The sequence below is a fragment of the Bos javanicus genome, chromosome 15 (genome assembly GCF_032452875.1).
Source record: "Bos javanicus breed banteng chromosome 15, ARS-OSU_banteng_1.0, whole genome shotgun sequence".
Taxonomy (NCBI): domain Eukaryota; kingdom Metazoa; phylum Chordata; class Mammalia; order Artiodactyla; family Bovidae; genus Bos; species Bos javanicus.
Window position 1 is genome coordinate 42,036,784 of NC_083882.1, and position 967,937 is coordinate 43,004,720.

The 967,937-nt window shown below is 41.5% G+C and overlaps 6 protein-coding genes, 2 long non-coding RNA genes, 1 other non-coding gene and 1 pseudogene across 25 annotated transcripts; 4 read left to right on the top strand and 6 right to left on the bottom strand.

Annotated features, from left to right (window-relative positions):
• Window positions 1-14,398: 14,398 nt before the first annotated feature.
• Window positions 14,399-14,471, bottom strand: TRNAG-CCC (transfer RNA glycine (anticodon CCC)). The gene has a single exon. It is a non-coding gene; the product is annotated as a tRNA-Gly (tRNA).
• Window positions 14,472-25,800: 11,329 nt separating this feature from the next.
• On the top strand, window positions 25,801-151,751 carry IRAG1 (inositol 1,4,5-triphosphate receptor associated 1). Of its 6 annotated transcripts, none has more exons than XM_061440798.1 (21): window positions 25,801-26,196; window positions 74,274-74,431; window positions 89,973-90,073; window positions 91,184-91,254; window positions 93,586-93,759; window positions 94,821-94,898; window positions 95,610-95,662; window positions 95,865-95,912; window positions 97,329-97,946; window positions 99,797-99,875; window positions 108,481-108,604; window positions 117,600-117,630; window positions 119,979-120,119; window positions 120,578-120,709; window positions 123,075-123,216; window positions 129,242-129,291; window positions 130,324-130,431; window positions 132,437-132,501; window positions 140,368-140,487; window positions 141,819-141,953; window positions 148,233-151,751. In XM_061440798.1, exons 1-21 carry the CDS (start codon window positions 26,130-26,132, stop codon window positions 148,474-148,476), a joined length of 2,739 nt encoding a protein of 912 aa, XP_061296782.1. In that variant the 5' UTR covers window positions 25,801-26,129; the 3' UTR covers window positions 148,477-151,751. The 6 variants fall into 6 exon arrangements, with proteins under 6 accessions (XP_061296782.1, XP_061296783.1, XP_061296787.1 ...); XM_061440799.1 differs by having other exon boundaries at window positions 25,802-26,196; window positions 95,868-95,912; XM_061440800.1 differs by having other exon boundaries at window positions 26,180-26,269.
• Window positions 151,752-155,217: 3,466 nt separating this feature from the next.
• Window positions 155,218-170,236, top strand: LYVE1 (lymphatic vessel endothelial hyaluronan receptor 1). Its single transcript, XM_061440804.1, has 6 exons — window positions 155,218-155,540; window positions 160,451-160,622; window positions 160,729-160,868; window positions 166,818-167,123; window positions 168,213-168,291; window positions 168,830-170,236. Exons 1-6 carry the CDS (start codon window positions 155,456-155,458, stop codon window positions 169,014-169,016), a joined length of 969 nt encoding a protein of 322 aa, XP_061296788.1. The 5' UTR covers window positions 155,218-155,455; the 3' UTR covers window positions 169,017-170,236.
• Window positions 170,237-196,218: 25,982 nt separating this feature from the next.
• Window positions 196,219-233,211, top strand: RNF141 (ring finger protein 141). Of its 2 annotated transcripts, none has more exons than XM_061440814.1 (6): window positions 196,219-196,534; window positions 206,021-206,212; window positions 209,507-209,615; window positions 218,397-218,578; window positions 224,900-225,007; window positions 230,407-233,211. In XM_061440814.1, exons 2-6 carry the CDS (start codon window positions 206,070-206,072, stop codon window positions 230,555-230,557), a joined length of 693 nt encoding a protein of 230 aa, XP_061296798.1. In that variant the 5' UTR covers window positions 196,219-196,534; window positions 206,021-206,069; the 3' UTR covers window positions 230,558-233,211. The 2 variants fall into 2 exon arrangements, with proteins under 2 accessions (XP_061296798.1, XP_061296799.1); XM_061440815.1 differs by having other exon boundaries at window positions 196,241-196,909.
• On the bottom strand, window positions 232,346-287,024 carry AMPD3 (adenosine monophosphate deaminase 3). 8 transcript variants are annotated; one of them, XM_061440808.1, is made up of 15 exons: window positions 286,190-287,024; window positions 273,517-273,742; window positions 261,842-262,046; window positions 258,541-258,703; window positions 254,210-254,429; window positions 251,917-252,046; window positions 247,983-248,177; window positions 246,555-246,686; window positions 245,865-246,028; window positions 244,824-244,950; window positions 242,097-242,260; window positions 241,003-241,123; window positions 239,734-239,907; window positions 237,943-238,053; window positions 232,346-236,913 (listed from the first exon to the last, which is right to left on the bottom strand). In XM_061440808.1, exons 2-15 carry the CDS (start codon window positions 273,735-273,737, stop codon window positions 236,737-236,739), a joined length of 2,304 nt encoding a protein of 767 aa, XP_061296792.1. In that variant the 5' UTR covers window positions 273,738-273,742; window positions 286,190-287,024; the 3' UTR covers window positions 232,346-236,736. The 8 variants fall into 8 exon arrangements, with proteins under 8 accessions (XP_061296792.1, XP_061296794.1, XP_061296791.1 ...); XM_061440810.1 differs by lacking the exon at window positions 286,190-287,024 and adding an exon at window positions 285,571-285,656; XM_061440807.1 differs by lacking the exon at window positions 286,190-287,024 and adding an exon at window positions 285,249-285,455.
• Window positions 287,025-288,226: 1,202 nt separating this feature from the next.
• Window positions 288,227-300,918, bottom strand: LOC133261951 (uncharacterized). The gene is made up of 3 exons (XR_009741180.1): window positions 298,540-300,918; window positions 297,725-297,845; window positions 288,227-288,559 (listed from the first exon to the last, which is right to left on the bottom strand). It is a non-coding gene; the product is annotated as an uncharacterized LOC133261951 (long non-coding RNA).
• Window positions 300,919-430,508: 129,590 nt separating this feature from the next.
• ADM (adrenomedullin) lies at window positions 430,509-432,828 on the bottom strand. Of its 3 annotated transcripts, XM_061440824.1 has the most exons (5): window positions 432,668-432,757; window positions 432,485-432,586; window positions 432,122-432,240; window positions 431,822-431,971; window positions 430,509-431,591 (listed from the first exon to the last, which is right to left on the bottom strand). In XM_061440824.1, exons 3-5 carry the CDS (start codon window positions 432,217-432,219, stop codon window positions 431,273-431,275), a joined length of 567 nt encoding a protein of 188 aa, XP_061296808.1. In that variant the 5' UTR covers window positions 432,220-432,240; window positions 432,485-432,586; window positions 432,668-432,757; the 3' UTR covers window positions 430,509-431,272. The 3 variants fall into 3 exon arrangements, with proteins under 3 accessions (XP_061296808.1, XP_061296807.1, XP_061296806.1); XM_061440823.1 differs by lacking the exon at window positions 432,485-432,586 and having other exon boundaries at window positions 430,509-431,588; window positions 432,668-432,828; XM_061440822.1 differs by lacking the exon at window positions 432,485-432,586 and having other exon boundaries at window positions 432,668-432,828.
• A 12,917-nt stretch (window positions 432,829-445,745) lies between these two features.
• Window positions 445,746-944,753, top strand: SBF2 (SET binding factor 2). Of its 2 annotated transcripts, XM_061440817.1 has the most exons (41): window positions 445,746-445,965; window positions 538,684-538,769; window positions 664,965-665,102; window positions 681,490-681,612; window positions 682,937-683,047; window positions 684,799-684,904; window positions 712,991-713,123; window positions 714,360-714,468; window positions 716,715-716,828; window positions 719,707-719,784; window positions 720,901-721,014; window positions 721,545-721,673; window positions 726,031-726,129; window positions 739,539-739,743; window positions 742,119-742,228; window positions 744,294-744,443; window positions 811,439-811,507; window positions 863,783-863,953; window positions 866,460-866,722; window positions 868,023-868,195; window positions 869,026-869,099; window positions 870,554-870,749; window positions 875,711-875,838; window positions 877,380-877,555; window positions 880,508-880,653; window positions 882,960-883,158; window positions 889,773-889,969; window positions 892,234-892,374; window positions 893,258-893,353; window positions 902,488-902,672; window positions 907,667-907,843; window positions 910,022-910,123; window positions 910,823-911,008; window positions 932,179-932,305; window positions 934,453-934,580; window positions 935,730-935,963; window positions 937,111-937,215; window positions 938,605-938,798; window positions 939,437-939,524; window positions 941,883-942,014; window positions 942,999-944,753. In XM_061440817.1, exons 1-41 carry the CDS (start codon window positions 445,911-445,913, stop codon window positions 943,095-943,097), a joined length of 5,646 nt encoding a protein of 1,881 aa, XP_061296801.1. In that variant the 5' UTR covers window positions 445,746-445,910; the 3' UTR covers window positions 943,098-944,753. The 2 variants fall into 2 exon arrangements, with proteins under 2 accessions (XP_061296801.1, XP_061296802.1); XM_061440818.1 differs by lacking the exon at window positions 893,258-893,353.
• Window positions 612,857-613,046, bottom strand: LOC133227205 (small nucleolar RNA U3; annotated as a pseudogene).
• On the bottom strand, window positions 911,045-961,713 carry LOC133261955 (uncharacterized). Its single transcript, XR_009741181.1, has 2 exons — window positions 960,977-961,713; window positions 911,045-911,155 (listed from the first exon to the last, which is right to left on the bottom strand). It is a non-coding gene; the product is annotated as an uncharacterized LOC133261955 (long non-coding RNA).
• Between the last annotated feature and the right edge of the window lie 6,224 nt (window positions 961,714-967,937).

Genomic DNA, 967,937 nt, shown 5'->3' on the forward strand with positions numbered 1-967,937 from the left:
TTTCGGTGAACAAGGCCCGTACTTTATTTTCCAAAGTAGTTTTTATACCTTAAGTTATGCATAGAGGATAATGGGGGAAGGGGTAGAGTCAGGCAGCAAGCCAGGCTTTCTTCCTGCAAACTTATCATATGCAAAAGCTTAGGTGATTTGCATCATCTTCTGGCCCAGAGGCCTGTTAACATTTTAAGACCTTTTCTTCAGAAAACTTATTTTTCTCTAAAGGTGATTGGTCAGGAGCCACCCTCCAAAAGCATTAGATAAAGTTGCATTCCTGCAGAGCAAAGGTGTGGTGGGCTACAACAAGAAAAAGAATTAACTCAAGGGTCCCAGGTTACAAACATTAAAGCTACTATTTACACCAATTATATTAACCAATACACTGCCAGGGACACAGCAGGTAAGGGATATGGAAACTTAGCAGCAAACATTGGCCCAACAAGTGAAAATCCCTTCACCAATACAATTTCTAATCAATCTTTTAACTACTCAAAAGAATCTGTGTTTAGACAGTTTAGAACATCTCCTGCCTCTCACAGTTGGGAGGCTCTGAACAATCACATGTGGCCGGAAAAACCTATTCAGGCAGGCTAGAGGATTTCCAAAGGAGTTTGTAGGTTAAACACTGTCACACCCAGGAATTATTAACTGGAGCTGTAAGCTAACTCTTTTTCAGAGAGGTAGTGGGGGACAGCCCCCCGTAAAGTCAGAGGTGTAGGTGAAAGCACAAAGCAGAAAGTAGGCAGACTCTGGTTTTGGGGGTATATGCTCGAGAATTTCCAGGGGGACTCCTGAAGCTCGATCCCGCCTTTGCGTATGCCGAGCCTCCTTCCTCATGACCTTTGTCATGGGCGGAGTTCCTCACGCTGGCTACCGGCAGTGATAGAATTCCAGTTGAGCTATTCCAGATCCTGAAAAGTGCTGCACTCAATATGCAATATGCACTCAATATGCAATATGCCGGCTCCCGGCAGTAAAAACCCATTGCAAGTCAGCATCTCTGCAGCCCAGGACTAGGGGGAGGTGAACTCTGCTCTAACTAGCACATCCCAGGTACACAGCCCAGAAACCACGGGTAAACATCAGTTGCTGGCTTCCTGACAACTGCTGAGTTTGTAGACTTTCTAAAGATCCCACATTTATCTCTTAAATGGATCCAGCAACACTTTCACTTGGCTGACAGCTTTGCCTGTGTGGATGGGTTCCGTGAAGGAGACAGTAGAAGACTGGAGAGGGCCAGCTTAAGCTTTTTGTTGACATTTCATGGTTTTTAACTTGGAGCAACTGGTTGTTAAAATGAAATGGCTTCACTCCCAGCTGTAGTTAAGGCTCCAAGATCCTGGCACTTTGCAAAGGCAGATCACCTCTGAGGGCCTGCAAAGGGTGGCCCCTCCCTCATTTAAGGATATGAAAGGGTAGAAGTTGAGGTGATCAGCAGACACAGGAGGGAGAGTTTGAGGCAAACTGTCCCTATGCTCTGAGTTCTTCTACTCCAACTCTAGATGAGGTTCTGGAAGGCCTGAACATTTTCTACTCTCAGGAATCAACAGCTGTCGCTCCAGAACCATCCCACACTGGCCACAGTCTCACTAGCAAAAAAGATGCCCCTCTCTCTGCCTTCTCTGGACACCCATGAGCTAGTGTCTGAATGCTGAGGCTGCTACCACACGTGCTGCAGAAAAAGCAAATACCTCCACACAAGCTTGACAGCAGAAATAGTCAAAGGGATGGAAGCTTGGCTCATGCCTGATTCCTGCCCTCTACATCATGTTTGTGAACCTTATGGGAAGAACCTAAACCCTATCCAGAGCGCTGCTTGCAAGGAAATCTGAGAAAAATAGTTTTATGTTAGCAGCTCCTGCAGTATCAGGAACACTGGAAGAAGGTTGCAATGGGTGTTGAGCATCAGCTCACCTGATCTAGTACATTCCTACTCACACTGTGAGGCCCACGTCAGATACTACCTCCTTTCAGACTCTCCCCTCCCATGGCCTTCCCTCCCCAAGAGAAAACGTTCTCTGTGTTCCCATGGCTTAAGTAATCCAGGGTGACTTGTCAGTCTCCTTTGTTGAGCTGAAAGCTTCTTGATGACAGCAATTTCTTTTTTAATTGTGCATAGTTGATTTACAACCTTATATTTCAGACATACAACAAAGTGATCCAAAATTTTTATAGATTGTACTCCACTTAAAGTTATTATAAGGACTTCCCTGGTGATCCAGTAGCTAAGACTGCCTGCTCCCAATGCAGGGGGCCTGGGTTTAATCCCTAGTCAGGGAACTAGATCCCACACATGCTGCAAGTTAGAGTTTGCTCACTGCAACTAAAGATTCTGCATGCCACAACTAAGACCCGGCACAGCCAAATAAACAAGTATTTTCTTAAATTATTATAAAATATTAGCTATATTCCCTGTGCTGTTCAATATATTATCGTAACATTTATTTTATACATATTGGTTTATATCTCTTAATCCACGATTCTGAGCTTGCCTCCCCTCCCCCTCCCCACTGGTCATCACTAGTTCATTCTCTGTATCTCTGAGTCAGTTTCTATTTTGTTATATTCATTCATTTTTTTCTTTTTCAGATTCCACATATAAGTCGTAAAATGCAGTATTTGACCTAATAAGTCTCTTATTTCCCTTAGCGTAATGCCCTCCAAGTCCATCCATGTTGTTGCAAATGGCAAAATTTCATTCTTTACTATGTCTGAGGAATATATTTTATATGTATATAAATATATATTTATACGTAACTTTTTGCCTTTTTCATACCTACCAGGTTGGTAGGTGAACAATATGCTACTGAGGTAGGGTGGAAAAAGTAACTACAGAAAGAATGAAGAGGCTGAGCCAAAGTGGAAACGCTCAGTTGTGGATGTGACTGTGGTGGTGAAAGTAAAGTCCGATGCTGTAAAGAACAGTATTGCCCAAGAACCTGGAATGTTAGGTCCATGAATCAAGGTAAATTGGATGTGGTCAAACAGGAAATGGCAAGAATGAACATCAACATTTTAGGAATCCGTGAACTAAAATGGACAGGAATGGGAGAACTTAATTCAGATGACCTTATATCTACTACTGCAGGCAAGAATCCCTTAGAAGGAATGGAGTATCCTTCATAGTCAACAATAGAGTCTGAAATGCAGTACTTGGGTGCAATCTCAAAAATGACAGAATGCTCTTGGTTCGTTTCCAAAGCAAACCATTCAATATCACAATAATCCAAGTCTATGCACCAACCTCTAATGCTGAAGAAGCTGAAGTTGAACGATTCTGTGAAGACCTACAAGACCTCCTAGAACAAACACCAAAAAAAGAGGTCCTTTTCATCATAGGGGACCAGAATGCAAAAGTAGGAAGTCAGGAGATATCTGGAATAACAGGCAAGTTTGGCCTTTGAGTACAAAATGAAGCAGAGCAAAGACTAACAGAGTTTTGCCAAAAGAATGCACTGGTCATAGCAAACACCCTCTTCCAACCACATAAGCGATGACCCTATACATGGACATCACCAGATGGTGAATACCAAAATCAGATTGACTATATTCTTTGAGGTGAAGATGGAGAAGCTCTATATAGTCAGCAAAAACAAGACCTGGAGCTGACTGTGGCTTAGATCATCAGCTCCTTATTGCAGAATTCAGGCTCAAATTGAAGAGAGCAGGGAAAACCACTAGGCCATTCAGTTATGACATAAATCAAACCCTTATGACTATACAGTGGAGGTGGCAAATGGACTCAAGGGACTAGATCTGGTAGATAGAGTGTCTGAAGAACTATGGACAGAGGTTCATAACATTGTACAGGAGGTGATGACCAAAATCATCTCCAAGAAAAAGAAATGCAAGAAGGCAAAGTGGTTGTCTGAGGAGGCCTTACAAATAGCTGAGAATAGAAGAGAAGTGAAAATCAAAGGAGAAAGGGAAAGATATACCCAGCTGAATGCAGAGTTCCAGAGAACAGCAAGGAGAGATAAGAAAGCCTTCTTAAGTGACCAATGCAAAGAAATAGAGGAAAACAATAGAATGGGAAAGACTAGAAATCTCTTCAAAAAGGCTGGAGTTACCCAGGGAACATTTTATACAAAGATGGGCACAATAAAGGACAAAAATGGCAAGGACCTAACAGAAGCAAAAGAGATTAAGAAGAGGTGGCAAGAGTACACAGAATTATACAAAAAAGGTCTTATGACCCAGTTGACCTTAATAATGTGGTCACTCACCTAGAGCCAGACATTCTGGAGTGTGAAGTCAGTGGGCCTAAAGAAGCATTACTACAAGCAAAGCTAGTGGAGGTAATGGAATTCCAGCTGAGCTATTTCAAATCTTGAAAGATGATGCTGTTAATGTGCTGCACTCATTATGCCAGCAAATTTGGAAAACTTAGCAGTGGCCACAGGACTGGAAAATGTCAGTTTTCCTTCCAATCCCAAAGAAAAGCAATGCCAAAGAATGCTCAAATTACGTATAATTGCACTCATTTCACATGCGACTAAGATTATGCTCAAAATCCTTCAAACTACGCTTCAACAGTACATGAACTGAGAACTTCCAGATGTACAAGCTGGATTTAAAAAAGGCAGAGAAACCAGAGAATAAACTACTAACATACTCTGGATCATAGAAAAAGCAAGGGAATTCCAAAAAATCATCTATTTCTGTTTCATTGATTATGCTAAATCCTTTGTCTGTGTGGATCACAACAAACTGTGGAATATTCTTAAAGAGATGGGACTACCAGATCACCATACCTGCCTCCTTAGAAACCTGTATGTAGGACAAGAAGCAATAGTTAGAACCAGACATGGAACAATGGACTGGTTCATTGTCACCCTGTTTATTTAACTTCTGCACAAAGTACATCATGTGAAATGCCAGGCTAGATGAATCACAAGCTGGAATCAAGATTGCTGGGAGAAATATCAACAACCTCAGATATGCAGATGATACCTCTCTAATGGCAGAAGGTGAAGAGGAACTAAACAGCCTCTTGATGAAGGCGAAAGAGGAGAGTGAAAAAACTGGCTTGAAACTCAACATCCAAAAAACTAAGATCATGGCATCCAGTCCTGTTCAGTTCAGTTTGGTTCAGTTCAGCAGCTCAGTCGTGTCCGACTCTTTGCGACACCATGAATCGCAGCATGCCAGGCCTCCCTGTCCATCACCAACTCCCAGAGTTCACCCAAACTCACATCCATCAAGTCAGTGATGCCATCCAGCCATCTCATCCTCTGTCGTCCCCTTCTCCTCTTGCCCCCAATCCTTCCCAGCATCAGTCTTTTCCAATGAGTCAACTCTTCGCATGAGGTGGCCAAAGTACTGGAGTTTCAGCTTTAGTATCAGTCCTTCCAAAGAAATCCCAGGGCTGATCTCCTTCAGAATGGACTGGTTGGATCTCCTTGCAGTCCAAGGGACTCTCAAGAGTCTTCTCCAACACCACAGTTCCAAAGCATCAATTCTTTGGCACTCAGCCTTCTTCACAGTCCAACTCTCACATCCATACATGACCACAGGAAAAACCATAGCCTTGACTAGACGAACCTTTGTTGGCAAAGTAATGTCTCTGCTTTTGAATATGCTATCTTCATATTGGTCATAACTTTCCTTCCAAGGAGTAAGCGTCTTTCAATTTCATGGCTGCAGTCACCATCTGCAGTGATTTTGGAGCCCCAAAAATAAAGTCTGACACTGTTTCCACTGTTTCCCCATCTATTTCTCATGAAGTGATGGGACCGGATGCCATGATCTTCGTTTTCTGAATGTTGAGCTTTAAGCCAACTTTTTCACTGTCCTCTTTCACTTTCATCAAGAGGCCTTTGAGTTCCTTTTCACTTTCTGCCATAAGGGTGGTGTCATCTGCTTATCTGAGGTTATTGATATTTCTCCCGGCAATCTTGATTCCAGCTTGTGTTTCTTCCAGTCCAGTGTTTCTCATGATGTACTCTGTATATAAGTTAAATAAATAGAGTGACAATACAGCCTTGACGAACTCCTTTTCCTATTTGGAACCAGTCTGTTGTTCCATGTCCAGTTCTAACTGTTGCTTCCTGACCTGCATACGGATTTCTCAAGAGGCAGATCAGGTGGTCTGGTATTCCCATCTCTTTCAGAATTTTCCACAGTTTATTGTGATCCACACAGTCAAAGGCTTTGGCATAGTCAATAAAGCAGAAATAGATGTTTTTCTAGAACTCTCTTGCTTTTTCCATGATCCAGGGGATGTTGGCAATTTGATCTCTGGTTCCTCCACCTTTTCTAAAACCAGCTTGAACATCAGGAAGTTCACGGTTCACATATTGCTGAAGACTGGCTTGGAGAATTTTGAGCATTACTTTACTAGCATGTGAGATGAGTGCAATTGTGTGGTAGTTTGAGCATTCTTTGGCATTGCCTTTCTTTGGGATTGGAATGAAAACTGACCTTTTCCAGTCCTGTGGCCACTGCTGAGTTTTCCAAATTTGCTGGCATATTGAGTGCAGCACTTTCACAGCATCATCTTTCAGGATTTGGAATAGCTCAACTGGAATTCCATCACCTCCACTAGCTTTGTTTGTAGTGATGCAATAGTTTCCCCCAAATCCCACAGCTCCTAATTGAGGCTCTGTTTTCATTCAGGGTTACTGGTTGGTATTAGCCAAGCCTGATCAATCCTGCCAAGAAAGGTGAGGAGGTATATCAGGAGCTTGGAATCCCCTCACCTCTCCTTGTCAAAAAGGAGCTTATGGTCCTGGTGAACCCCAGGTTTTTGGGCATGGCTCTCACTGGAGAAAGGAGAACCTATCAAGGAGGTGTCTTCTGGGTCCCATCCTACCCTGGTGCAATGCGGGTGAGTGATCTGGGAAGGCTGAAGGAGAAGGGTTGTTACTCAGCAGTAATGGAAGAGAGTCCAGCCTGGCTCCCCAAGCAATGCCTCTAACAGGAGAGACCACCCTCTCTTGGCTTCCTGGGGCAGTTGAGGATAAATGAGCAAACTAGCAGAAGGTAAAAATTAGCTTTTCCAAGGGACTTCCCTGGTAGTCCAGTGGCTAAGACTCCATGTTTCCAATGCAGGGGGCCTGGGTTTAATCCCAAGTCAGGGAACTAGATCACACATGATGCAAATAAGATCCATGTAGCCAAATAAATAAATGAATAAATACTTAAAAAAAAGAACTATGTTAAAAAAATTTTTTTTGCTTCTCCTAGAGGGCAGGGCCTTGGCAATCCTTGGCCACTTTTCCCATGCTGAAATCCTACGTATTTTCTTTCTGACTTACACAGTCAACACATTTTCTTTCTTTCTTTTTTTGTGAGTGTGTGTGACTGTTTTTCTTTTATTTATTTAACTCATTTTCATTGTAAAATAAAGTTCAAACAGTATGGAGTAAAAAAAAAAAAAAAGAATGTTCTCCTTTATAACCTTAATCCCATTTTCTCCCCATAGGAAACAACAGCTAACAGTTTGACTCGCAGCCTGCCAGACCTCATGGATCTTGAGGCTTAAATGTATCTCAGATGTGTGATATACATGTATCACACTGTATTTATGACCCTGGAGCTTATTTGTTTGTTTGTTTTTTCATTTTATGATAAATCATTGACATCTTTTGCTCATGTCAGCACATACAGATCTAATCCTCCCTCTTTTCTAATAGCTGTTTAATTTCCATAGTATATGTGAAGGAAGGAATAAAAAACTGTGCTAAGAATAACCACTTTTCACTGCCTTCTCTGGAGTGGGGAATGAGAGTGTATTGAATGGAGCATTTGGCAGGTTTGAGTGGAGGAATGTTGGGGAAGGAGTTGTGGAGAGCAGAGTTATTCTTTATAACGGTGGTGGTAGGGGGGGTGGATTTGGAGTCTCTGAGACCATGTGAGTGGAAAAAGGAAAAGGGGAGTCCAAGGTTGCTGGCAAGATGAAATACGCGTGTCCTGCACCGTGATCCTGCCACACAGCCCTCGCATCTTTTTTTTTAATTAAATTTATTTTTACATTACAATTGTAATTTATTTTTAATTGGAAGATAATTGCTTTACAATGTTATGTTGGCTTCTGCTGTACGACAACGTGAATCAGGTATAGTATACATATATCTCCTCCCTCCCGAGCCCCCCTCATCCCACCCCTCATCTCACCCCTGCAGATTATCACAGAGCACTGGGCTGAGCTCCCTGTGTTATGCGGCTGCTTCCTGCTATCTGTTTTGCACAGGGTAGTGTATATAGGTCAACGCTACTCTCTCAGTTCGTCCCACCGTCTCCTTTCCCTGCCGTATATGTAGGTCTGTTCTCTATGTCTCTGTCTCTATTCTTGCCCTGTAAATAGGAACATCAGTATCATTTTTCTAGATCCCATATATATGCATTAATATACAATGTTTGATGTACTCTTTCTGAGTTGCCTTACTCTGTATAACAGGCTCTAGGTTCATTCACCTCTCTACAGGTCCTCACATCTTTGGTAAGCTTACTAAATTTATGAATGAATATGTTCCTCATCTCTTGTGCATATATCCTTAGAATGACTTTGCAAGGGTGCTATTACTGGATCAAAAAGTAGAATTTCTCTATGGTTCTTGTGACATTGTTCGTTAAACTTATCCCAAAGAGCTGTAAGAATTACATTGCTACTCATAAAATTTTGCTTTTTCAAAATGTATATTGGATTAGAATATACATCTAAGGATATTCAAAATGTTTATCCGTGTCCCACAAAAGATTGGTGAGGAAGTCCTGCAGCAGTGTGAACATGGGTGAGTAGAACCCAGAAGGGAAGCAAGTCCCCTGCCACCAGCTTCCTGAAGGCTGGCCTTGGTCCCAAATGATGAACCCATAAGCTCATATCTGGGACCTGAGACACTCCAGGAAGTAGTGGTGGCCCATTGATAGTGTCTGAGAAACACTCGGGAAGTGGCTGGGCGTTTTGGTACCCTATCTTGTAGGAAGTCAGGGCCTACAGTCAGAAGAGAAATGAGGAAAGCATGTTCTGTCTGGAGCTGTTAAAGACTTCATGACCTTGGACGTGAACTAGACCTAGTAGCAGCAGAGGAACCCCAAGCGAAACTCAGGATGGCTGTAAGCCTGCAGCTGGGCAACTGCCTTATGCAAGATTTCTCCCATTTGCTTCATCTGCACATGAGGAGTTATTTCTCCAGTAGTTAGATGAAAAGCCTCTTCTCTTCTCTTTGTTGTTCCCACCAAAGTCAAGCCCATGACATCAGCCTCAGAGACCAGTTACTTCTGACTTTGAGCAACATCTTCCCTGAGGGGCTTCTGTGGCCTGTCCTCACCTTTCGGCCTTGAATTTCAGCTACCCTGGTCTCTGTGGATCCCAGATCCTGCATTTCTGCCCCTGTCTTTTACTTATTCCTCTCCAGGCTCAATTTTTAATAGCTACCCATCTATTTCTCGCCTGCATGGAATTCTTATTGGCTTCTCTTGGTCCCCAGTACCATCCACCTTGCAGATCCATGACTGAGCCTGTCAGGTCCATGAATACTGGCCCCACTTCCTTGCCAAATCCTGTTAGCTGGATCTCATCTGTCAGCCCTTGCTGACCTGTTGTCCACCCTGAATCCTGCGTGGCCATCTGGAAACTGCCAAGTGTGGTCCATGTGGTCCATGCCAGTGGCATGTCAGGAAATCCATTGAGTTGACAACAGTGAGTTGAGCATGTCCACATGGGGAGTGCAGCTACCAGGCAGAGCTCATGTGAGCCTGGTTCCCACGATGGCCTTATTCATAACTCTTAAGGCAGTGGTGGGTGGTATAGAAAATAACAGGGCTTTCAAAGTCAGGCAGCAGAAGTCAAATCTTGGCTCCATGATGTAATACTTTGGGCAAGTTTCTTAACCTTTCATAACCTTAGAGGCCTTGTTTGGAAAAATGAGGATTAAAAAAAAGTTCCTAGGGACTTCCCTGGTGATCCAGTGGCTAAGACTCTGTGCTCCCAATGAGAGGGGCCCAGGTTCGATCCCTGGTCAGGCAACTAGATCCCACGTGCTGCAACCAAGAGTTCTCATGCTGTAATTTAAGATCCCATGTGCCACAATTAAAGATCCTGCATGCTGCTGAGAATCCCGCATGCCACAGCTAAGACCTGGCACAGCCAAAGAAAATAACTAAATAAAGATTTTTAAAAGTACCTGACTCATCAGGCTGTTGTAGGGCTAACTGAAATAAGTGATCGTGATTTATAGTGAGAATTTCTCAATGGTGAGAGTATTCATTTGCTAGGGATAGCATTACACAGTACCAAGCACTGAGTAATTCAACAACAGGAGTATGTTGTCTCACAGTTCTGGAGGCCAGATGTCTGAATCAGGAGTCGGCAGGGTTGGTTCCTTCTAAGGGCTGATCAGGAAGGATCTATTTGAGGCCTCTCTCCTTGGCTTGTATATGTTCATCTTCTCCTGTGTCTTTTCACATGGTGCAGAGTATGTGTATGTTTGTATCTGTCCAAATTTCTCTTTTTATGAGGACACCAGTCACTGGATTAGGCCCACCCTAGAGACCTCATCTTAAATGATTACATCTGCAGCGATCCTATTTCCAATATGGTCACATTCTAAGAGGGTTAGGACTTTAACATAAGAATTTTTGGGTAATACAATTCAAACCATAAGAGTAAGTTATCATTATTTGTTAGGAGCTCTTGTAAAGCCCTGATAACTGATGGGATTTTAGTGGAATTCAATGGTAACCATTCAACATTCGAAGTGAAGTGCCTTCTACTGAGATAGCGGTTATATCAGTCACACATTGGTAGTGGCAGGCCTGCGGGGCCCCACAAGCCTCCAAATTTATGTGTAGGACCTAAACTTGTAGATGTTCTTATTTTCCCCTTTGCCCTAAGCTGTGGTGACGGTGATGGTGGGTAGTGATGGTGGTGGTAAGCTCCTAAAGTGTCAGAGAGGCTATCCCCAAGCCCGCTGTCCATGCTGGATCCACAGAGCCCAGAGTTGAGGTCAGATCCCAACTCTGTTCACCTCCTTTCCCTTCTATTTTCAGCCCAGGACACTGTGAAGAAGCTTCATACCTCATGGCAAATTACAGCCTCACTGGTAATTCAATCCCTGATAAGTGAAGGGGATGTCAGCTACCTATTCTCCTTGCTCTATAGGAAATCTAGGTTCCTATGAAGGCTGGAGGACAAGCAGGGCCAAGAACTGACAGCTGGGCCTTCTTTATGCCAGACCAAGGGAAGTGGGGAAGCTGAAAGCCAAAATGATGTCGGGTGTGTACAGAGTGGAACAGAAGACCTTTGATCACTGGTAACACTTATGCACACCCCAATACATTTGATGCTATGCATGGGAGCCCAAGGTCATGGCTGAGTCTCCCTGCCTGCTCCTTGCTCTTAGAAGGAGGCAAGAACATAGGTGCTTGAGTCTGGGCTGCACACTTTCAGCATTAATGTGTCAGCATCTTAACACCGAGGAGACCTGAGTTTGGACAGTTGTTGCTCTGCTTCTCACCAGGTCAAGATTCTATCTCTGAACACCGTGGCAGGATTTATGTGACTAGAGACAGTAGTGAACCACTGGGATGTGGCCAAGCCCGAGGACACTGCAACTTCCTCTCCAACTTCATCCCTGGGGGCACACTGGCCTTGTGAGGACACAGAGCCAGGTTCTCAACTCTTTTTTTCTTCTATTAAAGGGAATCCCAGAATTCCCTTTCTGATTTCATCTTCTGGATCAGCTCAGATTTAGAAAATATTTATTGAATATACATACCATGCTAGCAATTTAATATATGTCTTCTTTGGAAAAGCATCTATTTGAGTCTTCTGCTCATTTTTTAATTGGGTTGTTTGTTTGTTGGATGTTGAGTTGTATGAATTCCCTTCTGTAAGTAATTGTGATTTTGGTATGCCTGTGGAAAGAGGTGGCTTCAGGGTCTTCCTATTCCATCTTGGCCACAAACCAGCAATCTTTTGCAAGAAATGGCATGGACTGTTTTTTTTTTTTGAGAGAAGTTATAGGCATTTAGGGGATTCTAAAACTTCCATTTCACATGAGCTCATTAGTCTCTTTTTTTGGCCTGTCACTAGTTAGGGCAGTCGTTCTCAAATTTCAGTGGGAATTTCTTAGAAAGCTTGTTAGAAATGACAGAACCCCCTGCTCTACAACCCTCAATCTGGAATAGAATCCAGGAAATTCAATTTAAAGCATATGTAATAGGCAATTACATGTTGAGAAGCACTACTTTAGGAGAAGCCTTCCAGATGTAAGCCTGCCTTGACAGAGTAACTAGGGGAAGGCCCACAATCTCAATTTTATAGAATTACATTTTTGTTTATACAAGAGTTTTTGTTGAATGCAAAACCCGAATATAATAGTATTTTTAGGCCATCAGGGGACTTTTCCTTTAAGTACACTCACAAATCAGAAGAGAAACTTCTCTCAGCAAAGTGTTTTCCTAGTTTTGATTCAAAGCATACGGTCACCTTTCAAAGGGTAAACGTTAGCATGCCATTTGTTCAGATGCAGCGGTAATTGCTAATTTTCCAAATGCCAAGTGTGGGGCTGCTTAAGGCCTTGAACAATCCGGGCCTGCCACAGAAAGACTCTGGCACTTGGAGTATTTTCAATATTTTAAAATTCCTGTGTTGTTCTTTGCTGAATAGGTTTGCTTCTAGAAATGGGACCTCTCCTTGTGAATTAGGACAAATTAGCCTGTGCTCACTGTGCACTTGCTGGAGGGTCTACTTTGGGGCTCTGCCCCTTTCCTAGCAGAGCTGGGCGCTCCCAGTGCAGAACTGGGGGCAGAGAGTTGCCTTCGGAGATGGACTAGAGGCAGGTAGGTGGCCAGTCTTGGCAAACGAGGGAAGGGCATGGAAGCCAGGACGCTGCAGACAACCTTGACCTTTTGGGCTGGTCCCAGACAGGTTTAAACATTTCAACTTTCAGGATGTGGAGTCAGAGAATGGGGATCTTTGTTTGGAGAGGCTCCTGGCATTGCAGTAGCAGGAGTGTACAAGAGAAAACAGGCAAAGACGCAAAAAAGAAATGGTGTCAAATTAGTAGAGGAAAAGGGCTGAAGAGATGATGTCAGAGCAAGGGCATCACAGGGAGGCAAGCAAATCTGGTTTTGAGAGAAAATTCTGGAGCTAAAGAGGTTTGGGTTTGAATCAGAGCTCTGCCACCTGCTAGCTGTTGGAAAGGATACTTCACCTTTCTAAATCTTAATTTCTGTAAAATAAGGGAAGAATACTATTTACTTATAAATTCTTGTGTGGGTGGTGGTAGTGGTTTAGTCGCTAAGTTGTATCCGATTCTTGCTATTTCATGGACTGTAGCCCACCAGGCTCCTCTGTCCATGGAATTCTCCAGGCAAGAATACTGGAGTGGGTTGCCATTTCCTTCTTGGGGATCTTCCTGAACCAGGGATTGAACCTGCCTCTCCTGCATTGCAGGCAGATTCTTTACCACTGAGCCACCAGGGAAGCCCCAAATTCTTGTGTAGATTAAAGTAATTCATATGAAGGGCGTAAGAGGGCTTATCTGGCATGCATTACTGTGGATTGACTGCTAACTGTATAACCATAAACCACCTTCACCTTCTTGATTTTGCATAAAATTGTTAGGAACTGCCTTCCCGACTTGGTGTACAAGCAAAGTCATCTTCTTTGAAATTTCCAAGTACCCACAATCCTGCCTTTTAGCTGGAAGTCCAGTATCTTCCACTCAAGACGTCTTTTCCCTTGAATTTTCTAATAACCTCAGAGGCTTACTCAGTCCAAACATACAGTCTTGCCTCCAAATCCCAAGCAAAGAACTCTAGAGCCTTATCGGTCCAATGATGATGTTGCTGCCCCTGTTTCTGTTTCCATCATATGGCGTCACAGTTGAAAAAAGTCTCAAATAGTTGTGATCATTGCCATAGCAATGCCTTCATTGGTCTGGAACTCTCTGTGGTAGATTGTCTTTACCCTCCTTGTGAAAGGGTTGTATTTTTCACTTCGCTGATGTCCAGCTTGGCCCTATGACTTGCTTTGGCCAATGAAACGAAAGTAACACAAGCTGCTTCCAGTCAGAAACTTCAAGAGCCATCACTCTCTTTTTCTTCTGCCACAAAATTGGCAATGTGGGGTTACTCCTTTAGTTTGAGTCCTGGAGAGAAGAGTTCATGGAGCAGAATGAAACCACATCCAGAATGTAACATGCCTAAGACATAAACCTTTACTGTTGTAAGCTGCTGAGAATTTGGAGTTTTTTTGTTACTATAGTATAACCTTCTCTAATTGACTGATATATCCTCTTGAGTCACAGGAGTGTCTCTTATTTAGGTTCTAAAGTTATAGCATTTTTGGAAAGATTTATTTATTTGGCCACATCAGTTCTTAGTTGTGGCACGTGGGGTCTTCAGTCCTCATTGTGCATGCAAACTCTTAGTTGTAGCGTGGGGGATCTAGTTCCCTGACCAGGGATTGAACCTAGTCCCTCTGCATTGGGAGTGCAGAGTCTTAGCCATTGGACCACCAGGGAAGTCCCCTAAAGTTATAGTTCTTTTAATTCATATGTTTGACTCAGGCTTTATACCCAAAGCACACCACTACATCAAGGTGGCTTGGTTGAGAGGGGCCTGCAGCCTCCGTTACGAGCTCCACCCTCCCCAACCCCTTTCCTCTGTAACTACTGAGGCTCTTATCACAGGTCCCAGCCCAGACCCTCACTATGTGTGCCCCTCTGGGGCCCTTGGTATCACTTTCTGCTCACAGATTCCAACTGGGGCCCTCCCAATACATCAATGAGATTGCAATAATATTCCTGCAAAAAGAAAGGGTTAGGGGCTGAATGCCCTTGCTTCCTGTGCAGATTTACCACAGTGGATGTATCACAGATGTTTGGGAGAGATAGTCTTTGTCAGACTACAGGAGTTTGTTACATCTCTTTCCTGTGTACAAGTGCTTATTTGCCTTATATTAGTTAGGGGAGGTCACTTGGTTGATTTTTCCCCCATAGTAGATACAGTCTACCCCAATATAGTTTGCTATTCCCACTTCTAATGACAGCAAAAATTATAGGGTTTTTTTTTTTTTAAGTCCACATTAGCAGCCCCTCTGTTATTTGTAGATGTTATATGGAGGTCTTAATGAGAGGGCCTGAGGGCAAAGCGAAGAGGTAAATGATTCACAAAGAGGCAACATCATTTGTTCTACCCCATTCTCCTTTTCTCCTTCTGCTGCTGCTAAGTCACTTCAGTCGTGTCCGACTCTGTGCAACCCCAGAGACGGCAGCCCACGAGGCTCCCCCGTCCCTGGGATTCTCCAGGCAAGAACACTGGAGTGGGTTGTCATTTTCTTCTCCATTTCTCCTTCTAAAAACTCCAAAAAATAAGATGAAACTCTGAGAGTTCAAAGAACTATTCTAGTGCAAAATCGAAGGCGACATCACTCAGGGTTTCATATTAACACAACTAGAAAAGGTATGTGAAGGGTCTATGGTCAGCAATGGATCTGTTTTTTAAGTTTTTGCTGTGCTGGGTCTTCTTGCTGTGCGGGCTTTCTCTAGTTGCAGAGAGCAGGGGTTACTCTTTAGCTGCGGTGTGGGGGCTTCTCGTGGCGGTGGTTTCTCTTGCTGTGGAGGACAGGCTCTAGACACACAGCTCAGTAGTTGTGGTGCATGGGCTTAGTTTCCCCATGGCACGTGGGATCTTCCAGGACCAAGGATTGAACCCGTGTCCCCTGTATTGGCAGGCAAAGTTTTAACCGCTGTACCATCAGGGAAGTCCAGCAATGGATCGTTTAAGCACAAAGGAGGAGGGAAGACCTAGCCAGGCTCAGGGAGAGGAGCTCTCAATACAGGGAGTAGAGACCTTTCAGTTGCTGTTGTCTGGTCTCCCTCTGCCAGTGGGTGTAAGCAACAGAATGGCATTTTAGAAGTGTCTTTCTGGCTACTGAGGTGGGGGGACTGGATTGGATTGGACAAAGGCAAGAGTAAAGGCAAGCAGACTCGTTAGCAGGAAGTAGAAAAGACACATGTTTATTGAATGAATGAATGAATGAAGAAATGAATAGTAAGCTGTGGATTTTAAGCTGTGACTTTGAGTCCCTGAACATGTGCGTGCTAAGTTGTTTCAGTCATGTCTGACTCTTTGTAACCCCATGGACTGTAGTCCACCAGGCTCTTCTATCCATGGGATTCTCCAGGCAAGGATGCTGGGGTGAGTTGCCATGCCCACCACCAGGGGATGTTCCCAACCTTGGGATAGAACCCATGTCTCTTACATCTCCTGCATTGGAAGGCATGTTCTTTACCACTAGCACCACCTGGGAAGCCATCCCTACTCTTGGCCAAAGGCCATTCTCTGTGGTGTGTGTCATGTTCCCTAAGGGCTATGGAGGGTCTTCAGACTTCTGGAAGAGAAAAATTCTTCCCTTACTGCTGTCCTCCACTGACTCTACGGATTCCCACTCTCTCCCTCCTGGCAGGTCCCTTGGAAGGTAGCCCCTGAGATCCTCTCCTATTTTGCTTTGAGCAATTTGGAGTTTTTGGAGCTTGACCATAAGCTGGCATAAAGTCTGGTTCTAGGCTTTGGCATGTTCCCTCTTCTTCACCTCTCATAGTTCTGAGCCTTTTCTCAGAGGCTTTCTGGTTCACATCACAATTTTAGCCCACCAAAATCCTCACCCCATCCCATAGATCTACATTTGAAGCACAAGCAGATTCCTTTGGGTCATAGGGTGACAACTTCCATGCAGAGCCAAAGCTATGCACTTCCAAGGGGTAACTTATCCCTTTGGCCCTTACAGCTCTTAGGGAACCCATCACCCAGGGGCCCTGCCCTCAGGGTCCAGCCTTACAGTTTTTCATTCCCAGAGTATTTTCAACATTCAGAAAAAAACAAAAATAAATCAAAACAAGGAGCAGCATTCCCATCCAAGAAAGACAAGGGAGGTCCCTAGCACCCCTCAAAACTAGCTTTTGGAGAATCCAAAACAAGCTGTAAGATGTCTTTTGCTTTTAATCCAGAAGAAGAAGGGATGATCACAAAGAAAGGCTCAGATCCAAAGTGAATTCTTTTGTCTAGTACATGGTTTATTTTAAATTTGAAAGTTCAAGGTTACACAAACAAATGGATTGGATGGGACATTTGTGAATTCTGAAGCATAGACATTTCTCCATGTTTGGAGGATGTGCTCAGATATGTGTTTGTGCAATTTTTGTCATTGTTGAAAGAAAAGAGGTAATGAGCCTGAGGATCACTGTACCCAGAATGTTGTGAAAAATAAAGAAATGATATTACAGGGCCCAGAATCCCAAGGATGGGAAGGAGGGTAAATATGGCCCTAGTTGGTTTTATCTTCACATGGCCCCAGGAAACCTGGTTGAACAACCTCTTTCGGATATATCACACCATAAGTTCGACAGAATGGAATTTACTGACTAAATGGAATAAATTGGGCAGATAAACTGCTGTCAAGATGATTGACCTACAGAAATGTTCCTCCTATTTTTCTTTCATTTTTACCTACCTGGTTTTGTCTAAATCTCTTTTTATGAACTCGACTCTAGATTGCATTGACTTCATCAGGCAGCTTTGAGAGAGGGATTTCCTGGGGGTGAAAATCATATTATTCATCAGCAACTGGATTGAAGGAAAGAGCCTGGGACTTAAGGTGTTTAGGTCCAGCTCTTTCAAAGAAGAGCTGTGTGATCCTGGATAAGGAATTTCATTTCAGTACCTTAACCTGGAAAATGCAGACTGAACACTTTGGGAGAATTCACTTTGAAAATAAGTGATGGATATAAATCACTGTGTATAGTACCTGGTACAGAGTAAGTTTTGTAAGTCATGATATAACTCATGATGGAAAAAAAAATACTCTGCCTGTTTTGTAAGGGCAAACAAGCAATTAGGAGGCAATTGCATTGATGACTGGCAAGAAATCATGGAGGCCTAGACCTGTAGTATTGATAAACATAGTAAGAAATGGTCAGACTCTGGATGTATTTTGAAAATACAGCCAACAGAATCTTCTGATGGATTCCCTGTGGGGTGTGTGAGGAGCAGGAAGGGAAATAATGAGCCATGTTTTGTGTTTGAGCAGCTCAAAGGATGGACTTGCCATTTACCAAGATGGAGAAAGCTGAAGGCAAAGCAGGCCCTTGGGTTAAGTTGGAGCTGACTGTGAGACACCCAAGGGAAGGTGTTGAGTGGGCGGTTGGATATATGACTTTGGAGTTGGGAGGAGAGGTCCAGAGTGGACATGAACATTTAAGAGTCTTCAGAGAGTTTAAATAAATGATATTTAAAATCATGAGCTCAAAAAGATTCTCTTGGGAATAAGTGCAGATAGAAAAGAATCTAGGCCTGAGAACCAAGGCCCAGAGAAGTCTAGCGTTCCATACTGGGGAGATGAGGAAGAACAAATGCACACCCTCTCTCTTCCTTCTCTTCCTCTTTTTTCTGCTTTTGTTGTTATGAAAGGGGACTGTTCTATTTAGTTCAGTTAGCCTTCACTTGAACAAAACTACTTGCAAGAGTTCTTTTGGGTTTGCTCTTAAAAAGTGATACATGCTCTTCACAACTTCAAAGTAGTTTTAAAAAGGAAAAACACCCAACTCTGGGCTGTGGAAGAGGCCTCGTGGTGCAGGCATCCAATCAGCAGTCAGTGCATCTGGAGATCAAGTTCCTCTCAGGATTAGTGAAATCGAGCTTTTGTTAGCATTAATTTAATGGTGGAATGTCAACTCACAAACCTCAAAAATCCTTTTATGCTTCACATCTTTTTTCTTTTTTCATAAAAAAATGCAAACTCCCAAATGTATGTGAAGCCTGAAAGGACAATCTGAGAAAGGTTTGTCTCTTCCTTTGGTGAAATAAACAATCTGTTGTGTCATGGCACCTGCACAGAAATCCTGTGTTTGAAGAACAAGTTGAGACTACACTGTTATTCAGGATAGTTAGTGGTGGGGGCAAAGTAGAGAGAGCTCTGCTTATGTAAAGATCTGGGAGTCTCAGTGGACTGTGGATTTTCAATGAGCCAAGAATGACTTGGTTGTCACAGCACACTGTTGCCAAGTGCATGATGAAATGAGTCTCATTGCCTTCACATCCCAGGCCTCACCAAATCCCTGAAAATTGGCTTCTAATTCCATCTATTGACATGGCCCTCCCAAATATCCAATAGCTTATTTACAGTCTTCTTCACTTGTGATTTAAAGGTCTCCTAGAGATCCGCATTTCTAAAGTCTATTCCACTAGTCTAGACATCTCTCAAGGAACAATCCTTGCAATCCTGTATTTCTAACCATCTTCTGGGCATCTCCATTTGAGTGTCTCCATCTGGGTATTTCCATCCAGGCATCCCACCAGCATCTCAAACTGAACTGATTTTTCTTGGCCAGTGAGTGCCTGCTCCTGGCTGCCCTGTGGTATTAACATTCACTTTACCTGCCCAGGGATCAGGTCAAAATTCTGGAGCCACCTGACCTCTTCTTTCCACACCCCACATGCAGTTAGGTTGCAAATTTATTGAGTCTATGTCTTTCTTCCCACCCTTACCACTGCTGTTACCACTTCTGTGCAGAGCTTCCTGCGTTCAGTTATCCGTGTGTGATCTCCACGGGGATGTTTCATAGTCATCTACAACTTGACATGTCCAAAATGGGACTCTGGAGTCTATTACTCCTGTACCCCAGCTGGCTTTCACATCTCCATAAATGACTCCACTGTATATCCAGTTGCTCAACCTGGTTCTTCTCTCCTGAGAGCCACATGTCTATGGGGTGTTTCAGGAGCACCTAGGCTAGTGTTTAGCCCAGTCACTCCACTATAGCCATGTGTTGTTAAAATGTCAAGGTACCTCCCTGCCAGTTGGTAAACAGCTCCTACTCTGAGACCCCTGACTCTCCTCCACCACCTCAGTTGCCCTGGAATCTCCCCCAGAATTCCCTAGATCTCCCCATGACCTGGCAACTCAGATCATGAGGAGATCTAGTGTTGGTGCCTCATACTGCAGGGGATCTCTAGGATCCAGTGACTCCAGTGATATAGCCATTGATACCTATTACAATTGGCCAGCATGTGGGTCATGACAGATATTTTGAAGATAATCCCCAGTATTACCCATTTTGAAAAAGAAGAAATTGACACTGAAGAGATTACATAATTTCCCTATAATTCCTTGGAGTCCATGTGGCTCCAAAGGACTTTTATCAGTTATCTCTTGACTGGTCCCACTGTCCTACAACAATCGTCCCAAAGCCTAACTTTCACCACACACTAGTCCTGCTTAGAAACCTCCTGGGGCTCCCAATCCACATGGAGTTAAGTCCAAACTCAAGCCTGGGCTTCAAGGTTCCTTCATAGTCTGACCAACTCAGGTCAGCTCCATGACAGAAGCCCTGCCACTGCATTCCTGAGCACTTTCCTGCTTCTCCACTTAGACCCACACCACTTATTCCACTAGGAACAATCTCCCTGACCCACTCTTCACATCTTGAAACCTTGACCTGTTTGGACACATGACTGCCTCAAATGCCCACTCCTCTAGAATCAAACCTTCCTCATTGTCCCCGCTTCTTCTTCCTTGGAGCATCTGCAGCTCTTGGGTTCAAGTTCAGCAGCCCAGCCCATCCATGGTTGCTAACCACATTCTTCCTTACAGAACAGTTTTACTCTAATGCCTATGTAAGCACACAGAGAGAGTTTGTAAACCACTTTCACACACCTTGTAATCACAGATGTTACTTACCTTCTTGCATCTTATCCCATAAGCTCCTGGAGGACAGGAGTCACATTTTGCTCATCTGTATAACCTCACTGCCAGCAGAAGTCCAAGCACAAGTCATGCACACAGAACACGTCCTTGAAACAAATGGGTCGGTCATGCTCTTGAGGTCGAGTGGAGAAAGTGGAGGATAATTTTTCTGGCGGCTGTTCTCCCCAGGACTGGCCTAATGCAGTCAGGATGCCAGGATCTTAGCCACTAGACCACCAAGGAAGTTCCCCAAGTCTGCTCTCCTGAAGTTGACACCCTGAGATTCTAGAGTGGCAAAGATAAGTTTTATAATTGTAAGGCACTAGCAGGCTCCTTGACCTCTCCATATCCCAGGTTCCTCATCTAGGACCTAGGGGTGAGAAGGCCTACATCACGTGGGCTTGGTGAAGACTGACTAGACCTTATATGTAAAGTTGCTAACAGAGTGCCTGGCACCACGTTCAGTCAATGACACCTGTCATTGTCCCTTGCATTGACACCTGGATGTCATTCCTGCCAATTTGGCCACTTATCTGTTCACTTACTCATCCAGGGCCTCCTAAGTACTGGGCATTTCACAGAGTCCCTACGTATAAAAGGGGCAGGGAGGCCAATACTCCCAGTGAGGTCATCCCAGTCCCTGAGCTGGCAGAGTTCTTGGCAAGCTTCTGCTTCTCCTGGCTTGGCTTCCCTCAGCCCCAAGATGTGCTTTTGGCCTGGGATTTTTAAACTTCTTCCCTGGCTTTGAGTCAGAGGGCCTGAGGGGAGTGCGTCCCCCAGTCGTGTGCCAGTGCGCCTCCACTGGCCTACCACTTTGATGTTGAGGACACGTGATTGTCTCTGATGGGAATGAGTGATGGATGAACTGGAGATTTGGGTAGAGTGAGGCCAAATCCCTGTGTGGCTCCAGGAACAAGGATAAATATAGCCCGAGTAATTGCTCATGCTCTTTTAAGGATTAAAAGTCAGCTTTCAGGCAAGCTGTGAAGCTCCATGACCAGGACAGCAAAGGACACAGTGCCTTTTTTAGAGCTGTGTCAACACTCCTTGTATACTGCTGGGTCCCAGGCCTCCAAATACTGTTACTGTTTAAGTAAGGGGTCACCTTCTCTGGTCTATACTGCATGAGAGCAGGGATGGCTCTGAAGTGTCCCTACCACATCCCATCAGCCAACTCTAGTCTGGCACACCCAAAAAACATTTTAAATGAATATGTGAGCTGTGAGAAGGCTGCATTTTTAAAATAACTTTTAGAATAAGATCTATAGACATATATACACTACTATGCATAAAATAGATAATTGATGAGAACCCATTGTACAACACAGGGAACTCTACGCAGTGCTCTCTGGTGACCTAAATGGGAAGAAAATCCAAAAAGAGGGGATATATGTAATGGCTCAGACGGTAGAGCATCTGCCTGCAATGCAGGAGACCTGGGTTTGATCCCTGGGTTGTTAAGATCCCCTGGAGAAGGGAATGGCTACTCACTCCAGTATTCTTTCCTGGAGAAGTCCATGGACAGAGAAGTCTGGCTGGCTACAGTCCATGGGCTTGCAAAGGGTCAAACACGATTGAGCAATGAACACTATATGTGTGTCTATAGCTGATTCGCTTTGCTGTACAGCAGAAACTGACACGGCAGTGTAAAGCAACTATACTCTAATTTAAAAAAATAATAAAATCTGTGATCTAGTTAACAATAAGGTACCAGTGCCCACTTTCTGGCTTTCATATAGTCGTATATGCTATTACCACTGGGGGAAGCTGGGGGAAGTGTACATGAGACTCTTTGTACTATTCTTGAACTTCCTGCATTTCTGTAATTATTCAAAAATAAAAAGTAAGAAACCCAAAATAACCTTTAGTCAGGCTCATGCCAATACTCTGACACTTGGGGGAGGCAGTGCTGGAAGATGAATTAACTAAATCCCTGTTTCTAGCAATGCTTCTGTTTCATTACTATTTTTGAATGTAAACATATGACTTATTCACATGATTCAAACTTTAAATGTATAAATAAAATACACAGTGTATACTCTTTGCCCCAGCCACTTAGATTTCCTCCCCATAGGCTACTACATGCTAAGTCACTTCAGTTGTGTCCGACTCTTTGAAACCCTATCGTCTGTAGAGCCCACCGGGCTCCTCTGTCCATGGGATTCTCCAAGCAAGAATACTGTAGTGGGTTGCCATGCCCTCCTCCAGGGGATCTTTCTGACCAAGGACTGAACCTGTGTTTCTTATGTCTCCTGCATTGGCAGATTGGTTCTTTACCACTAGTACCATCTGGCAATTAATGTTAATGTTATTTATTTCTTGTGTTAATTTTAGTGAGATTGTGTGTACACATACATATGTACTTGTGAGTATGTATGTGTGAATGTGAGTATATTTGTGTGTGTGTTTACATATCTATGCTGTTCTGTTATCCTACTTTTTCTACTTAACCGTGAGATCTTGGAGGCTTTTCCTGTCCCTGCATTTCCCCACCCTGTGCTGTGGCTATACCCATCATTTTTACGGCTGACAGTTGGTGGACACTTATGTTGTTTCCAATCCTTCTGCTTTTATACACAAAGCTGCAGTGAATAATCGTGTTCATTTGTCATTTCCCCAAGCGTGGGAATATGTTTGCAAAATAAATTCTTAGGTGTGGAATTGGATCAAAGGATACAAGCCTTGTAATTTTGATCATGCTAAATTGTCTTCTATAGAGCGTGCTCATTTCACACACCCATCAGTGACGTGCTTTATGAAATGTGTGTTAATATAGTGATTTTAAATGTTATTTGGTGACCCTTTTGTGAGTCTGGTGAAAGCTGTAGGCCTGTACCCAAGAAAAACAGAAATCACACAGTATTTTGCACACAGTTTCAATTGGCTCAGAGACTCCTGAAGGCTATCCATAAACCCTAATTTAAGAAATTAGGCTGAAGAGAAGGAAGTATGGTACAGGGACAGACTTTTAGGGCCAAACCACCTAAGTTCACTTCTTTGCTGTACCGCTTACTGGCTGTGGAACATCACACAGGTCTTTTTGCCTCTTTAAATCTTATTAGTTTTCTTTTCAAAAGAATGGTATAATAGCTCTATTTCACGGGGCACATAGGAAGGTACATGCTTTTATGGAGAGTGTCTAATACAGTGATTAGAATATCGTAGGTGTTCAATATAAGGTTTATATAACACATACAGACACATAGACACACAGACATACACTCACACCTCCTTCCTCACATGCACACAAACTGAAGTTCCTAGTTGTCTTTGCAGGAATTGCTGCTAGATTCATAAAATCAACTTTTGGAGTACCACTCCCTAAAATGGGGTTTTTGGACCAACTGCATAAGTGAGAATCACCCGAGGGCCTTAAATAAAATATAGGTTTCTGGGCCTCACTTTAGAGCCACAAGATTAGAATTTCTAGAAAAGGGGTCCAGAGAGTTTCACACTTGATGATTCTATTGCACAATGAAGTTGGAGAAACAGCAGTAAAGAGTTTGGTAATTCATTCTAATCCCTCTACTTGCAGTTCTAGTAGCTATCACGTTGTGGTTTTGCCAGTGGGAGCCTGTTCCCAGTCAATGGATAGGTGTAGGTGCCTGAGGGAAAGCATGGCTAGTACCCATGAGTCTTCTCTGGTTCCATCTACAAAAATAGTTATTTATGGGTTTGACAGACAGCATGTACTATAGTCTCATCAGGAATCTCTTTCGTAACAAGCAAGGAGAAGAGACAGTCCAGGACTGGATGTCCGTGGAAGGGGCTGGGATAGAAGCCCAGTGGGCTAGGTTTGGGGGAGAAAGCCTGCCACAGCCAGGAACTGAGGATAAGGACTGTATGCAGCCAGGCAGCTGTCACCAGGAGGGCTTGAGGCCACACGTCTCGAGGTACCGACACCTAGAGCCCTCAGCATGACTGGCGAACACTTTCTGAGGTGGTAAGTGATGGCCCACCACTAGAGTTGCCAGATTTAGCAAATAAAAATACAGGATGAGCCATTAAATTTCATTAAATTAGAATTTCAGATTTTATATATATATATATACATACATACACACATATATGGGGCTTCCCTGGTAGGTCAGCTGGTAAAGAATTCACCTGCAATGCAGGAGATGCCAGTTTGATTCCTGAGTTGGGAAAATCTCCTGAAGAAGGAATAGGCTACCCACTCCAGTATTCTTGGGCTTCTGGGGTGGCTTAGATGGTAAAGAATCCGCCTGCAATGCGGCAGACCTGGGTTTGATCCCTGGGTTGGGCAGATGCCCTGGAAGAGGGCATGGCAACCCACTCCAGTATTCTTGCCTGGAGAATCCCCATGGACAGAGGAACCTTGTGGGTTACAGTCCATGGAGTCACAAAGAGTCAGATACTACTGAGCAATTAAGCACACAGCACAGCATATATATGTGTGTGTGTGTATGTAAGCATGTCCTGTGCAATATTTGGGACATACTTATACTAAAATAGATATGTGTTCTCTGAAATTCAAGTCTAAGTAGGTGTCCTGCATTCTATCTGGCAGTCCTACATAGGATTTCTCTGAGCTGCCTCTAACTGCTGAAAAGGGTTGGAGACCCCATGTGACTGGCCAGGGCCCACAGCACCATGATCTTTCTCTGGGTGGGGGGCTGCACCCAAGGTGGTGAGGAGCGAGTAAGGGCAAGGTGTGGACTTCAGGAGAGAGCAGCTCTTCCTCACCTGTGTCTGAGCAGGGGCAGGAAACTCACTGGTATTGATCAGCAAGTCTGAGATGCTAGCACTCTGCTAAGCCTTTCAGTATCATCTCATCAAATCCTCCTGCAACCCTAGGAGTTAGGCATTGTGATCCCAGTGATTCCCACTTTAGAGATGAGGAGACTGAGGCTCCACGAGGTTAAGACCCCAGGGCTACTCAGTGGAGGAGCAAGGACTGAAGCCCTGGGGCGGGTGCCAGGTCTGGAATTAGCTGAATCTTCCAGGCCCTTCTCTCTGCTAATCCCGAGGGTTTAAGGTGGGAGCAGCCCCCACCTCCCAATCCCCGGGACAGGAAATGTTCCCAGTCTCGCTGGCGCTGGGCCAGGGTCTTGTCCAGACTCACATGCTCGCTGGAGACTCCAGGCTGGGAGGCAGATCGGCCGAGTTCTCTTGGTCCCTGCCTGCCCAGGACATGCCCAGCAGCATGAGCTGCCTGTGGGCACTGCCCTCCACTGTGTGGGTGCCTGTGGGAGGGGCCCAGGGCCAGCCACTGCCTCTCAGGCCCAGCCTGCGCTGAGCCTCGGATGGCCTGGCCAGCTTCCCTGCCGTTTGCCCCCTGAGTTGGGCCAGAGGGGTCCCCGAGGAGCTCTGGGCTCTAAGTCCCAGCCCCTCTCCGAGGAGGCGGGCAGCGGAGCTCGGCAGCCAGAGGCTTCTCAGCTCCAAGCTCCGGAGCCAGATGTAACATTGACCTTAAATGGTAAAAGCTCCCCAGAGTGAAGAGAGGCTGGCCAGAGGAGGAAAGGGGAATAACTCAGTTTTAGGTAAGTCGTCGCTATCTCCAAGAATAACCTGCCTCTTCAGCTGGGAGCAAGGGAACTCTTCTCCTCCTTAAAGGTACAGGGTGTGCTGGGATGGGGGCGCCTGACTTTAACTTTCTAGGGGAGCTGGCTTGGTCGAATGGCATTTCAGCCGAGTATTTTCATTGTTGCTGTCATCATTTTAAAATAAGAAGTGAATCTTAGCCTGTCCTAACTTAAGTAAATTGTGCTTCTTTTGCTTGCTGTTGGAAAGCATGCACAAGTTAGGGCGAAAACGTGGGTTCTGACTGGGGATCCCCATCCCCAGATTTCCTGTGGACCACTTTGGAGTAATAGAGGGTCCCCGGATTACGTAAGCCCACTGGGCAGGGCTCTTCACACACTGCCTGCTGCCCCAGCCCTGCTCTGTGAGCGCTTGTGTCTCTCTCTGCCACCGTCACCAACCCCCCCCAACACTCGCCTCCTGTCCACTTTGGCCCTTGTGCTGGCCCAGCCCTGTCTGTCTCCCTCCTTGACCTGCCCCTGTATCTGTCCCTGCACTTTCTATCCTGTGTTCTGGTGGCAGCCCCGGTTTTTACCCCGTCCCCATCTCTCCTGCTTCCAGCTTTGCCCCTCTGTGACCTTTCCCTGCACCCTCGAGGGGTTGTGTGTGCCTGGCCTGTGCACTGAGCCTGCACACCTCTAGAAGCTCGGAGTCAGAGCTATTCCTAGAGTGGAAGGCACTCAGGCTGCCTTTTTCCAAAGGAAAGGCCGGTGGAAGCCGGAGGCCAGAGAGGGGCCCAGCTGTCTGTTCCCTCTTGTCCAGTAAACGGCTATAAAAGCCTGGAGATGCTCTGCAGATTGAGTAAACAGTGTGAGATTGTCAGGGACCCCTCGCTGGTGCTCCCATCCCCCAGAGTTCAGCAGCAGCTGCCCTCTTAACACCCACTTTCCAAGCTGCTCTTTGAGGGTCTCGGTGTGGGGGGAGTCAAGCAGCCCATGGATCTTCTGCAGGAAAAAGGAAGTTGCTTCCCAGGCTGTTAGGCTGGGAGTACTAGGGAGTCGGAGCCCGCCGGGGGTTCTGTTGTCCCCACCAGGTGGCAGTGACGTGTGGGTGACAGGTGGCATGAACTCCCCTCAGCTTCACCCCAAGGCTTTTATGGGGAGGAAACTTAAAGTAAGTGACTTGTCTAGGGTCAGACCACTGAGGAGGAGCAGAGCTAGGAGAGCTGGGAGTCAGAGCCAAGTCCGTACGAGTCCAGCTGCAACGCCTGCCCCTCAACACAACTGGGAATATGAGGGTACACTTCTGCCTTGGGGAGTGTCTTGGGCTTTTTGTCCTTAATGGAAATTACAATTGTCATTGTCATGTCTGTTTTGTCCATGATTCAGTGGTGTTTGTGTGTGGGTGCGTAAGTCTATAGGTGTGTGTTGAAAGTGGCTGCTTGTATTCACAGCTGATGTACCTTCCTCTGTGCTTGGTAGTAAGCAGGATGTTCTTGCATACCATGTAAGATTGGGAGGTACAATCCTGTACAAATTGCTACACCATGATCAGTGATTCCCATAAACATGTTTTCTAGAAGAAGAAAAAGCAAACATGCCATTCTTACTATGCATGGAACACTGCTCTAAGCACTTGCCATGTAGCAATTCAGACCTCCACAACCCTACAAAGCACAGGTTGTTATTATCCTCATCATGGAGATGGGACATTTTAGCCCAGAGAGGAAACACAGCTGGTGACAGGTGGTGCTGGCCTACAACCCCAGGCAGCCCATCTCCATAGGCTCTGCTCTAACCACTGTGCCCTGTTCATCTCTGGCCGGTGCCGCTTCGGAGCGGGTTGTGGGGAAGCACCGACTCTCTTCCAACACTGAGTGGCAGACTTTCCATACGTGATTTCGTGTGCTCTCGCCAGCAACGCTAAAGGGGATGTGTCTGCACCTCAGTTTCATAGGAGGACACTAGAACTGGGGGATGTTACATGACTTGTCCAAGGCCATCCAGCCACCAAGTGACAAGCAGGAGACTTCGTATCCTGGATGAAGATAGTGAAGGCCACGGGATGTCTTCTACTGGAAATTAACTCTCAGGTGGACCAGTGGGCTCATAATCTCAGGACGAGGGGTTGGTTCTGTGAATCTCTGTGTGAGGAAGCCAGATTTCTTGCCTGGTGGACTGAACCTCACAAATGGATTCTCAGCTTCCCAAACAATCCTTGCCTCTGTCCTATTAGTAACAAAGGTGGATGGGTGTGCCCACACGTTCAGCAGGAGTGGATACTGAGCTCTCTTAGGGCACAGACCCCATCTCATTCTGTAGAGTGTGTCCAACATTCAGAATAATGCCGAGAGTATATCAATACAAAGTTCTCAGGAGCGATTTTTTTACTTATGAAGAAATGGACATAATGTTTATAATGTGGTTTCTGGTTAAACAGGGCCCTGGGTTTATTATGTGTGTGTACCTGATGATCAGATTCTTTTGGTGTATCTTGAGAGAATGCAAGATAGTGGCGGGGGCGGGGGGGTTGTCTCAAGTCATCCACCCTCTCCTTACCCTGCCACCTCTCCTGGGTAGCCACATGTAACTTCTAGAGTGCCTCTCAGCTGCCCTCTCTATGGCTTGGTGGTCAGCAGAGGGACTGTTTGACGACTGAAGAGGAGCAGAGGCCCAGATGGGTGGGGAGGAGAGATCTAGGAGCCTCCAGATTCTGCTCTTTGAGCTCTTGGAGGCAGGGGGACAGAGATAGAGAACTGAGTTCTCTTGTAGCAAATGTAAAAGGAAGGAGGAGAGAAAATGGATATGAATTGACTTTGTGCCAGGCTCTGTGCTAGAGCTGTTATTTAATTTAATCCTGTGGTAGAGATGAGAATGTTGTGGTTGACAGAGGTGAAGCAACATGCCCAAGGGAACACGGTGGGTGGTGAGCGAGGACTCCAGCTCAGGCTGTTTGGTCCAAAGTGGGCACTTGGATGCCGTCCTGCCTCTAGTCAGTAACCAGGATCTCGAGCAGTTAGAGTGTCACAGTCCAGGTGATGCGAAGGTCAAGGGGATTCCTTTTGCCCCGTGGACCTTGGAGGTCAGACCCTGAGTCCAGGTGACAGCCCAGGGCAGCCTCACTGGATGAGGAGCAGAGGCAACATGAGTCCGTGACCTTGGGCATGCCCTGACTTCTCTGTGAGGGCCTTCCCCACAGAAGAAGGCAAACAGGTGACAGTCAGCCAGCCGGACAGAAAACCTCTTCTGCCTCTCAGCTAATAAGCCACAGATGTGAAAAAAGGGTTAGCAAAGGCTGGGGCTTAATCTGCCCTGGTTACTTTCTTCCCATCCCAGTACTTTTTAAATTTATAATTCTTATTCAGATTTTTTTCCTAGTAATAAAAATAATGTGTATTCTTTGCTAAACTTTCATGGAAAGTATAAGTAAGAAATTCAGAAACAAATATAAATAAATGAAAGATCCCTGTGGAATCGTATCATTCAGAGATAAATACTGGGTTTTTGTTTTTGCCTGGGCTGCACGGCATGGGGGATCTTAGTTCTCTGACCAGGGATCGAATTTGTGCCCCTGCATTGGAAGAGTGGAGTTTTAAGCACTGGACCGTCAGGGAAGTCCCCATAAATATTGTTAATATGGTGTGTCTCTTCCTTTACATTTCTGTATATTTTATAAAACTAGGGTCTTACCATGGGTTTTATAGTCTGCTTAAAAACAAAACTGTTTTAAAGGAATTCCCTGGTGGTCCAGTGTTTAGGACTCAGCGCTTTCTCTGCGGTGGCCCAGGTTCAGTTTCTTTTTGGGGAACTAAGAGCCTGCAAACCACACAGCACAGCCAAAAAAAAAAATTTTTTTAAGACTATTTTTTAAGAGCAGTTTTAGGGTTACAGCAAAGTTGAGAGGAAGGTCTGCACAGAAATTTCCCAGTTCCTCCCCACCCCACACATGCATAGCCTCTGTCAGGTAACAGCTCCACCAGGGTAAAACATTTGTTACAACCGATGAACCTGCATTGACAATCATAGTCACCCAAAGTCCATGGTTTACCTTAGGGTTCACTCTTGGTGTGGTACATTCTGTGGGTTTGGAAAAATTGTATGATGACATGTATGCACCATTATAGTATTACACAGAGTATTTTCGCTTGCCTCAAAATCCTCTGTGCTCCATCTAGTCATCCTTCTCTGATAACCCCAATCAGAGATCACAGATCTCTAGCAATCACAGATTTTTATTACTGTCTCCGTAGTTTCACCTTTTCCAGAATGCCATACAGTTGCAATCACACACTATGTAGCCTTTCCAGACTGGCTTCTTTCACATAGTAATAAGCATTTAAGATTCCTCTATGTCTTTTCATGGCTTGATAGCTCATTTCTTTTTAGCACTGAATAACATTCCATTACCTAGATGCACCACAGTTTATCCATTCTCCTACTGAAGGACATCTTAGTTGGCTTTTTTTCCCCCTAATTTTTAAAAAACTGAAGTATCAATGATGTGCAATATTATATGTTACAGCTTACAACATTCAGTCCAGTTCAGTCACTCAGTCATGTCTGACTCTTTGCGACCCCATAGATTGCAGCACGCCGGGCCTCCCTGTCCATCACCAACTCCCGGAGCGTACTCAAACTCACGTCCATTGAGTCAGTGATGCCATCCAACCATCTCATTCTCTGTCGTCCCCTTCTCCTCCCACCTTCAATCTTTCCCAGCATCAGGGTCTTTTCAAATGAGTCCGTTCTCAGCATCAGGTGGCCACAGTATTGGAGCTTCAGCTCCAGCTTCAGTTCTTCCTGATTCACAATTTTTAAAGGTTATACTCCTTATATAGTTTCAGAATGCTGGCTGTATTCCCTATGTTGTACATTATATCCTCATAGATCATTTATTTTATACATAACAGTTTGCAGTTTTAATCCCTTATTCTTATCCTACCCCTCCTGCTTCCCTTTCCCCACTGGTAACCACTGGAGTTATTTGTGAATCTCTTTCTTTTTTTGTTATATTCACTAGTTTGTTTTTTAGATTCCACATAAGTGATACCATAAGGTATTTGTCTTTCTTTGTCTGACATTTCACTAAGCATAATACCCTCCAAGTCCGTCCACGTTATTGCAAATGGCAAGGTTTCATTCTTTTTTTTAATGTCTGAATAGTAGTCTTTTTTTAACCAAACGTTCTATCATGATCATTTTCTCATGTCATCAAAGATACTTCAAAACATGATGTTTCGGGTGTTGTGTACGACCGAGTAGTTCTGCTGTGCAACAGTTAAAATCATCGTTCCTCCCACTGGGCATTTACAAGTGTGGTTTTCCTTTGGGGCCCGTCTCAGTGGCACACACACGACAGCTTTTCCATCCACGTGTGGTGTTTGGGAACTCTGCGCTCCCGGGTGGGCTTGTGCGGTACGGCTCTAGGGTGTGGGTTTTTTCTGCAAGATGCTAGTGAGTGAGATACTGACTCAGCTCTAAATACACAGATTCACGTCAGAATTGCCTTTTATGTTCTTTCCCATCTATCTGCAGCAGCCCAGGAGTGCGGGCGTGCAGGACTTGCAGTACTAAAACCAGACATCCCAGGCAAATCCGGGCAAGTTGTTCCCCTGGGTTTGGACCTAGTGTGCCTTCAACGTCTTTCCAATGCTTTCCTGTCTCTCTTCTTGACAAAAATGAGAGCAAGTCTTGGGCTTGGAGACTTCGTCAGGAATAGTTAGAATTTAATATCTGTTTTCATTAAGTTTATTTTTACAACTAACTCCTCTTTATTTGTGTTACAAATGGTACTGACTTTTCCATGGATGGTAGGGATATAAAGTTCCCTTTTAAAATAAGTGTGACGACAGGGGAGGCTAACACACTGGGCACTTCTCGTGTGCTTAGCGATATCCTATTGTTTTCCCTGCAGGACCTCATTTCATCCTCACAGCAGCCCTCTGACGTAGTTACAACTGTTCGCTCTATTGTACAGATGAGGAAACTGAGGGCCAGAGAGGGTAAAGAACGTGGCCAACAACCCAGAGGTGGTAAATGGCCCAGCCAAGATAGCAATCCTGGCGCTTTGCTAATCAAATGAAAAAAATTAAATCTCTAAATATATAGGTGAGAACATGTGAGGGTGGGGTGTAGATGACTCAGTTTTAGGAAACACAGGTTTTGTGAGCAGGCATATCAGTTAGTATAAGATGGGGCAGAGGGAAACTGAGCCACCCCAGCAAAACTAAGTGAAAATTAGGAGCCAATGGGCCCAGAAGAGGTGGGAAGGGACGGGGCCATCCAGTGATTGCAGCAGGGGTGCAGGGCTGGGACACGGTGCCGAAGGCATGGTGGTCACTCCGGGAAGAGACACAAAGAGGCTACCGGAGGCTACCCACAAGCTAACCAGAGCATGTTTCCAGAGAGCCCAAGGTTCCTGGTTCAACAGAAGAGAAAGCAAGCCCGAAGACACCCTTGACTTTGCTCATACAGATGTGGTTAAAAGAGCGCCAGCCCTGAGTCAGGAGGAGGGCTCAGCTTTGACTGGCTCTTCTCTCTGACTCAAACGGTAAAGCGTCTGTCTACAATGCGGGAGACCTGGGTTCGATCCCTGGGTCAGGAAGATTCCCTGGAGAAGAAAATGGCAATCCACTCCAGTACTATTGCCTGGAAAATCCCATGGATAGAGGAGCTTGATAGGCTACAGTCCATGGGGTCGCAAAGAGTCCGACACAACTGAGCGACTTCAATTTCACTTTCACTTTCTTTCACAATCACAGTGGAAGCTGATGGCTGGAGCTGGAAGTAGCATCTTGTCTGGTGGAGAGCACAGGCCCTGGAGTGACCACGTGACTCCACCACTGACCAGCTGTACCCCTTGAGCCACAGTTAACCTCTCCGAGTCTCAGTTCCCTCTCCTGTAAAACAGGGATAATGATGGTGTCCACTTGATGGGGTTAAATCCCTCAGCTTGGTGTCTGCTCTCAGCGACCCCCTCCCATCCCACCCTTCTGGGTCAGGTCTTAATTGTGGCATGTGGGATTTTTCGTTGTGGCATTCGGGCTCAGTAGTTAGTTCTCAGATCTTAGTTTCCCTACCAGGGACTGAACTCTCACCCTTTGCACTGGAAGGTGAATTCTTAACCACTGGACTGCCAGGGAACTCCCAGTATGTGGCAGTCTGTTTCAGGTCTCATAACCTTGTCCATGAGCAAGGCCCTATGTTCTGTTTAGTAGGAAAATACAAGTCTAGAACCATGAGCTTTCTATTAGCAGGAAATGCCATGTCCTATGTCATGAGTCCTGAGTCATTCTCTCTGACCCACCAAGGTTTATGCCCAAAAAGTTCCTAGACATGGCCAAAGCCACGAAATCTGCTATAGAGGCAGCATGGAGTATGGTTGGGACCTCAGGTGCTCAAATCAAATGACCTGAATTCAAATCCCTACTCTGTAACTTATCATGTGACTTTGGGGGAAGAATCTAACTACTTTTCTTACCTGTAAGATGAGGCTGAAGATGCTAATAATTTAACTTGCTCAAAGAGTTTTTATGAAGATGAAATGGACTGCTGTATCCATAGTACTTATATGTGTGTAAGTACTCAATAAATAATAACAGTTATTTAAGCTTAGATTAACATCAAGCACATGGAACACCTAGAGTTTTGTGGCTCTAGGTGGTCAGGTTTCACTAAGGGCTGTCTTGTCATGATATTTTCAACTTGTTTGGGGTTTGGATCCCTGGTAGAAAGACTGTGATGCCCTTCCGGACTTCCTACCTAAGACATCTTTCCTATTTCCCGGTTGAGGTCCAACTTGTCCCTGATGGAAGGTGATGATGATAAAGCTGAATATTGTCAGGGGGAATCTAGACTGGATGCCAAGAGGACTCCCTGAGGAACATGATCTTGGGGATATTCCAGGGTCCTGGACCTATCCCTAAGCCTGGTCTATGGCCTGGAGTTAATTATGTATATGAGACTGACTCATGATAATCAAACTCACAAGAGACAGAAGTATGTAATTCTGAATGTCTGTGTGCTAATGTATGGGAAAAGATTACCCTTCCAGTGACCAAAATGTGTGGGAGATGGAGATTTAGCTCAGAAGGTGGAAAGTTGTAAGGGGTATTTCATGTGAGCCATAAAATGGCCTGATAGCCATCTCTGCTTATAACAAAGAGATTCCCCCAGAGCACTGGATGGGTCTGTCCCCTGGGGACTTTAGATAAGCGTTTCTCTTTGGAATTCCCTTTGTCTTCTGTAGAAAGATGGGATTTGTTGGAACATAGTTCAGAGAATCAAAGGAAGGAGGAGACCTGCCCCAGGAACGCAGCCCCCAGGCAGTGGTAGGGATGGGGCAGCAGGAACTTGCCAGTGTTTTCTTTAGAGCAGAGGTCTTCTCTACAGCAGAGGGTTTTGATGGTTAATCTCGCCAATTAAAATGTTTTTAGAATGGAGCTCTAGTTTATTTGTATATCTCTGTTTTCAGTTATGTTCATGAGCTACTGCATTCATGTTGTGCTTGTGCTCAGTTGTGTCCAAGTCTTTTGCGACCCCATAGACTGTAGCCCTCCAGACTCTTCTGTTCGTGTAATTTTCTAGGCAAGAATACTGGAGTGGGCTGCCATTTCCTACTCCAGGGGATCTTTCCAACCCAGGGATCCAACCTGTGTCTCCTGCACTGTGTCTCCACTGGCAGTTGGATTCTTTACCACTGGCGATATGCAAGTTATTTTATAAAACTAGTAAAAATAGAAATTTTAAAAAGATAAGAAAGAGAAAACACTATTTAAAAATCTTGCTTTGTGTTTTTACCAGTGCCAGCAACTTTTTTTTTTTTTTTTTTGCTTTCCTTAAAAGAGTATTCTTTAGTAAGAGAAATGTGATTACTTATGCCTCATTACGTTTTAAGATCTCAGCACTTTGGATAACCCCTGGCTTTAATAACTGTCATGGTTACATGAGACACGTACCAGTCTCCCGGCGAGGAACCAAGTTTAACTGAGTTGGCTCAAGAGATTTAACAAAAGAAAGAACCATTTATAGAGGTTTAGAAATCACGAGGGATGGTGCCCAGGTACTCCCCCACACTAGCAACAGCAGGGAGCCATTACCAGTTCTAGCCAGGAGGGGCAAGAGGAGAAAATAGTGTGATTGGAAGCCAGTAACACCTGGAGCCATGGAGGTGGGACCATCCAGGTTGAGCTGTTATTAAGGAGGGTCACAGCCACTGCCAGAGATGTAACACTGAAGCAAGAAGGGTGCAGGGAAGGAAATGCCCAACCTCTCCCCCTACCCCCCACCTCCTACTGGTCCGTTGGCCAAACTCAGCAAGCATGGAAGCCCTCGTGATGCATCCAGTCTTAAAGGTGTCATCCGGGAGCCCAGAGCAGAGAGGATGGATCCCGGGGCAGGGCAAGGAGAGAGAGAGCAAGTGAAGGATAGCCAGCTCAGACAGCTGATGTGGAATAAAATTGTCCTTACTTGCAGAATTGTAAGTGAACTTTTTTAGTTTGATCCACCAGTTTGTAGAAACGTTTGAGAGTTGCTTGTGGTATTATTAGTGGTTATAGTATACTTACTCCACATATTTGCAGGAGACATTTAAGCCACTTGTCCATTTTATGATGATTGGTTTGCTTAAAATTAGATATGTTTCACGAATCCACTTGATCACATATAAACTGGGTCATATGTCACTGAAAGCAAAGAAATACATGAGGGAGTGAAATCAGTCCCTTAGCATTGTAGAATTTCCCGTATTCCCTCAGGACATCTCACAAACTGGATGAGACAGTGACCTTTCAACATGTGACTGAATGAAGGCATCATTGCCAGTCTGCTTATTTAATACTAAAGAAACGAAATAAGTAATAGTTCCTGATTGTCTTCCCGTATTCCATGGATCATCTCGGATATTCCCTGGGTATGCACCTCCCACCCAGAAGACCACTGCACTAGGGCTCAACTCCTATCTTAACCAGGTTCCATGGCTCCTCATCGCTGTCCGAGGTCTCAGGGGAGAGACCCTGATAGGCCCAGCTTGGCTGAGTCAGTATTAATCAGCCACGGTCAGGTGACAAGATCGTGGGGTAGAGATGCGGCCATAAGGAGCCATTCCTCAGTATGTAAGGATTCCTCTTGCTGCTGCTGCTGCTAAGTAGCTTCAGTCGTGTCTGACTCTGTGCGACTCAGACAGCAGCCCACCAGGCTGCGCCGTCCCTGGGATTCTCCAGGCAAGAACGCTGGAGTGGGTTGCCATTTCCTTCTCCAATGCATGAAAATGAAAAGTGAAAATGAAGTCTCTTGGTCTTGTCCGACTCTTCTCGACCCCATGGACTGCAGCCCACCAGGCTCCTCCGTCCTGGGATTTTCCCAGGCAAGAGTACTGGAGTGGGTTGCCACTGACTTCTCCAAGGATTCCTCTTAGAGAAGGGGAAATTGCTGAGAGCAAAGTTCTCTCCAAAAGGTGTCATCACACGCTTATAATTGTCTTTCTGTCCTGCCCTCTGGAGATCCTGGTCAAGCCTCCCATCTCTTCAGCCACGTTTACAGGCAATCTCTTGGGTTACTCCCACAGATGACTAATCATGTCCATTGCATGTGGCTTTTCACATGGTTGTACATCAGAGGGCAGCCTTGTTTCCTTTGCAGTTGTCCCCACGTACAGCCAACATTCCCAACAATGCTGGGGTTCACAGGGCCTTACACTGGTTGGGGCAGACTGTTTCTCTGGTCAGCTGGGTTCAGCAGACAAAGATGGACGTCGTGATGACTCCAAGGATCTGGTACATTAGACCCAGAAACACTTGCAAGTTGTCCCTCTGTCATGAGTCCTATAGTTTCTAAACCACGGAAGTTGTGCACGCACGTGAACAAAGAAAGCCTGACTTTTCAGCCTTCTGGGTAGGGAGGTTCCACTTGCTGAAATCCCCAGGAGCTTGTTTCACTTGAAAAGAACAAGAGAATAATAATGTACTTATGATCATTACTATCACAACTGTCATTGATTGAGCACCAGCTACATAGTGTGTTAAATGCTTTACACATATTATAACATTTTTGCACCTTGTAAGATAGGTAATAATAATATCTCTATTTCACTGATGAGAAATGGAGGCTTTGAGTTTTGCTAGTTCACTTGGGTTTACACAGTGAAAAGTGGCAAGGTCAAGGTTAGATTGCCCTTGCTGCAAAACACATACAGCCCATCAACAGATAGAATCCCACACTTGGAACTATCAGGCTGGAGGACATAGAGGCTGGGCCAGTAAGACTCTTCAAAAGGTTAGATCATTATGATTTTATTGAGATGTATTAATGGAAGCGAGAACCATGTCAAGTTTAAGGTGGTTTTCGGTAGACAGTGAGTGAATGAAAGAATGAATCTTCCCAGGTTTGAAAACAGTAAAAGTTTGAAGGCAGTATTCCAGTATCCATCCCTGGTGCTGAAATGAAGACTGCATATATAAGCAGTGGTCCCAGCTGCTAGGCATGGCTCTGCTTCTAACTCATTTTGTGCCCTTGAGCAGATGACATGTCCCTTCTGAGACCTTAGTTTCCTCATCCATGAACAGTACACCGACCAAGGCCCAGTGGTTCACCCCAGTAGGTGCATGACTGAGGCCAAGCAAGAGCAATAATTGTGTCAGATGCATCTGTGACAAAGGAGGATTACATGTGTGTTAGAGTCAGCTATCACTGTCCATTCTCTCAAAGCAAATGCTGTGCTTTTGGGGACAGTCAGAACTGGCATCAGGTCCAAATGGATGGCTGTGTTTTTAAGGAAACATTTAGTGTTGAAGGGAATGCTTATTCATTCTCTTTCTTGTTACAAGGCATTTGACTCACACTTTGAACGTTTGCTACTTAGATTAGAGATGATGGTCTTGTGTTCGTCACTAACAAAAAATGCCTCTGGAGCCTGGTCCTTCTTCCCTTTCACTACAGGGCCAGCTGCTCCAAGCCCTCCAGCTCTGGGAGCACATGGGTGTGTCCTATGCCGTGGGGAGCAGGGACAAAAAGACTGGAAGTCTCTTGGAAGACTTTGGGACACTAGAATTCAAGGGCCTCTAGAAGGCATTGGGTACCCCTCAGAGCTCCCTAAGTGGAGATCTTGAGAACCTGAGGACACTCAGAAAAATGATTCAAACAACTAACTGCATCTTGGTGACAAAGTCTAATGCAAATCGGGATGCCCACCTCCATCTTGTGGCAAGAAGCTCTAGAAAAGACCATGCTAAAAGGAATCAGCATTAAGTGAGTATGGATGCTAAGAATTTCTGGATGAGCTTGGCTGCCAAAGCCATTCTCTGTTGCCCAGTAACATGTTCTTATACTGTATCTCATGTGATCCTCCCCGCTGAGAGGACCACAGAGCCATTTTATCTGTGTCACCTTTCATGACTGCTCAAGATTTCACAGTTTTATGTACTGTAGAGGGGTTTCCAGAGAAGGCAATGGCACCCCACTCCAGTACTCTTGCCTGGAAAATCCCATGGACAGAGGAGCCTGCTGGGCTGCAGTCCATGGGGTCTCTGAGAGTCAGACACGACTGAGCAACTTCACTTTCACTTTTCACTTTCATGCATTGGAGAAGGAAATGGCACCCCACTCCAGTGTTCTTGCCTGGAGAATCCCAGGGACGGCGGAGCCTGGTGGGCTGCCGTCTCTGGGGTCACACAGAGTCGGACATGACTGAAGTGACTTAGCAGCAGCAGCAGCAGCAGAGGGGTTTCAATGATGGCTCATCAAGTAAAGAATCCACCTGCAATGCAGGAGACACAGGAGATGCAGGTTAATCCCTCGGTCAGGAAGATTCCCTGGAGGAGGAAATGGCAACCCACTCCAATAGTGTTGCATGGGAAATCCCATGGACAGAGGAGCCTGGCAGGCTACAGTCCATGGGGTTGCTAAGAGTCGAATATGCACACTTATATACACTATAGATGGCATAGCCCTTCCCACTGCCCCCCTGCCCTGTGTAGGATTTTGGTGGGGTCTAGGCAGTTTTGCCTTAATGAGGCCCTTCTTTTTTTAAAAAAACCAACTACTTATTTACTTTTACTTTTTTGCTGTACCTTAAGGGATCATATTTCCATGACCAGGAATCAAATCCATGCCGTACTGCAGTGGAAGCAGGGAGCCTTAACCACTGGATGGCTTAAGGAAGTCGCTGTGGGCCCCTTCTTGCTTACAAAGTCTATATCTCTGTTGGTGTAAAGATAAATATGTTAAATGTTACATATTAAAACATTTTCTTTGGCCTAAAAGCTTTTTTTTCTTCTGATTTTTAAAAGTGATTAAAACGGTTTCAAGGGCACTAGTCTCTGTTCCCGGAGACGGCGATGGCACCCCACTCCAGTACTCTTGCCTGAAGGAAATGGCAACCCACTCCAGTGTTCTTGCCTTGAGAATCCCAGGAACGGGGGAGCCTGGTGGGCTGCCATCTATGGGGTCGCACAGAGTCAGACACGACTGAATCGACTTAGCAGCAGCAGCAGCAGGCTCTGTTCCTACCATATGTAATGGATGAGTCAGCCCTGCCCCCTCACCTTCCTATTCAGAACATAGTTTAGCGACCAGCAGCGTCAGCATTATCTGGGAGCTTGTTAGAAATGCAGGCTCTTGAGTGCTGCCGCAGAATTACTGAATCAGAATCTGCAACTTAACGAGACCCCTAGGTCATTTGTGTGTATATTGTAGTCTGAGGCATGCTGTCTGCTACACTGTCCCATGGTACCGCTGGTATATCGGAATCACAGGTCACACTGTTCCCCCAAATTATAGCGAGAAGTTTAGTCACAGAAAAGCCCATATGGAAGGTACATCTACCGCTAAATGGCTGTGTAAATGCCAAGAATTCCTGGACGGCCCTGTGTGCAAACACTGTTCTCTCTTACCCAGCTGTTGTTGTTCAGTCACTCAGTCGTGTCCAACACTTTGCGATCCCATGGACTGAAGCATTCCAGGCTTCTCTGTCCTTCACCATCTCCCAGAGCTTGCTCAAACTCATGTCCATTGAGTAGGTGAGGGCCCCTCTTTTCCCCTTCCCCCTCACACACTCTCAGTGGAGAAGGCAGACCCAGGAGGAGGGGGTGCATCTGCTTCTGAGTTGGTTCTTCCAGCTCTTCTATGAAGCTCCAGGCCTCCAGAGCCATCTCAACAGGGGCAGAGGTAGGAGGCCCTGTCCTCGGTGCCTCCACTCAGAGGTGACACCTGGTCTCTTGGGCAGAGATAGTTATATGGCCCCAGTAAACTGCAAGGGAAGCTGGGAAATGCAGGGGGGCATGGTGGCTCAGAGGTTAAAGCATCTGCCTGCAATGAGGGAGACCTGGGTTCGATCCCTGGATCAGGAAGATTCCCCTGGAGAAAGAAATGGCAATCCACTCCAGTATTCTTGCCTGGAGAATCCCAAGGACGGAGGAACCTGGTGGGCTACAGTCCACGGGGTCGCAAAGAGTAGGACACGACTTCACTTTCACTTTCACTTTATGGACATATACAGAGAGTATGGACCATCTCCACTTCAGGTGAAAAATCAGTGAGACAAGCAACAGCTGCTGCAGAGCCTGAGGCTTCCCAGAGGCAAGAATATAATAAACTGGGATGTAGACCGCTAGAGACTCAGACTTGCAGAGAAGACTTTTAAAAGCTGAGAGAAATTAACACATGCTCTCCCTCAAGGTCTTGCTTCTCCAGTAAGAGGGAGGGGAGCATCAGCTGGGCAACAGAAAAAGGTTTTGGCAGCCAAAGTCATCCAAGAATTCTTGGTATTCACATACCCACTTAATGCTGGCCATATATTCCATATAGACTGGTCTCTTCTAGCACTTCTTGCTAGTGGAGGTGGGCATCGCAACTGGTGTTACACTTAGTCCCCAAGGTGTACATGCAACACCACTAAGATTTTAGGTCTGTTGCAGCAGTTACTGTGAATTCTCCTATTTTAGTATCCAAGTCCACTTGTCATATTCCCTGTCTCCCGCTTCCCCCAAAGGGGAAGACACACACCACCTGTCACCGGTGCTGTCCTCTGTGGCTTGGCCATCCAGCCTCTGTCTACTGTAGCCCCACCCACTCTGTGCCTTGCCCTTGGTTTAGAGGCTTGTTAAGCACCATGTTGTTGGGAAGGAAACTCAAGATCCCACTAGAAAAATAAATAAGTAGCATGTGGAATCTTGGTCTTCTGACTCTTATGTGCCTGTCTGTGAGGAAGACAAATATCAAGTAGAAATAAAAGGAGCTTTTACAGCCTTCAAGGATAGGAAGGGTTATTCCTAGGGAGCTATCTTTTAATTGGCTTTGCATCATCTTCACTGAGAGGCTTTATAAAACACAAAAAAGGGTACTGTTGGCCTGGGGGCAGGGAGGCCAGGTGTAGACTCTGACTTGCAGGGCTCAAGAAGGATTGAAAATGCCAGCTGGCATCTAGTGAGTGCTGACTATGTGCTGAACATCGTTCTACGAAGCTTACATGTAGAATATAATTTACATTGTTATCATCATCCATGTTTTACAAATGCAGAAATAGAAGTACAGATAGATGAAGTAACTTGCTTGAGGTTCATGCAGCTACTACACAGCAGGGCTGGGATGTGATCCCAGACAGCCTGGGTCCAGAGCCCACGGGCACAGCCATCATGCCCCCTCAGTTCTGCATACCGACTAATTAGAGGGCTCAGGGGCATCTCTGATCAGGGCTTTGAGTAGACACATTAAGCCACTTCTTGAAAAAGGAGATATTCTGTTTGACATCCCATAATCAAATAAATTTAAGGCTACCTACATAGCCTTTCTTAATAGTTTTTTTTCAAGTTTTCCTCCCTGTATTTTACTTATTGTTTTATTTTTAAACATTTTTAATTGGAGGATAATTGCTTTACAATGTTGTGCTTGTTTCTGCCATAGGTCAACATAAATCAGTCGCAGGTATACTGGTCTCCTCCTTCTTGAACCTCCCTCCCACCCACCACCCTTTCCCACTCCTGCCACCCCTCTAGGTAGTCACAGAACACCTGGTTGAGCTCCTGGCATCATACAGCAAATTCCCACCAGCTATTCCCATCTATTTTATATATGGTAATATTTATGTTCCAGCGCTACTCTCTCAACTCGCCCCACTCTCTCCTACCCCCGCTGTGTCCACAAGTCTCTTCTCTATATCTGGGTCTATTTATTTGTCTATTTATCTAAAGCTTTGGACCACACTGCAAGTTATGTGGGATCTTCGTTCCAGGAACAGGGATCGAACCCACATCCTCTGCGTTGGCAGTGCAAAGTCTTAACCACTGGACTGCCAGGGAAGTCCCGGGGCTCTTTTGGCTTTTAAGGGCTGAGAAGGCCTACAGGACAGAAACCTGCCTCATTAGTGATATCCTCAAGTGTATCAAAATGTGGAACCTTTATTTTCAGAGCTCCTATTATCACCCAGAACACCAGGGTTCCAGAGGACATAACTTGGGCAAGGCTGGCTCGGGACACATGTGCTTGAGTTGTGGTGAGGCAGATCCCATGGCCACTCTCAGGACTGCCAGGGCAGGGCCTGTCCCACTCCCAAAGCTTCTCCCTGGGAGGCAGATGGCGACCAGGATGTGGGACAGCATGGGCTCTGCTGGTGTCCAGTCCTGCCTGGCCACCCTCAGCTCTGCTGCTCTGGAGAAATCACCACAGGGCGCTGAGTCTCAGTTTCCTCATCTGCTGAATGACATCTGCCTTCTAGTGCAGCTGGGGGACAGTGTGAGCCAACAGACCAGCATCAGGGGCACAGTAGGCTCTGATGAATGTGAGTGTTGTCATCGTCGTCCGTCATCTATTTTGCTTTACAGTCTTCCATGTGGTTCCGCGTGGAAATAGGATTCTAGGGTTGGAGGCTTCCAAGCATAGCTGTGCCTCTTCTCTGCTCCAAAGAGATCAAGGGACTCCTCAGTCCAAGACAGTTTCCTCCTGAGAAGGGGAAGAGGATGCTCTTGGGTTGAACTTGAGTTGGATAAAAGAATGGGGAGGAAATGTCAGATTGAGCTAAGGGACACACTCACATTTAGCTTCAGCTCAACATCAAAAGGGAGTATTAACCCAGGATTTCAGCAGGTCCCAGAAGATCCAGAAAAGGAAAAACTTGATCTTCTTGCTACAGGCAGAATCTGCCCCAGGGAAAAAGTTCTGGTTATAAATGAGGTGCCAACTGGCAGAGTGTGTGAAGTCTGTGCCAGCACTGAATAGTCACCTAGCAAGGGGCATTTTTAAACAGTAATGTATCTGAGAATACATTTCAGATATTCAGAATACATTATTTCAAAAAAGACCTTGGACAGAGAGGGACACTGTGGTAGTATGGAAAGGGCTTGGCGCTGGGAATGAATCTCAGCTGGTCCCCTATGGTTGTGAACCTTGTCAAGTCACGTCCCTCCACTGAAACTCAGCCTCTTCACCTGAAAAACAGACGTCATAATATCTACCCTGCAGCATTTCTGTGATGCACAAATGAAACAAGTGGATCTGAACAGCTTCGACAATAGAAAAGTCAAAACAGCAAAAGGTTAATATTAAAAACTGGGAACACCCTTTAAGGATTGCTGTCAGGAGACAGTCATAAAGACGAAATAGCTTACTTTTAAAAGCTGACGGACTCTCCCAAAGTAAAGTCAGTTAAGCAGACTCAGGATATTGGTGAAATTAAAGATGATAAGTGTGAGAATTTTCCCAGTAGATGTAGAATTACCATGTGACCCAGCAATTTCACTCTGAGGTATATACCCCAAACTTGAAAACAGGTGTTCAAACAAAAACTTGTACAGTAATATTTATAGTAGCACTGTTCACAATCACCAAAATGTGGAAACAACCTAATATCCATCAACTGATGACAGATAGACAAAATGTGATGTATCCATGTGGTGAAGTATCATTCGGCCATTAGAAGGAATGAAGTACTAAATATGCTACAGGCTGGATGAATCTTGAAAACATGATGCTAAGTGAAAGAAGCCAGACACAAAGACCACATATTGTATGAGTCCGTTTACATGAGATACCCAGAACAGGCAAATCCATACAGACAGAAAGCAGACTAGTGGTTGACAGGCCTGGTGGGAGGAGCAGAGGAACGGGAAGGGACTGCCTAGTAGGTATGAGTTTCCCTTTGGGGTGCTGAAAAGTTCTGGAACCGGATCATGGTGATCGGTGCCCGGCATTGTGACGGCACTTAATGCCACCAGACTGCAATTTAAAAGTTTCCTGGTAAAGAGGAAATGTGACCCCAAGGCTACATTCCCTTCTCCTAGAGTGTGGTTGAGAGGAGGGGCAGGGGCCTCAGAGCTTGTCAGCTAGAAGCTGAGGTCTTGTGTCAACAAGTTTACCAAAAGCATATGGCAGCCAATCCTTCTGTGGGGGCCCCGGGGGGATCCTTATCAAGTATGACATGCCTCCTGCTCTCAAAATGTGTACATGTTATTCTCACTTAAGGACAGACTGACAAGTACTATGTATAAGCAGGGAGGAAGGGCAGGGCAGTGAGACATTCACTCTGCCTCGGTCATCTGGGCAGGCTTCTTGGAAGAGAAGATAGTTGAGGAGGTGGAATGTTGGCGGATTGGTGAGAAGGGGAACGTTTTCCAGGGACAGGGTGTGTGGGAGGGTGCAGGGGAGCATTTCAGAGTAGGGAGCTGGCAGCTATGGATCAGGCACAATATCTGTAAAGCAGCAGGTAGGGAGGTAGGGGAGAGGGTCCTGAGAGGGAATTGGGTCAGATTGCAGAGGGCTTTGAAGGTAGAGCTGGGGAAGTGGTGACTTGCTGTCTACACAGTGGTGGGGGGAGGGCAGGGAAGGAGCCTTCTATGTGAGGAGTAATAGGACTAAGCCCTTGTTCCAGAATGGTCAGTGTGGTGGATGATGGACTGAAGAGAAGGAGGCTGAGGACGAGAAGGTGGGCTGTGGTATTAGCTCTGCTGGCCTCAAGGAGCCCCTCACCACACCCTGAGCAATGGCAGGGGGCATGGTCAAACCAAATCTGGTGAGCAGTAGCCAGGATTCTTGTTTGCATGGAACAGAAAGGCATTTGAATTAGATTAGACAAGAACCAGATTTTCCTAGTCGCATAACTGAGATGTCTAGGGCAGTTCCAGAAATGACTGGACCCTTGGGGCTCGTTCCCGCCATCTCTCAGCTGCCTCCAGTATGGGACCTCTCTCCTCAGGCAGCCTCTGCCTCTCGGTCGCACCATGGTGCTTGCAGTTCCCAGCTTATATCCTCCTCTCAGAATCTTCCCTCATACCTCAGTTGGTAAAGAATCCGCCTGCAATGTAGGAGACCCTGGTTCGATTCCTGGGTCAGAAAGATCTCCTGGAGAAGGGAAAGGCTACCCACTCCAATATTCTGGCCTGGAGAATTCCATGGACTGTATAGTCCACGGGGTCACAGAGAGTCAGACACGACTGAGCAACTTTCACTTCACTTCACTTTCAGAACGCCCAGCAGCAAGAAGTCCCCCAATCCTTCCAATGAAAGTCACCAAGTTGAATTTATTGGCCCATTCCTTTTCTTTTTTTTTTCTGCAGGGGAAATTCATTTTATTTTTACTTAGTACAAAAAGGATTTTAAGAATGTCCATGGTAGTAATAGTTAAACACTTTCATTTTAAAATGGGCAATGATATTTTTTTCCTCAAAGCTATTCATAAAAACAATTACAATACATTCATTCACAGAAGGACAATTAGTGTGCAGCCACAGGTAAGCCCAGGTGAGAGAGTGTGTATTTGGTGTCCTAGTCCCTGGATAGGACACTGTTTCTTCCTCCAGTATTGGCTCATTCTGACATTTGGTGTTCATCCCTCAGTGAATAGCCAGGGCCAGGGGCGTGGGGTGCTCTGATGAGCCTGGCCTCATCCTTCCCTAAGCAAAGGGATGATGACGCGGTTGCTGCTACCAGAAGAAGGGGGACTTGCTGCAACGAGGGGCATAATTTGCAGCTGTCCCTCAAAGCACCAACTCTGAGCCAAGATGTTTACACATCTCATTTCATCCATGTAACCATCCTAAGGTGCCGAGGTCCAGCCCCAGCTGATCCAGGTTATTCGAAGGGGAGACGGCGTCGGCGACTTAATTTAAATATTCATCAAAGATATAAAGAGTAATAGAATGAGGATAGCTCAGTAGGAAAATTCAGTGGAGAAAAGAGGCTGAGTAGCTTGGTTTACGCGGAAAATCAATATAACATGTGACACCAGGTTAGCTCTGACCACGGAGGCCGCAGGCGCCCTCTCGAATAGCGGAAGGTGCCCCACCTTAGACACCTTCTCCAGTGGGTCTTAGAAGCCCAGGCAAATAATTGGTCGCAGAGGACCTCCGCACTCCAGATGGAAACTCAGCTGGAAATTGAGAAAAAGAATGACATGGGGAGACCAAGCTTTGGCGAGCAAGGCCCGTAGCTTTATTTTCAACAGGGGCTTTTATACCCTAAGTTACACATAGAGGATAATAGGGGATGTGAAATCATGCAAAGTCAGCAGTCTTTGATCCTTATCAAAAACCAGGGTTTCTTTCCTGCAAATTTATCGTATACAAATGGTTTAGGTGATTTATATCATCTTCTGGCCAGAAGGCCTATTAACATTTTATGACTCTTGACAAAGGTTTGTCAATCGTAAGACTTATTTTCTCTAAGAGTAATTATTTTAAGGTTTGGTGCCATCTTCCAAAGGTGTTAGATAAAATTGCATTCCTATAGGGCAGAGGTGTAATGGGTTTACAACAAAGGAAAGAATTTATTACCTTAGGGGTCTAAAGTTGCTAACACCAAGGCCACTACTTATTTTTTCTACATACCAACTATACTAATTAATACACATTTAAGGATACAATACAGGGGATGTGGAAACTTGGCGGCAAGCATTGGCTCATCAATGAAATCCTTTACTAGTTTTATTCTGACAGTTTCTAACTCTCTGAGAGGCTCTAAGCTATTTGAATATCTTAAGCTACCCGTGCCTCTCAAGGCTGGGAGATTGTAAACAATCGTATGCATAGCTGTAGGAGTCCGGGTAAACTTGTCAGGAGAGTTAGAGAGCTATCTGAGGGGTTTGGATTTAAACATTCCTAATTGCCCAGGAACTTATTAATTGGAGCTGTAAGTTAACTCTTTGTTAGAGAGAGTGAGATGGTGGTGGGGGACAGCCCCCAGTAAAGTCAGAGGTGAGAGCACAAAGCAATAAAGTAGGCAGACTCTGGTTTTTTGGGGGTAGATGCTCGAGAATATCCAGGGGGACTCCTGAGGCTCGATCCCACCTTTGCGTATGCTGAGCCTCCTTCCTCATGACCTTTGTCATGAGTGGAGTGCCTCTCGCCGGCTCCCGGCACTAAGGTGGAATCAATGGTCTTCCTCTTGCAGAAGAGGAAACAGAGGCATAGGCTAACTTGTCCTCCCTCCCCACCCAAGCACTTTCTCTGTTCTGTGCCACGTGGGCATCTCTTAAGGAGGCAACGTGGAGCCACTAAGGAGGCTGACAGCCGAGAGAATGAGAAGTAAAGCACATGATCTTTAAGCGGAGAGACACTCAGACTGCATTTGGTCAGGCAGCTTATGCAGTGTTGGAGAGCCTGACCACTTCATTTTTGGAAGACTGGAGGTCAGTCCAGTTGTTGGAGATGCTCCTTTCCTGTGTCCCTCCTGTTCTGGGGGAAAGGCAACTGGGAATTCCTGTTGGTCGAGAGGTGGGTGAGTCTGGGGTGTGCATCTCTAGACATGGAGTACAATCTGATGGTGATTCAGAAGCATTCATTGCAGACAAACTTCACACACACCATGGCTTCCCAGTCCTTAGCAAGACATTGCAGAAGAGGGCAATGGGGCATTTGTCAAGCAGGGAAGAGGGGGTAAAGGAAATTCATACTTAGAGCAGAGGATGTAGAGAGGCACTGAGGCATGCTTGGTATGACAAGTCTTCCTGATGATAAAGTTCCCTGGGAACCCAGAATCATTTTATCAGAGAGAGATAGGCTGTCATGGAAATGTCTTCCTTTGGCATCAACATCAAGCCAGAAGCTCTGCCCCCTACCAGGTGATTCTGCTTTCCTGGTCTTCATTTTTAGGGATTAGTTTGGAATTAATTCACAGCTAATGACATACTCAAAGCTATGGTTTTTCCATTAGTCAAGTCCAGATGTGAGAGTTGGACCATAAAGAAGGCTGAATGCCAAAGAATTGATGCTTTTCAAATTGTGGCATTGGAGAAGACTCTTGAGAGTATCTTGGACAGCAGGGAGATCAAACCAGTCAATCCTAAAGGAAAGCAATCCTTAATATTCATGGGAAGGACTGATGCTGAAGCTGAAGTTCCAATACTCTGGCCACCTGATGCGAAGAGCTGACTCACTGGAAAAGACCCTGTTGCTGGGGAAGATTGAGGGCAGGAGGAGAAGAGAATGACAGAGGATGAGATGGTTGGATGGCATCACTGGCTCAATGGAGATGAGTTTGAGCAAACTCTGGGAGATAGTAAAGGACAGCAGAGCCTGGCGTGCTGCAGGTCATGGGGTCGCAAAGAGTTGGACATAATTTAGTGACTAAACAATGACAGTCAGCCAGGCCACTCTTTGCCCTTCTGAGCCATGTGCCAGGTTAAAGGCCTTTGACCTGGTGGCAGCAAGCAGCATAAATCTAGAGCATTTCCTGTTTGGGAAGCAGGACAAGTGATGTACCATCAAGAAGGCCTGGGCAGGAGTGAATCCAACCAGCAGACTTTAACGGTTGCCCAGATCCCCACTCGGGTCTGACACAAGGCACTCTGGGTGAATGGGGACATTCTAGAAATACTGACATCCCCAGGGGACTGGCCCAGCCCAGGGTGGAAGGCAATTTTAGATGCTCTGAATACTATTTTTGGAGCCTGGATCACATTAATTCACTACCGTTCCAAATGGTGGCCAGCTGAGGAGGCCTTCAGGGAACCAAGCGCTGTTTCCCAGCACAGCTCTGGTTCAGCCTGCCCAGAGTCTGCAGGCCAGTGCCCCCTCCCCACATGCCTTGGGTTTTATGAATTTCCTACTTCTCTGCTGGTACACAGTGCCCAAAGCACTCAATACCAAATCTCCCAAAGAGAACCCTTCACATACTAATACAACGGATGGATGGGACTTCCCTGGTAGACCAGTGGTTAAGACTTCGCCTTCCAATGCAGGGGATATGGATTCGATCCCGAGTTGGGGAACTAAGATCTCACATGCCTCAGGGCCAAAAACCCCCACAACTTAAAGCAGAAGCAGTATTGTAACAAATTCAATAAAGACTTGAAAAATGGTCCACACCAAAAAAAATCTTAAAAAAAAAAGGGGAGGGGGGATGAACTACAAATTTAGGATGACTCAAGACTATTTCAGGGATGTTATGTGGCTTGGACTCTGGCTAACTTAGGAGAAAAGGGATCAGAGCCAGGACATCCAGAAACTTCCCTGCCTTCCTTTCTAAATCAGGCAGGAAGCAGATTCTGTGGAGGGAACAGTCACGTTTCCTGACGAGCTGAGATCTCCTCTCACGCGCTTGTCAGCAGTAGAGGGGACAGAAGACAGGAGAATGGGCAACATGAATGTCTTTATCAGGCTAAATCTGAATGGATGAAAGGACAATTATAACAATGTGTTCTGGGAACTTTCCAGCTGCAAGCCCAGAGGAGCAGTCCTGGTGTACTTGTTACCGTTCATATTCCTCTCTGTTTCCAAAGCCAGTCCTTACAGATGAAGGGGAAGAGTACAAGGAAGCTCCTGACTGAGATGAATCCTGTCCTTGAGACTCTTATGGAAACTTTAGGAAGAGAATAAAAGACACCATTCCCATTTTTGCCTGTGCTTGTAAAAGTACAACATATTTGAATATTTGAATGTCCTTGCTAGCAGAATCTTAAACGCTTCAGGTGAGAAATCATGTACAGGGCAGGATGATTTGACTTTTGGGAATGTTGCCTGTGTTGCGTGCGGTCTGGAGTGAGCATGTGTATATGTCTGTGGACCTGTGTGCTGCATCGCAGCTTTCCCCATCCACGCCTGCGAGTGCCTGATGGCGGCTCTGTCTCTTACCACGGAACTCAGTGACTTGCTCTCCCTGGTTTGCTAGTATATACAGAGCTTGGCTTTGTAGATGCACAGTAAATACCTGCTAAGTGGAAGAATCGGTGCATGATCTGCACATGCACCCTGTGTTTCTCTTTCTTTTCAGTGCAGTCTTGTCTCCATGTCTCCACGTGTCTGTCTCTCTCAGCTCATGTCTCTGGTCCCTACATCTTTTCCTATTTCTTGTCATCGTTTTGTTGTCTCTTTCTCCTTTATTTCCCCCCACCTAGCCCCATACACAAACAGATATTCCATCTGTTTTCCTCAATCTGTTTTCTTAAATTCTTTGTTTTTTCTTTTCTTTTTTATGGCAAAATTTTATTTTTTAACAGCTTTATTAAGATACAATTCCTATATCATATAATTTACCCAATCAAAGTGTAAATAAATAAAATATACAATTCCAATGTTTTTTATATGTTCAGAGAATTGTGCAGCCATCACCACTATTTTAAAATTCCAGAAAATTTTCACCAATCAAAAAGAAATTTGTACCTACTAATAGTTACTTCCCATCCTCCCACATCCTGTGAGCCCTGCTGCTGCTAAGTCACTTCAGTCGTGTACGACTCTGTGCGACCCCAGAGACGGCAGCCCACCAGGCTCCCCAGTCCCTGGGATTCTCCAGGCAAGAACACTGGAGTGGGTTGCCATTTCTTTCTCCTCTGTCTCTATAGATTTCTCTATTCTTGACATTTCATATGACTACAGTCATATATGGTCTTTTGTGGCTGGCTTCTTTCACTTAGCATAAAGTTTTCAAGGTTTGTCCATATTTTAGCATGCATCAGTACTTCATTACTTTTTATGGCTGAATAATATCCCATTGTCTAGATATACCATATTTTATTAACCTGTTAATCAGTTGGGCATTTGGTTTGTTTCCACTGTCTGACTGTTGTGAATAATACTGCTATGAACACTGTGTAGGTGTTTTTGTGTAGATGTAAGTCTTCATTTCTCTTGGGTGTATACCTAGGAGTGAAACTGGCAGATTGCATGGCAAATCGATGTTTAATCTTTCAAGGAACTGCTAATTATTTTCCACAGTGGCTGTATCATTTTACATTTCCACTAGCAATGTGTAAGTGTTCCTACTTCTCCACATCTTTGCCAATACTTGTTCTTATCTGTCTGTCTTATTTTAGTCATCCGAATGGGTATGAAGTGGTATCTCATTGTTCTTTTGATTTGTACTCCCTGATGGCTAATTATGTTGAATCCCTTTTACATGTTTATTGGCTGTTTGTATATCTTCTTTGGAGAAATGCCTATTCAAATATTTTGTTTATTTTAAAATTGTTTTTTGTCTTTTTATTATTGATTTGTAAAAGTTCTTTGTATATTCTGGATACAAGTCCCTTATTAGATATGTTAGTTGCAAATATTTCTCCTATTCTATTGGTTGTATTTTCACTTTCTCGATCATATCATTTGCAGTGCAAAAGGTTTTAATTTTGAGGAAGTCCAATTTATTTATATTTTCTTTTATTGACTGTGTTTTTAGTGTTGTATTTAAGAAGGTATGGCCTAACCCAAGGACACAAAGATTTATTCCTATATCTTTATTTAAGAGTTCTATAGTTTTATCTCTTCCATTTAGGTGTTTGATCTATTTCAAGTTAATTTTTATATATGGTATAAGGAACAAGCCTGACTGTATTATTTTGAATGTGGATATTCACTTGTTTCAGAAATATTTGTTATAGAGACTATTCTTTCCCCCATTGAATTATCTAAGCACCCTTGTTGAAATCAATTGGCTGTAAATATAAAGCTTTATTTATGAACTCTCAATTCTGTTTCATTCACCTTTACATCTATTTTTGTGTAGTATCTGATATCACAGTGTCTTACTGTAGTTTTATATATTAAGCTTTGAAATTAAGAAGTGTGGATTACCTATTTTCTCCCTTCTTTTTTTGAGATTGTTTTGATTATTCTTGGACCCTTGCATTTCCGTATGAAATTTAGGATCTGCTTGTTGGATGTTGATAAGGATTGTTTTATATATATATATATCTCAACTGGGGGACTATTCCATCTTAGTATTTAGTCTTCTGATCTGTGAACATGAGATGGCATCCTGCTTATTCAGGTCTTCTTTAATTTCTTTCAACAATGTTTTGTTGTTTTCAAAGTATATGTTTTTCATTTCTTTTGTCGAGTGTGTTCCCAATTATTTTATGCTTTCACATTTTCAGATTGTCCGCTGCTAGTATATAGAAATATATAGTTGACTTTTGTATATCAATCTTATATCCTGCAACCTTGCTGGACGTGTTTATTAATTCTAATAGATTTTTTAGTGGATTTCTGAGGATTTTCTACATATAAGATTGTGTCTTCTGTGAATAGTGATACTTTTACTTCTTTAAAGCTAGAATTCTTCGGGCCTACTTCAGAGCATTTTAATTTTATTAGAGAGTCTTACAAGGAGATTTGTGGCTGGCCTAGAAACATGCTAAAGAAATTATTCCCCAAATTTCACTGATACCGAAGACTCACTGTTTGAAAAATAAATGATTAACTTCAGCCCTGACATGACTAAGAAATCCTATCAATGACTATATGATTTTGCTAGGTCTCCCATAACAAAATACCAAAGATTAGGTGACTTAAACAAAAGAAATGTATTTTCTCACAGTTCTGGGTGTCAGCAGGCTTGGTTTCTCCTGTGGTCTGGTCTCTCTCCTTGGCTTGCAGAAGGCCACTTTCTTGCTGTGTCCTCACATGGTCCTTCCTCTGTGCATGTACAACCCTGGTGTCTCTCTGTGTGTCCAAATTTCCTCTTCTTATAAGGATGCAAGTCAGACTGAATAAAGTCCTAATGGCTTCATTTTGATGCCCTCACCTCTTTGAAGACACTATCTCCAGATACAGTCACATTTTGAGGTGCTGGGGGCTAGGGCTTCAATATATGAATTTTTTGAGGACACAGTTCAACCCATAACAATACCCATATTTCTTTTCTGAGTCATCTGATTTACGGCTGGTTGCAACGAGTGAAGCCAGAATTTGTTTAAATCACCCATTCACAAGACCACCAAATGACAGGACCTGCAGCCAGAATTAAGAGGCACTGCCTCTAGTCCGTGAGCTAAAGGGCCCTCACTTGTGGTCCTGGATGTTCCTTGAGCTCATTTTAGCCAGTTTGCCCTAGAGCCACATCCAGGACAGTCAGTGACCAGCCATCAGACTCACACATGCATATAACACCTAGAACCTCTGTTTATACTGCCTGCTTTAAAAAGAAAACAACAACAACAACAAAAGTAATTCCAGATCCTGCTGTGTAACAGCATGAGGACATACTTGAAGAAGGAGTCCTTTTGTGAAGTGAAATTTGAAGTTCTTAAACGGAAAGACTCCTGTGAAATGAACTTCAAAGTTCTGAAGTGCAAAAGCTCACTCTAATTTTTTTTTTTTTTTTGAGCAAGAGTCAGTTTTGAAAGTTCAAGATGTTAACTATTCTTTGGTCTTTGTCTTCGCTCTTTAATTCTTATAGTAGCCCAAAGCAAAATTAGTTATGTCTATAAAAACTGAAAATCAAGCTTTCTCTCCAAGTCATCTGAATGGAAGACACATCCCAAACTTGACTGGTGAAATTATCCTCTCTTTCCTCTGCTCTCTTTTTCAGCCTTTTATTTTTAACTCTCTTACCCTCTGTTTGTTTTTATTGACATCTGGCCACACACCATTTTAGGAAGCAGGCAGTTATAAATCACCCACAGGGAAATCAATAAAATCCAGCTCAATCCATAGTAAGACTGATTTGCTCCCAGATAACCAGGATTCTGCAGGCTCAGGAGTTAAGTCCATGGGGGGATCTGCAAGGAGGGTGAGGGGTAAGGGGTGCGTTGTGTTCTGAAACAGGAGGTGGGCAGCCAGCTCCCAGAAGCTCAAGGAAGGGATGGACTTTGGCCTCTGTCCATGCTCTTCTCATCTGGCCTCCAGGGAAAGCTCTGTGTTTCCATTTCATCTAGCTCAGATTTTTCCAACCACATCAGTGGCATTTTCTTATCTTCCAAGGATCAGCTTCAGAGCTAAAGTATCTTCTCTAAGCCTCAAGAAAGGGCAGTAGGAATGAACTGCTGGATTTGCTGGAGAGTGGGGAGAAGACAGAGGCGGTTACTGTAGCACAGAGGTGGGAAAGAAGAACGAAGTTCTATAGAGCTGTCTGATGTCAGGCCACTGCTTTCCATCCCCGCCCAGGGAGTCAAAAGTCTGAATGTTATTGGGCAGAAGCTGAAAGCTAGGCCCAGAGAAAGGCATGACTGGCCCAAGGTCACAGAGTGGTTTCATAACACCGTCACAAAGAAATGGCCTCTCTGCTTTGAAATCTTAATTTTCTTCACAAAAGGAACTTTGGTCAGGAAATGCAAACTCACGAGCAGTCAGAACTAAAAGAGAAGACTAGAAAGAAAAAATATCAGCTAGTTCATTTATTATTTAAAAAGAATATATCAAATTGTCCGCTGGAAGGGGCAATTTGGACCAACCATTTCTGCCCTCTTGGATAATGGGAGTGCACTAACTTTGAAAAGAAAATTTCCTAGAAGGAGCTTCTCCTCTCCTTCCATCAAGGAAAATATTCTAACTGCAAGGCCCAGGTGCTGGAATTGGGTGATGGAAGTTGGTGAGACCATCTGTGGGAGCCCTGAGAGCAGGGCCTCCCCTGCCTAAGGAGGGAGAATCAGGCTCAGAAGCAGGACCATGAGGAAAAATTCAGAATGCCTGATTTTACTCCCCAGGTGGCCCTGGTTTCCTCAAGTCGCACATCTCTGACCTTCCCAGGAGTCTTGTCCCCTTTCTCCTTAGGAGTTTTCAGGAGATGTATGCATTAATCTGGGTTAAAGAATTATTTGATTGAGCTCAACTTTTGCCATATCCTAATTATATCTGTATCTGTTGCTGGGGATACATAGATAAGGTAAGGAGACTGGGTTTTGAAGGATGAGTAGGAGTCTGCTATGAAACCCGCTGAGTTGCTGTCTGTGAAGTTGGGGAGACCAACCTGAAAACAAATAACTGGAATTGTGTTACAGCAGGGTTGGTCAGCTTTTTCTGTAAAAAACCAAATAGTAAATATTTTAGGCTTTGTAAGTCAGATATAACAGTATATGTCTTACCTACTCGACTCTGTCCTTGGAGTGCAAAAACAGCCATAGGCAAGGCAAAAATGAATGGTTGTGGCTGTGTTTCAATACAATTTTATTTACAAATAGAGTCAGTGGGTTAGATTTAGTTCACTGAATCCTGAGTTTGAAAGTGTCATCGTAATATGGGGACCAACCCTTTCGAGGGTCCATTTTCTGATTCGTTATCAGTTTCTCTTACCTGGAAGTGCAGATGAGAAATTTCCAGAAGCTTCTTAAGAATGACTCAGCTTAAACTCTGCATTGAACTCTATGCTGCGTACCTGTTAACTTAAGGACTTAACCAACTGCAATGTAACAGACAGAAGCTATGTGAATCTGACATTAAGGATAAAACCTTCTCCATGATGAATCGGTGAATCCTTGGCCAGAAAAATCTCTTCTGCTCCAGCATTGGTGTTTCTTTTGTGCCACCACCGCTGCTGGGTTCTGTAATGCCCTCATCACGGTGTGTTGAACAGAATCCTGGGCTTGGAGCCAGACTATTCTGAGCTCAAACTCTGCTTACAGTGCTTGTAGTGCCTGGAGCAAATTGCTTAGCCTTTCTGAGCTTCCCATCTGTAAAATGGGAATAACAAGACCTTGCAGGGTTGATGTAAGGACTTTTTAAAGGATGTAAAGAGCCAGGAAGAGCACCCCATGCAACAAATGTATGTTCTCTTCTGTTGATGCCTGGGTATTGTTGTCATGCATTTGCCATCTTTCCACTGTGGGAAGATGACAACTTCCCTGGAGAGAAATCCTTTATGGTCCTTCCTGTCTCAGATCATTAAGCAGCTGTTGTTGCTCATGCCTGTTCAAGTAGCAGCACAATGAAATCTATGTGCCGCAGGCCACCAAAGTTTGCTATTGGGATAGCCATTCCCAGGCTCCTGCCCTTGCCCTCCCCACCCCCAGCCTCCCAGGCCACTTCACATCACTGTTTACCATAGTCTGTTCTCAAGCTGTGCTTGAAGACTCAAATCCCACAGCTATTTGCATAGATCCGGACACCAGGGGAATTGCTGCATTTGACTTAAGCACATGGCTTCTTGTGGCCACAGCCCCCACCCAAAGGGCATCTTTTGAGTTGACCAAACTGCAAAAGCAGTTTGATTCAGATTCTCTTAGTGAAGATAAGACCCCAACCAAGATCCAAAACTACTCCTGTCTCCTCCACAGGCCTCAATGAATGAGAGGTGTGAGCTACTTCCTTGTCCAGCAAACTGGGGTCCTCATCCCAAACTATAGGACTGGGGTCCGGGGCAGAGGATGGAAATTGTATTCACACAGCAACCCCTTGCTGGGGCCTTGGTATCTGCTCTCCTGGGGAGGGTTAGCAGTCAGATCCCATCTGCCTCTGAGCTGAGGAGTGGGTGGTGGAAGGTCCTGGTGGTCAACCACAGGAGGCAATGACGTTTGATATGACACACTGCTGTACGTGTCAAAATGGATACCCACCTACTGCACAGGGCAGGACCTCTGCTCAATGCTATGTGGCAGCCTAGATGGGAGCGGAGCTTGGGGGAGAATGGATACGTGTATATCTATGGCTCAGTTGCTTTGCTGTCCACCTGAAACTCTCACATTATTGTTAATCAGCTATATTCCAATATAAAATAAAAAGTTTAAAATGTGTCAATCAAAAAAAAAAAGAAAAGACAATCATGAAATTTGATTCAAACTTGTTTTTATGTTCATCATGCCATCTTTTAGGCAAGAACATGCTGGCTGCTCAAACGGAGTCCCTCCCACCTCTGGAGCCTGAGTTTAAGACAGAGAGAGAGAGAGAGAGTGTGTGTGTGTGTGTGTGTGTGTGTGTGTGTGTAGTAGGAGATAGGGTGGGAGACAGGCCTTGTGCAAGAGGGCTTTGGGCTGGGGGTTCTGGGAGGGTGCTGAGCCCATCAATGAGGGCAGGGAATGCAGAATGAGGAGCAGGTTCTGAGGAAAGGGGCATGGTGATAAGTTTAGTCACCAAATAACTTAGGGCAAATACATTTGCTCCAGATCTGAGTTTTTCAGATCAAACTCCTGTGTAGGCAGCAGAACAATAAGAAGAGTGAAGCCTTTGGTGTTGAGAGAGAGACCCTGTACAGCCAACTTTACAAAGACTCAGCTATTTGTCCCAGTTGGAACTCTTTTTTGCAAGAGACAAAAAAGTCAACATAAGCCAGTTTAAGCAGAAAGGGGTATTCATCAGTTCTTGAAACATAAAAGGCCAGGGATATCAGGCATGGGTTGATCAGGGCCTTAGATGATAGCCTTAGAACTTAGTTTCTTTCTGGATCTTTGCAGTGCTTTCTTTCACACTGATTCCATTCTTAGACAAATTCTTTACCTTTACAATGAGAATTCTGTTTTCACCCTCTTACACTCAAGGTCTGCACTTAAGAATCTCATTCCAGAATGACCAGCAAAGTCTTACTGTATCTCATTGGCTCTGGCTGGTCACATGCTCACCCTTGAACCAATCACTGTAATAAGGGAAGTGATACAAATATGGCCTCAGACTGCTTCTGCCCTGAGGTTGCCAGTTAAGACCCCTCATCACTGGTTGTCTGATTGCTCTCAATAGGCTCCATGGACCCCAAAATCGTGGGGTATAGTCCAGCAACATAATCAGACCCTTACTGCAATGGGGAGACTGAGGGCTGAGTGCTGAAGGAACCCATCCCCACACAGGCTGGGGACGTCACAGTCAGCTCTCCATTCTCCCAGAAGGCTCCTTCACCAACCCGTCGTAATTCCTTCCTTTGGCCTTCTGAAGCACTTATGGAGCCTGACTCTGCCGTGCAACTCAGTCCAGGTTCTGGGGCCTGTTCCCACAGCTTCTGAGAACTGGGATCCCAACGTGGAGATACACAGGGGACAGGTAGAGCTCTGTCTTCTTTGCCTCGGGTTGTACAGCTACTTCCTATCTACCCCCGCGGATGCTGCGAGGAGGACTTTTAGTTCTGCACCTCAGCTAGGGTTGCCCTTGCTGGCCCTGAGGTAGGGCTGTGACCTGGAGTAATCCAGAGCCTCTGTCTGGAAACCTCTCCCAGTGCTCTTGTCTGTCTCCGTTGAGGTTACAGAGGGACAGAAGTGACTTTGCTCTTGAGAAAAAAAAAAAAAAAAATACCCCATTTTGGGCACAGGAGGCCCAGGTTTTGGTCCTGACTCTGTTCCCCAACGGTGTGACCCAGCACAAGTCACTTTACCCCTCTGACACTCTATTTTCTCATTTGTGAAATGGAAAGGTGAAACCCTTCCTCACAGAGCCGAGAGGGTTCAAAAGCTAATAAATAACGTATACATAATGTGCTGTGTGTGAAGGATGCCAGATTAAAAACAAGGTTTGATTCCTAGAGTCCTTTCTTTCTAAAGGAGGATCCACCAGGTACTGAGTCCTGGACACTGCTGATTCCCACAGCTGGGGCACAGATGAGAGCCCTCTGCCTTCAGGCTTGGCAGATGCGGCCAGGATGCAGGGAACCACTGCGCAGCAGATGGGGACAGCTGCACAGTGCTATCACGGACCAGAGGGCACACAGCATCCGGGACAGGCCAGGACAACTTCCTGGGGAGGCAGCCGTGAAGGATGCGCTTGGAGCCCCAGTGCCCAGCACGGCACTGACACTGAGCAGGCATCCCACGGCGTTTCCTGAATGAATGAATGATTTAGACAGGCACCATGCAGCCCATCTTTTCCTTCTGACTTTCCCAAACCAGTTCCTGCAGGTAGACCCTGATGGTCACTCCCCAGAACAAAGCTGGGAAGGGAGAGGAAGGAGGGGCCGTGGAGGGAAGAATGGCAAAGAGAGGCAAGCTGGGACCTGGACATTCACTTATTATTTTTGTCTGGGGATAGGGGTGTTGCTGAGTCAAGGGAGAAATTTTGTTTTATTTTATTATTATTATTTTTTTTTTTGGCCACATCATGCAGATTGTGAGATCTTAGATCCTCGACCAGGGATCAAACCTGGGCCCTTGGTAGTGAAAGTTCGGAGTCCTAACCTCTGGGCCACCAGGAAAATCCCAAGAAATTTTATTTTTGTTTGGAACAAAATTCCCAAGGTGGTAACGTGCTGTTCCTGGCTTTTCAGACAGGTTGCTGCTGTGGTTTCCTTTAATTTCTCAAGACACCAAAGAGAGTATCTTTTCTTCCTTTTAACAATTCCATTATTTATTATGCAGGCAAGTCAGGTTCAGTGTAGAAAAAAAAATGGGAAAATATACACATAAATATTTAAAAGATGTTCAGTTCAGTTGCTCAGTTGTGCCCAACTCTTTGCGACCCCATGAATTGCAGCATACCAGGCCTCCCTGTCCATCACCAACTCCTGGAGTTCACTCAAACTCATGTCCATCGAGTCAGTGATGCCATCTAGCCATCTCATCCTCTGTCATCCCCTTCTCCTCCTGCCCCCAATCCCTCCCAGCATCAGATGTTAGATTGAATTTATTCGTGATTCTACTTGAAAGTGTTAGTCACTCAATCGTGTCTGAGTCTTTGAGACCCCATAGACTATAGCCTGCCAGGCTCTTTTTGTCCATGGGATTTCCCAAGCAAGCATACTGGAGTGGGTTGCCATTCCCTTCTCCAAGGTATCTTCCCCACTCAGGAAACGAACCCAGGTCTCTTGCATTGCAGGCAGATTCTTTCCCATCTGAGCCACAAGGGAAGCCCATCCTACTTGAAGATAACTGTTTTTAACATTTGGGTTTTAACCTTCTTGACTTCTGCTCCCCACCCTCATGAATAGACAGAGCCATATTTTGATCTACATATATTTCACAAAAAAAGTATATATATAAAAATATATATGATTTTAAAATAAAAGTAGAATCATGCCACCTGTTCCCCCCCACACACCCCCAGTCAATATTTTACAAACAAAAATGTCCAAACCATCAAACTTTTATGCCTTTGAACCATTTTGGACAGAATGTTCTAAAATGGGACTTGCTCTCCAGTCTTTCCCAAGGAGCCAGATGCAAGCTCTGCTTCATCCATACTCACTGTGGACATTCTAGCTCTGTAGCAGGGCTGAACACAAGGGATGTGTTAGTTGCTCAGTCATGTCCGACTCTTTGCAACCCCATGGGCTGCTCCAGTGTCCTCTGTCCATGGAATTCTCTGAGAATACTGGAGTGGGTTGCCATTCCCTTCTGCAGGGGCTCTTCCTGACCCAGGAACTGAACCCAGGTCTCCCTCATTGCAAGCAGATTCTTTACCATCTGAGCCACCAGGGAAGCACAGGGCCTGGAAGGCTAAGACAGACCCAGACCCAGTGACTCCGGGTCTGGGCCACACAGAGTGCTTGTGTCTGCTGTTTGGCTGCTTCCCTCCTTGTGGTCAGTTGTGTCTTCTCACTGTTTTTGATCTGCCGTGAACTGGAAAACCAGAAAACCAAGCCTGGAGAGGAGCTTATGTAGGTTTGAAGTCAAACCCTCTGTTCCATGAGGTATGGGTGATAAGTGTTATCAATATTTTCTTTCTCAGATGTGAGTAAATGAATATTTCTTAAGTATTTACTGTGTTCTTGATACTTTCCATGCCAATTGTACTTAAATCTCATAACAACAGTTTGAGAGGAGTATCTTAATTCCATCTTACAAACAGCAGTCTGATCCCATAGAAGTTCATTGCTTTGTCAAGAGCCACTGAGCTGCAAGTTTCAGAGCTGCAGTGGAACCTCTGGTCTGTTTCACCCCTAAATCCCAATTCTTCTCGATGTACCACATCTCATGTTTGCTGCCAGTCCTGAGCTGGGTTTCATTTGATGTCCTTGCCAGAGGCAGGGCCACTGGACTGGGGAGATGCTTCTGCGTGGAGCAGGCCTTGGCCTCCATCAAGGTCTGAGGCCAGGCAGAGAGCTGTCTCTTCAAGCAGCAGCTCCAGGGCCTGGACAGCAAGGAGGGACCCACAGACTCACAAATCACCCAAAGAACCCATGGGATGGCGCCTCTTCAGTCTTTGAGTGAGTGAGTGAGTGAAGTCGCTCAGTCGTGTCCGACTCTTTGCTACCCCATGGACTGTAGCCCCCCAGGCTCCTCCATCCATGGGATTCTCCAGGCAAGAATACTGGAGTGGGTTGCCATTTCCTTCTCCAGGGGATCAGTCTTTAGGAAGAGCCAATCTCCACTTAGCTGGCTGGCCTTCTCAGATGGTGCCCGTAGTTGGCACTACTTATTGGACTTGATTTGAATTAGGTTAACTAGCAGGAAAAGTCAAGGGGAACATGATCGCAGGATATAAATCAGAGGTGATAATTTGTGGCTGCAGACTGAATCTTGACCAGGGATGTGTTTGTTTTGACAAACATTTATAAATTGGGGAGATTTAATATTTATACACCTGGGATTTGGGCTTTTCTTGAAAAACTGGGAGATCCAGCTAACAAAGATGGATATTTTTTCATGACCCACCCCCACCAGTTGAGTAGTAGTAACTGCCCCAGATAGATGGTGCCTGTGCTCTGTGGTTGGCCAGTCACTATGATGGCTCTCTTTCATCTCAGCTGCCTGGCCCCTGGAGGATCTCAATCTGCCACCTTTGCATGAATCCTATTTTTACAGAAGCTAGGTGCCAGTTAAAGCAAACCCTTCTTAATCTGTTTATTAATGATATGGTTTCATTCATTCATTCAACCAACATTTAGTGGGTAGCCATTCTGGGTTTCACCCTGGACATGGGTCATAAAAGTATGAAGACTTATTAAAGACAGTCATAAAAATATGAATAAGGTATAGTCCCTGCTGTTGAGGTGCTCAAATTCTAGCTGAGTTGAGGCCTGTGCAAATTGCTCAGGGAAAACAGAGAGAAGTGTGGTAAACTGAATACTCCTCCCCCGCTCCCCGCCAAGAGGTCTGTGCCCTAATCCCTGGACCCTGAATATGTTACCTTAAATGGAAAAAGGACCTTTGCAGATATGATTAGATTAAGTTTCCTTAGATTTGGAGATCATCCTGCATTATCTGTGTGGGCCCAGTGTAATTCCAAGGGTCCTTATAAGAATGAGGCAGGACAAAGTCAGACAAGAAGAAAATGTGAGAATGGAAGCAGAGGTCAGAGAAGAGAAGAGATGCTACACAGTCAGCTTTGAAGATGGAGAAAGGGCCACCAGCCAAGGAATGCAGGCAGCCTCTAGAAGTGGGGAAAGCAAGGAGATGGATTCCCCCCTAGACCCTGCCGAAGGAACACAGTCTGCTGGTATGACTTTAGTCACTGAGACTGAGTCGGGACTTCTGACCTCTGGAACAGTAAGATAATAAATCTGCGTTCTTTTAAGAGACCAAGTTTTTGATAATTTGTTACAGGAGCCATAATACTAATATACGAAGGGAGAATTTTTTTCTGGGGTGAATGAAGGACTGTTTGAACTGGATGAATAGGAGCTCATCAGGTATAAAAAGGGGAGGAAAGGCAGCCTACGCATAGGGAAAAGAATGGTGCAAAAGTGTAAAAAAGCAGGGCGTGTTAGGAGGTTAGCTGCTGGTCCATTGTGGTTGGATCATAAGATGTATGACGGCTGAAATAAGAGATGAGGCCAGTGAGAGGGGTTGGAATCTCACCTTAGATCTCGTCCTGTGGGAAAAGGGACCAGTTCTAAATCAAGATTTCTTACCATCTCAAGGATTAAAAGAAAGGAAAGGGTAATCCAAATTATGTTTTAGAGAGACTTGCTCTGGCAGTTTGGGGAGGGTGTTTGGGAGGGGCCAGACCAGAGGTAAGGAGGCCAATGAGACTGCCGCAGTGACTCAGGTCCCACGGAGCCATGGCCGGGATGGTGGCCATGGGAAGAAGGCAAGTGACCAAAGACACCTAACTGGGATTAACAAGACTCAGAGTCTAACTGAACGAGACCAGCCCTGCAGGAGAGATGATGGCTGGGTTTTGAGCTTGAGTGTGTTCACTAGGACACACGAGTGGGCTTGTGGGAGGGCAGGGCTGGGGGCGGAAAGAATGATGGGTTCTGTTTGGGGCATGGTGAGTGTGCAGGGCCCACAGTGCCTGTGGGAAGAGTTGTCCAGAGGCAGTCGGCAATCACAAGTCCATAATCCTGCTCTCTGGGGCAATGTTCAAGTCATCTGCATCCTTTCTGCTCCCGGCAAGAGGTGAGAAGCAGGGGGCTCGCGACTGAGCGGCTCAGTGGTGTCCTGGGAAATGTTTAACAGCTGGCTCTTAGGGAAATAAGACTTTGATATATAACATTTGCTGATTCCTGTGGTAAAAATACTCCCATCATGACCAATTTTAAGCTATTAATTCAACATCCCTGAACATGGGGTTGGGAAGAGGTATACAGTAGCAGGTCATTAGATAGTGTTCCCTCCATACAGATACTAGGAAAAAGTCATCTCAAGACCATAGATAATAGTAAAATGTAGTAAACCAATCAAGGCATCATTATTGTGGGTATTTATTTCCTTTGTTTCTAAGGTAATTTAATTTTTCATAATATCTGTGTTTAATGACCAGCTCACAAAACACTTGACAATTTTACATTCGGCTCTTATGAGCCCATACTAGCAGGCACCAGCACAGCGCTGGAGATGTTCCCATGAAACACAAGATGGAAGAGCCTGGAAAGCCACCTCCTTCCCAGAGAGGCTCACCGATTCCCCGAGGTCACACACCTGAGGAGGGTAGAACCAGGTCCGAGATCTAGGAGGCAGTTTCTGGTCCTCTGTTGCTGGAGGCAGCATCTGGTCTCCCTGCTGGCCCTTCTACGCCCTGGCCAGCCCTGCAGCCCCAGGAACACGGTGTGGTACTTAACCCCAGGATGATGACTCATGTCACTCTGGAGTGAGTAACTCAGGGAAGAGGCTGCTGGGCGGCCTGGAACAAAGAGAAGCAAGCGAGATTTATCTCTCCTGGGAGCTCAATGCAAGACTCGGATATTTTTCTGCTGTTCCCGGTACCTTTGAACTCCCTCTGATGAAGCAATCGTACATATTTCCAAGAAGAAAAAATTTTTTCAAGTGGACTTATTTTTAAAGAAAGGATTGCTGAAGTGAACAAGCTGGAGCAGCAAGCTGGGGAGATGCTCTGGCTAACTTCCTGTCCTAGCTGGGGCAGGGAGTGCGGGGTGGGGGCGGGTGGATAGAGGTCTGGCTGTGACTTGACCACTTTTTAGGGGGTGTAGAAGCTGGATCCCAGGCACTGATGGGTCTCCAACCCTCCACTTCTTCCTGAGCAGCATCTGAGTTCCAAGAGGCTTCCCGTGTGAGGAGGGCACCTGTCATTTGACAAGACGGGCCCCTGCTTTCAGGCCTTGCTTAGGAGTAACTTCTGATCCGCCTTCTCAAGGTACCTTCGGGTTTGGCAGCTCTGCTCCTAGGTGGGCAGAAATCACTGTGCTCTCAGACCCATGCCCCCACCCCACCCCAGGGATGTAAAAACTCCAATGACGATGTCAGAAGGGCTCATCGAGCAAGTCACAGCAAACAGCCATCCCTTCTCTTCTGAGGTGTCTGGGGAATGTGGCCCAAGACCTCTCAGTTCTCAGATTTGGGGATCTTTGCTCACCTCCCTAGGGAGGAAGGGCACAGGCCCCTTTCTCAGGGACTCACCAGAGCCTAACTTCTTGCTGCTCCTACTTCACCTCTCCTGTCTCCCCCTCATCCCGTCATCTTCACAGTCTTGGGTGGAGAGAGACTTACCCTTAGAATGCTTTGGCCCCATTTTTTTTTTTTTCTGAGCACACACACATACCATGGAGAACCACAGCAGCTGTACCAAAATACAATCTCATCAAATAGGACACAAATTTGCCCTCACCAGCATTTGTCAGCTCTTGTCTTTCTGATGATAGCCATTCTAACTGGTGTGGGATGATATCTCATTGTTTTAATTTGCATTTCCCTCATGACTCCTGATGTTGAGCATCTGTTTATGTACCTGTTGGCCTTTCATGTGTCTTGGCAGAAATGTTTATCCAACCCTTCCAGTTTCCCTAAGGGCTAGCCCTTTGTGATACATAAGGCAGAGACAGATTCCCTCTTCTCTACCTCCTGCTGCCACCACGAGCCCCCTCTCCCGGGACCCCCTTCCCAAGCAATGGGCACAGAAGGGCCTCACTGTTTACTGGAGGGGAAAGGCAGCGGGGGAAAGGAGATGTGAAGGGAAATGAGGAGTCTGTTATGATTCCAGACGTGCCATCTATCTGCTGTGGCCCTCCTTTCCGCCCCACCCCGACCCCGGCTCCCGTCAGCTGAGCATCATCCTCACTCAGGTTCTCTTCCTCTGGGGACTGGCCCTACCCCCACTCCTGGATGTGGTGCTGGCACTGGTCTCAGCAGATGCTGGCTCACTCTCAGGACTAGACTGGAGTCTGAATTAGGGGAGGAAGGCACCCCCAGCCAAATGGGCCCATAAAAGATCCTCTGGGCTGGACAGCACAGCCAGACCCCAGGGAGTGTCAGGAGTGCTCAGGGCCCCCTTGCCCAAACACTGCTAGGCTGAGGCTCCTTTGCTCCTAGTCCTGGGGCCAGAAGGGTTGTGGTGAGGATGAGAAGTAACTGAGGGGAAGATCCCTTGGAGAGGGCACAGCAACCCACTCTAGTATTCTTGCCTGGAGAATCCCATGGACAGAGGAGACTGGCAGGCTACAGTCCATGGGGTCGAAAAGAGTTGGGCGTAACTGAGCATGTACTTCCTTTGGAATCAGATAGACTCAGGACTGACCACAGCCAGAGCTCAGACGACCACAGCCAGAGCTCAGGCAACCACAGTACTACACACTCTTTCTGTAAATCCACCACTGTAACCACTGGCTGCCCAAGAACAGAGAAAAATGTCAGCATCACCAGAGTGCACAGCCCCTGATGGTCTGCTATCTATGTGTCAGGACATAGGAGAAGCCCTGTCCGGGCCAGGACTCTGTCTCCTTTATCTGCCAGGGACAGAGCTGGGAACTCTGCCTCCCAGGATGAACACCAAACTCTCTGGGCCTTGGTTGGGTTTTGGTGATGTTGCGACTTGGAGAACTCAGCTGTCCAATTCAGAGAATGAGAAAGGAACTCAACGAGTGTATACTCTGTGTGGGTACCATGTGTATTTCCTAATTTAATCCTTTCAACAACTTGAAAAGGTAGGTCCTGTTCCCTCCATTTTACAGATGAGAAAACTGAGGCCAAGAGGAGACCAATCCAGCAAGAAAGAGGCAGAGGGAGAATTACAATCTAGTCTGCCAAGGTCCAAAGCCCTCTCGCAGCATTCTGAGGTTAGGAAGCAGGATGGAACTATCCTGGCGAGACCACCAACTTGCCCTCACTTACTCAGGATACAGGACCTAGGGGCTTCCCAGGTGACACTAGAGGTAAAGAACCTGCCTACCAATGCAGGAGACGTAAGAGACACGGGTTCGATCCCTGGGTTGGGAAGATCCCCTGGAATAAGGCATGGCAACTCACTCCAGTATTCTTGCCTGAAAAATCCCATGGACAGAGGAGCCTGACAGGCTATAGTCCACGGGGTCACAAAAGAGTCAGACATGACTGAAGCGAGTTAGCAAGCACAGGACCCAACTCTGCAGTTGGCCAGGTCTAGGGACCCACAGAGGCACCTCTCAGTATTTTGAGCTGATCTCTGATGCCCAAGGAGACTTTCCAAGTGTGTCCAGGATTGCCAGGGGCAAATGCAGGGATCTGGGGGCATCTTCACTCTCCCACGGAGAAGGCAATGGCACCCCGCTCCAGTACTTTTGCCTAGAAAATCCATGGACAGAGGAGCCTGGTAGGCTGCAGTCCATGGGGTCGCTAAGAGTCGGACACGACTGAGCGACTTCACTTTCACTTTTCTCTTTCATGCATTGGAGAAGGAAATGGCAACCCACTCCAGTATTCTTGCCTGGAGAATCCCAGGGATGGCGGAGCCTGGTGGGCTGCCGTCTATGCGGTCGCACAGAGTCGGACACGACTGAAGCGACTTAGCATTAGCATTAACATCACTCTCCCAAGATCAGAGGCACTGCCAGGGGACTCCTGCTTTCACGGCAGAGACACATCGACTTATTATTTACTAAAAGCAAACCTTCAACATAAGAGGCCAGAAGGCTGACGTGTGTAGTAGGGCTGAGGGGCAGGGGTTCTGGGACCTTCTCTGGCTGCTCTTCACCCACAGGTGTGGTTTTGGTCAAGTCCCTGCCACTGTGTGGGTTTGTCGGATGGGAGTAGGGACGCAACTGGCACTTCTCCAGTGGCCTCTCTGTCATCCTCTGAGTTTGCAAAGAACTGAGAGGGATATGTGTGCAGCCACCCCAAACAATTCCCTCCATCGAATTCTTCATCTAGAGATAGACCAGTGGTATTAATAGCAACCTAATCTCTTTCAAATTCTTTGTGCTGCTAAAATGAAAGCAAAAATTCAAAGCTGGAAGAACAAAAAAAAACCACCCTCCCCTTCTGAGAGTTCTGAGTCACTCCAGAAAGGTCAGTGGAGTCTGGGTTAACCCATTGTTTCCCAGAAGTGCCTCTGGCTCTTCCTCCACCCAGAGATTAACAGAGGGAATGTGAGAGCCACTCAGTAGGCAGGCTGTGCTCCTGGGATACTGTGGTCTCAGAGAGGGGTTTGGGCTCTTCGGGACTGGTCACAAGGCTCAGGGAGAGGCAGCCCAGGGGCCATTGTTAAGAGGTCATGCTTACCAAGAACCCGTAATCCAGTGGACGTGACCCTGCAGGGAGCTGGGGAGTCAGACAGACCTGTGGTTGACTTCCAGCACTGCCGCTCATGGGGGACATGACTTTGGCCAATCTTTGAGCCTCTGTTTACTCATCTGCAAAATGGGACCGATCATGATGTTAATAATAATAGTATATACATTACTGACCTCAAGGGCTGCTGAGAACACCAAAGAGGTTGTAAAGGCCCTTGTGAAATCACGCCTCCTGACAGTGGCCCCCATGCCTGCTGGCACAGAGGCAGCCCCACAGGAAGCCACCCTCCTCCCATGGCTGAGGTGTGCAGGATGGAGGTCTTCTGCCAGTTGTGGGTGGCAGGACTGTGCCTTATGGCCACTCTGTCAGAGAAGCCCCTTCCTGCCCTCTCCCCGAGGCCTGCAGGGTCCTGCAGTGACCATTCTCAGGGGCAGAGTCTGTGCTGCTCACCTAACAAATGTGGGCCTTCCTAGGGTGAAAGATTGGATGAACAAACTAATGGACAGTTGTATAAGTAGAAGATTAAGAATACGAGTGGGTGAACACGTGGACCCACAGACTGATGGATGGGTGAATGGTTCACCCTACACAGTGGGGGTCACAGAACCTCTAACAGTGGGCCCAGTCTTTTGGCCTCATAAGACCCCTGGCCCGACACACTGTTGCTTCTGCTATCTTATCTTATCCCCGCTGGGAATGCACTTCCCATCTCTCCCCTGCAGGCAGTGTGCCCGTGCTGGGTTTGGTGGCTACACTCTAGCAGAACTCCTGATGGAGGAGACCAAGTAGAAGAGGGAACAGATGAGGGGCCTTCGACTCAAACTTGCCTGGGTTATAATCCTTAGCCTGCCACTTATTAGCTGTGCGATCTTGAGCAAGTTGCTGCACCTCTCTGATCCTTAGCTCCTTAACACATAAGATGGAAATAACAAAAAGATAGCATCTGAAATACACCTAACATAGCGTCCAGTACTCAGCAGACAACCTAGACATGTCTAATGAATAAGAAGGAATAAAATTATATTAGTTTGCTTTCTTTAATGAATAGCCAGGGGGAAATTAACATACTTAAATGAGGTTTAGAGAATTTTGATTTTTTTGGTTATGCAATGATTGTATAGTTATTCCCGCAGAGACTTAGATAATTTGCACCAGGTACAAAGGTAGCTAGACCAATCAAGTTGCTTCACTACACTGCACCTCAGTTTTCCTTCCTGTAAAATGGGCCAAGCTACATAGTTAAGCAACATCTGGGGGCTGAAAGAGTCAAAAGAGCTGATGGTTTTTGGCAATGATCCACCTAACCCTTTACTGACCAGGTTGGAGAGGCAGCAAGAAAGGTCCTGAAAACGGGTTAAAGAAGGAGCTGCTCAGAGACCAAACATTACTAAATATTTTTTCCTTTTTTGGGTTGGTGCTCTAGATCACCACTTCCTGGAGATTATATTCTAAACTTGCTGTGATGGATGAGAGGTCCGCGTGCCCACGAGCTCCAACGGAACCCAGATGTCACCCTGAGGGAGGGACTCTGCTTTTACCTTGCTATTTTAAGCAGCGAGTTTATAATAATGGATGGGAGAGAAAGCAACGGGGCAGGAGCAGCGTGGGAATGGCCTGGGTGGGCGGGGCTGCTGGGGCTCCCCCTGGAGAACTCGGGGATCCATCCTGTCAAGCGTGGGACCTCAGCCAGCCTCCACTCTGCTTTATCCTGCAGCAGCTGACACCTCTTGGTGCTTGTCTCAATTTGTTTCTGTTTTACTTTGCTTTCTGACCCAGGGACTGACTGAAGGTCTTTCTTAAGGAGCGAGAGGTAAAGGAAAGGAAGTGGCGATATTTCTGACGCAACTTTGGAATACTGTGGCCCAAAATCCTATGGGATGGGTCCCTCAGGTCTGTGGTTTGCTGTGATTAGGAGGAGTTCAGGATTTCAGGGACTCCTAGGGTTGGAGAAAGCCCCTGAAGTAGGTTAGAAATCCTATGACCCTTGCCCCAGCCTTTGATGAGACTCTCCCAGGAATGGGGAGCTCACTATTTTAAAGAGCAGCCCATTTCATGTTCTGATGGTTCCAACTACCAGAAAGCTTTTCCTTGCCTTGATCTCACTTTTCGGTCACTGGCCATGCATCTGCCCTTCTGCAGCAATAGAACTACATGGATGGCTTTCAGATATCTGCAAATAGATTTTATTTCTTCCTGTACCAGCTCTTTTCCAGGCTAAAGATCATTAGTTCTTTTTGTTATGACTTTTTTCATGTGGGCCACTTTTAAAGTCTTTATTGAATTTGTTAAAAATATTGCTTCTGGTTTATGTTTTGGTTTTTTGGCCACTAGGCTTGTGGGATCTTAACTCCCCGACCAAGGATCAAACATGCACCCTTTGCATGGAAGGTGAAGTCTGAATCACTGAACCGTCAGAGAAGACCCTTTAATTCTTTAAACACAAATTCTTGTCCTGCTTCCCCTTTTTTGAATATGCCCCGCATTGTCTGAATCTCTTTTAGCATGCAGAGCGCAATGCACTTCATGTAGATTAAGACAAAAGAAATGTGAAACTGTTTACCTTCCCTGTTTTGGAAACTATACCGTTAAGACAGCCTGGAGACCTGCACACACATGGCATATCATTTAAAAATTTTTCTTGGGACATGTAGTCTACTTTGCAGGTAGAACTGGGGTGTGTGGATCTTTTTCTGCTGCCCTCAAACCCTACTACCCTGTACTTAATCCAGCACCACCGTTGTCCCTGGGCTTCCCTGGCGCCTCAGATGGTAAAGAATCCACCTGCAATGTGGGAGACCGGGGTTCGGCCCCTGGGTTGGGAAGATCCACCGAGGAGGGCATAGAGACACACTCCAAAATTCTTGCCTGGGGAACCCCCAAGGACAGAGGAGCCTGGCAGGCTGCATTCCATGGGGTTGCAAAGAATCAGACGCGACTGGGCGACTAAGCACAGCACAGCATTGTTGTCCCTGCTGCTGACACCCAAGTTGGGGTGATGGGAATTCATCACAGAGCTCATCTTTGGGCAAACCTGTTGCTCAATTTACTTATACAGAAACCATTTGGGCTGGGAGGCACAGCATACCCTGGTCCCATAGCTCTTGTTCCCAAAAGTCAGGTTAAATCTGTCCTCTTGGCAATGACCCACCTTCCTGTCTCACCTCCTCCAGCTATTCTGTTCAGAGAAATCCCATCAGCATTTCAGTATTTATGGCTCAGTCTAAATGCCATTTCTAATGTGAAATCTTCCTTAAAACGGTATTCTACTCATCCCAATTTCCCGAGTTAGGGACCCTTTTCTGGGAAAGCATCTCACTTTCAAAGTGTTTACCCTCTTCATCTGGTTTTCTGGCTGTCTCCCCCGCCCCTGCCCCACTGGATTCCATGCTCCTTTGGGGCCAAGACCACATCTTCTTCATCTTCATGGTAGAGTAGATGTGAGTGTTTGTGGTGAAGGAGGTCAGCTCACAGGTCCTCTACTTGAGATTTCTTGAGCTGACCAGCAGGGGTCAGCCAACTGTTTCAGAGATGAATGGGGTTCCCTGTGCAGTGAAGAGAAGGACAAAAGTCAAGATGGTGGTCACAAGGACTAAAACTCCCAGAGATAAAGTTCTCCAATTCTTAAAATACAGCTCAACATGAATTTCTGGGTATCTGTGATCAGTCGATACCTGTGGTATCGTGATCTGGGTATCTGTGACCACCTTGTCTGCCTCAGGAAGCTTGGTTTAGAGGTGAGTGTTGGTGGGGGGGGCGTCAGTAAGAGCTGTGGCTGATGCCACATCTGAGCCACCCCATAGCTCAGTGACACTAGCACCTTCCTGAGCCCTTTCTTGGGACAGGTGGAACAAGAAGAACTCCTGGTGTTGTGGGCAGTGGCAGGGCCTTCTGGCTCCTTCTCCAGTAGTCTCCAGCAAACAGCACCTTGCATAGGGCCTGGCGCATAGTAGGTACTCAGTAAATGGCAGTGTCTTCCATTTCCCCTCTGTGTCCCGGCAGCTCCTGAGTGTGGCCTTGGCCAGGGTCTAAGGATGACATCTGCCTCTGGTGGCTTTCATCTGCTGTCCCCCACAGCAGCTCCTTCAAAGAACCCCCGAAGTTGTATAATCAGACTGGTTGTTGGTTTTCGGGTCCCTGGAGGCATTCCTCACCTTCCAGGGCAGGGGAACCTAAAGGGGTTTAGGGATGAGAAGAGGTCAGGCAGAGGCCCTGGGCTCAAGCCAAGCTTCTGGACTGCAGACCAGCATGTAGGTGGCCTCTGTGAACATCTACTCCATGCTGAGTGAGCTCTCTTTTCATCTTGGGACTATTCTGCATGGGAGGCATTCTTATCTCTGTTCCCTGATGAGGAAACCAAGGCTCAGAGGTGAAGCCAGGCTTCTAGGCTAAGCAGCCAGTGAGGGGCAGAGTGGAGCCTCAAATCCAGATATCCGGTTCCCAGCCTGTGTTCCTTCGACCTTGCCGTCCTGCCTCTCCAGATGGAGACCTGACGTGACTGGTCCCCTTTTCTAAGAGGAATCAGAGGAGCCTGACCCATTGGCTCAGGTTTATTGCCAGATCTTGGTCCTACACCTCTTAACAGCCAGGAAATGTGAAAATGCAGTTCGTACTTACAAGTAACAGTACTTAGTAGTTAAAAGTAACCTCAACTCAAACTGATTTAAACACTCTGAGACTAAATTCTTTGTGTAACTGGATAATTAAGAAATAGTTCCAGCTGCAGGTGAGCTCTGACCAGGGCTCCAGCTCCGTTTCTCTGCAGATCTCCTGTCTCTGCTCTCCTCTAGGTGTCAAGTTTTCTCCTCAGTCTGGCCTTCCTCATGGAGGCAGAATGGCATCCATAGCACCAGACTTGCACACTCCACCACCCAGAGCAAGAGAGAGCATCGGGGTCCCAGATCACTGCCTCGTGCTCCTTGGCTCAGTCTGGATCTATTGTCTAGCCCTGAGCCGATCTCTGCTGAGATGGATGAGATTATGCTGACTGGTGTCAACCCCAACCAGATCTCAAGGCTGCTACCCCATGGGAGAGGGTTCAGTTCAGTTCAGTCACTCAGTCGTGTCCAGCTCTTCGCGACCCCATGGACTGCAGCACGCCAGGCCTTCCTGTCCATCACCAACTCCCGGAGTTCACTCAAACTCATGTCCATTGAGTCTGTGATGCCATCCAACTGTCTCATCCTCTGTCGTCCGCTTCTCCTCCTGCCTTCAGTCTTTCCCAGCATCAGGTCTTTTCCAATGAGTCAGTTCTTCGCATCAGGTGGCCAAAGTATTGGAGTTTCAGCTTCAACATCAGTCCTTCCAATGAATATTCAGGACTGATTTCCTTTACAATTGACTGGTTTGATCTCCTTGCAGTCCAAGGGATTCTTAAGAGTCTTCTCCAACACTGCAGTTCAAAAGCATCAATTCTTCGGTGCTCAGCTTCCTTTATTATTTTTTCAGAAAGCTGAAAGAAAAGGGGAGGGAGGGTTAAGTGTGGCTTTGGGGCAGCAACCCAAGGTTGCTGGGGTTGTGTACTGCACAAGGCACAAGAGATCCACCCTGGCTGAGCCTCCAGAACCATGACTTTAGCAGAGTCCTGGCAGGTCCAGTGAGGGCTGTTCCTCAACTGAGGATCAGAATTGCTGCTAAAGGGCCTGAGGTGAGGCATGGGGCAGGACTCAGGAACCACCATCCCTTCCTCCTCCCGCATCTGACCAAGCAAGGTTGTAAGGTATAGTGGCCTCCAAATCAGGAAGATCTTGATTCAAAAGCTTGGTCTCTGGATGATTTGGGCAAGTGGCTTCCACTCTCCAAATAGTTCTCTTATCTATAAAATGCAAATAGTAATGCCTACAGCGTGAGGATTAAATTAGGTGATGTTTGTAACGTTCCTAGATAATGCCTAACACCCAGTAGCTGCTCAATAAATGGCTGGCAAACACAAGTCTGGCTCCCATTGGAGTATCTTCCATCGGTTATGGCTTCGAGGCGTTCGAGGCACCCTTCTGGGATGGCTGTTTCCTGTACAGCCTAAATTAGATGCAAAATCTCTAAGGTCGCCTCTGACTTTGTAAACAGAGCGAAAGAGCAGGAGGAAATGCAATTCCAGATGCCCTCTGCTCGCCTATTTTAGCCCTTGTTGCTGTAAACTCAAGCAGGCGCTCTCTGCGGTTTGTGGCTCCTGGAAATGGGACCCGGCGTGGGTCAGGGATGGGACTGGGTTTGACTTGTCCTTTTGGCGTCTCCTCAGCCTGTGGAGCCCAGGCCTCTTGGAGCATCTTTGGGGCTGACGCAGCGGAGGTTCCGGGCACACGCAGTCACTCCCGCCAGGAGGCTGCCATGCCCCACATTCCCGAGGACGAGGAGCCCCCCGGAGAGCCACAGGCAGCCCAGAGCCCCGCCGGCCAAGTAAGTGCCTCCCTTCCTGCAGCTTGTCTGGCCGGGGCCACGCCAAGTGCCCTGGGCTGAGGCCATAGGGTGTGCCACCAGCCTTTGCAGGCGGCAGAGGGCCCGGGGAAGGTGTGTGGCTTCCACACCAAGGAATACATATACAAAGGTCATTTGAGTTGGCCCCCACATACCCTGAAAGTGGAACCTCCTGGGCTGTGTCTGACTGAGGTCTCCTGGGAAGTCAGACTGCCCTCCTAGGATGGAGAGATACCTGGAGGAGAACCACCAGCATGGAGGGCCTTGTCCTGTCAGGGCTGTGGGCACCAGCATCAGGTCACTTAAACTGAATCCTCTTAAAATGAAGATCAAAGTTTCTTAGTAAATAGTGAAAAAGGGTTTCAGTAAGATTTTATTATAAAAAAGGCAATGATGAAAGTAGATTGAAAGGTTTCATTGAGGTTTAACTGTACAAATGATATTGTGAAGATAAACTTTTAACCGTACATATTACAAAATATAGCTTATATGCTAATTTTTAGAAGGAACAGAGAATTAATCAAGTATGTTGATTTTTGTATTACATATTTTCTATGCCAGTGAAGCGATCTGTTCACATGATGTCACAACCTTTACATTTTACTTTATAGCACATTCATTAAGAGATTCTGCTTGTTTAATATTGAAGGGCTTCATTCATTTTTCTAAGGACCTCTTTCGATCCCTCAATATTCCCTCATGAAGAACCTATCTTTCCATCATCCTCATAATTTTGAATTCATCTGTTAACTGGTCCAACTCCATGAGCTCCTCATTGATCTAAGATCTTGTATGTGAAGGTCTCCGACGTGGTCTTTTGAACTTGATGAACTTTGCAGTTGGTTTGCACTGAACTTATCCATCCAGTTGTATCTGACAGTTCTCCAAATGTCCCTGAGACTGAGGGAGAGATACTTGTTAAGTAAGGGAAGGATATATGAGCTGGCATTAATTTGATACATTTGAAAAGTGGGCAGATTCTTAGTGAATAGTTTCATGTTATAATGACATTTGTTTTCTTTTCACATCGTAACTGTGGGAACTAAGATAATAAAAAGAACAGATAATTAGAAAAGAACAGCCTCTTGAATCCCCACATCCCAAGCTCTTAGGATTGAGATGCTGTAGGACTTGGCAGCCTTGGAGAGCCCTTGAATTTCTCAATGACAGTAAGCCAAGCCCTCATGCCCTTGGCCGTAGGCACCAGCTCAGGGCTTAACTGAGCCCCACTCCCAGGAGTGTCCTGGGCTATGGTGGGTGCTGCGGTCCAGCTCCTTTCAGTGGCTCCACACTGTTCCTCCACTCCTCTGCAGGTGACATCTAGCCTTCCCCAAACTGTGTACTCTGTTGTTGCCCTTTTCCTGCTGCTGCTCCTAATCACGTGTGGACAATTCCCCCAAAGTGTTACCAACAGTGACTGTAAGGTTTACCCAACAAAAAGTTTGCTAATCTACTGAAATCTCGGAGTTTAAAGAAGGGAAGTACAACACAAAGTGAAACACTTGTGTGTGTGTGCTCAGTCATGTCCGACTCTTCTGTGACCCTGGACTGTAGCCTACCAGGCTCCTCTGTCCATGGAATTTTCCAGGCAAGAATACTGGAGCAGGTTGCCATTTCCTCTTCCAGGGGCTCTTCCTGACCCAGGGATCGAACTCTTATTATCTGCATCTCTTTCATTGGCAGGCGGATTCTTTACCACTGAGCCACCTAGGTAGCTAGACTAAAACACATCTGGATTCCAATCTGCTCCCAATCCTCAGGTCATTCCCTTTCCCAGATTCTATTCCCTTAGCATCTCCACCCCTCAGTCCTGGATCACTTCTTGCTGTGGTCATCCCTGACCCTGTCCACTTTACTCACAATGATAGTGCCCTTAAGACAGGTTCTGATGCAAAATCTAGCACCTGAATCCTGGGCAACTCCCCTGAATGGCTGCCATGCCCTGCTCCCCAAGTATTCAAGTGTTCCTAAAAAAATAAATTAATGAAAGATGGGCAGAGACACAGCTCCAACCTCAGAGAAGAGATCCTTTTAACACTGAGTTCAGTTCCTCTTGGTTTCAAACCTCTCTAATTAAAAGACACTTCAAACCTCCACCAAGATGCAAGACCAGATGGCACAAAAGCCTGCTGGCCTTTCTCCCCATCACGGCTTCAAACCACACGTAGGTGTAACTTCACTGGGTCAGAGGTGAGGGTGAATTTCTAGGGATAACTAACAGGGATAGGGTGCCAGGAGCTCACCACACAGCTGAGGGTCAGAGAGCCCCAGCTGAGCAGCAGAAACTCCAGATTCCAGCCTCCACAAACTCACTTTCCCAAACCAGACTTCTACAACAAACACCCTGGGCCCTCAGGATCTCTGAAGATCCTCTATGTGCTCATGGGGAGATAAGAAAATAAGGAGACTGTTTGTGGGCCTCAATAGCCTCTGCAGTGCCAGAGTCTATCAGGAGAAGGACCCATGAGGAACCCGGGTGAGCTGGAGCCAGGATGCCCGGATCCTGTGAGAGGCCCATTAGCGCAGGATTTCAGAACATGGACTCTGGAGTGAGGCCAACCTGGGCTGAAGTCATAGCTCTTCCATATGCTGGTCAAGAGACCTGGTGTTGAGTCTGTTAACTTTTACACACCTCTGGTTCCTCGTCTTTTCCCCAGGGTGAGTGTTAGTGGCTGCCTCTTGGACCCTGTCTGTTCAGCCCAGCCCTTGAGGCCCTGCTTTGGCCTGAGGGACTGTGGAGCTGGGACAGGTTAGACCCCAGGCTGGAGGCCACATCAGATTCATTATCCTTTTATTCTCTGCCCTGACTGACAGGCCCTGGGCCTCCCTGAGTCCTCCAGAAACCCAGAGGCATCCTAAGTAAAGAGCATCTTCCTCTGGAGTGCCCATCAGACAACCCACATGGGGCTTCTCCGACAGCCGCAGCCTCAGGAGACAGTTAGGTCTTGAGAGTTAGACTGGAGCCTTGGGGCTGGAGCCTGAGTCGCTCAGAGCAGCAGAGGCCAGGAAGACTGGGCTGGAACTCCTGGTGCTGTGTGAATTCCCACTCTGTGAAACAGGCAAAAACAGACCATCCTTCTGAGTTTACGGCTCCCCGGGGTCCAGCCCTACTTCTGGTTCCTCAGGTCCCAGCCCCCACTTGCCATCGCTGACACGAGCACTAGCTGAGGCCGTCTCACACAAAAACACAAAAGATCCTGTTTTTCCTTCTGCACACGCACACATACACACACAAACACACTCATAAGCACATGAACACTCATACACATGCCAGACCTAAACACACTTTCAGACACGCACAGACTTGGACAGATAGACAGAGAGATATACTGTTTAAGATCCCAAGCAGAAGCTATAATCAAAATGCACAAAGAATTAAAGCCTCCTGGTGACGCCCTCTGGTAAGGCTGTGTCCTGAGCAGTGTTTCCTGGGTTGGCCTTTGAGCAGGGAAGGGCCGGAAGGGATGAGCTGGTAGCCAAGAGGCTCTGGCAGGAACAGAAGCTGTGAGGATACAAGTCTATGGGATCACAGACCGACAGAGCTGAAAGGGATCTCAGGTCACATCTAAGCCCCTTCCTCTAAAGACAGGCAAAATCCTGCCTGGTCTAAGTCACCTGGGAGCTTGTTACCCCTGGATTCCTCTGCCAACCTACACCCGCTGGACCAAAGTCCCTGGGGTGGACCCGTGCGTGGTTGGCAGCTCTGCTTCCTGGTCAGGCTGGAGCCTGCCTCCCCCGACTCCCTCAGTTCTGTCGTCACAGCGGCCTGTTGTGGGTGGAGACCCACAGACGCATGAAGGAGGTTTCTGCGTCTTCCTAGAGCCTCTCTGCCTCCAGTTCCTCCAGGCTTTGATGCCATGGCACATTTCAGAGCCTCCTCCAACCCCTCCCCACACATACCAGCCTCTCTCTGCCTCCCTGTGGGGCACCAGACCTACCCCCAGGCCCTAGAGGCAGTATAACCAGGACATCAGCCCTTTCCAGGCCTGTGACCAACAGCCGTATTAGCAACTCCACTCACTGGAACTGCATGGCCTCCTCAGAGGGACCTTACAAACCTCAAGTACGGAGACATTCATATTAACTATAAGAGCCCAGTTCTCACTGGATCTCACCCCTATCACCCTATCCTATCCCCTGGGTTTTGGCAGGCCCCAGGGGCAGGTCAGTGTGAGCTCATAAGCTGACCTCACATTTTTCACATCATCTCCTCCAGCATCACTCTGATCATCATTCTCTAATCACTCCCTTACTGCACTTCTCCATTATCCATAAAGCCAGTAATAACAGCTAACCTTGTGCTACCAGGTACTACGCTTTTCATTGTTGTTCAGCCGCTAAGTGTGTCTGACTCCTTGCAACTCCATGGACTGCAGCACACCAACCTTCTCTGTCCTTCATTATCTCCTGGAGTTTGCTCAGATTTATGTCCATTTAGCCGGTGGTGCTATCCAACCATCTCATTCTCTGCCGCCCCCTTCTCTTTTGCCTTCCATCTTTCCCAGCATCAGGGTCTTTTCCAGTGAATCCACTCTTTGTATCAGGTGGCCAAAGTACTGGAACTTCAACTTTAGCATCAGTCTTTCCAAGGAATATTCAGGGTTGATTTCCTTTAGGGTTGACTGGTTTGATCTCCTTGCTGTCCAAGGGACTCTCAAGAGTTTCTCCAGCACCACAATTCAAAAGCACTGATTCCTTGGCACTCAGCCTTCTTTACGGTTCAACTTTCACATCTGTCATGACTACTGTAAAAACCATAGCTTTGACCAAATGGACCTTGTTGGGGTTACTACTCTATTAACTCAGTTAACTTTAAAGCCGCCTTATGAGGTAGGCATCATCAGTTCCGTCTCATAGCTGAGCAAACTGAGGCACAGCATAGTTAAGCACCTTGCTCCAGGGTCACACAGCTTGTAAGTGAAAGGCCCAGGACTTGCACCCAGGCAGCCTGGCCCCCGAGCCCACATTCCTGGTCTATGCCCTGCACTGAGCATCCTCAGCTTTGGCACTGGGGCCTCTGTGAGGGGTGCTAGGACCAAGGGAACACTGTCCTCTGCTCCCAAAACCACTTGTCAGAGGCAGCCAACCTGGGCCCCGTAGAACTTACCACCTTACAAACCTGAAGCGCCACAGCGTGGTCCCGATAAAACAGCACGCTTGGGTGTGTCTTGAGCCCTAGAAACCCAGGCCACGGTGCTGTTCCCTCTTCAGGCCACACACACGTGTTCCTCTCAGTCCAGGCCTCCCTGAGCATCTACTTGATCCAATAAGTCCCCTACGTATGCAGGAGTTCTGTTCTGAGAATGCATTTGTAAGTCTAATTTGTTCATAGATCCAACAAAGTTAGCCTAGGTACCCAGCTAACACAATCAGTGTAGACTACTGTGCTGTAATAGGTTTATAATAGTTTTCACACCAGTAATACATAAAAAAAGCCCAGAACATAGTGAGCTTTTATGCTTTTGGACATCCTGGGCTTGAAATAAAGCTACTGTACTCCTGCACTCCATACAGGGCTGTACAGTGAAGTACACAAAAGCACAGCTGCTCGTAGAGGAGGCGTGCACGAGACAAAGTACACTGCCGCTAAGTCGCTTCAGTCGTGTCTGACTCTGCGACCCCATAGACGGCAGCCCACCAGGCTCCCCGTCCCTGGGACTCTCCAGGCAAGAACACTGGAGCGGGTTGCCATTTCTTTCTCCAATGCATGAAAGTGAAAAGTGAAAGGGAAGTCGCTCAGTCGTGTCCGACCCTTAGCATGGACTGCAGCCTACCAGGCTCCTCCATCCATGGGATTTTCCAGGCAAGAGTACTGGAGTGGGGTGCCATTGCCTTCTCCGAACAAAGTACACTAGATGCGTGAAATAACGTGATCTTACGTGCAAATACACGTTCCCATCTTTGAAACTTCACAACTTGAGGGTTCATATGTAGGGGACTTACTGTACTGCACTTTCTGATCCTCTAGACAGAAGCTGATGTTTAACCCTCACATACAGCAGCATCTGGTTGACATGATCACGGGGGCACTCAACTAACCAGCAGTATCCTTGCTCCCACCCTGACCCCTGCCCCAATTATTACTTAACTGAAAATGAGGTTGGAGTGTTTTTTGGAAAAGCAGCCCTCTGCATCTAGCCCTAACAAGAAAGGATCTGTTTGTGGAGCTCCTAGAACCTCCGACCATGAAGCTGCGGGGTCTCCCCATCTTTTGGCCCAGAATTGGATAGCCTGGTAGCTGCCACTATAACAAACCTGGAACTCTCTCCCTGCTTAGCGTAGTAAGAGACACATCCAGACTCACTACCATCATCCCGCATGGCTGTCCTGTTAGAAGAGCAGAATTCCAAGCAGGGTTCCCCAAGCAGCCAGGGAGCTCCGGAAGGCACAGGAAATGCTTCTGTTTCATAGGAACATGAAACATTCGCCATGTGGCAGAGTGAAGGGGGCCTGCGCTTCATCCCTGAGTGTGACCCTGGGTGGGTTATTCATCATGCCTCAGCTTCCTTATCTATAAGCTGAGCGTTCCAGTAATAGCCGCTCACACCAGCTAACTTTTAAGGCAATTCCAGTCATGTTGCTAGGTTTATGTCTATATTATCTCATTTAGTTTTCACACTGACTCTGTGAGGTCGGTATTACTGCTATTCCTATTTATAGATGAAGAATTTAAGCACAGAAAAGAAAGCAAGGTGCACTGGGCAACACAGCTAAGGGGTTTGATTGTAAGAGCCTAGACCCAAACCTAGGCGACTTGACTCTACCAGGATAATATATAGCCAGTGCTAGGTAAAGTACTCAACTTCACTTAGTATTCAACAAAGTTCTCAGTCTTTCGTGCAGCACAAAATGGTCCATTAAAAAGTTTTCACAGGTATCACTGCTGTTAGTCCTCTAACGCCACTGTGGGGACAGAGATCATCATCCCCAGGAAACTGGAAATCTCAGAGCACATAGGTGTTATAGCTGGATGCAAGGAGAGAAACTAACATGTGAGGCTCCTACTGTGTTCTAGGCTACGCTCTTTACACTCATGATCTCAGATGGCCTTTATAATGGCCTGTAAGTTAGCAATGCCTGTACCCGTTTTATAGATTAGGAAAGTAAGTCTTGGAGAGGTTAAGCCAGTTGTCCAAAGTCACATAATGAAGAAATAACAAGGCCTGAATTTCACTGCCTCATGGCTCGTAGCTGAGAAACAGGCCTAGAATCATGGTTTTTCTTCTTTCTAGTCCAGAAAACACCCCATTGCAATGCAGTGGAGTTTGAGTACACAGGAAAGGGATGGCAGTTCACTGACGTGTGGTAGGTACTCAGCAAATATAGAACTGAGTTTAATTTACTCAATAAATGTTTATTGAATTCGTTCACCAAGCGTTTATTGAGCTCTAACCAACCAAGGCCCCACTCTCAGGGAGTTCACTTCCTTGTGGATTTACAGTTGAATGACAAGTCTCTCTGATCTGATTTGCTCTCATGACCTTCTCTGATCAGGAACTGGAGGATCTTTGTTCTATGCCATCCCCAGAAATATCTAGACCTTAACACATGTGACTCTGTAAGGTGGATTGCCAGCTTCACTCTCCACTTCGCCTCCCCTTGGCTGTTCAGACCCTGTGCTCACTGGTCAGTGGGCTAGGGTTCCATCTATACCCCAGTGGAGGCCCCTGGAGAAATGTGTGCTCTACACTGGTGGGAAAAGGGTTCAGGACTCAAAGAATCAATCCTTTGTCAGGAATGAGATGAAGGCGAAATAGATAATGCATGTTAAATACTTGGAAACTGGTAAGGACTGTGTAGAGTGGGGAGGACCCCCTCCCCAACTAACCCTATGAGAACCCTCTTACTTACTGTGCTGCCTTTGTGACCGACAGTGCTCTAAGCATTTTACATCAACAATTCTAGGAGATCAGTATGATTATTATTCATTTTACAGATGAGAAACTGAGACAAGGAAGTACACTCTAACCACCAGAAACTGAGGAGTACCTTGAATACTCCACTTGAAGATTTTGAATTCATCCTTATCTCATCCTGCCCTTTGCAGAAACAGGCTCAGTTCAGATCTTCAGTGAAGCATCTTCAAGTAAACTGTCAGTAAAGCATTAGAGTCTGATGTATAAGACATTGGAGATATCTACTGGGAACCCCTAAAGTAGACATTATTATTATCTGTTTTTTGTTAAAGAGGTTACATAATTGTCAAAGGCCACATGGTGTGTCATGGCTGAGTGGAGATTCAAACCCATTTCTGCTGAGGTGTTCCCACCACCTTGGCCTCCTTCCCTGGTCCCACCCAGCAGTAAATCCAGTGTCTTGGACACCAGAAACCCCAGGCATGGGAGGTAGGTGCTTGACACCCCATCCTCTATGGAAGAGAAGCTCAGAAAGAGTCAAGAGGACTCTTCTATCAGGATGGCTTCTAATGGTTTGGGTCAGAGAGTAAGAGCTGTGAGGTTATAGCTGTGCAACTGTCCAGGACAAAGCTGAAAGTGCTTTAGAAATGTTGGTTATTGCAGATGGTCAGGAATGTATATTACAATTATTGGTCCTATCATAAGCAATGGAGTAGCTTGTCTTTTTTTTATTTCTCTGAGTACCCTGTCAGGTTGCATTCCTTTAGGGTCAGGGGCTATGTGTGTCTCTCCAACCTTCAGCATAGGCTCTTGCATATGTAAGAGCTTAGGGATGTCTGGTTGTGTGATAGGCTGGGTGCATAATTGGCTGTATGGATGATTAAATGCCTGGACTTAAGGGAGGAGGAGATGGACAGGAAGGAGGAGGAAAGGATGGAAGATAATCATGATGAATGGCCAACTGGTTGAGTGATACCCTCCTCCCCGACAGAGGAAGGCTAACAGACACTCTATGCACTTTCACACTTCAAAGGCTGATGGCATAAGAGTAAAAACTGTGACAAAGAAGTAGGATAATCTGGGGGGTGGGTGACCCCTGACTGGGGCTTCCCTGGTGGCTCAGCCATAAAGAACTCGCCTGCCCATGCAGGAGTTCCCAATCCCTGGGTTGGGAAGATCCCCTGGAGAAGGAAATGGCAACCCACTCCTGAATGCTTGCCTGGGAAATCCCATGGACAGAGGAGCCTGGCGGGTTATAGTCTGTGGGGTCGCAAAGAGTCGGACAAGACATAGCAACTAAGCAACGACCCCAGACTGCTAGGAGTAGACCGGACGATGGCCGGAAAGAGGATCTACAGAGGCAGGGCAGGCCGTGAGTGACGGGGAAATCCACACAGCGGGCAACGGGGAACCTTCTGGGAGCCAGAATCTGATCCTCCACGCTTGGCAGGGAGGAGCCCCATGTCCAGCCGAGCTCAGCAGAGGCACTTCTGCTCTCTCCCATGCTCTTAGGACTCATTGCTGGAATAATCATTTTCTCGGAAGTCCCCAGAGAATCCTTTTATCCTGTCACGGGAGTGCTAATCCTCTTTGCGGCCAGGGCCGTCCTCTCCAGAGACAGTCCTTATTTGCCCTTCGGGCTGTGAGAGAGGGGCCTGGGGACACAGCTACAGCAGTGCCCGCCCTCTGTCACTACCCTCACTGCCATTGTCACCCTTAAAACCAGCCTGGAAAATGGGGATTATTTGCTCCAACTAATGTTTGAGAACAGGAAGCCCAGGGAAGTTAAGTGACTTGCCCGAGGTCCCCGAGCAGTGTAGACATCCCAACTTCACCACCCCACACTGCCTGCCTGCACAGGCCTCTCCCAGACCCGCTGCCAGGGTCCCAGCGCAGGACTCCCCACTCCTGCCTGGGCTGGGGCTGGTCTGCTGCTCAGAGCTTCCGAGCCAGGGCTCGTCACGTGACATGGGGGAAAGGAAGCTAATATTCCCGTCTGTGACACTGGCCTATATTTATCCCTGCGCCCAGGCAGTTAGGAAACTGTGGTGCATTCTTGGGAATTTATGAGCGAAATAAACATTTAAATGTTTCTATAAGGCTTATTTAAAGAGAACAAAATGTGACCTGCTGGCTTATTAAAGGGCGAGCTTGCTGGGAGATGGCCCAGCTCCCGCAGTGCTCGGCTGACTCCAGGGAAGGGGAACGGATCCCTGGGGAGGCTGGGCCCTGGAAGGTGAGAAGGGTGCCCCTGCTATCTTTCCTCCAGCTGTGTATTCAGCCTGAAGGGCTTCCTGGAGGAAGGGGCTTACTGGGTAGGGGACAGTTTGGAAGAATAAGAGAGGCACGTCAGAGGCTTGCAGGGCACCAGAAATCAGGGAAGGTGAGACCCAAGACCTGGAGACAACTTGTACAGCCAGCGTGTGTGGCAGGAAGGCCAACAGGCCTGATATTTGTCTCTTCCCCAGGGTTATGCAACCCTGGACAGTCTGGTTTTTATTGTTGGTTAAGTGGGAATTGAAATGTGAAAAAAGGAGAAAGAAAAGAAACATATTAATCCCCTATTTCACACTCAGGGCTTTTGCTTTCGTCGTCTTATCTCCCCTGCACGATTCTGTGAGATCAGGAGACATTCTCACCCCATGTTGTTCGTGGGCGTCCTGAGGTTCATCCTCAGAGATGCGGGAAGGATTATGAGAAAACACACAGGAAGTGCCTGGGGCAGGGCCCTGCAGGCAGTAGGTGGGACTAATTGTCACTTCCTTCTATCCATGTTTGTTTCTTTGCTTCTTCTGTAGGTAAGAGTCATCTCTACTTTGTCTGAGAGGCAGGTGGTGAGAGAGGGAGTGGAGCCAGGTGAAGGAGGCCTTTGATGTAGGCTTCCCTGGGAGTGCTTGATTACTTGATTCTGTGGGTGTCCCATGGAAGATATTCCGTGGCTCCATGACCAGAAGTGCAAGGTCCTCCTAACTGAACTCCAAAAGGTCGTATAGATGCAAAACTAAGAACAACAATCTTCTCCAAACCAAATTCCAAAGTCATTAATTTAGCCCCAGCGGTACCAATAACAGACTATAACATCTGACACTTATTGAGCATTTACTAGCTGCCGGGTGCTCTTCTACAAGCTTACCATCTGGAGCTGCCACACTTAGCAAATGAAATAGTTATGTTCATGCAATATTTGGGACATGTGTGTTAGTCACTCAGTCGTGTCCGACTCTTTGCTACCCCATGGAATGTAGCCTGCAAATCTCCTTTGTTTATGGGATTCTCCAGGCAAGAATACTGGAGTGGGTTGCCATTCCCTTCTCCAGGGGATCTTCCTGACCCAGAGATCGAACCCTGGTCTCCTGCACTGAAGGCAGAGTCTTTACCTTCAGAGCTCCTTTACACTGAATACTTTAGTGTAAGTATGTGGGACCTACTTACACTAAAAAATTAATTGTTGTTTATTTGAAGCTCAAATGTAACAGGGTGGGCTGCCGTCTATGGGGTCCCACAGAGTCAGACATGACTGAAGCATCTTAGCAGCAGCAGCAGCATCCTGTATTTTATCTGGTAATCCTATTTCTACATCAGTCTGTGGAATTGTAATTATATTGTGAGATAGCTATTTTATAGATGAGGCACAGAAAGGTGAGGTCACTTGCCCAAGGTCACACAACTAATGTGAAAAGCTGTATCGTGAATTAGTGTGGCTCCAGAGCCTGAGTCCTGAAGTCCTGGAGCCAGGAACTTGCCTGGTAGATTCTGTTTGAATGCGCCGCCCAACAAGCTTTCTTGAGCCCTACCTTCTGTTTTGGCAGCTCAGAGCGGGAGCAAGGATGAGTATTTACACGGCATTAAAACCTGGCAGAATTCACCAGCAGGGCCTCTGGAATCTTCCCACACTCTCTCCTGATTGCTGACTCCCCCGTTAAAGTGAAACCCAGCCAGCACAAGACTAAATGTTCCCTACAAAAACAGTTTTGCAGAAAATTAGATATTGCCTGGAGCTTTCTGTGAGCTGATTAAGGAGAGAACAATTTGATTTTATTAGTGTATATTTTGTACACTTTGGAAGGAGAGCATGAGGACTTTCCAGGGCATTCCATCAGGGGATTAGAGGATTTCTCCCTGATTGCTTTGTGCCTCCTGGCTTTTAAGCAACTTCAAATTGTGTGTGTGTGTCTTTATTTACTGGAGAAGGCAATGGCACCCCACTCCAGTACTTTTGCCTAGAAAATCCCATGGATGGAGGAGCCTGGTAGGCTGCAGTCCATGGGGTCGCTAGAGTCGGACACGACTGAGCGACTTCACTTTCACTTTTCACTTTCATGCATTGGAGAAGGAAATGGCAACCCACTCCAGTGTTCTTGCCTGGAGAATCCCAGGGACAGGGAAGCCTGGTGGGCTGCCATCTATGGGGTCGCACAGAGTCAGACACGACTGAAGCGACTTAGCAGCAGCAGCAGCAGTCTTTATTTACACACTTGGCACTCGCCGCCAGGAGCTTGTTTCTGCCTTTCTGTGTGGGAATCTTTGCCCTTGACCTTCCTCTGGGTGAGGGTACCAGCAACCCTGTGGATGACAATCACCTCTGGATAGTGACTCATATTCATCACTTTCACCAGGAGTCAGGGAAAACTCCACTGGAAAACAGTTCCTCCAGTGCCTTGGAGACCAGTTACCTCACAGCGTCAACCTTGAGGGCACCCAACGGGACTGGACCGGTGGGACCCTACCTGGGATGGGTAGCGGTGAGGAGGAGGCTACTTCTACCTCACTCCCCTCCCACTGTGCTAGTTAGGGGGAGCGGAGTATTTCAGAGGTCCTGGTTCACCTTTGTCTGCGTAGGCCCTAGCACATAGTAGGCATTCAATAAATGTTTGCTGGATGAATAGACAGAATAAAGTGTAATAATGTACAAAAGTTTACAGACTGGCCGCTCTCTTAGACTCTAAGACTTTTGAAAACTTTTGTGTCATTCATTAAAAAAAAGGGGGGTAAAACAATCTACACCATGAATGGAGCTAAGCTGGGTTGGGGGGAGGAACAGAGAGAGGGAGAGAGGGAAAGGGGTGGGGGAAGAGTAAGCAAGTTATTTCACCTACTCCATAGTCTATGCTCCAGCTACACTCGTGAATCCTTAGTGCTGTTATGCCTTTTACTAATGCTGTTTCCTTTGCCCAAAACCTCTCCCCTAATATCTTACTTTTAATTAATTAAATTTGTCTGGGTCGGGTCTTAGTTGCAGCACAGGATCTTCACTGAGTCATGTGGTATCTTTCGATGTGGCACACAGACTCTCTAGTTGTGGCTTGTGGGCTTAGTTGCTCCATGGCATGTAGGATCTTATGTTCCCCAATCAAGGATCAAACCCCCATCCCTTGCATTACAAGGCGGATTCTTAACCACTGGACCACCAGGGAGGTCCCTCCTCTAATATCTTTGTATTGCAAACTCATATTCATCCCTTAGGAGCTAGCTTAAATGTCCCCTCCTCTGGAGAGTCTTCTCCAGCTCCCCTCATAAGAGAGTTTGCTTTGCTTTCCTTTGAGCTTTCAAAGAATGTGGTTCATCCCTTATCACCTTATATGTATTATCAGTATGAATTACTTCTCTGTATCCCTTGCTTGTCTGTGAGCTCATGAGGGTCTTTGTATCTCAAACTGCTTCTGGCTCATGATGCATAACTAAAATGTGTTTGTTGAGCGAGAGAGAAAAGTGATTTGACAGTGGTATGACTATTTATATATCAGTCTTGTGCTAAGGTACTTTCTCAACATTATTTTTAATCCTCACATCAGCCTTGTGAGTTATCATGGGGCATAGGGAGGTCAAGTAGCTTGCCCGAGGACACACAACTAGTGGATGATGAGCAGAAATTTGAGGGTGTGAGTCTTCCAAAGGAAAAGGAAAAAGGCAATGCTGCTTCCTACTCCTACCCAGCCAGAGTCCTTGTCTGAAGTTTCCTTCCATGTGCTCAGGGATTCTGAGGGCTTCCCCCTGTCTCATCACTACAGCTCCCTCCTGCTGAAAGATCGTGGAACACAGGGATCTGGCGTTCCCTGGCTGGACTCAGAGACTCTTCCCCAGCTCACCTGGCTTCATGTTTGAGGCTAAGGGAGGGAATAGACGCAGATGAAAATGGAAGAGCTGGTTTCACTAAAAGTTGTGGGAATCAAGAAGTCCAGATGACTCTGTATAGTACCCACTTGACAAGAAAGAATAATGTGAAAAGGAGAGAGGGCCTCCTCCCCATCTTGCTAAAAGCCAACTCCTGCATGCCAAGGACTTAAGAACACAGCTCAGCCTGGCTCTGTGAGGGCAGCCCCCAGGCCATGGCTTCATCAAGGCCGGTAGAGGTAAGAGCACTAATCTCCAGGGACTCTAGAAGGACATGACCTCCACAGAAAGTGGCTGTGGGGACCCACTTCTCTGAAGCTCCAGGAAGCTGCACTGATATTGTAGGTGGTGTGACATGCTCAGGAGCATGGGGAGACAGGCCTTTGGTAGGGGAAGTAGGGCATTTGCAGAGGGCTGGAACAGCACACACCAGTGTGGGAGAGCAGGGCAAGAAGAAGGAAAATGATGAAGGGTCATAAAGAGGACCCCCAGAGAGTTTCCCAAATATAACTGGGAACAATTCTGAGGTGGGTACACTGGGACAGCAGGTGGCAGAGAAATCAAAGACATTATTGTTCCTGTTCACTGGTCCTATTTCTATCTCCAGATCCACAGGTTGACATGTATCTTTATGAATTTTGTTGTATATCCTATACAGCATGCTTTTATTTCATTCATTCATTTACTCACTCAACAAGTACTTATTATACATATTTGGAACATACACATTTGTATGTTACATTTGTATACGTAGGGTTTTACCACTCACACAGCCATTAGCAGCATAACAGTATACCATTTTCACTACAGCTGCTCCAATCTGCAGTGTAATAACTTTCATTTTGATGATGAGAAGTTTTGTTCTATTTTGCTTAGTAGTTACAAACTATCTCAAAAATTTAAGGATTGGCCTGTAACTTTTGTTATTATTTCAGAAATGTTTGTTTATTTATATAAACATTTTCACAAAGATAAAAGTTAAACACCATGTTCCATTACCCCTGGAACAAATCACTTTATTGAAATGTCACATCAGCCGCATGGAGGACTGTCACTGGGTGTCAGGAACACATGTGTCGCCACCTTTTCTGCTGGCCTGCATCCTTCCCCAAGCAGGCTGCTTGCAGCCTGAGGACTCCACTGTTCTTTTTCTATTAATACATTGTTAGTGAGAAATACAGAGAAGGCAATTGCACCCCACTCCAGTACTCTTGCCTGGAAAGTCCCATGGATGGAGGAGCCTGGTGGGCTGCCGTCTATGGGGTCGCACAGAGTCAGACACGACTGAAGCGCCTTAGCAGCAGCAGCAGCAGCAGCAGCAGCAGTGAGAAATAACCAGGGATTGCTTTGTGGCTTCCTAATCTTAGTGCATAAAAGATAGACCAAGTTAAGCTAGGTGAATGATGGAGAAACTTTTTTTCTTTTTCTTTTTTCTGGATAATCCAAATAAACTTCCTTTGGCCCATTTCAAGAAGGCTCTGGTATCATGATGCTGGAATAAATGTTCCAGCTCCTGGAAGCTTAACTCCATCTGTGTTCTTGTTCTAAATCACCAGGACCCTGCCACCACAGGAATATCTTGCAGTCCACCCACCATCATCCTGACTGGGGATGCCAGTTCACCAGAAGAAGAAACTGACAAAAACCCGGTCAACAGGTACATCCTCTGTGCCTAACCTATGCAATAAAGGGTACTACTTCCTAGCATGTGGGATTAGACAACTCTTTTTTTTTTTTTTTAATAAATCTTTTCTTCTTTCTTGATGATTTTATTGATGAAATAAAACCAAACGGTTTTTCAAAATGAGAGAGAGAGCATGGCATTTTTCCATCATCTCCCTTTCCCCCATATTATTTTCTCTCCTGGATTCAGATCTTTGCACTTGGCTAACCTTTAAGAAAAGCACAAGTCATAGCAGGGGAGTTTCCTATAATATCTGTCCATATACTTGCAAACAGACCTGGAAGATGTGGATTCTTGACTAGTATTCTGCCTGTGTGGCAGATGACCTCGTGGGAGGAATACTGGCTCACAGGCACAGAGATGTCACTGCCTCAGTCTTACACAGCACTACCTCATGCATTTGTCTACCTAGAATGAGATGGCCTGAGTATAATTTCCAAAAAGTTATGAAGATAACCCTAATACAGATATGTAATGAGCATGTGTCAAAGATTTATGTGTCAAAGATTTATTTAGCTCATTAATGGGGGTTGGGGACCAACAGGAATACAAAGCTGGTTCAAAAGAGGATACAAGAAATGGACATACTTAATATAATCAGTGAGGAGGACAAGAAAGCTGGAATAAGATTGCTTCAGTTAGATATGAAATAGGTTAATGTTTCACGGAACAATGAAACCTTACTTTTTTAATCTTTTTTCTCCAACAGAAATCATCTGCATCTCTACCAGGCAATTATTCACATTTTATGAGTTTTCTGCAAGTTAGGTGCTCAGAGTCTGAGCCCTGATAAACAAAGTTACCTCTCCTCAGGGAAGTGGTTTAGCAAGCATCAGAAGCACCTGGTGGTGGAGGACGGGACTTGTTCAATCAATCACAGGGTGTTGGACCCCATCCCCAGAGTTTCTGATCCTGTTGGTGGGTGGGGCCTGAGAATGTGTGTTTCTACCAAATCCCAAGCTTAGATGAGATTGGAAGCCATGATCTAGGATGACTTAGAAAGCATAGGCAAGCATCTAGACACCTATTTACATGCTCTGTGGACCAATTTTCTTAACAAGGTGATTCTGTCCTGTCTTTCAGAGCCCACAGTCCCCACAGGAGGCTTTCTCACCGACACTTGAAGGTTTCCACTGCTTCGCTGACTTCTGTGGGTAAGGGCTAAGCTGATTTCTCTTATTTCTGCAACCAGAGGTAGAGGTCCAGCTGAAGGTCTGTTTGAGTAGGAAGGCTGAGGTCTGGCAGCTTGGCCAGCTTCCCCACTCCTGTTTCTCAGATAAGTCCGTCTCTAGAAGCCCAACAGGGCAAAATTGATGAGCCCTCTGTGTCTGAGCCCAGAAGTATTATATCTGATTTTAGTTTGTTTTGGTAAAAAGACAAGTCAGAGGAAGATGAGGCAAAGGGAGACAGACGGGCTGGGTGAGGCACTCCACCCCCAGCTAGAAAGGCCCACATCCAGGTAGGTGTGTGCTTAGCTGCAAGGCTGGCTGCCCCAACCACCTTCTCCTTCCGCAGTGTATCTCGGAGCCTGCTCTGGACCATCACAAATACAGGTGTGGTCTCTGCTTGCATGTCACTCACTGTCGGTGAGGAGACTGACAAGTGAACAGATAGAATCAAGACACTGTGTGGCAAGGTCCTTCACAGAAGTGTTAGGGAAACTGAGTCAAGAAGGGGACCAGTTCTGGCTAGAGACGGGGAAGGCTGGATAGGTATTCCAGACGGGAGAGTATCTGAGTTGTGCCTTAGAGAGGTGGACAAGAGGAAAGGTCATCTGGATGGAAGAAGCAACATTGTTGGGGAACAGGAACCTTAACAGAGCAACTGAATGCTTTGCTGTGTGTATTACTCAGGACTCTCACATCATAGAAATACTTCTTATACTACATAAGAAATACGTATAAGAAATACAGCTTATACTACTTCATGCCAAAAAATAAAAATAAAAGCCAGGGTCTGTGTTTTCGGGGTGTGCTAACCCCAGGTGCTCACGCTGGGTCATGAGCAATCATCTCATCTCCTCTCCCAAGTCTCCTCTCTGTGTTGGTTTACTTCTGGGAAAATGTCTATGAGCAACTTATACCCCTTCAGTGAAAAGAGAGTTCCTCTTTCCCGTATACCCAACACCTTTCTCAGAATTGCCTCTCACTGCCTCACCTGGCCATTCCTGAGCCAGCCACCCAGGGGGACTGAGCTTGTTGGCTGGCTGGGGATGGTACACAGTTCCATTACTGGTACATGAGACGAGGTGGGCAACAGGGTTTAGCTCCTTCCTAATTTCCCAACATGACTGAGACTCCAGTGAGCTTCACCCAGTAGAGACTGGGGAGCTCTGACTGGAAGAAGGAGGAAAGGAGGCTGGAGAGGCACAGCGGGAGCCGTTCACCACAGAGGGGCTGGAGGAGAGGAGTATGTGGGATCAGGAAGAGCGGCTGGGCCCAGCTGGTTATCTGATGTTACCCTGGAGACCGTGAGGAATCCTGCTGAGCTGAGGCGGGAGAACTGCATGGTCAGAGGAGGCTCTCGGGATGGTCCCTCTGAGAGGCAGCAGAGGATGGGATGGTGCAGGTAACCCGGAGGTGGAAAGGACCTGGGAGGTGCTGATGTAATTGAGCAAGTAAGTTACAGCTGATGAGCAAAAATGGCGATGAGGCACAGGTTCCAGGGATATTTACTTGATGATGAGTTGGTGGGACCTGGGTGGACTGAGAAAGAAGAAAGAGTGTGGAGTGTCTCTCATGTTTCTGAGCAGCTGGGTGAGAGGTGGTACCACTCATCCAGGGAAAGTCTCCTGGAGAAGGGGCAGCTTTGGAGAAGAATAGGGTTAAGTTTTGGAGAAGGATAGAATAAGGATAGAGGGGCTCCCTAGGTGGCGCTAGTGGTAAAGAACCCGCCTACCAATGCAGGAGACATGAGACACGGGCTCAATCCCTGGGTCTGGAAGATCCCCTGGAGGAGGGCAAGGGAACCCACTCCAGCATTCTTGCCTGGAGAATCCCATGGACAGAGAAGCCTGGTGGGCTACAGCCCATCGAGTCACACAGAGTCGGACATGACTGAAGCGACTTAGCACAGCACAGGGCTGAACAGTGTGAATAGAGGGCAAAACGATGGAAGGTAGCCATAGAATTGTGTCCTTGGCTCGTTAAAGGAACAGAGACCCAAAGGAAGGACACTAGGGGAGCAGACAGCACGGGTGGGGCTCCTGATGGAAGAAGTTAGGACAGGGAATTTCATGGGGGGTTTCATGGCCATTTGTGGCAGAAGGCATGCCACGCCATGGGCTGGTGGGGCTAGGCCTGCTGAGGGAGCCTGTCTGTCCCCTCGGAGCCCTCTCCGGGGCCTGGCATTGGGCCGAGGTTTGGCTGGCCGAGTCCACTCTGGGCAGCATCCGTGGGCTGGGGGCTTGGGGTTGGGGGCAGGGCTGAGGCCCTGAGGGACCAAGGATTCCATGGGTCTCACCTGGAGCTCACTTGCCTCTGCAGACCCTGCAGGGCACGTCATTGACCTGGTCAATGACCAGCTGCCAGACATCAGCATCTCAGAGGAGGACAAGAAGAAAAACCTGGCGCTACTGGAGGAAGCCAAGTTGGTGAGCGAGCGGTTCCTGACCCGCCGTGGAAGGAAGTCCAGGAGCAGTCCCGGAGAGTCCTCACCAGGTAGGAGGCCAGGTGGCCGCTCTGAGCCCCTCTGAAGGGTGGGGGTGGGGAGGGCTGGGCATCAGTTGTAGCAGGAGCCCTGGTTCTGAGCGGTGCCCTCAAAGCACCTGCCACCAGGCCTCTAAGCCCCAGGAGGACTGAGCCTCATGAAGAGGATCCTGTGAGGGGAGGGCATCTTGCCCCATATCAGAAGCTCTGAAATACGCAACTCTAGCCCAGAAAACTCTCTTACCTTTCAGTTTTGGGGGACTATATGTTACCATTGTGTCCTCCTGCTTTGCCAAGAAATACTAGCCCATATGATACTGGTGAACTTGACCTGGGCTCCCCAGTCCCTGAACCCTGAAAGAAGAGAAACCCTTTTGTGATGCCAGTGTGCACAGACCCCTGGGCCACCCCGCAAGTCAGGTCTGTATGGCATCTCACCATCCCCAGGAGGCCTGCTCTATGGGCACCTCCTCTGCGAAGGTCAGGAGAGGCCGGCACTGGGCTCCCTCTCCTTGACCTCCAGCTGGAGACCCTGGGAAGGATCCTAGCTACTAAGGGGAAGGGAAGGTGGTCTTTGGTGTTTTAATGAAATTTCTGGATTAGAAGGTTTTCCTGGACCCTGAAATCCTCCTGTTAACCCTTTGGCTAAAGTCACTCTTTTTTCTTGAGCAAGAATTTGGGGCAGTTAGACAAGTCTGAATGTACTTAGGAGACAAGGGGTGCAATTAAAATCAGGGGCATCCTGACAAGCCTAAGAGGTACAGCCTTTGGACCTATACCTGCCAAGCGATGCCAGGCCCTCTGTTTCTAGAAGGTACTTTGGGTTGAGGCCAGGCAGACCAAGGAGTAAGATCCAAATTGCCGTCTGTCACCCCTAAGTGACCTCAGTGCCCCCTCTGTTGGGGCAGGGAGGGGTTAGGCTATGGCAGTGGCCTTGTATAGAGTTGAGAATCAGCCTGTGAACCCGACGAGGCAGACCCGGTCCCCAAGGGTGAGACGATCTGAAAGGATGTCTTTGTCAGACTGAAGTCCTGAGCCTTCACTAATGCTGGCCAATCTGTGTGTCTCCACAGCTGTTTCCCCAAACCTCAGCCCCGGAGCTTCTCCTGCATCCTCTCAGAGCAACTCCCTCACCGTCCCCACGCCGCCTGGTAAGGTCCAGTCCCTGGAAGTCACCTGCCCTGGCTCCTCCTGCTGGGTGGCGGCTCAGTCCCTACCCTGGGCCCCAGGGCTCCCATCCTGCAGGCTTCCCAATCAGGACCCTCTCTTGGCCCCTTCCCCCGGGGCCTGGCTGGGCGGCCTCAGAGGAGGAGGATATGCTTGCTTTCAGGGCTTCGAGCTAGCATGTGGAAGTGGGCCTGGCCCAGGGTGAGGATGCGTGCAAGGTGGTGGGAGCGAGCTGTGACTGGGGCCCCTTGTCTAGAGAGGCCTTGGAGAGAGGTGACCTCAGAGCTTACTGCAAAGGCCTCTACTTGGGCCGCAATTTGTATCTTGACTGCTTCCCTTCATGAGGCTGTGTTCAGAGCCATAACTGAAGCTCAGCCAGGGAAGGAGTGAGGTGCCCAGGAGAGCAGGTTGCCCTGGTCAGAGCTGCTGGGCAAGCTCAGGCTCAGGCCAGGCCACCCAGGTTCAGAGCCCAGTGCTGACTCTCTTGGCTGTGTGGCCTTGCTCTCCCTCTGCCCCAGCCTGCTTATGTGGTTTCTGTAATGATTAGACGAGGGCTCCCTGTAGAGCAGCACTGTGAGGGGTATTCAACAAACACTGGCTCCAGGCCTGAGGGACCTAAGGGAGGACCTTGTGGGGAGGACAGCTGAGAGTCTGGGGGCGCTGGGCGTCACTCAGCAGCATCTGGACTATTTTAGGTTTGGATGTGTGCAGTGGCCCACCGTCCCCTCTGCCCGGAGCACCGCCACAGGTAATGGGGCTGCTGTGGGGTTTCTATGCCAGCTAGTCTCTTCTCTTACCCCTTAACTCCTGAGAGGCGCCCCGTGAGCCCCTGGAGGTGGGGCTGCTGGGTGGGGGAGGCATTGACACCACTGTAGGGTCTCCTTGAGGGTGTTTCAAGAGGAGATAGGGTCTCTTCACGTGGCTGGCTAACTCGTGTTTACTTTCTCCAGCAGAAGGGGGATGAGGCCGAAGTCCCTTCACCTCACCTTGGCGAGTCTGTGAGTTTGAGCTCTGCCCAACTGGGATGATTTGAGTGTAGGAGACACGGTGTCCCAGAAGGCTAGGCCCTGGGCAGCCTGCCAGTGGGTGTGCGTGAGTGGAAGGTCCAGGCTGAGGAGGCTAGAAGTTTCCTCTGCCCCGAGTTGACTAGAATTCTGAGGAGGAGGGGTGAGGAGGTGGGATTGAGTGGGGATGACCTCCATGGTGGTCCTGCTCATAGCCCTAGAGCCCCAGTCAGGCTGCTGCCGGAGACCTGCGGGACCTCTGGACCCAGCAAAAGCTGGGCAAGTCTGCTGTTCCAGTCAGCTTGCATGAAAATTGCAGGGAAGCTCCAGCCCCTAGTTGAGGCTCTTCTTGGGGGTCACCCGGAAAACTTTATCTTGGCTGATGAGCAAAGGAAGAGTCCCACATCTGCTCAGAGTCACCTGCTCAAGGTGGTGTCAAGGGCAGCATAGAATATAATCTCATCTATTAATAGAACTGGGTCTGGGACAGAGTCTTCTATTAGAGTGTCAGTGCACACACAGGACAGCCACACAAATACCCACACAGACCCACATGCGCCTCACAAAGCAGCTTTCCCTGGGAAATGAAAGAATGTAGAATCTTAGAACTTCTGAACAGTAAAATATCAGCTTGCAAGAATCACCTCATTCAGTGATCTGTAGCCTCTTTTGGATCATAGAACTCTGAGAAATTGTTGAAAGCTGTGGATTCTCTTCCCAGAAAAATACATACAGCCCATGAACAGCACATATACATTTGCATATAATTTCAGGGAGTTTAGGACTTCCCTGGTGGCTCAGATGGTAAAGAGTCTGTCTACAATGCAGGAGACCTGGGTTCGATCCCTAGGTTGGGAAGATCCCCTAGAGAAGGAAATGGCACCCCACTCCAGTACTATTTCCTGGAAAATCCCATGGACGGAGGAGCCTGCTAGGCTACGGGGTCCATGGGGTCGCAAAGAGTTGGACACGACTGAGCGACTCCACTTTCTTTCTTTCTTTCTTTCTTTACAAACCTGACGGGAAATCTGAGGCCCTAAGAGTTAAGGGCCTTGACAGGCAGTCAGGGCTAGAATCTGGGGCAGTTGAGTCAAAGCCAGAACTTGTGACTGCCCCCATGCTGCCCTCCGTTCCACTGTCCTCTGCAGCTCCTAACCCTCGGGAAGTTCTTGGCAGGTTTTGAATGGCAGGTCCCCTTGTCCTGTCGGTTTTACAAACCTCCAGCTTGTTTGTAGGTTCCCTTTACTGGCTCAGATGTGACTTTGCAGTCCTCCCTTTCTACCTAGCCCACCCGCTACGTGTAGTCCCCTTAGCAGAGTCTGTGGGGTAGAGACCCCACAGCAGAAGTGAACTCACCCTTCTTCTCTCCAACCTGCCTCCGGGGTCCCAAATTTACCTTGTCTCTTTCAGAACGTCCTCAAAGGGCTAGCTGACCGGAAGCAGAATGACCAGAGAAAACTGTCTCAGGGCAGGCTGACTCCCCGCTCTCCCACAGTTGAGAAGTCCAAAGAAATTACAATAGAACAAAAGGAAAACTTCGATCCCCTCCAGCGCCCGGAGGCCATACCCAAGGGCCCAGCTTCTGGCCCAGGCAGTGGTGGGAAGATGGCCCTTAACAGCCCCCAGCCTGGCCCCGTGGAGAGCGAGCTGGGAAAGCCGCTGGCAAAGACAGCCAAGGAGGGCAACCCTCTGCCCAGAGGTCCAACCCAGGGCTCTGGGGGGGTGGCTCCCCAGGCCTCCCAGGGGAAGAGTACAGTTGGAGAGCCCGCAGGGTCCAAGGTTGGCTCCAAAGCTGAGCTGTGGCCCCCGACGTCCCGGCCGCCCTTGCTGCGGGGAGTGTCCTGGGACAGCGGCCCCGAAGAACCTGGCCCCCGGCTGCAGAAAGTGCTTGCCAAGCTGCCGCTGGCTGAGGAAGAGAAGCGTTTTACAGGCAAAGCTGGCAGCAAGCTGGCCAAGGCGCCCGGACTCAAAGACTTTCAGATACAAGTGCAGCCTGTGCGGATGCAGAAACTGACCAAGCTTCGTGAGGTGGGTTTCTGGGGCCTCCTGGGGTGGGCTGTGCGTGCAGGTCCCCACCCTGGGCTGAGGACCGCTGGGCTGAGCTGGGGTGGCTCTGGCCCAGACGTGGGCCTTGTAGAGCCCTAAATGTCCCCACCCTGATAAGCCAGGCCCGCTGGGCTGTGCACTCTGCATAAATATCATCTTTGAGGGCTTTTGCCCGCTCACTCGGGCGAGGTCAGTTGGGAAGTAGCTGCCACACAAAGCCACATTTTGAGGGGAAAGTGGGTGTAGGCAGGGGTACATGGGCCCTCAGTGCTGGGCTGTGTTTCCCCGCTCCAGCCAGAGCCGATGCCTTATGAGCGAGAAGCCTTTGATGGAGCGCCCTGTCACCTTGGACAGACAAGGATGGGATGGCTTTTCTTTCTGTCATGCCCCTAAGTTTTCCTCCCTGTTGCTTGTTAACAAAGGGCCTCAAATCCATCATTCCCAGCCAGGAAGGGCTACTCCCTCTTTGTGAATTTCTTCCAATATCTGTGATGTCCCCAGCTTTCACTGGCCATCAAACCAGACACAACTGTCTGTCATGAGGCTGCCACCCTAAGCAGGGAATGACTGGGGGAGAGGGGGTGGCATCCAGAGATGGGGGGAGAGAGCCCTGGATGTGAGGAAGAAAAGAGGTTACTAAAAGAAATCCTTACCTGAGCCCTCCTTCCCCAGAGGGCCAATCCAGACCACAGGCCAAGGCAGCCATGACTCCATAGCGTGGAGTGACACCAAGGAAGCCAGTCAGGCATTTGCCTTCTTGGGCTTCTGGGCATCAGAGGCCAGGCCCAGGCAACAGGCCACCCCCAGACCCCTGCATGTTTCTCTCTGCAGCAAAGTAGAAAGAATCTGGAAGCCCCATTTCACTAACCACTGCCCTGCCTCTGACCTCATCCCCAGCCCCCACCGCTACCCCAAGCCAGGGTCCTGAGAGCTGCTCGGTTGTGGGCGGCTGGCTAAAGAAACAGGTAAAGGGCCCTGGCCTGTGGCTCCCATTTGGGCCAGAGCTCCCTCTGCTGGCCTCTTCCTCTCCTTCACCCAGGAGGCAAACCGCCCAAGTGGCCTCTGCTACAGGGACACTGAAAACCCTCTTAGAAAGCACAAGTCCCAGGGCCAAGGAGCCCTGTCCGGCAATTCCTCTTGGGGGCACTGGTCTTGGACTTGGTACAAGTGTGAGGCTTCCTGTGCCACATACCTGGAGTCAGCAGCCCCATCTCTTCCCAGCTCCCCTGGTAAGGCCCCCAGCAGCAGGGGCTGCTGGCTTGCTGCCTTGGGGCGGCAATCTGCAGTCCTCACTGGTCTGGAGAGTTAAACATCTCAAGAGGTGCCATCACAGGCCACTGAGGAGCTGGGGGCAGGAGAGGCCACAAGTCCCAGAAGTGGGCACTCACTGCCCAAGAACAACAAGGCAGGAGGCTCCAGCCAGCTCAGAGCACAGCCGTGAGATCACAGAGATTGTTTCCATCTTTGGCAGCTCCGTATACACCCAGGGGACCTTCCTTTCCCCAGAGCCCCAGGCCTGCTTCTGTTTGTCCTCCAGCCTTCAGCCACCGTGTGGCTGGCAGCTCTCTCGCCCTGAGGCTCACAGGCCGATTTTAAAAGGCAACCACACCAAGGACAATTCCTGACTCAGGGAATGGGGTGCTGAAGCTGGGGTTTCTAGCACATTTACGGGCCGGGAGAGAAGCAGTCTCCCTACTGCCCCTCATGTGTTGTGACTATCCATGTTCCTAGGGTCTGCTCCGTGAGACTGAGCAGTCACAGAGCCATACAGCAAAGGGAGGAGTCCAGCCTGAGGTCACCATCTGAAATGTTGTCTTTCTTTCCCTAAAAAGGAGCACATCCTGCTGAGAAATCAGAACTTAGTGGGGCTCAAGCTTCCAGAACTTAGTGAAGCGGCTGAGCAGGAAAAAGGTAGGTGGGATTGAAGAGACACTCTCTTCAGGCTAGGGCTGGATTCATTTTCTCCAGATCAAAGAAGCTGAACGTGTAAACACTGCACTTCCTGTCAGGGCCTTTGTCTGTCCGGTGGCTAGTGTGGGCCGGACGCAGAGCAGGCCCTTGCTAAATATTTGCAGATGGATGAATGAATGAATCAGATGGTGTTTTCCTGCTCACTCAGAGAACCTCTAAACTTGCCTCCTTCCAACCAGCTCCTGTTCCAGATCCTGCCAGTCCTCCCTGAGTCTCATTAGCACCTAGTGGGTTGGAAGGGTGACCCAGGCCTGAACTTTTGATGCTTCCTTTTCCTTTTCCTCTTACACCCAGGATGTCACCAACTATAGCAGTTCCTCTTTTTGAGACATTAGAGTCATCACCTGCTTTCTAATCTGCAGTCACCACAGAGTTCAGACCCCAGCCCCTCCTTCCTGGGGACTGCGAGGCCCCACCCACCCTCTTGCCAGACTTATCTTCAGAAAGGAAGACTTGGGGGGAGGTCTTGCCTCCCCTCCAACCCAAGCTCCCTCTCCTGACTTACCTCTCCGGATGGCTGATGCTCATTCAGTCATTCTCAGCACAGAAGCCCTCTGCTTAAGGATTGTTGTGTGTTCATGTCCATGGTGCCACCAACTGTGTTGGAAGCCCCCAGTCTGACATAGGGGTTTCCCAGGTGGTGCTAATGGTAAAGAACCTGCCTGCCAGTACAGGAGACTTAAGAGACATGGATTCAATCCCTGGGTCAGGAAGACCCCTGGGGAAGGGCATGGCAACGCACTCCAGTATCCTTGTCTGGGAAATCTCTTGGACAGAGGAGCCTGGCAGGCTACAGTCCACAGGGTTGCAAAGAGTCGGACACGACTGAAGCTACTTAGCACACAGTCTGTCGTATAATAACTAACACCTACCTATTCAGCATTTTTGAGCATTACTTGCGTGTAAGATGAGTGCAATTGTGCAGTAGTTTGAGCATTCTTTGGCATTGCCTTTCTTTGGGATCGGAATGAAAACTGACCTTTTCCAGTCCTGTGGCCACTGCTGAGTTTTCCAAATTTGCTGGCATATTGAGTGCAGCACTTACACAGCATCTTTCAGGATTTGGAATTCCAGCTCAACTGGAATTCCATCACCTCCACTAGCTTTGTTCGTAGTGATGCTTTCTAAGGCCCACTTGACTTCACATTCCAGGATGTCTGGCTCTGGGTCAATGATCACACCATCGTGATTATCTGGGTCATGAAGATCTTTTTTGTACAGTTCTTCTGTGTATTCTTGCCACCTCTTCTTAATATCTTCTGCTTCTGTTAGGTCCATACCATTTCTGTCCTTTATAGAGCCCATCTGTGCATGAAATGTTCCCTTGGTATCTCTAATTATCTTGAAGATATCTCTAGTCTTTCCCATTCTGTTGTTTTCCTCTATTTCTTTGCATTGATCGCTGAAGAAGGCTTTCTTATCTCTTCTTGCTATTCTTTGGAACTCTGCATTCAGATGTTTATATCTTTCCTTTTCTCCTTTGCTTTTTGCTTCTCTCCTTTTCACAGCTATTTGTAAGGCCTCCCCAGACAGCCATTTTGCTTTTTTGCATTTCTTTTCCATGGGGATGGTCTTGATCCCTGTCTCCTGTACAATGTCACAAACCTCATTCCATAGTTCATCAGGCACTCTATCAGATAGAGTGCCCTTAAATCTATTTCTCACTTCCACTGTATAATCATAAGGGATTTGATTTAGGTCATACCTGAATGGTCTAGTGGTTTTCCCTACTTACTTGGATTTAAGTCTGAATTTGGCAATAAGGAGTTCATGGTCTGAGCCACAGTCAGCTCCTGGTCTTGTTTTTGCTCACCGTATAGAGCTTCTCCATCTTTGGCTGCAAAGAATATAATCAATCTGATTTCGGTGTTGACCATCTGGTGCTGTCCATGTATAGAGTCTTCTCTTGTATTGTTGGAAGAGGGTGTTTGTTATGACCAGTGCATTTTCTTGGCAAAACTCTATTAGTCTTAAGAGTCTCAAGAGACAAAATTCTCCAAGCCAGGCTTCAGTAATATGTGAACCGTGAACTTCCTGATGTTCAAGCTGGTTTTAGAAAAGGTAGAGGAACCAGAGATAAAATTGCCAACATCCGCTGGATCATGAAAAAGCAAGAGAGTTCCAGAAAAACATCTATTTCTGCTTTATTGACTATGCCAAAGCCTTTGACTGTGTGGATCACAATAAACTGTGGAAAATTCTGAAAGAGATGGGAATACCAGACCACCTGATCTGCCTCTTGAGAAATTTGTATGTAGGTCAGGAAGCAACAGTTAGAACTGGACATGGAACAACAGACTGGCTCCAAATAGGAAAAGGAATACGTCAAGGCTGTATATTGTCACCCTGCTTATTTAACTTATATGCAGAGTACATCATGAGAAATGCTGGACTGGAAAAAACACAAGCTGGAATCAAGATTGCTGAGAGAAATATCAATAACCTCAGATATGCAGATGATACCACCTTTATGGCAGAAAGTGAAGAGGAACTAAAAAGCCTCTTGATGAAAGTGAAAGTGGAGAGTGAAAAAGTTGGCTTAAAGCTCAACATTCAGAAAATGAAGATCATGGCATCCGGTCCCATCACTTTATGGGAAATAGATGGGGAAACAGTGGAAACAGTGTCAGACTTTATTTTTCTGGGCTCCAAAATCACTGCAGATGGTGACTGCAGCCATGAAATTAAAAGACGCTTACTCCTTGGAAGGAAAGTTATGACCAACCTAGATAGAATATTCAAAAGCAAAGACATCACTTTGCCAACAAAGGTCCATCTAGTCAAGGCTATGGTTTTTCCTGTGGTCATGTATGGATGTGAGAGTTGGACTGTGAAGAAGGCTGAGTGCCGAAGAATTGATGCTTTTGAACTGTGGTGTTGGAGAAGACTCTTGAGAGTCCCTTGGACTACAAGGTGATCCAACCAGTCCATTCTAAAGGAGATCAGCCCTGGGATTTCTTTGGAAGGAATGATGCTAAAGCTGAACTCCAGTACTTTGGCCACCTCCTGTAAAGAGTTGACTCATTGGAAAAGACTCTGATGCTGGGAGGGATTGGGGGCAAGAGGAGAAGGGGACGACAGAGGATGAGATGGCTGGATGGCATCACTGACTCGATGGACGTGAGTCTGAGTGAACTCCGGGAGTTGGTGATGGACAGGGAGGCCTGGCGTGCTGGGATTCATGGGGTCGCAAAGAGTCGGACACGACTGAGCGACTGATCTGATCTGATTCAGCATTGACAAGAAGATTCACAGAAGTAAAATATCCATTAATTTTTTAAAAATTAATCATGTTTATATGATATCTTTGGAAAAAATATGATATAATCTCTACTTTTAATTTCTAACTTCTTTATTAAAGCAGGTCTAAAACCCTAGGAAAAGATTTGTCTTGAAATTTTACCCACAACCCCATAAATTCTTAAAAAGCAACAACTTTTTATTCTCTCCAGTGTATATGTGTTAGTCATTCAGTCATGTCCAATTATTTGCGACTCCATGGACTATAGCCCACCAGACTACTCTGTCCATGGGATTCTCCAGGCAAGAATACTGGAGTGGGTAGCCATTCCCTCCTCCAGGGGATCTTCCTGACCCAGGGATCAAACTCAGGTCTCCTACATTGCAGGTGGTTCTTTACCATCTGAGCCACCAGGGAAGCCCAATTATTTCTCCTTAATTGGGGTAGCAAATCTGTTTTCAAGCAGTTTATATATAGTTATATTTGTATTTATCTTACTAATACTTCTGAACTTTGTTTTATTTAATAAGATATATGTATCTGAAGATTTAAGATTCTGTTACCCCAAAGATTGGGCTTCCCAGGTGACTCAGTGGTAAAGAAACTCCCTGCCCAGGAGGGGATGCAGATTTGATGCCTGGGTCGAGAAGATATCCTGGAGGAGGGAATGGCAACCTACTCCAGTATTCTTGCCTGGAGAATCCTGTGGACAGAGGAGCCTGGCATACTACAGTCTGTAGGGTCACAAAGACACCAGACACATTGAAAGACGCCAGACACTGTTAAGTGGTATTTGGCCATGAAGTCCAGTCTCCTGAATTCTTGTCTAGTTGCTCTTTCTATTCTCACTGAATCTTTGTCTAAAATATAATGAATACTCTTCAAAAAAAAAAAAAAAAAACAGCGAGAGGGGAGAAGTAACTGACTGTATACTTAGAATATATTATAAGGCAGTAGTAATTAAAGTGGTACAGTACTTATCAGAATAAAACAGAATCAAGGGCCCAGAACCAGTCTTTGATACACATTTAAAAAGGATGCAGTGTATGATTATCTAAGCCACAAAGTAACAAGAAATATGAACACTTTTAAAATATCATTGAGGTACTGTTGCTGTTGTCTGTTTGGTCACTAACTCATGTCCAACTCTTTGTGGCCCCATGGACTGTAGCCCCCCAGGCTCCTTTGTCCATGAAATTTCCCAGGCAAGAATACTGGAGTGGGCTGTCATTCCCTTCTCCAGGGGATCTTCCTGACCCAGAGATTGAACATGCCTTCCTGCATTGGCAGGTGGATTCTTTACCACTGAGCCACCAGGGAAGAAAGTCCCTTGAAAGAGAGCTTGGACGGTTATACATTCTGGATCTCTCTTTTCCCCAGATCTTTATAAATGCTCCACTGTATTCAGTCTTGCCAAGAAGTCTTAAGACCAGCTTATTTACAGCACCTCTCAATCCTCACCTTTCCCTGTAGGTGGCTTACTCTTTCTATGAGGGTAGTTGGAGAAGATATATAGATACAGATCTATATAAGATATATCTACATACATAGAAAGAATAAGATTATATATACATGTGTTTTTTTCTGTAGTGGTGTGCTTTTTCAGTCTGCAAATTTGGCTTTTCTCTCCATGGAGGAAATTTTTTCTTCTCTCGTCTTTGACCCTGTTCTTTGTTGCTTTTGTTTTTCCCCTTCTTCAGAGCCACCATTATCTGGAAATTTCTCATCAGTGTCTTCACTGGAGGTCCATTATTCTGCCTCTCAATACTTTAATCTTTCTTTCCTTTTTTATTCCTTATGCTCATCTCAGTTTCCTCCACTAACTCAACTTGAGGCTTTGTTTTTATTTCTTCATATTTCCAACATATTGGTTAGATCTACGTTTTTAGAATTTTTTGCTTTATTATTTTTGGTCTTCAGTTTATTTTCTTAGATTGTAATCTTCTTCCATTTTATGCCATCCTCTAATTTCACCTCTGATTCTTTTTTTCGTTTTGAGGGGGAGTTCTAATTTCTCCTAGAGTCAAAGCACTTGTGCCATGCCCTTTACACAAAAATGCATTTTTGACATGTTCTTGCATCTCTGTTTCTATCCTGACATCTGTGGCCTGTGTGTTTCCTTTCTTCTTTCCTTTACACCTTCCTCCCTGCTTTCCTTCCTCTTTTCACTATTTTTGTGTAGTTGCCATGACATTTGTTTTCATTTAATTTATTTTTGACGAGAACATTTCTACTTGAAGTTTCTCTTGACCTAGATATATTGTGTAGATCAATTTTCATTGACTTCTTCCTACCTTTTCTGAGATCTCTGTCCTCCTGGCTGTGCTGAGTTGAGGACTGGGTGTTTTGTGTCTGCTTGGTCACTGCTTGGAGAATGGGGAAAAGAGGAAGTTCAGATGGAGCTGTGGGTAGTGGTGGTTGCGGGTTGGTTTCTGCTCTTTTTCTATAATTTTGTTTGTACCGTAGCACTTGAATTTATGACACCGAAGTTGGGGTATATCTTATTCCCTTGGGTGGCCAGTAGTAAGGCATGGATTATTTCACCAATTCAGAGTAGAATTATAGGGACAATCTGCCCAGATGTTTCTTTTCCACACTTGACCCATCCATTGCCAGCAGCCACTCTCACTCTTCTGCCAGAGAAAGGAAGGAAAAGACAGGCAAAATTCAAAGAGTTTGGCCACTCTGCTATTTCTCAGAAGTGCAGGATGGGTGGGTCGATTTTCAGCTGGGGTTTTCCATGTGTCTTCTGCCACTCACTCCATCAGCGGGACTTGTTTGATTTATTTTCTCATGTATCTTCCTTTCTGGTAAATCCCTTTATATTGTTTGAGATTATCAGCTGGTAGAATACCATGCTGTCATTCTGCTTTTCCTTTCTTTTCCTTGCCTCCTCATTATGAAAAACAAATAGCCGCACAGGCAATTTTTCATCTAGTTGGAGTGTTGTTTGGTGGTGTGGAGATCTTTCTACTCCAGAGAAACTTTCTGAACACCTCTTCATCTGCCCACTCACCCCTTGGTCCTGTTCTCTTCTGGCTCTGTAGTCACAAAAGTAACTACAAAAGTTTATCACAACCTTACCACTACCTCTGATATCTTCCTCTCAGGACTGATTCTTTGAGGGAGGAAGAAAGGGTTAACAAGGTTGGGAGCTCTACATTTATTTCTAGGAAATTTTTTCTCTGACCATTATTTTTAAAGATTATTATCATTTCCTGTATTGAGAGTTGTGATATATTTTTAGTTGACTTTAAAATTTTGTGTTGGCATTGTCGTCAGTTTGGTTGCAATCAGGAGGGTGGCTGGTTCTGAGAGCCACTTGTTCTAGGACCACCATTTTAAAAAATAATATTTGCTTATTGATTTGGCTGTGTCAGTTCTTAGTTGCAGCATGCAGGATCTTTGATCTTCACTGTGGCATGTGAGATCTTTAGTTGACGCGTGTGGGGTCTCTTTCCCTGATCAGGGATCGAACCTGGGACCCCTGCATTGGAAACCCAGAGTCTTAGCCACTGGACCACCAGGGAAATCCCATGGGATCACTCTTAAGACAGCCATTTTAATGGGTGGGGTTCTACCTAGGGGACTTTTCCAGGCAAAAAACCCCCTCATATGACTTCACTATGGTGATTAGATCTTGTATAATTCTATCAATCCTACAGATTTCCTCAAGAGCCCAGTTCTTCATTATCTCTCTGCTGGGTGAAGTGGGGATACATAAAGGCAGAGTGAGGCCAAAGGCACCACAAGGTTTGCCCTCTGTCACATGGAAATGTCAGAGAGCAGTGCCAGGGCAGAACTCAAGAGGTGACAGGTAGCTAAGAGAAGTAGCTACCTGATATGAGTAGAATCTCAGATCCCAAGAAGGATTGCTGGCTGCCGTGGCTCTGATAGATGGTTCTCCAGACTTTGCTGGATGCCTTGAGGGCCAGGAACATCATCAACACTGTTCAGTTGTTGGAAGGATCTAAGTATGTAAACATTCTTCACCTAGAGCCAAAGTATACCTAATCATCTCACCACGTGATCTCACTTGAGGAGGCTTCTAATTCATGACTCCCAATCTTAGCTCCATTTAGCTGGCTACCACAACCTTGCCCACAGTCCTGACCGCAGGCCTTGACTATAGTTCTAGAAATCTGCTGGGCCCAAATCCATGAAAGATGGTAAGGGATGGATAACTATAAAGTCCTGCAATGGAAAGTAAGCATTGTATGAGACATAGATATTTGATTTAGCTCAAGTAAAAGAGATTTGAGACTTTTAATTTGAAGTGTGCTATGAGCCCATAGGGCACAGCAAGTCTATGCCAAATGAATAACTGAGGTCAATGCAAAGGACATTGCCAACATGCTCCAGAGATAAGAGTTTGATGGAGGACATTGGAGCCTCTGGGGTAGCAACAACCAGAATGTAGGGGCATGGGATGTATCTAGAGGCCACGCTGAACAGTTGGGAAAATGGAGAAAGGAAGCTTTGGAGCTGTCTGTGAACATGAGAAAAATTTGTGGCAAAGAGAACACTTGGCTTGTTATTTCTGCCTTCAGAGCACAGACCAAGGAAGGTTAGGAGATATTTGGGGGAAAAAAAAAGTTTTTTATTGGTCCTGAGGCAACTCAGGACAACTAACTCAGAGGCAACTATTTCAGAGGTCTACAAAAGATCAAAGATTTAATGACCTTAGCTTTACTCTGGAAAAACCCTGTTTCTACTCCTATCTGTGGGAATATGGAAGCAAATTCTTATTTCTAAGTGGGACACAGATAATAGAATTCACTTGAGGAAGATTAGTTGGGCAGCCAGCCTCCTGAGAAGTCTGCCAAAGAGAGGGGACTTTTCTAAACATTATAGCCAACAAGCCAACCAGCTTCCAATTGCCAAAAACCAATCTCAGACCCCAGACAAAGGAGACTGCTTGGTACTGTGGGGAGCGGTGGGAAGAACAGAGAACTTGGAGCAGATAGAACTGTTTATAGTCCATGCCATTTACCAGTTCTGTGACTGTAAGCAAGTTACTGGGTTGGTCAAAGGGTTTGTTTGGATATACCCAAATGAACTTTTTGGCCAACACAATATTAATCTTGCTGAGTCTTGGTTTACCCTCCTGTAAAATGGGATGATTAAAGTCTAGCTCATTGGATTATTGCGAGGATAAAATAACAATCATGAAGCCCCTGGCATATAACCAAGCTCTAATAAATGTTAAAGTTCTTCCTTACCCCCTGAAGCAAATTGCCAAGAATATTACTGTGATTTCAAACAGACATTTTATAAGTTAAATACTTTTTTCTGTTTTTCCAGGACACCCTTCTGAACTCTCCTCAGCTATTGAGGAAGAAGAGTCAAAGGGCGGGCTGGATGTCATGCCCAATATTTCTGATGTGCTGCTTCGCAAACTGCGGGTCCACAAGTCCCTCCCTGGAAGGTAAAATCAGGGCGTGGGCTGCACAAGAGCCCACACTGGGGGGCCCCTGTGTTCGATTCTGGATGGAACACAAGAGCACCAGACTTGAGCTTTGACCCCAGAAAGGCCAAAGTCCAATAGTCCAGGCAGGGCTAATGCACCCAAAACAAAGAGAATAATAAAGGGCCACGTGAGGTGGTTCCAACTCAGCACGTAAGGTTCATAAGTGATGCAAACAACGCCATCGAGAAAGTGAAGAGACAAACCACAGAACAGGAGGAAATATTTGCAAAGCATGTATATGATAAGGGGTTTCTTTCTATAATATATAAAGAACTTATAATTCAATAACACAACATTTGTTAAATTTTAAAAATAATTTAAAATTTTTTATTGAAATATAGTTGTACAATATTATATAAGTTACATATATACAGTATAATGACTCACAATTTTAAAAGGTTGTACTTCATTTATAGTCATCATAAAATACTGACTATATTCCCTGTTTTTGTACAATATATCTTTACAGCCTTTTTTTTTTTTTTTAACTATAGTTTGTACCTCTTAATCCCATATTCCTATATTGCCCTTCTTCCTTCCTCTTTCCCTCTCCCCTACTGGTAACCCATATCTGTAAGTCTGTTTCTTTTTTGTTGTATTTACTAGCTTGATGTACTTTTTCAGATTCCACAAAAGTGAGATCATAAAATGTTTGTCTTTCTCTGTCTGACTTATTTTACCTAGCATGATGCCCTCCGAGTCCATCCATATTGCTGCAAATGGCAAAATTTCAATTTCATTTTTTATGGCTGAGTAGTATTGACAACTAATATCTTTAAGTGGACAGAAGATTTAAATAGACATTTCTTCAAAGAATGTGTATGAGGGGTCAATGAACACATGAAAGTATGCTCAGCATCATTAGTCATTCAGTTCAGTCGCTTAGTCATATTTAACTCTCTGTGATCGCATGGACTGCAGCACACCAGGCTTCCCTGTCCATCACTAACTCCTGGAGCTTGCCCAAACTCATGTCCATCAAGTTGACGATGCCATCCAACCATCGCATCCTCTGTCATCCCCTCCTCATCCTGCCTTCAATCTTTCCCAGCTTCAGGGTCTTTTCAAATGAGTCAGCTCTTCGCATCAAGTGACCAAAATATTGGAGCTTTAGCATCAGTCCTTCCAATGAATATTCAGGACTGATTTCCTTTAGGATGGACTGGTTGGATTTCTTTGCAGTCCAAGGGACTCTCAAGAGTCTTCTCCAACACCACAGTTCAAAAGCATCAATTCTTTGACGCTCAGCTTTCTTCACAGTCCAACTCGCACATCCATACATGACTGCTGGAAAAAATATAGCCTTGACTAGATGGACTTTTGTTGGTAAAGTAATGTCTCTGCTTTTTAATATGCTGTCTAGGTTTGTCATAGTTTTTCTTCCAGGGAGCAAGCATCTTTTAATTTCATGGCTGCAGTCACCATCTGCACTGATTTTGGAGACCAAGAAAATAGTCTGTCAGTCTTTCCATTGTTTCCCCATCTATTTGCCATGAAGTTATGGGACCAGATGCCATGATCTTAGTTTTCTGAATGTTGAGTTTTAAGCCAGCTTTTTCACTCTCCTCTTTCACTTTCATCAAGAGCCTTTTTAGTTCCTCTTCGCTTTCTGCCATAAGGGTGGTGTCATCTGCATTATCTGAGGTTGTTGCTTTCTCTCCCAGCAGTCTTGATTTCAGCTTGTGCTTTATCCAGTCTGGCATTTTGCATGATTTACTCTGCATATAAGTTAAATAAGTAGGTAGACAATACACAGCCTTGACGTACTCCTTTCCCAATTTGGAACCAGTCCGTCGTTCCATGTTCTGGTTCTAACTGTTGCTTCTTGACCTGCACACAGATTTCTCAAGAGGCAGGTAAGGTGGTCTGGTATTCCCATCTCTTGAAGAATTTTACACAGTTTGCTGTGATCCACACAGTCAAAGGTTTTAGTATAGTTAATGAAGCAGAGGTAGATGATTTTCTGAAATTCTCTTGCTTTTTCTATGATCCAACGGATGTTGGCAATTTGATCTCTGGTTCCTCTGCCTTTACTAAATCCAACTTGAACACCTGGAATTTCTCAATTCAAGTACTGTTGAAGCCTAGCTTGGAGAATTTTGAGCATTACTTTGCTAACGTGTGAAATGAGTACAATTGTGTGGTAGTTTGAACATTGCTTGGCATTGCCTTTCTTTGGGATTGAAATGAAAACTAATCTTTTCCAGTCTTGTGGCCACTGCTGAGTTTTCCAAATTTGCTGGCATGTTGAGTGCAGCACTTTCACACCATCATCTCTGAGGATTTGAAATAGCTCAGCTGGAATTCCATCACCTCCACTAGCTTTCTTTGTAGTGATGCTCCCTAAGGCCTACTTGACTTCACATTCCAGGATGTCTGGTTCTAGGTGAGTGATCACACCATCGTGGTTATCTGGGTCATTAAGATCTTTTTTGTATAGGTCTTCTGCGTATTCTTGCCACCTGTTCTCAATATCTTCTGCTTCTGTTAGGTCCATACTGTTCTTTCCTTTATTGTGCCCATCTTTACATAAAATGTTCCCCTTGTATCTCTAATTTTCTTAAAGAGATCTCTAGTCTTTCCCATTCTATTGTTTTCCTCTATTTCTTTGCATTGATCACTGAGGAAGGCTTTCTCATCTCTCCTTGCTGTTCTTTGGAACTCTGCATTCAGATGGATATATCTTTCCTTTTCTCCTTTGCCTTTTGTTTCTCTTCTTTTCTCAGCTATTTGTAAGGCCTCCTCAGACAATGATTTTGCATTTTTTGTACTTCTTGTTGGGGATGGTTTTGATCACCACCTCCTGTACAGTGTTCTGAACCTTGGTCCATAGTTCTTCAGGCACTCTATGTATCAGATCTAATCCCTTGAATCTATTTGTCACTTCCACTGTATAATTGTAGGGATTTGATTTAGGTCATACCTGAATGGTCTACTGGTTTTCTGTACTTCAGTTTCAAGCCTGAATTTTGCAATAAGGAGTTCATGATCTGAGCCACAGTCAGCTCCTGGTCTTGTTTTTGCTGACTGTGGAGAGCTTCTTCATCTTTGGTTACAGAGAATATAATCGATATGATTTCAGTATTGACCATCTGGTGATGTCCATGTGTAGAGTCGTCTCTTGTGTTGTTGGAAGAGGGTGTTTGCTGTGATCAGGCAAAACTCTGTCAGCCTTTGCCTTACTTCATTTTGTACTCCAAGGCCAAACTTTCCTGTTATTCCAGGTACCTCTTGACTTCCTACTTTTGCATTCCAGTCCCCTATGATAAAAAGGACATCTTTTTCTGGTGTTAGTTCTAGAAGGTCTTGTAGGTCTTCTGCGGGGAGCGAGCTCCGCCTCTGGCAAAGGTCATGAGGAAGGAGGCTTGGCATACGCAAAGGCGGGATCAAGCCTCAGGAGTCTCCCTGGAAATTCTCGAGCAATCTACCCCCAAAACCAGAGTCTGCCTACTTTCTGCTTTGTGCTTTCACCTACACCTCTGACTTTACGGGGGGCTGTCCCCCACTACCTCTCTGAAAAAAGTTAGCTTACAGCTCCAGTTAATAATTCCTGGGTGTGACAGTGTTTAACCTACAAACTCCTTTGGAAATCCTCTAGCCTGCCTGAATAGGTTTTTCCGGCCACATGTGATTGTTCAGAGCCTCCCAACTGTGAGAGGCAGGAGATGTTCTAAACTGTCTAAACACAGATTCTTTCGAGTAGTTAAAAGATTGATTAGAAATTGTATTGGTGAAGGGATTTTCACTTGTTGGGCCAATGTTTGCTGCTAAGTTTCCATATCCCTTACCTGCTGTGTCCCTGGCAGTGTATTGATTAATATAATTGGTGTAAGTAGTAGCTTTAATGTTTGTAACCTGGGACCCTTGAGTTAATTCTTTTTCTTGTTATAGCCCACCACACCTTTGCTCTGTAGGAATGCAACTTTATCTAATGCTTTTGGAGGGTGGCTCCTGACCAATCACCTTTAGAGAAAAATAAGTTTTCTGAAGAAAAGGTCTTAAAATGTTAACAGGCCTCCGGGCCAGAAGATGATGCAAATCACCTAAGCTTTTGCATATGATAAGTTTGCAGGAAGAAAGCCTGGTTTGCTGCAAGACTCTACCCCTTCCCCCATTATCCTCTGTGCATAACTTAAGGTATAAAAACTACTTTGGAAAATAAAGTGCGGGCCTTGTTCACCGAAACTTGGTCTCACCATGTTGTTCTTTCTCTTACCTTCTGGCTGAATTATTCAGCCTCTCTTCTCCACTGAATTTCCTCACTGAGCTATCCTTATTTCAGCCTCTTTTCTTCACTGAATTTTCCTACTGAGCTATCCTCATTCTATTACTCTTTATATCCTTAATTAACATTTAATTAAGCAATTGTTTCCTGATCTTCGCCTACGCCGTCTCTCCTTCGAATACCCTGGATCAGCCGGGGCTGGTCCCCGGCAGTCTTCATAGAACCTTTCAACTTCAGCTTCTTCAGCATTAGTGGTTGGGGCATAGACTTAGATCATGGTGATATTGAAAGGTTTGCCCTGGAAACAGATCATTCTGTCATTTTTGAGATTGTACCCAAGTACTGCATTTCGGACTCTTTTGTTGACTATGAGGGCTGCTCCATTTCTTCCAAGGGATTCTTGCCCACGGTAGTAGATATAATGATCTTCTGAATTAAATTCGCCCATTTCAGTCCATTTTAGTCGACTGATTCCTAAAATATTGATGTTCACTCTTGCCATCTTCTGTTTGACCACTTCCAATTTGCCTTGATTCATGGACCTAACATTCCAGGTTCCTATGCAATATTGTTCCTTACAGCATCTGACTTTGCTTCCATCACCAATCACAACCACAACTGGGTGTTGTTTTTGCTTTGGCTCAGCCTCTTCATTCTTTCTGGAGTTATTTCTCCACTCTTCTCCAGTAGCATATTGGGCACCTACCAACCTGAGGAGTTCATCTTTCAGTGTCATACCTTATTTGACGTTTCACAATGCTAATAGGGTTCTCAAGGTAAGAATACTGACGTTGTTTGCCATTCCCTCCCCCCAGTGGACCACGTCTTGTCAGAACTCTCCGCCATGACCCGTCCGTCTTGGGTGGCCCTACATAGTTTCATGGCTCATAGTTTCATTAAGTTAGACAAGGCTGTGATCCAAGTGATCAGTTTGGTTAGTTTTCTATAACTGCAGTTTCCATTCTGTCTGTCTCTGATGGATAAGGATAAGAGGTTTGTGGAAACTTCCTGATGGTAGGGACTGGCTGTGGGGGAATCCTGGTCTTGCTCTGATGGGCAGGGCCATACTAAGTAAATCTTTAACCCAATTTTCTGTTGATGGATGGGGCTGTGTTCTCTCCCTATAGTTTGGCCTGAGGCCAAACCAGGATTGGGGGTCCTCCTTCAAAAGGACTTATGCCAGGACTGTTGTATTCAGTGCCCCTGACCCCACAGAAGGCCACTATCTACCCATGCCTCCAATGGAGACTCCTGGACACTCATAGGCAAGTCTGGCTCAGTCTCTTGTGGGGTCATTGCTCCAGTTTGTGGGTTTGTCTGCTCGGTGGCTCTATGGTGGGGCTCACAAGCCAGGCTTCCCAGGTCTGCTGCTGCCAGAGTCCCTGTCCCCGCAGCAGGCCTCCGCTGACCTGTGCCTCCACAGGAGACACTCAAACACTCAAAGGCAAGTCTGGCTCAGTCTCTTGTGGGGTCCCTGGGTCCTGGCATGCACAAGGTTTTGTTTGAGCCCTCCGAGCATCTCTGGAAGGTATGGGCTTTGATTCTAAATGTGGTTTTTCCCCTCCTACCCTTGTCGAGGGTCTTTGGATGTGGGGTCTTTTTTGGGTAGGCTCCAATATTCTCCTGTCAATGGCTGTTCAGCAGTTAGCTGAAATTTTGGAGTTCTCAGAGGAGAGGATGAGCGCACGTCCTTCTACTCTGCCATCTTTAAGGTGCCTGCCTTTCCTCATCTTTTAGTCATTAGGGAAATGCAAATTCAGATGGTTTATCATGAATAATAACTTCATTGAATGATTTATCATTTATCATAAATGAGATATAATTTTAAATCTCTAGAATAGTTATAATAGAAAACATGTGCTGTGCTATGTTTAGTCGCTCAGTTGTGTCCAACTTTTGCGACCCCATGGACTGCAGACCTCCAGGCTCCTCTGTCCATGGAGATTTTCCAGGAAAGAATACTGGAGTGGGTTGCCATGCCCTCCTCCGGGGGATTTTCCCAACCCAGGAATCGAACCCAGGTCTCCCACATTGCAGGCCAATTCCTTACGGACTGTGCCACCAGGGAAGCCCAATAAAAAGTTGGGCAATAGCAAATGTTGGTGAGGATGTGGAAGAATTGAAATTCTCAGTAAAATGGTACAGCCAATTTGAATAACAATTCCTTGAAAAGTTAAACGTACAGTTATCATCAGTTCATTCACTCAGTCGTGTCCGACTCTTTGCGACCCCATGAATTGCAGCACACCAGGCCTCCCTGTCCATCACCAACTCCCGGAGTTCACCCAAACTCATGTCCATTGAGTCAGTGATGCCATCCAGCTATCTCATCCTCTGTTGTCCCCTTCTCCTCCTGCCCCCAATCCCTCCCAGCCTCAGAGTCTTTTTCAATGAGTCAACTCTTCGCATGAGGTGGCCAAAGTAGCCCAGCAATTCCACTCCTATATATATAGCAGAGATGAAAATATGTGCCCACACAAAAACTGGAATGTGAATGTTCAATAACAAGTATTTTTCATAATAGCTAAAAATGGAAACAAACCAAATGCCTATCAACTAATAAACAGAGAAGTAAAATCTGATATATCCATAGAATAGAATACTATTCAGCCATAAAAATGAAGTATTTGTATATGCTACCAGGTGGATAAACCTTGAAAACATTATGGTAAGTGAAAGAAGTCAGTCAGTATTGTATGACTCCATTTATATGAGATATCCAGGATAGGGACATCCATAGAGACAAAGGAGATTAGCGGTTGTCTAGGGCTCAGGATGGGGGTTGGGAGAGTGACTGCTAATTGGTTCAGAGTTCCTTTGGGGGATGATTAAAAAGTTCTAAGGTTGACTGTAATGATGTTTGTACAATTCTATGAATTACAAATGTAAGAGAATGAAAAAAAGGGAAGAACAGTAGATGCAAAGGCCCTGGGGCCACATAAGATAAGTGTGTTTGAAGACGAAACAGCCTTCAAGGCTGAGAAAGAGAGTCTGGTAGGGGACAGTTCACAGAGGCCCTTGATTTTATTCTAAGGCCTCTTAAGGCAGTTTGAATTCTGAGGCACACAATGATATCCAAACTGGTCTCCTCATACGTCGCCACCTTTTTGGAGGGTAATGGCTTTGCCCCCTTGCCTGCCGGTGACAGTTCATGAGGTAGAGCGCTCTGCTTTGGGAGCTGGCCTTGTCATGCAGTTTCTTTACCTAAACCACACCTCCCTGAGCCCTCAAGGCCTTGTACATTAAAAAAAAAAAAAAAAGTTTTCTATAGCAAAAAGAAAAGCAGCCAATGAGTAATCAAGGTTGAAAAATAAGTTTGGTTAATAATTGATGAAAACATGTAATTTTCACATAATGTCCAAACAAAGTCAAGAGTCAAAGGTAAGCTCAATGAGTTTTGTTGCACCATATAAGCAAGACATGCATGCTCTATAGGAGAGTTGAGATTGTTGGCTGGCCCCCAGAGGAAAGGGCCTGACGGATGGGGTTGTGGCAAGAATTGCAAGCATCCAACATCTTTGCAGTTGTTTATCTCATGCTCTGTACTCTGCTGACTGGATGGCCATGGGGTCTTGTTGTCTCATCCTGACAGGAAGGTTCTCATAGTCCCTTGTCAGGGGTGAGAACCAGTCCCTTGCAGAGACTGCTGACCCCTACCTTTGCTCTCAGGGTCTCTCCGCACCCGTCAAAGGGAGGAAGCTGTGTTTCCTGAGAGCCTTATCGATGACACACTGTGTTGCCAAGTCCTGTGACGCCGGTGGGACTCCTCGTCCTCCCCAGCACAGGAAAGGGCCCGTGTGTTGTTTACGTTGTCCAGGTTTCTGAGCTGGGCTAGCTGTAGTCACCAGCCAGAGCGGTGTCCGCGCGAGCGTGCAGAGTGGAGGGTGCTTGCTGGGGGAACCACGCCCTCTGCACCAGCTGGGACTCTCTCTCCTGATCTGATTCCAGCCATCAGAGGAGGCCCTTGGTAGGCAGAAGAGCTCTGGCCACCCTTTCCTGCCATTCATTCTCTGGCTCACATGCGCCCTCATCACAGTCCTCAGGGGCAAGAGAAGGGCCAGGCTTTACAGACCTGAGCAGCCCCGGAAAGATGACAATGGCTGTTCAGATGTATACAACTCATAAATTGTATAGCTTGTGTATTCTCTCATTAAGACTTCACAACACGCCTGTTAGTCATAGTAATAGTCAACATCTCCTGAGTGCCCACCACGTGTAGACATCACATGTATATACACAGATGTACACATACACGTATATACATACATATATGTGCTTGTATACGTATATACACATAAACAACTGTGTAGATGTCACATATGTATGAATATAAGCCCACATATATATGCATGTATTGTACATATATATTTACATACATACATGTATTCCTTATAAGACTCCTGCAAGATAGATATTATTCCCATTTTATAGATGAGCAAACTTAGATTAAAGAGCTCACCCAAAGTCACCGTTAGTGGAGGCACTTGTAGAGCACTGAGCCCAGAATCTAATATTTTCCAGCACACTTCCTCTGTAGGAGTCAGCGTCCGGGCAGTCTCTCGCAGGTTATAGAACTCACGCAAAGTGCACCCTGCATCTTCTCCATCTCGCCAGCCCTGCTTACTCCAATTCCTGGAAACACCTGGTCTGCTGGTTGGTCAAAGCCACCTTTGGGTTTATTTCGTGGGTTGGACAAAGTTCATTTCTGTGTCTTTTTCTTTTTCACAGTGCCCCTCCACTCACTGAAAAGGAAGTCGAGGTAAGTAATTCTAGTGCTTTATGAAATTGAGTACTTGGGCATGAGTGGCTTTATTCAAAACATTCCCTTCTCCAGCCTCTGCTCCTGACATTTTCACACAAACATGAGAACGAGTGACCATGGAGGAAATATGGGCACTGTGATCAGACCAACTGAACCAGCCATCCCGCCCCCCCCCCACCCTAGTTAATGAAGATTTTAACAACTTTGGTCAGAGATAAGAAGGTAATTGGCAGTCCCACATTTCTTCAAAGATTGTTTTCTTTAAAAGCATGACTTAAGTACACAAAGTCAGCTGGGAGGCTGCAGAGTGAATCAAATTTATTTTTTAAATTATTAAAATAGGATCAGATTTCATGTTTCAAACTTTGGAAGATGAAGGTGCTTTCCTTCTAAGTGTTTCAGATATAAGGAAGCCAGTTCAGCCATGGTGAGAGACTGTGGGGGCAGCTCTCTCACCTCGACTGATCCCCCCCAGGGCCTCCTCATCTTTGTAGAGACACTGTCCCACTGGGGGCGGCGAGAGAGCTGAGAGGCATTTCATTCTGGTGAAGGGGTAGATGGACAAAGAGAATGCATCGGAGGGGAGACAGTGAGGACCTCCAACACCAGCAGCAGTTTGTTTCCATGACAATTTTATGTCGACGCTGACAGAAGGAAGGGAGCAGGAACATAGATGATTCCAGAATTTCTTTTCACTTTGGGTTAGGAGGATGGAAGGTTTTACAATCTTATAGCATGGTTTACCCCTGATAACAAGAAAGTGAACATACCCTTCCTGAGACTCAGTGGACCACATAAGCAGAGAGAGAGACAATGTGAAATACTGGCACAGATAGTAACAATTGCCTGGCACACAGACAGGGCACTTACAGCCCATGACACACACATGTCCATGCTTTCAACTGACCCGCTCATCAGCTCTGAGAAACAGGTAGAGTAGGAAGCAGAACAAAGGAGGAAACTAAGGGATTAAATGACTCATCTGAGATCCCAGACCCAGTGCTTTGCAGAACCAACATTTGGATCCTCGTCTTCTGACTGAATTTAGGGCACTTTATATTGCACTGCCTTTAAAGGGGATAACCCAGGTATAGAGAACAAAACTTTGACCATTACTAATAAACTTGATTGAGGTTTGGGCAGGGCAGAAAATCCCCACCCACTCACATTGGTGGAGATGGCCATGGGTGGTTTGGTTAACAGCGAGCTCCTGTCCTCCGTGTGTTCTGACACAATCCGTGGTCAGCACAGTGAAAGGAGCACAGGCTTTGCAATCAGAGAGTCTGAGGCTGAATCCTGTCTCTGCTACTCCCCTGTGGCTCATTGAGCCAGTTAATGACCTCTCTTGGTGTCCGTCTCTTTACCCATAAAGTGGACACAGCAGTTCCTGACACAGAATGTGGTTGAGGGATGAAATGAGCTAAAGTGCATGAAAGTCCTGGCAGTGCTGGCGCAGAGCAGACGTTTGCTACAGAGAAGATTTCGATGTTGCTCTCATCATCTTATTGAGTAGCTCAGGATTTTCGGTTCTCCATCTGGAGATGTCTACCCACCGTGGACCATGTTACATGAACCTCAGACGCTCAGGCAGAATCAGCTCGCCCGAGGGTGGAAATCTGCTACCACTTGATGCGGGCAAGGCACATGAAGGCCATTGTTTACTTCCTGTGTGGAGTCCATCTGTCTGTCTCTCCTCTCCAGAAGTTTCCTACTAGCCCAGGAATTCCATGTGTGATGAACCCCACCTCTCAAAGTTCATTCATGCAGGCTGCATTTTTGGCATGGAATACTCTTTCCAGAAAACTTCTAACAGAATCATACCCGGTTTTATTTAATCTCCTGGCAGCTTCTAAAAGCTGCTTTCAGGATTTGGTATATTCAGATAAGATGCTGATTGAAATGTGCTTTGGATTAGCAGGCTTACATCTCAAGTAGAGTTTCTTTAAATACGGTAGTTTCATGCGAAACCTCCAAAACTCACGTGCCATAAATCCTAGCATGAATCCACATTGCTTACACAGTCAGCTATGTTGGCCTGAGTTTATCTAAACCCAAATACAGGATGTTATTTTCTTGACATTTAGGAAAAAGCAAAGTGTTACTGTCTTATTGTTTATTAGTAAAATGCGTTTGGTCTTCTGGTCCTGGGAAGGAACTGGTACGGACCTATTTCACCATCTTTTGTGCAGTTTGCTCCATGAAGGGAGAGTTTCACTTGTACTTGGCTGCTTTGGGCGGGCTGATTCCATGAGGTGATGTAAATGCTCATGCAAAAAACTCACCGGCAGCCTTGCTCCCTCCAGTACCTCCTCCTAGCGCTTCTTCCACATTCTTGTTCCCAACAGAACGTGTTTGTACAACTGTCCTTGGCCTTTAGAAATGACAGCTACACCCTGGAATCTAGAATTAACCAGGCAGAAAGGGAACGCAACCTGACAGAGGAAAACACAGAGAAGGAACTGGAAAACTTCAAAGCTTCCATTACGGTAATTGCAAAGCCTGACTGGAGAACCCTTGCAGGAGGGACTGTCCCCAGGGACTGGGCCAGGTGTCCTGCTTTTCATAGTCACCAAGAAGAGTCTCATGAAATGAGAAATGAGGCTGAGGCCCTGAGCCAAGCAGAAGCTTCCTCAGAGAGCTGAGACTGAGATCCTGAAGACCTGGTTACCTCAGGGCTGTGTGTAAGGCCTGTGAGCCCTCAGCAGCTTTTCGGGAAGGGGGCTGGGTGACCTGGGATGGCAGAGGGAGCACCTTGGGGACAAGAGACCAGGATGTGATTGCCTTCCTCTGGGCTGGCCAGATATATAGTGTCCACACTGGGCTTCTTCAACCCCAGAAACAGCTGCAGCTGGTGGCCTACAGAGGCCCCTTCTCTCGGTCAGGACAGCACAAGTCAAGTCTTGGTCTGCGAGGACCCCAGGTGATGTTCCTTCTCCCTCCCCAGTCCTCAGCTTCCCTCTGGCACCACTGTGAGCACCGGGAGACCTACCAGAAGCTGCTGGAGGACATTGCTGTCCTGCACCGCCTGGCTGCCCGCCTCTCCAGCCGTGCCGAGATGGTGGGGGCCGTCCGCCAGGTGAGCTCTGCTCTGCCTCTTGTAACTGGGGCTGAGTGTAAGCGCTGACAACTGCAGACACCACCAACTGATGCCTTCCTGTGGGCCGGACATCCTATGTCCCCAATTACGATTGTTTCAGAGTATTTTTGGCAGACCACTAAACTCTTGAGGTGCTCCCCCAGAAAAAACTTTTATGCCAGTGGTTAAGAACCCGCCTGTCAGTGCAGGAGATGTGAGAGATGATGGTTCAGTCCCTGGGTTGCAAAGATCTCCTGAAGGAGGGCATGGCAACCCACTCCAGTATTCTTGCCTGGAGAGTCCTAAGGACAGAGGAGCCTGGCAGGCTACAGTCCGTGGGGTCACAAAAAGTCAGACACAACTGAAGCAACTTAGCCTGCACGCATGGATACCTACTGCATGGGAACTGCTGCGTGCTACCTTTCTTGGAGATTTCTAATGCATGCTGGCATAAGCAAGGCTTTGAGAAGTCCTGTAATGAAAAATCCTGTTTAACATTACCTATGTATTTCTCAAATGTATTTGAGTAAAGAACCATCCCTTCCTTCTTTTTTTTCTCCCTATAAAATACCTACTCAATTCCCATGGAATTTAGTGTTTGGCAAAACATGCTTTAGGAAAACCCACTTTGTTTCATTAATCCTCCCAGTAATCTTGGAAAGATATTCCTCAATAAAAATGTGAAGTCTCAGAAAGGTAATAACACAGTGATGGGCAAACCTGGGATGAAAGCCCAACTGTGGCTCCCTTGCAGCCACTTTGAAGTCCTGAGGCACACAAGGTACTGCCCCAACCCATCATGGTGTTGTGGGGCCAGACGGCCCGAGTTTCCATTCTGATTGTACCAGGGTTCACTGTGTGCCCTTGGGTCAGTTAACAAGCTCTCTGAGCGCCAGCTGCTCCAAATGTAAAATGCGGTGTCTGCCATCCAAGGCTGCTGAGACACTTGTAAAGCACCTGGATGTTGTTGTCACTGTTGCTGTTGCCATGGATCTGTGTACCATGTGTCCTGCCTCGTGGGTTGCATGACAGGGGTGTTCCTGGGGCCCAGCCCTGGGCGGTTCTCATAGAATGAAAGAAGAACAAACCACAGGGCTGTCCCACCTATGTCCGTCCAGGGAAAAGTCACCCAACTTTCCTGAGTGGCAGCACCCAGAAAGCTCTTCCAGCTGGGAGCAGCACAGAGGGAGAGCTTTAGGGAAGTGACTGATCTCGGCTCAGGGCTACGGGGACTTTGTCCAGGGTTTGGTCACTGAGCATGCCCCTCCACAGACAGGCAGGTTGTGGGCTCTCTGAGGGATTGGAGAGGTGTCAGCAGAGAAGACTCTTCACTTTGCACAGTCCTTGTGAATGTGCTTCTCACTCCAGCCTTCAGCCTTCTCCAAGTGGCTTCCTTGTCTCAGTCCTCAGAGTCCTCTCTGGTTCCGATGGACTGGTTCAGGCACTTATCCTCATTTTCCTTGTTGCTCTAGCTGCCACTCATCTTGTTTCCTTTAGACCAGTCTCCATTGGTGGACTGATTATGACACGCCTTTAAGACATTCAGTGGCTCCCCTCTTCCTTCAGAATGAGTCCAAAGCACTCAGTTCAGCTCTAACTCACCTTTTCATCTTGTGAACAAACCCAACCATTTGCTGATTCCTATATAAGCAGGACGACCTGTGCTTTCTTGGCTTTCCAGACAGTTCTGGTATATGCCTATTGCCCCAGCACAATTCCTGATAAGTAAGTGAAAGTCACTCAGTTGTGTCTGACTCTTTGCAACCCCATGGACTATAGCCCGCCCTGCTCCTCTATCCATGGGATTCTCCAGGCAAGAATACTGGAGTGGATTGCTATTTCCTTCTCCAGGGGATCTTCCCAACCCAGGGATTGAAACTGGGTCTCCCGCATTAAAGGCAGATTCTTTACTGTCTGAGCCACCAGGGAAGCCCTCAATTCCTGAAGGCATCCTCTTTACTCTCCAAAGGATTCTGTCTGGAGGGGGAATCCTCACATTGATACAAGCCTGGTAATGTCCTGCCTCTAGACTTTGGCTCTTGGAGTTCCCTGAATGCGAACTGTCTCTCATGCCCATAGCTACATGCCCAGATGCTGCCCATGCCCTACATCACTTCAGCCTGTTTCATGAAGCCTCCCCCAACCCATTCTTACAGGGAGGACTCTGTTCCTTCTCGTCTCCTGAGGCTTTATGGCTGGGCTTGTTCTTGTTCTCCTCGAGGGCAGGTGCCTGAGCCCCTGTTTCAGCTCACACCCTAGACAGCAAACTCTTAGAGTCATATCACTGTAACCTTTTGAATCCCACAGCCCAGATCCTGGCTCAGAGCAAAGAGGGCTGATGAGCTTTTCCTCTGCATCCCTGCAGGAAAAACGCATGTCGAAAGCAACAGAAGTGATGATGCAGTATGTGGAGAACCTAAAGAGGACGTATGAGAAGGACCATGCAGAGCTCATGGAGTTTAAAAAACTTGCAAATCAAAATTCGAGCCGCAGCTGTGGCCCCTCTGGTAAGAAACTGGACTCCTGCCCACTGCCCCACCTTGGCCCTGTGATTATGGGTCCCTGATGGATCCAGGCTAGGATCACACCTATGGGGCAGTCCCAGGGCCTATGTCAGGGTGAGCAAGGCTTGCTGCCCCACCCAATGCTGTCCACAGGGGCCTTGCAGCCACTGCTCCCGTGAGCCCCGGGGGTCTGGAACCAGAAAGCACGAATGGCCCCCAAGCAACTCCTGATAAAAATAACCAGAGAAGCTGACTAGTGATGCAGAGCCCTTAGGCTGCAAGAATTTAACCTCCTTTATGAGACTGACTGGTGGCTCAGCTGGTGGAGAGTCCTGGCTGCAATGCAGAAGACCTGGGTTTGATCCCTCTGTTGGGAAGATCCCCTGGAAAAGGGAAAGGCTACCCAATCCAGTATTCTGGCCTGGAGAATTCCATGGACTGTTTCGTCCACTGGGTCGCAGAGAGTCAGACACGACTGAGCAACTTGCACTTCACATGAGACTGCCAGACCCCAGACCTTAGAGGCTTTGTGCTGTGGGGTCCCCACTTTGGGCAGCACATGCTAAGGAATTTGCATTTTTATTCTGGAAAGCATTAGGGATCCAACCAAAGATTTTAATCAGGGAGTTTCCATCATCATATATAGTTTAGAAGATTCCCTCTGGCAATAGTGTGACAGTTACATCACTGGGATAAAGACAGAGACAGGGAAACCCACGAGCCGGCTATTACAGGAGTCCAGATAGAGGTGGAGTCTGGGCAGTGGGGGTGGAGTGAGAGCCTGGCTAAAGGAGTTACTGCTAAGATAACCAGCAGAACTGTGGGCAAGACAAGTGCTTTAAAGAAAGACTTTTTTTTTTAAGTTCGGGACAGATTGCTATAGAACCACAGAGAGACACCACCTTATTTCACTTGATACTGAATTGCAGTGTTTTTTTTTAATCTTTTATTGAAGTGTAGTTAATATACAATGTTGTGTTCATTACTGCTGTACAGCAAAGTGACTCAGTTTACATACATACGCATATACATTCCTTTTCATCTTCTTTTCCACTATGGTTTACCACAGGATTTTGAATGTAGTTCCCTGTGCTATGCAGTAAGAGAGTTGCTATGTTTTAAAGTAAAAATAGGAGTTTTCCAGACTAGAGGGGGAAATACATCACAGGTGGAGGAAACAGCATGTGCAAAGATGTGGAGGTTGGGGTGAGAAGACTCTGAAACAAACCATCTTCTGTTTGGTTGCGGTGTTGGAGTGGGACAGTGACAGGCTGAAGGTAAGACTTAGACCAGGGCCACGTGCCAGGCCTTGAGAACAGTCTGGGCGTTTGCCCCACAGGCAATGAGACACCCGTGAGTTTACTCCAGTGGCCATAGTCAGGTCTTATTTTTAGAACATTGCTCTGACTTCAGAGCGGATGATGTATTAGGAGTGGACGTTGAGGAGTGGAGAGATGCGTTTGGAGGCTTTGCCGCAGTCCACAGGGAGGAGGATGGTGCTTTGGGCCAGGATCTGTCCTTGGGAGCTGCCAGGGTTTGAGCTCTGGCTGATGAGGGGGGTGTTAGTAGGAGAAAACAGACCTTTTAGTGACAGGAATCCCTATGGAATGCAAACATCCGTATTACCAAGAGCAGGAGGAGGGAAAGTATAACAGATGGAGAAACCTTTATAAACAGGAGGTTTCACAAGTTTCCTGGGGAATATCAGTGATACTTCCCAGAGTCCGAAGGCAGCACACACTCACTCCAGACCGTCTGTTTTGGATCTTGGCAGCAAGGCTCCTGACCCACATGCATCTGGGCCTCTAACAAACATCTCTCTGTCAGTGTTGGAAGTTGGAGAAGCTGCCACCAAAGAAATCCTAACACGCAGGCTCTTGCATTGTTGTCCAGCAAGGTGCAGGGTCTCTTGCATACCACGGAAGTTGGAGAAGCTGCCACCAAAGAAATCCTAACACGCAGGCTCTTGCATTATTGTCCGGCAAGGTGCAGGGTCTCTCAATTGCGTACCACCTTACCCACAATTTGTAGAATGAGCACAGTTGCCCATGAGTCTCATCCATTAGTTCTACAGACATTAACTGAGCACTGAGATGTGTGCCATGTGATACTGGACTAGAGAGGTGAAGGGTAGCCTGTGCCTGACCCAAGAGAGCTCCCAACTTGTGGTGAGGGCAGGGCAGGGAAAGTGGTGCCATGACAGAAGCAAGCAGACTTTACGGGGCGCATGGCAGAGGCCCACGTTCAGTCTGGGGACACAAGAAAGTGCTTGCATTAAGACGGGAGGTAGCTGAGTGTTGAATGGTGAATGTGTGGTTTTCACAATCTGGTTCCACTCCAGTGTTTTTCCAAGCTACACTTCAGTTTGGGCTGGTACAGAGGGGCCAGACGTGCCCGAGACCATTCCCTGATGGTGCTTGTTCCTTAAGCTTTTATATGACTTCTTTGTTACATATGTAATCTTTCTCTATGCCTGAGACTCTGAAGACTACAGGGCAAGAAAAATATCTCTGATTTCGAGAAAGGTGATACACATTCAAAAGAAAAATATAACATCTATTTTTTTCTGAATGTGAAACATGCCAGTTGTCTGCATTTTGGATTAAGGTAGATTTCCAGAAGTGTAAATACTGGCTCAGGGGAAAGGAATATTTATAAGGCTTTTAAAGCAAATTATTTCCAAATAACCCATTGATATCTCCATTTAATGGGTAACAGTAATGCTCAATTTATCATACCATGGACAATCCTGTCTTTTTTTTTTTTTCCTTTTTAAAAGTATTTTTGACTTTGAAGCAATATTGTACCTCTTCTCATAGTTTTAATTTGTATTTCTTGACATTCATTTTCAAATGTTTGTTGGGTCTTCGTATTTCTACTTGTGTAAATTCTTTAATTCTTTGCCCCTCTTATGAGATTGGTATTTTATTAATTGCATTAACTTTTCATATACAAAGAATATTTTCTGGTACTGCTATTTTGGCTGACTGGAAAACTTGAAAATCCTTTGACTACAAATACTTAGAAATTTCTGCTGGATAAAGTGAATCAAACATTACCCAAAAGGAATAGCTGAATCCACAAGAAATACTCAGATACTAGAAAAGAAAAGAGAACTGAAACCAAGCTGACCCTGCAGTTTCCTTGAGGATAAGAGTCAGCCTCAGCTATCTGGACTCTGGGCTTTTGCACTCACGTGCAATCTGAGATGAGGCCTCAGAGACCCCATGGCAGGGAGCTGACTCTGAGCCTCCTATAGAAAGTGAAGACTTTCCAAGGACTGCATCTTTGAAACAATCACCAAGTCACAATGGAACAAATCAAGGAAGTTTATCTGCTTCACCCTGGACTCTGATAGGAAAAAAACTTTCTCCTTCCTCATAGGAAAACTGCAAACCCACAAAGTACATGCCATAACAGAAGAGATGATGCAATATGCAGAGATTCTGAAAAGAACATCACAATGGTGCTGCTAGGAACACTATTGGAAATAAATATAAACCACTCTGGAGAGACACACCCTGTGCCCAGGAGACAAAGAATCCTCTAAATAAAACTTCACAGGAGATGAGTTGACAATATAAAATTATAAAATAAAACAGTCTACCATCAGTGAGAATCATCAGACACCCAAACAATAGGACTGTATCCTAAACACAGCAGATAATAAAGCAATCTTAAAATTTTTTTCAAGTTGTGTATAAAATTAGAGGCATAAAAGAACAAATAAAAAATATGAGAATAAAAATACAATTATAAAAAATATAATCCTAGATATGAGGAATAGAGGCATGAAAATTAAACACTCAGCTGTTTAGGAGTGGTAGTTACTTTTAGTTCAGTTGTTCGGTTGCTCAGTTGTGTACGACTTTTTGGTAGTCGGACCCTTTGGTAGCTCCTATAGTTGAAGCTGTTTCTCAGTATTCTCCTGGACACACTTCTCCATCCCCTTGAAGTTAGGTGAGCAATGTGATTTGGCATTAAATGTCAGTGGCAGGACATGTATCACATTTGAGCTGAGATCCCTAAGACTACTATGCAATTTTCCCTGTGTTTCCTTCCACCAGACATTGTAATCATCCCTGCTCCAGAATAGTAGAAGCTCCATCAGCCTGAGTCCTGAGTGAGGAAATGCAGAGCAGAGCCTGTTGCTGACTCATAAGCAGTGTAGCAAAAGCGAGTAATAAATCTTAGTTGTTATAAGCCACTGAGACTTTGTGGTGGTTTATTATTGTAGCATAACCTTGCTTATCCTGATTGGTGTAACATTTATATCAGATTAGGAATAGTTGAGGAAAAAAATTGTTAACCAGAATGCAGATTTGAGGAAGTCACCCACAATGTGGTTCAGAGGGATAAATTAATTTAAAATATGAAAGAAATGTTATAAGATATATGACATGGGATATAAAATAAAAAAAGATTTGAAATACACTTATTAGGATATACATCAGGAGAGAAAATATTCAAAGGAATTTCCCAGGAACTGAGGATTTTTCAGAACTAAAGAAAGACATGAATTGTTGCATTTAGAAAGTACAGAGAATCCCAAGCGAAAGAAAGAAAAACACATCAAAGAGAAACTTTATGGAACCCCAAGGGCAAAATGAAGATCTTAAAAATAACCAGAGAGAGAAGACAGATTATCCACAAAGGAGTGACAATTTCCACAACCAATACCGGTACCAGGAGACAACGAAGTCAAGTGTTGAAAGAGCTGAGAGAAAGTAACTGTTAACCTAGAGCTAATACGACCAACTAAACTGACATGCAAGCTAAGGGCTACAGAAAGACATTTTATGACAAAAACTGAGACAGTTTACCTCTCACAGCCCCTTACCAAAAGGACAATTAATGCACTTAAGGAAAAATAAAATGGAGATCGAAAGAAGGTTGAATGCAAGAAGAGATGGTAATCAGACATTTGTAAACATGTAAGTAAATCTAAACAACTAGCCACTATGTAAAACAGCAGTCACAATAATTTGAGATTACAAAAACCAAGTGAAGTAAAAATATTGAAAAACAGTAAGATTTGAAGGCATGATCATTGTTTTAAGGACGATTCAGGAAGAATAGAGATCTTGATTCATTTAAATCTAAAGTCAAATAACATGTTAAAAATTTAAGGGGGCACACTAAAGATTACAACTAAAATATATAAATTCCAAATCAATTTGGGGAGGGGGTAGTTAGAATAAATTTGATTTATGAAGCAAGGTAATTAGAAAATACAAAATAAGGTGGTAGAAATATATCAATTGCAAGAAATATAAACAGCTTAGAACTGTTGGTTAATAGAAAACCTCAGATTAGATTAAGAAAATGTGTTTAATTATGTGCTTTTCAAGAGACACGCCTAAAGTACATGAATGTGAGAAATAGACAGCCATACAAGCTGAAGCAAACTGAATTGAGCTGTCAAAAGCCTTTCTCTACGCATACTTGTGTTTTCTAGTGGCAGTATTATCCATGTGTGGTGCTAAATATTTAACACAAATTTTATCACTTAATATATGTACTAAGCAGAAGAAAATCTGAGTATGCTGGTTTCCTTTGTTCAAAATTATTTTGTAGATGACATTAAAATTACTGTTGTCAAGTTTCCACTTTTTATTGACACCACACCTTCCTTGCTCATAATTTCCTTGACTGTCCACACCTTGAATGAGCAAGATGATCCAGTAAACCCTGGTATTGCTACGAGGAATCCTCACACACTCACCAGGGCATAATCCAGAGATGGTACAGTGGTGTCATGTGGAGACCAGAGGGGCAAGACCGAGACTTCTCATAGTGTCCAGAGGAGTTAGGATGAAGGTTCTGTCCCCTAGAAACCCTACTCTGCAGGTGACTGTCTCAAAGGGTCAAGTGTCAAAGTCAGTGACCTCGGCACCTCGGCCCTTGAGGCATCCCTTGAGGGTCAGTTCTGGTCTGTAGATACCTTGACTCAGTTTCTGTGATCTTCCTGCTGGAGCCTACTCTGAAAACTCATCTAGCTTCTCTCCTCTGTTTCCTCTTCCTGCAGAAGATGGAGTCCCTCGCACAGCGCGGTCCATGTCCCTCTCGCTGGGAAAGGTATGCATATTCAAGGAAAACTGGGGAGAGAAAGAAATTTCTACAGATTACCAGGAAATCATTCATTCTTGGATCCACAGGTGCCAGAGAACCTCTGGACAGAGTCTTTCATGCAGCTTCCCACACTTGATAGCTCATCCTCCAACCTTCTCTTGCTCATGGCTTCCCAGACTGTACCATCCCTTTAATGAACATGAAATGATGCACACACTTTGCTATTGTCATAGATAGTTTTCCTATGCTAGTCAGGTTTCATACACTGTACAATGACTAGAGGTCATTTTTGTTCCATTTCTTTAGGATCTGATTGATTAAAATCAGAATTGGGATTTCCCTGGCAGTCCAGTGGTTGGGAAAATTCACCTTCCGATGCAGAGCGTGTGGGTTTGATCCCTGGTTCCCTCCTGGCTCAGTTGGTAAAGAATCTGCCTACAATGCAGGAGACCCTGGTTCAATTCCTGGGTCGGGAAGATCCCCTGGAGAAGGGAAAGGCTACCCACTCCAGTGTTCTTGGGCTTCCCTTGTGGCTCAGCTGGTAAAGAATCTTCCCGCAATGCGGGAGACCTGAGTTTGATTCCTGGGTTGGGAAGATCCCCTAGAGATGGGAAAGGCTACTCATTCAAGTATTCTGGCCTGCAGAATTCCATGGACCATATCATCCATGGGGTCACAAAGAGGCAGACACGACTGAGCCACTTTCACTTTTCAGGGAGCCAAGAACCCACATGCCTCGTGGCCAAAAAACCAAATCATGAAACTGAATCAATATTGTAACAAATTCAATGAAGACTTTAGAAATGATTCACATTAAAAAAAATCTGTAAAAAATCAGAGGGTGTTGAGAAATCACTCCTCACTAATAAAAAAATTTGTTAATTTTGGCCACTCTCTCCACCCCAGCCTCTACCACCATCATTACCTTAAAGCCAGAATATCCAATGAATACAGCATTAGGAATTAGTAGGCATTTCCCAGGCCTTTCTGAAGTTTGGGTGCTTCCTCTGTGACGGTGGATCCATTCTCTTCCCACAGAACATGCCCCGCCGAAGGGTCAGCGTTGCCGTGGTGCCCAAGTTTAATATCCTGAACCTGCCGGGCCAGTCACCCAGCTCATCCCCCATTCCCTCCTTACCAGCCCTGGTGAGTATCATGATGCTTGCCTCCCAGGCCTCAGGCTCACAACTGTGGGGGTGACCTGGATAGGGCAGCATCAAAGAAGGGACAATTCAAAGCACAGATTCTGTGCTATAGGTTATAGGCTGAGAAACCTCAGCGTAGACCAGGCCCCATGTCTTGCACCGCCCAGAGAAGAAGACATAGTATCCCTGAGCAAGGTGCTGGCCACTCAGAGAGTGTTCCTTACAAAGTGTATCTCTCTTCATGCTTAAACCAGAACCCTCCACTCTACAGTGGGTTTAAACAGCTGAAAGTTGCATTGTGGAGGAAGTAGTAAGCTGAGCTTTGAATCCTAGGTGCTCTGATCCCAGAGCCTGAGTTCTTCAACCCAATGTTACCCTACCTTGATTCATTACTGCATTGTTTACAACATGGAAAGATTGGACATAAGCAGAATTTCCATTAATAAGAGATCTATTTAAGTAAATTATGAATAGCCCAATAAGGAGTTTCTATGCAGTTGCTAAATATAATGATTAAAATGTAAATTTTTATTTATTGGCATGAAGAAAGTCCATAATTTATTACAAACAAAAAGCAAAACCCCAGTATTTCCAGTGTAACTCTGTTTTGTAGTTTTAAAAAAGGGTTTGTCTGTCTATGTGTAGACATAGAATATTCTGAAAGAATATATATGGAACTACTAATAATAGTCATTTCCAGGCAGTGGTAAAAACCCAGGTAATTTTAATTTTTTGATCCTTTTTATATTTCTATAGTAAAACTGTATTACTTATAATTAGAAAATAATGCATTTCAATGTTTTTTAAACAAAGACTGCTCCTGTAAACAGTTCCCAGAACTTTGTGAATCTGGTTAATCCTATTTAAAACTCTTTAATTATTTCTCCAGTTGTTTCTCTATGCCCTGTTCGTGATCAGCACTATTCTACAAAGAGCCAATCTGACTGTATAAGCAATAAAAAGCTTTACTGTACTAATAATAGGTAGCAATAACTCTAAAACTTCTTTCGCTTCTTCTGATCTTGAGCATTTTAATCACCCACAAGATCACTATAAGCTCCCAAATCACTCACTAAAATAAAGCAATTTGAAAACAATTTTTTGAAAAGGAGCCTCAGGAGTACCAGTTAGTATGTTTTCAGTTCAGTTCAGTCGCTCAGTCGTGTCCGACTCTTTGAGACCCCATGAATCCCAGCACGCCAGGCCTCCCTGTCCATACCAACTCCCGGAGTTCACCCAGACTCATGGGCATCAAGTCGGTGATGCCATCCAGCCATCTCATCCTCTCTTGTCCCCTTCTCCTCCTGCCCACAATCCCTCCCACCATCAGGGTCTTTTCCAATGAGTCAACTCTTGACATGAGGTGGCCAAAGTACTGGAGTTTCAGCTTCAGCATCAGTCCTTCCAATGAACACCCAGGACTGATCTCCTTTAGAATGGACTGATTGGATCTCCTTGCAGTCCAAGGGACTCTCAAGAGTCTTCTCCAACACCACAGTTCAAAAGCATCAATTCTTCGGTGCTCAGCTTTCTTCACAGTCTAACTCTCACATCCATACATGACCACTGGAAAAACCATAGCTTTGACTAGACGGACCTTTGTTGGCAAAGTAATGTCTCTGCTTTTTAATATACTGTCTAGGTTGGTCATAACTTTCCTTCCAAGGAGTAAGCGTCTTTTAATTTCATGGCTGCAATCACCATCTGCAGTGATTTTGGAGCCCAGAAAAGTAAAGTCTGACACTGTTTCCACTGTTTCCCCATCTATTTCCCATGTATGTTTTAACAGAGACTATTTCCCAAACTATACTAAATGTACAATGCAGTTTCCAAATATACATTCCTTTAGACTAGGGATTGGCAATCAGGGCTCTCCATTAAAATCACACAGGATACTTCTAGAACATTCAATGCCTAGGCCCTACCCCAGGATTCAGAGACTGGTCAGCCCTGGCTTCTCCCTTCCTAGCTCATCCTCAATTCAATATCTCCTGTTTTCCATTCAGTCAGAATCATCCAATGGGAAAGGCAACCCACCTGTCTCCTCAGCACTGCCTGCACTTTTGGAAAAGTAAGTATGTCCATTTTCTTCTTAACTTTGGGGATCTCAGAGGAAAAGTTCTCCAACTCACCTTCCTCCCATCCTCACTCACAAAATGCAGTGGGAGGCAAATTAAGTTCTAGGGGGAAATGAATGGTACTCTGAGACCCACAAAGATTTCAGACCCAGTTTGCAAAATTCCTGGACAAGGAAGATGCTGTAGATGAGTGCAAGTGTGCCTCAATCCTAGAAGAGCCCAGAGGGGACAGAAGCCTTCTTTATTCATTAGGATACTTTGAGCTACAGATGCAAGAAAGCCCCAAATCAAAGGTATTTAAATAGTAGGTGAGGCTTTTCGTGGTATGGCAGGGCCCCAGCTCAGCCTCTATAGTTTCCTTGTCTCTGCCCACTACGCATGTTGACCTCATTAGCAGATTTGTGACAAATGGCTAATGCCAGGTGTTTCATCCAGACACGACAACATCTTGAGGAAGAAAGGGACCATCTTGTCCCATGTTTGTTTCTTAGGAACCAGTCTTTCAGTCTTCCTTTTTATCTTGTTAGCAGATTTGGAACATGGTCCCTTTCTAAACCAATCACAGGCAATGTGATTGAGAATGAGATTGTCATCATAGTTTTAAACTATACCCTGGAGATGGGAAGAGAAGATCAGCTTCCCATGGAGCAATTGGATCCATGAAGAAGAGTAAATTCCCAGGCAAAATCATGTTGCTGTTAGGAAATAGGAAGAATGAATAATGGGTTGGCAACAAACAGTTTCTGCTACATGTAACTTTTCTAGGCCTCTATGCTGTTTGCAGTTCTTTTCATCCTTAGCCGAAGCAAGGCAGGCTATTTCTACATACTCAAGAGAAGTTTATAACTTGCTTTTCCAATTCTTTCATTTACTTGCTGGAAACATCTGGATCACAGCTGCCACCTCTCAGAACTTTCCCCTTATGTCTTTCTTCATTTGGTAGAACATACACCTCTATTCTTCCTTCTTCCTTGCCTTGAGACAGCTTTAGTACTTCATTTTTCATTGCTGTTAGAATAGTTTTGCTTGACCTGGCAAGGAAGGTCTGTGTCGTGTGCCTTTTTTTAGTACAGGCAAGCTCCCAGCTCCCCACCCCAGACTCAGCCTGTTTTCCTCATTTCTCAGTATATGCAACCACCAACGTATCACTCAGTGATTCATTTTCTGTCCATTAATCTTGAAGTTGGTTGGGCGGTTCTTCACCTTGCCACCTTACCCAGAGAAAGCTTAGAGATCCTTCATGTTGAGTAGGGTGTTTTGTTTGTTTCCTTGTTTTTTTGATCACTACAGGGACATTGTAAAGGGTCGACAGACTCACAACTGTGTGGAGGTAATGGAGCCTACAGAGTCTTGCCAAGTCCCTAGAGTCATAGTGTCCAGTCCATGGTCTCGGAAATCTCTCCAGAAACAGCCATCTGATGCCCTGAGTGAGAAGCATGCTAAAATTCTCCCCCCAAGTCCCACCTTAGGACACACCAACACCCTTTCCAAGAGGGCCCTAACAAGGCTCCATTCTCAACCCTCAGCCTGTAGAGCCAGTCAAGGCAGAAGATCTACATCCCCTTTCTCCCCAGCAGACTTTCAGGATGGGGCAGGGCCTGTACTCTGTAGAATGAATGCTCAGGCCAGCTGAGAGCTTCCATCTGAGGCAGCAGAGATCATCAAGGATCTGAACTACCCTTAAGTAGGAGAAAGTGAGGTACGAAACCGGGGACAGTAGGTAGCAGCCCTGAATCAGGAGTGGCAATGAATGAGGATCAATGGTGACAGCACCATTCCAAGGGTATAGAACCAAGAGAGACAGGGACAGAGTGAGGGCTGAACCTAGTCGAGCAAGAAACCCTAACGAAGCAACTGCGTGCTGCTCATTCTTATGGGCTATTCAAAAAGACCACTGTGATACATTACCCATGCTGTGGTTGACTTGCCTGTTGGGAATACACCCAGTCTATAAAGACGACTGCAGAAAGGGGAAGGGCTATTCAAAGGAGGAGGGATTCAGATTAACAACAACTCTCCGTTCTGGATTTCTAAAAGATGCAAAGTAATTTTGATCTAAATTTATGGAACTGGAAATATCTAATAGATTGCCAAGAGATCGGCAATGAGACAATCTGTGAGTGAAAATGAATTCATAATTTCCATTCTAACAGAAATACAATTGTTTATAACCGCCTTTTCCATACTGTTAAAGAGAAACAATGCATTATCGGTTAATATGTATTACTATCTAGATTGTTGTGTTTAAATGATCTCACATTTCCCTAAGCATACAGTGATTGAGCAGGAGGGAAGTTGGCTAAGCACAAGAAAGATGATGAGAAGATCATATTGCCTGTGGATAGTTCAAAAGCAAATATCTGACCACAGACTGCACTCCCAATAATAACTTGAAAGAATTCTGAGCCTTGTTCTTCCATATGACTTCATAGAAACCTGTTCTTCACTCAACAAGGGTCTAGGAACCTCTAGACTTAGAGAAAAATAGAGAGTGATATTTAAAATTAGTATTAAAGATTAAAATAGAATAAGGCTCAAGAACAGTTTCATTTTAACTTGAAACAGTTTCAGTTTAACTTGAAAAAGCTGTTTATTCATAGTCTTTCATTTCTTCACCAATTAATGACCAAGACCCAGGTACCTGGAATGCACTCAAGGAGCTCACAGTATAATGGGAAAGACAGATGGAAAGCAGCCTATTGTAATATAGTGTGATGAGTGATATCAGAAGGAAGAACAGGCTATAAGGAAACAACATACAAGAAAATGAGCACATCACCCAGTTTTGGTAATCAGGGTTGCTTAGAAAACATTTCCTCTAGCAATTTATGTTAAAAGTGAAACCTGAAGGTTATAATAGTTAACCAGGTAACTAGGAGGTTAATAACATTCCAGGAACTAAGGCAATAAAGTATGGAGTAATCAAGGAATAATATTGAAGATAATGAGAATTACTCTTATTATTTACTGCATGCTTACTTTATGCCAAGTTCTGTTCTAATTGCTTTACATTAATGATCTCCTTTAATCCTTATAATACCATGAGGAAGGTATACTATTAATATAGATGAGGAAACTGAAACTCAGAGAAACCATCACATACCTGAGGATACACAGCTAGTAGATAATAGATCGCATGCACTTAACCTCTTAATAGACACTCCAACTGGACAAATGGGAAGAAATTCAGTGTGACACACAAGAAGAGAGTGGATTTAAGGGCTATTTTTGAAAAAGCTCCTGTGAGCTATTGTGAAAGAACTTGGTGACCGGGCATGGAGTGGAGGGCGGAGTAGATGGGAGTGCAAAGTTCACATAGAGCCATTCAGTGAAGGCTCAGCACCATCATAAATGCGGATGGTGCACAGGGCTGGTTTCATAAAAGTGGCCATTATATTGCTATAGCACAGAGCGATTTTCTCTTTAATCTGTAAAATAACCATTTTCTACATTTTTGAAGCAGTCAAGATAATTGCTTACAGGTTTTATATGACATAAATATATATAGTTAAACAGTTCCCCTTTGCTGATAGTCTTCTGGAATGGATTAGCCCTCAATCAACATATTAGTGAACTCCAGGAACCTGGGACTGAGTAACAGAGACTCAGGGAGTTCTTGTAGCCAAGGTCCCCCAGGCTGGACTTGTCTGAGGGAACCTGGTAATGGGGGTGGCTTACAGACATAGCTGAGTCCAAGAAGGTAAGATCTGTCCATGGGAAAGGACTGGAGTCGCTTTCAAATACTGTTGACCACGTGGGAAAAATAGAATCTAATATATCTGCAGGTCAAACAACACATTTTGACTAAATATCTCTTCACATTACTGAGAGCTAAGCACAATGACAAACATTTTTGACCCAGTGGATGTGAGAGAACAATGAGCCTCATTCTAATCAGTCATCTCAGGAAGAAAGCACACAAGATTATGAACTGGGGACAGATGCCAAGATCCATGAGTGTCTGGCCCAGAAATCTCAAGGTGGGCACAGGCTGTGCTCAGCTCCATGTTTACGATCATGCGTAGAGATTCCTTCAGCTCAGTTCAAACACAGAGTTCTCAGGAAAGAGTCATTTACATAGAGGACCTGCCCATTTTGTAAGATTAACTGACAGGGGATGAGCCACAGTGAAGGCAGTACAGCTCAGCAAACACTTAGAGGCACTTCCCACGTGCTAAGCATCATTCAAACCGAAACACACTCTGCAATCACAGTCATACAGAAGGAAGAGCATGTGTATAAAAGTGCCATAGCTCTGAGTTATGCTGTAAAAGAGGTTTCCTGAGGATATAAAGGGAGGGAGAGATCAACTTTAACCAGAGGGTATGAGAGAGAGGAAAACATTAGCAAGAGTTTCACAAAGGAAAATATATTTGAACCAAGCCTTTGAAGTGCATGGGGAGAAGATTCCAGATAGTTGGAGAAGATATTTAAGGAACTATAAGCTCAGTCTAGGGGCTTCCCTGGGGGCTCAGATGGTAAAAAATCTGTCTGCAGTGAAAGAAACCTGGGTTCAATCCCTGAGTCAAAAAGAACCCCTGGAGAAACAAATGGCTACCCACTCCAGTATTCTTGCTTGGAGAATTCTATGGACAGAGGAGCCTAGTGGGCTACAGTCTGTGGGATTGCAAAGAGTCAGACACAAATGAGCAAGTAACACACACACAGACTCAGTCTAGGGGTCAGGAAATAACTGCAAACATTTTACACCCTACCATATTTTGTAAGGGCTTCCCCGTAGCTCAGTCAGTAAAGAATCTGCCTGCAATGCAGAGACTTGGGTTCGATTCCTGGATTGGGAAGATCCCCTAGAGAAGGAAATGGCAACCCACTCCAGTATTCTTACCTGAAGAATCCCATGGACAGAGGAGCCTGGTGGGCTACAGTCCATGGGGTCGCAAGAGTCAGACACAACTTAGTGACTAAACCACCACCACCAAATTTTGTACAAGAATGGCTTTCCCTGCCCTTGGCTGTAGCTCTGTTTTTCTGCTCTTTTCCCAATCATTTGGAAAAATAAGAAACTGTACGTTAGGCAGAGGTCACATAGAAGGGAGTGGATAATGTGATTTTAAAAAGGAGAAATGTTATGAATAGCTGATATTTTTAGAGTGTTCTTTCTTGTTCACAATGGGTTTTGGTTTCCAACCTGATGAAATGTAAATTTTACAAGGCCTGAAGGAAACTAAGACAAGGAAACTGATGCTGAGAATGAGGAGACTCACTCATGAAGCCTGGCTGAGATGTCAGGGAGGGTAGCAGCTGTGAGCTTCAGAGTCCTGGCTGCAAAGCCGTAGTCAATGTTCTGCCTTGTTTGTGGTCTCCGCCATGACAAGACTCCCATTGGAATTCCAGGCCCTTAGGTGAGCTGCAGGATACATAGAGAAAGCACAGCCATCAGGATTTTCCTTTCAACTCGTGATTTCATACCTCAAATGGACTCCTGGCACCATCAGCTATCCTACTTTAATCTAGCACAGTTGTCCCCCTTACCTCCACCTCATGATGCTTATGCCTTCTCGACCCTCCTCAAGATTGCCTAGCCTCCCTACTTCTCACTTTTAGTAGATGACCTTGTTTTTCCATTTTATAGCTAAAATTTAAGCTCTTGGAAGAGAAGATTCCTCTCGTCTTCCTTTGCCAGATTCCCAGCCCACCATCTCCATTGCCTTCCTGCCTTTGTTATGAGTAAGGAGAAGTTTCTCTACCTTTCTAAGATCTGTCCCTACTTTCCTTTTCAAAGGATTTATTTCTTTGGTCTTCCCTTTTCTCTCATCCCCTCTACTGAACCATTTCTATCCACATTCACATGTGCTTCTGTCCTTTGACCCACTGCTTCAGCTGCACAGTCCCCCTGCTCCCTGGCCTTGTCAGTTTCCTGTGTCCACATCTTCACCTTTCTCACTTCCCAGTCTTCACTCAGCCCTTTCCAATCTGGTTCTTGCCGTGTCACCAGAGCTCTTCTTGCCCTCCATGGTATCCAATCCAAGAGTCACTTTTCCTATACACATCTGAGTCAGATTCTCAGAAGTGTGTGTGTGAGAGACAATGCTCCCTCCTTGACACGCTTTCCATGTTAGGGGCGGGCGGGGGAAGAGGGTCCCATTGCTCGCCGCTTACAAAATCAGTAAAATGGTAGAAAGGAAAATTCCTTTCATTGGAATGCTGGTAGTCTGTGAAGATGGACTCACTGTCCCCCAAAAACACCTCCGAAGATCCTGCATGGCCAGGAAACCTTTAAGCGGAAGGAGGGAAGTCATCTCAGTTAATCACTGGGATGTGGGTCAGAGTGGTCACTATCCCCCCACTGCATGTAGTCTCATTGACTCTAGATGTTATATTGTTCACACAGTTTGGTCACATGGTTGTTTGGGAGATGACTGAATGGGGAGCTAGGGAATAGATCTGGTCATCTGTTAACTTATTCTTCATTTCTACCTTTTTGATCTATAGGAGGAACCAAAAAGTTAGGCAAGTTGTGCTTGAGCCAGAGATAAGTAGAGCATGGTGGTGCCTGGTTTAAAAATTAGTTACAGGGACTTTCTTGGCAGACCAGTAGTTAAGACTCTGAGCTTCCAACACAGGGTGGGATGGGGTGGGGTGGAGTGAAGTAGATTGAATCCTGGTCAAGGAACTAAGATCCTACATGCTGTACGGCATGAATAAATGAATGAATGGTTAGTTTCAATATAGCTTTGCTAAAGTGACAAGGAAAGGGGCTTCCTGCTGAAAGAGGTTTCCCACAAAGAGCTGCTTACACTTTCTCAGCTCCCAGGACTCCACACTCTCCGATTCTCCTCTTACCTCTCTGGCTGCTACTTCTAAGCTCCTCTGCAGGTTCCTCCTTCTCTACCTGAGCTAAGGGTGGATATGCACGTGGCTTGGTCCTGGGTTGTCTTCTCATCTTTCCTCATACTTGTCCCCAGACATACTTTTCCATTCCTCTGGCATTAAATACCAGCTATCTTCTGAATATCTCCAGTCTAGAGCTCTCCTCTTAAGCACTATGGTACATACAACTACCAACTTGGCATCTCCAACTAGATACCTCACAGGCATCAAAAACATATCTTATCCAGAAGTTAACTCTTACTTCACTGCCTCTCTTCAGTCCCTCAAACTTCACATCTTTTGTATCTCAAGGTCTTCACACATCTGTATCCTCTACCTGGGATGATCTTCCCTCTGCCATAGACGTGCTGGCTTCTCATCTTTCAGGTCTGCTATTCCATTTCCAAGAGGTCTTTTGTAGCCATTCAATCTAAGCAGGTTCTTCCCTTGTTATTTTCTGTCATTGCACAGAGTTTATTTCTCTCATAAAAATCATCACAATTTGTAATTAATTTTATATTTTTTCTTGATTTTTGTGGGCGTTTTCTCCTGCTGTGCTCCATGTTGGCTAAGACTTTTTCTTTTGTTTTCTAATGTCTCCCCAGCACATTACAAGGTGCCTGTGACTTAATCCTGGGTAGATATTTAAATGAATGAAGCAGAAGACGGACTGCAGGGATGGGATGACTCTGAACATTTGGTCCACCCCGTCTTCTTCCTCTTAGTACCCTGGAGCTCCCAATAGCTGGCTGTCTACTCACAGCATCTCTTGGAAAAAGAATGAAAGTGGGTTTGAGAGCAGGAGGGAAAAGGGGAGCTGGTACAGTACTGGATGTTTGGGGGTCTAGGGAGGATTCATGGACCAGAGCCTTTAAAAAAAGAATCTTATCTCAAGATAGAAAGATTGAAATAGATTCAACCCGAATGAGCTTCCTCACTTCTGTCCAGGAACAGGCCAAAGACATGGTTTGGTTTTCAGATGCCCTATCTGTCCCTGAAAGGATGTCCTGTCCTTGCCTTCTCACTAGTGGAAAGACAAATGGCGACCCAGATTGTGAAGCCTCTGCTTCTGTGCCAACTCCGAGCTGCCTGGAGGGGATCAGCCAGGAGGCTAAGGCCAGGATGGAGGAAGAAGCTTACAACAAGGGGTGAGTCAGCTGTCAGCAGCCCTAAGGTCACCTGGCACGTCTCACAAGATACCTTCCCACAGACCTTTCCTGTTTCTTAATGGATTTAGGGAAGCAACTCATGGCCCCAGGACCTCCTTGCCTGAGTAAGGAATTATATAGAAAAGAGCAGTACTGTTCCACAGGAAAGACAGGAGGAAATGGGGCAAGAGGGTGTGGTTAGATAATAACCAGACTGCCCTCTTTTTAGGCATAAAGCCACCAGAATGATCTGGAAGTCAAAGGCCCTGGGTGGGTTCCTCTTGGTGGTGCCTGAGACTTCCTGACACATGCCCAGAGCAGTCACGCCGCTGTCAGCAGTGTCCAGGAGCAGCTGCAGCCCCACTTCCCAGAACTGCCTCAGTCATCCCTTCTTCTTGCCACAGGAGTCCCCTCAACTTCTAGCCACTCCCTTCTCCAGTTGAGCTGCAATAGCACCTTTGGCCTGTTGTCAGTCACTGATGGGACAGAATACTGAGCAGGGCCCCAGCCCAGCCAGGTAAAGAACTACCTCTGACCAGGCACTGCATCCTGAGCTTCTTGCCCTGTAGCCCCTGAGGGAGATGCAGCCTCTCTCTGACATGGAACCTGTGGGCTTTGGTGTGGTGGCACCTACAACTACAGTGGGGTTTGCCCCAGCCCAACTGTGCTGGCCTTAAACACTCAGTTGTTAGATGAGCAAAATGTATGTTCAGGGTAATATTAAGACTGGGAGAAGGAAGTCAGAAGATTTCTCTCGAAAAGCCTGTCTTTTCACCCATACCTATCCTCTGTACTTAGAATGGAGGGGAGTGAATGCTTCCATTGCCTTTGTGACCATTTACAGAGAACTTGTGTGCGTTTCACTTCCACAGAGCTTCCCACCAAGCCTGTGTATAAGCCCCACCTTCCCCAGGCCAAGCTGTACTCTTGTCACTTTCTCAGAATGTTCCATCACCTGTGCAACGGGTGCCAACCCCTCCTTCTCTCAGGGGAGTAGCCAAGGCTCCAAGGCCACACAGAGAGCACATGCAGTCCTTAGCCCTCCCAAATGGTTTGTTGGAGAAGAATCTAGCCAGGAGACTGCACCCACATTTTTTGCCCATCTGTTTTGTCACACTTTAACATAAACAGGAAGGATGACCGGGGGTGAAGGGAAACCGTCCTGATATGAGCCACTGTGGGATGTGGTGGCTTTTCCCTATTGTGTGGAGCCACAGGAAGTGAGTGCAGAATCCCAGCAAGTGCTCAGAGTCCCTCCTCTAGCAACTTGGGGAAGGATGCTCTGCATCTGCTGGCCTTTCCAGACTCAGTTGTTCATTGTTGCCTTCCAGATACCAAGAAGGTCTAAAGAAAACCAAGGAGCTTCAAGGCCTGAGGGAGGAGGAAGAAGAACAGAAGAGCGAGAGCCCAGAGGAGCCAGAGGAGGCGGCAGAAACTGAGGAAGAGGAGAAGGAGCAGAGAAGCAGGTTGCAGCCCTCACAGTTGCTAACTTGGGCCTCAGTCCCTTTCACTGCACAGCATCCCTGGAGGGGCCAGTCCAAGGCCGTCCAGGGCCCAAGTGAGCAGCCAACAGAAACCAGGAGGGAACTCGTGTTGGAGGAGGAGGCAGAGGGAATCCCAAAGAGTCCAAGTAGTTAACAAGGAGGGCGTTGCCAGGGTTTAGGGGTCAGTGGTGGCCAAGGGTGGGGTCAGGAGTTCCTAAGAGCTGAGAAAATGCAAGGGACCACAGTTAACTCACTGCCCAGCCATTCCCATGAGAGATCCAAGGTCAAGGGAGTTGACCGCAAGCCCTAGAGGAGGATAGGGGTGGAGAGAACGCATAGAGATAGGGGACAACTCAACTTTGTGGCAAACATGAGTCTCCAAAATGTTTCTTCCATGGTGACCAAATATATTTTGTATTTTAAGTGCATTTTCCACAAAATCATGAAAAATCTATGTAACATGTAGATAAAGGTAATGTAGGTCCAGCATCTTGCCCTACCTGTACCTTATGGATCTAGTGACAAATTGACATCCTGGGTTTTACCAGAGGGGCCCAATTTTGTATATCCGGCCCTATTATCTCTATTAGCACATTTAAACTAGAAGTCTTGAGTTTCGGATTTTTAAAATGTAGTTACAGCTAACTTGGAACACTTCACCAAAGTTACTGCTTTTAGACTCCCAGGCTACCTTCAGTCCAGGATGACTTTAGTCAAAAATGATCAATTAATCTAATCAGCTGCTTCATTTGGGATAGGGTATGTTGTCTGTGTCTCATTGCTAGCAGACTCTGGAAATCAAATGCATGCAATGAAACATGTAATAAAATGCAGATTCAAAGTGAGATGGATATGCTTCAAAGCACATAAGAACAAGCAGCAGAGCCCAGTTGGAAGATTCAACCAGAGTAAGAGGCATTAGCCTTCATGAGTCAACTCCAGCGTTCATGGGAAGAGAAAGTGTTTCACAGCTGGAAACAAACGTGTGCTAGGATGCACTACCTCTTCTAGGGAGAGAAGCCCAGTGTTCACAATCAAAGCACAGTCCCTGCTCTGAGCGACTGGGTCCTGTCTTTCTCGGTCTTCTGTCCCTCCTGGGGGTCCTCTGCTCTCATTTTGTTGGCCACCACACTATCTCCTCTCCTTTAACGCAGTCAAGCCCAGGCCTGACAACAGCCCTTTCTTTCAGTTCAGTTCAGTCGCTCAGTCGTGTCTGACTTTTGTGATCCCATGAATTGCAGCACGCCAGGCCTCCCTGTCCATCATTGGCTCCCTTCAAAACAAAAGACAGGCTGGGCCTTCTAAAACTTCCAAACACCAAGAAAGAACAAAAGGAACAGACCACAGAGAGTACATGGAATATAAACAAACTGGTTTACAAAGTACAGGGCTAGAATCCTTATCTAGCTGGTTTGATCTTGGGTCATTGGCGGCTCCCTTCTAATTCATGGAATCCCAGCAGAAGAGAGGCTGTGTCCAGCTCTCCCTCTCTCCAGCTCTTGGTCAGCAGTGCATGGCAATGGTTGCCCTTCACATCCATCGTCCAAGAGTGTTCTCTTGGTCCTGCTGATCCTGAAAGGCCTTGTTCTCTCTCCCAATCCCTGCTCCCTCTCAGATTCACTTTCTGGTCTTAAGAACATGCCTGGACCTCGGGGGATGGATACCAGGCATCAGCACAGCCTCAGAAGGGTCCTTAGCACATGGTGCAGCTTCACCTGTTCAGGCTCAGCAGTGTGGCATCATCGTCTCCATAACGACTGAGACTGCTATCAGAGAAACTGCCCACTCACAGTCACAGGATCCCTTCCTCACCTGTCACCCAACCCAGACCAATCCCAAGAGCCATTGTCTCGAATGCCAGAGAATTCATTCATCTCCAAGTCCCTAACACACACAGTTGCCTGCAGGCACCTCTACTCAAGCACAATTCCCACCACTAAATTTTGGCATCTCACTAACAAGCAAGGTCTGAAGTTGTGAAAAGTTCCATGTCCTATTTGCTGCTGCTGCTAAGTCGCTTCAGTCGTGTCCATCTCTGTGTGACCCCATAGATAGCAGCCCACCAGGCTCCCCCGTCCCTGAGATTCTCCAGGCAAGAACACTGGAGTGGGTTGCCATTTCCTTCTCCAATGCATGAAAGTAAAAAGTGAAAGTGAAGTCGCTCAGTTGTGTCTGACTCTTAGTGACCCCATGGACTGCAGCCTACCAAACTCCTCCATCCATGGGATTTTCCAGGCAAGAGTACTGGAGCGGGGTGCCATTGCCTTCTCCAATGTCCTATTTAGTACATTTGAAAAACACTAGAATCACCCCAGCAGCCAACCCTTTATTGAAGACATTCAACCTGAAACACTGAATCTCTCCTCTATTATAATAATATAATCTGTTCTCAATATTACTTTCTGGAGGATCAGCTTCAATGAACTTACTGGGTGAATCAACCCAAGATCTTAACTATATTAAAACAGAGAACATTAGTCTTCTGACATTTATGTAATGCACTGAATGAATGAGACTCATAAGATGCAACAGAAAACTGTTGTCTTGGCTCTCAGTGTCTCTGCAGAACTGCTCCATGGGGTTAAGATGATATTAGGCAGACTCCTTTATTTTTCCAATAACTATCAGAAAATAGAAGTCCTCTGATCAACCTGAAGTCCCAAGAATAACCTCATTTCAGTCATTTAAATGGCTAGATCCCTGAAATAGTCAAAATCCTGAACTTAAAAAGTTCAACCTTCTACCCATCCCTTCCTGCCTCCAGTCAGCTTGGCTCTGCTTCAGGAAGGAAGCCAATAGTGGGGCCAGAGTTGACTTCTTGCTCTCTGTCACTCGTGCCCTCCACTGAGCTTAGTTAATGTAGTGCCTGACCTCTCCAGGGCTGGGCAAGGGGATGGAGATTAAGGGTAGGGAAGGTATTACTTCAGTGGTCTTATTGTGAGCAGGCTCAAGGCCTCAGCAGGGATTTAAGGCTGATTTTTTTTTAATATTTATTTTTACTAATTTATTTCAGTACTCTTGCCTGGAAAATCCCATGGGCGGAGGAGCCTGGTAGGCTGCAGTCCACGGGGTCGCTAAGAGTCGGACACGATGAGCGACTTCACTTTCACTTTTCACTTTCATGCACTGGAGAAGGAAATGGCAACCCACTCCAGTGTTCTTGCCTGGAGAATCCCAGGGACGGGGGAGCCTGGTGGGCTGCCGTCTATGGGGTCGCACAGAGTCGGACACGACTGAAGTGACTTAGCTTAGCTTACTAATTTATTTGGTTGTGCCAGGTCTTAGTTGTGGCATGTGGGATCTATTTCCCTGACCAGCAATTGAACCCGGGCCCCCTGCATCTGGAGCTCAGGATCTTAGCCACCGGACGAGGGAAGTCCCCTGACTTTCTGATTTTGTTCAGTGTGGTGTTTTATGGAACCTTCAGAGAACCCCACACCACCGCCCCCCTCCCACACACACACACCATTACTGAGGATCTCTCAACTGCAATTCCCTTTGTGCGGTCAAATGCAGGTCTTCTGGCTGGCTACTTATAATCTCTCTCTCAGTCCTTGGGCAGCTGAAAGTGTAGCTTCTGTACTCAGCTTCTTGGTAGTGTTTCCAGGTCTATGACATCGGGTGCCAGCTCTCCCTCTCCTGCCTATACCCAGTTAAAATGAAATACGTATCTCTGGCCCACTAGCGGTGGGAGGATGGTTCTCGGTCTCATGGCCCCGTGTTCTGATGGCATCAAGTAGTTCAGCAAGATTCTCATTCTTCAGATCCCTCAGGTGGGAGTCACACACCAGCCCACTCACCATGTGCCCAAACTGCGAGGTATTGAGCTCCCCACGCAGCATCTCCTAGCCCAGGTGGCGGGGGAGCAACCTCACTCCTCCCAATGGAGGAGTAGGTAGAACTCAGAGCAACCAAAAATTGATTTCCGAAGGAATTCTATTTCTAATCAATAATTCTATTTCTAATCATTTTTATAGACTTTAAATAGGTAACCAGCTGAGGGTCATGAAGCCTATCTTACCCTCCTCCTTCCCAATCCCTCTAAGGGATGAAGTGAGAGTGGGATTCTTCCAGCTCCAGCAGCTTGTTTTGGGGCCCAGAAAAATACAGCCCAGAAGAAAGACTGTGCCATAGCATCCAACTGTATCTAAATAGAAGTTAAAGAATCAAAATGGTGCCAAAAGAAAACAAGCTTCCATTTCCAAATTCTCTCTCCCCTACAGTTATGAAAGTAGCCAATGATTTTCCACCTTGGCTCATGTGCTCACTGTTTTGCTTTGCTTAACTACTTCTGAAACAATTATCAGTGGTTTCCCATGTGGAAAAGAAATCAACCAATGCTTTAACATCCAAGGCAGGTACTCTGAGCATCTGATCCCTCTGTACAGAGGGTATTTGTTTAATCTTTCTACCCATTGTAAGGCAACTAGAGCTGTCTACTTCTCAGCAAGTGGCCTGCATATTTCAGGGTCTATGTGAGCTTCAGGATCTGGAGAAGGCCCTCCTGTCACTTCTCACCTCCTCCATTTGGTGATGTTCAGTATTCTCAGTTTTAGATGGATTGATTGATCAATCTGGGATTAGAAACAGGAAGAAATTCCAGCTTAATGAGTGTGTCCAGGGCTTCTCCAGAGAACTTTAAGAATGGACTCTTCCAAGTGGGCCATCTGACCAAATGTCTTTTCAGTTCAGTCATTCAGTCGTGTCCAACTCTTTGCGACCCCATAGACTGCAGCACGCCGGGTTTCCCTGTCCATCACCAACTCCCAGGGCTTGCTCAAACTCAGGTCCATCGAGTCAGTGATGCCATCCAACCATCTTTTCACTGTGCCACAAAAAAAGAGTGGAAAAGTTGAAAGGCAGTCAGGAAGAGAAGAAAAAGGAAAGGGTGGGGAGGTGGGAAGAAAGGCGGGCTGGGAAGAAATTCCAGCTTAATGAGTGTGTCCAGATAGCTTCAAGAATGGACTCTTACAGGTGGGCCATCTGACCAAATGTCTTTTCAGTTCAATCACTCAGTCATGTCTGACTCTTTCCGACCCAATGGACTGTAGCCTACCAGGCTCCTCCACCCATGGAATTTTCCAGGCAAGAGTACTAGAGTGGATTGCCATTTCCTTCTCCAGGGGAGCTTTCCAACCCAGGGATCGAACCTGGGTCTCCCACATTGCAGGCAGACGCTTTACCTTCTGAGCCACCTGGGAAGCCAAGGATGCGGGGGGGACACAGGCAAAAAGCAGAGGTGAGGGGATGAATGGCAATGAGAGAGGAGAGAAAAGTGTGGAGAGACCAGACAAAGTGGAGGAAGAGATATTTGGGAAGGAAGATTTATTTTATATTTATAAATATATATTTTAATTGAAGGATAATTGCTTTACAGAATTTTGTTGTTTTCTGTCAAACCTCAGCATGAATCAGCCATAGGTATACATATATCCCCTCCTATCTCCCTCCCCATCCCACCCCTCTAGGTTGATACAGAGTCCCCATTTGAGTTTCCTGAGCCATACAGCAAATTCCTGTTGGCTACCTATTTCACTGGGAAGGAAGATTACTAGGACTGAGAAAATACTTGAATAAGTCACCCTGAGGTTGCCAGAGGCTAGGAGTTCTCTGGAATCCCCTGGGATGGTTTAAAGTGAGCTCTTGAGGTTACTGGTTCCATGTCATTTATTATTCAACGTCTTCATTTATTATTCAGGAGTCTTCTAGGAATTTATCACAGTCCTTCCACTCTGGACATGGTCATATGTGGAGCTGAGCACAACAAATTATGCCTCTGAACATGGAGGCAGGGGACAGGTTATAACATGGAGCTGATCTCTACATTAGTGACACTAAGTACAGATAAGATGCTGGGCCTGCGTGGATGCATGGGAGTCTGGGTCAGCCAGCCTGGATCTCGGGCCTTAGGGGAGTTCAGATGTCAATGACTGTCTCGTGAATAGATGAGGGCATGTGTCAGAGGCTGAATGATCACACAAATAGAGTGGTCTAACCCAGTCACTCCTAATATAAAGGTTATAGACTTAGAATCACCTGGGGAATGTTTTAAACTGTAGACTCTTGGACCATACCTTTGAAGATTCTTAGTCTGTAGTCCTGGGGTATTTTGAATAATTACTGCTAAGCAATTCTGCACAGCTGAGTTTGAGAACCATGGCTCAAGACAACTTGAAAAGTATTCCAGGCAGAAGTATGGGTCGGGGCATCTTATATGTGTCCAATATACTAAACCCTCCACCTGTTTTTTTCATTTGACAGCAAACTTGAAGAACTGGTTCATTTCTTACAAGTCATGTATCCCAAACTGTGTCAGCATTGGCAAGTCATCTGGATGATGGCCGCGGCGATGCTGGTCTTGACTGTCGTGCTGGGGCTCTACGGTTCCCATAACTCTTGCGTAGAGCAGGCCGACGGGTCCCTTGGGAAATCCACGTGCTCGGCAGCCCAACGGGACTCCTGGTGGAGCTCAGGACTCCAGCATGAGCAGCCTACAGAGCAGTAGAAAACCCAACGCTCAGGCAGTGCCCTGCTCCAGCGCACAGCCTGTCGCCCTCTCCTCAAGCGTGACGCGTCAGGCGTGGGCATGGGCATGCCACTGCTGCCGTCAGGGGAACAAGCAGGGGTTCTTTCCACTTGGCACCCCTGCGGGAGCTATTCACACACAATAGCTGATGTTCCTGGAGGATCAACAGAAAGCATCAGTGGACAAGGAAGTAGCCGTCACCAGGGGACTTGAAGAGGAGGGAAGGTGGCTGCGCCAGTTCAGATGGCTGGGGAGAAACAAAATACCTTCCTCACAGGCAAACATGAAAAGCCCACTCTCCTTGGTTTTCCTCTCTACAATCGATTGGAAATCAGGAACGATTGTGCCTAAGGGCTAACTCTGCCCTGAGGATCAGACCTGGAATTTGGAATAGCAACATGAGTATCTTCCCATTTCACATCTCATTCTTACCGACTCTCCTTCAGCCTCCCCTCCTCCTCATTGCAATCAGAGTTTTTTTTACAGAAGATGGAAAGATTTCTCAGAAAAATATTTAGGCTGATTTTAGCTCAGTGCTTGAAATGAAATGGGAAGATGTAAATTAATACATATGCCTCTGTACACATACAACACACACACACAAACACACACACAGCACACACGTGCATGAAGTCAACTGTCCTCCAAATGTGTGCTCTGGGTGTGTGTTGTGCATAAAGCCAACCCACAGATTTTCACGTGTGGGGCAGTCACCAGGCACTTACCTGTTCAGTGAGCTCTCCACATGGGTTTACGATGTTTGAGAAACACTGAAAACTCATGACTTGCATGGTGAACTTGCTGGTCTCCATTTCCAGTGTTAATTCTAAGCTGCTATACAGCATGGTGGGGGCTTCCCAGGTGACTCAGTGGTAAAGAATCCACCTGCCAATGCAGGAGACACAGGTTCGATCCCTGGGTTGGGAAGATGCCCTGGAGGAGGAAATGGCAACCCACTCCAGTATTCTTGCCTGAAAAATCCCATGGACAAAGGAGCCTCACAGGCTATAGTCCATGGGGTCACAGAGGGTCAGACACAGCTGAGCGCACATGCATGCTTACAGCATGGTCTGTCCCCACTTTGTTCTCTCTGGGAAGGGAAGAAACATGGTGTGCTTCAACTTTCCTGTGCCCACGTGCAAGTGTGCATCTCTGCCACAAGGCTCCAGTTTCGGTGGGATTCCCAACACAAGTGTAGGTCTTGGAGCTTTCCCATTATTTAGCAGAAAACAGAGCAAATCCCACCTGCAGCTTGACTTCCTGCTCCACCTGGATAGCCACTGCCTGCCTTCTTCCGCATCAGATCTGGGGAGTGCTGGTTTCTGTGTGGCTTTTATGGTGGTGTCTTTGCTTTTGTTTTGCTGTGGTCATTTGTTTTTGTTGCTGACCCTATGTAGAACTTACTATGGGCCAAACACTGGTATTATATAAGGATTCATTCACTGTGTCCTCACGAAAAAGAAAAAAGCTATGGCTCTTCCCATTTTCACATAAGGAAACTGAAGCACAAAAACACAAGTAACTTGCCAAGGATACCCATGGGGTTGGAAGTTAAACCCAGCCAGGCTGGTCCCAGAGGCTATGCTCTTACCCCTGCACTAAATTGCCTTTTCCAAAGGTCTTCTATCTAGTCATGTTCTGTTTCAGCCCCACACCCCTAGGTAGCCCTTCAGCCACTCCAAGTCATTTCTGGTTCCCAAACTAGACTGTTTTTCTTCTGCCGTGCTCCTCTTTTCTTCTGGTCACTCTTCAGGACCAAGTACAAAAATCACCGGCTCCAGGCAGCTTTCATGGCCTCCCTCCAACTCCACACCAGACCACATTAATAGGTCATACCCTTCTCTGTACTTTTCAGCACTTTTAAAACATTTTCATTACTACTACTAATGAGCATTACTATAGTGTATCATAATATTAATAACTTATTTATGTGTCTGTCTTTCCAAGCGTTTATCCTCAAAGACAAGAACCATGTCTTACCCATTCTCTGGGTAAGTGCCTAGCATGGTGGCTGATGCTTGGGAGGGTGTCATTTAATGTTGGTCAGAAGAATGAGTGTGCAAGGTGGTGGAGAGCAGTCTGGGAACAGCTGACGATTTTCATACTTCCCAGCACCAGCATCCTCACCACCACCATCTCAAATGGTGAATGAGAGAAATCACATCTTTATTAGCCTCAACTTATTCTAGTATTTTTTCAATCTACTCTGTGACCTAACATCATTTCCAAACTAAAGGGTTGGGCTTGAAGCAATCACTTCTTTCAGAAAGACCGACCTAGATCAGGACCCCTCGGTAAAACAGCTTTTTTTTTTTTTTTTGGAGGCGGGGAGGGGGCACCCTTTTCAGTGTCGAGAAAACCACTGTGAGAGAAGTCCAAGCCAGGGTTGACCAAGGATGTGCCATTAAGGTAAAGAGGCGCAGATCAAGGCAGACGGACATTGGATTCACTGATGGATGGTTTGCCCTACCTCTTCAAGGGGGAACAGACACACCGAAGGAGCTTTAGGCCCTCAGAGCCAAAGGCAGGATGTAAACAGAGCTCTGGAGAGTGTGGCTGTGAGCAGGACTCTGGGCTGGCCAGTCTCAGCCTGCCCCGAAGAAGTACTGGGCCGAGCTGACCCATTGCCCCCTTGGCCACAGGGTTCCCACCTTTGTTTCCAGTTGAGACAAAGGCCAGGAGAGGAGCTGCCGTGAGCTCTTGAGCCTCCAGCTGCTTCATGGAAAGGCCTGCAAGAATGCTTCTAGACCAGGCCCTCAGCCAAACGACTCTATGAGTAAGGGAAGTCAAGGACAAGAAGTGATCAGAAGGAGCAAACGAGTAATCGCATTACCAAGGGCATTCCTGAAACAGGACTCCTCGGTATTTCTTAAAAGCGAAGATGGACCTAATGCAATTGGAACTGTTGCCAAAGCAGCAGTGAAATGGAGAGAAACAGGCCCTGTATGTCCAACAGTGAGTGATATTGATCAGAAATAAAAGTTCCCTTCCTTCACCATGCCTCTGAGGTCTGACATTTCTGCTTGGCCCTAGGACTCTGTTGTTGGTGCCGCGATGTCCCCTCCTAGAGGACCTTCACTTTCTGTGTCACTCCCATATACAGCCTGGCGGAGTAAGAGGAGAGGGAGATGCGGGGTTTATGTATCACTGGCTGGCAGTTCCTAATGTTGTTAAACCTCACACAGGTGTGCTAGCATTGAACTATAGAGTGTCACGTACCTGAGTTTGAAAATAAAAGCACATTTCCAAACCTTTGGCAGCAGCCAAATGCCTCCTAATTTTGTGGAGCTGAGTCAGAACCTTGCCCAACCCTGAACTAGAATCTACCCTGGGTGACAGTGCCTCCCAGGCCCCCAGGCCCTGGGTTACCAGATCCCTTCCAGGGGCTCCATCAATTCCTCTGCTTCTCATCCTCATTCCTGACCCTAGTTTCCCATATCTTCCTGGTCTGTGTGTGTGTGTGTTGTTGTGTTTTTTTTTTTTTTTTTGATACATTTTTCTGTGATAGAGACTGCTACATTTTCACCAATCTGATTTCTACAGTTAGACAATCTTTTTTTTGTCTTTTCTTGCAGCAAGGGGCAGGCGAATGTGAACCTTCCAGATCCAGTTTCCTAAACAGACTCTCCTGCCTAGTACCTTGCATTCCCTGTAGTCCCCTTTCTGCCTGCCAGATTCAGGGCATTCCGTTCAGAACGTGACGTCCAAGAAGTTGCTGGCCCCACTCAGTAGAAGCTGAGTCTTCTTGTGGGCGTTCCCAGAATTCAACTGACATAAGCAAGAAATAAGATGTTAGCATATTAAGCCACAGAAATTCAGGAATGTTTATTATAGCAGTTAGCCTACCCTGACTAACATATACAGAAGCAGTAATAGGGAACTTCAAGAACAAATTTTCAAAATAGGAGACACGGACTTCGCGGTCAAGTGGCAGGAAACCAGAACACTGATATCACGGACTGGAAATATGGTGACCTGTGCTGTGAATAAAACAAAAATAATAGGTAAAGTCTTACCCATGATAACTTAAAAAACAGTCCATGGACAACCTATAGCTCTAGGAGAAGCGGCTGAAAAAAATCAGAGTATTGAAGTATGTGAACTCTTTTTGTCTAACTTTTGAGAGATTGCAAGAAAAAGAAGTACTTGGGAAAGAAGTGGATAAATTGAAACAGAAAGGGAAAAGGATACAGAGTTCCTAGACTGAAGGGTTAGAAAACCAGACTGCTTTAAAGCCCAATTAGACTGAAAAGAGCTTTGAGTGAAAAAGAACAAGTAATATTGTTAGTTGAATTCAGATCAGACCAGCCCTATGGTAAAGTTCAGAGTCAGGATATGGTCCTTCCATCTGTGGTTTCAAATGAACTCAATAGCCACCACTAAATTAGAGAGAGGGGCATGGGGCTGATATTTTATATATTTATATATTTTATATATTATAATATATATAAATATATTATATATTTATAATTTGGGGTATGATTACTAGCACGTGAAATCAAATGGAAGCAACTAGACCAGAATCCTAAGTTTGGGAAAGAGTAGTATTTACAATGGTACCCCACTCCAGTACTCTTGCCTGGAAAATCCCATGGATGGAGGAGCCTGGTAGGCTTCAGTCCATGGGGTCACAAAGAGTCAGACACGACTGAGCGACTTCACTTTCACTTTTCACTTTCATGCATTGGAGAAGGAAATGGCAACCCACTCCAGTGTTCTTGCCTGGAGAATCCCAGGGATGGCAGAGCCTGGTGGGCTGCCATCTCTGGGGTCGCACAGAGTCGGACATGACTGAAGCGACTTAGCAGCAGCAGCAGCAGCAGCATTTACAAAGAGATACAAGCCACGACTAAAAACTCCTTCGATTGTTAAGTTAGAAAACAACTTTTGGCATCCTGAGCTTACTTCAGCAGAAAGCAGACTCTACAAGCTGTGCTACCCCCAAGAAGCCTTGGGGGAATTTGTAATTCCCACTACAAATGTGGCCAAGGAAGATTCTATCCAATGAAGAGCTACAGAGAACAGTAGACATGGGACGTGGGCTTTTCTCCTAGGAAGCAGAATCAGGATCTAAATGAAGGTAGGGAACTGTGGTTGACAGAACGTCTAAAGTGTCTCCCCTCAAGATGTCCCCTACACCTCACTCCCTGGAACTCTTGAATGTGAGACGTCACTCCTGTTATTTTGCATAATGCAGTTGACCTTGAATAGGGAGATCCTTTCGTAATTCTCTTTTCCTTTCCTGTCTTCCTTCCTTCTTCCTCTTTGTAATACTTTATCAAAAGCTTGAAGGCTAACTCTCTTTCAGGTGTGATGCTAGCTTTAAGCATAATGATGAAGAGGACACAGTTCCTGTTTTCCTGTCTCCCTGGCTCCATGGTGATAGAGTCGTTTATGTTTCTGAGGTCCCTGTAGCCTAGGTCTTGTGCTCACCCAAGTAATGAGGTCTAAACTATAGCTATTTAAGGTGTATTAAGGTAAGTCTCCTGGTCTCTGGGCTTCTCAGGTGGCGCTAGTGGTAAAGAATCCACCAGTCAATGCAGGAGATCCAAGAGATACTGGTTGGATCCCTGGGTCAGGAAGATGCCCTGGAGGAGGCATGGCAACCCATTCCAATATTCCTGCCTGGAAAATTCCATGGACAGAAGAACTTGGCAGGCTACAGTCCATGGGGCTGCAAAGAGTCCAACATGACTGAGTGAGCACAAACAAACCCTATTTACGTAGAAGTGCTCTATGCCTGTGCAGAGCAGATTCTCCTTTCATATTGGTATCTTCCACACCAATATCTAACTTCACGACCAATACCATTTGTAGAGGAAAGAACTAGTTACCCATATACTACTCCTCTTTTTTTTTTTTTTTTGCCACACTCGAGTCACATGGGGTCTTAATTCCCCAACCAAAGATCCAACCCTCATCCCCTGCTTTGGAAGCGTGGTATCTTAAACACTGGAACCACCAGGGACATCCCTATACACTGTTCCTGAAAATGACATTCCTTTTGGAGAAAACTAGTAACCTTTTGCTCAAGGCATTACTCTCAAGCCAGAATCCCATAATTACCATGGAAGACAAACCACTGAAACTCTAGCTGGGAAAAGAGAGCATTCAGACTGCTCGTACAAGTGCAGAAAAATCTCACATTCATCAAACCAAAAAGGGGAAGTCTGAGTCGAATTTTCACCTACCAGAATATGAGAAATTATTCAAGAGAAAGTTATATAAAGGACCTCTGTGTTGATTACTATTGTAAAGTATTACTGATTTTATAAATTGCCACCCTAGTCATGTTTTGTATGAATCTTCAATGTGTCTGATTTCTTTGAAGCAGGAATCACCTATAGTGGGGTAGACATTTCAAATGATAAAGAAATCTTGAAAGGGAGCATGAGGATTCTGTCCTCGGTATTTAAATAATCATTTGTTTTCATGAGTCTTAGCCTCATTTCCCTACAGATCACAAGGATATGCAGTTGGGGGATTAAAAAAAAAAAAAAAAAACCCACTGATTGTAGGAGGAAAAGAAGCACAATCCATGTTCAGTTATATAAATCAGCAGCTACACAGACAGTAACAATGAACCAGGTAGGAACTGAGCTGGTGGGGGACATGGGTGGTGGCAGGGGATATGAGAATTGGGGAAACCTCCAGCAGTTCGCCCTGTGCTATCTGCCTTCCTCATTCGTGTGTTTTCTGAGTCAGCATTAGCTAAATTTTCCAGAAAGCCTTCCACAAAGTACAGCCTGGGCTTTCAAGGACGTCACTCATTTCCCCCTAGTGACCTTGACAAGTCAGAAGCTTGAAAGCAGGGAAATCCGGATGTCTCGGTTATGAAGCAGAGCAGTGGGGGCCCCACATATTTCCAGAAGTCTCCATCCACTGGTGATTATTGTCTGCCTTTGATACTACCAGTGCTCATCTGACCTGCTTCTCTGGCTCTGAAGGTGCTGGCACAATGGCCAAGTTCTTCAGCCTGGGGTTGCTTCTTGCCTCCATCTGGACCACAAGGCTCCTGGTCCAAGGCTCTCTCCGCTCAGAAGGTAGGTTTCTTACTAGATGGCCAGCCTGAGGCAAAGCAAGATGCTGCATATTGTCCTAAGTCTACTAAGTTCTTGATTGAATTTCTGGGGTGGGGGTGGCCCTCAGTGTCAACAGAAGATCTCATTGGCAGGAGTGTTCTGGCAGAAATGTTTTCACCATATTGTCAGCTTCACCAAAATGATTCTCACTTACCTTTATGTTATCTTGACTTTTATTTTTGGCTATGGGATATTTTTAATAAAAATATTTTGACACAATGAAGAGAGATCACTTGATTTTAAAAGTGCTTAATTGAAGGAGCAAAGAATGATTGTGAAAAATTTTAAGCAATCATGAAGCCTGGGAAATGGTTAACTTTCACAGAATATTGGCCTGTTTTATGTCTTTGGAAGTGTCAATGTGATTGTTTTAATTTTAGTTTTACTACACTATCATGGGATACATACATTTTTAATATGCAGTAAACAGCAAATTAACTGAAAAAAAAAAACCTGAAAAAAATACAGGTTTGAAAATTAGCTATCAGCTTCCTACCAAAAGAATGTCTTAAATGATTTCTGGGCTTTTGAGATGCCTAACTGGTAACTTCACTCTGCACTGTAGGCAAAAAATAAATAAAAATGTGACCACAAATCACTCATTACAGCTCTGGGCAAATGAAAATATGAGCACTTTAAAAGGAAAATTACATGTTCCTCTATTGGGAGATGCTCTGAAGTATAAAATATGTTGGGAACAGACATCCAGACTTAATTTAGATATTGTTGCATTCCATTTTATAAAGGTTAGAGTTATAGGACTGGTTTTTTTTTCAAATGCCAGAATATGTTACTTTCAAATAAGTTTGAAAGTAACAAACTTATTTGACATCCCCCTGGGGAGACTCTTCACTTTTCCCCAAACTACTGCTATTAATATTCAAACTATTATGAAATTGTTTTTTGACCCTGATTCATCACACTCTTCAGACCACCCTCAATAATGACAAAATTTTCCTAAGGAAATTAAGATTTGTAAACAACTGAAAGTTGTCCAGAGCCATGATTAGGGAGGAGGGGCTTGATGAAGGTAAATGGATGGGAATGGGCACTAGTATTTTTGAGGGCCTATTTTTATATATTGTATATACAGTATGTAAAAAATATATAAAAGAAATGTATGCATATATATTTCTTTTTTTTTCATATATATTTCTTAAGAATACATTTTATAGATGAAGGAACTGGGTCAGTGAGGCCAAGCAACTTGCCTAATGTCATAAAAGCAGTAAATAATAAAGCTTGGGTCTGAATTCAGCTCTGTCTGATTCCTAGGTATATACTCTTTCTACTACACTTGTAATTTTCTAAGAAAGCTTAAGGAAGGGGTTACTGGAGGATCCTTTAGGTTCCAGCTCCCTGTTTTTGTCCTTACATAGGAAAGCATAAAATCTACAAATATTTGTCAACTGCCCACTTATGCACCCAGCCTCCACTAGGTACAAGTTATATATTTAACAATTCTGACAAATATTCTGTAAAGATATAACCATCCCCCTTTTACAGCTGAGAACACTAGCTTCCCCAAGGTTACACAGCCAATTAACAAGAGAAGAAATGGTCAAAGCTAGGTTTATTGCCCAGAATAGGTCTGTCGTTACTTATAACAACAATATTTAGAGTAAAAATGATGTATGATGAGAAAGCATCAAGACCACTTTACAGTGTAATTAACATACCTTCTCTATAAGTATTCCCAAAGACGCTGCTATAAGCAAGCTTATGAGTTAAATGAGCCAAATTCCAGGACAAATGGTGTGTTGCAAGAGTTCAGTTCTAGCTCTGTGTGTGTGTATCTTCCCCTCATTGCACAGTGAGAAGCAGAACAGTGTCCTGGTTTGCTGGGGTCCAGCCCCGGCTGATCCAGGGTATTTGAAGGAGAGACGGCTTCAGCGACCTATTTATTTATTTATTTATCAAAGATATAAAAAGTAATAGAATGAGGATATCTCAGTAGGAAAATTCAGTGGAGAAAAGAAGCTGAGTAGCTTGGTTTACACGGAAAATCAATATAACCCGTGACACCAGGTTAGCTCTGACCACGGAGGCCACAGGCGCCCTCTCGAATAGCGGAAGGTGCCCCACCTTAGACACCTTCTCGAGTGGGTCTTAGAAGCCCAGGCAAATAAATGGTCACAGAGGATATCCGCACTCCAGATGGAGACTCAGCTGGAAATTAAGGGGAAGAATGACATGGGGAGACCAAGCTTTGGCGAGCAAGGCCCGTAGCTTTATTTTCAATAGGGGCTTTTATACCCTAAGTTACACATAGAGGATAATAGGGGATGCAAAGTCAGCAGTTTTTGATCTTTATCAAAAACCAGGGTTTCTTTCCTGCAAATTTTTATCGTATACAAATGGTTTAGGTGATTTACATCATCTTCTGGCCAGAAGGCCTATTAACATTTTATGACTCTTGACAAAGACTTATCAACCGTAAGACTTATTTTCTTAAGAGTAATTATTTTAAGGTTTGGTGCCATCTTCCGAAGATAAAATTGCATTCCTATAGGACGGATGTGTAATGGGTTTACAACAAAGGAAAGAATTTATTACCTTAAGGGTCTAAAGTTACTAACATCAAGACCACTACCTTTTTTTCAACATACCAACTATATTAATTAATACACATTCAAGGATACAATTCAGGGGATGTGGAAACTTAGCAACAAGCACTGGCTCATCAATGAAATCTTTTACTAGTTTTATTCTGACAGTTTCTAACTCTCTGAGAGGCTCTAAGCTATTTGAATATCTTAAGCTTCCTGTGCCTCTTGAGGCTGGGAGACTATAAACAATCGTATGCATAGCTGCAGGAGTCCGGGTAAACTTGTCAGGCGAGTTAGAGAGCCATCTGAGGGGTTTGGATTTAAACACTCCTAGTTGCCCAGGAACTTTTATTAATTGGAGCTGTAAGTTAACTCTTTGTCAGAGAGAGTGAGATGGTGGTGGGGGACAGCCCCCAGTAAAGTCAGAGGTGAGAGCACAAAGCAATAAAGTAGGCAGACTCTGGTTTTTTGGGGGTAGATGCTCGAGAATATCCAGGGGGACTCCTGAGGCTCGTATCACGAATGGAATGTCTCTTGCCGGCTCCCGGCACTGGTTAAGTCCTGAGGTTTTCATATCAGTCATGGTTGGATTTGTGCCTCCAAACTTCCACCCAGATGCTCTATATCCTTGGGTTGGGAAAGTTGTTTATCTCCCTGAACTTCAATTTTCTGTCAGAAGAGTCAGGGTTTGGCACAGAGTGTCATATACAGATGATAGAAGCTGGAATTAATTAGTATTAATATCAGTGTTGGTGTAGGTATTAGCATTAGTGAACACAGTCATAAGAAGCTGTTCTGTCACAAACACTCATAAGGGTGTTGGCTCTCTAGTCTCTCTTTTGTTAAGAGCAGAGTCTGGAAGCAAATAAGGTTATCCACAAATGCCATACATCTTATTAATTTCCTTTCCTCCAGTCCCCTGCTCCACAACAAGGTCGCCTGGAGTACTTAGAAATGCTCTTTGCATGTTTGCAAGAAGAAACTTCCTTTAAACACCAACTAAGACAGTGGTCAAACATTTGACCAGGTATCCAATGCACAGATCTGTGTTTAAGCAATTACTCAGGAAATGCCCTTTCGTGAACTTTCGAGGGTGAAGCCCAGTAGGATTAAAGTACCTGAATGCAATGCAACTTTGCAACTTCATACAGGTCTATAAATCCCAGAATCCAGAGAGAAGGGATCAACAGAACTCTCGGATTCATTAGATTTTGAGTAAGATATTATTCACATATTAACTGTTCAACTGCCTCAGCCTCCCCAGGGAGATCAATCGTTAGCAAACTAAAACTAAAGTGCTTTGAAGATGATATAATGAAACTATGTTATTATTTATTGAGCACCTACTATGTGACAGGCACTGTGCTAAGCACTTTTACTTGAATTAACTCATTTAACTTTTCATTACCCTATGCTGTGGGCTTCTCTGGTAGCTCAGTTGGTAAAGGATCTGCCTGTAATCCAGGAGACCCAGGTTTGATTCCAGGGTTGGGAAGATCCCCTGGAGAAGGAAATGGTAACCCATTCCAGCATTCTTGCCTGGAGAATCCCATGGACAGAGGAGCCTAGTGGGCTACAGTCAATGGGGTCACAAGAGTCGGACACAAGTTAGTGACTAAACCACCACCACCTTGTACAATAGATACTGTTGTTCTTTCAGTTTTCTAAATATGGAAACTGAGGCTCAAACAGGTGAAGTAACCAGCCTAAATTCACAGAGCTGACAAGCAATCTAGAATTCGAATCCAGGTCTGACTCTAAAACTCCACTTCCTTTATTTAGTTTCTCTGCCGTGCAAGCTTTTCTATCTGACTCCTCCAGGAATTTCTGCGTAAGCCTGCCCCCCAATGGTCAGAGACGACCTGGGACTGAGAAAGTTCACATTCCATTATAACAAGTACAACATTTTTCAGCCCATCTCAGAAATAGTGCTGTCTCCAACCCACATTAGTTGGGAGTATTGCTATCGTGTTTACGCAGAGCCCTGGATTTCATCTTTCTCAGTCTCAGACCCCTCATTTTATAGACTCCAAAAAGGTTTGCAGCAGCTGCATCCCCCAGACTTGCCCTTGCCCAGGAACTAGGAGCCAAAGTCTCCATGTAATGAACAAGGCACCTGAACTCAGTGAGGGGGGATGGACTTGTACCCGGTGAGAGGTACAGCACGGATCCAGGCTAGCACCTACCTGCCTTATCTGGGTCTTCTTATTTCTGAGCTCCAATCCCAGCTGCTGTGTTGACAGTGAGGCTCTAATCAAGGGAGAGCCCGAGGGCTGAGACAAGGACAGCAGCACGCTGAGGGGCTTTGTGATTCCTTTGCAGAACTTTCCATCTTGGGACCATGCAGAATCATGGGGGTCACCCTAGTGACCAAAAAGACACAGCCGCTTCTGAATTTCACAGAAGCCCAGGAGGCCTGTAGGCTCGTGGGACTCACTTTGGCCAGCCAAGACCAGGTTGAAGAAGCACGGAAATTTGGCTTTGAGACTTGCAGGTGAGAAACAGACTCACAAACATGGTGGGAGCTTTGTTGGCTCTGTGTTCTTGCTCAGCAGCAAGAGATCTGTGTATCCATTCAATTCATGTGTATTCTGTTACAGCTATGGATGGGTTAAAAATCAGTTCGTGGTCATCCCTCGAATTATCTCCAACCCCAAGTGTGGGAAGAGTGGGGTAGGCGTCGTGATTTGGAGAAGTTCACTCAGCAGTAGGCACAGGTCCTACTGCCACAACTCATCTGGTGAGTTAGACATGCGGTCTCTCCACGCGGTGTGTTGTGTCTGGATTTCAATAGCTCTATAACCAGGACTTCTCTGGTGGCTCAGAGGTAAAGAATCTGCCTGCAAAGCAGGATACGTGGATTTGATCCCAAGGTTGGGAAGAGCCCCTGGCAAAGGAAATGGCAACTCACTCCAGTATTTTTTCCTGGGAAATCCCATGGACAGAGGAGCCTGGCAGGCTACAGTCCATGGGGTCACAAGAGTTGGACATGACTTAGCGACTAAACCACCACCACCATGACCAGTCTGAGAAGAGTAAGCCTGAGCAGCAGCAGAAGCAATCTCGGTGATGGCCATTGAATCCTCCCAAGACTGCCTCTTTGACAAGGCTAGAGGTGGCAGTGTCCCCCTCAGAGGAAAAATTTAGGGGAAATATGACAGATTCGCAATATAGGGAGAGGGTACCCCTAGAGGCTCCATCCTCTCCTCTCATCCCATAAGATAAACAGGAAGAAGGGAAGGAAACACCCATGGACAAAGCAATATACTAATTTATCTCACTAAACCTTGACAATGTCCATAGGAGGTATGCTTTATCATCCCTATTTTGCAAATGAAAAAGCTTAGGTTAGAGGACGTAAGTACATTTGTCTAAGATTTCCTTACTATGAAGACTCACACGCAGATCTCCTTCATTTATCCCACATTCCTTTACAGGAGTGGAATTTAAAATGCTACATTAGATGTTTTTAAGAACAAGACCCAATTTTCATTTTATGAAGGAAGGAATTGAAGCTATAAAATAGAACTGATTTGCTCATGGTCATCCCTTTAACCTTGTTGGAAAACCTTGGCTGCCTTAGCCCAAGTGCCTTACCCAAGTAACTTCTCAGAAAGCTTTTGACTAAACACTTGTTCTCCACTTATCATAAGAACCTCTGTCTCGTTTATTACTTTTCACACATACTCATAAATCTGACCTTCTAAAGGTCAGGAGCTCAGTGGTCATTCTCTAAGATCCAGGAGGTAACATTGCACCAGCACTGTTCTGTTGCCCAAAGGCAGCAATTAGATCCAAGCAATTCTATGAACTATGGGGCCTTGGCCTCAAAAAGTCTCGAGACTTTTCACTTCCCTTACTTTGCAGATGAAATGACTATAGCTCAGAATGGAGGTCTGTCTTGTTCAAATTCTTACAGTGAGCTTCCAGCTATGTAAAGACTAGAACATAAGCTTTTTACAAACTCTTTTCACGATCCTCTTCTCCCCACCTCATCCACCTATCGCTTTTGGCTGGGGAATTGGTGGTTTCTTTGCCTGCTTATATGACAGCCAATGCACATCTGTCAGATGGCCTGGCCTTTCAAATGCCCGCCCTTCCTGCCAGCTGTCAGTGTGATAAACAAACACCCAGTCCTCTGGACTAAACGAAAAGAAGTCCAGGGAGATGACTCAGGTTTGCGTGTTCCCTCGTGGTTTCATTTAACTTATACTTCCATTCTCTATGCTTTCTATATACTTAGAGTTAAGTATAGAGGCTTGATTAGACACACAGCTACTAGTTTGGGCAAAAATACTTGATAGGTTAGATATTGTGTACTTTAGATCATATCCTAACAAAAGGCACTGAATGTCGGTATATCCCACTATTAACATGCTAACTTTCATCATCTGAATAAGATGGTGACTGCTGGACCTCCCTAATGAACTCAGATTTGTTTTCCCTTTGGCAATGAGGAAGGAACCTCTAGTGTGATATTTTGGCACCATGCATACCCCCAATGATATTTTACCTAATAGTTCAAGCAAACATTGATGATCCTTGCTGGAATCAGTTATATGCAGGGCTACAAAATGTTAATTTTCTAAATACATTCTTCCTTCTACATCTATTAGCTGGCATTCTTTGATAAAGAAGAATCTCTGTCTTTCACACACACACATACACACGCACATCTTCTCTCTCCCCCTAATACTATAATTCATATAGTACTAATATTATAATCACATAGATGCATAGCATTACTTAGTCTGTGTGTTCAATATGTTGTCATCAATTTTAGAATTATTATTACTTTATTCTTTTTGATGCTCAAATTATCCCACATTTGGCACGTGGAAACCCCTGCTAGTTGACTTTTGTGTCCTTCAGCCCATTAGTATTTGAGCAAGTCATTGCTTTCTGTCATAATAACATGTCACTTTGTACTTCCTTTATCCTAGACATGGAATCAGCCATTTATAGCTATTTCTCCAAGAGACCTTTTTAATGGGGAAGGTTAATTAGAAACCAAAATCTGCATGCAAGTTGTTCTAAGTAATACTCTCATTTTCATTACTTCTCAGCCCTTTTCAGTGGGCAACTAGGAATATATATGTGTGTATGTATATACACTGGCATCTTTTTTCTCTTACATGGAAAATTATTGTTTTCAATAAATAATATGAATAATTTTCTTATCCTATAATATTTTCAAAATTATAAAGGCAACATTATTAAGATAATAAACCTACTGAATGGAATTTGCAGTTCATTTGCAGTTCTTTTAGTCCTCAGAAGGTATCTCTCTGAGAATGTACTGTCAGAGAATTATATATAAAAGTGACTTGAGAAAATTTGCTACCCTTTTAAAATAAATTAGGTTCACTTGCTTCTGTTTGCCATCTTTGTGAGGATCAGAGTTACCCTAGCCCATCTTACACTGACCTGGATTTATCTCATGCTTCTTTGTTTTCGTAGCTTTCTTTTTTATTGCTATCTGACAGGCTCTGAGGATCAGAGTAACCTGAAACCTGACTCCAAAGGCTGTCCTCTCACTGCTGCCTTTGTGAGCTTTGGGAATCAGACCAGTGTGCTCTTAATGCTTGGCAGGTATCATGTGTTTCATGCTGTCCCCTCTGCCACGATGCTTATCCTCTCATCACCTGACTGACTTGTATTCTTTATTCAAGTCTGCATAAAGACTTCCTTCTTCAGGAAGACTTTCTGTACCCCCAATTCCTAATCTTTCCTCTTGTACGCCAACTACACTGTGTTTAATAATCTATTGAAGAATTTGGCATATTCTAGAGAAACTATATTTACTGCTTGGAGGGAAGAAGACCCAGGTCCTATCACTTCCGGGTGAGACACACTGTACCCTCAACTGGTAAGGAGCCAGCTTGCTGCTGCTCCCTCAATGTGGCAGCCTTCTTGCCTTAATGAACAGGGAGTCAAAGGAAACCAATTCTTATAGATCTTACAGATCATGTCATAGATTATGCTGGGCTCTACACACTTACTGTCTCACCACTCCTCGGTGAAATCACACAAGGGTACCACTACTGCTTTCCAGGAGAAGTAACTTATGCCTAAAGTGTGCTCTGCTGTGTCAACAGTCACTGAGGGACAGAGCTAGGATTTAAATCCTGGGCCTTGGGTGACTTCGTCGTCACCTTTCCTGGTGATTACCACATGACAGTAACATTCCAGGCCCAGGGTGGGTCCTTCACATGAATATGTTTTCAGAGTTCCCCAGATGATTCTAAGTTGCAGTCAGAGTTGAAAACTGTTTCTCTTGCCAGCATCTCTAAAATGTAAGTTCTAGAATTCCAGGTACTCTGGATTCTACTATTTCTGTACAGTTGCAGTAACCTCTTTGTTGGCTCCTGAAAGTTAAGTAACAATGACCATGTTTACTCTCTCATCTCTATTTCATCCTCCACACAGAGCCTCCTCTGCTCCAGAGCTTTGGGTGGCTTCCCATCTGAGAACCTAATGTGAACTATGAAGACTTTTTTCACATAAAACTGGGTGTAGACGAGAACTTCTATCAGTTGGAAAGTTTGCTGACTCCAGTTGAAGAGTTCTCCTACAGAACAAATTCCAAATTCTTTACCACGCAGTTTTAATACCCTCCCACCTATCTTGTCAGTCTCATCTCCTCCTTGCGGGCTTTCACGCTCCCAACATAGGCACACCTGCGCGCCAGCCACACTGCGTGCCCTCTCATTTTCTGACATGCCTACACGTGCAAATTCCTGGAATCTTGGGTCACGCCCTTTTGACTGACTGGGATATCCTCTTCCATATTAGAGGAGCTGGAGCTCAATCCCGGCCGTACTGGCCTTCTTATCATCAAACATGCCCAGATTATTCACTTTCTGGCCTTTGAACTGTTCTCTTTACTTAGAATGCTGTTGTCCGAGATCTTCAATGACTCACTACTTTTATCATTCAGGTTCCAACTTAAGTATCATCTCCCCAAGGAGACTTACTCTTATCACCTTATCCAAAGTATCTATTCCCATTTCTGCCTCTTCCGGTTTGATTCTGTTTAATTATCCTCTTCTGAAATTTCTGGCTTATTTTGTGCTTTTTTATTATCTATATCCTTCTTTCCAGTAACATATAAGCCCCTTATGAGTAAGCACTTTGTCTTATTTGCACTATGTCCCTATTGCCTAGCACAGAGTTGGAGCCTATTAAATATTTGTTGAGTGAGCACATTAACCCTCCACATGCTGTTCATACCATCTCATCTGTGAATCCCCAGTTATCTCCCCCTACTCTCATCAAAATACTTTTCCAGGAAACAGGAATCCCCCCTTATTTGATTCTGTATTCTCAGTTCCAAGCACATATATCGTGTTCAGTAGGCTTTTCCCCCTGATATTTAAAAATGTTCATTTTTTGAAGGAAGAACTTAGCACGTGCTCAAGAATAGAAAATGTAGCTAAAAGTCCAGGGCAGCATTAGTGGTATAGTGGTGAGCAAAGCTGCCTTCCAAAGTCCAGGGCAGAGGTCAAGGATGATGCCTATTTGAATAGAGGTCTTTTCAGAGTAAAAAGAATAGTATAAAGCACTGGTGGAGTCAAAACGTTTTTTCACATTCACCACAGACTTGGTTGGTAATTTTTACTTAATTTTAAAAAATAATAGAATAACTTTTCCTTTATGGCTAACATTCCAGCTGATGCTACCCACTCTCACAAATAACTAGGGATTTAAAAGAGATACAAATGCATGTTGGAATATATTGCATGGCTCTAACACTTACTGGCTACATGACTTTGGGCAAGGTGTTCAATTTCTCTGAATTTCAGTTTCTCTTGTACAAATGAGGGTTTTATAAAATTGTAAATGAAGTACCATGGTTGACTCAAGAGTAAGATATTCATCAAATGCTAGTTTCCTCTCTACCACATTCAACAGATTGGAGAGAAAACCAACATCCCTCCTCTGTCCCCCACCTCCTTTAAAAACATTTTTTTTTTTTCAACAAACACGGAACAATCTGGTTTTAGTAGATCTTTGTCCTGAAGTGGTGTCATGTATGTATGTTTGGCCTCCCCATCTACTCCTTTCTTCATTTCATATTTCCTTCCTTCCTTTAATCATCAGATATTGAGCATATACTATGTGCCAGGCATAGTGCACAGACCATGATGACCAAGACAGACAGGAGTCCTGTTCCAGGGAGCTCATGGTCCAATGGGGAGCAGTATAATGAGAATCATGACAAAGGAAATACCAGGAGGTACAAGACTGCAAGTCGAGGGATTCAGACTGGCCTTCACGTCTGTCTAAGAAAGAGGTAGTCAGTTCGAGACCTGAAGGACAAGGAAAGCTTAATAAAAGGGGGCTTCTTACAGGTGAAGAAAGTATCCTGGTCAAAGACTTGAATGTGAGAGAAAGCACATCAAAGAACTGAAGGAACTCCATTATGGCAAGGGGAATGAGAGAAAGACCGATCAAGTGAGGCAGGCCATGTCAGCAGGATCCAGGTTATGAAGGACTTCATAGGCTGTGCAGTATAGTGAGGGAAGGATTCTAAAGAAGAAAGTGATATGATTAGATTCACATTTTTGTAAGACGATTCCAGTTACAGTATGAAGAGAATGGAGGAAAGTAAGATTAGAGGCAGACAGATCACTTAGGAGGCTATTTCAATACATACTTCTTATTTTACTTTTCCTTCCCTGGACAGATATTTGGATTAACTCCTGCCTTCCAGAAATTATCACCACCGATGATCCCTTATTCAACACTGAAACTGCAACATACACAACAAAAATGATGGTCAGTGACAGTACACACTCAGAATTGTCTACTGATGGTCCTGACTATGTTACAACGACTGTGGCTCCCCCTCTGGCTTCCACGTCTACTCCACGGAAAAGAAAATTAATTTGCATAACAGAAGCTTTTATGGACACTAGCGCCGTAGCTACAGAAAGAGAATCAGATATTCAAAATAGACCAGCCTTCAAGAATGAAGCTGTTGGGTTTGGAGGTAAAAACTTTCTGTCTGTATTGTGCGTGTGTGTGTATGCATTTAACAGACAATACATAGAAACTAGCCTGTATCCAGATTGGGCACTCAGGACCTGACAAATACTAATGCAAATAAAAGCTTGATGCAAATTCAAATTTCATATAGTCACAGAACTTGAGGTCTCTAGAGAACCTTAATGATTAAACTAAACATCATGAGTCTAAAGGGAATCCCTGGTGACTCAGCAATAGAGAATCTGTCTGCATTGCAGGAGATGCAAATTTGATTCCTGGGTCAGGAAGATCCCATGGTGAAGGAAATGGTAACCCACTTCAGTATTCTTGCCTGGAAAATTCCATGGACAGAGGAGCCTGAGGAGCTAAAGTCCATGGGGTCGCAAAGAGTCGAACACAACTTAGTGAAACCACCACCACCATGAGTCTAAAATAGATTCACTTTTCAGTAGTTTGGAATAAAATTCTAGTGACAACAGCAAAACACTTTTCTAAGCAGTATATATATCCCCTAAGTTTTCATAGAATTGTATTGTATGAGATATCCAGATATCAATGATTTTGAGAAAAACAAATGGACTCCAAATATGAAGAAGTTTTAGGGGGATCTTAACCAATTATTTTTCTTCTTATACATGTACAAGAATGATATGTAATAAAAATCTACATTTAAAAAAATAAAATAAGATAGATTCACTTTTAAAATATAAAGACTTTTCAGAATAAATTACTATCTATTCACATGCAGAAGTTTTAAAAATATATCCAGACACCTTAAATGCCTATGACCAGTAAGTTGGTCTTCCTATTTAAAAGGAAGGATCTTGCACTTAATTTGCTCCAAACTAATCATCTTCAAGGCCACAGACAGGAAACGGACTCTGTCATATTGCAACTAACGAGCAGAGAATGTGAGAGACAAGACTAAGGATTCTATAGGCAAGAAAGAAAGAAGTATATGTGGGCCTAACACCCTGTGTGGCCCCTGTGTGGTCACAGAGGAGGCTCTTCCCCTGCTCTGTGGTCTCCATCATGTGTAAGGATGCGTCGTGAGAAGACCAGCCCACAGCAATGTCTGTCTCTGTCTCCCCAGGTGTTCCCACTGCCCTGCTGGTGCTTGCGCTCCTCTTCTTTGCTGCGGCAGCTGGCCTCGCAGTTTGCTACGTCAAAAGGTGGGGTTGTTGGCAGATGGTCGGTCTCATCATTTTTGTCGCATCTGTATCTCATGTTTATCCAGGTTTCCATTAGCATTTCCCTTTCCCAAATGGAGATGGCAGTGCTCATACACTGTACATATTCCTCCCCACCTCATTTGTCCTCCCTACCACCCAAACTTCCCTACTGTTTCAGCACATGCGTGTTATCCGGCTTGAAGATTTAGCTCAATGGCTGTCCCTTTGAATATCAAGAAATGAAAAGACTGGCATCTAGGAGGAAATGGATATGCTTTATTTGATTTTCAATTCTTTGCTTTTGATGAGAGGGTTTTGAGACCAGGCTAAAGTTTGGCCTGTGAACCTACCATCCCATCTAAATGAATCCATTCAGGTCAGGATGGGTGGGGGTATTTGAGCATGCATGCATGTGTTGGCATCTCTCTGAAATAGAGGAACCCAGTGTACTCCGCCAGTGTAGGTCTTTACAAAGTATCATCTGTTGTTCTATGTGTTATATAGAAGTCTCATTTTAATTTTGTGTTTATGCCCACAGGTATGTGAAGGCATTCCCTTTTACAAATAAGAACCAGCAGAAGGAAATGATAGAAACTAAAGTAGTAAAAGAGGAGAAGGCCGATGATAGCAACCCTAATGAGGAATCAAAGAAAATGAATAAAATGCCAGAGGAGCCCAAGAGTCCACCCAAAACCACAGTGCGATGCCTGGAAGCTGAAGTTTAGATGAGCAAGAAACGAGAGGACACACCTCAGGCTTATTTCCTTCCTGATACACATCCTGGTCCCAGACGGGGAGCCTAAAAGGACCAGAGAACCAAGCAAGCAAGTTTACCCTTGGTTCCTGACTAGACTCAACTCAGGGCTACCTTTCAACTCCGGAGTACACCAAAGGAAATTCCCTTTTTCTTACTGCAGTCCTTTCTGGATCCTACCCTCCTACCTCCAAAGCTTCCTACAACCTTTCTAGCCTGGTGATGTCCTAATAATATCCCAGTGGGAGAAAGGAGCTTGTGCAAAACACCAGGACCTAAACCGCTAAGCAGAACATGTTTGTCAAGTGGCCTTTATGCTGCCTGGGAATAGGTGAGTTGAGAGTCAAGAAACCATTGAGATCAAGGCTTTGTCTATTGATTGACTCTACAGCCCAGATCCTTTCTTCAGCTCTGGAAAGGAAACACTTTTACCACCTGGCATGTTCTTCTGAGCCAGGCAAGAGTGAAAGAAGGAAGAAAAATTTAGCAACTAAAAGACATAGATTCCCGTAATGTGAGACCTAATCTCTGTAAAGCCAAAATAAATAGAAAAAAAGAACGAGGCTGGGGATGTTGGGAGCATTTGTCAGTAGGGACTATAAATACAGTCAGAGCAAATGTTCATCTCTGAATAATTTGAATTGAAATCACTTATCAGAAGCTACACACACTTACTTTTCTCTCTTGAGCTGCTGCTAGTTTCTCTAGAAGAATATACTGTTACAAGAACCTGCCCCCCCCCCAAAAAAACTCTTACAAATTTCTATTTTAATCCAAATTACAGAAATTATTAGTGAATAAAATCACTGTGTTAAAAAGCAGTAAATAATAAACATTTGCTGAATGTCAGGTGCTGTGCAAGTCCTTACATTCCATAATTGAATATTATTCATCAAAATTTTCATATAGTAGAATATATGAAGATAATTTTTTCACTGTTAATATCCCAGCTTGTCTACTTCCAAAACCCAATTATTTCTTTCGGATACTAACCTACTCATTATTTTCTCATTAATATGGCAACCATTAAGCCTTAATTTATTATTAACATACCTGAAAAATACATCATTACCTCTATATGCTTTTTAGATGTCACTACCAAATGTATCGCTAGCTCTCCTTCTTCCAGCAAAATAAGCCTGGGAGGTGCAGAAATAATTGTACTGAAAAAATAAAAACATTTATAAAGTTTCTTTGCCCTCTTATTTACACTGACGCCTTATAACTTCCATGCAATGAAGTAACCTGTTGTTTGCAAAAGTAAACAACTTTGGTTGTTGAAATAAGCAAAGCCAATAGAACCTACGTCACCATGTGGGACTTTACTTGTTTCAGATGAGCTTATTTTCAGTAGGTCAATTATACACACATAAATTAGTCTTTTACTTAGTATTCAGGTAGTATTCAGGTCCTACATTCCAATATGTTTCAGAGTTTACATGAAATTGGGGATTCAGGGCCTCTCCTTTGTCCTGTGTCTCTAACTTTCTCTCTCTCTCTCTACAGTCTTTCTCTCTTAGACTGCTAATATCTTCTTCCCCTCATCAGTAACCCCACAATTCCATGATCCTTTCAGCTCAGAGACCATAACCTGTTGGCATAGTCTTTTATGGTTGCCCCACAGAGTATTCTCTTAAAATTAGGTTTAATTGCCAAGAATTAAACATCAAGAGATTTCATGCTTATACTTCTGTTCCCTTGAAAACTGGCAAGATGTGGAACTAGAGAATGCTTACTGCCTCATAGTTGCTGATCCTGAGCTGCGGCTGCACCCTTAAGTGGACGATGCTCTCTGCACCTCACCGCAGTCCTCACCATTCCTGACTGCAACCTCACACCAAAGTAAAGGTGCCATTTCCTATGAATCTTATAGTACTGTTGCCTTTTTGTTTTTCACACCCAGTGCATTTCATTCTTTGACAACATGCCTGGCTGGCCCTGAGGTCTACGAATTTAAAACCCTGATTTGTCAGTCCTTAAGCTTAATCATGGAGAAGGGCATGGCAACCCACTCCAGTATTCCTGCCTGGGAAATCCCTTGGACAGAGGAACCTGGCGGGCTGTAGTCCATGGGGTCATGAAGAGTCAGACACGACTTAGTGAATAAACAACAACAACAAAGCTTAATCAGCCTCAACCAGTTCACAAGAGGTGAATAAGAAAAGGGGAGAAAAGCCTCAGTGGGGGCCTTCCATCTGTGGGGTTTAGCTGGAAAATAATCAGCTCTTCTACACTAGGTCTTCCATCCATGAGTACCTACCACACTTGTTGTTTTAGTTTCTAAGTCGTGTCCAACTCTTTGCAATCTCATGAACTATAGCCACCAGGCTCCTCTATCCATGGGATTTCCCAGGCAACAATACTAGAGTGGGTTGCCATTTCCTTCTCCAGGGAATCTGCTCAACCCAGGGATCAAATCTTCTCGACCCAGGGACCCTCATCTCCTGCTTGGCAGGTGGATTCTTTACCACTGAGCCACCAGGGCCCATCTACCGTACAGGATCTTGTATTAATTTAGACAAGACTATGCCCTACTCACTTTCACTTTTCACTTTCATGCATTGGAGAAGGAAATGGCAACCCACTCCAGTATTCTTGCCTGGAGAATCCCAGGGACAGAGGAGCCTGGTGGGCTGCCGTCTCTGGGGTCGCACAGAGTTGGACACGACTGAAGCGACTTAGCAGTAGCAGTATGCCCTACTCAGGAGGAGGGAGGAGGAAAGACTAAAACTCTACCCAGCCACATATAACTGCTAGTCCAAATGTCATGCTAGTCCAAATGTCAATTGCAAAAATACTGATGAAAATGTGTAACTTCCATCTTTGTGGAAGAAAGGAAATAAGAAAAGAAAGAAGGGAGGGAGGGAGGAAGGGAGGAAACTATCATTTACTGAGCACCTACTAAGTGACAGTCATTTTCTCATGTTGTTCTATTTAATTGCCACATCTTCCCTGAGAAGGATTATTACTGTCATTTCTTATTATTAGAAAGTTGGATTTTCAAAGGAGTTTAGTCACTTTTCTGAGATCACAGGCCTAGTTAAGTGGTGAAGGTAGGGTTCAATTCCAGGTCAGAATGACCACAGAGCCCACACTCCTTCCCCTACAACAATGGACACCCCTTGCAAATGACAATGTAGGGATGTAAACCATTCCAGTATGCAAGGTTGAAATCAGTCACTTGCCAAAAAACACAGAGGTGAAATAAGAAAAATGACTTGGGATTCCTGTCCCAACTTGAGGGAATTTTTCTTAAAATCCATTGCAATAACAAGGGGAAAACAGAAGCATTAAAAGACTTTGAGAACTGCTCCTTCCTTGAGGCAGATACTGACCTCAGCAAAGACTTACCTGATTCAGTTCATAGAATCAGAAAATGTAAGACTCAGAAGGGCTCAAAATAAGCTTCTCTAAACTCTGTTTTCATAGTTAAAAAAAAAAAAAAATGGAGCCCAGTGTCACAACCAACTAGAAGTAGATCCTGGTCTAGAAGTTTCCTCTTTCCTAGTCAGATTCTCTTTATTCTCCACTGAACAAAGAGAAATTGGAAGAATGTGAGGGGGCATCCCATGTCAGACCTACAGACCAGCCTACCAAAGCCAGTTTTAGAAAGAGGCTGGTAGATAGCCATGTGATTACATTTGCAGGTGATGCAAAGGATTTCCCTGCCCAGAAATGACTTCTCCAAGCATGTCTCACAGGCTCAAATACTATAGATGCACTCCTTTGGACAAAGTTACTCTGTCTTGGGAAGGAGTCCTCTGTAATACTGCATGCTTATGAAGTCCAGGCCAACTGTCAGATATTAACACGCCAATGTCGGTCCAATGAAGACAAGCTGATTTCCAAATGTAGAAAACTGGAGTAAAGCAGATGGCTTGAGATCCAGCACATGTTTGCATGTAGTGGGAGTTTCTAAATATCCATTGGCTTGAACAGAATTGAACCATATTGACTTTCAAGCCAAAGAATGCTACATTTTTACATTTTATTGTACTTCTCTAGACCTTTAGCTAGTACCCAAAGCTCTGGGGGAGAACAAATTTCTAAAGACAATAATAATAATATGCAAATAAATAAACTCTTCCTAAGGAATGGAAGAGTCACTCACACACTGAAAAGAAAAGGTTTAGGTATCCAAACAGGAAAAAAAGCAATTATTTGTCCGTTCAATCTCCTGCTGCTGCTGCTGCTACTGCTAAGTCACTTCATCGTGTCCGACTCTGTGTGACCCCATAGATGGCAGCCCACCAGGCTCTCCCGTCCCTAGGATTCTCCAGGCAAGAACACTGGAGTGGGTTGCCATTTCCTTCTCCAATGCATGAAAGTGAAAAGTGAAAGGGAAGTCGCTCAGTCAAGTCCGACTCTTTGTGACCCCATGGACTGAAGCCTACCAGGCTCCTCCGTCCATGGGATTTTCCAGGCAAGAGTACTGGAGTGGGGTGCCATTTCCTTCTCCATCAATCTCCTAGTTCAGTGCAAATAAAATTTAGTTGCTTACCCCATAACAGTCTATATGCAAGGTCAGGTTTTACCTCAGAGAATTTTTAAAATACTGAAATCAGCCGAGAGCCTTCTTTTCCCCTTTCTACACTGTACTCTTTGGAAAGAGGTCACAATACATAGCCCATACTTAAGTAGGGGAGTTATGTTCTGCCTCCTTGGAAGTAAAATGTCTACATAAGTTACTTGTAATTCTCTTGCACAGGATACTGACTTAATAATCTCCTTAATTTATTCAGTAGCTTGTTTCTATCAATATGGACTAATGAATATTTATTACTTTAGTATAATCCAATACTATTCACAAGCTTGCGTGTGTGCGTGCTTAGTCGCTTTGGTCATGTCCGACTCTTTGTGACCCTATAAACTGTAGCCCACCTATGGACAAAGGACAGGCTCTTCTGTCCTTAGGATTTTCTGCTGCTGCTAAGTCGCTTCAGTCATGTCCGACTCTGTGCGACCCCATAGATGGCAGTCCATCAGGCTCCCCCGTCCCTGGGATTCTCCAGGCAAGAGCTTCTCCAATGCATGAAAATGAAAAGTGAAAGTGAAGTCACTCAGTCGTGTCCTACTCTTCACGACCCCATGGACTGCAGCCTACCAGGCTCCTCTGTCCATGGGACTCTCCAGGCAAGAGTACTGGAGTGGGGTACCATCAAACATTGGAGTGGGTTGCCATTTCCTATTCCAGGGGATCTTCCCAACTCAGGGATCGAACTCATGTCTCTTAAGTCTCCTTCAATGGCATGCAGGTTCTTTACCACTAGCACCACTTAGGAAAACTCTGGTACTATTTCATTTCTTTTTTTTCTCAAATTGCTCCAGTTTTGACCATTAGGAACTTTTTCATCTGCTCCTGTGTCCCTTTGGCCTACTCCCGTAATTGTGCTTTTATTGGTCACTTCCTTACTTTCTGGGACTATACAATGATCCAGGAGCTAGAAGGCAGAAGGAGGGAGAGACCAGCTTTGCACAACTTCAGCAATTGGCTACAGGCAAGCATGACTGTGGGTCGTGGCTTTTCTGCGGCAAAGTTCCAGAAGCTAACCTAACTTTATGGGTGGTGGGAAGCAGCTACAGTTGTAGCTTTCACACTTAGGTTCTAAGTCCTTCCAACAATACCTAATTCCCTATGTTAAGGTTTTCCTGTTTAAAACAATTGGAGAGATTTCTATTTGCTGTGAGGACACGCTGACTGATACAAATGATTCTTGAACACATTTTACAGTTTGGCTTCAATCCTTATCTCAAACCTCTTCTCCAGTCATTTCTGCAAGAATCCTTCATGATGTAACTGCAAGAATATTTGCTATTCTGGAATGTAATTAGTGTCATGACCTCTCATCTTTGCAAGTGCTGTTCCTTCTATTTCAAATACCTTTGCTTTTTTTCCCAATTGTATTTGTTATCTGTTGCTGCATAACAAATTACCCCTAACCTTGTTGTTGTTATTGTTCAGTTGCTCAGTCACGTCCGACTCTTTGTGACCCTATGGATTGTAGCAGGCCAGGCCTCCCTGTCCTTTACTGTCTCCTGGAGTTTGCTCAGACTTAAGTCCATTGAATTGGTGATGCCATCCAACCATCTCATCTTCTGTCATCCCCTTCTCCTCCTGCCTTTAATCTCTCCCAGCATCAGGGTCTGTTCCAATGAGCTGGTTCTTCACATCACGTGGCCAAAGTATTAAGCCTAACCTTAATGACTTGTAGCAACACTTGTTATCTAGAGTTGTTGTCTGTCGGCAGTCTGGGCATGGCCAACTGGGTCCTTTGCTTCAGGGCTCTCTCAGAGCTACAGTGTCAGCTAGGGCTGTGTTCTCCTCAGAGCTCCTCTAGGGGCAGAATCACTTTCAAGTTTATTCATGTGGTTGTTGGCAGGATTTAGTTCCTTGTTTGCTATCTGCCAAAGGCTAACCACCGTACTTTCCCACATGGAACTCACTATTGGGATAAGCTCACAAAATGGCAACTTGCTTCATCACAGCCAGCAAGGTTGAAGAGTCAGAGAGTATGCTAGCAAGATGGAAATCATCTTTTACACCTGATCTTGGAGGTGATATCCCATTACTTTTATATATTCTATTCACTATAAGTAAATTACTATGTCCAGCTCATACTTAAGAGGAAGGGATTATGCCAAGGCATGAATGCACCAAGGTAGTTCCCCGGTGGCTAAGTGGTAAAGAATCTGCTTGCCAATGCAGGAGATGCAGGTTCAATCCCTGGGGTGGGGGAAGATGCCCTGAAGAAGGAAACGGCAACCCACGTTATTATTCTTGCCTGGGAAATCCCATGGACAGAGGAGCCTGGTGAGCTACAGTCCATGGGGTCGCAAAAGAGTCACACATGACTTAGTGACTAAATAACATAAACAATGAATACCAGGAGGTGAGGGATCACTGGGAGTCTTTTTAGAAGGCTGCCTCCCACAAACATTAGTCATTCTTGTCATTCTTTCTCTTTGCAATTTGTTTGTATGTCTGTTAGCTTATGCGACATGGTATCATTCTTACTTGTGTTAGAAAAACTGCGTGTCTTTCCTTTACTCTCATACTATTGCCACACTCACAACACTTCTGTCGTCACGTATGTGTGAGGTTTTCCCCACAACAAGCAATTCTCTGGGATACCAGCTAGGTATCATGCGTGCGTGCAAAGTCGTGTCTGACTCTTTGCCACCCTATGGGCTGTAGCCCTCCAGGCTGCTCTGTCTTTGGGATTCTCCAGGCAAGAATACTGGAGTGGGTTGCCATTTCCTCCTCCAGGGGATCTTCCCAATGCAGGGGTTGAACCCACGTCTCTTCCCTCTTCTGCATTGGCAGGCAGGTCCCTTACCACTAGCTCCACCTGGGAAGGACATTAATTCAATTCTGACAAAGTCCACCTGGAGATAGTGTCAGATCCCTCTGGTTAAGGGTTCAGTTCCAAAAGCCTGTCCCTCCTTCCCACTTCAGACACCAATCAAAGTCTGGTTGTTACCCATGCTTCTGACAGGAAAGGAAAGGAAAGTCAGTCGCACAGTCGTGTCCGACTCTTTGCGATCCCATGGACGGTAGCCCACCAGGTCTGCTATCCATGGAATTCTCCAGGCAAGAGTACTGGAGTGGGTTGCCATTCCCTTCTCCAGGGGATCTTCCCGACCCAGAGATCGAATCCAGGTCTCCTGCATTGCAGGTAGATTTTTTACCAACTGAGCTACTAGGGAAGCCCTTGCTTCTGAACCATTGGCTATAGAACAGAGGTTCCCAGAACCTGCTCCTCAGATTTGATTAATTTACTAGAACGGCTCACAGAGTGCAGGAAAACAGTTTACTGCTTACCAGTCTATCTAAAGAGAGATGATAAAGGATACAGAAGCACAGAACAAGGAGGAGATGCACAGGACAAGGTATGTGGGAAGGGGTGCAGAGCTCCCGTGCCTTCTCCAGGTACACCAATGATGCACCTATGCATCACAACCTGGAAGCTCTCTGAACCCCGTACTTTGGGGTGGCTCTTTTGGCAGTGCTGGGTCTGCACTGCTGCGCATGGGCTCTTCACTGCTGCGCTCCGGCTTTCTCTAGTTGCAGGGAGTGGGGGTTACTCTCTAGTTCCAGTGTAGGGGCTTCTCATTGAGGTGGCTTCTCTTGTTGTGGGGCACTGGCTCTCAGCAGTGCATGGCTTGAATAGTTGTGACGCCAGAGCTTAGTTGCCATGTGGCATGTGGGATCTTATTTTCCAGACCAGGGATTGAATCCATGTCTACCAGCAACACCACCCCTGCATTGGCAGGCAGATTCTTAACCACTGGGCCACCAGGGAAGTTCCTGCGGGGATTTTTATAGAGGCTTCATCACATAAACATGATCACTCATTAAATCCATTTCCAATTCCTCTCGGGATGATAAGGAGTGAGACTGAACAGTTTCAAGCTTCTATTCATGACTTGGTCTTTCTGGTGATCACCCACCATCTAGAAGCTTACCAAGTCATGTCATTAGAAGAAAAGACACTTCTACCACCCAGAGAAAAGATTCCAAGAGATTTAGGAACTCTGTGTCAGGATACAGGGTCAAAACACAAATATTAGAACAAAAGATGTTCCTAGTAGGTGCTTTTATCATTTAGGCTATTTTAGGAGTTCTGTGCCTGGACTTAAGGATACCATATATATTAGCACATACATGGCTGGCTCTTAGTAAATGCTGAATGACCACATTGCATACACCTTCAGATTTCATGAGCTCCAAGTCAATATCTTTATCCAACTCTCTGTATCAAGGCTGAAGATCATCCATTACAGGGCCGATTGTTCCTGACCATCCAAATATTGTTCTTCCTGATGACTCTCTTGGTACAGAATGCAGTTGTGAACAAGCCAGAAGAATACATAAAGACTATAATACTTGAACTTTACGAGTTGTGCATTGACTCACCTTTATGAGTAATCTCATATTAATATTTATTTTAGCAGGGAAACTGCAGTGTGTTTTGGACAGTGGTCAAGTTAAAGAAAGTTGAGCTCCCTCAGCAACTACAAGACCAATAAATATTAGCAAAGGGTGGCTCCTCTCTAGATTTTCTATTTTAGTCTTTGAAATCTATGGTGCTTTTTTAAAATTTTTATTCATTTGTTAACTGAAGGACAATTGCTTTACAGAATTTTGTTCTTTTCTGTAAAACATCAACAAGAATCAGCCTTAGGTACTCCTCCCAAACTTCCGTCCCATTTCCCTCCCCATTCCACCCTTCTGGATTGTTACAGAGCCCCTGTTTGAGTTCCCTGCGTCATAGAGCAAATTCCCATTGGCCATCTATTTTACATATGGCATTGTAAGTTTTCATGTTACTCTCTCTATACATCTCACCCTCTCCGTCCTCCCCTCCCCCCATGCCCATAGGTCTGTTCTCTAAATAAATTCATCAGTACCATCTTTCTAGATATATATATATATATATATATATATGCATTAATATATGGTATTTATATTTCTCTTACTTCACCCTGTATAATAGGCTCTAGGTTCATCCACTTCATTAGAACTGACTCAAGTGTGCTCCTTTTTATGGCTGAGTAATATTCCATTGTGTATATGTACCACAGCTTTACCCATTCATCTGCCAATTGACATCTAGGTTGTTTCCATCTTGTAGCTATTGTAAATAGTGCTGCAATGAACATGGGGGTACACGTGTCTTTTTCAATTTTGATTTCCTCAGGATGTATGCCTAGTAGTGGGACTGCTGAGTCATACAGTAGTTTTATGCCTACTTTTTTAAGGAATCTCCATACTGTCTTCCACAGTGGCTGTATCAGTTTACATTCCTACCAGCAATGCAAGAAGGTTCCCTTTTCTCCACACCCTCCCCAGCATTTATTGTTTGTAGACTTTTTGATGATGGCCATTCTGACGGGTATGAGGTGGTATCTCATTGTACTTTTGATTTGCATTTCTCTAATAATGAGTGAACATGGAATAGCTCCTCTAGGCCCTCCTGTGCCCTCGCAGCCACTGCTTCTTGGAGATGGGGTTGCTCCTCCCGTCCGCCGCCCCTGGCCTCAGACATAGGGTAGCTCCTCTCGGCTGTAGCCCCTGACCTCGGATGCAGGGTAGCTCCTCTCAGCTGCTGCCCCTGACCTCGGACGTGGGGTAACTCCTCTTGGCCGTCTCCTCTTGGGCATGGGGTCCTCCCGGCTTCTGCTCCTGACCCCGGACATGGGGTAGCCGCTCACGCTGGTCGCAGCCGCCCACGCTAAGTGCCCACCTGACCTGCCTCTTGAGAAACTCGTATGCAGGTCAGGAAGCAACAGTTAGAAGTGGACGTGGAACAACAGACTGGTTCCAAATAGGAAAAGGAGTACGTCAAGGCGGTATATTGTCACCCTGCTTATTTAACTTCTATGCAGAGTACATCATGAGAAACGCTGGGCTGAAAGAAGCACAAGCTAGAATCAAGATTGCCGGGAGAAATATCAATAACCTCAGATATGCAAATGACACCACCCTTATGGCAGAAAGTGAAGAGGAACTCAAAAGCCTCTTGATGAAGGTGAAAGAGGAGAGTGAAAAAGTTGGCTTAAAGCTCAACATTCAGAAAACGAAGATCATGGCATCTGGCCCCATCACTTCATGGGAAATAGATGGGGAAACAGTGGAGACAGTGTCAGACTTTATTTTGGGGGGCTCTAAAATCACTGCAGATGGTGACTGCAGCCATGAAATTAAAAGATGCTTACTCCTTGGAAGAAAAGTTATGACCAACCTAGATAGCATATTGAAAAGCAGAGACATTACTTTGCCAACAAAGGTCCATCTAGTCAAGGCTATGGTTTTTCCAATAGTCATGTATGGATGTGAGAGTTGGACTGTGAAGAAAGCTGAGTGCCGAAGAATTGATGCTTTTGAACTGTGGTGTTGGAGAAGACTCTTGAGAGTCCCTTGGACTACAAGGTGATCCAACCAGTCCATCCTGAAGGAGATCCGCCCTGGGATTTCTTTGGAAGAAATGATGCTAAAGCTGAAACTCCAGTACTTTGGCCACCTCATGTGAAGAATTGACTCATTGGAAAGTCTCTGATGCTGGGAGGGATTGGGGGCAGGAGGAGAAGGGGACGACAGAGAATGAGATGGCAGGATGGCATCACTGACTTGATGGACATGAGTCTGAGTGAACTCTGGGAGTTGGTGATGGACAGGGAGGCCTGGCATGCTGCGATTCATGGGGTCGCAAAGAGTCAGACACGACTGAGTGACTGAACTGAACTGAATAATGAGTGATGTTAAGGATCTATTTAGGGTGCTTTCTTGGCAATCTGACATTCTGCATACTAAATTTTAAGATTCTCTAGAAATTAGAAACATTTGGGTGCATTTCCAGACTTTTTTTTTTTTTTTACTACACATTAATTTTTATTTTGTCTAGCTTTTTGTCTTCAGGTAAACTGAAGACATTCTTTTGTGATTAAAAAAAAAGACAAAGTCAATTAAAAGTACAATCTCTATAAATACCAAAATATCTAACAGAATACTCTATTGTGCATATTCTTTTACCTATGAAGATTATAATTTCATCAAAAGCTAAAATGCAAAAAAGCAAAATGGCTGTCTGAGGGGGCCTTACAAATAGCTGAAAAAATAAGAGAAGCGAAAAGCAAAGGAGAAAAGGAAAGATAGATCCATTTGAATGCAGACTTCCAAAGAATAGCAAGAAGAGATAAGAAAGCCTTCCCCAGTGATCAGTGCAAAGATATAGAGGGAAACAACAGAATGGGAAAGCCTAGAGATAATTTCAAGAAAATTAGAGATACAAAGGGAACATTTCATGCAAAGATGGGCACAATAAAGGACAGAAATGGTATGGATCTAACAGAAGCAGAAGATATTAAGGAGAGGTGGCAAGAATACACAGAAGAACTGTACAAAAAAGATCTTCACGACCAAGATAATCACGATGGTGTGATCACTCACCTAGAGCCGGACATCCTGGAATGTGAAGTCAAGTGGGCCTTAGAAAGCATCACTACGAACAAAGCTAGTGGAGGTGATGGAATTCCAGTTGAGCTATTCCAAATCCTGAAAGATGATGCTGTGAAAGTGCTGCACTCACTATGCCAGCAAATTTGGAAAACTCAGCAGTGGCCACAGGACTGGAAAAGGTCAGTTTTCATTCCAATCCCAAAGAAAGGCAATGCCAAAGAATGCTCAAACTACCGCACAATTGCACTCATCTCACACGCTAGTAAAGTAATGCTCAAAATTCTCCAAGCCAGGCTTCAGCAATACGTGAACCGTGAACTTCCTGATGTTCAAGCTGGTTTTAGAAAAGGTGGAGGAACCAGAGATCAAATTGCCAACATCCGCTAGATCATAGGAAAAGCAAGAGAGTTCCAGAAAAACATCTATTTCTGCTTTATTGACTATGCCAAAGCCTTTGACTGTGTGGATCACAATAAACTGTGGAAAATTCTGAAAGAGATGGGAATACCAGACCACCTGATCTGCCTCTTGAGAAATCTGTATGCAGGTCAGGAAGCAACAGTTAGAACTGGACATGGAACAACAGACTGGTTCCAAATAGGAAAAGGAATTCATCAAGGCTGTATATTGTCACCCTGTTTATTTAGCTTATATGCAGAGTACATCATTAGAAACTCTGGACTGGAAGAAACACAAGCTGGAATCAAGATTGCCGGGAAAAATATCAATAACCTCAGATATGCAAATGACACCACCCTTATGGCAGAAAGTGAAGAGGAACTAAAAAGCCTCTTGATGAAAGTGAAAGTGGAGAGTGAAAAAGTTGGCTTAAAGCTCAACATTCACAAAACGAAGATCATGGCATCCGGTCCCACCACTTCATGGGAAATAGATGGGGAAACAGTGGAAACAGTGTCAGACTTTACTTTTCTGGGCTCCAAAATCACTGCAGATGGTGACTGCAGCCATGAAATTAAAAGACGCTTACTCCTTGGAAGAAAAGTTATGACCAACCTAGATAGCATATTGAAAAGCAGAGACATCACTTTGCCAACAAAGGTCCATCTAGTCAAGGCTATGGTTTTTCCAGTGGTCATATATGATGTGAGATTTGGACTGTGAAGAAAGCTGAGTGCTGAAGAATTGATGGTTTTGAACTGAGGTGTTGGAGAAGACTCTTGAGAGTCCCTTGGCCTGCAGGAGATGCAACCAGTCCATCCTAAAGGAAATAAGTCCTGAATATTCATTGGAAGGACTAATGTTGAAGCTGAAACTCCAATACTTTGGCCACCTGATGTGAAGAACTGACTCATTTGAAAAGACCCTGATGCTGGGAACGATTGAAAGTGGGAAGAGAAGGGGACGACAGAGGATGAGATGGTTGGATGGCATCACTGACTCAATGGACATGACTTTGAGTAAACTCTGGGAGTTGGTGATAGACTGGGAGGCCTGGCATGCTGCAGTCCATGGGGTCACAAAGAGTTGGACACAACTGAGTGAGTGAACTGAACTGAATATATTTAGCAATTATAGTAATATTTATATGTATTTTAAATTATAGCAATAACAAAGACAGATGTTACAAAACTGAATAAAGCTAAAACATTATAAGAGATACGTTAAAGTCATGTCATGTTTTCTCATTAGCAGAATTCCTAAAAGATCCTATTAAAGGTATACTATGAAGTGGAATGTCTGCGTAGTAGAGGTTATGCGAAGGAGATGTCTAAATCTGAAGTCCAGCATGGAAACTGTTTGGGTTATAAGTTTGGAAAGGGGGTGGGATGGGGCACATGGCACCCGTAGATATCAGAGATGATGTGAACTCACCATGGGTACTGACTAGTGTCTAGGTGGAGGCAAGAGGCAAAGCTGATGCCGATTCGGACTGAAATATGGCTTTGTCTGTGGGACATCTTGACCAGTGTCTGAAACTCCAGTACAGGTAGATCAAGAATTCAATTCTCAGTGCAAATGACGCGGTAATATTTCAGTGTGTAAGCTGGGTGGTCTGCACCGACATAGGGAGAAATGCCATGTGGAGACCACCAGAGCTGGGAAACACTTCAAACTTTGCAGAAGCAAGAGAATATTCCCAACCCTGCTTCTACCTCTATGTTTCCCCTCCCCACTTTTTATTTTGCTGCACCAGATCCTAGTTGCACTACATGGGGTCTTTCTTGCATCATGTGGGATCTTTAGTTGAGGCATGCAGGATCTAGTTCCCTGACCAGGGATCAAACCCGGGCCCCTTGCATTGGGAGCATGAAGTCTTAACCACTGGACCACCAGGGAGTCCCTAGATGTCCCCTTTCTAATACCCCCTCATGAGAAGAGCCCTAGAGAAGGAAATGGCAAGCCACTCAAGTATCCTTGCCTGGAGAAGCCGATGAACAGAGGAGCCTGGAAGGCTGCAGTCCATGGGGTTGCAAGAGTCGGACACAACTTAGTTACTAAACCACCACCATGATGAGAAGAGCCATTGCTAACCTCATTGATAAAGGTCAGGACCTCTGTTAGCCCTTATTTCACTGGGGTGTAGAGTTATTCTGCCTTAAAACTCAGGAATTATTCATGGCACTCAACTGTCCACTTTCTCAGACTCTGGCAAGGCCTTGTCCCTAGAGGCAGAGTAGCCATCGATCACTTCCAAACTAAATACATGGTTAGATAAGTGGACTTGTGGCTGCCTTTGCATCTCTTTCTGGATAATATTTAGGCCTCTAGCCTTAAGCCCTGTGCCTAAAGTAGCTTCCACGGAGAGCCCTGCTTTGGGGGTTATTGGCTGATATCAGTAAAGTATGGGCAGAGGCAGAGATCATTATGATACTGTCTATACTTGTGACACTGTCTGTACTTTCTTTATTGTCCTTTTCTAGAATGATGGTTTGTAAGGAACCAGCATAATCTGCATTTCTTTGGCTCTGTTGAAGCAGAGTCCTACTCCTTAAAAAAATAAGAAGCATCTCTTTAGATTTATCCAGAAGCAGACACCTGAAGTGTATACACTAGCAAGTGTGGTCATCATCCTTTTGGCATTGTTCTTCCCACTGCTCTCAGTCTAATTCCTCTCCAGGGAGTGTTGTCATATCTTCCATTAGAAACTCTGGCCACTTCTGCTTGTTGCTTCCTTTTCCTACCAAGTACTATGACTATTTCCTCTAAGGTATCAGTACATCTACCAGGCACCACTGTCTGCACTGAGCACTGCTTCTGTCTCCTCTGGGAACTGCGACACCCACAGGAAACCAGTGACATTGACAGACTCTGCTGCTGCTCCCTGATAACATCCTCTGTGGCATCTATCAGCTAACAGTGCTACTTCTCTAGATGGCAGTTGTCTATTAGAGACGGCTGCTTTTCTCTCCAGCCGCCACAAAGCTCTGCAGGCACGGCCCTCTCTGCCTGCTATTATTCCAGTTGCCTGACACCAGCACTGATGGGCTGAAATCCCTGAAGTACCAAAGCTAAGGAATGTGCTAGATAGGCACGGTGAGTTTAGCAGGACAAACATCAAGATACCCTGTTAAATTTAAATTTATGGTAAGTAATAAATAACATTTTAGTTCCATATATTGGTATGACATAAAATTTAGGACCTATTTATACTAAAAAAAAACCAAAAACTGTTGTTTACCTGAAATTCAAATTTAACCAGGCATCCCTGTTTATCTGGTAACCTTTGTGTGGGACAAGTGGAGAATTAGTGCTTCTTTCTCCAATTGCAATTAACTTCATTTAAAATGGACCAAAGCAGTACTTAACATAACCTAAAATACTGATTTTTTAGTGCAGACAGCTTTTGCAGTTTTTATTAACATCCTTTTATAAATCTATGACATGGATTTGATTCCATGGGAATTGGTTCATGGATTAAAATCAAGTTAAAATCACCTCACTCCAACCCACTCTCCATCCCTTGACTAAGGCTTTATTAGGCAAACATTCATAATGGCCTGGCTTCCTTTCCCCTTCAGATAAGTTCTCTCCATTGAGGACCAAAAGAGAGATAGAGGAGGAGGTTATCACAACCAGATAGTAAAACATATTATAAATCCCCTGTAATTAAAACAATGCAATACTAGTACATGAAAAGACTAATCAAGATTTTAAATCTTTTAAATCTTAAACTAGGAACATCAGTATGAACTCTAGATTATTATTTCCTTTTTAATTTCCCTAACTCTGTACACTGAAAATGACTAGAAGTAATGATAGTCCAATAGCTATGGATATATCTAGTGACAGGATTGGACCCTGTATACCATTCCCCAGTAAAAGGATCTAGAATTCCTTGGAAGAATGGCTAGTTCCAGATCTGGAGCAAAAAATATAGAAGATAAGCCAGGGACCAGAATGCAAGGAAGCTATCAAAGTCTTGCCTAAAAGACTGTATACTGTGGTTATCACTGGCCAAAAATGGGACTATATAAACATCAAAACTAATAATAAATTCAATTGATCAAATATTTAAAACCCACAAATTCATAATTATACTGAAAAAGTAAAATTCCACACCCTGGACACAACTGTAAGGAGCTAGTTACCAACTCCTTAAAAGGAAAGAATTTGGTATTACTTGTGTCTTTCCTGTATGAACAGTATTTCAGGGTAAACAAATAGCCTTTTTATACTTTTTACAAATGTGATGCTACTAAGTGATAATTTAGTGATAACTAAGCTACTAATTTCTGATAACTAGAAAATCAACACTTTGTAATCCCTAATAAAATAGATTCAGGCTACCATCATAATGGATAAAAGCATTGGATGAAATATTGATGGGAGTCCTGGTGATCAGTCTTAAAGCAGATACTGTGGGCCTCCTGATGTGATGCAGCATGAAGCACACAGCAGAACCTAAGAGGTATTCCTGCCCAAACAGTTGATTGTGAGACAAATCAAGCCTCTAAAGCCAAACTACTCATACAGGAAATGTGGCAAGAAAAGGGAGCAAGGTAAATGGAAGAAAACAGATAAATCCAAAATGAAGGGATAGTCTATGCAACAGCTAACCCTGAGTGATAGTCCTTATGCATTAATGTAGCTAAATCTTGTTGTTCAGCCACTCAGTCCTGACTCTCTGTGACCCCATGGACTGCAGCACGCCAGGACTCCTTATCCTTCACCATCTCCCGGAGCCTGCTCAAACTCATGTCCATCGATTCAGTGATTCCATGCAACCATCTCATCCTCTGTCATCCCCTTCTTCTCCTGCCTTCAATCTTTCCCAGCATCAGGGTCTTTTCTAATGAGTCAGCTCTTTGTATGATGTGGCCAAAGTATTGGAGTTTCAGCATCAGTCCTTCCAATGAATAGTCAGGGTTAATTTTCTTTAGGATTGACTGGTTTAATCTCCTTGCATCAATTTTTTGACGCTTGGCCTTCTTTATGGTCCAATTCTCACATCCATACATGACTACTGGAAAAAACAGAGTTTGACTAAATGGACCTTTGTTGGCAATGTCTCTGTTTTTTCATATGCTGTCTAGGTTGGTCATAACTTTTCTTCCAAGGAGCAAGTGACTTTTAATTTCATGGCTACAGTCACCATCTGCACCATTTTGGAGGCCCCCCCCCCAAAAAAAAAAGTCTCTCACTGTTTCCATTGTTTCCCCATTATTTGCCATGAAGTGATGGGACCTGATGCCAAGATCTTAGTTTTTTGAATGTTGAGTTTAAGCCAGTTTTTCACTCTCCTCTTTCACTTTCATTAAGAGGCTCTTTAGTTTCTCTTAGTCCCTAGTTATTCAAATACTAATCTAAGTGTTTCTCTGAAGGTATTTTGTAAATGAAATTAAAGTACTGATCAATTGACTTTAAGTAAGGGGTTACAAAGAGTCGGACAGGACTTAAGGACTGAACAAGGGAGATTATCCTAGATGATCTGGGTGGGTTTGATTCAATAAGCTCAAAGAATTTGAGAGCAAAACTGAAGCTGCCTGGAAGAAGAAATTCTACCAGACTGCCAAAGAATGCTCAAACTACCGCACAATTGCACTCATCTCACATGCTAGTAAAGTAATGCTCAAAATTCTCCAAGCCAGGCTTCAGCAATATGTGAACCATGAACTTCCAGATGTTCAAGCTGATTTTAGAAAAGGCAGAGGAACCAGAGATCAAACTGCCAACATCAGCTGGCTCATTGAAAAAGCAAGAGAGTTCCAGAAAAACATCTATTTCTGCTTTATCGACTATGCCAAAGCCTTTGACTGTGTGGATCACAATAAACTGTGGAAAATTCTGAAAGAGATGGGAATACCAGACCACCTGACCTGCCTCTTGAGAAACCTGTATGCAGGTCAGGAAGCAACAGTTAGAACTGGACATGGAACAACAGACTAGTTCCAAATAGGTAAGGAGTACGTCAAGGCTGTATATTGTCACCCTGGTTATTTAACTTCTATGCAGAGTACATCATGATAAATGCTGGGCTGGAAGAAACACAAGCTGGAATCAAGATTGCCAGGAGAAATATCAATAACCTCAGATATGCAGATGACACCACCCTTATGGCAGAAAGTGAAAAGGAACTAAAAAGCCTCTTGATGAAAGTGAAAGTGGAGAGTGAAAAAGTTGGCTTAAAGGTCAACATTCAGAAAACTAAGATCATGGCATCTGGCCCCATCACTTCATGGCAAATAGATGGGGAAACAGTGGCAGACTTTATTTTGGGGGGTTCCAAAATCACTGCAGATGGTGACTGCAGCCATGAAATTAAAAGATGCTTACTCCATGGAAGGAAAGTTATGACCAACCTAGATAGCATATTGAAAAGCAGAGACATTACTTTGCCAACAAAGGTCCATCTAGTCAAGGCTATGGTTTTTCCTGTGGTCATGTATGGATGTGAGATTTGGACTGTGAAGAAAGCTGAGTGCCGAAGAATTGATGCTTTTTAACTGTGGTGTTGGAGAAGACTCTTGAGAGTCCCTTGGACTGCAAGGAGATCCAATCAGTCCATTCTAAAGGAGATCAGTCCTGGGTGTTCATTGGAAGGACTGATGTTGAAGCTGAAACTCCAATACTTTGGTCACCTCATGCAAAGAGTTGACTCATTGGAAAAGACCCTGATGCTGGGAGAGATTGGAGGCAGGAGGAGAAAGGGACAACAGAGAATGAGATGGCTGGATGGCATCACCGACTTGATGGACGTGAGTTTGAGTAAACTCCGGGAGATGGTGATGGACAGGGAGGCCTGGCGTGCTGCAATTCATAGGGTCACAAAGAGTTGGACACGACTGAGCGACTGAACTGAACTGTAGAAGTTTCAACTCATGCCCAAGAGTTCCAGGCTTCCTTCCTGACAGCTTGCTCTATGGATTTCCAGCTGGCCATAACAGCCCTGACAACTGAGTCAATTTCTTGCAATAAATCTCTCAGAATATATTTCCTACTTGTTCTGTTTCTCTGGTTGAACCCTAACACACCCAGTTTTTGTAACAAGTTGATAGCATGAAAAAAGCAGAATAGACAGACTGTTCTAAATTTTAAAACTTAACAATCAAATGCAAGGAGAGGCCATAAACAGTTATGCTGAGATCAGTGATCATAGAATATAGCAATGAAGGATTGTTAGCATTCTAATTCAAAACAAATTAGTACAAATTTATTATCTGTGAAAAGACATGTTTCACATAATCTGGAAGTATAATAATGAACCAGCTGCTTCTAGTCTTTGTTTTCCATGTAGCAGAGTGATAAACTGACCTGAGTTTTGCTCTCTCAGGATAGACTTTGCCATTTCCCATTAGTCTGTCTGTCTGACAATAAGGACCCAAAAAACCAAGGTGAATAGCTTCCAGGATTGGAGCAAGTAATCTCTATGTTGTTCTTGAATTTTCTCACTTCATTTCCCCTGGCCCTGTCTGTATGCATCGGATTGATTTTTCCTTGCATTATACATGATAGTTTGAGGCTCATATTTGCATAAGGAGAAACATGACTTTCATCTGTATTATTAATAAGCACAGCTGGTTTAGGAAAAAACAGACTTCCAGAGGGAAGAGCTTAAAGAAGTAAAGATGGCGATATGGTTTAGTCGATAAATCGTATCCGCCTCTTGCCAGGCTCCTCTGTCAATGGGATTTTCCACGCAAGAACACTGGAGTGGGTTGCCATTTCCTTCTCCAGGGGATCTTCCTGACCTACACTGGGTCAGGAACCCGGGACTCCTGCTCTGCAGGCATCAGGATGGCTGATTGATAGTAGTAAAACATTTATAGCAGTAAAACATTGTGGAAGGACCTGATAGCTAGGGAAGAAAATGTTAACTTGTCTCCTAGCCAAAAAATGTTGTCAGAGAGGTGAATTCCTCTGGTTTCAGTAAGGCAGAGAGCCGTTCAAAGAAAAAGCAGATGGCAGAGGAGATGTTGGCAGGAAAATCGGAATTCCTGGGGTCAAATTGAGATGGCTGAGGCAGAGAATAAACTTGCCTGAGGTGAGGGATGAGTTATGACAAAGGAAGGTGGGCAGTGAAGAGTTCTATAAAGATTAGTGATCACAGTACATTATAATGAAAGGTTGTGGGGGAGGGTGTTAGGAGGTGGCTTAGATTAACATAATAACCCTGGGAGTAGGTAGTCTAGAGAGCTATCTCTCCCCCAAGACCCACATAGATCTTTAGGGGTATGGGGTGGTAAAATCACTCATTTAAAACTGTTGCCAAACACTAGGGTCCATTTTCTTGACCTGCTCTGGCTTAATATTGAGCACCGGCACCTCATTAGAAAAGTTATGACAAACCTAGATAGCATATTAAAAAACAGAGACATTTACTTTGCTGACAAAAGTCCATATAGTCAAAGCTATGGTTTTTCCAGTAGTCTTGTATGGATGTGAGAGTTGGACTATAAAGAAAGCTGAGTGCCGATGAACTGATGCTTTTGAACTGCGGTGTTGGAGAAGAGTCTTGAAAGTCCCTTGGACTGAAAAGAGGTCAAACCAGTTAATCCCAAAGGAAATCAGTCCTGAATATTCATTGAAAGGATTGATGCTGAAGCTGCAATACTTTGACCACCTGATTCAAAGAACTGACTCATTAGAAAAGACTCTGATCCTGGGAAAGATTGAAGGCAGAAGGGGATGAAAGAGGATGAGATGGTTGGATGGCATCACTGACTCAATGGACGTGAGTCTGAGTAAGCTCCAGGAGTTGGTGATGGACAGGGAAGCCTGGCATGGTGCAGTCCATGGGGTGGCAAAGAGTTGGCCACGACTGAGCAACTGAACTGAACCTTTGTGGTATAGACTTGAGAAACATATATTAGATATTAGAAGCTAATATTAGAAGCTAATATTTTAAGTTGCTTGCTCTGACAGCAAGATACAGAATAGACTGAATAAATATGTTTCAGGATAGATTGATCAGCTAAGGTATGCTAATCTATCTGTGGCCATTGATCTAATATGAAACTTTGGCTGAGATGATGGGAATAAACAAGAAAGGGTTATACCCAATAGAAAGTACAGTAGCTAAGACATGAGGTTCTGAATTCAGACAGTGGGTTTGAATCCTTGCTCTGCCATGTATGCACTATGTGAACTTGGGCAAGTTATTGCACCTCTCTAGGACTGTTTTCTTGTCTGTAAAACTGAGATGATATTAGTATCTTTAACATCTGTCTTTTAGGACCATTGTGAGCCTTATAGGAGATAATACATACAGAGCACTAAGAACTCAAAAAAAAAAAAAAAGGATTAAAAAAATGAGAAGAAATTTTAACGAAGGTACAGAATACGAGAATGCTTTAAGAGACAGAAAGATATCTCTTCGTATGATTGAGTCTGAGCGACCAGAAGAAATATTGAAGCCATTTTGATATAGAAATTGTTGCATTTGGGTGCCATTACTGTAATATTCATTCCTATAGAAGAGAGCCTATGTAATTAGGGAAGTACAGGATTGATACACCACTGAAAGTTAACATTAATCAATATTGACTTGGGAATCATCTGTATACATGTGATAATTGCAGCTTTGAGTGCATGAGCTTTCTGAATGTTTAAAAACAAAAGCAGAGGCTGAGGCCAGAGATTGAGAAGCAGCAGCCTGAGAGGGGGAGTCAGTCAAATATAAAAACCTCAAAGTTCAGTATCCTGGAAAATGATGATGCTTTCATCTTAACTGTAGATGACCCGTTCCTCTGTGTTCTACCTCGATCTAATTAAAAGCAGTAATACGTTGTGAGGGAAAGCACTAGTGGCCAGAAAATTTCTGGAATCTAACCCAGTTAACTTGCTCTTTAGTCCTTAAGTGAATCATTTCCCACCTTTGGATCTCAGTTTCCTCATCTATAAAAGAAGAATGTTTGATAAGAGGACTTAGTAGTTCTTTCTACTTTATGATTTTATGAATTATATACAGGAAGTTAAAAATGTTTACAACCCGTAGCCACTGAAAGCCTTCCTCATATATTCCCACAGCCCTATCACAGATGTTTAGTGACCTTATGAAAAGCAGGAGACACTGGACATACTTTCCTAGAAAAAATATTTCAAAATTCTCTCAAATTTTCCTGCTCTTCACTAAAGGACTGTGTTTACTACAATTTTATCAAAGCCTCTGTTTTAACTGGAAAATACGTATACAAACTATGGCCACCTGAATACACATTACAAACTGCAAGATTCATTACAAGAGGATCCTTCTTCTTATAAAAGGATTAACTTAGAGATTTCTTCTCCCATAACTCTTTTTAAAATCTTTTCTTAAAACTGTCATTTATTTACAAGTTTGTATTAGTTTCAGGTACACAGCAAAGTGATTCAGTTATATATAGATTCAATTATAGGTTATTACAAGATATTGAATATAGTTGGACCTTGTTTATCTATTTTGTATAGTATCTGTTAATCCCAAACTCCTAATTTATCCCTCCCCCATAACTGTTTATATTTATGGCTTCCTACAAACATTTTTCCTCGACTTTTTCTATATATTAAAGAAAAATAAAGGCTTCCTTATCTTGCTACAAAACAACTTCATAAGTCCTATTCCAGAGAGAACTTCTAATCTCTTTTATTTTGGTTTTTAAGATAATCCTTATTACTAACCTATTGGTTTACATTCTAACTAAATTATTATGCTTGTGCAAAGTTAAGAAAAGAGCTGTACTGATGAGACAGAACTATCTAGAGATGTCTGTAATAACACCAATTTAATGTTGATTTTTAAAATATTTAAGTCTTGTGATCTTGCCAAAAGTCCAGTCCTTATTATATTCTCCATGAGCTATATAAGAGTACTGGCCCTATTTCATAAAATTGAAGGTAATTTGTAGAAGTGATTTTCCTAACTTCCATGCTCAGATCAGATTGAAATATAAAGCCTCTTAGAATTTAAACAGATATGTTTTTTTCCCAACATCATTAAGGTATAATTGGCATCGTTAGGGTATAATAAACTGCACGTGATAGAAGTGTACAGTTTGAGAGATTTTGACACATGTATACACCTATGAAATGTGTGTTAGTTGCTCAGGGTACGACTCTTTGTGAACCCATAGACAGTAGCCCACCAGGCTCCTCTGTCCATGGGATTCTCCAGGCAAGAGTACCGGAGCAGGTTGCCATTCCCTTCTCCAGGGGATCTTCCTGACCCAAAGATCGAACCTGGGTCTCCTGCAATGCAGGCAAATTCTTTACCATCTGAGCCACCAGTGAAGCCATACACCCATGAAACCATCACTAGAATCAAGAAAATGAACCTATCACCCCCAAAAGTTTTCTCTTGCATCTAAGTAATTCCACCCTTCCACTACTCTCTACCCTGGCCCCTTTTCATCCCTCACTCCAAGTAAACACTGCTTTCTGTATCACTATAGTTTGGATTCTTAGAATTTTATATCAGTTAAATCACTGTGTGAATTGTCTGATTTCTTTCACTCAGAATAATTATTTTGAGATTTATCCATGTTTTTAAGATTCACCCATGTTTTCCTATTTGGGCCTGTTACAAATAATGCTGCAATGAATATTCATGTATAAGTCTTTACGGGTAAATACCTAGGAGTGGAATGGCTGGATCATATGGTCGGTGTGTGTAACTCTTTTAAAAATGGCCAAGTGTTTTCCTAAAAATAGTTGTATCATTTTGCATTCTCAACATGCAGTCTATGAGAATTCCTGTCGTTCCACATCCTTGCCCACTTTATATGATCAGTCTTTTTCATTTTAGGCATTCTGCTGACTAGGATGTGCAGCGATATCTCATTGTACTTTTTAACTTGCATTTCCTTGATGGCAATGGTGTTGAGCATATTTTTGTGTTCTTATTTTGTCATCCATGTATTTTCTTAGGTGTGGTGCCTATTTAAATTTTTTGTCCATTTAAAAAAAATTGGTTGTCTTATTGAATTTTAACAGTTCTTTATATATTATAGTTAGAAGTCCCTTGTCAAATATATGTTCTGCAAATACTTGCTCCCAGTCTATGGCTTGCCTTTTCATTTTAAGTGTGCTTTGAAAAGCAGAAGTTTTAATTTTAAGGAAGTGAAATTTAGTAAATATAATTTTTTCCTTTTATAGATTGTGCTTTTTGTGCTATTTTCTTAATCTTTGCCAAATTCGAGGCCACTAAAATTTTTCTATGTTCTTTTCTATAACATTTATAATTTTAGCACTTAAATTTAGATTTATGATCCATTTTTAGTTACCTTTTCATATGGAATGAGGACAGGATCAAGATTCTTTTCATTTTTTATTTTTATTTTTATCATATGCTATCCACTTGTTTCAGCATCATTTGTTAAAAGGATTATCCTTCCCGCATTGAATTGCGTTGGCATATTTGTTGAAAATCAATTTACCATATTTGTGTAGGTCTATTTCTGCACTCTATTCTGTTAACTCCGTTTTGTCTGTCTCTACACTGATACCACACTGTATTATCACTGTATCTCATAAAGTCTTGAAGTCAGGTAGTGTAAGTCCCTCAACTTTGTTGTTTTTAGTCAGTTTTGGCTACTCTAGGTGGCATTTTCATAGACCATTTAGAATCAGCTTTGTAATTTCCACAAAATGAATCTGCTACGATTTTTATTAGACTTTCCTTGTTTATATATCAATTCAGAGAAAAAAACGACATTTTAAAAATACTGAATCTTCTGATCCATGAACATGATATATTTCTGTATTTAGATGTTTAATTTCTCTCACAGTATTTCAGTTTTCAATTTATATGTCTTTCACATTTTGGTCAAGTGTATCCCTAAGTTTATGTATGTGTGTGTGTGTGTGTTTGGCATTTTTTTGCTGCTAAAGGGTACTTTAAAATTTCAAAGTCTAATTTTTCATTAGTACTATAGAAACATAAACTGATTTTTATATATTGACTTGGTATCCTACAAAACTCACTTCTAGTTCTAGTAGCTTTTTTGGTAATATTCCATGGTATTTTTGTCTGAAAATACAGTGTTAAACTTTTTTCCTTCCAATGTGAATGCTTTTTTATGAAGTTTCCTTGTCTAGTTTTATTGCACTGAATAGAATCTCCTACTCCATATTTAATTGAAGGCAATTTTTCAGAGATATAGACCTAACTCCTGATCCAGATTAGGCTCAACTATAGGACCTTGTTTAATTAGATATTTAAAAATCATTATGTATGGTTCATTTTTAGGCTCTTTGCTTTTCTCACATTCAAATATTCATCAAATGTCCAGATGTTGAACAAGTATTGAATGCCAGGTTTTGTACTGATTGTCAAGGAGATAATCCTCAATATACTCTCCATAAGGTATAAAAAAGGAGTACACATTGCAAATCAACTATATTTCAATTAAAAAAAATTTTAAGAGTACACAGGCCATGGACCTGGCCCTAATGACCTCTCACTATCTTATTTAGACAGTTTAAACAAGAAGCTCAGGGTTTGGTCAGCTTGGGTTTGAATCTGCTCTGCTCCTTACTAATAGATTGACCTTGGAAAGCTTGACTTTCTTAAGCCTGTTTCTTCAACTAAAATGAGAATATTAATAATACTTACACACCTCATAGGATTGCTGCAAGGATTAAATGAATTAATACCTTTAAAGTACTTAGAACAGGGCTTGTGCTCATGTGCTCCGTTATATCTGACTCTTTGCTGTGGCCCTATGGAATGTAGCCCACCAGGCTCCTCTGTCCATGGAATTTTCCAGGCAAGAATACTGGATTGGGTTGCCATTTCCTACTCCAGGGGATCTTCCCAACACAGGGATCAAACCTGTGTCTCTTGCATCTCCTGCATTGGCAAGCAGATTCTTTACCACTAGCACCACATGGCTTGGAACATAGTAAATGGTCAACAAATATTACCTATTGTTAGAGGGCAAGATTGGGCTTCCCAGATGGCGCTAGTGGTAAAGAACCCATCTGCCAATGCAGGTAGACTTAGGAGACGCGGGTTCGATCCTTGGGTTGGAAATACCCTGGAGGAGGGCATGGCAACCCATTCCAGCATTCTTGCCTGGCAACAAGCTTAAGTAGTTTAGCTGCTAAGCATAAAGATGATAGTGTGAGTCATACCTGGGTCTAAACCCTTACTCCATTATTCACGGGCTGTGTAACTTGAAGCGCACTATTTAAACAAAAGCAATGCCTAAAAAGTGCCTAGTATAGTACTTGGCACACAACAGATGCTTAATAGCAATTATCCACTAGGGACCTTCTGAAAAGCCATGATCTCGCCAACATGTGTTCAAAATAATAATAGTCATTTACTAGGGCTTACTGGTTTGAACCCTGTGCTGGTTATTTCCTGTATTTCTCTTTAATGCTTCTTATTCTAGCTAGGAGAGCACGATGGGCCCCCTTCACGTAAAAGAAATGAGATGGGCTTCCCTGGTGGCTCAGATGGTAAAGAATTCACCTGCAATACGGGAGACCTGGATTCCATCCCTGGGTTGGCAAGATCCCCTGGAGAAGGGAATGGCTACCCACTCCAGTATTCTTGCCTGGAGAATTCCATGGACAGAGGAGCCTGGCGGGCTGCAGTCTATTGGGGTTGCAAAGAGTCGGACTCGACTGAGCGACTTTCACTTTCACTTGTGTAGCTATGACCAGTAGGAGATTAGAGGCCTTATAAGTAGTGACTTGGAATTCAACTTTTGACCAAATCAGGGATCGCAGTGCCTTTTGTCACCAGGTGGGCTCTCGCTAGGGAAGTGGGGCCAGAAGAGGCGGCAGTCGGCCAGGCCACACCCACTGCCGCCCCACGGAGCCTTAGACTTGAGGAAGCTGCCAGGCGAAGCCTCTGCTGCCGCCTCTAGCGCACGGCCCCCTCTGGCCTTCGCCGCCACCCTTCCCTCTCGGATGGCCCCCGAGGCCAAGGCCTCGCAGGTCCTCAGAAGAAGCGCAGCCAGCTAGTCGAAGCTCTGGAGAAGGTTGGGCACCGTCTCCAAGCAACGCGCTGGAGGCGGGACTTGTGCGTCACTGAAGTGCGACCGGGTAGTGGTCCGTGCAGCCGCCGCCGCCGCCGCCGCCTGCGGGTCTGTGAGACTGAGGCGGCGCCGCGGCTCCCGGAAGCGCGATGCCTTGAACTTGGGGTGAGCTCTGCTGCGCTAGCCTGTTGCCGGTTCCCTTCCCAACTGCTCCTCAGCCCTCCTACAGGGAATAGGAACACCCGCCACGCCTCTACTGCAGGGCCGGGCTTCCGTGGGGGGTCAAGCCCCGCCCTGCCGCCGCAGTTTCTAGGCCTCGGCTTAGGGAGAGGAGCTGGCTTGGGAGGCCTTTCCATGGTCGCACTGTCTCTAACCCGGTGGTTTCCAGTGACAGGGCGTGGAAGTGGCTCGTCCCGTTTGGGGAGGGTGGTTCTGGGGGACCAGGAGAGGCTTTTTCTCCTCGAGCGCGGACCTGCTTTTGAATATTGCCGCCGGCGCAGTCAGTCGGCCAGCGGACGTAGCTGTTGGTTACGAGTGCAGGTGCGCTTGAGGAGGGGCGGTGGTGGGAGGGTGGCGGGTGTGTTGAGTTAACGCACTGGTGAGGCTGGAAACCTGTGCTCCCCCGTTGCAGTGGACACCCCATGTTAGAAACCCTTGCCTGGGTGATGGCTCAGAAATATCCAAGTCCGTCTACTTAATCCGGCCACCCCCTCTAAACTAGCTTAGGCTGCTCCCCTTCCGAAAGGCCTGAGCTCGTCAAACCAGCTACCGTGAGACCCGGCAAAGACCAGAAGTTTACTACTAATTGTAGTAATCATCCCTGGAAGGGAAACTTTCTGTGTCGCTTTGGAATGATTTCTTTGTTATTTTTATCGTGTTACCGTGCTAGAATGTGGGCTTACTGTTATTGTTAATATTTTATCCCCAGCCCCTTTCAGTGTACGTCTCTGTATTCTGACCCTGGCCTGTTTTCACGGTGCCGAATGATTCCGTTCTTGTCTCTGGCGTATTTATAAAGCGGCCGTGACACTTCCTATGGTTTGTCATTCTTAGATCTTCTATATGGAGTGATTCTTTTGCATCTTTCCTCGCCCATTCTTCTTGCTAAAACATGACCTCCATCCTTTCCGAATTTCATCTGGAACGTGAGGGGCCCCGGACCAACAATCCTGAATTAGCCTCCTCTGTGTTGGAAAGCATCTCCCCTCTAAGAAGCGATGCTTTCTGAATTCAGAACACAAAAAATAGTATGAATATTTCTCCTTTCCTCTGATGCTGCCTGGCTGCAGCTTCTAAATATTTTCCTCAGAATATGATTGTATGTTTCCAAAATATGTTCTTTGTCATTTGGTTTAAGTGCATTTTATATTTGGTGTGTGTTACCACCTGTGCCTTCTTAGTTCGTATTGAAACACTTGCCACACTTCCTTTCTCTTTCTCTTCTCCAAAAGGCAGAGAAGGTCCAAAGTCTAGTTAGTGCATTTTTCCAGATATGAAATGTACTAGTAAACACCCTAGTGATACCAGAAATCCACGCTTTCAGTCTCCAAGTACTATCCTTTTGTAGTTTTTCTTTGTATAAAATTTTTGTCTGATTAAGATCTTTGAGTCTGTAACAGGCATTCCAGACTCTATAGTGTCTCTGACCAGTCTCTTTGTTTCAGTATGGTCTTTTATAACTGCTCTTAATTTCTTGTCTTGCAGGACAGCTGATAATCTGTTTATGATCTAGAGTTTGAGTATAATGAGTAATAAATAGTATCTTTAGGAACCTTAGTTTTTAGTGCTTTTAGCATCACTGATGCTAAATAACAGTGAAAATAGTTTCAACTATAAATATCTCTTTTTTAAGTAAAGAACTTGGTACAAAATTTCACGGAGAAGAGGTTTCAGAGACGTTTTCTAAATACTTCAGTATTTGTGAACTAGTCATCTTGTTACACGTCTAGGCTTTTCATCTTTGTTTAATCCTTTTATGAATGGATATGGTTTAAATTTTCATGAAGGTTTTTTTTTTTTTTCCAGTTACCCATGATGTGATTTTTGTATCTTTATAAAGAATATTTGAACTACAAAAGTTCATTTTGTTAGAAAAAGAAGTGATCAAGTGTATGAGTTACCACCCACTAGGGAATGTGGCATTTTTGGAATCCTTGATATTATGAGTTTCAAAATAACAGTTATTCTTTATTTAGAAAATCCTTCAAATGTTTTTTGAAAGCACATTGTTATCCTGCTTGAAAGGACTAAATTATAGGGGTACAATAATATGAGAGCGGTCAGTTCTTTAAGTCTTGACGAGAGATTTATCTTTTGCTAAATTGTATGCCAGTGGTTCACAAATTTAGTTCCTGTTCAATACTGCTGTTTCATGATCCACAGGAAGTATTTTGCTCATACCAAATAATGAATACTTCTCAATTCACCTAAACATTAACAATAAATTTTATATTTTTTCTTCCCTGTGTTTTTTTAATGTCAGCTTCTCTCCCAACTAGTAGATGACTGAACAAGTTAACAAAAGTCAAAAAAAATACTAAGTGAATAATAAAAAACCCCAAACTGTCAACAGTATTTTCTGTATCCATTGGTAAACATTTATTGTGTGCTTATGTATCTGCCAGAAAAGAGAACACAGCTGCTACCCTCAAGAAGCTCACAGAGGGGGATGGTCAAGTGACCTAACTGATGATGTGTGCTGTGATAGAAGAATGTGCCGAGTCACCAAAGAGGGACATTGAAAAACCTGTGGGGGGTGACGAGAGGGTGGCCTCAGCAGATTGTTTTGTGAACATGCATGCACCCTTGATTGTGATTTTATTGCATCTAGATTGCAGAGCCATATTTTTATTCTCAGATGGACTCAGATATTTGTCATTTTATGGTATTCAAAATGAACTGTGAATCGGGGGCCTTCTCCACTGAAGCAGGTTGAGAGGCACTGTTCCATGCTCTTTCCGTAGTCTCTAGATAGTTTTCCCTTTTAATCTGAGGAGTTAATAGTCAGGTTTCCTGATACCAAGTACAATTACAAGATGAGTTAATATGCTGCTTCACATTTTAAATTTTCTTCAAAGTTAGGACACCAATTTCAAAACAGTACAGAAACAAAATGGACCATTTTCTTTTGGGGGGGGATAAAAATATTGGCTGTATTCCCTGTGTTGTACAGTATATCCTTGTAGCTTATCTATTTTATACACAATAGTTTGTATATTTAATCCTGTATCCCTATCTTGCCCCTCCCTCTTTCCCTCTCCCCACTGGTAACCACCAGTTTGTTGTCTATGAGTCTGTTTCTTTTATAGTCACTAGTTTTATTTTCTAGTTCTACATATACATGATACCATACAGTATTTGTCTTTCTCTGACTAATTTCACTAAGCATAACACCCTCCAAGTCTATGCATGTTGCTGCAAATGGCAAGGTTTCATTCCTTTTCATGGCTGAGTAGTGTTCCATTGTATATCTACATACCACTTCTTTACTCATTCATCTGCTGATGGACACTTAAGTTGCTTTCATATCTTGGCAGTTGTAAATAATGCTGCTGTGAGCATAGAGGGTGTATGTACCTTTCCAAATTAGCATTTTCTTTTTTAGGGGGATATATACCCAGGAGTCAGAGAAGGCAATGGCACCCGGCTCCAGTACTCTTGCCTGGAAAATTCCATGGATGGAGGAGCCTGGTAGGCTGCAGTCCGTGGGGTCACTAAGAGTCAGACACGACTGAGTGACTTCAGTTTCACTTTTCACTTTCATGCATTGGAGAAGGAAATGGCAACCCACTCCAGTGTTCTTGCCTGGAGAATCCCAGGGACGGGGGAGCCTAGTGGGCTGCCGTCTATGGGGTCGCACAGAGTCGGACACGACTGAAGTGACTTGCAGCAGCAGCAGCAGCAGCATACCCAGGAGTATAATTGCTGGATCATATGGTAGTTCTTTTTTTTTTTTTTTTTGCTAAATATATTAGCAAACATTTATTAATCAAGGTCATATGTCTATGATTTATATATATATGCATGTATTTGTATGGAATAATTTTAATGAATTAAACTTTTATGAGTAAATATATGTGATTGCTAATGTGCCAAGAAGGAAATGGCAACCCGCTCCAGTGTTCTTGCCTGGAGAATCCCAGGGACAGAGGATCCTGGTAGGCTGCTGTCTATGGGGTCACACAGGGTCGGACATGACTGAAGCGATTTAGCAGCAGCAGCAGCTAATGTGTCATATCAGAATTTTCTAAATGAAATCATAAAATTTGTTGAGTAAATGTTAATTTGTTTCAAAGTGTTTTTTTTTAAACTTCATAGTTTTTTATTTTGTATTGGGGTATAGCTGATTAACAATGTTGTGGTAGTTTACAGTGAAGGGACTCAGCCATAAATATACATGTATTTTTAGTTTCTTTTATCAGTGCTTTATAGTTCTGAGAGCATATAAGTTTTTCAGCTCCTTGGTCAGGTTTAAGGTTTTTGTTTTTGTTTTTGGAGGGAGTAGGGCTGCAATTTTAAAACATATTTCTGTGTGCTAATCTTATATCCTACTACCTTGCTAAATTTGTTTATCAGAACTAGTGGTTTTTGTGTGGAATCTTCAGGGTTTTCTATATATAATATAATGAAATCTGCATATAATGACAATTTAACCTCTTTAATTTAATTTTACTTTCAAATTTATTTTTAATTGAAAGATAATTGCTTTACACTTTTGTGTTGGCTTCTTCCATGCATCTTCATTAATCAACCATAGGTATACATATGTCCCCTCCCTCTGGAACCTCCCTCCCACAATTCTACCTCTTAGAAGGCACCATTTTCTAATTCATTAAACAAGCAACCAGATCTCTTTATTATTTGTTTGGTGGGCATATTGATTAAATTATCATTAATGTTGTACATGAAATCTTAAGACCATATATTTCAAAAGTTTAATTTTTTTATTTGTTAAGAATTGTAGGTATAATGTAAAGTTTTCAGTCTGGTTGAGTAGAATATTTTATTGCATTTTTATTAAATCAATATAGGAATGCTAGAGAGAATTTAAGTTTTCACTTTGAGAGTGAAATACTAGGTTAGAGAACATCTTCTCCACTTCTCATTCAAGCAAGAATTTTCTCTAAAACACTAATTAGATGAACTTATTTTTGCTTAAGCACATCCACCTTTCCAATGAAAGCAGGCACACATGCTTTTAACCCTTCTAGATGATTGCCCTTAACCCTTCCAGATGATTGTGGATGATAGAAAATTCTAATAGTGACCTGAAATCAGCCTAATTTATACTGGCCATTCTGGTGTGTGTAACTATATAAAATAAATGTTACTTACTCTTCCATATGAAAGCTCTTCAAGAGTTTAAACAAACCTGTCGTGTTGTTACTGAACCATGATTATCTGAAATAAATTGCTTTATTTCCTTCTCTAGATCTGTAACATGTTGTGTGCTTTCCCATATATGTTCAAATGACTGTGCTCTTTAAATGTGTGGCTGCTGGGAGGACTTCCCTGGTGGTCCAGTGGCTAAGACTCTGTTGCCAGTGCAGGGGGCTTGGGTTCAATCGCTGTTTTGGGGAACTAGATCCCACATGCCACAGCTGAGAGTCTTCAGGCCGCAACTAAAGATCCCACATGCCACAGTGAAAATCAAAGATCCTGAGTGCTGCAGCTGAGATCCGATGCAGTCAAGTTAATTGATTAATTAGTTAAAACAGTAAGTGTGACTGCTTCAGTTCAGTTCAGTTCAGTTCAGCCACTCAGTTTTGTCTGACTCTTTTCGACCCCATGAATCGGAGTACACCAGGCCTCCCTGTCCAAATTTCAGTGTGTTGGAACCATTACAGAGCATAGTGGAATTTTAGGCCCTTGCTCTGGACATCTGCTTCTAGCAAGAATTTAGGATTATTTTAGCATCTTTCTTATCCGTATTTGACTAGCACCTTCAGACCATTTATATTTTAATTACTTTTAAGCATATGTTACCTATGTGCTTTATGTGCATTTTAAAACATATTTAGGTTAGATCCTGAACAAGTTAGTCATATTTGATGTAATTTATTCAGTTTCAGAAAATAAGTATCCACTTTCAGTCTTGATCCTGGTATTCTGTGGATATTATTCATTCCTGTTTTAGTCATCCGAGGATTGAGCAGGCCTGGAGTCTTGTCTTTGTCATCAACAAAATTGGTAAACATCCCATCTCTTGGTGGCAGTCTCCCTGTCCTCTGTCTAGGTTTTAGTCACACTTGAGTTTTTTTTTTTAATTACCTCAAAGTTACCATACTCCTCCCTGTGTTAGGCACTTTCTGTAGCCTCTGCCTGGACTGTCCTCCCCTTGCCATGCCCCTGTCCTCTTCTCTGGGTAACTCTGACTGATGGCAGATCAAATGTTTGCCCAAGGACTTCTCTGACAAGGCTAGGTCAAGTCCCCGTTTTATAGGCTTTAGGCTTTCAATACCCTATACTTGTTTGGCTTAGCACTTTGGTGAAAGTGAAAGTTGCTCAGTCTGTCTGACTCTTTGCGACCCCATGAACTATACAGTCTGTGAAATTCTCCAGGCCAGAATACTGGAGTGGTGATTCCCTTCTCCAGGGGATCTTCCCAACCCAGAGAGCAAACCAGGTCTCCCACATTGTAGGCAGATTCTTTACCAGCTGAACCACAAGAGAAGCCCAAGAATACTGGAGTGGGTAGCCTATGCCTTCTCCAGGGGATCTTCCTGACCCAGAAATCGAACCAGGGTCTCCTGCATTGTAGGCAGATTCTTTACCAACTGAGCTATGAGGGAAGCCCTGTCATTTTGTAGTTAAGTATTTATTATGCAATTGCTGTCTCTTCCCCATTGTATCTGATGCTCCATGACGGCAAGAACCACATTTCTTGCACTGACTTTTGAAACCCCAGAACATGGCACAGTGCAGGGGGTATGGTGCTTATTGAATTTAATTTTTCAAAGGCTGTGTAACAGTGGCTCCCTAGCACTGGTGTACGACCTTTGGCTCCAAATAAGAACAGTAGTGTTAGTGTATGTAGTGGTATGTCAGTGTGAAATTACTACCTTCTTAGGAAGGGCTTTTATTCTAGTATTATTAATATATCCTTCTAGTTCTTAGGTTGTAAGTTCTTAAGTTTTTTGTTACAGTTTAGGGATTTTTTGTTTGTTTGTTTATTGTTGGACACTGTCGAAACAAATGTGCAGCACCACGGGGCTTTGAGACTTGACTAGTCTGTGAAATCCAGGAGTCACTAATGTTGAATACTCTCGAGATCTCCTCTAGGCCAAAATCTTTGTTTCTCTTTGAATACAGTTGTTATGAATGCACTTGGCTATATTTAAAATATGTAATTTTGCCTTCAGAGATTTTTTTTTTAGTGCCTTGGATCTTCCTCAACAACTTCCTTTCATTTATCTCTGTAATACATACTTATCATTGCCAAGTAGGCTCAGATTCAAAACAGTAATTGTCGAGTTTATCTTTTTAGAACAGTTGTACTTTTCCTATATTTAAAGTGACTAAAAGAATAAGCCTCAAATATAATAGATTTGGATACCTAAAGACAAAATTTGCATATTTATGGTTACTGAGAACTCTTACTGTAAATGATTTTATGTTTTAAAGTTAGATAGTTAATATTTTAGTTTTAACTTTTTTTTATTAAATGTTAAAGCAGATTTCCTGACAAAACTTTTGCTATAAATTGTTACTATTTTACCTGCTTTATATGCTATGAGTATTAATTCAGGTGAGGTAAAATGATAGTCTTTGATGGGTAAATAAAATGGAATTTCTTGGAGGAGGGGGAATTAGATTTTTTTTTATTCTAATGCTTTTTTCTCTTTCCAACTTTATTTTTTAAAAAACTCTTATTTGCTTTGTGACTTTGTTACTTTAACCTCTCTGTGCTTTTTCCTTAACTATCTTGTTTCTTCATCTGTAAAATGGTTATTACGAAGATTTAAATGACTAAATTTATGAATACATGTAAAGTGCCTAGAAGATTGTAACACAATAGAAGTGGTCAACAAATATTAGTTGATTTTCCTGTTATTAGTAGTGGTATATATATTGAATTGGATTTCTTTATTCAGTTATATAACATATCAGTATAGATAAATACTAAAAGTTTATCTTTCTGTTTTAACCAAAGGAAAGAAAACTATCTAGAATAAACATATCCAGCTCTTCTCTAGCCATGATACATAGAATCTTTAAAGATTTAAATGATTACTAAATAAATTTTTGTGATCAAATTTTAAGCCAATTCAGTAACTTATTGATCTCCATTGATAGTAGGTTATTAGTGATCTAGCCTTTTAACTAAAATATCACCTTTATATTTAGAAAACAAGTTACATAAATTCTAAGTTTAAAATACCTAGAGGAGTTAAAAAGCAAAAGCACTATCTTTTTTTTCCTAAGCAGAAAATGTAAGAGAGTTCAGTTAGCTGAAAAATCTGTTAAATTTACATATATTTTACAATTAGAATTGCACATTTATAAATATAGTAATTCTACAATAAAAATTTTAGCTGACCTATTATATCATGATTATACATCATAGAATATTATAGTGTTTAAGAATATAACCTTGGAAGGAAAGTTATGACCAACCTAGACAGCATATTGAAAAGCAGAGACGTTACTTTGCCAACAAAGGTTTGTCTAGTCAAGGCTATGGTTTTTCTAGTAGTCATATATGGATGTGAGAGTTGGACTGTGAAGAAGGCTGAGCGCCAAAGAACTGATGCTTTTGAACTGTGGTGTTGGAGAACTTTTGAGAGTCCCTTGGACTGCACGGAGATCCAATCAGTCCATCCTAAAAGAGATCAGTCCTGATCCTGAAACTGAAACTCCAATACTTTGGCCACCTGATGCAAAAAACTGACTCATTTGAAAAGACCCTGATGCTGGGAAAAATTGAAGGTGGGAGGAGAAGGGGATGACAGAGGATGAGATGGTTGGATGGCATCACCGACTCAATGGACATGAGTTTGGGTAAACTCCCGGAGTTGGTGATGGACAAGGAGGCCTGGCATGCCTCAGTCCATGGGGGTCACAGAGTCGGACACGACTGAGCAACTAAACTGAACTGAACTGAACTGAGGAATATAAGCACAAGAGTCTAAAAAACATGAGTTTAAAGTTCACTTCAACCATTTACCAACTGTTTAACTTTAGATAAGTCACTCAATTCTATTTCCTCATCTGTCAACTAGGGCTATAATAATGCCCACTTCTTAGGGTTATTGGAAAAAATAGATGAGATAGTATAAGAAAGCCCTTAGTTTGAAGCCTGACGTGGTGAGCAGTCAGGAAATGTTTTTAGGAAAATTATATGAGGTAAATAAGCTTCCCATTAAATACAGTCAATTAAATGCCTGTGTGTGTGTAATGGTTGCCAAGTAGGCAAAATTATAGAAATGCACCCTCCCAATAAGATAAATGAATCCTGTTTTCTTATTTAACTATATGATCTTTAGAAAAATAAAACTGTAGATCTTTATAGTTGTTTAAATTCCACCTTAGGTTCATGCAAGTTTATTGAGATTTCACTTTAAAGTATTCTTGTTTTTATTTTCTTGAAGGGATGGGTATATTGCCATTTTTATATTGCACATAAAAGTAACTTTTATGTATATTTGACAGAAACTATGTGAAGCAACACTCTTTGGATTTCATAAGACATCATCTCATCATGGGACAGCAAATTTCGGATCAGACACAGTTGGTTCTTAACAAGTTACCAGAAAAAGTAGCAAAACATGTCATGTTGGTTCGAGAAAGTGGCTCCTTAACTTATGAAGAATTTCTTGGAAGAGTAGCAGAACTTAATGATGTGTAAGACTTGCTCTTTTTCATTTTATTTTTCCTCCCTAACATATGCTCCAATGTTGTGACTGTCTGGGAAATAACCAGAAGTGTTGATTGGTAAGACTTAATGTTTTCAGCAGCAGTGGGTAGCAAGTATTTATTGAATACCTTAAGACTTTCTATGTGACTATTTCAAAATATGTCATATTTTGAAATGGACTAAACAAATGGAAAGAACTTAAAATTGAATTTTGATCATAGGCATATAAATTGACCTTTGTTTGAAAGCACTGAAGAAGGTGCATAACAGAAGAGAATATACCAATTAGTCACCTAGAGAAAGGCACCTCGGATAGTCAAAGGGCACTTCAGGTTTCTGACAATCAACCAGTTCATCTAGATAATAAATCTGTGTTTGTCCACTGAACCATTATTCTGCCAGATACATGCCTATATGGTAGTAATTCGTTTTTCATCACTGAAGAATAAGATGTTTTGTTTATAAATATTTTCTAATTAGCTATCATCTTTAAATCTCTGGTCATCTTTTAATCTTTGATGGACTTCCCTGATAGCTCAGTTGGTAAAAGAATCCACCTGCATGCAGGAGACCCTGGTTCAATTCCTGGGTCGGGAAGATCCCCTGGAGAAGGGATAGGCTACCCACTCCAGTTTTCTTGGGGCTTCCCTTGTGGCTCAGCTGGTAAAGAATCTGCCTGCAATGCAGGAGACCTGGGTTCAATCGCTGGGTTGGGAAGATCCCCTGGAGAAAGGTAAGGCTACCCACTCCAGTATTCTGGCCTAGAGAATTCCATGAACTGTATATTCCATGGGGTCACAAAGAGTTGGACACAACTGAACAACTTTCACTTTCTTTAAATCTTTACTTAATTCTTGAATTGATTTCTAAGATGGAATATAAACTTCTCTGCCTCCTTAAAGAGCACACCTAATAGAACTTAGCCTTCTCTTTGTGAATTATTCTTTATTAAATCAATTTTTATAGTGATCTGTATGCTGCTGCTAAGTCACTTCAGTCATGTCCAACCCTCAGTGACCCCATGGACCGCAGCCTTCCAGGCTCCTCCGTCCATGGGATTTTCCACGCAAGAGTACTGGAGTGGGGTGCAGTGATCTGTATAGAAGATATTAAAATACACAGGGCTCTTTGTCCCTGAAAGACCCCAGATTGTTATACTTTTAAAATACTCCATTTTTTTGTGTGTATTCTCCCTAGTGACAGGAGAGCAGATGTCACTTCTATTAAGTCTTCCTCTAGCAGCACTTATATCTGACTCTTTATATATGTACCTTCTATCTCCCTGAGGGTATAGTTATAACTTACTGGCATTGCCTTTTAAACCTTTTAAAGGTTCTCTCTTTAGTCTATTCAACTTAGCTAACATTCGCTGAACACAGAGTATGTGCAGGGCACTCTGCTGACAGATGTTTTAACTGAGGCCTAAAGTAATTACTGATTTCCCTAAATCAACCAGCTTTCCCTAAATCTAAAGTTCTTCCCACTATCCCACATTACCTCTCCTTAAACCTGGAAAAGGCCAAACAAAATCACCTAGCGGTTTGGGACCATTTAGTATATATCAATTTATATTATAGTCACCATTGACAGTTAAGGGTAAAATACGTGAATGTACTCCTTAAGTTTTGTTACAGCTATATCTTTTATGGACATGGCTGGAGCATCCTGTCATCAGCCAGTCATGAAGAATAAAGCATTCTTAACTCTTAAAAGTTATATTAGAAGAGCATTTCTTTTAAAAACATTGGATTTCACTCATTAAAAACAAGCCAAAAAAAAAAGAACCCTGTATGGATATAGGGATGGATCCTGTATGTAAATGCATAGAAGATGAACTGGAAGGATACACATTGGGTCTCTGGGGAGCTGATGGAGAAGTGGGCAGATAAGGGGGATTTTACACTGTATTTATTGTCTGATCTTTTATAATAAAAATGTAGTCATGGTTTTTAAAACTCCAGCATTTTATTTTGTTCTTTTTGTTGTTGTTCTTTTTTTTAAGATCATACAAATGGTAGCATTTGAGGCATTACTTTTGAGAACACATTCCTAGAAAATAAAATTGGATTGTGAATTTAATAGTATCATAAAAGTGAAATACTTTTTTGTAAAGTTTATTGTTTCAACTTTCTAACCAGTAATCAATGACATTTGCCATCCCTTAAAGTCTTAGAACTTATGTACAAAAAAATCTAGTCTGTCCTTTGAAATTTTGTTTTTTGGTTTAAAGACACTGGATAAAGTGTGTCCCATGAAAGCATCCACAAGCTAAGCTTACTGTGTAATACAGAGACGGTGGTATAGTGTGTCTCCCTTTTATTTATTTAGCACAGAATGTTTCTGACTATATTTGCTTCTTAAAACCAATTCCCTTGGACCAGAGTTGGACATTTCACAAATTCAGTGCTGTCTGAGAGTTATATAGTTAAGCTTACATAAAAGAAGCATGACTGGATAGCTAGAAAATGGAACTGACAACCGGCAGTACTAGTTTAACTGGCTGATTTTGTTACCTAGGGCTAGTTGCTTAATTTTCAATGGCCTCAATTTATCTAGCTGAAAGTTACTTACTTCTGAATGTGATATCCCCACTGGTGTTCAGAGAGAAATGTGAATAATTATTTAAAAAATAAAAAAGGAGCTGCAATACTTAATTATGTCTTTGAACTGATTTAAATTGACACATGCACAATATTGAGTTATCCTAAAAAGTGTTATATTCTTATGTTAGTATTCTCTTTCTTTGTAAATTAGAATGACTCTGCTAGGGGAAGAGAGTGAAGTTCTGTGTCTCAAAATCATTTGCTTTATCCAGTTTCGAATTATCTCTAAAAATATGTGTTGTTCCTTAAGGAAAGACTCAACTAAGAGCAAGATTTTTTCACATTATATATATATCTGAGGCGGTAGTCAAAACTGGGATAAATGAAACCAGCTAAATTTTTTCTTGAAGTACCTGATTCTTTGTACACAATTTTTCCTAAATGTTTTTATTAGAAATTTAAAGACCATTGAGATATAGATCTGAAAAAAATAGATTTATAAACATCATTCCACTATGCTGTCCACTTTGGAAATTAAATTGTATGTGTATAGTCAAAACATTTTCTATCCCTGTATTTTAAGAATCTAACTATTAGAATCACCGTTACTGTTACTTGCCTTTCTGTGTTTTCTTCACATTTCCTCCTCTGCCTTAAACCTTCTTGAATCTGGGCTCATAGCTCCATTATTTTATATGACTTTTCATAAAATTAATGAATGCGTTTGCCTCTTTTCAGAACTGCTAAAGTGGCTTCTGGCCAGGAAAAACATCTTCTCTTTGAGGTACAACCTGGGTCTGATTCCTCTGCCTTTTGGAAAGTGGTTGTACGAGTGGTCTGTACCAAGGTAAGAGTGATAGAGACTTCCAGCTCTGAGCTTAAACTATTTTGGTGGTTAGAACCATATTTATTAGTATACTATAATATAGCAGAAGTAAATATTTATAATTTGGTTTTTATTAATATTTATTTGTAAAACTATGTAAAATGATTTTGATGGCTCTTCCAGGTTAACTAAATTTCACTGGTTATATAATTGCCACATGTCAGAAATTTTTATACCGAAGGAAGGCAGTAGTAAACTCTGATCTTTATTGTGTACCTCTCTTTTTGGATTTTAACTGACTGTGGAATCCTAAAGTGATGCCCTACATAGCTCTAAAATGACTTCTTAAAAATTAAAGTATCTTATGAGATCATTTCTTTTAAAAAACACTAGGTTTTATTTGTTAAATGATAATTTATAAAATCCATTAGAAAGGGTTGGTTTTTTGGTTTGGTTGGGGGGTTAAAAGTAATTTTTAGTTTTACAATGGATTGTGGGTTTGGGTGGTTTTTTTTTAAAGTTATTTTTAGTTAATTAAGGGATTTTCACCATCAATTAAGAGACACACTGTGTCTCTTAACTCATCTTTAAATTTAAGATAAATGAGTATATCAACTGTGTGAAAAACTGTGATGGCAGCAATCATAGAGTATCAGGAAGCCTTATCCACTAATGGATAGATTAGAATAGGTGGTTCTTAACCTTTTTGAGGCCAGTGAACTTTTGGTGAAGATGAAGAAATGAATATTATTAAGCTTCCTCCTATCCCAGCCGCTGCTCTAAAATACAATAAAATCATCCATATTCCTATAAACAATAAGTTGGGCAATCATGAATGTCCTTAATTCAACTCCTGATCAATCTATAAAGAATTCCTATAGAAAGAATCTCCTGTAAAGGAGATCTTTTTTCTTTTGTATCGTGGATCCTGGATGTTACCCAAATAATATGCCACATTTCCCCAATAGGTTTATTGCCTCTACTAAGCTGTAAGTGTAGTAGGATTGATTCTGTTTAGTTGATCAAATTTGAAGGTCTAATCTATTTAAGTAATAAAAGAACTTTTAAGAGGATTAGATTAGCAAAGACCAAGATCTTAATTCCACACTTGACTGAAATTGAATGGCACCTGTTCAAGTTTACAGTTGGTTTAGAGAAAATACACAGTATCATTAATACCATTCAACTGGGTCTATCCACACTGAACATTTGCTTATTGATTTCTTTTAAGTCCAGATTTTAAAAAGGACTATAATAGCTGCGCTGAGAGTCGGACAGACTGAGCGACTTCACTTTCACTTTTCACTTTCATGCATTGGAGAAGGAAATGGCAACCCACTCCGGTGTTCTTGCCTGGAGAATCCCAGGGACGGGGGAGCCTGGTGGGCTGCCATCTATGGCACACTACAGAGTCGGACACGACTCAAGTGACTTAGCAATAGCAATAGCAATAATAGCTGCCAGAGAACCATCATTCAAAAATTTTTTACATTATTCATCATAAGTAGATAATATGATACTAGTTTGGGTAGCAGTGTAACTTTAAATAGTATATAATATGTTACAAATTGTTGAGGAATTTTAAACAGAAAAGTGATCTGATGAGAACTGTTGCTTTAGAAAGGTTATTCTCATGGCATCATCACAAATTAGAATTAGGAGGGGAGTCTGAAGTTGCAGGTACTAATCACAGAATCTAAAGTAATCTAGGTGAGAAGAAAGAGAATACATGCTGAAAGAATGTATTATTTCTGCACCTTTAGAAATAACAGAATGCATGCTGAAAGAACTTGATCCACAGTCACATTTTATTGTTTATAGTTTGACTCCTGGGCTCAAAAATTACATACCAACCACATATTTTTCCATTTTGTGTTTGTTTTGGGGGTTATATTTATATTAAATTCATTAGGGGTTTTTTTACAGTGCTGTAAATATGCATACTCCCCAAAAGAACTTTGGGAATCTGCAACCTTTGACTTTACAAAGAAATACGGTAAAGAAGAAATGAAGAACTGGGCTTAAAACATGTAAAGTCTATTCAAATTAAGTATCTGCCATATTCCCATTGTCTGTGAATTTACACTGCACATAATCTTTCAGGACTATTTGAAAGTCTACTTCAGAGGATACATGGGTAAATTTATAAAAACTAGTGACAAAGGTCATTTCTGAAAAAATATACATTCTTTCTCCTTTTCTTGCTCTCTCTTCCACAGTAACTATCCAGCTGATCTTTTTGGTTTTACCTCTACTATGTTTTACTTGAGTTTATTTGTAAGAAAGAGTTCACGCTCTCCAGGAGACTGTAACTAATACTTAGGCCCCTCTTTCTTCTCATCTAGATTACTTTAGATTCTGTGATTAGTCTCTGCACCTTCAGACTCCTCTCCTAATTCTAATTTGTGATGCTATGAGAATAGCCTTTCTAAAGCACAACTCTCATCAGATCACTTTTCTGTTTAAAGTTCCTCAACAATTCCTCCTTGGCTTCAAAATAGTCCCAACTCAGGCTTCCCTGGTGATCCAGTGGTTAAGAATCTGCCTGCCAAAGCAGGGGACACGGGTTTGCTCCCTGATTCCAGAAGATCCCACATGCCTCGGAGCAACTAAGCCTGTGCACCACAACTTGTGAGCCCGCGCTCTGGAGCTCTACAGCTGCAACTACTGAGCCCTTGCACCACAACTGCTGAAGCCCGTGTGCCCTAGAGCTAGTGCTCTGCAACAAGAGAAGCCGCCGCAGAGAGAAGCCTGTGCACCACAGCAAACAGCAGCCCCCACTCGCTGCAACTAGAGAAAGCTTGTGCACAGCAGTGAAGACCCAGCGATTTAAATAAATGTTAAAAAAAATAATCCCAACTCATTCACCTGGCATTTGAGGCCTTCTGCAGTATGGCTCCAAACTGTCTATTCTATCATTATCCCCTTTTGAAGTCTACAGTCTCACCGGGTTTAACTAATTTAAGGCTGTAAAGTGAAAGTGAAGTCGCTCAGTCACGTCCGACTCTTTGGGACCCCGTGGACAGTAGCCTGCACCAGACTCCTCCATCCATGGGATTTTCTAGGCAAGAGTACTGGAGTGGGTTGCCATTTCCTTCTCCAGGGAATCTTCCCGACCCAGGGATCGAACCCAGATCTCCTGCATTGTAGACAGACGCTTTACTGTCTGAACCACCAGGGAAGTCCTTAAGGCTGTACAGCTGTAACTTTTCCATCTCAATGCCTCTGCTCATTGAGTTCCCTCATATAGAATGTTCATTCCTCTGTCATTTAAATTGCCATCAGCTACAAATCACATAAAACCCCTCTTCCACCAGTTTAAACAAAAAAAAAATAATCTAATGTTTAAATGGAATATTTTGTGGAAATAATATTAGAAAATTAATGAGCTAATTAAAATTATGGTCTAAGGTGGCTGTTTAGAAGCTTCATGAATTATATTATTTTCATCTGTCTTGTTAGATCAAAACCTTGGAGTCATCTTGACTTCTCTTTTTCTTATACCCACCCCACGGTCAGTGCATAAGGAATCCTGTTAGGTTGCTCTTCAAAAATATATTCAGAATGTGACCAAGTCTTACCATTGTTGCTACTATCACCTTATTCCTCACAACCATCGTTTCTCACTGGGATTATTCCAGTTGCTTTCTAACTCATCTCCTTGCTTCTCTGCCCTTGTCCCCATTCTATCTAGTCTCAGATCAACAACCAATCTATTCCACTCATAATCTGAAGTGAAATTAGGTCTTAATATTCCTTGGCTCAAAACCCTCCAGTGACTTGCCATGTACTTGAGATAAGAGCCAAAGGCATTACTGTGATCAGCCAAGTCCTGTACATTTGGCCCCACCTCAGTCCCGAACCTCATCTTCTACCAGTCTTCCCTCTCTCATTTCGTTCCAGCCTCCCTGGGCTCCTTGCTGGACCCTGTGCTTCTTGCCAGGTTCACTTCTTTTTTTTTCCTAATTAATTTATTTTTTTATTGAAGGATAATTGCTTTTCAGAATTTTTTTGTTTTCTGTCAAACCTCAACATGAATCAGCCAGCCATAGGTATCCATATATCCCCTCCCTTTTGAACCAGAGCCCCTGTTAGAGTTTCTTAGCCATACAGCAAATTCCCATTGGCTATCTATTTTACATATGGTGATGTAAGTTTCCATGTTACTCTTCCCATGCATCTCACCCTCTTCTCCCCTTACCCCATGTCCATAAGTCCATTCTCTTTGTCTGTGTCTCCTTTGCTGCTCTGTAAATAAATTCTTCAGTAACATTTTTCTAGATTCTGTATATATGCGTTAGAGTACGGTATTTATCTTTCTCTTTCTGACTTACTTCACTCTGTATAATACGTTCTAGGTTCATCCACCTCATTAGAACTGACTCAAAGGCATTACTTTTATGGCTGAGTAATATTCCATTGTGTATATGTACCACAATTTTTTTATCCATTCATCTGTTGATGGACATCTAGGTTGCTTCCATGTTCTAGCTATTGTAAATAGTGCTGCAGTGAACAATGGGATACATGTGTCTTTTTCAATTTTGGTTTCCTCAGGGTATATGCCTAGGAGTGGGATTGCTGAGTCATATGGTGGTTTTATTCCTAGTTTTTTAAGGAATCTCCATACCATCTTCCATAGTGGCTGTATCAGTTTACATTCCCACAAACAGTGCAAGAGCATTCCCTTTTCTCCGTACCCTCTCCAGCATTTATTGTTTGTAGACTTTCTGATGATGGCCATTCTGACCGGTGTGAGGTGATATCTCATTATAGTTTTGATTTGCATTTCTCTAATAATGAGTGATGCTGAGGATCTTTTCGTGTGTTTGTTAGCACATGTATGTATGTGTTCTTTGGAGAAATGTCTGATTAGGTCTTTTTCCCACTTTTTGATTGGGTTGTTTGTTTTTCTGGTATTTGTATGAGATTGTTTGTATTGTATGTATTGTATCTGGGTTGTATGAGAGCTGCTTGTATATTTTGGAAATTAATCCTTTGTCAATTGTTTGATTTGCTATTATTTTCTCCCATTCTGAGGGTTGTTTTTTCACCTTGCTTATAGTTTCCTTTGCTGTGCAAAAGCTTTTAAGTTTATTCAGGTCCCACGTGTTTACTTTTTTTTTAATTTTCATTACTCTAGGAGATGGGTCATAGGGGATCTTGCTTTGATTTATGTCATCAAGTGTTCTGCCTGTGTTTTCCTCAAAGAGTTTTATAGTTTCTGGTCTTACATTTAGGTCTTTAATCCATTTTGAGTTTATATTTGTTTATGGTGTTAGGAAATCTTCTAATTTCATTCTTTTACATGTAGCTGTCCAGTTTCCCCAACACCATTTATTGAAGAGACTGCTTTTGCCCCATTGTATATTCTTGCCTCCTTTGTCAAAAATAAGGTACCCATAGGTGCATGGGTTTATTTCTGGGCTTTCTATCTTGTTCCATTGGTCTGTATTTCTGTTTTTGTGCCAGTACCATATTGTCTTGAACAAGACAAGGGTGTCCACTTTCACCACTGTTATTCAACATAGTTCTGGAAGTCCTAGCTACAGCAATCAGAGAAGAAAAAGAAATAAAAGGAACCCAGATTGAAAAAGAAGAAGCAAAGCTCTCACTGTTTGCAGATGACCTGATACTGTACATAGAAAACTCTAAAGATAGTATCAGAAAATTACTAGAGCTAATCAGTGAATTTAGCAAAGTTGCAGGATACAAAATCAATACACAGAAATCACTTGCATTTCTATATACTAACAATGAAAAATCAGAAAGATAAATTATGGAATCAATCCCATTTACCATTGCAACAAAAGAATTAAATATCTAGGAATAAACTTACCTAAGGAAACAAAAGAACTGTACACAGAAAATTAAAAGACACTAATGAAATCAAAGATGACATAAACAGGTGGAGAAATATTCCATGTTCCTGGGTAGGAAGAATCAATATTGTGAAAATGACTATACTACCAAAGGCAGCCTACAGATTAATGTGATCCCTATCAAATTACCAATGACATTTTTCACAGAACTAGAACAAAAAATTTCACAATTCATATGGAAACACAAAAGACCCCAAATAGCCAAAGCAATCTTGAGAAAGAAGAATGAAACTGGAGGAATCAACTTTCCTGACTTCAGATGATACTACAAAGCTACAGTCATCAAGACATTATGGTACTGGCCGGGTTCACATCTGCCTTTGCACTTCCTATTCTCTTAGCCTGGAGTGCTCTTTCCCCAGATACCCACATGACTCATTCTTGGACCGCTTTAGTTCCTAAATGGTACCTCTGTGAGGCCTTCCCTGCAACCTTTCAGCATTTTCTCTCCTCCGTTTAATATTCTTCATAAGACTTATTTCCATCTTGTGTATATTTTGTCTCTCCAACCTCTAGAGGAATCTTCGTGAGGGCAGGGATTTTTATCTGGTTTTTATACACGTGTCACTAGTGCTAGAGCGGTAGTACCTATATAGTACCTGTAACATCCACATAATGGACACTTGGTAAACATTTGTTTTGTAAGTCCTATGATTATAATAATTATAGTTTGTAGTGAATATAACAAAAAAGTAGACTCATGGATATAAAGAAACTGTTGGTTGCCAGTGGGGAGAGGAAAAGAAGAGGGGCTATATAAGGCTAGGGGATTAACAAGACTAACTATAAGGTGTAAAATAAGCTATGAGGATATATTGTACAATACAGGGAATATAAATAGTTTTATAATAACTATAAATGGAGTATAACCTTTAAAATTATGAATTTTTAAATTGTATACCTATAATTATACATCAACTATACTTCAGTTTAAAAATTGCAGTTTGATAAACTTTGCTATTAAATACTACATTTATGTGAATTATCCCCTAATTTCTAATGAACTGTGTATTTCCAAAGGAAGACTGGCTCAGTTTCCTCAGCTCTGAAAGTCTTTTTTTGTTCAGTTCAGTCGCTCAGTCGTGTCTGACTCTTTGCGACCCCATGAATTGCAGCACGCCAGGCCTCCCTGTCCATCACCAACTCCTGGAGTTCACTCAGACTCACGTCCATCAAGTCAGTGATGCCATCCAGCCATCTCATCCTCTGTCGTCCCCTTCTCCTCCTGCCCCCAATCCCTCCCAGCATCAGAGTCTTTTCCAATGAGTCAACTCTTCGCATGAGGTAGCCAAAGTACTGGAGTTTCAGCTTCAGCATCATTCCCTCCAAAGAAATCCCAGGGCTGATCTCCTTCAGAATGGACTGGTTGGATCTCCTTGCAGTCCAAGGGACTCTCAAGAGTCTTCTCCCCACCTAAATTCCAATCACCTGTAATTCTATTTGTTCTCTACCCATGTATAATCTATTACAAAGAATCTTACACATTTGCATCTCCAGATAGACTCTTAACCTTCCCCAAACTGAATCAATTTTCTATTAGAAATGGTTCTTCCATTTTCACAATATGGAGTCTGATTCATACTTGACTCTCAACTTTTTTCTCTTACTGTCTTCTCAACTAATAATAAATGCTAATTACAACTGTTATTCTTCAAAATATTGAAATGTTGCTGTAACATGTTTTTTAATATAATCAAACCACTTCACTTTCTCATGTCCCCAGTTCCAGCAATACTTTAAAAAACTTTCATTTACAATTTTAAGGTCTACTCTATATCTCTCCCTCTATTCTTCATTTCTTTCTAAATGCTTTCTGATTTTTTTTGTCCCATATACTTTGATATGCACTTAATAGGTTTCATACTTCAATTGCATTTAATAGTTCCCACTGTCTTCTGTGGTATCTCCTGTGTTGACAGGAAGTCTTTCACATCTCTATAATCTGTCTCTGATTATTTAAAGTTCTTTATCCAAGAATATGATGCCCTCAATCCTGGCTTTGCTCATTTGAAGAGAGAATGTATGCCATACTACATACTTCCCAAGACAGATGAAAACAATATTGTCTCTTCTTACCTATTATCTCACACTTGCCCCCAATACCTCCTCACATTAAGAATGTAAGCTAGGGGCTTTGTTGGTGGCTCCGTGGTAAAAAATCTGCCTGCCGGTGCAGGAGACATGGGTTTGGTCACTGATCTGGGACAGTCCCATGTGCTGCAAAGCATCTAAGCTGTTGCACCACAACTACTGAGCCTCTTCTCTAGAGCCCGGAAGCTGCAGCTACTGAAGCCTGCACACCCTAGAGCCCACGCTCTGCAACTCAAGAGTAGCCCCTGCTCGCCACAAGTAGAGAAAAGCCCATGCAGCAATGAAGACCCAGCACAGCCAAAAATAAAATAAATAAATAAATATTTTAAAAAGAATATAAGCTAGACGTAAAGCGGTTACCTAGCAATTAAAAATAGATTTTATTATAGTTTTCTTGCTTCAGTTTGTAAGTGTTGGTATATAATAAAACTTAAGATATTCAAGAAACTAATCTCTTTCAGTTATAGTAGAATGGCAAGTGGTTGTTGGATTCAAATAAACCTTTAAGAAATTCTTTAAATAAATTAAAAGGATTTATCTCTAAAATTCATTTTTTAAGTCTGGGAAAATTGCCTGACCTCCACTACTAAATAAGTTGATGCCTAATCAACCCTACAGGTTATTTTGACTATCACATGAGAAAATATTGTGTGTTTTGAACCCTGCAAACGTAGAGGAAGTGACATTATTCATTTGTTCAGACTATTGCTCTCTTTTTAGGTAATTTGCAATCTTTGTTTCCTAGGTGACTAAATAATTGTTCCCCTTTTGGGAAAAAATCAGTCAAAGATTATCAACTTTTTTTTTTTCATTTTCTTTGTATTTTTAGATTAACAAAAGCAGTGGCATTGTGGAAGCATCACGGATCATGAATTTGTACCAGTTTATCCAGCTTTATAAAGACATCACAAGTCAAGCAGCAGGAGTATTAGCACAGAGCTCCACCTCTGAAGACGCTGATGAAAACTCAGCATCTGTAACATCTTGTCAGGCTAGTCTTTGGATGGGAAGGTATGCAGTGCATAAATGCCATGTTTCTCTTCTTTTCCAACATGCAAACTACTGAATATCACAGTAATATTTTTGCTAATGGTCTCTGTGACTTCTTAAATCACATTACTTTTTGTCTCAGATGGTATTATATCCCAGATCTGCTTTTGGACTATTCTGTGTTTCAGGACATTGTTAGAGTGCCACATTAAAGAAAAACTAAAGTGATTCACATGTTTCTGTCAACCCAGTTTCCATGAATCTACTCAACCCGCTTGCATTTAATGACAAGGTATATAGTTAATACCCTCTTGTAATACTCATTTAGGATCTTAGACAATCAAAGCCCTGCAAGGAATTAGGTCCAAGAATCTGGTAAAACCATTCCAGTTTTTCTTAAAGGTATCTGACTAATTGGAGCATTACTGTTGTAAATATTGGCTCCAGGACTTGGCAGTCCATTCTGGAATGGACAAGTAGTTGGTGCACATATTGCATGTACTGAGTTACCAGAAGGAAGTGAGGTCAGCCAGCATTTTCTGTGATGGTGCTTGTTTACTCAGGCCTAATATATTATTGTTCTATCTAGACTTTCTTTTCCTTCTCCATAATGCTTTTGGCATGTGAATGCACCCACCTGTTGCCATTTGACAGCCATGACCATAATTTAAATTTGTGAATGCCTCACTGGAAAAAGGCTTACGTGGGTCTAGACATGTTGACATCCTGTCTTATTGTCAAACAGGGTAGACAGCACAAATCAGTATTGACAGTATCTTTTACCTTAAAGTTAAGAATATGCTTAACAAGAACTTCATTTTTATTGCTCCATTTGCAATTGCATTTTCCGATCCATTCTTAACCAGCTGGTTTCCAAATACTATGTTGTAGTAAAATTGTATTTTAAATTATTCTTTCCTGTTTGTCTTTAATAGGATTATTTGGTTTTCTAGGCTTGGGCAGTACAAGTGTTACTGATGAAATGCCAAATGAGTTTGAGTATTATAGGTAGCATTTAGGCTTATCTTTCCTGTATTTTGTTAAGTTAATCTTTCAAAGTTTGAGTATTATAGGTAGCATTTAGGCTTATCTTTCCTGTATTTTGTTAAGTTAATCTTTCAAAGACAGACATCTGTATTATAGGTAGCATTTAGGCTTATCTTTCCTGTATTTTGTTAAGTTAATCTTTCAAAGACAGACATCTGATTTTCTGTTTTTCATTCCTTTCCCTCTTCAAAATGGTGATTTTTTTAAAGTATTTTAAAAGTTGAAAATAGCATTTAATAGTAAATAGTATTTACTAGTCTCTGTGGTAGAAAATGAAAGTAATACTTTTTTCTTATTGCAGTCATCTTAATGAGGAAGGTAAGAGTGTTATCCCTTTTCATGTGCCCTCTAGACTGGGAAACTCAATGCGTAATTGGTAGGTTAGGGCTGCTGCTTGCCTTTGTATATTTTGTGTTTTTGTTTTTTTTTATACCCTGATATACTTAGTTCATAGAAAAATAGAGTTTTCAGATTGAGTGGGATCTTGGGAGGTAGTTATTTGATTCAGTCTTATATCTGCTACCTATTTCTAGTAGTATTTTATATTTACTAAATACTTACAGAGTATTAGGCATTGTGAGGAGTGCTTTACATGTATAAACTCATTGTGCTCTGTGCTTAATCACTCCAGTCGTGTCCAGCTCTTTGTGACCCCATGGACTGTAAGCCTGCCAGGCTGCTGTTTCCATGGGAATTCTCCAGCACAAATACTGGAGTGAGTTGTCATGCCCTTCTCCAGGGGATCTTCCCAAACCAGGGATCGAACCCAGGTCTCCTGCATTGCAGGTGGATTCTTTATCATCTGAGCCACCAGGGAAGCCCTTTTAATAAACCCATTAAATCATAGCAATCCCAGGGGAATACAAATATTGGTTCATTGCAGATGTAGCAACTTGAGGTTTAGACAAATGAATGACATGGCTAGAAACTGGTCTAGCGGAGATTGACATTCAGGCCTGTCTGGCAGTACAGCCATGCTCTAATCTCTGCATTACTACTCCCTGGTGCACGAAGATCCTGTACTGCAGTGCTTCTTAAACTTTGATGTTCGGTGGTTTTGAGAAAAAGCTTGAGATTCTGTCAAGCTCTCAGGTGTTGTCACTACTGCTCACCATGGATAGCACTTTGCGTAGCGAGACTTACCATATTTAGCCAAGTGGTAGTCCAGCTTGAACATGAACACCTGCAGTTGTGTGGGACTCACTGCCTCAGAAAGACAAGGTTTTTGATACACAAATGGCTTTAATCACTGTGTAATTTTTCCTTTTGCATAATTTTCCTTAGCAAAATCTGGCTCTCCAAAGCAGCAAAGCACAGATTCTAGAAGCAAATTGCCTGTGTTTAAATCCTGGCTTTACTCCTTACTGTGTCACTTTGGACAAGTTATTAAACCTCTCTTTACTCAGTATCCTCATCTTTTAAAAGAAAATGACAGTAATAAGTTCTACTTCATAGGACTCTTGAGAGTTAAGTGAGTTAGTATATGTAAAATACTTGGAACAGTGCCTGGCTCATAAAAGTATATATCTATAAAAGTTAACTATCATTGTTACTAATTATTACTGTTTTCTACTAATTTCAGTGACAGTACCCTCTGGAATTCCACCACACAAGTCTGTTTTCTCTCAGTCAAAGACTTGAACACACTAATCAAATTCTCACTGAGCCTTTTGTTCTCCAGGATAAACCTCCCCAGTTCCTTCAGCCTTTGTTTATATTGGTCTCTTCTATATTCCAGGGGCTTTCCTGGATGATCTTTTATCTGTAAATTTGTTTTTCAGAGTAGGGGGACAGAGAACTGAATTCTCCATTCTACAAGTGGTCTAATAAGGACAAACAGCAAGCCTTTCTCCCTCCTTCTTCTGGTAACTGTACTGCTAGGAAGGTAGCAAAACAATCGAGTGAACGTAGTACGGCTTCCGTTGGCTGCTTCTGCATCTCCTCCATCCAGAACGCTGTTCTTTGTGGCCCTCTGCTCCTCAGTTTTAAACTCTAACCTTCAAAACCCTGTCTGTCACCCTTTATGGATTCAGTTATATTCTTTGCTACTGACAACCAAGTCCACATCCTTAGATATAAACTGTAAGCTCCTCAAGGGCAGAGACCCCAGCTCCTTTGGATCTGGCACAGTACATAGCACCTGGTTGTTGTTCAGTCACTGAGTTGTGTGTCTTTGCGACCCCTTGAACTGTAGCATGCCAGGCTTCCCTACCCACTGTCTCCCGCAGTTTTCTCAGGCTCATGTCTTTTTTTTTTTTTTTGAAGACAGGCTCATGTCTTTTGAGCGGTGATGCCATCCAACCATCTCATCCTCTGTCAACCCCTTCTCCTGCTCTCAATCTTTCCCAGGGTCAAGGTCTTTTCCAGTGAGTCGGCTCTTCCCATCAGGTGGCCAAAGTATTGGAGCTTCAGCTTCAGTATCAGTCCTTCTAATGAATATTCAGGGTTGATTTCCTTTAGGATTGGTTGGTTTGATCCCCTTGCTGTCCAAGGGACTCTCAAGAGTCTTCTGCAGCACCACAGTTGAAAAGCATCAGTTCTTTGGCACTCAGCCTTCTTTATGGTCCAACTCTCACATCTATACATGACTACTGGAAAACCCATAACTTTGATTATACAGACCTTTGTTGGCAAAGTGATGTCTGTATTCTCTAATATGCTGTCTGGGCTTCCCAGGTGGCACTAGTGGTAGAGAACCTGCCTGCCAATGCAGGGGATATAAGAGACTTAGGTTCAATCCCTGGTTTGGGAAGATCCCCTGGAGAGGGCATGGCAATCCATTCGAGTATTCTTGCCTGGAGAATCCCATGGCCAGAGGATCCCGGCAGGCTATACAGTCCATGGGGTTGCAAAGAGTCGAACACAACCAAAGCGACTTAGCACGCACAGGTTTGTCATAGCTTCTCTTTCAAGGAGCAAGCATCTTTTAATTTCATGTCTACAGTCACCATCCACAGTGATTTTGGAGCCCAAGAAAATAAAGTCTGTCACTGTTTCTACTTTTTCCCTATCTATTTGCCATGAAGTGATGGGACCTGATGTCATGATCTTAGTTTTTTGAATGTTGAGTTTCAAGCCAGCTCTTTGATTCTCCTGTTTCACCCTTATCTAGAGTCTCTTTAGTTCCTCTTCACTTTCTGCCATTAGAGTGGTATCATCTGCATATCTGAGGTTGTTGATATTTCTCTCAAAAATCTTGATTCCAGCTTGTGAGTCATCTAGCCCAGCATTTCACATGATGTACTCTGCATATAAGTTAAATAAGCAGAGTGACAATATACAGCCCTGACATACTCCTTTCCTAATTTTGAACCAGTCAGTTGTTCTGTGTCCAGTTCTAACCGTGGCTTCTTGATTCACATACAGGTTCTCAGGAGACAGGTAAGGTGGTCTGGTATTCCCATCTCTTTAAGAATTTTCCAGTTTGTTGTGATCCACATAGTCAAAGGCTTTAATATAGTCAATGAAGCAGAAGTAGATGTTTTCCTGGAATTCCCTTGTTTTTCCTCTGATCCAACAGATGTTGGTGATTTATCTCTGGTTCCTCTGCCTTTTCTAAGTCCAGCTTGTATACCTGGAAGTTCTCAGTTCATGTACTACTGAAGTCTAGCTTGAAGGATTTTTAGCATTACCTTGCACCTAAAAAGCATTTAAACATTGAAATAAATAGATATAGAAAAATACATTAGATCCACACCCATCTAGGTTTTCATTCAGTTTCCCAATTTCAATTCAGAAGCTGCCCTCTTTTATGCATTGCTGAAGCACAGCATTTACTCTGTTACCACATCCTAATGATTTGTCTTTTGTAATGCCCCTTAGACCAGGCTTAATTATGTCCCAGGTGAAATACTGAAATAAGGATCTAATTGGTGTTCCTCTCTCTAGACTGTCCCTCATACTGCTCTCCCAGTTGATATCCTAAAGCACTATTTCCAATGGGGGTTCACTTTCCCCTTGATTAAAGTCTATCAAAACAAATTTAAACTTACTCTTTTGACATACAAGGATCAGATTATCTCTGCTATACTTAAGCAGTCTTTCATACCAGCCTGCTTGATAGACACTTTCCCCTACCTGTTTAGCTTTGTTTATTCACATTGAATGTCCTCTATCGAAATCCTGTCATTTTTCTGCCTTATCTTTCTGACAAATTTGAAATATACTTTCTTCCTTCTTTACTTAGCACTTACTACATGTAATACACATTTGACATTTGCTTATTTTCTATATACAAATTGACAGATTTTAAAGTAGTATATCAGTGTCTTACATACAGTGGTATAAGCACAGCCAGGAATAAAAACATGTTAGAGGTAGTTTCTACCGTTAAGAAGCTTATAGTCTAGTGGCTATACTTTGGAACATTTAATTTTTGTATAATTATAAAAGCAATACATGCTTGATGAAGAAAACCTAAACATTACAGAATAGCACAAAGATTAAAAGCAAATTTAAATCACTCCAAGAAATACATATTGAGAACCTAAGACAAACTCCTTATGAGTTTACAGTTTATGGATAGACTAACCAATAAACAGCCAATAAAATGCAGTATTTAAGACCTTTAGTTGAGGAAAATGTTGGTTTTTGAGAGCATAGAGAAGATGGTATCTTGAGCTGAGTAACTGAGGTTGGAGTTTGTCAAACTCACAAGGGTATTCCAGGAAAGGAAAACACCACCTCCAAAGGCGCTTGGCTCACCAGGGGCATCTCAACTGTGGCTGGAGTAGAAGGCTGAACATCTCTTTTCTTCCCAAGATGGAAGCACTCTTTGAGGACAGATACTTTGCATTCTGTCTCTTTCATATTTCATATAGCACCTGAACCTTAAGACTAAGCTGTTCTTTCATTTATATGCCCATTAGCTGCAGCAGCACAATATATAGACCCTGATGGCAGGGCCCATATTTTAGAGAGCTTTATATCCTGCATGGTGAATAAATCATATTGGTTGAATTCATGTGTAAAAATTCAATATGATTAAAATGGGCTAAGTTATTTTCAGAAAGACCTGAATATTTCCAGTTTTAGTCCATATTTTCTTTTAAACCATCTCAGGATTTATCTTTTATTTAGTCTTTTCTCTCTGAAATTTCCCCTCTAGTACTTCTTCCCTAATATGTTTGCTATCCCTAAAATACAGGTTATTTTACTCTGATACTGCATGAGTCATGTGCTTCGTGTTGAGAGCACATACATCCTTGTTTACGCTTTTTAAACCAATGGAAAGAAAGTTTACAGCACAGTGACAACAGAGAATATCACTGCTCCAGCTCATTTTTCCCATTGCAGGGTAAAGCAGCTGACTGACGAGGAAGAGTGCTGTATTTGTATGGATGGTCGGGCTGACCTTATCCTGCCCTGTGCTCACAGCTTTTGTCAGAAGTGCATTGACAAGTGGTAAGTAATCTGCCTTCATGGGGTAGGCCAAGGTCAAATGGGAAAGTGTATATGAATACACTTCAAAAAATGCAAATATATTATAGTTAAGTATAAGAGACTTTGTTCTTTAATACTTTGGATTTTATGGCATGCCTCTTACTGCTTAAAATATTTTTATACATAGTCTATAATGTGAGGATGTAGCTTAGTTTTGACAATTTACTTTTGCTATAAAGAGGTTTGTGCCTGATTAAAGTCTAGAATCAAACATTTTTCCTTTCCCTTCCATTTTTTTCCTCTTTTCTACATTTTCCCTCCATATGTCATCAGAATAATATTAATCCTTGAATATTGGACCTGAGGAGAACTTTAGAGAATGGCTAGTCAAGCTCATTATTTTACAAAATAAGAATCAAGCATTTAAGAAAATTTATCATTGACATACAGTAAACTATATATAAAGTACAATTTGACATATGTATATAATCATAAAAGTCATCCTCACAATTTAGATAATGAACAAATCCATCACCCTCAAGTTACCTCTTGCCCACTGTAAGGTCTCCTTCCCCCAATCCCTTCTCCTAGTCCCCAGACAACCACTAATATGGTTTCAGTCACTCGCTATAAAATAATTTAGATGTCCCATACAGTATATACTCTTTTTTGGTCTGGCTTCTTTCGTTCATTATAATTTTTTCAAGATTTACTTTGTTGTAGTATGTATCAGTAGTCCCTTGCTTTTTATTGCTGAGTAGTATTCATTGTACGAATATACTGCAGCTTCTTTATCCATTCACCTGTTGATGGACGTTGGGTTGTTTTGAATTTTTGGCTGTTACAAATAAAGCTGCTGTATACATTTGTGCTCAGCTGTTTTTATGGATGTACATTTTGGCTTTTACGTTGGATAAACACCTACAAGTGGGATGGCTAGATCATATGGTAGGTGTATGTGTAACTTTTTAAGAAACTGCCAGTTGTTTTCCAAAGTGGTTGTGCCATTTTACACTCCAGTGTATGAAAGTTCCAGTTGCCCTACAACCTTGCCATACTTGGTATTTGTCATTCTAATTGCAGCCATTCTAATTGATGTGTAGTGGTATCTCATTGTAGTTTTAATTTGCCTTTCCCTGCTGACTGGTGGTGCTGAGCACTTCTTATGCTAATTTCTATACGTATCTATATGTATTTCATCTGTGGTGAAATATTCATTCAGATTCTTTTGCCCATTTCTTTTTTAAAAACTGTATTTTATTTTTAATTGGAGGATAATTACTTTACAATACTGTGATGGTTTCTGCAATGCATCAACATGAATCAGCCCCAGGCATACATATGTCCCCTCGCTCTTAAGCCTCCCTCCACCTCCCTCCCCATCCCACTCTTCTAGGTTGTCACAGAGCACCAGTTTGAGCTCCCTGCGTCATACAGAAAATTCCCACTAACTGTTTTACATACAGTAATATATATATTTCAATACTACTCTCTCGATTTATCCCACCCTCTCCTTCCCTGACTGTGACCAAAAGTCTATTCTTTATGTCTGTGTCTCCTTTGCTGCAGTGTTCACTGAAGCACTGTTTACAATAGCTGCCTAGAGTCCATCAATAGATGAATGGAAAGAAGTTGTGATACATATACACAGTGGAATATTAGTCAGCTATTAAAAAGAATGAATTTGAGTCAGTTCTAATGAGGTGGATGAACCTAGAGCCTATTATACAGACTGAAGTAAGTCAGAATGAGAAAGACAAATACCATATATTGATGCATATATATGGAATCTAGAAACATGGTACTGATGATCCTACTTGCCCATTTTTTTACTTAGTTGTTTTTGTATTAAGTTTTGAGAGTTCTTTATGTATTATGGACACATGCCCTTTATCAGATATATAATTTGCAAATATTTTCTCCCACTCTGTGATTTATCTTTTCATTCTCTTAAGAATGTCTTTCAAAGAGTAGAAATTTTTAATTTTTATGAAGTCCAGTTTCTCAATTTGTGATTAATGAATAATCATTTTAGTGTCATATCTAAGAAATCTTTGTTTAACCCAAGGTCACGAAGATTTTCTTCAATTTTTTCCTTCTAAAAGATTTATTGTTTTTAGGTTTTACATTTAGGTCTAGGATCCATTTTGAGTTAATTTTTATATGGTGTGAGGTATGGATCAAAAAATTTTTGTTTTACCCTTAATGGCTTTCCAGTTGCTCCAGCACAGTTTTTTGAAAAGACTGTCTTTTCTTCTCTAAAATTGCCTCTGCTCCTTTGTTGAAAATCAGTTGTTCAAACACAGGTGAGTATTTCTGGACTCTTTTCTGTTCCATTGACCTATTGTCTACTTCACACCAATATCATACTACTTTGATTAGTGTAGCTTTGTAAGTCTTAAAATCAGGGAGTATTAGTCTTCCAGCTTTGTTCTTTTTCAAAGTTGTTTTGGTTTTTCTAGATCTTTTGCGTTTCAGTGTGAATTTTATAATCAACTTTATAATCAATTTCTACCCAAAAAAGTCTGTAAGAATTTTGATTGAGATTGAATTAAATAATTTGGGGAGTGTTAAGTCGGACATAGTGACTAAACAATAATAAAACTTCTTAACAATATTAAATCTTCCAACCCACTTCTCACAATGTTTCGCCATTTATTTGAAAGTGAAAGTAAAGGTCGCTCAGTCATGTCCAACTCTTTGTGACCCCCATGGACTATACAGTCCATGGAATTCTCCAGGCCAGAATACTGTGGGTAGCCTTTCCCTTCTCGAGGGAATCTTCCCAACCCAAGGATCAAACCCAGGTCTCCCACAGGTCTTCTTTAATTTCTGTCATCAATCGTAGTTTCCAGTGTTGCATATCCTTGACAGATCTATCCCTAAGTATTTTATAATTTTTATGTTACTTTAAATGTTATTTTTAAATTTCAATTTTTGATTATTGTGTTTCTATATACTAGCAATAAGCAGTTTTGTGTATCAGTCTTGTATCCTGCAACCTTAATAATGATTGATTTATTAGCTCTTTTTTATAAATTCCATAGAATTTTTTTGAATGACAGCAAAACCTTTTTTGAGAGAGATTTTTTCTGGATATAACATTGTAGACTGATAATAGTTTTTCTCTCAGTACTTTAATGACATTGCTCCACCATTTTCTTGCTTACAACATTTTCTATGAGAAATCTGCTCTCATCCTTATCTTTTTTCCTCTGTAAGTAATGTGCCTTTTTTCCTCTGGCTGTTTTTAAGGTTTTTTCCCCTTCATCTCTGACTTTCAGCAGTTTGATTTTGAGGTGCCTTAGTTTTCTTCATGTTTCTTGCACTTAGGATTCATTGAGCTCCTTGGATTTGTAGGTGTATAGTATCATGAGTTTTGGAAATGTTTCAGCCAGTATTTTCTTAAACATCTTTTTCTGTTCTCTTTTGTCCCATGTCCTTCTGGGACTCCAGCCACTGATGTACTAGACCACTTTTGCACACCTCACATACTGTTTTCCTTCTTTTTTGAGTCATTTTCTCTGTGTTTAATTTTGGATAATTAATACTGCTATATCATTTCAAATTCACTGATTTTTTTTCCTGCAGTCTATTGCCATTAATCCCACTCAATGTATTTTTTTATTCAGATATCTTAGTCCTCATCCAGAAGTTCAAGTTTTTAATATCTTCCAGTCTCTGCTTAATATGTGGTCTTTCCTCTAGCTTTTTAAGTATATAGAATATAGTTATCATAACCTTTCATTTTCTTGTTGCTGATTCTGATGTATCTGTCAATTCTGGATTAGTTTTGATGGATTGTTTTCTTCATTTTGGATTGTATTTTTATGCTTCTCTGTATGAATGGTAGTTCTTAGCTGGGTTCCAGACATTGTGATTTTTTTACCTTTTGGGGTACTGGATATTTTTGTATTCCTGTAAATATCCTTGAGCTTTGTTCTGGGATATAGTTACTTGGAAACGGTTTGATCCTTTTGAGTCTTGCTTTTATGGCTTGTTAGGCAGGACCAAAGTGATGTTTAGTTTAGAGCTAATTATGCCCTGCTGAGGCAAGCCTTCAGAGTACTCTACCCGATGCTCCATAAATGAGAAGGTTTTCCACTCTGTCTGGCAGGAACAGGCAATGTCCAGGCCCTTCGTGAGCTTTGGTTACTGTCCCCTCAGATCCTTTTGAGTGATTCCTGGGCTTGAGTAGTTTCCTGACTTGCACACACTGATCATTACTCTGCTGAATGTATCTACAGGGACCTTCAGTAGACTCTGGGATTCTCCCTTTGTGTAGCTTTCTCTTGTCCAGCACTTTACCCTATGAACTAGTTTTGTCTTGGCGTCCTAAGATTCTCTGCTCTTGTCTTGTCAACTCAGGGAGTCTACCAGGCTCCGTCTCAGTTTCCCCTGCTCTCTCTCTGGGGTGGGAACTCTCAGAGGCAGTGAGCTGGGTAATTATAGGGCTCACCTTGTTTTGTTTCCCATCTCTCTGGGATTATAATCCTTTGTCATCTTGTGTTTAGTGTTGAAAACCATTATTTCATGTATTTTGTCCAGTGTTTAAGTTGTTTTAAGTGGGAAGATAAATCTGGTCCCTTGGCCAGAAGCAGAAATCGACTATTTTAAAATTGTGACTTTTGCGCACAGAAGAGCACAGATAATTATCTTAAAAACTATCTCTGAAGATCCAGAAATGAATCTGAACAATATATGTCAGCTCTACTTTCACATTTAGTTTTTAGAACAGATTTATAAATTTTTGCACAGAAGCCAAAGAGCAATTAACTACTTTTAGGTTTCAGATTTCACTGAGCAATAAAGAGAAAAATATTTTCCCTCTGTGACATGTTTCTGGCTCAAATATGCTATTTTTAAAGTTTTCAAAGTAATGTTTGACAAGAGAAAAAAATCCCTTTGGAAAACATAATCTTATTTAAGTGATTATATATAAGCTCTTTCCTCCCCCCAAAATTATTCTGCATGTAAAGTTCATTTTATTTTAAGCCTTGAATGCTTCCATTCCATTGTTTATAGCAGCAAAAGATAGAAAAAAATCTGGATGTCCTTCCTTCTATGGGAGATAAGTTAAATGAATTATGGCCTATCCAAACAGTGTATTTTGAATAGGCAGCTCTAACATGTGCTGATACTTGTTAAAAAGAGCAGTGATGTGTAGACACACACAAGCTGGTCAAGGCTAGTCTATCTCTAGAAGAATATATAAAAAACTGAAGAATATATAAGAAACTGGTTAACAGCGGTTGCCTCTGGGGATAATAAAGATTAGGGTAGGAGGAAGAGATGTATTTTTCACTATACATTTTTATGCTATTTCCTTTTTTAAAAAAATGTACATGTATTACATTTCAGATTCATTGTTTTAAACAGAAAAAGAAAACAAACTATTCTTTATTTGATCTCTCTAATAGGAGTGATCGACACAGGAATTGCCCTATTTGTCGCCTACAGATGACTGGAGCGAATGAATCTTGGGTGGTATCTGATGCACCCACTGAAGATGATATGGCTAACTATATTCTTAACATGGCTGATGAGGCAGGCCAGCCCCACAGACCGTGACCTCCTGGTGAAGTGTTCCATTGCTGGTGTGGACTATACATACTTCAGTCATGGGGAAGGAGGGCAGGGATATTGTAGCACAGACACAGCAATTCCCCCCCCACCCTCTTATTTTTGCTATTCTGACAGTTTGTCCTTTTATTTTGATAAACTTTCCCTGTCTTCCACTTCGGATAAACTAAAATTTGCTACCATTTTAGACTATATTTTCCTATTATTTATCTGTTCTAATACATATTAGGACTAATTGCTCTTGAATTCTTTGCTGAGTTAACATTTCCGGGGGCTTCTGAAACACTGTTACTTTTCAGGGCAAGAGTATTCTGCAATCTATTTAGTTAGGTTTAAAATAAACCTTGAATTTTAAAAAGTTGTAGCCATGTGAGAGAAAATCTTAACTGAAAATGTATAATACATCAGAGTGCATGTTACTACTTAAATTAGTCTTTCTGCTGGGATCTAAGGAATATGTATGCCCCCTTGTGGTTGACTATTGCTCTTTTAATAGTTTGTACTTGAAATAAGCCCTAATTATTTCCTAACTTTAACAGTGTGTTTTGGAACTACATGTTTTTTAACTTAAGTGTTTTTTCCCCCCATGCTGTGTAACTTGGGTGAAGACTATGAATTAGGGCAGGACTTTGCCTTGTAAATGGATTTCTGCTGGGGAGTCTTCTTGGCTATTCTAGAAATGCTTTCTTACAGCTGGGAAACTGTTCTAAATAGCTTTTGGTAATACTTATTCATCCTGGAGATTCAGATGGAAGTTTTTCTTCATCATAGACCCTAAATTTTATGTCCAAATTATGATAAGTCTTTAACATTGGTTATGGTGCTTTTATTTTCTTAATTTGAAGGCATCTTCCTGAGGTCCCAGAGTCTTCAAATTTCTTAGATTAAGAAAATAGTATGTAGCCTTTTAACCATATGTACACAAAACACCCCTGAAAATTAGGAGATGACTTGACTTTCTCTTTCACTGCATTTCATTTGAAACGCCAGGAAAGAGTATAGATATGGTGTTCAGCAGCACTTGAGCCATTTTTTAAAATTTTTGTTGATAAAGTAAAATTTTATTTTATGCTATATATTAACATTTCAGCATATAATAAACTAGGGCCTGATGTCTTTAAAAGTGTTTTAACATTCCACATAATTTTCTGATTTATTATTGGTATGTTACTATTTTCTGAAATACCAAAGCATACAATTTAAGTTGCTGCTTATTGACAGCAGAATTTTTGGATACTGGGGACTTTAATCAGAATGCAAATTAAGTAATTTTTAGGAAAAATGTCTGACCAAATGTAGCTTGGATTCTACCCCCTAATATAGTACTAATAATTGGTTTACTTTCCTGATGGAGGCAGCTGTTTATACAAGAGGAGTACTGGGGTCTCTGTCCTGTCGACCTGGCAGTGCACTTGATGGCTGTGAGACCTGAGAAAGCCCCTTCCTCTCGTTTGCAGGCTCTTTAGAAACAGACTTTATCTGTGGTATTCACACTTTCTTTCAGCAGCAGAACTGTTTTTTCCCAAGTAAAAATTATACTCAAAATCCCTACACACACGTGCTGCACACACACACACACACACACACACACACAGTATCCCCCAGTACCCCCCTACCCCGCCCCTGCTCTATCATTTTCTCATTATACATTTCCGTATATAAATTTATGTACCACAGTAACTAAATATTTATGAAGTCAGCCAACAAAAACATGTTAATGCATGGTGATTACAAGTATATTGGAATTTGACGAGTAACACAGTTGCATGATGGGACTTGTTTGTTTTTTTTTTTAATTTTTTTTCCAAAAAAAATTCAATTAAATCCAAGTCAAAATCCAGACCTCTAATTCTCCTCCATAGGTTCCCTAGTACTCCATGGAACATATTTTGAAAATTTTGAGATAAAAGTCTTTGGAGATTAAATCTTCTAAAATATGTTCCATGGAGTACTATCTTTATGACTTTGCTGAGTCTTCATTCAGATTGCCCAATTTAAGAATGTTTCTGAAAATGCATAAAATTTCTTCATAGATTTTTGGATCTTTCCAGGTATAGCCAATGATTTTATCCCCCAGAATCCTTCACCTTTCAAGGAATTATTTTTCATAGTGAGCCCAGTGACTTGATGTTGCCCAAACCTTTTTATTTTCCAATATAAGCTCCAAGACACTAACTGATACTGTGAAATATATTTTTACTAGCCTTATCAAATAAATGAGCACAGTTTTTTGCTCACTCCATTAAACTGGGTAATAATTCTTTAGATGTGAATGTTAGGTAGGTTCTACTGTAATAACTAATTGTAAAAGTTGTAAATTTGTTTAATGGATGAAATGTGTACTTTTTGTATTCTGTACAGCTTGTCTTTTTTAAATATTAAGTACTTAAATGCACTTACTATGATAGGAAATATGTGTGCCTTCTAGGATTTATGAAGCTGTTTCATGAACTCTTAAGAAATTTGTAAGTTATAAAGTTTCCCTGTCTTAATAACAAAGGTTTACTCATAATACTGTAGAACTTTAGTTTGAGAAAATGGATTTGACTATGTACTGAATTTAGAAGTTGAAGATAATAGTATCTGTTTTGTTCTTGGGGCAAACTGATGTATTGTGCAATAAATAATCTTTAGCAATTAAATTTTAGGTAATTGAGATTTTTTATTATGTAGTTTCACGTTTTTATATACCAAGTGTTTATATTCCTTAGAGGACTGTTTTGTGTTGTGTTCTGGCGGATTGTGCTGTTTTTGTGCTATGTTTTAAAACACTTCAAATTAGACTCGATTTACTTATACCTAATATAGGTAATAAGGCTGCTTGAAAGTATCTTTTGGTTCAGTGATTTTTATCATTAAGAAGTTGGATTCATTAAAAGGCAATCCAAAGAATTTGTACTTTTAACTTTTTTTCTTAAGTCCAGCTTGCTTTCTTTATCTAGGAGTAAGAAAGCTACTTGGAGATTAGAAAAATCAGGTGACCACCCACATTTATAAAGGACATTTATAATGACAATATAACATAAACAGCAACAGCTGCTCATTTGTTTTCATGTCTTTCTATTACCCTACTGGATAGTAAAAATAATAAAATACTTCACCCTGTGGTGGTTTTGATATTTTACCTTGTAAGATCATTTCTAAGATAAAAGAGTAGAATTAGAGAAGCAGGCTAGAATCTTAGTGCTGAGAATGGGAAAACCATTTATAAGAAGGAGTAGCAGTTTATAATTAATGTGTATCATCATGGAGAAGTACACATTTTGGTGTCAAAGACATAAAAGCCCCCTCAGAGATTTATTTTTACAATCTTGCAGCTGTTTATAGTCTTAACTCTGGCATACTCTATCTCCCTAATAAGATATTTCTTTAGAGGTTGAAGGTATAAAAATTTTCAAGGAACTATGTCTGATAAGTGTTGCTTTTATTGCAGTTAGTTATACCTGTTTTTTATAACAGTCATAGTTTTTAGGTAGAGAATACCTAGGTTTATTACCAGTGTATTACCTTCAGTTGCGTCTGCGATCTCAGAAAATGATCAAAATATTATTTCACCATCACGGCATTCAGAAACAAGTAAAGAGAAAGCCATAGGGATGTGCTTTTAACTCTGCCTTATCCAAGGTAAGACAAAGTAAAGGTGCAGGACAGGCCTGGTAACCACCACCCCAGGAGCTGTGATTGGTTTTCATGAGGCACAGAACAACTGTGATTGGTTTTCATGAGGCACAGAACAATAACATTGATCAACAATGCAGTTTCAAGTAACAGTGTGAACTTGAGCCCTTTCGAGTAAGCATGTCTCAAAAACCATTCTGCTAGAAACGTGGGCTAGTGTACAATTGTCTTTGATTCCAACTGTGATCACAAAAGAAAGAGATTCACCCTAAAAAGGCCAATTAGATTGATGATGTAATAAAAGTGCATCGTGCTATAGAAAAAGGTATCTGAAAAGCGTGCAGGTCAGGTAAAATGCAATAGGTGTTGACTGAACAGACTGGAGATATATCCAGGGAAAGGAAATGACCATGTGAGACTTTACTCATGAACTGTTACAGCAGAAGTTAGAAAAAAAGGGCAGAAGTTTCCCTCCGGGGTTTTGAAAGCTTCAGTTCAAATTTTTGAGTTTTCCTAGTGAATGTCATCCATATCTGAATCTTGATTCAGAATAGATAAATTAGTCATTATTATTGATAGCTTTTCATGATGCCTATATCTTTTCTTTAAAACTTAAAAGATTTGCCTAAAATAGTTTAAAACTGTTGAGCCACAGCCCTAACAGACTTTAATAATTAAATGCTTGATACACACAAAATGACAATGAAGAACTGTAAAATACTTGTTATGTTCAGGCAAATGTATACAAATGGCTTTTTAAAAACGAGTGCCTAAAATAAATGCTCGGTTTTCATTCAGTTTCATGGTTAGCTATAAGGTAGCATATGTTTGCCTTGTAAAAAGACTGTATTTATTGTTCCGTATGTTAAGTTGACCAGTGGAGGGAATAATCGTTACAAAGTAACAGGACAAGACAACCTAAAGCCAGGTAAGCATCTTCACAGGCAAAAATAGTGTTCTTCTAACTCTGTGATGATTCACAAGGGCTTACTCTAGTCTATATTTGTCCATAGAGATAGACAAGAAGGTCCTTGAGCAGCCTCTTGAATTCCAGGAGCATACAACCTTAAAATATTTCCGAAAGAGGAGATTCGTTCATTTTTATATAATATACATTTATTGAGCACCTACTATGTACCAGGCCCTAGTAACACAGATGAAGAGTACATTGGTAAAGCTTAAATTCAGACTGGTCTTTAAAAATGCTTTCTACCTGGCCCCTGGGACCAGGTACATACTGAAGAGGTCTGCATATTAGGTAAAGGAGAGATTTCACCTTGTGGTGGGGGGGTGGGAAATGCACCAAGTTACAGTGATAAAAAAAAATTCTAAATGTGTCAGGCCTGAAGGAAGAGTGGGGAAAGGACTAGATTAGGATTAGGGAAACCTAGTTCTGATCCTATTACTTATTAGAGCTGTGTGACCTTAATCAAATTTCACTTCTGTGGCCCTAACTGTTCATAAGTAAAATGATAATTGGGCTACAGTCACAGAATATTAGAACCAAAAGGAACAGAGGTCATCTAGTCCTGTGCTTTTCAAAGTCCTTAGTTCAAATGTAAATACACAGAAGCCCCAGTATAAAACCGATAAAAGCTGAGTCACCTTGAAGTAAAAGCAGCACCTCAGAGCCTCAACCCCCTTCTCATTCCCTGCCCTGAAGTGGTCCAGGAACTGAGCTCACAGAACACCACGGAAAACCACTCATCTGATCGAAACCTTCACCTTTCAGATGAGGAAACCAAGACACAGGATAGGAGTGATGGCTGTGATATGAATATTTGGTTTCCTAAATATGAAGGGAGGAAGGCTAAATAAAGTTTTAAAACTCATTTAAAAAAAAACGCAAAGAAGGAAGTTGTCTAATTCTTTCAAAGTAGCTCCTTTATGAAAGGGAGCTTTGGAGTAGATTTTAAGGCAGCCAGCCCATGAGAGGCTGAAATGAACAACTACCAACAAGCCTGCGGGGTATGTAGAGAAGACTATGGCAGAAAACCAGACTTCGTATCTGGGCACTGGACCATGTAAGATCCTGGCCCCCACGATGCAAGCATTAGCACTTTGAAGAGGAACATTTGGAAAATTAGGAACTAGTCCAGCTCCCAGATCCCCAAGGAGGAGTCACCATCTATTACTCAAAAATATTAACAGAAATTGGCATGAAGTGAAGTGAAGTGAAGTCACTCAGTTGTGTCCAACTCTGCGACCCCATCAACTGTAGCCTACCAGGCTTCTCCATCCATTGGATTTTACAGGCAAGAATACCAGAGTGGGTTGCCACTTCCTTCTTCAGGGGATCTTCCCAACCCAGGGATCTTCCCAACCCAGGTCTCCCGCATTGCAGGCAGACACTTTGAGCCACCAGGGAAGCCACCGAAATGGGTATGTTAGACCTTAAAGTGAACAGTGCAACCAAAAATCACTAGTTTGAAAGTTCTTCAGTGGTTTCGTCTCCACGGAGGAAAGTCCTAGTTTGGTATCTTGACCACTGTTAATCACGGCAGACTTGAAATTAAACCAAAAAGTTAAAACGCATGTCCAACATTCGACTAGTTGGTCAGGGCTGTGATCTCTTCTGATTTCATGGCATCAGACAGGAAGCTGAGCTCATTGCACAGGGTCTCGTATCGGAATGCCATCCGGATCTGAGCAACATTTGTCTTTCGAATATCATTTCCTTCAGGTCCTTCTTTATAGTAATTTTGTCCCAGAAATTTTTGCTTTTCCTATGGACCAAGAGAAATACAAATGAAACAATATACCTTATATTCACTTCTATATCCACATGGCAGCTCAGACTTAGCCATACCAAATCAGGCTATTCCTCCAAAGCAGATCCTCCATCAAGACATCTTGCCTCACAGAGCTGTTACAAAATTCCTCCTGCCTTCCTGTCCTCAAGGATGTCACCCTGGTAACCACATTCAGTCCCTTCATTTCTAACTGAGATTTCCTTGATCAGAAAGACAAGAACTATAAGAGCCGCTGGCAATGAAGAAAGCAAGGTGAAGGCGTGAAGATTCTCGAAGTCTCTCCCGAGAGCTGACAAGGGCACACAGATGTGCCTGGGGACAACCAGTCCAGGGAACCAAGTCCCCACAAAATGAATCTTGAGCCTTACCTCTTATCTGCATCAGCGTCCAACAAGAGCAGCACAATGCAGCCCTCTCCCTATACCATTGACACTGCCCAGGGGAGCTGCCCAGGGACACAGACACCCTTTGGAGCAGTGGTTCTCAACCCTGGCTCCATATCAGAATCACCTAGAGAGCTGTTAAAAAAAATGAGTGATGTCTGGGTCCCATTCCTACAGTTTTCTGTTCAATCTAGGTACTGTTCAGCTATTTGAGAAGCCCTGAGTGCTTATTATGTGCCAAAATCTAATCTTGACCTCAGGGATGTAATGCTGAACTTATATTCTGGAAGGCAGGACAGAAAAACACATGACTACATAATTGGCAATGTCAGTAGTAATAAATGTTATGGAAAAAAGCAGACAAGGGATGGATAATGAGGGCAGGTGTGTGGCTACTATAGAATGAGTGATTGGGGAAGTCCTTTCCAAGGAGGTGACATGTGAGCAGAGATCTGAAAAAAGGCAACAGAGCAGCCATGAAAATTTAGGAGTCTCCCCAGCGGTCTCCCCTAGAATGCGGCAGAGACCCTGCCTGTTTCGTCCATCCCCAGGGGCAGGGCCGAAGACGCCTGGCACAGAGCAGGCATCTGACGTATGGTGTGGAAAGGACGAGAGGTACCTGATGCGAGAGGCCGCTCTGCAGCACGCTGTTCCTGGCGATCTCACACAGGTCACACGTGCTCAGCTTCCACACTTGAGCCGCAATTGCGTATTCCTCCATAAGCGCTTCCTAGATTCCCCCCAGAGGAAATGTTAGATGGGAGCCTGTCCATTTCAACACTTGGACATCGCAGATTTCATTTTTCCTTAAGAACTGGCACATGGACAATAAAACAACATCCCCCTCCCCCTAAAATCACGAACTCCCAAGATCTTTTTTGTGTGAAAGTTCAGGTAACCAAAGACAGAGATATCAAAGAACAGCTACAGATTTATCTGTTGACCGGCACATGTTCATGTTCAAGGCCCTGCGCCCAGGACTAGCGGGCACCAGCCTGCTGTCCTGTGCCTATCTCCCTGTCATGCACACTTTTAATACCCACTCTGCAGCCTTGCCTTGTAGTCAACACTTTTTCTTAAGATTATCCAAAATAAAAGTTAATCTGAGTAAAGTACTAACAGAGATGGAGCATTGATTAGGAATGAGAAGTGATCAAGGGTCAGTAGTGAGACAGTGTAAGCCGAGGAGGATTTAAGCTTGAGCTGTGCGTTCACTTTGTTTTCTCAGCTGTGAAATAGCTCACATTTATCACAAGTCCTTCTCTCACCTCTTTGCCACATCACTGCCTCTGTATCCTAGGCAGTGGTTCTGAAAACACAGTCCCAGGATTCCTAAGGATCCCCAGGGCTTTTTGAAAGGTCCTCCCTTTTCCAACTATGTATTTATTCTGTGAGGCAAGATTTCTTCATGCACTTTGGTAAAAACAATTTGTCACAATAGATTGACTGCAGAAGCAGAGATGAGAATCCAGCTGTCTTCTATCAAACCAGACATTAAGGAGATTTGCAAAAATGTAAAGCAATGCCATTCTCTATTTTGTTATTGAAGTTTGTGGGAATATGGTTATTTCTCATAAAAATTGGTAACTGTGTTAACATTTCATGATTTATTAGTGTTATTTTTACATGAGTTAATATTTTTCAATTTCACACAGTTAATTTTCACTAGTTAGAAGGCATGTCAACCTCAGTTCTCTGAGAGCCTCAGTTCCTCATTATATAAAGGGGTCTTGAGATCAGAGGCTTCCCTGGTGGCTCAGTGGTAAAGAAGAACTCGCCTGCCAATGCAGGAGATGCAGTTTGATCCCTGGTTTGGGAGGATTCCCTGGAGAAGGAAATGGCAACCACTCCAGTATTCTTGCTCGGGAAATGCCATGGACAGAGGAACCCAGCAGACTGCATAGTCCATGGGATTGCAAAAGAGTCGGACACAGTAGTAACTGAGCACGCACACGTGAGACCAGAAGCTTGGAGCCTGTCCTAGAAGACCTAGGCACTTCTGTTTTCACTAATGTGTGGCTGGTCTCATCATTACCACATTTGTGCTGGTACACTGGTGACTGGTCCCCATGCATGATACCACCTTTCCCTTCCTCCTCGCTGTCCCAGAGATCCACAACTTCCTAGTACTCATAGTGGTAACAAAAATGATAGCTAACATTGTTAATACAAGTAACACTGCCAATATTACAGAGCTAGGGAATATCAAAGGAAGGGAAAATGAAAGGCAAAGAAAAGAAAGCCTCATGGTTTCAAGAACCCCAGAAAAGGGCTTCTGGGAGGAACACTTTTTCCTCACCAGGAGCCTCCTCTTGTCTTCACTGGTCACCAGCGCCACCCTGAAGGCACCATGTGCTCAGGTCCCTACCGTGGGAGGATGACAGCCCTCACCTTCCCCTAGAGTCCTCACCTTCGTGTAGTGAAACTGCATGGGATCATCGGTGGAGAGAGAAACATGAAGCCCCTTGTGCAGGAATTCCCTCAGAGGGTTTTTTGAATATTCGAGGAACAGACTGTTGTTGCTAAGAGGAGACATGGCAATGGGGATCTGAGCCAGGTAGTAGAGATACTGCAACACCGGACTCTGCAAAAGAACCACCAAACTCAGGGGACAAGAGCCAAAGGCGGGGAGCATTCACCAAGGGAAGCCAGGGCTCCGGGCAGTGTCTGTGGGAGACCCCTGAGCTCCCTGCCAGGACTCTGGACCCCACCCTCTGTGTTCACCTCTCTCCTGCATCGGGGCCCATCCCTCCCTGGGACTGCTCTCCTGCCCATTGTTGGAAGTGCTCCGTCTTGGCTCCAGACCAGAAGCACAGCTCAGGGCAGGAAGGGCACCTGTCAGGTCCCGGGCTGACCCCAACCTACGTCCTCTGCTCCCCTCTCCCAGGCACTGACCCCAACAAGTCAGCCCTTGGAGATGCCCCACTTTTGTTGTTTTGCTTGACCACAAACATTGAGGTTGTGACTGTAAACACTGCAACTCCTTGGAGGTGGAAAGGGGTGGACATGACCGGGCTAGAGTGGTTCTCTGATGTAGCACCCGCCCCACACAGAACCATGAGGCATGGCTAGGTGCCCCCTAGGAACAGGGAAGGAGAGGAGTTTGAGCAAATATCCTTCCTATGGAAGTGAGTCAAAATATGGAGAAGACTGAATGCATAGAGTTCATGGTAGCATTAGTTACACAAGCAAAAAGTCAGATGGATTCTGTGCAACAGCTGGAGAAGGGCTGTCCTTCCGCAGCCTTTAGGATGAGCAGCCAGATGTCATGTCACAGCACAGAAAAATGCTTGTGAAACAAAGTTTGGGGACGAAGAAGGAACTGTGTGTTATGATAATAAGCTTATTAAAAATATGCCCTGGAAAAAAAAGATGGGAATTGGAAATAACAACAAGCTAATGATGCTTTTTTCAAGTGATAGCAGTAAGGAATTTTTTTTCTGTTTCTCCACTTTTTTGAAAACCTAAATTGGGATGGATTTGATCATATTATTTCATAATTAAATATAAAACCAAGAGACTACAGATAGCAAAGCCTAGAAAAAGAAGCAGCATTTCTGCATCACTGGCCAGAGACTCCCAGGGTGTGGTCAGAGTCCAGGCGGTCCCCACCCTCCCCAGAGGAGCCTCAGGGCAGGACTGTTACTGCAGGGCAGGCATCTGTCAGGGGCCCGGTTACCTTCTTGAGGAGCAGCCCGTGGGAAATGTTGTCAGCAGTCAGGAAAGCAGAAACCAGGTGGGTGATGGAGCCAGCCTCCCCACAGTGAGGCCGGAACAGGAACGTGCTCAGGCCCCGCTCCCTGCAGGCATGAGGCTCATGGTGAAAAAGGACCCTTGGTCCACCTGCCCCAGTGCCCGTGGGCCTGTGCCGCTCGCTCAGGGCCCACTCCAGGGAAGACAGTCACCCATGGCAGGGTCAGCACCCTGGAAACAACCTCTCCCCAAATCTGAGACCCAGGCCCAGAGCTCCTCAGAACCAGGAGATGCCATCTCCGGAGAACAGAGGGAGGGCTCAGTCCTCCATCCATCCTCTCCTCCTCTCCCCCAGGGCCTGGCAGCCCAGATTCAGACAGGCAAGGCCCTGAGAAACCATCGAGTCCAGACTCTGTTGTAAGAAGGGGGCAATCCCAGAGAGTGGAGCCAGACGTCAGAAGCCCCTGAGCAGGGCAGCAACAGCTGAACTAGAGCCCCTGCCTCAGAAAGCTCAGCCCAGGACTCCACCCCTGGCATCTCCTTTCAGTCGTGGTCCCACTCAAAGCCCCTCACCCAGGAACTAGTGCTTCCTGAGGCCTCAGCCTCGCGACACAGCAGGGGTGGGAAGGACCGCTCAGCATCCTGCCGCCTGGACCCCGCCTGGGTGTGTGCGCTGGGGGAGCCTGGGCACACAAGACCACCAGATGGAAGCTCTGAGGGCATGAACACAGTCTGTTTAGCTCCCTGTTATGTGTCCTGGGCCCAGGACAGGGCCTTCACTTGGCAGGTGCTGTGAAGTGTTGAATGGATGGACACACATATGAACGCCATTGGTGTGGAGGTGAGTGAACATGTGTCGGAAGGTCATGCATCTGTAACCTATCAGGGATGGACACACACACAGGTGTGGTGTGTGTATGGACACGTGTCCAGGCATGGGGCTGGCCGCCTTGTATGTGTGATGGTGCCTGTTGCAGCAAGCGGGCCTGTGTGTGTGCGTGCGGCCCTGCGGGTATGGGTCCAGTGTGGTGGGTTGGGGAGCACCCCCGTGCGAGGGGTGCGCAGGGCCGGCTCACCCACCTGCGGAGGTTGTTCAGCACCATGATGTTGGCGTACATGTAGTACAGGTAGTAGCTGTAGGGTGGGTTCTGCTCGCTGGTCCAGACGTCCGGGCTGGGGCTCTTGTCCGAGAACATGTGGTCGCTGTGCTTGGACTCATCATCCACGCTGTCAAACCCTGTCACCTGGGCAGGAGGAGGGATCCTGCATCAAGCTGCGGCAGATGGGCCGCCAAGCGAATTGTTAAAGGCCTTGGCGCCCAGGCCTCTCAGCTGGGGACCCCGGGGCCTGCCTGAGCCACATTTCTCCCAGGGATGGGGAGTGGGCACAGCGCCCCAGGCTGTCCCTCCAGGGTTTCCAGAGGTACCCGGAAGCCAGTCTAGAGAGCACCAAGCCCCTGTGTGGCAGCAACAGTGAAGGGGAACTCAGGCCAGGCCAGGTGCAGGGTGAGGCGGCTGGACTCACCTCCCGTCCTCCGCTGTGCCATCAGCAGCAGTGACAACAGCTGTGAGGGGAAGGGGACAGGAGTTTCCATACACCTACGGGGTGTCAGGCCCTGCCTGGAGCACTCACCACACACTCAGCTAACTCAGTGCTCAAGTGGCCCTGTGAGGGTGGGCTTGGCTGAGAGCAGAGCAGGGCTGGTGGAGGCACTTGCCCACGTCAGACCACCAGCTGAGCCTAAATGGGCTCTGGGCCTGCACTCTTCGGGGCTGCAGGTAGAGGACGCCCTGGAGTGGCCATGAGAAACCCACTGGGATGCCTCACAAGCAGGCCAAGGTGGGCGCCATCCAAGAGGGCTTCTTGGAAGGCTGAGCCCTGGCTCCTGGAGCCTGCCCTCTGAGCAGGGTCGGAGCAGCTCAGAAGACGCCCTCCCCGAAGCATACACTGACACTGGGCCCGCCCTACACTCCACGGGCCCTCCCGAGGCACCAGCCTCTTGCTGTCGCCTCCTCCCAGAGGTCGGGCCCTGAGGGAAGACGTACCTGCGAGGACTCGGCTCCGCGCTGGCACGCAGGGCCACTTGGCTCCCGTCACTCGGCCCCAGCAGTGCTTTGGGAAGGGGCCCCTGAAGGATAGGCTCAATCTGGGGGGCTCCCAGCCCAGCCCCAGCCAGGTCTGCCTGTTCCCAGGGGAGCAAAGGACCACCAAGGTCTTGCCAGAATCTTCTCTGTCAGTCACATGTCAAAGGAAATGACAGTCCCCACTGCAGCTCTCAGCATGGCCTGGACACATCTGGGGCCAGAGGGACCTCGAGTTCTGCTCTGTCTGCACTCACAGCTCCATGCTGCTCCTGAACTCTCAGGGCCCAGCACGGGGGCAGTGTCAGCCCCTCTCCTGAGCTCTGCGTCCCCCATGCAGGGCCCTAAACTGGACATCCCAAGGGCCTCAAGCACAGAATCTGTCCAAACCCCAACTCCTCCTCCTCCCCAGCCTCCCCACTCCCCACACAGCTGGCAGTGACCTCCTAAAGGCACAGCACCTGCTCCCCTGCAAAACCAGGCACCGAGGGCCCCTCCGACTCCTCGCCTCGCTCACCTGCAGGCCATGCCCACGCCCCATCTGTTCTCCAACTGCACCCACCACCTGTATACCCCTCACTTTCCTTAATGGGAGGCAGGATTCTATGGGATCGATGACACTTGGGTCAGGACCCTGGGTATGAATTGCAGTCCTGCCCCTTTTCAGCTCTGTGGTCTCTCAGTTTCCTGGTGTGTAAATTGGAGCTAGTAGCTTCACAGGACTGCTGTAAGGATTAAGTGAGATAATCCACAGTGTCTGAACACACAGCAACACATAATCATGCTGGCTACTACCAGCAAATGATGTAAAATGGGGCAGTCTTGAGGGTGAGGCGAGATCGCGTCATGGCGTGGATCACCGCGCGGGGAGGCCATCAGTGTGAACTGTTACTATGACTTCAAGCCCCCTTCACGTCTCTACTGTTGAGCAGGCCCCCCAACTCTCACCTTGCGCCCCTGCCCCCACCTCCAGCTACCTTCTGTTCCAGGGCTTTCCTCACTCAATAGCCTGCTTGTCGATGGTATTAAGACATAAATTCAACGCTGGCCCTCCGCCTGTTCAAACCTCCGCCTGTCCAGCACCCCCCAACCCCTCCCCCTACAGATACACTCAGCCATCCCTCCACCCCTACCTCTTCACCCTGAGCCCTCTGGGATCTTCCCTGCCTCCCTCCCTGGCAGAAACCATCCACACCATAACCTCTACCAGGCACTGAACTTGCCTCGCACCATCTGCAGCCACCTTTGTTCTGGGTACCCAGAGGGCGGGACAAGCTGATGCCCTTCCTAGTTAAGTCTCTTCTCCACCCTTCTCCCCTCTGCCACAGCTAACCAGATAAACATATTTTGTGGGGCTCAACCAAACAAGGTGTGAGGACCACTGGTGTCCAGGGGAAAGCAGGAGTCTGGAATGTCTGCAGCTGGAGCAGGCCCGGTCCTTTCACCCTGCCTGGCCAGGAACTGACTCTTCAGTCTTTCTGCCCCTCGGCTGCCTTCCCATCACCCCTCCTATGCCTGCAGGGCCACCCCAGAGGAGAAGGGAACTTCTCTTCTCTGCAAGAAGCTTGTTATTCTAGAAATTCAGCTTCTTAGGGTGGGACACTTCATGCCTGGGGCACACCAGTGATCTTAGAAGCTAAGCTGACTTAACTTGCTGGGAGTCTTCTCCTCCCTCCACTCTGGGTACATCACCTGGGCACATCACCTGGGCACCACCCGTGCTTACGTATTTGAGGAAGAGGTGAAGCTCTCGGTGATCTTGAGGGTTGATGGTGGCCTCGAAAAGGGGCAGGAAGATATTCTCCAGCATCTTCCCAAAACTTGGCAGCAGCTTCTTTAACCTAAATATGTCACTGGGGGAAAGTGAGACTTGCCGATAAAAGTGGTTCCAGTAGCCCCCTCAACCTGTCAGAGACCAGCCCTGGTCCCTTCCTCAGGCAGAGCAAGTCCCCATTTAAGCACCCAGGGCAGGGTCAGAGGTGGGGCTCCATCACAGATCCTTCCCCTCCTCGCCAAGTTCTGCAATACCAAGCATTGGTTGGCACACTCAGCACCTACCCATGCCCATCAGTGAGCTTTCTTCAGCTAGAGGCCACACTGGGAGGGGGGCGCTGGGATTCAGGCTGATCCAACTCCCTGCCACTCAGCTCAGTTCCCCTAAACCACAAGTCCCAGACATTCCAAGGGCCCTATATTGCCCAGACTGGAGAGGACAGGGGTAGTCTGAGCCATATCCAGGCAGTGGGCCAGCAATGTAGGCCCCCATCAGGTTATGCAGACTCCCAGCCTCACCCAAAAAGATAGTCCATCCTCAAATCACAGTGACAAGAAGATGGGCAGTCGTTCCCACCAGGGCTTCCCAGGTGGTACAGTGGTGAAGAATCAGCCTGCCAATGCAGGAGACACAAGGGACACGGGTTCGACCTGTGGGTCAGGAAGATCCCCTGGAGAAGTGCATGGCCACCCACTCCAGTATTCTTGCCTGGAAAATTCCATGGGCAGAAGAGCCTGGTGGGCTACAGTCAATGGGTTGCAAAGAGTCAGACGTGACTGAGCAACTGAGCACGGTTCCACCAGGCCTTTGCGATTATATGTTCCTCAAACAACAGTGTTGAAGCATCACAAAGTATCTGTGCAGACCGCCCCTCTCTGTAGGGGAGTCCCAGGGGCACTAGGCCTAGGCTGGCACTGGAACAGGCTCAGCAGATCCTGTGGGACAGGCTGGCGACCCCAGAGGACACAGGGAGACAGCAGCTGCCTCACTTACTAGATCCGGGGCACCTGGATGATCCAGCGCATGTTGGGCGAGTAGACCTTGTGCTGGATGAACCAGCGGGCCAGGTTGGGCCACTCCTCGGGACTGCGGCCGTAGATGGAGAGCCGTGGCTCTGAGTACTGGTACTTGCTCTCCTCCAGCTCCCAGGCCACCTCCTGGCACAAAGAAGAGCTCAGATCAGCCCAAGGGTTGAACCTGGGTTGACCCCAGCAGCAGACCCTGCAGCTCCCCCAGCCACCAGCTCCCCGGCTCATAAGGCCTGATCTACACCTCTGTTAGCACTCACTCCACCCTCGTGGGGAAGAAAGCCCTGGGTTGCACAGTCACACGTGTGACTAGAGGCCCGGGGGCAGAAGCGTCACCAAACAGAGCGAACCTGTACCCAGTGCAGGCTGCGAACACGCAGAGCAGCAAGCCTGGCTGTGGAGGGCTGCGCTGGGACGGACATCCTCCCCTTCCTCTTGCCCGCAGTCAGCACAGTCCATACACAGCACTTCCTGCCCACCCGGAAGCCGGCGGCCAGGGCCACAGCACTGGGCATTGGCGCCTGCCCCTCGCCTGAGCTGGATGGACAGGGATTCAGGAAGGGGAAGAGGACAGGAGCCCCTGCAGGCCCCCACTCCCTGGACGCAGATGCTGTCGGGAATCCGAGGAGGGCTGAGATGCCCAGGGCTCACTCACCTTGACCATCCGAGCGAAGTACTCTCCTCCTAGGTAGTTTTCTGTTTTCAGATATAGGTCTCGCAGCTCGCTGGCCCCCACAGGGTTGTACTTGGAGTTGAACTTGTCAAAGCGGTGGAATGTCTGCCGGCCCTGGAGAAAGAAACACCAGCTAGCTCACCACGCTGTCCTGCAGCCACCAGACACACGCCTCCTCCAGCCATTACAATGTGGCCTCCGTGAGCCACACTGAAAGGCACCTTCTATGTCAGTTCGTACATGGAAGCTTGGAAAGTCCCAGGGCCGGGACGACCACACGTCCTCACTCAGTCGGCCCTGGGGTCCGTTCCTGAGACCCTCTTGAGCAGGGTCAAGGTCCTCGTGCTTCTAGGAGCAGGGCTAGCTGAGCGAGCAAAGAATACTGAGCCATCCGTAATAACGTGTGCCCTATTACTGCTTGGACTGCATAAGGCCCTTTCTCCACATCTCCTCATTCAGTGTCTGCTTTTAGGATTTTTTTCACTGTGGTGAAATGTATACAACACAAAATGTGCCGTCTTAACCATTTTTAAGTGTACATTCACACTGCTGTGCAGCTATCACCACCATCTGTCCCCAGAACTCTCTTCATCTTACAAAACTGAAACTACGTCCTCACAAAACAACTCCCCACGACGCCTCCCCCAGCCCACGGGAACCACCATTCTCCTTTCTGTCTCCATGGGTTTGCCTGTTCCAGATGCCTCATACATGTGCAATCATGCAGTACTTGTCCTTTTGTGTCTGACTTCTTTGATTTATAATGTTTTCAGGGTTCATCCATGGATGTGGCAGGTTATCAGTACTTTACCCCTTTTCAGGACTGAATAATATTCCAGTGTGTGTGTGTGTGTGTGTACATTTTGTTTATCCATTCAAGTGGTGATGGACACTCTTTGGCCACTGTGAATAATGCTGTGATAAGCACTGATGTGCAAGTATCAGTTTTAGTCCCTGGGGTCTATACCTAGGATTGGGATTGCTGGAATATATGGTAATTCTACATTTAACTTCCTGAGGAGCGGCCACACTGTTTTCTACAGCAGCTGCACCTCCATTTAGTACTTTAATAACACTGCAATGTCATTAAGGCACGTGGTAGTCACCATGTTACAAGCAAGGAAATAAAAGCTCAAGTGAATTACTCAAAGGCACTTAACTCTTACGTAGCGGAGATGGGAGTTAGAAGGGGAATGTCTCTGACTCCAAGTCACACCCTCTTCTCCTCTGTCCCAAGGCTGCTTCCAGCCCTTACTCTCTGAGGATAAACTGCCTCTCACAGTTCCCACGGCTGGAAGAGAAAGAGATGCCTACACAGCCAGCCCCTCTCCAAGACCAATCGTGGCTGCTTTCCAGCAGGCTGAGTCCTCCACCAGGACTGCGTGAGGCCCTGGGGCCGAGCCCACTCACCGCATGGACGTCCAGCGAGTCCACAGTGAGGTCGTACGGGTCCATGTGCAGGCTGTCGAACACCTGCCGCAGGGTGATCTTCCGGCCCCGCTTCTCGGCCACTGTCCTGTCGGGCTCCGTCTGGTACGTGTGCTTGATGAAGCGCAGCAGGTGCTTCTGGTTCATGCAGGCAGCTGCATGGATGTGCGTGTCCACCTGCGACACAGGCCCAGCACGTGAGCCGAGCCGCCTCCCTCGGCACCGAGAACCAGGACCCCCGGGCCTCGGTGTCGCGTGCAGAGCCTCAGCACCCCCTGGTGCTGGACCGCCCCACCCCGTATCTCTTCTAGAACTGGGCTGCCCCGCTGTAGCCTTGCTGCCCAATCCCCCTTCTTACAGCATCAGGAGACCTTTTCTTAGTACAGTTCAAATCTGGCCATCGTCCCTGTTAACACATCAGTGCTGCCCAACATTTCAAAATAACGCCCAAGTTCCTTAGCCTGGGATTCAAGGCTTCCTTTCAGTCTTAAGTCTCACCTTGCCCTGCTCTCTGCTCCAGCCAGGACACCCCACTTACAGGTATCCGAGGAGCCCTGCTATTCCTCAGCCTGGATGTCTTCCTTCCTCCCCACCAGTCTCATCCACTTGGAAGTCTTCTACGACCTCCTCCACATAGAAGCCTATCCTGATCCCCCAAACACAACGAGTGAGTTTTCCCCTTGTCCAACCTGGAGCCCTGGCACAGACATTCCTGTCACTGTATGTATCCTCCAGTCCTCTCTAATAAGTTTCTATCTACTTCATCATTAGACTGGAAGCTCAGTCCTCAAGGACAGGGGCGTGTCTGTGCATCTAAGTCTCCAGTGCCTACCCCAGAGCCTGGGATGATGTGAAATCAATGGATGGATGAACGGACCAATGAACAGGTGTGGGAGGTTCCGACCATTTCAGTGATATCCACCTCCTCCTCATAGAACCCCGAGGGCTCACGTAATGCCCCGCAAAATCCCACACTTGCTACTGACCTCTCTTAGAACCCCCAGAGCATTCCCCTCAGCCACCAGCCCTAAAGAAACAGAGCCCTGGCTAAGCTGAGGGATGGCCTGAAGTCACAGTGGGCAGCCTGACCCTCTTCCATAAAGCCAAGGGGCCTGCAGGAGGTCCCAGGGAAGGTGGCAGTGACCTCACAGGCCAGGGTGCTGCCAACCACTAGCCCACACTCTGCAGTCCCTGCTGCGGCCAGCTGGGCAATCTGCCAGGGCTGGGGTAAGGAGGCGGCTGACTTCAGGCCAAGGAATGCTGTCCACAGCTGGCCAGGCATCTCCGAGTCATGCCAAACCCGACATCCAATCCACTGAACCTCTGTGAGCTTTCCACCAGCCAGCCCCTGTCACCGGCCACATCACTCACTCCTCGGGGCCCTCCTGCCTTTAATCCCGCCACTCCTACCAGGAAGACAGACCACTGGGCATCAGAGAAACGAAGCACCAAAAGTTAAAACATCACCCAAAGCTCAGGCCCCTCAGGGACAGGCTGGGCTCATGGGGGAGGCACAAGCGAAGGTCAGCCGGCCTCAGCTCAGCCGTCCGGACACAGCTGGGCTCAACCACCTCAGGATGACTCAGCACATTCTGGGCTTTCTTGCTGTCCTCCGGCATCCCAGTGACACACCGCAGGGGGTGGGTGCAGCCTGTGCTTACCCCCGTGAGTCACAAGGTGAGGAAGGAAAACAGCTGCACAATCCAGGAAGCACGGGATCCAAACTTCAGAATTACCAGGGTGATTATTTTAGGAACAAGTAAGACAGCCTGTAATCAGAGGTCAGCACTTTCAATTCACTGGAAGATCCAAGAGCATTCCTTGCTTTCACCTAAGATCTGGGTCTAAACAAACAGTGGTTTCTAAATGGGCTGGCCAGTACCTGGCCTCTAAGCCAACACTATTTCCACATCCACAGTGAAAGTCGCTCAGTTGTGTCCGACTCTTTGCGACCCCATGGACTGTAGCCCGCCAGGCTCCTCTGTCATGGAATTCTCCAGGCCAGAATACGGGAGTGGGTAGCTGTTCCCTTCTCCAAGGGATCTTCCCAACCCTGGGATCAAACCCAGGTCTACCGCACTGCAGGCATCCACATCTTTACCAGCTGAGCCACCAGAGAAGCCCAAGAATACTGGAGTGGGAAGCCTATCCCTTCTTCAGGGGATCTTCCTGACTTAGGAATCGAACTGGGGTCTGCCACATCCATGGCAGACATCAATAATCAACTACAGCACCCTTCACTAAGCTTTGGGAATAGCCTCAGGTAGCCACTACCCATTGGTCAAGTTTGGCACAGAAGATGAAACCTGTTTGCTCTCCATGGTATGAAACAAAGCAAAGTGGGTAAGGCCTAATCCTACCCCACTGCCAAGCAACAAACACACTCAGCCCCTTGTTCTCACTCCGAGCTGAAAACAATCATTTCAGTTACACACACCTGCTGGTTGGGCCTCACGGTGTCAGGACCCAGGATCTGCTGTGATACTGCAGGTAATTTCACAATACCACCTACACTGACCCATAGCCACACACAGCTCCTGCCTCAGAGCAGGGCCACCACGACACTGAGAGCCACTTGGAAGTGAGGAGGCCACCTCCCAGCCCATCCTGACTTCAGAATCAGCTCTCCTCCCCTCGCAGAGAATTCCAGGGTAAGAGCAGTCAGCACCCAGGAGACATGGAGGGGCAGGCACAGCCTGACCTGGAGCAGACCTTGGCCTGTGTTTATGGACGGCTGTGGAGCCAGAGTGCAGCCCAGCACAGCACTCAAAGAATCTCCATTCAGAGAGTACACGAACTCCCAGATTGACAGAGAGCTCGAGGTTTGGCTCTGGTATGTAACCACAGCCCCCACCCCTGTCCCCAGGACTCTCACCCACAGAGTGGCCAGAGAGCAGCTAGCCAGCCCATCAGTACCCACAGGGGCCCCGCTTCAGAAGCAAACAGTGTCGGAGCTGGTGCAGTCAGCAAGGACACTGCAGGAGGCCGGCCGGCCCTGAGCATGCCCGTGTGCGGAGGGCAGGCTTGCCCAGAGCTGGGCGAGGAGTTTCCCTGGACACCCATCTAGGGTGAAGCGTTCATGGAGGCAGGATAGAGAGGAGCTGGCCTATTAACTGAGGCACCCATCTGTCTGAGCGCCTGAGGATCACAGAGAAGAAACAGACGGTGCTTGAAGGTCAACATCCAACACACGCCCTTTCACCTCTGCCTGGAAATCCCCAAGACTTTTACGTAAGCCTTAGAGCCCAGGAGCTGAGCGTAACTCATTCTAAGTCAGCTCAGCTCCGACCTCTTCCTGAAAGACACCTCTATCACATCCCTATCAAACTAATAGTAACCAGCTGGGAACTGCTTATAGACAAAAAGCGACCCTTACTCAGCATCAAATGTCCCTCACTTGGCACTGATCCCATGCTTGATATATATTAGTTACATGGAATAAAATGGAAAAGCAGGAGGAGGCGACCATTTAACCTACAGGCTTATCCCGACTGCAGCCCCTGAGCCCAGGAGTAGGCTGCTCATCCACTCTAGAGGGCAGAGAGAGAAGCACATCAGATACTTGTTCTTAAACACACCCAGTCCAAAAGGAAGAAAAACCACACACTCCCAAGTCCAAAGAGGTCTTAACATTGATAACTGTTTTTCGATCCATGATAAATTTGAGGCAAGCTCTATGTCTCAATTCTTAATAGGTCCTGCTCTATTTTTCAAGCAGGATGGTACATTCTAACAGATATACAACAAAGTCATAACAAGTACCATCTGAGGCGTGGCCGGACACATGGAAGACTGGCCAGTTTTCCTTTTGTTCATAGGAAGGCCACATTGGGGACCAGCCCCCGACTGGCTAGGGCCGGAATGGGTTGGAATGAGGCCTGGGACAGGAGCTCTGAACGCTGGCCCGCTAACGCACCTTTCTCACGTTATAGAAGTCTCGGTGGGGGTTACTCTTCAACTCTTTGAACTCAGACATTTCATTTAACATCTCATGTAGGCTGAACTTGGATTCCAGAAAGTTCAGTCGCCGGTGACAATACGTCTTCCTGCAGGTCAGGAAGGAGAAGAAACCACAGTTGAGGAGAAGTCGCATCAGTTCTCCAGTCTGGAGACCTCCGGTGTCTGTGGGGACCCAGTCCTGGGTGTAAGGTCAGGATGGAGCAGAGAGGGATGAGAAGGGGCCAGCTATCCGCAGACCCAGCTGAACTGTGTAACCACAGCCACATGCTCTATGAAATGCGTGGAGAGTCGATAGGGGCCAGTAGAGAGCTGACTGGAGAAGGCAATGGCACCCCACTCCAGTACTCTTGCCCGGAAAATCCCATGGACCAAGGAGCCTGGTGGGCTGCAGTCTATGGGGTAGCTAAGAGTCGGACACGACTGAGCGACTTCACTTTCATTTTTCACTTTCATGCATTGGAGAAGGCAATGGCAACCCACTCCAGTGTTCTTGCCTGGAGAATCCCAGGGACGGGGGAGCCTGGTGGGCTGCCGTCTGTGGGGTTGCACAGAGTCGGACACGACTGAGGTGACTTAGCAGCAGCAGCAGCAGAGAGCTGACCTCATACAGATTACTTCCGTATGAGCTTTAGAGGTTTAGGCAATTAATCTCAAGCTGCTGTCTCTCATGAACAAATACAGAGATGGTACTACCTAAGACTGAAGTGAGGGCCAAATTGGCTTAGGGTGTGAAGGGTCCAACTCAGCTTCGTGGATACTCAAAGAAAGTCTCCCTCTTTCAGCCCTTCCATCTTTCCACCCTCCCATCTATCCTCTGCCAGCTTTCATTCCTTGAAAGGAGTTTCACTTCTGTCCAGAAGATCAGTAATACAGTCAAATCCAAAGGCATGACCTTCCCGCCTTGGCTGTGACCAGATGACACCCAGAAGATTTCTCAGCCCTGAGGCTTCAGGACGAGGGGTGGATGTTCTGCATCGTAGGCAGATGAGGGATATAGGGGTGTTGCTACCAGGACAGAAGTCCATGAAAGAACTGATGTCCCCACCAGCTTGCAAAGGCCACTGGAGGGTGGGAGCACCCACTGTTCTCAGCCAACAGCCAGCCCACATCCAGCCCAGGGGCCTGGCCACGTGCCTGTGCCACAGCTACACGGAACATGCAACCACAAGTCGGGCCACCTCCTCCCCTGTGGCCCCCAGATGCACACGGCTCCCTTGGCACCCAGGCACAGAGACCCTTGTAAAGAGCGGCCACCAAGCCTGGACCAGCACCACCATATGTGTGCCAGGATGAGCCCACAGCCAAGCATGGCAGAGTCTGGGTCAGACGGGATTCTCAAGGGCATCTTTCCCAGTCCCTCTCCTGGTAGGACTCGTCCTGACAGTCTCCCAGACAGGACAGCTGCTGCTCACACACCTCCTGGAACAGCCCTGTCCCCAAGGCTTCCCCTCAGATCCTCTGTTCACATTGACTGAGGCAAGCTCCCAGGGATCCCACTCTCCCCCCAGCTCTTCCCTCTGCCCTCAGATCACCAAGGACCTCGACCCACTCTGTCCATCCCCTCGGGGCCCACTCTCCTCCCGTAGAAACTGGCGTCACCGAACTCCCAGCAAAACCCAAATAGCAGGACAAGAGAGAAGTCCCTCAGCTGTGACCAGCTTCCTCTGCTCCCCCAAGCTGGGCACTCATGCGCAACCTCCACTACTGATTCCCTTAAATGCTCTCTGAGGAGCGAGGGCCCGAACTCAGGAAGACAGTTCCCTGCCAGGGTAGCTCCAGCTAAGCCTAGAAGCATCCTGGGAGTTGTGGCTCAGAGTTTCCAGGCTCCCTGCACTCCCTGCTCCAGAAACATGGAAAAACCAACACCGGAAGCAATAGTCTTCATGGCTCCCCCACCATCTACCCTAAAGCCCTGGGCTGGTAACTCTCTGCATCGCTGCTGTCCGGCCTGGGGTGAGGGCTGACCATCATTTTAAGGTGCACAGGTGGCCACCGGCAAGCAGGAGCTCCACACCCGTGCATGCGGAAGGCACAGGCAGGAGCAACTCGAAGAATACGCCAGTCTGTGAAGAAAAATTGTCGCAAAAGCCCAAAAGCACTGGGAAGAGAGAAACCCACAAAGCCCTCTCTGGGGTAGTTTAACTGAGGGAAAGCCCAGAGCAGAAGGCCTGCCCTGGTCCCTTCTACAGAGCAGTGCTCCTGCAGAAAGAGGTGGACTCACCTGGTCATGGAGAGGGAAGGGGACTTACGTGGGGCCATCTGTGATGAGAGCCAGGATGTGGCTCATGTCCACCGTGTAGGTCTCCAGGTCGGGGTAGGGTAGGCTGTGGGGCTCCTGGCGCTCCAGCATCTTCTTGTTGTCATACACATAGAGGATGCCTCCCTGCATGCGGACCAAGTAGCCCAGGTTGGGGGGAGCATTCTCCAGGCAATATGGGTCTTCTTCAGGCAGAGGGGGGGGATGAAAGTCTGAAAGACAGGACTGAGTGATAGCAAAATGTCCTTGACCTCAGGAGCTCACAGGGGCTCCAAAGTCACCAGTGAGGTCTGTCCTGGTTGTCTGACCTAAAACCTAACCACCCCAACCAGCCCCAGCATCTCACCTCCCCCTCCCTGCTTTATTTCGTCTCCTTAGCACTTGCCGCTATGTAAAGAAATAGAGGAAAACAACAGAATGGGAAAGACCAGAGATCTCTTCAAGAAAATCAGAGATACCAAGGGAACATTTCATGCAAAGATGGGCTCGATAAAGGACAGAAATGGTATGGACCTAACAGAAGCAGAAGATATTAAGAAGTGGTGGCAAGAATACACAGAAGAACTGTACAAAAAAGATCTTCATGACCAAGATAATCACGATGGTGTGATCACTCACCTAGAGCCAGACATCCTGGAATGTGAAGTCAAGTGGGCCTTAGAAAGCATCACTACAAACAAAGCTAGTGGAGGTGATGGCATTCCAGTTGAGCTATTTCAAATCCTGAAAGATGATGCTGTGAAAGTGCTGCACTCAATATGCCAGCACATTTGGAAAACTCAGCAGTAGCCACAGGACCGGAAAAGGTCAGTTTTCATTCCAATCCCAAAGAAAGGCAATGCCAAAGAATGTTCAAACTACTGCACAATTGCACTCATCTCACACACAAGTAAAGTAATGCTCAAAATTCTCCAAGCCAGGCTTCAGCAATACATGAACCGTGAACTTCCTGATGTTCAAGCTGGTTTTAGAAAAGGCAGAGGAACCAGAGATCAAATTGCCAACATCTGCTGGATCATCAAAAAAGCAAGAGAGTTCCAGAAAAACATCTATTTCTGCTTTATTGACTATGCCAAAGCCTTTGACTGTGTAGATCACAATAAACTGTGGAAAATTCTGAAAGAGATGGGAATACCAGACCACCTGACCTGCCTCTTGAGAAACCTATATGCAGGTCAGGAAGCAACAGTTAGAACTGGACATGGAACAACAGACTGGTTCCAAATAGGAAAAGGAGTACGTCAAGGCTATATACTGTCACCCTGCTTATTTAACTTCTATGCAGAGTACATCATGAGAAACGCTGGGCTGGAAGAAGCACAAGCTGGAATCAAGATTGCTGGGAGAAATATCAATAACCTCAGATATGCAGATGACACCACCCTTATGGCAGAAAGTGAAGAGGAACTAAAAAGCCTCTTGATGAAAGTGAAAGTGGAGAGTGAAAAAGTTGGCTTAAAGCTCAACATTCAGAAAACGAAGATCATGGCATCTGGTCCCATCATTTCATGGCAAATAGATGGGGAAACAGTGTCAGACTTTATTTTTTGGGCTCCAAAATCACTGCAGATGGTTAGTGCAGCCATGAAATGAAAAGATGCTTACTCCTTGGAAGAAAAGTTATGACCAACCTAGATAGCATATTGAAAAGCAGAGACATCACTTTGCCAACAAAGGTTCGTCTAGTCAAGGCTATGGTTTTTCCAGTGGTCATGTATGGGTGTGAGAGTTGGACTGTGAAGAAAGCTGAGCACCGAAGAATCGATGCTTTTGAACTGTGGTGTTGGATAAAACTCTTGATAGTCCCTTGGACTGCAAGGAGATCCAACCAGTCCATTCTAAAAGAGATCAGCCCTGGGTGTTCTTTGGAAGGAATGATGCTGAAGCTCAAACTCCAGTACTTTGGCCACCTCACGCGAAAGTTGACTCATTGGAAAAGACTCTGATGCTGGGAGGGATTGGGGGCAGAAGGAAAAGGGGACGCCAGAGGATGAGATGGCTGGATGGCATCACCGACTCGATGGACGTGAGTTTGAGTGATCTCTGGGAGTTGGTGATAGACAGGGAGGCCTGGCGTGCTGCGATTCATGGGGTTGCAAAGAGTCAGACACGACTGAGCAACTGAACTGAACTGAAGATGACTTCTTGTCTTTATCTTGGGTGGTAAATGTTCATCTTGTTCACTGCTGTGTCCCCATTTCCTAGAACCATCCCTGGCCAGTAACTGGCACTTCATTTTTTTTTTTTAACTTAATTGAAATGAGCTTCCATCTTCTGGGTAGTTCAGGGACATGAAGCTTATTAAGACGGGCAGCTGCATCTTCTCCTAATAAGAGAACAGACAGGATCTGGGACTGCCCAGCGGGAATATAATTGTTCCTGTCCTTCCACATCTTCCTGAGCCCAGGGCGGCCAAGGGGCAAGATGGAGAAGCCAGCCCTCCCCATAAGCACAGAATAGGGAGCCTGTGCCCCCAGAGACAGAGCTGTCTGTCCCCACACCATGGGCTGTCAGTCCATAGGAGCCAGAAAACACCTCTTGGCTATTTCCCAGCTATGACTTCGAGCAAAATGGGACTTTACCTCCCGACCCTGTCTGCTCAGCTGAGGATGACGCCCTGCCTTAACGCGCTGCTGTGAGGGTTGCAGCGGCAGGTAGAGGAAGATGCTGTGTAAATATATCATAGGGCGTTATTCTCATCACTCTTGTAGTGGGTTTTCCTGGCTCTCGACAAGCTCTGTTCTGGCCAAGGAACAGGTTATGCTAAGTAGCAGTAGAACTAGGGGCTTCAACTCTGCACATCAGCCAACCCTGCATAGGGTCTGGGCTGTCCACTGCCAGCACAGGCAGGAGGAAATCCTGGAATCATCAATGGAAGGAAGGAAGGAAGGAAGGTGAAGCGGCTGGCTGAGTGTCTCCCATCAGAGCTCGGAACAGACTGTCCCTGGAGCAGACGTGAGCCATCCCAGGGGCTAAGGCAGCACAGAGAGGGAAAGAGATGCCACACACACCCCCATCAGGCATGAGTCCCAAATGCGGGGCAGTGCCCATGAGATGCTGGCAGTCCAAAAGCCTGGGTCAACCACAGCCTGCACTTTACCACACTCACACCCAGGCCCCCAGGACTCTGTTCTGTATAAAGTGCACCTTTGACAGTCATTTCTGCCTGCCAACAGTGGAGCAAGTGGGATCAACCCTCAGACAGACAGGGAACTGGACCCGGGAGGGCTGAGACTCAGAGCCCCAGGTGGTAACAGATGCCCAAAGTCCAGGTTCAGAGCTTCAAAGAAGCCGGAGAGGAGACATCTTGGCACCAACTCCACCCAGGGTCCTGGGTGCTGGCACAGACCACCAGGCCCTCATCTGATTCCCCACCACCAGCTTTCACGATCGAGGTCTCCTGTTGTCTTCATTCACATTGCTTAACTTACAGCCCCTACTGCCCCTGGATCCTTCACAGGCCAAACAGATTCCACCAGAAAGCATCCTGCCTTCTCCGATCCCCTGCTCCCTGAACTCCACAGCATCAACATAACTACTGTACCAGTCACTCACTAGATCCAGGGGCTTCCCAAGTGGCTCTAGTGATGAAGAACTTGGCTGCCAATGCAGAAGACATAAGAGATGCAGATTTGATCTCTGAATCAGGAAGATCCCCTGGAGGAGAGCATGCAACCCACTCCAGTATTCTTGCCTGGAGAATCCCATGTACAGAGGAGCCTGGCAGGCTACAGTCCATAGGGTCACAGAGAGTCAGACGCAACTGAGCATGCACTAGATCCGGAAATGCACCAACTACTTCACATGCTTTCTCTCGTTTCATCCTCACAACAGGCCCAAAGGAGAGATATTATTAGCATTCCCATTTTACAGATTGAAAAACTGAGGTTTGGAGAAATAACTTCCTTTCCCAAGAAAGTGGTCTTTAGGTATTTAGAAAGTGGAGCTTAGATCGGAATGTGAGTATGCTGGACTCCAGAGCCAACTTCCCTGCCCTGAGAACACACCCTCTCTACCTACCCCCAATCCATGCACCTCACCACTAACTTGGTATTTACTGTCTGACTGTGTTTAAATATCCAGGCGGAGACTGCCCATCTCCCAAGATCAGAGACTGCCTTTCAGCCCCTCCACTCCCCACAACTTGTACAGCTCAGCTCAAAGCAAGGCACCTGGTGCACACGGAATCAACCCTTGGGAAACTGGCAAAGAAATCAGTGTAGGAGAAGCCATCTGAGGGAAACACATCCAACCAGTAAGACATCCTGACCAACTCTCGGGCCGTGCCCCGCTGGAAGCCCAGCTGCCACCACAGCACCATACCTGGGAGGCCCTCTTCCAGGGGCGTGGTGTCCAGCCGCCGATGACCCAGGTACTGGGCCGTGGTGCGCGGGAAGCGGTGATAGGCGAGGCGGGCATACTTCTCCCGGATCATCAGGGCCTTGGCCAGGCTCTTGGCAGCCTGCTCATAGTCCTCCACGGTGATCTGCAGGAAAAAGTTCAGAGAGCAGGCCTGAGGCTGCTGACCTAGTGAGAGCTGCCGCAAGGTAGGCCCAGGACAGACAGCGGGGAACTTGGGTCTGAGGAGCATCCCCACCATGGAGGGCACAGTGGCTCCCTCTGCCTGACAGTTTGTGCACACACCGTGGTGTATGCTGCATGCCTGATTTCCTGTTGCAAGCCTCCGACTGAGGGGTGTGCCCTGCAGACGTGCAGCCAGCCCCGGTAACAATCTCAGCCACTAAGTCTCTAATGAGCTTCCACGGAAGATGACACTTCACACGTGCTGTCACACGTGAACGCTGAGGGATTAAGTGCATTCTGGTGACTCTACTGGGAGGGGCTGCTTGCCTCTGGCCTCCTCCAGATTCTGCCCTGTGTACCTCTTCCCTTTGCTGATTTTGCTCAGTATCCTTTTACTGTAGTAAATCCTAGTCATGAGTGCAGCTATGCGCTGAGTCCTAGGAGTCCTCCTGGCAAATCACGGAACCCCCTAACACAGGAGGAGATTTGGGGCCATTGGGAGGGAGGCAGGTACTCCAATGTGCACACCCCAGGCCAGCACTCAGCACATCAACCACAAGCCAGATGCTGCGGCACCCGGCACATGAAGAGGCCCAGCCTGGACCGTGTCCCTGATGGAGTGAGCATCATCATGATCAGTTAAGAAAATACATGGGTCCTTCCGAGTGCTCAGTCTGCTACCCCAGCCTTCTGATTCATCTGGCAGTCACCCCAATCCACCCAAGCAACACACGCTTATGGGATGGTTCCTTTCCATAAGTTTCACTTTGGTCCTCATTGCCACTCATCTCACCACTGGGGAAACAGAGACCCAGAGAGGATAAATGACAGAAAGTCAGAAAGTCACACTTCAGACCCTGAACGGATTGATTCCTGAAGCCCAAGGACGCTCTGCTTTCCCAGAGCTGCCTCATACTCAGAGACAAATGAGATAAATGCCCACCTCCCAGTGCACGTGTTCATCTGTCTGTTGGGAAGGATGCGTGTGGCAGAAACCTGAACGTGCTGGGGGAGAAAACAGCCAAACAGTCACTCATTCATAAGAGGGGATAAGAGATGCGGAAAAGGGAGGTGGCAAGATGGAGCACAGAAGGAGGAAGGCTGGGGCCCACTCTGCTTCAGTGAAAAAAAAAAATCACTTTTAGTTTTGAAATGTTGTGAACATACAGACAAGCACTGAAGATGACAGACACCTGTGCATCTACCTTCCGGAGCGGACAATTTTAACATTTTTATCACTGTTTCGGATGTCTTATATGTTTACATAAATAGATCATCTCAGATGCAGCTAAAACTCTACCCTCAGAGGAAGGTATATATCTTTCCATGCACGTGTTTCTACTTTTACTTTTGTTTCCCCCTTGCTTTTTATTAAGGAAGTAGCTTCTCCTTTCCTGACTACATATGTCCCCATAAGGGGGTATTAACTCCATTTTACACCTTCTGATGGCTTCTGAGAGCTCAGGTGAGCAGACAACACCAGAGACAAATACGTTCCTGCCCACGACAAAGCCAAACACGTCATCTGCAGGACTGACTGACTCAGCATAGCACGGGCTCGGGCCAGGCCTGGAGGTATCAGAGACGAGTTCAGCATCCCACCAGACCAGCCAGCTTGTTACCACTGCACACCTCAGGCCTGGCAGCAGACCCATGGGGCCCAAGGCGACCTGCAAGGTCAGCCTGCCACTTACAAACTGGTGGCTCTCAGGGGACCAGTCGCCCGGTTCAGAGGCTCCGTGCCCTACAATGTGCCAACAAGGAGACTGATGGAAAAGAGCCGGTTAACACACCAGCCAATGTCCTCCCTTCAGCTGGCCCTCAGCCCCCTCTACTCTCCCTTTTGGCCACTCTGCCACATGCAGGAAGTTGGGTGGGCACCATGGATTCCTGGTCACGAAGCTATATCTCCAAACAAGGCCTGTGCTATTTGCAATCCAACCAAAATCCCTATCCATAGAAAGGAACTTAAAGTATGGTTCATCCACACAGTGGAATATTTTGCACCTGTTTTAAAAAAAAAAAAAACAAGGAAGTTCTTGATAGAATGATATAGCGTTATCTTCAAGATATACTGTTAAGGGAAAACCTAGGCTCAGTATAATGTATGGTAACCACCATTTGTGTAAAAAGAAATAAATCAACTACATGAACATAGAAACCATGAGCACGGTAGGTACACAGTTTACTGTGTGAGAATAAATAAGAAACCAAAACCAATAACTGCCTCAGGGGAGGCGAATCGGGTAGCTAGAGGACTGCTATAATTCTGGGGCCTTTTAAGTTATAAGCCATATGCAAAGATCTTCTATTGATTTTGTTAAAATAGAAGAAAATGTATAAGAGTAATAAGTCACTCTGTAATACAAGTAATAAGTCACACTTCTCAGATACACTGTATATCCTAAGAGTACTGTTAAAAAGAAGAGAGGATAACAAGCCAACTGAGGCATGAGTATAGGTTGAGGGCCAGGAAGGCAGAACCAAACCTGGAGCTAAGTGATGTTTCTCTTCAAGAAGCAATAAAAATTCAGCATCCAGCCAGGTGAAATTAGCACATTTTCAGTGGCTGAGTTAACTGACTTGGGGCAAACCAAGCTTGATCACATTCTTGTCAAGTTCGAGGGTCTCTTCCTGGTTCGAGGGTCTGGCCTATATTTAAGAACATGAGTCCAGGCACAGAGGAAGAGCTGAATCAGCAATACCTGATGGCATGCAAACCAATCAACACCAGGACTTGAATCCATTCAACATCTGAGAACTCTGAAGGGCCCAAACTGGAACCATCTCCAATGGGCTACAGGAACAGAGAGCGGGGTTCTGGGCTCAGAGACCACATGGAAACTACAGGCCACTGGATGTGCCAGCCTGTAGCCCCAGGCCCTCCCCACAAGGACAGCAGTACCCTAGACACACACCCATACCCACCACCTTGCCTAGAACCCTCCTTCTCTCCAGACATCTGCCCGCCATCTCCCAGACACTCACAGACCAAGCCAGGCTTTGGGGTCTCGGCGTGACCCCAGGGACCCCAGCTTTTGCAAAAGGCGTGCTATGCAACACTCACACAGCCTCCAGAGAGCCCACGGAGATGCCTTACCCCAGCACAGTAGTCTCCACTGATGGTGACCCGCTGGAACTCGGGCACGGCATAGGGTGCAGGCGCAGGCAGGGGAGTGGCTCCAGGGAGCACGGGGGTTGCAGGAGATATGGCCGGACTGGCTGTCGGGGGACCCTTCCAATCTTGCTGTGTCGGCATTTGCAGAGACAGGGACTGGGATCGAATCATCTTAAAACTTTTCTTTCTAAAAGTCAAGGACATGCAAAAGTGAGAGACAACAGCAGCTAATCGGGGAGAGTGATGAAGACTCTCTGTTACGGACATGGCAGGAGAATTTGGCTCTGATTAATCAGCGGTGCTGGCCCTACCGTTCAGAAGTTTCTAATTATTCATGCCTTTCTCTCACACACGTCTCTCCACACGCAACATCCCAGACACCCCTCTATGCAGCCACTAAGAACTGCTTGGGCTGTGTTTGCACAGCACGTGGAGCAAGTAAGTAGGCAAATGTCTCAGAAGACAGACCGCAGGCCACGCAGCAGGGGTCTAACACCAAGGGCAGAAGAGGTGAGGACGATGTCAAACTGGCCAGCATGCTGTCTTCAGATAAGCCGAACTCTGAGTCCCAGCCTGTGAAGAGTCTCAATTACAGCGCATTTCACAAAGTTGATAATTTGGGGCACTGGAGCCAGAGGAGACTGTGACAATCAGCCAGTCCACCTCCTGTTTTCAAAAAGGAAGAGTCAGGGGTTCACAATGTGAAATGACTTCTATGAAGTCCTAGCCAGGCAGCTAGCACTCGGCGTCCCACCTCCCTGGCACCCTAACTCCCCTGCTGCTCCTTCCTCCAGCCTGGCAGTACCCTCCACCTGCTGCTGGCTCAGGCACAGATCTGTAGCTCTGTAATGGGAAAGTAACTGATCAGCATCAATTTCAGGTCCTCTGGACCTGTCACCTTGACACCAAAAGATGATTTCACAAACTCTTAGGGAAGTAGGCACAGGTTGGTTTAAACTGTCATGAGCTCATGCTTATTTGCAAGGCTGTTTTGTGAATACTCACCTTCCTCATTAACTAATCAGTAATGTTTCAAATGACACCACCGTAAGTTCTAGGATCCCTGGGCAGGAGGCTCAGCAGCAGGGAGATGACACCATCAGCACTCCCCTCTCCCATGTCTCTTTCTGTCTCCGAGGGAACCCAGCACTGCTGCCCAATGATGTCCAATGCCAACAACCAGCCGACTGCTTGCCCTCCTATGCCACGGGGCCCAGCAGTGTCCTGGGTACTATCCCAGCACAACCGGAGCCTACAGCCACCAGTGAAGGACTCAGTGACAACCGTGACCCTCCAGAGCCCCTAGCACCTGCCCCCTTCTCCAGGAACCAGTGACAAGTACAGGCTGTGGAGAAATCGGTAAACAGACCTTATGACTGACCCGGAAGCAGCTGTCTTCCTCCTGGCCCTTGGCCAGACCTCTTCTCACAGACCCATAGCCCATTTTTCAGGAACCACAGTTCCCTGCTCTGTCTATACATCCGCTGCTTGCCACAGCTCTCTGGTTCTTATCTGCCCATATGTGTTATCACCTCCTCAGGGACAAGGCTGTTTACACTTGGAAAGTGGAGGTGGTCCTTTTTCAGAAGTCTGTTTTTGCCCTGGCCCTGACCCTGCATAACAGATACACTGGGTTTTTCAGGAAACCCAGGATGAACTCCAGGAACATCCAGTCAGGCTTTTCTGAGCCCGCCATCTATCCATCACATGAAGCTGAGTCAAACATCCCATTCCAAGGAAGATGCCAACTCATGCCTGTCAATCATTCCTTAGAGGCAGACTCACCGGAAGTGATGAGGTTCCCACTTTAGCATCTTTCAGATATTCACACCTAGAGGAGCCATTACTTTGGGCTCCCTCTCATGTTCTGACAGGTTCAGCCAGACCCTGTGAGACTCTGGCCTCCATGTCGCTCTTGTCTACCAGGCCACTGTTTTAATCCCTCTGCCGACTTCACCCCCAGAAGCCTCAGCCAATATTGCCTGAGGACCAATCCTGCTAAGGAGAAGCAAGGCGATATCTAAGATGACAAACAGGTAAGAAAATTAACAAAAAAAAAAAACACCAACCACGATCAGAAAGTTAGAAGGCTGCTTAAGGCAAGAGGCCACCAGGCTTATCCGAGAAATGACCATATCCCTCTGCCCTCATGAATAAGCCACCAGCTGGTCCCAACCCCCCCTCAATTCTCCTTCTTGAAGACATCCACGATGACTCTAGTCTTGGTCACCAGGTGAGCTCCAAAATTATCACAGGTGAACACAGGCTGGGGATTTGGACTTTGTAGGGATAAGGTACAGGTTTAACAATAGATTGGGTCTAGACACCCTAGGCAAGTGCTTGAAACAACCAGAGCTAACCATTAGGCTCGTCTCTAAGAAAACTGGAAAACTAAAGAGCGCCCTGCATTATCTTCTATGGCTGCACGATAAACACGAGCCTGGTGACTGCAAGCAACCCCCACTCGCTGGCCCACAGATCTATACGTGAAACATCTGGGTGGGCACGGCTGGGCTCTATCCATGCCCAGGGTATCAAAAGGCCAAAACCAGGAGGTTGGCCACACTAGCCTCTGAACTGGAGACCCTGGGAAAGAGTCCACTTTCAAGAGTCCGCTTTCATGCAGGTGGTTGGAGAATTCATCTGCATGTGGCCCTACACTGAGGCCCTGGCTCCTCACTGGCTATGGGACAGGGCTCACCCTCTGATTCTTGCACACGGCGCCCTCCATCTTCTAAGCCTGGCACAGTGCCTGGCTCTGGCACTTGGAATCTCTGACCTCCCCCTCCGTGACCCCCTGAGAACACTCCCTGCACTAAGGGCTGCTGTGACCAGGTCAGGCCCGCTCACCTCCCTGCCTTCAGGTCCACTGAGCCACACAGCACAGCATAATCACAGGAGCGATGCCTCATCACATTCAGAGGGTCTGGAGATTAGGGAAGGACACCTCTGGGGGGATGTTCTAGAAACTCTGTCTACCACAGGTCCACATCTCATTCCCATTCTGTGCAGCTGAGGCTCAGCCACAAAGGTGGAGAGCGGCAGCTGAGTGACTGAGAGTGTGTGTGTGTCCTAGCCCTCTCAAGGCTGTCTGAAGCCCCACCTGCGTCACAACAATGAAGTTACCAAATGCTTTTTCTGAACTATAGAACCATGCAGTATCCTGGCAGGAAAGGATTTTAAAGCTACACACCCCAATCCTCTAAGGCAGCCTTTGTCTGAATACATCCAGGAACGGACAGCTCACTACATTTCTGAATAAGACGTCAGCAGTCAACCATTTATTCAAAAACCATTTCCCAAGGACCTACTCTGAGCCATGCCAATGCCAAGCACGCAAATACAAGGTGAACAAAACACGATCTGTTGCCACTGTTAGAAAGCACTTCCTCGTCACGGGCCAAGATCTGTCTATCCGCAGTTGCACCTGCTGCCCCTCGTGTGAGCCCTTGGGACACAGAGTAAGCGGGCTTGCTCTGCCACAGCTGGCCCACCCGCTCCCTTCCCCACCCACACACCTGGCAGAAACGCACTCCTGCCCAAGAACTGGCAGGGAGCGGGGCTATAAGGACACCAGCTCCAGCCCAAGCTTGCGGGCCCAACGGGCCAGGGAGCAGCTTTGTCTTCCCTCCTGGGCCCCAGGGACCTTCCTGTCCCACCAGACCCTCAGCTAAGGACCCTCAGCTAAGGACACGGTCATCTGGGCTGTTAGCAGGCATCTCTCAGCACCTGTCTGCTGCCCCCACCTCTTCTATGGCCCTTGCCTGTCCCTGTCACTCTCTGTGTTCCCACCCTCACCCTGCCCACTCCCCAGCCCTTCCCTGCTCCTAGGCACTCCAGTTAAGAGCCCCAGAGCCTCCATGCTCTTCCAGAGAAGAGTCAGCATCTTCTCGGGGGCCTGCAGCCACTGCCCTGTGAGGTCTGGCCAGGGCAAGTTTTCACCAAAGGCTCTGAACAACATACAGTGGGTCAGGAGGCACAGTGGATTTCACTTTACTCAACAACGATGTGCCAGGTCCTGGGGCTAGACGGGTAGACAAAATACTCCTCTGACTCCAGAGGCTGACCTCGATGTCCAGACAGTTCAATAGATTATCATCACAGGACGTGGGTAGTGTGATGAGACGACCTGCTATTTCGGGATCCCAGAGGAGGCTCTAACCCAGACTGAGGCTGGGAGCCATAGAGCAAGAGGGTCAGAGAAGGCACCCTGCCTCATTCCCAGAGGGAGAGGGGAACATTCCCAACTGGGAGACTTGTTTGAAGCCCCTCTATACACATACACACACACACACTCGGGTTGTTTTGGTAGCCCAGACCACTCCAGGTGAGAATTACTATGCTAAAGGCTCGAAGCAGGAGTCAGACACCAGCACAAGGTTTCATTAACAGTCTGAACCTGAATGGCATTAAGTGGGGCAGGCATTCGCACTTCCACAGGCGTGTCTGCTCCTACTGCTTCCACTGATTCACGTGCAAGTGGGGCCCTGGGTCTAAGCAGGGGAGCAGTTGAGGAGCTGCCACCTACTCTGTGACTGAAACCAGAGACCTCAGCCTGTCTGAAAGGGAGAAGGCGGGCAAGCTGACTGTGACACATGCTGTATGGTGGGCACCAAAAGGTGGGTGTGCAGAGGGCATAGAGCACATACTCAGTGTGTCTGACTGCATGGGTGCAGCCGACTTGCACATTGAAGCCCGCCAGGGATGAAGGCAGAACCTCAACCATCTCTCCCTTCACCTCCCCCCGAGACCTACCACTGTCCTCCCGCCGCTCCTGACCATGTGTAGGTCTCTATGGACCTCGCTCTCCCTCTCCCCAGTCCTTCTCAGCTACTCTTCCTCCCCAGAGAGCACAGTGAAGTATGATCTTCCTTACCTGTTAAGTCTTAAACTCTCTTCTTAACTTTAAAAGCAGATAAATTAACCTGTTTCAAACGAAGCTCCTTTGTCAATGGCCCTGAACTTAGACGTGACTTACCCCTGATATAAGAAGTTTCATAAAACAAAATGATTTAGCTGTGCTATGTTCGATTCATAACAAATATGTTTATCTAGTTTACTCAGGGAAGTAATTGCTCTGGAGAGTCCCCTTTTGCTGTTGTTCAGTCGCTACGTGGTGTCTGACTCTCTGTGACCCCATGGACTGCAGCACGCCAGGCTTCCCTGTCCTTCACTATCTCCCAGAGTTTACTCAAACTCAAGTCCATCCAACAATCTCATCCTCTGTCGTCCCCTTCTCCTCTTGCCCTCAATCTTTCCCAGCACCAGGGTATTTTCCAATGAGTTGGCTCTTCCCATCAGATGGCTGTCCACTTTATACTCTAAATAAAAAAAAAAACTTCAGTGTGGCTTTTAAAAATGAAATTCATAATTCCTGTATCTGAATCAGTGCACGCTGAACATAATTGAAACTTCTCTCCGTGACTCAGCGTCATCATCGCATTATTCAGTCACCAGCTTAGAGACACTTTGGCCAAAGACTGCTGTGCTTTGAATTCTTGCGTCTGATTTTCATAATTATTCTGTTTCCTCTCTCACTGTGAACTGTTAAATAATAACAAAAACAAGAACACTAATGATGTCTAAGCACGTGTGCTAAGCAGCCATCCTTATTCGCTCATTTAATTCTCACAAGGTAGGTCCATCATCCTTTTTTGCAGATCAGGAAATAGGAACTTAAGGTCCTTGCCTGAGGCCACTCAGTCATAAGACACAGGCCATCACTTGAACCCAGCTGGTCTGGTTCCAAAGTCTGAGTTCGTAATCACCGCACAACATGCCCTTGACTCTGCCTATAGAAGTCCCTCTCCCACTTTTAATTTGCTTCCTTAAATCTGTCACAGGATAAGAAACAAAATAACCAAGCTTATTAGAACTCAGTGTGAAATAAGAACAGAAGATGGGATGAGAATTGGGGGGGTGACAGCTAAAAGGTACAGGATTTCTTTCAGAGGGGAGGGGTTGAAAAAATGTTCTAAAATTGACCATGGTGACAGTTGCACTTTGCAAATATACTAAAAGACCACTGAATCGTACACTTCAAAAGAATGGATTATATGGTATGTGAATTACACCTCAATAAAGCTGCTTAAAAACGAGAAGTAGAGCGCCGAAGGAGCCCTGATGTGCATTTTGGCTGCACATCAGATATTCTTACAGGGTTGTCACCCATGCTGGCTACATTCCAGCTATGTATGTTTGCAGGGTGGCTGAGCTCTGGCTAGGTGAGATGATGAGATTCAAAGTGAACAACAGAGAGCTTCTGGGTGCCAGCAGGGTTTTCCAGTCTTCTTGTCTTTGCCTCCTAACTTTGATTCCATAGACAGCCTACCCCTCCCGCTCACCTTGACACACCTTGAGTCTCAATAGAGGCCTGGTCAATGTCATCTTCCTAAGGAGGCAGAGAGGTCCCTGCAGCAAGACGTCACTGCTGACCTCCTGATCTGGCCTGCAAACCGAGCGCCTCTTTGAGCAGCCTGGGGTGCCAGCTCCCTGGAGAGGGCCCCCAGCCCTGGGAGGTTTATGACTGAGCCCAGTTCAGCTCTTAGAACTGCTGGAATCCTGACAACAGCCTCTGTGTTTTAGGGGCTCATCTTTCTTACTCACAATCCAAGTTTCTCATTCTTTTTCTAAGAAGCTATTTACTTCCAAGTTCTAGCTAGTGCCTTTACATTAGAGTTTAAATAGTCTTTTTTATTTTTTTTTTTTATAATAAGAGAGAAAAAGAGAATGGTTGTACAAAAAAGCTTTCTCCAAGTACCAGAAACATTCGGGCTTGTCAGAGGAGCCAGGGCGAGGGAGACCTTTTTCCAAACTAGAAGTCCCATCTAATGTCACAGTTTGAAACACAAATCCACAGACTCTGGGTATCTGGAAACCTGCTTCTGGCTCCAGGCCTGGGGGTTCCTTGCGAGAGGGCTCCATGTTACCAGTTACATTCCAGAGTGTCAGGGACAAGCAAGAGAAAAAGAGGAAGCTGCAGAGAGGGTTCCGCCTCCAGACGGTTCACTAAATATTTGCCTAACAGTGCCTCTACTGAGCAGCGAGGCTGAAAGCTAAAACTGGGGGTGCACAGCTCCAGAGGACACCAGGACGTCTGACAAGTAGTCCAGGGACCAGATTGTGCTTTGGCAGAAAAGGAGCCAGTGGGCAGCAGGGAGCTGTGGTCCAGGTTTCCCTCCATTCCATTCAGCGGCCAGCAATTACATCCTGGAGAGTAGTCCCCAGTGTCTCCACACTGAACCAAGGACCCCAGGCCTGACTGGAGATGGGACAGCCTCGTGGTTAAAGTGTGAGGGTCTACATTCAAAAGACCTGGGTCACTTACTGGCTATGTGTCCTGATCTGCAAAATCAAGATAAGAATATCCACTTGATAAGCTTAATGTGGACCTAACAAAAGCAGAAGAGATTAAGAAGAGGTGGCAAGAATACACAGAAGAACTGTACAAAAAAGATCTAAATGACCCATGTAATGAGGATGGTGAGGTCACTCACCTAGAGCTAGAGCCAGACGTCCTGGAGTGTGAAGTCAGGTGGGCCTCAGGAAGCAATACTACAAACAAAGCTAGTGGAGGTGATGGAATTTCAGCTGAGCTATTTAAAATCCCAAAGGACAATGCTATTAAAGTGCTATACTCAATATGCCAGCAAATTTGGAAAACTCAGCCATGGCCACAGGACTGGAAAAAAGAATCCCAAAGAAAGGCAATGCCAAAGAATGTTCAAGCTATCCTACCAATGCACTCATTTCACATGTTAGCAAGGCAATGCTCAAAATCCTCCAAGCAAGGCTTCAACAGTATGTGAATAGAGAACTTCCAGATGTACAAGCTGGATTTAGAAAAGGCAGAGGAACCAGAGATCAAATTGCCAACATCCACTGGATTATAGAAAAAGCAAGAGAATTCCAGAAAAACATCTACTTCTGCTTCATTGACTATGCTAAAGCCTTCATTGACTATGCTAAAGTTTGTGAACAAACTGCAGAAAATTCTTCAAGATGGGAATACCAGACCACCTTACCAGCCTTCTGAGGAAACTATACACAGGTCAAGAAGCAACAGTCAGAACTGGACATGGAACAGTGGGCAGGTTCAAAATTGGGAAAGGAGTAAGACAAGGCTGTATATTGTCACTCTGCTTATTTAACTTAGATGCAGTGTACATTATGCAAAATGCTAGGCGGAATGAATCACAATCTGGAATCAAGATTGCCAGGAGAAGTATCAACAACCTCACACAAGCAGATAATACCAGTCTAATGGCAGAAAGTGAAGAGAAACTAAAGAACCTCTTGATGAAGGTGAAAGAGGAGAGTGAAAAAGCTGGCTTAAAACTCAACATTCAAAAAACTAAGATCATATAACTCAGTCTCATCACTTAATGGCAAATAGATGGGGGAAAAGTGCGAGCAGGGGCAGGTTTCATTTTCTTGGACTCCAAAATCACTGCAGACAGTGACTGCAGCCACAAGATTAAGACGCTTGCTTCTTGGAAGAAAAGCTATAACAAACCTACACAGTGTATTAAAAGGCAGAGGCATGTCTTTGCATTCAAAGGTCCATCTAGTCAAAGCTATGATTTTTCCAGTAGTCAAGTACAGATGTGAGAGATGGACCATAAAGAAGACTGAGCACCAAAGAACTGATGCTTTTGAACTGTGGTGCTGGAAGACTCTTGAGAGTACCTTGGACAGCAAGGAGATCAAACCAGTCAATCCTAAAGGAAACCAACCCTGAATATTCATTGGAAGAACTGATGCTAAAGCTGAAGGTACAAGACTTTGGCCACCTGATGTGAAGAGCAGACTCATTGGAAAAGACCCTGATTCTGCAAAAGACTGAGGGAGAGGAGAAGGGGACAACAGAGGATGAGATGGTTGGATGGCATCACCGACTCAATGGACATGAATTTGAGCAAATTTCAGGAGATAGTGAAGGACAGGGGAGCCTGGCGTGCTACAGTCCACGGGATCGCAAAGATTCGGACACTACCAAACAACTGAGCAACAGAGTTTAATATACAGATTAACTTAGCCCACAGTAAGGTTGCTGCCCATCTCTACTGCAGGAAGTTGGACAGTTAAACTTTCCATGGGGCTTACTGTGATCCAGGCCCTGCCCTAAGCCTTTTACATGTTAATTCCCTCATTGCTCACAACATCCCATGAAAGTAGCTCTTGGACTGGTCTTACTTTACAGATGGTGAAAACCTGGGGCACAGAGAAGTTTCCTAATGGCCCAAAGTCACAGAGCATCCCAGTGAGTGGCAGAACACAGCAATCCAGGGAGCCATGGCCACTCTGAGGTGGTGTCTGTGGTGGCAGTGGGGAAACCGGATGTCTTTCTCCTACCACATAACCACTGCTCGCCAACACAGGTTAGGTTCTGGGCTGGGTCCTTGGGATACAGTGGGAGCCAGACACAGTCCTCGGGGAGCTTCCAGTCAAAGGGGGCAGACAGATGCAAACCAAGACCACCACAACCTAACAAGTAGGGAAAGAACAAAAATTCTGGAGAGAAGGTTGCAGAGGAATTTCTGGAAACCATGGAGCATCATTTGGACTCAAGAGTAAGAAGGCTTGCTGTTAGCCTGGGCATTGATAACAGAAGAATCTCTTTTGCAGATGTCAGGTCCAGTGTCTCTCTGTAGGAAACTGACCTCAGAAACCTATCATTTCTAGTAATACAAAAATGTAGGACTCCTTCTCTTCTCATTATTAAGGGTCCAAAATGCTCAATTCAGAAGACAGAAGGTCCTGCAGAGCATTCACTTCATAACATCTGTTCAGCCAGCAAAGTATGGACGAGGGCCTCCACAGTCAGGCTCTGCTTCACTCTCCAGGGTAACTTGTGACCACCTCACTGGCTAACGACACCAACGACCCCGTCACTTCACGGGCTTACAGCCCCTCAGAGGAAGGAAAACATTTACATTCTGCACAATAAAGCTCTGTTCTTGCCCTTATACTAATACTTGATTTTTCACTACTTTCCTAAAAAATGTTACCAAAGTACTGAAGTTCTATACTACCAAGGAAGGAAAGGACTTGCCTTTTAAAATGAGGCAGTACCTTAGGAAGGACCTGACGATGGACTGGGTCGCAGAGAGGGCTCAAGTTCCACTACCTTAGCTATTCAGGTCTGCGATGTGCCGGCTAGGCAGGCACCTAGCTAGAGCCCCACCAGACACTTTCTCAAAGCTTTCTATTGTTTAATTCTGCTCTCCCAGGTGAGATGGGCTTCCCAGATGGCTCAGAGGGGAAAGAATCCACCTGCAATGGAGGAGACATGGGAGATGCAGGTTCAATCCCTGGTTTGGGAAGATCCCCTCAAGAAGGAAATGGCAACCCACTCCACTATTCTTGCCTGGAGAATCCCATGGAGAGAGGAGCCTGGCAGGCTACAGTCCATGGGGGTCACAAAGAGTTGGACACGACTGAGTGACTAAGCACACAGCACAACACAGGTGAGATAAACTGAAAGGTGAAGGCTTCCCAATGCACTTAAAGATCCAAACTACTTATCAGGGAGCACAGGCCAGTCTGGTCTGGGCCCCGTCTAACCCTCCAGATGCAGATCATGGCACTTCACCCTTAACCATACCTCTACCGTACACAGGCCTCCCTGAAGATACCTAAGGGCCTTTGTCCTGGCTCCTCCGCCTATAAGGCGCTCACCCAGCTCTACAGTAGCTGGCTCCTTTACACCCTTGCATCAGCTACAATGTCACCTTCCCTAACTACCCAATCTGAAAAAGGACTCTCCCTCTCCATGTGTCAGCTGGCTTCTGGCTAGGCTTGGACAATGGCAACCAGTGGGGGAAACCAGAAGGTGCCAGAAAGATTAAAGCCAGGTATCTCTTGTCTCCATCTCTGCCTTTGGAGGCCATCTCTGCAGCTGTTGCATCACCCCCTAGGCTCCAGTTTCCATTAGAAAGGCCACTGCAGTTCCAACTCCTCCACCCCAAGCTCCAGCAACCCCACTTCCCTCCACTGTCTCTCCAGTCTGGGGGGACAGCTGCTTCCTACTGTGTCTACTCTCTGGGCAGCCTCTCTCCCCCCTGCTTGGTTCTCTATCACCTCTGTAACCAATTTCCTGCAAAAACATCCTACTTCCAATACTCAAGGTGTTTCTGCTTTTCTGGTTAGACTCTGACTGACACAGCACTTATCACAACTTGTCATTTCTCAATTAATTTGTCCAGTCAATTATTGTCTAGACCAACTGTAAGCTCTACACGGCAGGGACTATATCTAGTTCATTAATATATCCCCAGTGCCCAGCGCAACACCTGGCAAATAGTGAGCTGAGTTAATTAACAACACAAAGTACTTGTCAAGTGATGAAAGAAGTAAAATTGATGTTTCCCAACTAACCCTCAAGTTTCTAGAAAGAAGATGGAAATGTTATGTGGAAATCGTGAGTATCTAGGCACATGATTTGTTTTTAAAACAGCAGCAGAGAAAGTGGTTTTCGATCTTTTCAACCAAAGCCACAACATCCTTCAGTGAATACGTGGTAAGTTAAATAGTCTTGGTTAAGAACTAAAGTCAGCTCCCAGGACTGCTGATTTCACACAAGGTGCCTCATCACAAGACAAGCATCTGCAGCCCACCTGTGTCTGCACAACCCCACCCAGCTCAGGGGGACAAACCTTTTTGCGGTCTCCAAAGACTTCTGCTCCGCCAGCTCCTTCTGCAGCTCCCTCTCCTTGGCCTCCTTCTGCCCAATGGGGCAGTCCTCAGGGACTGTGAAGAGGGACAGGGCATCTTTGCTGTCCTCTTCTCGGAGCACTTTAGCAAACACCTTCTCGGCCAGGAGCCGGACTTGCTCATCCACCTCGGAGATGTTCAGCTTGGGGAATTGGCGCGGCATCTCGGCTGGCAGGAAAAGAGAACCAACGTGAGCCAAGAACTACTAGACCACCTGAGTCACTGGTGTGCAGGGCAGGAGAAGGCATTGAAAAGAGGGCCAGGTGCCCCAGTCTTTGGGGTCAGCTGTCTAGTCAGGAATTCCCCAGATCAAACCCAACAGGCCAATTTTTACAACTAGCTCCCTAAGCGAGTGACTGTGAAAGGCATAGGCCCACTTACGTCTCAAGAAAGCAAATGCTCAGAAGTGAAAGCATGAACTGTCCAACCAAGGGTTCTACTGTTTTCCCGAACCCAGGGAATCCTCGTGAAGGGGCAAGCCCCACCCTTCCCACCTCCTGTGGAGGGGAGAGCTCAGAACCCCTCCTGTAGACGATGAGGCGGCCGTGCAGGGTGCTACAGAGACCAAGCCTGCTCCCCACTGCATAGAGAGGAAGGCCAAAGCCCAAAGGCTCTAATGGTCGGCGTAAGAGCATTCCTCACTACACAAAATGAGAACTGTTGCTGAAAGGAAACCACAGTTGCGCCATCTCCCAAACCCTCTGGAACTTCTAACAGGACAGCCTATAACATAAAAATCTGGGGACAGGGAGACTCTACCTCTCACAGCCCGGCTGAAGACTCACATCCTCAAAGAAGCTTGCCCTTACCTCCTCTGCACACCGGCTTCTCACTATCAGTAGCCGGCCTAAATCGCCTGGTTGATTCTTTTCTTTGCCTGCCTTTCAACACTTATATAGCATGTAGTAAGTGCACTCTGTCAAGGCCTATACACGTAATAACTAAGTTAATCCTATCGTTCCCATTTTACAGATGGCAGAATGAAGGCACAGACAGCTAACTTGCCCAGGGTCACACTTCTAATAAGCAGGCCATGACCTGCACTGCTCCCAGCCACTGGCTCCCATCCGTTTCCTCTCTGAGCCTCCGCTCAGGGACTCTGAGCCCTCGAATCTGGTTCTGGCATCTGACCTCTGAACTCCTAAACTGTGCTGCTTCTCTCTGCCCATTTGGGGGTCAGGGCAGGTCCCCTCGCTGTCCCCAGCATCCCACTTATGGAGCAGACCAATACTGTATCCCTTCCACACGCCACCTTCACCAGGAACATCAATCCAGTTTCTTTAAGGAGGGTTTAAAGAGAGACGTGGTGTCATCAGGCAGACAGAGGACGAAGGTTGAGACAGTGCCCGGCTGCTCTCTGGCAGGGAGAGGAAGCACTTTCAGAGGAGGAGGGACGCTGAGCAGTTGGGGGCAGTCACTCTCTACACCTCCCGGTGTTCTCATCTGTGAGATAAAGGGACTAGACTAAGTGGTCTCCAAGGCCGTCTCAGTTCTAAGCACCATAATTCTAGGTACCAGTGAGGTTTCTGGTTCCAGGAGGGCTTGCTGCTCTGGTCTTCTCTGCGGCCTGTGGATCTAATTCATAACACAGACAGGAAGGAGGAAAGCAGGCTGCTTAAAGGGCAGGCTATATAGAGAGGTATTCTACAAAACCTCTGCGGGCCCTTAGACCGTGAAACCAATTTCCTCCTTCCTTCCACCCCCACGGCCAGGCCTTTCCTGGGCCTCTCTCACCCCTCGGGGCCTGAGTGGGAGGAGAGAGGCAGCCCAGGACGCAACTGTGCGGGTCTGTGGCAGCAGAGACCAAGATAGCATCCTGCAAAGATGAAGAGGAACGGCTGGCTGTGGAGATTTCCACACCCTGATAGCAGAGAAGAGGAAGCTGGAAACCATCAGAGCGGAGGCCAGAGAAGAAGGTGACGGAAGAAAGAAATGGAAAGAAAGACAAAGAGCTGGACCCAGGAGGAGCTGTTAGGGGTGAACAAAGCTGGACCAACTTTGTTCCCCATCCCCCAATTCTAAGGCGTCTGTCAAGTGCAGCTTTCCAGATCTTTAAAGGGCTCCAGCCAAGGGGCAGCAGAAATAAAGCATTCAAGCATCTGAAAGAGTAAGCGCACTTGAGAAATTGCTTCTAAGAAAAGAATCTGAAGGAAGGAAAATGCACAAAGATGTTTACCTGCACTCTTCATAGAAATAGCTTTAAAAGGTTCAGATGAGAGCATACGCACTTGAAAAAGAACATGAAGCAACCAAAATTATAATCATGAGGACAGCGCCATCACATAAAAAAATACCTTGTGAGATAACAGCAAATGAAAAAACTAATACATGAAACTGTTCCCAAGCTTTGATTACAATGATACAAAAATGCAACCCCTTATGGACCAGGGCTGCAAGAAACACACTTAAATGACCAGATGGCAGGACTGCCAGTGGGAAAGGCAATATCTGATTTTGATCGTTGATGCTACTGTAATGTCATTTACACAAAAACAAAGAAAAGAAAAAGAAAATGAATAGACTCAAGAGTTCCAAAAAGAGAAAAATATGAAAACTAATCAAATGTCTACATCCCATATTTTGGTCTTCAGGGTCCTCTCCCACCTACTCCACACCAGAAAGAGGCCAGTCCAAAAGGAATTCCACCTTTAAGACCCATCTCTGCATTAGCTTTAGCCCTTTAGCTGTGATAGCATCACAGAGGCTGCTCACCACCACCTCCTAATACCCCTAAATACACACAAGCATGACCCAGCCACATCCCCTCAGAAGTGGGCCACTTGGGGGTGTCTTTTGTGTCTGAGGGCTCTTATGCCAGATCCTGCCAATTTTTCCACGAAGCATTTTTAGTGTACTCAAGTCAACTAAACATACTTTACAGGATGCATCCTTCTACAAGTGATCTTCCTTTTTCTTTAGCTCAGATAACTTAAGTCAGTCTTTTCCATATTGGATCTCATTAGAAGTCAATACCTGTTGCTATGAAACAGGTCCTGGGGTCAATAATTAGGGAAATGCTGCATTCCATAGCCTCTTCACCCCAGATATTCACGGGGCGCACCAAAGACTTGAGAATCACAGAGTACCATCTCCCCATAGACCTCTTTGTGTCAGTATCCATATGAATCCCCTGCAGCACTACTACCAACATCTTAAATACCTGGTGAAGACTACTCCATGACTTAGAATTGACCAAGTAACCCAGCCAGGGCACTGGGCTAAGTCAGTGGGGCTTAGGAGCCTTCTGGATATTTGTTGTCTTCTGCACATCATTGGCAGACAAGTCCCACCTGCCAACCCCTTTCTCCAAAGCCTGCCTCTCTTCTCAGACCCAGAGACCCTGGCCAGGCCAGGCATGTGGAAGAAAGCCCAGCAGAGCTTCAGCTCCAACTGCCAGTTCAAGCCTGACTTTCAACCACTTGTCAGCTGAAGCCAGCACGCCTGGGAGGCTAAACTGTGAATTCACTCGCATTGGCTTATGTCGTTGTGACATAGAATACCACACCCTCCAATGAGCTTGACGGCAAAGTGTCCCAAAGTTAGAAAGCTGTAATATGCCACCAATTTCAACAAACAGGCACTTTTTCACGGTATCACAGCCTCTCCAGAAAAGCGGCACAGTGCGTCTTAAAAATCCCCTCGCTACACAAATGAAGCTGTTTCTCGCTCCTGCCAGTATCCCATAGTCAGAACCCACGACACAGACCTGAGCCTGGTGCTGGGGTCCCCATGGCTGCTCCTGAGGATGCCATCCAGGTGACGCACTGGGACCAAAGGCTGCGTGCTGCGCGGGAGGCTGAGCTGAGTCAGTGTGAGTGCAGCTAGCTAGCTGGGTTCTGTCTGCTGCTGGGGTGGGAGGTCTCTGCTTTGCATATCTGTGAGCAGCCCTGAGCAACAGCAGGATACGTCTGGGCTGGAAATTCTTCCATGAATATGAAATGGAAGTGGAAATTTTCCAAGAGTCCTAAAAGGGCCCAGGTAATGCCAGCTATCACGGCTGCTGTGTCCAGAAAGCAGTGTCCTGCCCCCACTCACAGCCCCCTTCAGAGCAGGAAACTCAAGCTGTTGCTGCCCTAAGCAAAAGTACATTCAGCCTTCCTGACCAACCGCAGCTGATAAGCCACCCCCTCCCTCGAACGTCCAGACCCCTCCTGAAAGCTGAGCACTAGCTGCGATACCATCACCTGCGCCGCTTCCGTTTCTAAACTCCAATTCAGGCTCTGCCTCGCGACCCGGCTCATCTTACGAGCCTGCCCTAGTCCCCTCAGAGGGCCCCCCGCCCCGAAGCAGCCTTCCTGGGAGCACCCCAAGACTGGCGGTGCGGGGGGAGGGGGCTCTGGGCCAGTTGCCAATGTGAGCCCCTCCCCCACCTGAGGGAAAGGACAGAAGCTCAAGGGGAGAGCAGGGCGGGAGCAGGTGAGGATGAGAGGCTGCCTCGATCGGCTCCTTTCCCGGAAGGGAGCTGCACATCACAGATGACAGGGCAACCTGACCAGCTCAGCCAGAGCAGCGGGCCTGCTGGCCCACCCACCCACCCCCGGGAAAGAAGTGCCTCCCACCTGCCCCAGCCTCCCCTCCTTACTGCCGCTGTCAGCTCCCACGTGGGCCTCCAGCTTGGAGAAGCCTCCTGAGGGCCGGCTGGATGCAGCCGCCAGCAGCTGCCGGGCTCCCTGCCTCAGGTAACCCACGGAGCAGTCCAGGTGGATCACTACAGCCTCCCAGAGCGCGAAGTCCCACTCCTCACCCGCCCTTTAGGAGAAGAACAGTCCTCTGTGGGGAAGCTCACGACAGACACGCGGCCTCCCAGGGACTTAGAGCAGCGGCGTGGGTCTGGGAAATAACCATGAGCAACAGGGCTATTTCTGTGGTGCTGTTGAAACCCTGGGGAGAAGCGCCCAGAGAGGATGGGGCCACTTGTTTACTGGGAGGCTGGCTCCAGCCCTGGCTTGGGCCTGAGTCACCTCCTCATGTCCAATCGTGAGGTTGTGCCTTCCTGAGCGGCAGAGTAATTCCTGTGCGTACAGAGTGGGATTACAGGGTTGACACACGATCCTCGGGCTGCTGCTGGGCTTTAGCTACCCAGAGATTAGGACCCACCTGTCCTCACAGCTGTTTCATAAACAGCGCGAACAGCAGGCTACAAGCAACGTAGAGGGACGGTCATGTGTATTCATTAAATAATTAGATGACCTTAAAATGGAGGGGGAAAAAAATACCTGAGCCCTTAGTACCATTTTGCCAGAGGGAGGAGAGGCAAATGATTCCTTTGGCTAGTGTGTTTGGGGCGGGAGTGGGGTTAGGATGGGGCTGCCATGGAGCATCCTAGCCCATGCATCTGAGAACCGACTTGGACCTAGCACATCCAGGGAGTCTTATTCTAGATCTTTAACCAGACCCTGGAAAGTTCTGGTCTAAACAAGCATTTTCCAAAGTGTAGTCTGTAGAACATAAAATGCCAGAAGGCTTACACAGTACTGCATAACATAGTCCTTCATGGGAATTCACACACACGATTCCTACTAGCAGATTCTAAACATTTCGAAATCCTCTGGTCAAGAAAGCTGCTTGAGGGGACTACTCTGATGGTCCAGTGGTTGGGAATCCACCTGCCAATGCAGAGTACATGGGTTCGATTCTTGGTCTAGGAAGATCGCACACACCGCAGGGTGAGTAACTCTTCACACCACAATTACTGAGCCTGTGCACCCTAGAGCCAGTCAGTCGCAACAAGAGAAGCCACTGCAGTGAGAAGCCTGCACACCCCAACTAGAGAGTAGCCCCCGCTCACCGTAACTGGAGAAAAGCCCATGCATAGTAACGAAGAGCCAACGGAGACAAAAATAAACAAATAATAACTTTTTAAAAGCTGCTTGACTTTGTTTAACCCAACACACTTATTTGACCCTTCCACCACTGACACCCTAGGGAAAAATACCTATGCATATCCTGGGCATAGGCTTTGGAAAATGCCTTCCACTTTGAGCCTTCATTTTCCAATCTAGAAAAAGCTGCCTTCCCAGGCCCCAGTGATTAGCATGAGATCTACTCCATCATGTCCAAAGAGAGATGGGCAGCAGCCCCACTACAATGACACAGGCTGGGACAAAGACCAAGGGTCCCACTGGAGGGATGCAAGACCCTCCAGAAGAGCAGCAGCTTTGAAGGAAACTGTGGCTTTGTCTTGGGAGAGCAAACTTTGCTGGGGAACTAACAATTCCTCCTTGAGCCTAATACATCTCTGCTCCTCATGGCCCAGAAGTCCCCCTAGACTGAGGAGCACTGGTCCCAAACTCAAAGCCCTTTACCTTTTGAAAGAACATTAAGACAATCTATGATACTACTGAATGGAAGAATATACTACTAATGATATAACCAATAGGGGGCTAATAACCAAAATATATAAATACCTCATTCAACTCAACATCAAAAATACAAACAAATCAATTAAAAAGTGGATAGAAGACCTCAATAGACAGGTTTCAAAAGAAGACATTCAGATGGCCAACAGGCACATGAAAAGATGCTCAATATCATTAATAAGAGAAGTGCAAATTAAAACCACAATGAGATATCATCTCCCATCTGTCAGAATGGCTATGATCGAAAAGACCACAAATAAAAAATGTTAGCGAGGATGTGGAGAAAAGGGAACCCTCATACACTGTTAGGAGGAATGTAAATTGGGGCAGCCACTGTGGAAAATCAAAAAGCTAAACATAGAACTACCATCAGTTCAGTTCAGTCGCTCAGTCGTGTCCGACTTTTTGTGACCCCATGAATCACAGCACGCCAGGCCTCCCTGTCCATCACCAACTCCTGGAGTTCACTCAAACTCACGTCTATCGAGTCAGTGATGCCATCCAGCCATCTCATCCTTTGTTGTTCCCTTCTCTTCCTGCCCCCAATCCCTCCCAGCATCAGAGTCTTTTCCAATGAGTCAACTCTTCGCATGAGGTGGCCAAAGTACTGGAGTTTCAGCTCCAGCATCATTTCTTCCACAAAAATCCCAGGGCTGATCTCCTTTAGAATGGATTGGTTGGATCTCCTTGCAGTCCAAGGGACTCTCAAGAGTCTTCTCCAACACCACAGTTCAAAAGCATTAATTCTTCGGCCCTCAGCTTTCTTCACAGTCCAACTCTCACATCCATACATGACTACTGGAAAAACCATAGCCTTGACTAGATGGACCTTTGTTGGCAAAGTAATGTCTCTGCTTTTTAATATGCTATGGTAACTTTCTTTCCAAGGAGTAAGCGTCTTTTAATTTCATGGCTGCAATCACCATCTGCATTGATTTTGGAGCCCCAAAAAATAAAGTCTGACACTGTTTCCACTGTTTCCCTATTTATTTCCCATGAAGTGATGGGACCAGATGCCATAATCTTAGTTTTCTGAATGTTGAGCTTTAAGCCAACTTTTTCCAAGGCAAACCATTCAATATCACAGTAATCCAAGTCTATGCCCCAACCAGTAACGCTGAAGAAGCTGAAGTTGAACGGTTCTATGAAGACTTACAAGAACTAACACCCAAAAGAGATGTCCTTTTCATTATAGGGGACTGGAATGCAAAAGTAGGAACTCAAGAAGCACCTGGAGTAACAGGCAAATTTGGCCTTGGAATACAGAATGAAGCAGGGCAAAGGCTAATAGAGTTTTGCCATGAGAATGCACTAGTCATAGCAAACACCTTCTTCCAACAACACAAGAGAAGACTCTACACGTGGACATCACCAGATGGTCAACACCGAAATCTGATTGATTATATTCTTTGCAGCCAAAGATGGAGAAGCTCTATACAGTCAGCAAAAACAAGACCGGGAGCTGACTGAGGCTCAGATCATGAACTCTTTATTGCCAAATTCAGACTGAAATTGAAGAAAGTAGGGAAAACCACTAGACCATTCAGATATGACCTAAATCAAATCCCTTATGATTATACAATGGAAGTGAGAAATAGATTTAAGGCACTAGATCTGATAGATAGAGTGCCTGATGAACTATGGATGGAGGTTTGTGACATTGTACAGGAGGCAGGGATCAAGACCATCCCCATGGAAAAGAAATGCAAAAAAGCAAAATGGCTGTCTGGGGAGGCCTGGAAGCCATGAAAAGAGGAGCAGCAAAAAGCAAAGGAGAAAAGGAAAGATATAAGCATCTGAATGCAGAGTTCCAAAGAATAGCAAGGAGAGATAAGAAAGCCTTCCTCAGCGATCAATGCAAAGAAATAGAGGAAAACAACAGAATGGGAAAGACTAGAGATCTCTTCAAGAAAATTAGAGATCCCAAGGGAATATTTCATGCAAAGATGGGCTCGATAAAGGACAGAAATGGTATGGACCTAACAGAAGCAGAAGATATTAAGAAGAGGTGGCAAGAATACACAGAAGAACTGTACAAAAAAGAGCTTCACGACCCAGATAACCACGACGGTGTGATCACTGACCTAGAGCCAGACATCCTGGAATGTGAAGTCAAGTGGGCCTTAGGAAGCATCACTACGAACAAAGCTAATGGAGGTGATGGAATTCCAGTTGAGCTATTTCAAATCCTGAAAGAACTACCATATGACCCAACAATTCCACTCCTGGATATAGATCTGAAAAAATGAAAATACTAATTTGAAAGTACCCCAATGATCAGAGCAGCATTATTTACAATCCCCAAGATATGGAAGCAGCCCAAGTGCCCATCAGCAATGACCAGAGAGAGAAGATGTGGACATATATACAATAGAATTCTCAGCCGTAAGAAAGAATATTTTGCCATTTGCAATAATATGGATAGACTTGGAAGGTATTATACTTAAGTTAAATAAGTCAGACAGAAAAAGACAAATACTGTATGATATGACTTACATGTGGAATCTAAAAAGTACAACAAACTAATTAATATAACAAAAAGGAAACAGAGACAGTATAGAGGACTAACTAGTGATTACCAGTAGGGAAAGGAAAGGGGGCGGGACACGATAGGGGTAGGAGATAAAGAAGCACAAACTATTATGTATAGAATAAATAAGCTACAAGCACATATTGTACAACACAGGGAATATTCCCAATAATTTACAATAATCATAAATGGAATATAACCTTTAAAAATTATGAATCACTATGTTGCATACCTATAACTGATATAATATTATACATGAACTATATCTCAATTTTTTACAATAGACTTTAAGGAAAAAAAAGACCATCTATGATAACCAGGCCTAGGCCTGTATTTCCTGCCCAAGAGACCAGACTACACCCAATTTTTTATTTTCATTTCCGTGATATAAAAACCTACAATATTTATTAGGTTCAAGGATGTAAAATTATTGTGCCAAATCAGGCTTTTACTACTTAACTGTCCCTTACAAAATCCCAACAAACAGGAAAGGCTGGAATCAAATTATGTCTTACCCAAAAAGATACCACTTCCCTCTCCCCAAAAGGATGCTGTGGCCTTGCCTATACAGGGTTCATTTTCTTCTCATTTCTGAGGTGTGCATGACTCAAAGAGAGGTTGGGCAAAGGGGTTTCGCTCACTATGTATCACCTTCATGACAGACCTTGCCCTTCTCATTCACTCTTGAATCCTTATAGTAAGTATCAAGAAACATCTGTTGAATGAGTGAATGCATAACTTAATGAATGAGTCAATGAGCTAAGTGGTCAATCTACCTACGTCAATGTCAAGAGTCAGTACAGTATGTGGTTAAGACTATGGACTCAAGCCAGACTTCTCAGGTTTGAATTTTGCTTCACCACTAAGTTACGTAACCTTGGACAAGTTACTGATTTCTCTGGTTCCGTTTTATTCCCTATAAAATGGGGATAATAACAGTGCCAACCTCATAGGTTGCCATGACAATCGGTTAGCATGTGTAAAGTGCTTAGAATAGTACCTGGCACATAACATGTGTTTTATAAGTATGATCTCTTGACATCATCATCATTTTGATACTAGCTGTGAGAAAGTCCAACAGAGAAAATGAACATGACCTTTCATCTAGACACCAAATCCTTTCATTCAGCATTATTTACTGAGCACTAATATGTGCCACATACTGTCTCAACTCCTATTTGGGTTCAAGAAAAAGGAACCCATGTTCAAATGTGAAACCAGATCAGGAAAAATAACCTTCTCCTCTATAAGTGATACTTCTTGCTGACTTTGCATGGCCAGCACTCAAGTCAGGAGCCCACCCTATTCAGGCCTAGCCCCTGCTAGATCAGAGCCCAAAGCCATGGTCTCCTGTCCTAGATATGCAGCAGCACACATTAGAAATAAGAGATTAATATTTGTGGGGGAAGAACCGAAAGACCAATGAGCAGCTTTCGGGGAGAGAAGATATTCTGCGTGCTTAACCCTAAGGCTGTATTTTATCTGCTCATGATATTTTCAAGACCAGGAACTGATTTCAAAGCCATCTAAAGAGGACAGACCTAGTGTGAAGACAAGGAAAGCAGAGCTCATCTCTCCAAAAGCTTCTTGACTTTGCTGAGAGTCCCTCACCCCTTACTGAGGATCTCTGAAGAACCGAGGTTGGGCTGAGGGTGGGGCTCAGAGTCCAAGAGTCTCCTTCAGGCCACTCATGAAAGTACTGTAGTTCTTAGGGCAGCCCCAAACAGGCATCTTTAGAGCAGCTCCTCAGAGTTGCTGCCAGAGTTGTAGGTAGGTCAGGAGTAGGAAATGACAACCCACTCCAGTATTCTTGCCTGGAAAATTCTAAGGAGCCTGGAGGGCTACAATCCATGGGGTCGCAAAGAGTTGGACACGACTGAGCATCTAAGCACAGCACACAACTACTCCAAACTAGCTATCAATACCCTAGAAGGTGAGGGCTGACAGAGGCTCTATGGCTGCCTGGCTCTACGGCTGCCACTGATGCTTCAGTCAGGGGAGGAATTTCTCCTATGGGAGTTCCAGTTGCAGCCAATTTCTCCCTAAAGTGGCCAAATGTTGGTTACCACATCCAGGGGGATAGTCAACAAGGACTCAGGACCATGCTGAAATTCCTCCTAGTGTTTCCAGCTTTCTTCACTCAGCTCCTTTGCTAATTTATCATCACCAAGGTTCCACTCACACACAAGGACCCAACAGTTAGGGGAAATGACACTCTAGTTAGCAAGCCTCTCCTACTCCAGAGGCCTCTGCCAGCCAAGTCAAGCAGTTCCACTGGCAAAGCAACTACCAGGAAGTTCAAGGGCATAAAGCAGACTGCCAGATGCAGTATACCTACCTCCCTTGCCTGGAAAGAGCCAAAGAGGTAAGGATGAAGGCCTCCAAAGATCCCATCACCTTGCCATCCTGTCCACCCCCCTGCCTTCAGGTGGAAGTCTTAAGCTGTTGGCATCTGGCCAGTCCTCAAGCACCCAGAAATTTGTCCAGGTACTTAAGTGGCGGCAAGTCCCAGATCCCTTAATTTCTCTAAACCTTTCGAATCCGAAATCAGCCGCCAGGGAGCCGAGATGCGGCGGCGGGTTCACCCGAGGACTCTGAACCCTAGGCTACCACAGGGACTGGGAGAGGCCAGAGCGATGAGCCTGGGGTCGGAGCCACCTTCTCAGCGGGCGAGGAAGCCCAGGACCTTAGTTCCCACCCCGGGGCGCTCCGACTCCCGCCCCGGGCAGCCGGGGGCCGCGGGGCGTGGGCCCAAGGTCAGGAGCGCAGCATCGCACGCACTCACCGAGTTCAGGGGACAGGGCCATGCCGCGGGCCGATGGGGGCGGCCCGCAGGCTGGAACACAGGTGGCAGCGCGGGGCAGGGCGCACAGCCAGCACCGCGGAAAGGCTGCCGAGCACTGCTGCCGGGGCGAGCCGGCCCCGGCCAGGCCTTGCCCGCCGCTGGCGCTGGGCGGGAGCCTGCAGAGAGTCCCGCAGCAGGGGCGGGGACCGGCGCTCCCAGGGCGCGGTGCTGCGGCGTCCCGGGCCCGCCGGGAGGCAGGAGGAGGGCCACCTCCTCAGGGGAGAGGACCGGGGGCCTCGCGCCGCCCCAGCCGGTGACCTACCTGGGCGCGGAGCGGAGAGGAAGCGAGGAGCCGGCAACAGAGCGGTGCGGGCCGGGCCGCCGCCGCGCAGGTCTGCCCTGCCCGCCGCCCGCCCACCGGGCTGGGCCGCCGCTACCTGGAGCGCCGCTACAGGGCCGCGCGGCCAACTGGAAACTTGAGCGCCCCAGGGGCGCCGCGGCGGCGATGGGTCCCTCGGCCGGAAGCGCGCCCGCAGCCGCCGGGGGTCAGGACCAGTCCGGCTCCTTGCACCTCGCTTCGGCGGTCAGCTCCGGCCCCCAAAGCGCTCTCTTCTGTGTTCCATCTTCCCGAACCTCCTCCCCTGCCGGAACTTGTCCCAAAGAGAGATGCTGGGGTCACGATCCCCAAACAGGTGACTTACTCCCCGGAACTGAGCTGACACTCCCACTCGCCCTCTCCTGCAACCCTGGGCTTATGCACCCGCCTCTCCAAGTCCGCACTGACCTCTTAGTTGCCAGAAGCCAGTGAGTGCTTTGTAGCCCCTACTCGCCCCTCCCCAGCATTTGAACTTGCTGACCACACCTTCCTTCCTGGAACCCTTGGAGTACAGTCTCCAGAGCTGGCCCCCGCGCCCCGCCACAACCCCAGATTTTCAACATACCCCAATGATGACTGCTAGGTTCTCAGCCTCCAGGGCCTGGCTTTTCGTTGCAGCGTTGTTGGGTTTTCTACCGCTGAGCTGCCTGCCTCATCTGGGGCTCTCACCCACTCCCACGGTTTTAACAACCTCCTGCCTGCTAATGACTCTTGAAAGTCCTCATCATTCCGGAATGCTCCAGAGCTGCAAATGGTCTATCCAACTTACTGGACACATCTCCACCAGAGGTTCCAAAGCCTGGGAAAACGTGTCCAAACCTAAAAAACTCCTAATTTCCTTCCAGGAACCCAGGAACGTGCCAGAACCTGCTCTTATTCCTGTGTTTCTGTAACCAAGCAGGATCCTATAGATCCTTCCAAGGAACAGCCTTCTCCCATCTTCCCTGTCCTCCACCTGCTTCTTGTTTGTGGAAAACTTTAGCATCCTAGGGTTTCCCTCCTAGCTCAGTTGGTAAAGACTCTGCCTGCAGTGCAGGAGACCTGGGTTCGATTCCTGGGTGGGGAATCCTGATCCCCTGAAGAAAGAAATGGCAACTCACTCCAGTGTTCTAGCCTAAAGAATCCCATGGACAGAGGAGCCTGAGTCAGACACGACTTAGCATCCTAGGCCTTCCCTGAGTTCCCAGGAGCAGATTTAATCAGAGAAGTAGGAAAATGCTGAAACAGAAGAAAATAGACAAGATAAAATAATAATAATTTAGCTATAAAACAAACTCAAGAACGTTTAGCTCCTCCTGGAAGGCTATCTATAACATCTGAGCCATAATCTTGAGCTGTTTTGCAGACACTGAAACCCCACCAGTTGAAAAACATTAACTGCATGTTGATCAACAAGCACATAGACCTCCGACAACTGGAACCAGAAGGCTGATGACGTTGACTCCCAATTATCTCACCAATCAGAAGACTGTCCATGAGCTGTTCACACACCCTGTGACCCATTTCCTGTCTTTAAAAACACTTCCCTGCAATCCATCCGGTAGTTCAGGTCTTTTGAGCCTTAGCCGCCAATACTCCTTGCTTGGCCTTGCAGCAAATGATGCACTTCCCTTCACTTCCCGACAACCTGATGTTGGTAGATTGGTCAATGGACCCAAGTTTGGTTGGGTAACATTTCAGCCTTCCACATGACAGCACCACCACCCACTTCCGCAGGCCATGCTTGGGAGCTATTCTCAACTCTTTCTCCCTGTAATTTCTCACATCAAGTTGGTCACCATGGGGAAATGAAACTATTCATTAGTGTCCTGATGGTGCCAGCTGCCTTCACATCATCTGATTCCCGTACCAAGCTTTATTCCTTTGATGTCCTAGCCTGCTATTTACAATTTATGTGTGAGTTTTATGTACATGTAACTAAATAAATATATCAGGCACACTTGCCAGGTCACTCAGTGGTAAAGAATCGCCCTGCAGTGCAGGAGACCTGGGTTCAATCCCTGGGTCAGGAAGAGCCCCTGGAGAAGGAAATGGCAGCCCACTCCAGAATTCTTGCCTGGGAAATCCCATGGATAGAGGGGCCTTGTGGGCTACAGTCAGAGGGGGTCACAAAGAGTCAGACACAACTTAGCGACTCAGCAATCACAAAGACCATTAAAGGATTTGATAAATATGAAACAATAATCTTAAATAATTTCATTTTTAATACCTTTTCCCTCTTTACTTTAAAGTTATTAGCAAAATTCTATTTAGTGAAAGCAACATGATTAAAAATGATTTTAATAAATCTTACTTTAATATTTTATGAGACTAGAAAATATGCTTTTAAGTTCAATTAATGTCAATACTTAGTCCTAATGGCTATTATTGCAAAACAAAAACCTCACAAAGATAAATACACCCAAATAGAAGAATTTTATCTTTCACTACACTTATTAAACCATAATTCTCACTGCTTAAATTCCATCTAATATCAGTTTTGCAAATGTGACGTTCCCCCAGAAAACCCTTCTTTGTCCATGAAGCCTTCATTCCTGATGTTTTTGTTATCAAGCAAGTGTTCAATGCCTGATGTGTATAGTAGCCAATAATATGTCACTGGTTTTGAGGGGGAAAAAAATCTTTATTGTGAGGTTAACCAGCAGAGAGACAGGAGACAAAGCTCTCAAATCTGTCTCCATGATCCAGGGTTGGTTTAAATAAAATTTAAGGGGTTAGGGGAATTTCATACTTGGAAGCTGATTGGCTAGTCTTGAATCAGAACATATAAGCTAGTCATGCTACTGGAAGCCAGGTTTTCCTTATTGAATGACTTAGTTCTTTGCTTTGTTAAGGGTTCCAGTGGCAACCTTTTGATTCTTTGAGTTCTGTAGACTGAAGATTCTTGGTTGGGGGTCATCCTGGAGAGATGGTTTCCCATCTTGCACTGTTGTCTCTGTAAAATAAGTCAAGGTTTGATTAATGAACTTATTTGAAGGAAGCAGAACCAGTTTAAGCTGGTTGGGGAGGCAAAAACCAGTATAAGCTGGTTGATGTTTTAGAAGCCGTTTCATTTTCATCAGTTGTTTCTGGGGATATTTTTAACAATGGGATTTTTTAAACTCCAGAAACTCTTCATTTGGAAGAATGCAAAATGGGTTTTAAAAGTGTACTTCTTAATTTTGGAGGCTGTGGCTATGCCAGTCTCTATAGTTGGCAATGAGACACTTCATTTTGGCATTAAAATCACATAATAATAGAAACAGTTCCAAACATCAATTTTCAAAATGCTTTCCCCATAACATGATTATTTTAAAGCACAGTCATATTAATTCCCAAAACATCACCTTTACCTGAAGGGATACATTGTGTGTGTGTGTGTATATATATATGTGTGTGCAGGGGGGAGTGGGTGTGGGGATGTGTGTGTGCTTCCGTGTGAGCTCACACACACAGACAGTCACAAGCAAGAGGCCAGCAAATTTGAAATAACTGTTTTTTTCCTTTTTTTCATTATTATTTATTTTTCGTTGCACAGGATCTTCATTTCTGTGCAAGGGCTTTCACTAGCTGCAGCGAGCAGGGGCTGCTCTTCCTTGCGGAGCACAGGCTCTAGGCACACCGGCTTCAGTATTAGCAGCAGGCAGGCTCTAGGATTCGAGGGCTTCAGCACAGAGGCTCATTAGCTGTGGCTCTCTGGCCCTAGAGCTCAGTAGTTGTGGTACAAAAGCTTTAGTTGCCCATGGCATGTGGAATCTTCCCAGACTAGGAATCGAGCCCATGTCCCCAGTGGATTCTTATTCACTGTACCACCAGGGAAGTCCAACTGCCCTCTTCTTAAAGAAACACATCTTTAAAAAAAAAAAGAAAGAAACACATCTTTTAATTCCACAACTTTTAAGTTCTTTCCCTTGGGATGATCAGTAAACCTTGACTAATATAAAAAATGTTCATAGTCTCATCCACATCCCATTATGCTATGCTAAGTCACTTCAGTCGTGTCCAACTCTGTGCAACCCCATAGACCGCAGCCCACCAGGCTCCCCTGTCCCTGGGATTCTCCAGGCAAGAACACTAGAGTGGGCTGCCATTTCCTTCTCCAATAGATGAAAGTGAAAAGTAAAAGTGAAGTCGCTCAGTCGTGTCCGACTCTTAGCGACCCCATGGATTGCAGCCTAACAGACTCCTCCGTCCATGGGATTTTCCAAGCAAGAGTACTGGAGTGGGGTGCCATTGCCTTCTCCCACATCCCATTATAAATTATTGTAAAGATTCTACTGTATTTAATTTTTTTCAAATTAACCATATTATCCACATCCTATATTTTGGCTCTTCTAACTTCAATTTCTGTATTGTTGCAATTTGTAAGTAAATGATGCCACTGATGAGTTTCATATGGAGTCCCTCCCTGCCCCCAATCCATAGTTTTGTATTCCAGTCTGGGCAGCCACTCCGTTGGTGGTTACTCTTATACATAAAAACTACAGCATATTATACTAGATATATCTTTCACATTATAAACACACTTTTTCTTTAGTAGAGCACAAAAAGTATTCCCTTCTTAATGCCTTCATTGAAAAGACTGAAGTGCAACATGTTAGCAACTGGCATCCAATCATATAGCCAACTTCCATGTGTTCTAAACCTTTCTCAAACACCTGATAATGTGTTTTTCTACAGAATGCCCTTTTATGTGTTGCCATCTTCTCTCTGCACCGCTTCAGTCACTGTAACCATGGCAAATAGAACAGTAGTTTTCTCCCAGTGATACTGACTGCCATTTTGTCTTTTACTATTGAATAAAAAAGATTTTATTAAATAAAAGAGATTTTACTCAACAGGGATTTCTAAACATATTTATTATATTTAATAATAGTTCATAAAAATATGCAACTAAGCATCACATGACTTGGAAAAAATTGTAGAGTTTTGTCTTCACACTCTGGGTGGATAGAATGCACGTATCTAGCTGATCATGATGGCATATTTATATTATTATCAGCTAATACCTCAAGGTCCAATAAACCCTTAGGCTGGTTGTTAACTGTAGTGATGTAAATCCATGTTTTGAATTTTTTTAAACAAATTTAAACTTTTTTCCTGATAGACTTCCATGTCAGAGATATCATCATAACGAATCTCATACAAATAGTAGGAAATTGTTAGCCCTGCCATTTTTTCTGAGTTTGCTTTTGCTTGCACTATCCATATTACAGTGTCCCTTCCAGTACCTGCACAGATACTAAAACCCATGGATGCTCTAGTCCCTTATATAAAATGGCATATCTGCATATAACCTACGCACCATCCTCCAAATACTTGAAATCATCTCTAGATTACTTACAATACCAAATACTATATAAATACTATGTAAATCATTGCCAGGCTCACTGCAAATTCAAGTTCTGCCTTTTGGAACTTTCTGGAAATTTTAAAAAGTATTTTCCATTCGCAGTTGGTTGAGTCTGCCAATGCAGAACCCACAGATACAGAAGGCCAACTGCATTTTCAGTCTTTGGATTTCTTTGCCGGAACCTTTTCAACCCACTTGTCCCTTTTGTGAGCATTAGTTAAATGATAGGTGATGTAATCTATCTAACCTGGGCTACACGATTCACTTGAAAGTAACTGAACCAGTGAGGGTTTCACTGTCCCCCTCTCCCCTCCTTTCCCTGGGGACCCTCTACTAGGATACATGACATGGACCTGTGGTGAAAGTGTTAAGGAAGCGTGCCGTATCAATCCATACAGAAAGTATTGGTGAAACTCGACTTTTTTATTTATTTGTACACTAAAGCAGAAATACCTCATTTTATTCTGCTTCACTTTATTGCACTTAGCAAATCTGCATTTTTAATAAGTTGAAGTTTTGTGGTGACCTTGTGTTGAGCAAGTCTACTAGAAGTACTTTTCCAACAGCATTTGCTCACTTCATGTCTCTGTCACATTTTGGAAAATCTCAAGATATTTCAAATTTTTTTCATTATTGTATTTGTTATGGTGATCTGTGATCAGTAATCTTTGATGTTACTGTTGTAATTTTTTGTTTTATATTTTTAATTAAGGTATGTATATTATTTTTTAGACATAATGCTATTATACACTTAAGCAACTATATTATAACATATACTTTTTAATGGTTATTTTTATTTATTTATTTGACAGTGCCAGGTCTTAGCTGAAGCGTGCTGGACATTTTAGTTGTGGCATATGGGATCTAGTTCCCTGACCAGGGATCGAACCTGGGCCCTGGGCTGCACTGGGAATGTGGAGTCTTAGCCACTGGACCATCAGGGAAGTCCCCACTACAGCATAATGTAAACACAACTTTTATATGCACTGAGAAACCAAAAAATTCTTATGACTCACTTTACTGTGATCCTTGCCTTATTATGGTGATCTGGAACTGAAGCCATGATATCCATGGTACGTCTGTTTAAGTACAAGTTTAAATTTTTCTTTTATATCCCATTGGATCATCCATCCTAAACACTCCACTTTGAAGACCATTGATTTAATCCATCCCTCCTGTAGCCTCAGTTCAACATGAAAACCAAACTTGTCGCTGCCAACAAAATCACCTCCCCTTCCCCACCGTCTTCCCCCAGCAGCACCACCAGTGTCTCCTCCAGGCCTCAGCCGCCAGAAGACTTCTTGAGCCCTCTCCTCCAACCGGCACTTCCCTCCAATCATCCAGACCTGAACACTCTAGAGAGCACTGGACTCAGAGCTGTCGGTTACCTCCCAGAGTGCTCTGACTCCTGATACCATTGGCAGGTGCAGGCTATTTGAGCATTTTTGGAAGCCCAGAGGTGTTTGGGGTCTGTGCATCATCCCCCCGGCTCCTACTAACACCCCACTCTGGGTAACTGTTCTACAATGCACACACACACATCTAAGATGGCATCAGTTCAGTTCAGTTCAGTCGCTCAGTCGTGTCCATAGCAGCCTCCAAATAACCAGTTTCTCTGTTTCCTTTTACTGTCTCCTGAGGGCTTCCCTGGTTGCTCAGTGGTGAAGAACCCACTTACTAATGTAGGAGACGCAGATTCGATCCCTGGGTTGGGAAGATCCCCTGGAGAAGGAAATGGCAACCCACTCCAGTATTCTTGCCTGGGAAATCCCAGGGACAGAGGAGCCTGGTGGGCTACAGTCCATGGGGTCACAAAGAGTAGGACACGGCTCAGACAATGAACAACAACAACCACTCTTTCCTGCACTGCAGAAGCATATGTCTCCCCAAGGAGACAATAAGAGAGGGTTCTGCTTCTGAGAGTGCTTAGCAGATTCTCAGCAAATGTATCCAGTTTTTAAACCAAAGTGCCCCAGGGCCTTCTACTAATTGAATGGACTGAAATCATGGCATATGATCTAACAACGGGACAGAAATAGGTCCATCAGGAGCGACTGGTGGCTAGAGGAAGCGTGCCTGGGGCAGTGTTCCTGGCTCCAGAGTGGAAGGGCATTGTGGCCCCCACTGATACCGTGGCATAATTGAGGGTACAGCCTTCCCCGACCTGCCTTGCCACTCCAGCAGGAGGTTCAATTCCCTCCCCAGAAATTTTTTCTTTTGGTACCTAGCATGCAGCGGATCTCAGTTCCCCAACCAGGGAATGAACCTGGGGACATTGCAGTGAAAGCTTGGAATCCTAACCACTAGGCCACCAGGAACTCCCTCCTCCCCAGCAGTGTTTGACTTCTGATTGGCCAATCAGCTGTAAGCAAGCTAGAGTCGCATAGGATTCTACCCTTACAGTTGGCAGCCAGTTCCTTCTTCCTGAAATGAAATATAGAAAGGAAAGAGACAAACCTGAGCACTCTGAAAATTAGTGTGAGTGAGAGCTAGGTCTAGATCCAGGGCATGTGCACTCGGGGTGACTGGGGACCTTGGGCTTAGCGTCTCCCAGTCACTCCTCTCTGGACTGGAGTGAAGAGGGCCAGTGGCTGGGGACTTGAGGCTTGGGGCCCACAGCCAAGACTGCATGCCCGCAGAACACCTGCTCAGTAGTCAGGGGCTGTTGTTCCCCAGGACCCACCTGGGCACATGGTCCCTGTAATTAAATGGAAGCCTAGGAATTAGCAGTCCTCTTCCGCATCTAAGAATGGCCTGTTGTCTCTGCCTTCCCTCCAGGACTCTGCACAACACCATGCTGGGATGTAGCTCCAGCTCATTCCCATGTCTGTGTGTTTTTCATACTCTCCAAACTCTACCATCAGCCTAACCATTGTACCATCTGGTGAGACTCTGCCCTTGGACTCCTATAGACAGGAATCACAGCCTCAAACATCTTGCACATTTAAGTCATTGTCTGAACGCCCCAAAGTATCTGCCCCAAACTCCCTTCACCTCATACTTTATAATTTGAAATTCAGGTATCAAAATCTAGCATGACTGTAGCCCTTCAGAATCATCTGGGAGGGAAGAGAAGAAAGTGAGCAGAGCAGAGCCTCAAATGAGGTTATGACCTCTGTCTCCTGAAAATGCAGACTTCCCTCACTGCTCCTACACCCACACCCACACCCACCCACACACACACACACACCCAGGCCCCTACACACACACACACCCAGGCCTTTACACACACACACACGCACACACACACACCACACCCAGGCCATCCTCTTTTCAACCCCTGAATGCCTGATTCAGAACTGCCCACCCAACCATTTAATGAATGATAAGATCAAAGGTCAAAGGTTGAAGCAGAAGCAAGAGCCTGGAGCTGTCCTGTCCCCCGGTACCTGCTTCCAGGCTCTTGGCCACCCTCAGTCCTTACAGTACGGTCAACACCCAATCCATCCTGAGCTCTGTGGATTCTACCAGGGAGGAATGGGAGCAGTTTACATTGTACAAGAGAGAAGCACAGACATTTTTCAAGATCCTGAATTTTGATTATTTAAGAATGACCTCACTATGATCTCACTGAGGATAATGACACCTCTGGGTGAGAGAGGAGGACTCTGCATAAGATTTTGATTTGGGAAATCAAAAATCCAAAAATTGTGATGATTGCACAACATTGTGAATGTAATTGATGCCACTGAAATGTATGCAGCATTGTCCACGTTACAACGGGCAATTTTATGTTTTATATGTTTTACTACAATAAAAAATTGTTTAAAAAACCTCCAAAATTGAATTTTTAAAAAACTGTTATTTCACAACTCCACTGTTTCTTTGAACCATTAAGTGTGAACAGGTCCAGGGCAAATGGCTGTTTATCAACCATTTTATCCCCAAACTTTCAGAGGTGCTGTGAGGGAACAAAGAAGGAAGAGTTGAGCTCCAGACTGGAAGGACTCAGGAAAGAAGGGAGGGTGGCTGCCAGAGGAGAGAGAATCCACACAGCTCAAGGAATGAGAACACAAAGGTCACTACGAGTCAGAAACTCCACCCAGAAATCCTCAGACGGCTTGGAGAGAACACTGGACAAGCCCAAAACAGTTCAGGGTGGGCAAAAGTCCCCGTGGCTCATGATTTGTCTAAAGGGTGAGTCTTTGGGAAAGAGAAACAAAGCAATTGGAAGTCACTCGTCTCTATTACCTGTCAACTGTCCCCCAAAACTGACCCATCTGATTGTTCCCATCTACAATCATATTCCAGACAAACCCCACTTGAGCCAGATAAATTTTCAGTGACGTATGTCAACGTCCAGATCCTTTCTAAATGATCATTGCAAAAGCTTGTGGTTTACCAATAACTGAGTATTCTTAAATATATTAGTGGGAATTAGATTCAGCTGAGGGTAACCTAAAATAGCAATGCGATAAATAAGAGAAAAATTTCTTTCTCTTCCCTTCAGTAAATAGTCCAGAGTTGGGTTTTACAGACACTTCACAGATCCTCAGACTCCTGTAGTAGGAAGTCACTGGTGTCTATTACCTGCCGACTGTTCCCCAAAGCTGGCCCATCTGCATGGTTCCTATCTACAATCATATTCCAGACAAACCCCACTTGAGCCAGTCACCAGCTTACCTGACCTCATGTGTGAACTCATCCTTGTTGGAACTAGCAGTCACCTTTCTTTTGCTAGGGATTCCCATGTGGTGCTACTGGTAAAGAACCTGCCTGTCAATACAGAAGACATAAAAGACATGGGTTCAATCCCCGAGTCGGGAGGATCGCCTGGAGGAGAGCATGGTAACCCACTCCAATACTCCTGCCTGGAGAATCCCATGGACAGAGGAGCCTGGCAGGCTACAGTTAATAGGCTCCAACACAACTGAAGCAATTTAGCATGCAGGCAGCATGCATGTCCTCTGCTAAGAAAAGCTTACAACTATATCTTCAGTCATCTCATCCATGTTTCATGAAGCAAGAGGGAGGAAGGACCATATGGTAGGTCTATTTTTAATTTTTTTGAGGAACCTCCATACTATTTACAGCGGATATACCATTTTGCATTACCACCAACAGTGTATACACATCCTTGCCAACACTTGTCTTTTGTTTTCTTGATAATAACCATCCTAACAAATATGAAGTAATATCTCATTGTGATTTTTATTTGCATTTCCCAAACGATTAATGATGTTGAATATCTTTTCAATTACCTGTTGCCCATCTGTATGTCTTCTTCAAAGAAGTGTCTATTCAAGTGTTTAGCCCATTTTTAAATTGGGTAATTAGGGTGGCTTTTTTGCTATTGAGTTGTATTACCATATGATCCAGCAACCCCACTTCTGCACAGTTATCCAAAAGTACTGAAATCAGGATCTCAAAGAGAGATTAGCACTCCATGTTCACTGCAGCACTGTTCACAATAGGCAGATGAGGATGCAACCTAAATGTCTATTGACGGATGAACAACAAAGAAAATATGATATATCCATACAATAAAGATTATTCAGCCTTAGGAAACAAGGAAATCCTGTAACATGTGACAACATGGATGAACCTTAGGACACAATGCTAAGTGTAAGAAGCCAGTCATTGAAAGACAGTTACTGCACTGATTTCAGCTATATGATTGTTTTCCATTATAGATATTGTAAAATATTGAATACAGTGCTCTGTGCCATGCAGCACATCCCAAATGTCTTTTAATGAAGCCACCATATCACACTCCCACTTATCTCCTGTTGGCCACACTGAGCAGCTCTGTAACATCCAAATATAACTGCCATAGATTTTGTGATTACCTTGATTACACCAGGCCTAAAATCTCCCATCAAAGGAAACAGGGAAGAGTGTAGTACAGTGTAGAGATCACCACCCAGAACTTCTCCAAGTTGGAGTCAGAGCACCATGATATTTGCATAGTAGTGGCAACCACTCTGAGATGCAAGACCTCTGAGGTAAGAACAAACCTTTTGACAATTTCAGGGAAGTCAAAGGAGTTGTGTGTCTTTTGTTCTGTGAGGGCAGGATTCTGACTGACTTAAGAAGTCTTCACTACCCTTCCTCATGAAGTCCTAATGTGGGCAGTTACCATGCTGAATCTGGTGTCAATGCTCCCAGCATGCTAGTGTGGTGTCAGAAAAAGGTCTTTACACATAACAATGAAATATAAGCCTGAGGTTAGGGATTTCCCTGGGGCCTCAGTGTTAAAGAATCCACCTGCCAGTGTAGGGGACATGGTTCGATCCCTGGTCCAGGAAGATCTCACATGCCACAGAGCATCCAGGCCCATGCGCCACAACCCCTGAGCCGGAGCTCTACAGCCCACGAGTCACAACTACCGAGCCTGCACATCTAAAGCCCATGCTCTGCAACAAGAGAAGCCACTGCAGTAGCCTCACTTGGCCACAACTAGAGAAAGCTGGTGCACAGCAACGAAGACCCAGCACAGTCTCACACACACACACACACACACACACACACAGAGCCCAAGATTAGGAGAATTATGTACTGTAGTTCACTTGTTCTTACTTGGGAACATGTTCTAAAAGTCCTTCAAGCAGTCATCCATGAAATACCTATGGAATATCTAGCAGAGCTCAGGCCCCAGGCCCTTGAGCAACAACAGTCAGCAGAACAGTTCTTGCCTTCATGGAGGTTACAGCTATTTAGCAAGACAGGATATTAATCAAAGGACCACTTGGACACATAAATTCAACAGTGACAGTGCTAGAAAGAGAAGTACAAGCACTGTATCAGAACACAACAAGAAAAACTGACCTCCTTCCAGGTTCCACACGTTGGAAACAGTATATGCAAAGGCCTTGGGAGAATTTAGGAGAACAATACCTGAGTCATATTCTCCCATTGTATTTCTGCCCTGTATTCTTGATTGGACATTCTGTAAAGATTACACAGTGACAGCTTGATTTCCTCATAAATTCCTTATTTCCATATAAATTCCTTATTTTACTAAAGAAAGTACCACATGACCTGGGTAAATAAAACCAGACTTAGTGCCCCAGGGTGCTGATGTTTTCAAATTAACTTTTCCAAATCCTGTCACTTTTCCAGCATTTATGAATAACTTATTTATAAATAAACCTGTTTTTAAATTCCTCATGCCCATCATCCCCAAACCCTGTGTTTTCTGGAAGTTTCCAATTCTCTCTCAAACATTCCTTCCATGTGAGTATATTCTGGAAGTCAGTGGGGAATAATTTCCTCCCCATATTGCTTTGTAAGGATCTTTGTTCCTTCTGCCAAAGTTCTAGAGGGGCCAGACCCTGTGCAGGCCCTCCAAGGCCAGGTCCCACCCCACCCTACTCCTACTTCAGTGGGCTCTAGCTTTAATCATCATTCATGCTCCCTCAGGGTCTTAACTTGTGCTCAGTCCTTCTCCAGAGAGCAGTGGAATAAGATCCGGTGATATTAATGGTCCTGCCTCCTAATACCACCACCCTACCTCGCTGATTCAAATCAGATCTGTCTGATCTCTATCTATCCCAATAACTTAGGCCCAAATGCACCGTCAAATTCCATTCCTACCAGGGATCTCTGAAGTATGTCAATGAAGTCACAGTCTCTGGCCTTACCTTTTGTGCTTTCTTCTCCTTTAGGTGTCCACCATTTAAATCCCATCCTCCATCACCAGAGTTGGCTGCTGAGAACTAGAGTTCCAGGGGGCCTCTCCAGAGCCATCAACAGAACAGTTTCTATATCGGTAGGGTCAGAAGCAAACAGATACTACATTCACATTAGGTGAATTGACTTAACAGATAATTTAATAAAGGAACTATTTAATAAGATGTAAGTAGGGTGCAGGGAACCATGGGGATCTGTATGATAAACAAGGGCTGGTACCATCAGGGTGTCACCTCCCTGGGCCTGAACAGGGAAGGTGAAAAAGCATTTGCACCGATCACACGGAAGGCCTCCAAGAAAGGCAGATTCCAGGTCATCTTACTTGTCTTATATTACCTGACCGTTATAGCCCCTCACTCAGGATAGTCAGGACAAGAGGAACAATGTGCACAGGCTGGACCCTTTCCAAGTGATTCCTAGATCCTTCTGAGAGCAGACTGCTCCTGACCCTCCCGGCAACTGCTCCAGACACATTCAGATGCATCTGAGCTTGGCAGTCCTGATTCCCAGGACCCCAAGCTATCCAGCCAGAACCATGGCTCAGTTACAGTATGATAAGGGACAGCTCTGTCCAATCAGTCACTCCACAGACTTTCTGAATACTCTTCTTTCAGTCCAACTGTCGGAAGCCAAAGTCACGTAGCCCAGTGTATAAAATGCTCTCCGTCCAGTGGGTGTGATTTCAGGGTGCTGCTTTGTCCTTTTTATACACCTTGGGATTGATAACTGTGGTGTGATAAAAAGGAAGAAGTGTGAATGTAAAAAAGGTGCTTACCAAGATCATATAGTAATATAGTAAATGTTTATGATAGAACATTCAGTTATAAAAGTACAGCACAGAGCATGATTTCAACTACGTAAAAAATGAAAGAAGTCAAATAAATAAAAACCCAAAGAATAGGAAAAAAGTGGCAGGAAAATTTTTTAACACAACTCTGGGTTCTGCAGAAAAAAACCTCTTGGCTTGGAAGCTCCCCGCCACCCCCGATTCTCCAACACACTACTCACAGCCCCATTTCCATCCCAGACCTCTAGGTGCACTTTGGTCAGTAGAGAGAACACTAGGAATTTTATTTTATCCAAGGTAAGGAAAAGCTATATGCAAAAACTAGAGAGTTTTGAGTTGCTTTGGAATAGGAAGGATGGGAAGAAGAAAAAATATGAACTGTGAAGAAAGAGCTTAAATAGAGAAGGGAATCCAAAACCTGGCTATGGGGCAGGACCAAGTCAAAGAGAGAAACAATGAAAAATTTCCTATGGGATGAAGAGGGGGACATATGCAATGTAAAGTTATTTCCTATTGTGTGCTGTGCTGTAATACCCCACCAGTACCCCTACATATTCAAGAAAAACCTCCTATAACAACAATCTCATAGTATGTGAAAGAGAAAGTCGCTCAGTCGTGTCCCACTTTTTGCCACCCCATGGACTATACAGTTCATGGAATTCCATGGAATTCTCCAGGCCAGAATACTGGAGTGGGTAGCCTTTCCCTTCTCCAGGGGATCTTCCCAACCCAGGGATCAAATCCAGGTCTCTCGCATTGCAGGCAGATTCTTTACCAGCTGAGCCACAAAGGAAGCCCTCTCATGGTATGTATAACTTGGAAAAATCAAAGAGAAGAAGTCTTCTTTAATATAGACCAATGTAGGCCCTCTTGCATTAGCCAAGATAAGTCAGACAATGGCAAACCTATTCAAAACAAACAAACAAAACTTAGTTCAACACATCAAAGTTATATTTCTTGCTTATATCACAAGCTGGTGCAGGTCAGGTAACTCTCCTGTATGGCTTTCCTCCAAACAGTGACTCAGAGCTCCATGCAGGTTCCATCCTGCACTTTCACCAGCTAGGAGCCTTTCACTACTTGATGTATGGGAGAAGGGAGGTGGTGTGTGGCCAACAGCACGATTGAAGCTGTGCCTAGAAGAAAACCTGTACCATTAAATCTATATATTGTGTGCATGCTTAGTCGCTCAGTCGTTTCCCACCCTTTGCAACCCTTTGGACTGTGGCCCACCAGGATCCTCTGACCATGGGATTTTCCAGGCAGGAATATTGGAGTGGGTTGCCATTCCCTTCTCCAGGACATCCTCCTGACCCAGGGATCCTATGTCTCCTGAATTGCAGGCAGATTCTTTACCCTCTGAGCAATCGGGGAAGCTACTAAATCTATATATTAAAATATAAATAGGGTTGAACACCAGTGATGTAAGTGTCCAACTTAAAAACCTTTAGAAAAAGAACAGCAAATTAACTCCCATCCCTAACAAATAGAAGGAAACAATAAAGAGCAGAAATCAATGAAATAGAAAAAAGACATGCAATAGAGAAAATCAACAGTCAAAAGTGTTTTCTTTGAATAGGTTAATACAATTAATAAATGCCTGGCAAGGCAGATACAGAGAGGGAAAAAAATGAGAGAGATAGAGAATACAAATACCAAAATCAGGTATAAAAACAATGGAACATCACAACAGACCTTACATATTTTAAAAGGATAATGAGAGAGTATCATAAACAATTCAATGCCACTAAATTGGCATTTTATATGCACATATTTATGTCAATAAATTGAAAATTTTAGGTGAAACATTCAATTTTGTTGAAATACAATTTACCAAAATCGCCACAAGAAGAAATAGAAAATACCAATAGTTGTATATTTATCAAAGAAATTGAATCTGATGTTAAAACTCTTCCACAAAGGAAATTGAAAGCCCAAATGGAATCACAAAAATGTAAGGTATAAATAATACCCATCTAAACAGATGAATCCAAACTCATTTAGTAAGGCTTGCAAAAACTCGATACTTTGACATCAGAAAGACATTACAAGAAAGAAAAATTATTAGCCAACATCATTGGCTGAAAAATTTAAAGGAGCAATGGCAAGCCTATCGGTCAACAATAACTGTCTCCACCACAGTGTACTCTCCTGGTCACTGAGTATCCCTTTGGTTTCCTTCTTTCACAAATACAATACCTTCCATTGCTCTTCACGGAAAACAACCCAAAATCCAATCTGTCATTGTGCTTCATAGTCCTCTCTGCTGGGAACACACGTGACTGCTTGTAGACCGTGCACTAAAAGGGCACGTTGTCCATCCCATACCCACGTGTGTGGTGCTCTGTCGCTCAGTTGTGTCTGACTCTTTGCAACCCCATGGACTGTAGCCCACTAGGCTCCTATGTCCATGGAATTTCCCAGGCAAGAGTACCTTTGAGAGGGTTGCCATTTTCTACTCCAGGGGATCTTCCAGGTATCTTGCATCTCCTGCTTTGGCAGGTGGATTCTTTAACACTGAACTACCTGGGTTAGTTGACCCATACCCATGCCAACATACAAATATGCAGTGATGGAACAGGAATAGGATAACTTCAATTAACATTCCCCTTCAGAAAGGGGAGAATGAGAGACCCACAGTGGTCACTGTCCCACAGCTACGCTGGTGTGACTCTGCTGAATACACTGGTATTACACTGCTAAAGCACCAGCGGGCAGCCTTTAGAATTACTGCCTAGCCTGAGGCAGGATCTCTCCCCTACTGTTCTTTGCGATCCTTGGCACTACCCTGGGAGGGGCTTCCTCTTGGACCCATATTCTCTTTGTCCACATCTAAAGAGAGAACTGGGGAGAAAGCTCTCTTAGGGGCTGTGCAACTTCCTCCCAGAGGTTGTTTATGGCTTAACTGAAGAACTCAAACACTGTGGTTTCTTTGACAATACAGCTTCCTCAAAAATTTGCTTAGTGTCTGACCTATTTGCACCCAGACGATTCTATTTGCCAATATTCACCCTCAGTGTTCCATTTGTAAGACATAGTTTTCATGTTTACTTTATTCTTTTGCCTTCTTGCCCCCACATACTCTCAATGTGAGAGTGATTTACTTAAACTAGCTGGTGAAGCTAGCTGGAACAAAGGAACCCACGTTTCATCAGATATTTTCCATGATTCACTTTCAACTGAGATATTTTCTTGGGCCTTTGTCATGCAAAAACTTTTAAATTCCCATCTCTTACTATACGGGAACCAAAAGCAGTCAGCTTTTCTAACTCTGCAGGCCTCAGGATACTGGACTTTGTCTATTGCATTTAATTTAATTAACAAAGCCACCAATCTTGTGCTTTTAAATTCAAATTGAGATGTAAATTTTTATACCACAATATTCACTCTTTTAAGAAGTACAATTTAGTGTGTTTTTGGTGTACCCACAAAGCCGTGCAGCCGTCACCCCGTCTCATTTCAAAATACTTTCATCACCCCCAAAAACAACCTTGTAATCGTTAGCAGTCGCTCCCCATTTCCCATTCCTCTATGCCCTAGATTCATCCGTTTTCTGACTGTATTTTCTTATTCTAGATATTTCATATAAGCGGAATATGCGCTCTTTTGTGTCAGGTTTCTTCCACTTAGCATAATTTTTCAAGGTTAATTTACTTTGTAATATGAATCAGTACTTCGTTTCTTTTTATGGCTGAATAATATTCTATTGTGAAGATATACTATATTTTGTTTATTCATTTGTTTATAAACATGTGGGTTGTTTCCACTTTGGGGCTGTTATGAATAATGCTGCCATGAGTATTTGTGTACAAGCTTTCATGTGTATGTATGTTTTCATTTCTCTCTGATAGCTATCGAGGGGGGTATATCTTTTACTTTCAACCTATTTCTGTCTTTGAAGCTAACACATGTCTCTTGTAGATAGCATATAGTTGGGTCATAGGTGTTTGTTTGTTTGTCTGTTTGATTTTTATTTATTCCGCCAGTCTGGCCAATTCTATTCTGAGTTCATCTTTTTCTTGTAGTACCTTGGCAACTGCAGCCAGAAGTAGCCAGCATACACTACTAATGTTCTGCTTTTCAATCTCTTCTCCTAGAAACGTCCTATTAATAAACATGGGTTATGCCCCCCAAGTTAGATCAATTAATAATGTTTCAGCACTACAGTGCTAAGGTATTTCTAGTCTTCAACAATAGTTTTCTGCTCAGTATACCACTAGACTGTTAAGCTGTTAGAGCCATGCCCTACTTAGAGGTACCAATATCCGTATAAGTATGAAATTTATATTAGAGTACAATAAGCTATACTGCAATAATAAATAAACCCAAAACTCTAAATGGTCAAATCTGACAAAGATTTGTTTCTCACTTATGTCACTGTCCAATGCAGGTCAGGCAACTCTTCTACACTGCCCTCCCCATGTAGTAACAAGTTCCTTACAAAGGGCAATTTAGCCATCTCAGAGTTCTTCAGTTCTAGAACCATAAACAGGAAAGAGAGAGTGACCCAGAGTGCAGGGAGGTTATGGCCTGGCTTGAAAATGGTATATATCACTCCTCCACATATCGAATGAGCCAAACTTAGTTACATGTCTCCAACTGAAAGTTGTTGTTGAATCACGCAAAGACGCCGGGATTCTTGGCCCCCGGAGGAGAAGAATTCAATCCGGGGCCAGAGACGAGGCTTGACTGCTCAGAGCTTTTGTGTAATAAAGTTTTATTAAAGTATAAAGGAGATAGAGAAAGCTTCTGACATAGGCATCAGAAGGGGGCAGAAAGAGTACCCCCCTGCTAGTCTTCAGCTGGATGTTATATAGTCACTAGCAGTCTGTTAATGAAAGAAAGGAATATCTTAAAACTCAGAATGGCACCAGGCCCCTCACCCATAAGATGCATTTTTGGATAATCTTGGCACCAAATGGTTCATCCTGGGCCAAAAAAGGTTTAACTTGAATCTTGAAGAAGGGTAGATCTCCATACAAATAGTTTCGTTTACATAGATTAGAGGAACAATACCTGAGTATAACATACTGGTTTGTCAAGTAGGTTCTGAGCCAAGAGGCGGAACCGACTTGAAGACAGAGTTTGGGGTAAATGCATAGTACATTAGCATAGCTTAAGACAAACATTCCCATAAGAAAAAGGCATTGGTTACCTCTGCTGCTGCTACTGCTGCTAAGTCGCTTCAGTCGTGTCCGACTCTGTGCGACCCCATAGACGGCAGCCCACCAGGCTCCCCCGTCCCTGGGATTCTCCAGGCAAGAACACTGGAGTGGGTTGCCATTTCCTTCTGCAGTGCATGAAAGTGAAAAGTGAAAGTGAAGTTGCTCAGTCATGTCCGACTCTTTGGGACCCCATGGACTGCAGCCTACCAGGCTCCTCCATCCACGGGATTTTCCAGGCAAGAGTACTGGAGTGGGTTGCCATTGCCTAGGTTTGAGAATAGTTAACTTCAGGTGAAACCAGGTGTCATTATGGCAACACAGTATTTTAAGAGAAACCTCCTTTTAAATTTGTATAGAGAAGGAAAAAATATCGCTAGTTTGTTTCCTTCTGCGGATTAAGGGAGATAAAAATGTCTGACACTTGCAGGCTATTTCCTCCATTTGGATACCCCTTGCCTTCCTGTCTGTTACCCTTTCACAAGTCTACTGCAGTACAGATGGAAACCTTACAGGAGCACATTGATATTTGATGATCCCTAGCAGTCTGTACCCTTCCTACCTCTATTCTCTAAATAAATTAAAGTTTCACCTCTAAAGTGGCATAGGGGTAGTTAGAATTCACTGTTTTATGAATACAAGCTATCCAGAGCAGGAAGAGCCCTCATCATGGCTAAGGGCTGTGGGCTCTGGAGCCAGGCTGTCTGGGTTCAAATCTTGGATCTACTTAATAATAATTCTATTGCCTATGGCTCCATACTTCACTCCTGTAAGTTTCAGTTGCTCACCTTAAAGTGGGGTTTAAGTGGTATCTAGCTAGCTCCTAGGTTTATTGTCAAGATGAAATGAGACAATCCATGTATTTAAAAACAGGGCAGTGTCTAGCACATAGAAGTATATCATGAAAGTGAAAGTGAATTCGCTCAGTCATGTCTGACTCTTTGCGACCCCATGGACTGTAGCCCACCAAGCTCCTCCATCCATGAGATTTTCCAGGCAAGAATACTAGAGTGGGTTGCCATTTCCTTCTCCATGGGATCCTCCCAACCTAGGGATTGAACCCAGGTATCCTGCATTGCAGGCAGACTCTTTTTACCATCTGAGCCACCAGGCAATCCCTGGTGATACGATATGATATGATAACATCTATATCATAGGTATTGCTGCTGCTGCTGCTGCTAAGTCGCTTCAGTCGTGTCTGACTCTGTGCGACCCCATAGACGGCAGCCCACCAGGCTCCCCCGTCCCTGGGATTCTCCAGGCAAGAACACTGGAGTGGGTTGCCATTTCCTTCTCATAGGTATTAGCTCTTATTAAATAAGTTAAAGAGTTAGAAAATAATGGGAAAGGAAATAAAACCATAGAATGAATATTATTGCCATTAATGATATTTTCTTCTGCATGCCTGATTGGAAATGTGTTTGTCTGGGGCGTCCCATGTAGCAGCAGGAAAGTGAAAGCCCAGACAGATAAGCCACTAATGGGCCTATTTATGTGAGAGGAATGGGCATTAGCTCTCACAAGTGCAAGGTCCAAGTGTGAGAATGGTCCCCCAAGGAGAGGCTTAATTGGAGTGCAATTTAAATCTTGATCACATGCCTACCCCCAGGAGAGTGGAGCTGCCTGTATGGTGTCAGGAAGCCTGGACTCTACCTTGACTGCCTCTGATATTCCAAGCCACATGGCCCCGCAGAGCCCAGGAGGAAGGACTCTGAGGGAAACCAGCACTACTGAGGGACTACGGGCTCTTCCTGCTGCTACAGCTAAGAGGTGATGTTGCAAGGAGTCAGTATTTGAATTCAGCATTTTCACCTGAAAGAACAGTGGTCAAAAGCATAGGTTCCGCAGTCAGACTGAGTTCAAACCCTAACTCTGAGTCTCAATTAACTGTGAATCTAAACCAGTCACTACCTCCTCCAAATTGGACAGTCATTGTCCATGAGCTGAAATTTGTATTTTTATTGTGTTGGCTGCCATCTGTTTGCCTCTCCGTATCCACTCTCCACTCTTCTCTACACTGAAGAGTAGAGGAGTGCAGGGAGGCTGGAGTCCCGGGAGGCTGGCCTCTAAGAATCATGTCAAGGGACTCCATTGCTCTCTGGCTTCTGATTGTGTCCAAGAAATGAGCAGGTGAGAGGAGAGTGGAAACTTGGTATTTATTTCCCTAGATCCCACACTGCTGGGTTTCTGAAAGTTGGTTGTGACCCTCTCCCCCAAACCACAGCTACTTTTCAGCCAGCTTTCTCCTTTAAGCTTTCTCCACAGGTTTCAAAAACCACTACTTCCTCCTTCCTCTTCAAGCTTGGCACAGAACAGCTCCCTGCTATCACAGCCCCAAAACACTCTAGCATATCTGGCTGCTTTCCCTAAGCTCTTCCCTCTTAATCCCCTTAATAATGTGCTTCAATGATCCGCTTTTGAGTGCCAGGACCTTTTAACTGATAGAACTATGTGCTTGCAGCAGACACCCTTTGGGTGACTAACTGGTTCACATTGATTCCCTTTCTCTGAGAACACCCCTTATACAAGGGCGAGGGGCCCCAGTGGCTGTGCCTGTAACATACGTCCCTTCAACCTGATTGGCCCGAGGATACATATCTGGCCCGAGGATACACATCTGGCCCAATCAGATTCTCCATCAAAGAAAAGTGGTATTTGGAACAAAGAGATAGCAGGAACTAGGAGCCAACAGGATTGCCCAGATTTATCTGCAAATCCACCTTCTAAGGAGAAGGCAATGACACCCCACTCCAGTACTCTTGCCTAGAAAATCCCATGGACAGAGGAGCCTGGTAGGCTGAAGTCCATGGGGTCGCTGAGGGTCGGACGCGACTGAGCGACTTCACTTTCACTTTTCACTTTCATGCATTGGAGAAGGCAATGGCAACCCACTCCAGTGTTCTTGCCTGGAGAATCCCAGGGACGGGGAAGCCTGGTGGGCTGCCGTCTATGGGGTCGCACAGAGTCGGACACGACTGAAGTGACTTAGCAGCAAGGAGCCTACAAAAGTAGGCAAGAGTGGGTTTCTACTCTTAATTTTGATTGTTCAGTTCTGCCTCCTATCCCATGCGGTACCCTATCATCCTTTCAATACATTTCTTCTTTACTTTGCTAGCCAGAATTAGTTTCTGCTGCTTACAGTCTGTGCTGTGCTGTGTGCTTAGTCGCCCAGTCTTGTCCAACTCTCTGCAACCCTTTGGATTGTAGCCCACCAGGCTCCTCTGTCGATGGAACTTTTCAGGCAAGAGTACTGGGGTGGGTTGCCATTTCTTCTTCCAGGGGATCTTCCTGACCTAGGGGTCGAACCAGCATCTCCTGTGTCTCCTGCATGGCAGGCAGATTGTCTACCTGCTGAGCCATTGGGGAAGCAGAACCTCAATAAACACAGCACCTCATAGGACTTTTATGAGATAATATATGTAGGAAGTTTAGCACAGTGCTTGTGTATGGTAAGCTCTCAACAATTTATACCATTTATTATCTACAAAAGTGAAGTTAATAAGAGAATGAGTAAATAAGCCACGGACTAGGAGAAAATATTTGGACAAGATATATCTGATGAAGAATTGTTATCCAAAATATACAAAGAACTCTTAAAACTCAACAATAAGAAAATGAACCAATTAAGAAATGAGCAAAAGACCTTAACAGATACCTCATCAAAGATACACAGATGGAAAATAAGCATATGAAAAGATGTTCAACATCGTATGTCATTCAGTTCAGTTCAGTCACTCAGTCGTGTCCGACTCTTTGCGACCCCATGAATCGCAGCACGCCAGGCCTCCCTGTCCGTACCAACTCCCAGAGTTTATTCAAACTCATGTCCATCGAGTTGGTGATGCCATCCAGCCATTTCATCCTCTGTCGTCCCCTTCTCCTCCTGCCCACAATCCCTCCCAGCATCAGAGTCTTTTCCAATGAGTCAACTCTTCACATGAGGTGGCCAAAGTATTGGAGTTTCAGCCTCAGCATCAGTCCTTTCAATGAACACCCAGGATTGATCTCCTTTAGGATGGACTGGTTGGATCTCCTTGCAGTCCAAGGGACTCTCAAGAGTCTTATCCAACACCACAGTTCAAAATTCTTTGGTGCTCAGCTTTCTTCACAGTCCAACTCTCACATCCATACATGACCACTGGAAAAACTATAGCCTTGTCTAGACGGATCTTTGTTGGCAAAGTAATGTCTCTGCTTTTCAATATGCTATCTAGGTCGGTCATAATTTTCCTTCCAAGGAGTAAGTGTCTTTTAATTTCATGGCTGCAATCACCATTTGCAGTGATTTTGGAGCGCAAAAAATAAAGTCTGCCACTGTTTCCACTGTTTCCCCATCTATTTCCCATGAAGTGATGGGACCAGATGCCATGATCTTAGTTTTCTGTATGTTGACCTTTAAGCCAACTTTTTCACTCTCCTCTATATGTCATTAGGGAAATCCAAATTAAAACAACAATGAGATACCGCCACATGCATGTTAAAAATTCAGAATATTGACAACACTAAATGCTGATGAGGCTATGGAGCCACAGAAACTAAGTCACTGCTGATGAAAATGCAAAACAGCATAGCCACTTTGGGAGATAGTTTGAAAATTCTTACAAAATTACACTCTTACCACACCACTCAGTAATTATGTTCCTTGGTATTTTCCCACATGAGTTGAAAGTTTATGTCTACACAGATGTTTATAGCAGATTTATTCATAACTGCCCAAAACTGGAAGCAACCAAGATGTCCTTCAGAAGGCTACTAGACAAATAAAATGTGGTACATTCAGACAATGGAATATTATTCAGTTCTAAAAAGAAATGAGCTTTCAAACCATAAAAAGAACAGAAGAAACAAATGCATGTGGACTTTATGATACGTCAATGTAGTTCTGGCAAAAGAAAATAGAAGTATGAGACAATATGTGTGAATACACTAAAGTTCTCTTTTGACTATATGTTACTGGACAAATGTGAGAACTATTAATTATTAATTATCAGAAGGATGCCCTCAGAAGTGTATGTAAATTTGTAGTCTATGTATGTGGTCATGAAATGGTTAAAAACCAACCCCGCCCCCACCCCCAACTGGAAGATGCTTAATGGTAGGAATCCAGAGGGTGAGGAATCAACGACTGGGCAGTAAGGAGCCTTTGGGTCAGCATCCACCCTGATCAACAGTCTGTGGTCATGGCCTGGCCCAGTGTGAGGCACAGATGGAAGCTGGAAGAGACACTCAGACATATCTAGATCCTGCTCTGCAACTAGAGAGAATGGCAGAAGCTCCCCAGAGGGATCTAAACTGGGGAACTTTGGAAGCAAGGCTGGGGTTCCCTGGTGGTTTAGACGGGAAGCAACCTAGATGTTGATCGGCAGATGAATGGATAAGAAAGCTGTGGTACATATGCACAATGGAATATCACTCAGCCATTAAAAAGAATGCATTTGAATCAGTTCTAATGAAGTGGATGAAACTGGAGCCTATTATACAGAGTGAAGTAAGTCAGAAAGAAAAACACCAATACAGTATATTAATGCATATATATGGAATTTAGAAAGATGGTAACAATGACCCTATATGCGAGATAGCAAAAGAGACACAGATGTAAAGAACAGACTTTTCGACTCCATGGAAGAAAGCAAGGGTGGGATGATTTGAGAGAACAGAATTGAAACATGTGTATTCAGTTCAGTCGCTCAGTTGTGTCCGATTCTTTGCGACCCCATGAATCTCAGTACGCCAGGCCTCCCTGTCCATCACCACATGTGAAATAGATGACCAGTCCAGGTTCGATGCATGAGACAGGGCACTCAGGGGTGGTGCACCTGAAAGGGAAAACCACCAGGGAAGCCCAGCCTTGCTTCCAAAGTTTCCCAGTTTAGATCCCTCTGGGACAATCCTGAGGGATGGGATGGGATGGGATGGGAAGGGAGGTGGGAGGGGGGTTCAGGATGGGGCACACAAGTACACCCATGGCTGATTCATGTCAATGTATGGAAAAACCACTACAATATTGTAAAGTAATTAGCCTCCGATTAAAAAAAAAAAATCTGCCTTCAATGCAGGAGACCTGGGTTCCATCCCTGGGTTGGGAAGATCCCATGGAGAAAGAAATGGCAACCCACTCCAGTATTCTTGCCTGGAGAATTCCACAGGCAGAGGAACCTGGTGGGCTACAGTTCATGGGGATCATAAAGAATTAGACACAACTTAGAGACTTTCACTCATTTGGAAGCAAGGCTGGAATGAGCGATTTCAGCCAGGTGGCAGTAGGCAGAGCAGAGCCAGTAATATGCACAGATGCAAAGGATAAAGTGAATATAGCTGGTACATTTTGTTGTACAGCAGAAACCAACTCAGCACTGTAAAGCAATTACACTCTAATAAAGAAAAAAAAAAAGTGAGGTTAAAGATGGAAAATGTCAGGTTGAGAACAGGAAGGATCAAGAGCAAGCCAGAACACAGCGTGCAGAGCTGCCCGGAAGGTGTATGCATGTGTGCTCAGTTGTGCCTGGCCCTTTGTGACCCCACAGACTGTAACCCACAGGGCTCCTCTGTCCATGAAATTTTCCAAGCAAGAATACTGGAGTGGGTAGCCATTTCCTTCTCCAGGGGATCTTCCTGACCCAGGGATCAAACCCACGTCTCTTGCGTCTCCTTCACTGGCAGGCGGGTTCTTTACCACTAGCGCCACCTGGTCAGGAGAGATTCAGAACCAAAGTTGTAAAGCAGACGGCATTGGGGCCAGGCTTGCTTGTTTGTTTTTAGTTGCAGTATAGTTAAGACACGACCTGTTATAAGTTTCAGATGTACAGCACAGTGATTCAAATTTTTAAAAGCTATATTTCGTTTACAGTTATTATAAAATATTGGCTAGCTTATTTATTTTGTACATAATAGTTTGTACCTCTTATCCTCTACACCTATACTTCTCCTCCCCCTTCCCTCTCCCCATTGCTAACCACTTGTTTGTCCTCTATACCTGTGAGTTCTTTATTGTTCTATTCACTGGTTTTTCTTTCTTAGGCTCCAAATATATGTCAAATCACACAGTATTTGTCTTTCTCTATCTGACTTATTTCACTAATCAAATACCCTCCAAATACACCATGTTGTTGCAAGCGGCAAAATTTCATTCTTTGTTATATTCAATTGCATATATATGTCTTATCTTCTTTATCCATTCATCTGTTGATGGACACTCAGGTTGCTTCCATACCTTGGCTGCTGTAAATAATGCTGCTGTGAACATTGGGGTACCCATATCTTTTCGAATTAGTGTTTTCATTTTGGGGGGATTCTAGATTGGAGCCTGTTTTAATGTCATACTGACTCCCTGGCCCAAAGGCTGTTCCTGGTATTTTAAGCAGTTCATGCAGATCCAGAGGTACTGAGTGAAATTAAACCTCTCCAAACGCATAGTCACTGAAGACTTGCTCCTTTACTGTGAACTTTGAGCAACTGCTGGTGGAGAGACTCAAAATTCTCCTCTCTTAATACTGAACCCCATTTTAAGAAAGTAAATCATGTCAGAGTAGATAATGCGGTGTGCAGACAGCTTGAGACAAAGAAGAGGATTAAGAACTGAAACCAGCCTAAGACAACAAAAGGAGAGGATCCTGACAGAATCAGGACAGTGGTGAGCCCTCAGCCACAGCTGGCTGTCACTTGTCACCACCCCCTAGTGAAGAGGAGTTAGCATCAATACCCGAACAACTCTTCACCTTCTGTGCAGTTTCCTGTGTACATACATTCGCTTCAGTCCACTTGTACAGCTCTCGTTGCCCAGCATCAGTCCAGTCCTTCTGACTCACCTTTTTGCTGTCATCGTCTTTCTAGAGTTCCAAGGGAAGCCCTCTCTGGGTATGGAGATAAGACACCAGCCATGATAGAAAGACATCTTGGCCTGGTGGCTTCCGACAGTCACTGCTTTGACCCTGGTTCCAGATTAAGCAGATCCAGTGGCAGCTCTCCCCGCCTACCCCACCCACATGCATAGAAACTCATATAACAAGCCAGAACGCAAGAGAACGAGGCCTGGATAGGCCTCATCCCCATGTGGGTGTGCCGCTGGTCACACAAGCACGTGGGTTAATTAAGAAGCAAAGTCCAGACTAAAAACTGGGTCACACAGACATAAAGGGGCCCAAGAAACAACAAGCATGCAGATCACTGAGATATGACCAAGGAAATTCCCAGCAGCTGTGCTATTAGGTCATTAGGAATGTGTTGCTAGGAGAGGTCCAGTCTTGCAAGTTTACTGAGCATCCTTCTTCCCCGAGGCCTGAAGGAGTTCGGTCACAGCCCCAGGAAAACAGGCAGGGGAAGACGGGGTGGGAGAACTCTGCAAAACCCCTTCAGGAGCTGCTGCTCCCTAGCTCACCTCAGGGTAGAGCCTGCCCTGGGCTGTGGGCAGCGGAACAGGAGGCAGAGTTTCCAAAAGCTCGACCCACCACTTCCCTAGTTTTGAGAAAATTCTGCAGCAGCGCTGTGACCCCCTAGAGCCTCAAGTTGCTCACGAAGGAAACGTGCTCAGCGGCCCGGCTTCCCACTTTGCCTTCTTCAAAGGTGAACATTTTCTCTCTTGCTGTTTTTTTATAAATATATTTGTTGCTATCTTTGTTTGTTTTCTTCCTCCAAATCAAGAACTTCAATAATCACACAGCAACACAAATGAAAGGCAACTGCTAAGTAGTCATTTCCAGGACTCCAGCCCAAACTCTTAGGCAGAATTTGTGTCACCATGTCTCCTTGGAACTGCAGACCACCGATTCCAGTTTGTTTAAGATTCTTTTCACGTGGACCATTTTTAAAAATCTTTACTGAATATGTTACAGTATTGCTTCTGTTCTTTGTTTTTTGGGTTTTTGGGTTTTTGTCCACAAGGCATGTGGGATCTTAGCTCCCTGGCTAGGAATCAAACTGGTACCCCTGCACTGGAAGGCAAAGTCTTAACCACTTGTCCACCAGAGAAGTTCCCAGGTTCCAGTTTTAATGTGGAGGCAAAAATGAGTTTCTTTGAACCATTCCCTTTAAAAAGAGCCGCAGAGGAACATCCCGTGCGTCACTCCTGGACTCTCCTACACCAAGAAGTGCTGGGAATTGGTTCCAGGTACAAGTAACACACCGCACCTTCCCTCGGATATCCTCAGGACTGTCGCAGCCATTCCACATCCTACGCTTGATGGAGCTGACTGACCACGTGGAAAACCACCCACAAAGAGCTGTGAAGGACAGCTGCACGGAAAGTTACAGGACATCACAAGGGGAAACTGCACTGCTTGGGGGGGGCGGTGCCAGCCTTCATGTAATACTCTGGCCTCGAATGAGGAAAGGAAGTAAAAGTTCAAGAGACACATTTAGAGGTGCCTGCCCTACTTATATCCCCTTCTCTGGGATCTGTCCCTGTCGCTAGTCCCTTTAACTTACGTGGTCACTCACTCATCTATTACACAGATACTTATCCAGCACCTCCTGTATGTCAAGTGCTGTGGTAAGTGGAGATACAAAAAAATGAACAAGACAGACAAGGGCCTTCCTTACAGAGCTAATTTTTTGGTGGAAGAGTTAAATGATATGCAAATAAACAAAGAAGATAATTTTAGATAATGATACTTGCTATGAATTTTTTCATATGCAAACAAAACAAAGTGATGTTCTAGGGAGTCATTTCGGAGAAGGCAATGGCACCCCACTCCAGTACTCTTGCCTGGAAAATTCCATGGACAGAGGAGCCTGGTAGGCTGCAGCCCATGGGGCCGCTAAGAGTCGGACACGACTGAGCGACTTCACTTTCACTTTTCACTTTCATGCATTGGAGAAGGCAATGGCAACCCACTCCAGTGTTCTTGCCTGGAGAATCCCAGGGACGGGGGAGCCTGGTGGGCTGCCGTCTATGGGGTCGCACAGAGTCGGACACGACTGAAGCGACTTAGCAGCAGCAGGGAGTCATTTGAGAGAAGAGCTGCCTACTCTATATAGAATAGACTAGGAAAACCTCTCTGAAGAAGTAAATATGAGCTTACACATGAATGAGAAGGAGTTGTGGCTGCAAGGAACATTCTAGACAAAAGGAAGAGCAATGCAAAGGTCTGAGGCAGAAATGAGAGAACAACAGAAAGGCCAAAGTGGCTGAAGCCTATGAAACAAGGGAGGGTGGTAGAAGGAGTTTCTAGAAGAGCAGAGACCATGGTAAAACTCTTGGGTTTTATTTTAAATGCAAAAAGAAATCACTGGAGAATCTTAAACAAGAGAGTGGCATAATCTGGATAGATATTTTTTAGTACAAACTCCCTTCCATATTTTATTTGCTAAGGCACAGCTGATTTCTCCATTAAGAACATGTTTACAAGTCAGGTGAGGAAATTATTCATTCTAATCCATTAGCAAGTCTTGTTTTGACTGAATCTTTAAATAACTTCTGATAATCAGTGCATCTTCACTCTTAGACTTCAAACAAGATGAAAGAATTGTTTTTTTCTTTATTTAGAATTATTGTAGATTTAGCCCAATCCAAAGAGTTTCTCCCAAAGAAACAAATGCTTTGAATAATTCCTTAATTCTCAGAAGGAAAACACATGCTATCCATATAGTCCCATCACCAAATTGTAAATGGTCATAACGTTAAACTCTATTTGTGATTAGGTCAGGGGTCAGTAAACTTTTTCTGTAAAGATCGAGATAGTAAATGTTCTAGGCTTTGAGGCCATAAGGGCTCTATCACAAACCTCACAACTCTGTCCTTATAGTGCAAAAGCAGCCATAACAATACATAAGTGACTGCCTACAGCTGTGTTCCAATACAACTTTATTAATAAACACTAAAATTTGAATTTCATGTAATTTTCATTTGGTGTGCTGCAGTCCATGGGGTTGCAAAGAGTCAGATATGACTGGGCAACTGAACAATAATAGCAATAACTTTCATGTGACTTGAAATATTATTATTCGTTTGATTTTTTTGCTAGACTTTTAGCACTATTCTTGGCTTGTGTGTGCTAGATCGCTTCAGTCATGTCTGACTCTTTGTGACCCCATGGGCTGTAGCCCGCCAGGCTCCTCTGTCCATGGGATTTCTCAGGTGAGAATACTGGAGCAGGTTGCCATGCCCTCCTCCAGGAGATCTTCCTGACCCAAGGATCAAACCCTGAGGGTTCATATAAAAACCGGTGGCAGGACAGATTTAGCCAGCAGGCCATCATTTCCTAATGCCTGCTTTAGGTGAATTGGAGCCTGATAGACATTTTTAATGGAATCATTTTGGCTACAGTGTGGAAGGTGGCTCAAGGGACATGGGGAGTCATGGTGACAGCAGATAAATCAATCAGGAGGTAATTGGCATAGTCCAAGCAAGACGTGATGGCGGCCTTCATGGGGTAGTTGCAGTGGAATTGGAAAGACGTGGACATAATAGTGCATTGTGAGGGCACTGACAGGGCTTGCTGATAAAGTGAATAGGAGCAGAGAAGGAAAGAACAGACTGAAGCATGACCTTGGGTTTTGGTCTTGAACAACTGGATGTGTGGGCATGCCATTTAGAACACCAGGAAGGAACAGGTTGAAGGGAAAATCAGGACTTCTAGTTTTGCCTATTAGGTAGCCAAATAGAGAGGTCCAATAAGTTGAAGTTCGGAGACATCAGCACTGAAGATGGATATGTGGGGGTTACTGCCTTTTAGGAGGCATTAAAAGCTCCAGAACTAGATCAGATTCACCGGGGAAAGTATACAGGTAAACAGAAGAGGGTCAAGAAAAGTGTCCATTGGGGATTCTCAGAAGGGGAAGAATTAGCAAAAGAGAGTGAAGGCAGCAAGTGTATGAAGTAGACAAATCAGAAGAATGGGTCACCATGAAGGTCAAAAAAAGTCAACTGTTCAAGAAGAAGGGAGGGTCAAGTGCATGGAATGCTGCCTGTCATACACAGTGAAGTAGGTCAGAATGAGAAAAATATGGTATATTAATGCATATATATAGAATCTAGAAAAATGGTGTTGATGAACCTACTTGCAGGACAGGAATAGAGATGCAGATGTAGAGGACAGACTTATGGACACAGGTGAGGAAGGAAAGGGGGGAACTCAATGAGGAAGTAGCACTGACATATATGCGCCGCCGTGTGTGAGACAGCTGGCTATCAGGAAGCCGCTGTATAGCACAGGGGACTCGGCTGGGCGCTGTGTGATGACCTAGAGGGGCGGGATCGTGGGGGGAGGGCAGGGAGGCTCCAGAGGGAGGGGAGATATATATACAGATTGCTAATCATGTTGTTACACAGCAGAGAATAACACGACATTGTAAGGCAATTATGCTATGCTATGCTAAGTCGCTTCAGTCGTGTCCGACTCTGTGTCACCCCACAGACGGCAGCCCACCAGGCTCCCCCGTCCCTGGGATTCTCCAGGCAAGAACACTGGAGTGGGTTGCCATTGCCTTCTCCAATGCATGAAAGTGAAAAGTGAAAGTGAAGTCGCTCAGTCGTGTCCAACTCTTAGCGACCCCATGGACTGCAGCCCAACAGGCTCTTCCGTCCATGGGATTTTCCAGGCAAGAGTACTGGAGTGGGTTGCCATTGCCTTCTCCAGTAAAGCAATTATACTGCAATGAAAAAGTATGTGGAATGCTGCTGAGAAACATTATTGCTGAGGGCAGTGAAGTGACCTCTAGATTTGGCAATGTGAAGATAATGTGTGTCCTTGACAAGAAGAGTTTCAAAGGACTGTCAGAGATGAAAGAATGTCTTAAATGGTGACTAGGACTTGCCCTTAAGCGTGGAAGGGTTTAAACACATGTGTATCTCCATTCCCTCCTGAAACCCACTAAAGTATAACGGATGAACTAAAAATGAATGAGTCCCACAAGAGCAAAGAGAATGGCATGAAGGTGAAAGAGGACAAGAGAAGTTAACAAATCCTTAGAAGAGGCAAGAGGCTGGATAATGTCGACTAAGCAAAGCAGGGAAAACTGAAACCAAAGCGCCTGTGAAGGAGGGGTGGGGATGCCAACAAGAAGCAAGCTGATTCCAATCAGCGAACCCCAGCAAGGCTCACGAACTTGAGCCAAGGTGAGAAGTGGGCTGAAAATAGGAGCATAGAGAGAAAGTCTTTATAAGGAAGAGTTGGCTCTCCCAGAGCCCTTCCCTAATCCTACCCTGCCAGGAAACTATCATGCTGGGGAATGGTTTAGTCTCTGCAGAAATTGATCCGAGAAACTCAAGGACAAGAGATCCTTAACTTGGGGAAGGTAAAGGTGAGGCACTGAGCTGAAAGCAGGAGAGGTTTGGCGAGGCTCACATCACCCTGCCCAGCCAGCAGCTCTCTATAGCTCTCTGTAACAGCCTGAGTAGCTGTGGGCAACACCCTTGCTGGGCTGGCAGCCAAGTTGGCTATGTGCAAGCAGAGGGAGCCAGTCAAGATGAGAGGAGAGAGAAAGCAGTGAAGATGAATGATGGGGCTGCCCCAGGATGTAGGGACAGATTTGGGTGCCAGGTTCAGGTCAGGGTCAGGCAGTTCTTCTTCCCCCAGGCTGTGAGATGGCCCAGTGCATCCTCACACAAGCACCCCTTACAAGGACACCTTGAGTGGCTCTGACCTCAACCTTGGAACCAGAGGGTCCCCAACAAAAGCGGGGTAATCCTGTAAAAGGCTGATATTCTAGACCCCTGTCCAGGCCCCTTTGCAGTGTTCCTTGCTCACTGTTATGCAGGGCGACCAACTGAGCTGCAAGCCACCCCTCCCTCGGAGGCTCTAGGATGGCAAGGAAGGGCCCAGCTGCAGGTGCGGGGAGTCTGGGAAGGCAAGCAGTGTCCCACTGCCTAGAAGACCAGGTTGTTGGTATCTTGTGTAGCCATCCCATTTTACAGGTAAGGAAGGCCAAGCACAGGGACATTGAGCAATTTCTCTCAAGTCACAGAACTTAATTACTGAATGAACTGCTCAAGAATAAAGTTCAGTCTCTTGACTTTCAGTCTCTGACTCCTTCCACTGCCCCTACCATCCCTCCAACATGCTCAAAGACTACTCTGACAGGTAGGATTTAGTTATTTCCATGGCACGACTGAAACCAAAATCCTAAAACATGGTGCCTTAGATTCACTTTTGCGTAGCAGACAACATGCTAAATGCAGAGTCCAGCCTTGCGGGTTCCAGTCACATCCCCACCTTGCTATCTATGGCATCACTTAGGCAAGTCACCAACCCACCTCTCTCTCAGGACCTACTGTTATCATTTGTAAAATGTAGAGAGAGTGGCAATGCTCAGAGCAGAGAAAAGAATGCAAATCTCATAGGTCTCAGAGGAGAGCCTGAGAATGCTTCTAAACTAAAGATTTCCATCAGGGCTCCCTATTCACTTAAACGTTTATGTAAATTTTGTAATTTTATGTAAATTCTACTCCTATATGTATGTTTGTTTGAATAAACACAGCTGGGAGTGGTATTTCCCACAAATAATTCACATCAAATTGATGCTCCAGGAAGATGGTCCATATTTATCCTAACTCATCTTACCCTCGGTACAGCATTGTGTGTTCCGATTTGAGACGTCCAGGACAAGAACTCTGTTGTCAGCTATTAACATTCTTTAAAACTTCTCAAACTTCAATAAGTTTGATCTCCATTTCGCCAACATGGGAGCCAACATCCCCAAATCATCCGTGCCTGGAAGAGAAGGTGATTCTTGAGCTTAAGCTCCTCCAACACCTAATCCTGGGGGCTAGGATTCCCAGGAGACATACTGGGGAGCACACTGCTGTCTTAGAAGTTGTGAGATCAAAGCAGACACAGGTGTTAAGTGGAAGCTGGAAGGAATGAAATGCCATTTGCAGCACATGGATGGACCTAGAGTGTCATACTAAGCAAAGTAAGTCAGACAGAAAAAGATAAATATCTTACTTATGATATCACTTACATGTGGAATCTAAGAAGATGATACAAATGAACCTATTTACAAGATGGAGACAGATCAGACATAAAAAGCAAATTTATGGTTACCAAAGGGGCGAGATGGGGGGGAGGGATAAATTGGGAGTTTGGAAATAACATATATACACTATTATCATAAAATAATCAATAAGGACCTACTATATAGCACAGGGAACTCTAGTCAATATTCTGTAATAACCTATGTTGGAAAAGAATCTGAAAAAGAATGGATATGTGTGTATGTATAACTGAATCACTCACCTGAAACTAACACAACATTGTAAATCAACCATGCTACGATATAAAATAAAAATTAATATAAAAAGTGGGAACTGGCTCCCACATTCTTTTGGGCCGGTCTGTACCCCCCAGACACACAGAATCTAACCCTGGTGGCAGCCACTATCACAGCCATCAAACACAGGGGCCCTGCTTTGAGCCTGCTTCTCATAATTCAAGGCTTTCTCTAGGGACTGCAGTTGGGGCTGAGGGGAGGTGAGGGAGCAGGGGGAGTGATGAGCCCCCTAGACTGGAAGAATAGAATGCACACCCAGGGCTGGCAGCTGGAGGCTTTAGTGGAAGCCAGCAGTCTGTAATGCTTTCAGATACCACCCAAATGCTGACCATACCCCTCATGGTGGGCCCCTTGGGAGTTCTTAAAAGACCACCCTGAATTCCCCTCCCAAGCACTGTGGCAAAGCTTCCTGACTGCCTGAAGGGATGGATGACAGCTTGAACTCTCTCACATCCACGTCTTGGCAAATGCTGTTCCCTCTGCTTGAATTACTACCCTCCTGCCTCCCCACCCACTTCTGCAAAGGCACCATTTGCTCTGGGAAGGTGTCCCCACAAGCCCCACCGCCAGGTAGAGTTGGGCACCCCTCCTGAGCCCCACCTCTTCATTTTATGCAGTTTCTTATTAAATCGTACACCCCCCTCCACGCTCTAGACTGTGAGCTTCCTGTCAGTGTCTAAACAGAGCTGGATGCTAGAAGTTCTCTTTTTATCATCCTTTGTGGAGGAAAGAACAAGCATGTTGAAGATGAAAGCAGAAGCCATCAGTCAGGCCAGTGAGGTCCAAGTGAGGCCACAGAGGCCCAAGCTGCAGGTTCCACCCACCTAGTTTCCAACGCCTCCCAGGTGCCTCCACCCAACCCACAAAATAGTGGGCCTCGCAGAAATCCCTTTCTTGCTACCCCAAATTGCCCTTTCCCACAGCAGTTATCCCCCAGAGCCCTCAACAGAGGAAACCTGAGAGCTGAAACTCCCTCTTGTCAGACCCCAGCGGAGGTGAGGGACTGGGTCACCAGGGGACGCTGCCGGAGCACTCACACTGCCGCCTATGAGGCCTGGTTCTCCCTGGGAGAGGCTTCCAGCTTCTCTCTCCAGCAGGGCAGGGCCCCAGCAGGAAGACCAGGACCAAGGCCGGGGCTGGGATCTCACTCCCTGGCTCTCTGCTTCTGCTCTCTCTGCTCCTACCCCATGGCAAAGTTCCTACCAAAGTCCCTTTCTGGAGCCCTGACCTTGTTCTCATCTGCATCACCCCGCCCTCCTAGGTCCCAACCCTTATCGCCCCAGGATGCCCTGTTAGTCAGCACAACAGACTGTTCTGGAGTAAGTGACCCACAGGCATCCTCGGTGACTAAGGTCCCTCGAGGACAGGCAGCAGGGCTGGCTAAAGCTCCCAGATTCCAGCCAGACTGGACAGATCCTGCTAGTGAACTGCTGATTCAATTCCAGCCAACAAATATCATCAAGGCCCACTCTGGGCCTGGCCCTGGTTTGGGTCCTGGGTGGATACACGCAGCCCTGCCCAGACCCTGTGGGAGGCGGGTCTAAGAACCCGCAGTTATAATCTACTGACTACACAGGAAAGATAGCTAATGACAGGAAGAGCAGAGGGACTGAGGGAAGAGAACAGAGAAGAAGTCAGGACAGCCAGTCCTCCGATGACCACACCGTCCTGGGAGCAGGACTTTTTAGGCTGGCTTCCAACTGAAGAGTGAGTGAGGTAGCCAGGGATGCTGTTTAGCTTCAGTGATTCCTGAGTCAGACTGCCATTTTCCCTCACTCAATTCACAAACAGTGGGTGCAGGAAAAACCTCTCCCCGACCCACCAGGGACAGAGTGGGAGGGCCAAAAGCTTTGCCACGGTGCCAACCTGGGACACCAACTCCTGATATCAGCAAAAAAAAAAACAAAACACAACACAAAACTGAGAGCAAAACCCAACAACTGCCTGTGACAAGGAGGAAGGAAAGGGAATAAGGAGAGAAAGGATCCGGTGCTGTAGAGTGAGAGTGAGACGTGGGGCCCAGGAAGAAGGGAGACAGAAAGCAGAAAACAGCAGGCTGAGGGATACCTGTGCGTGCAGGCTGCGCTAAGGCATGCCGGCGTTAGGCATCACGCATGCGCAAACAGGGCTCGACTAATCTGGCCCTCCCCGTCACAACGCGGCTTCCCTGGCCTACCTGTGCTGGATGCCAGGCGCAGTGACTACAGTGGACCCTTGATGCTACGCGTCGAATTAGCTCCCTATAATGGTACCTGAAGAGGCCCCCACCCTAAATTTATTCAGGTAGCCACCTCACACACACCTCTTTATAGATCTCAAAACACAGTGTTTGGTTATTCATAACCTTTGGTTCCCCACACATTTTTATGTCAATTTATGGCCCTCTTTTATAATTTTAATTATGTCATGCCAAATGATCTCCAAAAACTTACTTGAAAGTCAAAACCAAATGACCGAAAGTCTAACAATATATTTGCATATTCTGAATTGGGGTTGTACTCAGAAAGTTCCTCAGGGGCTGAGAGAACTTCTGCGTGCAAATCAAATAGGAACTAAGAATGTCTTGGTAATGCTAAAGGTCACGGCCTCTTTAACTATGTCAAAACCCAGAGATCAAAGAGCCATCCCTTTCCAGAAGCCTTGCACCCCCAGTGCGTGCTAAGTCACCTCAGTCGTGTCCAACTCTTTGTGACCCTATGGCCTGTAGCCCCCCAGGCTCCTCTGTCCTTGGGATTCTCCAGGCAAGAACACAGGAGTGGGTTGCCATTTCCTTCTCCATGTACCCTCAGTCTCCCCATACAAAACACACCTCTCTAGACCAGTAGTTGGCAAGTTGTGCCCAGCCAGCCAAATCCAGCCCAGGCTGTTCTGTAAGTAAGGCCTGTGAGCTAAGAATGTTTTTTCCATTTTTAAATGATTGGGGGAAAAAATCAAAAGAAAAATCATATTTTGTGACACATGAAAATTACGTGAGTTCAAACTTCAGCATCCATAAATTAAGTTGTATTGATGCAACCTCAGTCATTCACTTCTGTATTGTCCATGGCTGCTTTCAAATTACAATGCAGAGTTCAGTGGTTGCAACAGAGCTAGGACTACCTGGAAGCCTAAAACACTTACTATCTAGCCTTTTAGAGAAAAGTATGCCTGACACCCATTCTAGACCAAAGTTCAGAAAGGGGATTTAAGACCCATGTATTTGACAGCTCTTATGTCTCTCCTCCTTCCCGCTCTCATCTTCCCCTACTTCCTGGGGCCAAGACACGGGAGTTGGTTCATTTTCTTTACATAAGGTCCTCCCTGTTTCTGACTCCAGCCTCATGGTTAAGGCTTAGGGACTGGCATAGGCACCCTCCCTAGGCCGGAGCTTTCTACTAGGCATGCCTCCAGTGGACTGAGGAGGTGCAGCAAAATGGTGTGATGCCCACAGCCCTGGGGTGCATTGGCAGCTAAACCACGTGAGCTGGTCACGCCTGGGGAGAGCCTGGCCTACAGCTCCTTGAGGGCCGGCCCTCCCCGAAGAAGGCCCCCTTCGGCAGCAAGGACAATGATCTTCCCCCAGTCAGCACAGGGGGCCCCCACCACCAGCATATGTCTCCTGGCCACCAGCTGTAGTGTGTGCTGCTGCCCGCTGTGGATCAGAAGAACTGTGTCCCACATGCCCAGAGACCACAGAGTGCCCACCAAGGGGTGGGGATGGGGTAGGTGAGGGAGTCCCTGGTGGGCACAGCATCAGATGGCAGCCCTGGACAGAAACCGTATAGTCTCTTGACCAAACTAGTACACTTTCTTTATTTTATTTTACTTTGTTTTTATTTATTTATTTGGCCATGCTGGATCTTAGTTGCAGCACGTGACATCTGTTAGTTGTGGCATGTGGGATCTAGTTCCCTGACCAAGGATTGAACCCAGGCCCCTTGCACTGGGAGCTCCAGGCCTTACCACTGGACCACCAGGGAAGTCCCCATCTTATTTTTTTAAATCAACTTTAATGAGGTATCATTTATACACAATAAAATACATCCATTTTAAATATATTATACAAAACTATATGTTTTGACAAATGTATATGTGGGTGATCTACCAGGGTGATCACTGCCACAACCAAGATAGAAAACCTTGCCATTGCCAAAAAAGTTCCTGTGTACCCCTTTGCAGTCATCACCCACTCCCCTGCCCCACCCCGTTGCCCCAGACAACTATTCATCTGCTTTCCATCATTACAAATTTGTTGTGCCTGTTCTAGAATTTCAAATAAGTGAAATCAATCATACAGCATGTACTTTTCTGGTGTCTGGCTTTTTTCACTCAGGATGTTTTTGAGATTCATCCATTTTATGTGTATCAACACCAAACTGAAAAACTGATGCAATTTTTTTTTTTTTTTTTGAGTGAAAGGAGGCGCTATGAATAGTCATGTCAAGTTGGAAGATGTAAGTCAGAACCCTTCAGGACAAATCAGGACAATGGTTACTCTCTGTATATGGGCTGCTGCTTATCTTTTTCAGCAGCTGAGTTTTTTTTAGTTACATCCAGGCTGGCTGCAGGGTGATTGCTCTAAGAATGCATGTGCATTATGCAAATTAATGAATCATCATTATTTCAGTATACTCAAATCCAAGAGATTCAGTGGATGTTAAATCCAATGCCTTATCACAAGAAATTTCAGCACTCCATTAATCAATAGAAGAAGAGCAAAAGCTTATAGTCTTTAAACCTAATTTCAACTGCTGTAAATTTTTGAGCCATTATAAAGTTGTTTTTAATTTCTTTATCACCAGTTTGTATGAATGAATTTTCTCATCAATGATGATTATTCTTGATAGTCATCATTTGAAGAAATAACTAAAAATCTTGATCAGAAATTTCATGTCTCCATTTAAGCTTAAAATTAGATATATAAAGATATGTTAGTGGATGCCAACTCATATTTAACAGTAAAATATTTGACATAATTTTATTTAGAATTTTATACAAATTCAATATTATTATTCTCCTTTGGATCCAAATAGGAAAAGGACTGTGTCAAGGCTATATATTGTTACCTGCTTATTTAACTTATATGCAGAGTACATCATGAGGAAACCTGGGCTGGAAGAAGCACAAGCTAGAATCAAGATTGCCGGGAAAAATATCAATAACCTCAGATATGCAGATGACACCACCCTTATGGCAGAAAGTGAAGAAGAACTAAAGAGCCTCTTGATGAAAGTGAAAGAGGAGAGTGAAAAAGTTGGCTTAAAGTACTCAACATTCAGAAAACGAAGATCACGGCATCTGATCCCATCACTTCATGGGAAATAGATGGGGAAACAGTGGAAACAGTGGCAGACTTTATTTTGGGGGGCTCCAAAATCACTGCAGATGGTGATTGCAGCCATGAAATTAAAAGACATTTACTCCTTGGAAGGAAAGTTATGACCAACCTAGATAGCATATTGAAAAGCAGAGACATTACTTTGCCAACAAAGGTCTGTCTAGTCAAGGCTATGGTTTTTCCTGTGGTCATATATGGATGTGAGAGTTGGACTGTGAAGAAAGCTGAGCACCAAAGAATTGATGCTTTTGAACTGTGGTGTTGGAGAAGACTCTTGAGAGTCCCTTGGACTGCAAGGAGATCCAACCAGCCCATCCTAAAGGAGATTAGTCCTGAATATTCATTGGAAGGACTGATGTTGAAGCTGAAACTATAATACTTTGGCCACCTGAAGAGAAGAACTGACTCACTGGAAAAGACCCTGATGCTGAGAAAGATTGAGGGTGGGAGGAGAAGGGGACGACAGAGGATGAGATGGTTGGATGGCATCACCGACTCAATGGACATGAGTTTGAGTGGACTCCGGGAGTTGGTGATGGACGGGGAGGCCTGGCATGCTACAGTCCATGGGGTCTCAAAGAGTTGGACACAACTGAGTGACTGAACTGAACTGAACTGAATTCTCCTTTACTTTGTATCTTACTATAATTACAAAATGTGAAAAAATGCTGTGCATTCTTCACTAAGCTCAAACAGGTATCCCCAAGTTCCCTTCAGTTTACCCCACTGTGCCATGCACATATTCTCATTTTCTATATGAATGGGGAAGCATCAGGCAGTTCAGCCCCAGGTATGGGAAAGTGCTGGCCTGGGCTGGAAGCCTGCTGTCTTGCTAAAGAAGTCTCTCCTGCCCTCTAGTGATCATCTTTATAACTGGCTCTTTGAGGGAAAACAATGACCTTAAGAGGTATAATTAATTAAACACATCAGTTTTATATTTGCAGAAACATCACAGTTATTACTCACCTTGGGTCCTGGCAGATGCAAGGCTTCATGGACATCTCCCTGTTGTTCCATGGGGCCTGGAGAAGTCCAGGCTGTGGCTTCTATTCCAAGATTCCACCATCCCTTGCTACCCTCATCTTCTCCACTACTACAGATTAGCAAAATCTGCACCATCCCCAGGCAGAAGACCACCTTTGCCATCACCGAGAACATAAGCCACCAAGCTCCTTCCCCACCCCACAAGATGCGAGGACCACAGGAGGGAAGAAGGGAGATGGAAGCAACTACCCTGTTCAGCAATCTCATATCAACAGGCAAGTTCCAGGCCCAGAGCATCCAGGGGACTAGGGGTCCCCTTGGCACATGGAAGGCAATGAGGCCAACACCACCATACATACTTCCTGTGGCCCACCCCAAGGTAGAGACCTGGTCCCTCATCCGCTAGCAGCAGCAGGGAGCAATTGGCCACCAAGAAGGAACACAAAGTCCATCAGCTAATAGACAAAGTACCAGTTTCAAAGTATCAACATGTAGTTACACAAGTGAAAGTTTTATAAAAGTTGGAACATATAAAAGTTGTGGTTCATTTATACAGGCAGCAAATAAATTATTGAGGATAACAAAGTTCTCCTCTGTATGGAACCATTTACTGTGGCGGGAACTTCACTTCTGCTTTGAATTAAGTCCAGAAAACTACAAATTCTACATAATCTGTTCTAGTATTCACTTCCATCTGCTGCATTTGAAGACCTCTGCAGGCTAGAGGTCCTGGCTCCCTGTGTGTGTGTGTGTGTGTGTGTTATTCGCTCAGTAGTATTCAACTCTTTGCCACCCGTGGACTATAGCCTGCCAGGCTCCTCTGTCCATGGAATTCTCCAGGCAAGAATACTGGAATGTGTGGCCATTCCCTTTTCCAGGGGATCATCCTGACTCACGGATCAAACCCAGGTCCCCTGCATTGCAAGTGGATTCTTTACCATCTGAGCCACCAGGGTAGCCTGGCTCCCTGTCTAGGCTCCACTTTTCCAGGTCAAGACCCAGAAATCCACTTGGGGAAGAGATGTTAGGCTAAGTCATAGTGAGGGAGTGACAACTTCATGACTGCTATGATGAAGGACATCAGAGGGACACAGAATCTCTCTCTCAGTCTTTGCTTTCAAGTGGGACCTTCAGAAGCACACACCCTCTCCAGGAGGAGATTAAGTCCCAGACTTGGTGTCTAATTAATCCCTTTTCCCTGGGACTATGTGAGCAGACTTATCTTGGGCTGCAGACAGTAGCCAGACAATAATACAAGCGGTGCAGGGCAGGTGCACTTGTGAGCAGGTGGACAGGCTCTGGGCCTGCCTCACTTGCACCCACAAAGCAGCTCTCCTGAGCCCCCCAGGCTGCCGGTCTCTGGGTCAGTGAGGCCCTACTGGCCCTGCACAGGGCAGCAGTTATCAGCAGGTGATCACCACTAAGTCACTGTGGGGCTGAATTCTAACGATCTCTTGAAGAACCTTCCCGTCACATTGGCCTTTATTAATAAAGATGGATTTTATCGTGTCTTTATATTGGGTAGGACTTTTCAGTTAGAAGTGATTAAAACACATGCATACACACAAAAATCTAATTGGTTCAAGCAAAAATAATAATAATAATAGGCGAGGGGCATGAAACTAAAAAGTCCCAGGGATGGGCAGCTTCAGGCAAAGCAGCATAAGAGGCTCAAATGATGATATTTGAGCTCTGCCCCTGCTCTGCTCTCCACCTTGTTGACTTTAATCTCAGATGTCACAGCTAAGGGAAAATGGCTCCCAGCAACTCCAAGCCTTCATCTTCTTGGATACAAGTCCAGTGGGAAAAGATCAAGTCTCTTCCCCAAAGCTCTTGTTCAAGCCCTGGAATTTACTCTGAGCCACACATCATAAGCCGCACGTCTCCTGAGCCACATGTCATAAGCTGAGCTAAGCACTGTGGGTCAAGGGACGGAACAGGACACACACCCAGTTTGCCCAGACTGTCTCTCTCCGACAGTCTGGACACCAAGGCAGCAGCAAACTCAAGTCCCCATTTCTGAGTCACACCAATCTGCCCATGACCACTCCCAGGTCTCTCCTGGTTTCGACTCCTACAGAACTCTTTCTCCTCTAACCTTCCCTTTTCTTCCCTGGACTGTGCATCCAGAGACCTACTCCACTGAGCCTCTCCAGGTCACCTGGTTCTCATTATAACCTGCTTCTCTGTGCTCTACCCCCAGGTTTAGACCTGAATTCAGGGACTGAAAGACCTTTCAAAACCCTTGGGTCTTTTAGTAGCAGTGGCCAAAATTCCCAGGAAATTCTAGGAAGGACAGAGCTTCTTTGCACTCAGGTACCCTGAGTGTGTCTCTGCCAGACCACCTGGCACAGGAGACCAGCCGTGGCTCCGGGGGTGGTGTGTGAAGGGCTGGGTAGTCAGGGCAGAATAAAAACAGTTCAAGAAACAAAATCTCTCATCCAGCTCCCTCCCAGATGGTTCAGACTATCAGGGGCCTTAAATGCCATGCTCAGGGGCTGAGACTTTATCCAACAGTGCCAGGTGATGGAGATTTGTCGAAATGTTTACTGTACTGGTGGATGAATGGGTAGATGAACAAACGAGTAATCTGAGCCCAGAGAAGGAAAATGACTTGCCCTACATTTCACAGCAAACAAGTAAGAGCGGGAGGGCCAGGCTCCAGGCCTCGTTATGCAGTCCTGGGGCCTGGGCTGCCTCCATCTCAGCAGGCACTATGGGAATCCCTAAAGACCATCAGCAGCGGTTTCACTTCTCAGGTGCTCTAGACCTGGATTCCGGAACGCTGAGCAAAACAGGAGCCTGGGGCTTAGAAACTCAGACACAGAGAGAACCAGCAACTGGGAAATTTCAGGAAGGCTCAAGCTAACACCCAGAGTTAGGGCTGAGGAATTAGAGACTGAGTTCTCTGAGAGCACAGTAGAGGAGCGGGAGAGGGAACCAGCCCAGACTCAGCCACACTTTGTGCTGCGTGAGTTCAGTCAGACTCGGAGGATGACTTATGCCTGACAAAGCCCAGAGCTCATCACTCTTTATGAGGGTAAAACTCCCTGAGGAAGCTGTGGGAGAGATGGGCGTGGGGAGGTGTCAGCCCCTGGCCTCCAAAAGCCCTGGCATTTCTGAGCCTGACGTTTCGACCCCACACAGAGCTCCTCCAAGGCTGTCATTAACAGAGGGCAGGGGCTGAGACTGAGGGTGGAGAGGCAGAATCTTCTGGCCCCTGATTTAGGGAAACCTGAAACTAAGCTAGGATGTGCAGGCTAAGTCACTTCAGTCGTGTCTGACTCTGTGTGACCCCATGGACTGTAGCCCGCCAGGCTCCTCTGTCCAAGGGATGCTCCAGGTAAGAATACTGGAGTGGGGTGCCCTGCCCACTTCCAGGGGATCTTCCCGACCCAGGATGGAACCTGCCTTCTCTTACCTCTATCTGCACTGGCAGGCAGGTTCTCTACCACTAGTGCTGTCTAGGACAGATTGGTCGAGACTTTAAAAGTGAAAAAGCAGTCCAGAATTGTCATGCTATCTGACTCACCACTGTATCCCCAGTGCCTGGAACAGCCTTACATATAATAGTGCTCAATGAACACTTGGTGAATAAACAAAGGGCTCAATCAGGGTTGGCAGAGCAACTTTTCACCCTTTTTGGTGAAAAAAATCCCCTCGCTAGGGCACCCCCACTAGGTAATAAAAAGCCCGGGCAGGAGTGGGGCCAACAGCGTTTACAGTAGTTGTTGAGAACTTATCATCCTCAGAGAGGAGGCCCACCCAAGGAGGATTTTTCATCCTTAGCCCTGCCAAACATGTTTGATGGATGCAAAAGGTATTAGGCGGGAAATCGGGAAATTTAAGTCCTAGAGACACTGGCGACCCACTCCAGTACTCTTGCCTGGAAAATCCCATGGACGGAGGAGCCTGGTGGGCTGCAGTCCATGGAGTCGCTAAGAGTCGGACACGACTGAGCGTTTCACTTTTCACTTCCCTGCATTGGAGAAGGAAATGGCAACCCACTCCAGTGTTCTCGCCTGGAGAATCCCAGGGACCGGGGAGCCTTGGGGGCTGCCGTCTATGGGGTCGCACAGAGTCGGACACGACTGACATGACTTAGTAGTAGTAGAGACAGCTAGCCTCTATCAGTAACAAATGTGAAAACGCTTTAAGAACATTTTCACGTTTTATGGTCCTATTATAAACCCATTTTATAACTGTGAAAACTAAGATTGTGGGTGGCACTGGATCACGCAGCCGGGGAATGGCCGCGCAAGCCCTCAGCTATGACCATAAGCATCCCATCTGTGATACTGCTGCAAACCGTCTGAGATCACCCACAAGGGAAGGCAAGGAGGCCGACTGTCTACTCTAGGCGCCCCCTACCGACCCTCCCTGGGGCTGCCGCTTTCCCGCGCGGCGCGGTGCTTCCTCCGCCGCCAGGATGTCTCCTTCTCGTCGCAAGCGGGTCTGAGCTTTGAAAGCGCTCCGGTGTTGAGCGCTGGGGGCTGTTCAGACTTTGTACTCTCTGAGGCTATCAATTGGTCTGGATTGCTCTGTCTCTTTTCCCCAGAACAGAGAACAGAAGAGCCGGGTTAGGAAGGAGGAAAGAAAGGAGAGGGAATGTGTATAAAATAGATAAGCAACAAGGATAGATTGTACAATAGAGTGGAGGAATTATAGCCATTACCTCGTAATAACTTTTAATGGCACATAAGCGATAAAAATACTGAATCACTACCGTCCATAGCTGGAACGAATACATACTGTACATCAACTATACTTCAATTTGAAAAAAGAAAGGAAAGAGACTTCCTGGTGGTTGAGTGGTTAAGCCCTCACCTTCCAATACAGTGGAGGGTGTGAGTTCGATCCCTGGTGGGGGAGCTAAGATCCCACATGCCTCAGGGTCAAAAAAACAGAACATAAACAACGGAAGAAATATTGTAAAAATTCAATAAAGATTTTTTAAATGGTCCACATCAAAAAAAAAAATCTTTAAAAAGAAAAGGAAGGAAGGGAGGGAAAGCAAAGAGCAAGGGAGAGGAGACACCCAGCCTCCCACCACAGCCCTCTGCTTACTCTCACTTGGAATCCTGGGCATAAACCCATCCTTAGGAGAGCCCCATTTCAGGACATAGTTGTTTGAAGACCCACAGAGGGGCCCACAAATGAGCAACACGTAAGCCTGTTCCCTCAAGAAATCACAGTCCCATGGCTGGGGTTTGTGGGGAATGGGAGAAGTAGATGGACAGGGTCACCTTCAATCCAGCTTGACAAGCGCTGCGAGGAGGCAAGCCCAGGAGCTGGGAGCACAGAGAAGGAGATAACTGTCCCCACCTGAGCCGTCAGTGAAAGAGGCATGCGTGGGGCTGCGGGACACGTCAAGGGCAGGGCTGTTCCAGACAGGGCAAGAGCAGCTACAGGGATATGAGGACATGGTAACCATGACGAACCCCTGCCCCTTCCTCGGGCTGTGGACCCCCCCCTTGGAGAGCACAGCCCCCAATCCAACCTCACATTTCCGTTTCTGCCAGCCTGCCCTGGAGCCCCCGGATGACTTCCAGGCTTTGGGCCTCTCCCAGGGTCTCCAGTGCAGGTCAACCAGCACCCTCTGGCCTTCTTGACTCCCAGTCCTCTCCCAGTCCCCTCTTGTCTGGTCCCCAAACCCTTTGCCAGTGAGGGCTGCAGGAGGGTCTGAGTCACACCTTCCATCTACTGGGGAGCCTTCGTGTAGCCCCTCATTCAGCCCAGGGTTTCCTCACTTCTCTGGCCAACAAGCTGCCCTTATCTTCTCCCTTCAAACCCCATGAACTGCCTTTGCCAATGTCAGTATTTTCAGGAGAGCCTCTTCATCTGCTTTACTGAGGCAGGGGCCTTCAGCTGACACGCCCTTAATTCCTCTTTCTTCAGATCTACTTGTCTCTCATCTCCATTTCTTTCCTCTTAGCTGACTCCTCCTCTCCAATCGTACCCATCTCTTGCCTCTGTTCCACACGGCTTTCTGATACCTCTTGATAGATAGATAGATGGGTGGATGGATGGATAGATGTGTCTGTGTGTGTATGTGTCCTGTCAGTAGTCTCTCTGGAGGACCCTAACTAATATCCCCCCTTCCCTCCACTTCATCCATGGAGAGGGACATAGCCCAGGCTTCCTTCGGGAAAATTCAGATAATGTGAGATCATTGTCGAAGTCCCAGGAGTGCCATGGCCCTCTTCTCAGATACCAGGGGCTCAGCTCGAGCACCCTGCTGGTCTTTCTTGCTAATCTTTCCAGGAAAAACCTGGCACTTGGCCCAACACTGAGGAATCATTTTGCACTAATGAGACAAGATTATTAGAAAGTGGATTAATGTGAAGAAAATGTTGATAACTGTGACAAATATTCACTGTGCAGATTACATGTCAATGCTAGTGAGTCACCCAAACCTCTACTTCCGTTGGATTTAATCAGTCATCCACTCACCCAACAAATATTTATTGAATTCTTTCATGTGCCAGACAGTGTTTTAGGCTTTGGGAATGCAGTATTGAATAGTTACATTCAAGCAGGAAAAGACAGACCTGAAACAAACAGATGGACATGTAATTGATACAGGGTGATGAAGAGCTGTGAAGAAAAACTAAGCATGAAAAGGGATGGATAGTGGAGAGGTGAATTGGGGAGGTGTCTGACTCAGGTAGAATGCCTGGAGAAAGCTCTTCTGTTAAGGTAGCACTTGAATACCTTGAAGCATTTGAATACTTTGAAACAGACAACCTGACTGAGGGAGTGAGGCACGCAGGTCTCTGAGAAAAGAGCTCCAAGCAGAGGAGACAGCAAATGCTAAGACCCTGAGATGTGATATGCTGGCGTCACCAAAAGACAGCAAGGAGGCCAATCGGCTGGAAAGAGTGAACAAGGAGAACACAGGGAGAAGCAGTGGGGACCGAGTTATGAAGGGCCTTAGGCTTGCGATAAGAACTTTGGATTTTACTCTCAGAAAGATGAGATGCCATTGAAGTGTTTACCCAGGGTTCCTATACTAACTCCATAAAACTCACAAAAAGCAGAGAAAAAAGAAAGGGGAAGGGGTGGTTTTTACCATCCAGACCTTCTGTGTCCACCACTCCTGGGTCATTGTGTGCCCCAGAGCGATCTCTGCATTTTCTTTTCTTTTTTAAAATATGTATTCACTTGGCTGCGTTGGGTCTTAGTTGCGGCACACAGGATCTTCTATCTTAATTGCATCATGTGGGGTCTAGTTCCTTGTCCGGGGATTGAACCCCCGACCCTCTGCATTGGGAGCACAGAGTCTTAGCCACTGGACCACCAGGGAAGTCCCAAGTTCTCTGCATTTTTCAACAGCCATTGCCTTGGCTCCCAGTTACTTTGTCTCAGCCCCAGAGGGAGATGGCTTTAACCTTAGGGAGAAGCACCTGGGGGTGGGAGGAGGAAGGGAGGGAGAAGGACCTCCAGGGGCCACAGGTCGACTACCCTCTCTCCAAGTTGATGTCTGTGCTCTTCACATTGCTTCCACTAGTCTCTCTTCTTTATAATCTTGACAACTGATCAATCAACATGCCACTTTTAAGTCTATGATGTCTAGCAAATGTGCCATGGTGACAGCTGATTCCCTTCTCTTTGCCCACCGGAAGTTCATCTCCACCCTGTACCTCCTCCTTTATTACTGAGTATCACAACCTTGAGGCTTGAAGAGGTACCTTCTGGGATCTGGGTACATGGAGCTTCTCTGCTTTTTCCTCACTTTCTGTTGCCACCGTCAACATTCTACAGCTATGGCCAAGGACATCAGCCCCTACACACCACTTCATTCCATCATGAGGCAGAGAATTGGGAAATAAAGATATAAGAAAGGAAATCAGGGTTGAGGGGAAGTGTGCAGAAATAAAGAAATGAAGAGCAGAAGCAGGCATTTCATCCCTGGAGAAGTCTTAAAAGCTCAGGAAGCTCTCCCTATGGGAGGAGGGACAGGACTCTGCTTTCCCCAAATGTGTCCTTTAGAGTCAAGAATTATGGCAGCAGGCACCTCCACTGGAGGTTCCCTGGGGTGAGATCACTGTCTTCTTTACTAGAGAGTTCAGTCATGGGAGAGACTGGAACCCTGGGCAGGAGATTTCCTCCTGGAAGCGAGAGGAGTACACTGTGTTCTCCTGCCCCAGAGAAACATGTTCCCCTCCTCGTCCAATTCTTCCCTTCCTGCCTTGGCTGTCAGACACGGCAGTGCCCCACCCCCGCCATCCCCCTGCACTCCCTCCGTGTCTTGTGAAGCTGTGTATGGTTTCTCAGGAGTGAAGAGTTGTGATGGCCCAGCCTGGCGACCTGCATCTACTTTCCAGCTCTTTGGCCTCTAGCGAATCCTTGGGGGTGGCCTCCGCACCACAGAGCAAGATGTGCCATCTTTGATGAATCCAAATCCAAGAGAATTTTTCCATGATTCGTCACTTTCTGAGAGGGCTTACATAAAAAGGAGTTGTTTCCAGAGCAAAGCAAAAAAAAAAAAAAAAATCAATGGAATTTAAAACAGTCCTAGGAAAGGCTGGTCCCAGTGAAGAAGAGAAAGTTCTTAACCCCAATTGAATCACTATTCTGCACAGTCCTGACCCTGCAGGAACCCAAAGCCCCACTCTTATGAGAAGCATGTCCTGGGACCCCTACCCCAACCTCTTTCTTTAAGGCAGCGTGAAAGACCTTAGCTCTGGGGCAAAGCTGCCAGGGGAGCAGATACAAAGTGTCCTTCTGTCTCATTGCTCTCATGTGCTGATAAGGCTGATTAACCAACTTCAGCCCAACCTCTTCGCTGAGCTCCAGTCTCATTTCTCCAAATGCCTACTTGACCCACTTGGCTGTCTAACGGACATGCCCGAGTCTGAACTCTGGATTTTCTCGGCCAAATGAAGCTTCTCTGCCTGCAGTCTCCATATCTCTGTTAAAGACACCTCTATTCACGTAGTTTCTCAAGCCAGAAACATGGGCCTCATGCATGGAGTCTCCCTTGCCTACCACCTCTGATCTTCCTATTCTGTATCCAAAATGTGTCTCCAGGGCCATGTCATCAGATCTCTCAGCTGAAAGATCTGCTGCAGTAGTTCCCATCTGGTCTCCCCACTTCCACGGGACCTCTCTCCAAACTATCATCCACATAGCAACTAGAGTAATCTTTTTTTTTTTTTCTTTTTGTAAAGATTTTTTGATGTGGACCATTTAATTGCATTCATCTCACATGCTAGTAAAGTAATGCTCAAAATTCTCCAAGCCAGGCTTCAGCAATACGTGAACCGTGAACTTCCTGATGCTCAAGCTGGTTTTAGAAAAGGCAGAGGAATCAGAGATCAAATTGCCAATATACGCTGGATCATGGAAAAAGCAAGAGGGTTCCAGAAAAACATCTATTTCTGCTTTATTGACTATGCCAAAGCCTTTGACTGTGTGGATCACAATAAACTGTGGAAAATTCTGAAAGACATGGGAATACCAGACCACCTGATCTGCCTCTTGAGAAATCTGTATACAGGTCAGGAAGCAACAGTTAGAACTGTACATGGAACAACAGACTTGTTCCAAATAGGAAAAGGAGTACATCAAGGCTATATACTGTCACCCTGCTTATTTAGCTTATATGCAGAGTACATCATGAGAAACGCTGGACTGGAAGAAACACAAGCTGGAATCAAGATTGCCAGGAGAAATATCAATAACCTCAGATATGCAGATGACACCACCCTTATGGCAGAAAGTGAAGAGGAACTAAAAAGCCTCTTGATGAAAGTGAAAGAGGAGAGTGAAAAAGTTGGCTTAAATGAAGATCATGGCATCCGGTCCCATCACTTCATGGGAAATAGATGGGGAAACAGTGGAAACAGTGTCAGATTTTATTTTTTGGGGCTCCAAAATCACTGCAGATGGTGACTGCAGCCATGAAATGAAAAGATGCTTACTCCTTGGAAAGAAAGTTATGACCAACCTAGATAGCATATTGAAAAGCAGAGACATTATTTTGCCAACAAAGGTCTGGCTAGTCAAGGCTATGGTTTTTCCTGTGGTCATGTATGGATGTGAGAGTTGGACTGTGAAGAAAGCTGAGCACCGAAGAATTGATGCTTTTGAACTGTGGTGTTGAAAAAGACTCTTGAGTGTCCCTTGGACTGCAAGGAGATCCAACCAGTCCATTCTGAAGGAGATCAGCCCTGGGATTTCTTTGGAAGGAATGATGCTAAAGGTGAAACTCCAGTACTTTGGCCACCTCATGTGAAGAGCTGACTCATTGGAAAAGACTGATGCTGGGAGGGATTGGGGGCAAGAGGAGAAGGGGATGACAGAGGATGAGATGGCTGGATGGCATCACTGACTCGATGTATGTGAGTCTGAGTGAACTCCGGGAGTTGGTGATGGACCGGGAGGCCTGGTGTGCTGCGATTCATGGGGTCGAGAAGAGTCGGACATGACTGAGCAACTGAACTGAACTGATTTTTAAAGTCTTTATTGAATTTGTTACAATATTGCTTATGTTTCATGCTTTGGTTTCTTTGGCCCCAAGGCATGTTGGGGATCTCAGCTCCCCAACCAGGGACTGAACCCATGAAGATAGTGCAATGAAAGAAAAATGTCAGGAGCTTTGAAGGATGACCAAAGCATTGGAAGGCAAAGTCTTAACCACTGGACCATATGAGAGGTCCTGGAGTAATCTTTTAAAAATATAAATCCGATAACATCAGTCCTTGATTAAGCTTCTTCCCTTTCCAACTTCCTCACTGTAACCCAAAGGCTGTCCATTAATATGTCTCCTGCCTACCTCCCTGGTCTCATTTCATGTCCTTTCCTCTTTTACTGTATTTCAGTCATGCTGCTTTCCATTCCTGAAACCATTTTCTTTCCCACCTTTGGGCCTTAGAGTATTTTATTTTCTGCTGCCTGTGCATTTCTGTCCAACCATATCCTTCAGATCTCAGCTTAAAAGTAACTTTCTCAGAAAGCCTACTCCCAACATCCTTTCTAAATAGGTCTCCCCTCTGATTCCTTGCTGTTCTCTTTTGCCATGCGAGTCATTCCCTATAGCCAACTAGCATTAATTATTGTTTACATGTTTATCATCAGTCTCCCCCACTTTTGTCTGTCATCCCCACAAAAATGAGCCCAGGCCCAGAGGTGGACACATCAGTGACTCCCGCTTAGAGGTGCTGGGGTGGTCGAAGTGGAGCACAGGGGTCCTTGGGGGAGGAAACCATGCTTTACACTGTTCTCATCGCACAGTGCAGAACCTGGCAGAAGCATTAACTGTGACTGGACGCATGGGTGGGTGGGTAGGTAGGAGGATGAGGACATTTCAGCCTTGGGCAAACACTATATGAACCATGTCCCAGGGAGAGGAAGTGATTAGACAGAACAGCCCCTGCAGATGCAAGGAACTGTATGGACCCAAATTCAGAGATGTAAACAATGTCATTTCAGCAGCCGGATTGAGGAAAGTGCTGTGAAGGGTCAGCCAAGAGTGTGCTTAGGTGATACCTGCCTGCATCATGGGAGGAAGAATTAAAGTCAAACGAGTGAGGAATATGGTCTACTTTTCTCCTTCTTCACCTTGAGCAGAGCTGCTTAGATTCGGATTAATCCTGTTGTTTGATGGTCATCCTGATATAAGATGATCTGTAATATTCCAGGCATATTTACATGATTTGCTTGATTCTAAAATGTCAGCAACCCTCATTGGTATACTAGGAGATCTGTTCACTGGGGAAAGGGCTGCTGACCACTGCCTCCCAACAAACCTCACAATTAATGAAAAAAAGACAAATGGAAAGGAGGGAAGACTCCAGTACAGGGTCTAGTGGGACATGAAGCACAGCTCATGCTAAATATCACTTGAACGGGCACAGAGAAGTAGGCAGAGCCAGGGAGAGGAACAAGAGAGGATGGAAAGCACTTCCTCATTAACCCTGATCCAGAGGTTCCGGCTCAGCTAAAAAAGGCATTTCTGATCAGCATTAGTATTTAAGGCAGCCTGTCCAGTAGGCAGAGATGACAGAGATGAGAGGTGATAAAGAACAGGCGAAGCTAGATCAGGGTGCTCATCAGTGGCTGGAGAAATGGACAGCAGCTCGAAGGTTGTAAGTGGATGTGGAGCACCGGGTAGTTTGGGTTCAGGGAAGTATGACCAAGTAAAATAGGAAGAAGGGACCAAGGTAGGAGCCTAGTCTATGGATATCCCAACACAGAAAGGCAGAAGGAGCCCAACCAGGGGCTGGGCCTGGTGCTCCCCTTGCCAGGTCTACCAGTAGGAAGATGGGTCTAAGCCCCCAGGAATGGACTGATGCCACCATCAGGATTGGCTCCAGCCTTGGGCTGGGCTCAGCCTTGGAAGCCACAACATCAATGATCTCAGTCATGAGGCTCTGGAGAGTCAGGAGCAGGAGCAGCAGGGTGTGTCCACCACTGACAGCATCCTGGAAAACATCACATCACTTCCCACGCCAAGATGGTACAATGAAAGAAAATTGTCGTCATCAGGAGCTTTGAAGGATGACCAGGATATACCAGTTGCCTTTCCCTAGGAGTCATTCAGGAGTTAGCTCTCTGGCTTGGCTTGGGGACTCTGCTCTCTAGTCTCAGGGAAAGCTATCTCCACCAAAGGCCATTTTATGGCTCGCTAGTTTGAGCCAGGACCAAGGAGAAAGAAGCACCTCCTCCCTGCCCTGCTCTGGCCTTCTCTACATTCTGTCCTAAGAAGCAACCTCCAGGTAAAGGAGACAAGAGTAAGAGGCCATCCTTCCCCCAAGAGCCTCACAGCCCTGTGAGAGATCACCCTGTCTGCGACCTATGACACACACCTTCTGGTAGCTTCCCCAAGGGTTTTCAACCAGCCCCACCACTGGTGTTTTGCTTCCAGCTCACTCCAAGGTCCGCCAACAAAATTCTCTCTAATCAACACTACTAATTCTGGAGCTGCTCCCACGGGGGAACGGCATGGGCAGAGTCTATTTCACAATTGTTGGCTTTGCATCAGGACCAAAGGAATGGGGTGTAGTGGAAAGAGCACAGGATTGGAGGTCAGGAGTCTGGGTTTAGCCCTGCTTCCGACACTCATGGATAAGCATCCCTGTCCCATCTCACTCACATCAGTAGACTGGGAGGAGGACAAGCTCCTCTGATGCGCATCTTCCTATAAGCACTTTCCATGAAGAAGAGGCCCAGGTCAGGATCAGCTCCCCTTCCCCTGATTTACACATGTGACCCTGATCCCTGGCCATAGCTGATTTTACCAAGAGTGAGTTTGTCACCTACCAGGCCCAATGAACACCTTTTCCCAAGAAATCTGGAACTGGGAAAGAAAGAGTGAGAGAAGGAGGCTCATGTGAACTCAGGAACAGTTGGGGAAATCATGTTTTCTTGCCATGCAGTCTGGAGAACAGAAATACCCGATCTGCAATAAGATGGGAAAATGAGGCAGGTCATGCAGGACGGGCAGCCATGAGAACAAGGAGAACTGTATGGACTTAGAGTTCTGGGTTTCAGGTCTCCTTGAACCCCGTGTGCGTGAGTGCTAAGTCACTTCAGTTGTGTCCGACTCTTTGCAACCCCATGCACTGTAGCCTGCCAGGCTCCTCTGTCTATGGGATTCTCCAGGCAAGAATACTGGAGTGGGTTGCCATGCCCTCCTCCAGGGGATCTTCCTGAACCAAAGGATCAAAGTCACATCTCTTAGGTCTCCTGCATTGGCAGGCGAGTTCTTTACCAGTAGCGCCACCTAGGAAGCGCTGAAGCCCCGCTATATCTTTTTTCAATGTGACTTTTAAAAATGGGTCCCTCTCACATCCCAGCTTCCCAGACAGCTTGCGAGTGCTGACAGGGGCTGTCAAGGGTCTCACTCATCGGTCAGCTTGTCTGGCAGGTCGGTGGCTCTGTGTTGCCCTTTGGGAGGCCAGGGCCAGTGCTGGTTCACATCTGCATCTCACCCGCCCTACAACTCCGCCCAGTGCTTTGGCCACAGAAGGTACTCCGTCAACTTTTGTCAGGTTGAGCCAGATGGAATCCAAAGACATCCATTCCTCCATGAGGCACGCTCCTCCGAGCCAGGCTGGCAGCTCTCCCCCTCTGTGCAAAGTTGTCTTCAGTGCCAGCCTCACGGCCAGGCCCACGGAATCCATGACCTGCCAGAGCCCTTCCGGCCCTGCAGCCAGTGACCCTGTGCGAGCCCAGGACTCACCCCCGATATGCAGCCAGCCCACAGCTTCCCAGGTTTTATTTTCATTAACCCAACTGGAAAATTGGACTTTGTTCAGGATTGTGCTGAAAACCAGATGCTGGAGCTGGGCTCTGGTTTCCTAGATAAACACACTGGAATAATATGCATCTACCCGTGAAATGCTCTCTGTGGCAGCACGTGGCAGCTCTCCAGAAGAAAGAAAAACAGTGTCAAAGCTCCATTTGAGGCTTCTCACTCCCCCTTCCTGGCCGGAGGCTGGTGAAAATAGCCAAGTTTTTTGTTGACCCCACTGCCGGCCAGCTCCCTCTCTGCTGGCTCTCCACAACCTCTCCCCATCTCTAGCAGGAACATATCAGCTTCTAAAAAGAACTTCAAGCCTTCCCCAATCCCCTGTCTGGCTGGAGGTCCTTCTTCTGAGCTCCCACTGCGTCCTGTGGACCCCCATCCTCTAGTGACAAGACAGCACGTGACTGTGTGGCTAATTTGTTTCTACCAGAATCACTCAGAAGCTCTTTGACATGAGGGAAGGGACTGTGTTCTCTCAGGCCCAGGTTGGTGAAGATAATTTTTAATGTTGCTGAATGAATCAATCAAAAGAAGTCACACCAGCCACATGTGAAGGAGGTTTGGGTTCCAGAATGCTCTTGAGGTCTACTTTTCTCTACCTGAGTGTTTCCACTCACCCAGTGTTCACTGAGCTTTCACTCTGAAGCAGATCCCATGCTTGATGTGGGGGTATCGAGGATTATGGCACATCCCTGCCCTCAAGGAGCCCACCATCTACCAGAGGAGACAGACCCAGGGATGTGGTAGCTGTGTGAGGTTTTCTTTCCCCCTCATCCACTTTTTTCCTTCCTTCCCTAACCCTAACCTCACCTGTCCCTTATGAGGAAGGCTTGTCTCTAGATAGTCACAGTAGAGTGTCCGACACTCTGTTGGCACAAAAACCCCAGGCTACAGAAGACAATTAATATTAGAAAGAGGATGACTTGTTTTATGGATGCTTCTCTCTGCTGATTTTGAAAGACATGAAGACCTGAAGATCTTAGGATATAACACCACAGCTCTGGAATGGAGTTAGCCTCCTGGGGGTGGCCAAGGAATAGAGAAAAGGAACAGGATCATAGCAAGGTGAGGAGAGCCAAGAGAATTCCCACTTGCCCATCTAAGGCTACTTCTGTAAGGAGTGATGAATGACTTGATGCGAAAATGAAATCATTTTGCTGAATCTCCTGGACTCTCCAGGTGTACATGAGGCCCTGAGAGTATGAGATGTTTCTGGTGGTAGACTGTACCCACCCCACACGGGTGTTACAAGAATAGTCCAAGGGTTACAGAGATACTTCAAATCTGACATAATTTTGAATGAACAAGGACCTGTAGGAGCATAAAGAAGTGGGAGGGGATTTGTAAAGGAGTCACACTCAGTCAGGAATGCGTGTGGTCTGATATTTGGGTTCAAGTCCTGCTTTGTCCTCCTTGTTTATATCTTTGGCCCCTCTGGCCCCTCTGGCCCTCAGCTGCTCAGGTGAGCAGTAAACATCCCATCACGTTGTGTACTGGGGAGAGATGGGGGATCATGAACACATGGATCTGCAGAGCTGCCAGGGGAAGCACAATGACAACCCCAGCTGTTGTTATCAGCAACATTTCCCTTTGACTCATGCCTGTCACTGAAGTTCTGCTCCAGTCCACTCAGTGTTTCTGTGTTCTGAGGACAGTCAGATCCCAAAGAGGCTTTCAGCCACTGCCCCCTGTCCTGGCCCTTGGCTCCTGTCATTAGCCAGGACAGAGGTCAGTCAGAGCTCCTCCCAGGAGAATCGGAAGGGCAGAGCAAATTTCCCTGGAACCTCACAGTTCCTGATATAAAAGCAAGCAAATATCCAAAAAAGTCTTGATTTAGATAATAACATGTGATTAACATAAATGCAAATTATGTCTTTCCCTTTTTTATGTGGCAAGGGAATTAAGTGTTTAAATTAAAAAAGAATAAAGTTAGATTTAGGAAATTGACACAATTATGGTGGCAGCTGTAAAGACTACTTTTATTTATAAACGGCAGTGACCCCATTTTTAGTGTAATTCAAACTTCTCAGTGACTGCTTTGCTAGGAATGACAGCATTCACTTTCATTCTAAGTGACAGTTCCTGTAGGAGGACTCAGCTGAGAGTCACAGGGAACTGAGATGCCCAGAACCTCGGGGATGGGTGTCCTGCTCTAAGGGAACCAGGGCTACAGAGCATCACTAAGCCACGTACGTCTTAGTATCTTCCAATGGCCTGTGTATGTCCTTTATCCAATCTTCTAATAGCACTTGCCTTTTGTACAGACTTGTGTTTACTATATATATCTTATGAATCTCAATATTTTGTTATATATATACTGCAAATTTTCCTCCCACTCTACCATCTTTTTCCTTCCTGACTTCTCAATCCATGTGTGAGTTCACTCTTTAGGCTTTTCTCAAGGAAAGAAACTGTGAGACAAACCTAGAGACAAAATGATGGAAAGCTCGAAGAGGAAAGATCAGAGACTGAGAGAGAAGGAGGAGAGGCACAGATAAGAGAGCAGGGATTCGGAAAAGCCGCCAGGGACTGAAAAGAGGAGAGTCAGACAGAGAGAGACAGGAGCTGGAGAGTGGGGGCAGAGTTCCAGACCTGGTTTTACATTTGTAATGTTTATGGTATCTTAGTCGGCACGTAAGTTTTCAATATTACATAGTCAAATCTGCAGCCTTTTCCAGGGTTCTAAATTTTTGTCATACTTAGAATGATCTTCCCCCTCTCAAGATTTAAAAAAAATAATAATAATATCATATGTTTTGTTCTAAAATGTTTTAGTTTTGTTCTTTAGTATTAGTTCTACAACTGAATTTTATTTTTGTGTATGTATGAGATAGGGATCTAATTTATTTTCTAAATGAATAACTAATAAAACCATTTACTATACAATTCACCCTATTCTCCTCCCTTTATCTTCTCATTTGAAATATTCATTCATATGCTAAACTCACATATATAGGTGAATCTATTCCCGGACTCTCTGTGCTGTCCCACTGAATTATTTGTCTATTCCTATGCCAAAACCAGGCTTTCCAGGTGGCGCTAGTGGTAAAGAACCCACTACCAGTGCAGGAGACATAAGAGACTCAGGTTCAATCTCTGTATCGGGAAGATCCCCTGAAGGAGGGCATGGCAACCCACTCCAGTATTCTTGTCTGGAGAATCCCATGGACAGAGGAGTCTGGCAGCCTACAGTCCACAGGGTTGCAGAGTCAGACATAACTGAAGTGACTTGCATGCACTCATACCAAAACCACAATGTTTTAATCACTGTAGCTTTATCACATATTTTGATATTTAATAGGGAAAATTCTTCACCATTGTTCTTTTTCAAAATGTTCTTGGCTAGGATTGTGTCTTTTCTCTTCCAGATGAACTCAAGAGTCCATGATCAAGTTTCATTAAAAATTCAGGGCACATCAAATACTCTGTTTCTAAATGTTCCTCCTTTTCTGATTACTAATGTGTTTTTCCTCCTCCCCACCCCCACCTCCTGGAATCAGTACTTGTGATCATCAGCAAGGCACTCCCAAAATTCTAAGAATTAAACTCAAAATCCTCACACTCTCAGTGAAACTAGAAACAGGTAAAAAGCTATAATCATAGACTTCCTGGGATCAGGAGTAGAAAGAGCAAAATCTAATCAAATAATTTTAACAAATTGTTTCTTAAATAAAATGAATGGATAAATCATAAAGAGTATTGTGAATACGTAAATAAACCAGTTAAAAATACCAGTTAAACCCTGGTCTGAGTGAAATGGAGCCACTCTCGATATTGGCAAAATTGCATTTTCAAGCCTTCCAGGCTGCGAACGAGACTCTGTGATAACATGACTTCACCAATAAAGGCTGCTTTATAAGGAGCCTAATGGAAGCCAACCAGCCTCTCCCGCCAGCACCTGACCTGGCTACACACCTTTTTACAGCCTTTAGTGGCATGTTCCACTTCTATTAAGTGAAGAAATAGATGGAATCATATTTTTTCAAAGTTTTCTGCTCACTCCCGGCACAAAAATCTCTGTACATCCTGAGTACTTTGGTTTCCAGTGTGTTCACAATTCTGGGACATCCATTTCCAGTTAGACTTCTCTCTTCTACTTGAGTCATTCTAGATTGCTGGTTAGGGGCATAATAATTATAATTCTGGATTTTCTGGAACATCCCAGATTTTAAGTATTCTGAACAGCAACCTCAAAACATTAAAATATCTTTGAAATGCTAAGGTTTCAGTGTCCAACTAACCTCTCCCATATTGCATTAGCACTGGGAAGTAGCCCAAACAATTTTTGTGAGATGATGTATCCTTGATGTTGACTTGGATCAGAAAGTCCTGCCATAGGAGATTCCTGAGCTATTACACACAGAGATCCCTTAGCTGTTTCTAACTCAATCACTCGGGCTCTTATAATTAGCCAAAGTAATCCTTTATTCAGGCTAATTTAATATTTCTTTTTACATACTGTTTTGTGTATCTTAAAGAATAAAACCCTTGAATCAGATCTCCCCTTATGACAAAATGATGTCTTAAGAAAGAAAGAAGTAACGAGAGAAAGACAAGCCATCATTCACAGAACACCAATGGTTCCATGCCCCATTGAAATGGGGAGAGCGGGTGGTTGCCGTGGAGCTGTCCACCAGGCAGGTGCTGACAATAGTTGGACAGGAGTTGCCCTCCTCGAGTGTTGTGAAAGAGCCCCCTCCTCATCCTTGCCACCACCCAACCCCAAAGAAACAAGAAAAAACTATTTAAAAGAAAAAACTATTGCAGGGAAACACAGGTCACGTTCCCCAATCGGAGTAGAGAAGACAATCACTGGTTGGCAGAGTCTTCTAAATCTCTACTCAGATCCAGACATAATATTTGCCCAGAAGTCTCTGAATCTAAACAGTCAGTGCAGTGGCTGCTGTAGATGTCTCCAGGGGGTCTTGCACTCCCTACAGATGCTAATTCTGCCAGACATTGTTTGCTGCTGTTGTTTAGTCTCTAAGTCATGCCCGTCTCTTTTGAGACCCCATGGATTATAGCTTGCCAGGCTCCTCTGTCCACGGGATTTCCCAGACAAGAATACTGGTTTTCATTTCCTTCAGGGGAACATCAACCTCATTCCTGATCCAGGGGTCAAATCCATGTCAAAACTCTTGCATTGGCAGGCGGGTTTTTTTTTTTTTTTTTTACCACTGAGCCACCAAAGACATTACATCCTATTAAAACAAAATAGAACTAGATGCTGAAGAAGAAGAGGTTGTGGCTCCAATTCCTCTCTCACACTCTGACGTTACATTTCCTTCTCCATTTTCCAAATCAAGAATAAGGGGCTGAGGCCCTACTACTTCTACTTATTCAATAGGGCTTGGAGAAAGACATTGCCTGCCTTTGACGTGGTGCACTGAACGTGTGTGACAGGCTGGTTGACCCTGAACAAGCCACGCTTCCCTTCTAAGCTTGATCTCCTCATATGTAAAATGAGGCAATCCCAGGGACTCAGAGCTCTTTTCTTTTCTCCCCATCCTTGGCCACCTTCCCTCAGTTATATGCTTCCCTGTCAGGCTATTCACAGCCTCTTTGCAAAGAGTTTCTGCCACCCAAGTTCTCCATCACTGAGGACTCCTGACATCAGCTCTGGGAACAGGGGCCTGGGATAGAACCACCATGGGTATTGGATGAGCCCGAAAGCCTTGGTTCTGGAGCCTGTGGAGTAGGGGAGGGTGATAAGAGCAAGAAAATCCAAATGTTGGGGAACTACAGAAGCATTGTCTGCTTTTTTTTTAAGATAACCTCGATTTTTATAAAAATGATAAATTTAAATTTGAAAAAAATTTTAGTATATTTTATTGAAGTATAGTTGATTTACAATGTTTTAGGTATACAGCAAAGTGATTTATTATATATATATCATATATTATTTTTCAGATTCTTTTCCATTTTAGGTTATTATAAGATATTGAATACAGCTCCCTGTGCCATATAGTAGGTCCTTATTGGTTATCTCTTTTATATATATATATATATATATATATATATATAGAGAGAGAGAGAGAGAGAGAGAGATATCTAAAAGGAAAAGGAGGGGAGGGATAATTTCCAAATTTGAGATTAGTAGATATATATATATCTGTTAATCTCAAATTTGGAAATTATCCCTCCCCTCCTTTTCCTTTTGGCATCCACAGTTTGTTTTCTTTTTTAAATTTTATTGAAATATAGTTGATTTACAATGTGGTGTTAGTTTCAAGTGTACAGTGAAGTGATTCAGTTATACATACACATACATTCATTCTTTTTTGGATTCTTTTCTCATGTAGGTTATCCCAGAATATTGAGTAGAGTTCTTTGTGCTACACAGTAGGTCTTTGCTGATTATCTATCTTATACATACCACACGTTTGTTTTCTATGTCTATGAATCTATTTCAGCTTTGTAAATAAGTTCATTTGTATTATTTTTTTAGATTTCACATATAAGTATATCATATGATACTTGTCTTTCTCTGACTTACTTTACTTAGTATTATAATCGTAGCTCAGCTGGTAAAGAATCTGCCTGCAATGCAGGAGACCCTGGTTCAATCCCTGGGTCAGGAAGAATCTCTGGAGAAGGGATAGGCTACCCACTCCTGTCTTCTTGGTCTTCCCTGGTGGTTCAGACAGTGAAGAATGTGCCTGCGATGCGGCAGACAGAACCCTGGGTTGGGAAGAGTCCCTGGAGGAGGGCATGGCAGCCCTCTCTAGTATTCTTGCCTGGAGAATCCCCACAGCCCAAGGAGCCTGGCAGGCTACAGTCTATGGGGTTGCAAAGAGTCAGATACAATTGAGTGACTAAGCACAGCACACATGTCCAAATTACTGCAAATGGCAGATACATATTAATTATAACAAATTTAAATAATAATTAAAAACACAAAGACGTTATTCAAAAATCTTCAAAATCCCTTCACCTCAAAATAATCATGGCTCACACGACTGAACATCATTGCAGATATTTCTTTCTATGGATGTACAGAGAGATGGATAGATAGGCAGGTAACTAACAAAGAGTGGTTGAATAGATGGCTGGATGGATGAATATAAATAAATAGTTAGAAAGGATCACCCTCCACATACTATTTAGTAAAAGGTGTAAAATACTGAAGTAAAGCTAATGGAATTATTTACTTCATTTATTCTCCACAAAAGATATTATTCTCAAAGATACCTTTAAGGTTAAGAAAACATATTATGAAAAATATTAACAGACTGGAATCACTATGTGTATTTTTTTTAACAGTCTTCAGTTTTAAACAGTATCAATTGATTGGCTGCTATGAAAGGTAAGGAAATTAACACCCTTACACTTCCTATCATTCCCCACCCCCCACTTCCCGAATATTATGAGTAATTCTGTTTTCTTTTCCTATTTTTGTCTCTTAATGTGAGTCATTGTCAGTGCATTTGATCAGGATTAAATGGTGCATGTAATGGAGAAATGTGATGACATAGATCTCTATTACAGACAACAAAAATAACCAAATAAGAGAAAAATCAACTTTTTATTTGCCTACATCAAGGCAAAAATAATTTCAACTATTTATGTGAACCACTGGCCTTGTGGGCCTAATTACTATGTATCACAAGAGTAATTATATATGATTATCTTCAATTGTCAGATTTTTAAAATAATAATAAAATTAAATGAGCAGTCAGACAGGATTAGCTCTTCTGCAGCACTTTGACTTTGTCTGGAGGGATCCCCATCTGAGCTCAGAAGAAACTTGCCCTGTTAGAGAGCAGAGCCAGAGTTGATAATAACAATAATCTCTAACATTACTCAGCACTTACCAACTGCCAAGTGCGGGGTTATGAACTTCACATAACCTTAAGTCTCCCAACATTCCAGTGAAGGTCATGCTATATTCTTAATGTTAAAAGTGAGGAAACTGAGGCAGAGTGGTTAAATAATGCTCAAGATCCCACAACTAGTAAGTAGGAAACCCTAGATTCAAATGCTCTTCAGGGTAAATAGCAGAATTTGAATATGAGAACTTCCACAGTTTCAGTTACTCACTAGCTCTGTGGCCTTGGGCAAATCACTCATCCTCTCTAGGCTGTGTGGTGTGTGTGTGCTAAGTCATTTCAATCGTGTCTGACTCTTTGCAACCCGATGGACCCCCAGGACCAACCCGAAGCCCACCAGCCTTCTCTGTCCATGGGATTCTCCAGGAAAGAATACTGGAGAGGGTTACCATCCCCTTCTCCAGGGGATCTTCCCAACCCAGAGATCGAATTCACTCCCTCATGGCTCCTGCATTATGTCTTCTATAAAGTAGGGACTAATAAGGACTGTTTTCCCTAAAGGAAATCAGTCCTGAACATTCACTGGAAGGACTGATGCTAAAGCTGAAGTGCCAATACTTTGGCCAGCTGATGCAAAGAACTGATTCATTGGAAAAGACCCTGATGCTGGGAAAGATTGAAGGCGGGAAGAGAAGGGGACAACAGAGGATGAGATGGTTGGATGGCATCGCCAACTCAATGGACATGAGTTTGAGCAAGCTTCAGGAGTTGGTGATGGACAGGGAAGCCTGGCATGCTGCAGTCCATAGGGTCACAAAGAGTCGGACACGACTGAGCAACTGAACTGAACTGAATAAGGACTTCCCTCCTGTCATCCAGGGCTTCAGTGGGGATCAAGCAAGCAGTGCCTGGAAAACAGCTTCACAAAGCACTGTTACCAGCTTCCTCCCCCAGAGAACTCAGCATGGCACGTAGCCGGAGGCCTTGGTCAAAGCTCAGGCAGGAATCAGCCTCTGCTGATGAGAAAAACATTACCCTGAGGCCACAAAAACAAAACCATCCTCCTGCCAGAAGACAGTTAAATGGGGTAGGCAAGAAGTTCTGATGGCCATGAACACTTTACAAAGTTCACGTTCAGGGTGAACTCCAGCAGGACGCTATTTGTTCAGTGGGTTCATTGTCAAACCACTACTTGACAGAAGACCGCATTGCATGGAGAGAATGTCAAAAGGGCCCCTGGCTACGATCTCCACTCCCTGGGCCAGTCTTTTTCCTTGAGCTCCAAGCGTTCATCCTCCCCTAGAGCTGACACGCTTGGCCTGACCGAGCCATCAACCTGCCTCTCCAGACGTGATGCCTGAAAGGTGAGGGCCAGAGAAAAGCCCTTTCAAAGCTTCAATCTGCACACAGAGAGAGGCCACCAGGCCAGCTTGCTGAGCCACAGAGGCGTTGGGAGGCAGGAGAGCTGACTTCTGGCCCTGACTCAAAACCATGACCTTGGGCAAGTCCCTTCTCTCCCCAGGGGTTTTGTTTTTCTGTCTATAATATGAGGATGCTTTCCCTTCTAACTCTGCCCTCCCACTGGCTCTTCTGGGGAGAGGTGAAGCACGGATATGACTGACTGTGATTTATCTGGCATATTTCCAGAGAGAGAGGAATTAAGCAAGAATCTGGAGACCACAGATTATGATAAATTGCAGTTTAAGAACTCTGGCTGACAGTGTAAAGTCATCAAGCCACAGCAGTTGGTCTCTAGGGCAGAGGAAAAGAGAACTTGCTAAGGAGCATCTGGGGACAAGGGTCTTTAACAAATGGTCACTGGTATCCTCTATTATATATTATCTGCAAAGCACAAGGAGAGAGGGAGGTAAAGAGCTACAGAAGCATCCAAGATGAATTCAGACACGGTATTTGCCCTTGTAGGGATTATAATTAGGGTGAGAGACAGCTGTGGACTGAGCCAAGAGGGGAATGAGGGGATGTGGAGCCCCTCTTAGATCCTGTGCTATGTGTAGCGTGGTCAAAGGTATGAGTCCTCCCTGGTGCTGGAGGGGAAAGCTGGCTAGGCAAAGGAGTCTCTTAACCATCCAAAGGGCCTGGAAAGCAGATGGCACCCCAGTTTCACAACTCGCAGTCAAGTCCTATGTCTCTAAAAGACTTCTGCTTCTCAGCATGCAAAAAGCAGGAGCCTCAGCTCCTCTCCCAACTCCAAAACCCATTTCCAGACCCATCACTTACTGTTCAGGAACAGGGCTCCTCCCTGAGAGTCAAGTCAGGACCCCACCTCCCAGGAAGCCTGCAGGATCTGAAGAGGGTCTGGATTCTCCTGCCCAGTCATCAGGACATGTGTGTTTCTGCCATGGTGGCTTTATGTGCTCTGCTGCAGGTCAAGTCTAACATGTAGCCCAGACACACAGAAACAAGATCAGCTCATCTGGAGTGCAGCCCTGGAATGATAACTACAGTGTTTTGGGGCCACCCTTGCAGGCTCCTTCCTACACGAACCTGAGAGGCCTCTGTGACCCAGGACTTTGTAAAGGTGGCAAAGAATCATTTGAAAGACCCGAACCCATCCTGTGTGATCAAACCTGTACTAATGTTTACTGATCATATATATATATATTTACACACATAAACATATAGAACATAACTGACATTATATAATGTAATATATGTTACACTATTGCTGCTGTTCAGTCGCCCAGTCACGTCCGACTCTGTGACCACATAGACTGCAGCACGCCAGGCCTCTCTGTCTCTCACACTATTATACAATAACAATTGCAATTGTGTAATAGTTATACAAAATTATATTATTGCATATTCAGTTCAGTTCAGTTCAGTCGCTCAGTCATGTCCAACTCTGCAACCCCATGAATCGCAGCACACCAGGCCTCCCTGTCCATCACCAACTCCTGGAGTTCACTCAGACTCACGTCCATCGAGTCAGTGATGCCATCCAGACATCTCATCCTCTGTCGTCCCCTTCTCCTCCTGCCCCCAATCCCTCCCAGCATCAGAGTCTTTTCCAATGAGTCAACTCTTCGCATGAGGTGGCCAAAGTACTGGAGTTTCAGCTTTAGCCTCATTCCTTCCAAAGAAATCCCAGGGCTGATCTCCTTCAGAATGGACTGGTTGGATTACATATTATGTAATATCACATAATTTTATGTAATATATGCATCACATATATGTGTAATATATGTACATACATGTCTATTATATATGTACATATACATATATGTATGTTACATGTGTGTGACATGTGTAATGTATGATATTACATAATTACATATTGTATAAGATATAATTTTGTATAATTCTTGTATAACTATTATTACATATAATAATACATAGACATACAGTATATATATTGGGTTGGTGAAAATTTTCCTTTGGTTTTTAAGCAAAAATAAAAGACACATTTTTTTCATTTTCACCAAGAACTTTAGTGAACAATGTATTCACTGTTTTCTTTCATTAGCTTCTGCCATTTTCAGGCAACTTCATAATCCCATCTTCCCAAAACTTTTTATTTTTTTGAGCAAAGAACTGTTCCAGGTATTTTTTACACTCTTCCAGGGAATTGAATTTTTTTCCATTAAGAGAATTTTGTAAAGACTGAAAGAAATGGAAATCTGAAGGTACAATGTCTGGTGAATACAGTGGATGAATCAGAACTTCCCTGCAAACCTGTAACAGTTTTTGCCTGGTCATCAAAGAAACATGTGGTCTTGCATTATACTAGTGGAAGATTATGCATTTTCTGTTGACTAATGCTGGATGCTTTTTGTCGAGGGCAGCTTTCAGTTGGTTTTATTGGGAGCAGCACTTGTTGGAATTAACTGTTTGGTTTTCCAGAAGGAGCTCACGATAGAGGACTCCCTTCCAATCCCACCATATGTATCATATCACCTTATTTGGATGAAGACTGTCTTTTGCTGTGGTTGGTGGTGGTTCATTTAGCTTGCCTTACAATGTCTTCCATTCCACATTATTGTACAGTATCCACTTTTCATTGCCTGTCACAATTTGTTTTAAAAACAGAATGTTTTTGCTACGTATAAGTAGAGACTCTTATGTGGAAATATGGTCAAGAAGGTTTCTTTCTGCTTCACTTATGTGGAACCCGAACATCAAAGTGATTCATGTAACCAAGCTGGTGCAAATGATTTTTAATGCTTGACTTGGATATTTTGAGAATGTTGGCTATCTCCCATGTGGTATAACATTGATTGTTCTCAATTAATGTCTCAATTTGATCACCATCAACTTCAACTTGTGTGCCCAACCATGGAGAATCATCCAGCAAGAAATCTCCAGCACAAAACTCCACAAAGCATTTTTAATATGTTCTATCAGTCAAAGCATCTTCTTCATACACTGCACAAATCTTTTTTGGTGTTTCAGTTGCATTTTCACCTTTCCTGAAATAAAACATAATATATTGAAAATGTGACTTTTTTCTTGCATCTTCAATATTAAAATGGCTGCACAAAAATTCACCAATTTTGATAAGTTTTTTAATGCAGGCTGATATGATAGATGTCACAATACAATCTAACAAAATTGTTTTGAATGAAAGTGAGAATTGCTCAGTTGTGTCCAACTCTTTGCAACCCCCATGGCCTATACAATCCATGGAATTCTCCAGGCAAGAATACTGGAGTGGGTAGACTTTCCCTTCTCCAGGGGATCTTCCCAACCCAAGGATCGAACCCAGGTCTCCAGCATTGCAGACAGATTCTTTACCAGCTGAGCCACAAGGAAAGCCCAGAGGTTAAAGACAACTCTCCTTGCCACACAGGAGACACTGTTCCCATCTCTGGGTCAGAAAGATCCCCTGGAGGAGGAACTGGCAAGCCACTCGAGTATTCTTGCCTGGGAAATCCCATGAACAGAGGAGGCTGGTGGTCCATGGGGTCACAAAGAGTCGGACACAACTGAGCACACACACCTAAGTGCTACTAGGGCCATGGCAGAAAGTGAAGAGGAATTCAAAAGCCTCTTGATGAAAGTGAAAGTGGAGACTGAAAAAGTTGGCTTAAAGCTGAATGTTGATTCAGAAAACGAAGATCATGTCATCCAGTCCCACCACTTCATGGGAAATAGATGGGGAAACAGTGGAAACAGTGTCAGACTTTATTTTTCTGGGCTCCAAAATCACTACAAATGGTGACTGCAGCCATGAAATTAAAAGACGCTTACTCCTTGGAAGGAAAGTTATGACCAACCTAGATAGCATATTGAAAAGCAGAGACATTACTTTGCCAACAAAGGTCCGTCTTGTCAAGGCTATGGTTTTTCCTGTGGTCATGTATGGATGTGAGAGTTGGACTGTGAAGAAGGCTGAGCACTGAAGAATTGATGCTTTTGAACTGTGGTGTTGGAGAAGACTCTTGAGAGTCCCTTGGACTGCAAGGAGATCCAACCAGTCCATTCTGAAGGAGATCAGCCCTGGGATTTCTTTGGAAGGAATGATGCTAAAGCTGAAACTCCAGTACTTTGTCCACCTCATGCAAAGGGTTGACTCATTGGAAAAGACTCTGATGCTGGGAGGGATTGGGGGCAGGAGGAGAAGGGGACGACAGAGGATGAGATGGCTGGCACCACCGACTCGATGGACGTGAGTCTGAGTGAACTCAGGGAGTTGGTGATGGACAGGGAGGCCTGGCGTGCTGCAATTCATGGGGTCACGAAGAGTCGGACACGACTGAGCGACTGAACTGAACTGAACTGAACTTAACTGAGACTTTCTGTGACGATCTCATCTGGTCATCCTTGCCATGACCCAACAGTGTCTTACCTGCTCACCCACTTCTTCAGCTTGTTGATCCATATTCTACACAGACCTACGTAAAACCTCAAGAGGACAGTCGTTTTCTTCTATCAGATCCCATTTCCTAACTGATAATAATTTCCCAAATCTCCTTTTTTTAATTTTAATTTTTAATTTTTTTGTGCTTTATTAGTCGATTGAGTAAAAGAAACCATATCCTTATGAATCCAAAGCCCAAGTCTCTTCCCCTTCACCATGTTGTAAAATATGATTCTTATAGAGAGCTTCAAAAGACCCATAAGATACATGTCATTTTAGGCTGCTATCAAAAAGTCTACAAACAATAAATGCTGGAGAGGGTGCGGGGAAAAGGGAACTCTCTTACACTTGGTGGGAATGCAAACTAGTACACTATGGAGAACAGTGTGGAGATTCCTTAAAAAACTGGAAATAGAACTGCTATACAACCCAGGAATCCCACTGCTGGGCATACACACTGAGGGGACCAGAATTGAAAGAGACACATGTACCCCAATGTTCATTGCAGCACTGTTTATAATAGCCAGGACATGGAAGCAACCTAGATGTCCATCAGCAGATGAATGGATAAGAAAGTTGTGGTACATATACACAATGGAGTATTACTCAGCCATTAAAAAGAATGCATTTGAATCAGTTCTAATGAGGTGGATAAAACTGGAGCCTATTATACAGAAATAAAAACACCAACACAGTATATTAATGCATATATATGGAATTTAGAAAGATGATAACAATGACCCTATATGTGAGACAGCAAAAGAGACACAGATGTAAAGAACAGAATCTGTGGGAGAAGGCGAGGGTGGGATGATTTGAGAGAATAGCATTGAAACGTATATTATCATATGTGAAACAGATCGCCAGTCCAGGTTCGATGCATGAGACAGGGTGCTCAGGGCTGGTGCACTGGGACAACCGTGAGGGATGGGATGGGGAGGGAGCTGGGAGGGGGGTTCAGGATGGGGAACACATGTACACCCATGGCTGATTCATGTTCATATATGGCAAAAACCACTACAATATTGTAAAGTAATTAGACTCCAATTAAAATAATTAATTAATTTTAAAAAATAAAAAGATATATGCCATTTTAGATAGATTTCCCTCTCAAAAGCTAAGCATTAAAAAGACCCTCCTCTTGGATGTACAGAGTGGACATCACTTTTCTAGCAAACCCTCTTTTGCAGGTTGCCCTCCCTGGTACAGGTACATGAGGCTCTGTGTTGGGCTTAGTGGAGGCTGTGGGTGATAAAGACGTAAAGACTCATCTCAGGGACCCCACCTTGCCCCTGAGCCCTGGAGGAGCTCAGATATCCTTTCCCCAACTCTGGAAACACCCCTGCCCCACTCTACACAGTCCCTGGATCCCTGGAGCCAAGAGCCTTACTCAGATGGTAGTATGGACTTTCTTTCAGGGGACCTGGTCTTGCAAAGGGGCCAGATTTACAAGTGCTTAGAACACAACTGGAACGAAGTCCTCCTTGTCAGGTGTAGGAACCAGAGGACTGTGCCTTTAGGAGTGGAAGGTGACTGCCTGTGTGGCCCTTGCTTTGACTTCTGGAGGAAGCAACTTATGCAATGTCAGTTTCTTCATCTGTAAAATGGGAGTAATATTCACTTAATAGAATATTTCAAAGCTTGAAAACTATGATGACTTGCATGAACTATTTGGGCTTCCCTGGTGGCTCAGAATGTAGAGAATCTACCTACAATGCAGGAGACCCAGGTATTTGATCCCTGGGTTGGGAAGATCCCCTGGAGAAGGGAATGGCTACCCACTCCAATATTCTTGCCTGGGAAATCCCATGGACAGAGCAGCCTGGCAGGCTACAGTACAGGGGGTCGCAAAGAGTCAGACATGACTGAGTGAACAACACTTCACTTCACTTTCATGAACTATTCACTCTGAAGTCAAACAAAGCAAGTGTTTAATAAGTGGAAGGACAGTATTTGCTGTTGTTGTTGTTATTGGACCCCAGATTTTCCCAAGCCCCAAAAGGCTATAAGCCACGTGAAGATGCTTTAAAAGCAATAGTTCTGATTTCACCAACTTATTGCTCCCTGTCAACAACTTAGATGCTCATTCCTATGGTTGTCATCACCTATCTCTGGGGTATCCACTACTCTACATGGCTCTATGCGTGTGCTGGAATCCTCACAGAGTCACACTAGCTGTCTCTCTGTGCATCACACTAAGCAAAGTTGTCCGAAAGGAATGCGGCTAATGCACCAATGTTTTACATTCTTTGTAAAATGGTTTCAGTGTTTATCACAAAACAGATTTGAGTGGGTCTCTTAGAACTGAGTCAAGAGACATTTCTAAGGGATAAGACACCAGGCTGTGTTCACATATCCTGTCTCCTCCTCCCCTGGGTTGCATGCTGTCTTGGAAGGTCCCTCAGGAATGATGTGTAAAGGCATCCCGTGGCCAAATCTGTCCCTGAGCAAGGGACACAGCCTAGGCTAAGCTGAGATCTATCATCTTTATTGTACTCAGCTTTGAGGTCCCCAAACAATCTCCCCAGCATCTTCCCTGTATTAGTTATTTATTGCCACATAATGAGTTATCCCAAAATTTGTAGCTTAAGACAACCACAGTGTATTATGGATCAGGAATCCTGGAGTGGCTTGGCAAGGTGGTTCTAGCAAGGGGTCTCTTGTGAGGTGGCACTCAAGGTGTCAGCCAGGGCTCCAGTCATCTGAGGCTTGACTGGAGCATCCACTTTCAAGTTTACTCACAGGGTTAATGGCAGGAGGCTTCAGTTTCTTGTCACAGGGACCTCTCCATAGCATCTCATGACAGTTTCCCCCAGAGTGAATTATCAAGAGAGAGAGTGACAGAAGCTGCAATCTTTTATAATCTTGGAGGTAACATCCCAGTCCTTCTGCCATACTCTGTTGATCTCACAGACTTACACTGGTAGCAGGTGGGAGGGAAATACATGAGGGTGTGATACCAGGAGGCGAGGATCACCAGGGACATCTTGAAAGCTACAACGTGCCCTCTGCCCTTGCCCACTCCAGCCTCTGCAATCTTGCCTGCGGTATGCCCAGCTTTCTTCATGGTCCAAGAGGGGACTTCGAGGGTCCCAAGGATGAGCTAATCGATGACAAGGTAGCACCAGGACCCAGGGATATGTGTGCAAAAGATAAGAACTAAGAAAAGAAAGAGGAGGATAGAGAAAGACAAGAGTAAATCAGAAAGCACAGTCTTGGAGGAAAAAATAAACAGGTCTTCCAACACTGTGGACGAGTAAAATGGGGGAATAGGCAGGGGGCCTGGATCCCCCGTGAAGCAGAACTGATAGAAATAAGTGGTTCACAGTAATCCAGTTTGTTTCCCCTCTTATGCTACCTGTCCAGGACTGGGGGCTTTGCTCCACAGCTCTTCCTTCAGAACCCAGGCTGATAGATCAGCCATCATCTTGAGCATTGCCCAAACCACTGTCAGAAAGAAAGTTCCAGATGATCTGGTATTAATAATGAGATGTTCTGGTCCAGAAGTGATGCATACACATACCCCTTCCGGTCCCAACCCATCGGCTTCAAATTGTCACTTTGGCTCCAGTCACAAGGGCACCTGGGAAGTGCAATCTTACTGTGTGTCTGGAATAAAGGAGAACTGGAAGTATCTGGAAAACAGCATTAATGATTCCTCAAAGTCTAAGAGAGGAACAAACTTTTCAATGAAAGGCAAGGAAGGGGCTAGGGCTGGATCCTGGGGCCTAGGCTGGAATATAGCAAAATGAGGGTTTTCCATGACTTTGCTCTAAAAGGCTCTCTGCTGGTTGTTCTCTGGGCCCAGTTTATCCTTTGCTGCCTCACACAGAAGTTCAGAGGAACAAGAACCTCTCAAGTCCTCTGGGTCATTCCCTGACTTTACCTTCATACTACAGGTCTCTGCTCCTGCCTCTCAGGCATCCTCTGATCCAGGGGGAGGATGCCTAGACGCCAAGTCACACACATAACCCCCACCACCACCACCCTTGCCAATTTCATGCTCCAAAGCACAGCCAGACCCTTGGAATCCCTGGGGACAGCCCGCAACCCACTTGCCAGAGATAAGTACACCTCTGCCCATAGCCTGACCTCCTGCCTGTGATTCTTGGTAGACAGGTCTAGGCCAAGCTCTCACCAGACCTGAGAGGTCCCTGAAGAAGTAAGGTCCTTGCCTACCAAGGCCCAAGTTTTGACTAACTCAACTTCTAGGAATGTCAAGTTCATGCCCACACCAGCCAGCCCAGCCCAACCCAGGCAAAGGTCCCATTTCCCCAGTAGGACTCTCACAAAGAGACCTGGAGGTGGCTGTGACACAACATACGTTAATACCCTGACTTGTCACCAGAGAACCACCTTGCACCTTTCTTCACATTCTCTTTTCTAAGAACAGCTTACATTAGAGCTGGGTTAGTTATTGTCAAAGTCTAACTAGTCCATTCACTCATGGATTAGGAAGTATCCATAGCTCATCAGTAGGACCAAAGCTACCCGACTCCAATCTCTTACCCCTACCCCTAAGCATCCTTAATAAACAGACATCACAGTGGTATTCACCATGCAACCCTAGCTTCCCCTCCCAGCCCTTTTGGTGATGAAATTCTGGAACCAAGGGTGTCCCTAAGGCCTGAGGCAGTCAGAGATCAACTCTCCAAGAGGGGCATATCCATGGAAATTCAGGACATTTGTCACATGAAATTTGACATTAAATTTCACTCTCAGTGGCCAAATCTCATCACTCAATTCTTGATTGAGAACAGTTACAATGGTAACATTCCAGGAGGAGGCAGACAGCCTCTGAGTGGGGCGTCCAAGAACTCCTCATGGATCATAGTATTTAAATTGGGCCTTAACAATTGGGAAATTTATCAGCAAATGATGAAGAAATGGGAAGAGATCAGTGTAAGGGAACAGCATGAACAAAAACAAGGAGGTAAAATTTTGGCTGATTAATAGAGTATGTACGATGGAGTGGTAGAGCTAAGGCTGGAAAGGCAGCTTGAAAGCTGATTGTGTAGAGCCCTGAATGTCCGCTAAGGAGTTACCTTGATTTCACAGGAGAAATGATCATCAGAATAATAAAGAACTGAACTATCTTCTATAGAATGTGTACTAGGTCAGGCATCAGGTCAAATGCATTACATGCATTCGTATCTCACAACAACCTAACAAGTCCATCTATTATTTTCCTGGTTTAAAGACAAGGAATGTTGGCACAGAAAGGGCCAGTTATTTGTATAAGGTTTGTAAGTGACATACCCAAGGTTCAAACCAAATCTGCCTGACTCTTCACCACTAGATGAGATTAAATTGTGACCAACAATATACTTACAAAAGTGCCTCCCCACAGCCTTGGCCTTAAATGGCATCAGGGGAGATTGGCAAGGAAAGCGTCAGCCTGAGCCAGATGGTTCACAGAATAGCTCAGACTTCACCATCTGGCGTCATTCACAGCTGACAGTGGAACAGAAAGGATGAACATACAAACTGTCTCAGGTGGCAGGAAAAGGAGGGAAAACAGCCTAGGGGGTGGAGGGTGTAGAGGTGTAAGTCATAGACACCTCTTAGGCCACAGATGTCTCTGGGGACACCAATTCATGATGGACAAAGGTCCAGACGAAATGTGACCTTTCCCCACTCTGACTGCCCTGCCAGAACACATCAAGCCTTCTGAGAGGTGACCTGTAACAGAAATGTGATTTGTGTTTCTCCCATAAGGGCAGAGACCAGGCTCTGGGACTATTCTTGCATTCTCTTTCTTCAGAGAGAGAGCCAGAACACCTGTTCTGTTCCCTGCAGCATTCACTTCTGATCGGTTGCTCTGGAGAACTCCAAGGGGGCTTCAAGACATCCATGAACACTGAACCTGTGGGAGTAAGCCCTGTCTTCAATTCTTTTGGCTGAAGGGAATCATGGTAAGGACAGACATGGTGGCCAGAGGGCAGGTGAGGGCAGCAGAGAGCTGCAAACAGAAACCCAGGAGAGAGCTAGTGACTGCAGCTGGTTGTGGGGGGGATGGAGGGGGGTCCGGCTCCTGGAGGAAGTGGGAGGGGCACACAGAGAGGCTCCATCTGCCAAGGAAATCCCCTCCCCTGGGTTCACCCGGAGGCCAGCCCACATCGGAGCATAGATGCTAAGGGAGCGCACTGGGAAGTCCGGCCTTAGGAAAAGCAGAGAGATGCCAGAGACAACAGCATCAAGAGTCCAGAAGAGGGCGGGGAACATGCTGGAGGTCACCAGGGGTCCTGAAAGAGCTCTGAACGCAGGCCAGCCTTGTTCTCCCCAAGCCAGGAGAGCAGCAAGGCAGAAGAGCAAAGAAAAGCTGCCCGGTTCATTTTATGAGGTCATTATAACCCTGACAACAAAACCTGTCAAGAACAGTATAAACACGAGAAGAAACAACAGGCAGTCTCACTTTCGAATATGGACAGAAAAATTTTGAGAAATATTTTACTAAATTGGATCAAAGCACATTAAAAAAGAATCTGTGATACTCAAGCAAGGGTTATTCTAGCAATGGAAGGATGGTTTGACATTAAGAAAGGTATTAAAATTATACAATTCATCAATAAGAAAAATAAATCACTCAAATCTACATTCTAAAAAACATTTGCTAAAATTCTACATCCATTTCTGTTGGTTCTTTTTTTTAATTGTTAAAAATTTTAGGAAGAGTAAGATAATCTCTTAACATAATCAAGAGTAGCAATATTGTACTTAAAATTGAAATACTATAGACTATTTCATTGAAATCAGTACCCGGAAAAGGATGCTCAGTCTCATCATTATTTTTTAATACTGTTCTTGAAGTTAAGGTCAGTACAATAAAGGAAGACATAAAAGAGAAACAAGTGGCTCTAAGGCAAAATTGTCATTACTTATCAATGCTCTACCTTACGTGGACTTCCCACATAGCACAGTAGTAAAGAATTTGCCTGCCAATGCAGGAGACATGGGTTGGATCCCTGGGTCAGGAAGATCCCCTGGAATAGGAAATAGCAACTCACTCCAATATCCTTGCCTGGAAAATTCCATGGATAGAGAAACCCAGTGTGCTATATATATGAACCTAGTGTCCATGGGGTCGCAAAGAGTCAGATCGGAAATGACTGAGCACAGCACATAAGCAGCAGCAGAACAGTAACTATCAAAAAATTTGAAAACATATCATTGATAAGGATGTGAGCAAATGGACACGCTCATACATTGGTCATTGTATTGTATCTTGATATAGCCTCTGTGGAGAGCAATTTGGCAATAGTTAAAAATTATAAATACACACACCTTTTAATCCAAAAATTCCTCTTCTAGAAATTTATCTGTTGGATATCCTTGTATCTATGTAAAAAAGCATATGCACAATGTTATTTTTTATTTATTGTTATTATCTAAGAAAATGGAAAAAATATGTATCAATCAGAAATTGCTCGATGAACAGCTGTGCTATCTCTTCAGTGGCACACTGCAGCTTAAGAAAGGATGAAGATGCTTTCAGCATACTGAAATGGAATGAACTCCAAGGTAAAATGTTAAGTGAAAAACCAAAGTACGTAAGACTGTGCTAGCTTGCTATCATTCATACACATATTTTTTTAAATAGAAAAAAATTATACTTATATATTCACTAGTTTATGTATAAAATATGGATGCATATTTAAACATGGATAAATACATTTATTGCATCTGTACACCTTTTGCTATGATTTGATTTTTAAGACAAGTAAATATATTACCTGTAATAAATAACATTTAGTTTTACAAGAGCTGGGGAAATGTTTATAAGAAGGGTATTGGAAATCCTTTGTTCTGCCAGATATAAAATATATTTTTAAACTACTATAATTTTAAACATCACTTCCTTGGAGGTACCTTCTTTTGACTTTTGTTTTGTTTTTAGTGATTGCCTCCTTTTTTATATATACATATTTATCCTACATAGTCTAGCTTTAAATCATATACCACTTAATGTGGTTTGCTACTGCTGCTGCTGCTAAGTCGCTTCAGTTGTGTCCGACTCTGTGCAACCCCATAGACGGCAGCCCACCAGGCTCCTCCATCCATGGGATTTTCTAGGCAAGAGTACTGGAGTCGGGTGCTGGACCTTTAAAACAATCTGCTTCTATCTCCCCATCGCATTCTTTGTGCTATTGTGGTCATACATTTTACTTCTACATACGTTATAAGCACCATGAAACACTGTCATTATTTTCATTTTTGTTTATTTTTTGGCCACATTGCATGGCATTTGGGATGTTTGTTCCCCAACCAGGGATTGAACCTGAGCCCCCCGCAGTGGAAGTACAGAGCCTTAACCACTGGACCGACAAGGAAGTCCCATTTTGTTATTATTTTTAAACTGCGACTTATCTTGTAATAAAATTTTTAAATGAGAGGAAATTCTTTTATAAATACTCACATGTTTACCATTTCTTCCACTTTGCTTTCATTCATGTAGCTGCAAGTTTCCAGATGGTGTCATATTTCTCTGGCATTAAGAACTTCCTTTAACATTTTTGCAGTTAAGTGATAGTCACAGATTCTCTCAGCTTTTATTTATATGAGAAAGTATTTATTTTTACCTTCATTTTTAATGGATATTTTTTCTGGATAGAGAATTCTAAGTTGACAGAGTTTTCTTTTAGTACTTCAAAAATGTTGCTGGAAGACAATGGCTTGTTTTTATAGTCATTCTTATCTTTGTTTCCTTGTATGTGTCTCTGAAGTTCTCTAAGTTTAAGTCTGCTTTTTGTTTTTGTCATTAGCTTTCAGCAGTTTGACTATATTATGCTTTGGTGTGATTTGCTTTTTAGTTTTCCTGCCTGGGGTTTGTTGTACTTCTTGGGTCTGTGGATTTATTGTTTTTATTAAATATGAAAACTTTTTCTGCCATTATTCCTTTGACCCACCCCATCCCCAATTTAGGACTCCAATTATAATACATATATTATACCACCTGTTACTGTCCTATAGGCTACAGAGGCTCTGATCATCTTTTTCAGCCTTTTCCCCCTCTCTTTTGTATTATACTTTGAATAGTTTCTATTGCTTCTTCTAATTGCATCTTCATTTCTAAAATGATTTTGTCTGTTATTTCTAATTTTTTAGTTCTGTCATGAAAGTGTGAAAGTGAAAGTTGCTCAGTTGTGTCCAGCTCTTTGCAACCCTATGGACTATACAGTTCATGGAATTCTCCAGGCCAGAAGAAGTCTACTGGAGTGGGTAGACTTTCCCTTCTCTAGGGGATCGTCCCCATCCAGGGATCGAACCCAGGTCTCCCACATTGCAGGCAGATTCTTTACCAGCTGAGCCACAAGGGAAGCCCAGTTCTGTCATACGATTTCTAAATTTTTCAAATTCTGATTTATGTTTGTCTTTAATCTCTTGTTTTGAAATAGAATGTTATATTTTCATATCCTTTTTGAGCATGCCTCTCTGGCAAGCTTTCATTATCTCTTGAATATATTAAAATGATGCATAATCCTTTCATCATAGAAAATTTGATTTTGATACGTTTCTGGTGATTGTACTGATGGGAGTATAGTTTCCTTGAATTTTGTTCAAATGGTTTTTCTAACTTCACAGAGCACCCTCTTCTGCTGTGTCCATGTAATGTCAAAAAGTGGCACTCTGCCTTCTAAAATTAAAAGTTTATTTTTTTTAAATAGTTTGCTTTCTTTCTTTCCTGGTTCTTTTGTTTTTTTTCCCACTTTTTCTCAACCGTCTCTTACTTTAGTTGTTGGCTTTGTTTTTTAACTCTATCTCATCAATTTTTACTGTACTCCTAGAAGTTTCCCTTAATATAGGCCCCTGCTTTTAAATGACATCAGGACTACTCAGTTTCAAAAGTTCATGTTCAGGGACTTCCCTGGTGGTGCAGTAGATAAGAGTCCACCTGCCGACATAGGAGGCGGGAGTTTGATTCCTGATCTGGAAGGATCCTACATGTCATGGAGCAGCTGAGCTCATGCAGCACAACTACCGAGCCCACGCTCCAGAGCCCATGAGCGGCAACTAGTAAGGCCCTGAGTCCCGGAGCCTGTGCTCCAACACGAGAGGCCACAGCAATGAGAGGCCCACATGCCACCGCGGAGAGCAGCCCGCACTCGCCGCAGCTAGAGGGCCCACTCGCAGCCAAAATATAAATAAATAAAAATTATTTTTTAAAAAGTCAACCTGACTCAAAAAAAGAGAGAAAGTTCATGTTCAAAGCAGTTAGTGTCCCAGTTCCTTCAGGCCTTACCTCAAGCCCTCTGTTTCCATCCCTCACTGGAGTGGGCAAACCCCTTCCAGGTTTAGTTCCTGCTCTCAGATTGACCCTCCATGCTTCCATCATGTCTAATGTTGTCTCATAATTTCTCAGGTCCATCAATTCCCTGTTACCTTCCTCCACTTTGTCCTACATAGATGCCAAACACATTATGATTGTTGGTGCTTGTATTTTGTTACCTACTTTTGTTATAAATATCAACCCTAGATCTTTAATTTTTTTAACTAGCTGCTCTGTTTTTTATGTGGTACTTTCAGAAGATTCAAATTCTATGCTATCCTGCTCCTGCCATCTTCTCACATTTCCAATATGTATTCTAATTTTTTTTAGATTCTACTATGTATTCGATGGCACCCCACTCCAGTACTCTTGCCTGGAAAATCCCATGGACGGAGGAGCCTGGTAGGCTGCAGTCCATGGGTCTCGAAGAGTTGGACGCGACTGAGCGACTTCACTTTCACTTTTCACTTTCATGCATTGGAGAAGGAAATGGCAACTCATTCCAGTGTTCTTTCCTGGAGAATCCCAGGGACGGGGGAGCCTGGTGGGCTACCATCTATGGGGTCGCACAGAGTCGGACATGACTGAAGGGACTGAGCAGCAGCAGCAGCAGCAGCATGTATTTATTTGGGCTTCCCTGGTGGCACAAATGGTAAAGAATCTGCCTGCTATGCAGGAGATCTGGGTTTGATCTCTGAGTTGGGAAGATCCTCCTGAGAAGGGAATGGCTACCCACTCCAGTATTCTTTCTTGGAAAATCCCATGGACAGAGGAGGCTGGCAGGAGTCATGGAGTCAAAAAGAGTTAGCCACGACTGAGCAGCTAACACACACACACACATACACGTATTTATAATATAAAACACTGAGAAGACTATAACAAACCATAATATCACTGTCTATAATAGGATATGCATTATTCTGACTTCTGGAAAATTTGCTGCAGTCCCACAATTAATAAAGTTTATACAATATGCATCATTATTTATTTTTATTTATTTTTTTCACCATACCACATGACATGTGGGACCTTAGTTCCCTGACCAGGGATAGAACCCATGCCCCCTGCACTAGAAGGCACAGTCTTAACCACTGGATTGCTTGGATTGCCTGATACATTCCCTATGCATCATTTTTAAATCAGAGCAAGAGTAGGGAACATTAGATATTCTGAAGTAACTTCTACATTCCTTTGGAATTTAACCATAGCAATAGGAACTTAGAATAAATTGGCTGAGACAAGAAAGAACACTCAACACATTTGCACGGATAAAGTATGTAGCATTTTGCATACTCCTTTTTTTAATGAAATAATTTAGTAGGTGATTTTCATGTTTGCACATAATCTTTATACTGATCTTTTTCATACCTTCAGTATATTTTACTGAGTGGAAGTACCAAAATTTATTCAGCCTGGCCCTTTTCATTGGACACATGGTCTGTTCACATTTTTCTGCAGCTTCAGATGATGTTATCATAAATACTTTTGTGCACTTAACTTTTTGTTTTTGTTGAATTATTTCCTATGATAGAATCCCAAGAGTGGGATTATTGGGTCAAGGGTAGGAACATCTCCCTGACTCTGGCAATCCATAATTTGAAAATATGTTTTGAGAGTTATTTTTCTTGTTATAGGGAAAAGGTTAAGACTCAGTTGTTGATGGTGAGGATCACATGAAGGAAATACGACAATTTTCTAAGGTCACTGCTGTTCTATCCTTTCTTCCAGCTGTCAATCTTTCCTGTTTATTTCATTCAACTTTCATTTTTCATTGATTTAACCAACATTTATAGAAGGCTTACTGTGTGTCAGATACTATGGTCTCTCATCCACACAAGAGTGAACTCACAAGTAAGTGTGGTGCTCTGCTCAATGCCTGATCTAACAAACATGTTAGAAAGGGGCCACCTAATCCAGGTGTGCCCTGGCCTATACTCTCTGCGACCATGGAGGGTACTGTGACTTGTCCTCACTTGACCCCTCCTGAATGTCTGACACTGCTCAAGGAACCTTAGAGTCTTTTACCAGGACAGTTCTGGTACCAGCAATGCATCTTCCCCCATAAACAGGTTTAGTCCCATTCCAAAGCAGCCTCGAGTAGAAAAGGCTGGACCCAAGGAAGTTTAATTGTGTTAGTTGATACAGTTGCTGATATAAAAGTAATCTTGTTATTTTTATCCCCCAAAAGCCAGTAAGCTAGAACTAACCCCCAAAGTCTCCTAGTCACAACCAGACAGCTATATCAATTCAGTTCATACCACTGACTTTCAGCCTCAGTTTCCCTGACTGTCTTTCCATTGCCCCCCTAAAAACTGAGTCTTGCCCTGAACTCTAGTCCTCCCGGCTTTAGCTCTGGTTGTGGTTCTGAGTCCCTATCTAACCTAACCAGATTTCCTTTACAGAGGGGCTAGACCCTGCTCCCCAACTCCCAGCCACTAGTTGAGTTTGTATTCAACGGCCTGAATCTTGAAAACCAAGATTGTTCCATGTATCTCTACTTTACACTCCATGGCTGCACCCAAACCCTTGATAAAGCCCTGTAGTCACAAGCCCTGACCCACACCTAGCTTGACTTCACCACACATTTAGGACTAGTAGACTCCTGGAACCCATCCCGTCTAGTCCCTGTGCTGAGGAGCCTCTACAACTCATGTCCAGGCCTGTTGAGTTATGAATCATCTTCCTAACCACAATGTCTTGACAGGTGAGAAATCCAGGGGCCAGAGGTTAAAAGTGACTTTTCAAAAGTCAAGAGCAATTTTGTATCAGATCTAGACCCAAAGATCAAGGTTCCTTACTCCTAAGAGGAAAGGAGTAAGTGGAAGACCAGAGAAGAAATTTAGAAATAGGTTGCATAGCACCTTATAGTTGGCTATAAGTCCTGAGGGCCCTCAGAGGGAGGGTGGGGGGAGGGAAGAGAGGTAGCAAAATAGGGATGCAAAATCAGGAAAGCACAAGCAGCTAAACTGACGTCATGTGTAGCCCTAGACCATCAGATTGGCTCTAGCTAAATGCCTCTTGAATCTCCAGGATGTCCCAGAGATCTGGAGCAGGGCTAGGCCTGTAAGTGCAAGCCAGGGTTTCACATACAAAGCTCAAGGGAAAAGTAAGGGTAGAAAACTGAGAAAGGACGTAGCGGCCAGGAAGCAGACAGGGCCTGACACACAGAGGCTCAGACAGTCCCTCATATCAGCTGGGACTTCCCTGCGTCAGGAAGGTTAGGAGACCTGTGCTCAAAATACATACCCAGGGCCTTTGGAAGTCCAAAGCTTTCTCTAGGATTTCTGTGAATGCTCAGGACACGTACAGTCTCATGTCCTGCTTTCTCAGGGTAATGTTCTTTGAGTAAAGCCTTTGTTTAGCACCATATCAATCGAGGCTTGAAATTTAGCCCTTTCATGGAAAAAAATTAATATACCCCATATATAAGATTAATATTTGCTTGGGAATTCTCGGGCAGTCCAGTGCTTAGGGCTCAGTGCTTTTCCTGTCAGGGCCCAGCTTCAATCCCTGGGTGGGGAACGAAGATCCTGAAAGCTGTGTGACATAGTCAAAAAAAAAGATTAATATTTGCTTAAAATGTTAAGGAGAGGTCACAGGTAGGGAGTCCCATCATTCACTGTACAAAGAGAATCTAGAAATCCCCATCACACATTCCTGCTGTCCTCAGCCCCTCCAGCCAGCCCCTGATGATGGTTTTCTCTAGTAGCCCCAACACCATAACTTCCTTCACTGAACCCACTCACACATACTCCTCTGGTTCCTCTGTCTTCCTTCTCCCTTCTCTGTCCTCTGCTCTTTCCTCTCCCAACCATCTCTCAAAATTCAGAAACAAATTCCTTTCCTTATCTCACTCAGAGAGGCTGGAGCAGGGGGGATGGGTTGGGTCATATTCTTGTACCCCCACTGCTTATTTATCAAATTCTTTTTTCAAACAAAGTCACTTCCCACCCATAGAGGAATTCAAGTGCCAGATGTTAAAGTAACCCAATTTTTTTTCCATCTCAATATACACATGTAAATAAAAAGTATGCAGAGCTATTCTGATGCATAGTTAATGCCTGACCAAGCACTATGGTTGTCCTGTTCAAAATGGACTGATAAGAAAATTTAGAACATCCTGCCTGATTCAGGAGTGTGCCCATGGCCATGAAAGCTCAGCTGAATCCCAGAACTGAGCCAGGGAAAACTGGATTTGTCTTGTGCCCCTTGTGAAGACAATTTACAAACTGCTGATACAGGAAGGACACCGAAAGTAGGGTGCTATTTTTGTTAGATGAGCCAAAAAGTAAGTATTGCCTATGACACTTTCATAGGATCTTTCAAGGTTTTTTAATCCTGCAGGGACTGTTAGAATATTCTCAGGTTGCAAACTTTGGGTAGAAATGTGATACCAATCTAGTTGCAAAAAAATGTGCACTGGTATTTCATATGATCAAACCAGGTGACCAGGTAAGTAATAAATCTTCAGATATGTGGTTTGTTCTAGTTACTACCTAGTGGTGTAAAACAACAACTAGTTTATTATTCTCAAGGATTATATGGGTCAGGAGTTCAGAAAGGGCATAGCAAGGACAATTTATATTTGTTCCATAATGCCTGGAACCTCAGTTGGAAAGTCTGAAAAGCTCAGGGATTACTCAATGACTAGGTATTGGAATTGTCTGAAGGCTCTTTCACTCATATCTATAACACTAGAACATCTACATGTGGCCTCTCAAGCTGGAATTTCTCATAGCATGGTGGTTAGGTTTTGCGGTGGAAGGATTTAAGGTAGCCCGCCATGAGCCCTAACTCCTGGTATTCACAGCCTTGTGTAATCTTGTCCCCTTGAGTAACTTGCTCCTAACCAACAAAATATGGTACATTGATGGAATATTCCATCCATGATTAGGTTACAAAAGATCATGACTTCTGTCTTACTATAAGATTCTCTGTCTTTCTGGCTTTGATAAAGCAAGCTGACATGTTGAAGAGGCCTAGATGGCAAGGAATTGAGGGTTACCCTGGCCCATAGCCAGTGAGGAATTAAAGACTTCAATACAATAATCCTCAAAGAATTGAATCCTACCAATGACCATATAAATGACCTTGGAAGTGGATCCTTCCCCATTTTCAACTTCAGGTGACACCCCAGCACTGGTCGGAAACTTGACTGTAGCCTTGGGAGAGATCTTGCAGCACAGGAACAAGCCAAGCCATGGTCAAATCCCTTACTTAAAGAAACTGAGATAATAAATGTATGTTGTTTTAAGTTTAGGGGTGCTTTGTTACATAGTAATAGGTATCTAATACAGGTTCCAGGAGTGAGCATCCCACACAAATCAGGCAGAAGTTATATTACTTTTTATGACCTGGGCTCAGCCACATAGCATTACTTCTCCCCAAAGCCTGTCAAGTTTCAAGAAGGTGGAAGATAGATCCCATCTCTCAAAAGAAGGAATGTCAGGCTATCATCGTGGGGACAGCATGTGGGAGGAGAGTGGTACTGTGGCGGTCTTTGGACAGCACAACTTGCCACGTGACTCTTTGGCCTTGTCCCGTAGCAGGACCTGATGTGCTCACATATAAATTTTAAGTAAGACTTAACTTCTTTTGTTGCTGTCTTAAAATTGAGGCTTTGTTTGTGCTCGTCCTGAAATGTCTCCTCTGTTTTTAAGAAATGCTTAAACAACATCTCAGCATGTCACAAGATGAATGGGAATTGGCCCTCCTGCAACCAGAGAGAACCTCAGAACCATAATTTCCAAGAATGTGGACAACTATCTAAAGTACAAGCTTCTCTCCCCTAAAGAATGACTCCTAATGAATTACAACATTGCCCTGGCTACATGTTCTGAAATATTCCAGCATTGCCCCATACTCCATGCCAGCTGAACAGAATCAGGACAGTGAGGGACAAGGATGCAGTAAGGAGAACCAACAAACACTCAAGCCAGGCTAACTTCACGGGTGCTTCCAGCACCCTGTAGATTCTAGCAACTGCTAAGCAGGAAGGCATCTCAGAAGCTGATCAGCAAGGGGCTTCCCTGGCAGTCCAGGGGTTAAGATTTTGCCTCCAATGCAGGCGGGGCAGATTCAATCCTTTGTCAGGGAACTAAGATTCCACAGGCCCTGGGGCCAAAACATCAGAAACAAAACAGAAGCAATACTGTAACAAATTAAATAAAGACTTAAAAAAAAAAGAAAAACTTTAAAAAAAGAAACTAAAAAAGAAGTTGATCAATTCAACTTACACTGCTGCTGCTGCTGCTAAGTCGCTTCAGTCGTGTCCGACTCTGTGCGACCCCATAGACGGCAGCCCACCAGGCTCCACCGTCCCTGGGATTCTCCAGGCAAGAACACTGGAGTGGGTTGCCATTTCCTCCTCCAATGCATGAAAGTGAAAAGTCAAAGTGAAGTCGCTCAGTCGTGTCCGACTCCTAGCGACCCCATGGACTGCAGCCTACCAGGCTCCTCTGTCCATGGGATTTTCCAGGCAAGAGTACTGGAGTGGGGTGCCATTGCCTTCTCCCAACTTACACTAGTAATGATAATAGCTACAGATAGTAAAACCTGACTGTAAGGGCAAATCCTTTACCACTGGATGAGGCAGATTTTAGTATCCTGATGTCATTCAAAAATGTTCCACTTTCAGTTTGTAAATCATACTTCTACTTACTGCCCCAATCATTACAGCTTAAGCCCCATCCCACTTGTCCTCTAGAAACCCAAGCTTTCAGGGAACTCAGCACTCTGCAATGGCCTGTATGGGGAAAGAATCTAAAAACAAGAGTGGAGACCTGCATGCGTGTGACTAGTTCACCTTGCTGTGCACCTGAAACTCACACAACGTTGTAAATCAACCCTTGTTGTTTAGTCACTAAGTCGTGTCCAAGTCATCTGCAGCCCCCATGGACTGCAGCCCGCCAGGCTCCTCTGTTCATGGGATTTTCCAGACGAGAATACTGGAGTGAGTTTCCATTTCCTTCTTCAGGGGATCTTCTCAACCCAGAGATCAAACCTGCGTCTCTTGCACTGGCAGGCAGATTCTTTACCCCTGAGCCACCTGGGAAGCCCAAAATCAACTATACACCAATAAAAAATTTAAAAACACAAAGAAAGAAATCCAGGCTTTTACCAGCTTCCCCTAAGAATGCCTACATGGCCTACCCATTTCTCCTGTACTTTCCACCACGGCCAGCTGCCTGGCCCCACATGGAGGATGCTGGATCTGAACACCTGCCTCCCTCAAGGTACAACTTTCCTGAGCCCACTCACTGCACTGCCCCAGCATGAGCTATACAGAAGAGGAAAGGAAAGTGAAGTCACTCAGTCCTGTCCGACTCTTTGTGACCCCATGGACTGTAGCCTACCAGGCTCCTCTGTCCATGGGATTTTCCAGGCAATAGTACTGGAGTGGATTGCCATTTCCTTCTCCAGAAGATCTTCCTGACCCAGGGATGGAACCCAGGTCTCCCGCATTGTAGACGGACGCTTTACCGTCTAAGCCACCAGGACCCTTCCCCTATTTTCTCACTGTGATGACACAGCCTGAGAGAGAAGAGAGAATTCAGCAGAGAGGAATGTAAAACCCAGTACTTTCACTCTAATTTCTCAGGCCCTGTGCTGGACTTCTGTGCTCATCTCTACTGCTGCCACGGGGCAAGGGCCAGCCTGTCCCACAGCAGGAATACTCTTCATTCCCCAAATCCTTGTGATCCAGATAAAAGAGGTGGTTATTTCCCTATACTCCAGTCCAAGGCCCATCACCTTTGTCTTTATTTCCTGCTTTAGGATCTTATTCCAGGAAGTCAGAAAATTGAAGTGTCCATTTCAGGGAAAACTCCAACTTCTAAATGATATTAGAAAAAGCATTCTGACCACAGGCAAGACAATCCTGAGCCCCATAAAACCCAGTTAAGCCCTTTTTCACATTCTCTCCTCTGAAAAGAGTTTATGACCAGGCTGATGCAGCCTTCCAGGCATTGTCAGTGTCTGAGCAACTGAGTTTCTATGATTGACTAGTTGGTAATGGCTCATCCATTTCCTGAAAGCAATAATAAACAAGCAGATGGCAGTCTAACACGTACTGAGGAAAAAAACACTGCTCCAAAAGAAACACTTTGGAGAGGTTAACTCTAATACAATAGAAATGTCTGACACAATTTTACTAACCATTTTAGGTTGTTGGAGCTACAGAATATCAGACCCTCCCCATTCTAGAGTCAGATCTTTGCTCTACGTTTGCTTAAGGTGCCTAAGAGGCATTTCCTAGGTATTTCCTCTTCAGGAAACTTTAGGAGACAAAACTGTTTGTGAAATCTTAATCACGGGTCCTTCTTCAATCTCAAGTTTATCCAAAAAATCCAAAAATCTTTGGGTCCAATCTCAGTCGATTTCACCTTGTTCCACCGATGTTAGGGACAGAGGACCCTGAGGATTCGTGAAATTCAATAATGTGCCTGAATTACAGCCTTAGAAAATAGGAGAGCTGAAATTTCGGACACTAACAGCCCTAGGTGCACTGGAGCTTGCCACTACACCAGGCCACTCTTGGTCTGAAAGGAAATGTTACGTATCACAAAAACACGCTGTGTGAAGAGCGGCCAAACAGGCAACAAATGGGTCTCATTCAGCTTGGGATGACGAGCAGAACAAACAATAGAGCAGCCTTCAAAATGAACTTCCGTTTCCAGGATGAGAAGGAAACAGAGGGACATGAGCTCTTAGGAGACACCTGCAGGGAGCAGGGACCCAAGCCAATGAAAGGGAGTAAGGAAGAGCCTGAAAACAGAGGCTGAAAGGAGGACTCTTTGTTCATTCTTCCATCCCATAAACTTTCACCAAACGGGTCCTTTTTACCTGGGTTTGTGCTAAGCCACAGGCACATGACAATGAATAAGACAAGAGTTCCTGCCCTCTTAGGGGATCACAGCCTGTTAGCAGGGGCAAACAACTAAATATAGAATCTGCATCCCGCTGATTCAAATGAAAGGGACATCCTGATTAAAATATCTATGGCAACTCTGAGAACATTTGTGCCCAAGCGGACAGCAGGGGCCTGCACGGGTTGTCATTCCCTTTTGTCTACTAACTCTGTTGTACCTGGAGTAGAGTCCCTGGGGCCACATCTGGCTGAGCACCTAATGGGATCTCTCCAGACCTCTAGGCTCTGAGCTCTGAGCTCAGCTCCCTTATAAGCATTTTACCCTGGAATGGTCTGGCCTTTGAGGTACAATGCGTAACCATGACCATTGTCAACAGGCAATGACACAAAGCAACCATGGGTTTTGGCAAAGGCCAGCTGAGCAAACGCTTAACTCAAAAGCCTCTGATAGTTTTTGTGAAAACAAATTACATCATTGCTTACCCAGGAGTCTCCCAACCAGGCTAAAGAGTGTTTTCTTTTGGGAGTGGGCATGTGAGAACTCTGCATAGAGTGAAGTGGCACAAAAGTCTTCATATCTCAGAGCTTTGTCATGCTCTCAAGCAGAGCCCTTGGAAAACCCGCTTGGCAGGGAGGCAGACATTCTGAGCAGTCTCTACATGCCAAGCCCTGTGCTGTGTTCAGGGAGATGTGGCAGGTCAGCTGAGGTCAATAGGGAAATAGACTTATACTGATTGACTTTCATGGACCAGGTGCTGGGCCAGGGAGTTCAATTACCTCATCTCATTCAATCGTAACTGTGTGTGCTCAGCTCCGAACATCACCACGGACCCACCTCAAGGCCAGTACTTGACGAATCCACCTCTACAGCAAGGGTGAGAGATACAGAGTTCACCAGAGGTTCCGTGGGGATATTTACATTGTGGACCACTAGCAAATCTTTTTCTTTTTTTTTTTTTTGGTATGTCATCTTATTTATTTAATTATTGGAGTATAATTGCTTTACAATGTTGTTAGTTTCTGCTGTACACAAAGTGTATCAGCTATATGTATACCTATATCCCCTCCCTCTTGAGCCTCCCCACCCCCAACCCCACCTCTCCATGTCATCACAGAGCACGGAGCTGAGCTCCCTGTGTTACATAACAGCTTCCACTAGCGATGTTTAACACATGGCAGTGTACAGATGTCGTTGCTACTCTCCCAATTCATCCCACCCTCCCCTCACCCCGCTGTACCCATGTATCTGGCAGACCGCTAGTAAATCTTAACCCAGCAGCTCCATTTGTCTTCTCCCTCCTCTCCTCCTCAGTCTCTGTAATTTTCCTGTAGCAGGGTTCTTTTTCTCTCCTCTCTCCCTGTCTCTCCCTCCCCATATACACAGCTTCTTTAAAGTCCTCTCCACCTCCCTCTCTGTCACTCGCCTAACCCCACACACAAAATCCTAATAGTTAGCCAAAAGGCAAGAATATTGTATTCCTCAAAGAGGACCTTTTTGAGTTTCACATCATCTCATTTATTCATTTAATAAATTGTTATTGTATCCAGCACTGTTTTGGGTCCAGGGGATTAGCAGTAAACATGGTAGATAAAAATATCTGCCCTCAAAGACTTTCCATAATCCTATAGCAACCCCATTTTTACATATAAGAAAACTAAGGTTCAGGGTCAGTTGATCCTACAGAGTCAGATGCATGGAGCCCACAGACAAAATCCCAGAAAAAGTAGCTCACAGGACTTATGTAGGGTCGCAGATGGCCAGCCAGCACCCTGAGGTCCGTGGTAAGACTGAGTGCCTAGAACCTAAAGAACTAGATAAAGGTGTCATGGTATAAGAACAGCCCTTGGAAATAACTAAGTTTGGCATTCAAGTTCCAGTTCATCTACCTACTTGGATTACTTAATTCTCTTTAAGTCTCTTTATCCTCATCTGTAAAATGGGAATACAAATTAAACTTACTTTATGGACTATGATACACACACACAGTATCTAGCACATGCTGTGCTGTGCTTAGTCAGTTGTGTCCAACTCTCTGGGACTCCATGGACTGTAGCCCTCCAGGCTTCTCTGTCCACGGGGATTCTCCAGGCAAGAATACTGGAGTGGGTTATCATACCCACCTCCAGAATCTAGCACATAGTAAGCTCCAAATATATTAGTTATTGTTTATTTATTTATTCATTTAGTTTTTAAAATTATCATGGGGGGGGAATGGACTACTTAGTAATAGACCCTCATAACTTGTCAGTACAGCATCCTTCTTTTTCTTCTGGGAACACACTTTCCCACAATCACCTCCCCATCCATTCCTAACCTTCTGGCCAACCAACTCTCCCCCTGAGGTTTCATGGAAGCCTTTGCACTAGTACAATATGACCCCTCCCTCAAATACTGAACTAAGCTGGACTAATCAGAATTCTTCCCCAGGAAGTTTGCAACCAGAACAAGAAAGAAGTATCAGTCTCCCTCCAGGGAGCTGAAGCTATTGCAGCTGCTGCTGCTAAGTCGCTTCAGTCGTGTCCAACTCTGTGCGACCCCACAGACGGCAGCCCACCAGGCTCCCCTGTCCCTGGGATTCTCCAGGCAAGAACACTGGAGTGGGTTGCCATTTCCCTCTCCAATGCATGAAAGTGAAAAGTGAAAGTGAAGTCGCTTAGTCGTATCCAATTCTTAGAGACCCCATGGACTGCAGCCCACCAGGCTCCTCCGTCCATGGGATTCTCCAGGCAAGAGTACTGGGGTGGGGTGCCATTGCCTTCTCCGGAACTAGATGCCATATCTTGAGCCACATGAACTGAGGAGCAGAGAGGACCAATCTGCAATAAAAACATGGAATGAAATCCATGTGCAGAGAAAAGCTGAAAGGAGATATGGGGACCCAGCATTTGAGAGCCTGATCCTACTTTATTCTTGAGGGTTAACTGAGGTCTTGTCTTTGAGTTCCAGGAGATGATTCTCTAAGTAAATTCCTTGTTTTTCTCGAGCTGCTTGGATTTGGGACTCTATTCTTTGCAGTTAATGAACCCTAATAAAATACAGGTGTAAACCAGCATACTTGGCCTTGATACATGCGTCACACAGGCCTCTTCAAATCTGCTGCTGCTAAGTTGCCTCAGTCATGTCTGACTCTGTGCGACCCCATAGATGACAGCCCACTAGGCTCCCCCGTCCCTGGGATTCTCCAGGCAAGAATACTGGAGTGGGTGGCCATTTCCTTCTCCAATGCATGAAAGTGGAAAGTGAAAATTGAAAGTGAAGTCACTCAGTCATGTCTGACTCCTAGCAACCCCATGGACTGCAGCCTACCAGGCTCCTCTGTCCAGGGGATTTTCCAGGCAAGAGTACTGGAGTGGGTTGCCATTGCCTTCTCCTCTTCAAGTCTAGTCTCTAGGAAAATCCAATTGCCCCTTAATAGTCAGGATCAAATATTCCCCAGCCAGTTTGCTGTGTGCTTGGTTGCTCAGTCATGTCTGACTCCTTGCAACACCATGGACTGCAGCCCACCAGGCTCCTCTGTCCATGGGATTCTCCAGGCAAGAAAACTGGAGTGGGTGGCCATTCCTTTCTCCAGGGGATCCTCCCGACCCAGGAATCAAACTTGGGTCTCCTGCATTGCAGGCAGATTCTTTATCATCTGAGCCACCAGGGAAGCCCCAAGAATTCTGTTAAGCCCCAAGCCACCAGGGTCACACAAGCCTCTTCAAGTCTAGTCTCTAAGAAAATCCCATTTCCCCTTAATAGTGAGGATCAAATATTCCCCAACCAGTTTAGTAACCCCTCTATTCCTGTTGGTTCATTGGCATGAGGAGCCTAAAGTGGTCACATGACAGTCTTCACTTCCAGTTTAATGGTACCATTGAGGTGTTACCTGATGGAAACAGTCCTCCCTTGAGAAATAAGATTTCTAGACCAGCAGAGCCTAAAATGATGGAAATAGCAAAAATTTCACTAGTGGAGGATGGATACTTGTGTATGTATGGCTGAGTCCCTTCGCTGTTCACCTGAAACTATCATAGCATAGTTAATCGGCTATACCTCAATACATAATAAAGATTTAAAAATTTTTTTTACTAGTGGACTACTAAATATGATAGTAAGAGAACCCTGTCCCACCTCCACAGCTTGATTCCTGGAGCCATAAAAACTGGCTAGAGCAGATATAGCAACATAAGCTGAACATTAACCTAGAGCATATATACACCCTGAAGAACATTGCCCCAGCTCTGCAAACTGTTTTCACCCAGATAGCACTGTAATTAAGCCTTTAAAAGGTCATGCCACCACTTTATCAGGGCAGCTGCTTCAAGGTGATGGGCAATGTTCCAAGACCAGAGAATTCCATTAGCATGAGCCCATTGGCACACTTCATTTGCAGTGAGTTCTCTGCTCAGAAGCAAAGCTTTGTGAAATCAGTTCAGTTCAGTCACTTGGTCATGTCCGACTCTTTGAGACCCTTTGGACTATAGCACGCCAGACCTTCCTGTCCATCGCCAACTCCCAGGGCTTGCTCAAACTTATGTCCATTGTGATGCCATCCAACCATCTCATCCTCTGTCATCCCCTTCTCCTCCTGCCTTCAATCTTTCCCAGCATCAGAGTCTTTTCAAATGAGTCAGTTCTTCTCATCAGGTGGCCAAAGTACTGGAACTTCAGCTTAACCATCAGTCCTTCCAATGAATATTCAGGACTAATTTCCTTTAGGATGAACTGGTTGGATCTCCTTGCAGCTCAACAGATGCTCAAGAGTCTTCTCCAACACCACAGTTCAAAAGCATCAATTCTTCGGTGCTCAGCTTTCTTTACAGTCCAACTCTCACATCCATACATGACTACTGGAAAAACCATAGCTTTGACTAGACAGACCTTTGTTGACTAAGTAATGTCTCTGCTTTTTAATATGCTATCTAGTTGGTCATAGCTTTTCTTCCAAGGAGCAAGCATCTTTTAATTTCATGGCTGCAGTCACCATCTGCAGTGATTTGGAGCCCCCAAAAATAAAGTCTGTCACTGTTTTCACTGTTTCCCCATCTATTTGCCATGAAGTGATGGGACCAGATGCCATGATCTTCGTTTTCTGAATGTTGAGCTTTAAGCCAACTTTTTCACTTTCTTCTTTCACTTTCATCAAGAAACTCTTTTGTTTTTCTTTGCTTTCTGCCATAAGGGTGGTGTCATCTGCATATCTGAGGTCATTGATTTTTCTCCTGGCAATCTTGATTCCAGCTTGTGCTTCAACCAACCCAGCATTTCGCATGATATACTCTGCATATAAATTAAATAAGCAGGGTGACAATAACACAGCCAATGAATGAATGAATTCATTGAATTCATGATGTACTCCTTTTCCAATTTGGAACCAGTCTGTTGTTCCATGTCCCGTTCTAACTGTTCCTTCTTGACCTGCATACAGATTTCTCAGGCAGCAGGTAAGGTGGTCTGGTATTCCCACCTCTCTAAGAATTTTCCAGTTTGTTGTGATCCACATAGTCAAAGGCTTTAGCACAGTCAATGAAGCAGAAGTAGATGTTTTTGTGGAACTATCTTGGTTTTTTGATGATCCAGCGGATGTTGGCAATTTGATCTCTGGTTCCTCTGCCTTTTCTAAATCTAGCTTGAACATCTGGAAGTTCATGGTTCATGTACTGTTAAAACCTGGCTTGGAGAATTTTGAGCATTACTTTGCTAGCATGTGAGATGAGTGCAATTGTGTGATAGTTTGATCATTCTTTGGCATTGCCTTTCTTTGGGATTGGAATGAAAACTGACCTTTTCCAGTCCTGTGGCCACTGCTGAGTTTTCCAAACTTGCTGACATATTGAGTGCAGCACTTTCACAGCATTATCTTTTAGGATTTGAAATAGCTCAACTGGGACTCCATCACGTCCACTAGCTTTGTTCGTAGTTGATGCTTGCTTCCTAAGGTCCACCTGACTTTGCATTCCAGGATGTCTGAGTCTAGGTGAGTGATCACACTATCGTGGTTATCTTTGTGAAATACCATGTGAATAACACAACCTACAAGTCTTAGTGGTTTTGGTAGAACATCTGTGGAAAGGGAAGGCTGGTGCTCCCAGGGAATGATGCCAGAATGAATATTCAGTGTTGGTCTCAGCAGTGGTGACTGGAAATCCATGTTGCTCAGTCCCTGAATAACCTCCATGGACATCTTTGTTTGGTTTCTCTCCTGGCCTAAGAGGAGTAGTTAAGGAAAGATGCTAACCGATGTCCACAGACATGTCATCTCATTCACCTGCTTATTAAGATCCTCTTATGATGAGATTTCTGTGTAGGAAGTTTTCACATGGACAGAATATCTTAACACTATGTTCATATTCAGAGAGTTCTGTCCATAGACCTCATTCTCAGACCTTGTCACCAATTTTTCAATCATGATCCAACCAAACCATCGGCACTGAAGTCAACATTAATCCTTACTTTTGTCCACTGGGAGAATTTTCCTTCACTCCTACATTTTAAAGCCATCCATCATGGGAGACCTGCAGCGTGACAACTATCCACTTCTGAATAGCACCAGCATATTATATAGACCCATCTTTAAACTGGGCTTGGAATTTTTCGTTTGTCATAGGAAACACCTCAAGAAGCCACAGATTCAAGTTGGCGAGGAAATGGCAATGTGAGAGGAGCATGGGCCTTGGGCACTTGTGCCATTTTCTTATATAGCTTACTTGTGCCTTCAGAACTCACTTGAGCCTGATCTTATACATACACTTACATTTAATAGTGGAATGCTGCCATAAATGTTCAATTTTATGGCCTGGAAGGTCAGACAACATTCAGTTCATGGTGACCAACTTAGGTTGCATGGAAATCTGGATGATATCATCAAGTATTCAGTGTTTCAGTTCAGTTCAGTCGCTCAGTCGTGTCCGATTCTTTGCGACCCCACGAATCGCAGCACGCCAGGCCTCCCTGTCCATCACCAACTCCTGGAGTTCACTCAGACTCACGTCCATCAAGTCAGTGATACCATCCAGCCATCTCATCCTCTGTCATCCCCTTCTCCTCCTGCCCCCAATCCCTCCCAGCATCAGAGTCTTTTCCAATGAGTCAACTCTTCGCATGAGGTGGCCAAAGTACTGGAGTTTCAGCTTTAGCCTCATTCCTTCCAAAGAAATCCCAGGGCTGATCTCCTTCAGAATGGACTGGTTGGATCTCCTTGCATTCCAAAGGACTCTCAAGAGTCTTCTCCAACACCACAGTTCAAAAGCATCAATTCTTCGGCACTCAGCCTTCTTCACAGTCCAACTCTCACATCCATACATGACCACAGGAAAAACCATAGCCTTGACTAGCCAGACCTTTGTTGACAAAGTAATGTCTGCTTTTAATATGCTATCTAGGTTGGTCATAACTTTCCTTCCAAGGAGTAAGTGTCTTTTAATTTCATGGCTGCAGTCACCATCTGCAGTGATTTTGGAGCCCCAAAAAATAAAGTCTGACACTGTTTCCACTGTTTCTCCATCTATTTCCCATGAAGTGATGGGACCAGATGCCATGATCTTCATTTTCTGAATGTTGAGCTTTAAGCCCACTTTTTCACTCTCCTCTTTCACTTTCATCAAGAGGCTTTTTAGTTCCTCTTCACTTTCTGCCATAAGGGTGGTGTCATCTGCATATCTGAGGTTATTGATATTTCTCCCGGCAATCTTGATTCAAGCTTGTGCTTCTTCCAGTCCAGCGTTTCTCATGATGTACTCTTCATATAAGTTAAACAAGCAGGGTGACAATGTACAGCTTTGACGTACTCCTTTTCCTATTTGGAACCAGTCTGTTGTTCCATGTCCAGTTCAAACTGTTGCTTCCTGACCTGCGTACAAATTTCTCAAGAGGCAGGTCAGGTGGTCTGGTATTTCCATCTCTTTCAGAATTTTCCACAGTTTATTGTGATCCACACAGTCAAAGGCTTTGGCATAGTCAATAAAGCAGAAATAGATGTTTTTCTGGAACTCTCTTGCTTTTTCACTAAGGCCCATTTACAACCTAGAAACTGTTTCTCCAGAGAATAGTTGTCTTCAGAAAATGGTAAGCTTTGCTCCAGAATCTTAACAGTCTGGGCTATGATTCACCAGTTGGAGACTGCTGAAGTGTCCCTACCTGCCACAGGCACTTTAAGAACCACTGTATTACACAGCCCAGGTGGTAGAGTTATTTGCATGGCAGCCTGGATCTGAGGCAGAGTCTTCTCTTGGTTGGGGTCCCCCTCAAAACTGGCAACTTTTTTAGTTTCTCAGTAAATTAGTGAGACTTGCATGTTGAAATGAATTACATGTTGCTTCCAAAACCTAAAGAGACCCAAGAGATATTGTACCTCTTTCTTAGTGGTGGGAGGGACCAGATGCAGCAACTTTTTCTTTACTTTGGAAAAGATAACTCCCTGTGCCCCAGATCACTAGACCTATAGAAATTTTACAAGGTGCCAAGTCCATACATTTTTGTGGGGTTTACTTCCCACCCTGTCCATAAATCTGTGTTTCCAGTGTATCTATGGTCATTGCTACTTCCTGCTTGCCAGGAAGCATGATAGCGTCTGCATGATGTCATCCACCTGATGAACTGGGATGATTCAGAACCAAAGGCAATCAAGGTTCCTTGGAACGAAAGTATGACATAGGGCTGAAGAGTTTACACATCCCTTAGGTAGGATAGTGAAGGGATATTGTTGGCCCTAACAACTAAAAGCAAGGTGCTTCTGATGGGCTTTATTAACAAGTACAAAGAAAAAAGCATTCAGAGCACCAGCTGCATACCAGGTGTGCTAAATTGTTCCAACGATGAAACTCCATCTTTAACCAACATCCGATTAGATTTACAATAATTCATTGTCATTCTTCAAGATGCATAAAGTTGGTATTATTATACACATTTACAGATGGAAAAGATAAAACCACAAAGATGTTCATTTGCTGTTAAGCTGAAGAGCCTAGATTTGAATCCAACATCTATTAGGCTTTATCATTATCCCATCACAATGTGGTTTTTTCCATCACAATTTTTATACCATGATTGCTCCCATTTGGACCATGCACTCACCTTCAATCTAAGTCCTGTAAAGACCTACCAAATTCTCCAGAGTCTGTAAGACACGAATTAGTTATCAGAAAAGAAATATTGTTCCCAGAAGACTGTGAACAAGTGCCTGATAGAGGTACTGATAACACAACAGATACTGATTACACAAACCTTGTCTTTATTAAGGTTTAACTGTGTGTCACTCTTGTGAGTGCTATAGGTAAGCAAACAGATAATTACAATGTAGTATGAATCAGTGGGATGATAGAAATGGGTTCTGTAGAACAAGGAGGAGGTGCCCTTAACCCAAGTATGGGAGGCAAGAGAAGTTTTCTGAGAGGACGCCATTCTCGACTGAGAAGGATCAGAAGGAGTTAGGTAAAATGAGGCAGGGCAAAGGCTGGGACAAGGAGGAAAAACTGGTAAAGGGGGCAGCAAGCACCATGGCCCTGAGATTAAGACAGCAAAGTGGACTCATCAATAAGTCTGGACTTTGGGATATAAAGAAAAGGAGGGCAAGAGATGAGTCTGGGGAAATTCCCTGGTTCTCCAGTGGTTAGGACTCAGCACTCTCACTGCCAAGGGTGCAGGTTCAATCCTAGCAAGAACTAAGATCCAGGCAAAGTCAAAAAAAAAAAAAAAAAGACAGAGAGGGGCTGGAAGACCAATCACCAGCCAGATCTTGACAGAACTTACAAGTTTTGTTAGAGAGTTTGTATTTTATTCTGAGGATGATAGGGAGTCATTGAAGAGTTTTAAGCAGAGGGATAGCATGACAGTTTTACATTTTAGAAATATTATTAAAGCTACAGTGTGAAGATAGGAGAATGAGAAGCTAATGCAGTAGTTGAGAGAAGACAATGGCAAAAATGATGGAGAGAAGTGAGTAGATTGAAGATACAATTGGTAGACTGCTTGATGGGTGTAAAAGGGAGGAGTCGAGGATTACATTCAGAATTAGGAGGCTGTGGGCGAATTATGGTGCCATTCTCTGCGATAGGGAATACAGTTTAGGAGATGGAATGTTATGGAACATCCAAGTGGTAATGTCTGAAAAGCCATAGGAGTCTGGAGCATGTACAAAACAAATTAATACTGAGCTTCAAATATGGGAACCACTCAGCATAAGGTGATAACTAGAGGTTAGGAAGAATGTGTGACGTGAAACCATAAGAGGAAAATGAAATATTAATGGTGAAATCCCAACAACAAACTCAATAGAAATTGTTGGAGGGAGGAATTCTGTGTCAACTGAAGGTCTGGGGGAAAAAATTCCACAAAAATGGAATTTGCCTTTGAGCATAAGTATTCAGGATTAAGTGTGCAAATGATTCACAGCTAACCAAATAGTTAATATTTATTGGTCATTTCGGAGAAGGCAATGGCACCCCACTCCAGTACTCTTGCCTGGAAAATCCCATGGATGGAGGATACTGGTGGGCTGTGGTCTATCGGGTCTCTGAGAGTCGGACATGACTGAGCGACTTCACTTTCACTTTTCACTTTCATGCATTGGAGAAGGAAATGGCAGCCCACTCCAGTGTTCTTGCCTGGAGAATCCCAGGGACGGGGGAGCCTGGTGGGCTGCCGTCTATGGGGTCGCACAGAGTCGGACACGACTGAAGCGACTTAGCAGCAGCATTGGTCATTTACTAAGCATATTTCTAATTGTTTATTATCTCCTTTAATCCTCACAATAATACTACTATTATCCTGGAGTAGGAAATTGCAACCCACTCCAGTATTCTTGCCTGGAAAATTCTATGGACCGAAGGAACCTGGAGGGCTACAGTCCATGGAGTCATGAAGAATTGGACACAACTGAGCACAAACAAACAAACACACCCTAAATCCAACATGATTTCATCTCAGAATCCACAATTACAAGTGAAAAGATTGTTTTTCTGAATAAGGTCACATTTGCAGGTTCTGGGCTTCACCTGTGGCTCAGCTGGTAAAGAATCTACCTGCAATATGGAGACCTGGGTTTGATCCCTATGTAGGGAAGATCCCCTGGAGAAGGGAAAGGCAACCCACTCCAGTATTCTGGCCTAGAGAATTCTATGGACTGTATAGTCCATCGGGTCACAAAGAGTCAGACACAGCTGAGCAACTTTCACTTTCACTTTGGAGGTTCTGGGGGTTACAACTTGAGAAAACCTTTGGGGGCCACTATAAAACCTGCTGCAATCTGGTAAGAAGAGAAATAATAATATCACTATTTTACAGATGAGAAAACTGAGGCATAGAGATTTAATAATATGCCCCAAGTCACATAGGGTAGAATGACTTTAGTTATTACAGAGATATTACTGACATATATTTGTTTCAGGTGTATGACATGATTATTTGAAATTTGTATATATTGCAAAATGATCTCAATAAATCTAGTTAATGTCCTTCAGGGAATTCCCTAGCAGTCCAGTGGTTACAAAAAACAGTCCCTTGTTGGAGAACTTGGGTTTCCCTTGTGGCTCAGCTGGTAAAGAATCCTCCTGCAATGAGGGTGACTTGGGTTTGATCCCTCCAAGATCCACTGGAGAAGGGAAAGTCTACCCACTCCAGTATTCTGGCCTGGAGAATTCCATGGACTGTATATCCATGTATATGTATGCAAAGAGTCTGACATAACTGAGCAACTTTCACTTTCAGTCAGAGAACTAAGATCCCATAAGTCATGTGGCATAGCCAAAAAACTCCTTTACCATACACAGCTATAAAAATTTTATTTCTTTCATATTTACATTATTGCATTATTAGCCACAGTCACCATGCTATACATTATACCTCCATGACATGTATTTTGTAGCTGGGAGTTTGTACGTGTTAACCCTATTCACCCATCTTGCTCACCCCTATCCTGTCCCTGGCAACCACCAATCTGTCCATCACTCATGAAGGTTTTGGGGTTTTTTTGGATTCTATATATAGGTGAGATCATACGTGGTATTTGTTTTTCTCTGACTTATTTCACTAAGCATAACACCCTCAAGGTCCGCCCATGTTGTTACAAATGGCAAGATTTCATTCTTTCTTATTGGCGGATAATACTCCATTGTACATATATCCTACATTCTCTTTTATTAACTTTTATCTTTTAAATTATGAAAGTATAATAACATATTTACAGGAGACTTGGAAAATACAGAACAAGGGTATTGTTCTACTATGTATGTGCTAAGTTGCTCCAGTCCTATCCAACCCTTTGCAAACCCATGGACTCTAGCCCACCAGGTTCTTCCGTTCATGGGATTCTCCAGGCAAGAATACTGGAGTGGGTTGCCATGGCCTCCTCCAGGGGATCTTCCCAACCCGGGGATCGAAACTGTGTTTCCTATGTCTCCTGCATTGACACTATATATTACAGTTATTTTTTAAGTAGATAAATTAAGATTTTTAGTTGGAGTTTCAATATCAAACTCTCAAAAATTAATAGAATGAATATGCACAGAAGTAGAAGGATATAGTAGACCTGAAAAGCACAGTGAACCAATTCAACATAAATTAAGATTTATACAATTTTCACACAACAGTAGGATACAAATTCTATTCAAGTTCCCATAGACTATAAACTAGAAGACAATGGAATATATCCAGAGACATAAAACCAGGTGCAGAAATTTCATGGCCTAAAGGTACTGAAAACATACAGAATCTGTTCTTTTATTACTGTGGAATTATGTTAGAGAGCAATATCAAAACACATTTGAAGATAAGCCACAAATTTTGAAGTGCAGTGTGAAATTTACCAAGAGAGATCTCTGACTTAGCCATCAAAACCTCAATAAAGTGAGAAGACTGAAAAAACATGGAGGATAATTGCAGAGAAGAAAGCTTTTAAATGAGAATTAGTATCAAAATGAGAAATTACTATTAAAGACACTTTAAACAAAATCCCATGTATTTGGAAATTCAATGTCCACTGTTAAATGATAGGTGTTGGGCTACATTTTCTTTGCTAATTCATCTATTGATGGACACTTAGTTTGCTTCCATATCTTGACTACTGTAAATAATGAGCAGTGAACATGGAAGTGAAGATGTCTCTTCAAGTTAGTGTCTTCATTCCTTTGGATTAGTACCCAGAAATGGGATTGCTGGATCATATGGTAACTCTATTTTTAATTTTTTGAGGAGTTGACATACTGTTTTTCACAATGGCTGTACCAATTTACATTCCCACCAAGAGTGCCCAAGGATTCACTTTTCTCCACATTCTCACCGACACTTGTTGTTCCTTGCCAAGAGTTGGCATTTGAACCCATGCTTTCTCATTCCAGAACTTGTAATGCAATGCCTCCCCTCCATGAGAAAGAAATTAGCATTTATTTTACAAGACACTTTGTAAAGTCACAACATTAATACTTTTTGGCACAAGAGTCCTCACTCTGGAGCGAGAGGTCTTTTCAACAGAGGAATAGTGAAAGTGCTGCACTCAATACGCCAGCAAATGTGGAAAACTCAGCAGTGGCCACAGGACTGGAAAAGGTCAGTTTTCATTCCAATCCCAAAGAAAGGCAATGCCAAAGAATGCTCAAACTACCGCACAACTGCACTCATCTCACACACTAGTAAAATAATGCTCAAAATTCTCCAAGCCAGGCTTCAGCAATATGTGAACCATGAATTCCCAGATGTTCAAGCCGGTTTTAGAAAAGACAGAGGAACCACAGATCAAATTGCCAACATTCACTGGGATCATCAAAAAAGCAGGAGAGTTCCAGAAAAACATCTATTTCTGCTTTATTGACCATACCTAAGCCTTTGACTGTGTGGATCACAATAAACTGTGGAAAATTTTGAAAGAGATGGGAATACCAGACCACCTGACCTGCCTCTTGAGAAATCTGTATGCAGGTCAGGAAGCAACAGTTAGAACTGGACATGGAACAACAGACTGGTTCCAAATAGGAAAAGGAGTACGTCAAGGCTGTATATTGTCACCATGCTTATTTAATTTATATGCAGAGTACATCATGCGAAATGCTGGGCTGGATGAAGCACAAGCTGGAATCAAGATTGCCGGGAGAAATATCAATAACCTCAGATATGCAGATGACACCACCCTTATGGCAGAAAGTGAAGAGGAACTAAAGAGCTTCTTGATGAAAGTGAAAGAGGAGAGTGAAAAAGTGGGCTTAAAACTCAACATTCAGAAAACAAAGATCATGGCATCTGGTCCCATCACTTCATGGCAAATAGATGGGTAAACAGTGGAAACAGTGGCTGACTTTATTTTGGGGGGCTCCAAAATCACTGCAGTTGGTGACTGCAGCCATGAAATTAAAAGACGCTTGCTCCTTGGAAGGAAAGTTATGACCAACTAGACAGCATATTAAAAAGCAGAGACATTACTTTGTCAACAAAGGTCAAAGCTATGGTTTTTCCAGTGGTCATGTTTGCATGTGAGAGTTGGACTATAAAGAAAGCTGAGCACAGAAGAATTGATGCTTTTGAACTGTGGTGTCAGAGAAGTCTCTTGAGAGTCCCTTGGACTGCAAGGAGATCCAACCAGTCTATCCTAAAGGATATCAGTCCTGGGTGTTCATTGGAAGGACTGATGTTGGAGCTAAAACTCCAATATTTTGGCCACCTGATGCAAAGAGCTGAAAAGACCCTGATGTTGGGGAAGATTGAAGGCAGGAGGAAAAGGGGATGACAGAGGATGAGATGGTTAGATGGCATCACCGACTCTATGGGCATGAGTTTGGGTAAACTCCAGGAGTTGGTGTTGGACAGGGAGGCCTGGCGTGCTGCCGTTCATGGGGTCACAAAGAGTCGGACATGACTGAGTGACTGAACTGAACTGATTTTTATATAAATATTTATTTATTTAGCTTTAGATCCTGCATGCAACTCGAGGCATGCAGGATCTTAGTTCACCAACCAGGGGTCAAATCCATGCCCCACTGCAGCGGAAACTCAAAGTCTTAACCACTGAACTGCCAAGAAATTCCCCATTTTTTAAAAAATATGCTATCAATTATAGCAGCGTTGCTGAAAATGTTATATGTGCTGATTTCAATCTCTCCTGATTCTCAAAGTGATTTGCAACTTTGAAACATAAATCAAAAAAGATGATGGTTCTTCAGAAGAACCGACCCTCACAACTGAAACTTGAGGCAAGTAATCACAGAGGAGGATTTTAGTACACAAAACATGAGGATTGCCGTACATCAAAGCTCACCAATACCACTGTCAGCATGGTCTATGTCTTACAGCTGAATGGAGAAGGAAATGGCAACCCACTCCAGTATTCTTGCCCGGGGAAATCCCATGGACAGGGGAGCCTGGCCAGCTACAGTCCATGCGGTCACAAAGAGTTGGAGCGACTAACACGACGCTGGGCTACAGTCCATGCGGTCACAAAGAGTCGGACATGACTGAGCGACTAACACGACGCTGCACAGTGAAATAATTAGTTATGGTCATCCAGGTTACCTGGAAATGTCACTTCTCAGGTTGTACTTGAACAGCCTTTAGAGGAGTTTTTATAATAAAAAATGGATATACATTGGTATATGCAGATAGGAAGTTTTTTAAATGGCACAGCACCATGAGGATTGTGTATCCCCTAGGGACAGTAGTAGAGCTGGAGCTGATTGGAGATGGGGGAGTTTATATGCTCCTATTGTTTAAATACAGTTTCAACACGTGTATCGTAACAATAGCATCCACCAGGGAATGACAACAAAACAAAAACAAAAACGGTGGTTTAAAAAAAAAACACTGGTTCTCAAACTTGGCTGTACCTTGGAATTCCCTGTAATTAGAAATTATAGAATCTTAAGTTCCCATCCCCAGACATTTCCATTCAACTCGTGGTATCAGAGGTTCCTTAAACATTTGGCACCCTAAACCTTCACAGGTGATTCTCATGGGCAGCTAAGTTTGGAAGCCAGTTTACTAGTAAAGAAGTAAAGGCTTTTTTTTTTTTTTCACATAACATGAAATCCAGAAGCAGGTCAGGATCAGTACAGTTGCTAAAGGAAGTCATGATAGAATCTGGCTCCACTATTCTCAGCTTACATTTCTTACTTTCTTGGTACCAGAATGGCTGCTGTCTCCAGGCATTCTATCTAAGTTTCATGCAAGAGAACGCATAAGGGCAAAAACTTCTCCTCACAAACCTTTGCCTTTCTATTCAGAAATGGACGCCCACCACAAGAACTTCTGGGAACTCTTCATGAACCCAGACTGTATTTCATGACCACCTCTGGTTTTAAGGAGGTCTTGGAATTCATGTAATTTGCTTTCCAAACTCTATAGTAAAAGACAGGGGAGAAATTAGTCTCAGTGTTTACTGAGTAAGCCAGCCTACAGTAACTGCAAAGCATGGGTATACCACTTTTGTAAATTTTTTTTTTTTACTGTGAATATAGTGGTTTGAGGGGCTTCCCCCATTGCTCAGCAGTAAAGAATCTGCCTGCAATGCAGGAGACACAGGTTTGACCTCTGGGTTAGGAAGATGCTCTGGATGAGGGCATGGCAACCCACTCCAGTTTTATTGCTGGGAAAATCCCATGGACAGAGGAAACTGGTGAGCTACTGTCCATGGGGTCGCAGAGTCGAGCAAGGCTGAAGTGACTGAGCATACACGCACGCACATGGTGGTATGAAGGCAGTAACTATAGTGGTAGAATGACATACCTGGGAGCAATTTCATCACAACCTGACCTGTCCATCACTCTACTTTCCACTTACATAAAACTCTGTCCAAACCCCAGGACTCTTTGCTACTTCTTCTGAGGCTATATTAATTAGTTAAAATAGCAGCTTTTTCAAACCCCAAAGTTTCATTCCAGTAGAAGAGAAGCAGTCATTAGCCTAAGCGTGGTGAGTGGAATGACCACAAAATCCTCCCCAAAGTCCTGGCCTCCTTTGGCTTGATAGTCTCCAAAATAAATTTAATTTCTCTGCTGACCTGAAGTTCACATTAAACTACTTTCTGCCAAGGGTTTGAATTACTGCAAATATGTCCCTTGGGTTTATCCCAGTTGAATTAATAATCAGCGCCCCCGCCACAATCTCTCGTTTGGCAGTTGCTCTTATTCCACGCAACCTCCCTCCTGAACCCAAGACTCATGATTTCCAACGCCTGCTGGACAGGAACATCTTGATGGTCCATAAGCACATCAAACTTGGTATGTCATTGTGATCTCATGATGCTCCCCCCACCCACCAGGCTCCTGCATTCCATCTCAGTGAATGGGCAAGTCTAGTGATCAAGTCGTTCAAACTACAAAGTCTAGAACTGTGCCCGAATCCTCTCTTTTCTTTATTTTTATATTCAGTCAGTTAAAGCCTTTCAGTTCTAACACTTACACACTCTCTGACCAGGTCCCTTTTCCTCTAATTCAGGCCCAACTCGTCTTCTACCTGGATGATAGAGCAAAAATCACTCAAATGTCCTGAGGGCAGCAAACCTTGCCCCTTCAAACTATTGCTCAGTCGCTCAGCTGCGTCTGACTCTTTGCAACCCCGAGGACTGCAGCATGCCAGGCTTCCCTGTCCTTCACTGTCTTCAAGAAATGCAAACAAATGCCAGTGGTGTTGAAGCATTAAGAGCAAAGAAGAGAGTGCCAGGAGATGAGGTCAGGAAGGCAGGCGGGGTCCAGATCCTGTAGGTTGTGTAAGTCATATTAAAGAGTATGACATTTTCTTCCAGTTTCACTGAGATATAATTGACACACAGTACTATGTAAGTTTAAGGTGCACAGCATAACTATTTGAAGTACATAGATCATAAAATGAATACCACAATAGGTTCAGTATCAGTCATTTGATCATTTCAGTATCATTCAAATTCAGTATTATTTCATATAAAAAGAAAAACAAAGGAAAACTAGTTTTTTTGTGTGTGGCAAGAACTTTCAGGATTTACTCTCTTAACGTTCAGATATAAAATATAGCAGTGTTAATCATATTTATCATGTTGTATGATACATCCCTTGCTTATCTCGTAACTGGAAGTTTAAAATTTTTGACCACCTTCATCCAACTCCCCCCTGCCGCTATCCCCTGCCTCAGGTAACCACAAATCTAATATCATTTTCTATGAGTTTTTGTTTGCTTTTGAAGTATAATTGACCTATTACACTACGTTAGTTCCAGGTGCACAATGTAGTGACTGGATACGTCTGTACATTACCAAATAATCACCACGGCAAGTCTAGTTACTGTCACCACACAAGGAAATCATCTTATTATCGACTGTATTCTCCATACCAGGAGAAGGCAATGGCACCCCACTCCAGTACTCTTGCCTGGAAAATCCCATGGACAGAGGAGCCTGGTAGGCTGCAGTCCATGGGGTCGCTAAGAGTCGGACACGACTGAGCAACTTCACTTTCACTTTTCACTTTCATGCACTGGAGGAGGAAATGGCAACCCACTCCAGTGTTCTTACCTGGAGAATCCCAGGGACAGCGGGGCCTGGTGGGGTGCCGTCTATGGGATCGCACAGAGTCGGACACGACTGAAGCGACTTAGCAGTAGCAGCATTCTCCATACCACACATTTTACCCCCATGACTCATTTGTTTTATAAGTGGAAGTTTGTAGCTCTTAATTTCCTCATCTATTTCTTTCCTTCCTCCACTTCCCTCCCCTCTGGCAACCACCTGTTTGTTCTCTGAATCTAAGACTCTGTTTCTGTTTTGCTATGTTTGTCATTTGTTTTTGTTTTTTTCAGATTCCACATATAAATGAAATCATACACAATTTTGTCTTTCTCTGCTAAGTCGCTTCAGTCGTGTCCGACTCTGTGCGACCCCATAGACGGCAGCCCATCAGGCTTCCCCGTCCCTGGGATTCTCTAGGCAAGAACACTGGAGCAGGTTGCCATCTCCTTCTCCAATGCATGAAAGTGAAAAGTGAAAGTGAAGTCACTCAGTCGTATCCGACTCTTAGCGACCCCATGGACTGCAGCCTACCAGGCTCCTCCGCCCATGGGATTTTCCAGGCAAGAGTACTGGAGTAGGGTGCCATTGCCTTCTCTAGATCTTTTAATCTTTCTCTAGATTTTTTAATCCAATAATTGCAATGGTTTATCACTCAGCCATAGAAAAGAATGAAATAATGCCATTTATAGCAACAATCTAGGACGGACCTAGAGATTATCAGACTAAGTAAAGAAAGTCAGAGAAAGACAAATATCATATAATGTCACTTATATGTGGAATCATTTTTTAAATGATACAAATGAACTTGGTTAAAAAATGGAAATAGACTCCCAAACATTGAAAACAAACTTATGGTTACCAAAGGTGAAAGAGGAGAGACAATAAATTAGGAGTTTGGAATTCATACATACATATTTCTATATACAAAACAGATAAACAACAAGGACCTACTATATAGCACAGGGAACAATATCCAGTGTCTTGTAATAAATTATAATGGAAAAATAATCAGAAAAGAATGTATAGCTGACTCACTCTGCTGTACCCCTGAAACTAACACAACACTGTAAACCAACTACATATCAATTTAAAAATTAAAACAATAATAATAAAAATTGTGGGACTTCCCTGGTGGTCCATTGGTTAAGAATCCGCCTTGCAATGCAGGGGACATGGATTTGATCCCCAGAGAACTGTGATCCCACATGCTGTGGAGCAACTGTGCCTGAGTGCCACAACCGCTGAGCCTGGGCACCGTGGCTGGGGAGTCTGTGCACCACAGTGAAAGAGCCTCACGATGCAACAAGAAGCCCGAGCGCTGCAACTAAGACACAATACAGCCCAAGTGAATAAACTAATTAATAAATAATAATGACTGTGATGGAGAGTCATTGCAGGCCTTGCTAATGAAAGAGTGCCAACTTAATATCCCCATCTCATTCACCATTCACACTGGCTTGGGTCACATTATACTGAAAAATCCATGGTACCCAGAGTTCTAGTGTAATCATTACAAATGATTCCTTCTCCAAATCATGACAAAAACATCAGACAAATACCAATTTAAAAGTATCCTAAAATATTCCTCGGAGAAGGCAATGGCACCCCACTCCAGCGTTCTTGCCTGGAAAATCCCATGGACAGAGGAGCCTGGTGGGCTGCAGTCCATGGGGTCACGAAGAGTCAGACACGACCGAGTGACTTCGCTTTCACTTTTCACTTTCACGCACTGGAGAAGGAAATGGCAACCCACTCCAGTGTTCTTGCCTGGAGAATCCCAGGGACGGGGGAGCCTGGTGGGCTGCCATCTATGGGGTCGCACAGAGTTGGACACGACTGAAGCGACTTAGCAGCAGTATCGGCAAAAACATTCCTGACCAATACTCCACAAATTGTCAAGATTATTGAAAAAAAGAAAGTTTGAGAAATTGTCACAGACAAGAGGAGCCTAAGGAGGAATGAGGATTAACTGTAATGTGGGGTCCTGGATAGGATGCTGGAACAGAAGAAGGACTTTAAGTAAACAGTAAGGAAACCTGAATAAACTATGAACTTTAGTTAATTATGTGTCAATAGAAGGTTCATTAATTGTGACAAATGTACTATGACATTGTAAGATGTTAGTAACAGAAGAAGAAACTATGGGGCTCTGTGGGAACTCTTTGTACTATCTGCTCTGTTTTTCTGTGTATCTGAAATGTCCTAAAAAAATACATTGTCAATTTAAAAGAAAAGAAAAGAAAAAAAACACCTCTACAGTAATTACCTAGTTCCTAAAGGACAAAGGCTAAGCTTGGAAGCACAGCATGTACTTAGGGCATTTTTCCAAGCTAATTTTTTGTACTCCTTGCACCCTCAAATTATAGCGGAGCCACACTGAACATTCAACTTTCCACCTGGACATTCTAGGCCCTTTGATGCCTCTAAGCCTTTGCACATACTGTTCCCTCTACCTGGGATACCATACTCCACCCTTCTCAGTTTAGCTAACTCCAACAATGATTCAACTCAAATGCTTCCCCCAGCTCTCCCCGTTCACGTCTCCTGGACATTCCAAAGCTCCGGAAATACACGTTCTCTGCCACAATAAACTCTAGAAGAGCAAGCTGCCCAGATCAACTACCTCTCCTTCACTCCCAAGGTCTGAGCAGCTCACCAAACCATCTCCATCTTTTATATTTTCCAAGGCAAAAGTCAGACAGAAGTCCAGTAGGAATCCTCCAAGGCCCAAATCACAGGGGGATCCATATCAGACTCCCAAAGTGGTCCTGCTGAATAGCTTCTTTCTCACCTGAAGTGATGGGAGAAGCACTCAGAGCTATTGCTAGCGATAGGTGAAGACAAAACTGCACAACTTCCCCAAAGAAATCAAATCCTCTCTTTTCCATGCATTTTATATCTTTGATATAAGTGAGCAGTTCAATGAATTCTGTAATCAGGTTCAGATATCTTCTTTGAACGTCTTGGTACTTGTTTTGCTCTGGTGTCTAGTGCATGGCCCTCGATATGTCTATAAGCTTCAGCATCCCTTCCCACGCCCTTCTTTGTGCCTTCCTGTGCTACAGCAGAGAAGGCAGTGGCACCCCACTCCAGTACTCCTGCCTGGAAAATCCCATGGATGGAGGAGCCTGGTAGGCTGCAGTCCATGGGGTCGCTAGGAGTCGGACATGACTGAGCGACTTCACTTTCACTTTTCACTTTCCTGCATTGGAGAAGGAAATGGCAACCCACTGCAGTGTTCTTGCCTGGAGAATCCCAGGGACGGGGGGAGCCTGGTGCGCTGCCGTCTCTGGGGTCGCACAGAGTCGGACACGACTGAAGTGACTTAGCAGCAGCAGCAGCAGTGCTACAGAGGCTGAGAAGTTAAAAACCATGGCCCCCTTGCAGCCAGAATACTAAACATAGTTAAGAAGCATCACACGAGCATGTCTGTAGAATAGCTCTTAACATTTGTGCCTGCTTTCCAGGATAAAAGAGAGAGAGTGCAGAGGAAGAGAACAGAAACAAGGGGAAAGAGAAAGGGTGGGAACTCGAGAGAGTGTCACAGGGAAGTCACAGTCTTCTGTATTTAAAACTGAGGTGTAACAACAAAGTCCTACTATATAGCACAGGGACCTATACTAAATATCCTGTAATAAACCATAATGGAAAGGAATATTAAAAAGAATATATATATGTACATATATATCTGAACCACTTTGCTGTATAGCAGAAATTAATACAACATTGTAAATTAACTAACTTCAATAAAATGAATTTTTAAAAATAACGTAATAATAAATAAAGCTGAGGTGTGACATCCCAGTTTACTTTGGCTGTAATCTGTTGGTCAGAAGTCAGTTACTACCATTTAGTAATTGCAATAGGACAGTGGAGATCACTGGGAGTCACTGTGGAGTGAACGTGCTGTACTTAGTCGCTCAGTCGTGTCTGACTCTCTGCGACCCCATGGACTGTAGCCCACCAGGCTCCTCTGTCCATGAGGATTCTCCAGGCAAGACTCCTAGAGTGCGTTACCATGCCCTCCTCCAGGGGATCTTCCCAACACAGGGATCAAACCCAGGTCTCCCACAATGCAGGTGGATTCTTCACCATCTGAGCCACGAGGGAAGCCCAAGAATACTGGAGTGGGTAGCCTATCCCTTCTCCAGGGGATCTTCCCGACCCAGGGATAGAACAAGGGTGTCCTGCATTGCAGGCGGTTCTTTACCAGCTGAGTGAATATGGTCATGTATTCACTGAAAGTCAATCAGCTCAAGAAACTAAGGTAAGAATTAGAACTAACAGAATTATTGAGATTAAAGATTACTAAATGCTCACTGGGTGTCATAATCAGGGACTCATCAGGCAGAACCTAAATTTGCATTGGGCTTCCCTGGTGGCTCAGATGGTAAAGCATCCGCCTACAATGTGGGAGACCCGGATTCAATCCCTGGTGGTCCAGTGATTAGGACTCTGTGTTTCCACTGCAGGGAGCAAGAGTTCAATCACTGGTCAGGGGACTAAGATCCCCCATGCTGCACAGCCAAAAAATAAATAAATAAAGTAAAATAATAAAAAAATGAATAAAAATGTTCAAGGGCAACAATAAGATATGGTAATATGGAAAAACAGTACCTGCCTCAGTATTTACAGAGAAGGTAACATTGTGTGCCTTTATATGTGTAACACAGTTTCACTCAAATAATTCTTATTGGAGCTATACTCCTTTGTTTTTCTTATCCAACTTTATTTATGTATTTTTGGCTGTCCTGAGTCTTCGTTGCTGCGCAGACTTTTTTCTAGTTGTGGGAGGGGGTGCTGTTTATATTTGTGGTACACAGGCTTCTCATTGTGGTGGCTTCTCTTATTGAGAAGCATGGGCTCTACAGCACAGGCTCAACAGTTGTGGGGCATGGGCTTAGTTGCTCTGCAGGATGTGGGATCCTCCCGGATCAGGGATGGAGTCCATATTTCCTGCATTGGCAGGTAGATTCTTTACCACTGAGACACCATGGAAGCCCTCCTTTGGTTTTTGTTTTGTTTTGTTTTTTTAGGTAAGGAGTGGATTTATTCAAAGAGAAGCACACTTCACAGAGGGCAGGCCATAACAGGGGGCAAATGCTACAGTCTCTCCTTTGGTTTTTAAATTCTACTAGGGTATGTGTCTTAATAAAATATTTTTTTTTAACAAAAGAACCTTCATATGAGATTTGGAAGGCGTAAATGGGATGGAGGACATCACCCCACTGCCATTTTTCCCTGGCACTCAAGATCATGGACACCTAAGTATAGAAAGCCAGATGAGTAGCTGACCTCAGCTTTTCAGGGGCAGCCTGCCACCTTCCTGAGTGTTGAGAGGAAGCTGTGGTGGCCAGGGAAGAGTGGACAGAAGAGGCAGCAACTTCATGATCCCCAGGATCACGGCCACAGAAGCACATTCTCGAACATATTAGTTCTGGTGGCAGCCCAACCCCAGATACTCCAGCTTTTCCAATGATTTTGAAATTCCTATTAAATCTTTCTGTGCATAAAATACCTAGAATGGTTTCTAATTCTGGATTAGTCTACTTGGGCTGCCATAACAAAATACCACAGACCAGGTGGATGAAGCAGCAAGAATTTATTGTGTCCTAGTTCTGAAGGCTAAAAGTCCAAGATCAAAGTGTTGGCCAGGTTGGTTTTTCTGAGGCCTCTCTCCTTGGCTCACAGATGGCTGCTCTCTTTCTGTCTTTGGATACAGTTGCCCCTCAAGGCACATGTGCCTCTGATGTCTCTCTGTGTACCCTAATCTCCTCTTCTTAGAATACCAGTTAGATTTTATGGGGGCCCACCTTGATGGCCTCATTGCTGCTGTTGCTACTTATGCTGCTAAGTCACATCAGTTGCATCTGACTCTGTATGACCCTATGGATTGTAGCTCACCAGGCTCCTCTGTCCATGGGATTCTCCAGGCAAGAATACTGAAATGGGTTACCATGTCCTCCTCCAGCGGATCTTCCCAACCCAGGGGTTGAACCCGTATCTCTTACGTCTCCTGTGTTGGCAAGCAGGTTCTTTACTACTAGCTCCACCTGGGAAGCTTAATAGCCTCAGTATTTAAATTAATTATCTCTTTAGAGACCCTCTCTCCAAATACAATCACATTCTGAAGTACTGGAATTTAAAGCTTCAGTTATGAATTTTAGGGGGACACAATTCAGTCTATAACCACATCCTTCCCTGAAACCTGACTGATACATATATCTTGATGTATCTGTACTTCCAATTTAACATCCATTAACAAATGAATGGATAAATGAGTGAATGAGTGAATCAACATGGCAGAGCTTCACAGCAAAAGCCCATTCTCTTGTCACTTCCTTCTCTTCGTAAAGTTGCTGAGTTTCCCTTCCAGTCTCTTCCCTCTCTCTGTTCTTCATCCTGCAGTTCTTAGGCAAGGCAAAATAGACCAACCCGTGGTGTATTAGTCACCTACTGCTGCTTAATGTCACTACCACTAGTTTCTACAGTTCAGGAGTCCAGCCATGACTTAACTGGACCCTCTGCTTAGGGTCTCAGAAGGCAATCAGGTATCAGCCAGGGCTATGTTCTCCTCTAAGGCTGCTGCTGCTGCTGCTAAGTCGCTTCAGTCGTGTCCAACTCTGTGCGACCCCAGAGACAGCAGCCTACCAGGCTCCCCCATCCCTGGGATTCTAGGCAAGAATACTGGAGTGGGTTGCCATTTCCTTCTCCAATGCATGAAAGTGAAAAGTGAAAGTGAAGTTGCTCAGTCGTGTCCGACTCCTAGCGACCCCATGGACTGCAGCCTACCAGGCTCCTCCATCCATGGGATTTGCCAGGCAATAGTACTGGAGTGGGCTGCCATTGCCTTCTCTGCCTCTAAGGCTAGCCTAGGGAAAATTCTGCTCCAAGCTCGCTCAGAACTCAGAGGGCAGAATTTAGTTCCTTGGGGTTTTAGAATTCAGGATTTCACTTTCATGGTGTCTGTCAGCCTGTGGCCACCCTCAGCTCTTACAGCCTGCTCACAGGTCCTTGGCACATGGGGCTCCCAATATAGCTATTTGCTTCCTCAAAGCTAAAAAAGCCCTTCAGGAAAATAATATTAAGATTATATATGCAATCAAATCAATAATCATATACATTCCATCACCTTTAGTGTATTCTCTTTATTAGAAAGAAGTCACAGGCCATGTCTGCACTCAAGAAGAGGGGAATATACAAAGAGAAGGAGAACAGATGTTGGGGAGACAACCCAAGGCTCTTTAAGGAATCAGTTCAGTTCAGTTCAGTCGCTCAGTCCTGTCCGACTCTTTGCGACCCCATGAATCGTAGCACGCCAGGCCTTCCTGTCATCACCAACTCCCAGAGTTCACTCAGACTCACATCCATCAAGTCAGTGATACCATTCAGCCATCTCATCCTCTGTCGTCCCCTTCTCCTCCTGCCCCCAATCCCTCCCAGCATCAGAGTCTTTTCCAATGAGTCAACTCTTCACATGAGGTGACCAAAGTACTGGAGTTTCAGCTTTAGCATCATTCCTTCCAAAGAAATCCCAGGGTTGATCTCCTTTAGAATGGACTGGTTGGATCTCCTTGCAGTCCAAGGGACTCTCAAGAGTCTTCTCCAACACCACAGTTCAAAAGCATCAATTCTTCGGCACTCAGCTTTCTTCACAGTCCAACTCTCACAACCATACATGACCACTGGAAAAACCATAGCCTTGACTAGACGAACCTTTGTTGGCAAAGTAATGTCTCTGCTTTTGAATATGCTATCTAGATTGGTCATAACTTTCCTTCCAAGGAGTAAGCGTCTTTTAATTTCATGACTGCAATCCCCATCTACAGTGATTTAAGGAATACACGACTGCAATTTTGCTGATGAGAAACAAGCTCAGAGAGGTTATGCAACTGTGCAAGGGGTGAAGTCGGAATTATTACCCAGGCTGTCTGGCCCAACACCAGGGTACCTTGAGAATCAAACTAAAGGAATACCAGCATAGTCACCTTTCACCCTCAGCTAAAGTAGTGGAAAAGGACAGCAGGGTGATCATGAAGTTGGGGAAATCTCATCCATTGTCTTGGTACCCACAAGTCATTGAATCAACCTAACCCTGCAAACCTGGGGCAGCCTTGAGTCCCACATGAGCTGGTACCATACTCAGCAAATGTCTGTGAACTGAAGAGAAGAGACCACAGATCTATTACCCCTGCTGGTGAGTTCTAGAGTACCGCTTCCCAATTCCAATTCAGGTGAAATCCATGCAGTGGGCTAGTCTGGGAACCTTGCCACAATGCATTACATCCTCCTGCGGATGTCTTCCAAGTTCCAAAGGACAGATTTGCAAATAGACTTCTGGAGCACAGTCCCATCCACTGCTGGGAATGAATTAACTCCACAATTTAAAGACAAACAATTGTGATGTCAGAACCTGAAGAATTTAAACAGACTTCAAGAAGAATGAGATCCACACAACTAAGTACTACTCAGAAAAAGAAAAAGAGCTAGAATAGGTTAAATGAAAAATGACGCTTCATGTGATTATGTTTTTTAAAGTAAAAAATTATAATAATGGATATGGATAATGATAATAAATGGCACAATGGTTATTGTCAGTCATAGTCTATATTTGTTTTTTCTGTAATGTATGACACTTATATTTTTACTTGAAACAATAAAAATGAATATAAAGAGCACCAGGAAACCAGGTATCTCATCAATTAATCATGCCTCATTTCCTTTTTTAAAAAATAAATGGTCATTAAGCTGATGATTCAAGGAATCAACAAACATTTATGAGCACCTACCACGTGCAACATATTGGGCAAGTGCCAGACTGCCAGGGGTCAGAATGCCAGAGGCGGTGTAACTTGATTTCAGTGAGGCCTTAGACAAAGCATCCCACGATTCACTGATAGGTCGGGAAGGTGAGTGGTATAAAAGTATAATGACATGATTTTGCAGCTGACTAAAGAGCCATATCCACAGAGGATTGATAAATAACTGGTTTCCGTTAGCAGGAAGTTTTCCATCAGACTCATCCTTCTTATACCTTGCTTTAGTCAGCATTTTTATATATGACTTAAAGGAAGAAGATAAGCACAAAGTTTAGAGTCATAGCTAGGAGATGAAAGAGGCAAGATGAAAAACAATCTGAACAGCATGAAATTCAGCAAGGATCATTATTCAGTTGTGTATTTTGTTTTTTTAAAATCGGCAGTACAAATTCATGGGGATTCCTGGTTTGGCAGCAGTTCTTGTTAAAAACAAGTAGGTTTTTTTATTGACCACAGCTTCATCAAGAGGCATTAATGGAATGTGGCTGATAAAAACAAAGGCGAGGGCAATTCTTGACCATGGTCATAAATCTCATGTCCAGATAATATGCTGGCAGTTCAGTCCTGTTCTCATCAGACCACGCTGTGGTTCTATTTTCACTTCTAGGCATCTGCTTCACTGTTGGAACATGGCACCCTTAACCCATTTTTATGAAGAAATGTTTTCTTACACTCCTTCTCTATCCTCTAGCATATTTCAAAAGCAGTGTGCTAAATTGGGACAAATAAGCTCTACCCTTCATATGCAACGAGATTGCAAAGCAGTGATGTCACGTGAACAAGGTCGCTTACAGAGCTTTCAGTCCTGCCAGCTTTGTGTCAATTTATTCTTTTATTGCAGTCTCCTCTCTCTAGAGATGCAGGCCTAAATCTAGGGGTGATGAAATGACCGGAAATCTTACTTACAGCCCTCCTACCACAGTCACAACACAACTGTTTGTCTTTGAACTGAACTGTCTTTCCTACATCCTTATCCTTCATGCAAAGATTCCAAGACAACCAACCAAGCCTTGCCAACCTCGTATAGGAGGAGTCTAAATCCACTTTTTAGTCTGCAAACTGAGATCCCCGCTACACTTAAATAAGTCACTAGAGTGAGATAGAAGTTCTCCTGTCTCCCTCCAGGAAGGATGTCCTTGCCCTTATCAGCAATCTTTCCCAACTCTGATGTCCTCTATCACCCAGGCCTGGTGAGAACTGAGAGTAAATAACAGTGGAAGGAAGTGGAGAGGGAAATGAAGAAAAAAAGAAGAAAGGAAGAGATTAACTGTGATCCCAAAGATAAGTCCTTTTGTTATTGCTCCAGCAAATCATGGTTCTTTCCTTTCTTCCCTCTTTGTCCTCCAACCCTCTTCAATCCTACCTGCCCAGGGTCCAGGGGAACCCCAGGTTTACAAGACCCCGTCCAGAAAGGTTTATCCTGAAACTAGAACTAGTCCAGCAGGGGCCCCTCCCAGCCCAGGCAAGATACCTAAACCTTGAAACAGGTTAAGGTTTAGTTGGGATCTGCTGAGTCAGACCCTCTTCTTCCCTAGCCCCAATAAAGGCTTAAGAAATGCTGGTCTCTCCCACTAATGCCTTTGGGCTAAAAGAGTGGAAGTCATTTCTATAAATTAGGCTCTGGAATAAATATTATGAATGCTTTATCCCATGTACTACCCATGATAAATCTTGTGCTATAATGTATCAATTAAAAATGTCTTCCATTACAAGAACAGGAACAGAAATCTCAACTCAAAATGGTAAAAAGGGGGTTATTGGTTCACACACTTGAGACAATAGAAGTAGAATTGGCTTCAGAACGGGTCCACTTGGGAGTCCAGCAGCTTCATCAAGGGGTGCTGTTTCCATTTCTCCACCTTGCCACCCACAGTGAGAGCTACCAGCTAGAGTGGACCCCTACTGCAATCTCAGAGTGGGACCACATATATCCCCATTCTTATCTAATGTGAGAGATGACATTTTTTTTTCTTTCTGAGAGTAACCAATAAACTTCAGTAAGCTTATTGGCCTGAATTAGGCCAGCCCTGGGTCTGTTACAATGACTTGGAAATAGAATTGCTCTAGGCCTGAGCCTTTAGGAACAAAGAGTTCTGTTAGGGGAGAGATGTGAATACCCTAACAAAAGTTGTGCTAGTTGCCAAGAGAAGGAGAACAGATGTTGGGGAGACAACCCAAGGCTCTTTAAGGAATCAGTTCAGTTCAGTTTAGTCGCTCAGTCCTGTCAGACTCTTTGCGACCCCATGAATCCCAGCACGCCAGGCCTCCCTGTCCATTACCAACTCCCGGAGTTCACTCAGACTCACGTCCATCCAGTCAGTGATGCCATCCAGCCATCTCATCCTCTGTCGTCCCCTTCTCCTCCTGCCCCCAATCCCTCCCAGCATCAGAGTCTTTTCCAGTGAGTCAACTCTTCGAATCAGGTGCCAAAGTATTGGAATTTCAGCTTTAGCATCAGTCCTTCCAAAGAACACCCAGGGCAGATCTCCTATAGAATGGACTGGTTGGATCTCCTTGCAGTCCAAGGGACTCTCAAGAGTCTTCTCCAACACCACAGTTCAAAAGCATCAATTCTTCGGCACTCAGCTTTCTTCACAGTCCAACTCTCACATTCATACATGACCACAGGAAAAACCATAGCCTTGACTAGACAAACCTTTGTTGGCAAAGTAATGTCTCTGCTTTTGAATATGCTATCTAGATTGGTCATAACTTTCCTTCCAAGGAGTAAGCGTCTTTTAATTTCATGACTGCAATCCCCATCTACAGTGATTTAAGGAATACATGACTGCAATTTTGCTGATGAGAAACAAGCTCAGAGAGGTTATGCAACTGTGCAAGGGGTGAAGTCGGAATTATTACCCAGGCTGTCTGGCCCAACACCAGGGTACCTTGAGAATCAAACTAAAGGAATACCAGCATAGTCACCTTTCACCCTCAGCTAAAGTAGTGGAAAAGGACAGCAGGGTGATCATGAAGTTGGGGAAATCTCATCCATTGTCTTGGTACCCAAAAGTCACTAAATCAATCTACCCTGCAAACCTGGGGCAGCTTTGAGTCCCACATGAGCTGGTACCATGCTCAGGAAATGTCTGTGAACTGAAGAGAAGAGACCACAGATCTATTACCCCTGCTGGTGAGTTCTAGAGTACCGCTTCCCAATTCCAATTCAGGTGAAATCCATGCAGTGGGCTAGTCTGGGAACCTTGCCACAATGCATTACGTCCTCCTGGGGATGTCTTCCAAGTTCCAAAGGACAGATTTGCAAATAGACTTCTGGAGCACAGCCCCATCCACTGCTGGGAACTACCATTCTCTGACTTGTTTATTCAGGAGAGCTGTTCTGGACTTTCACCCAGCAGCTGCCTGGCAGGAGGGGACCTGGCTCTGGCCAACAGAGGGTGGGGCAAGCAGGAGGGTAAAGCTGCTAGCTACTGCTCAGTGTTCACTGGGCACCAAGCTATACCATGGGAAGGGGGAAGGACAGAAAGTTTAGAAGCCATAGTACAGCTGGACAAAGGACTTCACTGAAGGTACACAAGTCTCCTTCTTGCACCACTTCCATTTGGAAAGGGAGAGACAGGGTCACATGCACTCACATGGCCTAAAAAGCTTTTGCAATTTTCTGAGGGTCAGTGAGCATAAATGTTCCTTTAAGCAGCTGCTGTTTCTCATTCCTGTTGAGGTCTCTCACGAGGCAGCATCAGATCTGAACATCACGGCCTGCCACGGCCACACTGGCCTTGATGATTTCTGTGGTCTATTTTGAGCAATTTTATTGTTCATGATTCTGGCAAACTTATCCACTTTCTGACAATATTTAGAGTCTGATGTAAGTGTGAACTAGATAATGACCTTTAAAGTCATGGCATGATGTTCTGCTTAAAGCTTTAATTTATTCTTCAGAGCATCTGCAAGGTCCTCTGACCCCTCTGCATGGCCTCTTAGAGACTTCCCCGTTTCTGTCCACTGGCCGGGGTGGGGCTGGTGTATGGCAGGCAGCACTTTCACAGGTCTTGGACCATGAGGAGCTCCTGAGCCTGCAGAGACCATTCCTTACATTTTGACACTCTTATAGCCTGTTCTGAGATGCATAATACTGACCGACTCACCCGCAGCATGTCTTTCTCTCTGGACATTTTAGGATCTTCCCCCAAAACACATGTGAGAACATGTCACCAGTTTCCCGGAGTGAGTCGTTACTAGGACTTGGCTAACATTTCAAGCTTGACATAGCTAAAACAATACCATATCTGCAGCTTAACTCTAGGTGACTCATCAGAAGAGCTATTTTAAACAGAATTTTTAGCGACTAAGATTACATTTGTTCTAGGAGAAATAGACTAAAGGGACAAAAGGCTAATGCTAATGCCATATTTTGAAATGCTCTTTTTAAGCTCATATAAGCCTGCTGTATTTTCTTGACAGCATCTTAGTTACCAAGCACAACAGGAGGGGCAGGAGCCAGTATCTAAAACATTCAAACAACCATGTCCTGGCACCATTGGGTGGGATTGTGTGTTCTTCAGAGGACAGGTTTGCAAAAACAGTGATCTTATTCATCCAGTCACTGGAGAGCCCCATAGTACCCTTGCAAAATACCGTCTGTCAGGAAAGAGTTCTGATACCCTTACAAGGGGCAGAGTTTACTGGCCATCTGCTTACCTTATAGTCCTCTGCAGTTCTCTTAGCAGTTCCTATACTCTCTTCTGGAGAAGGAAATGACAACCCACTTCAGTATTCTTGCCTGGATAAGCCCATAAACAGAGGAGCCTGGTGGGCTACAGTCCATGGGGTCACAAAGAGTCATACATGACTGAGTGACTAAACACACAGAATACTCTCTTCACCACCCTAGAGTGCAGAACCAGATTGAGGACTCTGGCTCTGACATTTGCACCGGGACAGAGTTTCTACAGGGAGAAAGGGATCAACAGATGCATGGGATGGTGGGCTTCCATGCTACTCAAATACATCATGCAGGTAAACACCAACCTCATTACTCTCCCCAGAAGTTGCCTCCTTTTACCCCACCACAAAAACATCTGAACCTTCAAGTAATGAACACTATCAAGAGAGTCTCCAGAAGATAAATACAGTGTACCACTGAATGACCTCACTTACATGTGGATGCTTTAAAAAAATTTGAACTCATAGAAACAGAGTGTAGAATTGTGGTGGCCAGAGACTAGGGGAAAATGGGAGATATTGACCAAAGGGTACAAATCTTCAGGTTTAAGATGGATAAGTTTTGGGGACTTAATGCACAGTATGATGACTATAGTTAATAACTCTGTGTTGTGGGACTACCCTGGTGGTGCAGTGGCTGAGACTCCACACTTTCAGTGCAGGGGGCATGGGTTCAATTCCTGATCAGGGAACTAATATCCTACATGCCATACGGCCAAAAAAACATTTTTAATAGTAATAATCCTATAATGTATACTTGGAATTTGCTAACAGACTAGATCTTAAGCATTCTCACCACACACACACACGCACAGATACACACACAGTAACTATGCAAGGTGATGGATGTGTTAATTAACTTAATTGTGGTAATCATTTTACAATATATACATGTATCAAATCATCACACTGAACACTCTAAATATACAGTTTTATTTGTCAATTATACCTCAATAATGCTGGGGGGAGAAAAAAAGAAAACCTAAAAAATGGAGAATCTCCAGGAAGGGAGAAACTCCAGTGGGAATCTCCATGACCTAGTCCAGTCCACCTGAGTTCTCCTTCCTACTTAGCCTCCCACTTTTACCTCCCATTGCCATCACCATATAAGTCCTTTCAGGGAGATGCTGATATTTCTTTAGTAGGATACACGCCACTTCCCTGAACTCTTCTTTACATGGCTGAGCCAAACTAGCCCCTTTCCAGAGGCTTTACAAATCTTTGAGAAAGAATGAGGGTATAAACAAGACAATACATGAAGCATAAACACGTCAGGCTTATGCATGACATTCACAATGGTAGTGTTTGGGGAATGAGACATGCAAGGAGGAATTTTATACATTATAATCTTCTTGTTGTTTGATTTTTTCCAAGAATTATATTCAATTTATAAGTAGTACAAATATATTTTGTCACTTATACAGCATTAGTTGGGTTTTTTGTCTGCTTTGTAAGTTTTTTTATTGAGGTATTGTTGATGTACAATACTATTTAAGTTTCAGGTGTACAATGGAGTGATTCACAACTTTTAAAAGTTATACTCTATAGTGCGGAGAAGGAAATGGCAACCCACTCCAGTATTCTTGCCTAGACAATCCCATAGACAGAGGAGCTTAGTGGGCTGCTGTCCATAGGATCGTACAGAGTTAGACACGACTGAAGCGACTTAGCATGCATGCATGCATTGGAGAAGGAAATGGCAACCCACTCCAGTATTCTTGCCTGGAGAATCCCAAGAACAGAGGAGCCTGGTGGGCTGCCATCTATGGGGTCACACAGAGTTGGCCACGACTGAAGTGACTTAGCAGCAGCAATAGCATACTCCATAGTTATTATAAAATATTGACTGTATTATCTGTGCTGTACAATATGTCCTTGTAGCTTATTTGTTTTACACATAGTCATTTGTACCTCTTAATCCCCTATCCTTTTTTGTCCTATAATAGCACTAGTTCCTATGATTCACTCTACACACAGACTTTGCCCCTTGTTTAATCTGAGACTATTCCTTCTGTTCCTTTCTACTCCAAACCCTCCCCAACAGTTCTCACAAACCTACTGAAGAAACAACGGGTGATGAGTTTGAACGTTCATTCAGTGAACATACTACTACATGCCAGCTATCATGCCAGACATTGAATAATGGGCCATCACACACCTTTAAAACTTATCAGTTCCACTCAGATGCCTTTTCTTTTTGAAAGAAGAAAAAGCAAGGGTCTTTCCCTTGAAACTGCATTCTGTGCCATCGTCAAGGTCCCAGATCTTACATCTTTTTTAAAAAGGAAGAATGGACACTTAAAACTATATATGAAAGCACACTTAATTGATTCATTAATCTCTGCCAATAAAAATACCTTGGTTGAAAGAATTCTCAAAACAATGGAAAGGAACTCATTCACATCTAAATGAATCTTCTGGGAAATAGGAAAGAAAAAAAAATCCCACTTTGTGATTTGGAGCAGCAAAAAGTGACTAATATAGTCAAGGTTAGGAGGTCTCTGTCCTCTACATGGCTCCAGTAAGGTGACTAAGGGCCCTTCTGAGGCCTAGCTAAGCTTCTGACTGTTAACTCTTCTCCTGCTCTTTACCTGTGCCTCAAGGAGATACTGGAGAAGGCAATGGCACCCTACTCCAGTACTCTTGCCTGGAAAATCCCATGGATGGAGGAGCCTGGTAGGCTGCAGTCCATGGGGTCACTAGGAGTCGGACACGACTGAGCGACTTCACTTTCACTTTTCACTTTCATGCATTGAAGAAGGAAATGGCAACCCGCTCCAGTATTCTTGCCTGAAGAATCCCAGGGACGGGGGAGCCTGGTGGGCTGCCGTCTATGGGGTCACACAGAGTCAGACACGACTGAAGCGACTTAGCAGCAGCAGCAGCAGCAGCAGCAAGGAGATACTATGTTCCCTCCTCCCACTCATCATGTAACTTAGGCTCAAGGATTCTCACCTGGGAGTGATTCAAATTGGGTTTACCTTCATTTTTCTGGTGACTTCCCTCGTGGCTCAGAGGTTAAAGCGTCTGCCCGCAATGTGGGAGACCTGGGTTTGATCCCTGGGTTGGGAAGATCCCCTGGAGAAGGAAATGGCAACCCACTCCAGTACTCTTGCCTGGAGAATCCCATGGACAGGCTGTAGTCCATGGGGTCTCAAAGAGTCGGACACGACTGAACGACTTCACTTTCACTTTCATTTTTCTGGGGACCCCTCTTCCTTAACCTGCCTCAGTTTCCTCAAGGATGACAAAGATAAAACATTTGGAGCCATCACAAAGGAACCTCATCCCAAGGTTTACAATCACCTCTGCTGGGAAGGGTACTTCTGAGGACCATTTCCCTGGGCCTCCAACACCCCCAAGAGAGACCAGTGTGTACCTGGGGGATTTGACTTCAGTTATGCCTTTCATGACATCACTGGCCCATGGGGAAAGGGCATCCAAACCTAAACCTTATAGGCTAGATCCCTGCGTGGACATCCTTGGAAGATTGCCAGGTTTCAGAGAGTCTGCCCTTCCTTTCTGAGCCCCAGCAAGTTTGTACCAAGGGATGGGACAGACAGGACTCATTGGCCTGAAAGAAGGAAGCCATCTGTGTGGCCCAGCAATCTGTCCTAGGAAATGACAGGCCAGCTGCTGCTGCTGCTGCTAAGTCACTTCAGTCGTGTCTGACTCTGTGCAACCCCATAGACGGCAGCCCACCAGGCTCCCCCGTCCCTGGGATTCTCCAGGCAAGAACACTGGAGTGGGCTGCCATTTCCCTCTCCAATGCATGAAAGTGGAAAGTGAAAGTAGGAAGTCACTTGGTCGTGTCCGACTCTACCCAACTAAACAAACACACTATTCTGAAATCCCCCAAATTCTTCAAGGCACTTTACTAAAATAAATCAACGCATAACTATTCTAGAATCATTTTAAGAATTTATTCCTAGGAAAACAGCAGGTGGCAGCAAAGTTTTATTTATTTATTTATTTTACCCTTTGAGTGAGAATGAAAACAAACTGTCATGGAATTATCTCCTCATCTCTGAGTCAGCCAGCTGGCCCTAAAACTGGCACACTGCCCTCTTGTAATATGGAGAATATAGAGTCTTCTTGAGTGGTCTCTGTGCATTATGACAAGAGAACCCCCAAAATGTCATGCCAAACCAGAGACCTACCTGGTTCTGCAAACCAGGCAGGAAAGTGACTGGCACAGAATGGCCAGATCACAGAGCCAGAGGCTCTGGCTGTGAGTCTCGTGTTCTCTTGCCCAATGTCAAGGAGTTGCTCATTCACAGTGGGGGGGCCCTCATAGAAACCCAAGTATGATTAAGTGGAAGTGTGCCTAAGAATTGTGGGTATGCTGCATAGCATTTTCACCATCTGTTATGATGTAACCCACAAGGTGATCTGTGTGGATAGAAAAAAATAGGGGAAACAAGTGAGATTTTCAAATCTGGTCTCTGGTGCACCTCGAGATCTAGAGACCTCTGAAGGCTACATCACCACCCCACAGCCGCTGACGTCCTGGGCTCAGGGACAGGTTGTGCCAAGATCACTGTCTGGTTTGGTCTCAAATGTCTTCTTTGCCTCAGTGTTGTGCTTGGCGCCCAGCTTCAAGCTGCGGCTGGAAAGTTTCCATTGCCCCAGTACAGCACTAGAGTTTGGAACCCAAGTTCTGGCTGAACTGTTTTGCAGAATAAATCCAGTTTTGGCTTTATGAATTGACTAGGCAGTGTATTTTATCCCAAAGTGGTGCTTCAGAATTCTCTCAGACCCGTTTTAGATTGAGCTGCTTAATTTCCGGGCTCCCCAGATGGCTCAGTGGTAAAGAATCTGCCTGTTGACGCAGGAGACATGGGTTCAATCCCTGGGTCAGGAAGATCTCCTGGAGGAGGAAATGACAACCCACTTCAGTATTCTTGCCTGGAAAATTCCATGGACAGAGGGGCCTGGCAGGCTATATTCCATGGGGTCTCAAAGAGACTGACAGGACTGAGCACGCACACACACACTTTATTTTCATCCAGGAGGAAACGCTCTTCCTGTTTAAAGTAGGAATGGACAGGGGTGGGGATGGGGCTGGAGGATTTCACATAATTATCATTTTTAAAAATACAAAATTTGTTATGGGAAAAAAAGACAAAATTGAAGACCTTGTTTTCAAGATCCTAAACAGATTTTACAAACAGATGTATTTGTGGGTTTTCTTTTTGGAACAGGAATTGACAGAAAAGTGAGCAGCTTTGGTCTTTTGTAAGTTGTATAACTACATCCACAGCATTAGCAATTCTTGGGGATCAAAGAGAACATTTCAGAAAGGTGCACTGGAGGTAGAAGTCCATTTATTTACATAACATGAGGCTTCAGTCCCCAACACAGGATATGTTTCTTTCCTGCAGAAAATGTGATTTTGCTCTGAGGGCTTAAAGACAAACTTCACAGTTCTTGCACACAGAAAGGGTCCTTTAAAATTATCTACTAAAGAAAACATTTTATGATTCCTCCGAATGTAATAAACAATATCTTCTGAGGCAATTTGCAGTGAATGTTCCAGAATTTATATCAACATTCAATTCCCTCTCTGTATGTTCTACACTCCCCAAATATGATGTTAAATCATTTAACACGGAGAATTGACAGCACCAGGAAAATATTTGTATAACTGTCTGGAGTTGCCATTATTGGCTTTAATTATGACCTACTAGCTCTTGGGTCTTGAAGCAGCCAGAAAATGAGATCGGTGTGCCAAAATATTCATTAGAATTCCCTTCTCAGTCATTGTTCAGAAAGAAAAGTTTCCTTCTGGCCCCCATCCTCAGTGCTTTTAAGTGGGATCATTAATATGCCAGATTTTTTAAAGGATCAGTCAAAACAAGATTATGTGCATACCTTGTATTTTGCATTTTAAAAAAATCATGAAAAGGTCAAATGTCCCTTTGTTCTTTTTCTGTTAACCCTGAAAAACTGTTTTGCAGCCATGAAGTTAACAGGTACTCTCCTCACTTCCACCCCCACTCCTACCCCCAGGCTTCCTTCTCCTGATCTCTTGAAAAAACATCATCCTATAAGCTTTGGAACTGGAAGTACTAGTGAAACACAGCTTGAGCTTTCAAAGGCACTAGTCAGAAAAGATGATCTAATTTTTTTCTGCTTTTCAGTGTTCATTTCTCCCTGAACATAAGATCTTAGCAGGATGGAGCTAGAGGGGAGGAATCAGAGATCATTGATTCCATCTCCCAATTTTCAGTTCAGTTCAGTTCAGTCGCTCAGTCGTGTCCGACTCTTTGCGACCCCATGAATCGCAGCACACCAGGCCTCCCTGTCCATCACCAACTCCTGGAGTTCACTCAGACTCATGTCCATCGAGTCAGTGATGCCATCCAGCCATCTCATCCTCTGTCGTCCCCTTCTCCTTCTGCCCCCAATCCCTCCCAGCATCAGAGTCTTTTCCAATGAGTGAACTCTTCACATGAGGTGGCCAAAGTACTGGAGTTTCAGCTTTAGCATCATTCCTTCCAAAGAAATCCCAGGGCTGATCTCCTTCAGAATGGACTGGTTGGATGTCAAAGATTATAAATCTAAGGTGACATGACACATTTACTGTTTCAGCTTTGGGTCTGGCATGGGGAAGAGTAGGTGCTTTATTTATTTCTTTTTTAGTCAGGGTATCTTCAGTTGTTACTATTTTAAAAGAGTTGCCATTTAATGAGCATTTACTACACTGCCAGCAGGGGCTGATGCTTTCATCCATGTTGTATCATTAATCCTCACACAAGCCTATTAGGTAAATATTATTATCCCCATTTTATAGCTAATGAAACTGAGAGTCAGGTTAAGAGAATTGCCCACAATTACAGGGCTAGAAGAAGGAAGAATCCATGGGCAAATTCAAGGCTGCCTGACTTCAAAGCCTATGTCCTTTTCTCTTCCCCTATGCTGCCTGCCAAATGAAACAAGGCCAGAGTGCAAATCAAGTTGGGAGATTGTAGGCTCACATCGCTTTAACTTTTCAAATGATGGAATGAGGAAAGAGTCCTTCACAGTGATAGAGAAGGATGCCAGTGTCTAAACAGTCCTCGGTTACCAGAATTATCAAAGAGATCTACAGGGACCATACAGATGAAACTATGGCCCATTATCTACTCGTCATGTTCAACAAGGCAGTTTACTCTGAAATCTTTTGAAAGACTTCCCAGCTTTTCATAAAAGTTGGCTGATTCGATGTTGATGATTTGTCTTTCACTTAATAGAAAATTGGTGGGGGAAATGTGGGAGGGATGCTTATTTTGGGAAAAAAATAATTTGGATGGTTTTTGTTTTTTTTTTAATGCTCAAAGTCAAGCAGGACTGGGAGAGCAGATGTGGTATAAATTAGGGAAGTTTATCTGATGGTTGTCCACAGTGGCACAGATGATGGAGTTATTGCCTGGAAATGTTCGAATTTTCCAATGAAACTTGGTTTGGGAAAGAAACTGTGACATTTTAGAAAAACTAATGAAGTTAAGATAAAATGGGAATGTTATGTGTTAAAGATCACGAGATGGAGACATTCAGGGGAACATCCAAGTTTGTTAATTGACACGTGTGCTCAGGCGCCGAGTCGCGTCCGGCTCTTTGTGACCCTATGGACTGTAGCCCACCAGGCTCCACTGTCCATGGGATTCTCCAGTCAAGAATACTGGAGTGGGTTGTCATTTCCTTCTCTAGGGGATCTTCCTGACCCAAGGATTGAACCCACATCTCTTACGTCTCCCGCACTGGCAGGCAGTTTCTTTACCACTGAGCCACTTGGGAAGCCCTTGTTATCTGAGGTGCCAGTGAAAACTGTGTGTAAACTGAAACTTCACTTTCTCCCAAAGAGAAAAATCATATCTCTGGAAAAGTTATAAACCACCTGCCTGGTCACTGCTCTACAGTTCCTCCTCTCTGAAAATGAGGAAACTCAAATCCTTCTGCAGGTAGATAAGTAGGTATATGCCTGGGCAGGGAGATTCAGGAAATGTCAGCTCCAGGTTGGCAGTTTGTGTCAAATCACCTAGTCTACCGCCACTCTGTTAATCCAAGCCGATGTCACCTTTCAACCAGACCACTGCAGTCACAGTGTATCCAGTGCCTGGAACAGGGACCAGCATACAGTAGGAGCTTAATTAATTATTGTTGACTGAATGAATGAATGAGATCCTGCTTCCCCTGTGTCAGTGACCCAGTCCTGGTTCCCTGACCCTTGATATGTGCTTGGTACTGAGACCCAGCCAGGATGCCCTACCTCTAGGACTATAGCCCTGCCCTGTTCTCTCCAAATCCCTCTGACAGCAGCGTGTTAGTTTACTTGGGTGCCATAACGAAATACCATATATTGAGTGGCTTAAAGAGTAGAATTTTTTTCCTACAGTTCTGGAGGCTAGAGGTCTAAGATCACAATGCTGGCGGGTTTGCTTTCTGGACTGGAAAGCCAGTCCTTTCTCTTGGCTTGCAGATGGCCACTTTTTCTGTGTGTCCCCACATGGTCATCCCTCAGTCTGCATGCTATCTCTGTCCTAATCTCCTCTTCTTATAAGGACATGAGCCATATTGGATTAGAAATGACACAGAAGACCTCTTTTTACCTTAATTGCCTCGTTAAAGTCCTTATCTCCAAATGCAGTCACATGCTGAGGTTCTGAGAATTAGGACTCCAACCATAAATTTGGGAAGAACAGACAGTCCAGCCTATAACAGGCTGTCACAGGTAGAGTCCTCTCTTTGCCTCCTACACCTGGACTTTGCTGGGGCCTGCCTACAGTTTGCTCCTAGGATGCCCACAGCTGTGTTCTCTGCCATTCTTGATGTCCTGTCTTGGTGCTTCCTGCTGTTCCTTTTTGCCGCCAACGCCTTACAGCACAGCCACCTGTTGTCTGTTACGCACCCTGGGCTGGCCTTCCTCCCATCACCTGCAGCTGGTCTTCTCTCCGAACACCTGCCCCTGCTGGCGGCAGTTAACCCTTCTATTTCTGGCTGTGTTAATGGGTACAAACCTAAATCTAAAACTACTATTAAAAAACAAAATCCAGTGGCTTCCATGGTAGCTCAGTGGTAAAGAATCCGCCTGCCAATGCAAGAGATGTGGGTTCGATCCTTGATTCCAGAAGATCCCACAAGCCGCAGAGCAATTAAGCCCTTGTGCCATAATTATTGAGCCTGTGCCCTAGAGCCCATGTGCCCTAAAGCCCTTGCACCCTAGAGCCTGAGCTCTGCAACAAGAGAAGCCACAGCAATGAGAAGCCTGTGCACCACAACTAAGAGTAGCCCCCGCTCACCACAACTAGAGAAAAACCCACGCAACAATGGAGACCCAGCACAGCCAAAAATCAATAAATAATTTTAAAAAAACTCAGGGGTTTCCCTGGAAGTCCAGTGGTTAAGACTCTGTATTTCCACTTCAGGGGGTGCAGGTTCAATCCCTGGTCAGGGAGCTAAGATCCTTCATGCTGCACAGCACGACCGTAAATAAATAAATAACAAAATTCAGCTGATTAAGTTTGAAGAACTAATTGGTTCTATTCACCAATTCATGAATGGGGCAGCATCCCATCTAGCAACTAGAAGGGGGTTTCAGGGGCTGTACAAAATGGAAGGTTTTTATAGGAAGGATGGAGTGAGGGAAAAGAAAAGAAAGGATTATTTTTAGGTCAGGACAGCTTAGGGGAAGGGGAGAGAATGACAAGGATTTTATCATGCACATCCCTTCTGGGGGTAGGGGATGGAAATGGTGTAGTGACAGATCACATCATAGGGGCTGACCAGAAAATTCCAGCCTGATTGATTAAGCTTACATTTCTGGGAAGGTCAAAACTGCAATTAGTCAGAAAGAGAAAAATAAATATCACATATTAACGTATATATATGGACTCTAGAAAGATGGTACTGATGAATCTATTTGCAGGGCAGCAATGGAGATAAAGGACAAAAATGGTATGGACCTAACAGAAGCAGAAGATATTAAGAAGAGGTGGCAAGAATACACAGAAGAACTATACAAAAAAGATCTTCATGACCCACGTAACCACAATGGTGTGATCACTCACGTAGACCCAGACATCCTGGAATGTGAAGTCAAGTGGGCTTTAGGAAGCATCACTACACACAAAGCTAGTGGAGGTGATGGAATTCCAGTTGAGCTATTTCAAATCCTAAAAGATGATACTGTGAAAGTGCTGCACTCAATATTTCAGCAAATTTGGAAAACTCAGCAGTGGCCACAGGGCTGGAAAGGTCAGTTTTCATTCCAATCCCTAAGAAAGTGAAAGTGAAAGTGAAAGTGAAGTCGTGTCCGACTCTTTGTGACTCCATGGACTGTAGCCTACCAGGCTCCTCTGTCCATGGGATTTTCCAGGCAAGAGTACTGGAGTGGGTTGCCATTAAAGAATGCTCAAACTACCGCACGATTGCACTCATCTCACATGCTAGCAAAGTAATGCTCAAAATTCTCCAAGCCAGGCTTCAACAGTACGTGAACCATGAACTTCCAGATGTTCAAGCTGATTTTAGAAAAGGCAGAGGAACCAGAGATCAAATTGCCAATATCCGCTGGATCATCGAAAAAGCAGGAGAGTTCCAGAAAAACATCTATTTCTGCTTTATCAACTATGCCAAAGCCTTTGACTGTGTGGATCACAACAAATTGTGGAAAATTCTGAAAGAGATGGGAATACCAGACCACCTGACCTGCCTCCTGAGAAATCTGTATCCAGGTCAGGAAGCATAGAACTGGACAGTTAGAATTGGACATGGAACAATAAACTGGTTCCAAATAGGAAAAGGAGTACGTCAAGGTTGTATATTGTCATCATTCTTGTTAACTTAAAGGCAGAGTGCATCATGAGAAACGCTGGGCTGGATGAAAGCACAAGCTGGAATCAAGATTGCTGGGAGAAATATTAATAACCTCAGATATGCAGATGACACTACCCTTATGGCAGAAAGTGAAGAAGAACTAAAGAGCTTCTTGATGAAAGTGAAAGAGGAAAGTGAAAAAGTTGGCTTAAAGCTCAACATTCAGAAAACTAAGATCATGGCATCTGGTCCCAACACTTCATGGCAAATAGGTGGGGAAACAATGGAAACAGTGACAGAACTTATTTTGGGGGGCTCCAAAATCACTGCAGATGGTGCTTGCAGCCATGAAATTAAAAGATGCTTACTCCTTGGAAGGAAAGTTATGACCAACCTAGACAGCATATTAAAAAGCAGAGACGTTACTTTGGCAACAAAGGTCCGTATAGTCAAAGCTATGGTTTTTCCAGTGGTCATGTATGGATGTGAGAGTTGGACTATAAAGAAAACTGAGTGCCAAAGAACTGATACTTTTGAATTGTGGTGTTGGAGGAGACTCTTGAGAGTCCCTTGGACTGCAAGAAGATCCAACCAGTCCATCCTAAATGAGATCAGTCCTGAATATTCATTGGAAGGACTGATGTTGAAGCTGAAGCTTCAATACTGGCCATCTGATGCGAAGAGCTGACTCATTTGAAAAGCCCCTGATGCTGGGAAAGAGTGAGGTCAGGAGGAGAAGGGGACGACAGAGGATGAGATGGTTGGATGGCATCACTGACTCAATGGACACGAGTTTGAGCAAGCTCTGGGAGTTGGTGGTGGACAGGGAGGCCTGGTGTGCTGCAGTCCATGGCGTCACAAAGAGTCGGACACAACTGAGCACCTGAACTGAACTGAATGGAGATGCAGACATAGAGAACAGACTTGTGGACACAGTGGGTGGGGCAGGGGAAGAGAGGGTGCTACAAAAGGAGAGAGTAGCTTGGAAATGTTAGGGGAAGCAAACTGATTGAAATAGCCCACCCTGGCCAGGCACCGTAGTATCCGTGTGCATGAGTTGTTTTATGACAGGAGGTCCTGGTAAGTAACACAGAACTGATCAGCCACCACCAACCAGAAGAGTTCGGGAAAGGTCAAAAGGAGATACCACGTGTCTTTCCACCTCCCAGAATCCTTTTCTCTGGCAGCCATCTTGGCTGAGCAATGTGTGCGCCACCAAGAAGGACTCTGAGTAAGAATGATTGGCCAAGGACAACCTGGAAACTAACCCTGTCACCATAAAACCCAAGACTGCAAGCCACATGAAAGAGCAGTTCTCCTGGGTTCCCTTACCCTGCTGCTGTCTGCCCAGTGCCCTTTTCCAGTAAACTCTCTTGCTTTGTCAGCACTTGTCTCCTCGGATAATTCTTTTCTGAGTGTTAGACAAGAGCCCACTCTTAAGGCCCTGGAGGGGCCCCCCCCTTCCTACAGCAGAAACATATACACTGCATGCATCCTAAGTTGCTTTAGTCGTGTCTGACTCTTTGCGACCCTATGGACTGTAACCCACCAGACTCCTCTGTCCATGGGATTTTCCAGGCAAGAATACTGGAGTGAGTTGCCATGCTCTCCTCCAGAGGACCTTCCCAACCCAGGGATCGAACCCACATCTCTTATGTCTCCTGCAATGACGGGTGGGTTCTTTACCTAGTGCCCCCTGGGAAGCCTAAACATATACATTACCACATGTACAATAGATAGCCAGTGGGAATTTGCTCTATGACTCAGGGAACTCAAACCAGGGCTCTGTGACAACCTAGAGGAGTGGGATGGGGTGGGAGGTAGGAGGGAGGCTCAAGAGGGAGGGGCATATGTATACCTATGGCTGATTCACATTGATGTGTGGCAGAAATCAACACAATATTGTAAAGCAATTATCCTTCAGTTAAAAGTCAATAGATTTTTTAAAAACTGCGATTAGGTTGAGTACTATGTCTAGTTTGGCAGCAAGAGCTTTAGCTCAGGTGATGCCGTCTGGGGCCTGTAGCTTTCTCTTTAGCAGTACATGCAAACATACACTAACTCTTGGTCTCAGTCTGTTATGACGGCTGGGGTGCATTTTTGAAATAGCTTCAGAGTGATAACGTCTGGGCTAAACAACGTTAAGTGGCCTCACAAAGATAAAATTTTACTCACAAACACACAATGACATTATGCGCCACCCACAAGAGAATCTAGTTCAATTGGTTTGGGATGTGGCCCAGTGTGAGTACTTTTTTAAAAGCTCCCCCAAGTGGTTTTAATAGGCAGAAAAGGTTAAGGATGACTGCTCTAACTAGCATAACAAACCCATCAAATTGAGACAAAAACTAGGCTAGGATACAAGAGTACAACTAGGCTGAGAGATCCCGTCCCATATGTGACTTGTGAATGTCCTGCCCAAACACAGAGATGAGTGGTCCTCCTTCAGTTTATCGCTCCTCGGTATAAAGTACCCCCAACCTTTGAACTAAGTAGTTGGGGGCGGCTTGTTTGTGTCCTCTGCCACTCGGAGCTCTCTGGGTGGGACTCAACAATGGACACAGACAAGTGTCACTTCTGCTGGGGCTTCTGGCTGTTGGTGATGAAAGACCCTCGGCAGTGGTAAGAAGAACAGCTAACATGGCTCTGCGGCTCAGAAACATCGGACTTAATCAGATGGCAGATGGACTCCAGGCCCTCCAAAGTTTTCTGAGGCCGACTGCAGTCTCTCCAAGGTGCTGCCCTCCTCTAGGTGGGACTCTTCCCTCAGGCCTCCATCGAACCTCCTAAGTCTTTGCTCTCCCCTAGCCCAGAGAATCCCAGGGACGGGGGAACCTGATGGGCTGCCGTCTATGGGGTCGCACAGAGTTGGACATGACTGAAGTGACTTAGCAGCAGCAGCAGCCCAGAGGACGCTGGGGTGAAGCGGCTTAGTCAGGTTCTCCCTCTAGTCTCTTTCCAATGTGTTTCTACGGCAAAGTCAATTCCTCATGCTTCCGGGCCTTTCCTTTGGATTCTCAAGGGCCTTTTCTTCTCTCAACAAAACCTGGTGCTCTGCAAATAAAAGGCTTTGGCTTTGAAAAGTATTGTTTTTGATGTGGGCTTCAAGAGCCTATTTTAAATGTCAGAAAGCTGAACTTTGACTGTTTTATTCTGACTCTTTCTCTTCACATTCCGGTTTTACCAATACTAATTCTTCTCGAGGCAATTCCTCTGATTTACTAGGGGAAAGGCCAAGTGGAAAAAGTGTAGCAAGAAAAGCACAAAGATTAACCTTTCAAGATACTCTGCTGTGTAAGAAATACTTCGACGTTGGTCACTCCAGTCCCCAACCCTGACCCACCCTGGCAAGTGAGCAGGCCAGGATGTTCTGGCTGAGTCTTCACGGGCAGAATCAAGAGGAGAACCAAGATTTATCTTGATAATAAAAGTTCTAAATGACAACTATTAAAACTTTGTTTTCTTCAGCAAGTCAATGGCATGAAAATAAAAGGGACGGGGGCAGATTGGTCTAGATTAAAAGGAAATGTAGAGATACAACAATCTTGTTTGGAGTCTGTTTTGAACTAACCACTGTTGAAAGACATGTCTGAGACAGTAAGGCAAATTTGATTATGGACTGGGTATGAGAAGATACCACAAAATTATTGTTAAGTGTAACAATAGCATTTGGTTATGTAAGAAAACATTCTTTTTTCATTTCTTTTTTCTTAACAGATGCAAACTGAATTGTGTGTGAAAGTGAAAGTCATATACGGCTCTTTGCAACCCCATGGACTACACAGTCCATGGAATTCTCTAGGTCAAAATACTGGAGTGGTAAGCCTTTCCCTTCTCCAGGGCATCTTCCCAACCCAGGGATCAAACTCAGGACTCCCACGTTGCAGGCGGATTCTTTATCAGCTGAGCCACAAGGGAAGCCCCTTGTGTGGGGAACTGTGTGTGGGTGAAATGAAATGATATGATGTCTGGGGACAAGAGAACAGGAAGGAAGGAAAGGAGGGAGGGGCAAACCATATACTGAAACAAAACAAACAGAAGAGTAAAGGGGATAGATTAAATAAGTGTGACAGTTCAGTCATTCAGTTGTGTCCGACTCTTTGTGACCCCATGAACCGAAGCACACCAGGCCTCCCTGTCCATCACCAACTCCCGGAGTTTACCCAAACCCATGTTCATCGAGTCGGTGATGCCATCCAACCATTTCATTCTCTGTCATCCCCTTCTCCTGCCCTCAATCTTCCCCAACATCAGGCTCTTTTCCAATGAGTCAGCTCTTTGCATCAGGTGGCCAGAGTATTGGAGTTTCAGCTTCAACATCAGTCCTTCCAATGAACACCCAGGACTGATCTCCTTTAGGATGGACTGGTTGGATCTCCTTGCAGTCCAAGGGACTCTCAAGAGTCTTCTCCAACACCATAGTTGAAAAGCATCAATTCTTCAGTGCTCAGCCTTCTTTATAGTCCAACTCTCACATCCATACATGACCACTGGAAAAACCACAGCCTTGACTAGACGGACCTTTGTTGGCAAAGTAATGTCTCTGCTTTTTAACATGCTGTCTAGGTTGGCTGCAACTTTCCTTCCAAGGAGTAAGCATCTTTTCATTTCATGGCTGCAAGCACCATCTGCAGTGATTTTGGAGCCCCGAAAAATAAAGTCTGACACTGTTTCCACTGTTTCCCCATCTATTTGCCATGAAGTGATGGGACCGGATGCCATGATCTTAGTTTTCTGAATGTTGAGCTTTAAGCCAACTTTTTCACTCTCCTCTTTCACTTTCAAGAGGCTCTTTAGAAGTGTGACAAAATCTTGATAATTGTTGGATTTTAATAATAGGTATATGAGAGTTCTTTAGTTATTATCTCTTTTTTTGTTGTTGTTAAATTTGAAGTCTTGTAACAATTTTTTAAATTGTTAATCTAGTACAGGAAAAGAGAGACTATGGAAGAGAATAAAAGGGCCAGAAACAAATTCAAACATTTATAGTTTTAGATTTATTGTAAGAGAGAGAGATAAATTGGGAGATTGGGATTGACATATACACACTGCTGCTGCTGCTGCTGCTAAGTCACTTTAGTCATGTCCAACTCTGTGCGACCCCATAGACAGCAGCCCACCAAGATCCTCCATCCCTGGGATTCTCCAGGCAAGAACACTGGAATGGGTTGCCATTTCCTTCTCCAATGCATGAAAGTGAAAAGTGAAAGCGAAGTTGTGCAGTTGTGTACAACTCTTTTCGACTCCATGGACTGCAGCCTACCAGGCTCCTCTGTCCATGGGATTTACCAGGCAAGAGTACCGGAGTGGGTTGCCATTGCTTTCTCCGTATACACACTAATATATATATAAAATGGATAACCAATAAGAACCTATTGTATAGCTCAGACTCAATACACTGTAATGACCTCTATGAGAACAGAATCTAAAAAAGAGTGGATATATGTATACATAGAATTGATTTACTTTGCTGTACAGCAGAAACTAACACATTATAAATCAAATATACACCAACAAAAAGTAATTAAAATTTTTTTAATTGCAAAAGATTTATACTGTATTAATGATTTTCAGGCAGATGAATTCTTTCTTCAAATAAACTCTGACAGGGGACCCCAACATATAAAATAAAAAAGAGTAGACCTGCTCCACTTGAGGCTAGAGTGCGTGTGCTAAGTCACTTCAGTCATGTCTGACTCTGTGTGACCCTATGGACTGTAGCCTGTCAGGCTCCTCTGTCCATTGGATTCTCTAGGTAAGAATATGGGAGTGAAGTGGGTTGCCATGCTCTCCTCCAGGGCATCTTCCCAACCCAGGGATCAAACCCTCGTCTCTTACGTATCCTGATTGACTAGCAGGCTCTTTACCACTACCGCCACTTGAGCTAGAGAGTCTAGTTCTTTTTCTTCCTCCTTGTCTCCCCAGGAATCTGCAGAAGTAACCCCAGGAAACCTTGTGGCTCTATAGGACACAGTTTGAAAACCTCTGTAGTCTATGATGAAGGAAACCTCTCAAGTCCTGCAGAAAATGTATATTACTTAGTATTAATATATGTATTAGATAATTGCTAATCATTTGGGGAAAAAAATAAAGTTAAATCTCTACCTTACATCATATACCAAAATAAATTCTAGTCACCTTAAAATGTTTAAAGTACAAAATGAAATCAGATGAATAATAGAAAAATAGATGAATATTCTGAAATATTAAGACAGAGAAGGATTCCTTTTTTTTTTTTTTGTCCCCTGTCCCCCGTCCCAGAGAGAAGGATTCCTAATCAAGCCAACAAAGGCAAAAATTAAGGGAAAACTAGTATCTTTGATTATATAAATATCTAAAGTTTTATAGGGCAAAAAAATAAGTCACATTTCACAAAAAAAGGAATATGTGTATGTGACAAAACTTTAATATTCCTAAAGTAGAATTTCAAATCAATAAAAAAAACACTCCAATAGAAAAAAAGGATCAACAGCAACAAAACAATATATATGAGGACATATAAATTATCATAAAGATATGAAAAATATTTCATTACCATTGATCAATGAAATATTGTAAATTAAAGTAATAATGAGAAGAGTTGATACTGACTCCTATTTTTGATGATAATGGCAAACTAGATAAGCTAAAAATTCAACTACTATAAAACATCTAGACATGTTAAGTAAAGTATGCTTAACATCCTTTTAAATAGATAACTGAACTCCCATGAACATACAGAAAATTCACAAGAGACCAAACCAAGGTAACTGAACATCAGAATGGAGAGCTTGAACTGGAAATTATCAATAGTTGCCTGGGCTTCGGGGAGGATTTTCCTCTCCCTGGTAATAAAGAAACTTTCTCAGGGACAGAAGAAAAGGAACTGAGACACTCAAGTAAATCCAGGATCCTCCAAAGGCTATGCCCCACTTCTCCAACACAAAAGCCATGTGCATGGTTTAGAAACACCAAATCAGGAAATAAATATTTAAAATGGCTGGTATAAGAGGGAGAGGATATATATGTACATACAGCTGATTCACGCTGCTGTACAGCAGACACTAACACAACATTGTAAAGCAATTATACTCCAATTAAAAAAAAAAAATCTGGTATAACAACTCTGGAGCAGTAAGAAAAAACAAACACAAACCTCTCTGGAGCAATTCACCTCAACCCGGAAGCTTTAACAAGGTGAGCGCAGAACCCAAAATTACAGAAATAGGGAATAAATCATGATGACTAAGAGTCAGCTGATAAAGATTATAGAGTTATTAGAATGAAAGTGTAGGGACTTCCCTGGTGGCCCAGTGGCTGAGACTCCAGGCTCCAATGCAGGAGGCCCAGGTTCAATCCCTGGTAAGATCCCACGTGCCGCAATTAAGAGTTTACCCGCCACAACTAGAGATCCTGCATGCCACAGTTAACACCCAGTGCAGCCAAATAACTGAATTTTTTTCTTTTAAAAAGAATGAATCAACTAAAAATGTTCAGAATTAGCAATATATAAATGTAGTCTAAAAACATAGGAAAAGAATAAAACTTTCTAATAAGACACATCATTTTTACCTATCAGATAACACAGTATTAAGAAAAAGGGATAATGCTCAGTGTTTCTAAGAATATAGGAGACTGACATTTACTGTTAGTAGAAGTAAAAACTGATCATCCCAGAGGTTGATCTGGAAATACATGTACAGTATTTAACAAAAAAGTACATACTCATGGGCTCAATAAATTTACTTATTTTTTTATTGAAATATAGTTGACTTACTATATTAGTAAGACTTACTATATTAGTAAGACTTACTATATTAGTTTCAGGTATACAATGTAGTGATTTTTATAGATTATGCACCCAGCAAAGTTGGGGCTTCTCAGATGGCTCAGTGGTATTAGTAAGACTTACTATATTAGTTTCAGGTATACAATGTAGTGATTTTTATAGTTTATGCACCCAGCAAAGTTGGGGCTTCTCAGGTGGCTCAGTGGTAAAAAATTTGCCTGACAATGCAGGACACCAGGAGACAGGGTTTCCATCCCTGGGTCCGTAAGATCCCCTAGAGAAGGGAATGGCAACCCGCTCCAGTATTCTTGTATTCTTGCCGGGAAAAATCCCATGGAGAGAGGAGCCAGGTGGGCTGCAGTCCATGGGGTCGCAAAGAGACAGACACAAGTGAGCACACACACAGTGACCAGACTGCACTCTTTATACCATTCCCTAGTAAAAGGATCCAGACATAACTGAGCGTGCACCATGCAAAGTTATCACGATATTATTGGCTATATTTCCCAGGCTGTACATTACATTCGTGTGATTTATTTATTTTATAACTGGTGGTTTATGCTTTAGTCCCTTTCACCTATTTTATCCATTCCCCATCCTCCTCCCCTTTAGCAACTACTAGTTTCTTCTCTGTACCTGTCTATTTCTGCTTTGTCCTGTTTTTAATTTTTTTTTTTAATTCTATCTGTAAGTGAAAACATACAGTATTTGTCTTTCTGTCTGACGTTTCACTTAGCATAATGCCCTTTAGGTCCATCCATGTCTGTTGCAACAAGATTTCATGCTTATTTATGACTAAACAATATTCTATTGTGTATCATACATGTACATGTGTGCTGTGTGCTTAATAGTTCAGTCGGGTCCAACTCTTTGCTATCCCATGGACTGTAGCCCACCAGGCTCCTCTTGCACACATCTATTCAAATTAGCATTTTTATTATTATTATTTTTAATAAATACCCAGGAGTGGAATTGCTGGATTTTTTTTGAGGAATCTTCATGCTGTTTTCCATAGAGGTTATACCAATTTAGATTCACGTCAACAGTGAGAAGGATTCCTTTTACTCTGCATCCTCTACAACACCTGATATTTCTTGTCTTTTTGATGATAGCCATTCTGACTCATGTGAGGTGGTATTTCATTGTGGTTTTGATTTTTGTTTCCCTCATGATGAGTATTGTTGGGTATCTTTTCAATGCTCATATTGACCTTTTGTATGTTTTTTTTTGGAAAAATACTTATTCAGATCCTCTGCCCATTTTTTAATCAGACTGGTTTTTTGATATTGAGTTGTTCAAGTTCTTTACATATTTTGGATATTAACCCCTTACCAGATGCATCATTTGCAAACATCTTCTCTCATTCAGTAGGTTGCCTTTTTGTTTTGTTGATAGCTTCCTTTGCTATCCAAAAGCTTTTTAGCTGGATCTGGCCTCATTTGTTTATTTTTCTTTTGTTGTCCTTGCCTGAGGAGACAGGCAAAATTTTTGCTAAGACCAACATCAAAGAACACATTGGCTATGTTTTCTTCTGGAAGTTTTAAGGTTTCAGAGGTTACATGTAAATCTTTAAAACATTTTTAGTTTACATTTGCATGTGGAGTGAGAAAATGGTCTCAATAATTTTACTTATAAGAATTTGCCTTTAAAACAATAAAATAAATGAAGTGCTAAAATTCAGTAGTAATCAGTAATGGAAGTTAAATCAATAGTACCTTACTAATGTATACCCTTTTGGATGGCAAACGTGAATCCATACAGAGGTTGACAGGGACACAGGGAGGTAGGAACATGCACTGCTGGTGGGAATACAAACTGGTTACAGGCGTTCTGAAGAGTAATCTCACAAAATGTAGCATTGTCTGCAGAAGTCTTTTGATGCCATTTCTGGATATATAATCTGAAGAAATTCTTATTCAGATTCATTAGAGGACACGAAACAGGATGTTCTTGTATACATTATTCGTGGCAAACGGGTGCTACAGGCAACCCAAGTGTCTCTCATTAAGAGACAAGAAAATTAAAATGTGGTAGATGCATTGTTCCTCCATAATATGCAGCTGTAAGAAGGAATAATCTACTTGGGTAATTATTTTTTTAAGTGGTTAGTAAGAAAAAGTAGGAAAAATTTTAACACAATATGCTGCTGCTGCTAAGTCGCTTCAGTCGTGTCCGATTCTGTGCGATCCCAAGACGGCAGCCCACGAGGCTCCCCCGTCCCTGGGATTCTCCAGGCAAGAACACTGGAGTGGGTTGCCATTTCCTTCTCCAGTGCATGAAAGTAAAAAGTGAAAGTGAAGTTGCTCAGTCATGTCTGACTCTTTAGCGACCCCATGGAAAAATTTTAACACAATATACTTGTATGTTAAAAACACATAGTCATGGCTGCTCTCTCCTTCTGAGATGGCCCACACTCTGTCTGTGGAGTGCACTTCTCTCTAAATAATCCACTTCTTAACCTATCACTTTGTCTCTCACCGAATTCCATCTGCAATGAGACATCAAGAACCTAAGCATTATTAAGTCCTGAAATCAGCAGGTCTTTGTTCCCGAAAAGAACAACTGATACTGATTAATTGGAAAAAACAAGTTTGGAATGATAGAGTGCTTCACACAGAACACATACGCATGCAAACACATAGTCACAAAACCACAAAACAATTCTACAGGATTATAAACATAGAATAAGTAAAGTATCAAACATATGAAAGACAGTTCCTGTGGAGGAAATAGGAAGGAGGACAGGAAATAAAGGAGAAAAATAAATAATTACAACAAGAGAGAAGCCTTGCAAAGACGGATAACAACAACTTGCCTTAAACTGAGGAGTATGTTTAATTCAGCTCTCTGCACTCAAGTTCAGTTTTTCCTGTGGTCATGTACGGATGTGAGAGTTGGACTGTGAAGAAGGCTGAGCGCTGAAGAATTGATGCTTTTGAACTGTGTTGGAGAAGACTCTTGAGAGTCCCTTGGACTGCAAGGAGATCCAACCAGTCCATTCTGAAGGAGATCCGCCCTGGCATTTCTTTGGAAGGAATGATGCTAAAGCTGAAACTCCAGTACTTTGGCCACCTCATGTGAAGAGTTGACTCACTGGAAAAGACTCTGATGCTGGGAGGGATTGTGGGCAGGAGGAGAAGGGGACGACAGAGGATGAGATGGCTGGATGGCATCAGTGACTCGATGGACGTGAGTCTGAGTGAACTCAGGGAGTTGGTGATGGACAGGGAAGCCTGGTGTGCTTCGATTCATGGGGCTGCAAAGAGTCAGACACGACTGAGCAACTGATCTGATCTGATATGTGTATATGTCTAAAAATGTCTTAAAAGGTAAACACTAAAATATTAGTCGTGGTTATCTCTCTGGGAATGGTATGAAAGGTGAATCATTTCTTTTTTTTACACTGAATAAATACTGTATAATAAGTAACATGCATTTCTTTCTCAAAAACTCATCTTAATACTCAGAACTACTTTCTTGGTTTTTGATAGATGTACAATAACCTAGTAAATTCATCTGCCTGTGTGGTCACAGTCATTTTATTATTTTTCCAGAATGTTCCAAAATAACTCTGGAACGAGACCAGTGGGACCACCAAATAGCTATCTAGCCTCACCCTTCTTCCCATGCAAATGAAGACCAAGCCTCCAATCAGGCTTTGTCAAAAAGCTCTGTGGGACCCAAGCTAACAAGGCCCTTGGCTTTCCAGCTGGGGAAAGGAGGGGCAGCACTCAGAACTCTTGTCAGCTGAAAAGCTGGCCTGGGCAGCTGTTGCCAAAGACAAAGCTTCCACCTAAGGGTGGAAACTCTATTTGCAGCTTTGTAGACACAGGTGTCCTTCCAGGCGACTCAAGACCTGCAGTGTGGGGCTGGGTTTGGCCAGGAATAGCTCAGAAGGCCTTCCTCTCAGAAGCCAGCTCTTGAGGTCTTCAGTGTATGTTCTAACTATATTTGGCAACAAAAACCAAAGAGGTCAGTAGCTTAGCTCAGGGGGGGAAAAAGAGACTATTTCTGATTTATAATCCCTGCTTCAAACCAGGTCCAAGAATTTAAAAACTCACTTCATTTATTTATTTTGCACTCACTGAGCATACCACTGAAGCCGTTCTGGTTTCCAGTCCTACCAGCCTCATGTAAATCTCTCAGAACCACAGGTGGAAATCACCTACCCAAGCCATCCTCATATTAGAGGACATTTGGGGACATCTGGCTTGAGAATACAAATGTTAAAATTATCCCACCTTTTTACTCTCTATGTCTTCATAGCATCAAAATAGCCTGTAGCACTTGAGTGCAAATCCAAACTCCAGTCCTGATTACTCACTGTGTGACCTTGGCTTAGTTACTTTACATCTCTGAGGTTCAGCCTCTTTATCCGCAGACAGAACAGAGATAATAACACCCACTCCACAAGGCTGCTGTAAGAATTAAATGAGATAAGAGATTAAAGTGGCAAGGAGAATGTCAGATACAAAGCAGGTGCTAAAAAAAGAAATCGGTTTCCATTCCTCCCCATCATTCCCTTCCACCCTTAGCTGTTCAGCCAAGGTGTCAGCTTTTGAAGAAACTGCTTGGTACATTGTGTTTGATTACAAATGGATGGTACCATTCCCACAGCCAGCAACAGTAGCTAAAGATAAAAGCTGTGGCTACTCTTCAGCTGCCGACAGGTCGGATCAGCTCACAAATGACTCATCACTGTTGATAAACGATGTGTTCTTGAAATCAAGAGGCTTTATCCTGACAGGCTTTGACACCTTAGGAAAAGAAAAAAAAAATTCAGAAGGAAGGTTGGATGGTTCACAGAGAAGGTCTCCACGGTTTGATGATGACCTTCAGTCAATTCAGAACTTGTACTGGACTGGTTTAAGGAAGGTCTCTTGTCTCTTCAGACACATCTCCAATCACTGATTTTTTTTTTTTTTTAGTTGGGAAGGACTCCATCTGAGCAGCTGCCTCTTCATCTCAGAGCTGAACCATCTCTTTCACTTGCCTTGGATTCCCTGAAGGGAGTCATAAGACTCCCTGGGCAGAAGGCAAATGCCTGCTCCCTGTTCAGAACAGCCCTAAGCTAGTGCCCAACCTGCCTTTGGCAGCTTTGCCTGCTGGCTGAAACTCTGCCAGGGTGAGGTTTGGCTGAAGGGCTCTGTGGCTATGGGACAAACGTTGGCTCAAGGAGAAGGGTGAGTATTTAACCCCGAGTTGCTGTCTGCAAGCCTGAAGTGTTTGTGACTCTCTGGTTTTTGTAGCCCCTTCAGACCACTCAAAACCACTCACTGGCATGGGAATTCCAAAACTGGATTTTGTAGTTACTCTTCCAATACATCCCCTGCACCTTGTGCAGTGCCTGGCACAGAGCTCCCTGTAAGTGAATTTTACTAGAAGGATCTTGAGGACAGGATGGGCTCTTGCTGCATTTGTAACCCCTAGAATCCTAACAAACCTCATAAAATTAAGATCAAATAGGACAATGAACTATATGAAGACTACAGGTTCAACAGCCAGGTGCTCAAAACAGAGGCCTCAGATGGTCTTCAAAGACATTCCACACACCAGGATCTACTTTCTCTGAATTGGAAACTGCTTCAGAAGCAGGCAGTCTCTGGACCCCAGACCTTGGCTCTCTTTTAGCCTCACTCAGGCTTTTTCTGAAAGGAACCATTCTGGGCCCTCAGAAGGGACCTTGTGGTATGCAATGGATGCAAAAACAAAAACAAGGTAGGCTGCCCTGGAAACACTTTTATTATTCAAACTCACCGTCAGATTTTCTTCACCAGGAAGGTTTCTGAGATCACCCAGAAGCCCCGTTTCAGTCATGCTTTAAACTGGAAAGGCAGGGAGTAGGACTCCATCCTGGGTCTCCAGGATGTTGACTGAGACCAGTGGGACAGGGACATCAAGAGTAGGGTGCCTTCTATCCTCCTCTTCTGACCGAACTGTTCCAATGTCCCCTGCCCTTCTAGTCACTCACTGGAGCTTAGTGTCGGGCTTGTATCACCAGAACTGGGGTCAACCGTCTAAGATGATTAGGTATAAATTTAAGCAAAGGGGAGGAAGGAAGAAGGGAGAGAAGTGTAGAAAAAAAATGGAAAAAGTCTTGGGAAGGAGGAAGGAAGAGGAGAGCGGCAAGGAGAGGCGGAACAATGAAGGTCTCAGGCCGTCGCAGGCGCACGGTTCCGGCGGCACGTCCGTCCGGCCCGCCTCCGGTCAGCAGCTGCACGCGGCGCAGCGTGTGGGCGCTGAGTCACGGTCCCAGAACAGGGAGCCACGGTACAGGTCTGGGGGGGGGGCGGTCCTGGTTGGCATCTGCGAACTGTTTTTTTCTTTCCTCTTTCATTAAGGCTGTGTGCTGACTCCCACGTAGGAGGACTTATTAAACCGCACGTACCTCCTGACGGCTCTCTGGCACGTCGGAGGCGGCCGGCTGGGGGCGCCGAAGCATCGCTTATGAGCCCGCCGACTCGCTGGGGCACCGGGCCGGGAGAGAACTGGGGTTAACTGGCCCGGCTGAGCACTTCCCGGAGGAGCTCGCACTTTTTGCTGGAGTCAAAAAAGCACCACTTTAGCACCGCTGTGACAGGGGGAAACTCCTCAGCTGGAAAGCCTCGGAGACCACCCCAACTCTCCGAGGGGCGCTTTCACGCGGGGTTCCGTGACCGACTCCATAAAATCTGGGACTCTTGCGCAATCGAGAGTCCAAGTTCACCTCCCCACTAAGGGCTCACTCTACTCTACCCGGCCCCCCTGCCCCACGAGGATGGGACCTGGAACATCTCCGTGAAGCCCCAACCGGCAAGCAAGACGCGCTCTGCGCGTCCCACCGTAGAGGGTTACTCCGGCAGCTTAGCCAGCGCGAAGAGCCGCCAGCACCAGCCAGCGCAGCCGTCCTAACCTTCCTACGCCAGGCGGCCGGACCCCAAGGCTCCTGGGCAGACCGAGACCCGGGACACTCTCCCTCCCAAGACTCGTGACCCAAGAATGAATCAGCATTGAGACAGTTTATTGATTTGCTACTTCTTAAATCACCCACTTTATGTAAATAGATTATACAGACACGGTGTTTTCTTCTTCCTCAAGAGGCAACTCATCTCTTTCACGCACACACTCTCACATTCCACGCAGCAAACAACGTTGCATCTCGCTGAGACATTCACTTATTAAAATAGAGGGGAGGGGAACAATACAATTGCTTTAAAATGCCCTTAATACAATATATAACGTACAAAAATATCTCTATATTTGAAGTTACAAAAAAAATCTTGACAACAACAAATTTAAATATTGATAATTATCTCTGTATATACAACACTCATTGCACTTTTCCTCTCTAGGTTTCGGAAAGTTCAAGTAATAGTGAGGCTTGCACCCCGGTGGGGTGACACCCCCATCAGGAATCAGTTTGTGGGCGGGCACGGCAGTGGCTCAGACCCTTGCCCCTGAGGGTCTCAGCATTTATTTCGCAGTTTCTCCTCTCCGTGAGCGTCTGCCAGGCTCACGGAGAGGAGAAACTGCACCTGGCCCCAATTAGAGTGAAGAGAACACTGCCTCCCCTCCGAGGAGGACGGGTTCCTGCAAAGCCAGTGCTCGCTGGCTGCCGGACGGTGCCTCCTGGACTCTCGGTCTCTCAGGGCTGTTCTCAGCCCGGGCCCATAGGCTGAGTGAGGGGCTCGGCTCGCGGAAGCCCTCCCGCCCGAAGAGGTGCCGGCGAGATGCGTGCGCGACTGTTCGCTGCTGCCCAGGCGCCTAAATCCTGAGGGTGGCAAGTACTTGATGCACCCGGGAGTCCGGGGCCCCTCGCAGCTTTGGCTCTGGAGGCTGTAATAGAGTCCGACCCAAGCCGGCCTCAGGCAGTGAACGTCGGCGCCGACGGCCGTAGCCCTGGGGGCTGATCTTGCTCCTGGGGGCGGATCCGTCCTTGTCCTTGTCCGTGAAATGGTAGATCTGATGCGCCAACTTCTGCACCGTGCACGTCCCGAAGCGACAACCGAAGCTCCGCAGGCCCTGGAAGTTGTTCAAACTCTGGCGGTAGCGCTTGACTCGGATGCGGGCTGCGTCAGGACTGCTGGAGACGGGAAAGGAAGGCTATGTGAGACCCCCACTACCACCACCACATCCACCATCACCACCACCACCACCAAGCAGGTCTTTGGTCCCAGTCATCGGGAAAGTAGCCATTCTAAGACCGGAGGGAGCTGGAAACTGCCATCTCCATCTCAACTGCAATACAGCCCTGATGATCCCCAGAGCTAGGGCAAAGGAGAAGGGATCCGCAACAGCGCCTGGCATAGTTACCTGGCCTGAGGGCTTCGAGAGGCGCCCTTTACATCCTGGGGCCGAATAAGAGTCTGGACAGGCCCGGCCTTCACGTCGGCGAGCCCGGTGGGGTAGCTACTGGACTCGCGAAGTTCTCTTTTTCCACGACTTAGAGCCCACTTATTCCATCTAAAAAACAAAGAGACTCCATTCGCAATCGTCCTGGCGAGGTCTTGGCCCATCCCCATTCCTCTTCATTTCTAACCCCTCGGCGACCATTGGTCAGTTTCCCTTGCGTTGCAGGTACCAGGACTGGGGAAGGCGCTGCCAGCCACTCACTTCTTTCGGAACTCTGCCGCCACGTCGAGCCGTGCCGTGTCCACGCCTAGGAAGGCGAGCGACCCCAGGTACAGGAGGGCGACGGGAACCAGCTTCATCCCGGCGGCGATGCGCAGACCCTGGGGAAGGAGAAAAAAGAGCAGAGCTTGAGTGTGTGGGCCTGCCGCACCGCCGGGCGGGGCAAGGAGGCGAGCGGGGGGCCCCCGGCGCGGCCAGGGTGAGCCTGCGCTCCGCCTGACTCAGACGCTTATCTCCCAGGGGCGCAGAGAGGCGCCAGCGGCATTTGCACCCGCCAAGCGGGTGACAAGCCCTGCAGGGGAGGCCGCTGCCCAGCGCCAGGCTCCCAGAGGTTCCCTACTCAACTTCTCAGAATTTGGCTGACGGAGCAGAGGGGACTGGGTCTCTGGAGTTCCAGTTGTGTCCACGAGCTGGGCTCGGGATGTGGGACGCACCCAGCAGAGGACCCTGCAAAGTAGATTGTACCCCTCATTCAGCGCTTCTATGCAAGCCCCTACAACTTCAACCCGCCCCGCCCGCGGTGCATACCTGCTGAGGGGGTGATCTGCCAAAATTCTTTGGAGTATTAAGTCTGAGACGGCGTTCTGGCAGTGGCAAAACCCCGACGTCGAAGCTGCAGTGAGAAGCCAAAAGTGAGAAGGTTCGAGCTGTTTCGCCTAGTGTCACCAAGAAACCACTGAGTGGCCGGCTCGCGTTTCTCTGCTTTATAAGAGCGCAGGGGGCGGGGCCTAGGCGGCCTGCACTCCCTCCCTCCCTTCCCTTGGGCGCGCGCTCTATAATCGGGCGCGCGCATTGCTTGTCCGTGAGTGTGGGGTTTGCAGGTTGGCGAGAGGGGTATCCCTCATGCCTAGAAAGTTTTAGAGATGAGCTCCAGGAGACTGATGCAGGAACTGCCCCGGTACTGATTCTCTGGGTACAGCGTTCAGACCTTAAGCCGGGACGAAGCAGAGCCGGTACAACCTCTTGGGGTCCTTCCTTACCTAGGACCCATGCAGCCCAGAGTGTAAGGTCTGGCACAGAACTGCAAGAGCCAGCGCGGGGTACCACGTGGATGACCCGAACCCCAGACCTCGGGAGCTGTGGCCTCGAGTGGACCGCACCCCGTGCCGGCTTGGTGCCTGACCTGGCCGCGACCCCAGACTCCCGCGGAGCCTCACGGGCAGGGCACAGAGCACTACTGAGAGGAGGGGGCTCGCCAGCGCCCCCTCCCCGCCGCCACCCCGAGCGGCCGAGACTCTGGGTTCTGGGGATGGACTGGTAAGATTTCGCAATAGGGGCAAGGCTCCGAAAGGCTAATTTGAGAATTGGGAGTTAGAGTGGGGAGTCACCTGAAGTTTCAGAATTTGCATGCCTGTTTGGAAATATAGGAATAACCAAAATTAGGACGAAGAATACAGTTTCGTTTTTTCCCCCCTTGTAATCAAATTATGCCTTATAAGGTTACAACCTGAGAGTTTGCCTGACTGCCCTTGGAGCCTTCATTCACCCCTTGTAAATGTGAGGATTTACTGCCAAGGAGCACACTAATGCTTCACGTATGTTAATCGCTTTACACTTTACAAATCATGGCCGCATCCCGATCTCCTTTGATCCTCACACCTACCCTTGAGTTAGACAAGGAAGGTAACATCAATTTTCTACTTGGTGAAATAAGAAAACTAAAGTTCAGAGGGGTAAGCATTTGCTCAAAGTCACACCAAAGGTGGTAAACAGCTCGGCCAGGAAGCATGCATGGCAGACTGGAGTGGGGCGCGGCATGGATATTTTTCTAGGCTGGGGCCATCATCTCCTCAAGGGGGAGAGGAGAGTCCTAGCCCCCGCCCAAGGATTTATGCCTGTTCATGATGAATCACCCCCAAACATGTTTGTCACCCGTTTATGCTCTTCCATTACTGCTTCTTGACTTCACTTTCTTACTTAAATTCTGGAGGTCAAACTGGGGAGGGAACTTAGCCCCGCGGGACTCCCCCACTTCTTGCAGGACAGCTTCTGTAGTTAGTTCTGTCACCCACTACCCTGGATACGGGTCCTGAAGCTGAGGGTCTAGACTGACAGGTGGAAGGTGAGGGACCACTAGAACTCTGTGGACCAGCTTCCAGTCCTCACCCGACAGCGATTCTCTGTATGAACTTGGGCAAGTTACGCCCCACCTTCTAGCTTCCCCATCTAGCTTGCCCTCAGAGGATCCCTAAGCTCCCTACCTGCCCTGCCACTCTAGTTCTGAGACCCAGTGCACAGACGGCTGGCGCTGGGGCGCGCACGGACCTTGCCTGGCCTGGGCCGAGCACTGCTGCCTCAGCCGCCTTTTCACTCCCAGGAATGACCCGTGGACATTACACTTGGGGAAGGAATGGTCGCCTCGAGGCTATTTATTCTGAGCGCTCTTCCCCAAGGGAGTCACCTGAGTGGACCTGAGTTCCAGCTCCGGGTAGGGGACAGATCCCTGGCTTGGGCTCGGACTTGGGCTGGACACGCTGAGGGTCGGAAGGTTCGGGCCGCATGTCTGGCCTCTGGGCAGTCGCCGCAGTAGATGAGGTTTGGCGGCCGGTCGGCCCGCACCGCAGACTGCAGGTTATTACTGAACGCCTGCTCTGTTTCCAGGAGCCGCCCCAGTCCCAACTATTCTGTTTTTCTCGCTCGTCTCCCGTTTCTCATCGCTTTCTTTCAGTTTGTCCGCTGCGAGTCTGACTTTTCGCAGCGACCCTGTGTAGGACCCGCTGTCTGTCACTCTTGTCTTCGGATGCGACCTACTCGTCGCCAGCTTCCAGCTGGGTCCGTGCCAAGACAGGTTTTTACTTTCATTTCCCCGGCGCGCGCCTCCGACTGCTGGGGAGGTCAAGGACAGCTGGGCGCCGGCCCACAGCCAGGGAAGGTCCCGTGGTCTGGACTCGTTCCTTCCAGTTCCCTCCAGCCCTGGGGGGTTTGGTCTGCAGAGGACTCTTCAGCTGCACCTCGTGGCCTCCCCGCTGTGTCCTTTAGGAGAGCCCTGATTCCAGGAGAAAGGGAGGGTGGAGGGGATGGGGGAAGGAAAGAGGGTGGAGGGCGCTGAGCTCTCACTCCCGCTGAAGGACCGCGAAGCCTGCTCTTGGTGCAGACTTAGTTTTGAGCTACTAGGGGCTTCAACAAGCAAACCCGACCCAGAAGTGGAGATTCCACGGAGCTCCAGTGCCTAAGCCAGCGGGCATAGGGGCGGTGCCAGGAATTCCCACCTGAGAGCCTGGCCACGCTCCTTATCAGCCCAGGTGCGCCTTGTAGCTCTGGCACTTAGAAGTCTGAAGCTTGAGAACTCCGTCAAATCTTTCTTTAAGTAGAGTCCTGGCTTGGCGGCTCGGGATTTTGCTAGAACACCCGTATCTTCGAAAGTGTGTGTTTACGTGGGTCGGCGACGAGGACCATAGGGTTTTCCCAAAGTGCCGTGGAGTATAAGTTGAAACATAGCTATAAACTTTGCCAAATGTTGGCATCTATTTTTTTCCCCCTGGGAACCTGGGGTTCGTTTACTTACTGTTGAAGGCCGGGACGATCACTAGAATGCATTTACGGTTAAATATCGAATTTGGAAAGAAACAACCTAGAAGTTCTGCTTTTGGCGGTTTGTGGACTTTCATCCATTCAAGTTGCAGTGATTGTAGATTCACACAGAGTGCAAGGAAGGAAGGAAGGAAGTGCAGGAAGAAACATCTTTAAAATCTCACTGGCAAAACAAGTGAGAGAAACAGAAGAACAATCTGGTTAATGAAGATCCACTTCTTTTTTGTGTCCAAGAATTTTTTAAAAGGTCATGTTGTAAATAAACCCCCAAAGCATTGTAATAATTATATGTATGCTGACATCATATATACAGATATACAAACATGCCAGAAGCCTTGTTGTATAATGGTGTCTCAACTTCACATTCCAACTGAATTATTTTTAGGCCCTAAATCCAAGCCTTATTCTTAGTAATGTTTGGAGTTTTAAAAAAATTTTGGTGGTGGCTTCTCAGTTAACACTGTGGATGCAGTCCCTAAAGCCAGTGTGACCACACTCAGGTCATGAAGAAAAGAAATGAGAAACAATAAATAGTATTAATAATATTAATAAGAATAACTAGAGTAGCTAAGTGCATTGCATATTTATCTCTGATGCCTCTTTTTTCAAACAGGAATGTTTATAATGTATTTATTATTCATATGGTTCAGAATGCCTCTGCTGAGGCTTGTTTACCAATTCCATTTGAAAACAACTTTCAAGAAGCATCTGGGAGTCAAAACACCAAGTGGTTTAGAGAAAGGAGCCAATCAGCTTCTCAAATTTAGTCAGGAGAAAAAGTAAAGCAGGATACAAAGCTCAGGGTACTTGTTTTTTTTTTTTTTTTTGAAATCTCTGACTTCTCTAAGGAGCTAATAAGATATAGATCCTTTCCAGAAAAATGCACATGTACACAAACCAATTTAAGTATAAAATAAACATATGATTTCAGGAGGTGGACCAAGTAAAGAATGCTGTAAAAGTACTGTTTCTACTGCATTAATTTCTGTCTTGGAGTGGTAGATGAGGGCAGTTAACCTCTCTATTTGTAGGGCATAGAATTTTCCAGGACATCAGCAAAAAGAAAATAAATGCTTTTGCTGCCTCATTTTTGTGCTCTTGCACAAAACATATGGACAGAAATAATCAGTCTTTGTATCTGATAAAGCCAGAAGACAAACCTCCCTGAAGCTTAAAGAATATAAGTTGCCGTAGGACAGATAAAGGAGAACACAGAGAAGATGATTAACGTATAAAAACTTCTTATACTAACATCTAGAACAGAATGAGGTGAAATGACTTTAAGAAAAATTTACTACTGGTAGCACAATGAATGACATTAATAAATGCAGTATAATAGAGATGATTAGATCATTTGGGGTCATCCTTAGCCAATGAATGAAAATTGACCTTTTCCAGTCCTGTGGCCACTGCTGTTTTCCAAATTTGCTGGCATATTGAGTGCAGCACTTTCACAGCATCATCTTTCAGGATTTGGAATAGCTCAACTGGAATTCCATCACCTCCACTAGCTTTGTTCGTAGTGATGCTTTCTAAGGCCCACTTGACTTCACATTCTAGGATGTCTGGCTCTAGGTGAGTGATCACACCATCGTGATTATCTTGGTCGTGAAGATCTTTTTTGTACAGTTCTTCTGTGTATTCTTGCCACCTCTTCTTAATATCTTCTGTTTCTGTTAGGTCCATACCATTTCTGTCCTTTATCAAGCCCATCTTTGCATGAAATGTTCCCTTGGTATCTCTAATTTTCTTGAACAGATCTCTAGTCTTTCCCGAATGATGCTAAAGCTGAAACTCCAGTACTTTGGCCACCTCATGCGAAGAGTTGACTCATTGGAAAAGACTCTGATGCTGGGAGGGATTGGGGGCAGAAGGAGAAGGGGACGACAGAGGATGAGATGGCTGGATGGCATCACTGACTGGATGGACAGGAGTCTGAGTGAACTCCGGGAGTTGGTGATGGACAGGAAGGCCTGGCGTGCTGTGATTCATGGGGTTGCAAAGAGTTGGACATGACTGAGCGACTGAACTGAACTTAGCCAATGAGAATGGTGTTAATGAGAGGGAACCACCATCATGCCACCTGCCTCCAGCTGGGGATACTGTACTATCAGATTAAAACTGGCAGAATGAGGCAATTCTAATGTATGGGCCTACATGATTTGAAAGTCATTTGTTCCTTCAACATTTACTGAGTATGTATTACATGCCTTTCTCTGTGCTAAATGCTAGGCATACAATAATCATTAATGCAAGTATCATTCTTGCTCACAGTGAGCTTATAGCATGTAGGGTAGGCAAATATAAACAAATCCTCATAGGAATAATAAGTACATGATTACAAACTTGGTAATTTGGAATCAAGATTGTTGGGAGAAATATCAATAATATCAGATATGTAGATGACACCACCCTTATGGCAAAAAGTGAAGAACTAAAGATCCTCTTGATGAACATGAAAGAGAATAGTGAAAAGTATGGCTTAAAACTCAACATTCAGAAAACTAAGATCATGGCATTTGGCCCCATCACTTCATGGCAAATAAATGGGGAAACAATGGAAACAGTGACAGACTTTATTTTGGGGGGGGGGCTCCAAAATCACTGCAGATGATGACTGCAGCCATGAAATGAAAAAAATGCTTGCTCCTTGGAAGGAAAGTTATGACCAACCTAGACAGCATGTTAAAAAGCAGAGACATTACTTTGCCAACAAAGGGCTGTCTAGTCAAAGCTATGGTTTTTCCAGTAGTCATGTATAGCTGTGAGAGTTGGACTATAAAGAAAGCTGAGTGCAGAAGAATTGATGCTTTTAAACTGTGGTATTGGAGAAGACTTTTGAGAGTCCCTTGGACTGCAAGGAGAGCCAACCAGTCCATCCTAAAGGAAATCAGTCCTGAATATTCATTGGAAGGACTGATGCTGAAGCTGAAATTTCAATCCTTTGGCCACCTGATGCAAAGAACTGACTCATTTGAAAAGACCCTGATGCTGGGAAAGATTGAAGATAGGAGAAGGGGATGGTTGGATGGCATCACCGACTCAATGGACATGAGTTTGAGTAAACTCTGGGAGTCCATGATGGATAGGGAGGCCTGGCGTGCTGCAGTCCATGAGGTTGCAAAGAGTCAGACACAACTGAGCGACTGAACTGAAACTGAAGTGTTCTGAAGGAAAAGCAAGATTAGGGAGACCTAACAAACACCCTCTTCCAACAACACAAGAGAAGACTCTACATATGGACATAACCAGATGGTCAACACTGAAATCAGATTGATTATATTCTTTGCAGCCAAAGATGGAGAAGCTCTATACAGTCAGCAAAAACAAGACCAGGAGCTGACTGTGGCTCAGACCATGAACTCCTTATTGCCAAATTCAGACTTAAATTGAAGAAAGTAGGGAAAACCACTAGACCATTCAGGTATGACCTAAATCAAATCCCTTATGATTATACAGTGGAAGTGAGAAACAGATTTAAGGGCCTAGATCTGATAGATAGAATGCCTGATGAGCTATGGAATGAGGTTGGTGACATTGTACAGGAGACAGGGATCAAGACCATCCCCATGGAAAAGAAATGCAAAAAAGCAAAATGGCTGTCTGAGGAGGCCTTACAAATAGCTGTGAAAAGAAGAGAAGCAAAAAGCAAAGGAGAAAAGGAAAGATATAAACATCTGAATGCAGAGTTCCAAAGAATAGCAAGAAGAGATAAGAAAGCCTTCCTCAGCAATCAATGCAAAGAAATAGAGGAAAACAACAGAATGGGAAAGACTAGAGATCTCTTCAAGAAAATCAGAGATACCAAAGGAACATTTCATGCAAAGATGGGCTCGATAAAGGACAGAAATGGTATGGACCTAACAGAAACAGAAGATATTAAGAAGAGATGGCAAGAATACGCAGAAGAACTGTACAAAAAGATCTTCACAACCCAGATAATCACGATGGTGTGATCACTCACCTAGAGCCAGACATCCTGGAATGTGAAGTCAAGTGGGCCTTAGAAAGCATCACTACGAACAAAGCTAGTGGAGGTGATGGAATTCCAGTTGAGCTATTCCAAATCCTGAAAGATGATGCTGTGAAAGTGCTGCACTCAATATGCCAGCAAATTTGGAAAACTCAGCAGTGGCCACAGGACTGGAAAAGGTCAGTTTTTATTCCAATCCCAAAGAAAGGCAATGCCAAAGAATGCTCAAACTACCGCACAATTGTACTCATCTCACATGCTAGTAAAGTAATGCTCAAAATTCTCCAAGCCAGGCTTCAGCAATATGTGAACCGTGAACTTCCTGATGTTCAGGCTGGTTTTAGAAAAGGCAGAGGAACCAGAGATCAAATTGCCAACATCCGCTGGATCATGGAAAAAGCAAGAGAGTTCCAGAAAAACATCTATTTCTGCTTTATTGACCATGCCAAAGCCTTTGACTATGTGGATCACAATAAACTGTGGAAAATTCTGAAAGAGATGGGAATATCAGACCACCTGACCTGCCTCTTGAGAAATTTGTATGCAGGTCAGGAAGCAACAGTTAGAACTGGACATGGAACAACAGACTGGTTCCAAATAGGAAAAGGCTATATATTGTCAAGGCTGTATATTGTCACCCTGCTTATTTAACTTATATGCAGAGTACATCATGAGAAACGCTGGACTGGAAGAAACACAAGCTGGAATCAAGATTGCTGGGAGAAATATCAATAACCTCAGATATGCAGATGACACCACCCTTATGGCAGAAAGTGAAGAGGAACTAAAAAGCCTCTTGATGAAGGTGAAAGTGGAGAGTGAAAAAGTTGGCTTAAAGCTCAACATTCAGAAAACGAAGATCATGGCATCCGGTCCCATCACTTCATGGGAAATAGATGGGGAAACAGTGGAAACAGTGTCAGACTTTATTTTTCTGGGCTCCAAAATCAGTGCACATGGTGATTGCAGCCATGAAATTAAAAGACGCTTGCTCCTTGGAAGGAAAGTTATGACCAACCTAGATAGCATATTCAAAAGCAAAGACATTACTTTGCCAACAAAGGTTCGTCTAGTCAAGGCTATGGTTTTTCCAGTGGTCATGTATGGATGTGAGAGTTGGACTATGAAGAAGGCTGAGCGCCGAAGAATTGATGCTTTTGAACTGTGGTGTTGGAGAAGACTCTTGAGAGTGCCTTGGACTGCAAGGAGATCCAACCAGTCCATTCTAAAGGAGATCAGCCCTGGGATTTCTTTGGAAGGAATGATGCTAAAGCTGAAACTCCAGTACTTTGTCCACCTCATGCAAAGAGTTGACTCACTGGAAAAGACTCTGATGCTGGGAGGGATTGGGGGCAGGAGGAGAAGGGGATGACAGAGGATGAGATGGCTGTATGGCATTACTGACTCGATGGACGTGAGTCTGAGTGAACTCCGGGAGTTGGTGATGGACAGGAAGGCCTGGCGTGCTGCGATTCATGGGGTCGCAAAGAGTCAGACACGACTGAGCGACTGATCTGAAATGAATGTTCCAAATGGAGGAAACAGTATGCACAAATGCTTAGAGGTGAGAAAGAACTTGGGACGTTAGGGGAGACAAAAGGAGATTGAAATTCACTGAGTGAGGGAGAAGAGAGGCATGACGTGAGATTAAGGAGGTTATCAAAGTTAGAGTAAATAGGGCCCTTTGGAATATAATGAAGATTTTGCATTTTATTCAGAGTGATTTGGGAAGCTATTGACAGGTCTGAAGATGGGAGAGATATGATCTGCTGCTGCTGCTGCTAAGTCACTTCAGTCATGTCTGACTCTGTGTGACCCCATAGACGGCCTCCCGCCAGGCTCCCCAGTCCCTGGGATTCTCCAGCCAAGTACACTGAAGTGGGTTGCCATTTCCTTCTCCAATGCATGAAAGTGAAAACTGAAAGTTTTCAGTTTATATATACATTTATTTAAAAGGTCACTGTGGCTATCGAGTGTGATGACTGGATTAGAGAGGAACAAGAGGGGGAGCAGTGCAGTGGTGGTGCCCTGGAGAGACTGGCGAGGGCCTAGTCCCCACATAATCTCAACACACACACACACACTCCATCCTAAATTTCACCAACAGAGCTGTCTTCATGGATGTGCATCCTGTTCAGTCACATAGGGCCCCACACTTGATTTAATGTTCTGCTTGTTTCTGCTTTGAAATTCTTAATAATTTTTGAACAGAGAGACTCCTACATTTTCATTTTGCTTTGGTCTCTGCACATTCCACAGCCAGTCCCACTCACCAAATAGACATGCAATCTAAGTTAAAGCAGCCTGCAATTTCACAGCACCTATTTATACTGCTAAATGTCAGAGGTACTTTATGTGTCAAGATTCAATTATTCATATAATTACACACATGAAAGCAACTGCACGATAATTTCTGTTAGCCATCTCTGAAGTCTCCTTCCTGCACCCTAAACATACACACTCAAGATAGAAATAGTATGTTTCCTATACAGATTTAATTTGATGACAAGTGTTCATAATCTACTTACCGTCCTGATGTTTTACCTACTAGGAAAGTCTGGGACTGCCAATAAAGCAGGGAAACCAGTTAGGAAGCTATTGCAATAGTCAAGGTGGAAGGTGATAGTGGCTCAGATGAGTGGGGTGGCAGTGAGTGGGGAGAGAAGCATACATATTTGGGGGGCAGGATCAGTAGGACTGAGTGATGAATATAGGGTTATGAGAGAGGCAGGTGGCAAGCATAGCAATCATTGTTTCTTATTTGGGCAATTGAGTGGATGGAGATGTGGCAACGGAGCAGGGAATCTACCACAACTGCTTAGTCTCCTTTGTTATTGGTTGGTAGAGACCATTTGAACAGGCCCCAGCCCTGCTTAGTCAAATCAAACTGTCATATTGCCTCTCTGAACTTTAGTGGCTAACCACAGGAAGCAGTTGAAATCACTGTATAGATCAACCACTTACTCCACAACAGCTGAACGTAGGAAGAGCAGGCTGATTGTTCTTGCTTACTAGTAATCAGCTCCTTTTGTCTTATAAAGCATAGTCTTCCTCCCTCCCGCTCCTGCCCCACTTCAGTAAAACAAATCTGGGTTTGCTTTACTCCCTCTTTGGTGAGAGGTGATGGTGGTTATCTCAGGGGATGGTCTGGCCTTCAGCCAACCTCCGTAATCAGGCTGCCTTGTCAGGGCTTATCAGTTTCAGCAGACTGGCAGCTGTTGGCTGAGAAGCAAAATACAGTTCCAGTGTATGCTAAATATGTTCACATGTGTATACAAATACATGGTGTCTTTATATACATATACCTGGAGTATCTCAAAACCCCTATGCTATTAAACATCCATTTGCAAATGGGCTGGCAGCCTACATATGATTCAACAGATGAAATATGTCTAAAAGCAAACATTTGATTTGAGGCTTGAAAATAGCCAAGTTTTGATTAAAAAATAATACAGTAAGTCCCCCCTCCCATACCAATGAGTTCCATCCTGAGAGTGCGTTCATAAGTCCAATTTGCGCTTTAAGACCAACAAAGTTAGCCTAGGTACTCAACTAACACAATCAGCTATATAGTACTGTACTATAATAGGCTTATAATACTTTTTACACAAATATGTGCAGAAAAACATAACAAAACAAAACAAAACATTTTTAATCTTACAGTACCTTGAATAGTACAGTACAACAGCAGGGCATACAGGGATTGGCATGGACACTCTTATCTTTGAAAGTTTGCAACTTCAAGGTTTGTATATAGGGGACTTACGCAATAACACTAATTTGAACAAACACTTGTGAATGAAATTAAAAAAAAAACATTTAAAAAGTACAGTGGGACCCCTACCTCTTATCATATGTAAAAATCAACTAAAAATGAATCAATGGCCTAAAACAAGAGTAAACTATGAAAGTCTTAGAAGAAAACATAGGAGTAAATTTTCACTTCCAAGGAGTGATCTTGGATTTGGCAATGATTCTTAGATATGACACCAAAGCACAGGAGACAAAAGAAAAATTAGATAAAATTGACTTTGTATAGTATATACATACAATGGAATGTTATTCAACCATGAAAAAGAATTAAGTACTGATACATGCTACAGCATGAACGAACCTGGAAAGCATTATACTAAATGAAAGAACCCAGATATGAAAGGTCATATATTGTATGATTGTGTTTATATCAAATATCCATACCAGATAAATCCACAGGGACAGCAAGCTGATAGTTATCAGAGACTGGGGGAGGGGAAAATGGGAGTGACTGCTTTATGGGTGCAGGGTTTTCTTTTGGGTGGTGGAAGTATTTTAGAACTAGATAGAGGGGGTAGTTGCACAGCATTATGAATGTACTAAATATCACCGAATTGCACACTTTAGAATGGTTCCTTTTATGATATGTGAATTTCACCATAAAAAAAAAGTAAAATGGGGAAGGACTATGATAGCTGCTTAAAAATGAGAAAGGCTATCATACAAAGATAGATTTTTTTCTGGGTATTTCCATAGAGCAAAATTGGGGGAAGTTACAGGACAACTCGGACATAACACGGAAGAACTTTCCAATAGTGTTGTTAAACAGTGGAATAAGCAGCCTCCCAAGGAAGTTAAATTAAGCTTTACTGAAAGTGATCAAGTTAGATGAGCTCTCAGGGAAGTTATAGAGAAGATTCTTGAGGTGTGACTAAAGCTTTTTTAGTTTAATTATTTTCAAGACCTATCTGCTATCTTCCCTCCACATCTACAACTAGGTTGATTCAGTTTGACCATAAGCAATTTGCAAATGAACTCCCTGAGTTCAAGTATTCCTTCCCTGGAGTTTCAGTTCTAGTGCAGCCCAACCCTCTCAATCTGTAGGTGAAAAAAATACCACACACACAGAAAGAGGAAATAATCAATGAGAGTAAACTTTCAGTAGCTGAGACACCAAATCTCTGAACTCTCAATTCAGAGTTCGAGCCATTGCGGCTTCCTGCTGGTAGCTGGGGGAATTTGTATATTCACTCATCAAACATACTAGTTAAGCACTTAAAAGACCCTTTGCTAAGAGTAAATGGTAAAGGTTAAACCCTCAATTAATGAGTAGTGATAAGCACCTAGAATGATGATCATTTGCAAACTATGAAGATTTCCCAAACTTCCCTTGTAACATATCCTGCTACCAAAACTTAATGAGATACTAACAGAGGGCAAAGCATGCTCACCTGGGTTTCTCACTTGCCAAATTCCAAACAATAAGAGGTGCAGTAACAAGAAAGTGACCTAGATAATTCCTAGATTGGATGATGATACATACGAATTCATTTTAATTGCATTGTTTGCACAGGGAAGTTGGAATTCACCACCTGCTCCTGCGGCAGGACCCCTGGGACCGCTGCAGGGGGCGAAAACCTAGGCGGGAAGAACTCTTTAGGGAGAGACAAGCCTTCTCCCTCGGACTCGGTTGTTCCGGGCCAGTTCAGGAGGATCCCGGGGATGCCGCATTCTTTGGAGGAATTCAGCTTCCCCAGGCGCTCTGGGGGAAGCCCAGGCCAACCGCCCCCAGCCCACCCAGCACTAAAGCATGAGGCGCCTCTGAGGATTGCGCAAAAGCCTCTCCCTCCTGCGCCTGCTCGGTGGCAAGTTCCTAAAATTCCCATCTGCACAACATAAACAGGAAACGTGCAGCAAAAGCCCTGGCGGTGCAAATTCCAGGCTTCCAGTCGAGGGCGGGAGAATCTTGTCTTGGGAAGGCGGGTGACCGGGTGGAGGGGCCGTTGAAGGTGGGGGTGGGGAGGGGAAGCAGCAAACTTTCCAGGAGACCCCCTCATCTATCCCTGTCTCTTCTTCCCAGACCCAGAAAGAAAGAGTGGAGAGGACGGAAGGAAGGACACCCTGTTTAGGAGAAACACGGGAGCGGGAGGTGGGCCGCGGAGGGGCAGCCAGGCCTCAAAGTGAAGCACCCCGAGAGGCTGCTTTGACAACGCGCGGTAGGAATACACTAGGCTGCCTACTCCCAAGATCGGCTGTCCGAGCGGCCCGGGGAGGGTGGGGGTGGGCTCTCCGCCCAGGCTTGGGTCAATGAGCCAGCGCGGGTGGGGGCGGGGAAGCAGCGGGCGCTAAGAGCGGCGCAGGCGCAGAGCGCGCCTCGGTTGTCAAACATGGCTGAAGGGCCGCCGCTGCCGCTACTGCTGCTGCAGGGAAAATGCTGAGCCCTCCCGGGCCCGGTGGGCGGCGGCGGCGAGGGCGGCGACGGGCACCTGCTTCTCGGGCGCGGCGTTGGAGGCCATGGCCAGGTTGGCCGACTACTTCATCGTAGTCGGCTACGACCACGAGAAGCCAGGTAAGGGTGTGGGGCGGGCGCCGCCCCCGGGCCTCTCTGCCCCCGCCCCCCGGCTGCCGTCCAGTGGGCTCCTCTGGGCTGGGCATCGCGGCCGGGAGGCGGGGAGGGCCGGTCTCGGCCCCGGTGGACCTGGCACTCGGCGTCGGGCCTTGATGGCCCGGCTGAGCCTCGCGGTGGGCGTGAGGGGCCAGCACGAGGGGCGAGGGAGGAGGAGGAGGAGGCGGCCTCGTCTTCCGGGCCCCGGGCGGCCCAGCTGATGCGAGTCTGGGTACCGTGGCGCTCGCTCTGAAACTGGCCGGGTACCACGGGCATCGCCCCGGTGCCGGCGGGCTTGGGTCAGGGCTTCAGGGTTGGGAGGGCGGGAGCCAACTGTGCTAAGTTCCTCGGGGATAAACTTCTGCCTAGCATCCTGAGTGAGTAACGAATGACGCAGGGGGCTGTCCTCTCCTAAAGGAAGTGCTGAGAGTCCAGTGCTACCTCACCCCTGAGCTGGTGGGGGCCCGTCTAGTCACCGCGCCCGTGGACGCATGGTACCGAGAGAGGGCAAATGATCCTTGAACTTATGAACATTTCTGGGAAATGCTCCTTGTTCTTTCAGGACAAATCTGACGGTCATTTCAAAAGGAGTCTGAATACGATCTTTTAAGTAAGGACCGTCAGCACATCGCTGCAGGTGATCTTGTTTCACTTTAATGAGTGTTTTAATTAGCCTTTTCATTCGTCGCAGAATTATCCTCTTAGGTAACAATCTGGCAGATGTATTTTAATGGAGGGATTTCCACAATTTAAGAGAATTCAACGTTTATGCACGTTTATTTTTGTATTCCTTTTGTATTACTGCGTAGCTAAGCATAATGTAATGAATTGGGGAAGCACATCTATTTCAGGGTAACTTCAGGGTAATTTACAAGAAATTTAAGGTCTCAGCTAGACAGCCCTTCCTTTTTCAGAGGAGATGCTGAGATTGTGTTTTGCTGATGGTTACAGTCATTTGTAGCTTCAGAATACCATTGTTCTTCCCACTCTTGGTGGAGTGCCCCTTTCACTGTTCCTCTCCTAATAATTTCCTTTAGTGGAGACTTTTTAAAGTTTTTAGTCTTTAATTATTCTTGACCTGATTGAGATTAGCAAGAGAAGGGTTGGGCTATATTTTAAATATTTTCTGACTACACAAAGTGTTATTTATTTCCTAGTAATTTTGCATAGTCTGCTATCTCTTTCTTACCAAGATTGACAATATGGAGAAGCAGAGTTTGTATTTAACATTGTTTAATTTTTAGCGACTTTGAGTTTTTTCTCACTTAGAAAAAATGGAAACAATGAAAAACTTGCAGAAAACTTGCAAGTATGGTACAAAGAACCTTTTTCTCCCTGAACCTTTAGGAAGTGCTGACCTGATGCCTTCCCTTATCACCCCACGTTGTGTATTTTCTAGGAACAAGGATATTCCCCTGCATGATCACAGTGCAGTCATCAAACATCAGGAAATTTACACTGACATAGTACTTCATGTAGTTCTCAGACTGAAACAGTGTATCTCAGATTGGGACTTGAGCCCACCTGCAAGACTGGAACCCAGCTGAAAACCCACCATCTGTTAACTGTGATCACACACACCTGGTTTCAGAACTTACTACGCTCAGGTTCTTGATGTGTCATCACAGAAAGAGTTCAGTGAGAGACAAATTGATAGATAAGTGGATTTATTTAGAGAGAAACACACTCCACAACCAGCCCTGAATATTCATTGTAAGGACTGATGCTGAAGCTCCAATACTTTAGTCACTTGATAGAAGAGGCAGTTCATTGGATGAGACCCTGATGCTGGGAAAGATTGAAGGCAAAAGGAGAGTGTGATGGCAGAGGATAAATTGGTTAGATAGCATCACGGACTCAATGGACATGAACTTGAACAAACTCTGGGAGATAGTGGAGGACAGCCTAGCATGCTGCAGTCCATTGGGTTACAAAGAATCGAACCCGACTTAGCGAGTGAACAACATACTCCACAAGCAGAGTGTGGACCATCTCCAAAGAGAACAGCCTTGAATTATGGCTTGGTTAGTTTTTATGGGCTGGATAATTTCATACGCTAATGAGTAGGAGGATTATTGTTTTGGGTAAGGGGTAGACGTTTCCAGGAATCACTTTTTGGTCTTTGGTGGCTGGCTTCGAACCTGTCATGGCGCCGGAGGGTGTGTCACTTAGCTTGCTGATGTGTTACAGTGAGCCTTATACTGAAGCTCAAGGTGTAGTGGAAGTCAGCTCGTTGGCCATCTTGGACCTATTTGGTTCTAATCTAATTGTTGCATCCTCAGGCTGTGTCATTCTTTTAAAGTTTATGCTCTGCCCCCTCCTCTCCTGTTTCAGTACTGGTTCAAGTTTTGTTGATTATGCCGTGTCTTTACTGGCAGAAGAATCTGATTCAGAATCATATATTGCATTTATTTGCCATAGGGTCATCTCATCAGAGGTGAGGCAAGCTCTTGGATAGCTTTGGAGCTCAGCTGAGGAATCACACTGATCTTCAGGAGTTTATTGCTTGCATACTTGATGGTGATGAATTTCATTAAGTTCTCATTTACTTTCAGTACATTCTTGGCCATATGCTTCATGACTTCTTCAATTTGAAATGATTCCCTCATCTTCTCTTGATTTTCATAATCCTGACCCTAATGAAGATTGTGTGCATGCATGTTCAGTTGTGTCCAACACTTTACTATTCCATGTACGATAGCCTGCCAGGCTCCTCTGTCCATGGGATTTCTCAGTCAAGATTACTGGAGTGGGTTGCCATTTCCTACTCCAGAGGATCATCCCAGCCCAGGGATTGAACCCATGTCTCTTGGGTCTCCTGCATTGACTGGTGGATTCTTTACCTCTTCCCACCTTGTGGGGAGTCCCTTGTGCAGCTTGTGGAATCTTAGTTCCTCACCCTGTGTCCCCTGTAGTGGATGTATGGAATTGTATCCACTGGACCACCAGAGAATTCCCCAAAGTTAATATTTAATAGTGTTTTTCCTCCAGTTAAAAAATTAAGAAAGAGAAAAAATAGCTAATGTTTTTCGTGAGGATTGCTTTGAAACTATGTGTCTTGGTCCTCATCAAACAGGTAATGTATTCCTTTATGCATTTATATCTGTATGGATTCATGGTTTTCTTTTTTTTGGCTGGGTTATATTGTTACTATTTATTTAGTTCTTCAAATTTTCCTCATTCGGCCAACTAGAGCCCATTCAGTCTGGCTTCTGTGTCTTTATGACATGTCCCCACTGTGAGCGTTTTACTTTGAGTGTTTTTTTTTTTTTTACTTTTTGGCATAAGAAGATGTTTTGGTCTTATCTTGTACTGTCCCTGCCTCAGTGCTGGAATCAGCCATTTCTCTAGGGAGACCTGGATTGTTTTGATGCTGGATGACATTAAGAAGCTAAGATCTCAGTACTTGTGTGTTTACTGCTGCTGTGTTGCTACTGCTTTTAGGCTTTCTTAATGGACGGAGCTGGGGAATACATGTATGGGTACACACAGGTGGCTCAGTGGTAAAGAATCTGCCTGCCAATACAAGGAGACACAGGAAGCAAAGGTTCAGTCCCTGAGTTGGGAAGATCCCATGGAGGAGGAAAATGGCAACCCACTCCAGTTTATTTTTGCCTGGAGAAATCCCACGGAGAGAGGAGCCTGGTGGGCTACAGTCCATGGGTTGCAAAGAGTTGGACATGACTGAGCAACGGAGCATGCATGCATGCACACACGTTTATGTCTATATTTATTTATATATATTAAAAAATTCTGAGTTCCTACCAATATCACCGATTTCAGTCCAACACTTCTGGGTCCACTCAAGTTTTTCCCTTTTTCATATTTGTAATATTCTTCTCTGATAGAAATCTGGCTCCCATTATCCTTATTATATTTACTTCTTTGTTCAATCTCCATGTATTACACCAGGCTTTCATCTTTGCTACCACTCTCTCCCTCCTGGATGCCTTCCTCTCTCTGTCGGGCTCAGATTCTTCATTCTGTCTCTCCCAACATCCTGCCCCTGTCAGGACCTAATAGCCCTTACCAGGATGTCTCAGTACAGGGACACCCTATTCAACCAGCTCTGGCTCTAGCTCCCCATGTTATCTTACCCAGTGTCTGTGGATATACTTCTTACCCTACTTAGGTCTGACACACGACACTGGGCTTCTTCCATTTGAAGGAAGACATCCTCATTCCATACTCCCCAGTGCCCTATTCCAGGTTGCCCCTCTGTTTTGGCACCCTCCTTGCAGTGCTTGGACTCTGACTGAACTCATCTCCTTTGGCCTTTCCTTCCCACATGGAGTACCTTCTTGGTTCACTTGGGCTCTGATACTACCGCTCCCGCCAGGCTATAATGACTGCTCCGTATCCCACAGCAGAGAAAGGGAAGATTATTTTTTTTAAGGAACAAAATCCAGAAGCTTTTTTAAATCACAGAATCTCGATAGCAAAGTGTATCTTTCTTTTAACTTGGGATAATTTTGCGACCCCATGGACTGTAGCCTGCCAGGCTCCTCTGTCCATGGAATTTTCCAGGCAAGAATACTGGAGTGGGTTGCCATTCCCTTCTCCAGGGGATCTTTCCAATCCAGGGATCGAACTCGCATCTCATGCATCTTCTGCATTGCAGGCAACCGTTTGAGCCACCAGGGAAGCCCCAATTTTTCTTTAGTCATACTTATTGATGTAAAATTTACATGCAGTAAAATCCATCTTTTAACTGAACAGTTCAGTGAGTTTAGACAGATGTATGTGTAAGTGTAGCCAGGCAAGATATAGATAGAACACTTCCCTCCAGAAAGCTCCTCTGTGTCCCTTTGTACAGTTAATTCTTTCCCTAGCCTCTGGCAATCACTGATCTTCTGTCCTTACTTTTTTATCTTTCTTAGAATGTCTTATAAATTAAATTATAGTTTTTTATGTCTGGCTTTTTTCACTTAGAAAAATATGTTTGAGACTTACCCATCTTGTATGTACTGTCAATTCCTTTTTATTGCTAAATATAACATGATTTGTTATCCATACAGCCATTGGTGGACATTTGAGTTTCTGGTTTTGGGCTATTATGAACAAAGTTACACTGAATATTTGCAAAAAGATCTTTGTTCATTTGATTTCATTTCTCTTGGGTGGATACTTAGGAGAAAAATCGCTGGGTCATATGTCATGGTATGTGTGCGGGTTGGAAATTTTCAGAGAGGAGGCAGAGTGAAAGGACGGTTAAAGTTTATTAGAGCAGGGGAGGGGGGATCGCTGCCTGTACAGTAGGCCCACTTCCTGCTAGTCAGGGAGAGCAGACCCCAAACAGGGCTTTTTGGTCTGTATAGCTGGAGGACAAGAAGTAAGGCAGGGGTCTTTCGAGTCATTTGCTGATTGGATGAACTACATATATACATCCCTCTACCGGGGCTTCCCTGGTGGCTCAGTGGTAAAGAATCTACCTGCCAATGCAGGAGACATGGGTTTAATCCTTGGGTTAGGAAGATCCCCTGGAGAAGGAAATGGCAACCCATGCCAGTATTCTTTTTTTTTTTAATCAACATATTGTTTATTTATTTATTTTTGGCCTTTTTGGGTCTTCATTGCTTTGCGAGGGCTTTCCCTAGTTGCAGGGTAGGGGTGGGTTTACCCTTCATTGTGGCGCACAGGCTTCTCACTGTCGTAGCCTCTTGCTGCTGACCACAGGCTCTAGGTGAGGGTTTCGGTAGTTGCAGCACGCAGGCTCAGTAGGTGTGGCCCATGGGCTTAGTTGCTCTGTGGCTTGTGGAATCGTCCCAGACCAGGGATTGAGCTCTTGTTCCCTGCATTGGCAGGCAGATTCTTATCCACTGCGTCACTGCCATCAGGGAAGTCCCACACCAGTATTCTTGCCTGGGAAATTGCATGGACGGATGAAGCCTGGTGGGCTACAGTCCGTGGGGTCTCAAAGAAACGGGCATGACTTAGCTACTAAACATAGAACAACAACATACAGGGCAGGAGAAGAGTAAGCCAGATACCTTTTCCTTATATGGGATGGGAGTGGGAACAGGCCATACTACTCAGGAGGACTCAGAGATTCTACGATGGTTACAACATGGCGGGAAGGGCGATAAGAGTCCGGTGGTTTTTGTTCCTGCATTCCAAGATCCTTCTCGCTCATCTTGTTCTTTTGTCCCAGGGCACCACATGTTTGATCAGTGTCTGTTTAACTTTATGTGAAACCACCAAACTCTTTTTCCAAACTGGCTGTGCCATTTTACGTACTTGCCAGCAGTGTATGAGATTTCCAGTTATTTTTTTAAATTTTATTTATATTACTTTTAAAAATTTAACCATTTTAGTGGACATGTAGGGGTATCTTATTGTGGTTTCATTTTGAATTTTCCTAGTGGCTGATGATGTTGAGCACCTTTTCTTGCACCTATTGCACTGGAATATTTTTGTAAAGAGTCTGAGCAAGTTTTTGCTCTTTTTTTAATTGGATTGTTTGGCTTCTTTTTTTTTAGTTGACATATAGTTGATTTACAGTGTGTGTTAATTTCTGCTGTACAGCAAAGTGATTCAGTTATACATATATATATTTTTTCATTTTTATATTCTTTTCCATTTTGGTTTATCACAGGATGTTGAATATAGTTCCCTGTGCTATACAGTAGGACCTTCTTATTTATCCATTCTTTATGTAATAGTTTTCATTTGTTTGGCTTCTTTTTATTGAGTTTTAAAATTCTAGATACAAGTCTTTATCAGATGTTTTGCAAATATATTTTTCCAGTCTGTGGCTTGCCCTTTCATTTTCTTAGCGATAGCTTTTGAAGAGCAAATGTTTTAATTGGAATGACTTTTTGTTGTTGTTCAGTTGCTCAGTTGTGGCTGACCCTTTGGGACCCCATGGACTGCAGCATATCAGTCTTCCCTGTCCTTCACTATTTTCTGGAATTTGCTCAAACTCTTATCCATTGAGTTGGTGATGCCATCCAACCATATCATTCTGTGTCATCCCCTTCACCTCCTGCCTTCAGTCTTTCCCAGCATCAGGGTCTTTTCTAAAGAGTAGGCTTTTCACATCAGGTGGCCAAAGTACTAAGAGCTTCAACTACAGCATCAGTCCTTCCAGTGAATATTCAGGGTTGGTTTCCTTTAGGTTTGATCTCCTTGCAGTCCAAGGGACGCTTGAGTCTTCTCCAGTACCATAGCTTTTTTAGGTATTTAAATAGTTTTGTATCCTTTCAGTAGTCATTTTTACTGAAACTCTCTATAAAAACCTACTGGGACAAAATTCACCAGATCTATATAAATGTTTGAATTGTGAATGAAGAATAAACCTAATTGAGTCTACAAACCTTTGTTATAAAGCTTTCTTGAGTTAGTATGATTTTATTACCTACATCGCTCTAAAAGCTAGCATTATGATATTATGATTCTGAAATATGCTGTGTTTAATTCCAGAATGTTCCTGGAATTATCTGTTCAATATACTAAACTGTGTTTGTTCATAAAATGTAATTAATAATATTTTTAGTTGATTTTTTTTTCATTTTTCTGTTTTAAATTTGAATTGAAAGAAAACCTTGTTTTTTGAAAAATTACTTTTACAAACTGGAAAAAATAGTTGTTATATGCTATTTGAATTATATGCAAAGAAGAGTGCTTGACACATAGTAGATGTTTAATAAAGATGTATTGAGTGAGTATACCATTGCTGTACAAATGGACTGTGGCTCAGATCATGAACTCCTTATTGCCAAATTCAGACTTAAATTGAAGAAACTAGGGAAAACCACTAGACCATTCAGGTTTGACCTAAATCAAATTCCTTATGATTATACAGTGGAAGTGAGAAACAGGTTTAAGGGATTAGATCTGATAGAGTGCCTGAAGAACTATGGAATGAAGTTCATGACATTGTACAGGAGACAGGGATCAAGACCATCCCCAAGAAAAAAGAAATGCAAAAAAGCAAAATGGCTGTCTGAGAAGGACTTAGAAATAGCTGAGAAAAGAAGAGAAACGAAAAGCAAAGGAGAAAAGGAAAGATACACCCATCTGAATACAGAGTTCCGAAGAACAGCAAGGAGAGATAAGAAAGCCCTCCTTAGTGATCAGTGCAAAGAAATAGAGGAAAACAGTAGAATGGGAAAGATAGAGATCTCTTCAAGAAAATTAGCGATACCAAAGGAAGATTTCATGCAGAGCTGGGCACAGTAAAGGACAGATATGGCATGGACCTAACAGAAGCAGAAGATATTAAGAAGAGGTGGCAAGAATACACAGAAGAACTGTACAAAAAGATCTTCATGACTCAGATAATCATGATAGTATGATCACTCACCCAGAGCCAGACATCCTGGAATGCAAAGTCAAGTGGGCCTGAGGAAGCGTCACCACGAACAAAGCAGTGGAGGTGGTAGAATCCCAGTTGAGCTATTTCAAATCCTGAAAAATAATGCTGTGAAAGTGCTGCACTCATTATGGTAGCAAATTTGGAAAACTCAGTGGTGGCCACAGGGCTGGAAAAGGTCGGTTTTCTTCCAATCCCAAAGAATGCTCAAACTACCCCCACAATTGCACTCCTCTCACATGCTAGTAAAGTAATGCTGAAAATTCTCCAAACCAGGCTTCAACAGTACGTGAACCATGACATTCCAGATGTTCAAGCTGATTTTAGAAAAGGCAGAGGAACCAGAGATCAAATTGCCAACATCCGTTGGATCATCGAAAAAGCAAGAGAGTTCTAGAAAAACATCTACTTTTGATTTATTGGCTATGCCAAAGCCTTTGACTATGTGGACCACAACAAACTGAAAAATTCTTCAAGAGATGGGAATACCAGACCACCTGACCTGCCTCTTGAGAAATCTGTATGCAGGTCAGGAAGCAACAGTTAGAACTGGACATGGAACACCAGACTGTTTCCAAATAGGAAAAGGAGTATGTCAAGGCTGTATATTGTCACCCTGCTTATTTAATTTATATGCAGAGTACATCATGTGAAATGCTGGGCTGGATGAAGCATAAGCTGGAATTAAGATTGCCAGGAGAAATATCAGTAACCTCAGATATGCAGATGACACCACCCTTATGGCAGAAAGTGAAGAGGAACTAAAAAGCCTCTTGATGAAAGTGAAAGTGGAGAGTGAAAAAGTTGGCTTAAAACTCAACATTCAGAAAACTAAGATCATGGCATCTGGTCCTATCACATCATAGCAAGTAGATGGGGAAACAGTGGTAACAGTGGCAGATTTTATATTTTTGGGCTCCAAAATCAGTGCACATGGTGACTGCAGCCATGAAACTAAAAGATGCTTACTCCTTGGCCGGAAAGTTATGACCAACCTAGATAGCATGTTAAAAAGCAGAGACATTACTTTGCCAACAAAGATCCATCTAGTCAAGGCTATGATTTTTCCAATAGTCATGTATGGATGTGAGAGTTGGACTGTAAAGAAAGCTGAATGCTGAAGAATTGATGCTTTTGAACTGTGGTGTTGAAGACTCTTGAGAGTCCCTTGGACTGCAAGGAAATCCAGCTAGTTCATCCTAAAGGAAATCAGTCCTGAATATTCATTGGAAGGACTGATGCTAAAGCTGTAACTCTAATACTTTGGTCACCTGATGTGAAGAACTGACTCATTTGAAAAGACTCTGATGCTGGGAAAGATTGAAGGTGGGAAGAGAAGGGAATTTCAGAGGATGAGATGGTTGGATGGCATCACCGATTCAAAGGATGTGAGTTTGAGTAAGCTCCGGGAGTTGGTGATGGACCACAAGGCCTGGCGTGCTGTGGTTCATGGGGTCCTAAAGAGTTGGACATGACTGAGTGACTGAACTGAACATATGGAAAATACATAAAACTCTAAGGAAGGGTCTCTTGAGGGTTCGCTTCCTGGCTCATTGATGGCTGTCTTCTCATGATGTCCTTACATTGAAAGGGGCAAGGGAGCTCTTTGGGGTCTTTTTGATTTGGACATTAATCCCTGTAATGAGAACTTTGCCCTCATGCCCTAGTCACCTCCAAGTACCATCACTTTGGCCCAAATGCTAGCACATTGGGAGATTTAGGTTTCAACATATATGCATTTTCTTTTTTTTTTTTTTGGGAGGGGTGTTCACATTGTATGACAGACTCATAGACTTGATAATTAGGATGGTGACTTTAGAACATTAGAGAGTTGAAGGGGCCAAAGCCAGTTTGCTAAATGCACATCCCAGGTCATATGCTGTATAAACTTTATATAGTCCAATTTATTTCATTTCTTTTTAGACAATCTGTATAACCTACAAACCGTGGCTTATGGAAAGAGGCAGAAGTGACTAAAATTCCAAACTTGGAGGTCTGGGATGTTTTTTGATACCATGACTTAGGAAGTTTGTAAATGTTTTTCTATTAAATTACTTATTTGTGTTTTTGGCTTGGAAGATTATGGGTTTTACTTGACAGTTATCTAGATGGAGTCTTCAGAAGATGGATAGGCAGAGGCTGACCACAAAGACTTGAGAGTCATTAGTAGATAGATCTGCGTCACTGTGAGTACCCAAGGAAAATCTCTGTAGAGACAGAAGAATAGAGGACCAAGAACTGATCTTTGGGGAACACTATTACTAAGATGGAGAATAAGAGGAACCACAGAAGAAGGAGTTGGGGAGTTGAGAGAGAGATTTAATTTCCCCAATAGTAGTAGTTCTTCTCAATGGTGATAAAACCCCTGATTTTTGGCTAGTTTTGTAGCCATGCAGGAGAGACTGTTTCAAGTTACTAACAGATAGAAACACATGAATGAGTTCTGGCCAGTTGGATGTAATTGGAAATAATACATGCAGTATCCCCAGAAGTATTCTTAAAAGGATGAGGGTATTTTTCTCTTACTTTTTTCTTTCCTGAGACTGGCTGCTGCTGCTGTTGCTAAGTTGCTTCAGTCGTGTCCGACTGTGTGCGACCCCATAGACGGAAGCCCACCAGGCTCCTCCATCTCTGGGATTCTCTCAGGCAAGTGGATCCTGAGACTGGCATACTGGTATAAAAACTGGAGTCATCTTAAACCATGTAGATAAGGGCCCACATCCTGGGGAAATTAGAGCAAAAAGCTGGAAAGAACCTCGGTCCCTAATGACTTATAGTGGGGTTATTATAGCTGCCTCTGGAATTTTTTTTTTTAAGACTATAACTTTGTATGTGTTTGTTTGTTTGTTTACTTTGTGTTTAAACTGCTAGAAATTAGAGTCTTCTGTTGAATGAAGCTAATCTTAATCCAGGTACACAGAGGTGGAGGAGATTGGTATCCAGAGTCATAGAAAGTGGGGGGACTATTTCTCAGCGTCAAGGGTGGCAGATAGAGGTCTGTGAGATGTGGAGTTAGTGAAGATCTTTGTGTTTCATAAAATTTTAGAGTTGAAAGTTAACTATACGTCATTTGACTCAACGTATTTTATGGATGAGGAACCAATGTGCCCATGTTCCCACAACCCTTCTCTGCTACATGTTGTTACCTGTGAATGGTCACACAGCTTTTATCCTGGACTGCAAGTTTCCTGATGCCTGTATTCTAATACACCATGCTATCCTTTGAGAATTTATATCAAGGATAGTCTTTACTCCAAAATTGTTTCAGCCAGAATGTTGTATTATAAAACAAATAGTAAAACTTTAAACAGGAGAAAGAATTGGAAGTGAATGCAGCAGATTAAGACCATTTGTTTGAGTCATCTGAATTTTGAGAGGTAAGAATATCTGGTTCGAAAACATGGAATGCTTTGTCTTCAGGATAAAAAGACTATTTTTTTTTTTTTTTGTATCCCGGAGTTGTGTGGCTGATTAGTGCTTAATAAGACATGTTTACATTGAATTGCAAGAAGTAGTGTGGTCCACTGAGAGTTTGAAAGTGTATAGGACAGATCTGAGCATACACAAAGGCAGAAAGAAGAATGGGAATCAATAGAATGAGAGCACTCGATCCTGGAGAGAGTGGAGATAGGTATGGGAAGGAAGTTCCTCAGGACTTGAAGTCTGGAACACATGTATACAGGATACAAATATATCAGTGGGCTCTGAATATCCCCCCCTAAAAAGAGTATGCACTTTGGAAAACAATATTGCCATATCATTAGTCTTGGAGACTTTCTATAGTGAGGTCCATCAAAACATTTCACTGATGAGCTGTGGGGATTTTCTGGATGATGAGAAGTCACATAGGCGTATTATAGAACCAGAAATCTACAGGTAAAATGAGCACTAATGGACAGGGTACTGTTGGAAAAAGACAGTGGTGAAGCGTGCTAAGAGAGTGGTTTCAGGGTAAGCTTTAAATTTGGATGCAAGTATCTAAAAAATGAGTTCCTAAGAAGTCTATGCTTGGGGCTAGTGCACTGGGAGGACCCAGAGGGATGGTATGGGGAGGGAGGAGGGAGGAGGGTTCAGGATGGGGAACACATGTATACCTGTGGCAGATTCATTTTGATATTTGGCAAAACTAATACAATTTTGTAAAGTTTAAAAAAAAAAGTCTAACCTCTCAAAATAAATTTTTGAGAAGCAATTTTATCTCCCAGCTTCAGATCAGATCAGTCGCTCAGTCGTGTCTGACTCTTTGTGACCCCATGAATCACAGCACGCCAGGCCTCCCTGTCCATCACCAACTCCTGGAGTTCACTGAGACCCACGTCCATCGAGTCAGTGATGCCATCCAGCCATCTCATCCTCTGGCATCCCCTTCTCCTCTTGCCCCCAATCCCTCCCAGCATCAGAGTCTTTTCCAATGAGTCAACTCTTTGCACGAGGTGGCCAAAGTACTGGACTTTCAGCTTTAGCATCATTCCTTCCAAAGAAATCCCAGGGCTGATCTCCTTCAGAATGGACTGGTTGGATCTCCTTGCAGTCCAAGGGACTCTCAAGAGTCTTCTCTAACACCACAGTTCAAAAGCATCAATTCTTCGGTGCTCAGCCTTCTTCACAGTCCAACTCTCACATCCATACATGACCACAGGAAAAACCATAGCCTTGACTAGACGAACCTTTGTTGGCAAAGTAATGTCTCTGCTTTTGAATGTACTATGTAGGTTGGTCATAACTTTCCTTCCAAGGAGTAAGCATCTTTTCATTTCATGGCTGCAGTCACCATCTGCAGTGATTTTGGAGCCCAGAAAAATAAAGCCTGACACTGTTTCCACTGTTTCCCCATCTATTTCCCATGAAGTGATGGGGTGGATGCCATGATCTTCGTTTTCTGAATGTTGAGCTTTAAGCCAACTTTTTCACTCTCCACTTTCACTTTCAAGAGGCTTTTGAGTTCCTCTTCACTTTCTGCCATAAGGGTGGTGTCATCTGCATATCTGAGGTTATTGATATTTCTCCCAGCAATCTTGATTCCAGCTTGTGTTTCTTCCAGTCCAGCATTTCTCATGTTGTACTCTGCATTTCCCAGCTTAGGTTAACATACGTTGTAGGTTGTTGTGCCCAATATGATGATGATATTCATTAAAAACTATTTCAACAGTGAAGCCATTGACTAAATCGTATTACAACAGTGAGGCCATTGACTAGTATTTATTACTTTAGAAAGTTTGCTGTTGTGAAAAATGAGATCGTTAAATATCACAAGATTTATGGTGCTTTTTAAATTACTGCTGAATTTGATTAATAATTTGGGTTATGCAGTTGTTTATAAAGTAAATGCTGTTCATTTGAAGTTCTCATTTTTGTAAGCTACATTGTGAAGGAAAATATCTTTTATGGTTTCATAATTTTAGTTTTCCTTATATATATCAGTATCATCATTATTGAATTTTTCATAAAAAATTTTAGTTAAACTTGTAAGTTTTCCATTGTTTACTGAACAAAAGAAATGAAGAAATATTTTACCTGTGGGAATATTTCATATGACTGCTACTTAAGTATAAATGGATTTAAATAGACTAGATTTTTCAAATTGTATAGTTCTATAGTTACCGATTATTCTTGAGTATAGAGCAAAAAGATTAAGAAAATAAAAAAGCTTGTATTTTAAGGGAACATTATATGGCAGCACCAGAGAAATGGGTTTCCCAGGTGGCTCAGTGATAAAGAATCTGCCTGCTAATGCAGGAGACGCAGGAGATTAGGGTTTGATTCCTGGGTTGGAAAGATCCCCTGGAGTAGGAAATGGCAACCCACTTCAGTATTTTTGCCTGGAAAATTCCACGGACTGAGGAGCCTTTATGACCCCTTTCCATGGGTCACAAAGAGTCAGACACGACTAAACAACTGAGCACACACCAGAGAAATAATCCTTACTCTCTAAAATGTCTTAAGGACAGTACGATTTATTGTGTAATCGCTACAGGCTAGCTCTCCAGCACTGTTAATTTCTTAGGGCTGCCATAACAAATTATCACAAAGTTGGTGTCTTAAAACAAAATAAAACTTAACATTCAGAAAACTAAGATCATGGCATCCAGTCCCATTACTTCATGGCAAATAGATGGGGAAACAGTGGAAACAGTGGTGGACTTTATTTTGGGGGGCTCCAAAATCACTGCAGATGGTGACTGCAGCCATGAAATTAAAAGACATTTGCTCCTTGGAAGAAAAGCTACGACCAACCTAGACAGCATATTAAAAAGCAAAGATATTACTTTGCCAACAAAGGTCCATCTAGTCAAGGCTATGGTTTTTCCAGTAGTCATTTATGGATGTGAGTGTTGGACTATAAAGAAAGCTGAGTGCCAAAGAACTGATGCTTTTGAACTGTAGTGTTGGAGAAAACTCTTGAGAGTCCCTTGGACTGCAAGGAGATCCAACCAGTCCATCCTAAAGGAAATAAGTCATGAATATTCATTGGAAGGACTGATGTTGAAGTTGAAACTCCAATACTTGGCCACCTGATGCAAAGAACTGACTCATTTGAAAAGACCCTGATTCTGGGAAAGATTGAAGGCAGGAGGAGAAGGGGATGACAGAGGATGAGATAGTTGGATGGCATCACCGACTCAATGGACATGAGTTTGAGTAAACTCTGGGAGTTGGTGATGGACAGGGAGGCCTGGAGTTCTGCAATCCATGGGATCTCAAAGAGTCTGACATAACTATGCAACTGAACTGAACTGAACATTCTTTATAAATTTATTTCTTCATTTTTGGACTTACCCTTTTTAACTGAGTAAAATTTAAAAAATTTTCTTATAGAATTATTCATATATTAAGTTTAGTAATACTTAGTCATGTTTTTGAAATATTTTTCAAGTTTATAACTGCCTTAAAATTTTTCTTATGTTTTATGCATAAAAGAAATTTTGGTTATATATATTAAAAAATAATCCTTCCTTATTCTGGCTTCTGGTGGTCCTAGGCTTATTTTATTTGTGGCAGCATAACTCTCATCATAATAGTGACAGACTTTATTTTTTTGGGCTCCAAAAGCACTGCAGATGGTGACTGTGGCCATGAAGATGCTTACTCCTTGGAAGAAAAGTTATGACCAACCTAGACAGCATATTAAAAAGCAAAGACATTAGTTTGCCAACAAAGGTCCGTCTAGTCAAAGCTATGGTTTTTCCAGTAGTCATGTGTGGATGTGAGAGTTGGTCTATAAAGAAAGCTGAGTGCTGAAGAATTGATGCTTCTGAACTGTGGTGTTGAGAAGACTCTTGAGAGTCCCTTGAACTGCAAGGAGATCCAAACAGTCCATCCTAAAGGAAATCAACCCTGAATATTCATTGGAAGGACTGTTGCTGAAGCTGAAGCTCTGGTACTTTGGCCATGTGATGCAAAGAATGGACTCGTTGGAAAAGACTCTGATACTGAGAAAGACTGAAGGCAAAAGGAGAAAGGGGTGTCAGAGGATGAAATGGTTAGGCAGCATCACTGACTCAATGGACATGAATCTGAGCAAATTCAGGGAGATAATGGAGGACACAAGAGCCTGGTATTCAACAGGGGACACCAGAGGATGAGATGGTTGGATGGCGTCTCTGACTCAATGGACATGAATTTGAGTAAACTCCGGGAGTTGGTGATAGACAGGGAGGCCTGGTGTGCTGCAGTCCATGGAGTTGCAAAGAGTTGGACACAACTGAGCGACTGAACTGACTGGCTGACTGAACTCTCATCTCTGCCTCATGTTCACATGGCCTTCTTTTCTGTATCTCTGTGTCCCAATCTCTTTTCTTTTATACAGAAGTAATCATTGAATTTAGTGCCCACCTTAAATCCAGAATGATTTCATCTTGAGATCCTTAACTAATTAATACTGCAGAGACCCTATTTCCAAATAAGGCCACATTCTGTGGATATGAATTTTGTAGGATACAATTCTGCCAACTACAGACACAGTGGTTCATGCAGTTTTTGTAATGCTAGCTGTTTGTTGTTCAGTCCCTAAGTTGTCTCTGACTCTTTTGAGACTCCATAAACTGTACCCCTCCAGGCTCCTCTTGTCCATGGGATTTCCCAGGTAAGAATACTGGAGTGGGTTGCTGTTTGCTTCTCCAGGGGATCTTCCCGACCCAGGAGTAGAACCCACATCTCCTGCATTGGCAGGTGGTTTCTTTACCGCTGAGCCACCAGGGAAGCCCCACTTTTACTAGTGCCATTTCTTCTCTCCATATTGTGTCAGTAATGTCTACAGATGCTTTCTCTGGATGTGCCACACAGCTTACATTTCTTTCTTTAGGAATTTGCTTCATATGCAGAGATTTATCTTCATTTTATATGTTAAAAAAAATTAGTTTCCACATACATTATCTCAGTAACTCTTCATGGTAACACAGTGAGTTATGCTGTGGGGGTCCATCAAAGTTGAGTAATTAGCCCACTTTCACACGGATCATAAAGGGAATTAAATGGGATTAAATAGAATTCGATTTTCTCACTTTAAAAACTCTTATTTATAAATACATTGTAGCGACTGGCAGGGAGTGAAGAAGAGTGAGGGAGAGGAATAGGGAAGGGGTTTTTAGGTGAGGGGATGGTGGTAGTGGCAAAAGCACTGGAGTGAACAACCATGAGGAACTTTGATTTGGCTGAAATATTGGGACCAGAAGAGGAGAACTGCTAAGTAACAGTTTCATAACCAGAAAAGGAGCGCTGGATAGGCAATAAATGACGATTATATTACAGTAACTAAGACAGTTATTTTTGTGTTTCCTGGGCTGTTTTTGAGGTTTGTCACTTTTCATTGCTTTGTTTCCTTGTCCTTCTGCACCTAATCTCTGGAGCTGAAATTCTTGATACTTTGGAAAACAAAATTTAAAACCTTGTTGCACAAGAAGGTTTAAAAATATTTCTGTAGAAATATTGAACTTTGGCAGTCAGGAAGATAAACTTGCTTTGGAAAATATTTTTCTGTTGCAGTTTGTGGTTGCTATTTTTTGGTTTGACAGGTGAGTCTGGACTCCTAATTATGCTGAGAACTGTCTGCTCCTTATCAGCAATGTCTTTTGTGGAAAGTTAAGTGTCAAACTATGCAAAGTGATCACTGTGAAAGGTCATTAGCTATAATCTCAGAAGAAAATTGCTTCTTTTCGAGCTTCTTAAATTTAATGCTTTATTTGCTTATAACTGTGACCAAAAGTTAAAGAGGATTTTCAAGTTTCATGATGTAATCTATAGTAAGTATTATGAATACCACAGAAGTTCAGAGACAACAGTGAAATACCATACTGTTTTCTATACTCTTACGAGGAAGAGTGTGCTTCTTTAAGAAGCCACTTAGTGGATCTTCACATATATATATATAATTAAAGAGCCTATAGAATTTTATGTTAAAATATTGTTTTGGAATAGTGAATTGTTTAAGCGTTACCCAGGTGTTAAAATATGTTCCCCAAGAAGCAATTTTAATTTATCCCTTCTAGGTATTGGTATTTTGTTTAAGATTCTATAGCAGCCTTGGAACTGAGCAGGATTGAAAACCTGTTTTTTATGAAAGACTGTTAAGCCAAAGAGTGAAAGTTAATGAAAAGTCACATAAATGAAAGGAATTTTAGAGTGTAAGGTAGATATTTTTCCTTGGAAATTAAGAACATGAAATTAAAACAATATTTTAAACATCCAACAAATAACTTAAAATATTTTAGTTTTACATCGTGTAAATAGTGTATCAGAGGGAGATGAGTGTCATACCTACCAAGTTGTTCCAACAGAGAATTAGGCTCCTGAGGAGTAAAATATTTTTTTCTGGTCTTGGAACCTAGGGTAGTGCCACTCAATTCTTTTAAAGCAGTGTTGTGCTTTCACAACTATAAGCACAAATAGGGTGACACAGTGCTTGCTTTTATAGAAAGCAGGTTAATTGCCTTTGACTTCAAACTGGTCTGGTTTCCTTTCTCTGTAGTCTGTGCATACTGTTTTATTCACATCTTGACTTTACTTACTTTAGACCTACTTTCTGACTATTATTTCTGCTTGGCTCTTGACTTAGTCTTCTGTCCAGGGCATCCGGAACTCTATTCATCTATTTTTCTACTCAGTTTTGACTCATACTGTCATGGTTTTGGTGTATCAGTTTATTCCTGGTTTGACTGACCTGTCTGTTGCTAGTGTGTGTTATATTTTACTTGTTGTAGTAACATACTTGTTATAAAAATTTCAAACAGTACAGAAAGTTGCTTATTCTTGACTCTAGTACCCATCTCTTCAGACCTTGTGACAGTGAATTTGTTTCTCCGTATTCGTATAGAAAATTCCTAGTTCTCTTAATAAAATGAAAATGGTATAGTCTTCTAAGGTTGGCAGTGGAAGGAAAGCCGCTACATGGGAAGAATTGGCTTGGCCTCAGAGCCCCAGGTCTTCCATTTCTCTACTGTTCTCGTGCAGCACCACTTGTTTCTTCACATTCTGGCTCAAATAACTCCCTCTTCACCCAGTCATTTCCCCTTTATTTGCTCAGACACAGCTGAAACAAGGCTGGATTATTGGAAAAAAGACTTTTCTAAAGGTTGAAGATAAAACAGAAGAGGAACAAAGCCAGAGAGTCAGTCAGTCATTTGGTTTGCAAAGTGTGTACTCCTTTTTAGTCTGTGGTCTCCTAAAGGAATTCTGTCCTATCTAGTTTCTGGTACCTTCTTGTGCTAGAGGTTATCTTTCCTTTTAATGTGTCTCCTTAAGTCTGGGCCCTGGGTGGGGGCTAGATAATCCATTCCTGTCAGGTTTATCCAGGGTCCACTTTCCTGGTTCTAGTTTTCTGTCCCAAGGATCTGTCTCAGGACTGTGCTTCAGGAGATAATCCATTTCTTACCCATCGGCCTATAGCACTAACTGGTCTGCTGTATTAGAATTCAGCACAGGGAAAGGGGATATCCGGAAACAAAAGTGTGGGAATAGGACATCTTTGTGTTTGTACCTGTTTTTACCCACAGTCCCAGCACCGACAAAACTTTGTTACCTAGAAATATAGTCATAACATTCATGTACAAATCAAAGCACAGCTAAACAAGCATCATATTTTCTGTTACTTTTAAAAGAAAAATAAGTTTTGTAGTACTATGTGTTCATATTTATTTTTAATTGATGCTTTGTAGTCTTTCCTGTTTGATTTTTAATCTGAACAAATAATGATACCATTTTTATTATTCAGTAAGCATGAGTGTTAGTTGAAGCAGTTTTTTAAAAACAATACCTTAAGTTCAAAAACATCTGGATTCTGGACTGATTTAATTTATACAATTAAACTGAAGTAATGGTTTCTGAAAACTGTCCCTATCACTTTCTTTTTCTTTTCTATTAAAATGGAACTGTTTTCTTCTACTATTGATTAAACAGAATAATTAGTTACCAAACATATAAATAAGAAAAAACAAGCAAAATAGTATAAGTGGTCTTTTCTTCTGTGTACATATGACACAGAGACGTCAAGGGATTGTTTATTTGTAATGGATAATATACTGTGGTGAGGTCACCATGTTTGCCAAGAATTATTTGCACTTGTGGGTCATGAGGTTTGAAGCTATTGAAGAATTTGTTGAAAGACTTAGGGAAATAATGTGAGTAGCTGATAAATGGCAAATAAAGAAGCCTTAGCTATAGTGAACTACTTGCCATTCTCCTAAGGGATCAAGATTGTTCTCGACTTTGGAGTTGCTAGTCTTTCATTGTTATCTGTTACCTATCTTTTCAATGATAGCTATCCTAGTGGGTGTAAAATGGTATATTGCTGACATTTTAATTTAAGATATATTTCCAGAGATTTTTGTGTGCATCCATATGTATAGTCTTATTTTAATTCTTATAAAACAAGTTCATAGTGCCTGTTTAATTTATTCAGTATGTGTTTTTTAAAACTTAACTGTATATTAGTGGCAACTTTCCATATTCTAAAAAATATATGTGTGTGTATACATATATGTATATGTATATATGATAGGGTTAATTTTTATTAACTAAATAACATTATTATTAAATAACATAATTTAATGTACATGTAATAATAACTGTGATGAATTCTGCTACATCTTTGCATTCATCTTTAATTGCTTGGGATAAGTAGTTAAAGAGAGAGGCAGTGAAGTTAAGTAGTTAAAAGCATGGGATGGAGTCACATGATCTGGGTTTGATTCCTGGTTTTGGCTCTAAGAGGGGCTTCCCTGGTGGCTCAGACGGTAAAGAATCTGCTGGCAATGCAGGGGACCGGGGTTCACCTGGGTGGGGAAGATCTCCTGGAGAAGGGAATGGCTACTCACTCCATTGTTCTTGCCTGGAGAATCCAATGGACAGAGGAGCCTGGTGGGTTACAGCCCATGAGGTCTCAAAGAGACATGACTGAGCGAGTAACACTTTCACTTTTGGCTCTAAGAAGTTCTGACTTTAGATAAATTACTTAATTTTTCTGTCTGAATTTCTGTATCTATAAAATGCTGCTGCTGCTAAGTCGCTTCAGTCATGTCCAACTCTCTGCGACCCCATAAACGGCAGCCCACCAGGCTCCCCCATCCCTGGGATTCTCCAGGCAAGAATACTGGAGTGGGTTGCCATTTCCTTCTCCAATGTGTGAAAGTGAAGTTGCTCAGTCGTGTCTGACTCTTAGTGACCCCATGGACTGCAGCATGTCTGGTTTCCCTGTCCCTCACTGTCTCCCATAAATTGAGTTGAGTAAATATCGATGCCATCCAACCATCTTATCCTCTGTCATTTTCTTCTCCTCATGCCCTTAATCTTTCCCAGCATCAGGGTCTTTTCCAGTGAGTCAGCTCTTTGCATCAGGCGGCCAACGTATTGGGAATTTCAACTTCAGCATCATTCTTTCCAGTAAATATTCAGGGTTGATTTCCTTTAGGATTAACTGGTTTGATATCCTTGCTGTCCAAGGGACTCTCAGAAGTCTTCTCCAGCTCCACAGTTCGAAAGCAAGCATTAATTCTTTAGTAAGCCTTCTTTATGGACCAACTCTCATCCATATATAATTCCTGGAAAAGCCATAGCTTTGATTTGACAGACCTCTGTTGGCAAAGTGATGTCTCTGTTTTTTAATATTCTCTCTAGGTTTGTCATAGCTTTTCTTCCAAGGAGCAAGTGTCTTTTAATTTCATGTCTGCAGTCACCATCTGCAGTGATTTTGGAGCCCAAGAAGATAAAATATGTCACTGTTTCCATTGTTTCCCCTTCTATTTGCCATGAAGTGATGGGACCGGATGCCATGATCTTAGTTTTTTGAATGTTGTGTTTTAAGCCAGCTTTTTCACTGTCTTATTTCACCTTCATCAAGAAGCTCTTTAGTTCCTCTTCACTTTCTGCCATTAGGTTAATGTCATCTGCATATCTGAGGTTATTGCTATTTCTCCCGTCAATCTTGATTCCAGCTTGTGATTCATCCAGCCCAGCGCTTCCCATCATGTACTCTGCATATGAAGTTAAATAAACAGGGTGACTATGTACAGCCTTGACATACTCCTTTCCTGAATAACTGTGTCAATTTTAATTCCTTGAAGTAGGATTGCTGGGTCAAGGGCATGTACATTTATGTAGACATACATTAATTTTCTGCCTAGCGTCTCTTCCTTTGGGAAGCATGTTCTATTCCCTGTGGTTCCAGGGAAAGTGTCCTCATTGCTCCCACCCTATACCTTAAGCTGGGCCATTTAGAGTCATTTACAGGTCTTTTCTTTTGGAGGGAACTAGAAAATCTTTTTTTCTACTAGGGTAACTAAGGTAGGATAATGTGACTGAGTTGGGGCTGTCAGTGTTTTCCCCACCGTGTATAGAGAGTCTGTCTGAATATTGGAGAGAGGCAAAGATAGCTGAAAAATGAGACAGAGCTTTGGAAACATCATTTAAGATTTCTGGGTCCAGCCATTCCTGAAAGCCAAAAGAACAATTTTGAAAGTAGTTTTGAGGTATATTGCTGAATTGTATTCCAGAAAGATTATATCAGTATATACTCCCATTTCCTTCAGGGGAATCTTTTTTTTAATTTAAAAAAATGTATATTAATTTGTTTATTGGCTTGTGAGATCTTAGTTCCCTGACCAGGGGTGGAACCTGGGTTCCAGCAGGACAGTGAAAGCTTGGAGTTCTAACCACTGGACCACCAAAGAATTCCTTCCTTCAGGAGAAGTTTAATTAGAAAAAAAAATCACTTAATAAAATTTATTGCTTAAGCAATAACAGAGGAAACTGCATAGTTTTATGAAGGTGTAAATGGTAAGGGACAAAATCAGGGAGATCAGATCTTATACCTAATTTAAATTATGTCTCTGAAACATTACAACATATTACTTGTCTTTGGTTTAAAATTTTTAAAAAATATTATTTATATTAGCTGCACTGTGTCTTAGTTGCTGCTTGAGGGCTTTCTCTACTTGCGTCGAGTGGGGATGACTCTTCATTGCGATGCGCGGGCTCCTCACTGCAGTGGCTTCTCTTTCTGTAGAGCACAGGCTCTAGGCGCCTGGACTTCAGTAGTTGTGGTGCACCAGTTTAGGTGCTCTGCAGCACTCGAAATCTTCCTGGACCAGGGATCAAACCCGTGTTCCCTGCATTTGCAGGTGGATTTCTAACCATTGGACCACCAGGGAAGTCTGAGTAGAGAAGTCTTTGAAACTAGGAGAAAGCCCTTTCAGCAGACATACTCTTACTGCTTTGGTGGACTACTTTATCTAATGGGAATGGAACACTTATTTGCTGAACATTTACTGAGTAGACAGATTTTAGGATTTTCTTTTTCAATGATTTCCCTAATAGATTGAGTTAGGAGAAAGAATACAAAGAAATTTGTATCTTCCTTGGAAAGGCCCATTTCCATGGATGAGATCATTCTGTAGATGACTTCTTTAGCCTTGAGTGGTTGTAGCTCTTTGTGCGTACTTCATTAATTTACAAGATCAGTGAGTGCCATCATTTGAAGAAAACAACTAACTCTTTAGGAGATTTGACATCTCAGGTTATTTTTTCCATCAAGTATTTGTTATATACTTTAATCTTAATTTAAACATAAGATTTGAAACCTTGGAATTAAAGATTCTTATTTAAAGAAAATAGTTTGGGGACAAGTTTTAAAGTAATCTGTTTATAGTTAATGACATCTACTTGTAGGTAAAAATATGTCTTTCTTTCCTCAGCTTAAGCTGATCTAGTTACATTTAGAGAAAGAGAAATCAAGTGTCCAAACAAACTTGTAAAATAATAGTATGAAAATTAATTTGCAATGGAAAATAGTAGTTGGGACTGGAGTGAATTTTACAAATGCTTCATATAATTGTCCCACGCGGTTGTATGGAATTTGAAAAGAATGTTACTTGTTTTTCTTTTGAGACAGATATTTTACCAAATAATACTAGCCTTAGTAAACTAAAATCCACACAAGTTTAGATTAATAAAATTTTTTTTTTTTTTTTTTTTAAGGAGGAAAGAAATGAGAGGGACAACAAGAATTCATTTAGGATAGTAAATAACTGGAGATTTTTGAAATTACAAGCTAGAGCACTTAGGGAAAAGCTGAACTTGACTCTCCTCTTTTAAAGAAAATTAGTAAGCCTTTTATAAGAAGTGCCAAATGGCTTCCTTTTAGCCATTCAGTCAAGTGTCTATTGAATGATTAGAGAGCGGGTTTGGGGATATTGGCTTTGTTCTCAAGGGATTTATTTAATTTGCTAAGCTTGATCAACCTCATTAGCAGAGAAGTAGAAAATTCCTCTTTTAAAAGGCTCACATCTATACCAGTATGAGATGTAACGATCAGGTGGTTTTGGACAGCTCTAAGGCATCAAGAGGATACCAGCGTGGGTATGTGGGTAAGGATTAGGAGGTGGAACTGCCTGCAGGTGGGAGGGGCGGGGGGTGGAAATCCACCTAGGATTTCCTAGGAACTGGAAATTCCTAGGATCACCTAGGAACTGGAAATTCAACATTTTCAAGTAAATGTGCTCCTCTTCCAGACCTTTTCCTCTTGGTGATTCACCCAAGTTAGAAACTTGCTACACTTTTCCTTTACTTTCTTTCACCTCAAAGTGTTTTATTTTTCTTTAAAAATTTTTCTCACTTTTCTTATATGTTCCCACAGTTAATGCCATTGTTCAGGCCCTCCTTTCAGTTAAATTCTTCTCCAGCTAGTTTCATACAGCAAAGTAGTTTTTTTCAGTAAAATGTTTATATCACTCTGTGTTTAATTTTTCAATAGTTTGCCACTGGCTTCAAATTCATACCCAGGGTGCCTCAAGGTATCTAAGTCAGTGGCAGAGGAAATCTGCATTACCTGAATCATGCAGTCACACTGTCCTGCATGACAGGGATGTTTCCTCTTCACCATAATGAGTGGTGTTCCCTAGTCTTCTACAGCCTCAGTGCTCTGTCCTTGCTGAAAGGTTTTCCAAATAGTGTCGTTTCCTGCTCTGTACTTTTGCTGCTGCTGCTAAGTCGCTTCAGTCGTGTCCGACTCTTAGTGACCCCATGGACTGCAGCCCACCAAGCTCCTCCATCCATGGGATTTTCCAGCCAAGAGTACTGGAGTGGGGTGCCATTGCCTTCTCCGTTGAATCAGTCATAGTTATCAGTAATGTTTTAAGGCTACAGTAATCATTCTCTTGGTTATTCATACATGGCAGTGAGAGAATCCCCTCTAAACTGAAAGTAAATTGTAGTTTCTTCCAGCGTTATGTCATGACAATTCAGATGAATCAAGAAAAACTTGTTTAAGTATTTGCTATGTCTGATAACTTTCTGCTTCATATTTTTTCTTCTGGGGACAAAAATGTAGAATTATTAAAATTAAAGTATGTATGTATGATTTATATGCTTCTTTCCTTTTGCTCATACCTAAATATTGATTTCTTATCCTGATATTTATATTGCTTAAAGGAGGATAACAGGAGATTCTTAAATGTTTTATTATTATCCTTTAACAGATATAGAGAAAAGGTATTTGTAAAGTGAAGGAAATTTTAAGATCCTAAATGTAAATATTGTGTATAATTTTTAAACATGAAGATAATAAAACTTTTTAAGGTTAATTAAATGTATTGAACATGGGAAGATGTCAATCAATTTTAAAGAATGGCATCACTTTTTATGTGAATGTTTTTTCATTTTCTGTGATCATAGAATTATAGCCCACATTTAACTTCCTGAAGACACCTTTATCCTCAAAGATCTGAGACCTCTGGTGCCATGGCACTTCAGAGTGTTTTGAGAAAAAGCTGACCGATTCTTTTTGCGCACATGGCTTGAATAGTTGAATTCAGTAAGCATAGTATATTTCATTAATAGGCAAGGACTCAAAGCACAAGCACTTGGTTAAAGGTTATAATGGTTGTTAGTTTTCAGATGTGTGTATGTGTGTTGTGTGTGCATATATACTGGTGTTTAAGTTGACTGATAGGTTGTTTTTTGGGAATTATGGCTCATTAAAGAATTTAAACTTACAAAGAAAAAATAGTCAACAGATCACTGCAGTCTTTTTCATTCCCACTCTCAAGAATCAGTCCCCCCCAAAAGGCTTACACTTTATTTTGTAAATGTAAGACAATATGTGAAAAGATAACTAACATGAAATTGCCAAATTAATGCTACTGACAGTAAGACTAGTGTTCCAGTGCTAAGGGTAATGGGAAAAGGCTCATAAGTAATTGATTTTGAGTTAAATTTTGAGTGATTGGGTAAATTCCCCCCTCCCCCTCCCCCTTATGAAGAACTTTAGAGAATCCCCTGTGATCCAGTGGTTAGGATTTGGTGTGCTCATTGCTGGGACCTGGGTTTGATCCCTGATCAGGGAACAACGTCCCTCAAGCCATGTAGTGCGATCAGAAGAAAAGTCTTTTTTCAAAGCTGAATGAAGTTTATAGTGAGCACCATATGTCTACTACCTACACTGTACAATTAACATTTTATTGTACTTAGTTTATCCCATATTAATGCTTCTGTTCACTTCTTTTTTTTGTTGTTTTTTTTGTTCTTTTTGTTGTTGTTCACTTCTTTATCACCCATTTATCCATCTTTTTGGGGGATGCATTTCAAAATAAATTGTTGATTTCAGTGTACTTTTTCCTAATTAGTTTGGCATGCATATCATGAACTAGAGTGTGATATTTTTTGGACCTTTTTTCTTTCAATGTAAAATTTATATATAATGAGATACACAAATCTTAAGTTTACATTCTTGGAAATTTAACACATATGTATAACCCAGTCCCCTATCGTGATGTAGTATAGCACTGTTATCCAGAATGTTCCTTTATGCTTGTTCCCAGTCAGTTCTTGCCCCCAACCCTCCTAGAAGTAATCACTGTCACCGTTCTGATTTTTTTTCACCCTAGATTAATTTTCCCCATTTTAGAACTTCTTGTGAATGGAATTATATAGCACATACGCCTTTATATAAGGCATCTTTCACTTAGCATAATGTTTTTGACCCATACTGTTAGGTCTGTTAGAAGTTTCTTTTTTTTTTTTGGCTGTGTAGTAGTCTATTGTGTGAATATAAGACAGTCAATCCATTCTATTGGTGGATACCTAGGCTATTTCCAATTTTTTGCTATAATGAATAAAACTGCTATGTATATTCCTATGAGTCTTTTTGTGACAATATTTTTTCACTTCAGTCAGTACTTAGTTAAATTTCTGGGTCATTGTGGGTATATTCTTAATTTTATAAGAAACTGCAACATATTTTCCCAAAGTGCTTGTACCATTTTACATCCCTACCAACAGTGTATAAGAGTTGCAGTTATTTTACAATCTTATCAATATTTGGTGTCTTCAGTCTTTTAAATATTTGGCCATTCTGATATGTGTATAGTAGTATTTCATTGTTCGGTTTCTCTGATTAATGTTGTTGTTTTCTCTGATTAACCTTTGTGGGGAAAAAAGTAATTTCATTAAGATCAAAGATATTTTCAGAATATTATTAATTCTGCAAAATGTAGAAAGGGTGAGAGATTCTCTAGAGTTAAGATATTGTGGTTAGTGTACCAGTAAATTAAAAAAAAATTACCAAACTTTTTACATGTAGAAGTAAGATCTAAAAACAAGGTTTTCTGCATTTTACATCTAGAAATAAGGTGTTTTTTTTTTTCTTTCTTAGTTACGGTCTAAGGACACGATTTTTATGTTGAGTGAGAGAAAAATGGGACATAATTTTCTTCCAGATAGCCATGTACTCAGCTAAAAACCAAAGGTTCCATTACTGAATAAGAGGGAAAAACAGATACTGGGGAACAACTAGCAGCCAGGTTGACTCAAAGCCTAGGGAAGTACTGATTGAAAAACAGATCTACCTGTTTTGTCAAGTTCTTTAGAGGAAATGGCTGTAAATATTTGAAATATAAATAAAGAAAAACCAGAAACATATGGTATTAAAGTTAGTGTCCCATCTGTGAAGACATATCATCCCCCAGACATTCCCTTTTTTCCTAAACAAAAGAGTAGAGAAACACTGAAAACTATTAGACTTTCCTGGTTAAGCTGTGTCAATATTTTAATGTTTACTTAGATTGACTACACTTACTTCCTCTCATTTTTCAGCTTTATTGCCATCTCTAACCATTTCTAAATGCTGTGAACAGTGACCAGTTGTGCTGAAAATCTCTTGTCTCGGCCACGAAACCCCGGCTTGACTAATTTCAAATTTATAGAAAGAAAACTCTGACCCCCAAGTGAAGAGAATTATCTAAGATCATACATAGCTAATGGATGGCAGAGTCCTAAACCCAAGTCTCTGTCCCCCAGTACTGAAGCAACTATGTCCAAACAGAAAGGGGCCCACCTGCTGTTACAGTCCCTGGTTAGTAATGGCACAGAGGCCCAGTTCTTCCCACCCAGCTCATCAGTTGGCTTCATTTATACCAACTAAGTGAACTATTGTACTTTACTTAAAGGAAGTGGGTGGTAGTATTAATATTAAGCAAGATGGACTCTTTCTGATGGCCAGAACTATATGTAGATTCAATTAAATTACTTCATATTAGAAATTTAGTTAAGAATAAGTGGTGTAGTGTGGAAGGACAAGAAAAAGTCTCCACCATCAGGCCTCGTTGAGAACTGGATGAATGAAATAAAATTGGTATCCCAACAGGAAGTCTTAATTGATCATCATCATCATTCAGTTTCCTGATTCTGCCTCCACTCTGACTGTAGATTCGTTTTCTTCTTTTCCATGACTGCTTTCTCTACTTCATGGTTTCTGCTGTACTGCAGCTTCTGCTTACTGCCTTCTTTGCCATCTCATATTCAGATCCCCTGAAGAAGAAAATCAGACTGAGTTAGTTCATCATTTTGTGAGACAGAACTACTGAACAGTTCTCAGGTCATGCTAATGTAAAAGCCACTGGCCTACATACACATCCCTGGTCTAGTTAATTGTGGCAAAGTGGAAGGAACTCATGATAGAAAGCATAACATGTGATGCAAGCCTTGAGACTGCTTTTTCCAGAAATGAACTGTGGCTGTTGCTTACACCCAGAGCTTTATATTTGTCTGTACACTTTTGGTTTAAAAATCAAAGCATCATTAAGTGAATTCAGATTTTAAAATCTGGTCTGCCCTCTCAAGAGCATATACTCTTAACCATATTGTCACTCCCTACACACAGACTCCTATCCAGCAGTCTCAGACAGTAACCTCATCTCACACCACGCCCCCCATACATTTTACTCCATAAATTTAATAGCCTCTCTCCTACTGATATCTTTTCTGTGAATTGAGGTTCTTCTTTGAAATTATGTTATGCTAGATAAAACTCTTCCCATATAAGATAACTTCTTACAGAAGAATAATTGCCCTAACTGTGCGCCTAAACATTTTCTAGTAGAAACACAGTTAGTTTTACATATCACCTATTAAGTATTCACTGTGTCAGGCATTGGGCTATGCATCTGCTGGGATATATCACTGATTAGTAAACTGAGGCCCAGAACAGTTAAACTCTTATCCAAAATCACATCTAATACATTGCAGAGCTAAAATTCAAATCCTATCTCTGTAATGCCACAGCCTGTGTTTTTAACAACCATCTCTTACTGTCAATGACTGCTAAGTAGAATTAACAATAGTATTTTATAAATGGATTCCCTGGTAGCTCAGATGGTAAAGCTATTTTATAAATAACTACTCCTACCCCACTAAGGAAAGAAAACTGCTGCTGCCTTTGCTGCTAAGTTGCTTCAGTCATGTCCGACTCTGTGCGACCCCATAGATGGCAGCCCACCAGGCTCCCCCGTCCCTGGGATTCTTCAGGCAGGAACACTGGAGTGGGTTGCCATTTCCTTCTCCAGTGCGTGAAAGTGAAGTCGCTCAGTTGTGTCCGACTCAGTGACCCCACAGACTGCAGCCTACCAGGCTCCTCCGTCCATGGGATTTTCCAGGCAAGAGTACTGGAGTGGGTCGCCATTGCCTTCTCCAAGAAAAGAAAACTACCTTGCTCTAATGCAATGCTTCCCAAAATACTGCTCAATGAGGTATCATTACACACTAAGAGTTCTATGACAAAGTAAATATGGGAAATGTTATATTAAAGGGCTCATCAAAATTTCATATTGCAGGGATTCCCAGCTTTTTTTTCCCAGAAAATTTAAATATACCATTCCACACTGAATGTCCAGGAACTAAATACAGGCAGAGTTTCCCATATATACTTAGTCAAAGTTAACACTCTTCACAGGGCATTGACTAGAACTGCTTTGTGAAAGGCATCTTGGAAAATATTTATCTAGCAAAAATTTCACATGACTGTCTTTTTCTTTGATAGTTTCACCTAAACTAGGTCAGTTAGTTATCAGTAAATCTTAACCATCCCACTGATCTGTGTCCGACTTCAGGTGAAGTGTTATGGCCATGTTAAGGGTCAGTGGCCGTGTTCTGGATCATGTAACTTTACTGTCTTCAGAAATGACAGGATAGGAACTCAAAGGACAACCCATTCACTTATGTGGTTTGCCGCTGAAAGGGAAGATGGGTCCATATAATTTAGAGCCCCACATGGAAAACCATACCGCAGAGGGGCTGAAAGAGCCACACAGCAGCAGTAGGATAGCTAGTGAAAATCACCAAGGAGTAGGAAACTGCTCGGGAGCAAAGGAACTGACCAACAGAAAAAACGGGCAGAACAGAGAAGGCGTGCAGAGGTAAGCGAACCCAGGCCATGTTCCTGCGTTCTGGGCTTGGCCTGGCTTCTGTTAGTCAAGCCCTTGGACTTCCGTGAGATCTTTGTTGTGCCTTTGTAATATCCTCACTTTCAATTGAACTTGCTCGAGTAGCTCTCTTTTTCTGCAAGCAATCTTATTTCAGTTCAAATAAGGAAACTGAGAATTTTCACTGAAATAAAGCAGGACAACGCAGGTGTTAAAAAAGGCTGTAGATTGTGGAGTTTTGATTGAATGCTTGAGACTGAATCCCAGGTCCTGTACTGTCAGATGCAAAACTTTGGACAAGTTACCTATATCCTCCATTCTTATCTGTAAAATGGACATAATGAGAGTATCTACCAGACTGTAGGGATTGAAGGAGATGTTTGTAAAGGGCTTTGTACATATAGAAAACACTGAATAAATGTTAGCTATTATTAATTACTTTGCATGTACTTCTTTTCTCTTACTCAACATAAAAATATTGTCCTTAGACCATAACTAAGAGAGAAAAAAAGTCATTTCTGGATGTAAAAATCTGGTAAAATATATATATGTATAATTTATTAGTATACTAACTACAATGTCTTAACTCTAGGGAATTTCTCATCCTTTGTGCATTTTGCAGAATTAATAACATCTGATACTCTGAAAGTATCCTTGATCTTAATGAAGTGATTTTTTTCCCCACAACAGGGCAAAAATGTTAATAATCTTTCTTGTGGCTAGTTGCAGTAATATGATTAAATACTAAACAGTAAGTCATTTTCAGCTTTTGGGAGATGTTTTTAAGAGGAAGGAGCACACCCTTCATTATTACTTTTCTTTCCTGCTGATTAGACAGTAGATGTTATGGTTAGAACTTGAGCAGCCATCATGAGCAAGAATTAAAAACGATATATTGAAGATTGTAGAGTGAAAAGATAATTATGGATCCTCCATACCAACCTTAGATTCTTTCATTTGTGTGAAAGAGAAATTTGTTTTGTTTAAACTACTATTAAGATTTCCTTTCACTTGCAGCCCTGCCTAACCCTATCTGATATGACTCCATATCTCTAAATAAACCTTATATTGCTGTTTTTGATTAAAAATATTAGGCTGTATTTCTTGGACTTTTGTGAAAATGGGGATTGACTTTCCCCTAACCTATTTCACTTGCCTGCACAGAAGCACTTCCCACTCACCTGACATCTTCCCAAATGTTATGTTGTAATTTTGTCCAAGTCAGTGTTCAGTGCTTTCATTTTGATGATGTAAATGAACTTAATAATTATCTTTTTCGTTGTTTACTTAGTTTTCCATTGCTTATCCTTAGTTCAAATACAACTAACTCGGTCAGTCATTTAAATCTCTGTCAGCTCTGTCTTCTTGGGTGCTTTTTATATTAATTGTTCTATATGATGCACCACTGATATACTGAAACTTTTCTTCCCCATCATTCTGAAGATTCTCCTTTTCTCCCTTCTTTGTGTAGGATCTCTTTATTCCCGAATCTCACCTCTTCTTTTTTTTTCCTTCTTAATTTTGTTAGCGTTATCTTCCAGTAGCATCTTGCGAAAAGATTAAAAAGAAAGTAACATTCCTGAGGCCTTGCATGTCTGAAATGTTTTTATTCTTGATTGATACTTTGAATTGGCTAGAAATATTTCCCCTCAGAAATTCGAAGTTATTGATCGATTGTCTTTTTATTTTTTAAAGATTTTTTAAATGTCTATCATTTTTAAAGTCTTTGTTGAATTTGTTACAATATTGCTTCTGTTTTATGTTAATTGGTTTTTTGGCTGCAAAGCATGTGGAATCTTAGCTTCCCAACCAGGGATGGAACCTTCAACCTCTGTGATTGGAAGTAAAAGTCTGAACTACTAGACCACCAGGGAAGTCCCTATCCATTGGCTTTTAGATTTTGAGATTGTTGAGAATCCAGAGCTACTCTCATTCCTAATCCTGTATGTGGTGCTGTTTCCCCTCCTTCAGAGTTGTGGATTTTTCATTTATTCCTGGTTTCTGAAATTTCATGTCTTCAAGTGGCTGTTTTTGTCTTCATTATTATGGCTATACAGTAGACTCTTCCAAATTGGTAACTTACAGATTTACATCCTTCCATCCTCCCTTGGTCTTTTGGGTTTGTCAGATTTCCCAGAGAAGGGTCCTCCCATAGCTCTTGCCTGGGAGGGATAGGTTTCTTTGCCAGAAATTTGGGAGCCAGGAAGAGGAAGATTATTTGGGGTTGCAGCACTCCCTATGTAAACTTTTAAATCATTTCTTCTCTGTGTAGTTTGAAATCATTACTCTCAATCGCTAAGTATTCCCACAGATGAGTTACCCTCTCTTTTATTTTTTCCTGATCCTAATTAAGCTTCTACTCTTCTGCTATGGTAGAGCAAGGATAGTCACTTAGGTGTGTAGAGAAGGGAGGGTATCTGGGGATTTAACTGCTTTTTACCTAGGCTTTCCTACAGTCCCACCGATCCTTCACTTCTACAATTGTTTGGTACTGCCAGTCTTGCTTGGGACTGTCAGAGCTTGTTGAGCATTCTGAAGTGTAAATCTGGTAGCTTCTAGTCATTTTCCCCATGGTTTAGGATTTAGTGTTCTGAGGTGAGCTAATACAGCTAAATTTATCCAACTGCTTTTCAACTTTGAAACTTGTACTTTATCCTCTCCAGTTTTTTTCCTTTCTCTCTGTGGTTGCATTGCTAATTATTGTATCTTTGGTAGCACCTCTCCTTTAAAACTTTAAAACAGGAAAAAAAAATCAACTTCAAGTGCAGAAATTTTATTTGCTTATGGGCTGTAATACCCAGTCAAGTTTCTTCAGAATCACTTTAAAATTTCAGAATTTTCTGGATGTTAATTTATATAGAATAAAATCACAAGAGCCTAAGTGTACAAGTTAAGTTTTAACAGACAAATACACCCTTGCAATGTAAATCCCGATCAAGACCTTGATGTTTAACTTGGACAGGCATCTAACATGCTTATTTTGATGTTTGTAATTCTATGATCAAGCTAGGATTTAATGAAGCATTAATGAACTGCTGTTCTACTGCATATGAGACTCTTAGGTGCTTTTGAGATGTTAACTTTTAAAAAAATTTTTTTGAGATGTTGACTTTTTAAAAATTTTTTTCAGATGTTAACTTATTTTTTTATAGAAGACTTTATACTGTTGATGGACATTTAGGTGGTCAGCTGAAGTGGACATTGGGTGCATGTATCTTTTTGAATTATGGTTTTCTCTGGGTATATTCCCAGGAGTGGCATTGCTAGAATATATGATGGCACTGCTTTTAGCTTTCTAAAGAGCATCCATACTGTTCTCCATTGTGGCTGTATCGATTTACATTTCCACCAACAGTGTAAAGGGTTCCCTTTTCTTCACTCCCTCTCCAGCATTTATTGTTCATAGATTTTTTTAATGATGGCCATTCTGACCAGTGGGAGGTGATACCTCATTAGTGGCCATTAAGAAAGGAATGGATGGAGAAGATGTGGTACATATATACAGTGGAATATTACTCAGCCATAAAATGGAATGAAATTGTGCCACTTGCAGAGACATGAAAGGACCTAGATATCATCCTACAGAGTAAAGTAAGTCAGAGAAAAATAAATATATATTAGTGCATGAATGTGGAATCTAAAAAAATGGTATCGATAAACTTATTTGCAAAGCAGAAATAGAAGCACAGACATAGAGAACAAATGTATGGTTACCAAGGGGGGAAGGGGTAGCGGAATGGATTGGAGATTGGGATTGACATATATACACTTTGTATGTGTACCCAGTCATGTCTGACTTTTGCGACCCTATGGACTGTAATCTGCCAGGCTCCTCTGTTCATGGAATTTTCCAGGCAAGAATGCTGGAGTGGGTTGTCACTCCCTACTCCAGTGGATCTTCCCAATCCAGGAATTGAACTCACATTTCTTGCACCTCTTGTACTGGCAGACAGATTCTTTACCATTGAGCCACCTGGGAGTTTAGTTCAGTTCAGTTGCTCAGTCGTGTCCAACTCTTTGCAACCCCATGAATCGCAGCATGCCAAGCCTCCCTGTCCATCACCAACTCCTGGAGTTCACTCAGACTCACGTCCATCGAGTCAGTGATGCCATCCAGCCATCTCATCCTCTGTTGTCCCCTTCTCTCCAGCCCCCAATCCCTGCCAGCATCAGAGTCTTTTCCAATGAGTCAGCTCTTTGCATGAGGTGGCCAAAGTACTGGAGTTTCAGTTTCAGCATCATTCCCTCCAAAGAAATCCCAGGGCTGATCTCCTTCAGAATGGACTGGTTGGATCTCCTTGCAGTCCAAGGGACTCTCAAGAGTCTTCTCCAACACCACAGTTCCAAAGCATCAATTCTTCGGCGCTCAGCCTTCTTCACAGTCCAATTCTCACATCCATACATGACCACAGGAAAAACCATAGCCTTGACTAGACGGACCTTTGTTGGCAAAGTAATGTCTCTGCTTTTGAATGTGCTATGTAGGTTGGTCATAACTTTCCTTCCAAGGAACAAGCGTCTTTTAATTTCATGGCTGCAGTCACCATCTGCAGTGATTTTGGAGCCCCCAAAAATAAAGTCTGACACTGTTTCCACTGTTTCCCCATCTATTTGCCATGAAGTGATGGGACCGGATGCCATGATCTTCGTTTTCTGAATGTTGAGCTTTAAGCCAACTTTTTCACTCTCCACTTTCACTTTCATCAAGAGGCCTTTTAGTTCCTCTTTACTTTCTGCCATAAGGGTGGTGTCATCTGCATATCTGAGGTTATTGATATTTCTCCCGGCAATCTTGATTCCAGCTTGTGTTTCTTCCAGTCCAGTGTTTCTCATGATGTATTCTGCATAGAAGTTAAATAAGCAGGGTGACAATATACAACCTTGACATACTCCTTTTCCTGTTTGGAACTAGTCTGTTGTTCCATGTCCAGTTCTAACTATTGCTTCCTGACCTGCATACAGATTTCTCAAGAGGCAGGTCAGGTGGTCTGGTATTCCCATCTCTTTCAGAATTTTCCACAGTTTATTGTGATCCACATAGTCAAAGGCTTTGGCTTGTCAATAAAGCAGAAATAGATGTTTTTCTGGAACTCTCTTGCTTTTTCCATGATCCAGCGGATGTTGGCAATTTGATCTCTGATTCCTCTGCCTTTTCTAAAACCAGCTTGAACATCAGGAAGTTCACGGTTCACGTATTGCTGAAGCCTGGCTTGGAGAATTTTGAGCATTACTTTACTAGAGTGTGAGATGAGTACAATTGTGCGGTAGTTTGAGCATTTTTTGGCATTGCCTTTCTTTGGAATTGGAATGAAAACTGACCTTTTCCAGTCCTGTGGCCACTGCTGAGTTTTCCAAATTTGCTGGCATATTGAGTGCAGCACTTTCACAGCATCATCTTTCAGGATTTGGAATAGCTCAACTGGAATTCCATCACCTCCACTAGCTTTGTTCGTAGTGATGCTTTCTAAGGCCCACTTGACTTCACATTCCAGGATGTCTGGCTCTAAGTCAGTGATCACACCATTGTGATTATCTGGGTTGTGAAGATCTTTTTTGTACAGTTCTTCTGTGTATTCTTTCCACCTCTTCTTAATATCTTCTGCTTCTGTTAGGTCCATACCATTTCTGTCCTTTATCAAGCCCATCTTTGCATGAAATGTTCCCTTGGTGTCTCTAATTTTCTTGAAGAGATCTCTAGTCTTTCCCATTCTGTTGTTTTCCTCTATTTCTTTGCATTGATCGCTGAGGAAGGCTTTCTTATCTCTTCTTGCTATTCTTTGGAACTCTGCATTCAGATGTTTATATCTTTCCTTTTCTCCTTTGCTTTTCTCTTCTCCTCTTTTCACAGCTATTTGTAAGGCCTCCCCAGACAGCCATTTTGCTTTTTTGCATTTCTTTTCCATGGGGATGGTCTTGATCCCTGTCTCCTGTACAATGTCACGAACCTCATTCCATAGTTCATCAGGCACTCTATCAGATAGAGTGCCCTTAAATCTATTTCTCACTTCCACTGTATAATCATAAGGGATTTGATTTAGGTCATACCTGAATGGTCTAGTGGTTTTCCTTGCTTTATTCAATTTCAGTCTGAATTTGGCAGTAAGAAGTTCATGATCTGAGCTACAGTCAGCTCCTGGTCTTGTTTTTTTTTGGCTGACTGTATAGAGCTTCTCCATCTTTGGCTGCAAAGAATATAATCAATCTGATTTCGGTGTTGACCATCTGGTGATGTCCATGTGTAGAGTCTTCTCTTGTGTTGTTGGAAGAGGGTGTTTGCTATGACCAGTGCATTTTCTTGGCAAAACTCTATTAGTCTTTGCCCTGCTTCATTCCGTGTTCCAAGGCCAAATTTGCTTGTTACTCCAGGTGTTTCTTGACTTCCTACTTTTGCATTCCAGTCCCCTATAATGAAAAGGACATCTTTTTTGTGTGTTAGTTCTAAAAGGGCTTGTAGGTCTTCATAGAACCGTTCAACTTCAGCTTCTTCAGCGTTACTGGTTGGGGCATAGACTTGGATTACTGTGATATTGAATGGTTTGTCTTGGAAACGAACAGAGATCATTCTGTCATTTTTGAGATTGCATCCAAGTACTGCATTTCGGACTCTTCTGTTGGCCATGATGGCTACTCCATTTCTTCTGAGGGGTTCCTGCCTGCAGTAGTAGATATAATGGTCATGAGTTAAATTCACCCATTCCAGTCCATTTCAGTTCGCTGATTCCTAGAATGTCAACATTCACTCTTGCCATCTCCTGTTTGACCACTTCCAATTTGCCTTGATTCATGGACCTGACATTCCAGGTTCCTATGCAATATTGGTCTTTACAGCATCGGACCTTGCTTCTATCACCAATCACATCCACAGAGCCACCTGGGAAGCCCTTGTATAAAATAGTTAACTAATGAGACAGAACCTACTGTATAGCACAAGGAACTCTACTCTGTGCTCATAGTGACCTAAATGGGAAGGAAATCCAAAAAAGGAGAATATGTATACTTACAGCTGATCACTTTGCTGTACAGTAGTAACTAATACAACATAGTAAAGCAACTGTACTCCAATCAAAAAAAACTTTACAATTGTATCTCAATAAAACCGGAAGAAAAAACCAAAAACAACAACAAAAGATCAATTTTTAGAGCAGTTTTAGATTCACAGCAAATTGAGGGGAAAGTACAGAGTTGGTGTATACCCTCTACCCCGGTATGTATAGCCTTCCTGACTATCAACAACCTGCATCAGAGCGGGACATTTGTTAGTTGATGAACCTACATTGACACATGATTATCACCCTAAATCTGTAGTTTACATTAGGGTTCTCTCTTGGTATTGTACATTCTTTCTGTTTTGACAAATACATAGTGATTTGTATCTGTCATTACAGTATCATACAGAATAGTTTCACTGTCCTAAAAATCCTTTGTGTTCCACCTATTCATCATGACCTCTCTCCTGACTCTAGGCAACTACTAATCTTTTTACTGTCTCCATTTGTTGTTGTTCAGTCTCTCCGTTGTGCCTGACTCTTTGTGACCCCGTGGGCTGTAGCACGCCAGGCTTCCCTGTCCTTCATTGTCTTCTGGAGTTTGCTCAAACTCATGTCCATTGAATCGATGGTGCCTTCAACCATCTCATCTCCTGTCATCCCCTTCTCCTCTTGCCCTCAGTCTTTCCCAGCATCAGGGTCTTTTCCAGTGAGTAAGCTCTTCACATCAGGTGGCCAAAGTATTGGAGCTTCAGCTTCAGCATCAGTCCTTCTAGTGAATATTCAGGGTTTATTTCCTTCAGGATTGATTGGTTTGATCTCCTTGCTGTCCAAGGGACTCTCAAGAGTCTTCTTCAGTACCACAGTTTGAAAGCATCAGTTCTTTGGCACTCAGCTTTCTTTGCAGTCCGATTCTTACATCCATACATGACTCCTGGAAAAATCGTAGCTTTGGTCATATGGACCTTTGTCGGCAAAGTGATGTCTCTGCTTTTTAAACGCTGTCTATGTTTGTCATAGCTTTTCTTCCAAGGAGCAAGTGTCTTTGGTTTCATGGCTGCAGTCACCATCTACAGTGATTTTTGGAGCCCAAGAAACTAAAGTCTGTCACTCTCTCCATTTTTTCCCCATCTGTTTATGAGGAAGTGATGTCCTGATCTTAGTTTTTTTGAATGTTAAATTTTAAGCCAGGTTTTTCAGTCTCCTCTTTCACCTTCATCAAGAGGCTCTTTAGTTCTTTGCTTTCTGCCATAAGGGTGGCATCATCTGCATATCTGAGGTTATTGATATTTCTCCCAGCAATCTTGATTCCAGCTTGTGCTTCATTCAGCCTGGCATTTCACCTGATGTATTCTTCTTATAAGTTAAATAAGCAGGGTGACAATATACAGCCTTGACATACTCCTTTCCTGATTTTGAACCAGTCTGTTGTTCCATGTCTGGTTCTAACTGTTGCTTCTTGACCTGAATACAGGTTTCTTAGGAGGCAGGTTAGGTGCTCTGGTATTCCCATCTCTAAGAATTTTCCTCTGTTTGTTGTGATTCATACAAAGGATTTAGCAGAGTCAGTGAAACAGAAGGTGTTTTTCTGGAATTCTCTTGCTTTTTCTGTGATGCAACGGATGTCTCCATAGTTTTGCCTTTTCCAGAATGTCTTTGGTTAAAAGCATATCATATGTAGCTTGTTCAGATTGGTGTCTTTCACTTAGTCATATGCGTGTAAGATACCTCCATGTCTCTTTCTGGCTTGATAGCTCATGCCTTTTTAGTGCTGAATATTATTTAATTGTTTGGATGTGCCAGAGTTTATTAATCCATTCACCCACTGAAAGACATACTGGTTGCTTCCAAGTTTTAACAATTATGGAGAAAAACTACATCCATGCGCAGGTTTTGATGTGGATGTATCTTTCCAGCTTCTTTCAGTAAATAACATGGAGCACAGTTGCTGCATTGTATGGTAACAGTATGTTTAGTTTTGTAAGAAACTGCCACACTGTCTTCCAAAGAGGCTGTACCATTTTTCAGTCTTACCAGAAGTGAATGAGATTTCTTGTTTTTCCACATTCTTTAATGTTGTTAGTGTTTTGAATTTTGGCCGTTCTAATATGTGTGTGATAGTATTTCATTATTTCTGTTTGCAGTTCCCAAATAAAATATGGTATTGAATGTCTTTTCATATGCTAATATGCCTCTGTATATCTTCCTTGGAAAGATGCCTGTTTAAATCATTTACCCATTTTTAATGTATTCGATTATTTATTTTCTTACTGTTGAGTTTTAAGAGTTTTTAAAAAATATTTTGGATAACAGCCCTTTATGTTTTTTGCAAATACTGATTTATAATGTGTTAATTTCTGCTGTACAGCAAACTGTTTCATTTATACATACACTTTTGAAACTATTCCTTTCTATTATGGTTTATCACAGGATATATAGTTCCCTGCCCATACGGTAGGACCTTGTTGTTTATCCATTCTATATATAATGGCGTACATCTGCTAACCGCAACCTCCCACTCCATTCCTTCCCCAGCTCCCTCCCCCGTGGCAACCACAAGTCTGTTTCTGTTTTGTAGGTTAGTTCCTTTGTGTCATACTTGAGATTCCACAAATAAGTAATATCATTTGTTATTTGTCTTTTTCTGACTTACTTTACTTATTATGATAATCTCTGGTTGCATTCGTGTTTCTGCAAATGGCATTATTTTTTTTTAATGGCTGAGTAGTATTCCTTTGTATATATGTACCACATCTTCTTTATCTGTTCTTTTGTTGATGGACATTTAGATTGCTTCCATATCTTGGCTCTTTTGAATAGTGCTGCTATGAACATAGACGTCTTTTTGAATTATAGTTTTGTCTGGATATGTGCCGATAAATGGGATTGCTAGATCATATGATAATTCTATTTTTAGTTTTCTGAGGAATCTCCATAGTATTTCCCATAGTGGCTATACCAACAACATAGCTTCCCACTGACGTGTTGTAGGAGGTTCCTTTTCTCCACCCTCTCTCCAGCATTTGTTATTTGTAGACTTTTTAATGATGGCCATTCTGGTATGAGGCATACCACACTGTGGTTTTGATTTGCATTTCTCTAATAATTCACAATGTTGGGTATCTATTCGTGTGCCTGTTGGCCATCTGTATGTCTTCTTTGGAAAAATGTCTACTTAAGTCTTCTTTGCAAATATTTTTTTCCCAGTCTGTGGCTTGTCTTCTCATTCCCTTGAATCAACTCACTTTTTAGAAGGGGAACCTGAAAAAGATTGAAGCTTAACAAAAGTTCTGATATAGGAGATGGTTTATAGTTTTATGATTTAAGGTAGGTCTTTAGATAAAAATTTTAGAAGCCCCACTTACATGTTCAGAGCCACTTAAGGTTTTTACTTACTTTGAGAAATATGTATCAGTTACATTAACCTGTGTTATTTAAAAACTTGAGTTACCCTCCATTGTCCACTTAATAAAATTCCTCCTTTATCTTGCTCAACCCCTCTTTCCAATTTTTATTTCTTATTGTTTTCCTTTATACGTATATAATGTATCAGCCAAATGGAATCACTCTGTATTCCCCAAAGAGCTCAGATCCAGGGCCTTGCTTGTCCTCTTGTCTATTGAAAATTCTCTCTGCTTTATTATTTATTTTGGTCTTGCCTCTTGGCCTCTGGGTTCTTAGTTCCTTGGCCAGGATTGAACCATTGCCTTCAGCAGTGAAAGTGTGGAGTCCCAACCACTGGACTGCCAGGGAATTCCTGAAATGCTCTCTTCTTTAATTCAAGAACTGCTTTTTCCATAATGCATCTAACTTAAGAATAAAATAAAAAATATGGAAAAATGACTATATAAAGATGTTTATTGCAGCATTATTTATTCTGCTTCCCTTGTGGCTCAGCTGGTAAAGAATCTGCCTGCAGTGTGGGAGACCTGGGCTTGATACTTGGGTTGGGAAGATCCTCTGGAGAAGGGATAGGCTACACACTCCAGTATTCTGGCCTGGAGAATTCCGTGGACTGTATAGTCCATGGGGTCGCAAAGAGTCAGACATTACTGACTTTCACTTTTACTTTAAAGATGTTTTTTGCAGCATTATTTATAGTAGCTAAACACTGGAGCCAGTAATCTTCAGCACAAATGGAATGATTATAGTTAAAAATGTTGGAGGGTATAGAAACATGGAAAATTCTTATGGTATAGTTGGGGAAAAAAGTGAAAATCTGAGGTCATACATGCAAAGTAATTATGGGTCTAAAACAAACCCAAATGGAGAGAAATGAAAGGAGGACGTACCTCAAAGTAAGTTTTGTTAGAGTGATCAAATGATGTTATTTTTTCTCATTGCATAAATTTTATATAAGTAAAATTGAGTATTTATAAATTGTTGTTGTAAATATTTCTGCATTTCATTTACTGTTTAAAGGTTTGATCAAAGTGGTGTTAGGAAAACCCCAAAATGAAGCACATAAAGTGTTGAATACTGGGGGACTCCGCTGGCAGTCCAGTTGGTTAAGACTCTGCACTTCCAAGCTTCCAGTGCGGGGGGCATGGGTTTGATGCTTGTTTGGGGAACTGAGAGTCCACATGGGAGCAGCATGGCCAAAAAGAAAAAAAAGTGTTGACTATTGGGTAACTGCATTGAAAGGGTTTGTAATATTTTACAGTTAGCTATAAAAGAGTTATGTACTTTCAGTGAGAAGTATTAACACATGTTTGAATTGTGTGGAGTTGGTGAAATTTTAATTTTCCAGTGTTCTGCTCTTTGAAGACAAGACATTCTAAAAAAATCTTGGGATATTACTTTTGAGAAGAACAGTAGGTAAAATAAGATGGGAGTACTGATCAATGCAGTTATTGAAAGGATGTAAAAAATAAAAGGGCAAAGACAGATATAAGCAAAGATGAATATAAAAGACACTAGAGTATACAAATAGTGTGGAGAAGGCCAAAGCTTGTAATGAAGCTGTGACAAATGCTTAAGTCCATAAAAAGCTTTTAAGATTGTTTTGGTAGCAGTAACAACAAAGAAAGGATAGTCCTGCTGTTTGGAACTGAGGTGTTGTATTAGTAGATTGTCAGAGAAAGCAGAGCTTTTCTATTCCCATTTGGCTTTTATCTCCTCTTTTAAGATGAATTATCTTTAGATTAAGGAGGATAAAAAGACTTTTTCTTTTATAATTAGCTTTCATGTATATCTATCATGTAGGATTTCCATATTTGTTGTATAAATTTAAAAAACAGACCAATATGGGGAGAAAATGAGCCCCCCCCCCCCCATTTATGCCACTCAGATATAACTCCTGCTGATATTTTGTTGATACCCTCTCAGAATTCTTTTCTGCAAAATGTATATAGGCAATATATTTTTATAAAAAGAGATAAAACTGTTATTCAGTAGTTTCTTCTTTTTCTCAGAACTTAATTTTCCCAGGAGTATGCTCTGAAGTTTTCCATATCAGTTTATATAAACTACACCATCTTTTAAAAAACTTTTAATGAAATTGTAGCATGCATATACAAAAGTACACAAACTACACAGCTCAGTAAATACTCCCCAAAATGAACACACAGTTTTAACTACCACTCACTTCAAAACTGGACCATTGTCAGTGCCCCATCAGATCAGATCAGATCAGTTGCTCAGTCGTGTCTGACTCTTTGCGACCCCATGAATCGCAGCACGCCAGGCCTCCCTGTCCATCACCAACTCCTGGAGTTCACTCAGACTCACGTCCATCGAGTCAGTGATGCCATCCAGCCATCTCATCCTCTGTCGTCCCCTTCTCCTCCTGCCCCCAATCCCTCCCAGCATCAGAGTCTTTTCCAATGAGTCAGCTCTTTGCATGAGGTGGCCAAAGTACTGGAGTTTCAGCTTTAGCATCATTCCTTCCAAAGAAATCCCAGGGCTGATCTCCTTCAGAATGGACTGGTTGGATCTCCTTGCAGTCCAAGGGACTCTCAAGAGTCTTCTCCAACACCACAGTTCCAAAGCATCAATTCTTCAGCGCTCAGCCTTCTTCACAGTCCAACTCTCACATCCATACATGACCACAGGAAAAACCATAGCCTTAACTAGACGAAGCTTTGTTGGCAAAGTAATGTCTCTGCTTTTGAATATGCTTCTAGGTTGGTCATAACTTTCCTTCCAAGGAGTAAGCATCTTTTCATTTCATGGCTGCAGTCACCATCTGCAGTGATTTTGGAGCCCAGAAAAATAAAGTCTGACACTGTTTCCACTGTTTCCCCATCTATTTGCCATGACGTGATGGGACTGGATGCCATGATCTTCGTTTTCTGAATGTTGAGCTTTAAGCCAACTTTTTCACTCTTCTCTTCTACCTTCATCAAGAGGCTCTTTAGTTCTTCTTCACTTTCTGCCATAAGGGTGGTGTCATCTGCATATCTGAGGTTATTGAGATTTGTCCTGGCTCACATATTTAAGGTTACATTTTTTTCCCTTCCTGCATCTCTAAGGCTTCTGCCTGGCAAAGTATTTCTTCTTCTTGAAGCATACTATGTTTGTAATAGCCCCAAATTGGAAACAACCCAAATGTCCATTAATAGATGAATATACAAGTAAATTGAGATATATCTATACAGTTGAATACTCCTTAGCAATAAAAAGGAACAAGCTACTGATATACAACCGTATGAATGAGTCTCAAAATAATTATGCTGAGTTTTCTGTGTGTAATTGTGAGAATTCTCTTTTACATTTGGAAATGTGTTTATTTCACATTCATGCTTGAAAAATATTTTTTCAAGAAATAGAATTCTAAGTTGGCAGTTATCATTCAACAGTTTAAGGATTTGTTTCTATTGTGTTCTGGCTTCTATTGTCTCTGTTGAAGTTAGCCTAAAGTCTATTTTTTTTTTTTTCCGTGAAAGTGAAGTCCCTCAGTTGTGTCCCGACTCTTTGCAACCCCATGGACTGTAACCTACCAGGCTCCTCCTTACATGGGATTCTCCAGGCAAGAATACTAGAGTGGGCTGCCATTTCCTTCCCCTGGTGTGTAATATCCTAGGCACTCTGACCTGTTGAGAAGGCAGGCAGGTTGTCTTTCCAGGTATAGAGAAAGCGCTCAGGCACCGAGATGCTGACCCTGCAGGTCAAAGTTGGCCCCAAAAGATCCAAGGAATATGGGTGGGCGCTGATGGAGTGCTCCTTCATGGTGAATCATACTGGCTCTTCAGACTTCCACCAGGAAGTGAAGCTAGCATTTTCACGCATTGCTTTAAGCATCACCCCCCAACCCCCTCTACCCGCCCCCCCCCCAACCCCCCACCTTTGTCTTTGAATTCACCATGATTTTCTTTCTATTTATATGTTTGCATTTCACTGGGCTTCTTTAGGCTCAATCATGATGTTTTGAAATCAGTTTTCAAAAATTTTAAGCCATTATCACTTTGAATGTTCTTCTGTCTCATTTTCTTTCTCCTTTTGGAATTCCAAATACATGTATGTTGATTTTCCCATTGTATCTCTCCTGTGTTTTGCTCCTCAACTTTTAATTTTTTATATAGTCCATCCTTTTATCTCTTTGTATTCTGCATGTTTTCTTCTGACCTACATTTTGAGCTGCTTTTAAACCTACACATTGAATTCTTAATTTTGGTTAATAGTATGCTTCAATTTTAGATTATTTACCTGGTTCTTTTGTTAAAAAAAAGTTCTCTTTGATTTATTATTATTTATTTGAACATATTAAGGTTTTTAGGTTTATTGAGATATAATTGATTTATTGTAAAATAAACTGCACATATTTACAATGTTATAAGTTTTGATATGTTTATACTGGTAAAACCATCACCATGACCAGCATAATAATAAACATATCCATTACTCCCCTTACCACTCCCATCCCTAAGTAACCACTGATCTGCTTTCTGGCACTGTAGATTATTTGTATTTTTGGCAATTTATATAAATGTATGCTAAGTTACTTTAGTCGTGTCCAACTCTGTGCGACCCCATAGACGGCAGCCCACCAGGCTCCCCTGTCCCTGGGATTCTCCAGGCAAGAACACTGGAGTGGATTGCCATTTCCTTCTCCAATGTATGAAAGTGAAAAGTGAAAGTGAAGTCGTTCAGTCGTGTCCGACTCCTAGCGACCCCATGGACTGCAGCCTATCAGGCTCCTCTGTCCATGGGATTTTCCAGGCAAGAGTACTGGAGTGGGGTGCCATTGCCTTCTCTGATATAAATGTATAACCTGTATGTATTTGGGGGCTTCTTTCATTCAGTATGATTATCTTGATATCCTGATTGTGTTGATCAAATAGTTTCTTTTCATTGTTGAGTAATGGGATTGTAAAAGAGTCAGATACAACTTAGCGACTAAACAACAACAAGATCCCATTTTGTGGCTGTTTGACAGATCGACAGCGTTGAGGTTTGTTGATTCATTGGTTCATCCAAAGACATTTAGGCTGTTTCCAGTTTGTGTGTTGTGCTCAGTTGTGTCCCACTCTTTGCGACCCAGTGGATTATAGCCTGCCAGGCTCCTTTGTCCATGGGAATTCTCCAGGCAAGGCTGAAAATGGTTGCCATTTCCTCCTCACTCAGGGATTGAACCCGCCTCATTTATGTCTCCTGCATTGGTAGGCAGCTTCTTTACCACTAGCGTCACCTGGGAAAAACCTGGGAAGTTTTCAGTATTTGGTTATTACAAATAAAGCTGCTAGGAATATTCTTATAGAAGTTATGCATGGGGCATGAGACTTGGGTATTTTATAGTCTGTTTCTGATAACGCTATTTTCTGGATTCCTGTTGGGGTTTTATTGTAGCTTAGAAAAAAAAACATTTCCTTCTATGCCTAGTCATATTTGATTGAGTGTTAGATATTAGAAAAGTTATAGAAATAACTGAAGATTTAGGATGAAGATTTATTTTTGCTTCTAGCAGGTGGCTAAGGGAACTAGTGATACTATCTCACCTTAATCCAGTTTTAAGTACTGAGATGATTTGAGGCTGGGCTGTAATCCCAAAGATAGTCAGTTATTTCAGGCTTCCTAGGGAGTAGCCCTTCAGGGTCTGGACACCAGATACAGAATATTTAACTCTACTTCTTTTCTTGGTGGACCCTGGACTCCAGTATTTGTCCTCTATCCCTCCCTGCCTGTCAGAAGCTCTGCTTATTTTCTAAATCTTCAGCTGGATTTGGAGAGTTGTGCTAGGGAAAAAGTGGCCCAAAATGTTGATTTTTACCTCTAGGTTTTCTTCTCCTGGATCTGTGTCCTGTAATTCTTTTTTTCTGTCTTGCTTACTGTAATTTAGTCTATAATCAGATTATTTTAAATTTCTTCTTTTATGCCATTTTTGGTGATAATTTTTTGAAAGCAAATTGACACTCATATTGGATGATGATATTTGTGTTGAATTGCTAGGTACAGTAGTGATTCAGAGCTTTCCAGGTGGGGCTAGTGGTAAAGAACTCTCCTGCCAGTGCAGGAGATGTAAGAGACACTGGTTTGATCCCTGGGTTGGGAAGATCCCCTAGAGAGGGAATGGCAACCAGTGTTCTTGCCTTGACCCATAGATGGAGGGAGCCTGGCAGGCTACAGTCCGTAGAGTCCCACAGAGTCGGACACGACTGAATCGGCTTAGCACAGTAAGTTTTCTGTGGGGGATTAATAAAATTCCAGGGCATCATCAGTGATGGTCCTAGAAAGTGGCTAATGATGGTCGCTGAGGAATTGTGAAGAATTAGAGAAATGATAGAAAGATAGTTGATGTCAAAGTATTTTCTCCATTTTCACAAAAGGAAACAAGTTCATATAACTATAGGTATGGTGTTAGTATAGGTCAAGTTTCTCAGTTGGCTTTAAAAAAATGTTAGTTGATGACATGATTGAGATTTTGTCCTTGCTGCATCATGGTGAGATTTTCCTGGCCCAGTCCTGCTTCCTTTAACCTTTCACAGGCATTGTTCTCTAAAACATTTCTTGTACTCCTATCTTTGTCTTAGCATTTTCTTCCCAAAGGACCCAGCAGACACAATTATTTAATACTGATGTAGCATTATTACTCATCAAAGATCCAAACATAAAACTGTAATTTTAGCACCTCAAACAAACATTTATTTCTCTAATTTGTATACTCCCTTGGACTCTTCTACAGGTACTTATAGGATGAGATTTAGAAGATACTGCTCTACAACATTATGAAAACAATTGAAATTCTTTCCGGGTTAAAGGGTTTACTTTTTGTGTCAAAATAATGAATGAATCTTTAGGGAGGAAAAAAATGGTATAAAATATTAAGAACAAATATACTGAAGACTTTTGCCATTTTATTTGGAAAGTTGGTTAAGGTAGTTGTTTTTACCCCTGCAAATGTTTTACTCTGACACCAAGGATGTGTTTTTTTTCTGAGCCAATTTCTAAGCCAGTGTCCTAGCTTAATTAATATTCTGTACAGTGATTAACTCGGTACAAAGTCTCAGCCAACTCAGTGGGGAGCTCTAGAGCAAAGATTGCCTCTTAGAGGAGTCCTGTGTTAGGTGGAAGTGGCCAGGTCCTAGTAACCCAACCATGCACAGTCATTGGTTGGGTTATGCCTGGGAAAATTGTGGTTTTGGCTAGAGAGTTGTGGCAGAACCTGAAGATTCTAATTGCTATTTACCCTCCATGCAGGTGTATTTTATGTTCTTTCTTGAAAGGAGATCTGAGCAGCTCATCTCCTTGGCTGCCATGCTAATAATCATTTTTTAAAAAAGAATTAGCATAGGTTGTTCAAAATAATACAGAGTTTTTGAGGTAAAAAATTTTTTTTTTGGTCAGGGAAAAATTTATTTTTTCCCGTAGCCTCTTAACACCTCCTTAGAAGTGTTTACTTTTACTTTTACTCCTTAAGAGGCTAAGGAAAAGTAAATGCATACTTTTTAGTTTAGAAACTCTTAAAAATTAGTGGTATAGGTAAGATGATAAAATATGGATTACTTAGAATAAGAGCACCTGACCGATGATCTGTCAGTAGAAAGGTTTTTTTTTTTTTTGCTACATATTTCTTATGCTTTAAGATAAAGACAAAATAACTCTTCCTATACAGTTCTAATGAAGATTAGGACATAATGCTTATCACATGTGTGAAAGAAGTCTTGTTAAAATATGATAAAAATGGAGAGAATTGATAATGATACTTTTCCTTTAAAAGGGAAAATTAGAGAACTCAATTTGTGTATCAACATGAAACTTTTGAAGAGAAGGCATGATTAACAGAAAATATCTACAAAATAGAAATAGAGTTACAGATATAAAAAACAGGCTTATAGTTACCAGGCGGTAGGTGGGGGAGGGGTAAATTAGGAAATTGGGATTGACATATACATACTACTGTATATAAAATAGATAACTAGTGCGGACCTATTGTTATAGCACAGGGAATCCTACCCAGTTCTCTGTGATGGCCTATTAATATATGGGAAAAGAATCTAAGAAAAGAGTGGCTGTATGAGTATGTGTAGCTGATTCACTTTGCTGTACACCTGAAACACAACATTGTAAATCAACTATCCTCCAATTAAAAAAAGTTTTAGTATGTGGTAAGTTAGATTCTTTGATTGAGAATACTGGTTTAGGTTCAACATATGCAAATAAATCAATGTGATACATTGCATTAGTAAAATATAAAAAAAGATAAAAGTCATTTGATCATCTCAAAATATATAGAAAAAGCATTTGACAGCATGTAATATCCTTTCAGAATAGATGGCCTGAACCAGGGGTGCCCAGCCTCTGGGATCTAGTGCCTGATGATCTTAGGTGCGTCTGAGGTAATAGTAAGAGAAACAAAGTGCACAATAAAAGTAATGCGCTTGGATCATCCCGAGACCATGCTCCCCACCCCGGGGCTGTTATCTTCCACGAAATCCGTCTCTGGTGCCAAGAGGGTTGGGGACCACTGCTCCAAACAGGTTGAATGTAGAAGGAAAATACCTCAACGTAATAAAGACCGTATTTGACAAATCCACAGCTAACATTATACTCAACAGAGAAGATTAAACTGTTTCTGTATTTTAGACATGTGTGCTGTGCTGTGCTTAGTCGCTCAGTTGTGTCTGCCTCTCTGCGACCCTGTGGACTGTAGCCCGCCAGGCTTCTCTGTCCTTGGGATTCTCTAGGCAAGAATACTGGAGTGGGTTGTCATTTCCTTCTCCAGGAGGGCTTCCCAACCCAGGGATCAAATCCACGTCTCTTATGTCTCCTGCATTGGCAGGCGGGTTCTTCACCACTAGCACCACCTGGGGAGCCCATAGATGTTTGGACATCTATGATAATAAATAAAGACATCTTAATAGTTGAATGCTCTGTCTTTTGAACATGAATTATGCCTATTATGACTGGATCCTGACATATATGAATATACTATAATTCATTTAACCAGTTTTCCAGTGCCAGATAACCAAATCGTATGTAGGTAATTTACATTTTTTCAATATTACCAACAGTGTTGCAGCAGACAGGCTTATATATGTCTCCTGACTGCTTATTTCTGTTGGATGAAGTTTTCAAAATGAAAATCCTGGTTTAAAAGGCCTGAAACATTTTAAAAACTTCTGAAACATATATCATTTATAATTTTGCCAATTTATACTTATGGTAGCAAGGTATATGAATGCTCTTTTCCCACTTTAAATCCTTTCATCAGCTCTGGGCCTTGTCAGTTTAACTTTTGCCAATCTTATGAATAATGAATGCTGTCATATTTTAATTTACTACAAATGCTGCAAGTGTTTGAGTCTAGAATGATGAAATGTTCCTGGGAAGTAGTAGGAATAGCTTCCCTTGGGATAATTAGAAGTTAACTGCACCGATTGTTATTTTAAGAACTTCTATGGCTTGATGAAAGTGAAAGTGGAGAGTGAAAAAGTTGGCTTAAAGCTCAACATTCAGAAAACTAAGATCATGGCATCCGGTCCCATCACTTCATGGGAAATAGATGGGGAAACAGTGGAAACAGTGTCAGACTTTATTTTTCTGGGCTCCAAAATCACTACAGATGGTGACTGCAGCCATGAAATTAAAAGACGCTTACTCCTTGGAAGGAAAGTTATGACCAACCTAGATAGCATATTCAAAAGCAGAGACATTACTTTGCCAACAAAGGTTCGTCTAGTCAAGGCTATGGTTTTTCCTGTGGTCATGTATGGATGTGAGAGTTGGACTGTGAAGAAGGCTGAGCGCCGAAGAATTGATGCTTTTGAACTGTGGTGTTGGAGAAGACTCTTGAGAGTCCCTTGGACTGCAAGGAGATCAGCCCTGGGATTTCTTTGGAAGGAATGATGCTAAAGCTGAAACTCCAGTACTTTGGCCACCTCATGCGAAGAGCTGACTCATTGGAAAAGACTCTGATGCTGGGAGGGATTGGGGGCAGGAGGAGAAGGGGACGACAGAGGATGAGATGGCTGGATGGCATCACTGACTCGATGGACGTGTGTCTGAGTGAACTCTGGGAGTTGGTGATGGACAGGGAGGCCTGGCGTGCTGCGATTCATGGGGTCGCAAAGAGTCAGACGCGACTGATCTGATTTGATGGCAGGGTGAATTGAAGATGACTTTTAATAGAATTAAAGACATGAAAGCAAAAAGCAGCTTTTGCCTTTTTTAAAAAAACTGATGTAGTCGTTGTCATCTGTTTCTCCTGTGGAGATAATAAAGGAAATATATGCACAACAATAACTAAGAGATAGATTTCTATTTATAGTAGCACAAATACAACCGCTATGACTAGTTTTTAGGGACAGAGAGTACTTCTTGTCTAGGATTTAGATGTTTACTATTTTCTTAAGAACATTCTTGCTTTTTTGATAGGAAATTGGGTTTTCAAAATGCTACATCTACCTAAAATATCTTTCTTGTTTTGGGGGCATAATTTAATAGTCCACTTATATATATTTTTTAATAGAGGAAAAATTTTTATTTTTGTTAAATTGCTACATATTTTCAGTTATATTCTCAATGGTAAGTTTTAAAGATATGTTTCTGATATGGATTAGTTTGGAATATTACCAGCGATAAAAAAAAATTATATTTTTTTCATCCTGGTTCAAGTAACACAGATTCTCTGGGGGCAATAAAGGATGTATTTTATACTTTCTCCATTTTTAATAAACATTTTACATGAACATTTGTCAAGTCTGTTTCCTCATACTTCCCTGCCCCCAATATGGTAAACTGAGATATCAAATAAACTACTTAAAATGAAACAATATTTGAGATGTGTGAATACTTGAGCCTGTTTTTGGTTTTCAGTTAATTAAAAAAAAAGCACCCTCAGTATTCCTGCTGTATTAACTGTCAGGCAGCCTGGCAAACCATGCAGATGTGTTCCGTGTTTTCATGGAGCTATAGTTGTGTATGGGGGTCTCCGGTAATAAAAAGCAAAGTAAAGCAAAACAAAAACACCATATGATTTGTGACAAGTGTTAATGAAGGGAAAAAAATAGTGCAGCCGTAGAGAATAATGCAGAGACCTATTTTTGACAAGGTGGTCAGGATAAGCACTTCAAAGAGGTGACATGCAAACTAACGTGTAAAAGATTAGAAGGAGCTAGCCATATGAATAGCTGCATATCTTAGTTCTGGCTGCTATAACAAAGTACCATAGGCTGGTTGGCATATAAACAACAGAAGTTTATTTCTCAGTTCTGGAGGCAGGAAGTCCAAGATCAAGATGCCAGCATTGTTGGGTTCTGGTGTGAAGGCCTTCTGTGTTGCAGGCTATCTTCTCATTGTACTCTCACATGGTGGAACAAGGGTGAGAGAGCTTCCTGGGGTCCTCTCTGTTCTTGCTTAGTCGCTAAAGCGAAAGTGAAAGTCACTCAGCCGTGACTATAAGGGGTCATTCAGTATTCTTGCCTGGAGAATCCCATTGATGGAGGAGCCTGGTGGGCTACAGTCCACAGGGTCGCAAAGAGTTGGACACGACTGAGCGACTTCACTTCACTTCATGGGACCCCTTGGACTATATATAGTCCATGGAATTCTCCAGGCCACAATACTCGAAGTGGGTAGCCTTTCTCCAGGGGATCTTCCCAACCAGGGATTGAACCCAGGTCTCCTGCACTGCAACTGGATTCTTTACCAGCTGAGCCTAAAGGGAAGCCCAAGAACACTGGAGTGGGTAGCCTATCTTTTCTCCAGAGGATCTTCTCGACCCAGGCATCCAACTGGGATCTCCTGCATTGCAGGCAAATTCTTTACCAACTGAGCTATCAGAAAAGCCCATTTAGTCACTAAGTCATGTCCAATTCTTTTGTGACCCCGTGGACTGTAGCCTGCCAGACTCCTCTGTCCATGAGATTTCCCAGGCCAGAATACTTGAGTGGTTTGCCACGTCTCTTATGTCTCTTGCATTGGCAGGTGGGTTCTTTACCACTAGCACCATCTGGGAATCCCAAGGAGTTTAAGTCTTCATTCTAAATGCACTGGGGATCAGTGAAGAAGAGTGAACATGATCCATGATTTGTGGCTGTTGTGAGCATAGAGGGCAAGGGGGAAAATAGTAATTAATCTATGTAAGAAATGATGATGGCATGAGTTATGCAATAAAGGTTGAGATAAGTAGATGGAATGGAATAGAAATAACGACCTACAAGTTGAACATGGGGCAGGGAGGAGACATAACTGATGTCTGTAACTTGGTAGATTTTATAGTCAGTGAGTTAATAAAAGTATTCAGTGTATGCCTATTGTGTTACTTTTCATTTACATTCCTAGTTTATAAAATGAATAAAACTTTCAAATATACAGTTTGGGAAAGGTGTCTTAGTCTGTTTGGGATGCTTTAACAAAAATACTGAAGACGGGAGGGCTTATCAGTTCAGTTCAGTTGCTCAGTCGAGTCCAACTCTTTGCGACCCCATGGACTATAGCACGCCAGGCCTCCCTCTCCGTCACCAACTCCCAGAGTTTACCCAAACTCATGTCCATTGAGTCATTGATTGCATCCAACCATCATCCTCTGTCGGGGGGGTTATAAACAACAGTAATTTATTTCTCATCCTTGTGGAGGCTGGGAAGTCCAAGATCCTAGTGCTGGCAGATTGTCTGGTGAGGGCCTGCTTCCTGGATCATAGACAGCCATCTTCCTGCATAGCAGAAGGGAGGGGCACTCTGGGGGGTCTCTTTTATAATGGCACTAATCCTGTTCATGAGGCTTTCACCTCCAGGCCCTAATCACATCTCAAAGGCTCACCTTGTAATACCATCACATAGGGAACTAGGATTTCAAGGTATGAATTTGGGGGGACACAAACGTTGAGTCTAAAGCAGGAGGTAAAGAGACTTCATGGGAATTCCCTGGTGGTCCAGTGGTTAGGACTTAGCGCTTTCACTGCTGTGGTCAGGGTTCAATCCCCAGTTGGAGAACTAAGATCCTGCATGTGGTGTGGCCCCCCCGCCCCCTGCCAAAAAAGAGACACTTCATAACTGGCATATACAGGACTACTGCTGAAGCATCCCTGAAAATATAGTGTAAACTAATAATAAAAATGATTTATATACAAGGTTAATGAAATGTTTATTGCCTAAAGGACATTATCTATCCTGGGTACATGTTAAATATTGTTGAATTAATGGATGCATTTCAAGACATTTCCAGTATTTATACTTTCTGGAGATCTGAGTTTCCCTAGTATCATTTTCCTTCAGCCTAAAGAAATTCTTTTAGCATTTTGTGTACTAAGCTCTGAGACTTTCTCTTTTCCCTAAATCTTTTTTCCTCTCCATTTTTCAAATTCCATGATTTTGTTGGTCGATTTTCAAATGCAGTGTTTTTTTCTGTTATTTTCATTTTGCTGTTTGTCCAGTGAATTTTTTTTTTAATTTAATTTAATTTTTGGCTTCGCTGGGTCTTAATTGTTGTATGGCAAGCTTTCTCTAGATTTGGTTGTGTTGCTCAGGCTTCTCACGATGGCTTCTCTCGTTGCAGAGCATGGGCTCTAGGCGCTTGGGCTCAGTAGTTGTGGCTCATGGGCTCAGTTGCTCTGCAGCATGTGGAATCCTCCCAGAGCAGGAATCAAACCTGTGCCCCCTGTGTTGGCAGGCAGGCTCTCATCCACTGTGCCACCAGGGAAGTCCTGTCCAGTAAATTTTTAAATTTTAGATAGTATATTTTCAGTTGTAGGATACCTGTTGGTTTTTTTTTTCCTGAATTTTTTTAATTGTGGTAAGATATTTATAACATAAAATTTACCATCTCAGTCATTTTTGTGAACCTAGCCACAGTTTCGTGGTGTTAAGTACATTCACTTTGCTGTGTAACCATCACCACTATCCATCTTCAGAAATACCTGACATCTCAAACTGAATTCTGTACCACTCCACAGTAACTTCTTATTCCCCTGGAAGTCACTATTCTTTCTAATCTCTATAAATGTGACTATTCTAAGTACATTTAAGTGGAATCCTGTAATATTTGTCCTTTTCTGTCTGGCTTATTTCACTTAGAATAATGTCTTTATGGTTCACTGATACTGTCACATGTGTCAGAATTTTCTCCTCTTTTTTATTATTATTTTAAAAAATACTTATTTATTTGCATCAGGTCTTAGTTGCAGCATAAGGGATCTAGTTCCCTGACCAGGGAACGAACCTGGGTCCCCTGCATTGGGAGCTTGGAGTCATAGCCAGTGGACCACCAAGAAAGTCCCTTTTCTTCCCTTACAAGATTGAATAATTTTCCATTGTATGTATCTAGCCCTACCGGAGAAGGCAATGGCACCCCACGCCAGTACTCTTGCCTGGAAAATCCCATGGGCGGAGGAGCCTGGTAGGCTGCAGTCCATGGGGTCGCAAAGAGTTGGACACAACTGAGTGACTTCACTTTGACTTCTCACTTTCATGCATTGGAGAAGGAAATGGCAACCCACTCCAGTGTTCTTGCCTGGAGAATCCCAGGGACGGGGGAGCCTGGTGGGCTGCCGTCTATGGGGTCACACAGAGTCGGACACGACTGAAGTGATTTAGCAGCAGCAGCCGCCGCCGCCGCCGCCGCCGCCGCCCTACCGGGTTTGATACCCAGCATTCACACTGCAGATTATAGCCTAACAACCAAGCTGTGTTTGGTCTACAGTGCCACCTGGTGGTCAATAAGGGGCATTCCCTGCCCTAGTGTATCTTAACCTTTGAAGCAGTGTTTCTGTTTTGTTTTTCTGGTGGTCATAGTCCCTGTGTATGCATGCATGCTCAGTTGTGTCTGACTCTTTGTGACTCCACCAACTGTAGCCCACCTGGCTCCTCCGTTCATGAGGCTTCCCAAGCAAGGATACCGGAGTGGGCTGCCATTTCCTTCTCCTTTGTTGGTTATTTTTAAATTTTCTTTTGGCCTCTTAATGTTTCATTTGTTATGATCAAAATTTTCTCTATCTTTGAAGTTAGTTGTAATACTTATTTGACAATTTTGTCACCTAATTGTAACATCTGAGCAGTCTTGTACTTAGTTGGTTATCTTTTCTCTTGAAAATGGGTCTTTTCTTGATTGTTTTGTTTTTCAAAGAACTTTGGATTGTATGTGTACACTTAAAGTTGTGGAGACTGAATTCTGTTATATTCCTTTAAAGATTGTTGATGCTTTTGTTTAATGGACAGTTAGCATGACTGGACTCAAACTCTCTTAGATGGTAGTCTTAATTCAGTTCTTTTATCCTTAGCTGGGCCTCTTATGGTTTGCTCCTTGCAAATGTTGGATTTGCAAGGTTGGATTGGATTTGTAAGGTTGGATTGGATTTGTATCCATCCAGAGGTTGGATTGGATTTGTATTAGATTTTGTATCTCTCCCTTTCTGACTGTCTTCATATGAGATTCCTCTTACTTTTCAGTGCTCATGTTTAATGTCCCTGAACTCTGTCCTCGGGTTCTTCAAGGTAGGAAGACTGTGAGGTTTATGTTGGAGTTTTAGGAACCCCTGTGGTACTGACTGGACCTGCCTTAGGAAAAAAGTTAAAATGGGAAGTTCACTTGTACTGTTGTGTTCCAAGTATCATTTAATATGCCTTCTTTTGGTCAATCTTCAGTGTCTTTTGGTAGTTATTTTTATATTTTATTCACAATTTATAGTTGTTATCTGAGAGTGTGTTGATCTGGTTGGCACTTACTCAGTGATACCAGAAGCAGAATTTGCCCTTGTTCTTTTTGTGTGGGGAAATTCCCTTTATGATTGTATTTCCTATTGTAGATACCAACTTTTAAAAGCATCATATTCTAATTAGGTAAGAAATTATTTTGAATATTATCTTTATAAATTGCCTAATTGAAAGAGAGAAGTCACAGTTCCTGATCTCAAGAGAGAACATCTAGTTGGAAAGACAATCAGGTAAAGAGAAGATAGTAATATCAGTGAAAAGGAGACATGATGCAGGGATGAATAGAATCCCATGCAGAGCACAGAGAATGAAAGCTTTATCCACCTGACAGGGGAGAGAGGAGATGCAAGAAGACTTTCTGGAGGATGTGATTGCTGTATTGTTATCTATGAGAAAGAAAGAGAATAAGACTTCTAAGAAAGAAGAGAAAAGAATAGAAACTTGTGGGGGCCTAAGAATGAATGATCCTTTAGAAGAATTACAAGTAGTTTTGGTGTGGCCAGAGTTATAGGGTGTATAAGGGGATGTGTGAAAATATGAGGCCAGAAAGATTGGGCTAGACCAGGTCATTAGAGGCCTTGAATGGCATGCCAAGGACTTTGGACTTTATAGATAGTGGGAAGCCATTGAAACTTTAAATGTGTGATATAATCAGGTTTCCCTGGTAGCTCAGTTGGTAAAGAATCTGCCTGCAGTCAAGTTTGCATGCTAGAATGATTGCTTTGTATCAGTGTACAGAATGGGGAAAAAAGGGAGAGATGGATACCAATTAAAGCAAGAAAATTTGAAGGCCTAAGGGAGTGGTGGCAGAGAAGGCAATGGCACCCCACTCCAGTACTCTTGCCTGGAAAATTCCCATGGATGGAGGAGCCTGGTAGGCTGCAGTCCATGGGGTTGCTAAGAGTCGGACACGACTGAGCAACTTCATTTTCACTTTTCACTTTCATGCATTGGAGAAGGAAATGGCAACCCACTCTAGTGTTCTTGCCTGGAGAATCCCAAGGACGACGGAGCCTGGTGGGCTGCCATCTATGGGGTCGCACAGAGTCAGACACGACTGAAGCGACTTAGCAGCAGCAGCAGCAGCAAGGGAATGGTGGTAGTGAGGAGGAAATGAATTAAAGTGAGAACTTAGGAGTAGAAGCAGTGGGTCTTGGTTGCACATTTGTTGTGTTAAAGAACAAGGAGAGTTCTGTAATGATGGAAAGTTATTTTTACAAAATAGAGTAGTATCTCTCTAGGACTCGAAGAGTATTTTGCTCATAAATATTATCAGGAAGCAATGGCATAATTTGGCCTTTTGTAGAGGCATCGCTGTCTCTGACTTGTAGCAGTGAGTGTTTTGTGATTACATAGTGATGATACTTTTGGAGTAATTAATAGAAGAAACTATTGAAAGTTGTCAGTGGTCATTTTATTTGCTTTTTATTTCCTTGAGTATATAGTCCACAGATTTTACTAGTTTTTTCCACCATATTGTATGCACTAGTAAATGTTTTCTTTTTAGTTGGTTTCTGTTTTGTTTTTCAAATGAAGCAGTTAAATAAACAGAAGACTATAAAGTAAGATGTCTCTCTTACCTCACCCACCCTCACTCATTCCTGTTTCCTTTGAAGTAATACCTCTTTTCAGTTTGTGTTACTTTTGTTGGTGAATGCCTAGAGGAATGAATATATTGAGCAACTTTGTATAGCATCTGTTGATTCTCAAATATGAAAGATGGAAAATTTAATAAACTTGAGAGTTTATCCTTCTACTTCCTCATATTTATTATGTTAATATTGCTAGTCTAGAGGAGATGTTATTACTTTAAATACTATTATTATACTTATGTTTGTTGAATGATCAGATGTACAGTGTCTGTTGACTACTTACTATGGAGGGAAACTTAAAATTGTTTAGCTTTATTTGAACGCTGTGTAATAGCGGTTAGAGTAATGTATAATAGGAAAATTACTCAGTTACATGATAAGAATTATGAGAGAAGGATGGGAGAATCATGCTTATGGTCTCTAAACAGCTAAAAGGCTATCATGTTAAAGAAGGAATGGATATATTCTTGGAATCTGGTGACATCAGTTAGTGAGAATCCTTGGAGAAGATTTTGATTCAGTATAAAAAAATGTTTTAAGATAATATAGACATTTGCAGTAGGATAATATAATCTCTCAGCCCCTTTTTATTTATTTAATTTTTTTTTAAATAACCATCTTTATTGAAATATAATTAATTTACAATATTGTGTTAGCCTCAGGCATATAGCAACATGATTCAGTTATACATATGTCTATTCTTTTTCATGCTCTTTTCCATTATGGGTTATTATAAGACACTGAATATGGTTAGATAGAAATATAACTTTCAGAATGAGAGTACTTAATAATCCTTCTGACCAGTACATTCTTCCCCAACAGGCTACTTTGTTTTTGGTCATGATTTAGATCCCATCCTTCCTATACACTCTGATTTGGAACTGAGCCACGTGGGAGAGAAGTAGGGGATGGCTTTGAATTTTGCTGGCAAAGATTGTGAGAGAGGTAGAATGGCTCTGAGTTAGCTGTTTGTGGGGGCAGTTTCCTAATTTAGTGGGTATCTTTCTATTTTTGCAGCTTCTGCAGCAGCTTCCTTGTTTGCTTGCTCCTAGCTTCCTGTACTCATGGTGACAGCTTTCCTGATTGTGGCTAAGGCAGAGTGTTATGTGGGTTAGGAGTTTCTGGAGTCATAGTCACTCTGTAGCCTGCCTATCCATTATTCTAGTGATTTTGTGAACATCTGATTCTTATATTAAACCTGTTTTTGTTTAAACTGCCTAGAGTGGATTCTGATCCTGAACCAGTATAAGCAGTTGGTACCAAAAATGTTCGAGGAAACAGATCCTTGAGAAATATGGAAGGGTCATTGGATATCAGCCCATGGCAACTAATGGTGAAAGTTACTTGTTTGTGGTCACCTGAAATGAAGGACCTGTTGAAGGCAAAGCTGTAGTGGGTTGAATGGTGATGCATTTGGGGAGACAAAATAATGTAATACAAAGACTAAGGGAAGGTTTTTTTCCCTCAGTTTCTTTGCATTGTTCACTTAGGAAGGCTTTCATATCTCTCCTTGTTATTCTTTGGAACTCTGCATTTAGATGGATATATTTTTCCTTTTGTCCTTTGCCTTTTGTATCTCTTCTTTTCTCAGCTATTTGTAAGACCTCCTCAGACAACCAATTTTGCCTTTTTGTATTTCTTTTTCTTGGGGATGGTTTTGAACACCGCCTCCTATACAGTGTTGTAAACCTCTGTCCATAGTTCTTCAGGCACTCTGTCAGATCTAATCCTTTAAATCTATTTGTCACTTCCACTGTATAATTGTAGGGGATCTGATTTAGGTCATATCTGAGTAGTCTAGTGGTTTTCCCTACTTTCTTCATTTTAAGTCTGAATTTGCAATAAGGAAATCTTCAAGAAAATTAGAGGTACCAAGGGAACATTTCATGCAAAGATGGTACAATAAAAGACAGAAATGGTATGGACGTAACAGAAGCAGAAGATATTAAGAAGAAATGGCAAGAATACAAAAAAGATATTAATGACCAGATAACCACAATGGTGTGATATCTCACCCAGAGCCAGACATCTTGGGGTGTAAAGTCAAGTGGACCTTAGGAAGCATCATTATGAGCAGAGCAAGTGGAGGTGATGGAATTTCATCTGAGCTACTTCAGATCCTAAAAAATGATGCTGTTAAAGTGCTGTACTCAATATTGCCAACAAATTTGGAAAACTCAGCAGTGGCTGCAGGACTGGAAAAGGCCTTTGACTGTGTGGATCACAACAAACTGTGGAAAATTCTTAAAGATATGGGAATACCAGACCACCTGACCTGCCTTTTGTGAAACCTGTACGCAGGTCAAGAAGCAACAGTTAGAATCAGATATGGAATAATGAACTGGTTCAAAATTGGGAAAGGAGTACATCAAGGCTATATATTGTCACGCTGATTATTTAACTTATATGCAGAATACATCATGCGAAGTGCCAGGCTGGATGAAGCACAAGCTGGAATCAAGATTGCTGGGAGAAATATCAATAACCTCATACGCACATGACACTACCTTTATGGCTGAAAGTGAAGAAGAACTAAAGAGCCTCTTGATGAAGGTGAAAGAGGAGAGTGAAAAAGCTGGCTTAAAACACAACATTCAAAAAATGAAGATCATGACATCCAGTCACATCACTTCATGACAAATAGATAGGGAAACAGTGGAACCAGTGGCAGACTTTATTTTTTGGGGGCTCCAAAATCACTGCTGATGGGGACTCCAGCTGTGAAATTAAAAGTCGCTTGCTTCTTGGAAGAAAAGCTATAACAAACCTAGACAATGTATTAAAAAGCAGAGACATTACTTTGCCGACAAAGGTCCGTCTAGTCAAAGCTGTGCTTTTTCCTATAGTCATGTATGGATGTGAGAGTTGGACCATAAGGAAGGCTGAGCACTGAAGAACTGATGCTTTTGAATTGTGGTGTTGGAGAAGACTCTTGAGAGTCCCCGGGACTGCAAGGAGATCAAACCAGTCAATCCTCAAGGAAATCAACCCTGAATATTCATTGGAAAGACTGATGCTAAGGCTGAAGCGCCAATACTTTGACTACCAGATGCGAAGAGCCTACTTATGAGAAAAGACCCTGATGCTGAAAGATTGAAGGCAGGAGGAGAAGGGGATGACAGAGGATGAAATGGTTTGATGGCATCACCGACTCAATGGACATGAGTTTGAGCAAGCTGCGGGAGATGATGAAGGACAGGGAAGCCTGGTGTGCTGCAGTCCTTGGGGTCACAAAGAGTCGGACATGACTGAGAGACTGAACAAATGGGAGGATTGGCTGTTCTTAACTCCACTGCAGAGTTTAAAGCAGTGTTCTCAAGCTGGGGCAATTTTGCCCTCCAGGGGCTATTTGGCAATGTATGGAGCCAGTTTTGGTTGTCATAACTAGAGGAGAAGGGTACTTCTGGCACTCAATGGGCAGAGACCAAGTATGCTGCTATAGAGGCTTGCTTCCTCCTTACCATGAAAACAATGAGTTACCGGCCCAGAATGTTGGTAGTGCTGAGTTTGGTAAATTGATTTAAAGAACATGGCAAGGTCACAGCTGAAGTTATGGCTAGAGAACTAAGCAGTTTTGTGATTGGTTTAAAACAGTCTTTTGTATCTTACAACTCTAGGGCTGTCTGAACCAAAATTGGAGCAGAGCCTAATCCAGTAAGTTGAACTACAGTGTAGGTTGAATCCACAGCTTAGTCATATCTCTTCAGTGTAAGTTGGGACATTGATTGGGAAAGAGTGAAATTCAAGAATTGGAATGGTAACACTGTTTGGATGACTCCAGATATTCTTTTTTTAATTTGTTATTTATTTATTTATTTATTTTGGCCATGCCACATGGCTTATAGGATTTCAGTTCCCCTAACAGTGATTGAACCTGCGCCCTTGGCAATAAAAGTTTAGAGTCCTAACCACTGGACTACCCTAGAATTCCCCACATATTTTGAAGTATAGTTTTTACTGAACCTCCCTTGCCAGCAGAACCCACCCCTCTTTCTTCGATGAGAGTGGTCCTGCCTTGCATAAAGTTGCTATAATGGCCTCATGAGTAGAGTCATGGCTGTATTCATTCCCAACCCTACCACCTCGTGGCCTCCAGACCTATAGCTAGAGTCAGATCCTAGCCAGTCCAAAGGGCCAGTTTCAAAATCAGAGACATGTTTTTATGCATCAAAAGAATTGATGCAAGAAATAGATGCAAGAGAAATAGATGCAATAGATGCAAAAGAAATAGATGCAAGACTGGACTTTGAGGTTTCTAGATTAGGAAAGAGGGGATCTAATTTTATTTTGGGCTGAATTTATTAATGTAGGGTCACCCACAAGAGATTTCAGATTTGGTGATTACTCAAGCAGCAAAAACTGATTCTAATTTTGTCTGCTTGTTTTGTTGACTGACACTTCAGATCAGTAGTGATCTACATTTAATGAAGTTGAGATGCCAGAATTGAGAAATCAGGAATGTTGGGGAGGTGAATTATGTGCAGCAGGCTTTCTTAACTCTCTGATTATGTTCTCCCAAGATGGATGCTTTCTGCTACCTTTAAGAAAATAACAGTGGTGAGGGGAATGCTGGCGTCCTTAAAAGCTGCTGTAGTGGCAGTTTTCTCTGGTGTGGTGTGAGTATGAGAGATACTGCTATAAAATGGGCCCCCTTAAGTGACTGGGGTCCTGGAATGGCAGAGACAAGTAACAAATTAACCATCAGAGACAAGGTGGACAATGGTTATCATAGCAGATTGACATGGAGCAGCAGTTCACCAAGGTCGTACTTGATCTGGAGACTCGAATTAAAGCAAACAAACAAGCCAAACAAAGCATCTTAGGTCTAATAAATGTAGGTTTGATTTTAGGTCACCCTACTGAAATCACCTAATCCCCATACCTTTGTTACTTCACAATCTAAAACTCCCTGGATAAAGAGAAGGCAAGGTACCTTCCTTCCTTCCTTTCTTTTTTAAATTTATGGGTATCTTCTTTTGAAGCAGCTAATTTTTTTTGCAGCCTTCTCTAAAGAAAAGGACCTTTGATCATATATAAGTGTAACTGTGTATCAGGGAAGGGAAAAGACTCAAACCTTTCAGGGAGTATTGGAATCAGAAAAAAGTGAGTGTTAGTTGCTCAGTTTTGTCTGACTCTTTGTGACCACATGAACTGTAGCCCACCAGGTTCCTCTGTCCATGGAACTCTCCAGGCATATTGTAGTGGGTTGCCTTGCCCTCCTCCAGGGGATCTTCCCAACCCAGGGTTCGAACCCATGTGTCCTGCCTCTCCTGCATTGCAGGTAAATTCTTTTACCCACAGTTGGAACCTGAGCTAATGCTAATCCCCAGTGACTCAAGATACCACTGTGTTTCACCAGGCAGAATGAGAGCTTATGGAAATCAGATGTGAACAGATCTTTGGCTTGAAATTATTTCACAGTAGGGCTGGTAAGTCTGTGAATTATCCTGTGGTTATATCTTGTTTCTTAGTGCATATTTGGAATAAACATGTTTGACAGTGGGAGAATTCCCAAATTGGCTTCCATGTCCATGGATTAAGAGTCATTATGTCAGGAAGAGCCAGGTGTAGCCCCCTGGAGCTCTCTTCCTACCAAAATAATGAACCAAAAGCCATCTCACATCCAGAATTATAGAGATTAATGCCCCATTAAAGACATGAAAGGTTCAGGGGTGGAAACATTCAGGCTGCATGGAACTCTCTTGTCTGTATGGAAGATAATAGATTTTGGAAAATGATGATATGTTATTTACCTTATCTTCTTCCACCACTCTAGTTCTACCTGGTGTTCCACAAGTGGTCTCTTCACTAGAAAAAGACACTGTGTTTAACTAGTGATTAACTACTGATTGATCAAAATGCCATACCAAAAAAAAAGTATATATACAAGTACATACACACACATATATGCAAAGATCATCAGAAATGGCCAGCAGTGTAGTGCTGCCATATTGTCACCATATTGCCTCCATGATTAGGCCAGTTTTTTAGCTCTGTGCTGTAATTTATAGTCTATAGGGATTTTGTTCATCTCACCATCTCGAAGTACCTCACTCTTGTCCCCTGCAATGAGGATATAATGCTGAATGACAGGACTTTGGGTTAGAGAACTAGCAAGCACTCTAGAGCCTTTGTAAAGACCCAGATGATGGTAGTACATGAATCCCATACGAATTTTGAGGATACGATGCCTTAGTGAAATTTCTGAGGTGGCAGTGTTTAGACGTAAGTTGAGATATTCCTTCTGAAGTAGAAGATAACTACTGCATCTTACATCCTCTGCTACCAAAAGGAAATACAGTAACTGGTGGATCTCTTGGGATTTGGGCTCAGGATTACCCTTCATTTAAGTGTACTGTCCCATCCTCTTTATTGAGTAATCTGTTAAGCTGCCCTTAGATTGCTGTATGGAGCTTCTTACAGGCCCCAGCAGGAAAATCACAGTGGCAATCTGTATCCTCTTTGGCAAGCAAATATTCTACTTTTGAAAAGGGTTTCTGTCTTGCTGTTATATCTGTTAGAGAAAAGTGCCTAAATACTGGATACCAGGACAGGAACTGTCAATGCACGGGATGACAAGCAAATAGCATTCCAGCGCCAGATAGAAGAGGTGTGTCCGGGACTGGGCACAGTGCAGGTACTGAAGTGCATGTGTGTTGCACATGCAAAGCTGTTTCTGTATGGCTCTCTCTCCCTGACCATCCTGGCTTCATTCCTGAAGAGTTCCCTGTGTCCCTCATAAACAGTGTGTTGACACTTGTCAGACTAATGGACAGTCTGGTAGAAACTGCTAGTTGCCTTCCTAATATCTGTTTTCCCTACCTCCTCCTTTAGAAACAAAGCTCAGGTTTTTTAGTGGAACAGTTGTCACTTAACTAACATTACCTTTCAGTTGGGCATGGCTATGTGACTAGACTTTGACCAGTGATATGTAAGTGAATTTGTTCTTTCAGGAATTCTCACTAAGTAACCTGTGTCCTTCTCAATTTCTACTTGAAATGTGGATGTGTCATTTGGAGCTCTAGCAGATCTTAACCATGAAAATCAGGGCCAAATCATGTAGATAATGGAGCAGTGAAGCTGAAGAAGCTGGTTTCCTAGAGCAAAGATTCGTCTTTAGTCCTGGGCTCTCACCTCTAGGCTTCCTTTATATGAAGTGAAGTAAACTTCTCCCTTGTTTAAGCTGGTGATATTTAGGGTTTTGTGTCATATGCTGCTGAGCCTACCCCTATCAGAGACAGTGAATACCTGGATGGATAAGGCCTCCCTCTGCGACACGGAATGGAGGAGGAGGAGAAGATACAGGTTTTGTAGAAACAATGGGAAAAGCCCATTTTGGTTGTGTTTAATTTACTGTGTCTGTGGAAATGTTCAGTAAGGGATGTTGATGGCATTGGGAGCTTGAGAAAAGTTCTGTTTTATCTGGTAGAAAAAGAAAATGTTTTAAAGTGAGTGAAACCTCAGGGAAAACAACCAGCCTCATGACTCGTTCACTTCTTCTTTGTGGAACAGGAAGTTTGATTTTTGAGTAGGATTAAGCAGAAAACATAAGGCTTGGATTATCTGTGTTGGCAGTTGTGCTCTTTGAGTTGGAGATAGAAGTTAGAGACGCGAAAGAGAAGGGGAGAGTACTGTAGGTAGAGGACATGTTTAAACTGTATTTGGGAAGAACAAATTTAGTATATATATTCTTTTAAAGACCTGGTTGATTTGCAAGGCACAGGTTGCTAGAGATTCTTTCAAACTCAGAGATTTCTTGCTTTCTGTCCTTTATTAAGACTTAGACAGTCCATTGATAGGGACATGTTGAATGAGTTTTAATGAGAAATTTAGGTGTGATCGTGCCTGGTTGAGTTGTGCAACAAACAGGAATCTCTTGTTTAAGGAAGATGAACATGATGACCTTTTCTGTTGTTCAATCAATAACTTTTCTTCCTAGTTTAACAATGTTCTATTCTAAAATTCTTATGCTAAAACTAAATACCTGTCTTGTAGTAATCCTATCTTCAGTTGGGGGGAAACTTAAACAACATAGTGAAATTGATACAGCAAGTCATAGTAGAGAAGAATTGTATTTTTTTGTTCTTTTAAAAAATATTCTTAAAAAAAAATTCTTTTAAAAAATTGATTTATTTGGCTGCAACAGGTCTTAGTTGTGGCATGTGGGATGTTTTCTGACCAGGGACTGAACCCTGCCCCCATCATTGGGAGTACAGAGTCTTAGCCACTGGACCACCAGGGAAGTCCCAAGAAGAATTGTATTTTAAAAGTGTAATTTTTTTAATTATAAAAAGATTGATGTATTATGGATACTACCAAAATATTAAGTGTTTTTAAACTGTTTCAAAGAAAGTTATCTGTAATTTTTGTGTGGGATTGTTTTTTCTGCTGTATTATCAACAGGGGCTAAATGTTCTGCAGTATCATGGTAGTATGTTTCTATAGTACTTTGAAAGGTATAGGTATACTATTATACAGCAGAAATTCCAGAAAACCCCTTTTCTTCTTCCTCCCTTCTCCTTTCCCTCCATCTTTGTTCTTCCTGTCCAACTATTTCTACTCTTCTTTTTTGGTAAGGGAGCTGATTCCTTAGTGTTACACAATAAGCCTGTTTTTGTTTTGATATTCAGTTTGGTTTCAGTTCACTTCAGTTGCTCAGTCATGTCCGACTCTTTGCGACCCCATGAATCGCAGCACGCCAGGCCTCCCTGTCCATCACCAATTCCCGGAGTTCACTCAAACTCATGTCCATCGAGTCGGTGATGCCATCCAGCCATCTCATCCTCTGTCGTCCCCTTCTCCTCCTGCCCCCAATCCCTCCCAGCATCAGAGTCTTTTCCAATGAGTCAGCTCTTCGTATAAGGTGGCCAAAGTACTAGAGTTTAAGCTTTAGCATCATTCCTTCCAAAGAACACCCAGGGCTGATCTCCTTTAGAATGGTTTAAGATAACCTTAACCTGTCTAGAAAGAGATCTGTTATTCTGCATCATACATAGTAACAGTGTTTAGGCAGTAGCCCAAGTTCTTTGTCAGCAGATGAATTATTGAGGCTTAGTTTAAATGAATATAGTTTTCCTAGCAAGGTAATCTCTCTGGAGATTTTTGTCTACTCTTTAGGTTGGCAGCCATAGTTTTGTTCCCTCTTGTGGCAGATATATGTATTTTACATTTTCTGGTATCTTTTTCTTATGGGTAGAATTTTAGAGCTGGAGGGGACCTAAGGTCACTTTATAGGTAAGAGAGTGAGATTCAGAGAAATTAGAGGATTTGCTTAAAAAGTGAAAGTGTTAGTATCTCAGTCATGTCCAACTCTTTGCAACCGCATGGACTGTAAGCCCACCAGACTCCAGAATTCTCTAGGCAGGAATACTGGAGTGGTTTTCCATTCTCTTCTTCAGGACATCTTCTCAGGTAATCTGTCTGGAGATTTTTGTCTGCTCTTTTGGTTGGCAGCCATCATTTTGTTCCCTCTAGTGGTAGATGTATGTATTTCACATTTTCTGGTGTCTATCATGCATACAATTTTAGAGTCATAAGGGACCTAAGATCACATTATAGATGAGAGACTGAGCTTTAGATAAGTTAGAGGATTTGCTTATGGTTACCATTAGAGAGAGAGCTAAGACAAGCCTGAGATCTCCTGATTACCAATGTAGTATTTATTAAAACAAGACTCAGTGGTTTATGTATGTGAGTTTTGTCTTAGGTTAGTTAGAAGATACTGTGTGAAGATATTTACATTTAGAGTTATTTCTGTGTATTCATAATTTCTGTTGATGTCTTTAGTGTAGTAGTCTTTTGAGAAATAGAAAGACCTTTGGAACACTGACCAAAATAGAAAGGGAAATTATATTTACCTTTGAGAAGACACAGTAATTGTTTTTAAGTATTTAAATGGTTACCTGTAGGAGAGGGGTGAGCTTATTTTTAGGTTGTTAGGGTGAGTATAGCAAATATTAGTTATTAAATCTCTGGGCTTTCCCCAGGGAGGTCTAGTTTCTTTCAGTTGAATGGAAAGTATAAGAGAGAGTCAAGGCCCTAGAACTAGACTTATCTATAGAGTCATACCTATATTAAATTTTGTGTTGAAAGAAGGATTAATTCTGGCTGTTCCTAACCACCTGCCCTGTTATGGTACAACAACTAAAGGTTGCAAGTCAAGTAAGCAGTAAAATCAAGGTTAGAGAAGTTTTCAATGATCCAAATGTTGTTGGACTAAGAATAAAGGGTGTAGACTGTTGCCCCAGAAAGAGGTTTAGAGCCATCAGGTGACATCAGGACACCAGCCATTAGGTTGAGCAACATTTGGGTACTGGATTTAGAATGACTTGGATTCACAATTGTGGGCTGCTGCTTATTTATACAGTGTGACTTCGGAAACATTACCTGGTGTGTAAATTTATTTCTTTATGTGTAAAATGGAGATTAATATTTTTATTGCATAGCTTGTTGTTAGGATTAACTGCCTCATGTACAATAACTGCACAGTAAATATTTGTTGGATCTGATCTGAAGGTGTCTGACCTGAATAAAAAGAAAACCTTAGTCCTGGGGAGACTTGGATTCTGAACAAATATTTCAACATGTAAAAGAACTTTCTAATAATTTGAAAGTAGTGATTTCATTTTTTACTTTGAGATGTTAAGACAGAGGATGAACAACTGTTTGGGGATATTGTAGAAGGTATTTAAACATTGAATTGAATTGCTATACTTCTTTGTTTAATCATCAGATACAATTTATAAAACTCTTGAAGATAATTATAGTTTATTGTATGTACTCATATATTTGCTCTGTCCCTTGTTCTTCTTTGTTGATGCTCTAGTTCTTTTATTATTTCTTTTCTGTTTGAACAATTTCCTTTAATTAATCTCTAAGAACAGGTTTTCTAGTGATAGTTTCTTTTAGTTTTTCTGCATCTGAGAATGTCTGGATTTCCCCTTTGTTCCTGAAGGATAGTTTTGCTGGAAATAGAATTCATAGTTGATATTTCTTTCTTTCAGCGTTTGAAAAATGTTGTGCCCTTCCTTTTGGTCTCTGTGGTTTCTGATGAGAAGTTAGCTGTCGTTTGAATTGGTGTTATCCTGTGGCAATATATTGCTTCTCTGTTGCTTCTTTCAAGATTTAAAAAAAATTTTTTTTCCAGAACATCAATAATAATGTGTCTTGGCATCAATTTCTTTGACTTTATCCCATTTGAGATTCACTCAGCTTCTTAAATTTCTCTGCTTTGCCAAATTTGAGAATCTTTCAGCCATTATTATCTCTGAATACTCTTTTAGGTACACTCCCTCCTCTTTCCCTAGTATTCCAGTTACATGAACATTAGCAGTTTTGTTATGATAACATGGATCTCCAGGGCTCTGTTTATATTTTATTTTCTCTTTTTCAGAATTGGATAAATTCTATTAACTGTCTCAAAGTTTAGTAATTCTGTTCTATGCCATCTCTATTCTACCACTGAATCTTTCCGCTGAGATTTTTATTTTGGTTATTTTATTTTTTTATTATAATTTTCATTCATTTTATAACTTCTCTTTCTCTGTTGATATTTTCTGTTTTTCCTATGTTTCACAGGAATTTGGAATTAATTATTGATGCATTTTTGTGACAGATACTCTAAAATCCTTGTCATATGTTGTAACAACTGAGTCATATCTTTGTCTATGTTGGCATCAGTTGATTGTCTTTTCTTATTCAGGTTTGATTTTCCTGGTTCATGGTACAGTGGATATTTTTAAAATTACATTGTGGATATTTTGGTTGCTCAGTTAGTTGTTCTGCTTGTGTTTAGTGCATAGACCATTATCTAATTCTGTGAGCTGTTGTTCCAGTGGCAGTCTAATTTTCAGGTCTTTGCAATGTTATTTTGATCTTGGTTTATCTGGTTCTCCCACAGGTCCAGACTAGTGCTGTCTGAAGTGGCAGAAGGTATTTCCCAAGCTGGACTGTCTGCTGCCTCTTGATGTGGGAGGGGAATCTCAGAGCCTGCAAGGCCTAAAATGTTGAGTTGACATTCACCCCCCCACCCCAAGTATTTTAAAGATGTGACTCCATTGTCTTCTGACTTGCATTGTTTATAATGAGAAGTCTGCTGTCGTTCCTCTTACTTTTGTTACTCTTAATAGCATGTCTCTTTTTTTTCTGGCTCTTTTTAAGATTTTTCTCTTTATATCATTTTACAGTAATTTGATTATGATGTGCCTTGGTATAGTTTGCCACATTTGTGTGTGTGTTTGGGGTTTGTTGAACTTCTTGATCATTAAGTTTACAGTTTCTGTCAAATTTGGAAAAATAAAATTTCATCAAATTTGGCCATTTGTTACTTCAGATATATTTTTGTCTCTCTCCTCCCCAGCTCCTGTTACATGCATATTAGGTCAATAGAAGTTACACGGCTCAGTGATGCTCTGTTCATTTTCTTTCCGTTTGTCTCTCTTTCGTTTTGGAGACTTTCATCTTTTTTTTCCTGTAGTGTCTAATTCATTCATTGTATCCAGTGTATTTTCATGTTCACATACCTGAAAATATGCAACAAACTTATAATAACTTTGAATGTCCTTATCTACTGATTTCATCGCCTTTGTCGATTTAGACTCTGTTTCAGTTGGTTGATTTTCTAATCATTATGACCCATACTTTTTTGCTTCTTTTCATGCCTGGTGGTTTTTGACTTAGATATTAGACATCGTGCATTTTACTCTGTTGAGTGAAGAATATTTTTACATATCTATAAATATTCTTGAATTTTGTTCTGGGATGTAATTAAATCACTTGGAAATAGCTTGATCATTTTGACCCTTGTTTTTCAGTTTTGTTAGGTGGGCCCACAGCAGCATTTAGTCTGGGGCTGATTTTTCCACACTGTTAAGGCAGTACTCTTCTGGATTCTCTGCTTGAAGCTCTGGGAATTATGGCAGGATTTTTGTTTGTTTCTGTCCCCCCTGTGCCCCTCCCCTCCCCCACACACTTTGGCTATTGGGAACACATACTATTCCAGGCCTTATGTGAGCTCTGAGACTCATTCTCTCTGTTCCTTTAATGTGGTTTATTCTCTGGCCTCAGGTGGTTTTTCTCACATTCAAGTAGTTAGATAGCTGAAGACTCAGGTAGACCCTCTGCAGATCTCTGGACTTCTCTTTTACTATGAATCTCTCTTCTCTTTGGTATTCTGCCCTGTGAACTCTAACCTGTTTAGCTTTCCTGGACCCTTCACTCTATTGCTTCAACTTAGGGAAGCTGCTGAACTTCACTTCAGATTCCCTATTCCTGTTCTGCAGGCTGGAAGCTCTCACTAGGCAGTAAGCTGGGGCAATTGTAGGACTCACTTAATTTGTTTATTTTCTCTCTAGATTTACTGTCAACTAGTGCCTGATGTCAGTGTATGAAAAACCTTTGTTTCAAGTATACTTCTGGGCATATACCCTGAGAAAGCCACAATTCTGAAAGACTCATGTACCCCAATGTTCAATGCAGCACGATTTACAATAGCTAAGACATGGGCTTTCCTTGTGACTCAGTGGTAAAGAATCCACCTGCCAATGCAGGGGTCGTGGGTTCAGTCCCTGTGTTGGGAAGATAACCCTGGAGAAGGAAATGGCAACCCACTCCAGTGCTCTTGCCTGGGAAATCCCATGGACAGAGGAGTCTGGTGGGCTACAGCCCATGGAGTTGCAAAGACTTGGTCCTGTCTTAGCAGCTGAGCATGAGCACAACAACATGGAAGCAACCTAGATGTCTGTCTACAGATGAATGGATAAAGAAGATGTAGTACATGGCACCCCACTCCAGTACTCTTGCCTGGAAAATCCCATTGATGGAGGACTCTGGTAGGCTGCAGTCCATGGGGTCACAAAGAGTCGGATACAACTGAGCGATTTCACTTTAACTTTTCACTTTCATGCATTGGAGAAGGAAATGGCAACGGACTCCAGTGTTCTTGCCTGGAGAATCCCGGGACGGGGGAGCCTGGTGGGCTGCCGTCTCTGGGGTCGCACAGAGTCGGACATGACTGAAGCGACTTAGCAGTAGCAGCAGCAGTACATATATACAATGGAATATTACTCAGCCATAAAGGAGAACAAATTTGAATCAGTTCTGGTGAGGTGGATGAATCTAAAGCCTGTTACCCAGAGTGAAGTAAATCAGAAGAAGAAAAACAAATATCATATATTAACACATATATGTGGAATCTAAAAAATGGTATTGATTAATCTATTTGAAAGGAAGGAATGGAGATCCAGATGTAGAGCAAGGACTTGTGGACACAGTTGGGGAAGGAAAGAGTGGGATGAATGGGGCAAGTATCATTGACATAATATACACTATCATGTGTAAAATAGATAGCTGGTGAGAAGTTGCTGTATAACACAGGGAACCCAGCCTGGTGCTCTGTGATGGCCTAGAGGAGTGGGATGGGGAGAGGGATTATATGTATAATTATGGCTAATTTGCATTGTTGTACAGCAGAAACCAGCACAACAGTATAAAGCAATTTCTCCCCAATTAAAAATGAAAAAGAAAAACACAAGGTTATATAGTTATTGTTGACTTATTATTTTTAATGGTATGCATTGTATTGTGTGTATTCTGTTAAATTTTGAAATGCATTCTTTTTCCCTTCTGTGAAAGCCCTTTGGCTTTTTGCTAAATTTAACTCTGGAAAAAAATAGTTTGTGTGTTCTTAATAAGCCTTTTGAATAATAGGAGATTATACTGGAAATTCGGAAAATCATATTGCATTCCTACCTAAATTTTTGAATAACCACAAAAAGGCTTGTTTCAGTTGAAAAAAAAACAGACTTCTTTGATTAAATACTAAATGGATCAAATATGAAAGCCTATTGTGGAATGATTTCCTGCATGCTTTCTTTGCAGTGAATGAACAGTTTTTCTTTTCCTTATCCTTTGAAAGTTGGTCTTTACTGGCACAATTAGATCTTGTGTTGCAGAGTTTTGATCTTCTGATTATTTTGGCATTATAGCACAAGGCTTTGATGAATAAGAAAACATTTTTTAAAATGATAATTTGGTAAAAAGCAGATTTTTCAATTAAGCATGGGGAGCTTGGGATCTATAAGACCCTCATCTTAATTTTACTTATGAACAAGTAAATTAAATTTCTGCTGATCAGCTTTTTTACCCTGTTAAGATGTATAAGTCAGCTATATGTTTCTGAAAGATCATAAGTCTGATTTTTCTAGTGTCGTGCTTTTGCTTCACTTGTTTCCCCTAAGGGTAATATTCTCAGTGAAGAAAAGAACAGGTGCTAGGCACAGTGCTGAAGCTGGAGATTGTTTGGGATAGAATAGAATAGAAGGACTGGTGCCAATGCCAGTGATATGTATATAGCATGTTTTGACCAAAACTTTTTCCCTGTGGGAAATTTTAACTCCAACTGGGAGAATTGTTGTTGTTTAGTCACCCCATCGTGTCCAATTCTTTTCGACCCCATAGACTGCAGCATGCCTCCCTGTCCCTCACCATCTCCTGTAGTTTGCCCAAGTTCATGTTCATTGCATTGGTGATGCTGTCCAGCCATCTCATCCTCTGACGCTCTCTTCTCCTTCTGCCCTCAGTCTTTCTCGCATCAGGAACTTTTCCAATCAATCGTCTGTGCACATCAGATGACCAAAGTACTGAAGCTTCAGCTTCAGTCCTTCTAGTGAATATTCAGCGTTGATCTCCCTTAAGATTGACTGTTTGATCTCCTTGCTGTCTGGGTGACTTTTAGGAGTCTTCTCCAGCACCACAGTTTGAAGGCATCAATTCTGCCTTCTTTACGGTCCAGCTCTCACAACCGTCGTGACCACTGGGAAGATAGCCTTGACTGTCTTCAAGGCTTTGTGATAGCCTTGACTATACAAACCTTTGTCGACAGGGTTAATGTCTCTGCTTTCCAACACACTAAGTTTGTCCTCACTTCCCTGCCAAGAAGCAGTTGTTTTCTGATTTCATGGCTGCAGTCACCATCTGCAGTGATTTTGGAGCCCAAAAGAGGGAATTCGTCACTACTTCCACCTTTCCCCCTTCTATTTGCTGTGCAGTAATGCGGATGGATGCTATGATCTTAATTGTTTTAATATTTTGTCTTAAGCTGGTTCTTTCACTCTCCTCCTTCACCCTCATCAAGAGGCTCTTTAGTTCTCTTTGCTTTCTGCCATTAGAGTGGTATCATCCACACATCTGAGGTTATTGATATTTGCCTGCATATCTTGATTCCAGCTTGTAACTCATCCAGCCCAGCATTTTTCATGAAGTGCTCAATGTATAGATTAAACAAACAGGGTGACAGCAGACAGCCCTGTTGTACTCCTTTCTCGATCTTGAACCAGTCAGTTGTTTCATACAGGGTTCTAACTATTCCTTCTTGGACCCATATACAGGTTTCTCAGGAGACAGGTAAATTGGTCTGGTATTCCCATCTCTCTGAGCGTTCCACAGTTTAATGATCCATACAGTCAAGGCTTTATCATAGTCGATGAAACAGAGGTGTTTTTCTGAAATTCCCTTGCTTTTTCTGTAATCCAGCAAGTGTTGGCAATTTCATTTCTAGTTCCTATTCCTTTTCTAAACCCAGCTTGGACATCTGGAAGTTCTTGGTTTGCATAATGCTGAAGCCTAACATATGCAAGATTTTAAGCATGACCTTACTAGCATAGGAAATGAGTGCGATTGTCTGATGGTTAGCACATTCTTTGGTATTGCCCTTCTTGGTAATTGGGATGAGGATTGACGTTTTCCAGTCCTGTGGCACTGGCTGGGTCTTCCAGATTTGCTGGCATAATGAATGCAAAATCTTGATGGCATCATCCTTTAGAGATTTGAACAGTTCTGCTGGAATTTCATCACATCCACTAGCTTTATTAACAGCTATGCTTCGTAAGGCCCACTTAACTTTGCACTACAGAATGTCTGGCTTTGGGTGACTAACCACAGCATTGTAGTAATCCGGTTCATTAAGATCCTTTTATACAGTTCTTCCATGTCTTCTTTTCATCTCTTCTTAATCTCTTCAGCATCTACTATATATCTACCATTTTTATCCTTTATTGTGCCTATCTTTGGGTGGAATGCTCCCTTGATGTTTGCAGTTTTCCTGAGGAGATCTCTAGTCTTTCCCCTTTTGTTGTCTTCTTCTATTATTAAGCACTGTTCGTTGAAGAAGGCTGCCTTGTATCTTCTAGTTATTCTTTGGAACTCTGAGTTTAATTGAGTATATCTTTCCCTCTCTCCCTTGCTTTTTGCTTCTTTTCATTCTTTTGCTCTTCGTAAAGCCTCCTCAGATAACCACTTTGCCTTCTTGCTTTTTTTTTTTTTATCTTTGGGATGGTTTTGTTCACTGCCTTCTGTACAATATTACAGACCTCACAGACGGTAAAGAATTTGCCTGCAATGCAGGAGACCTGGGTTCGATCCTTGGGTTGGGAAGATCCCCTGGAGAAGGGAATGGCAACCCACTTCAGTATTCTTGCCTGGAAAATAACATGGACAGAAGAGCCTGGTGGGCTACAGTCCATGGTGTTGCAAAGAGTTGGACACAACTGAGCGACTTTCACTTCACTTCACTATTAACTAAATCTAGTCCCTTGAATCTACTTGTTACCTCTACTGTGAATTCATACGGGATTTGATTTAAGTCATACCTGGCTGGCCTACTGTTTTTCCTGGTTTTCTTTAGTTAAGTCTGAATTTTGCTATGAGAAGCTGATGATCTGAGCCACAGTGAACTTGAGGTCTTGTTTTTGCTGACTCTGTACTGCTTCTTCTTCTTCGGCTACAAAGAATGTAATCAGTTTGATTTGGTATTGACCATTTGGTGATGGTGATGCCCATGTGTAAAGTCGTCTCTTGTGTTGTTGAAAAAGTGTATTTGCTATAACTAGCGAGTTCTTTTGGCAGAATTCAGTTAGTCTTTGCCCTGTTTCATTTTGTTCTCCAATGCCAAACTTGCCTGTTACTCCAGGTATCTCTTGACTTCCTACTTTTGCATTCCAATCCCCAATGATGAATAGACCATCTTTTTTAGGTGTTAGTTCTAGGAGGTCTTCTCGATCTTCATAGAACTGATCAACTTCAGTTTCTTTGGCATTGGCGGTAGGGGCATAGACTCCGATTACTGTGATGTTAAGTGACTTTCCTTGGAAACAGAGATCATTCTGTCATTTTTGAGGCTGTACCCAAGTACTGTATTTTGGACTCTTTCACTGAATATGAGGTCTACTCTGTTTCTTCTTTGGGATTCTTGCCCACATTATATCTACAGTAGTAGATATAACGGTCATCTGAATAGAAGTTGCCCATTCCTGTCCATTTTAGTTCACTGATTCCTAAGATGTTGATGTTTATTCTTACCATCTCCTGCTTGACCACATCCAATTTTCCTTGATTCATGGACGTAACATTCCAGGTTCCTATACAGTGCTGTTCTTTGCAGCATCCGATTTTACTTTCATCACCACTGACAGTTGTATCTGCTTTGGCCCAGCCATTTCATCTTGGGGCTATTGGTAATTCTCCTCCACTCTTGCCTGTAGCATATTGGACACCTTCACACCTGGGGAACTCATCTTTTGGTGTCATATCTTTTTGGCCTTTTATACTGTTCGTGAGGTTCTCACAGCCAGTATACTGGGATGATTTGCCTTTCCCTCCTCCAGTGGATCATGTTTTGTCAGAACTCTCTGCTATGACCAGTCCGTCTTGAGTGGCCCCGCATGGAATGGCTTATAGCTTCATTGAGTTATGCATGCCCCTTCACTATGACAAGGCAGTGATCTTTGAAGGGGAGTTGGGAAAATAAAAAATATTAATCAGACTTATGCCAATTTGATGAAATGTTTTTGGAAAATATTTTCTGGAGAAACTCCTTGAACAATTTTTTAGCATGTTACAATTAAGTAATTTCCACTTTTTCCATTTTAGTTTTTATTTTACCGAAATAGCTTTTAAGATTCTGTCAACAGCTATCAAGCTGTTAAAATGGTCACATTCTATGAAATGTATGCCCCCACTTAAAAAATTGAATAATGTATGTACAGTGAGTAACAGACATAAGATCTAAAACATGCTTGTGCTAGGCTAACTAAAAAAATTTAACAGGTATAACTTGAGTCTGAAACAGTTTTTTGCAGGTACAGGGTAGCATCAAAACATGTTTAAAACGGGGTTTACATGTTTCTTCCAAAGTCTTGTGGTCACCAAAGGACCTAATGTAATTTAGAGCAATAGTTGTCTACAGTGTATCACTTAGACCAACTCAGTAATCTCAAGTACTTTGTTCCGTTCTGGAGTACTGCTCAGGCGAACTGGCACACACTTACTTTGTTATAATCATGGTCATCATTGTTATCATCATCATCAACACATATACAGTATTTACCGTGCACCAGATGCTTGTTGAAACTCTTCACATGTATATTAACTCATATTTTTCCTGACAAGAGCTCTTAAAATGTAGGTAATAGTACCTTTTATGTATGGGGGGAAAAATGAAGCACAAAGAGATAATACTATTTTCATAGAGTCACATAGCAAGTAAATGGTGGAAGTGAACTAGGAAATGGCAACCCACTTCAATGTTCTTGCCTGGAAAATTCCATGGGTAGAGCAGCCTACCCATGGGATCACAAAGAGTGGGACATGACTGAGCAGCTGAGCACATGCAGGTAATCTAGATCCCTACTCCATATTCCTAACACTGTAAAAAAATTTTAAAAATCACATTGGAATCTGAGGAGGAAATTGAAACTAATTTGAAAAAGAAAAGATCAGGGGAGGTACAGAGGAGAGACAGGGGGCAAGATTTTTGTTAGTTATATTCAAATATTTGAAGAACTGTCTTGTAGAAATGGGACTAAATTTATCCTATGTAGTTCCAGGAAGGAGCACTGTGACCAGCAGATAAATTGCTGCTGTTGTTCAGTTGCTCAGTCGTGTCTGGCTGTTTGTGCTCCATGGACTACAGCACGCCAGGCTTCCCTGCCCTTCACTATCTCCTGGAGTTTGCGCAAATCCATGTCCATGCTATTTAACCATCTCATCCTTTGCCACCCTCTTCTCCTTTTACTTTTAACCTTTCCCAGCATTAGGGTCTTTTCCATTGAATCGGCTCTTCTCATCAGGTGGCCAAAATATTAGTGCTTCAGCAGTAGTCCTTCCAGTGTATAGTCAGGGTTGATTTCCGGAAGGATTGACTAGTTTGATCTCCTTGTTGTCCAAGGGACGCTCAAGAGTCTTCTCCAGCACTGCAGTTCGAAAGCATCAGTTCTTTGGCACTCAGGCTTCTTTATGATCCAACTCTCACATCTGTACATGACTACTGCAAAAACCATAGCTTTGACTATATGGACCTTTGTTGGCAAAATGATGTCTTTGCTAATTAATAGCTATTTAATATGCTGTCTAGGCTTATCATAGCTTTCCTTTCAAGCATCTTTTAATTTTATGGCTGCAGTCACCATTCACAGTGCTTTTGGAGCCCAAGAAAATAAAATCTGTAACTGCTTTGTCTTTTACTCCTCCTGTTTGCCATGAAATGATGGGACTGCATGCCATGATCTTTGTTTTTTGAATGTTGAGTTTTAAGCCAACATTTTCACTCTCCTCTTTAACTTTCATCAAGAGGCTCTTTAGGTCCTCTTCCCTTTCTGCTGTTAGAATGATATCATCTGCGTGTCCAAGGTTGTTGATATTTCTCCTGACAGTCTTGTTTGCAGCTTGTGATTCATCCACCCCAACATTTCGCATGATGCACTCTGCATATAAGTTAAATAAGCAGGGTGACAATACACAGTCAGGTGGTAGAAAGTCCTTTTCTGCTCAGTTTTGATTCTACTCCTTGCAGTTTTTCCAGTCTGGGGTCTTAAACTGCTCTAGTAATTTTAGTCCATGCTACAGAAATGTGCTGCCACTCTCAAATTGGCCATTCTACTTTCTAGTGAATACTTGTTAGCTGTTTTGGGGTCCTCATCATAGAAGAGGAATCATGCATTATTTGGCTTGTTTCACTTAGCATAGTGTCCTTAAAGTTTATTCGTGTTGTAGCATTTGACAAGATTTCCTTTCTTAAGGCTAAATAATATTCCATGTTTCTATATACCCCATTTTATCCATTCATCTAATAGATTTTTTATATCTATAAATTTAATAGCACCTATATAATTTTTTCCACCATTGAAGGTACAAAAGTGGTTAATATGCTTTAAAACTTTTCATTCATTACAAAGAAATGTGTGTACCTATTAGAAAATTTAGAATATATGGGTCAGGCAATACAATTGAATGAAAAGCCTATGTTAATGCTTTGATGAGCATCTTTCTATATGTTTTCTGTGCTATATACTCACGAGTACTCATGTCGAATAAACTGGTAAAATGTGTTGACGAAAAACACCTAAGTCAAAGTAATAGTGATAGACATTTGGTAATATAGTTGGCTAAGATGTACTGCTTGATATGAGCTTACTTAAGATTTTTTTTGGGGGGGGGTGTTTAATTAATTTATTAATTGTACAGGAGACAGAGATCAAGACCATCCCCAAGAAAAAGAAATGCAAAAAAGCAAAATGGGTGTCTGAGGAGGCCTTACAAATAGCTGTGAAAAGAAGAGAAGTGAAAAGCAAAGGAGAAAGGAAAGATATACCCATTTGAATGCAGAGTTCCAAAGAATAGCAAGGAGAGAGAGGAAAGCCTTCCTCAGTGATCAGTGCAAAGAAATAGAGGAAGACAATAGAATAGAAAAGACTAGAAGTCTCTTCAAGAAAATTAGAGATACCTAGGGAACATTTCATGCAAAGGTGGGCTCAATAAAGGACAGAAATGGTATGAGCCTAACAGAAGCAGAAGATATTAAGAAGAGATGGCAGAATACACAGAAGAACTATACAAAAAAGATCTTCACAACCCAGGTAGTCACGATGGTGTGATCATTCACTTAGAGCCAGACATCCTGGAATGTGAAGTCAAGTGGGCCTTAGGAAGCATCACTACGAACAAAGCTAGAGGAGGTGTTGGAATTCCAGTTGAGCTATTTCAAATCCTAAAAGATAATGCTGTGAAAGTGCTGCACTCAATATGCCAGCAAATTTGGAAAACTCAGCAGTGGCCACAGGACTGGAAAAGGTCAGTTTTCATTCCAATCCCAAAGAAAGGCAATGTCAAAGAAAGCTCAAACTACTGCACAATTGCACTCATCTCACACGCTAGTAAAGTAATGCTCAAAATTCTCCAAGCCAGGCTTCAACAATACATGAACCTTGAACTTCCAGATGTTCAAGCTGGATTTAGAAAAGGCAAAGGAACCAGAGATCAAATTGCCAACATCCATTGGATCATCAAAAAAGAGAGTTCCAGAAAAGCATCTATTTCTGCTTTATTGACTATGCCAAAGACTTTGTGTGGATCACAATAAACTGTGGAAAATTCTTCAATAGATGGGAATACCAGACCACCTGACCTGCCTCCTGAGAAATCTGTATGCAGGTAAGGAAGCAACAGTTAGAACTGGACATGGAACAATAGACTGGTTCCAAATAGGAAAAGGAGTATGTCAAGGCTGTATATTGTCACCCTGCTTATTTAACTTATATGCAGATTACATCATGAGAACGCTAGGCTGGATGAAGCACTAGTTAGAATCAAGATTGCCAGGAGAAATATCAATAACCTCAGATATGCAGATGACACCACCCTTATGGCAGAAAATGAAGAAGAACTAAAGAGCCTCTTGATGAAAGTGAAAGAGGAGAGTCAAAAAGTTGGCTTAAAGCTCAACATTCAGACATGGCATCTGGTCCCATCATTTCGTGGCAAGTAGATGGGGAAACAATGGAAACAGGCTTTATTTTTGGGGGCTCCAAAATCACTGCAGATGGTGATTGCAGCCATGAAATTAAAAGACGCTTACTCCTTGGCAGGAGAGTTATGACCAACCTAGACAGCATATTAAAAAGCAGAGACATTACTTTGCCAACAAAGGGCCATCTAGTCAAGGCTACGGTTTTTCCAGTAGTCATGTATGGATATGAGAGTTGGAGTATAAAAAAAGCTGAGCACCGAAGAATTGATGCTTTTGAACCATGGTGTTGGAGAAGACTCTTGAGAGTCCCTTGGACTGCAAGGAGATCCAACCAGTCCATCCTAAAGGAGATCAGTCCTGGGTGTTCATTGGAAGGATTGATGCTGAAGCTGAAACTCCAATACTTTGGCCACCTAATGTGAAGAGCTGACTGATTTGGAAAGACTCTGATGCTGGGAAAGATTGAGGGCAGGAGGAGAAGGGGATGACAGAGGATGAGATGGTTGGATGGCATCACCGACTCAATGGACATGAGTTTTAGTAAACTCCGAGAGTTGGTGATAGACAGGGAAGCCTGACCTGCTGCAGTCCATGGGGTCACAAAGAGTCAGACACGACTGAGCAACTGAACTGAACTGAATTAATTTATTTTTTAACTGAAGGATAATTGTTTTACAGAATTTTGTTGTTTTCTGTTAAACCTCAACATGAATCAGCCATAGGTATCCATATACCCCGTTCCTTTTGAACCTCCTTTCCATCTCCCTCCTCATCCTACCCCTCTAGGTTGATACAGAGACCCTGTTTGAATTTCCTGAGACATACAGAGAATTTCTTTTGGCTATCTATTTTATATATGGTAATGTAAGTTTCCATGTTACTTTCTCCATATATCTCACTCTCTCCTCCCCTCCCCCCATGTCTATTCTCTATGTTTCTCCATTGCTGCCCTGCAAATAAATTCTTCAGTACCATTTTTCTAGATTCCATATATATGCATTAGAATATGATATTTATCTTTCTCTTTCTGACTTACTTCACTCTGTATAATAGGCTCTAGGTTCACCCACGTCATTAGAACTGACTCAAATGTGTTCCTTTTTATGACTGAATAATATTCCATTGTGTATATGTACTGCAACTTCTTTGTCCATTCATCTGTCAATGGACATCTAGGTTGCTTCTATGTTTGTTTGTATTGTAGCATTTGACAGGATTTCCTTTTTTATGGCTAAATATTATTCCATGTATGTATGTACCCCATTTTCTTCATTCATCTTTTAGTAGATTTTTAAAAAATATTTATTTGGCTGTGCCAGGTCTCAGTTGTGGCATGTGAGATCTTTTGTTGTGGCATGTGGGATCTTGTTCCTGACTAGGGATAGAACCTGTACCCCATGCGTTGGAATCACAGAGTCTTAGCCGCTGACCACCAGAGATATCTCTGTTAATAGATGTTTTAGTTGCTTTCACCTTTTGGCTGTTGTGAATAATGCTTCAGTGGACACGAATGTGCAAATGTCTCTTTGAGATTCTGTTTTCAGGTTTTTTTAATATATACCCAGAAATGGGATTTTTGGATTATATGATAGTTCCTTTTTTAGTTTTTTGAGGAACCTCCATACTGTTTTCTATAGGGGCTGTACCATTTTACATTGTAGACAACAGTTCGCAATAGTCCCAGTTTCTCTGTGTCCTCTCTAACGTGTGTTGTTTTCTGGGTTATGATAGTAGCCATCCTAATCTGTGTGGTTTTAATTGAGTTTCCCTAATGCTTAGTGATATTGATCATCTTATCATATGCTTGTTGGCTGTTTATATGTCTTCTTTGCAGAAATGTCTATATAAGTTCTTTGCCTATATTTAAATTGGACATTGTTGTTGAGTTGTTGGAGCTCTTTATATATTGTAGATATTAACTCCTTATCAGATATCTGGCTTGCAAATACTTTCTCCCATTTTGTAGGTTGCATTTTATTGTGTTTTAATTTCCTTTGCTGTGCATGAATCTTTGTTTGATGTAGTCCCATTTTGCTGTTTTTACTTTTTATTGCCTGTATTTTTATGTTATATGTAAGAAATTATTACCAAATCCAATAACATCAACCTTTTCCCTTTTGTTTTCTTCTAGGAATTTTGTAGTTCAGGTATGGTTTAGGCCTTTAATCCATTTTGAGTTAATTTTTGTATGTGGTGTAAGGCATGGATCCATTCGTATTCTTTCACATGCAGATAAATAGTTTTCCCAGCACATTTTGTTGAAGAAACTGTCCTTCCCCATTGTGTAACCTTGGCACTTTTCTTAAAGATCATTTGACCATATACATGAGGGTTTATTTCTGGATTCTCTATCCTGTTACATAGGTCTTTTATTTATTTATTTTTTTGCTGCCCAGGGTCTTCATTTTGGTGTGATCATTGCTGCTTACAGGGGCTTTTCTAGTAGTGGGGTGTGTCCTTCTTTTGTTGTGGAGCACAGGCTTTAGAGCTCATAGGCTCCGTAGTTGAGGTGTGTGGGCTTAGCTGCACTGTGGCATGTTTGATTTCAGTTCCCCGACCAGGGATCAAACCTGTGTGCCCTGCATTGGAAAGCAGATTCTTAAGCACTGGACCACCGGGGAAGTCCCTGTTACATTGGTTTTTATGCCAGTTCAGTTGTGCTGTTTTGATGCTTTTATATGGGAATTCAGCAAAATTGGTGAGCTAGGTTTCTGCTACCTCCATCTTCTTCAGATTTTTTTCTTTTTACAGATTTGAAGAGGATGTCTTATGTTTTCAACTATGTAATTAATGTAAGTGTTGATTGGGACAGAGTAAAACAAATGTCAGCTAAAGGCTGCCTTTAGGTTGCCATTGATTTCTCAATACTCTTTGGATGTGTTTGTGGCTCAGTTGCTAAGTTGTGTCCGGCTCTTATGACGCCATGGACTGTAGCCTGCCAGGCTCTCTGTTCATAGGATTTTCAAGTCAAGAATACTGGAGTGGGTTGCCATTTCCTCCTGAGGGGAACTTGCCAACCCAGGAATTGAACCCATGTCTCCTGCCTGTGTCTCCTGCATTGGCAGGCGTATTCTTTACCCCTTGGGCCATCTGGGAAGCCCTGAGATAATATGAACAGTGGGAACTCCTTTAAAGTATATTCTTTAAGTAAAAGAGTGAGTCTTAACTTGATCTAACTTTTCTTGTCTCAAGCCTGTCTTTTGTGGCAGATTCTTTGCTGCTACGTGTGTGATCTCATTCTTAATGGCAGCTTTTTATGATGGGGATTATATTAACCATATTTTAAGGTTGAGAAAACAGATTTCTAGAGAGTAAGTGAAATAGTGGAGCCTGAATTTGAACTTAAGTCTGACTAGCCTCCAAGCCCAGGTTTTTCCACTGTACTAATCAGAGGTTAGATACACTGTGTCTGCCATCTTCCTTTATCAGAATTTGTCTTCTTTGTGTCTAAAGACAAATCTATGTGCAGACTGTTCTTGTCCTCCTTGGGAGAGATGAGGATCAGTTAGGAACCGAGGGATGGGCAATCTGTGATGAAAGTAAGAAGACATTTTAGCTGATGTATTGTTCTGCACTATCCACTCATTTACTTGTAAAATTATTTCAAAGGTCAATGATAAAGGCTACTGTTTCATTTGTATAATAATTACTATTTAAAGGTTTCTGTTAGTACCATTCATTTAATTTTCTTTTTGGCTTTTCACTAATTTTCCCCAACTATTTATTGAGGTAAAATTAACAAGCAAAATTTAAGATATTTAAAGAATACATCATGGTGATTTGATATACATATGCATTGTGAAAGGATTCCCCCACCTAGTTAATTAATTCATCCATCATCTCACATATTTGTCTTTTTTTTAGGTGAGTACAAGTTCTACTGTTAGCAAATTTCAATTTTGCAATACAGTGTTGTCAGTTATAGTGTTGTCACCATGTTTTACATTAGATCCTCAGAACTTATTCATCTTATAGTCGAAAGTTTGTACTCTTACTAACATCTCCCTGTTTCCCTGCAGCATTACTCTAGCTGAAATATGCCAGAGAAGGACAAATACCCTTCTGTATTAATAGAGTGAGAGACTTCTGCTTTTGCATGCACATATTAATAAATTTAGTCCGTTATTTGATTTATATATTTGAAACATGTTAGTGAGAAAGTCCATACTTTAATTTCCATAATTATGCATGAATGTCTGCAGTATTAAATGTAGACTGAGTATAAAGTTTGCTGAGTATAAAAATCATATGAAAAACAAAGTCATTGTGAAAAGAGGTTACTATGTATATGCAGCATGCACTTTTAGAAAACTCGAATTGCATTTTAGAAATTGAAGTATAGTTGATTTGCATCATTTTAATTTCAGATACAGAGCACTGTCCCTGACTCAGCATTTTTTATAGGTTACTCTCCATTTAAAATCACTACAAAGCAGTGACTATTTTCCTGTGCTGTATAGCGCATCCTGTGGTCTGTCCATTTTATACATCGTAGTTCTTACCTTTCAACCCCCTATTCCCATCCTGCCTCATAAGTGAAATAGAAACAAACTCACAGGTATAGAGAACAGACTTAATACATTGCTTTTTAAACCATGGAAGAATGTCTGCTTTTAAGATTTTTTTGGGGGGATACACCGTTTGTTGTTGTTACTTAGTTGCTCAGTCATGTCTGACTATTTTGTGACCCCATGGACTGTAGCCCACCAGGCTCCTCTCTCCATGGGATTTCCCAGGGAATGTTACTGGAGTGGGTAGGGATTACCTTCTCTAGGGGATCTTCCTGATTGAGCCTGCATCTTCTGCATTGACAGGCGGGTTCTTTACCACTGAGCCACCAAGAAAGTCCTTGTAGTTTCTGTGGCAGTTCACACTGTCATTTTTGATAGTTCTCATTCTCACAAGGTTCTTCATTTATATTGATTCAATAATATCTCCTCTGAATTATAGCTTTTGGCTCTAGTTTGTTCCACTCTATCTTCTTCCATATAATAGCTCTTTACACATTTGGAGAAAGTTCTCATATGTGCTTCTTTTTAAGCACTTTTAAAAACACTTTTCTGACTAAATCTTGTTTTATGTAAAATTTTCCAGACCCTTTACCAGTTTGAAAGGGCTTGATCTATCATAGATGCCTTTTACAGTGTATTATTGTTTGGCCTGTTTTGTGACAAGGAATCATAGATCTAGTCTAGTCTCAGAGGGAGGAATATTGTTACTTCTGAAGTTTGATGGCAGATGCTCCAGTGCTACTGGTTTACTGGAGGTAGAAGTTAGACAGCTACCCAGCCTTTCTCTCGCATCATTTCTGCTGCCTCCTGTGTCTGTACTGCCAACCTGTCCTGTACTGGCAACTGTACTGGCAAGTCTTGGCCTGGGTTTCTGCTCTTCTGTAACTGGCTTTACACATGACCCCCTGGGTTGCCTGACTCACAAGTCTTGATACATCTTTTTAGCTGCTTTAGTCTCTCATTTCTTCTATTCGGAATTTCCCGGCAGAGGAGCCAGGTTTGTCTAAGGTACCTTTTATAGGTCACTCTGGTCATAAGTTGCTTGCCAGTTGCTTGCCCTTGCCCACCTAATAGTCCCATTCATTGACTCAACAAGTATTTTATTAAATATCTAATATATACTAATTATTGTTCTAAATGCCTGGGATACATCAGTAAACATAGCAGGTCAAAATCACTGTTTCCATTCTAGTGAGGTGAAATATATAGGTAGAAGTAAATGTACTAGTCAGATTAATGATTTCATAATTTCTCTCTGGTTGGTAAGAGAGAGAGGATTGTGTGCTTCTGAACATGACTGCTGCCCTTCATTGAACTGGTGCCATTTTTGATAGAATGTGATATGGGCAGATGGACTTCAGAAAGCAACTCTAATATAGATAACCACCGATCTGGTTGTGTAGACAAACATAGAGAAGATTTTAAAAAGTATGCATTAGAGTAGCATTTCTCAAAATTCAGAGCCTCTGTTAAGCCAAGTAGTATATATTTTGTATGTGTATACTTTAAACATATACATGATACTAAAATGATTGATTTCTGTCAGTTGATACGATCAACAAATATCAAGCATCTTGTTTCATATAGAGCAAAGTATTGCATTTCTTCAGTTAATTAACCCCTACTGACTTCATTTCTTCTGCAAATGAACATCTTCCTCATACTATTAGCTGTTCCACACATACAGCATGCTACTTAGCACTCCCTAAAAATACTGTGACTTTCCTGCAGTCATTTGGTAAGGCTTGAACAGTCACTTTGGCAGGGTGAATGGTTGGATCATCCTAGGTCACTTGATAATCCTTGTGGTGGGCCGGGTAAGTGGATTACCCTATCAGGACCCAGGGGAAGGTGGATGGGTTACCACACATAAAGGAGGGAAAAGTGTGCCTGATCACGCCAGTATTTCCTCACCCTTCCTAAATTTGTGTGGGGCGGTTTGTCTAGCATTTGCTCTTTTTTTAAAGAAAGCTATTTCCAAATGTGTTGGTATCCTGCTAAGAGTCCCTCTTTTTATGTATGAGCTCCACATTTGGTCATTGTATTTCCTGATTTTATGATGCAGTGGTAGAGTAGGGGCTGGAAAGAAAATCAGGAAGGCCTTGACTAATAACTGCCCCCTCTTTTTTTTTTTTTTTCAATTTAGCTGTATGCAATGCACTGAACAATCACAATTTGTCAGCCTAGCACCTGTCTTTTCTAAGAAGTGATCCCCTTTCTTTTGAGAAGTGTCTCTCTCCCTACCCAGTTACCCATGCCCATTTAATACATAGTGCAAATCGGAGCTGTTTCCACAGCCATTCTGATTGACTTCACCTCTGGACACAAGAATCAGCCCACAGGTGGACATTTGAGTCTAAAACAGTCTTTCTGCAATATGGCTTGCTCTTTAACATAAAATTTCATCTTGTCAGCATTCTTAAATACAACCAGCACTTCCTGTAAGAATGGTTTTAGGTAAATTTTATAAACTTGGAAAATAAACATTCAGTTTAAAGTCTTAAAATCCAAAAAGAAGCATCAGACAATGTTTGTTTACTTCCATAGGGTATTCTCCTAAGTTTCTCAAAAGTTAGCTGTACCAATTTGCATATTTGATATTCAAAACCAAGTTACTGTAGCTCCTTCCACATTTTGTGAAATACCATGTTACCATTTTTATTTTTGCCTTTTTATAACCTAATTTCCATTTACAAATAGCATCATATAAGGAAGTTATATCACTCATGAATCATATTTCTCTGTGTGCTTACAAATGTTACATCAGCATTTCACACTAAGCTTTCTTCTTATTGAAAGACTGCATATCATTATGAAATCAATAAATTAAGTATATGGCTCCTAGAGACCTTTAGAAAGTTACGTTCCTGCTTACAAGGAGCTTTTTACTTTTCAAATTGGCATTAACTAAACAAGTGAAAGTAACAGTCTCATTCTTATATACAGGGTGTAAAAAATTATATCTTACTGATGGGCCCTTTGACTTTGTGTGAGTTTTTAAAATTTTCATATTCTTTGATCCATTAGTTGTATACCTAAGATTTTTTCTGGGCAAAAGTGAGATGAGGATAAAAATTTGTATAGAAAGGTGCTTTCATAGCATTATTTATAATAGAGAAAATAGGAAATATATATATTTGTCAAAGGCATGTTAGAAAACATTAATAATAAATCAATATATAAACTTAAGTTTAGTATTATCTTGATTATGATGGAAAAAATACACATATGAGAAAAGCCTAGGGTAAAATCCAAACATTAGCAGTAATTGTCTTCGGGTGTGGGATAATAGATGATTTCTCCTTTATATTTTTATATATTAAAGTTTTTTCTGCAGCTGACATTTATTACTTTTATGATTAGTGAAAATTAATGTGATAAAATATTTCCTGAGCCTGAAGTACATGAGTTATGACTTTCAGAATTGAAAGCAATATAGGAACACCTGATTAAATATGATGAGATATATAATATTCATATCACTTTTTAAAAAGTGAGAGGAGATATAAGTTTAAAACAGTTTCCATCAGTATTAACAAATCTATTGAAATAAACTTTTAGCTCAGTATGAACTAAGTGCCAGGCATTCATTATGCTAGGTACTTGGGCATATAAAGATGGTTCTGAAAGAACAGAAGCTGTCTGTCATTTCTGTAAAAATTTCCATGATTTCTCTGCTACTTCTGTCATTGTACTTACTGTGATGTACTGAAATTATCAGTTCATTTTTACTGTTTTCTGTTCTGTTAATTCCTTGAGATAGGGGCCATGTCTTTTTCATTGTATATCTCCAGTATCTAGTAATTTGTTGAATTAAGTTTGCTATGAATGTAAGAACTGGTGATACTTGAGGTGGATTTTGGAAGCTGGGTGTCTATAATAAATCACTTTTAGTTTACTCTTACTGAAATCCTTTATTTCCCTATAATGGTTGGTATATGAAGAGTTACTATACTGCAGCAGTTGTTCATTTTTGAGAATGTTTTTATTTTGCCTTTTTCAAACGTGACCTCAATTTTAGAACAATTCTCAGTTGGTCAATAAGATGAATTTAACTTTCCAGTTATCTTTTAAAGGTAAGAATTTGGTCATAAAGTGATTGAAGTCTAAGTGAGAGCCAAAGGGAAGTTCAGTTCACAGGGATGAAGATGAGAGATGATAGTGGATGATTTCTTTTTAAAAAATTGAATCAGGTGTTAAGGTTTCCTTAAGTTAGATGCACAGATAATCAGAATGCAGTTGCTTTTACTTCAGAGTGAGTGGGAACATGTAGAATATGTAAGTGCAGGAAGCTCTTTAAAAAGTACAGCAAAAAGCAATTTAGATCTAGCATGTACTCTCTAGCCCAAATTGCTCACAGATTATATCCCCAAAGATCAATTTTGAGTTGATCTGGTCTTTAGTGTCACAGGGTAATTTTGTAATAGTAATGATAGAGAAATGATATAGACTCTGTCTATCAAGGGATTAGATATGACAGAGTGCCTGAAGAACTATGGACAGAGGATCATGACATTGTACAGGAAGCAGGGATCCAAACCATCCCCAAGAAAAAGAAATGCAAAAAGGCAAAATGGCTGTCTGAGGAGGCCTTACAAATAACTAGGAAAATAAGAGAAGCCAGAGGCAAAGGAGAAAAGGAAAGGTATACCCATTTGAATGCAGAGTTCCAAAGAATAGCAAGGAGAGATTAGAAAGCCTTCCTCAGTGATCAGTGCAAAGAAATAGAGGAAAAAAAACAGAAGGGAAAGACTAGAGATCTCTTCAAGAAAATTAGTAATACCAAGGGAACATTTCATGCAAAGATGGGCACAATAAAAGACAGAAATGGTATGGACCTAACAGAAGCAGAAGATATTAAGAAGAGATGGTGAGAATACACAGAAGAACTATACAAAAAAGATCATCATGAGCCAGATAACCACGATGGTGTGATCACTCACCTAGAGCCAGACATCCTGGAATGCAAAGTCAAGTGGACCTTAGGAAGCATCACTACAAACAAAGCTAGTGGAGGTGATGGAATTCCAGTTGAGCTATTTCAAATCACAAAAGATGATGCTGTGAAAGTGCTGCACTCATTATGGCAGCAAATTTGAGAACTCAGCAGTGGCCATAGGACTAGAAAAGGCCAGTTTTCATTCCAATCTCAAAGAAAGCGCCGAAGAATGTGCAAATTACCACACAATTGCACCCATCTCACATGCTAGCAAAGTACTGCTCAAAATTCTCCAAGCCAGGCTTCAACAGTATGTGAACTGTGAACTTCCAGATGTTCAAGCTGGATTGAGAAAAGGTGGAGAAACCAGAGATCAAATTGCCAACATCCGTTGGATCATTGAAAAAGCAAGAGAGTTACAGAAAAACATCTACTTCTGCTTTATTGACTACACCAAAGCCTTTGACTGTGCAGATCACAACAAACTGTGGAAAATTCTTCAAGAGATGGGAATACCAGAGCACCTGACCTGCCTCCTGAGAAATCTGTATGTAGGTCAGGAAGCAACAGTTAGAACTGGACATGGAACAACAGACTGGTTCCAAATAGGGAAAGGAATACGTCGAGGTTGTATATTTTCACCCTGTTTATTTAACTTACATGCAGAGTATAGTATGCAAAATGCTGGGCTGGATGAAAAACAAGTTGGAATCAAGATTGCTGGGAGAATAACCTCAGCATTAACCTGAAGTTATATTAATAACCTCAGATACACAGAAGATACCATCCTTATGGCAGAAAATGAAGAACTAAAGAGCCTCTTGATGAAAGAGGAGAGTGAAAAAGTTGGCTTAAAGCTCAACATTCAGAAAACTAAGATCATGGCATCTGGTCCCATCACTTCATGGCAAATAGATGGGGAAACAGTGACAGACTTTATTTTTTGGGGCTTCAAAATCACTGCAGATGGTGATTGCAGCCATGAAATTAAAAGATGCTTACTCCTTGGAAGAAAAGTTATGATTAACCTAGACAGCATATTAAAAAACAGAGATATTACTTTTCCAACAAAGTTCTGTTTAGTCAAGGCTATGGTTTTTCCAGTGGTCATGTATGGATGTGAGAGTTGGATGATGAAGAAAGCTGAGCGTCGAAGAATTGATGCTTTTGAACTATGGTTTTGGAGAAGACTCTTGAGTGTCCCTTGGACTACAAGGAGATCCAACCAGTCCATTCTAAAGGAAATCAGTCCTGAATATTCATTAGAAGGACCAATGCTGAAGCTGAAACTCCAGTCCTTTGGCCACCTGATGCAAAGAACTGACTCATTTGTAAAGACCCTGATGCTGGGAAAGATTGAAGGTGGGAGGAGAAGGGGACGACAGAGGATGAGATGGTTGGATGGCATCACTGACTCGATGGACATGAGTTTGAGCAAGCTCCAGGAGTTGGTGATGGACAGGGAAGCCTGGCGTTCTAGTGTCCTAAGGTTGCAAAGAGTCGGACACGACTGAGCAACTGAACTGAACTGAATGATATAGATGAGTGGTTTTCAACCAGGGGCATTTTTGCCCCCGTCCCCAACCCCGAGCACATTTGGCAGTGATTTGGAGACATTTTTGGTTGTAACAACTTAGTGGTATAGATGCGGTGTTAATAACTGTTAGTGGGTTAAAGCTAAGGATGTTACTAAACATACTATAGTGTACTATAATGCACAGGATAGCTCCCCTCCCACTGCCTTCAAACCCAACAAGGTATTATCTGGCCCAGAATGTCAGTGGTGCTGATGTGGAGAAACCCTGTTTAGGTGATTGTCTAATTTCCAGGCCACTCTGAAAAATCTTTCTTTAACCTTGCACAGTGCTTATAGCCCATAACTGAAGCTTAGTGCTAATAGTGCCATTTCATTTGTCATTTAAGATTACTTTGTCTTCATGGTAAAGGTTTTAAAGTTCAACTTGAGATACTGAGCAGAAGATGGCTTTCCTTATTGGAAATAAAGGGTAGTTACTCCCATGATGTGGAGACTTGATTTCATATGCCTGTTTTTCCTAGTATTTCTGTGTCATTCTTCTGAGAGTCTGTAGGATGGGAATTACCTATCATTTCAGTATTGTGTTTAGAAGATAGTTTTATACCCTTTAAAACATGAACATATTTAATCAGTATATAAATTTATTCAACAAGTATTCATTTAGAAATAAGTATTAATAAAATGAGTATTCAGATTTTTAAGTACCTGTAACTTAATGCACTTTGATTTTATTAATAGGGTCAGGAGCAGGTCTGGGGAAAATAATCCAGAGATTTCCACAGAAGGACTGGGATGATACACCTTTTCCACAGGGAATTGAATTGGTAAGCTGATGTTGTATTACTGTACTTTTAAAATGATACTTTTCTTGTTTTATTTATGGTTATATTTATGTTGCAGTTACTTTTAAATTATTTGGTGATTTAATTGTAACACATTATTAAAAATAATCTCCCCAACACAGAAACCTTTGACTTACATTGGTTCTGGAATACCTGTTCTTCCCATTTAAATTTCTCTTTAATATTAAAGATGAAATAGATAATCTTTATGTACCTGGAAGCTGAAAAATTCCTCTGATTCTTATAATCAAACTCTTAGTCTAGTATCTTCAGTGATAGTGTGTGTCACTAATCAAATATTTATTGTATTTTTTTTTCCTGAAAATTTCAAGGTCGTTGTTTTAGTGAAAACTAAATAAAAACGTAGATAAACAAAACCAAAGGTTGGTTTAATAGTGATCAATCATGGTTTGAATTTGGTCTTGAAGTAAAAATCTGAATTCTTTCTTTCTAGTTACAGGATTTGTATTTTGTTTTGTAATAGTGCAATTAACTGCCTTACTTTTGTCAACCATTTTAAAGCAATTTATGGTTGAGCATAATTTATATGACTAACACATTCTCTCTGGTGGTGGATCTGTGGTGATAAAATCAGAGACTGCAAAGATGATCACTAAAGTATTTTTGCAATATGACTATAAAGTTTAGAGAGTGTGTGTATATGTGTTTGTATATATGTGTGTGTGTTCATCTATATTGTATGTATATTTACACACACACACGAGCAGTATTCATCAAAGCAATTGTTTTGAGTCTACATTTGGTATAATATGACAATGAGAAGAGTGCTTGGGTTGAAAATCCCAGCTGAATGGTGTGATATCTGGCAAGTTACTTAATTTCTTGAGCGACAAGAGTCTTCATCTATAAAATGAGGACACTGATAATACTAATCTCCTAGGGTTATGTAAAAATAAAATAAGAAAAATACAATTAAAATGCTTAGAACCGTGTCTTCCATAAAGTTCTCAGTGAATAAGGTAGCTTGTTATTATTGTTGTCATTGGTGCTCTGTGTTTGACATACTGCAGCTCCTACCTCAGAGGAAGAACTGTTCAGTCTTTTGTTAGCCTATATCATAAATATTTATTAGTAATAAAACTGATGTTGAAAACTATGATTTTTCTTATCTTAGCAAATGACTGTCCATTTCTGCCTCCCTGAGGATAAAAAATACATTGCTAAATGCTTAATTTTGATTGTTAAACCCAATTGTGTAAAGAAGGCTGTGAGTTCTGTAGATCCACAGAGAGGGTAAAACTTGAGTTTAGGCATTGAAAAGGGGGGAAGAGTATGAGAATCTGTGAGGCAATACATTGGAAAAGACCCTGATGCTGGGAAAGATTGAGTGCATGAGGAAAAGGGGATGACAGCAGATGAGATGGTTGGATGGCATCACTGACTCAATGGATGTGAGTTTGAGCAAACTCCAAGAGATAGTGAAGGACAAGGAAGCCTGGTGTACTGCTGTCCATGAGGTTGCAAAGAATTGGACATGACTGAGCAACTGAACAACAAAGTGGTCTCTGCCGCTAGTTCCTGGCACAGAGCTTCTGAAACCCTTGTAATTCCTAAGTCAAAATATACTGGAGACATCTTTTGTTCTAATATTTGATCTTTGATCCTGGTTCCTGCCACAGGGCTCCTGAAACCTTTGTAACTTCCTGGGTGGTAGGAGTGTTTTGTTCTGATGAGGTGACTCTTGGGGGACTCCTGGATGGTTCCTGGATGAGGAGAAGGACCAAGCCATGATTAGAAGCTTGGAACTTTCAGCATTTATCTGCTATTCTCTTGAAAAGGGAGAAGGGCTAACAGTTTAGTTAATGATTGATCATGCCTACATGAAGAAGCCACCATAAAAATCCCCAAAGTATGGGATTCGGAGAACTTCCAGGTTGTTCAAACATCCACCTACTGGGAGGGTGATGCACCCCAGCTGCACAGAGAGAGAAGCTCCTGTGCTTCGGACCTTCCCAGGCTTCCTCTGTATATCTCTTCATCTGCTGTTCATCTGTATTCCTTATCATATCCTTTAATAAACTGATTGTAAGTAAAATGTTTTTTAAGTGAGCCACTTGAGCAAATTAATTGAATCCAAAGAGGTTGAAGTCATGGGAACCTCCGATTTGTAGCCAAGTCAGTCATACAGAAGTTGTAGGTAACCTGGGGACCTGCTTGCAGTTGGCATCTCAGGTGGAGGAGGTGTGTTGGTCTCATGGGACTGAGCCCTTAACCTTAATCAGTCAGTTAAATTGTAGGACACCCAGCAGATGTTGTGCATAATTGCTTGTTTTGAGGAAAAAATCCCACACATTGGGTGACTAGGAGTGTCAGAGATGAAGTATTCTGGGTAAGGTAAACGTTACCACATGAGGAGAAAAGTAGGTTTTTAAGGACCCTCCTTATATTCCTTTTTCTTCTCTTCCATATCTTGGCAAATACTAGTAATTGGTCTTACAGTGTGGATAACTGGCATTTGTACTATTAAAGCTTTAAAACCGTTTCACTGTCCTTTTTAGTAATGATTGAAAGGGGAGCATTTTGGTACTCGAGGTCTTTTAAAACTTTTGTGTGTTCCTACCTCCCCTCACATAAATGTGCGGATGGATATCAATTACATCAGTTTGACAGTATGAACAGTGAACCACCTTCATAAATTTTAAGGACAACAGACGTTATTGGGTTAGAGAGAGATCATGATTTGACTGTAGTTTATTTAGCTATGACTGAGAAGGAATACTTTCTGTATTTCAAAAGTTAAGGCATAGATACTGTGGTGCCTCTCATGTCTCACTAGTAGTAATGGAGAGACATGTGTTGATTTTCAGTTCAGTTGAGTTCACTCACTCAGTCGTGTCTGACTCTTTGCTACCCCATGGACTGCAGCAGGCCAGGTCTCCCTGTCCATCACCAACTCCCGGAGTCTACTCAAACTCAAGTCCATTGAGTCAGTGATGCCATCCAAACATCTCATCCTCTGTTATCCCCTTCTTCTCCTGCCTTCAATCTTTCCCAGCATCAGGGTCTTTTCAAATGTGTCAGTTCTTTGCATCAAGTGGTCAAAGTATTGGAGTTTCAGCTTTAGCATCAGTCCTTCTAATGAATATTCAGGACTGATTTCCTTTAGGATGGACTGGTTGGATCTCCTTGCAGTCCAAGGGACACTCAAGAGTCTTCTCCAACACCACAGTTCAGAAGCATCAGTTCTTCAGCACTCAGCTTTCTTTATAGTCCAGCTCTCACATCCATACATGACTACTGGAAAAACCATAGCTTTGACTAGACGGATCTTTGTTGGCAAAGTAATGTCTCTGCTTTTTAACATGCTGTCTAGGTTGGTCATAACTTTTCTTCCAAGTAGCAAGCTTGGTCCATACCATTTCTGTCTTTTATTGTGCCCATCTTTGCATGAAATGTTCCCTTGGTATCTCTAATTTTCTTGAAGAGATCTCTAGTCTTTCCCATTCTTTTGTTTTCCTCTATTTCTTTGCACTGATTACCGAGGAAGGCTTTCTTATCTCTCCTTGCTATTCTTCGGAACTCCTGCATTTAAATGGGTATACCTTTCCTTTTCTCCTTTGCCTTTGGTGTCTCTTCTTTTCACAGCTATTTGTGCCAACCATTTTGCGTTTTTGCATTTCTTTTTCTTGGGGATGATCTTGATCCCAACCTCCTCTATAATGTCATGAACTTCCATCCATAGTTCTTCAGGCACTCTGTCTATCAGATCTAATGTGTTGACTTTGCTGCTGCTAAGTCACTTCAGTCATGTCCGACTCTGTGTGACCCCGTAGATGGCAGCCCATCAAGGCTCCCCCATCCCTGGGATTCTCCAGGCAAGAATACCAGAGTGGGTTGCCATTTCCTTCTCCAGTGCATGAAAGTGAAAAGTGAAAGTGAAGTCGCTCAGTCGTGTCCAACCCTCAGCGACCCCATGGACTGCAGCCTTCCAGGCTCCTCCGTCCATGGGATTTTCCAGGCAAGAGTACTGGAGTGGGGTGCCATTGCCTTCTCCGGTGTTGACTTTACTACTAACTAAATGGATATTTTTTCTCTGTGGGAAAGACAGTCCTGTGTTTGGGTGCTGTCAGGGTCTCTCCAGTAACAAGTAGTTTTACTGGATTGGTGAAACTGAGGTGTTCAGAAGTAGCATAACTTTTCCTCACCTAAGATTTTCCTAGATGAATATGTTGGGTGATTTTTTGTGAAGCATTTCAGAATGTTTGGGGCTAGATTAATATTTAAAGATTATTTATCTTGCTGCATTACATTGGGAACTTTCTCTTTCCTTTAAATTTTTTCATAATTGATAGCAATTCCTATTTCCTAATGTCTGTGGTGCTTTGTCAGGTACAGAATAAATTTGTTTATATTATCTATCAAATCCATTTAAAAACATACAAAATCGTTAACTGTTACATTTTTGTTGTCTTACTATTTACAGCTGTCCATGGGTGTCACAAAAAGTTGGACACAACTTAGTGACTGAGCACACAAACACACTATACCTTATATGTTAGAAATGTGAAGCTGTTCTGCGTATTAACAGCAATAACTTGAAAACTGTGATAAGCTGTGTAATCTAGAGCAAGTCCTGCAGCTTTAAGACCAGAAATAGACCTAATAAAATTTTAGTGTAATTAAAGATGATCTGGTTCAGTCTCTTAAGTGGTTTGTTGATTCCAGGGTTGTAGTGACCCTTTTCTGATGATCTACATTAAAAAAAAAAAAAATCTTAGCTCCTCCAAGGTGGTGGTAATGGAGCAACTTTTTAGCATGTAATGTTAATGTTAATATCTAACAGTTGTATACAATTGATAGAATATGATGAATTGACAAATTAGATGATTAGAGATAGTATTAATATATCTAAAGGTAGGTATATTGAGGATTAGGAAGTTTAAACAGTTTTGCTAAGGTCTAACAGATGAGATGCAGCAGAACTAGGATTCACACCCAGGTCTTTTAACTCTCAGTCTCAGTCAAAATCTGAGAATATTCTGAGAGTGATACTTTAAGCTATGGTTAACATTTAAATGCAGGATCTGAAAACAGGATTCTATAATTTGGTAGACCTGAGGTTCAGAAATCTTAAAAGAATGCTGTGCTAAAACAATGCTGTGTTATTAGAAGCCAGTTTCATTTATTTATTTTATTAGAGGATAAGCCTGGGTTCAGAACATAGTATTATATCGAAATTATTTTCTGTTGTCATCTTTCCTGCCCACACAGCAGGTATTTCATGTATTCAAATTCTAATTGAAAGGCAATTGTGTTCAGCCTGAAGACTAAACTTTATGACTGTGGGAAAGGATTTTAGACATTCATTCACTAATAAGTCAGATCCCAAATTTAATTCAGAGGATGTTGAATTTAGTCTTTCTAAAGCTTTTGTGTAAAAAACTTGCCTTCTCTTTCTTTTCTTCTATTGAGATGTGCTGAACTTTAATTTGGATGGTTTTTTAAAAATAAAAATATGAAAATAAGCTAAACCAAACATAATGACTGCTTTTCCAATTCTAGGGTATTTTTATCTTTTACTCGTACCTTTTAGGCATACATGGAAACCACAGACAGTCATATAAATAAAGTTTCAGTCAATTTTTAGTGACTATTTCAAAGAAAATTTAAGAATTGTTTTGCAGAGGCATTCTATGGCTAACAATCTATTTCTGATTATGGGAAGCAATGTTTGTATTGGCTTCATTTTGGGCATCAACAAATAGTATTGTTTTAGGCACCAGCTCTTTTTAAAGATGCCCTGTCTCAGAAGTGAATTTTTTTTATATTCACATTCAAAAAGTGTGTCACAGTCTTCACTAGGGAATGCCTAAACTGAGGCATTTGTAAATCTTTCTAATTTGTTTTTTAGAAGACTAAAGTACTGTGATTACAAAATGTTGTGGCTTGGATAAAAGAGGATTAAATGTTTTGTTAGAATTTCTAAACTTGAGATTCTTAAGATATTAGTCCATTTGTTTAAGTTATAAACTAGTAATTTGACTACCAGCATGAATCCAGTTTTCTGTAGTTTTAAGTATAGATTGGGGAGAAGAGATGAAAAATACTTTGTATTCAACATTCTGTAGTTGTAACTTAGGAGAAGTAGTCTTAGTATGGGATGCTATTTGAAGGCAGAGAAGTAAGTATAAGCGTCATGTAATATTTTAATTCTTTAAGCTGTTTAGAATGCACTGAATACTGCAAATGGGCTTGTGGCTGTCCATCTGACCTAGATATAAGTACTGTTTGGTCAGGGGACTGAGTGTAGAAAGGATGAAAGAGAATTTTTCCCCTCTTTGTAGAGGAATATGTGTGAAAGGAGAATGAGAGAGGTAATGAACATATTGGATGACAGAATCAGGTTTCACAAATATTTTAAAAGGTTGGAATTACAGGTCCTTCATATAAGAGGATTAAATTGAATAGGTGAAAATGTAGGTCCTGCATGTGAGTATAAAAAAATTAGATATATAAGTAATTATTTAGAGTAAAGAAAGCAGAATACTTTCCCAGAGATTTGACAAATACAAAAAGACAGCTAAAAATTAAAATATATAATTATAGAAGATACCTATGGTAGCTCATTCGGTAAAGAATCTGCCTGCAATGCAGGAAGCATAAATTTGATCCTTGGGTCCAGGAAGATCCAGTGGAAAAGGAAATGGCAAGCTGGTGCAGTATGCTTGTCCGGGAAATCCCACGGACAGAGGAGCCTGGTGGTCTATAGTCCATGGGGTTGCAAAGAGTTGGACATGACTTAGTGACTAACACTGAGGATTAGTAGTCTCTGTTGTGCTAGAGAATCTTTAATCTACCCACTCTCCTTGGTCTGCTCTCAGAACCACTTCAGGAAAGGTTTTATTGCCATGCTGGGGCTCTGTTATACCTAAAGCTTTGATGCCATAGAGAACTTTCTGGGGAAGCTGTAGAACTACAGTACACAAGCCTAACCTATTACAGATTTATGTTGTTTGCAAACAGCCTGGCTCCATTACCACACAGAATACTGCTGTTCATCTCTTATGTAATTGTCTGTCATATCACCACTATGGCTTGTTCTGTACTTTTTAACTTCAGTTCCTCATTCTGGTCTTCATTTTTCATTGATCCCAAGTATTAACTTAAAAAAGCCTTTTCCTGACCCTATCTCTTTAGCTATTATCATATTTTTTCTTTATTATGAAATGTTTCAAATGATTCTTCTTCATTTGCCGTCTCCATTTCTGTAAGAACCTAGTGTGGTACTATGGAAGGAATATGGCATCTGAACTTAAAAACCTTAAACAAAGTTAATTTACCTTTGTGATCATATTACTTTTCCTATAAGACTGTTAATGTTCTGATTTCTTGCTATCCACTCTCATCTCTTATACCTATCTCACCCACATCTCAGGGGTGTATTCTAAAGTATAGTTACGCCCTCTCCATTCTAAAATTGCAAAGTTGTAGTTTGTTAGTATTTTCTGAATTCATTATATATTGATGTTATAATAGGTAAACCTTGAAGCCTTAGGGGCTAAAATGAGATGATCTTTTTTTCTTCTTACTTGCATGATCACAGACTTGATTGGCAGTAGGGTAGACAAGAGTGTGGTTTGGTATCTTCAAAGTTTCATCTTGAGCATTACCATTCACTTGGCAGAGTAATAAGAGAAAACATGGAGGATAGTAAAGGTGGATTTTATGGGGAAGGTCTGGGAGGCTGTATGCGTGTGTGCTCAGTCGCTTCAGTTGTGTTCAACTTTCTGTGACCCTGTGGACTGTAGCCTGCCGGGCTCCTCTGTCCATGGGATTCTACAGGCAAGAAGACTGGAGTGAGTTACTGTGCCCTCCTTCAGGGGATCTTCCTGACCCAGGGATCAAACATGCATCTCTCACATTCAGGAGGATTTTTTACCACTGAGCCACTGGAGAAGCCCCGAAGGCTGTATACATCACTTCTCTTCCATTCATCGGAAATCAGTCTTTTAATCACAGTTAACTGTAAGGGGAGTTTGGCAAATAAAACCTAGATGTGTGCCTAGGCGAAAAGGGAAACAGATTTAGTGAACAGCTGCCTTTCCTCTGCCACAGTGTTCTTGTTGAGATTCAAAGATCTTTCCCTTATTCTAATTCTCTTTGATGACTTTATTTTTTGATATCACTAATTCAGTCTTTGTGGTAGAATAAAAAATACTTTGGCTCAGTTCCTGACATAAAGTGCCTGAAATCTTTGGAATTTACTCTTTTGTATGCTAATAAGATGGCTTATGGGTTTCAGGAACCCCAGATAGCTTCAGGAAGAGGGCTGGTGTGCCAGAGTAACCAACCATGTGGTTGCTGCTGCTGCTAAGTCGCTTCAGTCATGTCCGACTCTGTGCGACCTCATAGACGGCAGCCCACCAGGCTCCACTGTCCTTGGGATTCTCCAGGCAAGAACACTGGAGTGGGTTGCCATTTCCTTCTCTATTGCATGAAAGAGAAAAGTGAAAATGAAGTCACTCAGTCATGTCTGACTCTTAGCGACCCCATGGACCGCAACCCACCAGGGTTCTCCGTCCATGGGATTTTCCAGGCAAGAGTACTAGAGTGGGGTGCCATTGCCTTCTCCAACCATGTGGTTAGAGCATTGGAAATTTCAGGCCCGCTGGGGAGGAAGAGGGGCTGGAGATTGAGTTCAGTCATCAACGGCCAATGAGCTACCTAATGAAACATTCAGCCATGCCTACCTAATGAAACTTCCATAGAAACCCCTAAACCAAAATATATACAGATCTTCTGAGTCAGTAAACACATGGATGTGCTGGGAAGGTAGTGAGCTTGGAGAAGGCATGGAGGTTTTGTATTTTGCCCTCCCTCCATACCTTTACAGTAAATTGGTAAGTGTAGATAAAGTGTTTTCCTGAGTTCAGTGAGCTATTCTAATGAATTATTGAACCTAGGGGGACAGTCATATGAACCCCTGAATTTGTAGTCTACAGGCAGAAATGTGGATAATTTGGACATCCTTTTGCAGCTGGCATCTGAAGTTGAGGACAGTCTTGTTGGCTGAGGCCTGACCCCTTGACTGTGGGATTTGTACTCACTCTGGGAAGTTAGTGTCATAACTGAATTGTTTGCCACCCAGTTGGTGTTGGGGAAAACACACATATTTGGCATCAGGAAAAATACAGCCATCTCCATCATGCTAATTTTCTCTTCAGTTCAGTTCAGTCGCTCAGTCGTGTCCGACTCTGTGACCCCATGAATCGCAGCACGCCAGGCCTCCCTGTCCATCACCAACTCCCAGAGTTCACTCAGACTCATGTCCATCGAATCAGTGATGCCATCCAGCCATCTCATCCTCTGTCGTCCCCTTCTCCTCCTGTCCCCAATCCCTGCCAGCATCAGAGTCTTTTCCAATGAGTCAGCTCTTTGCATGAGGTGGCCGAAGTACTGGAGTTTCAGCTTTAGCATCATTCCTTCCAAAGAAATCCCAGGGCTGATCTCCTTCAGAATGGACTGGTTGGATCTCCTTGCAGTCCAAGGGACTCTCAAGAGTCTTCTCCAACACCACAGTTCAAAAGCATCAATTCTTCGGCACTCAGCCTTCTTCACAGTCCAACTCTCACATCCATACATGACCACAGGAAAAACCATAGCCTTTCCTTATTTTTGTTTTATTTTGTTTTTGTGGCTTCCTTACTACAGACTGTAAGATTCAGTTTTCATTTTTTTGATATCTTGTTTCTCTTGGAAGTGATGGCATCACTATTCTGTCAGTCTGCTAAACTTGAATTCTGGTCACGCCTTTGATTGTTGTTTTGTGCAATTCCTATAATCTAAGTGTGTTGCCTGTATGTCTCAGATAGAGCTAAGCCATGTTTGATATCTCTTTCTAATCCTGGGCTTCTAATGTTGTGTGAGTTCTGGTAACAAATTGCCTGGAAGGTTTAATAAAAGATCAGTTGAGTTCAGTCGCTCAGTCGTGTCTGACTCTTTGCGACCCCATGAGTCGCAGCACGCCAAGCCTCCCTGTCCATCACCAACTCCCGGAGTTCACTCAGACTCATGTCTGTCAAGATAGTTCTTGCCTAATTTCACTTGTAGCAGTTTGTGCTATGGTGGAACTGATACTTGATAAGTCATATGTATTATTCAAACAAGAATACTTTGAGAGTGAAAGTAGTGAGTTGGAAAACTTGCATAAACTGAATCTATCCTGAACAAATTGATTTTTTGGTTGCTTATACATATGCATATACATGTATAAAGTTATTCATGGCAAAAAGTGGAAACTACCTAAATGTCTGTCAGTAGGTGACTGACTGAATTAGTGCTACAATCATTCATCGGAATAAAATGCAACTGTTAAAAGTATGAGATAGAAGATGTGCAAATGGCTAACAAGCACCTGAATAGATGCTAAGGTCACTAATCATTAGGGAAATGCAAATCAAAATGAAAATGAGATAGATACTACTTCACACCTATTAAGCGATGACTAATATAAAAAAGTATAATAGAAAATAACAAGAGTTGGCAAAGCTGTGGAGAATTACAGCCCTGTGTACTGTTGGTGGATATGTAGAATGGTATAGCTGCTGTGGAAAATGATATGGCAGTTCCTCAAAAAATTCAGAACAGGCTTACTATGTGGTCTAGAAGTTTCACTTCTGGTTATATACCCCAAAGAACTGAAAGCAGGGACTCAAATAGATTTTTGTACACACATGTTCATAGTGGCATTGTTCACCATAGCCAAAAGCAACCCAAATATCCACTGACAGATAAATGGATAAACAAAATGTGTTATATACATACAATGAAATACTATTCAGCCTTAAAAATAAAGGAAATTTTGACATGTGCTACAACTTGAATGCATCTTGAGGACATTAGCCAAGGTGAAATAGGCCAGTCACAAAGTAAAGTACCTAGAGTAGCCAACTTCATAAAAAAGGTAGAAGGGTGATTACCATGGGTGGGGAGGCAAGAATGGGGAAATGTTTAATGGGTATAGATTTTCAGTTTTGCAAGATGAAAAGTGTTCTGAAGATTGATTGCAGGACGGTATGAGTGTACTTAACACTAATGAACTGCACATTTAAAAATGGTTAAGATGATAAATGTTATGTATACTTTCAGTTCAGTTCAGTCGCTCAGTCGTGTCCGACTCTGCGACCCCATGAATCACAGCACACCAGGCCTCCCTGTCCATTACCAACTCCTGGAGTTCACTCAAACTCATGTCCATCAAGTCGGTAATGCCATCCAGCCATCTCATCCTCTGTCGTCCCCTTCTCCTCCTGCCCCCAATCCCTCCCAGCATCAGAGTCTTTTCCAATGAGTCAACTCTTCACATGAGGTGGCCAAAGTACTGGAGTTTCAGCTTTAGCATCATTCCTTCCAAAGAACACCCAGGGCTGATCTCCTTTAGAATGGACTGGTTGGATCTCCTTGCAGTCCAAGGGACTCTCAAGAGTCTTCTCCAGCACCACAGTTCAAAAGCAACAATTCTTCGGCACTCAGCCTTCTTCACAGTCCAACTCTCACATCCATACATGACCGCTGGAAAAACCATAGCCTTGACTAGACGGACCTTTGTTGGCAAAGTATGTCTCTGCTTTTGAATATGCTATCTAGGTTGGTCATAACTTTCCTTCCAAGGAGTAAGCGTCTTTTAATTTCATGGCTGCAGTCACCATCTGCAGTAATTTTGGAGCCCCCCAAAATAAAGTCTGACACTGTTCCCACTGTTTCCCCATCTATTTCCCATGAAGTGATGGGACCGGATGCCATGATCTTCGTTTTCTGAATGTTGAGCTTTAAGCCAACTTTTTCACTCTCTTCTTTCACTTTCTTCAAGAGGCTTTTTAGTTTCTCTTTACTTTCTGCCATACGGGTGGTGTCATCTGCATATCTGAGGTTATTGATATTTCTCCTGGCAATCTTGATTCCAGCTTGTGCTTCTTCCAGCCCAGTGTTTCTCATGATGTACTCTGCATAGAAGTTAAATAAGCAGGGTGACAATATACAGCCTTGACATACTCCTTTTCCTATTTGAACCAGTCTATTGTTCCCATGTCCAGTTCTAACTGTTGCTTCCTGATCTGCATGTAGGTTTCTCAAGAGGCAGGTCAGGTGGTCTGGTATTCCCATCTCTTTCAGAATTTTCCACAGTTTATTGTGATCCACACAGTCAAAGGCTTTGGCATAGTTAGTCAATAAAGCAGAAATAGATGTTTTTCTGGAACTCTCTTGCTTTTTCGATGATCCAGCAGATGTTGGCAATTTAATCTCTGGTTCCTCTGCGTTTTCTATAAACAGCTTGAACGTCTGGAAGTTCACAGTTCACGTATTGCTGAAACCTGGCTTGGAGAATTTTGAGCATTACTTTACTAGCGTGTGAGATGAGTGCAATTGTGTGGTAGTTTGAGCATTCTTTGCCATTGCCTTTATTTGTATACTACTATTAAAAACTTAAAAAAAAATATGAGATAGAGCTTTATTCAGTGACATGAATTAATCTCTGACACATTGTATGGCAAATAGCCAAAACAATTTAGAGAAGAAAGATCAAAATTGGAGGACTTGCATTACCTGATTTCAGGACATACTGTAGAACTCAATATTCAAGACAGTGTGGTATTGGCTTAAAGATAGACATGTAGATCCATGCTACAGTCTAGAAGCAAATCCCCATGTTATGCTAAACAGATATTCAGTAGAGTGGCTAAGGTAATTTAGTTGTGGAAAGATGGGATTTCTGACAAATGGTAGTGAAACAATTGAATGTCCATTTGGAAAAAAATAGCTTTGACCCTGCCTCACACCATACAGAAAAATTAATTTGAAACAGATCATTGGCTGAATGTAAAAGCTAAAACTGTGAAGATTTTTAAAAGAAAACTTAGGACAGCATCTTTGCAAACCTTTAGCTAAGGAGAGACTTTATTTTTTTTTTTTTTAGGAGAGACTTTAATAACGTTTCTCTGCTTTATTATGCAGCAAAGGTGGGTAGTCATATAATAAGTCCTGTTTTGTTTCATAGATTTCAGTTGGATCTACAGAATCTCTGGATGCCATTTGGGCCTTCTATTTTTTGCTGTGTCCCTTTAGTGAGGAGGAGGAGACTGGGAGAAAAGAGGGAGATTCTAGAAACAATTTACCTAGGATCTCAGAGCAAAGGTTTCTCAAATGTTATCTATTCTGCTGAGCCAGGTTTTCTTGTCAAGCCAGAATTTTGGATATATTCAAATCTGTGGGGTGGCTTTTGCAAATAGAACTTCTTTATCAAAATTTAATTGCTATAGATGATAGCCAACTTGAGATATAAAAACATTATTATATGTAGAAGATTTTGTAATATCGAAGAAAGAATACTGAACTCTGGGATTTTATTTATCTGTCTGTATCAGTATATATACCTATATATAATTTGATTATAAAAAGCAACAGCTATTTAGAGAGAGAACACCAACTTTCTAAGTTATATAATCTATTTTCAATGGTATAATAAGGAATTATATTTTCATATTATCCATCCCCTCACACATCAGTTCTTTTTCTAATCAAGTTCTTCCATGGTCCAGACATCCTGTTACAGTCACATCTTTTTTCTTGAGTTTGTATTGTACTTTGAGTATTCATGTGGAATTTTCCCTACTATGAATATAGTCATTTTCCTTATAAGTTTTTCTAGAGTACTTGAAAACCCTTGGAAAAACAAACATGTCAGTTTTAAAAAGCATTTAAAAATGCTTCTGGTGGCCTCTAGTGGTACTTATGTGTCTACAAAAAGTCAGTAATATCCCCAATATACAAAATTTTAGGTGGAGAGAGTTACTAAGTTGACAAACACAAATGTGTATATTTATTGAAGAAGAGTTTTTAATCTTTGAGAACTAAAAATTTATTGATCCACTATAAATCTGTCAGTGATGTATGTACGGCTGGGTCTGTTATTGCAAATTTTATCTTTCCTTACATTCAAGAAGGAAATAGGCTTTCCCTACTTTCAATTATATGTTACATACATATCTTACTTGATAGTGTTTCTATTTTGTACTATGTCAGCAGTAGTTTACTATTGCATTTTGCTGAAATGTGTGCATAAAGGATGGTAGAATGATTTCTGAAGTATCCTTAAATATAATAAAAGCTAAAAATAGGGTCAATATTTTATAAGTTAATCATAAAGATAATCAATCTTTAGTTATTTCTAAATAGCTACTTCTGGCTAGTTTAAGATACTTTAAGTTAGACTAAGAAGTATCCAGCATCTGAAATATATGTGGAAATTGTATAAATTTCTGAAATTTAGACAATTTGGAAAAATTTGTATAAATTCAAGATTTGGAAAGCTAAAGAGAAAAGTGACAGGTTTAGGTAAGTTAGATTTATTTTAAGTGCTGAAATTCATCTCTATTCATGCTAAAAATTAGATATTGAAATCTAGGTCATATAGCTACTTAGGCTATATGTAGGCTGAGATGATAATGAAGCCCTTGGCCTTTTGATTCTCCGCTACAGCTTTTCTAAAACTAATATAAAATATTCTTGGGTTAGATGTGGTAAGCTGATTTAAAAAAAATTTTTTTTTCTCTTTTTTCTCAAAATGAAAAAAATTAACAAATAAGTCTTATTCTAATTAGGAAGGTTTAGCTGGCATTGGGAAGAAGTGAATAAAAAAGTGTTAATGTTAAAACATTAAAATCAGAAGGGTCTAATGATACAAATCTTTGGTAATTAAGGAGTTGGCAGCTTTTATTTCTTCCAAAGATGGACCATATTTACCAGAAACACACATAGTATAGGTGAACTCAGAATAACCTTCAAATATGACAGCTTTAATGTTCTACTGAAAACGTTAGATTCTACTGTTGGGTTTATAACTGACTGAAAGCTCTCAGTAAGGGTAGTAAGATCATCAGTATATTTCTCCAATTCAGTACTGTGTACTTACTTTGGAAATAGGAATAAATTCCTATAAAACTTAAATGAGATGTGCTATCAATTTGTGGGTTGATTGTGGTTTCCATTGTTGACTGGGTTTTCTTGAGACTGCTTTTCTTGAGTCTTCTGAGTGCTAATACGCAAGGTGGGGTGGAATCTTCCATTCTGGTTAAGTGTTACTTTGAGACTTCTGAGTGCTAATACACAAGATGGGTGGAACTTTCCGTTTGGGTTAAGTGTTACTCTGATAGGTCAGAGAAGTGGAAGAGACGTTTTCTGAGTCTAAAAGAGCCACAGGAGAGCTCCCTGCTTATAAATTCTTTTTCTACTTATTCCATCAACTAGAAATTCTTTTAAACTGAATGTGACCTCTTTAAAATTTCTAGATGTATTCCAATTCCACAAAAATATTTACTTATCTTAATATTGTTCTACCTAGGTAACACTGTAATTTAATCTCACAGAACAGTCTGTTGCCTCTTGGCGACAGTGACTTTTTAAAAAAATTTTGTTTTTAATCAAAGGATAATTGCTTTACAATATTGTGTTGGTTTCTGCCATACATCATCATGAATTGGTTATAGGTACATATATGTCCCCTCTCTCTTGAACCTCCCTCCCACCTCCCGCCCCTTCCCACCCGCCTCTAGGTTGTTACAGAGGCCTGGTTTGAGTTCCCTGAGTCATATAGCAAACTCCCATTGGCTATCTATTTTACACATGGTAGTGTATATGTTTCCATGTTACTCTCTCCACTTGGCCCAGCTTCTCCTTCCTCTCTCCCCATGCCCCCTGCCCCTGTGTCCATATGTCTCTTCTCTATGTCTGCATCTTCACTGCTGCCCTGCAGATAGATTTATCAGTGCTGGGTGACAGTGATAACCTTAAGTAGAATGGTGTGGTGCTGCTCTTACTGAAAGTGAAGAATTGCTTCCCAGACACTTTAAGGGCGGGGTCTTTGATCTCTGGTGATTTTTACTTTTATGGTATGAAATTAAAAAAAAGTTTTTTTTAAACTGTTATAATTGACTATAAATTTCAGGTATACAGCATAATGATTTGCAGTTTTTAAAGATTATACTCCATTTATAGTTATTATAAAATATTGGCCCTATTCTCTGTGCTGAACAATATATCCTTGTAGCTAATTTATTTTATACATTATGTACTTCTTAATCTAGGTACCTTTGTACCTCTTAATTTCATACCCTAATATTGCCCCTCCTTCTCTCCCCACTGGTAACCACTGGTCTGTTTTTTGTTGTTGTTGTATATTTTATAATATTTGCCGGTTTGTTTTATTTTTTAGACTTCACATGTAAGTGATACCTTACAATATTTGTCTTTCTCTGACTTATTTCATTAAGTATAACGCCCTCCAAGTCCATCCATGTTGTTGCAAAGGCAAAATTTCATTCTTTTTAATGGCTGATTAGTATCCCATGATACATACTATGCAATGTATGTATTTCCACATCTTCTTTATCCCTTCATCTTTTGATGGACACTTTGGTTGTTTCTGTGTCTTGGCAATTTAAAATGATGCTTTTGTGAACGTAGGAGTGCATATATCTTTTTGAATTAATGCTTTGGTTTTCTTTGGGTATATACCTGGGAGTGGAATTACTGGGTCTTATCTGGTGATTTTAAAAATAAAGATTATTAAAGTGCTAGCTTGTTAGTACTTATACAGCTTCTTTTTTTATAGTTTGCTCATTTGTCCAGAATTTTGCTTTAAAATTTATAGCCAATTTGAAACTTTGGCTACAATTTAATGCTGGTTCATTCATTTAACATATTTATAGAGCACTTACTTTGTGTCAGTCATGGCGGTGGGTGTTGATGATATAGCAGTGAACCAAATAAAGTCCTTGTCTTCTTAAAACTTTAATTTATAGTAGAGAATGGGCCAGCACTAACTATAGTGAGTAAGTAAATTGTGTAGTACATGAGAAGTGATAAGTACTAAAGCATTGACAGGAACAATGTGGTCCATTTGTTTATAAATAACCAAGGCAACCAGTTACCTGTTGCTGCTTGCCAGATAGTCTAAGCAAAGCAAATAAGCTAGGTTAAATAGCTTTTAGAATTTGGCATATTTTTGATATTACAAAGCAAATTATAAATACATACTTCAACTGTACCAGATTATTAAGGAAAATATTTCTTATATTATGAAGTAGTGATGAATGTTAGTTTCTTGTCTTACAGTAGCCAAAAATTATCCAGATAGGTGAGTTCTACATTACTGTGGTTATAACTTCCTGTAATCAAAGAGGCTATACATTTAGTGTGTAATCCATTTGTATATGATACAGTATTTCTAAAATATTTGTATTTCATACAAGGGCAAAGAGTTCAGAGATGTATCACACATGTGCAATTTGTCATTAAAGCGAGTCAAGTACAAGTAAAAAAAAATCTAATGTATTTCTAAATCAGTTCTGTAACTGAGCAATTGCTTAATTGATATAGGACTTTCCAATTTGAGGCTTCTAAGGAAAACATGATTCTGTGTACTTTTTTTGTTTGAATTTGCAGTAGATCCTTGTTGCTTGTCTGTTTTAAATGTAGCAATATATATGTTTAATTTGTCCTTTAGGATCAGTAATGTTTAGTGATTCTCCCTTACCCTTTTTTCTTTCTTTTTTCCTGCTTGACAAAGATTTTTATAGACTGACTGACTGGTGGGTTATGAATCATCCTCTAGTTATTGGTAAGCATCTCTCTAAAGGCTTTTGCTATAATAGAATGTGACCATCATTTAAAATCATGACTGGGATAATGATAAAAATGTCTTATAATCTTAGGGTTTGGAAAGGACCTTAAAGGTTTCCTGGTCAAATTCCAACCTCCCTTGTGATGATTAAATTACTTTGTATATAGTATTCTTGCCAAATGGTCATGTAGCTTCCAGTGATTCATCCTTAAGTATTTTCTTAGTGCCTGTTAGGTGCTGGACAATGTGTTGGGTGCTGGGAATTCAGCAATAAATATGACAGATGTGGCCATGCCCTCATATTCAGTCTAGTAGCATTTTTAAAGTGATGATAAACTTGCTTGTGTGTGTATATTTACAAATCATCTTTAAGGGTCTTTTTCTACTTTACAGATTTGTGTGAACATTAACCTAACCTAGTCAGGTAGATATTCTACTCATTATTACTGTACTTGGAAGTACTTTGTTTTTTTTTTTTCTTTTTTTCCTTATCAAAAGCCTGTTTCTAACTTTATATAAAAAAAATACATGCTTATATTTTTTTTTCAAAAGTTGAGTTTTTAAAAATGTTTAGGTGTGCTATTAAATTACAAATATAAGACTCTTAATGTAATAAATTGGACTTTCTAGAATATATGCAGGGCAGAATGTTGACTCTTAGTATCTACCTATTTAACTACTTTAAGAGTGATTTCAGACATTTACATAATCTAGTTGAAAGTGATTAAGATGGGGATCTGGTCCATTTAATACTGGGTGTTCTACTTTATACATGTACACTTAGGATCTTAATTCAGTAACCTGATTTTCAAAAAGAAATTTCAGCTCAGGCAAATCTTTGGACATTATTTTTCACTAGATTTGCAACAGATTTTATTAGATACTATAGACCAGTGCCAGCTATTGCTAGTGGAGTCATGAAAGTGAAAGTCACTCAGTCGTGTCCGACTCAGTGCGACCCCATGGACTATACTCCAGGGCCATGAGAATACTGGAGTGGATAACCTTTCTCTTCTCCAGGGAATCTTCCCAACCCAGGGATCGAACCCAGGTCTCCCACATTGCAAGCGGATTCTTTACCAGCTGAGCCAGTGGAGTCATGAGCTCTTGTTAATTGCCCAGAACTCATTTTTAGAGATGTTAGCTGCAGTACTGCAAGGGTATGAAAACATTACAAGAACACCGCTAGTGAGAAGTTAATCTACTCTATATCACACCATGTTAATATCTGCGGCAAGTTTCAAATACCAATATTGATACATTTTATAATCTCCTATCACCTTCAGTTCAGTTCAGTCACTCAGTCATGTCTGACTCTTTGTGACCCCACGGACTGCAGCACACTAGGCCTCCCTGTCCATCACCAACTCCCAGAGTCTACTCAAACCCACATCCATTGAGTTGATGATGCCATCCAACCATCTCGTCCTCTGTCGTTCCCTTCTCCTCCTGCCTTCAATCTTTCCTAACACCAGTGTCTTTTCAAATCAGTCAGCTCTTCGCATCAGGTGGCCAAAGGATTGGAGTTTCAGCTTCAACATCGCTTCTTCCAGTGAATATTTAGGACTGATCTTCTTTAGGATGGACTGGTTGGGTCTCCTTGCAGCCCAAGGGACTCTCAAGAGTCTTCTCCAACACCACAGTTCAAAAGCATCAATTCTTCAGCGCTCAGCTTTCTTTATAGTCCAACTCTCACATCCATACGTGACTACTGGAAAAACCATAGCCTTGACTAGACGGCCCTTTGTTGGCAAAGTAATGTCTCTGCTTTTTAATATGCTGGCTAGGTTGGTCGTAACTTTTCTTCCAAGGAACAAGCGTCTTTTAATTTCATGGCTGCAGTCATCATCTGCAGTGATTTTGGAGGCCCCCAAAATAAAGCCTGTCACTGTTTCCATTGTTTCCCCATCTATTTCCCATGAAGTGATAGGACCCGATCCCATGATCTTAGTTTTCTGAATGGTGAGCTTTAAGCCAACTTTTTCACTCTCCTCTTTCACTTTCATCAAGAGGCTCTTTGGTTCTTCACTTTTCTGCCATAAGGGTGGTGTCATCTGCCTATCTGAGGTTATTGATATCTCTCCTGACAATCTTGATTCCAGCTTGTGCTTCATCTAGCACAGCGTTTCTCATGATGTACTCTGCATATAAATTAAATAAACAGGGTGACAATATATAGCCTTGACATACTCCTTTTCCTATTTGGAACCTGTCTGTTGTTCCATGTCCAGTTCTAACTGTTGCTTTTTGTCCTGCATACAGATTTCTCAGGAGGCAGGTCAGGTGGTCTGGTATTCCCATCTCTTTAAGAGTTTTCCACAATTTGTTGTGATCCACACAGTCAAAGGCTTTGGCATAGCAATAAAGCAGAAGTAGATGTTTTTCTGGAACTCTCTTGCTTTTTTGATGACCCAGCGGATATTGGCAATTTGATCTCTGGTTCCTCTGCCTTTTCTCAGTCCAGCTTGAACATCTGGAAGTTCACAGTCATGTACTGTTGAAGCCTGGCTTGGAGAATTTTGAGCATTACTTTGCTAGCGTGTGAGATGAGTGCAATTGTGCAGTAGTTTGAACATTCTTTGGCATTGCCTTTCTTTGGGATTGGAATGAAAACTGACCTTTTCCAGTCCTGTGGCCACTGCTGAGTTTTCCAAATTTGCTGGCATATTGAGTGTAGCACTTTCCCAGCATCATCTTTTAGGATTTGAAATAGTTCAACTGGAAGTTCATCACCTCCACTAGTTTTGTTTGTAATGACGCTTCCTAAGGTCCACTTGACTTTGCATTCCAGGATGTCTGGCTGTAGGTCAGTGATCACACCATCGTGGTTATCTGGGTCATGAAGATCTTTTTTGTATAGTTCTTCTGTATATTCTTGCCACCTCTTCTTACTATCTTCTGCTTCTGTTAGGTCCATACCATTTCTGTCCTTTATTGAGTCCATCTTTGCATGAAATGTTCCCTTAGTATCTCTGATTTTCTTGAAGAGCTCTCTAGTCTTTCCCATTCTATTGTTTTCCTCTATTTCTTTGCATTGATCATTGAGGAAGGCCTTCTGATCTCTCCTTGCTATTCTTTGGAACTCTGCATTTAAATGGGTATATCTTTCCTATTCTCCTTTGCCTTTTGCTTCTCTTCTTTTCTCAGCTATTTGTAACCCCCCTCAGACAACCATTTTGTCTTTTTGCATTTCTTTTTGTTGGGGATGGTCTTGATCACCGCCTCCTGTACAATGTCACGAACCTCCATCCATAATTCTTCAGGCACTCTATCAGATCTAATCCCTTGACTCTCTTTGTCATTTGCACTGTATAATCATAAGGGATTTGATTTAGGTCATACCTGAATGGTGTAGTGGTTTTCCCTACTTTCTTCAATTTAAGTCTGAATTTGGCAATAAGGAGTTCATGATGTGGAGGTAATTGAATAGTCTTTCAGTGGTCAGTTACCAGGCAGCTTGATGAGGCTTTTCTCAGATTTAAAACAGAAATAAAATAGGGTCCAGGGTATAGGTCAGAATTAGCTATTTCTTTCTGTCTCTAAGAGGAAGAGCAGATGATAGCACTCCCCACATCCTGGCCAAAAGGGAGCTAGAAAATGAAGAACCCATGTGAAGGACCTTCAGAGATGTCCTAGGGCTTCAGATGAATCTCTGGCTTGCAATAAATTAGAATTTATGAAAGTGAATAAAAAGTGAAAGTTTTAGTCACCCCGTCCTGTCCTACTCTTTGCAACCCCATGGACTGTAGCCCGCCAGGCTTCTCTGTCCAAAGAATTCTCCAGGGAGGAATACTGGAGTGGGTAGCCATTTCCTTCTCCGGGGGATCTTCCTGACCCAGGGATTGAACCTGTCTCCTGCATTGCAGGCAGATTCTACCGTCTGAGTCACCAGGGAAGTCCTAGAATTTATGACAGCTGAGAGCAAATAAAGTGCAGTAGGTGAGTGTGGAACTTGTCTAGCAATGGTTTGTGCCACTTAACTGGGCTGTCAGTTTGTTGAGGTATTGAGACCACTGATATGAGCAGTCTGATTTGGCGTGTGTGCTGTGTAAATAGCGTCTTCTGTGTTGTAGGAAGTGAAAAAGTTTGGAGAGCATTGTGATTTATCCAATGCTGTGGACTGCTTTTAAGCTTTCTTGGTCTCTATTTTGATTCTCTCTCTGTTTGGTAAAGTCCTTTTCAAAGTCTCTAAATAGTCACTAATACTCATTGGAATCAAAATGGATTAAAGGAGGGTTATAACTTACATGACCCTCTGTTTCCTTGAGGGTCATGTAAGTCATGACTAGTAATTGAAGTGAGAGCACCCTACCCCTAAGTATAATTTAGGGGTCCAGCTTGATCCAGCTACCTTTGTCTCCTGTAGATTTTATTTCTGGTGCTAACACCTCAAAGGCTCTGTGTTTCTTTTGAATAGGGAGTGTGATTGGTACATTTTTCATTTAAAATTTTGCTTACCCAGTGTTTGCTATATATCTGGAAAGGAGTAGTAATATGTAGGCTAAAATGATGGGCTGAAATTAATAAGGAGGACTTTTATAGGGAAACATAAAATATTTTATTTCAATTGTGTCCCATAAAACTGATAAAAGAGGCCTGCAGTTCATGTGAAAAAGATGTTTTATTAATAAGGTGAGCATGAGGTATTTGCTTCTTGAAAAGCTGATTCAGTTTTTGGCTACAGAATCACCAGGATGATAATAGGTGTGGAAACAGAGTATATATTTAATCAACAGGGTTTGGTTGGATGACTAATTGAATAAGAATGCACTGAAGGATGAAAAGTTACCTTGCAGATTCAAAGTTCGGTGACCAGGGCAGTAGCAGTACCTTGACAAGATAGGGAGAAACTAGAAATAATCTGTCCAGTTTTACTCTGCAAATGAATTTAAGGTGTAATAACCTAAAAAGACAATTTGGTAAAGTGATTAAGAGCAAGTACTCTAAAATCTTGACTGCTTGAATTTAATTCTGGTTTCTCCACTTAGTAACTCAGAGATCTAAGTCTTACTTAAAGACCCTGTGCCTCTTTTCACCAATCTAATGAGCTTAAAAATAGTATTTGACTTACAGGATCATTATAAAGATCAAATGAATTACTACACATAAAATTCTCAGAATAGTGCCGGTACATAGTAATCATTATATGTTAGTTGTTGGTACTGTTGTTAACATTATTAAGGTATGTTTTCCAAAATAATTTTGTAATTTTGGTATAAAACTTATTGATATAAAAAGGATTTCTTTTATTTGGAGCAGTCCCAGGAGACTTCATTCCCTTTCCTTTCCTGCTTTCAATACCGTCTCAAATGAGTAAGAATCAAGGCGTGGAAAATGTGTTGTGCAGTTGTAATTACTAAATCATGTTAATCTTATTACGTATTTTAGGGAAGTGGGAGAGGAAAGGGTCTTCTAAAGTGTTTTATTACTGTACTTACAGTTCTTTTTTGTTTAAAATGCCATATTGAAAATGTTTATTTCCTACTTTTGTTATTTTCATCTGGACAGTGTGTCTTATCTCAATTAAAGTCAAAGTTCTGATGTTAGATTTCATTTTTCTGCTCCCCTCACTCCATGACATTAGCTTTGTTCTTCCACATATTAATCTGGTCCTTCGGACTTTCCTATACAGGTAGGTTTTGCTTACCTTGACCTTCATACACTACGGAGTGTTCTCTTGGAACCTATAGGAAGCAATTTGCTTTCTCAGAAAAGCTGAAACTAGCCTAAAGACTCATCTGAAAAAAACTGTATTTCAGAAATTACAGATGACAGGGGCAGTCTGAGGAAAGCTATCAGACTGAAGGAAGCCCCACACATAAAGAGGACTGTCTCTAGTTATTTTTGGATCTGTAGAAATCATATAGTCTTAGATTTCCTTCTCTCATCTCCCTATACCCATCAATATTTAAATAAGCTATGCATACCTGTTTCTGTTTAGTCTTTGTACATAATCAGTGAGCCTATGTATTTAACTGCATGCCAGTTAGAATTTGGAGGAGGCCTAGCAGTTTGGTACCCATAACTACCAAAATTTGTGGCTGTTTTATTTATTTTGAAAATAGTATATTTAAGGCTATACCTAAAATAATATTGTTCTCAGCTAAACTCTAGTATCCTTTCATAACTGGAAGAGAACACTATGTCATTTCAGTTAATGTGCTGTCTAGTTACAAGGAAGAGATAGCTTTAAACCCTGAGTTCTTCAAACAACTCTGCTTTGGGTGTTCACTGTTAAGGTGTGTCTTACTTCACTCTTGGCTATGCATGTCATTTTGAATTATATTCTTCTATTGCCCCAAAGGGCAGAGGTTTCATTTAGTTCCATTAGTTGTCAACAGCATTTGTTGGGCTTAGATTCAACTGCATACAAATAAACCCAAATAATAGTGACTTAATGAGGTGGGTGTGTGTTTTTTTTCCTGTAACATAGAAAAGTCTCGAGTTAGGTGATTCGGTGTTTTGAGCTAGGTATTGGCAAGCACTATGAGGTTTTATGCTCTTTTATTTGGAGTAAAGTTGTTTAGCTTGTTGTGGAAAGAATGCATAACTGTGGAAATGTATGTATGTGGCAGCCAGAAAAGAAGATTAGCAATTGCCATCTTCCAGTAACCTCACCTCATTCCTAATTCTGAATCTTTGATCTTTCCAAATATGGTGATGTCTTTCCATATATAATCTATCAGAATTGTGTTTTTTAACTGCAAGGCCAGTTCACTACTGTGTTTTTTTTTAAATAACCCTAAGTATTTAGTCAATATTTACCCTCTTGTCATCCCATCTTGAGAATCATGAGAGAAGAAACCCTTTGTTTTTGCTCATCCTTCTATCCCTAATGCTAGGCATATATGAGGTACTAAATAAATATTTGGTGAATAACTGATTGAAGGAACAAGAATTGTAGCATTCTGTTTCACTCCCAGATTGAGAATCTGCTATTTTAGGAATTCACCTTTTCAACCTTTATATAGCTCTAGAGAGACAACATAATAGAATAGAAATAATTTGACTTTGAAATTATTTGCACAACAAACTTTTTTTTGACCCCTTGCCATGTGTCAGGTACTGTGTTAGATGCTGGAATTCGATAACAAATAAGTGTGTTCCTTATTTCAAGGAAAGAGGGAGGCAAATCTGCAAACACTGTAAATACTGAACCTACTGTGTGCACTAGGTTCTAAAGGTGCATGTAAAAGGGGTATTTGGAGCAGCGGGTTTGAAGTGAGCAGAGCTGCAGTCCAAGAAGGCTTGCCAGAGGGGAGGCAACCCATGTGGGTGAGAATCAGCCAGGTAAAGGTGAGTGGGGATTGTGTCCAGCTTGTGCAGAGGTACAGATATTAGGATGCAAGGGGTGTGCTGCTGCTGCTGCTGCTGCTGCTAAGTCGCTTCAGTCGTGTCTGACTCTTTGAGACCCCATAGACGGCAGCCCACCAGGCTCCGCCATCCCTGGGATTCTCCAGGCAAGAATACTGGAGTGGGTTGCCATTTCCTTCTCCAGTGCATGAAAGTGAAAAGTGAAAGTGAAGTTGCTCAGTCGTGTCAAGGGGTGTGGGGAGTGGCAAAAGGCATAGGAACCGACTAGTAAAAGACTTAGACTTTTATCCAATATCATTGGATATCACTTTAATATCATTAAAGACATTTTCAAAACATTTTTCCCCTTTTGCTGAAAAGGGAAACACATTTTTCTCTTTTTGAAGATCTCAGAAATACAGAAAGGTGTATAAAAAAGAATGTGATTACTTGTAATATCTTCAGCCAGAGATAACTGTCTTTAACATTTTGGTACACTTCCTCATAACTGCCATAATTCCTCAGTTTCTCTTCCTTCTCTCTTTCCTCCTTCTCCCCCTTTCTCCTTTCTTTCCTCCTCTCTCTCTTCCTATTCTCTGGTCAGATTTTGTCGAAGGATTCAAATGAAAAAAGAGGTTAAGGTGTGGAAAGAGGCAAGGTTTTTGTTTTGGACTCATTTTCTGAAATAAATATTATAGAAAGAGGCATAATTTTGAGGATGGAGAGTTGAATCATTTAAATCAGTTTTACTTGTGAGTAGCACCTGGTCAGATCAAATAATTTGCATTTGCTTTTTTTTTTTTTTTTTAAGTATTTTTTACCCATAAAAGAGAAGTATAGGGGTATGATTGTGGATGGTTGGTGGTTTGCAGTTACACTACATGAACCTGCATTTTTTTTTTTAACTTTTTGTTTTGAATTGGGGTATAGCTGATTAACAATGTTGTAATAATTTCAGGTGAATAGTGAAGGGACTCAGTCATATATATACGTGTATCCACTCTCCCCCAAAGTGCCCTCCCATCCAGACTGCCACATAACATTGAGCAGAGTTCATGTGCTATTCCGTGGATCCTTATAGGTTATCCATATAGCAGAGTGTACATGTCCATCCCAAACTCCCTAACTATTCCTCTTCCCTCACCCCTCCCATCAGCAACCATAATGAGCCTGCATTTGTATGTGGTAAAATTTAAACATGTTATATATAATGTAAATATTTGGATGAATATGAGAAAAAATAGTGTTTTTGTGAGAATAAATTTTTAACACTAGAAAAGCCTACTTTGCATTCATTTTTATTTACCATGATTATTATTACTTTTGCTTTGATGATTGGAAGAGTGAACGCTCTACAAAAATGGGTTTTATTTAGCTAACTGAGATATTCAGTTGTTTTCAGTTAAACACGTGATCTGATAGCTTGACAAGTTAAATCTTTTTAAAGATACAATTTAAAGTGCTTGGCAGTTTTCTTCACTTGTAACTGTTCCTGTAATGTGAGAATACCAATAGGTGTGGAAAAATAAAATAAAATTATGAATACATTAAAAAGTTACTCTATTTTAGAGCAAGTTGAAAATGTTCAGAAAGTTATTTTAGTTATTTAATCGTATATATATATATATAACCTTTAAAATGTATATACATATGACCATTCCCTCTGAAATAGACATGAAATTTTAACAAAAGAACATAAAGAGTTTCTAGACTATAAAGATATATATAAATTTAGGGGAGCATTATCTTAAAGTTTCATTATATATCTCCCTCTAAAAAATTCAAATATAAGGAGACAGTATATCTTCTATTATGATGTCTCAGCCTTTCTTGAACCAAGAATGCTTCTAATGCTTTCAATTTCTCTTGTTTATTTATTTTAACTTCTTTTAACATGTATGACAGTAGAATATAGCAGTGGTGTTACAAAATTTAATGTCTCTAGATATACTTTCACATTTTCTACCATTTGAATATTGTATTTTGAGGGAAAATAAACTGTGGATTAAGTGTGACCAGTGTATAAGATTACTCTCTTCTTAGTGATAGTGAAGCAATTACTGACAGATCCCTAACACTTGATTTCTACATGACTGACATTGTAGCTCACTGAAAATGATCTACTTGTTCATTACAAGTTCAGGATGGGGAACACATGTATACCTGTGGTGGATTCATTTTGATATTTGGCAAAACTAATACAATTATGTAAAGTTTAAAAATAAAAAAAATAAAGATTATTTAGAATTTAACACCAAAGCTGACTGTATAGAGAAAGAGTATTCAATTCTTAGGAAAGCTTTCAATGATAAATTAGGTAGTCAGAATTTTGTAATTTTGATGGAGTTAGAAGCTGGAAAACTTCCATCTTTTATCCTAAATCATTTCTGGAAGTACTTCTAAGTGTTATAATAGGCTTCATTGTAGATATATGGGTGAATTAGAAATAGATCGGCCCTCACAGGGAGTGAAACGAATTCTTAAATTTAACTCCTGATTGGATTAAGGTTATTTATTATTTATGATGTCCTTAGACTAGCTTCCCTGGTGGCTCAGACTGTAAAGCGTCTGCCTGCAATGTGAGAGACCCAGTTTCAATCGCTGGGTAGGGAAGAAGATCCCCTGGAGAAGGAAATGGCAACCCACTCCAGTACTCTTGCCTGGAAAATCCCATGGACAGGGGAGCCTGGTAGGTTATGGTCCATTGGGTCCCAAAGAGTCGGTCACGACTGAGCGACTTCACTTAGACTAGCTACCTGCCAAAAGAAAACATAGATTCACTTTGGAGGAAGATAACATCATCTGGAGTCTCAATTTATCTCCATCTTTTAAAAAAAAAACAAGTTCAGTTTACAATTGAAAAGTAATCAATTTAGAGATAAGATAATGTGGCAGAAAGCTAAGACAAATAATAGAAAAAGATTCACAAAGGATTTAGATAATGGCACTGTCAGACTAGGCTGTGCCTTAATATGTCTAGGAAACATAAAAGATTTAGTATTTTGGCAGAGTATTGGAAACTAATAAAAGAACCAAATGCAATTCAGGAACTGATAAAATACAGTAACTGAAATTAGTAACTGAGAAGATTAACTTAGCAGCATGTTAGGCATTGCTGAAGAGAGTTAGTAAACTGAAAGATAGATGAAAAGAAAATATTCCAACTTTTCCATGGTGAGGGTTAAAGGGTAAAAAATACAGAAACGAGTAGATTAAAGAGAACCAGAGTGTCAAATATCCTAAAGAATCTCCAAATACTACTAGAACTAATATAAATGAGTTCAGGGAAGTTGCAAGATATAAGATCAATATACAAAAACTAAACTAAGTTTTGAATATTGCTAACAGTGAACTAGTAGAATTCAAATTCAGATGGAAATGCAAAATACCTAGAATATAAAAACAGCCTTGACAAAGAGGAACAAAGTTGGAGGGCTTATACTAATTGACTTAAAGGCATATTGTTAAGTTATGGTGTTCAAATAGTTTAATACTAGAGTCAGGATGGGTAATGGGATAGTACTTATTCTATCAGTAGAAGGAGTAATCCAGACATAGAGCCCTTACCCCATACCCACACACACACACACACTCTGATCTTTTTTACAGACATACAAAGGTAATTCTGGAGAAAGAATAACCTTTTCAACAGATTGTGCTAGAACATTTGATAGCCATATTATTTAGTAGATGAACTTCCATTCATATTTCAAGAATTCCAAGTAGATCATAGATCTATATATTTTTTATAATTTTATTTATTTTATTTTTGGCTGTGCGGGGTCTTCATTGCCGCAAGGACTTCTTCTGTAGTTGTGAGCAGCGGTGCGCAGGCTTCTCTCTGTGGTGGCTTCTCTTGTTCTGCACAAGGCTCTAGGGTGCGCGGCTTCATTAGTTGCAGCACGAGGGCTCAGTAGTTGTGGTTCCTGGGCTCTGGAGCACAGGCTCAGTAGTTGTGGTGCACAGACTTAGCTGCTCCACGGCATGTGGGATCTTCCTAGGCCAGGGATTGAACCTGTGTCTCCTGCACTGTCAGGCTGAGCCACCAGGAAAGCCTACATAGATCTAAATTTAAAGTCTGAAACTATAGAACTTCTTTTTTCTTATCAGTACTAGTTTTATTAGTTTTATTAATATTTTCAGTGAACCAGCTTTTGCTTTCATTGATTTTCTTTATTGCTTTTCTGTTATCAATTTCATTGATTGCCATTCTCTGTTATTTTCCTTCTTCTGCTTGCTTTGGGTTTAATTGCTCTTCTTTTTTGCCTGCTTCTGGTGGGTAAGAAGGTAAAGAATCCTCCTGCAGTGCAGGAGACCTGGCTTCCAGGGATCCAGGGAAGATGCCCTGGAGGAGGGCATGGCAACCCACTCCAGTATTCTTGGCTGGAGAATCCCCATGGACAGAGGAGCCTGGCAGACTGGAGTCCATGGGGTCACAGAGTCGGATACGATTGAGTGTCTAAGCACATGGTGGAAGCTGAAGTCGTTGATTTGAGACCTTTATTCTTTTCTCATAAAAGATGTTTAGTGCTATAAATTAATAGTCCCCAAGTATTGCTTTAATTGCCTTTCATAAACTTGAGTAAATTATATTTTCATGTTAATTCAGTTCAAACTATTTTTTAAGTGAAAGTGAAAGTTGCTCAGTCGTGTACAACTCTTTGTGACCCCATGGACCCATGGAATTCTCTAGGCCAGAATACTGGAGTGGGTAGCCTTTCCTTTCTCCAGGGAATCTACCCAACCCAGGGATCGAACCCAGATCTTCCCAGTGCAGGCGGATTCTTTACCAGCTGAGCCATAAGGGAAGCCCAAGAATACTAGAGTGGGTAGCCTATCCCTTCTCCAGGGGATCTTCCTGACCCTGTAATTGAACTGGGGTCTCCTGCATTGCAGGCGGATTCTTTACCAACTGAGCTATCAGGAAAGCCCAAAACCAATTTTTACTTTTCCTTTAAAATTATTCTTTGACCCATGGGTTATTTAGAATTGTGTTTCTTAATATTTTAAGATTTTTGTAGATAATCTTTCTTTTTTTTTTAATGTTTTAAATTCCACTGTAGTCAGTGAATATAGTTTTGTGTGATTCAGATCATTTTCAATTTACTGAATAGCTTTTAAAATATTTATTTTAATTATTTATTTGTCTGTGCTGGGTCATAGGTGCAGCACAGGGGATCTTGCATCTTCGTTGAGGCATGTGAAATCTTTAGTTGTGGCGGATGAACTCTTAGTTGCAGTATGTGGGATCTAGTTCCCTCACCAGGGATTGAACCTGGGCCCCTGCATTGGGAACTCAGAGTCTTAGCCACTGGACCACCAGGGAAGCCACTAGTGAATGCCTTTTACATGACCTGGAATATGGTCTCTCAGCCTCTGCTACTTTTGTTTGTAGCTGTTGTAATTTTTATTCTTGGTAATTATAATTTCCCATCCAGTCTTTGTTACTTTATCACTGCCTACATTTCACTATGGCCTGAGTTATTATTCCTGAATATCAATCTGATTTGGTCAGTGTTGACTTTCTCCAAAAATCTGCTGTTAATCCCACTGTCTATCTGCAGAATGAAATTCATTCTCTTTGTCATGGGAGACAAGGTTCATTACCTGGCTACAAGTTATCCTCCTAAGAAATCCTTGTCCAGTTTTATAATCCTTTGCTATCTCTGTCTGCACGTTTTATATTCCAACCATGTTAAACTGGTTTTCTTTTCCAAAATTGCATTAGGCATTCATTTCCTATATATCTTTGATCAAACTGATCCTTTCTCCTGGAATTCCCTTTCTCTTCCCTTCTTGCTTTTCATCTAATACGCATGCCAATTCTGTTGCACCTGTGGAACTTTCTTTGCTTTCCTCTGCTGGTGTCTACTGTGATCTTAGTTCATTCTTAATATCTGTCTTATGGTATGCTTTGATTTTGGATGCCCCATTTATGTAGGCACTCAGTGTTCCTTCAGATCTCAATAGTGAGGATATTGACAGTATTTTAAATTCAGACGCATGAATCAAAAGATTCAGGAATGGCGAAAAATTCAAAGTTATGTTTTGAAGTATGTTGAACTCTCGATTCTAAGTTTTTTGCACCTTTTATAAGTCATCAACATTAAAGACTATTTACAAATGGAACAAAATTTCCAACTCAGTTTTCACTGAATCTTAGATAAAACCAAGGAGTTTAGTAATATCACAGAAAATAATGAATTGCAAACAGAAACTGAAAATAGCTTATTAATTGATGTCTATAAATTCATATATTCCTATAGTTTAGTGAAGGTGATATGTAGTAATTGATTACCATTGATGATTAGTTAGAAAATGAAATTATGGGTGATGTAGATATCTTATGAAGAAGGCAGTGGCAACCCACTCCAGTACTCTTGCCTGGAAAATCCCATGGACAGAGGAGCCTGGTGGGCTGCAGTCCATGGGGTTGCTGAGAGTCGAACACAACTGAGCAACTTCACTTTCACTTTTCACTTTCATGCACTGGAGAAGGAAATGGCAACCCACTCCAGTGTTCTTGCTTGGAGAATCCCAGGGATGGGGGAGCCTGGTGGGCTGCTGTTTATCGGGTCACACAAAGTTGGACACGATTGAAGCAACTTAGCAGCAGCAGATATCTTACACATAGTGACATAAATAGATGGATCCGAATATGAAGAAAAGGAGGAGTTGAAATTACCTCCAAAGCTAGAAATTACTTCTTTACTAGCCAGAGCTGCCCAATCCTTATTTTATTATATGTGCAAAGTTTAGTGTAACTTATGATGAAACAATAGAAAGAATATCTTGCAAATAATATTTCTTCTAAACAACCTAAAGTTTTCTCATTATTATAAAATGATGTACTTAAACGTGTTTTAAGTTAAAAATATCAGAGGTGTTTGTTTTTATGATTTTCTGCTTTAACTAACTTGTTTGACAAACCAGTTAATTTCCTGTGACATACTTTGTGATCCATAAAGGATTGTTTGAATGGGAATTGTTCTTGTAGCTAGAAAATGAGCTCTGTGCAGTAATAATGTTTGGGTAGCACTTTATTGTTTTCACACCCCTTTTAGATGTGCTGTTTCTTAGGAGGAAAGGAATACTAGTGAAAGTTGTCAGGGGTATATGGAATTCATGTCAGGGGTATATGGTCTATCTGCCCAATCTGTAGAAGAAGGAAGCAGAGGAGAGAGGTCTAGGTGAGCAAAGGCATGCTAAGGGATTTTCTAATATAGAAGCTTTTTAGAACTTGAACTATATAATGGACATTTTTATAGGTATTAAGTAAGTATGGTATGTATATGCATAGCTGAATATAGATGTTTTCAAATATTGAATCCTTGAAGGTTAGAGATCATGTATATCAGAATATTAGGTTTGATGATTACACATTAATGTGCTGTCTTCTAAGGGAGATGCATTCCAACCTTTAGCCTAGAAAGTTGGGAGGAGCCCTTTAGTTGTCAAGAGTCTTAATGAGAAGTGCTGACTAGTGTTTCTATAATGATTTCAGCCCAATTCCAAAAGGTTTTAGTCATGCGTGATTGTGAATTTAATACATTAGGTAATTGCTCCAATTCTGCCTCTATCCTTATTTGGTTATTTATCCTCCCATTTCATGCCTGCTCTTGTTTTTACTTAGCACTTGACCTTTTTATATGGACTTAGTTGGGGGGAATCCACCACACCACACCACACCATCAATGCCTCCATCTCCTACCTGCCATATTTATGATTATTTTTCTTTGAAGTGTCTGTTAAGTCTGAGCTGTTTCATCCAGGTGCAAAATATGGGACATTTGTTTTAAAGTAGAATCATAGAAGATCATCATTTATTTTCAAGGTGAAGCATTTCCAGTTGAACTGCTAAAAAAATAACTTTTGTAGTCTAGATAGTTTGTCAATAAAATGTTTATTTAAACACAACATATCAATATAGTTAAATTAATTAAAAAAATTTTTAAACCCTGTCAGTCAACTTATACATTTAAAATGTTAAATTGCTAAATTTACATTTAAATATCCCCTGTTCTCCAGAAATAGCTAATCTTAAATCTATTGATCTGAAACTTCTCTGTTGACTTTTGTTCAGTTGAATGAGAATAGTGTTCTGCACTATCAAATTCCTCATCCACATACTCAATGAGCATAATAAAATAGTGCTTAATTTGAGCTACTGTATCTTGAGATGACTTATGCACTAAGAGTAATTGGAAGATAAGTGGAATTTGAATATGCTAAAGAGAAAAGACATTTGTACTGCTTTAGCAAAAGTCCTGAGATGGGATGTTAAAGTTGTCTGAAGCTTGCTGCTGCTGCTGCTGCTAAGTCGCTTCAGTCGCTCTGTGCGACCACATAGACAGCAGCCAACCATGCTTCCCCGTCCCTGGGATTCTCCGGGCAAGAACACTGGAGTGGGTTGCCATTTCCTTCTCCAATGCATGAAAGTGAAAAGTGAAAGTCAAGTCGCTCAGTCATGTCCGACTCTTTGCGACCCCATGGACTACAGCCTACCAGGCTCCTCTGCCCATGGGATTTTCCAGGCAAGAGTACTGGAGTGGGGTGCCATTTTATGTATTTTGGATTTGGAGGGATATTAGGTCATAACAGAGAAGGCTGCAAAGATGGTAGGGGCTATTAATACTTCATTCCAAAGTATTAATGAAATTAATACTTCATTAATGGGTTTAAATTTTTTGTAAATAAAAGTTTGTCGTACATATTCTTTCTGACAGGAGCATAGTTCTTGTACAGTGTGAAGGCTTATATTTTTGTTTTTGTTTTCATGAAATAGTATACAGTCACAACAAGGGTCTAATGATAAAGCTAGCTATGTGTCAGTAGCTCTGCTGCTACTGCTAATTCGCTTCAGTCGTGTCCGACTCTGTGCGACCCCATAGATGGCAGCCCACCAGGCTCCCCGTCCCTGGGATTCTCCAGACAAGAACACTGGAGTGGGTTGCCATTTCCTTCTCCAATGCATGAAAGTGAAAAGTGAAAGTGAAGATGCTCAGGCGTATCCGACTCTTAGCGACCCAATGGATTGCAGCCTACCAGGCTCCTCCGTCTGTGGGATTTTCCAGGCAAGAGTACTGGAGTGGGTTGCCATTGCCTTCTCAGTAGCTCAGTCATGTCTAACTCTTTAGTGACCCCATGGACTGTAGCCAGTGTTATTTATATTTCTCAATAGAACACATAAAAATTACCAGAGTTTGTTCATACATTAAGTAGTCATATTGAACATACAGGACACAAATATGGCAAAAACAAATTTGAAGGTTAAATCAAGATCAGAAAACATTATTTGGCGGAGATACACATTTTGAAGGACTTTTGAAAACTCATTTATTGATATCTATGAAAAAATCTTATGGGAATTTAATGGAGATTACATTGAACCTGTAGATCATTACGAGGAGAATTGACTTATTTAACAATATTGATCTACAAAACTATGAACCCAGATTTCCTTTCATTTATTTAGATCTTCTATAATTGCCTTCATCAGTGATTTGTAGTTATCCTGAAACCTTGCTAAAATTACTTATTAGTTCTATGAGTTTATGTTCATTTTCTTTGTGAGCTTTTACTTTTGATTATTCCTATTTAAAAAATATTTTTGACTTTCAAATCATAATAGCACACTTGTGACTCTGCTGTTATCTTAGTGAATATGACCTTAAAAAAAAAACATTTTAGAAACTAAAAAAATATGTTTTTTCTAAGCCTTTGTTTTACTGTATCTTATATTTTTTTTATTACCATCTTCTGTCAGAATTGGGTTTCAAAATCCTTTGTCAGGGTTTCCTTAAAAAGCAGTGCTATTTTAATATCTTAAATATTTGCCATCTGAAAGTATTTTTTAATGGAACAATAAAGGTGGTTATGACTACACAAAAAAATTGTAATTTGAAAAACAGTGTATTTGCTGTATCATTTTATAAATCTGACTGTTAATTGTTTTAGTGCTTTTATAGATTACTTCAGAATAGGGGTAATAACCAGTATAACTTTCTTTCATTGCATATTGTTTCACATGGGATTCTGTCACTGGGGGGGCTAACAGATTTCTTCCTGCCTTTCCTTTCTTTGATCTCTCTTTAGAGACAGAAATTTGTGTAACTACCTAAAGTGCCTAATTAATGGGGGCCTATGAATGGGGACCCAATACATCAATATTTTATAGGGTAACCAAGGATTGAGTGAAATTAGTAAAAATTCATGATGCAAATACTCTCATGAGACTGTTGGCTTTGCAGCAGACAAAACATTTCGTGTCTGGATACATACTTGATGTCTTCTTATAGTACCCACCCTTCTGAGTTCAATCTAAGTTTTACAGAATGATCCCCTCCAAGTGTTTGTGTCAATTACCTATCATTGAGTTGCCAAGTGGTACCTTTCTTTAGAGGATTATTATTAATTCTGTTTGGAGATATCTCAACTTGTAAATAGTTTTAAAATAGTATAAATTCTGATTACAAAAATGTCCTCAAACTTCTGGCTAGTCGAATAGTTGTATTGGTTGCTTAAAATCAAGTTTAAAGTTTATTGTTCTTGGTAGTGGAAGCACTAAGAAGTCAATAATGGCTTTATGGCATTATAGTTTGACATTTATGACATCCTCATATAGAAGTCATTTTTGTGGTAAGTGGTGACTTCATACCAGAAGCTGTTTTCTAAACAGCATAATGTGACCTTTGGAATTTGAATAGATAAAAGGAAAAGTATTTTGATACAGTATAAACTTTTCTTGAAAAATAAGGTTGTTTTTCTTAGAAATTATGGCTTTGTTTGATGTTGAAGCTTTCTCCAATAATCCTAATTTTCAAAATAGTAATGAGAGTCATACTTTGTACTGCTTTCACATTATAGGACACCTGATAGCACAGTCTCCTTGAATATTGAAAAATATAAAGCCAAACTACATTCCCAAATCTCTAGCAGATAAGGAAATTAATTTACATCTAAATGGAGGATACATGATAAGAAATCAGAAGCTTTTGTGCAATATTTCAGGTCACAGAATATCCTTATCCAAGTTTATTACTAAAAAAAAAAATGTTTAAAATATTCAGAAATGGTACAGTTAATGCCTATCATACAGGTTACTTACCTGCTAATGATGACTTTAGTATGTGCTTCTTTCTCAGAATTAGCAATGAATTAAATCTAAGATGAAATCTTGGAGGAATGATGTTTCTTAAGGAAAGGTACAGAGTTGACAAGACTTAAGAGCTTAAAGAGGATGGATAATTTTTACTTTTGTTCTTACCTGAAGGTTACAGCAAATCTGAAAAAAGTCAGATTTGCGTACCTCTAGCCTTTGGTGTTGTGTTAGTAGCTGTTGTGTCCAACTCTTTGGGACCCCCTGGACTATATAGCCTGCCAGGCTCTTCAGTCCATGGGATTCTCCAGGCAAGAATACTGAAGTGGTAAGCCATTTCTTCTCCAGGGCATCTTCCTGATCCAGGGATTGAACCCACAGCTGCTGCAATGCAAACAGATTCTTTACTGTCTGAGCCACCAGGGAAGCCCTAGGCTTAAGTACTTTATGGAGTTTAAATGTTCCATGAAATACCAGACCACCTGACCTGCCTCTTGAGAAACCTATATGCAGGTCAGGAAGCAACAGTTAGAACTGGACATGAAACAACAGACTGGTTCCAAATGGGAAAAGGAGTACGTCAAGGCTGTATATTGTCACCCTGCTTATTTAACTTATATGCAGAGTACATCATGAGAAACACTGGACTGGAAGAAGCACAAGCTGGAATCAAGATTGCCGGGAGAAATACCAATAACCTCAAATATGCAGATGACACCACCGTTATGGCAGAAAGTGAAGAGGAACTAAAAAGCCTCTTGATGAAAGTGAAAGAGGAGAGTGAAAAAGTTGGCTTAAAGCTCAACATTCAGAAAACGAAGATCATGGCATCCGGTCCCATCACTTCATGGGAAATAGATGGGGAAACAGTGGAAACAGTGTCAGACTATTTTGGGGGCTCCAAAATCACTGCAGATGGTGACTGCAGCCATGAAATTAAAAGATCCCTTTCTGTTATAGCATTCACAGAGACTAAGTAGGGAAACTGGCCTTCCATCTGCATCATGTAATAATTTGGCAGTATCTCCTTCCCCTGATAGAGCACTATCAGAGGAGATAGGCTAAAATAGAAGATTTGATAACGATCTGGAATTTTATACATAGTATTTTGTATTTCTAGGCTTCAATGGAAAATTAATCATAATACCAAGAAAATCTTAACTTGAATGGGAAAAGACAGTTAACAGATGCCAACACCAAAATGACATAGGTGTTAAAATTATCTGACAATCAAAGCAGCTGTCATAAAAATGCCTAATGAACAGTTTCAAACATACTTAAATGAAAAAGGAAAATTTAGAATTTAAAAAAAACTGAAAATTTAAAAAAAGGGAAAGACGCCTCAATAGACTGACTCAACAGAGGCCTAGAAAGGACAGAGAAAAGAATCCATGAACATGATGATCGAGCAAAAGAAATTATGTAGCCTCAGCATCTGAGAGAATAGTCCAAAACAAACAAGACAAACACATGAATAGAGCTTCAGGTACCTGTGGGAATATATAAATGATCCAGCATGCATGTCATCAGAATGCTGGAAAAAGAGGGTAGGACTGTAAAACTATTCAATAAATAATAGCAGGGAAGAAATCCCAAATTTGGCAAAAGTTTATGCAAACTTACAGATTCAGGAAGCCAAGTGGATTCCAAAAAGGATAAAGCCAAAGAAATCTGTGCCAAGGTACATCTACGGTCAAATTTCTGAAAACTAAAGACAGTCTTGAAAGCAGCAAGAGAGAAATGACACCTAAGCAATAGGGGATTGCTTTTTTTTAATAACAGCAGATTTCTCATCAGCAGCATTAGGAGCCATAGAGTGACTTTTCTTCTTGAGTTTTCTTAATTATGCCACCCTCCCAGTATAAAGGAAGAGGACGACAGAGGATGAGATGGTTGGATGGCATCACTGAGTCAACGGACATGAGTTTGAGCAAGTTCCAGGAGATGGTGAAGGACAAGGAAGCCTGGGATGCTGCAGTCCATGGAGTTGCAATGAGTCGGACACAGCTGAGCGACTGAACAACAATAACCCAGCATAAAGGAAGGCAGAGTTTTTACACTTCTCTCAAATTAGATAAATACTAGTTGACTGCGATGTTAGGTACATATGTAATCCTTAGAGCAACCGCTGCAAAATCTATATAAAAAATATACGTAAACACTATCAATAAATGAAAATGGAATTCTAAAAGATATTTGACTAATGTACACAAAGGCAGGAAAAATAAAATAAATGTAGAATAGAGGACCAACAGGAAACAAAAATAAAATGACAGATGTAAGCCCTGTTATATAAATAATACTAAATGTAAATTGATATATCAATTAAAAGTTTATAAAAAGGGATGACCATTATATGCTATCTATAAGAAATCACTTCAAATATAACGTAGGTAGTTTCAAAAAGATAGTTGAAGGAAAAAGAATGGAAAAATACGTGATGCGCACATTAATCAAGACTAGGGTGGGCTATGTTAATACCAGATAAAACAAACTTCAGAGAGAACAAAAGTCCTTGCCAGAATAGAGACAAACTTGCAAAATGATAAATGCCATCAGTCCATCAGTAAATAATAGCAATTTTAAATGCATATGCATCAAACAGCACAGTTTCAAAAATGTGAAGCAAAACTGATATAACTGAAGGAGAAAACAAATTTCCAATTATAATTAATAGAATTCAGCACCCACCTCTCATCAGTTGATAGAACAAGTAGAAAATCAGCAAGGGTATATTATCAGCCAACAGGATATAGTCAGCATTTATAGAACACTTATATTCTGTTTAGGTTAAACATTTTATAATCTGAAAAAATTTTAAAAGAATTGAAATCATACAGAGTGTGTCCTCTGACCATGATGGAATCAAAGTGGAAGTCAAGCCACATATCTAACAAAATGTCCTATAGTAAATGAATGATTAAAGAAACTCAGGTACATATGTACCATAACATAGCAATAAAAAGAAAGAAATTGTAGATACACTTGATGGCATGAATGGATCTTAAGGGCATTATGCTGAGTGAAAAAAATCTGTCTCACAGATACATTGTATGCCATTCCATTTATATACCATTCTCAACAAAATTACAGAGGTCAAATTAGGAACAAGTTGGTGGTTGCCAGGGAATTGAGGTGGGGGAGGGAGTTGGGTATAAGGCTGTAGCAGGAGTAGCATCATTATGGTGATGAAATAATTTTATTTCTCATTTTGGATGGTGACTGCACAATATTATATGAGTGATAAAATGACACCAATGTCAGTGTTCTGGTTTTGATATTGTACTACATTTGTATAAGTAGTAACCATTGGGGGAAAAGAGTATCGAAGCCTCTATATACTCTTTTAAGTTGCCTATATTCTATAATTTCAAAATAAAAAGTTAAGATATTGTTTTATAAGAGGTATATTGAAATTTAAGAATATTTTTGAAATTTCCCATCACATTTTAGTATATTTGATTAAAGAACCTGTTTCTAAGTGAAAGGATAACACTTGTAATTAATATTCATAAGATAAGTTTTTGAAAGTCATTTTGTATACTTCTCAAAAAATGAGAAACTAATAAATCATCCTCAAACCTGGCTACAAATCCTTTTGGAAGTTAGATGATTTTCAATTAAGTGCTTTCAATAAAAATAAAGGAGAACCTGATCATTTCACAATATATACAAATCCTGAATCACTGTGTTGTACAATTGAGACTAATGTCAGGTGTCAGCTATATCTCAGTAAAAAAAAGCAATTGTGACCAAATCATAATTTTAAAGTCTAAGTAGTAGAAATAAGCATGTTAATTATTTTTTTAATATTTGAACATTTTCATAAAGCAGTTTTCAAACTTAATGAAAAAAATATTGAAATGCCAATATAGAGTTTAGAAAGCTCACATACTAGTCTGTTACTAAACTAGAGTGAAAACGACTACTCATTTAGTAGTCAGTTATTTAGTTATTAAAGCAGCTCTATTAAAAAGAGTACAGTGGTTTGAACCAAGCAGTGGAAATGGATGTGCAGAGAAGTGGTTGGATGTGCAATATATTTTATAGATCAGACCCATGATTGTTGAAGGTTTTTAGGTAAGTGAGGGTAAAGTAAGTATCAAGGAGAATAAAAATAGACTAAATTTTAAAAAAATTACAGAAGGATCATAATTTGATTTATTGGGTTCCTGAGTGCATGGCTATATGTTTAATAGATACTATTGATTATTTTGGGGAGAGGAGAAAAAAAAAACCGGATACAAGTAACAACAATTTTCTTAAAGCTTCTTAGCACCTAGGAAATAATCACAAAGGAGCAAGAAATAGTATTCTTTGGTAGACATAATTATTTGAACCAAAGTTAATTGTTTGGATATTATCTTTTGTTGGTCCAGGTGGAGAGAAATTCCTGTTTTGAGACTGAATTACACTAGATAAGAAAACAAGTAGAAAAATAAACATTTATTCATATAAAAATGATTAGAAAGTATAGTTCAAAAGAAAACACAGCTATTTCCCCTACTTGTTTTAAAGTGATGAAAGGCTCACAACTCTGTAAATTCACTACCTTTTATTTTGTTGAGCATTGTCCCCCAGAAATTGAGTTTATAAATTAATAAAACTGACAAAATATATTATTTCTCACTTTCAGCTCAAAAAATAGGTTTTTTTTTTTCTTTTTCTTCTTTTTAGGACTTTGAAGTTTAGTACTGTCCTTTCATCTAATTTCAGTCATCAAAGTCTTCAGTCTGTGATATCCCACTATAGATTCTTTAACTGGCATATGTTCTTGGTATTAGAACATGTTGCAAAAAGGGGGGGGGCTAAGATAGATTGGAGAAGGCAATGGCACCCCACTCCAGTACTCTTACCTGGAAAATCCCATGGACGGAGGAACCTGGTAGGCTGCAGTCCATGGGGTTGTGAAGAGTCGGACACAACTGAGCGACTTCACTTTCACTTTTCACTTTCATTCACTGGAGAAGGAAATGGCAACCCACTCCAGTGTTCTTGCCTGGAGAATCCTAGGGATGGGGGAGCCTTGTGGGCTGCCGTCTATGGGGTTGCACAGAGTCAGACACGACTGAAGCGACTTAGCAGTAGCAGCAGCAAGATAGATTGATATTCTCTGGTGATCCTTGCAAAAAGATGATGTTGTTTAGTTGCTAAGTTGTGTCTGACTCTTTTGCGACCCTATGGACTATAGCTCACCAGGCTCCTTTGTCCATGGGATTTCTCAGGCAAGAATACTGGAGTGGGTTGACATTTCCTTCTCCAGGGGATCTTCCTTACGCAGGGATTGAACCTGCATATCCTGTATTGGCAGGCAGATTCTTTATCTCTGAGCCATCAGGTGGCTTCTTTACCACTGAGCCATCAGGTGGCTCTTGCAAAAAGATAACCTTTGCTTTTAGTTTTCAGGAAGGCAGAATCAATATTTTTGAAGGAAAGATGTCTTATTGTTAATGATGTATCTGTGTAAACTTTTTGGACTTTATGAAATATTTGTCATTTCATTAATTTAGTTAGCACTTATTTTAATGGAAATCTGTGCAAAGGTATAAAAGAAGGAACCACGTTAGGAGGGGCAGAGACGCAATATAATCAAGACCTGCACTCCCAGGTAGGAGACCTATAAACGGGAGGATAAACAAAATTGCAGAGATTCTTTCCAAAGAGTAAGGTGTTCAGTCCCCATGTTGGGGTCCCTAGTCCAGGGATCCTGAACTGGGAAGATGACCCCCTAGCACATTGTATTTTGAAGACCAGTGGGGCTTGTAGGAAAGGGACTTCACTTCACTCTCAAAGCAGAGATACAAAATATCACATGCTTCAAGACCCAGCACATAAATGTGCCTGGGTCAGACCTACTTGCTGATCTAGAGAGTCTTCCAGAGAGACAGGAGGCAACTGGGACTCCCTTTGGGGGCTGTGGATGCCAGTGGCAGTTATTTTGGGGAACTCGGACTACCATGAGAACTCTGGTGCTAGCAACACCATTTTGGAATCTTCCCCCTAGCCTATTAATACCAGGAGCTTACCTGCCCACCAGCCAGTTGGCACCATTCCTGGGACCCTGCCCTCCCCAGGCCAAACAGCCAGCTATTAATATATATGGGTACAGACACACCCACCAGGTGGTCCAGGACCTGACCCTACCCACCAGTGGGGTGATATCAACCCCAGGACCCCCCAGGCAGTGACCCCACTCAACCACAAGTCATGACTATCCTCTAAACTTCTGCTACCTGCAGCCTGCTGCCCCGGGGTCTGGCCCTCCCCACCAGCCGATTGGCACCAGCCCCAGGCCCTACAGCCAGCTATGTCAGGACCTAGCCCTACTCACCAGCAGCTGGCAGCCTCCATGTGAGGCAGGGTCTGCAGCCAACTGCTCAGGAACCAGCCCCACCTACTGGCACACCCACAGTAGTTGACCCCACCACAACAGAAGGGCCCACTCAGCCTTTGGGGCACCCCAGGTCATACCTCCTGTGACCCGAGGGGAGTGTGCTGCTGAGCCCCAAAGGATGTTTCCTGCATAAGACTGCTTTTTGAAGATCAGGAAATATAACCAACCCACCTCATATGTACAAATAAGCACAGAGAATTAGGCAAAATAGGGTGTGACTAATGAAGGAACAAGTTAAAACCCTTGAGTGGGTTTTAACTAGACCTAGTAGAGCTATGCAGTCTACTCAATAAAGAGTTCTAGGTAATGATCATAAAGATGCTCAACAAACTCAGCAGAATGGATGAACCCAGTGAGAAGTTTAACAAAAAGTTAAAAAATATAAAGACAAATCTGAAGAATACAATAACTGAAATTAAAAATACACTGGAAGGAATCAATGGTAGATTGGATGATACAGAGGAATGGATTCGTGAACAGGAAGACAGAGTACTGGAAATCACCAAGCTGAACTGAGAAAAGAAAAAAGAATTTTAAAAAATGAGTGTAAGAGACCTCTTGGACAACCTGAAGCATTATTAACATATGGGTTCCAAAAGGAGAAGAAAGAGTAAGGGCAGATAATTTATCTGAAGGCATAGTAACTGAAAACTTGCCTAAACTGGGAAAGGAAACATACATCAAGGTCCAGGAAGCACAGAAAATCTCAAACAAAATCAACCCAGAGAGGTCCACACCACGAAACATTGAAATTAAAATGGCAAAAATGGAAGATAAAAGCAGCAAGGCAGAAACAACTCGGTGCATGTAAGGGAAGCTTCTGTAAGACTGTCAGCTGACTTTTCAGCAAAAGCTTTGCAAGCCAGAAGGGAGTGGCATCATATATTTATATTTAAAGTAAAGAACGGGGAAAACCTACAACCAATATCCTGTTAGGCTTCCTGTAAAGCTTTCCTCATTTTGCCGAATTCTCTGTGCTTTCTTGTTCATATTACATAGGTTGATTACATTTCCTGATCTTTAAGAGCAAGTTTTACAGACAAGCAAAGGCTAATAGAGTTCAACACCACAAAACCAGTTTTCCAGGATATGTTTCCGAGAATGACTTCTGTAAGTGAAAAAGAAAAGACAACAACTAGAAATGGGAAAATAATGAAAGGAAAAAAATCTCATTGGTAAAGGCAAATATACAGTAAGGGTAGTAGATCAACCACTTATAAAGCTAGTAGGAAGGTTAAAAGACAAAAGTAAGGAAATCATCTATATCTACAAGAAGTAGCTAAGGGATACAAAAATCAAAAGTATATCTCTTTGTGACCCCATGGACTGCAGCACACCAGGCCTCCCTGTCCATCACCAACTCCCAGAGTTTACTTAAACTCATGTCCATTGAGTTGGTGATGCCATCCAGCCATCTCATCCTCTGTTGTCCCCTTCTCTGCCCACCTTCAATCTTTCCCAGAATCAAGGTCTTTTCAAATAAGTATTTCTTCACATCAGGTGGCCAAAGTATTGGGAGTTTCAGCTTCAGCATCAGTCCTTCCAATGAACACCCAGGACTGATCTCCTTTAGGATGGACTGGTTGGATCTCCTTGCAGTCCAAGGGACTCTCAAGAGTCTTCTCCAACACCACAGTTCCAAAGCATCAATTCTTCGGTGCTCAGCTTTCTTTATAGTCCAATTCTCACATCCATACATGACTACTGGAAAAAGTATATATAATATGATGTTAAAAACTTTAAATGTGTGCGATGGAGTAAAATGCAAGGTTGTTAGGGTTTGTTGTTATTGTTCAGTCACTTCAGTCATGTTTGACCCTTTGCTACCCCATGAACTGAAGCATGCCAGGCCTCCCTGTCCATCACCATCTCCTAGAGTTCGCTCAAACTCATGCCCATTGAGTTGGTGATGCCCTCCACCCATCTCATCCTGTTGTCCCCTTCTCAGTCTTTCAGTCTTTCCTGGCATCAGAGTCTTTTCCAGTGAGTCAGCTCTTTGCATCAGATGGCCAAAAGTATTGGAGCTTCAGCAATAGTATGAGTCCTTCCAATGAATGTTCAGGGTTGATTTCCTTTAAGATTGACTGGTTTGATCTCTTTGCTGTCCAAGGAACTCTCGAGAGTTTTCTCCAGTACCACAGTTCAAAAGCATCAATTCTTCAGTACTCAGCCTTCTTTGTGGTCCAACTCTCACATCAGAATACCAGAATCTCTATCAGAATACCAGTGGGATCTTCCAAGAACTAGAACAAATAATCTAAAGATTGTTTGGAAATACAAAAGGCCCTGAGTAGGCAAAAGAATCTTGGGAAAGAAGAATGGTACTGGGAGGTATCGTGATTTCAAGCTATACTACAAAGCTACAGTAACCAGAACAGTATACTACTGGCAAAAACCAGACACATAAATCAGTGGAACAGAATAGAGCACCTAGAAATGAACCCTGTGATGGAGGAGTCAGGAATATACAATGAGGAAACTACTACTCTTTAATAAATGATGCTGGGATAACCAGACAGCTGCATGCAAAAGAATCAAACTAGATTACAAACCATTCCATATACAAAAATAAACTCAAAATGGATTAAGGACTTGAAGGTAAGACCTGAAACTTTAAAAATGCAGGAAGAAAATATATGCATTATGCTGTTTGATTTTGTTTATGTTTTGGGTCTGTCTGCTAAGGCAAGGTAAGCAAAGCAAAATAAACAGATGGAACTATGTGAAGCTGAAAAGCATTTGCACAGTGAAGGAAACTATCAACAAAATGAAAATGCTGCCTAGTGAGTGGGAGAAGATGTTTGCAAATGATATATCTGAAAAGGGATTAATGTCCAAAATATGTAAAGAACTCATACAGCTCAATATCAAAAAAACAATCTTGCTAAAAAATGGGCAGAGAGTCCAAATAAACATTTTCCCCAAAATTCAGATGGTGAACAGCGACATGAAAAGATGCTCGACATCAGTAATGATCAGGTAATGTAAATCAAAGGCACTATGAGTTATCTCCTCAGAATGGCTGTTGTCAAAAAGATAATAAATAACAAATTACTGCTAAGGATGTGGAGAAAAATGGAACTTTTGTGCACTGTTGCTGGAGATATAAATTGGTTCAGCCACTATGGAAAACAGTATGAAGGTTCCTTTTGTAAAAAAAAAAAAAAAAAAAAAAATAGGACTACTACTGTTTGATCCAGCAGTCTCATTTCTGGGTATTTTTCCAAAGAAAACAAACACTAATTTAAAACAATATATGGGGATGACCCAGAGGGATGGTATGGGGAGGGAGGTGGGAGGGGGGAAAAAAAAAACAACCCTGCACCCCTGTGTTCATTGCAGTATTATTTACCGTAGTCAAGATATGGAAGCATTCATTGATAGATGAATGGTTAAAGAAGATGTGATTAGTATATATCACTCATCTGTAAGAAAAATGAAATATTGCCATTTGTGACAACATGGATGGACCTCGAGAGTGTTGCTAAGTGAAATAAATCATACAAAGACAAATACTGTATGATTTCACTTATATGTAGAATATAAAAAACGAAACAAATGAGCAGACATAAAACATAAATAGTACCATGGATACAGAGGACCAGCAGGTGGTTGCCAACAGGGAGGGTGGTAAAGGGATAAATAAAATAGGTGAGGGAGGTTAAGAGGTATGTAGTTCCAGTTACAAAATAAATGAGTCATATGAATGAAATGTGCAGCATGGAGATTATTGTAAGCGTATACTATCTTTGTATAGTGGCAGATGGTAACTGATTATGGGGATCATTTTGAACAACTATGCTGCACACTAGAAAGTATTAATAACATAGTGTTGTAGGTCACTTATACTTCAAAAAACATAAAAGAGATCAGATTTGTGGTTACCAAAGGTGGAGGAGGAGGAATTGAATGAAAGTGGTCAAAAGATAAAGACTTCTAGTAAGTGATAGGATATAATGCACAATGTGAATAACAAGCACTGCTGTATGTTTATATATACATATATGCGTATATATACATGTTGCTAAGTGAGTGAATCCTATGAATTCTTATCACAAAGAAAACTTCCTTTTTATTTTATATCTATATGAGATGAAAGATGTTCACTAAACTTTTTCTTGTAATCATTTCATGATAGATGTAAGTCCAATTGTTATGCTGTACACCTTAAACTTATATAATGTTATATGTCAATCTTGTCTCAACAAACTGGAAAATAAAAATATTTCATACCACTGAATGATACTTTTAAATTGGTTAAGATGTTAAATTTCATATTTTAAAATCTATCACCATTAAAAAAATAGGAAAAAATACATAATATAAAATGTAGTATCTTCAGTTCAGTTCAGTTCAGTCGCTCAGTCGTGTCCGGCTCTTTGTGACCCCATGAATCACAGCACGCCAGGCCTCCCTGTCCATCACCAACTCCCGGAGTTCACCCAGACTCACGTCCATCGAGTCGGTGATGCCATCCAGCCATCTCACCCTCTGTCGTCCCCTTCTCCTCCTGTCCCTAGTCCCTCCCAGCATCAGGGTCTTTCCCAATGAGTCAGCTCTTAACCATGTTTAAATATACTGTTGAGTGGTATTATGTATAAACACCCTGTGGTGAAGCAGTCACCACTGTTCATTTCCAGAACTGTTTTATTCATCCCCTACTTGAACTCTGTACTCATTAATAACAACTTTCAATTCTCCTTTCCTCTCAGTCTCTGGTAACCTCTGTTCTCCTTTGTCTCTATGAATTTGCCTGTTTTAGGTCCTTCATATCTGTGGAATCATATAATGCTTGTTGTTTTATGTTTTATTTATTTTATTTAGCATAGTCACCAAGATTTATCCACAGTATAGCAAGTATCAGAATTTAGTTTCTCTTTTAAGGGTAAATAATACCCCATTTTATGTATATACTACATTTTGTTGAGCTATTCACCCGTCAGTGAACACCTGGATTATTTTCACTTTTTGACTATTGTGAATAATGCTGCAGTGAGCATGTGTGTGCAAATATCTCTTAAGTTCTTGCTTTTGATTCTTTTGGAAATATATCCAAAAGATGACATTGCTGGATCATTCTGGGCAAATCATATGGGCATTTTATGTTTAATTTTTTGAAGAGGACTATTTTTGGAATATATTTTATTGTATTGCTTATATCTATTCTTACTTTCTCATCCTATGTGTTTTATGTATGATAGCTAGGTCAGATTACATATTCCATTTTTTTCCTAATCCTCTATGGCTTTGGTTGTCTGCTTTGTTAGTTTGTCTTCCAATCACTTTTTTAAAAATTTATTTTCTATTGAAGTATAGTGGATTTACAATGTGTTAGTTTCTGCTGTTCAGCAAAGTAATTAAGTTATATATACATATATTTTTCATATTCTTTTCTGTTATGGTTATTACAGGGTATTGAATATAGTGACCTGTGCTACCGAGTAGGACTTTATTGTTTATCGATTGTATATATAATAGTTTTCACCTAGTAACCCTATAGACTCCCAGTTGGTTCCTCTGCCACTCCCCCCAACCACCCTTGGTAAACACAAGTCTTCTCTATGTTTAATATGTCTCTGTTTCGTGAATAAGTTCATTCATGTCATATTTTACATCCACATGTAAGTCCCATCACTTTCTGATCTGTCAGTACCCTGGCCATCTGTCAAGATCTAAATACTACTTCTCTGATAAATAATGGAGTTAAAAGATGATAGTAAACTGTTATTGTTGTTGTTCAGTTGCTAAATCGTGTATGACTCTTTGTGACCTCAGGGACTGTTGCATACCAGGCTCTTGTGTCCTCCACTATCTCCCTCAATTTGCTCAGATTCATGTCCATTGGGAGAAGGCCCTGGCACCCCACTCCAGTACTCTTGCCTGGACAATCCCATGGACAGAGGAGCCTGGTAGGCTGCAGTCCATGGGGTCGCTGAGAGTCGGACACGACTGAGTGACTTCACTTTCACTTTTCACTTTCATGCATTGGAGAAGGAAATGGCAACCCAGTCCAGTGTTCTTGTCTGGAGAATCCCAGGGACAGGGGAGCCTTGTGGGCTGCCGTCTGTGGGGTTGCACAGAGTCGGAAGTGACTGAAGTGACTTAGCAGCAACAGCAGCAGCATGTCTATTGAGTCAATGACGCTGTCTTAACCATTTCATCCTCTGCCACCCCCTTTTCCTTTTGCCTTCAGTCTTTCCCAGTGTCAGAGTCTTTTCCAATGAGTCTGTTCTTCTCATCAGGTGGCCAAAGTGCCAGAGCTTCAGTAACAGTCCTTCCAATTAATATTCAGGGTTGATTTCCTTTAGGATTGACTGGTTTGACCTCCTTGCAGTCCAAGGGACTCTTCAGTCTTCTCCAGTACTGCAATTTGAAAGCATCAGTTCTTTGGCACTCAGCGTTCTTTATGATCCAACTCTTACATCCATACATGACTACTGGAAAAACCATAGCTTTGACTAGACAGACCTTTGTTGGCAAAGTGATGTCTCTGCTTTTTAAATGCTGTCTAGATTTGTCATAGCTTTTCTTCTAAGGAGTAGGTGTCTTTTAATTTCATGGCTGCAGTCACTGTCTTTAGTGATTTTGGAGCCCAAGAAAAGATCTGTCATTGCTTCCACTTTTTCTCCTTCTATTTGCTGTGGAGTGATGGGACTGGATGCCATGATCTTAGTTTTTAGAATGTTGAGTTTCAAGCCAGTTTACTCACTCTCCTCCTTCACTTTCATCAAGAGGCTCTTTAGTTCCTCTTCACTTTCTGCCATAGGAGTGGTATTATCTGCATGCCTTTGGTTGTTGATATTTCTTCTGGCAATCTTGATTCCAACTTGTGATTCATACAGCCCAGCATTTTACATGATGTATTCTGCATATAAGTTAAATAAGCAGGGTGAAAATATACAGCTTTGATATATTCCTTTCCCAATTTTGAACCAGTCCCTTGTTCTATGTCTGGTTCTAACTGTAGCTTCTTGACAGTTTCCCACAGTTTGTTGTGATTCACACAAAAGCTTTAGTGTAGTCAATGAAGCAGAAGTAGATGTTTTTCTGAAACTCCCGTGCTTTGTCCATGATCCAGCAAATGTTGGCAATTTGATCTCTGGTTCTTCTGCCTCTTCAAAGCCCAGCTTGTACACCTGGGAGGTCTTAGTTCATGTACTGTTGAAGCCTAGCTTGAAGAATTTTGAGCATAACCTTGGTAGCATGTTAGATGAGCCCAATTGTATAGTAGATTGAACATTCTTTGGCATTGCCCTTCCTTGGATTGGAATGAAAACTGACCTTTTCCAGTCCTGTGGCCACTGCTGAGTTTTCCAAATTTGCTGACATATTGAGTGTAACACTTTAACAGTGTCATCTTTTAAGATTTTAAATAGCTTAGCTGGAATTTGGTCACTTTCACTTGCTTTATTTTAGTAATGCTTCCTAAGACGCTCTTGACTTCGTACTCCAGGATGTCTGGCTTTAGGTGAGTGACCACACCATCATGATAGTAAATTAGAAAGCCAAAAATATAATTGATTGATATTAAAACTCAAAAAAAAAAAAAAGGTGTGCGAAATAGGCCAATCTAAAATATATATTTATAAGAAAAGAAGAAAGAAAACATTAATATACTGCTTCAGGATTGAGATAGGTAATATATCTGCAGGTTTAGAGGATATTAACAATAGAGAGTAAAATATTTTATGCAGTGTAAACATGTACACTTTGAAAAATCTCAATGAGGCAGATTATTTGTTAAACAAAACAAATTGTCAGAATGAAATTAAGCTGTAGAAAACCTGAACAGATTGATAACAGATGAATTGAAAAAAAAAATACTATCCAAGTCATCAGTGTTTATTTACATCACCAGTAATAAGTCATGTTAGTAGAGTTTACCTGTTGATAATGATGTAGTGAGAAAGGCCTCTATTTCTGTGACATTTTTCCTGAGACCCATAACAGCAGTAGAGATGTGAGAACACATCAGACAAACCCAAGTTGGAGGACATTCTACCACATTTCGAACCAATACTTTTAAAAACTATCAAGTTAGGGGAAAAAAAGAAAAGCAAAGAGTAACATTCATGGATCATAGGAAACTGAGGAGTCATGACACCAAATGCATTTTGGTATCCTGAAATAGAAAAAAGCACATCAGTTCAGTTCAGTCACTCAGTCGTGTCCGACTCTTTGCGACCCCGTGAATCGCAGCACACCAGGCCTCCCTGTCCATCACAAACTCCCGGAGTTCACCCAGACTCATGTCCATCAAGTCAGTGATGCCATCCAGCCATCTCATCCTCTGTCATCCCCTTCTCCTCTTGCCCCCAATCCCTCCCAGCATCAGAGTCTTTTCCAGTGAGTCAACTCTTCACATGAGGTGGCCAAAGTACTGGAGTTTCAGCTTCAGCATCATTCCCTCCTAAGAAATCCCAGGGCTGATCTCCTTTAGAATGGACTGGCTGGATCTCCTTGCAGTGCAAGGGACTCTCAAGAGTCTTCTCCAACACCACAGTTCAAAAGCATCAATTCTTCGGCACTCAGCCTTCTTCACGGTCCAACTCTCACATCCATACATGACCACAGGAACAACCATAGCCTTGACTAGATGAACCTTTGTTGGCAAAGTAATATCTCTGCTTTTGAATATGCTATCTAGGTTGGTCATAACTTTCCTTCCAAGGAGTAAGCGTCTTTTAATTTCATGGCTGCAGTCACCATCTGCAGTGATTTTGGAGCCCAGAAAAATAAAGTCTGACACCGTTTCCACCGTTTCCCCATCTATTTGCCATGAAGTGATGGGACCGGATGCCATGATCTTTGTTTTCTGAATGTTGAGCTTTAAGCCAACATCCTGAAATAGAAAAAAGCACATAGGTGGACAAATAAGAATCTGGATAGAATCTGTAGCTTAATATTTTACTGATGGCAGTTTCTTAATTGGGACAAATGTACCATGGCTATATAACATGTTTAGAGGAAACCAGTAAAGAATATCAGTTCAGTTCAGTTCAGTCACTCAGTCGTGTCTGACTCTTTGTGACCCCATGAACTGCAGCACGCCAGGCCTCCCTGTCCATCACCAACTCCCAGAACCTACCAAAACCCATGTCCATTGAGTTAGTGATGCCCATCCAACCGTCTCATCCTCTGTCGTCCCCTTCTCCTCCTGCCCTCAATCTTTCCCTGCGTCAGGGTCTTTTCTAATGAGTCAGCTCTTCGCATCAGGTGGCCAAAGGATTGGAGTTTCAGCTTCAACGTCAGTCCTTTCAGTGTTCCAAGGAACACCCAGGACTGATCTCCTTTAGGATGGACTGGTTGGATCTCCTTGCAGTCCAGGGACTCTCAAGAGTCTTCTCCAACACCACAGTTCAAAAGCATCAATTCTTCAGCGCCCAGCTTTCTTTATAGTTCAACTCTCACATCTGTACATGACTATTGGAAAAACCATAGCCTTGACTAGACGGATCTTTGCTGGCAAAATAATGTCTCTGCTTTTGAATATGCTATCTATGTTGGTCATAACTTTTCTTCCAAGGAAGAAGCGTCTTTTAATTTCATGGCTGCAGTCACCATCTGCAGTGATTTTGGAGCCCAGAAAATTAAGTCTGCCATTGTTTCCCCATCCATTTGCCATGAAGTGATGGGACCGGATGCCATGATCTTAGTTTTCTGAATGTTGAAAATGTTTAAGCCGACTTTTTCACGCTCCTCTTTCACTTTCATCAAGAGGCTCTTTAGTTCTTCTTCACTTTCTGCCATAATGGTGGTGTCATCTGCATATCTGAGGTTATTGATATGTCTCCCAGCAGTCCTGACTCCAGCTGTGGTTCTTCCAGCCCAGTGTTTCTCATGATGTACTCTGCATACAAGTTAAATAAGCAACTTTTTTTTTGTAAGTCTAAAATTTTTCTAAGGTAAAAATTTGTTTAAATAGTTAAGAAAAGAATTGTTAAAGATTTGTCATAAAAAGGGGCAGCATGCCCGTATAGTTTTATTGGCCTACTGCCCTTTCTAGTGTAGCTCATTAACAAGCAACAGATAATTCTTAAATTGTTGTAACAATTCTAAAATATTGAAAGTACAGAACTGAAAGCATCACAGTGAATTATATGAAAGCAGCGTCACTTTGAGCAGTAAGTAATACAGAAAACCTAACGAAGATAGCAAAGAAGGACAAATAATATATTAAAAAACCTACACAAAGCATTGGATTGTAGGGTTTTATAAAACTACCCAGATAATAGGGATAACTTTCAGTTTTTTTCTACTGATTTTAAAGAGGTGGAAAGCAGAACAGATATTAATAGTATGTTATCCCCCCATGTATCTGTCATAAATAAGCTATTAAGAGAGGAAGAATAAATATTTCTACTCGGCCCATTGTTTTTATGAGCTAGGCCTTGTGTCTCACTTCTTACTCCCATTTGTTTTCCTCGGTCATCTTCCTTTCTGCCTTTCTCTTTCAAAGTTGAATGTTCTTAGATTCAGTTTTGTAGATTCTCTAGTCCTGAAGCATTCTTTCCTTTCAGTAGGGAGAATGGAGGGAAGGTTCCCTTCAGTTGAGTCAGGTGGTTGGAATGGTGAAACTAGGCAGGGAAGGGTAAACCCACAGTAAAGAGCTGCTTATGTGGTGACTCATGAGAGAGTCAAAATTGAGTAGCTGCTGGCAGGAAGCAGGAGAGAGGTGTAGATAAGGTGTGTGTGTGTCTGTGCGTGCACTACCGCTGCACAGGTTGCAAGCCGTGCAGTTTCTATAATTTCATACTAATGTAATTCAGTCTTTAATGAGTAAAACTATTCAATATGAATACCAGTTCTAATAGCATGGTGTAATAAGTGATGTTTGTAATATGCAGTGTGTATGTAAAAGGGCCAACCTAGATGATTGTGCTTGTTCGTAGTTACATGTCTCCATCTTCAATGTATTTATGTCTATAAAACGTAAATGATTAGAAAATCATTTCATTATATTTGCTAAAATTGTTTGTAAACTGATACTTTCCAGTAACTCAGTAAGCCTCAAAGGGTTCTCCTATGAGGAAATTAGATGCATTTTAACAAAGTTGTTCTTTTTTTTTTTTTTTTTTAATGTAACTTGCTCTTCGTTTTTGCTTGTTTGGCCTATTTTTAGAGTCTTGGCTGTATTCTGCATAATTGAGGGTAATGAACCAGTGATGATGTTGGAAAATTCTCATAATTCAAATTTTCAGGACCTGCTTTAGTTCTAGCTCTAAACTCTAAAATACATAAGAGATATAGTTTATTCTACAGGTCTCTAAGTAAATGCTTGGTGGGTACCAAAGAATATTCTTATGTCAGTGTTGGTTGTCTTGTTTCTAAAATGGTCAGCCCTAAGTGAAATAAGTGACCAACTGTGAGTCAGTCATCTTTCAAACTGGCTTGTGAGGGCATCAGCCCTTGAGCACCTCTGCTTCAGAGTTGTGGCTTAAAGCTTCTTACCAAGTGAAAATAAAAAGTCTTTCCTAAAAGGATGTTAAGACTTTATATGTAAATGACCCAGGGAAAAATAATAAACATTTCTAGGTTCATATTTAATCCTTTCTTAAGCAGAGAATTAAAATGATGGAGAAAAAACTATAGAAAATGGAGAGACTGGAAAGGTGCAAGGAAGGAAGAAGGCTGAGTAGGATGGAAGAAGCAGACCAGTCTTAGCTGAAGGTTCTGACTATTCTCTAAGTATATTTCAACCATTGCCTTTTGGTGCTTGATTATTTTTTCTTCTGAATGTCAGTCAATTCCATATCTTTGAAAAGAGATAATTCTTTGAATGTTGCCAACCATCACTAACAGGGAAATACAGATCAAACCCACAGCAAGACACCTCACCCCCATTAGGATGATTACTTTCCCAAAACCAGGAGATAGCAAGTGTTAGCAAGCGTGTGGAGAATTTGGAACTCTTGAGCACTGTCGGTGGAAGTGTAAAATGGTCCAGATACAGTGGAAAACAATATGGCGGTTTCTCAAAAAATTAAACAATAACATTACCATATGATCTAGCAGTTCCACTTCTGGATAAATACCCAAAATAATTGAAAGCAGAGTCTCAAGGAGATATTTCTACACCCATGTTTAGAGCAGCATTATCCACAATAGCTAAAAAGGGTAAGCTACCCAAGTGTCCATTGATTAATGAATGGAGAAAGAAAATGTGGTATATACATAAGTGAAACACTGGCCTTAAAAAAGAAGGAAATTTTAAAAAAAGGAAATCTTGTCACATGAATGAACATGAGTTTTAAGCCAACTTTTTCACTCTCCTCTTTCACCTTCATCAAGAGGCTTTTTAGTTCTTCACTTTCTGCCATAAGTGTCGTGTCATCTGCATATCTGAGGTTATTGATATTTCTCCAGGCAATCTTGATTCCAGCTTGTGCTTCATCCAGCCCAGCATTTCTCATGATGTAATCTGCATATAAAAATAAGCAGGGTGACAATATACAGCCTTGATGTACTCCTTTTCCTATTTGGAACCAGTCTATTGTTCCATGTCCAGTTCTAACTGTTGCTTCTTGACCTGCATACAGATTTCTCAAGAGGCAAGTCAGGTGGTCTGGTATTCCCATCCCTTGAAGAATTTTCCACAGTTTGTTGTGGTCCACATAGTCAAAGACTTTGGCATAGTCAATAAAGCAGAAGTAAATATTTTTCTGGAACTCTCTTGCTTTTTTGATGATCCAAGGGATCTTGGTAAATTGATCTCTGGTTCCTCTGCCTTTTCTAAATCCAGCTTTAACATCTAGAAGTTCACAGTTCACATGCTGTTGAAGCCTGGCTTGGAGAATTGTTAGCAAAGCATTACTTTGCTAACATGTAAGATGAGTGCAATTGTGTGGTAGTTTGAGCATTCTTTGGCATTGCCTTTCTTTGGGATTGGAATGAAAACTGACCTTTTCCAGTCCTGTGGCCACTGATGAGTTCCAAATTTGCTGGCATATTGAGTGCAGCACTTTCACAGCATCATCTTTTAGGATTTGAAATAGCTCAACTGGAATTTCATCACCTCCACTAGCTTTATTCGTAGTGATGCTTTCTAAGGCCCACTTGACTTCACATTCCGGGATGTCTGGCTCTAGGTTGGTGATCACACCGTCGTGATTATATGGGTCATGAAAATCTTTTTTGTATAGTTCTTCTCTGTATTCTTGCCACCTCTCCTTAATATCTTCTGCTTCTGTTAGGTCCGTACAATTTCTGTCCTTTTATTGTGTATATCTTTGGATGAAATGTTCCCTTGATACCTCTAATTTTCTTGAAGAGATCTGTAGACTTTCCCATTCTATTGTTTTCCTCTATTTCTTTGCTTTGATTGCTGAGGAAGGCTTTCTTATCTCTCCTTGCTCTTTTTTGGAACTCTGCATTCAAATGGGTATATCTTTCCTTTTCTCATTTGGCTTTCACTTCTCTTCTTTTCGGGATTCCCTGGTGGCTCAGACGGTAAAGCGTCTGCCTGCCATGCGGGAGACCTGGGTTCATTGCCCAGGTCGGGAAGATCCCCTGGAGAGGAAATGGCAACCCACTCCAGTACTCTTGCCTAGAAAATTCCATGGATGGAGGAGCCTGGTGGGCTACAGTCTATGGGGTTGCAAAGAGTCGGACACGACTCAGCGACTTCACTTCACTTCATTTCTCTTTTTTTTTTCATAGGTATTTGTAAGGCCTCCTCAGATAACCATTTTGCCTTTTTGCCTTTGTTTTTCTTGGGGATGGTCTTGATTCCTGCCTCCTGTACGATGTCACAAACCTCCGTCCATAGTTCTTCAGGCACTCTGTCTATCAGATCTAACCCCTTGAACCTATTTGCCACTTCCACTGTATAAATATAAGTATAAAAATAGTTACATTGAATTAATCTCAAAAACATACAAGCAGCTCATGTAGCTCAATACTAGAAAAATAAGTGACCCAATCAAAAAATGGGCCAAAGAACTAAACAGACATTTCTCCTAAGAAGACATACAGATGACTCATGAATACATGAAAACATGCTCAACATTACTCATCATCAGAGAAATGCAAATCAAAACCACAATGAGGTACCATCTCATGCTGTTCAGAATGGCTGCTATCAAAAAGTCTACAAACAATAAATGCTGGAGAGGGTATGGAGAGAAGGGAACCCTCTTACACTGTTGGTGGGAATGCAGACTAGTACAGCCACTAAGGAGAACAGTGTGGAGATTCCTTTAAAAATGAATAGAACTGCCATATGACCCAGCAATCCCACTGCTGTGCATACACACTGAGGAAATCAGAATTGAAAGAGACATGCATACCCCAATGTTCTTTGCAGCACAGTTTACAACAGCTAGTACATGGAAGCAACCTAGATGTTCATTGGCCGATGAATGGATAAGATAGTTGTGGTACATATACACTATGGAATATTACTCAGCTATTGAACACATTTGAGTCAGTTCTAATGAGGTGGATGAAACTGTAGCCTATTATACAGAGTGAAGTAAGTCAGAAAGAAACACCAGTACAGTTTATTAACACATATATATGGAATCTAGAAAGATCGTAACAACGACTCTATGTGCAAAGACAGCAAAAGAGACACAGATATAAAAAACAGACCTTTGGACTCTGTGGGAGAAGGCAAGGGCGGGATGATTTGAAAGAATAACATTGAAACATGTATATTACCATTTGTGAAATAGATGACCAGTCCAAGTTTGATGGGTGAAACAGGACTCTCAAAGCCAGTGCACTGGGACAACCCAGAGGGATGGGATGGGGAGGGAGGTAGAGGGGTGGGGTTTGGGATGGAGGGACACATGTACACCTGTGACTAATTCATGTCGATGTATGGCAAAAACCACCACAATATTGTAAAATAATTAGCCTCCAATTAAAATAACTGATTTTAAAAGTATATTGGAGACAGCATGACTGACACAGATTTTGCTACACAAAATTTAAAGAAAAATAGTTAAGATGGCAAATTGTTATATACTTGTACTACAGTTAAAAAAATCGAAATAGTTTATAAATTGGCCTGCTTGCCAAGATAATAATGATTTTTATGACTTGGGTTGGGGTCCTGGCGTTGAAAAATTTTTAAAGCCTCCCAGGTGATTCTACAGCAGGTTTGGAAACCACTGAAATAAACAGACAAACAAACAAAAAAAAAACGCATAAAAACTTTTTTAGAAAAAGAAATTATAAGACAAGCTGCAAAGAAGATGATGTCATATGATCTTGTAAATAATTTCTTTCCTGGAAATTAAGTATTGTTTGGTTCACCTACTGTTAAATTCTAACTTACTAAATAATCATTTATTAATTCAGCCATAAGAGTTGAAATCAGAGAACCCTTTTAATAGTAAATTGAAGAAATTTGTGAAAACAAAAGAAGCTGTCTGGTGGATGATTTTCATCAATGCCTACATTATAAGAATTTTTAAATCTACTTTTACATATATATATATATATATAATTAAGTAGCATATATATAATTAACATTTATTTAACCTAAACTTTGGCTTATTTGAAAGAGTAAATGCTATTCAACTAGAATTGTATTGTTCTTTTATACTTTCAACAGTTTTTATTACATATATCCATATTGTCACTTTCTAGATTTTCAAAATAAAATTTGTCTCTAGTTTGTTGTTGATACTAGTATTTACACATGAGAATTATAAATGGTGAATATATTTAATGCAAATGGTAAGGGGAGGACCGAGACAATTTTTGTCATTACAAGCTTTTAGGAAGTATGGTGCAAATCAGAGTCTCAGATAAAGGTGACAGACTTCTTCAGTGAAATTTATTAATAGTACAGTTATCATTTAAATTTTCTGAGTATGGAATTTCTGCCTTCAGTTCAGTTCAGTCGCTCAGTCGTGTCCGACTCTTTGTGACCCCATGAATCGCAGCACGCCAGGCCTCCCTGTCCATCACCAACTCCCGGAGTTCACTCAGACTCACGTCCATCGAATCAGTGATGCCATCCAGCCATCTCATCCTCTGTCGTCCCCTTCTCCTCCTGCCCCCAATCCCTCCCAGCATCAGAGTCTTTTCCAATGAGTCAACTCTTCACATGAGGTGGCCAAAGTACTGGAGTTTCAGCTTCAGCATCATTCCCTCCAAAGAAATCCCAGGGCTGATCTCCTTCAGAATGGACTGGTTGGATCTCCTTGCAGTGCAAGGGACTCTCAAGAGTCTTCTCCAACACCACAGTTTAAAAGCATCAATTCTTCGGCACTCAGCCTTCTTCACGGTCCAACTCTCACATCCATACATGACCACAGGAACAACCATAGCCTTGACTGGACGGACCTTTGTTGGCAAAGTAATGTCTCTGCTTTTGAATATGCTATCTAGGTTGGTCATAACTTTCCTTCCAAGGAGTAAGCATCTTTTAATTTCATGGCTGCAGTCACCATCTGCAGTGATTTTGGAGCCCCCAAAAATAAAGTCTGACACTGTTTCCACTGTTTCCCCGTCTATTTCCCATGAAGTGATGGGACCGGGTGCCATGATCTTCATTTTCTGAATGTTGAGCTTTAAGCCAACTTTTTCACTCTCCACTTTAATCAAGAGGCTTTTTAGTTCCTCTTCACTCTCTGCCATAGGGTGGTGTCATCTGCATATCTGAGGTCATTGATTTTTCTCCTGGCAATCTTGATTCCAGCTTGTGCTTCTTCCAGCCCAGCGTTTCTCATGATGTACTCTGCATATAAGTTAAATAAGCAGGGTGACAATATACAGCCTTGATGTACTCCTTTTCCTATTTGGAACCAGTCTGTTGTTCCATGTCCAGTTCTAACTGTTGCTTCCTGACCTGCATACAGATTTCTCAAGAGGCAGATCAGGTGGTCTGGTATTCCCATCTCTTTCAGAATTTTCCACAGTTTATTGTGATCCACACAGTCAAAGGCTTTGGCATAGTCAATAAAGCCGAAATAGGTGTTTTTCTGGAACTCTCTTGCTTTTTCCATGATCCAGCGGATGTTGGCAATTTCATCTCTGGTTCCTCTGCTTTTTCTAAAACCAGCTTGAACATCAGGAAGTTCACAGTTCACGTATTGCTGAAGCCTGGCTTGGAGAATTTTGAGCATTACTTTACTAGCGTGTGAGATGAGTGCAATTGTGTGGTAGTTTGAGCATTCTTTGGCATTTCCTTTCTTTGGAATTGGAATGAAAACTGACCTTTTCCAGTCCTGTGGCCACTGCTGAGTTTTCCAAATGTGCTGGCATATTGAGTGCAGCATTTTCACAGAATCATCTTTCAGGATTTGGAATAGCTCAACTGGAATTCCATCACCTCCACTAGCTTTGTTCGTAGTGATGCTTTCTAAGGCACACTGGACTTCACATTCCAGGATGTCTGGCTCTAGGTCAGTGATCACACCATCGTGATTATCTTGGTCGTGAAGATCTTTTTTGTACAGTTCTTCTGTGTATTCTTGCCACCTCTTCTTAATATCTTCTGCTTCTGTTAGGTCCATACCATTTCTGTCCTTTATCAAGCCCATCTTTGCATGAAATGTTCCCTTGGTGTCTCTAATTTTCTTGAAGAGATCTCTAGTCTTTCCCATTCTATTGTTTTCCTCTATTTCTTTGCACTGATCGCTGAGGAAGGCTTTCTTATCTCTTCTTGCTATTCTTTGGAACTCTGCATTCAGATACTTTTAAATATGTTTAATTTCTGCCTTAAATATATGCAAATATAAAGCTATTTCTTTGAAATCAGTTTTTGTCCTTAGCACTGCAAAATATCTACTGGCAGTATATAAACTTGAAATAGCAGACTGTTCTTTTTTTAGTAACCTTTTTCCTGCAGATGTGACTTTGACAGAGTTAGGTTTTGTGTGTGTGTGTGCTCCCAGCGGGTAACCAGCAGTAGAAGTAAAGACAACTGTCATTTGTGAAATCAACTCTGTTCATTTTAGATACAGAATGTGTATAGCTGTTTAAATGTAATTTCTGGTATTTGTATAAAATTGTTCGGTTTTTGAAGCTCCTCTAGGTAAATTTTAGAAATAAATTTTTGAGTACTTTAATCATATCCCCTCTGATTTTTGGTAGGGGGGAGAGAGGAAATATATTTAGTTACTGTTATAAGATGGGAGATGAAAAATTGATGGTAACATTTCCTATATCCTATTTTCACATGACATTAGACAAATAGGATGTATGTTACAATCAAATATTATTTATTACAGAATCTTTGAAATGCTTTGTAAATACTTTCTTCTTATATATGTTATAGTGTACACTTTCTGATCACATTTTGAATTTGGTACTAAGGCAGAATTAAGTTGCTTTATAGGCTAAATAAAGTATTCAAAATTTTATTTAAATTTCTATTAAAGATTAATATTTCATTGAATAGGAATTTGGCCCAGGCTTACCTACATATGTGTATCTGCTTCCAACTCTTGTCCTGACACTTGCCTTTTTGCATTTTTCCTTTGTTGTGCTTCAGTCTCTGTTGTAATCTGGAATGCAAAAAGAACTTCCGGGAAGGACATAGTAGTACTTTAAAAATGTGCAAATAGGAATAGAGTCATCAGTCAGTGACTAAGGATAGCTGAATTCAATTTCGCTGATGTTTAAATTGTCTAATGTCCTGTCTTTCAGTGAGACCAACATTTGGCATTTAATATCTGGTATTGTGGCTGAGGTGAAAGGAAAGGTGAATTCTAATAATGAATCAAGGCAGGAACTGAAGGAGGCTTTGTTTGTTTCTTTAACTTGTTTTGTAATAAGATCAGTTGTTTCAGTGAATAACCAGGTTGTAGTGACATGAGAAATCGCACGTTGCTTGTGATATACATAACGACAGAGGAACAGCCAAAATTCTTTTCATTTATCACAAATTCCAGAAAGAGAACTTTTGACCAGAAGTATCACATTCTTTTTTTTTTTTTTTAAAGCTAAACAGTATTCGTTCCTTAGGGAATACAGCATTCCAACTTTACTCAAAATCCCAAATGGAATCATATTGCATGATTGTAGTCAGAAAAAAAATGTGTAAATAGCACCCAAGAGAAACTCTTAAGGCTGCTTTACCAAGGTTAAATACAACTTTGTGACTCTAAGCAAGTCCATAACTAATTCTCTCTCTCCTCTCCTCTCAGTAGCCGCCCCTAATTTGTATTGGAACTTTAATTCAGAGTTCATAAACTTTTAGTCTAATTGGGAAAGAGGAATGTCAGTGGGTTAACACGCAAGTCACAGAAGTATATAATGCCCCTTTTGTGATTTTATTTTTTATATAAGTTAAAAAGCAAAGTCGATCAGGGTTTGCTACATACCTTTTGTTTTGCACTGTACCTCATGTGTCAATACTGAATTGGAGGTGAAGATCACTTAGATGGCCTTTTGTCTAGGTTGAACTATTTATATATAGGTTTCTAATCTGGACATTTCATTTAATTTCACAGAGATTTAGTTTCCTATCTCATAAGTCCTCCTTTTTTTTTTTTTTTTTCCCCCTAACAGGATTTCTGTCTTCTAGTGTATAAGAGAAAGGCTGGATGGTATTCCAAGTCTCTTAAGATCTAAGTTAAGAAAAAGCAATATTTAAGAAATAAATAGCTTAGTATTGTTGATAATTTATATAATAGTGTCTCTAGCTACAGCAGGAGCTGAAAATGAAGTAGATTAAGACTTGAATTGCTTTGAAGTGTAGGGTAGGATTTTACTTGTTAGCAAGAAGAGGATGGGGCGGGGGAAGTGAACAGATCCAGACAGGGTTGCAGGTCAGATGGGGACTTCTTTTACGAGAGTGACCTGACTGAAGCAGAGATTCAAGGGGGTAGAAGTGGAGAAGAATGGAAATTAAAATTGCATAAATTTATGAAGCCAGATAGTGGATGGCCTTGAAAGTTGTATAAAATGTGTATTTGAATTAAGAAATAAGAAACCATTACAGATTCTTGAACAGGAGAATAACATGACCAAAGACATATTTCAGAAAATTAATCTATCAGTGGTGCTTCATTGGAATGCTTGGACAAGAATGTATCTGAGTTTTCCCTGATGCATAAATTCTGTCCTGGCGTTGGAAATCAGCAATTCGTAAAGGGTTCACGTTTTCCCACTGTGTATAATCATCTTACCTGGTATGTGACAGTCAATTTTATTTTTGTACTCTTACTTTCTGTTTCAGAGCAACATCATAGTGTAATCTTTTTTAGAAAATTTAACAGACACCCAGAGATTAAATTTGAATTAAAATTTAGTCACATTTGGTGCTATAAATACAGATACTTCAACTAAAGGTAATACTCAGATGAACAGATATTTTATTTGCACAATTGTGTTTGTAGTGATTTCATAACTTACTTTTCTGCATGATCACCAGTAGGTTTCTTTTGATGTTATTTGGGAGATCCAACCTGACAATAGAAACATTGAGTGTGATAGATATGTTTTAGAATAGAGATTACATGATGTTTTCATAACGGTTGTAGCAGTATTATGTGCCTTGTAGATTTGTAGTCTTAGTATTTTTTTACTAATCATTGAAGCAATAAAATAAAGTGGGGACTATCATAGGATTTAATATCCAGAATTAGCAGGAAAGAAAAAAAAAAAAACAGAAGAAGAAACAGAAAAATGTTGGTATACATACTACTAATGAATAATAAATGAGTATGTAGTGTATTTCTGTATGTGCACATAAGGCAACAGCTTTGGGCCTCAGATCTTTATGTATAAAACAAGGGTTATAGTTCTGACTCTGTCATCTTCCCAGGATGTGAGAAACAAAGGAAAGACACTGTATTTTAAGTTTACTTAAAGGACTACATAAACTCGTAACATACTGCCCAAATATATTTATTATCATTATTGTTACTTCTGAAAATACACATCATATATTGTAGCTCTTTATTAAAAAGATGATTTATAGAGTAGATTAGAATCGCCAGTACTTGGGATAGGAATGTACATTTCAGGAATTAATTGAATGTTTTTTTATTTAAGAGAAAAACATCTAAAAGAATATTAGATATATTTGCTCACTGCAGCCAGGAATTCCTGTAATGATGGTGAAGTTATCCATGTCATAATTAAAATAATAATGTGAAATAAACACAGTGGTTCACACAAACTCTATATAGATGAACTTCTTTCTCATGTCCCTGGTCAGGGAACAGTGAAGTAAGTTCCTTGGGGCCTGGCAAAAGCAAATGAGCGTGTTTCTATCCTTTAAGTATGCTTTCATAGCTTAGGGCATTCAAAGATCCAATAAAACAAAGCAACCTCTGCTGAAGGTTATAGACATTGTAGACTATAGGAAACAAACCTCATGCAGAGAATGAGTAGACACAATAGGCAAGAGAACAAATACAACAAGAGCGAGAGATAATAGAAAAACCTTGAAGAAACAGTAAAACAAGTCTGAGACTCAAAGATACAGAAGACAAATTAGTGGTTACCAAAGTGGAGTGGAAAGAGGGGAGGGGCAAATAGAGCATATGGGATTGAGAGACACAAGCTACTATGTATCAAATAGAGAAGCAACAAGAATATACTGTGTAGCATAGGGAGTTATAGCCATTATCTTGTAATAACTTATAATGGAGTATAATCTATAAAAATGTAGAATCACTGTGCTATACAACTGAAACTAATATTGTAAATCAGCTATATTACAACTAAAAAAATGTTTTTTAAACCAAGTTCATTTAAAATTATTAGTGATTGATCATTTCCAGTATGGACAACTTGTGTAATAGGAAAGAGGAACAGGGAGATTTGACAGAGACCAAATGCTTAGCAATGAAAAAATACAGTAAATGAAATTAAAATATCAGTGATTTTTACTCAGCAAACTTTTGCATTCTTTCTATGTGCTACAAGGTATTTCTTACTGTAGGATAGTATAATTATTTGAAGAGGGAATTAGTTAATTGGAAGAGGGATTTATGGATACCACCCAGAAAATAGCACAGATACATAAAGAAAAAAATATTTATAAAATGTTAACATGACCCACAGAATTAGAGGGTCCAACTTCTAGAAATTTTAGAGCTAGAGGAGAGAGAGAATGAATCAAAGACAATATCTGAAGGGAGGATAAAGGCTGTTAAGTTTTTGAAGATTAAGGAATATCATGAGATTTTAGATTGAAGAACATACTGTGTTCCCAACAAGGGGCATAAAAATAAGTCCATACTTAATATGTACCATTTGTTGAGCACTTATTATTCCCCAAGTTCTTTACATGTATTATATCATTTAATTCCTTCAATAATCTTCAGGAAAAGTATATTCTTATTCCTACTTAAAAATTCAGGAAAACTCAGAGAAGTTAAAACCTTAAGTCCACACAACTTATAAATGATGGAGCCAGTATTTTAACTTTTGCAAATTCCCCTGATAAAACTGGTCAAGAAATGGTAGAAGCAGTACACACTAATAGTGTTAGAAATGTAAAGGGTTTATGTTGAGATTTTTAAAAATTATAATAGCAACTTTACACAGGTTTAGTCCAAAAATATGAATTCAAAAATTTGAATTAAATTTAGAATTTCTGGTTAATTTAGAATTTCTAGTTTTCTAGAAAAATATAAATGACCAAAGTTGACTGAAGGAAATAGAAAATCTAACAGAACTCTAACCATTAAAGAAATAAATACATTTTAAAAAATGTGTATAAGAAGCATTAGTCTCAGTTATTTTACTTATGAATTTTACCAAAATTTCTATTAGTAAGTTATGTCTGTCTTACACGAAATGTTCCAGAAAGTGACAAATGGAGTGATTTACGAATTAACACTTATCCTGCCTCTAATTTGTGTCTTTCTGCCCCACTGGAAAATAATCGTTATGAGAGCAATGATCTTGCCTTATTTACTTGCCAGCTGCATCTTTAGCATTTAGTGGGATACTTGGCATGTGGTATGCTGTCAGTAAATATTTGACTGAAAAATATAGCAATATTTTAATTAAAGTCTTAAATATATTTAGAAATATTTAATAGTCATTCTTTTTTCACCTATCATAATTCTTATAGAGAAATATTAGATGAAACAAGTTGGTCTATATTTTGATTTACTATGATGTATTCTGTGCAAATATTCTTTTAATCAGTTTTAATAAAATATGTGAGATTTTAAAAGCATGCCATTTTGGATGTCTTTCTTAACTCAGTGTGTGGAGGAATCCTTTCATGATGTATATGTGTATGAAATCATTGTGTTGTATGCTTTTTAAATATCTTATAATTCTGTTTGTTAATTATACCTAAGTAAAGCTGGGGGGGAGATACCACCAATATAGGTTATTATTATAAGCATGTATATTATTATTAGAGAATTATTTGTGTCAGATATGATAGTTCTTGGATGCTTTAAAAAGATAATTTGGTGGAAGAAAAGGTTAAAAAAATCCTCTTCATCTTAAGTATTTAGTTTTTTTTAAATATTTGTCTTTTTTTATTTTTGGCTGTACTGGTTCCTTGTTGCTGTGCATGGGCTTTCTCTAGTTGTGCAGAGCGGGGGCTGCTCTCTAGCTGCAGGGCACAGCCTTCTCACTGCAGTGACTTCTCTTGTGGTTCCGGGGCTGTAGGAGGCGGGCTCAGTGGTTGTGGCACATGGTGAAATCTTCCCAGACCAGGGATCAAACCCGTGTCCCCTGCATTGCAAGGCAGATTCTTAACCATTGGACCATCAGGGAAGCCCCATAAATATACAGTTTTAATGCATTTCTCCTATTTATACTTCATCTTGTTTTCAATATACTTAGTAAGTGTTTACCTTAATAGGAATATTCTCTTATATTCTTTTTCTTTCTTGTACTTTACTATTTAAAGACCTATGTCAGATTTAAATGATTTTGCTTTCCCTCATCCTAACCTCTTCTGTTTATTCTTTTTGCCTGTGTGTTCTGCTTCTTGCATCCTACAAATTTTACTTTCTCTGAAGATATGTTTGCTAATTGACTTACCAAAGATTGCAATTATCTTTATCTGATTATAAGTGTTAAATTTACTATCGGTTTTTTTTTTTGTTTTCCTTTCATGAGTTTAAAAGAAAAGTCAGATATATTTAAGAAGTCAAGGGTTCAATCTTACCATGTATGGAATGTGACATTGTAGTTCATGACTACTGTCATTCATATCTTATTCCTTGAAATCAGAGATCATCTTTCTGCAATTCAGAGTAACTTTTATGTTGTTCAGATTCAAGTGTGAAATTTAAATGAAACAACTGGTTTCTTCTTAAACCAAAAGGAGTTTTTGTGCTTGGTAGGATTTTTAAATAGTGAAAAGAAAACATCTGTTTTCTTAAGTGCACTTAAGTTAAATTTTTGTTTTTAATTTATTTATATTTAAAATCCAACCACAATTACTTACTTCCAGAGAGGAATTCTTGGTGAATCTAAGAGTTATTGGCACTACATCAAAATTGTGTATTAAATAAATATGTGTGGGTGTAAAATACTCTGTTCCTGGTACTTTAGAGAATTAGAAATTTTCTCTGATTTGAGTTACTTCACAATATTACTGACGCTCATAACATGTGTTCTTGTTTAGCACTTCACACTTACTTTTGATGTATGTAGAAAATCAACCCCATCCTTTAGGTTAAAAAGAAATTATATAATATTTCCTACCTGGAAAAGTTTCTTCCTTTAATTTAGAATTTAAATTTTTGGAATATTCATAGACTATTTCTATGAAATCATGTAAAATTATATTATTAGTAAAATTAAGATGGGTTGCTAAATTTAAAATATTCATTTTATATAGGATATCATAATTCTAACTTTTTATTAAATCACTGAAAACATGAGAAGGACCAAAATTGTCAGTTTCATGTGTTTGTGTGTGTGTTTAGATTTTTGTGATGTGCACTGATGCTTGATTAGCTGCTATTTCTTAGTGCACTAAGCAGTTTTCATATGAAATAGTTATTTAAGTCATACCCACTTACAGCTGTTATAACTAATTAGCATGGGCCTTTTCCTGGATAAAATTAAACAGTTCAACAAGATCACCCACTTTCCTGATTAAATTCTTTCTTTTTTTTTAAATCTTCTTTTAAAGTTTAAATAGGAACTGTTAAGTATTTAAAGGATCTCTGGAGGAGAAAGAAAATGTATGTGCCAGAGAAACCATTTTTGTGTGTTTTTAGTTAGTTGAGATCTTAATATAATGGTGGTTGGTTTTTGTGATATTAAATTTCTTGATTTTTGATTTGTGTCATTAGTATTATAAAATGATTTGAAACTTTGAAACCATGCAATTAGATTCAGGTGTATGACTAATTTTATTAAATTTTGCTGTGATTAGTTTATTTCTGTGTAGAATTTTTTCTCAGCTGGTGAAGTCATGGCATTTTAATAACATTATAGGTGTATTTTTTTATTTTCCAATAATATGCGTTGTTTGATAATATCAAAAGAAAGTTGTTTTAAAACAGTTTGTTATAATTAGTATGGCTTCTGAACATTGAGAAAAATGGTGGATTATAAATGTTAAATTGATTCTGAGTTACCAGTTACTTTAATGTTCATTGATAATGTAGCAACTGTATGTGTAGTTTGGTTACTTTAGGAATAATTCAATTAATGACTACTTTAAGAGTAGTAGAAGACTCAAAAGATCTGTAGGATTTCCCTTCTGTTGGCTCTAATTTTAGTGTAATTTTAAGTGGCCTCAAAGAAAGCCAGTGAAGAAATGTTTTATTTTTCAAACATATAAAATACATCTGGAAGAATAAATTCACATCTGGTTCATGGATTTCCTCCATGGAGATGATCCAAATTCAGTGTCAAGATTAGAGTTTGTACTCATGGGTTTGCAGAATCTTGTACGGAATTTGAAATATTTTGTTTGGAAGTAGTTGGGGAAACAATTGATTCAGATGTTTGTGTTCTAATTTTAGATCTTTTTCTCCCTCATTAAAAATGAATATGTTTTGTGCTTCATAACATAATCAAGGTCGTTATAACACAGATTATATTTAAGAAGATATTTGTGTCACCATTCTCAAACATTATGAGTTTTATGAAAGGGAGCAATTAAAATTTAAATTGACAGAGCATGATCATTGGTGAGCCTTACCTAACAGAAATGTACTTCTTGCACGTAATGGTGTATAGTCTTAGTCTTAACTATACCATCATACTTCATCGGCTCCATTTAGAGTCCTTTTTAAAAATTGTTGTATTTTAAATTCTGCCAAAATGGGCTATATATGCTTGGAATATAATAGTATATATACTCAGTTCCTTCCTCAGCCTCACAATGGCTAAAAAATGTATTTGTGTCTGAATGGAGTCCCTAGAGTAGCATAAAGTAGAAGCATTTATGGGTTCAATCCAAGAAGTATGTGAACTAAAAATAATATTGTCAAACTTTTATGAATTATTTTTCTTATGCATTGAGATTGCCAAACCAAACTGCTAGTCATGTGAATTAAGCGTGATATACTAGAACAAATGGGTGTTGCTCATTAAAGAGGATGTTTGGGTTCTTTTTTTCAAGGATTACATTTACACCCTTTAATGTGATATATTTTTCACATAACATAATAAAGTTTATTTGTACATAAATCTGTAGCTATTGTTTTTATATGTTTTTTAGCTTTGAATTTTCCATGAGATAGAGAATGCATTTTGCATATGTGTCTAATTTAGTGGTTTCTGAACAATATGGCAAGAATTCTTATGTTTCAGCAGATTTTCCAGTGCATCACCAAACTGTAGGTATTATAAGAGTCTAGAAAGGGGCCAGTCATTGAGAATTCTTTCTTTACTCTTTTACTCCCTATTTTAACCCTTCTTCCCACTTAAGTCATTGCCATATGAAATTTTGTTCTTGGCAAATGAGAATGAAAATGGAAATATTAATTTTGGGGGTCATATTTATATTAGTGTTACTGTTAGAAACTGTGGTTTCCTGTACTTTTTAAGAATAGCTACCTTAAAAAGTTATCTGTTCTCATTTTCTTTTGCACCCTTCTTGTTGTTTTGTGCTTCCCACTTTTTGTTCCTTGTATGAATACCACCTTATGGTTACCACGGGAGCTCTGAACGAATGCTTCATTGATAACATTTGACTCTTTTCATGTATTACTAATTCACCGGTTGTTGACTTTTCCTGCTGCTGCTGTTTAGTTGCTTCAGTCGTGTCCGACCGACTGTGTGCAACCCTATGGACTGTAGCCTGCCAGGCTCCTCTGTCCATGGGATTCTCCAGGCAAGGGTGCTGGAGTGGGTTGCCATGCCCTCCTCCAGGGGATCTTCCCGACCCAGGGATTGAACCTCAGTCTCCTGTATTGCAGGCAGATTCTTTACCACTGAGCCACCAGGGAAGCCCTCCTCTTTTTCATATATGTATGTATGTATATATTTAACCTTTACAAGTATTTCTCAAGGGTCTGCCTGGCAGGCAGTGTTCAGAGTACTGATTTTAAGTTGTCTGATTAACCTTTCTTCCCTTCCAGGTAGTAGAACTCCTTCTTTAACCTCTGTCATTCATAATTTATAGCTCAATTTGTTCTGGTATTCTTCAATTATGTATCCATTCCTAACCTCTTTCCCTTTATCTTACTTCAAATTTGTGGTCACTTACTTTGTTCAGTACCATATAATGGCTGTATTTTTGAAAGTCAAATGTCAGTAATGAAGGTGTTCTTATTGCAAATTGTTGCTGTTTTTATTTGCCAAGTTGTGTCCAACTCTTCACAACCCCATGGACTGTAGCACGCCAGGCTCCTCTGTTCTCCACTATCTCTTGGAGTTTGCTCAAGTTCACGTCCATTGAGTCGACGATGCTATCTAACTATCTCATCAGGCACACTTTAATAGATTTTAACATATGCTTATATCCATGAAGCTATCATCACAAGCAAGATAATGGACATATCTATTACCTCAGAAGTTTTTCTCATGCCTCTTTGTGATACTTTTTTCTCATTGCCTCCCACCCCCAGACAACCACTGATTTGCTTTCTGTCACTGTACATTGATGGCTTGAATGGTGGGCTCCCAAAAGTTATGTCCACATGGAACCTATGAATGTGACCTTATTTGGAAGATGTAATTAAGTTAAGGATCTGGAAATGAGCTCAACCTAGCTTAGATTTGGCCCTAGATCCAATGATAATTGTCCTTATAAGAGAAAGAAAGGACATAGAGAGGAGAAGGTGATGTAATGGAGTTAGATATTGTAGTGATTCATCTACAAGCCAAGGACTATCAAGTATTACTGGCAGTCATCAGAAGCTGGTCAAGAGGAACAGAACAGATTCTTCCTTGAAGTGTACAGAAGGAACTAACCCTACCAACATGTTGATTTTGGATTTCTCCTTCAGTACTGTGACAGACTAAATTTATTTTGTTTTAAGCCACCAAATTTGTGATAATTTGTCACAGTATCCCAATGAAGTGGATACAAAATTAGTTTTCATTTTTTAGAATTTTATGTAAATGGAATCATTCAGTGTGTATTCTTTTTTATCTAGATTCTTTCAGCATACTTATTTTTAGATGCCCTTTGCATGTGTTAATAATTCATTTTATTGCTAAGTATATACACATATGTAGTCTATATATGTGTACACATATGTATATATTGACTACAGTTTGTTGATTTATTCACTTGTTGATGAACATTTGGTTATTTCCAAATTTTTCTACTATAAAGTTGCTATGAACATTTGTGTCATCTTTGTGTAGACAGATGATTTTATTCTTCTTGGATAAATTTCTAGATTTTGAGTGCTTCGGTATATTTGACTTTATATATGTACACATTTGGAGAAGGCAATGGCAACCCACTCCAGTATTCTTGCCTGGAAAATCCCATGGCCGGAGGACCCTGGTAGGCTGCAGTCCATGGGGTCGCTGAGAGTCGAACATGACTGAGCGACTTCACTTTCACTTTTCACTTTCATGCATTGGAGAAGGAAATGGCAACCCACTCCAGTGTTGCCTGGAGAATCCCAGGGATGGAGGAGCCTCGTGGGCTGCCATTTATGGGGTCACACAGAGTCGGACACGACTTAAGCAACTTAGCAGCAGCATGTACACATTTCGCTTTTTAATAAAACTGCAAAAGTGTTTTTTTGAAAATACTGTGCCATTTATATTCCCTCAAGTAGTATATGAGAATTCAAGTGCTGCCTCATCTTGACTAGTTCTTGGTAGGGTCAGTCTTTTAAACTTTAACCATTGTACTGTGTGTAGTGACATATCATTATGGTTTTAATTTTTACTTCCCTGATGACTCATACTATTGAGCAATTTTTCACTTGTTCCTTTTCCATCTTTATATCTTACTTGGTGAAATATGTGTTCAAATCTCTTGCCCAGTTTTTTAAAAAATATAAATTTATTTTAATTAGAGGCTAATTACTTTACAATATTGTATTGGTTTTGCCATACATCAACATGAATCCACCATGGGTGTACACATGTTTCCCATCCTGAACCCCCCTCCCACCTCTCTCCCCGTACCATCCCTCTGGGTCATCCCAGTGCACCAGCCCCGAGCATCCTGTATCATGCATTGAACCTGGACTGGTGATTCGTTTCATATATGATATTATACATGTTTCAATGCCACTCTTCCAAAATCATCCCACCCTCACTCTCTCCCACAGAGTCCAAAAGACTGTTCTATACATCTGTGTCTCTTTTGCTGTCTCGCATACAGGGTTATCGTTACCATCTTTCTAAATTTCACATATATGCATTAGTGTACTGTATTGGTGTTTTTCTTTCTGGCTTACTTCACTCTGTATAATAGGCTCCAGTTTCGTCCACCTCATTAGAACTGATTCAAATGTATTCTTTTTAATGGCTGAGTAATACTCCATTGTGTAGATGTACCACAGCTTTCTTATCCATTCGTCTGCTGATGGGCATCTAGGTTGCTTCCATGTCCTGGCTATTATAAACAGTGCTGCGATGAACATTGGGGTACATGTGTCTATTTCCCTTCTGGTTTCCTCAGTGTGTATGCCCAGCAGTGGGATTGCTGGGTTATATGGCAGTTCTATTTCCAGTTTTTTAAGGAATCTCCACACTGTTTTCCATAGTGGCTGTACTAGTCTGCATTCCCACAGTGTAAGAGGCTTCCCTTTTCTCCACACCCTCTCTAGCATTTATTGCTTGTAGACTTTTAGATTGCAGCCATTCTGACTGGTGTGAAATGGTACCTCATTGTGGTTTTGATTTGCATTTCTCTGATAATGAGTGATGTTGAGCATCTTTTCATGTGTTTGTTAGCCATCTGTATGTCTTCTTTGGAGAAATGTCTGTTTAGTTCTTTGGCCTATTTTTTGATTGGGTCATTTATTTTTCTGGAATTGAGCTGCAGGAGTTGCTTGTATATTTTTGAGATTAATTCTTTGTCAGTTGCTTCATTTGCTATTATTTTCTCATATTCTGAAGGCTGTCTTTTCACCTTGCTAATAGTTTCCTTTGTTGTGCAGAAGCTTTTAATTTTAATTAGGTCCCATTTGTTTATTTTTGCTTTTATTTCCAATATTCTGGGAGGTGGGTCATAGAGGATCCTGCTTTGATTTATGTCAGAGAGTGTTTTACCTATGTTCTCCTCTAGGAGTTTTATTGGAGAAGGCAATGACAACCCACTCCAGTACTCTTGCCTGGAAAATCCCATGGACGGAGGAGCCTGGTAGGCTGCAGTCCATGGGGTCGCTAAGAGTTGGGCATGACTGAGCGATTTCACTTTCACTTTTCACTTTCACACCGTGGAGAAGGAAATGGTAACCCACTCCAGTATTCTTGCCTGGAGAATCCCAGGGACAGAGGAGCCTAGTGGGCTGCCATCTATGGGGTCGCAAAGAGTCAGACATGACTGAAGCGACTTAGCAGCAGCAGCAACGGGAGTTTTATAGTTTCTGGTCTTAAGTTTAGATCTTTAATCCATTTTGAGTTTATTTTTGTGTATGGTGTTAGAAAGTGTTCTAGTTTCATTCTTTTACAAGTGGTTGACCAGTTTTCCCAGCACCACTTGTTAAAGAGATTGTCTTTTCTCCATTGTATATTCTTGCCTCCTTTGTCAAAGATAAGGTGTCCATAGGTGCATGGATTTATCTCTGGGCTTTCTACTTTGTTCCATTGCTCTATATTTCTGTCTTTGTGCCAGTACCATACTGTCTTGATGACTGTGGCTTTGTAGTAGAGCCTGAAGTCAGACAAATTGATTCCTCCAGTTCCATTCTTCTTTCTCAAGATTGCTTTGGCTGGCTATTTGAGGTTTTTTGTATTTCCATACAAATTGTGAGATTATTTGTTCTAGCTCTGTGAAAAATACCATTGGTAGCTTTCTAGGGATTGCATTGAATCTATAGATTGCTTTGGGTAGTATACTCATTTTCACTATATTGATTCTTCCAATCCATGAACACGGTATATTTCTCCATCTATTAGTGTCCTCTTTGATTTCTTTCACCAGTGTTTTATAGTTTTCTATATATAGGTCTTTGGTTTCTTTAGGTAGATATATTCCTAAGTATTTTATTCTTTTCATTGCAATGGTGAATGGAATTGTTTCCTTAATTTCTATTTGTGTTTTCTCATTATTAGTGTATAGGAATGCAAGGGATTTCTGTGTGTTAATTTTATATCTTGCCACTTTACTATATTCATTGATTAGTTCTAGTAATTTTCTGGTGGAGTCTTTAGGGTTTTCTATGTAGAGGATCATGTCATCTGCAAACAGTGAGAGTTTTTCTTCTTCTTTTCTTTTTTTTTTTTTTTTTCAGCTTCACGCTCAGGAGAGGACACAACATCTCCTCCTCATGGTTTCGGGTGCTCTACACATTCAGAGAAACTTCTCTAGTGACAAACTATAGAAATGATCCCTGAAAGTATAGTCTTTCTTCTTCTTTTCTAATTTGGATTCCTTTTATTTCTTTTTCTGCTCTGATTGCTGTGGCCAAAACTTCCAAAACTGTGTTGAATAGTAGTGGTGAAAGTGGACACCCTTGTCTTGTTCCTGACTTTAGAGGAAATGCTTTCAATTTTTCACCATTGAGGATAATGTTTGCTGTGGGTTTGTCATATATACCTATTATTATGTTAGGTATGTTCCTTCTATTCCTGCTTTCTGGAGGGCTTTTATCATAAATGGATGTTGAATTTTGTCAAAGGCTTTCTCTGCATCTATTGAGATAATCATATGGCTTTTATTTTTCAATTTGTTAATGTGGTGTATTACATTGATTGATTTGTGGATATATTGAAGAATCCTTGCATCCCTGGGATAAAGCCCACTTGGTCATGATGTATGATCTTTTTAATGTGTTGTTGGATTCTGATTGCTAGAGTTTTGTTAAGGATTTTTGCATCTATGTTCATCAGTGATATTGGCCTGTAGTTTTCTTTTTTTGTGGCATCTTTGTCAGGTTTTGGTATTATGGTGATGGTGGCCTCATAGATGAGTTTGGAAGTTTACCTTCCTCTGCAATTTTCTGGAAGAGTTTGAGTAGGATGGGTGTTAGCTCTTCTCTAAATTTTTGGTAGAATTCAGCTGTGAAGCCGTCTGGACTTGGGCTTTTGTTTGCTGGAAGATTTCTGATTACAGTTTCAATTTCCGTGCTTATGATGGGTCTGTTAAGATTTTCTATTTATTCCTGGTTCAGTTTTGGAAAGTTATACTTTTCTAAGAATTTGTCCATTTCTTCCAAGTTGTCCATTTTATTGGCATATAATTGCTGATAGTAGTCTCTTATGATGGAGAAGGCGATGGCACCCCACTCCAGTACTCTTGCCTGGAAAATCCCATGGATGGAAGAGCCTGGTGGGCTGCAGTGCATGGGGTTGCAAAGAGTCGGACACAACTGAGCGACTTCACTTTCACTTTTCACTTTCATGCATTGGAGAAGGAAATGGCAACCCACTCCAGTGTTCTTGCCTGGAGAATCCCAGGGACAGGGGAGCCTGGTGGGCTGCTGTCTAAGGGGTTGCACAGAGTCGGACACGAATGAAGTGACTTAGCAGCAGTCTCTTATGATCATTTGTATTTCTGTTTTGTCTGTTGTGATCTCTCCATTTTCATTTCTAATTTTATTGATTTGATTTTTCTCCCTTTGTTTCTTGATGAGTCTGGCTAATGGTTGGTCAATTTTATTTATCCTTTCAAAGAACCAGCTTTTGGCTTTCTTGAATTTTGCTATGGTTTCTTTTGTTTCTTTTGCATTTATTTCTGCCCTAATTTTTAAGATTTCTTTCCTTCTACTAACCCTGGGGTTCTTCATTTCTTCCTTTTCTAGTTTCTAGCACACGTAGAACCTTCTCCAGGATAGATCACATCCTGGGCCATAAATCTAGCCTTGGTAAACTCAAAAAAATTGAAATCATTCCAAGCATCTTTTCTGACCACAAATGCAGTAAGATTAGATCTCAATTACAGGAGAAAAACTATTAAAAATTCCAACATATGGAGGCTGAACAACACGCTGCTGAATAACCAACAAATCACAGAAGAAATCAAAAAAGAAATCAAAATATGCATAGAAATGAATGAAAATGAAAACACAACAACCCAAAACCTGTGGGACACTATAAAAGCAGTGCTAAGGGGAATGTTCATAGCAATACAGGCATACCTCAAGAAACAAGAAAAAAGTCAAATAAATAACCTATCTCTTGCCCATTTTTAAAATTGGAGTTTTTGTTTTCTTATTATTGAGCTTAGAGATTTATTTGTTTTAAACAATCTATCTGCATACAACTTCTTCACCAGGTACATGATTTATAAATATTTTTCTCTCAATCTGTCATGTCTTTTCATTCCTTTATAAGTATCTTTCAAAGAGCAGAAGTCTGTAATTTTAATGAGGTCCTATATTTATGAGGTTTTTAATCAGCCATGTGTGTTATATATCAGAGATGGTGGTCTTTCTGTGCTTTCCTCAACTGTTTGTTTCAGTGGGTTTATTAAAGTATAATTTACATGTAATAAACTATACATATTACAAACTACACATATTTGAAAAGTTTTTGACATATATTATACCATAAAACCACCACAGTGAGGATAATGAATGTATTCATCACCCATAGTAGTTTCCTACTGCCCCTTTATAATCCCTCCTTCCCACTCTTTATCCACCTCCCTCTACCAGACATTCATTTATCTGCTTTATGTCACTATGGATTAAATTGCAGTTCCCAGAGTTTTATATAGATTGAAATTATATACCTGTGTTCTCTCCTATGTCTGGAGTAAATGTTTTTCAGTCAGCCTAAACATTTTTAGATTTGTTTATCTTTTATTATGTATCAGTGGTCAATTCCTTTTTATTTTTCTTTTCAACAATATTATAGTTTGTTTATCCATTTACCTGTTTGGGTTGTTTCCAGTTTTGGGCTATTACAAATAAGCCGCTATGAACATTTATGTATTATTTGGACATATGCTTTCTTTTCTTTTGGGTAAAAATCCAGTAGTGGAATTCAATCCAGGGATGAAAAGACATGACACAAATTGAGAGAAAAATGTTTACAAATCATTTATCTGGTGAAGGACTTGTATCCAAATAGATTGCTTAAAACTAGATCAAAAGAAATGTGTAAACCTTTTTTCCAAAGTGGTTATACCTTTTCAATTTTTACCATCAGTGTATGTGAACTCTTATCACATCCTCATCAACACTTAGTATGGTTGATCTTTTAAATTTTAGTCATCTTAATAGATATGTCATACTAGCTTATGATTTGAATATGAATTTCCTTAGTGTTAATGATGTTGAACATGTTTTCAGGTTGTTACTTGCCACCTGGGTATTTTCTTTGGTGAAGTGTCTATTTTAGGGTGTTTTCCTCTTTTAGAGTTTTCTTTTATATTGTGAATACGAGTTATTTATCAGATACATGCTTTGCAACTTTTTTTAATCAAAGCTGTGGCTGTTATCTTCATTTTCATAACACTAGCTTTTTTTTAAAGAGTAGAAGCTTTACATTTTTTAAATGAATTTTTTTTGTTGGAGTATAGTTGATTTACAGTTTTCAGTTTCTGCTGTACAGCAAAATGAGCTTTAAATTTTACAAGTCCATTTCATGTATTTTTTTAATGATATATGGATATATCATCATCCGTACATGTATGGATGGATGATAATTGTGTTGTATCTAAGAAATCATTGCCTAGTCCAAAGTAGTTACTAATATTTTTCTCTTATGTATTCATCTCAGAATTTTAATTTTTAGATATTTTATCAGGTCCATGGCTCATTTTCAGTTGATCTTTGCATACCCTGCAAGGTGTGGATTCACTTTTTTGCTATGAAAATTCACTTATTCCAGATGGCTTGTTGAAAGACTATCCTTGCTCCTATGAATTTGCCTTTGCTCTTTTGTTGAAAATCAGTTGTTTATATGTGCATCTGTGTCTGCACTCTCTATACTGTTTCATGATTTATTTGTCTGTCTTGATGACAGTACTACTATTTTGAATACTTTATGAATGATTCCTGAAATCTGGACTTTGCCCCCATTTTTACAGGGTTGTTTTGGCTGTTCTTAACTCCTTTGCATTTCTGTATAAAAATTTATGTGTGATGATTCTTCACAAAGGAAGTGAAAGTTGGAGATATACATTCCTTGTATAAAATGTTTCTATTATTATGTTTGGGCTTCCATTGTAGTTCAGTTGGTAAAGAATCTGCCTGCAGTGCAGGAGACCCAGGTTTGATTCCTGGGTTGGGATGATCCCCTGGAGAAGGAAATGGCAACCTACTCCAGTATTCTTGCCTGGAGAATCCCATGGACAGAGGACCTGGCAGGCTGCTGTCCATGGAATCACAAGAGTCGGACATGACTTAGCAATGACATCCCACCATCATTATGTTTCAGTGGCTCAGTAACAGGATGGGCTTCCCAGGTGGTGCTTCTGTAAAGAACTTGCCTGCCAATGCAGGAGACTTAAGAGATGTAAGATCCCCTGGAGGAGGGCATGGCAGCCCACTTCAGTTTTCTTGCCTGGAGAATCCCATGAACAGAGTAGCCTGGCAGGCTACAGTCCATAGGGTGACAAAGAAACATGACTGAAGTGACTTAGCAAGCAAGCAAGAAAGTAACACAATGCCAAAAGTTGCTGAATTCTAGTAAAGTGGGCTACTTATTTCCTAATGTTGTTTTGAAATATATTTGTGCCTTTAATTATGCCATTTCATCACTTGTCTCACCTAAGACTATCTTTCCTAGGCAAAACTCAAATTATACTCCCAAATCAATTCTGGGACACAGTGTTTTCTTTTGAACATCTACAGCATTTACTTATTTCTAATCAAAGAGTCTTTCAGTCAGTAAAGAAGAAGAAAATACTTACCAGCTTCCTATGAGAGCAGCTGATCTTAAAAACAGACTAAGACATTACAGAAAACAACAGGCTAATGTCTCTAGTGAAGATAGATAAAGCTATGTTAACAAAATATTAACAGTTTGAATCTAGTAACATAGACAATATCATGTATTATATATAACCTTGTGGGCTCTATTCCAGGAATACGATGATTGTGTAACACTCAGTAGAAGAAAAAATATATAATCAGACATGACTTCTGAAATGATGGCATGAGATGCTTCAGCAGACTCTCTTCCTTGTAAAACCATTATAACTGATGAAGTTTAAAACAAAAAAAGCAAACAGATAATGCCCAACCATTTAAAATCTCTGCAAATGGTTATAAGGGCATATAGCAAATGAAGAAACCTTTATTCAAGAAAATCTACTAAATCTTCTAACAGTGAGAGTCTGTCATTTGAGCCATTTTTCTTCCCCAGCAGGTCAACAAAGGAAACCTTACTCTGAGCAGGTTCAAACTGGTATGCAGGGCTCCTTCTGCCATCCCACCCTCTCAGCTTCCAGTCTAGGACTGTGGTTTTCCCCTGAAGGGGCAGGCTGACAGCGTTTCTTGTTTTCCCCCAGCTCTATGTTACAGAAGTTCTCTTCTAGGCAAGAATAAATAAAGAGGTCTGGGATTCCTCTTCCATCCAGCCCCCTTCCTCTGGGCAGCAGGCTGAGAATACTGTGGCCTCAATCACCATCAGCCCAGCACGCTACTAGGATGGAGGTTCCACACTGGGAGGAGCAAGATGAGAAGACTATAAGCGACTGCACCCAGCTGTGAAGTACCCTATTCATAAAGCAGAGGTATCACTCTGAGAGATAGATGGCCGCAGTTTCCAGTTCCAGAGAAGTGGTACCAGCTTTTTCTTGGAGAAGAGGCAGGCCATAAAAACCAAGAGTTCTGAAGTTCTCCCTGCGGGAACTGACTTTATTTGGAACAGAGTTTGGGAAAGTTCAAGCCCAAGGTGTGCTCACAAACAATGGTGATTTTGGTATAGGCTATTCAGAGAAGGCTGATAGCTCCATGTGCACAGCAAGATAAATTGTAGAGCAGCTGGAAGTTTACCAGATAAAACTAGGGAAAGAGATAGCTAAGAATAGTCCACTTGGGGTTGGAATGAACTTCAAATACTCTGGCTTTAAAGACCATCCTCTGTAAAGAGGACAGGATTTAATTGGATAAGACTGTGGAACAGTTTATGCCCAGCATACTTTTGAAAACAGTTAAGCAGTAAAGAGGCAGCTAGAGGAGGTCAACAGCCAGGTGTGATACCCACAGAAGCTGACAACAGGTAAATCAAGGAAAGAGACAAGGAGAGTTCCCCCAAACTGTTACCACTGAATATCTTTCTGCATGCCCCAGGCTGTATCCTCTGAGGAGCAGCATCAGAGGCTGTGCACTGTGGGGAAGATAGATGTCACTAAAATAGTTTAGCCAAGTCACTGAAGAAATAAACCAGCAAACCACAACAATACTCTCTGGATAGGTAGAAGATCAGTATCCAGAGTTAATAGATACATTATCTAAAATGTGTGATTTTACACCAAAAGTTCTGAGACATGCAAAGAAATAGGAAAATATAGCCCATATACATATAAAAAAGCAGGTAATAGAAACTGCCTTTGAAGGTGCTTAGATGACACTTAGCTGATAAAAATTTCCAAGCAGCTACTTTGAACATATAAATATGTTCAAAGAACTGAAGGAAATCATGCCTTATGAAGTAAAAGAAGATAACCATATCTCATAAAGTAGAAAGCATTATTAAGAGATTTGTTAGGGAAATTATAAAATATTACTGAGAGGAATTTTGAAGGTCTTAAATAAATGAAGGTTATATATTATGTTCATGCACTTGAAAATTTTACAGGGTTGTTAGTTTCAGATATACAGCAAAGTGATTGTTTTATATCCATTATAGGTTATTATAAGATATTGAATATAGTTCCCTAACTATACAGTAAATCCTTTTTGTTTATCTATTTTACGTATATTCATAGTAGTATCTCTTAATCCCATACTTGTAATTTATCCCCCACATCCATCCCCCTTTGGTAATCATAAGTTTGTTTTCTATGTCTGTGCGTGTTTCTGTTTTTTAAATGAATGCATTTATATTCTTTTTCGGATTTCACATATAAGTGATACCATATAATATTTGTCTTTCTCTGACTTACTTCACTCAGTATGATAATCTCTAGGTCTGTCCATGTTGCAGCAAATGACAATATCTTACCTTTTTTTGGCTGAGTGATATTCCATTATATATGTATATACTTAATCTTCTTTGTCCATTCAGCTGTTGATGGACACTTAGGTTGTTTTCATGGAAGACTTGATATTTTTTAAAATGAACTTTCTTCCTGAATGGATCTCAAGATTAAAACCAGTCTCATTTAAATATATAAATTCTGAGAGTTTTTATTTTTTTAAAAGAAACTTACAAGCTAAAAGCTAATTATAAAATTCATTCAAAAATGCAGTAGAGCCTAGATCAACCAAATCCATTTGGAAAAAATAAGAAAAAGTGAGAGAACCTAATTTACTTGGTTTCTGGTCTTAATAAAAAGATACAGTAATAAAGAAATGTGATACTGGCACAAATATCCATATATATATTTATCATGGACTAGAAAAAAAGAAAAGCAATAGATCTTCAGAGATATGGTTCATTGAGTTTTTATAGAGCTATTCCATATCTAGGCAATGCTATGAGGGAGAAGATAATCTTTCTCACAAACTGTGCTTGTACAGCTAGAAAGCCATAGGACAGAAAAGAATCACAAACAGTACTTCATTCCAGGTGCCAAAATTGAGTTGAAAGGGATTACATATTTAAATGTTAGAGCTAAAGACATAAAATTTGTAGAGCAAGGCTTAAGATAAATTCTTTCAGACCTTGCTTTAGGCAAAAATGTCTTAGTGTACAAAAAGCAGAAACCATAGGAAAGAACATTGATAAATTAACTTCATTACAATCAAATACTTCTGTTCTTCAAAAGACTATAAATAACATGAAAATATAAGGTACAGTTTAGCAGAAACTTATTTTTGAAATACATACATGATAAAGAACCTTTGTCCAGAATGTAAAGAATTCTTAAAATTCAAAAGTATCAACCTGACTAGAAAATGGGCAAATGATTTATACCAACACTTTAAAAAATAAGATATACAAATGGCCAGTGTGTTTAGTGTCCTTGGTCATTAGGGATTACATACTAAAACCTATACACCCAATAAAATGTCTAAAATGGAAAATACCCATAATATCAAATGTTACAGGGGATGTGGAATAACTGGAACATCCTGATGATAATGTGAAATGGTACAATCATTTTGGATAACAGCTAGTTTCTTAAACATGTACTTTTATCAACAGGTTAATGGGTAAAAAAAATATGGTGCATTTATTCAACAGAGTTCTACTCAGCAATAACATGAAATACTGATACATGTTAGGATACTGATGAATCTTGAAAACCCTATGTGAAGTGAAAGACGTCAGGCAAATGCCAAAGACTATATGATTCTGTCTATATGGAATTCTTTAAAAGGCACAGTCATATAGAGAGAGATCTTTTCAGTGGTTACTTGGAGCTTGAGATAAGAGAGATGGTCCATTGCAAAGGGGTAAAAGGAAACTGTTTAGAGTGATGGTTACAAGACTCTCAGTTACCAATATTCCTCTGACTATATGCCTGAAATGAGTGTGCATTATATGTTTGTAAATTATACCTAAGGTTATTATTTATTTTTATTTTTTTGTGGGGGCATTTGATATCTCTTGAATATCCTAATTTTAGTTCTTTTGTTAAATAGCCAAAGGTGGGATTGATGAGTCATATGGTAATACTTTATTTTTTTCGTCAACCTTTCTTCTGTTTTCCGTAGAAGCTGTACCATTTTGTATTCACAATAACAGTATACAAGGATTTCAGTTTCTTCATGTCCTTGGCAACACTTTCTTAAAATATACAGCCTAACAGATGTAAGGAGCTATTTCATGTGGTTTTGATTCACATTGCTCTGATGATTAGTGATACTGAGCATCTTTTCATGTACTTGTTAGCACTTATGTTTTTCTTTAGAGAGGTAGCTGTCTGTCATTTTAAAATTGGGGTTAATAGTTTTTTTATATTGAGTTGTTAGAGTTCTATGTATTTTTGAGATTAATCCCTTAATAAAGCTACTTTTAAAGGGATCTGTAGTTAGTCCTTTATAAAATTCTTTATAAAGCAAAAACTATAGGGACACTATGCAGACCAGTTGTTGTCAGGAATCTGGGTTGGGTTGAGGGAATTGACTTCATCAAGGCAGGAGGGAATTTTTTGAAGTGATGGGAATGTTCTGGATTTTAATTGTGATCATTTCATAGATCTAGGTAGTTTTCAAAATGCATCATGTATATTTCAAAGGAGTACATTTTATTTATGGAAAATATATATCATTAAAACTGATTTTTTTTAACAGGATGCAGCTAAAGCAGTGCTTAGAGGAAACTTTACCTTTAAATGAATATGTACTAAGATGAAAGATTTAAAATTATTGATTTGCATTTCTATCTTAAGATATAAAATGATGATCACGTTAAATCCAAGGTATATAGAAGAAAGTAAATGATAAAAATAAAAGTAGAAATCAATAAAATAGAAAACAAAGAAATAGCCATCCAAATTTTTTTTGGAAAAAATTTAAAAAATTGAAGTTGTTGTTGTCAAGTCTAATAAACACACACTTGCATAAATACACACCTGCATAATAATAATAAACACACACTTATAATAAACACACACTTGCATAAACAAACATTATTGATATTAGCAGTGAAAGAGCTTATATTTCTGTATATTCTGCTGATATTCAAAAGAAAATAAAGGAATATTGTAGACAACTTTATGCCCATAAATTTGACAAATTAGATGTTATGGACAAATTTCTTGAAAAAGCATAGCTAACTAGAACATAAAGTGAAGGAGAAATCTGATTAGCTTCATATCTAGTATAGAAGTTGAATTCATTGTCAAAACCCTTTCCGTCAGGAAATCTGCAGGTCCAGATGGCTTCAGTGATGAATTATTTCATAAACATAGGAAGAAATAATACTAATTTTATACAAACTCAGAAAATAGAAGAGACAGAAGAGAGAATAATTCTGAACTTATTCCTTTGAAGTCAGCATAAGGCTTCACATCTAAACTAAAGATATTTAAAGAAAATTGTGGATGTTATCCCTCATGAAAGTATGCAGATCCTTTCCTAAATATTTGCATGTCAAATCTCTAGCAGTATTTAGAAAGTATTACATATCATGATTCATCATAATCAAGTGGAGATTTACCCATGAATGGAAGGTTTATTTAATATTTGAAAACCAATCAGTGTAATTCATCATACAAGCACAATAGAAGACAAAGCTTACCATATATATGATTGTTTCAATAGAAGCAGGAAAAACATTAAAAGAATTGAGTACCTATTCATAATGAAACATTCTGTCCTCCCCTATTCCCTCCCACATCCCCCCCCCATATAAGGACTATAAGTAAACTTCCCTAATTTGATAAAGATCATCTTCAGAAAACTTATTGGAATAATATTGAGACAATTTCCCACTAAAATTGTGGACTTAACAAAGATGTTCACTCTCACCATTTATATTCAACATTGCTCGTTGTTCAATAAGATGATATAAAGAAAAGGCCAACTGGTGGCTTCCTAGAAGGCTCAGTAGTAAAGAATTTTACTGCCAATGCAGAGATGTGAGTTTGATCCCTGGGTTGGGAAGTTCCTCTGGAGGAAGAAATGGCAACCCAGCCAATCCAGTATTCTTGCCTGGGAAATCCCGTGGACAGAGGAGCATGGTGGGCTGTAGTCCATGAGGTCGCAAAAGAGTCAGACATGACTTAGCAACTAAACAACAACAACAGTCTACAAAACCATTGCTAGAACTAGCTAAATAGATTTAGCAAGGCCTCAGGATACAAAGCCAGAATGATAAATATAAATTTCCTTTCTAGTAGTTTAGTGACCTTAAGTGGAAAAGGTATTAAGTAAATTCCAATTTCAACAGTTTCTAAACACATGAAATACTTGGGATTAATTTAAGAAAACACATATAAGACTCCTAATTGGAAACCCTGAAACATTGTTGAGATAAATTTAAGAAGATAAAGCAGTAGATTGGATTATATTTTATAGAATTGTCAACATTCTTGTTGTTTTAATTTGTTTAGTATAGCCTCAAACATAATATTCCCTGTGGAAGTTTTTAGTAAAAGTTAAGGGGATGTTTCTAAAATTTATATAGAAATTCAAAGGACCTAGAACAGTCAAAAATGTTTGAAGGAGAAAAAAGCTGAAAGATTATATTCTGCAATTTCAAGATTTATAAAGTTTTAGAACCCAAGTCAGCATTGTATTAGCATAAAATATATAAATACTGTAAGTCAATTAAACAGAATAGAGAATCTAGGAAAAGACCCAAACTTGAAAGTTCAGTTGATTTTTGCTCAAGATAACAAAGCAATTCAGATAGCAAAAATAATACTTTGTAAAGCCTTTGACTGTGTAGATCACAGCAAACTGTGAAAAATTCTTCAAGAGATGGGAATTACCAGACCACCTGACCTGCCTCTTGAGAAATCTGTATGCAGATCAAGAAGCAACAGTTAAAACCAAACATGGAACAACAGACTGGTTCCTAGTTGGGAAAGGAGTACATCAAGGCAGTATATTGTCACTCTGCTTATTTAACTTATATGCAGAGTACATCATGTGAAATGCCAGGCTGGATGAAGCAAAAGCTGGAACAAAGATTGCTGGGAGAAATATCAATAACCTCAGATACGCAGAAGACACCACCCTTATGGCAGAACGTGAAGAGGAACTAAAGAGCCTCTTGATGAAAGTGAAAGAGGAGAGTGAAAAAGCTGGCTTAAAACTCAGCATTCAGAAAACTAAGATCATGGCATCTGCTCCCATCACTTCATGGCAAATAGATGGGGAAACAATGGAAACAGTGACAGACCTAATTTTGGGGGGCTCCAAAATCACTGCAGTTGGTGTCTGCAACCATGAAATTAAAAGACACTTGCTCCTTGGAAGAAAAGCTATGACCAACCTAGACAGCATATTAAAAAGCATAGACATCACTTTGCTGACAAAGGTCCATCTAGTCAAAGCTATGCTTTTTCCAGTAGTCATGTATGGATGTGAGAGTTGGACCATAAAGAAAGCTGAGCGGCAAAGGGTTGATGCTTTTGAACTGTGGTGTTGGAGAAGACTCTTGAGAGTCCCTTGGACTGTAGGGAGATCAAACTAGTCAATCCTTAAGGAAATCAGTCCTGAATATTCATTGGAAGGACTGATACTGCAGCTGAACCTCCAATACTTTGGCCACCTGATACAAGGAACTGACTCATTTGAAAAGACCCTGATGCTGGGAAACATTGAAGGCAGGAGGAGACCAGAATGACAGAGGATGAGATGGTTGGATGGCATCACCGACTCAATGGATGTGAGTTTGAGCAAGTTCTGGGAGTTGGCGATGGACAGGGAAGCTTGGTGTGCTTCAGTCCATGGGGTCACAAAGAGTTGGACACGAGACTGAGTGAATGAGCTGAATTGAACTGAGTGATGTTAGAATGCTAGAAGCAACAATCAGTTCTAGATAGATTAAAGATCTCAATTAAAAGTTAGAATTATAAAGCTTTTAAGAAGATGTTTAGGAGAGTATCTTTGCCACCTTGAGATAGGCAGATACTCAGTACAAAGGAAGCAAACAGGAATCATAAAAGAGCAAACTGATAGACCAGACTTCTTCAAGGTTGAAGGGTTTTCTTCATCATCTGCTATACAGAAAATGAAAAGGCAGGTGACACGTTAGGCCAGAATACTTAAAAACATTTATCTGACAAAGGATGTGTGTATTAAATGTCTAAACAGTAATCTACAACTCTATTATAATGTTACTTGTGAGATTAGGTTTTGAAAGGACTGAAGTTTCCAGTTTTGGATGTGATCTCTCACCTTCTCTCTCTCTTGAATAACTGGCTTTGGGGGAAGCCAGCTGCTGCATCTTGAGGACCTTCCGTCAGCCTGATGAGAAGCCTATATGGAAGGGACTGAGGCCTGCCTGCAGCCATGGGAGTGAGCGTGGAAGCAGATCTGCAACCCAGACTTGGCAGATTCACTGCAACCTCAAGAGAGACTGAATCAGAGCCACCCAGCAACTAAACTAAATTCTGACTCAAATAAAATGAGATAATAAGTGTTTGTTGTTTTAAATTGCAATTTGGGGGTGAAAAGGATTCTTAATATATATGTACCTAAGGAAAGAGTATTGAAATATGAGGGAAAATCTTTAATAATGTAACTATAAGGAGAAATTGATGAAACCACTATTTCAGTTGGAGACTTCAGCACCCCCTGTATCAGAAGTGGTCAGTTCCAGTGGCAAAATACGGGACACTAAAACAACACCTTAACAAATTTAAACGACTGAAAAGCATACAGTGTCTATTCTCAGACCACAATGGAATTATCCTAGAAATCAGTAATAGGTAATTGGAAAATCCCAGAATACTTGGGAATGAAACAGTGCACATCAGAGTAACACATGGGTCCAAGAAGAACTCTCGAGAGAAATGGTAAAGCCTTTTGCACCGTCTTACGTAGCTTAAGGGGTGATAAATTGGAGTTAGGATAACATTCGTTTGTTCAGATGTGTGCTTCTCATCCTAGCAAGTATGTTTTTTTCTTCTCTCAGACTGTCTATAGCTCTGTTATAAAATACTACAGATTAGCATTTAGTAGTACTCACAAGATTTGGAATAGTTTTTTTCTGTTTAGAAAAAAATAAAGATATTATTTTTTGAAATAATTAAACAGTTATAGTTTAATAAGAATAGAAGTTTCATGTTCATTATGTATTGGCTTTAAAAATAACAACAGAATCGTATTTAGCTTATGTTTATTATATGTAGAAGTATGTGATAAACAGATTCTAAAGTTATACAAAAAGCAAAAATCTTGTATTGCTAAGGTAATCTTGCTAAAGCTGAAACTCCAGTAATTTGGCCACCTCATGCAAAGAGTTGACTCATTGGAAAAGACTCGGATACTGGGAGGGATTGGGGGCAGGAGGAAAAGGGGACGGCAGAGGATGAGATGGCTGGATGGCATCACCGACTCGATGGACGTGAGTTTGAGTGAACTCCGGGAGTTGGTGATGGACAGGGAGGCCTGGCGTGCTGCACTTCACGGGGTTGCAAAGAGTCGGACACGACTGAGCAACTGAACTGAACCGAACTGAAGGTAGTCTTACGAAATTTAGTAAATCTGTACTGTACTGATGTAAATCTTTGGAATGTTCTTCCCATTGTGATACTCCTTCAGTTTAATTAAAATTTCTTCCTAAGAAAAGCCCAACAAACTAAATCATGTGTCTGAAGCAGCTGGTTCTTTCATTGTTAGAAGAAGTTGATTATTTTTTTTCCAGCTACAGCATTGGATGAAGTTGTTAATATATTTTGGGTTCATGTTAATTGAAAATTATAACTTATGGCTTAGATATTTGAATAATGCACAGTACAAAGATTTTTTTTTTTCCCCTAAAGGACTTTCCTGAATTGAGGTCAGCTATGTGAAAAAGAGCTCTTTGTTTCTCATCTTATGCTTATTTTAGGGTATAATCCCACTGAGTGGATTATTAAGAATTGCCCACACTATATTCATGGTGTGTTTTCTACCACTATCTCCATATCTCTCTCTCTCTCTCTCTCACACACACACACCCCACCCCTATACATACTCTTTGGTGTTGGCTAGAGTCATTTAGTTTATAATTTTTGAATTTCAATGCATGTGTTTTTGTGCTATCCCCTTGTTCTAACCTTTAATGGTTATTCTTTGCTTCTGATTCATATCCTCTTTCATTCCTATCAGAGAACTTTTGGCTTCTGTAAAGATAGCAGGTTGATTTAAATAACAGAATTAGTTTTCTGGTTCTAGAATGTTAGACTTGTGTCTAGAAAACAGAGCTATGATAAATAATATGAGTTGTATGATAACGTAGTAGCACTGGCAGTGAGTTAAACGCTTCTTTCTCATGTTTGTATGAGAAAGTTAAGTCCTATTTTAGAGCAGGCCAAAATTTTCACATATAACTTCTTGCTTCAGCTAATCACAACTGTACATAGATTGCAAAAATGTCAGTTTAGATCCTATACTCACAGATCTGTACTTTTTAGAATAAGTTGTTTTAAAACTAAATGTAGCCATAAAATTATCTACTTTCTAGGAAGAAATAAAACCACTTATATATATTAACTCTAAGAAAAAAAAGAAAGTAGGGTATTACTTATAATTTTGGTTTCTCTAGACCTTTTCTCTTCTCTTGGGATTTAGTATTTTCCTTTCTGTTCCTTTAATTTACTGACTTTGCTTTTACTCTCCTTTTGTGTTTTGCATTATTTTTTAAAAAGTATTTATTTATTTTTTTGGCTTTGTTGGGTCTTAGTTGCGGCATGTGAGATCTTTCATTGGGGCACACAGTCTCTCTAGTTGTGGTGCTTGGGCTCAGTTGCCCCATGACGTGTGGGATCCTAATTCCCTAACCAGAGATTGAACATACGTCCCATGCATTGCGCAGCAGATTCTTAACCACTGGGCCACTAGGGAAGTCCCTCCAAATTAATATTTTTTAATATTTTCTTCAGATTATATTTGACTTATTTTTCCTTTATAGTAGAGTTTTACTGTATTTGGTAACTTTGAAATTTTTAAATTTGAATTTTTTATAAATTAGTTTTACAATACAAATAAATTGAATTCAACTTTTAATTTACTTCTTCTTAGTAGAAGCTTCTTTCCCCCCTCACTACCAGAGCTGGAAATTTTCAGAAGCAGAGGAAAAGGGTGTGTGTTTGATTTAGCGTACCTAATTCTTGGGATTTAGGTAGTGGGAAATTATCTTCAGATTCTTTAATTATACCAGGTTGTTTATATCTACGAGGTGGACACTGTCCTTTCTGCTTGGGTCAGTGTTTATTTGAGACCTGTCAGTTCTTTTTTCACTAAGTTTATTTATCTAATCATGGTAAAATATACATAAAATACAACTTAGCATTTTAACCATTTTTAATGTACAGTTGCTGCTAAGTTGCTTCAGTTGTGTCCGACTGTGCGACCCCATAGACGGCAGCCCACCAGCCTCCCCCGTCCCTGGGATTCTCCAGGCAAGAACACTGGAGTGGGTTGCCATTTCCTTCTCCAATGCATGAAAGTGAAAAGTGGAAGTGAAGTTGCTCAGTCGTGTCCGACTCTTCGCGACTCCATGGACTGCAGCCTACCAGGCTCTTCCATCCATGGGATTTGCCAGGCAAGAGTACTGGAGTGGGGTGCCATTGCCTTCTCCGAATGTACAGTTAAGTGGCATTAAATATATTCACATGTGCAACCATCACTACTGTCTGTCTTTAGAACTTTTTCATCATCTCTTAACAGAAATTCTGTATCTGTTGAACAATAACTTCCCATTCCTCCCTCCTCTCCCTGCCCCTGGTAATCACATTCTTTCTGGCTTTGTGAATTTGACTCTTCTAGGTATTTCATATAAGTGGAATCATACAATGTTTGTCCTTTTGCATCTGGCTTGTTTCACTTAGCATATTATCTTCAGTCTGCTATGAACATTAGGGTACATGTATCTATTTGAATTTGAGTTTGCTCCAGATAAATGCCCAGGAGTTGGTTCAGTCTCTTGATTTGAGGAATTACACTGAATGATTTTCAAGTATTGAATTAGCCTTTAATTCTGAGCATAAACGCTACTTAATGGGGTGTATTATTCTTTTTACATATTTCTGGGAACAGTCTGCTAATACTTTGCTGGGGATTTTTTTACCTATATTCATGAAAGACATTGATCTGTAGTTTTCTTATTATACCTTTGTCTGGTTTTGGTCTCAGGATTATACTCAACTCAAAAAATAGATTTGGAAATATTACTTTTCTGTTTTCAAGAAAGCTTTATGTAGAGTTTTAATATTTTATCTTGATTAATTGAATTTGCTTATTAAACTATAAGGCCTAAGAATTTTTTTTGTAGTAAGGTTTTAAACTAGATATTCTGATATACAGGACTATTCAGAATATCTGTTTCTTCTTGAGTGTCTTTAAAAAAATTTATTCACTTCATCTGAGCTGTTGAGTTATGGGTATGAAGTTATTTTAAATAGTTCCTTATTATAGTATTAATGTTTTTGAGATCTGTATACTTTAAATTCCTGATACTGATAATTTGTGTCTTCTTCTTTTTCTTTGTCCATCTGGCTGAAAGTGAAAGTCGCTCAGTCATGTCCGACTTTTGCGACCCCATGGACTACACAGTCCATGGAATTCTCTAGGCCAGAAACTGGAGTGGGTAGCCTTTCCCTTCTCCAGGGTATCTTCCCAACCCAGGGATTGAACTCTGGTTTCCCACATTGCAGGTGAATTCTTTACCAGCTGAGCCACAAGAGTAGCCCAAGAATACTGGAGAGGGTAGCCTGTCCCTTCTCTAGCGGATCTTCCTGACCCAGGAATCAAACTGGGGCCTCCTGCATTGCAGGCAGATTCTTTACCAGCTGAACTATCTGGCTAGAGGTTTATAAATTACATTCAGCATTTCAGAGAACTAGCTTTGATTTCATTAGTTTTTACCTAAGTGTTTTCCTGTTTTCTTTTTTTTTTTTTTTACCCCTCTGATCTTTATTATTATTGTTTTTGCTTCTGATCTATATGCTCTTGAATACTTGAGGGGAACCTTCTACAAATCTCTGGCATTTTCTCTCTTAGCATTTTCGTCTTTTGCAGATTCTAGCTCTCTTGGTCTTTCTGGATATCTGTTCTGTCTTCTCCTCCCAGGGAATCTGTTGGACTTCATCCCTCTCTGTTCTGTAAACTCAGTGTGGGAAGCAGAGGAAGTCCTAAGGGTCACCTCATTTTTCATGATTATTGTCCTATATTACATGATGTTCATTGTCTTGAAAACTTGTTATTTATATATTTTGTTCAGTTCTTTACTCCTTTAAAAAATTTGTTTTGACAGGAGCTTAAATCTAGCTCTTCATTACTCCATCTTGGCCCATCATTTACTTGTCAACTGTTTTCTTATCTAAATAGTAAACTCTTGAAGGGAAGATAGCTTTTGTACCCCTTATAGTATGTAGTATAGGGCCTTGTTTTCAGTCACTGCTTACTGTGAATTTGACTTATTTCTGGAGTTTACTTGAACTGAGTGGAAGAGGAAGGTAAAACACAAGAGTAAAGCCATCACCTGACTGCATTTCCCCTGCTTGTCAAATGAATGCTGTGTGGAGCGTGGCAGTAGAATTTCTGTACTTCTCTCATGCCCTTAACAGCTGGATTACTGGAACTGCTGCCTTAACCACCACCAGATATAATGTGACCCAACCGGTCCATGTATTTAGCCTTAGTTTTTACAAGAATGGGTCAGGTTTGTAGGATGATGAGAAGGACAGAAATATATAGGAAAATCACAGATTAAGAAACAATCTAAAAAAAATTCCCCTTGATGCTAACTCCAAAATTCAGTTTCATTATTAAAATCAGGAGCTTTTAACCAAATTTACTTTTTTCTTTTTTTAACCATTTTTGTTTCATTACAGGCCATTGGAATTTATCTTGTTTTTGAAATTGGGTGTGTCTTTTTTGTTAAATTTATTTTTCATGTGTTGTACATGTCCCAACTATGTTTTTGGTGTACAGTTAGTCAGTGAAGGTTCAATATTATGCCATCCTGATTTAAGTCATATTCCTAGGGTAGTAACTTTCAAAAATAAGTATATAGGGTTTAACTTCCCTTGATTCTCAGTGGACCAGGAAAAGCAAAAGGAAAATTCAGAATTACAAATCGTGTTATTCTTTTACTGACGCTCTGCAGTAGATAATAGATAAATCGTTTCTTTATAGAATAATGCTAAATTGGGAGTGCTTAGTTTTCATTCTAAATTCTGTGAATTATTTCCCCATCAATTTCTGTATCTAAGTCTTCTAAACACTGTCGTACAAAGGGACACTGTTATCCCAGAAGTTGAAGTGGAGCCTACTTGGGTGAATCTGGGCACATTATTTAGCCTTTCTGTATTTCAGTTTCCTCCTTTGTAAAACAGGTACACTGTCTGCTTTCACTATTTCATGGGACAGTTATGATCATTGTGGAAGATAAAGAGTCAAATTCAACAAAGTTTTAAATAGCACCTATCTTTGAGAGAGACAGTGGTAATAAGTTCTAGGGAAATAATTGAATAAAACACAGCTTTATGGTTAGTAATAATATAGTGAGACATACAGCTTATTTTGTAATCAGTTGTAATACAAGGTAGTTGGATAAATGTTCAAATATAGATATTCAAGGATTGAGAGCCCCCCCAAAAGGAGCAGTTTAAACTTGAAATAAGCGAACCCGTCACTGAGCTGCTGATTGTTTGATCTCAAGCCCTAGTGCTTTGAAAATGCCAAGGTGCTATGTAAACAGAAGATGTGCTATTATTTTATTTTATGTTTATTTAAGCATTTTTATTTAAGCATTTTCCCGTGAGCTAATCTGATTGGAGACCTCTTAGCCATTTTCTCTTTACCTTTGTTGTTTGCTTTGTGGGTCTGACCTTGTTATTCAGTCTTCATTATTTTTGGTCCTGATGCTTGGGTCTAGGTACACTGTGGTGGTGTGGCACTCAGGCTTTCTCTCTTCTGTGAATGAATGATTTAGTTGTTATTTTTCAAGGGAAAATTTTTCTCTATATATATTTTATTCTTTGATAAAGTAGTGATCGAAAGGAAGATTTTCTTCTCCAGGCTGCTTTTCAGAGATTATTACCTCTGAAGTTCCAAGGAGACACTCATTTTGTTATTATCCAGATACATTTAGACTGAGCTTTTTTTGCAGTAGAACATTTTGTTCTGCTTGCTGTAATTTTTTTTCAAGGGACAAAGATAAACAGCTTAAACAGATAACCATCTCTGGTTGCTGTTTCTAACAATAATATTTAGCAGCCAGTGAATATTCTGCAAGTGCCTTTCTCAGAAAGGCTGCATTAAGTAAACAAGTAGTAAGTATTCTGGGTGACTGACAGATGATAGAATTTAAAACTAGCCAACTGTCCATATCAAACTAATACATTGTTTTTCTGTTTTGGTAAATAATACCCATCTTGTTTAGACAGTTCTTATCAAAAACAGTGTTAGCATTTCATACCAAACATATTTTTGTAAAGCCCATGAGAGCTAAAACTAACAAATTTTGAACTGGTTGAATCATTTCATTAGTTTACTTAGATGTATATTTTGATTTATTTCCAAATCACAAGTTATACTGTATCCTGTGTTTTGAAAAATGATAGTTTTTGTGCAGTGTTGCAGTCAGCTACCATTTACAGTAAAACTTGGGTTGTTTTTGACATTGATATCTTAGCCATGGATTGAATTGGTACTTGGAATTGATTACAGGGGTTTTGTGAAGTTTCTGTACTTAATATTTTGTGGTATCTATATCATGTATCACTGTGATTTGGAGTGTCATTCCTCTGCAAACATATAATACTAGTCTGAGGGACTTAGCCATTTCTAGTACTCTTGCCTGGGCCCACAGAAAATACAGCTACTATATACATTACACACACACACACACACACACACACATATATATATATATAGGTTTCCCTGGTGATTCAGACAGTAAAGAATCTGCTTGCAGTGCAGGAGACCTGGGTTTGACCCGGGTTGGGACAATCCCCTGGAGAAGGAAATGGCAACCCACTCCAGTATTCTTGCCTGGAGAATTCTATGGACAGGGGAGCCTGGTGGGCTACAGTCCATAGGGTCTGAAAGAGTTGGACACGACTGAAGGACTAACACTTTCACACACACACACACACACACACACACACATTTCAGGTTCAGATATTTTCTTGCACTATATTACATTCAGGTAACAACTATGCATCATTAAAATCACCAGAAACACTAAAACATAAACTCCCACAGGGCAAGGACTTTATTTTTCTTATCCTGTTTTAGTGCTTGGCACAGAGTAGTTGCTCAATAAATTAATTGAATTAATTAATTACCATCCATTTCTGGGTGTCCATCACTGGACACCCAGACACTGGACATCATTGCTTATAAAAATATGGACACGTGGATTCTACCCTTCAGTAATGTCACCTGTTTGGTCCCTCTACCATCCCACACTGTATGTCTCAGATGAGATGTTTCCTCTGTTCCATTCATCAGTTACTGACTAGAACCCTTATATAATAGTAGCAGTAATGAAGGTGATATGGACTGCCAGTATATCTGAGTACCAGCTGTGTGACAGGCTAAAGGTTCTACCATAGTGTTTATTAATCATCCACTGTCTCAGGTATTGTGCTAAACAACTTACATGCATTATATCATTTAATCTTACCCGCAAAATATGAGATATTTTATGTTCAAGAAAAACTGAGGTTCAGAGAAATTAGGAAACTTCACTAAGGCCAGAATAACATAACTGCACTTAAGGCCAGAATCAAGACTCAGTTCTTTTCTGTCTGATGTCAGAAGCCTTGAGATTATCAAGTTCAGCCTTCTTTACAAACTTGTTTTCGGTATATCTGATAAATTGCCATCTAGCTTCTGGTTTAATATGTCCAATAAGGGGTCCTAATTCTTGAGGAGATAGCTGTTGGTAGAAATGTAAATTGTTGCAGAAATTATGAAGAACAATATGGAAGTTCCTCAGAAAACTAAAAATAGAACTATTATATGATCCAGCAATTCCACTCATGGGTGTATATCCAAAGGAAATGAAAACACTAATTTGAAAAGATACTTGTACTCCCAGTGTTCCTAGCAGTATTATTTGTAATAGGCAGGATATGGATGCAACATAAGTGTCCATCAACAGATGAATGGATAAAGATGTGGTGTGTGTATCTGTATCTGTATATATGTATATGTATATGTATGTGGTGTGTATACATATACACGCACTTACACACAATGGAATATTACTCAGCCATAAAAAGAACGAAAATTTGCCACACCTTAAAGTAACCTTTACTGAGTATTTCCTACCTGGCTAGGCACTGTTGTAAGCACTTCCATACTCAAAACAACGCTATTAAAAAATGGCACTATTATTGATCCAGATTTACAATACTTTCAGTTGCTCAGATCCCAAAAGCATAAATCACATTCTGGGTACTGCTCTCTTCCTCACATGCCACATCCATTCCACTAATTACATCTTCAGAAAAATCTATTACTTTCCCTCCATTCCCAACACAATGAGCACAGTCCTCGCTGCCATTATTTCTCTACTGGATAAGCACAGTAGCCTTGAAAAGTTAATATTTATGTTCATGGTGAAATTTTTTTAAAAGGTTTAAAAGGAAAATATCCTCTCTATTCTGACACTCCAGAGACAGTTTCTTGGGTTTTATTTCAGAAGTAATTCTATTAATTTCAAATCTTAAAAGATGTTGCTGTTAAAGTGCTGCACTCATATGCCAGCAAATTTGGAAAACTCAGCAGTGGCCACAGGACTGGAAAAGGTCAATTTTCATTCCAGTCCCAAAGAAAGGCAATGCCAAAGAATGTTCAGAGTACTGCGCAATTGTACTCATTTCACACACTAGCAAAGTAATGCTCAAAATTCTCCAAGCTAGGCTTCAACAGTATATGAACTGAGAACTTCCAGATGTTCAAGCTGGATTTGGAAAGGGCAGAGGAACCAGAGATCAAATTGTCAACTTCCATTGGATCATAGAAAAAGCAAGAAAATTCCAGAAAAAAATCTACTTCTGCTTTATTAACTATGCTATCAATAAAAGAATTGACCCTTTGAACTGTGGTATTGGAGAACTCTTGAGTGTCCCTTGGACTGCAAGGAGATGAAACCAGTCCATCCTAAAGGAAATCCATTCTGAATATTCATTAGAAGGACTGATGCTGAAGCTGAAGCTCCAGTACTTTGGCCACCTGATGCAAAGAACTGACTCTTTGGAAAAGACCCTGATGCTGGGAAAGATTGAAGGCAGGAAAAGAAGGGGATGACAGGATGAGATGGTTGGATGGCATCATCGACTTGATGGACATGAGTTTGAGCAAGCTCCGGGACTTGGTGATGGACAGTGAAGCCTTGTGTGCTGCAGTCCATGGGGTGTGCTGCAGTCCAACTCACAAAGAGTTGGACAGAACTGAGCAACTGAACTGAGCTGATACATGTTTACCCATCTGGAGCAAATGCTGTTGTGGCCCTGTCCTTCTTTCCTCAGTGCCCTGCCTGTGATCAGCACCTTCCATTTCCATGCAAGTTGTCCTGACATCTGATTGCCAGTACATCTGATTGTTAGCTTAGGGGCTTTCTTGGTCTCCTGAAGCTTACTCTGTACCTGCACAGTGACAGGCCAAAAGTTCTAGGGAATTCATGCTCCAGAGGAGTAGCCTCCAACTTATGACCGACAGAAACTGAGGGGAAAATCTCTAGTTCCCTCGCCCCTTGAATGGGATAAACTCTAATGCCAGACCCACACTGACTCTCAGTGAGACAGTTGAACTCCAGTTGCCCGCAGATGTAGACTACTCATTAATGATCACCATGGCTGCCTTCTTTTCCCTTCTTCCTGACTACAGTTTCCTGGAATTATTTCCTGAAGAAACTGCTTGCACTAAAATCCTCACTTCAGGGTTTGCTTCTGGGGAAACCATAACATAAATATTGGCACACATTCTTAACCCCTCCTTTGTGTACCCCCATGTAATCAGACATGTAGGAAGTAAATCCTGTATATTTGGCCTTAAACACTCAATTTGACCATGTTTGTTTTCTTTAATTCTCATAGGCAGCTGTTGGGATCAATAGAATTTTTTCCATTATTCTTAAATATTTTTGTTTAAATTATTATGCAGTAAAATTGACCTTTTTATTTGTTTAGGATACAGCCTATATATATATTTTAACACATGTATTACCACCACTGCCATTGGAATACAAGATGGTTCAATCGCTGAAATAGATTCCCTCATACTATCCCTTTATTGTCACACCTCCTACCACTGTAACCCCTGGCAACCAGTGATATGTTTACCATTACTGTTATCTTTTTGACAGTGCTGTATAAATGAAATCATACAGTGTGTAAACTTTAGGTCCTGGTTTCTTTCAATTAACGTAATGTATTTGAGACTAAGTTGTTGCACATATCAGTAGTTTGTTCCTTTTCATTATATTATTCCGTATTCCATTATGTGGGTGTACCGTATTTTTGTTTATCCACTCACCTATTGAAAGGCATTTGAGTTACTTTCAGTTTTTGGCTGTTATGAATAATGTACTGTGAACGCTCATGCACAAGTTTTTGTGTAGACCCATTAGTTTTCATTTCTCTTGGGTATATACCTAGATGTAGAACTACTGATTCATGTGTTAGCTGTATGTTTGACCTTTTGCTGAACTGCTGGACTGTTTTTCAAAAGAGTTTGTACTGTTTGAAATTTCTACCAGCAGTTCTGTACATTCTTGCCAATACTTTAACCAGCCTCTTTGACTATACTCATCCTAATGGGACTGAAGTACTATCTCATTGCATTCCCCTAATGACTCATGTTGTTAAGCATCTTTTCGTGTGTTTTTGGCTAATTGCATGATCTTCTTTGAATAAATATTTATTCAAGTATTTGCCTATTTTCTGATGGGATTGACTGTTATTTTTACTGTTGAGTTTTGAGAGTTCTTTATATATTCTGGAGACTTGGCTTTTAATTTTCTTAAGAGTGTCTTTTTTACAGGCCAAATTTTTAACTTTTGTCAAGTTTGAGTTACTAATTTTTCTTAACACATCCTGCTTTTGTGTTATTTCTAAGAATTCTTCATTTAAACCCCAGGTCACAAAGATTTTCTCTTGTGTTTTCTTCTAAAAGTTTTATGACTTTGTTTTTTGTTTAGTTTTCTTTGGAAGGAATGATGCTAAAGCTGAAACTCCAGTACTTTGGCCACCTCATGCGAAGGGTTGACTCATTGGAAAAGACTCTGATGCTGGGAGGGATTGGGGGCAAGAGGAGAAGGGGACGACAGAGGATAAGATTGCTGGATGGCATCACTGGCTTGATGGACGTGAGTCTGAGTGAACTCCGGGAGTTGGTGATGGACAGGGAGGCCTGGCGTGCTGCGATTCATGGGGTCACGAAGAGTCGGACACGACTGAGCGACTTATCTGATCTGATGGTCCATTTGGAGTCAGTCTCTATATAAGACAAGTTTAGATTGAGATTAGGTTTTATTTTCGTTTGCATTTAAACAACCTGTTGTCCCAACACCACTTGTTGGAAAAAGACTATTTTTTTTTCCAGTTTGAATTACAAGCGCTCTTTGTCAGAGATCAAATGGTCATACTTACGGGTCTGTTTATGGACTTCTATTCCACTGACCTACGTTAGTCCTGCCCCTCCCCGCCCTGCCCGTGTTTTGGCCACACTGGTGACTTGTGGAACCCTTGACCAGGGATCAAACTCAGGATCCTAGCAGTGGAAGCATGGAGTCCCAACCACTGGACTGCCACAGAATTCCAAACAATCTCTTGATTACTGTTGCTTTATAATTGTCATAAAATTCAGTACTGTGGTTTTTCCAACTTAATTTCTTTTTACAGCATTTTTTTAGTTATTGTTGTTCTTTTGTTGTACCATTTAATGTTTAAAAATGAACTTTATCTGTAAGTACAAAAAATGCCCTGCTTGCATTTTTATTTTAATATAGATCATTTTGGTGGAAATTTATATCTTTAATATGGTGAGTCTTCTGATACTGTCTCCCAGTTTTTAATAACATCCTTGCTGTCTTTCTTAAGTGGCATGATTTGTTACATTTATATCTAAAAGTTTTCAATAACAATGTGTCTATACATCTGTGTATGTGTGGCAGAGGGACTGTGATGGGTGTGAGACTTTTCCCTGTTGTCAGGCAGTGTTCCTTTGGGTTCTGAAAGGATGTAGGCCCCAACTCTGGTCCCAGGAGTTTTGAAAGAAGTAGGAATGCAATCATTGGTCTTCAGCACTGGGTTCTTAGGGAATATGCCTAGCTGGGCCTAACCTTTCAACTGCAGCAAGAACCAACAGGATCTTATTATTCCATTCTGAATAAAGTTCCATGAGCCAGTGGGGCCAGGGTGGAAGGAAGCTTTTATAAATGTTGCTGCTTTTTTTTGAGCTTCATGTTGTTTATTGCTCATGTATAGAAACGTGATTTTTGTGTTTTGACTTTGTATCTTGCTGCAGTTTTGTTTGTATTAGTTCTAGGAAGATTTTCTTTTTTAATCCCTAGGTTTTTCTACAGACATTCTTGTCATCTACATATTGAGGCAGTTTTATTCCTTCATTCTAGTCTGTATGTCTTTTTTTTTGCCAGAATGGTGAATGTAGATATCCTTGCATTTTTCCTGTTCTTAGGTGGAAAATATGTCACCTTGCATCATTTACTGTGATGTTCGCTGTAGATCAATTGCACGTGTCCTTTTTATGGTTGAAAAGTTCCCTTCTATTCCTGGGTTGATGAGAATTTTTATCCTGATGGTGTCAATGTGTTGTTAAATGATATTATGATGTGGTTTTTCTTTTTTAGATTGATATGATGGGTTATATTGACTTGTTTTTGAACGCTGAGTTAACCTTAAGTTGCTTGAATAAATCCCACGTGTTTGTATTTCCTTTTCCTTTTATATACCGCAGAATTCGACTGCCTAATTTTTTTTTTTGAGACATTTTGCGTGTACATTATTTTGAAGCCAGTCACCAGTCTTTTTACTATACTGAGCTTAATATATAGTACATAATTTATTTTATAAAAGGTTTCATTTGGGGCAATTTTTCCCTCTTCAGATCTGCTAATAAGTCTTTTTTTCCTTGTTTGTTTTGTTTTGTTTTGTAAATGTTTCCCTTAAAAATAATATCTCTAGCGTATCACATTCATGTTTTGCTTTTTGGATGACGTTGTATTAGGGGATAGTAGACCCTCCCTTGGCTTTTAGTTTCTTTAAGTGAAAGACCATTAGTTCTCAAGTTTACCTTCTTTCTTGGGCTCTTATAGAGCACTTTAAAGGACAAGAATGCAAATGAATGTTTCACACATGATATAATTTCTGAAGTTTCATTTTCATGTAGTATGAGCCACATTATACATGGGCTTTTTGAAGGAGTCAGTTGACATCAAGTTTTCACTGGGTTCTTTGTTTTTAGAGATCATGGTAATGGGACTATAAGTGGGAAAGCCCCGGATGAAAACATTCCTTACATTTGTCATCCAGGAAATTAGTAAAATTCCAATGTTTATATAAACAATGTTCATAAACTGAAAAGAAAGAGGAATTGTAATGGAACTCACCTTATTTCTCCTATTCATAAGCACTAAATTTTGAATTCATTCTAAAAAAATCCAAGGAATTATTATGACTATTGGTTAAGTTTCAGTTTTCAATTAAAAGAGTTGGACCCGACTGAGTGACTGAACTAACTGATAACTGTCTTTGAAATATGTATTTTTGACTTTTAAAGTGCAGTGAGCTTCAGGAAGTGAGTAGTTGAGCCTGAAAGATTTTGAAATGTCAGCTCTCTGTACTGAATGGAATCTTAATTTTCCTATAAAATATATAAAGTCTTGATGATATGATTCGTTTTTTCTTAGAGTTGTTTATAAAATTTTAACTTTAGTAACTATAATCTTAATGAGTTCTACCTGAATGGCTAAATAAAATATATGAAATGCCTATGTGTAAAACTAAATATTTGTATGTGGTGAAATGGTGACAGTGAATTTAGATAAAGGAAGATGGCTTTCATTGTACTATTTGAAGTAAGACTTAATATTTATATACATATGCACATGTGTATGTAAGTGGTACAACAATATGTGGAAGGAAACACCTATGATTTCTCCATTAAGCCACTTAAGGAAGCACTTAATCCTATATGTATAAATATACACAAAGTCAAAATTACCTGTGTGGATATTGTGCTGGGGTGACTTGCAAGCACCAAGAGATTAGGGAACCCAATGTGCAAAGATTATTTTTTTCTGCTTAGGAACTTTCTCCATTAACGTGTTGCTTCATTTCATCATCCTTTACATTTAGAACACATAACAACAGCAGTTAATCTTTTCTTGAACAAGTGTCAAAGTTTCCCATTGGTGGGAGGAGATGAGCTGTCTTTGTATTTGAGGTTTATTTCTGGATTCTCTGTTTTGTTCCTTTGCTCTGTTTGCCTGTTTACTCTAATACCACACTGCTGTTTATTACTCTGGCTTTATCACAGTTCTTGAAATCAAGTAGTGTTAGTTCTTTTACTTTTGTCTTTTTCAAAGTTGGTTGAGCTATTCTGTATCCTTTACATTTCAGTTGGAATTTTAAATTCAGTTTTATAATTTTTACCAAAGACAAAAACAAAACCCTTCTAGCATTTGGATTGGAATTACATTGAATCTTGGAGAAGGCAATGGCACCCCACTCCAGTACTCTTGCCTGGAAAATCCCATGGATGGAGGAGCCTGGTAGGCTGCAGTCCATGGTGTTGCTAAGAGTCGGACACGACTGAGCGACTTCACTTTCACTTTTCACTTTCATGCATTGGAGAAGGAAATGACAACCCACTCCAGTGTTCTTGCCTGGAGAATCCCAGGGACGGGGGAGCCTGATAGGCTATAGTCCATGGGGTCGCAAAGAGTCGGACACTACTGAGTGACTTTTTACTTACTTTTACTTTACATTGAATCTATAGATTTATTCAATTTTAGGTTAATTTGGAAAGTTGATAGTTTAATAATATTGAACAAAGTATTATCCCTTGAACAAAGTATATCTTCCTATTTATTTAGATCTTCTTTAGCTTTTTAGGAATGTTTTGCAGTTCAGTCTACAGGTCTTTCATATTTTTTGACATTTTATCCGTATTTCATATTTTTGATGCTATTGTACTTGATATTTTCATTTATGATTGTTCACTCTTAATGTGTAGAATACAACTGATTTTTGTGTATTGATTCTATAATCTTACTCAGCATCATGTATTATTAGTTCTAGACATTGTTTGTAGATTTTCTACATTGTCAGTTGAATGCCGTCTGTGAGTAAGGAGTTTTATTTCTGTTTTTCCAAAATATATACCTTCCATTCCTCCCTCCCTCCCTCCGTTCCCCTAATTGCTCCAGCTCGAACCTGTAGCACAAAGTAGAGTAGATGTGGTCATAGTGGACATGCCGGTCTTATTTCTGGTCTTAGCAGGAAAGCATTCAGGTTTTAAATATTCAGTGTGTGACGTTCACTGTAGGTTTTGCGTAGATGTCCTTTATCTGTTAAGGAAATTTCGCTGTTACTCCTAATGTGCTCAGAATTTTTTATTAGAAGTGATACTGAATTTCAAATACTTTTTGCTTCTGTCAAAATGATCATATTCTTTTTTCTTTTTTAGTTTGTTACAGTTCCTTGTGTAACCATGTTAAAATAATGAATTATATTGTTTTTCAAATGTGAACCAACCCTTTATTCTTGGGACAAATCCTTCTTGGTCATGATGCCATTTACTGTATTCTTAGATTCAGTTTGCTAAAAAGTATTTTTAAAAGAATTTCTGTGACTGTGTTCCTGAGGGCTACTGCTAGTTTTCTTATAATGTTTTCGTCAGATTTTGGTATCAGGGTAATATTGGCTTCATGGGATGAGTTGGGGATTATCCTGTCCTTTTCACATTTTTAGAGTTTGTGTAGAACATTGTTATGGATTCCTTAAATGTTCAGTAGACTCCACCAGTAAAACTGTAGTTTTCATTATGGGTAGATGTTTAAGTACAGTTTTAATTTCTTTAGTAAATATAGGGTTCTTTAGGTTATCGGTTTCTTCATGAGTGAGCTTGGGTAGTTTGTGTTTTTTAGATAATTTTGTTTATTTTTTCTGATTGTCGAGTTTATTTGCATAAGCTTATCCATAATATTCCTTTATTAATCTTCTACTGTCAGCACTCTATAGTGATACCATCTGTCTCATTTCTGATTTTGGCAGTTTGTGTCTTCTCTTTTCTCATTTTCAGTCTGGCTAGAAGTTTGTCAACTTTTTTGATATTTTAAAAGAACCAGCTACTGCTTTCATTATTTCTTTTTCTATTGCATATGTTCTCTATTTCATTGATTTCTGTTTTGATCCCTATTATTTTCTTTTATTCTGTTTACTTTGAGTTTTCTCTTCTTTATCTAGTTAAGGTAGAAGCTGAGTTCATTGACCAAAACCTTTCTTCTTTTCTATTTTAAGTGCTATAACTGCCCCCTTAATTGCTGCTTTAGTGGCATCCCACAGATTCTGATAGGTAATCTTTTCACTTCATTTAGTTCAAAATACTTTGTAATTTCCCTTTTGATTTCCTCTTTGACCCATGAGTTATTTAGAAATTTATTATTTAGCTTCCAAGACTGTGGATTTTCTAGAGATCTGTTTTTAATTTCTGATTTAATTCCCTTGTGGTGTGAAAATATGCTTTTTATGATTCAAGTCATTTTAAATTCATTGCAATATATTTTATGACCCAGAATATACTCTGTCTTGCCTTTTTTGAAGTATGCTTGAAAAGAATGTGTGTTCTGCTGCTATTTGTGTGGAGTGTTTTATAAAAATTAGTTAGGTCTAGTTTGGTTGATCAGATCAGATCAGATCAGTCGCTCAGTCGTGTCCGACTCTTTGCGACCCCATGAATCCCAGCACACCAGGCCCCCCTGTCCATCACCAACTCCCGGAGTTCACTCAGACTCACGTCCATCGAGTCAGCGATGCCATCCAGCCATCTCATCCTCTGTCGTCCCCTTCTCCTCCTGCCCCCAATCCCTCCCAACATCAGAGTCTTTTCCAATGAGTCAATTCTTCGCATGAGGTGGCCAAAGTACTGGAGTTTCAGCTTTAGCATCATTCCTTCCAAAGAAATCCCAGGGCTGATCTCCTTCAGAATGGACTGGTTGGATCTCCTTGCAGTGCAAGGGACTCTCAAGAGTCTTCTCCAACATCACAGTTCAAAAGCATCAATTCTTCGGCGCTCAGCCTTCTTCACAGTCCAACTCTCACATCCATACATGACCACTGGAAAAATCATAGCCTTGACTAGACGGACCTTTGTTGGCAAAGTAATGTCTCTGCTTTTGAATATGCTCTTTAGATTGGTCATAACTTTCCTTCCAAGGAGTAAGCGTCTTTTAAATTTGGTTGATAGTATTGTTCAGATCTTTTACATTCTTAGTATTTTTTTTTGTAAACTTGTTTTATCAGTTATTAAGAGATTCTGAAGTCTTTGACTAAAATAGAGGAAATTTGTGTCTTTTTACTCATAGCTCTGTCTGATTTATTTCATGTATTTTGAAGCTCTTTATAAGGGGCATAAATACTTAGAAATTTATGCTTCCTTGAGGAGCTGGCTCATAAATCATTATAAAATTTCTTTTTAATTCCTGTTAGCATTCTTTGGTCTGAAATCTACAGTAATATTAATCTTAATCCAGCTTTCTTTTGGTTAATGTTAGCATATGATATCTGTTTTCCATCCTTTTTAACTTCTTTGCCTCGTTGTATTTTTAAGTTTCTTGTAGGCAGCACACCGTTTGGGTCTTGCTTTTTATCCAAATTCCATTATCTCAGCCATTTAATGTGATTATTAATATAGTTAGGTTTAAGTTTATTTTACTGCTTGTTTTTTGTTCATCTCAGTGACCTTTTCTGCTTTGTTTTAGATTATTTTTCTTGATTATTCTATTTTATTTCTTTTGTTGTCTTGTTATTTTTAACTATTTGTCATTTTTCAGTCTTATACATCTTTAACTTAGAGTCTATTTAACTTAACACTCTATATTTAAGTGATACTATACAACCTTTCCTACAGTATTATGAACTGTATAGTATTCCTGTACTCTGCCATTTGCCTCTCCTGACTTTTGTACAATTGTTGACATATACTTTACATTTACTGATATATATATATATATATATATATATATATATAGTATAAATCCCATGCCACAATGTTATTTTTGTTTATATAGTCAGTCATCTTTAAAAGAAATTTAAATAAGGAAAATCTTATTTATTTATGCACATGGTTACACTTTTGGTGCTCTGTACTGTTTTGTGTAGATCCAGTTTTCATCTGCTGTTGTTTGGCCATTATTTATTCATTTTTTTCTCTTTCTTCTCCTCCTCACTTCCTTGATTCTTACTACTCTTATGTTAGGATGCTTGAAGTCTTAGAGCTCACTGATGCTCATTTCATTTCATTTCAGAGGGTTCTTTCTTTTTTCTGTATTTTATTTAGATAATTTTATTGGTGTGAATTCAAAACAGGGAGGCCTGGCATGCTGCAATTCATGGGGTCGCAAAGAGTCGGACCCGACTGAGCAACTGAACTGAACTGAATCTTTTTTTCTGTGACATTTAATATGTTGTGTATCCTATCCATTTTTCAAATCTCATACATTGTAGTTTTTCTCTTTAGAAGTTGATTTGAGTCTTTTATATTTTCCACGTCTCTATTTAACTTTTTCAACGTGTAGGAATCAGTAATAGTAGCTGTGTGTATTTTTTTGCTCATTCTGATATCTCTATCAGTTCTAAGTCAGTTTTGATTGATTCTCCTCCTCATTATGGGTTCTGTTTCCCTCTCTCTTTGTATGTCTGTTGATCTTTAATAAGGTGCCTGACATCCTGAATTTTATTTTGTTGGATGATGGACATTTTGTATTCCTATAAATCTTCCTGAGCTTCTAAGATGCAGTTAAGTTACTTTAAACAATTTGACCTTTTTGGGTCTTGCTTGTATGATTTGTTATGTAATTTTAGAGCAGATTCAATCTAGGTCTAATTATTCCTACTACTGAGACAAGACCTTTCTATGGATTCTGTCCAGTGTCCCATGAATTATGAATTTTTCCATTCTGGATGGAAGGAACAGACACTTTGCCCAGCCATGCTTAAATGATGAGTGCTCTTTTTTCTAATCTTTTTAGATGACTCTTTTACCAGCCTGGGTGGTTTCCTCATATACATGCACTGACCAGAGCCCTCCTGAATTCTCAGAGGAACCCTTGCAGATATCCCATTCTTTCTTTCTGCAACTCCCTCCTCTCTGGGTTCTGTCCTAAGAACTCTAGCTGCCTTGCTCTCCAGAGGTCTCCACTCTATTTCCTTGTCTAGGGAGTCCTCTAAGCCCAACCTCTGTTCCGCCTCCCTGCACCATGGCCTGTAAACTCTCTCAAGGCAGAAAGTGGTGCCAATAGTGAAAGTGAAAGTCACTCAGTTATATCCAGCTCTTTGTGACTCCATGGACTATACAGTCCATGGAATTCACCAGGCCAGAATACTGGAATGGGTAGTCCTTCCCTCCTCTGGGGGATCTTCCCAACCCAGGGATCGAACCCAGGTCTCCCACATTACAGGCAGATTCTTTGCCAGCTGAGCCACAAGAGAAGCCCAAGAGTACTGGAGTAGGTAGTCTATCCCTTCTCCAGCGGCTCTTCCTGACCCAGGAATCAAACTGGGGTCTCCTGCATTGCAGATGGATTCTTTACCGAATGACCTGCTGTTTCCTGCTTTTCAGGGATCTTTGTCCTTCAGTTGCCCACTATTTCATATTATTTTTTTCCAGCTTTTTAAGGTGTTTGAAGCTGCAGGGTAAATCCTGGCCCAAAATATGAATCAGTTTTTATTAAAGTTTTATTACCTTGTTGTTCATAGTCGTTTTCTAGTTGATCCTTTTCACTTTTCCAGTGAATGATATAACAGTTATATCATTGGGAAATAGCGATACTTTTATCTTCCAATTTTTGTATTGTTAGTTTCTTTCTCTTGGATAATTGCTTCTGCTAATATGTCCAGTAAACAATATCAGCAATTCTGGAACTCATTTTTAATTTAAGAATGAGTGTTACGTTGAATTATGTCCTATTTTTAAAATTAAGGAGTTAATTTTATTACTTTTATAGTTTATTAATGTAATTAATTAATGTTAATAGATTTCTGTTGGTATTTTGATTTTTTTTGATCCATTGTAAAATATTTAGCCTTCTCTTTTTATGTATTTTTTTCTCTTTAGGATCTTTTTTTTTTTTTTTTTTCATTTGTTGAACTTTCACGATGATGTGCTAAAACTAATGGCTTTTAAAAAACATTAACTCAGTGTGCTAGACATATTGAAGTTTAATTCTGTCCTAAGGTCCTGAGTCTTTCTGGGGAGTGGGCGTGGGAGGGCTGTGTTATTATTTCTTTTATATATTTTCTTTATGTGTATTCCTTTTGAATTTCCTGTTACCTAAGAATTAGAACTCCCACGATCTAAGTTTCTTACTTATTTCTTTCCCATTTTCCATTTGTATGTCCCTTTTGGGGGCCTACTGGAACAGTCTTACAGTTGCTTCAGTTTTAATTTTTATTATTTCTCTTGTTCTGTAAATGTTCTAATATACAGACTCTTCTTAATGATTTTGATCTTTTCATTCTCATGTATTGAAAGTCTTCTGCTTCTCTTTGTATTGTCTTATGGTCACTGAGTTCCTCTTCCTTTGTTCATTTTGGTCTTCCCTTCATATTTGTGGCATGCATACATACCTGGGGCCTCTCTTTCATTATCTTTTCTAAGAATTGGTAGTGTAAACCAGTTTTCTGGCTTCCGAAAGTCACTTCCCACTTTAAACCTGTTATCTTCCTTCACATTACTTTGCTGTTTGTGTGTGTGTGTGTGTGTGTGTGTGTGTGTGCATGTGTGTTTTAACTGCAATTTCAGAGCATTTGAGGAGGTTTTGGAGGTAAATGCATTTGTTTCATCTGTAATGCTTAACTGGAAGTCATTTAATAACTTTTTTTTGCACTCTTCATCTTAGAACTATTTTAAGTTTGTAAATCATGTACTGCTGTATTTCTTTCAGAAGTTGGACGTTAGAACATACTCTAATGTTCATTTTTCTTTTTTGGAGTTTACTTCTTGAAATTTTTATATTTAAAGCTTTACATGTAGGGATCTTCATGAGACTGATGTGCTAGAATACTAAAAAATTAAGAGATTAGGTTAGCTCATCCTGTGACTTTGAGACCATATTAAGGTTATAAATAAGATATTTTTAAAAATTACTTGTTGCTGGTCTCAAAGAGAGCTGTTGATTTTTATATGTTCTTATATGAGGCTACATAACTAAACTCTTATTTACTCAAACAATATTTAATCAGTTTGCTTGGATTCTGAAGGCTGACAATCATATTATCTTACACATAAACCCATTTAAGTTATTTTGGATACTCTTTTATACTATATCAATACGTTTCATCAAAAGCTGTCTACTAAAACTAGGCACGTGTTTGTGATACTCATTATTGTATGGATAACAAAATATTTGAAATTTCCCAACTCTTAAATTGCTTCTCTCCCAAAGTCTTATAACCACTGTGTTTTCTCTGAACTTTTGAAAAATACCTGTTTAAAATATAGAACACACACCTGACATTGCCATGGCCTGACTTGGCAATGGAATTCAGTTTCTTAAGACTTCTGTTACTTTATTTCACAAGTCATTTCTTCTTTGGTCAGAATATAGTTCATAATAACAGTTCTTTGTTATCACTTCTTTTTTGTCCTCTTTAGAAAAGAACTCTATCAGCAAAACAAAATAATTTTGGGGTTGCTTAACTTTTAAAAAGGAATTCAAGGTCAATTAAACATTTTTTTGTGCTCATTTTGGTTGTGCTCTATCTACAAAACCAGTTCTTCTCAAAAAACACAATGAGACATGCCAGGGAAGATTTATATAATACCATACTTAATTCAGTCTACAGCCCATAGGGTTGCAAAGAGTTGGACACAACTGAAGCGACTTAACATGCATGCAAATGCTTATCCCAGAATTAATTATTTAAAAAATTGTGAACAACTTAAACAACCCACAATAGGGAATTGGTTACATTGTGGTACTTACCTATATGCTGGTGTAATAGTCAATCATTAAAAATAACTTTCTTAAAAATATGTAACTACATGGGAAAATGCACTTGTTACAGAAGGTGGAGAAAAAAGGGCTCAAAACTGTATGTATATGTCCCCTTTTATGTAAAAAGATACATCCAGATATAAATGGTTGCAAAGCAAAGTTTTAAATTAAATAACTGTTCATTTTCATTATTTCTTTTCTAACTTTTCAACTTTAAATTTATATTAACATAAAATAATATCCATAAGGTGATTTATAAAGATAATTCAGCAGTGAGATGACACAGTTCCTAGAGATACAGAGGCTTAAATTCTAGTGCTGCCTTTGTCACATACTACCTATATCACCTTAATGTTTCTTAGCCTTGGTTTCATCATTTGTAGAATGAACCTTGTGGGATTCAGTTATATATAAAGTGTTGAGTGAGTGGGTTGCCATTTCCTCCTCCAGGGGATCTTCCCCACCCAGGGATCGAACCTGTGTCTCTTGCTTTGGCAGGCGGATTCTTTACCGCTGAGCCCCCTGGGAATCCCCAAGTAAGCAAAGTTGATATTTATAATGCATTAAGTGTGGAGCTTAAAAATGTCTGTCAGTTCTAACCTTGCGCTTTTGAAGTATCATGTGATTCCAGGATATGTCTTAAAGAAAACTGAAACTGAACAAAGACATGTAGTATCCTGAAAAACTATCCCCATCTTGACTGTCACTAATAAGTTGTAAAATTTTAATGAGTCTGGTCTGTGGGAAATGATGAGAGTCAGGTGGAAAGGAGAGTCAGGTGAAAAACATAAGTTGCTGTATGTACACTCATGTATTTATGAAAACAGTATTTGTCAGCTTATGTGGTATGTACATTGATAGTGTCATTCCAAATAGATGTTTCCGCAGTCACTCGAAAAAAGAGCAAACTGCAGGCCAGTCAGTCATGACACTCAGTTGTAAACAGTTTAGGTTTGCACCTGTGATAGCATTTTTCCTCCTGCTTGCCAATAAAGACACTGGGGAGAGCAGAATCCTGATTTTTATCTTGTTTGTTTAATGCTTATCATTCTGTTACTGTCTTTTAGTGACTATTCTTTTTCCAGCTGTCTAAACATTCTCTCACATTCCTGTCAGAAATACAACTTGAGCTCAGGTTCAAGAATTACAGGGTCCCTTCCTCCGCTGTGTGTATGTTCGCCACACTGAGCAGTTTGTGGGATCTTAGTTCCCTGACTAGAGATCGAACCCAAGCCCTTGGCAGTGAGAGCACAGAGTCCTAACCACTGGACTGCCAGCGAATTCCCCTTTCATGTTTATTACTTCCTCAGCACACTTTTAGTTAAAGTTTGAAATGATTAAACCAGCTAGCATTATTGTATTTCAAATCCAGATCCTATGAGGAATACTTCTCATTAGTGGTAGGATCATCTCCTGATATACCAAGTTCTGTTATTACTTAATCTTATAACACATTTAATGTGAAAGGTAGACATTTATCTGGAGATTAGGACTGTTTCATTTCATCCAGTGGAAAAAAGTTGCTGTATATTTGCTTATATGAACTATTGTTTATTTATTGAATATTTATAAATTAATATATTTCATTTGGGAATACAATATCAAAATTTCTCTTGGAGTATGATTCTAATAATATTAATTATAGTATAATTATAATTATAGCATAGAATAAAATAATTCCTTTATATAGCTGTACTTGGATGTGTGAAATAAAAGGTGTCATGTATAACCAGCTATCTTGACACCTTCTTTGTGAAACATTTAGTAAAAAATATCTGACCAGGCCTATCATGAATTACTATTACTGTCCTAGTTGTGGTCACATTAAGCTTAATTTTGAATAAGTACTTACTGAATCTGAAAAGAATGATCCTTGTAATTTCCCAGTATTCCCACTGTTAATACTTTTGAAGTCATAATTTAACAGAATTCCTGTTATAATGTAAACTTTGGGAAATGAGTAAGGATGTCTTACTACCTAAACTCTCATATTCTTCTGGATGTTATGTGTTTCTTATCTTCTATGAGAGGAATTTTCTTTCTTTTTTTTTTTTTAATTTTTTAATTAAAGGTTGAACAATGAAATGTGGTTTAGTGAACTTTAAATTTATAGATGTACATGAAGGTCTTGGAAATACTGAGTGATTATTATCTCAAGAACCTTCTACAACTTTACACCTTTAAGAGATCATTCAAATTAGTCACAATAATGTTATGGGAATCTTTAATTATTCTGTAATATTTTGTCATATTCTCTGTATGTGTAAAGCACTTGATATAAAAGTAAGCACAACTTGCTTTTTCTAGTTTTAGCAGCAAAATATATGATTGCTTATTTAAGTAATGTATCTATTGGCTTACAAAAGTTACTTTGTTATTTGTGAACTCTTCCTCTATGATAGGTACCTTTGATTTGAGAAATCAATGAAGTTGGTAGAATTGGAACTAACACAAAAAAAGATTTAGTTGATTCCTTACTGAAAACTTATAGTTTCATTTTAATTATGTGAAAATATATAGTTGTCATTCTATGACGTATAACTTTCAGTACCATTTGCCAAGCCTAATGAGCAGCTATGGTAATGAATGACAGACATCTAAGAGAATGTGTTTATTTGTAATTAATTCACAGAACTGATTGTCTTTGTATCAGAAGACTTGTTTGTTGGAATGAGGGGACCTGATGATACAAGCTCTCTCTTATATTATTTCATAATCTCAGCTCAGACATGAGGATTTTGAAAAACACTTCTAGGTTTTGTTAAAACCTGTTTAAAACTCCCGAGTTCTACCAAAGATTATACCTTTCTGCTAGCTTAAGCCAAGGCGAGTTACAGATTAACACCCATTCTTACTAGAATAGCAAGTCTCATACTTTTGGGTCTCACACTTTATATATACTCTCAGAAATTATTGAGAATCTGCAAAAAGTTTTGTTAATGTAGTTTTAGCTATTAATTTTTATGTTAGAAATGACAACTAGAAAATTTTAACTATTTTTAAAAGGTCAATGAACCATTGCATATTAAATAGCATATTTTTTGAAAAAGTAACTGTTTTCCATAAAAAAACGTAAGAAAAAGAGTGGTATTATATTTTTGGAAATATTATTGATATTGACTTAATAAAAGACAACTGGATTCTCATTCCTCCGTCTACATTCATGCTTATACCGTATGTTGTTTTGGTTAACCGAGAAGTATATGAAGAAAATCAGGTCTAACAAATATGTAATTGAAAAAAGGAGGTATATTTTTGTAGCCTTTTCAGATATTGTGGAAACTCTTGTCTGAATACTACATCAGTACTCAATAAATGGAAATTTCCTAAAGGCTAATTGTAATGTGAGTTATGTAAACACATCAATGAACATTTTTTATTCTCTGTGATAAAATCTATTGTTGGCTTTGCACTTTGAAAGATCTTTTATCCATGCAAGATTTTATAGCATCATGCTTTAGTAATTTGGCAAATAGGGATTGAGAGTTATACAGATCTTCCTAATATTAACATATACAGTGTTTAAAATGTTAGCTAATAATACTGTCCTATTAATTAGGAATACAAAGCTGTCAGGTTCATGATTGTGCTTGAAAGTTCATTTTATCATTGATAACGAATAGCCTCAGATCTTTATCTTGAAGTGACAGGCCACTTCATTCATTTTGAGAAAATGACTACCAAATACATAAGTCTTTATAAGCCTATTTGTCAGTTATTCTTTCAAGTAAAAGAATGGTTTTCTTGGCGTGGGGGTGGGTAGAATGGTTCAGCTTACAATTTAAACAACTACACAAGTAGTTTTTCTTACACAGCTATTGTACTCCTATATGCTGTAAAAGCGCTTTATGTGTACTTATTCTTTGAAACAGAATATTTTAATTCAGGGATGATGTTATAATGAAATTAAAATGTTTATTGTATCAGCAAAGAAACTATTAATGAAACTTTTTATAAAACTGCAAGGGTGTAGCTTTGAAGAATACAATGTCTATAAGTATAGTTTAGTGCTGCTGCATTGATTACTGTTAAGATACCAGCAACTTTGCCCACAATTCCTTTTCCATCATTAAAGTTCAGTTCAGTTCAGTCGCTCAGTCGTGTCCGACTCTTCGTGACCCCATGAATCGCAGCATGCCAGGCCTCCCTGTCCATCACCAACTCCCGGAGTTCACTCAGACTCATGTCCATCGAGTCAGTGGTGCCATCCAGCCATCTCATCCTCTTTCGTCCCCTTTTCCTCCTGCCCCCAATCCCTCCTAGTATCAGAGTCTTTTCCAATGAGTCAACTCTTCGCATGAGGTGGCCAAAGCACTGGAGTTTCAGCTTCAGCATCATTCCCTCCAAAGAAATCCCAGGGCTGATCTCCTTCAGAATGGACTGGTTGGATCTCCTTGCAGTCCAAGGGACTCTCAAGAGTCTTCTCCAACACCACAGTTCCAAAGCATCAATTCTTCGGCGCTCAGCCTTCTTCACAGTCCAATTCTCACATCCATACATGACCACAGGAACAACCATAGCCTTGACTGGACGGACCTTTGTTGGCAAAGTAATGTCTCTGCTTTTGAATATGCTATCTAGGTTGGTCATAACTTTCCTTCCAAGGAGTAAGCGTCTTTTCACTTCATGGCTGCAGTCACCATCTGCAGTGATTTTGGAGCCCAGAAAAATAAAGTCAGCCACTGTTTCCCCATCTATTTCCCATGAAGTGATGGGACCGGATGCCATGATCTTTGTTTTCTGAATGTTGAGCTTTAAGCCAACTTTTTCACTCTCCTCTTTCACTTTCATCAAGAGGCTTTGTAGTTCCTCTTTACTTTCTGCCATAAGGGTGGTGTCATCTACATATCTGAGGTTATTGATATTTCTCCTGGCAATCTTGATTCCAGCTTGTGCTTCTTCCAGCCCAGTGTTTCTCATGATGCACTCTGCATATAAGTTAAATAAGCAGGGTGATAATATACAGCCTTGACGTACTCCTTTTCCTATTTGGAGCCAGTCTGTTGTTCCATGTCCAGTTCTAACTGTTGCTTCCTGACCTGCATATAGGTTTCTCAAGAGGCAGATCAGGTGGTCTGGTATTCCCATCTCTTTCAGAATTTTCCACAGTTTATTGTGATCCACACAGTCAAAGGCCTTGGCATAGTCAATAAAGCAGAAATAGGTGTTTTTCTGGAACTCTCTTGCTTTTTCCATGATCCAGCAGATGTTGGCAATTTGATCTCTGGTTCCCCTGCCTTTTCTAAAACCAGCTTGAATACCATTAAAGTAAATGCCAACAAAGTGAAAGAAACAACCAGTTCTTAGTAGTATTATGATAACTGTTTTAACCACTGGGACTCCTGTAATTCTGTATACGATACTTTGAGGGCTGCTATTCTAGAATAAAATAGGCTTATAGTGGCCACAGAAAAATCTGAGATGTGAAGTCATGTAACTTGGATAAATAATTGTTGAGGGAGAAATATACACAAAATGACAAGTTAACTTTTCTGTACTGGATTAGTAAAATATATAACTTCTAGTGATATATATACATGTGTGTATATAGAGAGGAATAAAAGGTTACTGTGATTATTATAATTACTTATTATAATAAGAATTTATAAAATGGTTTGGAGCACATGGTGGAACTGCTTGATTCTTTGGTTTGGAGGGGGTTTAGAGAAACTGGGGAGCTTCAGAAGAAGCTTCACAGAGTAAGTGATACTAACGAGGTAAATAAATATTTGTTCACTAAATTACTATTTCAAAACAAAAATGTGGTAGAGAAAGATATTTTACTTACTAATTCATGTATTTTTAAAGTTTTTCTGCTGTTTATGTATTCCCTATGATGTGTGCTGAAAGAAATGTGTCTGGTAGAATTTTTCATTTGGTAGAGAAGCTTTGACAGTGATTAATGTGTCTCTCTAAATGTAGGAATTCATCCAAATATTACTTTTTCGATGTTTCTTTAGAATGAATCAGGGAGTCAATGAGGCAATGAAAGAAGAAGCAGGGAAAAACTGACAAAGAAGGGGAAAGAAAGTGTTATAGATATGATACTAGAAACTCTGCAGATCAAGGGGGTTAATAATCATAATAAGTAAAATTTACTTCTCAGAATTATATGGCAGAGTCTATTCTGAGTACTTTTCTCTTGTTACCTTTTGTGAGCTTCCCAAGAGTATTTGTTCAGTTCAGTTCAGTCACTCAGTCTGACTCTTTCTGACCCAATGGACCATGGCTTCCCTGTCCGTCATCAACTCCCGGGGCTTACTCAAACTCATGGCCATCGAGTCGGTGCTGCCATCCAGCCACCTCATCCTCTGTCGTCCCCTTCTCCTACTGTCTTCAATCCTTCCCAGAATCAGGGTCTTTTCTAATAAGTCAGTTCTTCGCATCATATGGCCAAAGTATTGGAGCTTTAGTTTCAGCATCAGTCCTTCCAATGAATATTCAGGACTGATCTCCTTTAGGATGGGCTGGTTGGATCTCCTTGCAGTCCAAGGGACTCTCAAGAGTCTTCTCCAACACCACAGTTCAAAAGCATCAATTCTTCGGCGCTCAGCCTTCTTCACAGTCCAACTCTCACATCCATACATGACCACTGGAAAAACCATAGCCTTCACTAGATGGACCTTTGTTGGCAAAGTAATGTCTATGCTTTTTGATATGCTGTCTAGGTTTGTCATAGCTTTTCTTCCAAGGAGCAGACGTTTTTCATTTTCATGGCTGCAATCACCATCTGCAGTGATTTTGGAGCCCAAGAAAATAAAGTCCGTCAGTGGTTTTATTGTTTCCTCTTCTATTTGCCATGAAGTGATGGGACCAGTTGCCATGATCTTAGTTTTTTGAATGTTGAGTTTTAAGCCAGCTTTTTCACTTCCCTCTTTCCCCTTCATCAAGAGGCTCTTTACTTCCTCTTCATCTTTGGCCATTAAGGTAATGCCATCTGCATATCTGAGGTTATTGATATTTCTCCTGGCAATCTTGATTCCAGCTTGTGCTTCATCTAGCCTGACATTTCTCATGATATACTCTGCATATAAGTTAAATAAGCAGGGTGACAATATACAGCCTTGATGTACTCCTTTCCCAATATGGAACCAGTCCATTGTTCTATGTCCAGTTCTAACTGTTGCTTCTTGACCTGCATACAGATTTCTCAGGAGGCAGGTAAGGTGGTCTGGTATTCCCATCCCTTTGAGAATTTTTCACAGTTTGTTGTAACCCACATAATCAAAGGCTTTGACATGTAGATGTTTTTCTGGAATTCTCTTGCTTTTTCTATGATTGAATAGATGTTGATAATTTGATCTCTGGTTCCTCTGCCTTTTCTAAATCCAGCCTGAACATCTGGACGTTCTTGGTTCATGTACTGTTGAAGCCTGGCTTGGAGAGTTTTGAGCTTTACTTTACTAGTGTGTGAGATGAGTACAATTATGGTAGTCTGAACATTCTTTGTCATTGCCTTTCTTTGGGATTGGGATGAAAACTGACCTTTTTCAGTCCTGTGGCCACTGCTGAGTTTTCCAAATTTTCTGGCATGTTGAGTGCAGCACTTTCACAGCATCATCTTTCAGAATTTGAAATAGCTCAGCTGAAATTCCATTACCTCACTAACTTTGTTTGTAGTGATACTTCCTAAGGGCCACTTGAATTCAAATTCCAGAATATCTGGCTCTGGGTGCGTGATCACATTATCATTGTTATCTGGGTAACGAAGATCTTTTTTGTAATTTTGTTCTGTGTATTCTTGCCACCTCTTCTTAATATCTTCTGCTTCTGTTAGGTCCATACCGTTTCTGTCCTTTATTGTGCCCATCTTTGCAATGAAATATTCCCTTGGTGTCTCTAATTTTCTTGAAGAGATCTCTAGTCTTTGCCATTCTATTGTTTTCCTCTATTTCTTTGCACTGATCACTGAGGAAGGCTTTCTTATCTCTCCTTGCTCTTCTTTGGAACTCTGCATTTAAATGGGTATATCTTTCCTTTTCTTCTTTGCCTTTTGCTTCTCTTCTTTTCTCAGCTATTTGTAAGGCTTCCTCAGACAACCATTTTGCCTTTTTGCATTTCTTCCTTGTGGGGATGGTTTTGATCACCGCCTCCTGTACAGTGTTACAAACCTCTGTCCATAGTTCTTTAGGCAGTCTTATCTGTCAGATGTAATGTCTTGAATCTACTTGTCACTTGCACTGTATAATTGGATTTGATTTAGGTTATACCTCAATGGTCTAGTGGTTTTCCCTGCTTTCTTCAATTTAAGTCTGAATTTTACAATAAGGAGTTCACCATCTGAGCCACAGTCAGCTCCTGGTCTTGTTTTTGCTGGCTATGTAGAGCTTCTCCATCTTTGACTGCAAAGAATATAATCAATCTGATTTTGCATTTGACCATCTGGTGATGTTCATATGTAGAGTCTTCTCTTGAGTTGTTGGAAAAGGGTGTTTGCTATGACCAGTGCGTTCTCTTGGCAAAACTCTGTTAGCCTTTGCCCTGCTTCATTTTGTACTCCAAGGCCAAACTTGCCTGTAGTCCAGGTATTTTGACTTCCTACTTTTGCATTCCAGTCCCCTATGATGAAATGGACTTTTTTTTTTTTTTTTTTGTGTTCTAGAATGTCTTGAACGTCTTCATAGAACCATTCAACTTCAGCTTTTTTGGCAATAGTGGTTTGGGTATAGACTTGGATTACAGTGATATTAAATGGTTTGCCTTGGAAACAAACAGAGATCATTCTGTCATTTTTGAGATTGCCCCCAAGTACAAACATTCTGGCCTCTTTTGTTGACTATGAGGACTACTCCATTTCTTCTAAGGGATTCTTGCCCACAGTAGTAGATATAATGGTCATCTGAACTAAATTCGCCCATTCTGGTCCATTTTAGTTCACAGATTCCTAAAGTATTGAAGTTCACTCTTGCCATCTCCTGTTTGACCACTTCCAATTTACCATGGACTGTTAATTCCAGGTGCCTGTGCAATATTGTTCTTTACAGCATCAGACTTTACTTCCATCACCAGTCACATCTACAACTGGGCATTGTTTTCCCTTTGGCTCAGCCTCTTCATTCTTTCTGGAGCTATTTCTCCACTCTTCTCCAGTAGTTTATTGGGCACCTACCTACCTGGGGAGTTCATCTTTCAGTGTCATATCTTTAGAGTACTAGTTCAGTTCAGTTCAGTTCAGTCACTCAGTCGTGTCCGACTCTTTGCGACGCCATGAATCACAGCATGCCAGGCCTCCCTGGCCATCACCAACTCCCGGAGTTCACTCAAACTCATGTCCATCAAGTCGGTGATGCCATCCAGCCATCTCATCTTCTGTAGTCCCCTTCTCCTCCTGCCCCCAATCTCTCCCAGCATCAGAGTCTTTTCCAATGAGTCAACTCTTCGCATGAGGTGTCCAAAGTACTGGAGTTTCAGCTTTAGCATCATTCCTTGCAAGGAACACCCAGGACTGATCTCCTTCAGAATGGCCTGGTTGGATCTCCTTGCAGTGCAAAGGCCTCTCCAGAGTCTTCTCCACCACCACAGTTCAAAGCATCAATTCTTCGGTGCTCAGCTTTCTTCACAGTCCAACTCTCACATCCATACGTGACCACTGGAAAAACCATAGCCTTGACTAGATGGACCTTTGTTGTCAAAGTAATGTCTCTGCTTTTGAATATGCTATCTAGGTTGGTCATAACTTTCCTTCCAAGGAGTAAGCGTCTTTTAATTTCATGGCTGCAGTCACCATCTGCAGTGATTTTGGAGCCCAAAAAAATAAAGTCTGACACTGTTTTCTACTGTTTCTGCATCTGTTTCCCTTGAAGTGATGAGACTAGCTGGCCATGATCTTAGTTTTCTGAACGTTGAGCTTTGAGCTAACTTTTTTACTCTCCTCTTTCACTTTCATGAAGAGGCTTTGTAGTTCCTTTTCACTTTCTGCCATAGGGTGGTGTCATCTGCATATCTGAGGTTATTGATATTTCTCCCAGCAATCTTGATTCCAGCTTGTGCTTCTTCCACCCCAGCGTTTCTCATGATGTACTCTGCATATAAGTTAAATAAGCAGGGTGACAATATACAGCCTTGACGTACTCCTTTTCCTATTTGGAACCAGTCTGTTGTTCCATGTCCAGTTCTAAAGTATAACTGTATAAAACTGTATAAATCTGTATACGTAAAGTATAAATCTGTAGTACTAGTAGATGGGTACTAATATTCTGCCTTTTATGGATGAGGAAACTAAGGTTCTTAAAGGGTGAATGAAATGCTGAAACTGCACAGTTACTAAGCAGGATAAAGAAGGTAACCTGGTACAGAGAGCTTCTGTACTGTTGAGCTTGTTTCTATTTCTGTTCCATTTCTCCAATACTGTTAACAAGATATTCTCTTTTTCATCTTTTTAGAAGTAGCTTTACTTTTTAGAGTACTTTTAGATTCATAGCATGATTGAGCAAAAACTACAGAGAATTCACATGTGTTCTCAGTTCCAAACATGCAGCTTTCCACAGTATCAGTATCCCCCACCACAGTGATATATTTATCACAGTTGATGAATGAACTCACATTGATCATGTCATCAGGAACCGAAAGCTGTAATTTACCTTAGATTTCACTCTTGGTGTGCATCTAAAGATTTTGATGAATACATAATAATATTTATATACAGTTATAGTCTTACACAGAATAGCTTCCCTGCTCTAAAAATCCTTGAAATTCTGCCTGTTATGTCTTCCCTGCCATAGGTAACTATTAATCTTTTTGCTCTCTATGGCTGTATATTTTCCAGAATATTATAAATTTGGAATTTTACCATATGCAGCCATTTCAGACTACTGTTTTTCACTTAGTAATGTGTATTTATGTTCCTCCATGTTTTCTCATGGCTTGATAGCTCATTTCTTTATTTTATTTACTTTTGGCTGTGCTGGGTTTTGGTTGCTGCCCAAGCTTTTTTCCTCGTTGTGGCGAGATGGGGACTGCTCTCCAGTTGCAGCATGGGGCTTCTCTTGTGGCGCATGGGCCCTGTCGTGTGCAGGCTTCAGTGGTTGCAGCACCTGGGCTCTAGTGCACAGGCTCAGTAGTTGTGGCACACGGGTTTAGTTGCTCCACAGCATGTGGGATCCTGATGGACCAGGGATTGAACCCATGTCTCCTGCATTGGCAGGCAGATTCTCTACCACTGAGCCACCGGGGAAGCCTGATAGCTCATTTCTTTTTAGTGCAATAAAATATCCCTTCACTTGGATGTGCCTTCACTTACTGAAGGATATCTTGGTTATTTCCACATTTTGACAGTTTTGAATAAAGCTGCTATAAACATCCACGTGCAGGTTTTGTGTGAATATATGTTTTCAACTCCTTTGGGTAAGTATTTGGCTTTTAGGTAAGAGTATGTTTAGTTTTGTAAGAAACTGCCACACTCTCTTACAATTTAGTAGTACCATTTTACATTCTCACTAGCAATAAGTGAGAGTTCCTGTTGTCCTGTATTTTTGTCAGCATCTGGCATTGTCATTATTTTGTATTTTGGCCATTTTAATAAGTATATGGCAGTGTCTCATTCTTTTAATTTGCAGTCCCTTATGGTCCCATCAGTTCATGGCAAATAGATGGGGAAACAGTGGCTGACTTTATTTTTCGGGGCTCCAAAATCACTACAGATGGTGATTGCAGCCATGAAATTAAAAGATGCTTACTCCTTGGAAGGAAAGTTATGACCAACCTAGATAGCATATTCAAAAGCAGAGACATTACTTTGCCAACAAAGGTCCGTCTAGTCAAGGCTATGGTTTTTCCAGTGGTCATGTATGGATGTGAGAGTTGGACTGTGAAGAAAGCTGAGCGCCGAAGAATTGATGCTTTGGAACTGTGGTGTTGGAGAAGACTCTTGAGAGTCCCTTGGACTGCAGGGAGATTCAACCAGTCCATGCTAAAAGAGATCAGTCCTGGATGTTCATTGGAAGGGCTGATGTTGAAGCTGAGATTCCAATACTTTGGCCACCTGATGTGAAAAGCTGACTCATTTGATAAGACCCTGATGCTGGGAAAGATTGAGAGCAGGAGGGGAAGGGGATGACAGAGGTTGAGATGGTTGGATGGCATCACTGACTCAATGGACATGGGTTTGGGTGAACTCTGGGTGTTCGTGATGGACAGGGAGGCCTGGCATGCTGCAGTTCATGGGGTCACAAAGAGTCGGACATGACTGAGCGACTGAACTGAACTATGAAGTATGATATTAAACATCTTTTCATATGCTTATTTGCCTTCTGTGTATCTTTTTTGGAGAGAGATTTATTCAGAAGGAAACTGAAGAAGAACTGAAGAGTTTCTTACTATCTTGCACTGTACTTAGTCGCTCAATCATGCCCGACTCCTTGCGACCCCATGGACTGTAGCCTGGCAGGCTCCTCTTCCCATGGGGATTCTCCAGGCAAAAATACGTAGTGGGTTGCCATGCCCTCCTCCAGGGGATCTTCCTAACCCAGAGATCAAACCAGGTCTCCTGCATTGCAGGTAGAATCTTTACCCGCTGAGCTACCAGGGAAACCAAGAAGAGTTGCTTGATGAAGGTGAAAGAGGAGAGTGAAAAAGTTGGCTTGAAACTCAGCATTCTAAAAACTAAGGTCATGGCACTTGGTCCCATCAGTTGATGGCAAATAGAAGGGGGAAAAATTGGAAGCAGTGGCAGATTTTATTTTCTTGGACTCCAGAATCACTGCAGACCATGACTGCAGCCATGAAATTGAAAGATGCTTTCTCTTTGGAAGGAAATCTATGAGAAACCTAGACAGAATATTAAAAAGCAGATACATGACTGTGCTGACAAAGATCTACATAGTCAAAGCTATGGTTTTTCCACCTGTCACATGCAGATGTGACAGTTGGATCATAAAGAAAGCTGAGTATTGAAGAATTGATGCTTTTGAACTGTGGTGGTGTTGAAGACTTGAGAGTCCCTTGTACTTCAAGGAGATCAAACCAGTGAATCTTAAAGGAAATCAACCATGAATATTCATTGGAAGGACTATTGCTGAAGCTCCAATATTTTGGGCACATGCTACAAAGAGCTGACTCTTTGGAAAAGGCCCCAATGCTAGGAAAGACTGACGGCTATAGGAGAAGAGGGCAGCAGAGGATTAGATTGATTAGATGGCATCATTGACTCAGTAGACATGAATTTGAGCAAACTCCAGGAGATAGTGGAAGATAGAGGAGCCTGGCATGCTGCAATCCATGGGTTCGCAAAGAGTTGGACATGGCTTAGCAACTGAGCAACAATAATCTTATTCAGATCTTTTGCTGTCTTTTAAATTGAGTTGTTCACTTTCTTATTATTTAGTTTTAAAATCTCTTTTGTATATTTTGGATGATAATACATTATCAGATATGTGTTTTGCAAATATTTTCTCCCAGTCCTTAGTTTATCTTCTTATTTTCTTGACAGTGTCTTTCACAGAGCAGAAGTTTTGAATTTTAATGAAGTCTGACTTACTGACTCTTTCTTTCCTGGTTTATAATTTTGGGGTTGTATCAAAAAAGTCATTGCCCAAACAAATATTGTCTTTGTTTTCTCCTATGTTATCCTTAGATATTTTATAGTTTTGTATTTTACATTTAGATGTATGGTCCACTCTGAGTTTATTTTTGTGAAGGGTGCAAGGTCTGTGTCTAGATTTACTTTCTTGTATATGAATATTTTGTTGGTCCAGCACCATTTGTGAAAACACTGTCTTTTCTCCGCTGTGTTGCGTTTGCTCTTTTGTCAAACTTCAGTTGATTGTATTTACGTGGTCTGTTCCTGGGCTCCCTGTTCTTAATTGATCTATTTGTATCTTCATTCACCAGCACCACACTGTCCTGATGACTGTAGCTATATAGCAAGTGTTGAAGTCAGATGGTGTCACTCTTCCAGCTTTGCTCTTGCATTTTAAGTTGGCTCTTCTGGGTCTTTTGCCTCTCCACATCAACTTTAACGTTAGTTTGTCAATATCCATAAATAACTTGCTGGATTTTGGGGGGATTGCATTGAATCTATAAATCAAGCTGGGGAGAATTGAAACTTGACGGTATCGTGTCTTCCTATTGATGAACATTGGAATCACTCTATTTCTTTGATTTCCTTTGTCAATGTTTTGTAATTTATATATATAATATATATTATACATTGCTTATTAGGTTTATACCTAAGTATTTCATTTTGAGGGTGCTAATATATGAAGATGGTATTGTGTTTTTAATATCAAGTGACACTTGATCATTGTTGGTATATATAGGAGACTTGACTTCTGTTTATTGACCTTGTATCCTGGAACGTTGCTGTAATTGCTTATTACTTTCAGATTTTCTACAGAGACAGTCATGTCATTTGGGAGTAAAAAGACAGTTACACGTATTCCTTCTTAATTTGTAAACCTTTTATTTCCTTTTTTTTTGACTCATTGTATTAGCTAGGACTTTCAGTATAATTTAGAAAAGTAGTGGTAAGAAGTGACATCCTTGTTCCTAATCTTAGCTAGAAAGCATCTAGTTTCTTAACATTATGTATATTGTTAGCTGTAGTGTTTTTTTTTTTTTCTCTCTAACAAGTTAAGGAACTTCCCCTCTATCCTTACTTTGCTGAGAGTTTCTATCGTGAATTGGTATTTGATTTTCTCAAATTCCTTTTTTGCATTTACTGATACGATCATGCACTTTTTCTTGTTTAGCTTCTTCATGTGATAAATTGATTTTCAAATGTTGAACCAGCTCTGCATACCCAAAATAAATCTTATTTTGTCTTGGTGTGTAATTCTTTTCATATGTTGGTATTTTCAATTTGCAGATATTTTGTTGAAGCTTTTTGCAACTGTGTTCATGAGAGATGTGTGGTGGTGGTTTAGTCGCTAAGTCGTGTCTGACTCTTGCAACCCCATTGACTATAGCCTGCCAGGCTCCTCTATCCATGGGATTCTCTAGGCAAGAATAGTGGAGTGGGTTGTCATTTCCTTCTCCAGGGGATCTTCCCAACCCAGGGATTGAACCCTGGTTTCCTGCATTGCATGCAGATTCTTACCAACTGAGCTACAAAGGAAGCTCAGTGATATGTAGTTTTATTGTAAATTGTTTTTTTCTGATTTTAGTATTAGGGTAATGCTGGCTTTATGGAATGAGTCAGGAAGTATTTCTTGTGCTTCAGTCTTACGGAAGAGATTATAGAGGATGTTTTAGTTTCGTCCTTCAGTATTTGGTAAGATTTACCAATGAACCCTTTGGGACCTGATGCTTTGTATTTTGGAAGATTATTAATTGTTGATTCAAATTCTTTAATAGATCTAGGTCTATTCACATTGTCTATTTCTTGGTGAATTTTATCAGATTATGTCTTTCAAGAAACTGATTTTATGTAGATTATCAAATTTGTGGACGTAGACTTATGCATAGTATTCCTTTATTATCTTTTTAATGTCTGTAGTAATGTGTCATCTTTCATTTTTGATGTTAATAATGTGTATCTTTTATTTTTAGTTTGTCTGGCTAGAGGCTTGTTGACTTTAATGTTCTTTTTGAAGAACTAGCTTTAGATTTTGTTGCCTTTCTCTATTGATTTCCTTTTATAGATTTCATTGACTTCTGATCTAATTTTATTATTTCTTTTCTTCTGCTTGCTTTGAATTTAATTTGCTCTTCTTGTCCTAGTTTCCTAAAAGTTAGATTATTTATTTTAGATTTTCATCTTTTCTAATATATGAATTCACTGCTATAAAATTCCCTCCAAGCAGTGCTTTTGCTGAATCCCACAAATGTTGTTATATTTTCATTTAGTTAAATATATTTGAAATTTTCTTTTGAGATTCTTAGAAGTGTCTTATTATTTAATCTCCAAGTATTTTGGGATTTTCCAGCCATTTTTCTGTAACTGACTTTTAGTTTAATTTTACTGTGGTCTGAGAGCATGCTTTATATGAACTCTATCCTTTTAAATAAATTAAGATGTATTTTATAGCCCAGAATGTGGTCTGTCTCGATGAACACAGCCTATTTTTCTGAATTGAAGTCTTAGATTAATGATGATATTTTAAAATAATTCTATTTTCCATCCATGGTAGGAAGTGAGTACTTTTATCTTCAGCTTACCTCATAATTTGTTCTAATGACACAAAACTTTCATCTCAGTGCTCTGTTCCTATGGATGCCAACTTAGGTCTCAGAATGTGTGGCATCTCTGGAAAAATCTAGGCTGTCTTCTTAAAACGCATATGCACATTAGTGGAAGTATGCTAATATTATCAATTTGTGATTGATTTTAAAAATAATGGCTGAAGTGACATATCTGAAAAATTTTTGTAAATGAGAAAACATTGAACATTCTTAAAAGATATATAAATAATAAATTTACCTTTATACTTTTCAGATGTAACCGTTTTATTTTTTTCTATCTGATTTTAGTTTTGTCAGCCTGGCGGATGGCAGCTGTCCAGAGAGAGGAAGCAACCAACGTTCTTTGTGGTGGTCCTGACAGACATTGACTCAGATCGACATTACTGCTCGTGTCTAACCTTTTATGAAGCAGAGATCAATCTTCAGGTGCAATAGCTTTTCTAGCCAAATTATAGCCAAAGGGCACCTTTTTAGGAATCTGTTTATTATGCTATATTTGTTTTTGTTAGAACTGCAAGTTTGAGTTATGTGATTTACTTTAAAAAGGCTGAGGTACTGTATTATTGAAGAGAGCAAAAAGGCAAAGTAATTGTCCAAGATTAATTGTTCTTCTTTAAAATATTATTTATAGTCTATAAATTTCTAAGAATAGCACATCTGCAAATTGGTTGGTAAGAAGATTTGTATCTGCTCATGGTGAAGCTGTGGTTTGTCCCTTTTAGTCCTTCTCCTGAGGTAGCTTTCACAGAATATAAAGCATTTAATCAGAATGTTTATAAATCACTTATCACAATGCTTGATATTATTTTTTAAGCACGGAAGTAACTGTTAACTCATTATTATTGGTGGTGGTATTATCACAATGATAGTACTGAAATTATTAGGCTAGAACTATAGAAATTAAAAGTAATTAAAAGTACTGGTCTTTCAGAGTATTAGTTGGGGTTCTCTCTGTTTCAGATAACTAAATACTGCCTCTAATTTATTCAGAAAAGATATTATGAGAAAGTATTGCTCCTTTGGGGAGCATTTTCCAGGCAAGAATACTGGAGTAAGTTGCCATTTCCTTCTCCAGGGGATCTTCCTGACTCAGGGATTGAACCCAGGTCTCCAGCATCATAAGCAGATTCATTACTGTCTGAACCACCACTATAACCTTCATAATAATTGCACTTAAAAAAAAAAAAACCCTTTCTGCCACATGCAGCCACTGCCACGTGTTGGTGACTCCTGCTTTAAGTGCCATATGGGTTGTTTCCTTGTGTAAGTCAGATTGCTTACAGATTCCCCCCTCCAGCCGCCCACAAAGGAATCAGAAAAACTTTTTTGTTGTTATTTGTTAATTTGTTGTGCACAAATTAAGTCTCTATAGTATGAGAAGGAAACTATAAAACAGTTTGCAGGATGTTGAGGGAGTCAGTTTGCATTATTTGCTGTGCTTTCTGAAGTGGCCTCACAAAGGAGCATTTGTTATTTTTGCTATTTTAATTAAATGCCATGGTCTGAATGTTCTTGATGCAAAAATTTCCCTTTACAAGAGTAAACAAACCAACTTTCATGGTACTGACTCACATTATCCAAGTTCATTAGAGCAATGTATTAAAACTAGTATGCTGGTTTTTAATTTATAGTGATAAGTTAAAAGTTTATATAGAACAAAATATATGTTATCTATATTATCAGCACACTTTCTCCTTATTGTCAGATCTTTGTGGGAAGCCATGTCAAAATCAGATTCATTTTGATTGTGGAATCAAACAAAGGAATTTTTCATGTCAGAGATTTAATACCTGCCAGATTAACACAGCCAATTATTTGTGTAATTGACCCTTAAACAACATGGACTTAAACTGCACAGGTCCACTTATACATGGGTTTTTTTTCAGTAAACACTCGATCCATGGTTGGTTGAATATGTGGATACAGAACACCAACTGTGAAGGTAACGTGTGGATTTTCAACTGCACAGAGAAATCGGCATCTCTGAATCCTGCATTGTTCAGGGCCAACTATTTTTTAAATTAATAATTATCTGTATAGTCAAGGCTATAGTTTTTCCAGTAGTCATGTACAGATATGAGAATTGGACCATAAAGAAGGCTGAGTGCTTTTGAACTGCAGTGTTGGAAAAGACTCTTGAGAGTCCCTTGGACAGCAAGAAGATCAAACCAGTCAATCCTGAAGGAAATCAACCCTGAATATTCATTGGAATATTGATGCTGAAGCTGAAGCTCCAGTACTTTGGCCACCTGATGCGAAGAGCTGACTCATTGGAAAAGACCCCGATGCTGGGAAAGATTGAAGGCGGGCAGAAAAGGGGTCAACAGAGGATGAGATTGTTGGATGGCATCATTGACTCAATGGACATAAGGTCTAGCAAACTCCAGGAGATAGTGAAGGAAAGGGAACCCTGGCATATTGCAGCCCATAGGGTCACAAAGAGTCAGACATGACTGAGCAACTAAACAACAATAACATGCTGTCAGTGCAGACAGAAAACTTAAATGTCTATGATTCTAATCATTTCTGTCCTAGATAGCATTCAAGTGGGTGTTGCCAACACAGTTAGTTAATTCAGTTCCCATTTTGATCAGTTCATTCTGATGAGAAAGAATGTTCTCTAGTTGAGAGCCTCACTGTCTCTTTGAAGGGACCTTTCATTTCCCTGTTGATCTTTTGAATATAAGTTAGTTCTGAGAATGCAATAATTTCTTTTATTTCCATATTCCTGAAGGTGCCTCTATACAACATATGGAGAACCTTCCCTATGATAGCAGCTGAATACACATACTTCTCAAGCATACATGGAACATTCCCTAGGATAGATAATATGGTAGACCACAAATGAAGTCAATTCATTTAAGATTAAAATTATATTAAGCTTCTTTTCCAACCACAGAAGTATAGAATTAGAAGTCAATTACAAGAAGAGGACTGGAAAATTTACAGCTATGTGGAGGTTAAATAATACACTACTGAGTGGGTCAAAGAATACAGTAAAGAAGAATTTAAAAAACCTTGAGACAAATGAAAATAAAGATACAACATACCAAAATTTATTGACTGAACCAAAAGGGGGGAAATTTACAGTGATTATAGTAATGAACACCTAAATTAAGAAAAGAGCAAAACCTCAAATAAGCAAATTAAGTTTACACTGTAAGGAGCTAGAAGATGCCAAAACTAAGCCAAAAATTAATAGAATGAAGGAAATAACAAAGATCAGAGTGGAAATAAATGAAACAGTAAGCTCTTAAAAAAAGTAAACACTTGGGGATAAACTCCTTAACAAAGGTCTTGCCAGTGACTTGGATTTTTTTGTTGTTGCTTAGCAGAAGTAAGTAATAATCAGGGAAATGGAAATCAATAACATAATGAAATATCACCTCATACATAATGAAATATCACCTAACACTGCCAACTGTTAGAATGGCAGTTATCAAACAGATGAGAGACAACAAGTGTATACAAGACTGTAGATAAGAGGGAACCCTTGTGAACGGTGGGTGGAAATGTGAATTGGTGGGAAATACTATGGATAATGAAAATGGAAATTCCTCAAAAAATTAAAAATAGAACTGCCTTATAAATCCAGCAATACTACTTCTGAGTATATATCCAAAGGAAATGAAAATAGGGTATAGAAGAGATATCTGCTTCCCATGTTCATTGCAGCATTATTCACAATAGCCAAGATACAGCAACAAGCTAAGAGACCATCAACAGTTAAATGGATTAAGATGTTTATTATCGTAAATATTAATTATCTTTAATAGACCCCACTGTCCTTCCCCTACTCCACTCCATCTTTCTCCTTAGATAGACAGATAGACACACATTGTTCTGAACTATTTGAGACAAATTAGTGTGTTTCATTTCTCTTTGCCCTAAAGTATTCAGTGTGTATTTCATGAGTTAGTTTTTTTTTTTTCTAACATAAGCATAGTATGGTTATCAGTATTAGAAAACGACATCGGTAATACACCTTTATCTCCTCTACCATCCATATTCAGTTTTGTCATTTGACCTAGTGTTCTTTATGCCCTTCCCACTGCCTTTTTTTGGTCCTCCAGTATAGGATGTAGTTTAAAAAAATCATGTGTTGCATTTAATTATCATTTCTCTTATGTCTGTTTTCATCTGAAATAGTTGCTCAGCCTTTGACATTTTCAAATAATGCAAGTCCGAACGCCTCTTTTAAATAGAACTCTTAACATTTTTTGTTTTTCTGATATCTCTCACTTTAGATTCAGGTTATCCACCAGTAGCTGGAATACTACCAGCATTTGGAATACCAAGTGTATGTCCTTCTATGGGCACATATCTGGAAGTACACAATGTCTGTCTGCTACCAGCCTGCCCTACTGATGTTCTTTTTGTGTACCTGGTCTGGTGATTGTCAGATATCTCCATTGTATACTTGCTTGTTTTTTTTTTCTTTCTTGGAACTAATAAGCTGTGTGGTAAGATACTTTAAGACTAAATATTCTGTAACTAATTAATTATCCCTCTACACTCCCACCAGATTTAGCATTTAGTGATGATTCTTGCCTATGCCAGTGCTTAGTATGATGGTTGCAAAATGACTGTTTTCCAACTGTGCACACCCTCTATCTGTACCTTTACCAGTCAGCAGTTGACATTTTACCTTTTCTGTCTTGTCTATCTATGTGAGATATGATCTCATGTATTCTAGTTTCTTTTTTCTTCAGTAGTATATAATTAATGGTTTTCACTGTTGTGATACACAGATTGTCTAAGATTTGACCAGTGATTACCCCATCAGAATGGTTCCTGTGTTGTCTTGTCAAAACCCCACAATAGTTTTTTTTTAAAGCATTTTAAAAATTTCTGTCATAACAAGGTGTTCCAGGATCACCTTTTTCCTTCCCTGCTCCAGTCTTTAAATCAGCCAATACTTCAAGGATCCCTGGCTCATTTGACTAATAAATAATATTAAAAACCAAGATCAATGTTCTCATGCTGTTAAGTCACTTCAGTCGTGTCCGACTCTGTGTGACCCCATAGATGGCAGCCCACCAGGCTCCCCCGTCCCTGGGATTCTCCAGGCAAGAACACTGGAGTGGGTTGCCATTTCCTTCTCCAATGCATGAAAGTGAAAAGTGAAAAGTGAAAGTGAAGTCGCTCAGTTGTGTCTGACTCTTAGCAACCCCATGGACTGCAGCCTACCAGGCTCCTCAGCCCATGGGATTTTCCAGGCAAGAGTACTGGAGTGGGGTGCCATTGCCTTCTCCAATGTTCTCATATATTTAGAATTAACACTTGAAAATTATTTTTCTTTTTAGCTCAAATATTTTCCTATTTGCCACTTTAACTGGACCAAAGCATTGTAATTTATTTAGTATTCACAGTTACCTTACAGAAAGTTAGAGTCTGCTTCGAGTTTAAGTTATAAGATTTCTAGCTCCTGTATAAGTTCACCTAGGTAGTAGACGCTAGCCAGAATTATATAACAGCTTTTCTTTGTGAAGAATCGAGAGATAATATCTTTTGGAATTGGTCCAAAAAAATGGTAAAAACAATGAGGTAATATTTGAAAAAGATGATATTAAAGTCCAGATGATGTTCCTTTCTTGGGTCATCATTAATGTTGTTCCCATTTTCAATGTGAACAGTGAACTATGTCCTTTTTAAAAAATGTGTTTTTCTTTTATTTTTGGATCATATCATCAATTCAAAAATAGATCTTTTAATTCTCATTTGGTGTGAATTATTTCATACCAAATATACTATGACACATTATTTGGAAGTCTAAAGAAGAGGAACTTAGGGACACAAACCATCCAAAATATAATTGTGCAACTTTAAAAATGTTGGCTCTTATCTTTCTAAGTTACAGTAACACTGTCAAAAAACACAAGCAAAAGTTTGGCATTAAATTTTTGATAACATATTCCCAGAATTATTCAGTTAGGCAATGTGATTATAACATTTTTTAAGTAATCAGTAAAATATGATAGATGTGAGGTGCTTTATTATATGACTTACCCTAAAAAAAGATGGACTTGTCTAAATTTTTTGAACTTCCCAGGTGGCACTAGTAAAGAACCCGCCTGCCAATGCAAGAGATTTAAGAGACATGGGTTCCATCCCTGGGTCGGAAAGATCCCTTGAAGATGGAAGTGGCAACCCATTCCAGTATTCTTGCCTGGAGAGTCCCATGGACAGAGGAGTCTGGTGGGCTGCAGTCCGTGGGGTCGCATAGAGTTGGACAAGACTGAAGCAACTTAGGATGTGTATCATTTTAGAATCTTTTAATGAGTCTGTAAGTGTGTTTATGAACCAATAATAATACAGTTCAAACTAAAGACATTTTGGTATGTCAGCAACCAAGTGTGATCAAAGGAGCAAAATGAATAAATGTACTTTAGAATAACATTGACACATAGGAGATGGATAATGAAGGTTTTATTTTCTTTGTTTTTTAGATGGGATTTTTTTTTAAATACAAAATTTAAGTGAGTAGTATATAAATCCCATTACACTTGACCCAGCTTTAAAAATTATCAGAATTTTGTTGGTCTTTTAAAGTTTAAATCCTTTTTTTTTTAAATGGAGACATTTTAAAGCAAACCCCAGACACCATAAATTATTGCAAATATTTTAGTGTGTGCATGCTGCACGCATGCTTAGTCCCTCAGTTATGTCTGACTCTTTGTGACCCCACGGACTGTAACTTGCCATGCTCCTTTGTCCATGGGTTTTCCAGGCAAGAATACTGGAATGGGTAGCCCTTCTCTTCTCCAGGGGATCTTCCCAACCCAACGATCAAACCTGGGTCTCCTGCATTAGCAGGTGGATTCTTTACCGCCTGAACCACCAGGGAAGCCCCAAATATTTTAGTATATATCTCTAACTGATAAAGATTTTTTTTACATTACCAATCTGCCATTATAATACTTAAAAATTAATTACAACGAATAATCCCTTAATATTATCTAATATCTAACTTACATATTTCTAAATTTAAAAATTTGTCTTGACTTATTCAGGCAAATTCTGCACATTATATTTGGTTGATATTTCTTCAGTTTTTTTCTGTAACAGGCCCTCTTTTGGGGGCAGTAGAGAAATTGGGTCATTTGTTCTATACAAAGTTCTGTATTCTGGATTGGGCTGATTAATTCTCCATATTATTTTTACCTCTGTTCTCCATTATATCTCTATTCTCCATAGTTTCCTTAAAGTAATATTTAGATCTAGAGGCTTGATTGGATTCACATTCAATTTTTAAATCAAGACCACTTCAAAGATTGTACTGTACTTCCTATTGCATCTCATCAAGATAAACTTAACTTCTGGTTGTTCTACTTTTAGTATTGTTAAGATTGATTTGTGGCTTTGGGGTGGTGCCAGCCTTCACTTAGTTTGGGTCTACTGATGATCTTTGCCTAAATACATTATTTAAGCAAGAATTGCAAAAGGTAAATTCTTCCTTCTATTATTCTTTCTGTATTTATTAACTGAATTTCAGTTATTAAATAGAACTTGCATTGACTACAGTTAGATTGGTAATACTGGAGCAGGTAGCCTTTCCCTTCTCCAGTGGATCTTCCCAACCCAGGAATCAAACCAAGGTCTCCTGCATTGCAGGCCGATTCTTTACCACCTGAGCTATCAGGGAACCCCTTTAGCCATCTTTGAGAAGTGAGAAGAAGAAGTGAAGTCGCTCAGTCGTGTCCGACTCTTTGCGACCCCCATGGACGGTAGCCTACCAGGCTTCTCCATCCATGGGATTCTCCAGACAAGAATACTGGAGTGGGTTACCATTTCCTTCTCCAGGGGATATTCCGAACCCAGGGATTGAACCCGGGTCTCCTGCATGGGAGGCAGACGCTTTAACCTCTGAGCCACCAGGGAAGCAGTGACCAATTAAAAATTATAAACTTATGGATTTTTGTATGTTTAAATCAGTCAATTGTGATTTTTATTTATTTTGATTCTGTTAGTCTTTGACAGATTATTTACTTTTTTACTAAGATGAATAGGCTAATTTTGTACGTTTTTGTGACTCAAAATTAGAATGTCATTTCTCCAGGGAGTTCTGGTTTCCTTACTGGAAAATAGTATTTAATAAGTTCTTGATTGTATAAATGAATTATTTACACTCTTATGATGCTTAGAACAGTGTCTGGCATATAGAATATATGTTACAGTTATTATTTTCTTTTATATTCTCATATTGATTAACTTAAAACTGCATGATCTCTGGGCTTCCCAGTTTGCGCTAGAGGTAAAGAACCCATTTGCCAATGCAGGACACCTAAGAGATGCGGGTTCAATCCCTGGGTAGTAAAGATACCCTGGAGGAGGAACTGGCAACCCATTCCAGTACTCGTGACTAGAGAATCCCATGGACAGAGAAGTCTACAATCCATAGGGTTGCGAAGAGTTGGACATAACTGATCCCTGCACAAGCAATATCAGTATCACTAGGTAACTTGTTAGAAATGAAAATCCTTGGATTCTACCTCAGACCTACTGAATCAGAAATTTTAGGGGTGGGACTCAAAAATCGGTTTTAGCAAGCCCTCAAATCCCATGGAGCCTGGTAGGCTGCAGTCCATGGGGTTGCTGAGAGTCGGACACAACTGAGCGACTTCACTTTCACTTTTCACTTTTATGGATTGGAGAAGGAAATGGCAACCCACTCCAGTGTTCTTGCCTGGAGAATCCAAGGGACAGGGGAGCCTGGTGGGCTGCCGTCTATGGGGTCGCACAGAGTCGGACACGACTGAAGCGACTTAGCAGCAGCAGCAGCAGCAGCAGCAGCAGCAGTGATCCTGTTGTGCACTAAAGTTACAGAACCACTGGTCTAGAGAAGAAGTTCCTAACTCATGGTGAGAATGGGCCACAGGCAAGCTGAATATTTTCTTAGGGCAGCTGTAAAGAGCCTTAAATTGAAGAAAGTAGGGAAAACCACTAGACCATTCAGGTATGACCTAAATCAAATCCCTTATGATTATACAGTGGAAGTGAGAAATAGATTTAAGGGACTAGATCTGATAGACAGAGTGCCTGATGAACTATGGACGGAGGTTTGTGACATTGTACAGGAGACAGGGAACAAGACCATCCCCTTGGAAAAGAAATGCAAACAAGCAAAATGGCTGTCTGAGGAGGCCTTACAAATAACTGTGAAAAGAAGAGAGGCAAAAAGCAAAGGAGAAAAGGAAGGATATAAGCATCTGAATACAGAGTTCCAAAGAATAGCAAAGAGAAATAAGAAAGCCTTCCTCAGCGATCAATGCAAAGAATTAGAGGAAAACAACAGAATGGGTAAGACTAGAGATCTCTTCAACAAAATTAGAGATACCAAGGAAACGTTTCATGCAACGATGAGCTCGATAAGGACAGAAATGGTATGGACCTAACGAAACCAGAAGATATTAAGAAGAGGTGGCAAGAATACACAGGGGAACTGTACAAAAAGGAGCTTCACAACCCAGATAATCACCATGGTGTGATCACTCACCTAGAGCCAGACATCCTGGAATATGAAGTCAAGTGGGCCATAGAAAGCATCACTGTGAACAAAGCTAGTGGAGGAGATAGAATTCCAGTTGAGCTTTTTAAAATCCTGGAAGATGATGCTGTGAAAGTGCTGCACTCAATATGCCAGCAAATTTGGAAAACTCAGCAGTGGCCGCAGGACTGGAAAAGGTCAGTTTTCATTCCAATCCCAAAGAAAGGCAATGCCAAAGAATGCTCAAACTCCCACACAGTTTTACTCATCTCACATGCTAGTAAAGTAATGCTCAAAATTCTCCAAGCCAGGCTTCAGCAATACGTGAACTGTAACTTCCAGATGTTCATGCTGGTTTTAGAAAAGGCAGAGGAACCAGAGATCAAATTGCCAACATCCTCTGGATCATGGAAAAAGCAAGAGAGTTCCAGAAAAACATCTATTTCTGCTTTATAGATTATGCCAAAGCCTTTCACAGTGTGGATCACAATAAACTGTGGAAAATTCTGAAAGAGATGGGAATACCAGACCACCTGACCTGCCTCTTGAGAAATTTGTATGCAGGTCAGGAAGCAACAGTTAGAACTGGACATGGAACAACAGACTGGTTCCAAATAGGAAAAGGAGTATATCAAGGCTGTATATTGTCACCCTGCTTATTTAACTTATATGCAGAGTACATCATGAGAAACGCTGGTCTGGAAGAAACACAAGCTGGAATCAAGATTGCCAGGAGAAATAACAATAACCTCATATATGCAGATGACACCTCCCTTATGGCAGAAAGTGAAGAGGAACTTAAAAGCCTCTTGATGAAAGTGAAAGTGGAGAGTGAAAAAGTTGGCTTAAAGCTCAACATTCAGAAAACGAAGATCATGGCATCCGGTCCCATCACTTCATGGGAAATAGATGGGGAAACAGTGGAAACAGTGTCAGACTTTATTTTTTTTGGCTCCAAAATCACTGCAGATAGTGATTGCAGCCATGAAATTAAAAGACGCTTACTCCTTAGAATGAAAGTTATGACTAACCTAGATAGCATATTAAAAAGCAGAGACATCACTTTGCCAACAAAGGTCCGTCTAGTCAAGGCTATGATTTTTCCAGTGGTCATGTATGGATGTGAGAGTTGGACTGTGAAGAAAGCTGAGTGCCGAAGAATTGATGCTTTTGAACTGTGGTGTTGGAGAAGACTCTTGAGAGACCCTTGGACTGCAGGGAGATTCAACCAGTCCATCCTGAAGGAGATCAATCCTGGGTATTCATTGGAAGGACTGATGCTAAAGCTGAAACTCCAGTACTTTGTCCACCTCATGCAAAGAGTTGACTCATTGGAAAAGAGTCTGATGCTGGGAGGGACTGGGGGCAGGAGGAGAAGGGGACGACAGAGGATGAGATGGCTGGATGGCATCACCGAGTCGATGCACATGAATTTGGGTGAACTCCAGGTGTTGGTGATGGACAGCGAGGCCTGGCATGTAGCAATTCATGGGGTTGCAAAGATTCGGACATGACTGAGCGACTGAACTGAACTGAACTGAACTAAAGTGCCCTAGCTTCCAGCAGCATTATCTACGTTCTAATATTTTCAAATCTCACTTTAGTTTATGAAATGTGAGAATGAATGAAACAGGTATAAAATATAATAATGTATTTATGAAATAAGCATGGTATTAACTTAGTCTTTTTAGGATATAGAACATAGGAATATATACGTATTTCACTTTCATACATTTTCTATTCTAGAACAGCTTGTGACAGCCTTTCTCAGCATATGTTTCATAGGGCACTAGGTCCCCTAGATGCTTTTAATAAAGCATCCAGTAAGTTGGAGAAATAATTCATATCATCTTTGCTCGACATTGCACAAGCGAGATTTGCCTATCAGTCTGAAAACTCCTTCAGTGAGGAAACCTTTTTAACTTGGCTTTAATTTATTGTTTCCAAAATTTTTGATTAGGATACCTTTTTACCTAAGCAATATCTGTTAGCTTCCAGCAGAAAGCACTTTGGAAAATGCTGCCTTATAAGTATATATGTTTAAAAAACTTATGGATTGTGTGCTTCTTAAAAATAGGGAGCTTTCTGGATGAATATATAGAGACCTGCAAATGAATTTGCCCTACTTTTGGAATAGCGGCGGGTCCAGGAGCTGTTGAAGGGGAAAATATCGGTATTTTGTTTGCTAGAGGTAAACTGCATTCTGAACTGAAGACTAGTGGCCCAGTTGTCTGAAGCTTTGAAATCCTAAGATGTGTTTGTCTCATGTAGTCATTATTTTTCAGACCAATGCAAGAATAAATTAGGTTTTGTCATATAGACGTGTCAAGATAATTAAGGGACTGTTAGGCAAGAAATGAAGTTTTCAGGGCGGAATTGTAGACCTTACAGAATTTTGCAACTACTCCTACTCCCTTATTTCCAATTTTGGAAGATCTTGAAGTCCTCAAATTGCTTAGCTGTGGCAAATCTATATAATGGTGTACTGTAATAAATTGCTTTTCAAAAAGGAAATGTGAAACTGGAAAATTTTTACTTGCATAATTCCTTTCACAATTAAAAAATGTTTAATTGGCAAATAATTGCTTTAAAAATATGTTTGCTTTTCTGCCATACAACAATGTGAATGAACCGTAAGTATATATATGTCCCTCTCTTTTGAACTCCCTCCCATCCCCTACCCCCCTACTCCATCCTACTCCTCTAGGTTGTTACAGAGCACTGGGTTGAGCTCCCTGTGTTATATAGCAACTTCCCACTTCATATATTAATGTGTATGTTTCAGTGTTACTCTCACAATTTATCCCGCTGTGTCCTTCATCCTCCTTTTAAAATTGAGTGTTTAAAGAAATTTTGTAGGGAGAATTAGTAGGAACTCCCTGGTGACTCAGACAGTAAAGAATCTGCCTGCAATGCCGGAGACCTGGGTTCAGTCCCTGGGTTGGGAAGATCTCCTGGAGAAAGGAAAGACAACCCACTCTAGTATTCTTGCCTGGAGAATTTCATGGACAAAGGAGCTTGGCAAGCTTCAGTCCATGGGGTCATAAAGAGTTGGACACGACTGAGCGGACTGAGTGACTAACACCACACACAGTATGAAACAGTGTTGCTGAAAATGAGCTTAGCACAAATGATATTGGATGCAGTTAGTCTTTTCAGAATAGAAGAGACAGGAGTCAAGCATCAGGAGTAGAGCAGAGATGAGAATGAAGTATTCTACCTGGGTGATAGGATAAGCTTCTTACAGATTGTGCCTATCTGCTATATGCAGTCATTCCATAAAATCAGTTTTCTAATAATTTTTAGCATTTTTCCCTGAGGATATGTTTGAAAGGCAGTAGTTCTTTTAGGGCAGATTGCTATGATGGGTACTAATTTATCCCATACTATTGAGGCATGAAGAGTTTGAGAGCTACATAGAATGGGAACTACATGGAAGCTGGGAATGCCGCTAGTAGATGTGGTCCACAGTAATAATAGGTAGGAAAAAATACCAGTCAGTGGGCAAGTTGTGGCACATGCTTACACTAAATATAAGATAAAATCACTTTATATGTCAATGTGAGGCAGTTCAGTAAACAGAATTTAAGGTAAATTTGTATCTATTGCTGATGTGCTCAGTCGTGACAGACTCTTTGTGACCCCATCGACTGTAGCCCGCCATGGTCCTCTGTCCATGGAATTTTCCAGGCAAGAATACTGGAGTGGGTTGCCATTTCCTTCTCCATGTATCTTTATTGCTGCTGCTGCTAAGTCACTTCAGTCGTGTCCGACTCATAGACGGCAGCCCACCAGGCTCCCCTGTCCCTGGGATTCTCCAGGCAAGAACACTGGAGTGGGTTGCCATATCCTTCTCCAGTGCATGAAAGTGAAAGTCGTGTCCGACCCTCAGCAACCCCATGGACTGCAGCCTACCAGGCTCCTCCGTCCATGGGATTTTCCAGGCAAGAGTACTTTGGGACCTACTAAAACCAAGGAATAATCTTAGCTTGGAAGAAGGCTTGTAAGTTTTGTTCAAATGAGATTCAGTATGTGAAAATGCTTTATACTATAAAATGTTAAATTTCTAACCATTATTATAATGTCTATTACATTTGTATTCCTGTGTTTTTAATTTCCTGCTTATTACGTTTCTCACATCTTTTCAATATGTGAAAATTTGTCATTGTAAAACACATAACAGAGTTAGTATCACTACATAATTATTACACAAAATATATTCTAACAGCTATAAAAAACGGCACTATTCTTTTACATGATAAATTACTTATAGAAAAAGTTAACCAAAATCACAACACTACTGTTTACTGGAATCAGACTTGTTATAAACAACAATTTAAAAAAAATCACAGCAGTGCTTTGCTTTGAAAAAAGGAATACGAATTTTCTCTAAACTTGGGACATTGTATTCTTATAGAAGAGCTATTGGAATGAAGAATAGCAGCATCTTATGATTCATAGCACATTTACAAAGTAAAGGTGAAAATCTATAATAGTGATGTAAAGAAAATGGACTTGTTTTTATTTAGTATTGATTCATATTATGTCAGACCTTTTTTCTTTCTTGTTAATAATTATTCCACTTAGTGAATATTTAATTAAAGGAAATGACCAATGCATTCTATTTTATGTTTAGTTTAACATAGGTTAATGGTCATTTATATGAAATGGTTATGTGCTTACTCAAGCTGACTTCTAATGGTACTCTGGGGCATGTATCACAATCTCATAAAAATGTGGATAACTTTATCTCTTTCAGGAATTTCAGTCATTTTTTTGTCATGCAAGGACAAATTTTGTTAGTAATCCATAAAAAAGATGATTCATTAAGTGTGGAAATCTTTGGTAAATTCATTTTCATCACATTTTTATTATTTCTAAGAATTCCAGAACCACCCAACCTAATTTTAGCTTTTGCTTTGTAACAAATGAAAATCTTTCAAGAGCATATGGATCTTATCATACATAATAAAAAGTAAACAGATATTTCCCTTTGGATATGTACATTCCATAGACATCTAATACTTGGTCATATGTCACTGTATAGAAGCTATATGGGCTCCAAAGAAGATAGAAAATATTAATACAGTTCTTGGCCTCCTTGAGTAGAGGTGAAAAACTTTCCTTGGTAAAATAAGAAAATTTTAAATTTTATGTAAGAAAATTCATTCCTGCATGAATGCAGTGAATAAATATTATATAAATATCAACTGTGTGCCCACCTCTTGTTTTAGAAACTGGGAAATCAACAGTGAACAAAACAGAAATCCTGGTCTTCATAGAGCACATTCTAGTTGAGGCAAAAACCAGAAAACAATATAAGTGGAATGTTGGATGGTAACAAGTGCCATGGAGAAAAATAAAATAAGCAAAGGGGACATAAGTGGGGTTAGGATATTGCAGTTTCAAGTAGGATACCAGCAAAGCCTTAATAGAGCAGAAGTTTGCTTGAATGGGAGGATGAGGGAGCTGAGGGAATTATTTATTGTTTCTATTCCAGGTAAAGGAATAATAAAGTGTTTGAGACCTTTACCTGGGAACATGTCCAGCACCTTTGAGGAGCAGCAAGGAAGCAAAGTAGGGCTAAAGAGGAATGGAGGAGACAAAAGGGAGCTGATCAAATAACCCAGAAAAGAGACGATAGTGGCTCACAGCCCTGTGGTAGCAGTGGAGGTGGTGAGAAATCGGGATTGCTACCAAGGTTATGAAAGAGAGAGGAATCAGCATTTTTGATTTGCTAAATGGGAGGATAGAATTTCCTTTAACTGAGATAAGAGATTACTGAAGGAGGAGTGGAGTTTAGGAAAAAAGATTGGAGCTATATTTTTGTCTTATTTGAGATACCTATTTGTCATCTAAGTGGAGAGGTCAAGCAGGCAGTTGAATCAGCATTTTGTGGCATTTAGGGGAGAGGCTTAGCAGGAGAAATAAGTATGAACAGGTATGTGCAATGTTGATAAATGCTAAGAATTAACAGTTGGAGAAAAAAATCAGTGAAAGAAAGCCTTTGAGAAGCAAGATAAAGTCTAAGCTCCTGGACCTTTGATTAGTGGAAAGGAAAGAGAAAAGGATTCTAGTCAGGGAAAATGCCCTAGCATTATCATTTGGAAATAAATTTGAATATTTTTCTATCTTGGTTTTTTCTTTTCTCTTCAAAGTTTTATAGTGCATCATATAGTGTTATGGAGCACTTATGAATTTGAATAAGTTGCTTATGAGTGAGAAGACTATTTTTCTTTCGATATATTTAGTTTAATTTTGGTTGCCCTGGGTCTTTGTTGCTGTGCATAGGCTTTCTCCAGTTGCAGAGAGTAGGAGCTACTCTCTAGTTGCGGTGCACAGGCATCAACCCTTCTTATTGAGTCACTTCTCTTGTGGAGCATGGGCTCTAGAGCTTGCAGGGCTCAGTAGTTGCAGCTCATGGGCTCCAGAGTGCAGACTCAGTAGTCAGTGGGCATGGCCTTAGTTGCTCCGCAGCATTATGAGATCTTCCTGAACCAGGGATGGAACCCGTGTCCCCTGCATTGCAAGGTGGATTCTTAACCACTGGAACATTAGGGAAGCCCCAGAATAATACTTTCCAAGTTTATTACATTAACCAGTATTTAATCACTCAATATTTAGGGTTTAAAAAAAATTCTAGATATTTTTATTTGCTAATAAAATAGGTATGACATAAGCTTTACACTTCAACTATTTTTAACTTTACAGCTCAGTGACAACTAGGTACATTCTGAAACTTAGTTATGTATATAAAAATGTCCTCTGTTTTTAAAAAAATCAACATTGTTGCTCCTGAGAAAAAAGAATTTAGAGCTGTTTGGGCTTTACTTCTAAGAGCATTCTGCAAGATAATCCTAAATGATTATCTCTTTTGCTTGAAAGACTGGGAGAAGTCCAAAAAACAAAACTAAAAAATAGTGCCTTACTTCTAAAACAGATTTCTTTTTCTTGTCTTAGAAACTGAATTTCCATTAAGTGTCATTTGTATTTGTCTAGTCAGTGATGAATTGTGTTTTATTTACCTTTTATTACTGGTACCTCACATAGAAACCAAATGTTCAAATAAAATTGTGCCATATATCTGGAGCTTAAGGATTCTCAGAAATGTAATGAGTATGCCCTGCTTCATAATTTCTTTGCCTACTTGCTTCTTAGATTCCTCTCAAAGTATGTTCTTTGTTTTTAGTTTGAGTTTTGTAAATTATATTTTGGAATTAATTTTGGATTTCATAAATTACATGGAAGTGTGTGATATGGCTACATTTTGTCAGTTATAAACCTAAGAAATTGTCTGTCTGTTGATTACAGTGTCTCTCTTTTTAGGGAACAAAGAAGGAAGAGACTGAAGGTGAAGTGGAAGTGTCTGGTTTAATTCAGCCTGCGGAAGTGTTTGCTCCCAAAAGCCTGGTGTTGGTATCCAGATTAGATTATCCAGAAATTTTTAGGGTAAAGAACTCATAGTTGTTATTGATTTGTATCACTGTATAAATCTATTCTGAGTGAACCATGGTAACAAGTTTTTTTGTACCTAAAATATCTTTAAATTGATTGGGAATTCATCAATAAAATAAAATTACTGTGAACAGAAGAAATGAATTTCATGTTGGATGAAATAAATACCTGAATAAGTTAGTATAACTATTTAAACTTCTAAGGATGTTTAAAATATCCTTATATTTAAGGATGTTTAATTTGTTTTAAAATAGGTCTCATCTTTACTGACTCCAAAATTTATGAATCCTAAAGAAATCATTTGATTACTTGTATCAAGCTTAAAATGCATTAGTAATATAACAACTTAGTGTGTTTTTACTGATCTTTTTAGGAGTCCAGGTGAAAGGAAATAGGATGAGTATTTGTGATTTCAAATAGTTGTGATCATACTGCTACCAACATAGCTTTAAAATATTGTTTACTTCCAGATATTTTACTTTTTAGATAGTTAGAATTTTCAAATATAGAAAAAAATTACTGTAGTTATAAATACATTTGAAAGGGAAGAGGGCTTATTTTTCTTACTTCAATTGTTATCTTTAATATTAGTTATGTTGACCATTGTCTAGAAATCACAGATTTTCTTTAGAAAGTATAAATTACACCTTAAAATCTCTCAAGGACTTGAGAAATTAATGCATAATTTCTGGAAAACTTTTCTGTATAGTTGAGATTATATATATTCTTAGTGTCAAGATTTCAATGACAATTGGTAAGTCCTAACAGATATTAGTTTTTTAATTATAAATTTTAATAAACTAGAAGATTCATATGATTCCATTTTGTCCTCCATTTTACCACCTACCTTCTTCTGAGCTTAAAGTGTTAATCATATATTCTCTATTTTGCTGTTCTTTATAATAATTCACATAAGTTAAATTTTTCTGTAAAATAAATGTTCTGAATTATTGATAATCACAAAATAAGGTAAAATTTCTAAATTTTTTTCTTGAAAATTGGAGTTTTGCAAAATAAGTTGAGACAAAAAGAGTTTTAAGCCTTACAGATTTGCTAGAGTGGTTATCTGAACACAAACACCTGTTTTACAAATCATGTACTTCTGTTTTTTATAAACTCATCTTAGAAGCTCATTTAGAGCTTCTGGTTCTGGAGGAAAATTTAATAAACTTAATAACATTTGCTGCTTAAAATTTATTCCATGGTCACTGTAGAATATACTACGTTCAAAGAGAAACTTTCCTGGGAGCAGATGTCACAATTTATTTTTAGTGCTTGCTTTTTCCATTAAATAACTACATGCATCTTTTGTTTTCAGGCTTGCCTGGGTTTGATCTACACTGTATATGTGGACAGTCTGAATGTCTCCTTGGAAAGTCTCATTGCAAACTTGTGTGCGTGTCTTGTCCCAGCGGCTGGAGGGTCTCAGGTAAACAGAATAAAAAAGAAGATGAAGAGGGCCTGCTTCTCTTCTCCTCTCCTCCAGTTAATTTAATTTATGAAGAAAAGGAAAAAAACGAATTCTTTAAATATTTTCTCTTTAAAGTGGGTCTTAGGGGACTTCCCTGGCAGTCCAGTGGTTAAGACTCCACCCTTCCAATGCAGGGGGCGAGAGTTCAATCCTTGGGAAAAAAAAAAAGGTCTTAGTTTAGTTAAGCATTGTCCCTGTGGTCTTCCTTCTAGAAACACAAGATTCCATTCTTTTCTTAGGTCATGGGGTTAATTTTAACACAGGGTTCACCTTTCACATTGCATAGTTAGAAGTTATATTCTGTGTAACTTGAAATCTAGCTTACATTTTCTTGGGAATGCACTTTTTAAAATTGAATTTCAGATGTGTTCTTTATACCATGCTTATTCCTCTATATGATTACACCTCATTAAAATTTTTTTCAGTGACACAAATTCAGAGATAACATTAAGAAAACTGTCAGTATAATTTTTTGTAGCATTGTAACTACCGCTGGATAGGTTAATTCATTTCTTCATCTCCTTGGATAAAATCACTTACATGTGGTCCTGAAAACCATTTTGTGTGTTGTGTGTAATGTTTAGTAGAATAGCTTGCACTTGAGCTTCAGGAGAAGAGGGCTTATTTTTCTCATCTCAGTTGTCTGCCTTTAATAATAATAATGATGATGATATTGACCATTGTCCAAAATCACAGATCTTCTTTGGAAAGTATAATCTATACCTTAAAGAATTTCATCATACGTAAATTGAGCACATGAGGACATTAAACTCTTACACTGAAATAAAGCTTTCCCAAAGTGACATGTCTTTCATCTTCTCTGTGTCTTGAAATTTTTATCTTCTTCTCTGAAGTAGAAAAATGAGAACCTCAGCTTCTAAGACTAAATGTTCCTAGGTAACTTAAAAAAACTACTTAAGTCCTAAAATTGATTAGTTGACCACTTACTATGCTTATTCTTATGAAATATCAATATCAAGGGAAAGAACAGCCCTCTAAAAATTACATTTTTTAAACTCTGATCGATTAAAAAAAAGTCTGATAGAGATGTTACTTATGGTAAAATTGACAACTTTTTCCCTTGCCCTTTGCCTTTTTAACTATCTACTATCTTTCCTAATGCCTTTTGGTTACTCTTAAGCTTATTTTCCTTCTGTACTCCCCTCCCTCACTTTCCTGTTTGTACTCCAAGGGCAGAATATGAAATGTGAGTTTAGTCACAACTGAACCTACACTGTAAAACAGATGAGTTACTTTATGAGACTTTATTATGATGAAATTTTTGTTGACACGATTTTATGTATTTTTAAATTTAAAAAGGATTATTATTGTGACTATTAGAAGTTTTTAAATTATGTGTTTCATATTACATTTTATTTTTCCAGTTTTATTCACATGTAACTGGCATATAAATGTTAGCTTTAATATTTTATTATTTTTAAGTTACATGTTACTGTTACTGATTTGTGTGTTTCATTATTACTAAATTTTCACCTTCCAACTATTGAATTTTCTTGTATCATATTCATTTGGGCACAAAGTAGCTTTAGTGTTTTGAGCTGCCTTGTTGCCCTTCGCATCTGTTAGTTGGGTCTTATAAGACCATCATCTGCTCTCAATTTGAACTTCAAAGAGATTTTTTTTATCTTGAGAAAATGTGTGAAAAGAAATCATTTGTTGTGTGTGTATCTTTTCCGCCCAATCTGCAGAAGCTGTTTTCCTTGGGTGCAGGAGACAGACAGCTGATCCAGACTCCCTTGCATGACAGTCTTCCTGTCACAGGAACTAGTGTGGCTCTCCTGTTCCAGCAGTTAGGTATGTCTTGTTCTCCATTTTTCAGTGTTTTTCTAAAAGCTTCTGAAAACAAGATTAAGTTTTAAGCCATCACCCGACATGAACCAGGACAATAAAAAAGTAAACCATTAAATAACATATATAAAATACATAATTATATGGGTTCTAATCCCAACTAGTACTCATTGTTTTTAACCTCGGCTCCTTTTGCTCTGTAGTCACTTAGGCTTTTAGAAGGAAAACATATTTTCTCTGTGCTGTAAAACACGAATAGGTAGTATGTTTTGTTTTTCCTTAGAAGATAAAACTAAAAGAATCCCTTCCTTTTCATTTCACCACCTGTAACAGGACTTCATCTCTAATTTTCTAGCAATGGCTCGGGTGAAGAATTAGAGGGAGGACACGAGAAAGTGCCCTCTGTACATTGGACAGCTCATACTTCATTAAAGGAGTAATGTAACTTAGAGTATATTTCAGATCAGTGCTGCCAGAGATTGTCACTTACTTTATCTCTTCAGTCAGTTCAGTCACTCAGTCGTGTCTGACTCTTTGTGACCCCATGAACCGAAGCATGCCAGGCCTCCCTGTCCATCACTAACTCCCAGAATCCACCCAAACCCATGTCCATCGAGTCAATGATGCCATCCAAACATCTCATACTCTGTCCCCTCCTGCCAAAATCTTTCCCAGCATCAGGGTCTTTTCCAGTGAGTCAGTTCTTCACATCAGGTGGCCAGAGTATTGGAGTTTCAGCTTCAACATCAGTCCTTCCAATGAACACCCAGGACTGATCTCCTTTAGGATGGACTGGTTGGATCTCCTTGCAGTCCAAGGGACTCTCAAGAGTCTTCTCCAGCACCACAGTTCAAAAGCATCAGTTCTTCGGCCCTCAGCTTTCTTTATAGTCCAACTCTCATATCCATACATGACCACAGGAAAAACCATAGCCTTGATTAGACGGACCTTTGTTGACAAACTAGTGTCTCTGCTTTTTAACATGCTATCTAGGTTGGTCATAACTTTCCTTCCAAGGAGTAAGTGTCTTTTAATTATATGGCTGCAATCATCATCTGCAGTGATTTTGGAGCCCCGAAAAATAAAGTCAGCCACTGTTTCCACTGTTCCCCATCTATTTCCCATGAAGTGATGGGACCAGATGCCAAGATCTTAGTTTTCTGAATGTTGAGCTTTAAGCCATCTTTTTCACTCTCCTCTTTCACCTTCATCAAGAAGCTCTTTAGTTCCTCTTTGCTTTCTGCCATTAGGGTGGTGTCATCTGCATATCTAAGGTTATTAATATTTCTCCCAGCAATCTTGATTCCAGCTTGTTCTTCATCCAGGCTGGCATTTCTCATGATGTACTCTGCATAGAAGTTAAATAAGCAGGGTGACAATATACAGCCTTGATGTACTCCTTTTCCTATTTGGAACCAGTCTGTTGTTCCATGTCCAGTTATCTCTTACTTGTCTTATATGTGTACCTACATAAGAGTTTCTCACTCCCTTAGATTATGTTTTTCACATTTTTCCCCATCTGTGTCTTTTTATAGTTGAGTTGAAACCGTCCCTTTCCTGAAGGCCTATCTCTACTTCTCCATGGAATTTTTAATTCCTTACACAAAAATTCTACCTTTTTATTTCCTCCCATCTCATGTTGAATTTTACTCCCTGCTCAACTCTGAAACACATCACTCCTTTTCCTTTAATGGCCCCATCCTTATTCTTCTTTGTGACTTCCATCAGTGAAATTTAGAGAACCTCAGAAGAGTTTAATGGGCTTCCCTTGTAGCTCAGTTGGTAAGGAATCAGCCTGCAATGTTGGACACTTTGGTTCAATTCCTGGGTCAGGAAGATCCTCTGGAGAAGCAAATGGCAACCCACCCCAGTATTCTTGACTGTAAAACCCCATGGACAGAGAAACCTTGCTGGCTACAGTCCATGAGGTCTCCAGAGTTGAGCATGACTCAGTGATCAAATCACCACACATAGAGTTTCTAGTAGCCTAATAAAGATGAATGATGGCATCAGTCCCAAAGTAGTAGTTCTCTATTATATCTGCCTCCTCATAGGAGTTTAAACTGTTAAAAATCATGTATTCCTTTTCTTCCTCCCTGAAAGTTTCTGCTCGTTGAATCATCTCAACCAAGTTCAAATTAATTTAATTAAAGCTATTTTGTTTAATGTGTGAAATAGGCACTGACTCCTTGGTGGCACTTATTTCTGTAAAGAATATCTTATTGATTAAAACCTTCCTCCACAAAGTTTTGGATGTAATTTTAGGGGTTCATGAACTACCTACAGAGCCTGTGCATGGTCCCTAACTAATCACTAACTTAATTGATTTTAGCTAGAAAAGTTATGACCAACCTAGATAGCATATTGAAAAGCAGAGACATTACTTTGCCAACAAAGGTCCGTCTAGTCAAGGCTATGGTTTTTCCAGTGGTCGTGTATGGATGCGAGAGTTGGACCATGAAGAAACTGAGCGCTGAAGAATTGATGCTTTTGAACTGTGATACTGGAGAAGACTCTTGAGAGTCCCTTGCACTGCAAGGAGATCCAACCAGTCTACTCTGAAGGAGATCAGCCCTGGGATTTCTTTGGAAGGAATGACGCTAAAGCTGAAACTCCAATACTTTGGCCACCTCATGCAAAGAGTTGACTCACTGGAAAAGACTCTGATGCTGGGAGGGATTAGGGGCAGGAGGAGAAGGGGACGACAGAGGATGAGATGGCTGGATGGCATCACTGACTCGATGGATGTGAGTCTGAGTGAACTCCGGGAGTGGGTGATGGACAGGGAGGCCTGGTGTGCTGTGATTCATGGGGTTGCAAAGAGTCGGACACGACTGAGTGACTGAACTGAAGTGAACTGAAGCACTATTCACATGATCTTTTTCATTTAGGATGGCTTATATGGCTGTACATGGGTTGGCAGTGGTGTGCCTCAAGGACAGGGGCTCTGGGTGCAGCAGACATGGGTATCACATAAGCCCTCTTGAAGGAGGTCGCCATTAACCCTACCATAGAGCTGCCAGAACTTACACTGGACTGGGAAATAGACTATTGCAGGGCACAACAGAACCTTGTGCACCAGGACCTAGGAGAAAGGAGCAGTGACCCCACAAGAGACTGTCCCGGACTTGCATGTGGGTGTCCATGAGTGGAGGCGTGGGTTGGTGGTGGCCTGCTGCAGGGTTGGGGGCACTGAGTGTGGCAGTACATATATGGGATCTTTGGAGGGAGGTCACCATTATCTTCATTACCTCCAGTTTGGCCCCAGGTAAACAGCAGGGTGGGAACACAGCTACACCCATCAACAGATAATTGGATTAAAGATTTACTGAGCACAGCCCCGCCCATCAGAACAAGACCCATTTTCCCCTCAGTTTATCCCATCAGGGAGCTTCCATAAGCCTCTTAACCTTCTCCATCAGAGAGCAGACAACCAGAAAACCACAATCACAGAAAACTAACCAATCTAATCACATGGACCACTGCTACTGCTGCTGCTGCTGCTAAGTCGCTTCAGTCCGACTCTGTGCAACCCCATAGACGGCAGCCCACCAGGCTCCGCCATCCCTGGGATTCTCCAGGCAAGAACACTGGAGTGGGTTGCCATTTCCTTCTCCAATGCATGAAAGTGAAAAGTGAAAGTGAAGTCGCTCAGACCCCATGGACTGCAGCCTACCAGGCTCCTCTGTCCATGGGATTTTCCAGGCAAGAGTACTGGAGTGGGGTGCCATTGCCTTCTCCGTCAATATGTCTAGCACACTGAATTAATGTTTTTTAAAAGCCATTAATTTTAGCACATCATCGTGAAAGTTCAACAAATGAAAAAAGAAAATCCTAAAGAGAAAAAAATAAAAAGAGAAAGGCTAAATATTTTACAATGGATCAAAAAAATCAAAATACCAACAGAAATCTATTAACATTAATTAATTACATTAATAAATTATAAAAGTAATAAAATTAACTCCTTAATTTTAAAAATAGGACATAATTCAACGTAACACTCATTCTTAAATTAAAAATGAGTTCCAGAATTGCTGATATTGTTTACTGGACATATTAGCAGAAGCAATTACCCAAGAGAAAGAAACTAACAATACAAAAATTGGAAGATAAAAGTATCACTATTTCCCAGTGATATAACTGTTATATCATTCACTGGAAAAGTGAATAGGATCAACTAAAAAACGACTATGAACAACAAGATAATAAAACTTTAATAAAAACTGATTCATATTTTGGGCCAGGATTTACCCTGCAGCTTGAAACACCTTAAAAAGCTGGAAAAAAATAATATGAAATAGTGGGCAACTGAAGGACAAAGATCCCTGAAAAGCAGGAAACAGCAGGTCATTCGGTAAAGAATCCATCTGCAATGCAGGAGACCCCAGTTTGATTCCTGGGTCAGGAAGAGCCGCTGGAGAAGGGATAGACTACCTACTCCAGTACTCTTGGGCTTCTCTTGTGGCTCAGCTGGCAAAGAATCTGCCTGTAATGTGGGAGACCTGGGTTCGATCCCTGGGTTGGGAAGATCCCCCAGAGAAGGGAAGGACTACCCATTCCAGTATTCTGGCCTGGTGAATTCCATGGACTGTATAGTCCATGGGGGTCACAAAGAGCTGGACATAACTGAGTGACTTTCACTTTCACTATTGGCACCACTTTCTGCCTTGAGAGAGTTTACAGGCCATGGTGCAGGGAGGGGGAACAGAGGTGGGGCTTAGAGGACTCCCTAGACAAGGAAATAGAGTGGAGACCTCTGGAGAGCAAGGCAGCTAGAGTTCTTAGGACAGAACCCAGAGAGCAGGGAGTTGCAGAGAGAAAGAATGGGATATCTGCAAGGGTTCCACAGTCTCGTCTAACCCAGTGAAACTATGAGCCATGCCATGTAGGGCCACCCAAGACAGATGGGTCATGGTGGAGAGTTCTGACAACATGTGGTCCACTGGAGAAGGGAATGGCAAGCGACTTCAGTATTCTTGCCTTGAGAATCCCATGAACAGTATGAAAAGGCAAAAAGATAGGACACTGAAAGATGAACTCCCCAGGTTGGTAGGTGCCCAATATGCTACTGGAGATCAGTGGAGAAACAACTGCAGGAAGAATGAATAGACGGAGCCAAGGCAAAAACAGCGCCCAGCTGTGGATGTGACTGGTGATGGAAGCAAGGTCCAATGCTGTAAAGAGCAGTATTGCATAGGAACCTGGAATGTTAGGTCCGTGAATCAAGGCAAATTGGAAGTGGTCAAACAGGAGAAGGCAAGAGTGAACATTGACATTTTAGGAATCAGTGAACTAAAATGGACTGGAAAGGATGAATTTAACTCGGATGACCATTATATCTACTACTGTGGGCAAGAATCCCTTAGAAGAAATGGAGTAGTCCTCATAGTCAACAGAAGAGTCCGGAATGCAGTACTTGGATGCAATCTCAAAAATGACAGAATAATGTTCATTTCAAAGGCAAACCATTCAATATCATAGTAATCTAAGTCTATGCCCCGACCAGTAAAGGTGAAGTTAAATGTTTCTATGAAGACCTACAAGACCTTTTAGAACTAACACCCCCCAAAAATGTCCTTTTCATTATAGGGGACTGGAATGCAAAAGTAGGAAGTCAAGAAGCATGTGGAGTAACAGGCAAATTTGGCTTTGGAGTACAGAATGAAGCAGGGCAAAGGCTAATAGAGTTTTGCCAAGAGAATGCACTGGTCATAGCAAACACCCTCTTCCAAAAATGCAAGAGAAGACTCTACACATGGACATCACCAGATGGTCAACACCGAAATCAGATTGATTATATTCTTTGCAGCCAAACATGGAGAAGCTCTACAGTCAGAAAAAACAAGACCAAGAGTTGACCATGGCTGAGATCATGAACTCCTTATTGCCAAATTCAGACATAAATTGAAGAAAGTAGGGAAAACCACTAGACCATTCAGGTATGACCTAAATCAAATCCCTGACAATTATACAGTGGAAGTAATAGATTTAAGAGACTACATCTGATAGACAGAGTGCCTGATGAACTATGGACAGAGGTTTGTGTCATTGTACAGGAGACAGGGATCAAGACCATCTCCATGGAAAAGAAATGCAAGAAAGTGAAATGGCTGTTTGAGGATGCCTTACAAATAGCTGTAAAAGAAGAGAAGCAAAAACAAAGGAGAAAAGGAAAGATATACCCATTTGAATGCAGAGTTCCAAAGAGTAGCAAGGAGAAATAAGAAAGCCTTCCTCAGCAATCAATGCAAAGAAATAGAGGAAAACAATAGAATGGGAAAGACTAGAGATCTCTTCAAGAAAATTAGAGATACCAAGGGAGCATTTCATGCAAAGATGGGGTCAATAAAGGACAGAAATGGTATGGACCTAACAGAAGCAGAAGAGATTAAGAAGAGGTGGCAAGATTACACAGAAGAACTGTACAAAAAGATCTTCACGACCCAGATAATCACGATGGTGTGATCACTCACCTAGAGCTAGACATCCTGGAATGTGAAGTCCGGTGGGCCTTAGGAAGTATCACTACGAACAAAGCTAGTGGAGGTGATGGAATTCCAGTTGAGCTATTCCAAATCCTGAAAGATGATGCTGTGAAAGTGCTGCACTCAATATGCCAGCAAATTTGGAAAACTCAGCAGTGGCCACAGGACTGGAAAAGGTCAGTTTTCATTCCAGTCCCTAAGAAAGGCAATGCCAAAGAATGTTCAAACTACTGCACAATTGCACTCATCTCACACACTAATAAAGTAATGCTCAAAATTCTCCAAGCCAGGATTCAACAGTATGTTTACCATGAACTTCCAGATATTCAAGCTGGATTGAGAAAAGGCAGAGGAACCAGAGATCAAATTGCCAACATCTGCTGGATCATCAAAAAGGCAAGAGAATTCCAGAAAAACATCTACTTCCGCTTTATCGACTATGCCAAAGCCTTTGACAGTGTGGATCACAATAAACTGTGGAGAATTCTTCAAGAGATGAGAATACCAGACCACCTGACCTGCCTCTTGAGAAACCTATATGCAGGTCAGGAAGCAACAGTTAGAACTGGACATGGAACAACAGACTGGTTCCAAATAGGAAAAGGAGTACGTCAAGGCTGTATATTGTCACCGTGCTTGTGCTTATTTAACTTATATGCAGAGTACATCATGAGAAATGCTGGGCTGGATGAAGCACAAGCTGGAATCAAGATTGCCCAGGAAAAATATCAATAACCTCAGATATGCAGATGACACCCCCTTTATGGCAGAAAGTGAAGAACTAAAGAGCCTCTTGGTGAAAGTGAAAGAGGAGGGTGAAAAAGTTTGCTTAAAGCTCAACATTCAGAAAAAAAAGATCATGGTATCCGGTCCCATCACTCCATGGCAATTAGATGGGGAAACAGTGGAAAGAGTGACAGACTTTGTTTTTTTGCGCTCCAAAATCACTGTAGATGGTGACTGCAGCCATGAAATTAAAATACACTTGCTCCTTCGAAAAAACGCTGTGACCAACCCAGATGGCATATTAAAAAGCAGAGACATTACTTTGGCAACAAAGGTCCGTCTAGTCAAAGCTATAGTTTTTCCAGTAGCTATGTATGGATGTGAGAGTTGGACTATAAAGAAAGCTGAGCGCTGAAGAATTGATAGTTTTGAACTGTGATATTGGAGAAGACTCTTGAAAGTCCCTTGGACTGCAAGGAGATCCAACCAGTCCATCCTAAAGGAAATCAGTCCTGAATATTCATTGGAAGGACTGATGCTGAAGCTGAAACTCCGGTTCTTTGGCCACCTAATGCGAAGAGCTGACTCATTGGAAAAGACCCTGATGCTGGGAAAGATTGAAGGCGGGAGGAGAAGGGGATGACAGAGGATGAAATGTTGAATGGCATCACTGACTCGATGGGCATGAGTTTGAACAAGCTCCTGGAGTTGGTGATGGACAGGTAAGCCTGGCGTGCTGCAGTCCATGGGGTCGCAAAGAGTCAGACACAACTGTGCGACGGAACTGAACTGAACTGAACTAACCTTGCCAAACACTACCTGTATTTTCCCAAGAGATTAAGTCTGATTCTGATCCTGGAAAACAGAAGGTAGGGAACACATTGCTTCCAGAGACTGCAGTTGTCAAAATCCAGGCTCTCAGAAACTGTTGGTCAATGTCACAAATTCTTTAGCAAATAAATTATATGGAGGAGGAACCTCAAGATTTAAAGTGTTTTGAGGGTCTTCCCTGGCGGTCCAGTGGTTAAGACTGCATGCTTCCACTGCAGAGAATGCAGGTTCTATCCCTGGTCATGGAACCAAGATCCAGCATGCCACATGACATGGACAAAAAATAAGTAAGAGATTTGAAACAGATTCCATTTTTAACAGAGTGAGATTATACTGTAGTGTCTAGGGATGCACCTTTTGGTGAAAAAAAAATGTCTGTAGGAAAAACCAGGAAAACTTAATGGCAATGGAGAGGTTATCATGATTAGAGGCATATGCAAGGGGCTTCTAGGGCTGCTGGCAAAGTCCTCCCTTGACCTTGGTAGTGTTTGTAAGATAGTTCATTGAACTATACATTTAATTTGTATCCTTTTCTGTATTTGTGCTTTATGTTAGAAATATTTAGAAAACTTGTGCAACTATTTAACTCTTAATATGTGCACCTTTTTCTTTTTTGTTTATAAAAGTTCAGTGCTTGAACAAAGTAAAGGATTTTATCCTCCAGTAACAGAAAGACAGTACAGGACTGATATGTTAATTCCCAGATGTCTTCAGGAAGACATGTTTTTCCCTTATTTATTAATAGGGCATGTTCACTTTCTTGACTGGGGAGCTTCAAGAACTGCCTTGTCTTATTATCCTGTGCATCCTCTATATCTAGCATAGTGCCTTGGACACAGAAGGCATCAGTATTTACTGAATAAATGACTGCACCAGCCATGAAGAAGACGGCAGTCATATCTCCTAGGAGAGTTCTGTATATGGATGAAGTGCACAGAACAGATGATGATCAGCCATTTGACTATCAGCTTTCTAGTATTTTGAGCTTAATTATCTTTTGCTTACATATTAAAAATTTACTTTTTCAGCATTTTTCTTTCAGCTTATTCTTCATAAGGAAAAGATAAGAAAGGAAAGGAGAAAGAAGGATGCCTCTCAAACAGCACTGTATGCAGTTGTAGTTGCCAAAGCATGTGGTACTGATAGTTCTGTCTGAAATCATGTTTTTATCACCGGTCATTTTGGTTAGACTGTCGTTGAAGGCCAACATTAGACCATTATCACAGTTCACTACCTGTGTTGGGGATGCGGTAGTGGTGGTAGATTTTACAAAGCACAGACAGGAAGCAGATAAAATTCTAAGATACTTTTGTAGCCTTGACTAGTTTTCCTGTGAAAGTCCTAAATGTAATGATAGCATTTCCTTGGTTCTTCTTTCCAAGGGTTGTTATGATAATGAGTTTGTTTTTCACAGTTTCAGAGCTATGTTTGCCTGAAGTTGTTATGTGGACTTATGCCATTACCCACTTCATTCCTTAAAATTTTCTGTTAACCAGCTTCATCTCCAACTTAACATCTGTTTTATTTATTTGTATCTTTTTGTAGTCTATGTGAATTGCTTTTTATTTACCTAAGATTTGTGTTTTGTGTAGAAAATTGTAATTTTTCATGTTAATTAAGATTGTATTCACAGGAACTGGTTTTTATAGTCCCTCTGATTTTTTTAATCCATAGCTCAGGTATCCCTCCTTGACCCAGATAATTTTGTGAAATTCTCTTGACATCTTTTGAGATATATGTTCACCTATAATTTGGTTTCTAACTATAAACACACTCATTATAGAATAATTGTTCCCAATTTTATAGTATACTATTTATTAGACCTTCTTAAAGTCACAGGCTAAAGCTAGTTTGGGCCTTAAGTTACTGTCACTCTGTTTCCATTGTTAACAGCATTCGTCAAGTAACATCTGTGTTTATTGAGATATTCTTGAGCTATAACTTGTATAAGTTTGAGGTTTACAGTGTGATGCTGTGATGCTTATATGTATTGCAAAATGATTACTGTAATAAGATTAGTTACCACCTTCATCCCCTCACATAACTATCATTTGTGTGCTGATAACATTTAATATCTACTCTTTACACAGTTTTTAAATCTGTAATACAATATTGCTAATTATAGTACCATGCTATACATTACATGCTCAGAATTTATTCATCTTATACTTGGAATTTGTATTTTTTGACTAGTATCTTCCCACTTCCCCAACGCTTTGCGTACATGTGTGCTCAGTTACTCAGTTGTGTCTGACTCTTTGCTACCTTTATGGACCGTATTCTGCTAGGCTCCTCTGTCCATGGGATTTTCCTTGCAAGAATACTGAAGTGAGTTGCCATTTCTTACTCCAGGGTATCTTCCCAAACCAGGGATTAAACCCACATCTCCTGCATCTGCTTGCTTTAGCAGGCGGACTCTTTACCACTGAGGCACCTGGGAAAGCCCTCCCACACCACCTAGCCCCTGGCAGCCACCATTCTGTCTGTTTCTGATTTCAGCTTTTTCAGAGTCTATAAAAATGAGAATATAAAGTATTAGTCTTTCGCTGACATTTCCTTTAGCATAGTGCCTTCGGGATCTATCCATGATGTCATGAAAGACAGTGTTTCCTTCCTTTCTCCAATGTATTATATGTGTATTCTTTTCCATTCATCTGTTGATGGACACTTAGGTTGTTTCCATGTCATGGCTATTGTAAATAATACTGCAGTGAACACATGAGTAGCTCTTAGAGATAGTGAGTTTATTTCCTTTGAATATGTACCCAGAAGTGGAATCACTGTATCAAATGGTAGTTCTATTTTTTTTTGAGAGCCTTCATATGGTTTTCCATAGTAGTTGGACCAATTTACATTCCCGCCAACAGTGTATAAGAGAGATCTCTTTTGTCTTTTGATAGTAGTCATTCTAACTGTTGTGAGATGATTGGCATTTCCTTGATGATTAATGAAGTTGAGCATCTTTTCATGTGCATGTCAGCATTTATATGTCTTCTTTGGAAAAATGTCTGTTTTTTTTTAAGTCCTTTACCCATTTTGTAGTCTTTCTTTTTTTCTTTTTGCTATTGAGTTATATGAAAGTGGAAGTGAAGTCTCTCAGTCGTGTCCGACTCTTTGCGACCCCATGGACTGTAGCCCACCAAGCTCATCCATCCATGGGATTCTCCAGGCAAGAATACTGGAGTGGATTGCCATTTCTTTCTCCAAGGGATCTTGCCAACCCAGGGATCGAACCCAGGTCTCCCGCATTGCAGGCAGACGCTTTAACCTCTGAGCTACCAGGGAATGTTGCAGAGTTATATGAGTTCCTGTTATATTTTAGATATTAATATCTTAGCAAATAGATGATTTGCATGTAATTTCTCCAGTTTATAGATTGCCTCTTCATTTTGCTGATTGTTTCTCCTGCTGTTCAGAAACTTTTTAGTTGGGTATAATCCCAGTTGTTTATTTTTGTATTTGCTGCTTGAGTTTTGGGTGTCACATCTAAAAAATCATTGCCAAGACCAGCATCAGGGAGCTTTTCCTCTGTTTCCTTTAGTAGTTTTATAGTTTGTTTCTTTTATTTATATATTAATCTGTTTCATATTATTTTTTGTGAGTGGTGTGAGATAGGGGTCAATTTTATTATTTTGCACATGAATATTCAGTTTTAGTTAAAGAGACTATTCCTTTCCCCACTGAATATTTTTGGGTTTTTGTCACGTGTTAGTTCACTGTATATGTGTGAGTTTCTTTTTACACTCTGAATTCTATTTCATTGATCTATGTGTCTGTTTTTATGCCGATACTATACTTTAAAAAAAATATTATTGTAGCCTTAGAATACGGAGAAGGCAATGGCACCCCACTCCAGTACTCTTGCCTGGAAAATCCCATGGATGGAGGAGCCTGGTAGGCTGTAGTCCATGGGGTCGCTAAGAGTCAGACACAACTGAGCGACTTCCTTTTCACTTTTCACTCTCATGCATTGGAGAAGGAAATGGCAACCCCCTCCAGTGTTCTTGCCTGGAGAATCCCAGGGTCGGGGGAGTCTGGTGGGCTTCCGTCTATGGGGTCGCACAGAGTCGGACATGACTGAAGCGACTTAGCAGCAGCAGCAGCAGCCTTAGAATATAGTTTAAAATCAGGAATTGTGAAACCTCCAACTGTGTCCTTTCTCAGAATTCCTTTGGCTATTTAGGAACTTTTATGGTTCATAAGAATTTTAGGATTGATTTTTTTCTATGCCTATTCAAATATAATTATCAGTTCAGTCACTCAGTAGTGACCCCATGGACCACAGCATGCCAGGCCTCCCTGTTCATCACTAACTCCTGGAGCGTATCCAAACTCATGTCCATTGAGTTGGTGATGCCGTCCAACCATCTCGTTCTCCATCGTCCCCTTCTTCTCCTGCCTTCAATCTTTTCTAGTATCAGGATCTTTTCAATAATTTTGATTAAATTGAATTTATAGGTGGTTTGATGTAGTATGGATATTTTAAGTGTTAATTCTTCTGAATTATGAATATGGGATATATTTCCATTCATTTATATCTTCCTCAGTTTCTTTCATCAAACTCTCATCATTTTCAACATACAGATCTTTGCCTCCTTGGTTAAATTTATTCCTAAGTATTTTATTCATTTTGTTGCTACTATAAATTAGATTATTTTATTTCTTTTTCAAATAGTTTGTTGTTAGTGTGTAGAAATGCATCTGATTTTTCTATGTTGATTTTGTATCCTACAACTTTGCTGAATTTATTTATTAGTTCTAACAGTTCTCTGATGGAGTCTTTAGGATTTTCTGTATATATTTAAGATCATATAATCTGCAAACAAACTATTACTTCTTCCATTCTGATTTGATGCTTTCTGTTTCATTTTCTTTCCTAATTGCCCTGGGTAGGATTTCCAGTACTGTGTTGAAAAGGAATGGGCACCCTTGTCTTACTCCTGATCTTAGCAGGAAAGCTTTCAATGCTTTCACTGTTAAATAAGATGTTAGCTGTGGACTTCTCATATCAGCATTTTTTATGTTGGGGTATGTTTTTTTCCATACTTAATTTTTTGAGAGTTTTTATCATGAAAGAATTTTGAATCAGATGTTTTTCTGCATGTATTGAGATAATCATAGGATTTTTTAATATTTAATTCTATTAATGTATATCACATTGGTTAATTTGTATATGTTGAAATATCCTTGCATCCTGCAATTATATTCCACTTGATCATTGTGTATAGTCCTTTTAATATGGTATTAAATTCATTTTCCTGCTATTCTGTTGAGAATTTTCATATATTATGTTAATCAGTAAGATTGGCCTACAGTTTTCTTTCCTATTGAGTCCTTACCTGGCTTTGTTATTCTGGTAATTCTGGCCTTAGGGATTGTTCCTTCCTTTTCAGTTTTTTGAAGGAGTTTGAGAAGAATTGATATTCATTCTTCTTTAAATGTTTGGTGGAATTCACCAGTGAAACCATCTGGTCCAGGACTTTTCTCTGTTGGAAGGTTTTGGTTATAGTTTGAATCTCCTTACTCATTATTGGTCTGATCAAAATTTCTATTTCCTCATGATCTCATCCTAGTGTAAACTTTTTTATATGCATACTTCTTTTTGCTTACCCATATGTAGCCGGTTTTTCATGGACTATTATTGAGTCAATATTTCTGTGTATTATCTCTAATACTAAGTAGAGATTTTTTTTAAAAATTATTAAAATTGCTAGTGTTTTTTCTTCAGTTTATCTTCAGTCAGTTCAGTTCAGTTCAGTGGCTCAGTCGTGTCCAACTCTTTGCGACCCCATGAATTGCAGCATGCCAGGCCTCCCTGTCCATCACCAACTCCTGGAGTTCACTCAGACTCATGTCCATCGAGTTGGTAATGCCATCCATCCATCTCATCCTCTGTTGTTCCCTTTTCCTCCTGCCCCCAATCCCTCCCAGCATCAGAGTCTTTTCCAATGAGTCAACTCTTTGCATGAGGTGGCCAAAGTACTGGAGCTTCAGCTTTAGCATCATTCCCTCCAAAGAACACCCAGGGCTGATCTCCTTCAGAATGGACTGGTTGGATCTCCTTGCAGTTTATCTTACAAACATTATTTTTCCTTTTTATATAAACATCCTTAAAATGTTGATTGTAACCATACCTGCTATTCAGAAAGTTATTTCTGTTCTTAAATGTTTTAATGGAAAACTTCTGGCATTCTCTCTTTTGTCTTCCTCTGGAAAAGCTTCTGGTTGTAATGCTATATAATTATTCTTAAAATGATATTAACTTTTATAAGCATATCAAAACTAATTTATGTTCCTGAAAAGAAAGAAGAAATATTATTAGAGGAAAGAATGAAGGCTAAAGTTGTGGAAGATTCTTCTCTTTAAAGGTAACACCTTTAAGAATATGTTGACTGGTAAATTTATGAACCACATGATTAATGCATCAGTTGTAGAATGATTTTTGTCCTTTTTCCTTAAATGATCAAAATCTAGAGTCTTGGATCACAGTACTGTTTTCGTTTAGTTTTCGTAGATCATTCATGTAACATTAGTACTTGATTTAGTCTTTTTCTCAATTACAATTGAAAAGATGAAGTAGCCATTTTCATTTTTATTATATGTAATTTAACATGTAGTTGGAGAATTTGTGGGCACAAAAGTTTAGATCATTACTGTAATGGAATATTGTGCTCTAGGTAGAAAAGGAAGAAATAGGAAATTTAGTGTTTTACTGTAACTATATGTATTATTAATCATTTTGAGATAGTTGGATTGTCAGCTTTTTGTCTTGAGGTTTTGAAACAAATTAAATCTTCTCACTAGTCTGTCTGCAGCACTTTTCTGAAGATACTTCTTACCATGTCTACTTTATTCCAGAGTCCAAACAAAATTTCTATAATGCCTATCTACAGGAGTATAATTTTTTTGTCAAATACTTAGAGAACCATTACCATATGTAAAGTCCTATGCTAGTCACTAGGGATGTAAAGATAAAACAGTCTCATCCTCTTCTCCCAGATAATACTTTTATATGTTTTAAAAATTATGGTACACTGTAATTAATGCAATAATAGAGATACTAAGAGTTAACTTTTACTAGCTAGAAAAGTGGAAGGACATTCCAGGCAGAGAGAAAGACGTAAGCAATGATATAGAGCCATGATAGGCATTCATGAAATAATAAGATATTTGATGAAGCTTGAGCATTCAGAAGTGGTCACAATGTTATCAGGAAACTGATTGCTTTCTTTTAAAAATTAAACATTTAATATTTATGCTAGGTTTATAAAGGAAACTCTTCAAAATACCAAATACTAACAGTCGTGACCAATGGGTTGTTGATTAATGTACTCTGCTTGCTAGAATCATACATAAATAAAGTATTTAATATCTGCTTGCTACATGATATCATTTGAGGACAGTTCAGAAGAATCCTGATTCAAAGGATTTTCCATTTTCATTTTATTGGGTTTAAATACTAACACTAAATGGTTAAATGCTACCACTAAATGGGCTTCCCTGGTGGCTCAGCAGTAAAGACTCTGCCTGCAGGTGCAGGAGACTGAGTTCAACCCCTCAGTCGGGAAGATCCCCTGGAGAAGGAAATGGTACCCTTTCCAGTATTCCTGCCTGGGAAATCCCATGGACAGAGGAGCCTGGTAGGCTACAGTCCACAGGGTCACAAAGAGTCAGGAACAAATGAAGAGACTTGGCATGCATGCAAAGTGTATTTAATTCATGTCACATTCAAGGGAATAAAAATGTTCATAACCACTAAAGTACACCCATGTATAGTTGCCCAATTGAGTTACATTTCTTTACATTTTTTTACTTAGAAGATTTCCATTTATAACATATTTGGAAATAATATACTGAATTTGTAACAAATATGAAACATTGCCTCTCAACGGTAGTTACAGAACTTAACTGTATAAAGTATTAGATAATCTGAGAGGGTAGGGATTTTATTTTTCTTCGTTATTGTATTCCTAGTATCTGGAGCATAGTGGTGGTGGTTATTGTTCAGTTGCTCAGTCATGTCCAACTCTGTGTCCCCATGAACATGCCAGGCTTCCCTGTTCATCACCAACTCCTGGAGCTTGTTCAAACTCTTGTCCGTTGAAGTGGTAATGCCATCCAGCCATCTCATCCTCTGCTGTCAACTTCTCCTCCTGCCTTCAATCTTTCCCAGCATCAGAGTCTTCCAGTGAGTCCCTTCTTCACATCAGGTGACCAAAGTATCGGAGCTTCAGCTTCAACATCAGCTCTTGCAGTGAATATTCAGAGTTGCTTTCCTTTAGGATTAACGGTTTGATCTCCTTCCAGTCCAAGGGACTCTAAAGAGTCTTCTCCAGCACCACAGTTCCAAAGCATCAGTTCTTCAGTGCTCAGCCTTCTTTATGGTCCAACTCTCACATCCATACATGACTACTGGAAAAACCATAGCTTTGACTAGATGGACCTTTGTTGGCAAAGTGATATCTCTGCTTTTTAATATGCTGTCTAGGTTTGTCATAGTTTTTATTCCACGGAGCAAGCGTGTTTTAATTTCATGGTTGCAGTTACCATCTGTAGTGATTTTGGAGCCCAAGAACATGAAGTCTGTCACTGATTCCATTGCTTCCCCATCTATATGCCATGAAGTGATGGGACCAGATGCAATGATCTTAATTCTTTGAATGTTGAATTTTAAGCCAGCTTTTTCACTCTCTTTCACTTTCATCAAGAAGTTCTTTAATTCCTCTTTGCTTTTTGCCATTTGGGTAGTGTTATCTGCGTTTTTGAGGTTGTTGATATTTCTCCTGGGAATTATGATTCCAGCTTGTGCTTCATCCAGCCCAGCATTTTGCATGATGTACCCTGCATATAAGTTAAATAAGCAGAATGACAATATACAGCCTTGATGTACTCCTTTCCCGATTTGGAACAAGTCCATTGTTCCACGTCCAGTTCTACCTGTTGCTTCTTGACCTGCATACAGGTTTCTCAGGAGGCAGGTATGGTGGTCTGGAATTCCTACCTTTTTAAGAATTTTCCACAGTTTGTTGTGATCCATATGGTCACAACACTGTAGTCAATAAAGCAAAAGTAAATGTTTTCCTGGAATTCCTGGATGTTTTTCTGGAATGCTTTTTCTGTGATTCCACAGATGTTGGCCATTTGATCTCCGATTCCTCTCCCTTTACTAAATCCAGCTTGTACATCTGGAAGTTCTTGGTTCACATACTGGTGAAGCCTATCTTGAAGGATTTTGAGCATTACCAGGATTACTCACGTGAATTGAGTGAAGTTGGGTGGTAGTTTGAATATTCTTTGATCTGTAGTATTTCCCATTCTTTGTTATCCTCTATTTCTTTTCATTGTTCACTTAAGAAGGCTTTTTTATCTGTCCTTGCTATTCTTTCAAACTCTACATTCAAGTTTTTCCTTTTCTCCTTTGCTTTTCTCTTCTCTTCTTTTTCTCAGCTTTTTGTAAGGCCTCCTCAGACAACCATTTTGCCTTGTTGCATTTCTTTTTCTTGTAGGCTTTCAACAAATAGTGATCAAATGAATGGGAAATATCCTTTTTCATGACTTTTGTTAAGCCATGACCATTATAACATTTTCTCCATTGTGGATTGACAGAATTATAGTAAATTCTTTAAGGCTTTTGGAAATATAACCTGCCAAGAAAACCAGGACCTTCAATTCCTCAAATTGCCCATTTGAAAGCTGAGACATAGTGTTCTATTTGTATAACGTATCTTTATTATTCAGAGAAGGGGAGGTTTCTGGAGAGAAGTTTGTGGTGTTGTTTTTTCAAAGCAAGAAACAAATACCTTCATTAATGTTTGATATTATGAATTTTAGATCTTTAACCCCCAAAGAAAAGTTAAGATCAGGAAGTAATTTTTCAGAATGTTTTACTATTTGGACAGTCAACAGGATGTGTATGTATCATTGTAGTCAAATCAGTAGAAATTATCACTGGAATGTTTGCTTTTCATACTGTTTTTCTCTCCTGTTATTGTGTAGCTTTGGATAGACATTGGCTACTGAAGACTAGGAAACATTCAAGGTTATTTAGAAAACTGATTATGACTAGCAGTTCAAGGATAATGAAGCCAGCAACAAGTGTTGCTAGTTAGGAATAAAAACATCAATGTAATTTAATTTCTTAAAATGTTTGAGATTGTTAATTATCTAAAACTTAAAGCATGTGATGTTTAAAAATGCAAAATTTAAGCTGTCCAGTAGTTAGTCACAGGTAAATTTTATTTTATATTATGGATGAGGTGGTTGGATGGCATTACCGACTTGATGGACATGAGTTTGAGCAAGCTCCAGGAGTTGGTGATGGACAGGGAAGCCTGGCATTCTGCAGTCCATGGGGTCACAAAGAGTCGGACACAACTGAGCAACTGAACTGAAATAATTTTCTGGATAATGAGAAACTTACCCTTTAAGCATTAGACTGTTACCCCTAACTCATTTCTAATACATGAGATGTTATCCTTTAGTAGTAAATATAGTGTAATATTTCACTCCTTGCTGTCACAAATTGATTCTACTAATGTAAGCTTTCTAAGGAGAGCTGTATGCCTTCCTTCTTCACTTTTTATCTAATACTACATGATGCTTGCCATGACTTGTATTTTCTGATGGATTATCAAAATGGGTTTATTTCTTTGTGGGTATTACAGTGGGTTCAGAGGGGAGTAGAGAGGGAAAAGTTCTTCTCCAGAGTCTTCAGGGGAAAAGTTTGGATTCCTTCCTAATGGTATACAGACTCTTCATGAACCTGGCCTCGGCAAATCTCCTCGTAGGTCTTCTGAATGCCTTTCCCTCCCTCTGTCCTTTGTTTCTTTGCATGTGGTCGTCTGTCAACTTTGAAAGTCTTACTGATCTCCCTTCCCTAACTCTAACTGCTGCTTATCCTTAAAACTGCAACTCGAGTGTCAATTCCTTTAGGTGGGCCCAGTGTAACCATAAAGGTCCTTAAAAGATGGAAGAGGGAGATATAGTGTGAGAGTGGTGCACTCTGATTCACACAAGAGGGAAAGACTCAACCAACCTTACCAGCTTCGATGATGGAAGGGGGCCATGAGCTCAAGAATGCAGGCAATTGCTAGAAGCTGGGAAACCCAGGAGTAGGGCTTCTGAGTTTTAAGCCATTAAGTTTGTGGAAATTTGCTACAATAGCCATTGGAAATTACTACACTACAGACTTTTTTAAATATAAATTTTAATTTTTAAATACCTGGACTCACAAGAAGTTGCTAAAATGGTACAGCAAATTCTCAAGTTCTGAATTCTCCAAACTTACTTCGATCTCACATCCTCAGAAAATAGTATTAGACCAATCATGATCAAAAGAGGCAAAATATATTAACACTGAAGACATACAGAAGCAAATAAACTCCACTGTCTTTTTTTAAACTTTTATCAAAATGTACTTGCTTTACAATATTGTATTAGTTTCTACTGTACAGCAAAGTGAATCACCTATATGTATTCATACATTCTCTCTTTTTTGGATTTATATCCCATTTAGGTCAGCACAGAGCACTGAGTAGAGTTCCCTGTGCTACACAGTGGATTCTCCTCAGTTATCTTAGTAGTATGTATATGTCAGTCCCAATCTCCCAGTTCATCCCAAACCCCCTTTTCCCCAATGGTGTCCATACCTTTGTTCTGTGCATCTGTGTGTCTGTTTCTGCTTTGCAAATAGGTTCATTTGTACCATTTTCCTGGATTCCACATATATATGGGGTTGTAAAGCAGAGACATTGGGAGAAGGCAATGGCACCCCACTCCAGTACTCTTGCCTGGAAAATCCCGTGGGCGGAGGAGCCTGGTAGGCTGCAGTCCATGGGGGCGCGAAGAGTCAGACACGACTGAGTGACTTCACTTTCACTTTTCACTTTCATGCATTGGAGAAGGAAATGGCAACCCACTCCACCAGGTGGGGGAGCCTGGTGGGCTGCCGTCTATGGGGTTGCACAGAGTTGGACATGACTGAAGCAACTTAGCAGCAAAGCAGAGACATTACTTTGCCAACAAAGGTCTGTCTAGTCAAGGCTATGGTTTTTCCAGTGGTCATGTATGGATGTGAGAGTTGGACTGTGAAGAAAGCTGAGTGCCAAAGAACTGATGCTTTTGAACTGTGGTGTTGGAGAAGACTCTTGAGAGTCCCTTGAACTGCAAGGAGATCCAACCAGTCCATTCTGAAGGACATCAACCCTGGGATTTCTTTGGAAGGAATGATGCTAAAACTGAAACTCCAGTACTTTGGCCACCTCATGCGAAGAGTTGACTCATTGGAAAAGACTCTGTCTGTCAGATGCAGACTCTGTCAGCATCTCTGATGCTGGGAGGGATTGGGGGCAGGAGGAGAAGGGGACTACAGAGAATGAGATGGCTGGATGGCATCACTGACTCCATGGACGTGAATCTGAGTGAACTCTGGGAGTTGGTGATGGACAGGGAGGCCTGGTGTGCTGCGATTCATGGGGTCACAGAGTCAGACACAACTGAGCAACTGAACTGAACTGAATTGAACTGAAGGTTTGGGAAATGAAGGTTTGGAGGACAGGTTGCTTGTTAATTTCCTGTAGTCTGTCTTCTCACTCAGCCATTAGCTCTAGTAAGACAGGAACTGTGACCATTTTATGGGCTAATGCATGCCCCAGGGCTCAGACAGTGTCAGATATATGGTAGGCACACAGTAAATGTTTGTTGAATAAATGAATAATAAAGTCACCTAGAAAGTTAGGGACAACCAAAACAGGAATCCAAGGCTTGGCTCCCCCAAGCTGGGCTCTATCCATTGAACCAGGAAACCTAGATTACAGAGCGAGGCTGCTGCTGTTGTTCAGTCGCTCAGTCATGTCTGATTATTTGCAGCCCCATGAACTGCAGACTGCCAGGCTTCCCTGTCCTTCACCATCTCTTGGAGCTTGCTCAAACTCATATCCATTGAGTCAGTGATGCCATCCAAACATCTTATCCTCTGTTGTCCCCTTCTCCTCCTGCCTTCAGTCTTTTAAAGCATCAGGGTCTTTTCAAATGAGTCAGCTCTTCGCATCAGATGGCCAAAGTATTGGAGCTTCAGCTTCAACATCAGTCCTTCCAGTGAATATTCAGGACTGATTTCCTTTAGAATGGACTGGTTGGATCTCCTTTCAGTCCAAGGGACTCTCAAGAATTCTCCAACACCACAGTTCAAAAGCATCAATTCTTTGGCACTCAGTCTCACATCCATATGTAACTACTGGAAAAACCATAGCCTTGACTAGACGGACCTTTGTAGGCAAAGAAATGTCTCTGCTTTTTAATACACTGTCTAGGTTGGTCATAGCTTTTCTTCCAAGTACTAAGTGTCTGTTAATTTCATGGCTGTGGTCACCGTCCACATTGACTTTGGAGCCCAAGAACATAAAGTCTGTCACTGTTTTCACTGTTTCCCCATCTATTTGCCATGAAGTGATAGGACCGGATACCATGATCTTTGTTTTTTTAATATTTAGTTTTAAGCCAGCTTTTTCACTCTCCTCTTTTGCCTTCATCAAAAGGCTTTTTAATTCCTCTTTGCTTTTTGCAGTAAGGTTGGTGTCATCTGTGTGTCCAACTCTCTGCGACCCCATGGATTGTAGCCCACCAGGCTTTTCTGTCCATGGAATTCTCCAGGCAAGAATACTGAAGTGGATAGCCATTCTTTTCTCCTGCATTGTAGGCAGATTCTTTACCATTTGAGCCATCAGGAAAGCCCCCAATATAAGATTTAGCAAATGAAAAAATGTGTTTATGTCATTAGGATCCAGGGTTTTCACTGGAAAAAGGAACATAGAAATATGTATTGGAGTTAGTTGGGAGACTCTGTGAGAATAGATTGGAACTGAAAGTAATGATATGGACTTGGATTTCTCAAATACATGTATATGGATCTATATGTATGTGTGTGTCTGTCTATATGCATGTATATGTGTTCATATATGTGCATGTATCTACTCTTATCTGTAAAAGTAACCCCAAAACAAAGATACCTTGGCAGAAATAATCTAACATTTACCCTAATACTCTCAATTCTTGATTTTTAAAAGCCATTTCTAATGGAAGGAACCAAGCCTCCTTGGAGAGGTGACTAACTTCAGAGCAGGGACAGAGTAGGTAAAATATGAGCCTGGATTATTTTGTCAAGCTAGAAAGTAAGAAAGAACTTAAAAAAGAAAGGGTTCATATCATAGGGACACAGGAACTAGGTTAAAGGGGTGACCGTTCTAAGTTTAGGACTTAATGGGCACAAACATAGTTAAGATCAGTAATAACTTATAGAATGTTGGAATAAAAAAATAGAAATCCATGAGTCTATACTGATGATGGATATATAAATAAGCAGGTAATGGGGGAATAAGCAACTACTGTGATGACACCAATAATTAGATAACCTGGAAGAATAAATAACTTCCTACCAAAACAGAATAACAAAGAAATAGGAAGTCTGAACAGGACAGTTATTAACAAGGAGATTGAATCAGTAATCAAAAACATCCCTAAAAGAAAAGTCCAGGACCACACAGCTTCACTGGATGAATCCAATGAAAAATTTGAAGAATTAATAGCTGTATATTAGAGATTCTTCTGAAAAACCGAGGAAGTGGGAGCTCTTCCAAAGTCATTTTACAAGGCCAGCATTACCCTAATACCAAAGTCAGACTTGGACATTATGAGAAAAGGAAGCTACAGGTTTAGCATTTTGAATTTAGATGCAAAAATCTTCAACAAAATATTGGCAATCCAAATTCTACAATATGCCTATGTTCTCCTCTAGGAGTTTTATAGTTTCTGGTCTTACGTTTAGATCTTTAATCCATTTTGAGTTTATTTTTGTGTATGGTGTTAGAAAGTGGTCTAGTTTCATTCTTTTACAAGTGGTTGACCAGATTTCCCAACACCACTTGTTAAAGAGATTGTCTTTAATCCATTGTATATTCTTGCCTCCTTTGTCAAAGATAAGGTGTCCATATGTGCGTGGATTTATCTCTGGGCTTTCTATTTTATTCCATTGATCTATATTTCTGTCTTTGTGCCAGTACCATACTGTCTTGATAACTGTGGCTTTGTAGTAGAGCCTGAAGTCAGGTAGGTTGATTCCTCCAGTTCCATTCTTCTTTCTCAAGATCGCTTTGGCTATTCGAGGTTTTTTGTATTTCCATACAAATTGTGAAATTATTTGTTCTAGCTCTGTGAAGAATACTGTTGGTAGCTTGATAGGGATTGCGTTGAATCTATAAATTGCTTTGGGTAGTATACTCATTTTCACTATATTGATTCTTGGTGGGAATGCAAACTAGTACAGCCACTATGGAGAACAGTGTGGAGATTCCTTAAAAAACTGGAAATAGAACTGCCTTATGATCCAGCAATCCCACTGCTGGGCATACACACTGAGGAAACCAGAAGGGAAAGAGACACGTGTACCCCAATGTTCATCGCAGCACTGTTTATAATAGCCAGGACATGGAAGCAACCTAGATGCCCATCAGCAGATGAATGGATAAGAAAGCAGTGGTACATATACACAATGGAGTATTACTCAGCCATTAAAAAGAATACATTTGAATCAGTTCTAATGAGGTGGATGAAACTGGAGCCTATTATACAGAGTGAAGTAAGCCAGAAGGAAAAACATAAATACAGTATACTAACGCATATATATGGAATTTAGAAAGGTGGTAACAATAACCCGGTGTACGAGACAGCAAAAGAGACACTGATGTATAGAACAGTCTTATGGACTCTGTGGGAGAGGGAGAGGGTTGGAAGATTTGGGAGAATGGCATTGAAACATGTAAAATATCATGTAAGAAACGAGTTGCCAGTCCAGGTTCGATGCACGATACTGGATGCTTGGGGCTAGTGCACTGGGACGACCCAGAGGGATGGTATGGGGAGGGAGGAGGGAGGAGGGTTCAGGATGGGGAACACATGTATACCTGTGGCGGATTCATTTCGATATTTGGCAAAACTAATACAATTATGTAAAGTTTAAAAATAAAATAAAATTAGAAAAAAAAATAAAATAAAATAAAAATGTTTTTGGTATTAAAAAAATTAAAATAAAATTTAAAAAAAATAATAAATAAAAAAAGATTTTGATAACCAAATTCTACAATATGGTAAAGGATCATAGAACATGATTGAGTAGGATATAGTCCTTGGGATGATTCAGTAAGCAAATTAATAAATTGTTCTCTTTGAAATGGTTAATTTTATGGTATGTGAATTTCATCTCAATGAAAATAATTTAATGCTGTGGAAATGCTCCATCCTAAGCGACAAAGCACAGCACAGCAAAGAAACAGGACACCTAAATGAAATCATTAAGCTTAGAATGAATCCTGATGGTAGGGGAAAAGTTCCAAAGAATAATTTTGTGTCAGAATGAAACAAAATGAGAATACATATGTAAGATTAGATTTAAAATATTCAGTTAGTCACTCAGTCGTGTCCGACTCTGTGACCCCATAGACTACAGCATGGACTGATTTCCTTTAGGATGGACTGGTAAGATCTCCTTGCAGTCCAAGGGACTCTCAAGAGTCTCCTCCAACACCACAGTTCAAAAGCATCAATTCTTCTGTGCTCAGCTTTCTTTATAGTCCAACTCTCACATCCGTGCATGACTACTGGAAAACCATAGCTTTGACTAGACAGACCTTTGTTGGCAAAGTACTGTCTCTGCTTTTTAATATGCTGTCTAAGTTGGTCATAGCTTTTCTTCCAAGTAGCAAGCATCTTTTAATTTCATGGCTGCAGTTACCCATCTGCAGTGATTTTTGATTAGACTTAAAATATTGCAACATGTTAAATTTGCTGAGGAGGATAACCATACTGTGGTTAAGGAAGATTTCATCTTTATTCTTAGGAAGAACATGCTGACATATTTACTGTACACATCATGAATGTCATGACATTCATGGGTCAGAATTTTCTGACACACGGGTCAGAAAATGTGTGTGTGGTTTTAGAAAGAGGCAGGGCATGCTTACACATAAAGTACAAATGTTAAAGCAAATGGAGCAAAATTCAACATTAGGTGAATCATTGTGAGGGATATTTGGGTGCTCTGTGTACTGTTCTTGCAGCTTTTTTTTAAGCTTTAATTATTTCCAAAGAAAAATATTTAATGTTATCTATTAGGTGGCTCAGTGGTAAAGAATCTGCATACCAGTGCAGGAGACACAAGAGACACCTGTTCAATCCCTGGGTTGCAAAGATCCCCTGCAGAAGGAAATGGCAACCTTCTCCAGTATTCTTGTTTGGGAAATTCCATGGACAGAGGAGCCTGGAGGGCTACAGTCCACAGGGTCACAAGGAGTCCAAAACGACTGAACAACTGAACACACACATGTTATTCAGTTTAATACGTGTGGCATCATAAATATAGTTCAAACTTCTTGCATATGCCACCTCATCCCAGAGATAATACCATCCTTTATTTGGTTCTTTTTATTCCCGGATATATCTTTAGACAGTCTATGTTTGTATTGATATATACCTGAACGGTATATAGTAGCATTTTGTATGGTTTTAAGCAATATATAAATGCTATCATTCTATAGAATCACTTTGTACCATACTTTCCTCACTCAACATTATATTTGGGAGAGTTGTTTATGTTGATATATTAGTACTAGCTCTCTTATTTTCAGGTTGTAAAGGTATCCCCAAAGTCTTAGTGATGTTTTAATCTTAAAGTCACAGGTATAACTGTTATAGACCTACCCTCTACAAAAGCCATATCGCTTGAAAATATTTAAATTTCTTTAATATTTCATTTTATAAATTTTGAATAATAAAATTTTAGTTTTAGTTTTTTGTTTTAGTCAACATTTGCCATCTTCAGTCAGAAGTTTCAGTTCAGATCAGTCGCTCAGTCGTGTCCGACTCTTTGCGACCCCATGAATCGCAGCACACCAGGCCTCCTTGTCCATCACCAGCTCCCAGAGTTCACTCAGATTCACGTCCATCGAGTCAGTGATGCCATCCAGCCATCTCATCCTCTGTCGTCCCCTTCTCCTCCTGCCCCCAAACTCTCCCAGCATCAGAGTCTTTTCCAGTGAGTCAACTCGTCGCATGAGGCAGCCAAAGTACTGGAGTTTCAGCATCATTCCTTCCAAAGAAATCCCAGGGCTGATCTCCTTCAGAATGGACTGGTTGGATCTCCTTGCAGTCCAAGGGACTCTCAAGAGTCTTCTCCAACACCACACTTCAAAAGAATCAATTCTTTGGCGCTCAGCTTTCTTCACAGTCCAACTCTCATATCCATACATGACCACTGGAAAAACCATAGCCTTGACTAGATGGACCTTTGTTGGCAAAGTAATGTCTCTGCTTTTGAATATGCTATCTAGGTTGGTCATAACTTTCCTTCCAAGGAGTAAGCGTCTTTTAATTTCATGGCTGCAGTCACCATCTGCAGTGATTTTGGAGCCCCCAAAAATAAAGTCTGACACTGTTTCCACTGTTTCCCCATCTATTTCCCATGAAGTGATGGGACCAGATGCCATGATCTCAGTTTTCTGAATGTTGAGTTTTAAGCCAACTTTTTTAATCTCTTTCACCTTCATCAAGAGGCTTTTTAGTTCCTCTTCACTTTCTGCTATAAGGGTGGTGTCATCTGCATATCTGAGGTTATTCATATTTCTCCCAGCAATCTTGATTCCAGCTTGTGCTTCTTCCAGCCCAGCATTTCTCATGATGTACTCTGCATATAAGTTAAATAAGCAGGGTGACAATATACTCCTTTTCCTATTTGGAACCAGTCTGTTGTTCCATGTCCAGTTCTAACTGTTGCTTCCTGACCTGCATACAAATTTCTCAAGAGGCAGGTCAGGTGGTCTGGTATTCCCATCTCTTTCAGAATTTTCCATAGTTTATTGTGATCCACACAGTCAAAGGCTTTGGCATAGTCAATAAAGAAGAAATAGATGTTTTTCTGGAACTCTCTTGCTTTTTCCATGATCCAGCGGATGTTGGCAATTTGGTCTCTGGTTCCTCTGCCTTTTCTAAAACCAGCTTGAACAACTGGAAGTTCACAGTTCATGTATTAACTTTTAGTAAATTAAACTAAAATTTTACTATAATTTATTATTCATTCTTATATTTGGGATGTATCCCCTTTTTTCATTGTTTAAATACTTCTGCAATGTTCCTTTTTGTACCTTATCTTCTTGGGTACACATATAGAAACACATGAAAGTTTCTATAATAAATAACTCAAAATGGAATTATTAGAATTACTGCATTTACTAGATACCAGGGTATGTGCATGTGCATCTTAACTTTATTTATATTCATCACAGCAGTGTATATGATAATCCCTTTCCCTACCATCTTCATAAAAACTTAGAATTGTCAAACTCTAGTTTTGGCTATTGTAGTAGGTTTAAAATCATACCTCCTGAATTTTTGAGTTTGAATTTTTCTGATTATTAAAAGTGTTGCAGCTTCTTTTCATGTTAATCAGCCATTTTGATTTCCTCTTATGTAAATTATAAATTCATATTATTCTCCTATGTTGCTTTTTCCTTGCTTGTAGAGGAGATTTTTTTTTAAATTATCAACTATATGCTATTTCCATGAATTAGAGAAAGGGTGATGTAAAAAGTTGGAAAAAAGATATACTAGGAAAATTTCAACAACAAAACTGGTTTGGTTATGTTAAAATCAGACAAATTAACTTTAAAAGGGAAAAAAGTTGTTAGAACAAGGCCAAGCATCTAAGATAGAAATTTATGTACAGACCTTGGAGATGAAGTTGAAAAGAAGGTAATAGTATATTTCCAATTAACTAATATAGTCAATGAGTGTACGCTGATTTGAAGAATAAGAGAAACAAAACTGAAAGTTTGGGAAAACAAATACCCATAGGCTCTTTGGAATTCATAGTTTAACTAAATATTTTTCTTCAGAGATTTTTTTAAGTATTGGCTTTTTCATTCCATGTAATTCTAAGGCTATGTTTCTTGGCAGCACATAATAAAATTTAATGCATTTGGTAAGCATTTGCTCTTTGTGTTTTCAGGAATTCAGAATGTCCTCAGCCTCTTTTGTGCGGTCCTTACAGAAAATAAGGTTCTCTTCCACTCTGCAAGTTTCCAGAGACTTAGTGATGCTTGTAGAGCCCTGGAGTCATTAATGTTTCCTCTTAAATATAGGTGAGGGTTTTTATTTGGTGTTTTTATTTATTCCCAGATTATGCATTACTTATCAGTGATCAATCAAAACATCATTTCACAACAGTTTTGAACAACAAGAGCATATTTTACAAAGTTATGCTGTTATAAGAGTCATGATTCTGATAGAAATCTAGCCTGGAATTTGGAACTTTTCCAAGTTGCCTATTATTGAGTGTTGATTCCTTTCATGAAAAAGTAATCAATTTGAATAGTATTGTCAGCAACATTTAATTCCCTTTGAATATAGTTGGAGATAAAAGTCTTAAGATAGTACTGATTATTTAATATTAAGAAATTGTTAATTCAGGCAGTTATAGTGGTATTATAGTTTTACTTTTAAAAGAGCCCTTACCTTTTTTAGATATATACTGAAGTATTTATGTATACCTGATATGGTATCTGGGATTTGCTCCAAATAATGTGGTAGGAAAAAGAACAAAAATGGGTAGAAATATATATGTGACCATGCATTGGTGATTGTCAAAGCTGATTAAATACGTGAGGCTTTATCTTTCTTTTTTCCCCTCTCTTTTGGGGGCAGAGAAGGATGTTATTTTTTTTTTTGTAATACAAAGTATAAAGGAAAACAGTGATGACTGAGAGTGCTGTAAGTACAATATTTTATTCTGATTTTTTTTTATCAATTTGTTAGTCACAGTGACCTAGAAAAAATATAGTCTACAGATTTTATTAAAAATATTTTTTAACCTGTGTGCTTTTTTTAAACCTCCAGATAAGAGAGCATTCTAAACTTTAATTTTGTACCTTGCCATCCTTACCAAATATAAAAATCAAATAGAGAAAATGGAACTCAAATGATTGTTTTATATAGAGAAATATATTATCACCAGTATGTGGGTGGTGAGGGTATTCCATCAGGAAGTCAGTGTTACCAACTGATGTCAGATCTCTATGTTAAGGAAAAATTCTTTCAAGCAAGTTTGAAAAACTTAAAGAGATTGCTTGCCTAGAGGGGTAAGGGATAAGAAAGCTGCCCTGCTTACTTCATATCTTCTTATATCAGATCATACATTTCACATGAAGAATTTTTGAAATCTTTTTTCTCCCAAGAATTTAATATTAACAACTCTGAGAATATTATTGATAATTTCTAAACACAGATAATCTGAAATTCACAAAGTATAAAAATGAAAGAAAGGTATGTTGTATTATGGAAGAACAAATATTTCTCATATGTATTTCTATTATTTCTAGTTACCCTTATATTCCTATTCTCCCGGCTCAGCTCCTGGAAGTTCTGAGTTCCCCGACGCCTTTCATTATTGGAGTACATTCTGTCTTTAAAACTGATGTTCATGAACTTGTAAGTATTCATCTTTAAATGGCTAGTTATTGAGATCAGAGGTTTCTTACATTTCTTTGAGTCCTGCCTGCCTGCTAAGTCGCTTCAGTCGTGTCCAACTCTGTGCGACCCCATGAACTGTAGCTTGCTGGGTTCCTCTGTTTGTGGGATTCTCCAGGCAAGAATCCTGGAGTGAGTTGCCGTGACCTCAGTCCTATAGCACTTCAACTAATTACTATTTTCAAATCTGTTCCATTCCCAATAGAAAAGATTGGCTGGAAGCACAGCATCATTAAAAAACCTAAATACATTAATATTTCCTTACAGCAAGTAAAGGAGATTTATAAAATGAATTCACTAATCTTTTAAAATGTCCCTCTTTTGGCATATTAAGTTTATCTTTCTATTTCTTCATTTCGCATATGAGAAAGGAAGATAAAATTATCCATTTTTAGCAGTCTATTTATGCTTTTATTGTGAGTGCTTTAATTTATTCATCTTTTGAAATGAGGTCTGTGATAATGCTACCCACTCCAGTATTCTGGCCTGGAGAATTCCATGGACCGTATGGTCCATGGGTACACAGAGTCAGACACAACTGAGCTACTTTCACTTTTTCACTTGCAAAAAGCAAAAAGCATTTGCAAAGGAATGAAGGGTTTTGGAGGAATACAAGTTTATTGTGAGCTCCCCCCAACTTCTGCCCCCAGATTATTCTGTTCTTAATACTAAATGGAAATACTAAAGGAGAGAAAGTAATACTCTGTATTCAACCAGCTCTTATTCAACCAGTTTAATAAGTAAACTTATTAAAAATAAGTTTTCTTCTCTGTAGTGTGCTTTAAGAAGGACTGTAACAAAATTGAACTTCATAGAAGGACATTTAGGATGTCAAGAGTTTAGAAACCATGTTCTTTGAGGGCCTAAGAAAATTTTCACAGGTAATAACCTAATGTTATTTGATAGCTAAAGATATATATTTAAGTAGCTGTCTTAGAAAGAAGGGGTAGACGCTGAAATAGAATCAGTGGGTATAGTGGGATATAGAAACAATTTTCTGCTCAGTCTAAGAGTTTTCAAGTAAATAGAGCTGCCCGGTATAATGAATGTGTCTCCTTATGTGAAGAGTAGTCCAAGTAGAGTGCAAAGACAGATTGCATTACAGTTTTCAGGGAGTTTAAGAAAAATTCTTCATTGAAAGGTTGGGTTATATGACATCTGTGATTCACAAATCCTAAAGAGTTTGTTATTCTAATTTTATTTTAGTTATAAATGCCAGTGAAGAGGTAAGCTCTGTAGGTACTTTTGTATAATTACAATTGTAATCAAATCATAATTGTCATTTAAACTGACAGAAGACCATCGCACATTGCAGTTATAAACAGGACCCTCATTCTTTTTTCTGACTTTATATATGGATATCTGGTTCCTTTTTAACTTTGATATCAACATACAAAAATACCTATAAATGCATAAACATTAAGTGAAACCTCATTAGTACTAATTAAAAACACACTCATCAGGTTTGTAGACAGTTTTTTTCCCAGTAAATAAAAACAGTCTGTGGAAGTTAGACAAACCAAATATTGACAAAAGTGAATTTCTTAACTTTTCATTGAATAAATTAGAATTAATTTTAATCCTGTTAGCAACATAATACCTTCAATCATTTTGACTGGTTTCTCTATTACATTTTTCATGTTATTTTAAAATAGATTTTGTAAATGCTAAAAATTAGTGATTTGGCTACCTAAACAGTACTGTTTTGATGTATACTAGTTGCTTTGCTTGTTAACTCTTATGATTACTATGTTATTTAGGATATGGCTGAACTGCTATAATAAAGCATACAAAATGCAATGGCTTAAACAAAATGGAATTTTATTTAACACTCATGCAGCAGTTTGTAGAAGTGTTCCATTATGTCAGACCAGTTTGTTCCATGAACTCATTCAAGAAAGGACCATGCTTGTTTGCTTCTTGTTTCTCCGCTAGAATCCACTTAGGCATTGTCATCCTCTGAATGTGTTCAAGATTGTGTTGTTAGTTCAGTTTCAGCGATGGTAAGAGGAAAGAAAGCATAGGAGGGCCTGACTGGACCTCTGTTTTGAATGCCTGAAAATGTGCACATCACTTTTCTCGCTCCATTAGCAGAAACTTGGTCATATGCCACATCTAATTTCAGAGGAAACTGGGAAATATACAGTAGCTGAAAATCAATCTAAAAAGACATTTTATTAATTATATATTCTTTTTATCTTCTTCAGTTAGATGTAATCATAGCTGACTTGGATGGAGGCACTATTAAAATTCCTGAATGTATTCACCTCTCTTCCCTTCCGGAACCACTTCTACAACAGACTCAAGCAGCTCTTTCTTTGGTATGATATATTCTTTCTTAATTTACTTAATTTCTTGAAGTATTTTTCTCTTGATTTAAATCTAAACTAAGGTAATTGGACATCATTCATTGACAGTGTAATTACTTAAAAACGAGAGTTATATGTTTTTAAAATATATAGATGTATTCTCATATAGTGTTGGAATAGGATAATTTACAAAATATTATCTAAAGAGTATACTTTGAATCCTAAGTGAATATTTGTTCTAGGTATTAGAAACACACCTCTGAAAATAAGACCAGACTATGCCTCAAAATCCTTGATTCTCCTGACTTCCCTCATTATAAGCTAGCACCTGTCCCCTTTCCTTCACCTTTCTTAATGACATCTCACTTCTCTTTGGTAGATGTGCTTCTTGCAAAGCAGTGCGATAAGGACTGGCCAGTGTTTCCAGCTTACTACGAAAAGATGTAATTTATTGATAAATGTCTAGTATTCTGTGCATTGAAGCTGTAAGAAATCTTGTGATCTGAGTGTTTCTCATTGAAGCAAATTTATTTTTTGTCAACCTTTGTTTATTTTTAAAAGCACAAGGCACAGTATTGTATTTTACCAACATTTTAGTTGCCCACTTACCCATCATCAGAAATTTGAAACTTAGAAATTCTTCATTCCCTTTCAAGCTATTACTAAAATTAAGGCTTTCATATTCTTCTTGAATGGTATTCCAGTCTGAGCTGTTTAAAATCTTTTTCCCCCTTAAATAGGAACTTAGATAGGAACTCAGAAGTCTAGGATTACCAAGAGGGGTTTTATTTTCAGAAATTTCCCAATTTGTGTTGGTCCTTGTGTTGTTATAGTGGTATGTGGGATGGGAACTCTTAGAGAAGACTGACTTGTTCCCACTATAATTTGTAATCTGGAATACCAGGTGTGATAGAGTAAAAAGCATACTAGGTTAGAACTTAGGAGACCTAAATTCCAGTCAGCATCCTGCCACTGGGTATTTTTGAGCAAATCACATTCCATCCTCTGTTTCCTAGTCTTTATTAGTAGGATGAATGTTTTATACAAAGGATGACAAATACCTCTTTCCCAGAGTGAAGAATGGAGATGATTTGGGGTGGTATGTGGCAACTTTTAAATTTTAATAATTATGTATTTGTTATAATGTTTATTTTATTAAAAATAGCATACAAAACCTGTGATTTCACAGATGATATCATCTAAGAAAATTTACTAGATTTAAAGAGATGAGTTGATTTAAAGACATTTCAAAGAAAAATATTAGCTAAACAATTGCACCGGCGGTATATGGATATAGCAAAAGCTAAGACCGTAGTATTTGAGTGGCTGAAAAAGTTTTATGTTTCTAGAAATATTAAATAAGTTTAAAAATATTAATGTACATTTACTTAATGATAGTTTTACTTATTCAGGGATTAAGTCCCAAAATTAACAAAGGTTAAGATTTTAGTTCTTGTCAGTGGCTTTTGGTAGAGGTTTTGCTGCACCCTGTTAAACCTTAACCTTCAACACTTGTGCCACCAAACTTGACAATGAGTAAAATTCAGAGTTGGTGGAACTGAGTATGTCTATTTATGCAGTTTTCAAACACTTTGTTGGATCATATACTACAGTGTACATAAGTGTATAAGACTAAAAAGATATCATATTTGATGGACTGTGTGGGAGATTTGACATACAAGTATGTCAGCTTCATTTGGTCAGTAAATAATTATAATCTGATGGTTACACAGTGTAATAATCAGGGACATTTTTATAGACATGAAGATGTTATTATACTGTGATAATGATTTGATGACTAGATTATAAATATTATTGATATTTTGGTGTCTTTCATAAGTATTGTTTTGAGCTTTTTGGTCTATAATACCAAATCTTCAGTATTTGAAAGTGATTCTGCAAAGACAAAAATTTGCTGCTTACGGATGCAGAATTATTTTCCCTGTGTAAGCCCTGCATGGATATGTCTTTCCCACGTGCCCCCTCAGCCTGCCTTCCTTTAAAGCCTAACACAAATGTTGCCTTCTTTTTTTGACTTTCTCTAGGTTGAATTAATTATACTTTATATTCACATATTATTATTTTATGTATTTGTAATACTTGTCACATTGTGTTATACTGTCACCCCTCTGGACTGGGAGGTTCACAAACTTATTCTGTTTCTTCTCAGTATTTTAATTAATTAATTTTTAATTATATTTAAAAAACATAAAAATAAATGCTTTAGATTTTCAACTGTATAGATAAATAGCTCTGCCCTAGACCATTCTCTCTCAGAGGTGACTACTATTTTATATTTTAGTGTGTATTTCAGAACTTTACATTTTCATTTATATGTTTATCATATAAATGAAATATATGTATATGATATATACTACTATATATAGTAGTAGCTTGGTATTTGGCTGGTAATACTGGTAGCTCGGTATTCAGCTTCCCTGTCAGCTCAGCTGGTGAAGAATCTGCCTGCAATGCAGGAGACCCCAGTTTGATTCTCAGGTCAGGAAGATCCCCTGGAGGAGGGATAGGCTACCCACTCCAGTATTCTTGGGCTTCCCTTGGTGGCTCAGCTGGTAAAGAATCCACCTGCAATGTGGGAGACCTGGGTTCAATCCCTGGGTTGGGAAGATCCCCTGGAGAAGGGATCGGCTATATTCAAATAAATGAAACCAAACTATGTGTGTTTCCCTGTAACGGGTATTTTAATTGAATATTTTTTTCTTGAATATCTTTTCGCATAGTACATGCAGAGCTGCCTCAGCTAATGTATTTCATGGAGGGAATGAATATATTGTAATTCACATACTGAGACTGTTTCATCTTAATGCCACCAGTAGATCAAATAATAGGTTTTATTGGTATTTTACATAACAGAGCTTCTTTGCTTTAGATTCTACACCCAGATTTGGAAGTAGCAGATCATGCTTTTCCCCCTCCACGAACAGCTTTATCCCACTCAAAAATGCTGGTAAGAAGTTTAATATTTAAGATTGATGTTTTTAAAAAGAGTTTCTTTTTTTTGTATGTTTTTCAAAGAAGCTGAGTATAGTGAGAGTTAGATGGACAGCCTAGTAAATGTGTGCCAAATTAGAAATTAGGAGAATTGCCACTGATTGACCTTGTGACCTCCTGAAGGGGAAGCCACAGGCAGTACATTGATTGGGAGAGGAGTAGGCTAAGACTGTTTCTCTGAGGAGGCATGACTAAGTATGGGACAAAAAAATCAGAACTTAGATTAGAGCCTGAAAAGTTGTGCCAAGCATCAAATCGAAAGGGTCAGGCAAGGATAAAAAAGAGAAGCTTATAAAAAATGGAAACAGAGGTCGTTGGTCACAGGAGAAAATCAAGTTTGAGTGAGTGGATAAATGTAGCTCCAATTGAAAGTCATAAAAGAGTGACTATACAGCAGAGACCCCTTTTTTATTTTGATCAGTGCATTTCTTAGTGATGAACTTTGCGGCCAGTATGGAAAGTTATAGAACTGCATACCTTTGATGAGTTATGAAGCATTTTCAACTATTTCTTCATCTATTAAATAAGGGATTGACTAAATCTGAGAGTTTCCTTAGAGTTCTAAAACTATGATTTTTTAAAAATCTGAATTATCAAAACAGACTTTTAAGTTATATTTTATATTAATGTAAGAATAGATTTGTAGAACTAGTATAAACTTTGGAATAATATCATAAGCTTTTAAAATAGTCTTGAGTTTTTTCTTTTGTATTGTAACAGTAATTCTTTTGATGGAGATAAAAATCAAATGTCTTGGGAAATATGCCCTTCTCTAACATGGTGAAAGCAGAGCCTCTCTGATTTATGTTTTTTTCTGAGAGGAAAATTGGAGGTACTAGAGGAAAGTTTTACTAGGTTCAGTTTTTAAAGGAACTATTTAACGGCCTACACTGTCCAACCGTGGCACAGACTAGATGCCCACTACTTAGTTCTGCTACAAATGAGACTTCTGCATAGGAAGCACAGATTTATTAAATAATCTCTTAGGTTCTTTACAACTGTCTAATTTGTGATTTTTCTTTTCTTTTTTAAGAAATTCAGTTATCTAACATGTTTCTTCTTATATTTTCAGGATAAGGAAGTGCGTGCAGTTTTTCTTAGATTATTTGCACAACTTTTCCAAGGATATAGATCATGCTTACAGCTTATAAGAATTCACGCAGAACCAGTAATACATTTTCACAAGGTAAGATCTAATACCATACTGTATCTGTCCAAAATGTAAACTCTAATTTAATTAAAAGAACTTGGCAGTCTTTTTCTAGCCATGTATTTTGAGTTTAATCTATCACATTTGTTTATTTAATATCTCTGCTTTGTGTGGCTAGTTGATAATTTTTTTCTTTTTTAATTATTTTTCTTGGAATGTAGTTGATTTACAGTGTTGTGTTGGTGTCAGGTGTCTGATAATTTTTAATAATACTGTGGAACTGATATATTTTCCTTTAGAATATGTTAACTTTAAATTGATTTTTTTTTAAATTGAGGTTATTTCTGATTTCCACTCCTGCTTTACAGACAGGTTCATTTTTATTCAATACATGTAGTATTTCAGGTATCAAAGCCCTTCTAGAGAGAAATGTATTTTATGACAACATACTTATGTATGAAGACGTTTATTCAGGCTTTGATCTTTCTAGTATGTTTCTGTTTTGACCATTCATTCATCCATTGCTAAGTGATAAGTTATTCATTTCACATTGTTTTTCTTTACAGACAGCTTTCTTGGGACAGCGTGGTCTAGTTGAGAATGATTTCCTCACTAAAGTTCTCAATGGAATGGCATTTGCAGGTTTTGTTTCAGAAAGAGGTCCTCCCTATAGATCCTGTGATCTCTTTGATGAGGTATACTTATTATCAAATGAATTCATTATTTACAGACAAAATTAGTAGCTAAAAGTAGAGAAGCAGTGTTTTAAACATTTAATTAAGATAAAAAAATATCTATTGTATGTATCAGATCTTGGTGTTTATAATGTGGATTAGAAAAAATATAATTATAGGATGTCTCAGAAGTAAAATACATAGAAATTTTGAACAACTGAATACTTTTTTGGCTTGTGGGATCTTAGTTCCCCAACCAGGGATCAAACCTGTGTTGGAAGCTCAGAGGCCTAACTATTGGACCACCAGGAAATTTCCTTGAATAATTGAATTTTAAATGGTTGATTAAAATCTTTTTGAAAAATTGACAGTGATTGTATAAGTAGAACTTACTAGTTTTATAGAGAGAAAGGTCTAAGTTTAATGTATAAATATGTTATTTCAAACTGTTATTACATTAAATCTGTGTCCTAGAGCCATAGTTTAACTAAGCCATTCTTTTTTATTTATTTATTTATTTTTTGGTTATCTTTATTTTAATCAAAGCTTGGAAAATAAAGTAAGGAGGCCACAATTTCAGTTTCTCCATAAAAGAACCACAAATCAGGGTGTTTTCTTAAGTACTAATCCTTGGAAAATATAGCAAATTTCAAGTAAGAATTAGCACCTTCTTTGCATTTAGCTAAGCCATTCTTAACTAATGCTGATTTTTTTCTGGCATTTGTGTAGCTTCTTTGAAAGTGAAAGTCGCTAAGTGGTGTCCAACTCTTTGTGACCCCATCAATTATACAGTCCATGGAATTCTCCAGACCAGAATACTGGAGCCCTTCCCTTCAAGAATCCCATGGAGGGAGGAGCCTGGTAGGCTATAGTCCATGGGGTCGCAAGGAGTCGGACATGATTGAGCGACTTCACATTCACTTGGGCTTCCCTGGTGGCTCAGAGGTTAAAGCATCTGCCTGCAATGCGGGAGACCTAGGTTCAGTCCCTGGGTTGGGAAGATCCCCTGGAGAAGGAAATGGCAACCCACTCCAGTATTCTTGCCTGGAGAATCCCATGGACTGAGGAGCCCGGTGGGCTACAGTCCACAGGGTCGCAAAGAGTCCTGAGCGACTTCACTTTCACTTTCCCTTCTCCAAGGGATCTTCCCAACCCAGAGCTCGTATTTCCTTTAGGAGATAATAAATATATGAAAGGCAGATTTAGTCTCTATGTTCAAGGAATTAGTCTTTTGTTCCAGGAATTGGCCATATAAAGGAAAAGTTTGAGCAGATGCAACTCAAAATAAGGATGCTATTTTGTGTTACTTTTGATTTTTCTTATTGTGATGCATCTTTCCATTTATCATTAACTATGTTCATAGAAGCCCATTCTGATAGATAGAACAATGACTCTTACTCCCATTTAAACTTCTGGAAGAGCATTATGTTAGAACCAAGAAATGTAGAAGTTCTCAGAAGTCTGTAAAAGAAGACCACTCCTAGTACCTAGAGTAATGGAGAATAGTAACAGTGACCCTATTACGCTGCTGGTTGTTGTTGTCGTTCAGTCACTGTGTCCGACTCTTTGAAACCCCATGGACTACAGCACACCAGGCACCTTTTTCCTCCACTATCTCCCAGAGTTTGCTCAAGTTCATACCCATTGAGTTGGTGATGCTATCTAACCATCTCATCCTCTGCTGCCCCGTTCTTCTTTTGCCTTCAATCTTTCCCAGCATCAGGGTCTTTTCCAGTGAGTTGGCTCTTCAAGTGATGTGGCCAAAGTATTGGAGCTTCAGCCTCAGCAACAGTCCTTCCAATGCATATTCAGGGTTGATTTCATTTGGAATTGACTGGTTTGATCTCCTTGCAGTCCAAGGAACTCTCACAAGTTCTCCAACACCATAGTTAAAAAGCATCGGTTCTCCGGTGCTTAGCCTTCTTTACTCAGACGGTAAAGCGTCTGCCTGCAATGCGGGAGACCTGGGTTCAATCCCTGGGTTGGGAAGATCCTCTGGAGAAGGAAATGACAGCCCACTCCAGTATTCTTGCCTGGAAAATTCCACGGACTAAGGAGCCTGGTAGGCTATAGTCGGGGTCTCAAAGAGTCGGACACGACTGAGTGACTTCACTTTCACTTTAGCCTTCTCTATGTTCCAACTCTCGCATCTATATGTGACTTCTGGAAAAACCGTAGCTTTGACTATATGGACTTTTGTTGCTACTGGTGGTTTTATTTCATACAGGTTTTATTTCATAACCTTTGTTTAGAGAAGGGTCTTTTATTCTCTGTAAAGATAGTTAAGTAAAGTCAGAATAAAAGAAAAGGTACATGTTTTAGTTCTGAGTATGGAGATCTATACCAAATGCTTTACTTAATAATAATACAAAACATGTGAAGATCTCGGAGAGAGTGCCCTGAGGTGGACAGTTTTTTCTGATCACTTATTGATCTCTGATTCTCTAATATGATTGATCATTGATTACCTAATACTAACATATATCACCCTTTAGATCTTGAACTAAGTAACTGATATATAATGATTTATGTGGATGAATTAGGTGCTCCCCAAGGTCCTTTCTAGCACCTACATTTTATTAGTCTCAAGCATTTGAAATAGTAACTTGGGTTTATGTACCCTTTTTCTTTCTATACAAATTCTTTTAGTGATACTTTCTCTCAGCTTCATTACAACTAATAAGTCAGATCGATTACTTCCAGAAAACTTGCTTGCCAGCTTGCCACAGACTCTATTTTTATAAGTGCTTCCCTTGCCCTTATAAAGAGAGAAAGTGCTCTCTTTCTCCTTTTCTGTCCATTTTTCATACTCTGCTCATATCTCACCACCTCCTACAGACTTGCCCCAAGTAGATGACTCTGAAAGCCACCAGTCAGCATTAAGCTGTATTTTATGTCTCTAACTTTATATGACAACTTATCTTTTATTATGTACATTTATATACACAACACACACACAGAAGTCGCTCAGTCATGTCTGACTCTTTGCGACCCATGGATTGTAGCCCACCAGGCTCCTCGGTCCATGGGATTTTCCAGGCATGAATACTGGAGTGGGTTGCCGTTTCCTTCTCCAGGGGATCTTCCTGACCCAGGGATCGAACCCAGGTCTCCCGCATTGCAGGCAGACGCTTTACCGTCTGAGCTACCAGGGAAGTCCATATACACAACAGATACGTATATATATATTCTTCACATTGAAAACAATAATACTGCAAGGACCTGTCCAAGATTCCTAGTAGACTAATTCCTGTTAGTCTCCCCTTAGTGTTCATCTACTTCTTTGTTCAGTCTACAGTGATGATTTTTAATGTCTTATTAATGTTATTACTTGAAAGCCAGTTACTCCTGTATATACTTCTGTCAAGGGCCTAAAAGAAATGAGACCTCAGACGTAAGTAATTTCTTCTTCTATTCTCTTCGGCCACTTAATTGGCTTGCAGGGGAATGTGCTTTTAGGAAAATTGCATTTGCTCTTGCCTTGTTTTCATTTGGCTGAGGGCAGCCTGCCACACACAAGGCTTATGGAGCTTTGAGCAGTTTTGAGCACTGTCTGTTGTCTTATCCACAGACAGCCATCAAATAGACCTGTTAGAAGGAAAGAAGCATTTGACTTTCTTTGGATATCCTTCTGAATGCTGGCCTACAATAGCTGGAGTCATAGTTTTATATGTCTGTCTGCTCCCGTGAATCTATTAGTTGCTAGAATGAAAATCCCTATATTATACCCTTTAAAAAAATCCATCTATTTACTTCTTCCTCCTACCTCATTTTTTCCTGTCAATACTCTTTGCTCCACTCCAAGTGTACACACTAACATGGTTCTTCCAGTAAATCAGTTGGTAAGGAAATGGATCAGATGTTCTATAATTTGAGAACTAGAAGGAGCCTTAAGGTCATCTTGTTCTTAATCTTATTTTAGAGATGAAAAAACTGCATTTCAGGAGTCTTAGTGACTTGTTTCAAATCACGCTGTTAGCAGAACTAGGACTAGAGTGACCCAACTTGAACATTTACTTCATATTTTGTGAGTTAGGGAAATGTTTGGAGACTTTCTGACTGTCTGAAATTCTCTGAGTGAGAGAATTCTTTGAGCGAGGCCTGCAGAATGAGAGAATCTCATTGAGTTCCAAAAATAATGACTTTCCCAAGAAAAAACAGGACCTGAATCATCAGAGAGAGAGACCACCAGAACATTCAAGGACTTGATTAACTCTAGAATAGAAGTGAAACCCAGTAAAAATATAAAATACTTTGTTTTAATAATAATATACATATTGTATGCTTTTTAGTTTGCAAATTGTGTGAAATTATCACATGGTTTGCTAATTCAGCATATTTTACAGTTGATACTTTATCATTTGATTCTTTTTCCAAGGTGGTAGCTTTTGAAGTAGAGCGAATTAAAGTTGAAGAAAATAACCCAATGAAGATGATAAAGCATGTCAGAGAACTTGCTGAGCAACTATTTAAAAATGTACGTAAGTATATTTATGTAGATAGTCATTAATTTTAAAAGTATTAATAAAGTATTTTCTTTGAAAAATTCAAAAGCTTCATATTCCTAGTGATGATCTTTTTTGATCTGATTTAAAACCCTTGAGACTATGAGTTCCAAAATATTAAAGTTGGTACTGTGCATCAAAATAGACCTCATTTTTCAAAGTGATTTTCCTGTCAATTGATACATTATGAAAACATATTAGTCCCAGTTTTCCAGTTTATCATTTGCCTTCATTGTGATTTTCATTTGGATCTCTGTCTTCTTAAGAGCATATTGAATATTTTTGAGATGTAACAATTAGACTCATGGAGACCACAACTACCTGGGACAGATTTGACCGATGTATTCTGCTTTAGCTTGGTACAGTGACTGTCCACTGTATTGTGAAAAACTTCGAGGTGCATTGCTTTGAATATACAGGAATGAAAAGCTTAAAGAAAGAAAACTGTCAGGTTCCATACAAACTCAAGGGTGAAAGTATTCCCTGATAAAGAAACGCAGTAAGTTAAAGACTGGAATGTGTTCAAGTCTGTATTTGGATACCAGGAGAGAAGAGAAGATGCACACAGAAAAGTGGATACTGGCTAATGTGGATACTGGCTTATTTCTCCTGCATGCGAAGATTTTCAGGGTTGAATCTTTTTACTAAAAAAAGGAAAATAAATGAGAAGTATTGTCTTCCAGTGTAAAGTTGAGGGGAGATGTATCTTAAAGAAAATATAGTTAAGAAGGATTTGGGATCAGTATCCTAATATTGCTTCAGTTCAGTTCAGTCGCTCAGTCATGTCCGACTCTTTGTGACCCCATGAACTGCAGCACGCCAGGCCTCCCTGTCCATCACCAACTCCCAGAGTCCATCCAAACCCATGTCCGTTGAGTCGGTGATGCTATCCAACCATCTCATCCTCTGTTGTCCCCTTCTCCTCCTGCCCTCAATCTTTCCCAGCATCAGGGTCTTTTCAAGTGAGTCAGCTCTTCGCATCAGGTGACCAAAGTACTGGAGTTCCAGCTTCAACATCAGTCCTTCCAATGAACACCCAGGACTCATCTCCTTTAGGATGGACTGGTTGAATCTCCTTTGCAGTCCAAGGGACTCTCAAGAGTCTTCTCCAGCACCACAGTTCCAAAGCATCAATTCTTTAGCACTCAGATTTCTTTATAGTCCAACTCTCACTTCCATACGTGACCTCTGGAAAAACCATAACCTTGACTAGATGGCCCTTTTTTAGCAAAGTAATGTCTCTGCTTTTTAATATGCTTTCTAGGTTGGTCATAACTTTCCTTCCAAGGAGTAAGCATCTTTTAATTTCCTGGCTGCAACCACCATCTGCAGTGATTTTGGAGCCCAGAAAAATAAAGTTAGCCACTGTTTCCACTGTTTCCCCATCTGTTTGCCAGTGATGGGACCGGATGCCATGATCTTAGTTTTCTGAATGTTGAGCTTTAAGCCAGCCTTTTCACTCTCCTCTTTCACTTTCATCAAGAGGCTCTTTAGTTCTCTGCATATCTGAGGTTATTGATATTTCTCCCGGCAATCTTGATTCCAGCTTGTGCTTCTTCCAGCCCAGCGTTTCTTATGATGTACTCTGCATATAAGTTAAATAAGCAGGGTGACAGTATACAGCCTTGATGTATTCCTTTTCCTATTTGGAACCAGTCTGTTCCATGTCCAGTTCTAACTGTTGTTTCCTGACCTGCATATAGGTTTCTCAAGAAGCAGGTCAGGTAGTGTGGTAGTCCCATCTCTTTCAGAATTTTCCACAGTTTATTGTGATCCACACAGTCAAAGGCTTTGGCATAGTCAATAAAGCAGAAATAGATGTTTTTCTGGAACTCTCTTACTTTTTCGATGATCCAGTGGATGTTGACGATTTGATCTCTGGTTCCTCTGCCTTTTCTAAAACCAGTTTGAACATCTGAAAGTTCACAGTTCACATACTGCTGAAGCCTGGCTTGGAGAATTTTAAGCATTACTTTACTAGCGTGTGGTATTGCTTAATTAACTTCATATTTGAATAGGTGGGTCTTTTTGGATGTTGGGTCATTAATCAGTGGGTTGTAACATCCTTTCGAAATCTAAGAACCAGTTGGATAAAAGCAGGATACTAAACTGTGTTTCTCTGTTTCATGATTATTCAATTATTTATAAATTTTATTTCTGAAGTTATTTTAAAACTTATCCCTTGGACTGATATCCTAAATTTCACATTTATAATTGTGTCCAATATGATAAAATTGTGTCCAATATGTTTCTTGTTCAATATGCTAAAACTTAAAAAAGAGTTCTATCAGAAGGCAAACTTGTGTTCTGTGCTTGGCTTTACCATTTATGGTGACTGTATAGAACTAATGTGTAGGGTGCTCATGTGAGAAAATTCTGTTGACCTATTGTAATAAGAATAAATACTGAGTGTTTAGCACAACGTGCCAGGCATGGGATTAAGCACTTTACATACATTATCTCTAATCTTTACAATGTAAGATAGGTGTCATTATCCCCATTTTACTGGGAATAATTGATTCATGATCCTGTGGTTATTAAATGGTTATTAAGTGATTGAATCCAGATTTTTTAAATTCAGGAATTTTCATCTCTACAATACCTAAGACTATGTTCTTTCACTCCCACTAGGCTGACTCATCTCCAGTTGGACAAGTAGTGGTACTTCCAATGGTTGACTGTATACTTTTTTCTTTATAAAGCCCTTTAATGTATTTTCTCATTTCGTCTTGTAAATAGCCCTTTGAGATAGATAGGGCAGATGTCGTTATGTTAGGAAATTGAAGATAGAAAGTTTTTTTCTTTGCTCACTAGGAGTGATTTATTTATGGATTTCAGAGAATAGCAAAACATTAAATGGGAAACAATGTTTGAGACTCTGGGACTGATCTCTTTAATAACTGAATGTTTATTTCTTAAGTTTTTACAAGATTATTCCAGAACTGCAAAATTCTATAGCCAGTAAGTGACCAGAGCTCTGTTCCGACACAGGTTTGTCTCTATCACAGGACTGAGTATGCGTTGTATGCAAGGGCATGTGCCAAGCCATTATAATGCAAAAACAAAGTCACTTAAATATATAATGATAATGTAAATTTAATCTATAACTTAATGATACCTAATTACACTAAAGTGAAAGTGAAGTCGCTCAGTCGTGCCCGACTCTTTGCAACCCCATGGATAGTAGCCTGCACCAAGTTCCTCCATCCATGGGATTTTCAAGGCAAGAGTACTGGAGTGGGTTACCACTTCCTTCTCCAGGGAATCTTCCCAACCCAGGGATCGAACCCAGATCTCTCACATTGTAGACAGATGCTTTACCGTCTGAGCCACCAGGGAAGTCCAACTTAAACTAAACCAACACAAAACTGAAAACTGAAGTGAAATAAGTATCTAGCAATTACACATTCTTGAGAGTGGATGTAAAACACAAACAGCTTGCATCTTATCGGACACTAGTAAGGCGATCATCATGAGGGATTGTATTATTAGGTAAGATATGGATATCGCTCTTCAGATGTTCTCTCATTTCTTGAGAACTTATTGAGCTTTTCCCCCTCCACAGTCTAATTCTGTTCCATTTAATTTAATCAAATCTACTCATTCAGTATGTATATTAGGCACGTACTAGTTCCAGGCATTTTCTAGGTACAAGATTCCACTAATATCCTTGAGAAGAGGATACACGTATATGATGAATGAGTATTTGAGAATATCCCAGTGGACTGTCAGCAGACTTTATGAGATTCCTTTTAGTTCTGTGATTCTAAAGTTCTTGATGGTCCTAACATTCCTAAAATAAATACTTAAAGTTAAAAAGCAGTCAGGATGCTAAAGTTACTTTCTTGGGTTGTACAGGAAGCTGAGGGGAGGGAGGAAGGATGGTCTCAATGCAAGGAAAATAATCCAGATGGTTCTATTTTTAACTAGTCATTTTTTTTTTTAATCATCACACTTCTAAAATTCCCTTTTGGTAAGCAAAAGCCAACCATATAATTTGACTGTTTCCTTAGTATTGGGTTAGAATTGAAACCTGGTTATTCCACTCCGTTGTTTGTAAATACTTGATTGCACTGAAGTCTGGTATGTGTATCTAGCCTCTCTGTTTTACTTCCCTTTGAAGTACCTCAGATACGAACCTTAATTGTTCACTTTCTTATCACCACTCCTTTATTGTGCTATTCAGAGAGCAGGAATGTGAGTAGATGTGAGAAGGATGAATTGCTGGGTGTAGCTGCTCTTTTAACTTTCTGGAGCTTCTTAAATAAAAGTTTCTGGTGAGTTTGGGAGGGGAAAGGGGAGGTGGAATGAAGAAGGAAAACAAATAAATCCATTAGAGACAAATGTGTAAGTGTTGGCAAAGTTATACCATGAACATTTTCATTGGCCATATATTGGTAGAGTTTTTCTTTCCATGCCCAGTTGATGATACTGTGACTGCCTATTTTGGTTTTCAGAATCTTTGATGTCTGCATATTTGTCATCTTTGATGACAGCATATTTAACTCCTGCACTGCTCTTTCTCTATGAGTCTTAGTATACATTTATAATAATCAACTAGCTGAATGCAAAATGAGAGTATTAAAATAATCCAGAACAAGCACTTTATCAGCATCCATTCCGAGGCATCAAGCAATCATTTGGACATGTGTTTTGCTGTTTTACACAGTGCAGTTTTTCTATTTGTTTTGCACCTGTGGTAGTACATAATCATTTGCTAGATTGTGTCATTTGTCTGTTTTCTTAAAAATTAAAGGAAAAATGAGAGGACTTGGACTTTCTTATAATATGAGATTTCTATTTGTGTTTAATAGGTATTTCATTGCCCAGCATTGAAACAGATAGGTTTGAAAATTCTAATGAGAAAAGAAAGCCCAAATGCAGGAATAGCCATTCTAAATCGATTAGGTCTGTTTCCTTTACATTTCTGCAGAAAGTTAATTTTACTACTAGGCACATTTGATCTAAACTGATGATATTTGTACTCTTTGGCAACTGTGAATAAAGGGATTTCTTATTGTTGTTTTTATAGGAAAGAAGTAAAATATTGCAATCATCAAAGTTAAAACATAAACACTTAGATTGTTATGATAAAATGAGGCCCTCAACCCAAAGCATAAAAATCAAATTCCTTCTTCCATCCTATTTGTTTGTTCATTTTTAAGTCAGATCTACTATGATATAATTTACCTATAGTAAAATTTACCATTTTTAATGTACAATTAAGTAGATTGTGACAAATGAATCTAGTTATGCAATCACCACAACACTAAGGGCATCGAACATTTCTATCTTCCCCCAGATTTTGTTACTACTCCGATACAGTCACATCCTTCTCTCACTTCAGACTCTTGACAGCTGATCTGTTTTCTGTCTTTGTAGTTAGTTTTTGCCTTTTTCATAGTATCATTATGTAGATTTTTGAGTTTGGTTTCTCTTTGCATAAGGCATTTCACACTCATTCCTGTCACTGCATGAATCAGTCCCTTTTATTGTTGAGCACTACTCCATTTTATGGCTAATCAGAGTTTTATTTATCTGTTAAGCAAATGAAGGAAAATTTTGGCAGTTGTGAGTAAAACCACACTAAACATGTTCAAAGATTTTTGTTGTTCAATCACTAAGCCATGTCCAGCTATTTGCAACCCCATGGACTGTAGCATGCCAGGCTTTCCTGTCCTTCAGTATCTCCCAGAGTTTGCTCAGACTCATGTCCATTGAGTCGGTGATGGCCATCCAACCATCTCATCTTCTGTCACCCCCTTCTCCTCCTACCCTCAATCTTTCCCAGCATCAGGGTCTTTATCAGTCAGTCAGCTCTTCGCATCAGGTGGCCAAAGTATTGGACTCCAAATTATTGGAGCTTCAGCATCAGTCCTTCCAATGAATATTCAGAGTTGATTTCCTTTAGGATTGACTGGTTTGATCTCCTTGCTGTCCAAGGAACTCTCAAGAGTCTTCTCCAGAACCATAATTGAAAAGCATCAGTTCTTTGTTTATCCTTCTTTATGGTACAACTTTCACATCTATACGTGACTACTGGAAAAATCTTGCCCTTGACTCTCAGACTATTGTTAGCAAAGTGATGTCTTTGCTTTTTAATATGCTGTCTAGCTTGTCATAGCTTTTCATCCAAGGAGCAGGCGTATTTTAATTTCATGGCTGGAGTCACCATCTGCAGTGATTCTGGAGCCCAAGCAAATAAAATCTGCCACTGTTTCTACTTTTCCCCATCTAGTTGCCATGAAGTGATGGGACCGGATGCCATGATCTTAGTTTTTGAATGTTGAGTTTTAAGCCAGCTTTTTCACTCTTCTCTTTCAGCCTCATCAATATGCTCTTTAGTTCCTCTTTGCTTTCTGCCATTAGGGTGGTATCCTCTGCATATCTGAAATTGTTGATATTTCTCCTGGCAATTTTGATTCCAGCTTGTGAGTCATCACGCCTGGCTTTTTGCATGATGTACTCTATATATAAGTTAAATAAGCAGGGTGATAATACACAGTCTTGACGTACTTCTCTCTCATTTTTGAACCACTCCATTGTTCCATATCCTGTTCTAACTGTTGCTTTTTGATCTGCATACAGGTATGACCTGCATACCTGCTTTCTCAGGAAGCAGGTAAGGTGGTCTGGTATTCCCACCTCTTTAAGAATTTTCCACAGTTTGTTGTGATCTACAGACTCAAAGGCTTTAGCATAGTCAATGAAGCAGAAGTAGATATTTTTCTGGAATTCTCTTGCTTTTTCTATGATCCAGCTGATGTTGGTAATTTGATCTCTGGTTCCTCTGCCTTTTCTAAATCCAGCTTGTACATCTGGAAGTTCTCAGTTCACATACTGTTGAAGCCTAGCTTGAAAGATTTTGAGCATGACCTTGCTAGCATGTGAAATGAATACAATCCTGTGGTAGTTTGAACATTCTTTGGCATTGCCTTACTTTGGGATTGGATTGAAAATTGACCTTTTCCTGTCCTGTGGCCACTGTTGAGTTTTCCAAATTTGCTGGCATATTGAGTGCAGCACTTTTACAGCAGCATCTTTTAGGATTTGAAATAGCTCAGCAGGAATTCCATCACCTTCACCAACTTTGTTCTTAGTAATGCTTCATAAGGCCGACTTGACTTCACACCCCACTCTAGATGAGAGTGACCACATCATTGTGTTTCTCCTGGGCAGTTTAAGACCTTTTTTGTACAGTTCTTCTGTATATTCTTGCCACCTCTCCTTAATCTTTTCTACTTCTGTTAGGTGCTTGCCATTTCTGTCCTTTATTGTGCCCATCTTTTGCATGAAATGTTCCCTTGGTATCTCCAGTTTTCTTGAGGAGATCTCTAGTCTTTCCCATTCTATCATTTTCCTCTATTTCTTTGCATTGTTCATTTAAGAAGGCTCTCTTACCTCTCATTGTTATTCTTTGAAACTCTGCATTCGGTTGCTTATATCTTTCCCTTTCTCCTTTACTTTTCACATCTCTTCTTTTCTTAGCTATTTGTAAAGTTTTCTCAGACAACCATTTTGTGTTCTTGGATTTCTTTTTCTTTGGGGTGGTTTTGGTCACTGCCTCCTATACAGTGTTACGGACTTCTGTCCATAGTTCTTCAGGCAGTCTGTCTACAAAATATAATCCCTTGAATCGATTTGTCACCTCCACTGTAAGATCATAAGGGATTTGATTTGGGTCATACCTGAATGGTCTAGTGTTTTCCCTACTTTCTTTAAGTCTGAATTTTTCAGTAAGGATGTCTCATGATCTGAGACACAGTTAGTCTCAGGTCTTGTTTTTGCTGACAGTATAGAGTTTCTCCATCTTTGGCTGCAAAGAATATAATCAATCTGACAGGTTTTATGTGAACATATTTATTTCTCTTGAGTGAGTAATTAGGAATAGACTGCTAGAACAGTGGTAACAAGATGATAACTCTATAAAAAACTTCCAGGCTGTTTTCTTAAGAGTCTATACAATTTTGCATTCCCACCAGTAATATATGAGAGTTCTGTTTGCTTTGCATCTTCACCAACACTTGGTGTACTCAGTTGTTTTAATTTTAGCCATTTTAATAGGTTTGTAGTTTTATCTTTTATGGCTTTAATTTGCATGCCAGCAGCTGTGTGAGAGTATTAAGTCTCTTAGCTAGTCACTTGTGCTCTTTTGGTATTTGTAAAAAGGATACATGTCTTAGAACACGCAGCCTCCATTCTAGAGTCATGAATAGAGCAGTTGTTCTAACAAGGGCAAACTGTTCCCCTAGAAATTTGGCAGTGTCTGGAGACATTTTTCGGTAGTCAAAACCAGAGAGTATACTACTGGCATATAGTTAGTTAGAGGCCAACGATGCTTCTGAACATTTTACAATATACAAGACACCCACTTTTCCCCACCCCTCACTGCCAAACAAGAATTATCTAGCTCAAAATGTCAATAGTGTCAAGGTCAATAAACCTTGAATTAGGGCAGCCAGCACTTCAAATATTAAAGTCATACACCAGATTTCTTTGTATTCAGGATGAGATATTAATTCTGTTAATTAATTCTGTGAGATGGAAAATTGAGGATGTTTCATTCTAGCAAATGTGTTCACAGTGAGGCAAGTCCAAAAAGTCCATTTTGTCAGTGTTTAGCAATTCAGTCCAATGATAGTTTTGTTTTGGCTGTATTTGAATGGATTTTTAAGAATTTGTATAACAGCTGTAGATATGATTGGTGCACATTAAATAATTATTAAATACCTAAACTAATATGGGAAACTTGGTAGCCTCTGATAGAGACACATTGATTTATCATTCATTGTTGAGACCAGTGTGGAAGAAGTTTTTTTCCCCAATGTGCCTACTTTGAATTTCCAGTAGAGTTTGGGCCTTTTTTTTTTGTTTTGCTTTTATTTGAAATGCTTTCTCAGCCTTGTTTTCTGTAAGCCCTAGGCATATTCTCATTTAGTTTGCCAAAAGAAAAATCCATGTTTCCAGACCAGATGGTTTATGTGTCAGTTTCTCAAGTCTGAGAAAATCATTGTGCTTCCCATTGATAGAGTATTCTCTAAAAGCAGGATTACAGAGCTCATTTCTTGAAAATCATTATCCAACTTTAAAATTTCCTCTAAACAATAGTACATTTTGCCAACGTGTTGCTTTGGACAGAATTATGTTCACCTTAAGTATGTGGTTGTCTAAATCCTTAGTTATTACTTAATATTTGCACTTCTCGAAAATCAGAGTTGACCATTTGGCTGCTTCTTTTGTTCTATTGGAAAATAATGCATTTTCTTATTTCAACATGGTGATTAAACAATGAAATTGGTCTGCGGTTTTTAATGAGCTCAGTAGTCTTCAAGGGATTGTTCTAAATTCATTTGGAGTTATAAATAAGATCACATGTTTCCAAGAACATGCGGAGTTCAACCAGCCTTAAAATGTCTCTCATTTCTGCTGTCTTCTCAGAAGTCATTATACAACCAAGTTGGGTGCGAGGTGGTGAATGTAGTCCTTTATAATTACCATACTGCCCGTTAGAGGGCAGCAGTGTACAGATACGGCAGCCGGAAAACCAAATAGTGTTCAATACTAGATCTTGGGGCATGAGCCTTTCTTGAATTTTCTAAAAACAGTTAAATATATTATTATTCAGTAACTTTAACCCATAATTTGAATTTTATGAAGACTTATCTGTACAACTGAAGAATATGAACTTTGTTTTAAAGTTATTTTTGTTTTAGATGCTTATTGTTCTAAATTGTGTATGGATTTGGTTATGAGAAGAAAAACACTGTTAGTGACGAATAGCTATATATTTTCTCTAATAAGTGATTTATATTTAAACCCTTATTGAATACTATTGTTGTTAAAAATATAAGTAGCTGGTGATATGATGGGAATATATGGGAATAGATGGATGATACGATGGAAAAAGAAGTGGGGTTTTAGTTTTAGAAGCTTGGTGTCATGCCATAGAATATGCAATGACTGAACATTTTTCAGATGAATATACTCTAGACTTTTGGAAAAGAGCTTTAGATTTGTTCAGGGGAAATATGTGTGTGTATGTTATAAAGCTTTCCTATAATAATTTGTTCCACTCTCACAAGAACCTTATGAAGTAGGTATTGTATTATTATCTTCCTTACAGATGAGGGAACTAAAACACAAGTAGTAAGAGAATTGATACTACACTAGGTCACACTACTAGTGAGTGGCTAAGCTAGGATTTGATCCAGGCAGTCTGACATCAGAGACCATGAGCTAAAAATACTTGGTTGTATTACTCTCTTTCACTGAACTGTTTTAACTTTTCCTTCTGAATTACAGTGCCTCCCATCTCTATCACATTTTCACTTATAGTCCTGTTTCTGGGCTTCTTGATTTCATGAGCCCTTTAACCCTCAGTGATACTAGTTACCATACTGTATTAATTATTAAAGTTTTATATAAGTTTTATAATCTGGAGAGTTTGACTTCTCCATTTACTGTTCTTCAGAATTCCCTTGACTATTTTTAGATCTTCAGTCTTGCTTATGCAGTTTAGAATGAACCTGTAACATTACCGAATTTTTGACTAGAAGCAATCAATATGTGTATCTTTATTTTTGTAAACCACTTTAAGTTATTTTTGGAATAAGAAGAATATGTAGTGAGAGAGAGAGATAAAATATGTTAGGAAAAATACTATCATCACTAAGAAGATTTCTTTTCTACTTTTATTTTTCCATGTTTTAAAATTCACTGTAATAAATATTATTTACATCATAGGAAATATATTTAGTTTTAACTTTATTATAAAGAAAATAGTGTATATAGAAACAGAAATAGTGACAAATATACTTTAAATGACTTAAAACTCAAAATTCACATGAATTACCTCCCCAGCCTGAAAGAATTATCTGTCCAATGAGTTTTAGAAAATGTATATTTATAATTTTTGAGAAGATAAAGTATCTTAGATATTGTGTTTAAAGAACAGAGAACAAACATACTGCTTTTGGAAAGGGCAGTTTCAGAAACTCCAGACCAGTGATATTGGTGTTAATCTGGTGTAATTTTAGAACAGTTTTTTCAGCATATAGTTTAGATAGTGGTGATTGTGAAGACTTGGCTTAGGAATTTATTTTTTTCTGTCTTTGCTAATGTATCTTTGTATATTAGGGGGAATACAAAGTGTATACGAGGGCTACTTTGGCAGGAACAAGTTTTTGATCTGATTTCACCAGCTCAGGAATCTTTTAAGAGAAGTGTAAGTATAGGCACTTGGAAATATTGTGAGTTGAAGAAAAGCAAGTATAACAATAAAGTGAGTCTTGTGAATTTTTTTGTTTCCCAGTGTATATAAAAGTTGTGTTTACACTATACTGTAGTCTGTTGTGTGCAATAGTATTTGTGTCTAAAAGAAACAATGTATGTGCCTTAATTTAAAAATACTATTTTTGTTAAAAAAATAAGTGCTAACCATCATGTGAGCCTTCAGTAAGTCATAATCTTTTTGCAATAATAACATCAAAGGTCCCTGACCACAGATCACCTTAACAAATATAATAATGAAAAAATTTGAAATATTATGAGAATTACCAAAACATGACAGAAACACAAAGTGAACAAATGCTGTTGGAAAAAAATGGTGCTAATAGACTTGTTCGATATAGGGTTGTCACAAACCTTCAATTTGTGAAAAAGATAGTAACTGTGAAGCTCAGATGCTGAAGCTGAAACTCCAATACTTTGGCCACCTGATGCAAAGAACTGACTCTTTTGAAAAGACCCTGATGCTGGTAAAGATTGAAGGCGGGAGGAGAAGGGGACGAAGAGGATGAGATGGTTGGATGGCTCAATGGACATGAATTTGAGTAAACTTCGGGAGTTGGTGATGGACAGGGAAGCCTGGCGTGCTGCAGTCCATGGGGTCGCAAAGAGTCAGACACGACTAAGCGACTGAACTGAACTGATGAAGCTCAGTAAAGTGAAGTGCAAGAAAACAAGGCATGCCTTTATAGACTTAGCAAAGTTGTTTATCCAGTATCACATAATGAGTAGAGCAAAAACTAGAACCCAGGCTTTCGGACACTTAAAGGAGTATTATTTCCACTCTGTTACTGACATGCTCCCTTTATCTTCTACTCTGCTCCTGCCTTTCCTTTATCTGGGTCTGGGCCAAATAATCAGAAAGAATTGTGGGGAGCAGCTCTGGTAGATGATGCTGGTTGGCCATTTTAACTGTCCAGAGAATATGTAGGGCAATATTGAGCTTAATGTACAACATAAATAATGCAGGTTCAGAAGGAAAAAGAAACTTTCTGGTTTCACTGAATGGTAAATGCAAGAGTTGGCCTAAGAATGATTGTACAGCAGCCTTTCAGATGGAACTTTGTAAAAAGTATGGATTCCACTCTGCCTGTAGTATTTGAAATATAATTCTACATAAGTAGTGGCTGGATAAAACTCCATGCCAACTCCTAGGGTCTATGAAAATATTAGCTGACACAATTAATTTAACTAATACAGTCCTGATATGTGTTCAACATCGTGTCCCACTCATTATGAACAAGTAGATAATAATTTGACATGCTTTAACTAGATCACTCTGTCTGCAGTATTAAAAATAGAGTGAAAGTGGGAGCAAGGGTGGAGCAGGGAGACAGATTAGGAGACTGTTCTTAGCAATATGAAAGAGATGCTGACTTAAACCAAGATGTATTGAAAAGTGGTCAGGTTATAGACATAGTTTAAAGACACAAGTTAAAGGTTTGCCCAGGAATGGATAATGGGGTATTAGAGAAAGGCATTAATGATTACTCTAAGTTTTTCACTGAAGTGATCAGAAGAAATAAATATGCTATGTACTGAAGTGAGGAAGACTGTAGATAGCAGTTTTGGAGGAGGTGAATACTAAGTTCTCGTTTTGAACATATATTTGAGATGTTATTTTAAATCCAAGTGGAAACAGTATTTGCGCATTGTTGAATATATGGATATGGAGTTCAGGAGGACACTTATTTGGAGACCAAAATTTGTGAATCATTGGTGTTCTTGTAGTTAAAAATACGAGACTGTAAGTTATCACCAAGGAAGTAAATGTAAATGGAAAAGAGGCCTGTGGTCTGAGCCCTGGGGTAGTCACATAATTAAGAGATTAAGGAGATAAAAAATAGACAAAGATGTAGCAAGAAATTTACAAACCAAGTGAAGAAAGTGTGTGTTGAAGAGGAAAAGAGTGATTGATCAGCTATATCAGATGCTGCTGGTAGCTCATGTATTCCAGGACTCTGTATTTTATGGCATATATCTGAATATATGTACAATCTCTCACCTGTCTGATTTCAGTTTCTGTCCCTCTGGCCAACAATCTGCCATTGTTATTTTAACTTTTGAATAATCTTACCTATGTTTAATATTGCAGGAGAATCCAAACCCTCATATGGCATTTCAGAAAGTTCCACGCCCAACAGAAGGATCCCACTTGCGAGTTCATATTCTTCCTTTCCCCAAAATTAATGAAACTCGGGTACAGGAATTAATACAGGAAAATCTTGCTAAGAATCAGAATGCACCTCCTGCTTCAAGAGTGGAAAAGAAATGTGTTGTGCCTGCAGGTCCACCTGTTGGTATGTATTTATCCATTTGTTTGTTTTAAGGTAAACTTTTAATCAAGATATAAGACACAGGGACTTCCCTGGTGATCCAGTGGCTAAGACTCCATGCTCCCAATGCAGGGGGCCCAGCTTTGATCCCTGGTCAGGGATATTATATAGTAATGTGAATATTACTTATTATTTACTTAATAATACTAATTTGCTGTAATTTCCCTACATAATACCAGCTTATACTTAAGTGTTGATCATACTTTCACATGGAGAAGAAAATAGAGAAGCCAATGTGTTAGGGTAGTTACTTTTTGAAGGGTTTCATCTTGTAAGTTTAATATTCATAACTTAGTTGAATGCTTTCTTTAAGTACACACATGAAGTTGGTTTAAAATTTTATCTGCTTGAATTGTAGCCTTGTCTCAGTATTATTTTTGTATAATCTCTTTACTTTCTTCATTTTCAGTCAACATCAAATTTTTTATATGCATATGGGATCTCTCATTGTAGTCAGTGAGAGAAATACATATGACTCAGTATTTGTCCCTGCATGGACTGCCTATAAAACCAAAATGAATGAATAAACAAACAGATGAAAGAATGATGAATGAATGAGTGAAAGATGAATGCAGGGACCTCTGTCCAATTTCTGATTTGTTTAAATTGATCAGAATCAGGATTTTCATTGCATTAAAGTTTTAAAAGTATGAGTGTTTCATCTTACATGATACCCACTTAATATGAGTGTACAATTGCTATGTCACTTTAAGAACCATTCACATTTTGAGAAGGTAATTACTTTCCAGCTATTCTTCAGAGGTGCCAGAATGATGATGAACTGCTAAAAATAGCATTTGAAAGCCAAAACCTTAAGAAGGAAGACCTGAAAAGTCGAATACCCATAAACCAGAGTTGTTGTCAACTGTTAGAAAGCTAGTATTAGAATGCTGCAGCTGAGGATTTGGCCAATCCCTGATATATCAAACTCTAAGTGAAGAACTTTGTCCTGGGAATGAACTAAGTCATAGTCTCCAAAGGAAAGTAATAATTTCCAGATGGTAAACAGATTCATTATTTTAAAAGGTGGGATTTTTAATGGTTCATCCTAAAGAAAATTTACAATGCTATGAAAGAAATTTTAGAACTAAAAATTTATTGTTGCTCTCTAAAGTATGTGGTCTTACTTGGAGACTAAGACATTTTCTACTCTAAATACAGATCAATTTCAGTTTCTATCTATGCCACAGACCTCCACATGTGGGAAGCTCCAGAGTACAAAATAAAGAATGCACATTTCAGACAGAGAAAGTCATATGAAATAATCTATTTTACCATCATGGTCATTACTGTTACATAATTTTAAATGATTTCAAGAGAACTAGTAAAAACCAAGTAAGATTGATTTCCTGATTCTGATAAAGCACTATAGTTAGGTAAGATACCACCATTTGGGGAAGTTGGGTGTGAAGTACATGGATCTTCTCTGTACTAATTTGTAACTCTGTGTAAGCTCATGATTATTTCAAAATTTTTAAGTTTAAAAACTTGTTTTAAGAATGTAAAAGTTCATATTGATGAAATGAAAGGAAGGCCAAGAGTATGGTATTATGGTTTTTCTTGTTAGGTAAGAGCAATCATAAAATATAAGGCTTAAGAATTATAGCTACTACCTGATTTGTACAAATGATATTTATTTAATGAATACTGATTTAATTTCTATCTTCTAGTATTCTTTTAATAAGTTACATTTAAGTAATTTTAGCTTATGTAGTACACTAGAATTATCCAATCTTGTGAAGTTGATAGGTACTAAGTTCACAGAACCGAAAAGTGACTCTCCCAGATTTGTAAAGCAGTTGTTCGGCCATAATCACTTTTGTTTGTGTGCAGTGCTTCTTCAGGTCACCTATACTCAGATTTTTAGAACCTAATTTTTAGTGGTATGTGGTTTTTCTTTGGTAATATGTTAGAAATATCAGCTTCTTTTCCTGTTAGTAGTCAGTCCTCTATATATGAGCGTTAGCTGTGTTGGTCATGATCTTGTACCTGACACATTTCTTGTCTGTTTGTTTACAACTAACGGTTAAAAAAAGAGATGCTTATCTTTGCTTAATAAAATTTTACTGTGCAACGTGAATTAATTTGTGTAAGAGTTAAGTACAGTATTAGCATCTATCCTGTGAAATTATCCTCAGTAAGCTATTGATTAGCCTGTCACTTCACAACGTAGAAATGTAATCAAAGTGATGAAGTACCTTCAGTGTCATGTAACAAGGGGGAAATAAAGGCTTAAGTGTTTGTCATGTAAACAGAGTCATATAAACTGTAAATAGTAATATTCCCCTTGCTTTTATTATTGCCAAAGGAATTTAATTTGTGTTATATTCCTTTAATAGTTTCAATAATGGATAAAGTGACAACAGTTTTCAACAGTGCACAGAGATTGGAAGTCGTTAGAAACTGCATTTCATTCATATTTGAAAATAAAACATTGGAGACTGAAAAGGTAATAAAACGCCATCATTCCCAATATTCATCATGTCCCTTTCAGATTTCTGTGTTTAGCTTGCCAACTGACCTCTCCTCTATTTCCATCCCTTTTCTTTATAAAGTATTCTTTCATTGTTTTTATCATTTTAAATGAATAGTGTCTAATATTTAAAATCTTAGCCAAGCCCGAAATATTGATAGTCATTTCCCCCCCTGAAACTTTTAAACATTGTTCATTAAATTCTATTTTGGCATATTATTTAGAAACTTCAGTCAGTTCAGTTCAGTCGCTCAGTCGTGTCCAACTCTTCACGACACCATGGACAGCAGCACTGCAGGCCACCGTATCCATCACCAACTCCTGGAGTTTACTCAGACTCATCTCCATTGAGTCGGTGATGCCATTCAACCATCTCATCCTCTGTTGTCTCCTTCTCCTCCTGCCTTGTCTTTCCCAGCATCAGGGTCTTTTCCAATGAGTCAGTTCTTTGCATCAGGTAGCCAAAGTATTGGAGTTTCAGCTTCAACATCAGTCCTTTCAATGAACACTCAGGACTGATTTCCTTTAGGATGGACTGGTTGGATCTCCTTGCAGTCCAAGGGACTCTCAAGAGTCTTCTCCAACAGCACAGTTCAAAAGCATCAATTCTTCAGTGCTCAGCTTTCTTTATAGTCCAACTCTCACATCCATACATGACTACTGAAAAACCATAGCCTTGACGAGACAGACCTTTGTTGGCAAAGTAATGTCTCTGCTTTTTAATGTGCTGTCTAGGTTGGTCATAACTTTCCTTCCAAGGAGTAAGCGTCTTTTAATTTCATGGCTGCAGTCACCATCTGCAGTGATTTTTGGAGCCCAAAAATATAAAGTCAGCCACTGTTTACACTGTTTCCCCATCTAATTGCCATGAAGTGATGCCATGATCTTAGTTTCCTGAATGTTGACCTTTAAGCCAACTTTTTCACTCTCCTTTCACTTTCATCAAGAGACTTAAAAACATTTACAATATAATTTTATTTATTACAAAAAATCTACTTAAAACAAGTAATGAATTATAAAAATTGTGATCTTCATTTAAATATGCCTTTAATGTGTGCTTTAATAGCACATTTTCTTGCCTTCTTTAATAAAACATATTAAAAATTAATGTCACCTTTTCTTAGTGACTTGTCATAGTTCTGAGCATTTATTACATGGGGCGAGTAAAGCTTGTGAAACAAAGTTTTTATCCACTTAATGACCCTCAAGTCTGTGTTTTGAGTTTTTTGGAATCCATTTTTTCTTATGATTGAAGTGTTAAAGGGACTTTATTTTGCTTCTCTTGCTTTCAACTTTCACGCTGTTTCTTGTGCCCTTTGTAACAATATTAGGACCTCCTACTCTCAGTCTTTTTCCTTCCTTCTTATTTGCTCCTTTGTTCTCATTTTACATTTCCAAAGTTAAATAAGCCTATTGTTAATACTACGTTATGTAAAGTAACTCAGGCTCTAAAGGTGAACTGGAAGAGGCATTCTTGTGGGTGAGGAAGTGGAAGAGTTTTAGTATGTAAACCTAAAGATTTCTATTTGTTGCTCTGAGTTTTTTCCTTCTTAATTATACTTTTGAAATAGAAGGGATTGCAGAATTTCCCAGTCATAAATTAAAACTGAGTAGTGATTAAGTTGCTAATCACTATAAAAGAATAAAATCACTCATGCTTCTTGTCATTTTAATTTTTCCTTCTATTCTTGCTGTGAAGATGTGGCCAGTTATTGAAAGAACATGTCAAGTATCCATGGTTTTGACTCAGAATCTGAAGCAGCAGTTATTTTGGTGGCCACAGTTTTGATAAGTTTTTTTTTTTTAATGAAGTTTAATGTTTTTTAAATGTATCACTTAAACTAGTCCTGTTTATTTTCATGCTGCCTTACAAATTTAAAAAATCACTATAAATCCATGTTGTCCTTAACAGCAAATCAACTCTTTTCTAATTCTAATAGCTCTGTTAAATGGTTTACAGGATATGCATGAGTTAGCATGATTTAAAGTTATTTTTTTTCCAGTGAAACCTCTTGTTCATGTCTGCCTCTTATGTCCTCAGACCCTTCCTGCTGCATTGAGAGCCCTTAAAGGAAAGGCAGCAAGACAGTGTCTCACTGATGAGCTGGGTTTACATGTTCAGCAGAACCGGGCAATATTAGATCATCAGCAGTTTGACTACATAATAAGGATGATGAACTGTACTCTACAGGTAACTTTTAGTTCTTTCAGATTTCTCTTCTTATTTGAGAATAATACTTTTTTCCCCCAGGCAGTTCAATAATTACTATATATCAGGTTCTTAAGCCTTCCACATCTGATAATATGAAGAGCTGATATTTGTAGCATTTCTGTTAGAAACACTTATGTATTGCTCAGCATAAATATTAGGAGTGTTTTTATTCTTCCTTTTTTTTTCCTTGAAAAATACTAGGTTATTTTGCTAGTTCTGTAAGTAAGCTTTCTGAAGTGAAGTCATCTTTGAAACATTCAGTGTATATTACTTAATGTCTATATTTTTGTCATCCCTTTTCAGCCAGTTTTCAGTTGTACGGTTAAAATAGAGGGCAATGAATGATGGGTAATCCAAATGATGAATGAATTATTCGGTTCATAATCTATTTCTTAACCTATGTATATGGGTATTAATTGTATCATTTTTTTTTCCTTGGGTTACAGTTGCTTTACAGTGTTGTACTACAAAGTGAATCAGCTATCTGTTTTCATATATATATATATATATATATATATATATATCCCCTCCCTCTTGACCTCCCTTCCCACCTCCTCCATCCCACCCCTCTAAATCATCCCAGCTCAGCTCCCTACATTATACAACAGGAACAACAAATTCCCACTAGCTATCTGTTTTACACATGGCGGTGCACATACATCAGTCCCCATCTCCCAATTCATCCATGGCCCAACCCCCAACTCCATGCCCGCACTTCCATTCTCCACATCTTCATCTCTGCAGATAGTTTCATCTGTACCATTTTTCTAGATTCCACATATATGTGTTAATATACAATATTTGTTTCTCATTCTGACTTAACTTCACTCTGACTCTGGGTCCATCCTGCCTGTACAAATGACCCAATTTTGTTCCTTTTATAGCTGAGTGATATTCCATTGTTTATATGCACCACATCTTGTTTATCTATTCATCTGTTGATGGATATTTAGGTTGCTTCCATATCCTCCCTATTGTAAATAGTGCTGCAGCAAATGTTTGGATTGCTGGATTATATGGTGCTGTGTGCTGTGCTTAGTCGCTCATTTGTGTCTGACTCTTTGTGACCCCATGGACTGTAGCCCGCCTGGCTCCTCTTTCCACAGGGTTTCTCCAGGCAAGAGTGAGTTGCCACACCCTCCTCCAGGGAGTCTTCAACCCAGGGATCGAACCTAGGTCTCCCGGGTCAGATTCTTCACCGTCTGAGCCACCAGGGAAGCCCATGAATACTAGAGTGGGTAGCCTGTCCCTTCTCCCGGGTAACTTGCTGACCCAGGAATCAAACTGGGGTCTCCTGCATTGCAGGTGGATTATATGGTAGTTCAATTTTTAGTTTTTTAAGGAACCCCTGTACTGTTCTCTATAGTGGTTGTATCAATTTACATTCCTACCAATAGTGCACGAGGGTTCTCTTTTCTTTATATCCTCTCCAGCGTTTATTATTTGTGGACTTTTTGATGATGGCCATTCTGTGAGGTAGTAGTTTTTGATCTGCATTTCTCTAGTAATTAGTGATGTTGAGCATCTTTTCATGTACCTCTTGGCAATCTCTATGTCTTCTTTAGAGAAATGTCTGCTAAGGTCTTCCTTATAATTTATACACATTAATGTCTTAGGGTACTACTGTTATATTTTTTTGCAGGGTGTATTTATCTTTTCAAATGCATTTCAGATAATATCTTTCTCAGAAATTCTAACTTAAAAGCTAGAATGAAAAATGTAATCTGGTAACAAGCACTTTGTGGTTTATTAAAGCAAATTAACAAAATAGGAGATAATTCACCTCTACTGGAAATAAATTCTTATTTTAGAGCGTAAGAGACTAGCTATAATAGTTTATAATATCAAAAATTGAAAGCATCCTAAATGTTTACCATTTGGATATAAATTAATGTAAGTATGGTAGAACACTTCTTTGGAATACTGTTCTGCTACTAAAATAAAAGAGGTAGCACTATAATATATTCCTATAGGAAAAAACTTCTGTTACATATTGCCAGGTGGGCACACAGAAAGATACATAAGGTAGTGCTTAGTCACTCAGTCATGTCTGATTCTTTGTGACTACATGGACTGTAGCCCACCAGGCTCCTCTGTCCATGGGGATTCCTTAGGCAAGAATATTGGAGTGGGTTGCCATGCCCTCCTCCAGGAGATCTTCCCAACCCAGGGATTGAACCCAGGTCTCTCTCACTGCAGGCAGATTCTTTACCATCTGAGCCACCAGGGGTACATAAGGTAGATATAATTCTATTTTGACCTAAAATTATATGTATGTAGGTATGTATATTATAATGAAAATCTAGAAGGATATTTACACTAAATCCTTAGTAATGGTTATCTCTGACATATATAGATTAGAAGAGTTTTGACTTCCATTTAAACTTTTCTCTGCTTGAAACACACACATACACATAAGCATAATTAAATTATCTAAAACATATAACAAGGGTTTTTTATAACAGAAGAGTATTCTCATTTTTGTAGGAAGGAATTATTGAAACTTTATGAGAAGAGTAAGACATAATTCATTTGCCATAAAAATCACAAGTCTTTTGCTACTTCTGTTCCTTTGTTTCAGTTCCTTTGGTACTATCATTACAGAGAACAAAAGAATTTGATTAAGAGATCAAGGTTACAAGAAGTCCTAAACTTAGATAATATCCTGGTGATAAAACTGAAAAAACTATTTTGGGAGGCTTTTTTCCATTTGTATTTTATGTGCTGTAATTAACTGGGTTCATGGGGTTGCAAAGAGTTGGACATGACTGAGCGACTGAACTGAATTAACTGAAGAACTAAATTAGAAGGCTTTATCTAAACTTAATTTTAGCATAAACCAATTAGTAATTGATTACAGAATAGCCAGGTACCCTTGGGCTAGAAAAATACTCCTTTTCATTGGAATAATCATATTCTGTTGGGGGAAGCTTGGGTTTGTTGTTGCTGCTGCTTCCAAATGCACCTGCACTAATGAGCTCTTAATGTTTTGTAATTCAGTATTTCATAAAATTAGATCTTGTCTTTGTTCTATTATAGAGAGGCTCTTTTCGGTTATAAATGAGTTCATATGTGATACTTTTATTTTAATGAATTACTTATTTACCAACTTGGGATTTATTAATATTTATATTCTTGTTACAATACTTGTGGGGATTTAACATAACATTCTGAACATTTTTTTACAAAAGCATAGAGTTTCAAGGCAGAGAGGCCAAACATCTGTGTTGGTGTTTTAAAATAGAAACATTAAATGAACTAAGTTTTAGGTAGTGATTCAAAAACTTTAGTTGTTTTTGTTTGTCATGAAGTTATCCTGTAGTTTCTGTCCTCAAGAGAAAATTAAATGGAACATGAGTACTGCCAAGGGGTTATTTTGTTTATCATGTTCTTTCAGTGCCAAGATGATTTTTTAAAGGACTGGTTTATGGAGATTATAGATTATTCCTATGTATTTTCTCATCTCAAATAACTGATCTTATTTTAGTTTTTTTTATAACTGAGATTACTATATGTCTCTTCAAAAATATCATGGATTTAACTATTTTCGTTTTAGCAGATACATAATTTTTATGTGTAAGATCTTAGCTAAGATCTTTTAATGGTAAATTATAACTTAAAAACCCAGTGGAGTACTCCATTTCCAGCCTTATAATAAACTGCAGGGTATGAGGGACCCTCTCACTAATGTAGAAATAGATCTTAGAAAATTGCAACAGCAAAAACCCATGATTTTTATATATCGTTTTTCCTAAGAAGAAAAGGAAATCTCTAAAAGACCTCTCCTCTATTCTCAAGAAAAAGATAAGTAGGGAAAATCAAATTCTGAGCACTTAGCAGTTGGGGAAACCAGATACATGAGCTCAATCAGTTAAGTCTTGACTTCTGTAAGAGAGCTGGTTGAACCTGAGAGCTTTATTTACCCCAGGGTAGGACATTGGAAGAAAAATGAAATAATCCCTCTTCAGTGGTATACCCCTCACCGTTGCTTCCAGAAGAAACAATATAAATCTTTTGTATAATTTATTAAATATTTATCAGCCCCAATTTAGGCAGTCAGGGTTCCCACTGATAAACTTTAGTGAGATGTGAAGTCACAATTTTAAAATGACCAAATACCAAAGAAATGAGCCAGTGTGAAAGTGTTAACAGAAACATACAAAAACAGATTGAAAACCTCATAGGTATTATATTTTAGAATTATCTAATTTGAATATATAATTAAAATATTTAAATAAAAGGATTGAATACAAAGTAAGCAGATAATAAGAAACTAACAAAAGGGCTAGATAAGTTTAGATTATGTAATCAGTAAAGTAAAACATCAAAGGATATGGAAAACCCAGTATCATTAATATGTCAGTTCTCTACAAATCAACCTGTAGCCTGAATGCAATTCCAATAAGAATTGCAGCAAACTTTTTCTTAGAAATTGACTGGATGATTCCAAAATGTATGTGGAAATGCTGAAGACTTAGAGTGGCCAAATTAATCTTGAATAAGAACAAGTTGGAGGACTTCACCCTACCTGGTTTCAAGACTTAATATCAACCCACAGTAATCAAGATAGTGTAATACTGACATGTCAAATAGATCAGTGGAAAAGGGCACCCAGAAATTAGACTTGAATTTATGGGAAATTTGTTAAAGGCACCAAAATAATCCAATCAGGGGAGGAAAATTTTTTCCACAAATAGTGCTGGAAAACTGACTATCCATATGGAAGAAAGTGAACCTCAATTTCTACCTCATATCAGACACAAGGATTAATTGAGGTAGAGCATATGCATAAACATAAAATAGAAAACCACAAAGGTTTTAGGGGAAAGCATGGAATAGTTTCATGACTTGGGAATGAGCAACAGTTTCCTTTTTTAAAAAATTATTAATTGAATCTTTTGCCACTTATAATTTCTATAACTGGCAAAAGTTTCTTAGGTCACAAAAAGTGATAACCAAAAAAAGAAAAAAAAACATAATTATACTTCATAGAAATTAAAACATAAGCTTATCAAAAGACAGAATTAAGAAAATGAATATTGAAGACTAGGAAAAATTATTCCAAAATATATATGTGACAAAGAACTGATGTCATGGTTATATCAAGAACTCCTACAACTTAAGAAGAAGAAGGCAAGCCATTTTTTGAAAATGGACAGCTTAAACAGACACTTCACAAAGTAAGATATGGAAATGGTCAATAAAAACATGAACTAGTCAGTGTCAGTCATCTAAGAAATGCAAATTGAGACCATTATGAGATAATACTATAATACCACCAGTATGGCTAAAATTAGAAAGATTGGCAATACGAAATATTGGCAGGGTTTTTTTTTTTAATTGTAGGCTAATTACTTTACAATACTGTGGTGGTTTTGTCATACATTGACATGAATCCTCCACGGGTGTACATGTGTTCCCCGTCCTGAACCCCCCTCCCCTCTCCCTCCCTATCCCATCCCTCAGGGTCATCCCAGTGCACCAGCCCTGAGCACCCTGTCTCATGCATGGAACCTGGACTGGCAATCTGTTTCACATATGATAATATACATGTTTCAATGCTATTCTCCCAAATCATCCCACCCTCACCTTCTCCCACAGAGTCCAAAAGTCTTTTCTTTACATCTGTGTCTGTTTCGCTGTCTTGCATATAGGGTCATCATTACCATCTTTCTAAATTCCATATCTATGTGTTAATATACTGTATTGGTGTTTTTCTTTCTGACTTACTTCGTTCTGTGTAATAGGCTCCAGTTTCATCCACCTCATTAGAACTGATTTAAATGCATTCTTTTTAATAGCTGAGTAATATTCCATCGTGTATATGTACCACAGCTTTCTTATCCATTCGTCTGCTGATGGACATCTAGGTTACTTCCATGTCCTGGCTATTGTAAACAGTGCTGCAATGAATATTGGAGTACACATGTCTCTTTCAATTCTGGTTTCCTTGGTGTGTATGCCCAGCAGTGGGATAGCTGGGTCGTATGGCAGTTCTATTTCCAGTTTTTTAAGGAATCTCCACACTGTTCTCCATAGTGGCTGTACTAGTCTGCATTCCTACCAATAGTGTAAGAGGGTTCCTTTTTCTCCACACCGTCTCCAGCATTTATTGTTTCTAGACTTTTTGATAGCAGCCATTCTGACTGGCATGAGATGGTACCTCATTGTGGTTTTGATTTGCATTTCTCTGATAATGAGTGATATTGAGCATCTTTTCATGGTTTGTCAGCCATCTGTATGTCTTCTTTGGAGAAATGTCTGTTTAGTTCTTTGGCCCATTTTTTGATTGGGTCGCTTATTTTTCTGGAATTGAGCTGCAGGAGTTGCTTGTATATTTTTGAGATTAATTCTTTGTCAGTTGCTTCATTTGCTATTATTTTTTCCCATTCTGAAAGCTGGCTTTTCACGTTGCTTATAGTTTCCTTCGTTGTGCAAAAACATTTAAGTTTAATTAGTCCCATTTGTTTATTTTTGCTTTTATTTCCATTACTCTGGGAGGTGGGCCATAGAGAATCCTTCTGTGATTTAAGTCAGAGAGTGTTTTGCCTATGTTCTCCTCTAGGAGTTTTATAGTTTCTGGTCTTACATTTAGATCTTTAAATCATTTTGAGTTCATTTTTGTGTATGATGTTAGAAAGTGTTCTAGTTTCATTCTTTTACAAGTGGTTGACCAGTTTTCCCAGCACCACTTGTTAAAGAGATTGTCTTTTCTTCATTGTATATTCTTGCCTCCTTTGTCAAAGAAAAGGTGTCCATAGGTGCATGGATTTATTTCTGGGCCTTCTATTTTGTTCCATTGATCTATCTTTCTGTCTTTATGCCAGTACCATACTGTCTTGATGACTGTAGCTTTGTAGTATAGCCTGAAGTTGGGCAGGTTGATTACTCCAGTTCCATTCTTCTTTCTCAAGATTGCTTTGGCTATTCGAGGTTTTTTGTATTTCCATAGAAATTGTGAAATTATTTGTTCTAGTTCTCTGAAAAATACCATTGGTAGCTTGATAGGGATTGCATTGAATCATAGATTGCTTTGGGTAGTATACTTATTTTCACTATATTGATTCTTCCGATCCATAAACATGGTATATTTCTCCATCTATTTGTGTCATCTTTGATTTCTTTCATCAGTGTTTTTGTAGTTTTCTATATATAGGTCTTTTGTTTCTTTAGGTAGATATATTCCTAAGTATTTTATTCTTTTCATTGCAATGGTGAATGGAATTGTTTCCTTACTTTCTCTTTGTGTTTTCTCATTGTTAATGTATAGGAATGCAAAGGATTTCTGTGTGTTAATTTTATATCCTGCAACTTTACTATATTCATTGATAAGCTCTAATAATTTTCTGGTGGAGTCTTTAGGGTTTTCTATGTCTAGGATCATGTCATCTGCAAATAGTGAGAGTTTTACTTCCTCTTTTCCAATCTGGAGTCCTTTTGTTCCTTTTTTTCTCTGATTGCTGTGGCTCAAACTTCCAAAACTATGTTGAATACTAGTAGTGAGAGTGGGCATCCTTGTCTTATTCCTGACTTTAGGGGAAATGCTTTCAATTTTTCACCATTGAGGATAATGTTTGCTGTGGGTTTATCATATATGGTTTTTATTATGTTGAGGTATGTTCCTTCTATGCCTGCTTTCTGGAGGGTTTTTATCATAAATGGATGTTGAATATTGTCAAAGGCTTTCTCTGCATCTATTGAGATAATCATATGGCTTTTATTTTTCAATTTGTTAATGTGGTGTATCACATTGATTGATTTGTAAATACTGAAGAATCCTTGCATCCCTGGGATAAAGCCCACTTGGTCATGATGTATGATCTTTTTAATATGTTGTTGGATTCTTTTTTCTAGAATTTTGTTAAGGATTTTTGCATCTGTGTTCATCAGTGATATTGGTCTGTAGTTTTCTTTTTTTGTGGCATCTTTGTCTGGTTTTGGTATTAGGGTGATGGTGGCCTTATAGAATGAGTTTGGAAGTTTACCTTCCTCTGCAGTTTTTTGGAAGAGTTTGAGTAGGATAGGTGTTCAGTTCAGTTCAGTCACTCAGTCATGTCTGACTCTTTGCGACCCCATGAACCACAGCACGCCAGGCCTCCCTGTCCATCACCAACTCCTGCAGTTCACCCAAACCCACGTCCATCAAGTCAGTGACGGCATCCAGCCATCTCATCCTCTGTCGTCCCCTTCTCCTCCTGCCCTCAATCCCTCCCAGCATCAGAGTCTTTTCCAATGAGTCAACACTTCTCATGAGGTGGCTAAAGTACTGGAGTTTCAACTTTAGCATCATTCCTTCCGAAGAACACCCAGGACTGGTCTCCTTTAGAGTGGACTGATTAGATCTCCTTGCAGTCCAAGGGACTCTCAAGAGTCTTCTCCAACACCACAGTTCAAAACCATCAATTCTTCGGTGCTCAGCTTTCTCCACAGTCCAACTCTCACATCCATACATGACTGCTGGAAAAACCATAGCCTTGACTAGATGGACCTTTGTTGGCAAAGTAATGTCTCTGCTTTTTAATATACTATCTAGGTTGGTCTTAACTTTGCTTCCAAGGAGTAAGCGTCTTTTAATTTCATGGCTGCAATCACCATCCACAGTGATTTTGGAGCCCAGAAAAATAAAGTCTGACACTGTTTCCACTGTTTCCCCATCTATTTCCCATGAAGTGATGGGACCAGATGCCATGATCTTAGTTTTCTGAATGTTGAGCTTCAAGCCAACTTTTTCACTGTCCACTTTCACTTTCATCAAGAGGCCTTTTAGTTCCTCTTCACTTTCTGCCATAAGGATGGTGTCATCTGCATATCTGAGGTTATTGATATTTCTCCCAGCAATCTTGATTCCAGCTTGTTCTTCTTCCAGCCCAGCATTTCTAATGATGTAGTCTGGATAGGTGTTAGCTCTTCTCTAAATTTTTGGTAGAATTCAGCTGTGAAGCCGTCTGGTTGTGGGCTTTTGTTTGTTGGAAAATTTCTGATTACAGTTTCGATTCTGTGCTTGTGATGGGTCTGTTAAGATTTTCTATTTCTTCCTGGTTCAGTTTTGGGAAGTTGTACTTTTATAAGAATTTGTCCATTTCTTCCAAGTTTTCCATTTTATTGGCATATAGTTGCTGATAGTCATCTCTTATGATCCTTTGTATTTCTGTGTTGTCTGTTGTGATTTCTTCATTTTCATTTCTAATTTTGTTGATTTGATTCTTCTCCCTGTATTTCTTGATGAGTCTGGCTAATGGTTTGTCTATTATATTTATCTTCTCAAAGAACCAGCTTTTAGCTTTGTTGATTTTGGCTATGGTCCTCTTTGTTTCTTTTACGTTTATTTCTGCCCTGATTTTTATGATTTCTTTCCTTCTACTAACCCTGGAGTGCTTTATTTTTTCTTTTTCTAGTTGCTTTAGGTGTAGAGTTAGGTTTTTTATTTGATTTCTCTTCTGTTTCTTGAGGTAGGCTTGTATTGCTTTGAACCTTAGCACTGCTTTTACTGAATCCCATAGGTTTTGGGTTGTTGTGTATTCATTTTCATTCGTTTCTATGCATATTTTGATTTCTTCTGTGATTTTTGGTTATTCAGAAGTGTGTTGTTTAGCCTCCATATGTTTGTATTTTTAATAGTTTTTTTTTCCTGTAGTTGACATCTAATCTTACTGCATTGTGATCAGAAAAGATGCTTGAGATGATTTCAGTTTTTTTGAAATAATGAAGGCTAGATTTATGGCCCAGGATGTGATATATCCTGGAGAAGGTTCCGTGTGCACTTGAGAAAAAGGTGAAATTCATTGTTTTAGGGTGAAATGTCCTATAAATGTCAATTAGGTCTAAATGGTTCATTGTATCACTTAAAGTTTGTGTTTCCTTGCTGATTTTCTCTTTATTTGATCTATCCATAGGTGTATGTGGGGTATTAAAGTCTCCAAGTATTATTGTGTTAGTTAATTTCCCTTTTCATACTTGTTAGCATGTGTTTTGCATATTGTGGTGCTCCTATGTTGTATGCATATATATTTAAAATTGTTATATCTTCTTCTTGGAATGATCCTTTGATCATTATGTAGTGTCCTTCTTTGTCTCTTTTCACTGCCTTTATTTCAAAGTCTATTTTACCTGATATGAGTATTGCTACTCTTGCTTTCTTTTGGTCTCCATTTGCATGATATAGCTTTTTCCAGCCCTTCACTTTCAGTCTGTAGGTGTCCCTAGGTTTGACGTGGGTCTCTTGTAGACAGCATATATAGGGATCTTATTTTTGTATCCATTCAGCCAGTCTTTGTCTTTTGGTTGGGGCATTCAACCCATTTACATTTAAGGTAATTATTGATAAGTATGATCCCGTTGCCATTTACTTTGTTGTTTTGGGTTTGAGTTTATAAACTTTTTCTATGTTTCCTGTCTAGAGAAGATCCTTTAGCATTTGTTGAAGAGCTGGTTTGGTGGTGCTGAATTCTCTGAGCTTTTCTTGTCTGTAAAGCTTTTGATTTCTCCTTCATATTTGAATGAGATCCTTGTTGAGTACAATAATTGGGTTGTAGGTTTTTCTCTTTCATCACTTTAACTATGTCCTGCCATTCCCTTCTGGCTTGAAGAGTTTCTATTGAAAGATCATCTGTTATCCTTATGGGAATTCCCTTGTGTGTTATTTGTTGTTCTTCCCTTGCTGCTTTTAATATTTATTCTTTGTGTTTGATCTTCATTAATTTGATTAATATGTGTCTTGGGGTGTTTTGCCTTGGGTTTATCCTGTTTGGGACTCTCTGGGTTTCTTGGACCTAGGTGGCTATTTCCTTCCCCATTTTAGGGAAGTTTTTAACTATTATCTCCTCAAGTATTTTCTCATGGCCTTTCTCTTTGTCTTCTTCTTCTGGGACTCCTATGATTCAAATGTTGGGGCATTTAACATTGTCCCAGAGGTCTCTGAAGTTGTCCTCATTTCTTTTAATTCTTTTTTCTTTTTCCTCTCTGCTTCATTTATTTCCACCATTCTATCTTCCACCTCACTTATCCTATCTTCTACCTCAGTTATTCTACTGTTGGTTCCCTCCAGAGTGCTTTTGATCTCAGTTATTGCACTGATTGACTTTTTTATTTCTTCTAGGTCCTTGTTAAATATTTCTTGCCTCTTCTCAATCCTTGCCTCCAGACTATTTATCTGTAACTCCATTTTGTTTTCAAGATTTTGGATCATTTTTACTATCATTATTCTGAATTCTTTTTCAGGTAGACTCTTTATCTCCTCTTTGGTTTGGTTTGGTGGGCATTTATCATGTTCCTTTACCTGCTGAATATTTCTGTGCCTTTTCATCTTATTTAGGTTGCTGTGTTTGGGGTGGTCTTTCTGTATCCTGGAAGTTTGCAGTTCCTCTTATTGTGGAGGTTCCTCCCTGTGGGTGGAGTTGGACGAGTGGCTTCTCAAGGTTTCCTGGTTAGGGAAGCTTGCGTCCGTGTTCTGGTAGGTGGAGCTGGATCTCTTCTCTTTGGATTGCAAAGAAGTGTCCAGTAGTGAGTTTTGAGGTGTCTGTGGGTTTGGTGTGACTTTTGGCCTCCTGTTTTTTTGTGCTCAGGGCTATGTTCCTGCATTGTTGAAGAATTAGCTTGGTATGTCTTGCTCTGAAACTTGTTGGCTCCTGGATGGAGCTTGCTTTCAGTGTAGGTATGGAGGCTTTTGGATGAGCTCTTGCTGATTAATGTTCCCTGGAGTCAGGAGTTTTCTAGTTTCTCAAGTTTTGGACTTAAGCCTCCTGCCTCTGGCTTTCAGTCTTATTTTTACAGTAGCCTCAAGACTTCTCCATCCATACAGCACCGATGATAAAACATCTCCTTTCGAGGACAATGGGCTGCCTTTCTGGGTGCCTTGTGTCCTCCTCCAGCTTTCAGAAGTTGTTTTGTGGTATTTTCTCAGTGTTCAAATGATCTTTCAATGAATTTGTGGGGAGAAAGTGGTCTCCCCGTCTTATTCTTCCACCATTTTAGGACCTCCCCCCAGTGTTGGCAGGGTTTTAAGATACTCAGAATTCTCATGTTTTATTGTTGAGAGTGTAAACTGGTACAGTCACTTTAGAAAAAAGTCTAGGAGATTCTTATCAAAGTAAGCATATACCTACCCTATGATCCAGGAGTTTCACACCTGGATCTTACCTTAAAAAGCTGAAAGCATATCACTACAAAAAGACGTAACAAAAATATTCATAGGTGCTTTATTCATAACAGTCTAAAGCCGAAATCAGTGCAGGTGCTGATCAATCAGAGAATAGGTGTTATTTTTTTTTAATTACCATATACCATACAAAGTAATACTAATCAGTATTTTTAAAAAAAAGTTAATATATCCATGAGGTTACATGTAACCTCATGGATAAATCTCAAAAACATTATGGCATATTTGTAGAAACTCAATGAGTGTACACATAAGGTTTTTGTATTTTCAGTTCCGTACAGTTGCTCAGTCATGTCCGACTCGGCGACACCATCAACCACAGCTTGCCAGGACTTCCTGTCCATCACCAACTCCCGGAGCCCACCCAAACCCATGTCCATTGAGTTGGTGATGCCATCCAACCATCTCATCCTCTATCGTCCCCTTCTCCTCCTGCCCTCAATCTTTCCCAGCATCAGGGTCTTTTCAGATGAGTCAGCTCTTCGCATCAGGTGGCTGAAGTATTGGAGTTTCCGTTTCAATATCAGTCCTTCCAGTGAACACCCAGAACTGATCTCCTTTAGGATGGACTGGTTGAATCTCCTTGCAGTCCAAGGGACTCTCAAGAGTCTTCTCCAACACCACAGTTCAAAAGCATCAATTCTTCAGCGCTCAGCTTTCTTTATAGTCCAACTCTCACATCCATACATGACCACTGGAAAAAACATAGCCTTGACTAGACAGACCTTTGTTGACAAAGTAATGTCTCTGCTTTTTAATATACTGTCTAGGTTGGTCATACCTTTCCTTCCAAGGAGTAAACATCTTTTAATTTCATGGCTGCACTCACCATCTGCAGTGATTTTGGAGCCCAGAAAAAAAAAAGTCAGCCACTATTTCCCCATCTGTTTGCCATGAAGTGATGGGACTGGATGCCATGATCTTAGTTTTCTGAATGTTGAGCTTTAAGCCAACTTTTTCACTCTCCTCTTTCACTTTCATTAAGAGGCTTTTTAGTTCTCTTCACTTTCTGCCATAAGGGTGGTATCATCTGCATATCTGAAGTTATTGATATTTCTCCTGGCAATATTGATTCCAGCTTGTGCTTTATTGTATATAAATTGTACAGTGGAAGAACAACTATAAAATATTGAACTCTAATGATATGCATGCTAAAGTACTTGAGTGTGAGTGTTAGTTGGCCAGTCGTGCCAACTCTTTGCGTGCCAACTGTTTGTACCGTATCCCACCCGTCTCCTCTGTCCATGGAAGTCTCCAGGCAAGAATACTGGAATAGGTTGCCATTTCCTTTTCCAGGGGAGCTAAAGTACTTAGGAGGGAGTATAACTGATGTCTATCTATGATTTACTTTGAAATATACTAACAAGAAGATGGGATAATGGATAGATAGATAGATGGACAACTAAATGATAAAGCAAGCATAGTAAAATGTTAATGATATAGTCTTAAGTGGTTAGCATACCACCTAAGTTCAGTGTAAAATTCTTTCAACTTTGATATATGTTTGAAATTATTTGGGATAAAATAAGTAAACAAAGAAATAGATGCATAATTAGAAAAAACACATTGGATACATTAAACATCAGACTAAATACAGTGAGAGAATTACAGTGAACTGGAATACAGATCTGAAGCAATTACCCCTAGTGGAGCAGAGAGAGACAAGAACATGGAAAATATGGAAGAGGATTAAAAAAAAATACAAGGATGATACAAATACTAACACAGTAGTATTCAAAGTACTAGTCTGTGACAAGATAAGAAAGTTCTGCCAGTATGTGAATCACTGACTTTCTTTTCACTGAGAAAGTCTTGTTATTAAAAATAAATAAATAAGCTGTTCAGCAGTAGACTTAGTATGACATCAGCCAGAACTGGTCAGTATCTCCAAAAGGAACCAAGTGTCCTAATCAAGCCTCAGGTTTTGTAAAGGGTGAAAAATCTAGTTATCAACAAAATGTTTTTTTATAAAAATCCATTGTTGTTGTTCACTCAGTCTTGTCTGATTCTTTGCAACCCCATGGACTGCCACGTGCCAGGCTTCCCTGTCCTTCACTATCCCCCAGAGTTTACTCAAACTCATGTCCATAGAGTCAGTGATGGCATCCAACCATCTCATCCTCTGTCTCTCCCTTCTCATGCCCTCAATATTTCCCAGCATCAGGTCTTTTCCAATGAGTTGGCGCTTCACATCAAGTGGCCAAAGTATTGGAGCTTCAGCTTCAGCATCAGTCCTTCCAATGAATATTCAGGGTTGACTTCCTTTAGGATTGACTGGTTTGATTTCCTTGCAGTCCAGAGGACGCTCAAGAGTCTTTTCCAACACCACAGTTCAAAAGCATCAATTCTTCAGCGCTCAGCTTTCTCTATGGTCCAACTCTCATCCATACATGACTACTGGAAAAACCATAGCTTTGACTAGATGGACCTTTTGTCAGCAAAGTGATAGCTCTACTTTTTAATACACTTTTTACGTCTGTCACAGCTTTTCTTCCAAGGAGCAAGCGTCTTTTCATTTCATGACTGCAGTCACCATCTGCAGTGATTTTGAAGCCCAAGAAGATAAAGTCTGTCACTGTTTCATTTTCTTCCCCATCTGTTTGCCATAAAGTGATGGGACTGGATGCCATGATCTTAGTTTTTGAATGCTGAGTTTTAAGCCAGCTTTTTCACTCTCTCCTTTCACTGTCATCAAGAGGCTCTTTATTTCCTTGTCACTTTCTGCCATTAGGGTGGTGTCTGGTGGTGTCTGTATAAATTCTTACATTGAGTTTGTTATGCTAAGGGCTCTGAATAACTTAGGAAACCACATAGAGGTTTAAAAGTATGAGGAAAATGGATTATCTTCTGGAACCCCAAGCCTTCCACAATCTAGAAGGTTATTTATTAGTTTATGGCTGCACTGGGTCTTTGTTGCTGTGTGCTGGCTTTCTCTAGTTGTAGCAAGTGGAGGCTACTCTTTGTTGTATAGCCTCATTGCACTGGCTTCTTTCGTTCTGGAACACTGGCTCTAGGCACATGGATTCAGTACTTGGGCCACCAGGGAAGCCGAGCCTAGAAGTTTTCAAAGGTCCTCAAGCACTGTTCATGACCCGTTCCTATGTAAGCGGTACCAGTTTGAGAATTTTGTTAATTGCTGTGTTCTGAATGTGTCCTCCCAGGTTTATATGTTGGAAACCTATTGCCTAAGGGCTTCCCTGGTGGCTTAGTTAGGAAAGAATCTGCCTGCAATGTAGGAGACCCAGATTTGATCCCTAGATCAGGAGGCTCCCTTGAAGGAGGGAGCTGGCTACCCACTCCAGTATTTTTGCCTGGAGAATTCCACGGACAGAGGGGCCTGGTGGGTTACAGTTCATAGGGTCACAAAGACTCAGACACCTCTGAGCAACTATTTTAAAAAAATGGTGATGATATTAGGAGATGGGGCTTTTGGGAGGGGATTAGGTCAGGAAGGCAAAGACATTACCAAGGAGATTAGTGCCCTTGTAAAAGAGAGCCAGCAGAGCTCCCTAATCCGCTCCACCATGTAAAGATATAATACAAAGTCTGCAGCTTTGAGGAGGGCCCTAACTAGACCCTCACTACCACTCTGACCTTGGATTTCCAACCTCCCAAATTGTGAAAAATACATTTCTGTTGTTTATGAACCACCCAGTCTATGATGTTTTGTTATGGCAGTGCAGAACAGTCTAATGAGAAGATAATAATCAGTATTTCATTCTTTGTATGGCTGATTAGTATTCCATTTGTGTGTGTGTGTGTGTGTATCTTTATCCATTTATTTGTTAATGGACACTTAGGTTGCTTCCATGTGTTGGCTATTATAAATAGCGCTACTGTGAACATTGGGGTGCACGTGTCTTTTTGAATTGGAGTTTTCATCTCTTCTGCATATATTCCCAGGAGTGGGATTGCTGGTAGTTCTAGTTTAGTTTTTCAAGGAATCTCCATAGTGGCTACACCAATTTACATTCCCACCAACAGTGTAGGAGAGTTCCCTTTTCTCCACACTCTCTAGCATTTGCTGCTTGTTGACTTTTTGATGAGGGTCATGCTGTACTTCATTGTAGTTTCAATTTACATTTCTCTAAAAATTAGCGATGTTGAGCATCTTTTTATGTGAGTGTTGGCCATCTGTCTGACTTCTTTGGAGAAACATCTGTTCAGTTCTTCTGCTCATTTTTTGATTGGGTTGTTTGCTTTTTTGATGTTGAACTGTGTGAGCTGTTTGTATATTTCATAAATTAAGAATGAAATACTGCCATTTACAACAACATGACGGACATAGAGATTATCATACTAAGTGAAGTAAGTCAGACAGAGACAAATACATTTAATATTACTTATATGTGGAATCTAAAAAATAATACAAATACACTTACTTACAAAACAGAAACAGACTCATAGACATCGAAAACAAACTTACCAGAAGGGAAGAGGGGAGGGATAAATAAGGAGTTTGGGATTGCAGATATATATATATAAAATATGCAAACAACAAGCATTTACAGATTTGATATCTTATAATAACCTATCATGGAAAAAATTATATACATATTAAACCTAGTTACTTTGCTGTACACTTGAAACTAACACAATATTTTAACTGTACTTCAATTTTAAGAAAAAGAGTATATTAATCAATAGAATGCATCTTTTCCTTAAGCAGACTATGTATTTTACTCCTTTGTCTTCCTCCAAACGTTTACTGATTTCTACCTTCCCCCAGCAACCAGGCAGCTGAGCCAGTTCCCGTAACAGGCCCTCTGGGGAGAGGTGACCAAGAGCCTGGGTGCAGGGAGCAGCTCTCCTGCGGGTCAAGGGCTAGCCTCTGCAATAAGTACTGGACACACTGATGTGATTAAACTATAATTTTAGTTGTTAAGGAGTTCAGAGGCTAGAAGCAAAAACTCATAGGTAAACTAGTATTTATGATATAGAGATTTGCCCTGATGAGTGAGTGAAGTCGCTCAGTCGTGTCCGACTCTTTGTGACCCCATAGACCATAGCCTACCAGGCTCCTCCGTCCATGGGATTTTCCAGGCAAGAGTACTGGAGTGGGTTGCCATTTCCTTCTCCATTTGCCCTGATCAGATCAGATCAGATCAGTCCCTCAGTCGTGTCCCGACTCTTTGTGACCCCATGAATCGCAGCACGCCAGGCCTCCCTGTCCATCATCAACTCCCGAAGTTCACTGAGACTCACGTCCATCGAGTCAGTGATGCCATCCAGCCATCTCATCCTCTGTCATCCCCTTCTCCTCCTGCCCCCAATCCCTCCCAGCATCAGAGTCTTTCCAATGAGTCAACTCGTCGCCTGAGGTTTCAGCTTTAGCATCATTCCTTCCAAAGAAATCCCAGGGTTGATCTCCTTCAGAATGGACTGGTTGGATCTCCTTACAGTCTAAAGGACTCTCAAGAGTCTTCTCCAACACCACAGTTCAAAAGCATCAATTCTTCGGCACTCACCCTTCTTCACAGTCCAACTCTCACATCCATACATGACTGCTGGAAAAACCATAGCCTTGACTAGACGAACGTTTGTTGGCAAAGTAATGTCTCTGCTTTTGAATATGCTATCTAGGTTGGTCATAACTTTCCTTCCAAGGAGTAAGCGTCTTTTAATTTCATGGCTGCAGTCACCATCTGCAGTGATTTTGGAGCCCCCAAAAATAAAGTCTGCCACTGTTTTCCACTGTTTCCCCATCTATTTGCCATGAAGTGATGGGACCAGATGCCATGATCTTCATTTTCTGAATGTTGAGCTTTAAGCCCACTTTTTCACTCTCCACTTTCACTTTCATCAAGAGGCTTTTAGTTCCTCTTCACTTTCTGCCATAAGGGTGGTGTCATCTGCTTATCTGAGGTTATTGATATTTCTCCCGGCAGTCTTGATTCCAGCTTGTGTTTCTTCCAGTCCAGCGTTTCTCATGATGTACTCTGCATATAAGTTAAATAAGCAGGGTGACAATATACAGCCTTGACGTACTCCTTTTCCTATTTGGAACCAGTCTGTTGTTCCCATATCCAGTTCTAACTGTGCTTCCTGACCTGCATACAAATTTCTCAAGAGGCAGATCAGGTAGTCTGGTATTCCCATCTCTTTCAAAATTTTCCACAGTTTATTGTGATCCACATAGCCAAAGGCTTTGGCATAGTCAATAAAGCAGAAATAGATGTTTTTCTGGAACTCTGTTGCTTTTTCCATGATCCAGCGGATGTTGGCAATTTGATCTCTGGTTCCTCTGCCTTTTCTCAATCCAGCTTGAACATCAGGAAGTTCACGGTTCACATATTGCTGAAGCCTGGCTTGGAAAATTTTGAGCATTACTTTACTAGCATGTGAGATGAGTGCAATTGTGTGGTAGTTTGAGCATTCTTTGGCATTGCCTTTCTTTGGGATTGGAATGAAAACTGACCTTTTCCAGTCCTGTGGCCACTGCTGAGTTTTCCAAATGTGCTGGCATAATGAGTGCAGCACTTTCACAGCATCATCTTTGCCCTGATAGGGGTGTGTTAAAAAGTACTATGAATGCTGTTCTGGGTTATTGGATTTAGAGTGGGAAAGAGATGGTCACAGAGGGTCAGACAAGGATTGGTGGGGAGGTGAAGTATTCCAGATAGAGGAAGTTGCTAGTAGCAAAAAGAAATAGGGAAAGGACCTGTGTTTTTGAAAATTGAAAGCTGTTCCATATTGCCAAGTGTAGTAAAGAAAGGTGGTGGTAGATAAGTAGATAGAGTAACTTCTGGTTATAGTGTAAATTGAATATATACATTTAACCTCAGCTGCTACCCACCAAAACCACTAAAACAACAGTATAGAGGATTTTTAAATGCGTAAGTGAAAGTTGCTCAGTCATGTCCGACTCTTTTTGACTCCGTGGACTATACAGTCCATGGAATTCTCCAGGCCAGAATACTAGAGTGGTAGCCTTTCCCTTGGAGAAGGCAATGACGACCCACTCCAGTACTCTTGCCTGGAAAATTCCATGGACAGAGGAGCCTGGTAGGCTGCAGTCCATGGGGTCGCTGAGTTGGACACGACTGAGTGACTTCACTTTTATTTTTCACTTTCATGCACTGGAGAAGGAAATGGCAGCCCACTCCAGTGTTCTTACCTGGAGAATCCTAGGGATAAGGGAGCCTGGTGGGCTGCTGTCTATGGGGTCGCACAGAGTCGGACACGACTGAAGCGACTTAGCAGCAGCAGCAGCAGCAGCAGCCTTTCCCTTCTCCAGATCATTTTCCCAACCCAGGGATCGAACCCAGGTCTCCTGCATTGCAGACGGATTCGTAACAGCTGAGCCACAAGGGAAGCCCTTTAATGCATAAACCCACAGGCAAATCAGGAGATAGGAGACAGGATAGGAGATAGGATAGGAGACAACAGCAACAATAGTTTGGAAACCAGAAAGCTGATGGATGAGTGACTTAACAGTCCCAAGAAAGCCTTTACCTAACTAACAGTTGTAAATGCCTTGAAGCATCCCAGTTGCCAGAACTGCAAAGGGCTCAAGAATTAGAGATATCAGGTTATCTCTGAAAGCAAGAGCTTAAGATGGAGCTAAACATTAAAAAGAGGATTAGTTGAAAGTCTTCTTACCATGCAATAAGAGTCCTGTCTCAGATCTTTTCCAATTCTGTGTTAACAGCCAGTTGCCTCTCCTTTATCCTAGCAGACTATCAGAGGTTTGCTTGTTTGTGTATTTATTTTTGAGAGACAAAGCATGAACAGGCAAGGGAGACACTATGTCTGGCTGAGGGAAATTCTGTTTTGCTACAAACTAGAGAGTAAAATGAGTGTCAAATGTTAAGAATACCAGTCAACAACTTTCCCCCTTCAGTTCCTAGAACTCTGGGAGGCTTCCCTCAAGCAGACATTGGAAGACAGTTATCTGAGAAATCTGACCAGCCAAAGAGAAAAAGATTTTACTGAAAACACTGAGATAGGAGGTTCTTAACAGAACAGCTCAACCAGGTCATGCTGTAACAAAGCTTGCAGTCAACAAGTTCCATCATGTATACATTCTTTTTTTTTTTTTTTGTCAATCTTCGGTTTACCTCTTATGGAAGATGACCTAAGCAGAAGGGGTCAATAAAACAGTCAGTTCCTACCCCCACCTTTGTTCCTCAACTCTCCTTTCATTCTCCACTCTCTTGTAAGAGAACCATTTAGTCAACATCGATAATTATTCTGTTCTTTTCCTCCTTGGGTACTTTTATCCCTGACTGCCTCAGACAACCTCAGCTTTCTTCAGGCTTTGAAACAGTCGTCCACAATCACTACTGCCCTCTTGAAGTAGGCTCAAAGAAATTAATTTTTTCAAACCACAGCTCCTTAAGTTGAAAAATGAGTTCTAAATCTTTTTTTTTATTCTGTGCCTGTAACTCACTGATACACTGTGCTCTCCAAAAACTGTGGTAGTAGGTGCTGTATAACTGAATTTAAAATTCGATCAGGAACTTACATTCTGGAAACACGGATCTTTATTTTTTCTAAATTGCTATTGAAAAATTCTATCCTTAACTGGATGAAAACAGACTTTGTCTTTATTGTTCATCATTGTATACCCAACATCCAGCACAGTACCTGGCACATAATTTCATGTAAATAGTAATTACTGAAATAAGTCTTTAATCTTTTAAGATGCTTATTAAGGAAACAACTTGGTTGTCAACACTTTGAGTTTCAGATATAGGAAAAAATTAAGAAGTTAAGTATTCTAACAGCTCTAAGGTTTAGGCTAAATCTTTGGATACCACTACTCACCAATGAGAACTCATTGATAATCTAGTAGAAATTCTTCTGTTCTTATCTTTTTTGGCACATGGTAGATTTGATGATAACCTCTGGCCACTTCTGTGCAAAACCCGCTTCCCTTGTCTTTGATGAGACCATTTCTCCTGATATTCTACTTCTTTTAAATCTCTTTTTCAGTCTTTTTTGGTAGGCCTTCTTTCCCCCCGTCATACAAATGATGATGTTTATTTGTATCTTTAGATAGTCTAAGATTCTACCTAGGCAATCTTATTCATCCCCATTACTGTCTTTTACCTAATCCTTCCAAATCTACCTCCAGAACTGAGTATCTTGCTGATTATTCTCCATCTTTACTTAAATGCCCCAAAGCTATTTAGATGCTGTATTCCAAACTGAAATAGTCACCTTTTATCCCTGTTTTTAGCCACCTTCCACAGCCTCTTCTTCCTATTTTCTAATTTAATAAATGATACCAAATAGGTCAAAAACATGAAATTAGTCTCTTTCTCTTAGCCTTATCCTCATGTATGATCAGCAACTGAGTCCTGTAGATTCTGCTTTCCTATATCTCTCTCCTAATGTCTCAAATTAGATCCACTATAATCTATCCCTTAATTCCAATATCCTCATTAAAGTTACCAACATTCCTTACCTCTTTCATTGCACCAACCTCTTAACTGGTCTCCTCACCTCCCTCCTGACCCACCCCCTTTCTTGTCTATTTCCTTGCTTTACAAAAGTGATAGTTGTACAGTTCAAGTTGGATCTTGTCACTTCCCAATTTAAAATTCTTAACCTTTGCCCTCGGAGTAAATTCTAATCGTATCTTGGCTCCTTCCTACATCTGTGGTCTCATTTTTCACTTCTGTGAATCCTCTGGCCTTTGCACATCTTACTTCCTTAGTTTGGAATACTGTTTCTTTCGACTCCCTACTCCCTCAGTTGTCCCTTTCACCTAGCTAACTCCTAGCCATCCTTTACTCTCAGTTTAGATGTTACTTCCTCCTGGAAGCCTTCTTTGGCCCATCAGTTGTGAGTTGGGAACTGCTTCTATGTACTTCTACTTTATCTTCTACTGCCCCCATCCTATCCACTGGGACCCTACAATAATGCTTGTCACATATAATGAAATTGCTGTTTGCTTACCTATATTTCCCAGTATGTCTGGCATGAAATACAACCTGCTCAGTCCAATTTGGATGAATGAGTAAATGAATAAGTGAGTGTAGTATAAGTAGCTGCTTACCGTATCTGGTTAGAGTTTCAGTTCTTGACATCTTCCATCCTTACACCAGTCAGTAGCTTTCATCCTTTCTTAGCTGTAATCCAGTCCCCAACCAGAACTGGCCTCTGCACACTTTGTGTCTCTGTGCACAAGAATATCTAGGTGAGGAAACCTAGATGGATAATTGATAATTCACAACTGTGCTTGAAAGCAAAATTTAAAGTTCATGTATAGCCAGCAAATCTTGGCCAGAAAGTTCATTTGGGTTTTTATTAGGATGTTACAGACAAACCCAAATGAACTTTTTGGCCAACCAATACTCTCCTTAAATTCTGCAGGTAAATTTAACATTTAATTAAGATTTGAAAAAAATGAGTGTTCTGATATCTGCTGTAGTCACTTTTTTTTTTTTTTTAACTTTTCTTAACATTTTTAAATGCATTTCTGGACCCCATCATCAGAGATTCTGATTTGGTAAGTCTGGGAAGTGGGAGATTAGAGCCAACATTTGAAACTTTTTAACACCAAAAAGGACGCTTTACAGATATGCAGTCTATCACTCCAGTCATTTCCAGGACAGCTGAAAAAGGATTTCTGCATTGTCAATGTGTTGGACTAGATACCCAGGGTTCCTCTTACTTTTAAATTATATTATCTCAGGATCCTTTTTTTCATCCTTGACTAGTAGGAGCAATAGTGGCCCTCTCCAGTTCATAACACATTATCATTTTTGGTTCATGCAAGGTCCCATTCTTGTTCAATTCATTTATTTTTATTACCATTATGCACTCAATTTCCCTCAGTCATATTAATACATATTAATTTAGTGTATATCTTTTTATGTAAATCGTGTGGTTCACACGTACATAAAATAGATATGCACTAAGTAATATGTATTTTTAAAGAACATCTGCATTGAAAGCAATATATTAAACACATTAAAATGACTGAGGGAAATTGAGTGCATAATGGTAATAAAAATAAAAGAATGTCAATGGTGTGTTGGTATGTAAATGGTTTGTTGGGTTTCCCTGTGGCTCAGATGGTGACGAATCCACCCATAGTGTGAAAGACCTGGGTTTGATCCCTGGGTTGGGAAGATCTCCTGGAGGAGGGCATGGCAACCCACTCTAGTATTCTTGCCTGGAGAATCCCCATAAACAGAGGAGCCTTGCTGGCTACAGTCAGTGGGGTCGCAAAGAATTGGACACTACTGAGTGATAAAGCACAAATGTTTCTTTTTTAATCAGCATTATGTTTTTAATATCATCTTATGAGGCTAATGTAAATCTGATTCCAAAACCAAATAATACAACAGAAGGAAAGAAAAACTAGTCTCATTTTTCATATCAATGTAAGTGCAAAATTCCTAAATAAAATATTGGCTAATTGATTTTAGTAGTGCATAAAAAAAATCATGATATAGTGGAATAGATCTCTGGATGCTTTGAATATAATTCATCACATTAATAGATTAAAGGAAAAAAACTATCATCATCTTAATCAGTACAGAAAAGCATTTAATAAAGTTCAAAGTGTATTTGTGTAAAAGTTCTTAGCAAATTTATTAGAGAAAAGCTTCCATACTTGATAAAACCTACATAGCAAAGCAAGCCTTATAGTTAATGAAGAAATTGTATGTGTTCCCTTGAAGATTGTAACAAGATAAAAATGCTTACTTTTATCACCACTATTAACAGTGTGTAAAATCATTATGTTGTATACCTAAAACTAATATCATGTTACATGTAAATTATTTCCCAATTAAAAATGTTAGAAGGTAAAGGTGAGATCTAAGGATTAGAAGAGAAAGAAAAAGCTGTCATTGGTTTCAGATGATATGATCCTCTGCCTAGAAAAAGTGCCACGTTGACAATTATTTTAACTTTAATCAGATGATTCAGTTAGGTTACTGAATATAATACCAATTTACAAAAATCAGTAGTTTTTCTTTTTACCAGCAAAACCTAACAAGTAAAAAAAAATTTTTAATTTTCCTTTTCTCTGCCTTTCCTCCCTCCCTCTATCCCTCCCTCCCTTTTTTCCTTTCTCCAGTATCCAGGCACCATTGGGCAAGCTGAGGCAGGGCAGAGGCTGGTCCCATACTTGCAAAACAGGGTCAAGATGAATTGGTATTGGTGGCCCAGTGGAATAAGAGTACTGTTTACAGTTAAAAGACTGGGCAAATAAGCAAATGTACTGAGAATAATTGTAGCCAGGTTTTTCACTGATAAAAGAATAAATTATAAGTATGGAAAAAAGAGAAAGCATGAATCCTATGATTTTGAATAAATTAGAGCTAACAATGTCAACTCATGGTTTTCAACATATATATTGAAATAAATACGTGGAAATGTATGTGTATGTTTGTGAATATATGAGGGGTTGTAGGAGTGTGTATACACACACCAAAAAAAAAATTTCTCAAAATCACCAAGAATAAACAACAACCCCAGTGGGAAAAAAAATGAAAAAATAAAAATAAAAAAGATATGAACAGACTTTTTATAAAAGAAAGAACTCAGGAAGCTATAAGGATATGCAAATTAAAACAGTAACTGTTCATACTATTACTCAGACTGGGAAAAATTAGAAAGTAGAACAATGCAAAGTGTTGGTAGGAAGTGGCAATATGGGAATCTTTATACATGACTGGTAAGAGCAAAGACAGATACAGTCATTTTGGAAAGTAATCAGATGGTAATTAGTCAACAGAAAAGTATACATACTGTATGACCCAGCAGTTCTGGACAAGAGAGAGGTCTTGTACAAGCCCATAAAAGGACTTGTACCTGGTTACTCCTTTATTCACTATTAGCCTTAGACAGTGAAGAGTCTGCCTGCAATGTGGCAGACCCAAGTTCAATCCCTGGGTTAGGAAGATCCCCTGGAGAAGAATATGGCAACCCACTCCGGTATTCTTGCCTGGAGAATCCCATGGACAGAGGAGCCTGGTGGGCTACAGTTCATAGGATCGCAAAGAGTTGGACACGACTGAAGCTTATATATATGGGAGACAGTGATAGTAGCTAGATGAAATTTGGTGCATGTACACCATGAAGTATTAATCAGCAGGCATTTTTTTTTAATGTGCTAAAGATATACACAGCAACATGTATGTTAAAGGCAATCTATGTAATAAGTACAGTGTTCACATTTACACTTGCCTTCCCTGGATGGCTCAGTTGGTAAAGAATCCGCCTGCAATGCAGGAGACCCTGGTTCAATTCCTGGATCAGGAAGATCTGCTGGAGAAGGGATAGGCTACCCACTCCAGTATTCTTAGGCTTCCCTTGTGGCTCAGCTGGTAAAGAATCTGCCTGCAATGTGGGAGACCTGGGTTCGATCCCTGGAGAAGGGAAAGGCTACCCACTCCAGTATTCTGGCCTAGAGAATTCCATGGACTGTATAGTCTGCTGCCGCTGCTAAGTCGCTTCAGTCGTGTCCAGCTCTGTGCGACCCCATAGACGGCGGCCCACCAGGCTCCCCCGACCCTGGGATTCTCCAGGCAAGAACACTGGAGTGGGTTGCCATTTCCTTCTCCACTGTATAGTCTATGGGGTGGCAAAGAGTCAGACACAACTGAGTGACTTTCACTTTCAGTCCATGAATTGAAATATGGGGTTTACATACACCTGTAATCAGTTTCTGTTTGTAGATTATTTAATCCATCCATACATTTTCCTGTTTTTGAAGAAGGAGAGAGCAACTGCACATTGGAATCTTCTGTATCTCTCACTGCCTTTAAGCCTTCAACTTTGATCATGCTGTTCATTTGTATAAAAAGTTAGTTCTTGTCACCACAGAGCTGCACAAACACTAGCTCAGAATTCAAAGATGCTGAAAGAGGAAATCCAGCAGGAACCTTGTGATAGACATTTAGCATCTTGAAATTGTGATCCTCCTTCAAATTCTCTAGTTACCTATTTTTTTAAAAAACAACTTTTGATTTTGTGTTGGGATATAGCAGGTTAACAATGCTGTGATAATTTCAGGTGAGCAGTGAAGAGACTCAGCCATACATATACATGTATCCATTCTCCCCCAAACTTCCCTCCTATCCAGGCTGCCACATAACATTAGCAGAGATCCCTGTGCTATACATTAGGTCCTTGTTGGTTGCAAAGTGATGTGTACATGTCTATCTCAGACTCCCTAACTATCCCTCCTCTTCTTCCCCCACCCCATCTGTATCATTTCTTTTTAGATTCCGCATATAAGGGATGTCATATGATATTTCTCCTCTATCTGACTTACTCAGATTCTCTAGTGAACTTTGATACAGTGGACTAGTCTTATCTTTCCCCTTATCTGAATTAAAATGTTTATGACAACAATTACTTGGTTATATAGGCAGTTGATAACAGTTGTCTGTAGGGGTAAATTTAAGTAACTCTTTTGCTTCTGAGTGCCAGGGACTACCAGCTTCTCATTGCTATGCTATGCTGTGCTAAGTCGCTTCAGTCGTGTCCGACTCTGTGCCACCCCAGAGACAGCAGCCCACCAGGCTTCCCCGTCCCTGGGATTCTCCAGGCAAGAACACTGGAGTGGGTTGCCATTTCCTTCTCCAGTGCGTGAAAGGGAAGTCGCTCAGTTGTGTCTGACTCTTAGCAACCCCATGGACTGCAGCCTACCAGGCTCCTCCATCCATGGGATTTTCCAGGCACTCCAGGCACTGGAGTGGGGTGCCATTGCCTTCTCCGAGTTTCTCATTAACCACTGGCAAAAGATTTATTGATGCTTTTTGTTAATTAATAATTATTATTTTTAGTAAGATTTTATTTTTTAAGAACAGTTTCAGGTTCACAGCTAAATTGAGAGAAAGGTATAGAGATTTTCCATGTATTCAGGTTCACAGCAAAATTGAGAGAAAGGTATAGAGATACCTATCTCTTGTACCTACACATGCATCAGATCAGATCAGATCAGTCGCTCAGTCGTGTCTGACTCTTTGCGACCCCATGAATCACAGCACGCCAGGCCTCCCTGTCCATCACCAACTCCCGGAGTTCACTGAGACTCACGTCCATCGAGTCAGTGATGCCATCCAGCCATCTCATCCTCTGTCGTCCCCTTCTCCTCTTGCCCCCAATCCCTCCCAGCATCAGGGTCTTTTCCAGTAAGTCAACTCTTCGCATGAGGTGGCCAAAGTACTGGAGTTTCAGCTTTAGCATCATTCCTTCCAAAGAAATCCCAGGGCTGATCTCCTTCAGAATGGACTGGGTGGATCTCCTTGCAGTCCAAGGGACTCTCAAGAGTCTTCTCCAACACCACAGTTCAAAAGCATCAATTCTTCGGCGCTCAGCCTTCTTCACAGTCCAACTCTCACATCCATACATGACCACTGGAAAAACCATAGCCTTGACTAGACGGCCCTTTGTTGGCAAAGTAATGTCTCTGCTTTTGAATATGCTATCTAGGTTGGTCATAACTTTCCTTCCAAGGAGTAAGCGTCTTTTAATTTCATGGCTGCACTCACCATCTGCAGTGATTTTGGAGCCCAGAAAAATAAAGTCTGACACTGTTTCCACCGTTTCCCCATCTATTTCCACTGTTTCCCCATCTATTTCCCATGAAGTGATGGGACCGGATGCCATGATCTTCGTTTTCTGAATGTTGAGCTTTAAGCGAACTTTTTCACTCTCCACTTCCACTTTCATCAAGAGGCTTTTTAGTTCCTCTTCACTTAGCCTCCCCCATTATCAGCATTTCTCGGAAGAATGATACATTTGTTACAATTAATGAACCTACATTGACATATCATAATCATGTAAAGTCCGCAGTTTGCATGATTCTTAGCACTTTACATTCATTGGGTTTGGACGAATGTATAATGAGATGTACCCATCATAATGGTATTAATGTTATGCAGAGTATTTTCACTACCCTAAGAATCTTCTGCCCTTTTGTACCCCCCACCAGTTATTAAGGCATTGAATCTAATCAGATCAAAGAACCAAGTCCAGATTTCCATCCTTAGGTTGGTTTTTTCCTGAAAAAAAAAATCCCAGTACAGGTCAGAAAAATCCTTAAGTAGCAATCTTCATTTTCTGAACGTTTGTTTTATTTTACTTATCTCAGTTACATCTGTCTAAATGTGTAGAAAGACAAACAGTAATTATTAAAAATTCTGGATAATAAACTCCTTTTACAAATGGGATATATCTGTTATCTAGTTATATGAGATTTTATTACGTGTGTACGTATCTAAGGGACACTTAATGGAAATTTAACAGACTGCTGACAATCGTAGGTTTGGCATTCTATATGTTGACTATTTGAGAACAATTTATAACCCATAGTAATTTGTATTTTTTGCTGAGGCAGAAATATGAGCTGTACATGTAGTGCTAGTGTGTACTAGTGAAACACTTAGGTAGTGTGTAAGCCTTCAGAATCATTACCCATTGTGCAGCTCAACTTGACCTTGTTTTCAAGTAGTCATTGTGACTCATGAAATTCTTTTTGCGAAATAAATTATGACATGTATTTATTAAATTTTATTTATTTATTTGTTGTTTTTGGCTGCACTGGGTCTTCACTGTAGCATGGGCTCTTCTCTCGTTGCAGCAAATGGAAACTACTCTCTAGTTGAGGTGTGTGAGCTCTCACTGAGGTGGCTTCTCTTGTTGCATAGCACGGACTGTAGGCGTATGGACTCAGTAATTGTGACGCACGGGCTTAGTTGCCCCATGGCATGTGGCACCTTCCTGGACCAGGGATCAAACCTGTGTCCCCTGCACTTCAAGGCATATTCTTTACCACTGGTCCACCAGGGAAGTTCGACATACATATTTTTAAAAGAATAAAAATAAGACGCACTCATATATACCTAACATCTTGTTTAAGAAATAGAACATTCACATTAAAATCCTTGGGAGTTCCACTCAACTGCTCTCACTCTTCCTCTCACTTAGAGCTACTGTCCTGAATTTGATATTATTCATTCCTTTGCTTTTCCTCATGGTTTTACCCTGTATGTGTACTCTTGAACTATAATTCCATTTAGTTTTGACTGTTTTGACCTTATAATTGGAATCATCCTGTTTTTTCATTGATATAATTATTTTTTGAGCAGCTGCTCATAATGATCATCCCTGTTGATGCACGTAGTTATGGTTTATTCACTGCTAGATAAATCCATTCCACTGTTGGAGGATATTTGTACTGTTTCCATTGCAACAGAAATGAAAGAAGTGTTGTAACTGAAAAGTGTTGTAATGACCATTCTTATACACTGATGGGCTTGTGTAAGAATTTCTCTTTAATTAACACATAAGAATGGAATTGCTGAGTCAAGAGTATATACAACATCAATTTTACTAGATTATGACAAATTATTTTCTAAAATATCTTTATAAATGTACATACTTGCAACAATGTATGAGCGTTTCTATTACTTCACATCCTTACCAACTTTGGTATTTTAAAAAATTCTATATTTTAAATTCTGCCAGTCTGGTCATTATATAATGGTATGTCATTGTAGTTAGAATTTGCATTTCCCCAGTAACTGATAAAGTGGAATAATTTTTCATATTCATCACCTTTGCATGTTTTCTGTGTAAGGAAATGCCTATGTGCTTCTTCAGCCCTTTTCTCTTTTGAATTGTTTAGCTTTTTCTCATTGATTTGTAGGAGGTCTTAATATGTTCTGAATGCTAATCCTTTCATGTTGCAGGTACCTCTTCCTAGATTGTGGTTGTCTTTTCGTTGTCTTTCTGGTACCTTTGATGAATATAGGTTTGTAATTTTAAAGTAGTTAGCTTCACTAATCATTTCTTTTATGGTCTGTATTTTTTGTGTCTTATGTAAGCAATCATTCCTTTCAGTGAAGTCATAAAGATCTTCTCATATCCACTTTAAAAGTTTAATAATTTTGCCTTTCATATTTAAGTCCTTTGTCTAAAATCGATTTTTTGTGAATTGTGTGAGGTAGAAATCTATTTTATCTTTTTCTAAATGTATAATCAGTAGCCCACAGAATGATTTATTTCTATAAATACCTTTTCTCTAGTGGTTTACTATGGCCTCCTCTTCACATACCATATTTCTATAAATATGTGAGCCTATTCAGGATTTCTGCTCTGTTGGTCTCTTAGCCTGTTTTCAAAAAAGCATCTCAAAGTCTTAGTTAAAGTTAATAATAAATTTAAAATCTGTGAGGCAAGTCCCCATGCTGTGTTTTCCTAAGAAATATCTTGCTTGTTCTTCACCCTTTGTTTTTCTGTATAATTTTAGAATCACTTTGTTGGATTCCATGAGAAACTCCACTGAGACTTTGATTAAAATTACATTGAATTCATAGACTAAGGAAGAATTGACGTTTTTCCAAGTCTTCCTATTTGTAAACATGGTAGATTCCCTAATGTGTATGAGCCTTTAATGTCTTTCAGTAGCATTTTGTGATTTTTTTCCATGAAAACTTTATACATCTTCTGTTAGATCTATTCTTGTTTGCCTTTTGTTAGTTTGTCTGTTTTCAGTTCAGTGCAGTCACTCAGTTGTGTCCGACTGTTTGCAACCCCATGGACTGCAGTGTGCCGGGCTTCCCTATCCATCACCAACTCCTGAAGCTTGCTCAAACTCATGTCCATCGAGTCGGTGATGCCATCCAACCATCTCATCCTCTGTCATCCCTTTCTTCTGTCTTCAATCTTTCCCAGCACCAGGGTCTCTTCAGATGAGTCAGTCCTTCACATCGGGTGGCCAAAGTATCGGAGTTTCAGCTTCAGTCTTAGTCCTTCCAATGAATACTCAAGACTGTTCTTACTATTGTTTTTATAAGTGGTATCTTTTAAAATTACATATTCTAATTGCTTTTTTCGATATTTAGAAATACAATAAATTTATTCACTAATATTGCAAACTTGCTTAATTCTTATAATTTGTCTACATATTCTTTTTGGTACTTTGTGTTGGCAAGCATATAATCTAGTAATAGTAATGTTTTTGTCTTATTTTTGGAGTTGAATACATTTTATTTCTTTTTCCTTTATTATTATCTGGAAAGAATTTATAGTATGACGCTAAATAAAAGTGATAGCACTTTTCTTTTAAAGTTTCATTGTTGCACTTTTTATTTGCTAAAAGGTATTTGATAAATGTCTATATCAGATTAAGGACTTCCCTGAAGGTCCGGTGGTTGAGAGTCCACATTCCCAATGCAAGGTGTCACCTTTCAATCCCTGGTCAGGGAACTAAGATCCTACATGGCACATGGAGTGGCCAAAAAATAAATAAATAAAAATTAAATCACTCCAAGATGGTGGAGTAGAAGGACGTGTGCTCATCTTCTACTGTGAGAACAAAATCGCAACTAGCTGCTGAACAACCATTGGCTGCAGAATGTTGGATCCCACCAAAAAAGATACCCCACGTCCAAGGGCAGAGGAGAAGCTGCAAGAAGACAGTCGGTAGGAAGTGATTGCATTTAAAATCAAACCTCATACCCGTCAAAAACACTCAGAGGGCACAAACAAAACCTTGTGCACACCAGGACCTTAAGGAGACCGAGCCAGACCTGCCTTTGAGTGTTTTAGTGTCTCCTGAGGAGGCATGGGTCAGAGTGGCCTGCTGCAGGGACAGGGACTCCAGCAGCAGCAGTCATGGGAGGCGTGGTGTGTGGCATGAATCCTCTTGGAGGAGGTAGCCATTAAGCCCCACTTTAGAGCCACCGAGCAGGCGACTCACAAACTGGAGAACAGTTATACCAAAAAAGTTCTTGCACTGTTGCAAAAGTTCTGGGGCCCACAGCAGATTTCCCAACCTGGATATTGAGCAAAAAGACTGAGAACCCCCAGGGAGATTGACTTTGATGACCAGTGAGATTTGATTACAAAATTTCCACATGACTGGGGAAACAGAGACTCTCGAAGGGCAAAAACAAAACCTTGTATACACAGGGCTCAAGAGAAAGGAGCAGTGACCCCGCAAGAGACTTAGCCATACTTACCTGTGAGTGTTCTAGAGTCTCTGGCGGAGGTGTGGGTTGACAGTGGCCTATCACAAGGTCAGGGACACTGACTGAAGCAGTCCTGGGAGGCATCGCATGCCAACATAAGTCCTTTTGAAAGAGGTTGCCATTACCTCTACCATAGTACGGGTAGTTCCTGAGATCAAACACAGCCCCACCCAACAGCAGAAAATTGGATTAAAGATTTCCTGAGCATGGCCTTGCCCACCAGAGCAAAACCCAGTTTTCCCCACAGACAGTCCCTTCCATGAGGAAGCTTCCACAAGCCTATGATCCTCATCCATCAGAGAGCAGACAGAATTAAAACCACAATCACAGAAAACTAGCCAAACTGATGGCATGGATCACAGCCTTGTCTACTCAATGAAGCTGTGAGTCATGCTGTGTAGGGCCACCCAAGACGGACAAACAACTCATAGTGGAGAGTTCTGACAAAACGTGGTCCACTGGAGAAGGGAATGGCAAACCAGTATTCTTGCTTTGAGAACCCCATGAACAGTATGAAAACGCAAAAAGATAGGACACTGAAAGATGAATTCCACAGGTCAGTAGGTGCCCAATATGCTGCTGGAGAAGAGCAGAGAAATTGCTCCAGAAGGAATGAAAAGGCTAAGCAAAGAGAAAACAACACCCAGTTACGGATGTGTCTGGTGGTGAAAGTGAAGTCTGATGCTATTAATAATAGGAACCTGGAATGTTAGATCCATGAATCAAAGCAAATTGGAAGTGGTCAAACAGGAGATGGCAAGAGTGAACATTGAGATTTTAGGAGTCAGTGAACTAAAATGGACCGAAATGGGCAAATTTAATTCAGATGACCATTATACCTATTACGGTATATATACCTATTACGGCCACCATCTTGGGTGGCCCTACACAGCATGACTCACAGCTTCATTGAGTAGGTGGGCAAGAATGCTTAGAAGAAATGGAGTAGCCCTCATAGTCAACAAGAGTTTTAAATGCAGTACTTGGGTGCAGTCTCAAAAATGACAGATGATCTTGGTTCGTTTCCAAGGCAAGCCATTCAGCATGACAATAATGCAAGTCTATGCCCCAACCACTAATGCTAAAGAAGCTGAAGTTAAATGGTTCTGTCAAGACCTACAAGATCATCTAGAACTTAACACCAAAAAAAGATGTCATTTTCATTATAGGGGACTGGAATGCAAAAGTAGGAAGTCAAAAAACACCTGGAGTAACAGGCAAGTTTGGCCTTGGAGTACAAAATAAAGCAAAAGCTAACAGAGGTTTGCCAAGAGAACGCACTGGGCATAGCAAACACCCTCTTTCAACAAAACAACAGATGACTCCACACATGGACAACACCAAATGGTCAATACCAAAATCAGATTGATTCTATTCTTTGCAGCCAAAGATGGAGAAGCTCTATGCAGTCAGCAGAAACAAGACCAAGAGCTGTCTGTGGCTCAGATCATAAACTCCTTTTCCAAAATTCAGACTTAAATCGGAGAAAGTAGGGAAAACCACTAGACCATTCAGGTATAACGTAAAGCAAATCAGATACCATTTTACAGTGGAAGTGATAAATAGATTCAAGGGATTAGATCTGATAGAGTGCCTGAAGAATTATGGATGCAGGTTCATAACATTGTACAGGAGGTGGTGATCAAAACCATCCCTGAGAAAAAGAAATTCAAAAGGCCTAATGGTTATCTCAGGAGGTCTTCCAAATAACTGAAGGGGGGGAAAAGTGAAAAAGATATACCCATTTGAATGCAGAGTTCCAAAGAATAGCAAGGAGAGATAAAGCCTAAGTGAACAATGCAAAGAAACAGGGAAAGACTAGAGATCTCTTCAAGAAAATTAGTGATACCAAGGGAATATTTCACGCAAAGATGGGCACAATAAAGGACAGAAACAGTATAGACCTAAAAGAAGCAAAAGATACCAAGAAGAGGTGGCAAGAATACACAGAAAAACTATACAAAAAAGATCTTCATGACCCGGATAACCATAATGATGTGGTCACTCACCTAGAGCCAGACATGCTGGAGTGTAAAATCAAGTGGGCCTTAGGAAGCATCACTACAAACAAAGCTAGTGGAAGTGATGGAATTCCAGCTGAGCTGTTTCAAATCCTAAAAGATGATGCTATAAAAGTGTTGCATTCAATATGCCAGCAAATTTGGAAATCTCAGCAGTGACCACAGGACTGGAAAAGGTCAGTTTTCATTCCAGTCCCAAAAAAAGGCAATGCCAAAGACTGTTCAAACTACCACACAATTGCACTCATTTCACACACTGGCAAGATCATGCTCAAAATCTTCCAAGCTAGGCTTCAACAGTACATGACCGAGGACTTGCAGGTATACAAGCTGGATTTAGAGACAGCAGAGGAACCAGAGATCAAATTGCCAACATTAACTGGACCATAGAAAAAGCAAGAGAATTTCAGAAAAACATCTACTTCTGCTTCATTGACTAGACTCAAGCCTTTGACTATGTGGATCACAACTGAGGAAACTTCTTAAACAGATGGGACACCAGACCCCTTAAATGTCTCCTGAGAAACCTGTATGCATGTCAAGAAGCAACCACTAGAACCAATCATGGAACAGTGGACTGGTTCAGAATCGGGAAAGGAGTAAGTCAAGGCTGTATATTGTCACCCTGCTTATTTAACATATATGCAAGATACATCATGCAAAAAGCTGGGCTTGATGAAGCAAAAGCTGGAGTCAGGATTGCCTGGAGAAATATCAATAACCTCAGATATGCAGATGACACCAACCTTATGGCAGAAAGCGAAAAGAAACTAAAGAGCCTATTGACAAGGTGGGAAGAAGAGAGTGGGGAAAAAAAAAAAAGGGAGCTTGAGGAATCAACCTTCCTGACTTCAGATTATACTACAAAGCTACAGTCATCAAGATAGTATGGTACTGGCACAAAAACAGAAATATAGACCAATGGAACAAGAAAGCCCAGAAATAAATCCATGCACCTATGCTAATTGCTAAGTCATGTCTGACTCTGTGTGACCCCATGGACTGCAGCCTACCAGGCTTCTCCGTCCAATGGATTCTCCAGGCAAGAACACTGGAGTGGGTTGCCATTTCCTCCAATGCATGAAAGTGGAAAGTGAAAGTAAAGTCTCTCAGTCGTGTCCAACTCTTAGCGACCCCATGGACTGCAGTCTACCAGGCTCTTCCATCCATGGGAATTTACAGGCAACAGTACTGGAGTGGGGTGCCATTGCCTTCTCCTATGGGTACCTTATTTTTGATGAAGGAGGCAAGGATATACAATGGGGCAAAGACAGCCTCTTCAATAAATGGTGCTGGGAAAACTGGACAGCCGTATATGTAAAAGAATGAAATTAGAACACTTCCTAATACCATACACAAAGATAAACTCAAAATGGATTAAAGACCTAAATGTAAGACCAGAAACTGTAAAACTCTTAGAGGAAAACATAGGCAGAAGACTCGATGACATAAATCAAAGCAAGATCCTCTATGACCCACCTCCTGGAGTAATGGAAATAAAAACAAAAGTAAACAAGTGGGACCTGATTAAATTAAAAGCTTTTGCACAGCCAAGGAAACTATAAGCAAGGTGAAAAGACAACCCTCAGAATGGGAGAAAATAATAGCAAATGAAACGATTGACAACGGACTAATTTCCAAAATGCACAAGTAGCTCATCCAACTCAATGCCAGAAAAAAAACAACCCAATCAAGAAGTGGGAAAAAGACCTAAACAGACATTTCTCCAAAGAAGACATACAGATGGCTAACAAACACATGAAAAGATGCTCAACATTGCTCATTATTAGAGAAATGCAAATCAAAACTACAATGAGATATCACCTCACATCAGTCAGAATGGCCATCATCTAAAAGTCTACAAACAATAAATGCTGGAGAGGGTGTGGAGAAAAGGGAACGCTCTTGCACTGTTGGTGGGAATGTAAATTGATACAGCCACTATGGAAGATAGTATGGAGATTCCTTAAAAAAAGTAGGAATAAAACCACCATATGACCCAGCAATCCCACTCCTAGGCATATATCCTGAGGAAACCAAAATTCAAAAAGATACATGTATCCCATTGTTCACTGCAGCACTATTTACAATAGCTAGAACATGGAAGCAACCTAGATGTCCATTACAGATGAATGGATAAAGAAGTTGTGGTACATATACACAATAGACTATTACTCAGCCATATAAAGGAACACATTTGAGTCAGTTCTGATGAGGGGAATGATTCTAGATTATACAGAGTGAAGTGATTCAGAAAGAGAAAGATAGATATCGTATTCTAATGCATATATATGGAATCTAGAAAAATGGTACTGAAGAATTTACTTGAAAGTGAAGTCGTTCAGTCGTGTCCGACTCTTTGCGACCCCATGGACTGTAGCCTACCAGGTTCCTCTGTCCATGGGATTTTCCAGGCAATAGTACTGGAGTGGATTGCCAATTCCTTCTCCAGGGGATCTTCCCTACCCAGGGATCGAACCCGGGTCTCCCGCATTGCAGACAGACGCTTAACCATCTGAGCCACCAGGGCAGCAATTGAGAAGCAGACATAGAGAGTAGACTGGTGGACATGGGGAGAGGGGAGGAGAGGGTGAGATGCATGGAAAGAGTAACATGGAAACTTACATCACCATATGTAAAATAGATAGCAAATGGGAATTTGCTGTATGGCTCAGGAAACTCAAACAGGGGCTCTGTATCAACCTAGAGGGGTGGGATGGGGAGATGGGAGGAAGGTTCAAAAGGGAGGGGATATATGGATACCTATGGCTGATTCATGTTGAGGTTTGACAGAAAACAAAATTCTGTAAAACAATTATCCTTCAATAGAAAAATAAATTTTAAAAAAATTCATGAGCACTTAAAAGGAAGCATGTAACTCAGACTGAGAGCTATACAGGAGTCCTACTTTGAGGAAGACTGGAAGGTAGCCTGGCTAAAAAAGAAGCAAAAGATAGCCTTGGGCAGCACTAAAGCACCAAAACATGAAAATTCATGTCAGTGTCATAGGGGTGCAGGGGTAGACAAAAGTAAGGCAACATGGACCAAAAAAAAAAAACTGGCTTAAAACTCACCATTCAGAAAACAAAGATCATGGCATCCGGTCCCATCACTTCATGGCAAATAGATGGGGAAACAGTGACAGACTTTATCTTCTTGGGCAACAAATCCACTGCAGATGCTGACGGCAGTCATGAAATTAAAAGACACTTGCTCCTTGGAAGAAAAGCTATGACAAACCTAGACAATGTATTAAAAAACAGAGACATCACTTTGCCGACAGAGGTCCATCTAGTCAAAGCCATGATTTTTTCCAGTAGTCATGTATGGATGTGAAAGTTGAACCACAAAGAAGGCTGAGTGCTGAAGAATTGATGTTTTTGAACTGTGGTGTTGGAGAAAACTCTTGAGAGTCCCTTGGACTGCTGGGAGATCAAACCAGTCAATCCTAAAGGAAATCAGTCCTGAATATTCACTGGAAGGACTAATGCTGAAGCTGAAGCTCATACCTTGGCCACCTGATGCGAAGAGCCAACTCATTGGAAAAGAACCCTGATGCTGGGAAAAATAGAAGGCAGGAAGATAAGGGGATGAGAGGACGACATGGTTCGTTGGCATCACCAACTCAATGGACTTGAGTTTGAGCAAGCACTGGGAGATGGTAAAGGACAGGGAAGCCTGGCATGCTGCAGTCCATGGGGTCACACAGAGTTGGACGTAGCCACTGATCAACAACGCAAATTAAAAGACAGTAATTTATTTTAGAAAAAACCATGAGGAAATTTGTGAAATAGATGTCCTCCTATATCAGATTAGAAAGTATTCTTTTATTTCTCTGTTATTAAGATTTATTGTCATTAATAGGTATTGAAGTTTATGAAATGCTTTTTCAGCAACTCTCAGTTATTTTTATGAATTGTTGGACTTGATATGTTAGGAGTTTTCCCCATGGTTGTTTTCATGAGTGAAATTAGCCTGTACCTTTTCATATTGTCCTTGATTGGTATCAGAATGAGTTTATATTTGGTTTCAGAAAATGAAGTAGGGAGTGTTCCTCTGTATCTCTCTCTGATATAGTGCATATTAGATTGAAATAGCAAGTTCCCTGAAGGTCTGTTTGAGCTCATTAGTAAGACCATCAGAACACAGTGTTTTCTTTGTACTGTGTGCTTAGTCGCTCAGTCGTGTCCTACTCTTTGCGACCCCATAGACTGCAGCCGACCAGGCTCCTCTGTCCTTGGAATTCTCCAGGCAAGAATATTAGAGTGGGTTGCCATTCTCTTCTCCGGGGGATCTTCCCAACCCAGGGATTGAAGCCAGGTCTCCCACACTGAAGGTGAATCTTTACCAACTGAGCCACCAGGGAAGCCCAGTAGGAATATCTTAACCAACCATGGTTGGTTCCTAAAGGTAGTTGGTTAACTACCTATAGACTATTGAAATTTTTCATTTTTCTTGAGTTTGGTAATTTTTCCTAGGAGTTTGTCTATTGTTGACTTCACTCTTCTTTTTTAAGAAGTTTTCTTTTTAAAACTTGGTTTTGCCAGTTTTATTACTCTGTACTCCCTTTGCCTTTATATCTTTGTTTTGCATTTAATTTCTGCTCTACTTTTATTATTCCCTTTTGTTTTAATTTTATTCTGTTATTTGTAACCTCTTAAAGTACAGGATTAAGAAGTTTCCAAACGTCCTGAGTTCACAGAGTCCTTATATCCCAGCAGTTTTTTCTTGGTGCCCCTTGTGCCACTTCTTGAGTGGTTAAGGCCAGCTTAATATGTGTTGATGTTCTTGAAACTGAATAGCCATTGGGCAAAAATACACATGCATTGAAAAAATTAATACTTTTATTTCATTTTTAAATAACTACAGTCGTTTACTAATGGAATGTGTGCTCTTGTTAAGTACTGCACAGCTGCTCAAACCAGTATTTGTGCTACATACGTATCCTATTCCATCTTGCTGTTAGCTTAGTTCTTGCGTTTAAATCACAGCAACGGCTGAATACCTAGCCTCCCGAAGGTATGTTGTTGATAGTAATGTAGCACAATCTAACGTTAAAAATGTGAATTACCTCAAGCTAGTTCATGTAGTGTCAAGAGATGTTGAAAGATGTTGTGTTTTCTCTGACCATTAAAATTATAGCATGTCACTCCTGTGATTTTAATGTAGTACCTCAGGATGACTCATCTCACAGTTTAGGAACCAACCATGGTTCTAAACATTCTTTTTAATTACTGCATAGTATTTCATGGTGTGGCTGCAACCCAGGTTTTTTTTTTTTTTTCTTCAAGTATTTCCCTATTGATGGGAAATGACACTCTGTCCAGTTTTTTTCCCATCTTAAACAAAGCTTCAGTAACTAGCATATGTCTTTGTTTACTGTTTTATATTTCTGTGGGTTAGATTCCTAGGAATGGAGTTGCTTCAGAGTGTGTGTGTGTGTGTGTGTGTGTGTGTGAGAGAGTGTGTGTGTGTGTGTGTGCACAGTGTATATATGAGCTTCCCAGGTGGCTCAGTGGTACAGAATCTGCCTGTATATGTGTGTGTGTGTGTGTGTGTGTGTGCTCATATGTGTATGTTCTTCAGTTGTTAAGTCATATCCTACTCTTTGAAATCCTATGGACTGTACCCCTCCAGGCTCCTCTGTCCCCAGGATTTCCCAGGCAAAAATACTGGAGTGGCTTGCCATTTCCTTCTCCAGGGGATCTTTCTGACCCAGAGATTGAACCTACATCTCCTGCATTGACAGCCACCTGGGAAATCCTGATGGGAAATTCCATGGACAGAGGAGCCTGGTAGGCTACAGTCCACAGAGTTGCAAAGGGTGGACATGACTGAGCACCTGAGCACACATGCACACACATATATAGTTTGAATAGATATGCCAGATTGCTTTTCAAAAAGGCTGTTATATGTTTCATGTTTCTGCCAACATTAATTGATGATATATTCTTTCCTACATCATTGTCTATGATAGGTTCAATTGCTCTTTTCAGTGTTTGCCCTTTGACATATGGGCAAAATGGTATGGCAAAAATTATGTAAAAAGGATTTTCTTTAGTTTACTTATGATCTGCTAGAGTGGTGCCTGACTCATTAAAATTTTCAGTAAATTTCAGTGTGTGAATTAGGAATAAACGAATCAGCCAACCAAGCAATCAACAATCTCATTGTTCTTTCAATTTGAAGTTATTCAACTTGTACTAAATTTTAACATCAGTTTAGATGCTTGACCTTTCTGGAATTGTTTTTCTGTGATTTGCTTATGCATATGCTGCTGCTGCTGCTGCTAAGTCGCTTCAGTCGTATCCGACTCTGTGCGACCCCAGAGACGGCAGCCCACCAGGCTTCCCCGTCCCTGGGATTCTCCAGGCAAGAACACTGGAGTGGGTTACCATTTCCTTTTCCAATGCATGAAAGTAAAAAAGTGAAAGTGAAGTCACTCAGTCCTGTCCGACTCTTAGTGACCCCATGGACTGCAGCCCACCAGGCTCCTCCATCCGTGGGATTTTCCAGGCAAGAGTACTAGAGTGGGGTGCCATTGCCTTCTCCAGCTTATGCATATACCTCTTGCTTATTTTCCTTTTTGGTTATTTGACTTTTGCTAGCCATTTTGCAAGAGCACCTTGTTTAATATACATATTGCCTTTGCAGACTTTTTCCCAAATACATTTATTTATCTTTTGGCTTTGTATTTTATCTTCTGCTATAGAGAAACTAAATTTTTTGCTCAGGTTTTGGCTGTTCTTTTTTTTTATATATATAGGCTTTGTATTTTCTGTCTATATAATTGAGTCTTTTTTTCATTCCCAATGTATAAATGTTGCCTAAATGTTCTTGCAGGATTCTTAGTCCATCTGGAATCTGTTTTTATAATTACATAGTATATCATAAGTGTCCAATTTTATTTTCTTCCAAAAGGATAGCCGGTTAATGTCAGCACAACTTATTAAATAATTCATAGCTTTACTGCTGAATTGAATTATCACATTTGTCATATATTGAATTCTCATAATATACTGTAACTTATTTCTAGATATGTTATTCCAATCCATGGATATTTATATATATCCAAATGGCAACCCAGTCCAGTACTCTTGCCTGGAAAATCCCATGGACAGAGGAGCACGGTAGGCTACAGTCCATGGGGTCACAAAGAGTCGGACATGACTGAGCAACTTCACTTCACTTCACTTCTTCTTCAAACCATATTATATTGATTTAAGGAACTTTATTATATACTGATACCCGATAAAGCAAATTATCCTACAGTGATATTCTTTTTTGTATTTTTTTAGCCATTCCTAACCCCTGATTCTTTCATATAAACATTAAGGTAATACTATTCAATTCCAAAAAATTCCATTAGAATTGAGAATGCAAGCTAACTGAAATTGCATTTGATTTTTATGTCAATTTTGGGAAAGTTAATATTTTATGATATTAAGTCTTCCAGTGAGCTTCCCTGGTGGCTCAGTCAGTAAAGAAGCTGCCTGCAGTGCTGGAAACCCGGGTTCAATCCCTGGATCAGGAAGATCCCCTGGAGAAGGAAATGGCAACCCACTCTAGTAGTCTTGCCTGGAGAATTCCATGGAGAAGCCTGGCGGGCTACAGTCTATGGAATCACAGAGTCTTGACACAACGGGGTGACTAACTTTTTGCCATCAAATCTTCCCAACCAATAAATGCTTCATTTTTTAATTTTTGTTTTATGCTGTTTAATTAACTTTTAAAGTTTACTGCTTATAAGTTCTTTTCTTTGTTAAGTGTTTTATTCCCTAGTATTTGATAGTTTATATTGCTATTGTGAATGGAGTGCTTTTCCCATTTGCATTTACTTTTTCTAAAAAGTAAAGCTATTGATTTTATATATTTTATTTCTATCCATTTTACCAAGTTCTCTGATTATTTTCAGCTTTCTATTACAGTGTTTGTGTTTTTTAAACATATAATAGTATCAGTCCCCCAAAATGATAGTTTTATTTCCTCTTTGCCAGTGTTTGCTCCATTTATTTATTTCATTTTCATGTCTTATTCTATTTCCCAGAACCTCCAAGACAGTGTTTAATAAAAATTTCATGAAAGTCATCCATGTCTTATTCCTGATTGAAATGGTTAGTGTTTTGTCACTTAGGGTAATATTTATTATTTGGCTTTAATAGATATTCCTTATTATATTTAACTAGCTTTCTTCTATTTCTGTTTTACTTAGCTATTTTATATATATATATATATATTTACACATATATATAATATGTTGATAAATATTTTTATGGCTTTAAAGCACCTATTGTAGTAATATGTTTTTTTCACCCTTAATGTGTTGATAAAATGGATTCAGTTCATTTCAGTTCAGTCACTCAACCATGTCTGACTCTTTGCGTCACTATGAACCACAGCATGCCAGGCCTCCCTGTCCATCACCAACTCCCGGAGTTTACCCAAACTCATGTCCATTGAGTCAGTGATGCCATCTAACCATCTCATCCTCTGTCATCCCCTTCTCCTCCTGCCCTCAGCCCTTCCCAACATCAGGGTCTTTTCAAATGAGTCAGCTCTTCGCATGAGGTGGCCTAAGTATTGGAGTTTCAGCTTCAACATCAGTCCTACCAATGAACACCCAGGATTGATTTCCCTTAGGATGGACTGGTTGGATCTCCTTGCAGTCCAAGGGACTGTCAAGAGGCTTCTCCAACACCACAGTTCAAAAGCATAGTCTTTGGCACTCAGCTTCCTTTATAGTCCAACTCTCACATCCATACATGACCACTGGAAAAACCATAGCCTTGGCTAGACAGACCTTTGTTGGCAAAGTAATGTCTCTGCTTTTTAATATACTATCTAGGTTGGTCATAACTTTCCTTCCAAGGAGTAAGCGTCTTTTAATTTCATGGCTGCAGTCACCATCCTGCAGTGATTTTGGAGCCCAGAAAAATAAAGTCAGCCATTGTTTCCACTGTTTCCCCATCTAATTGCCATGGAGTGATGGGACCGGATGCCATGATCTTAGTTTTCTGAACGTTGAGCTTTAAGCCAACTTTTTCCCTTTCCTCTTTCACTTTCATCAAGAGGCTCTTTAGTTCTTCTTCACTTTCTGCTATAAAGGTGGTATCATCTGCATATCTGAGGTTATTGATATTTCTCCCAGCAGTCTTGATTCCAGCTTGTGCTTCCTCCAGCCCAGCGTTTCTCATGATGTACTCTGCATAGAATTTAAATTTAAGCAGGGTGACAATATACAACCTTGACATACTCCTTTTCCTATTTGGAACCAGTCTGTTGTTCCATGTCCAGTTCTAACTATTGCTTCCTGACCTACATATAGGTTTCTCAAGAGGCAGGTCAGGTGGTCTGGTATTCCCATCTCTTTCAGAATTTTCCGCAGTTTATTGTGATCCACACAGTCAAAAGCTTTGGCATAGTCAATAAAGCAGAAACAGATGTTTTTCTGGAACACTCTTGCTTTTTTGATGATCCAGCGGATGTTGGCAATTTGATCTCTGGTTCCTCTGCCTTTTCTCAATCCAGCTTGAACATCAGAAAGTTCACGGTTTACGTATTGCTGAAGCCTGGCTTGGAGAATTTTGAGCCTTACTTTACTAGCATATGAGATGAGTGCAATTGTGTGGTAGTTTAAGCATCTTTGACATTGCCTTTCTTTGGGATTGGAATGAAAACTGACCTTTTCCAGTCCTGTGGCCACTGCCGAGTTTTCCAAATTTGCTGGCATATTGAGTGTAGCACTTTCACAGCATCATCTTTCAGGATTTGAAATAGCTCAACTGGAGTTCCATCACCTCCACTAGCTTTGTTCATAGTGATACTTCCTAAGGCCCACTTGACTTCACATTCCAGGATGTTTGGCTCTAGGTGAGTGATCACATCATCATGATTATCTGGATTGTGAAGATCTTTTTTGTATAGTTCTTCTGTGCATTCTTGCCACTTCTTCTTAATATTCTTCTTCTGTTAGGTCCATACCATTTCTGTCCTTTATCAAGCCCATCTTTGCATGAAATGTTCCCTTGGTATCTCTAATTTTCTTGAAGACATCTCTAGTCTTTGCTAATCTATTGTTTTCCTCTATTTCTTTGCATTGAAATATTTCTCTCCTTGCTATAAAATGGATTAAGCAGGTAAATATCATGCATTGGACCATGCTACCATTACTTTATCCTTCCCATGAAACTTGTGTTTTTTCCTCTGTGGAAGTTGTAGGATTTTACCTCTTTGACCCCAGTCTTCTAAAAGTTCACAGTGAAGTGCCCTGATGCCCCCTGATGTCTTTGGGCTATTTAAGTGTGTTGTGCTAGATACTTGATAGTTCCCTTCAGTCTGGACGTTCCTGTTCTTAAATTCTGGGCAATTTTCTTCAGTTATTTTCTTTGATGTCCTTTCCTTCATTTTCTCAATTTATTCTTCTGGGTTTTATACTATTTAGATGTCTTTTCTGGAGCAATGCTCTAACTTTATTTTCTCTACTATTTTCTATCTCTGCCTTTTGCTTTACCCTTTGGCAGATTACCTCAAGATTATCTTCCAACCCTCTGTTGAATTTTACATTTCAGGTATTATGTTTTTACACCCAAATATAGTTTTATTCTCGGAATATTCACTTTTTTGGTATTCTGGTTTTGTCTCATGAATGTAATAACTTTTTCACTTATCTATCTGAGGGTATTGACAGACAAAAATAGAGAAAGAACTGGCCCATATTATGGGAGAGGAGCAGGGCAGAGAGAGCTGCATGGTTTCTCTTTCTCCATAGTTTTTGGCTATTTCTTTATTCTGGTCTTTGTCTTTTATATTAGAAACTTTGTTCAGATGTCTGGTAATATTTTATTGTCTGCTTATAGGGCTACCCTCAATATCAGTAGCTTTAATTTTCTTTTTTTCCCCCTTTTTTTGCAGGGAGCTGGTCATACTTTTCAGAAAATAATCTGATCAGCTCCCTGAAATTTAAAAACCTGGCTGCCAGAGTTCTGGAAGCTCAGTTTCTCTCATTTTCAGTATGGTACACCTACCTCCAACTGATTCTGGTGTCCTAAAAACCAGAGAGCATGATACTTCCAGCTTTGTTCTTCTTTCTTGAGATTGCTTTGGCTATTCAGGGTCTTTTGTGGTTCCATAGAAATTTTAAGACTTTTTGTTTCGATCTGTGAAAAGTGCCATTGGAATTTTAATAGAGAGTGCATTGAGAAAATAATATCTTCATTGTAATTTAAGTGAGGTTTTAAGAGGAAGCAAATTTAGATGTGTATTTTGGAATTAAGCAAATTCAAATGTGTATAAAATTTTCAACTTTAGTCACCCACACAGTATAGTCAAAATGTATTAGAATGGCATCAAAGCCATGCCTTCCTTTCTAGGCTTATATTTACCACAACATGTCATCTTACTAGTTTAAATTTCACTCAACCACCTTCTTTATAGTCCAGTGACCAAACTGTGTTTTGCCTTTGTACCTTGTTCAGCTGCTTTGTACTATAATGCCCATTGCCCTTCAATTTCCCCCATATCTGGTGAACATATCATTCAAGCCTCAGTTCAACTTTTACCTTTCGTGTCTTTCTCAGGTAAAAATGGCCATCTCTTTTATACTCTTCCCCATGTAATTATATATGGGTTTCCCTGGTGGCTCAGCAGTAAAGAATCTACCTGCAATGCAGGAGTCATGGATTCAATTGCTGGGTTGATAAGATCTCCCAGAGAAGGGCATGGCAACCCACTCAAGTATTCTTGTGGGGAAAATCCCATGGACAGAGAGCCTGCTGGGCTACAGTCCTTGGAGTCGCAAGAGAGTCAGGCACAACTGGACCAACTCAGCACTTATATACTACTCTTACCTTGCCTGGAGAATCCCAGGGACAGAGGAGCTTAGTGGGCTACAGTCCATAAGGTTGCAAAGAGTCGGACATGACTGAGGTGACTTAGCACACGTGCACGTGTGCCCGCACACACACACCATAAGCACTAATGAGTTTTTTTGTAACATTTTGAACTGAACTTTTAACATGCGGTAAACTGGACTATTTCAGGAGTACAACTTGATAACTTTTTAACATGTGTATGGACCTTTGAAACCATCACCACAATCAAGATGATGAATTCTGTGTCTGCCTCACACTGCATGCTTCAGTGAAATTCACTTAGCTTGAATCTCGCTGCAATAATTGGCTGAACTTTAAGCAGGCATTGAGGCCAGGAGTAAGAGATACACTTTTAAAGGGGTAAGGAAAATCAATTAGGTACAGACACTTGGCCCATAAGGTGGTTCATTCCAAAGGTCACTGCTCAATCCCTCTTCCTGCAGTTCACAGCATGACAGCCATGCGTCAAAAGGAACCAGGCTAGAAAATGGTCTGCAAACTTTTTTAGAGTCAAGAAGACATGCTCCTTTTTATATAACTTTTCATTCTTTAAGGTTTTTGACAGGTTCAAAAATTTCACAACCGTAGTAAACAGTTGCCATTATTTTTCTGTGCACTACAGATTTATTTGGACTGAAATATTCTGTGTTTTCAGAGTCTCACCATAGCAAAATAATCTTACACTTGATTTAAATCTCTTAGGCTCTCTGTGAAATTCAGTTCTGGCCTTATCTATGTTGTTGTTTAATTAGGGTAAGCAGGTTTTACAGTTTGAGGAATGACTTTTCTGTCAATAATGTATCAGAAAGTCATTCAGCCAAGGTTTTGACCACTGCCATGGCCTCTTGAGACATTTCTCGTTAGAGATGAAGTAATGTAATTTTAAGGACACTCTTTCCTAATGCAGTCTGTTATGAACACGTTTTGAGCCTAACATTGTGTTCTGTAAACTTCATGCAACTAATTTCTAGAATCTACCCTTGTAGCCAAAGTATTTGTGGAGGATATTTGCCTAGATAGCCAGAAAAAGAGACATTCTCCTTGTTGATGAATATTTTAATAATGGAACCTATTGAAATTATAAATGGGATTCAAAGGGTTTTGAAAAAGAAGAAACAAAAAAAAAAGGTCCTTAGAGATTATTGAGTACCAGTTTTTTTAGATGAAGAAATGAAGGTCCAGAGAGGTGAAGTAATTTCCTCAAGATCACAGGACCAAATAGTGACATACTGAGAATAAACATATGGTCTTAATGTTGTTCAGTTCTGTGATTTTACACATAGTCTTTAAACAATAGCAAGTTTTTGGTCTGTGACCATATAGACATTTCTTTAGATTTATTTAAAGGAAATTTTAAAATTCACTTAAAAAAAGTAGCTCAATGTTGGAAAACTTCTCTTGAGGCAAAACATAATGCTTTTCTTAAAATTAAAATCACTAGGCCTCATTTCCAATGCAGTACATATATATATATATATATATATATATATATATATATATAAAATCATGTTTATCTTTTATATATATTTAAAACAATACATCTAAAACCATATGCAAAATAGCCATTAACTGGCATATAAAAGGAAAAAATTAGAGATGTGAAAGAAGAGAAATTAATCCAAAGAGCTTATTCGTCTTTCAGTTCAGCTCAGATGCCTCTTATTCATAAAGCCTTCTCTGATTGCTGTGGTGGAATCACTCCCTCCTCAGTGCTTCCCTAACAGCTTTTCTTGCTTCTCCTGTGGCATGTTGAACACACTGATTTTCATTAGCTCTTGTTAGGCCTGTCTGCTGGTTCCACTACCTTCTAAACAGTGTCACATAGGGTTCATATGTATTGGTTGAAAAAATGAAAACATGTAAGTACAAACCAAATAACACAAACTTAATTCTTCTCAACATGTAGATTTTAGTCTAAAAAATTTGGTGGCAGGTACTTTAAGCAAATGTAGAGTAAATCGAATAACACAAAATACTTCACACTTTCACCTAAATCTAGAGTCAGATACAGCCCTATTTTTCTAGAATGGTACAAAGTTGAATCAGAAGAGACAGTACTGGTACATTGTAAGCCAGTGTTCTCAAAGTTTAACATGTATTAGAATAACTGAAGAGGTTGTTAATACACAGAATGCTGATCCCCACACCTAGATTGCTAATTCAAGTGGGCTGGAAGTAGAGCCTGTGTATTTGTGTGTTTAACAGGATCCCAGGTCATACTACTACTGCTGGTCCAGGAAACTCATTTTCTGAAATGCTATTGTAGCCAAATAGACTAAGAAGAGAGGAGAGGCAAGTTGAAGAAGAGAAGGAAAGAAGCATGGCAGTGTGCACAATGAGTGGGAAGATTAAGGAAAGGAGCAATGTGGAGACCTGACAAAACACCAAAACTTTAAAAAATAAGGCCTGTCTCCACTTCCTGCTTCCCTAACTGGGGTACCACTGATCTGACACCTAGTCATTCGGAAATAGAGGAACTGGGCACCACAGCCAAACTCACTCTTTACCAGCCAGTCAGTAGTATTTCAGAAAACCAGCCTCCTTCTCCAGCCAACCTTTTGAAAGCAGTGCTTGAGGGACAGCTTTCCTACACAACACTAAAATCTCACGGAGCAAAAGGCAAAATCATAAGGAAATCTTAGATGATGTCTTTTTTTCACATATAAAGATATGAAAACCTTATCTAATGGAAAAGAGTCTAATCTGTCGCCTGATCACAAAATTCCCTTATGTGCATGCTCTGAAAGACAGACTAGGTACCTATGAAGGAACATATGCGCTTATATTAGTGCCCAGATGTCTGTAGTGGGTCTCATAAAAGACGCAAAACTGATAGCTTTTCTCTGTATCAGGAGCTTTTCCTGCCTTTGCCTTTCCCCCTTGTACCTTTCTCCCTCTACTCCTGTCCAAAGCTTAGTTTCCCAACTTAGAATATATTCTTTCTACATCCCAATTCTGCCTGTCTTGTCTTTAATATATATTCCTGATGAGTCTTGTCCAACAAGGATTCCTCTCTTTTTTCCAGTAACCTTGCTATTTCTTTTCTCATGTCCAGCACCTTTACAGTTTCTACAGCCCTTACTGCATTTTCTCAGCTAGTGAATCCTATATTGTATGTTTGTGTGTTATTTAGAAAAGATACACTCAGAAACAAAAAATTCTGATTTTTTTTTTCCAGAGAATTCTGGCCATTGGTGTGATTTGTTTTCCCCAAGAAAGCAGTAGGAATTATTTGATTGATTGTTCAGTTTCAAGGCTAACTCTCACATCCTTTCAAAAATACTATGGCTCTGTGTGTGGGTGTGTGTGTCTATTCCAAAAGTTTTGTAGAAGAAAGATACATAGTTCTTTGAAATGTTTAATTAAGACCTGAAAGAGAATTTTCTAATAGTCCATCATGCCAGTTATTTGACAGGTAGACTTTAGCATTCCAAAATAAAAAACTAGACTTAATTTCCACTTGAGATTTAAGGCCCAAGGTATGTGTCACTAATATTTGCACAGTGTTGCCTAATGGCTTATACATGGTTGCTATCTCCTAATACACTGGCCTACTTCCTAAATTTTATTTCCTATTTCTTCAGTGACTAGATGACTGTGTAAGATAATAATAATTTTTTTTTAATGAAGAAGAGGCTGTTTTGAATTCTCTTGCTGAAAAATCACATAGCTAGGAAATGTAAAGGAAAATATATTAAAATATTCTAGCAATGGTAGCATAAAGAAACTTCCAGAAATTGTAAACTCTAGAATGACCTAATTTGGGGCTCCTGATCACTTACCTCCACATGTTTACTTCCATTTCCCTTCTGAAACTCAACTAGAAGTGATAGTATAGAAAATTTTTAAAGATAAACACAGATCAACAAGGACAGAGAAAACAGGTAAAGAAATGTTAGCCCCAAAATTTTAAAAGACAGAAAGCAAGAGTTAAATGATTTAATGGGCATGAGAAAGGTAAAATTAGGAAGACAGAGGAAAGCAGAGAAGCAGTCTGATTTATACTACAGAACTCTCCAAAGGCTCAGAAGTTGGTTGGAGTAAAGAAATTATATCTGTGGTGAAAGCCCAAACAAGGATAGTAAATACGAAGAAGAGGAAACAAATGATAAAAATGTGATGAAGACAGAACTAACATTAACTGATTCAAGTTCAAGAGGACAATGATTGTATAACTGTTTAATGCAGAGCCCGCAGCACAATGTACCTAGTTCTACTAAAGATATTTGTTGAATGGATAGATGGAAGCAGGATCACATTGGAAGCATCATCTTGATATCTGAGTGAATTTGAGGGTATGATGTGATACAAAGGTTCCTGGCTAGTTGATGGAATAGATGCTTGTCCTTTTTACCAAGCTAATACGGAAGAGTATCAGGCTTGAAGGTGGGTATTAGAGGTGGAGATAATTCAGTTTAAGATAAATTTGAGGTCTTTACAACAGATTGAAAGAGCCCAAGTCTGCTGGAGCTGAGGAGAGTTGTCTGTGCTAGAAATACAGTGGCACTGTATCTCACAGAAATGGTTGAGCCAGCCTAAGGAAAATTGGCAGTAAAAGAGAGGAGATCTAAGGATGAAAAAATAAATAAATAAATTAGAAATACTGACATTTAAGGAGTGAGCAGAATAATAAAAACTAAAACATTGAGATGAAAGATCCATAAGAAAAGGCATAAGAGGAGAAAAATGGGGTCATGGAGGCCAAAGTAGGAAATTAAGAATAAAGTGACTAGAAAGAATGCAGGCCACAGTGGTAGAGTAGGAAGACTCTGAATTTATCTCTTCCCGTGGGCACACCAAAATTACAGCTATTCACAGAGTAACTATTGATGAGAAAGATTGGAAGACTAACAGAAAAGATTTTCTATAACTGAAGTCATAAAGACGGATCCGCAGCAAGTCAAGTAGTAGGGAGAGACTCAATACAGTCATGACCCATACCACCAGGTGGGCAGCCCACAAATGGGAGGATAATTACAATTACCAGAGTTCTCCCCAAGGAGTGAGTGGTCCAAGCCCTCGACCCCTGGACTCCTACACTGGGAAGATGAGCCCCCAGAATGTTTGGCTTTAATTAAAGCCAGCAGGGCTTACTTTCCGGAGAGCTAGAGGGCTGTGGGAAATAGACTTCAAGGGCGCACATGAAATCTCACATCCTCCAGTACCCAAGGCCGAAGCAGTAATTTGAAAGGAGCCTGGGGTGGACCCACCTGCTGATCTTGGAGAGCCTCCCAGAGAGGCAGGAAGCAAGTTGAGCTCACCTTGAAGACATAGACACTAACCGCAACCATTTTGAGAGCTTGTTCTACCACGTGGAGACTAGTGCTGGCAAGTGCCATTTTGGAATCTTCTTCTCTGTAGCTTACTAGCACCAGGACCCAGCCCACAGCCACCCTGGAATGTGACCCTGTCTACCAGGGAGCCCTGGACCTGGCCCCACATACCAGTTTACCATCACTAGCCCTGGGGTCCCCCAGGGCCCTGCAGTTACAGACCCTGGGACCCACCTCCACCTACCAATGAGCAGGCACCAGCCCCTGGAGCCCCTGGGCCTTGGCCCTACCCATCAGCAGGCCAACACCAGCTCTTAGACACCTCAGATCCCTCAGGCAGCTGTCCCAGGATCCAGCTTCTGAGGCCAAAAAGGAATAGCATGATACAAAGTGATGAAAGGGGAAAATCTGCAACCAAGAATATTCTACCCAGCAAGGCTTTCCAGGTTTGATGGAGAAATCAAAAGTTGTACAAACAAAAGCTCAAAAAGAGTTCAAAACCACCAAACTAGCTTTACAAGAAGTGTTAAAGGGACGACTTCTAAGCAAAAAAGAAAAGGTCACAATTAGTAACATGAAAATTACAAAAAAAAAAAAATCTAATTGGTAAAGGCAAATATACAGTAAAAGTAGTAAAGCAAAGCCATGTTTAAAGATAGTAGGAAGTTTAAAAGCAAAAATAGTAAAATCATCTATCCATGATAGGTATTTAAGGGATACACAGAACAAAAAATTATAAAACATGTTATCAAAAACAGTAAATGCAGGGGCAATGAAAGTTGCTGAACTGTGTCTGACTCTTTGCAACCCCATGGTCTGTCGGTGGAATTCTCCCTGCAAGAATACTGGAGTGGGTTGCCTGCCATTCCCTTCTCCAGGGGATCTTCCTGAACCAGGGATTGAACCCGGATCTCCTGCAATTCAGGCAGATTCTTTACCCTCTGAGCTACAGGAGATTCCCAAATGCAGGGAGTGGGGGGTGAGAAAAATGCAGGGTAGTTACAGTGTATTTATGGGGGAAGGGTACGGCAAGAAGTGGGCTTCCCTAGTGGCTCAGCAGTAAAGAATTTGCCTGTTATGCCGGAGATGTGGAAGGAGCTGCAGTTTTGATCCCAGGGTTGGAAAGATCCCCTGGAGAAGGAAATGGCAATCTACTCCAGTATTCTTGCCTGGGAAATCCCATGGACAGAGGAGCCTGGCAGACTGCAAAAGAGTTCAACAGGACTTAGCGACTGAACGACAACAGGGTGAGAAACAGATGAGGGAGATTAAGAGGTACAAACTTCCAGGTACAAAAAAGTCACAGTATGAAATGTACAGTGTTGGAAATATAGTCAATAGCTATGTAATAAAATCTTTGGTTTTATAGTGTAACTTATCCTGGTGTTCAGTTGGAAATGTATAGAAATATCAAATTGCTGTTGTGTAACAGGAACTAACAGTGTTATAGGCCAATTATATTTCAAGAACAAACAGATTTGTGTTTACCAGCGGTGGAAGATCAGAGGAGGGGAAATTGAATGAAGGCAGTCAAAAAATATAAAATCCCAGTTATAAGTACTAGGAATGTAATGTACAATATGATGAGTATAATTGACACAGCTGTTTGTTGTATTTGAAAGTTGTTAAGAGAGTAAATCCTGAATTCTTGTCACAAAAATATGTTTGTTTCTTTAATTTGACAACTGTATGAGATGACAGATGTTCACTAAATGATATTGTTCACTAAATGATTGTTTGAAATGACTATATAGAAGTAAAGTTCATTTATATGAATAAATATACAATTTGTGATTTGGAAAATATAGACACCAAAATTTTACATTGGTTGTATAACGGTCATGGGATTTATCACAAGATATTTTGGGGTTTTTTTTTCCCTGCTTAACCTGCATTTCCTAGATCTTTTATAATGGAAGTGTGGGGGGTTTTTTAAAGGAAAGTAGTTTTTTAAAAAAGATAAAATATGTGTTTAATCTTAACAAATGGTATAGAGGTTAAATTAAATGTCTAAACATCATCCATTTGGTTGGTGTAAGAGGTGAAAGTGGGGACCTTTGCCAGTGCAAGTGGGGGTAGGAAGTTCAAAAGGTCAAAGCCAATCTAGAGAGGGTTGATCTTCTGGCCAGTGCCGAGTTTTCTGTTGTCATTAAGGAATAAATTCAGAATTTGCAAACATTGTTTTCTTAGGATTCCCAGAAATGCTTTCATGCTACTATCCTGACCTTATGTAACACTTTACATTTCACTGAGTGTTTCCTTATCAGTGCCTCGGGAAAAATAGCCATGTAACTATAGGGTTGATAATTCCTTGCCTATTTATTTTTAAGGCTGGTTAGATGTGGTTGAGTCTGACTTTTTACACATTTCATTCATTGTATGGAATCTGATTTTGACTTTCAAGAAGATTTTAATAAATAGTACTGCTAATGAATCTTAAAAGTTTTTCCCAGTATCCATTTTTAACTCTTTACAAAGATATTCCAAAATATTCTTACTGAAACTAAGAGCTATTTAAGTTTTTTCTGACCATATGTTATCATTATTTTTATAATATAAATCATGAGGAAAATTGTCTCCAATTATTACTATTTGCAGTAATTGGCTATATAAGTATTTGATTATTTTATCTTTTGCTAATGTTATAAAGGCAACATAATGATAACCTATGGGTTAAAATGCTAAAAACAGTGACTTCCATGGCGGTCCAGTGGTTAAGACTCCGTACTTGCAATGCAAGGTGTTTGACCTCTGGTCAGGCAACTGAGATCCCACAAGCTGCACGGCACGGCCAAGAAAATAAAATGCTAAAAAGAGCTGTTTGTTTTCCTTTATAACCTCACTTATATAATCAATACATGAAGGCTTTTCTAATCTAAAAGGCTTTTCTATAGGTTTTACTTATTTCTTAGTTCTAAATCAGACAGATTTATAATTCATTTCCTTTTTTGTCACAGGAATTTAAAGTATGGTCTTCAGAGGGGTGGGAGTATAGGAAAACAAACAAAAAATATGTTATAGTAGCTACCTTGAAACTGTAAACTATATAAATTATTAATGTTATCTCTTCATGGCTACATCCACTAGCTTTTCCTTGCTTTGAAGATAGAGGAAGCAGTTTATCAACTAGAATTTCTTTTTGAAGCGCTCTTTCCTTGGCTCCATGATGAAACATTTTCTACATATCCTTGTACCTTTCTGGCCATTCTTTTTCCATCTTTTAAAGCTCATCCTTCTCCACTTGGCCTTTAATTTTTAAAGCTTCATATTCTTTTATTTTGTTTTTTTGTCTCATTCTATACTTACTTCAAGGATGATCTTTTTCACATGTACAACTTAAACTACTACCTATATGTTGATGACTCTTGGAAGTTTATTTTCTACTCCAGACCTTTGCTCTGAGCTCTACACCTTTATATCCAGCTGGGTGCCTGATATCTCATTTTCATGGTGTCAAAGACGGTCAGCTTTAGAAACTAAGCTCATGATAATGAATTTCCTTTACCCCTCAACTCTCAAACCTGATTCCCTTTCACCATTCCCAATCTTGGCAAATGGCACCACAACTGATCCAGTTATGCAAACTAAAACCTAAGAGCCTTCCTTGATGCCATCTTCTTCATCTCCAACACCAAGTCATATTGATTTTCACACCATAGGAACCTTTTGACACAATCCTCTTCCCTCTCCCTCCACCTATGATATCCCTGTCAAAGCTACCATCATCCCTCCTAGACTGTAATACTCGTCTAAACATTCTTCCCCCATCCATTTTTGTTCTGGCCTAAACGCATTCATCATCCTATAGCCAGTAGTGATTTTTTTCAAATTACAGATCTCTCTTAGCTGGTTGTCGTCGTTCACTCGCTCAGTCGTGTCCAACTCTTTGTGACAACATGGACTGCAGCACACCAGGCCTCCCTTCCCTTCACCATCTCCCAGAGCCTGCTCAAACTCATGTCCGTTTAGTCAGTGATGCCATCCAACCATCTGGTCCTCTGTTGTCTCCTCCTCCTGCCTTCAATCTTTCCCAGCATCAGGGTATTTTCTAATGAGTCAGCTCTTCGCATCAGGTGGCCAAAGTACTGGCACTTCAGCAGCATTATCCTATAGCCAGCCAGTGGATCTTTTCAGGCTACATATCTCTCTTAGCCTGGGTTCCCCAGAAAACAATGTGTATACTACCACTTTATTAGGAAATTGTTTCAGGTTGGAAACAGATTCTGAGGCAGAGTTTAGTTCAAAGGATATTTGTCAGGGAGTGATCTTTAGATTAACACCTGTAGGAGGGAAGGGAAAAAAATAGAATTGGGCAAAAGGAGAAGTCAGGCAACATTGTGGGCTCAAGGTTAGTCTCAGTCTAACCCACACAGAGCTCTGGGGCTAGAGTTGTCCCACATTATGTGAGAATAGCTGGGTATGGACCCACACCTTGATCAGTCATTGAATATTTACTGCTTCAGGAAGGGCTGTTGACAGCATTGCCAAGTCATGGCAGCAACAAGTCCTTCCTTGAAGGGGTATTTGGATAAGGCATTGTCATGTTCATTCCTTGTGCTGCTCACCTCCCCTTCTACAACAGTATTCAGAAGCAGCTCCTCCAGAATTCTAGTGTGCCTTTCTTGCTGGGGGAAACTAAGAAGAGGGTAAGTGGGGAAAACGTTAGCCCCTGCAGATGTAGCTGATGGTAGGAATGCAAATGATGCTAACCTCTCTTCTTATGACTCAAACCATCATCCTGGAGGGGTCTTAGCCTCTGGTCACCTGTGTTTCTCAGCCCAGCATTGTTGCACTGGTTCATTTTCCATCAGAATTTAGCAAGGAAGTACCAAGAGGTACCCAAGAACTTAACCTGGGTGCCAGGCATTCCTCCTTGCTCTCACTGTATGACATTAGCCCTACCTCCCTGGCATTTAGGTTGTTTTTGGGGGGTTTTCTTATCAAGATGATGGCTCCTCTTGTCTGCCAGTTCCTTGGCAACAGCTGTAGTTTACAGATTAATGAGATTCTTGTTTTGTCCCCTAGTAAAATGTGTTCCTCCTTTGGGGAATAGAATCTGTAACCTTGTACAGCTCGAAGTTATAGCAATGGAAAGTGCAAATTTTCTGAGTGGGTCACTGATTGTGGTAGTAAGCAGGGCTTCTTAATTCTTGGATCTGCTACAGAGCCCTTTCTTGTTCTGGGTCCTAGTTCAGAGTTCTATTCAGAGCTGGCAGCTTTCTGTGTCACCTGGTATAAGCCTGTACAGGAGTCCCAGATGTGAAATATGCTTTCATCATAGCCGTAAGAGGCCTATGAGAATTTGTGCTTCCTTCCTCATTTCCTTATGATGAGAGATACAAGATGCAACAAATTGTCCTTTTTCTTTGAATGAGATGTCCCAGCAGGCCAGGACCTTTATAATGTTTATCTCCCATCTTCTGCAGTGCATGTCTCACCAAGATTTCCAACATGGTGGTCACTGCTAGCTCATCCAGCCTGATTAGCAAGGTGTCATCAATGTAGCAGATCAGTATAATGTTCTGCTGCTGCTACTGCTGCTAAGTCGCTTCAGTCGTGTCCGACTCTGTGCAGCCCCATAGATGGCAGCCCACAAGGCTCCCCCGTCCCCGGGATTCTCTAGGCAAGAACACTGGAGTGGGTTGCCACTGCCTTCTCCAATGCAGGAAAGTGAAAAGTGAAAGTGAAGTTGCTGAGTCTTGTCCGACTCTTAGCGACCCCATGGACTGAGGCCCACCAGGCTCCTCCATCCATGGGATTTTCCAGGCAAGAGTACTGGAGTGGGGTGCCATTGCCTTCTCCGTCGGGTATAATGTTCTAGGCGACATTTAATGTCCACGTTTCTTCCAAGTAAATTTGAATGGGAGGGGGATTTAATTAACATATCCCTGAGGCAAAATTGTAAATACGTAATTACCATTGTCCATTTCATGTAAATACAGACTGTTTCAGATCCTCCTCTGTGATAGAGATAGAATTTATTCACCAAATCACTGACTACATGCAACATTCCTGCAACCATAATCTGCGGTAGCAATGTGACTTTATTATATAACTGCCATGGGAGCTTCCTCATGGTTGAATTTATTGTAGTCTACTTTTATACTTTTGTATCTGACTGGTTTCTACAGACACAGGACTGGAGAATTAAATAGAGCTATGACAGAGACCATCACTCCTGCACCCTTTAAATCATTAAGAGTGGAACTAATTTTCACTGTTACCACCAGTAAATCCATTTAAAATAGGAACCAAAATTTCATACCAAATAGTGGGGAAAGCATTTGATACATTATATTTAAAAGAAGAAATCTAAAATTTTATTTTAACAAATACTTAGATTATTTTTACCATGTGCTGATACTTTTAGAACCAAAGTATGAATCTCACTTTCCTTGGGGGAGGTAAAAGTATTTAAAATTATTTTCCAACAAAATTGCATCATGATTTACTTTATGTTTGGCTTTTACAGCACTGTTCCAAAGATGATCCTTTTTGAAAAAATATTTAAAGCCTTCATAATTGTTCTTAATGGACTCTCTTAATCCTCTGACAGCAAATCATATTCTTTTAAAACGCTTAGCATAAAATCATCCTAACCGGTGATCTTTTTTTCACTTGATCTAACTTTGTTAGATTTTGCTTTGTCAGTGTGATGTGATAGAAGCAGTTCTTTGACTTGGTAGACTTTATGAAATCCTATATTGTTTACATGTTTACATTTCTGTGTTTGATGGGGTGAGTAGAGGTAGAGGCCAATGTTAATATGAAAGTGTATTTCAGAGAATGGATACAGGTATTTGAAAGGCTGAGTCCCTTTGCTATTCACCTGAAACTATCACACCATTGTTTCTTAATTAGCTATTGTTTTTCAATTGCTAAATTGTGTCTGGACTCAGCGACCCCATGGACTGTAGCACACCAGGCTTCCCTGTCGTTTGGTTATACCTGAATACAAAATAAAAAGTTAAAAAAAAAAAAACTACAGCAGTGTTGAATTGGATGTGTTTTTCAGTAGTGACTAATTTGATTATGATGATGAAATGGTGGTGATTATTCCTTTTGCCTTGATTCTTTGGATCAAAATTTTGTCTGGGAGATTAATCCATGATGTTGGATATAACTATAATTTATTTTCACTTTTATGTAGTATTCTTTTGTATCAGTATACCACATTTTTTTCATTCTACCAAATACCTTTTTCATTTTTCCTGTTTGATGCTTCCTGAACTCTTAGCATATGAAGACTAAATTCTTTTATTATTTCTTTTACTTTTTCCTGCTTTCTCCTCTATTTCCAGCACTCCTATTACGCATACTTTAGAAGCTTTGACTTGATTCTCTGTATTTCTTAATTTTTAAAGAAATTATCAAGACAGAGATGAAATAAATGGATACTAGGGGGGTAAAAATTAACTTCCAGCACTTCCTTTGCATTTTAATTTTAGCAATCACATTTTAAATTTTCAATTGGTTTTCACAGTTGTAATATAGTTTCAACCTCTTTTGAGTAGATTATTTATAATTAGTGGAAATTTTCTTCTTTTGCCTGAATTATGTGTTTCTCAGATGCCATTTTTATATTCAGTTCTATACTTTATTGAACTTCCTGATGTTCAAGCTGGTTTTAGAAAAGGCAGAGGAACCAGAGATCCAATCGCCAACATCCACTGGATCATCGAAAAAGCAAGAGAATTCCAGAAAAACATCTATTTCTGCTTTATTGACTATGCCAAAGCCTTTGACTATGTGGATCACAATAAACTGTGGAAAATTCTGAAAGAGATGAGAATACCAGACCACCTGACCTGCTTCTTGAGAAATCTGTATGCAGGTCAGGAAGCAACAGTTAGAACTGGACATGGAACAACAGACTGGTTCCAAATAGGAAAAGGAGTACGTCAAGGCTGTATATTGTCACCCTGTTTATTTAACTTATATGCAGAGTACATCATGAGAAACCCTGGACTGGAAGAAACACAAGCCAGAATCAAGATTGCTGGTAGAAATATCAATAACCTCAGATATGCAGATGACACCACCCTTATGGCAGAAAGTGAAGAGGAACTAAAAAGCCTCTTGAAGAAAGTGAAGGTGGAGAGTGAAAAAGTGGGCTTAAAGCTCAACATTCAGAAAACGAAGATCATGGCATCCGGTCCCACCACTTCATGGGAAATAGATGGGGAAACAGTGGAAACAGTGTCAGACTTTATTTTGGGGGGCTCCAAAATTACTGCAGATGGTGGCTGCAGCCATGAAATTAAAAGACACTTACTCCTTGGAAGGAAAGTTATGACCAACCTGGATAGCATATTCAAAAGCAGAGACATTACTTTGCCAACAAAGGTTCGTCTAGTCAAGGCTATGGTTTTTCCTGTGGTCATGTACGGATGTGCGAGTTGGACTGTGAAGAAGGCTAAGCACCGAAGAATTGATGCTTTTGAACTGTGGTGTTGGAGAAGACTCTTGAGAGTCCCTTGGACTGCAAGGAGATCCAACCAGTCCATTCTGAAGGAGATCAGCCCTGGGATTTCTTTGGAAGAAATGATGCTAAAGCTGAAACTCCAGTACTTTGGCCACCTTATGCGAAGAGTTGACTCATTGGAAAAGACTCTGATGCTGGGAGGGATTGGGGGCAGGAGGAGAAGGGGACGACAAAGAATGAGATGGCTGGATGGCATCACTGACTCGATGGACGTGAGTCTGAGTGAACTCCAGGAGTTGGTGATGGACAGGGAGGCCTGACATGCTGTGATTCATGGGGTTGCAAAGAGTCGGACACGACTGAGTGACTGATCTGATCTGATCTGATACTCTATTGCATTTGAGAGGCAACAGGACTTAGAGCTTTAAAGCATAAACATTGGAGTGAGACTGCTGGGTTTGAATTCTTCCTCTGTTGTTTGTACCCATTTAATCTCAGGCAATTATTTAACCTCTAGAAACTAGTTCCTTCCTAAACAAAATGGACCCAATTCTAGTGTCTACCTCCTAGAGATGTTGTAAAAATTAAATGAAATAATTTCTGTGTATCCAAACTGAAAATGTTTGCTATTAATACTTAGTAAGCACTTAATAAATGTTAGCTATTATTACCATATGTCAGGTGCACTGTCCTAGTTTCCAGACATACAACGCTGAAGCAGACTTGCACCGTTCACTCAAAAACTTAAGACTGGATGTTATTTGTCAAGTCTAGCATTCATCTTCTGTCTCAGTAGGACTGGTGGTACATATTAAATAACCATAGTGTTCAAAATTGTGGTACATTCTCAGTGGTTTTATTAGCTGATTGAGCATTAAAATATAACCTGAGGCTGAAACAACAAGAGTCTCACTGCTTATTTTGTACTTAGCAGTGTACTTGGAGGGCTTCCTAGGTGGTGCTAGTGGTAAAGAACCTGTGTGCCAATGCAGGAGACGCAGGAGACCCAGGTTCAATTCCTGGGTTGGGAAGATCCCCTGGAGGAGGGCATGGCAACCCACTTGAGTATTCTTGCCTGGAGAACCCCACGGACAGCCTGGTGGGCTACAGTCCATAGGGTCCAAAGAGTCAGACACAACTGAAGCAACTTAGCATGCAAGCACATGCTGTACCTGGAAAGGGTGGACGAGCCGGAGGGCATTCATGTGGGGGTGCCAAAGGGGAGGAGTGTAAATGGTGAGGCAAGGCATGGGTGGCATGCTAGAGGTATTAGATGTGATAGGAGTAGTTATAATGTGGAATCGTTTGTTGTTGTTCAGTTGTTAAGACATGTCCAACTCATTATTACCCTATGGACTCCTCTGCTCTCCACAATCTCCCAGAGTTTGCTCAAATTCATGTCTGTTGAGTTGGTGATGTGGAATAGAAGATGACCAAAAAAAAGCAGACTGACTAGAGCTGTGGCTTATAACTGGAGGGCCATATGGTCGGTTAACTGTGGAGATTGGTCCACACCACAGAGGTCTTACAAGGTTAGCAGAAGACTTTGCTCATTATCCTGTATTGGTCAGAACATAGCTGACATTTTTGAGCAAGAGAGTAATATGATATACAGAGGTATTTTTGGCTTTGGTAGTTTTAATTTTTGTCTCTGTGTAGAAGATACAAATGTTCTCAGTGTTTTGGACAACTCAAAAGAAATTTTTTTTCTGAGCTATGTCTAATCCAAACTCAAAAAAAGCTTTGTAAGACATCATGCCTTTTGGCCTTATTTTTTTCTTTTAATGTTTACATATATCATTTTTGAGAGATTCCAAAGTTTTATGAAAACAGGAATGCTGGTTATAACAGTTCCAAAGGTATGCAAATCCAAATATGAAATAATTTAGGGTAATGAGAAATTAAGATTGCAAGGTTCACTCTTCAATTGTAGGAAGAAAATTAAAGGTAAACCACGTAGCAAAGTTCAAAATAAAACATGTATAGGTATTCAAGTCCTTGGAGGCTTATAAATTGCCTGGTATGCCTATAACTACTTTGCTATTATGTGGCCAAAACACAGGGGACTTCAGGATGTGTATTTACGAACTGATTCCCCAACAGATAACTGCACTATGCCGAAATGCTATTGCTATGTCAGTGATTGTACTTCTTGTTTCAGAATTTTTCCATTTTTCAATCTAATTAACTTAGAATGTCTCTAACGTGATTTACAAAGAATTTTATATTTATATTTTGCAATCAGCATTTGACTGGCGCTCAGGTTTGAGACATGCACTACAATGTGTAAACATTTTGTAAGATAATAAATAGCTTCTAAATGTTTTATGATTGCCTGTTCCCTGCTAATTGGTCATGGATTGAAATTCCCCATTGTTTAATTTTTTTTAATATGTGGGAAATTTGTATAAATGAGTGTGTGGGACTTCATATCACAGCTGTTGTCATTTAAAGTTTGGACAGCATCATTACAAATGAAGCCCTGCTGTGAAATCAAAGTCAAAAGGCATCTTGGCATCCCAATCATTTCCTTAGGAGAAGATTACAGCTCAAGTCTGTTGAACTTTATTGCCTTGGGCCTCATGACAGTCTTCAGAAACATGCAAGGCATTTCTGTTAAAGAAACTCAGATGTGCTAGGACACAGGGGATGACATTCTTGCACATAACAGTGTCCTAAGCAAGAGAATGAGGAATAAGTTAGGAAGAAAAAAGATGATTCACACTTTTTGCCATATTCTGGGATTATAAAATCCATGGAGATGACAGAACAGGAACAGGATGTGGTGTTTTCCTACATGGCCTCTGTATTTTTTCCAGTTTTACTGAAGTATAATCAGCAAATAAATTTGTAATGTATTTAAAGTGTACACCATGAAGATTTTTTTTTAATTTTATTTTTAAACTTTACAATATTGTATTAGTTTTGCCAAATATCGAAATGAATCCGCCACAGGTATACCTGTGTTCCCCATCCTGAACCCTCCTCCCTCCTCCCTCCCCATACCCTCCCTCTGGGTCCTCCCAGTGCACCAGCCCCAAGCATCCACTATTGTGCATCGAACCTGGACTGGCGACTCGTTTCATACATGATATTATACATGTTTCAATGCCATTCTCCCAAATCATCCCACCCTCTTCCTCTCCCACAGAGTCCATAAGACTGATCTATACATCAGTGTCTCTTTTGCTGTCTCGTACACAGGGTTATTGTTACCATCTTTCTAAATTCCATATATATGCGTTAAAATACCATACATTGTGAAAGGATTCCCACAATCGAATTAATTAACACATCCATCACCTTGCAGATTTACCTTTCTGGGGAGGGTGAGAATACTTAAATTCTACTTTCTTAGCAGATTTTCATTATATAATAACAGTATTATCAACTGTAGTCACTATGTTATACATTAGATTCTCAAACCTTGTTCATCTTATATGTACTCTTTTACCAGCATCTTCCCATTTCTCCCATACCCCAGCCCCTGGCAACCACCATTCTACTCTTTCTTAGTTCAACTTTTTTTTTAAGACTATACCTATAAGTGATACCATGCAGTATTTGTCTTTCTTTGCCTGGTTTATTTCACTTAACCATAATACCCTCTACATTCATCCATGTTGTTCCAAGTGGCAGGATGTTTTTCCTTTATAAGGCTGAATAATATTGCATATATAAACTACATTTTCTTTATCCATTCATTCTTTGATGGATACTTAGGTTGCTTCCACACCTTGGGTGTTCTGAATAATTCTGCAATGAACATGGGAGTACAGATTTCTCTGTAAGATAATGATTTTCTTTGCATTGTATATATACCCAGAAGTGGGATTCTTGGATCATATGATAGTTCTATTTTTAGTTACTTAAGGAACCTCCAGTTGTTTTCCATAGTGACTGTACTAGTTTACTTTCCTTCCAACAGTGTGCAAGGATTCCCTTTTCTCTGCATCCTCCTCAGCAATTTTTTCTTGTCTCTTTGATAATTCAGTTCAGTCGTTCAGTGGTGTCTGACTCTTTGCGACCCCATGAACCACAGCACGTCAGGCCTTCCTGTCCGTCATCAACTCCCAAAGTCCACACAAACCCATGTCCATTGAGTCAGTGATGCCATCCAACCATCTCATCCTCTGTCATCTGCTTCTCCTCCTGCCCTCAATCTTTACCAGCATCAGGGTCTTTTCAAATGAGTCAGCTCTTCGCATCAGGTGGCCAAAGTATTGGAGTTTCAGCTTCAAAATCAGTCCTACCAAAGAACACCAGGACTGATCTCCTTTAGGATGGAGTGGTTGGATCTCCTTGCAGTCCAAGGGACTCTCAAGAGTCTTCTCCAGCACCACATTTCAAAAACATCAATTATTTGGCACTCAGCTTTCTTTATAGTCCAACTCTCACATCCATACATGACCACTGGAAAAACCATAGCCTTGACTAGCAGACCTTTGTTGACAAAGTAATGTCTCTGCTTTTGAATATGCTGTCCAGGTTGGTCGTAATTTTCCTTCCAAGGAGTAAGCATCTTTTAATTTCATGGCTGCAGTCACCATCTGCGGTGATTTTAGAGCCCAGAAAAATAAAGTCAGCCGCTGTTTCCACTGTTTCCCCATCTATTTGCCAGGAAGTGATGGGACCAGATGCCATGATCTTCGTTTTCTGAATGTTGAGCTTCAAGCCAACTTTTTCACTCTCCACTTTCACTTTCATCAAGAGGCTTTTTAGTTCCTCTTCACTTTCTGCCATAAGGGTGGTGTCATCTGCATATCTGAGGTTATTGATATTTCTCCTGGCAGTCTTGATTCCAGCTTGTGCTTCCTCCAGCCCAGCATTTCTCATGATGTACTCTGCATAATAGCCATTCTAATAATGAAGTTACAGCTCACTGTGGTTTTGATTTGCATTTCTCTGATTATTAACAATGTGGAGTACCTTTTAATGTACCTGTTGGCCATATGTATGTCTTTGAAAAAAATGTTCAGTTACTTTGCCCATTTTTTAATTGAGTTATTTGGTCTTTTTTGCTCTTGAGTTGTATGAGGTCCCTGAATATTTTGGCTAGGAACCCTTTATTGGATTTATGATTTGCAAATATTTTCTCCTGTTGCATAGGTTGCCTTTTCATTTTGTTGATGGTTTTCTGTGATGTGCAGAAACTGTTTAGTTTGATGTAGTCCCATTTGTTTATATTTGCTTTTGTTGCCTTTGTACTTTTAAGTGTCACATCTAAAACATGATTGCCAAGCATAATGTCCAGGAACTTACCACCTGTGTTTTCTCCTAGGAGTTTTATTGCTTCAGGTCTTATATTCACGTCTTAATCCAGTTTGAGTTGATTTTTGTGTATGATATAAGATAGAAGTCTTGTTTCATTTTTCATTTGGATATCCAGTTTTCCCAGCCTGCCTTTATTTTAAAATAAAAACATAAATGTGGTTCCAAAGTAATGACTGCCTTCTTATTTGCAGGGCAGCAAAGGAGACACAGACATAAAGAATAGACTTTCATTCACTGTAGGTGAGGGAGATAGTGGGATGACCTGAGAGAGTAGTATTGAAACATACACATTACCACATGTGAAATAGAGAGCCAGTGGGAATCTGCTGTATGATGCCTGAAACCCAAGGCTGTGACAACCTAGAGGGGTGGGATTGGGAGGGAGGTTTAAGAGGAAGGGAACAAGTTCTTGCCTGTGGCTCATGTTGATGCATGACAGAAACCTCACCATATAGTAAAGTAATTATCTTCCAATTAAAAAAAAAAACAACTAGTGTTTGCACAACAGTAAGGACACTGCCCACTGCCCTCATAGAAACTTCTTAGATAAGCCTGAGTCTTCCTTGTAAAACCAAGCTTCTCTCTCCTAATATGTTATCTTTGCTGATGTATTCATGGATCCTGATGGTTAATATAAATTCTGTTTGTTTGCTTTTTATGTAAATGAGATGTTTCCCCCTTAGAAATGGGAGCCACGTTGCATAGCAGCCATATCTCAGAGACCTTGTTCTACCAGTGACCTTTCTTTTTCAACTCTCTCTCCCTTGGATTTTCCTCCTTGGTGTGCACGGGTCCCTTCTAATTCTTACAGAATCAAAGGATTACATAGAATGTTAGTATTCATCTGGCTCAGTACTACCAAGATTCATTCAGCCACCCATTTGGATGTCATGACTCTTCCACAGCTTCCTCCCCTTTACAGCTATGAGCATTTACACTGGGGGCCTTTGTTTTACTCTACTCACTTATACCCTCATCATGTCACCAGTAACCTCTTTGATTCACAAGTTTCTTGGCTTTTTCTCAATCTTCATTTTACTGAATTTCATGAAGCTTTCAACACCATTGGTCATTTCTTCTCCTGACATCTATAGTATTGTGCTCAGTCGCATCTGACCGTTTGTGGCCCCATCACTCTAGCCCGCCTGACTCCTATGCCCATGGAATTTTCCAGGCAAGAATACTGGAGAGGGGTGCCATTTCCTACTCCAGGGGATCTTCCTGACCCAGGGATCGAACCTGTGTCTCTTGCGTCTCCTGCATTAGCAGGTAGATTCTTTACCACTAGTACCACCTGGGAATCCTGACATCTTTAGTATTGCTTTCTTCTAATTTCTTTCCCATCTTGATTTTCCTTTATTCCTTCTATATAAGCATCTATCTTCCCCAGGTTTCTGTCTTTAGCGGCGTCTCTTCATTCCTCTCTCTCCATTTTCCTAGCAGCTGCACCATTTTACATTCCCACTGAGATTTCCTGACTTTCCTATTCCCCAACATTTCACCCAAAGGGTTTTGGCATCACTGATATTTCTTGCCTGATCCATAACAAAATTTTACATGCAAACTCTTCATAGGTAACACTGAGAAAAAATATACTATTTCAATTATAACATACATCCCAGTCTTAGAGAAGTTAAAATGTGGAGGGAAAAGGTGTATCTTTGGTTCAGTGAAATGCAGTAATTAAATATATTTAAACCCCCTCCAAAATTTTTTGGACAAATTGCACAGCTATGAACATAAACGGGAAAGTAAAAGTAGCTACTCACCAATAGTGTATGAAAATATCTTTCTCAAATGTATTTTTACAACAAAAGACTGTGCTTCAGGACAGTATTTTTTTCCAGCTCTTTTTTCACAATTATCTAGGTAAGTCTTAATGACAATTTAGAATAAAAGTAAAAACCCCTTAGAACAGTAAATAATGTATCATAGATTTTTGTTTCCATATATTTGTGATTTCTGATAAATGTCCTAATAATGCTCATTTCTCTTTGTTTTCTTTAAGGATTGTTCCAGTTTAGAAGAATATAACATTGCTGCAGCATTACTCCCTCTGACTAGTGCTTTCTATAGGGTAAGTTTTAGTGGTCTATATGTAAGTCATTTTGATTTATATAAATGTATTCAGCTTGATTTATCATGGAACTACATCAGTCCCATCTCCTGACAATATCTAAGACACATCTGTGGCTATATCTATTATAACATTTGTTGCATACTATGTGCAAAAAATGAAATACATGTTAAATTATCTCCTAAGATATAACCCCACCACTCTATCCCCATTTCATTGTTCTTTAGAGCAACTTAATAACCTGAAATTATGTATTGTTTAGTTTATATTTGACTGCTCTCTGCCACCAAAGAAAACAAATTTGGTGGGATATTATTATATATATTATAATTATACTTATATACTTATATTATATATTAATTAATATTAATCATTAATTATAATAAATTTATTATATTTAATAAATTTAATATTAATTAATATTATATATTATCTGTCTTATTCATTGCTATATCCCAATGTTAATAAGTTTCTACTGAATGAATGAACACACTAGATGAATAAATGTCAGGCAGAAATTAGAGATTAACATCACTGGCAACTTCTGTGAACCTTCTTAAAATTTTCTGGAGTGCTCAGTGCTTTTCTTAATTCTATCACATACTGTAGTTCTCCTGTCCATGCCTTTCAAAGAGATTGATTCTTATGGCAAACAATCCAGCAAATTCTTATTCTCTCTTTTCCTGTAAAGACTTGTAGGGAGTTACGGAGCCAAGCTCTGAAGAGCACGTTGATTACGTCTGTCTGAAATACACAATAGGAAACAAGAAACCTGTGGCAACCAGGCTGCCTCAGGCCCAGCTATGTGCAGTTAGCCTCAGGAAGCTCAGGACTTCAGATAGGCGTTATGGAAGGACTTCTAGCTTAGCTACTCCCTGTTTCATGGACTCTAAGTCAAGAGAGATTATCAGATATTCCCAGATCTAATTTAGTGGAGAACTAACTAGGCATCAGATATATCTAAGTGCTTTAGCTGATTCATAAAAATGATCCATGCCCTTAGATGCTTTTTGTTCTGCCTATCCTTTTTGTTTCATCCACCATTTCTGACTGATGAGGTCTAGTCCTCTTCCTGCACTTAGCATGTGTTCAATAAATATTTCTTGATAAGACCAATTTTTAAAAAACTTTACTTCAAACAGTTTGTCCACAGTCTCTGAGTTAAAAGTCTTAACCCAAACATTCTCCATAATCAGGAGCCCTTTCTCTGCTGCTAAGTCACTGCGTATTCCTTTTTCTTCCTCCTTACCTTCCCATCCTCTTCAAAAACAGAAAATGAAATTTATGAGACTCACACTTCTGAGATCTGGCAGGTCATACTGAGCATCCTCAGGAAATAAGGACAAATCTCAAAAATTTTAATCAAATGAATTTGGCTTTAGAAACTAAAGACAACCAGCTGGAGCTTGGGCATTATCTTTCGGTTTTCCCTTAACCAATCTCCAGGCCCACTCCAGTTTTTCTTAACTGCTTAGTGGTTCTTCGTCTTATTCCTCTCCTAACATGAAGAACAATGTTACAAAAATAGGTCAGGCCCTCCTGTGTCTTAAACCATCAAGGAAATTTGTCTCCATATCCCAGAGTAACCAGAAAACTTTCTTCTAACTAGCCTTCATATGGGCCCTCACATGGGCATTTGTTAAAGAAAATAGCATTTTAAAATTTTCCTACTTTAACATCTAAGATATTTATTTCTATATAATATATCTACATTTAAAAAACAAGAAGAAATGTAGGGAAAATAAGAACCGACAGTAGAAACTCAATTGCTCAAGAAATCCAAACTACTGAAGACTTTGTTTAAGCTGGATTATTAACCTGTTTTACAGTGTATTAGTGAGGGTTTGGTCATCAAGCGAAAGCACCATGAGTGATAGGAAGTAAGGACCCTATTGTAGGGACCAGCTTTTATATTGTTATAGAAGCTGGAGAAGAAGTTTATGGAAAGCTTCAAATTAGGGTCTACCTGTTGGCCTGATGTCACTGTAGGTCATCAGGGCAGCAGTCAGGAAGAAAAGCTGGGCATGACAGAGGGAAGAACAAGGGCAAAGTAGAATCTGTGTATGTCTCTCATGTCCTCCAACTTCAGGGAAGGAGGTGACCTGAAAAAGAAGCCACGTTGTTGGCCATTGAGCTACACATGTGCCTAGCTCTGAGTAGGAGTAGCTAATGGAAGAGATCCAATAGGAACTGGAAGAAATGTGAGCCTGGTTCTTCCCACACATTAAGATGATCCAGCAGATTAGTTATAAAAGTGTATGAAATACAGCAGCACGTGGCTGTACTGACCTTCAGAGTGTAGCGGCCACTGCTTCATTTTTGCCTTCCAAATCTTAGACACATTTCTCTGTCATTAACCTTAACCTGGACTCATGCGGCAAAGAGAGTTCTGGGAAATATAGTTCCAGCTTAGCTTAGTTTACACAGTGCAAAAGCATTACACTGTGTTTTTTGTTTGTTCCATGCATGTGTTTAATGCATGCAGTTATTTAATAAGCAGGGATGCATGCCATGCTTTTCTCTGTGTTATCAAACTTAATAATACAGACTTACATTTTATGATGAGTTTATAGATTTAATTCTTTACTGTTGGCTTGGCTTGATTTTACTTGGTTTGTTTTGGTTTAATTTGGGCATGAATTACTCAAGGTCCAGTCAGGAGCCAGAAACCATAACAGTAATATGAGCAGGAAAAATTTAATGTAAGGAATTGTTAAGTTAATAGGGGATTAACTACTAAGAAGTACAGAAGATTTTAAAGAATACAGAAATAGCAGATAAAGGGAGCAGCTTGTCGAAGGTTCAGGCAGAATACCCACAAAAGGAGCAAATTTGGAGAGGGCCACTCTCCAGCAAGACTGAGATTCAGACCTTGTTGGAGAGGCATTGCTATGACCGGCACTGAAGCGAAGTTCACTGAGGGGCTGCAGACTTGGACTGGCAAGCAGGAAATGCCCGCTGGAGTTCTCACAAGGCTTGCTAGGAAGCCGCCGTCTCTGGGGCACCACTGAAACTTGCGAAGTGGGGAGCGCGTCTGGGTGTCCCACACACAACTAGCAGGAACGAGAAGGAAGAGCACACCAGAACCAGGAAAAGAGACCAGTTCATACTGTAGTGTCCCAGCTGGCAAAGAAAAACTGTGACAGGTCCAGCTGCATTACCAAAAAGCGAGGAAAGGCAGGTGGATCCGGAGGAGAGAGGCTCTGCACTGATACCCAGCAGACAGGGTTAAGGAGTAGATCATATTGATTCTTAGATACTTCCTGAGTTTCTGTCTTACAGGAAATTATTGCTGATGCATAGTGGATTTGTTAATTCAGGAAAATTCTGTAGATGTCAATTGCATTATCCTGGCCTCTGATTGCACATGAGCCATCCTCATACTGTTCAAAGGGTGTAAATTCCTGAGTCTTGCTCAGCATTGCTTCAGAAAATGGACTCAGCTACTTGTCTTGCTTAAACTTGCTTTGAAAATATTTTTTAATAACATTTATTAGTCTTTTTTTTTTCAATGCACCAGGAGTTTATTGAGCATCTCAACAAAAAAGGTTACTATACCAGACAATATCTTGGGTAACAAGATGAACAAAATATTGATGGGGCCACTAGGAACTTACATTAGTCTTTATAATGTAATAAATAATAAACAAGCTGGTCCACAGTTTTCATCAATCAGGTAGACATTTTCTTAAAGTAGTATATATGCATGGTTAGAAAATTCAGATGGTACAGAGAGATAGAAAATGCAAAATAAACGCTCACTTTCCCACCTCTACTCCATTTCTTCTGACAATTGGTTTCCTCCTAGGGGAAAAAAAAAAGTTGTGTATTTTTGCTAGAATATACAGATAAAATTATTTTTTAACTAAAGTGATCACCTTGCTTTTTTCACTTAGTAGTATATCTTGGAGATCCTTCTGTATACCTAATTAATTTATAGCATATATACCTAATTATTTTTAATGACTGCATATATGTATCCATATATATGTCTTTTTAATAGTGGAACTCAAAGCCTGCTCTGAGTAAGGTGGTGGGAGAGATGATGGATCAGGTGCCTATGTTGTTGTTGTTTTTTTTTTAATATATCAGCTATTTTTTAAAAATTGAAGTATAGTTGATTCACAATATTAGTGAATTACTGTTAGTTTCAGATGTATAGCAGAGTGATTTTTTTTCAGGTTATACCCATTGAGTTATTGTTGTTTCTGTTTAGTCACTAAGTTGTATCCAACTCTTTGGCAACCCCAGGGACTGTAGCCCGCCAAGCTCTTCTGTCCATGGGATTACAAGATATTTAATATAATCTCCTGTGCTATACTGTAAATGCTTGTTGCTTACCTACTTTATGTATAGTAATTTGTATCCTTCCTTCCTCCCCTTTGGTAACCATTAGTTTGTTTTCTATATCTGTGGTTCTGTTTCTGTTTTATATATAGATTCATTTGTATTATTATTAGATTCCACATATATGTGATACCATATAGTATTTGTCTTTCTCCATCTGACTTATTTCATGAAGTATAATATTCACTACATCCATCTGTTTTACTACAGATGGTAGTATTTCTTTCTTTTATGGCTGCATACTATTCCACTGGGTGTATATATACACACCATTTCTTCTTAAGCCAATTGTATGTTGATGGGCATAGGAGTTGTTCCCATGTCTTGGCTTTTGTAAATAGTACTGCTGTGAACATTGGGGTGCATTCATCCTTTGAATTACAGTTTTCATTTTCTTCAGGTATATACCCAGGAGTGGGATTACAGGATCATATGATAGCTCTAATTTTAGTTTTTTAAGAAACTTCCTTACTGTCTTCCATAGTGGCTGCACAAATTTACATTCCCACCAATAGAGTACAAGGATTTCTTCCCTTTTCTCCACACCCTCTCCAGCATTTATTATTTATAGACTTCGATGATAGTTATTCTACCCAATATGAGATGGTACTTCACTGTGGCTTTGATTTCCATTTCTCTAGTAATTAGCAGTGCCAAACATCTTTTCGAGTGTCTCTTCACCGTCTTATGTCTTCTTTGGAAAAATGTCTATGTAGGGCTTCTGCCCATTTTTTTTAATTGAATTTGTTTTTTCAATAATGAGTAATATAAACTGTTTATATATTTTCAATATTAATCCCTTGTCAGTCACATCATTTGCAAATATTTTCTCCCATTTCATAGACTGTCTTTTCATTTTGTTGATGGTTTAGTTTGCTGTGCAAAAGCTTTCAAGTTTGATTAGGTTCCATTTGTTTATTTTTGCTTTTATTTCTTTTGCGTTGTGAGACTGATATAAGAAAATATTGCTACAATTTATGTCAGATAATATTTTGCCTATATTCTCTTCTAGGAATTTTAGGGTGTTGTGTCTTATATTTATGTCTTTAACCCATTATGAATTTATTTATTTTTCTATATGGTGTAAGGGAGTGTTCTAATTTCATTGATTTATACATAGCTGTCCCAAATTTCCCAGCACCATTTATTGAAGAGATTGTCTTTTATCCATTGTATATTCTTGCCCCTTTTATCATAGATTAATGGACTGCAGATGTACAGGCTTATTTCTGGGCTCTCTGTTCTGTTGCATTGATCTATATGTCTGTTTTTGTGCCAGTACCACACTGTTTTGATTATTATAGCTTTGTAGTATGGTCTGAAGTGTGGATGGGTTATTCCTCCAGCTTTGTTGTTCTTCCTCAGGATTACTTGGTAATTCTGGGTCTTTTATGATGCCATATAAATTTTAGAAATCTTTGTTTTAGTTCTGTGAAAAATGTCATAATGTATTTTGATAGAGGTTCATTAAATCTGTGGATTGCTTCAGGTATTATGGCCATTTTAACAATATTAATTCTTTTGATCCAAGAGCATGGAATATCTTCCCATTTCTTTGAATCATTTTCAGTTTCCTTTATCAGTGGTTTCTAGTTTTCAGGATGTATAGTTTCTTTTTAATTTAAAAAATAATTATGCATATACTTATCCTTCTCATAAAAGTAGAGTGTTTTATTGGCCCAGATTAAACACATGTCTCTCTTTTAGAGCTTTGCTTAGACTAAAAGATGTACCATTTTTGACATTATCTATATGAGATCTTTGGGAATTTGTTACACCACGGCCACCATAAATATAGAGGTTTTTTTTCCTCTACAGTTCTTTCACACCTTTTTCTACTTTAAGAAACTTGTATTTAATGTGTCTTTAACTCATGAAGCCTTTCTTGAAGGTAGTACCTTAACAGCTAGGTTTAAATGATCAGGGTTACTTTTATGGTGAAAAATAATAATTTTTACATTTATTATTTATATGGTGCTTTCATTCTGAGTTCAGAAGATGTTTTTTATGCATGCCAAACACTGTGCTTATGTTTGTTGCTGAGTTACAGGTGAATAACATGGTCCTTACCCTCAAGAAACATACTGTCTAATGTTATATCTTTTAATTAACTACTGACAGAGGAACTCTTTCAGTTATTAAATAACATTGGGCTACTCTTTGTTTACTTATGACGTGAAGTCGCTCAGTCGTGTCCGACTCTGCGACCTCATGGACTGTAGCCTACCAGGCTCCTCTGTCCATGGGATTTTCCAGGCAATAGTACTGGAGTGGATTGCCATTTCCTTCTCCAGGGGATTTTCCCAACCCAGGGATCAAACTCGGGTCTCCTGCATTCTAGACAGACGCTTTACCGTCTGAGCCACCAGGGAAAGATCATGTTAACTGAAGAACCATGTAACATGGTAGCAGTGAGCAACAATAAAGGCTATGAACCACCATTTAATACCTTCTCCTCAGTGACCTATGTAGCTTAGACTTGAAAGTGAAAGTGTTAGTCACTCTCTTTGAGACCCCCTGGACTGTAGCCTGCTGGGCTTCTCTGTCCATGGAATTCTCTAAGCAAGAATATTGGAGTGGGTTGCCATTCCCTTCTCCAGAGGGCTCTTCCTGACTCAAGGATGTAACCTGGGTCTCCTGCATTGCAAGTGGATTCTTTACCATCTGAGTGACCAGGGAAGCCCCACCTCAGAGTTATGCTGTTGCAATTCTTAATAACCCATGTAATCTGGAGAGAGTCCTATCAAAGTATGACCAGTCCCTCTCGTTACCTCTGTGAGGCACATCTGTTCATTACTGATACTCAGAATGACTCACAGGAGAGATGACACTTTCTCCTTTGGCACCAGTCATGGTTTATGTTTACCCGAGGAGAAAAAAGCAGCACCCTATTTACGTTAAATTCAAGCATCATAAAGTGTTGCCTTCCCAAATTCCAAAGATTTCCCACTGTGGATGCCACTCTGAGAATGTTTTATTGATTGAGCTAGGTCTCATTCAGCCTAAAAGCATTACTCAGGCTCTCATTCTCAGTGGTAGATTTTTTCTTCAAAATTCTCATTTCATATAGTACATAAAAATGTCTTTTCTGAAATCTAGTCACATGGAAGATTTATTTTATTACTGGATTTATTGAGGTATAATTTAAACACCATGAATATCCACTCCTTTTAAATTTCATTTCAGTGACTTTTAGTATACTCACAGCATTGTGTAAGTATCACCACCATGTTATTTTAGAACATTTCCGTCACCCCCAAAAGAAATCTCATGCCCATTTAGCCACTCTCCATTCTCTGGCAACCACTAACATACTTTCTGTCTCTGTAAATTTGCCTTTTCTGCATATTTTATATAAATGGAATCATATATATATTCTTTTGTGTCTGACTTATTTCACTAAGCATAATGTACTTGAAATTCACCTATGGTTTTTTGAAGATTTCTTTAGGGCTGTTAATTATTAATGAAAAAATTCTCATACCCTGAGTGCTTATGTCACCTTCTGTAATTTTCACCTTATTTCAAATTATACCTAATTCTAATGAAATATATAATTAATTATCTTTCAGTAAATACATTAGGAAAACATATGAGATGTAAAGCATAATTTCTCAATTTGAAGAAATATATTTCACATTTCTGTCTACATTTTATGGGTTTTTTTTATATTTCCATTGCTAAATTTTAACTTTTTCTGATACATTCTAAATGAACATCTACTAGCTTATCTCACTAAATAAAATTTGAGACCTAGATATCATTTCTATTTCAAAATATAAAAGCCCAAAGCAAGTATATTCAGCATGATGTGATAGGAAAATCTGAAAAATGTCATTTGTATAAGCCTAGGTTACCTAATCTGGAGAAGGCAATGGCACCCCACTCCAGTACTCTTGCCTGGAAAATCCCATGGATGGAGGAGCCTGGTAGGCTGCAGTCCATGGGGTCGTGAAGAATCGGACATGACTGAGCGACTTCACTTTCACTTTTCACTTTCATGCATTGAAGGAGGAAATGGCAACCCAGTCCAGTGTTCTTGCCTGAAGAATCCCAGGGATGGCGGGGCCTGGTGGGCTGCCGTCTATGGGGTCGCACAGAGTCAGACACGACTGAAGTGACTTAGCAGCAGCAGGTTACCTAATCAGTCAGAGAAGCAGAAAGTTAACATTAAAGCATGAAAAATGTCAGAATTTTCTGTTTCATCTCCTGAGCAATGATCTTCCTGCCCCCAGACTCTAGCAATAATTCTGCACCCCAACGCCTGCCCCCCAAAATAAGTGAACTAAAATCTATAATCAGTATGTTTCATATCAAAGCTTGATATCTCTTATGTAAGCCTGTGCACCTAACAGAGAACAGTAAAGAACAGAAGTCCAAAGGAACGTGATAGGAATAATAACATTTATTGAATTTTTGCTATGCACAAGATGCTACATTTGGTTTACTATACCTAATTCAAGTCAGTGAGTATTATTATTTCCATTTTAAGACAAAAAAAGCTATGTCTTAGAGAGAATCTGTACCACTGAGCCAGTATGTGGCAGAGCTGAAACTCAAACGCAGTTCTACTTGACTCCAAAGCCTCGTGTCTTTAACTGTGATAGGATTCCCCACGTGAGTCCTGGTTATGCAGCATACTCTTGGAGCTTTTTTGACTCTTTACTTAGAGGTGTTGAACTGGCATCACTCCTACCTCCTCATTCCATCAGCCATTTTCATCCATATATCCAGCAAAGATATTTCATTAATCTTTGGCTTGGAGGATGCAAAAGTTAGGAAATGCTGATTGTTTGTTTGTTATGGTTAATTTAAGAAATAACTGTCCCATGACATTATTTATAAATCTCTAACTTCCACATATTTCTAATATAAAGCATGCTAAGTACACAGGATCACACCAGATGCACTTTTGTATTTCTTTTACTTTAGAATTTATTTGAATAACTAACTGACTTTGCTTCTTAGTAATTAATATGGACTCTACTTTTCCCACAGTAGATACAGCAGCTTCTAACGGATGGAAGATTGCTGCTGGAAGAAAAATCTTTTTGTCATAAAAAATAGATATTTCATCAGTCTTCATTTTTCTGCCTTTGGTACATGACAAGAGAGTTTCTTAAAAATCTACAAAATACGAAAAGAATTTTGTTTTCTTAGACTTCATAATCTGGATACATTGCATTTCCTATAACAGATCTCAAAGGATTACATTTTTGGCCCAAAAAAGGAGAGAGATGATAAAGGGTCTTTTTCCACCTTTTTTTTCTGCTGTAAAATCACATACTAATCTTAAAAATAAGTCAGCAGAAAAACAATTCAGAGTGAAGACAGGCATCAATACTGGACTGAATCCAAATTTGGCCTGGAAAAGATATGAATATGTTTATTATAGCGGATGCTTCCAGTACAGCAGAATTTTAGAATGGCCAGAAAAATAGTATCTTGCTTTTACTTCCTCTACCTTCTTCTTTTCTTTAGGACAGTATAGCATTCCTTCCTTCTCCTGCCTCTCAACACAATCTCTTCTTGCTTTTCTTACTCCTTCTTTCCAGTTTTACACAGCTGCTCCTTTCTCCTGGTCCTCCTGAAAAGCCTCTATAATTTTATAACCAGTTTGGAATTACTGTTTTTTATTGTTGTTATTGTTTAGTCACTTTAAGTCGTGTCCGACTCTTTTTCAACCCCATGGACTGTAGTCTGCCAAGCTCCTCTGTCCGTGGGATTTTCCAGGCAAGAATACTATTGTGGGTTGCCATTCCTTCTCCAGAGGATCTTCCTGACCCAGGGATCAAACCTTGGTCTCCTGCATTGGCAGGCAGATTTTTTACCACTGAGCCACCAGGGAAGCCCCGTTTTTTTTATTAATACTAGTTTAATATTCACAGTTTAATGATGCAAGGCAATTATAGAATAATTACTCAAAAGTTTGAGAGTGGATATTAATTATTATTGTGTTTTCTAGTGAAGAATTAATAAATACTTATGGAGTCTTTTTCTTGACTGTTCAACTTTTTTATATTATGTTCAGAGGTTGGGGGCCCTTTTGTTCATTCTTCAGGAAATAAGACAGCCTACTAATACAATTGAGTTTAACAGACATTGAATACTTACTACCGTGTCCCAAATGTTAGTAATACATGGTGAATAGTCATGGTTTCTACCCTTAAAGAGCACACACTTACAGAAAAGACAGATTAGTAAAATAAATTACAGTGTAACTGTTCTAAAACAGGTATAAGTACTACATTAATTCCTGGTGCAGCAAGGAACACTACAAATGAATTATTGACATTTGTGCCTTGAAAGACAAATAGGCATTTGTCTCACACGTGGTGATGACGTGAGAAGTGGGTGGGCTGGGAAGACAAATATTACAGGCAGAGAAGATACCATGAATTGCTTATTGGGAATTATGGCTATAGAGGTGGAGGCACAAAGGCAAGGTAGTTGGTGGCTATTCTGTGAAGGGCTTTGTGTGCCATGTTAAGTAATTTGAATAATGTATAAATAATAGATTTTTTTTACTTCTATGCTCATAATTCTTTTAAAGGCTTAAACAAACTAATAGCAAAAACAAGATTTGAAGGAGCATAGTTACTTGTAAATATAAAGTTACTTTAACCACTTTGGTAGAAAATTTTATTTCAACAAAATCTCTGTCTATTTTATGTAAACCTCTGTCCTACAAATTGTGTGAGTTGCAAAAATGCATAAGACTTGCTTTCTGCTATCCACTGATTATCTAGTAGGATACATAGGCATGAAATTGACTAGCACAAAGTAGACTAGAAAGAAACAAAGTGAACTGTTAGACTGAGTAGGAGTGTACCAAGGATTAAGGAGACTAACCTATTATTTATTTTTTAAAATCCTCTATAATCTCCCTTACATAATGACACCATGATTTGTGGGAATCTGTTTTCTCTTCCTCCCTTTCCCTCTGGGTTCAGGTTTTGCTATGTGTGAGTTTTGTCCCCTCCCTCACATGGGGACCTTCTCCCTTAGGCTTTCTAATCAGTTTTCCATGCTTTCCAGGGCATAATTGTCCTTCTCTCCTAATTTCCTTCTTTTCAGAACCTCTTTCTGTTATTTCTTCTGCTTCATTCAGCCTTAGAGCATCCTTCGACATTAATATATGTGAAAGCTACACAAATCAAGACACTTTCATTAATGTTGTAGAGAAAGTTACTCACAAAGGATAATTTGTTACCAGTAATTAGCCTTCAACCTCAAGATTTATTACCAATATTCAGTCAAAACTGTTCACTCTAATCATTCACTAAGAAATATCCACCTTGGAGGAGGGACCTGCTGTTTCTTCCATTATTATTGTATAACAGAGTCGAGTTTGAAATACAAACTACCATTCAAAGTGGAGGTCCAACCAGATGCTTTGGAACAGAAAGATGGTCTGACTTTACTCTCTTTGTTTATGCATATGTATATGTATTGTTCTGGAATTTGATCCCTTGAATGAGTATCTGTTGTAGTAAGAGGTTAGGAGAACATGATATGAGTACAATTATTGTAAAGGGTATTCAGTGTACTAAGAAAAGATCAGAATCTTGGTTACATAAAATCCTCAGCTAAATGCCAGAAATTTTGCTTAAGTGCTTTGAGGGAATAGCCTAACTTTAAAAGGAGAGTTACAAATGCAGATTTAAAATATGTATGTAGAATGGATTAGACACTATTTATTTAAATATTCTTAAAAGATTCTATATAATGGTAGTGTATAATTACTTGTTTTTACTCATTGGTTATTGAAAGAGAATAAGTAAAAGAATAATAAAAATCATAATTACTTTTATTGAGTACTTCTGACCTACCAGGAACTAAACTAAATGTTTTCTATATGTATAGGATCATAGTAACTATTATTATTCCCATTTTTTGAATATTATTATGCTATTTTAAAAAATTCTTTCTTAACAACACATGGTCAGACTTCTTGTCATCTAAACTTTGAGCTTGTCTGAAACTCAGGTATCTAGATTTTAGAAAACAAGGTGAAAGCTTATGAAATAATTTTTTTCTTTCATGGGTTTTCTAATACTTGATAGTTTTTATTTATTTACAGAATTCACTCTGAAATTTTTAAAATTTACCCACAAAGGGACCTCCCTGGCAGTCCATTGGTTAGGACTCCACACTTCCATTATAGTGGTCACAAGTTCGATCCCTGGTCAGGGGACTAAGATTCCACATGCTGCAGAGCAAAGCCCCCCAAATTATTTTTAATTTACCCACAAAGATATTTTCAGAGTCAAAAAAGTAATCTATATTCAAAGCCATTTAACTTGTTAAATCTCAGAAAAGATTTTTATTATTTCAATAATTTATTACTACTATGTATTATATGTATCATGTAATATGTAAGGGCTTCCCCAGTGACTCAGCAGTGAAGAATCCATCTACAATGCAGGAGACAAGAATTCAATCCCTGGGTCAAGAAGATCCCCTCAAGGAGGAAATGGCAACCCACTCCAGTATTCCTGCCTGAAAAATCCCATGGGCAGAGGAGCCTGGCAGGGTGGATCCAAAGGATCTTGGAGTCAGATACGACTGAGTAACTGAACACACACACACAAATGTGATATGTTGTATTTTTATTGAAGTATAATTGATTTGCAATAGTGTGTTTCAGGTACACAGCAAAGTGATTTGGTTTTTATACATATATAAAATATATATTCTTTTTCAGATTCTTTTCCATTATAGGTTATTATAAGATGTTGAATATAGTTCCCTGTGCTATATAGCTTTACAGTAAATCCTTGTTGTTTATCCATTTTATTTATAGTAATGTGTATCTGTGAATCTCATACTCTTTAATTTATCCCTCTCCCATTCCCCTTTGGTAACCGTAAATTTGTTTTGTCTGTGGGCCTGTTTATATTTTCTAAGTAAGTTTATTTGTATTGTTTTTTAAATTTCACATGACAATAATATATAATATTTATCTTTCTCTTCTTGACTTACTTCATTTAATGTGATAATCTCTAGGTCCATCCACGTTGCTGCAAATGGCAGTGTTTCCTTCTTTTTTATAACTCATACCCCATTGTATATACGTACCACGTCTTTATCTGTTCATCTCTTGATGGACACTTAGTTGCTTCCATGTATTGGCTGTTACAAATAGTGCTGTTATAAACGTTAGAGCGAATTAGAGTTTTCTTCCTTTCTGGATATATACCCAGGAGTGGGATTACTGGATCATATGATAATGTGTTATATTATTAACATGTCCTGGGCTATCTTTTGTAGGGAATGATGAGATAATGGATGATGTGCAGCCACACAAATATTACAAAGACTGTAGAGCTGATTTCAGGAGAGGAATTGCATTCACCCTGACCCATCCATTGTTATATTCCAGATTCCCTTCATGATTAGTTCAGGTTATATAATAAAATTTTCCTTGTGGAAAGCTAAACATTCTTCGTGAGATCAAATATTCACCTGCTTTTGTAAAACTACTTGCATTGACCAGCCGAGACTGAGATTTATAATTAAAAACACATTGATTTATACTTGATACGTTTTATGGGAAATTTTTTATTATGCTCACTTTAAAATAGAGATCAATTAAACCTTTATCTGATAGTATCTTGTTTAAACAGCTAATGAGTATGATAGTCTTATAGAAAGAGGAAGCCCTATGCCTCCTCTAAGGAACCCGGTGAGCAGCTCACCCACTGCCACTATGTCAGTTGCAAGGAAACCCTGCCTGGAAGAAACAAAGAGCTAGCATCTCAGTCCTGGCAAGCTACAGAGGAGAAATTCTATTTTGTTTCCCTCTTTTTGTTTCACTGACTGTTTTTGAAGGCGTGAGATTGTAGAATTGGACCTTGGGCTAGTTACTTCCACCTTCACTTCTGCTCCTGGGGAAATGGAAGGTGGCAATAAATACAGCACGGGTGTTTATCTGAAGACATTTAAGGAATTACAGCTAGAGGAGTGCAGCCCCTATTTACTTTTCTAAAGGGAATGGGTGGCAAGAGTTCTAACATTTTTCTGTATTTGGCCCTTGTATTATATACTTAGAGACAATCCAGCTGCATGTCTTTTCCACTGAGCACACTGCAATTTTAATTCATTTTCAGTAGATCACTTTAGCAGTTGTTTATTGAATACCTACTATGTATACAGTGCTGCAGGCATGATGATGATGATGATGATGATGATAGCAGCAATAAAGTGTATTAAGCATTTCCTATGTGCCAAGCACTGTGGCTAAGCACTTTATGTACTTTATGTACATTAGAAGATCATAATCTTTACAACCTCCCCACAGTCTAGATGTTATTTTCTCCATTTTACATTTGAGGAAACTGAGTCTAGATAAATAACTTGTCAAGGCCGTACAACTAGTAAGTGGGAAAAGGTGGTATTCAAATCTAGGGACTTCCACTTTGACAATGTAGCATACTGAATGTTCTGAAACATCCCAGGCCAACACTCCCACCACCAGCATTAAAACACTTAACATGTAGGATAATATAAAATATCTTATTTAATGCATAACTCAGCACAGGAAAGTAAGGAGAATCTTCAAGGGTGAAAATGAAAAGGAAGCAGGAATCTAAGGTGATACACTGTTGCTGGGTAAAGCTGCAACTAACCTGAAAGCATCTAGTTATACCCTGAACCTAGAACCTTTGGCATTGGGTGGGGAGACTGAAATCTATAGACGTACAGATTCTCTGAGAAGCCATGGCAGTCTCTTGCCTGGATATTACCTCTTTTTGGTTTCCCTGCTTTCACCTTTGCCCCCTACATTCTGTTGTCAACACAGCTGACAACATTACCATTTTAAAATGCACAGCAAGTGTGTCATCCCTCTGCTAATAACCCCCTTCCCCAACTGCTGCTTATCATACTCAGAGGCACTGTCTTAAATTAACTCTGTGGTTTTGTCCCTCAGTTCCCTGTTTTTACTTAAATGTCATCTTCTCAGTGAGGCCTATCCTGATAACCCTATTTAAAATTTTACCTATCCCTCTCTAGCACTCTTGCTTCCTCTTGTCTGTTCTTTAGTGGGTATGTGCACATCACGTATTTTTATTATTTATTTTCTCAGTCTTTCTACTAGGCTCCAGGAAAGCAGAAATTTTCACTGCTTCACTGGTCTGTCCCCATCTCCTAAATTGTGCCTGGTACACAATCAGTCCTTAATAAAAAAGGAAATTAATGAAAAGGAAAAACAAAAATACAGTACAGGGGATCAACAAATCCCAGAGTTGTTTTCTAAAATGAGTAGTAACTAGACTTAATACTCTAGTTTTATCTAACTCCAGAATCTGTCCCTTTAACCATCACATAGGACACATCTTCCAAAATACAACTTCCTTTCACCTTCACAAAGCTTACCACTATCTAGTGAGTGGACCCTGGAGTCAGATTGCTGCTGCTGCTGCTAAGTCGCTTCAGTCATGGCCAACTCTGTGTGACCCCATAGATGGCAGCCCATCGGGCTCCCCCGTCCCTGGGATTCAACCCAACACCAGAGTGGGTTGCCATTTCCTTCTCCAATGCATGAAAGTGAAAAGTGAAAGTGAAGTCGCTCAATCATGTCTGACTCTTAGTGACCTCATGGACTGCAGCCCACCAGGCTTCTCTGCCCATGGGATTTCCCAGGCAACAGTACTGGAGTAGGTTGCCATTGCCTTCTCCGGAGTCAGATTGACTGGGACTTAAGACCTGTGTGAGCTTAGGCAGGTTATTTTACTTCTCTCTATGGTTGTTAACCATAATAAGGATGATAATAATATCTACCTTATAGGGTTATTATGAGCATTAAATGCTGTCAGTTCAGTTCAGTTGCTCAGTCGTGTCCAATTCTCTGGGACCCCATGAATCGCAGCACGCCAGGCCTCCCTGTCCATCACCATCTCCTGGAGTTCACTCAAACTCACGTCCATCAAGTTGGTGATGCCATCCAGCCATCTCATCCTCTGTTGTCCCCTTTTCCTCCTGCACCCAATCCCTCCCCGCATCAGAGTGTTTTCCAATGAGTCAACTCTTCGCGTGAGGTGGCCAAAGTACTGGAGTTTCAGCTTTAGCATCGTTCCTTCCAAAGAACACCCAGGGCTGATCTCCTTTAGAATGGACTGGTTGGATCTCCTTGCAATCCAAGGGACTCTCAAGAGTCTTCTCCAACACCACAGTTCAAAGCATCAATTCTTCGGCGCTCAGCTTTCTTCACAGTCCAACTCTCACATCCATACATGACCACAGGAAAAACCATAGCCTTGACTAGACGGACATTTGTTGGCAAAGTAATGTCTCTGCTTTTCAATATGCAATCTAGGTTGGTCATAACTTTACTTCCAAGGAGTAAGCGTCTTTTAATTTCCTGGCTGCAGTAGGCTATATAAAGTGTTTTACTGCCCAGCACGTGATAGGCCTTCAGTAAGTGTTAATGACTACTGCTGATTTTTTATTATGCCTTTTTCCTCCTCCTTTTCTTTGTGTCAAGCTTAGCTCAGTTCTGCCAAATGAGAGTAACAAATGCTGTGAAAGCCAGTCAGAAGTCCTATAGGTAGATACATTGATTGTCTAACATAAGAATCAGCACTCAAACTAACTGTCCAATAATTCTTACTGGCTTTTTGCTGAGTGTTGGTTTGTTGGTTGGTTGGTTTTATTTTCAGAATACTACAGATATATTTATTGCATTTTCTTAGCATAGAAAGCTCTGTGCCAAAGTTGTGCTGAGTTTTGAAAGCATTAATAGACAAATGATATGAGGAAGAGGGGAATTGTAGAAGAATAGAAGACGTGGTCTGTGTATTGCTCTTGGATTAAGAGAACTTGGTGATAACCCTCCAGGGGCCCTATAAAAACAACTCTCCCCCCAGTACACACATACAGTATACACACCACTCTACTTATCAGGCTGTACACTCCCTACTGAAAGGTCACGTGCTGATTACTTGAACTGAAAACATACAAAATATCTGACCAACTCTCCAATGATATCATGGCAAATATATGGATTTAGGGGTAGACTGTCACTAAACATTGACACATTGGAGTGGAAGGAATCTAAAAGTTTTAGTCAGGCCTGCTATCTATTCTTCCTGTCCTTTCTGGCAAGATTGCAAACTCAAATGTTTAAAGAAATCAGACTGGTAATGTAAATGATTGAAACGGAAATGTGCAGAACTGCAGAATGCTTGTTCCATGTTAAGACAACATCTTCTGTTTAGTTCCAGTCTTGTTGTCAGGTAGAAATATGGGCACAGTGTTGCTGGGTCTTGCACTTTTCAAAGTAAGACAGAAATCAAGGTTGGGGGGCATTGGGGAGGTTGGTTTGGTTGTTTTAATTTTATTGACATATAGTTGATTTACAGCGTTGTGTTAATTCTGCTATACAGCAAAGTGACTCAGTTTTATATACATACACACATATATATATATTCTTTTTCATACTCTTTTCCATTACAGGTTATCATAGCATATTGTATATAGTTCCCTGTACTATACATTCAGGCTTCCCTGGTGGCTCAGTGGTAAAGGATATACTTTGCTAATGCAGGAGACAAAGGTTCAAGTGCTTAGGTCAGGAAGATCCACTGGAGAAGGAAATGGCAACCCACTCCAGTACTCTTACCTGGGAAATCCCATGGATGGAGGAGCCTGGTAGGCTGCAGTCCATGGGGTCACTAAGAATTGGACACAACTGAAGCAGTTTAGCAGCAGCAGCACTCAGTATTCTTGCCTGGGAAATCCCACGGACAGAGGAGCATGGCAGGCTACAGTCCATGGGTGGCAAAGAGTCAGACACGACTTAGCAACTGAACAATAAGCTCTATATAGTAGGGCCTTGTTCATCCGTCTGAGCTTGCGTCTGCTAATCCCACTCACTCACTCTTCCCCTCCGCCACCCCACCTTCCCCTTACCAACCTGAAGTCTGTTCTCTGTGTGAGTCTGTCTTGTAGATATGCTCATTTGTGTCTATTTTAAATTCCATATATAAGTGATATTATATGGTTTTTGTCTTTCTGACTCACTTCCACTTAGTATGATAATCTTTAGATCTGTCCATTTGCTGCAAATTAAAAAAAAATTTCCTAATTATTAATAATAAAATCCAAAATAAAGTAACTGCAAGATGCTAGATTGTAGCCTTTACTAGAGAACCTCTATGTGGATCTGGTAGATAACAATGAGAAATGCAAATTTTAACCTGAAAGAAAGGTTTGACTGAAGGTATAAATTTGAGAGGCTTCTAAAGAGAGATGATTACTAAATGCTATTGGGAGGAAAGAGAAAATAATACAAGTCAGAAACCTGAGGGAAATTTCTATGGAATGAGAAAGGAAGAAAAACCAAAGAATGAAGCAGAACAAGAGAGTCATATATAGGAGATCAAGAGAACTTGCAAAATTCCTGCTTTTGAATAGAAGTTAAAGGAAGAAAGGAAGTTGCTAATTTGACCAGTCTTTCAGTGCCTTTAAAAATCAACTAATCATTATTTAAAAACAAAACCTGTGAAAGTAGAAATGTAATTGTGAGCTGAAGCTAAACTGAAGCTAATCTAATAACTCCAGAAAGAATGAAGTGATGGAGCCAAAAACAATACCCAGTTGTGGATGTGACTGGTGATAGAAGCAAAGTCCGATGCTGTAAAGAGCAATATTGCATAGGAACCTGGAATGTTAGGTCCATGAATCAAGGCAAATTGGAAGTGGTCAAACAGGAGATGGCAAGAGTGAACGTCGACATTCTAGGAATCAGCGAACTAAAATGGACTGGAATGGGTGAATTTAACTCAGATGACCATTATATCTACTACTGTGGGCAGGAATCCCTGAGAAGAAATGGAGTAGCCATCATGGTCAACAAAAGAGTCCAAAATGCAGTACTTGGATGCAATCTCAAAAACAACAGAATGATCTCTGTTCGTTTCCAAGGCAAACCATTCAATACCACAGTAATCCAAGCCTATGCCCCAACCAGTAACACTGAACAAGCTCAAAGGTTCTATGAAGACCTACAAGACCTTTTAGAACTAACACCCAAAAAAGATGTCCTTTTCATTATAGGGGACTGGAATGCAAAAGTAGGAAGTCAAGAAGCACCTGGAATAACATGCAAATTTGGCCTTGGTGTACGGAATGAAGTAGGGCAAAAGCTAATAGAGTCCTGTCAAGAGAACACACTGGTCATAGCAAACACCCTCTTCCAACAACAGAAGAGAAGACTCTACACATGGACATCACCAGGTGGTCAACAGCGAAGTCAGATTGATTGTATTCTTTGCAGCCAAAGATGGAGAAGCTCTATACAGTCAGCAAAAACAAGATCAGGAGCTGACTGTGGTTCAGATCATGAACTCCTTATTGCAAAATTCAGACTTAAATTGAAGAAAGTAGGGAAAACTGCTAGACCATTCAGATATGACCTAAATCAAATCCCTTATGATTATACAGTGGAAGTGAGAAATAGATTTAAGGGACTAGAGTTGATAGACAGAGTGCCTGATGAACTATGACAGAGGTTTGTGACATTGTACAGGAGACAGGGATCAAGACCATCCCCATGGAAAAGAAATGCAAAAAAGCGAAATGGCTGTCTGGGGAGGCCTTACAAATAGCTATGAAAAGAAGAGAAGTGAAAACCAAAGGAGAAAAGGAAAAATATAAGCATCTGACTGCAGAATTCCAAAGAATAGCAAGGAGAGATAAGAAAGCCTTCCTCAGCGATCGATGCAAAGAATTAGAGGAAAACAACAGAATGGGAAAGACTAGAGATCTCTTCAAGAAAATTAGAGATACCAAGGGAACATTTCATGCAAAGATAGGCTCGATAAAGGACAGAAATGGTATGGACCTAACAGAAGCAGAAGATATTAAGAAGAGGTGGCAAGATTACACAGGGAAACTGTACGAAAAAGAGCTTCATGACCCAGTTAATCACGATGGTGTGATCATTACCTAGAGCCAGACATCCTGAAATATGAAGTCAAGTGGACCTTAGGAAGCATCACTATGAACAAAGTTAGTGGAGGTTATGGAATTCCAGTGGAGCTATTTCAAGTCCTGAAAGATGATGCTGTGAAAGTGCTGTACTCAATATGCCAGCACATTTGGAAAACTCAGCAGTGGCCACAGGACTGGAAAAGGTCAGTTTTCATTCCAATCCCAAAGAAAGGCAATGCCAAAGAATGCTCAAACTACCTCACAATTGCACTCATCTCACACGCTAGTAAAGTAATGCTCAAAATTCTCCAAGCCAGGCTTCAGCAATACGTGAACTGTGAACTTCCAGATGTTCAAGCTGGTTTTAGAAAAGGCAGAGGAACCAGAGATCAAATTGCCAACATCCGCTGGATCATCGAAAAAGCAAGAGAGTTCCAGAAAAACATCTATTTCTGCTTTATTGACAAGCCAAAGCCTTTGACTGTGTGGATCACAATAAACTGTGGAAAATTCTTCAAGAGATGGAAATACCAGACCACCTGACCTGCCTCTTGAGAAACCTGTGTGCAGGTCAGGAAGCAAGAGTTAGAATTGGACATGGGACAACAGACTGGTTCCAAATAGGAAAAGGAGTACGTCAAGGCTGCATATTGTCACCCTGCTTATTTAACTTATATGCAGAATACATGCGAAACGCTGGGCTGGAAGAAGCACAACCTAGAATCAGGATTGCCAGGAGAAATATCAATAACCTCAGAAATGCAGATGACACCACCCTTATGGCAAAAAGTAAAGAGGAACTAAAAAGCCTCTTGATGAAGGTGAAAGAGGAGAGTGAAAGAGTTGGCTTAAAGCTCAACATTCAAAAAACTAAGATCATGGCATCTGGTCCCATCACTTCATGGGAAATAGATGCGGAAACAGTGTCAGACTTTATTTTCCGGGGGCTCCAAAATTACTGCAGATGGTGACTGCAGCCATGAAATTAAAAGACGCTTACTCCTTGGAAGGAAAGTTATGACCAACCTAGATAGCATATTCAAAAGCAGAGACATTACTTTGCCAACAAAGGTCCTTCTCGTCAAGGCTATGGTTTTTCCAGTGGTCATGTATGGATGTGAGAGTTGGACTGTGAAGAGCTGAGCACCGAAGAATTGATGCTTTTGAACTGTGGTGTTGGAGAAGACTCTTGAGAGTCCTTTGGACTTCAAGGAGAGCCAACCAGTCCATTCTAAAGGAGATCAGCCCTGGGATTTCTTTGGAAGGAATGATGCTAAAGCTGAAATTCCAGTACTTTGGCCACCTCATGTGAAGAGTTGACTCATTGGAAAAGACCCTAATGCTGGGAGGGATTGGGGGCAAGAGAAGGGGACAACAGAGGATGAGATGGCTGGATGGCATCACCAACTCGATGGACATGAGTCTGAGTGAACTCCAGGAGTTGGTGATGGACAGGGAGGCCTGGCGTGCTGCGATTCATGAGGTCGCAAAGAGTTGAACACGACTGAACTGAACTGAAGCTACACTCAACTTATTCTACTCTGTAGCATGGAATTTGATATATTCTGTTGGCCCCTCCAAGTACATTTGAAGGGAGGAGGTGTCCCATCTGCTGAAAGTCATACTGGAAGATGCAACAGGGCAGCAGAATCTAAGTCTGGTTCTGCCTGAGCCTTAGTATACCTGATACCCTAGCTCCTGTTGCAGGATTCAAAGGCAGGCAAATAATTCCTGACACACAGATTTAAAAGTAGAAGTTTTAACGTAATCAAAACCTAAAAATTTGTTTGAAAGTTTTCATCCCCTAGAGAAAATGGACTTCTCCCAAAATTATATCTCTTCTTACTCTGTTATTACCATGTATAGAATACAGTATAAAATGTATATAGGCTTCCATGGTGGTTCAGTGGTAAAGATTCTGCCTGCCAATGCGAGAGACATGGATCGAACAATCCCTGATCCAGCAATATCCCACATGCCTCAGGCCAACTAAGCCCATGTGCCACAACTACTGAAGCCTGCTGAGCCCATGTGCCACAACTGTTGAAACCTAGGTACCCTAGAGCCTGTGCTCCGCAGCAAGAGAAGCCACTGCAATGAGAAACAGCTAGAGAGTAGCCCCCGCTTGGCGCAACCAGAGAAAGCCTGTGCAGCAATAAAGACCCAGCACAGCCAAAATAAATAAATTATTACATTAAAAAAAAAGTTTATATCCCCCAAATTGAGAAGTGTGCTATCCAGGCTCAATGAACTTGGTGGGGAGGAGCTGGGAATGGGAAGTGAGTGTAAAGACATAATTGTGAATTAATATAGGGCTGAACTAGACAGGATATTCATGGGCAGCATGAGGACTGGAAGAAAACATTATATAGATTTTATATCATTTAAAGAATATTTCACTTTTTAAAATAATGCAATTAAAAGTGCATGAACTACTTTGGAGTGTTGACATCATATATAGTTCAGTTCAGTTCAGTCGCTCAGTCGTGTCCGACTCTTTGCGACCCCATGAATTGCAGCACTCCAGGCCTCTCTGTTCGTCACCAACTCCCGGAGTTCAGTCAGACTCCTGTCCATCAAGTCAGTGATGCCATCCAGCCATCTCATCCTCTGTCATCCCCTTCTCCTGCCCCCAATCCCTCCCAGCATCAGAGTCTTTTCCAATGAGTCAACTCTTCACATGAGATAGCCAAAGTACTGGAGTTTCAGCTTTAGCATCATTCCTTCCAAAGAAATCCCAGGGCTGATCTCCTTCAGACTGGACTGGTTGGATCTTGCAGTCCAAGGGACTCTCAAGAGTCTTCTCCAACACCACAGTTCAAAAGCATCAATTCTTCGGTGCTCAGCTTTCTTCACAGTCCAACTCTCACATCCATATGTGACTACTGGAAAAACCATAGCCTTGACTAGACGGACTTTTGTTGGCAAAGTAATGTCTCTGCTTTTGAATATGCTATCTAGGTTGGTCATAACTTTCCTTCCAAGGAGTAAGCATCTTTTAATTTCATGGCTGCAGTCACCATCTGCAGTGATTTTGGAGCCCAGAAAAATAAAGTCTGATACTGTATCCACTGTTTCCCTGTCTATTTCCCATGAAGCGATGGGATCAGATGCCATGATCTTAGTTTTCTGAATATGGAGGTTTAAGCCAACTCTTTCACTCTCCACTTTCACTTTCATCAAGAGACTTTTTAGTTCCTCTTCACTTTCTGCCATAAGGGTGGTGTCATCTGCATATCTGAGGTTATTGGTATTTCTCCCGGCAGTCTTGATTCTAGCTTGTGCTTTTTCCAGCCCAGCGTTTCTCATGATGTACTCTGCATAGACGTTAAATAAGCAGGGTGACAATATACAGCCTTGACGTACTCCTTTTCCTATTTGGAACCAGTCTGTTGTTCCATGTCCAATTCTAACTGTTGCTTCCTGACCTGCATATAGGTTTCTCAAGAGGCAGGTCAGGTGGTCTGGTATTCCCATCTCTTTCAGAATTTTCCACAGTTTATTGTGATCCACACAGTCAAAGGCTTTGGCTTGTCAATAAAGCAGAAATAGATGTTTTTCTGGAACTCTCTTGCTTTTTCGATGATCCAGCGGATGTTGGCAATTTGATCTCTGGTTCCTCTGCCTTTTCTAAAACCAGCTTGAACATCTGGAAGTTCACGGTTCACGTATTGCTGAAGCTTGTATAGCAACAGGAAGTAATTACAATATTTCAATATCTAGGTCTCAAAAGCCCTGGTTTATATATTGACCACCTCAGGGTATTTCCATGAAATGTTTGGAATATGTTTCCATGATTGAATACATTACTTATTTTGTTAGGTTTTCTTTTACTATTACCAAAAATAATTGGAGCACAGTGGTTAATTAATTTACCTCAAAAGGACACATGGGAGAGCCTGAGAGGAAAGGCAGGAACTGAACACAGGCGGCAGTGCCTCTCATAGGCCTTGGGACTCTCTAGGCCAGGATTCTTAAGAGCTTGTGTATTTCGCAAACCCAAAGCTCTGCAACAAACACTTGTCCTCATTTCAGTTCTACTCCAGGAAAAGTGAGATCTACAATCTTGGGATAAGGAACAAGTGTGCCACAAAAGCTATAAGATGAAAATGCTAATAGGATTGGAGCGTTAGCTTTCTACTTAGAAGAGCAGTGAGAAGGCTAAGGCAATATAGCAGAAATACCTAACCCCTGCCCACTTCCCTTTTGTTTCTTTTGTGTGCATTGAATTACATTTAAGATTTCCTTTGAAGGAAAGCTAAAAGTACATCTTTTAAAAGGCTTTGAAACCCATCCCTATCTTTAAATGGTCCAGAACATTTCACCAAAATTTTGTTGAATTGATTAATCAGCATTTAGTATAAGAGCCCAAGTCCCCTGATTCCCAAGCATTTATTTCTCTAAATGAGCTCTAATCCTTTTCCTGGATCTACGACTGTCAACCCTGCTGCACATTAGAATCACCGGGAGTGCTTTTAAAGACAATAAACAAAACTCCTATCAAAGTTGAAACCAAAGTCTCTGGAGCTGAAACCTGGACACAGGTGTCTTAACAGTTCCACAGTTGAACTGAGAGGTCTTTAAAGGTCCTAAAACCCTGAGAATCTGTCATTAACTCAGTGAAAATACTGGTGATGTCTAATATAACTTAATAACATACTTTACAAGTAGGCAGTGGTTGTAAAGACATTATTCCTCCATGCCAAGGGGAAAAAATCTGAGATTTTAGTGTCCAAAAAATAGCTTCAAAGCCTTTTTTCAGATCTGTATGTTTAAAATTCTAAGAAAAAAGTTAATGAAAAATGAAGAACACCTATTTTAATTCATTGCACCTACTGAATCAAATCACAAAGTATTTATTCAGCTCTTTCTTTGTGTTCAGAATCCTTTGGTAGGCTAAGTGAGGAGCCTCAACATAGAAGATCTGCCCTCTGTCTTTGGGGAGCTTGTGATATATTATTATTGAGCTGGGGGAAAAAAAGAGCTTATGCAGTAGTAATATCTAATATTGTTTGAATACTTCCTGGGTACCAGATACTGCTTTAAGCATCTTCCATATACCATGCCATTTATTTCAATTCTCAACATCCTAACCTTGAAACACTATGAGATTTAAAACCCTACTTACTTGTTGATTTATCAGATGAGGAAAATAAAGCACAGAAAAAATAAGTAATTTACTCAAAATTATTTAAACTCAGATAGTCTGAGTTAGCAGGGAGAAATATCAATAACCTCAGATATGCAGATGACACCACTCTTATGTAGATAGCAAAGAGGAATTAAAGAGCCTTTTGATGCAGGTGAAAGAGGAGAGTGAAAAAGCTGGCTTAAAACTCAACATTCAGAAACTAAAATCATGACATCTGGTCCCATCACTTCATGGCAAATAGACAGGGAAACAATGGAAACAGTGACAAACTTTTATTTTCTTGGGCTCCAAAATCACTGCAGATGGTGACTGCAGCCATGAAATTAAAAGATGCTTGCTCCTTGGAAGAAAAGCAGTGACAAACCTACACAATGTATTAAAAAGCAGAGACATTACTTTGCCTACAAAGGTCCGTATAGTCAAAGCTATGGTTTTTCCAGTTGTCATGTACAGATGTGAGAGCTGGACAGTAAAAAAGGCTGAGCACCGAAGAATTGATGCCTTTGAACTGTGGTGTTGGAGAAGACTCGAGAGTCCCTTGGGCTGCAAGGAAATCAAACCAGTCAATCAACCCTGAATATTCACTGGAAGGACTGATGCTGAAGCTCCAATATTTTGGCCACCTGATGCAAAGAGCTGACTCATTTGAAAAGACGCTGATGCTGGGAAACATTGAAGGCAGGAGGAGAAGGAGATAACAGAGGATGAGATGGTTGAATGGCATCACCGACTCACTGGACATGAGTTTGAGCGAACTCCAGGAGATGGTAAAGGACAGGGAGGCCTGGCACGCTGCAGACCATGGGGTCACAAAGAGTTGGACACAACTGAGCAACTGAACAACAATTTTGAGTCCAGAACCCATTCTTCTAAACATGAGTCAATCTATAAAGTACTGAGAGATAATGAAATAGTTGTTTTTAAGCCACTATCTTTGGGGCTGTTATTTTTACACAGAAAATAGATAACAAAATTACTTGTACATAGTAGGTGCTATGTGAGTGTTAGCTATTATTATCACGATCATCATCATTATGTAGCTTTTTAGTATCAAGTTTTGACATCCAGATATGATCAGTAAGGAGCTATCATAGGTGTTTGGGTGAGGGGACCAATATGAATTATAGTTTTTATTAATTTTGCAGTGGAATATGGCTTAAAAGAAATACTGATTAGTACAAGAGAAGGTATTTCCAAGAACTGTATTAGAAGTTTCATAAAAATAAAATACCATATTTGGAAGTGCTTTTCAATGGTCCCATGCTAAATTACTTCACATAATACAAATGTCTGCTAAAATTGTGCAATTGTGTACCTTCTGTGATTCAGGATAAAGTGTCACCATTAATAATTTTTTTCTTCCTTGTGGTTACAATCAAAATTGTACTGGCTTCATCCTGCTACCTATGAATCTTGTAGGAAAGTTTCCATAGAATAACAATGAAGGTACTAATTCATAATTCTCAGAAGCTAACAAGTAATGAAGAGGGGTTTTTCTTCCCTCAAGCAAGCCTTAGAATGCTTTTTCTGAAATGTTCTCTGGCCTCCATTTGCATTTTTAGTACCTCTCAAGTTAAGGAAACGTTTGTATTGAGCCAGAATTTTTGTCTATTTACTAAGTAATTCATTTCCCGATTGCATGTTTGATGACTTAACTATTATGTTATAAAGACCTGCGGTGTTATAAGAAAAGCTCTGGGTAAAAAACACATTTTGCTTTATTGTTTTTCTTACAAAACAAATTCATTTGTTTAATTGCGGGTTGAGGGTTGGAGCTGCAGACTGTACTTGGCCAAAACTGAAATCTGTGATCTTTTCCGTTCAAGACAGTTAACTGAAGCTGACATGACTTCTGGGAAGTGCATTGCAGCTGACATCTGGGCATGCCCCATGCCAAAGTGTTATCGTGAGAAATTGGTCCACCAGGAGTGGAATTTGAATCTAGAAGGTTGAGTAAAAAAAGAAAACGTTATCTGGACTGTATCACCTTTTTTGGAATGAGCAAAATTAAAATTTTTACAGCATAATTCTTTCTCTAGTGGGATGCTGTGTCACAGTTGGCAGTTACGTGTCCTTCCTAACATGACTCTGCTCAGTCATGTCTGACTCTTTGCGGCCCCACGGACTGTAGCCTGCCAGGCTCCTCTGTCCATGGGATTTCCCAGGCAGGAATACTAGAGTGGGTAGCCATTTCCTCCTCCAGGGAGATGCATATAATTGCAAAGAATTATATGCATGACTCGAGGCTGTTTCATAGGGCTTCATCCCAGTGTTTTAAAACCTTGTGTGACAGTACATTTTAGAATTACCAACCAAGCCCCCTGCAGAGTGCTAAACATTATCTTTGGTACTCTGAAAAATGTTTGTGGTTATAGTATAATATATTCTTAGGTACCAAAACTGTGCAGAGAGCCTTCTATCCAAATGCAAATCTTATTTTGTGTAACCACTGCCTCAATTTATTTGTATATTTTATTTGCCATCCTGCTTTTCTTCTTGGTCTTGAAAAAAATGAGATTCTATGTCCATAGGAATGCTCACTGTGCTGAAAAAGGCAAAGGAGCTCTATATCTTTATGTTTATGATTGACATTTGTGTATCTTAGAATACCATCGACCCCAGATGGTTTTGTTTTCTGTGGGTGAGCACTTGTCAAAGGCAGTAAAAAGATAAAGGCATACATCTCACAGGAGAGATGTAAATAAATTATCAGTATTTCCTATTCCTCTTTCTCCTTAAATCTGAAAATCATACTCATGTTATTTATGTGCTCAGTCGCTTAGTCGTGGCTGACTCCTTGCGACCCCATGGACTGTAGCCTGCCAGGCTCCTCTGTCCATGGAATTTTCCAGGCAAGAATACTGGAGTGGATTGCCATTTCCTTCTCCAGGGTCTTGTTACTTAAGCCATTGATAAAAGTGTTGAAAACAGCAGAACTTCCTAGCAGGCCACTTGACATTTCCTTTTTGGATAGTGTCAATCTACTTAGAAAATATGATGGGAAAGGTAATTTGGAATCTAATCAGAGAATCGCCTCAGATTTCACGTTAAGAAGTTTAGATTAATGTTATTCTTTAGTCACTAAGAACACGCAATAGCATGCTTTTGAACAGGGGAGTTACCTGCTTGTGCTTCAGAAACCTAACAGCGGTGTAGGAGATGTTGAGAAGAACTGAGAGGTTGAGGAACAAAGTCACTTAAGAGGCCAGTATAATAGACAAGTGTCAATGAGAGCACTTAGGGAGAGATCCACTAAGTGGATAGAAATTTATCTATAACATGGTTTGCTTTTAGCAAAGGTGACAAACCAAATGCCTCTGGAGGCCAAACAAACAAAAATGAGGCAAATGAGTTAAGCCCGCCAAAAGAAGAGAACTCTCTGCTGAGGGCAGCCCCTCCTCAGTCAGCTTCAGAGTTGTCACCACGCAGGAATGCAGGAGTATTTTTACTGTGACTTTCAATTTTTCAAGAGAAGTTAGAAGTTTAGCTTTTCTGTAGAATCCTTTCATTTTTAAGTGTTGGCTTAATTTTTTCAAAGTCCTTGACAGCCAAAAAAAAGGAAAGTAAAACATCCGCAGCCAGATGCAGCTAATAGGAGGCTGGCTTTACAATCTGTAGCTTTAGCTTCTTCTGGTTGTGAATTCTTGAGTGCAATAAGGAAAAGGCCTAAGGATAGGAATTAGAAAACTTTTGGCTTCAGAAAAGAATGTATACAAAACTTATGACTCTCTTTGTGGATAATGAAAGCAAAGATTTTGTTAGCAACTTGTCCCTAAAGAGCACTTTATACATAGATTATTTTTCTAGTTTAATTTTGCTTAGGTAGCACTGTTTCCTTCTTATTAGTCAGCATTGTTAGCATTTTTGAGTAATCATAGATTTGATAGAGACTTGTGCAGGAGCTGCTGAGTTACAGAAGTTATTACAGCAGAAAAGTAATTATGTGGTGCTATAAATACTTAACTCAGTGACTCAGCAAATTCCCTTTAAGTCCAAAGGGAAACATTTTGTACCCAACTCATGAGGTCTGTTTTTAATTTCTGCAGCTCTGCAGTTGTCCCTGTTTGTCACTGATAGATTTTTCAGTGATGAGAGAGGCATAACGACAGAGACCACTTTCAGAGGGAGATTAAGTACTGGGGAAATGAAAGCAGGGGGAACCCTCAGTCATGGGAGTGCTTCAGTACTTATGGCAGGGGATTACCAGGAAGAAGTCGGAGAACCAGCTAGAATGAGAAATTAGTTTTGTTATACTCTTGGGTGACATTTCAGCTAATAAACTTAGAATGAAAATGGTAATGTTAGAAGCAAACCTCTTGAAAACATGTAATTAACTTTTTTAGAATTCAGCAAACATTCTGTATATCCCCAATACCCATATTTAAGATACTTTAACTAGGTATTTGAGTTGATTCCAATTGTGTGCTAGAGATGGTGTCTGCCATCAAAGGCTTTAAGAGAGAGACTGTATGTACAAAAAAAAAAAAGTTTATTTGTTTAATTAATAGTTTAATACTTAGTTTTCAAAACCTAAAAAAAAGTTGACCTTTTAATTAATATCTGTTATCATCTCTTAATGATTATGTGAAGATAGGAACAATATAGGAACTCATTTCACATAATACAATGTCTTATAAACAGTAAGGCATTACTGTTTTAAAAAAAACCGTCTGTGTGAATAGAAAAATTCTTGGTATTAATAAGCAGACATAGAGGCTGGGAATTAGGGGTGCAGAGGTGGCTTTTGTGGTGTTACTAAAAGTCTCTTTAAAAAAAAATGATCATAATACAAATACTAGGACTCTTTATTGCTATTACATTTTACCACATTGGCAACTAAAATCTGTCAGTATTTGTTCTAATATAATTCTGACAGGAGGTTTTTTTTTTTCTTGAGAGGAGTTTTAACGTGGCATTTTAACACATTCTTGAACAAAAGTAGTCCTAGATATAAAAAATAGAATGAAACAACTGTAAGAGAAGTATAAACAGATTCTATGTAAGATAGTGTCTTAGTCTGCTCAGACTGCCATAATAAAATACCATAGAATGGGTGGTTTAAACAACAGAATTTTATTTTCTCACAATTTTGGAAGCTGGCAATCCAAGATCAGGGTTCTAGCTAATTTGGTTTCTGGTTAAGGACTCTCTTTCTGTCTTGAAGCCACCTCTTGCTCTGTCCTCAGGGCCTTACTTCATGGGGAGTCAAGGGGAGGGAAAGAACAAGAACTCTCTGGTATCTCTTCTTATAAGGGCACTAATTCTATCACATTAGGGCCCCACCATAACTTATAACTCATTTAACTTTGATTCAGTTCAGTCGCTCAGTCGTGTCTGACTCTTTGTGACCCCATAATTCCAGGATTATAGATTCTGGATTCCCTGTCCATCACCAACTCCTGGAGCTTGCTAAAACTCATGTCCGTTGAGTCAGTGATGCCATCCAACCATGTCATCCTCTGTCGTCCCCTTCTCCTCCTGCCTTCAATCTTTCCCATAATCCGGGTCTTTTCTGATGAGTCAGTCCTTTGCATCAGGTGGCCAGAGTATTGGAACTTCAGCTTCAGCATCAGTCCTTCCAGTGAATATTCAGGACTAATCTCCTTTAGGATGGACTGGTTGGATCTCCTTGCAGTCCAAGGGACTCTCAAGAGTCTTCTCCAACACCACAGTTCAAAAGCATCAATTCTTCGGCACTCAGCTTTCCTTATAGTCCAACTCTCACATCCATACATGACTACTAGAAAAACCATAGCCTTGACTAGACGGACCTTTGTTGACAAAGTAATGTCTCTGCTTTTAAATATGCTGTCTAGGTTGGTCATAACTTTCCTTCCAAGGAGTAAGTGTCTTTTAATTTCATGGCTGCAGTCACCATCTGCAGTGATTTTGGAGCCCAGGAAAATAAAGTCAACCACTGTTTCCACTGTTTCCCCATCTATTTCCCATGAAGTGATGGGACCAGATGCCATGATCTTTGTTTTTTGAATGTTGAGTTTTAAGCCAGGTTTTCATACTCCTCTTTCACTTTCATCGAGGCTCTTTAGTTCCTCTTTACTTTCTGCCATGAGGGTGGTGTCATCTCCACCCTCAATCTGAGGTTATTGATACTTCTCCCGGCAGGAGTGGGTAGCCTTTCCCTTCTCCAGGGGATCTTCCCAACCCAGGGATTGTACCCAGGTCTCCCGCATTGCAGGTGGATTCTTTACCAGCTGAGCCACAAGGGAAGCCCTAACCTTGTTTACTTCCTTCAAATACAGTCACACTGGGGAATTAGGGCTTTAACATATAAATTTTAGGTGGGCACAATTAGTCCTAACAGATGGAAAATTGAGAGATAGTAACCAGGAAAGTCTTTTTGAAAGAGGCTTTATAGGCCTTTGTAGAATGAAGAGAATTTTAATCATTAGAGATTGGAAGAACAGATTCCAGGTGGAAGATTCAAATAACTTAACCAATGTCATAGCAGTGAGAAAGCAAAGAATATGTTCAGCACACAGAGCATTCAGCTCCTTCACTTGTAGGATGACATCTACAAAAGTGAATGGTATTCAGGAAGTCCAGAAAGAGAGGATGTGGCCAAATTATTTAGTATCTTACGAAACTTCCTTCTCTGGTTTTAGTGCTGCTCTAAATAGCTATGTGGCCTTGATCACGTCTCTTTACTTCTGTATCTGTTAGCATCCCCATATGTCAATGAAAAAATTAAACTATCTCTGAGGTTTCTTTCAACTTAAGGAGTCTATACTTCAAAAAAAAAAAAATAAGCAATTTAACACATATTGTGTGTTTGTATGTGCCTGTGTACTTTCACATTTGTGCTCTCGCACCAGCAGATGTGTCCACTTCTGCAAGTGTTTGATGATAGGCATAAAAATCTACTGCCACTTATATGTTGAACTTGAACTCCTCCTACCTCCCCATGAATTAGAAACCTTTCTCTGCATATTCCAGGAACCCAGATGGACCTCCCAGAGAGAATTTACCAGGCAAATTAGAGAGATAATTGGTTTCCCCAGTCTTGTTCCATGCCTTTTTCCAACTTCATTGGCCCTCCTATTTTCTCTTGCTTCAAATTTCAAGTTCCCTCATGACTGCTTTTTCTACCCTGCTAAGGAAACTTAATCTCAAAGCCTTATTCATATTCACTGGTAGGCAGCTGGGTAAAAGTATCCCCAAACCTGCAGGAATATTTGCCTTTTAGAAGGAACTAGCCCTTCAACTGTAAGAATGATACATGAATAGTAAAATTCTAGGCATTAATAACGGACATAGAAGCTGGGAATTGGTACAGAGGTGGATTTGTGGTGTTCCTAAAAGTATCAAAACTGGGAAATGACCTTGAAGCTTGAAAACTGTCTCCAGTCCTTGAACAGTTTAGTATGACTTTACAGCTGTTTATTCTAAGTCCTGGACTGGTCTTAGCTATTTTTAGGCAGATAATTACTGCTATTCACTTGTATTTTAGAATTCTGGGTATAGTTATGGACTAACTAGTACAAACACTTTGATAACTTTGACCTGACCTATATGAGTCAGTAGATAATTCTTCTTCCTGGGAAATGGCTAAGTAGATCCAACAGTTTATTCATCATTTTAGAGGCCCAGTTTTAATAAATCTTTCATAAATAAAAGTCAATAGGACTAAAGTTGAAGAAGATCTGTTCTCCTAAAAAAATAATGACATATTTTTCTCTTCAAGAAATGTTTTTCCCCACTATATAGAGTCATCTAATAATAATGTTTTTCTTTTCAAAAATAGGCAGAAACACATCCAATCAAGAAGGTGTTATCTTTGTAATGAACTTAAACTGGGAGCTTAGGTGACTCATCTGAGAATATTGTATCAGTCAGAAACACTTCAAGGCTCAGCCCTAGCATTTTCTGCTCTGTGGCCTCCAATTTGCGTGGGCACCAACTTAGTGAATCATAGTGGCTGTCCATCACTCATTCTCTGAAGACCACAGTTTCAAAATAAAACCCTTAGAAAACCGTTGCAGTTACTTCACCCACAATTGACTAGACCATGGATGCAACCTACAATTTGAATCTTTATTTGGTCATTGACAAGAGTCTTAAGTTTTTGAGTCAAAATTTCAATAAAATTCTGAAATTTAGGCCCCCAGATATTGGTTTTGTTGTTTGTAAGGATGCTTTCAAGACTTACTTTGCTTTTCATATTTCTAACAAAATAATTTAATTGTGTGTGTCAGTATGTGTCTGGAAAAGTTGAATAGATGGAAACTAAGGAAGGAAAAGATGTGCCTCAAAATTGTAATCTGATAGTACTGTGATTCCTGCTTTCATCTTTTAAAAAGTAGAAAACAGTATAAGGAAGAAGTTCATTTTTCTTAAGATTTTTTTAAAGTGATAAAATTCAAGTTAAAAATCACTTGAAATCAAGCCTTGCTAATGCTAATTGCTAATTGTTTTCCCTCTAGATTCTTTGTCATTGGAACCGTCTCTTAAGATAACGATAACATTACCCAAATTGAATCAGAGCATTTCAACTGTAAAGTTTAATCACATAAGGAAAGGAACATGCTTTTCCAGGAAATAGATCTTTGTCTTTTTTGTCCTGATGTAATAGTGAACTGTTACATGCAGGACATCTAGAGCCAGATGACCGCTGCCGGCTTTCTAGCCATGTGGCCTGTCCCGCTGCCTCGCAGGCCCCTAAAACTGCTTACTGTCCTCTGCCCAGGCAGGCACTTGTATTTCCAGAGATGCCATGACTTGCCACACAGGCTCTTGGCAGTAGCACTATCACCGTGTTCAACCGTGCAACTGCTGCGCTAAATCCTTGAGCCCTGGCTGCTGCTTCTATTTTCTAATACATATTAAGTGCCAGGTACTATGCTAAGTGTTTAATATACTGAATCTTCCTACCTCCTTGGGGATAAATTGAAATGAAATTAGCACAGATGGTATACCATAATTTTAGTTTTGGTTACATAGTATACCTTCTGGATTACTAAAGCTGTGGTGAATGACAACTACCTTTCATGATTGTGAGCTAATTTTTTTCTTTTTTTATTGTGGTAAAACACACATACCGTGAAATTTGCCGTCTTTACTGCATTCAGATGTACAGTTCATTGGTATAAAACACATTCACATTGCTGTGTAACTGTCTCCTCAGCTATCCCCATAACTCTTTTTATCTTGTAAAACTGAAACTCTATACCTATTAAATAATAATTTCCCATTGACTTCTCCCCCATCTTCTTGTAACTACCATTACATTTTCAGTCTTTATGATTTTGACTAGTTCAGTTCAGTCGCTCAGTCGTGTCCGACTCTTTGCGACCCCATGAATCACAGCACGCCAGGCCTCCCTGTCCATCACCAACTCCCAGAGTTCACTCAAACTCACATCCATTGAGTCGGTGATGCCATCCAGGCATCTCATCCTCTGTCGTCCCCTTCTCCTCCTGCCCCAAATCCCTCCCAGCATCCCTCATGTAAGTGGGATCATACAGTACTTGTCTATGTGACTGGCTTATTTTCACTTATCATGATGTCCTCAAGCTTCATCCATGTTATAGTATATTGTAGAATTTCCTTTTTAAGGCTGAATAATACTCCACTGTGTGTATATACCAGGTTTTGCTTATCTGTTCATCAGTCAAAGGACACTTAGGTTACTTTAACATTTTTTACTATTGTGAATACTGCTGCTATGAATATACCTACACAGATATGTTTTTAAGACTGCTTTTAGCTTTTTGAACTAGAATTGCTGGATAATATGATAATTTTATTTTTAATTTTTTCAAGAATTAACCATACTGTTCTCCACAGCAGTTATAACATTTTACATTCCCACCAACAGTGTATAAGGCTTCCCCTTTCTCTACATCCTCACCAGCACTTGTTACTTTCTGATTTTTTTTAAGAGTAGCCATCCTAGTGGGTGTTAGGTGGTAGCTCATGGCGGTTTTGATTTGCATTTCCCTAATAATTAGCACACATCTTTACATGTGCAATTGGCCGTTTATATATCTTCTTTGGAGAAACATCTGTTCTCAGCTTCCCTGGTGGTTCAGATGGTAAAGAATCTGCCTGCAATGCAGGAAACTCGGGTTTGATCCCGGGGTCGGGAAGATCCCCTAGAGGATGGAATGGCTATCCACTCCAGTATTCTTGCCTGGAGAATTCCATGGACAGAGGAGCCTGGGAGTCCATGAGGTTGCAAAGAGTTGGACTGACTCTTTTGATTTGCATTTCCTTAATAATTAGCACACATCTTTACATGCACATATTGGCCATTTATGTATCTTCTTTGGAGAAACATCTATTCTAGTGCTTTGCTCATTTTTATTTGAGTTGTTCTGTTGTTTTTGGGTTTCAGAAGTTCTGTATATGTTCTGGATGTTAGTCCTGTATCAGATGTATAATTTACAGACATTTTCTCTCATTGTGTGGGGTGCCTTTTTGCTCTGTGGATAGTGTCTTTTGATGCACAAAGTTTTTAATTTCATAAAGTCCAACTTGTCTTTTTTCTTTTGATACATGTGCCTTTAATGTCATATCTAAGAAATCAGTATCAAATCCAATGTCATAATATTTTTATACTACACTAATACAAATCTCTTTAGACCTATGTAGCGCACTATAAAACTTGCTATTTAGTGATTGCTTTAAGTCACTGAGAAGACTCCCCAAGCCCTAGAAAGAGTTTTCCTTTCATCTCTGATAAAGTGGAATCCAAGAATCATTAGTATCACCAAAGCTATTATTTTTGTTAGAAACAATATTCAGTTCTACTAGTGGAAGAATGAATTACTTTAGAATGTGCTGTTTGGGGTAAAAGTACAGTGTATTTTTCACTCCATCTCTGAAATCTGCCAAGCCAATGGGGCTTGGGCATTGGAACCAGTGATTGTCAGTGCCTCTTCCATCCTCTTGTTATACCATTGCACTGTTATGAATGTCACCTCTTTCACTCTAGATCAGTTTGCTTAGGACATGGCCTTGGAGACCTTGCTTGTGCTCCAGGAGATATTTTGAACATACTAGTGAAGAAAGAGAAAAAACAGTAATAGATCATCTACTCTGAGCAGTGTAAGTCAAGGGAATGGTCCCTTATAAATTAGATTTCAGCTAATGGGTATCTTTATAGAAATATATTCTAATGACACAAATTGCATAATAGATTGAGGCCACACCAACAGTTTTAATACCCAGCAAAACTTTACAATAACATGATTATTTTTTTCCTAATTAACCAAGGATTAAAACCTTAAGCATTTTGAGGAATTCCCTAGCAGTTCAGTGGTTAGGACTCTGCACTTTCACTGCCAAGGGCCCCAGGTTTAATCCCTGGTCAGGGAACTAAGATCCCACAAACCAAGTGATGTGGCAAAAAAAAAATCTTAAGTATTTCATTTCCAACCACAAAGTTGAAAATCTTTGCACTACTTCCAACCCAGGGGTCAAACCCGTGTCTCTTATGTCTCCTACACTGACAGTTGGGTTCTTTACCACTTAGCATCACCTGGGAAGCCAATCACATTTTAAAGTGTTTTCTAATGTAAAGCCTTTCGAAGTAATACATGTATATAAGTCAGAAATACAAAGGTTACATGGTTTCTAACAAAACAAAGGTCCCTTGCCTTACCTTCAAGATCTACCATGTTTATTTGTTCAGATGTTTCTTTTTGGTATTTGGCTTAGAGTTTATAACATTCTTTTATTTCTATTCCTTAATTTTACAATATTAGACATTATATCAGTTGACTTGGAAGATGAAAATTTAGATGTCTTCATTTCACCACCATACCAAGTCTGATGCTGTAGTGATTTCTAATCCTTTGTGTGTGGCCCGATTTTTTCCTTATGCTCCTTTATAGAATTCTCCTTTAAGGATTAAGTGTTTATAATTATACACCTTAATGTGGTTCTTTTTTCATTCAGTTTGCCAGATATGAGATGGTGCTTTCAATTTGAAAATCCATGTCCTTTGGTTTTCTTATTTATTTTATCATCTCAGTTTTTCCTGTTTTTCTTTCTAGAACCAACCTACTGGTTGGATACTAACGCCTAGACTAATACTCTATTTTTTCTCAATATTTATTATGAAATTTTTCAAACATAGAGAAAACATTTTTAATTTACAGTAGACATCCATAAAACTACCACCTAGAGTCTAGTACTAACATTTTTCTGTCCTTTCTGATGTCTGTCCGTCCATCAATCTACCTTATTTTTTATGTATTTCAAAGCAAATAGGCAACATGTAATTACAGTACTTTAAGATGCATAGCATTTTGTAGTGAGAATTGTAATTATAGTTTGTATTTTCTTCTTTTGAGGTAAAATTTACATACAATGAAATATTTAAAACTTATTTATACATGTACTAGGGTTTTTAATTGATTTTATTAAGGTATAACTGACACATAATAAACCATACATAGTTAAACTATACAATTTGATTTGATAAGTTTTAACAGATATATATACCTGCCGTGGAACCATCACCACAGTCAATACAGTGAACATATTCATTGCCCCAAAGGTTTCCTCGTGTTTCATTGTGATCTCTTCTCATCTGACCTTCATCCCCACCCCCAGGAAACTGCTGATCAACTTTCTATCACTACAGACTTTGCATGAAGTTAGCGTGTTCTGTAGTTATATATAAATGTAGTTATACAGTATATGATATTTTTGTCTGTCTTCAGCATAGATGAATCTCAAATTATTGTGCGATTCATCTGTGTTGTTGCAATGTATTCTTTTTTATTGCTGAGTAGTGTTCCATAAAAACAAAAAACAAAACAACACCCTACATTTAACCTGTTGCTGAACATTTGAGTTGTTTCTAAATATGAGCTATTACAAATAAAGCTACTATAAACAGTTGTATACAAATCTTTGTATAGACCTACATTTCATTTTATCTTGGATAAATACCTAAGAATAGAGTGGCTGGATCATATGATAGGTATATGTTTACCTTTTTAAGAAATGATCAAACTTTTTCCCAGAGTGCTACCATTCTATAGACCTCTCAGTAGTGACTGAGAATTCCAGTTCCTCCCATACTAATGTCATTGCTTTTAACTTTAGTCATTCTAATATATATCTTATGATATCTCATCATGATTTTTATTTACATTTTCCTAATGACTAATAATGTTGAGGGTCTTTTCATGTGCTTATTTGCTTTCTATATATCATCTTTGGTAAAGTATCTGTTCAGGTATTTTGCCCATCTTTTAGAACTGGATTGTTTGTTTTCTTATTCTTGAGTTTTGAGGATTTTTTACATATTCTTGATACAAGTCCTTAGCAAATATATGATTTGCAAATATTCTTAGAAATCTAATAATATTAGGTTTTACATATAAGTCTGTGATTCCTTTTGAGTTAATATTTCTATATGGTACTAGATATGAGCAAAGATCCAATTGTTGTAACAACATTTGTTGCAAGATTACCCTTTCTCTGCTTAATTGACCCTCTATGTTCAAGGTTCCACATCCTTGGATTCAGTCCATATAGATCATGTAGTGCTGTAGTACATATTGAGTAAAAAAAAAATTCCACTTGTAAGTGCAGTTCAAACTTGTGTTGTTCAAGGGTTATGTATTATTCTTTTAATACATGCTAGATTTGGTTTGTTAGAATTTTGTTTAGAATTTTTATATCTGTGTATCGGTATAACACTGGCCTCATAGAATGAGTTGGAAATTTTTCCCTCCTCTTTGGTTATTTGGAAGAGTTTGTGGTAAAAGAGTTATTAGTTCTTTCTTAAATGTTTGGTAGAATTCCTGATAGAGCTGTGTGTTGAATGTTTTCTTCATTGGAAAATTCTTTTACTGAAGTTTCGATTTCTGTGATGGATATGGGCCTATTCAGGTTATCTGCTTCCTCTTTTTTAAAAAAAGTATATGCTTATTTACTTAGTTTGACCAGGTCTTAGTTGCAACATGTGGGATCTAGTTCCCTGACCAGGGATCAAACCCAGGTTCTCTGCCCTGGGAGCACAGAGCCTTATCCACTGGACCAGCAGGGAAGTCTCCTACCTGTTTCCTCTTGATTGAGGTTTGGTACTTTGTATTTTTCAAGGAATCTGTTCATTTTGTCTAAGTTGTCAATAACATAAAGTTCTTCATAGTGTTTCTTTATTATCCTTTTAATTTCTGTAGAATTTCTAATGATGCTACTTATTCTTTAACTTTTTGTTTTATATTGCGATATAGTTGATTGACAAACAATGTGATAGTTTCAGGTGAACAGTGAAGGGGTTCAGCCATACAGATACATGTATCCATTCTACCCCAAACTCCCCTCCCATCCAGGCAGTGCTACTCATTCTTGATAGTGGTAATTTTATCTTTTTTTTTCCTAATCAGTCTGACTAGAGATTTGTCAATGTTATTAATCTTACCAGAGAATCAGCTTTTGGTTTGATTGGTTTTCTTTATTGGTTTTCTGTTTTATGTTTCATTGATTACTGCTTTAATCTTTATTAATTCCCTTCTTCTATTTGTTTCGATCTTAATTTGTTTCTCGTATAATCTAAGTGTAAGCTAAGGTCATTGATTTGAGACCATTCTTTTCCAATACAGACATTTATTGCTATAAAATCCCTCCCAAACTATTATTGCTTTAGTGGCATATCACAAATTCTGATATGTTGTGTTTTCATTTCGTGCAAAGTATTTTCTAATTTCCCCTTTTATTTCCTCTTTGATCGGTGAGTCATTTAGTTTTCTAGATACTTTTCTGTTATTGGTTTCTAATTTAATTCCATTTTGGTCAGAGAATATAGTTTGTATAATCTGAATCCCTTAAGTATGTTATAACTTATTGCCAGAGAGATTTTCTTGATAAATGTTCTGTATTCACTTGACACGTGTGGTTATTTTGCTGTCATGCTGTCAGTCAAGTTAGTTGTTAATGTTATTCAAGTCTATTATATCCTTGCTGATTTTCTGCTTACACTTGTTAATTACTTAGAGATATTGAAATCTCCAACTATAATTGTGTATTTATTTCTCCTTGCATTTCTATCAGATTTCATTCTTATATTTTGAAGCTGTCTTACTTGTACATAAACACTTTGAGGTTTTATGTCTTCTTGATTAATTGTCCCTTTACCATCGTGAAATGACCTTCTTTCTCTGCGGTGGTGTTCTCTGCTTTGAAATCAGCGTGTATTAACAGAGCCACTCCAGCGTCCTTTGGACGCGTGTCAGTGTGCCACGTCTTCTTTCGCCCATTTTGTACGGTCAGCTTTTAGAGTGTTTTGACGTTTACCAAACGCTGGTGAGATGGAGTTTCCACGTGTCCTTGCCCGGTTTCCCTTAGCAGCCTTTTAAAAATGTTTTATTGAGATATAATTCACATGCCACAACAGTTCACTCATTCAGAGTATACATTTCGGTGGCTTAGTAAATTCCCTTTCACCACAATCCATTGTAAAACATTTATATTACTATGAAAAGAAACACCGTACCCATTAGCTGCCACTGCCCATTTCCCCCTATCCCCTGGGCCCTAGGCCACAGCAAACCTACTTTCCATCTCTGTGGATGTGCCTGTTCTGGATTTTCATATGAATGAAGCCATGAAATATGTAATCTTTCATAACTGGCTTCTTTCACTTAGCATAACATTTTCAAGTTTCATCCATGGTATAACATTATCAGTACCTCATATTTTTTTAATTGCTATGTATTACATTGTACACATATACCACATTTTATTCATCATTTGATATACACTGGGGTTGTTTCATTTGTAAATTGAGATATAATTCATGTACTATAAAAATTTGTTCTTTTAAAGTGTGAAAAGGGCTTTCCTTCTCTATGTAGTAAGGGGTTTCAACTTTATCTGATCTTCAGATTTGTTGCTGCTGCTACTGCTAAGTCGCTTCAATCGTGTCTGACTCTGTGCAACCCCATAGACGGCAGCCCACCAGGCTCTGCCGTCCCTGGGATTCTCCAGGCAAGAACACTGGAGTGGGTTGCCATGTCCTTCTCCAAATTTGTTATTTGTTATTAAATCCATTTTATGACTTCTAAAATCTTATTAACATCGTTTATCTGGTATTGTCTCCTCTCTCATTCTCTTTGTTCTTGTATATTTTTAACAGTTTTTTTTTCTTTGCTATTTCAGTGGAGTTCAGGGAACAAAAGAATATTCAATCTGCCATTTAATTTAAAAATCTCTTAAAAATTCTTTTTGAAGAAAGAAAAGAAATTATTCAAAATTCTATTATCTTTACTTCATTTTCATTTTGCCTTTTCCTCCTAGTTTTTATGTACTTGCAGATGTAATCATAGCATAATTGGCTTGTTTTTTTTAAATATAAGCACTTCACTCATAAGCACATCATCATATTAACCACTTCAATTGTAGCATAATATTTTTTGTGTTAATAAGGTAGCATCATTTATTTGCCTGACCTTTCTTCTCTATAGTTAAACATTAAAATTGTGAACTTTGGAAGGGGGGCGGGTATAGCTATTAAGGATAATGCTAAAATAAACATTTTTGTTGCGTTTTGGGCCATTTGCAAGTACACCTCGTGAGAACTGTGACTCACCAAATTCCTCCATTTCCTGTGCCAGTACTCACTCACGCCTTTCTTCTCTCGCTCCTTTGGCACATAGACCCCAGAGGAGATACCTAGATACAGATCTGCTAGTCTTTTTGCTGATTATATTCTCCCAGTTAGGCCCTTCATCCTCCTGGGTTACAGTGCTGTTACAAACCACATTATTAGATGCATCAGTCCACAAGATCCACAGGTCTAAGCATAGTTATAAATATGTTTTAAAATCTGCAGTTTCAAAAAATTTCAATAGGAAAAGAAAAATTAAACTGTTCATCTATAATAGCTTCTAAAGAAACAAGTCATTGTTTTTAAAACTGAAAAATGAAGAGATAAAATCATATATTTATCCTACTTTCTAATATAGACTATATGTTTGAGTCTCCAAACAGTTGATGAGGGGAAGTTTTTCTTTATATAAATATCCTAGCTAATAAGTGAGGAAGATTTATATGATCTAAAGAGAAGCTAGAGGGAAGTGCCAACAAATGTTCAAACTACCGTACAGTTGTGCTCATTTCACACGCTAGTAAAACTATGCTCAAAGTCCTTCAAGCTAGGCTTCAACAGTACATGAACCGAGAACTTCCAGATGTACAAGCTGGGTTTAGGAAAGGCAGAGAAACCAGAGATAAATTGCCAACATCCATTGGATCATAGAAAAAAGCAAGAGAATTCCAGAAAAACAACTACTTCTGTTCATTGACTAAGCTAAAGCCTTTGTGTGGATAACAACGATCTGTGGCAAATTCTCAAAGAGATAGGAATACCAACCCATCTTACCTGTCTTCTGAGAAACCTGTATGCAGGTCAAAAAGCAACAGTTAGAACCAGACATGGAACAACTGACTGGTTCAAAATTGGGAAGGGAGTATGAGAAGGCTGTATATTGTCACCTGCTTATTTAACTTATATGCAGAGTACATCATGCAGAATGCCAGGCAGATGAATCACAAGCTGGAATCAAGATTGCCAGGAAAAATATCAGCAACTTCAGATATGCAGATGATACCACTCTAACGGCAGAAAGCAAAGAGGAACTAAACAGCCTCTAGATGAGGGTGAAACAAGAGAGTGAAAAAGCTGGCTTGAAACTCACCATGAAAAAATTAAGATCTTGGCGTCTGGTCCCATCACTTCATGTCAAACAGAAGGGGAAAAAGTTGAAGCAGTGGGAAATTTTTTTTGTTTTCTTAGGCTCCAAAATCACTGCAGATGGTGACTGGAGCCTTGAAATTAGAAGACTTGCTGCTTGGAAGGAAAGCTATAATAAACCTACATAGCATATTAAAAAGCAGAGACATTGACAAAAGACCATGCAGTCAAAGCTATGGTTTTTCCAGTAGTCATGTTCAGATGTGGCACTTGGACCAGAAAGAACACTGAGTGCTAAAGAACTGATGCTTTTGAACTGTTGTACTGGAGTAGACTTTTGAGAGTCCCTTGGACAGCAAGGAAATCAAACCACTCAATCCTAAAGGAAATCAACTACAATATTCATTGGAAGGACTGGTGCTGAAGCTGAAGCTCCTATCCCTTGGCCACCTAAGGTGAAAGGCTGACTCCTTGGAAAAGACCCTGAAGCTGGGGAAAATTGGAGGCAAAAGGAGAAGGGGGCAACAAGAAGATGAGAGGGTTAGATAGCTTTACCTACTCTATAGACATGAATTTGAGCAAACTCCAGGAGATAATGAAGGACTGAGGAGCCTGGGATGCAGCAGTTCACGGGGTCACAAAGAGTCAGACACAACTTAGCAACTGAACAATAGCAACAATAAGTGAGAAAGTAATGGTAGAATGAGAATATCAGTATTTTATTGCTCCTAGTGATTAATGCTCCTAATGACAGTCCAGGCGTTGACCGTCAGTGGCCTTTAAGACTGCAAAAAGAGAAACAACCAGATGTGCCTCTTATACTGGTATCTGTGAAATATTGTTGCCAAACAGTGAAGCCTTACTCGGATCATGCTTCTAGATCCAGATACCAATTTGTAGGAAATGTAGAGGACAAAAGAATATTTCACATGAGATCATTGGGATGCAGTCAACAACCACTAGACAGATGGAAACTCTGTTGGACAAATGATCCAGTTTCTTCAAAAAATAGATTGCAGATGGGTGGGGGGAGAGGTGGACAGATAGGTGGTAGAGAGATCTAAAGGTTAAAACCTACCTCATATATATATGAATGAATGAAAAATGAATGTATGTAAAATGTATGTATGTAGACCTTGTTTGAGTCCTTCCTGAGTCAGACAAACTGATTCTAAAAAAAAAAAGTAAACATAAAAAACAAGGAAAAATCAAAGGAAAACTTTTTTAACATTTAAAAGTTATTTTAAACACTGACTAGATATTTTATATTAAAGAATTATTAAGTTTTCAAACAGTAGGTTTGTAGAAAGTCTTTGTGAAGTAATTCCTCATTAGAAAAATAACCAGTGTGCAGTAACCCAAAAATGTTTATTGGTACAAATAACAATGGGAATATATCTGAGAATTCTCTCAGTTCCAGGCACTATTAAATTTAATACAATTATGTAAAGTTTAAAAATAAAATTAAATTAAATAAATAAATAGTACTGAAATTATTCATCAAAGCTAAAAGTTGATATGAACCACTGTTTCTAATAGCTAAAAGGTAGAAACAATACAAATATCCATTAACAGGAACAAGGAAATGCCATATATTCATACAGTGGAATTCCATACAGTAAGTTGTGCAATGAATAAGAAATTAAATTCTCTAGCTAAACTACCTGAGTTTGAATCCCAGCTCTGGTCCCAGTATTTCCTGGCAATATTCTCTTGGACAAATTACTTAACTTCTCTGTGCCTCAGTTTCTTCTCTTTTAAAACAAGGGTAATAATAGTATTTATCTCAGGGGATTGTGGGGCTTCCCCAGTGAAGCAGTGAAGAATCCGCCTGCAATGCAGGAGACACAGGAGATGCAGGTTCGATCCCTGGGTGGGAAGGATAGAACACACACACAGTAGATTATAAAATTACTCTAAGGACTAAGTCATTTCATAAATATATATAGTGAGAAACCACCAGAACAAGTTAGTTATAATAATTATTATTTATTACCTTAATAAGTCTAGCAACATAATATGTAAAAAGCCAAGTGGCAAAATAAGACACAATATGATACTGCCTATATTAAGTTTCAAAACCTACCAAAAAGAAGCAGGGATTTGCATCCTTTTTTGTGTTTTTAGGAATACTAAACCCAGACAAAGGACTTGACAACACCATATTTGATTTCTACTAAATTTTGGACAACAAAGGAAAGAAATTGATTCATCTTCTCTCTCAGTATGTCAGTATTTGCTAAGCATCTTAATACAGAGAATCATTAAAAAGATACATGGTTTAAGGACTTCAACCCTGTCATTCCAGCTACTGACAATGGCACATCAAATGAATACTGGGCAGTGCTGCGAATGAATATATTTCTTGTGTAGAAATTGTGTGTTTGGATCTCCTAAGGAGTCCAGGAGAGGTTTAGATGGTTATGCATTTAAAGTTACTTGCACTGCTCAGTATCAAGGAAAAACTATAGTAGATTCTCACATTACATCCTTTTAATTATTTGATTACTCACCTTTCTGTAAACCCCACTGACAAATGAACACGATATTCCAAATACTTATCTCTTGTAGGCCGCTGTCTGTCCCTTCTGAGTTGTATGTATATAAAGAGCCAGATATTTTGTCCCAATTAATTATATAGTTTAATATTATATAAATCAATGAAATATAAACTGTATATTTTGAAAAAGATTAGTAAGGAATAAGATGAAACCTGCAATGTAATCCTGTATATTCTTTATGGATACAAACAGGTATAAAAACATAAATGGGAATGAAAAATAATTCAGGATCATTGTTGCCTTTCAGATAGAGAAATGGGGTGAAGGGTTTCAATCAAATCTATAATGTTGTATGTCTCTTGTTAAAAAAATAATGCACAAAAGCAAATGTGTTAAGATGTGGCTAAGAGTTGATAAATACAGGTTTTAGATACACATTTTTCCCATTTCTGTCTTCCTTTTAAAGTCTGTCAAGACTAGGCATTTCCAAAGTTCATCAGAATACATTCAGAAGTGACTTAATATGTGGGCTTCATTAAGCCAGTGTAGAATCATAAAAGAACTGACTGGCACCAGCCCTGAATTGCGCAGTGAGGTACTCTTGTATTCCAGTGTCCAGAACTGGATAAGAAATACCCAACAATTTAAACAGTGACTCTTTGTATTCTAATTATTAAAGACTATTAATATTTATGGACTCAATCTTCCTAGGCACTTTTTCTCCTGGAATCTGGTTTCCCTCTGAGCTTGGGCCTGGAGAGCAAACATATCTAGCCAGACAGGCCTTAGACTGGCCTCTCATACTGATATCTTAACCTTCCCTTGACCAATTCGTCTGAGAGGATTTGTATCCATCTATTTGGATTTGAATCTAGCCTGCTGGTTGGTAAGCCCCATGAAGTTTATTCTCCATATCCTGTCCCATGCTGGGTTTCCTTTGAATGCTCTGTGAAAACATGAATGGCATTGCTTAATCTGGTACCTTCAGAGCTGTTTTTTTTTCCTAGATAAGGAAGTCAACACATTTTTAAACATCTCATGAAATTACATAGCAAAATATCAACTGTTTCTTTAGGATAAAATCATAAGAATTATGAAATGTAAAGTAAATATTGTTGCCAGATTTGAAGAGGAAGAAAGATATCAGTATTTGACAACAGTATTCCTTACCACCACCATTACCCTCAGACCTTCAGTATGGATTGAGTCTCATCTGTATGTAAAATAAAAGGTCATGAAGCTGGCATCTGGGCCAATTTGAGAAATTGTCTTAGGAAAGCCTTTTTTTCAAACAAAGAAGTGATTAGAATCATGAGATAGTTTTCTCCACAGGTGCTTATTTTCTTGTTTACTAAAACTGCTATCACAGGATATAGTGAATCTGAATCCCTGAGCAGTATTATTGTATCTTTCTCTAGATAATTATAGTTTTGTTTGGTGGAGTATCTTAATTTTTGTATTGTACAGAAATGACATAAAATAATGGAAAACCTTGTCTCTATTCCCTTCTCTTCCACATATCTTGCTATGTGACCTTGGGAAAATCCACTTGCTTTATGAGATCTCTCAAATGTACAGTGAGGACGTGCAGTATTCTTCTTCCACCCAACTTTCTAGCCCAGTCAGGCTGTAGAGCTCCATTTTTTTCAATTCCTATTTAAAAATCCCTCACGGAGAAGGCAATGGCAACCCACTCCAGTACTTTTGCCTGGAAAATCCCATGGAGAGGAGCCTGGTAGACTGCAGTCCCTGGGGTTGCTAAGAGTTGGACACGACTGAGCAACTTCACGTTCACTCTTCACTTTCTTGCATTGGAGAAGGAAATGGCAACTCACTCCAGTGTTCTTGCCTGGAGAATCCCAGGGACGGGGAGCCTGGTGGGCTTCCATCTATGGGGTCCACAGAGTCGGACACGACTGAAGCGACTTAGCAGCAGCAGCAGCAGCATGGAATTTAGACAGAATAAGGTGCTACTGCCCTCTGCTGGTCCTCAGAACATACCTGCCCATCAGTGCAATGATCTTGCCCATTCAAACATCAAAGGTCTCAGTGCTCCTTGCTTTCGCTTGAGAAGACATAGCAGGAAACCACAAAGAAAAGAAGCAAATTTCATGTTTAGAAAAATTACGTTTTAAGTACTTGGGAATTAATAATTTCTTATACATTTATCAGATGCCAGCACCATTTGTGACTGACTTGCTACCAAAAAGCGCGTATCCTATAATCCCTTCACCTTCCTGTCATTCTCATCCAGTAAACTAGCAGTGGGTTCTGACACTTTGGGCTACTGTTTCACACCATTTTTCTTCCTTGGAACATATGCAGTCCACTTTTATTGAAAACACTTATGAGAAGTTTTTACGTAGTCACTTTTAGTTTTTGAATAAATAGGAAGATAATAACTGATAATGTGCCAAGTAAAGTGAATATGCATCAACAGTGAGAAAAATGCTACAAGAAGGCAGGGCTTCATTATACTCTCCAATTCCTATAGAGCTCTGTCAAGTTGTAGTAAGAGATTTATTATAATAAATTTTTTACTGTATTGATGATCATAAAGAACTTTATGTAAGAAACTGATAAGGATTTATTAAGAGCTCGGTTTTTCTGAGCTTATCTATGTTAATATAATTTCAAAACTTCAAAATGTTAGAATCTGTTGTTATATTGTGTTCATAAGAAATGGTGCTGCCTGACTATACTCATGGGAAAGTCACGCTTGTACCTTGTTTAAATTTTATGCCTTTAAAATCTCTTTCATAATAGGTATGTGTATTGCCACTGAGGTCACTGTTAATCCTTAGAGTGGTTGGGGCAAAAAAAAAAATTGAAGTGCAATCTACATCCCAAGTATCCTTCAGCAGAGTGTAGAAGGAGTATGTGACTCAGAGTCTGACACTTCTGTTTGCATATTCACAGAACCACACACATTTTATCCCTGATTTCCCATAGGTAGAGAGTTCAGTTCAGTTCAGTCGCTCAGTTGTGTCTGACTCTTTGCAACCCCATGAATCGCAGCATGCCAGGCCTCCCTGTGCATCACCAACTCCGGGAGTTTACCCAAACTCATGTGCATCAAGTCGGTGATGCCATCCAGCCATCTCATCCTCTGTCGTCCACTTCTCCTGCCCCCAATTCCTCCCAGCATCAAGGTCTTTTCCAGTGAGTCAACTCTTCGCATGAGGTGGCCAAAGTATTGGAGTTTTAGCTTCAGCATTAGTCCTTCCAATGAACACCCAGGACTGATCTCCTTTAGGATGGACCGGTTGGATCTCCTTGCAGTCCAAGGGACTCTCAAGAGTCTTCTCCAACACCGCAGTTCCAAAGCATCAATTCTTCTGTGCTCAGCTTTCTTCACAGTCCAACTCTCACGCCCATACACGACCACTGGAAAAACCATAGCCTTGGCTAGATGGACCTTTGTGGACAAAGTAATGTCTCTGCTTTTTAATACGCTATCTAGGTTGGTCATAACTTTCCTTCCAAGGAGTAAGCGTCTTTTTATTTCATGGCTGCAGTCACCATCTGCAGTGATTTTGGAGCCCCCAAATATAAAGTCTGACGCTGTTTCCACTGTTTCCCCATCTATTTCCCATGAAGTGATGGGACCAGATGCCATGATCTTCATTTTCTGAATGTTGAGCTTTAAGCCAACTTTTTCACTCTCCTCTCTCACTTTCATCAAGAGGCTTTTTAGTTCCTCTTCACTTTCTGCCATAAGGGTGGTGTCATCTGCATATCTGAGGTTATTGATATTTCTCCCGACAATATTGATTCCAGCTTGTGCTTCTTCCAGCCCCGTGTTTCTCATGATGTACTCTGCATAGACGTTAAATAAGCAGGGTGACAATATACAGCCTTGACGTACTCCTTTTCCTATTTGGAACCAGTCTGGTGTTCCATGTCCAGTTCTAACTGTTGCTTCCTGACCTGCATATAGGTTTCTCAAGAGGCAGGTCAAGTGGTCTGGTATTCCCATCTCTTTCAGAATTTTCCACAGTTTATTGTGATCCACACAGTCAAAGGCTTTGGCATAGTCAATAAAGCAGAAATAGATGTTTTTCTGGAACTCTCTTGCTTTTTCAGTGATCCAGTGGATGTTGACAATTTGATCTCTGGTTCCTCTGCCTTTTCTAAAACAAGCTTGAACATCTGGAAGTTCACAGTTCATGTATTGCTGAAACCTGGCTTGGAGAATTTTGAGCATTACTTTACTAGCGTGTGAGATGAGTGCAATTGTGCAGTAGTTTGAGCATTCTTTGGCATTGCCTTTCTTTGGGATTGGGATGAAAACTGACCTTTTCCAGTCCTGTGGCCACTGCTGAGTTTTCCAAATTTGCTGGCATATTGAGTGTAGCACTTTCACAGCATCATCTTTCAGGATTTGAAATAGCTCAACTGGAATTCCATCACCTCCACTAGCTTTGTTCGTAGTCATGCTTTCTAAGACCCACTTGACTTCACATTCCAGCATGTCTGGCTCTAGGTGAGTGATCACACCATCCTGATTATCTGGGTCATGGAGATCTTTTTTGTACAGGTAGAGAGTAGCTGTGTTTTGAATGAGCAATCCTCATGCAACTTCCCCTTAAGGATTTCCTGACCTTTGCTTCATGGTCAGTTCTAGCTTATGGCTGCCTGTAAGAGTTAATAGATGATCACCCCAACAACAGTACATAGGCCTACCTTGAAAGGGACTTACACATGAGATTCAGAAGTACACAGACTCTAATAGGCAAAAATCACAGCCACCCCACTTCCAATTATTTAAGTACTACAGTACATTTCATCGGAGAAGGCGATGGCACCCCACTCCAGTACTCTTGCCTGGAAAATCCCATGGACGGAGGAGCCTGGTGGGCTGCAGTCCATGGGGTCGCTGAGTCGGACACGACTGAGCAACTTCACTTTCACTTTTCACTTTCATGCATTGGAGAAGGAAATGGCAACCCACTCCAGTGTTCTTGCCTGGAGAATCCCAGGGACGGGGGATCCTGGCGGGCGGCCGTCTATGGGGTCACACAGAGTCGGGCACGACTGCAGCGACTTAGCAGCAGCAGCAGCAGTACATTTCATGGTATGCATGATTTATTCCAGTTGAAGATTTACTCTGCTCTAGAGCAAGAAGGAAGTTTGTATGTATTGAGCATATAATTTTTGACCAGGTACCTTATACATTTGTTATGTGTCCCTAAGAAAAGAAAGAACTCTGCTACATAACTGTTATGTATGTAACTTTAACAGTGATCTTCAGTGTTCAATATTTCAGCAGAAAAGAATTCACTTATTAATTGCTTCAAAAGAAAACTTACATTATCAGAAACTTTAGTTTTACTGATAGAGAAAAAATTAATTCAATTCTAAAGAATAAAATGGACTGAAAAGTTGTCTAATGAGACCATTATCAAGTATTTGCTGAGAAATAATAGATTTAAATTTTTTTGAGACATTTTTAACTTTGAGAAATGAAAGCAACAGCTGTGGAAAGGTGAGTCAGGTCATATCAGAGGTTTCAACTAATACAATTATGTAAAGTTTAAAAATAAAATAAAATTTAAAAAATAAATTAATTTAAAAAAAAGGGCAGAATATTACTCTGGGAAATGAAACCTAAAATAAAAGATTAAAATAACAAAGAGTTGTACTAACCGTTATTCAATTTATATATGATTTGCTTTCAGTTTCTTTTCTTTTTTTTTTTTTTTTGCTTTCAGTTTCTTTTCAAGATAATTTGTTACAATAAAAAGGGCAGGGGATTTGGAAACAAACTTTGGGCTTGAAACCTAGTTCTACCACTTACGTAATTGCTATATGGCCTTGGGCAATCACTCAGTTAAACCTGTTTGAACTTCTGTGTCCTCTTCTTTAATTTGGCAATAACAACATGCATCTTACAAGATTTTCAGTATTAAATGAGATGTATATTTATGAAGTGCTTCAAGTGACTGCAGAGTTAGTTTTCTTTCCCGCTGTTGTTAATCATAGAGTAAGGTTTACTCTTACTTAGAAGCCCAGCAGGGAGTCCTGGGAAGGAAGGTTTGGTTTTAGAGGACCTTCCCACACCCAGACTTGGTTACCAGAAAATACCGTGGCAGCCCTGCTGGCGAGTGTGTGAGCCAGGCAGCAGCCTTCGTAAGGAGGGAAAGGCTTAGAATGAGCAGGTGGGAAATTCATGATACGCCCTCATTCTGTGTGTAAGGCCAAGCTGTAGGCTCACTCGCATTTCAGTTAGTGCCCTCCTAACCCCACCAAAATGTACTCTAATACCAAGTAGAAAAAATTCTGAACTATCTGGAATTTTAGATTTAGGTTGTGATGGATTTTATTATATGTCCTAATTGTAATAACTACCCAACTCTACATTTCCTGCTATATGCACAGTACAGTGTTTAGGTACGTTTCATATATTCTCTAATTCGTATAATACTTTTGATTTTAAAATGTCCCTTTTAAGAGATAAAATGACAGAGACCTTTAAAGGATTTGATAGCAAGCCCATAGTTGCCAGTTAAAAATGTGTACGTTGCTGATTGCTAAGCTTGTATTGCCATAAGATGTGTTTAGATAAATCCTTTGATCACATTCACGATTATCTGTGGCCTCTGTAACCTTCTGAACTGTCCTGACCCCGTCAGCTCCATGGTGATATATACTATGTGTTCTCACAGAAACTGGCCCCTGGAGTCAGCCAGTTTGCTTACACCTGTGTACAGGACCACCCCATTTGGACAAATCAGCAGTTTTGGGAGACAACCTTTTATAATGCGGTGCAGGAACAGGTTCGCTCCCTGTATCTCTCGGCCAAGGAGGACAATCATGCCCTGCATCTGAAGCAAAAGGTAAGATAAAGAAATGTATTTGTGTGGGGCTAGGGTCCTGGCTTCAAGGGAAGTTCAGTCAGGTATTATCTAGCCACTTCCTACCAGTGTATTTTTGGAGAAGGCAATGGCAACCCACTCCAGTACTCTTGGCTGGAAAATCCTATGGACGGAGAAGCCTGGTAGGATGCAGTCCATGAGGTCGCTAAGAGTCAGACACGACTTAGCGACTTCACTTTTACTTTTCACTTTCATGCATTGGAGAAGGAAATGGCAACCCACTCCAGTGTTCTTGCCTGGAGAATCCCAGGGACAGGGGAGCCTGGTGGGCTGCCATCTGTGGGGTCGCACAGGGTCGGACACGACTGAAGCGACTTAGCAGCAGCACCAGTGTATTTGGGGTTTACTTTAGGAAGCCCCCTGGTGAGCATCTTTCTTCTATTGATTCCTGATGTTTTTTTTTTCCCATAATAACTTCTTACTACAGTTCTGTAGCACTAGAATTGTTTTATTATATTTTAATAAGAATTCCCTGGAAACATTTATAGGAAGTTGAAACAAGTCAACCTAAAATACCTAGGCAGATGTCTGTGTGCAATTAACTTCTTGAAGAAATGTCCAATTAAAGTTGCGTGCTATGTCACTTCAGTCGCGTCCGACTCTTTGCAACCCTGTGGACTATAGCCCACCAGCCTCCTCTGTCCAGGGGATTCTCCAGGCAAGAATACTGGAGTGGGTTGCCATGCCCTCCTCCAGGGGATCTTCCCAACCCAGGGGTCAAACCTGCATCTCTTATGTTTCCTGTAGTGGCAGACGGGTTCTTTGCCACTAGTGCTGCCTAGGAAGCCCAAATTAAAGTTAATTGAAATTTTGAAATGTCATACACTAGCTGTCTGATCTTAGGCAGTTCACTTTAGTTTTCTGTGTCTTATTTCTTCATTAGTAAAATGAGCATACATGATTATTGTAAGCTTTTAATGTCTAATACAAGTGTAGGGCATTGAAGAGTTCCTGGCACATACTAAATCATAAAAGTTAGAAATTACTGTCCTTATTAACTGAACTTAGAGCAGCATGAAGGGCTGATTACCAGTGTTGATTCACTTTAAGAGTAATTTTTTGGAGTAATTTGTTGGGGCTTTTTTACCTTTTTTATTGAGTAATTTTTCCACATGCTGGGCTAATACATCACTGCTGATCCTTTCCTGCATTTTAAATTTTCCTTATACTGTGTGAGATAAATGAACCTAGATAGCTAACTGAAACTGCCTGATATTCATACATTTCTATGCCTCAAATAATTTTAACTATATTATTGGTCTACTCATGAATATGATAAGAACAGAAACTTTTAATAACAAATGGTACTATCTGACATCTATCAGATATTCCAAATTATTACTATACAATTAGTTTTAATTATTTTCTTAATTTAAAACTCAAAAACACCAGATGCACTTGGATAAAGGAGTAACTTGGGCCACATCCAAAGAGTATTAGCTTGAGGTCATGTTGTAGAGATGATTGGCCTCGTAAGGTGTTTTTGATAATTTTTAAAGAAAATACAGTGCTGACATGGGTATGAGGGGACCCAGGCGGTGCTAGTGATAAAGAACCTGCCTGCCAGTGCAGGGGATGTGAGAGACACAGGTTCAATCCCTGGGTCAGGAAGATCCCCTGGAGAAGGAAATGGCAACCCACTCCAGTATTCTTGCCTGGGAAATCCCATGGACAGGGGAGCCTGCTGGGCTACAGTTCATGGGGTTGCAAAGTGTCTGACGTGACTGGTGACTTGGCACAACATTGGTATATCTCCAAAACATTCATAAGGCAAATACATGTCATTGCTTCTATGTCCTCTATTCTGTAAAAGTGTGTCTTGGAGCCTCAGGTTAGATATGAGTAAGACTATAGATATACCAGCTCTTCATAAGCTGTAAAGTACTATGCAGGTGTGGGTTACTGCTATTGTTTAACTCTTCAGCCTATGGGAAACCCCTCTTAAAAATCCCATGGACACCTGTATACCCATTTAACGATAATGTTTGACTCCCACATTTACAAGGAAATCTAGCTCTACTTTTTTGTGACTTGGGTCATTCTGTCTTTTTCAACCAGGGAGCAGAAGAAAAGAAACATAGCGGAGTATTAGAAAATGCTACTGGCACGTTTGACCAGAGCATTTACAAGTATTTCAGGTCAATAATTTGTTGTAACTGGCGACTTGAAGGTGACAGAGCCAGAGATAAGTATCAATAAATGCAGTGAAATGTTAGCAGTGAGAGGTGTGTATCTCAGTGCTTTGCTGCTGTCTCCTTGGATTTGTTACATGGCTCCATTCAAGGCCTGTTGGAGCTCAGAAAAAAGAAAGACTAAGTTTCGTGTTCTTGTTATATTTTTTTAATGTATTTCCACTTTTACTGACATGGGTATTTAATAGATGAACTATTAAAACATCTTCCATGTTTTTTGAAGCTTGTGTGAAGTGACAGATTTTGATTTTGTTTTGGTTTGGTTTGGTTTTTAGGATAAACTTCCTGATGACCAATATCAGGAGAAGACAGCGATGGACCTGGCAGCTGAGCAGCTACGCCTTTGGCCCACTCTGAGCAAATCGACTCAGCAGGAGCTGGTGCAGCGTGAGGAAAGCACTGTCTTTAGTCAGGCCATTCACTTTGCAAACCTCATGGTCAATCTGCTGGTTCCGCTGGATTCAAGTAAAAACAAGCTCCTAAGAGCGTCAGCCCCAGGAGATTGGGAGAGTGGGAGCAACAGCATCGTCACAAACAGGTACCGAAATGTGGGCACACACAGACACCCTGTCCTTCTTGGTTTAGCAAAAAATACGAAGTATTTGGGGTAAATGGTGCTATACACATTTCAAAAATTAACCATTGTCCTCACCTTCAGACTTGCTCAGCTTTTCTCTATTAAAAGACGTTGACTACATCCAGCTATTCTTAATTACTTCCCATACCCTCTTCTCTTTTATGACCTCTGACTTTTTAAATGTCTCACGCATTACTGATCTAGCCCTTTCAGTTACTTTCTGCCACAGCAACTTACAGAAAGCACTGTGGGAAAGTACTAATGGACTCTGATTAAAGTGATTATTTGTTTCTTGGCCCACCTTTTCCTCATCTTACCCCTTGCATTTGCCTATAATCATGTCCTCAACCATTCCTTGTTCTAACACTTTCCCTAGTGGCTCAGATGGTAAAGAAACTGCCTACAGTGCAGGAGACCCAGGTTTGATCCCTGGGTCACAAAGATCCCCTGGAGAAGGGAATGGCTTCCCACTCCAGTATCCTAGCGTGGGAAATCCCATGGACAAAGGAGTTTGGCAGGCTTCAGTTCATGGGGTCACAGAGTCGGACACGACTGAGCAACTAACACTATCTCAACCCTAAATACTTCCTGTACCACTGAAAATAAAACCCATAGACCATAAGGCCTAACAGGATCTGGCCCCTGGCTGCTGCTCAGACTTTATTTCTTACACTCTTCTATCAACCAAACTGGTCTCCCTGTTCAACATTCAAAGCATGATACTGCCTCAGGGCCTCTGTACTTGTTATACCCGCAATCTGGGATACTCTCTGAAATAGTCACAAGAATCCCTTCATTTAGTGTTCTGCTCTGATGTCACCTACCCAGAGAGACCTTGCTGACTTCTGTCTTAAATAGCACATCCATCATTTTCTTTTTTTTTTTTAAGGTACTTTGATTTTATTTTATTTTTAAACTTTACAATATTGTATTGGTTCTGCCATATATCGAAATGAATCCGCCACAGGCATACATGCCTTTGTTTCTTTCATGACATTTTCTACAATCTGATTTACATAGTGAGTGACTAAGGCACCTAAGTTGGGTCCAAAGGACAATGCCTGACGGTAGCTTCCAAGTGTAGGCGAAACATCGTGTTTCGCCACTGTCACTTATAGAGGAGCCGTGGAGTTCAGTGGGGTTTCTGCTTGAGTACACATCCCTTTGAGCAAGTTTAAACTGCTGTGGAAAGTCACTGTGATATACTAGTCATTTGTTAAATTTGAGTACTGAGCATGATTTCTTCCCTTGACTTTCTTAGTATTGCAGGAAGTGTAGCTGAGAGCTATGATACAGAAAGTGGGTTTGAAGATTCAGAGAATAATGACATTGCCAATTCTGTTGTGCGTTTCATTACCCGATTTATTGACAAAGTTTGTACGGAGAGTGGAGTTACTCAGGATCATATCAAGAGCCTGCATTGCATGATACCAGGTAATCACTTTGCAGACATCAGAGAACTGGAATATTAGAAATAATTGAATAAGGATTATTCTTATGGGTCATTTTCCAGCATAGCACTTGGCTTCCAAGTAGCTTAGTCATGCTGTTTATTTTTGTTTCGATTTGTTTTTTAAATAGCTTTAAATTGTATAAAATATACGTCATAAAATTTGCCATTTTAAACTTTCTTAAATGTAAAATTCAGTGGCATAAATTATATTCACAATGCTGTACAACTACTACCAATTGTCTATTACCAAAGCTTTTCCATCCCCCTGTACAGACAGTCTGTACCCGTTAAGCAATAGCTCTCCGTTCTCCGCTCTGGCCCTTGGTTGCCTCTTAATGCCTTTTATCTCTATGAATTTGCCTATTATAGATAATGCATATAAGTAAAATCATATAATACTTGTCTTTTTGTGTCTGACTTACTTCCTTTAGCATAGTGTTTTCAAGGTTTATCCACGTTGTAGCAGGTTTTGTGACTTCATTTCTTTTATGACTGAATAATACTCTATCATATGGATATACCATATTTTCTTTATCCATTCATCTGTTGATGGACACTTGAATTGTTGTGACTTTCTGGCTCTTGTAAATAGTACTACTATGAATATTCATACACAAGTGTCTGAGTTTTATTTTCAGTCTTTGGGGATATATACCTAGGAGTGGAATTGCTGGGTCATATGATAATTCTGTGTTTAGCTTTTTGAAGAACCACCAAACTCTGATTAGTTTTCAATTCCAAAATATCCAGAATTTGTTTTAATTCTGCTTGTTTGGTACTCTTTTATTTTGAATTCTCTGACTTATCCCAGGAATTGTAGCTATGCACATTGAAACCCTAGAAGCAGTGCATCGAGAGAGTAGAAGACTTCCACCTATACAGAAGGTAATTATTCCGGACTGCATGCTTTGAGGGAGTAAGTAAAACCTCCTAAAAACAGCAACAGTAGATTGTTGTGCCACAGAAAGTACCTTCTAACATTCTACAGACCAGCTCTAGTTTTAATGATACATTAAACTTTGAGAGGAGTTTACATGTAGATCCTCATAAAAAGGATGGTGAAGCAGAATAGGAGATCAACAAAGGAGCAATAATAATCTCTTGTTGAGTCTACTTTTATAGGCAGGGCATAAATTGTGAACATTCTAACTTCTAAGCCCAAGCCAAGGTTTTATGTTCTGCCCCCTTCCCCCAAAAAATGACTTAAGGCAATTACTATAAAATCACCAGGTTCCTCAATCTGTATGCATTACAAGCATACATCACAAACATCTGGGAAGTCTATTAAAAATTGAGAGGCCTGAATCTCAGCCCAGCCTCCTGAATTGGAGTACCCTGGGACTTGGCCTGGGAATCTGTACTTTAATAAGTATCCCAGGTGATTATTTTGCAGTTAGTCTGGCACCAGTCTGTGGAACTAGGGTTTAGGACCCTCTTACCTATGTAACAGAACTATTAAAAATAAATTCAAAGGAGAAATCAAAAGCCAGATGGAAAGGAAAGATGAGTCTATCAGAAATCTGAGACACAGTGATCATTATACTTTGGCTTTACATTTTAGCTCTGAGCTTCCTCAAGCCAACAAAGAGAATTGTCCGGATTTGTATAGTTTTTATTGCTCAGTAAAAGAAAATAAGTGTATTAGAGCTTCAGGAGAGATGGACTTTTTTTTTCTAGCACTAAACTCTTGAAGGGAGTGTATCATGTGGTTCCTTATTTCCCAAGATAGGTAAATGGTCATAACTTGGCCGTTTTTTTTTTGTCTTAATATTTATTAAAGGCTAATAAGTCGTGTCCGTTTTTTAAAATATGTTTTTTCAGTTTGCAAACTAACGACGCTTTTGTATAAAACTGAAGCATTAAAGGAGCACACATTGTACAAAATGAAAGTCTCCCATGATTCTCCTCACCCTGACCTCTACCCTTATCTATGACAGTACCAGCTTTAACAGTTTGGTTCATATACTAAAAGGAAATCATAATGTACATACTGGTTGGTAACTCTTTCTACTTAACAATGTATTCTGGCATCTTTCTGTGTTTATGTATCTAGATCCATGCCATTCTTTTTGACGGTTGCAAAATGTTCCGTTGAATAGGTATCTCAACTGGTTTAGTAATTTCCAGCAATTTTACTGTGAATAAGTAATGCTGCAGAGAGTCTTTTTACATTTGGATGCAGAAACATCATTTCTGACTCTTCTCAAATCTGTTTACTCATTTTGGCTACATGGGAAGTCTGATTCACATTTTTAGATCTGTAACTGACAAGGGAACCTTACTCTAAGGGTTGGGAATCTCTCTAGAATTGTGTCTAAAATAACTTTGTCTGTTGTTAGCCCAAGATTCTTAGACCTGCTCTACTGCCAGGAGAAGAAATTGTTTGTGAAGGCCTTCGAGTCCTACTGGATCCTGATGGAAGAGAAGAAGCCACTGGAGGCCTTCTTGGAGGCCCTCAGCTTCTGCCAGCAGAAGGAGCCTTGTTCCTTACCACATACAGAATTCTGTTCAGAGGGACTCCCCATGATCAACTAGGTAAGGCTCATATTATGTCATCAGAACAGGGATATCTGTGTGAGGCTTTGCTTCCATCTGTGTGCAGTGATTTGCAGGTCAGTTCAAAATCAAAGTAAGCCTTTTGCCACACACGTATTTTTTTTTAGAATACTGTCTGTCAAACCTAATGATAATTTGGATTCTTATTTAAAGAACCAAGGATATCTTCTAAACAGCAAACTATGGTTCATCCATAGAAACTATAATAATTTCATGAAGTAGCATTTTGTGATTTCAGGGTATTCAGAGTACCAGATGCTAGTGGCATCCCCTGCTGATCTCCCCACCTTCTGAATGCTGCAGTAAACTGTTAAGGCTGAGGTTTTCCAGATTCAGGATCCCCTTTGTGAGACGGAGGTGTGCTAAGTATTACAGGGCTGTACGGCACTAACTTAACTAACCCCACCCACTTCTCTCATTCCGTTTCAACTAATCCTTTCCTCTCTTAGCGGAATGCTCTTCTGCTCACTAAACTCTATCAGCTTCTGTTTTCCACAACTGTCCACAGTCTTCTGCATTAGAAAGAATCGCAGACACTATCAAATCTGAATTATCTTTTTTTTTTTTTTTGAATTATCTTTTTTAAATCACTGTAGTCTCTATGTAAACTATTCTAGTTGACAAGCATATAAGGTTTGGGGTGAAATTATTGGACTCTAGATCAAAAAGCCCAGGTTTCAGTCACTGTTGACCAATCTGGATATCTTAAGTAAGTCCCCTGATCCAAGTTTCAGTTTCCCCTTTTATAAAATGAGGGGATCGGATTCGTTTGGTGATAATCCAGTGGTTCTCAGCCTTGACTGCGTATTTGAATTATCTGGGAAGCTTTAAAAAAAAAATTCTGGGTCTAACTCTCAAACAACTAAATTGGAATCTGTAATAGGCTGCTAGAAAGGGGGAGACCCAGATATCTATATAGTTTTGATACATACTGAGGATTGAGATGGCTTAAAGCTCAACATTCAGAAAACGAAGATCATGGCATCTGGTCCCATCACTTCATGGCAAATAGATGGGGAAACAGTGTCAGACTTTATTTTTGGGGGCTCCAAAATCACTGCAGATGGTGACTGCAGCCATGAAACTAAAAGACACTTACTCCTTAGAAGGAAAGTTATGAGCAACCTAGATAGCATATTCAAAAGCAGAGACATTACTTTGTCCACAAAGGTCCATCTAGTCAAGGCTATGGTTTTTCCTGTGGTCATGTATGGATGTGCGCCAAAGAATTGATACTTTTGAACTGTGGTGTTGGAGAAGACTCTTGAGAGTCCCTTGGACTGCAAGGAGATCCAACCAGTCCATTCTAACGGAGATCAGCCCTGGGTGTTCTTTGGAAGGAATGATGCTAAAGCTGAAACTCCAGTACTTTGGCTATCTCATGTGAAGAGTTGACTCATTGGAAAAGACTCTGATGCTGGGAGGGATTGGGGGCAGGAGGAAAAGGGGACGACAGAGGATGAGATGGCTGGATGGCATCACTGACTCGATGGACGTGAGTCTGAGTGAACTCCGGGAGTTGGTGATGGACAGGGAGGCCTGGCCTGCTGTGATTCATGGGGTTGCAAAGAGTCAGACACGACTGAGCAACTGAACTGAGGATTGAGAAACATGGGGATACATGGTCACTAGAATTCCTTCCTCATCTGAAATTATTCAGTTGTCATTTGATGAGTATGTACTATATGCTGTGCACTTTGTCAGACAGTGGGATTCAGATATATGAACTGTATTATCTTCAAACTCTCACAGTTGTATAATCCCGTGCTTACCTAGAATCATGTGGTTTATTATCTTGGTCATAAAGATTGTTTACCACATGAAAAGCAAAAAGCCTATAAAATTCAATAAACAACGAATCAACAGGAATAGTTGTGTTCATTTTGAAGAAAAGTAAAAAACAGCAGAATTTCTCAACCTTCTGTCATATTACTGTAAATAAATTACATTTGTATTTGTAAGCCAGTATATTTTTAAAACTAGATATCTGGTACTTACCATTTTTTGTACTGAAACCTTTGTGAGCTCAATGGACATACACATAACACTTTGGGCTTATATGAGATAGTTGGTCATTTAAACTGCTCTAAATTACGTCTTTTAAAGAGATCAAAGCCATATTTAGTGTGAAAGTTTGTATTGGTCTCTTGTTGTTTCCTGATAATTTTGGGGTTAATTTCACAGTTTAGGAAAATTATTTTCATCAGAGAAAATCTTTTTATTTGCCTCTTTTATTTCTCTTTTAAGGTAAATTTAAAAATTTTTCCTTTAATGACACATAGGAATCTGATCATTTTACATGAGTGATATAAACATAAGTTGTTTAATACATTTTAGAACTAAAATCCTAATGTACGTCTTGATTTTATTTAATCTCTGGGTATGAGTTTAACATAAGAAAATAATCAGAATTTTCCAGGTTAGGAATTTAGAAGTTCAAGGAATGAGGAATTCTGATAATAATAAGTATATTAGTTAATAAAGGGGCTCTTAAGTCAGATATACCTAGTTCACGTCTTACCCTCTCTGGCTTAAGAGCTGAGGGTCCTTGCTCATCACTGTCCTGTTCTGTTACTTGTACTGCTACCTAAAATGCCCACCTTTTTCCCTTCTGCAGATGCAAACCTCCATTCTCCTCAAAGTTCACCTGCCCTGTCACTTCTTCCGGGAATTAATTCTCTAGCCATCTAGCATGCAGACTTCTCACTCTGAAGTCTTTAAAGCCATGTTCCCTCAAACCTGGGAGCTAATTGCATGCTGTTGTATTCTACACGTGGCTGTCCTCTCCCATGAGGAACTGCTAGCTTTCCAGGGGAGACCTCATGTGTGCTGCTTCTTTTCTAGATGCTTATCTTCATATCCTCAGGTAGCTGATAAATATTTATATTTTTCATTTCTTCCTTTAGTATTTAAACTCTCAAGAATCTTGGGGCTTCTCTGGTGGTTCGGTGGGTAAAAAAATCTACCTACAATGCGGGAGACCTAGGTTTGATCCCTGGGTTGGGAAGATCCCCTGGAGAAGGGAATGGCTACTCACTCCAGTATTCTGGCCTGGAGAATTCCATGGATTATGTATAGTTCAGTTCAGTCTCTCAGTCGTGTCCAACTCTTTACAACCTCATGAACTGCAGCATGCCAGGCCTCCCTGTCCATCACCAACTCTCAGAGTCCACCAAACTCATGTCCATTGAGTCGGTGATACTATCCAACCATCTCATCCTCTGTCATCCACTTCTCCTCCAGCCCTCAATCTTTCCCAGCATCAGGGTCTTTTCCAATGAGTCAGCTCTTCATATCAGGTGGCCAAGGTATTAGAGTTTCAGCTTCAACATCAATTCTTCCAATGAACACCCAGGACTGATCTCCTTTAGGATGGACTGGTTGGATCTCCTTGCAGTCCAAGGGACTCTCAAGAGTCTTCTCCAACAACCATAGTTCAAAAGCATCAATTCTTCGGCACTCAGCTTTCTTTATAGTCCAACTCTCACATCCATACATGACTACTGGAAAAATCATAGCCTTGACTAGACAGACCTTTGTTGACAAAGTAATACCTCTGCTTTTCAATATGCTATCTAGGTTGGTCATAGCCTTCCTTCCAAGGAGTAAGCACCTTTTAATTTCATGGCTGCAGTCACCATCTGCAGTGATTTTGAAGCCCAGAAAAATAAAGTCAGCCGCTGTTGCCACTGTTTCCCCATCTATTTGCCATGAAGTGATGGGACCAGATGCCATGATCTTAGTTTTCTGAAGGTTGAGCTTTAAGCCAACTTTTTCACTCTCCTCTTTCACTTTCATCAAGAGGCTCTTTAGTTCCTCTTCACTTTCTGCCATAAGGGTGGTATCATCTGCATATCTGAGGTTATTGATATTTCTCCTGGTAATCTTGATTCCAGCTTGTGCTTCTTCCAGCCCAGCGTTTCTCATGATGTACTCTGCATAGAAGTTAAATAAGCAGGGTGACAATATACAGCCTTGACGTACTCCTTTTCCTATTTGGAACCAGTCTGGTGTTCCATGTCCAGTTCTAACTGTTGCTTCCTGACCTGTATACAGGTTTCTCAAGAAGCAGGTCAGGTGGTCTGGTATTCCCATCTCTTGAAGGATTTTCCAGTGTGTGGTGATCCACACAGTCAAAGGCTTTGGCTTGTCAATAGAGCAGAAACAGATGTTTTTCTGGAACTCTCTTGCTTTTTCCATGATCCAGCGGATGTTGGCAATTTGATCTCTGGTTCCTCTGCCTTTTCTAAAACCAGCTTGAACATCTGGAAGTTCACAGTTCACTTATTGCTAAAGCCTGGCTTGGAAGATTTTGAGCATTACTTTACTAGCGTGTGAGATGAGTGCAATTGTGCAGTAGTTTGAGCATTCTTTGGTATTGCCTTTCTTAAGGATTGGAATGAAAACTGACCTTTTCCAGTCCTGTGGCCACTGCTGAGTTTTCCAAATTTGCTGGCATATTGAGTGTAGCACTTTCACAGCATCATCTTTCAAATGATTTCAAAAGACAAAATTTTAAAGACAAATTTTAACTACCTTAACAGTCTTTTCTCTTTTGCTTTATTCTTATATTAAATATAATAAATGTCTTTTCAATATTTGAAGATACTTCTTTTCTTCTGTTTAATACCTACCCTTCCTGTAAGATGCCTTAAACCAGATGATGATGTGTGACACACAATAGGTTGGGGAACTAGAACGAAGGTTGGAAGTTTGGGACCATGCCTGCACTCCAGGAAAGAAATGTGTGTCAGGAATGAATTGCCATGCAACACAATTAATGAATGCAATTCTAGAATCATGGCACTTTGTCTTGCTTCTTTCCTGGACATTGTCCTCTCCAGACACATTTCTCCAGCAGAGGCTGGTAAAATGAGCAGCAGAGACTAGAGATGAGCTGTAAAGTGCTGTTGCTTAGTCTGTGCCCTGTTTTCCTTTAGTTGGTGAGCAGACAGTTGTACGAAGTTTCCCCATTGCCTCCATCACCAAGGAGAAGAAGATCACAATGCAGAACCAGCTACAACAGAACATGCAAGAAGGACTGCAGGTCACATCGGCGTCTTTTCAGGTATCAAGAAAGGGAGCCGCCACTGTGCTGTCAACATTTCTCTACAGATGTTGTCATTTGTAGACATTTGTCATGTCTACAAATGACGTCATCTACAAATGATAGCCACTTTCTTTTGATCATATATGGTCAGGAGTTAGAGGAGGAGAAGGAGGAGGTTCTGTGAGGGTAATCTTCAACTGAGTCAGCTCATGAACAGCATTGGATTTATTTAATCCTCTGTTTCCTGAGCCCTTCAGTCAGCTCAGAGTAACAATGGATAATCTGTTGATATTGAGTGATCTCACAAATTCAGACTCACACTGTTGACTCTTATTCTCTGCCATGTAATACTTCAATTTGTGCTTGATAGAGCCTTTAGATAGCATCTCTTGGCATCTGTTTCTGGAGGAAATTCATGTGGCTCTTCTATGGAAGAGGCAGATCTCTGAGAATTACAGCAAGGGCTAAAGTACTGTTGATTATAAGTAAACCTTGGTGAAGCCAAGGTTTTTCCAGGGAGTGCTGAACATTTCAGAACTTGTGGGAATTACTGATGCTAACCAGACACTCAGAAGAGTGATCTTTTCTTAGTTTTGCTTTTTTTTAAAAAAAAAAATAATAATTCTCAAGAGCACATTTTGCTCTTCCCACTCTTGTGCCTTGTTTCTGACTTCTCAGATTTCCAGGGATTCCAGTTCTTGCCCTGTTCCTTCCAGTCAAGAAGCTCTCCCTAATACTTCCATATTCTGGTTGTGTGAAATGTAAGCCTTCTAATCTGTAGGTCCAGACCTGCTCTGGCCACATGAGAGTACTGATCTCTTAGGGATTTCTTCATTATTCCAACTGCCAAAGGACTCTAAACTAGAATGCTGTGGTCTCAGAGCTCTGCCTCTTCCGTAGAAGAGCCACAGGCATTTCCTCCAGAAACAGATGCCAAGAGACACTGTCTAAAGGCTCTGTCAAACACATGGGTCTACCAATTAGGATTCTAGTCAAACTGAATTTTTTCTCCCTAGATTTATAAGTATCTCTGGATAGGAAGACACTTCCTTAGGCAAAATCCCCTATCTAGGACCACCAGTGGTTGTTAAACAAGGACACAATTCCTACTCCAGCCACTATAAGTTAACTTCCCTATCGCATCTAAAAAAGACAGTCCTGAATTCCCTGGCAGTCCAGTGGTTAGGACTCCACACTTTCATTGCTGAGGGCCCGGGTTCAACCCTGGTCAAAGAACTAACATCCCACAAGCCACACAGTGCAGCCAAAAAGGAAAAGAAATTGAGAAAAGATAGTCTTAAAGAAACCCAACTTCAAGATACATTATTTTCCTTACCAACCAACCATCTATCACAAGTAAACCTTTCTGAGCCCTCAATTTATTGAGCCCTTTTTTATTTTTAAAAATTTTAAATTGTATTGCATGATATCCAAAGTCCCTTCAACCTCTAACCTCTTGTCATTTAGTATTGTTATTTTTTTGTTATTTCAGTAATTGGCGGGGAAGCTACCTAGAAATCCTTAATGTTTCTGATATGTTTAATTTCTTCTGTCTCTAGTTGGTTAAAGTGGCATTTGATGAAGAAGTGAGCCCAGAAGTCGTAGAGGTCTTCAGGAAGCAGCTGATGAAGCTCCGTTACCCTCAGTCCGTTTTTACCACCTTTGCCTTTGCTGCTGGACAAACTACCCCACAGATCATTTCACCCAAGCAGAAGGAGAAGAACACTTCCTTTCGGTGAGGAGACAGTTTCTTCATTTCAGCTCTCCCAAAGTTGAAAGTCACTGTCAGGGAATGTGACCCATCTCCTAAGTCAGTATGTGTTTGCCATTCTGTCACACCCACTGAACGAAGCTCAGGAGTTATGGAGAGCAGCAATGACATATGGAACAATCATGTTCATTGCTTATGATGCAGTTTTAGAATGTGAAGTTCTATTTTCCCTTTTTCCTCTGTTGCTCAGTTTCTACCTTTGAGCCATCCCTTTAGTTTCCATCAATACCCAGGTCAAGTAAACAGTTTTGTTCTGATTGAGAGGTGAGAACATTTTTTTTTTTCCCCATTCTTTTTTTTTTTTTAATTGGAGGTTATAACATGAGTCAGCCATGGGTGTACACATGTTCCCCATCCTGAATCCCCCTCCCACCTTCCTCCCCATCCCATTCCTCTGGGTCATCCCAGTGCACCAGCCCTGAGCACCCTGTCTCATGCATTGAACCTGGACTGGCAATCTGTTTCACATATGATAATATATGTGTTTCAATGCTATTCTCTCAAATCATCCCACCCTCGCCTTCTCCCACAGAGTCCAAAAGACTATTCTATACATCTGTGTCTCTTTTGCTGTCTTGCATATAGGGTTATCACTACTATTTTTCTAAATTCCATATATATGCATTAGTATACTGTATTGGTGTTTTTCTTTCTAACTTACTTCACTCTGTATAATAGGCTCCAGTTTCATCCACCTCATTAGAACTGATTCAAATGTATTCTTTTTAATGGCTAAGTAATATTCCATTGTGTATATGTACCACAGCTTTCTTATCCATTCGTCTGCTGATGGGCTTTTTATGTAATGTCAAATTTATACAAAGGTTACAACACAGTGCAAAGGAGTCCTGTATACCCTTTACCTAGATTCACCAGTTGCTTATGCTTTATTCCATTCTCTTTATCATTTTATCTCTCATATATATTTTCTTAAACATTTGAGTTACATACATAATGCTCCTTTTTTCTTTAATATGTCAATATATATTTCTAAGAACAAAGACATTATTTTATGTAACCACAATACAGTAATCTAACCAGGAAATTTAATTGATATAAAACTTTCACCTGACCAGATTTCGTATTTAAATTTTGCTTATGAGCCTTTGCAGCTCCTTTTTTTTCTGTCTGGTAGAGGATCCAATCCAGGATCAGTCATTGCATTTCCTTTTGTCACATTTCTTTAGTAGGAACCCTTATTTTTTAATGAAAATGTTTATGAATTTGTGTTGAAACATTTACATTTGAATGGTTACAAAATAATAATTGCTTTAAAATGTTCTTCAATTAATGGTAAAATATAAGGGTTAATATTGCAGTCCATTCACCATTAATCACCTGGAGTTTGGGCATCTGCTAGTACAAATTACATATTAGGGTTACTCTGCGGACTTTGGAGAAAAGGCCTTCCTTTTGCCTGAAAGTGGGGCCGGGTGGAGATTATAGGCCATTTGAGGCTGCAGGCAGTATGTCATTTCTAAACTGCATGGCTAGCCACTCGTACCGTTGTTACCTGGTAAGCAAAGGAGACCACGCGTATGCAGGTGTGAGATGCTGAAGAAGCATGAACAGCATTTTAAACATTGAAATGGTGAGCCAGGCGTTGCATCTTAGCACTGTGTGGTCACAGAGGAGCCTATGATATTCATTGTTTTAACTCTCTATGGAAGAAACAAAGCTTTGTATGGTGTTTTATGTTTAGAAACTGTTGGGGTGAGGGTGGTTATATATCTGTAAAATCAAGCTTATTCTATCAAGCTACAACAGAGACATATCAATTTTAAACCTTAAAATCTCTTAGTATTATCTTGCATATATAAAACAAAAGATACAGCTCTAGCTGGGAAAACATTCAAAAATCCCCTTGAGTTTAAGTTACATCTGAAGTGATTCACAAAAGGCTTAATTTAGGAAATATCTATATTGTGTGAATTCTAAAAATTACATAAAACAGCATTTTAATTTGAGGTCCATAACCCTCAAATTTACATTTCAGATCACTAAAGATGAGGTCTGATAAAACTATTTGTCTATAAAAGAATCCTTATCACTTTTCATTGAACAACAAGAAAACACAGGAAAAGTTCTGTTGTTGTATGTGGACAAATAAATCAAAAACATTCTTACTTGAAACCTTCACCTCAATATGATTATTCAGGAAATGGGACCTTTGTTTAATTCTTTGGATTATAAATATCTACACCCAGAATTTCTATCAGCAATAAAAACTAAACTATTTAAATAAGGTACTTTTAGATCCAAATATCTTAAATCCTAGTTTCTCTGTAATTAAAGCTGATTCTCAAAAGGGTACTCAGATTTCTGATTTCTTGTCTTTTCTCCTCTCAGAAAAGGGAATTATGTTAATTATTCTTTTCCATATCTCAGAAGGTTTCTAGTGTCAGAAGGCAGGACACTACACTTACACATTTAAAGCATTTAAGAAATAAGTGGAGGTGCTACCAGCTACATTTGTGGTGATCTTAAAGAAAACCTATGAGTTAGTAGAGATTCTGAATCAGTAGAGAAGGAGGTAGGCTGGCTTTCCACGCAGGAGGACTTCTGCAAGCATGGTCTCTGGTGGAGGCAGTGGCATGGATAAACAGAGTGAGTTGGGGGCATGCTTGACAAAAAGCCAAACTGAGGAGTTTAGATTGGGGATGAGAAATAGTCTGTGTCCCACTCTAGGTTCTTGCACTTTTTGCCTAACACAGTGTCCTGATGATAACGTTATATAGTAAATTAGCCTTCTGCCATATAAAAAGTGACTTGAAGAAAGAGAGCCTTAATGAAGGTCTGGATAATACTAATGGGTGTGGCGGTAGAGAAAAAACAAGTTGAGCAACATGGGTATCAAAAAATGTAAGTGGCATTTTCATAGTAAATTAACATTCTCTTTGGTTTTATAACTCGCAGCACTTTCTCGAAAACCATTGTGAAAGGTGCTAAAAGGGCAGGCAAAATGACGATTGGGCGGCAGTATTTACTGAAGAGGAGGACAGGGACGATTGTGGAAGAGAGAGTGAGCCGTCCTGGATGGAATGAAGACGATGACATATCTGGTATGTGAGAACTCATTTTTCCTTCGTGAGTGAACTTTGTTCTTTCTTCTTATATGAGTAAGAACAAGAGAGAAAGACATAGTTGCACTTAAACCTGACTCTTAAAAACCTACCTCATAAGATGGGAGGTACTTACCACCTTCTCAGAACTGGAAAAAAAATTTTTTTGGTTTTCCTAGTATTCCATTGTTCAGATAAGATTCTGTTAAGTTGTATTCCTCCTTTGGGCTTCCCAGGTAGCGCTAATGGTAAAGAACCTGCCTGCCAATGCAGGAGATGTAAGAGATGCGGGGTCATCCCCTGAGTTGGGAAAATCCCCTGGAGGAGGGCCTGGCAACCCACTCCTATTCTTGCCTGAAGAATCCCCATGGACAGAGGGGCCTGGCAGACTACAGTCCATGGGGTCGCAGGGAGTCAGACACGACCGAAGCGACATAGCACACACACTCCTCCACTAAATCCATAGAGCCAGTTGGCCACTGTTAGGTGGGTGTTCCTGCCTGGAGAATCCCAGGGACGGCGGGGCCTGGTGGGCTGCCGTCTATGGGGTCGCACAGAGTTGGACACGACTGAAGCGACTTAGCAGCAGCAGCATGTGGGTCTCATTAAAAAGAGAAAGAAAGAAATCCCACTGCATAGGAAATTTAGGTATAAAGTAGTCCCCTGTACTTTATTGTTATGGAATAAGAATAAGAAAATAAGGGCATAAATTATTCAAAGTTGAATATTTGGGGTTTTGGTGAGAACATTGTGGGTACTCCTAATCTATATGGGGAATCTAAGATGAAGGCATTCTTAGGTGATAAGAAAAAAATGCCTGCTAAATATCTAAAAGAGCAGAACCTGGGAAGCTGAGATAACTCAGTCAGGAAACTAGAAGCAAAATTTTTCTATTCTTTAACCCAATGTCAAGTATGCTTATGGAATTAACACTAGAGAGAATCTGATCTAAGAGAGAGGATGCCATTGCATCCTTTTTCTTCTCAGACTCTTAGACTGGATCACCAGTGATTATACAACTACTACTTTTACTGCCACTAATAACAACAGAAGAACATTTTAAAGAAAGAACTATCATCTTTAGAGAGATCTTTGGCTAAAGGTCTCCATTTCAGTATGTGTAGCTACAGGCTTGCCTCTGGGGGCAGTGAAAAGATCATTTATTGGAACCCGGGCTTCTCACAGTCACATGGAAAGTCATACAAAAATTACTGCTACCCATCACTATTGACTCTTCTAATTTAAAGCTTTTATGATTTCACAGAACAAAAACTTGTTCTATGATAATTATTCCTCCAAAAGACCAAATTATGTAATACTCTTTGCTCTTCTAAAGATAAGAGGCCAAAACAAATAAAACTGATACTTAATGATGCATTTGCATTGTGAAGTTCACAAACTAAAGCACAAAGGCTTATATTTATAGAAATAAGCTAGGTTTTTTTTTTCTTTTAATTGAAGAGAGCTATATCTTTCCCTTTGACATTAGAACTTTGAGTACATTTCCAAAAACTTTGAAAGGTTAATTTTAATTCTCTCATTGTAAAAATAAGTAGGAAAGTAAATTAGGACAGTTTTTAACATGGAATTTTTTTTTTTTTTTTTTTTTTTAGTTAGAACATGCAGTACCAATTAGGAATGTTGTTGTTTTTAATCCTCCCTAAAATACTTGGTTATTGGGTAAACTCTTCCAACATCTAAAATTTTAAAGGCTTCTGTAACCTGTGATTGCAAAATTGAGGGAGTTTCCCATGTACACCACATCCTCTGACAAAATAAAACTTCCACCAAATATAACTTCTTCATATCTAAGAAAGATCCTTTCCCAGTAGTGAACTTCTGCTTAATTAAGAATTTCTAATGAAAGTGTATGCTCTTTAAAGTTAACTGAAACCTGATGAGTTTGTGTAATGATTATGTTAGAGGTGAGTTTTACTAATAGGTTAGTCTCTCACAAAGTATGAGTCCTAAATAGAAATCACTCCAGGTGGACAGTAAAAATCAAGCCTGACTAACAAAGAAAAATATGGGTAATATATTCAAAATTATATTTTTTTAGAAATTTTAAGTTACTTTCCCTGACATTTTGAGTTAGTTGAGCTCCTAATATTTTATTTCCTGACTATTACAGTTTATGTTTGAGCATAATGATGCCTCATAGAAGTTCCATGATTCAATTTTTGGCATACATAGCACCTCTAGCCTTAATATAAACCTCTCTTGGTTAAAGATCCTCTTTAGAAGGAAGTTTTTAATCCTGTACTTTGAGCTATCTCATTTCTTCAAAACCTGTTTCTGCCATCAAGTTTCAGATGATAGTGAACTCCCCACGAGTACCACTCTAAAGGCCTCAGAGAAATCTACAATGGAACAGCTAGTAGAAAAAGCTTGTTTCAGAGACTATCAGCGTTTGGGTTTGGGAACCATAAGTGGCAGCTCCTCTCGCTCTAAACCAGAGTACTTTCGAATCACTGCCTCCAACAGGATGTACTCACTCTGCCGGAGGTAAGTCTGTTAGTCTCTCCAAAAGAGACCTTCCTTTCTTCCATTTGAGTCTTGAATGGGCTATTTGCATCCATAGCCAAGAGAGAGATGCTGGAAAACAGGAGCAGGCTGTCCAGGGGTATGTGTGTTTAAGGGACATTTTTTGTGCAGCATGTGCAAGCGTCTCACTGACATTCTCACAAGTATAGCTGTATCACTGAACAGTGCCTATGTTAGATCAGAAAGTGGACGGTAATAGTTTCTGTCCATTTTATGAATTTCCCATATTTGTCTTTCTCTTCCTGTTTGCCCCTCTTCTAGCATGCCTGAGATAGCGTGAAGTAGGAATAGAATTTGCCCAGGCAGAGGAGAGATGAAAATATACTGTAGGTCAAGGGACTGCAAACTTTTTCCTTAAAGGACCAGATAGTACATATTTTCAACTTTACTCAGCATATGTTCCCTTATTGCAGCTATTGAACTCTGCCACTGAAGCAGCCATAGCCAGTACATAAAGAAATGGGCAAGGCCGGTTTGGGCCCAGGCCGTAATTTGCTAATCCAAGTGTAGGTCAGGTTTCCTTATGCTGTCTAAGTAGAATTTTTTCAAGTGATATTACTTAAAGAATAATATGAACACATGTTCTTTTTTCTACTGTGTCTACTGCTATTTTATATATATCTGTTAAGCCCTATTTCCTGCTTTATGTCTTTTAAAACTACGTTTTTACCCTCCACAAGTTTGATCATTTTCAGGTAAGTTCTTTTCTTTGCATGTATAAATTTCTGGTTTGATTAAATACAATAACACTGTGAAAGTACTTTGTAACTTGTAAGTCTTGTACATATTTTAGAAAGTTGTCTTAATGTTACTATTAGTTTAAGCCCTGCTGTTCTTGAAGAACTGTAGCTATCTCATTTTAAATGACAGTTTAAGTGTACAAATACAAATGTGAAACTTGAGAAACATATTGGGAATGTAGATTGACATTTGGGATAAATAAAAATTTCACATTAAGTACTGACAGGCTGTGACTTTGTTGAGTATGCAGTAATTTTCCTAATACTCTGTCCTTCTAACCAAATTTTCTTTGTAGTTAAGTGTAAGCAAAGGCATAAGGTGTGACGTCCTGCTATTTGAGAAGCTTGTTATCAAAATCTTATCTGACAGTGAGAAAACAGATGTTATTTATCATTTCACTCTGTCAGAAACAAAATAAAATCTGAATATACCATTTATTCTAATGATTATTATAAGGAGATTATGGTGATATTAAATAGCATAAACCCATAAGCTATTAGAAGGAAATATAATAGTAAATAATCCAAAAGAAGGCAAGAAAGAGAGAAAAGGAATCATGCAGCAGATGGGACAAATAGAAAGCAAATAGTAAGATAGTATAAATTCAGATATATCAGTAATTATATTACTTATAATATTGATAAATGTTCCAGTTAAAAGAAAAAGATAATCCGAATTTTTTAAGCTTTATGCTGCTTTTAAGGGCTATATCTAATATACAAAATTACCAAAAGGTTGAAAGTGAACAGAAAGAATACAGCATGCAAAACCACCTTTTTAAAATAAAGCTATCGTCAATATATAAATTTTAAAATATATTTTAAAGTAAAATTTTACTAGGAATAAAAAAAAGATGGCTCATAATGACAAAAGGTTCATTTCATTCAGAATTCATTATGACCAAGTGTAGTTTATTACAAGAATGCTAAACTTGCTTAACAATTGAAAATTAATCAGCACAGTTCACCACATTAAAAGAATTACAGACTATTGTAAGTTCATTGTATACAGAAAAGCATTTATAAAGTATAATATATGAGTTTTTACAAAAAACTTTAAGCAGATTGGAAATACAGGGAGAGCTTCTTAATTTCCTAAGTTTCTAAAAAATATATCCTGCAGCAAAAATTACTTAAGGTAAAGTATTGACACCTTGTACTCTGAGATCCGGACAAAAGTGCCCACTATCACCACTTCTAGTCAGTGTTGTATTAGAGGTCTTAGGAAGTACACAAAAATTAGAAAAATTAATAATAAAAGAAATATTGAAAGGAAAGAAATAAAACTGCTTTTCACAGATGATCTGATTAAACAGAAAATCTGAGGGACTCAACTGATAAACTTGTTATATTAATAAGCAAATTTGCAAGGTTATTATAAAAAATTAGTCATGTATATACACCAAAAACAATTAAAAGATGAAATTTTAAATGATGTTATTTTGATACTATTAGTACTATTTAAAGTAGCACTAAAAAACATTATTAAACACTTGGGACTAAATCTAATACAAGATGTATAAAATCTCTACATGGTACAGTCAAAACAGTATTAAGGATGACAAATAAATAGATATTTAATGTTCTTGGACTAGAATATTCAGTACTCTAAAACTGTGATTTCTCCAGACATTGACCTATAGAGTCAATACAATCGCAATCAAAATCCCAGCAAAATGTTCACAGAAATTGAAAAGATGATTCTAAGAGTTACATTAAAATGCAAAAGGCCAGAAGTAGCAGGATCGTCTTACAGAATAATAATATAGGATATCAAGACTTTATATAAAGTAACAGTAATTAAGGCAGTATCGAATGTTCACAGGAATAAACAGATCACTAGAGCAAAATAGGGAATATAGAAAAATCTCAACATATGAGAACACTTGGCTTAAGATAAAGATAGCATTTAAAAATAGTAGATAAAAGATATTTTTCAATATATGGTGCTGGATATCCATACAAGGAAAAAATTAATGTTGACCTCTACCTTACACTACATAGGCAAAAATCAATTCCCACTGATCTGTAGAGCTACATGATCTACATGAAAAAGGTTAAAATTTTAAATAAAGCTTCTAGAAGATATTTCTTAAGACAGGAAAAATGCTATCCATAAAGTAAAAGATTGCTAAGTTAAGAAGTTTTATATATCAGAAAACATTATTAGGGGGATAAAAAGGCAATAACCAAAGGCAGAGGATGTCCTCTTTTGTGAGGATATCCTAGTGGGCAATAAATATCTAAAAAGATGCTTATGTGACTCTTGGCATAACTGATGCCATCTTGGGCCTTAACAGTTTCTCCTGTCTTTTCGCTGACCTTGCCCAACACTGTACTATGCAGTGAATCACTTCTCTGTCATCAAGAGCTTTGTAGTTAATAGATATTGTTTAATGCTTATTAGGACCAGGTAGTCTGTATGCTCTGTTAGTTCCCAAACAATGATGAAAACCTTCCCTGAAGTATTCCCAGGGCCCTTGAGACTAGTGACCTATTATTCTTAACTTGGGAATGCACATCCTGTTTCTAAGCACCTACCACCATACCCTAGGTTGACTATAAAATTGTCCTGGGCTCAGAGTATAGTAGCAAATGTTTCCTGATCATTATCCACTGATAGATCCCACCCTGTGAGTAAGTTACCCTCTAATGAACTGGTCCATTTTATTATTTTATTTATATATATATATAAATATATAGTATTTACTTGTGGAGCTGCCTGCCTATGCTTTAATCTCAAGATGCCTTCTCAATTTGGTAGGCACTTTTAGTTCCCTCCATCTTCCAACAGTGCTCGTTTTATTAGTCTTCAGATAAATACAAATTAAAGTCCCAATGAGACAACTTTATACCTGCAAAAATGGCTAAAATTTAAAAGACCAACAATACACAGTGCTAGTAAAAAATGTTGAGCAAGTAGAACTCTTTGTTGCTGGTGTAACTGTAAATTGGTTAAATAACTTTAGAAAGCTCCCTGGCAGCATCTACTAAACTTCTAGACCTGTACTGAACATGTACACAATTTGTTATGTATTTCTTGGAAAGCCTACTCCATCTGGGAAAGCGTACGTACTCCCAAAAAACAACTACAAGAATGTTCATGGCAACATGTTTCTTATATAGTCAAAAGCTAGACACTACTCAAAATCAACAATAAAAGGATTAGATAAGTAATATAGTCACATAGTGGGATAATAGACAGCAACAGTCCCCTACCTTTTGGCAACAGGGACCAGTTTCATGGATCTGCAGGGGGAGGTGGGTGTGGGGGTTTAGGATGGTCCAAGCACATTGCATTTATTATGTGCTTCATGTCTAATCTTATGCCACCTCTGATCTGAGAGCAGGCACTGATCTATGGCCCAGAGGTTGGGGACCCCAGCTCTACATCAACGAAAATGAACAGACTATAGTTGCATGCAATAGCATGGATGGGTCTCATAAACATACTGTTGAGAAAAAGAAGCCAGACACAAAAAAATAAATTCTATTTGTTCCTTTTTTGTAATTTTCAAAAAACAGGCAAAACTCATCCATGTTGTTAGCAGTCAAGGATGTTTAATGATAATCTTTGGAGGAAGAAAAGGGAGAAACACTGATTGGGAGGTGACACAAGGGGATTTTTTGGATGCTGGTAATGAATGGTCCATTTCTTGACCTAGGTGCTAATGAAATGGATTTCTTTTTGTGTTAATTCATGTATGTTTCAAGCTATTTGTATATGCGTTATTCTTTGATCGGAAGTTTCCACTTTCCAGAGTGCGTGAATGTCGCTCAGTTGTGTCCGACTCTTTGTGACCCCATCAACTACAGTCCATCGAATTCTCCAGGCCAGAATACTGGAGTATTCCTTCTCCAGAGGATCTTCCCAACCCAGGGATCAAACCCAGGTCTCTCGCATTGTGGGCAGATTCTTTACCAGCTAAGCCACAAGAGAAACCCAAGAATACTGGAGTGGGTAGCCTATCCCTTCTCCAGCAGATCTTCCTGACCCAGGAATCAAACCAGGGTCTCCTGCATTGAAGGTGGATTCTTTTACCAACTGAGCTATGAGGGAAGCCCTAAAAGTTTCCACAGCAGCTCCTAAAGCCCAGTCTACCTCAAGGCTTCCTCTGATACCCATGGCTGGTAGCTCTAAGTAGTGGTGGTAGAATAGGGGGGGTGGCAGGATAAATGGATATATCTTTCATGCTAAATGACACTGGTCCTGAGAATAGCCTCTGCTGGCCTTCAGGCTGTATGCTTTTTACCCTGGCACCAGTAGCTATCCAGCCGTCACTCAGGCCCATGCCTGGGACCAGGAAAGTCTTAGATCCTGTGTGTAGCAGAGCATGGTCTGTGGTGCTAATGCCATGGAAGGAAGGGACGGGGGAATGGGGTAGAGGAGTGTGTTGGTTCTTTCCCAGTTACTGAAACAGTACCCAAAGCTATTAAGCATTACTCTCTTATCTAATACACAAAATCACTATAGTATCTACAACCAAAAGGAGCAATAAACAAATACTAAACTGGAGTTAGAAAGAGAAAGCCCTTGCTGTACATCTGAAACTAACACAACATTGTAAAACAACTGTACTGCGATTTAAAAAAGAAAAGAAGCATAGGACCCTAATAATGGAACTGCTTTTCAAGTCTTTATGAATGATTATGTCTACAACTATGACTCTCTATCAGTTTGTGGTATTAGAAAAAGACAGCCTGTAAACCTGAAGCACGAAAGTGCTAGGCTTTCAGAATGCTTCCAGGGAATCTCTGGGTAAATAAGAGAAATAAAATTGGCATTTACTAAAGCCATTGAAGGTTATATGACCACATACTGGGTTTTCTCTCCCTGCTCTCAGCACTGACTTATAACAAGATAAGGGATTAAAAGTTCGGGAAGTGATCAATTGCACAGTATTGTGACAATGTCACTGATTTGTGGACTGAAGATAGTTAACATGTTAAGTTTCATGTTAGGTACAGTTTACCACAATTCTAAAAAAAAATCACACACACACAAAAGACATGGGATTAGAGGTTAGGAGGTTATTAACATGGAATCTCTTTAATATTTCTAAATAAACTAAAGAACTGCTTTGAAAGCTGCCTGTCTTCTTGTACTTATCTATAAAAACAAGATAAATAAGTTTTTATCTATCTTGTCTGTTTTTAATTTTCCCAGCATCATATCCTGTAAATTTATGAGCTAATCTTTTTTTTTTAATTATCAACATGTAGTGTTAATAAAATATTTACACTTACTTGACATTTGAACATATTGTTTTCATACCAAAAATCATTTGGTTTTGATTTTTAATCCTTTCACCATCTCTGGAATTCTGAATGTTAGTGTACTTTATCCTCTGTTGTCATTTCAGTAATCCAAGGAGTTGACAGTTTGATTTGTCATTCTCATAAAGTTGACATTAATACATTAATCTTGCAATCTTTATTCAAGTTGTATATAAGGCAAGGGAAATCTTGTTTATTGGAGGCCTTTTTAATAGTTATGTATGCCGTTTTTAATTTTTACACTTAACGTTACTCAGCAAAAGCTTGCATTATCACTGAAGAAGGCTTATTTTAAAAAAAAAGAAAAGATTAGTAGATGAGCTAGTTGTTTTCACTATCTAGGCCTTTTCTTCTCAACCCCCAAAGAACTGAATTGTTTCATGTTTGAAATATATGTCTTATCTCTCCACCAGTGTTTCTGAGTCTTAGAAATTTGCTGTGAACTTATGAAATTCACATGCTTGTATTCTTTCTCTCCCCGTTTCTTTTTTCTTCTCCTCCCCCGACCCTGCCTCACCCACCCAAATCATCCTGTTTCTCCTTTCCATACCCCTGAAGCTATCCTGGCCTTTTAGTTGTACCTCAAGCTGTACAGGACAGTAGTTTACCAAGAGTAGCCCGCTGCTATCGACACAATCGCCTGCCTGTTGTATGTTGGAGAAACTCAAGAAGCAGTACCCTGCTCCTCCGATCTGGAGGATTCCATGGAAAGGGAGTGGTTGGCCTTTTTAAGTCTCAGAACTCCCCTCAGGCAGGTAAGCAACTCTCCACAGCACTATTCTGATCCTTCCACTTCTGGGTATTCCAGACATTCAGGAAGTGAAGTCCAGGAATGCTAGTTGTGCCCTTTCCATCAAGCCTCTCACATGTGAACTTTTCCAGTGCGCTGTGTATAGTCTGTTCAGTTAAGAACTGGAGTTGACGCTGTGGGGCTCCGCCTTGAATTTGACATCTTGCTTAATATGTCTGTCTATATTTGAATTTTAATAGAAATTAACATAGTAAAGTCTTTGGTTCTAGCTGTTTTCATTTCAGCAAACCAGAGTATCCACAAATGGAAACAGATATAATAATTGTTTTCTTTTGGGGGGGAAGTATTCAGATATATTTACTAGCTTCAGAAGTAAATAGGTATTCTGTCCTATGTGATATAGGATATCCTGTCTCATTCCTACATGTCACGCACACACACACATACAAGTCAGCAACCTAAAGACCAAAATCCTGGTTTTGGAGCACTCAATCAGAAAGGTTTTTAGGAAGCTAGAGGCTGGTCAGTGTAAGAAAAAACGCACACTAAGCGCAGCCCCCTTTTTCTGAGGACACTTCTGAGCACTGGGTTTGAGGTCTGAAGTTAGTCAGAAGCTACATTTTGCTAACCTTTCTCATAACCTCTAGCTTAAAACAGATGCTCAAAAAATTTAACCAAGGACCACTAAGACACCAGATTCAACTTAGGAATGACTTCCCTCTTTGGAAATGAGCAAACTCAAGTTCAGTGGTTCAGTAGGTAGAACCATGTGCTTTTTGATATGTCTTCTTTATTCTCATCCATACCTTCCTGAAAGTTCAAAGTTGGCCAGCATGTCTTTGATCATTCAGTTGACTTGAGGACATTATACACACAATGCTATATTATTGGCTTCCCTCATGACTCAGACAGTGAAAAATCAGCCTGCAATGCAAGAGACCAAGGTTTGATCCCTGAGTCATGAAGATCCCCTGGAGAAGGGAATGGCAACCCACTCCAATATTTCTTGCCTAGAGAATCCCAAGGACAGAGGAGCCTGGTGGGCTATATTGTTGTTGTTATTCCGCTTGGCATGGAATCTCAACATATATATATTGAAGGCAGTCGGCTTTTAACTTTTTCTGTCCTAAGGAATCTTCTCAAGCTACATAAGGGGATGATAGAACATAACATATGTAGATTACATAAAGTGAGTGAATCATCTCAGGAGCATTATTATGAGCATATCACTGAGCTTTTAGTTGGAAAACTTGAAATTGTCTTATTCCACTCATTTCTGATTTTTCAGTATAATATAAATTTATTGTTTTTCACACTTTTTGAACTCACACATTTACTCACATTTTAATATCTTTGAAATGGGAATGTGACCTACAGTTCATGTGATCAGAAAGAATTGTGTCTTGGCTTAAATGGCAGTTTTTAAATTCTCATTAAATAAAATAGTAGTGCATCTTATAATTAATGGCATTTTAGAGTTTATAAAATGATGGCACTTTAAAGTTGATAAAATATAAGATAGTAATGCTAATTATTTATTTCCTAGTCATGTTGTAAGAAAACTTGTTATTATCTGTTGTTCTTCTAGTCAGTCCCCTCCCAATACCACTTTAGAGTACCTGGGCCATTTTCAGTGATTCTGTTTTATTCCATGCAAGCCAGGCTCAGACTCCCTCCAACCAGAATTGCTCTCACTGTTGTTTCCATCTGTGCATACTTTTTGATCCTGTTTTAGAAGGACCAGGGGATTGAGCAGTAGCTGCTCCTATGTCCTCATCTTCCTCCACTCTTCCCAGAACAACCCTCTACAAGTTCACGTCCCCTGTTAGGCCAGTGTGACAGAATTGGAATACAGTTACTGGTATTGGGAAGTCTCACTTCTGCTCATTCTGGGATGCTGAGGGAACCCACTCCATCCTCTGCTCCCGAACAGAGGCATGGGTCATCACGGAAATGTTGTCTTTTGTAAATCTTTGAGTTGGTTGGATAGTGAAAAACTATACCTCCACTTGGGAGGCCAGCTGTGTGCTGGCTTTCCAGGCCTGGGCTCTTTCAGGAGGATGAGGAGGCAGCCTGGAAGTATATGTGGTGAAACCATTATCATCGGAGGATTAGCTATTTAAGTTTGGAGTTTTAAGTGGGGCTGGTTTCTATATTTGAGTGTGGTAACTTGAAGACCATATATAGAAGGAATAAGCATATGTATATAGAGTGAACCTGTTTTATTAATATAGAGATGGTTTTACTTAATATCTTTTCCTTTTATAGCTCCTACCTCCTCTTTAGAATCTTCCAGTAGCATAGAACAAGAAAAGTACTTGCAAGCATTACTGAGTGCAGTTTCTGTCCATCAGAAACTCAGTGGCAATAACCCTCTTACTGTCAGGCCAGCACTTGCTCTGTCTCCAGGTAAGATTTGATATAATGCATTTCTTTTTGACAGCTATGAAAGGTCATATTCATTCCTAGGGTTAGCCTCTTTAGTTATTTGCATTGTTCCGTCAACACGACCCCTTAATGTTTTACCTTATGGTCTGTAACTTTAGCTTTTATCAGGGTACCACTATAAATTTCTAGTAAATAGTAACCAAATTTAGAGATTCGGTTATTTCCTTTTAAAAAGAGTAGTAAGAGAGGTGGTAGGAAAGACAAAGTCATGTGAGTTTTGTTTTTTTTTCCTGAAATCTGTTTTACACAGTTTAAAATATCAGTATTAGAGTTGACTGTGTAAGTTGAACATGTTTATTGAATGTTTATTAAAATCATCATGTATAAGTTTGAAATTCCTAAAGTTTCTGTGGCCTTTTATGACTTGCAGTACAGTTTGTTTTCACTAGATTTGGATGAAGCCATTAAGACTTGTACTAATATTCTGTTTCAGTTATCATGTGATGGAACCCCAAAGGGTTCATGTAGAGGTAACCCTAATGTGTTAGACACAGGAGCATGTGACTTGAGAAGCTGGTCTCCTTGGCTTAATCAGCTATTTGAATTAGCTCAACATAAGCAGAAAGTGGCTTTTCTTGTAAAGTAACACCATGCATGCCTTGCTTCATTTATCATTCAGTTCTCTGATTGCACTTGCCAAACCTAACTCTCTATAATCTTGCAGATGTGTGTATCTCTGAGGAAATAGTAACAGTGCCTTGTTATCTCTATTAAGCTTTGGGTACTTAAAAAGTACAATGTTTGGCAGCAATTAGACATGCTACACATGAAGATAACTTTTTGTCATTTGAGTAATGTTAACCCCAACGACATGGTTTTTGTTCTTCTTTTTGGCTGACTTTAGGGACTGAAAGGAGGACTTCAAGAATGTCCACTGTGCTTAAGCAGGTAGTGCCAGGACATTTGGATGTAAACCCATCCAATAGCTTTGCTCGAGGAGGTTAGTAAGACTGATTTTATAACTGAGCCCTGATACAACTTTAAAAGCAGAAAATTTTTTCTAGATAGTGATACTTTAAATCAACTAATGATTAAATTTGTTTTTAATCACCCTTTCTAAATGAATGATCAAATGTATTACTAGCGTGGTGACAGATGAGTTTAGCCTCATGGAACAAGAGGTATAATAATTGCTGAAATCTTACATACTGATGAGTTTGGGAGCACTGGATGGGGAGGGGAACGTGGAGCATGTCGAAATGGTGACTTGGCCCTGGCAGCAGTCCATGATGCTTCAAGTATGCAGGGTAGAAAAGCTGAGCACAGAAGCATAAACAGCTAGGGCATTGTAAGCCCAGACTCGAAGGCTGTGCCTCCAATGCCTGTTATTTTTACTCTTGTTCTCGGAAGTGCTAGGTTGAGGAATAAGAGACAATAGTTCAGGATCGACATAAAGACTATTTTACAAAATTCACTTGTTTCCCTTTTGAAAACCAAGATTACTGTGCACATCTCCTGGCAATCATACTGATTCTTTATATAGATACTTTTTTTTCCTTCTTCATCAAAACTTTCTTTGATTGCAGAGTTTCCTAAGAGCTTTCACCCTTCTTCGGTATTCTTCCTAATCAGGCCTTAACATCATTGTATTAGTTTCTTGGGCTACTGTGACAAAATGCCACTGTGTGGCTTCAAAAGCCATTGTACGGAAGCCAGGCGTTCAGAGTTAAGATGTTATCAGGTTTGGCTTCTTCCGAGGGCCATGAGGAGTAGTCTGTTCTGTGCCTTTCCCCTAGCTTCTGATGGTTTGCTGGCAATTTTTGGCATCCCTTGGCTTGTAGAAGCATCAGCCAGATCTCTGCCTTCATCTTTACGTGACATCCCTGTGCACCTGTCTCCAAATTTCCCCTTTTATAAAGACACCAATCACACTGAATTAGGGGCCCACCCCACTGAAGTGTGACCTCATCTTAACTAATTACGTCTGCAGTGACCCTATTTCTAAATGGGGTCACATTTTCTGAGGTGCTAGGGGTTAGGACGGCTTTAGCAATACGTGAACCGTGAACTTCCAGGTGTTCAAGCTGGTTTTAGAAAAGGCAGAGGAACCAGAGATCAAATTGCCAACATCTGCTGGATCATCAAAAAAGCAAGATAGTTCCAGAAAAATATCTATTTCTGCTTTATTGACAAGCCAAAGCCTTTGACTGTGTGGATCACAATAAACTGTGGAAAATTCTGAAAGAGATGGGAATACCAGACCACCTGACCTGCCTCTTGAGAAACCTGTATGCAGGTCAGGAAGCAACAGTTAGAATTGGACATGGTACAACAGACTGGTTCCAAATAGGAAAAGGAGTATGTCAAGGCTATATATTGTCACCCTGCATATTTAACTTCTATGCAGAGTACATCATGAGAAACACGGGGCTGGAAGAAGCACAAGCTGGAATCAAGATTGCCGGGAGAAATATCAATAACCTCAGATATGCAGATGACACTACCCTTATGGCAGAAAGTGAAGAGGTACTAAAAAGCCTCTTGATGAAAGTGAAAGAGGAGAGTGAAAAAGTTGGCTTAAAGCTCAACATTCAGAAAACTAAGATCATGGCATCCAGTCCCATCACTTCATGGGAAATAGATGGGGAAACAGTGAAAACAGTGTCAGACTATTTTGGGGGCTCCAAAATCACTGCAGATGGTGAGTGCAGCCATGAAATTAAAGGACACTTACTCCTTGGAAGGAAAGTTATGACCAACCTAGATAGCATATTGAAAAGCAGAGATATTACTTTGCCAACAAAGGTCCATCTAGTCAAGGCTATGGTTTTTCCAGTGGTCATGTATGGATGTGAGAGTTGGACTGTGAAGAAAGCTGAGCGCCGAAGAATCAATGCTTTTGAACTGTGGTGTTAGAGAAGACTCTTGAGAGTCTCCCTTGGACTGCAAGGAGATCTAACCAGTCCATCCTAAAGGATATCAGTCCTGGGTGTTCATTGGAAGGACTGATGCTGAGGCTGAAACTCCAATACTTTGGCCACCTCATGCGAAGAGTTGACTCATTGGAAAAGACGCTGAAGCTGGGAGGGATTGTGGGCAGGAGGAGAAGGGGACAACAGAGGATGAGATAGCTGGATGCATCACCAACTCGATGCACATGAGTTTGGGTGAACTCCGGGAGTTGGTGATGGACAGGGAGGCCTGGCATGCTGAGATTCATGGGGTCACAAATAGTCAGACACGACTGAGCGACTGAACTGAGGGGTTAGGATGACAACAGAAGAATTTTGATGGGGTGGGAGGCACACAGTTTGACCCATAACAGTTATATGTAGCTTTTTCCTGAACTTTTAAATACTTGTTGTTTTAAAGTCTAAGATACAATCTTCAGTCTTCTCCTCATTTCTTTCTTGGTGAGTTTTAACTAAAAGATAGTACAGTGTATTTCTCCTAAGGTTTCTGGTATTTCTGTTGCCAGGAACTGGTGTCAGGATTTGGTTAGAAGTTGCAGTTCTCGTTATTTCTTCATTTGCCATCTGAAACCTTATATTAGCAGGCATGTCAGCACCTTTTCCCTTAACTTTTAGTAGAATGCAACTTCTTGGTTTATCTAGTTGAAACCCTCCCATCCCCATCCTACTCTTGATTTCTGTCTTCATTTTTCTGGGCTCCAAAATCACTACAGATGGTGACTGCAGCCATGAAATTAAAAGACGCTTACTCCTTGGAAGGAAAGTTATGACCAACCTCGATAGCATATTCAAAAGCAGAGACATTACTTTGCCAACAAAGGTTCGTCTAGTCAAGGCTATGGTTTTTCCTGTGGTCATGTATGGATGTGAGAGTTGGACTGTGAAGAAGGCTGAGTGCCGAAGAATTGATGCTTTTGAACTGTGGTGTTGGAGAAGACTCTTGAGAGTCCCTTGGACTGCAAGGAGATCCAACCAGTCCATTCTGAAGATCAGCCCTGGGATTTCTTTGGAAGGAATGATGCTAAAGCTGAAACTCCAGTACTTTGGCCACCTCATGCGGAGAGTTGACTCCCTGGAAAAGACTCTGATGCTGGGAGGGATTGGGGGCAAGAGGAGAAGGGGACGACAGAGGATGAGATGGCTGGATGACATCACTGACTCGATGGATGTGAGTCTGAGTGAACTCCGGGAGTTGGTGATGGACAGGGAGGCCTGGCGTGCTGCGATTCATGGGGTCGCAAAGAGTCAGACACGACTGAGCAACTGCTCTGATCTGATCTGATCTGAAACTTCATCAACAACAAACACATTATCTATTCCTCCACTTGGCCAGGTGACCTATATTATAAATTTATGTATGAAACTGTCTCAGTTTCTGTGTTGGTACCTGAGGCTCAAGGATGTTCACCAATATGTTTCAACTACAGTATCTTTTCTTTTTTTATATTGGCCTCAGACTCATGGCTTTTTTTATGCAAGGGAATCCCCACTAGTGGTTACATTCTAATCTTGTGTCCTTTCTTTTCTATTCTCAAATGTACCTGGAAAGCTGTATTTACATCTTAGGGTTAAACTCTATTTAATTTGTTTGGGACTCTTTCTATGCATAATGAGGACATAATTATTATTCATGATCCCCTTCCCAAATATTTTCTCCTAAAAATTACTGTAAACTTGGTGTGTTTCCTTATGACAAGATTTTTTGCTCCTAAGCAGGTCCATCTCTTAATTCTTTCCCAAAGCCTCCACATCTCGCAAGGTCCCAGTGATTAACTGGAAGATGAAATGTGGCCACTTCCTGACACCTTAAACTTCTGTGTCCCTCGAGCTGCTTTCCTTTGCCTCTTCTGATAGCATCATCCCTCCTCATACAGAGCAGCAAGAATGAACTGGGGCAAGCTTGGGAAATCTCAGAAGATTCCCTGTTAACATGAACATGGCAGGTGGACTCACACTCAGATTGGCCAGGGCATGACTACATGTAGACACTTGCATGCCTTGCCGTTAGTTCATTTCCTTGTTCCCATCCTCAAGTATAGAGTCTTCATTTTTCCAGAGAGCTAGGTACCACTTCACCAGCAGTTCCTCATTTACCCTGTGTGGAAAGAACCTCCTATCTTGGAATCTCCCTACAAACCTTCTCCTTTTTTCTATTCTATTTTCTCTGTTTTTCCATTCCTTTTCATTGTCATAGAATCTTAGTTCCTGCTTTCCTTCTTACGCTCTCTCCACTGTGCCTCTGACCTACCCTGATGAATGAGGGTTTAGACTGACCTCCACCTTCTCCTTCACCCTTTTGCAGTCAGGGTGGTCACTTAGCATTGAGCATGCATGTTGAAGAGTTCCTAAGACGGGAGAAGCAACCTTTTTGCTTCTTAACTGCAGAAACCAGTTAAGAAACGATGAAGATGTGAATAGATAACATTGCTTTTCATTTAAAATGACAGTAGGTTTTGTGCCCTGTGAGCAAAATGCAGATATTTGCAACTTGGATAAATTATCTTGTGTAGAAAAATGCCATGAGAAAATCCGCCTCTTAAATATAAAAATCAAATAGCTGGGTAGCCACATGGAGGAAAATTTTTAAGTTTTTCCTCCTTTACATTTCCACAGCCCTTTAAGTTCCTCAGCAAGGTTATTTTATCCTTAAAATAACCTTCAGGACAGATGTTTCAAGAGACTTTGAAGATGACATGACCTAGCCAAGATCACTTAGCAAATAAGAGCAGAACTGGAACTAAGATTAGTTCAGTCCATTTCAGTGCAGCGTTCCCTGAATGTAACTTATACGTCATGCATTTTGCTAGGCATAAGGTTACTCTGATAAATATAGTACGCTGTCCCTACATCCAACCCTAGCATCTCTTTTCCTTCTTTCCTTGCTTTGTTCTGAACAGAGTAGAGAGAATAATACCATTGCTCAAGAAACTCACACTCTGAACAACACTTCATTCCCATGGGTGGGATGAACTAGATGACTTCTTGCCTGAAGCAATCTCTTTATCCAGACTCTTCTGGACAGATCCAGGGCCACATGGTTGCTTAGGTAACAAGACACTAAGAGTTCAGTTCAGTTACATTCAGACTCAAACTGCGGTCCTAACACTTAATGTATGATAGTAAGCAACTTAGGAAACCTCTTCATTTTCAGTGTCCTCATCTGTAAAATGGAGATGATAATTAATATTTTCGCTTTCAAGTGGTTATAAGGAAAGAATGAAATATATGTAAAGCGCTTAACTTAGTAACTGGCTCATTATTAATAGGAGCTCAGTGAATGTCAGTTCCATTATTATTATTGAAGTTATTGTCATTATCGTTGCTTCATACTCCACTGAAATGGGAGGGAAGTCTATATTTGAATGTAAATTGCCTTAAGTCTGGTTGCTCCTCACTGGCAAAAGGCAAGCAGATAAAGGAAATGTGCCTTCAGCCTAGACCAGTAACTTTGAAATTTTTTTGATCACGACTTACGGATATAAAATGTATTTCTTACCGTATGTATACATATACCTTTGTATATGTATGCAAAATGTATATAGACTATAATGAAAGTTTCACAAAACAATATTCATCTATATACCACAAGCAGCGCACATACCTTTTTTCTGTTCTAATCTGTTTCACTTCTTTAAAAATACAGTTTGACCTTCTAAAATCATTTCACAAACCACTAAGGAGGACTCTGCAGTTTGGAAACACACACCTCCAGGTTGGTGTTAACATGCTCAGGACACGTATTTGACACCTGAAAATCCCTTAGAACGATAAGTGGGCCTCACCAGCAGTGAAGCAGCGTCACACCTTTGGGTGACACGACCGCCACGTGGACTGCAGTTGTCTAAGCCCCACACTGGCCCCATGGCAGTGCAGGCTGTTTTCTCATTGCTGACTTTCTGCTCAGCGATAAATACATGGCAGTTTTTCATTAATGAGGCTCTGTTTGAGAAAATACTTCATTATTTTACAATTTAATACCCCTTTTATTCTTTCAGGGCAAATAACTGAGTTCAGGATATAGTAGAAAACCACAACAGCTCACATGTATCAATTTTCAAAAAGAAAGTAATCAGCAAATGTTTGCAGTACCTACATTTCAGGCTCTCGGCATGGAGATAAGACTATTTGTGGGGAATTCCCTGACAGTCCAGTGGCTGGGACTCTGTGCTTCCACTGCTGAGAGCCCAGGTTCAATCCCTGATTGGGAAACTAAGATCCCGCAAGACGCATGGCACAGCCAGCAACAGCAAAGACTAAATGTGATTAGGTCTCTGCCCTTTGTAACACACAATCAGTAAAATAAGATGTGCAAATAATCAGTGTGCTATGGGATCAGAGTTCAAATAGAGCTCTCTACGACTCTAGGGACAGTCAGGAATGGTTTTCAGAGTTTACATTGTTTCTGGATCTTAAGGAATAAGGAGTTTGTCAGGCAAAGAAATGGGAGAGGTCATTCTAGGCTGAGGGACTAGCGTAAGAAAATGATATATTTAGAGAACAATATCTCAAAATCAGGGACCCAAGCACTCAGGCATCACTGTAAGCAAGCATTTACTGATCTGTATTTCAGTACGAAAGTTCAGAGCCTTGACAGAAAGGAGACTGGTAGGCTCCTTTCTGGGAGCCCTGTGCCTTTTTCAGCTCTTTGTTCTGTCTTGTAGTAGCATTTTCTGTGTACCATCAGCCAGCACCTCTGCAGCCTGAGCTTTCTGACTTCTTCTGGCTACTGAAAGCATCAGTGCCCTTCGTTTCCTGTTTCCAAAGGAGTGAGGCAGAAATGAAAGATCATGTCTGATGACTTTTATCAAATTATGTCATATTTTATGCAGTTTTGAAATAGATAGCTTAATTATCCTGCCATTGATGTTTTCAGTCCTTAATAAGAACAGAATCCTTTTCCTTAAGTGACTTGAGCAGTTCTTTTGCTCAGGAAAGAATGTAACTGTGACTGACTTCTCACCGTGTTTGTTATTACCAGGTTAAGTTTGCCACAGTCACAAAGCACTTTCTGTCAGAAAAAAAAAATTACTCAAATTACAAAAGTATTATCTTTGATACTACCTGTCATTTTGGTGCAAGTAGGGATTTTAGGAGAAGCCATTACGTCAGCCATCACAAGCTATATTTTTTGTGGCATTGGGTATTGTCACAGGATCATAAGTTTTTGCTGTGCATAACTATCAGCTTATGGAAAATAAATGGAATTTCCAAGTGAAAAGAGAAAAAAGAAGATAGTGTGGCAATGCTTACTGCTCTACTGCGAAAACATGCCCTTTGTTATTCCAAATGGTTGGTAGAGCTTCATTCCTCATATGATGCCCTTGCTCAAAGAATAAACGTGTTATATAGCAAATCTTATTTGCAAATCAGTCAGCCTCATTAAGTACCAGGACCAATGTATTCCTAACATTCACCCCCTCCCCAAATTCCTTAATTTTATTATAAAAATTTGTTTCTCACCAAGGGACAACCTCTCAAATGCCTATTCCATTTGGCATAATTTTTTAGTGGCACTCTTTGCTGTGCTGTCCATTTCATTGTGCTTATAATATTTATAAACAAGTGCTGAAATTTCATTTAACAGACAGTCAGTTCATCTTTTTGTGTGACTGTTTATTTGTTAATCAAATAAGCTTTTTATTTGTTAATCAAATCTTCTGCTTTTATTATATTTACATTTTCCCTATTGTTAATTTAATTTTTAAAATTAACCTGTTCTTCTCTTATGCAATTTGCTCTGATGTTTGCTGCTATGTACATTTCATTCCTCCTTCCTTCTTTAATCTTACCTACCAGTGCATGGGTACAGAGATAAATGTTTTACTCAGTCCAATCCCAAATCTTCAGCTAAGGGAAGAGTCCATAATCAAGGTACTGTATTATTTGTCATGATGTATCACTGTTTTTAACCATCTTCATATGAAGGCATATGTGTTACAAGTGACTTTTTTCACATTCGTTTGTCAAATTGTATTCTTTATTCTCATTCACATTCTGAATTTCCTCTGTGACTTCATTTACAAAAAAATTAACACTTGCCATAGTATCTAAGAAACCTTATAGGTTGTAATAGGTTCATGCATATTAAGCAGAAATTATGAAACCTTTTCTTGAGAACTGGTCTTTCTGACCCTATAGATGCTTATAAAGAGAGAAACAGATGTGACATTATCATGGTGACTTCTGGTCACCTAGAAACATGGCTTGATTTAATATTTGTCAAAGATTAAAGCTTCTCAAAGAGCCTTTCCAAATCTAAAGAAAGCTCTTTAGGGAAGCAGTAGCAGTGCTGTGTACCCCTGTGACTCCATCACCAGCCTGACACCACAGTCTATGGGCATTTCTAAGGACCTCTGTAAAATTCGAGCTGTATTATATCCCTTTGTGTTTAAATATTTAATATTTGATAGTCTAACTTGCATATAAAATGCTTGATTTTTCTAATTAATTAAGGTCAACTTACGAGATTCTTCCTATAGCTTAGCTTCATCTTTCCCTTGAAGACATCTGCCCCTTTATTTAAAACTGTCCCTCTTAAATAAAGCCTCCTAAGAGTGAAATGCACATTACTAAATTTATAACTTTTCACTGTTTTTCCTGGATACTGGGGAAAAAAAGATAAAAATATAATCTTTACTGACTTAAAATTACATCATTTTGGCATGATGTGCAAATATTAATTCTAAATCCAGCCTCAAATTTTAGTGGGTTTAGTAAAGCTCTGATTTATTTCTTAATGTGGAATTCTTACTGAACTGACTAAAGCAGAAGAATGTTTCTTACTTCTTTCTTGAAGCCATGAGGAATTTACTTCCATGTTCTCTTCCCTAGGCATCATTATTGCCTCCTGCCCACATTTTTTTTTCCTAGAGTCAGTGTACTCTATTTATGATCTCAGTATGTAAATACTGAATTTACATCAGTATGCAAAAATAGAATTGACCTGGGTGATTTCTTAGATTCCTCTGAGCCAAATGATTTTTGAAACGCTGTGTTGAATAATGCTTATATGATGCAGATGACCAATATGATATGTGATTACTTAGATGAATTAATTTGCTATTACCTCTAAAACCGTACCCGCAGAGCATGCATCTTTTTCCCTATCCAATGGCATTCTCACATCAGATTATCTCACTCAACTGTTTTAACTTTTGTGAAGGTGTTTGGGCAAGTCTTCGCTCTAGCACTCGCCTGATCAGCTCTCCAACATCCTTCATTGATGTTGGCGCCCGGCTGGCAGGCAAGGATCACTCGACCTCCTTCAGTAACAGCACTTACCTGCAAAACCAGCTCTTGAAACGTCAAGCAACCCTTTACATATTTGGTGAGAAGTCACAGCTAAGGGTAAGATTTGTTTTTCTCACTTAGAAACTTCATGGATACAGGAAGGCAGCTTCTAAAACTCATTTCATAAACCAATTTTCCTAGAATTTTTTTTTTTCCAGCTTGGATTCTTAACCTAGAGTTAATAATCTCAAAAAAATTAGCTCATGAATATGTTTACATATGTATGTCTGCCTGTACTTAAGTAGGAGATATATATGCATATACACACATGCATATTTTACCCGTGAAAAAAGTGTTTATAATCATTTTCTTTTTTCTTTTATTGAAGTATAGTTGATTACAATGTTGTTAACTCCTATTTTACAGCAAAGTAATTTGGTTACACATAATGTATACATTCTTTTTTTAATATTCTTTTCCATTATGGTTTATCATAAGATACTTTTTTAAATTGGAGGATAATTGCTTGGGGCTTCCCTGGTGACTCAGATGATATAGAATCCACCTGCAATGCAGGAGACCCAGGTTCAATCCCTAGGTTGGGAGGATCCCCTGGAGGGCATGGCAACCCACTGCAGTATTCTTGCCTGGAGAAGCCCCATGGACAGTGGAGCCTGGCAGGCTACAGTCCACAGGGTCATAAAGAGTCAAACATGACTGAGCCACTAAGCTTAGCACATACATATATACATTCTTTTTTTAATATTCTTTTCCATTATGGTTTATCATAGGATATTTTTAATTGGAGGATAATTGCTTTACAATGTTGAGTTAGTTTCTGCTGTACAACACCATGAATCAGATATAAGCATATACATATTCTTTCCCTCTTGAGCCTCCCTCCGCCCCTCTAGGTCACCATAGAGCACCACGCTGATGTCCCCATTACACACAGCTTCCCGCTAGCTAGCTGTTTTTCACGTGGTAGTGTATATATGTCGATCCTCCTCTCTCAATTCATCCTCCTTCTCCTTCCCCGCTGTGTCCACAAGCCCATTCTCTATGTCTGTCTCTATTCCTCTCCTGCAAACAGGTTCTTCAGAAACATTTTCTAGATGGATATATATGCATTAATATACAATATTTTACTCTTTCTGACTTACTTCGCACTGTATGACAGAGTCTGGGTTCATCCACATCACTACAAATGACCCAATTTTGTTCCTTTTAGTGGCTGAGTAATATTCTTTATTGTTAATTATTCTTTATTTATTAATTATTCTTTATTATATTCTTTATTGTTAATGGGTAAAGAACTTGTAGTACATAATCATTTTGAAAATCAGCGTAAACATCAAGACTATTAGGGAGTATACATTTAAAAAAAGAAGAAAGAAGTCTATTCAGGCTGTGGTTTTCCACTCTCTCAGTTCAGCTTCCAGAATCTGTGCCCATGGCAAAACAGATGTTTCTGTTCTTTGTAAACCTATTGATAAAGCATAGGAAGGAAGAAGAGTGGAAAGAGGAGTATGGCACTGCATATGGAAGCAAGGGAAGGCCAAGGTTGTACTTCTTAGGTTACATTTTTTAAGATTCCTCAAGGCTATATACAGAGACACATGTCCTCTAAGACATGTCAGAAAATGTAAAATATTAATTAGCTGCTAATCAACTTTATTCTTACTTTTCAGTTATTATGCTAAAGAGCTTCACTGTGCTCAAGTCCTCTAAATTGTAAAGACAGTCTCTATCTCCAAAAGCAACATTAATTCTTCTGGATTTAATGTTTTGCAATTCACACATTACAAAATAAATTTCATCATTACTGACAGGTGTGTGGGAAATAAAAAGTGCTTGTTAATTAAGAAATCCTCTCAAGTTTAGTCCAGGGCTGCAGTGAGCACTGGACAATCTAGGCAGACCTTCAGTTGAACTGAAGAATGGAGGCTGCGAGCAGGATCCCTCAGGCTTGGTCCAAAGGACGCCAGAGCCTGAGTCAGCTCCTCTGTGGCAATCTGGCTGGCACTTCTCCCGCTGCCTGGACTGCTGTAGTCACTTAGTCTCCAGGCTTTAGGGTAGAATGAAACTGCTGGGTAATGTTCAGTTTTTAAATATGCACATGTGTCTTCTGATACAGCAGGTAATCTTATGTCCAGAAAATAACTGGGACACTTTTCAACAGTAGCCCAGGGAGGCCTGCACAGCCTCTTTGACACCAGTGTCTTTCCCAGAGCACAGACTTCTCACACTTAAGCACACCGCTTATTTATTTATGATCTGAGTCACTCCCCAAGGTTTGTCTCCTGAATGCACATCTCTACCATTCCCTTTGCACATCAGTCTTCAGATAAGCTGTGTGATCAGGCATATACAAGTAAGAAAGACTGGCCAAATAGACCCTTCCTCCTTTCTTCCCTCCCTTCTCTCTTTCATCAATACAATATTATATTTAAAAAGCATAATTCCATAATCCCAAACATAATTTATGGCACATTAGTTATGAGCATTTTCGTGTGTTCCATTCACGTGTTTTTATTGAACTCCGTCTGTAGACTGGGTGCATGCGTTTGATGTGTGCCTCAGTCTAGGCAGCACAGTGCTGCCTGGTTACAGCTCCACACCTTCTTCTCCCAGCAAAAGCAAACACAGGAAACCAATAAGTGAGAGTGACTTACTCTAAATAATCTGGAATTGGCTTTATTTACCATTTTTAATTCATATACTTTTAATATCTTGGTGACAAATTCCTTATAATCTAACAGTGTGTCTCAACACTATGGTTGATAACTACTGCTTTATAAGGTAAGTATGAAAGTGTTATTCTGTCAGTCATGTCCAACTCTTTGTGACCCCATGGACTATAGCCCGCCAGGCTCCTCTCTCTTTGGAATTCTTCAAGTAAGAATACTGGAGTGGGTTGCCATTCCCTTCCTTCTCCAAGGATCAAACCTGGGTCTCCTGCATTGCAGGCAGATTATTTAATTATTTAATCTTCCCTGGTCTGAGCCACCAGGGAAGCCTCTTAAGGTAAGTATACCTACCTCAAGTGTAGATGGGAAATAGAAAAGAATCTAGTTGTCCTGAAAAATAAACTATTTTTTATGTATTAGAAGTTGTTTTTTTTGTACTTTATATAACACACCATTGTAAATCAATTTAGTATACTTCAATAAAAAGTTTAAAAAATAGATAACAAAAAAAGACCTGCCGTACAGCACAGGGAACTTACTCAGGAATATAAATGTTCAAATATCTTGGTAAATATATCTGGATTATAATAAAGGTTTAGAATTGTATATAACTTTTAAAGTAAAGCAAAAAAAAAAAAGGTTAAAAAAACTTGACAATGTGACTGAAATTTTACACATAGATGATAAATCCAAAATATCCAACAATTTGGAAAATTATCCAATGATTGAAATAATTATGAAGTCTATTATATTATACAACATGGAAACATGTTATGACTTGAGATAAAGAATCTAGCAGTATGAGAACAAGAGTTCCTTTCTGTTTTTCTTTATCATCTATATGTAAAATCACAGTAGCATACAGCTTTTTTATTTTTATTTTTTATTGAGATACAATACAATCCACTAGAGGATTTTTCCTACATTTTAGATTATTTCTTTAGGGTAGCTCCCTAAACATGGAATTACTAAGACAAAGAAACTTTTTTTCTTAATATATGTTGGAAATGCTCTTTAAAGGAAAAAAAAAAAACTTGGGAATTTTTGCTTTTTATTTGGAAACTTTTATAGGCCTTTTAAAAACACTCTAACCAGTATAAAACATGAAATGGACCCTATATGTAATCTTTGGCAGCAATTTTGCTTAGTTGTGATAAAATACAAATAACATAAAATTTACTGTCTTAACATACACACTTTAGTGGTGCTAATCACATTCACGTTATTGTATAGTCAGTCTTCAGAAAACAGATGATCCAGTTTCGAGTAATTTGGGCAGGATATGAAGAAAGTGAAAAGAACATGAGAAAATTCATTCATTCTTTGCCATAAGAAGCTGGAGAACTTTTAAATTTTCAGAAGTAGGCAACTAGATTATCAGAATAAACTATTACAGTGAGCCATCAATTTAGCGTTCTTTAGTTAATATTGAAAACTCACCTGGAAAAACTCCATGTGGATTAAAAGTACAAAAATTCCACATGAATTTTTATTTGAGTAAAAGTACTCAAATAAATATAGATTGAAATATATGTCATATTGAGTGGGAAAAATTGTCCAAAAGTTAGAAATCAACAAAGCCTCTCATGTTTTACTGTATATCATTTTTTTTATTATTGGCTTTAAAAGAATAACTACAATATTAGTAGTCTTAGGACAGTGAGACAGTGAGTTCTATTTCCTTCTCCATGTTTATCTCTGTTTTTTTCATTTTCACAGTGGCTGTGTTGTACTTGCATAATAAGAAACAAATGTATATGTCTATAAACTTTAAGTTGTAGAGCTTTGGAGCCTCAATAGCATATTACCTTTTAATTGTAATGCACATCTTAGGGAGATTTAGTTTACAGTTTGGGATTAGTCATGCATCATTGGTTCCTCTTTAGACTTCCAGGTTCATGGCCTTAGAAGAAAGTGAAAGTCACTCAGTCGTGTTAGACTCTTTGCGACCCCGTGGACTGTAGCTTGTCACGCTTCCCTGTCCATGGGATCTTCCAGGCAAGAGTACTGGAGTGGGTTGCCATTTCCTTCTCCAGAGGATCTTCCTGACCCAGGGATCAAACCCGGGTCTCCCACATTGTAGGCAGACACTTTACCGTCTGAGCCACCAGGGAAGTCCTCATGGTTTTTTAAGTGACTTCTATTTGGTGCTATAAGCTCCAGCAAATAAATTCCAGTCTACAAGTAGCCTCTTCAAGTTTCAGAGTGAGAAGTCAAGTCAAACCACTACATCTTACTGAATATCTCTTGCCAGCAATACTGACGCATTAGCCACATAAGATTGACCTTCTTGACCCATTGCAGCCCCTGCAGCTCCTTGGCCTCAACTGACTATATATTATTAAGTATTTCCCTGTTGAGAACATTGTTCTTTTACCTGTTACACTTCATCTGCTTAATTCTCTGCATCTTCATCCACAGAACTTCAAGTTAGAATTTGCTTTAAATTGTGAGTTTGTTCCTGTTGAGTATCATGACATCCGACAAGTGAAAGCCAGTTTCAAAAAGCTGATGAGGGCTTGTGTTCCAAGTGCCATTCCTACTGACTCAGAAGTGACCTTCCTAAGAGCCCTGGGAGACTCTGAGTGGTTCCCACAGGTAATATTTGGAGCAGCTTGTTTTCTAACTCAAGGAAAGAGAGTCCCAAGGGGATATACAAAATTGATATTTGAGGAAAAGGATATTGTATTCCCCACTCCCTGACACTCTCTCCCCTTCTCGTGTGTCCTCTGTAAAGGCCTTTCAGTGCCAGGGCACCACGTGATGCAGGAGGTGCAGGGCTGGAATTCTTCATCCTGGGTTTTTCTCTGTTACTGAAATTTGGTCTCCATAGGATGCTAAGAAAGATTATTTTTAGGTGGAAACTTTTTGATACGTAACAAATTTAATCAACATGTATTTATAAGGCTTCTGGTCTGTCATTGTCAATGGTGATAATCCAGGACAGAACGTGACTTCTATGTGGCTCCAAGGGCCTTTTCCTTTCTCACTTTCTTTTTGTCTCTACCTGTTCCATCTCTCTGGATTTTGGATTCATCCCCCAAACAGCCCATCAAAGGCACACTGGATGCCCTGAAGCCTTCTTAAGGTTTAGGAAAAACCACTTATCCTTCCCTCAGCTAAGTCAGTCCTGTGATGTTTTCAATTGAACTCCTATCGAGAAATTAAGGAAATAGGTATGCCAGCACATAACCCACATGTCTTCCAAACCACAGAAAGAACGGTATTTATGACATGCATGTTTCAGACAATGATGCAGACATTTGGCCAAGAGCCTCTCTGCAGTACAGCCTTGTCTTTAGGCCCCTCGTGCTTGTCCATTACTCCTTCTCCCCCCACAGGAGTGTACATCCCCTCTCTCCCTTGTCTACATCAACCTCCAAGTCTCTGACCTCTTTTTTCCCCCCTTCCTCGCTTGAGGAAGAAAATGGATTGTTTCCAAAAGTACATGGGACTAAAAAGGGGGAAAAAAAAAAAGCCAGAAAATGATGTAAGTACCCAGGGCAGTGACTATTCTCAAGGTACTTAAACTCCAGGAAAACAACCACATATATACTTAGCTATAAATCTGTATGAGACTGTGTTAATTACTGTTAAGGCAATTCAGGATACTTTGAAGTAGCCATGGAAGCTGAGCAATCAGTACTCCCTTCTGTTCCTAAGCTATGAGCCCCAGCCCCAAAATGTTCCCACCACTGAACCTATCCATCTGTTTCTGCTATTCTGCATTTTACTCCTTACTTCATGGTGGATCCATATCAGAAATTAGTGACTAAAAACAATGGAAAACATTGTCCCACTTGGGATATTGGCAATTTAAAAGTTATCTTAGAGCAAATGCTAACTAAGCCCAGGAGAATTCAGGCCTGCTAATAGTTGTGTTATAGGAACTTTTGGGTGAGGAGCTTCCCGTTCCTGGAGGGGACACGTGCCTTGTTCCTGTTTCTAAAATAGCCTACCTCTTTAAAATATGTTGGTGGGGGTGTTTAAATTCCAAGTTGGATTCATTCTCCAAATTATGTCATGAGGCTTAAAAAATTTTTTTTAAATCAGAATGTTACACATTTAGTTTTGAGATCTATATGCTCTGCTCACAACCTAATTGTTCATTAGGGACTTTGAGTCAGTTGGCTTGCCTCAAAAGCTGAGCACAAATGCAAGTTTTCTTCTCATTTAATACACAGTACAAATACTGAAGTGTACGATTCACATTTGATAGAAGCAAAATCTTTTATAATTTCTCTAGGGAGATGCATTTTATATATATTCTGTAATATTTTTCTTTCTCCTAAGATTTTTGGTATGGATATTTTCTCTAGTATGAGGTTTTTTAAATTTTAAAAGTGTACAGTTCAGTTAAAATGAAAAAAGTGAAAAATACTTTTTAGTATATTTACAAAGTTGTGCAGCCCTCTGAGATAAAACATACTACATCATATAATAAGAAATTTTAAATCCAATAACTGTATTGCAAGGGCCACTTAAAACCTGTCTTTGCCACTCCATAGAATTATAATAGCTCTTCGGCTTTGAGGGGAATCTTAGGAGCTCAATTTATTTCATTATGTATCCCTTGAACACATTGTTTTAAATTGTGTCATTGTTTAATCTTAATTTTGATGAAGAGTTTTAATTGTTTAAAATTTATATGGTTCTTTGTTGTTGAAGTATTTTATCCCTAACTTGTTTGATTATCTAAGGTTGATGGCAGGTGTGTCTGTCCTTGGTGCTCAGAAAGCACTTGGTCTAAATGTGGCCTCTGTTCCTTTTTCTTAGCTTCATAGGATACTGCAGCTGGCTGTGGTTGTTTCAGAAGTACTTGAGAATGGTTCCTCAGTTTTGGTGTGTTTGGAAGAAGGCTGGGACATCACTGCACAAGTAAATTATTAAACCATATTTTCTGATGGTTGTATATTTCTATTTCAATTGAATTATTTTAAAATTCTGCAGGTGAATCTTTTGTATAATGACTAATGTGTTTATGGGCAGAGAAGGTACTCTGTTAAACACCGCCTGGTATTCATCAAAAAGCTCTGTGCCAGGAGTTCCTAGGCCCTCCATAGCCTGAGCGCGCTGACTCAGGTCATCAGGCTCCACAGAGCATCACCTCAGAGGTACCATGCAAGCGTGACCAGCCGTGTAGTTCACAGACCATCTTTCTTGCGTTTTGTCAGTTCTTTCTCTGGTTCTGTTAGCCCCTTCTTTACTCACGCCAAAGTATGAGTATGATCCACAGGAAAACGTTAGTCTACATCTCCCAGAAGGTGTAGGTTTGAATTGAGCCTCTCACCTTGTTGATTAACCTAGGAGAAAGCCACAGTCAGCAAACTGGCCAGACAAGGATTAAATTCTTAATTCTCTGTAGAAAAATGTAACCAAAATGAATGAGTCTTACTTTTTAATGGAAAGCTTGTAGAATTAATACAGTTAGTTGTCCTGGACAGGTTAGTGAACAAATTTGCCATCCAGATACTTTGCTTGTAGAGTAAGCGGTCATCAAAATGAAGTGCTTTGTCTTAGCAATAGGAACTTTTCGGGACTGAAAGTAATGAAGTATCCAACCTGCTTGTGCCCTAGGTGACCTCCCTGGTTCAGTTACTCAGTGATCCCTTTTATAGGACGCTTGAAGGCTTCCGGATGCTGGTCGAAAAAGAGTGGCTCTCTTTTGGTCATAAATTCAGTCAGCGGAGCAGCTTGACCCTCAGCTGTCAGGGCAGTGGTTTCACTCCGGTCTTCCTACAGTTCTTAGATTGTGTACACCAGGTAAGTAGAGCAAGTTTAAATCAACTAGATACGAAAGAAAGAACAGAAGTAGCATTTATTGAGTATTGCATTGCTGTGCCAGGCATCTTTATGTCACAACTCTGATGGACTCAGCCATAGACCTGAAGAAATCTCAGCGGTAGATTTCTGGAAATGGAAGAGAAAAAGAACTAGTTGGTTTCTTCTTTTTTAGTTTTTGTTTATTTATTTATGGCTGTGCTGGGTTTTCATTGCTGCACAGGCTTTCTCTGGTTGCAACAAGCAGGGGCTATTCTCTAGTTACGGCGAGCAGCCTTCTCATTGCAGTGGCTTCTCGTGTTGCAAGCCTGTGTTCTAGAGTGCTAGGGCCTCAGTAACTGCAGCACACAGGCTTCATTACCCTGAAGCATGTGGAATCTTCCCAGACCAGGGATCAAACCCACGTCCCGTTCATTGGCAGGCGAATTCTTAATCACTGAACTGCCAGGGAAGTTCAAACTAGTTGGTTTCTGAAATTAAGACAGCTGAGCTGGTTGTTGAGCTTGATCCCAAGTGAAGGGGTTATTCTTGTTTAGTCACTAAGTCATGTCCTACTCTTTTGCAACCCCATGGACGATAGCCTTCCAGGCTCCTCCGTCCATGGGATTTCCCAGGCAAGAATACTGGAGTGGGTTGCCAATTTCTTCTCCAGGGATTTCCCAACCTGGGGATCAAACCCACATCTCCTGCATGGCAGGTGGGTTCTTTACCACTGAGCCACCAGGGAAGCCCCAAGTGAAGGGATCAGCACTCTAAATTACCACCTACCAAGAAGAGGAACAAACTTGGACTTATTCTCTAAGAAGATCTGGTCTAGTGTAGAATAGCAAAAATCTCTAGATGATGGTGGGGCTTGAAATCCTACACGTGATCTTCCCAGTTGGGGAAAACCCTACCTCGTGCCTGAGAATTTAGGAGAGGTAGAGCCTAACCCTTGAGAAAGAATTCGGGCCTGACCAGGCAAGCCTCTGGGGTTGAAAACAATGGCTGAGTTCCACTGGGTGACATAATCATCACTAATCAAAGAGCCAGACAGAAACAAAGGTATGTAATGCAGTCAAATCCAGTGGAACAGGGAGATGTGCATGTTCGGCTCCCTCCTACCTTCGTCTCAGGATTGGGCTTGAGAACTGGATGGCACTGAGTTTGCAGGTTGAAGGTGTTGGCGCCAGTGGCTAAATTGGCCTGGGAAGAACAAGGTTCGTGCTTTCAGCTGTGTTTCATCAACAGTGAATGGGTTTTGACATGTCACACATATTTGTCAAAATGGTGAACCTCTTTGAAATTGAAATACCTTGGCCTCAAGTATGTATTGAAAGGAAAAGTAAAAATATTTTTAGGAACCAGTTTTGGAACTAGGTCATCTTATGTATGGTTGTGTTTTGATTTGTATTCTATTAATCACTTCACCAGCTTTATCAATTCACTTTATATTTTTAAAAATTTATTTAAAGTGTATAATTCAGTAGTTTTTAGTATGTTCATAGACTTGTACAACTACCACAAGCAATTTCAGATTGTTTTATCACCCGATAAACAAACTCCATACACATTAGCAGTGACTTGTACACCACCTCCACCTGGATGCCATTCCCAGCATACACACACACTGGAGGTTGTGTTTTTGATTGCTCCACAGCTTTTTAAAGACCTACTGGATAATTTTAATTGATTTGAGCAGCATCTGGAGAAGCTGGCCGCAAGGTTGAGCTTATGCTTTTAAACTCTTTGTAGCAAATGATCTATTTGCTTCCTGTTGGAATATTAGCCTTTTGATTTGGATTCCTTTCAGCAAATAGATGAAGGAGAAGTGTGAAGCCCATTGTCTGTGAAACAGAAAACTTAACTGAGACCAAGAGATGTGCAGGCATCTCTTCTCACTTCTGGACAGGTGAAGGCATACACGTTCTTCATGAAACACTTAACTCACACTTACTATGCTAACCGAGTGCACCAGGCTGTTTCCTGCCTCCCTGTCTGCCTCCCACCCCCTTGCAGTCATTGCTAATACTTCTTGACCACTTACTATTATGCCAGGCACTGTTCTCAGCACTACATTTCATGATTCTTTCTAGGTAATCCTTGAACCTTTTCGAGGCCTCTTCTTTTGTATTCTAACAAACCATCTACAGACTTCCTTGATAGCATCTATACACTAGCATCCATCTATTAATAAATGCATATTGCCTTCTACTGAGAATTCTTGGGAGCAGGGTCTGTATCATATTAGTCTTCATAACCCTAATATCTAATTATAATTTCAGTCTCTGGAATGTAGTACACCCTCAGTACATAAGTACAACGAATGAATACATGAAAATTGGAATGACCACCTGGTTCAGCCTTATTCAGGCCCTCGTTACCCTTCATCAGGACCATCTCAGATATCCTAAGTACAATTGCTAGTAAAATCTTCTGAATGCTCAGATATGATACTGTTATCCTCTTTTACAAAAATCTTTAAAGCAGACAGAAACTTTCAGTGGCTCTGTGTCATAAAGAATTACTCACAACCAACTTGAATATAATACTGTCAAAAATCACTTGAAAGGTTTTTAAGGCTCCTTACTGGATGTCTGTGTTGTCTCAGTAAGTACTCTCAATCAGTTTTACCCCTGCATTGAAATAATATCACTGTTTATTCACTTGAATACTAGATGAAGCAACTGTCTTTTAATGTCTTTGGCATATAAAAATGTGTGTCTTTAACAATTAAAGTCACAGTCTTCATAATGTGGTGTTCACACTTAAAGAACATGTAGGGATTAAAAAAGCACAATAGAAAAAAAATCAATAAAACCAAGTGCTGGTTCTTTGAAAGGGTAAACAAAATCGACAAACTTCTGGCCTGGCTCACCAAAAAGAGAGAAAACCCCTCAAAAAAAACAAAATAAGAAATGAAAAAGGAGAAATCTCAGCTGATACCACAGAAATACAAAGACCATAAGCGAATACTATGAACGATTATATGCCAACAAATTTAACAAGCTAAGAAAAAAATGAACAACTTCTAGAAACATTGTTGTTGTTTTTAGTCACTAAGTCTTGTCTGACTTATTTTGCAACCCCATGGACTGTAGCCCACCAGGCTCCCCTGTCCATGGGGTTTCCCAGGCAAGAATATTGAAGTGGGTTGCCACTTCCTTCTCCAGGAGATCTTTTTGACCTAGGGATCAAACCTGTGTCTCCTGTATTCTTTACCATAGACCCACCAGGGAAGCCCTCTAGAAGCATAAAACTCACCAAAATTGAATCAAGAAGAAATAGATAATTTGAACAGAATGGTCACTAGAAGTGAAAGAACCTGTAATTAAAAAAAAAACAAAAACTCCCTACATACAAAAGTCTAGGACAAGATGGCTTCACAAGGTGAATTCTACCAAATATACAAAAAACTTATACTGATTTCTTCTGAAACTCTTACAAAAGTTTGAAGAGGAGGGAACAGTCCCAAAGACATTATATGAAGCCACCATTAGTTACCCTGATACCACTAAAAAAGAAAATTACAGGCCAATATCTTTGGTGAATATAGATGTAGAAATTCTCAACAAATGTTAGCAAACTGGATCCAACAACACAGAGAAAAAAAGATGATACACCTTCTTCATTTGAGATTCATCCCAAGCTTACAAAAATGGTTCAACATATGCAAATCAGTGTGACGCATCACATTACAAAGACAATCAAAAACCACATGATCATCTCAGTAGATGCAGAGAAACCATTTGGCAAAATTCAACATCCATTCATGATAAAAACTTTTACTGAAGTGAGTTACAGTGGACATATCACAACATAATAAAAGCTATTTATGACAAACCCATAGCCAATATAATACTCAACAGTGAAAAGCTAAAATCTGGAACAAGGATGCCCACTCACACTCTTATTCAATGTAGTATTGGAAGTCCTAGCCACAGCAATCACACAAGAAAAATAAAAGGTATCCAAATTGAAAGGAAGAGGTAAAATTGTCACTATATGCAGATGATGTGGTACTATGTATAGAAAACACTACAGACACCATACAAAAACTACTAGATCTAATAAATTCAGCAAAGTAGCAGGATACAAGACTAACATTCAGAAATTGGTTGTATTTCTTTACACTAACAATAAATATCAGAAAGGTAGTGTAAAAAATAATTTTTTAAACTGCACCCCCTCAAAAAAAAAAAAAAATACTAGGAATTAACCAGACAAAGGAGATGAAAGACTTATACACTGAGAACTGTAAAATATTAATAAAGGAAATTTAAAGAGGCTTCACAGAAATAGAAAGCTATCCTGTGCTCTTGAATTGGAAGAATTAATATTGTTTAAATGGCAGTACTACTCAAAGCAATCTACAAAAGTAATACAATCCCTATCAAATTACCCATGACATTTTTCACAGAACTAGAATAAGTAATCCTAAAATTTGTGTGGAATCATAAAAGATCTAGAATTGCCAAAGTAATTCTGAGGGGAAAAAGACAAAGTAGGAAGCCTAACTGTTCCAGATTTCAGATAATACTACAAAGCTACATTAATCAAAATTGTGATATTGGTACAAAAACAGACATATAGATCAATGGAATAGAATAGAGAGCCCAGGAATAAATCCACACACCTACCTACCGTCAGTTAATCTTTGACAAAGGAAGCACGCTGCATGTAAATCAGTGGAGTTAGAACACACCCTTATACCATACACAAAAATAAACTCAAAATGGCTTAAAGATTTAACCATAACACCATAAAAATCCTAGAAGAGAGCATTGACAAAACATTCTCTGACATAAACTGTACTGTTGTTTTCTTAGGTCAGTCTCTCAAGTCAATAGAAATAAAAATAAACAAATGCGACCTAATCAAACTTACAAGCTTTTGCACAGCAAAGGAAACCATAAAAAAAAAAAAAAGGCAGGGGGGAGGGCAACCTACTGAATGGGAGAAAATATTTGCAAATGATGTGAACAACAGGGTTTAATCTCCACAATATACAAACAGCTCATATGACTCAACAACAAAAATAAACAGCCCAATGGAAAAATGGGCAGAAGACCTTAATAGACATATTTCTTCAAAGAAGATATACAGATGGCCAGTAGGCACATGAAAAGATGCTCAGTATTGCTAATCATTAGAGAAATGCAAATCAAAACTGAAATGAGATAACCACCTTCACCCGTCACACCAGCCACCATTAAAGTCCCCAAATGACAAATGGTGGCGAGGGTGTGGAGAAAAGGGGACTTTCCTGCACTGTTGGTGGAAGTGCACGTTGGTGCAGCCACTGTGGAAACAATGTGGAAGTTCATCAGAAACCTAAAACCAGAATTAGCATATGATCAGTAATCCCACTCCTGGGCATATACCTGGGCAAAACTATAATTCAAGAAGATACATGCACCCCTAAATTCATAGCAGCACAATCCACAATAGCCAGGACATGGAAACAACCTAAATGTGAATGGATAGGAGTTGGTGATGGACAGGGAGGCCTGGCGTGCTGCGATTCATGGGGTCGCAAAGAGTCGGACACGACTGAGCGACTGATCTGATCTGAAAGATGTGGTACATAACATACAATGAAATACTACTTAGCCATAAAAAAGAATGAAATAATGCCATTTACAGCAACATGGATGCAACTAGAGATTATTATACTAAGCATGTCAGCAAGAGAAAGACAGGTACCATGTGGTGTCACTTATGTGTGAAATCTGAAATACGGCACAAATGAGCTTATCTACAAGACAGAAATAGACTCAGTCATAGAAATAAAACTTGCGGTTGCAAGGAAGGTGTGGGGAGGAAGAAGGGTAGATTGAGAGTTTGGAATTGGTCAGTGCAAACTATTACATTTAGAATGAATAAATGACAAAGTCCTATCGTATATAGCACAGGAAACTATATTCAGTCTCCCAGGATAAAACGTAATGGAAAAGGATATTTTTTAAAAATATACTTCAATGAGAGGAGTGGCAGGTAAAGTCACTCATGCAGACTTTTTTAAATAAGAATTAAACTGAACCCATGTCAAGTTTTGGGGGGTTGTTTTTTTTTTTTTTTTTTGGCCACACTACACAGCTTGCAGGAATCTTAGTCCCCTGACCAGGGGTGAACCCAGGCCCTCAGCACTGACAGTGCAGAGTCCTAACCACTGAGCCACCAGGGCATTCCCCCATCAAGCTTTTCTTACATAAGAATTACACTGAGAATAGGCCGTTTGTTTATAAGCTTCTTTAAGATATTATCCATAGGCATTTGAAAATATCCATATTTTTGTTTTCACATTTTTATCCTAAAATTAATTTTTTTCAGCTAAAATGAAAGTTTGTAATGGTTCCTTTTTTCCAACATGTTGAAGTGACATCCTCAGATTTCACAGCATGAAATAAAGTTTAAAATAAGTAAGTTTAGGGACTTCCCTGGTGGCCCAGTGGCTAAAACTCTGCATTCACAATGCAGGGGGCCTGGGTTCTATCCCTGGTTGGGGAACTAGATCCCACATGCCACAACTAAGACCCAATGCAGCCAAATAAATATTTAAAAATAAAATAAGTAAATTTAACTTCTGCTTCCACAATAAGGGATTAAGACTCTAAAGACAGCTCTCCCCTACCCCCACCACCAAAGCATAATTGTAAACTTAGACATGGGGAAAGGAAACATTTCAACAAATGGTAATGGAATAACTGGATATCTGTATAGAAAACTATGAACCCCGAATTCTTACATCATTCACAGAAATTTGCCTGAAATGGATCATTGACCTAAATTGCTAAAGGAAATTTTTCAAGTAGAAAATAAATGATAAAAGAAGGAATCTTGGGATATCAGGAAGGAAAAAAGAACAGAAAGTAAAATGTGGGTAAAGAATTGATGCTTTTGAACTGTGGTGTTGGAGAAGACTCTTGAGAGTCCCTTGGACTTCAAGGAGATCCAACCAGTCCATTTTGAAGATCAGCCCTGGGATTTCTTTGGAGGGGATGATGCTGAAGCTGAAACTCCAGTGCTTTGGCCACCTCATGCGAAGAGCTGACTCACTGGAAAAGACTCTGATGCTGGGAGGGATTGGGGGCAGGAGGAGAAGGGGACGACGGAGGATGAGATGGCTGGATGGCATCACTGACTCAATGGATGTGAGTCTGAGTGAACTCTGGGGGTTGGTGATGGACAGGGAGGCCTGGCGTGCTGCAATTCATGGGGTCGCAAAGAGTCGGACACGACTGAGTGACTGAACTGAACTGAAACACAATATACTTTTCTCTTGAGTTCCCTAAGTTATTCTTGAAGCAAAAATTATAACACTATTTGATGTTCCCAATATAGGTAGAGGAAATAGTTAAGACAACTGGAAATGGAGGAGCACAAAGGGATGTGAAGGCAAGTAAGGTTTCTACACTTAACTGAAGCTGGTAAAATACCAACACTGGTTGACCATAACAATATATGTAGTGTAATATCTAGAACAACCACTACAAAAGCTATATAAGGATATACTCTCAAAAACACTATAGATAAGTCAAAATGGAATTCTAAAAAATGTTCAAGTAATCCATATAAGGCAGGAAAATAAACAAAGGAAAAAAAAATATAGAACTGAAGACAAAATGTAAAGTGACAGACTTCAGCCTTAACACATCAATAATTGCATTAAATGGAGACAGTCTAAACATAACATGACCTAACACATGCTTTTTATAGGAAACTCAGCTCAAATATGAAAGTATCGTTATAGAAGTTTTATTTATAATAGCCAGAAATTGCAGGGGAGAGGGGACGAAATGTCTTAAAATAGGTAAATGGCTAAACAGACTATGGTACATCCACACCACAGAATACTGCTCAGCAATAAAAAGGGCTGAGCTGCTGATAACAGGCAACAATATGAATGGATCTCAAGAGCATGATGTTGAGTAAGCAGTCTCAAATGGTCACACACTATGATTCCGTTAGCATAACATTTTCAAAAATGACAAAATTATAGAGATTAATTATTGATTGTGAGGGTGTGGAGATAGTGGGGAGAAGAGAATAGGTATGACTATAAAAGGGTATCATGAAAAACCATTATCCATCAGCTGGTGAACAGATGAACTGAGTCTGGTATATGCTTACAGTGGAATATTAATCAGCAAGCAAAGGGAATGAAATAATACAACATGGACGTGTCAAAAGCATGGTCCATGAAAAAAGAGAAATCTCATCACAAGGAGAATTTGGTTTTCTTATTTTCTCTGTCTGAGATGGTAGATGTGAGCTAAATACATTGTGGTGATCATTTCATGATGTATGTAAGTCAGACAACCACGCTCTGTGCCTTAAACCTTTACAGTGATGTGTACCAACTATTTCTCATTAAAACCAGGGAGAAAAATAGGTTAAAAAGACTACAGACTACACACTCTTATGCTTAGAGGATATCCTACAAAAGGCAAAATAGTGGTTGAAAAATAGATCGGTGGTCGCCTGGAACCGGCGGTCAGGGCAGGGAGTCAGCTCCCAAAGGGCATGAGCAAGCTTCAGAGGGTGAGGGAACTATTCTGCATCCTCATCGTGGTGGCAGTTACACCACCACAATTACACAAACGTGTGACCAAAACGAGTCAACCTGTATGCTTAAAATAGGAAAATTTTACTATATTTAAAGTGTACTTCAATGAACCTGAAAAAAAAATATTTTAAATAGTAACTCCAACCTGTCAGTAAACTGGAGTTCTAAAAAAAGACAACTGCTCTCTAGTTTCTCTAAAGAAAAACTTGCCAGTGTGATACCCAGAGCAATCTTATAAAGCTGGTTGCCTGCTTTCTGGAAGTTCGGCAGGAAATAGGCCCAGGGAAATCCCAGTGAAGTATGCAGGTTTTTACTTTTTCCATACATTGTCAGTCTCATCATTAATATACTTGTGCACAGGTGTCCCCAAGTCCAGAACTTACCAAGTTTGGTTTTTCAAGACAACAAACCTTTAGTCTCTTGCCTGCAAGAAGGTAGTCACATGACTTCATGGGGTAGGAAAGGACCCTGGAAGTCTTGGCACTGCCTCTCTAGACTTACAACTGTTCTTATTTTTAGCCCCGATTTCACCCCTTTATGGGCTTTCCTGGTGGCTCAGACAGTAAGAATCTGCCTGCAATGCAGGAGACCCGGGTTCAGTCCCTGGATCAGGAAGATCTCCTGGAGAAGGGAATGACAACCCTCTCCAGTATTCTTGCCTGGAGAATTCCGTGGAAAAAGGAGCCTCGTGAGCTACAATCCATGGGGTAGCAAAGAGTCCAACACGACTGAGCAACCCCATAAAGGGGGTAACACTTACCCCTTTATAGCACTTGGGCTTCTGAGACTTTTTGGGTTTACAGAGCAAACTCTTACTTTTCAAATCATTTTCATCCTACAGGCATTCTAGTATAGCTTCTTATCTTCTGTCATTTTCTGCTATTCTTAAATTTTCCATCTTTCAGAATTTTCTTGATCTTCTCCTGTCTCCTGCTCCCTTTCTCCCCACCTCCTTTTCGACTTTGTACCTTTTAAAAATCCCTTTTCTTTACTTGAGGGAGAGTTGCTAGGGGATGTGTCTGTGTGGCTGAACTTGGCTTCAGTTAAACACACTATTAAAGGTGTTAAACACCCACATTCACCTTGCAGAGCTCTGCATACCTAAATATTCGCGTCAGCAAAAGAATCCACTCACAAGCAGAGTCATGGAGTATTCTCATATAAGACACACTGTCCTCACAGATGGGAATATCATTGTGTCCCAAGTATAATAATAATTACTTGAAATGTAATGCTTGTATTTTATTGTTGGGGTGGGATGAGTTGAACGGAAGCATGTTGGAAAGTAACCTGTGTTCTACAAGTACCTCTTTCGTGGGGTAACCAAACCAACTCAACATAAACGAAAATGAAGTATGAATTACATCTGTTACCTTTAGAATTCATTACAGCAGATGCTCAAACTGTGTATTGTTAAGTTAGATAAAGTAACATGGGGCATATGTTTAATTTTTGGAACTTTCTTATTTTACACAAGAGTTAAAATGCAAATATTCTGTATAAACCAGTCAGTTCTGAAATTGAAAACAAAAGTTGACTTAATGAAAGCTCAATTACTTGCAGGTGAGTGCTTCACAGGATCCAAAGACCCTTTAGTATGATTTCAAATCTGGTTGTACCATGTTTAAAAAAAAAACAATTAAAATATAAATTTTTAAAAATTTGTCTGAACCCTCAACTTAGTACCCTAACATAATTACCTGAGTGCAGGCAAGTCATGGCAAAGTGAGTATATGACATTAATTGCAGTATTTAAAGAATGTTTGGCTGTGATAGTTTTGGTGAAGTAGATTATTTTGTGCTGAAAGGGATTATATATTCATTCAAAAACAGGGGACTGTAGTTAACAGATAGTGCTTTTGATTCTTGCTGACTTAATTATATGGTAGTGTTTCCTCATCTCTTACATACTGGTTTTAGGCATTAGAAAATGCCTTCTTGGAATACCTTTCAAGTGAACACTAACGCTCTACATGACTCTCCTTTGCCAGACAGTTCGAATTAGTGCTATCCTCAGTCTCTCAGGAGCACAAAACAGAGCCAGGCCCAAGAACATTTTAAAAAATAAGTGCAAAATTATGCAGCAGCAAGCGAAACTTTCCCAGGTGGAATGTGTCCACTGCTTATTAACCGTTTGTAACACACTGGATGCCAAAAGGCCGTATGCTTAGACTTGCCCATTAGTGCTAATAGAGTTACAAAGAAAACAGATGAAGCACTGATCTTAAATTAGAACTGCCTCATCATATAAAAAGCCATTGTTTACGCCAGTATATCCAGGTGTCAGATGAATTATAAATGCTGGATCACTGTTTCATAATAGCAACATCTGGCAGATTTTTTTGTTGCTTCTAAAAGAAATTGGCTTAGCTCTGATGATATCATTACAGGATGCTTCCTTTTCTTAAAATAGTTGAACCAAACTTAGAAGGAAAACACATCCAAAAAATTTGTTTTAATTACCTAAAATTTCTTTCTAAAAGTAAGGGGGGAAAATACGTAAAGTATGAATTTGAAAACATGGCATGTCGGAAAGTATCTCCTTTATTCCAGCACTAGATTAAATCTTCGAGTGCATCTTAGGACTTTCTCATTATTTCCTACTTAGAGAAAAACAAGTAACAGTTATAACTTTGCCTTTGAAGTTTATTCAGTTTGTAAATTGACTCACTCTGTCTGACTTTATGATAGGATTCTCCTCACAGTTATCACATGCCAGCACTATGCTAGGTCCTATTCCAAAGAGAAAAGCTATTTGCCTTTCAGAGATGTGAGCTTTCCCTTGAGTACATATTTGAGCAGCTAAGCTGCCCCCTCACATAGGTCATTTACTCTAAAATGTATCCATGAGTATTGGCAAAATAACTGCATTTAATGGATTCATGGTATATTCAAGAGTTTCTAGTGTCTGCCTGCTTCCCAGTCAACTCAAAACTGGCAAAACTGGCATACTCTAAGCTGTTTTATAACAAAGCAATTGCACGTTAAAAGCTTTTAATGTTTGAGCCCATAAAGTACGTTTGAGTTTGCATATTAGTCTCATTTACTAATTTTTGATCTTTAACAAATTATTTAACCTCTTTGTACTTCAGTTTCTTTATATATGTTTATATATATATATATATATATATCTCAGAAGGATTAAAAATCTTATGTGAAATGATTGGCACAGAAGGTATACAGTTAATGTTTGTTAAATCTTAATCTGTGAAATAACAAAAACTAGTATTAGCTACCTGTTTTTTCTAGGGTGTGTCTAGTATACTCATAATTTTTAAAATGTTGATACCATTAAATACAGGTTCTCTTGTAGCTTAATATTTGTAATTCCTGAAATAAAATCCAATTTTAACGTATTATATTTTATTCCCAAAATGTTGATTTTTCCTGGGATTTGAGTCATAGCTTATTTTTATGAGTCTTTAAATTTTACAAAGTACTTAATGGCATATGGGCAAAAAGTAAAACCCTATAAATTCATATTTCTCCAGATTCCATTTCATATTCTCTTCTTATAAATAAGTGAAATTGGCAGGTTTTAGTACTTAATGAAAAATAAAACCAAAAATACCTCAAACAGCTTAGTCCTAATATTTTAAATCTGTATATATTTTTTCTCTTTATCAAGATAAATACAAAATTGTTTTGAACAACAGAATCCAGATGATGATTGAAAGAGGCCTAAAACTCTGTTCATCAGCATATTTGGGGAAATGCTCACATAGAATTAATTTATAGCCTGAGATGCCTATCATTCCCAGTTCTGCATAATACAGTACAGCTAAATTTATTTGAAGCAGACTTGCCTTTAGGCAAGTCATAGCCAACAATAAAGAAAACTAATGAAACCAAAAGCTTTTCTTTGAAAAGATCAGTAAAATTAATAAACCTCTAGCCAGACTGAAAGGAAAAAAAAACACAAATTACCAGTATTAGCAATGAAGAAGATGACATCCCTACAGATTCTATAGATAGTAAAGGCAGCATAAGGGAATATTGTGAACAATTTTGCATCAGTAAAATTAAAAATTTAGTTCAAATGGACAGATTCTTTGAAAGACACAAACTATCCCACTCACTCGAGAACAGATATATAACCTGAATAGGCCTGTGTCTAGTAAAGAAATTGAAATTGTAGTCAAAACCTTTCCACGTAGAAAGATGGCTTCAGGCCTCAGTGACTTAACTGGCAAATTCTACCAAGTATTTAAGGAAGTAAAATTCGTTCCATCATGCCCTACTCTTTGTGACCCCATGGACTATATAGTCCATGGAACTCTCCAGTCCAGAATACTGGAGTAGGTAGCCTTTCCCTTCTCCAGGGATCTTCCCAACCCAGGGGTTGAACCCAGGTCCTCCTGGATTGCAGGCAGATCCTTTACCAGCTGAGCCACAAGGGAAGCCAAGAATTCTGGAATGGGTAGCCTATTCTTTCTCCAGTGGATCTTTCCAACTGGGAATTGAACCAGGGTCTCCTGCATTGCAGGCAGATTCCTTACCAACTGAGCTAACAGAGAAGCCAGGGAAGAAATAATAGCAATTCTACAAAAACTCTTCCAGAAAATTTAAGCAAAAAGCCACTCAGTGTATGAGGCCAGCATTACCTTGGTCTGACAAAGAAAAATGGAAACTATAGATCAGTATCTCTGATGGTCATAGATTCAAATTTTCTAAACAGAATTTCAGCAAATCAAATTCAACAATATATTTTAAAAGTGACATACCATGGTCTGCTGCTGCTACTGCTAAGTCGCTTCAGTCGTGTCCGACTCTGTGCGACCCCATAGACTGCAGCCCACCAGGCTTCCCTGTCCCTGAGATTCTCCAGGCAAGAACACTGGAGTGGGTTGCCATTTCCTTCTCCAGTGCAGGAAAGTGAAAAGTGAAAGGAAAGTCGCTCAGTCGTGTCCGACTCTTCGTGACCCCATGGACTGCAGCCCACCAGGCTCCTCCATCCATGGATTTTCCAGGCAAGAGTACTGGAGTGGAGTGCCATTGCCTTCTCTGATACCATGGTCAAATGGGGTTTATTCTAGGAATGCAGTCAGTTTCACACTTGAAATCAATTAGTGTAACTCACCATATTAAGGAACTAGGACTTCCCTAGTGGTCCAGTGATTGAGAATCTGCCTGCTAGTGCAGGGCACACAAGTTCGATCTCTGGTCTGGGGAGATCCCACATGCCAAAGGGCAACTAAGCCAGTGCACCACAACTCCTGAGCCCATGTTGCAGAGTCTGAGTGCCACAGCTACTAAAGCCTGCAAGCCTAGACCCCATGCTCTACAAGAGAAGCCACCACGATGAGAAGCCTGCATACTGCAACAAGAGTAGCCCCCACTCACCGTAACCAGAGAAAGCCTGTGCACAGCAACGAAGACCCAGTGCAGCTAAAAAAACTTATTAAGGGACTAAAAAAAAAAAAAAAAACCCATACAATCATTTCAATAGATGCAGAGAAAAAGCTGACAAAATATAAAATCCCTTCCTTATGAAAATTCTCAGAAATTCTCTTAAACTATAAACAGTATCAAAAACAAAAAAAAACCCACAGCTAATATCATACTTAATAGTGAAAGATTGAATGCTTTCCTCCTAAGATGAGGAACAAGATGTGAATGCCTGCTTCACCACTTCTATTCAACATTGTACTAAACTTAATAGCCATGCAGTAAGGCGAGAAAATAATAATAAAGACACCCACGTTAGAAAGGAAGAAGTAAAACTAGCTTTATTCACAAACAACGTGATTATCTATGGACTCTACCTCCAAAAAAAGAAAAATGATACTAAAATAAATGAGTTTAGCAAAGCTGCAGAATACATGCTCAATATACAAAAATCAATGTTAGCAATAAACCATAGGAAAATTGAAATTTAAAAATACTGCTATTTACCACAGTATCAAAAAAATGAAAGAAATCTAGCAAAATACATTAACGACCTAGACACAAACTATAAAATATTACTAAGAGAAAACAAAAAGAAAATATTTACTAAATAAATCAAGAAATACCTGTTGTTCATGGACCAGAAAACTTGATGTTAAAATATCAGTTTCCCCAAATTAAAGATTCAATGTAATCATAATAAAACTCCTAGGGTGCTACTTTGTAGAAACTGGCAAACTTAATTCAATTAAATCCATATGGAAAGGCAAAGGATCTAGAATAGCCAAAACAACTTTGAAAAAGAACAAAATTGGGGGACTAACATTATCTGATTTTATTATAATGCTGTAGTAATCAAAACAGGATAATTGGTATAAAGACAGACAAATAGATCAACGTAACAGAATAGACAGTCCAGAAATAGTTCCATATATAATATGATATATGGACAACTGATTTTTTACAAAGATGCAAAACTAATAGGTAAATATATCACTTATTTGTGGAATCGAAAATATGATAACAATAACATACTCACAAAACAGAAACCAATTCACAGACACAGACCAAAAAAATGATTTCCAGAGGGGAAAGGGGGTGGGGTAGGGATAAGTTAGGAGTCTGGGATTAGCAAACTACTATATATAAAATAGTTAAGCCACAAGGCCCCACTGTATAGCACAGGGAACTATATTCAATGTCTTGTAATAAACCATAATGGAAAAGAATATGAAAGAGAATATATGTGTGTGTGTGTGTATAAATATATATATGATGTATGTGTATGTGAAAGGTGCTCAGTTGTGTCCAACTCTTTGTGACCCCATGAACTATACAGTCTTTGGAATTTTCTAGGCCAGAATACTGGAGTGGGTAGCCTTTCCCTTCTCCAGGGGATCTTCCCAACCCAGGGATTGAACCCTGGCTTCCCGCATTGCAGGTAGCTTCTTTACCAGCTGAGCCACCAGGAAAGCCCATACATATATATGTACACACATACATATATGTGTGTGTGTCTATATAGATAAATAATCACTTCGCCACGCGCCAGAAACTAATGCAAAATGGTAAATCAGCTACACTTCAACAAAAATTTTTCAATAAAACAATGTCTAAACAATAGGTAGAAAAGAGTCTTTTCCACAAATGGTATCAGACAATTGGATTTTGGACAATTGGACAATTGGATCCAGATGCAAAATGGAAAATGGGTCATTTCTTTTGACCCATACCTTGCATCCAAATAAAAGTTAATTCCAAAGGGGTCATAATACTCTACTTCTAGAAGAAAACATGGGAAGAAATCCTTGTGATCTTGGGTTATGAGACAAGGATATCTTAGATTCAACACCAAAAGCATCATCCATAAAAGGAAAAAATAAATTAGATAAATTCAGCCAATTCAGTTCAGTCACTCAGTTGTGTCTGACTCTTTGCAACCCCATGAATCGCAGCACACCAGGCCTCCCTTAGATAAATTAGACTTTGTCAAAGTTAAAAACTTTTGTTTTTCAAAATCACTGTTAAAAAAATGAAAAGACAAATCACAGAGTGGGAGAAAACATTTGCAAATCATGTATCTGCTAGAGGACTTATATCTAGTATATATAAAGGATTCTCAAAACTCAGTATTTAAGAAACAACCAACCTATTTTTTAAAATAGCATAACATTTATACTGACTTCAAAAATATACAGATGGAAAATTAGCAAATGAAAAGATACTTTTATCATTTGTCATTAGGAAATGCAAATTAAAATCATTACTACGTAGCTATTTAACTACTATATTCCTATTTTAATGACTAAAATTTAAAAACTGACTGCCTGGAGTGTTGACAAGGATGTAGAGGAACTGGAATTTTTTAACACTGCTGGCGGGAATATAAAATTATACCATTGAGATAACAGTTTGACCATTTCTTTAAAAGTTCAACATACCTATCTAGTATATGACTCATCTTTCCATCCCTAGGCAGTTACACAAGAGAAACGAAGGCTTTATGCCCACAAAAAGACTCATACATAACTGTTCACAGCAACATTATATGTAATAACCTCAAATCTAGAAGCAACCATCCACCTGTCCATCCACAGGTGAATGAATAAACAAACTGTGGGATATCCATGTAGTGGAATACTATCTAGCTATAGAAAGGAATTTACTACTGAAAACCCAACAACATAGATGCGTCTTAAATAATTATGCTTAGTGAAGGAAGGACACACACAAAAAGGGTACACATTTCTCATTCCGTTTATATAAAGTTCTTATTGTTCACTTGCTAAGTTGTGTCCTACTCTTCTGCGACCGCATGGACTGTAGCCTGCCAGGCTCCTCAGTCCATGGGATTATCCAGGCAAGAATACTGGAGTGGGTTGCCATTTCCTTCTCCAGGGAATGTTCCCAGCGTAGGGAGTGAACCCACATCTCCTTCATTGACAGGCAGATTCTTTACCACAGAGCCACCAGGGAAGCCCTATAATAAAGTTTAAGTAGGTACAAATTAACCCATAGTGACAAAAAGCAAATCAGTCATTGCTTGCAGAGGAGGGTGCAGGAAACTTTGGGGAGTTATGGTTGGTAGGTTCACTGTATTGATGGTGGCAATGGCTTCACAGGTGTATGGAGATGTTAGAATGTAGCATATTCTACACTTTTAAGTATATGCAGCTTATCGTATGTCAATTATACCTCATTAAAATTTTTTAAAAAGTGGCCAACAAACCTCTAAACTCTCACTCGTTCCCTGTAGTATGTCCTTAGAGGACGTCTCTGCCCTTGATCCCATTTCCTCTATCACAGTGATACTTAACAGGAGGAGGAGAAAGCCTGTGTGTGTCCTGTGCCTTGTGGAGAGCACTGTGGTGGGGTACGGGAGGAGAGTCCGGGTGTCCTGTTGACAAGGGGAGGGGAGCCGATTAACTGGACAAACTCAGTTTCTGGGATGTAGGACTAAATGGAGAGAGTATTTACTAGAAGTCTAAGCACGAGATTTTTGTCTTGTATTCACAATCAGGTCTTAATTTTTCATTATAGTCAAAAGACATTTCAGAAAATTCCTTGAGTTTCTTAATATCAGATTCCAAACGTAGCTAGGCATTAATCAACCGGCATTCAGGTCACTTTTATTTATTTTTTTTCCATCGAAGAAATTTTTACATGCTTGTTGCTTAAAACTGTTGCTACCAAGTAAAAGAACCAAGTTGTTCAGCATCTTCTCTTCCACTTCCAACAGACCTGATAATTAACCCCAGTATGGGGACAGACTGTTTTTCACTCCAAGCAGTTAGCAACTGCAGGTGCCTTCATGGCCACACGGACACAGACACCATGGTGCCCCCAAGCGCTCACACCTGGGTGTTTTCTAAGCAGCAGTTCCAGTTCGAGCAGGGCGAGCGCCAGCAGCCTTGAAGAAGTGTCTAGTCTTACTGTCGTTAATTGTAGAGTGCAGGGTTTGTGGTGAGGTCAGTCACTCAGCACAGTGGTCTGTGAGAGCATTTTTCCACTTGTAGAGGAGTTTTCCTTCTAGTCCTAGCGGCTGATCTCCCTGAGTGCCTGTAAGTTCAACTTAAGGTCATATTCATTATCATTTCCATTCTACTTTACCTCAGAAGTGGGTCATTAAGATCATATTCCTAGGCATATTAAATATCAGAATAATCAAGAAAAGATAACAGTTATATATGCAGCAAGTGGTTTTTATGGAGAAGAATCACTGAGAGAAATGTTTTGTTATTCTGGGGCTTTGTTTAATAAATTTTTTTTTTTTTTAAGTTTTTAGAATTGTCATGGACTAGGTCAGTGGAAATTGCCCTGAACTCTTCCCCTGGATACAGTGAGCCAAGGGTCTGGCCTGTGATTACGGAGTTTTATTCCAAGGGCTATTGGGGCAAAGTTGTTCTTGGAGCTCACACCCAAACACATTGCAGATTTCTCTCTGAGACTCTCAGATGGTAGAGAACCAAGCTCCATCCTGGACCAGTCTTCTTCTTCTATCCCAACAGCCCAGTCACCCCCTCTCCATCATGTGCACTCTGGCCCCTTGAGGTGGTGGTATGGATTCAGGAACTCAGGCTAAAGAGTTTAAGTTCTAAAACCTGGAATATGGTGCACTACCTCACTATTCAGAGCCACACCCCAGTTGTCCTACAGAAAGTTCCCCTGTCCTGGGGAGGCCAGACGCAACAGGAAGGACGGTAGCTCAGGTCAAGAAAGCAGGTCCACCCACAGTTTGCAAGCCTGATGCAGAAGAGTCAGACTGTTTTAATACATTCTTCTTAGCCTCCATTTTATTTTGCATTATGTATGAACTAAAATTTTAGTTCAGTGTAAAAGCCAAAAAAAAATAGGGAAAAAAAAATCTTTAATCATCACAGAAATCTAGGTTTCTAATCAAGTGATAAAGGTTGATAAATTGATGGTATCCAGATCATGACTTTAAACTCCCATTGATCTATTGAGCAATCAACATATTGCACATATGCCGCTCTCTTGGCTGACCAAGTGTGAGTCTACATTGCCAAATTAAACATGGAGAGGAAAGCTGGCTTTTAGACAGCCTGCCTGCAGTGTTCATTTGAAACAGCTTTTAAGCAAATACAATTATGATTGGAACTTATCTCAACCAAGCAAAATTCTCTCATTGGTCATGAGAGAGTGAGCAGTCCAGAGGTGAGATTGCTGGGTGGACCAGAGTGTCCCAAGGTCATCAGCCTGTCTTCTGCCAACGTAAGACGGCTCCAGAGAGTCTGCCTTCAGCACAGCACAGCTCAGTGACCGTTCCAGGCTCTGCCCTGCTGCCACCCTCCCATGCCATTCCCTCATCCTTATTCCTCTCTCCAGTGACCTAAGTTACTGATGGAAAATTAAGGTTAAAAGGCATAAGCTCTTCCCTCCCACCCTTGGCACTTGAACATACTTTTCTTCTTGTCTACTCTTCTATTCCGCCTCATTTTTAAGGCTTTTGCCTGCTTCTGGACCCTTGGCCTCATTCATTCTTGCTTTCCCAGGGCCTTACTCTCTTAGTTATCAGCTCTTTCTCCACAGTTTATTCTCTGTTGGCTCCTTCTGCCTTGCCCTCAGACAGGCACACCTTTCTTTTATCAGGAAAACGACTCTTGCTGTCCCCCCACAAACCACCACCTTCTCTTCTCATTCCTTTCACTGCCAAACTTCTGTAAGTATAATTTTTCTTGTTGTATTACACACTGTTACACCACAGATGCCTGGAAAGCAAGGACCACGGCATACAATAATTTGTATTTGTCAAGTATCTAGCACAGTATGAAGTAAATGAGACAGTGACTGAGGAGCCTAACAAGCCAGGATTCAAATCTGGGCTCTCTCATTACTATAAGTGACCTTGGGCAAATTACTTAATCCTGCTCATCTTCAGCCTCCTCATCCGTACAGGGTTGGGGGTGGGTGAGAATACCTCTCTTCAAAGGATCTGAACGGACATTTTTCCAAAGACATACAAATGGCCAAAGGTATATGAAAAAGTGTTCACTCACCCAGGGATCGAACCCAGGTCTCCCGCATTGCAGACAGACGCTTTAACCTCTGAGCCACCAGGGAAGCCCCAGTAATCATCAGGAAAGTGCAAATTGAAATCACAAGACGTCACTTCACACTTGTTCGAATGGCTAGTATCAAAAAGACAAACGGTAACAGTGCAGGAGAGGAGGCAGAGAAAAGGGAGCTCTTGTGTGCTGCTGGTAGGGATGTAAATTGATTCAGTCACTACGGAAAACAACACGGAGGCTCCTCAGAATATTAAAATAGAGCTACCGTGTGACCCAGCAGTCCCATTTCTGGATACATTGGAGGGAATGAAATCGTTACCTCAGAGATACTTCACTGTAGCGTTCTTCACAATGGTCAAGAAATGACCTAAGTATCCATCTACAGGTGAAAGGATAACATATATATAACATATGTTATAAATATAAACATTATATACATAAACATTAGAATATCACTCAGTCGTGAGAAAAAAGTAAATCCTGCCATTGCAACAGTGTGGATAAACCCTGAGAGAATTATGCTAAGTGAAATAAGTCAGAGAAAGATAAATACTGTATGATCTCACTTATAGGTAAAACCTTAAAAAGCCTTACTCACAAAAACAGAGTAGAATGGTGGTTACCAGAGGCTGGGGGTTGTGGGGAGGTGGCAGATGGGAGATGTTTGTCTTCCAGACTTAAGAGGAGTAAGTTCTGGGGGTCCACTGTACACCATGGCAACTATAGTTAGTATTACTGTATTATATCCTTGAAAGTTGCTAAGAAAGTAGATCTTAGATGTTCTCACCACCAAAAAAAAAAAAAAAAGGTAATCATATGAGGTTATGGAGGTGTTAACTACCACTAACATGGTAATCATTTTATAATAGATTTGAGTATTAAATTACTGTGTTGTACACTTTAAACTTACACAATGTTATATGTCGATTTTTGCTCAATAAATCCAGCAAAAAATAATGCGTATCTTGTAGTGTTGTTATGGAGATTATATGAGATTATGCTTGTAAAACCCCCTAGCATGGTATCTGGCAAAGGCCTGGTTCACTTCCCACCTCCACTCCTGTTAGGGATTCAGTTGACTGAGTCACCAAATGGTCTCCCATGCATTTCAGTCAGTGTTCAGTGCCATGGCATCCACTTTTTGTTCCATTTAATTCTTATTCTTTTCTTTGCCTTGTGTGTTTCAGGTTCACAACCAGTATCCAACTGAGTTTGAATTCAATCTCTATTACTTAAAGTTCTTGGCTTTCCACTATGTGTCTAATCGCTTTAAAACATTTCTCCTGGATTCAGACTATGAAAGATTAGAGCACGGTACGTGTTTGCATGCCCTTGTTCAATCTTTTTTTGTTAGTTTTATGTATTTTTAATTAAAACCTCTAATTAAATAATCACCCCCAAGTGTGGCAAGGCCATTTTAGTGTTTTATTCTGAACTATGAAAGTATAATGGACATGAATGAGTGAGATTTTGTGCTGTGCCAGATCTCAGGGACTGCTAGTGGTCATCCTGTAGCACCTTTGAAAACGTAAATCTGCTTATTACTGTCTTCTTATCTCCAAGCAGTAGCGCTGTTTGTGGAGAAACACCTGACTCCTAGTCATCCCATCCCTGGTACACTCTGGTAGGTTACTGCTCCCCTGGAAGCAGTTTGCATAGCAGTTATGGCCACGGGCTCTGGAGCAAACAGAATACAGTTAAATTTCAACACTGCCAGTTACCAGCCAAGTATCGATACTTAGGACAGGTTAGGTTCCTCTGAGTTTCCTCAGTTTCCACATCTTTAAAATGAGGAGAATAATAGCACACACCGCTTTTTGGACCAGGATGACCACATTAATATTTGTAAATTTCTTAGCACAGTTGCTACCACATAGTAAGAACTCAATAAATTTTAGATAGCACCATTATTATAATTTTTAATGGCAGTAACAGTTCTAAAGAATAGATTCTTGAAAGCTGGTCAGCCCCTGTGTCAACGTTGCCCAAGGGGATTTTACGTTCTTACTCTGCTATTGTTATAGGGAGGGGTAAAAAGAAATAAAGAAAAGCAGTATGTTATGTTTACTGTGTATTTTCAGTATATTATACATACTGAATATTCATAAAGAGGATTTTCTTAATGGCTGAAAATATTCACTAATGTTCTGAGTTTAAAATATGAAAGCAAGAAATACTGTTTTTCAATGCATGCTATTAAACTTGTCTAGTACAATATTTCATACTTTTGGTAAGGGAGACATTACTGGTGATACCATTTCCTTTCCTATTTGAACTTCCAGACCTTTGTTGACTCATAAAATTGTCATTCCATACATCACAATCAGAAACCTTAATTTTTTAGTCACCCTTGTGTTGGGAAGACATTAAGTAGAGCTGGTTACAGTGGACATTAGAGTCACTTAGAGAACTTTTTAAAATGACTTTTATCTGGGGCCCATTCTCATACTCTGTAATTGGTCTGAGGTGAGACCTAAGTACTGGGACTTTTTGAAGCCCCTGTTTTTTTTGTTGTTGTCTTTTTTAAATGAGTGGCCAGGGTTGAGAACTACTGTTCTGCACTCTACACTTAACAGGTAGAGAAGAAACATTAATTAGTGTTGGTGCTAGTTTAGTCTCTAAGTAATGTCCAACTCCTAAAACTCCACGTCTTGGGGGCCCCTCATAAGATTTTGTGCAGTCTTGGGCATGAGACATTATTTTATGGTCAATAAAATGCTTATTAACTTTTGACTGAGTCTTTTCATTTAAAGCAAGAAAAGACAGCACTGCCACGAGAGGCACTCTTCCTGGCCTTTTAAAGAAATACCTCCTGCCTCATGCTAACACACCTTCCTCTCTATTAAAACAAAGTGGGCTCATGTGAGTAACAGACTAAAAGGTATAAATATAGTGCCTGAAATGCCACCCTCCCCAACTGAGCTTTGAACTCACCCAAGGATACAGACCACACCCATCTGACATCTACAGTCTCCTGACCACGATGTGTGGTGTATGTGAACTACCAAAGAAAACACTTTAAATGGCTTCATAATAAACAGCCAGCAACTTTATAAAGAAACATAAAATTATGTTTTTAACTGAGTCTCATCAAATCAGTTTCCTTCCAGCTTTTTGGAAAAATGTGTAGAATGTCTGCTGGCATGGACCTCTGTGAATCTAGATATAGATGTGGGATGTGGCCTGGGGGGGGAGTCATGATGTATTGCTAAATACTTGGGAAAACTTCAGCACATGTTTTCCTTCCATTTGGATTTGTTTCCATATAGCTGTGAAGTCCATTCCTATCTTTAGCTTTGCTACAGTCCTTTCCTATCTTTTTATTTTCTAAGGTTTTTGCGCATGCAATGATGTTTCGAGAGCCATACGAAATGCTCCATTTTTCATCTGCTACATGCATCACATTTTTAAGCAGACTGTTGATTTATTTGACTTTTGTTTTGCTGATTTTTTTTTTCCAGGAACTTTATTTGATGATAAAGGAGACAAGCATGCTAAAAAAGGAATTTGTATTTGGGAATGTATTGATAGAATGCACAAGAGGAGTCCCATTTTCTTTAATTATTTATATTCACCAGTGGAAATAGAGGTAAAGAAAGAAAGCATTTATGTTGCATTTTTGGGATATTTTTGTGTTGAAGTTTTCCTTACTTTGAGCGTATATAAGCTGTTTAAGCTTTTTATAAACATTTGACTAGGTTTCATACCAGAAGCTATTTAAAAGTTGATACACTTTGGGTTTAGATTATGATGCAATGAAGTCTGTTACCAAATTCTTGACCAGAAAAATTAGGAGCTGGCCCCCTAGACATAGAAAGGATAACTTCAAGAAACTCAGAGCAAATCAACTTGCCCTGGGAAGGGAAAACAAAACTTGAAACCTCAGCATGCTGTCTAAGCTGAAAAACCTAAAATACTTCAGATAAGACTTCCCTAAATCCATTCATACCAGAGCCATGGAAGAAACCCTATGAGAAGCAGGAAGGTTGGAGCCCAGCCCACGAAGGTTGACTTCTCAGGGACGGCCACGCTCTGCCATGCCCGTCTGCATGAAATAGGCTCTGCAGTGGAGTGGAGCTCTCCACCACCACTCATGGGCAAAAAGGCTGGGCTGTGAGCCCCAGAACAATAGGACCCCACCCCGGCCTTTCTCCAGATGCACCCTTCTCATGAGGTGTGTGAGAAACCAAGAGTACACGCTTAGATGCTCCTCCTTCATCTAGACCACACTCTGGTACTTCACAATTCCTTGCCCAAATTCAAATTACTTACCAGACCACTTCCCTAAGCCAGTAAGTGTACTCCTAAGCCAAAGGGCAGCTAAGGAGTAGCATTTGTCAGGGAGCAGACAGAGTTCAGCTGCAGGGCTGGGGTATATGTGCATGTTCGTAAGAGACCTTCAGAGTGTAGGACAGAGCTGAGCCAGGAGGGGCAGGGGTTTAGGCCAACAACTGGGAACTGGGACCAGCCTCCCCCAGTGCGGAGGGGTCTGAGAATTCTCAACTGAAACCTGGCCTTCTAGGTCGTTTGGAAGTTATATTTGTCAGGGTAGGAAGATAGAACACACTTTATCTAATAGTTATATTGATGTGTAATGTTTAAATATATAGACATATGTCATCAGAACCTCTGTTCATCCTCTTCCCTGGACCCTGCAGTGTTAGGGGCTGGCCTGCCAGTAAGCTTGGGCTACTCTGAGGTCAGGATGAAACTACATTTCAGAATTTTCTTTAAACAGGCCCTGAAGCCCAATGTAAACGTTTCCAGCCTCAAGAAGTGGGATTACTATATAGAGGAGACGCTTTCCACGGGGCCCTCGTATGACTGGATGATGCTGACCCCCAAGCAGCTGCCCTCCGAAGACTCTGAGCTGGCCGGAGGAGCCAGGCCCCGGAGCCAGAGGAGAACCGTGTGGCCGTGCTACGATGACGTCAGCTGCGCTCAGCCCGACGCTCTCACCAGCCTTTTCAGTGTAAGTCACCACATGAAGCCAGACTCCCAAGGCTCTGGGCCCCTGAAGGCACAAGAGGCCTCGGGAACCTGGCTGAGTGAAGCCTGGTTCACCAGCTCCTGGCCATGGCTCTCCTCACACTGGGCTAGCATTCTTGCCAGCACCATAGAACATGCGGAAGCCAGACCTGCTCCCCAGCATCCCTGGAGATCCAGGCGCAGGGACTGGAAAACAGTCTTAGTAGAAGTGAGTTTTTCATCATTACGAGGAAGCATTCAAGCAAGTAGAGCAGTTTGCAGCTTCCCGGCTGTTTCATCTGGCCAAGAGCCGGAGTCAGGCCTGGGTTATGACTTCTGTGGGTGCCTTACTCCTCCAGTCAGAAGTGTGGGGAGCTGATGGTCTGATGGGAGTACTGCCAGCCGTCTTCTACAAGGAATATTCTGGAGTGAAGCCATTCTGGCAGTAACCCCATGATGAGAGCAGTGGCCCTGAGGAAAGGGTTTGAGCCCTGACACAGGCCAGACAGTTCCTGAAGAGTCCTCTCCATTCAGTCTTCCCACCAGGAGAAGGGTGTGTGAGCGCGCCGTCACAGAGGCCGCTGCTCTGCTCTCAGTCTCCCTGGCCGAGGGAAACGCCAGGCCTTGGGCATTTCTTGGTTCATTCTCCCTACATCTGGTTTGAATCATCAGAGTCAAGGGGTTCCTCTGTCCAGGACAGACTTCTCATCTACCTCAGCTATTAGGGACTGGACATAGGCCTAGTGCTTGACCTTTTGCTGTGGCCATGAGATTTCCTATGGGCTGGCCAAGGGTGAAGGTGTTTGGGATACAGATTTCATCTCTCTATTTAAGCCATCTGTACAAAGAGGCCCGGTTACAGATCCTAATAAATCATCTTTGCCACAGTGTATCACACCAGCTAGCACTCCCGCCACCAATGTTCCTGGCTTGGGAGGCCTCTGGCCCGGGCTCGCTGCAGCCTTTCACTGCTCTGGTCGTGCTCCTCCTCTGGCTCCGAGGAGCTGTGGCTCTGGGGAGCACCGTGATTTCTGTGAAAGAAGTTCGTTTGAGTTTGTCCGCTGTTATGGAAAAGCCCAAACGAACTTCTTAACCAACCCAATACTTAACTGTCAAAAAAAAAAAAAACAACCCTTTTGATTTCTCTGTAGGAAATTGAAAGACTGGAGCATAAATTGAACCAAACCCCTGAGAAGTGGCAGCAGCTGTGGGAGCGGGTAAACGTGGACCTTAAAGAAGAGCCCAGAGCAGACCATGTGAGTTGGCAAAGCCCTTTGAAGAGCTGCTGCTGAGCTTCTTGAGGGCACTGGATCAGGTGGGGCCTCTGCCACCGGTAACCCAGGAGGTGTATGGCCAAAGAGAGGGGTCGTGCCTTGAGGGTCCAGGGCAGAAAGTTCCAAACGACCGAGTACTTCCTGAGTGTCTGACTCTACCACAGTGATATAATACTTATGTTCAGTGCCCCGAATCCAGGGGAAATTACTGGGTCTTTTCTATCTCAGCACCTCTGTGGTTTCAGCTGATCTTCTACCACAGGAGAGGAGGGAAGAAGGAAATGCCCAGATCTTGCTGGCGCCAGAGAAATAGGGAAAATCAAATATTTTAAAACAATAAAATATGCCACTCTCTGTTGTTCACACCCCCTTTTTGTTTCTAAATTAAGAAACATTTACTCTAAAAATATTTTAATACCAAATACTCCATTTTCGGCTTCTCACCACCCCTTAAGCTGTAAAATGTGGAATGGGCTGTGCTGAGCCCCTGAGCGTCCACAACTTAGTGTCCTGTTAACCCACAGCGAGGCAGCGGCGTCTGGCTCATGCGTGCAGGCTCAGGCCCAGATAACACGGCTGACACACAGGGCGGCCACCGGCCAAACCCACAGCAGGTCGGCTCCAAGTGCAACAGAGGGAGGTTAGGACAGATGAGAGCACTTCAGGAAAGGAGAGGTAAGCAGGGTCAGATGTCACAGAGCGGTCAAGGAGAATGGAGTACAGGAGAAAATGTCCTCTGACCCTGTAAGAAGGGGTTCTTGGGGCGCCATCTCTGGCCTTCAGGTGGCAACTCAGGGGCTGTTATCAGACAGGCCGTGGGTGGATGAGGCTGTACTGCTTTTTTCCTCAGAAGAATAAAATAGTTTGTTAATTTTTTTTCTGATTATGAATACGATATATGTATTCCTTTATGTATTCCTTTATAACACAGGAAGTTATAAAATAGAAGTCACCCAAAATTTATAACGTAGAAATAAACCACTATGCCTTCAGACTTTTAAACACATATATAAAAGGGATTTACTATAGACATAGTTTTAAAACCTGCTTTCTTTTTTCCTTAATATATGGCATGCGTGTCTTTTCCATTTGTCGTATATAAACCAGCACCCTTTGTAACAGATGTCTAGAATCCCATTGTTCAGACATATTTTTTTTAACTAGCCCTATAATGATAGACATTTAGGTAGTTTCTAGTTTTTTGCTATTATAAAAAAAGACTCCAAGGTAAGCATCTTTTTATACATGTTTTATATAGACATATATATGGTCCAGTTTCTTTATTGAGGTAAATTTTTAGAAGTAAAATTACCGGGTCAGTCGCTTAAAGTCTTTGTAAAGCCTTCCTATCTCCTGTTCTGTCTTTTTCAGCCCCAGAGATACCCTTCAGGCTCCCCAGGAACTGTGTCCACCAACCTCCCTTTTTATCAGAAGAGGCCTCAGCTGCACCTTCCAGACAGCAACCTGGCAGAGGAGCAGAACACTGGTGTCTCCCCATCCAACGGGGTGGATCGCAGAGCAGCCACGCTGTATAGCCAGTACACACCCAAGAACGACGAGAACAGGTGGACGTTGGGAGCCCTGCCCGGGGGTGCGACAGAGGCTCTCCCAGCCCCCCTCGAATCAGCCAGGCCTAGGCCATGCCACGTTCTATCAACTTAAAATGGATCCTCTTTAATTCTTTGTTTCTGTTTTAAATGTGTTAGATGGTTCTTGGAAGAGGAAAAGTCAAAATTACAACTAAAATAAGGCCAGGAGGTTGTAGTTTTTTGTGGCAGGTCCTACTATCTCCTATCTGCCTGGTCTTTTGAGGGAATGTGTGTTAGTGAGCGCTTCTCCAGTGGCAGACTTCTGAGATCCAGCACATGCTCACCCAAGCAGAAAGGAATTTACTCACATGAAGTGAGAAGGCTACCTTCAGGCTTCTGTCATTCACCAGCTCTGCTTCCTGTACAGGCTGCGTGAACCCCAGCGTGGTACAAAGGATGGCTGCTGAGAGCTCCAAACCTCACAAGTTTGGTAATCCCAGCAGAATGAGGCAGTCTTTCCCTGAGAGCCTAGTAGAGAAATTCTGGGGGGAGCTCCGACTGATCTTTTTTGGATCATCTAGGGGAAACAGAAACTTGACCAACAAAAACAACAGATATCGCCTTTACAGTACGTAGTAAAACCATATTAACCGCCACGTCATCATTACTTCTAGGTCCTTTGAGGGAACGCTGTACAAAAGAGGGGCTTTGCTGAAAGGCTGGAAGCCCCGTTGGTTCGTTTTGGATGTAACAAAGCATCAGGTAATAAACCCCATCACAACCTATAGCAGTCACTTCTGCCCAGGCGAGCCTCCGTCCCTGGCTGTTGTGTGACTCTCAGCAGACACACACAGCCCCCATGTACAGAATGCTTCCCTGAGGCCTCCCACCAGCTACCTGGGGGCTCCTCCATGGACCTAGTGAGAGAGCACGCAGCAGCCCTCTGAGAAAGTGCGGGTGTGTGCGACGGAGGCAGTGACCTGGCGCCCAGAGCATTAAGAGCAACAAAACTCTGCTTTTTAATGCTCATGCATCTCCTGCTGCCTGCTGTCCACAACCAGGCCAGGAGAGGACCTCAGGGTTTCAGCGTGTTGCATACCACACGCACATACAGAGCCGATGCCTGTGCACACTCTCCAGAATACAGATCACTTCGTCTCGACAGCACAAAGCATCCATTCAGAGTCGAGGGCGTTAATTTATTCAACAAACATTTCTTGAACACCTTCTCTGTGCCCATCCCTGTACTAAAGAAGGCATCATTATCCCTCAAAGGGGACAGCAACAGAGGAGGGCGGGAGCTTTAAAATAGGCAGAAAGGGATGTGCCCATGCAAACCTGAAATCCACAGTGGGCGGACACTAGCCTGGACCTCCCAGACCATGCTGGAAGTCTTTTCCCCACTGTTAGGTTCTCTGCTATGGCTCTAGCCCCCCCGCTCTCCCCACAGTCCTTAGAGTCAGAATCTTTGCTCCGGTGATCTTGGAGGGTAGGGGGACACTAGGCAAACTTCCAGCCTCTTTGTATCATTCACTGGAGAGTCACATGTCCTCCCATGGTCTGACCGGAGACGTCACTCTGCCTTAGAACTGACCGGTCAGCCTTGAGCAGATTCTCAGTGCATTTATGTGTAACATGGAGTCTCCTGAGAAAGATACGGGCTGTACCCCAGTACGGTGCTCTGGTTGGAGCTGCATCTAGATGACTCCTGCCAGATGAACACTTTATGTGGGGATCAACCACCTTTCACTCTGCTCAAGGAGTTTCATAAAGGTTACACAGGATCCTGCTGGATTACAGATACAGAGAATTTTTTTTTTTACAGATATGCAGTGGAAGCCCGTTTTAGGCAACTGGACTTTAAAGAGCACTGTCTCTGAAATTAGAGCCTACATTGTGTAGAAAAGTCCCATTAAACCACTAAATAAAACATAGGAGAATGTCATGATGTTTCTATAATTTACAGTAACGTCAAAGTATACTTGCATTCTTCACAGTCTTTTAGATTTAATACAAAAGGTGTACGGTTTTCTATTTGTCCTGCTCCTACCATGCCTGCAGAGAGAGGCAGAGAGAAGTCTGAGGCCAGAATCACAGTGATGGAGGCACCAGACACATTCCTGCCATGTAACTTTCTGAAATCCAGACTGATAGAGTTCAAGTGAAATCCAGTCCTTACACATAGTAACCGTCAGTCAAATGTTGAGCTCTTCATTGTTTTTCAAAAATCACTTCATATCTACATGCTATTTGGAAATCAGCTTTTCAAATACAGTATAGCTTGAACATATTTTCCTCCCAGTTCACACAGATCTTATTTCTTAAATGTTGTATAGCATCCCATACTATTGATGTACATCATTTAATTAACCAACACCCTACTGACAGGCAGATACATCTGTTCAGTCCTTAGCTGGTAGAGGGAGTGCTGAAGGAAGCCTCTTTATTTGTGTGCCTTTGCATGCTTGTGGGAGTCTTTCTGTAAAGACTGTAAAAAGGGAAAGGTGTAGCAATAGGGATAAGCATTTTAAGTTTTAGTTCATATTGCCAGATTGTCCTCTAATAGGTTTCTGACTAATTATAACCCCACAAACGGTGCTTACGAATACTTCATGCCTTCCATTCAACCTGAATATTGTCAGCCATTTGAAATATTTCTTAATCTGTGTGAAAAGTGAAATCTCATTGATTTCATTTACCTTTGACTGTTGAGGCTCTTCACCTTTTCAGATGTTTATATGTCGCTCAAATTTTTTCTGTGAGTTGCCAGTTGAAATCCTTCGATCAGTTTTCTATTAGGTTGTTTATCTTTTTCTTCTCAATCTTTAGGAATTTTGTATATATTCTAAACATTAACCCCCTATTCATATGTTCCATATATTTTTACAGTTGTTGATGTTTTTATTCTTTTATAATACATTTATTCAAATTTCAAAAAATGTGTCTTTTTACCCTCTCTCCCAGCTACCTAATTCTTCTTCCTAGAAGCAGTGTTTTTAATTTCTTGTCTGTTCTCCCAGACATAGTTGAACAAGATATGGGAAAGTATTCAGATACCTTTTGCCAAGCCCTGCTGCTCCCCTTCCTGAGTCTCATACCCCACGTGTCCTTTGGTTCCAGCTGCGATACTATGACTCGGGTGAGGACACCAGCTGTAAGGGCCACATCGACCTGGCTGAAGTAGAAATGGTCATCCCTGCCGGCCCCAGCATGGGCGCCCCGAAGCACACGAGTGACAAGGCTTTCTTTGATGTAAGTTGACCTTGTCTTTTCCTGGCTCTCTGCACGTAATCCCTTACAGTCAGTCCATCCACTCCAAGAATGACAGGGCCTCAGAGCAGCTGATGGTGACTACCGATGGGCCACAGCCCCACCCTGGCTGTGGGAACTGCTGCAGAACCTGAAGCCAGCACTCTTAATCCCCAAACCTGACCTCTCCCCGCTGTCCCTGTGGCTCATAAAGGCTGCGTGTTGCTTTGCACAAAAGACTTCTTCAAAAGGTATCCAACTACACTTGGAAGCAGAGGAACTCCTTGTTAAATATTGTTATTCACTCACCACCTTCTGTCAAGAACAGATGTTACTTCCCTTTTATATCTTGTTGTCTTCAAGCTTGATCATCCAAAAAAAACATCATTAGTCACACATGATGCCTGTCTTCCCTGACATCTTCAGCAGGCCTTGGGACATTTTATGGGCCACATGATAGGGGACTTATGTAGTCCCCAGAGCCAAGCAAGACTTCATACCAAACACAGGTCTTATTCTAGTGCCCTGCTCAGGCTGTGAGGCCATTTCCCTGACTCTGAACTCCCAGTGAGGCCCCAGCTGAAGACTTAGAGAAAGAGATGGGAAGGGAATGTGAAAGCCAACCCCAGCATGATGTGGATGAAGCTCAGTCTTCTTGGCTCCTTTGCTGCATGGCTGCAGTACATGGGTGAGGCAAGAGGCTCCAGCTATTCCACACCCTCTTCCTTAGTCAAGAAGGTACAAAGTCAGGCTTTTCTGGAATATCTGTCTTCTCTGCAGACCCTTCTGTTAAGATCCCTGTGACTCTGGGGACCAGGAAAGTAAAATCACTTCCATACACAATGGCAGTACAGTGGAGGGCAGAGAAATAACGGAGGTTCCAGGGTAGCATGAAAAGGGAAGGTCTCAGGGATTGATTAGCTCACATGACCAAACCTGTAGACTAGCCCTGCCCTCATCTCTGCTTCTCTTCCTTTGTTTTTGCAGCTCAAGACCAGCAAACGTGTGTATAACTTCTGTGCCCAGGATGGACAGAGTGCCCAGCAGTGGATGGACAGGATCCAGAGCTGTATCTCTGATGCCTGATACCCATGGTCAACCCACACAGAAGAGGGAGGAAGGGCTTGTGCTGCCAGATAGGAAAAAAGTGCATGAATCCTTGAAGAGCTGACAGCTTCCTGCTCAGTTCTGATGAGTCATCCTAGGGCCTGAGGTTCTCCTGCCCAGACTTAGCCATTCCCCTCTCTCGGCAGTTGCTACATCTTCTTAGCCGGAGTAGATGTGTCACACAAGTCTGGTCAAGAGCCCCAGGCCCTCCCTGCATCGTGCACTAGGTTGTTCTAACCTAGTGGTTAGGACAATCCCTTGTGGTTAGGGATCAGAAGAATGCTTCCTGAGCCATCTGTCACCCATCCCCTAGCCAAGCGGCTACCACCCACCTGGGTCCTTCTTCATGAAAGCAGGATCCTTTCTGTTCTCCAAGGTCATAACTTCCTTGGAGAACTTCCTGACAAGCAAAACTCAAAATCCTCCAAGACTATCTTCCATTCTGCCTAGGTTTCCCATTGGAGGCTCCTGCTCTTATTGCCCAACCTTAGAGATACTTGGTTCTCTGGTGCTGCCGAAGGTGCTTCCAGGATCCCTGCTCAGCGCTGGGGTTCACAGCAAGACCACCAGTGCTCAGGCAGGCCAAGGGGCACACAGAATAGCCTGATGGGAAAGATTGGCCAGGGAATGGTGCAGTAATCACCAGGCCAATGCAGGAAAACACCGCTTCCAAAACACTGAGTTTTCCTAGGCCAAAGGTGCCCTGAGGATCCAGGACTTCATGGTCCCATGTATTCTTCTGCTCCCTGACAGCTTCTTACACAAAATAACATGCAGAAAGCTGAATGCACTAATTCACAAAACAGCCACTTGCACTGAACTCTAATAAAGTGAAGATGTTGGAGAGGCAGAAGCCAGCTGTTGATGAGCACACCACCCCTGTGCCAAGGGCTGTATAGCCGCGCTCGCACCGTGGCGTGACTGGATACCCAAACAGCACCTCTGCACGTAAACTTAAGGACTTGTTTAGTCAGTTAGATTTTCTGTACTTTTGATAACCTGTGTTTGTCCAGCTTGAGATACAGGAATGCTGTTTGCTCACAGTGAACAGAGACAGCTTTTCTGCAACAGCCACTGGTCAGCTGGAGTCGTAGGTAGCTAGATCATCACATTTGTTTTGAAATGTTAATATGTTAAATACCAAACTAATGTTTCAAAAATATGTATATATGATTTCTATACCCTTGTTTTTCAGGTAGTCTGCTTATAATTTAATATAAAATTAACTGATTCATTCATAAGATTTCAGTAATTTTAAAATGGTTCCCTTTTTAAAAAGCCACTTTGTAGATGAAAAATAAATCAGATTTTCAAATTTAAAATTATCTACACACTAGGAAACAGAACTGTGTTAATATATAAGAAATTCGGGGATAATAAGAATGAAGGATTTTTCTATCATTTTCATTTTATAAATTGCCACCTGTGAAAATGTTTTTGCACATTATTTGTATTTTTCTTTGTATATGAAATAATTTTTTGTACTCTGTAAAATATGGAGCCCACTGTACCTTCAGCTATTTGAGACTTTACACAGTGCTTCTTTTGTAACTGGATTCTTTTAACTTTCATGAAGGCACTACATGCCTTGTATTCACTAACCACCTTGAATTAAACATTTCTTAAGAAAAAGCATCCCTCACTTACTGAAATAGAGCTCAGTGTGCGTTGCGGGACACTTAGGAGGCCACACTCATGATTCATACACGGGACTAAAAGTTCAAGGGTAAAGCACAGCATAACCCATCTCTTGTTTTGGTTTATTAATGTCGTCACTGCCCTGGTTCTGAACACACTGCTGCAGAGTTTAGGGAAGAGGCCCGCCCTGTGCCTCTGATGAGCTGTGTGAAGTTGGTTAAATCCTTTACCTCTTCCAGGTTGCAGTTTCGCCACCTGTGGCATATGGCAACTGGCAAGAATTTTAGGCAGGAGAAATCAAACGCTAGTTCAGAAGCAGATTTTTCTGCTTCAGGAAGTTGTTAAACAGCACAGTCTGGACCATACTTCCTCTCGTTAAGCTCTTGGAGTTTACCTTGGGGACCCCGATTACATCTGGATGGGGAGCCAACAGAATGCAGGTTCTCAGGGCTGAACCCCCAAGTCTGGAGATCCAGGGAGAAGGAAGGGCCCCATCGTCGCCCTCCTGAGCCTTCCAATTTCCTGAGTCTCCAGGACTCCTGGGACCTGCCATTCTGCACGCTGTGACCCTGACATGACTAACAAGGGAAACAGCTGGGAGTCGAGCCCAAGAGTGTCAGGCCGCCCTTCATTCCTCAACCTTAGCTGTGTGGGGAGAAGGGTACTGGGTTCCAAGGAAGAAAGACTAGGGCCTGGAGCCCTGGCCCTGCGGCTCCCCTGACAAGGCCTTTCTATGCCTGGGTTCTTGCAGCCCCAGGGGAGCACAGGCCCCACTCCCCAAAACCTTCAGCCCAGGTTCTTCATCTTACCTCCCTAGCCCCTCTACCCGATGACCTCACTCCAGAGCTGGAGTGTTAACTGTTAATAGTACGGCTAATTTGTTTCTCAATGAAAATTGACTTTTATAGATATTTCATTCGGAGTTGTTTTAAGACTTGTTAAGTAACTCCATTATCTCAAAGAACTTCTGAATAATCTCAAGATCTCAGGCTGATAACCAGGAAATGCCCTCAGCATTTCAGCAATCAGAGCTATGAATTAAGCCAAGAATAAAACAGTATTGTCAGGGGAAGCACACTGATTGAAACCGCCCACCCTGGCCAGGCACCATAGTAACCATTTGCATGAGTTGTTCTATGACAGGCAGTCCTGGTAAGGAACAGGGAACCAAATAAGCCTCCACCAACCAGAAGAGTTCGGGAAAGGTCAAGGGAGATAGCACCTGTCTGACCACCTCCCAGAATCCTCCTCTCTGGCATCCATCTTGGCTGAACAAGGTGAGCACCACCAGGAAAGGCTCTGAGTCAGAATGACTGGCTAAGGACAACCCGGAAACTAATCCCATCACCATAAAACCCGAGACTGCAAGCCACGTGACAGCAGTTCTCCTGGGTTCCCTTACCCTCCTGCTCTCCGCCCGGGTGCCCTTTCCCAATAAAATCTCTTGCTTTGTCAGCACATGTGTCTCCTCAGACAATTCATTTCCGAGTGCTAGACAAGAGCCCAGTTTTGGGCCCTGGAAGGGACCCCCTTTCCTGCAACAGTATATGGATGAAGAGATAAGACTTGGAGCAGTACTGCCAAATAGAAATATAATCAAGCCACTGTGAATCTTTTTTAAAAAGTAAAAAGAAATTGATAAAGTTTTATAACATTTTATCTTTTCAATAATTTATTTACTGTAATCTATCAAAATTGACATGTTGAAATAATCAGTACAAAAAATTTCTCATGAACTAGTTCATACTGAGTCCTCAAAACCCAGTGAGTATTTTGCACCTACGGTCTATCTCAGTTTGAACCAGTATGTTATCTTTTTTCCAACACCATTTCTCATACAAAATTCCTGTCGTTCCTCACTCCCTTCTCCAGTTCCCCCATACAGCTGGGTGTCCCGCAGTTCATCCAGTTCAGACGCTTCCTCCTCAGAGTCAGCCCAGACCCCATAGTTGAGGGCTTGGTCCCACATGAGTGTCCCCCCTTCAGATGCCACTTGCAAGTCCCAGGGGCCACCAGACTTTTGACCAATGCACAATCCCCTCCTCGGGTTCAGTGATTGTGCAGAATAACATGCACAGCTCAGGAAGTGCGTGGTCTGTGCTTATCAGTGTGTCCTAAGGAAGCAACAGCCACAAGGAAGGGATGCGTGGGGCAAGGATCGGAGAGAGGGTGGCCTGCGCCCTCCCAGCCCCTCTCTGTGGTCGCCAGCTGGGAAGCTCTCTACATCCCGTCAGGATTTTTTCATAACCCACTCTCCAGTCCCCCTGGAGGTGTAATTTCCCACACCCCGTTCGCACGTAGTTCTTTCTGGTAACCACCCTGAAGCTATCTAGGGGCCCAGCCTGAGTCACTGCATTCACATAAACACAGGTGTGGGCAGAGGGACTCATTATGAATAACAAAGGCACGCCTTTCACTCAGGAAGTTCTAAAGGTTTTAGCAACTCCATGTCACAAACCCAGGACAAAGATCCAAAAAAAAAACTTTTTAAAATTATACCACAACTAGCCACATTCCTGGGCTACTATGCTAGGCAAGGCAGATTTAGAGCAAGCAACCTGCTCAAAGCAGAGCCAAAGTGGGAGGTGAGGGACCTCCGTGCTGCATCTAATTCGTGATAAGACCTCGAACTACATCTTAACTTTAAGGCTTTGACCTATAAAATGAAGGACCCTGATCTGTGAACTTGTGATTCCAAGGATTCACCTTTGCAGCAACTGAGGCTCCAAACTGTGATGGAAAGGATTTGCTGAAAGAGACCAAAGCATCTAAATCAGCGCTTCACAAATTGTAGCGTGTGTATGAATCATCTTGCTAAAATGAAGATCCTGACTCAGTAGGATTGAGAGGGGACTTGACATTCCATATTCCTAATATGCTCGCAGGTGACACTGAGGCTGCTGGTCCTGCTTTGAGTGGTGCTAACAGACGTGTTCGTCCCAGTCCTCTGAGAAGCAGGCGCCAAATGCGCAGCAAAGTAGGGGAGGTTGGGAGAGTCAGGAGACCAGCGTGCAGGCATGACCTTGTCAAAGACCCAGGGAAGGGAGGGAGGAGGAAAAGCTGGGTGGGAGACTCAGACTGTGGAGTAACTCTCAGGAAGTTCGGCAAGGCAGATGAGAAGTCCTCAGGACATCACGAATCATCAGAGCAACCCCACACCTCCCCAGGACAGCCTGGGACACCCACCCCGTTCAGCCATCAGCATGCTGCAGCCAGGGAAACAAACAGCAGTGGATTCCAAAATGCAGCAGCAGCTGGGGCCCACAGTCACGCACAGGCTGTGCACCCAGAGACCCAGGGGGTCTTCTCACCGTGGTCACAGAGCACCTCTCACAGCCAGCTTCCAGAGAAGTTCCTCCCAGTTTCCCCTGGGCCTCTCTTCTAGCCAAACTCAGAGGCGAGTCCAAGGACTAATACAGCGCCCTTGATGCAGTTCATCTCATACCCTCCCTCTTCCCACTCTCCATTCTGAGTTCCCCTCACCCTCAGCCACCTCAGGGTATGCTGAGGACTCTCCTGGAGATGTGATCCAAGCCTTCATTGAAGGAGGTTGTTGTTGTTTAGTTGCTAAGTCGTTTCCGACTCTGTGACCCTATGAACTGTAGCCCCATAGGCTCCTCTGTCCATGGGATTTCCCAGGCAAGAATACTGGAGTGGGTTGCCGTTTCTCTCTCCAGATCTTCCCAACACTGAGGGAGGATCAGGGTAATCAAACCTGTCTCAGGTCAGGACTGCTGCACAGGTCTCCTTGGGTTACGGTGGGGATTACTTGAGTGGCTAGAAAGTCACCCTCCTTCCTGCCCCCATCATGTAGAAGCAGCCCTGTCTTCTGCTGATCAGGGTCAAGGACCCCTGCTGGTTCCTGGACACAGGAGTCGTCGCCTTGGTGACAGCCATGAGCCGTGGTTCAGCAGGACCCTTCCTGTGTCCCTGGTCAAATGCTCAGCTGTGTGGATCATGCCTTTGGATCAGGCCTTCTGTAAGTTCCCGGGAAGTGGTGCTGACTGAGGCTCTCTGGTCAGGAAGGGCAAACTCAAAGGAGATTTCCATCCCTGTGAAGATGAACCACTGGCCCTTCCAGGATGGAAAGTCCCTGAGGTAGCTGACCTGCCCCAGGCAGGAGGAGGGCCACATGCAGGCTCAGCATAGGTCTCTGCTGCTGGCAGGCTGGGCACGGAGAGCGAGCAGTACCTGGAGCAGCCTTGGGATGTGGAAGTCTGTGCCGGTGGGCCAAGTCAGCCCTTGCCTGGCTCTGCCTTTGCCACTGTGGCCACCCCACTCGGGCTCATCCTGCTGGTCCCACATAGCAATGACAAGGACCAGCTAGTGTCAACTATCCAGGTCATTTTGTTTACTTATTATTCACTGCCTCCAATGTGCCGGGTGCTTTCTAATGGGCATTAACATGTGGCACTGAAATCTTGCATGATGACTTCCCTGGTGGTCCAGTGATTAGGAATCTGCCTTCCAGTGCAGGGGGTGTAGGTTCGATACCTGGTCAGGGAACTAAGATCCCACATGCCAAGGGGCAACTAAGCCTGTGCAGGGCAACAAGAGATACCTGCGCGCCACAACAAAGAGCCTACATAGCCAAAATAAATTTAAAAATAAAATCTTCGTGTTTCCCCCATATGTCCATCCACTTGTCTCTACCCTACATCTCTTCGTCCCTAATCTTCCCGTTCTTCTCCTTCCAGGCCCCTGACCAAACAGGCAGTTGGCCATTGCCCAGGAGGGTATGTATCTGCTCACTACCTTGGGCCACTCTTTGTCTACAAAGTACATGACCAGGTACTCTGCTCACAGCCCTACCCAGCAGGAATATTTTCCGTTTCCCTTTAGGTCTCTGTCATACAGCTACTGCCCACCCGCAGCTCGTAGGCATGTACCAAACCAACCCATCCATAAACCAAGCTCAGGCTTGTCCCTCCTCTTCCAGCTGGTTATGCAGGACCTCCATGTGGCCGTAGGTGCAAGTCAGGGGCCGGGCCCGGCTGCGTCCTCATGCGGTCTCCTGGTGCGCTCCGGCCCCACTCAGGCTCGGCTGCAGAGGGAGCATTTTCCTCTTACGCTGGTCTACTGCCAGGCCCATCCGACTCAATGAACTGACACATCCAACACACCCCAACTCAGCCTGGGCGGTTTGAGATGCCTCCTGTGATCTGACGTTCTGTCTCTACCAGAGCCTAGTAACAGGCCAGAAACTGTTTCTCAAAAGGTTTATAATCGGGGACTTCCCTGGTGGCCCAGGGGTTAAGAATCCTGTTTGCAATGCAAGTGACACTGGTTTGATCCCTGGTCTAGGAAGATCTCACATGCCACAGAGCAACCAGGCACGTGCATCATGACTATTGAGACCGTGCTCTACAAGAGAAACCACCGCAGTGAGAAGCCGGGGCACCATCGCAAAGAGCAGCCGCCGCTCAGCACAAGCAGAGAAAGCTCACCTGCAGCAACAGAGACCCGGTGCGGCCAAAACATAATAAAGCTTCTAAAATTTATTTTTCAAAGGTGTGTAATCCTCTGTCCCTGATAGTGCAGCCTGCTGCAGCATCCCCGGGACTCTCCATAAGCCCCATACCACGTCTTTTCCCTTTCCCACTACTGACGCTTCCAGCACCAGAGAGTCTGCCAAATGGTATGACCCATCGGCAGGACTGCACTGCAGCCTGGACCTTCTGAGCGCCTGGTCCTGTTAGGGGACCCACCAGCGGCCGGCAGCCTTCCATCTCTCCCAGAGTAAGGTGCTGTCTCTAACCAAGAGCAACCTTCCACCAAGGGTAGCCAGGCCCTGTGCTGTCTTCACTGTAAAAGATACAAGATACACCTGTTTCTTTTACTTGGGAGGGGATATCCTTGCATACCCCTGGCTGCTGAGCCCCTTACAAACTTCACTGGAGTGTCAGGTCCCTGAGTCTTCGCAGGTTTATACGCCTTGCTCTACACAGCGTGTGACCTCGCCACGGCCTCCAGCACAGAGGCACCTCTTGCTCACCCTGTCTCACCACCACGGTGTCACTGATGTAATGGATCACTGTGATACTCACGTGGCTCTCATCTCTGGGGATTATATTATGACAAAGGGCAAGACAGTTAATGTAGCCCCGAGGTGAAACTGTAAATGAATATTGTTGTTCATCTCATGTGAACGTGAACTGTTTCTGATCCTCTTTTCAAATTGGAATGGAAAAGAAGGCATTTGCCAAATGACCGCAAAGTGCATACCTAAAGCCTTATGAATCTGCTCTAGGAATGATTCCACAGGCCCAGCAGCTGCAAACAGAGCTATCACTTGGTGAAGCCTGCAGTCTTCTTCCAGGATCTGGTCAACTTCTGCAAAGGTCAGACTGGTGAATTAAATGGAGAGATGGTAGGACCGCCACCCATTCGTCCTTTAAGTTGTTAACGGTGGCATTTGTTTCTGCCATCACCCCTGGCATGAGGTGTTGTTTTTTTATCTATTACCTTGAGCAGGATGAGGGAACAAGGAGAAGGCAATTTCAGAAGTTTCCACTTAGCTTTCTCTGCTGTGACAGCTCCTGCCCACTAGGCCAGGTACCCAGAGTGGGGTCCAGAGCACGTGAATTCTAATTAAACACTGCATGGGTCGTGGACCCAGTGCAAGCCCAGTTGTAGCCAGGATTCCACTTGTTCCCTGACCTCCATGGGCCCCACTCTGACAAATAGCCTGCGAGATGCCTGGAGCCTCCAAGTGTTAATATGACTCAAAACCTGCCTGGTGGCCCCCTCTCTCTAGTGAACAGTCACTCAAATAAATGGCTATAGACCTTTGGGGAAAACTGAAGGAATCATGATGATACATACTGATGGCTGTTTTGCAGGGTCCTTCCTCCTAGAGCCCTGGCCGCCTCTTCAGGAGACGGCTTCCATGTCTGAAAACAGGCTCGGGTCTGGGAACTGAGTAGGGACCCTGACTTTCTGCTGCCCCACTCCTGCTCCTCCATTCCTGTCTGCTTCCCCAGCTGCTGACGTTAAGCAGAACCTATTGGCTGCCCATCCATTTGGCCCCTGGGGACACCATGCTCGATACACTTGTCCACTTGCCTGGCCCTCTGTCCTTGCCTGTCCATACCGGCCTTACATAATACATCACTCCAAGTGGCCACTTTCTTCAGCTGTCATGAATTTCTTCTCTACTGTCTGCCAGGGAAACTTGGGTATTTCCACTCTGTTGAGTGCTGGCTGTGACTTTTTCCAAAAGGCTTCTAGGAGCGTCTGCTCCACCCCCTGGCATCCTAGCTAGGGTATTAAATTCTATGTCTGAAGAACGTGCCCTCACGTCAATGGATTCTGGCTGATCCAGTCTTCTATTCCAGCTGCCTCAAACACTCGCAAATCCAATCCCAGGAAATCCCCCTGCCTTCTGTCAGTACCCACCGTGGTTCTTATTCTTTCCTAGGGTAGTTTCCTTCCCCCTTATCAGGCCCAGCATGTCCCCAGCCAGATTCTTCTGGAATTCCACCCTCATCATTGTCCTTAGCAGACAGGAGAGGAAGCAGGTGCTGCTCCTGGGAGGGGACCCGCTGCCCTGTGGAAGCGAGGCCTCAGTGGCATCTTTCAGTGCAGGGGAGGTGGGAGTTCTCCCAAGGAAGTGTGGGCCACACCTGCCAGCCCAGAGGGTCAGGGAGGCTGCAGCTTCAGTGACCTCAGGGTGCCACATTTACCCAGTACAGCCTGACCCCCATACAACTACCTTGGCCGAGTGCTCAGTCTCATCCGGAGCTCTGCAACTCTCTTTGTCCTTACCTGCCACTCCACCACAGCTGTCCCCCACTGCTAGAGGCAAGGGCCTCTTTGTAGCCCCCCCACCTAGGCTGTGTGCTGTCCCCCTCACCCACGAGCTGCTTGTTGGGGGCTCACAGTCCCTCTTCCTCCCTTTGCGGACCATCAGGACAAGTGAGAAGCAAGCAGCTCATCTTTTGAAGGCACTCTTCCCCCCATATTTTTCAAATTCCTGAATTATCACACCTGCCACAGAATTCATCTCTAGGAAACTTCCCTGGGTTCTCACCAGTGAAATTTCTAGCATTTGAGCTACTACCAGCTCCAGGGACCATGTGGGGTCCCCACCAACCAGGATGGCATCCTCCTCCCCATCTCCTCTGTGTGAGACATTTCCAGTGAGAAGTAGGTAGGGAGTCAGGGGAGCTGGGAGAGACACCAAACTGATGGAGGTCTGAACCCTACCAGGGAGAGACAGGAGCACAGAGGGAGAGTAGAAGAGTCTAAGGTGGCAGTTTAGGCCTAAGACAGCAACAAGTCCAGTGGGGAATCCTCATGCCAGGACTGCCTGTCAAGGGCAGCCCGCAGGCCTGGGAGCAAACAGCGGTGGGTGTGAGCACAGTGGCAGAGGCCAGCCTGAAACTCAAGAGATGCATTTTCATGGCCACCACCAAAGGTCCAGGACTGGTCTCTCTCAGCACCCCAGACTCGAAGGAACTAAGGTGTCAGCCTTGCTGACCCGAGGTCAGGGTACACTGAGCTTCTGCTCTGCCACTAACTAGCTCTTTGACCTTGGGTGGGTCCTAACTTCTCTGAGCTTTATCTTCCTCACCTATCAAATGGGAGGAAAAACTGTGATGTCAAAGTACCCAACACAAAACGGATTCTCCATAAGCTGTTGGCTGAATCAGATTTATTCAACAAATATGTAATAAGCACCTAGGGCGGGCTGGCCAGTGTCCTGCTCCCAAGGGGCGTGCAGATCAATCAGACCCAGCACAAGCCCAAAGAGGTCACAAGTGACAGAAGAGGCAGAGCATATCTGACACAGAACAATGTCATCCCCGCCCTCATCCCCAGGACTTGCCAACATGCTATGCAGCGTGGCAAAGGAGAATTACAGTTGCAGATGGAATTAAGGCTGCCCATCAACTGACCTCCAGAGACCAGCCCAGATGGGCCCCATGTCATCACAAGAGTCCTTACATGCAGAAGAGGGAGGCAGAAGCGAACGTCAGAGTGAGGCGATCTGAGAAAGATTCACTCAGCCATCGCTGGCTTCGAAGACAGAAGGGGCCATGAGCCACGGAACGTGGGCAGCCCCCAAAAGCCGGGAGTACCTCCAAAAGGGACACGGCCCTGCTGACACCTTCATTTTAGCCCAGTGAGACCCACTCTGGACTCTGACCTCCAGAAGTGTAAGATAATAAGTCTGCTGTTTTAAGCCACTAAGTTTGTAGTGATTTGTTACAACAGCAACAGAAAATTAATATAGCATCCTACAGATAAAGTACCATGATACAAGTCATGATAGGTGTGTGCAAGGCACCAGCACCCAGCACAGGCTAGGCTGGGAAAGGAGTCGCTGTAAGGGGAGCACTTACACACAAACGCAGCCACGCACACACAGACAACAGGCGGCGGCTGCATGTTCATACGTGTACACTTGCACGAGCACACACCCACTTTTACACGCAGATGCTGTCTGACATGGGCCCACCCATTGCCTCTGTCAACATCTGAATTTCCTGGTGGCAGCTGAGTTTAGCAGGTGAGGCTGAGGGTTCCTTGCATGACCACATTGCTTGAGCCTCACCAGACAGAAGTCATGTCTCTGCCCAGGGCCTCAGTATGTGAGGTACCAGAGTCAGTCCTGATAAGGGGCACACTCCCCCATATCTCCAGACGTAGGATGGAACCGACTACGAGTAGACCCATCACCCCAAAGCACTGTGTGCCCACCTTTCAGGCATTCCAAAAGCATTCATGGATGTTTGCTGTTCTGATTACTCTAGACTCCAAGTAAAATAATCCATTCCCCAGACCTGAAAGATTTGATGTCTAGTGTGATCAGAGTTGTGATGGGATGGGGACAGCTAGGAGCCCAGAGACAGATGGGAGGGGAGCCCAGTCCAGCCCTGGGGATCCGAGAAGACTTCCCTGAATAAGTGACATTTATGCTGAGTCCAGGGATGCGAAGGTGCGCGGAGGAGGGCAGGGAAGGCAGTTAGGCCAGGCTGGGATGCGTATTTAGAAAGATCTCTCTGGTGAAGAGTGCATGGGGGAGAGTGAGGAGGGAGGGCGGCTGGAGGCCACCGTGGCTGTTCAGACTTGAGAAGGCAGCGCGGCTGCGTAGATACAGAAGCCTCGGAGACAGGCCTGAGGTGGCATTTGTAGAACTTGGGGCCTGACTGGTGGACAGAGGGGATGGAGGGACAGTCTGGTCAAGTGGATGCCTGGGACACCTTACAGGGTCCCAGTCTCACAGTCAAGTGCTGAGAGCGGGGAAAGGATGGCTAGGCGGACAGCGGGGGCCTTGGCCTAGCCTCCCCAGATACTCCCTGGGGGTGGTGGGCGATGTGGAGAGAGGGCACGGGCAACACTTCCGAGCCTTGGGAGGGGGTGTGTCTCACAGCATCCGGCAGGAGACCCTCTGTCCAAGGCACAGACCCTCCATACAAGCTGATGGAAAGAGAGAACAGCAGTGGTCCCTCTCTGTTTTGCAGTTTAGAAAGGTTACCTGACCTGCCTGAGGTCACACGGTGGCATCCGACGAGCCAGGTTTGCACCCGGGCTCGTGTGCCCGTGTCCGGGGCCAATCCTACCTGGACATCATACTTCAGCTGGGCCAGGACCTGTGACCTCTGCCTCCCACTGGGCCTGGTCAGGCCACTCAAGGCCAGGAACATGGCCTCATCCTCCTGGGGCTGGGCCAGGGCGTAGAGTCCCATCCGTGGTGGGGATGGGCTGGGGTCCTCCACGGGAAGGAGAGGTGGGCCCTCGGCTGACGCAGGCCCCCCGGCCTGCTCCACACGGGCCACCCAACCTCCAGCAAGACTATCCGGGAAGCAAGCCCCCCATGTGGAAGCAAGGGTTCCCACCTCCCTTCAGGAGGAGCACAGACCGAGCCTGCTTGCCTGCCCACCCTTCTCCGTCACACAACTTAGCAATGCAGGGCCTTCCAGGAAACTGGTGGGCCTGGCCAGAAAAAACAGCTCCAGGGCTTAGAATCAGGATGCTCCTGCGATCCTGCTGAGATCTGGTCCTGTCTGAGCCTCTGTTTCCTCGTCTGAAATATGAGGTTGGGCTCCTTTACCCTGGAGCTCTAGCAGCTGCGATGGTCTCCCGCCGCTGCTCTCCCGCCTCTGGCCCCATCCCAGTCTAAGGCTCGGACGGCAGAGGCCTGGTCCTTGCAGAGGGCCCCCGCCTCTGGCCTCAGCACGTCCACCTCCTCACTCCCCGCGGGCCCCCCGAGGTTCGGCGTGGGCCCCCGCCAGAGGAATGTGAGCCATTCCCGGCATCTCCTCCCCTGCGGCCAGCTCGGAGAGAGGCTGGGGCCTCTGGGCCACTCTGACAGGAAATTAGCTGGGCCTGGCCTTCCCCACTACCAGCTGCTCCGCTGACCCTGACCCTGTGTTTTCCGAAACCTGATACTGCAAATTTCACAGCCTCTTCTCCTGGCGGAGCTCTGGGTCTAACGGGCCTCCAGCCTACACTCGGGTCTGCCTTCCTGCCCAGGGACAGGGCCGCCTGGACTCCAGCCCCTGCTGTGACCCCAAGCCGGCCCCACCCTCCCCAGGAGAGGCCTCTCCCCTCTCTGCGTAGTGGGGGTAGGGGGGCTTCTCTGACTCTCCTCCCGAGCAGCCGGTCCCCTGCCTCTTCGAACCCAGCAGGGACACAGGTGGGGAACATGGCGATGGGGAAGGGTCCTCACCCTCTTCCCCAGAGGCAGAGCGGTAAAGAATTCGCCTGCAATGCAGGAGACCTGGGTTCAATCCCTGGATTGGGAAGATCCCCTGGAGAAGGGAATGGCAACCCACTCCAGTTTTCTTGCCTGGAGAATTTCATAAACAGAGGAACCTGGCCGGCTACAGTCCATGGGGTTGCAAAGAGTCAGACATGACTGAGTGACACACACACACACACCTCACCCTCTTGCTAGGAGCTTTCGTTTTGCTCTTTTGTAGAAGGATATGGAAAGGAAACCAATAAAACACACCTGAGAAGGCAATGGCACCCCACTCCAGTACTCTTGCCTGGAAAATCCCATGGACGGAGGAGCCTGGTAGGCTGCAGTCCATGGGGTTCGCTAAGAGTCAGACACGACTGAGCGACTTCACTTTCACTTTTCACTTTCATGTGTTGGAGGAGGAAATGGCAACCCACTCCAGTGTTCTTGCCTGGAGAATCCCAGGAACGGGGGAGCCTGGTGGGCTGCCGTCTATGGGGTCGCACAGCGTTGGACACGACTGAAGCGACTTAGCAGCAGCAAACCATCAAAAAAAAAAAAAAAGGCAGAACCCATTCACGGAGTAGCTGTAACAGGGAAAACAGGCTGGAGGCTGGTAAGAGAGGATGTGGAGAGCCACTCTGGAGGCTGCTGTGGTCTAGGGAAGGGTGACGGCGGCCGCAAAAGACAACCTCCTACTTCAGAAGAAGCAACTCCATCTTCAGTCACCCTGGCCAAAAAGTCTAGGTTCGTCCTTGAAAGAATTTTCTTCTCTCTCTCACCTACAGCCCATCCATCAGCAAATCTTGATTACTCTGCCTTCAAAATACATCCTCAACTGGACAACCCGTCACCACCTTTGCCACTGCCGCACTGGGTGAGCTCCCCCTGGGTTTCTGCAGGAGCCTCCTAACTGGGCTCCCTGCCTCCACCTTGGACCCCGTTAGTCTGTTCCCAACATGGAAGCCAGAGCGGCCTTTGAAACCACAGAAGAGTGTTGCTTCTCTGTCGAACACCCTCCAGCCTTCTCCTCTTGGAGTAAAAGCTCAAGTCCTAATCACGGCTTCCAAAACCCTGTTGCTCTGGCCCTCTGACCCCATCTCCTACCTCCGTACCCCTGTCCACTCTGCATCGGCCACACTGGACTCACTGATGCTGCTCAAACGTGCAGAGAAGTCCTGCCTCCGGGCCACCACGCTCGCCATTCCCTCTTCCTAGAAACACTCTTGCCCCAGCGATCTTCAGGGCTCACCCTCACTCTATTCACATCTCTGCTCAAATACTCCCTGATGGGAGACTTCCTGAGCCCCCTGGGCAGGCACCCCAACCCCCTAGCCCTCACGGTCGTCCCACAGCATTAACCACCTGGCACGTAACTGCTTCACGTCTGTCTCTCCCTTCAGAAAGCACACTTCCAGAGGGCAGTAACTTTTTGTTCCCAGTCTATTTTTCAGCACATAGAAGCTTTGCTGAGTACAAACAGGCACATAACCAGTCACTTGATAAAAACACCTGTGGGGACTTCCCTCACAGCCCAGTGGTTAAGACTTAGCCTTCCAATGCAGGGGGTACAGGTTCGATCCCTGGTAAGAGCCCACATGCCTCAAGGCCCAAAAACCAAAACACGAAACAGAAGCAATATTGTACCATATTCAATAAAGACTTTAAAAATAGGTCACATAAAAAAAAGAGCAAACATCTTGTGGAAGGAAGGAAGGCTCAAGGACGGCTGAGGACAACTGCTGGGCCATGAGGCAGAAAACCAGGCCAGGCAGGAGAAGGCAGAGGGAGGGGCCGCAGGGCAGGCGCGGCCAGACCTGAGAGCTGCCTGGGACAGGGAGGAGCCACCTTCCCGAGGCCCGGCCCCCAGCGAAGTGTGTCCAAGGGGCCTCGCACTCACCCTCACCCCCTTCCTGATGACACGTGGCGGGGGTGGGGTTGTCCTTTACAACCAATACCGCCTTGACTTCCAACCCCCCACCCATCCACGTCTCCACGCCTACTGCTAGCCCCGTGAGCATCCCAAGCTCTAATCATTTGTCTACATATCAAACAGTCCCTGGGCCCCTCCATTCCTATAAGCATCCATCAGCCTAGCATCCATGAACCCGCCCTTTAGCACGTAACCAATGCCCTCGTCCTACATCAGCCTTTCGAAACACATGGCAAAGCAGGAGCAGGTTATGAAAGGGTCTTGAGCACCAGACTAAGGCAAGCCACCTTTATTGCTAAACAGCAGGAAGCTATGGAAGGCTTCTGAGCAGAGGAGTTACAGAATCACATCTATATTTCAGACAAAGAAAGCTGGCAGCTATGAACAAGATGGACTTGAGGGGGTAGTCAAGGCAGAAAGATCAGTTGGGGTAATATTGCAATATCCTAGATGATGAAATAGGGCAGAGGCACAGCCACTAGGGAAGGAAGAGTCAAGCTGCAGATGGGAACCGCCCTGCAAGCAGGCCTGTCCAGAATGGGGGCCATCTAAGAGGCCTTGGCTTGACACCCACCAATGGACCTAAGCACGGTGCTTCCCCATCCTCAAGTGGGGCTGTGCCTTCTGCACATCTGGCCCAAGACATCCCAGATAGGTGGTTCCCAGGGGCCTGCCTCAGAAGTTGTCCTTTCTGGGCCCACCACACAGTCCTCAACCCTCCAGCTCAAGCCACTGACACTTCGAGTACGCAGTCACCCACCAGCTCTAGTCTCACACTTCAGCCCTGGCTGTGGAAAGCTTGGGCCTCTTCTCTGTTAATTTTCTCCAACTCCTCAGAGGCTGGGCCTCAGGCCCAGTGAAGTCACAGTCTGGGAGGCAGCCCTGGCTCCCAGCCCTCCCACGGAGGCTATATTTGGATCAGGACAACTCCCAGCAGACACACTTGGGACCCACCCTGCAGCGCAGCCCCAACCGATGGTACCAAGTTTCCAAGCAGTGTGGGTGTTGCTCACGTTTTCACTTGTTTGTTCATTCATTCATTCATTCGTTTATCCATTCCACAGATATTTATTGACCACCCCCCCAGCAGATTGTAGCAGGATAGAGGGTGGGCACATACACGTGCATGCGTATATATGGGCACCCAGGTCTAAACAGGGAAGGCAGCACACACTCTGGGCACTCTCCCTCAGGGTTCAATGGCCTGCTGACTCAGAATCAGAGGCACGTGGTGTCTGCAGGCACCTGTGTGCGCGTGCATGCAGGCACGTGCTCTCTGAGGAGGCATCTATGACTCAGTCGCACCATGTCTGTGTGTACCTGCGCGTACCTGCGTGGATGTGTCTACGTGTGCAGGTGGGGCAGAGGCTCTGGCCCCCAGGGGATGGGGGAAATGGTTGTGACTGACTCAGCTGCATATGGTGACTGGGGTGCCCGCAGGCCAACTGTGACTTTATGCCCTTGCTCACTTGTCAAGTCAAATCACCCGTGTTAGGTGCAAATATTCTATAGGGAGAAGAAGAGGCCCTGAGCAGGAGACACTTAGCTGTCTGGGTACAGCCCCATCTGTCCCAGGGGTGCCCCACCTGCCCCTCCACTGAGGTACAGGGCCCCCCATCTCAACCCCTCTGGCCTGGCCTCCAGGAGGCTCGGTGGCCACACCCCACATGGACTCTGCCAGCACCCTCATCCACCAGGTCCAGAGAGGCAGGACTGCCAGCTTAATCGTCTTCCTACCACACAAAAGCTCTTCTGTTTCCACCATGATGGCATCTTTCTCCAACACCCGAGCCCAGGCAGAGCTCAGCAAGAGAAACTGGGAACCTCTTCTGACCTCTGGGGCTCCAGACCCACCGCCTGGGCCACTGCCCTGCCCCCACCCCATCTCCTCATCTGCGTCCCTTGCCCTCTCTCTGCCTGGCTGTCTCTCCTTATCTGTCCCAGGGTCTATCTTTGTCTCTTCTCCAGGCAGGCTGTCTGCAGCGGAGGCTCCCCAACAACAGAGGTGCTGACAGCGAGGGGGTGTGCGGAGGACACTCCGGGTCCTTTCTTGAGCCTTATCAGAAAAGTGAAGTGACTGCTCAGGGCTCAGGCTGGAATTTCGCCCTGGATGACCTTAATCGGCTTGCTGGGGCCTCCCTGGGGACAGCTGGGGTCAGGCCAGGCAGGAAACAGGCCCTTGCTTGTTGGCTGCTCCTCCTCCCTCCTCACCCACTCTCACCCAAGCCAGACGGCCGGCAGACTCCAGCCAAGCGTGTCCACAGAGGGCAGAGGGCTGCCCCTTTCTGAGATGCCTACAGCAACAGGGCCCAGGGCTGTTTGCCCCAGGGAGGGAGGCGGGGGGAATGGGGGAGCATGCATGACTAACGTGCCTCCAGGCGCCAACAGGGCCCTCCTTAGAGCCCCCCCCCCCCCAGGAGGAAATCCCCAGGGGCTGAGCCAGAAGCGGGGGTGCTCTCACCCTTCCCTCACGAGGCCCCCCGGCTGGCCAGCACTTGCCCGCACATGCACGTGCCAGGAATGACGGAGTGGCCCTGGAGCCTGGGCACCTGGGTTTTGTGTCCCCTTGGGCAACTGCTTAACTCTGAGCCTCACCTCCTTCATCGGTAAACTAGGAGAGCAGCGCTGAGTTCCCGGAGTGTTGAAGATAAAATGAGCTTGCGGCGGGGCTTGCTCTCTTGGGCCGCGGGACTGGGGGCTTCCTCCAACCCGGGCCCTCGCCCCGCCCGCGGGAGCCGGGGAGCAGCGCGCCTGGTCCGGCCGGGACGGTCCGCGGCGCACGCCTGCCCCCTGGCGGCCATGCGGATCCTCGCGGCCGGCACTAGGGCATTTTCCCGGCCCGCGGGCTCTGGGTGTGGGATTTTCCGGGGCAGGTTAGAGCGCAGGCAGGGAACTCTGGAAGTTGGGGTTTTTCTAGCGTCTCCGTTCACATGAAGTTTCCCAGGGTTTGTTGGAAGAGAAGACTGGGATTGGCAGCACGGGGGTGGATGGTCCAGATTCCATGTATGCTGGTGTTAACTTTAAGAAGAAAGAAAGGGAAACGAGTCCCTAACCTCAGGATTGTTGTTTAGTCGCTCAGTCGTAGCCGATTCTTTGCAACCTCATGGACTGTAGCCCACCAGGCTCCTCTGTCTGTGGGATTCTCCAGGCAAGAATGCTGGAGTGGGTTGCCATTTCCTTCTCCAGGGGATCTTCCTGACCCAGGGATTGAACCCGAGTCTCCTGCAGTGGCAGGTGGATTCTTTCCCGCTAAGCAGGAGATCCGGGTTTGATCCCTGGGTTGGAAAGATCCTCTGGAGAAGGAAATGGCAACCCACTCTAGTACTCTTGCCTGGAAAATCCCACGGACGGAGGAGCCTAGTAGGCTACAGTCTATGGGGTCGCCAAGAGTCGGACACGACTGAGCGACTTCACTTCACTTCAAGCCACCAAGGAAGCCCAACCTCAGGATAGGGTTAGGTGAAAGCCACCAATGAGAGGAGAATTGTGGTCAGTCAGCTCTGATGGAGCCCAAGTGAAGTCGCCCAGGCGTGTCTGACTCTTTGCAACCCCCATGGACTGTAGCCTACCAGGCTTCTCCGTCCATGGGATTTTCCAGGCAAGAGTACTGGAGTGGGTTGCCAGATGGAGCCCAGGGGGACTGTATTGGTGAGGCATTTGAGAACAAGGATTTCTTTCAGAAAAAGGCTATTTACAAGCCAGCTTTTATGAGGAGGACACCCGCCCTTCCCCAGCACTGGACTGGACTTTGGGAGTGTTCAGGGCTGAAGTGCCGGAGGGAGCCATACCCCACTGCTGTTGAAGGGGAACCAGGAAGAACATCCAGTGTGGTGATAGGGCTGCAGCCCTGGGTGAATCCCCAGAAGGACATGGAGAACAGCTGTGGCCACCACAGAAAAAAGCTGTAATGACCATCAAGGAAGCCACATAAGCCCTGAAGGAAGAGCAGAGCCTGGGGGTCCTTGGTCTGTACCCCAGGCCCTTGATCTCTACCCCAGGCCCTTGAGATCCACCTCACAGTTGCTGGGGCCATCCGAGTGGTTGGTGTGGTGGGACGTGGGAGGCACCTTCACTGGAGACCCTCACTCATTCACTCAGAAGTGACACTGGCCTGTGGAGGGGGAGCCATGCAGGACTGACCCACCTCAGTCACCTGCAGGATTTTCCCAGAGCTTGCCACTCTGTCAACAAAATCCCCACTAGGGAGACCAGCTCTGGCCAAGATGGAAAGCCCCTCACCACAAGACTCTGTAACTAGATGCAGAGACAAAATGCCAGTCAGAGCATGTCTGTGAAGCTGAGAAACCCGAGAGGGCTGTGCGTCGCCTCACCAGTGAGAGGGGGGGCGTTGTGTGCGCCCAGGTGTGACACCCTCAGGACACACCCCCTGTGAGAACACAGACCCCCGGCCCAGCTCACCTGAGGTGACTCCATCGCCTCACCAATGAGAGGGGGGGCGTTGTGTGCATCCAGGTGTGACACCCTCAGGACACACTCCCTGTGAGAACGCAGACCCCCAGCCCAGCTCACCCGAGGTGACTCCGCAGGGAACTGTGATTAGGACCCAAGTCTGTATCATTCTGAAATTCAGGTCCTTTCCAACTCAGTACTTTTTTTTTTTTTTTTAAATATTGAAAAATCCTGCCCATTCATCAAAATCGTTAACATTGTACTTATTGATCTACCATCCTCATCAAATCTCATCATGATGCAATTTTCCTTCCATTTTGTAAATTTATTTTCAATTTCAAATATTTTCAATTTAAATTTATTTTCATTGCTTTACAATGTTGTGTTAGTATCTGGTGTACAACATGAATCAGCCATAAGTATACATGTATTCTCCTCCCTCTTGAGCCTCCAGTATTTAATTTTACAAATCTTAATAGGGTTATTCCTGGCAATACATTGTATTTAATATCTACCAAACTATGGATGAATCATTTGATATTTATATGCAAATGAACCTTTCCTGGTCTTTCTTTGCTTATTTATCCATCTAAGAAGGGGCCTGTATTATGGATCTTACCCATTCCTAGAAATATGAAATGTCAGAATTATCCTACTATTTAAGGTAATAGCCACAGCATATATAGGTTGTATCTTACCATGAGGTTACAAATCCTTTTGAGGGGCAACAGTCATTACCAATCTCCTTTTCAGCAATTCCTTACATTGGCATTAACCAAGCCAAATGAATCTTGGGAGGATTCTCAGTTGACAAAAGCCACTCACCCTATTCATCACCTTCCACTTTATCCTCCCATTCATTATTGCCGCTTTAACAGTTCTTCACCCATTACTGCTACATAAAACAGGCTCTAATAGTCCAACAGGGATCTCATCCTATATGGACAAAATGCCACTTCAGCTACACTAGACAATTAAAAATACCTCGGTTCTCTTGTAATCTTAGCTTCTAATCTTCAGTACTTGCCTCCAAGACCCACTGTGGGCGAGACTGGCCAAGACGGTGGAAAAGAAAAGCCCTGAGCTCACCTATCCCGGGTACACGGAAATCACAACGATCCACAGGACAACCGTCAATGGAAAAGACCAGAACCTACCAGGAAAGACCTTCTACAACCAAAGACACAAAGGAGAGTTGCTGGAGCTGCTCCAAGTCTTTGCTCAAAACCCATGCGTGAATCACCACCCTTTAGCAGGACTGTCCTTGCTCACAACTGCCACCTCCCCCACCGTTAGCAGGAGGGGACATGAATCTAAGTGAAAGGGTCCAGAGATAAGAAATGAAACGACACACACCCAAAAAGAAAACCCCACAAAAATGGATATTTAAGTTTTATTTCGGTGACTGCCGGGAGCCACCACAGGAGATCCCAACCCATGCCAAAGGTCATGCGGAAGAGACCTGACAGGCAAAGGCGGATCAGGCCTCCAGGGACCCCCTGAATCTGCTCGAGCATCTACCCCAAAACCGAAATCTGTCTACTGTTTATTATATTATGCCTTTCACCAACTCTTCTGTCATTAACAGGGGGCTATCCCCGACCACCTTTCTCTGGAAAAAATCAACTTAGGGCTTTAGTTAATGGGCATGATAGGAGTATTTCAATTCAAACCCCTCTGTTAGCATTCTAGCTTGCCTGACAGGTTTATCCATACTCTTGCAATTAACACACATGATTGTTCACAACTCCCCAACCTTGAAAGGCACGGGAAACCTAAACATTCTAAAAGTCCTAATGAGCACAGAGTCCTTTAAGGGATGAAAATTATTAGAATAGATAGTATTGGTAAAGGGCTTCATTATTGGGCCAATGCTTGCTGCCAAGTTCCCATATCCCTTATCCACTGTGCACCTGGAAGTGCATTGGTTAACATAGCTGGAATGTAAGAAAAACAAGCAGCAGCCTTGGAATTAACCACATCAGACCTTTGAGCTAATTGGTTCTTTCTTTGTCGTAACTCACTGCACCTTTGCTCCGTGAGAATGTAACTCTGTTTAGTACTTTCTGAGGCTGGGAAAAATAAAGAAGAAACACTTTAAGGGAAAATAAGTTTTCTGGTTGAGCAGCGTTTATCAAAAAAGGGTCATAAAATGTCCACAGGCCTCCAAGGCCAGAAGATAATGTACACAACATTGTTTATGGGAAAGGTGTGCAGAAAAAATCCTGGTTTTGATAAACAGATGTAATGTTTGGGCTGACTCTGTATGACTTTGCATCTTTCATTTCCCTCTATGTACAAGTCAAGGTATAAAAGTTCCTTCTGAAAATAAAGTTATGGGCCTCGCTCACCGAAGCTTGGTCTCCCCGTGTCGTTCTTTTTTCCTTTTCCCTCCTTTTCTCTCTCTGTTCTTCTTTCAGAATGACTCGTTGGAACACAGGAGCTTCATTGGCTTTCTGTGTTTATCAAGGAAGATCAAGCCCTGCTCTCCGCTTTGCTATCCTTATTACCTAAGCCATCATCCTGAGGGTACCCCTGGATCCTGCTGGGGCTGGACCCTGGCAGGTGACATTTCAAAGATTGTTTTTTTAATCAGCCTTCTGGTAAAACTCTGTATTACTGAATAAGAAAAGCAAATTTTTAACGTTTAAAAAAAAAAAAAAAGAAAAACCTAGATGGAACCAGCTAGCACCAAAGATGGTGCCGAGTCTGACCTCCAGCAGACCCTGAGTCTCATTATATGTTGAATTTACTACATTAGCATATTAAATAACACACCTACCAGTGGCCAAAACCAGACACCAAGGACCAAAAAGGGACGGTCAGGGGATGGCACCCCCACGGCCCCCTGCCCCTTCCCCACAGACTAAAGCACAGGCCTCCCCAGAGTCAGTCCCACTCCTCCTCCCTCTGTTGTTACTCTCTAATTTAATCCCTCTTGCCAGGTGAGTGAGAAGTTGATTTGTGAACTTAATTCCTGCTTCTTCATTTTTTTGGCCACTGAGTAAAGCTTATGCTGTGTCAATTTCAACTTTGGTTTCATTGCTGGCTGCTTGAATCCCGACAGAAAAAGAACCCTACCCTGCCAAAGTCGAGAGCCTCAGCCAGGCTAGGCCCGAGTAGGGTCCACAGGACTTAATTCAACCAAAACAAGTAGGAGCAACAAACTCACGATATAATCAAACCCCATCAACCCGGGGTGGGGGCGACCCACAAACTGGAGAATAATTACATTGCAAAGATTCTCCCGCAGGAGCAAGAATTCTGAGCCCCAAATCAGGCCCCACAGCCCCAGGGGTCCAGCACTGGGAACAGGAGCCCCCCAAATATTTGGCTTTTGAAGAACCAGCGGGGCTTAACTGCAGGAGCCTCTGGGACCAGGGAGACAGACTCCACTCTCAGAGGGCTCACAAAGTCGCATGCGAACCTGGGCAAAAGCAGGAATGTGATAGACGCCTGGGCCAGACCTACCTGCTGGTCTTGAAGAGTCTCCTGGAAAGGCGGGGGCACAGCTGCCGCGCACCTTGAGGACAGACACTGGCAGCAGCCCTTCTTAGGAACTGTGTGGACGCTGGCGCTGGCTGAGGCTGAGGCTAGGGGACCGCATTTTGAAAATCTCCCTCCAGCTCATTAGCCTAACAACCTGCAGGTGCCTCAAGCCAAGCACCTAACTGGGCGGAGACATGGCCCAGCAAATGGGCTGCTTAAAGACCAAAGAGCCCACAGCTGCCTCCAGACTCAGCCCTGCCCACCATCGGGGCAGACACCAGAAGCAGAAAGCTGCAATGCCCCAACTGGGCCCTGGCTGGCCCTGTCTACTAGCAGACCACCGCAACCTTCAGGACATGCCAGGCCCCTTATCCAAGTGAGTCAGGAACTGCTTCCACCCCCCGCAAATGATCTAAAATGAACTCCAGTATCCCTGGCCCTCCAGCCAGACTCCAGGGACCAGCTCTGCCTGCCAGTAACCCCAGGCCCTGGCTTCACCTGCCAGTGGGTGGGCAGCAGCCCCAGAGCCTTTGGGACCCTGACTCTGTCCTTCAGTGAGTCAGCACTAGCCTGGGCCTCCTAGGAAAGAAGGAACAAGACAAAGCCCCAGAAGAACAACTAAGTGAGGGGGAGACAGGCAGAGTTAAGCGACCTCTGGGACAACATCAGGGGGCACCAGTACTCAGAGTGGTCCCAGGAGGAGAAAGGGCCTGAGAAAATACTTGAAGAGATAATAGCTGAAAACTTCCCGAACCTGGGAAAGGAGTCACCCAAGTCCAGGAAGTGCAGAGAAGCCCACACAGGATGAACTCAAAGAGGAACACCTAAGACACCCTGTAATCAAGAGACCCATCATGGACTGCAGAGTGTTGACTGCGGGCAAGAGGCTGGGGGGACCTGGGACAGGAAATGAGAGATTTAGATGGGGAAGAAGGGCAGGATGCGGGGCTCAGGGCTGACTGGAGTGGGGGCTGCTAGACAAAGCTTCCGTCTCCCACTCATCACGTCCTCCGGCCCTCATCCGGGCCCTGAGGACAGCTGTTGAGGAGGTGGACACAAACAGGGAGCAAGGCCTTCATTCCTGTGGTGAACGACCCCGAGAATCAGTATGCTGCATCTACGTAGTAGACATGGAAGAGGAATCTGAGGCTAGCCCTGGATGGAATTGTGTCCGCCACAGACCTACCCACTCCCCAAGAGCAAAGACTCAGCAACCTCAGAAAGGTCAGAGGAAGCTGGGCACAGGACAAGAAGGGGTTAGGGCCCACTCCTCCAGAGGGGTGATGCAGGGACACGGAACCAGCTGTGTGGTGGGAGACAGAAACACACCACGATAAAACCGTGTGACATCAAATGTATTTAAAGAACCTAGAGGAGGCAGGTGGCGTCATGAACCACATCCTAGAAGACGGTCAGCTGTTCCTGGGTAGATGTGGTTGGTCCCCTTCCAGGTCCTTCTCTGCAAAGGGAGGGCTTTGGACCAGCTGACCCCAGGGACTAGCCAGCCCAGCATTCTAGAGGCACTAGTTACAAAAGAGCAAACTACAAATCTTGAGTATAACGCTGATATATTTTACTTATGTAACCACTACCCATTTCCAGCATCCCAGAAGTTCACTTGTTTTCCAGTCAATAACTTTCCTTTCCACCCCCAGGT

Excerpts from the sequence above, each read along its gene's own strand:
- IRAG1 (XM_061440798.1), top strand. The coding sequence starts at position 26,130 with ATGGTAAAAGCTCCCCAGAGTGAAGAGAGGCTGGCCAGAGGAGGAAAG. Across the intron at positions 90,074-91,183 it reads GACAAAAACCCGGTCAACAG|AGCCCACAGTCCCCACAGGA; the intron begins GTACATCCTCTG and ends CCTGTCTTTCAG. Across the intron at positions 120,710-123,074 it reads TGGTGGGGGCCGTCCGCCAG|GAAAAACGCATGTCGAAAGC; the intron begins GTGAGCTCTGCT and ends GCATCCCTGCAG.
- LYVE1 (XM_061440804.1), top strand. The coding sequence starts at position 155,456 with ATGGCCAAGTTCTTCAGCCTGGGGTTGCTTCTTGCCTCCATCTGGACC. Across the intron at positions 155,541-160,450 it reads AGGCTCTCTCCGCTCAGAAG|AACTTTCCATCTTGGGACCA; the intron begins GTAGGTTTCTTA and ends ATTCCTTTGCAG. Across the intron at positions 160,623-160,728 it reads TTTGGCTTTGAGACTTGCAG|CTATGGATGGGTTAAAAATC; the intron begins GTGAGAAACAGA and ends ATTCTGTTACAG.
- RNF141 (XM_061440814.1), top strand. The coding sequence starts at position 206,070 with ATGGGACAGCAAATTTCGGATCAGACACAGTTGGTTCTTAACAAGTTA. Across the intron at positions 209,616-218,396 it reads TACGAGTGGTCTGTACCAAG|ATTAACAAAAGCAGTGGCAT; the intron begins GTAAGAGTGATA and ends TTGTATTTTTAG. Across the intron at positions 218,579-224,899 it reads GCTAGTCTTTGGATGGGAAG|GGTAAAGCAGCTGACTGACG; the intron begins GTATGCAGTGCA and ends TTCCCATTGCAG.
- AMPD3 (XM_061440805.1), bottom strand. The coding sequence starts at position 277,326 with ATGGCATCCTCAGGAGCAGCCATGGGGACCCCAGCACCAGGCTCAG. Across the intron at positions 262,047-273,516 it reads TCTTTGGAGACCGCAAAAAG|AAAGAAAAGTTTTAAGATGA; the intron begins GTTTGTCCCCCT and ends CTTGACTTTTAG. Across the intron at positions 258,704-261,841 it reads GTGGAGACTACTGTGCTGGG|ATCACCGTGGAGGACTATGA; the intron begins GTAAGGCATCTC and ends TTTTTCCTGCAG.
- ADM (XM_061440822.1), bottom strand. The coding sequence starts at position 432,219 with ATGAAGCTGGTTCCCGTCGCCCTCCTGTACCTGGGGTCGCTCGCCTTC. Across the intron at positions 431,972-432,121 it reads GCGGCAGAGTTCCGAAAGAA|ATGGAATAAGTGGGCTCTAA; the intron begins GTGAGTGGCTGG and ends TTTGTTTTTTAG. Across the intron at positions 431,592-431,821 it reads TCTCGAAGCCCTCAGGCCAG|CAGTCCTGACGCAGCCCGCA; the intron begins GTAACTATGCCA and ends TCCCGTCTCCAG.
- SBF2 (XM_061440817.1), top strand. The coding sequence starts at position 445,911 with ATGGCCAGGTTGGCCGACTACTTCATCGTAGTCGGCTACGACCACGAG. Across the intron at positions 683,048-684,798 it reads CAGCGGCTGGAGGGTCTCAG|AAGCTGTTTTCCTTGGGTGC; the intron begins GTAAACAGAATA and ends CCCAATCTGCAG. Across the intron at positions 907,844-910,021 it reads ACTCTGAGTGGTTCCCACAG|CTTCATAGGATACTGCAGCT; the intron begins GTAATATTTGGA and ends CCTTTTTCTTAG.